Below are 1,153,433 nucleotides of genomic sequence, written 5' to 3'. Positions count from 1 at the left end.
TTAATATATCCCATATTAACACACAATTTGGACCTGTTTATATGTCTCAAGAAATGGCAGAAAAATTTGCAGAAACGTGGTCATCATACTCTTCCGATCCAAATTTCCCCCCTAACTTTAACTCATTGAAAGCTCAAAGCGAGAATGAAGCATATACTAACCCAACACCTTCATCAAAAGCGCTTCAAATTGAAGCTGATATTACGCTTAATGAATTCGAAACTACAATCTCAACGCTAAGAGGAAAAACCCCTGGTTCTGATAAAATATCGTATCCCATCCTAAAAAATATCCCATACTCCCTTAAATATAGACTTGTCATACTATATAATAAAATACTAAACTCTGGTGTATACCCTCAACAATGGAAGATTTCCACAATCATTCCCGTTCCTAAACCCAATAAACCAAGTTCCTACATTGAGAATTACCGACCAATTTCCCTTTTACCTTGTATATCTAAGACTTTAGAAAAAATCATCTCTACCCGACTAATGTGGTTCGCTAAAGCAAATGGACTCATAAGCCAGCACCAATTCGGATTTCAAAAAGGGTTGGGAGTTATAGACCCCCTACTACATTTCGAACATTTCGTATCCACAAACTTGGCAACCCGTAACCACGCTTCGGTACTTAGCCTAGATTTCGAGAAAGCGTTTGATAGAGTCGGAGCTCACATGGTACTCAGTGAACTTAAGCGCTGGAAAATTGGCATCAAAATGTTTAACGTTGTAAAATCGTTTTTATATAATCGAAAATTTACCGTCTGTGTCAATAAATGCACTTCACAAGTTTTTAAATTATACAATGGTATACCTCAAGGTTCACCGCTCTCCGTTACGCTTTTCATAATAGCATTTAATAAAGTCAGCACCATTATAAGTTCCAACCCTCGAACGCATCACTTTATTTACGCAGACGATGTTGTGGTTTTTACAAAAATTAAAGATCTGAATCAAGTTAAACGTATATTTCTAAAGATACTAAATGATATCAATAAATGGTCCGAAATATCCGGCGCGAAGATATCATTAAACAAAAGCTCCACATTTCATATTTGTAGAAAACACAACTGCTCCTTCCCTATTCTATCAATGTCTAATATCCAAATCCCACATACCCAAAGTTTAAAAATACTAGGTATTATATTTGATAAAACTCTTTCTTATAAAGAACATTGTAAATATATCCGATCAAACTTATTTCTTAGACTAAATATCATTAAATTTTTATCATCGAAACATTGTTTATGTCACACAAACACGCTCATTAATGTCACAAGAGCCTTAATATTATCAAAAATTGACTATGGACTTGCTATTTACGGACACAGTGCCAAAACCAATATCAAACTCTTAAAAGCACCTTATCATGCAGCAGCTAGAAGGAGTATACGTGCTTTCCCAACATCACCGATCAAAGCAATTTTAGCAGAATCCGGATTACCAGATATATCCCAGAGAATCTCATATAACACTATGTTGCTCATCCCAAAGTTGCTTCTGTGTCGAAATGAGTTAATACTTAAGGACGTAAATAGCGCTATCCAAAGTTCACGCACGTACCACAAACCTTCAACCATCGTACGCTGTCTCATGACTTCTAAACAAATAGGATTATTTACGTACCCTTCATTGATTCAATCACCATTAACTCCACCATCGCTGACATTATCGTCGTGTCGCATTAACGACATACAACAGCACCAGAAGAATTCCACCAGCAACACTGAATATATACAACTATATAATGAAAGTATAGGACCATATAGCGATGAGTGGGATTTTATTTTTACAGACGGATCTAAAAGTGATACCTCTACCACGTTTGCTGTGACAAATAAGGTCGGTGCCACAATAGCTGCCTTTGTTTTGCCATCGTACTGCTCAATATTCACAGCTGAAACAGCTGCCATATTAGAAGCTGTACTCTTTGCTTTGAATAGTGGAAATAAAACCATTATCTGCAGTGATAGTAAATCCGCCATAGATGCCATTTTCAACCAATTAAACGATTGCCCTATGGTCACTAAAATTCGAAACCTCATAAATAAATGTAATAACAAAATCAAAATTATGTGGGTTCCTGGACACGTTGGAATCAAAGGAAATGAAATGGCCGACATATGTGCAAAAGCAGCTAGCAAAGAACCACTACATACGTCACCTTATTTTACCATGAAAGATATTAAGCAGTATGTCAAACAACACATCAACGACTGTTTTCAAAACGATTGGATAAGCTACAACCATCATTACAAACTTGCAAATCCATTAGGGAAAACACCACATTATTCAAATAACAACACGTGCAAGAATATAAAAACATTTATTCGCATCAGGATTGGACATACACTTGCCACACATGGACACCTTTTGAATGGTACAAACAAACCTAATTGCCCTTTATGTGGCTTTGGAGATTTCACAATAAACCATATCCTCGACAGATGCTCACCTCTACAACAGCTCAGAGTTCTGATTTTTGGCAACATGAAACCCTCGGACTTACTTAATCGTACAGACGACAATAACGTTAACCTTTTTGTAAAATTCTTAAAGTCTAGCAAGTTAAATATTTAAATTTTAAGTAATCGTATATATAATTCTTTACACACTATTAACTATTTGAATTGTAATCGTATTAATTTTATACCTTAGATTTATGATTATTCAAGCCGAAGGCCTTGGCAGCCAGTGCTTTGTATATATAAGTGGAGTAATTATTTATAATTATTTCTCTTCTAAATAAATAAAAAAAATAAAAAAATATTTTAATATGCATCCTTTGTATGCAGGCTGTGTGGCAATTAAAGCTATCTGCTGATTCATACAACTTTTCGTCGAAATTCATCGCTTATTATTTAACAAATGAAAGTACTCGCACTGCACGATTGCATTGGCATGAGATGATTTAGACTAAGAAGAAGTAGAGAAATTCACTTTTGGAACAAAGGACTTACCCTGTCGAAACTTACTATAAGGAATGTATAGAAAATTTATAAAAATGTATTATTCTTGTCAGATGATGAGACTTTTTAGTAAATAACTTAGGTACACGGTAACAAACATTGGCATACAAACATATAAAATAATTGAAGTGTTATTATGTTACTCATACGACATGTAAAACTCTAAATGCATTCTTAATAAGCGCAAGTGTTCGCACATGAATATGAATATGAATTATCTGCTAAGAGACAATATTTAAATTTGTAAACTGCTTTGAAGGCCAAAGCATTTTAAGCTATCTGTATCTCCAAAGGCTACAGAAAGTTCAGGGCGACCTCTATCCGGCAATTGATGTGACTTGAGTACCTGTTTATATACCAGTGTAGTGTGTCTCGAATTATGATAATATGCGTTTCTAAGTTAAGATCTATAAAAATAAGTCTTGTATGGAGTTTCTGAAAATATGAGACCATCTCTGTTATATTACTTACTAGCAGTCCGCTCCGGCTTCGCACGGTTTTAAACAAAAATTTCATTCTTATATACATACTCAAATACATATGTATGTACTTTCCCGTTTCGCGTGGGTCCATTAAAAAAAAAAGTAAAATGAGGAAAATTCGAATATGAAATTATATTTCATTTGCAATGAGCTAAAACTTTGGCGTCCTTTGGCGTCCGATGTTTTTCTTTCTGATTATGAAGGCGTTGGGAATGCTCAGAGTTCGACGCCCTAGTGCGACCTTGTATTTTTCTAATATATTGTTCTTCAAGCCGCTGCACACGCTCTATACTCGACTCTCAAGCGCGTACTTGGGAGGTTTTGAAATTTGGTTCAGCAAGAAGCTGCGAGCGCTTGTTACACGACACTTTGACTCGCGATTGCGATGCGAAGAGAATGACTTGCAAGACGATTTTCAGTTTCAGATTAAGATTCTCCATCACGGAGTCTTATTTCTCACATTCCAACAAAGAACTTTCCACAGATGGTGGGTATTAAATCACCAATTAAATTCTTTCTCACTAGTCGTTATATTTATCTATCTCCCTTTTCCCTTCTCTTTGCTATCTACAATACATTTTAAAAGTTGCAGTACGAAGGTAGAACCCCCTCGCTTTCTCTTGTTCTCTTTTAGCCTTATCACAAAGGTGACACGATGCCATAATAAGTTTCTCACTGGACCCTGACTTATTTGTTACGTGTACTTATAAATGCAAAATTAAAAATACACTGCCGGCTAAGTGAATTGATTTCGTGGAACTGTAAAGCCAAACAGACGGCTCTTTCGTCTACGTGTTTTCCCCTAAAAGTTTTTTCACGAACATTAAGGGGTGAAATAAAGGCGAAATTGCAAACAAAAAAGTGCCAACAAAGTGTTGAACGACAAAATCTTGCTATTGTGCAAACGCATACCCATTAAGGACAGAAGTCGGCGAAAACTTTTACAAAGTGGGAAATTTACATTATAGAATAATTTAAACCATTTAAGCCAAACATGCTAAACAACAATAAAAATAAACACGCAGATACACACCTAGCTGCACCCAAGCAACTACCGATATTTGAGCGAAAATCTCCGAAGTGGATGGCTACCTATTAAGCATACACCCATTCGTGGTTGATAAAAGATAACACCAGTTCCACTGCAAATTTGTACACTTGTATACTCATATAGCGTTGGTTGGTTGATTAAGTGAGTCAGCGAGCCATAGAGCCGCAGCGCAGAGAACTTGTCATTTAGGTCACTCAGCTGCACTGTCATTAAAGTGACCCATTTCTGGTGAATCATTATGCGAAAAGCGAGCAATTACAACCGCCAACAACCAGCAACTTGCAACAGTTTTCCGCACTTAACAGCACACAGCCTATTCTTCGATACTCCTGCAGAAACTACTGATGAATTTTAGCGCAATGACTGAATGCGAATCACATTAAAATGCTCCGCAACCATCTGAAGACAACAACAACTGCAACGATTGTATATAAACTAACAGGATTTTTGTTTCTTGTTTTTCACCTAATTAGTCCATATTATCTGCATCATCATCATGGTTCGACATCTGTGCAAACCGCACTTGGACGATGAAACATTTAATGTGTTGTGGTTTCAACTGCAGATAAATGTTTGGGCAATTGACTAAGTAGTTTTAGTGTATGCTATATAAGGCAAGTGTTTAAAATGTCTCAATTCGTAGCTTATCAGGTCGTTAACCCTAAAAAAATGGATAAAGTATTTATCAAAACGCATTTAGCAAATTGAAAGTATTTTTCTCTAAAGCCACAAATATCATTGCCATGAAAAAAGCTATCAAAATCCATCACTCAACCAACGTTTATGGTTTTCTGCTCACGCTTCCGCATCAATCATTAAAATTAAGCAGATACTAAAACTATGCGTGTGACTTAGTGAGCTCTAAATTGGTACTTGTGAGCGCTACTAACTGACTGAAACGTGCATATACATATGTATATTTGAATGACTGAATTCATTTATGCCTTCGTGCTTGTCTAACCGACTGAGCGAAGCTTACTGTCTCAGCCGAGTGTTTGCATGCGGCCAAAGTTAACACTCAATCTACCAAAAGCGTATACAATCGTTTGGCAAATGTTTCTACACCTAAATGTATGCTTCATTTTCTTATTTGTTTGCATAGCAGTAGGTGCTGTAATGCCTGTAAGCCTATATAGTTATGTCAATCAGAAGCTAACATGTCAATTGCAGATCTACATACACATAAAACAAAACCAATTTTTCTAAAACATTCCCATGACTAGCTACCTCACTTGAATCTCACTCTCTAATTCACGTTGATGTTTGAAGATACAAGGCCTCAGGTGTTTTAGCCTGATATTGTTGATATCGCTAAAGCTATTAAGTGACGTTTGTCTCCCTCCGTCAGTCGATTACCCAAAACTTGTGTACTAAATATAAATTGCATTTTCTATAATATGTGTCGATGCAAAAATGGTCATTCAACTGATTGCTGCAACAGCTAATTCAATTGTTCGTAATGCAACCCGTCTGTCGCTTTCGTTTTTGTTTTGTCAACCTCACATTGTTTAGCGCGTTCCGAACATCATGCTGATGAACGGCTTCAGCAACTAAAGGATAGCCTTTAATACTGGAAGGAAAATTATAGATTAAGGCAGGGAAATATATTTCTTATTCCCTCTTGTAGCCAGTTTTAATTCCATACTATTTCGCTATAGCTAGACAGTATAGAAAATAGCTGGCAACACTTTCAAAAATATTATTCCGAAATACCAATATCCTCATAAAATTTTAATTAAAAATATTTGAAAAATCTTCTGCGGAGATGTATTGTCACTCAACTGGAGAGTAAACAGACCGCGAACAAAATTTTTGCACCAGCACATTTGCACACTTCAGAGAAGAAAAGTACGTGCGACAATGTTGATACTAGCATCCGACTTGAAAATTTCAGCGTACAAAGTGTAGTTTGGTGTTGCTTTTGTCCTCCCTCAACAAAATGTCATCGCTTTCAAGTGCAGCATAGTGTGAGCTTGTTCCTAATGGTGAGTACTTTGTTAAATTTCGTTCGTACACGCACTGAACTGTCGGAATTAGACGTTGCGTTTCCAAAAAATGCCCAAAACTTCAGGCGACGCAAAAAGTACGTGCAAAAATGCGTGATGACTTCGTTTGTCGCTTGATTTCACTAGAAATTGGATGAGCATACATATGTTTGAGCTAGGGTGGTCGGGTCCAACGCTACGCTAGATGAGTTTTAGGGTTGAGTATTTATTGTTATTGTTATTAACTAATAGCAGTGTGTACCTCATAAAAATTTCTTAAAGCTCAATCGTCGGGCCTGAATATTGAAAATGACTTGGGACCCATTGCCACATAACCTAAAAAAAATTAACTAACTACATTTCAGAACCTCAGAAGCAAATATATCGTAAATTTAGACTACCCTCACCCTTCGGTGTACGAGTATTAACTAATGGATATGGAGTTTCCCAACCACAATATGTGCTTTTAGTTTCTGCTATTCTTAAATTGTCCCATTTTGTATTCTTCTTGATATTTTGCCCTTATCTGCCGAAAACCACCTGCTGCGTTGTAATTTCACAGCTTAGTTGGGGCCATTTCTTAACTAGATGTAAATGACAGATCTTTAATTGAGTGTTTCCAAAATGTACTATTATCTCTGTTACCGTTTACAAAGAGCAGTGTTGAAATAGTCAATCTACCAACAAATATCGATTGTTGTGATCAATCATATTCATATCAATATGTTTTCCTTTCTTCTCTTAATTCATTTTCGAATAATTTCCTGCTGCAAATTATTTTTCCAAATTAAAAGCGATCTTCCTAGAATAAGCATACTCCTCATTTTCCTTTCTTAATTAAAATGTAAGTAATGAGAACGAATATCCATCTTAGCATTAATGTATAAAATATAGATAAATATGTTTGTTTACATTTCTGCCGAGGTCTTTGGCAGGCGTTTTATTATATTTTTTTACATTTTGGGCGAGGTCATTGGTCATTGACAATTGGTTTGTTTACAACCTTTGTCAGAGGCCTATGATCTGTGAGGTAACATTTTGGCTAAGGTCATTCACCTTTGTCAGGATCAAAGTCTTTTGTTCGGGGTTACGTGATGTCGTGATTATTTATATATTGAGTATTGAAGTCAGGTTTGCTTAAATTTTATGCACTCTCGCGAGGTCAAAATTGTTCATATTTTAAATTTTGGTTTGGTCCCAAAATATTATGTATATTATTCATTACTATAAAGAACAATTATAGCTTCTTTAACTGCCTTTTTTTTTTGAAAATAACGTCAGTTCGATGAAAGGCACTGGAAAAGTCTATTCATATTCAAATTAATAAAAACTTTGCATGAATCGTCATGCTGCGTAGTTTCACCACACTGTTTGTTTTCGTGGTAGTGCATAACGGTTTTTAATGGTAATTAAGGGTGTTTTCTGTCTGATTTCATTTCTGCATCTGAGGCTTTGTGTTCAAATTCTCGTATGTATGTATGTATTTGTGGCTGTGGGCAGATCAAAGCGCAGTGAAATTTCGCAAACTCGAATGACAATCTAAATCACAAAGCACTCGCATTCCATGTTTTCAAATAAGCTGTCATCAAAGAGAAAGTCTGGCTGCGCACAAAATTGTCTGCGAACGGCCTATCGGCCTATTGCATTCCATGCCTTCTTATTTGAGTGTGTGCATTTGTATTTGAGTTTGCATTCCTTTGGCTTGATCCGCAGACACATTGTTTGGTGTCATATTTTAGTCATTGTTGAGGCATTCATCATTTCATTCAATGTCCGAACAGTGTCGTGGTCTTATGACACGAACTTTGTGTTTAGTTCCATCCTGTTGCTATTCCAATATATAAAGAGAGAGAAAATGGATAAGCGCAAAATAGAATCAGAAGCAGAGAGATTGAATTTCATAGTAGAAATAGCGCCGAAAATTTGAAAAAGGTTATAGTTCAAATTCAATAATTTAGGGAATCATCTTCCCTTCTCTCGTTTTAATTCCAAAAACCAAAGAAGATTTTATAAATATTTTTTACTTCTAACTTTCCTTTATTGAGCATCAGAACTTACCAGCCTCTTTGACATAAAATATATGGGGTAAAACACGTAGATTCATTCCGAAGGGTTCACATACTTCTGCAATAATGCTTTGTAAAATAAATTTTTGGATAAAAATAAAAGTCATAATCCCGTATACTCGTTTCAGCCCTGAGTAGTTACGATGTAACAGAACAAAGGCAAATTAAACGCATTGGCTGCCAGCTCTTCAAAGGAATACCTCACAGTGGCCAAATGCCAAATGCTACCTTGCCTAATCTGTGAATTGAGAGTAGTTGGAGTTCGTGGAATTCGTGGAATTCGAAATAAATCCCTTCCACCAATGTCAATTAATTTGTTCGAATTTGGTTGGTAGCCATCTGGTATACTTGTGAGGAGAATACATACATACATACATTCACTTTTATTGTAAACACATTTGATTTTTTGTTTTGTTTGTATGTTAAGTAAGAGAGTCATGGAATTGTTTACATCTATTTATGTTTGTGAGCGTAAGCATTGTCCACAGCCCAGTATCTTTGCAAATACTAATAGTGAAAGGAAAGCGCTAATACTCATATCCACACACAAATGATTCACTTGCAAAATCTATTGAAGAATATGATTAATACTCAGAAATTATTTTAATTTTATAAAAATCCGTATTTTATTGATTACATTTCTAATAAGTGCCTAGAGCAAATATCTTGTTAAAAGTTTCAAACTTTTTTATGGAACATATTTATAGCTGGAATACGGAGATATATTGACATACAATACGACAACTTAAGAGAAATGTTAACAATGTTTCTGTAAAAAAGATAATGGATTATAGATAATTAATTTCAAGCTATTTTCTGCTTTTACAAAAAATGGTTGGGTAAGAACAATTCAAATGCAAGTTTGCAGAAGTGACTGGACCTTAACCGTGAAACTTAAGTTTCTGACAAATACCAGTTGGATTGCTGGCTTATATTTTGCTTCTATTAGCTTTAACTTTTACTTACTAATAACTAAACTAAACTGCTTTCCAAATGTAGGCAACACATTAGTAATTAGTAAGTAATTATAGTAGACAGTAGAATCTTAAAAAACAATGCATAAAAAGTGTTGTCTACATTTCCGAGCGAAGGTAAAACTACGTGGCATGAACGACGGAAACATAAAATTTAATATAACAAGTAAAACTACGAAATGAAAGTAAAAATGTAAAAAAGATCTTGTAATGTGTACAAAAAAGTAGGAGTAATGAAGTACAGCAATAACAATGCTCAATACACGAAATGAAAAATTATTTCAAAGCGTGTTAATCTGGAAACGGTTAAATGATCTTTATTGCTGCTGTCATGGACGCAAATATAAGTTCATAAAAGTAGAGGGAGAAATTCACTTGCATTTCATTGCTTGCAATATACTCGTATTAGACTTACCGCATGCACATGCAACAACATAACGGCGATATTGGCAATATTTGCGAGCATGCTGCCTCCAAGTCCTCACTTTCCTTCAACTTACAATTTATTTTTTTCTATTTCAATCTATCATCCCAGGTGTTGTTGTTATTGTTGATACAAGTTGTAAAACTTCTGCTACGATATACATACTTCTATCTAGTAAATATGTATATTTGAAGGAGTATATTGAAATTAATAGAAGAGATTCTGTTGTAGCTGTTCTCACTCCTTTGTATCCTTGTTGCTATTGTAGCTGTTCTTCTACTTGTAGTGGTTGTTATTAGATGAAGTGTCTTCGACTGTTGGCGACGGTTGCTGCCTGTTGGTAAATAAGTTTCAAAATACGAAATCGACATAAATTGCTTGTTGGCGGTAACAGGTAAAGGTAAAGCAGCACAAGGGCAAATGCTTTTCGTTGCACGAATACTATTTACCGCAGCTGCTATGTGCAAACTAGCGGTTTTAGTTTGCCGGGTGTTTGAATCGTTAAAGGTACAATCTTCGAAACTTGAGAATCTTTCATGAAATGGAAAGTTTAAAAGTGTTTTCTCTGATGAATGTTTATGGAAATCTTACATAAGTAGCGTTTGTCTCGAATTTTCATATTGAATTGAATTTGAAACTTAATTGAAATTTCTGAATTTAGGAAATAAACACACAGTGGCGATCTGTTCTTTCCAAAATCCAAAATAAATTTTGTTGTATGTTCACTGTACACATGTCGAGTAAAAACCAAATTAATATAAAATTTTCAAAATAATTTTTATTATCCGATTTGGTTTATATATAAAAACTAAGCAACATATGCTCACCATATAAACTAGCTACCGGTAGGAAATCATTCCAGTCAGCTTACTTGATTTAATTATCTCAATTCGCTGAGTCGTGGAAACAAGACTCATTGCTTGTTAGACTTGATTGTTGAACTTACTAATGCCCTTCTATTTATGGTCCGATCCAACCGAAACTGTTCGCTGACATAAAAACTCATCGACTGTCCATTAACGACAAATTCCAGTAGTTTTTTTCGTTTACTCCCACCAACAACTTCAACGATAGTGTAAGTTATTTAAAAAAATTTAATTCGCATAAGCTAGCACAGGGGCGAACAAAGACGTCGAACTAAAATATAAACATATAAACTTAGAACTTTCAAAACCGTATGTTGACAACTTATTTTTGGAGTAAGAAACAAGGTACGTTCGATTAACACTTACAGGTTTAATTAAATAACTGAATATATGATTTAGAATCAGCTTTTTGATTTTTACCTGGATATTGAGTTAATAATATTGTTAAAAAAAGTAAAAAAATGTATATGAAACAAATATATATTTTTAACTTTTATTAATTAACCAAAAATTCCCAAAAGTAGTATATATTAAGTAAAAAAAAATTATCAAAAAGCATTTAGCAAATTAAAAGAATTTTTCTTGAAAACCAAAATTGCCATTTAAAACAAAAGATAAAAATTTCACTTTAATGAAATGGCTTGAAGTAAGCTATCACTCAACCAACTTTCCTTCCTTTCTGCACACACTTCCACATCAATTTTTTATCTTGATATTTTGCATTCATAAGTAGCGAGCAAAAAAAGCAAACATAAATAGCCTCAATGTACGCAACATTTGATTTGATATTGCGCCTTATGTGTTTGCATGCCTATATAGCTATGTCAATCATAGGCTAATATGTCAATTGCAAATGTAATAAAGATCTCTCATATCTCTTCGGATACTACAAATCGTAAAGTCAGACAATTTTCATGCTTTAGTCCATCTATTCATATCTATATGCAAGAATAATATAGACATTGGCTACATCTTAAAAAATAGTTTATCACACAAACCCGAAACATATAGTTGAAGCTTTAGTCTCAGAGAAGAGCTTTGAATCTCACTCTCTAATTCGAGTAGATTAGAAATAAGAAGATAAGTAGATAGAGAAATAAGATCTCAGATGTTGCAGCTTTAAAATCGTAAAGGCGGTATAATAAACAAAGATACATAGAGAAGCCACGATTTCACGTCTTTTAAATGTCGGAACTGAAAGTACTTGCTTTTTGTATTTCCACTGCCTTCCCATCACATCCTCAGGAAAACGAACAAAAAGCCTGTCCACCATTATATATTCTATCTTTTTGTGGCCTCTAGCTTTTAAGTCACCGTGTCCACTTCTCAACAAAATGTCATCGCTTTCAAGTGCAGCGCAGCGTGAGCTTATGTCTAACGGTAAGTGCTTTGTTAAATTTCGTTCGTGCACGCACTGAATGGGGGGCTTTTGAGTCGACACTCACACTCTCAAATCGCTGCAAAATTGGAAGAATTTTTGGGAGAATTTGGCGTTGTGTTGCGACAACAAAATGATGGGAGGGCAAAAAGGATGTGGAAATGCGTGATGACACGCAAAGTGTTTCGTTCGTCGCTTGATTGCATTAGAGATTAGATGTACATATGTTTGGGCCAGGGTAGTTGTTCAATGCTAGATGAGTTTTAGGATTGTGTATAGCTCTCTTATTGTCTCTACTATACTCTCCTATTCAATTATAAAATTCTAACCGAATAGCTTTTCACAAATGCTGACCTAGTACACTCCCACGGCAGTCAGTTATATGTAACCGGAGGTGTCTTTTAGAAGAAGGACTGGTACCTTGACAACATTCTGAAAATATATTTTGGTGCATTCTATGTCGCTACAACAACCAAAGTGAAACTGACCTCACCATGTCAATAGGTTGACTTGGGACCCATTACCACTTAGCCCAAAAACAGTAACTAACTACATTTCAGAACCTCAAAAATTCGAAATTGATTAATCAAATACAACATAAATCCATCGAACCTCATCCTTCGGTATACGAGTATTAACTATTGGATATGGAGTTTCCCAACAAATTTACAAACCACAACATGTGCTTTTAGTTTCTGCCATTCTTAAATTGTCCCATTTTATACTCTTCTTGATATTTTGCACTTATCTGCCGAAAACCACCTGCTGCGTTGTAATTTCACAGCTTAGTTGGCGGCCATTTCTTAACTAGATGTAAATGACAGAGCTTTAATTGCGTGTTTCCAAAATTTACTATTATCTCTGTTACCGTTTACAAAGAGCAGTGTCGACCTACTCAATCTACCAACAAATATCGATTGTTGTGTTCAATTATGCTCTCTTCACATCAATCTGTTTTCCTTTCTTACATTAATTCATTTTTTTCGAATAATTTCCTTAAGTTCCAACACGCGAATTTCAAATAATATGTCAGGCTATCTCTTGCCTACAAACTGAACTTCCACTTTTGAAAACAATTTCGTATAGGTCATTCTTTTCGGACACAATGGTTTGGAATTTAAATTCACAACATAGATATCGAGATAACTCCTACGTTGTTAATTAAATATGTTACAACAATGCTATGTATTGAAACATTTTCCATATTCAATTGTGATATTCACTAGAATCAGCTGTAATAGCTAATCTAACATACATGTCTTCCTAGTATAAGCATACTCCTTATTTTCCTTTCTTAATTAAAATATAGGTAATGAGAACAAATATCCATCTTAGCATTAATGTATAAATATACACAAATCTGTTTGTTTACATTTCGGCCGAGGTCAATGTTCTTTGGCAGGCGTTTTATTATATTTTTTACATTTTGGGCGAGGTTATTGGTCATTGACAAAGGTTTGTTTACAATTTGTGCGCGGCCTATGATCTTTGATGTTTGTTTACATTTTGGCTGAGGTCATTCACCTTTGGCCGGATCAAATTCTTTTGTTCGGGGTTACGTGACGTTAGTTTATATATTGAGTGGTTACTTGAAGTCAAGTTTGCATAAATTTTATGAACACTCGTGAGGTCGGAATTGTTCATATTTTGAATTTGTGTTTAGACCTAAAGTATTAGAAACTGGATGGTAGTATGTATATTATTCATTACTGTAAAAACAATTATAGGTTCTCTAACTGCCTTTTTTTGAGGATAGCGCAAGTTATGATGAAATAAACTAGAAAATTCTATTTCAATTTAATTTATTAAAAACTGTCCATGAATCGTCATGCCGCGTTGTTTCACCACACTTTTTGAGTGCTTTTCGTGTATAACGGTATTTGACGGTAATTAACGATGTTTTCTGTCTGATTTCATTTCTGCATCTGAGGCTTTGTGTGGCTATTTCAATTATTATTGATGGTGATGTTAGAGGTGATACTTCAATTATTCATGATATTGTTGCTAATGGTGGCAGTTTGCCCGACCTGTCCTGTCATGCCGTCCGTGTGTAAATTAATTTGCTAATTTTGCTGGGATTCTTGTATGTATGTATGTATGTATGTATGTATTTGTGGCTGTGTGCCGATCAAAGCGCGGTGAAATTTCGCAAACTCAAATGAACAGCGAAATCACAAAGCACTCGCATTCCATATTACCAAAAACGCTAGCATCAAAGAGATAATGTGAGTGCGCACAAAATTGTCTGTGAACTGCCTACTCCCTTCCATGCCTTCTTATTTGAGTGTGTTCATTTGTATTTGAGTTTGCATTCCTTTTGCTTGATCCGCAGACACATTGTTTGGTGTCATATTTTAGCCTTTGTTGAGGCATTCGAACAGTGGCAATGTTCGAACAGTGTTGGGGTCTTATAAATTGAAACTATGTGTTAGTTCAGTCCTATTGTTATTCAACTATATAAAGAGAGAGAAAATGGATAAGCAAAAAATAGAACCAGTAGCAGAGAGATGGAATTTCATAGGAGAAATAGCGCCGAAAATTTGTAAAAAGGAGATAGTTTAAGTGTACCCGTTTAAATTCAATCATTTAGGGATTCACTTTCCCTTCTTTCGTTTTTATTCCAAAAACCAAAGAAAATTGCACAAATATTTTTTACTTATAACTTTCCTTTAGTGAGTATCACAATTTACCAGCCTCTTTGACATAAAATAAATGGGGCAAAATACGGAAATTCATTCCAATGGGTTCACATATTTCAGCAATACCTTGCCCAATCTGTGTAGTTAGAGTTCTTGGAATTCGAATGTCAATTAATCTCTTAATAAATCTCGCGCAATGTCAATTAATTTGGTCGAATTTGCTTGGCAGCCAGCTGGTATACTTGTGAGGAGAATACATACATACATGTACAAATTTTTGTTTTAAATCAATTGTTTGTATGTATAAGTAAGAGAGTCATAGAAGTTTTTTCATATGTTTATGCTTGTGGGCATCTGCTTTGTCCATAGCCAAATATCTATGCAAATACCAAAAGTTAAAGGAAAGCTTGCAAAACCTATGGAGGAATATGAGAAATACTTAGAAACTACTTTTATTATTTAATATTCAGTATGTTGTTGATTACATTACTAACAAGTGCCTAGAGCAAATATATTGTTGAAATGAATTGGAAAAGCTCCAAGCTTTCTATTGAAATTTTTTGTAGCTGAAATACAGGTAAAGATTAACGGACAATACGTCAAATTTAGAAAATTATTAACAGTGTTTCTGCAAAAAAGATAATGGATTCTAAATAATTAATTTCAAGCTATTTTCTGCTTTTACAAAAATGGTTGGGTATGAGCAATTCAAATTCATTGTCAAAGTGACTGAAGTTGGTGACTAATACCAGTTCGATCACTGGCTAATATTTTGCTTCTATCTGCTTTAATCAGTACTAAACTAAACTGCTTTCCAAATGTAAATATTAAACAATCCGCCACAATGTAGGCAACTCATTAGTAATTAATAATAGTATGGTAGCCAGTAGAAACTTAAAAAACAATGCATAAAAAGTGTTGCCTACATTTCTGAGCGAAGGTAAAACTACGTTGCATGAGAGACGGAAATATAAAATTTAATAAAACAAATAAAACTACGAAATGAAAGTAAAAATGTAAAAAAGGTGTTGTAATGTGTACACAAAAGTAGGAGTAATGAAGTTCAACAATAACAATGCTTAAGAAACGAAATGGAAAATTATTTCAAAGTGTGTTAAATTGGAAATGGTTAAATGATCTTTATTGCTGCGTCATGGATGCAAATATAAGCTCATAAAAGTAGAGGGAGAAATTCACTTGCATTTCATTGCTTGCAATATACTCGTATTAGACATACCGCATGCACATGCAACAATATAACGGCGATATTGGCAATATTTGCGAGCATGCTGCCTCCAAGTCATCACTTTCCTTCAACTTACAATTTTATATGTTTCTATTTCAATCTATCATCCCAGGTGTTGTTGTTATTGTTGACACAAGTTGTAAAACTTCTGCTACGATATTCATACGACTATCTAGTAAATATGTATATTTGTAGGAATATATTGAAATTGACAGAAGAGGTTCTGTTGTAGCTGTTCTTATTCCTTTGTATCCTTGTTTCTATTGTTGTTGTTCCTTTACTTTTAGTCGTTGTTATTATGCGAAGTGTCTTCGACTGTAGGCAACGGTTGCCACCCGTTTGTAAATAAGTTTAGAAATACGAAATCGATATAAATTGCTTGTTGGCGGTAAGAGATAACGGTAAACAAGCACAAGGCGAATGCTTTTCATTACATGGATGCTCTTTACCGCAGCTGCTATGTGCAAACTAGCGATTTTAGTTTGTCAAGTTCTTGAATCGTTAAAAGTGAAATATCAGAATCTTGGGGATCTTTCAAGAAATGGAAAGTTTAAAAGTGTTTATTCTGAATAATCTTTTTGGAAATCTTATATAAGTAGCGTTTGTCTCGAATTTTCATATTGAATTGAATTTGAAACTTAGTTGAAATTTCTGTATTTAGAAAATAAAAATAATAATATGAAATCTAACACAGTGGTGCTCTGATTTTTCCCAAATCATAAATATTGGTGTATGTTCACAGTACATATGTTGACGAAAAATATGCACTTTGACCAAATTAATATTCAATTCTCAAAATTTTTTTATTATATGAAAAGTAATCAACATATGTTCACCATATGAACTAGCTACCGGTAGGAAATCATTCCAGTCAGCTTACTTCATTTAGATATCTCTATTAGCTGTGTCGTCGAAACAGGAGTCTGTAGCTGAGGTACTCTTTGATATAGTGATATTCCAGTTAACGGATTGAGAGTCTTTGATCAGATAAAATTTGATAATTTCTCGTGCGAACCGACACCCTTGCATTGGTAATGTGTTCTCAAATTAATTTAATAAATTATCATTGCTTGTTAGACTTGATTGTTGGACTTACTAATGCCCTTCTATTTATGTTTCGATCCAGCCGAAACGGTTCGTTGGTATACAAATTCATCGACTGTTCATTAACGACAAATTCCAGTAGTTTTCTTAGTTTACTTCCATTAACTGGATCAACTTCAACGATATGGTATACTCTTTTTTTAATGTGGAGTATATTTTTATTGTGTGTGTATGTATAAGGGACTATAGTTACAAATGTATATAAAAAATAAACAAAAATAACAGCAATTTAAAATTTATGTAGCGCTCAGTGCGTGCAGTTTGGCTGGCTGAGAGCGTGTAGTAAAATCAATTCCGTGAAAAGAAATATGCAATTCATAAAAGTGTCGAAAGCAAAGAGTACTTACGGTGTTTTCTGAGTAATAGGGGTAATTATTATGCAAAGCATGCTTTTATATTTAAGTGTATGTGATGCATATATCTGCACTGGCTCCACTCAGTGGTGGCAAAAATGCAAATTTAAGTTTGTTAGGCTGTAGGAAAAGAGACGATGTACCAAAAAGTGTAAATCTTTTCACAGAAACGCCAGCGGAAAAGCAGCTTACTGGCTCTACTTTGAGCCTATAGACATAAAAAATAAAGAACACAGCGTAATATAAAATATTATTTAATTACAACCATGTATAACATTACATTCAAACATTGTATATCTGCTTTTAATGGCTGAAATGATTAAAGCTGGTTAGTAAAATATGTGGTTTATACTTTTCATGAAATTCCGATCCTAACCACTATATATTGTTATTATCATTTGTACTGCTCACCAAAAGCTATAACTATCATCTCATACATATAAAAAGCAAAGGCATTTTTCGATGTAATTTTATAACCTAAGAACGGGTTCACCGATTCAAACCAAATGTTTTGGTTTTGTTCGGACTATTGAGTAGATGGTTTACGTGAAGTTTGAACAAAAACGGTGGAGCGGTTCTTCATTTATCTATATATATATATTGCTAATTGAACCCGACCCGATTAAGACGCAGCCACCGAATAATGTGATATTTGAGTCGGAAAACCATCATCACAAAAATTGTTGTTTCACAAGTTGCGATACATTGAAACAAGTTTAGAAAAATCGCAAATAAATATTTTCAACACAATATAAATTCCACTTTGTTTTCTTGTCAAAACCAATAATTTCTAGCAGGGCAACGTCTGCGGGGTCAGCTAATATACATATCATTCAGTTTATTAAAAACATTTTATATTCACATCTGTGCAGTAATTACCAATTTGTTTGTTTTCTCGTTAAACCACATAACCACATCTGCAAAGAGTAACTCGCACACACCCTTCGACAGAATCCACTTCCTAGAAACCACTATTAAATTAAGATCATGATTTGCAAAACTCACACCTGTATTATTACGGATTTTATTTACATTCCGTTGAGTTGCAAATATGAGCAAACATGCACAGATATTTATATTTACAGCTTAAAATATTAAAGCATGAATACAGGTGAAATTCTACGCTGGCAAATATAAACACAACAAGTAAGGAAGGGCTAAGTTCGGGTGTAACCGAACATTTTATACTCTCGCAATTTATTGATGTAATTTTATAAAGACAACACAATTCGACCCATATATTCGGCATAAAGTTCAATAGAATAACGAAAATCATCATAAATAGTTTATGGGGACTGAGGTAATTCCTAAACCGATTTCACTCGTTTTCACCACCAAGATACAACGTATCGAAGACTATACGCTCACTTAATTTAATATTACTTATAATTAGGTATATGGGATCTGGGGGAAGTTATAACCCAATTTTTACCATTTCAGGTACAGAGAGAAACTGTTATAAGAAAAAAATTCAGAGGGAATGAATTACATTAAAATATCTGAGGGATTTACCTATATTTTCGGTGAAAAATTAACCTTAGGCACTGAGTTCTTCATGTTTGATATCAGGGGCCTTGAAAAGTCATGGTTCGATTTTGACAATTTTTCCACAAGTGATGTCACAGCTCAAATACAGTATTTGTGTAAAGTTTTATTCGGCTAGCTTCATTGGTTCCTAATGTATATATGTATTATAAAGTGAACGAATCAAAAGAATTCAAAATTGAGTTATATGGGAAGTAGACGTAGTTGTGAACCGATTTCGCCCATATTCCACCTGTGTCATCAGGGTGTCAAGAAAGTGTTATGTACCGAATTTCATTGCAATCGGTCGAATAGTTCTTGAGATATGGTTTTTGACCCATAAGTGGGCGACGCCACGCCCATTTTCCATTTTGTAAAAAAATCTCAGTGCAGCTTTCTTCTGCCTTTTCTTATGTAAAATTTGGTGTTTCTGACGTTTTTCGTTAGGGAGTTAACCCACTTTTAGTAATTTTCAACCTAACCTTTGTATGGGAGGTGGGCGTGGTTATTATCCGATTTCTTTCATTTTTGGACTGTATAAGGAAATGGCTAAAAGAAATGACTGCAGAAAGTTTGGCTTATATAGCTTTATTGGTTTGCGAGTTATATACAAAAAACCTATTTGGGGGCGGGGTCACGCCCACTTTTCCAAAAAAAAATACATCCAAATGTGCCCCTCCCTAATGGGATCCTATGTTCCAAATTTCATTTTCATAACTTTATTTATGGCTTAGTTATGACACTGTATAGGTTTTCGGTTTCCTCCATTTTGTGGGCGTGGCAGTGGACCGATTTTGCCCATTTTCGAAAGCAACCTCCTCAGGGTGCCAAGGAACATGTGTTCCAAGTTTCATTAAGATATCTTAATTTTTCCTCAAGTTATCGCTTGCACGGACAGACGGACAGACGGACGGACAGACATCCGGATTTCAAATCTACTCGTCATCCTGATCATTTATGTATATATAACCCCATATCTAACTCTTATATTTCTTGGTGACACAAACAACCGTTATGTGAACAAAACTGTGATACTCTGTGCAACAGGTTGCGAGAGTATAAAAACATTTGAATACACATATTTACAATACACTTGCATGTACACTTATGCTAGGTATATGAATATTTACTAACTGTAAACTCACATAGCGCTCTAAACCAACAGTGAAGATTACACCACTTGAGTGAGTGGTTAGTTGCCACCATGGTGTCGGACAGACGGCACTTAACTCGTTAGTTTCATATTACATTCGTATGGCCATGCGCTTGTGTCAAGTATTGTGATACTTACATACGTATGTGTGTGCAGCTTAAACATATTTCTATTTCCATGACAAGTGTTCCTTTGTGCATATTTACAAGGATGTTTAGTTGGACAGTAGCTATTATGCCGCTGGGAGTATCTTTTATATGTATATATGTATAGGAATTTTTATTTTAAAGTATCCAATAGAACTTGACAGTAGCTATTTCCTATGCTTTGTTTTGTTTACAAGTAGTATTTGTTATTGCATTTGCAGCTAAAATATAGCTTTTGAAAACACATTTATAGAAGAACGATTAACACTACATAGCTGCTGGAATCGTAATTACATACCAATGTTTAAATTTAAAATTAAAAATATACATTTCTAGATAAATATAAAATATGCGGGAGGCTAAAGCTATGAAAGTTAAATATTCCTATTTATTCTGGAAGTGTTTGCACTTTTTGGTCGTACAAACGAAACGAGTAGTATTCAAACAATTTTTGTTTTTATAAAAATATTGGGATATATTTTGCCACTTGAAGGCAATACTAACTAACAAATTTAAATAAATATATGATATTTATATGCAATGAAATTCTACTCGACTTTTAATTTCTAAATTAATTGCGATTATATGAACTATAAAATATTGATGTTAATTGCAGCATTAGCTGAAATTAATAAGCGCTCAAATATTCGCCTTATAATTTTTAATATTTGTACTAAAATAAATTTATTTTCATTACAAACACATTCGCCGATATGAAAGAAAAATAGAAAAAATCCTATTTACTGAGTGATTCCGCAAATAACTATTTATTCCATAATTAAATGTTTAATTAAAATTTAGGTTTCATTAAAGTTAATTCATTTGTATACTCATATAGATTTATGAAAGTACACGGATGTATTAGTCTGCACAATTGTTTTTATTGGACTATATTTCGGAATAATTGCCTTAATTGGAGAGTATAAGTATAAACTATTTTGTGGCAGCCGTAGAAATAAACATATCCAAACATAATCCATATTGTGTTGTTCCAGACTTGAGGCCTTTAAAGAGATTGTATAAATTGGTTCTAGGTTTTAAAGTTGAATACTATAAGCATTAAAAATATGAAAAATTTATTCACCAAATTTGTTCGAGATTATAGAGGATTTAATGTCCAAAAATGTTTAATATTTGATTGATCTTTGCTCGCAAACATTACACTAGAAGTTAAATTCTTCAGGAGATTATTTCTGAGTCAATCTTACAGTGATATATCAGATAAAGGTGGACTCTTAAAATACTACTTTTCAATATAATGCAAACAAGCTATGAATTATTATAGCAAAATCGAGTTTAGGGTTCGGTGTTTTAACATGCTTATATGTACATATCTTTAGAGAGAGATATATGGCTGTCAAATCAAATCCTACTAATTTAAACTCATAGTTTCTTAAGCATCATAAAAAATGAAAACGAATTAAAATTTGGTTGAAATGAAAACCGAATGCAAATTTCGAAATCTGTTTCTCAACAAATAGAAATATGATTGTATATACGTACATAGTCCATATCTACTGATATTTGTCTATAGATGTCATAATGCTTCACACGGTGTGAGAGGGTCAGTCAATTATTTAAATTGATTAAAGACAAATATTTGCCATGATAATAGAGGCTTGTACATCCACATAAATTTGTATAGAAGATACATAATTTTAATAGCGCAAAGCCTCCTATTAGGCGCACAGTTAATTGTCAGTAAGGTGTGTATGAATGTGGGGATGTGTTGATTTAAAGCTCCTGCGGGGAAATACGGAGAAGTTACGCAAATACATTCATCTCATTTGAGTTTTCATGTACACTATACAAGTAAGTAAATATTTATTTATTACTCTAAAATATGTATTCAAAGCCACACTGTAATTGTTAGCTAGAATACCTTTGAGTAGTATCAAGTAAACAGTTAATTGGTTGAGTAACTCTACTTTAACCAACTTTGAGTATCTTAGTTACTAGGCAATGATAATTAAACAGAGATGATTATGCAATTTTTTATATCTTAGTACATTTCAAACAAAATTTCTGAGAGTCTATAACTATATAAGGACAAAGTAAAATTCCCATTAAAACCTTGCGTAAAAAAGCTAATTTTTCGTCTTTTTATAAAGGACGGTTCTTATTGAAAGTATGAAGAAAGAGGACATGTTGTGCCGCCACCAAATATGAATAGAGTGGAAGCAGCAAACTGGCCGACTGATAATTTACAATGCGTACAACAACAACAAGGGTAAAGAATAGAACATTTTTCCATACAAAAAATGCGCAGTCAAATGCCAGAAACGGAAAAAACTCGGAAGCGAAAGCATAATTTAATTTACAAGCAACCGTAACGCCTTCACACGAATACGTCCACTCTCCATTTGCAGAAAGTGTTAAACACTAAGTAAGAAACATGAATGAAGTGTTCGGTGAAAGCTCATAAAAACATAAAAGCAATCTGCTGCGTCTTCTGAGAATTATTAGTGTTGGAATTTATAAGAAGCTTTAAATACACATTTCTGTAATCAACTGACGAGCTTTTCAAATGAAAATCACACTTTGAGCGCTTTAGCATAATAATAACTTCATTTGGCGTCGCTAGAAGCGAAAATATCAAAAAAGCTAACAGAAAGTAATCTTAAATTATGCGCTCTACATAAACGATTAGCAACCGGTTTATAAAACGTAAAAAAACATAAGCGCACTTAAACTCAGCCAACAAGCTTACGGCTTACACAGTCAAATAAAATACAAACAGTAGCTTCTTGCTGATGGTAATCCTAGCAGCCGTCGTCAGCCGTTTTCACAATGGCCGACTTTGAACGTATAACACTGGTTATCCTGGGTGATGCTAGTGTGGGCAAAACGTTTCCTTTTCTTGACATCCCAATATATTTACTGACATGTGTACATTGTAAATTGTCAGATATTAGAGCGTGTGATCATAGCAATTTGCATAAATTAGAACTGACTGGCAATGATACGCTGCTCACAATATTAGATTAGTAGTGTTAATTTGCTTACAATTTATTTCGCTTTATACAAAAAGATTACTAACTAGATAATTATCTAAAATTTATGACAACCTATTTTACAACTATTCACTCAAGTAATTACCAAGTCATTTCCGAATAAGAGATCTTGCTTAGGTTCAAAGTTTTCCAACCTCGAGGTAGATAATAATAGATCGAAAGCTGTACTAACCCTCAGCTAAATAGAATTGTGGGAAGGAGTCTAGGTTTCTGATACAATCACTGTAAATAAAAAAACTTATACTAAATGATAGTCGGATGTAAATCAACATCTAAGTATAGTTTGCTTCAATCGTTTGTATATTAATTGATAGTTTTCAAAGATTCGTTTGAAAAGATCTGGGACATCAGGTTTGAACAAATAACTTTAATTTTAAGGGTACAGTTTGAGAAATGGGCTAAAATTTCGATATTTGAACATAGTAAACACGTTAAGCGGATCTATTGTGAGTCTCTCTGGTTTTTGTTCCAAGCAAAATTACTCAAAAAATTGCACAAATATGAAATTTCACTTGTTTGCATTAGAAAATGTTTCTCCGATTGATTCGCTTGTGGAAGCATTAAAGCGGAAAGATAATTTATATGATTACATTCTTAAAACACACATTAGAAATATTAATGAGCGAACATTGGTGCGCATGTTTGTTGAATGAAGCGCAGCCAAAATGTTACGAGAAAATAATCGAAACATTAAATAAGCAATATTACAAAAATGTAAAAATGCAAAAACAAAACATAAAATTAGCAATATGAAACAGTAATGAGCACATAAGTATGTATAGCAGTTCTTGTATAAAACCAATATTTTTATTGTTGTTGTAATAACACAAATACCGCACAACGCTGATAGCGATGAAATGAAATGATGAAAAGTCGCGCTTTCAGTGTTGCGGTTCAACGGAGCGTATGCGCAACATTAAACAACCGACGAGGCAGGAGATATGAACCTCGCCGTCTAAATAATTTCCAACACCCTTTTGTTACTTGTTTGTGTATACGAGCATGTGTGTGAAATAAATGTGTCTACTGTGGCACAAAGCAATGATTTAACGGCTGAGAGATCTTTTATGTATGTGTGAGTGTGTGTATGACGCGATGAGGGTGATGATTTGCCTGGCAATGTAATTTTATCTGCTTCTTTTTACGTGACACATGTATTTAAATGCCTTTTGACACGTGACTTCCGCGCTTGCATACAAATTCGTTTATTATTTATTGCTCAGTTTAAAGTTTGCCATTATAATTGCAAAATGTGCAAATGTGGAACTGGCTTATAGTCATTTCCATCGTAATTCTCACATAAAATATCCATTTCAGCAAATCGAAAACTTTTTTATGATTAATTTTAAAAATGTAAGATCACTTTCTTTGGAGGAAATATCAGTTACCCATGTGCACTAGGGTGGTACATATTTCCATCGGGTAGAGGACAAGTATTAAAAAAATTTGAGGAAATTGAAATAATAATGAAACAAAATTTAACTCTTGAAAGAATAACAAAATAAATCATTTAATAACTTTTAGCAGTGAGTACAGATTATCTAAGACACAAAACTCATTTCTGTGTACGAAAAACTCGGGATTCTTCGTTTGTCTGAATTCAGCCTAATTTATTAATGTGTGAATTCCAATTTCTCTTACTTTTGTCACTTCATCGGTATTAGAAAACTTTATAGACTAAGATTAAAGTCTAAGTTGCCTTGCAAATATATTTGTGAGTGCGTTAATATTTCTCTTTGTTCCTATGATTGGCCGTCGTTTTATACATAGCGAATTTAAGAGAGCAACGTGTGTAAATTTGATTAATGACGCATGAAGCGACAAAAAATGAAGATGAAACCACACATAGCAACAAAAATAAGAACGGTAAACACAACAACAACAGTGTGGCTAGATGGTTGTTTTGGTTGTTGTGCCAACAGCAAATGGGATTAACGTTCCTGATGGCTTCCGGCTTAATGTCGCGGTGAGGGTAATTGGTAATTTCTAGGATAGTCGAATATTTGCTACTCTTAACGACATATGCGCTACACCTTTGTGGCTGCTAAGGCTAATTTTTATAGAAAACTTTATGACATAATTTCAGTTTGCCAAAACATCACAAGTTAATGTCTATAATGTTTGTTTAAATATGTGATAGCTAATATAAATCACATATATGAACATCATGTACAAAAAACATTTTGTTGTACCTCCTCAGGGTGCCAAGGAATATGTGTTCCAAGTTTCAGTAAGATATAGCAATTTTTACTCAAGTTATCGCTTGCACGGACAGACGGACGGACGGACGGACAGACATCCGTATTTCAACTCCACTCGTCATCCTGATCCTGATCATTTATGTATATATATAACCCCATATCTTGCTCTTTTATTTCTTGGTGACACAAACAACCGTTATGTGAACAAAACCATGATACTATCTTTAGAAACTTTGCGAGAGTATAAAAATCCATAAATGACAGCCTATCAATTGCCTTAAGACAGATAAATTGCTGTTTTTTTTGTTCTTTTTGTAGTTTCTTTACTTTCTTTATTATTTGTTTCTCCACTTGCATTCATTGATACCTTTAGCATAATTTCATTGCAATTAATTTTCATTTCCAATGCAAACCACAAACAACAACACATACATATGCAATTCACCCGCAATCAAGTTTGTATATTTCTGTGTTTGTGCATAAATAAACAGTTGAAAATGTAAAGAAAAATCAATATCTTTGTGGCATTTAAAATAATAGAATCTTGGCATAATTGCAATTGCAAGGTCTCGGCCAAGCACAAATGCAATCAAACGCAATACCTTCACACAAACAAAGATACCTGCTAAATGAGCAAATGAATGAGTTTAGAAACAAATAGAGAAGATGTTGTACAACAACATTAGTACTCTGCCATTTGTGGGCAGGCGAAGATATTAGCATTTGCATTTGCTCTTTGATTTATTAAAATAATTATTTTTTGTAATCAAATGTAGGCGTTGTTGTGGGTGTCAACAAAATTTAATTATTAAGCAGCCCTTCAAGTAAATACTAACTGATTATTCTTTATACATTTTTATATTTATTTTAATGTCAATTGTTAGAAATTATTATTAGTTCATCTTTGTCAAAATGTTACTCATGCGCCATGTATATCCTGTACAATTTCTTCGGCGCTACCGAATAGTGAAAGCTTTTGTTTTATTTTAATTTTTATAGGTTTCTAACATCTTTTTAAACAGTTTATTCCCAAAACGAAACTTAATAAAAATTTTGCTGTAATTAATTTTGCAGAATACAGTAGTTTTCCGAAATAACGAACAAACAAATTTCGGGGATTTATAAGTATTCGGTTTAACGAACAACATGAAGAAAACATATGAAGAAAAGAAAATAACATCGAACTAGAATTAAAAAAAAACTTGAAATATTTCAAAAATTTAAAATTATTGATCAGCACCAAATAGAAATATAAGTGTCAGAATTGTTATATTTTGGACAAATTATTGGATTTGAATTGTTTTGTTATGGTTTTTCATTTTTTAATAATAATAAAACAATTTATTAAACAGCAATTTACGGATATTTAACTCATTTTTATTGAAAAACATACCTCTAAGTGAGTACTCGAATTAACGAAAAATTCGATGTAACGAACAGGCCTGACAATTAATGTGTTCGTTATTTTGGAAAACTACTGTATTTAAACTCTATCGGGTAAAGCGTGTCAAAAAGACAATTTCATGGGTTCATACATTAGATTAAAATGTTCAAAAAATTGTTACTCGTGAAATTTAGCAATATTATGTAGAAATACATAATTCGCGTAGGTAGAAATAGTAACACTTATAGATCCATAAAATATATCTTTTCTGAGAATAGCAACTAATTTTGATTTCCTTTCATATGAATAATGGTCTTCTAGGTCGTTTTGGTAACATTTCAGTTCAATCATGTGTCTGAAGCTTTTTCAAAGTCAGTTTTTTCCATCATCAATGTTTGATTACTCATACGCCGTGTGGTACCTAGTTTTTTTTTTGCCTCTGTTGTTACTATAAAAAAAGTAATGAAGGGCTAAGCTCAAGTTCAAGGTTATTTAACTTATCCATATCAGATTCGGTTTCCTCTCTCTAATGGAATTACTGTGTCTTTAATTACTACATACTCGTACATTTGTACATATATAGGTATTTAATTATTTATGTGATAACCTACATATTATATTTTTGGGCATATCTGAAAATTCATCTCACTCCATTATTTGAGCTCATAATTTTTACCCTTTCATTTTTCCAGTTTGTATCACTGTTCTTAAAATATGTTGCATTAAATTGCATTAAAAATATCCAAAAAAATGTATTTACTTTCAATTTAAGCAAAATCTGCAAACTCAAAATGAATGTAATCATAGTTTATTTATATTTTCATTAATAATATTTCAAAATTCACTGATTTCTACAAACATTTGTGTGTGCGTAATTCTGCAACAGAAAGCAATTAAAAATTACAAGCAATCAATTTGCAGGTAAAACATAAATGTAACGAAAAAGTATGTGTTAATAAATGCGTGTGCGGTGAATGGATTGCTTTCACACAGTTAACCACACTTCCATACATAAATATATTTTCGGTGTGAAAAAGTCATTAAATTCGCAATGGTAATCCATCAATAACTTAAACAGAAAATTTTAACGAATTCACTACATTTAAAAACGTTTCTTTTTTCACTCGCACACTCATACATTCCGAGAATGTGTCAACAAGTATGCTTATGTTTTGTAGTTGTTCTTCACACATTTATACATGTAGATATATTCGATTGTTTGTGACAGCCAGTTCAATGTGCAAATATGTCGGCTTGACGTGACATTCGGTGATAAGCGAACAATTTGCTTATTACATTTGAAAGTAATGTGACATAAGCAGAGCAGAATATCACATGTTTACTGTAAAAATATATATAGAGTAGTAGTAGTATTTGATAGATTGGTTAGAGTGATGAGTGAGAGTTGACAGTTGACATTCAACATATTTTTTACTCATTCTCTGTGTCTCTTTGTTTCTGTTGTTTTTCTCATGCCGTCATCGATTCGATTTGATTTATACTATACTCTCGCTATGTATTGCACAGAGTATAATAGTTTTATACTAATGATTTCAAAGAAATTTGGTACATAATAATATTAGAACTATGTTGGAATATTATGAAAATGTGGAAGAGTTGTAAATTGAGGAACTCTTGTCATATAAAGAAATGTCTAAGCCTTGAATATAAAATAAACCTAGCAAAATCAGGAAGTATTTCAGCCTTTAACTAACGGCGCTAATCCTCTTTTTAAAAAATTTCACGACTTCATATTAATTTTAAATTTCATATTAAAGTTAAATTTAATTAACAACAAGAAAACAATTCTAATCAAGGAAATAGAGAAGGTGTGTGAAAAAACAACAGAAGGCGAAGCGAAGGGTGCGCAGTGACATCTGTTGACTGGCACCGCAGTTAATCGGATTTCTGCGCGCGCACATATCTCGGTTGGTGGGTAATAGCGTCGTCGCCAGTAACAGATGCAAATGCAAATGCGATTGCGAAATCAGTGCGAAGCAATATAATACAGCGCAGAATGCAGTAAAGTAATGCTATGTAGTAATTATTGCAGCAAATCGAAAATGACGGTTTCCACAACCCCCTTCCCTTTATCTCACTTTCCCTCTCCTATATCTCCTCCTTAAGCGTGCAACTACTAACAACTACAAAATACCAGTGAAATCTCAACTAATCGTCGCACAAAATAAATAAGAAGGAAACAAAAACAAACAAACAATCATGCTGCAAAGGTGGCCGTTTAAATGTGGCAACAACAATGCGGTGGCAATTCCGCGGAATATATTTAAAATACAAACAAAGTGGCAGCTAAGAAATAAAATCAGTGAAGTTAAGTTCCATCCATACGTATACGCTGGAAATGAAGGGTTGATGAAAGCGGCGAAGTAAATAACCGCAAGATACCGCTGTTAAATTACGAATTGTTGTTATTCTTGTTTCGATATATTTTTGTGTATGTAAGCTATTTGCAGCGTCACAAATGACGTATGATGGTGCAAATGCACGCCAAATGGAAATTTACAAGTTCAACAAGGGATCATATTTTATCCGCACTGCATTTATGTATAAATATTATAGTAATTTTGGGTTTTTAAGGTTAGTTTGCAAATAGTAGGGAAGAATATTAGTGTTTGCTCAATAATGAATTTTTTAACGTCTTTCTCGAAGTGGCCCTTAAAGACTATCAAATGAAAATGAACACTGAAGGGCAAAACCATGGATATTCCTGAAATTATCTGATTAAAGCTTTCTTGTGGAGGCCATACTCAACTTTTTAATATAATTAGCAAAGCAGAATACCTGTGAGACTAGTTCTGCAGACGCGTGTAGTTTCCAGCATCTAATTTTATATTACAAAAAGATATATATACATATTTCATGTCAAAATGGGTACTTAAAGCTCACAATACAATCGTTTCTATATATTCACAAATACACATTAGGTATGGGTACCTTCATATATCCCCACATTTGTGCTCCACCTTGATTTGGTATTCCTGAGATAGTATTTTAACCCTTGTGCTATGTTTGGGTCAATTTGACCCAATTTTCAGTAAATCTCGTCGAAATTTGCGTGTTAGTCTAGTCGTATTTTATTGATTCTTCTTCTATTTGTTAACTGCAGTAAAAGGAATAGATATATATGAAAATTAAAATAATATCTGTTTTTTATGTTGCTGGAGGATGCCAAATGTAATTTCATTACACTTATTACGTTGTTGGGTCACCTCGTATTTTGAAACATTTGGCCGTTTATTATTACATCACTCGATCAAAAACGCCGACAAAGAAAGCTAGTTATCGGAAATCGAGTATATTTTGCACAGCTCTATGCTCTGCCAGAAATGAATCCACCAAAAAACGACAGCGATGTTTCTTCTGTCATCATACAAAAAATTCGAACAAATATTCAGCTGTTTGTAGTACGTGCCAAAAATTTGTTTGCAAGGAACACAGCAGCTTAGTTTGTGAAAATTGCCATTAAAACATACATATCCCAACTATTTTCTACAATTAACATACACTTAACTTGATTCAAATAAAAAAATATGAACTCTTTCAATAAAATAGTGTTATTAGTGGAGTTTTTATAAGTGGTTCAAATTGACCCAAAACACTATATGTGTAATTTTTTCCTAACATAGCAGAAGGGTAAAAATATCTCACTAAATGACGTAAGTAGTTTAATTTCTGCTTAAATTGGACTAGTTAGTTCCTTTGTCTAAGCACACGGAACTTGTCCCGTGCAGATTAGAGCAAATTCACATGTCTAAATCATATTGAAGTCCTCACACAATTATCCGCCCCAAAGGTTACCGAAATAGATCTCGAACGCTCTCAATATACACACATGCATACCATGACAACGGCGCATATTTGAATATAAGAAATAACTGTGAAACATATTTTTAGACGCCCCAGCGGTTCTGCTGCTCACACGCACACAAATACAATAAATTTTTACTGTGAAGCTTTGTACAACCACCTCAGATATTTATTTCACACACAAGCTTCGTAGTCTGTCGTTGACTGACTGACTAACTGACTTGCATGACTGACTGACGTAGTACTTACTACCTTATGTACCTTAATTGCCGGTGCTGTTGGTATGTGTATGTGCGCTTATTCATATGTATCGTGTACACTTAGGCCTTTGTTGCTTGCTTTTGAGCGATTTTCTAAAAAATACCATACTTTAGGTATTTGTCAGAACCGACTCTTCCAACAACCGCCGTGGCGTAATTTTGCATTTTTGATTGGTTATTTTCATATTAAATTTTTCGTGTCATTGACAGTGACAAATTGTCCTTTAAAGGGCCTGAGCGATACTCCTAGCTACAATACTTTATAAATATCAATAAATTCCTGCAGATTCCTGCATTATTTTTTCTTCACATGCCATTTGAAATATTTTAATTGTTTTAATAATTTTAAGTGAGGAAATACACAAATAACTGAATTAACAGTTATTTTAAAGCAAAATTATCTACGATTGAAAATCAAACATTACCAAATTTAAGAAAAAAATTGGATTGTCGTTACATGTTATGCATATGAAGCGTATGTATGAGTGGACTTGTAGGTACTTACATATATTGAAATATGTACGATTAACCACTAGCCGCTGTCCACAGAGTTGTATTATCAGACTTGATTGCATTTTTGTCCTACATAATTTGAATGTACGACTTTGTACAAGTGTCAATATGTTTCAATATAAAGGGTGATTCAATTTGAATTTTTACACGAAATTCAAATCTTCGAAAATTTTTATAGCATAGCATCTAAAGCAGATGCTTGAACTATGAAGTGAAAACCCCTGATTTTGATTTATAAATAATTCTTTGCCTTAGACTTGTTCGGTCGGTTTTGTCTTATTTGACAGTTTTTGCTTTAAAGTCCCCGAATATGATTTCCGAAGATCATTTGGTGAATAAAGGATGCATGTTGTAATTAAAGGGATTTTGTCCGTTACAGGTAATATCGAAATCAACAGAAAGTGACATGTATACATTTAGAGAAACACACACAATCATAACAACAACCGCAATGCAATCTGCCATAAAGCAGTTCAAGTTTTTAATTCTCAACTCTCCACGGTGTCGAGCAAACATCAAAGTTATTGGCTCGGTGATGGAAAATGGTGCGGCTGGTGTGGCTTTGGCGCTGACCTCGGTGTACATGAGGCAATATATTTTCGACACAAATTGCCGCTTACGAGCAAACAATGTTCGGTGTAACGGCGTTAAGCGCAGACACTTATATGTACCTACACATCATATCCACACATCCGAGCACACACAGAGACATGCTTGTTGAGTAGATCTAGCTCATAGTTAAGTTACAGTTATTCAATTATTGATCTGATTGAATGCCTCTATAGCTGTTTCAGAAGTTAAAGTATGACGCCAGCGATTTCTGGTCCTCTTTATAACTAAAAGCACACACTATTTTTTTCTATCTCCAAGTATCCTCGATATCGCTCCAACTTCATAGTCCAGCAGATCCACGATTGAGTTCTACAGAAAGTCATATAAAGTAATAATAAAATTGAAAGAATTTCCAATGTTTGTTTTTAGAATCAAGCGGTATTATAATCGTGAATATTCAGCTAAAAGATCTTGTTGATCTCAAAAGTAATATAAAAAGTTGAGGAAATTTTTCATTAATGAAAGGCCTATTAGCACTAATCTACTTAGAACTCTAAGAATCTAACGACAATTTATTGTCTGAAGGCCAAGTAATCCACTTAAATATTAAATAAATATTCTTTATATATAACTGAGTAAAATTCCGACTCTTCTCTTTAAGACATTTAGTACTGACTGGTTTCTTTGTGAAGATCAGAGCCCACATAATACTCATAAAACCACTATTTGATGTGTTGTTTTTCATATAAAAATGTGTTTCTTTGAAATACGAATGAATTGTCCGACATTTTTTTAATTTAAACGCGCGTATAGCTATAAAACATGTGGACGCAACTTAAACAACGTGCCACTTTAGGAACTGGCATATTCAAGCCAAATTGACTTATTTTTTAATAAAACTACCATAAAGGCTTAAAATATTTATTTATAAAAATTGTTTTAATGAAAATTGCATAATTTTAGATCGGAAAAGTGTACTAAAAGGTGTTTGTCTAACAAATATTAGGGGAATATGGCCTTAACAAAAGCTTGCTACAGGTTGTACAGTATTTTATTGATGTTTCCCACAGCCTGCCAATCCACACAGAAATAAAGCTTCATACTTGGAGAATCTGTATAACAATTTCAGCACCTATAATCCATAACCTATATTTGTGGTAGAACCTCAGTCGACCCGTGTATGTGTGATATAACAAATAATTGTTGGATGCGATCAGCTCCTAGTTTTAATGTAATTTCCTCTTTTGTTTGTTAGTTTGCAGTCCTTAGTATATTTAGTCTCTATCTAACTCGGAAGAAGTCTTCCTGTCTAATACGCTAATTAAATTGTTTCAACTACAGATAATATTTTTTTTTTTTGGATTGTATTGTAAACTTTTAATGAATATTCAGTATGTAAACCAATTGAATTTGTATATATTTCCTCTCCCAGACAAGAATCGCAATTCAACCGTTTCCATTTTTAAAAAGTCCAGTTTGGTCGAAGTGGTTGATCCAGCCACCAGCAGCGGCGATGCCAAACTAAAGCCCAGATCTAGGTTAGTGCCTATATTATTAATTTTATTTATATTCACCCCCTCTTGAACAAGAGGGGGCTGTTGTCCAAATGAAAGTCTCATAAAACTTGATCTCAAAATTACAGGTCACTCATACGCCGTGCATCACGCAAAACGAAACAGCAAATCAACAACGCCTCCGATGACTGTAATTTACAGTAAAACAACGGCCAATGGAGGTGTGAATTCCTGAATAGAAGAAAAAAATTGTAGGGAAGTCGTATGCAAATATGTACTCGTATAATAAATCAGAAACACAGCAACAAGGACAACAAGCAACAATAAGTAGCACAAGTAAGGCGAAGCGAAGACACAAAAAACACATATACACAGTGCATGGCTGAGTGTGTGTGAGTGTGGTTTGGTGTTGGTGTGTATGTAAGTTGGGGTATCCATTTGTTTGTACAAATTTAATTAGCAGTCGTCAAAGTGAATTACCGCAATTGTCGCGTGAATGATGACGTCGAAAAAAAAATTACACATTTTGATATGAAGGCTTAATGAGTACTGTTATATATGTACATATATATAATACCTTAATAAAAATGATAATGAAAACAAAGAAAGTATCGTTGATATGAATATAATATGCTGTGTATTACGTATTATTAGAATAAATTAAAGAATATACATATATCGAAAAAAAAAGAATTTATAATATTAATTAAAATCTGTATTTGTATTGCAGTTTACTGACGCACTAGTTGTTATTCAAATTTAACAAAAAATAATTTACATTATAAGCGCAATTTTTTTATAAACATTTAGATGTAAGTACACACACATTGCGGTTTTAGTAACAGCAATTAACTTAAAACAACAAAACCTAGTTTTTATGTGTTTAATTTACATTTCATTTTCAAATCACACTTTTTAGAACCAAAGTTTGTTTAGTTTAGGAGACTTGTTTAATAAAATGGTAAACAGTTGTATATAACAACAAGCAAGTACAACAAGCATTTTTTTCGTTTTAAACACGCAGTTCATGTGTAATTATTTTTTTATATATTTATATTTTTATTATTATTCATTTTAATATTTTTTATAACTTTATATTTATCGTATATTTTACATAATATATTTCCCAATTTTTTATTCGATCAAGAACTGTCCATTACTCTCCCACTGCTCCTATTATTCCATTTTATTTGTTTTTTTTTTACAACGACCGCAACAAAATTCTTTTGAAGGTTTGAGATATTCCGAAAACAGGCAGTGTCATATTGACATAGCAATTTTAAGTAATCTTCTCTTCCTCACTTCATATTTCTAACGTTATTCTGAAAATGTTTCATTAAAATTAACGTTATTCTTCAGTTAATCTCATCTAAACTAATTGTCAAATTTGGTATTAAAACATACACAAACAAAACATACAAATCATTTCAAAGTCGAATGCAGCTAATTTTCCGAGAACATTTTCAATTTTTAATACGATTTCCTCATTTCTCAACATCTATACTGTACGAGTTTATCATACACGTAATATTCACATTAAAAACGAAGAAACAGACCTACATATGTAGTTATAGCGAAATTTTGCTCTTAATTGTCTCAAACCTTTAGCAATGCCACATTTATTACACAAACACACGCTCACATATTTTTCAAGAGTTTGATAGGAGTATTATCTACAAAAGATTTGAAGCAAAAAATACTCATGATTTTAACTCTACATCAAAATTTCAAGAAAAAAGCGTCCTACGTTCTATATGCCTGTATATAGCGATGGAGTAAAACATCTCACTATTTCATAAACTGTTAAGACTCTATTTCATTTCTTTTTCTTGCAGAAATTTTGTGCTGCAGAGATCTGGTATATTTTAGGCCCACTGTTTTTAGCTTTATTAGTTTTTCAAACTCGAATTACCTGTTATACTTAAGAAAAATTAATTCAATCATTCATAAAATAATAACAAATAAACTTTTAATTTTGTTACTAGGTTTGTAAATCGTAGAAGCAAATGGAAACAATGCAAAGTGAATTGTGATATTAAAAACAAAAAATTAACCGAAAATTTGACTGAATAAGAAACTAATATTTGTATTTTAGTATTAAAAATTTACTTAGAAATTAAACTAATTTAGGTATTAAGAATATAGAATTCTTAAAAAATATTAAAAAATACGAGTTGCGACATTATCCAACAGGGCAACAGCCCGAACAATTGCAATTTCTTTAGCGACTAGTCGCAAACTGGGGATATTTTCCAAGCGTTAGTACCAACTAGATTTGAATTTAAAGTAGATCTGAAGGAGACTCTCCAGAAGTTTAGTAGGATAACCATTTATAACTCTACAATACCAAATAGTGAGTCCGTCTCCTTGTTCGGTTATATAGAGACGGTGTAAGGAACCTGAATTGGTACACACAGTTGTGAAGGATGCGTAGATTTTGGAAATATTTCGAATATATTTGTAAAACCCTGCTTTCTATAATGAATATATGTATGTGTGCACATATCTTGCAATGATCAAGTCAAATGTCATTAATGAAAAGAAAAAAATTTGTCACAATAAAAAATATAATATTAAGGAACAAAAAGTTTTTATGATTAACTCTAATTGAATAAAATAAAGAAAAAAGAAATACAATGTTATATATTTTTGAATTCTGCAGAACAAAAAGGTAAGCTATACATCAGTTGCTATGCGATTGGTAACCAAAGCTATACTAATTTCAGTATCAATTCAATTATCACATGAAAAATTAATAAATAGTTTTAGTTTAAAGAAAAAATGCTATTTAATAAACTAAGATTAAAAATAAAATAATGACTACCACCAAAAAACAACGACGAGATAAATTCTTAAAAATAAATTATCAATGCCGGTTGGTAACACTGCTGCGATGTAATAAGAGATCACACAAACTCTCTCTCGTTCACAAACACAAAAAACCTCCATGAAGTTCGAATAATGCAAAAACTTGACTTCGAACAGCATGACGAAGCACAGCTTCGTTGTTATTGTGACGAAGGTGAGATAATGAAAACGCAAAGAGAAACACACTTGATATTTGTTATTTTAGGAATTAGTTGAACATTTGGAACACATGTGGATTATCACAGCAGATGACAGACACAACACATTTGCTATGCAGTATACATTCTTCTGGCGCACCAATAACTTGATATACGATAACCTGCGCTGTACCAGAGGATCATAAATATTAGCACTGCACTTTGAATAAAGTACAACAATTGCATTGCCCCCATTAAGAGCCAACAACTAAGAAAAAACATGAAATTTTGAAAACATTATTGTTGGTGTTAATAAAAATATTGATGGCATTATTAGTATTCTTATCAATTTGTATGCGTATGGTCATGGGCGCCCTTAGCGACTTTGAGCCATTTGCTAAGCTTAATTATTGGGATTTTAGAGTTTGCCTCAATGTACCAAGCGTTCATAAATGAAACAATGAACAAGAAAAATCTCTTTAAATCTACAACAACAAAATGCATATTGGTATGAAATATAAAATGACTTGTTTATTTCTAGGAACAATTTCTCAATTGGAGCCAATTTATGTTGTTACTTCATGAAAATTTTTGAATGAGTAAGAATTGTTTTTATATGCCTACAAATGGTGACAAATATGGTACAAATGAACCAATGTACGTTGATGGAATTACCAGCTGGTAATTTTCATATGAATATTTGGGACCCCCTACTACTTTGTTTTGTGCGCCTGGTAGAAAACGATACTACACGGACCTGTTCAAAATTATTTTCTGCGAATATTTCATGAAAATATTTTGTATGAAAATTCTTTGCGCTATACCAGGCGATCATGAAAAATAGCAACAGAACAAGTGGACAAAATTTACAATAACAAAATATAAGCAAAATGTTTTCCTAAAATATTTACAATAACAAAATAAATATTGGTATGCAACATTAAATGCCTTGTTTAGTTGTAGGGACGATTTGACAATCAGAGTTAATGTGTGTTGTTCTTCACTGCAAATTCATCAATGCGTAGAAATTGTTTTTATATTCGAAACACTGATTGCTTCGTTTTGTTTTTGCGTCCGCTATGCGTCTGTCATGCCATGATCTTTATTATTGTTTTAGGAACGACTTTGCAATTGAAACTAATGTATGTACATTATTGTTGGTATGCTGAATATACCGGCTGGTACTTTTCATATATTTGGGACAACTACTGCTACGTTTTGTGCGCCTGGTAGAAATCGATGCTACTTGCCTTGCTGAAAATTGCCTTCAACGGCAGAGACACAACACACACATTCACAAACTTTGTATGAAAATGCTTGGCGCTATACAAGGCGATCATGAAAAATAGCAACAGAATAAATGGACAAAATTTACAATAACAAAATATAAGCTAATTGCTTTCCTAAAATATTTACAATAACAAAATAAGGTATGCAACATTAAATGCCTTGTTTAGTTGTAGGGACGATTTGACAATCAGAGTTAATGCGTGTTGTTCTTCACTGCAAATTCCTCAATGCGCAGAAATTGTTTTTATATTCGAAACACCGACTGTAGTTTTTGTTTTTGCGTCCGGTATGCGTCTGTCATGCCATGATCTTTCTTATTGTTTTAGGAACGACTTTACAATTGAAACTAATGTATGTACATTATTGTTGGTATGCTGAATATACCGGCTGGTACTTTTCATATATTTGGGACAACTACTGCTACGATTTGTGCGCCTGGTAGAAATCGATGCTACTTTCCTTGCTGAAAATTATTTTCAACGACAGAGACACAACACACAAATTCACATACATTGTATGAACATGCTGGGGACAATACCAGGTGCGCCTGGTAGAAATCGATGCTACTTGCCTTGCTGAAAATTATTTTCAACGACAGAGACACAACACACAAATCACATACATTGTATGAAAATGCTGGGGACAATACCAGGTGAACATGAAAATTAGCAACAGAATAAATGGACAAAATTTACAATAACAAAATATAAGCTAATTGCTTTCCTGAAATATTTACAATAACAAAATACGTATAGGTATGCAACATTAAATGCCTTGTTTAGTTGTAGGGACGATTTGACAATCAGAGTTAATGTGTGTTGTTCTTCACTGCAAATTCCTCAATGCGCAGAAATTGTTTTTATATTCGAAACACCGACTGTAGTTTTTGTTTTTGCGCCCGCTATGCGTCTGGCATGCCATGATCTTTATTATTGTTTTAGGAACGACTTTAAAATTGAAACTAATGTGCACATGTTGTTGGTATGCTGAATATACCGGCTGGTACTTTTCATATATTTGGGACAACTACTGCTCTGTTTTGTGCGCCTGGTAGAAATCGATGCTACATGAAATGTTGAAAATTATTTTCTGCGACGAAGCCGCACACACAGACATATATATTTTATATGAATGCTTAGCTATAGCTTAGCGCTATACCAGGCGATCATGAAAAATAGCAACAGTACAAGTGGACAAAATTTACCATAAAAAATACATATTGGTATGCAGCATTAAATGCCTTGTATAGGTCTAGGAACGATTTGACAATCAGAGTTAATGTGTGTTTTTGTTTACTTCAAATTCCTCAATGCGTAGAAATTGTTTTTATATTCGAAACACCGATTGCTTCGTTTTGTCTTTGCGCTCGGTATGTACCTGTTATGCTATGATATTTATTATTGTTTCGGGACCGATAGCAAAACTGAAACCAATGAGTGTTGTTGGAATGCTGAGAATACCAGCTCGTTCATTTAAAACATATGGGACACCTACTTCACCACTTTGAGCGCCTGGTAGAAAACGATGCCACTGCATTGATGAAATTATTTTCTGCAACAGAGACACACACACACTAATTCACACACATATTTTGTACAAACAGTGCCAAGTATTATAAAAGAAAAGTAGCAACAGGCACGATGAACTGAAATGTACAATAACAAATATATGCATATTGTACATAGTGTTTAGTGTTGGTTCTGATGGTGGAATCCGAACGAAATCGGCAACATCAAAATACATATTGGTATGCAGTATAAAATGGGAGTTCGAATCGAGTTCGTATGCGAAATGTGATACTCATTGTTGTTTTAGAAATGATATGGAACTGAAACAAATCATGTTGCTGGAATGCTGTTAGTGAATATGTCAGCTGGTAGTGCATACCGAGCTCAAAAGCAAAACAAAGCTGTAGGTCTTTCGAATATAACAACAATTTCAACGCATTGAGGAATTTGCAGTGGAGAACAACACACATTGTTTGATTGTCAAATCGTCCCTAGACCTATACAAGGCATTTAATACTGCATACTAATATGTATTTTGTTATTGTAAATATTTTAGGAAAACATTTTATTTTATATTTTCTTATTGTAAATTTTGTCCATTTGTTCTGTGGCTATTTTTCATGATCGCCTGATATTGCCCCTATCATTTTCATACAATGTATGTGAATTTGTGTGTTGTGTCTCTGCCGTTGAACATAATTTTAAGCAAGGCAAGCAGCATCGATTTCTACCAGGCGCACAAAACAAAGCAGTAGGTGTCCCAATTATACGAAAATGATCAGCTGGTATATTCAGCATACCAACAACATGTGTACATTAGTTTCAATTGTAAAGTCGTTCCTAAAACAATAATAAAGATCATGGCATGACAGACGCATACCGGACGCAAAAACAAAACGAAGCAATCAGTGTTTCGAATATAAAAACAATTTCTACGCATTGAGGAATGTGCAGTGAAGTAACAACACCCACTGGCTCCGATTGCCAAATCGTCCCTAGACCTATACAAGGCATTTAATGGTGCATACCAATACGTATTTTGTTATTTTAAATATTTTAGGAAAACAATTAGCTTATATTTTGTTATTGTAAATTTTGTCCACTTGTTCTGTTGCTATTTTTCATTATCGCCTGGTATAGCGCTAAGCATTTTCATATAAAATATATATGTCTGTGTGTGCGGCTTCGCCGCAGAAAATAATTTTCAACATTTCATGTAGCATCGATTTCTACCAGGCGCACAAATCGTAGCAGTAGTTGTCCCAAATATATGAAAAGTACCAGCCGGTATATTCAGCATACCAACAATAATGTACATACATTAGTTTCAATTGTAAAGTCGTTCCTAAAACAATAATAAAAATCATGGCATGACAGACGCAAAAACAAAACGAAGCAATCAGTGTTTCGAATATAAAAACAATTTCTACGCATTGAGGAATGTGCAGTGAAGTAACAACACCCACTGGCTCCGATTGCCAAATCGTCCCTAGACCTATACAAGGCATTTAATACTGCATACTAATATGTATTTTGTTGTTGTAAATATTTTAGGAAAACATTTTGCTTATATTTTCTTATTGTAAATTTTGTCCATTTGTTCTGTGGCTATTTTTCATGATCGCCTGATATTGCCCCTATCATTTTCATACAATGTATGTGAATTTGTGTGTTGTGTCTCTGCCGTTGAACATAATTTTAAGCAAGGCAAGCAGCATCGATTTCTACCAGGCGCACAAAACAAAGCAGTAGGTGTCCCAATTATACGAAAATGATCAGCTGGTATATTTAGCATACCAACAACATGTGTACATTAGTTCCAATTGTAAAGTCGTTCCTAAAACAATAATAAAGATCATGGCATGCCAGACGCATAGCGGGCGCAAAAACAAAAACTACAGTCGGTGTTTCGAATATAAAAACAATTCCTACGCATTGAGGAATGTGCAGTGAAGTAACAACACCCACTGTCTCCGATTGCCAAATCGTCCCTAGAACTAAACAAGGCATTAAATGTTGCATACCAATATTTATTTTGTTATTGTAAATATTTTAGGAAAACATTTTGCTTATATTTTGTTATTGTAAATTTTGTCCATTTGTTCTATTGCTATTTTTCATGATCGCCTTGTATAGCGCCAAACATTTTCATACAAAGTTTGTGAATGTGTGTGTTGTGTCTCTGCCGTTGAAGGCAATTTTCAGCAAGGCAAGTAGCATCGACTTCTATCGAAAATGACCAGCTGGTATATTTAGCATACCAGCAACATGTGTACATTAGTTCCAATTGTAAAGTCGTTCCTAAAACAATAATAAAGATCATGGCATGCCAGACGCATAGCGGGCGCAAAAACAAAAACTACAGTCGGTGTTTCGAATATAAAAACAATTTCTACGCATTGAGGAATATGCAGTGAACAATAATAAATATCATAACATACCAGGCACATACCAGACAAATAAAAACAATTTCTACGCATTGAGGAATTTGCAGTGAAAAACAACACACATTAACTCTGATTGTCAAATCGTCCCTACAACCAAACAAGGCATTTAATGCTGCATGCTAATATGTATTTTGTTGTGGTAAATATTTTAGGAATTTTGCTTGCTGCTATCGTTTCTGATCGCCTGGTACCTTGGGATGATCTTTCACAAAAAAATGTATGAAATTGTAACCAAATGAAGCGGGGGGGATCGATCGCATTACAAATGTCTGTTTGATCTAAATTACCTTATACTTATTGTGCTTTTCTACCAGGCGCTCATAAAACACAGAAGGTATATTTTAAAATTGCCTTGCCTAGTATATTCGACAACATGTTTCTATAAACAAAAGTTCGTTATTATTTATCCTATACTAAATACAAAAGACAATATGCCAATATTTTTTTTGTATTTTTTATTCATTTGTACTCTTGCTAATTTTCATGATCACCTGGTATTGTCGCCAGCATTTTCATACGATGTATGTGAATATGTGTGTGTCACTGCCGTTGAAAATAATTTTCAGTTAGGCAAGTGGCATCGTTTTCTACCATGCGCACAAAACAAATCAGTAGGGGGTCCAAAATATATACATATGAAAATTACCAGCTGGTAATTCCATCAACATACATTGGTTTCATTTGTACCATATTTGTCACCATGTGTAGGCATATAAAAACAGTTCTTACTCATTCAGAAATTTACAGTAAGTAACAACACAAATTGCCTCCAATTGGCAATTTTATATTGCATTTTATATTGCATACCAATGTGTATTTTTTTGTTGTAGATTTAAAGGGATTTTTCTATATTTTTATTAACACCAACAATAATGTTTTCCAAATTTCATGTTTTTTCTTAAAGCTGTTGGCACTAAGAGGGGGCAATGCAATTGTACTTTATTCAAAGTGCAGTGCTAATATTTATGATCGTCTGGTACTGCGCAGGTTATCGTATATCAAGTTATTGGTGCGCCAGAAGAATGCGGACTGCATAGCGAATGTTTTGTGTCTATCATCTGGTGCGATAATCCACATGTGTTCGTCACCCACCTTCGTCACATTAACAACGAAGCTGTGCTTCGTCATGCTGTTCGAAGTCAAGTTCTTACATTATTCGAACTTCAAGGAGTTTTTGTTCTTGTGAGAGAGATTGTGTGATCTCTTATTGCATCGCAGCAGAGTTACCAACCGGCATTGATAATTTCTTTTTTAAAATTTATATACGTGTATGAATTTATCTCGTCGTTGTTGGTTGGTGGAAGTCAAGATTTTATTGTTAATTTTAGTTTATGAAAATGCATTTTTTCTTTAAGCTAAAACTATTTATTAATTTTTTACGTGAGAATTGAATTGATACTGAAATTAGTATAGCTTTGGTTACCAATCGCACATCATTAATTGATGTAAGCTTATCTGTTTGTTCTTCATAATTCAAAAATATATAACATTGTATTTCTTTTTTCTTTATTTTATTCAATTAGAGTTAATCATAAAAACTTTTTAATCCTTAATGTTATATTTTATGTTGTGACAAAATTTTTACTTTTCATTAATGGCACACATACATATATTCATTATAGAAAACAGGGTTTTACAAATATATTCGAAATATTTCCAAAAACTACGCATCCTTCACAACTGTGTGTACCAGTTCAGGTTCCTTACACCGTCGCTATATAACCGAACAAGGAGACGGCCTCACTATTTGGTCTTGAAAAGTTATATTTGGATGATACTTCTATCCTCCTGAAGAGTCTCCTTCAGATCGACTTCAAATACAAAGCTAGTTGGTACTAACGCTTGGAGAATATCCGCAGAGAAAATATTGCGACTAGTGGCTAAAGAAAATGTGAATGTTCGGACTGTTGCCCTGTTGAATAATGTTGCAAATTTTATTTTTTAATATTTTTTGAAGAATTCTTTATTCATAATACTTAAATAAGCTTAATTTCTAAGTAATCTTTTAATACTGAAATACAATTATTAGTTTCTTATTCAGTCTAATTTATGGTTGTATTTTCTCTTGTTTTTATTATCACAATTCACTTTGCATTGTTTCCATTTGCTCCTACGATTTACAAACCTAGTAACAAAAACAAAAGCTTATTTGTCATCAATTAATTTTATGAAACTACAAACTATTTTCTCTGTGGTTATGGTCTTAATTTATTTTATTCGGATTCTGTCAATTATAGATTAAATTGTGTACCTAAATGTGACACGGAGAATAGTAAAATTTTATGAAGATTAGTAAAAAATAGTTTAGCTGTATTATTAATAAAAATTTTATCAATTATTTATTAATTGTTAATTTTGATTCGATGTTTAAATTTTCAATTATTTTCTATGTAAATTCTATAGGATATTCTATGTATGTAAGCTTACTAAAATAAGATATTTTTCTCATATAAAAAAATACAAAAATTAATTATTTAAAATACCGTTACAGCAAGTGTATTCTAACAATTTCCTAACAAATATATCACCTTAAGCATATGTAAAAACCAACGATAACAAATATACATACATTTATTCGCATTTTTAACTCACTTAAACTCACTACTAAGCTATTTTCCATAATTACTTGTAAATTGCCTTACATTTAATTCATTCATTTAATTTATTAATAGTTTATAATTAGATATTATCTGGTTTTTTCTGGTTTTGGTGTGTTGGACAGAAGCTATTATAAATCAAATTTTTTCCATCGAAAAGCCCTTAGTTTGATTTTAAGTTTGATTAGAAGTAAGTACAAAGTTACGCATATATATAAGTTTAGCTTTCGTACTAACTAAGTCTGGTTGGTGTAAGTGTTAAATGTCCTCCTAAGCGCTTTAAATTCAAAAGTGATCATTAATTCGTGGTTTAACACTAAAATTCTTCTTAGTTTATTTCAGAAGTTTTTGCATTTTTTGGTTGTGTGTTTTTCATTCAAGTGTGGAAAACTAATAAAGCTTAAAACAGTGGGCCGAAAATATACCAGATCTCTGCAGTACGAAATTTCAGAAAGGAAAGGAAATGAAATAGGGTCTTAACAGTTTATGGAATAATGAGATCATGTTGTAGATTGATATCCCTATCAAGCTCTTGAAAAATATATCAGCGAGTTTGTGTGTATGAAATGTGGTATTGCTAAAAGTTTGAGGCAATGATAAACTTGTATGGTATAAATGATGTGAAACGATGAAATCGTATTAAAAATTGAAAATTTTCTCGGAAAACTAGTTGTAATCGAATTTAAAATGAGTTCAGTGTATGTTTTAATGTCAAATTGGACAAATAGTTTAAATCCGAGTAAAAGAAGAAAACTTGGTTTTAACACGTTAAGTGTTAAAAATAGTGAAACAATTTCAGAATAACGTTAGAAATATGAAGTGAGGAAGAGAAGATAATCAAAAATTGCAATGCCAATGTGACACTGCTTGTTTTCGGAATCGCTCATACCATCGAAATCGGATGAAATGGATCTATGTATAACTTCATCCAATAAGGAATATTGAAATATTTAAATTAATAATAATCGTAATATAAATTTATAAAAAAATAATAATACATGACCTGCAGGTGTGTGTTTTAAACAAAAAAATTTGCTTGTAGTTTTATATATACATATAATACAATTGTTAGGGTAAGGCGGGGTATATTTGACGTTGGGGCACATTTGACTTTGTCTTTTTTCAGTGAAAACGGCCCTAAATTAAAAAGGTTTTAATGGTGAACAGAACCTCATATCAGGTGACGAAGCGTCATGTAGTTTGACAGTTGTATCATTAAGCGCTATAAAGTAAGACTAAAATTGTGATTTTTGTAAGTTTGGCTCTAATTTTTAGCATAACTAACCCAAGCGTTTTAGAATTGTTAAATAGTGATAGTTTAATATTTTTTATTGAATTCGATAAGAGGAATTGATATTACTAAAGTAAGAAAAAGTGAATTTATTATTATTAAAGTGGTGAAAAAAATATGCAAACAAAACCTGCTGAAGTCAGTGTGTGGTGCATTTGACAATTTTCAATGGGGCAGATTTGACTTATGTCAACGGCAGCATAGTTTCCTTGAAAAAAGAAAATCTTCGTTCACGACGTCTGTTTCAAAATAAAAGTTTCAGGAAAAAATCTCTGCCGACAGGTTTTTTAATGAAGAGAGACATGAAGATACGAATTTTTTCAATTTTTAAATGAAGTGTCGACGAAGAGTTTAAAGTTGGACATTACGTTTAGGTTAATTTTGGAGAATATAGCAAGAAAACTTTTTTTACATTGGAGAAATGTCATAAGTCTTTCCAGTCAACGTTAATTATCTCAGAAGACAATCTCCAAATAACTAGGTGTTTATAAAACCCGAAGTCGAAAATATTTCCATCACTTTAAGGAGTGAAATCGAATTGAAACTTCCGGATCCCATCATACCCCTTATACGGGGCACATTTGACAATATGGAACTTTTTAAAAAAACTTTAACAAGTGTTATGTTCATTGTTCTAAGCTTAGCTTTTTATAAGTTAATCTTGAATATACACTTTATCAAAGTAATGCATTGTTTAACCTTCAAGAAGTCGCGCGTAGTCTTTTCGGCCGCCCATGGTGAATAAAGAATTATAATTTTTGTGTATATAATCCCAGATATTTGGTAGCTCTAGTAGCTTGAGGTTAGTTCATTTCCAATCGAATGCACTATTTCCGTCTATTTTTAACGCTTGTCGACTGTTTATAGCGAGCATTTACTTCAGTTGCCTCTCGTCGTCGAAAAGACTACGCGCGCCTGACGTCTTTTAGTTTACGCGCGACTCTCTGTGCACATTTCCTGATATAATAAAGTGTTGCAGTTATTGGTAAAAATGGCTAAAACAAGAATAAGTGAAAGTGAAATAATGAAATTTCTACTAGAGGAAGATGATGAAAGTGATGAAACTTTAAGTGATGAAGGATCAGAAGTCTTTGACCACTTATCTGATGTGATGTGATGTAATGAGGAATCAGAAGTATCTGAATGTAGACCAGATGTGGAATCTGATGAAGAAATGGAACATTCCAACGAAGAAAGAAACTCGGAAGAGGAAACCTTCCTTTGGCTGATAGAGCTGCATACTTCATGACACGTGATAATGTTACAAAATGGAAAAAATTAAATAGTGATAGAGTCAGGTATCCACCACATAATATTCTGACTTAAGGGCTGTCTAATGTAAGTCGAATGTCTCATGGAAACTTGGATGATGTGTATAGTGATGCTACTGGTCGAGACCATACGGTAATTATTTGCAATGAGTGTTTTGTTACCGATGAATCTGACTATTGAACTATTCTAACTATCTAATAAGATATTAATGTATTTACATTCTTTTCAATGTATTATATGAATTTTTATGCTTTCCCCAAATTTTGAAAAAAATTTGTTTGGTTTTGTGTTAAGATTAATGAATTTACTTTGCATTCAATGAATTATATTACTTTTTATGTTTTTCCCTCATTTAAAATTACAAAAAAAATACTTTTCCTGTAAAATATTATTTTATGATTACATAATAACCAAAACTAATAAAAAAAATGAATTCCACAACTTAATCCACTTTAAATCTCGCATTTCAATTGAGGCGTCGAAAAGACTACTCGCGACCGCTTTTGTTACAAAAGATGGCGCGCCCGCTTGAAGGTTAAAAAAAATACATACATTTCTCTGATTTTATTAGCTTTGAAAATTAAGGGTCAAATGTATCCCCCATACCCTACTATTTTTTTGTTTCGAGACTCAATTTTAATAAACAAAATTAAGTTAAAAAAGTATGCTTTGAAAATGCAACATAAAAATTAATTTTTGTTGTTTTAAAATAATAGATGTTACTTAAACCGCAATGTGTGTGTAAATATATCTTAATGTTTATAAAAAATTCCGCCTTTAGCTAAAGTTAACTAATATTATAATATAATATTGTTTATGTTATAGTTTTAATTAAGCGTTCATATCAAAATGTGTATTTTTTTTGCGACGTCATCATTCACGCGACAATTGCGGTAATTAACTTTGACTATTGTTAATTAAATTTGTACAAACAATTGGATATACCTACTTACATGCACACCAACACCAAACCACACTCACACACACTCAGCCATGCACTGTGTATATGTGTTTTTTGTGTCTTCGCTTCGCCTTACTTGTGCTACTTATTGTTGTTGTTGTTGTTGTCCTTGTTGTTGTTTTTCTGATTTATTATACGAGTACATATTTGCATACGACTTCCCTACAATTTTCTTCTATTCAGGAATTCTCACTATTCTATTATCCATTCGCCGTTGTTTTACTGTAAATTACAGTCATCGGAGGCGTTGTTGATTTGCTGTTTCGTTTTACGTGATGCACGGCGTATGAGTGACCTGTAATTTTGAGATCAAGTTTTAGAGACTTTCATTTGGACAACAGCCCCCTCTTGTGCAAGAGGGGGTGAATATAAATAAAATTAATAATATAGGCACTAACCTAGATCTGGGCTTTAGTTTGGCATCGCCGCTGCTGGTGGCTGGATCAACCACTTCGACCAAACTGGACTTTTTATAACTGGAAACGTATGAATTGCGATTCTTGTCTGTGAGAGGAAATATATACAAATTCAATTGGTTTACATACTGAATATTCATTAAAAGTTTACAATACAATCCAAAAAAAAATATTATCTGTAGGTGAAACAATTTAATTAGCGTATTAGACAGGAACACTTCTTCCGAGTTAGATAGAGACTAAATATACTGAGGACTGCAAACTAGCACACAAAAGAGAAAATTATATAAAAAGTAGAAGCTGATCGCATCCAACAATTATTGGTTATATCACACATACACGGGTCGACTGAGGTTCTACCACAAATATAGGTTATGGATTATAGGTGCTGATATTGTTATACAGATTCTCCAAGTATGAAGCATTATTTCTGTGTGGATTGGCAGGCTGTGGGAAACATCAATAAAATACCGTACTACCAGTAGCAATTTTTTGTTAAGGCAATATTCCCCCCATATTTGTTGGACAAAAACCTTTTCGTACACTTTTCCGATCTAAAATTATGCAATTTTCATTAAAACAATTTTTATAAATAAATATTTTAAGACTTTATTAAAAAATACGTCAATTTGGCTTGAATATGCCAGTTCCTAAAGTGGCACGTTGTTTAAGTTGCGTCCACATGTTTTATAGTTAGACGCGCGTTTAAATTAAACAGATGTCGGACAATTCATTCGTATTTCAAAGAAACACATTTTTTTATGAAAAACAACATCAAAGACATCAAATAGTGGTTTTATAAGTATTATGTGGGCTCTGATCTTCACAAAGAAAGCAGTCAGTACTGAATGTCTTAAAGAGAAGAGTCGTAATTTTACTCAGTTATATATACAACTTCAGATAATAAGGTTAAAGGTCCCGTAATAATGTAGAGATTAGAGATGGTATATAAGGCGTTTTAACTTAAAGATTGACGATACACAAAATCCAGCTACAGAAGTGTTCTGGTTCGAGTGATCGTCACTTACTTTTCACGGCAAATGTAGATTACTCTTGAGTCGCTATAACTTTGAGACATCCCCTAAAATACTCAATTAGTTTTGCATTTAAACACAACTTTTACTGAGATTTAGAGCAAATTTTTAATAAAATAGAAGTCACATTTCACTTCGCCTAAAATACCTAAATCCATTCAGACTATCCTAAGCCTTTTAAATTCCAATTGTGGCACAAATCCATGACAAAATAATTGCGCATTTAAATGCCTATTTGTCTTGGTAAAATTAACAGGCTTGAAAAATAAATTGGATTTCCAAAGTGTCCAAATATCGTACGAACACGTAAAGACATATAAAGACAAAACCAGGTCAAGCACAAAACCACACACATACAAATACATATTTATTGTATAATGTGCATGAGAAAAAACTCTGTGTTGCAAATTGTCTAAAAATAGTCACAAAATAAGTTCGTGGCAATAAACTTTTGTCAATTACTTTTGTATGGCTCCTTACACATACACCAACATACATATAAAGCATACATGATTTATGGCCAAACAATCAGCAATTAATAGCAGCAACAACAAAAGCTATTAAAACAATTCAGTAGTTGCCATGCTAATACCAGTGAGCCAATAAATTTTCAAAACTACAATTGAGTTCAGGGAAGAAGAAGAAGGGTATGAGAAATATTTCGGACGAAGGAAATGAGACAATGCAACAGTCAGCCGAGCTACAGTAATGTAGAAAAATTGCAGCAGAGATGTTTGTTGCGGCAATGTGATGCGAGTGAGTGCCAAGAGGAGCTGACAGGTCTGTAAAGACGAATGTGAGTCTGCAGTGCAACAACTGAATATCAATGAGTGCGAAGTTCAAGAGCATTTATAGTCAGGCATGTTTTATCTCCCCAATATTGTTATGTCTACTCACTTGCATTTTCCTGCATGAGTGTGCGTGTGTTGTTTTATTAATATTGTTGCCGTTTAAAAATACGAGCAATTATTTTATTGATATTTATAATTATTAAACATTTTAAATGAAAATAATTACCAACACTATAACATATATATGAACATACATTCGTACATGAATGCATTTAAAAATAGCAAATAATTTGCGAAAATCCATTAAAATTTGTTTTCATTCAGTCAGCTTGTAATTGCTTGCAGTTATGTAATGCAAAATAACGGTATGGTAAAACGAATAAGTTGAACCGACAACCGAATTTCGGCGAACTAATGAATTTTGCACTTCAATTGACAAATAAATGAAAATATTTTGTGATTATAAACTCATAGTTTGAGCAATAATTGTGCAATTTCGCATTATTTTTGGTATTCAAGGGTAATGCATTTACATACCATGTAGGAAATCTCTTACAAAGGAGAATTGGAGGAAAAAGAGGTTCTAATTACAGACGAAAAATATAGGTTATTGGTTCTCTATGTTAGGTATAATTTAGTTTTCTTCTTATAGGAGGATATTTCTTGCGATATATTTAAAAAACGCTAGATGGCGCTGATAACGAATAATTTTTAAAGTCGAAGTTACGAGCGTATGGAATCAATTTCTTCAGAACAACCACCGAAAACTAGTTACAGAATATTTCTATAGATATTATGCTAAGTACAAAGAATAATCACGATTTTGTATATAAATAAATTAGATAGAAGTTAGACAAAATGCTTTGCTTTAATGCCAAAAGCCATGAACACTAGTACACAGTTGGACATTTTACCTTCAGTGTGTTCAAATATTTATTTAAATACCATTGTTACATATAAAAAGCTTATATATGCATTGATATCCATGTAGACCACTTGGTGTTTATTGAAGCACAATTATTGAAAACATTTTAGATTTCAATCATTACGAATTTCGACGGAATGTGCTTGTAGCAAACATTTGTATTACGAAAAAACATGTTTTTGGTTAAATCGCCAAAGTATTAATTTTTAACAATTTAAACAAATTAGTAAAATTCAAATGATTATGAGCGACAGATGTGGAAAAATCGTATAACTCTCTAAGCTCAAAGTATGACAATACAAAATATAAGGGGGAACAAAATAAATATTGAAATTACTTCGAACTAACAGATTTTTAATACAATTGAGTAAACTCATATAACATATATGGAGATACATATTTGTGGATAATACCGAGAATTTAATAAAGGGAAGGTAAGCGCCAACAGATTGAACCAGTTGTAATAATCGTGGAGGCACGCATACTCACATACAAATACATACATACATACATATATCCATATGAGTGAATTGTTCATGTACATTTACAAGTTATTGCAATTTTTTATTGATTCTTCATGTCCAACATTCAATATGTGCGCTCTGAATAATTTTAAACAAAACCGATAATACTCGCACTGTCACATGAATGTTTTATGGAGCAAACTCCGGCTCAGCCACCACCGCAGCAGCAAGAACGTGCAACAGTTGTCCGAAAATATATAACTTTTTTTTCTTAGTTAATTCTGAATCTGTTATTGAAATAAAGTTGGTGTTGGAGATACAGATACAAATAGGCAATTTATAAGCAATACCCTCGAATGGGAGTTCGTGAGTGGAAGTATGAGTGAATATTTATGTTCATTTGAATACCGTTTGAGGAGCATTTTCGGCCTAACATTTTTTCGCCTCACTTTGAAGTTAGGAAAAAAAATAACCTCCTTCCTTTAGAAGTAAATTTAAATTTAATTTCATGCTATATTTGTATCTTATCCAAAATAGATTTGTTTCATTTCAATGAACCCATTGAATACGAGGTGTGGGTTGAAGTAGTGTGTGTGCTTGTATCTACAACTGGATACAAGAGAAATCTGAATTGTTTATATGCTAGTTGTAATTTTATTCTTATACAAGTTGAGTTTTAGTTCACGGCTGAAAGAGGGACATAGACACTTATTCGACCGCTCTGTAAAGTTGGACACACCAAAAAGTCAAAGACAAAAAAAAAATTTTCCAAAAATATGTTAAATTATTCTTTACAACAAGAAACCAAATGGCGCTTAAAATTAAAAAAAAAATGTAAATTTAAGACTCACTTGCACGTTATATTCTATAGAGTGTATCCCTTTAAAAGGCGGTTAAGACCATTTTTTTTCTCCAACGAATCCATACTCTATGATATTTGCAACATAAAGATTTTGTCTTTCCATTTGAGTACCGCTTCCCGAAGACTTGTTTCTTAAATTTTACATAAAAATTTGTAGAAGGCAAGTCTACACTCAACTTTTTTTAAATGGTTGAATTTGCAATTCTGCTGGCTGGTGTAACGATAAAAAGAGGTTACTCGTTTACCTTTGGATAGTAAAGATTTTTGTTGAAAATGGAGTCAATAATATGTAGTTCTCCTTCAAGTACGCATATATGTATGTATGTATATTCCCGAATATCAAAATCTAATTCAATCAAGAATTCTATAGTTACTGTTATAAAATAAAAAATATATCAAGAACTGCACATGAGATCGCAAGAAGATGAAGAAGAGTTTAAGAACGTGATAATAATCGGGGATCTTCAAAGTTAAGTGTCTTTAGCGTTTCATTAACACTTGATTAAAAAGTATATTATTAAGAAGTATAATTATATTACACAAAAATCAAACTAAAAAATGTTTTAGTTAGCAAGAGAAAAAAATTTCCGAAAATCAAATGACATATCAAAAAGCATAAACTCAGCCAAGTACTCGTACAACTTACAATATAGCCCAGCTCTAGAGTTGAAGGTACTTTGGGCTAAAAACAAGAACTTTTTGTGAAAATCTGTAAATGGTAGGATAATTTTTAGGTTGAAAGTAAACTCATGATAATGCTCTCAGAATTCTGTTACAGCTGGTAATTACAGAAAATATTGCCGTTCTGGCTACATAGAACCGACTATCGTGGGTATGAAAGTTGTCGGAAGTAATGTTACGTGTCATCCTGCTGTTTTCGGGTCTTCAACTATTGATTGGAAAATGATGAACATATGATCAATCATAGATTTCAAAAATCTAAAGCTGCATTAATAAGATTCACTCAGTTCATTAACAATAGGGTTTTTCCTTAGAGGCAGTACACCTGGAGGATGTATGTATATGCCACAGTTGTCTCCTTTGGAATTTTATATAATAGTCGATCTGAACAGAAGAATATTAGCTGTTAATTAATTGACACTTCCCGACTGAGCAGCGCTATTATTACTGAACCTTCATGATAAAATTTCTATTTGATTGATTAATTTTTGAATCCATAGATGAAACCATAGATGTCTAGTGAATCAGTGACCTAACTATTTTTAAGGACACAATTTTCTACCGCATTAAAAGCTTTCGGATTTGCTCTCGAATATCTTTTATTAAGTTATTATAATTATATTCAAGAATTTAATCAAAGTGTTGAGATAATTTTGTGTGTAATTTATTAACATTGAAATTACATTTCACTAAACCAAACACATTTCGTTCACTTGGTAAATCGATTCAAGTAAAGCTTTTCATTATTTTTTGTTTTTAATTACACTTAAATATTAATTTATTATATATATTCTTAATATAATAAATACTTAATGGAGTAGAGAGAGAGAGAGTCCAAATATGGTGATGTAGTCAATGGTGTGAACCAACCATGGCCACTTCACATATTAATAGCTGTGGAGTTTATATTCCTATTTTCGAGTATGAGAATCCGGCTGATATATTTCATATTTGCACGATTGCAACACACATATTATTTTCTACTTCTACTTGTATGTTTAAACTCCATTTACATACATGGACATGCCACTACAAATGTGTGCATGATTGTTGGTGTAAATAAATGAAGTGCCAGCGGCCAACTGAGCAAACACTTCATGTCATTCACCCGCACAAGGCCACACACCAAACTGAATGCGAGTATGTGAATATCCATCAAAATAAATACGTGTGTGTGTGCTTCCATTTGAAATGCACTTAAAAGCGAGTGGCGAGCAGGGGGTTGTTGTTGCTTGCCTTTGTTTCATAGCTGGCATTTCGTTGGTTCATAGTGTATGCACATGTCAGTGAAATGAACAAACAACTGGACATACGGGAAAATGAATGGATGCACAGAGATGGACAGGATCAGAGCTATGCATTCGGTAATTTGGTTGGATATTGCAAGAGCAAAGTGCTGATTAAAGAACAATGCTTTCTTTAGTTAAATGCAAAAACAAGAAAGGTACCACAATATTACCAACAAACATTTATAACAATAGCAACAATGGTTTTTCCACCGGTCGTCATGCAAGTAGGCCATAGAAAATGCCGTGTTTTACGCACTTTGCGGATAAGTGCCTGTATTTTCTGCTTGTTTTAACAACACTGATTCATTTATTGCTTGATTAAATTTTAATTATAAATTATATATTAATTCCAAGCAGCAGTAGTAAATGAAATTTAAAACTTTCAGTCATACACATATGCTTGACATAATTACTGGTATTGCGAATTAAAATATTAAATGTTAAGACGTTTAAAAATATAACGGAACATAACAAAATCAACGAATAGTAATAGCTTTGTATATTTACTGGATACTTGACTCAAGTGTGATTCAGTCTGCTCGAAATAAGTTCAAGTTTCAAATATGTCGCACTGTCAAAAAAATAAAGAACAAATTATCAAGTAATAGATTCGATCATCATATTTAATTATATAATATAATATAATCAAAGTAATGTCAATAAATCCATAAACATTACAAAGTGTTACCCATACGCTCCATCATCAATGTTAAACGGTGCGTATGAGTCACTTTTTGAAATGGGGGACTATGATATATAAAACTCCATATTATTCTTGTGATCATATTTTTTAGGAAAACTTTACCTTACGTACAAATAACATTGCGAGAGTATATCATATTCGACTGCACTCAAACTTAGCCCTTCCTTGGTTGTAGGCTATATATTTGGTGTTTTTATAGGATAAAATATGTTAAGCAATGTTATTCTCTTTCCAATTATTTATCATTAATATTTTATAATTTGATTTTAGGGAATTTTACTCGACTCTCTGGCACGAGACTGATATGCGAAGAGAATGACTTGCAGAACGATTTTCAGTTCCAGATTAAGATTATCCATCGCGGAGTCGATTTGATACCCTCACCTGGGAACATTTTAGTTCCAGAAAGTTGAGATTCTTGCAAAAAAATACAGCCTATGTTACTCGAGGTGAATATAGTTTTCCAATGGTGAAATAATTTTTGAAATCGGCACAGTATTTTTTGAGTTTATCCATTACAAACATACATACAAATCTTTCCTCTTTCTAATAGTAGCATAGATAGAAAAATTACATCACGTCGTATGAGTAACATTTTAAACCTTTTAAATACTATTGATATTTATACTCTAATAAGTGTTTTATTTTATTTATTTTTTGACTGCAACACCAAAACCAGCAGATTAAATAAATTACAAATGTTTGTGGGAATTACTTTCACCAAGTTATTATAAACACACAATTTCAGCAACAGAATTGTGGTGGCATCAGCCACTGATATCTTATTTAACTGCTGAATAATTCCTTATTTGAAGAATTTATATGAGTACGAACGCAGTTTGATAAGACAGCGAGTTTCAATTAAAATATAATTTTAATGGAATACTGATATGTCTCTCAGATTGATACACCAGATCTTTTATGTAAAGATAATGAACTACCGATGCAGTAGATACTGGAGAGGTGTTCTTGAAGATGCGCTTGATTATCCAATAAGGATAGTTTTTAAGTCGAAGGCTGGGCAGAACCTGTACTCTCTAAGTACCTTCACCAAGTTATTAGGTCATTTGTTTGAAACTATAGAGACATTTTAAACACTCTTTGAAATCAAATAATATAAGTTTGTTTTATTCCGATATCGACAAATATTAAAAAAATCAACAAAATTAATAAAAAAACCTTGTAAATTACAAAATGAATTAATGAAAAATTACAAGAAGAACGTGCTAACAAAAATGACAAGCAGGAGAAGAAGAAAACGAAGAAGCTACGACGCGAATAAAATAAGGCGAAATAAGTGAAAATAAGTGCGAAAGTTGGAACACAGCTAAGCAATGACCATGACAGGTGGTAGAAGAGGCTACAGAAGCGCGCGAAGGCAATTACAGACTGGACTCCTGTGGCAGCCTCAACTCCTTTGTTCTAGTTAAAGCAGTGCCACATACACCTGGTGGCGGCAGTGCTACAACTGCTGTTTGTGTATTGCAACAACTGAAGCACACGGGTGCACATAAACACATAAACAGACAGAGAAAGTTGAAGGAAACAAAAAGCAAAAAATGGACTGAGTACCAGAGAACAACTGCGGTGAGCAGCGGCTGCGGGGCAGGCTGTGGTGATGTGACAGTGGCGAATGGTTAAATGCAGAGAATTGTGCATACAACTAAAAGGTAAAACATCATGTAAATGCTTATTCTCATAGCGCAAAATTGTTTCATAGGCATCAATAACCATTGACTGTTTTGAGGCGAGTCACCCTTGTCTTCCGTCTTTTTCAAAAACGAGTGAGTCTCCTTATTATTTTGGGCAAAAGTTTTGAGAGATGACGGACTATGATCCATATGAATTTGGGTTTAAGATAATTATTAATTATTGCGCAAACTTAATTTATTTTAGTTGTAATTTCAATTGAGTTGGAGTCCCTATGTCGGTTTGAGTAGAAAAAAATGTTAAGTAAGAGCAGCAACTGTACATATGTGTGGTGAGAAGTTAATTTTAATTTACAGTTTCATACAATTCTTTCACATTCACGTTATAACAATGCCGATGCAGCAAGTTAAATATAATCAGCAGATGAAAGATACAGAATAAGACACGCTGAACATGAGATGGAGAATAATTTACTTAAAGAACGCATACAATTGCAAATACATAAGTGGTCACTAGTGGTACTTGACTTGGAACTCGCTTACATATTCACAATTATACCATTGAGGCCGCCTAGGTTACCGTAAGACCAGCGAAGGCGTGCCACTTGCAATTTCAGCTCATTTTACTTAATTATCGCTTAGTTCGCATCTCATGCCTTTTGCAGTTCCTTTCTTTTCATTACGACCACAGCCTCTGTATTCGACTGTCTTCTTTAGACCCACACCAACATTGCTTGTTCAGTGTAAATTTGGCTTGGAGTGTACTTACTTCTACTTGACGATGCGCTAACATATGCTGAAGAGCGTCGCTTCAGTCCACTTGTGCCGTCATTGTTGCTTCCGATGGGCAGAAATCGCGACAGAGACAGCAACGTTTTGAAGAGATCAGTCACATTTTGATCCTCCTTGGCGGAGCATTCCAGCACTTTCGCTCTGTAATGGAGAAAATAATGCAACTGGTTAAAAATTTAAAGTGTTGACAATGAGAATAGAAAAATTGAAATTGAATTATAAATATTTCTAATGTGCCTTTACCACCTAAATCTAGCTCAAATTTCACTTTATAGCCACTTTACTGTTATTTATCTCACTGTAGTCGTAATACTCCCACTTGCATACATATATATGTAAATAAATCAGTGTTGCTAAATTCAGGTACTTCAACACTCTCCGGCACTGTATTCAGAAATTTACTCAAATATTTTCGGTAATTACATTTAAGGTATGCCGTTCACTACTTAGGCGTTCCGCAAAATGTTGGCGCAATCATGAAATATTATTAAAGTACTTAAGTGACTGCTTAATGCTGTTAGCAACTAACTGTTTCAGTTTCGACAAATTTGAAACTGGCAACTACTTGAGACAATGGGCAACTGCAAAATGCCTAGGCATCAAGCAGATACATATAAATTTACTTACATATAATACAAGTGCAGTCGTCGGGTTGTTGGTCAGAAGCTGCTGTTTCTGCCTTTCTAAAAAGGTAATGAGGTAGTTTGGTGCCAACTTTGAATAGACACGCACACAAAGTCAATGCACAAATACTCTCACTAATATACAAACATTTATAAGGTACTTTGTAATTAGAATTGAGGAGAAAATAGTGCAGATGAGACGCTGTTTGCACTATTATTAAGTCAATAGTAATTTTCTTATGACTTGCAACAACATCTCTTTGGTTAAATTTTCAAGGCTCAAAGAATCATGGTCTAAAGATTCGAAGGTAACGACTTGTTTATTTGCTTGCGTGGCCTAGGTATGAGTTTTATTGTTCTGCGAAATTATTCCAATTGCATGGGAAATATGTCAACAATTTAATTTTACGAGTTCGAAAGTTTCTCGTGTGCTGACGACCGAGTTTCACACACATACAAATACACAAATAAACAAAATTACATGTGGACTGCATCAAATATGGATGTATGTGTTAGTGTGACTTTGCTGCTGGCATACCACAGAGTTACAAAGTTGTCAATAATGTCGAAGCTACTCCGATGACGAGCTGCAACGCACGTTCGTCTAACCACGTTAGTAATAATGACCCGACTCCCCAATTTTGGCTATACATCAATTCCCAACAACAACAACAAACTCGCCAGATATTTGCAAATTCACATGTGTGTGTGTGTGTGTTAACAAAAGTGTGTGTGGTAAATTGTTTGCAAAACTTTAAGTGGCCATGCAGTAAAAGTTCAACGATGCGTAAAATGACGCAGCGAGTAATGTAATATAGAAATGTAATAGAAACTAGTTAGGTGTAATGTAGATAGTTGTATGAGGAATACCAAATGCGTATGCTCACAGATTATCAATTGACAAACACAACGATTTTTCGCAGTTTTCGCGATAGTTGAAGCAGTTATCTATGGCTGTAGATAAATATAGTTCCACTCCAGGCGTCGGATTCAGCAGTCGTTGCAATTTAAACGATTCTCTCATTTATTTCAGATAAAGGGGAAAGTTGAATAACTAGCATAGAAAGCACAATTTTTCATCAGATCAAATATAAAATTAAAATCAAAAATCATAAAAAAATCCATTATATTATCTGAGACAGATATGTAGTACCTATTGTAGTATGCGTCAGAAACTATACATATGTGTATCGCCGGTGTTCCGAATTTTGTTTGAAAGCAAATGGTGTTCCGTACTAAAATACCGTTCTAGAAACCATTGAAATTTTGTGGTATTGTAAAATGTACCAAAATGGATCGCATTGAACATCTTACACCTAAGACAGACATATGGTTTCCGTACTACAATGTGTACGACAATAAAAGCTCAAGAAACCATGTACCAGCATAATGACACACTTGGAGTATGTTTACATCCATCAGCTGCTACAAATAAATTCAAGCAAAATATAATTATGAATAACAGACAGGAAAATTTATCCCCACTTAGTTATAACTTCAAGCAATCTTAAGATGTTATTTGCCATTATAACTATTACTTCACAACATATTTTTCACATAATTTTTTCAATTTTTTGTTTTTTTTGATTTCAGTTTATTTTGAATTTAATTTATTTTCTGTATGTCAAAATGTCAGAAAACATATGATTGTGGCAGAAGAGCCAATGCGATCCATCGTGGTACATTTCACAACATCACAAAATTTCAATGGTTTCTAGAACTGTATTGTAGTACGGAACACCATTTGCTTTCAAACAAAATTCGGAACACCGATGATACACATATAGTTTATGACGCATACTACAATATGTGCTATTGAGAAAGATTTTTTTAAATCGAATTCGTTCGCTTTTCGCTTAAACAAATTTCACACCAACGCGGACAGTATTTTAGAAGCTTCGAAAATGGTCAATCCAATTAATATTTTGACGCTACTCAAAGCGTGTGGGCTTGCATGGATGAGATAGAAAACTACACTGAGAGAAAAAAATAAATGATTGAGTTTGGTACAAATTTGCTTTATACAATTTTTCGCAAACAAAAGCGCGCACCACAACACAGCATAGATGAGTGAGTAAAAATTTTCTTTTTTTTTGTTATTTCAATATTTCATTTTCATCCGTTTGAGCGTTAAATTTCGCTGTGTGCGAGATTTTTTTCACATTTTGTATTTATAACGGTTACTCTTTCGTTCACAACAATTGTTTTACGTTGCTGCATTGATATTTTTATCATTTTGTTATGTGTGTTGCTGTTTTTATTGAACCTGTGGCTTTGTATTTTTAACTGCAACAATGTGTCAGCTGGGACGCTGAAATTACCAAGCGTTTCAACGCCAAAAAGCATGCTTCGGAAGGTAAATCAAGAGCGCGGCACAAAGCAACCGTTTGTGCGTTTTTGTTGTTGTATTTTTTCGTATGATGCGCAACCGTAGGTAGATTAATCTACCAGCTATATAAGCAGTGGAGAGAAAACAGACTGCCTACCTCGCAACGTTGCGATCGGCCACAACACGTTCGGGGTGGGATAGATATCGAGAACTGAAGAGGGAAGCGAGACGCATTTGCAGACGTAAAAAGAAAGAGGCCGAAATGAGTGAGTATGAAAAGCTTGAAAAGCTGGCCGACATGGGTAATGCTCGAAAATTTTATGAAAAGATGAGAAGGTTTACGATTTACAGAAGGTTTCAAAACCGGAGCATTATCATGTAGGGACCGAGGAGGTAATCTAGTAACGGATGTCCAGAGCATACTGGGATTATGGAGGGAACACTTCTCCGACCTGCTCAATGGCAGTGAAAGTACAACACCAGGAGATGGCAAACCCGATTCCCCAATCGATGACGATGGAATAGATGTTCCATTACCCGACCATGAAGAAATTCGAATAGCAATTACCCGCTTGAAGAACAACAAAGCGGCGGGGGCCGATGGATTACCGGCCGAGCTATTCAAATACGGCGGCGAAGAACTAATACGGTGCATGCATCAGCTTCTTTGTAGATTATGGTCGGAAAAAAGCATGCCTGACGATTGGAATCTTAGTGTGCTCTGCCCAATCCATAAGAATGGAGACCCCACAATTTGCGCCAATTACCGTGGGATAAGCCTCCTCAACATCGCGTATAAGGTTCTGTCGAGCGTATTGTGTGAAAGACTAAAGCCCACCGTCAACGAACTGATTGGACCTTATCAGTGTGGCTTTAGACCTGGAAAATCTACAATGAACCAGATATTCACCATGCGCCAAATCTTGGAAAAGACCCGAGAGAGAAGAACCGATACTCACCATCTTTTTATCGATTTTAAAGCTGCCTTCCCTGCCTATCCCTGCAAAACTAATACGGCTATGTAAGCTGACGTTGAGCAACACCAAAAGCTCCGTCAGGATCGGGAAGGACCTCTCCGAGCCGTTCAATACCAAACGAGGCTTCAGTCAGGGTCACTATCGTGCGACTTCTTCAATCTATTGCTGGAAAAAATAATACGAGCTGCAGAGCTAAATAGAGAGGGTACAATCTTTTACAAGAGTGTACAGCTCCTGGCGTATACCGATGATATTGATATCATCGGAAGCAACAACCGCGCCTTTGTTCTGAGTTTTCCAGACTAGATAAAGAAGCGAAGCGTATGGGTCTGGTGGTGAATGAGGACAAGACGAAATTCTCCTGTCATCAAACAAACAGTCAGCACATTCGCGTCTTGGCTCCCACGTCACTGTTGACAGTCACAACTTTGAAGTTGCAGATAATTTCGTTTATCTGGGAACCAGCATTAACAACACCAACAATGTCAGCCTTGAAATCCAACGCAGAATTACTCTTGCCAACAGGTGCTACTTTGGACTGAGTAGGCAATTGAAAAGTAAAGTCCTCTCTCGAGGAACCAAAATCAAACTCTATAAGTCGCTCATTATTCCCGTTCTGATGTATGGCGCTGAAGCGTGGACGATGACAACATCCGATGAGACGAATATTGGGGTTTTCGAGAGAAAGGTTTTGCGCAAGATTTATGGTCCTCTAAACATTGGCAACGGCGAATACCGCAGACGATGGAACGATGAGCTGTACGATTTATACGACGCCATTGACATAGTTCAGCGAATAAAAAGACAGTGGCTACGCTGGCTAGGTCATGTTGTACGGATGGAAGAAAACACTCCAGCTCTGAAAGTATTCGATGCAGTACCCGCAAAGTGACCTGGCTTCACTTGGTGTTTCCAGTTGGCGCCAAAAAGCAAAAAGGAGGAATGAGTGACGCGCTTAAAGCGGTTCCTACGCCAAATATATATATATATATATATATATATAAGGGTTAAGATCGGCTGTTTTTTTTTTAGAAAATTCAATAATTGTTTTCTTGATTCAGTAAAATTGTTTAGTTTGTTGCTTTATTTGTTCATTTAATTAGTTTCCAGCAGTTGAGTTGGGTGAAAAATCAATTAAGATGTCTTCTCATGTTTGTACACCTGTGTTTTTCCCTTTCTTATTTCACCATATTCTGGAGAGAGATTAAGGATAAGTGAGAAGATTAATTAATTTTGGATAAATGAAGTGAGTCAGCGCCAAATATAATTTTGAATTAGAATATATTTAATATATATTTAAGTTGATTACTTAGCCTTTGGTTTATAAATTGTTGTTACATTATTTGAGTTCTAAGTCTATGCATTTTAAGAATCCTTCATTAAAAAAAATATGATGGTTATCATGAGAATTTTCCTAAACTCCTTCTCCTATTCCTTCCCCAATTTATTATTCCTTTCTTTTACTTTCTGAAGAACTCAAATATAGACCTACTGGATTATGAAGTTCCATCAAAATATCGAGCATACTTGGAGATATAACAAAAAATAGAGTGAGCTCCTAGTTATAAAGAGAATTCAAAATCATTGGGGTATTATTTTAACTATTAATATTTCTCTTCATTCATATTTTATTATTTGCTTTCAGTTTGACACTTTCATGTAGAACAAAAGAGAGATAATAACCTGCAGTATTGCAAAATATGCAAATCAAATTGCAACAACAATTCAGAGTAAATGTTGAGGGCGGTCTGTAATGGTAAAATTGCATAGCGTGTGGCAAGTGAAACAATGCACTTGCAACGTCGCCAGGGAGACTAACTGCGCCGTTACACCGAATTGTTTGCACGCGTATGTTTTTGTTTATTTCGTATCATGGTAACGGCCGTTATGCAGGTGAAAGTGGTGCAGTGAGGCGCGTCGCGCCATCGTCAACACTGCCTTAGATAAAACACTGCTTCGGACACACACTCTCGCATGCGATAAATATGCAAGGGCACATAGTTTGCTTGCTGCACGCGAAGCGATCGTTAGTAAGCGACAATTTGCGCCGAAAATTTATTGTAAATTTACCGCATGCTAACCGTTATATCGGCGTCACCAGCAGCTCCATTTGCCTCTGCTGAGCCATTAACTTTGATGTCGGCTCTACGCAGTGTGGGCAGTTGCGAATTAATAACTTGAAAAGCTTTGTGGCATTGCTGTTGTTGTGCTTGTATTTACCGTTATGTGCCAATATATTTATGTGTGTGCCTTGAAAGGTATGTATGTCAGTTGAATCACGTGTTACCTGTAACGTGGCAAAATCCCTTTAATTACCACATGAATAGAGGGTGCCGCATTCGACAAAGTATACATAAATTTAGTATATTTTAGAATGGAAATCCGTAAGTTTTTCAAAATGTTCTAGAAACCTAAAAACTTTAAGCTTCTGAGGGTTACCAAATCAATGTAGTACGATAAAGGGATCTTAAATAATTGGAAGGACAGTGAAATGTGAGGTTTCCAATCTAGTACAAGGAGATCTATGTAAGTGTGGGCTTTCTTAAGAGAAAATTGACATAAAATGTATATCAACAAAGATATCGTGAATATACGGATGAATTAAAGGAATATTAATTCTGCAGATATTCTAAACGATTTATTAAAATCACATACATACACAAATGTTCACATAGGTAAGCATAACATGTTGGCCTACAAAAAACGGCGAAAGCAAAGTTGTAGACCATATAGCACCAGCAAATAAAGGCACAGCAGGTAGTGCTGCCAAAATCTTCAGTTAGCCATGCCCGTGAGTTTGTTAGTTAATGAATAGTCAGTTAGCGGCAGTTAGTATAAAGCAGCACAATAAAAAAATAAGTTGTATTTGGGTGCGGGTGCGCGTAAGCGGCAAGGCTGCTGCGGCGCCTAAAATTATGCTTCTAAGTTATTTGTTACATTCAAATGTGCGCGATTACGTTTCGTGTGGTTAGACAATGAAGCTATTTATATGGGAAAATATTTAAATTTTTATGAATAAATACTTGGTTTTATAAAATGTTGACGGTTATTGATAACAAATACTCCATTTTATACCAAAATGCTATTACATATATTCTTTCATTCGGTTTACCCAATTTTAGTTTTAAATGTTTATTGTCGAACAAACGCAAATCCCTCCATTCTATTTGCAAACAAACCACAAAAGAAATAAAATTACAACTAAAATATAAAACCAGCGCGACATATTAAGGCGGATATAATGTGGCTCCTTGTTGATGTTGTGTAATCCAGTTGGGGTGCACTTGCACCATTACATGCCAACTGCGGCGTTGTAAATAGCTTACACACACATATATTATTCAACGATCTAAACAAAAATAACAACTTGTACTTTAGCAGCGCAGTAATGCCTTTTGCGGTTCCAACATGAAATGAACTTGAATGAGTATGAGGGTGCTTGTATGTTACTGTACTATTACCGTTTCATTTCTTAGCTGCCACTTTGTCTGCATTTTAATTTTATTACGCGGAATTGCCACTACATTGGTGTTTGGCCACATTTAAACGGTCATAGTTACACAGATTGTTTGTTTTGGTTTTTTTTTCCACATTTGGAAAACAGTTGCCCGCTCATTGAAGTGAAATAGGAAGGAAAGAGCGAAGAGTGAGGGTGTTTCGAGTTGTAGAAACCGCCATTTTCGATTTGCTGCAATAATTACTAGATTGCATTGCATTGCATCGCACTGATTGCACAGATTTCGCAATCGCATTCGCAGTGGCTCCTGGCGGCGACACAATTACCTACCAACTGATAAGTGTGTGCGCGTAGAAATCCGGTTAACTGCGGTTCCAGTCAACAAATGTCACTATACACCCTTCACTTCGCATTCACAAACATTCGCGCCACTTGATTTACTGCCTTTTTTCTCGCCCTCTTTCACTTTGCTGAGAATTGTTTTTCTTGTTGTTAATTAAATTTACATAAAATAGCCATGAAATATAATTATTTCACAAATTGTTTAATTAGCGGGCTTGCTCTTATATGTTAAGGGGTGAAAACAAATTTGTCCAGGATCTCATCAACAAAGTTGCCAGTGAGGACCACTTTAATTTAGAGAGTGTAAAATAAAAAAAAAATTCAAACTTTAATGCACTGCCAATTATCGACTTAAGAACCGGTGCAAGATATATAATTATTTCACAAATTGTTTAATTAGCGGGCTTGCTCTTATATGTTAAGGGGTGAAAACAAATTTGTCCAGGATCTCATCAACAAAGTTGCCAGTGAGGACCACTTTAATTTAGAGAGTGTAAAATAAAAAAAAAATTCAAACTTTAATGCACTGCCAATTATCGACTTAAGAACCGGTGCAAATATCAACGACAATATCAGACTAGAGATTATGTCTCTTAACCAAACTTTTCAATGCAAACGGTAAGAGTTTACCACATAAATCAAACAGAGACGACGACATAAACAAAGCAGCAACAACAATGAGAGACACAAATAATTATTAATAATAAGATTTTGAGTTCACAGACAGGTTTAACAGACCTTCAGTCAAAGTTATGCAGATAAATAATTTTTGAATTGTTTAGCTCACCTTAATCGGGGCCATTCACAGTAGACCCAGTCCGTGACTTCTTCTAGTCGCACTTCTCTGTGTGTATTAGCCAAATAAGATTTATTGCCGGCGATTACAATGAGAATATCCTTTGGCGACGGCGACAATTTATGACATAAGAAGGAAGAGAAATTTAAAAAATATAAATAATCTAAATGACTTTGAAAATGGTTAGACTTAAATCTAATTTGTAATTGAAGTACCAGTAAATAGAATTCACTTCACTATATTAAAGAGAACTATTTTTAGAATGTATATTAATGAAGGCTATATAGGTAATTATGCGTAGCCTGTAGCTTTGTGACCTTATCTTTCATGGTAATTATGAATGTCAAAGGTCAGTATAATTTTTGTCTCGAATGAGTACTATTCTGTTCAGTGACAACACTTGCGGCGAGTATATCGGCTGTACGATTCATGGTACGAAAAGAAAGTATTGAGGTATTGTTTTGTTAATTAACATTTAAGAGGGCACATAGCAATCCATAGTGACGTAAATGCCATATAAAAGACTTTAAGCCTTAAAAGGTAAGCATATTTCAAAATTCGATAAAGGTCGATATGAACTTTACTCCATTAATTTCAGGATTCAGGGAGATGAATGATTGCAAATAGTTATTGATTACCCAACTGTCTACACTCAACTTTCTTTTGTCACTCTACTCAATATATTTAATGCTACTTTCTCTGCCGTTATTTGCCATATATCAACATTTCATTTTTGCTTTTTTAGACAGCATTTGATTTTATGCTCAAATTAGTTATTGTCAAATTAGTTTTCAATATAGTTAACAAATTGTTTCGCTTATCACCAAATGTCACTAAAAGCCTTAATGTCGACCTGCCTATCTGAAATAATCGAATATTTAAATCGAAATGAGTTCGTTGCAATTTTTTGTGTGTCATTGACATTGCAAGTTTAATGATTTTTTTTCACATCGTACTACATAAATGTATTTATATATGGAAGTATGGTTAACTATTTAAACGCAATCAACTCACCACTCAAACATTTGACAGTTACTTTTCGGTTATTTTTATGTTTTGATTGAAAATTGATTGCTGTTAATTTTTGATTGCTTTCTGTTGTGGAATTTCGGCAAACCCACAAACACACACACGAATATTTGTTGAAATAGTATAAATTGAAACTTAAATAAACTATGATTACCTTCATTTTGAGTGAGAGTTTGAAGCTTATGCTTGAATTGAAAATAAATTGAGTTCTTTGGTAATTTTGCTTTTTACTTTTTAAAAAAAACTGTGCGGCAAAAATTATAAATGGATGTTTAAAAGTTCTGAGCTAAAATAATGTGGTGTGAGAAATTTTCAAAAATATTTGTAAAAACGTATATATAACTAAGTGTTCACATAGATAAATAAAAACTTGTGTATATATATGTATGTATATATAATAAAATTAATCTGATTTGCTTTCGTTGAGGAATCCTGATTTTTTTCGAAATATTTAAAAAAACTGTATTTAAGATACCTCAAGCCTCATTTCCTTCTAACATAAATTAATTTGGAAGCATTTTAGCAGTAAAACTCGATACAAATAAATTAATTCAAGAAATTCCCACCTAGAGCCATAACTCGGCATGAGTTATTTATTCAATTTTCTATATATTGATAAATATCATTGATATTCCTCTCCAACCACATTCAAAAATTGTTTTTGCTATAAAAAATAGACAAACACTCAAACTCACCTGGAAGTCGGCGCGCTGCTCACGTATCTCCTCGAAACACTGTTTGACACATTGAAAACTCGACGCAGACGTGGACTCATAGACGAGCATGAATGTGTGGGCGGTGGCGATGGACAAACGGCGCATAGCGGGAAATTGCATATCGCCGGAAGTGTCTAAAATGTCAACCTGAAAGAAAAAAAGTAAATAAATTTTACTAATTACGTAAATAATAAAGCAGAGGAAGAGATACCGAAGATTTGCTGAATAAAATTTTCTAAATTTAGAATAGAAATTTTTAGTAAATAAAATTGTCTAATAAATTTTCGAATTTGATATATTTTTAGTTTATTACTATTTTAATTTAATTGTTTTGTAATCAAAAATTTTCATGTAAAAACAAGCAAGCATTGAATGTGTTTAATTGGGTACCACACGGCGTATGAGTAACCTACTACTACTACTACTACTACTACCTTCAACTACTAAAGTATTCTTGACAATCAAGTTTGCACTAAGTAAGGAAAAACTGTTTCAAATCATACTAGAAGTTCATTAAAAGAAAATTAAAATAAAACAAAAGCTTTCGATATGAATACGGCGAATGAGTAATCTTCGATACCACTAAAGAAAAAGTTGAAAGCAGGCATGATGTATGAGTACTTTTCATTGCGATGAAATTTAGTAATAATTCATAACAAACATTTGCAATGAGAAACATTACAATAATATAAATGCATTTATTTGAAAAGCTTTTTAATAATTACCACACCACACACACTTATTTCAAATAAACAACAACACCTGCAATTGATCTTACATGCGAAATAATTATTCTAATTATGCAAAGAGCCAAACCAGAATGCTTACAAGTATTACCGTTGTTGTTGTTCTACAGCATCTTCTCTACTTCTTTCTGCATTCATTCCTACTCCCATTTAACCAGTATTACTTTGTATGCAGACGTTTGATTGCATTTGTGCCTGGCCGAGACCTTGAAAATTGTGCAATTAATAACAATTACGTTTGCAACTAATTGCAATTATGCCAAGACTCTGTGATTTTAAATGCCACAAAGGCATTGATTACTCTTTACAGTTACAGTTGTTTATTTATGCATTCACACACAAATACAAACATATCTCGATTGCAGTTGCAATGTGTTGTGGATTGTATGTGTATTCGTGTTTGACATTGAGAATTAAAATGAATTGCAATGAAATTGTGTTACGGCTATGAATGAGTACATGCAAGCTGAGAGACAATTAACAACAAAAAATAGAAATTGATTAGCCTTCAGGTAGTTTCTTTATTGTTTTACAAATATATTTAAGTGCTTGTGGCTAGTTTAAAGGAAGATTTCGGCTATTTTCTTCTATTAACGACTTTTTGAGTAAAATAGGAGTTTTTTTACTCAAAAACCGAAACTTCAAGTGCGACACATTTTTTAATTAGCATTTAACAGCATGTATATACCCTTCTGTTATTGTTGTAGTAGCACTAGAAAAGAGTATTTTAGTATAATGAGCGGTAGAAGAGTTTTAGAGAGGCAGAGTTGGAGAATATGACATTACGAACAATTCATCCTAGACCTAGACTAATCGTGTTCAATAGCATCAATCTAATAGCCTTTTCACGCAGCCAAATTAATTAATTAATTAACACTTTGATTGAGAAACCAGTTTTTGCCCTTCATGCTGCCGGTTCCTCGATAATCGATCAGTTGTTACACAGTTTTGTTTAGGCTTTTCATAAGAAGTTGGTAAGTTCCATCCGCTGATTGCTATTTTTGTTTATTTCCAGCAGCGACATCTACCGTCGTATAGCGTAAACAACAAGTCGCAGACAAAGAAAGTATATACAGTAGTTTTCCGAAATAACGAACACATTAATTGCCAGGCCTGTTCGTTATATCGAATTTTTCGTTAATTCGAGTACTCACTTAGAGATATGTTTTTCAATAAAAAATTAGTTAAATATCCGTAAATTGAAGTTTAATAAATTATTTTATTAATTATTTGTTAAAATATAAAAAAAAACATAACAAAACAATTGAAATCCAATAAATTCTTCCAAAATGGACCAATTCTGACACTTATACTTATAAAGGGTGATTTTTTAAGAGCTTGATAACTTTTTCTCATCGGTTCTTTATTTGAAACGTTAGATTGGTTCATGACATTTACTTTTTGAAGATAATTTCATTTAAATGTTGACCGCGGCTGCGTCTTAGGTGGTCCATTCGGAAAGTCCAATTTTGGGCAACTTTTTCGAGCATTTCGGCCGGAATAGCCCGAATTTCTTCGGAAATGTTGTCTTCCAAAGCTGGAATAGTTGCTGGCTTATTTCTGTAGACTTTAGACTTGACGTAGCCCCACAAAAAATAGTCTAAAGGCGTTAAATCGCATGATCTTGGTGGCCAACTTACGGGTCAATTTCTTGAGATGAATTGTTCTCCGAAGTTTTCCCTCAAAATGGCCATAGAATCGCGAGCTGTGTGGCATGTAGCGCCATCTTGTTGAAACCACATGTCAACCAAGTTCAGTTCTTCCATTTTTGGCAACAAAAAGTTTGTTAGCATCGAACGATAGCGATCGCCATTCACCGTAACGTTGCGTCCAACAGCATCTTTGAAAAAATACGGTCCAATGATTCCACCAGCGTACAAACCACACCAAACAGTGCATTTTTCGGGATGCATGGGCAGTTCTTGAACGGCTTCTGGTTGCTCTTCACCCCAAATGCGGCAATTTTGCTTATTTACGTAGCCATTCAACCAGAAATGAGCCTCATCGCTGAACAAAATTTGTCGATAAAAAAGCGGATTTCACATTTCGAACCGAACACTGATTTTGGTAATAAAATTCAATGATTTGCAAGCGTTGCTCGTTAGTAAGTCTATTCATGATGAAATGTCAAAGCATACTGAGCATCTTTCTCTTTGACACCATGTCTGAAATCCCACGTGATCTGTCAAATACTAATGCATGAAAATCCTAACCTCAAAAAAATCACCCTTTATTTGGTGCTGACCAATAATTTTAAGCTTTTTTATAAAATTCAACATTTTTTCAATTCGCACATTTTTTTTTTTTAATTTTTTCAAGTTTCATTTTTAATTCTGGTTCGAAGTTATTTGATTTTTTTCTGTTTCTTCATATGTCTTCTTCATGTTGTTCGTTAAACCGAGTACTTACAAATCCCAGATGTTCCTTATTAACGGTACTCAATGTAACAATTTTGCTTGTTCGTTATAAGCGGTTTTCGTTAAAACGAATATTCGTTATTTCGGAAAACTACTGTATAATTACAAATACAGCCTTTGTCGCAGAGCTGCATTTCATTTTGAAGTCGATTAAAATTCAATTATAAATTAATGTAGAAAACTGAGATTTTTATTTTTTATGGTAATTCGATCTAAATCAGCGTTTTAATCAAGCAGAGCACGGTTTATTGATCAATTATCTCCTGTGTAAAATGACTATAAGTTGATGCGCAAAATTAATGTTTAGCGACATTTATTTGAGCAAAATCAAGATTAGAGATAAATAACTTAAGATTCTGGGGTCACAAGAAATTTGAATTAGAAGCTTCAAACAAGTTCACTTGCGGTTGCGAAGAGTTGCGAAGTAAAATGAACTAAATACATATATTTAAAGCATTTATAATATTGAAAAACAACAACAACAAATGCAGAATTTAGAAACTTAGAAGTCGTGTTGGTTGGGCACCCCAAGTGAAATGAAGTTTTTAATTCGAGTATTTTGAGAAGTGAAAAATATGCAAATTCATTACTTGAAGCGACATAAAGATACTCATACATACACATGTAGACACTTATACTAAATAAAACAGACTTTTACGAGTAGCGCACATGTCGTAACTCGTAGCAAATATTCGATTATCCTAGAAATCCCCAATTACCCTCCTAATGCACATGCCACACCCAACAGCACTCAGATCCACATGCATACAACATACGTACACCCATCGCACAAGCAAAATACGGCACCATTAAGCCGCTAGCCATGAGGAGTGCTAATCTCATTGGCGTTTGCACAACTATCACATTAGCTACCTAGTCGCATTGTTGTTGTTTTGGTTTATAGTTCTTGTTTGTGTTTTCACTTTTTGCACGCATCATTAATAAAATTTATACACAAGTTGCTCTTGACTTAACTATGCATAAATCGACTGTCACCCATACGTACACAGAGATATATTCATGCACACACTCATTGAAATGAATATACAAAGCAACTCAAACTTTAATCCAATATGGACGATATGGGAATGAATGAGAGTGGATTTGTTTCTAGGCATATAGCAAAGATTTCCAATGCGTATAGGTATCTTTAGAGAAAGTCACAGTCTCTTCGGCATTGGGAGACTTCTTTATAGTTAGTTTTAGAATTAGTTTTGATATAATGCAAATATTCTAGGGATCTACTTCGGAACTTGTATAATCTAAATTTATGTAGAAGTAGAATGAATAATATGATCGAATGATTTCTCAAAATTAGATAAAATTAGATACATAGGTATATGGATCAAGTATTGAATTGTAAATACATAAACCAGATACTCTCTGAAAATTTTGGACCCACACCTCGCGCTACAATATGGATCGTTGTATGTATATGTATGTATCCACTGTATGAATTTTGCTCGAAATATAATAATATTATTTGAATCTACCATTTAGTATAAGCACCAGTGGAGTGATAATTTAGCTAATTACAGTCACGTTAACAATTGAACACGGTGTATTTAATCAAATTTGCCTTACATCATTTATCCTTATTATTTTTATATTATCAACTACCTGCTAACCGACGAAAGTCAGCAGTTGAGCACAATTTTCAATCGATATATTATATAAACGTATATGTAAGTCGTAGTATAGAGGAAAGATTAATAACCCACTTTATCACATACGCTGAAGCCGCACAGCACATACATATGTATGCACACCGCAAGTACTGTACATGAGGGTGGCACAAGATGTAGAAATAAAAAAAAATGTTAATACAAATAAAGTTTCTTAATACCGATGAAGGGTCAATAATTTTGAATCATAAGTCAGGGTAGTTGGAGAAATTTCACAAATGACTTAAGAAGTCTCTGTTCAGTCAATACAAGTTTTATTGTGCCAGAAGTTTGCCATAGGTACCTACTAACATATGTAGAGCTATAAGCAAGAATGAACAGTACCAAAGTTTTCGTGCACTGAGACCTAACTAGTTATGTTTGTTATTACATTTATTTTTGAGTTATTTTATTTTTTTGTTTGTTATTTACTTGCTATTCTCTATTTCTCTATTTTTTTCTCATCTCAACCGATTTCTAAGATATGTGCCACCATAATGCATATGCGTAACTCATATTTCCCCTCATGAAGGTAGTCAAAAAATTTCATAATTAATTTTAAACTATTTTTCGCTATGCTGGCATGCATATTTTATGGAAATTACTGCGAATACCGCAGACGATGGAACGATGAGCTGTACGAGTTATATGACGACATTGACATAGTTCAGCGAATAAAAAGACAGCGACTACGCTGGCTAGGCCATGTTGCCCCAATGGACGAAAACACTCCAGCCCTGAAAGTGTTCGATGCAGTACCCGCGGGAGGAAGCCGAGGAAGGGGAAGGCCTCCACTCCGTTGGAGGGACCAGGTGGAGAGCGACCTGGTTATACTTGGAATCTCCAACTGGCGCCGAACTGCGAAGGAAAGAGAAGAATGGCGCGCTCTTATCGATTCGGCTATAACCGGCTAATCGGTTGAACGCCAATAACATATATACACAATTAAGTATCATACTAGTAGCACAATAGCTATTTTGAAAGGCTTAAATGAAAGAATTTGCCTAATACCGAAACCAGCTTCAACTTTAATCTTCTAATATTTAGTTCAAAGTCATAAAAAGTTGCACGTGCGTCATGTGAAAGCTTAAAGAGAGATATTTTACATTTCTCTGAACGTTTTTTGGAAGCAATGAAAAAGAATTGAGAAAAAGCGTGTCATGTTAAAGATGTTTGCTGACAAAAGTTTTTGTCGTTAATTGTCTGCCAAGCGAATGTGTGTGACAGTATATACATATATGTATGTATATATGGCTAAATCTATGTGAATACGAATTTCCGGCAGAGCGCAATGTGGCGAAACAAGCTCTAATGTAGTTACCGGCATGTTTCTGATACTGTCTGTGTGTATGTTGTTGTTATTCTGCGTTGCTATGGTAGTGAATAATTGAAGCTTTAGATGTGCATAGGCATAAAAAACTTACGATACAAAAATAAAAACACAAAACAAAAAAACAATGAGAAATTCAATTAAACACTAACATGGGTCGCCGCTTTGTATTTTACTTCGGCGCATACCTTCCAGATTTTAACTATTTTATGCTGGTGGAACCCGTTACACAGTCAGACACCTACACACAGTGAGTGTTCAATAAAACTAAAGACAATTTCTACAAGACATGCGAGTATTCTAGTTAGGAGATTGTCCCTGGTTTCCAAATATTTCACTCACACCGACTGCAGTTCGCTTTCAATTTTGATGGCAATGTTCTAATTTGAAAACTAAAAAAAGAAAAAATTAAAAGCTCAATCTGCAATTAGTTGATTAAATTTAGATTAGGAATATAAATTTTCCGACTGGTTAAGCGAAGCAGTATGGGTATAGCAATATATTACTATAATACTTTGGTACTTATTATACTGAAGATAAAGAGAGAATGTTGGTTTTCACTACTTTCTTATCAATATATTTAAAAAAACGAGTAAACATTTACGATCCAATATTTTAAATATACTAAATAAACTTCTCACGGTTTCTACGCTAATCCCATACAAATAAACTACTCACCTTCAGTGTAACGCCACCCGAATCGTATTCGCGATTAAAGAGATCCTCAACCGTTGTTCGATATTTGTCTGTGTAGGTTTTGAAGAGGAAACGTTTGATAATGGAGCTTTTGCCACAGCAGCGCCGCCCAGAATAACCAGCCTTATGCGTTCCAAGTCACCCATTATAAAAGTGGCTGACGAGGGCTTTTAGGAAAAAGTTATTGTTCCGTTAGATTATTGGATCTTCTCACTTCAATCGTTGAAAATTTAAGTTTAGATTACCGTTATTATTATGACAAAGCGCTCAAAGTTTTATTTTGATCTAAAACGCTCGCTGGTGGATTAAAGAAAGCAAAATTTAAGCTTCTTACAACTTCTTGGCATTTTACATTACATTTAATGATGTTTATTTAGACTACCAAAATAACAAAAAAAAAATTCTGAGCATTTTCTTTTGAAAATCCTACACTAACAATCAAAAGAGTGCTTTAATTTCTTTTATGAGCTTTCACCCCACTCTTCACTTACGTTTCTTAAAATGTATTTTACACTTTCTCAATAGTTCCTGTAATCATTAGTAAGCGTTGAAGAGTAAGAGTGGGCATCGCCGTGCGGGGACGTTACGGATGCTCGTAAATTTAATTATGCTTTCGCTTCCGATTTATTTCCGTTTCCGCTATTTGCACAGCACACTTTTTGCGCAAAAAATTGTTCTATTTTTGCACACTTGTTTTTGTTGTAAGCATTTGTCAATTGCCTGTACGCCACTTTGGTGCTTCCACTCTATTTATATACCACATGCTGCCAGCGCCGTCTCCCACTCTCTCTCATTTCACACTTGCAATAAGTGTTCTTAGTAAGTAAGTTCTTTCATAAGCAGACGTTGTGGGTGGTCTTTCTTTTTTCTCAATTCTTTATTTGTTGTATTGGCTCACATTAGTCTCGTATTTAAATGCTTACAACAAATTCGCCGTATGATTGTGTCTTTAAATGATACGTTGATGTTTGTACTGTGTACGATTCTCATAATGCTATGCCATTGTGAATCTTGGGGGACGATCTGAGAAGATAAATTATAAGAAAATAGTAAGTAAATATATTATAGATAGAATTTTATTGCGGAGGATATAAGTTAAAGACTTTGTCGAAAAAATCTGTGAGTGAGATATTTTTTGTCTCTTTAATAAGAGTTCCATTGGCTGTATTGTGTGAAGAGTAGTCTCCCAACGAAACCAAAACAAAACCAAATAAACATACATATATTTATAATTTATATAACTTATAACTCTTGTTGTAGTATGTACACACTTACTTACATATAGAGTGTATATGAAAATGTAAATGAGATGAATGTAAGACCATAACTCCTTCGTCTTTGGCCGCAGGAATTTGAAATCAACACATTCATACACACTTAACTAATAATTAACTGTTCGCACAATTTGAGGTTTATTCAATTCTAACAGAAAGCTAGAAAAGCGCATATGGTCTGCAACTTTGAACTCTGCAACTCAGACTTAAAAGGCTTATAGCTTCATGCAATATGAGAGAAGAAGTGTTTGTTGCTAATTAATATTTTTGCTAATACTCTCAAATTATGGAAGTTATATAGAAATATAACCTAATAATAATAATGTCCGAGGCAAATAATGACGTCAAAACACATTATATTTAAATGTTTAATTACAGAATAATTATTTACTTGCTGAATTACTCGGTAAATTTTATTATTTATTTTTTGTACATATCGACGAATGTAAAGGAAAATAAATTTCCTTTTATGCGAATATATATAATTATGGCGATTATTTGTGCGCATATTAATGTCAACTAATTATGCAATTAAAGCCAATAGTTTATACTTCATATAATCGCAATAAATTAGAAGATTAAAAGACTGGAACAATATCATTGAAATTTATTAGCCTTTTGTTGATTTTGGTCCTTGCGTACAGTATTGCGGAAATGTTTGGAATAATAACTAAAGCTCATTAGCATTAACACCACAGCCCGTCATTAGAATATTTAACTTCTATGATAATTTCACGAATTAGTAAATGCCAAAATTGGTACGATACAATTTGAAGCTAAAGCTAACCAATTATTGAAAGTGTGGTATAAGAGCCAATACTAAAAAAGTTTGCTTACTAGTATATGGTTGTGCCGCTCTCAAGTCAAACTCTATCGTATGTTCAGGATCGGATGATCATAATTGAGATATTCTTTCACTAATATGTATATATTATACACCAGGTCATGCCAATAAAACTGCTACATTTTGTAAAGTAGCAAATAGTTTCTTAGTTAGTATTGCCCTAAAGTGGTGAAATAAATCCTAATAATTTTACAAAAATCAAAAATCGTTTAAAGTTCATAACTTCTGCATAAACTTCCAGAATGAATAGAAATGTATGCCTTACGCGTATTGTATATGTACATAGGTATTTATTTCGGATTTGAAATGTAAACATTGTTGCGTAAATACAATTGCAGCAGCTCTTGAAGTTATAAGCACGTGTGTAGGTATATAGTTATAAATGTGTGTTTGTAAAATATAAACAACGAATACTAGTTGCAAACATCCGATGCTTAGTAAATAGCAATTGGCAAGTAATATTGCAAAAATTTCAAAATATAAATATACATACATATGTGCGCAGCACAGCACAGCCAAAAATTTTTGAAATACTCCCAGCGGCACAATGGTTGCTGCACTAGCAAAGGTACGTGTAAATATACACAAAGGGCCAATTGCTTGTCATGTAAATGTGTATATGTGGAGATCACCACTCCACACTAATTACAATAATTTATCATAATTAGTGTGGAGTGGTGATCTCCACATTACCCCCCTTCTTTTTTTCCGCTTTTACACGGAGATAACATTGGCAACTGGAATTTCATCGATTGCATAGTGGACAGTATGGTAGATTAGATTACATCCGAATTTATATCTGATCAAATACTCCCAATTTGGTTAACTGGTTACTTTTCACTTTAATTTAAGGAACGATTCCCAAGATTCAAATTTTCAACTTAAACGATTCCAGAACTCAACAAACTGTAACCACTTGTTTGCAAATAAACGATGCAGTTGCGATAAATAGCACATGATTCCAAGAAAATCCTTCGTCCAAAACTCAAAGCTATCTATTTGGAAGAAGGACTGCATAGCCTGCGCTCCTTGCACTCATGCATTTCTTAGAGAATTTCTACCGTTACCACCAAAAAGCAAAATTATATTTGGAAAGTAGTTTAGTTTTGTCACATACAGCTATAGACAATAATATTAAATCAAATCCAAAACTATAAAATTAGAACAAAATTCATAAGGCGCCACCTCATAAACCCTAGCGAAGAAAATTAGTTGCTAGAAAATAATAAGCTGACGGCTTTAACTCCTCACGGGATATGATGGTCACATAATTTGGCATAAACACGTCAAGTAGAATAATACGAAGACGTCTAAATGAAAATAATTTTTATGGACGTATGAACAGCGTGAAATCAATTATCTATAATCCATTATCCCCGTCTATCAGCTAAAGAAAATTTTAATAGAAAAGCCTTGAGTTTTTCCAATTAATTTCAAATTAATATTTGCCCAAGCACTTATTAGAAAGTAATCAACAAAGAAATGATTATTATAAAATTAAAATAATTTAGAATTATTTCCTTAAAATATCTCAGTAGATTTTGCTACCTGGCTATCGAAAAGCAGATGCCCATAAGCATAAACAGATGGAACCAGTTGGATGCCTTTCCCAATTCGACCAAATTAATTGACATTACTTGATTTATTACGAATTCCGAGATTCCCCAACTGCTCTCAACTACACAGATTGGTCAAGATAGCATTTGACTGTAGTGAGGTAATCTTTTGAAGCGTTGGCAGACAATGCGCTTAATTGGCTTTTGTTCAAATGCAGCTTAAATACTTAGGACTTAAGTGGGTGGTGGGAGTTGTGAATTTCATTTTAATAGAAAAATTGGTTTGTGCTCTTGTTCATAATATTCTTTCTTTTCATTTATTCTACAAGACATTTTTACTGAAGTATGTATGTGAAGCCTTTGGAGTTCATCTACCCCTTTTCTTTTATCTCAAAGAGGATGGAAGAGGCTGGCTCACTGAAGGAAAAGTATAAGCAAAAAAATTGATATTCGCTTTGGATTTTAAAATTAAAAAGACAGAAGGGAAACCACACCAAATGATTGGCATATTCTTGTGCCTAAAATAACTATAAATTATTTCTGAAGATTATAAGAATAATAAATTTGAATTTTGAGAATAACAAGACCCATACACTGTTCGAATACCGTTTGAAATATTGAATGCCTCAAAAAAGGATAAGATAAAAATGATGTGCGCAGCCAAACTTTCTCTTTGATGTTAGCTTATTTGGAAATATGAAATGCGACTGCTTTGTGATTCTTATGTTCATTCGAATTTGCGAAATTTCACGAAACTTTGAGGTTCACACAGACAAACAGACAAATATAAGCAAATTATTGAACACACAAACGGTATGACAGGAGAGGTCGGTTAAACTGCCACCACAATAACAATAATTGAAATAGCCACACATAACACTCATTGGCAACGCACAATGTACAAATGTAATCAGAGAGAAAACACCGTTCAATACCTTGGAACACCGTTGGTTTAATAAAAGCATCGTTATGCAATACCACGAAAAGCACTCAAAAAGTGAGGCGAATCAGTGCGGTATGCCCATAAAGCGAAATAACTTCTGTGCAGAGACTGATTAACGGACAGTTTTGAACTATTAACTGTAAATATGATTATGTAAGCTGTGGGTCTGCTTTGCTCCACATTTTATGTGGATGAATGTGCGATAAATTATAGTTGAAGTATGAAAATGTGTTTAAAATGAAAAATATATTTTAGGGTTCAATCTTTAGCTGCCTGAGTGCATCTGAGGTCAGATGTGTTTATATTTTGAAGGGTCATATATGGTCAAGTTTGTCTGCGTTTTATGGGTTAATATGACCTGTTGACGTCTATGTTTTTAGAAGTATGTTAGTACTCTGTTTCTGTTGTAGAAGTTAATTGTATTAGGGTTTCATTCTGTTGTGACAACTCTTGGTGGTTTATTTTTTTCTGCGCTGATTTCATACATTATACAAATTGTGTTCGAAAAGAATGGCCTCTACGAAAATGATAAATGATGCAACAGCATGATGGATAAGTTTGATAGTTTAGGCTGAATTAAGTGCACGAAAGTGCAAGGCGGCGTCCAATTGGTAGGCAGGAGTTAGCATGAAAAGTTATTAGTAATTCGCGTGTTGTACTAACACAAGTACAGAATGCCTGTTCCCAATCGCTTTTAATTTGGGAAAATAATTTGTAGCAGGAATTTATTCAAAAATGAATTGAGGGAAGAAAAAAAGAGAGCAACATTGACGTGAAGAGCACAATGATAAGACACTACACCTACATATTTGTCGGTTAATTCAGTGGATTAACACTGCACTGTGAAAACAGTAACATTTTTGGAAAGACACAATTAAAACTCTGTCATCCACATTCATTTAAGAAATGGCCACCAAAAGCTGTAAAATTGCATCGCAGCAGGTGGTTTTCGGCAGGCAAGTGCAAAATATGAAAAATAATATAAAATGGGACAATTTAAGTATGACAAAAGCAGCAAACTCATGGTTTGGGTTCGCGAATTTGCTTAGTTAATACACCGTCGTATGAGGGTGGTCTACAATTGAGATGAGTAGTCTGTTCTTTAAACAGTTTTAATAGGTAAACCTAGGTAAGTAAGCGTTAGAAAGGTGTACATACAATAGTCGGTCCGATCCTCCCGAGTAGACATTTTGGAATATTGTCATACTTGTTGCTGTTTTAGTGACGTAGAATATTCCCAAATATTTGCGCTGACTGTTGTCGAGGGGACAGATAAAAACAAAGGTCGGTTTTTGTTACAAAGATCCGTATATTGTGGAAATTGGCGAGATCGGTTTATGCAAGCAGTAGGTTCGATTGGAAGACAAACCAAAACTACAAGCCGTAGAATATTAAGCTGAGCAGATGGCATTGTCGATTTTGTCATAGTCCCATCATAAACGCTTTTAAACGCTGTTACATTATGGGTTGGGGAATTTGGTTGCATTCTCTTAGATTTCTTTAATATCACTGATATTGGTGACTATAAAATTTATAGAACACACAGCAAGAGATGCAACTTCGCTGTATTGATGAAACTATGTTGAAAAGTACTTGTTTTACAAAGTTCTCAAACGCCTCTACCTTTGGACCAAACAACCCTAGTACAAACATATGTACATGCAATTTCTAGTGCAATCAAGCCTCTAACGAAACAATTTGCCGAAAATTCACGCATCTTTTTTGTCTGTTGTTGTTCGCGTCGCCTGTATTTTAGGCGATTTTTCGAAAAATTTCCGGCAAGGCTCTACTCCAAATTCTCCCGGAAATTCTTTCAATTTTGCAGCGCTTTGAGAGTGTGAGTGCCAACACAAACTTTACGAACGAAATTTAACAAAGCACTCACCGTTGGGCATACGCTGCGCTTCACTTGAAAGCGATGACATTTTGCTGTGGGGTGGGTGCATTGTCGTCAGTGCAACTGCTAAGGACTGCTGTCTGTTTTTTTTTGAGGAGGTGATAAGAAAAAGATGAAATTGCAAAAAGGATGTTATTTCACAAAGCCAAAAACAACAAAACAATTTGTACGCCAAACATTTCAGATCGAGTGGTAGTATCAACATTGTTGCATACAATTTTATTCTCTAAAGTGTGTGTATGAGCAAAAATTTAGTATTGGTTCTGTTTACTCCGCAGTTGAAAGACAATGCAATTCTGCAGCAAACTTTTCAATTATTTTTAATTAAAATTTATCAGATATTTTAATTAGGCATAATATTTTTGAAAGTGTTGCAACATTCTATTTATGTTGTATATCTAATAAAAGTTTTCTGTTGGAATGGAATTAAAACTGCCTGGTAGGGGTAAACTCAGTCGCCGGAGCAAATTCTTCGGTGTACTCTTTATCCACGGAATTTTTTCCAACTTCAGAATATGATTTTGTTTCAACCATAAAATATCAGCACTGTGACCACAGTGTTTTAATTTACTAAACTCAGCTGAGAGCTCCATGGAGCTTACACAATTGAATATGACATTAGTTTGAGATTTTTCTCTAAAAGCCGATGTGTCTCTTACAGACCTTATGAATCTAAGGATTCTTGTGGAATAAGAAATAGTACTAGTACAGAACTGCTATCATTTCTATTTAGGGCAGCTCTGCCAATTAAATTCTTTTTTCTAACGTGTGTAAATTCTTTTTTCTTAGTGTGCAGTTCAGAGTATTAAAAAATAACCTTCGGATATGCGCCAATTATTTAGCAGTAGCATATCTCCGCCCCAAACTTATAATTTTCCATGGAGTGTTATCCCTTAGTTTCGAGGAAAAGTTCCTACTACATTAATACTGCTTAATTAAATAAAGATTTTTATGTTACTAAGTTTTCTGTCATTTAAGTGACGTTTGTCGACTTGAATAGTCACAAACAATTGCCCATTGAATTTGTTATTGCTTCGACCTCGGTCTATACAAAAGTGGAGTGTGAAATTGAGCGCCACATTAAAAGGGAGAACGAACAAAGTTCATTTCAGTTCAAATGCCAAGCTGAAGCGATGGCGACAACATGATGTTCTGAAGGACAATGTAAGTTGCAGTTGCAACAGACTTTGGAACGCCCACTTTACCACCAGCACGTATGAAACACAATTTACTACGACCCACAGTCTCTCACTGGAATGGGAGATTTTTAGCGTAGCTCTGCCGAATGTAAACGACAGAAACGACTTAGAGGTTCGTCATTATCTTCATTGTGGGTGGCATCTCCGCTGCGAAAGAAGAGACCAATGCATTTAACATATAGTCTGCAACTGGTTTTGCCTCCGGCTTGCGCATATTTTGTCAGCATATTTTCTCCCCTTTATAGTAAACAAGAATAGTGAAATCGACGGTACGGGGGAGACTGTGAGTTGATTTCTACATAACGAAACCCAAGAAATTTAAGGCAAGATATCTAAACTTCTTAGGAGGAATAATCCTGGTTTGAGTATTAACTGAAAAAAATGTTTCAGAAAACCAATATACTTATTTATTTGCCAATGAACTACTTTATGTAGGACTGTACGGATTTACGTCTTCGTATCCTAAGTCTTCTTAACTCAGTAAAGATGGAACTGCGGTGCTATGGAGCGCCAATGATATGTAACTCGAACTTGTTTCCACTAAATTAATACCTTTATTTAGTTGAAGATTATTTGATGTAAAGTTTTTTTTGGAAACAGCGATCAAATGAATTTATTTTACTATATGTACTGAGGAAATTTTTTGGTAACACTTTATTAATTACTACTCATTCCTCTCTTTGCTAGAGAAATAATAACACAAACCAAAACTGCCTTTACTTGTAAATCCAATAAATCCGAAAAATTAGTGTATGCCTACTTTCGCAATAAAAATTGATAAACGTTACGGCAACAACAACAAAGAATGTTTGACTTCACTTACAGATCGGTGAAACATGTGCAACATTAATGGATACATGCCTCAAATGTACTTATAAACACACATATAAATTTACTAAGGATTATACAAATATTATACGAGGCTATTGAGTGTTTAATTGCGATTAACCACAAAGCAAAGTTCAAATGTTGCCCTTTGAATTTATTAGAGCTGGCAAAGCGAAAGCTGTGAATATACATGTTTGTATTTGTTGTTGTTGTATGTGTGTGTGTGTAGGTATTTGACATTTTCTCTGATTGACATATCTATATGTGCAAACATAAGTATAAGCACAATCACAAATCAAATGTTGCATACATTTAAAGGGAGTGTGTTGGCAGAGGCGTTTGCAGAAAGCATGAAAGTTTGTTAACTGATGACTTTTGGATAGTTGGCTTCATGACATTCCATTAATGTCTTGAATTTTATCAGATGTTCTAGACTGTCAGATTATAAGCTTGATTTGTTGCTTGTCTATTTTGGAAATTGCGTCTATGCGAAAGCTATCTTCAGTTTGCACAGATATCGAAGCATGATGATTATACGGACAATATGGACTGATTAGGTGAAAACGAGAAACAAAATTCCTGTTTGTTTGCATACAATCGTTGGTGTTGCTGTGCTTGTTGATGTACTTAGTCCATTGCCAAGAAGTTTAATTTGGTTTCCATTAAGTCAATGCGCTAAAATTCATCACAAGAGTCGGTGGGAGTGGGGTAATGTATCGACGCTGCAGCAGCTGTTGGCTGTTGGCGGCTGTAATTGCTCGCTTTTCGCATAATGATTCACCGAAAATGGGTCATTTTACTGACAGTGCAGCTGAGTTACATAAACAACTGGTACGATGACGTGATTCAGCAGTGGATCTGGTTTAGTCCGTTATCTTCAGCCTTTGTCATGCATATGCTAAATACATAGCCTTCCATTTTGGAGACTTTCCTTTCAATATCGATCGTTGCTTGTACGCAGCTGTATGTGTATGGGTAAGTGTGTTTATTTTTATTGTTGCTTTTGTTTGCTCTTAAAGAAATGATTCACCAAGTCAGGGTTCTGGTGAAATTTACTGTATGTGCGATATATAGTCTGCTAAATAAGTTTCAAATCCAACGGCAGCTCATTTATACAATAAGTACTTCGATTTACTTGTATCCCAATAAATTTATTTTTACATTTAGAAGAAGGGTCTGGGCGCCATTGCTCGAAGCGTTGTCAACGTTATGCAAAATAATAAAAAGTCGGTACTACCCCTGACGCTGTTGCAAAGGGTAAAGAGTTCTAAATATAAACGCATATGTTAGGAGTGTATGGATATAGGTGCATTTGGCAAGCAATAAACTTTTATAAAACATACTTTCAAGGGTCTAGGGAGAACTAACTGGGTAGCGAGTTAATCAGTTGATGTAAATGAGGTAACTGGGCAATAAACTTTAAGCTCCTTAAACCGAGAGAAATATGTAGAAAATCACAGTGAAATGGTAATGGCATTAAGGGTATTAAAAGAAGACAGTTGATGTACTTGGGTTCAACTAAATGTGGACTTTCAAAACAATTAGAAAAAAACAGTTGATAGGCGTCTTCACTTTCTAGTGACATTGATAAAAATATTTTCTCTTCAAGCAGCTGATCATTTGCCGGAACTGCCGATATCGCACCACTATATCATATAGCTGCCATACAAACTGAACGATCGGAATCAAGGGCTTATATAGAAAACTTCCGCATTTTACTACATATCTTCACGAAGTTTAGTGTGAGTTATTGTTCATAGAAATAATTTAATCTCCGAAAAGATTGTTCATATCGGTTCACTATAGCATATAGCTGTCATACAAACCGAACGATCGGAATCAATGGCTTGTATGGAAAATTTTCGCATTTGACGTGGTATCTTCACGAAATTTGACATGGATTACATGACATGGATCTATTTTCTTTATTAAATAACCTTAATGTTTCTAGCAAACAACCCGGCTAAAAAGAATTAGTAAAATGTTTTCTTTTTTGTTTTACTTACTTTTTCTTACTTCTTTAGATATGCTTAAACACATAGTTACTAAAAGAACTGCATCAGTGAAGGGTATGTTAGCTTCGGTACAGCCGAAGTTAACGTTTTTCTTGTTTTTTTTTTTATTTTCTTGATTTCTTAAAAGCCTAAAATATACAGTCTTCTGTTCACCTTATAAAACACTGTTTGATTCATATTAGTCTCAACCAATCATTCCTGATAATATTAAGTTGGCAAACATCTCCCTTCCGCCTCTTTATCTTTCAAATTTCGCGGCTACGTATAAAGCGCTACAGAGCTCGTATCTGGCAATACTATACATCTTTGACAGGTCTTGACATAACCTACAAAACGACGCTATGCATGATTAGTTTGGACATTAAACAGTTATAGACGTGTAAACATGGGGTTCACTAACGCCGAAATTCGCGCCATTTTATAGTTTTCCTTCGTTGAAGGCAAATCCGCTAGAAAAACGTTGCGTGAAATTAATGGTGTTTTTGGGGATACTACTCTATTACTTCGAACTGCGGAAGAATGGTTTCGATGATTCAGAGCGGGTGAAAACGACACCATGGATAAGCCAGCCGGTGACGACGAATTCCGATCAAAACTCTGGAAAACATCGAATTATACCGGCATGTGGCATCTCGTGATATCGCCCAGCAGATGAGAGTTATTCACCAAACCATTTTAAACCATCTGCAGAAGGCTGGATACACAAAAAAAGCTTGATGTTTGAGTGCCGCATGATTTGATGCAAAAAACCTTCTGGACCGAATCAACGCCTGCGATATGCTGCTAAAACGGAACGAAGCGGATGATGACTGGTGATGCAAAATTGATCACATATGACAATATCAAGCGAAAAAGTGGGAATGAAAGGGAATCAACCACTATGAGCTGCTCCCAAATGGCCAAACGCTTAATTCTACAATCTACTTGGCCAATAGGAAGTTTGTAGTGTTCCACCAGAACAACGCCAGACCACACACTTCGTTGATGACTCGCCAGAATCTACGGGAGCTCGGATGGGCGGTTTTATTGCATCCACCATATATCCGGGGCATAGCGAATACGTTCCCGTACCCCTTCCTGTCCATGGCGAACGCCCTCGGTGGTGTAAAGTTAAACTCAAAAGAGGCTTGTGAAAGCTGTCTGTCCGAGTTCTTCACAAATAAGGAGAGTGGCTTCTACGAGGGGGGTATTATGAAGTTCCCGTCTAGATGGAAACAGATTATCGAACGAAACGGCGTATATTTGAACTAAATCCGATCCCTGTAACACTTTTTATAAAGCATTGAATAAAGAGAAAAAATGCGGAAGCGTGATACTTGCCAACCAAATATTAAGTCTAGTATAAAGAACTTCATTATTTTTGTATACAATTTATTATTACATTATTTAGAATGATCCGATTTATTTCAAATATGCACAGTTTTGTTCAACAACTTGTTGAGATTTTGAATATAATTTCATAATGTCACTCTTATAGAAATCCTTTTTTGCAATATGAAAAAAACTGGGAGAGGATATTTTTAAAAGTTTCTCTTGAGACAAATTTTCATAAACAACATCATTCGCCATAGACAGGAACAGGTAATAATCATTTGGTGCTGGTTTGGACCAGGAGGTGCATGTAAAAGAACCTCCCAAAAAGCTTTCTTTCTATCCTTGAAGGAAAACAAGCTATATTGCTGACGTAGCAACTTGTTTTGAGAAAAGACTATAATCTATATATTATAAAAATAAGTTATTTAGTTCTGAATATTAATTAAATTAAAAACACCTTCATATTTACATTTGGACTGAATTTTTACTTATTTTGTGATGTTATTTGTTTTTGCTTGTCTTTTGCTACTATACTAGTTTAGTTCATAAAAATGTTCATGAAAGAATCGGCATCGGCCGATACTTTGCCAACTGGCCGATTAATCGGCATGGGAATCGACATCGGCCAAAAATTTGTTATCGGTCGGACACTAACTATCAGTGGCTGTCAAGCCGTATGAGTAACATAATTACACCAATATTAATAATGGAATCATGTGTATATGTCACCTCCTAAACCTCACATATGAAATACAAACCGTTAACCAAAAACTGTAATTAATAAGTTTGTTTGGCTGTAAGTGTAGAGATAAGAAGTGGGCTATGGATTGATGAGAAGACACATACATACAAATACTTGTGAGAACTAATTTAGTATTCTTGGAATGCCACAAATAATTAAATAACAATAATTTTATGCGAGTGGAGAGAGTGGAAGTGTGCGGTAAATGTTATATTTAATATACAGTTAACATTGGAACCTAATTGAGCCTGCACATAGCTTTAATTACCGTTCAGAATACCTACCAAGGATGCATATTAAACAATTAGGGGAAATTTTCAATGCTTGCATGTACAATTGAACATAAATATTAATAAATAAGCGCATAAAGTGCTGCAATCAAAAAAGGTAATTAAATGAAAAATCTGTAATCAGTGAGACAAAAGTAAAATGTGACACGAACGCACATAACAATGCATTAACATATTGCAATATGTAACTTTTGAAGCGCTTGCAATCAACTTTTCGGGAAATATCAAAACAACATGACTTCCAGGATACCAATTAAATTCTGGCAAATTATTACAATACAACACTGTGCTTGTGTGTATGTGTGTGAGTACATAATAACAATGTATATGGAAAGCATAATAGCTGAAGAACAATATGCTTTTTAATGCAGTTTCTTTTGCACATAATTTAAATGTAAATGTAAAATCGAATTAATAGGGTGCGAAACTTGCATTTTAATTGAATAATATGTCTGAATTCGAATTCGAATAAAAAACAAATCATATTTACACACACACAAGTGTCATTATTGTCAACAACATGGTTTGGTCAAGGCTGCGCAGAATTATACATATATATATTTTGTAACACTTTAGGGTATATTTAGTACATACATATGTACATAAAATATGTTTATTCATACATATATATGTATATAGTAAACACATTTACACATTGATTAAGAAGTAATAGTTACTATTAGTTAAGAATTCAAATTACATATTCCTCACTTTCCTGGAAGAATTTTACAACACAATATTTTTGACCAACACTTATTTTTCAGCATGAATTCATCAGCTATCCAATAAAGCAACAACTGGATATTGTGCACATTTATTTTTTCTAAAGAAATTTATTTCTTTTCATTTTTGACATATTCACATTCAAACATAAAAACAATTAGTTTTTGCGGCTAATAAAATCACAATTAAATAATTTTTTTAGAATAATATACTCTAAAAAGCTATTTTTATAACCTTTAGACTACACTACATCAATTCAACAAAATATTTGCACAGGTGGCAACTCTATATTTTAATTTTTTTGATTATGAAAGTGACTTTTCAAAATCAAAACTACTAGTGTTTATAATTCTCAAACGAAGTATAATCTTGAACTGAAAATACACTGGGTTGTTATACTTTTCAGTAATTTTGCTTATTCCACCTAATTCCTCCCATAATTATTTTCCTATTCAAATATGACTCTTGAAAAGATAAAAAAAGCTATTTCCTCTATTAATAAAACTTAATTGACTTTATATGGCAATCCCTCTCCACCAAATGGAAACTATCAAACTGACAACTATTGTTCAAGATTTTCAATAAAGAATATAAAGATAATAGCAGAAACTTTCTTTGTTGTAGCGACAAGCACTAATCAAAACCACTTAAGAATTAATAATTTATTAAATTTTTATAACAAGATACCACGGGCATCAGCTTACATTCACCGGAACGCCAAATAAATCTGTAGTGTTCTTTGGCACTGCCATTAAAAACAAAGAAAAATATGAAACCTAATGAAAATGTCACGCAATATTCTGGGAAGAATAGAAGGTAGGAAAATACTATCAGGGGCAAGTGGGTGGCTCCCATGCTCTCAAGTACATACGATAATGAAGTGAAGAAGTTCGTAGAAGGTTTAGTGTATTCAATTTCACACTTCTTAGAATAAGGGGTGAGAAGTTTGAGCAGCCCACGATATATTACCGATCTCGGTTGTCATCACGTTATCATTGAAAATACCTGAGTCATCGTGGAGTTAAGGAAAATTTCATAAATAGTTAAAATCTTTGACTTGAAAACACTGGAGAAAATCTTGAAAGGGTGGCAACTACGCAAAAAACTATACAAGTGTAGATATGGATTCTCACAAACTGGCAATATTGCTTGCTGCCATTGCAACACCTTGTATTTGATAGTTCTGCATACTTATACTCTTCAAATAGCACATAGTGCGTTGTTCATGCAATTGTCAGTTAAAGATTCCATTTACCATATGCAGATATATTTGTTTGTATATATATATATTTCAACGCCAACGTTGTTCACATGCCGCATAATTGTATATATATATGTGTGGGGTACAATTATGCGGCATGTGAACAACGTTGGCGTTGAAATACTGACAAGCAATCGAGTTAAGAGACGGTTACCAAGACCAATTGCAGGCGATCTCGTTGTCAGGAAACCGCCCGCCGATGATGCTGTTGACTAATCTCGTTCAGAGCAAAATGCAAATGCGCAATGTCATCAGCGTTTTTAATGCAATGAACGTCATCTAGCAACGCTGAAAATATTTCGCCACACCAATAAGCAAAAGTTCATACGCATACGCATTACACTTGCCTCAACTATTTATATACAAATGTCTATACAGGTGACGCTGACGTTGATAAATAACTTCATTTGTGGCAAGGAATTGGTTTACTTCCGCTTACACTTTGATTTCTTATTGCCCGTGTCACGGCTCAAAACCAAATATATGCGTCTGGTTGTCAGCCAAGATACACATGATAACATATGCACAGGTACACAAATATAGACATACATATGCTCCTGCTGACATTTCCATTTTACTACTGTATTTTCTTCTTGTTGCCATTTGCATAGCGTTCTTTTTATGTAAACAAAAAGACTCAATGTGGTGTTGTGGAAGCAAAGCAAAATAATGCTCGCTTCTAATGCTATTTTAATAAGAAATTGTAATCTTCATGTTTCATAAATTTAACCTGGCAGCAACTTTCTCTGTGACTTTTTAAGAATAATTAAATGCTTGTGTGGTAAAGAAAGCACAAAAGCAAATAAAATAAATAAATAAGGTCAGACACATATTTTCATTTCTAAAGCTAGTTTCTTCCAGCTTTCAATTAGTATAATTATTTTCCGAAAGAAATTAAATGCGCATCCGAAATGCACCCGTTTTGACACCCGTAATGCGCCTAATGGTATTCACTAATTATTGTATGTTCGCTCTTTAGAAAGCTTAATATGCGACCGGTGATGGGGGCGCGCGCTTGCAATGGAAGTTATTGTTTTAAGAATAACTATATAATTTACATTTAAAAATAATTATGCTTGCACCAGCTAAAAGCATATGCTTACAATTTAAATTAATTAAAACTATCCGTCAATATATTTGAATACCAGCAACAGGCGCATACAATAATAATTGATTTTAAAAATAGTTATACGCTAAACTCACTCATCACTTAGCGTTTGCAACGCAGTGGCTGTATTGACCAAAGTGTGCTGAAAAAAGATAGAAAATTGTATTTAAAAATAAGTTTCTTTAAATAGATAGTCAAGAAAAGGTTAATAGTGAGTGAGATCGTATTACAAAGCATATAATGCAATCCTACATATAAGTAATATACATAAATGAAAATCTAAATATAAAAGAGTGAAATATAGAAATATAATCGGTGTAAAATTTTGATGATTTCATTATATTCAAATAATAAGCAGAAATTAGTTAAATAATAATTATATATGCATATTATACTTGTATATGTATATATATAAATAAATTTGTTTGAATTAAACAACAATTCTAATAGATCTTTAAATGAGTCATCAATCACTTCTCTCGCCATGTCTTCAGACGCTCTTAGTGAGCATAATAACGATGCTTAAGTCAAGCATGAGAGAAATTAATGCCATAGAAAAGTTGATTATGCAAGCAATCTTATTGTTGTTGGCGATGTCTGTGATTAGCTTAATGATGCTGTTGACAGCAATTGAAGAGATGAGATTACGAAACAGTTTCATACACACAAAATCCGATGAATAATCGAAATGTAAAAAGTGAAAACCACGAAATGGCCCACAGGTGGAAATACGACAGACAAACAGGGAAATAGGACAGTAAATTGCTAAAATTACAATCGAAGCGGCTTAAATAATAAATAGGCATAACAAATGGAAAGCAGATGCGCAGATACACCGAGCCACTAATTTTTTCGAAGCTGTAGTATATCTATTGCGTAAGTAGTAAATGAGTTGTAGGTGGGCGGTGGTTTTAACAAAGCGTTACTAGTAGAATAAGTATAGAGTAACATCATTTAGAATTATATATACAATGCTAAAGTTCACGTGTGGGTCTTCAAACTGTTGATAGACATAATAAAATTGTTAAGTAATAGTAGAAATTATGTTTTATAATATTTTACGGCTACAGTTTATGTGATTAAGCCAATGAAAATATGAAATAGGAAAAGAGTTTAAAGCGAACTAACACAAAAAAATCAAAAAAGTATATCGAAAATGAATATTGCGAGAACAGCTGAAAACTAAATCAACCGAAAAATAAAGAAACAAACATAAAGCCTCCAGGCGCGGCAAGTGGAATTCATAATGTTTGCGTTCCAATGCCACACACGAACGCTTAAGCGAAAGTTCAGTTGCCAGCGGCTTCTGTCTACCGTCTGCTTGGCGAGCTTCTAACGACAGTGTCAATAAAATGCACGTTTCACATTTAGTACTTCTATATTTACTCGGAATTTTTCACGAGTTATATTTCGATTTCCATTTCCAGAAAATCAGTACAAATATACGCGTAGTATTCAGAATTTGATGATGAATTCCTACGAAACTGAAGACGATGCAACAGTTTGAGGACGAATGATAAAAATAAATAAAAACGTGGACTCTTATTCTTGCTATGCGACCTTGGGTTTTTTTTTGTTGTAGTTTATTTTTCGATTTACGATTTCACACTCTTTCAGTTGTAAGAATTCCTACTCTCAAACTATGTGTATACACTTGGCGGCTCTTCTTTCTGAATTCTGACAAGAAAGACGGTATAATGAATAGGTGGCAATTGCTGTCAGCTCTTTCTCTACACGTGAATATTTGCCTCGTCGAGGATTTTAGTTATTATTTATTCTTCATAGAAATAGGTTTCATGCAGAACTGACATTGTGTGATTAAAATTCGCTCTAACGGATATACAAATGAGCTTCATAGAACATGTATTTTATTGAGATGAGTAATTTTTCTGTGGAAAAATTTTGTGAAAAACTGTAAACAAGAAAGAAAAAGATAACAATAAAAGACTCTAATAGAATGATCTTCAACATTAAACAAAAAAAATTGGAATAATGTTATCTACATTTCGGCGCGAAAATCGAAAATTTAGGATAGAGTAGTTCTTACGTTAGGTAACTTTTAGAATACAGTTAAAAAAAAGTAGTAAAAAGTACTAATAATTTCTGTTTATTTTCTATATTTTATGTCTATATACATATCTACCGGTGCCCATTATTTTTGCGCGGAAATGTAGGCAACATTTCTATGAGATTGATAGAAAACACAAATAACTTTTTAATCCACAAGCACAGTACAAATGTTCCCGTGTTAGTGAGACAAAGAAATGCTGTAGTGTCGAGAATATTGCTGCCACTAGCGCATCATGAGTCACCATTGCATTCCGAAAAAAATAAGGTTTGGTTCGGTTTATGGGCCGGCGGCATCATTATTGAAAACAAAGTTTGTTGAACGTGCTATGCCACAAATTTCGTGAAGATATTACGTCAAATGCGAAAATTTTCTATATGTATGGCAGTCATATGATATAATGAACCGATCTAAACAAATTTTTCGGAGATTAAATTATTTCTATGAACAATAAATTTCGTGAATATATGTAGTAAAATGCGGAAGTTTTCCATACAAGCCATTGATTCCGATCGTTCAGTTTGTATGGCAGCTATATGCGCTATATAGTGAACCGATCTGAACAATTTTTTCAGAGATTAAATTATTTCTATGAACAATAACTCACACCAAATTTCGTGAAGATATGTAGTAAAATGTGGAAGTTTTCCATACAAGCCATTGATTCCGATCGTTCAGTTTGTATGGCAGCTATATGCGCTATATAGTGAACCGATCTGAACAATTTTTTCAGAGATTAAATTATTTCTATGAACAATAACTCACACCAAAATTCGTGAAGATATGTAGTAAAATGCGGAAGTTTTCCATACAAGCCATTGATTCCGATCGTTCAGTTTGTATGGCAGCTATATGAGCTATATATATACAGACAGACGGACGGACATGGTGGTATATACAGCGGTTTTATGCACGTGTAAACATGAATCCTGACGCCATAACATAAATAAAAAGCAGACAGTCCTGAGAGTGAGCAGTCCATTTATTAAAGTGAGCTGGCATTTCAGCGGCTAAATGTCAATAGTCTGTCAACAAAAGCGGTGCTACTACCCGCGCAATTTTCAACTGGCCTTATTCGGCTTGCCATTTTTCCAACGACCTGTGCCATTGAGTTCTCGGCGTCTCTCTTTGTTGTTCTTTCTCTCCCACCTATTCTGCGCTTATGTCCTTATCTTTGTTCAGCTCATGTGAGAAATCCACATAAATGGCTACACATTAGCAGTAGTCCAGTCCCTGCATTGGGGCTCACAAATTGATTTGAAGTGCTCCATTGAACTTTGTCACCGAAGCAACGCAAATGGGCAGCTTTTACTCAGCTGAGTGTGTATATGCGTGTGCCCGCCCTTGCATGCATGGGGATTTCAAGTGAAGGCATATTCTGAAAATGATGAATTTAAGGACATTCACGAGCTTTACTTTCAAGCCTGCTGCTCCGTAATGTAATTGACATATTCAGCAAAAATAAAATGAGTATGAGTATTATGTATTTTTACGAGTATAAGTTGGAAGTTTAAAATTATGGAATAGTCGCATTTAATATATGAAATATTTTTAACCTAACTTTTTAAAGTTTTCTTTGTAAATTTTGTAGTGCTGTTAAAGCTAGTTTATGCATCAAAATGTATGCTTAGTTATTTAAAATCAGGATGCCAGTCTATTTCTATTGAATTATGTCAGTCTATTGGAGTTAACTAGGTGTTTGTTCGACTCGCCACTTTCCAAGATTTAGCTATTCGAAAGCTATACATAAAGTCAAATATTGAGCGCTCATTTCGGTAATTATTGATACAGAAAATCTTAGTTATCTCTATAATTCCATGAACTTGAACACTGTATTGGTTTAATGGTCTCAAGTTCTTATTTTTTTGTCATCGGCCAAATTTATTTCAGTGTATGCAATAAGTTATATAATATTTCAAACCATTTTTAAGTTATGACACATCTTATAAGAGAGAGAACCCAAGTTATTTGTAAATCTTTTCATACTCTCCCAACAAATGTTGCTAAAGAGAGTATTATAGTTTTGTTCACATAACGGTTGTTTGTAACACCCAAAACTAAACTTGAGTAAAAATTAAGATATCTTGATGAAACTTGGCACACTTATTTCTTGGCACAATAGGAAGGTTGCTTTCGAAAATGAGCAAAATCGGACCACTGCCACGCCCACAAAATGGCGAAAACCGAAAACACATAAAGTGACATAACTAAGCCATAAATAAATCTATTTAAATAAAATTTGGTATGAAGGATCTCACTATGAAGGGGCATATTTGGATGTAATTTTTTTGGAGAAGTGGGCGTGGCCCCGCCCCCTACTAAGTTTTTTGTACATATCTCGCAAACCAATAGAGCTATATAAACCAAACTTTCTGCAGTCGTTTTTTTAGCCACTTCCTAATACAGTCCAAAAATGTACGAAATCGGATAACAACCACGCCCAACTCCCATACAAATGTTAGGTTGAAAATTACTAAAAGTGGGTTAAGTCACTAACGAAAAACGTCAGAAACACTAAATTTCACATAAGAAATGGCGGATGAAAGCTGCACTCAGATTTTTTTACAAAATGGAAAATGGGCGTGGTGTCGCCCACTTATAGGTCAAAAACCATATCTCAGGACCTACTCGACCGATTTCAATGAAATTCGGTATATAATATTTTCTTGACACCCTGATGACACGGATAAAAAATGGGCGAAATCGCTTCACAACCAGGACTCCTTTACTTATAACTCAATTTTGAATTCCATCTTATTCCTTCACTATATAATGTATACTATACATAGGAACCCTTGAAGATAGCGGAATAAAATTTTACACTAATAGTGCATATAATCCCTGGTTTCACTTGTGAAAAAATTGGCGAAAACGGACTATAACATTTCAAGGCCCCAGATATCGAACATGTTAAACTCAGGGCCTAAGGGTACATTTTAACCGAAAATATGGGTAAATCTCTCAGATAATTTAATATAATTCAGAGAAAATTATTTTCTTCTAATAGTGTGTCTCTGTACCAAAAATTATTAAAATCGGGTCATAAGATCTCCTAGCTCCCATATACCTAATTATCTGCGTTCTACTCTGTCTGCCTACTAGAAAGCGGATTGTTATAGGACAAGTTAAAATCTACTGAATAGATACTGCAAAACGAAAAACCTCTTTTTCTTAAAACCAGGTTTTCATTTGAATTTTTTTTAATTTTTAAATCGCTTGAACACCTATACATAACCCTACCAACTATGAAGCAAAATAAATAATACATTAAATGTTTTACAATTTAATTACATTTTAAATGTTTTATTAATCTATACAAATAAATTTAAATATACGTTTCACAAAATATAATACAATTTACAATACAACAACAATTTATTTTATTTAGCTTTGGATAAATTTCTTCGAACGATTTTTGCGGTATCCGCGCATTTCGACGTGATTGCCCGTCGAATTACTTTTTCCGAACATTGTACCCTCTGCTGTACAAAATATATTACATCTGCCACTTTCAGAGGATCTAGTTGCGCTTTTAATGGACGATCTCGAAAAGCGGGCGAGGGTTTGCCACTAAGCGTGTGCGTCGCAAGAGTTTGGTTATCAAATACCAAAGACAAGAGTTTCCGCGTGGCACTTGATGGTTCCATCCAATTTATCGACTCTAAATTCCTTCTAGAAATACAAGTGCCATGTGGACCAATTTCTAAATTAGCTGTCTCCATTACTGAATTTACATTATCGTCATCGCCATTTGAGAGAATAGGAGATATGTTTTCCTGATCTGTATACTCCTGCTTAATGATGACGTCTTCACTTAAAGGATGGACGTGAACTGGAACAAGCGTTGGTTGTAACGAAGAGGTTTTGTCCAATTCGTCGACTTTTTCATGTTTAATAGATAGGTTTCTGTTAAACATAAACCAGGTACTCATAACGCTGGTGAATAGCACTGTTGAAAAATCTTTGAATTCCGGTTCCTTTTTTATGGAAGGAACCGGTGTTATCATTTTGTCAGATACAAGGTTTCTTTGCGGATCATATGGTATCTGTACCATTGGTATATTTACTCCAAGTTCTTGTAATGAATGTTGAGGGGATTCCTTCTTTATGGAAGGAACCGGTATTATCATTTCCTTAGGGATGTCAACAATCCCTGATACAAGGTTTCTTTGCGGATCATATGGTATCTGTACCATTGGTATGTTTACTCCTAGTTCTCGTAGTGAATGATACTGTACGTTTGGTTGATTTACTTCATTTTCTGTCATCTCTTGCTTCACAATTATTATGTTGTCTCGTTTTAATTTTTTCACTTCCCTATTGTAGTAGTGATCATACTCTCGACGGCGTTTTACTTGCCGAACTTTTGGATTCTCTTTCTCTGATAGTTTACTCCGGTCCTCACATTCTCTTGAGAATGCCTCATATGATCGCAAGTCAAGTGCTTCTTCTGTCGATTCGATATTTTCTTCTTTAATGTTTATTTTGTTTTCCCTGGAGAAATCCATATTTGTTAGGTATTCAAAGCGTTGTTGTTTCAAAGTCAGTAACTGAAATTGTTATGATGCTGAGAGTAAAAGTTTGCCGTATTTATACCAATCTGGGTTGGGTCACGCTTGTAAGTCGAGCAGGTAGAATTTATAGTACTGACAGGTAACGGTAACCCAATCGTTCCAGGAGCGTATTGTTTATTAATACTCAAAGGGTCTAGGTGCCTTTGTGGTACCTGAATTATCAGTTTGAATTTGCTTGAAAAGGTAGTTTGTTTGATTTTTTAAAATTGAACTATGCCTTTATCGGCCTTACCAACGGTAAACTTAAAGTTACCATGTGTACCGTTATCCATTTTGTAGTATATAGCTTAAAGTTATCCCCCATTGACATATTCAGCAAAGTTCGTCAATCAATTGCCACAATACGTGCACTCATCAGGGGTGAAAGTGAGGTTTTGTTTTGTTTGGCATATTTGTTGCTTGGCTAGCTTTTTATCATAAAATTAAATGCTGGTGAAATAAAAATGTATTGAGTTTCCGTATTTTGACTGTTTACGATTTTGCGGTGGTGGTTCCAAATCTTAAAATATTTTATTGCTCACCTCATGAAATAGAGAACTCGAGTTTCTGGAACACAAATATACAAAATAATAAGAATTCCTTTTACCACTAATGGTATCTGTGGTTATTCATAAATATTATACATTTTGTTAATAAAACAAATGTTCTACCCTCAAATCCGCATTAGCATATGTCACAGCTCTAAAAATACGAACAATTTGCAGATACTGATGTGTTCTACTCTGTCTGACTACTAGGAAGCGGATTGCTATATGTCAAGTTAGAATAGATTACTGTAGAGACGAAAAACCTTTTTCAGGGATATACTGAAAATCTGAAATTTTAAATCGCTTGAACACCTTTATATAAAGACTTGAAATCAAAATTGTCACTGGGAATTCAAGCTCGTCGTCGAAAAAGTTTTACTATCAAAAATGTCTCCTTTCCTTCACGAAAATAATATAATATAAACCCACCAATTCAGGTTTCGTGCTAAACATGGCACGGTAGAGCAAGTAAATAGAATTACAAACGAAATCAGGAAGGCATTCGAGCACAGAGAGTACTGTTCACCTATTTTTCTCGATGTAGCTCAGGCGTTCGATAAGGTCTGGCATGAATTCCTTTTATGGAAAATCAAAAACGTTTTACCTTACGAATTGCATAAGACATTGGAGTCATATTTAAGAAATAGGAAATTTACAGTTAAAGTAGCAGATTTCATATCAGAAGAACGAGCAATAAGGGCTGGTGGTACATAATATATACAGCAGACATTCCAATAGCTAAAAACGTATTGACATCCACTTTTTCGGATGACACAGCCCTAGTAAGCCGTAACAAATGCCCCTTTAGAGCATCAAGATTGCTAGACGAGCACTTAACTTTTGTCGAAGAATGGCTAGCCAACTGGCGTATAAATATTAATGAGCAAAAATGCAAGCATGTTACATTTTCTCTAAGACCAGAAACATGCCGGTCAGTTAAAATAAACAATGTATTAGTACCCCAGGCGAATGAAGTAACTTATCTTGGGATTCACCTGGATCGAAGGCTTACGTGGCGGAAACATATAGCGAGTAAAGTAACTTGCATGAAGTTAATGCAGCGAATTTAAATTGGCTTCTACACAAAATTCTAAACTTAGCCTAGACAACAAAGTCCTGTTATAAATGCAATCATAAAACCGATTTGGATGTATGGTATTCAACTGTGGGGTACGACCTGTGCAACCAACATTGATATACTTCAGATATTCCAATCTAAAATGCTTAGAACAATAACAATAATTCACCATGGTACATGCGTAATGAAAATATCCATAAGGATCTTGATATTCTTATGGTAAAGAAGGAAATAGAGGACAGCAGAAAGAAATATATTTCTAAACTTCGTGAACATCCAAACCCATTGGCAAATGCCTTGGTACATTCCTTCAATTAAACACGTTTAAAAAGAAGAGATTTACCTGCCTACTAAAGAGCAACGTCCCACCAAAAAAGCTCAAACACATTCTTGAGCTTCCTTAGTTCTAAATAAATTTAAGATTTTAATACTTATTGTTAGGCTTTAAACAAAGCAGATTCAATAAATAAAGAAATATTGAAAAAAAACCTTTACTGAACCGTACCAACTATGAAGCAAAATAAAAACATACATAATTTTATTTACATTACATTTTAAATGTTTTATTAATCTATTCTATCTATAAATTTAAATATACGTTTCACAAAATACAATAATATCACAACAGCTTATTTTATTCAGCTTTGGATAAATTTCTTCGAACGATTTTTGCGGTATCCGCGCATTTCGACGTGATTGCCCGTCGAATTACTTTTTCCGAACAATTTACCCTCTGCTGTACAAAATATATCACATCTGCCACTTTCAGAGGATCTAGTTGCGCTTTTAATGGACGATCTCGAAAAGCGGGCGAGGGTTTGCCACTAAGCGTGTGCGTCGCAAGAGTTTGGTTATCAAATACCAAAGACAAGAGTTTCCGCGTGGCAATTGATGGTTCCATCCAATTTATCGACTCTAAATTCCTTCTAGAAATACAAGTGCCATGTGGACCAATTTCTAAATTAGCTGTCTCCATTGCTGAATTTACATTATCGTCATCGCCATTTGAAAGAATAGGAGATATGTTTTCCTGATCTGTAGACTCCTGCTTAATGATGACGTCTTCACTTAAAGGATGGACGTGAGCTGGAACAAGCGTTGGTTGTAACGAAGTCCTGGTAGTGAATGTTGAGGGAATTCTTTTTTTATGGAAGGAACCGGTATTATCATTTCCTTAGGGATGTCAACAATCCCTGATACAAGGTTTCTTTGCGGATCATATGGTATCTGTACCATTGGAATGTTTACTCCTAGTCCTCGTAGTGAATGATACTGTACGTTTGGTTGCTTTTCTTCATTTTCTGCCATCTCTTGTTTCACAATTATTATGTTGTCTCGTTTTATTTTTTTCACTTCACTATTGTAGTAGCTTTCATACTCTCGACGGCGTTTTACTTGCCGAACTTTTGGATTCACTTTCCCTGATAGTTTACTCGGGTCCTCACTTTCTCTTGGGAAAGCCTCATATGTTCGCAAGTCAAGTTCTTCCTCTGTCGATTCGATATTCTCTTCTTTGATGTTTATTTTGTTTGCCCTGGAGAAATCCATATTTGTTAGGTATTCAAAGCGTTGTTGTTTCAAAGTCAGTAACTGAAATTGTTATGATGTTGAGAGTAAAAGTTTGCCGTATTTATACCAATCTCGCTTAGGTCGTTCTTGTAAGTCGAGCAGGTAGAATTTATAGTACCGACAGCTTACGGTCTACAGCTTACGGTAGAATTTATAGTACCGACAGCTTACGGTCAGCCTAGAAAGACACTCAACGCTTATTTATAGATTCCGTTATCCATTTTGTAGCATATAGCTTACTAGTGTATGGTAAATATAGAGAAAGTTAAGATGGTGGACGACACAACCGACGCCTATTATTTGGTATTATCTTATGATAATTTCAGGTAAAATATTGCCTGTTTGTGAATGGGAATTTCAAGTGAAGGCATATTCTCAAAATGATGAATTTAAGGTCATTCAAGTGCTTTTCAAAGCATTTACATTTAAGCCTGCTGCTCCGTAAAGTGATCCCCCATTGACATATTCAGCAAAATTCGTCAATCAATTGCCACAAAACGCACTGTCAGTGCCCTCAGCAGGGGTGAAAGTGAGGTTTTTTGTTTTGTTTGGCATATTTGTTGCTTGGATAGATTTTTCTTATAAAATTAAATGCTGGTTAAATAATAATGTATTGAGTTTCCGTATTATGACTGTTAACGATTTTGCGTTGGTGGTTCAAAATTTTAAAATAGTCGCGTTTAAGATGTGAAATATGAAATGTTAGCTTAAACACTCCATTGATTTTATAGTCACAAGTATCTATTTTTTTATCATCGGCCAATTTTATTGCACATCTCATGAAAGAAAGAACTCGAGTTTCTGAAATACAAGTATATAAAATAATAAGAATTCCTTTTACCTCAAATGATATCTGTGAATATTCATAAATACTATAAATTTTTTTTAATAAAACAAATGTTCTTCCCTCAAATCCGCGTTAGCATATGTCACTAAAAATACGAACAAGCCATGGAAACAGCCACAAAAGAATGTCAAAAGTGTCCACAAGCAATAATAGTAACAAGGTAGGTAAGGCTACCCCGTAAGAAAGTTTACGACAATCTGTAAGGATAATAGAAAACTAATTTACTTACCAACCATACAATTGAGCGCCGAATGATGATAATAATATTAATATAAGAGAGCGAAAGAGGAAAAAACCTCAACGCTTGCTATGATATGCTGCTTTGGTTGTGCGAACACGCTTGGCAGGAGCTAGTGGCTAGCCAGGATATGGTGACGTTTAGCCACGGATCAAACACATTTGCGTTTGTGTCTGTGTGGGTTAGAACCGAAATAATTCCAGCATGTACATACATAGTACACGTTCATTTATTTATTTGTACCGCTATGTGTTGTATTTGTGGCCGCTATGTGCTGACGCAGCAGCAACAGCTATTTACAGACCCGATTAGGATGCCGGCGCATCTAAGCCAACCACTGCTTATACCAATTTGTCGGTCCAGAGAATGTGTGGATTATCAGCAGTATTTTCTCTGTAGGTATGGCCACATATATTCTTAAGTATATGGCAACATATGTCAGTTATGGTTTTTTTATCACACTTTCTTATTTGTTCAGTATGCACAGATATTTCAGTTGCAATAAAATTTAACTTGTAAAAGTCGCGTTGAGCTTAATAAATTTTTATATTCGAAATTTTCTATTGGAAAATTTTATAAATTAAATTTTATCACACATTTTATAGCTTATTATTCAATAAATCACCGTGTTTAATTTTCACACACGCACTACAATTGCACTACTAATAAATTAAACGCTTACTGCCGATGTAATAATTTTATTAACACATTGCCCTTCACCTACTGTTGAAAGTGTGAGCTCCGTAAGAGCGTAAACAAATCCCTACCAATCGCCGTAACGCTGCCGATGCACTGTTTAATGGCCCGCTGTGAGGAAAATTAAAAGCATATAGATGTGCATGTAAGTGCTTGTGAATATGTGGATTTTCCCACCAATTAACGCCTTCGCTGATGCTTTAAATTGAACCGGGTATCATAAAAAAAACAATAAAATTTCAAATTGACCACTCATCGAAGCGGTCATCAATTGTAAGGGGAAATAATAAAAGAGAAAAAGCATTTCACAACAAAACAAAAGGTGGGAAACAATTTCTGTGAGACAACTGATCACACGAATGCAAAAATGCCGGGAGTTAGCCGGAAAAAACACAGGGTACATATTTGGAAAATTTACATGTTTTATTGAGAGTACATAATTATAGCTACATTTCATGCCCCTCAATAGTTTAGATCGCTCATTGGACTAAATGGTTAGTTATAATTTTCAATAAATTTTTGTTTGATCAAAAAAAACAGATTGTTTGTTTCAAATGGTGGAAGGAAAAATAAAGTCTCAGTACTGTAGCTCTTTGAATATTAAAGTGAATCTTACAGATCTGTTTAGATTAGACTACAATTCATCCCTTGAAAATTGCATCTAACTGTACAGTGAAACCTCCTCAGCTTCGGGTTGAAAATATTGAGCTGCATGATTTTGATCCTATTCTCAAAAATTACTTTTTGCAAAATAAATGTTATTATAAACTCTTACACTCGCTCGTGAAAGCGAAAATAACCTTTACGAAATTTAACAGAAATTGATTGAAGTCACTGTCTTCCTCTGGATATCCTTAAAACCGACTCTCCTGAGTACAGTTTTTAGACAACATTCTATTTTATTTTTATATTCTACATTTTATAGAACAAAATTTTGTTTTGTATTGTTAGTAACTTTAAGTTGTTCACAACTCAGCATTTTTAAAATATTTTTTAACGTATTTCTACCATGAAGAATGCCCTTCTCATTGCCTTCGGCTACAATTTTAAACTAATCAACTCTGCAACGCTAATGTAAATATACGGCAGGTTAACATGCGGTTCCACTCGATTATATGGAAGTAATAAAATATTTCAGGTCCAAGGGATTTGTTTGCCATGTCCGGTAAACTTATTAAATATCCGCTCGTACGGTTGCCCACATGCACTTTATGCTTTCATGTGACGCATACGTGCCATTTTACCACAAAACACAATTGTCGGCGCATAAATATAGAAGGGGTTGCGAGAAAAAATAATGGAAAGCAGTAAGTAATGTTTAAAGACAATGTCGTCCAGCAGCTTGGGTGACATATGCACATCACCTACAAACACACTAACACATATATACATATATGTGTCACACAATATAGCACGCTTGCCAGCACCAGTGGGTCGTTTGGCTTCGTTTGGCAACGCTCAACGCTCTCACTTACAGCCATGAACCCACACACAAAATGCGTAATTTATAGACGGAGCAAGTTCAATTCTTTGTAAGCGACACTCGTCTGCCCATTATGTGTATTATGGCCGGCCGTCTGGCTGGCTACTGCCATGTGCACATCACACCCATACAGCTACACACAGCATCATCATCTTTGCCATTACCAGCACATAGTAGGGCAGCAATAACTGATGGACGCCTGACTGGTGAGTAGGTCAGTGATTATGCTTTGCGGCGCAGTGTCCATAGTATTTATTGTCAAACGTTGGAAATTTTCACGTTACACTGATTTCCGTTATATTTTTTTCAGTTCCACCTGGCACTGAAACCACAGCTGGGTCATTGATTTATTATTCATACACAATACTCAGCACAGCAGTACACACCCATTGTTGTTGTTTATTTTCACCGCAGCGAATTTATTTATTTAATGAATTATTTTTTTCCAAAGAAAAGGAAAAATAAAAATTACCATCAACCACTGATATCCGAAAAAAACACAAATCTTCAACACTCGTTTTTTACATTAAATCTCTTTAAAAAAAAAGGAAAATATATTTCGTGTTTTCGTTTCAACTTGTTTAACCATTTAAACGCTGATTTCCGCTTCCGAGAAACGTGCGCGCTGCTGTTTACGCCGAAACTGACTACATGGTGAGTGTGCCAGCTCATTTTTTATGAAACTGCAATTGCCGACGAGGATATTCGTGAGCGGATACAACAACAAGGTTTGTTTTAAAACCCAACGCACGTTCAAACTCGAACTTGTGCGTCCAACACTTGGTACCGTTATATGTACGTGCGCCAAATGTATCTTGTTAAAATTCAAAACACAACAAGTTAACTGGCAACATGTTGCATGCAACGAGAAACGAAAACAACATTCTTCAGTTTTTGTTTACAAACCTCATAGGCCATCGTGGCTTACTCTGACTAAAACTGTGTCAAATACTCACAAAATGCATTAACATACGTTCGAAGACCCACTACACTTGCAAAAGAATTCATTTCACCGGCAAAGGCACATAAAGAACAAGTCTAAGCTTATCACAATTTGAAACATGGGGTAAATTTTAGTAGGCATGCGCCATAACAAACTTAGTAAGCAGTACTTTGGACTGTAACTAAAGTAAATCGGAGTGTAGGGTAAAATGTATAATTTTTCGAACTTGACCAAGATTCTCACAATAATGGGAAGGTATAAAATGTAAATAATGGAAATTTTAACAATTTCTTCGATTACATTGTAGAAGACTCGAAGTAAGGAGAAAATATAAGGTATAACAGTCTTAAATAATGGGAGGATACAAGTTTGGTATAATGAGAAGAGTTTTTCGAACATAGAACAAAATTAAAGAGAATGTAAAGAACAGTTAAATTATCGAACATCACCAGGTGCATATTCCCTAAAACATAAAAGAAATAAAAAATTAAGGAAACCAACATAACTGAACAAAACAATCCAACGCAAAATCGTTAACAGTCATAATACGGAAAATCAATACATTATTATTTAACCAGCATTTAATTTTATAAGAAAAATCTATCCAAGCAACAAATATGCCAAACAAAACAAAAAACCTCACTTTCACCTCTGCTGAGGGCACTGACAGTGCGTTTTGTGGCAATTGATTGACGAATTTTGCTGAATATGTCAATGGGGGATCACTTTACGGAGCAGCAGGCTTAAATGTAAATGCTTTGAAAAGCGCTTGAATGACCTTAAATTCATCATTTTGAGAATATGCTTTCACTTGAAATTACCATTCACAAACAGGCAATATTGTACCTGTAATTATCATAAGATAATACAAATCATAGGCGTCGGTTGTGTCGTCCACCATCTTAACTTTATCTATATTTACCATACACTAGCGAGCTATATGCTACAAAATGGATAACGGAATCTATGCATAAGCGTTGAGTGTCTTTCTAGGCTGATAAACACATGGCAACTTTAAGTTTACCGTTGGTAAGGCCAATAAAGGCGAAGGTTAACTTTTAACAATCAAACAAACTACCTTTTCAAGCAAATTCAAACTGATAATTCAGGGTACCACAAAGGCACCTAGACCCTTTGAGTATTAAAAAACAATACGCTTTTGGGACGATTGGTTTACCGTTACCTGTCGGTAAATTCTACCTGTTCGACTTACAAGCGTGACCTAACCCAGATTGGTATAAATACGGCAAACTTTTACTCTCAACATCATAGCAATTTCAGTTACTGACTTTAAAACAACAACGCTTTGAATACCTAACAAATATGGATTTCTCCAGGGAAAACAAAATAAACATCAAAGAAGAAAATATCGAATCGACAGAAGAAGAACTTGACTTGCGAGCATATGAGGCTTTCTCAAGAGAAAGTGAGGACCTATCAGAGAAAGAAAATCCAAAAGTTCGGCAAGTAAAACGCCGTCGAGATTGTGAAAGCTACTACAATAGTGAAGTGAAAAAATTAAAACGAGACAACATAATAATTGTGAAACAAGAGATGGCAGAAAATGAAGAAAAGCAACCAAACGTACAGTATCATTCACTACGAGGACTAGGAGTAAACATTCCAATGGTACAGATACCATATGATCCGCAAAGGAACCTTGTATCAGGGATTGTTGACATCCCTAAGGAAATGATAATACCGGTTCCTTCCATAAAAAAAGAATTCCCTCAACATTCACTACCAGGACTTGGAGTAAACATACCAATGGTACAGATACCATATGATCCGCAAAGAAACCTTGTATCTGACAAAATGATAACACCGGTTCCTTCCATAAAAAAGGAACCGAAATTCAAAGATTTTTCAACAGTGATGAGTACCAGTGTTAGCAGAAACCTATCTATTAAACAGGAACCAGTCGACGAATTGGACACAACCTCTTCGTTACAACCAACGCTTGTTCCAGCTCACGTCCATCCTTTAAGTAAAGACGTCATCATTAAGCAGGAGTCTACAGATCAGGAAAACATATCTCCTATTCTCTCAAATGGCGATGACGATAATGTAAATTCAGCAATGGAGACAGCTAATTTAGAAATTGGTCCACATAGCACTTGCATTCATAAAAGGAATTTAGAGTCGATAAATTGGATGGAACCATCAAGTGCCACGCGGAAACTCTTGTCTTTGGTATTTGATAACCAAACTCTTGCGACGCACACTCTTAGTGGCAAACCCTCGCCCGCTTTTCGAGATCGTCCATTAAAAGCGCAACTAGATCCTCTGAAAGTGGCAGATGTGATATTTTTTGTGCAGCAGAGGGTACATTGTTCGGAAAAAGTAATTCGACGTGCAATCACGTCGAAATGCGCGGATACCGCAAAAATCGTTCGAAGAAATTTGTCCAAAGCTAAATAAAATAAGCTGCTGCGATTTTATTGTATTTTGTGAAACGTATATTTAAAGTTATAGGTAGAATAGATTAATAAAACATTTAAAATGTAATGTAAATAAAATTATGTATGTTTTTATTTTGCTTCATAGTTGGTACGGTTCAGTAAAGGTTTTTTTTTCAATATTTCTTTATTTATTGAATCTGCTTTGTTTAAAGCCTAACAATAAGTATTAAAATCTTAAATCTATTTACAACTAAGTAAGCTCAGGAATGTGTTTGAGCTTTTTGGTGAGACGTTGCTCTTTAGTAGGCAGGTAAATCTCTTCTTTTTAAACGCATTTGCCAATGGGTTTCGATGTTCACGAAGTTTAGAAATATATTTCTTTCTGCTGTCCTCTATTTCCTTCTTTACCATAGGAATATCAAGATCCATATGGATATTTTCATTACGCATGTACCATGGTGAACCCATTATTGTTCTAAGCATTTTAGATTGGAATATCTGAATTATATCAATGTTGGTTGCACAGGCCGTACCCCACAGTTGAATACGATACATCCAAATCGATTTTATGATTGCATTGTATAACAGGACTTCGTTGTCTAGGCTAAGTTTAGAATTTTGTGTAGAAGCCAATTTAAATTCGCTGCATTAACTTCATGCAAGTTACTTTACTCGCTATATGTTTCCGCCACGTAAGCCTTCGATCCAGGTGAATCCCAAGATAAATTACTTCATTCGCCTGGCGTACTAATACATTGTTTATTTAAACTGACCGACATGTTTCTGGTCTTAGAGAAAATGTAACATGCGTGCATTTTTGCTCATTAATATTTATACGCCAGTTGGCTAGCCATTCTTCGACAAAAGTTAAGTGCTCGTCTAGCAATCTTGATGCTCTAAAGGGGCATTTGTTACGGCTTACTAGGGCTGTGTCATCCGAAAAAGTGGATGTCAATACGTTTTTAGCTATTGGAATGTCTGCTGTATATATTATGTACCACCAGCCCTTATTGCTCGTTCTTCTGATATGAAATCTGCTACTTTAACTGTAAATTTCCTATTTCTTAAATATGACTCCAATGTTTTATGCAATTCGTAAGGTAAAACGTTTTTGATTTTCCATAAAAGGCCTTCATGCCAGACCTTATTGAACGCCTGAGCTACATCGAGAAAAATAGGTGAACAGTACTCTCTGTGCTCGAATGCCTTCCTGATTTCGATTGTAATTCTATTTACTTGCTCTACCGTGCCATGTTTAGCACGAAACCCGAATTGGTGGGTTGATATTATATTATTTTCGTGAAGGAAAGGAGACATTTTTGATAGCAAAACTTTTTCGACGACGAGCTTGAATTCCCAGTGACAATTTTGATTTCAAGTCTTTATATAAAGGTGTTCAAGCGCTTTAAAATTTCAGATTTTCAGTATATCCCTGAAAAAGGTTTTTCGTCTCTACAGTAATCTATTCTAACTTGACCTATAGCAATCCGCTTCCTAGTAGTCAGACAGAGTAGAACACATCAGTATCTGCAAATTGTTCGTATTTTTAGAGCTGCTATGACATATGCTAATGCGGATTTGAGGATAGAACATTTGTTTTATTAACAAAATGTATAATATTTATGAATAACCACAGATACCATTAGTGGTAAAAGGAATTCTTATTATTTTGTATATTTGTGTTCCAGAAACTCGAGTTCTCTATTTCATGAGGTGAGAAATAAAATATTTTAAGATTTGGAACCACCACCGCAAAATCGTAAACAGTCAAAATACGGAAACTCAATACATTTTTATTTCACCAGCATTTAATTTTATGATAAAAAGCTAGCCAAGCAACAAATATGCCAAACAAAACAAAACCTCACTTTCACCCCTGATGAGTGCACGTATTGTGGCATTTGATTGACGAACTTTGCTGAATATGTCAATGGGGGATAACTTTAAGCTATATGCAACAAAATGGATAACGGTACACATGGTAACTTTAAGTTTACCGTTGGGAAGGCCGATAAAGGCAAAGTTTAATTTTAAAAAATCAAACAAACTACCTTTTCAAGCAAATTCAAACTGATAATTCAGGTACCACAAAGGCACCTAGACCCTATAAGTATGAGAATCCAAAAGTTCGGCAAGGAAAACGCCGTCGAGAGTATGATCACTACTACAATAGGGAAGTGAAAAATTAAAACGAGACAACATAATAATTGTGAAACAAGAGATGGCAGAAAATGAAGAAAAGCAACCAAACGTACAGTATCATTCACTACGAGGACTAGGAGTAAACATTCCAATGGTACAGATACCATATGATCCGCAAAGGAACCTTGTATCAGGGATTGTTGACATCCCTAAGGAAATGATAATACCGGTTCCTTCCATAAAGAAGGAATCCCCTCAACATTCACTACAAGGACTTGGAGTAAATATACCAATGGTACAGATACCATATGATCCGCAAAGAAACCTTGTATCAGGGATTGTTGACATCCCTAAGGAAATGATAATACCGGTTCCTTCCATAAAGAAGGAATCCCCTCAACATTCACTACAAGGACTTGGAGTAAATATACCAATGGTACAGATACCATATGATCCGCAAAGAAACCTTGTATCTGACAAAATGATAACACCGGTTCCTTCCATAAAAAAGGAACTGAAATTCAAAGATTTTTCAACAGTGATGAGTACCAGTGCTTGCAGAAACCTATCTATTAAACAGGAACCAGTCGACGAATTGGACACAACCTCTTCATTACAACCAACGCTTGTTCCAGCTCACGTCCATCCTTTAAGTGAAGACGTCATCATTAAGCAGGAGTCTACAGATCAGGAAACCATGTCTCCTAATTTCTTAAATGTCGATGACGATAATGTAAATTCAGCAATGGAGACAGCTGATTTAGAAATTGGTCCACATAGCACTTGCATTCATAAAAGGAATTTAGAGTCGATAAATTGGATGGAACCATCAAGTGCCACGCGGAAACTTTTGTCTTTGGTATTTGATAACCAAACTCTTGCGACGCACACGCTCAGTGGCAAACCCTCGCCCGCTTTTCGAGATCGTCCATTAAAAGCGCAACTAGATCCTCTGAAAGTGGCAGATGTAATATATTTTGTACAGCAGAGGGTACATTGTTCGGAAAAAGTAATTCGACGTGCAATCACGTCGAAATGCGCGGATACCGCAAAAATCGTTCGAAGAAATTTATCCAAAACTAAATAAAATAAATTGTTGTAATTGTATTGTATTTTGTGAAACGTATATTTAAATTTATATGTATAGATTAATAAAACATTTAAAATGTAATTAAATTGTAAAACATTTTATGTATTATTTATTTTGCTTCATAGTTGGTAGGGTTATGTATAGGTGTTCAAGCGATTTAAAAATTAAAAAAATTCAAATGAAAACCAGGTTTTAAGAGAAAGAGGTTTTTCGTTTTGCAGTAATCTATTCAGTACATTTTAACTTGTCCTATAACAATCCGCTTTCTAGTAGGCAGACAGAGTAGAACGCAGATAATTAGGTATATGGGAGCTAGGTTATCTTGTGACCCGATTTTAATAATTTTTCGTACAGAGACACACTATTAGAAGAAAATAATTTTCTCTGAATTATATTAAATTATCTGAGAGATTTACCCATATTTTCGGTTAAAATGTACCCTTAGGCCCAGAGTTTAACATGTTCGATATCTGGGGCCTTGAAATGTTATAGTCCGGTTTTCGCCAATTTTTTCACAAGTGAAACCAGGGATTATATGCACTATTAGTGTAAAATTTTATTCCGTGTATAGTATACATTATAAAGTGAAGGAATAAGATGGAATTCAAAATTGAGTTATAAGTAAAGGAGTCCTGGTTGTGAAGCGATTTCGCCCATTTTTTATCCGTGTCATCAGGGTGTCAAGAAAATATTATAGACCGAATTTCATTGAAATCGGTCGAGTAGGTCCTGGGATATGGTTTTTGACCTATAAGTGGGCAACACCACGCCCATTTTCCATTTTGTAAAAAAATCTGAGTGCAGCTTCTTTCTGCTATTTCTTCTGTAAAATTTAGTGTTTCTGACGTTTTTCGTTAGTGAGTTAACGCACTTTTAGTAATTTTTAACCTAATCGTTGTATGGGAGGTGGGCGTGGTTATTATCCGATTTCGTACATTTTTGGACTTAAGAAGAGGCTAAAAGAAACGACTGCAGAAAATTTGGTTTATATAGCTTTATTGGCTTGCAAGATATATACAAAAAACCTTTTTGAGGGCGGGTCCACGCCCGCTTCTCCAAAAAGGTTACATCCAAATATGCCCCTTCATAGTGCGATCCTTTGTACCAAATTTTACTTCCATAGCTTTAATTTTGGCTTATTTATGGCACTTTATCTGTTTTCGGTTTTCGCCATTTTGTGGGCGTGGCAGTGGTCCGATTTTGCCATTTTCGAAAACAACCCTCTCACGGTTCCAAGGAACATGTTTGCCAAGTTTCGTCAAGATATCTCAATTTTTACTCAAGTTATCCGTTGCACGGACGGACAGACATACATGTGGATTTTGACTCGTCTCGTTGTCCTGATCATTTTGATATATATAACCCTATATCTAACTTGTTTAGTTTTATGATTTACAAACAACCGTTATGTGAACAAAACTATAATACTCTCTTAGTAACTTTTGTTGCGAGAGTATAATAATCGAAATATCTGAATTTGTGGGCCGATAAGAGAAACAAGGAATTATGGTGGACATTCAATTTTGAGATTATTATTTGGATATTACTTATATTTCGCAAGTAGTTACTGAATGGTACATATGAGTAAAAGAGTAAATATTATAGTAATAGTAGAGATCATTGCGAATGAGGGCGTCAGTTGGAGATTTCAAGCTTCGACAGGCCTACATCTACTTTATCCTTTCACCTGAGTTTCGGTCGTCCTTTTCTTCGTCGGCCGTCAGAGAATACCGTATCGTATATTTTACGCGCTGGAGTGTTTTCTTCCATTCGGGTGATATGTCGAAGCCAACGCCAACACCTAGTTACTAAGCTATCAACCCACCAAATCGTCATAAGCAAGAAATATCGTTATTTTATTGCTCCATACTCTACTTAGTTCTTTATTTTCGGTTTGGAGGTCTTCGATAATCGTTGCTGTCCTCAATGCATATCAGACACATTTCGTATGGCTGGCTAAGTTTTACCATTGGTTCTACCTGGCAGTAGATAGAATGGATGCTTAACCTCAATTAGTACTGAGCCATCAGTAGGGTTATTTTATTCTCAAGTAACTTCCCACTGAACTCAACATAAACAATCGAACAGTGGTCATCTAATATACCCAGAAACTTTTTTAATGTGTTTTTATCAAATTTATTTTGGGGCAATTAATTAGCAGAATGTGATTTTTCTATCCATTCGCATATTATTCAAATTCAAAGTTCTTGAACTCTTGAATAGCGCCCTTAATAAAGTGTGAAACAAAACGCAAAGTGTATCTTTCAAAGCAAACTAAAGGTCTGTAAAGTCACAAAAAACTGTGAGCAGAACGCGAGAAGGATACCGAAATAATAAAGTGTAAAATATTTGATCCCGAACCAAATGAAAAAATGACATACCATAATTAAAGACAGTTAAAGCGCGTGAATGCCGAGTTGAGTAGTGAATGACTGCAAATTGGCAAATGAATTTGTCTTTTCCCCTAATAAAGTAAAGAATTAGTGAATTTGGCAACGAAATCACGAAAGCGAAAAGCAGACAAATAATTGAACTAATTAGCAACGAAACAGCAAATAGGAAAAGGCAGCCCTACTATATAATAGAAATGATGAAGATGAGGAGTGTGTTGACGACATTTCAAACAAATTAATCGTTAGCACTCAGTTCGTTTGATGGCCATTGGTAGACGCTCAGTACAAATTACTGAGTTGAGCAGAGTGAAAAGTGAACTAATATTATGGTTATAAGTGACCGTAATAAAATGAATTGTCTGAGAGAAAAGTTTTCAAATAGGTCAGAGACCAGCATGGTATATCTATTGGTACCAAAATTTTGTGCTGCAAGTGTTATTGCAACAGTTCAGATTTATTTAGCAGTAATAAAACATCAAACAAATTACCAACCAGCACTATCAAGGATCATTCAACGCTGCTGGAAAACATGTTTCGAAAGCAATAGGCCTCGTGACGTCCAACGTACACAGCACAAGAAACTTTCGCTTTCATTAAGACAAATACGAACAAATATGTTTTAGTGCGCTCTTCGTAGCAAACAAATATGAATGGACAATTTTTCTAATGTTGACGACAATTTGTTGACACAATTTTTGGCAACTTTCCATGGCTGCACGTCCCAAACAGCTGTCGGCATCACTCACTGGCCAGAGGTGAATAACTTTCTTTGGATGAATTTTTCTTTGATAATTTATTTTTCAAAGTGCGCATTAGCAGAGATTTTGCTTATCACTTATTTATGCTTGGCCAAGGCGGCCAATTGACTGGGCCATTTCGTGAGATAGCACGTTCAACAAACTTTGTTTTCAATAATGATGCCGCCAGCCCATTAACCGAACCAGCCCTTATTTTTTTCGGAATGCAATGGTGACTCATGATGCGCTAGTGGCAGCAATATTCTCGACACTACAGCATTTCTTTGTCTCACTAGCACGGGAACATTTGTACTGTGCTTGTGGATTAAAAAGTTATGTGTGTTTTCTATCAATCTCATAGAAATGTTGCCTACATTTCCGCGCAAAAATAATGGGCACTGGTAGATATGTATATAGACATAAAATATAGAAAAAAAAACAGAAATTATTAGTACTTTTTACTACTTTTTTAACTGTATTCTAAAAGTTACCTATCGTAAGAACTACTCTATCCTAAATTTTCGATTTTCGCGCCGAAATGTAGATAACATTATTCCAATTTTTTTTTGTTTAATGTTGAAGATCATTCTATTAGAGTCTTTTATTGTTATCTTTTTCTTTCTTGTTTACAGTTTATCACAAAATTTTTCCACAGAAAAATTACTCATCTCAATAAAATACATGTTCTATGAAGCTCATTTGTATATCCGTTAGAGCGAATTTTAATCACACAATGTCAGTTCTGCATGAAACCTATTTCTATGAAGAATAAATAATAATTAAAATCCTCGACGAGGCAAATATTCACGTGTAGAGAAAGAGCTGACAGCAATTGCCACCTATTCATTAAGAATAAGAGTCCACGTTTTTATTTATTTTTATCATTCGTCCTCAAACTGTTGCATCGTCTTCAGTTTCGTAGGAATTCATCATCAAATTCTGAATACTATATTTGTACTGATTTTCTGGAAATGGAAATCGAATATAACTCGTGAAAAATTCCGAGTCAAGATCCTGAAATGTAAGGACGACCCGTCGTTGACATGGGTGAAAGAGGCTGTAAAAACGCTTCCGAACCTATGGGAAAACTCCAAATTGGGGTGGTGGACAGTAGCAGCATTCGTGTGTACCTTCGCCTCAAAAAGCGCCACCTCGCGGACGGCAACGAGAACACTCTAGAAAAAGGTGAAGTGGAGAAGGATCTCGGCATCGAAGAGATCATGGCGACTTCACTGATCTTACAGGAGGTGGAGAGGGCACCTACCCTGCAATCTGCTCCATAGACTGGCGGCTACATCCATTGACAGGAGGCAGGCGCTGGTGGTGGGCGCCGACGCCAACGCCCATCATACGATCTGGGGAAGCCCAGACATAAACCAGAGAGGTGAGTCACTACTCAACTTTATCATTCAAAGTAGTTTAGCGCTAGCCAATCGAGGTGAGGAACCTACTTACTTACTACGTATATAGGACCCACATCAAAAAACGTTTTAGACATTACTCTATTTACAAGTAGAGGTATATTGGTGGAGAACTGGAAGGTGTTAGGTACACCATCATTCTCTGATCATAGGTACATCTACTTCTCCATTCGATCAAAAGCTAAAATAAGAGGTGTAGGTAGAAGGGATCCCAGAAGGGCAAATTGGGAGCTCTACAGACGGATATTATTGTGTAACAGACTCAGACCTTGCACTTTTAACTCTCACAAAGAACTAGAGAAGGGCGTAAACCTATTTACAAATGCTCTCAACAAGGCATTCCAATCAGCGTGTCCTCAATTACAGCTGAGGCAAAACACCCCCTGGTGGAACAAGGAACTCGGGTCCTGCAGACGCAAGGTACGAGAGATGTTCAACTGGGCCAAAATAGCAGAGAATGATGAACGCTGGGGTGAATATAAAGATCTGCTACGAGACTACAAAAAGCTATTGCGTAGGACCAAACGTCAGTCCTGGAAAAGTTTGTGGCAAGTTTGAAAAGACCAATGAGGTGGCAAGGCTCAGGAAGCTGTTATCCAAGAGTCCCACTCCACCTGGTCTGATTCGCAAAATTGACGAGGAATGGACGCACAACTGTGAGGACTCATTAGGGAACCTTGTTAGCGCGCACTTCCCAGGCTGTAAGAATACAGTCACTCCTGAGTGTGTAGAGGAATGTCCTAGGAACTTTCCTGAACAAATTATCACGGATGACAAGATTGAATGGGCAATTCGCTCGTTCAGCCCATTCAAATCCCCAGGTAAGGATGGAATCATCCCAGCCATGCTATAAAATATACCACGGTTGGTTGTGCCGTAGTTAAAAACGATTTTTAGAGGATGCCTAAGGTTCGGGTATGTGCCGCACTCGTGGAGAGAGGCTAGGGTAGTGTTCATTCCAAAGGCAGGTAAGAACAACCCAACCTACTCAAAAGAGTTTAGGCCCATAAGCTTAGCCTGTTTCCTTCTGAAAACATTAGAGAAAATTATAGACGTACATATAAGGGACGCGGCGCCCCCTGGCAGCCTGTCCAAGGCACAGCATGCGTATACTAAAGGCAGATCTGTAGAGACTGCACTCCATTCACTAGTATTTAACATCGAAAAGGCCTTGGAATATAAAGAGTATGCTCTCGGAGCTTTTCTGGACATTTCCGGTGCATTCAACAACGTTTCAACGGAAGCCATTCTGAATGGCATCGAGTCTATAGGAGTTGAACCAGCCATACGGCACTGGGTAAAAAGCCTCCTGTCTTCTAGAAGGATAACGGCAGAATGGAACGATGCCAGAACGACCAAGGAAGTTGGTAGGGGAACTCCGCAGGGCGGGGTACTTTCTCCGCTCCTTTGGACACTGGTCGTGAATAATCTGTTGAAGAACTTAGAAGGTAAATCTCCCAAGATAATAGCGTATGCGGACGACATAGCCATAGTAATAACAGGAAAGTGTCTGCATACTATTAGCAACATTACGCCCAGCACACTCAATACTGTCCAAAATTGGGCAACACAAGCAGGCCTAGGGTTGAATGCGGAAAAAACCGATCTGCTTGTGTTTACAAGAAAATACAAAATCCCTCAATGGAGATTCCCCTCGCTAAACGGAATAGAACTATTACCAAAGGACCGCACTAAGTACCTAGGAGTCGTCTTGGACAGTAAGTTACTGTGGAAGCACAATGTGGAAGAAAGGGTAAGAAAGGCTAGTAATGCTCTATATGCATGCAGGCAGTTGCTAGGCACTACCTGGGGGCTTTCTCCCTCTCTCATGCACTGGTGCTACACAGCGATAGTGAGACCAATCCTGCTCTATGGGGCTATTGTGCGGTGGACAGGCTTAAAGAAGTCAACTTACCGAAAGCCAATGGAAAGGGTTCAGCGACTCGCAGCGCTCTGTATAACAGGAGCTCTGAGAACCACCCCTACGGCAGCTCTTGAACGGATACTTAATCTGCCGCCGATAGATCTCTTTGCCGAAACTTATGCGGCAAAATCTGCGGGGCGACTACTGGCAGGAGGAGAATTTACGCATAGAACTTTTGGGCACAGCTCGGTGGGTAGGGGCGGTTTGGCAAGTACCGACTACTTGATCCCACTCATGAACTGGGAAAGAAGATTCCGGGTGAACCTGGAAAAAGACGGCTGGCGTAAGGGAATGATAACCTCACGCAGCACATTGAATATCTACACGGATGGCTCGAAAATGGAGGACGGGGTAGGTGCTGGAATATACTGTCAGGAGTTAGGTGTAAAGCAGCCTTTTAAACTTCCAAACCACTGCAGTATTTTTCAAGCGGAGGTATTTGCTATTGGGAAAGCCGCAGAGCTAGCCCTCAATACAGGAGCCGGCTACTCCTAAGTCAATATCTACGTAGACAGTCAAGCAGCAATCAAGGCAACAACCTCGGTTTGCATTTCGGCCAAAAGTGTTTTGGATACCAGGATGGCAGTGGATAGAGTTGCTAGGAACAAGTGTCTTCGCTTCTACTGGGTGCCAGGACATAAAGGCATTGAAGGCAACGAGATTGTGGACGAAATTGCCAAGAATGGTGTAAAGCTGTCTTCCGGAAATGCGAATAACATTGGCAAACCCATGCACTGTCTGTTCGATGATCTGGACAGGGGCATGAAAAGAAAAATCGGGGTGTAAAACCGCTAAAGCCATGTGTAAAACCGTAGACCAGAAGTACACCAAACTCATTCTGTCACTCGATAGAAGGGACTGTAGGAGTTTGGTGGGAATACTCACAGGTCACTGTCTGGTGGCGGCACATGCCTACAAAATGGGACTTACAGATCGAGATAACTGCAGGAAATGTCAAGAGCAAGGTGCAATAGAAACAATGAAGCATCTTCTGCGTACCTGCCCTGCATTGTCAAGGCAGCGACTTCGCTACTTGGGGGCCTCACAATTTGAGAATCTGGAAGAGGTATCGAAAGTGAAGCCACAAATGCTTTTAAAATTCGCGTCAAGCGCAGGCATCCTAAAGGATGACTACTCCTCGTGGACAACGTGACGGCACTCCATCTGGTATCGCAAAGGACCTAAATAGGTCTATGTGTGGCGTATTGGCCTACCAGTTTAATCTAAGCTAACCTAATGGCTGGTAGTAATATAGAAAAACCGATTTGGGAAAATTTTCGAAACAAAATGAATAATTTCATAGGAAAGCAAACAAAAATGGGCCGAATCAAATTAAATTATTCGAAAAAAGACTGCGTATTGGTCATTAAGCTCGAAGTGAGTTACATCATCATCTATGAACTTTTGTTTGTATAGCAGTTATTAGCAACTGGGATATTAATTGTCTTATTAGTACCCAAGTGGGTAGCACATGAAAAATACAATGACCATTACCATAAATTGAGCATGCTCCAAAAAAATACAACTATTTGTATACCAAATGGAAACTTAAATATAAATGTACATGCATACATATGTCCGATTTTCTATGCATGCACGGAATTGCAAAATCAATATGCATTTGAGACTTAGCAAATAGTCAAGCCAATTTGCGGGTCGTCAATTGCAGAGCATTGTCGGAGAACAAATTGCAGCATATGCACAAAAGTCTTCAGAGATCATAGTATGCTGACAAAAGTACATGCATACATACGTATATTTGAGTATGCATGAATGTGTGCTCAAGATTGTCTTTTCATTTGCGAGTATTCAACGGTCGCATAACATATTCATAAATTACACTTATCTCTCTTTCAACACAAACACTGTGCGGAAAAAGTATGAATATACGTATGTGCATTTTTTTCCTACTGCTCAATTATTTCTAAATTTTTTGGTTAAGAACTTTTTGTTCAATTTTAAAAATTATATGTTCTTCATAGGAACACTCAGTTGCAGATTTTAGTTTTTTAAGGCAATTCATTGCAGTTGCAAATTGGAGTAACTCTCTTTTTCTCAAGAACTCGCACTAATTTAAATTTCGTCAACATTTCCGCGATTAGCACATTCCAAGAACTTTATATATAAATACCTGATTTGTTGATTCTGTTAAAAATCTTTTTCAAACTGATCTAATTTTTTTCAAATATTGATGGATTTTTTAGTTTTAATGCAAGAAAGTAGCAATTAAAGTTTTTTTCATTTGATTTGAATTAAATAGATACTCATACAGTATAATTTTACATTAGCATTATCAATTTTATTAAATAAATCAATGATAGAATAACATCTGAATAAAAAATTTAATTTATAAATTATTGGATAAAAGATACTAATGGCCATCTCACATATGCATATCTAATCACACATATCTGGCAGATACATTTTTTTTCATTAAGAATTTTGGCACTTTTATTACACTATTACACTAAATGCACGACATCACCATGCTACTGTAATGTACTAAGCTTAAAACAACAAATGGTAACATGCACCTACACTGCATTTTTATAATGCAACCACATTAAGCTATTCAGTTTTTCACAGCAATTATGCATATCACTTGCATTGCAACACTCGAATCACGAATCTTAACTTTTAAACGAATATTTTACACCGATGTTCTTACGATTTTCCAAAACAGCGCGCAATTTTTAATCCATTTTTGCGTATATTCACTTATTTACTGATCATGATGTGTTCCACACCACCATTACATATCGCACACGATCACACGGTCTCTATCGTAAAAACAAAAACTCCTTGAAGTTCGAATAATGCAACAATTTGACTTCGAACAGCTCGACGAAGCTAGGATTTGTTGTTATTGTGAGGAAGATAACAGAATGCACATGCAAAAAGAAATGCACGTTGTATTTGTTATTTTAAGAACGAGCTGAACATTCGGAACACATGTGCACTCATTCTGTTGAAGCAGATGACACAGCACAATAGTAAACAATTGACAATTGAAAAATATTACCGTCGGTGTGCGGCTGGTACTAGGTAGTCTTATTTGAATTTCAGAATAAAAATATTTAGCCATTTCATTCGCACTCAATCCAAGTTTTATAATTCCCAGGAGATAATAAAAATATTTATTTAATTTACAAATTGTTTTGGGCTATCGACACAGCCTTATACAATTAAACAATGATAAAAATCTTTTAACAAAGCAGCAATGACAATTTTCAAAATATTATTATTATACTCTCGCAACCTGTTGCACAGAGTATAATAGTTTTGTTCACATAACGGTTGTTTGTGTCACCAAGAAATATAAGAGTTAGATATGGGGTTATGTATACATAAATGATCAGGATGACGAGTGGATTTGAAATCCGGATGTCTGTCCGTTTGTTCGTGCCAGCGATAACTTGAGTAAAAATTAAGATATCGGTTACACCCGAACTTAGCCCTTCCTTACTTTTTTATATTATAGATAAAGTAATAAAACCACAGACAGACACAGACACATACAGATAGTATGCCATTTTCTCTTTCTTGCCGTAACTATTATTTGGACCATAACTCAAATATATTGGCATATGGATACATTTGGTTGGATACTTTTGGTTGTTGCTCTAGTTTTATTGGCTCAAAGTAATTTTGAGGTCATGAATTTAAATTGGGTAACACTGAGATTGGCATTCTTTTGTGGTTGCTCCCATGCTTTGTTCGCACTTGTGTGGTTGTGACATATGTTTACACGGATGCCACGGATGTTTTATTAAAATGTTTGCAAACATAAAATATATGAAGATTCACAAATATTATTTGAGGTACATTGAATTTTTCAGCTGAAAGGTAAGGTATGTATGAGCTAAACAGCAGTCGCTTATGTTAACAGAATGCTGATTTTTCGATTGTGAAGTTAAAGATATCACTTTAATAAACGGGCACAGCAGAGCCTCTAAGTCGCGGGAGTGTGTGCTTTCAATTTATGTGGCGGCATCCGGACATGAAGGTATGAAGCAGGTGTATCTCTTGCATAATGCAAGAATTTTAATTTGTATTGCAAAGCTGTAGCAACACTGCTGTGGACACAGTCCGGGTAAGTAAACGTATTCAGGCGCGCAATGATATGTTTCAAATATGCTAGATAGTCCCGCCCACTAATCCTTTGCGCCCGTATACATATGTACATATTAAAATCCATCAAGATCGTTTCGGGCAGTGACTCATTGCGCATATCTATGCACTGATTTTTTTTATTTATCAAATAATCATACTGTCATGGCGTATACGCAACAACTTTTCTCTCTCTCTCTCAGCTGTTCATTGTATGGCATGTCACGTATACGTCGTGTACACCGCTGAGTAGTGAATTATGCAAATGTTGTATGCATCGTGTGCTTTATTGATGAAGTGTTGCTAGCTTGGTGAAAAATATGCCTCTAATGAAATGTTTATGATTTGCATTTGTATTAGGTGTTGAGTGCTGACCTGATTTGCTTTATATGATTATTCATAGGCATGATTAAGTGATAATGCTCTCTAACGAAGAACGTCAGAAACACTAAATTTTTCAGAGGAAATAGCAGAAGGAAGCTGCACTCAGTTTTTTTTTTACAAAATGGAAAATGGGCGGGGCATCGCCCACTTATGGGTCAAAAACCATATCTATCGATTTCAGTGAAATTCGGTATATAATATTTTCTTGTCACCCTGATGACACGGATGAAAAATGGGCAAAATCAGTTTACAATCACGACTACTTCCTATATAACTCAATTTTGAATTCCAACTGATTCGTCCACTTTATAACATATACATTAGGAACCAATGAAGATAGCGGAATAAAACTTTAAACAAATATAGTATTTGAGCTGTGACATTACTTGTGGAAAAATTGACAAAATCGGGTCAGTAATTTTACCTCAACCCTCATATACTATAAATGATAATTTACGTTATTCTATTGGACTTTATGCTGAATATATTGGTCAATTGAGTTATCTTTATATAAATACATCAATAAATTTCAAGAATCGGTTACAGAAAAGCTACTTTGGTGTAAGTTCAGCACTTCAGTTAATCTAGTGTTTATGACTTTTTAATGTTCTATTGGTAAAGTTAATAATTAAAGTTATGACTATATAAATATGCTAACTGAACCCTACCAAGCAAGAAACCTGCTCCGGTCACAAAGGTCACGAGAGCAGCAAATACTTAGTCCAACGTTTCTTAACAGAATTTCAAAAACATTTTGGTTGAAATTACAAAGTTTTTCATATTAAAAAATTGCAATTTTACAACAGAAATCGCGTTAAATCAAAATAGGCAAGGGGAAAGAGAGCGAGTAACTATTACAGTGAACTTTTGGTCCACTTTTGACCCATTAAAATAGTTGCTTGTGGACTGTTGTTGAGCGCCTTCAAGCCACCGCCGTCTTCACTTTGTTGTGTCACAAGCAGCAATTCGTTGTATTCACCACCAAGCGCAGCTGAACTGTGCTGAGTCGAGCTGAGCTGAAATGAATTGTGTAGCGTGCAACCACATGTGGGCATCTCATGCAAATGCTGCTCAGCATATGAGCGCACTTCCATATGTGGAATGAATACTCACAGCGGTTAAGAAATGCTCAAAGGCATGTGGGCACTTGTGGAGTTGCTTGAATGCATATATGAATGTGTGTTTGGATGTGTGAAAGTACTTTTGCTTCCATTTTATTGCAGCTACTTTGTGCCGTTATTAGTTGCACAAGACAGACAGCCCGACACTTAATTTCCTTAAATCAGCAGCCTCTCCTTTGTCCACGGTGCTTTGAGCCACGTGTGCGCATATGTGTGTATTTATAGTAACGTGAGTGTTTCGTCGCAGGAAGCATGTAGGATTTCGAAAAAATTCTTTAATTTTCCGCTCAACGAAGTGCAAAATATTAGCAAAAGACGAATGAAAAGACTGGGAAATTTTACTTACATACATTTATACATAACATATTTAAAGAGATAAAGCCAACTATGAAATTTGGTCATTTGTTACTTTCTCCAATATACGATTAAAAAAATCAATGTTTTACAAATTATGATGATTTACGCTTAACACAGATCTACAATAATGTCTATCAATCATTTTAAAATTTATCGGCCATAACGTTTTCGTCTTTATGCGTAAGAATTTTTTCTCTGCATTGAAAGATTTACTAATTTAATGTATACCTTAGCCACAAAAACGTGTGGCCGGGTCTGATAGTAGTATATATAAAGACTTATAGTTTTGCACCTGATTAGTAAATTGGTGTCAGTATTTTGTTATTCTCATTCTAACTTTTATCATGGAACAATGAAAATATGTAACACTTTTTTATTATGATTCCTTTTTTGATTAATGTAGAATATTAATTTGTTTGACTTTTATTGATGTTTTGTTTTGTCTGTCATATTTTTTATGGAAGAATGAACGCTCCTTTGCTTTTTCCACAAAAGGCAACTTATTTATCAGTAATCAGACAAACATAGTCGTCATAGACTAAGTGCGACACAAATTGTTAAAGAGTAGGAATTCTTGAATCCTTTTCGCAGCATACATTAAAGTAATGAATGTCATTTAAAATAAAATGAAGAGAAACAAGCTCATATTATTGCACACCCGTAGGCGTCCAACGGGTATAAACAATTAGGATTCGGTTGCGCATTTAATTACTTTCAGAAAAATAACTATCACAATGGATAGCTTGAAGAGACTAGCTATCTGTATGCTTTTATGTATACGAGAGTATTTCTTTGAATTTTTATTTTGTTGCTTTTCAATAAAAGCTGGGAAAAGTCACAGCTTCCTGCTACTGCGTTGCTAATTATGAAAACATGAAATTTGCAATTTCTAATTAGAATAGAATTACAGATGACCATACACACTCTCTACCCAACAGCACTTCGAAGCTTCCACAACACCTTGCGTACAGCTGCAGCCGTATTAAGAACGGTGGGTAAGTTTACGCACGGAAGAAAACCAGTAAGAAAAATAGAATATCTTAGCAGCATCTTACCCGAATTACAATTTCTGATTGTGAAGCTTCATGGCTCACACACAACCGCATAAATTTGAGGATAAGTCGTGACACCAGCAACAGAGTTCAAAGTGTAAACGGAAGTCAACCAAGTCATTGCCACAAATTAAGTTATTTATCAATCTCAGCGCCACCTGCATACACAAACACACACACTTACATACTTGTATTCGTATATAAACAGGTGCGGCGAATATAATACAAGCATATCTGCAGCGATGAGCTGTTTCTTACTGTGGTGTGTCAAAGTACGCACGTCCATTGCATTGGGATGTGAACGCTGATGACAATGCTCATTTGCATTTCGCTGAGAAAGAAAGAAACGTAGTAAGCAGCAGCGGATGATTGTAGACCTTTTATGACCACCGTTGGTTTGGGTGTCAAGTCAAAGTCATGAGACGACACTTACATGCTCACACTTCATGTAACTGTATTCTACACATACATAAACGTATATACATATGCAAAAAAATCCGGGTCTGTTAAGAAAATTTAGACCCGACTCCCTTGGGAACGGTGCTATTTTTGGTCTTATATCTAGGGATTTCTTATATTGATATGTGTTTTAGTTCCAGTTTCTGAAAATAGGAAATACCATGGACACCTTTAACGAGGGTCCCTCTATAAGCTTTGAACCATAAAGGTATACTCCTTTCAACAGTTCAAATTGTAATTCGATTAAAAACTGAAGAATACCCTCGTGAACTTTGACCTCAAAACATTAAATAGTCGCGGAGAGAGATGTGAGCTTATGCGGCAGATAGTGCGCTGTCTGAATTTATTCCATACTAAAGTACACATCCAACGGATGACGACGGATTTTCCAGCTTAATGAAGTTGAGAACCACACACGGCCGAACAGAAGAATCCCAGCAATTACTTGTATACACAGATAGTTTGTATTTATGCCACACTATGCTATTTAGTAAACATATAAGAGAGGGGAGTATGTGTGTAAGATCAACAAATATGTACCAGTGTCATCAGTTGGATTGGGTTGGGTTGGATAATAAATTTCTATTTGGTATTGGCGAAGAAACACCGTGATGCTGCACATTTGTTGCAGTATTTGTTGATTTTATTTTGTTCTCGGTTTTCTAAGCTGTCGTTGCGGCTAAGTGTCGTCAGATATATGGTAAAAGGGCAAAACAGTTATGTACACATAGCGATTTAGCTCATAAATATGCATTAAATAGTTGTGTTAAGTACGGTCGCAATTTAGGTATTTTGCGCCGTGGCAAGCGAACGCGAAAACATGTCATTGGCTTAAACTATTCGCAATTTAATCTATGATCAGTGAAATTCTTCTCTTGACTTTTAGTGAGCTTGCTGCTGCAATTTACTGTACTTTGTGGCAATTTTAATTTGTGTGAACTTAACTTAAGCAATTCAACTGAGGCTAAGAAGTTCTCTTCCGCCTGCTTGTGTTAGGGTATCTACTTGAGACCGAGAAGGCCACCCACCTGCCGCAACTTCAGATCTTCAGATTTTACAGTTCACATGACATTATACAATTAAAATGCAATTTTCGCATCAAATTAATTAGATTTCACATTTACATTTAAATTATTTGGAAAATAAATTGCATACAAGTATATTATACCCATTTGTATATGAGATTTTCTGAAATGCAAAGAAGCACAATTAAGCAACGATCTAGTTATGCACATACATATATTCGGCCGCAGGTTATTAAAAAGTTACAAATTGCAATATGTCCATGCATGTATATGTGTATATTCTCTTCATGTGCAACTGCCTACATCTGAACTTTGTCTCACTTACAGATACAATACAGATTTTTCATTTAATGACCTTTTGTCATTGCAGCATTTTAAGCACATATTTGTGTCCTCTTATGCTTGTACACATTGTATATTTTTAATATGCATCCTTTGTGCGCAGTCTGTGTGGCAATTATAGCTACCTGCTTCCTTAATTTGGTGCTTCCACTCCGTTATAGGAAATTTAATTAATTTGGGTTAATTTAGTTGGCTTGAATTCATGTGTGCATGTCGTACTTAGTTAGATACCGAATTAATTAGCTATTTTAATACACAATTACGTTGAAGGTTCGTGTTTTATAAGTGAGATATTTGGGTTGATACCAACTCGACATATAAAATGTAATAGCTGTGGGTTACGATTCCATTATTAATCTCATTTTGTCCGAATTTTATTTATTTTTATAGTCTAGTATACTTGTTTATGGATTTTCTTTCCATCTTCCAGATAGACTATTTAATTCAACGAATTGTATGTCATAAATGTTAGTACTTCAAGTATTGATCGAAAATCAACTATACCTAATATAACTATGTTACTCATACGACATGGCAACCACCAATATCGTAGTTCTCGTACTTTATGCAAACAATCGTGCAAAAATTCACTTCGGAAATGTTTGCATCTTTTGCTACGTAACCTATTAAATAAAGAAGTAAAATAATTTGAGCAACGCAGCCCGGTATGGTCCAATATAATTATGAACTTAAATATAAACGATAAATCTTTTATCTGATTACGATTATTGACATTTCGGTTGGTATGTGGTTAGTAGTTATTTTTTATGATTTAATAATTTGCTAAAAATGTAGAATTTTAAACTCTCCTCGCTTAATACACAATTAATGCCCTCACCATTTCAATGTACCTTATTATACATTTTTGTCTGTCCTATCTGATTGAGGTTTATTGCCCAGTTAACTCATTTACACTAACCAAACTGCTTGTATTAATAATTCACCAGACTCAGATATTTCTTTATATCCCAAACATATGCGTTTATATTTAGAACTCTTTGCACTTTACAACAGCTCTACAGCGCAATCTACACATTTGCCATCGCAAAACCACGACCTTTGGGCCACATGCAACGAATTTGTTTGCTGCATTCTGAATGCACCGACAGACGCGGTGTTTTCTTTTTTTTAAGTGTACTTCTCAGTATTTTGCAAGTGTTAAGCAAGCTCCATGCAATGCCGCCGTCTGGGTCGGATTCACATGAACTCTACGTGGCATGATCTATGATGATTTCTACAACCGTAAGATGGTTGAATGAACTTTAATGCGTTTAAACTGGTGTTAAACAATTAAAAATAAAATGCACTACAAGATGTAGAAATGCATTTGGTGGGCCACAAGTAAACCGAAGTACTTGGCAAGGCAGTGTCCCACCTTTTTAACTATGTGAGCGAGCTATAAGGGTGCAACCTATTATGGAGCGATATAAGCAGAAAAATATATTTAGATATAATATTTTAATATTTTTAAGTTCTTTAAGAGGCCAGGATTAGAAATAAGACCAGAATTTTATACTACGAACTACTTCAAGATATCGATTAATATAGAATGGAAAGTCCACCACGAATTCTTGCGGGAATTTGGAGGACCTGGAGGTTTCCTTTAGTTGTGTCCTAAGCCACAACTTAAACTCTTAAATATAGTTCTCTAATACATAAATTACATTTAATTGTATTTTTTAACAACTACAACAAATAAATTTAAAATATTCTTATTAAAAATTTAATTTCACTTCATATATTCGACACTTTTGCTAAATTAATTGATTTCGAGGAGCTGCAAATCGAAACAGAAACACTTTCTGTATACCTGTATTCCCTTAAAAGTTTTCCCATGAACATAAAGGGGTGAAATAAAGGCGAAATTGAAAACATAACCAATGTAAAAGTGGCAACAAAGTGTTTAACCACAAAATTTTGCTGTTGGTTTAAGCGTACTCCAGTGAAGGACGAAAGTCGGCGAAAACTTTTAACATGTGGGAAAATTGATAATATAAAGCAAAGAATGAATATCTACGAAGTAGATGGCCACCCGTAGAAGACTAATGACAGAAGACAGACAGACTAATGTCAATGAAGATTTGTACACTTGTTCATTCATATAGCACGTTGATGAGTTGCTTGGTCGGCAAAGTGAATTAGCGATGCATAGAGCCGCAGTGCACTCGAGCCAGAGAACCACACATTTCAGTTACTCAGCTGCACTGTCATTAAAGTGACCCATTTCCGGTGAATCATTATGCGAAAATAGAGCAATTATAGCCACCAACAGCCAGCAGCTGTTGCAACGTCGAAATATTACCGTTATATGCAACAATTTTACCTTACCACTTTTACCACTTAGTGGCACACAAACTCCACATCGGGGCCTCTTCCACCGACTCTTCTGATGAATTTTAGCGCATTGACTTAATGCGAACCACATTAAATGCTCGGCAGTGCACTAAGTACAACAACAAGAACTAACGAGATTAACAACAGAAATGATTATATACAAACAAACATAATTTTCGTTTCTTGTTTTCACCTATTCCGTCCATATTGTCAGTATTAGCATCATGCTTCTATATCTATGTAAACCACAGATGGCTTTCGCTTGGACGAAGGAGCGTCTAATGGGTTGTGGTTTCAACCGCAGACAAGTGTTCAGGCAACAGAAGTATCGGTACCAGGTAGTTTAAAATCCAATTTTTTTTTTAAGTGCGTTAACTGGCTAGGATGCCGCAGTAGGTTTGTTAGTAGATCTGTTTCAAAAGTGGATAATAGGTTAGTGGTTTTTGCCATTTGGGTACATGAAATGTCATATCTCACAAATGCAACTTCGTTCCGCCAACGTTTTTATTTAGGGAAAGCATTAAGCCCTGAATTGCTACTTGTAAGTGCAACTAACTTACTGCATTGTGAGGTGTGTGCATTTGAATGACTGAAGAACTGACTGACTGACTTACTGAATTCTTGCCTTCGTGCTTGTCTAACCGACTGAGCGAAGTTTATTGTCTCCGCCGAGTGTTTGTCAATGTCAATATATGTGCAAGGCATGCAACCACAGTTCGTGCACTCAAACCTCAACTTCAGTTGTATGTAGTACACTCCAGTGCATTTGCAAGCGTTGTAAATGCTTACACGCCTTAAAGTATGCAACATTTAATTAGCGATTGAGCGTCAGTTAAGTTGAAATGATTTCATTCAGGGCTTTGAGGGTGAGTGTGCACCATTTGCACGGTTTGTAGCCACACTTGAACTTTGTATTGAGGTTAATCGCATTTACACTCTCCAACGTGCCTGGTAGATACTATATATTTGTATGTATATAAGTACATTTCCCATAATGACACATTACATGAATTATGACCTTACATGTTTTTAGCGAACACATTTCACACATTCCACGTTACGTTAGTGTTGTTGTTGCCGTAACGTTTAACAATTTTTATGGCGAAAGTAAGCATACACTAATTTCCACTTAATTCATCCATTATATTTAAGACTCGCTCATTATTCCGGTTTAATTCATTTTCTTGATGTGTATGTTATTACTTTCTTAGTGGGAAGGAAGAAAGAAAAGGCAAGTGAATATGTTCAAGGGTTCATATGTAGATTTTGGTCGACTATTACGAAATCTGACAGTCTTTATATAGGATTTAATATACATAATATTAGAAATATGCTTGAACCTCCAAAAGATGCAAACTAACAGGCAGTAGACATGATAACTTTTTTCTAAAAATCACAAAATATATATTTTTAAATAGATTATTGGAGAATTTGGATAAATTACCTATTAATCAACATAACCTTGAATTGTAATCCTATTTCTTGCAGGTAGAAGAAGATTTATGAACCACTTCTTTTATTTTCCGCAATTATTTTAACAATGAAATCGTCATACTATTCCCAAGGAAATTAGATTTCTTGGCAAAATACATATACATCTCTCTCACTCGTTTTCTTAATGATGCTGACATATAAATGCGTCAGCCGAAAGCAAAAGGAGTTGCTGACTACAAATGAAATGTAACGGCCTCATCCCAGCCGAGACAACGAAGTTAGAGACAAACCTCTAAGTCGTTTTTGATGATTACATCCGGTGGTGCTACGCTTACGAGGGCTGCTATATATATTTCTGGGCTAATAATGAAAATAGGAATATTTATCAACGAAAATGGTTTTTTTGTTTTTCAAAATATTCTCCATCAAGATTTATACACTTTTGCATGCACTCAAACCAATTTTCGAAGCACTTTTTTTGAGCGATTGTCAAATTGTGCGGGATCCAACGAGAACAAACCTTTTTTACGGCCAGATGTCAATGCAATATCGAATGTATGCTGGTGGGAGAAATGCATAGGCATGCCTCTATCTGAAGGTATGTTACATGACGGTCTTGCATTATCAGTTCACGTACGGCATCGATGTTTTCTGGCACAACGGCTGTTCTTGGACGACCTTCACGGAATTCGTCTTTGAGCGAGCGTCGGCCACGATTGAATTCGTTGTACCAGTTTTTCACAGTGCTATAGGATGGTGCTTCATAGCCATACAAAGATTTTAGTTCATCGATGTACTCTTGTCGCGATAATCCCAAGTTGTCCCAAGTTGTGAAAAATGATCGCACGAAAATGTTCACGAGTTAATTCCATTTTTTGGCCGAGATGAATTTTTTTTTAAATATCAAACTTTCCAATGGAAATGTCAGATTGCACCTGGCAACACTTAGTGTTGCTTGGCCAGAAATATATATAGCAGCCCTCGTACTATCTCCGATTCCAGTGAGAGGCTAAGAGTGGTGGTGGCAAGTGTGTCGTGGCATTGAGTAAATTGTATTTTCAACGTGCTGATAGCAAAGCGGGCATTCCAAAGACCTTTGCATCTGCAAGCTCCATTGTTCTTTATGCTTCCGTACGCCAGTCAAACTTTTGCTTTGACTTTATTGCCGAGCTGTTGCATTTAGCTTCAATATCTTAGCAATTGGCCTTGGCTTTGTATACCTTGTGTGTCCTTGTGTGTATCAGGAAAAGCGGAAAATAGATAAAGATTTGCGCCGAAGTAAAGTCGAGAGCAACGACGCTTTTTACTTTTTAAGTTTTTTATCAGAAAAAATTTAAAATTTACAATCTGCTGCTTCGGGTATTCAAACACATTTTTCATTACTTTTCTTACCAGTGCAAGAGATAAGGTTCTATAACCTTTTCTTATCACATTAAGATATAGTTGGTTTCCATGAGTTGCTAATAAACGTCCGCTCACTTCAATTGAGATTTATTATTGTCCACTTTTCTACCTAATTTTCATTGCTTCTAACAAACATCCAAATAAATGTCAAAAAAGCTCTTTTGGAGCTTTTTCATGACACAGGTCAAACTTTTTATTACTTTGAGCAGAATTTTAGAAGTTTTAAGTTGGAACAAGATACATGCAATTTATTGGCTAATTTCTTTCTTTAAGTCTTTAACAATAATTTTATACCAGACTTATTTACACCCTTAAAATGTGTTTGAACTCACTCCTCACCAATTTAAAATTGTCGGATTGTCATACCCTTTAGGGTTTAGCATGCGTGTCACATAAATGTATGGACCCTTGATAACAGCTAACCTTAAATTTTGTGTTTCCTAACTGGCTGCATTATCAATGAAAGCTCCAATCCACACAGTAATGTTTTCTAACATCTTCAATGAAAATTTATTTCCAAGTCAGTGACCGTGATAGTTCATATGGGGCAGCTTTAGTTTATTTATATTTGTATTTTTTTTTTTTCACTCATTATCCCGCCATTTCATTAACGTAAAATCGATATCTCGTATGTGTAACATAAGAACAATCGATGTCAAATTAATTAAATTGAGTGAAGCGTCCGAAAACACTTAAGCATGTAATTTATGTGCAATTTCAATGGATTTCCCATTCCATATATGTGTATATGGTTATGTGTAACGGTATTTCGGATTGTCATTGTGTTAGGTGGACGGACATTTGAATTTGGTAACCAATTTCAATGTAATTGTGGCAATACAATGATCTCATGTGAATTGTTAAATATTCGAAGACTCAGTTTGTAGTTTGTAAATAGTCTTTAATATCACAAGAATTCCGTTCACATGCCGCACAATAAGAGACGTATTAGGACTTCTATAGAAAGTTGTCGAATATTACGACATATAATTACATAAGAAGCTCCAAATATATTTTTGTTTATTGCTTTAAATTAGAGATATAGATAGAGATAAAGATAGAGATAGAGATACATATAGAGATAGAGATATGAAACTTACCATTACTTTACACACATTGATTTCCATTTGTGGTATCCATCCCCAATGCATCCACGAATATACCCTTTACCAACAGGCACTTAAACAACAGCTGTTTTCGATTCGACGTGAAGGCGTAAAACTTTCCATCTGAGGAATAAGAGGAAAATACACAAAAACTTTATAGCAAATGAAATGTGAGATGCCTAGTTATTTTTATTTCCGTTTTTATTTGACACTAAGCTATTCTATGCTGTACTATATCATACTAGGCTGTGCTATGCTCCTTCGTGTTCTCCTGTCTTATTTCGCTTTCAAACCGATTTGGGATCTCCAATTCCACTACTGCCACTGCAGCCGACATCTTTTTTATGGTTTTCTTCACTGGAATTTATGTAATCTTGGCATTGTAAGTTTTTTCATTTCTTGTAGGATTGCATTTAGAATGAATAATTTCTTTACGCCGAATATGTATTGACATTCATTTTATTATATGCATCCATATGCCACAAATTGTTGCTATGTGAAAGAGCTTCGACTTATGGGACACTTTTCAACCATATTCGTTTCTGTCCAGGCTAGTCGGCGGCGGTTAGTTAGACCCCTACTGCTTACCGTCTGGTATTTTCCCGCCGTCTAGCTTTTCGCTATTTATTCACCGCAAATGGCATGTTATGCTAGTTCGTGCCTCATTGCCGTAGTCCGCCCGATTGGTCGCTTGCTAAATTGGCTATCTGACACTTAATTCGATTTGATTCGCCAAAACTTTGTGTCCAAAAAACGAATTTTATTTGCATTAAAATACAATTGCTGATATACATATGTAATAATTAAATTGACTGTTATTTGTACGTATGATCATTGATAAAAGGCAATTTGCTTAAATTGGAAATTTGTGGCACAATATTAGCTTGATAGTATTAACTTGTAACTTGTGTAAAGTTTATGTTACGATTGCTACGTTTTAGTTCAGACCTCTCGATCGACTGAGGAATGCTTGAGTTAGTTGATCTCTGAGTTGTACTTACATCTCGATTGATGCTTAATTTTCCATATGATCTAATGTCAGGAAAACATCGTTGGAGACCACATTCGCATTATACGACAAAAAAAAAATAAGCAAAATAATCAAAGACTGTTTGTCTAATATGTTTTTTTTTGATAATATTAGGGTTTAAACTATTTTGGACACAATTCTAGAGCTCATTTAAGGTCATTTGAATTGTACCGAGTCCAACTGTCGATGATATAACTAATTACTTTGTTATGTGGAAAATACGTAATTTCGTACGAATTCGGAAGATTAGATATCACCCATGGAGTTAATAACACCCTATTGGATTAACTAGTACTCTAACTTAGTACTAAAGTTTTTTAGACCCAAGGTGGATATCAGCAGACTTGGTACAGAATAAAAACAAAAGTATGTCAAATTTTTGACATTTTTATCGTTGCGGTTCAACAGAGCGTATAAGCAACATTAAACTGTGTGCGTGTCAGACATGCCGCGCGTTGTCAACTAAAGCGACCATTACATCACTTACTCATCTACAACTAAATATAACTTACTCAATAGCAGTCAAACCAACGACAACTCCAGCATTTGCTGTTAATTCTGTGGATATGTGTTAATCGGCAGAAAGCTATGGTTTAACGGCTGAAAGTTCTTTTTTTTATGAACACGTGTGGGTGTGTCTGTGTCTTATTTTTGGGCCACCCTAATGCATAGTCATTGTTGGCATATAATGTGCTGCTCAGCTTTAGCGTATGTGATAAGGCAGATATTCGCTACGGTTAACAAAAAAGTTCGATACTCGTAAAAGTCTAGATCTCATGTGTATATATTCTTTGTGTGTTATATAAGGAGACTCTTTTTGACACTACATATAATTAACACACCTCCTTTTACCTCTCTGAGCGCTTAAATAAATAACTTTGTTGTTACTTGGGCCACTACACGAACGTGGCTTCTAACTTTCTATGTTTTCGTTTTTGTTACTTTGTTTGTTGCATAATATTCTAAATGCTTTAAAGATTTGTATTCGGTACTACTCTTGTAAATTTTTGGCAAGAGAACGCGTTTAGTGGGCATGTGTAGTCATACTCATATGGTTATTTATGTTTAGGACTAGGTTGCCAAATCATCACATGTTAATCCCTACATTGTTTGTTTAAATATTGTATAGTAATTAGACTTCATTAATAGTATTTAGTACGTGGGAAAACATCGCTGTATCGATTGTTTAACCATAAATATGACATCAGCTCATATGAAAAGGGCTGCAAAAGATGTTATCATGAGATGTCTACTTATTTAAGGAGAAAACGTTGAGGGTTGTGAGTAATAAAACTAATATTTTTTTCAAAAAGTCGCTGACAGGACAAAATTGCCTCTCATTTGCTAAATTATAACATTAAAGTATAATGAATTGAATGAAATTTTAAAGCAAGTCAATAGTAACTTTGTTATTATTTCCCTCTCCGTTTGCATGCATTCCTTTATAGTCGTAACACAATTTCCTTGCAATAAATTTTAATTTTCAATGCCAACCACAAACTCAAACACACATACAAATAGCAATGTATTGCACCTGCCATCGATATAAGTTTGTATCTTTGTACATAAATAACCAGCTTAGAGTGTAAAGTGCACTCAATGCCTTTGTTGCATTTAAAATCACAGAATCTTCACATAATTGCAATTGAAAACGTAATTGTTATTAATTGCAAAATGTTTCGAGAGTATAAAAAGACAATATGCTATGCATTAACAACGGTACTCCGGCAGCAAAGATGCTTATGCATTTGCATTCTCTTTGCTTAAATATAATACATTTTTTTCATATAATAATAGGTGTGTGGTCTTTGTGTCAGAAAATTTAATTATTAAGGGGGTTTTAATATATTATAATTAATCTGATGTCTGTCGATGTAAATATTTGTTATTAATTGTGGCCCTATGCTCCTTGCAGGAGTAACAGGAACTAATATATAATATATAATTGTAGGGATATAACCATTTTACCGCTATCAAAAAGTTAATCATACGCCATGCTCCCTCTGAACACTTTTCCCCACGCAGCGAAATGTTACTCATACGCCGTGTTTAAATTGTGTTTTATTTTTTTTTATGGACTTATAGCGTCTTTTGAAACTGTTTGTGCCTGAAAAGACGTTTTAATAAAAAACAATCTTAATTCTGAAAATTAGTTTTAAATAAGAAAAGATTTTTGATGAGAAAAGAACTCTGTTACTCCTTAAAATCATGCAATAGAAAAATTACTTTTTAATTTCCCGAACAGACAATCATGAAGTGGTTTTTATTTACTACTACTTCAGCTATAAACTATTTTAGATTTAAGCCCCGTCTTATCCAACGTCACTTAACTCATATACCATTCTCTGCTTATTCATGTCATAAATTGTCGCTGCCGCCAAAGGATATTCCCATTGTAATCGCCTGGGTCTACTATGAATTGCCGCGATTAAGGTGAGTTCAAACAAAATTATTTATCTGCATAAGTTTGTCTGCCTCCCTGTGTGAGAGAGTGTGAGTGTGTATGTAAAGAAGGTATGTTAAATATGTTTGCCTAAAATAACGGCATATTTGTGTGGTTTCGGAGTATTTCAGTGTCTGTGAACTCAAAATATTGTTTTGCTCATTCTCTGTGTCTCTTGCTGGTATGTTAATGGTGTATTTGCAGAAATGTGTATATCAAGATAAAATATGAAATTCGTTTATTCGAAAATAATTATTTTGGATGAGCGACATATGAGAGATAAATGTTCGTATGTGCTGCATATACAGAGTGATTCATATGGGAGTTTTTTCTACAAAAAGTTACAAATGAAGAATGAATATTAACAGAGATACATTTCTCCTGTCAAATATTGTTTAATGGTTTGATATTTCCGCTATTTATAAAGGATCCGAAACTATTCTCTTTGAGCAACAAAAGACTATTGATATGCTTGAAAGTAGCCTAAATTTTTCACTAGTTTAGACCTTATGTAATCACGCAAGGGCTTTCCGAAGATCTTTAGTGTGTTGTGCATATGATTCTGATTATATGTTTAATACTCTCTTGTATTCCTAAAATAGTGTTTAAAAGTAATTAAATTAATTACATAAAAAGTTTCATTTCCGCTTTATTTGAGCCAAACACAATTAGCTCCATAGTCTAAACACACGTGTCCCGTGTGGATTAGAGAAAATTCATATGTACTCGAACACCGGTAACACACACTTACAAAGGCAACGGCGCTTATTTGAATATAATAAATAACTGCGAAGCATATTTGTAGGCGTTGTATCAGACTGTTTCAGCGGCACCTGCTGTACCTTAAATTCCAGTGCCGCTGTACCTTAAATATACATACTGTTAGGCTTTAAAAAAGCAGATTCAATAGATTCAGAAATTTTGGAAAAAGTTATGGTGTTATGTATGTATAAAATTGTTCAAATTCCACCCCAAATAGGTTTCTTGTATATAATTCGCAAACTACTAAAGCTATATAAACCGAACTTATTGAGCACATTTGCCTTTAGTAATCCATCACTCACCATGAAAATAGGATATGGATAAAAACCACATCCACCCCCATACATAGATTAGGTTGAAAACTACTAAAAGCGCGTTAGCTCACTAACGAAAAACGGCAGAAAATCTAAATTTTACAGAACAAATTGCATAAAACATCAAGCATAAATAAGGGAACGTAGAACTTTGGATATAGTGGGGGTAAATGTGGTTGGAATCGGTCCAGGAATTAGTCCAGCTTCCATATACATATATATTATATAATGATTTTCGTTATTATTCTGGACTTTATGCCGAATATATGGGTAAAAGTTTGTCTTGGCTTAATAAAATAAATAAATTAAATAGCGAGAGTATATAATTTTCAGTTACACCAGAAATTAGCCATTCCTCACTTGTTTATTTTGCTTTTTTTTCTCAATGTAGTCTAAAATAAAGTACATTTTCTCTTAATAGTGCTTGTTGATGGAAATTTCAAAATTTATTTAAATTTAAATTAAATTTATTTATGAAGGAATTTTGTTAATACAGTAAAACCTGTCTAAGCTGGACACCTGCGGTTCAGCACTTTTTGTCCAAGTTACGCAAGTGTTTATGTTAGGAAGGAATGATTGCTTATACTATATTATGTTACAGAACATTTTGTCCAATTTGAGCGAATGTCCAAATTATAAGGGTGTCCAACTTTACAGGTTTTACTGTATTTTCTAAGGGTTAACTGCGGATAAATTGTGTTTTCTATATTAGTAGTTCTGTATAAATACATTCCTTCAATCCAACTGATCTGATTCTATTCACTCAGATTGGAGAAGGTAACTCGAGCTTTTGATAGGCAATAATATTGTTTCAATAACATAATTCATAGGACGACATCTAGTGAGCCTATTAGTTAACTCTAAATTAATGACGTGAGGTATTCTTTTCTAATATATTTTGCCCGATGTGTGTTGTGTAAGTTCTCGAATAACGTCAGTATATTTTCAAAGGTACTTACTGATGTTCTTGGAGAAAGTGCTGATTTAAGCAGGTGTCTATAAGTAGAGTTTAAAATCCGGTAAACTTTTATAGTTTCAGAAGAGGTTTCTTTACTTTTCAGAAAATTTTTGTAGTGCTGAATATTGCATTTTTTAGGTTAAATTTAGCATTGTAAACAAGGCGTACTACACATTACTTAGACTATTTACTGGAACACCATCAAGTGGAAGTAGAATTAAAGATTATATAGATCCATTACCTGTAATACGTATTGATTACAGTCCACAACACTTACATCCTAATCATAGTTAATTATTCAGCTGTGTTACTGACATAAATATTTACCGTAAACTTCTAGCCAATTGATAATATGTTAGTGTGTATACTTCTCTACACTACCAACTCATGACTATGTTCTTTTACATTTTCAAATCGCTTCACCATTTTACGCTCCACGGAGCAATCCGACAACTACTATGTTTGTTATACCACCTTGCCTTAATAAACTTGCGCCGATGCTGCAGCTCGTTGTCGAAAGAGTTTTTACATTATTAACAACTTTGTATATATGTTGGACAGTCGGCGTAAAATTTACTCTATCAGCAAAGTCGCACCAACACAGACATACATATTTAATGAGGTCCACATTCAATTAAGTGTCTGCTCACCCGGTAGTGGGTACACTTCGAACTTTCTAACTCGAAAAAAAAATAAAATTATGGACAAAAGTTCAATTTTCGTAAAAAAATAAAATTCTTTAACTTTAAAATTTTCAACCCATATTGACGGCTTTTTTAGCTTCGGTAAACGGTTAAATATACAAAATGTTGAAAAATGCTGTTTCATGGAAAATATTCTCTTCATAAATTATATTGTTTTACACAGTGATTGTTGAGTAAAGGTTCTACATAACCTGCATTGCAGCTGCTGCCTCCTAAGGACTAGCTCGAAGATTGTTTTCGAATTAGATATGTATGTATATTTAAGATTTCCCGTGCTTAATGTCAGTTGCCAGACTGGCTAACGAAACAGTTAGTTGCCAACAGCATTAAGCAATCACTGAAGTACTTAAATCATTTTCGATGATTGCGCAAACATTCGCTTTGGAAATATTCATGACCTCACTTTGTAGCAGTTTTATGCTAAATACTATTTGTTACACATGAAAAATACAATAAAAGTCATATTATCTGCTAAGCGCTGTGATACCAGCTTTAGGCGACGCCAGCAGTGTTACATGGAACTATTTACAAGCTTTGGGTGTACAAAGCCAATAAATAAAAGTAGGAATATACATATGTATTACGAACGAAAAGCTTGGTTAACAACAACAATCGCAATAGTTATCAGTGAATGCCAGGGCGATTCCATAAGCGTCATCGCTTCGTTGCATTTTTGTCATTTCCGCTGGTCTGCTTTTAGGCGCACAAAATTATAATAGCCAGTTTTTGACATCTTTTTCTGATTTTTTTTGCTTGAAAAAAATATTACCAGCGATTAAATAACATTCGGCCAACACATTCTCGCCCCTCTGGGTGCACAGAAAACATTATAAGCATTTGCATGTTTTATCATTATTTATAGGCACATTTCCCAACACTTAACAAGGCACCAGGAGGAACCAACAGGCCGATGCAACATTCATTTACACCGTTCGTCACATCGCCACAGGATGTTATTTCTGCGATATGCATTTCACTTTTTGCACTTAAGTTTTCTTTAACTTTCTCTTATATTTATGTGCACCTGAGCGCCTACAGACTTACACTTGCGCCGCACAAATGCAACTGCAGCATTGTGATCCACGATCTGGGTGTGTGCCACAATAGCAACTGATACATAGGTTGACATTGCAGTTGCACCAGAGTTCTATTGCTATTGTTCGCTGCTCAGTATTTCTGGTTTTATTTTTCCCGTTTTCCGGCGCTTGTCGTAGTCCTTGCTTAGCGGTGTTGCACCATTCGCACTACACTACACTCTGAGGTTCCATATTTTACCGCGCTTCGTCGCTTCTTCGTCTACTTCTCCTTCTGCTCGTCCATTTACATTTAATTACTTCTTGTTTTCGTCTATGACTTGCCATTCATTTCTTTGAGTTTTACTCTGTTTGTTGTTTTGATTTATTGCAGGCGGTGATTTTTAGCAGGCAGTCGCGTACCAGAAAGTGCGCAATGCGACAAAGCGAAGTTTTCGGGCATAATATTTGGTAATTTATAAGAAAATATTGAAATTAATAATTTTATTGACTGGTTTTGGTATTGCACTAATAAATAAACGATACAGATTTTATTCGGAGTATAAATACTAAAAATATTGAAAAAAGGTTTAGAATGTTACGTATACGTCGTGTTGTACTTACACTAATTCATATACATATTATTAAATATATATATACATATGTATGTGAAAACCTGTGATTACGTTAATATACCTTTGGTGCATGTCATTTCTCGTTTCTTTGTTTTCTACTTTTATTTAATATATTCATCTGTTTCTACTTTTAATTAAGAATTTCAAGTGAACACAACAAGCTCCCTCGCTCGCTCGCCCTCTGACGGCAAATTGTAAACTTGTTTGTTGCAAATAGCAGGGCCGAACTTGTGTCGATATAATCGGCTTATTGGCTAACAAGTTACAATAATATGTAGGCAGGTGATGTCATACAACACAGGCTTTTGGTGGTGTTGCGGTTGTTGGTGGAGCGTTGACAAGGATATCATCTACAAGTGACTGCAAAGGATAATAAAGTTGGTGAGATTGAGAGCAAATGAATGTTGTAATCAATTGAAACTCAATTATGCACCAATACACTGTTATGGTTGCTGGTCACCTGTTTCTTTATAAATTTCCACGTGTATTGAATTGAGATTATCATGCCACTTATGCTACGCTCTCACAGTGGCAACGAAATTGCTCTAAATTCAAAATACTAAAATTTTAAATGTTAATGAAGATGGAATTATGTATATTGATTATAATAAATAAGTGCTTAGTTCGGGTGCAGAACTCTCCCAGTTTTAAAGAAGATATATAAATATTTCAAAGAGTCAGCAAAGGACAATGACTTCTCTAAAGTTTTACATCTTTAGGAGTTTTCTGGGGTCAGTTTTGTTTACATTTTGAAAATTCAAATTAGTTTTAAGAAGTCTTTTGAGACCCCAGTTTAGAATATGATCCCAATAATAATATGTTATTCAGACGTCCCGAAATATTGATAGTCGCCTAAAAAAATGACATATATGTATATTATATTCAAAACAAAAAAGTATTATATAATTTGTTATTAAATTTTAATTATGGAGTGAATGAATCAGCGTTGTAAAACAAGCGGATCCACAAAATGGCATAACGCACGGCCTAATTATATGACGGCTAGTGGATATTTACATATTATAAACGTAATAAAGTGCGTTTTATTTGTTGGTATTTTTGTTGTAAATTTTTCGTATTGCTGAAAGTGACCATTGCACTGTTCACCATTTTGCTCTTCCATTAACCAAACAACACGCCGAGGGCATGTCACTCCGACTGTCCATCTCTTGTCTATCCATGCGTCTGTCTGTCTGTCCACTTGTTTGTCCATTTCACTGGCGCATTGCGTACACTGTGGACCACCGAAATGCCAGCAGCACAATAACAGTTAAACACACACACATGTACATTCTCAGACACACACATATATATATGCATTCACTTTCGGTGTGTAGGTGTGAGCGCGTGAATGACACGAAGAGTTTGCTCAGTTGGCTTGCGGCACTTCATTTATTTATAAATACATACTACCTAGAGGTATGGTTAGTAATTACATATCCCTGTATGTAAATGGAGTTTACACATATAAGTATAAAAGTATGAGCGTATGTATGTATGTGGCAAGTTTGTGTTGAAACTGTGCAAATATGAAATATACCAGCCTGAATCTTATGCTCGCAAATATGAATAGAAATTCAGTCCGCAGTCTCCATCACAACCCCTATCTCAGCTAAGTGTTTGAATAGTTTACGAAAATCAGTTACTAATATGAGACAGGACCAGATTTTGATCAAAGTAAGTACAAATTTCTCATAGAATAGATAAAGTATTCTTGGATCATACTTATATTAAATAACATCAAGATCAAATTTGAGTATGTTGAACCAAAAAGTAGCAAAGACAGGCGAGGCAATCCAATGATGTGTAGGGCTTTGACTTTCGAATTTCGATGGCGCTCAAAAAATGTCAGACTTTATGAAAAACTCAATATAATTCAAGCTAAACTTGTCTAAGCTTTCCCTCGTGGCTAAGTTCGTCAGATTTAAAGATTGAAATCAAAACTGTATCTAAATTCAGGCAACCATGCTCAAATGTTCTCTCTCATTGTAACAGAGTCTTTATAAATTAAATACCGGTCATTTTCTATATTGGAATCCATTAAACTGTCTATACTACCACTAATTATCCAATATTACCACTTTTTTAAACCCTGTATTTCATTTCTCAATTATTTGTAAATCTAATTTGTATGTAGTTGTTTTACTATTTCGCTTAACACATGCTCTTCCACTTAAAATCTGTGTGTCCTACATAAATTAATAATCAACAAACTTATTGGCGTTAATAATTGCAAATGAGTTATTAGTTAGGCATATATATTTATTAAAATACATGTTTATATATAAACTCATTCTTGAGAGCACTCAACTGCTGGCGACGAGACATTGAGAATTAAAGTAATGAAAAGCTTTATATAAATCGATTTATTAAGTGAAGTAAATGTAATTTCGAGAATGTAACAGACAAAATTATGACGGAACTAAATTCTCAACAAAATTTTCAAGGGCGGTTTATTGTAAAAAATGTTTCATAATAGTTTAATAAAGGCTCTTCCAGAGCAAATCCTCCAAAATACTTTGAATTAGGGGATATTTACGGCGTAATAAATGGTAAGGTCTTAGTCAAGGGACAGATAATTATTTATTCGAGATACCTCTAAGTCGTAGATTAATTTCTTGAATAGCATATTCGAAAATTAATGAAAATAAAAATTATCTATAAATCTGTACTCTTTATATTTTGAAAATTACCGAAAATTCCAAATTTCTAGAGTTTTTACCAGAGTGATATAAAACCTTTATATATAGAAGTAATAAAGCGTTACTAAATTCTAAGTACCAGCTGCGCGTTTTTTTTTTTTTTTGTTGAAGAATGCCACCAGATGAAAGCATGTCTAGCTGACAACTTTGACGTATACCTACCTACTAATCAGCAGGAGTATTGATACAAAAATCCGACGGAGAAGGTAAAATCCCATAGTCCTTATGGATGGGTCTTCACAATGAGACGACACCCACAATTTTTTTCGAAAACGTTTCGACAATAATCGGTTCTATTCACCACCAGACCCATTCAAAGATGCAAAGAGTTTAAAGAGCACTTAGTTTGCTTTAACTTTTTACCTATAAACTACCCTTACAATCTTAGATATAATCTATGTTGGATGGAATTATCTCAGCACATCTGCCATATATGATGATTTTCGTTTTTCTATTGGACTTTATACCGAATATATGGGTCAAATTGTGTGTTATCTTAATAAAAATATAGCGATAAATTGCGATAGTATAAAATGTTCGGTTGCACCCGAACTTAGCCTTTCCTTACTTGTTTCACTTCAAAAACGCTTTAAACACACGAAAGTATACTTATGAATAATAGAAAAGCGGCGTAATGAAAGCAAGAAAAGCGCATTCATGCGGGCATAGGTATGCATGTGAAGTCTGCTATGTTGAGAGTGTTTAAATTTTGCGGGGGCCGCTTTCGACACGTGTTTGCATAGTTCGATTTTTTACTATAAGCACATATACACGTGGTATCTTTCTTAGTACGCATAAGTATGAGTGCATATATACATATATAAATATAATAAATATATATTATTAGTATAAATACGTCACATGCATCATTAGTTTCACTCAAGTAGTCAGTCAAGTGAATTTACGATGTGTCGATAAAAAAAGCGATACTCAAACTGAGAGATAAAATATTTTTGGTGAAAATGTTACAGATTATGTATTAGTTAAAATGTAAAATGCTAAAGCTTTATGCGTTCCTGCTCTTTTGAAAACTAGTTTACACTTAGGGCACATAAAGTGTACTTGTGTTCTTTGACAGTATTTCTAAATTTCTTTTTGACAATGTTTTTATATTGTTGAATATTTAGATATGTACATTTTCTCTACAAATGACTTCACTGTGGAACAACACATATATATATGTATAAATTTCAGATGATTCACAAAATATATATGCTAGATAAATTTGTTTTTTTTTATCGTTCTTCATTGGATTCTGTTGGTTTCTTTATGTAGTTGAATTTGGAGGATAGGTTATAGTTTATTAAGATTTAATCTGTCACAAAATGTTTCCTTTCTATTAGTGGAGAGGTTATTTCAAATTTTACGGAGCTCTTTATTTCCTAAATCATTTAAGTTTTGTATAGAACCAAACTCTGGACTAAAGAAAACTCTTTCGACAACTTATTTAAGGCAGTATGGATGTAGAGTCATAGTATATAGTTTATTATACTATAATAAAGTTTAATTTATGAAACGGAAATATATTTTAGTTGATGCTAAAATATATTCCACCTTTTTAGTTTGGCGACTAGCAAACGACTGTCCGCTCGTACTCGTTCGTTCTACAGTCCGATCGTTATCTTCGTAAGATTCTTATGTTCGTCAGGTTGCAGTGTCGTATTTGAATAGGAGTCGGCTATTTTTCAAAAGTTTAAAGACACATCTTGTGAATTATTAACCAAGCATTCATTCTACTGACACTGTAGCATTCACACTGTTGCCTTTTTTACTCGATTGAAAGCGTTAATCTGTATATTGAGTTTTATACATCGATCAGTATGTTTACTCATCCTTAAATGAACCAACTCGATTTCTGTTTTTACAAAATGTTTTGCCCCAATGAAATTTCGCTTGCAAGGATTTCAATTCAATTATAAATCAAATAGGTGTGTTTGGCTCTATTTTAATCTTAAGAGAGTCTTATATAAGATGGAAAGTACAAAAATAAAAAAAAACTTTGTAAATATTTAAACAAATTGTGTTAGTAACTATTTCACTCATTCTACCAGAGAGAGGATGATACCAGCGAGAGAATAGTTTGGCATTCGTGTCTACTGCTGAAATTGAAATGCATGTAACCCAAACAATATTGCGAAATAATTGCTTCCCGCCTAGATACTTTCGCATAAACCAAGAGGATGCATACTCATGCTTGCTTTTTACAAGTTATATCCCCACTGACTCAAGTTATGTGACAGCGACATTTGCGGATGACACAGCCCTGTTAGCAGCAGAAGAGCCCCAGTTTCCACCCTTCGAGTGCAGACAGCAGTCAAGCCAAAGCTGTATTGCCTGTATTGAGCGCTTCCAAAATAAGGTACTAAGAATTATAGTTAATGCTCCTTGGTATGTTAGATCTGCTGACCTTCACTGTGATCTTGGTGTGTTATCAGTAATAAACGAAATAACCAAACTTGTAAATACTCACGAAATGGGGCTTATACAGCATGTGAATGAAGAGAGATCCAGACTCATCGAAACTGCTCAACGAGAAAACCGGCTGAAACGTAAGAGACCTTCAGGCTTAGCAAGGCAACTTTAGCAGCAAATGAATTCCTCTAACATTTAGCTTTTAATTATTATATTTAACTTATTAGAATTGAATTGTTGGAATCATTGTATACATATAAAAACAAGTAAGAATAGGCTAAGTTCGGATGCAACCGAACATTTTATACTCTCGCAATTTATTGAAGAAACATACAAAATTTACCCATAAATTCGGCATAAAGTTTAATAGAATAACGAAAATCGTAATATATACTATTTGAGGGCTGAGGTAATTCTTTCATTTTCACCAGCAGGGTACACTATATCAAAGACTATACGCTCACTTAATTTTGCTAAGATATCTCACATATTAACCAATACATATATGCGGAATAAATCCCAACGAATTTTTAAAACACCTATAATTAGGTATATGGGAGCTAGGAGATGTTATGACCCGATTTTAATAATTTTTTTAACAGAAAACTATTAGAAGAAACTGAATTACATTAATTTATCTGAGAGATTTACCCAAATTTTCGGTTAAAATTTACTCTTAGGCGCAGAGTTCAACATGTTCGATATCTGGTGCCTTGAAAAGTTATAGTCCGTTTTCGACAATTTTTTCACAAGTGAAGTCAGAGATGATATGTACTATTTGTGTAAAGTTTTATTCCGCTATCTTCATTGGTTCCTTATGTATACATGATAAAGTGAAGGATTCAGATGGTATTAAAAATTGAGTTATATGGGAAGTAGGCGTGGTTGTGAGCCATTTTCCACACCATTTCACACATTTTCATCAGGGTGTCAAGAAAATATTACAAACCAAGTTTCATTGAAATCGGTCGAGTAGTTCCTGAGATATGGTTTTTAACCCATAAGTAGGCGATGCCACGCCCATTTTTCATTTTGTAAAAAAATCTGAGTGCAGCTTCCTTCTACTATTATTTCTGTGAAATTTAGTGTTTCTGTCGTTTTTCGTTAGTGAGTTAACCCACTTTTAGTAATTTTCAACCTAACCTTTGTATGGGAGGTGGGCGTGGTTATTATTAATTATAGGTGGATTTTATCTTTACAATTACCTTTTGAGCCTTTGTGTGTAATTTTATAATAAAATACAACTTGTTAAAATAAATGCTTTGGCGATTTTACCAAAAAATCTGTGGTTTCGTAACATAAACACATTCCATCGAAATTCATAGCAATTGAAATGAAAAATATTTTGAATAATTCAGCTTCAATAAACATCAAGTGGTCCACATGGATATCAATGCATATATGAGCTCTTTATATGTAAATATGGTATTTAAATAAATATTTGCACACCCTGTAAGAAAAATGCTCGACTTTGTAGAACTTGTACCCTTAAACCTCAGTTGCCAGTAACTCTGAATAAAGAGAACTAAATCCTACATAAGGTAGATAATCTTCAAGTTATACGTTTTGATATCTAAAATGCTCCTAGTATAGGGTGCCAAAGTGGTCTAGCCAATTTTCGGGATCCTACAATTTACTGATAATAATTTCTACCATATAACAGAGGACTGTGAAACCGGTCATTACGATAGAAATCGAAATCGAAACTTTCCTCTCCTGCGATTTATTATCTTTGCATAATTTTTCCTACAGGTAATTTTCGAAATGCATTAGAACGCAAAAACAATGCATAACTAACAATGATTGCTCAAACTATGAGTTTATAAACCCAAACTATTTTCATTTATTTGTCAATTGAAGCGAAAAGTTTATCAGTTCGTCGAAATTCGGTTTTTGGTTCAACTTATTCGTTTTGCTATACCGTTAATTTGCATTACATAACTACAAGTAACTACAAGCTGACTGAATGAAAAGAATTTTTAATGGATTTTTGCAAATGATTTGCTCTTCTTTATGTTATTTATGTATGTACACATGTGGCTGCATCAGTGGGTAAATATTTCCAAATAAAATGTTTAATTATCATAAATATTAATAAAACAAGTAAGGAAGGGCTAAGTTCGGGTGTAACCGAACATTTTTATACTCTCGCAACAAAAGTTGCTAAAGAGAGTATTATAGTTTTGTCCACATAACGGTTGTTTGTAAGTCCTAAAACTAAATGAGTTAGATATAGGGTTATATATACCAAAATGATCAGAAAGACGAGTTGAAATCCGGATATCTGTCTGTCCGTCTGTCCGTGCAACAGATAACTTGAGTAAAAATTGAGATATCTTAACGAAACTTGGAACACGTATTCCTTGGCACCCTGAGGAGGTTGCTTTCGAAGATGGGCAAAATTGGATGGACCATTGCCACGCCCACAAAATGGCGAAAACCAAAAACCTATAAAGTGTCATAACTAAGCCATAAAAAGTTATGAAAATTAAATTTGGAACATAGGATCGCATTAGGGAGGGGCACATTTGGATGTAATTGTTTTTGAAAAGTGGGCGTGACCCCGCCCCCAAATACGTTTTTTTTTTAAGAAATGTCAAAAGGAAGCTGCACTGAGATTTTTTTTACAAAATGGAAAATGGGAGTGGCGTCGCCCACTTATGGGTCAAAAATCATATCTCGGGAACTATTCGATGGGCGAAATCGGTTCACAACTAAGTCTACTTCCCATGTAACTCAATTCTGAATTCTTTTGATTCGTTCACTTTATAATATATACATTAGAAACCAATGAATGTAGCGAAATAAAACTTTACACAAGTACTGTATATGATCTGTGGCATCACTTGTGAAAAAATTGTCAAAATCGGACCTTTTCAAAGCCCCTCATATCGAACATGAAGAACTCAGTGCCTAAGGGTAACTTTTCACCGAAAATATAGGTAAATCCCGCAGATATTTTAATGTTATTCATTCCCTCTAAATTTTTTTCTTATAACAGTTTCTCTCTGTACCTGAAATGGTAAAAATCGGGTCATAACTTCCCCCAGATATATGGGAATTATAAGTAATATTAAATTAAGTGAGCGTATAGTCTTCGATACATTGTATCTTGGTGGTAAAAACGAGTGAAATCGATTTAGGAATTACCTCAGTCCCCATATACTATTTATGATGATTTTCGTTATTCTACTGAACTTTATGCCGAATATATGGGTCGAATTGTGTTGTCTTTATAAAATTACATCAATAAATTGCGAGAGTATAAAATGTTCGGTTACACCCGAACTTAGCCCTTCCTTACTTGTTTTAATTAATTATAATTTGTAATAAATAATTGTTGATCTCTTAAAGCATACTTCTAAAATTTCGAATTCATTATTTGCATTTATAAAATTATTCACCTGTCACATCTGCATACAGTGTGTATGCAAATCCTCCATTAAACATTGCGCATTCGTTGGCATTTTCAAAATACCGCAGAAATGCCGCATTTGAATAGCAAAAGCTACATGTCAGCTTTAAGCTTATTTGCACATTGTCCTTCGTCATGCAGTATTTATTTCCATCAAAATTTATGAAGGCGAACAGCTCAATGGGGTTTTAACTATGCAAATTCACATGACACCTGCATGTTGTTTGCATTTTAATGCTATTAGTTTAGAAGCTGCGCTTTTGCGGGTATTTTCGTAAATATTTACCAGTTATTCGAATTTTATTTTTCGATTACTTTAATTTTCTTCACTAACATAGCATATTTTTTTAAGTGACTTTCGAATAGCCATTTTAAGTAATATTTTTTCCTCTGGTATTATTATGTTAAGTTTTAAAACTGAAATGTAAGCCCTCTAAAACTCCTACCAGTGAAGCGCTTTGAGAATATCGAATTTTGGTTGAGGCGGCTTATTTAGATACTCACGAATTTCTTGGAGAGGAGAGTTAACCCAAACTAGAAACTCATTACATTTGCTAGATATTGTATAAGCCTTTACAGGTATACGTTAACATTTAATGAGTTAAAAGAAAGTTGTTTTCATTTACTCTGTCCAATTTGGAATGAAAAAGTAGTTTTCCGAGAACATTTTTAATGTTTAGTACGATTTCCTCATTTCTTGTAATCTATCCAGAAAGTGTTTATTATACTATTATACTGAGAAAATTTTTTTTCATTGCTTCGCACTTTTAGCAAAGCCGCATTTCATATACACAAACACACTCGCATATATTTCAACAGTTTGATTATTAAAATTCCCCATGATATGAGTAAACAGTCGCCTTGTCAATTTGCGTATCACTTATATCTGTCTATATGTATGTGTCACGGAGAGTGCAAATGAGACCTGCAAGTTCTGCTTGTTTTTGTAGTAGTTAATAAGTTCATTTGTGTTTGCTGTTTGCATATTTCGGTTACCATGTAAATAGGTATGTGTGTGTGGGTTGAAGTTGTTAATTGCACTCGAGAATGGATGGTCCTGACACGGAGCCACACAAGTAGAAGTAAACTTTATGTGTTTTGAACATTTATTTTCTGGGTATTCTCAATGCCGAAAGAGAATTACGTCAATAGCAACCCTGAAACAATCAGATTTGCTATGTGGTGTATAAGCGTCCCAGACAACATTGTACCCTTAATTTTTGTAACTTTTTATAAAGTTTTTGCTTGTATTTACATAAATAAATATTTAATTGCTAAAGCGGGAAGTTGAAATTAACAAGATAACAATTTTAATAGCAAATGTGGAATTTTCATATAAACATACATACTATAAATTTTTGGAGTGGAGGTACATATTATGCGTAGCGTTTGTAATCTAGATGAAAATGTGAGTTCTGGATGAAAAATATAAACTTATTTGGCTTCCTTAATAAATTTTGTAAATTATTTCTTCGCGCTCTTCGAAAAAAGTCGAATTGGCCTGTCTTATTTAAAGCGTGTTTATCAGTACTAAGCTAAAATCTGCCAGTTTACATGGGTTACATCGCCTCTATTTTACATATTCCTCCAAATCAATTGCTTGATCAGCGATAGTTCAGTGCAGTATAGTTGATAGTAGTTCAAAAACCTATCCCACGAAATTTACAATATTTAAATACTCTATAAAACTTGGATTATTGACTCAAAACCGAACACCACGAGCCTTTATCCATTCAAAAATACGGTAGCAGTTTTAGTAGATCAAAAAAAAAAAAGAATATGTGGCCTATTATACCTGCAAAAGAATACCCAGCAGGAACTAGGACCTGAAACTAAATATTGCATTTGGTTGTACACGGCCGTAACTAAACCAACTGTAACTTATGGAGCTCTGGTCTGGTGGCCAGCACTTAATAAACAATATAACATCAAGAAATGGAATGCCTGTGCAGGGATTACTGGGGCGCTAAAGTCATGTCCGACTGACGCGCTTAATGTAATCCTGCACCAACCGCCCATAGACGTATTCATCCGAAAGGTAGCAGCATGCTCTGCTTTCAGAAGATACCTTCCATTGTCTGCATGCGGATTTTTGTTTATTTCCGTAACATGACAACGGACATTATGCAGCTCAAAGTGGTGGTCGTTGCGCCATCACCATCTCCGCAAAAGACACACAAAACATACATGTAGTTATAAATATGCAAGGACACATTCATTGCGATCGTTTTTTGCCGGCGTCACCAGCCGCCGCACCATTTGCCACCACTGAGCCATTAACTTTTATGTCAGCTCGGCACTGTCGAGAGTTGGGAATTAAAAACTGAATTGCTTTGTGGCAGATTGCATTGCAGTTGTTGCAAGTATTCAGCGTTATGTTGTTTCTGTTGAACCGCATGTTACCTGTACAAATCTCTTTAATTACCACATGAATACAGGGTGAAGCATATTGTTTTGCGATTTATTGAATTTTGAATAAAGCGAGAGACATTTCAAAGTAAATTTGTTTTCTTATCAAACACTCAAATGTTGGCTTGCGACATGTTAGACGTTAAAAAATTCATATCAGGATGCTTCTAAAACTCGATAAGGTTTTAAGATTATTTATGGTTACCACCGCTACTGTATGGAGATCTGTAATCTGTAAACAGGGTGGTTCAATACCGATAGCAAAATTATTAAACGTTTGATTGCTCTTCAAATATGATCATGCTGAAGCTTAGAAAGTTTCTTAAAAATGAGGAAGTAAAAATATCTGTAAAAATCGAAATTTGATCACCCTTTATATTGGAACATATGAACACTTGTACCAAAAAGTTACGTTCGTGTAATGCAGTATAAACAAGTAAGGAAGGGCTAAGTTCGGGTGTAACCGAACATTTTATACTCTCGCAATTTCTTTATTTAACTTTATTTATATTATATAATACACAATTTGACCCACATATTCGTCATATATATTGTATAAAGTCCATTGAAAGTTGGAAACCATAATATTAGGTTAGAAGCACCGAAGTCCTCGTGTTCGATATATGTGGCCTCAAAAACCTATTGTCCGATTTCGGCGATTTTTAGAATGGGGCTGCCACACTATAAACATAGTATTTGTGCAAAGTTCTGCACCGATATCTTCACTAGTGCTTACTTTATATATTGTAAAGTAAACGATTCAGATCGTCTTCAAAGTTCTGGTATATAGGATTAGGTGTGGTTGTGAAACGATTTGGCCTATTTTCACAACATATCATTGGGATGTACGGAAACTATTACAAACCAAGTTTCATTGAAATCGGTCGAGTAGTTCTTGAGATATGGTTTTTGACCCATAAGTGGGCGACGCCACGCCCATTTTCCATTTTGTAAAAAAATCTGAGTGCAGCTTCCTTCTGCCATTTCTTTTGTAAAATTTGCTGTTTCTGACGTTTCTCGTTAGTGAGTTAACGCACTTTTAGTCATTTTCAACCTAACTTTTGTATGGGAGGTGGGCGTGGTTATTATCTGATTTCTTTCATTTTTGGACTGTATAATGAAACGGCTTAAAGAAACGACTGCAGATAGTTTGGTTTATATAGCTTTATTGGTTTGCAAGATATATACAAAAAAATATTTGGGGGCGGGGTCACACCCACTTTTCCAAAAAAAATTACATTCAAATGTGCCCCTCTCTAATGCGATCCCATGTTCCAAATTTTATTTTCAGAACTTTATTTATGGCTTAGTTACAGCTCTTTATGTGTTTTTGGTTATCGCCATTTTGTGGGCGTGGCAGCGGTCCGATTCCGCCCATTTTCGAACTTAACCTTCTTACGGTGCCAAGGAATACGTGTTCCAAGTTTCATTAAGATATCTCAATTTTTACTCAAGTTACAGATTCCACGGACGGACAGACGGACGGACGGACAGACGTCCGGAGTGAACATTACTCTTCACCCTGATCACTTTGGTATATATAACCCTATATCTAACTCGTTTAGTTTTAGGACTTTCAAAGTGACACGAAAAGTAAAAAATAAAATACAGTAAAAATTCAATATTGCATAATGGCGGCTGCTGGAATAGTCAGCGTTGACAAATACCTAAACCATTGCGTTTTTGAAAAAAACACTCAAAAGTAAGTAACAAAACCGGAATCGTTATACGTTATGGAAATACAACCATATATTCGCAATATGTGGATATTAACAGAAATGTGCTTCGATTAAGTAAAAAGTGGGTCACCGGCATTAAGGTACAGCAGGTAGCGCTGACATAGTCTGGTAAGACGCCAATAAATATGCTTCGCAGTTATTTGTAACATTCAAATGTGCGCCATTGCCCTTGTTAGTGTGCGTTACGAGTGTTCGGATGTGAGGATCTATTTCGGTAGCCTTTGTTGGAGTATAAATACAGTTGAACTTCCGTAACTCGAACTTCTATAACTCAAAGTTCTCCAAAACTCCAAAACTTAAATTGGCAATAGAAGCCAAATTTCATACAAATACCCCCTAACTCGGAAGTCACTCTAACTCGAAGTTTTTTTGTGGATTAGGAAGATTCGGTTTGGAGAAGTTCAACTGTACTTGATATCTAATCTGCAAGTGCAATATATGTTTAAACAATGGAGCTAATTATGTTTGGCTCAATTCAAGCAGAAATTAAACTAGTGCCCTTAAATATTTATCTCGCTTATATCGTTAAGCTTAATCAAGCATATTAACTGTTATCGAATGAAAAATACATATTTATTTTGGCAACTTACATAACTGTATCAATTGGAAAATGGAAATTGGAATACACGAACTTCATACTTTATCTTGATACGTATGCTACATACATGCATATTATTTCAATACCGTACCTACAAATAGGCACAGAATCAGAATTACATATGTGGGTATATGTTTGTATGCACATCACATAGAAGCCCTTCGGAGTTAACCAAATAAATTATATCGAGACCACAGCGGCAATAAAGCAACAGCAAGAAACCCAGAGAATAAGTAAAACAATATTTTGAGTTCACAGACACTGAAATACCCTGAAAGCACACAAAGATGCCATTATTTTAGGTAAAAATATTTAACATACCTTCCTTACACACACACTCTCTCTCACACAGGGGGACAGACAAAATTATGCAGATAAATAATTTTCGATTTGTTTGAACACACCTTAATCGCCGCAATTCAATGTAGATCCAGACCGTGACTTCTTCTAGTCTCACCTCTCTATGTGTATTGGCCAAAACAGATTTATTGCCCACGATTACAATGGGAATATCCTTTGGCGGCAGCGATAATTTATGACATGAAAAAGCAGAGAATGGTAAACATAAGTGTGTTTATGTGCTTGTAAGTGAATTCAGTGCTGTTAAGTAAGGCAGGGCTTAAATTTAAATAGCTTATATCCGAAGTAGTAGTAAATAAAAATCACTTCATGATGCTCTGTTCGGAAAACTAAAAAATAATTTGTCTATTAGATGATTTTATGGAGTAACAGAGTTCCTTTGTTGATTATATTTTCATATTTCTCATTTAAAAATAATATTCAAAATAAACAGTGTTTTCATTAAATCGTCTTTTCAGGCACAAACTGTTTCAAAAGACGCTAATAAAAACAAAAACAAGAAACTTTCATTTTAACCATGGCGTATGAGTAACATTTCGCAGTGTGGAAGAAAGTATTCAGAGAAGTATTAAAAATGGGCATGCATTTCAACGAAATTTGGTTCATAACATTCATTTGGTATCGCAATGCTATAGCTGGAAAGTTGAGTTTTTTTCAGAAGTTGAGTTTTTTAAGGAAAATATCCGGTAGAAAGATCAAGCGTTCAATTCAATAGTATACTTATTGCGATTCTGGAAGACAATCGGTACTGAGGTGTTTTCCCCAAATAGTTTATACTATTAATGAAATCTAATTACTATAAAATATTTAAACAAACAATGTAGGGATTAACATGGGATGATTTGGCAACCTAGTCCTAAACATACATAAACATATGAGTATGCCTACTCATGCCCACTAAACGCATTCTCTTGCCAAAAATTTACAAAAGTAGTAAAGCAAAAGGTACCGAATACAAATCTTTAAAGCATTTAGAATATTATGCAACAAACAAAGTAACAAAAACGAAAACATAGGAACTTAGAAGCCACTTTGGTGTTGAGACACAAGCCCAAGTAACAACAAAGATATTTAATTAAGCGCTTAGAGGGGTAAAAATTATGCAAATTAATTATTTGTAGTGTCAAAAAGAGTCTCCTTATATAACACACAAAGAATACATATACATGAGATCTAGACTTTTACGAGTATCGAACTTTTTTTTTAACCGTAGCGAATATCCTACAATACCAGGAATCCCCAATTATCCTCATACCTTACATACTACAGACGGCCGTACACACATATGCATACAAGTATATAACATGCTTGCAACACCACACCATTAAGCCGCAAGCCATGAGAAGCGCTAATCCCATTGACATTGACACAACTACCAAAACAACTACACCGTTACATTGTTGTTGTTGCTCTTATCATGCTTGTTTTTGTTGTTTTGTATTGTTTAATTTTAATTTTTTGTCGCTGCACGCACCATTAATCAAATTTATACACACATTGCTCCCTTAGCCATGTTGTTGGCCACGTATGAATCGACTGACACTCACACAGAAATCTTATTGTAAGCACACATTTACATAAATACTATACTATATATACGGTAACAGACATATTAATAAGATACAATATGGACCATATGGGAATTAATGTGAGGGATTGTTTGTGTCTTCGAGCAATTCGTTTTTGTCTTCTGTATCCATTGGATTTGTTGCTGGGCATTTAGTAAAGATTTCCAATATGTAGAGGTCTCTTTAGCAACCGTCACGTTCTCTTAGGCATTGCTAGATTCTTTTTTAGGTTAGGTGGAATGCAAATATTCTTATGTATCCAGTGTATGGATTTCACTCCCAATAATATTATTTCAATCTCTCTCGTATAATCACTCCGGTGAGATAATTTAGATGATTACAGTCACGTTAATATTAGACTAGTGTGTAGTTAATCAAATTTGCTTTATTTCATTTACTCTTATGATTAATACATACATATATTGTCTACTATCAGCAGTTCAACACCATTTTCCGTCGATTAATTTATATAGTTATTTGTATAGTATATTATATATGTCTACTTGAATGGGAAAAGCTTTAGAAAGATTAATAACATCACATACGCTTAAGCTGAGCAGCACATTATATGCCAGCAATGGCTATGCATTAGGGTGGCCCAAAAGCAATATAAATAAAAATGTTGGTGAAAAAAATGAATATACGTCCAAATACGTTATGAAGGGTTACTATTTTAAATCAAAGTATAAAGCTGGGCAAATATAAACTGGGCAATAAATAATAAGCGAATTTGTATGAATTTGAGCGAAAATCACGTGCCAAAAACCGAATCAACGCTTTCTCGCCAATTTGCATACAAATATAGTCACACAGACATACACACACCCATACGTGTTCATAAAAAAGAACTTTTAGCCGTCAAATCATGGCTTTCTGCCGATTCACATAAGCCCTCAAAAGTAACAGCGAATGCCTTAAATGAAATAAAACAGTATCGTTCGTTTGTGTTGTCGTTGATCGCTTGAGTTGTCGTTGGTTTTTGTTTGACTGATGTTGATGATGTTGAGTAAGTGATGTAATCGTCGCCTTAGTGGACAACGCGCGGCATGTCTACCACAGACACACACAAGCACATAAGTACTAATGTTGGGAATAATTGTTTAATGTTGCTCATACGCTCTGTTGAACCGCAACGATAAAAATGTCAAAAATTTGGCATACTTTTGTTTTTATTCTGTACCAAATCTGCTGATATCCACCTTGGGTCTAAAAAACTTTAGTACTAAGTTAGAGTACTAGTTAATCCAATAGGGTGTTATTAACTCCATTGGTGATATCTAATCTTCCGAATTCGTACGAAATTACGTATTTTCCACATAACAAAGTAATTAGTTATATCATCAACAGATTGACTCGGTACATTTCAAATGACCTTAATTGAGGTCTAGAATTGGGTCCAAAATAGTTTAAACCCTAATATTATCAAAAGAACCTATTAGAAAAACAGTCTTTGATTATTTTGCTTATTTTTTTTGTCGTATAATGCGAATGTGGTCTCCAACGTGGCTTTCCTGACATCAGACCACATGGTACCACAAGTACAACTCAGAGAACAACTAACTAAATCATCCCTCAGCCGATCCAGAGTTTTGAATTAAACCGTAGCAATCATAACAAAAACTTTAACAAGCAACTGAAAATATCAAAGATGTTCATAAAGCTAAATAAATGTTATACAAGTTAGCACTATCAAGGTTATATTGTGTCACAAATTTACAATTAAGGCAAGTTGCCATTTATCCATGATCATATGTACAAATAACTGGCAATGTAATTTTTACATATATCAGCAATTGTATTTTAATGCCGATAAATGCGTCTGACGGGCACGAAATTATGGCGAACCAATGCGAATTTGGTGTCAGATGGTAAATTTAGCAAGCGGCCAATCGAGGCAATGAGGCACCAAATGAAATAGGAGAAGGAGCACAGCACAGCATAGCATACTGAGTCATAAATAAAAAACACAGCTGTTGTTTTAGTGCAAGTTGGTTGAGGTTGTCGGCGTGGATGCCACAGATGGAAATCAATGTATCTAAAGTAATATAGACAGACAGTTCATATTTTTCATCATTCTTGTAAAATTAAAGACATTTTGCAGTCAGCTGAAGACAACAATAGTAACAAATGTAAACTACAGTTTGAGGTTACGAATATTTAACAGCTGTTATGACGAATCAAACATTACCACCATTACATTGAAATCGATTATCTAATTTAATTTTCCTCTACACATTCATATAAATTAATGAAAGCACAAATATTTTGAGGCCATTATATATCAACCGATATATCGGAATATTGTTTTTTTTTTTAGTAAAGCGTATATGCATACAATCCTATTTGCTACGCTTTTAAAATGATCTTTAAACTCAATCCCGAAAATGCAAACGTACAGACAAAAGCGCGCTACTGAGCTACTCAGTTGATTAAAGTAAAAAAAAAATGTATTGTTTTAATTATATGTATGGTTTTTAATTTTAAATGGAGATCCAAACCTTTCGGTATTCGGTGTGGTATTAACTAAACTGACACTCCCACACACAAACACGAAAAAATACATTCCATTTAGTCTTTCAACAATTTTGTTAATAAAAATAAGCAGATGGCAGCATAAAGCTTTTACAAATACAATTTCTTTTGTGCGTTAAAAATATATTTTGTATGTGAGTCAGAGTAAATTCACTGCTACGATGGCTTATAGCCACTTATCCGTGAAGAGCTGTATGCAGTGCGGCTTGAATGAGCAAACAAAGCGCCGGTCGATAAATCATGAACTGGTCCGAATACTATTAACTTTAGGAACACTATTGTCGAATTCTTTCCAGTTGGCGGTGGCAAATTTTACTGGTATTTGTCACTAACCGTCAACCGAAGAATTGTTGCTCCCATCATGCTGATTTAAGACTTTAGAGAAGATATACATAAAATTCATTTGCTGCTGACTAGTCCAAAAAAAATAAAAAAAATTGCCAGTTTTCTATAAGAAGGGAAGACAGGTGGAATACTAAAACCGAGCTACATATTTAGAAATATAGTTATTTTCTATAGGGTATAAGTATTGATTACAAAATTTCAATGAAAAAGCCGTAAAAGCAAAACTCCCAGAATTTTTTTCAAAAAAGTTTCTCCAAGGTTCGAAGCTTCAGGGATTTCACCTTTAACGGTTCAAGAACTTGGTAAATTAAACCGCTAGTTAGTACATAAACAACACAGCGCATCAATCTTGCCACGAAAAGCATTCGCCCACAACTCAACGCTATTTAGTTTGAAGAACAACTGTGCTTACAACATCGAAGCCCTTATTGTACTCATAACATTTCTGTTGAATTTCTCAGAACTCTTGTTTAGCGTTACCACCAGCAAACAATTTATGTAGATTTTTGGAAGCAGGCGGCAACCGTCGCCTACAGTCGAAAACACTTCGCATAATAACCACGACTACAAGCAAAGAACAACAAAAATAACAAAAATCATACAAATCAGTCACAACAGCTGCAACATCAGGCATTTCCAATTTCAGTATACACATATACATGATCGTATGAATATCGAAACAGAAGCTTTACAACTAGTGATAACAACATTGATAGTCGCAAAACATTGCAAAAAGAAAACAAATAAGATTGGAAGATAAAGGAATCTCAGTCTCCTTGGATTCTAGAGCATGCTGCCAATAATGCCAATATTCCCGTTACATTATTGCACGTGCATGCGGCAAGTCTTGTATGAGTTTGTTCTAAGCAATGAATTCTAAGCGGATTTCCTCTCATTTTATGAGGATATATTTGCATGCATGACAGCAGCAGCGAAGAGCATTTAACCACTCCTTCTTCCTTCCACTTTGACATCTTTTTACCTTTATAGCTTTATTCCTTTTTATACTCTCGCAACAAAAGTTGCTAAGACAGTATTATAGTTTTGTCCACATAACGGTTGGTTGTAAGTCATAAACTAAACGAGTTAGATATAGGGTTATGTATATCAAAATGATCAGGATGACGAGACGAGTTGAACTCCGGATGTCTATCTGTCCGTCTGTCCGTGCAACGGATAATTTGAGTAAAAATTGAGATATCTTAACGAAACTTGGAACACGTATTCCTTGGCACCCTGGGGAGGTTGCTTTCGAAAATGGGCAAAATCGGACCATTGCCAAGCCCACAAAATGGCGAAAACCAAAAACCTATAAAGTGTCATAACTAAGCCATAAATAAAGTTATAAAAATTTTAAATAAACGATCGCACTAGGAAGGGGCATATTTGTATGTAATTTTTTTGGGGAAGTGGTCGTGGCCCAGCCCCCAAATCATTTATTTGTATATATCTCGCAAACCAATAAAGCTATATAAACCAAACTTTCAGCAGTCGGTCTCCTACGTACCCCACCACACACCATGAAAATAGTTGAAATCGGATAATAACCACGCCCACGTCCCATACAAAGGTTAGGTTAAAAATTACTAAAAATGGGTTAACTCACTAACGAAAAACGTCAGAAACACTAAATTTCACAGAAATAATAGCAGAAGGAAGCTGCACTGAGATTTTTGTACAAAATGGAAAATGAGCGTGACATCGCCCACTTATGGGTCAAAAACCATATCTCAGGAACTACTCGACGGATTTCAATGATATTCGGTATATAATATTTTATTGACACCCTGATGACACGTGTGAAAAATGGACGAAATCGGTTCACAACCACGACAACATCCCATATAACTCATTTTTGAATTTCATCTTTTTCCTTCACTTTCTAATACGTACATAAGGAACCAATGAATATAGCGAAATTAAACTTTACGCAAATACTGTGTATGATCTGTGGCATCACTTGTGAAAAAATTGTCGAAATCGGACTATAACTTTTCAATGCCTTTGCAAAATGACAAATGCATTGTGTGTTTACTTAATAAAAATATAGCAATAAATTGCGAGTATAAAATGTTCGGTTGCACCCGAACTTAGCCTTTCCTTACTTGTTTACACTCGACATTTATATCTTTATTTTCCTTGTTATACCCTGAACAGGGTATATTAAGTTTGTCACGAAGTCTGTAACACCCAGAAGGAAGCGTCGGAGGCCCTATAAAGTATATATATAAATGATCAGTATGTTGAACTGAGTCGATTTAGCCATGTCCGTCTGTATGTCCGTCTGTCTGTATATTTACGAACTAGTCCTTCAGTTTTTAAGATATCGTTTTGATGAATTTTGCAGATGTTATTTTCTCTTCAAGAAGCTGCTCATTTGTCGGAACTGCCGATATCGGACCACTATATCATATAGCTGCCATACAAACTGAACGATCGGAATAAAGGGCTTGTATGGAAAACTTCCGCATTTTACTACATATCTTCACGAAATTTGGTGTGAGTTATTGTTCATAGAAATAATTTATTCTCCGATATTGTTCAGATCGGTTCACTATAGCATATAGCTGCCATACAATCTTAGTGTGAGTTATTGTTCATAGAAATAATTGAAATGGATTACTGCATAAGGTAATAATATAATCTCCGAAGAAATTGTTCAGATCGGTTACCTATAGCATATAGCTGCCGTACAAACTGAAAGATCGAAATCAAATGCTTGCATGGGAAACTTTCTCATTTGACGCTACAATAATTGAAGAAATTCTGCAGATCGGATAACAAAACTTGCCGTAAAAACTTTTTTTTACTTTTTTTTTACTTTTCTTTACGTCTTTAGATTTGCTTAAACACATAGTTACTAAAAGATATGCACCTGTGAAGGGTATATTAGCTTCGGTACAGCCGAAGTTAACGTTTTTTCTTGTTTTTAGTTTTGTTAGACTATTTTTCCAGTTTTATATTTCCGTCTTCACCTTCGCTCCTAAATTATCTAATTATTGGAGCAAAATATTAGCCAGCGATCCAACTGGTATTTGTCACCAACTAAAGTTTCACGTTTAAAGTCATGCCAGTTCTTCGGTGATTAATTTTAATTGCTCATACCCAATAGTTTTTGTAAAAGCAGAGAATAGTTTGAAATTAATCATCTAGAATCTATTATCTTTTAACATAAGCACTGCTAAAATTTCTCAAAAGTTACCATATTGTCTGTCAATCTATCCCCGAATATCGCCTAAACAAAATTTCTAGAGAAAATCCTGGAATTGTTCCAATTAATATCAAATTTATATTTGCTCCAGACACTTATTAGAAATGTAATCACCAACAAAATGATTATTAAATTAAAGTAATTTCTAAGTATTCCTTATATGTGATTGTGCAAGTGAAAAATTTATAAGTGGATATGAGTGTAAGCGCATTCCTTCAAGTATTGGTATTGACAAAGATACCTATCGACAAAGCAGATGCCCACAAGCATAAACAGATGTAAACATTTCTATGACTCTCTTACTTATACATACAAACAAACAAAACAAATATGTTTACAACAAAAATGTTCCAGTAACAAAAATGAGTATAATTATGTATTCTCCCCACAAGTATTCCAGCTGGCTGCCGCCCAAATTCGCCCAAATCCATTGAGATTACTTGAGGGGATTTATTTTGAATTCAGAGATTCACCAATTGCTCAACTACACAGATTGGCCAATGTGGCACTTGGGGAGGAGTTCACGGTAGTGGGAGCCGTGGTAAGGTATTTCTTTGAAGAGCTACAGCTTAACTGCTTAAGACTCAAGTTGGTGGGAGTTATGATTCCTTTTAATCGGAAAATTATTTTGAGCTCTTTTTCATAATATTATTTCTTTTGATTTATTCTACAAAGCATTATTGTTGAAGTAAGAGAACCCTTTGTGAAACTATATGTTGTGTTCCTTATCTTTTATGTTGAAGATGCTGGGTATGCCTGGTTATGATACTCAATAAAGGAAAAATGTAATAAAAAAAAAAGTGTAATAGAAAATAAAACGAAACCAGTAAGGAAGGGCTAAGTTCGGGTGTAACCGAACATTTTATACTCTCGCAATTTATTTATTTAACTTTATTTATATTATATAATACACAATTTGACCCACATATTCCTCATATATATTGTATAAAGTCCATTAAAAGTTGGAAACCATAATATTAGGTTAGAAGCACCGAAGTCCTCATATTCGATATATGGGGCCTTAAAAACCTATGGTCCGATTTCGGCGATTTTTAGAATAGGGCTGCCACACTATTAACATAGTATTTGTGCAAAGTTCTTCACCGATATCTTCACTAGTACTTACTTTATATATTGTAATGTAAACGATTCAGATCGTCTTCAAAGTTCTGGTATATAGGAAGTAGGCATGGTTGTGAAGCGATTTGGCCTATTTTCACAACATGTCATTGGGATGTAAGGAAACTATTACAAACCAAGTTTCATTGAAATCGGTCGAGTAGTTTCTGAGATATGGTTTTTGACCTATAAGTGGGCGATGCCACGCCCATTTTCCATTTTGTCTGAGTGCAGCTCCTATCTGCCATTTCTTATGTGAAATTTAGTGTTTCTGACGTTTTTCGTTAGTGAGTTAACCCACTTTTAGTAATTTTCAACCTAACCTTTGTATGGGAGGTGGGCGTGGTTATTATCCGATTTCTTTCATTTTTGGACTGCATTAAGAAGTGGCTAACTGAAATGACTGCAGAAAGTTTGATTTATATAGCTTTATTGATTTGCGAGATAAATACAAAAAACCTATATGAGGGCGGGGTCACGCCCACTTCTTCAAAAAAATTACATCTAAATGTGCCCCTCCCTAAAGCGATCCTGTGTTCCAAATTTTATTTAATTAACTTCATTTATGGCTTAGTTATGACACTGTATAGTTTTTCAGTTTCCGCCATTTTATGGGCGTGGCAGTGGACCGATTTTGCCCATTTTTGAAATCAAGGATGCGAAGGAGTATGTGTTCCAAGTTTCATTAAGATATCTTAATTTTTACTCAAGTTATCGCTTGCACGGGCAGACGGCAAGACGGACGGACAGACATCCGGATTTCAAATCCACTCGTCATCCTGCTCATTTATATATATATAACCCCATATCTAACTCTTTTATTTCTTGGTGACACAAACCACCGTTATGTGAACAAAACTATGATACTCTGTGCAACATATTGCGAGAGTATAATAACAAAAATCATACAAATCAGTCACAACAGCTGCAACATCAGGCATTTCCAATTTCAGTATAGACATATACATGATCGTATGAATATCGAAACAGAAGCTTTACAACTGGTGATAACAACATTTATAGTCGCAAAACATTGCAAAAAGAAAACAAATAAGATTGGAAGACAAAGGAATCTCAGTCTCCTTGGATTCTAGAGCATGCTGCCAATAATGCCAATATTCCCGTTACATTATTGCACATGCATGCGGCAAGTCTTATATGAGTTTGTTGCAAGCAATGAATTCTAAGTGGATTTCCTCTCATTTTATAAGGATATTTTTGCATGCATGACAGCAGCAGCGAAGAGCATTTAACCACTCCTTCTTCCTTCCACTTTGACATCTTTTTACCTTTATAGCTTTATTCCTTTTTTACTCTTGACATTCATATCTTTGTTTTCCTTGTTATACCCTGAACAGGGTATATTAAGTTTGTCACGAAGTTTGTAACACCCAGATGGAAGCGTCGGAGGCCCAATAAAGTATATATATAAATGGTCAGTATGTTGAACTGAGTCGATTTAGCCATGTCCGTCTGTCTGCCTGTCTGTCTGTCTGTCTGTATACATACGAACTAGTCCTTCAGTTTTTAAGATATCGTTTTGAAATTTTGGAGATGTTATTTCCTCTTCAAGAAGCTGCTCATTTGTCGGAACTGCCGATATCGGGCCACTATATCATACAGCAGCCATACAAACTGAACGATCGGAATCAAGGGCTTATATGGAAAACTTCCGTATTTTACTACATATCTTCACGAAATTTAGTGTGAGTTATTGCTCATAGATATAATTTAATCTCCGAAAAAATAGTTCAGATCGGTTCACTATAGCATATAGCTGCCATACAAACCGAACGATCTTAATCAAGGGCTTATATGGAAAACTTCCACATTTTATTATGTGGCATATAGCTGCCATACAAACTGAACGATCGGAATCAAGGGCTTATATGGAAAACTTCCACATTTTATTACATATCTTCACGAAATTTAGTGTGAGTTATTGCTCATAGAAATAATTTAATCTCCAAAAAAATTGTTCAGATCGGTTCACTATAGATTATAGCTGCCATACAAACTGAACGATCGGAATCAAGAGCTTCTATGGAAAATTTTCGCATTTGACGTGGTATCTTCACGAAATTTGAAATGGATTACTGCTTAAGGTAATAATATAATCTCCGAAGAAATTGTTCAGATCGTTTAACTATAGCATATAGCTGCCGTACAAACTGAAAGATCTAAATCAAATGCTTGCATGGGAAACTTTCTCATTTGACGCTACAATAGTTGAAGAAATTCTGCAGATCGGATAACAAAACCTGCCGTACAAACTTAAAAATCAAAATTAAGTTTTTTTTTTTTAATTTTTCTTACGTCTTTAGATTTGCTTAAACACATAGTTACTAAAAGAAATGCACCTGTGAAGGGTGTATTAGCTTCGGAACAGCCGAAGTTAACGTTTTTTCTAGTTTTTAGTTTTATTAGACTATTTTTCAGGTTTAAATATCCGTCTTCACCTTCGCTCATAAATTATTTGTTTTTTATACTCTGGCAACAAATGTTGCTAAAGAGAGTATTATAGTTTTGTTCACATAACGGTTGTTTGTAACACCCAAAACTAAACGAGTTAGATATAGGGTTATATATACCAAAGTGATCAGGGTGAAGAGTGGAGTTCAAATCCGAATGTCTGTCTGTCCGTCCGTCCGTCTGTGCAAGCTGTAACTTGAGTAAAAATTAAGATATCTTGATGAAACTTGGCACACTTATTTCTTGGCACCATAGGAAGGTTGCTTTCAAAGCAAAATCGGACCACTGCCACGCCCACAAAATGGCAAAAATCGAAAACACATAAAGTGTCATAACTAAGCCATAAATAAAGCTATGGAAATAAAATTTGGTATGAAGGACCGCACTATGAAGGGGCATATTTGGATGTAATTTTTTTGGGGAAGTTAGCGTGGCCCCGCCCCCTACTAAGTTTTTTGTACATATCTCGCAAACCAATAGAGCTATATAAACCAAACTTCCTGCAGTCGTTTTTTAGCCACTTCCTAGTACAGTTGAAAGAAATCGGATCATAACCAAGCCCACCTCCCATACAAAAGTTGGGTTGAAAATTACTAAAAGTAGGTTAACTCACTAACGAAAAACGTCAGAAACACTAAATTTCACATAAGAAATGGCAGATGAAAGCTACACTCAGACTTTTTTACAAAATGGAAAATGGGCATTGCATTGCCCACTTATGGGTCAAAAACCATATCTCAGGAACTACTCGACCGATTTCAATGAAACTTGGTTTGTAATAGTTTCCTTACATCCCAATGATATGTTGTGAAAATAGGCCAAATCGCTTCACAACCACGCCTACTTCCTATATACCAGAACTTTGAAGACGATCTGAATCGTTTACTTTATAATATATAAAGATATCGGTGCAGAACTTTGCACAAATACTATGTTAATAGTATGGCAGCCCCATTCTAAAAATCGCCGAAATCGGACAATAGGTTTTTAAGGCCCCATATATCGAACACGAGGACCTCGGTGCTTCTAACCTAATATTATGGTTTCCAACTTTCAATGGACTTTATACAATATATATGACGAATATGTGGGTCAAATTGTGTATTATATAATATTAAATAAAGTTAAATAAATAAATTGCGAGAGTATAAAATGTTCGGTTACACCCGAACTTAGCCCTTCCTTACTTGTTTTAATATCTATTGGTTACCTTACTCTTACTAATTACTAATTACTATTGTGTTACCAACACTTAGGCGTATTACCTGAAATTTATATTTAGAAAAGAGTTTAATTTAGCCACATATACCAATTACAAAACACGTATAGTCAAATATAATTTTTACCATTTGTACTTTTTTGAAAAGTTCTAATTATTGGAGCAAAATATTAGCCAGCGATCCAACTGGTATTTGTCACCAACTAAAGTTTCACGTTTAAGGTCATGCCAGTTCTTCGGCGATTAATTTTAATTGCTCATACCCAATAGATTTTATAAAAGCAGAGGATAGTTTGAAATTAATTATCTAGAATCCATTATCTTTTTACATAAGCACTGCTAAATTTTTTCAAAAGTTACCATATTGTCTGTCAATCTATCCCCGAATATCGCCTAAACAAAATTTCAAGAGCAAATCCGAAGTTGTTCCAATTAATATCAAATTTATATTTGCTCCAGACACTTATTAGAAATGTAATCACCAAAATAATGATTATTAAATTAAAGTAGTTTCTAAGTATTCCTTATATGTGATTGTGCAAGTGAAAAATTTATAAGTGGATATGAGTGTAAGCGCATTCCTTCAAGTACTGGTATTGTCAAACATACCTGACTATCGACAAAGCAGATGCCCACAAGCATTAGCAGATGTAAACAATTCTTTGACTCTCTTACTTATACATACAAGCAAACAAAACAAATATGTTTACAACAAAAATGTTCCAGTAACAAAAATGAGTATGATTATGTATTCTCCCTGCAAGTATACCAGCTGGCCGCCCAAATTCGCCCAAATCAATTGAGATTACTTGAGGGGATTTATTTTGAATTCCGAGATTCCCCAATTGCTCAACTACACAGATTGGCCAATGTGGCACTTGGGGAGGAGTTCACGGTAGTGAGAGCCGTGGTAAGGTATTTCTTTGAAGAGCTACAGCGGAAGTTATGATTCCTTTTAATCGAAAAATTATTTTGAGCTCTTTTTCATAATTTTATTTCTCTTGATTTATTCTACAAAGTATTATTGTTAAAGTAAGTGAACCATTTGTGAAACTATATGTTGTGTTCCTTATCTTTTATGTTGAAGATGCTGGGTATGCCTGGCAAGTTATGATACTCAATAAAGGAAAAGTGTAATAAAAAATATTTATGAAATCTTCTTTAATTTTTGAAAATAAAACGAAAAAAGGGTGGACACACTAATTGAATTTTTTTGTAAATCATTGAATTATTGTATCAAATTTTATTATTTAATATTATATCGATAATGGAAAGTAATAGTTCAAAATAGTCGGAAAAGTATTATAATTTTAGTATATACAAATATTTTCTCATTTTAATAAAGACATTCCAAGTTTCACAGTTTGCTCCAGGTTTGTAGGCTAAAACGTTCTTACCAACTTCTCGACTTGCTGTAAGAATTTAAATGAGTGTACTTAAACTCCTCTTTTTCACATTTTAGGGGGCATTTTCTCTTATGAAATCCAGTAAAATGCAATTCCTCTCTTTCTCTTCTTAATTCTTTCTCTCTCTCTCTCTGTATATACTCGAATAGCAACAGGACGAACTAAATACATCTGCGGATCAAGCTAAAGGAATGCTAACTCAAATGCAAATACACACACATAAATAAGAAGGGATGGAATGCAGAAAAAATGTTATGCCAGACGAAATTTCTCTTTGATGCTAGCTTTCTTAATAATTTGGGTATTCCAAAGTGAGAGTGCTTTGTAATTCTGAGTTTCTAGTTTAATAAACATTTTTATCTAAGTTTTCCACCATTAAACAATTGAAAATTGAATTTAGTTTTATCACTAAATCTATTTCAGCGTGTTCGCGTTTCAACGTCTGTACATTCAAAAGCAGAGTGTGAAATTGAGCGCCATATTGACAGGGAGAACGACCTGAGTTCATTGCAGTTCAAATGGCAAGCTGAAGCCGATGGCGACAACATGATGTTCGGAACGCACTAAACAGAGGGTGGCTGACAAAACCAAAAGCAAAAGTTTGAATGACGTACGGAAGCATTAAGAACAATGGAGCTTGCAGCTGCAATGGTCTTTGGAACGCCCGCTATGCCACCGGCACGTAGAAAATGCAATTTACTTGCTACCACGATACACTTGCCACCACCACTCATAGTCTCTTACTGGAATGGGAGATGGTAAGCTTAGCACCACTGGATGTAATCATCAGAAACTGCTTAGAGGTTCGTCATTATCTTCGTTGCTGCGAAGGCTGCGAAGTGGACGTTGCATTTCACTTGTAGTCAGTAATTAAGTTCTATATGTATAATCGAGATACAAGACATCTAAAAAAACATCCGAAAGAGCGCAAAATCTCAGAGATTAATATGTATTTTTCCAAGAAATGTAATTTCCTTGGGAATAGTATGGGAATTTCATTGTTTAAATAATTGCGGAAAATAAAAAGAAGCGGTTCAGAAATCTTCTTTATTTGCCAAGAAATTGTTTTATATAGGATAGCAATAATTTTACAATTCTAGATTATACTGATTAATGATACGAGTATAATTATTCCAAATTCTCCAATAACCTATTGAAAAATACATATCTTTTGATTTGGAGAAAATTGTTATCATGTCTACTACCAATTAGCTTGAGGTCAGAGTTCTTAGTTCGCAAAATTACATACGAGAGATTTGTTTCAGTCTTCACTACCAGCATATTCCTAATAAATGTATGTATATTGAATCCCATATAAAGAATGTCAGATTTCGTAATAGGCGACCAAAATCTACTAATAACTCTTGAACATATTCAATTGCACCTTAAGCGAGTCTTAAATATAATGGATGAATTTTTTCCAAATTAGTGTATGCCTACTTTCGCCATAAAAATTGTTAAAGGTTTCGGCAACAACAACAATAAATGAAACGTGGAATGTGTGAAATGTGTTTGCTGAAGACATGTAAGGTCATAATTCATACATATGAAATATACTTCTATACCCACATAAACTATGGATTATACAAATATGCAGTAGCTATTGTAATGGTTAAATGCGATTAACCTCAGTGCAAATGCTATGTGTACAATACATAACTACACAAATGTAAATGGTGCCCACTCACCCTCAAAGCCCGCAATGAAATCATTTTAACTTAACTGACGCACAATCACAAAGCAAATGTTGCATGTAAGCATTTCCAAACGCTTTCAAATGCACCGGAGTGCACTTACATACAACTGAAGACGGGTGTTTGAGCGAATCAACTTTGGTTGCACACGTTACACATGTATTGACATTGACGAACTCTTGGTCGAAACAATAAGCTTCACTCAGTCGGTTAGACGAACACGAAGGGACGAATGCCTAAATGCGGTAATTCAATGAGTGTTTCCTTCAGCCATTACAATGCACACGCCTCACAATGCAGTCAGTTAGTTGCACTCACAAGTAGCAATTCTGGGCTTAGTGAGTCACTCATTTATCAGAAATCTTTCAAAGTTGGTTGAGTGATAGCTTTTGATAGCTTACTTCATGCCGTTCAATTATTGACAAAAGTATAAATCCAATTAGTGGTTTTTTTAAATTGCTAAATGTTTTTTTTTTACTTAAAACATGTTCTTTTTAGAATTTTGGTTTATATAGAAATTTTGGAAGAAATATTTTTATTTCTTCGAATATGTATATCTTCTTTAAAGGTGGCCGACAACGAAAGTATCTCCAAAGATTCTCGACTTTCTCGATTTTACTAATTAAGAAATAGTGCAGATTTTCGGATTCAAAAAATCTATTTTCATGTGAAAATGAAAAAATGTCATAAAAGATGCATTTGTGAGATATGACATTTAACGTGCCCAAATGGCAAAAACCACTAACCTATTATCCACTTTTGAAACAGATCTACTAACAATGGCATCCTAGCCAGTTAAAGCACTTCAAAAAAATTGGATTTTAAACTACCTGGTACCGATACTTCTGTTGAAGAAACGAAAATTCTGTTTGTTTGTATATAATAATTTCTGTTGTTCTTGTTGTTAGTTCTTGTTGTTAGTTCTTGTTGTTGTACTTAGTGCACTGCCGAGCTTTTCAATGAGGTTCGCATTAAGTCAATGCGCTAAAATTCATCAGAAGAGTCGGTGGGAGAGGCCTCGAAGTGCCGTTTGTGTGCCACTAAGTGGTAAAAGTGGTAAGGTAAAATTGTTGCATATAACGGTAATGTTTCGACGTTGCAGCAGCTGCTGGCTGTTGGTGGCTATAATTGCTCGCTTCTCGCATAATGATTCCCCGGAAATGGGTCACTTTAATGACAGCGCAGCTGAGTAACTGAAATGACTGGTTCTCTGCGCTGCGGCTCTATGGATCGCTAATTCACTTTGCCGACCAAGCAACTCATCAACGTGCTATATGAGTGAACAAGTATGTAAATCTGCAGTGACACTGGTGTTGTCTGTCATCAGTCTTCTACGGTAGGACATCCACTTCGTAGATATTCACTCTAATACCAGTCGTTGCTTGTGAGGAACTGTATGCGTTTATTTTTATACTCTCGCAACAAAGTTGCTAACGGTTGTTTGTAACACCCAAAACTAAACGAGTTAGATATAGGGTTATATATACCAAAGTGATCAGGGTGAAGAGTGGAGATCAAATCCGAATGTCTGTCTGTCTGTGCAATCTGTAACTTGAGTAAAAATTAAGATATCTTGATGAAACTTGGCACACTTATTTCTTGGCACCATAGGAAGGTTGCTTTCGAAAATGAGCAAAATCGGACCACTGCCACGCCCACAAAATGGCGAAAACCGTAAACACATAAAGCCATAACTAAGCCATAAATAAAGCTATGGAAATAAAATTTGGTATGAAGATTCGCACTATGAAGGGGCATATGTTCATGTAATTTTTTTGGGGAGGTGGGCGTAGCCACGCCTCCTACTAAGTTTTATGTACATATCTCGCAAACTACTAAAGCTATATCAAGGAAACTTTCTAGAGTCGTTTATTTTAGATACTACCTTATACTGTCCAAAAATGGAGGAAATCGGATTGTAACCACGCCCACCTCCCATACAAAGAAAATTACTAAAAATAGGTTAACTCACTAACGAAAAACGCCAGAAACACTACATTTCACATAAGAAATGGCATATGGAAGCTACACTCAGATTTCTTTACAAAATGGAAAATGGGGTTGGCGTCGCCCACTTATGGGTCAAAAACCATATCTCAGGAACTACTCGACCGATTTCAATGAAACTTGGTTTGTAATAATTTCCTTACATCCCAATGATATGCTGTGAAAATAGGCCAAATCGATTGACAACCACGCCTACTTCCTATATACCAGAACTTTGAAGCCTATCTGAATCGTTTACTTTACAATATATAAAGTAATCACTAGTGAAGATATCGATGCAGAACTTTGCACATGTGGCAGCCCCATTCTAAAAATCGCCGAAATCAGACCATAGGATTTCAAAGCCCCATATTACGAACATGAAGGCTTTTAACCTAATATTGGGGTTACCTACTTTCAATGGACTTTATACAATATATATGACGAATATGTGGGTATATATATATTATACAATATAAATTATATTATTAATTATATATAAATAAAGTTAAATAAATAAATTGCGAGAGTATAAAATGTTCGATTACCTTCCTTACTTGTTATTGTTGTTCAGCATGTTTGGCTTAAACGCTTTACTTTATACTATACATTTTCCACTTGTTAAAAGTTTTCATCGACTTTCGCAGAGTGCGCCTAGACCAGCAACACTTTGTCGTGGAATAATTTGTTGCCACTTTTACTTCGGTTATGTTTACAATATCGTCTTTATTTCACCCCGTTATGTTCGTGGAGAAACTTTAAAGGGAATACAAGTATACAAAAAGTTCTTCTATTTGACTTTGCGATTCCAGAAAAATCAATTTACTTACCCAAAGTGTCGAATATACGAAATGATCTTAAATTTTGAATTAGAATATTGGAAAATTTGGTTCTCTAGTTGCTAAAAAATGCAATGGAATGTAAATTAAGATGTATGAGATAACTATATTTAAGAGTAAACAAGATTTCGTGGAAGTCTTTCCATTCTATTTTAATTGATATCTTGGAGTAGTTTATAGAACAGGTCTTAAGGTCTTACTTCTAGTCCGCCCTCATAAAGAACTCCCTTATTACGTCAGGTTTCACTCTCATAGCTCGCTGTCGTAGTTAAAACGACAGGACACCTCCTTATCAAGAACTTCGGTTTTCTTGTGACACACCAAATGCATGTCTACATATAGTCTCATTTTATTTTGAATATAAAATCGTTAATTTTTCGCACCAATTTAAACGCACTAAAGTTCATGCAACCATCTATATATATATATATATTTGGCGTAGGAACCGCTTTAAGCGATTATAGCCGAATCCACCAGAGCGCGCCACTCATTCCTCCTTTTTGCTTTTTGGCGCCAACTGGAAACACCAAGTGAAGCCAGGTCACCTTGCACTTGGTCTTTCCACCGGAGTGGAGGTCGTCCTCTTTCGCGGCTTCCTCCAGCGGGTACTGCATCGAATACTTTCAGAGCTGGAGTGTTTTCTTCCATCCGTATAACATGGCCTAGCCAGCGTAGCCGCTGTCTTTTTATTCGCTGAACTATGTCAATGTCGTCGTATAAATCGTACAGCTCATCGTTCCATCGTCTGCGGTATTCGCCGTTGCCAATGTTTAGAGGACCATAAACCTTGCGCAAAACCTTTCTCTCGAAAACCCCAAGAGTCCACGCTTCAGCCCAATACATCAGGACGGGAATAATGAGCGACTTATAGAGTTTGATTTTGGTTCGTCGAGAGAGGACTTTACTTTTCAATTGCCTACTCAGTCCAAAGTAGCACCTGTTGGCAAGAGTGATTCTGCGTTGGATTTCATTTGGCTGACATTGTTGGTGTTGTTAATGCTGGTTCCCAGATAAACGAAATTATCTACAACTTCAAAGTTATGACTGTCAACAGTGACGTGGGAGCCAAGACGCGAGTACGCTGACTGTTTGTTTGATGACAGGAGATATTTCGTCTTGTCCTCATTCACCACCAGACCCATACGCTTCGCTTCTTTATCTAGTCTGGAAAACGCAGAACAAACGGCGCGGTTGTTGCTTCCAATGATATCAATATCATCGGCGTACGCCAGGAGCTGTACACTCTTGTAGAAGATTGTACCCTCTCTATTTAGTTCTGCAGCTCGTATTATTTTTTCCAGCAATAGATTGAAGAAGTCGCACGATAGTGAGTCACCCTGTCTGAAGCCTCGTTTGGTATCGAACGACTCGGAGAGGTCCTTCCCGATCCTGACGGAGCTTTTGGTGTTGCTCAACGTCAGCTTACATAGCCGTATTAGTTTTGCAGGGATACCAAATTCAGACATCGCGGCATAAAGGCAGCTCCTTTTCGTGCTATCGAAGGCAGCTTTAAAATCGATAAAAAGATGGTGAGTATCGATTCTTCTCTCTCTGGTCTTTTCCAAGATTTGGCGCATGGTGAATATCTGGTCCATTGTGGATTTTCCAGGTCTAAAGCCACACTGATAAGGTCCAATCAGTTCGTTGACGGTGGGCTTTAGTCTTTCACACAATACGCTCGACAAAACCTTATATGCGATATTGAGGAGACTTATACCACGGTAGTTGGCGCAGATTGTGGGGTCTCCCTTCTTATGGATTGGGCAGAGCACACTAAGATTCCAATCGTCAGGCATGCTTTCTTCCGACCATATTCTACAAAGAAGCTGATGCATGCACCTTATCAGTTCTTCGCCGCCGTATTTGAATAGCTCGGCCGGTAATCCATCGGCCCCCGCCGCTTTGTTGTTCTTCAAGCGGGTAATTGCTATTCGAATTTCTTCATGGTCGGGTAATGGAACATCTATTCCATCGTCATCGATTGGGGAATCGGGTTCGCCATCTCCTGGTGTTGTACTTTCACTGCCATTGAGCAGGTCGGAGAAGTGTTCCCTCCATAATCCCAGTGTGCTCTGGACATCCGTTACCAGATTACCTTCTCGGTCCCTACATGATAATGCTCCGGTCTTGAAACCTTCTGTTAAACGCCTCATCTTTTTATAAAATTTTCGTGCATTACCCATGTCGGCCAGCTTTTCAAGCTTTTCATACTCACGCATTTCGGCCTCTTTCTTTTTACGTCTGCAAATGCGTCTCGCTTCCCTCTTCAGTTCTCGATATCTATCCCACCCCGAACGTGTTGTGGTCGATCGCAACGTTGCGGTAGGCAGTCTGTTTTCTCTCCACTGCGGAACGACAATTCTCATCGTACCAACTGGTTTTTTGGCGTTGCCGGAGACCAATTGTTTCGGCTGCAGCGGTATGCAATGAGTTTGAGATGCCGTTCCACAGCTCCCTTATATCGAGATGCTGATGAGTGCTCTCAGAGAGCAGGAGTGCAAGTCGAGTAGAAAATCGTTCGGCTGTCGGTTGTGATTGCAGCTTTTCGACGTTGAACCTTCCTTGTGTTTGTTGACGAGCGTTCTTTGCTGCACAGAGGCGAGTGCGTATCTTTGCTGCTACTAGATAATGGTCCGAGTCAATGTTTGGTCCTCGGAGCGTACGCACGTCTAAAACACTAGAGACATGTCTTCCGTCTATCACAACGTGATCGATTTGATTGCGCGTGTTTCGATCAGGGGACAGCCACGTTGCTTGATGAATTTTTTTATGCTGGAATCTGGTACTACAGACAACCATATTTCGGGCCCCAGCGAAGTCGATCAGCCTCAGGTCGTTTGGCGATGTTTCGCCATGGAGGCTGAATTTTCCGACTGTTGTGCCAAAGACACCTTCTTTACCCACCCTGGCGTTAAAATCGCAAAGCACGATTTTGACATCGTGGCGGGGGCAGCGCTCATAGGTGCGTTCTAGGCGCTCATAGAAAGCATCTTTGGTCACATCGTCCTTCTCTTCCGTTGGGGCGTGGGCGCAAATCAGCGATATGTTGAAGAACCTCGCTTTGATGTGGATTGTGGCAAGACGTTCATCCACCGGGACTCGGCGACGTAGTCTCTCTCCCACCACAAATCCAACACCAAATTTACGCTCCTTTATATGGCCGCTGTAGTAGATGTCACAAGGACCCACCTTCTTCCGTCCTTGTCCCGTCCATCGCACTTCTTGGACGGCGGTGATGTCAGCCTTTAGTTGTATGAGGACATCAACCAGCTGGGCAGAGGCACCTTCCCAATTAAGAGTCCGGACATTCCAGGTGCATGCCCTCAAATCATGATCCTTCGTACGTTTGCAGGGGTCGTCATCAAAAGGGGGTTTCTCATCCGAGGCTCGGTGTTTGTTTTCATTGGGGAGATTTTTTTATGTGGTGGGTCCCAAGCCCTACGCACAACCGCAGAAGCGGGCTTCGCCTTCTCACTTTAGCTCGCCTCCAAACGGATGTCTGTTAGCTACCCAGGGGATACTTGGTCTAAAACCGGAAGTCGTGAGCTGCTTGAGTCATATGCAAAAGAATCGTTCCTGGCCACTGCCAAGTGAATGGCAATCAGAAACTTTCCTCACTTGCGTGAACTTCTACATATGACCCCATCCCCCATCTAACGGTTTTAAATATTAGACCATGCCACATAGAGTGTAAATGAATCCGGCACAGACGGCACCATTGCATGGAGCATGCTAAACTCTGAAGTACACTTACAAAAACAAAAAAACATGTCTGGCGGAGTATTCAGAACGGTGGTGAAGGTGTGTGGTTTGCAAGGCCGTGCTTTAAAGAATGGCGTGCGTAAAGACTGTGGTGAGTGCGTTGCTCACTCTGCTGCGCTGTTACATTACTATACCAAGTGCATTGAGTTCTAAATATAAACGCATATGTTTGGAGAATATGAAAATAACTGTATCTGGCAAAGCAATAATCTTTGGAAAAGTGTGCATTCAAGAACCCACTGGGGACTAACTGTGTAGAAGATAAGTGGTTTCGCGTAGACAGTTGATGAATTTTGGCTCATACTTAATTTGGCACCTCTGGTTTGAGGTCACGCGGAACTTTGTGAATGCCTTTGTGGAGGCAGAGAATTTAATATTGAAATAAATGGGGAGAATTGGCAACAAAAACTCTAATTAAGCCATTTCAACTGCTGTGGTTTTCAAAACAATCAGAAACAAACGTACTGACAGGCCTTTACATTTTTCACACAGCAGGCAATTCTTATTCGTGTACAAAAATCCTCGTTTTTAAGAATAAATGTAGAAATTGTCATGGCGTATGAGTAACATGAATATATTTGAATGCGCTCTACTCTAATTACTGCCATTGGTATAAGGTGTATACTTTGAGGATTTTATGCCCACATCATCAATCTAAATTAATTGTATCGATCTATACCAGATATTGATAGCATTTTCTTTATGCATTATCTGGAATAATCTCACTATTTTTTTTCTATAAATTACTTTTACAGGAGAAGTAAATAAGGAACTTTAGATTTCAACATAAGTAAATGGACAACTTCACACATTCATAGCTTAAATTTTCATCGCTGAAAATCCATTGAAAATAATAATTTTTTAGCAAATTACTAAATCGTAAAAAATAGCTACTAAACACACACCAACCGAAATGTCAACAAGTAGTTAGAGATATTACATATTTATCGATTCTATTTAAGTTCATAGATTTATTGGACCAGTCCGTGTTCATTGCACAAATTGTTTTATTTTTTTAGATTCAATAGTAAAATTTTTGCACCATAGCGTGAGCACATTTCGAGTACTTTCAGTGGCTGTCATGGCGTATGAGTAACACAGGTAAATTAAGGTCGATATTCGATCAGTAGAAGTAGAAGTACAAACAAACACTTATAATGTACAATCAATTCATTTAAGTAGCTTATTTAAAAGATGAAAACAAAATCGATAAAAAAGTATACTAGATTATTATAATAAATAAAATTCGGACAAAATAAGACTAATACATAATGGAATGGTAAACCTATATCATAGCTGTTTAATTTTACATGCTGTTTTATTTAATTGTAAATAGAAAAATTGAACTTCACACCCTTTTCCAAACACACACATATAAAACCCGATCCTCCAACGTAATTGTGTACTAAAATAACTAATTAATTCGGTATCTAGCAGAGTACAACAGGCACCCATATTTTCAAGCAAATTAAATTAACAGAAATTAAGTGCAAAACAAAAACTGCAATCCAATTTCCTGTAACGAAAATCGCGCGAAAACTTCAAGTAGTTTGTGTATGACTTTGCATGATTTACAAAATGACTACGTAATAACAAGCTTATTGAGCACACTGGAGAGAGAATAAATGGGATATGGATTGAAGAGAAGACATACATACACACACAAATACTTGTTAAAACTAATTAAGTATTCATGGAATGCCACAAAGTATTTAAAACAGCATGTAAGTGGAGCGAGAGAGAGAGAGACAGTGAAGGAGAGGGTTAACATACAGTTAACATTGAAACCAAATTGAGTCAGCAGATAGCTTTAATTGCCGCACAGCCTGCATACAAAGGATGCATATTAAAAATATACAATGTTTGCATGCGTAAAAGGACATAAATATGTGTTTAAAATGCTGCAATAGCAAAAAGTAATTAAATCAAAAATCTGTATTAAGTGGGACAAAGTTCAGCTGTAGGCAGTTCCACATGAAGAGAATATACACACGTACTTGTATGGACATATTGCAATTTGTAACTTTTTAATAATCTGCGGCCGAATGTGCATAGGAAGTAGCTTATTTGTATTGCTCTGCCTTTCAGGAAATCTCATATACATTTATTGATCTGTGTAAAAGTGCTGCAGGCGAAAACAGCATGATGCCTTCCAGAATACAGATTCTGACAAATTACAATACAGCGATGTACATGTGTGTGAGTGTATAGGAATACAATAGCAAAAGCACAATAGCTGCTGTAATTTTGCAATTTTTTTCCAAATAATTATAATGTAAATGCAAAATCGAATTAATTTGGTGCGAAAATTGCATATTATTAATTGAATAATAATATGGAATTGAATAATAATATGGGAAAATAATATTAAAATATACTTTACTTGCTCTCTTCGTAGGCGAAGGAGAACTGTTTAGCCTCAGTTGAAGTGCTTAAATTAAGTTCACACAAATTAGTCTCGCTTTACACAACCACAAAGTGCAGTAAATTGCAGCAGCGAACTTCCTAAAGATAAATTATGAAGTGAAGTAGTTAGTATCTATTGCAGTGAGAAGAATTTCACTGCACATAAATTGAATTGCAAACAGTTTAAGCAGCCAATTATATGTAACCGCTATCGCTTGCCACGGCGGCAAAATACCTGAATTGCGTCCGACCTCCACACAACTATTTAATACAAATTTATGAGCTAACTCGCTATGCGTAAAAGCAACAAAAAACTGCAACAAATGTGCAGCATCACGGTGACTCTTCGCCAATTCCAAACAGGAATTTATTATCCAACCCAACACAACCGAACTGATGACACTGCTACATATTAGCTGACCCCACACACACACTCCCCTTTTTTCTTATTTTTACTAAATAGCACTGTGTACATAAATACCAACTGTTTGTGTATACAAGTAATTGCTGGGATTCTTCTGTTCGCCCGTGTTTTGATTGTTAACTTCTCTGAGCTGAAAAATACTTCGTCATCCGTTGGATGTGTACTTTAGTGTGGAAAAAATAAGCTCACGTCTTCCTCCGCGACTACCCAATTTTGTTTATCTTTCTGGGATTAATATGTGCATCAATATAGTAAAATACTCAAATGAGGTCAAAGTTCACGAGGTTATTCTTTAGTTCTTAATCGAACTACTTTAATACAATTTCAACTATTATCATTATTGTTCACACATGATGATGCTGTGCATCAAAATTTATAGAGAGGCGCTCTTCAAAGATGTCAATGGCATTTCCGATTTTCAGAAACTGGAACTAAAACACATATTGCTTCAAACATGAAGATCAACTAGCAAAATGTAAGAAATCCCTAGATCAAAACATCGAAAATAACATCTTTCCCACGACAGTCGGATCTAAATATTCTTAACAGACCCGGATTTTTTTGCATATACATATATGTATGTGTAGAATACAGTTACATGACGTGTGAGCATGTAAGTGTGGTCTCATGACATTGACTTGACACCCAAACCAACGTTGGCCATAAAATGCCTGCAAACAACAGAGTAGGCAGACGGGCACCAACACCAACTGCACTGCAGGTGATCTCGTTGTCTGGCAACCGCCCGCCGCTGCTGCTGCTGATTATGCTCTTTCTCAGCGGAATGCAAATGAGCAATGTCATCAGCGTTCACATTCCAATGCAATGGACGTCGTTAAGCAACGTCACGAATACTTCGACGCATCACAGTAAGCAAGAGCTCATCGGTGAAGATGCGCATACATTACGCTTGCCGCACCTGTTTATATACGAATACAAGTATGTAAGTGTGTGTGTTTGTGTATGCAGGTGGCGCTGAGATTGATAAATAACTTAATTTATGGCAATGACTTGGTTGACTTCCGTTAACACTTTGAACTCTGTTGTTAGTACACTCTCACTCAAATACATAAAAACATACAGACAGCTAGTTTCTTTTAGCTTTCCATTGGAATAATTATTTTTCTGAAAGAAATTAAATGCGCAACCGAATTCTAGCTGTTGGCACCCATTGGACGCCTAGGGGTATGCAATAATTATTGTATGTACGACTCTTTATGTAACTTTAAAAGCTCCGGGTGTTTAGGCGTGAGTTTTCAATGAGAATTATTGTTTTAATGAAAACCACTATGCATACATATAAAGAGAATTCCGCATACACTACTTACTAACAACATATGGTTATAATTTTAATTAATTAAAACTAGTATAACGAAAAGTGGCGAAGGGTGTATCGAAATTATATTTGCTATTAAAATATACGAGTAATTGTACGTTAAACTCACCATTATTTGACTCTATTGAACGAAGTGATCTGAAAGGAAATAAAGAGAACTTATTTTCTAAATATTATTACATAAATATATAGTCAAAGAAAGGTTAGGAGTGCATGTAATGGTAGTGAATAATTTAATCGAAATAAGTGTTAGACTCAGACTTTCAGGCAACAGCTTTCTTTTTCCAGCTTTTGCTATTATACCATAAATCAATCCGCCCATCTTGACTTCAGGCGCTCTCAGTCAAAGTTTATTATGCAAGCAACCTTATTGTTGATGGTGATGTCTTTGATTAACTTAGCGATTCTGTTGACATTAAACACACAGCACATAGTGACATAATGACAGGCCACACAGTTGAAATGCAAAAAGAATTACGACTGATAAACGGAACAATTGAGACAGTACAAAGCCAAAATTACAATCAAAGCGGTATAAATAAGCAGAACAAAGGGAAAGCAGATATGTAAATAGAATTATTAAAAGGCTCACACATACAAATATTAATTTTTCTGAAACTCCAACAAAGCGTTCTAGTGGAATAAGCCAAAGCAGTCGATCATATCTTCGCGCGCCACTGGGCGTATGATAAACAGCAACGTCGACTGTGCGGACCGCCCTGTCGATCCTGCGGGCCTTGCTTATGCTATCAACGAAAACTGGTATGTGCCGCTAAATGTTGTGGCCTGTGTTCATTTCGTCGCAATATTTGTTATGAAATAATTTTATCAGTTGCGCCATTACGATTTTTGACATATTTTTGCGGTCCTTGGCAGCTCACGAAAGTCCAGCTTGAAAGTCTCGAGTCTTTTGGCTGCTGCCCTACTATCTGTATGCCGAGCTTCAAATGGCAGTGCAAAACATTCATGTTCCATTTTCATTATTTTTACATTTTATCCACCAAAATTTTACTTTCTCTACTTGAATTATTTTATTTGATGACGAATTCCAAACACACTGAAGACCTAGTACTTTAAAAACGAAAGATGAAAAACAAAACAAAAAGATAACCTTCTTCTTACTACGTCAGTTTTCATATGAGTTTGTTTCTCTTCATTTTATTTTAAATGACATTCATTACTTCAATGCATGCTGAGAAAAGAAGTGTCACACTCTTTCAATTGCAAGAATTTATACTCTTTAACAATGTGTGTCGCACTTAGTCTATGACAACTATGTTTGTCTGATTTCTGTTAAATAAATCGGTAAAATGAATGGGTGACAATTGCTAACATCACTTAAAATGATACAAGTAAGTGGCATCTATTTAAGCAGCCGACCGCCAACCGCATTCACACAAGAATTGAGTGCTCGATCGCTTATAGTTAGCTGTCACCATTGCGGTTGGGAAGGTGCTGAAATAACTGTTTTTATTATTTGGTTGAACTAATTTATTCACCACTTGACCTTCGTGGGAGTGAGCTTATTTCTCAGGAGAATATTTTTTGTTTTAGTCTCAGCTTGTTTCACACTTTTTCTTGTACTAATATAAATTAGAATTCGGATTCCGGAGTGCTTAAGGACTGCATAAACCATTATTAATAGAATAGCAACAAAAACTTTATTATCAAAAATATAATTTTCCAAAGTTTCCATAATTTTGAGGTTATGATGAGGAACCAGCAAGAAAAAATCTGTAGGCCCACAACGCTGCCAACTGACCGATATTACATTTGAATAACCATTCGGTATATATATGTACGTATATATATGTAAAAATGTACGAGCACACGCACAAAATACAAATATCACAGAGTTAAGTGCAGTTGAGTTAATAAAATGTAAGCCATCATTGTCAAAAAAATTACATAGAATGTGCACGTACATAAATATTTTATATGTCGTTAAAAATAAAATGGCAGTGGAACAAAGCAAAAATTTCATGCAGATTAGCGAACAAGGTATTCGGAAGCGCTTTAAAGAGGGAAATTATTTATTTTGGAGTTGCAATAAATAAAATTGAATTAAATACCAGAAAATCTTCAAAAAAAATCTGTGAAAGGACTTTCGGAAGGTTTTTGAGAAGACTTGTATATAGATTTCGTTTAGATTAGTGGTTTTTAATATATCTCAACGATTTAGAAATTATTAAAAAATACCAAATTTATGTCAATTTAGTTTTTTAAATAATTTCTTTTTTATATCTTTGCTTCAAGCATTCAGGGCTATTTTATAATAAAAGGACAATAAACCATATCAACGTCAAACATACTCCATTTTTATCGATTTCAACATAACGTGTTCCGACACACTTAAAGCAATTTTATGCTGTCGAAAAAACACTTTATTCAAACACAAAAATGGATGCCATTAAATCCGCCTGGGGTCAACGAGTGGCTGCAGCGGAAGCATTACGCACATACATACATGAATATTTAAGTAGGAAAATAATATATTACATAACATATAGAACTAGTCCGAAGAGTACCAGCTTACACTGGTACTGGTAGCAGGTTGAAACTGAACTACTCCAAAAATATTACTTTTTTTACCAAAACCTAGTAGCTTGTGTCCAGAATTGAACTAATTATTTTTGAGGTTTATTATACTACTATGTTGTCGTTATATTTGTAATCGAACTGAGCTCAGATACTTAACATCTCAACTCAATAATTAAATGACTGATTGTCCCTAAGATCAACTTGCAACTGCTGTGTATATTAAATATAAATACTTGTACATGTTTCCTAAATGATTGCTTCGAATGTTCACCATTTATCACTTATCCAATGCAATCGGAAAGAATCACAAACATACATATCATACAGTATGAGCTTGTCAGTGGATTTATCGAAGCAAATCATTGGCAAAACCGCAAACATTTGGTAAAATCATTAAATTTTTGTACAACATCAACAACCCAACAGCTGTCACACTAAAGTGAATATATGTGTTGGACACAAAGAGGAAATAAAATTAAGGCGACACAGCTACCATTTTAGGTACAACACACAAGTATATGTGGGTTATAATAAATATCCTAACATTAATAAAAATACCCATACGTGTTTGTATGGATATGGATATGTATAACAGGAAAGCACTTGCCGCAAACCGAATGTGTGTGCAATAAAAAATGGGGTCGCTAACAGCAGTAAAATGGCAACAGCTTTGATGGTAAGCAAAGTATCAGTAACTCGAATTTAATGCTTCGCTTTGTAATTGTTGTTGTTTTTTAGAAATCTTTAATTTATTCATTAAATTCATGCGGTTTTATGTGACAATATCATTTAAAAATGTACAATAAGATGTGATATATTCTTATGAAACTATTTTGTATAATTTTACGATGTTATATTTCATATATTTCGATATTTTTCCATGCCAATTCAAATGAGCTCTTTTATTTATAAGCCATGCTTGCTCTCAATCAACGCTTTTCCTCACATTCCATGACTTTTTAACACCTCATCCCCTACAAATAATATCAAATATCTCCACACCTCTGGCTTCAGTCAACAAATTTGAAAGTGTGTATAGAGTTAATAAAACAAATCGCTTTATTGTCGCATGCATACATATATAGACAAATATTATCGAATGTGAGTTGTGGTTAACTTTTGGGTTTATTTTAAAATTGTAAACACGAGCAAATATTCCAACTTGAAAAACACTGGAGAGTCAACATGATTTTTTATTGAGTGAGAATCAAACAAATCAAGTTAATTGGGTCAAAAGTGGTTTACTTTGGAAAGCCACATATTTTATTTTATATGAAAAAGTTCATTTCAATATTATCAACAATAAAATTAGTCACGGCACAAATTGCCTCGACAAACTGAAAAAAGCAAGCTTGTTCACCTAACTGTTAACAATAATATCCTCTATTCCTCATTACGGTTTATTTTCAATAATGTGGCCGTGTTGGCTGCCCTTGGTAGAATATACATTTAGACAATTTTTTCATCATATACTAATGAGGGTTTTGTATGTCCTTAAGCTATAACGGTTGCCAAATTGCTGAAAATATATTATCAAAGAAAAATTCTTCCAACGAAAGTTAGTCATCAGTTGTGATCAGTGAGTGGTGCCATCAGTTGCTTGGCACGTGCATTTACGGAAAGTTGCCAAAAATGTTGTCAACAAATTGTCGTTGACATACGAGAAATTGTATACAATGTCCATTCACATTTATTTGCTACAAAAAGCGCAGGAAAGCAAATTTGTTCGCATATGTCTAAGTGAAAGTGAAAGTTTCTCGTGCAGTGTACGTTCAAATCACGAGGGTTTATGTTTACAAAAATATTTTCCAGCTGCTATGTCTGATTCTTGGCAGCGATGGTTGGTTATTTGTTTGATATTTACTTTCAGCCAAATAAATCTGAGCAGTTGCAATAACACTTGCGGCACAAAACGTTAAGCCAAATATATTAACGTAATAGATATCGTGAAAGGAAGGGCTAAGTTCGAGCGTAACCGATCATTTTATACTCTCGCAATTTATTTATTTACTTAATTTGATTAATGAAACACATAATTTGACCTAAATATTCGGCAAAAAGTCCAATAAAACAATGAAAATTATTATATATGGTATATGAGGTTTTTGATAAATCTGGATCGATTTCATCAATGTTTAATTTTTATGGAAACTTTCAGTAAACAATTTGCCGCAGACAGTCTGAGGTTCCCCTATTAGCTATCTGTTAAATACTACACCTCGATTTCGCCCATCAATAATAATTTCGAAAATAATTCAAAATATATGTAGTTTCATGTCCGCAAACAGTTGCCTATTTTCAAATAGATTTATTTGAAATCAAAAGATTTAGAAATATCGAATTTTCAAAATTCAGCCTGACCAGCACCTTTCATTCAAATCATAATAATTTACTCAAATTTTCGAGTATCTTTATGAAATTTTCAGTGTTATCAAGCTTATCACACGTAATTTTTAAAACTTAAAAACTAAGTTCAAACAAAAGTTCAGTGGTATCGAATTTAAAGAATTTCAATTTCTCTGCTTCATTGCCCATAACTCTGTATAAATTAAAGCTAAGGGCCCTAAAATGACAGCAAACGGTAGCTGAGACAATCTACTATAGAAATAAAGTAAGTATAATTTTATTGAATTTTTGTAATACATAATGCACAATTTTTATACATTTGAGGCAATTTCTAAACTAAACACTGCCAAAGGTCATTGACCCTGAAAGCAGCAAGTTTCTTTTGTGGTAGGATTCACATGGCCTAGTAACATAGTAATTAACCATGAAAGACATTTTTCAACGGCAGGAAACGGCTAAGAGTTTAAGAATTCAAATATATTAACCAACATCATTAGAGTAACTTAAGGGTTAAACTTATACCAAAGCAGCTTTTCTATTAGAAAAAAATTACTAATTATTACTAATTTGAACCATATCATTTCATATATTACTTTGTAAACATTTTAAGAGGTAATTCCATCCCTCTATAATACGCAGTGGCGCATTTCTGCATAATTAGCACTTAATCATGCATATGTGAAAGCGTACGAATATAAAGCAAATCAGGTCAGCACTCAACACCTAATATTTGCATATTTCACTACACAGCGGTGTACACGACGTATACGTGACATGCCATACAATGAACAGCTGAGAGAGAGGGAAGTTGCCGGCATGTTGTACACAGATGTACACAATGAGTCACTGCGTAAAATGATCTCGATGGCATTTAATATGCACATCTGTATGTGGCCACACAGGCAGAGTGTTCGCGACTGTATAGCGTATTTGAAATATATCATTGCGCACATGAACACGTTTACTTGCCCTGACGATGTTCGCAGTTGCGTGGCCACAGCTTTGCAATGCAAATTGAAATTCATGCATTATGCTTTGTAGCCATTAACTGACCAGCTAGGAGACTCTACACACACGAACATACACCTGTTTTGCACACCCGAAGAATGTACTTGAGATTTGCGTATTTTTTGTATAACGGTAGTACATTGTATACTAACTTCCTAGCTGGGCTCTAAGCTACCGGGGGGGTCGGCAGGTCGCGGATAGCCGGACGACCTATAGTAGCAGGTTAGTTGCGAAATAAGTCTGAATGAATAAGCAACCCCCGACGATGAGCGACAGGAAGGGAGGATGTGGTATAAAAGCCAGCAAATCTGTCGAAACTCCTGTGACTGTGGCGAATCGACACCGCCTCATAGAAATATGTGTCTCCCTCAACATGCCCATGTAATACAAAAATCCAGGCGCGACGGACCCAAAATGGGCGGCTTCCTGGTCAGCGTCTGTTCACCATGTTAGTTGCGGCTGTTATAACAACTTGACCGGTAAACAACGTGGCGCACTGGGAGTCCCTCGAAAACTTAACAACGACTTCTCCGTTGCTAGGTTGGTTAGGGTGATGTGAGCCTGCTCTGCCGAGGTGTCAGCCGCGCTGTTTACCAGTAACCAGCCCCTTCGGGCTCTGGTCAAGAAGTGTGCATTGGGCGTAGGATTAGTAGCCTACCATGCTCCGGGCGAGCGCTGGTCCGTCCGTGTTCTCCGGGACTGGAAAAGCGAAGGACAGTTATGCCGCAATAATAGGTAGTGGAACTGAAACCACAAATTACTGTACCAACAAGGATCCAGAGATATGCTCCTCCCAGAGGACACCGAGTATGGATATAGATCCCTTTAAACGAGCCCCAAGACTTGGCAGTTTATTAAATTGCAATCTTTAACTGCACAATCAAGCGCATGAGGCAGACAGTAGCCTGCAAGAATAAAACGCGAGCATTCCACTGGCAAAATGTCAACAGTCTGTCAACAGTCTGTCAACAAAAGCGACTGCCGATCGCCACTGCTTACCATTCAGCTGGCCTTATTTGGCTCGCCATTTTTCCAAGAACTTGACTCGTTCAGCTTTCAGCACTATTCATGTTTGCTCTTTTCCTCCCACCTATTCTGCCATTTTGCTTCTCTCTTTGTTCGCTTTATATCTGAGTGTGTGTGTTCACAGCACATATCCGTCTTAATTTATCCACATAAATGGCTACACATTAGTAGTTGCCCAGACCCTGATGTGGGGCTCGCAAATAGATTTGAAGTGCTCAATTGATGTGGATTTCGTCACAGCAGCAACGCAAGTGGGCAACTGTATAGTCAGCTGAGTGTTTATAAGTATGCGTGTGCCTGTTCATGAATGGGATTTTCTAGTGAAGGTATATTCTCAAAATTATGTATTTAAGGCCATCCAATTGCTTTTCAAAACAAAATCCGTCAATTGTTTGCCACAACACGCACACTTTGGCGGGAGGAAAGTAAGTTTTTTTTTTGTTTTGTTTGGCATATTTGTTGCTTGGCTACGCCTGATCTACCATATGCTCGTTAAATGAAAATGAGATGTTGATTAGATTTTTTCTTTCTTGTCTTATATGACAATTTACGTAAAAATTACTTAAAAATGGAAAATAATCGCATTTAATGCAAGAAATATCTTGAGGTAAACTTTTTCTGGAACACAAATGTAGGGTAAATAAAATTTTTTTTGGAAAAACGACTGGATAGATTATCCATTTCCCTACTCTCTAAAATAAATTATTAAGTGCCCTTCAAGTCACTGGTCTATGGAAAACACATGCGATTCTGAGGGCAGAACTTCAGGATTATAACTATAACTAATATAAAATGTTTATATCAATGGCAAACTCCAGTTTAGAACCGGTGAATATCTCGAAAGGGATCTTATATATATGTGTCCATATATTCATTACGATTTATATAAAAGCAGTGAGGATAATAGAAAAAAAATTACATACCAAATAGACGATTGAGGCCCTTATTATGATATAATATTAATAGAGGAGAGCGAAAGAAAATAAAACCTCAACGCTTACAATGATATGCGGCTAGCGAGGATATGGAGACGCTTAGCTGCACAGCAAACACATTTGTTTTTCTGTGTGTGTTTGAGCCGAACATATTTTATGCACAACAAACACGAGAATTTATATATTTGAAGCAACTAGCGGGTCTCTTTATGTAGCGTAGCAGCAGCAGCAGTTACAGCTGTTCACAAAACGGATTAGGATGCTGATTTTTGGCTTAGCGCCCTTTCTGTTTTGTTTAACGTGCACAGATGCGTCAGATGCAATAAAATTTTGTGTAGTAAAAGTCGAGGTGAGCTTAAGTAATATTTGCGTGGTATTTTATTAACTATTTGAATACTTAATGAAAAATTTAAAAATTAAATTTTATCACACATTTCATCGCTAATTATTCAGTAAATTACCCACTCGATTTTCATAAATGTTTTACAGAAGCGCTATCATTAAATTAAGGGGGGGTAAGGTTTGACAACTTTTTCTTTTTCATTTTTTTTATTTTTTTTTCTGAACCATCAACATCTCAAGAATATTGTGTGAAAGTTTTAGATCATTCGGAGAAAAACTAACGAAGTTACAGCAGGTTGAATAACGGTACCTCCAGCTACCTGCGCTAAGTGGACAAAACTTTGAATCGATTTTCCCAAATATGTCATTTTTAAAGTCGGTGACGAGCCTACAGAAAAAACTACTGCATCGATCCTTTTGAAATTTTGAACAAATATATCTACATATACATATATAGCTCTCGAATGACGTCGTTTTTAAAAATTTTAATTACTAACAATTTTACAGTAACAAATAGGTCGATTTTTTCGTCTAAAATCGTCATTTTGGCTTGAAAATGGTACCAAAAATTGAAAAATTAAAAAAAAAAACTCGACGTCAATTGATTTTTTGGTTTCGGATGACCCAGTGATGCTGTAGGCTGGTCACCGCACAGCAACTTCTTTTCGAGGTGCCTGCAGAGATGGACGATAAATCCGTTATTCCTCGCTATTTTAAACAAACCTTGCCCCCCCCCCCCTTAAACGCTTACCAGTCTTGACTAACGTACCGCTACAATGGTGAGCGCCGTAAGAGCTGTAAGAATAAACAAACAAACACCGCATATCGTCTTAAAGTTGCCGATATACTTTTTAATCATCCGCTGAGGGGAACCAGGGAACGCATTTCATTGAAATTGCAGAAGCTAGAGAAAATGACATACTACGCGCAAGTGTGCATTAGCGCCTACGCTGATGCTTGGAATTACACGCAGTAAAAAGTAGAAATTTCAAATTGACCACTCATCGAAGAAACAGTAAATTTCAAGGGTAAGAAATATTTATGAGACAAATGAACGCACGAATGTGGGCGTTTAGGAAGAAGAAAACAAAGGGTCCATGTTGTTATTAGACATTTCTTAACTATAGCGTTGATCGGTCATTAGAATATCCATTTGTAATGCAAATAACCCTAGTAAATTTTTAACGCTTTGAAGTGGCTATTAAATCGTTAATTAATAGGTGATAAACACATGCGGCACACATCTAACTCCTCAACGCAACACGTCAACATGCCAATGGACTTTTGCTAACATACGATTATACATACATATTTGCGTAATAAATTAATTTTAGTCAAAGAGCTTTGTTTGCTATGTCCGGCAAACTCGTTAAATATCTGCTCATGCGGTTGCCCACATGCAATTCATGTGTCGTGCACGTGCCATTTTACCCTAATAAACAATTGCCACCGCCTAAATATAGGCAACGGAAGAGGAACTGAGAAAGTGCAAGACAATGGCAAAAGCCGACACCACGCAGTAGCGCTGGAGACATATGCCCATCACATACAAACACATATGCAAACACTAACACAGACATATATATATGTGTGTCGCACAACCGGCCACGCATACCAACACAAATACTACAGAGGGCAGCCAAGTGGGTCGTTTGGCTTCATTTGGCAGCGCTAAGCATTCTCACTTACGAGTTGTGAATCCACACACATACACAAAGCAAAAACGTAATTTATAGACAGAGCAAGTTCAAGCGCCACTGGGGTATCCATTATGTGTGTGGCCTGCTAACCGACTGACTGGCTGCCGCCATGAGCACATCACGCACATACAGCTACGCACAGCATCGTCATCATTGCTATCACGAGCTCATAGGGCAGCAATAACTGATGGTCGCCTGGCTGGTGAGTAGGTCAGTGATTATTCTTTGCGGCGCAGTGGAAATTTTCACATTTCACTGATTCCCGTTATATTTTTGTTTTTGCCACCTGACACTGAAACCACACAATAAAAAAACCCAATGATTAATCCTAAAAAAATCCTAAAAAATACTCTACGTACACAGCATTCGTTTTCCCCTCTAAATCTCTTTAGAAAATGTGTAAAAATACTTCGTGTTCACGTTTTAATTTGTTCAACAATTAAATCGCATATTTGCGTTTCCGGCAAATATAAGCGTTGCTGCTTACAACGAAACTGACTGCACGCCGTATGTGTTACCTCTTTTTTATCAAACTGTAATTGCTGACGAGAAAATTTACGAACGAATACGGCAATAATGTTTGTTTTTTAAAGCAACGCTCATTCAAACTCGACCTTGTTCGTCCAATAAATGACAAAAATAAATTGTAGAAATTCATAACACAACAAGTTCGTCTGTTGCATGAAATAAAATAGAAATCGACTTCTTTTCAAAATTCACATATATGATGAAGAAGTCTCACAATCTCCTGCTTTAAGTGTTGCAGCTGGAGCACGTAATGGACTTGTCTAAACTTCCCACAATTCGAAATAAGAGGTACTTTGTAATGCGCATGCGCAACAGCTAGCTTTGAATGTATTTAATTTCACCTATTCATTAGTTTGTTATACCGTAGTTACAATAATGGGAAGGTATAAAATGTAAATAATGGGAATTCTAACAACTTTCGCGCATAAAACGGGAATATAATGAGAAGAGTTTTTCAAAGAAACGACCAAAATTAATGAGAACGTGAAAAACAATTAATTAATCGAACATCACAAGGGGCATATTTACCAACTGATAAATGAAATGAAAAATTAATAAACCATTACAACTAAGCTAGTATTGCCTACAATTAGGCGCATAGTACATATATGCTTCCTTTATATTCTTATTTCAAGCTATGTAAATAAATAATGATACGCAAATCATATTCAAACATATTCCCAATTAAAACAAAACTGTCAAGAACAAGAACTGTCTGAAAAGTAGAAACTTTTCAGGTCAGACTAAATAATCATTGTATCACAATAGAAAACAAACATTGCGTGGATAGATAATTTGGGGACATCGCTCATATCTAACAATAATTATATCTGATAATAAAATATCACAAACGCATTCGCAGACATCGCCGCCCGCCACAGCGGGCAATCAAAAAGCTGCCCACCGAAATTGAGAGAGCAGTTTAATAGTTGCAGTGCTGCTGGGAGTATAATTTAATTTTTCGCCACTTTTCTTTTTGTCTATTCTTTGGTGTGGCTTTCGCTTTATTATTTCATTTGTGATTGTGTATTTTCGGTTTGTTTTATGATGGAAATGTAATTAACTTTCGTGTCAATATTTGCGACACTGTCACTCAACGCTCTTCACCTCAGCCCATGTGACAGACAAGTCTCAAAATGTGCGTTTGTATGGATGTTCGACACCTATAAAGCTGCGAAGGAGAGTGTACTCAGAAGCCGCCTAATTATGTTTGCCTTGCTATTATTTAACGGTTAAACAAAACATTCAAGAGGTGGTTAGTATGACACATACAAAGAACTACAATCAAGACCTATCGAAACAATTTCGGTGTGCCAACCACTCTAATATGTGATCTTAAAGGCAGAACCACCTGCCTTACGCTGGTTTAATCATGTTGGCTACAATTATAGGGGCAACAGTAATAAAAAGAAATCGTCTGTGGAACATTTTATATGATATACAGATATAGATTTGTATATATAGATACAATTTACAGATATAGATTTATCCAATGAAAGGAAAACAGCTTATTTATTTGCTTTCTCTTTCATCTTTTAATTCTGTATCTATTTTAAGCAACTGAAATATTAATTGTCTTATTAGTAGCGAATTGGGTAGCACATTAAAAATGCAATGAACAAAAAAGGCAAACATTTGTATACCAAATGGTCAACTTAAATACGAATGTACGTCCGCTTTTCTATGCATGTACGAAATTGAAAAATCCTGATGAATTTATGGTTTAACAAATAGCCATGCCAAATTGCGGGTCATCATTTGGAGAGCATTTCCGGATAAAAATATTGCAGCATATACAGAAGTCTTCAGAGATCATTTGTCGTTCATTCAAACATACATAGGTGTATGCATAAATGTGTGTCCAAGCGAGTCATTTGATTTACGGAGGCTCAACGGTAGCAAAACATGTTCATAAATTGCACACATCTCTCATTCAATACAAACATTATGTGGAAAAAGTATGTATGTTCTTTCCCACTGCTCAATTATTTGTCAATTTTTTTTGCTAAGAACTTTTTGTTAAATTTTCAGAATTATTTGTTCTTCATATGAACACTGAGTTGCAGATTTTAGTTTTTTAAGGCAATTCATAGCATTTGCAAATTGTAGTAGTCCAACTAAATTTGCAACTAAATTTGCTCATGACCTCGCACTAATTTAAATTTCGTCAACGTTTGCTTGAAAAAGTTTGTCATTTATACTTTATGATTGGGATTGTCACATTTATATACGAATACCTGATTTGTTGAATCTGTTAAAAAATTTTTCAAATTCAAGCAATTTCATACAAATATTGATGATTTTTTTTTGTATCAGTGCAAGAAAGTGACAATTCTTATAACGAAAGATTTACACATTAACAGCCCTATTCTGTGCACTTGACAAAATAACAAAAAAGTTTAAAATTCATTCAGAAGTGACATTGTGTGACAAGGGGCAGGAGGGTCAAAATATTTGTGACATCACATTTCAAAATTTAGGGCAATATCGTTTCCCGCTCTGCTGCGCTCCTGGGTGCTAGACGACTGGCTGCTCTGTACCACGCCGATCACGTGCGGCTACTTCTGCCGGCGGAGGCGTGGTTTTACCGCTGCGTATGCATGCTTGTTGTTGTTTGCAAGACTGACAAGTGCCGTCGCACATGCTTCGCGCCGGCGCAGTGACTTCTACGAGTATTCGCTCCCATTGTTTACTTGGCAATTGTCTTCTGCCGTGTAACAGTCATAAATTTCTAAGTCGTAGTATTCTGAAGTATTTTTAATTAGCATAATTAAATATCTATTATTTCTTGTCTAGTCATTCGTTATCTCTGTACTTTAATATTTAACTAAATGTTGATTTTCTTAAAGATTATTCAATAAATATAAGAATAAATAGATTAACCTGTTTTTTTATTTTATGATAAAAATTAAAATAATTAAAATTGAAAAATTGAAAAATGGGTGACGTCACGTCAGGGGGCTACAACTTGTGACAACTTGTGACAAGGAGGGGGAGGGGTTAAAAAGTCCTTAAATTCGTGTGACGTAATTTATGGATGGCCCCTAATTTAACTTCAATTTCACAATAAATCCATTGCTTTTGGTCTAGACTTTTCTTAGGGTGCGCAAATATTCCATGCTCCGAAGCTGGCACTATTTTTCATGCAAAAGGTCGTTATTTGGATATGTTTGTTTTAACCGAGCCTTCTTCAGCCTTGTTATGTTTAACTTCAGAAAAGTTCCTTAGAGACTACGAAATCTAAAATTTGTTCTTTGTTGGCAAAAATTTGCTAAGCTGTAATCACAAGCAATATATATAGAAAACAATTTCGTCAAAGTTGCCCTCATTATCTTAACTTTTTTATACAAAAAAAGGGAAAAATAAACTTCTTAATATAAAAATGGCCTCTTTGTATAAAACTAACGACAAAAGTAAAATATCTCCATTGCAACATATTCACTTTCACAACTATTCACAACGAGATATTTTATTTGTCAAGAACATTTACTTCTTAACAACTTATAAAGAAAAGAGCTTTTTATTTTAGACACAGAATACGAAATGCTTGATAAATTTCGATAGACTTTGACTTACTACGCATACCTGTGTGTAGTTTTGGTGAATCATATTAACTTTACGCAATTAAAATTATATTCATGGTGGCAAGATTTTCAAAATAATTTTGAATTAAATAGATACCCACACCGTATAATTTTTCGTTAGGATTATCAATTTTATTAAATAAATCAATGATGAAAAACATTTATTCAATAAATTTTTTGATTAAAGTTCCTAGTGGACTTCTCACATATATCTATCTGGCAGATGTAAACATTTCCGAAACATGAGCCGACAAAAATGTTTTTATTAAGAACTTATTACAGTCTTATTACACTGAATGCACATATTTTTTACTTTTTCAACACATTCATACCGACATTTATCAACTTAAATGCACAATGCATACTGTTCTAAGATTAAAACAACATAACAACAACAAATGGTGACATGCACCTTCACTGCATTTTTGGAAAAATGCTTTTAACCACATTCAACTATTCACTTTTCACAGCATTTATTCACAACACTTGCACTTGCAATAACCAAAACACGAATTTCAACGTTTAAGAGAATATTTTACACCGACATTATTTTCCCGACGTTTTAACGATTTTCCAAAACAGCGCGTCATCATTTTTTCACATTTTCATTTCTTTACTGATCATCATGTGTTTCACACTACCATTACATATCACACACGGTCACACGGACTTTAAAGTAAAAACAAAAACTCCTTGAAGTTCGAATAATGCACAAACTTGACTTCGAAAAGCATGACGAAGCAAAGTTCTTGTTATTGTCAAGAAGGTGAGGGGATGCATATACCAAAAGAAACACACTTAGTATTTGTCGTTTTAGGAACGAGTTGGATATTTGGAACACATGTGGATTGTCGCAGCAAATGACACAACACAATTGTAAACAATTTGACAATTGGCAAATATTAATAATTTTAACTTTATTTTTGGTATTTTAGGAGAAATATATTTTACAGTGTCGTTCGCACTCAATTCAAGTTTAATAATTCCCAAAAAATAATACAAAGATTAGATTTAGTGCGAATAATTTTTATATTGTTTCTGTAATCCCAATAGCCACTTGTGCTAATAATTATGATCGACTGGTATATTTCAGGTCAACATTTAGAAGCAATTGGTGTCCAAAACAGCGATCTGCATGTGTCTGTCATCTGCTGCAACAATGCGAGTACACATGTGTTTCAAATGTTCACCTCGTTCCTAAAACAACATATACATACTACATGTGCATTAACTCACCTTCGTCACAATAACAACAACATGGTTGCTTTGTCGTGCTCCTCAAAGTCAAGTTGTTGCATTATTCGAACTTCAAGGAGTTTTTGTTTTTGTCAAAGAGAGAGAGAGTTGATTCGTATTTCAGGTGTTTAAAAGCAATTGGCATAAATGCAATACAGTTGCATGTCATCATTTGTTGCTGCATATTTTCAGAATGTTTTTATTGTGTTTTCGTACGTTTGAGTTGATAAATGACGGTGTGAATGTGTTTAAAAATGTAAAATTATGTGCATTTAGTGTACTAGTGCATATAGTGTTGATTTGTTAGAGCTCTGTAAAGTGCTAGTGTAAAATTTATTATTTGATTTGATTTGCCAGAGAGAAAGGTGGAGGAAAAGAAAGTACGGTGAATAACCAACTGTCAGTTTGTTTGAAAATTAGATCTGATAATGCAATTGGTAAGTCGTTTGTAAGGACAGGATTACCAACCTCTTAAAATTTAACAAACTATTACGATTGTATATTTAAGGTTAAAAATGCTTGTTGGTAAGGATTGTAATTGTATATATAGTTTTTTTTTGCAATAGTTGTACAAAACCAAATTTGTTTTGGAAGTATATGTAAGTATCTGTCACATATGTGTGAGTAGAGCTGCCATCTCATTAAAAGTTTTAATCAGAAAATGGACTGAACACATCTTTTTATAAAAGTGATTATTTGTTAATTTTTTCGCTGCATCATTCATTTAATTAATAAAACGTAAAGCGAAGAATTTAATTTATATCTATTCAATTAAAAATTATTTTTAAAAGGCTTGTCACCTGAATAATAATGAATTTGTATTGCCTAAAATTAATATGATTATTCAAAACTACATACATATATGCTTATTATTAGTATTATTAGTATTAATGCGTAAAAAGTTTTTACAAGAGTTGTCAAAAAAATACATCAATGGTTGTATGAAGTTACACGAATTTTAAAAATATTTTATCAGAACCAACAAATCTGAACAAATCTGATATTCGTAATAAAGTTCTTGAAATGTAACAATCGTAATGTTGCAATCATAAAGTTTAAATGATAAATTTTGTCAAGCAAGTGTTGACGAAGTTCAAATTAGTGGGAGTTAATGAGTAATTGCATGGAGAGCTACTCCAATTTGCATCTGCAATGAACTGCCTTAAAAAACTAAAATCTGATCATATGAAGTCCAAATATTTCTTACATTTTACCAAAAAGTTCTTAACCAAAAAAATTTACAAATAGTTGAACAGTGGGAAAAGCAAACCCACTTTTTCCACACAGTGTTCGTGTTGAATGAGAGATGAGTGTAATATATGAACATGTTTTGCTAGCGTTGAGTTGCCGCAAATCAAAATACTCACTTGGGTACACATTTATGCATACACATATGTATGTATGTGTGAATGTACGTTTGTCAGCACACGATGGCCTCTGAAAAGACTTTTTTGCATATGCTGCAATCTTTTTCCCCGGAGATACTTTGCACATGATGACCTGCAAATTGGTCTGCATATTTGCTAGGCCGCAAATGCGTAAAACTTTTGCAATTTTGTGCACGCATAGAGTAAATCACACATATGTATGTATGGGTAAACCAAAAATTGTAATTTTGTGTATTTTGCTGGCATTTTCTTAAGTGTGTGGTCAACGTATATGTCATTTTTCATTGTACTCACTTTGGCCCTACAATTAATATTAAAAGTTGGTATAGCCATATACAGGGCAGTGAGAAATTCGACGAATGTCGGTCAGTATGCGTGATATGAAAGTTTCAAACTCCAAAACAAAAACAAACAGTCGAATGTGGTCGTGTTGCGGTAATTATCACATCTGACAATGACAGCGAATCATTCAGTTATACTGAAACTCAAATAACTTGGCGGCCGCTGGGTGCACGCTCCTTCGTACCTCCATAGGTGGCGAACATTCACACAAACTCACACTTTAAGACTTGGTCGCCTCATAGGCTGAGGTACAGAGCGTTGAATGACATTGCGTCGCAAATATTGACACGAAAGTTAATTACATTTTCATCATAAAACAAACCGCAAAAGCACAATTACGAATGAAATAATAAAGCAAATGCTCCACCATGAAAGTACACAAAAATAGAATAGACAAAAAAATTATTGCCGAAAAATGAACTCACACACACACTGCGCACGGCGTATTTGTCGACTGCTCTTCTATTTTCTTGCACAGTTAGTGCGTGCCCCTTCTGTGAATGCTACTATAGAAATAATAGAATTATCATAATAATGATTGACAAACACAGCAGTTGCCATCTTTACGATATAGCCACCCCAATAAGCGGTACTCTCGTGTATACATATTACTTGTAATTCTTTTCTAATAAGGGTTTTACAAGCATTTTTGTGTCAGTTGTCAAGAGCCAGAAAAACAGTTTGTTGTCTAATATTGTCAAGTGGAAGGTATTTAGTTAGAGTTCGAAGATTGAACCAATAATTTTCAGAAGTGGCCGAAAAATCGGACAGGTCCGTTGTTATTAAAAGCTTATTTGTGCATTTTACGTAAATCTGCTTAGCCGTATTTGTAATAAATGCAAGGCTTCTTGATTTTGCATATTTTTCAGTATATCAAATATAGGACTTCGACAAATCCTTCCAATATATATATCCTGGAGTAAAGCCCTTAAACTTGTACATGGGATTTCAGTTCAGAATTTGTCTCAAAATTAACCGGAGTTCTAATAACTTAACACTGCATATATCAGATGGAGATGTAAGAGATATCTGGAATATTATGTTTCAAAAAACCTCCTATATATGAGGACAAGAGAATATATGTGATTTACTATGATATTTTAATGTCAGATCTTGTTTAATGAAACCGATTTCCGTAAATTACATGCTACCATAATGTTTGTTTTCTATTGAGAAAGGACGATTATTTAGCCTGATCAGAAATATTTCTACAGTTCAGTCAGGAGTCTTGTTATGGAAAAAAATTACTAATGTCTAATAGTAAGCAAAATTTTTAAGCTCAAGCTCAATAGGTTTTTTATACATATCTCGGAAACCAATAGAGCTATATAAACCGAAGGTCTGCAGTCGCCTAAACTAACTTCTTAATACAGTCCAAAAATAAAAGAAATCTGATAATAACCACGCCCACCTCCCATACAAAGATTAGGTTGAAAATTACTTAAAGTGAGTTAACTCACTAACGAAACACGTCAGAAACACTAAATTTTACATAAGAAATGGCAGATGGAAGCTACACTCAGATTTTTTTACAAAATGGAAAATAGGCGTGGCATCGCCCACTTATGGGTCAAAAACCATATCTCAGGAACTACTCGACCGATTTCAATGAAACTTGGTTTGTAATAGTTTTCTTACATCCCAAGGATATTTTGTGAAAATAGTACGAGGCCCTCGGTGCTTCTAATCTAATATTATGGTTTCCAACTTTCAATGGGCTTTATGCACTATATATGACGAATATGTGGGTCAAATTGTGTATTATTGATATAAATAAAGTTAAATAAATAAATTGCAAGAGTATAAAATGTTCGGTTACACCCGAACTTAGCCCTTCCTTACTTGTTTTATTTGATTTCTGTATTGAATTTTTCGTTTTTATACGAGAAAATGATAGGATACCCTTCTTTCCTTTTTAAACCTTCCTATTATTGTGCGCATCTTGGTTTTTCTTGCCAAGACAAGTCAATTTCGATTAATCGTAAATACGGTAAAAGAGCTTCTAACTAAAGGTGGAGAAATGTGTTCAAAGCTGGCTATTGTACATGCGTAAGGCAAAGTACCCCTTATTTTGATTTGTAAAAAGTTAACACTTCTTCATTACTTGCCCCAGCTGGTGAAATGAACACTTTTGCAAGTGCTTGTAGGCCTTCAAACTTACATATGTATATGGATGCATTTAGTGAGAATGTGACACAGTTTTAATCAGAGTAAGCCACGTAACCTATCAGGTTTGTAAGCAAAAACTGAAGAAAGTTGTTTTCGTTTCTCGTTGCATGCAACATGTTGCCAGTTAACTTGTTCTGTTTTGAATTTTAACAAGATACATTTGGTGCACGTACATATAACGGTACCAAGTGTTGGACGCACAAGTTCGAGTTAGAACGCGCGTTGGATTTGGAAAAAAACTTGTTGTTGCAGTCGCTCACGAATATCCTCGTCGACAGTTTTAGTTTCATAAAAAAGTATTAATGTAGTCAGTTTCGTAATCACGGAAATCAGCGTTTAAATAATTAAACAAATTGAAACGTAAACAAAAGAATATTTTTTAAATAACTATATTTAAAGAAAAACAAGTGAAAAACTAGTTTTGAAGGTTGGTGTTTTAGTCGCATATCAGTGATTAATGGTCATTTCTTTTTTTTATTCTTCTCTTTCTTTTGTAAAAAATAATTCATAAAATAAATAAATAAAATCACTGCGGTGAAAATAAACAACAACAATGTGTGTGCTACTGTGCTGAGTATTGTGTTTGAATAATAAATCATTGACCCAACTGTGATTTCAGTGCCATGTGGCAATGAAAAAGAAAATATGACGGAAATCAGTGAAATGTGAAAATTTCCGACGTTTGACAATGAATACTATGGACACTGCGCCGCGAGGGATAAGCGCTAACCTACTCACCAGCTAGTTGACCGTCATTTACAGTTACTGCTGCCCTAATACGCGCTTTGTGGCAGTGATGATGATGCTGTGTATACGAGTATAATGATGAGTACATTGCGGTAGTCAGCAAGTCTTGTGAAACACTAAAAGCTACTAACAATTAAGATCAAAATTTTGTTCTATAAAATGTAGAATATATATAAATTAAAATAAAATGTCGTCTGGAGTCTATACTCAGTAGAGTCGACTTTATAGGGATCCAGAGGAAGATAGTGTCTTCAATCAATTTCCGTTAAATTTCGTAAAGGTTATTTTCGCTTTCACGAGCGAGTGTAAGAGTATATATTGATACTCAGTTCAATATATTATCAAAATTTTCGAACCGAAGCTGAGAATCTATCACTGTACTGAGGATCTATCAATGCAATTTTCAAGATATGATTTTTAGTGTAATCTAAGCCGTGAAAGTTCTGTAAGCTTCGCCTTAATATTCCAAGTGTGTGGACTCTGTGACTTTATGTTTTCTTTTACCATTTGAAACAAACAGAATTTTTTTTTAACAAACAATAGTTTATTGAAAATTAAACATAAATAGTTAGTCCTATGAACGGTTTAAGCTATTGAAGGCATTAAGGATAACTATATACTCTTAAAATCTTCAACAGAAACAAACATACACCCTGTATTTTTTCCATCTAAACTCCCGCCATTGTGCATTCGTGTGATCAGTTGTCTCACAAATATTGTTTCCACCTTTTGTTTTGTTGTGAAATTCTTTTTCTCCTTTATTTTTTCCCCTTGAAATTGACGACCGCTTCGATGAGTGGTCAATTTGAAATTTTATTGCCTTTTTATTATACCGCGTCAGCGTAGGTGTTAATAGGCTATTGATTGGAAAACCCACATATACACACGCACTTACATGCACATCTATATGCTTTTAATTTTCCTCACAGCGGGCCATTAAACAGTGCATCGGCAGCGTTACGGCGATTGGATTGGTGATTTGTTTACGCTCATACAGAGCTCACACTTTCAACAGTATGTGATTGTATCTGTGAAGGACAATGTGTTAATAAAATTATTACATCGGCAGTAAGCGTTTAATTTATTAGTCGTGCAATTGTAGTGCGTGTGTGAAAATTCAACACGGTGATTTATTGAATAATAAGCTATAAAATGTGTGATAAAATTTAATTTATAAAAAAACAAAAAAACTTCATTCAAATATTAATTAAGCTCATCGCGACTTCTACAATCTCAATTTTATTAAATCTGTGCATACTAAACAAAAGAGAAAGTGTGATAAAGTGTGATAAAAAGTGTGTAATCAGCAAAAACGCTGTGGTGTCAATTATTTTGGCCATAATTGACATTTGAAAAGCATTTGAATGACCTTAAATTCATCATTTTGAGAATATGCCTTCACTTGAAATTCCCATTCACAAACAGGCAATATTTTACCTGAAATTATCATAAGATAATACCAAATAATAGGCGTCGGTTGTGTCGTCCCCTATCTTAACATTCTCTATATTTACCATACACTAGTAAGCTATATGCTACAAAATGGATAACGGAATCTATAAATAAGCGTTGAGTGTCTTTCTAGGCTGATAAACACAACTTTAAGTTTACCGTTGGTAAGGCCGAGGTTACTTTTTATCAATCAAACAAACTACCTTTTCAAGCAAATTCAAACTGATAATTCAGGTACCACAAGGGCACCTAGACCCTTTGAGTATTAAAAAACAATACGCTTTTGGGACGATTGGTTTACCGTTACCTGTCGGTAAATTCTACCTGTTCGACTTACAAGCACGACCTAACCCTGATTGGTATAAATACGGCAAACTTTTACTCTCAACATCATAACAATTTCAGTTACTGACTTTGAAACAACCACGCTTTGAATACCTAATAAATATGGATTTCTCCAGGGTAAACAAAATAAACATTAAAGAAGAAAATATCGAATCGACAGAAGAAGAACTTGACTTGCGAACATATGATGCTTTCCCAAGAGAAAGTGAGGACCGGAGTAAACTATCAGAGAAAGAAAATCCAAAAGTTCGGCAAGTAAAACGCCGTCGAGAGTATGAAAGCTACTACAATAGTGAAGTGAAAAAAATAAAACGAGACAACATAATAATTGTGAAACAAGAGATAGCAGAAAATGAAGAAAGCAACCAAACGTACAGTACCTGCGTCATTCACTACGAGGACTAGGAGTAAACATACCAATGGTACAGATACCATACGATCCGGAAAGAAACCTTGTATCAGGAATTGTTGACATCCATAAGGAAATGATAATACCGGTTCCTTCCATAAAAAAGGAATCCCCTCAACATTCACTACAAGGACTTGGGGTAAATATACCAATGGTACAGATACCATATGATCCGCAAAGAAACCTTGTATCTGACAAAATGATAATACCGGTTCCTTCCATAAAAAAGGAACCGGAATTCAAAGATTCATCAACAGTGATGAGTACCAGTGCTAGCAGAAACCTATCTATTAAACAGGAACCAGTCGACGAATTGGACACAACCTCTTCGTTACAACCAACGCTTGTTCCAGCTCACGTCCATCCTTTAAGTGAAGACGTCATCATTAAGCAGGAGTCTACAGATCAGGAAAACATATCTCCTATTCTCTCAAATGGCGATGACGATAATGTAAATTCAGCAATGGAGACAGCTAATTTAGAAATTGGTCCACATGGCACTTGCATTCCTAAACGGAATTTAGAGTCGATAAATTGGTTGGAACCGTCAATTGCCACGCGGAAACTCTTGTCTTTGGTATTTGATAACCAAACTCTTGCGACGCACACGCTTAGTGGCAAACCCTCGCCGGCTTTTCGGGATCGTCCATTAAAAGCGAAACTTGATCCTCTGAAAGTGGCAGATGTAATATGTTTTGTACAGCAGAGAGTACATTGTTCGGAAAAAGTAATTCGACGGGCAATCACGTCGAAATGCGCGGATACCGCAAAAATCGTTCGAAGAAATTTATCCAAAGCTAAATAAAATAAGCTGTTGTGATTTTATTGTATTTTGTGAAACGTATATTTAAATTTATAGATAGAATAGATTAATAAAACATTTAAAATGTAATGTAAATAAAATTATGTATGTTTTTATTTTGCTTCATAGTTGGTACGGTTCAGTAAAGGTTTTTTTTCAATATTTCTTTATTTATTGAATCTGCTTTGTTTAAAGCCTAACAATAAGTATTAAAATCTTAAATCTATTTACAGCTTCTTTGGTGGGACGTTGCTCTTTAGTAGGCAGGTAAATCTCATCTTTTTAAACGTGTTTGATTGAAGGAATGTACCAAGGCATTTGCCAATGGGTTTGGATGTTCACGAAGTTTAGAAATATATTTCTTTCTGCTGTCCTCTATTTCCTTCTTTACCATAGGAATATCCTTATGGATATTTTCATTACGCATGTACCATGGTGAATTATTGTTATTGTTCTAAGCATTTTAGATTGGAATATCTGAATTATATCAATGTTGGTTGTGCAGGTCGTACCCCACAGTTGAATACCATACATCCAAATCGGTTTTATGATTGCATTTATAACAGGACTTTGTTGTCTAGGCTAAGTTTAGAATTTTGTGTAGAAGCCAATTTAAATTCGCTGCTTTAACTTCATGCAAGTTACTTTACTCGCTATATGTTTCCGCCACGTAAGCCTTCGATCCAGGTGAATCCCAAGATAAGTTACTTCATTCGCCTGGGGTACTAATACATTGTTTATTTTAACTGACCGGCGTGTTTCTGGTCTTAGAGAAAATGTAACATGCTTGCATTTTTGCTCATTAATATTTATACGCCAGTTGGCTAGCCATTCTTCGACAAAAGTTAAGTGCTCGTCTAGCAATCTTGATGCTCTAAAGGGGCATTTGTTACGGCTTACTAGGGCTGTGTCATCCGAAAAAGTGGATGTCAATACGTTGTTTTAGCTATTGGAATGTCTACTGTATATATTATGTACCACCAGCCCTTATTGCTCGTTCTTCTGATATGAAATCTGCTACTTTAACTGTAAATTTCCTATTTCTTAAATATGACTCCAATGTTTTATGCAATTCGTAAGGTAACACGTTTTTGATTTTCCATAAAAGGCCTTCATGCCAGACCTTATCGAACGCCTGAGCTACATCGAGAAAAATAGGTGAACAGTACTCTCTGTGCTCGAATGCCTTCCTGATTTCGTTTGTAATTCTATTTACTTGCTCTACCGTGCCATGTTTAGCACGAAACGCGAATTGGTGGGTTGATATTATATTATTTTCGTGGAGGAAAGGAGACATTTTTGATAGTAAAACTTTTTCGAATATTTTAAAAAGACATGATAAGAGAGATGAAATCTTCGATCTTGTTTTGCATGGTAAACATGAATTGTGTCATACATTGAGTTAGATTTAGAATCATATTTTTAATACCTCCATTTGGTGGGTTTTGCGGTTGTTGCATTTACACAGCGTTGCCTTTTACAACATTTGCATAGCTTCCCTGGACAAGGATATTCTCAGAATTACCAAGTTTCGAACTCTGGTCTGTAATTTCTACATTTTCATTACGAGGGATATTCATCATTTGGTTACGACGAGCTTGAATTCCCAGTGACAATTTTGATTTCAAGTCTTTATATACGGATGTTCAAGCGATTTAAAATTTCAGATTTTCAGTATATCCCTGAAAAAGGTTTTTCGTCTCTACAGTAATCTATTCTAACTTGACCTATAGCAATCCGCTTCCTAGTAGTCAGACAGAGTAGAACACATCAGTATCTGCAAATAGTTCGTATTTTTAGAGCTGTGACATATGCTAAAGCGGATATGAGGAAAGAACATTTGTTTTATTAACAAAATGTATAATATTTATGAACAACCACAGATACCATTAGTGGTAAAAGGAATTCTTATTATTTTGTATATTTGTGTTCCAGAAACTCGAGTTCTCTCTTTCATGAGATGAGAAATAAAATATTTTAAGATTTGGAACCACCACCGCAAAATCGTAAACAGTCAAAATACAGAAACTCTATACATTTTTATTTCAAAAGCTAGCCAAGCAACAAATATGCCAAACAAAACAAAACCTCACTTTCACCCCTGATGAGTGCACGTATTGTGGCAATTGATTGACGAACTTTGCTGAATATGTCAATGGGGGATAACTTTAAGCTATATGCTACAAAATGGATAACGGTACACATGGTAACTTTAAGTTTACCGTTGGTAAGGCCGATAAAGGCAAAGTTTAATTTTAAAAAATCAAACAAACTACCTTTTCAAGCAAATTCAAACTGATAATTCAGGTACCACAAAGGCACCTAGACCCTTTGAGTATTAAAAAACAATACGCTCCTGGAACGATTGGTTTACCGTTACCTGTCAGTACTATAAATTCTACCTGCTCGACTTACAAGCGTGACCTAACCCAGATTGGTATAAATACGGCAAACTTTTACTCTCAACATCATAACAATTTCAGTTACTGACTTTGAAACAACCACGCTTTGAATACCTAATAAATATGGATTTCTCCAGGGAGAACAAAATAAACATCAAAGAAGAAAATATCGAATCGACAGAAGTAGAACTTGACTTGCGAACATATGAGGCGATCTCAAGAGAAAGTGAGGACCCGAGTAAACTATCAGAGGAAGAGAATACAAAAGTTCGGCAAGCAAAACGCCGTCGAGAGGATGAAACCTACTACAATAGTGAAATGAAAAAATTAAAACGAGACAACATAATAATTGTGAAGCAAGAGATGCCAGAAAATTATGTAAATCAACCAAACGTACAGTACCTGCATCATTCACTACGAGGACTAGGAGTAAACATACCAATGGTACAGATACCATATGATCCGCAAAGAAACCTTGTATCAGGGATTGTTGGCATCCCTAAGGAAATGATAATACCGGTTCCTTCCATAAAAAAGGAACCGGAATTCAAAGATTTTTCGACAATGATGAGTACCAGTCTTAACAGAAACCTATCCATTAAACAGGAACCAGTCGACGAATTCTCTTCATTAAAACCAAGGCTTGTTCCAGCTCACGTCCATCCTTTTAGTGAAAACGTCATCATTAAGCAGGAGCCTACAGATCAGGAAAACATATCTCCTAATTTCTCAAATGGCGATGACGATAATGTAAATTCAGCAATGGAGACAGCTAATTTAGAAATTGGTCCACATGGCACTTGTATTTCTAGAAGGAATTTAGAGTCGATAAATTGGATGGAACCGTCAATTGCCACGCGGAAACTCTTGTCTTTGGTATTTGATAACCAAACTCTAGCGACGCACACGCTTAGTGGCAAACCCTCGCCCGCTTTTCGGGATCGTCCATTAAAAGCGCAACTAGATCCTCTGAAAGTGGCAGATGTGATATATTTTGTACAGCAGAGGGTACATTGTTCGGACAAAGTAATTCGACGGGCAATCACGTCGAAATGCGCGGATACCGCAAAAACCATTCGAAGAAATTTATCCAAAACTAAATAAAATAAGCTGTTGTGATTTTATTGTATTTTGTGAAACGTATATTTAAATTTATTTGTATAGATTAATAAAACATTTAAAATGTAATGTAAATAAAATTATGTATGTTTTTATTTTGCTTCATAGTTGGTAGGGTTAAGTATATATGTTCAAACAATTTAAACACTACAAAAATGCAAAGCCAGGTTTTAAGTATATCTCTGAAAAAGGGTTTTGGTTTCTGCAGGAATCTATTTACTACATTCGAACTTGACCTATAGCAATCCGCTTCCTTGACTTATTCAAGGACTTATTCATTCATCATTTATGGAGTTCTTGCTACACAGTAGAGAACTAGCCAGTAAAAACTGATCTCTTAAGTTACGAGATTAACAATCAGCTGCTTTTAAAACCTCTTACGATTAGCTTTTAGCATCTATAAAATAATTTGAGTGTCAATCTATAAAAATGGTGACGGAATTTCGTATCCATTAATCCCCCAAAGCCCTAGTAACACGAACGCTCCGACGACATTTCAAGCTGTCTTTGCAATTTAATCGAGTAATTGTGTACTTACATTCAATTCAATTCAATTTTAAGATTATTATTGGGCTATGTCTTTTATATCGCAAGTATTTACTGAATGGTAAATATGGGTGAAAGAGTAAATAGGAAAGGGCATTGCGCACGACGGCGGCAGTTGGGGATTTCAAGCTTCAACAGGCCTACACCCACTTGATCCTTCCGCTGGAGTATTTTCTTCCATTCGGATGATATATCCAAGTCGCTGTATTTTAATGCGCCGCACTATGTCCATATCTCCGAAGAGCTCACTTCATTCCAACGAATCCGGTACTCACCTACGTCCATGCTTCCGCACCATACATCACACTTTTCAATTGCCTACTGAGCCCGTGATAGCACCTGTTGTGCCAATACGGTTAAGATCTACAGCGCGAATTATCTTCTCCAGCATTAGGTTAAAGAAACCTCTCGCTCGCCTTGTCTGAAACCTCAGAGAACTCCTTTCCTATATTGTTTACGTTCTTACAGCTTTTACGGTGCTCACACTTTCAACGATATGGGATTGTAACTGTGAAGGACAGTGCGTTAATAAATTTATTACATAGATAGAAAGCGTTTTATTTATTAGCAGTGCAATTTTAGGTGTTATAAAGTTTCATTTATACAACAAATATTCATTAAGCTCACCGCGACTTTTACAATTTCAATTTTATTGCAGCTGAAGCATCTGTACATACTAAACTGAAAAGTGTGCAATCAGCAAAAACGATGTTGTGTATCTATTATTTGGACCATAACTGACATATTATCCCCGCAAAACTAATACGGCTGTGTAAGTTGACGTTGAGCAACACCAAAAGCTCCGTCATGATTGGGAACGACCTCTCCGAGCCGTTCGATACCAAACGAGGTTTCAGACAAGGTGACTCACTATCGTGCGACTTCTTTAACTTGATGTTGGAAAAAATAATACGAGCTGCAGAACTAAATAGAGAAGGTACAATCTTCTACAAGAGTGTACAGCTCCTGGCGTACGCCGATGATATTGATATCATCGGAAGCAACAACCGCGCCGTTTGGATAAAGAGGCGAAGCGAATGGGTCTAGAGGTGAATGAGGACAAGACGAAATATCTACTGTCATCAAGCAAGCAGTCGGCGCACTCGCGTCTTGGCTCCCACGTCACTGTTGACAGTCATAACTTCGAAGTCGTAGATAATTTCGTATACCTGGGAACCAGTATCAACAACACCAACAATATCAGCCTCGAAATCCAGCGCAGAATAACTCTTGCCAACAGGTGCTAATTTGGACTGAGTAGGCAATTGAACAGTAAAGTCCTCTCTCGACGAACCAAAATCAAACTCTACAAGTCGTTTATCATTCCCGTCCTGCTTTAGGGTGCAGAAGCTTGGATGATGTCAACATCAGATGAGACGACACTAGGAGTTTTCGAGAGGAACGTTTTGCGCAAGATTTACGGACCTTAGAACATTGGCAACGGCGAATACCGCAGACGATGGAATGATTAGTTGTACGAGTTATACGACGACTTTGACATAGTTCAGCGAATAAAAAGACAGCGGCTACGCTGGCTAGGTCATGTTGTCCGAATGGACAAAAACACTCCAGCCCTGAAAGTGTTCGATGCAGTACCCGCCGGAGGAAGCCGAGGAAGGGGAAGGCCTCCACTCCGTTGGAGGGACCAGGTGGAGAGCGACCTGGTTACACTTGGAATCTCCAACTGGCGCCGAACTGCGAAGGAAAGAGAGGAGTTGAGCGCTCTCATCGATTCGGCTATAACCAGCTAAACGGTTGAACGCCAATCACAACTGACATATGTTGCCTTATACTTAAGAATATATGTGGCTATAGGAGAGAAAATACAAAATGCTAATAATCCACACATCCACAGGATCTACATATTTGCCTAAGCAGATTGGCTTAGATGCGCCGGCAAACTAATTGGTTTTGTAAAGAGCTATTACGTCTGCTGCTGCTTCGCCACATAGAGGCCACATACCGTCAATTGTACAAATAAATAAATGCACATGTAAGTGTGTGTGTATTTGTAGGAACTTTTTCGGCTCCAACACACATAGAGAGAAACAGAAACGTATTTCCTCTGCTGCTAAACGTCGTCATATCCTTGCTAGCCACAAGCTCCTGCGAAGCGTGGTCGCACAACCAAGGTAACATATCATAGTAAACGTTGAGGTTTTATCTTCTTTCGCTCTCTTCTATCAATATTATTATCATCATTCGTTGCTCATTCGCCGTTTGGTAAGTAAATTATTTTTCTATTATCCCTACAGATTGTCATACATATTTTATGTTTATGCTCCTTTTAGCAATCATATCGGAAATTTGGCATGCCGAAGAGGCGTCAATTACCCTATACACATTATACATAGTTCCGAAGTAGTACTTTATCTCACTACCTACTACTACTAATTTTATTGGCTTAAAGTAATATTGAGTTCATGAATTTAAATTCGGTATAACTTAGATTGACATTCTTTTGTGGACGTTTATATATCTTGCTTGTATTTTGTATGATAACGTGGATTTGAGGGAAGAACATTTGTTTTATTAACAAATTAGAAAATAGTAGAAAATTTACAAATAAAACGTTAAAAGTTAGGTCAAACCATTTCACATCTTAAACGCACATATTTTAAGATTTTAAACCACTTCCACTTCCTCATACTCGTACAAAAAAAATCGGAAACTCATTTCTTTTTATTTAACGATCATTTCATTTTATGGGGAAAAGGTCTATTCAAGCAACAAATACGCCAAACAAAAAATAAAAACCTCACTGAAAGCGCTGGCAGTGCGTATTGTAGCAATTGATTGACGAATTTTGCTGAATATGTCAATTACTTTACGGAGCGGCAGAATTGAAAGTAAAGCCCTACTTTCACTTGCGTTGGACTTGGGACTGGACTACTGCTAATGTTTAGCCATTTATGTGGAAAAATTAAGGCAGATCTGTGCTGTGCAGACAAACACTCACATAAGCTGAACAAAGAAAAGGACATAAACGCAGAATAGGTGGGAGAAAAAGAACAAAAAAAAGAGACGCCGAGAACTCAATGTCTCAGGTCGTTGGAGATATGTGAACCCGCGTAAGGACAGCTGAAAATTGCGCTTATAGTAGCACCGCTTTTGTTGACATTTTGCCGGTGAAATGCCAGCGCTTTATTGAAGCGGGCTTCTGTCTTGTCTGCCGCAAGGCTTGATCGCACAGTTAATCATTTCACTTTAATAAATGGGCTGCTAACTCACGGGACTGCCTGCTTTTCATTTATGTTACGGCATCAGGATTCATGTTTACACGTGTATCAAACTGCTGTATATATGTGTGTGTTTGTAGAGCCCCTAGGTGGTCAGCTAATGGCTTCTCTTGCATAATGTATGAATTTCAATTTGCATTGCAAAGCTGTGGCAACACTGCTGCGAACACTGTCAGCACAGGTAAACGTGTTAAGGCGGGCAAACATGCTTCGAATATGCTTTGCAGCCACGCTATTGCATATACATACATAGGTGCTTGTTTGTTTATCAAACATACATACTGACATGGCATATACTCAACCTATCTTTCTCTCCCACTGCTGTTCGTTGCGTTCTATGTCACGTATACGCCGTGGACACCGCTGTGCAGTGAATTATGCAAATGCTGTGAAGATGCATATATTGATATAGATATTCGCCTAAGGAAATATTGGAGATTTTGCATTTGCGATGAGTGCTGAGTGTTGACCCGATTCGACTTATATTCGTTATATAATTTGTACATAGGTATGTTTAAGTGCTAATTAAGCATAAATGGCCCGCAATGTGTATATTTTAATTATGGAGTTACTTTTTAACTTACTTACTTACTTGTTTAAAAAGTGATAAAGAAAATAAAGTCGTTTAAAAATTACAAGTCTACAAACGAAATTGCGTCAAATCAAAATATGCAGAGAGAGAGAGAGAGCAATTAATGATTACAGTGAACTTTTGCAGTTTGTACACGTTTGACCTATAAAAATAACTGTTTGTGGACTGTTATTGAGCGCCTTCAACCCGTCACCATCTTCGCTTTGTTGTATGAAGCATCATTCGAAGCATTCTTGCACTTCAATGAGTCGCAGTTCGTTGTAGTGTGGGTTTGTGCTTTTGCTTCCATTTTATTGCTGCTACTTTGTGCAGGTTATTGATTGCACTAGACAGCCCAATTGGCAAGGCAAGGCGACGCTGCATTTCACCTTATTCCATGTGCTTGCCAACGACGCTTAATTTACTACCAAAAGCAACCGCTTCTTTGTCCACGCCGCTTTTAACCACGTGTCTTCATGCGAGATTGTAGTCACTTCGGTGTTTCGTCACAAGCAGCATGCAGCCTTTTGAGAAATGAATTTAATTTTCAACTCAACGAAGTGTAAAATATATTCAAACATTGAAGAAAAGACTGCAGATGTATAATACATACCTATAAATATTTATATATTTGGTAGTTATTTACTTATTTATAGTGTGTGTATTTCATCACTTAAAGTACGCTGAAGTAGCTATCCACTCTCTTGTTTTAAATTTTATTTATTATTATTTTTTTTAAATATTTACAATTCTGGAATTTCATGTGTGCTTATCGAATTGGCAATAAATCGTTTAACAGAGTTTCTACCTTTGAAATGTTATATGGGAGTTCGCATGAGAAATTATCGTAAGAGAAAATATTTCTTCGACCCCTGGGAGTGCATTGATTCACGAATTTACATTTCTCTAAGTTTCTGTGTCGGATTATATGGGATGGCATGTCGATTCATTGTAACCGATGGTTTATGAGACTTAAAATATTAATTCTTACTTTAACGCCGATAATATGTTTAAAATTTCCAGAATATTAATCCATTTATGTATTACTTAAATGCGGTTGCTACACAAAAAACTTGGATTTTCCGATATTGCGAATATGAAATTTTGTGATACATATGTATATGTAATTATTTTTCCGTATATTTGTATATACAAATGTATGCAACAAACTGAAACTGAAATAAAAAATAGGTTTCTGAGAAATAAGCTCACTCCAACGAAGGCCAAGTGCAGAATAAATTTGTTTAACGCCAGCAAAACAGTGATTTCAGCACCTTTCAAGCCGCACCGTCAAGTGATTTATGTGCAATTCAAATTAGTCCTCAATTCTCGAGTGAATGCAGTGGTTGGCGGTTGGTGGTCGACTACGAGGGGCTACATAAACAGTAATGGATAGAAAGAGCAAAGGAGAGAGATAATAAATTACAGTAAACAGTTGAATAATATTTTAAAATATCCTACAAATATAGTGTGGATAAATCAAGCTGTGTAGGCATAGTCGGTGTGCCAATCACATTTTGTTAAATTTTTTATAATCTTTTATTGTTTTTTCTCTCTCTGATTTACAGTTTTTTCACGAAAATTTTGTTTTAGTAATTTGTGTAATTATTGAATTTGTTGAATTAAATTTTGACTGTCACAGAATTGGTTCTTCTTAAAATCTTCCAATTATTAATTACTGTTCTTAATTAAAATTGTGTTCCATGAAGCTCATTTTTATATCCAGTATATCAGTAATTTATGTTCTGCGAATTTTAATATAAACGCAAAATCCGAATTACTGCTAATTTAGTCATGGTTCTGTATAAAACATATTTCTAAGAAGTATGTAAGCAATGATAACTGAAAGCCGCAATGACAGGCAAATATTTACTTGTATCTTTGTGTAGAAAACGAGCCGACAGCAATTGCCATCCATTCATTATATCGTCTTTGTCAGAATTGAGAAATAATAGTCGCCAAGTGCACACCCATACTTTGAGACTGCGAATTCTTGCAACTGAAAGAGTGTGACATTGTTAAACGAAAAATAAACTACAACAACAGAAAACGAAGGTCGCGTAGCAAGAAGAAGAGTTCACGTTTTTTTTTTTATTTCTTTTAATCATTCGTCCTGACACTGATACATCTTCAGTTTCTTAGGAATTCATTATCAAATTCTGAATACAATATTTGTGCTGATTTTCTGGAAAGGGAAATTTAAACGTACTGAAAAATTCCAAGTAAATATAGAAGTAAAAAATGTGAAACGTGCATTTTTTGACACTGTCGTTTGAAGCTCGCCAAGCAGACAGTAGACAGCAGCCGAAAGCCCGACGGCTGGCAACTGAACTTTCGCCTAAGCGTTCGTGATACAAAAATATGCCAAAAATCATAATGGAACAATTGATGGAATTACTTCGGAACTAACATTATGAATTCCACTTGCTGCGCCTGGAGGCTTTATGCCTTTTTATTTGTTTTTCGGTTGATTTAGTTTTCAGCAGTTCTCGGAAGGCAAAATATTCATTTTCGTTATTATTTCATTGATTTTTTTGTGTTAGTTGGCTTTTAACTGTTTTGCACTTCCTCTTTCACATTTTCATTGACTTAAACATATAAACTGTAGCCGTAAAATATCATAAAGCATGTTTAACAGTTTTATAACGTCTATCAACAGTTTGAAGTACCACACCTGAACTTGGGTATTGTTAATATAAATTGCAATTTTCTTCGATAATTCGTTTTTCTAGGTGGCTCCTGCAATTTACAGATAAAAACACTTCACGACTGCTGTGGGGGCGAGTGTGTGGCTGGGAAAGTCACTGAATACTTGAATTATAATAAAAGACACGCAGGATAGACAAGGCGGTCAGGGCAGTCGCCGCTGCTGTTTATGCATACGCCCAGTGGTGCGCGAAGTCATGCTCGACCGCTTTGACTTATTCTACTAGTAACGCTTTGTTAAAGTCACCACCCCCTACAACTCATTTACTACTTACACAGTAGATACATAGCTACATAAACAAGTAAGGAAAGGATAAGTTAGGGTTCAGTCGATCATTTTATACTCTCACAATTTATTGATATAGATTCGGTATAATGTCCAATAGAATAACGAAAATCATCATACATAGTGATGGCCAACATACATTATATCTAAGATTAAAAGCCCACTTCATTTGGCTACGAATTTCACATATTAACCGATTTATAAGGTATTAAGCCCATCGTATTTTTGAAAAACCTATAATTAGGTATATGAGAGCTAGGGGAAGTTATGGCCCGATTTTCACCATTTCTGGTACAAAGACACATTATTAGAAAAAAAAAGATTTCCTCTGAATTAAATTAAGTTATCTGAGAGATTCACCGATATTTTCGGTGAAAAATTGCTACAAAATTACTTACAGTATTTGTGTAAAGTTTTATTTCGCTATCTTCATTGGTTCCTAATGTATACCTTTTAAAGTTAAGGAATCAGTTGGAATTCAAAATTGAGTTATATGGGAAGTTGTCGTAGTTGTGAACCGATTTCATCCATTTTCCACACGTGTCATCAGGGTGTAAAGAAAATATTATATACCGAATTTCATTGAAATTGGCCGAGTAGTTCCTAAAATATGGTTTTTGACACATAAGTGGGCGATGGCAAGCCCATTTTCCATTTTGTAAAAAATCTAAGTGCAGCTTTCTTATGGTATTTCTTCTGTAAAATTGTGTGTTTCTGATGTTTTTCGTTAGTGAGTTAACGCACTTTTAGTAATTTTCAAACTAACCTTTGTATATGAGGTGGGCGTGGTTATTGTCCGATTTCAACTATGTTCATGGTGAATGGTGGGGTACGTAAGGGAACCGACTGCAGAAAGTTTGATTTATATTGCTTTATTGGTTTGCGAAATATATACCAAACACAGATTTGGGTGCGTGGCCACGCCCAGTTCCCAAAATAAAAATACGTCCCAATATGACCCTTACTAGGACGATCCTTTGTACCAAATTTTACTTTTATGACTTTATTTATATATTTACAAATATTTATATGGATTTCAGTCAGTTTCTTTGCTTATGCTGTTTTCCTTTGCTTTTTGAAAAGTGTTCTTTGTCACACAAGTATATAAGTATACTTACAAAGTCGCCAAGAAAGATTTGTACTACCAAGTGAAAATTATGAATACATGAACATTATAATTAGAAAATCATTAGAGGCGAGCAATAAAAAAGTCAGAAAATGAAAATGTCTTAGAAGGAGCATATCTGCATATGTAAAGTTTATATTTGTGTTCCTATAATGTGTATCTGAATTACAGTTTCTAAGAGCTCCTTGGCTTACAACCAGACGCATATATTTGGGTTTGAGCCGTGACAGGGGCAATAAGAAATCAAAGAGTAAGCGGAAGTAAACCATGTCATTGTCACCTGTACACACATTTCTATATAAATAGTGGAGGCAAGTGTAATGTATGCGTATCTTCAGAGATAAAATTTTGCTTACTGTTGCGTAGAAATACCTGTGATGCTGCTTGTCGACGTCCATTGCATTGGAAAGCGAGCGGTGATGACATTGCTCATTTGTATTTCGCTCTGTAAGTTCTTAGTCAGCAGCAGTAACGGGCGGTTGCCAGACAATGAGATAACCTGCAGTTGGTGTTGGTAGTCGGTAGTTGTTCCAATGCCGTATAACTGTACTCCACACATAGATATATATATATACATACAAATCTATCTAAATATGTATTATCTGAGGACATAAAGAAACTATAAGAAATAACGCAAGCAAATGCAAATAAGTTATGCAATAATAAGCAAAGTTTCTGTGAAATTTAATGGTAAATGGGATTTTAAGTGACAATTGCATGAACAGTTCACTATGTGCACCCTAAAAAGTATAAATGCAAATATGTTTGCTTAACGTTGCAGAACTATTAATTCCAGAAAGACAAACAAAATTGAGTAGCCGCGGAGGGAGACGTGAGCTTATGCCGCAGATAGTATGCAGAATTTATTCCATACTAAAGAACGCATTCAACGAATGACGAAGGATTTTCGAGCACAGTGAAGTTGAGAACTAAACACGGGCACAGAGGCATTGTAGCAATTACGTGGACATACACATACTTTATATTTACTAATATGTTACACTAAGCTACACAGTGGAATTTCAAAAACATTAGTGGAAGAGGGGCTTGTGTGTCAGTTCAGCAACTATGCAGCAAAGTCGCCTGGTGTGCGGGATATAGTGAATTTCTATTTGAAATTTGCGAAGAGACAGTGATACTGCTGTTTTTGTTGCCTTTTTTGTTTTGGTATGATTTTCTAAGCTACCGCCGCCGTCGTCGACAGGTATGCGGTGAGCCGGACAGTTACGTGCGCATAAAAGGCAGCTCATAAATATGTATTAAATAGTTGTATTGACTTCGTACGCGATGACTGCGCAACAATGTGGCAGATCCAAAACAGGAATGCTTTCTCTATGAGCGAATCTACGCGCTCATACATACAAATATATTAGTTTTTGTTGTCACGCATAATTTGTGCTACTGGCTGGCAACACTCGAGTTTATTTATGGAATTTGCCTTACCTCAACAATGACTTAGGTATTTTCAACACTAACATGATGGCATTGCCGCTCAATATATTGTTGGCTGTTCAAACTACTCACCATTTAATTTTTGAGGAGGGGAATTCAACTCATAACACCTCATACGAACTTCTTCACTTCACCATTTCGTAAAGGTTATGAGGTTCGTTGCTGCAATTTACTGTACTTTCTGGCATACAAAGCGACGCCTAATATGTGTGGGCTCAACTTAGGTACTTCAACCATAATTGAAGAGTTCTCTATCGCCTTCGAACACAGCATAAAAGCAACCAAGCCCACTACACGTAGCAATATGCTTATTAGCAACAACTTTACTATTCGTCTTCGTGAGTGTTCAGCTAAAGTGACGTCGCCGACAGCAAAAGCCAAAGAATAATTTATAACTCAATAGCTCTTCTCACTTACCACTGATAGCATTTTCTCGACTTTCTCTATTTCCCAGAATGATGCGTAACATCTAATTAGGTTTCACATTTCACTATATTATCAAGGGTTTATTGCTGTTCCAAAGAACACTACAGATTTTATTGGCGTTCCGGTGAATGTAAGATAATGCCCGTGGCAACTTGCTATTCCACTTGAGTGATTAATTCTTACGTGCTTGTCGCTACAACAACATAATTTTCTGCTATTATCTTCATATTCTTTATTGATATGTGACTGTAAGGCAATCTGAAAGAAGGTAAAATCTTGAATAATAGTTGTCAGTTTGATAGCTTCCAATTTTTGGAGAGGTGTCTTAGGGATTGCAACATAAAGTCAATTAATTTTTATAAATGGAAAAATATCCTTTTTTTATATTTTCAGGAGTCAAATTTCATTAGGAAAATATTTTTGGAATGAAATTCTGATAAATTTGAAGAAAATAATAATAAACAAGTAAGGAAGGGCTAAGTTCGGGTGTAACCGAACATTTTATACTCTCGTAATTTATTGATCTAATTTTATAAAGATAACACAATACGACCCATATATTCGGTATAAAGTTCAATAGAATAATGAATAATTCCTAAACCGATTTCACTCGTTTTCACCACCAAGATACAATGTATTGAAGACTATACGCTCACTTAATTTAATATTACTTATAATTAGGTATATGGGATCTGGGGGAAGTTATGACCCGATTTTTACCATTTCAGGTACAGAGAGAAACTGTTATAAGAAAAAAATTCAGTGGGAATGAATTACATTAAAATATCTTACATCTAAAATAACTTAGGTAACTAAGTATATTTTCGGTGAAAAATTACCCTTAGGCACTGAGTTCTTCATGTTCGATATCAGGGGCCTTGAAAGGTCATGGTCCGATTTTGACAATTTTTCCACAAGTGATGTCACAGCTCGAATACAGTATTTGTGTAAAGTTTTATTCCACTATCTTCATTTGTTCCTAATGTATATATGTATTATAAAGTGAACGAATCAAAAGAATTCAAAATTGAGTTATATGGGAAGTAGACGTAGTTGTGAACCGATTTCGCCCATATTCCACCAGTGTCATCAGGGTGTCAAGAAAATATTATATACCGAATTTCATTGAAATCTGTCGAGTAGTTCTTGAGATATGGTTTTTGACCCATTTTCCATTTTGTAAAAAAATCTCAGTGCAGCTTCCTTCTGCCATTTCTTATGTAAAATTTGGTGTTTCTGACGTTTCTTGTTAGTGAGTTAACCCACTTTTAGTAATTTTGTTGCGAGAGTATAAAAATTATGTTACTCATACGCAATGGCAGGTACTGAAAGTACTCGTACTGTATGCAGGCATTTTATAACTACTTGACTGATTAGATTATTTGGAAATGTTTGCAAATTCTTTCAATATATGTAATAGGTCGCCGAAATCTACTTCACAACACTGGCTTACCACTAATAATATCATAATTGAAGAATAGAGCATACCAATAGAAATAATTAGAGTAGAGCTCATAGAGATAAATATATTCATTTTACCCAACTCGCTACAGCAAACTATCAACGCATTTTTTAATATACACAGTTCTACGCACACGAATACAAAATGTCTGCTGTGTTAAAAAAGCAAAGGCCTATTAACTGCATTGCTTCTAATTGTTTTGAAAACCACACCAGTTTTCATGGGGTAAATACTTTTTTGTAGCAAATTCTTCTCATATATTACAATAATAAGCAAATGGCGCCGGTCCAAATATAGATTAAACTCAAATAAATCAACTGTATTCCCTACATACCATTGAAACCCTTATGAATCAAGGTAATTTTCTATTTTTATTTTGAATGAAATATTTGAAATATTTTATGAAAGTTTATTCACACTCGCCACACGCCAAACCACGGCCTTGCGCCACATGCAACGAATTGGTTCGCTGCAATCACAGTGCGCCGCCAGACGTTTTCTTTGCAAGCGTTCTTTTCAGTATTTTGCACAGCTTTTATCACGCTCCGAGCAATGGCGCCGTCTGGGCTACCAGACCCATTTACAATATGTGCGGCATGGTCTAGTTTATATACCCTAAATATAGTTGGCTGAATTTTAGTGCATTTGAATTGCTGTTAAAAATTACTAAGTTTGCTGGTATGTATATCAATATACATATATATAACTTATAAATATAATCCAGATTTCATTGATGAAAAATAATGAGTGGTTGAGTGAGCGAGATGACTAAAACTCAAAATTCCCAAGGATCATGATTTCGCCGATTTCCGATCCATCTTGCATTCGCTATGACCGTTAACAACTGACAATTGCATGCCGAAAGATGGATGAGCTGAACTATGTAATTATTTCCCGAGCTGTCTGAAATACTTTCTATAACTCTAGTATACAATGAATTAATAGTTTGGCACCGAGTATTGTGTGGACGTTCATAGCAAAATTAGGGGTGACAAACTAACTTTTTTTACTTATAGTTTTCTATAGCCTTATAACGAAGGTGATACCATGACTTTAAAAGTATCAAACCGGTCTCCAACTGGTATACTCATAAATGATATTTTCAATCACTTTCTAAAGAAAAAAAATTACAAATTATAACCCCGACCAGTAAATAAAATTTAAAATGCTCTTTAAAAAATGTTTAAATTTATGTTGTCTCATCTCTCTTAAGTGCAGCACTTTGGACAAGTTAATTGATTTAGTGGAACTGCAAAGCAAAACAGACGACTATACTGTTTACACGTTTTCTGTTAAAAGTTTTTCCACGAACATAAAGGGGTGAAATAAAGGCGAAATTGTGAACATAACCTACGTAAAAGTAGTTCGTTCCTACACGCACTGTACTGTAGACAGTTTGCGCCTACACTCACACGCTCAAAGCGCTACAAAATTTGAAGAAATTTGATTTCCGCCAGAATTTGGAATAGCGTTACTGGAAATTTTTCGAAAAAATCGCAACGAACAAAAAAGATGCAAAAATTCGATAATGCACTGCAAAACGCTTCGTTAGACGCTTGATTGGACTAGAAATTGGATGTACAATCTAAATACCAATGGTTTTGCTAGAGTGGTTTGGTCCAATGATAGAGACGTTTGAGAACTTTGTAAAAAAGTACTTTTCAACATAATTCCATCAATACAGTCGAGTTGCGTCTCTTGCCTTGTGGTCCAAAGATTTTATAGCCATATTTATAGCCAGTCATATTTCTCAACCCCCAACGTAATGTCGTTCAAGAACTTGCGTAATTGGACTAGGATAAAATCGGCAATGCCTAGTGCTCAGCTTAATAATTCTACGGCTTGTTGTTCGGAACTAATGGCTGCATAGACCGACCTCTCGTATTTCCACGATATTCAAATCTTTGTAACCGGAACAGACCTCAATTTTTGGCAGACAAGGACTGTCAACTCGACAACAGTCTGCGCAAATATTAGGGAATATTCTATGTCACTATAACACCAACAAGTATGACAATTACTCTCGATATCCAAATGTTCAACTAGGGATACTTGGATCGACTATCGTATATACATCTTTCTAACGCTTACTTTCTGTTGGCAAATGATCTTCAAAATATACTAGACTTACCTATTAAAACTGTTTAAAAAACGGACTGCAAGCGGCCCGAACCATTAAAATTAAAATTTCAGTACTTATCTCAATTTTAGACCACTCATACTCCATACCCCATCGTATTAACTAATGAAAATGAAGTTTGCCAGCAAATTCGCAAACCCAAACCATAAGCTAGCTGCTTTTGTCATACTTACATTGTCCCATTTTATATTCTTCTTCATATTTTGCACTTGCCTGCCAAAAACCACCTGCCGCGTTGCAATTTCACAGCTTTGTCGGTGGTCATTTCTTAAATGAATGTAAGTGACAGAGCTTTAATTGTGTCTCTCCAAAATTTATTATTATCTCTGTTACAGTTTTCACAGCGCAGTGTTGACCCTCACTAGTCACCAATAAATATCGATTGTTGTGTCCAATCATTATGCTCCTCACATCAAGTTCAAGCGTTCTTCCCTTAACCCATTTTCGAATAATCTCCTGCTGTAAATTATTTTTCCAAATTAAAAGTTTTTGGAAAGAGAAGTGCTGTACACGTGCGAGTATGTAATTGTGTTCCAGCACGCGTATTTCAAATAATTGTTCATGTTATCTCCTGTCTACCAACTGCATGCCCGCTTTGGATCAATTCGTGCGCTCAATTCAGCCGAAGCAATTAAACAACAACAACGGTAAAAAAGAATAAATAACACGCGCGCGGCTTCTCAAAAAATAAACAAAACATTTTCATAATTCAATCAATAATTTTGGGCGTATATATCCACATAAAATGTATGGCAAAGCTGAACCACAGCTTACATACTCGTATTTACAGTTAATAGTTTAAAACTGTCCGTTAATCATCCGCTGCACAGAAGTTATTTCGCTTTATGAGCATACTGCGCTGTTTCGCCGCACTTTTTGTGCTTTTCGTGGTAGTGCATAACGGTGTTTTTATTAAAGAAACAGTATTTAACGGTGTATTTTCTGTTAATTAATTTTCTCATCGTAGTCAGTTTATCTGTGTGCACCTCAAAGCGCCGTGAAATTCGAATAAACATCAGAATCACAAAGCAGTCGCATTCCAAATTTCCAAATAAGCCAGCATCAAAGAGAGATTTTGTCTGGCTGCGCACAAAAGTTTAAGCGAACTGCATCTCATGACTACTACTTTGTTGAGACTTTCATCATTTCAGAGGATGTTCGAACAGTGTCGAAGTCTTATAACTCTTAAAATTCAAATTTATTAGGCTTATAATCTTCAGAAATAATTTATTGTTACTTTAGGGACAAAAATATGCCAATCATTTGGTGTGGTTTTCTTTCATTCCTTTTAATTTTAAAAACCAAAGCGGATTTCGAAAATTTTTTTTTTTCTTATACCTTTCCTATAGTGAGTATCGCGACTTGTCGGCTCTGCCAGCTTCTTTGGGATAAAAGAAAAGGGGCAAAACACGTAGATTCACTCTAAAGGCTTCACATGCTTCAATAATAATGCTTTGTAGAAGATATCAAATGAAATGATGTTATGAACAAAAGCATAAACAAAATTTTCGATCAAAATAAAAGTCATAACTTCCACCCACTTCAGTCCTAAGTAGTTAAGCTGTGACAAAATAAAAGTCAATTAAGCGCATTGTCTACCAACGACGGTCAAATGCTACCTTTGCCAATCTGTGTAGTTGAGAGTAGTTGGGGAATCTTGGAATTCGTAATAAATCCCCTCAAGTAATGTCAATTAATTTGGCCGAATTTGGGAGGCAGCCAGCTGGTATACTTGTGGGTAGAATACATATATACGTACACTCATATTTATTGTCAAAAAATTTTTTGTATGTATAGGTAAGAGAGTCAATGAATTGTTTACGTATGTTTATGCTTGTGGGCATCCGCTTTTTCGATAGGCAGGTAGCAAAATCTATCGAGAAATATTAAAGAAATACTTAGAAATTATATTAATTTTATAATAATCTGTATTTTGTTGATAACATTTCTAACAAGTGCTTAAAAAAAATTGGCAATTTAAAACTTTTGATAGATTTTCTTCGCGGGGGGCTGTTTTGTGAGGTGGCGCCTCATGAATTTTGTTCTAATTTAATAGTTTTAATGTTATTTAATTGTAAAGGCAAGTGCGCTAAATCCTTGTCTATAGCTGTATGTGACTAAACTAAACTCCTTTCCAAATATAATTTTTAAACAACCCGCCTAAAAGAAGGCGACGTATTAGCAGTTAGTAAGACAAGGATGGCCAGTAGATACTTGAAAGCCTACATTTCGGAGCGAAGCATAAAAGGCAGAAAAATAAAATTTAATAAAATTCGGAAAACAATAAAAAATTAAAAAAAAAAAAAACATTTTTATAACATGTGTACGAAAAAGTAGAAGTAAAGAAGGAATTCCTTTACAATTCATTGCTTGCAAACATACTCATATTAGACTCGTCACCTTCGCGTGCAACAACGTAATGGCAATATTGGCATTATTGGCAGCAAGCTGCAGCATCCAAGAAAACTGAGTTTCCTTCAACTTCCAAACGCATTTGTTGTTATTTCTTTGCTTCGACTATCTTTTCAGTTGCATCAATACATGGTGTTATTGTTATTTTTGTTGTTTTTATTATTGCCAAGGGTTTTCGTCTGTAGGCGCCGTCTCGTCTCGTTTTGAAAAACGAAATCGACATAAATTGCTCTATGTTGGTAATGAGTAACGGTAGGAATTTTCCAGAAAATTCTTGGGTGCAATTAGCGCGGGCAATGCAGTCCTTCTTCCAAAGAGATAGAGTTTTGGCGAAGGATTTTCGTGGCACGAATGATGGCTATTTACCATAATTGCATCGTGCAAACTAGCGGAAGCAAAACTTGGAGAAGTACAAAATATTATTTCAGTTAGCCGGATTCAGAATGTTCGAATGAATTCAGAAATTCACTACCTGAACGGTCGGTCGGGTGTAAACCCAGCAAAGTGAGCAGCAAGTGGTGAGTTGCCACCATCGTCTCGGACAGACAGCACTTATGTCGTTAGCTTCATATTACATTTGTAGGTGTGTGTGAGTGTTTATAAATAGATGTAAGTGTATCTACGATTACATCGCTTGACGGCTATTTACTTTAGTATTCAAAGTTATTACAATATGTTACATACTTACATATAAAAAGTGATCCATTTAGAGGTTCCCCACTTTTTTTAAAGAAAAAACACAGAAAATTCAAATTTAATGGAAATCGTTCTCTCAATAAGTACATTGATTGATACGATATGTGGAAATTGGCATCGCCTTATTGAAACCAAATGTCGCCGAGATCACAAGCTTCAATTTCAGCCATCAAATAGTCGATTGTCATGGCACGATAACGGTCATTATTGACGGTTACATTCTCACCGGCATATTTTTTGTTGCAAAGCAATGCACTGGAAAATAATTGTCACCGTCAATAACATCTCCGTGTGAAGGTGCATAGTTGTAAGCATTGCCTAGGTTTTAAGTTAGAACTAGTATTGTCGTTACGAAAGCTAGTTGTTTTCTAGTTCTGTAGTAGTCGTATTTTGTGCAGTGTACATATGACTATGTATGTACATTTATATCACAAGCAACTGGCCCGTTGTGTATATTTACATGTACCTTTGCCTGAATAACAACCATTGTTCCACTGGGAGTATTTGAAATTGTAAGTTTTGCTTACATTTACATAATATGTATATTTGTATTTTGAAGTCTTTTCAGTACCACTTGCCAAAAGCATTTTACTGTTTCGGATGCTTGTAACTAGTATTTTTTGTTTAATTTTCACAAACACACATTTACAACTATATATCTACACATGTGCTTATAACTTCAAGAGCTACTGAAACTATGAAACTTAAACATTCCTATTCCTATTCTGGAAGTTTATGCAGAAGTTATGAACTTCAAACGATTTTTGATTTTTGTAAAATTATTAGGATTTATTTCACCACTTGAGTAAACACGTTTGCAATAATTGGTTAGCTTTAGCTACGAATTGTATCGCACCAATTTTGGCATTTACTTATTCGTGAACTTATCATAGAAGTCAAATATTCTCATAAAGGGCTCCAGTGTTATTGCTTTAGACTAACCCGCTACGCCTTGTTTTAATTTAATGATCTTTAGTAACTATTTCAAATATTTCCTCAGTACTGTACACAATGACCACACTCGACAAAAAGCTAGTAAATATCAATAATATAGTCCCAGTTAATCATCTAATTTATTGCGATTATATGAACTATAAACAATTCACGTTAATTGCATAATTAGTTCAAATTAATATGCGCAAAAATAACCGCCATATTTTTTTTTATTCCCACTATAGTGAATTTATTTACATTTACATTTGTGGGTATGTACAGCAAATAAATAATCATATTTATTAAGCGATTTCGCAAATAATTATTTATACTGTAATTAAATGTTTAATTAGAGCGTGTTTTAACGCCATTATTTGTCTTTGAAATTATTTCCATAATTTGAGAGTATTATTATTAAAGATTTTTTACAAACATCTAGCTTTTTGCAGAATTTAATAAACTCATGATTGTTATTTAACTCGAGTTTAAAATTAAAATATACTAAAATGAAAACAAAATCAAAATTAAAAAAAACATCACTCATCAAATAAAAATTTTATTGTATTTGCATAGTCCATATCTACTGATATTTGTCAACATATATTTAATCAGAATCCTTCACACAGTATGTGAGAGTGTCAGTCAATTCTTTAAATTGATTAAAGACAAATATTTGCCATTATTATAGAGTCATGTACATACTCATACAATATGCATACAGATATAATAGCTCTAAGCCTCAAGTTGGGCGCACAGTTAATTATCAGTTAGGTGTGTGGATGTTAATTCCAAACTCCTGCGGGCAAAGACATAGGAGTTAAGCAAATACAAGGTCCTGCATTCATCTCATCTATATTTTCATATACACTGCATATACGTACTTACTTACAACTATCAACTCAACCAAGTTTAAGGAGCTCTCATTATTAAACGAAAATATATATTCACAGCCACACTGTGTTTGCTAGCTAGATTGCCTCTGAGAATACTTCAACTTACTTAAAGTAAATGTAATTAGTAGGAAATGATAATAATATTATTTGTTGTTTTTTTATACCGAGATGATTATGAGATCTCTTATACCTTAATACATTTCAAATAAAATTTAATCAAGTTAGGGCAAAGTAAAATTCAACTTATTCCTCGCGTAAAAAACTGAGATTAATAAAACGTCAACGTCGTCTTCAGAGTATTTCGGTTGGCTTTAAAGTCGGCGTATAGATATAAATTAGAAATATATGTCTGTGTATTTGGTTCATTTTTCGTTGGGGGTCTACTCATCACACAGCCGATGGAACTTTCATTAAGGAGACAAAAAATATCTCATTCACAGTTTGTGTCTGGTAACTCTTCTAACTTATTTGTTCCGACATAAAATTCTATAAGAGATTTCTTACTATTGTCTTATAATTTATATTTTGAGCTGATTCTTCAAGATACATAATGGCATAGTGTTATGAGATTTATACAAAGTCAACTCACAGACATTTGAGCATCATTTAAAGACATTATCAAATGGCGAACAACAAGCGAATTTGTTGTAATTATTAAAATACGAGATTAATGCGAGAATATACACAACAAACAAAGAAAGACCACCCACAGCGTCTGCTTATAAAAGAAGGCACTTATAGCAAGTGTGAAATCAGAGAGAGAGATTGAGACGACGTTGAGAGCATGTGGTGACGCCGCCACATATAAATAGAGTGGAAGCACTAAAGTGGCCGAGTACAAAAATGGCGCAAAAAGTACGCAGAATACGCAGATAATGGAAACGGAAATAAATCGGAAGCGAAAGTATAATTAAATTTACGAGCATCCGAAACGCCACCGCACGTCCTCTCTCACTCTTGTTCCTCAACACTGAGTAATGATTACAGGAAGTAATGAGAAAGTGTTAAATACAAATTAAGAAACATAAATGAAGAGTATGGCGAAAGCACATAAAATAAATTGAAGCAATCTTTGCAGTGTTAGTGTAGGATTTTTAATTGATATTTTATCAGAATTTTTTTTGTGATTTTTGTAGTCCGTACATCATGAGGTATAAGATAAAATGCCAAGAATTCATAAGAAGCTTTAATCAAATCAAAATCTTCGAATGCTTTAGCATAATTATAACGGTAAACTCAATTTAATTTCCCGTCGCTTGAAGTGAGAAGATAAAAAAATATAACGGTACAGTAACAAAACAGTAACTTTTAGCTGTTGGTCGTCTTAGCAGCCGTCGTCAGCCACATTCATAATGGCTGACTTGGAACGCATAAGAGTGGTTATTCTGGGCGGTGCTGGTGTGGGAAAAAGCTCTATTATCAAGCGTTTCCTCTTCAAGACCTACACAGACAAATATCGCGCCACCGTCGAGGATCTTTTTAATCGCGAATACGATTTGGGCGGCGTTACATTGAAGGTGAGTAGCTTATTTAGTGTATTTAAAATATTAACAAGAACAACTTTGAGTATCTAAAATATTGATATGAATAGGATCGCCAATGGTTTAGTAGTTTTTAGAAATATATTGCTAAGAAAGTTCTGAAAACCAACATTCTCCCTCACTCTCTTCAGTATACTGGGAACAAATCTTTGCGCTCTCTCAAAGACTATAGACATCTATTATAGACCCAGACGTCATTTCGGAATGTATAAGAGAGTTTTGTTTAACCAGTCGGACAAATGATATTCCGAATCGAAATTTAAATAACTAATTGCAGTTTGAACTTCTTACTTTTCCTTTATTTAGTTTTCAAATCACAACTATGCCATCAAAATTGAAAGAGAACTGCACTCGATGTCAGTGATATCATTGGAAACCAGATACAATCTGCTAGCTAGAATACTGGCATGTTACTTCGACTTTATTGTCAAGCTATTGCAATTCGCTCCAATCTTAGTTACTTAATGTCGTAACTTAAAGGAATTATCTTTAGCTTATTATACAATTACTGTGTGTAGGTGTCTGACTGTGTATCATGTTTCACCACTAAAAAGTCGTTAAGCCATAAAAGATAGCTGCCGAAGTAAAAATGTAGAGCGGCGGCGCATGTTAGTGTTTAATTGAATTTCTCGTTGATTTTTTTTGTTTTTTGATTTTGTTTCGTAAGTTTTTGTCTGGTACGCTTCGACGGATCAAGCTATGCCTATGCACATGTAATGCTTCAACTATTTACTCCGGTGGCAACTGGAATACTTACATATTTAATTATGTGAAAAGAAGAAATGCACCACCAACAACAACACACACACATAGAGTCTCAGAACTTCATTACTGTTTGTTTCGCCACGTTTACTCTGCCGGAAATTCGTAGTCACATTTATTTTATATACATATATATACTGTCGCATAGGCACATTCACATGGTAGACAATGAACGACAAAACCTTTTGTCTGCAAACATCTTTACCTGAACTATCACAAATTTCACCAACAATGCATTGCAAGCAAAATTTTTAATTCTCATAAAATTTTGTCGTCTAATCAAATTAATGAAAAATTTCCAGAAAAATCTATTTTTTTTAATTAAAAAATCAATTTTGACATGTATATCTGTGTCTTTAAACACAATTTTCAATTCTTCTCTGGCCAGCGCAGGTTTTACGAGCTTTTTATGCCGTCAGATAGTTTCTATGAGAAGCACAATTTTACTAAACTACGTCCGGACGCGGCCATTGAAATTCATTGCAGACCACTCTCTTCATTGCTTCCAACAAATGTTAAAAGAAATGTAAAATAGCTTTGTCATGACACATGTGCAACTTTTTATGATTCTGAACTAATATTTACAAAATTAAAGTTGAAGCAAGCTTCAGGCATTGTTAGCCAATTCACTAGTCTTTCATATAAGCCTTTAAAAATATTTGTTTTGCTTTTAAGACTTAATTACGCCCTTCAAATCTGTTTGTGCTCATTTCTGGAGTCTAGCTTATAGGATGCAAGAATAGCATGACTAGGTTCAGTCCAATGTTAGTATAAAAACTGATAGTACGATAAAAGTGGTTTTAGAATTCAGATTGAGAAAGATTGGCACTCCGACCTATCCTCGGACCAAAAGTTTTAGAGTAAAAGGAGAACGATTTGTATGATAGAAAACATTTTCAAGAATAAATGGAGCTAGTTCCGAAGCAATGTTTTGTTTTCATGAAATGTTCTAGCTTTCGACCCAAAACCAGTAGCTTTATAATATTTTAACTAATTAACTCCTCATTTCGGTAAATTAAAGTTGATATCACGTATTAGTCATAAAAAACTATCGAATTCCAATTAATGAAATTGAGTGAAGTGCCAAAACAACCTGGTAATTTGAATGCCAGCATTTTATTTGTGATTTCAACAGATTTCCCTTCTATATATGTATGTTTGGCTATGTGTAACAGTATTTCTCCAGTGTCAAAATGAGCGCATGTCAGACGTACAATTTATTTATGTAACCGATTTCAATGCAATTGTGGTAATGTTTGGCCCAATAGAATAGTGATTTTGAGTGATCTGACATTTGTGAGTGTTGTTGTTCTTGTTGTATTCAGGTTTGACTATTATACTTTTTGCAGAAAGTTGCATAAGAGGCACAAACTGTTTTTGTTTTATTGTTTTAAATTTGAATAGATGGAAAATTCTATAATTTCTGCTTGCAATTAAATTTTTACTTATAAGTGAATTGCAATAATCTCATATTGGATTGTTTGACTATAGCTACTAGATTCCTATGGTATAAGTAAAATATTTTGCATTCATTTTGGAACTTACTGTGGAAGTCACTACAACTATCTATAACTATCTATATATATATAAATTTCATGTCACGTTGTTTGTCCGGGATTGGAGCCTAAACTACTGAACCGATTTTAATGAAATTTTGCACACGTCTATAGTTTGGTCCAACTTAAAAGATAGGGTAATTTATATTTCAAATTTTAGTCGCAATGTCCATCCGTCTGTCCATTCGGGCATTTGGGTCAAAGCGGTCAAAGAGTAGTTGGTATTACAAGGGCTGCTATATATAACGGGTGATTTTTTTGAGGTTAGGATTTTCATGCATTAGTATTTGACAGATCACGTGGGATTTCAGACATGGTGTCAAAGAGAAAGATGCTCAGTATGCTTTGACATTTCATCATGAATAGACTTACTAACGAGCAACGCTTGCAAATCATTGAATTTTATTACCAAAATCAGTGTTCGGTTCGAAATGTGTTTCGCGCTTTACGTCCGATTTATGGTCTACATAATCGACCAAGTGAGCAAACAATTAATGCGATTGTGACCAAGTTTCGCACTCAGTTTACTTTATTGGACATTAAACCAACCACACGAATGCGTACAGTGCGTACAGAAGAGAATATTGCGTCTGTTTCTGAGAGTGTGGCTGAAGACCGTGAAATGTCGATTCGTCGCCGTTCGCAGCAATTGGGTTTGTGTTATTCGACCACATGGAAGATTTTACGCAAAGATCTTGGTGTAAAACCGTATAAAATACAGCTCGTGCAAGAACTGAAGCCGAACGATCTGCCACAACGTCGAATTTTCAGTGAATGGGCCCTAGAAAAGTTGGCAGAAAAGCCGCTTTTTTATCGACAAATTTTGTTCAGCGATGAGGCTCATTTCTGGTTGAATGGCTACGTAAATAAGCAAAATTGCCGCATTTGGGGTGAAGAGCAACCAGAAGCCGTTCAAGAACTGCCCATGCATCCCGAAAAATGCACTGTTTGGTGTGGTTTGTACGCTGGTGGAATCATTGGACCGTATTTTTTCAAAGATGCTGTTGGACGCAACGTTACGGTGAATGGCGATCGCTATCGTTCGATGCTAACAAACTTTTTGTTGCCAAAAATGGAAGAACTGAACTTGGTTGACATGTGGTTTCAACAAGATGGCGCTACATGCCACACAGCTCGCGATTCTATGGCCATTTTGAGGGAAAACTTCGGAGAACAATTCATCTCAAGAAATGGACCCGTAAGTTGGCCACCAAGATCATGCGATTTAACGCCTTTAGACTATTTTTTGTGGGGCTACGTCAAGTCTAAAGTCTACAGAAATAAGCCAGCAACTATTCCAGCTTTGGAAGACAACATTTCCGAAGAAATTCGGGCTATTCCGGCCGAAATGCTCGAAAAAGTTGCCCAAAATTGGACTTTCCGAATGGACCACCTAAGACGCAGCCGCGGTCAACATTTAAATGAAATTATCTTCAAAAAGTAAATGTCATGAACCAATCTAACGTTTCAAATAAAGAACCGATGAGATTTTGCGTTTTATGCGTTTTTTTTTTTTAAAAAGTTATCAAGCTCTTAAAAAATCACCCTTTATTTCTGGCATAGGCAACACTAATTGTTACCAGGTGCAATCTAACATTTCCATTGGAAAGTTTGACATTTTTTATCATAACATAACTAAGAATGTTTTGTCATTTAATCGTGAATTGTTTTATTTACAGGGGTTTCGCGACAAGAGTGCATCGATGAACTAAAATCTTTGTATGGCTATGAAGCACCATCCTATAGCAGTGTGAAAAACTGGTACAACGAATTCAATCGTGGGCGACGCTCGCTCAAAGGCGAATTCCGTGAAGGTCGTCCAAAAACAGCCGTTGTGCCAGAAAACATCGATGCCGTACATAAACTGATAATGCAAGACCGTCATGTAACATACTTTCAGATAGAGGCATGCCTATGCATTTCTCCCACCAGCATACATTCGATATTGCATGTACACCTGGCCGTAAAAAAGGTTTGTTCTCGTTGGATCCTGCACAATTTGACAATCGCTCAAAAAAAGACTTCGAAAATTGGTTTGAGCGCATGCAAAAGTGTATAAATCTTAATGGAGAATATTTTGAAAAACAATAAAACCATTTTCGTTGATAAATATTCCTATTCCATTATTAGGCCAGAAATATATATAGCAGCCCTCGTATTACGTCCATTGTTTATTATACTCTCGCAACAAATGTTGCTAAAGAGAGTATTATAGTTTTGTTCACATAACGGTTGTTTGTAACACCCAAAACTAAACGAGTTAGATATAGGGTTATATATACCAAAGTGATCAGGGTGAAGAGTGGAGTTCAAATCCGAATGTCTGTCTGTCCGTCCGTCCGTCCGTCCGTCCGTCCGTCTGTGCAAGCTGTAACTCGAGTAAAAATTAAGATATCTTGATGAAACTTGGCACACTTATTTCTTGGCACCATAGGAATGTTGCTTTCGAAAATGAGCAAAATCGGACCACTGCCACGCCCACAAAATGGCGAAAACCGAAAACACATAAAGTGCCATAACTAAGCCATAAATAAAGCTATGGAAATAAAATTTGGTGTGAAGGATCGCACTATGAAGGGGCATATTTGGATGTAATTTTTTTGGGGAAGTGGGCGTGGCCCCGCCCCCTACTAAGTTTTTTGTACATATCTCGCAAACCAATAGAGCTATATAAACCAAACTTTCTGCAGTAGTTTTTTTTAGCCACTTCCTAATACAGTCCAAAAATGAAAGAAATAGGATCATAACCACGCCCACCTCCCATACAAAAGTTAGGTCGAAAATTACAAAAAGTGGGTTAACTCACTAACGAAAAACTTCACAAACACTAAATTTCACATAAGAAATGGCAGATGAAAGCTGCACTCAGATGTTTTTACAAAATGGCAAATGGGCGTGGCGTCGCCCACTTACGGGTCAAAAACCGTATCTCAGGAAGTACTCGACCGATTTCAATGAAACTTGGTTTGTAATAGTTTCCTTACATCCCAATAATATGTTGTGAAAATTGGTCAAATCGCTTTACAACCACGCCTACTTCCTATATACCAGAACTTTGAAGACAATCTGAATCGTTTACTTAACAATATATAAAGTAAGCACTAGTGAAGATATCGGTGCAAAATTTTGCACAAATACTGTATTTATAGTGTGGAAGCCCATTTCTAAAAATCGCCGAAATCGGACCATAGGTTTTCAAGGCCCCATATATCGAACATGAGGACCTCGGTGCTTCTAACCTAATATTAGGGTTTCCAACTTTCAATGGACTTTATATGACGAATATGTGGGTCAAATTGTGTATTATATAATATAAGTAAAGTTAAATAAATAAATTGCGAGAGTATAAAATGTTCGGTTACACCCGAACTTAGCCCTTCCTTACTTGTTTTTACTGTACTTTTGACAGTGAGAATAACGCATTTACAAAACATTTTAAATAAATAAATTGCGAGAATACCAAGTGTTAGGTTACACGAACTTATTCCTTTCTTACTAGTTTCGTTGTTATGATTGTCTCGGGCGCGCTTTTTAGGCCCCGGCCGCGCAATGAGCTGCAGGCGATTAGAACATATGAAATTATAATTTATAAAAATCAATGATAATGGGAATGAAAACAGCTACAAAATGTCTGCACTCTTTTGAAATTAAATCCAAAATTTCCGAGGTGAAATGAATGAAAATGTGTAGTATTATTTTAGGACCTATATGTATAGAGAAATCATTTGAAACCAACTAGATGAGTTCCATAACCATTAACTATGTTCAACCAGTGAAACAAATAAGTTAATCTACAGATGTAAGAACTCTGTAGCGGCCATAGTATCCACTTCTGTGCTCTAACTTTTTAGCATCCAAATAAATCTCCATTATAGTGAAAATACTTACCATGGGTTCCACAACTGCTGATAGCAAGTGTATCAACAAATCCACCTATGATTACTGGACTTACCCTTTAATAAAACTATTCGAAATCCAAAAACTCATATAATAGCAGAATACGACTTGAAATAAATAATTGATATAACACACCACTAAGACACGACTCATCTAAAAATGAATAAATTCGGATCATATCGGCAATGTTCTGAATATTAATTTTATAAAACATTGTTCTTGTATTACATATGTGTTACTACAAACATTGTGAAAACATTTAACAGCCATAAGAATCTTATATTAAAGTTCAGGAAAAAATATAAATCGTTTTTTTAATTTACCAAATCCCACATATTTATCTTATAATAATGTGTCCTTGTGTTGCAAACCACACATAATTTTTTTTAGACTTCCGGTGGCTTCATTGCTTACTCAAATTTTTAATAAAATGATTCATATTTTCTGTATTAAGTATACAATAGAATTTATTATATAAACTATTTGAATAAAATGTATTGTGTATAGTCAGTGTGTCCAAGAATCCAGTTATTTTTTACCAAGTTATTTGTTCCTCCTATATATAATTGTTAAGCACTCTCGTCACGCAAACCATTTAACTCAACTTGTTCCGTAACATATATTCGTCCATTGACTTCCAACATATCGGTACTCCGTTCTCTACCCGCTGCTTTATGTGGCATGGCATAGCGTAATTTATCCCAGAATCTGGGATCTTCACAATCCAAATAAGTGTTCATCTGCAAATATGCTCTCAATTCCTTATCTAACAAATCAGTGTTCGTAATTTCACCGTATTTGACAATAATTATGCGCGCACGACCCTCATTCAACGAGCATTGATGCGCTGTGCGAAACTCCATGCGCGCCCAATCGGATTCGATGAAGTGCTGCGACAACACTATGATCGTACGACGCGACTGATCGACCGATTCGATAATCTGTTCCGGTATATAGGTGCCAGACAGCCAATTACGTTCGTGTGTGCATATGAGAAATGGTGGATCTTCGCACTCTTCAAGACGCGGCAGTAGGGTTTGGTTGACGAAGTCAGCATCTTGATGGGCATACGATATAAAGGCATCGCATTTTTTATTCTTATCCAATTCAGATTCATGTATATAACAAGTCAATATATTGCGAGCATGTAGCCAGACTTTCACTTCCAAATTATATTTATAATATAGTGCGATAAGCAGAAGAAAAATAATGATGACTAATGCTGCGATTGTGATACTTGCGATCGTAAACGACGAACCTTCAACATTGCACAAGTCGACCACATTTGCTGTGAGCAGCGTCACATTCTGTAAATTATTACAGTTTAGCAGCTTGACATCGGGTATTCGTCGCTGTTGTGCACGAACGGTGTACAACAAATTCCGCGCAGCACAATCGCACATCCAAGCATTTTCGCTCAGATACAAAAACTGTAGATTGTCGCTGTCATTGAGAATCGCGCGCAGCAAATCATCAGTTAAAGTTTTTAAGTCATTACTGCGTATATCTAAAACCGTTAGATTGGCGGGCAGTTGGAAGCGACTGAGACTTGTGATTCTATTGTACGAGGCGTTGAGTTGCGTAACATTGGCATAGCCGAAGGTGGTGTTTGGCGGCAAAACAGTCAGCCGATTGACGCTAATATCGAGTATTGAACTCCTGCGATCAACTTGTTCGGGGCGTAGCAGTTGTTCAATAACATGAAGTTGTCTATCGGTGCAATTGATGTTCAGCCAGTCGGATTGTGTGTAACAGTCGCAGTTTGTGGGACAGAGTATGGGTTGCCAAGCGCACAGCTCGTCGCGTCGTAACTGTGCGACATCCGTTAGTAGTTCGTTTGACGACTGTTTACACTGTAAATCAGTAAAAATGGAACGATAATTGCTATTGTAAATCCAAGCCAACTTACAATCGCACACGACAGGATTTCCAGCCATTTTGATTTCGCGCACAAAATCGTTAGTTGTAATTGGTAAATTTGTTAAAGCGTTTATGCTTGTAATGAAGCCGTCTGATCTCGGCAAAATACCGAAAGTATTCCTGCGTCAAGGTGCGCTTATTCATTGATCTTTGTCCGTAAAGTTGGAGGATGTAGTATTTTATAAAGGGTATCAAATTTAATTTAATTGGAGAAAAGTCAACGTTCTCTGTGGATTTTACAATTATATGTAGTTGAAGAAGATTTTGAAAATAAATTATAATGTCAGTAACAGCAAATCGCGAATTGTAGATCAACGTAAGTTTATTCAGGTTTTTTATATTAATCTTTTGTTGTACAGCATTAGCATAGATGTCTTTGCAATTTTTCGCTTCCAAATAACTTGAGTTGTGTAGCAAAGTAATATTTAGTTTTGTTTCTTTTGGACAAACCACTAACATTTGGCGACCTTTAGAATCCAAGCCCACATAAATATCACTTACTTCATCTTTTATAGTACATATAGTCTCACATTTACAATCCATTCCTTGATACGATGGGCAATGCTCTTGGTGATGCGGTTGACCGATAAGCTCGGTAAAGTTCGATTCGGTTGCAAGCACAAACACAATTTTGTTGTTTAAGATTAGACCGCAGAGTATATAGGTGAATATTATATACATTTTTAATGATTTTAGTTAGATTGAGTTTAATATTTAATCTTTCTCCACTCTAATTAGACCTTCCATACCAACTTACATTTGCCGAAATACTAAACAATAAATTGCAAAATATAGAAGTTTAACCCATTTACATCGCTCTTTAATTTCTTATCAAGAAAAATATTTGTGAAACCGCAAACCCAAAGTGCTTACTACTTTTTATGATAAAGGGTGATTTTTTAAGAGCTTGATAAACGCATAAAATTTGCAAAATCTCATCGGTTCTTTATTTGAAACGTTAGATTGGTTCATGACATTTACTTTTTGAAGATAATTTCATTTAAATGTTGACCGCGGCTGCGTCTTAGGTGGTCCATTCGGAAAGTCCAATTTTGGGCAACTTTTTCGAGCATTTCGGCCGGAATAGCCCGAATTTCTTCGGAAATGTTGTCTTCCAAAGCTGGAATAGTTGCTGGCTTATTTCTGTAGACTTTAGACTTGACGTAGCCCCACAAAAAATAGTCTAAAGGCGTTAAATCGCATGATCTTGGTGGCCAACTTACGGGTCCATTTCTTGAGATGAATTGTTCTCCGAAGTTTTCCCTCAAAATGGCCATAGAATCGCGAGCTGTGTGGCATGTAGCGCCATCTTGTTGAAACCACATGTCAACCAAGTTCAGTTCTTCCATTTTTGGCAACAAAAAGTTTGTTAGCATCGAACGATAGCGATCGCCATTCACCGTAACGTTGCGTCCAACAGCATCTTTGAAAAAATACGGTCCAATGATTCCACCAGCGTACAAACCACACCAAACAGTGCATTTTTCGGGATGCATGGGCAGTTCTTGAACGGCTTCTGGTTGCTCTTCACCCCAAATGCGGCAATTTTGCTTATTTACGTAGCCATTCAACCAGAAATGAGCCTCATCGCTGAACAAAATTTGTCGATAAAAAAGCGGATTTTCTGCCAACTTTTCTAGGGCCCATTCACTGAAAATTCGACGTTGTGGCAGATCGTTCGGCTTCAGTTCTTGCACGAGCTGTATTTTATACGGTTTTACACCAAGATCTTTGCGTAAAATCTTCCATGTGGTCGAATAACACAAACCCAATTGCTGCGAACGGCGACGAATCGACATTTCACGGTCTTCAGCCACACTCTCAGAAACAGACGCAATATTCTCTTCTGTACGCACTGTACGCATTCGTGTGGTTGGTTTAATGTCCAATAAAGTAAACTGAGTGCGAAACTTGGTCACAATCGCATTAATTGTTTGCTCACTTGGTCGATTATGTAGACCATAAATCGGACGTAAAGCGCGAAACACATTTCGAACCGAACACTGATTTTGGTAATAAAATTCAATGATTTGCAAGCGTTGCTCGTTAGTAAGTCTATTCATGATGAAATGTCAAAGCATACTGAGCATCTTTCTCTTTGACACCATGTCTGAAATCCCACGTGATCTGTCAAATACTAATGCATGAAAATCCTAACCTCAAAAAAATCACCCGTTATTTATAAAAAAATAATTATAAAATTAATTTTTTTTTATTGAATCTGCTTTGTTTAAAACCTAACAATAAGATCATATGTCTGAAAGTTCTGACTATATTATCATCAAAACTATAAAACTTAACGACAAAGTTGTGAGTTGTCAGGTTGGAACACATGTGCTGCCAAGCCTTGTGAAATAAAAGGCAACCCACTACAGAGAAAAAACAGAGAAACAATACAAAGAGAGACATCTATTGATGATGTTTTTTTGGTAAAATTGGTTTGGCCTAGTGTTTAATCGGTATTTTTGGTCAATAGTTATATTAGTGCGGTTTGCGAAGAGATGGCGTAACTTGATAATTATTACATTATTGAAATATTCTAAAAGAAATATTTGGAAAACAGTGGCTAGGAAGTTTACCCACAACCGTTTTTATAGCACCGACCTTGATCTTACTGACTATTATTTATTCTGGTCGAAGCAGACTTCCTCACGAATACGGTTCACATCAGAACAGGGTATCCAAACTTGGCTTCATTAGTTCTTGGCCGCAGCAGCAAGTACTGCATGAACATCATGCGTTGCTAAGGCTGTTCGAGAGTATTTTATAGCGCATGCCAAATGATGACTAGCTTAATATCAGTTAAACTTTATTAATATCTCGTAAGAAAACAACTAAGTACCGATAGTCTATCAGTTGATATCGTTAAAAGTACACCTTTGAGACGAACGCTTGATATTGCAAGCGAAAATTCTATAGAAACGCGTCCAATTGAATGTTGCGAATTCTAAAATTTTCTGCAGATATAATTCCTGTGAAGGCGCTCTCATGTCTAAAAAAATGGTATTAATGGACAGCAAGTGAACTTGTTTGAAGTTTATAATTAAATTTCTTACGACGCCACAATCCCAAAGTATTTATTAATAACCGTGATTTCGCTCAAATAGATGTTGCTAAATATTTCGTTAATTTACTCATTCAACTCAGACGACGATCTTTCGTTACATTGTTCTTTATGTCATATTCTTTAAATCTGCTCCCAATCGATATACTAAAAAATAAATTTTTTTCTAATGTTACTACAACAATAACAAAGAGTTTAGACAAGAGATCTAGTAAGAGGTAATTATCAAAGGTGACGCGTTAGGAGAGTTCTGGTTTTGAGTAAAAAAAACTCATATTAAGCTCAAGAAGGGAATGGCTTATTTCAGCCTTTCAACTAGACACAAGCACTTAAAGCTAATTTTAAGACAATAAAAAAACTACCTGAAGGCAAATCAATTTATATATAGTTTTTGTTGTTATTTGCCTCTAAGTTTGCTCATTCATAGCCGTAATACAATTTCATTGCCATTAATTTTAATTTTCAATGCCATTCATTATGTGTTATTTTCAATGTGTATGTGAGTGCATAACTAGACAGCTTTTCAAATGTAAAGAGCAATCGATGCCTTTGTGGCATTTCAAATCACAGAATCTTGGCATAATTACAATATTGCAACAAGCAAACGTAATTGTTATTAATTGCACAGTGTTCAAGGTCTGTTCAAGGTTCAAGGTCTTGGCTGAACACAAATGCAATCAAACGTCTGCATTCAAAGTGGTGCTTGTTAAATGGAAATATGAATGAATGCAGAAAGAAATATAGGAGATGTTGAACAACAACAACAACAGTAATATCTGTAAGCATTCTGGGTTTGCTCTTTGCATAATTACAAAAAAATATTTTGCATTTAATATCAATAGCAGGTGTTGTTGCTGTGTGTTTGAAATGCGTGTGTATGGTGTGAAGAAAACTTAATTATTCAAATAAATGCATTTATATTGTAACGTTTGTTATGTTTATTGTGAGGAACTGCAACTAAAATTCAACACTGTGAAAGGAAAACAGGGTCCATTACTTTGGTCTGAGAAAGAAAACCAATTTTTTTAGAAATATTTAAGTCTCTGGTTATGCCATATGCTACTTATACGCCGTGTGGTACCGAATTAAACACATGCTCACAGCCTGCTTGTTTTTACATAAATATTTTTGTTTACAAAAAAATTTGTTGGAAAAATAAGAATAATAAACTGAAAAAATTTCAAATACGTAAATTTATTTACTAAAATTTTTTCATTCTAAATTTAGAAAATATTTCATTCGTCAAAACTACTATATATCTTCCTCTGTTTTATTATTTACGAAATGAGTAAAATTTATTGAATTCTTCTCCTTCAGGTTGACATTTTAGACACTTCTGGCGATATGCAATTTCCCGCTATGCGACGTCTGTCCATCGCCACCGCCCACGCTTTCATGCTTGTCTATGCGTCCACATCTGCGTCGAGTTTTCAGTTTGTCAAACAGTGTTTCGAGGAGATACGTTAGCAGCGCGCAGACTTCCACGTGAGTTTGAGTGTTTTGTCTATTTAAATTTTAGAATGAGGTTAGAGAGGAATATCAATGATATTTATCGATATTTTATTAATTTATTTTTATAGACTTTTATTGCTAAATTGCTTCCAAGTTAAAATGAACTGAGGCTTGAGAAGTCTTAAATATAGTTAGATCTCTTTTATTAATATTTCGAAAAAAATCAGGATTATTTAACGTAACAAAATCAGATTAATGTTACTATATGTATATAGATTTATATATATAGGCATTTATTTATTTATGTGAAAACTTAGTTATAACGGGTGATTTTTTTGAGGTTAGGATTTTCATGCATTAGTATTTGACAGATCACGTGGGATTTCAGACATGGTGTCAAAGAGAAAGATGCTCAGTATGCTTTGACATTTCATCATGAATAGACTTACTAACGAGCAACGCTTGCAAATCATTGAATTTTATTACCAAAATCAGTGTTCGGTTCGAAATGTGTTTCGCGCTTTACGTCCGATTTATGGTCTACATAATCGACCAAGTGAGCAAACAATTAATGCGATTGTGACCAAGTTTCGCACTCAGTTTACTTTATTGGACATTAAACCAACCACACGAATGCGTACAGTGCGTACAGAAGAGAATATTGCGTCTGTTTCTGAGAGTGTGGCTGAAGACCGTGAAATGTCGATTCGTCGCCGTTCGCAGCAATTGGGTTTGTGTTATTCGACCACATGGAAGATTTTACGCAAAGATCTTGGTGTAAAACCGTATAAAATACAGCTCGTGCAAGAACTGAAGCCGAACGATCTGCCACAACGTCGAATTTTCAGTGAATGGGCCCTAGAAAAGTTGGCAGAAAATCCGCTTTTTTATCGACAAATTTTGTTCAGCGATGAGGCTCATTTCTGGTTGAATGGCTACGTAAATAAGCAAAATTGCCGCATTTGGGGTGAAGAGCAACCAGAAGCCGTTCAAGAACTGCCCATGCATCCCGAAAAATGCACTGTTTGGTGTGGTTTGTACGCTGGTGGAATCATTGGACCGTATTTTTTCAAAGATGCTGTTGGACGCAACGTTACGGTGAATGGCGATCGCTATCGTTCGATGCTAACAAACTTTTTGTTGCCAAAAATGGAAGAACTGAACTTGGTTGACATGTGGTTTCAACAAGATGGCGCTACATGCCACACAGCTCGCGATTCTATGGCCATTTTGAGGGAAAACTTCGGAGAACAATTCATCTCAAGAAATGGACCCGTAAGTTGGCCACCAAGATCATGCGATTTAACGCCTTTAGACTATTTTTTGTGGGGCTACGTCAAGTCTAAAGTCTACAGAAATAAGCCAGCAACTATTCCAGCTTTGGAAGACAACATTTCCGAAGAAATTCGGGCTATTCCGGCCGAAATGCTCGAAAAAGTTGCCCAAAATTGGACTTTCCGAATGGACCACCTAAGACGCAGCCGCGGTCAACATTTAAATGAAATTATCTTCAAAAAGTAAATGTCATGAACCAATCTAACGTTTCAAATAAAGAACCGATGAGATTTTGCAAATTTTATGCGTTTTTTTTTTTAAAAAAGTTATCAAGCTCTTAAAAAATCACCCTTTATATGTTTCCCTGTGTTTTTACAAATATTTGAAAATCCAACACGTAATATTATTTTAGCTCATAACTTTCACACTTTCATTTATTATGCTTGCAGCACAATCTTTGGAAATAAATTTTGTCATTAAAACATAATAAAGCAAAATTACGACAGAACTGAATTCATTTCGATTTTAAAGCGATTCGTTGTACGCATATAGTATATTATACAGACGCAACGAATACGAATCATCAAATATGCTTATGTTTAAAATATATTTTGCCCTTTCACACGTAGTATATATTAAATATGAATTTTTGATTGTTTGTGACAGTCATGTCGACATGACGGCTTGACGTGACATTTGGTGATAAGCGAAACAATTTGTTGGTTGGTTGAAGAGGCGAAGAAAGCCTAACCGCAAGCGACCGCACTTAGGCCGTTATTAGGCCCATTGTGCTCCCCGAAGGTACCCTGATATGTATTTTATGTCGGTCGATTTAACGAAGCTTCTGAGTTTTTTTCCATCCCAGCTGTCCAATTTCTCTTAGCTTAGAGTGATGGAAGTCATGGAAGGTATCTCTTCTTAACCGACAGAAGGCTGGGCATTCGCAGAGATAATGCTCTAGTGTATTGTCATCTTCCGCGCACGCCCTATTCTACTATACCAAGTCTCTGCAGGTGGCCTCTTGGAGGTAGGTACCCCGTGATAACCCATGTGATACAGCTGAGTTCTCTTTTACTTAAAGTACGAAGTTTTTTGGTGTGTCCAGTGTTTAAGGGAACTGCGTTCCCAGCTGCCCCTGAACGGGCCAACTCATCTGCCTTTTCGTTTCCTTCTATAAATATAAGACCGGGTACCCAGATAATTTTAACTGAGTTTTCTCCCGTTAATCTATTAATTGCTTCTTTGCATAATCTGGCGTATTGATACTTCGTGTTAGCGCTACTATCCACAAAAAAGTTGATGGACCTGCTTGTTTGGGCGCAAGCCCACCGAGCGCCTATTTCACCTTTTGATCCGTCGGTGAATATATAGATTTCACCATTCGTACAATCTATGATTGTACCGTTGGTCCATTCTTCTTGTATACAGCCAATATACCATCTGAAGCTGAAGGCAAAGCACTTGCTATTCTGCAGGAGTTCCATATACGGAGAGCTTTGGAAGCCCAACACTCAATGTGTTTTCACCAGCTAAATTTTTTATCTACGATGATCCCTAGATATTTGACACAGGTAGTGAGTTTAATGGTTTTACCCTTTAAAGGATTAAATTGTGGAATTTTCGCCTTTCTCGTAAAAAGACATATTTCTGATTTTTCCGGATTTACAGAGAGTCCATGTCTCTACGTCCAAATGGAGGCGATTTCCAGGGCTTTTTCTAAGAACAGAGAATCGCTGGGTATTTCACATAATAGACGACATTAAAATTTCTCCCTGTCAAGTAGGAGTATCAGATTGTTGATCAAGGTGACCCAGAGCAAGGGGGGCAGGATTCCTCCTTGCGGGGTTCCACAAGTGATCTGGTGAGAGGTTTTTAATCTTTCTTCATCCTCAACTAAGCCAGTATGTTCTGGTTGATGCAACAGACGAGAGGTTAACAGAGATCAATGCAGCGGCGTCGGCGTTATTGAAGACACCCTCCACGTCTATAAAAGCCGCACGGGTGAACTCCTTCTTATCCAAAGATCTCTCGATGGTCCGGACTACTTCGTGTAGAGTGGTATCAACCAATTTATCTCTGACATACGCATGCTACTTGAATGCCAGACGCTTGGGTGGAATTTGTTGTTTAATTAAATCGTCACAGATTCTTTTCATACCTTTTAGTAGGAAGGAGGTTAGACTGATCGGCCTATAATATTTTGGCAAGGAATAGTTTTCTTTTCCCGGTTTGGGGATGAAGATAACCTTGGCTTCCTGCCACTTGCATATGATGTACGCTAGAGGTGGTGTATATTTTAGCCATGCGGTTTGATAGTAATTCTGCCCCGTATTGTAAAAAGGCAGGAAATATACCAGCAGTACCTGCTGCTTTGAAAGGTTTGAAACTCCGAAAATCCTTGATCTCCATCTCCGGAGTGAACACGAGGTCGTCAACCTGAGTAGATTGTACACAGGGTTGCGGACTTCTCGTCGTGGACTGTGGGAAGTGTGTAACTAATAAGATTTTATTGAATCTTTCATGTCCAAAGCCCTGCGACCTTGGCTATCTACAATTAGCGCGGTCTGTATGTAGTCTTTAGATAAAAATCTTTTAATTTTTGCGGCGCCGCTAACGCTATCGACTTGTTCACAGAACAAGCGCGTTTTTAAAGGCATGTCTTTTAAAGGTTAAAGTCTTTTATATGGCATTTGCTTCAATATGCATTCTTATATGACCTCTTAAATGTTACTTAACAAAACAATACATCCATACTTTCTTTTCGTACTATGAATAGTACTCATCCGAGACAAAAATTCTCCTGATCTTTAATATACATAATTCCTATGAAAAATAAGGACCCTGAGCAGACTATGCATAATTATCTATATTGCCTTCAATGATATAAATAAAAATAGATATTTTTAATTTAGTGAAGTGAAGTGATTTTTATTACCGTTACTTCAATTACAAATTAGATTTAAGTCTAGCCATTTTCAAAGTCACTTAGATTACTTACAAATACTCTTCTTTTTTAAATTTCTCTTACTTTTCATGTCATAAATTACCGCCGCTGTCAAGGAAATTCCCATGGTAATCGCCGGCAATAAATCTGATTTGGTCAATACACATCGAGAGGTGCGACTGGAAGAAGTCACGGACTGGGTCCACTGTGAATTGCCCCGATTAAGGTGATTTCAAAAAATCGAAAATTATTCATCAGGATAGCTTTGACTGCTGTGTGTTTTTTATGTGTGTGCGATGTGTATATGTTCTTAAGCTCTGTTAAATATTTGTGCCCAACATATCGGCATAATTATGCGGTTTAAGTGTCTGTGAACTCAGAATGTTTTTTTTTGCAAATTGACGAAATAAATATGTATGTTGGTGTCGACAACATTTGATACGCTTGATGGAGCATAACGATATAAGCGAGCGAGATTAATGCTTAGGTGTGTGCGTACTGCATACAGAGGGTGGTTCATTTGGTTGTTTGTTTTTAAATATACAATTTTGGCATCAAATTCACACTCCTAAAAAACAATGGTTCACCAATCACCTTGCGCTGGTTCTCTGGTCCCCAAATACATATATCTGCAAAATTTTATGGCTCTTTTATGTAAATTTAATTAACAGCAAGGAAAGCAATTCTAACCAAAGTGAGAGAGGGAGCAAATCAAGTGACGCAAATATTTGTGAAGGCGAAGTGAAGTCAAGGGTATTGTATCTTCACCTCATTTTTGATTTTAAATATTTTAATTGTTAAAAGTTTTTAGGAAACATATGAAATATTTAATGAAGAGTTGCTTCAAAATATATTTTCAGCGTCGTAGATTTCAAAATTTATGGCTGTCTTTAAATAAAATTAAATAAATGTGTTTATGAATAGATATGGCTGCAGGTGAAGTAGGGATACTAATATTGTATATTCCATTAATTTGTCAAAAATAACTCTCATCAAATTAACATTGACCACTTTGCGCCTCTTTGCGTTTTTGTCCTCTACAACATGCGTAATCTTTCAGAATGACAGCTAATCATCAATAAAATTTGAGCCTCACATGTTATGTTCAAAACTGAAGAGTAAATTGTCAAAAATTCTCAGAAATTTTTCAATATGTTGCGTATACGAAGCAAATTTATGAGAGCTTACAGATGTGAACATATATAAGTATATGGGTGTGCTCTTAATAAACGATTAACCGCTGGTCGCTGACCGCAGACCACAGAGTTGTATGCGGCTTGATTGCATTTTTATCGTACATAACACGAATGTACGTTTTTGAACACGTGTTTATATGCTCGAATATAAAGGGTGAGTCGATTAAAATATCAACAGAAATTATTTTTATGAAATTTTCTTCATGTTGTATACATCATCATGTATACATTTCTCGCAACAAAAGTTGCTAAGACAGTATTATAGTTTTGTACACATAACGGTTGTTTGTAAGTCATAAAACTAAACGATTTAGATGTAGGGTTATATATATCGAAATGATCAGGGTGACGAGACGAGTCAAAACCGGATGTTTATTTGGGCTTCGCCCCGCCCCCAAATAGGTTTTTTGTATATATCTCGCAAACCAAAAAAGCTATACAAACGAAAACTTTCTGCAGTCGGTTCTCTAACGTACCCCACCATACAACATGAAAATTGTTCAAATCGGATAATAACCACACCCACATCCTATACAAAGATTAGGTTGAAAATTACTAAAAGTGCGTTAACTCACTAATAAAAACATCAGAAACACTAAATTTTACAGAAGAAATAGCACAAAGAAGCTACACTCAGATTTTTTTACAAAATATAAAATAGGCCTGACATCGCCCAGTTATGACTCAAAAACCATATCTCAGGAACTACTCGACAGATTTCAATGACATTCGGTATATAATATTTTCTTGACACCCTGATAACACGTGTGGAAAATGGATGAAATCGGTTCACAACCACGACAACTTCCCATATAACTCAATTTTGAATTCCATCTTATTCCTTCACTTTATAATATATACATAAGGAACCAATGAAGATAGCGAAATAAAATTAAAAAAACACACAAACTGTATATGATCTGTGCATCACTCGTGAAAAAATTGTCGAAATCGGACTATCACTTTTCAATCGGACTATAATTTTTCACCGAAAATATCGGATATCTCACAGATATCTTAATTTTATTCAGAGGAAATTTTTTTCTTCTAATAGTGTGTCTCTGTTCCAGAAATGGGTAAAATCGGGTAATAACTTTTCCTAGATCTCATATTGAAATATCTTAACCAAATTAAATGAGCATATAATCTTAAATATAATGTATGTTGGAGACGACATTGGAATTACCTCAGCCAATATACTACATATGATGATTTTCGTTTTTCTATTGGGCTTTATGCCGAATATATGGCACAAATTATGTGTTATCTTAATAAAAATATAAGATTGCGAGAGTATAAAATGTTCGCATGCACCCGAACTTAGCATTTCCTTACTTTTCTTTATAATATTCGGACTGCCTTATCTTAGTGTTCAATTTTATCTTCAAAGCGAGAGAATAGTACTGCCGAAGATCACATGGTGAAGAAAGGACACGTCTATCACAAAAGCATCACTCCCTCACGTTCTTCTTTCCTTAAAATTTACAAGTTTCTGTAATTTCCGAGACACATAATACCATTAGAGAAAACGGCACACCTATCAAAACTCTCTCAACCCCTGAAGATAGGTATTAAGAGTTGACTAGGCTAGGAACATTAATTAGTATAGTATTTACATATCATACCTCTATCGATATCGAACCGTACTACATGGATTGGTAACCCTGAGAGGTTTAAGGTTTTGAAAAACTTGCGGATTTCCATTCTGAAATATACCAATTTAATGTATATTTTGTCTCCGACTAAAATGTGAGACAAACTCTTAAAAAACAGTTTCGAAATAAATTTGGCTTCATTCAAAATTACTCGAATCGAAAGCCAAAAAGCGGCACTCTTTATTCAGGTGGTAATTAAAAAGGATTTTGCCACATTACAGGTAACACGTGGTTTAACAGAAACTGGCATACATACCTTTCAAGGAAGACACACATAATATTATATATTTGTATATAATGGTAAATGCATTCACAACAACACCAATGCAAGATGACACAAAGCATTTCATGTTTTTAATCCTCACCTCTCCAAACGGTGTCGATCCGGCATAAAAGTTAATAGCTCGGCGTAGGCCAACAGTGCTGCTAGTGACGCCGCTATAACGGTTAGCATACGGTAAATTTACAATAATTTTTCGGTGCAAATCGTTGCTTACAAACGATCGCTTCGCGTGCAGCAAGCACACTATGAGTCCTTGCATATTTATCGCAGATGTGGGTGTGTTTTCGATGCGGTCTTTTGCCTGTGGCGGTGATGACGATAGCACGACGCGCATCACTGCACCACTTTCACCTGCATAACGACCGTTATCATGTTACGAAATCAACAAAAAAAATCCGCATGCAGACAATTCGGTGTAACGGCGCAGACAGTTACAAATACTGATGTGTCCTGTACGAATATACGTAAAGACTTGCTCGTTGAGCAGATCTGGATCGCAGCCTGGCGACGACGTTGCACGTTCATTGTTTAACGTGCCACACGCTATGCTATTTTACCGTTACAGACCGCCCTCAACGTTTACTCTGTATTGTTGTTGCTTTTTGATTCTCCCTCGGTCTCGTTATCTCTCTTGTGTTCTATAAGAAAGATATAAGAAAGTACTAGAAAGTTTCAAACCGAAAGCAAATGATAAAACATGAAAAAAGAGAAATATAAATAATTGTGTGTGCAAAATTAATATTAGCTATAGTTACTATGCTATTGGTGTGGTAAAGCGTGCAAATTCCCTTTCCACTAATTCAACTAATTGCAATAATATACACATTCCCGTTGATTTCATACAAATCTAGATCCGTCTGAATTTTTCTTTAGCCTTTTCAGTAGATGAAAAAAAAATAAAAAAATGCCCGAATGAATCTTTATTATTAAGAGCTCTAAGTTTTTTTTTTTCCTATCACAATCTACCTGGATTAACTTTATAATCTAGTAGATCCATTTGAAGTCTACAATTAGTCATAAAAAGAACGCGGAAAAGATTTCCTAATTTAAAGTTTGGGAATTTTTTTATGATAATTATCAATTTTTTTTAAGGAAAGCTTCTTAAAACGCATAGACTTAGAACTCATGGAATGTAACGGTAATTTATAATCCACTAAATATACATATAATAAATAATATCATTCAACTGTAAATTTAGCGCTGCCTTACTTCATTTATCAAAATTATTTAATCTTTATCTTACTTAGTCTTAATCTCTCTACAGAATACGGTTAAATAAAAAATCCAAAGAAAGGGAAAAACACGGGTGTAGAAACGTGAGAATAAACTGAAGTTTAATCTTCGTGAAATTGGTTTTTCACCCAACTCATCTGCAAGAAAATAATTAAATTAAACAAGTTAAGCAAGTAAAGCAATAAAGTAAACCATTTCGCTGAGGCAAACAAAAATGTTTTGAATTTTCTATAAAAAACTGTGGAATGACCTTAAACCTTATAATAGCAAGTAGAAAAAAATACTTGCTCATCATATGAAAAATACAGCAACAACCATGCTTTTTCCCGCGCTCTTGTCTTACCTTCCGAAGCATGATTTTTGGCGTGGAAACACTTGATAATTGTAGCGTCCCAGCTGTCATGTTAACAATACAAAGGCACTGAGTTCGATAAAAAACCACAACACGTATAACAAAATGGCAAAAACATCAATGCAGCAACGTTAAACAATTGTTATGAACGAAAGAATAACCGTTATAAATACAAAATGTGAAAAAATCTCACACACAGATCAGCGAAATTGAACGCTCAAACGGATGAAAATGAAATATTGAAATAACAAAAACAAGAAAATTTTCACACCCTCGTCTACGCTGCTTTGGAGTGTACTCTTTTGTATGTGGAAACTATTAAAAAAGCCAATTTGTGCGAAATTCAATCATATTTTGAATTTTTTCTCTCTTTGTATTTTTTATCTCAGCTTTGTGCAACCCTCACTCTCATTGAGTAGCATCAAAATATTAATTGGATTGACAATTTTCGAAGTTTTTAAAATACTCTCCGCGTTGGTGTGAAATTTAAAAAAATTGTTTAAGCGAAAAGCGAGCGAATTCGATTAAAAATTATTTCTTGTCACTGCTTGTCGGCAGAATGTTCGAAATTTGTTTAATATTTGTTTTAATTTGGTGTTTTTCACATTTTGTAATAATATTTTGTTGTTTTACTTAAAAATAAATTTTTGAATTATTTTGCAGCAGATTATTATATGTATTATACTGATTAAAGAGGACTTATAATTGATTCCGAGCATTTACCGGTGTACCCGCGCCTCTGATCTTATTCTTAAACGAAAATCTTCGTTTAGAACTTGACATTTCTTATCGTTCAGATGTCCTCTGTAAAAAAAGATCTCACGTTTTATTTACGCAAGACATTTTATCTTAAGGCTTGTACTCGATATTTAGAAATGATCGATATTTAAAATCGACATCATTTTACGGCAGATCTATGGAAAAAAACTGTTTCACCGCCTTTAGATCCTAGGTTGTGCTAGTGGAGTAAATTTGATTGGTTAGAGTCCTTTGATAACTTCCTATAGATCGTATGTTAAGTAAATCGGGGTCAAGTGTGAATAGAAAATAGTTGCAAAAAAACCATAAATAAAGATGGAAACGGAGCTATATCCAAAAATTGGGAAGGGTTTTATTACTATAACATAATTCACGTGATGAATCTCTAAAATAATAATTCGACTGTTACTAGGACAACACTACATTGTGTATAATGTAAGATGTTGGATATGATCAGTGTAATTTAAGACGATCTTCCCAATATTCCTGGAGGTTATGTTGTTTCAAGAAAGTGTCTATAGGACTGAACTTATTTAGATTTCATTCCCCTTATATTCAAGAATCCATGAATACAAACGGTCATAAAAAACTCAAAAAGACGAAACCGGTTTTAGAGATAATATTCATTATGTTAACAACAAGGTACTGCTCATACGTCTACATTACACTACCCCACCGCAGTTTTGCAACCAACTTGACAGCTGTTGATTGCTTTACCAACAGACACTACTACATACACACACACATATGAATTTTGCAAACATTAGCTGCTGTTGTTGGGAATTACTGCATAGCAACAACAACTTGCAAGCGCAGGCAATCCAACTGAAAGTTTCAAAGTCCACTCCTGCTCGTATGCTGCAACCAACACCGGCAGTAATCTAACAACTACGAGCGTCATTATTACCAACATGGTTGGACGGACTGGCGGTGGTGCTACAGCTCGTCATCGGAGCAGTTTCGACATTATTGGCAACTTTGTACTTTATTTCTGTTGCATGGTTGGCATGAATTTTACACCATCAGCTAAGTCACACTAACACATCCATGTTTAATGCAGCCCACATATATTATGTGTGTGTGTAACTTTGTCGTCAGCACACATGAAATTTGAAGTACATATTGACGTTTGGCAAAAGTTGAGAGTTCAGCAAATATGCAAAATGTTGGGCTTTGTTTCATTCCACGGCAGTAGTTGAGGTTATATCAACTTACATTCGAGTGTTTCTATCCAATCCTGATATATGGTTGGTAAGACCAATCCGAGGGGACGAAAAACCAGAAAACCGTGCCACCTCTGCACCTTGAGCTCTGTTGTTGCCTCGGTGATAATGTAAGAAAATTCAAAATAGGTGTTTTTGTTAGAAATTGATTTCTGAAGAATACCTATCCAATTATCGTGCGCATGTAGCACTCACTGTTTGCTAATAATGTACCTTCTAATAAATATTGAGAGCCGAAAAATGTGTCTAATTCTGCACATTAATGATAAACAGCTTTCTGTACTTCAAAGGAGGCACACTGTCTATAATAAACTAAACCCTCCATATTGTAGTTTTGTGAAAGAAAAAAAAAAAGATTAACAGGTATATCATCAAGTCAGTTGTTTGCAATTAATGCTCTACACTCAATATACCCGAATCAAATACCATCGAATCTTTAGACCTTGATTCTTTGAGCCTTCTAAATTTAACCAAAGTGCAATAGCTTTTTGTTGGTTATAAGAAACTACTACTATTGACTTATTAATAGTATAAACAGCGTCTCGCTAAACTAAGTCAGTTTCATGTGCACTATTTTCTCCTCAATTATAAATACAAAGTACCTCATAAATGTCTGTATATCAGTGAAAGTATTTGTGCTTTGCTTTGGAGGATGGGATTTTGTGTAGAAGTTTTGTCCTGGCATTCACCCGGGTGGATAAACGTCTAGCCACAATCCGCATAAAAGCTTATATAAACAACAACAGTAGTACAACACCACCGCGAAGTCTGAATTTGGTATCCCCACAAAACTAATACGGCTGTGTAAATTGACGTTGAACAACACCAAAAGCTCCGTCATGATTGGAAAGGACCTCTCCGAGCCGTTCGATACCAAATGAAATTTCAGACAAGGTGACTCACTATCGTGTGACTTCTTTTACTTAATGCTGGAAAATATTATAAGAGCTGCAGAGCTAAATAGAGAAGGTACAATTTTCTACAAGAGTGTACAGCTGCTGGCGTACGCCGATGATATTGATATCATCGGAAGCAACAACCGCGCCGTTTGTTCTGCTTTTTCCCGCATGGATAAGGAGCCGAAGCAAATGGGTCTGAAGGTGAATGAGGACAAGACGAAATATATCCTGTTCACTGTTGACAGTCATAACTTCGAGGTCGTAGATAATTTCGTATACCTGGGAACCATTATCAACAACACCAACAATGTCAGCCTCGAAATCCAGCGCAGAATCACTCTTGCCAACAGATGCTACTTTGGACTGAGTAGGTAATTGAAAAGTAAAGTCCTTTCTTGACGAACCAAAATCAAACTCTACAAGTCGCTTATCATTTATGGTGCAGAAGCTTGGACGATGTCAACATCAGATGAGACGACACTAGGAGTTTTCGAGAGGAAAATTTTGCGCAAGATTTATGGTCCTCAGAATATTGGCAACGGCGAATACCGCAGACGATGGAACGGTGAGCTGTACGAGTTATATGACGACATTGACATATTTCAGCGAATAAAGAGACAGCGGCTACGCTGGCTAGGTCATGTGGTCCGAATGGACGAAAACACTCTAGCTCTGAAAGTGTTCGATACAGTACCCGCGGGAGGAAGCCGAGGAAGGGGAAGGCCTCCACTCCGTTGGAGGGACCAGGTGGAGAGCGACCTGGTTATACTTGGGATCTCCAACTGGCGCCGAACTGCGAGGGAAAGAGAGAAGTGACGCGCTATCATCGATTCGGCTATAACCGGCTAAACTGTTCAATGCCAATCATACACATTTGTGCTTTGAGTTTGTGTATGTGACTATTCAAAGTCGGCACCAAACTACCTCATTACACCGTTAGAGAGGCAGAAACCACAGCAGCTGCTTCAGAAATCCCAATGACTGCAGTTGTAATATAAATCTGTAAATTTATGTGTGTTTCTCACTGCCTCAAGTAGTTGCCATTTTCAATTTAGAAGAAACTGAAACAGCTAGTTGCTAACAACATTAAGCACTTAAATAATATTTGATAATTGCACCAATACTCTGGGGAGCGCATAAGTAGCTAGAGTTCTAGCACCGACTGTTGCCGCCAATTAGTGAATGGCATACCTTCTACTGTAACATACTGAAAATATTTGAGTAAATTTCTGAATCGAGTGCCGGAGAGTGTTGAAGTTCCTAAATTTAGCAGCACTGATTTGTTTGTTTATATACATATATTTAATTTGTAAGTTTATTAAAACTCTCATATTCTCATTGTCAACACATTCTCCGTATACATACCTAACGCCAAATATCAATTATTTTTACATAAAGGGTGATTTTTTAAGAGCTTGATAACTTTTTAAAAAAAAAAACGCATAAAATTTGCAAAATCTCATCGGTTCTTTATTTGAAACGTTAGATTGGTTCATGACATTTACTTTTTGAAGATAATTTCATTTAAATGTTGACCGCGGCTGCGTCTTAGGTGGTCCATTCGGAAAGTCCAATTTTGGGCAACTTTTTCGAGCATTTCGGCCGGAATAGCCCGAATTTCTTCGGAAATGTTGTCTTCCAAAGCTGGAATAGTTGCTGGCTTATTTCTGTAGACTTTAGACTTGACGTAGCCCCACAAAAAATAGTCTAAAGGCGTTAAATCGCATGATCTTGGTGGCCAACTTACGGGTCCATTTCTTGAGATGAATTGTTCTCCGAAGTTTTCCCTCAAAATGGCCATAGAATCGCGAGCTGTGTGGCATGTAGCGCCATCTTGTTGAAACCACATGTCAACCAAGTTCAGTTCTTCCATTTTTGGCAACAAAAAGTTTGTTAGCATCGAACGATAGCGATCGCCATTCACCGTAACGTTGCGTCCAACAGCATCTTTGAAAAAATACGGTCCAATGATTCCACCAGCGTACAAACCACACCAAACAGTGCATTTTTCGGGATGCATGGGCAGTTCTTGAACGGCTTCTGGTTGCTCTTCACCCCAAATGCGGCAATTTTGCTTATTTACGTAGCCATTCAACCAGAAATGAGCCTCATCGCTGAACAAAATTTGTCGATAAAAAAGCGGATTTTCTGCCAACTTTTCTAGGGCCCATTCACTGAAAATTCGACGTTAGCTCGTTAGTAAGTCTATTCATGATGAAATGTCAAAGCATACTGAGCATCTTTCTCTTTGACACCATGTCTGAAATCCCACGTGATCTGTCAAATACTAATGCATGAAAATCCTAACCTCAAAAAAATCACCCGTTACTTTTTCATTCTTAAACAGTTGCATTATTTTCCCCGTTACAGAGCAAAAGTGCTGGAATGCTCCGCCAAGAAGGATTAAAACGTGACTGACGTCTTCAAAACCTTGCGAACTGTCGCGATTTCTGCCCGTAGAGAGCAATAATGACGGCACAAGTGGACTAAAGCGACGAACTTCGGCATATGTTAGCGCATCTTCAAGTAGAAGTAAGTACACTTAGAACCAAATTCCCACTGAACAAACAAAGTTGGTGTGTATAAAAAAGGCATTCGAACACAGAGACTGTGGCCGTAGTGAAAAGAAAAGGACTGCAAAAGGCATGAGATGCAAACTAAGCGAAAATTAAGTAAAATAAAATGCAATTGCAAGTGGCACGCGCTCACTGCGACCTAGGCGGTCTCAATGGTCTCATACTCATACTGAATATGTAAGCGTGTTCCAAGACCAGTAACACCAACAGGCCGGTGTAATACAATCATTTACACCGTTTGCTTAGCAAACCATTAGCCACTGCCACAAAGCCACAGCATGCGCCGCATCCGCTACTCACCGTAGTGGTTCTCTGGCACTCACTCCATTTTTTTTCACTTTTGTTTCCTCTAACTTTCCCTGTCTGTGTATATCTGTTAAGCTAGAGCATCTACATACAGAGCAGCATATGCGCCACAAACAACAGTTGTAGGACTGCTGCACCAGGTGAATGAGTTTGGGTGTGTAGCACAGCTTTAACTAGAACAAATGTTGCCATTGGAGTTCACCGGCTCTTACAAGAGTCTTCGTTTTGCCGTTGCCTTTGCCTTTGTGCACTTCTGTCGCTTCTTCCACCATCTGTCATAGTTATGGCATAGCTGTGTTCCACTTTACGTACTACACTGCACTCTGAAGTTCCATATTTCAACGCTTTTTATCCACGTCGTAGCTTCTTCGTATTCCTCTTCTCCTGCCTGTGCATTTGGGTTATTATTTTTGTTAACGAGTTATACTAGAAATTTGCTATTCATTAATTTGTTGATTTACAAAAACAGATTCGTATATGTAAACTAAGTACAAGGGTAGTAGGTAATAAATCTGTTGCCTAAAGCAAAATGTGACATGGTTTTATCAAATCCCAGCTGTCAATGTTTAAGCCAAAATTTTTCCACACGAATATTTTGATTTTTAAGCAATTTTGGTGAGTATTTTTTTATTTTATTTTATCGTTTAAAATTTCTTTATAGTTCCGAAAAAATCCAGATCCCGCCCTGTCTTGCCCTTAAATTTGGCCATAAAACCATAACCAAAAATTTGTACACGCATCTCCAAAAACACCTCTCTTGTGCCTACTGCATCAGTAGTTGATAATGTTGACATAAAAGATCTGATATTTCAATCTGGGAGACATACGTCTCTCATCTCTAAAAATGTCCATCAATATTCCATTCAAATTGTATTTCCAACTGAAACTCGGAGTCTTCTCAAACTGCCCTCGTACCCGTAGAAAATATTCAAATAAGCAATTATTCAGCAGTTAAATAAGGTATGACACAATTCGATTGCTGGAAGTTTGTCTTAATTTGTTACAAGCAGTGATTTTCAGTAGGAAATTGCTTGCCAAAAAATTCGCAATGCGACATTCGAAAAACAAAAATTAAAAATATCAGCGGTGTATATAATATTTAGCTTAGAAAAAAGTAGTTCCTTCGTTAATTAGCAATTTATTTAATTGGCTGATTTTGGTGTTGCAGTTAAAAAATAAGTAATATAATAACTAATTAGAGTATAAATAACGGGTGATTTTTTTGAGGTTAGGATTTTCATGCATTAGTATTTGACAGATCACGTGGGATTTCAGACATGGTGTCAAAGAGAAAGATGCTCAGTATGCTTTGACATTTCATCATGAATAGACTTACTAACGAGCTAACGTCGAATTTTCAGTGAATGGGCCCTAGAAAAGTTGGCAGAAAATCCGCTTTTTTATCGACAAATTTTGTTCAGCGATGAGGCTCATTTCTGGTTGAATGGCTACGTAAATAAGCAAAATTGCCGCATTTGGGGTGAAGAGCAACCAGAAGCCGTTCAAGAACTGCCCATGCATCCCGAAAAATGCACTGTTTGGTGTGGTTTGTACGCTGGTGGAATCATTGGACCGTATTTTTTCAAAGATGCTGTTGGACGCAACGTTACGGTGAATGGCGATCGCTATCGTTCGATGCTAACAAACTTTTTGTTGCCAAAAATGGAAGAACTGAACTTGGTTGACATGTGGTTTCAACAAGATGGCGCTACATGCCACACAGCTCGCGATTCTATGGCCATTTTGAGGGAAAACTTCGGAGAACAATTCATCTCAAGAAATGGACCCGTAAGTTGGCCACCAAGATCATGCGATTTAACGCCTTTAGACTATTTTTTGTGGGGCTACGTCAAGTCTAAAGTCTACAGAAATAAGCCAGCAACTATTCCAGCTTTGGAAGACAACATTTCCGAAGAAATTCGGGCTATTCCGGCCGAAATGCTCGAAAAAGTTGCCCAAAATTGGACTTTCCGAATGGACCACCTAAGACGCAGCCGCGGTCAACATTTAAATGAAATTATCTTCAAAAAGTAAATGTCATGAACCAATCTAACGTTTCAAATAAAGAACCGATGAGATTTTGCAAATTTTATGCGTTTTTTTTTTTAAAAAGTTATCAAGCTCTTAAAAAATCACCCTTTATCAATAATAAATAAAAAGGTTTACAATGTTACTCATACGACGTGATGTACTTTTTCTTTTTCATATATAAAACTAACACCTTTAAATTTTTTTATAAATTCAATTTTAATTGCTATATTTTTATTAAGATAACACACAATTTGACCCATATATTCGGCATCCAATAGAAAAACGAAAATCCTCATATATAGTATAAAAGCTGTGGTAATTCTTGAACCTATTTCCCTCATTGATTTATTTGATGAAAAGAGAATTAAAACTTTCCCGTCATTCTCAGCTAATAATGTAAACAAAAAACCTTGTTACAGTTGACTGCATTACCTACTGCAGATCAGTTGTGTATTTATCCATACTGGTTTGTCTAGTACACTTTGTATTGAACCGATTTTAACCATTTCTGGTACAGAGACACACTACTAGAAGACAAAGATTCCTCTGAATTAAATTAAGATATGTTTGAGATTTACCGATATTTTCGGTGAAAAATTACCATGGGACACTGAGCTCTTCATATTCGATATCCAGGTCATTGAAAAGTTATAGTCCGATTTCGATTTCAATTTATTCACAAGTGATGCCACAGTTCATATACAGTATTTGTGTAAAGATTTATTTTGCTATCTTCATTGGTTCCTTATGTATATATTATAAAGTGATGGAATAAGATGGAGTTCAAAATTGAGTTGTATGGGAAGTTGTCGTGGTTGTTAACCGATTTCATCCATTTTCAACACGTGTCATCAGGGTGTCAAGAAAATATTATATACCGAATTTCATTCGAATCGATCGAGTAGTTCCTGAGGTATGGTTTTTGACCCATAAGTGGGCGATGTCACGCCCATTTTACATTTTGCAAAAAAAAATCTGAGTGCACCTTCTTCGTGCTATTTTTTTTTTTTTGTAAAATTTAGTATTTCTGAAGTTGTTATTAGTGAGTTAACGCACTTTTAGTAATTTTCAACCTAACCTTTGTGTGTGGTTATTATCCGATTGAACTATTTTCATGTTGTATGGTGGGGTATGTTAGAGAACCGACTGCAGAAAGTTTGGTTTATATAGCTTTTTTGGTTTGTGAAATATATATACAATAAACCTAATTGTGAGCGGGGCCACGCCCATATAAACATACGGATTTTGACTCGTCTCGTCACCTTGATCATTTTGATATACATAACCCTATATCTAACTCGTTTAGTTTTATGACCTACAGACAACCGTTATGTGAATGAAACTATAATTCTCTCTTTTGCAACTTTGTTGCGATTCCTCTCAATTACATACAATTTATGCTTTGCTTACATTTGTTATTTATTGCTCATTTCTCTTTAGTCTCCTTCCTTTATTGTTTATATTTATCTGTTTGTACTTTTAATTCGCTCGCTGTCTGACTCGGCAATAAATTGTTAAATTGTTTGTTGCAAACAGCGCGCTGCGGACAACTCAGTGCCGAGCTTGTGCCGACATAATCAGCTTATTGCCTGATAAGTTACAACAATATGCAGAAGATGTCATACAAATAACCGTCATGGAGTCATGTATAGCGATGGTGTCGGTGAGTTGTTACTGATGTTGTTGAGATGGCGTTGACAATGATAGCTGCTAAAAGTGGCTATTGAAAGCAAATGAATATTGTAATTAACTGAAACTCACTTATGCACCAATACTGCTCGCTGAAGTGCTTGATGGTCACCTGGCCTTCTGCTGTGTCATGGTTTTCTCACTTTTATTGAATTGTGGTTATTACGTCACTTACGCGTTCGCTTTGGCAACGAAAAATGCGCTAAAATCGAATTAATAAATATTAATATCAATTAATTGGGAAGAGAATGTTGTTGCTTAACATATTTTATCCTGTTATAACACAAAATATATAGCCTACAACTGGAATTTAGATTCAGTCGAATATCATATACTCTCGAAATGTTATTTGTAATTAATATGTAGTTTTCCCAAAAAATATGATCATAAAAATAATAATATATTCTAGTCTCCCATTTTAAAAAATTGCTCATACGCCGTGATTTATAATGATGATGATGATGGGGCGTATGAGTTACATGTTTTAGTGCTATATGATTATAAGTAATGGTCGAATCTATTACTTAACAACTTGTTTTTTTTTTATTGACGGTGCGACATATTTTAAGCATGAACCTATTTCGAACAGACTGAATCACTTATGAGAAAATCTCCCTCGATTTATGTATATACCAATTTACCTACTTTATAGCGCAATAAAAATATTAAAAACTATTTATTAAACATATTTAAACTCTAAAGTCGCCATATAATTGAAAAACCGCATATATAGTACATCTGATTTGCGTTAAGCTTAAAAACAACCATATGAATAAGGATGATTATAAGTGGTGAAAGCAATCGCTGCACAATAGCTTGAAATGATTATATAATTTGTAATTGAAATTTAATTAAGCAATAAATGAATCAGCGGTGTAAAAACAAGCAGAAAATCCAGGCACTGATCTACCGTAAAACATGGCATTGCTTTATGGCCTACTTGTATGGCGACTGGCTGAAAAACACATTGTTGTTATTGTTATAAAAAGCGCAATGTTTGTTGGAATTATTGTTGTAGCTTTTTGTTTTTGCATTTTCATAAAGCGAGCCTTGCACGTTAATCAGTACTTTGCTCTTGCATTAACCAACCAAATTACCGAATACATAGCTCGGTACCTCCATCCACCTCTGCACATCCATGCATTTTTCCATCTGCCTGCCTGTCCAGTTGTTTGTTCATTACACTGACATGTGCATACACTGTGGAACAAAACAAAGGCAAGCCACAACAACCGCTCAAGTGCATTTCCATTTTGATGGATATTCCCAAACTCACATTCACTTTGGTGTATGAGCGTGTACGCGTGAAGGACATGAAGTGTTTGCTCAGTTGGCACTTCATTTATTTATACCCAGAAACATACCTACATTTGTAGTTAAATGTCAATGTATGAAAATGGACAAGTAGGAAATACTTTGTGCGTTGCAACCGTGCAAATATGAAATATATCAGCCGCATTCTCATGCAGGCAAATATGAATATAAGCTTCCAAGCATCCAGTGTTAATAGCCATGGTTGGCTCACACCATAGACTCTATCAGCATATGTTGACTCTCTATCTCTATCCTCCAAGTAGTATATATTTGAATTGATTAACGTGAATTCTTTTTGTATTCCAGCGCCAATCAGTTAACGTAAATGAGCCAATTATTCATGATTTTCACAAATAAGCATAGAGCACAGAAAATACAAAATAATTTTAATTCGCTAAATCAAAATAACTATATAAAGAAACCCCATATACCTCAATTTCTCATAAAAACCCATAAATCATCTTTCAAAGCTGACTAAATTCAACATCAGCAAACGAATCTACAAAGGCTGAAACCAAATCATGTCGATTTTCCTCCATATGCAATAACTATTTAAATACAGCTCTCTGACATTTCACAACGTTTTGCAGAAAGTCTAAAAAACTTGAAGACAAATGGTTAGTTAATAACATTCCTGCGATCCCTACATTACATTTTCATAAATCCATCCATTACTTTTAGAGTATATGCAATTTGAAATACTTCATTTAAACTCTCAATTATTTATAAATCTAATTTGTATATAGTAAAATATGCCGCTTAACTGATAACTTGCAATTCTACTTAAAATATTTGCGTCCTAAATTAATAACATTACATAATTTGCCATTAATTTCGAGTGTTGTGCAAAATTAATTTGTGATTGTATTAAGCGTTATTAATTACAAATAATTTATTACTTAAGAATATATTTGTATATAAATACGTCTAGTATGTCGTTCTTCAGAGCACTCAACTGCTGGCGAGCATTGATAATAATATCACAAATTAATATTTCAATGCAATTAAAAGCTAGATCACTGGTTTACTTGATATCAATGTAATATATTTCTTTCTAGAGTAATTGATTCAAAAATCAATCAGTAACCTTGAGATATTCATCTTGAAAGTTCAGTAATAATTAATTTCTTATATGGAATCTGCAGGAGCACTACCCTAAGTAAAAACCCTATCGTTAATAAACTGACTGAACCATATAAGTGCCACTTTAGATTTTCGACATCTACGATTGACCAGATGTTCATCATTTTCCAATCAATAGTTGAAGACCTGAAAACAGCGGGACAGTCGGTTCTATGTAACCAGAACGGTACAGGATTTATATCTAAATTCGAACTATTACCTCTGTAGAATTCTTCAAAATTTTCTTCAAAAATTTTCTGTTATTACCAAACCAAAAAAACTCTTAATCGGACAATGAGCTTGTAATAAGGCTGTTTTCTAAAGGTCGTTCATATAGCATTCCTATAACCAATCCTGGGCAAATAGTACTTTTTTTAGCCCAAAGTACCTTAAAATCAAGAGTTCTTAACTCTCTTTTATTTCACATTTACCTTTACAACGCAATTGTTAACTTAATTTGATTTGTTTCTTCGCTCGTCCATGAGACCAAGAGGTGAGCTACTATTACTCCTTCGTTCTCTATAACGTTGTAACTGGCAGTAATATTGTACTGTAATGGTGTAATTGGTTGTACTCACGCTCCACAGTTCGATAAGTGGAGCGAATTTATGGTCCTGTGTTTAGTGCGGGGAGAGAGGGAGGAACTGTGATGTTCTGTTTCCTATTTGGCGACTAAATTGTACGCTATGCTTGACAGAGTTTATGTTTTTGGTGGGTCATTTGATTTTCGAATATATTTTTTGCTTTCGCTATAAATGTTTTACTTTGATTGTTTTTTGTTTTGAGATTTTGCCTTTTTATATATTACCTTTTTTGTTTTATTATTTCTTTCATTTTTCAAAGATTTCGTTCGTCGGCGCAAACATGGCGAATGCTCAAGGCCTTGCGTTGCTTTTGGTGTTTTTCAAGTATGCCAGTAGATATGTATGTTTCTAAGTAAGTATGTACTTTTACTTCATTCCTTCACTCTCACTACTTTCGCATGCCACAGGCGCACAATATCTTGGAAGTATTCCTTTGTATACTTTTTCGGCGTTTTTTCGTGTTTTACGGTATTTTTATACTCTCGCAACAAAAGTTGCTAATAGAGAATTATAGTTTTGTTCACATGACGGTTGTTTGTAACACCCAAAACTAACTCTTATTCAGTTCGCAAATGCAGGAAATCGGATTATAACCACACCCACCTCCCATACAAAGGTTATGTTGAAAACTACTAAAAATGCTTTAATTCAGTAAGGGAAAACACCAGAAACCTTAAATTTCACTATAAAGAAGTTACACAAGGGATTTACCCAAATTGGTATACAAAATTTTAAACGGGTGTGGCTCCGCCCACTTTTGTGTCAAAAACCCTATCTCCGAAGCTACTCGACCAATATCAATGAAATTTGGTTTGTGATATTCTCCTTGGATCCCAATGATATGCTGTGAACAATATGTTAAGTAAGCTCTAGTGAAGATCTCGGAACAGAACTTTGTATAAATACTGCATTTATAGTCAGACCCATTCTAAAAATCGCCGAAATCGGACCATGGGTTTTCAAGACCCCATATATCGAACATGGGGACCTCGGTGCTTCTAACCTAATATTAGGGTTTCGAACTTTCAATGGAATTTATACCATATACATGACGAATATGTGGGTCAAATTGTGTATTATATACTATTATTTTAATTAAATAAATAAATTGCGAGAGTATAAAATGTTCGGTCACAACCGAACTTAGCCCTTCCTTACTTGTTTTCTTTATTATTTTCTTATTTATTTTTATTATTCCATTTTTTCACAATTTTATTGTTTTATTGCATTTACTTAATTTCGTCTAGCACACCGCTGCCTATTTCTGCATAATGTTTCTGTTGACCTTCGCGACAAAGCTGCCTCATTAAAATTATTCTGCGTGAAAGTTGTTGTTGTAAATTTGTGTAAATCACAGCCAGTTAAAAATGTTTACAATTAGCCAGAGCTTACGATTTTATGCCTCGTTAAGTTTTATAACAATTTTACACAATTTCTCTTTTAACCATCTTTAGCTACTTGCCTTGAAATCCGCTAGGAATTTCCAAATTTTTATTCGTTTATAAATTTTTTCAAAATTTTTTATTTTTATTAAGTCAATAAATATTATCAGGGGTGGCTGCATTTACGCATAATAATTGGTTGTCACATTTAACCTTAACATGATGGTTAGTTAAATGTTTTTTAACTTTTATGAGTCGATTTTTCACTTTGAGTTTAAATCGAAATATATTTTATACATTTAGGGTTTCGACTCTGTCGGAATTATAATTACATGCGAGCAAGACACTTAGCTATGAAAATCCCCGAGTATAATCACGTTCTTAAACTCTCCTTCATCTTCTTTCTCAACATTCAAATCAATTTGATATTTTTTTCACTTCAAAACCGCTTTAAAAATACAAAAATATACTTACGAATAATAGAAAACCAACGTCATAAAAGCACGAAAAACACAATCATGCAGGCACTGCGGCATAAGAGAATGGATTTAAAAAATTCTGTGAAAAACGCTTAAAATAGAATTAACAATGAACAAACACGAACCCACAGGTCTAATTTGCTGTACTCGCACACATATTTACAGAAATACATGCAGGGTGCTTTACATATAGGGTGCTTTGTTTCGTATATTTCACACGGCAACGCCACCGAAGACGCATGAAAAAATCAATTGTATGTGTCGCTTTCACCTCTCCGCTGAGAATAAATATGTCCGCGGATGACTAAATCAGAGTTTAGGCAAAAAACATAATAACACACACACGATCGCACTTCCATATACTGGTTGGCGTGAAGAAAAGTGTTGAAAGAGGATAAGATAACGTATGTAGAAGCATAGGGTTGAATGTGTTTGTGTTCGCTTTGTTGAAAGTGTTTAAATATTGTGGGCGCCGCTTACGGCACGTGTCTGCAAGCATAGACTTTTTCGCTACAAACACACATACCCACCTCGTTTAAACGTGTATGTGTGTATATGTATATATTTATTAAAATAAATCCTCCAGAAAATTTGTCACATGCATCGCTAGATTTCAATCAATCAGTCAGTCAAGTGATATCAAGATGTGGCTAAAAAACACCATAAATTTTCCCGGCAAATTGAAAAGTGAAAGCGGTACTCAAAAGAACAGATAAAATGTTAAATGGGATACACTCCATAGAATGTGACGTGCATGTGGGTGTTAAATTCTTAAATTTACAAATTTTCGAAAAATTAAGAGTTTCATATATTTTCTAATTGGAAAAAATTATTTTAAATATTTTTTAGGAAAATTTTTCTTTTTTAATTTTTTGACTTTTTGGTGTGTCAACTTACCAGAGCGGTCGAATAAGTGTCTATGTCCCTCTTTCAGTCGTGTACTAAGTCTCTATTTGGATAAGAATGAAAACATAATTAGCATATAAACAATTTCAGATTTCTCTTGTATCCCGTCTTAGACACAAGCACGCACTACTTCAAACCATACCGCGAATTCAATGGGTTCATTGAAATGAAATAAATCTATTTTTGGTGAGATACAAAAATAGCATTAAATTAAATTTAAATTGTATTTCTAAAGGAAGGAGAAGTCTTTTTTTCTAACTTTAAAGGGAGTCGAGAAAATTAAGCAGCAAAAAAATGTTAGGGGCGGAAATAATTATCAAAGAGTAGGACATAAATGTTCACTCATCCATGCGCTTACGAATTTCAATACGAACATATTGCTCATAAATTGCCAATTTGCACCCCTCCAACTTTTATACAGACTCAAATCAACTCGGGGAAAAAATAAGTTTTCGGGCAACTGTTGCAAGTTCCTGCGGCTGCGGCTGGAGTTTGCTCCATAAAACATTCTTGTAACAGTGCGAAAATTAGCGGTTTTGTTTGACACTTTTCAGAGCGCACAAATTGAATGCTTCTCTGTTGGGCATGTAGAATCAATAAAAAATTGTAATAACTTGTCTATATGAAGAGCTCACTCATATGGATATGGATAAATATGTATGTATTTGTATATGAGTATGTGCACCTCCACGATTATTACAACTGGTCCAATTTCCACATGCGGCGTCCACACTCCGTTGAATTCCACTAATTTGTCCAACATGTTGGAATTAATGCTTTGGCAAATTCACCGAAAACCTGCGGTTTCGCAACACAAAACTTCGCTTTAAATGCATTCCATCGAAATTCGTAATAATTGAAATGAAAACATGTAAGGAAGGGCTAAGTTCGGGTGTAACCGAACATTTTATACTCTCGCAATTTATTTATTTGACTTTATTTATATTATGTAATACACAATTTGACCCACATATTCGTCATATATATTGTATAAAGTCCATTGAAAGTTGGAAACCATAATATTAGATTAGAAGCACCGAGATTCTCGTGTTCGATATATGGGGCCTTAAAAGCCTATGGTCCGATTTCGGCGAATTTTAGAATAGGGCTGCCACACTATAAACATAGTATTTGGGCAAAGTTCTGCACCGATATCTTCACTAGTGCTCACTTTATATATTGTAATGTAAACGATTCAGATTGTCTTCAAAGTTCTGGTATATAACGGGTGATTTTTTTGAGGTTAGGATTTTCATGCATTAGTATTTGACAGATCACGTGGGATTTCAGACATGGTGTCAAAGAGAAAGATGCTCAGTATGCTTTGACATTTCATCATGAATAGACTTACTAACGAGCAACGCTTGCAAATCATTGAATTTTATTACCAAAATCAGTGTTCGGTTCGAAATGTGTTTCGCGCTTTACGTCCGATTTATGGTCTACATAATCGACCAAGTGAGCAAACAATTAATGCGATTGTGACCAAGTTTCGCACTCAGTTTACTTTATTGGACATTAAACCAACCACACGAATGCGTACAGTGCGTACAGAAGAGAATATTGCGTCTGTTTCTGAGAGTGTGGCTGAAGACCGTGAAATGTCGATTCGTCGCCGTTCGCAGCAATTGGGTTTGTGTTATTCGACCACATGGAAGATTTTACGCAAAGATCTTGGTGTAAAACCGTATAAAATACAGCTCGTGCAAGAACTGAAGCCGAACGATCTGCCACAACGTCGAATTTTCAGTGAATGGGCCCTAGAAAAGTTGGCAGAAAATCCGCTTTTTTATCGACAAATTTTGTTCAGCGATGAGGCTCATTTCTGGTTGAATGGCTACGTAAATAAGCAAAATTGCCGCATTTGGGGTGAAGAGCAACCAGAAGCCGTTCAAGAACTGCCCATGCATCCCGAAAAATGCACTGTTTGGTGTGGTTTGTACGCTGGTGGAATCATTGGACCGTATTTTTTCAAAGATGCTGTTGGACGCAACGTTACGGTGAATGGCGATCGCTATCGTTCGATGCTAACAAACTTTTTGTTGCCAAAAATGGAAGAACTGAACTTGGTTGACATGTGGTTTCAACAAGATGGCGCTACATGCCACACAGCTCGCGATTCTATGGCCATTTTGAGGGAAAACTTCGGAGAACAATTCATCTCAAGAAATGGACCCGTAAGTTGGCCACCAAGATCATGCGATTTAACGCCTTTAGACTATTTTTTGTGGGGCTACGTCAAGTCTAAAGTCTACAGAAATAAGCCAGCAACTATTCCAGCTTTGGAAGACAACATTTCCGAAGAAATTCGGGCTATTCCGGCCGAAATGCTCGAAAAAGTTGCCCAAAATTGGACTTTCCGAATGGACCACCTAAGACGCAGCCGCGGTCAACATTTAAATGAAATTATCTTCAAAAAGTAAATGTCATGAACCAATCTAACGTTTCAAATAAAGAACCGATGAGATTTTGCAAATTTTATGCGTTTTTTTTTTTTAAAAAGTTATCAAGCTCTTAAAAAATCACCCTTTAGCAAGTAGGCGTGGTTGTGAAGCGATTTGGCTTATTTTTTATGTGTTGGGCATGTAGTATCAATAAAAATTTGCAAATGAAAAACTTACTCATATGTATACATGTATGTATGTATTTATATAGGAGTATGTGCGCATCCACGATTATTACAACTGGTCCAATTTCCACATGCGGCGTCCACATTCCGTTGAATTCCACTAATTTGTCCAACTTGTTGAAATTAATGCTTTGGCGATTTCATCGAAAAAATGCGGTTTCACAACACAAAACTTCGGTACAAATACATTCCATCGAAATTCGTAATGATTGAAATGAAAAATATTTTCAATAATTGTGCTTCAAAAATTACTAACAATGCATATATAAGCTCTTTATATGTAAATATGGTACAATTTACATACGCTGTAGGAAAAACGTTGAAGCTTGTACACAGTGTTGTCAGGTTATCATTTTCGACACGAAAGCGAAGTGTTTTGGGATTTCATTATCATTAAATTCGAATTTGGTTAAAAGTGGTTCATAAATACGGCTTCAATAAATTAATTAATGGCGGCGCCGCCTAGCGGGTTTTCACTAATACTAGAAAGAGCTGGCAATGTATAACAATAATATCTAAATTGAGAGACCTAAAACATACCTAATCTAGAGAACCTGTATACTCTTATTTTCGATTTCTAAACACAAATGGCTGGCTAATTGCCTTGATTCTCCCGGATACTAGTACTAGTTGGCTACCAGAAATCAGAAGATCATGAGACCGGTTAATATTAAGTTTTAATGATGACAAATTATTCTCGATAGATTCAACTCTTTTTTTGTAAAACTTTTCCTACAGGGCACGTACTAATTGCAATGCATTAAAATGCCAAAAACCATACGAAATTGCACAATGATTGCTCAAACTATGAGTTTATAAACTCGAAATATTTTCATTTATTTGTCAATTGAAGCGAAAAGTTTATCAATTCTGTGAAATTCGGTTTCGGGTTAACTTATTCGTACTGCCATGTCATTCGAATTAAATAACAGCAAAAAATTGAAAGCTTGCCGTGTGAAAACAAATGTTTGGATTTTCGCAAAATGGTTGCTCTTTTATATATATATTTAAGCAGAAATGCAGGTGTATATATGTACATCTGTAGATAAATATTTTCATATAAAATGTTTAATAATTATAAATATCAACAAAATAATTGCTCGCATTTCTAAGTGGCAACAATTTTAATAAAACAACTGAAGCACACATACACTAGTGCGTAATAAAAATGCATGCAACTGCAAGAGTGCAGACATAACAGTATGGGGAAAGCAAACATACTTGAACTTCGAACTCATTGGTATTCAGTGCAGACTCACATCTGCCCTTCCAGCCATGTCAGCTCATCCTGGCACACTTATGCACTCACACGCCGCACTTTACACCTCGGCCGATTGCTGTATTGCATCGTTTGCTTTCGTTTAAAACTTCGTCTATTACTCCTCTTCCTATTTTTCCATGACCTCAATTGTCGTTTTCAGATTTTATTTTTCCACTGTTAGTATTGTTGGTGTGGTTTGCTTATGGTCTTGCCATAATGTATGCATTTGGGTGTTCCTTGGTGTGTGTGTATGCAGTCATACACAAGTAATTGACAAACGAACGAACTTATTTTGTTACTATTTTTAGACAGTCTGCCACACATAATTGCATTTCTCACACACATTAGACAATATGGCTTTCTATGTATATGTGGGTTTATGGTTACCCCGATTTTGTCTGCATCACTGGGTTTTTACAAATAAGTATAATAGTTGCTTTGCTTCGTTAATCATTCAGACAATTTGGAAATGCAATTTCTTTTTGATGCCAATGGATTTTGCTGAGATAAATAGCAGTTTAAATGCACCATGAATTTGTCAAATGGATTTAGGACTAAAATGCATTTTAGAAGCATTATTTTAATGGATTCACGTATTTTTTGTGAATTATTTTCTTCCCTTCTGTTTCAGTTAAAATTTGTTTTAAATTCAAAACAAATGCACGACTGACACCAGATTAGTCAAGACGTCTTTTCGTGTCTGATATGACATAGCTTCATATGTGACAACCCACATCGAACAAGACGAGACAAAAACGCATGTTCGCTTGGTGTGGGTTGGAGCAAAATACATTTCAAAGACGTTTTTGACTAATCCGATGTGGGTTATAGAGTTATAGGAGCAAATATGTAGCATTGCAGATATTAAAGTTTCACTTTAATTACAAAATATTTTTCATCTTCGGTACTCATCTACGAAATGAGGCAATCACCTATCAACTTAAAAAAAATCGTCCCTTTCATAAAACCCATGCGAACTTAGAAATTAATGTAAAAATCCAATAACATGCAAATGAAACAATTGTAAAACACTTCAAAAAAAACTTAATGAAAATAAAAATATTATGTTTTAATACATTATTTTAGATCGACAAAGTGTACGAAAAGGCCTGGGTCCAACAAATGTCACTGGAATATGGCCAAAATAGAATCTTGGTACAGGTAGTAAAGTATACTATTGAGTGTCCTTCAACGTGCCAATTCCTACAGAAAACCGAAGCCTACTGGTAAATATAGTTTTCCAAGAGAAAAAATAAAAAATTCTTGAAAACCTATAATTCACAACTAATATATGTGCTAGAACCTCTGCGTTCCTAAGTATGTGTGAAGTTGTTGGATGCTTCTTGTATTTTGTGCCAACAAACTTTCCTCAATATATTTAACTAAACCAGAGTCCACATGAACCTCAGCAGCTTTCCTCTTTTAACATTCTAATGGCTTCCACTATCAATAATTGCTATTTTTGGATTGTCATTATATACTTTATATGAGTATACAGTATGCGAATAAAGTTAACATAAAAATATTTTCTCCCATAGACAAGAATCGCAACGCCAGTCCATCCGTTTCCGGTGATAAAAGTCCAGTTTAGTCGAAGCAGTTGATCCAGCCGCTAACAGGGGCGATGACAAATTGAAGCCCAGATCTAGGTTAGTATGGATATTATTATTCATCTGTGTATGTTTATTTTGTGCAAATGAATGTCTTATAACGGGTGATTTTTTTGAGGTTAGGATTTTCATGCATTAGTATTTGACAGATCACGTGGGATTTCAGACATGGTGTCAAAGAGAAAGATGCTCAGTATGCTTTGACATTTCATCATGAATAGACTTACTAACGAGCAACGCTTGCAAATCATTGAATTTTATTACCAAAATCAGTGTTCGGTTCGAAATGTGTTTATCGACAAATTTTGTTCAGCGATGAGGCTCATTTCTGGTTGAATGGCTACGTAAATAAGCAAAATTGCCGCATTTGGGGTGAAGAGCAACCAGAAGCCGTTCAAGAACTGCCCATGCATCCCGAAAAATGCACTGTTTGGTGTGGTTTGTACGCTGGTGGAATCATTGGACCGTATTTTTTCAAAGATGCTGTTGGACGCAACGTTACGGTGAATGGCGATCGCTATCGTTCGATGCTAACAAACTTTTTGTTGCCAAAAATGGAAGAACTGAACTTGGTTGACATGTGGTTTCAACAAGATGGCGCTACATGCCACACAGCTCGCGATTCTATGGCCATTTTGAGGGAAAACTTCGGAGAACAATTCATCTCAAGAAATGGACCCGTAAGTTGGCCACCAAGATCATGCGATTTAACGCCTTTAGACTATTTTTTGTGGGGCTACGTCAAGTCTAAAGTCTACAGAAATAAGCCAGCAACTATTCCAGCTTTGGAAGACAACATTTCCGAAGAAATTCGGGCTATTCCGGCCGAAATGCTCGAAAAAGTTGCCCAAAATTGGACTTTCCGAATGGACCACCTAATTTTATGCGTTTTTTTTTTTAAAAAAGTTATCAAGCTCTTAAAAAATCACCCTTTACAAATGTGCGCTTCAAATTGCAGGTCACTCATACGCCGTGCATCACGAAAAACCAAACAGCAAATCAACAATGCGTCCGATGACTGTAATTTCCAACAGAGCGGCAGAGGAGGGAAGTGTGAACGCCAAATTAGGAGAAAATTATAGGAAAGGCACAAGCAAATATGTATAATAAATCACAAATGCAAAGGGATATATTTATCAACAACAAGCAACAATAAGCAGCAAAAGCAAAGGAAAGCGGATACTCAAAATACAAATATGCGTGTTTGAGTGTGTGTGCGTGTGCGCTTTCGTATTTATTTGTACAAATGTAATTCAACAGTCGTCAAAGTGTATCCACCGCAAGTTGTCGCGTCGAAATAAAATTACACATTTTGATATGAACGCTTAATTATAACTATTATATAACTCAATAATAATAATAGTAATAATAATAATATAAGGCAAGGGTCGTTGATTAAGTGAAAAAATAGCGATTGTTTTCCTGATGTGAACATATATTTGAGCATATGATACGTTTATGTCTATGTACATAAGCAATTGTGTATGTAATGGAACTAACGTGTTGTAGATTAATGGCTTATATACATATATACATATATATATATATATATAAAAATATGTAATATTTATTAAAATCTGTATTTGTATTGTAGTTTAATGACGCACTAGTTGTTATTCAAATTTAACAATTAATAATTAAATTTAAATTATAAGCGTCATTTTTTATAAACATTTAGATGTAATTACACACACGGTTTGCGGTTTAAGTAACAGCAATTGACTTACAATAACAAGCAAGTATTTTCATGTGTTTAATTTACATTACATTTTCAAAAGACACTTTTTACAACTAAATTTTGTTTATTTAAATGGAATATTTTTTAACATCATATTTAAAATTTGCATATATAACAGTAATACAGACCAAACATTTTTTATATTTATTTTTATTATATTTATATTTTTATTATTATTAATTCTAATATTTTTTATACATTTTTTACATCATAGATTTTCATTTAAAACTTTTTGTTCATAGCGCCGTTGTATCTACGCAAGCAGAACATACTCACATTTTTATCCTGCTAAGGACTGTCAAATTGACAACATTCCTTAAACTATTTGCCGTTATAAATTATTTTGCTAAAATTTCGCTTTCATCATTTGCATTAACAAAATAATTCACTTGTCACAGCTACATACATATATGAATACAAATCCTCAATCAACAATTGCATAAACCATTGAACAACAATCGTCGGAATTTTCAAAATACCACACATAATGCCGCATTTGAATGCCAAATGATATGCGTGAGCTTTGAGCTTATTTGCACATCGCGATGCATTAATAATTTCTAAAAAAACTTATGAAGCCGAAGAGCTCAATGGGGTTTTAACTATGCAAATTCACATGACTGCATTTTAAGGGGCTATTAGTTTTAGATTTCTGATTTTTTTTTGTTACTTTTATTAAGTTTATAAGTGCATATAGTATGTTTGTAATGACATAAATAAATATTTAAATACTGAAGCGTGAAGTTGAAATTAACAAAAAAATAATTTTAATATCAATGCGGACTTTGGAGTTAATCGATTTTTTTTTAATTTCACAGAATATATTAATTAGAACTTTACTGTTAACTCTGAAAGCATCGTTAATATACATTTCTGAATTAAATGTACAATACAATTGAACCTTAAATACAAAATACATATGTATATATATGCCTTTACTTAATTCTTAATGCTAGACTTATGTACCTACATACATACTTAAAAAAACCAAATATAAAATCAAAATTACTACTTTCTGAATGGAAATGATTTGTTTTCTAGCATAGCTTCTGACCAGTACACCAAAAACGAATAATATCTACTTATAAACTATTAATAATTATGTTAATGTAAATCAATTTACAAGTAATTATGGAAAAGGACTTAGTGTTGAGCTTAAGTGAGTAAAAAAGAAGAATAAATTTATGTATGTTTGTTATTATCTTCATAACGTTTTTTTGTATTTTCCATCTAACATTTAAGAACACAATTTACTCCATTAAAAAATAAATTAAAAAGAAAATAGTTTGTAGTTTCCTAAAATTAATTGATGCAAAAAAAAAAATTTTGTTTTTGTTGTTAGGTTTGTAATTGGTAGTAGCAAATGAAAACAATGCAAAGTGAATTGTGATAATGTAATCAAGAGAAAAACCACAACAAAAAATTAGACTGAGTAAGAAACTAGTATTTGTATTAAAGTATTAGAAAATTACTTAGGAATTAAGTTCATTGAAACAAAGTCTGTTCTTGACTTTTTTAATTAGATAAAAGAAATAAATAGTAGTTTACATGCATTTTCAATTCTTAAAAACAAACAAAATTATTAAAAATTACTACCGAAATTTCTGGCTGAATGGCTTCGTGAACAAGCAAAATAAGTCACCATTGCATCCCGAAAAAATTACGGTTTGATGCAGTTTATGGACCGGCGGCGTCATTGGTCCGTACTTGTTCAGTGATGTTCAAGACCGGCACGTTACTGTGAATGAGAATCGCTAACGCTCAATGAAAACCGAATATTTTTGAAATTAGATGATATGGACATGGACAATATGTGGTTCCAACAGGACGGCGCCACAAGCCACACAGCGAATGTCACAGTCGATTTATTGAAAACCAAGTTTGGTGAACGTGTTATCTCACGAAATAGCCCAGTCAATTGGCCGCCTCAGTCGTGCGATTTGACGTCCTTAGACTATTTCCTGTGGGGCTACGTCAAGTCTATGGTCTATGCCAACAGGCCAGCGACAGCTGATGACCTTCGTACGAATTTGAGTTCAGGCTGTGGACATGCTAAAAAATCAAGTTCCATATATTATGGCATCGAAATTTGAAAACTTTGTAAATATAGAGTGCGAACGATACACTTCTCATGCAAATTTAACTAAAAATTTAATTAGTACGAGTTCAAGTTGTATGTTATGCTAAAACTGCTTCAATTTGCAACTGGAATGAATTGGATTTAGAATAAACACAAAATCTGGTAGTAAGTGCATGAATGAGAACCAAAAGTTTTGAACATCAAGAAAAACATTTGAACCAAAAAATTAACGAGTAGTGGGAAAAAGAAATGCAAATATATAGTTATGAATGAGCGATGAGTGCAATTTATAAACAAGTTTTGCTACCATGAATTGCAGAAATTTATATTTTTCAGCTCATAATGAAGCTTTTCTGCATATTCTGCAACATATTCTTCGGAGATGCTCTGCACTTGATGACCTGTAAATTGGACTGATATATTATATGCTTAGAGATAATCACACAGGTATCCTAGTTGGTCATTTGGTGTACAAATGCTTGCATTTTTTTAATAGATTTCTCAAGTTAATGGTAATGGACATTTAATTTCTCATGTAACCTATTTTGGTTTAATGACATAAATTAATCTTGCATTTGTATACAATAGATATACAAATAAAATATTAAAGAGGACCTCACGTGGTTAAGAAGGGCTTAATCATTAGTAGGCTGCACTCTTTTTATTAGAAAAATCTATATCAACCGGTTCTCTATCCCTATTTACTATTGTAATAGTAAACTTATATAGATGTAAATATGGTCATTATGATTGGAATTAATTTTTATGCTCTCGCAACAAAATTGCTAAGAGAGTTGTTCGTATGTATGTTTGTAAGTCATAAAACTAAACGAGTTAGATATAGGGTTATATATATCAAAATGATTAGGATGACGATACGAGTTTAAATCCGGATGTCTATCTGTCCGTCCGTCTGTCCGTGCAACGGATAACTTGAATACAAATTAAAATATCTTGACGAAACTTGGTACACATGTTCCTTGGGACTGTCAGATAATTGGTATTGAACTAAATAAAGGTATAAAACTAAAATTTGGTACAAAGAATCGCACTAAGAAGGGGCATATTTGGATGCCAATTTTTTTGTGGAAATGGACATGATCACGCCAAAAATAAAATACTATTTTTGAAAAACCTATAATTAGGTATATGGAAGCTAGGAGATGTTATGACCCGATTTTAATAATTTTTGGATCAGAGACACACTATTAGAAGAAAACAATTAAATTATCTGCGAGATTAACCCATATTTTCGGTGAATAATTACCCTTAGGCACTGAGTTCTTCATGTTCGATATCCGGGGCCTTGAAAAGTTATAGTCCGTTTCGACAATTTCTCCACAAGTGAAGCCACAGTACAGTATTTGTGAAAAGTTTTATTCCGCTATCTTCATTGGTTCCCAATGTATATGAATAATACACAGTGAAGGAATCAGATGGAATTAAAAATTTTGTCATGTTATCAGGGTGTCAAGAAAATATTAAATACCGAATTTCAATGAAATCGGTCGAGTAGTTCCTGAGATATGGTTTTTGACCCATAAATAGGTGGCGCCATGACCATTTTCCATTTTTTTTTAAGGCTGAGTGTAGCTTTCTTCTGCCATTTGGCCCCTGATATTGAATGAATGAATAAATGAAGAACTCAGTGTCTAAGTGTAATTTTTCACATAGAATTCAGAGGGAATCCTTTTCTCGTAATAGTGTGTCTTGGATTTAGTGTACCCTGGTGGTGAAAATTAGTAAAATCGGTTCAGGAATTACCTCAGCCCTCATATACTAAATATAATTTTCGTTATTCTACTAGATTTTATGCCGAATATATGGGTCAAATTGTGTGTTATCTTAATTAAAATATATCAATAAATTGCAAGAGTATAAAATGTTCGGTTACACCCCAACTTACACTTTCCTTACTTGCTATTAATTATATTTTTCCTTAAAACCAGTGTCATTTAGATGGTTTTCTTTTGTAGAAAAAAAATAACCTGGTGGATTTCTTCGATAGCATATAACCGATTGGGCTTCTCTGAAAATAGCTAGCAGGTATCATGATGAATGTATTGTTTAAGGAGCGTGCGGAGGTATACAATGCCCTTTCGGCGAACGACTTCTGGCAAATCTGGAGACCACATCACTTCACATTGTTAGATTACTTAGCTGCCAACGAAAGAAATCATAAATGGTTTTCTGCTTTTACTGGACCTATTTGCTTAATGAATGTGGGTGTTCGTGACCTAGGACCTGAAGATCATGTTAGCAATTAGTCATATGCTTGCACTTCCAGCCAAATTCAATGTAATTTTTGTTTATTCTCTCAATTGATGATACATTGAAAACAAAAGTGCGCTGTACAATATTGTTTTTAGTGAACTGCATGAAACAAATTTATTTAAATCCACATGTGGATAAATATATATTATTATACATAGTGAGCACTTCAACGAATGTTGGTCCATATGCTATTATGGTGTGAAACTACATATATATATGCACAAAGAACCCACTGGTCTCCAACTCTGCTTTGCCTCTGTAAGCCATCTCATGGTGGCATTGAGATCTCATGGCATTAACTATCACATCTGACAATGACAGTGAATCATTAAGTAATGCTGAGACACAAATAACTTCCTTCGTTCCTTCGTACCTCCTTTGCTGCTGTATATCCATATGGCATATAGCATGGGCTAAGATGAAGAGCGTTGAATGACAGCGTCGCAAATATTGACACGAAAGTTAATTACATTTTCATCATAAAACAAACAGAAAAGGCACACTCACAAATGAAATAATGAATTTTCTTTTCTTGCACCATTATTGCGGTCCCCGCTGTCGTGCAGACGTCTATGTATGTGACTGCTGGAAGAACACAATTATTATAATAATGATGGAAAAACACAGCAGTGGCCATCCTTATGATATACCCATACCCAGACTGTTGTACTTTTCTCATAAGGATCTGAGGGCATTTTTGTGTCAGTAGTCAAGAGCCAGAAAAACATTTTGTTATTTATTTTTATCAAGTAGAAGATATTTAGTCGCAGTTCAAAGCTTAAGGCATTTTAAGTCAAAAATTCAAGCACAAAACAAAGTTTATTGGTTCGGGAATGTTTCTACAGTTCAGTCACAAGACTCATGATATGATTTATGGTAGAAAAATTCGAACAATTTAACTGTTCTTTACATTATCTTTATTATTGATCGTTTGTTCGAAAAACTCTTCTCATTATTGTATTATTACGAGTTTGGAAGCGAACTTGTGTTTTTCCTTACTTAAAGTTTTCTATCATGTTGAGATTTCGTTTTTCATTTGAAACAAATGTCAGAATTTCCATTATTTAGATTTTATACCTTCCCATTACTATGAGCAACTTGGTTTTAAACCAAAAAATTTAATACATTTTATCTTAATTTTCGATGTAACGTTGCTACGGTATAAAGAACTGTTAAATCAAGCCGGGGGAATACGTTCACAGCCTGTTCAAGCGCATGCGCATTTCAAAGTACCCCTAATTTCGAATTGTGCAAAGTTTACACTTGTTCATTATGTGCCCCAACTGGTAAAATGAACACTTAAAGCAAGAGCTTGAGTGTCTTCAAATGTATTTGGATGTATTTTGTGAGAATGTGACAAAGTTGTAGTCATAGTAAACCAAGTTGTCTATCGGATTTGTATTTGTAAAAACGAAAGAAGTTGTTTTCATATTTCGCTGCATGCAACATGTTGCAAACAATCTTGTTGTGTTTTGAATTTTAACAATTTACTTACGGTGCACTTTTTGCGGTATCAAGTGTTGGACGCATAAGTTTGAGTTCGAACGAGCGTTGCGTTTAATAGCAAACATTGTTGTTGTAGTAGCTCGTGAATTTCCTCGGCAGTTACAGTTTCATAAAAAACGAGCTGACACACTCGCCATGCAGTCAGTTTCGTCGTAAACAGCAGCGTGTACGTTGGTCGGAAGCGGAAATTAGCGGTTAAATGGATATGTTGAAACGTAAACAAAAAAAATATTTTCTCTTATTCTAGAGAAATTTAAATTCAAATGCTGGAAAATTGTGTTTTTCACGGATATCAGTGATTGATGTTGGCTTTATTTATTTTTCGAAATTTTTTGGAAAAATTAGTTCATAAAATAAATAAATAAAGCCACGAAAAGCGAAAATGAAAAACAACAATATGTGTGCTGCTGTGCTCAGTATAGTGTTTGAATATTTAATTGCTGACTCAATTGTGGTTTTAGTGCATGGTGACAATGGAAAAAATATATAACGGAAATCAGTGAAATGTGAAAATTTCCGACGTGTGACAATAATTACTATGGACACTGCGCGGAAAGAATAACCACTGACCTACTCACCAAGCAGTTATTGTTTCCCTACTATGTGCTCGTGATGGCAGTGATGATGATTATGCTGTGAGTCTGTGTGTTTGTTGTGATGCCCTCATGGTGGCAGTCAGCCAGTCGGTCGGCCGGCCATAACACAGTTAATGGACACTCAAGCGTCGCTTACAAATAATTGAACTTTCTCTGTCTATAAATTACGCGTTTGTTTTTTTTTTTTTTTGTTAGAGTTTTATTGTGAGAGTGCTGAGTGCAGCCAAATGAAGCCAAGCGACCCACTTGGCTGCACTAACTGTACTCTGTAGTATTAGTGCTGGCAAGCGTGCCATATTGTGTGACACACATACGCGGATTTGTGCGTGTGTTTGTAGTCCCTCAGACGGCTGGATGACATTGTATTCTGCAGTCTCTTTAACCGTTACTTTCTGCTGGCTATTATTTTTTCTCTCCGCTCCTTTTGCTGCCTATATTTAGGCGACGGCAATTGTTTACTAGGTTGAAATGGCACGTGCTCGACACATGAAAGCATAAAATTCATACACACATACTAGCATAGGTGCTTCCAAGTAAATGTGGGCAACCGCACGAGCGGATATTTAACGAGTTTAACAGACATCGCAAACAAATCTTTTGTTGGACCTAAACATTTTATTATTTACACATAATCGCATGTAAGAGAAGCAACGTGTTGCGTTATGGAGTCATATCTTTGAGGTGTAAGTGTTCAGAGTGTGTGCTTCACATGTTTAGCACCTATTAATTAACGATTTAAGAGCCCCTTCAAAATGTGAAAAATATATGAGGCTTATTTGCATTGATGAACGCTGAGTTGATGAGTTTGAAATTGTTGCTGTGGCGAGTGAGTTGTGTATTTGTAGTGGAAGGAATGGGCTTAAAGCTCTATATTTGTGGAAAATAGTGGAATTGGCAATTATATTTAAAAAAAAAATTGATAACAAACCGCTGAAGCACTTACTAACATTAGTTAGTAAAAAATGTATTCGTGCTAATAGTGTACTTTTATCTTTTTTCAATCGTTGCCCAGATTGATCTGTTATTTTGTAAATCTTCAAATAAAGTTGTTATAAAATTAAAAAAAAAAAATAAATATTTTTTGCACAGCTAATTAATATTCTAAAAATTGTTTGGATCGATAAAATTCTCATAATTAATACTACGCACCCTGTATTTTTTATTGCCATACTCCCACCACATGTGCATTCGTACGTTCATTTGTCTCACAAATATTGTTTCACACCTCTGTTTTGTTGTTGTGATCAGCTTTTGTTACTGGTGTTTTTCCCCGAGAAATTTGTTGCCACATCGATACTTTTCTAGCGTAGGCGTTATTGTGCTCTTGCGGAGAAACACATTTAAACATATAGATCCACATTTACACACACTTCTACGCTTTTAGCTCCCTTCCGGCAATTTCAATGCATTTTTTAGTATTACAGCCGTGCGTCTCCCCCCTTAGCGGACCATTAAAAAGTGTATTGGCAACTTTACGGCGATTTGTGGGGATTTGTTTATTGCACTACCAGCTTTTACGACGGTCAAACTTGGCAGTGTGTGTGTTTGTGTGAGAGGGATTGTGTATTAATAAATTTATTACATCGGTGGTAAGCGTTTAATTTATTAATATATCGAGTGAAATTCGAACGCGGTGATTTATTGAATAATCAATGGTGAAAAGTGTGAACAAAAGCGGTGGATAAATAAAATTTTATTTAAAAAAAAAATCAAAAAAATTTAATACAAATAATCCTTAATCTCACTTCTACCTCATCAATTTTATTGCAGCAGCATCATCTGTGCCTAATAAACATATGAAAAGTGTCATAAAAAGTGCGTGATCAGCATAAACGCTGTGGTGTATTTTTTAATTGGGCCATAACTGACATATGCTCTAGTCATATAGTTGAGTATATGAGTCCATAACTAGCATAACAAATACAGCTAATAATCTAAAAACCGACGCGTCACTAGCTCACACAGTTAAACCCTCATATTTGCATAATCGGATTGGCTTAGATGCGCCGGCAACCTAATCGGGTTTGTAAACAGCTGTTGCTACCGCGACGCTACATAGATTTCCATATGCGACACACCGTTGTTTATATAAATAAATAAATGCAAGTGAATATATGTATAAGAGTGAAATTTTATCGGCTCCAACACACAAAGAGAAATGTGCTAAACGTCACCATATCCTTGCTAGCCATAAGCTCCTGCCAAGCGTACGCACAACGCAACAACACATATCTTTGTAAACGTTGAGGTTTACTCATCTTCTTCTTCCCCTCTATCAATATCATTATCATCATTAGGCGCTCAATTGTATGCTTGGTAAGTAAATTATTTTTCTATTATCCCTACAGATTGTCACACATATTTTGTATTGTCAATGTTTCTACATGTAAGTCAGGAAAACTAAACTATTCATATTTGTACAATGTCGAGATATGTCTTGGTTTCAAACTCATTTGCGTTAATCTATCAAACGAACTACTTCTAAACTCGTATTTTTCCAATAACTTACCGTTTTCCTACAGGGTCGCTTTACCTGCATTATTTTTATTGCTTACGGATACTTTTAGTTGCCGCCTTAATTTAATTGCCGCCTTTAATTAATTGGGTAAAACAGAGATTGACATTCTTTTGTGGCTGTTTCCATGGTTTGTTCGCATTTCTGTGTCGGGATACCATTGCTTTCAAACACAATATTTGTTATGATTTACAAAAATTATTTGAAGTAAACGGAATTTTTATAATTATATATTTTTGTTCCTGAAAATCGAACTCGATCTTTCATAAGGTATGCTAAATGTTTGAAATGGTGTTGAATTTTCAATAACTAGCTACGTAGGTTGGAATAAATTTTACCAATTCTCTAATATAACAAGAAAAGAAAGGCTACTTTCGGGTGCAGGCGAACATTTTATACTCTTCCAATTTATTGATATATTTTTATTAAGATATCACATAATTTGACCCATATATTCGGCATAAAGTCCAATAGAAAAACGAAAATCATCATATATAGTATATAGGCTGAGGTAATTCCTGAACCGATTTCACTATATGCTCACTTAATTCGGCTAAGATATTTCGCATATCAACCGATTTATAAGCTATTAAGTAAATCGTATTTTTGAAAATCCTATAATTAGCTAGGGGAAGTTATGGCCCGATTTTAACCATTTCTGGTACAGAGCCACACTATTGAGATGTCTGAGAGATTTACCGATATTTTTGTGAAAAATTTCCATAAGGTACTGAACTCTTCATATTCATGTTCATCAGGGTGTCAAGAAAATATTATATACCGAATTTCATTGAAATAGGTCGAGTAGTTCCTGAGATATGGTTTTTGAGCCATAAGTGGGCGATGCCACGTCCATTTTCCATTTTGAAAAAAATCTGAGTGCAGCTTCCTTCTGCAATTTCTTCTGTAAAATTTAGTGTTCTGACGTTTTGTATGGGAAGTTGGCGTGGTTATTATCCGATTTCAACTATTTTCATGGTGAATGGTGGGGTACCTAAGAGAACCGACTGCAGTAAATTTGGTTGATATAGCTTTATTGGTTTGCGAGATATATACCAAAAACCTATTTGAGGACGGCGCCACGCTCACTTCCCCAAAAATATTACATCCACATATACACCTTCCTAGTGCGATTCTTTGTATCAAATTTTACTTTTATAACTTTTGTTATGGGACTTTAAGTGTTTTCGGTTTTCACCATTTTGTGGGCGTGGCAATGGTCTGATTTTGCCCAAATCAAGCAGCCTTCTCAGGGTGCCAAGGAATACGTGTTCCATGTTTCGTTAATATATTTCAATTTTTACTCAATTTATCCGTTGCATGGACAGACAGACAGATAGACATCCGGATGTCAACTCGTATCGTCATCGTGATCATTTTGATATGCATAACCCTATATCTAACTCGTTTAGTTTTATGACTTACAAACAAATAATGTAAATAAAACCATAATACTCCCTTAGCAATATTTTTTGCGAGAATATAAACATTTAGCTCCAAAATATTTTATATATTAAACGCGAATATTTATTAAGTGTTTGAAACTCTTGCTCATAACCAGTCAAACTTTCATTTTTATTTAACGAGACTCTAGCCCAGCAAAAAAATATACCAACCGAACATTAAAACCTCAGTTTCGTTTGTGGCAATCGATTGACTAATTTTGATGAATACGTCACTTGACGTCAAGTCTTTAGCAGCAGACTTGAAAGAAAATGCTTTGACTTGAGCACTTGAAGGGCTTTTAATTCCTCATTTTGAGAATATGCTTTCATATGAATCGTTCCCATTCACACACACATACACACATAGCTGATTAAAAACTACCCACCTGCGTTGCTGCTACATTAGAATCCGCTTCACTAGAGCACTTCAAATCAATTTGCTAACTTCAATGACTAGACTACTAATGTGTGTAATGTGTAGCCAATTATGTGGGGAAACTAAAACAGATTTGTGCTATACAAACAAACACATAAAGCAAACAAAGAAAGTAGAATAGGTGGCAAAGAGAGCAAACAAGAAATGCGCAAAGAACTTAACGAGTCAAATCGTTGGAAAAATGTCAATCCACGTAAGGTCGGCGAGAATGACGCGTCGACATCCGCTTTTGCAGACAGACTGTTGACATTTGTCAGCGAAATGTCAGCGCTTTTCTGTAGGCAGCTTGCTATTTGCCTCCTGCGGACTGCCCGCAAATATTTCTCTTTAGTAAACAGGAGCTGCTAACTCCAGGTAGTGTGTGCTCTTCATTTATGTTACGGCGAAATGTCATGTGTTTACGCGTTTGTCAAACCGGCCCTAGTGGTCAGTTAGTGGCTACTATTACATAATGCATGAATTTCAATTAGCCTTGCAAAGTTGTGGCAACACTACTGCGAAATTTGTCCAGGCAAGTAAACATGTTCAGGCGGGCAAACACGTTTCAACTATGCTATGCTGTCACGCCCACTCCGCTCATAACATCGAGAACAGTGCACTGCCTATGTTTATCAAACATGTCGACTGATATGGCGTATACGTAATCTCTTAGCTGTGTGTGGCATTGCATGTCACGTATACGCCATGGATGGCGATGTTTAGTGTATTATGCAAATGTTGTAGACTTGTATCTAAATTTACATATATACTACCATGTGTGTTCGTATGTTTTATTGATGAAGTGTTGCCTGCTTGAATGTTGATCTGCTTTGCTTTATATGATTATGCATAGGCATGATTAAGCAAGCTAATTACGCATAAATGGACCACTGGGTATATGGTCCCAGTTGTTTTTCAAATTATTATATGAAATAATACTAAAAAACCACTTTGGTGTAAGTCTAGTTATCAAGATGCATGCTTTGGAATAACCGAAAAAAGATGAATTAAGAGAGCAGCAAACACATGCTCCAACTTTGCTACATAATTCCAGAAATTTTACATGAAATTACAAAGATTTTCATATTAAACAACTTATATAAAAGAATATCGGGCTATATCAATGAGAGGGAGAGGGAGCAAATAACAAAACCAGTAAACTCTTTCAGTTGGCACACTTTTGACTAATAAAAATAGTTGCTTGTGGACTGTTGTTGGTCGCTTTCAACACACCGTCGTCTTCACTATGTTGCATGAAGCGCCAAATAAGTATTATTCCACTTCAATAAGCTACAGTTCGTTATAGTCGCAGCCAAGACCAGCCGAGCCGAACCGAGGCGAACTAAACTGAAGTGAAATGAGCTGAACAGCGTGCAAGCACATGTGGGTGTCTCATGCAAATTCTGCTCAGCATATGAGCTCACTTATGTGCAGTCAATAGTCACTTACAGAGATTAAGATGAACTCAGTAGTATGTGGGTACTTGTGGCCCAGCTTTTTATTTCAATTTTATTGCTGCTAATTTGTGTCGGTTATTGGTTGGCAAGACAAGGCGAAGCTGCATTTCACCTTATTTTATGTACTTACCGACAACGCTTACTCTGCTACCAACATCATACGCTTCTTCGTCCATGGCGCTTTTAACCACGTTTCTGTTTGAGTTCACGTCAGTGTTTCGTCACAAGCAGCATGCAGCGTTTCGAAAAATGAATTTAATTTTCCACTCAGCGAAGTGCAAAATATCACCATACACTGAAGAAAATACTGAAACGGAAATTGCAGAGGAAAACTGCACTCAGGTTTTTTACAAAATGGAAAATGGGGGTGGCGTCGCCCACTTATGGGTCAAGAAATATATCTCAGGAACTACTCGACCGAATTCAATGAAATTCGGTATATAATTATTTCTGGACATCCTGATAATACGAATGAAAAATAGGCGAACTCGGTTTACAACCACGACTACTTTCCATATACGTTAATTTTGAATTCCATCTGATTCCTTCACATTATAAGGTATACATAAGGAACCAATGAAGATGTGGAAATATTTTCGAAACCGGACTTTAACTTTTCAGGGCTTTTTTTCTTCTAGTAGTGTGTCTTTGTTCCAAAAATCGGGTTATAACTTACCCTAGCTCCCATATACCTAATTATAGGTTTTCAAAAACACGCTGGGCTTTATATCGGTTATATGTGAGATATCTTAGCAAAATTAAGTGAGTATAGTCTACCTTGGTGCTGAAAATGAGTGAAATCGATTTAGGAATTACCTCAGCCCTCATATACTATATTCAATGATTTTCGTTATTCTAGTGAACTTTATGCCGAATATATGGATCAAATTTTGTATTATCTTACTAAAACGAAATCAAGAAATTTGCGAGAGTATAAAATGAGAGAGTAAAATGTCCCGAACTTAGCCTTTCCTTACTTGTTAATATTTACAAAAATATGGCTTTGTTTCGTCTATTTAGAGCTAAATATAGTTGGATCGATTTTAGTCCTGTCAAATTTTTATACCGAAAGGCACAGAATGAAGAAATAAAAACATAATTATTGTTAGTACCGCTTACTCAACCAAGCTAGCAGATATATGTATTTCATATGGCTGACTATGTTTTCCCATTATTCTACCAGGCGGTAGATAGAAAGTATGCTTAACCTCAACCAGTAGAGCCGAGCCATCAGTAGAGTTATTTTATTCACAGTAACTTCACACTTAACACTGCTAAATTATAAACAAATGAACAATGGTCACTTACTATAACCTAACCTTTATTCAAAGCGTTTTTTTAATAAATTTTGAGACCATTAAGACCAGCTGGAATACAAGCTTTTCATTAAAATTATTTTATCTATTTATTGTCATATTATTCAAATTCAAAGAAATTCCAGTATTTTTGTCTGAAATTTCAATTAAAATCTAAAAAATCAGTTATTAAAAATTCATACAGACTTAAAAGTAATTGAAGCTCCTTATGTAAAGCTTTTGGCTCTTGACAAATAGACAATAGAAAAAAGCGTTAGGTAGACTTGAAAGAAGAAGCAGGTTTTGAACCGAAAATAACATCCTAAGCAAAGTGAGAAACAAAAAACAAAACTTTTAAAGCAATCTCTGTCACATCACAAAAAGGGGTGAACAGAAAGCGAAAAGCGAAAAAAATATAAAAATATAAAGCGCATGAATGCCGCCGAGTCGAGTGGTGAATGAGTGCAAATTGGCAAAATTAATTTGCCGTTTCCCTTAATAAAGTAACGAATTGGTGAATTTGGCAGCGAAATCACGAAAGCAAAAAGCAAACAAATAAGCGAACTAATTAACAACGAAACAGCTAACAGCAAAAGACAACACTGGGTGATAGAGATGATGAGGATGCAGATGAGGGGGTGTTGACGACATGCGGCAGAAACGAATTGGACATTTTCAAACAAATTAATCGTTAGCACCCATTTCGCTTAATGGACATCGACAGGTCACTCAGTACAAAATGGAATTTAAAATTCATAGAGAGTATACTTTACATGTTAAATATTGGAGATATAGAAGGGTGTAATGAGATTCGGTTTCACCGACAAATCTTACATATTAGAATTAAGCGTTTGCAGAAACCGCCAACGATACTCTATTTTTCAATGCTTATGATACGCTGGAATGTACAATAGGACTTCTCGCAACTACACTGGTTGTCCAACACCAGGTTTCAGCATAAGATTGTATTAAAGGGATCAAAGTGTTGAACGTCGGAAGTCGCAGAATTATATACATTATCAATATTTCGAAACATCTTACCAAATTTGTAATAAATTAGAATATATGATGCGAATTGGGACATCCGGTTATTCGTTATACGAAGATTTTCGGAGGAAACATTTGGTGTTCTTATATTTGTAAAAGCTTAAGATATTCCTTAAATGGATAAATCAAGGTCGTCTCGGTTACATTAATTTGGGATTCCAGGAAATGGGTAGGGATGAGATCTCTGTCTGGCTGGTGAGTTCTATCTATACTATGACGTAATTTCTTTAGAGGCACTTAACCACAAATTAAGAACTATGAAAACTTTTATTGTGTATTCTCTCGTTTATTATGATATCAGATAACAATCATTTGAATGATCCATTAGAAGGATTTAATCACTTTCTCTTTTAGTAGCTTCTGTTACTTAATTGGGATGTCAGCAAATCCAAAGTTGCCATAGTTCTCTAAGTAAAATGAAATTAAAATCTACTACTTCGGTATCTTGATTTTTGAGCTGTAATTCGAATTGTTTCTTCCAAATTGGAATACGAAAAACTAACTCTCATGCCACAAGTATTTTTTCTCCAAACCACCGAAACTGATCCGAAATTTTATTCAACTACAAAAATGGAGTATAATCTATTCTGTTAAATATGTAATATAATCTTGACATTTTGTTTTTGTTTACACTTCTTGCTTTCACCAATTTTCTGTTGCTATAAACCACCATTCGCCATTTAATGCTTTTTATGCACAATTGTGTTGTTAAGTCATCCACTTGATGCGAAAATTGCGGGCGAAAACCAGAAGAAAACCGAACAAAAAATAAAACGGAAAAGCTCGAGATAACGAAACAAAATAGAAAGAGAAAGTGGAAAATAAGACCTAAAGAATAAAAAAATGGAAAACTGACGGAAATACAATTCATTCACCGTCTGTTCACAACTACAGTGAGTGAAACCAGAGACAACTCCAAAAATAGTAATAAGTGGCAACATTGTTTTGTTGTTTCACATGAATATGAAAGAAATTTTAATTTCATGACAAAAACTTTTTATTCGCTTTGCCATGCAAAAATATCTGAAGGCAATTGCCTCCCATTCCTTTTGCCATCATATTTGTCAGAAATCAGAAATAAGAGTTACCAAGTAGTTATAAAGTAGGAATCTTGAAACTGAAACTGAAAGAGTATGACATCTCTTCGCAAGAAGAAAACAAAGATCGCGTCGTAAGAAGAATATGTCATGTTCATAAGCAACTAGGTCGTCTTCAATTAATGTGGAATTCTTCAACAAATAAAAAAATGCATGTTCTAAAAAGGAAAAGTGATTTTTTGTGTCGAAAATAATCGCAAGGATCTTAATCTGTAGCTTTCGATGGATTTTGGATCGCATTTTTAATCTGAAAAACTTAATCAACAAATCCGGTTAATATATGTGCCTGTGTCTGGGTTCGCGTCTGTTTATGCTCCACTTGAATTCTATTTACGCATCTGCTTGCCTTTTGTTATACTAATTTATGTCACAAAATCATTGTTCCATTTGCGTCGACTGTCATTCTTTCACCTGCGGGCCATTTTGTGGCTTCAACTTATCCACATTTCGACTATGTGGCCTGTCATTATGAATATACGCAGCGGCATTGGTGTGGGTTCAAAAGTTTGTTGTGCTCCCATCTGTTCAATTGCTGTCAGCAGCATCGTTATGCTAATCACAGACATCACCAACAACAATAAGATTGCTTGCATAATAAACTTTTATTTGGAATTAATTTATGTTATGCTTGACATAAGCACCGTTATTATACAAGTCAAGTATAGCTCAACAGCAAGAGGTTGAAGAAGAAAGCTGTGGAAGTGTGACAGACAGCCTTTTAAGATTTGCCAAAACATTAATTTGCTAAATTGAAGAATATTAAAAAAAAATTGAATGCCTTAATTCAGCTCACTTTAGTTAGAAAAGCCAAATGCAGCGCTAAATAATGGTGATTTTAACATAAAACTATATTTTAATAGTAATTATAATCTCTATATACCTGCTGCTTTTCTCACTCAAAATACTAGTTTTATTTTAATTAATCAAAATTGTAAGCATATGCTTTTTATTAGTGTATAGAGAATTCTCCTTAAATTTATATATTATAGTTTTTCATAAAACAATAAGTTCCTTTGCAAGCACACGCCCCAATTACTGGCACCTTTCAAGCTTCATAAAGAGCGCACACACAATAATTGGTGCATGCTCGTAGGCGCTTTGCGGGTGTCAACAGCTGGAATTCGGTTGCGCATTTAATTGTTTTCAAAAAATAATTATTTCAATTGAAACAGGCAACTAGCTTTATAAAGCGGAATATGTGACAACTCTTCTACATATGTATGTATAATATTTTGAGTGCTTTTATTATTTTGCTGCTTTGCTTTGCGAAAAACAAAAGTTCTCTCTGTTCATAAAAGCTTTCAAAAGTCACAACAGCATTTAAGTTTGCTCCCAATGATGCAAAGAGCTTCCTGTTTCCGCGTGAAAATTATGAATACATGAGAATTACATTTTGTAATTAGAATAGCATTACAGCAATTGACCGAAAGCGAAAAAGGCAAGAGGAGAAAATAAAATACCTTAGCAGGTGCTTTTCTACATATGTATGTATGAATAGCAATATATGCGTGTGGCGTAACACCGACATAAGAGATCAAAATTTAAGTGGAAGTAAATCATGTCATTGCCGCAAATTAAGTTATTTATCAATGTCAGCGCCATCTATACAAACACACACACTCTCAAATATATACATACCTTCATTTTAATGTAAATTAGTTAAAGCGAGTGTATGTATGCGTATCTTCAGCGCTAAGCTTTTGCTTACTGGTGCGTCGATACCTGTACTGCTGCTTGACGGATCCTATTGCATTGGAAAGCAAGCGCTGATGACATTGCTCATTTGCATTTCGCTCAGAAAGAGAATAGTTAGCGGCAGCATCGGCGGACGGTTGCCAGACAACCAAATTACCTACAGCCGGGTCTTGATCTCTCTTCTCGATGCTTGCAGGCATTTTAACGCCAGCATTCGTTTGAGGTGCCTTACATAATCATATGACGAATAACTGTACATATATACACACACATATATTACAAATATGTCTTATCTGAAAATATAATGTAGATTTTGTAAAGCTTTTTAATGGGCGTGACTCCGCCCACTTATGGGACCTAAACTATATCTCAAAAAATACACGACCAACTCGATCAACAAAATTCGGTTCGTAACATTTGCTTGGTATCTCAATACTATAGTTTGAAAATGGAAGAAATCGGTTGACAACCGCGCCTACTTCTCTTATACCACAATTTGAAGCTCATATGTTCGTTCACTTACCGAAATTGGACTATAACTTCTCAAGGCTCCAGCTATCGAAATTACACTTAAATCTCTTAGATATTCTAAAGAAATTCAAAAGAGATACATCACTGCCAAAAATGGGCAAAATCAGGCCAGAATTTCCTCAAGCCCCATATACCTCATATTCGGATTTTCAAACATACGGTGGACTTTATACCGCATATATAGGTTAGTATGTGAGATGTCTTAGGAAATAAAGTGAGCGTATAATCTTGGATATAGTGTAGCTATGTGAATCTTGTAGTTGAAATCCGTTCAGGGATTACCCCAGCCCCCAAATACTATTTATAATGGTTTTTGTTTTTTAATGGAATTCATTCCGAATATGTGAGCCAAATTAAATTTTCTCTTAATAAAATTAATTTAATAAATTGTGAGAGTTTCGGTTATACCCGAACTTAGCCCGTCCTTACTTGTTTTTAATTGTTGCCACTACTATTGTTATAATGGTAGAATGCATTCTCCAAATAATATTAAGGAATACTGTCCAGTATATATGGATTTAAAGGATAAAAATCCGAGTCAGTTCAAAATATATAGCCCGACTGTGGGTACGATGTTGCCCTCGGTATTTAAATTTAGAGATTGAGGTGAAGTTCATATTTGATGTGATGGTATTTTAGCTGCTGCTTGTGATAATCGTTTGATCCTTGAAAGTCATTGAAAGTTATTGACAGCTTTTCAAGCTCTGGGTGATACCCTCTAATAATTTTTGATGCATGGTACCATTAAGTGTGAACAATAAATATATACTCTCTTCTTACAACAGTTGATATTGTAATACAGTATTTCGATTTGAAAACTAAAAAATAATCGTTTGAACTTTGACCTCACCACCGTATTTTTCAATTTTTTCTATAAATAAATAAATATCTTCTATTCATTTATTCCGTAAAGATAAGTCATTGATTACTCGCGGAGAGATAGGTGAGGTTATGCGGTAGATTTTGTTCTGTCGGAATTTATTCCATACTACAATATACATCCAACCGATGATGAAGGATTTTCCAGCTCAATGAAGTTGAGAACCAAAACACGGACGAACAGAAGTATCCTTGTAATTACTACATACACGCCCACGCGCACCCCTAAGTTATACATACAAACTCAATGTGTTATAGTAAGCCACATAGTGTCATTTAGTAAACAAAGGCGGATGAGGGGACAGAGGTCAGCAAATATGTAGCAGCGCCACCTGGTGGCCGGGTATGATGAGTTCTTACTTGAAATGAGCGAAGAGATTGATTAGATTCGTCGACAGGTGTGTAGTGGCAGGGCCAGCTCATAAATATGTATTAAATAGTTGTGTTGAGTTTGGACGCGATGACTTGTCAATAATGTGGCAGAACGAATACAGGTATGCTTTCACAATGAAGGAATATACATATGTACATTTTCTCTCATATATAAATATGGTTAATCTCTTTTTGTTGTCACGCATAATTTGAGCTTCCGCCAGCCAACACTCAAGTTTATTTATGGAAATTTCCTTAAATCAGCGACGACTCAGGTATTTTGCCACCGTGGCAAGCTGTTAACCTTTCAAACTATTCGCCACTCAATCTATGAGGGGAAAAATTCAGCTCACAATATTTGCTAACTTCTTCACTTCATAATTTACCTTTGGAAGCTCGCTGCATCAATTTACTGTACTTTGTGTCATACAAAGCGACCCTTAGTTTATGTGGCATATGCTTAAGCACTTCAGTCGAGGAACAACAAGAAAGCAAATAATACCACTACTCGTGGGAACATACTTCTTAACAGGATCTTATATGTAGGTATATGACTTTATCACTTTATTAAGCGTCTGCGTGAGCGTTCAAGACATAGCCGCCAGCCAATACGAAGGCATAATTTACAATTCTATTGAGTTTTACTACTTTTTCTTTCTTCCAAGAACATTGCGTGACATCATCCTCAGGTTTCACATTACACAATTTTATCAAGCGTTTATTGCAGTGCCGAAGTACCCTACAGATTATATTGGCGTTCCAGTGAATATAAGCGAATGCCTGTTATATCTCGCTATTCACTTTAAGTGATTAACTCTTATATGCTTTTGATGAGCTTTTGGTAGCTATAATAACATACTTTTCTTCATATTTTTCATTGATATGTGACTGAAAATCTTGCGTAATTATAATCAGTGTGATGGCTTTTGTGTGGTAGAGAGGTCCCATTAGGGTTGCCACATAATGACAATTAATTTACCCAGTGCGGTCTAATATAATAATTTGCAAGAATTTAATGATTATCCTGGAAGTCATGTAGTTTTCGCTTACAGCACTTTTCCACAAATGCGCAAATTAACATACTATGTATTGAGATTTCTCGAAATGCTGAGCAATTCACATACACATAGAAACTTTTTCACATGCATGCATATTTGACCGCAAGTGTTTCAAAAGTGAGAAAATGCCATTTTTTTGCATGCGTGTGTATGGTCGTTTCATGTGCAACCCCGCCTATATCTGAACTTTTGATATTTTTCTCAATTATTACAGATTTTCCATTTAATTACCTTTACACATTGCAGCAAGTTACGTGCTTATTTATCTCTCTTTACTTACCGGCTGCTTTGAATTATTTGTGGCATTCCATGAATATGCAATTATAATTAGTTTTCGTAAATATGTATATGCATATGTATGTGAGTGTGTGTTTCCCCATCAATTCATAAACCCTTTCATGTACTACATATCGTTCTCCTCTCTCTGCTCTCAGCCCCATTAACTTATTTGTTATTATTGCGGTGTTATTTTGTAAATCATGCAAAGTCATACACAAACTACGCAAAGTTTTAGTTCCGTTAAAGGAAATTGGATTACAGTTTCTGGTTTGCACTTAATTTCGGTTAATTTAATTTTGTTAAAAAATTGGCTGCTTGATGTACTTGGCTGGATTTTGTATTAATTGAATCTTGAAGCACACATTTATATTCAAAGCTGCAAAGCACAGACGATATATTGAAAATGAAACATATTAAAGCAAATATGGATAATGGTTCCCTTTCAGACATATTAGATTTTGCCCTTTTTTTCGAAAATCCTTCAAGATGTCTTCAACTGAAATGTTTATCTTTTACTCTTTATTAAGAATTATGTATGGATTGTCGTTGTTGTTGTGGAATAAGGACCTTAGTTTTCGTCATGAAATGATGAAGACCAAGAAGAAATAGAAAGATAATTAACACAAAGACGTTTGGAAACAATGAGAGTGGAGCACATTCAAATATATTTATGTTACTCATACGCCATATGCAATACGTTAATTTTTAATATAAGCATGTGAATACGAATTATCTGTTAATTGAAAATATTTAAAGCCTAAACTACATTTTGCTATCTGGCTTGAAAATCACAGCATTTTATTGAGTTCAAATATATTCGCTTTCTATACTTCAATAATAAGCTTTCTGCCTAAACATAGGCATGTGCGACCTCTTTTTGGCATTTGGCGACGATACACATTAAGTTTGAGCCAAAAAATATAAATGACCATAGCTTATATACAGTTTATCTATGACCCTAGCCATCTCTTTGTAATAACCATCTCTCGGTAATAGTAATAAAAGCGCCGCAGAGTGGGTGCAATACTCACGCAATCTTCACATTAGGCACACTCAAAACCACGGACTTGCAGTTTTATTACTTATAGTTCTCCGATAAACAGCTTCAGCTTTCCAGCATACATATAATCAAACTCTGACAAAGAACTTTCTATTGGCAATACCGGCAAAAAAATATAAAATATTTTAATTAAAGCTCCATAAGTTCGGCACTTTGGCTAAGTTAATTGATTTCGTGGAACTGCAAAGCCAAACAGACGACAATTGATTTCCCCCTAAAAGCTTTTCCACGAATACAAAGGGGTGAAATAAAAGTAAAATTAAAAACATAACCAAGTAAAAGTGGCAACAAAGTGTTGAACGACAAAATGTTGCTACTGATCGAAGCTTACTCCATTGAAGAACGAAAATCGATGAACACTTTTAACAAGTAGGAAAATGGATAATATAAAGTAAAGCGTTTAAGCCAAACCCTGCTAAACAACAATAAAAATAGATATACATGTACATATACCCACACACGAAGATGTACATAAGGAACTACCGATATTAGAGCGAAAATATCCGAAGTGAATTGTCTCCTATTTATCACATCCTAATGTAAAAGCTAATGACGGACTACACCGATGTACGCTTGTGTACTCATAAAGCAGGTTGATAAGTTAATTGGTTGGCTAAGCGAGTTAGCGAGCCACCGAGATCCCGCGCCGCAGCGCAATCAAGCCAGCGAGCCAGTCATTTCAGTCACTCAGCTACACTGTCATTAAAGAGACCCATTTCCGGTTAATCATTATGCGAGAAGCGAGCAATTACAGCCGCCAACAGCAAACAGCCAACAACTGCAGCCATTGCAAATCATTACAGTTGCATGCAACAATATTCCGCACCTAATAGCACACAGCTGCACAGGTGCTTCGTCTCTCTCCCGCCGACTCTTCAGTTGAATTTTATCGCATTGACTTAATGCGAATCACAGGAAAACCAAATTGTTTGCTTCTTGTTTTCACCTAATGAGCCCATATTGTCTGCATCATCATAATGCTTCTAGTAAAATGCCTTATCTGGGTTCCGAAATAAAAAAAAAAAAACAAGTTGAAACGTTTGAAAAATCATCATTAATGTCTTTATCGTTCGTTATATTATGACTTTTTTTCATCTCTTCTTCTTCTAACATTGACAATTTCTATTCGGTAATAATAGACAAGGGATCGAACTATATCTATATATTATTTAATATTGATTTGATTGTTCCCTAGACCATCATCTGCATAGTCATATAGGCTCTCTTATATGCACTTTTGTTAACTGTCTAAATTGTATTCTCACCTATTGACTTAATTAAAAAAAACTTGTGCAACTAGAAATGTTTCACTTTCAATTTTATTTAAATTAAAATTCCAAATACCAACAATTTTTAGTAACAAAAGGATTTTTCAAAATGCATTTAGCATTTTCTTTAAAACCAAAAATAGCATTTCGAACATCTGATAAAACTTTTGACATTAATTGAGCGGCATGAAGTAAGCCATCACGCTTTAACATCCCTTCTTAATGTAGATATCCTTCCTTCAAAACAGCGATTTAAAAAAGCAAATACAAATAGCTAAGCGAGTGACTTAGTAAGCACTGAATACTAACTAACTGCATTGCAGAGACATGTGCGTGTGATTGAGTGAAAGACCCACTGACTGCATTCGTGCCTTCTTGCCGCTCTACTCGACTGAACGAAACTTGTTGTCTCGGCTGAGGGTTTGTCAATGTCTATATAGTTGCAATGCGTGCAACCAAAGTTGATTCACTCAAACACCAACTTCAATTGTATGTAAGTGCACTCAGGAACTCATGCAATCGTTTGCAAATGCTTACACGCCTAAATGTATGCAACGTAATGCTTTTAAGTCCATATAGCTATGTCAATCACAGGTTAACATGTCAACTATGCGCACACACACAAATTGAAAATGCAATGCAACTCTGCGACAAAGAACGTATTTATAATTATATATAAGTTCTTTGTGTGCGAACTGTTGTTCACGCTGTTCGACGGTAGATGTCGCTGCTGGAAAGAAAGAATAAAATAGCAATCAGCTAATAAAACTTACCAACTTCTTATGAAAAGCAAAAACAAAACTATATAACAGCAGATCGATTATCGAATAGCCGGCAGTGCTAAGAGCAAAAACTGCTTTCTCAATTAAAATTGTAATTGATCAATTAATTTATCATTGCGAAAAGGCTACTACAGTTGAATAGTGAATTAGTGAAATTGAAGTTTTTATTCTTGTAAACACTTAATATTTGACGCCTCTCCGCTTCTACTCCCTCTCTTCGAAATGGATCGGATTCATCCGTTAAAATTCTCACCAAATAACTGATGTCTATTAAAAATTCAAGCTCTCAGTACCTGAATTGAGTATCTGACAATCTTTGTCAAACATCGAGTTCTAATTATATAATCAACGAACCAGAAAACGGGGAAGTGACGTTTTAACTTATTAATGCCATAATCAGTTATGTGAGCTCCATGAAGATCTCATATCAGTTCAGTAATTTAAAATACTGTGGTAACACTGCTGATATTTTATAGTTGAAGCTGAATGCTATTCTGGAAACATTCCATGTATAAAGTGTACACCGACAAAGAGTTTATACAATTTTAATTAAAAATATTTAAAGGTTTGCTACAGAAATGCATTGTCTTTTAAGTCCATAGTGAACAGACCGAAAACTAAATTTGTGCACCCTTAAGAGAAGAAAAGTGCTGGTGACTGTGTTGATTTCAGCATCCGATGAATGAATATCCTTTTTGTATTTCCACTGCCTTCCCACAACTCCCCTCCGCAAAAAATTTACAAAAAATTTCGTTGCTTGTTATTCTATCTTTTTGCGGCCTCCTCAGCCGTAGCATTTGCGGCTGTGCTCCCACCTCTCAGCAAAATATCGCCACTTTTAAGTGCTGCGCAGCGTATGCTTACATCTAACGGTGAGTGCTTTGTTAAATTTCGTTCGTACACACACTAAACGCATTTGTGTCGACACTCACACACTCAAAGCGCTGCAAAATTGGAAGAACTTTTGGGAGAATTGGGCAGTGCGTTCCAAAACTTCAGGCGTCGCTAACAAAAGCGGGCGAAAAGGATATGAAAATGTGTGTATGCTCGGGAAAGTGTTTCGTTAGACACTTGATTGCACTAGAATGTACATATATGTATATGTATGCGCTAGGATGGTTGCGTTCAATTCTAGATGAAATTTAAGATTGTGTATAGCTTTCTTATAGTATCTCATAAAATCTGTGTAAAGCTCATTCGTTGAAACCATTCTAAAGATCATTCAGCTTGGAGCTTGTAGAGCGTCGACCTATAAATTGTACAAACTTAGCTCAATTCATTTGACGATTTTCGATATCTAGATATCTATCCGAACAAGCACTATTACCTTGACAACATTTTGAAAATATATTTCGGTACATTCTATGTGGAGAGTTGACCACGAACCCATTGTCGATTAAGAAATGTAACTAACTAAATACATTTCGGAGCCTTAGTAATAAATACATCATAAAGTTAGACCATCATCATCCTTCGGTGTACGAGCATTAACTAATGGAAATGAAGTTTCCCAGCAAATTTTCAAACGCAGAACATGTGCTTTTAGCTTCTACCGAACTTAAATTGTCTCACTTTATATTATTTTTCATATTTGGCACTAGCCTGCCGAAAACCACCTGCTGCGTTGCAATTTCACAGCATAGTTGGCGGCCATTTCTTAAATGAATGTAAGTGACAGAGCTGTAATTGTGTCTCCCCAAAATTTATTATTATCTCTGTTACTGTGCAGCTTTGAGCCACTCAATCCCCCAACAAATATCGATTTTTGATTCCACTCTTGGTGCATTTCACAACATTTTCGAATAATTTCCTGCTGCAAATTATTTTCACAAATTAAAAGTGATTGAAGTAAGGCACAACACACGTGTAGGTATGTAATTGTGTACCAGCACGCCAATTTCAAATAATACTTCATGTTATCTCCCGCGTATTAACTGTACGCTCACCTTGGGTCAATTCGGGTGCTCAATTCAGCCTCAGTAAGTAAACGGATCTATTATGGAAGCGAAGCGTGTTGGCGTTTTGGGGGCAAATAATTTCGTAGAGGTCCTTTTTTTCGGGCACATCACTTCGAAAATTATTGAGTTTCTGATTTCGTGTATTGTATTGTATTGGAAGATTTCGGCAAGGTTAATGGGAATAAAATTTAAATTAAAGAACTTTCTTTTCTGGTTTTAGATCCAAGCGCCGTAAATGACCTTTGGCCGGGATTTGTTTACATTTTAGTCGAGGTCAATGACCTTTGGCAGGGGTTTGTTTACATTTTGTGATTATGTATATTTTATGAGGTCATGTAAAGTCAAGTTTGTTTATATTTTGAAGGATCCCGTGAAAAAAATTGACCACATCGTGATGGGTATCGTGAAGACAGGTCTGTTTGAATTTATTAACGGTTCTTTCTGCTGATTCTATTTCTGCATTGCGCTCTGTTAATGATTGCGTAGAGGCTTTATATACACATGTTGGTGGCTATTTCAATTTTTGCTACTGTTATTATTGGTGGTGGCAGTTTAACTGAACTCCTCTACCGTTCATTTGTTAATTAATTTGCTAATGTTTTCATCTATGCCTGTGTGCACGTCAAAGCGCCGTGAAATTTCGCAATTTCGAATGAACATCATAATCACTAAGCAGTCGCATTCCATATTTCCAAATAAGCCAGCATCAAAGAGAAATGCTGGCTGCTCACAAAATATTCGGCAAACCTCTTGCTTCATTCTACACCCAGTTATTTGTGCATATGTGGGTTTTCACATTTAATTTGGCAGTCCCTTGGTTTTATTTTCGATTACATTGAATCCCTCATTTACTTTTTCATTATATAATAGAATTATATAATATAATAGAATAAAAATTTTATTTTTCATTATAAAACAATTCTACCATAACTCAAATTTCTAAGGTTTAGAGCGCTCCAAAAAAAATCTATAGTTTTTTTATCAATAAAAATATGCCAACTATTTGATGCGCTTCTTCGTTTTTTCTTTCTAATTCTCAACAGCATAGCTTAATTAATATTTTTTGTTTGTATCTTTCCATTAGTGAATATCACAATTTGCCAATATCTGATCATATGCTTCAGTAGTAATGTTTTCTAAAGTAAATCAAAAGAAATAAAAATATTAACACAAGCATTAAATAATTCTTAATAATATGAAAATCATAACTCCCACTTGAGTCCTAAATAGTTAAGCTGTTGCAGAACAAATGGCTAACATAGCGCATTGTCTGCCAACTCTTCACTGAAATAGCTCATCACGGCTGCCCCAATTTGGTGAACCCCTCCCAAGTGCCACGTTGACCAATCTGAGCAGTTGAGCAGTTGGGAAATTTCTCGGAATTCGAAATAAATCTCCCGAAGTAATGTCAATTAATTCGGCGAATATGGAAATCTGCTTTTGTTGTAAAAACATTTATTTCGTTTGTTTGTATGTATAAGAGAGGGATTCGTAGAATTGTTTCCATATGTTTTTGCTTATGGGTATCTGCTTCGTCAATAGTCAGAAATCTTTGCCATTACCAATACTCATGTCTACACACAAATTATTCGCTTGCAAAATCAATTGAGAAATACTTAGAAATTACTTTAATTTAATAATAGTCATTATTTTGTTGATTATATTTCTCTTAAGTGCCTCGGCAGATATCAATTTGAAATTAATTGAAAAAAATCCAAGCTATCCTCTTGAAAATTTTCTATAACTGAAATACGAGGAAATATTGATATATTGATGGATCAGGGTCGTCTTAAATCTTTAAAAGAACACAATAAACTAAAAAGTGGCGAACAATTTTGACTTCGGACAGAGTATATGTATACTGCTCTTTAAAAGATAATAAGTTGGGGAAAACATTACAGTTTTTTTGCGTGTCTTACAATTGTGAATTATTTCAAAGCGTGTTTAAGGGGAAAATATTAAATGTTCTTTACTGCTGCTGACATGCATGCAAATAGATACACATAAAATGAGAGGGGCAAATTCACTTACAATTCATTACTTGCGACATATGCATATTAGATTTGCCCGAGCAAAAACGTAACGGCAATATTGGCATTATTGGCAGCAAACTGTAGCATCCAAGGAATCTGAGTTTCCCTCAACTTCCATTGGCATTTGTTGCTATTTCATTGTTTCGACTATCACTACAGTTGCTGCAGGTATTTTGTTGTTGTTGGCTTCTATTTAGTTCATGTACATATATGTATATGTGTATGTGCGTCTGTAGGAGTATATTGAAATTGGCATTGCCTGCAGTTTGAGCTATTGTGACTCATTTCTTTCATTCTTGTTATTGTTGTTGTTCATTTGCTTGTCATTAGGTGAGGTGTTTTCGACGGTAGGCGACGGTTGCCAGCTGCTCTCGTAAGTTTTGTAATACGAAATCAACATAAATTGCTTGTTGGTGGTAACGGTAAACAAGCGCTATTCGAAATTCTCCGGAAAAGTGAGGGGAGCAATGAGAGCATCAGCGCAGTCCTTATTTCAAGTAGATGGTATTGAGTTGCCTGCGAATACTTTTCTAACTAACTAACTAACGGTTTTAGTTGGCCAAGTTCTGGGACTGTTAAAGGTGAAACTCTCAATTCTTCGAGCATTGGAAAGGAATGTTTTCTGGAAATTGTATATTTGCAGCATTTTTGTTACATCCTTCGAGTCAACAAAAATGTAGCTAATACACACATAAATATATTTATATATATGAAAGGTTTTTCAATAGGAAGCTACAAAAGTAGATCAATAGGGACAGAAAACGACGCCATATTTTTGGACGCTCTTTTGACATTTCACTTTAGCAAGGTTTGTCATTTCATCATGGAAATATATACGATCCAACAACGAGCTGAAATTATAAAAATTTACTATCGAAATTGGAAGTGAATGGCCTCAACTTTAACAGTGCTATGTCCAAATTATGATCGTCATAATCGTTCTGTCAGATCAACAATTAAGCGTCTAGTGAAAAAAATAGAATCCACAGACAAGGTACCAAATGATCCCATGCCATTGAGACAAAGAAGTGCCCGTAGTGTCGAGAATATTGCTGCCGCTAGCGCATGGATTGAGAAAGACTAAACCCCTTTATATGAATATTTATTGTAGAATCCAATTTTCATTGCTTATGTGTATGAGTCCAAGTATGTAATATGTATGTACTACATATAGTTAATACCATTATAAACCGAAAATATTGGATTTTCATTTAAAATATATAAAAAATAAATAAATATACGAAAAGAATATACACCAAATTCACTTTGAGCTTCAATCAACGCTCAGTGGCTCCAAAAAAGTCATGTCATGTCAAAATTAATATACGTGGAGTAAAAATATTCAAAGCTTAAATCACTTAACGTTCTTTCTGAGTAATAAACGTAATTATTATGCAGAGTGATTGTTTTTATACTTTGCTTATATACCATATACATAACGAACTCTATAAGCTGCGTGTGTGTGTGCAACGCTGCAAATTTATGGTTATAATGCTGCAGAAAAAGAGACGATAAGGTAGAAAATATTATTATTATCACTGAAACTTTAGAGAAAAAGTAAATGCAGCATATATACGTACTTTAGGGTGTCCCTTATATGAGGAAAAAAAATTTTTTTTAGAAATTCAAAACGCATTCCCTATATATTTTTTATAAATGTAAATATATACTCAAATATAAATTTTCATCTTTCTACGACGAGTACAACTCGTGCCGACCAACCCCCCAAAGTTTTCTCTGTCTTAGTATATAGCCATTATTCTGAGATATAGCCTATCTATTATTTGTGTTACTGTAAAAGTGATTGAAACGCTTTTAAATAAAAAAGTGGTTAGGTTAGACAAATATTTATTAAAAGAACCTTAAAATTAAGCAGGATAACTTCTTTTTAGAGTATTTTTTTACAATCTAGATATAAGTGCCTATGTTCCTGGACACATCGTAATAAAAATTGTTTTTGCTCTTCTTCGGCTGTGATTAGTCCGTTAAAGGCTTGCATTAATTTATCGGCCCTTTCAGCAGTGTCATTTACCTCTTTCAACTGGCGGCTTACTTTTCGTAAAGTGTCCTGAAAGGCAGCATTACCTTCCCAAGCAGATACATCGACGTGGAGAAAGCTTGCATCTATTTGAAATCTTGAAAAAAATGGATGCTCCGTATAGAAACAAAATCATCCAGAGTTTTATCTGAAACAAAACAAAAATATATTAAATTTTAAATAACAAAAATAATATACATAAGATCTATAAAAATTAGACTTACCAAACAACGTATTAGACATTTCTAGCGTCGATGGGATGTAGCGCTTTCCAATATTCGGACTTTCCTCTCTGTTTAAGTTGGCAATAATTTTTCTTTTAGTCTCATTATCAACTTTATTATCAAAAAGTGATAAACTAACAGTTTCTTCACAAAGGTACCATAAATGCTGACTAAACTTGCTTATGGAAGCTTCAAATATAGCTGCATCAACTTTTTCATACGCTTTCAATGCTTTCAAAAAGCACAAATCTTGGTTTGGTGCTTTAGTCGCCACCGAGTATTGAAGCCATGGTTTAACATACAATATTACAATAAACAAACAAACATCTTGCAGAGCCTTTTTATCATTAGCGTTCATATGAAATTGAGACTGCAGTAAACATATTTTCAATGAATATATTGCTCTTGACATCCATCTTGTCTGATTTTTATTTTACGTTATATATCTCCTCCCAAAAATACTACACTTAGCTCTACCAATTCCCGATAGTCATCTCTTACAAAAGATTTGTATAGTTCTGCCTTATAATACATCAACAAGGATGTAATATCAGTCTCAGTAGTATAATTCTGTATGAAATCAAGGCAGATTCAATATTATTAGAATCGATGTTTTTTCAATTGTCTCTAAACTGTTTGAAGAAGGGAATGACAGGACTATTAGTTACTTGTTTCAGTTTGATTTCAAAGACAGATTTTAGGACCAGCTCATAAATATGATGGCGACAAGCAAATATCAGCAACTCTCTCTCTAAAATCTGCTCTAGAAGAACACAAGCTCCACTGAAACGGCCGGTATTGGAAGCAGTTGTATCGCAGCACATTATCTGTACTTTTTCATTAACCTTACCAGAAGAACTGTCTAGTTTTGGTACTGCGAGAAGCTGTTCTCTATTGTCAAATGAAGCAACAATTGGTAAACGTTCTTCTTTTGAACTTCGCACGTCCAACCCAGGTAAAAGTTTCCCATCCTAATGAACTGTTACTACAACAGGTATATTGTTCTGAAAGTCAGCTGTTATTGCTTCTGCTCTGGATTTTCTAGTCTGAGTACGAATTCGCTGAAATGAGGACTTGTTGATGGTGAAATCATCGCTACTTAGACCAAGTGCCTCTACGACTGCATGAAGAACGTAAACAGAGTCTCTTATGCTGAGTTGACATCGATCCAATGTCGCAACAAGTTTAGGTGTTACAATATTTTTTCGACCTCTTTTTTTAGTGCATGGAGCTTCTTCTGGTACTGCGTTTTGTGTATCCAAAATCTCTTCTTCCCCTGAATCATCTGAGTTTATTACATTAATGGCTGTTGAAGTTGATGGGACTGCCAATAACTCACTATGTCTGACATTTCTTTCCTCTTCACCTATCTGTCTTTGTTTAGCTCTTTCTTCTTTATCCGCTAACTTTCTGTCCACACCACCAAGACATCCTGGTCGACCTGGCTCCCGTTGTTTCATCAGAAATAGTTTGTCTTCCTCTATTCTTATCATATCAAAAGCATTAGCATGTGCGATATCAAATACGTTATCAAGATTATTCTTAAAATCATTTTCACGATTTTTAAACGTAACTTGAGTTTTTTTTTTTTTGGTTCAAAACTCCTCGACCGATTTAAATGAAATTCGGTACACCCTGACAACACAAATAAAAAATGAGCGAAACCGGTTCACAACCATGCCTACTTCCCACTTCGTTCACTTTAGAATATTTAACCAATGAAGATAGGGGAATAAAACACTGTATTTGAGCTTATGGAAAAATTTTCGAAATCGGACTATAACTTTTCAAGGCCCCGGATATCGGACATCTGGAGAACTCAGTGCTTAAGGAAAATTTTTCACTGAAAATATCGTTAAATCTCTCATATATTTTAATTTAATTCAGAGCGAACATTAGAGTTTGTTTGTGTACCAAAAATTGTTAAAATCGGGTTATAACTTCCCCTAGCTCCCATATACCTGGTTAAAGGTTTTTCAAAAATACGAAATCGGTTCAGGTATTATCTTAGCCCCAATATACTATTTTTGTTGATATTCGTTATTTTAGTGGACTTTATGTCGGAAACATGAGTCAAATTGTGTGTTATCTTAATAAAACTGGAGCAATAAGTTGCGAGAGTATAAAATATTCGGTTGCACCCGAACTTAGCCTTTCTTAGCTTGTTTTCTTTTAATTATTGTTATGAAGGCCTGCAGTGCTTTTGTTGAATACATATATTATATATATATATATATTTGGCGTAGGAACCGCTTTAAGCGATTATAGCCGAATCCACCAGAGCGCGCCACTCATTCCTCCTTTTTGCTTTTTGGCGCCAACTGGAAACACCAAGTGAAGCCAGGTCACTTTGCACTTGGTCTTTCCACCGGAGTGGAGGTCGTCCTCTTCCGCGGCTTCCTCCAGCGGGTACTGCATCGAATACTTTCAGAGCTGGAGTGTTTTCTTCCATCCGTACAACATGACCTAGCCAGCGTAGCCGCTGTCTTTTTATTCGCTGAACTATGTCAATGTCGTCGTATAAATCGTACAGCTCATCGTTCCATCGTCTGCGGTATTCGCCGTTGCCAATGTTTAGAGGACCATAAATCTTGCGCAAAACCTTTCTCTCGAAAACCCCAAGAGTCGTCTCATCGGATGTTGTCATCGTCCACGCTTCAGCGCCATACATCAGGACGGGAATAATGAGCGACTTATAGAGTTTGATTTTGGTTCGTCGAGAGAGGACTTTACTTTTCAATTGCCTACTCAGTCCAAAGTAGCACCTGTTGGCAAGAGTGATTCTGCGTTGGATTTCAAGGCTGACATTGTTGGTGTTGTTAATGCTGGTTCCCAGATAAACGAAATTATCTACAACTTCAAAGTTATGACTGTCAACAGTGACGTGGGAGCCAAGACGCGAGTGCGCTGACTGTTTGTTTGATGACAGGAGATATTTCGTCTTGTCCTCATTCACCACCAGACCCATACGCTTCGCTTCTTTATCTAGTCTGGAAAACGCAGAACAAACGGCGCGGTTGTTGCTTCCGATGATATCAATATCATCGGCATACGCCAGGAGCTGTACACTCTTGTAGAAGATTGTACCCTCTCTATTTAGTTCTGCAGCTCGTATTATTTTTTCCAGCAATAGAATACATATATTAACTAATTAATTTAACTCAATCCCGAAGGTTTTCAATTTTGTTTTTGCACAAAAAAAACCTTAAATTCGTCTTGTTATTAATATTAAAATTAAATGTATAATCAAATGAAAAACTACGCAAACCTTTACTCAACAAACAATTATGTGTATCACTGTATTTACATAGTCCATATCTGGTGGTATTGGTGCATATACATTGTAAGTGCCGGTCAATTCATTAAATTTATTAAACACAAATATTTACTTAACATTATAATATAGTCATGTACATTCATATACAAAGTACCAAAATACATAGATTTGATAGCTCTAAGCCTCAAGTTGGGCGCACAGTTAATTACCAGTTAGGTGTGTATGAATGTGCGAATGTCTTGATTTGAAATTTCTGTGGGCAAGGCGGTGGAGTTATATAAATACATAGACGTAAATTCATCTAATTTACATTTCAATTTATATTTACATTATCAATCAAGTTTAAGAATCTTTCATTAATAATATATTTACAGCAACACTGTAATAGTTTTAGTTGGCTACAATGCCTTCGAGCAGGTGCATGTAAACAGTTAATTGACTGAGCAGCACTGCTTGATTATACTACATTTGTATAAAAGTCTCACAATTCAGCCCAAAACCAACATGCGTTCTTTAAACATCCAGACCAATAAAGGCGCATGCTGAAATTAATAGTTCGATAAGAAAAACGAACAAATTTTACCCTACACGAAAGGGACTACAGAGTTTGAGATCGAGGCTATCAAAGCATATACTTCACCACCACTGTTTCTTTTATCGTCATCAAATTCAATCTTATGCGATATTCAGCAATGAGATCTCGTTCTCTCTCTCGAATTGTTCCCGTAATGCTGGACTCAGGCAATCGCACCACAGAGTGTACTATTGATCAAAACTTTTTTAATGAATTCAATTTTTATATATATACACACTAGGTGGCGCTGTGGTACTGAGAATTTCAAATACCTTATAATAGTAAAATTTCTTTAATTTTTCAAATATGTAAAAACTATGAGTCTTGTAGTTTTTTCTACCAGAGCTTATATGGACTTGTCAATAATACCTCACTTACTTACTCACAACTTGTGTCGGGAATAGCCTAAGGCACAAAAATCGCATCTATTGTAACTTATGTCCCTTAACATTAAATTCAATAAGATATTTAAATACTATTTTTTTTTATTAATTTATCTTTTCAGCTCATTCTTCAAGACACACAATGGCATAACGGTTGAGCAAACAACCCACAAAGATATTTGATTGTTGTAGCCAATAAAATTCGACACTAATGTGAGCAAATACAACAAAAAGTAACAAATAAAGAATACAAGAAAGATAAAGTGAAAATAGAATCGATCACCCACAGCGTCTGCTATAAAAGAAGCAAGTGGAAGTGCGATAAGAGAGAGATTGAGACACGGTGCTGACAGCATGTGGTGTCGCCACAAAACATAAATCGTGTAGCAGCAATAAAGTGGCGCACTGATAATTGACAATGCGTACAACAACAACAATTATTCAAAAATAAAATATAGGCTATGAAAAAAGTGCTACGACAAATAGAAAAAACGAGCATAATTAAATTAACGCGCATTCGTAAAACTCCCGCACGTTCACGCCCACTCTTCTGTGCTGAGTAATGATTACAAACAGTAATGAAATAGTGCTAAGCACAAATAAAAAAAAAATTAAGAGTGTGGTAAAACCTCTTCATGGGCATTAAAGCAATATTTGTAGTATTCTCGCTGAAAGACTGCTGAGAATTTATTATTTTTGTTTTTATAGTGAGCGCATCACTAAGTATCGTATAAGGTATAAGGAATTCATAAGAAGCTTTAAATTTGTACCATTCTTTAATCAACTGTCGAGCTTTTCTAATCAAAGTCACAGTTCAAGCTCTTAACATAAGATTAACATAATCAAAGCTTCATTCGCCGTCGCTTGAAGCGTGAAGATCAAATAGAAGAATATAAAGTATTCTAAAGCAAAGCAGTTATTGAGTCAACAGCTACGTTAACGAACGGTTTATAAGTCGTCAAAAACATAAGCGCACTTAAGCTCAGCCAACAAGTTTAGAACTCACAGCTTTTACAGTTAAAACAAATAATAGCGGTAACGTTTTGTTGTTCGTCATCCTAGCAACCGTCGTTAGCCACATTCATAATGGCCGATTTGGAACGCATAAGACTGGTTATCCTGGGCGGTGCTGGTGTGGGCAAATCATCCATCATCAAACGTTTCCTCTTCAAGACCTACACAGACAAATATCGCGCCACGGTTGAGGATCTCTTTAATCGCGAATACGATTTGGGCGGCGTTACACTGAAGGTGAGTAACATTTAAAGAATAACTTAAAACTTAAAGCTTTAGTAATGATTGCCAATAGTCTGTTGCTCTCCACTAGAGATCAACTTTTGCTCTCTTTCAAAGGCTATGTTTTCTAAATCAGAAAATAGAGATTTGTTCGCACGATATTATTCAAAACTCTATGCCCTTCTTTAAAACCCTTATCAGCTTTTATTTCATTCATTTTGAGAAAGTTTGTCTATTAGGCTGTCCTAGACCGAATAAAATTCTGTCTTTTCATGTACATAGAACCTATGATAATCGTGCAAGCGGCCTAAGTTGTAACAATTTGGCTTGTCTTCAAACACTTCATCGTAGCTCAGTTTACATAACATTAAAGTCTGAATATCTGACTAATAGCTCGAAAATCCAACAAATGTTGAGTTCCTAAGATAGTGCCACGATTAGTGTTCATAATCGGAATTTTAAAACCGGCTCTCACATCCAATTCAATGGCAATTTTGAGTTTCTGACATTCAGTTTTCATATCACAATAATGCCTCAAGATTGAAAGAAAGTTGCAGCCGATGTGAACTGCACCTTACGATTATTTGATGTTCGTGGACAATGTGTTTGCTATCCATATATTAGTTACTTAATAATACCTTAACTTGCAGCAATTGTCTTTGGTTTAGTATACTCACTGGATTTGTACGTATACGTAGTGTATGTTAGTGTACCAGGTTTCACAAGCAGAAAATCGTTAAGCCATCAAAGATATGCGTCGAAATAAAATGGTGTGAGTGGCGACTCATGTTATGATTTAATTGAATTTCTCGTTGACTTTTTTGTTTTCAATGTCTACATTGTTGATTTTGTTTTTGTATTATAAGTTTTTGGCTAGCCTGATCCCTCGGGCTATGCCTTTGCATATGTAATGCTTCAACTATTCACCATAGCAACAAGGAATACTTACTTAATTACATGTAGTAACACGTTACTAACATATAAAGAAATTACAAATAAATGTATACATAGACAAAGAAACAACAACAACAAAAATATATTATAAAAGTATAAGTATATAAATACAAAGTTTGTAAGAAAAATTTTCTAATTACTGTGCCAAAATCGATTTCATTGGAAATTTCAATGCATATCTTAAATTTTGTGTAAATTAGCTCAGAAACATGATATTTTCCCACAATTTCAAATAATTTTCTCCTTGCAAACATTATTTTTTGTCGACTGTACTATTTTATATTGTCACAGCAACAGTTGACTTAGTAAGACTATAAAATCTCTGCCTATGATTAAATTTAATTGAAAAATTGTCAAGAAATTCAAATTTTTTATCATTTCTTGTCGGCTGAATACAAAATAAACAACTGTCAAAAGTTTTTCAAATGGTTTATTAGTGAGTTTGCTCATTTGTTTAATATTACTTCAATATCCTTTGATTCCTTTTTCGCTGGATATTGTGTGCCAGTCAGTTGGAATTCAATAAATACTAAATGGAACTTTGAAAGTCCAGATACAAGAGAGAGAACTTCGACATGCTGAGAATATTTTATTTTGAGTCTTTAAATACAGTTTTTATTACTTTTCTGACAAACGCAAATACCCTTATGAGCCTGTTTTTTTATGAGATGCTCGATTATATTAATTTTTTTTTCAATTGAATCGTAAGAAGTGAAGGATTCTAAAGATAATCTTATGCCAGTAATATACTTGAAATCTCTTTAATGTATCTCATTGTCATATGTCATTGATGTGCTGTCATAACTTGTAGAGTTTAGCGTGCGTTTTACATAAAATATTGACCCGTGATAACGGTTTTCCATAGAATTTGTGTTTCTTAACTGGTAACATTATCAATGAAAGATCCTATCATTAACGTTTTCTAACATTATCCGATAAGAAACTGTCAGAACACAAGAAGATATGACCAAAGTGACACCAATACTGTTGTAGATACTGAGTGTTCATTATTACTGCTCTTAAAATTCGCAGGTAGAATCACTGGAACTCAGAACCTATATTTCGAAGATAAAGAAGGTAATTAGCTAGTTTCCAAACAAATTTTTAATCTTGAATCCAATGTACTTTGGAAAAGGTGAAGAGTATCAGCTAAATACATTCAGAAAAGCAAGATAAAATTGTATTTTCATTTTCACTAATTACATATGTCCGCGCTTCGGTAACATAAAATCGTTACCACGTATGTATAACATAAACACCATTGAATTCGAATTAATTAAATTGAGTGAAGCATCAGGAAACCAAGATAACGTGAATATCAGCACTTAAGTGTGTAATTTATATGTCATTTATATACATATTTCTGCCATCAACGTAAAAATTGTTATGCGTAAGGGTATTTCGGATTTCCAATGTCAAAATGAGCGCATGTCAGACGCACGGACAATTAAATTAGGCAATCGATTTCAATGTAATTGTGGTAATATTTGGCCCGACATAACAGTGATTTCATGTGCTTTATTAAATAGTTGAAGTCTCAATTTGTAGCTGACATTTGTGGGTGTTGTTGATTGAGTATTTGTGTGAAAGCTTTAGCTGACGAAAGTGTCTTTAATTTCATAAGAATTCCTTTGAAATGGAGCACAATAATATAATTATTACAAAGTATTATGCTTTCATCGGAAAATTGTCGAATATTATAAAATATAATTGCTTAAGTGGTACTAAATATATTTTCTTTTATTGTTTTAAATTTGAATAGATGGAAAATTTCATAAGCTAAACTTCATGCTTGCAATAATATTAATAGTACTTAATATAAGTGAATTTGTATACAAGCCATCTGTTTGGGATGTACAGTAGAGAGGTTCTAAATAATATGATATTTCAAAATAATTATGTTTATGTTTTCTAGTATTGAAAAAAATTTGGTTTTGAAAAATGGTGTTTTTGAAAATCCCACAGCTCTCTTGTTCCTAGATTAGTTTAGAGATAGAGATAGAGATAGAGATAGAGATAGAGATAGAGATAGAGATAGAGATAGAGATAGAGATAGAGATAGAGATAGAGATAGAGATAGAGATAGAGATAGAGATAGAGATAGAGATAGAGATAGAGATAGAGATAGAGATAGAGATAGAGATAGAGATAGAGATAGAGATAGAGATAGAGATAGAGATAGAGATAGAGATAGAGATAGAGATAGAGATAGAGATAGAGATAGAGATAGAGATAGAGATAGAGATAGAGATAGAGATAGAGATAGAGATAGAGATAGAGATAGAGATAGAGATAGAGATAGAGATAGAGATAGAGATAGAGATAGAGATAGAGATAGAGATAGAGATAGAGATAGAGATAGAGATAGAGATAGAGATAGAGATAGAGATAGAGATAGAGATAGAGATAGAGATAGAGATAGAGATAGAGATAGAGATAGAGATAGAGATAGAGATAGAGATAGAGATAGAGATAGAGATAGAGATAGAGATAGAGATAGAGATAGAGATAGAGATAGAGATAGAGATAGAGATAGAGATAGAGATAGAGATAGAGATAGAGATAGAGATAGAGATAGAGATAGAGATAGAGATAGAGATAGAGATAGAGATAGAGATAGAGATAGAGATAGAGATAGAGATAGAGATAGAGATAGAGATAGAGATAGAGATAGAGATAGAGATAGAGATAGAGATAGAGATAGAGATAGAGATAGAGATAGAGATAGAGATAGAGATAGAGATAGAGATAGAGATAGAGATAGAGATAGAGATAGAGATAGAGATAGAGATAGAGATAGAGATAGAGATAGAGATAGAGATAGAGATAGAGAAGGAAAGTAAACCAAGGGTATCTACAGAATTTGACTAGCTTCTTATAATTAAAAATAGCTTGGAGAACCTTTAGGACCTTTGGAAGTGGTTCTCAACAAACTCTATGCTATGTGATATGCTCTCCTATATTATGTAATCGCATTGTTCCATTTCTTGAGGAGGTGAATTAAAATTTAATCATCTCTTTACGACGAACATGTATTTTCATTCATTAAGCATCCATATGTCACTAATTGTTGCCACACGCTTTGGAGTAAAGCACTTTTCAACCGCAATGGTTTGTGTCCAGGCTAGTCGGCTGCGGTAACGACGACGGCGATTAGGCGTTATCCTGCTCTTGCACTCTTGCCTACCACAAATGGCTGGCCATGCTATTTCATTATGACGTCGATTTAACACCATGGTGCACGTTGTGCCTCATTGCGGCAGTCTCGTTCTATTGACCGCTTGCTAAATTAACCAACTGACACCCAACTTGTGGAATAATTTTTCCGTTCTTTTGATATTTTAAAAATTAAAGCTATATTGGAATCAATTTTAAAGCCCGATTGAACTCATTTCAATTGCAACAAGTCCAGCTGTCGAAGACTTAACTAATACGTTAGGTACTAGTATAGTATAAGTCAGTTCGTACGAATTCTGAAGTTATTAAGATCCTATTAGATCAACTAGCATTATTTTGATTATCCATGCCTTGATTGGTTCACACTACCTCATTCCTATGATTAGTTAAGTTAGATTAATCTGTTCCAAACGTTGCTTCCAAAAAAATGATGATAATATTATACTAAACATAGCTGATATGACTATAGCTTCCTGATCATTAGCAAAATAAAACAACAACAAAAATACTATAACTGTAAAAAAGATAATTTATTGTAGTTCTACAAAAATGCTCTTAGTTTGTACACTAAGTACAAATGTTATTGTTGTAATCATATAAATGCCGCTGAATGCAGCTGATAGCGAAAAATTAGGGAAAATCACGCTTTCTTCATTGCGGTTCAACGCAGCGTATGAGCAATATTAAACAACTGAGATATGAGCCTCGCCGTCTAAAGAATTTCCAAGACTAGTACTTATGTGCTTCTGTGTGTGAGTGAGTGTGCTAGACATACTGCTCGCTGTCAAAGACGACGAGTACATTGCTTACTCAACGACAACCAAACAAATGCCAAATCAACATGAAAGCTGCGACTAACAACACAAACGTAGGTGAACGTTTTATTACATTTAAGGCATTTACAGTTATTTTCTGTGGGAATGTGCAAATTTTAATGTACCTACGACCCTGGCGGTGGAAAGTCCTTCTTTGCATGTGTGTATGTGTATGCATGCAAATTGCGTCGGGAGTGTTGATTCATCTACAAGAATGTATGTATTTACGCGCGGAACGCGATAATATTTATGTCCGTAACGGTACTTTATCCGCCGCAAATGCCTTTTGGCACGTGACTTCTGCGCTTCCATACAAATTCGCTAATTATTTATGGCCCAGTTTATAGTATGCCATTATAATTAAGTGTAATGCGCACATGTGGTACTGACACACAGTAATTTCGACGGTAGTTTTCGGATAAAATATACATTACAGCATAGCAAAAAAGAGTTTCAAATTTATTATGGAAATTTATGACTAGGAAATATTAGAAAGACATATGCATTAGGGTGGCACATATTTTAGATTTTGAAAGAGAACAAATATTAAATGAAAAGCGCAAAAATTTAAGTAAAAACCAAAAATATTTAACCGAAGAAAGAACTTCGAAATAAATACAATATTTTATAGCCTTGATTAGAGTTGACTATTGAAAACTGCGCTCAGCTGATAATTTTCATCAGTTAGCTGGTTGTAAATAATATTTTAATAATAAGACCAAATGGTGTAAGGCAAATTTGATTAACTACGCGCTGATATATTATTAACATAATTAACGTAATTAGCAAAATTATTTCGCCGAAATGGTTGTAAGTGGATGATTGAAATAATATTATGTAGAGCAAAAATCATTCAGTGGCTGTAATTAGTATTAACAACACCACAGGGTACCAATAATACGAGTTAAAAAAATTCTCTAAATGTGAATTGCATAAATTACTTTTGTAACTAAGTATAAAAGGTAGTAAAATAAGTTAATTTAAATTAGTTACTTGTTCTAAAAGAAATAATAAATAATTATCGAATAAAGCAATTAATTTTAATTTTCAATGCCAACCACAAACAACAATGCATTGCACCTGTAATTGAGATATGTTTGTATGTGTGTGTGAATGCATAAATAAAGAGCTACAGCTGTAAAGTGCAATCAATGTCTTTGTGGCATTTCAAATCACAGCATCTTGACATAATTGCAATTGCAAACGTAATTGTTATTAATTGAAAAATGTTCAAGGTCTCGGCTAGGCGCAAATGCAATCAAACGCCTTCAGACATATGGAGATGCCGGTTAATTGGACGAATGAACGAATGCAGAAAGAAATAAAGAAGATGCTGTGTGATAGCCTTCTGGTATTTGTGGGCAGCGCAGATACTATTGCATTTGCATTTGCTCTTTGAGTTATTAAAATAATTAATTTACTTGTAATATCAAATGCTGGTGTTGCTGTTAGTGCGAGTATATGCATGTATGTAGGTATCAAAAAAATTTAATTATTAAGCAGCCTTTCAAATAAATACACTCGAAATATTATAATGTATGCGCTGAAAATACTGATATAATGTTAATTGTTTGAAATAATAATTACTTTGGCTCTATCAAAAGGTTACTCATACGTCATGTCTTACACATAATTCAAAAAAGTATTTAACACTTTAGAGGTAAAAAAGGCCAGTGGAATTTTACAATGTTATGTATAAATATATGCTTCGCTTGAGTAATAATATTTACACTTTTGCCTATATATTCCTAAAATTACAGAAAACTATTTTTGAAAAGGTCCTTTACGAAATTTGTTCTGAGAATGAAAATAAATGTATAGTACATACAATATGAATAATGGTCTTCTCAAGTCGATTTATAAAAAATCCATATCAATATTGATTCGGAAACTGTTCAAAGCTTATTTTCATTATCGCCAAAGGTTGCTCATACGCCGTGCGGTACACAATGTAACTCACACAACTTGTTCGTTCGCTTTTAAGTACGAATATATGAGAAGAAGAAGAAAACAAAGTTAATAATAACATTAAAAATATTCGACAATTGCATTTATTAACTTATTTCAGTTCTTTGTATAAAAACTTTTCTCAACAAAACTGCTGTGTCTCTTCCTTAGCTTTGTTATTTATGAAATAAATAAAAAATATAAACCGTCTCCTTGTATTTTCAGGTTGACATTTTAGACACTTCCGGCGATATGCAATTTCCCGCTATGCGCCGTCTGTCCATCGCCACCGCCCACGCTTTTATGCTCGTCTATGCGTCCACGTCTGCGTCGAGTTTTCAATGTGTCAAACAGTGTTTCGAGGAGATACGTGAACAGCGCGCAGACTTCCAGGTGAGTTTGATTGCTTGTCTCTGTTGTTTATAACAAGTAATTTTCGAACGTGGTTTGAGAGGAATATCAATGATATTCAATATTTAGACACTTGGCAACGTGGTTGATGCCAAGGTACTCTCCAGACGGAATTTATTATATTAATTTGTTATTTATTATATATTCTTATTATTAAATTGCTCTCAACTGAATTTGGTTGTTGCTAGAACTGAGGCTTGACATATCTTAAACATAGCTAAACTCTTTAATCTAGCCAAATCATATTTATGTTCATCTCACTAATGGGGTTATTGTGTATTTAAATACTATATATAGTACATACGTATATAGGTACTTCTTCACTTATGTGATAACTTAAATATATGTTTATGTACATCTGTTTTTAAGTGTAATTGAAAATTCATCAGACTTCTTTATTTTAGCACACAGTTTTTATATTTTATGATGTTTCATTTGTGATGTTTGTAGCATAGTTTCTCAAATTTATTAAAAAACAAAATTTTTGGCCTCACAAAATAAATAACAAAAATGCGAAAAAAAACTAAATTTATTTTCAATTTAAACATACGACTTCATCGTTTATTAGTGTTTTCATTTATAACATCTTAAAACTCACTGATTTACTCACACATTGTGCGTTCTTCAGAATTCAGCAACAGAAAGGCATTAAAAATTGCAAAACAAACAATTTCCAAGCAAAATATGAAAATAACGGAAAAGTGACTGTCAATAATTATGTGTGACTTAAGTTGATTGTGTTCACTCAGTTAGCCACACTTCCATACAGAAACATATTTTCGGTGCGAAAAAGTCATTAAATTTGCAATGTTAACCCGTCAATGACACAAAATATGGAATTGAAACGAATACATTTCGCTTTACAAGCGCTTCTTTTGTCATGCATACCCACACATCCATACCGAGAAATATGTTAGCAAGTATGCTTATGTTTAAAATAAGTAAATATAGTATGTATATTCGATTGCTTGTGACAGCTAGTTTAACGTGCAAATAAGTTGATTGCCGTGACACTCGGTGATAAGCAAAACAATTGTTAACTACAACTATCGAAACTAATGTGACAGAATCAGAACAGAAAATCAAACGCTCTCTGAAAAATAAAGCAAAAATGCTAAGAGATTAGCGTTAGATAGATTGGTAATAGCCTTTTCGCACAGCAGCGAATTGATAAATTAACCGCGCTTTGCTTGATTAAAGCGCTGATTTAGATCGATGGACATATGTAAATAATAAAACAGCAATCAGCAGATAAAACTTACCAAACTCTCATGAAAAGCAAAAACAAAAATGTATAACAGCTGATCGGTTATCGAGTAGCTGGCAGCGTGAAGGGCAAAAAATCGTTACTCAATCAAAATTTTAATTGATCAATTAATTTGGCTGTGTGAAAAGGCTATTATATTTATGGGTTCTGCAGTTGACTAGACGACTTTAAAAGCCTGGCTGGTTGAAAGTTAGAGGGAGGTACCTGCTGAAAGCTGTAAGACGCTAGTCTTTGTTTTTTCTTAATTACATTGATTAAACCTCTGCGGATTATGAATCTGCATTATATAATTCAAATCTGCATTATAATCTGCCTAGGGGTTATGTTTACTGTAACAGAAGTTTCAGGACCAGATATTTTCATTGACGAATAATTGCAGAAAGTTGCATTTGAAAACTTGTTGGACTCTATGTAGTTCATTATGATGATATTTCTTCATTGATGGTTCTCCACAAAATCTTAAATATTTAGTGAGGTTTTTTTGGCAAATGATATTGCGTGGAAAAGATCACGAGCTTATCTATGTCGGCAAGATCTTATTGTAATATTAATGGTGGAAAATGGATAAACGAATCGTTGATCTAATTTGGTAGAAACCCTTTGAGATCTTATAAGCATCTATCCGCTTGAGAAAATTAGTCAGATTTCTATATATACGACGGCAAAAGTTTTTTTCTTAAGTCGTTTGGAAAGCCATACCTATACAAGCTAAAATAAAACATAACTATGATCTCTGATAGCATTGATAAAAATGGATAATCTATTGTGACCAGCATGTGGTATGTGTTTAAAAACTTAAATCACAAAAATATTGGAAAATATCTTGAATTTACCATAGAAATAAATCTCTTTAATTTGCTATATCGCGAAGTGATTTTAATTTACAGATAAACATAGATATACATACATATAGCACTACTTCACCTACAAACTAAACTTAAGCCTAGCCATACTTCACTTCACGTAACTCACCTACCTTTTACCATTGTCTTTCTTTTCATGTCATAAATTGCCGCTGCCGCCAAAGGATATTCCCATTGTAATCGCCGGCAATAAATCTGATTTGGCCAATACTCACAGAGAGGTGCGGCTGGAAGAAGTCACGGATTGGGTCTACTGTGAATTGCCGCGATTAAGGTGAGCTCAAACAAATCGAAAATGTATTTATCTGCATAACTTGGAGCGCTTACTCTTTGTATGTGCGGTGAGTGTGTAACGAGAAATGTTTTAGCCCAACACAACAGCATATTTTTGCGGTTTCAGCGTCTGTGAACTCCAAATATTGTTTTTAATAATTCTCTACGTCTCATTGTTGTAGTTGTTTTGTTCGTCTTCTATGTATTGCGCATACAAATAAACATATTTATGGTGTGTGTATGCAATTACGACATATGAAATACATTGTACATACCGATTTCGTTTTTTATACTCTCGCAACCTGTTGCACAGAGTATTATAGTTTTGTTCACATAACGGTTGTTTGTGTCACCAAGAAATAAAAGAGTTAGATATGGGGTTATATATATATACATGATTAGGATGGCGAGTGGAGTTGAAATCCGGATGTCTGTCCGTTCGTCTGTCCGTCTGTCCGTCCGGGGATGTGGGCGTGGCCCAGCCCCCAAATCGGTTATTTGTATATATCTCGCAAACCAATGATGCTATATAAACCAAACTTCCTGCAGTCGATTCTCTTATGTACCCCACCACACACCATGAAAATAGTTAAAATCGGATAATAACCACACCCACCTCCCATACAAAGGTTAGGTTGGAAATTACTAAAAATGAGTTAACTCACTAACGAAAAACGTCAGAAACACTAAATTTCACATAAGCAATAGCAGATAGAAGCTGCACTCAGATTTTTTTACAAAGTGGAAAATGGGCATGGCGTCGCCCACTTATGGGTCAAAAACCATATCTCAGGAACTACTCGACCGATTTCAATGAAACTTGGTTTGTAATAGTTTCCTCACATCTCAATGATATGTTGTGAAAATAGGCCAAATCGCTTCACAATCACGCCTACTTCCTATATACCAGAACTTTGAAGACGATCTGATTCGTTTACTTTACAATATATAAAGTAAGCACTAGTGAAGATATCGATGCAGAACTTTGCACAAATACTACGTTTATAGTGTGGCAGCCCCATTCTAAAAATCACCGAAATCGGACCATAGGTTTTTAAGGCCCCATATATCGAACATGAGGACCTCGGTGCTTCTAACCTAATATTAGGGTTTCCAACTTTCAATGGACTTTATACAATACATATATATGACGAATATGTGGGTCAAATTGTGTATTATATAATATTAATTAAATAAATTGCGAGAGTATAAAATGTTCGGTTACACCCGAACTTAGCCCTTCCTTATTTGTTTTTTTTCATTTTGTGGATTTTCAATTGAATGGATACAGTTATGCAAATTGGCCAAATAAATATGTTTCAATCGACAACAGTTAATATGTTTGATTAAGCATAACGGTATAAGCGATATAAATGCTTAAATGCGTATGTGTTGCATATACAGGATTATAATTCAATAAATTATTCAGTTTCTTCACGATCAATCATCAAAACTCAGAGATGGTTCCCTGGAGGACCTATCTTTAAAAGAAAACTTTGCAAGAAAATCAATACTTCAATCTGAACTCAAATTTTACTCTCTTTGCCAACTTTGTATACTTAATTATTTTGAACTAGCATCTCTACTGTTTTTGAGCTCGTTTAAATCTATACGAATAAAGATGACCTCAATTAGTCATCCAGTTTGTGGTATTTAACTTCACCGAACGGATTCCTGTGTGAACATAACTGTAGCTGCGATGACGAAATCTATGTAATCAGTGCGATGCAAGACAATATATGGTGGAACTCTCTTCTCCCTTTCTCACTTATCTCCCTTTAATGACCGCGCAACTGTTTTCTAAATGAGAAAAAAAAATAAAAACCAACAAACAATCAAGTTGCAACTGCGACCATTTAATTCCGCGGAATAAAATTAAAATACAAACAAAGTTGCAGCCAAGAATTAAAACATTAAAGTAAAGTTCTGCACATACAAGAACAACTTCACTAACCGCACATTTCCAGCGAGTTTGCAATGACATTACTGCGTTACTAAAGTACAAATTGTTGTGTGTGTAAGCTATTTGCAGGGCCACAGTTGGCATATAATGGTGCAAATGCACGCCAAATGGGAATTTACACGATCAACAAAGGACCACATTTTATCCACCTTCATGTGTTGTCCTGCATTTATATTTAGATTGTAATGTTGGTTGTTTGAGGTTAGTTTGCAAACAGGAGGAAGGAATATTAGTGTGTGCTCAATAACAAATACACAAAACAATCGTTTCCATTTATTAATACGTACGGTATGTGTACCTTCATATTTTCTTGCACTTGTGGCCTCGCATTGATTATGTATTTCTAAAATAGTATTTTAAAAATATTCCAACAAACGACGTCCATAGTTCCATTTCTGCCTGCATTGAGTCCAGCACTGTTAACTGCTTTGTCTAAACACACTAAACGTGTCACGTGCAAATTAGGGTAAATTCACATGTGTAAATTATATTTAAATGCTCAATTAACTACAATAAAGGCTATCGAAATAGATCCCCGCATTGGAACACTCTTATCACACACCTTCAACGGCAATGGCACACAAATGATTGTAACAAATAACTGCTAAGCATATTTTTAAGCGCCGTACTAGCACTGACGCTAACACGCTCTAATATATTCTACAATAAATTTATATATGTGCACACATGGTTCGATACAAAAGCTTCTTATGTTGTCGCATTCCTGTTGTCATGGCTGAATGACCTACTGTACCTTAATTGCTACAATTTATACATCTGTTGCCTACTTTTGGGAGTTATTTTTTTTTCTAAAAAAGTTTTACTTTAGGCATTCATGTGTGATGACTCCTCCAGCAGTCGTTATTGTGTAATTCTCCAAAATTTATCATGCCGTTGTCTGCCCTCATTTGGAAGCTTTGTTATGAACTTGAACTTTTTCCTATGACATAAACAGAGCCTATAGCGGTAGCGATAGGTAAAAATCCAAGAATAACCTGAATAACAGTAAATTGGTAGTACAACAATAAAGGTAAATTACAACATGCTAACAGCTTCCGCAGGGATCCGAGACCAGCAAGTAATGCATATAAAGTATATTTAAGTACGAGTGGCTAATATATATGCATGTATATGTACGAGTGTACGCTCTTAATAAACGATTAACTGCTAGCAGCTGACCGCTGACCGCACAGTTGTATAAGGCTTGATTGCATTTTTATCCTGTATAACTGTGCACTTTTGTACTTGTGCTCAAATATAGCGGGTGGATCGATTTGGATTTTTATAACAACATTTTTCGGAAATTTCTACACTTGAAACCGGACATTTGTTGACATTAATTTCTATATAATACTCGGCCTTAAATTGCTATCTATCAGTTTATGTCTGTTGATATGCATTATTTAAAATTAATCATATCTGAAACCGTATATGCCACCCTGTATTCATGTGGTAATTAAAGGGATTTTGCCATGTTACAGGTAACACGTGGTTCAACAGAAATGGACATGCATACTTTTCCAGAAATACATTCATATGTATGTATATTTGCACATAACGATGAATGTGTGCAGCAACAGCAATATAATCTGCCACAAAGCAGCTTAAGCTTTTAAACCTCAACTCTCGACGGTAGCGAGTCGACATCAAAGTTAATGGCTCGGTGGTGGCAAATGGTGTGGCCGTGGTGACGCCGGCCTAACGGTGTACATGTCGCGAATTTACAATAAATTTTCGGCGCAAATTGCGGTTTATAAAAGGCCGCTTCGCGGGCAGCAAGCAAAAAATGTGTCCTCACATATATATGTATATCTATGTGTGTGTGGGTGTGTGAGATGCATTTATTTGTCTGCAGGGGCGATGGCGCAATGCGCACCATTTTAAATTTCTAATAATCGTTATCAGCTAACTTAAAGTGTGCGAATTCGAGTAAAGAATAATCACTCGATGCTGCTTGTCGATGGTAATTTCAATTTTTTTATACTCTCGCAACAAAAGTTGCTAAGAGAGTATTATAGCTTTGTTCACATAACGGTTGTTTGTTTGTTCTGTCCGTCCGTCCGTCCGTCCGTGCAACGGATAACTTGAGTAAAAATTAAAATATCTTGATGAAACTTGGAACACTCGTTCCTTGGGACCGTGAGAGGGTTGCTTCCGAAAATGGGCAAAATCGCACCACTGCCACGCCCACAAAATGGCGAAAACCGAAAACACATAAATTGTCATAACTAAGCCATAAATAAAGTTATACAAGTAAAATTTGGAAAAAAGGATCGCATTAGGAAGGGGCATATTTGGATGTAATTGTTTTGGGGAAGTGGGCGTGGCCCCGCCCCCAAAACGGTTATATGTATACATCAAGCAAACCAATAAAGCTATATAAACCAAACTTTCTGCAGTCAGTTCTCTTACGTACTCCACCACACACCATAAAATTAGTTGAAATCGGATAATAATCACGCCCACCTCTCATACAAAGGTTAGGTTGAAAATTACTAAAAGTGAGTTAACTCATTAACGAAAAACGTCAGAAACACTAAATTTCACATAAAAATGGCAGATGGAAGCTGCACTCACATTAAAAAAAAAAAATTGAAAATGGGCGTGGCGTCGCTCACTTATGGGTCAAAAACCATATCTCAGGAACTACTCGACCGATTTCAATGAAACTTGGTTTGTAATAGTTTCCTATGATATGTTGTGAAAATAGGCCAAATCGGTTCACAACCACGCCTATATACCAGAACTTTGAAGACGATCTGAATCGTTTACTTTACAATATATAAAGTAAGCACTAGTGAAGATATCGGTGCAGAACTTTGCACAAATACTATATTTATAGTGTGGCAGCCCAATTCTAAAAATCGTCGAAATCGGACCATATGTTTCCAAGGCCCCTTATATCGAACATGAGGACTTCGGTGCTTCTAACCTAATATTATGGTTTCCAACTTTCAATGGACTTTATACAATATATATGACGAATATGTGGGTCAAATTGTGTATTATATAATGTGTTTTTCACATTCTGTATGAATTTGTATTATTTAACTCAAAGAGGCATTTTTGTATTATTTTATATTTTTAACTACCGTATAAATTGTGCTTTTCATTCTCGTTATCCAAAGATTGCTTTGACTTGTATAGAGTACTATACAAATAATAGACTTACGACGCCCATACAGACGGCCCCCAAAACTAATATGAAATTTAAAAGAGAGGAACCCTGAAAACCAAAAGCACTTGATATGGCAATTGTTCTCAAAACTCCCTTTAAATAATTATCCTGGACCTGTCTTCTAGAAGTAATTTAATGTTTCCTTCGACGTCATCTAACGTAAAATCTATGAAACAGTCGTTAGTGTTTCGGTTGTGCTAATTATGAAGGTTTAAAAAGTCTTGCATTTAGATGTTAAGGGGCATTTCCTGACTCAATTCCTGTAGGTAGTATGTAAAACAAGGGAACTGGAGCTCAATGGGTGATGGTTTCATTTGGGAACATAATTCATTGGAAGACATATAGTGAATTCGTTGCTTTTCTCTAAAGGAATGATACGAAGTGTTTGTTTCAAGAACAACGTATCGATGTACATTAAGAACATTTCTCCATCACTCCTGGGCGTTCTTTTTTCAAGTAAGTGTCTACAGTTATCAGTATAGTCTAAAACAATCGCTTCTACAAGTTTTCAAGCCGTCTCTGAACAGCCAACTTCTTATTGTGTATTGGCTGTTGATTAAATGAAAGATAATTTTTTTAAATAAATTCCAGTAATGAATCCTATCATCGTCAGTAATAGTTATTGACTTTTAAACTACTACCGTTTCAGTACACGCAGCTTACGGTCCCGGCATAGTTACGTGCTTACCTGAATTCTGCTACGAATAGTCGCCCTGTCGGCCTGGCACATATATTTATCGTACGCATCTGACTTTCTCTTCACACACATATTAGTGCATAAACATACATAGAGTGTTCGAACATATTACAGCCAATTATTTTCTATAACAATCCAATTCGCTTCGCCGAAGTTTTGCCGCACAGGCGAGAAGAAATTCAAAATAGATGATCACTTAATGCTTTGCAAGCAACGTGACAACTGGAAGGCTGCAATACAATAGACACTCACCGCCCTCTCATGCATACATCCTATGTATTTGTAAACATTTGCTGAGATTGCTGCTTAGCCACAATTGGCGGGTCAGGTCAGCAACTCCAGGCGAAAACAACAACAAGGGGCTGCTAACACCGGCAACAATCCAACAACTACTAACGTTGTTATTACCACCGTGGCTTACCGTCGATGCAGCAGCTCTTCGTTAAAGGTGCTCTGTCAGTATTGGTAAATATGTATGTATGTCGGTTGCATAGTTGTCATGAATTTTCAGACACCAGCTATCTGACACACCCACACTCATACATGTTTAACACAGTCAATATGTAATTATATATTTCAAAGGCGCGTTCGTCGCAATTGTAGACATATTTCCCAGTGCAAGTCGTATACTTTCGTGGAAAAATAAAATTCATACCGAGTCTATGCAAGCAAGCAAATAAACAAATCGTTAAACTTAAATTTTAAGTACATATTGACGACTGGGAAAGCTTTAACATTCGGCAAACGGTTGAATATGCAAAAGGTTGAACTTTGTAGAAAGTAGATTGCTTTGCACAGTCATTGTTGAGTTGAGGTTGTATAAGCTAATCGTTGACTGTACCAATCATACACATTTTTCACTATTTGCCCTATAATCCGTTCCGAGTTTGCTGTGATATTAAATATTTTTGACTATGTCGATCAGTAACGAGATCATACATAAACGTACAAAGATTCAAATATTCCCAGACTCCGAAATAGGATATTTTTATACTCTCGCAACAAAGTTGCTAAGAGAGTATAATGGTTTTGTTCACATAACGGTGGTATGTAACACCCAAAACTAAGAGAGATAGATCTAGAATTATATATCCCAAAGTGATAAGGGTGTAGAGTGGAGTTCAAATCCGGATGTCTGTATGTCCATCTGTCCGTCTGTCCGTCCGTCTTTGCAAATATCTTGATGATAAGAAGGTTATTTTCGAAGATGGGCAAAATCGGACCACTGTCACGCCCACAAAATGTCGAAAACCGAAAACACATAAAGTGTCATAACTAAGCCATAAATAAAGCTATTAAAGTAACCTATTTGGATGTATGAAAAATGAAATTCGGTTCATAATATTTTCCTGGCATCTCAATGATATATTGTGAAAATAGGCCAAATCGGTTCACAACCACGCCTACTTCCCATATATGTAGTGTGGCATCGCCCTTCTAAAAATCGTCGCAATCGGACCATAATTTTTCTCATATATCGAACACGAGGACTTCAGTGCTTCTAATATATTTTTTAAAGAAAATATAAGTAAGTCGCTCACATATCTTGAAGGAATTCAGAGGGAATATTTTTCTTCTAATAATATGTATCCGTGCAAAAAATTAGTGAAATCGAGTCATAACTTCACCTAGCTCCCATATACCTAATATTAGGGTTTCCAACTTTCAATGGACTTTATACCATATATTATATATGACGAATATGTGGTTCAAAGTGTGTGTTATATTAATAAATTTAAATAAATAAATTGCGAGAGTATAAAATGGTCGGTTACACCCGAATTTAGTCCTTCCTTACTAGTTTTGCTAAGGATAGTAGTTAGCTATCTGAAATCATTTCAATCAAGGCGACCAAAAGTTGACTTTGTGACTTTGTGTGGGTAACTATTTAAAATCGGCCCTAAAATACCTCATGACCCCGTCAGAAAGGCAGAAACCACAACAGCTGCCGCAAAAGCTAGAATACTGTTTTAGTAGTATATATGTATGTAAGTCTATGTTGTCTATGCTCGATGCCCTCGCATTTCGCAATGCTAACTACCTCAAGTGATTCCAGTTGCCAATTAGACAAACTGAAACATTTAGTTGCCAACCGTATTAGGCAGTCACTTCAGTACTTAAATCATTTCCGATGATTGTGTCAACATTCTGCGGAACGTATAACAACGTATCTGGAGCTAGAGCACCGACTGTGTGAGTGAACGGTATACCTTACCTGAAATGTAATTACTGAAAATATTTAAGTAAATTATTCAATCAAGTGCAGGCGTTGAAGTGGTAAAATTAGTACTGATTTTTGAAAATTAGAGTATTATGAGTACAGTTGGTGGAATAAGTATGTATTCTGACTAAATGTAGCTAAAAGTTGAGGTGTTTGTAGGTAGAAAGACGCTTTTGAAATAATCACAACCAATATTTAACGCTTAGTACTATGTTGTTGCACATAAAAATACAAATCTATTATATTTGTTATTAAATATACAGTTTATATATATATATATTTGGCGTAGGAACCGCTTTAAGCGATTATAGCCGAACTAAATATACAGTTTAAATGCATGTTATTCGATGTGAATTTACAATTTCTAAGCTGCTAAGCTTGATGCTTAAACACGCGAATATGAGCAAATAAAAATCGCATGTTGATGGGGGCAATTCATGGCATTCAACAAAGCTGGTGTGCCAAAAAATCATGAAAAACAAAACCAAAGGGTCAACAACTGCCTTAAATCCATAAGAATAACATATGAGAAGGCAAACACCGTTTGTGCCAGCCACAGTGGCCGCCAGGAGAAATTACTATTTTTGGTTGTACGGCTAAGCCTCTCTATAGTCTATATTTACGAAAATACAGCTGGATTAATCATCACATCGCAATGGTTGTCAGTGTATGCTTGAGCGATTCCATAAGCATCGCCGCTTCGTTGCATTTTTGTTCATTTCCGCGGGCGGCTTTTAGGCGCACAAAATAATAATCGCCAGATTTTGACAATGAGTAGCTTTGAAGAACAACAATAACGGCATGTAAATGTACATACAGTTGAACTTCCCTAACTCGAATCACCAAAATCCATAAAAAAGTTAGAGAGACTTCCGAGATACGGAAAGTTGTGTGATATTTTACTTCTATTGCCAATTTAAGAGTTCAATATGGAGAACTTCGTGTTAAAAAAGTTCAACTGTATATATTTTAGTAGATACATTTCAAGGTATAATCGTATTTTTCGTTAGACAATGAAAGACAATTAGAAATAGAGGAATGCCGAAGTAAAACGATAAGTTATTGACCGTTTGTCCCCTAATTTGATCATATGTCGAAGATTTAACGTTATTAGGTGTAGACCTTTTACTCCTTGGGTGAACGATTCTGAAAAACACTCAGTTGAAATATGACACTATAGAAACAACATGCGTTAACCTTGAGTCCAAATAGGTAAAACTAAACATAGAATTATGTGGAAACAAGCCAGATGAATTACATTTAAATAATGTCTCAATGAGAATACAACTTTTCATTTTTTGAGTTCCCTAAGATAAGTTCCCTAAGGCAAGTTAATGAAATTGGTTATGAAATAGGACATCTGACTGATTATTTCATTGATAAATACTAACTTGATTTGGATGAATTGTTTTGTTTATGGTGGAGTAACTTTTCATGAATTTCTTCTTTGAATCCCGATCATTTTTAATCAGTTGCATTATTTTCTCCATTACAGAGCGAAAGTGCTGGAGTGCTCCGCCAAGGAGGATCAAAACGTGACTGACCTCTTCAAAACGTTGTTATCATTGTCGCGATTTCTACCCGTCGGGAGCAATAATGACGGCACAAGTGGACTGAAGCGACGCTCTTCGGCATATGTTAGCGCATCGTCAAGTAGAAGTAAGTACACTCAAAGCCAAATTTACACTGAGCAAACAAACTGGTTGTTCTCTTTGGAGAAGACTAAAGATAATGAAGACTGCGAAAAGCACGAAATGCAAACTAAGCGATACTTAAATGAAATGGAATTCAATTGTAAGTGGCACGCATTCGCCGCTCTCATGGCAAGCTCGACGGCCTCAATGGCCTCGTTGTGAATCTGTAAGCGAGTTTTACGTAGCAGTAGCCACTAGCGACCGCTTAATTGCAACCGTGTGCGTTCTTTAAGTAAATGCTTCTTCGCCTCACTCCCAACGTGTCATCTTACAGCCGGGTGTGTACCTTCTTCTGTCTTATTCTGTATTTTCCCTCTACTGATTACATTTCACTTTTGCTGCCTCGGCGTTGCTATAATATTAATACCGTTATGCGTAATAAGTGAAATGTATGAGATTGCAAATTGAATTAAGTTCTCATCACAGTGGATAGGATACATCAAATTCAATTAAATGTATACATAAATTAAATTATATTAGAATTTCTGGTTTACTTTCACTTATTAAAAGATGTGGTCCAAACACTTTTCTTGCTCTTTAGAGGAAGCACAGAAATAATTTCTATTGCTTTTCTTCCGCCTGCACCATCATATCCACATCAATTACGCAGCCACACAAAAAAAATTGTGTCATGACCTGGGGGCCTTACTACATGTTTTTGGGGTCGCTGATCCGAATCCGAGGTTCATTTAACCCAAAACTAGGGTTTTGAGATAACACCAGAAAAACAATATGGCTGACAGCGATTTTTAAAAATCATCGGATTCGCTTGAAACTCGTTATTCGTTGGTTTTATGGGTCGCTGATTACGAATCCGATGTCGGGTTTTCAAAATTCAAAATGGTTAGAGCTTCGACAAATATTTCACTTCTTCTGTTTTTTTATTTCTTTTGTGCATCAAAAATTCATTCCCACCGATTAATTCCATTTTTATAACTTTATGTGCGCTTGTGTGCTTGCTACACTGAACGTATGCAGTGTTACATGCGCACTTCACAAATTCAACTGCAACAAAAACAACAACAACAACATTGTAGCACAGCAGCAACTGGTACAAAAATTGCCATTGGAGTTGCAAACGCCACAAGTGTTCAATGTGGCGTTGCTTCTCTGTGCTTCTCAGTATTCCTGGATTTATTTGTCCTCTTTTCGCCACCACTCATGGCCATGACTTAGCCACCTTTCACACTATACTGCACTCTGAAGTTCCATATTTTACCGCAGTTACCTTTTTTTTTGTTTTTTGCGTTTATTACTACACGTGCTACTAGCTATTCATTCATTTTGTGTTTTACTCCGTATGCACATGAAGATTGCTACATATGTATGACAGTTATGTCCCCTACAACTTAAATTCAACAACGCTCACGCAATATCAAATATAATATAACAATATAGTTAGATTGGTCTCACCCACGCTTACTCGTATATGTATATAAGAGAGAGGGTAGTTAAATAAATCCGGTATCTAAATTATTTTGGTCAATATTAATTAAGAAAGACTGTTATTACTGATTTCAATGGTTATTCAACAGATCAGCATTGTAACAAACTCCATCTGTATAATCATGAACGCATTTAGCTAACACTTTAAAAACTATTTATATTTACGTCCCTCGTACTCATACAAATTATTCAAATAAGCAAATATTCAGCAGTTAAATAAGGTTAAAGTTAACAACTTGGTTGCTGAATAGTGATTTTTGCAGTTCTCTGATGCATATAAATAATAATTAAAAGGTTTAAAATGTTTAAAATGTTAATCATGCGACGTGGCGTACTCTTACTATTTCTATATGAAATATATATAAAACATTACTGTTTCACAGTTTTTTTTCATAAATTCTATTTTAAGCTGCTAATACACCCTTCTACCTTAATAGCTCTCGATGGCATAGAATTTATGCTTTGCTTACATTTGATATTTACTACGTATGGGACATATCTTTCCTTTTTCCTTTGTCACCTTCCTTTATTTTTATACTTATCAGTTTGTACTTTTAATTAAGAACTTTACTCGCTCGCTGTTTGACTCGCCGGCAAATTTTTAACTTGTTTGATGCAAATAGCGAGCTGCTGAGTGAGCAGTGCTGAGCTTGTGCCGACATAATCGACTTATTGGCTAATAAGTTACAACAAACATGCAAAATATATCATACAAGTAATAGTCGTGGAGACATGGGTAGCGATGGTGGTGGATGGTGAAGGGTTGTTGAGGTGGCGTTCACAAGGATAGTAAGATTTGCAAACAAATAAATGTTGCAATTAACTGAAATTCACTTATGCACCAATATAACGCTGTAGTGGATGTTGGTCACCTGACCACCGGTTACTTTATGCTTTTCGCGCTTTTATTGTATTGAGATTATTAAGCCACTTTCGCACTTACCTTAGCAACGAAAACGTGCTAAAATCTAATAAAAATTTTGAAATTAAATGTGAATATAATAGGTTATTAATACACCCTGCCGAACTGCTTTGCATTGATGTTTGGTATGAGTAACTTGTTTTCAAAATTTCGAAATTTAAAAAAATTAAAAAAAAATACTGTTTTATTAAATAGTGCAATACGCTTAAAATATTATCCAAAAATATCAAATCAATTTTAGTAATATTCTCAGAGATATACCAATACGCTGTCGTACTGGTGTTTGGTCACCTGGCCAACGGTTATTTTATGCTTTTCACACTTTTATTGTATTGAGATTATTAAGCCACTTCCGCGCTTACCTTAGCAACGAAAACACGCTAAAATAAAATAAAAAATTATTAAATCAAATGTCTCGACTAGCTTACTCTTACGTCCTGGCGAACTGCTTTACATTGATGTCGTGGCGTATGAGTGACATATTTTAATTTGGTTCTATTCAAAGATTTTACAAAGATTAATTTCTTTTATTAACAACCCCTTTTAAGGTTGAATCCATTACTTGACTATGATAAATTTTACCACTAATTTGTTTTGTTTAATTATTGACAGTTCAAAATATCTTCAACTTTTTCACATTTATCAATCAGATGACTCACATATGAGGCCATTCTCTGGAAAAAAAGCCACTTGAAAAAAAAAAGTTCTTTATTTTCTTTGGCAATGATATATCTTATAGTATATGTAAAACCTAAAATAAAACATATGCTGTTAGGTCTGTGTAACGCGGGGTTGCCATACTGTAAGGGGCCAAAGTTTTTTGTAAACAAATTTTCGAACCACCATAACTTTAAAACTAATGAACAGATTTTAAAACACCATGTGACCTTTTTGTCAAACTTTAAAACAGTTAATCGTAAAAATTTTTAAAATTAATATTTCATAGCAAAAAATGAAAAAAAAAATTTTTGGAATTTTTAACCCTTTATGCCCCCTTCGATTTTTTTTAAATATCTTAAAATGTTCCTTATTTCATCACCTTTTTACTCCTCAAAGGTCATTTTGGGACAGCAATATTTGTATGAGCTACAAATAAAAAACCAACTCAGAACATGGTGAAAAATCATTGATTTATGCACTATCATTATCTGCAATTAGCGTAACCCAGGATTAACGACGTGGACGTAGCAGACATGTAATCCCTTTTTGTTTTTTATTTTTTAATATTTTTTTTTTTAATTTTTTTGTATTTTTTAAATTTTAAATTTTTTTTTTGTTCTTTTTTTTTTTGGTTTTTGTTTTTTATTTAAAATTATTACGTAGATTAGATTCAAGTATGTAGATTAGATTCAAGTATATCATTGCCAAAGATAATAAAGAACTTTTTTTTTTCAAGTGGCTTTTTTGCCAGAGAATGCCTCATATGTGGAAATCTAACTTAATTCTTGTATATATACTTTCAAATGACCATTAAATATAACCTTCCGTTACTTTATCATGGTCTTTCAAACGGCATATATATATATATATTGCTTCGCAATAGCACTAATTATGTCAAGAACACACATATGATGAAGGTTTTAAATTCAATTTACACAATTTCCAGCGGAAGAACATATTAAACTCCTTTAAAAAATCATATTTTAACATTATAGCCCTCAAAAATGAAATCTCACATCCACCATCCATGCAAATAATTGCATTAAACTTATAAACAAGCATATTACTGCATTAATAAATCATTGGAAGGTCACAAGTGGTGAAGGTAACCGCAACATAATAAATAGCTAGCTTGAAAATATTATATAATTTAAAATTAAATTTCAATCAAGCAATAAATGAATCAGCGTTTTAAAAACAAGTAGAAAATCCATACAGTGATCAATAAAGTGGCTTAAAACACGCGACTGGTGGAAGCAGACATTATAGCTATTGTTATAAAATTAATATTGTTTATTTGTATTGTTGTAGTATTTTTTTGCCTATTGTACTTTGCTCTCGCATTATTACCAACTCACCGTGCACTGTTGGACCAACGAAATGCCGGCAGCTAAGCAAAGGCAAACCACAACAACCGCCTGCTCGCCACTTGCATTCCAGTGCATTTCAAACGAAAACACACGCACATGCTTTTGGATGAAACATAACAAACATATGTACATTAACTATCGGCGTGTAGCGCGTGAATGACATGAAGTTTTTGCTCAATTGGCCTTTGGCACTTATTTATACCCACAACCAAACCTACATTTGTAGTTACATATCCATGTATGTATATAAATGGCGTTGAGCTTACACATCAGCCACATTCTCTTGCTCGCAAATATGAATATGAACTCCCCAACATCCACTTCCAGCTATAAGTAGCCGTGGTTAATCTACACCACAGCCTATATTATCATATTTAGGATCCAACAAATGGATGAAAAATGGATTAGGACAGAGATGATCAATAAATTGGTCTTTCTCTTCTGAGTTCCAAAAAAAACTCGAAGATGGAATTTTTATGTCAAAAAGTCTCAGTAAAAATTGCTAAATCTGGAGATGCCTATGAATGATCTCTTATAAATAATGCTGACAGAATCTGACGGATGGAAGCATATTTACCCATGATAATTGAGATATACATACAATAAGTGTACTGATTTTAAAAATTGTGGGCGAGAAGGAGAAAGCCGTTATAAAATTAGTCCTTCTTTAGAAGATATGTCTACTTCCAGACCATGAGAATTATACGATTTTTTTCATATCGACATTTAACCATCCAAGTGGCAAGTTTACCTCAAGTACTCTCAACTTCCGTTTCTTTCACTTTTTCGATTTCGTGCTTTCACTTGATTTTCTTCTCCTCCTGTCAACAAACACCTCTTTCTCACAATGTGCTTCGGCATAGTTGTAAAGTGTTAGCGGTTCAGTAAACATCGACTTCCACTATGAGTCCAAGAAGCAAACAACTCCACCTTCTCTCCAGAACACTGCAACAGTCAGTTATTACGCTGTAATTGCTTGTACTCACGCTTGACAGTTTGATGAGTGGTGCGAATTTATAGCCCTGTGCTTAGTGCGGGGTAAGAAATGGGAAGAAATTTTGGTGTTGAATGCTATTTTATTATTGGAGGCACTCGATGGTGTTCCGCATTTCCTGCTTTGAGGCTAAATTGTATGTTATGCTTGGCTGAGTTTGTGTGTTTTGGAGAGTCATTTGATTTTCGAATATTTTTTTCTCTCGGTACCTAAAGCATGTTTAACTTTGATTATTATTTTGTTTCATTCGTCGGCACAAACATTGCAAATGCTCAAGGGCTCGGGTTGGCATACTCTTTCAGATGTTTCAACTTTTGGTTGAACATTGGTATGGGTTTGTTATATTTTTCCCTCTTTCCTTCTCTCTTACTACTTTCCAATGCCACAGGCACACACTTCCTTAGAAGTAGCAACATTCCCTTGTATATATTTTGTTATTTTTTTTTTTGTTTTTTTATTACATTTGTATTAAATATTTATTTCTCCTGTTTTATTATTTTCTACATTTACTTAATTTCATCTGCGGCGCAATAGCTCGCCACCGCTTATTTCCACATTTATTTAATGTTTCTGTTGATTTTCGCGACAAAGTTGCCTCATTAAATTTATCCGAAGAGTATGTTGAAGAGTTGTGTAAATCGCAGGTAATTAAAATCCTGTACGATTAGCTGAAGCTCAAACCATTCATGCCATGTTGAGTTTTATAACAGTTCTACGCATTTTCTTATTATTACCCTAATTAGCTATTTGCTTTGGAATAGACTAGGATATGGTTTTTATTGATCTTGTTTCTCTTTTTTATACTCTCGCAACAAAAGTTGCTAAAGAGAGTATTATAGTTTTGTTCACATAACGGTTGTTTGTAACACCTAAAATTAAAAGAGTTAGATATAGGGTTATATATACCAAAGTGATCAGGGTGACGAGTAGATTTGAAATCTGGATGTCTGTCCGTCCGTCCGTCTGTCCGTCTGTCCGACTGTCCGTCTGTGCAAGCTGTAACTTGAGTAAAAATTAAGATATCTTGACGAAACTTGGCACAAATATCCTTTGGCACCATAAGAAGATCACGTTCGAAAATGGGCAGAATCGGACCATTGCCACGCCCACAAAATGGCGAAAACAAAAAACACATAAAGTGTCATAACTAAGCCATAAATGAAGATACAAAAGTAAAATTTGGAATAAAGGATCGCACTAGGAGGGGGCATATTTGAATGTAATTTTTTTGGGGAAATGTGCGTGGTCCCGCCCTCAAATCGGTTAATTGTATTTAACTCGCAAACTAATAAAGCTATATAAACCAAACTTTCTGCAGTCGGTTCTCTTACATACCCCACCACACACCATGAAAATAGTTGAAATCGGATATTAACCACGCCCACCTCCCTTACAAAGGTTAGGTTGAAAATTACTAAAAGTGGGTTAACTAACTAACGAAAAACGTTAGAAACACTAAATTTTGCAGAAGAAATAGCAGAAGGGAGCTGTACTCAGATTTTTTTACAAAATGGAAAATGGGAGTGGCATCGCCCACTTATGAATGAAATTCGGGTTCTTGACACCCTGCTAACACGGACAAAAAATGGGCGAAATCGGTTCACAACCACTACTACTTTCCTTATAACTCAATTTTGAATTCCATCTTATTCCTTCACTTTATAATGTAAGCATAAGGAACCAATGAAGATAACGGAATAAAACTTTACACAATTAGTGCATATCATCTCTGGCTTCACTTGTGAAAAAATTGTCGAAATCGGACTATAACTTTTCAAGGCCCCAGATAGCGAACATGTTGAACTCAGCGCCTAAGGATAAATTTTAACCGAAAATATGGGTAAATCTCTCAGATATCTCAATTTAATTCAGAGAAAATTGTTTTCTTCTAATAGTGTGTCTCTGTTCCAAAAATTATTAAAATCGGGTCATAACATTTCCATATACCTCATTGTACTTTTGATCTTCTCCTAGCTCCAATATACCTAATTATAGGTTTTTCAAAAATACGGTGAGCTTTATTCCGCATATATGTATTGGTTAAATTTCTTCAATAAATTGCAAGAGTATAAAATGTTCGGTTGCACCCGAACTTAGCCTTTCCTTACTTGTTTCTACATATTTTAAATAAATAATTAATACATTTTGCGTTTAATAAGCTGACCCATTTAAACTGATGTAAACTATTTTTTTACTATCATTTTTAAATAGAAGAATATAGTGGTTTGCGTATTTTGAATTAAAATGGTGTTTTAGATTTAGATATTCGTTGATAGAACGCGTCTGAATCGATTTTACCAAATTAAGAGTGACGTAGGTTCGAACATACTTAAGAACTTGCAATATGTACTCCTACATTCCATAGAATGCCATTTTGCATAATTTTAGCTTATTTGACTTTACAATAGCTAACTCAAGTATCACCAAAGGTTTCGAAACAAAACCATGAACAATGGTTATGCTGACATGTTACAACTGGGAGCCAAAAGTAGTCAAAACAGCATACAATTCGCTAGTCCGCGCCTTCCTGACCCACATTTTTCCTCGTGATTTTATATTATATCATATTTTTATTACTACAAGTTTTAAAGGCATTTTTAATTTATTTCATTTTTCACTTCGAAATGGTTTTAAAGACACGAAAGTATTATTTATGAATAATAGAAAATCGTTGTACTAAAAGCACGGAAAACGCAATCATGCGGGCGTCATGGCACATGAGAGTGGATCTAAAAAATTCTGAGAAAAACGCATAAAATAGAGTTAACAAAGAACAAACACGAACTTGGGTCGAATTTCCTGTACTCAAACACATATATATATAGGCATATGCATATATGTAGGGTACTGTGTTTTGCATGTTTAACATGTAAACACCACCAAACACATACGCATATGTGTGTGTTGGTTTCCTCTCTCCGCTGAGCTTAAATATGTCCGCGGATGACTAAATCAGAGTTTAGGCAAAAAACATAATAACACACACACGATCGCACTTCCATATACTGGTTGGCGTGGAGAAAAGCGTTGAAAGAGGATATAAGGTATGTAGCAGCACAGGTATAAATGTGTTTGTCTCCGCTACGTTGGAAAGTGTTTAAATTTTGCGGGCGCCGCTCACGGCACGTGTTTGCATACATAGACTTTTTTACTACAAACTCACATACCCACCTCGTTTAAACTTGTATGTATGTATATGTAAAAATTTATTAAGCAGTCAGTCAAGGGACTTCACGATGTGCTAAAAAAAACACCAGCAATTTCCCAGTACATTGAAGAAACAAGTCTGCGAAAAGTGGTACTCAAACGGAAAATGAAATGTTTATATTGTTGTGTGCGAATATATTAGTTAGAAATAAAGCTTTTTTGACGTGTGTGCGTTTTAAATTCTTAAATTTATGTATGTATTTTCGAAAAATTTCTAGTCGTAAACAATTATTTTAATTATTTTTTAGGAAAAGTTGTTTTTTATATTTTTGAACACACTAAACTTATGAGAGCGATCGAATAAAAGTCCATGTCTCTCTTTCAGTCATGTATTAAAACTTTATTTGGATAAGAATAAGCATATCCAACAATTTCAGGTTTCTCTTGTATCCCGTTAAACACACAAGCACGCACTATGTATGTTCATCAAATCACAACTCGGATTCAATGAGTTCATTGAAATGAAATAAATCTATTTTGGATGAGATACAAGATGAGAGTTAAATTAAACTTAATTATAATTTCTAAAAGAAGGAGGAGTCTGTTTTTATAGCTTCAAAGTGAGACGAGAAAATTAAGCATCGAAAAAATGTTGGGGGCGGAAATGCTCCTCAAAGGGCATTCAAATGAACAACTTCTGTGAGTGAGACAAAAATATTCACTCATCCTTCCACTTACGATTTGCAATTCGAACATATTGCGAATAAATTGCCTATTTCCATGTGTCCGTGTGTGCGTTTGTGCGTACGAGCACTCGCACCCTTCAAATTTATTTCAATGACAGAGTCGAATCTGCTCAGAAAAAAACTGAACAAAATAATCGGGCAGCTGTTGCAAGTTCCTGCGTCTGAGCCGGATTCTGCTCCATAAAACATTCATGTGACAGTGCGATGTCTGGGCTCCTCGTGTTGGGCATGTAGAATCAATAAAAATTTGCAATAACTTATATAAATGAAAAACTTACCCATATGTATACAAGTATGTATGTATGTGATAATATGCGTAATATACATTTTTTTTTAAATTTACTCCTTCTAACTATATGTTATACGAGTATACTCAATTGTATTACAAATCTATTAGTTTGAAACTATTTCAATTATTTTTTTGCTCCCTTATATTGTGCAATATAATCCTTTGGTTTGACAGAGTTCAACGAAATTTCCACATGTGGCGTCCATATGCTGTCGAATTTCACTAATTTGTCCAACTTATTGAAATTAATGCTTTGGCAAATTCAGCGAAAACCTGCGGTTTCGTAACACAAATGTTCGCTACAAACATATTCTATTGAAATTCATAATAATTAAAATGAAAAATATTTTCAATAATTGTGATTTAACAAACGTCAAGTGATTATAAATTAATTAGTGTCAGCGAGATTTAGGTAATATTAAAGGAACCCAGATATGCAGGAAATATTTTCTAAATAAAGAGAACCAAACCCTATCTAACCTAGATAACGTGTAAGCTATGCGTTTTGATATATAAAATGATCTTAGTTAGGTAGTTTAGGATATGATACAGGTTTAACTTTATACTAATATAATTTTTATACTCTCACAACAAAATTCCTAAAGAGAGTATTATAGTTTTGTTCACATAACGGTTGTTAGTGTCACCCAGAAATAAAAGAGTTAGGTATAGGGTTATATATGTATATCAAAATGATCAGGATAACGAGTAGAGTTTAGATGAGTCCGTCTGTACAAATACAAATTTAGATATCTTAATGAAATTTGGTAGACATATTCATTGGCAACCTGAGGAGGTTAGTATTGAAAATGGGCATAATCAGACCACTCTCATGCCCACAAAATGGCGAAATCCGAAAACATACAAAGCGTAATAACTAAGTCATAAATAAAGTTATAAAAATAAAATTTGGTCCAAAGGAACACACTAGGAAGGGGTGTATGTGGATGTATTTTTTAGTAGTGGGCGTGGCCCTGCTCCAAATAAGTTTTTTGTATTATACATATCTCACAAACCAATAAAGCTATATGAATCAAACTTTCTGCAGTTATTTCCCTTACGTACCCCATCACACACCATTAAAATAGTTGAAATCGGCCCAACTCATACAACGGTTATGTTGAAAATTACTAAAAGTGCGTTAACACACTAACGAAAAACGTCAGAAACACTAAATTTTACAAAAGAAATGCCAGAAAAAACTTCACTCAGATCTTTTTAAAAAATGGAAGATGTGTGTGGCATCGCACACTTATGGGTCAAAAACCATATCTCAGAAACTACGCGACAGATTTCAATGAAATTCGGTATATAAATTTTTTTTTGACACCTTGACAACACGGATGAAAAATGGGCGAAATCGGTTCACAAGCACGCCAACTTCCCATATAACTCAATTTTGAATTCCATCACTTTATAATATATAGTGCACCTTGGTACTGAAAATGAGTGAAATTGGTTCAGGAATTAATAATATATTTTCGTTATTCTATTGGACTTTATGTCGAATACATGAGTCAAATTGTCTGTTATCTTAATAAAACTATATCAATAAATTGCGATAAGATAAAATGTTCGGTTGGACCCGAACTCAGCCTTTCCTTACTTATTTAAAATAAACCAGTGCACAATGATTGCTCAAACTAAGAGTTTATAAACTCGAAATATTTTCATTTATTTGCCAATTGAAGTGAAAAGTTAATCAGTTCTGTGATATTTGCTTTTCGATTTAACTTATTCGTTTCGCCATACCGTTATTTCGCATTAAGGGGGGGTAAGGTTTGTTTCGTCGAAAAAGACCTTTTTTCATGAAATTTTTTAGAAAAAATTATTGCTGTAGGTTTATTTTACTTATTATTATATGAAATTACAACATTTGAAGGATACTTCAAAAAAAGTTGTATCGAAAAATAGCGAGGAATAACAGATTTATCGTCGATCTCTGCAGGCACCTCGAAAAAAAGTTGTTGTGCGGTGACCAGCCTACAGCATCACTGGATCATCCGAAACCAAAAAATCAAAATGCTTTCTTTAGTTTATTAGTTTATCTTTCAATTGACGTCGAGTTTTTTTTAATTTTTTAATTTTTCAATTTTTGGTACCATTTTCAAGCCAAAATGACGATTTTAGAAAAAAATCGACCTATTTGTTATTGTAAAATTGTTAGTAATTACAATTTTTGGAAAAACTCGACGTCATTCGAGAGCTATATATATGTAGAATATTTGTTCAAAATTTCAAAACGATCGATGCAGTAGTTTTTTCTGTAAGCTGGTCACCGACTTTAAAAATGACATATTTGGGAAAATCGATTCAAAGTTTTGTACACTCAGCGCAGTTAGCTGGAGGTACCGTTATTCAACCTGCTGTAACTTCGTTAGTTTTTCTCCGAATGACCTCAAACTTTAACACAATGCTCTTGAGATGTTGAACAACAGCATGCAATTACAAACTAGAACACATTTTAATGGATTTTCGGAAGTTGTGTGTATGTGGGTCCATCTGAGATTAAATATTTTCATATAAAATGTTTAATAATAATAAATACGTATCAATAAAATAATTGCTCGCATTTCTAAGCGGCAACAGTTTTAATAAAATAACTCACGCACATACGAGTACAACAGTGTGCGTTAAAATGCATGAAACTGCAAGAAAGTAGTAGATATAACGGTATGGGAATTGCTCCTCCATGCCTGACCATAAATACTCTTGAACTCCGAACTCATTGGTATTCAGAAAATTTCGCAGTAGACTCACATTTGCCTTTCTCACTCGTCGCATTTTGCTGCCACAAACACCTCAGCTGCCATTTTTCTGCTAGTCTGCAGCTCGGCCGACTGCTGCATTGCATCGTTTGCTTACGTCGAAACTTTGCATTTTACTCTTCCTTTTCCCTACACTCAATTGTAGTTTTGATATTTTATTGGCCCACTCGTAGTATTAGCATTACAACAACTAAATTGTGTTAATAGCTGCTGTTGTTATTGTTGTTTGCTGATGGTTCTGAATTCTCTTGAGTTATAAAGAGCCCTCATGGTTTGACTCCTTTTACACGCAATCGCAGAACAATGAATGAGGTGAGGTATTCAGGTTAAGTTGACGCAGATACCCAGTTTGTGCAGATGCCAGCTAGGTCTGCAGTTGCTTTTGGTGAGTTGCTAACATTTTTAGTTTGCAGCCCAAAGGTACAATTCGAAACCATTCTTCTGACTGTGGGTAATCTCTGAGGACATGTGGACCTAGTGCAATGAACTGTTCCGACTTTGTCAGCTTTTTAGTTGCCTTATATGTCTTTGTGTCCGGGGATTCAAGCCCAGGTTATATTGTTATTAAATATTCCGACCCTGTTGAACTTAATACAATCCAATACCAATTCCCGATTTGATTTCGAAGGATGATGTGGTCTGATTAGACACATATTACCCCATCTCCAATTTGTTTTTCACCCGTCTGTGTACCATTGCTGGGCGCTCCTTTTAAGATGTTCATTGAGAGTGAAGTTCTCCCACTATCTTTTGGTGCTCAGAGCTTTTCTAAATTTTCTTTCAAAGTATGCTTCTTTGGTTATGTCGTCCCTCAGAAAGAGAGTTCAATTTAAAGTTAAATAAAAAAATATATTAATAAAACTGTAAAAATATATTGATTAACAATTTTATTTTAACAAAAATTACATTATTCTAGATCGTCAAAGTGTGCGAAAAGGTGTGGGTCCAACAAATGTCAGTGGAATATGGCCAAAACAAAATCTTGGTACAGGTAGTACAGTATTCTATTGATGTTGCCTTCAATCTGCCAAATCCCGACAAAAAAACCAAAGCCTTCTCGTAAATGTTGTTGCACAAGAGAAAAGAAATAATTAATGAAAAATAAAAACAAGATTAAGAAATAAAACTACCTTGAGTATCTATATCTAATATGTGTGCTAGAATCTCTGTAGACCCATGTATGTGTGAAATTGTTAGATCGGAGAAGTTTGTCTACTTGTATCATCTCATATTTTGCGCTAACTAACTGTCCTCAATCCATTTAGGCTTCACCTTACTCCACGTGACTCATCAGCAATCTTCCTCTGTAATGTTTCAATGGCTTCCACTGTCAATAATTGTTGTTTTTAAAATGTTATACTTTAAATGAATATTCAGTATATAAATCAAATAAATATTAATTTAATTCTTCCACAGACAAGAATCGCAACGCCAGTCCATCCGTTTCCGGTGATAAAAAGTCCAGTTTGGTCGAAGCGGTCGATCCAGCCACCAGCAGCGGCGATGCCAAACTAAAGCCCAGATCCAGGTTAGTCTGGATATCAATATTCATTTCAGTATATGTATTTTTTGCAAATGAATGTCTCCAAATTTCAGGTCACTCATACGCCGTGCATCACGCAAAACCAAACAGCAAATCAACAATGCGTCCGATGACTGTAATTTCCAATAAAGTGACAGAGGAAGTAGGTGTGAACGCTTGATTAGCAGAAAAAAGCAAATATGTATAATAAATCATAAAAGCAAAATTATATGTTTAGCAACTACAACAAGAACAACAAGCAACAAAAGCAAAGCGAAGCAGAGACTAAAAATATAGTTGTTTATATATGCATGTCTGAGTGTGTGTGTGTGCGTGCGGTTTGGTGTTGTTGTGCATGTAAGTAGGCGTTGACATTTGTTTGTACAAATTTAATCCAAGAAACGTCAAAGTGAATTCACCGCAAGTGTCGTGTGAATGATGACGTCGAAAAAAATTATACATTTTGATATGAACGCTTAATTAGAACTATTATATAACTCCATAATAATAATAAAATTAATAGTAATGAAAAAAACAAGGCAAGGTCGTTGATTAAGCGAAAAAATAGCGATAGTTTTGTTGATTTGAACCTATGTTTGAGCATATGATACGGTTATTGTATGTTTATGGAATACAACTAACATGTTGTAGAATAATGGCTTACAAAAAATAAAACAAATACATATATACATACATATATATTGAAAAAAATAATATTTGTAATATTTATTAAAATCTATATTTGTATCGTAGTTGAATGCCGCACTAGTTGTTATTCAAATTTAACAAATAATAATTAAATTAAAATTAAGAGCGTAATTTTTTTATGAACATTTAGATGTAATTACACACACGGTTTGCGGTTTAAGTGACAACAATTGACTTGCAACAACAAAAAAATTGTTTTCATGCATTTAATTTACATTACATTTTCACAAGACATCTTTTTTCAACTAAATTTTGTTTATTTAAATGGAGACTCTATTTTTTGTGTAAATAGAGCAGACTTTGATAATCATTGTGTGATAACATCTCAAATAGTGTATAAATAAGTCCTAATAATTCAAATTTGTTGAATTAGTGCTTCAATGTTTGAAAGGCTCAAAGATATTTTCTTATATCACAGCTCAGTATTTATGAGAACTACTCATCTGTCAGCATAGAATTTGAAACCCTATGCTACCCGTTGAAGCGATTAACCTTTTTTTTGAGTTAAGACTTGAGTCCTAACATTCAAAAATAACCACTACCGAGTTCAGCTCCATTGAACTCATTTCAAAGTCGAATGCAACTAGTTTACCGAGCACATTTTCAATTAATAGTACGATTTCATCATTTCTCATCATCTATCCAGTACAAGAATTTATCATCCTTGCAAAATTCATATTAAAAGCCAAGCAGCATACCTGTACCGAAGTTACATATAAGGCACTCATGTACATATGTATGTAATGCGAACATTTGCTTTTAATTGCTCCAAACTTTTAGCAATGCCACTTTTCATACATACAAACACATTCGCATTATTAAAATTCTCCATGATATGAGTAAACCTTGTCAATTAGCATATCACTTATATCTATCTTGATGAGACCTCGAAGCTTTGCTTGTTTTCGTAGTAGTAGAAGTTAATAAGTTCATTTGTTGTTTGCTGTTTGCGTTTTTCGATTGCCATGTTAATATGTATATCAGTGTGTATTCAACTTTTTAATTGTGCTCGAGAATGGTTGGTGTCGGTACGCCACACACATACTGCTTCCTTACACTCCACATAGTAGACAGGAGCAACACAAGTAGAAGCCTACATTTTGGCGTAATACAGATTTATACATATATGAGTGTATATTCGCCTAAAAGTATGCTAGTAAAAATGCTTGCAGGCGAGGAAAAGGATGATGTATACTGCTTTCTACCAAAAGTAATTACACCGGATAATCTTATATTAGCTCCACATGAAATTGAAGGCTTCAATATGTTTTTCTGTGTATTAAAATACTAGTCTCAATGCCGAAAGTGTATTAGTTTCACATCAACGTTGAACCACTCAGATTTACTGTGTGGTGTATAAGCGTCGCAGACATCCTTGCATCCTAGATTTTTGTAACTTTTACAAAGTTTATATTTTCACATAAATTTGTGTTTACATAAATAAATATTTAATTACTGAAGCGAGAAGTTGAAATTAACAAGAAAACAATTTTAATAGCAAATGTGGAATGTGCATATATATAAAGCATGTAAATATGAATATTTAAACATATGGAGGTGCAAGAGTTGTGGAGAAAAAACACATTTATTTTTCACTCTTAATTAATTTTGCTTATTTTTTAGTTTATTTTCATTTTTAAATAATACCTCAATAAATTACCAAATCTTTTAAATAATTATCTCTCTTCTTCGAATGAAAAGTCTAATTTTCCTGCCTTATTTATCAGTATTTAGTTATGGTCTATTGGTTTTCATGGGTTTCAACTTCTACATTTCGCAAATTCCACCGATTGAGTTACTTGATTAGCAATAGCTCAAAGAATTATCTCAAGAAATTTCCCATATATAGACACTTTCTAAATCTTGGACTACCTCAAAATTTTCAAAAATGTATCAGAACCGAAAATCTCTATTTTTTCAAAAATATGGTTATAAATTAAGTAAACTTCCTTACATCAACTACTACAACAGCACACCAAAAACAACATCAAGTCACTCTTACAATTTTAAGATTCTTACTCTTTTGGACACTTAGGATTTATTAAACATCTACTGTGACAACCTTGTAGAGGACCTCTACGGGCGGTTATTCGATGAAATTAGATATCCTTCTACATAAGAACCCTACTAAAAAAATATGACTTTAGCTTTACATCAAAGTTTTGAGAAAAAGGTGGCTTAAGTTCTATGTGCTTGAGCGGACTGAACGAAACGTCTCCATAAATACCTTCTGGTGTTAAAACCCCATCTTATTACATTTTATTGACTGCAATCAAGTACTGCAGAGATTTTATATATTTTATGACCAGATTAGACAATAAAGAAGTTTTCTATGTATTAAATTTAGCATACTTTTTACCAATAAGTAAAGAAATGTCTTAACTCTACTTAACCAAATACTAATTTGACATTTAAAATCATAATTTTAGTTTTTCAATTTTGATTTTTTTTAACTTTATACATATTTTTTCCAAACTTGAAAAATCACATTACCAAAAAATTTTCTAATTAAAAGCACACAACAATAATTCACAAAAATTGCAAAACTTTTCAAATAAACTAAGTAGAACTGTTTACTGTTAACTCTGAAATCACAGTTAATGCACACTTTTAAACTTAATGCACAAGACAATTGACACTTAAACAAAATGCATATAAACTTTATAAAGAACATTACTTAAAACTTAACGCTAGACTTATCTACTTACATGTATACTTAAGAAAAATCAAACATAAAATCAAAATAGCGACTTTTTGATGGAAAATAATTGTTTTTTTAGCATAGCTTTTGACCAATACACCAAAAACTGATAATATCTACTTATAAACTATTATTAATTAAGCAAAATAAGTATTTAGCTACGGCAAATAAGAGTTAATTGTGGAAAAATACTGGGTAAAGCGATTAATAGTGGGCTTAAGTGAGTTGAAAGTCGCATATTGTTATTGAGTGTATATAAATATGATTAAGTAGGTCTATTTGTAAGGCAATTGTCTGAAGACATTCGCTGTAACGGTATTAAAAATAATTTATTAATTTTTTTTATATCCGAGATAAAATTTCTCAACTTAAATATGAACTTTGAAGAATATTTGACAGAATTTATATCGTAAATAATTGAAAATTTATATATTTAATAAAATCAAAATTAATTTGGAAATTAAACAAGAAATTATAATTAAATAATAATAAAAAATAAAATTAATTAAATAATAATAAAAATAAAATATAGAAAAGCGAATGAATGTGTTAAAAAGAGCTTTTGATCAGCATACTTTCACTGCAAAGGATATTGAGCCTATTTAAATATGTATTTATAAAATAAAATAGTAATATATTAAGCAAATTGAAAGCGCGAATTTAAAAATTTAATATTAGGAATTTCTTGTGGTAGTAAGGTTTTCATTAAGATAGACATACATATTCTTTATGTTTAATTTTTATTATTCTTATATAATAATTTTAAGTATATAACTTTAAGCAATGTTTAATTGAACAAGTAAGGAAATGCTAAGTTCGGGTGCAACCGATATAGTTTTATTAAGATAACGAATAATTCGACCCATATATTCGGCATAAAGTCCAGTGGAATAACGAAAACCATCACATATAGTATATGAGGGCTGTGGTAATTCCTGATCCGAATTCACTCATTTTCCCCACCAAGGGGAATCCTATATCCTACTATTCGACTATTCGCTTACTTAAATTTGCTAATATATATCAAATATTAACCGATATATGCGGAATAAAGTCCACCGTAATTTTGAAAAACATATATTTAGGTATATGGAAGCTAGGGGAAGTTATGACCCGATTTTAATAATTTTTGGAACAGAGACACACTATTAGAACAAAAAAAAATCCTCTGAATTAAATTAAAATGTCTGAGAGATTTACCCATATTCGATCGGTGAAAAATTACCTTTAGGCACTAAGTTCTTCAAGTTCGACATCCGAGGTATTGAAAAGTTATAGTCCGAATTTCCACAAGTGAGGCCAAAGATGATATACAGTAGTTATGTAAAGTTTTATTCAGATGGAATTATAAATTGAGTTATATGGAAAGTAGTGGCGGTTGTGAACCGATTTCGCCCATTTACCACCCGTGTCGATAGGGTGTCAAGAAAATATTATGTACAGAATTTCATTGAAATCGGTCTACTAGTTGCAGAGATATGGGTTTTGACCCTTAAGTGGGCGACACCACGCCCATTTTCCATTTTTTTTAATCTGAGAGTAGTTCTTCTCTGTCATTTCTCCTGTAAAATTTAGTGTTTCTGCTGTTTTTCCGTTAGTTAGTTAACGCACTTTTAGTAATTTTTAACATAACCTTTTTATGGGCGGTGGGCGTGGTTATTATCCGATAGTATCAATTTTGTGGGGTGTGTAATGAGATACGTAAGGAAAACGACTGTAGAAAATTTGGTTTACATATTATCCAAGTGCGATTCTTTATGCCAAATTTTACAATTATAGCTTTATTTATGGCTTAGTTATGACACTTTATAGGATTTCGGTTTTCGCCATTTTGTGAACAATGGTCGAATTTTCCATCAATAGCAACCCTCCTAGGGTCCCAAGGAACATGTGTACCAAGTTTCGTCAAGATATCTTAAATTTTACTCAAGTTATCCGTTGCACGATCAGACGGACGGATGGACAGACAGATTAAATCAAAAAAAAAATTATATGACTCTCTTAGCAACTTTTGTTGCAAGAGTATAAAAATTAATAGGCTGTTAAGCTGTCTATCTATATAAATATCTTCATTAATTACCGTCTAAAAAATATTGAGTTATATATATGAATATCTATATTTTAAACTCTGATTGAAGCTAGATCCTTCTCAACTTCAACTTTTCATAGAGAGAGGGAAGTTTTCCTGTGAATATTCTCACATGAAGTACAGTAGACTTGGACAATATATGGTTCGAACAGGACGGCGCCACAAGTCACACAGCGAATGTCACAACCGATTTATTGAAAACCAAATGGCCCAGTCAATTGGCCGCCTCGGTCGTGCGATTTGACGTCCTTAGACTATTTCCTGTGGGGCTACGTAGAGTCTATGATCTATGCCAACAAACCAGCGACGATTGATGAATTTCGTACCGATTTATGCTTGAAAACTGTCGAAAATTGGGTTCAGCGTCTGGACTTCCGCAAGCGTGCCCATTGTGGGCATGCAAAAGAAATCGAGTTCCACACATAATGGCATCGAATGTACTTTCATAGCAATACAGATTTTTTTTTTTATTTAAGAAAAACTTTTGTACTGCTCTTGAAAAACTCTTAATAATTATAAAATATATTTTTTTTTGTTTTTGCGTCTCATTGAAGATACAAATTTGTCTATTGCTAACATAACCTTCAAATAATAAATTAAGCTAAAAACAAAAAATAAAATTTATAACTAAAATTAAATTGATGACAAATAATTTTTTTTTTTTTGTTTTTGTTAGTAGGTTTGTAAATCATAGAAATAAATGATAACGATGCAAAGTGAATTGTGATTATAAAAACAAAAGAGTAAATACAACAAAAAATACGTATTTGTATTAAAGTATTAAATGATATAGAGTACACACATATTATTGGAAGCATAAAAAAATAAATATTTCACTAAGGTAAATAAGTGCAAACGTTGCAATTTACGTATTAAAAAAAATTATAAAAACTTATTAAACAAATTTTACAAACAAAGAATGCAAACAGGTTATTGTTAAATATGATTAAGTGATTATTGCGAATGCGGAAATGAAATCACAAAAGTAGTTGAAAAACAAAAAAAAATTAATAAAAACATAATAGTAAAAAATATATTTATGTATGTATACATTATGTACACAGGCACTCAAAAAAAAATTAATTTATTAAAATAATTGCAACGCCGCGTGTAATTAATAAATAGCAGTGATCAAAAAAAAATAATTTTGCATTTTGGTGCATTTGTTAATATCTGGCATTTAAGATCAAAAGCAGAGATAATGTGTTACGTAATGAAATATATATATACAATACAGTATTTATGTAGGTTAGTGCGAGTAAGTGAAAGCATGCAAGTAAAAAGGCCGACAAATATTATGAATTAAATTTAATTTTGTTATTCTGCTAATAAAAAACAAATATTATAATGAGATAAAAAATAGATACATAATATATATAAATATATATTTAAATAAAATAAAAATAAATCCATTTAAGAGGTGCAGAATGATATGGAGACATCGCCGGATTATATAATACAAATAGGAAATTGATAACTGTGAAAAAAAAATGTTTATTCAATGTCCATAAATTATAAAATAAGCAAAATAGCTAATAAATGTTAAGTACAAAACAAAAAACCAAGCGAAAAAGAGTTTTTAATTTGGAATTATTGGTAAGTAATTTAGAGATTTATTTTTATAAATATTCATAGAATCAACTAATTAATTTTTAATTTATAAAACAATTTAGAGAAATATGTAAAATTTTTGTCAACACTTTTCCAAAATAACTCCTTGCCACTGTAATACAACCCTGCATACCTACAACTCTGTGTGTTGCCTTCTGAACAGTCCCCAGTTCTAGAAAATCAAAACAAATTACAGCTGTCAAATAATAAATTCTCATTGATACGATAAAAGTAACACAAGCAATAATTTTGCAAACCAGTTAATTTGTTGTAGTTGCAATTTTCTGATTAGATATTGCTTAATAAAATATACTCCACGAAAATACAAAAAAAATAGCAAAACGATGTCGGTGCGCCATGATTGGTATCAGTCCGAAACAAAGGTCGTGGTAACGGTTATGCTAAAGGATGCAGTCGGCAAAAATTACAAAGTAGATATCCAGCCGGAACATTTAAACATGACAGCCGATGGTTATGAACTTGACCTGCAGCTATATCGTCCAGTGGATGTTAGTAAATCATCACATAAAGCATATGCAACAAAAGTGGAAATCACATTAATGAAACAAGTTGGCGAACGTTGGGAGAGCTTGGAGAAAAAGGAACTACCACCACCAACAGCTGCACCACCACCAATACACAAAAAGAATTGGGACAGTTTGGCGAAGGAAGTGGAAAAGTCGGAGGAAGAAGACACCAAAAGCGAGGAGGCGTTAAATCGACTTTTCAAGAAAATTTATTCTACATCCTCGCCTGAGGTGCAGAAGGCAATGAACAAATCATTTTCCGAATCGGGTGGCACTGTGCTTAGTACCAACTGGGAAGAAGTGTCTAAAGATAAAGTTGACATTAAACCGCCAGAAGGTTCGGAATTCAAAAAGTGGGATTAGTTGCATAGCACAAAAAATTTTCGTCTTGAAAAGCGCATCATTTTTAATTTCTGCTTTATTTATAATGAAACGCATTGAATAAAATATTTTATAGTCAAACAAATGTTTAATTTATATTTGTTTATTGTACATAACTAGAAGAAATTCTGGATTTTATACGATGAGGGACAGTCGGTTCGTAAGTATTTCTCAATATTATTTGTCCCACTTTTTCTGTTGCTCCATCTACAAAAAGTAACAAAATGCTTGTTATTATAAATATTGCAAAGTTTGTTGACATTACAATCATAGTGTGAGTAATATTATTAAAAATAACATTTTATAATTTTTAAGTAATATAAACAATCAAACTAATAAACACAGCTTGCATTTCAAAATTCACAATAAACTTGCTATTCGATGTTTTGTAATTGTGAATGACTGAATTTGAAAAAGAAGTTTCGCAAAACATCTGTCCAACTGGTTTCAAGAACTACCAACAAATTTAAAAAAGCGCGATTTTGCAAGCAAATGGCGCGAATTATGGCTTCCTTTGCGAAAATCGCCATTCCAAAATTGTCCAGCGAATTGAACGGAGCTCGTGGTCTTCATACAAGTAATTGTGCGCAGAAAGTTTGTAGTGTAGTGAGTCAGTATTTTGCGTTTCTAATGAGAATGTAAATTTATATGTAATATTTTCTAACAGATGCCTACCGAAGTACTTAAGAAAAAATTAGAGGACGCCGAAAATCCTTCGCCAAAAAAGATGAAAATCGAATCCAAATGTGTATTGCGTTTCGCAAAGCTGACGGAACATGCTCGAGTACCGGTACGTGTTTCGCCGCGTTCGGCTGGGCTTGATTTACAAAGCGCTTACGAAGTCAAAGTACCGGCGCGTGGTAAAGCGCTAGTGAAGACCGACTTGCAAGTACAATTGCCAGAGGGTTCGTATGGGCGTATTGCGCCACGTTCTGGCCTCGCCGTTAAGAATTTTATCGATGTTGGCGCTGGCGTCGTAGATGAAGACTACCGCGGAAACTTGGGTGTTGTATTGTTTAATCACTCAGATGAAGACTTCGAGGTGAAACCCGGTGACCGAATTGCACAATTTATTTGTGAGCGTATTTTCTACCCTGAAGTGGAAGAGGTTGATAAACTTGACGAAACAGAACGCGGAGCAGGTGGTTTCGGTTCGACTGGAATAAAAGAGGTCGCAGCGAAAAATGGCAATGGAACTGCACCAATGGAAACTGAGGAAGTTAAAGAAAAAGAGAAAGTTGAGGATTCTAAAGCTAATGCCAAAACGGATGAAAGTAAGGAAGTCGCCAAGGAGAAAAGTCCTAAGAAAGCTGATACAGTTGCAGAAGCCGCAAATGGTACAGCCGCTGCAGCAACTGCTTAAATACGAGTGTTATATGGCTTGGTACAAAATATTTATTGAATACATTCATTTAAAGTTATTACTAGTTTAAGACTCATCATTTCATTCCCCAAAATTTTATTGTTGTATTAATTAACAGAATGTAAGTCTAAAATATGCCCAACCAAAACAACTATTACATTAAAGATTGGCGATTGTTTTTAAAATCGTAGTTTATCTGTATAAAGAGAGAAGGAGAGTATATAATTTGGTATAGTTTTGATTGAAGTTGGTAGGAAAGATGGTTATTCCATAATATGCGTAACGTATTTTTGGGTAGAATCGTATAAAAAACTTCATTAAACGACAAAAACTAAATAGCAAATCGATTTTTGTCTATAATCGTTTTATCGATAGTATTTTCTGGCATTTCGAAACTGTGAACCAAACAGCTGATTTAAAGAATTTGAGCAACGAAGTGTGTGAAATTTACACTGATCAACGCTGGAAGATTGGACGCAATTTTAAAACTTAATTTTTATTTATTATAATTTTAGATCTGCATGCGAATATTCAACCAACTCAAAGCAGTAAAGAAGTACATAGGTAAGATTGTTGACTTTCAATCCAATTATTTACTTAAAAAATGTTTCTTGTTTCTCAGATATTGGTGCCAATCTTACTGATCCCATGTTCCGTGGTATCTATGGCGGTACACAAAAGCACACTAATGACTTAGATTTGGTGTTGGAACGTGCGTGGAAGCAAGGCATTGAAAATATGATCATTACCGTGGGCACACTGAATGAGGCAGATGAGGCTTTAAATTTAGCCAAAACAAATGGTAAGACCGCTTATATGCAATTGTGCCGAATATGAAAAGAATACAATGATATCTATATTTAAAGCATTCATAACACCACAGATCGACTGACTGTCACCATGGGCTGCCATCCAACACGCTGCAATGAATTCACAACCGAACCGGAGCAATATTATGAAGGTTTACGTGTGAAAATACGTGAAAATCCAGACAAAGTGATTGCTATAGGTGAATGTGGACTCGACTATGACCGCTTGCATTTCTGTGAAAAAGATACGCAAAAAAAATATTTCGAAAAACAACTTAGTTTGGCGGCGGAATTTCGCTTACCACTTTTCCTACACTGCCGCAGCGCACATGAAGACTTCATGGAAATACTCGAACGCAATCGCGACAAGTTACTGGAATGCGGTGGTGGCGTAGTGCACAGTTTTGACGGCACTTTTGAGGAAGCTGAAAAAGTGATTGCTTTCGGTGGCCTTTACATCGGTTTGAATGGTTGTTCACTAAAGACGTCAGAAAATTTGGAAGTTGTGAAAAAATTGCCCAACGAGTGCATAATGTTGGAAACAGATTGCCCGTGGTGCGGTATAAGACCATCACATGCGGGTTCCAAATTTGTGAAAACCAAATTTACGGCGGTTAAGAAAAAGGAAAAATGGACAGCGGAGACACTAGTGGACGGACGTTGTGAGCCATGTCAAATAAGGTTCGTAACTTAAAACTTCAAAAAGTCTTATAACAAATAATTTATTTATTCACATTTAGTCAAGTGCTGGAAGTTATTGCGGGCGTTAAGGAGCAGGATACTGCCAAACTATCCAAAATATACTATGATAACACCTTGAATTTATTCTTTAATAAAAGTAAAAAGTAACCAATTGCAATTGCTAGTTTTTGTAAAAATAAATGCTTAAAATTGTGCAAAAATGTTTGTTTTTCTTCATCAGCTGCTGTCATTGTTCTAAGGTTGGCAATGTAGTAAAAGGTCGTCAAAGCAGTGTAATGCCTAAAAGCATGCAATATAATTGACCAACATGTGGCAAGTCACACATACACGCGCGCTGCAAATTTTTGTGTGCGACACCTTCTGTGCACTTATGCGCGCCTGGTAGAAATCGCACAATTTCTTAACTGGCCGCGACCGAGAAAATGTGCTGAGGTGACCAGACGCAATTTTTTCCACTTTCATGATAATTTTAGGCCAAATGGGTTTTAAACAATATGAAGTTATTTTAAATTGCTCAAAAATGCATATTTAGCATAAATTTAATAATTTTTAATAATTGTGTGAAAATTTTGCCAACCTTAAATTAACATTTTATTTAACTTGGATAATACAACCTTACATTGTTCATACTTACTTGACCTTTTTTTAACAAAAACACAAATATTTATTAGTTTATTTGTTCTTATTAAGTTTTTTTTGTAGTTTTTTTTTTAATAATATGCTTTTTTGTCAGAAATTGAATTTTAGAATAATTATAATATAAATCAGTGACCCTGTTATGATTCACAACTGAGTTGTCAGTTGAATTAGTAGTTGTCAAAACCATTGGTGGGTACACAACTCAACTCTGTTGCCTTTGTTAAGTTGTATGCGAGCTGTCAAAACCAAAAACAACTACTGTGTATTTATTGTATTCGCGTCGGCAAGCGTAAATATGGAGAAAAAGTAAGATTTTTTTTTAATAAAATAAATTCAAATAGTTAATTAACAAATGCTAATTGCAGCAAAGTTTCAACCAAACAACAACTAGACCGCCTTGTCGATTTAGTTAAAAAGAATCCTAACATTGGCAGAGGTAAACGCATATATGGAACGAGACGTGACGAAATAAATCAGACGTGGGAGAAATATGCCGACGAGCTGAATAGCCTGGGACCGCCAACGAGAACAGCGACGGAATGGCAAAGGGTTAGTTAGTCACACTTTTGAACAAAATCAAAGAAAACAACTGACACATTTCCAGGTGTGGATCCATTATAAAGCCAACCTAAAGCGCAAATTGGCGCGCACTAAAGAGCACCTCGAGACGAATGGCAGCAGACTGGGTGTATTCCACGAAATCAGCTTGTCTGCAACTGAGGAGAAGGCATTTGAGATCACACAAATGGATTTTTCCTTCAGCACAAACGAATTCATTGATGTGAGTGACGAACGAATTAAAACTCCATCACCACCAGCTGCTGAATCATCGCTAATTGCTGGAAACACCGAACAACCGACAACCAAACCAGCGAAGACAACAGTAGCGCAGCTGGAATTGCTTGAAGCGATGGCTGGCAAGCAAAATGAAATGCTGCGTACGCTTAGGAACATGCAAAGCACACAACATAAGTTGTACCAGTTGAAGTTGGAGAAACTGAAGTTGCTGAAGAAACGTGAACGTGAGGCGAGTGCCTTGCGTAAACTAAGGACAGAGCTGGCAAAAGCAAAATTAATGCAAATTAAAAAGTAAATGCGTGTGTGTTTAATACAAGTGAAGAGGATTTGACGAATAATGCAAAAGCGATTTAAAAACACTTTTTTATTGAAAATTATTGCAGTTATTGTTATAATTTGTTTCACATAGGAATCTGTGTATATGTATATGTAGATTATATATGCTCAAGTATATTATATATAATATGTATGTATGTATTCATGTATGTATATTGTATATAATTGGTATGTAATTGAATTGATAAGTTTAGTATTAGTATATGTATACTATGCAAGTAGTTAGTTTTATATATTTATATTAATATATGTATGCGTGTATTATTCACGGCGTTTGGATAGCTTAACTCGGTTTTTAGTCTTACATACTTTCATATAGTCTGCTATATATTTTTGTATTATGTATATATGAGCGTTAATCATTGCGGCTGAATGCCTTTACTTGGGAGTCAGCAGCAATTATTTTTTTATTTATTCTGACTATTTGCTGATTTTGTTTGACTTTTTTATTGGTATGTCCGTCTAGCATTCACCTTTTTATATTGTTTGCTGTAACTCGCTCCCGGTCCCAACCTTATATTGTTATATTGTCAGCTGCTGCTTCAGCAATTCAAACTGTTTTTATACCATTTCTCTTAAACACACACATTTAAAAAAAAGTACATCTATTAATTTAACACTTATAGGTTCCATTAAAATGTAAATACATAAATTAATATATACAAAATGTTATATTTCTTTAAGTTCTATTTTATAATTTTTAGTTTGAACAGATATGATGTTGACTTTAGTATAAATATATGCATGTATGAAATGTTAAACAGAATATGATTTTTTTTGTTTTTTTGAAAATACATTATAAAATTTTATATATATATACCAAATACTATGAATTTATATGCATGAGAAAGTTGGGCGATTAGTTCATGGATAATTTTTGGTAAGTATGCTAAGCGTTAGTACGGCGTTGCTTGTAAAAGAGTAGACAAATAAAGCTCTTAAAGCATTTTGTATTTTAGAAAATTGAAAAAAATAAATATTTTTTAAATAAAAAAAAATATTTTTTGAAAAGATTTTAGAAATAAAAAAATTAAAAATTTAAACTTTAAAAATACTTTTTAACCGCTTAAAAATTTAAAATTTACAAATATTTTTTAATAAAAAGAAAACAATTTTATAAATAAAAAACAAAAAATAATTATAATAAAACATAAAAAATAATAATTTAGAAATTAAAAATTATTTTATTTATTTTTTTAGAAATTAGAAAATATTTTTTTAATAATTAAGACATTTGAAAAATTAATACTTGTGCGTTTAGTACGTGGATTTTCGAAAATTTCAAATTCTGGCATCACCACAAAGACTCAAAAGAACTAATAAATAAATGAAAAGCTTTCCTCCCCTAAGCTTCAACCGTCTACACTTTTACTTTTGACGCCTTTAAGCGTCTCTTTAGCGTTTTCCAAACAGTTTTTTCTGCATTTAAATAACACCGAAAATATTTAAGTTCTTAGCAAAAAGCGCTGATATGATGACTCTATTTAAGTTTTTTATGAATTTCATTAGATGATTACACATAGATAAGACGAAAGATCGTTTGAATTGGTATAAATGTGGCAGTCGCGTTTGGATTTTGACAACTTTTATATATCTTTAACTCCGAATTGAAATATTGTTTTTAGTTTTTTTATATTATTTACTTTCATTAAGCCATTTTTAAATGCTGCACATTTTTTTGTAAAAAGCACAAGCAAGCTAAATTAGCTATTAAATACACAAACACACATACATTAGTAAAAAAAAGTTGTTTTTAGAAAAGTGGTAAAGGGTGGTTCACAAATTGTTAAGCACAATTGACTTTTACATTATTATTGTTATGAATAATTGCTTATGGGGCATGTCTGTACATGTACATATTTTTTGTATATCTACGCTATATATATATATATAAATATGTTACAAATTTAATCTTTTTTTTCTTTTATATGTAGGAATGTATGTAAGTTTATGACTATTTATTGTTGTTATTATTATTAATATTTATTTTTTATGTTTAATTATATAAATAAAAACTAAAATAATTATAATACGCTTTAGTTTATATAAAATTAATAATAATAATATATAAATATAATTTAAGCATATAAAAATAATATTTTTTTGCAAAATAAATAAATAAAACAAAAAATTATTAATAATAAAGTGAAATGAAATACATATTTATAAAAATACCCATAGAATCTGATTAAATATAACACTAATAAAAAATGATATTTTATAAAATGCTACATAAAAACTAGTTAATATAATTTATAATAATAAACTTAAAAATAAATAATTGTTTTCAATTATACACATATTTACACATATAAATTAATGAAATAAAAAATCCCAAAATGTTCAATTAAATTCTTTATTCAGCATATTTTTCAATATATTATTCAATTAAATATTATAATATAATAATGTTTATGTATAAATTAATAATTAATAAGCAGTAAATACATTAATAGTTAAAATATCGATTTTAATTCGGCATAGACGATATATACATTCGTAGATTAAATCATAGTTATTGAAATTATAAATGTAGACATATATAAGTATGTATAATGTAATATAATTAAGTTATAAGAAACTTAGTTAAATTTTACAAAATCAAAAACAAAAAATAAAACATTTTAATATGAAACAAGTACCTTTTTCAAGCTTTTCCGCCTTACACATACATTTAATGCTTCAATTTTTATGCTTTTATATTTTATATTATTATTTTTTGTTGTTTAATTTTTGGTAAAAATTCGAGTTCTCTTTCTTTTAGTGAAAATGTTATAATTTTCATTTAAACGGTTGTTTGTGTATATGTATTGATTTATTTATTATAATATACTACGTATATGTGAAAAAGCCTATATGTATGTATGTATAGGTATACTTATTGTAGTAAATATTAAAAAAGAAAATGAAATATTCACTGTTATTATTACGTTTTTACATTGTTGTTGTAAAATAAAAGCAGTAACTGCATTGTGATATAGTATATGGTAGGAGTAATTAAAAATTCGTTCTATGAACAAACGCACAAACGCATACAGTGTTGCATAAATATAGTTGAATATGTGTGTTCGTGTTGTAAAAAGCAATAGCGAGTCTCAAAGCCTGAGATTACACACTTTGGTCAAACAAAACAGTCGAAGAGCGTCTTCAAGAAGCTAAAAAGATACACTTTTGCAAAGCAGAACGCACATAACGGCACACATAAACAGCTATAAATATGCAACTAGTACATTTTGTGTCAAAAATGATAATTGTTAGTTGATATATATTATATATTTTCGAAATCAATATGAATGTGGATATGGAACAGTTTCATTAATTCACGCTTATTTCGCATGTAGAGTTTTCAACGCTTCTTCATATTTCATATATGGTATATATTTTCTTGTATTCCCTTTTTAAATTATTTTTCTTCTTTTTTCTTTCGCTTACATCTAACTGCAATATGTATTGTATTTATATAGTATATTTTTCATTTATGTTTATGTTATGTATATAAGTATGTATTTAATTTAATAATTATTCGTAATTCCTCATTAGCGTCGGCAACAACAGTCTAAATGTGTTTGTTATGGGCCTCAAAGCGCTGGCCAGAGACAAATACAGAGAAAAATAAGAAGTTGCGTACTTCTTCTACACTACCCCTGCACTGTCGCCTGTATTTTCAACATTATTATTGAGTTTTTATTAGGGACTCACGTTTGGTTGCATTTCACTCGTATTTAGTTTAAGCGCTCTAGTGTATCTTCGGTGCACTGCGATCGTTGATTTTCTGATTTCGCTTCAGCGTAGCGCCACGCTTAATTTGATCCATTAACGATTCATGGCAAATGCGAGGATCGGGCTGTAAGATTTTAGAAAATTTAAATTAGTAATTATTCAACGGTAAAAAGGTTATACCTATTATTTTTTTTAATTTGTTTAAGGTTAGTTTCGAAACAATGTAAATTAGTTCTTTATTATGTATGATATGTATATTTTGCATGTGAAATAAGTATAATAACACGTATTAAATAATTAAGTACACTTTGTAGGCGTGGCATATTATTAGTAATATCACAATATAAGCAGGTTAATTAATTTTTATTTTCTATTTTCACCTAAAATAGTATTTTTTTGTTTTTTAAATTATATATTTTACCAATTATTTTTCAAATTTTATATGTTTGTATGTATTATATTTCAAATTTTATCATGAATTTTATTACACAGTGGAACTTCCATAACTCGAACTTCTGTAAGTCGAAGATCTCCACATATCGACTTATCCACTTTTGAGTTGTCAATAGCGTTTAGAAGCCAAATTTCATACTAATTTCCTTGCCTAAATCGAAGTTCTCCATAACTCGAACTCTTGAAGTGGCAATAGAAGGCAACTTTCATACAAATTTCGTTCCATAAATCGAACTTTTTGACAATTTCATAAATTTAATTTAAAATTTTGATGGATATAATAAATTTAAAATTTTATTAACCAGGCAGAATGTTAAAAGAGTCAATCTAGATCGTACGGAGGCGAATAAAAATATAATATTACACTTATAGATTTCATAAATCATCTAACAAAGGCATGAGATAAAGACGCCAAGAGCCAAACAATAACAAAATGCAACAAACAAAATTACAGAAAACATCTTTTAACGTATATCCATCGAAATTTTTGCGAAATATATAAATAAAATAGTGTATAAATCATATTTAACAGCTTTTTGAAAATTTATATGTTTTAATAAAAATTCTATAACTCGAAGTCTCTCCAACTCGAAGTATTTTTGTGGATTTTGGTGATTCGAATTAGAGAAGTTCCACTGCATTTTTTATGTATTTTAGATATTAAAACATTTTTTCACAACAAAAATAATTTTCTATTAATTAATGTATATACTATATCAAAAAAAAACAAACAATTGAATTTGCTAAAAAATTTGATTGAAAAATATATTTTTTGTCTTTCTTCAAAGAATTTTCGTTAATTGTATTCTTTTCTTATTTATTTTTATTAGGGTTCCTCGAACAATAACTACACGGCGCTGTCTATGCTAACTGCATTGCACAAGCTCTACAACTTCGGGAAGATTTTCATAAAAAAAGACCAATGATGTCGAAACTCGAAATCTTAATCTCAAATTGGCAATTCGATGGTTCATTATTAGTATTATTATATTCAAAATGTTTAAAATTATTTGTAATAAAAGTTTTAAATCTCTAAAAAAAACATCCTGTAAATGCAAGAATAATTATAATTTGAATTAGTTTAGTGAAGAGTCAAATTTAATTTTTTAATTTATATTTTAATATTAAACGGATTAAAAATATTATGAATGCCAGTACTCATCTGTAATTGAGAAATAAAATATTATTTTAAAGTAAAAATATTTCTTTCAACGTTCGTATTTTGAATGAAGAAACCATATTTAGTCAATATCTTTCGATGACGTGTTTATTACTTTATAATTACACTGCGTATCATACGAAATATATTAAAATTAGAAAACAATTTTTTTTTTTTGAGATTAGAACGGATTTCAGAACACTTAATTAGCATAATGATTTTACACTAAACGTTTTGAAAGAAGAGAAGATAAAAGCACATTTTTAAACACTAATTAATGTTTTTTCGTTGAGACAGTTCTATATAATAAAAAAAAAAAATCGAGAAAAAAAATTAGAAACATAAATTTTTTTACTAATTATTTTAAATTGCACCGAAATTTTGTAGTGTAACCGAATTCCGTAACGTTAGTAGAATACAATGCGAAGGCTGAATTAATTAATTATTATTTTTAACTTTTCCGTTAAATTTTAAACAATTGATGAAATTACTGAATACGTAATTCTGTATATAAATTGTGTCAGTTACATATATAAAAATACAGTTATATTTAAACTATTTCAATTAATGTTTTCATTGCAAGAAACTAATGAGTTATGCAGTGTTATGGTATAAGCGTCTCTTTCGAGTATTCTTGGGTAAAGTAGTTAGTTGCGCGCTGGCTTTGGAAAGCTTTATATTTTTTTCTTTTTACTTGAACTTTTTATATTTTTTTCTTTTTAGCATTCACTGCAACACTACCTTAATGTGACGAGGACTCTTCGGCAGAGGAAGTTGGCGGTGTCGGCGGTGCTTGTGGTTGTGCGCGATATTGTGCACTTGGACGCATAAGTGTTTGTGGATTTTGATACATCTACGGGAAGGGGTATACGCATATGTATATATATATATATATATATATATAAAGATAAGTATATAGATAGATAAACAGCTGAATAATTAAATGGATGGGGATGGAAAACAAGCGATTTTCAAAATGCACAAAATGCATATTCTTATGAATGTATAAATGATAATAAAAATAATTAAAAATAGATAAATATAGCATTTATAATAAAAAAAAATGTATATGTACGCTTTGTTTAACCAATTCTATAGCTTTTTCTAATATAATCCGTGTCCGTGCAACACTTACCAATGCTTTACTATTGATTAGATTGCGCACAGCGAACGCGCGTCCAGAGAGGCCCTGTTTGGCCAGCTTTGCATTGAGATTCTCGAGAAATTCAGCTTTGGTTTTCGAGCGTATGCTGCCGGCTTTCTCAATGTTTGAGCTGGCGTAACTCGCTGTTGTCGTTGTTGTTGGCCAATTGAAAGTGTGGTGCATGAATTTTGTGGCGCAGATTTTGAGGCGTAGCAAATTTTGTAATTTTTGTAAACATTTTCCAATTATTTTCATTTCATATTTGTTTGTTGTAGGTGCAAGTAAGCCATTGGTTGAAGTGAGTTAATGCATAAAGAACATGTGAAGAGAAGAAATGCAAAGAAAATTTCTATTAATGAAAGCCATATTGCTATATATAATAAAATAATAAAATTTTGAACAAGTAAAAAAATAGGAAAGCAATAAAAATTCAAAATTCAATTAAAAATGCGAAACGAAATTATTAAATGTAAAAAATATAGTATATTGTAAATATACAAAAATACTATGCATCGCAAAGTAGCTGTAAAAAAGTGCAATTAACAAATGCAAAAATTTTATAAAAATAATGAAAAATATTATCACTATTAAATATATGTACATATATGTATATGATGTAGAAAAAAAAAATTATTGGTTCTGTGCATATAAATAATTCAAATAAAAATATAAACAATGTGAAGAAATATTATTTTTTTTAATTTTTAAGTTAAATTGATGTAAATATATATATAAGTATTATTTAATGCCAAAAAACGCAAAAAATGCATTGCAAACAAATGAAATCGCTTGATAACTTTTCTATAAATGTTACTTAATTATAATAAATACATTATTTGTAATAAAAAATGTCTATGAACATATTATATTAACATACATAAATAAATTGTGGTTATTTATAATATATACAATTTTAAACAGTTTAAACTTCGATAAACTCTCAATTAAAAATAAATAAAAATCAATGACGCGAAAAAAATAATTCCACAATTTGTCCACAATAACGTTGCAGCTGACGAGATTCTTAACGTCGGCACTATATAGATATTTGCACCAAGGATATTAATGTTTTAATATATCAAAATTCCATTTGGGTGTATTAAAACCGAGGAAACTGTGAGACAAATATTTGCCGAATTCGAATCGCTGTTTTTGTATGTCAGACAATTTACAGAAATAAACAACAACAAATTTATATAAGTGAATTCAATATACTAGAGCTTCAGCCTACTTTGGTGAAAGCGTATAACAGCAGTTATTCTGCTTCTATTTGATTATGCCAGTCTACGCAATTTATACGAGTTGTTTGTTCGGTTCGCTAATGTTTGAGGTCTTAAGATTCAGAGAGATTCGGAGTGATTTGGGAGCAATAGAATAAATGCATTTGTGCTATATATCATTTATACTTTGTATGTTTGTTGACTCAAACCCCAATTTTTAATAAGCACTCAAGATAGTGTTAAATATTAAATTTCAACAAACTGATCAAGTAAATTTAGTTGTTTGTACATATATTGATCACAGACCTGTTTTGAAAACATCTAAAGGTACGACGTGTTGTTTCGACGAGCTTGGGGCGATTCCCATGACATTCGGTTATGAGGTACTGGAATTTACCCGAATTTTATCCTACCAAGGGCGGCTTGGAAAGGGCTATGATAGGTTGGTGTCATGCGTGATAACTCTCACGACAGCAGATTCTACTTTACCGAAATTGTCTCGTGTTTTAATAGGGTAAGGTTATCTGCCTTTGACGTTATTTAACCCTGTTTGGCTCGGAAATCCATTTAGTGATTAGAGATTAGATAAGAGTTCGTATTTTTGTTTCGATTAAAATCAAAGTTTTTTTATATTATATTGGTATTAAAATATGTTAAATGTTTGGGAAATCGCATCCCACAAGTGGGTAGAGTGCTTGGCTAAGCTCAACAGAAATACATATACCGCCTCTTATTTTTTAACAGAACAGACATACTTATGAACGTTTCCTGGAAAGACAATGCCATATGAAAAGACACTTTAATGATTTGTTGATATTTTGTAACAAGAATTACAGAATTGAGCGACGAGAAGACAACACATTAAGTGCTATTTATATTGAAATTTATAAATAACCGTTAGGTATTTAATTTTCGTTTTATCTAGTTAAAAACATAATAATATATATAGAGTTTAAACTATAGAAAAATAAGGAATCTAAGGGCTCAATTTGAGCAAAGGGACGATATTTCACGCAAACCCGCTACAAAAACAAATTCTATATCATAATAAACATTTTAAACTACAAATTATATGGTAACAACTTTGCTACAATTCTAAGTGCAATTGATGATTTGAAAAGGTAAAGGAGGTTATGAGTTGAAAAATATAGGTTTGAAGAAGAAGTAGGGTAATTAGAATCCTTTCTGATGTCTAAGGATTGAAAAACAGAAGTTGAAAAGAAAGTAGAGCTGAATGGTTACGAAGGAAGAGACAAAATGCAGCGCCAACACGTTTTCTCACACCGACAGTTTTGTATTTACAATACAATTCTTGCGCGTTGCAAACAGCTTTCAAATCATAACGAATGTAAAACATGAAATGACAAAAGTAAAAATGGTATAAAAAAACGTAGATGCAATAAAAATCAAAAAAAAAAAAAAACAGAAGCGCAACATGCAACGCGATCAGCAGTCACGGTATATAAATGATGGTGATGGTCAAAACAAAAATAGGTTTCAAAGACCGATTAGAACTGAACGCAAGACAACCAACTCAAAACACATTCAATGTCAAAAAATTCAAAATTCCGAAACGATATGAAAAATAAGAAACAGAAACAGAGATGCTTTCGTGACTGGTTGCAGGCAAAAACAAACAAACGCGCGCTCACTTGAATTGTGCGGGGCGGCATAGTAACCATTGCCGGCTGCGCCGCCGCCGCCAACGCTGCTGCCACTGCCATGATGTTGGTGTTGTTGTTGCTGCTGATGGTGATGATGACTGCGCGAACTGGTGCCATAAATGCTTGCCAACGACGACGGCGACGAACAGGTGGGTGAAGCCGGTTGCGAATGCACCGACGCCGGCGAATGGCAGTGAATGGTGGTGGTTTGAATGAACGGATTGGTGGCCACGAATATCTTTTGCTGTACGCTCGAGTGGCGCGACGGTATGGGCGGTTGGCGGTGGTTACTTTGTAATGTGGCCGACTTTTGTTTATATGACAGTTGTTGTTGCTGCTGCTGATGGTGTGGCAATGGCATCTGTGCGCGCTGATTAACAGTAGCCGTCTGCTGCTGCTGCTGGTGTTGCTGAGCGGCTGCGCTGCCGCCGGTGGCGGTAGAATGTTGATATTGTTGCTGTTGGTAGTGTTGTTGTTGGTGTTGCTGCTGTTGCTGATAGTGTTGTTGCTGCTGTAAACGCTGTTGTGCGAGATTCTTAGGCAATGTCATGGTGGCGGTGGGCGGCGCATAAGTGGCGCCTGCGCCGGAGCGTGTAGCATTTTTGGGCATGGTCGCGGTGGCATTGGCAGTGGCAGCGTAAATGGATGAATTGGTGGGTGGCGGTGGTGGATTTTCAAGCGGCGGCGGACAGCTATGTGTATGTGGCTCGCGATGATGTGCATGGTGCGACTGCTGTTGTTGTTGTTGCTGCTGTCTAGCGGCACCACCGGTATGTGCGTAGGACGATTGATGTTTTGGCGTCTGCGCAGCTGTGGTATTGTGTTTATTGGCATTAATTTGAGCGGCAGTGGCGGCGGCATTAGTTGCCGAAGACGAATTGATGGAGGAGGAGGAGGAGGAAGTGTAAATATTTGCGTGGTGAATATGCTCTTTAGGCGTTTGCGCTGCATTTTGCGATGTAACAGACTGATATTGATTGCTATGCTGATTGTGATGATGATTATGATGCTGTTGCTGTTGTAGTTGTTGTTGATGAAGAAGTTGATGATCACGCGTGGACGTATGATAATATGTGCCTGCAGCATTTGAAGCTTGCATTTGTATTTGTGATGATGGTGGATTTGGTGTTGGGGTTGGTGTTGCGAGTGCAACGGCCGTTGATGCGGCATTCGTTGCAAACGAACTGACTTTAGAGAGTAGCGATGAAGTTGATGATGATAATGGAAAATGTGGTGAAGATGTGTGTGTATGAGAATGAGATGATGATGATGATGTTGCTGCTGTTGTGCATACAGAGCCAGCAACAGATGATGATGATGAGACTGATGCTTGTGGTGTATGCGTTGCATTTGCAGTGCTGCTAAAACTACCATAAATTTTATTATGTTTCTCTAAATTCGATTTACCGTCATAGTTTTGCTGCTGGTGCATTGAACCGGTGGCGACTGATGGCAACTGCTGTTGCGTCTGCTGATGGTGTGGGTGCGTATAGTTCCGCATATAAACTGGCTCACTTTGGTGGTGCTGGTGCTGATGCTGTTGTTGATGCATATTGTGATGATGATTTGGTGAGTTCGGTGTGGAACCATAAATACCTTCACCGGTGTGCTGCTGCAGATTTTGTTTGCTCAAGCGCGCATTCAGCTGTGCAATCAAATTCGGATTGGTTTTCGGTTGTGTCGGTGGTATGACGTGATGATGATGATCATTCGTCGTCGGTGCGGGACTGGCCGAACGGAAACTCGACATGCTTGTGACTATTTTCGGTTGCGCATAAATGCCAGGCGATGATGTGCGGAATGACTAAGTGGAAAGAAAATATAAAAGAAAAAAAGCATAAATGATGGCGTCAAAAGGAAGCGAGAAGCAGTGATGTTGTTGGCAACAGAAAGTTTACAACATTTAATGCTGATGGATATTTGTGCTTTGGTTTTAATTGATTGATGGATTGATGTCAATGTGCGAGGTTATTAGTCACATAACCAAGTTTACGAATAAATTCATATATATGTATGCACATGTGTTAGTTGTTGTAGTTGTAGTATAGTACGTTACAATATATAGTTGATTGTGCTAGGTCTCATATGTACTATATGTGTGTATTTGTATTTATGGTGTGTTAATATGGGTTTAAAATCATTACAATATTTATAATTTGAATAATGAATAGTTAATAAAATTCTTTTTGTAATACATATAAGTTTAGTAACGGTTTATATAGTGTATTAAAACCAATGAGCCAACCAATGCAATTAATAATATATAATAATATTTAATTGTTTTCAAAATTTAAATAAATGAAAGAAGTTAAAATATAACAAAAAATAATAATTATTATAAAAAATAAAAATAAAATTTCAAAATAATTTTTTTTAATTGAATCACATGAATTAAATTAAGTTAATTTTTTCGACGAAATGTGTAAATATTGGTTCAATAAAGCTGTTTTTGAACTGGTGTTAGAAGTTCGGCGTATTGCTCTCTATAGTATGACCTGTATTGTATAATATTCCAAAAATTATTTAAACAAATAATAGTTTTAAATATATTTATATAATAACAATATTATTGAGTTAATTAGCTTTAATATAAAAATTCAAATAGTTTGGAAGTGTGGTTAAATTATAGCCAAAATCTACAACCAATAATGTTATTTTAATGATGATATGTTGAAATAAATAAAAAAAAAGATATTAAAAAATAGAAAATTATAATTTCATTTGAATTACATTTTTCATCTATTAGTCAAGTACAAATAAACTGCATATTAAGAACTATCAAACGAAGCAACAGTTGACTGTTGAGCACAGGGTCTATTAAAGAAATGTTGGATTAAACCGTATATGTACTGTTTATAACGGCATAAATATTGAAGTGAAGACAACAAGTCGAAATTTCAGAGCCATTACGGTCAGAGTCTCATACTTGATCTTCCTACTAAACTCTGGTTAGGCTGTCATGGATGATGATCGGTGCCCTAGATCAGAACCAATACAGTAATGATGTTATAAAAAAATATTCATAGGTGGGTTAAAATGTGAATTAGGCTAGGGTAATTACTACAACTTTGTCTTTCAGGATAAGATTGTGATATCAAGTGGATCTCAGTTGAAATCTCATTGAAAAATAATATAAAAGAAGACGATCAATAGAATTGTACTGAGAAACGCAGTGAACTGCATGTGTTCCAACGTCCAAAATTACAACGATAATTAAAAAAGAAGAACTTGGTTCGCTCCGACCTAGGATCATTCCAAAATTACTCTGGACCGTTGAGCGTTTTTAAATGCTACTTGAAACAATATACGCGTTTTTAAATGCTACTTGAAACAATATACGATACAGGAACGATTTGATTTTTGGAACACCACCAATTAATTTTGGGTAATGGATGGTTGATATGATCATCAAATTATTTTCTAGTTTTAGTTAAAAAGGAGCTCAATATTAAGGTATATGCTATCACAGGACATTAACTGATGAGGACTATGCACCAAGTACGCTCTGAAGATAATGATATATAGGAACATCATCCTTCCGAATACCCAGCGGTTAGCCGTTAAAAGAATGTATTTGCAATAGAGCTACGACCTAACGAAAAAAGGGATAGTAAATTAATATTTGGAAAATGCATAACAAACGAAGGGTCTTCTTTGAGATAAATAGTGGTACGATACTATATACTGGCCACTGCAGACTAATGGGTTATCTACGTAAACACTGAAGGTGAGACACCAGACAATCTACTCCTTGATTTTCCTGCGAAAAATATATCGCCTAATCTAATCTAATATGTATCACATGATATTATTGTAATATTGGGCCTTGTTTCTGAAAACAAAGCAAGGACTGAATATTGTAAATCCTTTATATATTATTAATAGCCAAAATATTTAAAATATAATATCTTCAAAGTGGAGATAGCTAAAATAGGAAGGGGATCTAAAGCTGAAGGAAAAGAACTGATATACATATTTTCTATTACAAATGTTTTATAAGCGTATAAGTAATGAATAATGGATCTGAAATATGCTTACACAAATTAGCAAAAATATCAGGCAAATGTGTTGTGAATAAGCTCTAAAACTAAGATCTAAATGTTACAATAACAATTATTATTAATATTACAAAAAAAAATGTAAAAGCAATAAATTAACCCTTGTTAGTTGAATTATGCGTGTGAATTAATTTCACTTTTAGTTTTTAAATGAGGTTACTACGTCTGAGTCCACTACATTTATTGGAAATTTTTAATTTTTTTTTTTATTTTTTTGTTTTTTTTTTTGAATTTTGTTAGCACTCTACAACATCCAGTTATGAATTAGCGGCGATTGCTCATATTGCAAATGCGTCGATTACATATTTATAAATAAACAAATGTTGGTGCGATGAAGCTGATTAGTACGAGTAGGAGTTACAGATTACACTAGAGTAGTACATAGGACCTTCTTTCTGCTGTCACAGCAGTTGTACACACTGGAAAGCGGAACTTACGGCGTTGTCGCTATATACATGGGACGCCTCATCCTCATGATCGAGCGTCAGAGCATCGAAATGATGTGCTAACTGCTGTTGTTGTTGTTGGAGTAGCGATGATTGCAGTTGCTGCGCTTTATTATGCTGTGGCTTGGGGGAGTGCGGGTGCTGGTGCTGATGGTGTGACGGCAAATAATCATATATCTGTTCATGTTGGCGTTTTTGTTGTAATTGATTGTGGTTGTTGTTGTTGTTGTGTTGATATTGTTGTGGTTGCTGTGTGGTGGCTGTAGCTAGTGCATTGTATTGATGATCAGCAAATTGTTTTTGTTGCAACTGTTGTTGTTGCTGCTGCTTAATCGAACGTTGTTGATTGGGATTGGGTGGCGGTAATGGTGGTGGCAACTCTATTTTACTATGTTGGAAATCATATGGTGGCGGTGAGGTATATGATGGTGACACCGGCTGTGTGTTTGTCTTATTATTGGGTGTAATACGAAGCGTGGTATTCACACCATAAATGTCCTGCAACTGTTGTGATTTCGTTGGTGTTGTTGGCTGCGTGGTAACGGCATCATAGTAATAAATAGTTGGTGTTATAGGCAAAGTTTGATAAGCTGCATCATTAGCGGCATTATTAGCATGATTAGCTATATTAGCATTAGTAGTAAGCGGCATTTTAGCGGAGGTCAGTTGGGTGGTGCTGGTTCTGACCTCCATATAGGGATTGTAGTACGAATAGGCATCGTAGTGGAGCGTCTGTTCAGTGTCGCAGTCGGGCAGCAACAAAGCGGTAGAGGAAAATGTCTTAACGGTGGTTGAGTAAATATTTTGTTGTTGTTGTTGTTGCATTGGTGTTGGTGATAGTGCTGGCGGTGTTGGTGTTTGTGTTGGTGAAAACTGTTTTAGGCAGTGTGGTGTTGGTGGTGGTGCAAATAGAATTCGGCGAGGAGTTAAAGAGGAGCAGAGCATTTGGGCCAGCGGGTGGGTGTGGGTATGCAATTTTTATTTTTTTCAATTTAAGCGCAGACAATTTGCATTTAGGAATATAAGTGTTTTGCAAGAGAATTTGTGAGTATAAAAAAATAATAGTTAAATCATAGTAAAATTATAGCAAAATAAAATAAATAAGAATAATAAATAAATATGAAATATATAATAAATAATTGCAATATGCTGGTTGAAGTAAGATTTTTTTTATTTTAAACCCATTTGTAAACTAATATGGTGCTCGAAAATAATTTTTTTAGGTTCAATGGTTAAATAAAATTTTATTTTCATACTTATAATTGTTATAATTTAAAGAATATTCGAAAAAAAATCAAGTTAGAATATTTAACTTAAAAAAAAATTGTTTATTCGAAAACTAATACGGTGCTTGAAAATAAGATATTCCGGTTCGATTTAACAAAAAAACATGTTTTTCGAATATTCCAAACTCATTCGAAAACTGATATTTTTTCGAAAATAACATATTTTGATTCGACGTTCAGCAAAACATTTTTATGTATGTTTTTTTAAATATTTTAAAATATGTTTTTCAGACTATATTGATTTAAAAAACAAATTTGAAAATTAATATGCTGCTCCTAAATACTTTTTTTTTTGGTTTGATATTCGAAAAATATGTTTTTCAAATTCAGTAATGAATTATGCATGACAGCATTTTTGAAAAATAAATTTTCGATTTCGAATTTTCGAAAACTATAGACATATATTTTTCAAAATTTGAAAGAGCTTGTTATGGTTTAAGGAATGTTTGAATAAAAGTCCTAGTAAAAACAACATAAAAAAACAATTGAAAACTAATTCCGCATTCGAATTTGAATTTGTGTTTTACTATTGAGTTTACTAATTAAACGAACGAAAAATAGAGAGAAATATTACAAAAATACATAAATTAATGAGTTTATAAATTATATCTCAAATCAACGCGATCTTGAATAATTTAAACAAAGTTTGAAATTTTAAAACTCGAAAATTATTTATATCCCTTTCAAAATACATATAAATATCACCCGAAGGAACTAAAAATCAACATAAAAAATTAAGGAGACTAAATATCTCAACACCGCGTGGGGAAAGCTTTCAACTAGATAAGTCAGTTGTTGTTGCTATGCAAGATTGATTGGGAGAACGATTTTGCGAAGGGACGTTATTGCACTACGTTTGCTCACCTGCAACGACTGATGTGATTGCTGTTGTTGCGTATGATGTTGTTGCTGTTGCATATGACGTATCGCATTCGGTGAAGCGGGTTTGTGACGCATAGCCGACAACGCTTTCACCGTTTCGGCAACCTTCAAGGAGGAGCTCGGTATTGCTGTAGCGGAAATAGCCGATGGCGGTGGTGGCGTAGGAGTCGATGTTTGTGCTTGTCTTGAGTCTAGCAGATAAGCGGGTGGGGGTGGCAGAGTATCAACGGTATCGTAGAGGGAGGAATTTTGTATTGATGTCGTTGCTGGCGATGGCTGCGGATTGGCATGAGGATGAAGATGATGGAGTTGTTGCGGATGTTGATAGTGTTGTTGCTGCTGTTGTAGATTTTGCTGTGGCGATTGTGTAGCCTAATGGCATTTTAGCGTAAGATAATGTTGCAGGTAAATAAAATTAAAATATAAAAATTATAAAATAAATAAATAAAAATTTTAAAATAGCAGAGAAAATATAAATAATATAAAATGTATTAAAAGAAATTGTAAAAAAAAATATTTGAAAAATATATTAAAAAAAAATTTACAAAAATATTTGATAAAATTGTAAAAATATATTTGAAAAATATATTTCCAAATTTTGTAATTATGCGTATTTGTGCCTAAAGTTAAAGTGTGTGTTGTTTAGTGTTGTGTACATTGAATACATAACCTCAAATACTTAATTTAACCTCTTTAGTGTTATTGCTAATTTCTTTTACTTCGTTACTTAGACTTAACAAAATATTTTATATAAAATGTTTTTCACTTACCGCCGTGCCGGTGGCATTCGGCGTCACCGATGAGCTGCGACGCACTGGCGGCGGTGGCTTGGCGGTATTTATTGATGAGCGACGCGCTATTCGTGTTACGCCTCCTGTTGCAATAAAACAAATTTAATATTAGTATATGTTGAGAGTAGCTTTTGAATGCAATTAGATGCTTGATTTTTAGATTTCCCATTCAATTTGTTAATTGCCATAGTTATATTATACATTTATCATTAAATATATATAAATATATATATTATAGAATTTTATATTTTTATATTTGTAGTAGTGACTGTTAGATGCACAAACACAAGACACCATAATATTTAGTAGGCCGTTTTAGTTACTCATGTCACACGAGTATATTAAATTAAGATATGGCTTTATATAAAACTAGTTATGTATTCATGTAGTACATATATGCTTGTATTTACATATATACACCGTTAATATATATGTACATATGTACAATTGATATAATGACAGTATCAATAACCAATAAATAGTGAAAGTGCTGAAATTTTCATTGCTGCCAAATTGCTAACTGAACTGAGTAATATTTCGAATAATTTAATTTTAAAATTACAGAATTTCTAAAATCACATCAATTATTTATTGGATTAGGCCAATATTAGAGGAAAATTTATTTTTATATAATTCACATAATTCAATTAGCAACTGGCAAAATTAGTAGACACCAATTATTTATAAAGCTTTCACCAAAGCTGCGCACATGAAGCTTTTAAAGAGATTTCAAAAAAATTGAAGCTTAAATTTTATTAATTTTCTTTTTTGACACCACCGATTGCACGATTCCTCTTCCACGCAGTTAGTCCAACTTAAATTGGGCATGAGTGTAAGTGGTAAGTGCTTAGTTAGGCAAGTGAGTTATGATACAAGCAGTGTTTATGAGTGTAAATGCATTTTTAATGAGTGAATGAATGAGAATATTGTAGTGAAGAGGTGATATGATGAGACTGTTGGAATGTTTAGGATGTATTATTATTTGGATAATGGCTATATTTTCATAGCTGTGGTTATTGTAGTTATTAATGGTCCTTATGACAGAAAAAATAACCGAAAATTAAAAAAAAAATTAAAATTTAAAAGCGCTTAACAAGTCTAAAAAATAAAAAATAATAAAAGAAAATTGTTTATTTTGTTATAAATTAAAAACAAATTAAAGCAGTTTGAAAAAATGAACAAACTAGTAATAAAAACATTTAAAAATTATTAGATAAATATTTATTTGAAATATAAATTCAAAAAAAAAATAAACTAGTAAAAAAATAAAAAATAATAATTAAAATTTTATATCAAAATTAAAAAAAAAACTATAAAAAATAAAAATTAATAGAATAAAAAAAAATAAATGTAAAAAAAATTTAAACTTGATTAAAAAAATAGTGTTAAAGAATAAGTAAAAACGAAAAAGGTTAAAAACATTTTTGTTTTTGATATGGACCCTAAACTTAACTTTTAAAATTTGAAAATATTACAATCGAAAGTGAAGACAAGAACGGACGAAAAGAGTTCAAATGCGAAATACGAATAATCAACGAAATATCTGACAACTTAATGAGCCATTTAATGATGAGAAAATATTGAGAATAACAATAATAATATTTTGGTAGGTTGAGAGAAATTCTTCTATAATTGTATGTATGAGTTTTGGTATTATTCTAGAAATGGATAATATTACATATTTGAAGTCACCTAGCAAATTACTAGCAAATTATTTACGATCGTATTAACTAACAGATTAGATATTCGTTCCCAAAGGAAAAAATTAGGAAAGTAATGCCAAAACAATTTTTTGTCGGTTGGATAGTTGAGAGAGCCTTGATCTAGTTAGCAGTACTCAACACATATATTTATATTAAATATTTTTAAGTAGGTTAAGTGAGGTTATGGATGATTGAAATTACAAACCATCTGTATATAGACTGAAAATTCGGTACTATGGTTAACATGTGTTGAAATCAGTTAAATACTACAATATAAAAATTATAATTATTTTCGATAATAGTAGTCAGTGTTTAAGAAACGCTTCAAAAGCTAATATTTAGTAAAGCACACGAGAGTTGATTAATGAACAAATTATAAGAAATACGAAAGCTTTGTAAACAAATCAGAGAAATCGAAACACAAAACCGAAAGACACACAACATAAAACACCAAAGAAGAATTAAGAAATTAGGCCAGAATTATAAGTGTGAGATGATTAGTTTGTAAAACAGTAGAACACAAAAAAACAAACAAACAAACAACCAAAAAGAATGTCAAAGAAAAGAGTCAAAACGAACGAACCCGACAATGAAGCCGGTCTCGGCGTGATATTCGGTTTGGCGTTGGCGGAATTTATGTTGGAATTGGATGCGGATGCGGATGCAGACGAGACCGACGTGGCAGAAGCTGCTGATTGTTTGGTGTGAATGGGTGGAGTTGTTGGTGGTTGCGATTGAGGTGGTGGTGCGGACGCACAAGTAGAAGAAGAACACGCATAGGCACAGGTGGAGACAGACACGGATGATGGGGATGACGATAACGATGATGATAATGATGATGTTTTTGTTGTTGACAATGCCGTGTGGTTTTTGGTTTGTTGATGTATATGTTGTTGTGATTTTTGTTTATCCAAACGCAATGGTAATGGTGGCGTTGGTGGACATTTCACCAGGCGATCAGATGACGAGCGTATAGCAGGCGTGCATGATAATAATGACGAACGTGATGATGATGATGATGTTAAAGTGGAACGTAATCGTGATGGAGATGGAGATGAAGCACGACGTGGGTTTGATGATTTTTGTGTAGATGACATGGAGGCAGAGCGTTTGGGGCGTGTTTTAGCATTAATGTTGTTGGTGGTATGAATTTTGTTGTACATGTGGTTGTTGTTGTGTGTTTTCAGCGCATGAAATTGATAATGAGTACGATTAGAATGGGTTTGTTTACTAGCTGTTTTAGGATATGTAGATGATGCAGAAGATGCTGTTGCATTTCTACTACTATTATTATTATTATTACTACTACTTTTAGTACCATTTTGATAGACAAGCTGTGATGGCCCTGCTAATGAGGATGATGCGGATGCGTTTGTGTGTTGGGATGATGCAGCTTTCACTACAAAAGCCAAATGATTTGATGATGATGCAGATGAAGGGGATGCGGATGCAGATGCAGTTGTAGTTTTTGTAGGTGTTGCATTTGGAATAGAGTTACTACAACTGTTGCGCTTATTTAAGCTAATTGCATTACAATTATTGTTATTGCTGTTGGTGTTGCTGCTCGGGACGTTACTGCTACTGCGATTGCCAAGACCATTGCCAACAGCGCCGCCGTTGGTGGTTGTTGTTGTGGTGGTGATGTTATTGGTGTTGTTGGAATTATTATGATGGTGGTTATTGTGGTTGTTGTGATTACTGAGGTATATTGTACTATTCGTGTTGTTGGCGGTTGACTGTGGTGACTGATGTTGTTGTAGGTGTTGTTGCTCCTGCAACAGTTGTTGTTTCTGCTGCAACAACTCGTGATGTTGTTGCTGTTCATGCTGCAATTGCAACTTCAACTTCTGTTTGCGTATTTTCGCATCTAAATCGGCCTTGAAATTGGCCTTCGTCAAAAGCGGTGGCGGCGGTGGGGTGGAACGCTCCCCCATCGCCTCACAACTACCTCTACAACTATTACTACTACTACTCTTACGCACGTTTGCGTTAGCCTCTAACAACAAATTGTCGGCCGTCGCTTGGCCATTGAATATGCTCAAACTCGGTTTGGGCGGTATCACCGCTTTGCGGCGTATTATGGTATCTGCGTGGTGCGTGTTGTGTGCATTTGTTGGTGTTGCCACCCTTCTACTACCTTCCTTGCACTCGGCTTGCGCTTGTGCTAGTGGCGTACCTGCGTGTGCGTATTGCTGGTGATGATGCGGCGCACGCAGCAGTGATAGTTCACTGCCGCTATTGTTGTTGTCGCCGCCACAACCGAGCAGCTGCAGTTGTTGTTCGCTGGATGCGCGGAACGAGGAGAGTCGCTGTTTGGCAGGCGCTACGGTTGCGGTGTGCGGTGGCGAGGTCGGTCCCAAACACGACAACGACGACGACGACAAGGCCAGCACGGACATCATGCCGGCACCTGGTGCGGCCAGCCCGTCGTGTGGCGTACACATACTCGTCGGCAATTGTGTCAATTCGCGCATTTCTTGTCGTCCCAACTGCTGTTGCAGTGGATCCTTTGTGCGCAGCACGACAATCTCGGAATTCTGCTTGACATAGTCAATGTCCGGCGTGATGGGGATCTGATGATCATAGATCACAACGACATTACTGCCGCCATCACTACCGTTATCCTGTTGCGTCATTTGGTGGTACGTCTCGGAGGTGTGCGATGCGCAATCGTCGGCCGTCGTTGTCGATGACACTGCCATCAACGAGCGATTATCGCCGATAACGCTGGCCACATCGGCGGGCTCATCCACGCCCGATGAGGCGGCTATCGACGATGAGGACACCGCTGTGGCGAAGTGCGCGAACGTGGGATTCTCGTAGCCACCCGCCAGCGAACTCGTTTCGCTTACATAGCAACGACTCAGCTCCGAATCGGAATTGTATTGTTGCATCAATGAGCGTCCGTTATTGTCATGACCCGTGGCACAACTCTCGCGACTACTAATGCTCGTGTTGTGTTCGTTGTTATTGCTACCCTTTGTGTTGTTATTATTGTTGTGATTGTTATTTATACTCGTCAGCGAGCCGACATCTGCCGCAACATCATCGGAGGCGGCGTCGGAGAGATCAGTACCGCAACCGCTCGTCTGATTGCTGGCGCATTGTGGTGACTTGGGTGGACGCGGTGGGCAAATAACGGTTAGTGGTGTTGTTGTGTCGACGCGCTCCGCTTCTGTCACTGTGTTTGCTGTGCTACTCATATCATTGCTGTTGGCACCGCTGCGTATGTCGTTCACAGGGAAGGGACGATCGCCGCAATTATCACCCACAGTGTCATCATCCGCTGTTGTTGTTGTGTGCGTTGTTGCTTGTGTTGTCACCGCCGCTGTTGTGGTTATTGCTGCACGCTTGCTTTCATCGATCTCGCGTTGAAACGAGTCTAATTCGCCAATTAAATTATTTAATTCTTGAATCGAGTCTTCAAAACTTTTATCTACAGAAATGGGTCGTTGGTGGTGGTGGTTGTGTACGGTTGTTTTTATTGGTATTTTGTTGTTGTAGAAATTTGCGGAAATTGTTGTTGTGTATTTGGTGCGGCAGAAAGTTGCATAGTGTAATTATTGTTGTTGGTGTGGATTTAGATTTATATACATTTTTTTGTCGAAAGTTTATTTTTGTTGTTGATTGGAGATTTTTAGATAGATATGTAGTGCAATTTTGTGGTAAGAGTAGATTTTATCATTCAATTTTACAAGTAAATCATTTTGAGAATTTGGGAGGCAGTTTTTGTTGTTGGATTTGTGTATTTTTTTTTTTTTGGTTTTTGTTGCATTTACATTTCATGTGTTTGTTGTTCAGGTCGCAGTGTTGTTGTTGTTTTTGTTTTGCATAAAACAAAAAACAGCAAGGTATATATATAATGTTGGGTGAAGTGGGGAAGAAAAAAGAAAAGGGGAGAACGAAAAACAAAGAAAATTCAATTAATTTGTTGTAATTTTTTGTTGTCAACAAATTTGTACAAAAATAAAGACAAACAGGATATATTTACATAAACCAGACAAGGATGCAGGGTAAGCTTTAGAGGACAAATTCTTGGAAAATTTATTTGAACGAAATTTCCTTTCACTTCAAAATTTTTAAAATGTTTTAAAAATTGCACAATATTTTTAATTATAAATATTGTTTTAAATACAAAAATATAATATTATTTATATATTATATTAATATTTGTTCGATATATTTTTTAAATTAATTATTATGTTTAATTCTCATTTTTAATTAATAATAATTTTCTTTGTTATTAAAAATTTATTTTGAAACAAAAAAAATTTAAATAATAATTGTTTTTAATTAATAATTATTTTTGATTGTTTTTAAATTAAAAAAAAAAAAATAAATTAAAAAAAGGTACAATTGTAAAAAAAAATCGAAAATGTATTTTATATTCAAAATAATTTTGATTTGAAAAAAAAAAATTAATTTCGAAATCGAAAAATATTAAAAATAAATTCTATGATGGAAGATTAAAAGAATCACACAGAAGGTGTTGGCAACACTGCTTCAACGCTAATTTTTCACTATTCAACCTCTAAACTTAACCCTTATGCGCACGGGACAAAATAACAAATGCGGCAGAACAGTTGGTGAATAATACAAATGTAGTTGTGGGTGGGTGTTAGGGGTAGGACTGCTGGGAATTGCAACAAAAGGTGCAAACTAATGTGCTTGATTGCGCTAAGCGCGGGGGAACTGTATTATGGAATAGTTGCAAAGTTGCATGTAGTGTTGTGCTGGGTGTGGCTGGATGGCACGAGTACACTTGAGGTGGTGTTTTGTTTACGAGTACAAACAATGAGTATAATTCATGTTCGTAAACGGCTAGAAACAGACGCGCGATATAAGCTCAAACACGCCATGCCTACTCACCCACTTCCAGCTGCTCCGTGTGCGGTTGTTGTAGCGGTTGCGTCGGCTGTTGATAGTGGTTGCCACCGGTGCTGGTGCTGGTCGCTCGATAAACTTCATCCGGATTTCGACGTGTGCCATAGATAGCCTCAACGTTGGCACGTCCTGGTGTAACCGTAGCGGTGGATGCGGCTGCAGCGGCGGCTTGCGCTTGCTTCTCGAACATCGAAGCCTTCTGCAACACGGAGGCACGTGAACGTTCGTCATTCTCTACAATAGTTGGGGATTCTGTATCGTTTGCTGTTGCATTTGTATTATAGGGTTGCTCGGACAATTCGGTGGGCGTGGTTTGGGACTCTAAGCATGTAGCATTATTCATAGTGTTGTTATTGCTATTTGTTTGTTGTTGCTGCTGTTGTATATCAGTTACGTGTGTGGGTTGAGCAGCATCCGGTTCGGTGATCTTCAACACATCGCTATCGACTGAAGCGGTGCCACTTTGTGGTGGAGTCGGTGAATTGACATTGTATACGAAGCCGCTCAACATACCGCTCGTCACGCTTCCGCCACTGGGTGTACCGGCAGCCGTTGATGACGGCGAATTCGTGAGCAGTGGTGAATAGTGGTTTTGTGGTGTTGAGCTGCCGCTCGATGGTGTCGGTGTTTGGCCAACAAGCGGTGTGGCTATCGTGCCCGACTCGATGGAGGGATGCGAATGCAGGGAGGGTGTGTTTGAGGACGCAGACGACGAGGAAACGGAATGTGAACGTGTTTTACTGCCGCTGCTGTTGTTGTTGCAGGCCAAAACACTTGCATGTTGTTGTTGACCCGATGCAGTCGAATCGTTAGAGAACTGTGAGGAAATCGAATCGATCGAATGCTGTTGTTGCAAGCCACCGACTGGTCGCTGTTGTTGTTGGTTAGTATTTTTTGCTGCCGCCATATTGGCCAGCTCAGACATATTGACGTAAGTGGGTGGCGGCGATGATGACTGCAAATGCTGTTGATGATGTTGTTGCAATTGTTGTTGCTGCTGCTGTTGCTGTTGCATGTGTTGTTGCTGTGCGTGATGCGCTGAGAGCTCTGCTTGCGGGATTTCATTTTAATTTATATGCGAGTTTCGGCACATTGAAAGCGAGCGTGCGTGCGTTGAGCGGCGGCCGCGTAGCGTGTATGTGTATATTTAATTATTTGTACATAGGATATTAAGTTAGGCATAAGAGAGGGGAGAATAGAGAGCACAAAAACGGGGTAATTAGTAAACTCGGATAACTGGGTAATTAGCATAGACATTGACGCTTGACAAATTAGAGAGAGAGATACACATAGTGAGCCACTCGCAGCGTTCTCACGTAGTGTGGTGGAATTGCGTTTACTCACCTTTCGTTATATGAGCCGGTATGGGCGAGGGGCATTGACGTTGTAAGAGATTGTTGGTGCCGCGATTATTGTTGGCCGGAATTGGACGTTCCAACGAGGAGCAACGCTGTAAAAAATTATTTTGAGAATTAATGGAAACTTAAAAAACAAATATTATATCGAGGGGAGTTTTAAAGTATGAATTAAGCATATCAACAGATCGATAGTAAAATTCAAATATAAAACTGCCTAGGATGTATCGGGCCAACGATTGTAAACGAAGCGTTCCTTAAAGCTGTTTATAGATTGTTCTTGTTGTTGTTGTAACGGTTATACAGATAAACTATATTGTTGAGTTAAGTTGTCACTGACGTTATTTAATGGTGTGTCCCGATAAAGAATTGTTTGGAGGATATTTGAGGAAGTGTGTTTGAAGGGTATATAACAACAACAACCAATACAAAACTCTTCTAACATAAATTTGTTCACTATGATCATCTAACGATGGCTCCATTAAACTATTTTTTCGACGAAAATTCACGTAGAGTTCATTAAGTAAACTTTTTAAGTCGATACAACAACAAGTAAGCGGTTTTACCGCAGATTTGGGAAAGCGTAACTGTAATATTTAACACTACAGCAATCGTTTCTACTACAGTTTAATCTTAGTAACCCAAACGGACTCGATTCTTTAAGAAGAACAAGCACTGTTAACTCGACAGCATTCTTAAAATTATTCGGGAAAAGTTTTGAGACGCTGTAACAAGAACAACAAGGGTGTAACAACAATTATTTAAGATAAAAAATTTAAAAAAAATTTTAATATCGATCAGTTGAGATGCTTCTTCTTTTTTTATTTCTATTTTTTTTTTATAAAGACAACATGACATTACAGGGTTATCTTTTCGACAATTATAAATGTACTAGCCTAACTGTACATGCACACTACATGATATATATTTTCTTTGATTGGACCGACAAGGATGACATACGAATTGTGGTCTCGATTAGGAGTTTAAATTGGAAGAAAAGTGCATCCTAAACTTACCACACGTGTTGGTTTCTGATGACAATAATAATAGTAATAATACAATTAAATTAACAACAAGAATTGATTACCGCAAATACAAATACAAAGAAAAAAGAAAATATGCACATACATGTACATAAATATGTAGAAATATGTATATATAACTGCTTAAGTGAACCTACCACTGGCAAAGGTGGGCGACTCAATGCACCAGCGGGCGATTTTTGTGTAGATGGTGTATTAGCGCCGGACCCTGCACCGCCACTGGTGCCATTCGGTGTGCCCGGTATGCTGCCGCTGCCGCCACTACCCTCCAGTATGGTCTCCGGATTCTGAAAGGTGTAAACGGTTAGCGGTGGCCGTTGATGGCCCTTCTCGTAGGCGGTGGAGATGGTGTGTGGACGATCGGCGGCAGGTGGCAACACTGGTACAGCATCCTGGGAATGTGGTGGCCAAGTGGAAACAGCATGTGATTGACTAGTGGCAGTAGAAGCCTTTACAATAGAGAGTTTAAGATTAGTGAAAATCAAAGAAGCAGCAGAAGAATTTTAAGCAAATTAAAATCACAGTTATGTACAACAAAAGCGTGATTGAATTATAATATCGAAATTAATTATAATAATATTAAGAAAATAATAAAAACCTGTGTGGTTAGCGCTGGCGATGAGCAAAAGCCACTATCACTGGATTCACCAGGTTTCAAGCGTATTGCAGGCGAAATTAACTATAATTATGATGAGTATGAAAAAAAAACAAAAGAAACACACAACATAAAATAAACGAATAAGGCGCAAAAGTAATAACAATTAATTAAACAAATTATATAACATATGGCACATAAAGCATAAATAAAATCTGCTTAAAGAACTGAAGCACACCACAGCGACTTTAAGCAGTGCTGTAACCACAGCGATACACACTCTCCTCACTTAGACTTCGGCTTAGCCCTTACTCACCTGCGATAGCGAACGTGGATAGTGATGATGTCCCGGTGAGTTGCTTGAGCCACTGCTATTCATGGAGCTAATGGAACAAACGGAACTTTTGCGAGAACCCAGCGAATTTGAGCAGCCACCTTGCGAGCTCGAACCGCCACCCGGCGATTCGGGATATAGCGACATCGTGGCTTTGGTGTCATGTATTAGCTCCTCGGAGGCTTGTGGCAAAACGCTGGGCTCTTTCGTGACGATGGCGATCGAATCCATAGCTTCCTACAGCACAAAAAACATAAATTCAGTTAGTATTTGAAAGTGTTTGTATTCAGGCATACCACTCACTTGCAAATGTCCCAGCTCTGACATGACTTCACATTCTTCCTTGACGACTGGCTGCAACATATGTACAAAACTGCAATAGCGCAAACGCTCCTCGATCATGGCTGAACGCAGCGATTTCTTTTCCACCTCCTCCAGTTCGGCGCGTCGCTGTGTCACATCGTGCTTATGCGAATCCATAAGCGATTGTATAGTATCCGATTGACCTTTACGTGCTTTCTTCTGCAGTCGCAACGTGTCGCTGGAACACTTCTTCAGTTCGGTGCGACAACGTTTATACTCTTTGGCATGTTCCTTGTCGATGGTGATCACTGTGCGCTTCCAGTCTTCTAGTTTTTCCTGCGAGGAAGTAGATGAAATTAGTAATTATTAAGTATTTTGAAACATAAAAGTATTCGAGTCTGCACTTACTTGCAATGGCTGTACAAGGCAGTCCATTATTGCTGTTGTGAAAGTCTTCAGGCGTGATTCGACCGCTTTGTGTCGTAGACAGACCCGTGTCAAGGCGGTGCCAATTTCTTTGGAAGCTCCTGCAAGTGAATGGAGAGGTTAGATATATTAAAACGTTTCTTTTTATAAATTAATGAAATTATAGCTGTGAAATATTGGATTTTAAGAGATTTTCTCACGAATCAAGTGTATTGTGGCATGAGACGTATTGTTGTACGTGAAATGAGATTATCAGCCGTATCCGAACCAATAAAGGGATTTTTTTTCCTCCTGAGAGAATGTCTTTTTTCAGCTGGTTTGAAAAATTCGTATCGTTTTTTAAGAGAGCATCACTAAACCTAACCAGAAAATATTTAAAATATTGCATTAGGAGATCGTTTAGGATTCACTATTTTTATGAAAAAGATGCTGCTGAAGATATCAAATGCTATAGATGGGCATATCGTTCGTGAATATGTGGATATTTGAAAGGTCCGTGCATAGTGGTAGCCGCACGAGCGCACAAACCACCAATTCCAACAAAGAAATTCTGAGCTACGTTTCATCGCAATGTATGAAATATGGCGCGATTATTTCAATCTGGCAACCGGACGACAATCATCCAAGTGGACTGTGACCGAATTTATTTCATGTCAGTTGGTTTTACGGGCACAGATCCCGGCAAAGGGCTACCAACACTCCAATATTCCATAAAATTTTATTCTATTATCGTCGAGAATTGGGCCTTTTACTATTATAGAAATGTTGCAAGATCACTATAATCGGTTTAACGCTGTCGAAGCAATACAAATTTTAATTATATTAATATGATACGAACATCAAATATATCATTCATGTGGTCAAAGTGGTAGAAACCTTACTCTTTTCTATGAAACAGTTTCTTAAAATCAATATCAAATCTGATAAATCTCTATGCTCTTTTACATACTTTAAAAATTACCGTTATTGAAAGTATTTAGGATATAAATATATATCCTCAGAGGTCATGCTATATGAACGAGAGCGGACATACATATGTATATGTATTACATATTGAAATTTATACATAAATGATGATATACAAATGGTTCTCATGCAACGGAAGTTCCCAATCATGATTCTGAAGGCCGGAAGTAGAGCAGTGCAATTAATATGTGACTAGTTGTAACTGGGGAAAATGCTGAGTAATAAAATATTGACATACTTTCCGTTATGTCCTTACTCTCACGCTGCTGCTAACAATAAATGATAAGCAAAGCAAAGAGCAACAAAGAACTGCTCTGGACAACATATGCAAATAAACTGTGTAACTGGATTAACTGGTTTCAACCATTTAGATGGATATGTAGTTAGGCAGATATATGAGATGGCTTGCAGATGTAGAAATTTGAAAAATGATTGATGGATGGTGAGACTGGACTCTTTCCGATGGTAATAAGAAATAAGTAATAGGTAATAAGTAATAAGAAAAGATGTTGACAAAAAAAACGGGGGACTCATGACAGCAGTGCCAAACAGAACAAAGAGTTAGGAGACATTTCAAGTTCAAGCAATCTTCGCTTCTTTTTTCCGTTCTTCCACATCTGTAGTCCACTAAAATTCTTAAACAAAATTTTCAATTTATGTTGCATAGCCACAATAACCAACTTGCAACCAAAAAAAACCTCTACACAACAACAACTACAAACGTAAAGCCACGCCATATTGTCTAGGCGTATTTGTACATATTTCGGTTGGTTGCAACATTAATGCTGCGCATATTCGTGCAACTTGTGCATAAGTAAATAATATTACGCCCAACTGCTCAACAACAACCACAACAGCAACAGCAATAACAAAGAGCATACGAAATGAGTTAGACCAAAAAGGTGTGTGTTTTTATTTGAGTTTTATTTTAGCAAGCCGAAGCTCAACACACACAGTAAGCTGGTGCACGCCACATTCGGTCAACAACCGGTCTTTGTGAGTCGTGCCGACATTGCGCTTGCCACACTGGCACACCACGTCACAACAGATGCCACTAAAAGCAAAAGCAACAACAACAAACATTCATCGGAGCAGTAGATAATGTCATTGCGTTTGTCTGTTCGTAGTAGTTGTTGTTGCTGTATTGCATTTACCGTTGCAAGTGCCCCCATTTAACGTTGACGACGAAGGCGACAGTGACGTCGACTGCACTACACCGTTGCGCTCTTGCAAATAAGTGGGCAAATAACAAAAATAAAATACGACCGACCGATCAGCATTCGCTGCGGAACGATGAGTTGTATGCAGTTTGTGGAGCGGTGTGACACGGTTTGGAGTGACAAGAGACTAAAGTCGCGAAATAGCGAAGCGCATATGTTTTATGCAGATGTTTGTACGCTGCAAGCGATTGGCGGACAGCGACGCAGACGATTACACGCCAAATGCAACAATTGCGGCAGGAAATAGAAAAATGTGACAGCAATGAGCCGACTGAGCCGACTGAGCCAACTTAGATACAGACATATTCTTTAACAATTACCGCAAAAAGTGTTCCAGGTAAAGTTGTTGTGGTACAACGCGGTGAAAGGAAAGGCAATATGTTGGCGAGTGTAGAGTCAGTGATTGTTATTCGAACTTACCTGACTTAGAGTTCCTATCCATTTCTCATACTAGAATCACAAATACAAAGTCTGGCACATACCTACACATTAAAAGGTACTCTAGATCTTAATCTGATCCAATCTAACGTCACTAATTTTCGGAAGTTTCAAGATCCCTTGTAAAGTTACTCAATCTATAATCAAATTCCGGCTGATAACCCCCATAAGCGATAGCCTCGACGAATAAGTTATAGCTAGTCGAGTCTGTATATTCAGTTTGGACCTGAAGTCACACCTTATTTAGGACTGTCACAATATTCTCTTTAACGACTTGGTTTGATTTCCGTAGCTACACAAATAATAATAAATAATAAGATAACTGACCCTCTCCATCCAATTTCAATATTTCGACCTAGAAATACTCGCATGAGTCCACAAATAGCAACTCATCGCGTTTCTGTCCTAGAAGCTTACTTGGTGTGCTTTCTATATAGGTACTTAAAATATCTCAATTTGGTCTGAAAAGTCTTTAGTGGGGACGAGGTAAATTAATAGTTTCTAAAAATTGAATCTTCGGGATACCAATTGATTGACGAAATAATTGATTTTAAGTTTTTGAGAAACAGTTATGAACAGTATCAGTGTCAGTATAAAGGGCTGGCCTAAACCAAATTTCAAATTTCCAAATTAATATGAATTTTATCACTGAGGGAAAGTTTCAATGTCTATTCCGCTTATAGAATTTGAGGTTTCGTTTGTCGATCGCAGAATGACTTAGTCCAGAAGATTACTCGATTTATTCCGACACAATTTTGCTCGGTGAATTAGGAGAAAAGTTAGTTTTGCTGAAATTTAGCTGGATTACCCGAATTCGAGTAACAAATAGGTGTCGCAAAGATTACGGTTTTTATATTACAATATGAATTTTACTAGCTTGCGAAAACTATTTGAATTGTAAGCCAAGCCAAAGCCAGTTAAGACAGCCTTTTATGCAAAATAGAGATCTTCAAAAAAGTAACCAAAAAAAAACAAGTTTTCACAGACAACCAACCGTAGAATAATTAACACTTTGACAAATAATATGGTAACAACAACCAACTTGACCGACGTTCAAGTGAATTTCCAAACAGTTTGCATAGAAAATAGCCACCCTTTGTGAAAAGCATACGTATGATGTATGAAATTACGCAAGAAGGGAGCATATTTTACTTTTGAAAAGCTAAGCTTTACATATTTATAAATATATAATAAATACATACATACAAATAATATGAGCAAGTAATGAAGAGCGTCGGTTTTATGGCATTTAGTAATATTTGTTACATTTTCAAAAGCGCAGACTGGTGGTAAGAAATATCTGAAGGGTTCGCCACAAATTTGTTGACGAGCTGGCGTTATTTAAGCTTTTAGAATTTACGCTTACTGCAGAAAGCGATGAAGGGTGGTTCTGTCTGCATGACAATGGTGTAAGTGTAGTGGGTGTGAGAATTTAACATTATTACAGGGACAAGTACAATAGTAAATATAAATATTACAGGCTGGTAACCAATGAGTCCCGCAAAGACTCGTTAGTGAAATTTAATTACGAACAAAATACGCATTCACCCAGTGCAGAGAATGTATAAAGTCTACCGAAGGGGTCAACTTACGGTTACACAGACATTTTAAGGGCCAAATGAATAGTTTGACTTTGAAGACGCTTTCTGAGGGGACATTTCGTAGAGGTTTTAGTTTTTTGCAGCCATAAGGAAGTTAGTGGAATTCATTCTGTGTGTAAATGAGGTACTTGGTGTGGTGAATGAGGTACTTGGTGTGTTTAAGGGTCAGGCAGAGGGGCAGAATTAAAAATCTTTGGTAGAAGTTTGGCTGAGCGAACCTTTCGTTCGGGAATGCATCCTCGAGTTATCTGTCGCATAGAACATTCCTTTTCATGGAATAATCTTTATTACAATAGCGAATCGATTCGAGTTCTGAAAACGGCAAAACCGTTTCTACTCCTTCTGAAGTAATACATTTTCAAGGCGTTGAAATGAATTTTCGGTTCTTAAAATATTTTCTGGGATGCTATAAGTTTCTTTACAGCGTTGTTCGGTTTATCTCTCTATATATCATATTTTGGGTTTTTACAAGTTCTGATTAATAGGTTTATTCTCTGGAGCCTTCCCCTTCTGAATATCACTTCTTGTAATCCGTAAAGATACCGTTTGTGTCCCAAATACAAAAAGGGTATTCGATTTAATAGAAACTGTAGGTTCTGCAGCTTCAGATATGGCTATTGGGTTCATTTTGATTTGAAAAAAATTAGATGGGTATTAAAATAGTGGTTCCTTCTTCTTCGCTATTTATACGTCTCTGTTATTTTTGTATGGAATAAAAGCGTAATGGGTAATTTATAGTACCAGCATATAGTATGGTTAGTTTAGTCTGATAGGGCAGAAAGCCTCTCATAGACCAGTTTTGGTCTTTTGCGGTTCCAGATGTAGTGCCGTCACGTAGTAACGATACCGTCGTGTACTTCTGATCTACCGCTTTACACATAACTTTTGCGGTTTTGCAATCCGGTAGAACCTACCAGCGCGCTTTAAACTTAGAGAAATTGTTTAACCCTTCTAATTTTACTAGAATAAGAAGCCTAGATTTAAGAAAGCCGACGTCCGAAAAAGAAAATAAACGACGTCAAAGTCTCTCTGATCAGACACTAAAATAAGGTATAACTAATTCGATTACAAAACCACCATATGGTACCCTGGTATAAAAACCTTACATCTGAAATGTTGACAATGAATCAAGTAGCCGAATAATGGTTTCTAGGAACCAAGAGATTGCTTCACATTACACTTCAACAGCTTGCCACTAAGCAAATAAATATCAGTGATGAATGAAGCAAATAAACTCTGCAGAAAGTAACTGTGGCTGAAAAAAAAGAGTCCACAGCAGCAAAGAAGCAAACACCGAACGGTCAAAAGCTTAGCGGTGTTTATTTATTTCGATTCTGGCAATAACAGCATGATGCCGCAACATGTATCCAACGCCGTTGGAGGCGACTTGCAACATTGTTGCGTAATAGAAAGCAACATGTGTGAGCTCTCATGAACGAGAAGTAGCACACGACTTTCAAGCTATTTGCTGCTTATATCTTATACAACAATTTTACACTTGTCTATGCACGAGTATGTATGTAAATGTGTGTGTAATGTATTTTTTTTTGGTTCATTTTTATGTGCGTTGGGGATTTGAACTTACCTCTTGAATTTGTTGCTGCGTCTGCGATTTTTTGGAACGCATCCAAATACGCGGCGATTGCCTGAATGGCGGCACTGCAAATAAATCGAGATAAAAAACATTAAATTTAATTTGAAAATTGTACATATACATATGTATATTAATGTATACATATTTGTATTTGCGTTATACATATACTACTCATATCAAGCGAAAACGAAAAAAGTGTGCTCTCAAATCTTTTGGCAGCTTCTTTTTTATACAAAATTTCACCACAATTTGTGTTCTTTATTAAATGCGAAATTGTTTTGCGGTGACGATGATTTTACACAGAAACACAGCATAAACATCAAACTATACGAAAAATTTAAACAAAATAAAATTCATAAAATTGCTTTGCAATTAGTAAGCTGTTATCGGCTGCGTGTGTAGGTATAACCAGTATTTCAGAGACTTTGATAAAATGTTTAATTACTTAAAATTTAAACTAAGTATTTTATATATTATTTATTAGTTTTTTTGCGCAATAATAAAAATTCAAATCTTCAATAATTTTTTATGCTTTATTATTTAAATTTAAGAAGAAAATATATTTTTTATATTATATATCTAAAGTATAAAAATATATTCTGCAATATTATTGATGCCATACTAAATATTACGCTCTTCGATCTACTTATTTCTGATCTTTTAATAGTAAAGAAAAGAGTTCTGCTAATAAATCTCTTAAAGAAATAAATCGAAAGTTTCACATTTTAGTAAGGAAGAAAATCTGTCATTACTTAGTTATCAAAAGATCGTCACACACCCAATTAACTATCCTCTTGTGATTATAATACCGAAGGAGAGTATATATGACGTTATTCCAAGAGCACAGTTTCATTCAATAGTCTCTGTGTAAGACCATTTACCCAGGTATCGAGAAATACTATTGACTTTGAAAAGAGAAAGGCTTATAAAATAAATTTGACATGGATATATGTATTATGTTCTTTAACTTAGTTTTCGTTAGACTTTGATTTTAGAGTTTATTCCTACTAATATCCACAGCATAGTTAATGAACTCTCAAATTAAGTAAATGTTCTACTAATCTCTATAGGATTAATGACAATGAGAGGATTTACCATCAATAATATGTAGTTAGAAGAGCTGAAGAGCTGCTGAATAATTAAAATTCTAGTCTCTGAAACAGTTCAATATAATTTGTTCCAGCTATTTGACCCATTTCAAAGTTAATAAGATAAGTAACATTCACAGTTAAGTACTTTTGAAGATTTGAGGGGGACTCTCGTCTCCTTCGGTAAATCAAATATTGTAAGGTGGTGGGAACTTGAAAACGAAATTATAGAAGCCGAATATAAAAGAACTAAATATACAGCTCTTTACCTGTCGTTCATCAAAATATCTGTGGCAATTACCCTATTCTATATAATTTTAGATCTATCTTAATCGCTAATAGATCGGTTATAAAATGTTAGAACAAAATTGAGCATTTATTGACCCATTCTACATCCGTTTTGCAACGATTATGAGCCTATCCCCAAGCAAGCAAGCTGTAGTGTGGACCTAAAGGTGGAAGTGCACGCATTTTACCACACAGTTACTTCTTTTGACGTAGTAAACGTTTCTGAAACGCGTTCCACTTCATTTTCGTTCCACATACAACTCTTAAAACAAATATGTAGTTTAAAAGGTGTGGCATAATACCAGTGATATATCACTAATATACCACTAATATAATAATTTTTCCTAACACCGACATAAATTGATTTTGATTTTGTTCAGCGAAAAGTATACAACTTCTCCTAAGTCATTTCTACATACATACATATATGGTATGTAAAAAAGCGGGCTATGAATTCCACATTCTACAGTGATAACCCAAACAATTTAGGTCAAATGAAGATTTACACGTTTCCAATTTCGGCCATTAATTATCACATTGGCATTCCGAGTCCATTTACTACGCCCATAAAAGTTCCTATGCAAATAGATACATATTCTACATAGTGTTAGTGGAAGACTTTGGAGTATATTTGCAGTAATAATGCCACTCAATATTGATTCGTCTTTTGTTTGTTTATAATCTAAACATTCGAACTGATTATCCACACGATAAACAAATTCAGCGAAGAAACAATAATTGAGTAAGAATTTCCATTACGGCTAAGCGCAGAAGATTTGTGGGCAAAAGAGAAAAGGCAGCGATATGAAGTAGTTGGAAAACACTTACCGTAAACATTGATGCAATTTCGTGGCCTTGGTAACAAAGTCTTCCCATAGCGGCGATGTGTTCTGAAAATAAAAAGGAGAATAAAAGATATGAAGACATTAATGAAAGGAAATTGATTTATTTTATTATTATAAAATTAAAGATGTTAAAAATGTTTGTACTATGGGTAAAAGTTTTTAATAACAAGTACATCGAGAACTTCTTACAATTAAGAAAAAAATATTGAATTAAACAAGAAATACTTCACCTATGGAAAATGTTTTACAATCACATTACTTCCAAAGACACCGCCCTTTCGTAATTCGTTCCCACGACTTCAAACCTACGGAACGGATCCGGGTTTTTATTTGGTCAAGGACTCTCACATCGACATCACTAGGAAAATCGCCTTTGATGTCAACCGTCGATCTACCTTAGCAAGGGATTGAAGTTTTTATTCTTAAAAGTCTTATATGATAATTAAGTGGGGACAGACAAAGAAGAGAAAATGTAGTGGAATGTCTCGAATATAATAGAAAGCTTCATTACCGACTCAGGAAATCAAAACAGACCAAGACATCCATGTCACGACCAGTGTCACTAACATATTTCCCAGATATGTCATCAGTCACTATCTAAAGGGGTTCTGAATGTTAAGAGCAGGTTAGGGTATGGTTGCCGTAGGGCATACAGCACAATAAATTACGAACAAAAAAAATCTGTTCCCATAGCAATATGGAACTCTTGGGATTGGAGACGCTTGGATGGCTACTAGTATCAGTAATGGTAGCCAATAGAATGTACTTGGTTGTCCGAAGCGTTTGAGCCATCTACCGGACGCATCCGATCCTCCTGCGCGAGTCAAAGTGAGAAATCGGTATTAATTGGACAAGTACTGTACATATATAGGGTACACATACGGACCAAAAGTAATGATTTCCTTTGACGAGTGAGTCGACCAAATTAGCGATACTTTAACAGGTTCAAACTGACAATTTCACACATATTTTTTTAAGTGGAGACATAAATAGTAATAAGCAGGAGTATGATCTTTTGGCCCTTATATAAAAAATTATACGCAAGAGGTGGTCATAAGTAGCATTGCAAAAACACATTTGAATCGATAATATAATGTCATCGCACTTATACAAATTGTTTTTTAGTTTATTATTCAGTTCATTCGATACGAATTTGGTTCTTTCAGAATATTTTCTCCAATTTTCGAAACTGGAAATATTGACAATAGGTCATAGGTCTTCTTGGCAATAAAAAATCAATAAATTTCAGTTTTGGTACATATATTGAATACCATTATAATCTTATTAGCGAGATTACTAAATTTAAATTTAATATTAAATCCAATAAAATTCTACACATGATACCAACAACCGACTCCCACAACTAATTAAATTATGAGCTTTTACGTGAAGTATTTCGCACAAAATTTTTCCATAAATTAAATTCGCAGACAACAGTTACGTGTGAACGAGGGCGAAGGGCACTGAGCAGCGGAGGTGGATAATTGAGCGCCGAAGCGGATTCGCTGACAACAAAGGAGTAACTTTTTCGGACAGCTAGGGTGCAAGAGGGCAACAACAGCCAAGGCAGCTATGCTGTATGATAAATTCATAAAACTACAAAAACAAAAACACAAGTGAGAATTTATATAAATTGTTGTTGTTGTTGTATAAAGTAACAATGATTTACGCGATGCTGGAATTTGAACTAAAATAAAAGAATATGGCGATATGGCGCACTGGAGCAACTTTCCGGTAGCTAAATGATGAATATTTATTGCTGCGGAAACCCGCTGGGCGAAATACAATGCGAAAGGGAGATCGAGAGAGAGGAAATGCCCAGGAGGAGTGCGGGGGTAATGTTGGGTGTATTGTTGAGTGAAATGTAACATTCACACGCGTTGTTCGAAACGGTCAATTTCATATATTAATTGCAAAAACAAAAAAAAAATAATAATAACAAAAATAAAATGTAAACAAACGAAATTTTCCGAAATAAAATAAAGTGCTGCCTCTTGTTATGAATATTTGCACAATTGTAGACACAATTGCTTCGTTTCAACCCGTTTAATGGCGTTGTTCATTTGAGAGTTTATGAGCTGATGCTTAAGCTTAAATTGAGTAAACTTTTGTGTTCAAAGGCAAATATGTCAGTCGTTAGGCAAGCAGCATAAACAAATATTCGCTTCTTATCGGCGTACGCGCCTAAAAGTGTGCTATAAAAGTTAACATACGCACATTATTCATGCGATTGTGTGGCAACTTATCTGAAGAGAACAATAGCATTTGAGTGTTTTTGAGTTGTCGAGAAATTGAGCAGTTTCCATAAAGGTTTGCACATTATGTCAGCGCTTATCAGTAATTATGTCGTAACACGTCAAGTTGCAATAATTTTAACTGCCAAGCAAACATTTAACACATTCAGGTGGTTGCTGTTGTTGTTTTTATAGAGGCAGAAAACATTCTGGAAATAATTTTGAGGCATGCTGTCGAGTTCACAGTGGGTGGATAAAAATCAGGGTCAGGCCCGAACGTGGTGCGAAAGACTGATGCTCGATATGGGATGATCCACTCAACATACAAAAATTTTAAAGGGTAATCTTCTAAATTGATGAAATTAGGCTTTCAAGTCAAACAAAATACTCAGTTAAACTATAAATTTCGACACAATTTTCGAAATCGGAAGGTTTGTGGTTCACTTTTGTCCTGACCTGTTTTCTATTCGATCACATTAAGAACCCTATAAAACCTAAAAATGTGGTGTCGAAATTAAGAACATTACAAAAAAAATTACGAAGACTTTAATTCGGGTGCTACCAATTATTATATACTCTCTCAATTCGTAAGCAGGTGTTAACAAAGCTCAAGAAGGTATTTCATTAAGATAACTCGCATTTCGGTCGGTAATTCATGGGCCGAGTTCATTCAAACTGAAGTATGGCCAAGGTATTTATTTAACTAATTATTTTAAGAAATTTTACAATTAAGTCAAGAAAAAATACAAACATAATTTTCTTAAGATAAGTATTTAATAAATCGATATTTTCGATACAAAGTCACCCGTAAGTTGTAGCCTATTTAGGGGCTAGACAAGGTATAAATCTTTTTAGAAAGAGACTTATCTCATATTAAGGACTTAGTGTCTTTGTACTAAGTTTTGTTACGATACCTTCATTAATGTTTGATTTTTCGATCCCATTCCTTGGAATGAATTTATAAAGTTAGGTATTTTTGAAGGCTATGATATGACCTAAACCCTTAATTTGTGACTTTTTATAGTTCTTCCAGTAACAATGTTTTGTGTGGTATCTGAATTTTGGCTCCAGTTATCGCTTGCATGGAAAGACATACACAGACGCACAGAGACACATACGGAAATCAATTTGTCCTGCAATATAATTATTTTACAGAAACTTTTCCGTTATTGAATGTTTTTTTTCAACCCATTAAATATCGGGTATATATTATTTTAAGATTGCTCATTACACCTCTCGCCACATTCATCAATAACAGATTAATGAGTAATAAATAAAATTTAAATATATATAAATACTCATATACATATTCATAATTAATCTGTATTTATGTATATGTATACGTACATATGTAACAGTGATAACAACTGTCAATCACTCTGCTGCTCTTTTAATTCACACCGACCGTACCGGTTGGCTATGATTGAATTGCGCCCAATGAGCAACTAATTAAGCGCAAAAGGCAAAAAATCAATGCAGAAGAAATTGCATTTGTCTCTTGCTTTTTTTGTTGTTGTTGTTTTTGTAAAGCAATCAACACAGCAGTGAACGTACAAGCAACGCTCTCGGAGCAATCCAAGTAGGTGAAGTAATTAAAAAAGGTGGCAAGCAAAAACAAATGTGAAATGTTATCAGGAAAAGTATATATGTTTATACAAGTAAATATGTATGTATGTAATACATCTGTGGCAGGGGATTATATTATCATGGGTCAGACAACAAGCAAATGACAGCTATCACAACTTTACTGCACATTAACGACTTGCAATGTCAGTGCTGTTGCTGGTGTCACCGTTGCATGTTTTGATTGGAAAATGTGAATAAACACACGCACATATGAATATGAAGCTCGGGTGAAAATTAAATGCATTTAAAAATAAAATTTAATTAAAAACACCGCTGCGTGATTGCATACATATGTATATGAATATGTTCATGATTGTGTACAGAAGCGGTGGGTAGTAAGCGCATATATTGACAGCTGTCAAACGGATATACGAGGAGGAGATATGTAGCAGTAGGTTGGCAAAACACAGAGAAGTGGAAATAACTTAGGATAAGATACATACTTGTTTATTTCTTAAATAAAATATTGCTTGATTTGATTGATAAAAATGCAGTAATGTATTTGGGATAAGAGTCTTACTTATATTTACGATTTTCACCCAATCGTACCCAGGTAAAATCATTAAAATTATCTGTAGAAACCGTTTTATAATGGTAGGAACATAGTTCAGCGTCCCAAAAGAGTAAGAAGTGAGAGAGTACCACAAATCGAAAGAGAGAGCACAGTAGGAACTCTATAAAAAAGTTGTAATTCAAAATTTTAATTTGTTCTTATGTTAAGGTTAAGTATAGTGAAGCTCAGCGAGAGGCGATAACTATCTTGAGAGCAATTTATATTCGATATAATAAGAAGTAGTTCTTTCTTGTCCTGGAAGTCTAGGTTCGGGGGTAACCAAACATTTTATACTCGACATTAAGTCCACCAGAATAACGAAAATTATTATATATAGTATATGGGGACTTTGGTAATTCGTCTACCATTTTCAACTATTTTTACCATCAAGCCACATTGCATATAATATTTTACATTCACTTCAATTGTCTAAGATATCTCACATATTAACCGATTTATATGGTATAAAGTTTACCGGATATGAGGTATGTATAAGGGGGATAGAGGAAGTATTGACGAGATTTTTTCAATTTTCTGCACAGATTTTTAAATGTACATCATCTATTTTAGGTAGATTCAAAAGGTACCAAGTTTCGTTAAGATATTTTAATTTTTATTCAACTTATCCTTTGCATGGGCAGATGGACGGTCAGACACATCCGGATTTCGTCTCGCCATCCTGATCATTTTTATATATATATAGTATATAACCATGTCTATACGAGGGCTGCTATATATATTTCTGGCCTAGGCAACACTAAGTGTTGCCAGGTGCAATCTGACATTTCCATTGGAAAGTTTGACATTTTTTAGCATAACATCACTCAGAACGTTTTGTTATTTAATCGTGAACTGTTTTATTTACAGGGAATTAAAAAATTCATCTCGGCCAAAAAATGGAATTAACTCGTGAACATTTTCGTGCGATCATTTTTCACAACTTTCGACGTGGATTATCGCGACAAGAGTGCATCGATGAACTAATATCTTTGTATGGCTATGAAGCACCACTGCATAGCACTGTGAAAAACTGGTACAACGAATTCAATCGTGGCCGACGCTCGCTCAAAGACGAATTCCGTGAAGGCCGTCCAAAAACGGCCGTTGTGCCAGAAAACATCGATGCCGTACGTGATCTGATAATGCAAGACCGTCATGTAACATATCTTCAGATAGAGGCATGCCTATGCATTTCTCCCACCAGCATACATTCGATATTGCATGAACACCTGGCCGTAAAAAAGATTTGTTCTCGTTGGATCCCGCACAATTTTACAATCGCTCTAAAAAAGGCTCAAAAAAAGTGCTTCGAAAATTGGTTTGAGCGCATGCGAAAGTGTATAAATCTTGTTGGAGAATATTTTGAAAAACAATAACACCATTTTCGTTGATAAATATTCCTATTTTCATTATTAGGCCAGAAATATATATATAGCTGCCCTCGCATATCTATATAATGTATCTATGTTTTCAGTAAAAAAAAAACTTGCGTCCTCATGTTTGATATTTGTACAAAGTTATGTTCCGATATCTTTACTGGTGCTTGATTTATATTATATGTTTTAAAGTGAAGGAATCCGATAAAATTCAAAATTGTGTTCTATGGTAAATAAAATATACCCGTTAATATATGTTCCTTTGGTCTAGAAACAGCCTTTTATTTGTAAGATGATTTCGACGAGAACACTGAAATTTTAGACACCATGTTATAATTCCGAAAACATTTTCTTCTCAAATATATTATCTCTCTCTGTCACTTATTTTACTTTTAGTGATTTAAATGTCGGCGGGGAAGTTTTAACCTGCCATAAAGGTTACCTTAATTTAATTAAGAGTGAAAAAATGTGCCGAAATACATTTTTTATGTAATGTGCTGCAAAAAAATAATTTAGTAACATAATTTTGAAAAATTTTCAAACTACAAAATTACACCTTGAATTGTAACCGTAATTAGAGTTGAAAGATACACAAATTTGTCGATTATGCAGCTATATATAAATACACACACACATAAGTATCAAATCCAAGACCAAGGTCGAAGTCAAGCTGTGGGAACTAGCGAGAAGCTTTCGCCTTGTTGTTGCAACATTAATACAATTTAATTTGTATACACAACCAACAACTAAATAAATAGCATTGAGTATGACCAGATTTATAAAGCTTTTCCACGACCCTGAATTAGTAGCTTGGAATTGAAAACTCTGTTTACCTCGTACTCATTCCGTCATTTCCCGCATGGGCCACAAGTAAGTGCTACACATTAAAAAAAAAGCCGGTGCGAGCAACAATTTACCACACACACACACAGAGAGACGTACATTTACGCACAAAATCAATAACAACAATAAGAAAAAATAAAAATTGTTTTCATAAAAACGCTGTTCAATACACGAAAAAGTGAAAACGAGTTTCCGATAATTGCAAGAAGGAGAGCGCAAATCGATTTTACCGGGCGTGTGCGTGTGTCTGAAGTGGTTATAAAAGGCGTTTAAAGCGCGTCCAAATCAACTACGCCGCTACACAAACAAAAACTGAAATCGAAATGTAAACATTAATGAAAACAAAAACAAAAAAAATGGTAGAAAAAAGTCCAAAGTCGTTGGTGTTGCATTTGTTGTTGCACTCGGTTGTTATGGTTGCTGCCACAGCAATGATGCCACCGACGCAGACACGTTGGCAGCGTATTTTGCCCACGTTCTGGCTTTTATATAAATGTGTGAACTTTTTATGGTTGAAAAACATACCAATCTCATGCCAAAAGCGGTTTTTACCATAACTGTTGGGATGCAGCAACAATCGTTTTGCCGCACAATGAGTGTGTACTGTGCTGCGTTGGTTGATTACACAACAAATGACACTGAAAATTAGTGTTGGCACTGGTTGACAATTAAATTTTGAAATAATATTGATAACGGTGATATTAATTTTCTTTTTAAAAAGCCGATGAGTTTTTTTGGATTCTATCAAAAAATTATTCAAAGCAAAACTTAATAAAGTTACACAGGTCTCATTGACCTGATTTAATCGCTAGAATAACAACGAGTAAATTTTCAACCATATCCTAATATAGGGAAACCCCAAATAATACGTTAAGTTAAATAGATTAAGTTCGTCCAAACTACCCTGTTGATAATATTCGATTTTAAAGAACATTTCATTAACAAGTTCGTTTCAAATGGTCAAGCAACGTATAATTAGTATTTGTCCGTTGTTCTTGAGCATTTGCTGAAAGGAAATATTGGGCGCCAGAAAACATCATCTCATTCGGCTCTTATACGAGTGTATAGTAGTTTTGGGCTGAAAACAAGTTTCCAAGTAGAATCGTTCACCTTTTATATGTCTCTTGTTCCAAAGCTGACGACAATAATACGTTTTTGAGTACCTTTCAGAAGGGTTAAATCTAAGTTCTAAAATATGAAGCAGCTATAATTAACTGAATCGTATTAAAACCAGAAAAATCTCAGAATATTAGGAAAATAAGTAAGAGATTTATTATTCAAATATTTTTGAAATCTATTACGGTTTTGAGAACAGTCTTAAAACATAATTGTATAAAGGTTTTTCGAAAACCCAAAATGAACAATATTTTCCAAGAATTCTTAGAAGAAATATTACGAAGATTAGCCTTATAAACGATTCTCGAATTAAACTGATTATGATACAATTTTACAAGTATAACCAAATTTCAAGTTAACTACTATTCACCAAAATCAGACGAATTGTAAAAACAAATAAATCCATTAAAGTATAAAAAAAGAGTCTCAAAGCACAATTGAAAAAAAATCGCCAACTATATAAACAACCACATTATTGACACAGTCGTTAAGTAAAATTGTCAATCCGTTGATAATTGCTGTCAATTTAAAGTGTGTGTGTGTTCTATTCGCCAATAGGTGTTTGTAATTTTCAACGCCCAAAGAGTTGGTTAGCCGACAAAGTTGACAGCACAATTGGCGCATATATAGATATGATGGTCGTGCTTGACATATGGGGCACAAACAATAAATGTGCAAAAATGGCACTAAATGTGGAGTTAAGCCACAGGGAAAATTGAAAAAATACACATTTGTCTATATACGAGCATATGACAGCAATAGGCGATATCATGCTAGATAAAGTGGTTAGGCGTCCCTCAGACAGCTAATTGGTGAATGTGTATGCAACTGTGGAACACAGCACGAAAACTAAGCACGTCACGCCACAGTGAAATTAACCAATCAAAGGAGGGCGTATGATAAATGATTTTGTGAATATATAGACAGAGGTTATTATGGTTATGTAACCAGCTGAGATGTAGATTAGTTATAATTGCATATATTTTGGAAAGAGTGGTAGAACATATCTTCAACGAAGTTTAGAATATGGTTATGAAACTTGTTGAGATTTAGAAGATGGTATTGATACACATTTAGGTAAAGTCATTGACATCAGAGATTACATAGGTATCACTATTGCAGCTCAGATATTTGCAAAACTGTGAAGAGATGATCATACGATTACCCTTCCGCGTTTAACTCCTTAACCAATCAAAACTATTCGGATTCAAAGTCGTGACCAGAGAGGTTCTCGTCTTAACACAAAATGGTACCTTTCAAGTGCAGACAACACATATTTGGATTAACTCTAAAGCAAGCTCTTCCACAATTAGTTAGATCAATCTTCTGATCTGTCCTAGTATTCATTCGAGTATCTAACTTCAGTCTCCTCAATAATTTTCTATTTTCTCGCCAATTCGTCCGTTCTAAGAACCAACCTCAGTCTCCTCAAAAGTTTTCTTTTTATCGCCAATTCATCCGTGGGACCAAATTAAAAACAATGTCGACCTAAGTTTATTGGCCAAACTTTATATCACCGTTATTAAATAAAATTCCTGCCAGACATACACACGCTGACTCACTGATGAATTTCAATAGAGCATTTAGCGAGTTTTTCACCCGAGTAATTACAAAATTCCACAAGACATTCTCGTCCATTGTTGACTGGAAAATTGGCAAATATATGTCTGTTGGAGCCAAAGAGAAACAAGAGAAGTATAAGTAAGTAGTCTTGCAAGTATAAAGTGTGTTGGAACTGCCGCATGGCCACGTCTTGACTGCTGGCTGTCGGCCGTCCACTGTGCATGTCGGCTGCTGGCGTGTGAAGCGCTTCCAATAGCCTACTAACATCCTACACGAATTTGCGTATCTATGGCGTCGCACACACACACATAGATATATATTACAGACATCGGCGTTTGTGGGCATTTTCATTTTGGCAGTGGGCTTTTCACTCCAACATTTAGCTTGTGGCAGCTGTGGCTACATGCAACAAGCGGTACTATATTTATCTTTTCTCCATTTCAACAACACTTGAAACGGCCAGTTAGGCCAACAGGCTGCCGCCAACAAGCGGGGCCAGACAGTTAGACACACATTAAAAGTGAGATGGATGAGGAGAGCGTAAGAGAGAGACGCGGTCGGTCTTCAGTCCTCATAGTCTCCTAGTCGACCCATTCAGCTGCAACTATGCGATCCCGACAGTGAAATAGCGCACCGACGCAGGAGACGGCCATTCAAGTTCTGCGCCGGCCGCGGCGATCCGTCTTTTGGCTTGGCCTATTCACGTTTTCCATCGCCTATGTAATAATTTTCATATTCGCTTGCGAATTAATTTTCAAATACATTTTTTGTTTTTGTTTTTTCACTGACTATTTAATTTTGTTGTTGTTGCTGTTGTTTTTTTTGTTTATCTTGCACTTAAAGACTTGCTTTCGCGCTTAACTATTGCGCGCGCACACAAACGAGTTCAGCGGCCTACATTGATTTTTGGGTTATGTGCAGTGTGTGACAGCTCGCCACAGCAACAACATGTAAATGACAACAACAACAATAACACCACTAGCAATAACACTTAGCTATGCTCCAAAGATAGCGCTGCACTATCGCCGGCAAATACGCTACGCTTCCCCACCGCTATGCAGTTGCGGCGTCCCCTTTGGTGCCTTCCTCTCTGCAGTCGCTGTCGTCCTACTTACCGCGTTCGGCCATTCACTGAGTTGGCTCTTTATAGTTGAGTAAAGTAAGCGGTTTTAATGTTGTTGAACTTTTTCAACACTTTTTTCATGCTTTTGGTTTTATTTTTTTGAATTTTTGTTTTCGCTTCGCTTTCGGCTTTTCTGCGTTGTTTTCGAGTTGCTACTGCAAGGTTGGTTTCTCGGTGAATGTAAGTACAAGGCGGTACACGCTTTACAAACACACATACTCGTACGCGCTTACATTAGCAGCGCTCGTTTGGTTAAAGATTCTTGTAGCCACACACATTGGCGAGCGCGAAACGAGATTCTGTGCACAACAGCGCGTACAAAATTGCCCCTGACAAGGCTTTTCTTGTCTAGTTAAACACTTGACCCATTAAAAATTTTGAAAGGTTATGCTTAAAAAGCATAAAGAATTGGCGAAATGACCGCCTTACAACAGACAGGCTAACAAGCGTGTACCGTACGAACGCTTCTTGGAAACTAGGCGGAGCTTGAGTGTGCGGAAAAGTGCTCCCGTTTGGTAGTGCAAGTTTGAATGAGTTTGACATTTTAATGAGATTTTTGAGTTGGCCATAATTAAATAAAACTTTCGCGTTAGTTGAGTCGATGATTCCCCCAGGCGGCATCCTCAATCTAGTTAAGAGTTGTTGTATTGAAATTGCTGCGAATACAGCAAAAAAATATTGGCTACTTCAAGATCCTATAACAATCCACTTCTAGTAGTTTCAAGAACTTAAAACAAGGTTGAATAGCGGACGAAATAGCTTCGCAAGCCACACATTTCACTGCCACTACTACGTCATAATCTCTTACCCTTAAACGTATATACTACAAATTTCACATACACTTTATCCCCATAATCCCCTGCCAAGTTCAACTTAATGCTCCTAAAAGCTACGCGTGCGGCAAAGTGGATAATCGTAACGCCTTCAAAGGCGCCCAAGTGTTTGGAGCACAGGAAAGCGCTGCACAAAGAGAGATTGCTCTTCCAGTATTTCGTAGTAAATAATCCCCCTTTGGCAGCATTTCGCTTTCTGTCATTGTCGACGCTGCTGAATTTGTAGCACTCGAAGACATAACAGTCATCAACTCGGTGCTGAACGCGCCCATTGTATGTTCGTCTTTCATTTCAATGAATGAATGAATGGATACAAAAGCACATTTTTGTTGCTACAAAGAGCAGAGGAGGGAAGGGTGACAAGTAATTCAGATCACTTTGCTTGTTTGGCATCTTTTATTTTTTACTTTTTTGTTTTTTTTTTTTTTGGAATTTGATGACTACAATTTGCTTGCAACACTATGCGCTGTGAACTAGAAGGCAACTTGTTGCACATACATAATATACGAGTATACGGGCATATTGTTGTTTTAGATATATGAATATTTAATGATTGCATTACATTCTGAAGTACTCAAGTTCGCGCATTCATTACAAACTCGGCAGACACGTTCGAAGAAACAAAAGCTCTGCGATATTTAATTTTATTGCTTTCGAGCGTGCTTTTAATTACTTATGCATGCTGGTGTGCTAATATCTTGCCACATATTTCTAACTGTTTGCTCTCGTAATAATTTATTGATTCGACTGGATAACTGGATATTAGCGAGCACTCACTCCGGGACAACATCTCAGTTATAGATTACATTTTTATATCTTTTACACTCCCTTTGACCATAATTATACCCTGAATGACCATAATTATACACGTCGAGAACCATCGATGTTCTCCAGCGGTAATTAATTTTATATAGCCCAATATCCAGCAAGTTTCAAAGTAATAAGAAAATTGAATACGAGGAACTAGGAATATTGAGATCTGGCACACACTATTTTAAAAAAGGTGGTTTATAGAAGACTTAAGGACGGCCGGTTTTAGAATTAGATGGTGAACATGGCAATAGTGGGGTAATGAATATTATTATTTGATCTGAACGAAACTCAATTAACAAAATCGAGGCTACAAACAAAGCTGAGATGGTAGTAAGATATTTGGTCTCAGTTCTAAGTTCGGAACATCGAGCTCAAGTTTAAGGGTGGATGCATATTTTCGCCATCATATTTCCAGTCCTATATAGAGTGCTAACAATTATCGAATAATACATACTTAAGTAAACGAATAAATCGGTTGTTGTTTCAAAACCACTGACCGCTTCTCAATTTCTGCGGTTCAAGACAGCAAGCTAGCTATTCATCTAAGCTGTGGCAAGCACGCGCCATCACAGAGCAAAGAGTAAAAGCCGCGCACATAGCGATGTTAACCAAACAAAAGCAACAATGGGGTTTATGACGTTTACCAACACTGTTCAGAGCTGTAGTAGTGCTCTCCAATAGTCTATGTATGATACAAGATATTTCTGATACATACATAACCGTCTTTTGTTTTTGTTTTTCTACTTGAACGCTTGGTAAACAAGACAATTGTTGCATTTTACTTGTAAATTAAATTTAATGCAATTTAATTGTATGTTGTCGCGGATGGGGTAATGGGTAATGGTTAATGTGTATATCTGGTGGCTGACAGACGACAAGCGTAGCTGTCACAAGTCACAGCGAACGGACAGACAGAACGCCAGTTGCTCGATATCAAGAAAGAGTGTTGACAGCGGTTTTTGCACATTTGCCACAAACTGGAGCAAGTCGGCAGACAGACGTAAAAGACAGTCATTAATACAACCATAGCATACAAACATATGTACATATATCAGTAGTGATTTTATGTTGACTGTGGCGCTTTTTTACTTATTACTTTACTTTTGTATTGTTCGTTGTTATAGTTTCCACTGTTGCTTTGTTGTTATTGTTGTTGCTGTTGACAGCACAATATCACATTGACAGTTCTTGTCTGTTGACTGACTGCTTACAGCTTTCGGAGCGCTTAATTGTTGTGGGCTGCCGCAGCTTGTTATGGTGTTGCAAAATTTCGGCTCCATCGCTTCGCTTTCAACTCGAGTCGTCCGCATGCAACATAATACCTTCGCGAATGCGAAGAACAATCGTAAGAGAGGTGAGGTTGACACAATGGCGGTGATGCCATCTCATTCATAAATACGAGTATGCTGAATTTTTTTGTTTACAGCTAAAATTTTTGTAATATTGGATAATTGTCCGAAAGATTGCATAACTCAAAAAAGTGTAAATATATTGCAATGTCTTGTGCGAAATCTTGAAAACAGACTAGGTATTGCCATGTGAACGTTATTTGTGCAAAAACGTGGTATTGCTTTGTATGGTAGAAATGCCAAAAAATAGTTTTTAAATGTTAGGATGCTGTAAACATTGACTTTTCTCGACAGCGATGGTCAAAAATGTATTTAACGAGATTTTAAGTGGTTCCATGTTGGGTTTGTGGTGCCAAGAAAAGGGCTATCGAGTTAGCTGAGACAGTAGGTATCTGAAAATGCCATTGAGGTCACATCCTGTATGAAATATAGGGCTTGAGAAATCTGCAGCAATTACTCACTCCAGACAAATACAACCGCGTGACTACATCACAGCAGCGTCAGACGTTTAAGTACAATCCGAAGGAGTTCCTGCACCGAAACACTGTAAATACCAGATATCAAAAGACAATTCAAACAGTAATATTCACTCCACTCTCAAACAAGCGAAGACTATCGTCTCAGCCGGGAATATGATTGGAACCGTTTTCAATGACATAAGGTGTGCTTTACATAGACTACTTGGAGAAGGGCAAACGGTCACACAGATCTACTATGATGAATTGATGGTACGGTTCGAGCTCGGATTGAGAATAAATGGCCCTATTTGTCGCAGAAAAAGGGTTCTTCATGTATTTCATGTATTTTTTGTGATACGATGTTCAACGATGAAATGGTCTATAACATTGATTAGCAAATATATTTCGTATATATATTTGAGAGGATATCCAATAATTGAACGGGAAGATGAGAACAACGACAAATTGATAAAATGCGGACCGGAAAGTAGCACCCCTTATAGATGAAATATTATATTTATTTTTATACCCTGACAATAGGAGTATAATAAAGCTGATGCATAGTGATTCGATATTGTACAGAGTGATGAATAGCTGATTAAGGAAACGAGAATTTCGAGACATTTTTTTCAATTGAGTAAAGAGTTTTCAATTCGCAAACGAAATGGAGTATTTGAAACTATTATCGCGAAATAGTGGGTGTTCATGCCAAATGTTATCTAAAATGTAAATGAATCAAGTTTAACCATATCTAAATTAAAGTTCTCACCAATAAAAAACGCTGACAAACGATGGAAAGGTCGCTAAACTTTATACTTTTACATAAATAAATAAAATTAAAAACAACAACAACAAAAAAGATTAAAAGTGCAAACAAGAAATATTGTAATACTACACGCTAAACGTTGTCAAAGAGCAAACAAACAACAAAAACAACAACCGCTAAGAGTGATAGTACATGAATAAATGAATAAACAAATAAACGAATGAATGACTTGTCTACGCAAGCGAGACGAACAAAGTGTAAATACAAAAACAAATATGTACATATGTATTTAAGTAAATAAATACATATTTACATAAAATATATATAACAAAGATTTAACACATAACCTCCTCAAAATTTACAACCAACTGAAGAATAAGGTAGGTTCGTGTGTCTTCTTGGAGGTAAAAGAACGAGGCGGCTGCATCAAAAAAGGTAAAAATACACTGAAGAGCAAAACTGGAACAATAATTACATAAATGAACTTTGATGTACTGTATTTCATAGAAGGATTATTTGTTTTATTATTTTTTTAATATCTCGTTTTTAGGTGGGTTGAATTACCCTGTGACTAAAAAAAATTGCAGGAAATTATGTGGCAGGCCTAAAAAAAAATAAAAAGTATGGCATAACTACATTGTTCCAGTTTTGCACTCACTAAGTAAACGTTGCAATTTAATATTCAAATTGAAATTTCTGGCAGAAATTTGTATTTCTTTATTGTGTTACGGTTAAATTCGTTTACAATGCGTGGTGTAAGTGAAGAAATTAAAAGAAAAGTTGAAAGATATTTCTCTGCTGGGAAATCTGCCCGCGTTATTGGCAAGGAGCTCAAAATCAGCCATACAACGGTTTTGTGGATAGGAAAGAATAGCAACCTGGAAAGGCTAACATGCAATAAGGGCGGGAGACCCAAAAAAATTCAAATTCGTGAAGCTAGACATGTTGGACGACTTCTTATATCCAACAAATTGACTACCCCAAAGCAAGGACTACCGCTTTTAACGCAAAATGTTAGTGTCTGGACATTGCGTCGCGCGTTGAAAGATGCTGGTTACAAAGCGAAAGAGAAGAAGAGGAAACCTGCATTGACAAAAAAAAAATGTTTCAGCCCGAAAAGATTTCCTGGCACGCCACGAATACTGGACGTGTGATGACTGGAAACGAGTAATTGTAAATGTTAATTATTTGTGGACAGTCTTTAGTTTTTTTGAATTTCTTTAAGGTAACCGATTCCAGTCAGATGGCCGCTCTTGGTACTGGTCAAACAACTCAGGACCACTTCAACCCCATCAAGTAAAGCAAACTATAAAGTTTGGAGGTGGATGTTTAATGATGTGGGGGTGTATTACGCAGTATGGAGTTGGTCCCATTGTGAAAATCGATGGAAAGATGAAAAAGGAACAATATTTGGACATTTTAAAAACAAATTTGCCGATTGCTATGGATATGGTTCGCTTACGGGAGAACAGGATTATATTCCAACAGGACAATGATCCTAAACACTCTTCGAAATTAGTGCAAAATTGGTTGAAATCGCAAAGTTTTTCAACAATGAGGTGGCCTGCGCAGAGCCCAGATATGAACCCCATAGAGAACTTATGGAGTTATTTGAAACGGCAACTGGCAAATTACCCGAATCCACCAAAAGGCATGCAGGAGCTTTGGGAGCGCGTCGAGGACGAGTGGTACTCAATTTCGCCAGATTTCGTACAAAAATTGTATGAGAGCATGCCACGAAGACTGAATTCGTTAAAAAAGGTGAAAGGATTGTGGACGGACTACTAAACTAATGGAAAAAATATAATTTTTTGTATGGGTGCAAAAGTGGAACAATGGAGTTTTGCCACATTTTTGTTATTTTTTTTTTGTTTCACGAGTGAATTTGTCAATTTTTTTTAGTTATAGTGTATTTTAAACCTGTATGAAAATAATATATTAACATTTTTTTTACAAAAATATATATATGCTTGCATCAAAGTTCATTTATGTAATTATTGTTCCAGTTTTGCTCTTCAGTGTATGTGTGAGTGTGGGAAGTTTGCCAAAGGCGAGCAATTCAGACAACCAGATAAACACACATCCAATGACGTATCGAATCTCATTAGAGCGGCCAAAGTGCACGAGCAAACCAATAATCATAATTATAATAGTAGTAAAAGAACAAAACCAACAACAACCACATTTCGAAGAACTGCAATTAGCCATGCCACAGATCCAATTGCTTTAGAACATGGCTGTCAAGGTGGCTGGCGAGGTGGTTCGTGAGAGTGAATGAGTTGAAATAATTAATTTTGTTAAGAGATTTGGGCACATCAAACGCAACAACAATAACAAACAACAGCAAACCAAAAATCCAATAACACACAAATTCATTAGCGGCACTACAAAATAGCAATAACAATAACAACAAATAAACAAAACTGCTTTGTTGGTCCCTTTGGGTTCGTCTTCTTCTTCTGTTAAAGCTTCTTCACTCTTGTTTTGCAAACTCAGCATCTTCTTCAGATTGGAAAATTAATTTGCTTGCGGCAATTAAATTGAGTAACTTTTGTAAGTTCGGTTTTTGGTGGGGTTAAATGTGCTTTGTAGGCGCAAAGTTTGATGGGAATGGGGTAAAGGCATGGAGTTGATGTTGATGCTTAATTATTATTATGATAATCGGGTTTTTGGTACTTCAACTGGTATACATGAGTGCATGAGATGGCGGTTTTAAGTTTGCCACTTTAATTATGTGAGGTGTTTAGGACCCGATCATGACTGATCTAGAATAGCAAAAGAGCTAAGACTGTTGGAACATCTTAACCGTTGTTCTTAGACAATCTGAGTAGGTATTACGGAAATTTGAAAAAGGAAGTCGGGAGTTGAACCAGTAATTTTTTATAAGCAGAGCTTCGCTTCTTAAAGACTGTAAAAAGGCGTTCCGAGGAACATTCCAAGGCCAAACACGTCCGAAATGTCTCAAATTTCTATGGAGAAAATATGAAGAACGAGGATGTAGGCCACTTACCAGACGGTTGCGTCCAAGTTGAGTATAGTATTTTGCTAAAAAAACTAAGTTAGCGAGCTTTGTCGCATCAGATCATATCGGAAACAAAGGAATACGAAAAGTATTGGAACTTTCTCTTTCTTAGCTGTTGTATTTCCATTTTTTTGTCGAGAAACGAATATCCGTTCTTTTGGCAACCGCTTAGGACTTTTGTTGGGCGAAACGAGAGTCAGGTAGGACTAAGCTTATTGGTACACAGTGGGAGCACTGTGATTGGTTTCGATCGGGCTTACAAAAGTCGAGTATTTGTAAACGGAAGGACTCTGATTTAATTACAAAATAGTGAGACATCTCACGAGCATTCCCTGAAGCTATTTAGAGTTTTTTTTTTAGGTTTCCATAAGACAGCCAAATTTATATTTCGATTAAAATATGATACTCAGAGATGTTTAACTTTTTATTATGCGGTTCTCTGAAGATTGCATTGACTAACCCCCTTAAAAATTATTATACAATTTTATTCCACTTCAAACAGATTCTGAATTTTTCGAAAACCTTTCAAATACACTATCACGATGTTAAATAACTATTGTAACGCAACAATTCATGTTTTGCTGCAAGTAAAGTGGCACTCCTCAAAGCCAATACCCAAGTGTATACCATGGCATAAGTCACTTAATGCTCATAAATGCCAAAATACTAATTTGCTAATGAATGCGAGGCACAAAATTGATTTTTGATATGCATTCGTTTTGGCCAAAAGCAGCCTCAACTCACTTTACTCAGAGCCAGCCAAATTGACGTTATTGACGCACCCAAAATTATTTGGAGAACCAACAATGGAGGTGCCACTCAAGACAAGCCACTGGAAAGAGTAGTGATTATTTTCGAGAGGGATAAATGCTTCTGTTGCTGCTTAGTAATATCAATAATTTGTAGACATACTATAAGAAATATATATGTACACACGAAGGGAGCGCACAGTCGGCAACTAAAAGAAGGCGGTTGCCTTTTTTGTTTTTTTTTTATTTGCTTTTTGGGCAAGCTTATCACATCTAAGCCAAATAACCTAAATAAATTTCTAAATATTTACATGTAGACGAAACAGATGCTGCATACTGTACGGCGCTGCTGCTATAAACATCACAACAACAATAACAAATACTTAGAGCAGTTGGCAAGCGAAGCACCCATTCACTTTGGCCTCCAAGCGCACACAATTTTCCACCAACACGAAATGCCATCAGCCCAAAAAAGAAAAAAGAAGTCGAAAATAGCAACAAAAAACATAAAAACAACAAAAAAAATCTCGATTCGATACATTGTAGCAAAATATGGGAGAAAAAATCGATTTTGATATTTTTGCCATTTGCCGCGTTTCCCTCGTATCACCAAAAAGAGGCATCTAATTTAGTAGCAAAAGGAACAAGCAGACACACACAAACACATAAAAAATATATGAGAAAAATAAAAAATCGGGCAAAAACTTGCGAACTACCCGGCCGGCGAAGCAGCGACAAGCGGGCATGTGGTGTGTGGGGTTGCCTTGGGTGCACATATCGTGCCGTGTGGGCGGTAGGTGAACGCGTCTGATTTATTACACGACGTCATTTTCTTTTATATACACACGTACATATTTTCCTTCGATAAAACTCTTAAAGCAAAACCAATAAAAGACGAGAGCGCACGCGTCAACATATTTAGAAAGCAAAGAAAGTCACTCATTCAACTTTTCGATGTTTCGGCGCTTTTCTTTCGCCGCTTCCAACGCTCATAGTCATGTGTGTGTGGGCGTCGAATATTTTAGTCAATTTATAGGCAATTGGACCACGCCACACGTCATGTTACACCATTCACCAAAACCACGAGCACGAGAGCTCCGTCAGCGCAATCAACACTCGCTACAGACAGCTTTAGCTGTCGTGTGCGCGGCATTTTGGGACGCAATTTGTCGTCAGCTATGGATTTGGTAATTCAATTGTGGGCTTTTAACGTAAACACAAAGTGCAGAAAATAGATTCCGTGCAGATAACAGGATGATCGAGGCGTTTTTTTAAATGGAAAGGCCTTCTAATATGGATACCACTTATTTCAGTTGAAAAAACATCTCCATCATTTTCAATACTCGAGGAAGTCCGAGACCAAAGAAACTCCACCTAAATTCAACATCGGGAAAGAATCACTCTGCTACCTTGGATGTATTAATGAAAGACCACTAGAACGCACAGTAGTTTCATGTGCTTACCACGAACTGTAACACCCCAACTTACCATATATGAGAAGCCATTAAGGTTGTGAGAACTACGCAAGTAAAAATAACACTGTGCTCAGGTTCAGAGCCAACTTAATTCCGAGGGGAACTCGCAGCTGCACCAGGCGATGCAAGCATGATTTGCTAAATTCGGTAAGTTCACTGAACACCGAAGACGATGAACCCAAAAGGGAAGGATTCTGTGACAGAGCCCTAGTTCGCGAGATCACAATCGACACATTAACGTTGTTATAAATCAATGAAAACGATGATATTCTCGGGATCTGACCACAACCGACATTTTCTTGTTCTTAGACTTCGAAAGAATGGTTGCAAGAAAGGAATCGTTGAGACTGAGTCATTTTTTTAAATAAAAGACCAATCATACTACAGAAATGTAATCGAAAAATTATAAAATTGAAGAAATAACGTTGAAGTTCAGGATGAACATTCACGTACATCACAGTTTGAGGTTACAATCAAGAAATAAGCGATCTATTTAAAATTTCTGTTATTTTTAACAACCGATTTCGCACAACTTTCGGTTTCCATACAATTTATGAATGCATGTGATTATTCGCTCAACGAATTTTACTATAAATTGGTACTTTACTGTTAAATTACTGTCAAACTAGGTCGTTGCTTGCCGCCAATTACCACTCGTGTTGCAAATATATTTTAAAATGGCCTTAAATTACTGATTGTTCACTTGAGCAGAGTTTATTATAGCGCACACTCACAGACATATTTATGCTAAATTTTACTCAACAGTGATTTTTCAATTTAAGCCGACGAATCGATGTCACAAGTATTTCCAACAGCCACGGATGCAATTGAAATTATTGCAACAAATTGTTGATTTTCACTATATGAATACAAAAGTATATAGACACGAGGTGCAATGGATAAGTCGTTGGGTTTTTGTATTGTATAAATGGATCAGAGTTGGTGAGTTGTAAGATATGATAATCTTTCTACAGATGGCCTTAAGATAAACAGGAAAGATGATTTGAAATAATTTTTTTTTCGTATTGAATTACTTTTTGGAGCATTTATAATATGTTTTACTAGCTAAAGATCATCAATGAATACGTCAGGGGCAAGAAACATACCTTAAGGACAACCAGGAGAGTTGAAGTCAAATAAGTTTTCTCGGTTTCTCTTACGTTTTTGGAACATTTATTGGCTATTGCAAATGCCAATGCCAATGTTTTGAAACTAATATTATCAATGAGCACATCAGCTTTAAGAACAATCAAGAGGGATGGTTTTTTACTTCCGGTCAAGGATCATCAAAGAATACATAAGAAACCAGAAAAACGTACCAATAGAAAAGCAATTGCGTGAAAAATTAATTATTCTATGCTTTATTTCAGAAGAAAAAACGCACCGTTACCAAGCTAATGGTGGTCTGAAGAAAAACTGAGATGTTAGAATATTAGTTGGACACTAACCCAGACAAGTAGTTAGCCTTGGTTAACAAAATTGAGTGTTAAATTTAGAGAACACCATGGGCCGTCTTTTTGGAACCTCACTTTTTCATCGTGAAACTTATTTTATTCAAACCACCCTCGTAAATGTAGACATTATTGAAGCTAAATGTACGCAACAACTGCAAAATATCCCATCAACAAGTATCCACATACAAGCAAGTATGATACATAATTGGCAACGTTGGACTGCGTCGGGCTTGCAACACTCAGCTGAGCTGCGTCAAAACGCACCAAAACACACACATATAAAAACAGACAAGCAAACAAATATATGCACAATTTTGCAGAGATTTCCATTTCATCGAAGGCATCCGTTCTTCGTACTGTATCGCCATAGAGTAGTACATTGCGTGACACGGCAGCTGAACGGGGGCTTACGGGACAAGAATGAATTAATAAAATGGCAAAAGTGACATTGAAAGCTTATTCAATTCAATTCAATTGAAAATGATTATGCGGTTCGTTGGCAGCAGCGACTGCGGCAGCGAGGCAGCAGCTGAGGCAGAGAAGGTGCAGTAAGAACAATAATATTTGAGCTTCGCGACAAGTACGCGACGAGTGTCGACTGCAACAACTTGCAAGAGTAGCAGCAACAATTGCTTAAATTAACATAATTGCGCATGTAGACATTTGACACAACAACAAAAGCAACAACAACAGTAGTGAGTATAGCAACAGCGCTGGAAAATAGCATTAAAATGATCAAAGGAGCTTCACTTGTGTCTATTTGTTGTATAACAAGCAGCATATAATAAAAAAATATAATAATAGAATAAATAACAACAACAAAAGCACACACGTGCGCGCTGTAATTCTATGTGAAATGCGACATATTTAAGTGCTGCGAAAAAAATTCCAAACAAATTTAACTTGCAACAAATAATAAAAATAGTCTAAATTCTTTATGAGCTACATTTGCGACAGGGATGCATGTGAGATCTGAAATCTGCGTGTTGTTGCAAATCTCAAAATTCAACTCGCCGGCTTGACGCAATTTAATATCCATTAAATTTAATTGTTGTTGCCGAGATACACAAATACAAATGTATGTAGTACAACAAATATGCATAACGAGTCGATCGACGCTGCTTGTGGCAATGTGACGTCGAATGCCTGTAGCTGTCGTGTTGAATTGAGTTGAGGCGCGTCGAGTTGAGTTGAGCGTTTAGTGTTGGCGATGTTCAGCGGACATGCCAATCAAAACGGCGATGGGCAAGATGGCATTGCAGCAACAACAAAAATAGCAACAAATACAAAGAGTCACAACAACAACAATAAAAACATAGAGTGTGGCTGCAACAACAACAATAAAAAGCATGTGTGTTTGTGTAGACAATGTAGCAATGACACCGACATCGGCACCGGTCATCAGTAGCCGGCATGCATCAACAACAACAGTAAAACCAAAAACAGATCTCGTCCGACAGCAAGTCAGCAGTAATTGTTGCAGTAGCTGCAAAACAATTTAAACAATAAAGCAAAGTAATTAATATGGCTACTGATGAATTCATTTCAAACAACTACTGTTGTTGTTTTTGTTGTTGCTGATGAGGTATCGGATATGATGGGGCAGAGCTACTTAGTACTTTAATGCCGGCGAGATATGCACTTTATGTATATTTATACCCCAACTATATGCACTTACAGCTATGGCCGCATTAATAGACGCATCCTTTATATATTTCTAATCGGGTTTCTTTCCCAGGTATGGTCCGGATATATACATTCGATGCGGACTATCCACAAGATAATAGGGTTTCGGATAACCCAGGAACTATCCGGATGTATATTAAATAAATCGAGACAGACTATGAAGATAACCCAAGTTAACGGTTTAACCTACAAACGGTCAATATTTATAATTTCGGGACAGACTATCTCCAAGATAATTGGTTTTTATACTCTCGCAACATGTTGCACAGAGTATCATAGTTTTGTTCACATAACGGTTGTTTATGTCACCAAGAAATAAGAGTTAGATATGGGGTTATATATATATAAATGATCAGGATGACGAGTGGATTTGAAATCCGGATGTCTGTCCGTCCGTCTGTCTGTCCGCGCAAGCGATAACTTGAGTAAAAATTAAGATATCTTAATGAAACTTGGAACACATATTCCTTGGCACCCTGAGGAGGTTGCTTTCGAAAATGGGCAAAATCGGTCCACTGCCACGCCCACAAAATGGCGGAAAATGAAAACCTATAGTGTCATAACTAAGCCATAAATAAACTTATTAAAATAAAATTTGGAACACAGGATCGCATTAGGGAGGTGCACATTTGGATGTATCTCTTTTTAAGAAGTGGGCGTGGCCCCGCCCTCAAATAGGTTTTTTGTATTTATCTCGCAAATCAATAAAGCTATATAAACCAAACCTTCTGCAGTCGTTTCTTTTAGCCACTTCTTAATGCAGTCCAAAAATGAAAGAAATCGGATAATAACCACGCCCACCTCCCATACAAAGGTTAGGTTGAAAACTACTAAAAGTGGGTTAACTCGCTAAGGAAAATCGTCAGAAACACTAAATTTCACATAAGAAATGGCAGATAGAAGCTGCACTTAAATTTGTTTACAAAATGGAAAATGGGCGTGGCATCGCTCTTATGGGTCAAAAACCATATCTCAGGAACTACTCGACCGATTTCAGTGAAACTTGACTTGTAATAGTTTCCTTACATCCCAACGATATGTTGTGAAAATAGGCCAAATCGGTTCACAACCACGCCTACTTCCTATATACCAGAACTTTGAAGACGATCTGAATCGTTTACTTTACAATATGTAATAAGTTAAATAAATTGCAAGTATAAAATGTTCGGTTACACCCGAACTTAGCCCTTCCTTACTTGTTCTAACCTAAGAACGTTCTGGACGGTACAGTACAACTAGACTTAGTACTTACTGATCCAAACAGGGTTAGATCGTCGAAAATGCAGCCCTTCCGGTGACGTAGAACCGGCTGTATTGGGAATTGAACGGTCTGGACGGTCGATAAGAACAGTCTCGATTTATACTTTCGAAGCGGACTATCCTCCAGATAATTGGGTTTCCTAACACAGGATGGACGAGGATTTATACTTTCGAGACAGATTATCTCCAAGATAATCGAGTTTCCTAACGATCCGGATTTATGCTTTCGAGGCAGAAGGGATACAGTACCCGAAAGGAAGTTATAACTAACGGTTAATGAAAATTCTTAGTTTTCCTCGAATAATATTGCAAAGATTGTAAAAAGTATACAAAATGCTTAGTTGGGACTTATTGTAATAGCAAGGTAGGTGCGGATTGAACTCAGTGAATCTCACTTTAAACAATTATACTTTTTTGTTATTATCATTAGTGGCAATACTTCCGATTTACAGAAAAACTCAATAGTTTATTTATGAAGACAATTTGGGGTTAATTTCATTTCGAAACTTTAAATAACATATTAAGAGTCTCTAATATCTTAGACGTTACTGTATGTAGGTAAATTACAACGCACTAGCAACATATGTAAAACTCAGTGACAGTAAAGGCGTAAAAATATTTGCAAAGTAAAAACAAAAAGAAATACCTCATCTAACTGTGTTTATGAATAGCGTAATGTTGGTTGTCTATTTTCCATTGTGCTGTGTCTTTGGCGGATGTCAACATCACTTTGAGTACAGTTTAATGGGCATAAATGTGCGGCGACAACAATTTCACGCTTTCCAGCAACAATAAAACGATCCCACCGCCCCCTAACAAATACATTTGTAGTGTACTTAGTAATACGTTTGTAGGTGCTGGTGCTACTGCTCTTGAATAATTTGAGACAATTTAGCTGTGTAGTGCAATTACACAATGCGTTCGCAACCATTAGCAGCGACATAAGTACATGGACTGACAGTGGTTGACAAGCAAAAGTAGAAAGGAGTTAATGTTCGCACTTTATCGCTACATATGTGTACGACGAGTATGTGCCTCTCACGGAGTGCTTGTCATTACACTTCCGCATACAACTATGTGTACTACTGTTTACCGTTACCCGTTTCAAGGTAACATTGAAGATAAATTCCTGTATTAAAAAGTGGAATAAGTTTAAGTTGATGAAAATTGTTCCAACAAAAACATATTTTAAGTAAAAATATATAAACAAATAAATAAATATTATATAAATAATTTATAGTAAATTTTTGAAATGATTTGTAGTTATATATGAAAAACCTGTAATAACGTTGAGAGATATCTGGAGAAAATTTTCATTCTTTTTGGACATACCTGGAATGAAAGAAGAAATAATGTTTTTAATATAAAGTAGAGTTAAGTATTTAAAAAAGCAATATCAAATTTAAAATTAAAAGTAAAAGTAATAATCTACGGAGTATCACAATAAAGTCCTCGACAACTAACCGTTTGTATGAACCTCTTACTTAACGATATATTCCATATTATTTAATGATATATTTAGCAAATTTTTAGCTAAAACCCTTGGTATTATGATTCCCGAAATCAACAAAATTGCACAGTTTACTTAAGTATAGATTATAGCGCCATCTATAGAAATTTGTATAACCCAGAGATATCATATATTGAATTTTCAACAGATTTAAGGCATTAGTCGACTTTAGAAGCCGAAAAAAAGTTTTTTTAGCATTTTTTTTAAGGGAAGGAAATGATTGCGGTAAACGGAATTTTAAGACGATAGTGTTCTATATTTAAGGCTTAAAAAAACAATATTTATTATTAAAAAATATTGAAATTTTTTCAAAGTTGTAAGTATTTTTTTGGAGCGCCTGGAGTCTGCACTTGTAAATCGGTGCCGGTGATGGAGGTCGTGCGATGCATCTGAAACAGTCGAACCAAATTTTTTTTTAATTTTTATAAGTTTCTTTTCTTTATGAACTAAACAAATACCGAAGAAGTTATAAAATTCGAAATTTTTTCGAAGTTTGAAAAACTTTAAGTTACAAAACATGTAGTTTAAATAATACTTTTGTCCAACTTCAACTACTTTTGTCTAGTTCAAATAGAAGATAATTTAATACAGCATACTCTCGAAAAGTAAATTCTCAGAAAGTAAATAATCCTTTAAGATTACACATGCACCTCGAAAAAGTTAATTTTTTAATTAATTTTTTAATTTACTTTTCAGAGAGTGTGATAAAAAATTCGAAACGAAGCAAACAGCGTTTTTTACGATGTTGCAAAAACACTTACTCTCTTGTTTATCGCGTCTTTTTAGTAAATAAACTCTCCTACTTGATCCACTGGTTTAAAAATGAAAACGATGCAAATCAGGTGTCAGACTTTTGAATTGTCGTACAAAAATGGTCAGAAAATATATTGCAAAAGAAAAAAAAACAAAAGAATATTCAAGATTTTTTATTGAAGAAGCTTGATCACTTTGGTTTTTTTCGATCGGACATATATGCTTTTTGCTATCGCCGGCACCGTTTTCTAACACTTGTGAAAATGAAAACTGGAGAAAACGCGCTTTAAAGTTTTCAGTTTTCTAGCATCGAAAATATGTCGAATTGGCCTTTGGAATTTTAAAGACATATTCTTGGATAGTTTTGGAATAGATTTAAAACAAAACAAAAAAACCGATTTTTTGAAGCCTGTAAAGCAGATTACTGCCTTAACTCTGTTGTATAATAACCCAAATTTTGATTTTGACCCAAATTCTATTTTAACAAAATTGCCATGACGTCGTATAATTCTTTTTACCCTTCTCATTAACTATTTGAGGTTATGGACATTATTTGCAAAATTTAGATACAGGTTGGGAGACACCTCATATATATCTTGAATTATATAAAAATATTGTATTTAACTTGGACGAATTTACCAACATATTCGACAAAAGTCTTCTTCAGTAAAGCTTAACTCAAAGAGCTATTTAAGGCCAAGGTAATGAAGAAAACGCTGATAATTGGTGGCTTCGTAGTAACGCAATTATTGAAGAAATTCGTCATGGTTCTTGATATTTAACTGAGTCATATTGGGTTGTTCCTATTATGCCCGACTCACGCTTGTAACTCCAAGTCTTAAATAAATATGATCTTTCTCGATCTATAGATGTAGCAATTTCACCACGGAATAAAAAATATGAATCATCAGAAAATGAGATTGTCCAGACAAAGTCATTTGAGAATAAGTTTTTAAATATTGCCTTATCATCGATAAAAAGTTTTTATTCGGTTCCATGGAGCTATTATACTGATTTTCCATACAGATCTCTAGCATTAAATCATTCAAATACGAAAACCATATACATAATAATCACAAAATATAACATTCTACCTGCTCATTATACATACAGTGGAACTTCTCTAACTCTAATCACTATAATCCACAAAAAAATTTCGAGAAATAGAGACTTCCGAGTTACAGAAGGTAATTTGTATAAATTTTGACTTCTATTGCCAATTCAATGGTTCGAATTATGGAACACTTCGAGTTAGAGCAGTTCGAGTAAAGGAAGTTCAACTGTATATCTATCGAAAATTCAATATATTTACTAAATGAAAGTGTTTCTTCCTGAACTAAATTTAATAATCAATGACTCTCTACAAACATTAATAACAAAACTTAGCACAATCGTCTTTCAGCAGCCTCTTTCATCTATTATATTTTCTATTATACATACTGTGTTCTTTAATATCGAAAACAAGACGTTTTGACACTCAAAACCGGGTGGCCAATCTATCAATCATGTATAAGCCGATTATCGCAGACCAGTTCAAAGTTAAAATGAATGAAACAAAAGAAGTTTTTTAGACACTAATCTATTAGCTGCTATTCTTGTTTTGAATTTTATGCTAAACAATTTTTTATGTGCGCAAATTACGTCACTGCTGACCGTCGCTTTGAGAGAACGAAAAAGAAACGCCTTCAAATGAGCTCACCTGTTTATGAATGCACATATGTGTGTATATTTTTATGGGTATATGAATAGTGATTTATGAAAATATATGCACAAAGGTGATGTAAATGCTTTCGTCATACATATTGCTCATACATACATATCCACATGTATTTATATATGTCTGTATATAAATCACACAAACTATTGCATTCTTAATTTGCAATTTTTCCTGTATTATACATATGAGTTTATACGGGCTGTATTTTTTTTATTATTTTTGTAGTACTGGATTATCATAGAAATTATATTAATAGTCGTTGTATGAATAAATCACATGAATGACTGCATTAATTGCTTGAAATCGCTCATAAATGGAATACATTATACTTATATATAAGTAATTATATATAGTATACCTATATATTGTACATATGTGACTAATTTATAAGACTCTAATGCAAACGCTGCTGTGTATAAATGCATACAAATTATTAAAAAGTAAACGCGCAATATATTTCGGATTAAATCATCCCTGTTATTAAATGGATCACACATGCAACTAGTTTTAGACCAGATTACTCAGCAGTTTACCTCTCTTCTGATATTTTTTTAAATAAGAATACTTGTTGCGAGATGAGAAATTGCAATATTTTCAATCAAAACATACTAGACGGAGACTAGTTCTAAATGCTTGTTTAAGCTTTGTGATGCTTTACTTAGTTCCTTAACTGTATTAAGAGGTAGTGTTCCACGCAGGGAATATCACTGAAGCCGTAGATTCTAATATCGTTCAAGATCGAGGTAAACAAAAGCAAGTGTGCACATAAATAAAACTAACAAGTAAGAAAGGGATATTTTATACAATGGGTTAGGTTAGGTTATGGGATAGATCTCCGCAGCTACAGAGAATCTCACTTAGACAGATTCGACTGTCCTTTGTGAAACCCAGAAAACTGCTGACGGAAAAGCGCTTGGACCCTATAATAAAGTTCTTAAGCCGGCTAATGACGATTCCAGACTTCACTGGGTTCGCCGAAGAAGTGATTACCGAAGTGCTTTAACCAAAGTCTAGTGAAGTTGAAGGAGGAAGTGCGTGGATGATTCCTCTTCACAGTTTTGGCAACTAGCGACTGAATTAATCCCTAGCATCACCGCGTGTGTACCTATTGGACAATAACCAGTAAGCACACCAATGGTTGCGGAGAGATGACCTTTACTAAGTGGCAGCGGCTGAAAGCACCGTTTTCGATCCAATGCGGGTCAGAAAGACCTCACTATTGTGCCGGTGCTGGTTCTTCTACAGCGTTTCGCGAGCTCACTTGAAGTCAGTGTGTTCAGTGCTCTAGCGCAAGTTGACCACGAACTACCCACACGATTTCATCACTATAGCACCTTTTGTCTATACACAATTTGGCCCAATATTCGGCATAAAATCAGCTAGTATAACGAAATTAATTATACACATTATGTAGGGCCTGGGGACCGATTTTACTCATTTTCGCTACTGGTGCTTGATTCATATATTGTAAAGTGAACCAATCAGATGGACTTCAAAATTATGTTATATGTATTAGGCACGGTTGTGAATCGATTTTCGATTTGAGACATCAGGGTGTCAAAGAAAAATTATGTACGTAATTTGGTTGAAATTGGTCGACTAGTCCCGGGTTTATAGTAACTAGTACGACTAGTGCTAGGTTTATTAAACTACCATATTGAATTAATTCGCATTAAACTATCATACGTCTCACCCTTTATACTAGAAGATTGCTATAAATGTTTATATAATGTTTGTTTAACCATTGTGATTTTTTTATATAAATGAATCATTTAATTCAAAACCAATTGAAGGAGAAATAAACACCCACACCTTACCCTTTCCCACTTTCTGTTTTCCATACAGAATATGCCACTGCTTTTTATGCCACTCAAAGGATATGAGTGTTAACACACACCTACACTCACATGTGTAGTAACTAGTCCACACCCACACCCTTCCCTTAGTGCTAACTGCAACTGAGTATCGAGAGCGAGTGCTCATTAGATACAATAAATGGCTGATAATAGACAGATGGACGAATGGACGAATGGAGGCACCACCGCTGAGAGCTCCTCATATTCATATCGGCAAACGAATGTGTGCCAGTCAGGCATTCAGTCATGCAAGCTTTCATTCATTCATAGAAATTGAAGTGTGTGTGTACGTGTGTGAATGCCAGCAATTGTTCTCATTTTGCTTATTATTGTGGTTTTCTTTTTTCCATTCCATTTCTTGCACATTTTATTTCTACGCAAATGGGAATTGCCACTTTTATTAACTATCATGAGTCCTTTTAGTGGCCTATCTATCGTCGGTATCCCTGCGTGCTCTCCGGACCGGTGTTCCACATAACTTATTGTGCTGAATGATAACAAAAACCACAGCCTGTGAGCAATGCGTGTTAGTGTGTCGGAAAAAGTATACAGTTATGTGTAAAATAATAGCAGTATTTATTTATCAGAAAAACTGTAAAGAGTGTTTTTCTTAATACATGTAGATTCGCCAAGACTTATTGGGTTCTCGACCACGTTTTTATTGTTTTTATGTAAAAAGTCACATAGAAAGACTAAAGAGTAATTCGTAACGATACTAAGGAGCAAAACCAGTCGGATTACACGGAAAAAATTGCTCCAGTGGCAGCAAGAATTATTTTGCTTTTAAATCATTGCAGGGTCCATTTTGAATGAGTACAAATGAGGTTATATATAATTTACACACTCTTTCATACTTTCTCCAGATTTAGTCGTATTTGCTGCCTTTAATTCTCAAAAATTAACTCATATCATGATATGATAAAAAAATGGATTACAAGCAAAGAGCTAACAGAAGTAAACATTGACAAAAAACATTCAAGTTTGTAAAAAAAAAATATTTGAAAACCTTTAGTGATAAACTGCAATTACATTGCACAATAATGTAAGAAAATAGAAAAATGCAAACAAACAATACTCAGTCATACATAAGTGGCACACACTTACAATTCTATGTAAATATATACTATTTTGACAGCAGGAAGAAAAATGGGAGCAACACATGGTTCAACCTTGTGCCAGTAACTTTATTATGCAGATGTAGAAGTACAGTGTAACGGTTCTACATATCCTGAGCGGAATTAAATGTAGCAGCGCTGCCTATCATACTTCGGCAGAGATGCGGGTAATATGGAAATGGATAGCAAAAAAAAAGTTTCGAATATGAAATGAAAAGAGAAAAATAACATATTGTTTTATCTAATGACCACCGCGGAGAAGGTTGGAATGAATTGTCTATTGCTGGCATAGAAATACGCCTACTTTGGGTACTACATACTATCTATGTAACGGTATTGTATTTTATTATGATTTTACTAATTAAATAAGACCAACGAGGAAGCCAGGCACATAGTAGCCTTGAAAATGACGAACTAATGGTAGAAAAACAAGTAAGGGTGAGTACATAGTGGAGCGATGTGAACAAAAGTAAGGTTGAGTTGACTGGGCGAAACTGCATTTTGGGTTACTAAATACTAAACGGAAAAAAATTAAGACTAGACAAATGGAAAGTTATAACTTTTCCGGATCTTCGCTCCGAAATGTGCTCAGCCTAACACTTAAGATGACTTATGACAAGCAAATGCATTTCATGAAGGTCATAATATCTGACAATGTTAATAAATGTGTAATATTCACCGTCAAGTCATGCTAAGACCACGGAAAAATAATCTTGGTTAAGTATTACATAATCATATTTGCAATAAAATGCATTTAGAATGCGTTATATCACCAGCAAGCATCGCATGACTTCATGAAATGTTTTTTTTTTAAATTATGCAGTACAAGAAAATGTCATCATAAATTAGGCACAAACAACAAATTGCAATTAAGCGGTCGTGTAAAGATGAACCAAACTCGATTATGTGATTATATATGGTATAAAGAGAGAGAAATAATAAGTAGATCCCGAAAACGCGGGACTAAATACGGGGAGCCTCAAGTTAAAGTAAGAAAAGGAATTCGGACCAACTTAGTGCAACTCATTATTATACTGTCTATGCAAAAGATGAGCAAAAATCGAACTCCTTGACTTTCGACTAACTTTTGTTGAGCCATGTCGGTAGATGGATCACGATCTTAACGGAAATTAAGTGTCTGCCACTGCCTAAAGACGGTTATCTTAAACGGAAGACATGGTAAGCCATTACGTCTGCCAAGCTTAGATTAAACAAAAATAAAAATCAATATAACCCCTAGCCTAGTCTCGTCAAGGAGTACTGAGATTCTGCTGTGTACGATCTCCCTAAGTTGTAAAATCAGCGAAGCATTGTGGCAATAAGAAAATCTCTAATAGACAACGTTCCGTATTGAAACATCGAAAAACCCGAATTGGATAAATTTGTTCGGGATTACCCGTTACAAATAACAAAATAATTCTTTGAACATGCGATATATTTTACTATTTAATATCCCACCAAAACCATAGAACAGTCAGTAACTAGTAAGCTTAGCGCCTATATTAAGGACAACCGCGACTTTACAAGTAAATAATATGAATTGCGCTACATTTGTAAAACGAAATATCAACGAGACCGGCATACACGGTTTGCCCTACTTGATGCGTAAGGACTTGCATTGGACGGAGCGACTGTTTTGGTTAGGTATCATCGCATCGGCGACTTATTATTCAACGCACATGGCTTTGGATCAATTTGCGCGTTTTCGTGAAAACCCGCTTGTCTTTGCCGCCGAACTGACGTGGGATAAGAAGAACTTCCTCTATCCGGGCATAACAATGTGCAGCGATTTTCGAAATGAATTGATGGCAGAAGAAATAATTAAAGAGTAAGTTTGTGACTCAACTACTTGAGATGCAATAACACTAAATTTGTAACTCTTTAAAACAGTTTATGGCAGCTCACTGCCAATGACACACGTTTCGACTATTACTCAGATTTTTTGCATGCCTTAAATGTGCTGCATTATGATACTCTGGAGACACTGTTGCCATACAAGAATGACTCGACTTTGTGGGGCATAGATTACGTGGATATTTTAGGCAAGGTAAGTCCGGATAGGGAAAGGAACACAAAAATGTTTAGGGGTTAAGCATTCATGGTTATTTTTACAGTTACATACAACAGACAAACCAGAGGTTCAGATCTCCGAAAGAAAGAACATGATATTCGCACCAGCAATTACGGAGGTTGGTCTGTGTCGTACCACGTCGCAGCTCAATAAGTACACCAATCCTAGTGGAGAAAAGTATGTGTGATGGAATATAGATAATTTCAACGTGGATATCAGCCACAATCTGCCAACTTTATTCTATTCCATTTCAGAAAATCCGTCGAGGTTAGTCCAGTGCAATACTGCCTCTTTATGAGCATTTGCATTACCAAACTGTATCCAGAATATTCAGATGATGCTGGCGTATTTGTGGTAAGTTCATTGAAGATTCAGGCAAACTTGAAAGTACTGGGGAACTATGAAATATGTATATTAAAACATTTTTAAGAAATTATCTATATGTTACCAGTATTTGCATAACCCTTTCGATGTCGTAGCGCCCAATTATATAACCAATGTCTATCAGACCGCGCCGCAAGGACGAGTTTTAACTGTGGATTTGGAGATAACATCATTCAGCGCTGAAAGTCAGGTGCGCCGAATACCGATAGAATACCGAAAATGTCGATACCCTGAGGAGAGTAATCTCGAGTACTTTGTGGTAAGTTCGTCCTGGCGCATAAGGCCATAATAAATGCATATTTTTCCTTTTGCTGTCGAAGACTTACACCACCGCATTGTGTTGCATGGATCGTCGCATACACAGAGCCATGGAACTATGCCATTGCAAGCCACATTTCTACGCAGTCGCAGCCGATCTCCCCGTTTGTAATATCGATCAGCTGCTGTGTTTGCAACGGCATAATTGGGCGAAGACAAATTGCAGCACTTGCGTACAGCTCTGTGAGTCCATGTTTTATGTGCAGCTACAGCAGAGTGTTTCGCCGCCGATGCAGGTGAGGGAGACCATTATTTAATGATGTTAGAATTTGTAAATATATATTCCCGAAACCAGGTTGAGGGGGTACTGAGTCAAAAATTTGAACGCATCGTTGTCATACAACTCGAATTGCCATATCGCGGCATACGTCGCCGTGTGGTTTTCAGTTACGACGAGCTAATCGTGTCGTTTGGTGGTGCATTCGGTCTATTTCTAGGCGCCAGTTTTATGAGCGTTCATACGATGGTCAAGATTTTCGGCGATTTCGTAGTACTCAACTGTCTGCAATTTTGGCGACAACGTAAACATCGCAGACGAATATTGCGTGTTCGTGTGATTTAGAATGCTGCGCGAAACGTTAAATGCTTCGAGAACAGTATCTGTACCTTGGCTAGTAATTAAATAAGTCAATTGTGTTTGTATTGCTGTCGCAATCAACTGAACTATCGATTTTCTCTGACATATTTCCTTTCTCTTTTCGCTTAACTGAAATGCCAAGAAAGCTACTGACACCTAACGAAGGCATGTCATGATATAGTGGTACAAGTTATGAAGGTAAAATGCAATAAATGAAATTCACCCCAGTGTGAATTCCATTAGAAATTTACACATGCTTACATTTTGCTTGCAATGCATGTCACACATATGAATCTTTAAAGAAATGTGATTAAAATGCATTTGCGCATTATTTTTACGAATTCGAAATGACTATATATATAAATAAGCGTTGCATTAATGTTGAATTTAATAAAAAATCATTGCTGACAGCTATGGAATAGTAAATTATGGGATGTGTTTGGAATTGTAATAATTAATAATCATAACATGGGAAGTGAGTCCATAAAAAGCTGTCTCATGAAATTCATCAAACGTTATGTATGTATGTAGTACAAAATAGATTGCTTCGCTATAAAGTTTACTTATAGTACCTGAAGATACAACTTCGTGTAATAAAATTTTGAAGACAGAACTAATATAATATGTGAGACAAATGAAATCCCATATAACTGCACGTGCCATGAAGTTTATTTGTATATAGAGCGCCGAACAGGTTCCATGTTTGCTAAAATTTTAACTAGTAATCTTCCCTAGTCTTTAATACTTTAAAGACAATGATAACTCGATTGGTTATGCGCACTCTCCGAGTCTTAGGCGAAAAAATACTGAAACTTTCGAACAACGTCTGCTTCTACTTTGCTGATAGCATCAGGAAGGATATTCACAATCCTTATTCTGTCCGTAGTTGCATCTGAATCGCTTATTTCTGTCGGGTTGTGTTTTGGGTCAAAAAGGCTATAGGTGACTTGAAGTTTTAAAGAAAGTTTTTAGAAACTACCTAGTCAAAGTTAACAGTCAAAACTCCAAATTCAAAGTGCAGTCCACTATGTTGACGGCCTAAAAAAATCAAACGGAAAAGTTCAATTAAGAATAATTATGAAATAGTTGTTTAGTATGTACCCTGTAATACGATCAGATTTTTTAGAAGAAATACGGTAGGTAACGTATTAACCATCAAGTGAGAATACGTTTCTCATGCATCGAGTATATTTTTGGGGTCTGTGTAGCACAATTGCTCAATAAAACTTATCAAAGTAGTATGATTCTATAGCAAAAACCTGAACTGAAAAAAGTATGAACGAGCTTTTGGATACATTCAAGGGTTAAAATTCTATTTTTTACTGCTCAGTTTAGATTCGACTACCTTTGACGTGATAGATCCTTAAATATAGTAATTAGCTCCAGACCGTGTTTCGAAAAAGTAAAATTATTTAATGACGGAAGCAACTACTACTACTACTCAAACTACCGGAAAACTAGTGAAAACTATTTTTGTTTAATTTTATTCACTAAGCGCTCATATAAACCATGTATTTACGTACGGGGAAATGTGTATCAGTATATATAAGAGTAATTGTATTAAATTCACGCAAAGAAGCCATATAAAGGTTATACCACCGAAGGTACCACCGTAATTCGAAATAATCACAAATTATAAAATAAAAAAGAAAATGTTAAACCACCAACAACAACAACAAATATGTATAGTATATACTATACACATATGCCGCCTCTTTGCAGCATTTCACTTTTGCTAAATATTACTATATGTGTTGAACGATTTTCTCGCGTGCCACGAAACTATGACGTTTGCTACACCAAAGCATAGGGTAGTCCTAAAAAATATACAAATAAAATGTATTTGCAGTCTTATTCTTTATAGGCTACACCGTGAACAAAAGCATCAGGTCCTATTTAAAAAATGTTAAGATCTTCTAGGACTCTGGGTTCAAAGATCAGACTACTTTACTTCTGATCGAAATTTCTATAAACAGTCGGGTCCAGACTTCATAGATGAAATGTTACACTACAATAATATATAATATCAAGGGTAAATATTATCTTCATCCAGCTAAGAACCCCCCTAATACATATAAATGTATGTATCGTACCGCTTTCATCCGCGTACTTCAGCGGTTTAAGTTCTTCGTTAATCGGTTTGTCTCATGCCAAAATGTTGGCTCATGGCTCATGACTGCTGGTTGCTGGCTGTTGGCGGCTGGCGTTTGGCTGTCGCCCGATGACTATAAACCACGTCATTATGTTAGTGTTGATGGCAAATATGATGAAGATGGCTCATAATAAGTAAATCTGATGCGATGCCGTGATGGCGTTAAAACTAAACTAAACTAACGATGTTGATGCGCTGCGATTTAAGATATTAACGACGCCTGCGGTTACCAATTATATTTCCTTCCAGTGCGGTTGCGCCTTTCTATTTGACGCTTAGTCTGCCCACAATCCCATCTAACTACGTGTGTGTGTGTTTGTATGTAGGCAGATAGATGGCTATAGTTAGGCGAACTTTGGTGGCGGTAAAATGCAGCGGATGTGCGCATAGCGTGAAGAAAATGCCCACAAAACAAATAGTCAAAGCTAATAACCTTCATTTTTTGTTTTTTTGCCTTTTTATTGTGTTGCCAACAAAAAGCAGCGCCAACTTTTATGGTTGTTGTTGTTGTTGGTGTTGCTGTGGTGTCAGCATGTGGAGAGTAAATGAAGGTTAATGGCAGTTTTAATTTTGAAAATTTTGTACGTATATGTACTTTGGGACTTATTAGAAGCGAGAGCCTGAAATGTGGCTTAATTGCTTGTATGAGTAAAATGTATGAACCTATATAGCACAAAACCACAACAACAATAAAAATTGAGTTCATAAAAATTCTAATTTCTATAATAGTTATAATGACAGGGAAGTAATTTTTCACACCGATGTACTATTTATGCTTTAACGAGGTCACAACTAATTTTTGGCGCGATGGGTTCCAAGACAAAATAATTTGCAGAGGTCTATAAAATCAAGTAAAGGCTTAAAGTCGTTTATGTGCGAACCGGTTCTATGCTAAAAAATGCGGCTTTTATTTGTCAGTTAGAAGCTTCCAATCTGCGTGTATGGACCGTAGTGCCGAATCTTAAGAAAAACGAGGCTAACAAAATGTATGAAATTTTTAAAAGTCATGAATCAACAATTGAGAAAAACAAAACTAAAAGCAGCGAGAAGAATGTTGGGAAAAATACTAAGGAATTAAGCTTATCGGTTCTATGAAGTCAGCGAATATTTGAGAATTATTATCCAAGGCTCTACATTTCATGAATGACGAAAATGACGTTCGTAAAGCTGGAATTTAATAAAGCCACTGATGTAACATGGACTTATAGTTAAATTGGTGAATCAAAAAATATGAATGACGACCGAAGAATTCTGAAGAACCGCAAGATTGCACTGACGTGACCGATCGTCGGTTCTTTGTAAAGAGTTAAAAAATTAAGTTAACTTTTGAATGATTTATTTATAAAATTTATTTAAACAGAATATGGATTAATATGTACTGTGCCCATAGTGAATACTTTTTACCAACTGAACACATCAAATGAAGTTTCAGTACTTTTACTTCATTGAACTAAGCTGAAATTGTTACGATGTCGGAAGTTTTCTATGCAGACGTAATATAACCCTCAACAAAGTCGTAAAGAGTGATCCTACTTTTAATAATTTAAGTATCATCATAATATAAACAATAGGCAGTCATATCCTAAATATATAGTGCCCCCTATCCGAGGCATTAATCGATTAATCATTGGGTGTGCAGTACGCACAACCGCCAAGCGTCTCGCCTTCTCACTTTAACTCACCACCAAAAGGAGGCTTCCAGCAGATACTTGATCTAAAACCGGAAGATCGTATTGGATCGTGAGCTGCTTGAACCATATGTAGAAGAATCGTTTTTGACCATGTCATGTTGTTCGAATGGACGAAAACAATCCAGCTTAGAAAGGGTTCGATGCAGTACCCGCTGGTGGAAGCCGAGGAAGAGGAAGACCTGCACTACGTTGGAAAGATCAGGTTAAAAAGGACCTGGTTTGACTTGGAATTTCCACCTGGCGCCGAATTGTGAAAAAAAGAGAAGAATGACGAGCTATTATCGATTCGGGTATAATAAAAAAAAAACGGTTCCGAAAGGATTATGGTCAACTATGCTATCCAAGCTTGTTCAAAATTATCAGTTCAATAGAAGACTAATGATCTTATTTGGTACGGAATCCAATGTGAAGAAGTTTTTTTTACTGTCTTAACAACTCAAGTTTCAGAGAACTCTCAAATAACTTTAAGGTTAATTTAGTCCAGACAAAAGGAGAAGTGTGTAAAATGTTTCCGCGTTTGATTTAATTTGTCCAAAAATCAGCTTGGAAGGGAAGGTAATTTCAGCATATAAGAATAATAAGAACTATTTTTTGTCTTTTAGGAAACAATAGGTTTTTTATATGGGCGCTCTACTATAATTTACATCTAAATTCTATAGACAAACGCTCCTTTTGGCATTGTCAGAGGGTCTGAAACATTCTAGTATACCGAGCATTTTTATAAGAAAGCTTTGATACTGCGAATTGACTCTAGTTCCATGTCGTCCTATCGGTCTCAATAAGAAGGCCGTGTAATTTATTTAAATTTGGTTCATTTTATAGATACTTTCCTCAACATTCCTTGGCACTCGAGCCTTTATGAGTGTACTCTTAAATACCCCTCTAGCATAGAAATACCAAAACATGGTGGCGTCTAGACGTTTCTTGGCATATTAACGCTTTGCTTTGATGACTTTGCAATAGCCTTCACTTAACCAAGTAAATCAACAACTTTTCAGCTGGTCTCAGTCTCGTTGCTACAGCGCCTGACGGCCTATAATTTTTCTGCTCTGATTCGCACTCAGGCCAAAGTAAAAAACGCATAAAATCTAATTACAACAAATACGCATACGAGTAGAAACAGCGAAGCGGCAAACAAGACGAACAAGTTGCCAGTCCGCCCAACACAAGCAATAGGGTAAAGCTGATGTGCAGGGGCAGAGGAACGTATGTATATGTGTGTTATGTATGGGCGAAGAAGGCAGAATTACGTGCGAAGCAAATGTCTATTTCCTCAATGGATGTAAGGCGCGCACACACTCACACAGAGAAAACTAACTTCCAATCTAAAGTGGCTACGGAAATCTTCCAATAATTTAATAATGTAATATAAAGCATATTAAGCGAACTTAAAGCAGCGAAGGCAAACAAAATAAAGCACAGAAGGCCATACGTAAGTAGTGCAGCGGCGACACAAATACAACACTAAAATGCGCATAAATTATTAGAAGTTGAAAGAAAAAGCCCAACAACGCAAGGAACTGCCTGTCAGTGTGTGAAATACTGCAACGCTGGCGAAGTTAGACCATCCGAACAGTCAGTCAGCCACAGTGGTGGCAGCCAACAAATCAGCGCCTTCATTTCCACGAACAAACTATTCATGGCATTTCAACTGACGTTGAGGTTATGTGGAACTTTGGTCTGTGCAATGCGGCGCACGAAATGCCAACACTGCAGAGAGAGGTGGTATTAAGTGGCTGCACGTCGCAAAGTGTGGATCCTCATAAGGTATTAGCAGCAGACGAGATATACCGTTGAAGTAATTTTTGGCTTTCATTTGTTCTTGGGAGGATTTGTAGATCCGTTTGAATTTTTTGTTTGTGAAAAAAAGAAAAAAAAAAGTGAGTATATCCAAAAATTAAATGCGTAGTGACAGGAATGGGTATTCAATTACTTTGAGGAGAACATTGTGAGGTTTAAGAAAACCTCGGTGAGCTTTAATCTTTCATATCGGTCTAGGTGAGCTTGAAGCTCTCACATAATAAGCTCTATGGACCCTTATATCTGCATGTTTACTGGAAACATTATGGAATTCTCGGGACTATGTTTAATACAGCATGTGTAGGTTTGTAGTGCACCAGCCGGGATTTTAATTGCAAGAATTTGTAACTCGTAAAGCTTGCCAAGCTCTTCATGCTGGAGCAGTTAGGACCTTTCTTTTGAGTAAAAAGTTGCTTCTATCTGTAACTTCCAAATCGTACAGCATTCGAAGAGATAATTGTTGCAACAGAAATTCTCTAAATCTACCAATATTCCATATACTATGATATCCATAAAATTTTAAAAAGCTGGTTTTCTAACAGAAAGATTTTGGATCCATTGAAAATTGTGAAGGATTCTGTCAATGTCAAAAATATTAAAAGGCACTTAAAAGAGGAAATTTTCAAGCAATTTTGTTTTTGCGGCTTACACATGCCTGTAATATTTAAGCGGAGGCTCTTTGACGGGGATTTTTTTATGTAAATTTAGAGAAAAAAACAACGATGCCGCAAAATATGGTCACTTAAGCGGGAAAGGCACTTAAGCGGGGATTAACGTATACCTTTCTTCATTTTCATCGACTGTTATTTTGTCTTAAGTCTATAAATAGAAATCTGCTCGAGAAAACTTGAATTTTCGACAACTGGATCAAGGAAAAAGGCCTATAGGTACGAATATCTAAAAAAAATTACGAACACAACGCCGATATAAAAACCAAATTGGATATATTTGAGAATTATTGTTAGGACCTTCATACATAATCAAAAGACACTCATTCGAAATGTATCAAAAACTCTTCTTTGAAGTAAAAACGTACGTGAAGGGTATACACATATCAACATAACTCAAAGCACATTGTTGACAGTTGTGACAAGTTTGTAGCAGAAGCAGCGGCAGCGGCCAAAGCTACAAAAACAGCAACTTTTTAAAGTAGAATGCGGCATATGTCAGAGGCTCCCAGTCAGTCACTTAGTTCATCAGTTCATCAGACGACATTTTTTTACTTTGCCAACAGTAGCTACAGCTTCCTGGTTCATTCAGACTCACACGCACGCATACAACGAGGTACTCGAGTGCCCAAACACACACACACTAACGCATGGTGGATGCACTTAAAATGTGTGTTATTTTTAGTATAACAACATTTGTAGGGCTGTGTGATTTCTATTTTTTCAAAAAAGAGGGAGGGAAGAAATCACACTCACACACACACACATGAACACCTGCTGCACACATTTTTTCTTTGCAGCTATTTTTGGGTATTTGCTTTGTTTTTACTTCACTTTAAATAGACCGCTCGTTCCACACCAACAACAAAAATGGTTTTGGCAGCGCGTGCGATTGAGGCTGATAAAAGCCATGCAACCGAAGTGATAAAGTTTATTTGAAATGAAAACAATGTAGCTGAGGAAAGGAGAAGCAGAGAAGAGGATACAAATTGGCACACAAAATCTTATAAATAATGCGTTTAGGTGGCGCAAAGTGTTTTAAACGGTGAAGCAGAATTCCCAAAAAGTGGCCCGTGTGTGTGGTTTGAAAAGCTCTATCGATTACCCAATTTGCATAACAATTGCTAAAATTAGGTGAAATTTTTGCATTTGAGAGTATTTATGTGAGAAAAATATAGTATCTCAAGCGCAGCAGTGCGGATTGGCAGAAGACCAAGCTTTTCGTCTTACGTCGTTGATTGCTGCTGGGTTGCGAAATTGTAGTAATTTGTTTACCACGTTAGTTTGAATTTCGAATTTCGCAAAAGGATTGGTGAACATTTTCCCTTCTTAACGAATTATTATGAGCTAGGGTTGTGAAAGAGGGTACAGTATCTATCATATAAAAGCCTAAAAACACCTGTTATACAGGTCAGAAAAGATCATCCAATGAAAAATTAGGAAGATAGACACGATACCTACAGTTATCAGTTACAGTTACAGTAAATTATCGATAAATACAGTAAAAATATCGAAAAATGCAGCACAAATCTTCGATAAATACAATAAAAATTATCGAAAATGAAGTAAAAGTTATCGACAATTGCTGTTAAATTATCGTTAAATACAGTAAAATATGTCGATAGATAAAATGAAATATGTCGATAAATTACTGTATATTGATAAATACATAAAAATATATTAATTTACTGATATTCTACATAGTTACACTTAAAATACACCACGAAGATCGTAAAATACTCAACATCCTATAACTTCGATAGACGGAAATATAGTATATCGAATATCGATATTTTAATGCCAATTGTTTCCTGGCGAAATATAGATCGATCGATATTTTTTGGTAATCCTGACAATCGTTTTTCAAAGTTCTGTCATATTAATGATACAGCGGTATATAACACATCCATAAAATAGTTTTACAATCGATAACAAAAAAGTTGAAGAAAAAAGCAAGAATTCTGAATGCACAATCGAGAGCTAAAACCTGTGTAGGTTGTTGAGTTCACAATATTAACATTTTCGTCCGCAACTAGTACTCTCTTACTTGCGCCGACAAAACACAAAACGTAAAACGTTATAAAGTATTTAGGGCAGAATTTACCAAACGTTCGTTGCATTGCCCGAAATAAATGAATAGGAAATCTAAATGCCGTGAGCACTTTATACAATTCGAACGTTTTGTAAGCTTATCGAAAATGAAATCTCGCACAGCAGACCGGTATGCCTGTTGAAAGCTTAAGCTGCTGCTGTTGACATTTGCCATCGCTATGTAATGACATTATCGCAGAATCGCCGCAGCGGAATGGGACTTATGGCAGCAGTGAATAGGCATAAAGGTGCAATGCTGTAAATACTCGTATACAGGCAAACCAAAATTTAAATGCGCATTCGTTCAGCTTTCAGAGCGTCATCGAAAGATACAGCTGCACTTACTGCCGAGTGGGGTAAAAAAGAGCGCAATTAAAACGCAGTTACAGTTAAATGATAAAATAATCGCTTGCTGAATTTCAAAGCAGGTATTGAAAGGATGTTATATTGAAGTGTATAAGTGTATGTGTTAGCTGCATAAATACCGTACGCTCACAGGGTGCAGCTAGTAAACCCGCATTGAATTGCATTAATCATTAAATGCGACGTTTTATTTACTAAAACTCGGCCGTTCGAACGATTTATTGCTGCTGATAGGTGATAGAGCGGGAGGAATACGTGGAATATTTAAGTGTATGCATTTGTATGCTATTTATAAATGTCACGTATATCATATTTAAAATAAAATGATAGCTGTACTTTAATCTTAAAATGATTAGATGAGAACGTTCTGAATTTTTGCATTTTTCCCGTGATGACTTCCAATACAACACTGTTGTTTTCAACTGACAAATGTCAAATATTTTTTGAGGTAAGGAAAATTATCACAGAAAATAGAGTTCGAAGATAATATTAGTAAAGTAACGATTAATTGGAAAGGAATTTGGAACGATTTTATGACCTTTGACCTGGCTACAACACTTTGAACAGAACTTCTTCTTAACATAGACACCAATTACACAAATACGACTATACTAATGACTCTTTAGCCTGCTTTAAACGTTGTTTGGTTCCTTTTTTATAAAATCCATTCGAGTTTTCTCAATTTCCGGTAGAACATTCTTGACCGTATACTAAATTTGGACCCGCATAAAAACTATAAATTGCAAGGATTAATGAAAATGAATAAATTTCTTGCAGGAGAAGCTGTCTAAAACAAAAAATGGGTTATAGGAAAATTTCTTATATCTCAGGCTTCTCTAAATGGCGTAAACTGTTTAATGAGGGTTCTCAAGGGCCTTATTAATATTTTAAAGGCGATCTAGCTATTATTTTCGAACTACATTATCGATTTTTTTTTTTGTGATTATTTGACCAACCCCTTGCTGATCATCATGTTACTATGAAAAACATGAACACATCTTTGCCAGTTAACTTTAGCTGATGCAATGATACTTCAGACAGAATTTTGCTGAAGTAAAAAGCCAAAATTATATTTCTCGTAAGTAGTGAACTTCAATATTTTGATAAAGTTATATATATAATATTGTAATAAGTATCTAAGATCTTCCAAATTAACACTAACTAACTCTTATATACTTCTTTGGAACCAGAAATTAAAAGATTTTGCATACACCGCCATCTATTGCCGAAAAGAACTGAAGAGCCTTCAATTTATTAGTAATTTTAGATAATTGCAGTCAATCTCCGAATGTGCTTCATCAAATAAATTAATTTCCTTGCATTTGCATTTCAAGGTCACGAAATTTAATAACAATTCAATTTCCTAACAGCTGAAAACCACATGGCTAATCGACGAACAATTAATTATGCGCCACTAATAGCGTTTCCCAAATTGTTTTTTTTTTGTTTGTTTTTGTAATTATTATTATGACTTAATATTTTAGTGCAGAAAACAATTTTTTAAATCAAAATCAAACTGCGGGTTTGTTATATTGAGTGTGTGTCTACCCTTTGATTCCTACCCAAAACAATTTGAAAAAAAAATTAAAAACATTAAAAAAAAAACAAACAAACAAAATAACAACAACAAAGAATAAATCGAAAAACGCTTTCGGCATTCATAATGCATGCGTGAGAAATATTGAAAATTACACAGAAAAAAAACACGCACATACAGTTAAGAGGAAATACTTAACGTCAAATACTTTTGTTTACCAATTTCGTGTGACTTTCTTGTGTGCAGTTTTGTTTTTGTTTTCGCTTTTTGTTTTCAAATATTTTTCATATCATATGTTCGAAAACATCTGTACCGACTTCAGTGGCAGACGTGTCGTGGACACTTGAATACACGCCGGGCGCGAGAGAGAGCGAGACAGGGCGACGCTTTTGACCTTGCTGCCGCAATTCCTTTTGTTCTACGATTTCACTTTCTAGATTTAGACTTTTTTATTACGTACCTCAGCTGTTGCCTCTGGCTGTGCACTGAATTACAAATTTTTGATTGCACTTTGTGAGGTCTTAGAATAAACAAATTTAACGCAGCACGAATATGGCGAAGCAAACAAAGGAACAGCCCCTATATTGTCTTGCCTTGTTATGGTCTTGCACATTTTTTTGGTTATTTGATATTTTTATTAATACAACAAATATGTATGTGTACACATGATCTTGACTACGGTCTTTGTTCATTTATGAGGCATAAAGGACGGTGGTAAGAAGTTGAGCAGATTGAAAATTTTACAGTTAAAGGACATTACCCTTCTTTCTTGCAATGAGGTAGATACAAATATGATAAAATATATTCAAGAGAACTTCATTAAGCCAAGTACAAATTATGAGAAGGGTCTGAGAACAAGTCTTGCTAAACCCTACTATTTAGCGAGAGGTAATTTAATGAACCCTAAAGTCGGACGTGAACAGTTCTACTAAAGATAGACTTAAGATGTACAACAATATATAGGGAATAATGATTACTAAGCGGAATTATCATCCAGTCAACCTTTCTACTTTTTGGTCCAGAGGAGTTAGCGTAGACGATGACGATTTTGATTTCGGCATAGAACTAAAACCAAATCTTTCTGGCATCCTTAAAAGATGTTTGTACTCTTTTCTTCGGGTACCAAAGTTTACGACAAGAATTAGAATATTTTTTTGGAGACAAAGCGATAGTAAAGCGGTTTCGCATAATTGTTTAAAATAACCCGGGCCGATATAGCCCAGAGATGAGCATACTCTAGCATAAAAGACGAAATAAAATAATAAAGGCAATAGTCTCGAAGGTCTATGTTTTTGTAATCCCAATCTATTTTTATACTCTGAATACAGTTAAATGTACGACTGAGAAATATAGAAGTGCAGTTACTTTATGTAATGGGATAATAGTTTCTGTAGAGTTTTGTGCAAGATTTTCCTAAAGATGTTCTAGTGCTCTCTTTACTCCTTTTATATAAATTTTGACCCAAGAAATAGTTAAAACTATGATAAAATATTATTTAGAAATAAAAAAATGTAACTTAAAATAAAAAGAAATCCACTCACCTTCAAATCATTGATGATCTGCTGGAAGAGACTGCCCAGTACAGTGCTGCTATCGCGTTCTAAACTCAAATCCATCGTGATGAAAAAACACTATATTTGCTTCACAAAAAAAAATCACTTAACCCCAAAGTAAAAACACTGAGGCAACACTTTTCGGATATTATTTTTTTCAACTATTTCTAGAACTATTTCTAGCGCTCAAGAATGTTTTGACAATTTTAAGCAATTACGTTAATTGCCGCTAATTGCTAGCACTTGGTTATTATTACTTGTGTTGTGGTTTCTCTTTATTAATTTGTGGCGCCGCTTAATTTTGTCATTGGCAGATTTTTTTTCACCGATAAAAATATTATATCATCCAGAAATTGCGTGTGCTATAAATGTTGTTAGTGTACATTTAATAATGTTGTTGTTGTACATGAGTACAACCAAATATGTTTTGAGCCAAATTGTCAGGGAGCACCATCAGCGGGCGTATGATGGGAGCTCAACCGCTTATATCTGCTCTAAAAATGCAGCGCATTAAAAGCTGCGCCGAATTATTTGAATTATTTTGACATTTCCACATTTTTATATTTTTGTCTTTGATTGACTGCCTGTATTGGATGTTTGCACTCGCTTTTTTATGGTGTTGCTTCAGCTTTTTAATAATTACTTTTATGTTAGATTATTTTTATTATTTTTTTCCGCTTTTTCTTCACTCGAATGCTTTCTTCAGCGCAAATGTTTTTAATTTTTTAGACACTGCTTTTTTATTATTATTATTTTTATATTTTCGTGCTTTACGTTTTTTTTTTTTTTGTTTTTATTATTTGTTCGACTTTTTCGTTCAGTTCAGATCACTTGATGGAATCGTTTTGGTTTCGTTGCTGTTCTGCTGCTGTTGTTCGCGTGTTTATTTTCATGCTTTTGCCGCTGTTGTTATTGTTGTTCTTTGCTCTATTGTTATCGTAAAATGAAATTGATCATTAATTCTGTAAAGACAAGAAGAGAGAACAAATACGAAAATTAATCATTATCTTGCAGTCGACGCCTTAGAGCCTTAGAGGTTGTGAAGAGAGATCGGAGCGGAGTAAATTAGGAATTAATTATTCATACGAAACATGCGCACGTACGTTTGAATGTATAGAAGTTGGTGTGTGCTATGTGATCTAGAACAGATTGCGATCTGTTGGAAGTAAGGGAGTGCTGCTATAGGTAATGGGAAAAGTTTCTTATGTTGAAAAAGAAATTATTATTGCTCGTTCCAAGATTCGTCAGTATAAAATTTATTCACGCACAGCGTTCGCGTTTCAGCAGCTCAGATTATTTGCTTAGATGGCGCCAGATCATTTATGTATGCGAATAAAATTTGCAAAAGAAATACAAAAATAGCAATGGGAAATGTTTTTGGATGAAGTTTTTAGTAGATTAACTGAAGAATGAATAAAGTTTTTTGGAATGAAAATAAAAATATTTTCATCGGTTTCTTGACTTTCTCATTTGAAGAAAACCTCTCCAGCGAGCCAGAGGCTATCTAGAGAACTTTAAGTGGCTGTCTTTAAGACGGTTTAAAGACTTCTGTAGTCAGAAGAGCCAATCTACAGCTCTAATTTGGATCTGTGATAGATTTTTTTACAACAAAAAGTTAAAAAAGAAATTCGTTAGAAAATAATTTGATGTCTTGAACTCATTTGAAGCCTAATTATAGACGTAGAAAGCCTATTGTTATAGGAAGAGACATACTTATCAAAACATCTGATAATTGTTTCGAATACTAGAAAAATATAATGACGAAGAAAAATAAATTTTCAATTTTTATTTCTAGACCTGTGAAAGTTTAAAATTCTTCCCTCCTAATTCACAAATAAATTCTCTCCCAAAATTAACAACAATTTATTATTTTATAGCAATATTATTTATTACCCACAAATTAATAATTCTTTAGGTGTTACAAAAAATAAACAGTAATTTAGCAAACAAAAACAAAAAACAATACGGCAAAGTGCAATGCACTACCAAAAACACATAATTCAAACAAACGACCAAATTTTATATAAGGAAAGTAATTAAGCATGCACACCTATGTATACACGCATATAGTACACTTAAGCATGTATGTATGTATGTATGTGTTAAAGTTCATTTAGTAAATATAATGACCGCTCGTAAAATATGCTTAATTATGTTTAATGGCAAAGTGCGTGTCCGATTTCGGCTTTGGCCTTTCAAGTGGCTCTTTATTATGCATAATTTGTGGTACAAAGCACAAAAAAAAACAAAATCGAGAAACTATAAAAACAATATGTGGCATAATAACAACAAAAACAACTGTGTTCATGTGAATTATGCAGCTTTTATCACAGCAGTAGCGGCTGTCCAGCACGCTGATAGCAGAAGCACAGCGCAAGCGTTGGGCGGCAAAGCAAATGCATTTAAACTCCGACGCCTCCAACTCAACAACTCAAACGCTTTGCATTCAGCCAACAAGCCGGCCAGCCAGCTAGCCAATCGAGCAAATAATCAATGCACTTTCACGGTTTCATTGTGACCTACATAAGTAAACATACTACACGCGTTGTTGTAATTCTTCGCTGCATTTTTTTATATGTGTGTATGTAACTCTATATTTATACACAATATGTATGCATGTGTGTGCGAAGTAAACAAATTTGTATAAATACATTTTAATCCGCTGAATTTAAATGAATTTTAATTATGTGTGGGATGCAATCAGCTCTCTGTGTAAACAAAAAGGCATTCCACAGAACAGATTACAGGGTGTAGTTTTTTATTTTACTTTTTTTTATTTTTATTTTTTGCTAATCGCAGAAAAAGTTCAAGAAATATTTATTAGCAATTAATTATTTTATATTTTAATTTATCAGAAATACATTCCTAACATTTACTCTTTTTGTATAAACGCGATATAATGGTGATTCATAATAATGAAGTAAATTAAATTTATTATTTTAAAATTTAAATCCATATTCTGGTTTTCTACGAAGTAGATAAATCTTCGATGTTTATACAGTATTTGCACAATTCTTTTAAATTCATAAATATTTTTTAGAAATGAAACCAATTCGGAGAAAATAAGGTTATAACAAAAAGAACCATTTGGGAAAATTTGAATGAAATTGCTTCATTGAATTCTTCTTCAGTACAAAATGGTGTATTTATTAGAAAAGATCATAAAAAAATAGAGATTAAATAGAAATCCAGCTCTTAACTACCTCGCGACAGTTTGTGGATGCAATCTAAATAGTGTGTTTTCATACTTTAGCCACACACTGTGCGTCCATTTGAAGACCCCAAAGAATAGTAGAAAATATGAAAATAGAATAACTTAATAATTACAACATAAATAATAATAATGTACATAACTTGGCAAGTGCATCAATCATATGAATATAAATATATGCGACCCAACACTTGACGCGTGTAAAGAAGAAGCATTTCGCTGTGTACAAAAGCAGTTAGCGGAAGAGAGTTTGACGAAGACATTACGGTGTCTAGTGCAGTTGTGTGCTTAGAAGCCCAAAGTGTGAACGTGTTGGCCCCTTTTCGAGGTGGTCACCACACCTAAAGCTACAGTCTAATACATACATACAGTTTACGATGGTATGACGGGGTATATAAGATTTTAAATTACGAGCTTTGACAATGCAGAAAGTGCATAAGTAATGTTCGCAGACGACTGTAAACTCGGCGTACGAATATGGACCGCCGGTACGAATATGTATGCCGGGAAGAGGAGTGCATATTCCCAACTGGGCAGTCAAATGAAGAATGAATTTATGAAAATGTTCGCTTTGGCTTTATGTGCATCACAAGCTCACACATACACCATAAATATGTGTAAACTTTATTAGTGCAACTGTGGCCCGGCAGAGGAGAATAACTATAACTGCAATTGGTGCGTCTCAAAGGGCCTTTTTACTGTCCATATTTCAATCGTACATTACAAATTTGGAGCTTACGCCAGCAGGCCTGGAAATTGCACTCAGGGGACATGCACTGCAATTGCATTTCAATTAAATGCGTGTCAGAATTGATAATTGTATCCACAACCATGTATGTATGTAGGCGGCAATTGAATTTTTGGTTGTAGCAATGAAAAACTCTTTTTGGTTAATTATTTATGTATTTTGGACTATTATGCAAGCGTAATCGTATTTCGTTTATTTAATGATCATAATAACAAATTGGGTGCAAGAGGATTTTGGATTAATATACAACAAACAAAACTGGAAAACTTTATTTTATTTTTTTTTTTATTTAAATTCCTGAAAGTTGGATTCAAATTGCTTTAAAATTTTAATTATGCTTTGCATCGTTTTAAAAATAAATATTTTGTATTTAAATTCTTTACGTAGTAGCCACACTGCTGCTGTCAAGAATTTTCTGTTAGAAAAAGTTATCAAAATCGTAAAATTGAATTAAAAGAATATATTATAAAAGGAATCAAGACTAGTTTGAGAACATTTTTAAATTGAGTCCAACTATATTTTTTATTGAGTCTCATAAGAAACACAAGGAAATCACAGAAATCAAGGTAACATCTACCACATGTTATATTAAAAAAATTACACACTTACATAATTACATATATATTATGTTTATCAAGTGAAAACAAAAATATTAATTTCACTTTTGCGCAAATGCGTCAGCGGCGTGAAATTTCAAATCTTCAATGGTCACAAGTCGCAACAAAAAATTAATTGAAAAAGTCATAAAACAAGAAGCTATGACATGCAAATGAAAACGAGAAGACCAAAAGCGTTGTTTTTTGTGATTAAAAAAGAAAACGTAACACGTAAAAAAACACACGAATATGTGGGAATGTGAAGAAGGTCTTTGCAATTAATACACAGCCAGTGAGTGTCAATAACACGAGCATGTGGAAGGTCGTTAAAATGCAAAAGAAATAGATAGATAATAAAGCGTGATGTAAAAGTAACAGATACACAAACATATAAGTGCATAAAAATTACATATGCAAGCAAAAAAAAAACACGAAAATATATGCAAGTAACCAAACTCAAGTTTACAACATGTAACCATAAAAAGACAGCCGCACTGCGAAGTGTTTGAAAAATTTTCAGCTTAATGTGTCGATTGTCACGCCATTTATGCTTGTATAAAAAAAATCAAGCCCTTTTTAGATAATTTTTAGACTACAAGCAATTAAGATTTTTCACCTACATGCACAAAAGTTCACTGCAAACATAAAAAATGCGATTGTGTAATTTGATCAATTTGACAGCAGCTGCCAAGTAGATATACGGAAAGAAGAAACACAATAACAAATTGAGGCGACAGAGCAGAATGCTTGTCGCAATCAATTAAAGTTCAACGGACAGGCACTTATGTGGGCTAATGCGAGAAAGAAAATGTTTTACACAGCACCAACGAGTATATGTACATTTGTATTTATGTAAATAAGTATATATAATTATATTTGCATTTGTTTGAAAGTAAATGCACTTTGACATGCAAGTGTATAAGTAAAGCATGTAAAAAATGCACAATTCACAGGTGAACTGACACATAAGAAATACCAACAAATGTAAACAAACATGGTACAGGGCGACTCAGAGCATTAAAGGTAACCGTGGAAGAAAATGTAAATTGGCGCCTGCAGAAAATTGCATAGAAAATCATTGTTTTAAGTGAATGAGTGAGCGAGTGTTGATAATAGCCGGATAGAATATACATATTTAGAAAGAAAAGCAACAAAACAAAGCATAGAAAGAAGTGGAAAATTGATGCAAAGACACAATGACTGAATGTAAATGACCTCTTGAGATAAACTTTGCAGAGCAGCTAAGCACGGAAATGGGGAGGGAGGCAGGCGTTTGCAGTGGAAAAACATTGAAGGGGAGGCAGAATATGCATAAATGATAAAATATACAAATATTATAAAAAATAACAAGAAGAAGTAAAGAACAATAGGGGAATTTACAATTGTTTGTGTGTTAACATATAAAAAATATAATAATAGTTACAACAAAATAGCAACGAAATAGTGCAGAAAAGCAAATACATATGTTTGTATACATATACACGAATATTGAAGCTTGGAGCGACGAAAAAAAGCTTGATATCCAAACGTCAAAGTAAAATGCGGGCAGAACGCAAACGCAAACGATGGTAGGCTGCGTATTGCTACCAACAACAACTACGTACACTCCAAGTGAAGTAAAGTAAAGCAAAAAGCAGAATAAAATTCAATCATCGCCAACTTCACACATAATAAATCATCTAGTGCGTCTATGTGTGTGTGTTAGAGCGCGCGGCAACTTTGAGGCTCCCCTCCCAATGCAGACACCGCCACACCAATACTTGGAAGTTTAGTGTGTAAATTGCGTGTTGAAGGCGAAACAAATGGAAAAGAAGACATCGCTGCCGACTTAAATAAATATGCATATATTTTCTTATATACTTCTTCTGTCTATATTTTCCATTTGGCTGAGGTTGTCGCTGCTGCTGCGCTGCATGCTTACTTTGTATGCCTTGTGGGTTGGTTACTTCGTGTGTTGTTGTGTGTGAAGAAAGTGTGAAGCGTTAACCAGCATGCAGCTGCGCGCAGTTGAAGGAAATTGTTGCACGAAACGGAAATATGAGAGTGTTTGTGGCAAGTAGTGTACGAGTGCTGACTGGGTGTTTGACGCTTTCCTCTGAGTGTGGATCGTGCGGAAATGGAAATTGAGAAGAGGGTCACAATGACACACACGCTTTGGCTTTGGTGTCGTTACAATTTTGATTTGTTGTGATTTTAGAGCATAAATTGTGTAAAAGTGTTGTTGCACAAATAATGAGAAAATAATAAATATTTGGGGGAGAGGGAGGAATATAAAAACAGTAAAATTATTTTGAAATATAAATTGGGCTATAACATGGAAATTGTGGAGTAGCAAGTAATTTAATATACATGTTTACACATATTTTGTTCGATAAATATTTGTGCAAGTGCAAGTAGTAACAACAATCAGAAATATTTTTTTAGAAAAATATTACTCATTGCATGATTGTTATTCAACTTTTTCTTAAAGTTGATTTCGATTGTATTGTGTGCTTTCCATTGCTTGGTCGGCTTTAGCTTGTATAGCATTAGGCGGTTTTGGTTTATATTTTCACAAAGTAAATATATTTTCTTTTGCTGTGTGCTTATCAGCGCATAAATACGAACACAAATTGCATACAAAGGCAAATATAATTACAAAAACACTAATTTACTTTATATACATATGTATGTAAATCGTGTAAGCTTTAAAGCAAATTTAAAGATAAGCTCCATTTCTTATTCACTTCGGCTTTGTAATGAAATTATTTATGATGAAATTTGAGGCGAACGATTTATAGAGAAGGATAAATGAAAAAAGAACGAATAAAATATTATATAAAACGTTGCATACAAAACCGTATGTTTTTATAAAAGATAAAAGTGCTCAAAGAATAAAAAACTAAAGAAAAAATATTATCGCGCTAATAATAAATACAATATCTGCAGCATTTACATTAATAAAATATTACTAAAGATCACAAATAGCTTCAGAAAGCTTATAAAAAATTACTGCAAATAAAATATAAATTCCTTGAGATTATCTACCTTACAGCTTTGGGCAAAGAAAAGCAATCAAATTTTAGAAATGTCATTTTTAATCGCATGTCCCTTGCAAATTTCTGACACAATCATTAAGACGCTTAATTACTTTAAATCTCTTGGCACAGAAATAATTTGCACAATAAAGTCACAAAAAAATGTTTGAAAAATTAAAACGACGGCTGAATAAGCAGGAAACTCGCAGGAAATGGGCTTAACTATTGGCAAAGCGGCTGACATGACAGCTCTGCAGCCAGCAGCCAGTATAAGCCAGCAGAAAGCGTGACCCAGAAAATTATTAACTGATTATTTTCAAAGCGAACGTCAAGTGCGCGTGTCTATAATCCTTCAGGCGAAATCCTCAAATAAAATATCTAACGCACAAGCACGAAAACGGACATATTTACAATGGATGTGATTAAAAAAAGGAAACGAAAAATGGCAGATAGCAGAAAAATAGCAGCAAAAATGGTTATAATATAGAATATGTATAATTTATTATTTATATATTAAACAAACTACAAACGATTACACACTGCTACAGGGTATTCATATTATCATGCTTCCACCGGAAATTAGACGTTCAATGCAGAAAATTATTCAAACTGCAGCAGCTTGAAAAACGATTGCGAGATAGAAAACAGTATTTATATACTTATATGTAAATAAGTATTTTTTTAATTTATATGAAAAATATTCGCAAAGTTTTTTGCAGTTGGCAATACTATTTATGTATAAGAAATGTATTGAAAATAATAGAAATGAAGCCAAAGCAATAGAAAGGCATTGCCGTGGTAATCGCCGTGGAAAAGCAAAGAATTGGAAGCTTAAGCCATACAAAAATTGTTAAAGCGTATAATTTAAAATATGTACATATGTCTATAAACAGCACAATACAAAAATCGCAAATAAAAAATACAACACGTGATTGCTGCTCCAAGAAAAAAAAAAGCTCAAAAAGATATATTCAAATTTATTGCTGAAATAAAAAATGTGCCACTGAAGAATTACCAATAAAATCGGCAAAAGAAAATGCACACAGCAAACTGTAAGAAAATGGTTGAGGTGAAGAGTTCACAGGGCCACACGAATGATGAATGAGCCAATGAAATTATACATAGCATAAACGGGTAGAAAAGAAGCTGTTTTAGGATCGGCAATGTTTTCAACATCATTCACAAGACATAAAAAATATATATAGATATAGGTATATCGAAAAAATGAAAATAAAAAAGTAACAAAGTAAATGCCAGGGTATGTCACGCCGACAATGATGTTGCGATTCACTGTTGCTCAGCATACGGGCAAACATACATAGCAAGTTATATGTATGTTCGAGTATAATAAATAATAAATAAAATAAAAAGTAATGCAGTCAGCCAGCGTCAGAGCGCGGCAAGTAAACAGGCCATCAGCCAGCAGAACTTCACCGACAAGCTAATTGTGAAAATTTTCCCTTCATTGTGCGGTCACGTAGCGATTCGTGATGTGATCTACAGCCGAAGAAGTAGCAGCCAGCAGCAATAACGGCGGCAACAATAAAATGTTGCAACAGACGTTTACTGTGCACCATCAACTTTGGTATACGAGTATGTGGTATGTTTTTGCCTCAATCAGCTTCTACCATTTTCACTGGCGTTCATTCTATGTATTCACCTAAATTAGCCAGGTAATACAAAAGTGTAAAGTGGCTTTCGACTGCTATACCTTCGAAGCCAAGATTTTGTTCCAACAAACAGGAAGGAAGCAAGGAAGTAAAGTGTATAGTTTAACTGGTCGCATTATAAGCACACGTTCCTATGTGGGGAAAACCAATTAGTATAGTAAATAATAACTGAGAGTTAGAAAATTATCTTCATAGTTGACTTAACATATCCTTTCTTCAGATATTAATAAGTAGTTAGCACCCAGCGGCTTCCCGTTTCTGTTTGTGATACGAATTTAACACGTTTCTGGTATAGGAAATTTATTTGTAGGCAGTCTCATTGCAGCAGTATAAAGGCAAATTGAATCAAAAACATTTAACTGTCTGCTTTTATACTTTCAAGTCAATAACACCGAACATAAAACTCACTATTTGTAAGATTATCACTCAAATCACATAAGAAGGGTTTAAATTTATTTTTCACAGCGCCTATTGACACTTTCCAGTTGTCAAAAGTGAAAGCGAATTTCCCATTGAAGATGCTGCTCTTATTCTACAGGGTGAATGGTGTGAAAAATAAAAAGGAAGCAAATGTTTATCACAAGCATATCGGAACAAAAAAATATGAAAAAACAGTGACATGGCAAATGAAAATGGAAGCTTTATATTCAAATGTGTAATAAGTAAATGCACAATTGTGCGCTTGTTTACATATAAGTGCAATATGTACACATGTACACTTGTAAGTGTGATAAAAATATGCACTTCAGCTCACACAAAGCACTATTAGCTTTATACTTAGCACATATAAACACACATACGTATACATTGAAAGCATTTGATTTCCATTAAAACAGCGGCAGACAACAGCTGTTTTCCCATTTCCACCACTGCATTGCAAAAAGTGACGGCCTTAACAAATTGTTAATAAATATTTAAACAATCCAGTGAATGATTTTATTAGTGATAAATTTATGGACAGACATAACGAAGTGTATTTATGGTTTGACATTTAAGCATATGTTTTCACTGTTATCGCTTCGGTTTGAGATAAGCTAAAAGAGTTGAAATGTTTTCTTAAAAGACAACCGATAATTGAAAATGCGTTGCTGTTCTTTTGAAGTGAATCTACAATGTATTTATGATAATAATTATACTCAGTAAAGTAAGACTCGAGTGTCTTATAATAAATTATTCTAAAATAAATCGTGTAATAATTGTTATATGCTTAGTGTGATATTTGCAGAGTTTGTAGGTTATTTGTTTCAAATATTTCTTTTTTCTTTAGAAATAGGCAGCCCGAACGTTATAAACACCTATAAACTATATCTATTTCTATAGTCTGCTTTAACTACTTTCACAGTTTGTTTATGCAAAAAATTAAATATATGTATGTTACATAGCACTTCTATATATACATATATGTATGTAGACATAGTTGAACTGAAACTCTCGCAACTTCAACACGGTATTTGCATGAAATGTAGTTCTTGCTATCTATCTTATACTTTTCCAAAGCTGTTTCGCGGCTATTGTTATTAAAATATTTCTCTTTTTTATGACAAGAAGCCACAACCAGATTGTGCCGAAGTGGAGCAAACAAGAAATTCTTGTGCGAGTACAATGTATGTAAATCAGTGACAAGCCCAAAGTTTGTCTACTGGTGTGTCTCGCATTTCCGTAGCGCAACACGCTCAAAACATAAAAGAAAATAAGTAGATTTTTTGTTTGTGAAAGCCAAACAGCTCGAAAGGATGCTAGCGGCAGCCAGACTAACCAGCCATACCAACCTTTATTTCTCACGAAACCAATCTCAACGGGTCGTTTCTTGTTTTGTTTTGCTGTTGTAGCAAATTGTACAGAAAATTACACTATTCCTTAAAGCGTGTAATGTTTGTGTGAAGTAACAGCACCTTTCGTCGTAACAGTTGGGTTGGGAAATTGCTTTGCTGCCTGCCGCAGACTTCCGTTGGATGATTTCTTATTTTATTTTAAATTTAATTGGTCATCCTGCAATAGAGGTAAGGCCAAGAATGAAAGAAACAATAGAATGGGACTGAAGTGGTGGCGCTTACCGGATAGAAAATCAAATAGTTCACTAAAGTACTGTACGCGACTGTAGAGTTGTCAAAAACCTAATGTTTAGAAGGTTACTACTTCGAGTATATGTATATCAAGACCGCGATGCCTTGTTCCTTGATTGGATTGGAATGAAATCATCGGACATCATTGGAAATGTTTAAAGACTTTCTGAGTCCATTCTAACCTCATAGTATCATTTGATCTTAGACTTTATTAGGTAAACTCTAAGTACCAGCAGTACGTCTAGCATGCGACACCTAGCTTCTGAGAAAACTTCACAAAACTACTGCTCATGCCACAGCTCAAAGTTTAAAAAACAATATCAAAGAGGAAAAGCTTCGCAAGCTCTGTTCATTATAACAAAAATTAGTAAATTGCTATTGATTACCTTACCTAGGTGGTCTGAGGCTTCACTACCTTAAAATAACAAATAAAAACCTGCCTTATTTTTCAAACTTATCAAACTTGGAAATCATATCTTATCGCTATTTAAGTTACAACATTTTCATTTTGTGAAATGCAATACTTGTAATTCATATTTTTTTACGAAATTAACACATTTTGGGCATTTTGACACCTTTCCCTGAAAACACACCTATTATGTATGTATGTAAACCAAAATTTATATGTTTGTAGATATTCCTCAAAAAATATTTCCCAATACTGGAAATATTACGTTGGTTGGTGTGTTCCGTTATTGGCGTCAAATTACACTATCTTATAGATAACTTTGTTTGAGTTACATGGAATTCAATGAAAATGCAGCATTATCTACAACAACAATGAGAACTCATTAAGTAAACAACAAAAAATGCACTGTTAATAGAGTTCACTGCAAGTATTGATTTCCAGTACAAAAAAAGAAGAAGTTCAAGAGATAAATTTTCCAGCACACAGCGGCAAGGAGTGTGTGTGTGGCAATCATTTGTTGGTGATCGATCGATCGCTCAAAGTGATAAGCGTGTTGTGTTGTAGTATGTAGAAAATTACAACAATCGTTTTATCTTATCGCAAGGCAATTTAAGGTAATTAGTTTTGTGTGATAAATGGAACTGTTGAGGTGCTACCACAACACGAAGACAAATTAATGTACATACATACATACACGCATACAAAATAGTAAAATATGAATGAAAATGTTTTACGGTACAAAAGAAATAGCAAATCACGGCAAATGTGTGAATATATAATAATATATGTAATGAAATACGCCCAAATTTTGATGATGGAAACTATGTTATCAATTATGTTGACAATATTGAATTCCTGCAGCGTTTTAATTAGCAGTAAATTAACTTTGCAGCACTTCGAACTCCCACCAAATGCAATTATCGCTGTCTCTTTAGGAGGCATACTACTGCGTGGGCAATATGTTGCGTTTATGTGACATATTGCGTATCAAATTGCTGTTTGACCAATGATATGTCAGCAACAAGTGCGGCAGCGACAGATTTTTGACTGTTTTTGAAACGCAGACAAAGCACGTTAAGTGGTTCTTTTTATTATTTCACAAAATTATACATGTTTTTATTTATTTTTGCATTATGTTTTTTTGAACTTTTAATTTGAATAATTTATTTTAGAAGAAAAAATTTAACTTAGCTCATTAACAGATAAAAGTTCTAACAACGGATATTTGTTCATTACAATTTATTAACAAACATTCTCAAAATAATAACATTGAGAAATGCATACTTTTCTATTAAAAAAAAAAACATAAAAGTTTAACATTTAAACATTTCAATAAAGAAATATCTGCCGAAAGATTAATATTTTCCAAAGCAGTAGTAACTTGCTATTCCATACACTCTAACAAACACTTTCTATAAACTTTAATATCTGTTTAAATATTACTTAAGCGCAAAAAACTTGAAGAAAATATTTAATTGTTAGTGTAAAAGATCTTTAAAAAAATTAGGTAATCACATTCTCACATTTTCACACTTTCATAAAACCGGATTTTTAATAAAAACACACATGGAAATAGGAAAAAGATTTAATAAGTACCTGGAAATAGACCACACGCCAGACAAATTACAACAAACCACTTGCCAACTTTTCAAACAAAAAAATGAAAGTACTATAATTCTCACAAAAGTATTGACGTAGTAAGAACTCGGAAAGCATTTCAGTATTGAGTCAGTATTTGCACAACATTTGTTGATAAAATTTTCACACCTGCCAGTTTTCTTTCTTTTATTATAAACAAACGCGCGTTCAGGGAGAAAATTATCTGGCGAATCGTACAAGTGGAGCGAAACACAAAACACACGCCAGAAGCCGGTCAAGCACATTTAAATAAACACCAAACAAATCGCATATCCGCCCACGCAAAACCAAATACACATAAATATGTGTGTACGTGTGTATAAACAGAAAATAAATCGAAAATTAGCGAAGCAAGAGAGAAATAGAATACTGCACGCTACATCATTTGAGTCAACTTTGTACAAAATCGAAATAAAGGAGAGCGCCGTCAAATTATCTGTGATTTTTCAGTGCTTCTCGATTGTAGTTGCCATAACAAATGCAGGATATAAGTAAATAATGACAAAGTATAAAATTTCATTAACATTTTAAATGAAATTAGGATTATCTTGCAAACTAGGTCTACCAAATATTTTCCCAGGTAATTAATGCAATGAAAATGTGGAAAAGTATACTTATCGGTATTGCAATCATTATCTAAGCTAAATATTAGCTAGCCATCGGTGTTCGCCACGGCAGACACAGCTGCTAATGTGCATAAATATATCTTGTAATGCTTTTATTTTTTTTATTTTTACAGAAAATCGATGCGCGCTCCAAGTGTAGTATCCTGGTAGCGGTTTGTCTTGTGCAGTCATACATTATTCAGGTACGAATATATAGCAAACGTTATTCAGCGTAGTCCATCCATCGCTACCACCAACAACCAACTGTTTTTCAATACAGTTTTATATTACTTTGTAACACATTTGTGTTTAATTTTGGTTCACACTAGTCATTATTGATTGTGTTTCCTACTGCTTCCGACTCCCACTCAAAAATTAATTTATGTCTTTAAAATATTGTTGCACTAAATACTAAAATATTGTCAATTTAGCGCATAATAATTTACACTTGATTACAAAGATCAGAAAGAATTAATTTTGAGCAAGTAAACAATGTATTTATACATTTTTACACTCTCGCAACATGTATGTAAACAACACATTTTTTTAGTTTGCCTATTTGAATATAATGAATATACATTTGGATGTCAATATGTGAATATTTACACTTTTATTTGTTAATTTTTTATTATTAAAATTTAAATTAAAATAAAATAAAAACAATTAAAATTCTTTCATATATTAATAAATGCATTGCTGAAAGTTATTTAAACAGGGCAACCACAAAATAAATTAGTAACAGTTCAAGATTAAAAAAATATTTACTTCATAATACTTTATTTTTTTGTCACTCGTTTTAACTTACTATTTCTCTGACGTATTGACATTTTTTATTTGCTTGTTTCCCAATTCCAATATATCATTTATGTATGACGTAAAAGTGTGCAGTTTTTTAACTTTCCAGGTTTACAGTTTTCAAACATACATACCTACGAAAGCTGTTTGTTCTTCTAATAATATATCGAAAAGCCATAAGACAAACAGACACCTACATATCAGCCTACACCAATGCGATATGCGAAACTATCAATGCTCGAAATAGAAAACAAAAACAAAACAGAATAATACAATTTATTATACAACATGTCTTCCTATGTACGTATATGTGTAAGTAGGTAACATTCGCACAAATCGACCCACACTTGTCAAGTCAAAGTGGTCTACTCGCATAGCGTATAAAAACATAAAAATAGAATATAAATAAACACAAAAAACTCAGTAAAGAGATAAGAGGCCGAAGCAAAACGTGTGAATGCAAATAAATTAAGAGACAAGCATTGGTCAGCATGGGCGATTGTACATTTTATAGATGGGCGAGAACAGGTTTGCAAACGAAAACCGCTTCCAATATTTACATGCCTGTATTTAACAAATAAAATAAAAAATTGTAGGTATGTATCAACCAAGTATCCTGCTAAACTGCACATCGATGAGAATGCGAACTAATTAGTTCTCTTAGACAAGACACACGCAGTGTTGAAGCGTTAAAGAATAATATTATATTATTGCAAGTGTCTAATATGTTAATTCTGACGTAGTAAGAATAATTTAAAAACAGATATACGGAAGTTCAACATAAATATTGAAGGGAATCAAAAGACACGGTTGGTTCTTTGAAGGGTCGAAAGACTTCTTAAGGCAAATGTAAAGCAGAAGCGGAATATCTAAATTAAAATTATAGGAAAGGTCTTCAGACATTCTGTCATGTTTTGATGGGGAAACCGATTCAAAATTACATTTATTTATTTACTTTTTTAAATACGCAATCGTAATCTATATAAAATATTTGTTAAACAAAAACATTATGTTTTGGTCAATGAACTTTTTATGGAACATCAACAAAGATCGTCAAATATTTTATTTTCTAATAATCATTCAATTATTTTTTTATTATACGAAGTATTCGTGTGTTCTACATTAAGATGATTGTTAATTACATTTTGCAAATAATTGATAAGGAACCTCAGTGATAGGTGATAATTTAATTTTTTGAACTTATTTTAATAATACATAATATTTAAACAGGTCGACTTGATTCAGATATAATGAAGCCAATAACCGAGAGACACATCAAAGGGCTATTTGTATACAACCATGTCCAGATAAGGGTAAACGTTAGTACACATACAGATACTAAGTTTTTCAAGTGCACTTGCGCATACAGGAATTGAAAAGTGCAATTATATGGAACGACAAATGGATTTGCTATGAAGTTCCGCACAATAAACAAATATGTATACAAAAGGTGCAGACACAATTCCAAATTGGGGGTGTAACTCCGTTATAGGGTTGCCGAATGAATCTATCATTCTTATGTTTCACCCCAAAATTAAGTAAAATGGTTAAGTGAAAGGCAATCGCTCACAAAATAGATGAAAAAGTAATTTGTTAAAATGTTGTTAAGGTACACATATAGTATAACTTTATAACAAAATAAAAATAATAACAAAATTCCAATTGGTTTCTATAAACCCGCTTATTAGAAAATATCCTATATTTTATTTGTTTTTAATTACCTTGCTATGTTTTTCTCGTCGTCTATGATGCCAATTGTTTGATTGTTTTGGCGAATCCGTTGTTATATGTTGTTAGTGTTTTGTGCTTTATGATTGCACACAAGTACGCACATTTCGCACATCAAATAAAGCGAAATATCTCGTCCTTTGAAGCGAAAGCATATGTACATTGTGTATCCAAAGCGTCTGATATCAAATTAAGAAGTTAATCCGCTAAACTGAATTTCCCCCAGTCAGACAGTAAAACACTATACATTTCAAATTTTGCACCCTATTCTCATTTTTCAAAACACTAATAAGTTAAATCACATAACTTTTGCTTTTTTAGTCGCAAAACACTGTTGTAATTCACTATTTGGAAACTTTTGCAGACAACACATTCCCCATATGAATATTTTACTATATCCTTTTCAGAAAAAATTAGCGGACGAATTCGCAGCGTTTTCAACATTTGTTTATACACTGCAAAATATATTATTATACTAATTTTTCGCATTTTTCGGAAAGAGTAGAATTACTACCATCATTTAAATAATGTTTTCCTCTTATTAGTCCAATTTTAATAGAATTAAACACTTTTCCTTCTTCTTTTCACTTTATGTCTGCCATTCGTAATGCAATGAAAAAATTCAACGGATAACGGAATCGCGTAGACAATGAGCACAACGAGCGCGCACAGCTGCCATTTTACGAATAAAAAGCGGCTACAAAATTGAAAACACAAATGACAAATTCGTATTGGACGCAGTGGACGCCTGACACGGTTGCATTTTTAGTACTGTTGGCCAAAAATAGTGGCAAAAGAATAAAATCAGATATGTGAAATACTTAATAAAAGAAATATAAAATGTGAGCAGTAATATTAATATGATGCAGCTAATTGTGATTATTGCAATAAAAACTTAATGAGAAGGGTAAAATATTGTCAGCTGTAAATAAAATTACGGTTACGTTTTCTTCTGTGACAATGTGGCAACTAGTACATTTGCAATTTAAACCAAAGTGGAATCGGAACAATATACGCAGTGCTGCCATAAATAGCGGAAAATTCCGTCATATTTGAAAGGTTTTTGAAAAGAGCAGGAATTGTAACTTTAACACTAATTAATCCATAACTTACCCGTTATTGCTTAATAAAATGTTTGTAAAATTAAACTTTAAATTATTCGCAACACCTACCACTAACAAACCACATATATTCTGAGCAAACATACATACGGAAAAGGTGTCTATATCGCATCATGACAATGACTCGCAATCGTTTCAAATAAAAATGTATTTAAAATATTTTATATATATAATTAACATATATTTTTGTTCGTGTCTTCCATATAATAAACCGATTTGTATTGAACAAATAACAAAAAAGCTTTCGTACATATATAAGGGATAACTTAAATACACATCACAAGCAGCAAACATATTTACGGATTTTTAGGTATTCTAACGCCTTAAACAAATAAACCAAAATCTTTAAATGTCTAATAAACGAATATAAAATAGTATTCAAAAAAATAGCATGCCCTAGAAATCCGTAGGCATAACCCGAAGTCAATGGTTTGGAAAGTATTTGTACACTGCAATACAAGTCATGAGGCGAAATTGTAACTTAAAAACAATAAAATATATGTACATACATATCTTAAAGAATATAAGGCGGAATTACTACACATAGTAAGTTACATTATCTTAAGAAGTGAATTAATATAACATTTTTAAATTTTGTACACAACTGTCAATTGTGCCATAAGAATGTCTAAATATGTTTTTTTTTTATATTACTCTCCCTATTTTAAGCAGCACTTGTACGCGATTCACACACGCTGTACTTTCAACTTTAATTTGCCTTTTGGTGTAAGTACCAAGCGTGTGTTATCGTACACCAGTGGAATCGGTGTTTCGCGACATGGACTGAAGCTGTAATCACGCAACAGCGTTGCAAGCCCAACCAGCATTTGTTGTTCGGCAAAATGTCGCGCGAGGCAGTAACGTGGACCGGCACCGTAAGGTAAGAAAGCCATTGGATGACGCTGTTTAATATTTTCCTCACTAAAGCGTGCCGGATTGAATTTATTCGGCTCGGGATAAAGCACTGGATCACGGTGTATAGCCGCGATTGGTATGACTAGATGATTGTCTGGTCGCAGCATGAATATAGTATTGGGCACTTCGTAGTCCGCATTCGTGTTGCGCAGTATGAAAGCGTATGGTGTATGTTTGCGCAAAGTTTCTGAAAAGTTGAAATAAAGTTGTTTAATTATAAACACTGATATTATAATATAATTTTTAGTATTATTTAAAAGAAGTTATAACTTACCATTCAAACATTGTCTCAGCAAATTCATATCTTTCAAATTTTTGCTATCCATACCATTTTCATTACGCTTGAGCACTTTATGTATTTCTTCCTGTACACGCCGCTGCAAATCCGGCTGCAGCGCTAATTCATACAAGCAGAATGTCATCGCCGAGTTGCATGTTTCTAAGCCCATGAGGATAAATGAAAATGCCTGTGCTGCTATTTCTTCATCACTCAAACGTCTTTTTGGGTCGCGATCTCGTTTCAACTCGGCAAACATGTGAAAGAAACTATTATGCTTATCCAAGCGACTCCACTCCTGTTCGAAGAGCTTCTGACGCACTAACTTAAGAAAGTAATCAGTGGCAGCTTGTTCGTAGTTTTTGTAGCGTAACAAGCGTGCAACATTTGGAAAATACATAAGGAAATACAGACGAAACATATTGAAGTCTTTGAGGTAACTACGCGCCATACGTCGAAATTCAGTATCGGAATTTAATAGCGTTTCACCGCTAATACCAAATGCCAGTGTCGAAATCACATCAATATTATAACAATCCACCAAATGATTTATCGGTACTGCATTATCGTCCGCCGCTTGTGCCAAAGAACGTTGCATTGTGCTGGCGACTTTCTCCAACGTTGGCAACATTTGTGAAATTTTCTCTTCAGCAAAAGCTGGACACACAACAGTGTTGAGACGTTGCCAATCTGCGCCGTCTTGTTGCAGTAAATTCGCCGAGAGTGGATCATGTGGCGCGTTACCGAATACACCACGCTCCCTGAAGTGTGTCGCATGTGTTATCAGTACATTGCGCACCAAATCTAAATCCAATACTAAAACCATCGGTTTCAAGTATGCATAACAACCTATGAAGGGTGCTTGACCTTTGTACTTTTCGTAAAGTTGCTCCAGTACGGTGCTTATGTGGCGTTTACCACCAACGCCACCCAAATTACCAACTAAGAATTTCGGCTTTGCATGTAATATACCACGCCGTTTCCAATGCGAGAGGCTCGCTTTGACTATGAAATATATAATTGAGGCAGCACTTAAGGCGGTGTACAGCAAACGTTGCAGCAATTCCATCTTATTTCGTAAGCGATATTTTAGTATGTAAACCTACTGAATATTTTTTATTGTTTATGTTTTTAGCTAGTTATTAGTTATTTAAGCGTTTGTTGTTTAGTGAAAATTTCACATGACGAAGTATGTCTTTTGTTGTTTATGTGTATTTGCCAAGTTAACAACGCGGCAGCCCCGGCTATTGCAGTCAGCAAGCGTGTGTTACGAGGTGGCGACAAGTGCTTATCGCAGACATATTTTACAATTTTCGGATGCCTTTAAGAATTGTTGCGTTATCAGTGGCTATCGCGCATTTAAGTAGCAGTTAACGGTAGAATGGCAATATCGCTGTGTGTCACATGTAAAAATTATCAAAAATTTTATAAGTGAAAACAATCTTAGCAATTCGTTGATAGTTCCTTCCAAAAGCAAAAGTCCAAGTGTTTTGGTTTGTTTCAAAATAATTATATATGTATTTAAATTTATTTAACGTTTTTTGGCATCGCTGTAATAAAAGCAATTCAATTTTTATTAAGTAATACTATTGCAACAGTTTCATATGTTTTTTTTTTTTTTTTGGATATGGACATTTAACAAATGAATAATACAATTATGTGTATTGTCCAGGTGTTTTCATGTTTTGGCATCTTGTTTTTCTGATATTTTATTTAAGTTGAGGTAAACAAATGTTATAGAAGGAACTATCAACAAATTCCGACGTGTGCTGCCAACGTATGTAGCCGCGTTCAACTAGTTCTTGCACAGACTTGGGCACGCCGATAAAGTGGGGATCCTGTAAGTGAAAGAAAAAATAACGAGATCAAAAATATGTTTAGCACACGTTTGTAAGTTACAAACTACTGTTAGTTATTTTATACATTAAATTTACTGGCGCGCAGTACTATATAATTACGACAAATAACCTTTAATAAATAACCAGCTAATGGTAAAAAAAAACTTCGACTTTGACCGCTAACGTAATTATTGCTGCCGTTTTAATTGTAATAAGTGTATGCTGCTATTGTGTAAGTTTATTTACACATGAATTGCTGCATACACAATGTACTGAGCAAAGAGCCAAAGTTTGTTGTTAAACAATTTAATTGTAAACGTTGGCAACCATATTGCGATCACCACCACCACCTGTTAACTAGTCACAGGTCATAAATTCGTTTTTAGCTGAACATTTCTTAATAACAAGTTTCATAATAATGTATAATGTCATTTGCATAATATTCTAGCAAATATAACGTTTTTCTTCATACAAACTTAAATAACTAAAATAACTATTTCTTTGTATTACTTACAATGACTAGTAAATAAACTTGATTGCCGCTAATATGTACTCCTGCGATGCCTTTCGCTCCAGCGTCCATATCGCCACCCATCATCACTAAACCACCATAATCTTCGAAATATTTTTTCAATACATTTGCATATTTCTTTAGATCCTCGTGGCTTGCAATGTGTATTATACGGCACACAACATCGTAGAGTGCATCCAAAAAGTAAAACACTTCAATGGCACCAATCCAATCATGTGAGCCAACAAAATCATTTGTTTTGTCACCGATCTTCACGAGCGCTTGTTGCATTTCTTTTATAGATGGCACTAGCACATCCAAATCCGTAGCACCGCGTTTCCCAGCAATCCATGAGCATATGGATTGTAGCGTGCGATAGGCACAACCCCAGCCGATGTCCTTGAAACCGTCACAATTGTAGTGAAAGTATGAAAAATCTCCTTTCGTATACAAAGTGACGTTGGGTTCAGCTGCAGCAGTTGTTTTTGGTGGTGGCAGCAATTTGTGCACGTTGCGTAGCAGTGTATATGGATAACATTTGCGTGTTAGTTGGTGTGCTTCATCCATATCTAATACCATTTGCTTATTCAACCATTAATCGCCCACTCTACTTTTTTCGCGTTTTTTCTATCGTCCACTTTTTTTTCGTTACTTGAAACTGCCGTCTGTGCCCAGAAAATTTCTTAGTTAACGCGGCTACATTATATGTGTATTCTTTTGCACCTGAATCAATTATTTTGCACTTATTTTAGTTTTAAACAATTTCAATCGTACGCGTCTATTACTAACGACAGCCGAATAATAAATAAAATTTTGATTTTGCGTCTCTACCAACGCAGGTACCGTTTTTTTTTGCGCTGTTGCTAGAGTTTGTTGTTTTTGTTGCTGACATAACGTCAAAGACGAAAAGTGTGTAGACAACAATTGCTTTGGTTGCCACTTGATTGCAAAATAAAAAAATAAAAAAGCAAAACAAAAATAAAAAACAGTATAAAAACCACTATTCATATAAATGTTAATAATTATTTTAAAAAATATTTATTTAAAAATATTTAAATTTAAAAATTATATATATAAATAAATTAAATTGTAGCAAAATTAACAAATGCTTTAATTAAATTTATCAAATAGTTTAAATTGTGCTTGCGAATCTTTTTTCGTATATTTATTTGGAAAAAAATGTATTTAGTTTCTTATTTTATTCATTATTTTGATTTCCTACCATACAAAAAACCACACTAACAATTACTAAAGTCTCCAAAACCAGTATTCTGTTTTATCTCCTTATCACATAAGTTCTAATCAAAAGCCCACCACTGTATGATTACATATTTTTATTTTATTTTTTTAAGTGTATATTTATATTATCTTCCATAAAATATATATTTTATTAAATTAATAGCAATAATTAATCTAACATTATTCAAACTCTTGTGTGTTTTACACAAAATTTAATGAAACATAAAATTCACGTTGGCAATGAATATGCCCTTGTAAAATCCCATGTCATCATAGCATATTTACAAGCGTCCACTCATTGCTGTCGTTTAGTTAAATACCCATATACAATGTAAATAGGTCTGTTTGTTGTAAATAACAACAATTAAATTTAGAAATGTGTGACATGACCAACAAAGTAGACATTTTCATTATCTTTAATTGCAAATACGAATGGATGATCGGCGACGAACTGGTATGTTTGTTGTTGAAATGAAGCCGATAACGGTACAATTTTCAAATCTGTAATTAAAATTGTATAAATAAATAAGAAATATATTCAATATCAATAACGCTATGCACTCACATGTAGCCGCGGCCGCTTCGGTGCCCGATTCGTTGACCTCAATGAAAGCTTTGTGCTGAGCTTGGGAAACGGCCACTTTTTCTTGCGCTGCCAGCAAACTGCTGAAATCAGCTTCATCACTGAACATGCTAGTGATGCCAAACTAGTGCAAATTTAATAAAAAATTAATTTTTTGCAAAAAATTTACAAATCTACAGATATAAACTTACCTGCTCCAGTACCGGTTTCAGCTCAAGTTCGAATTCAAATTTAAATTTCGGTAGATGTAGTATAACCTCTTCGGTGCGCATCGCTGTCGACAATTTTGTCAAATCAACGCTCTTCAATTTCGCCTCCAAATCCGCTAAACCGTCAACACTCTTCGGTAGCAGCACCAACATGGAGACATCTGTATCCAAATAAGCCAACTCCACAGCGGTGGCATCCAGCTCCGGGAAGTCGCCATAGAGAAAATCATCCGTCTGCTTCATCATATCAACTTCCACCTTGCGCGCAGCACTCTCGTGGAAATGACGTCTCGTAGTCGTATGATTGTGGAACTGATTCACCCACTTTGCCTTAAAATAGAGCGCATTCACCAGCACCAACGCTGTATTCGCGTCCAAACCGTTGGCTGGAATCAAATCACGAATTTTATTATCCGTTTCAGCTTCTACCCAACTGTTGATGTTCGCTGCTGTCGCTGCAGCGTCAGCAAATCGCACACTCTCCGCGTTGGCGTGCATTTGGTCGACGGCGTATGCATTGTATTGTGGTGATACTTGGAAACGTTCATCGATGTAAATGCGATTGGCCAGCCGGAATGTTGCAGTACCCGTCGCCGATTTGGTCTTCTCAAAGAGTCTACCGAACTTTTGTGCAACAGCACGCTTATCGCCGGCTTGTGGCAGCTGCAGGCTGGTGGCCAATTCCGCAGCCGTTTGACCTTCAGCACCGAGGTAGGCGAGCGCTAAGCAGGTCTCTATGGAAATTGGCGACACGATCACGTTGTCATTGGGTTGTGCGCTCACAACGGTCTGCAAGAGTTGTGAAGTCAGTGTTTGGCTGCAGTCGCATGTGACAGCAGCGGCCATTGCGGTGGCGATGAGCAGTAGTAGTTGGCGTATTGCAACTGTGAGGATAAAAAAAATTAAAGAATTATTTTAATTACTTGTTCAACTCACACATTGTCAGCTTCTTTTTTCGTTTTATGAATTTCTCTTTTTGTGTTTATCCGTTTGTGTAGACCTTACGGCATGCCAGCATTCTCCAGACTGGGCTTGCCAGCACAATAAGTTTCTGCTTATGAATGAAGCTAATGCTAAAATTAGTTGTTTATTATTTTTTTATTTTTTTTTTTATTTTTACTGTTTTTTGTAAATATATTTATATGTACTTGCTTGTATTTATATAAAGCAATAAGCGTTGTCAACGCGAAACCGAAAATGTGGATAAAGCAGAACTTTTTGCTTACTGAATTTGGCAAAAAAAGGAATCACTAATATTATTTATTATTTCTATTGATGAATAGTCGAGTTGAATAAACACGTCTGCAGTTACCAAACCTTTTGTTATTATGATTGGTTTTTCACTCTTAAGCGGGTCTTTTGCTACCAAGCAGCCGCTTTGTGAGTTATTTATGTTTTTATATTTGTATTGCGATGTCATCTTGTACGACGAGCCGTTATACATATGTGACACGGGAAGACAAGTCTTACGTCAACCGGGAACCTGTTCTACTTCTGTGCGTCCAAATATGAATATACGTATATGTGTGTATGTTTATATGTGGTTCTATGAACATCGCAAAAATAATACATACATATGTATATACTCCAAACGACTTATTCGGTTAAAAAAATATGTATGTGGCCAGTTTGGTTAGACAATTAAAAGTACATAATTATTGGGGGCTTACCCGTCGCAAAATAATACAAAATATGTATGTATGTATATATAAATTAAGCTGGAGCATTGATTGAATAAAATAAAATCAAAAAAATATAAAATAAAATATTATAACAAAATAAATAAATACTAAAACTAAATATTATTACAATACATCGTAATACATTTTTTTTATTTATGTAACCTTATTTTTTTCAATTTCTTTTTAAATACTATTTTTTTAATCACATAAGTCGCAAGTTTAGTTTTTGTGTAAATTTATTTAAAAAAATTGACTATAAAACCAAAAAGAAAATTTATTATTTATTCTTATAAAGTTACCATTGAATTTTGCACCTCCTCAAAAAATCCATTTTGTAATATCTTAAAAGTAATGAAAATTTGAAGTTGATCCGATAATTACTTTTCGAGTTATTCGAAATGAATTAAATGCGTTTTTCTCAAAACTATGTTTTTTGAACTGGTGCCAACTGGAAAACCGCTCTGTAGACTTTAATGAAATTTATACAGCTTTTAGAATACATAATATGATTTTTTTCAAAAATTTCGATTTTTTAAGACCAATAAACTTAATTGATTTTTTCCCGAAAATGTGGCAAAATATTTTCTGAGACCGCCATTTTGTTAATTTTGAAAAAAAGCTCCGAACAGGCCCAGGATTATCTATTTATAAAACTAATATTTCTTATCCGATTGATTTTAGACGAATCTCCAAGGACTTATGATAGTCACCACAAGGACTTTTTTTGAAACTGTGTCAACACAAACATTTCTGAGTAAAAGCTGAATTTTTTAATGAAATTTTGGTTAATTTTTCAGAATCTGGAAACATATCTATTAAAATTTTTCTTAAACTGTACAGATAGCAGAAGAATTGTGTTGAGTTTGTCGAATTCATTGAGCTCACACTATTGATTTTTATACTCTCGCAACAAATGTTGCTAAAGAGAGTATTATAGTTTTGTTAACAAAACGGTTGTTTGTAACACCCAAAACTAAACGAGTTAGATATAGGGTTATATATACCAAAGTGATCAGGGTGAAGAGTGGAGTTCAAATCCGAATGTCTGTCTGTCCGTCCGTCCGTCTGTGGAAGCTGTAACTTGAGTAAAAATTAAGATATCTTGATGAAACTTGGCACACTTATTTCTTGGCACCATAGGAAGGTTGCTTTCGAAAATGAGCAAAATCGGACCACTGCCACGCCCACAAAATGGCGAAAACCGAAAACACATAAAGTGCCATAACTAAGCCATAAATAAAGCTATGGAAATAAAATTTGGTATGAAGGATCGCACTACGAAGGGGCATATTTGGATGTAATTTTTTTGGGGAAGTGGGCGTGGCCCCGCCCCCTACTAAGTTTTTTGTACATATCTCGCAAACCAATCGAGCTATATAAACCAAACTTTCTGCAGTCGTTTTTTTAGCCACTTCCTAATACAGTCCAAAAATGAAAGAAATCGGATCATAACCACGCCCACCTCCCATACAAAAGTTAGGTTGAAAATTACTAAAAGTGGGTTAATTCACTAACGAAAAACGTCAGAAACACTAAATTTCACATAAGAAATGACAGATGAAAGCTGCACTCAGATTTTTTACAAAATGGAAAATGGGCATGGCGTCGCCCACTTATGGGTCAAAAACCATATCTCAGGAACTACTCGACCGATTTCAATGAAACTTGGTTTGTAATAATTTCCTTACATCCCAATGATATGTTGTGAAAATAGGCCAAATCGCTTCACAACCACGCCTACTTCCTATATAGCAGAACTTTGAAGACGATCTGAATCGTTTACTTTACAATATATAAAGTAAGCACTAGTGAAGATATCGATGCAGAACTTTGCACAAATACTACCTTTATAGTGTGGCAGCCCCATTCTAAAATTCGCCGAAATCAGACCTTAGGTTTTCAAGGCCCCATTAATCGAACATGAGGACCTCGGTGCTTCTAACCCAATATTATGGCTTCCAACTTTCAATGGACTTTATACAATATATATGACGAATATGTGGGTCGAATTGTATATTATATAATATAAATAAAGTTTAATAAATAAATTGCGAGAGTATAAAATGTTCGGTTACACCCGAACTTAGCCCTTCCTTACTTGTTTAATATAATATTGATATTTTAATATATAAAAAATTATTGAAATTTAAAGTTAAAAAAATCGAACTGATAAATAATATTTAACATGAATGTTTTAATTAGACAGTAATATGACAAATTATTTTTTTATAAAAAGAAATATTATAAAATAAACTTTATTGTAAAAAACAAAAAAAAATATTTAAATTTTATGTTTAACAGTTTTTTCATATTTGAAAAAAATTATTATTCTTAAAATTTATTGTAATTAATATGACATATAAATTTTTTAGAAAACGAAAAAAAGAAAAAAATGTTTTTTATTAAAAAAAATAATTATTTTTTTTTTTAATTAATTACATTTTTTTTACCTTTTGGTTTGGAAAAAAGTTTTATACTAAATATATATTTTTTAAATTTTATTTTGCTTACTCGTTTTTTTTTATTTTACCTAAAAATATACATAAAACATTATTTTTATACTTTTCCAAACAATTTTATTTATCTTTTAAAGTTTTTAATAATTAGTAGTTAATGAAAAGTAAAAACAAAATTGGATTTCTATATAACATTATAGGATTGTTATTGCATTATTATTATTTATATAATTTCAATTTAGTATTTTTTATAAATTGTTTACCTAACACATACTAGATAGATACGCATGCATACATACATAAGTAACTATGTACGTTTGTATGCATGTATGTATGTGTGAAATAATTATAGTAGACTATATAAATTTATCATACAGCAATAATTCATACTTTTCTGCACGACTGTGAGTGCGCGTAAAAAGGCTTCTTCTGATAGCAGGAATAACGCTTTTCCCGCAAACTTACAAAATATTAAAATTAATTAATATATTTGTATATACTTTTAAAGTAAAGATACTTGGAGCGGATTAACTTCTTTTTGTGGTAAATTAACTTTTTTGTTATAAAACAAGTGTTTTTGTTGTGCAAAAATTTGGTAAAATGTTAATTTCATAATTAAATTGTGTTTCGAAAGTGTGTGTTGTAATTGAAAAAAAAGTGTTTTTGAACAACTTAGCAGAGAAATTTAGTGTTTTAGTTGTGGTGAGTAGGTTATTAGAGTCTTTTTAGGCTTGTTAAATTGTTAAGTTGGAATAATTTCATTTTAACGTTAATTCTCTTTATACATAAACGTAAGTGCAAACGTTATTTGTGATTGCGTTCGTTAATATTTTAGTTTAATTTTTGACTTTACTGGTGTTTTATAGTTATTATATGTATATGCTTTTTTGTTGTTGTTTAAATTTATTTATTTTTTCCTTTGCAATTTGTTAACTTTGTGGATATTCTTAGAATATATTTAATATACATAGTATGTATGTATGTATGTGTAAATAAATGTGATTCATTAAATTTTACGTTAATTGTTTACAAATGTGTGGTTAATAAAATATATTATGCATTAATGTAATAAAATCATGGAACTATGGGAGGACTTGCTGGTTTGTTTTGTGAAAATATTAATTAAATATGACACATTTGTTGTTGCTGTTGTTAATTTTCAGCTTTCGATGCTTGAAATATTTTATATATTTTTATTTTTATTTAAAAATGTGGCCATATTTTTTAAGAAAGATTTAATTAAAAAAAAATTAAGAAAATTAAAAAAATTTTTTTTTGGTTCATTAATTTTATTAAAAAAAAATTGTTTTTGAAGTTGTCTTTTTTTTTGCAATCAGTTGCTTGGTGGTGCAGGCAGCAAACAGTTACGCAGAGTATTAAGCGTATTTGAAAATGAAAATTTGTTGTTTTTGTTGGCTTTAAGCGTAAAGTGGGAAAAGGCATAATTTCGGTAGTTTAGCTGAGAACCATTATTTGTAGCTATGTATGTATGTGGCGTATATTACAAATACAATTTGATTGTATACATTAGTTGTTGCAGGTTTTGAATATGTAATTTAGGCTTTTAGTAAAAAGTTAATTCTTTTTTTAAATAAATTCTAAGTTTCGAAATTAGTTGAAGACATTATTGCGGCGCTAAATTTATATATATGTAATGTTGTTAATGCGCGCTATTTTAACTGAGATATTCTGTATTTAAATCTTAAATTTTTCATTATTTTTTACAAATTATTTTGCATTATTTTTTAAATTAATTTTTACAAATTATATTTTTTTCAACACAATTTTTAATTATTAAAAATTATTTTGTATTAATATCTTAAATTGATTGTTAAAAATTATTACGTTTTTAATTTTTTAAATGAATTTTTAGCAGTTATTATTTTTTAATTAATTATTAAAGTTGTTTTTTGGTAATTTTTTAAATTAAATTTTAAATATTATTGTTTTTTTTCTACAAAATTATTATTTTTTCAACAAAATTATTAACTTTTACAAATTATTTTTTTGTGAACTTTTTAAATGAATTTTAGAAATTGTAATTTTTAAATTAAATTTTTAAATAATTTTTAATTAAATTTTAGTTATTAAAACTTATTTCTTGTGAATTTTTTAAATGAATTTTAGAAATTATTATTTTTCAAATTAATTATAAAAAAATATTTTTTGCTATTATTACATAATAAATTTTTTTTAATTATTTTTAAATTAATTTTTAAGTATCATTATTTTTTTTCAAATTAATATTTATATTATTTACACTAATTTAGCAAAATTGCAAACCAAGTGATTATTTTTGATTATTTACTAACATTTTACTCTTTGACTCACATATGAAAAATAGAATTGCTATATTTGTATATGTTTGTATGTATGTATGTGTTTATTTAAGTCTACAAGCTAGTTTTTTATAGTTTTTGAACCGCTTCCCATATGCTTCTATGTAATATATATTTGCCATTACATTATATACTAGCAGCGATATGAACGTGTACAAGTCAAGCATGCACACATTGTTGTTCTTACTGTAAGTTTTCATTAATTAATTTCAATTTTTTTTTAATTTTTTATTTATTTTTCACTTGCTTCGTTACACTTTTACTAAATGTATGTATGTATTGTGTGTATTTATTGCAGATTTTTTTTCTTGTTTTGGTTGTGTATTTTAGTTGAATTTTCTTTTACAATTTCACTTAAAATGCCTTACGAGTGCTATTAAATTGTGTTTTGGTTATCAGTTTGTTGGTTCCATCCATAAAGTAAATTGTAAATTTTATTTTGTATTTAACCTATTTTTAATACGATTTTTTTATATGTTCCGGCAACATTGGCTTAACAGCTACTGGTTCACATGTCTCTATGTATAACAACGGCGCGCGTCCGTAACTCTTCCGACTTGTCACACAACCACTTCGTCGCAACACATTCGTACACTTAACGGTACAACTACGAAATGCCGTTAGGTGCCATCGGCTATAATACTGTCCAAAAGTACTTCGAGAACGAAAGTACTTGTGGGCGGGGCGAGGGGTGCAGGAATATTGTACCTCACAGCTTTGTCTCATTTTTCGTTTACAACATTTCTATTTCTATTTTCACTTTACATACATCTTCGTTGTCCTTTTGCGTCGTTTGGCCACTTTATACATATACATATACGTATACATATATATATAGTATATATAGTCAATGACAGCATCTTTAATTATAGTCGTGTGTTGGTGTGTATGTGCTTCATTCGCCTCCTTTGCCTTTGGGATCTGCATCATCGTAAGCTTCTCGTTTCTCGCTTCTCAAGTTGCTACGTTCTTTGATATGAATGCTTGTTTGTATGTATGTTTGCTTGTTGCTTCCGCTTAATAAATCGCACCTCACACACACATCTTCAGCTGCTCTCGCACACATTTATAACATTTCACTATTTTGCTTGTAATCTTTTTAGTCTTACTCTTCTTCTTGTTGTTGTTCTTCTTCGAATTTATCTTTACTTGTCGTCGGAGTTTCGGTTTCGCTGCCTTGTGATTGATTGCCGTGCCGTCTTTATTATCTTTTGCTCTCCTTCTCTTGCTGATAAACGCGCTGGCTAAGTGGCTTCGCGTAGATCCAGTTATCACCAACGGGGCGGAAATACTGTAAAATGTGGGGGAAAGAGTTGGTGAAAACGGAAATCGAATTAGGTGTGATGATGTGAAGTGATGGAATCCAAACTCAGATAAATTTTAAAGTTTTTTGTTTTTCAATTAAAGTTTCAAAAATTGTTTTTAGATGCGCTAGATACTTTTATGAGAGGCAGATTATGTACTAGAACTTAGTATTTAGGTCATCTAACCACAGGTCAGTCCGCTATAATAACAGGGTTTCAATTTTCGATCGGTGAATTATTTTTAGGTTAAGTTTTTCAAAATCTTATTTGTTGTCTATTTATATGTTGTTTTTGCAATATTATAAATGTGTTCTTTAAGGTTTAGAAAATGACCTCGGAGTTCATTTCTTGGTCAAAAAATATGTTGTTGTTGTATTAGTTATATAGAATCCGTCTCCGTGATGGTTTTAAGTGATTCCATCAGACTGGTTTTATAGAGATGGTTGAAAAGGAAAGCGATTGTGAGTTGGTTAAGTCTCAAAATGTATCCAAAAAGGTCCAAAATTCTGTTGTTGTCCAAACATATGTTGTTGTTGTATCCAAAAAGGTCCCAAAAAATATTGGAATGGAGTCTTAATTTTTGAGTAGTTTAATCTAAGCAGAATCGAATTAGACCCAGACGATAGTCTCCACTATACCCGAGGCAACTGGTTCCGACAGTCGGATTTACGACACGAAATGAACCAAAATTTTTATCCAATCAAGGACTGCCAACTGACAAATTTCCTCCAAATTATTTACTATAAAAACAACAACAACGTCAATCGGTTGTAATTAAACGGAACGAACCCGGATTTTTAAGAGGTTAGGACTCGACAACTCGCACTTTCTAAAACTGTTGGCTTTGAGACATAAAAATTACATAGTTTTCGGGAGTGAACGCCAACTAGCCTTCTCATTCTGTTGTTTATTTATTTTTTTTTTTCAAATTGAGCGAACGAAGAATCGCAAGAGTCGCCATTGGTAAGGAAGGGATACATATCAGACACATCAGAACCGTTATAATTCCGAGTTATAAACGGTAAAGGATTATATTTTAGCTGTCTACAACAACAACAACATATGACTTATCTTTAAATTCTCTCAATTTTTTTTATGTAAAATTACTTCTAGTTTTCATTTGAATATGTATAATAGTATGTGAAGATGTTATGTTCAATTTGAGGTTATAGTTCGACAAAATTACATTTCCAAAAATTAAATGTTTTCGAATTTTGTTTTATAAAACACCAAAAACAAATCATGTTCTTTCACTCACCTTGTGCTCCCACTGTGTCTCTGTGTCCTTGCGATTCTTCGCCTCATCACGTTGTATTTGTTCCACGGCACATTTAGCATTTGTGGCCTTTTCGATGTCATTGAACCTATGAGGAGTGAAAAAAAAACAATATTTTAGTCGAAAAATTCCAACAAAAAGAATTAAAGTAAATATAACAGTAGTAGTAGTAGTAAGAAAATTTTGTTTTACTTGAGTCCCGCGGTCACTTCCTTCCATACGCGTCTGGATTCATATTCTTCTTGTTCAACGATTGGTCGAACTTGTTTCTTAAATATTGGAATACGATTTACGTCTACGAATACTTCAGTTTTCTAGAAAATTAAAAATTAAACATTTTTTGCATGTTTAAAGTTTTTGCAATTTAACAATTGGAACACAACACATATGTATATATATATACTGCATACTGTGAGTTTTTTGTCAGTTTGAATTTGAGGTTAGCTTAGGAAAATAATTTCGTAATAACAAATAAAATACACACAAATTTATACAGAACAGCAATGCAAGAGAGAGACCAAAACAAATAACGGTACTTAGAGTAGTAAAAATTTAATTTTCTAGATAAACAAAGTAAACTGGTATGGTAACTGGCTCAAAATATTTAAGAGAGAAGTACAATAATCGTTTTGGTGTAGTTTTTTTGTTTTTGTTTTGTATTTTTTGAGGTTAGGACGGAGTAATTTGTTGAGAGATACAGAGCGAGAGAGAACGTTTGTAGGTTACTGTATGGAAACTTATAGTTATAAACATATAGAGAGCAAGAGGTGTGTTTAGGAAATGTATATAGCAATACAAATTACGGTTAATAAAATTACACAAGCATACTGAAAGGTACAAAAAACTTAAATAAACTGTTGTAGCACAAACGTAAGTGAGTAAAAATTACATTTTTATCATGCCATTTGGCTTCCATGAGGCCGCTCCACTCGCCCGCTATCGAAGCAAATGGTTTCTTTTCGTTGGGCGCGTAAATCTACATTCAATAAAAGTAGAAAAAAACAGTTAGAAGAAGTATTATATAATTTTTTAAGTGTGGACCCACTTCAGCCGTCACTTTGTTGCGCTTGCCGCCATAAAATGGCTTAGTTAAGAACTCAATTGTCGCGTGATAACCGGTTTGCGGGCAACGTATTTCGACTGTGCCACCCAATTCGATCCAAGGGACGGTTAAAATAGATCTAACGGTAAGAGAAGTGCATTAAAGTAGCTTCATTCTGAATATTGAGATATTGATGAGTTCATACCTGCCATAGCCATTCGGAAATGTGACAATATACTCTTCGCTGTGATCCACCAGCGTCACAATACCTTCACCGATATTGTGTACGCCAATTGAAAGGCCTAGAAATTTCGATTTGGTCCAAACGTGCGCGGAAAACGTGATTTTCTTATTGACATGCTCAGCATAGAAGGCGGAAACTGAAATCGAAAGTTGGATTATTTATTTTTTACAAAGCAAGATTTTTAATTTCGAATACGCACTTGGCGGATGATGCGAAACCTGTTCGGCTAAGAACGTCAGCTGATTGCGATGACACCAGGGAACCGGTCCATCACTCACGACATTGTCATCGGGCGTTTCGTCTGAAAGTGCAAGAATTTTTATTGATTATTGTGGTGATTATTGTGGTTCCCGAAATAAAACGCTTTGGTTAGAATTAATTTAATAATATATTTTAAGCGCCGATGCGCACGTAGTCGCTGCTAAGTTAAAAGGGGCATAATTAGGCTTATGCACTAAGTTTTATACCAGCAGGTGCTTGCATACCTAACTGTTACTTATTTATTAGTTGTTTCCTTTTATGCTATGTTCGTGTCAGCATTCCTGGAAGTGCGCATGAATTGCTGACTTACTGGAATGATGTTGCCAAATCGATAAATATAATATAAAGATTAATAACAATTTAATATTGTAAGAGATTGTGGTTTGTGCCACAAATACTCCCCTTGTTGGAGAAAGTTAGCAATAACTAAATAGAAAAGAAATGTAACAATGTTTAGCGAAATTTGACTCGTCTTTTAGGAGACGGCGAAGAAAAGCTTAAGTCGGTGTCTGGACGATATGACGATGAAAGTCGTGATGTCCCAGGTTCGGATGACTCTGGGGAATTTGATGAAATGAACGTTGTGTTGTTGTCGTTATAGTTGTTCTGTTCAGTATCGTCGGGAAGTAAATATACCGGCTTAAGTCGGTCGATTGAAATAGTAGTATTTTTGCCTCTGACGTCTACGATGAAATATTTATCATGCCTTGAAATCACTCGATGCGGCCCTTCGTACGGAGAAGTAAATGAGTGATGTGGAGCGTCACGACGAACAAAAACATGAGAACAAGTCGCTAGTTCTTTAAAGATGAATGTTTTCTTTTGACCATGTCGGGCTACGGGTTGCGGTGCGAGCTCTTCGAAGTATTTCCTTAAGCTTTCAGCAACATTAGACGGCGGCAATGAATGTCGTGGTGAAGGTGCGAGGAATTCGCCTGGTAAACGAATCGGTTCTCCATATACGAGATCGGCTGGAGTGGCACCAAGATCCTCCTTCCAAGCGGCACGAATTCCGAGTAACACAATAGGTAGCATGTCTACCCACGAGCTGTTTTCATGACAGCGGATCGCATCCTTCAAATGACGATGTAGACGTTCTACCATTCCATTCGATTGCGGATGGAAAGTGGTATGTATATGTTTGCTGCCGATGAGACGGGCGAGAGCGTTAAAAAGTTGACTCTCGAATTGAGTTCCCTGGTCGGTTGTAATACGTAGGGGAACGCCATAGCGGCATATCCACCCTGCAAAAAGCGTGCGTGCGACGCAATCGGCGCCAATACTCTCAATAGGAAATGCTTCTGGAAATCTTGTAAACCGATCGATGATAGTCAAGCAGTTGCGGTACCCTCTTGATGGTGCGTATGGTCCAATGATGTCTACGTGGATGTGTTCAAAACGTCTTGTGCGGCCTGAAAAATTTTGAATTGGTGATAAAACGTGGCGAGATACTTTGTTTCGTTGGCAAGCTAGACAAGTACGGGCCCATAAGCGACAGTCTCGGTTGATGCTAGGCCAGATATAACGTTGTGTTAATAATTTAGCAGAAGCTCGTGATCCAGGATGACTAATACTATGGAGAGAGTCGAATATTCGCTTTCTCAGCGATGCGGGGACATATGGGCGAATAAGGTCGCCAGATATGTCGCAATAAATTGGTTTATCGCAGCCTGGAATGTTGACTGGTCGCAAATTTAATGAATCGTCTTGTTCTCCCCGTAAACGTTGCTGAAGTTCCTCGTCTTCGCTTTGTGCTTGTCCAAGTTCGTTTGTAGATACTGCGGTGGATATTTCTTCGATACGTGAAAGGGCATCTGCGACGATGTTGTCCTTACCAAATATGTATTGAATATCTGTGGTAAACTGGCTGATAAAATCTAAGCGATGAAATTGCCAAGGTGTCGCTCGATCGGGATCCTGGGAAAAGGCGTGAAGTAAAGGTTTATGATCCGTGAAGACTGTGACATGTCGTGCTTCGAAAATATAGCGAAATTTTCGTAAAGCAGCGTAGATAGCATGTAGCTCACGATCGTAAGGACAGTGTTTCCTGACAGCTGGTTGAAGCTTTTGGCTGAAGAAAGCCAATGGTTCCCAGTTTTGTCCACGTCTTTGTTGTAGCACAGCGCCAATAGCGTACTCGGAGGCGTCAGTGAAGATGGCCCAAGGAAGTGTTGTGTCAGGATATGCTAACAGCGTAACTTTGCGCAGCTCTTCCTTGCATGTGACGAATGCTGCTTCCCCCTCTGGAGTCCAAGGAACCGGGTGAGAGCCTTTTATTGAAGCCCCTTGGATGTACTCGTGCAAGGGTGCCTGAAACTTGGCAGCGTTTTGAAGAAATTTTCGATAAAAATTGATCATACCGAGGAACTCACGCAGTTTTCGGATCGTTGTTGGGCGAGGGAAGTTGACGATCGTGTCTACTTTACCTGGAAGGGGTAAAATCCCTTTTGCTGAGATGCGGTGTCCCAAAAAGTCGACTTCGGGAAGACCAAAACAGCACTTAGTGGTGTTAATTACGACACCATACTGAGAGAGCCGTTCGAAAAGTAAACGAAGATGCGTGTGGTGCTCTTTAATGTCTTTAGAAGCGATTAGGATGTCGTCTATATATGGGAATGTGAAGTCGTCCAATCCCCGTGTCACCTCGTCGATAAATCGTTGAAATGTTTGCGCGGCGTTTCGAAGTCCGAACGTCATGAACGGAAATTCGAAAAGTCCAAACGGTGTTATGATGGCCGTTTTGTCAACATCTTCTTTGGCAACTGGTATTTGATGAAAAGCGCGGACGAGATCAATTGTTGAAAATATGGTTTTGCCGGCTAAATTGGCAGTAAAATCTTCCAAAACACGATTGATCATACCGAGGAACTCACGCAGTTTTCGGATCGTTGTTGGGCGAGGGAAGTTGACGATCGTGTCTACTTTACCTGGAAGGGGTAAAATCCCTTTTGCTGAGATGCGGTGTCCCAAAAAGTCGACTTCGGGAAGACCAAAACAGCACTTAGTGGTGTTAATTACGACACCATACTGAGAGAGCCGTTCGAAAAGTAAACGAAGATGCGTGTGGTGCTCTTTAATGTCTTTAGAAGCGATTAGGATGTCGTCTATATATGGGAATGTGAAGTCGTCCAATCCCCGTGTCACCTCGTCGATAAATCGTTGAAATGTTTGCGCGGCGTTTCGAAGTCCGAACGTCATGAACGGAAATTCGAAAAGTCCAAACGGTGTTATGATGGCCGTTTTGTCAACATCTTCTTTGGCAACTGGTATTTGATGAAAAGCGCGGACGAGATCAATTGTTGAAAATATGGTTTTGCCGGCTAAATTGGCAGTAAAATCTTCCAAAACACGAACGGGATATCTGTCAGGCAATGTACGCGCATTAAGTCGACGAAAATCTCCACAAGGTCGCCATTCACCTGTCTTTTTCGGGACCAGGTGCAGCGGAGATGACCAGGAACTCTTCGAGCGTTGAGCGATTCCCAGTTGTAGCATTTTATCGAATTCCGCCTTTGCAATTTTTAGTTTGTCAGGGACGAGTCTTCGTGCCTTACAGGAGACGGGAGGTCCTGGTGTAGTAGCAATGTGGTGCAGCGTTGTATGTTTTGTTGGTTGACAGATTCCTTCAGGCTTCGTCAGATTAGGAAACTTCTTGAGTGTGTCTGCCCATATAGGATCGACAGGCAATACTTTGACTTCTGAAATGATATTGGATACTGATAATTTACATGCTACTTTTAATCCGGTTATCGAATCAATAAGACAGCTGTTCTTAAGATCGGGTAAGATGCCGAAATGTGCCAAAAAGTCTGCGCCAATAATAGGTTTGGATATGTCCGCCACTACGAAGCGCCATGTGAAATTTCGTCTAAGTCCAAAATTTAATGATAGAGTTATGCAGCCGTAAGTGTTGATTGTAGATCCGTTTGCCGCTGTGAGATTATAATTTGCTCGTTCCGTTGACCAAGATGCGAGAGATTTGGGAAAAGTGCAGAGATCAGCGCCAGTATCCACTAAAAATTGGATTTTGGTGGCGCGATCTGTTACGAAAAGGCGGTTGGAATCGAGTGAGGAGCCGTTAACCGCCACTAACGGTCCGACGGAAAGTTTCCCTGGTACGTGCATGGCGATTTGCAACGGTTTGCTTTATTGCCGAAAGTTTGATGATACCAGCACATATTGTTGTTAGCTGCTGGTGAAAACCTACGTGAACGAGAGCGCTGGCGAGAGCGGGTAGTACCTCTGCCTTTAAACATCGAGGTTAGCTCGTTGATTGAAGCTTCGAGACGAGAAATGCGAGATTCGACGGTTGGTGTTGAACGGAATTGATTTGTGCTGTGGGCAATGCGATGTCATGTATTTTATCTGCCAGAGATGCTAGCTTGTCGAGGTTAATGTCTGCATGGGATGCAAGTATTGATTGCGTTGTCATCGGAAGTCTGCTCAGCCACTTTGTACGTAGAATATTGTCAGGAACGGTATTGTCGAGGCTTCTAAGATGGCGCAGAAATTGCGACGGCTTTCTGTCGCCCAAAGTTTCTTGTTCGAGAAGTTGTTGTAATCGAGCGTCTCGAGAGAGCGTGAGACGTTCGACGAGTGTACCTTTGAGACGAGTGTATGGTGCTTCTGTTGGAATCTTCAAGAGGAGATCTTCCACCTCTGCGGCAGCCTTCGGGTCAAGGTGCGAAGAAGCGTAATGGTACTGTGTGATTTCGTCTGAGATCCCGGCCAGGTGGAATTGTCCTTCTAGCTGAGCGAACCATAAGGCTGGCCTTTCCGAATTGAAAAGCGGACATCGTATAGACACACGTTGAAGCGGCGTGATGCTGTCGGCGGCTTGAACACTAGCGTTGTCTGGCATGTCGAATGGATGATGTTAAATTCTTTGCAAAATTTGTGTACTTCACTCCCACGTCGAGATAGTCACCGTGCAAGAAAACACCAAAAGGCTCCAATTTGTAGGGCGAGCGACCACGTGCGCGGTTAACCACAAAAATCACTTCACCAAGTGCACGAATTAAAAAAGCACTTTAGCTAAGAAATTTACGGACGAGTTGCGAATTTTAAATTTTACTTAAAAACGCGGAATAACTAACCGTAAATCACGTCGGGGTCACCAATGTGGTGATTATTGTGGTTCCCGAAATAAAACGCTTTGGTTAGAATTAATTTAATAATATATTTTAAGCGCCGATGCGCACGTAGTCGCTGCTAAGTTAAAAGGGGCATAATTAGGCTTATGCACTAAGTTTTATACCAGCAGGTGCTTGCATACCTAACTGTTACTTATTTATTAGTTATTTCCTTTTATGCTATGTTCGTGTCAGCATTCCTGGAAGTGCGCATGAATTGCTGACTTACTGGAATGATGTTGCCAAATCGATAAATATAATATAAAGATTAATAACAATTTAATATTGTAAGAGATTGTGGTTTGTGCCACAAAAAAGTTCACTAAAAATAGGAGACAAGGATCGAAAGATACGAAATTGTTGTTGTTGTTGAGCGACAGAACAACATATTTTAAGGTTTTCATGTGGATGCCGGTAAGTGGATTCGACTGTCGTGGAAACGAATCCAGAGGTCGTAGGAACTGTCCACAAATATCATTGCCGGGAATGCTCCGATATTCACTAATGTTTCAAATACGGTGGCCTTACTAACCTGGCAAATCCCAATGGCATTGAAACACTTCGCCCAATATGGGATTGTATGGTTTCTTGGCTACCGCACTTTTACGACCAGCGTGATAGGCACTCAAATACCAACGACATGTTTCGACAATGCGTTCGCGTGGCGTCTCCATCTCAGCAATTCTGCAATGAAACAACAACTACACTTAATTACAAACATACACATTAAAATAGTTTAAACATACCTCAGAAACAGATCCGGATGTGCAAAGTAATCAGCGTACATCTCCAGCAATGAGCGTCGCTCCAGAATGAAAGTGGGCAACACAACCTTCGTCAAGTCCATGCCGATCTTCACTTGCGATATGAGATGTGATATCATGGAACCATGCGCCTCCATGCTGATCGTGGAGTCTTCCTCCTCTTCGTACAGTGCATCGTAATCGATGCTATCGTCATCGCCGTATTTTTGGAATGTTTTATCGCCGGCACTTAACCGTTGCGACGCCGACGCAGTAGCGCCTTTCGGCGCACCAGCGGTTATGTTTTCCGCTACCGTAGTCAATGCCGTTTGATAGTCGTCCAGACGATCGACAATGGATGACTTGGCGCTGGCATCCTTTTGTGGTTGTGCTTCCGGTGCATTTTCATATGTTGGCGATGTGGTTTCCACGGAAAAGCCACGCGTGGCGCTACAAATTAAAATAAAAAAATTGAATTATAAATAATGGAATTGTATAAGCGATCTGATTGCGTTATATAGTGTTAAAAAGATAAAATTCTGTCCCAATTAAAACTTATTCAGAGTTTGTAATTGCTTGGCTCAGTATTTTTTAAGCACGCATCGAAGATGGTCACGAGTAAATAGAGAAAAAAAAAACAAATTATACAGATGAAGGCTGTTGAGAATGTAAATAATGTCTATGGTTTTGATACTGGAAGCCAATCACGCGCAATTTTGAGTTCCGGTGATTTTGAAGCCAAAGCTCCTCTACTCTGAAAAGTGAATTATCGAAAATATTGGTAAAAAATGGAGATCGTCGAGTCCGACCGTCATTGAAGAACTCTCTCGATTCCCTAGAAGCTAATAATTCTTCAAATAGCCATTTGGAAACATTTAAATAAATATGTGGACAACAAGGAGCTCGATGTATGGTTGCCACTATTAACGCAAAAAACTACATGTATCGAATTTCCATCAGCGAATCGCTACTGAATCGCAAATTTCAATGTAAAGCCAAAACGGCTGAGATCGAATATCGGTGAGCCGACTCAAATGGTAGCCTAACTAGGCACTAGGTGCCGAAGATTTTGCAATGTGCCTGGTGGAATTGAAAGGAAATCATTTACTATGACCTGCTATATTACGGCCAAACTCTTTACTAGTCTTAGTCAATAGGGCAGGGTCCACACGGTGATAGATACTAGTCAGTGCAACGCATCCACTTTTTAGTCCAGACCTGGAATCAAGTAATTACTATATCTTCCTGTATACGGCGTTTGATTCTGCTGATGAAGTTTCGTTTCAAGAGGAGCTTATGAAAATCGACTGTCCCAGTTATTTGCAAATAGGGACAACTTTGAAAATTTTTTCACTACAAAAAATGTTATAAAATGTTTTTTGAGACACAGAGAGCCTTCAGCTCCTTTTATTTTGCTATTTTCTTTTGTTTTTTTGAGATCTACCAATTCTCAGTACCCTTTTCTACCACCCTCATGCTGTGAATGCGGCTAAATACTTTCGCATAGCCGTTAAATATTTATGGAAGTGCAAAAGATGCAACAAAATGCCGATTTACGACAACAAAGCGGCCAAAGAACCATGATAGTAAAGTAAACGGGTGAAGGACGAATATAAAAACAAAGTTACATACTTTTTAATAGAATCACATATACAAGTAAAAACAAGTAAGGAAGGGCTAAGTTCGGGTGTAACCGAACATTTTATACTCTCGCAATTTATTTATTTAACTTTCCTTATATTATATAATACCCAATTTGACCCACATATTCGTCATATATATTGTATAAAGTCCATTGAAAGTTGGAAACCATAATATTAGGATAGAAGCACCGAGGTCCTCGTGTTCGATATATGGGGCCTTAAAAACTTATGGTCCGATTTCGGCGATTTTTAGAATGGGGCTGCCACACTATTAACATAGTATTTGTGCAAAGTTCTGCACCGATATCTACACTAGTACTTACTTTATATATTGTAAAGTAAACGATTCAGGTCGTCTTCAAAGTTCTGGTATATAGGAAGTATGCGTGGTTGTGAAGCGATTTGGCCTATTTTCACAGCATATCATTGGGATGTAAGGAAACTACTACAAACCAAGTTTCATTGAAATCGGTAGAGTGGTTCCTGAGATATGGTTTTTGACCCATAAGTGGGCGACGCCATGCCCATTTTCCATTTTGTAAAAAATCTGAGTTCAGCTTTCATCTGCCATTTCTTATGTGAAATTTAGTGTTTCTGACGTTTTTCGTTAATGAGTTAACCTACTTTTAGTAATTTTCAACCTAACTTTTGTATGGGAGGTGGGCGTGGTTATAATCCGATTTCTTTCATTTTTGGACTGTATTAGGAAGTGGCTAAAAAAACGACTGCAGAAAGTTTGGTTTATATAGCTCTATTGGTTTGCGAGATATGTACAAAAAACTTAGTAGGGGACGGGACCACGCCCACTTCCCCAAAAAAATTGCATCCAAATATGCCTCTTCATAGTGCGATCCTTCATACCAAATTTTATTTCCATAACTTTATTTATGGCTTAGTTATGGCACTTTATGTGTTTTCGGTTTTCGCCATTTTGTGGGCGTGGCAGTGGTCCGATTTTGCTCATTTTCGAAAGCAACCTTCCTATGGTGCCAAGAAATAAGTGTGCCAAGTTTCATCAAGATATCTTTTTTTACTCAAGTTACAGCTTGCACAGACGGACGGACGGACGGACAGACGGACAGACAGACATTCGGATTTGAACTCCACTCTTCACCCTGATCACTTTGGTTTATATAACCCTATATCTAACTCGTTTAGTTTTGGGTGTTACAAACAACCGTTATGTGAACAAAACTATAATACTCTCTTTAGCAACATTTGTTGCGAGAGTATAAAAACTATAAAATATGCTTGAACACGGCGTTTGTATGACTTGAAATCCCCCGTACGTACCTGAAACTGACGCGTCGCACCCATTTCTTGAACATGTCCGCACACTTCAAGACCCCCCTATATGTATATAAAGTACTACTGTGCGTGTGCTGCCAGCTGTGCGTGCAAATATTTGCGACGACTAAGTCAAGCAGCTTTAGTTGGCTCAGTGACTGATGGCCCGACTGGCTGCCTGGCTAACTGGCTGTCGGAGCAAATGATTGCTGCTGGATTGCCTCAAGTACCGACTAATGGTGAATGTGTGTGTGTGCCGCGCGTAAATCTGGCGTAAACCGTATTTTATGTGTGTGCGTGTATTCTCGGATGTTCACGCATTCAATTCCTCTACACGGCTGCTGTGCGCTTAAATGCGTCTGTAGAGCGATGCGTGACACAATTGTAAGTAAGTAAAATGCCGTTGTTCGTGTGTGTTAGTGTAATGTATTGTTGTTGTTTGTAATAACTCATATTATATATTATATCCCGTTATGCCGAATCTGTGTCGACCGGCAGTTATACTAGACGACCCAATGACATTAAACGCCAACACTAATGTCTTGCATAATTTTAGGCGCTGGAACCGTTCCGCTCTATTTAATTTATTGCTTACTCCAACGGCTCAATACATGTTGAGTACAATAAAATACGCGATTCATTGCACACAAACAAGTAAATCTCTATGGAATTATCGACACAATGGCGAACGTCGAGCGGGTAGCAACATGCAACGACGTCAGCTGCCGCCACCGAGATGCGTCATATCAACTTGAAAACATGCCAAATTTCAACGAAAATTATTCAACGGTTTTATCGAATTTCGTGTTTTTGTTGTATGATTCGAACGAATTTAGCACAAAACCGCAACTTTCTTTGTTTGCTCGCCTTTCAACTTCGACCGCTACTGCGGTTTAACGGTAAAAACAAATACAAAGAACTGTTTTGTTTGTAAATTTGTTCTAACAAATATTTTTTTAAAGCAATAAAATGTGATGTTTTTCGTTGTTTTCGTTACTAAAGTAAACACAGTCGATACTTGAGCACAGCCGAGGCACTACTACTGTCGGTCGTTAAAATAGTATTACCGCACACTGGGGTCGCGTAGGAAGTGAGCGTGCAGCGCGCATGTAACATTTTCGAGTGCACTTCAGTTAACAGGCATACTTTGAGGAGCCACCGGAAATCAAGTGTAAGAGAGCGCACGAGTTTTTCGCAATGTGAGTACAGCGAGAGCAGAGAGAAAATGTACGTAATGATGTGTTGGCACTTGTTAATGATGCGGCGTCGAATCTGCAGGCATTTAAGTATTGGATTTTTTTATTAACAGTACGCGAGATGAAATCCCTTAATCGCTCAATAAGCAATGCGTGACATTCTATTACAGACATGAAACTTTCTAAAGCAGGTCTTTTATTGATTTAGATATTCCACGGAAGTCTTCGGGAAGTACAACTTTTGCATGCATCACCAGCAAGGCGACTCGTTTTCATGTGGATAAATTGTTTGTACTAGTGTTAATGAACTAGACCGTGCGAGACGAATAACTCTGCTTGGTATTATTGAGATCTAATGTAGAATCAATATGTCCAATAATGGATGTGTTGGACTGAGCATGACTTTAAAGAATAGCTCTCCTTTTAATTAAGGACAGTCGACTTTCCTTGATGTTTACGATCGGAGCCAATTTATTATACGCGGGAGCGACTAAAGTACAGTTGAAATAAGAATTAAGATAAAACTGAACTTGATTGCAAGATATTTTTTTTTTAGCTAGGAGAAGCCAGAGGTTCACTGAACTCTTTAAGTTCCGGAGAGGAAATTCGCTCTGTATACTGTTATAGGTTAAACTCCTATTTATCCGGATTAGACTCCATCGTGTAATGAGTCTACCCATGTGATTTACTTCATTGTATGCCAGGTGAATCCCACCCATCTAACACTCTCCTATGTTTCGATTGCGTCGGAACATCAGGTTTCTCCCGTTAGATGGCCTCGACGACAATTAATTTGTTCTCAAAGTGGGGTCTAAAAAACCGCTACAACGACAGAGGAACCCCTATAGACGGCTAACTGACTTCAACATCAATTACGTTACCTCATTATTTTCCAGAATGTGCAGCAGATCTCATTTCGCTTTGAAATCGCTTGTTCGTATTTTACCCAAACAGTTCAATATGTAAAGAGTCTTTAAATTACATTAAGGATTTGTTTTTAAAAATTACATTCATGAAACACTTTGTTGCTGCTTTGAACCATTTTTCAGAGGTTAGGTATTCATTCTAAGAGAATAGGACCATAGGGAAGGGATGAGTTGATTTAAACCAACTTATAAATAAGTACATTGTAGCATTGGCTGTCTTTTGACATGAAGGATATATTCTTACAAATATAGCACATCTTAACCTTAGTAAGTCAAAGTTATTTAGAATATCTCTAACCTTAGGGAGAAATCTGATGTTAATGATACGCTTCTAGAGCTCTTAAAGATGACCTCGACGACAGCCGGCAACGATTTTCCCAACCTAGGCAGAACTTAGAATTTTCTACAACAACAACTAGCACAAAATTAATATTTTACAGAACCCTACCACATCGGAATTTTAATTGTCAAAGTTGTCATAAAAATAAGTCAGCAGCTGGAGGCAAATTAAATTAGTAATGACTTCTTAATTTGAATATGGTGTCAAGACGGACATTACACGTAGATGAGGATGGGCTTACAAACATTTGTTGTCGAATAATCGCCCAACCACTTCAAAATAGACCCTTCAAGTTGGAGCAAAGTAACACTTTTCGCTCGTGGGAGCAACAGCACTGTTAAAGCGCATGTCTCTAGAAAGGATACAATGCTCAGTAAGGCGAAAAGCTGTTATGAGGATTCAAAGAGAGCACATACGCTTTGTCAGCCACACACACATAAACTGAAAATTGTATGGATTGCAAGAAAGAGTTAAAATATAAACAAAAACATAACACAAAATTTACACAAAAACACCGCGAATGTGGTAACAAAAGAGAGTAAGCAAAAACAAAGTATACAAAATTAATAAATTTGTTTTTGTTGTTGTTCCGTTATACATATTACGACATTTACACACCCACCAAAGCAGAGGAAATTAAAGACAGTGTGAGTCTGCGGCTATATTATTAATATATGAATATAAACGCGCATATATAAACTCACAGCTATTATTAAAGCCACCGCAATTGCTTAATAGCGAGCAACCGAGCAACGCATATGGTTGCTTTACTACACACTGAAGCCACTTTAGTGTTTGTTGATTGCTCACTTGACGCCTCCATCTCTAGCAACGCTATAGAACAGCTGAGACTTTACGCAGCGAATCTAATTAATACGCGACTTGGCTTGGCGCTTAACTTACGCGCTACTTCAGCCATTTTACGCTGTGGTTATCACAAGCGTGCCGTTACAACTTCCGCTCGAACACTTTTTCTGTGAGTTTGTAGTTGGTTGGTTGAGCGTGACCTTGAACTTGAGCGTCGGGCCACCGGAGTTAATGTTAATGCTAAGGTTAGATGGTCGGTCCGCCGGTTGTGTCACTGCGCTGACATTATGGCAAGCATTCAATTAATCCATAAATCAAGTGGATTTTCAATGTCAACGAATTCACGTACACATATGTATACTAAGAGAAATTTACATATATGTATGTATGTATATTATAAGAGGTCTGTTCAAAAAATAACGGGAATTTTAATTTTTATTTTTTATTATGTTAATACCCCTGAACTATTTGTCTGTAGCAGCGCTAAGATTGGACATTTTTTTATGAGCTTGCTTGAAAAGCCCTAAGCTATCCCAAAAATCGAGTTTGAGAAGGGTTTCGACCATCGGAAGCAGTGCTGGCATATGGAATAGGGACTATTTTGAGAGTGACAACATTAATGTAGACAAATGAATAAATATTATTTTCAAAAACGGAAAATTCCCGTTATTTTTTGAACACACATCTTATATTATAAATTATATTGGTCGGACGGTTTTTTTTTTACAACACATTCACTATTTTCAAACTTTCATTTTTTTCTTAATTTCTTCAATTTTAATATTGCACTTACACGCACCGTTCGTCTTCTACTGGAGCCGCAGCAGCATTGCGCTCGACATTACGTAAACTCATGCGAAATCACAATTGTTTTGAGTTGTAAATCACATTTAAATCTTTAATTCCGAAATATTACAAATATGTATATTTTCACTTTGTTGTTGTTACTTTTTGCATGCTTTTCAGTGGCGAAAATATGCAAGACAATACGCTGTGCAATGCTTAGAGGCAACTGCGTTGCATTAAAATTGTACATTCTCACATTGTGTGATGCCAGCATATCTTTCTTTTCTTTTATGGGCAGCCGACAGTCATTCAGTCATTCCACTCGCGAGTGCGGTTAATTATAGATGCTTACAAACAGTAGGCGAAAATACAAAATTATGAATGATACTATAGATGAGCTGCAGTGAGTGTTGTTGCTACTTCTCGTATAAGAAAACGTAATAAATAGCAACAGAAAAGCAAAAATAATAAAAAACAATAACAAAAAGTTTAAAATGTTTCCAAGTCGATGCATTTTGATATACAATTTCAATTACAAGTGTATTGATTTCATTTGGTATGTCCTTGCACATAAATACAATAAAAAGAAAAACAAACAAAAAATTGTAATAAAACAGACACAAAACACAAATCAGTCAACGTTTGCAGTTGTTTAGGAGGGAAATAGAAAATTTGAATATGAAAATGAGTGGATAGGAAGAAACTGTAGACAAGGTAGGGAACCACCTGGTGTGTAGTGAGACGACTGAGAAATTGTGGAAAAATTCGATATTACAAAAAAAATACATTATTTCCAACAACAACGCCCACTCAACAAGCAATGTCAAGCCTTTGAATATACATATGTATTTCTAATATAAAAAAAGCTCCAGATTAAAATACAGAAGCTGTTTAAAGGTGTATTTGGACCGAGAAACTATTTAAATGAGTGTAGAGGATAACTCAAAAAAACTAGCAAAACGGTAGTAAAGACATTTGTTGTACTAAGTCTGGAACCTATTTCTTACCCAAAGCATGTCCTTCCAATATAATTAGCTTCATTATTCTTATCCAATAGGTGTTTCAAACAGTTTTCAAATTTGGCTAGTTTATAAATTCTCTAAACTAATAATTATAGGAGGTTATATTCGAGAGAGGTCCGATAAGCACTAATCCTCACCGTCCAATAGCGTCACTAGAAATTTACTACCTCGTAGTACATTTTCCTAGGCGACGAATCGAGCATCGAGCTTTGTTTTGATTGCAGACGAAAGTAGCATTATCTACGGATATTAGATAAATTGACGCCAGTTTTTGTTAACGTGGCAAAAGTCCGAAATCTCATATTGATCGACCGCCGATTGAAATGTTGCGAGATAGCACAAACAGTAAGCGACTTAAAAGAACGCGTGGATCATGTCCTACACAAAATCTTGGGTATAAAAACGATGTCGGCGCGATATGTGCCGTGCGTCAGGCGCAATCATGATACCACTTTTCGAGGCGCTGTTTAAGCGAAAAGTTAATTTCTGAGTCGTTTCATGTCCGTCAATGAAATATGGATTCACTAGTGAACACCAGAGACCAAAACAATCGTACTTGTGGACTTCACACGGCGAACGTACTCCAAAGAGAGTGACGACTGTATTATCGGCGATAAAGGTGATTGCCATCGTCTTCTGGGTTCTACATCGACTACCAGGAGAAGAACAAAACCATGTCTGGTTTCAACTATCCCGATTGGACGCCGAAATGTAGAAACTATTTAGACTACTTTGCATTTCGCAAGAAAAAGAAGTGGGAGCATCACTGACTCTAGTATATCAAGCCAAAAGTCGTTGTGTTCAGAAATAAATCGGATATTTTGCAAAACTTTTCCGCTTTCCCTTTTTAAAATACTCATGAATAGTCAACGGGCTGCCCTCTATTATATAAATAGAACATTTATCATAATTGCATTTACTAGTGTTGTACCCCTATCGTACACTAAATGACCCTTTCTTTCATTTGTTTATTAATAAAGTATTTTTGTACTTACTAGCTCGGCGAGTTCCCCATACTAGTGAATGGATCATCATTTGCATCGTAGAAATCTTCCTCATCTTCGCTGCTGGAATACGAGGTCTCAGGCACATCCACAGCGAGTGGAGCGGTTGTAGCTAAATAAATAAAGAGTTAAATATGTTTTTTTAGTTATTTGAGATTACCAAGAGTAAAGTAAGTGCGATAAATTGTAAATTGGTTGACAAACACAACAATTAAAGCAAAATTGAAGAAGATGAGTGGATGATTACGGAATTCGAAAAAAAATTAACAAAAAATAAATAAAAAAAAATAAAAAATGGAAATAATTCTAAAAATTAAAAAAATGAGAAAAATAACAAAAAAAAATAAATGAAAATTTAAATAATAATTAATTATTAAAAAATAGGAAAAAAAAATAAAAAAATTAAAATTAAAACATTTAGACCGAGCACAGTGACGAGTGGGGGGCTTGTAACGATGCCATTAGTTGTAAATGTTCATCGACAATTGATACAATTAATTTTGGGAGACCATTAATGGGTTGTTGTTCAAATGTAAGTGGTTATTGGAAGTGTATATATGTAAATATATATGTAATTATATATCATAAGTATGTATGCTTGTATATCTAGTATATGATATGCCTAATATTTGAGGAAATAAAACAACATTTAAGGGAACGCCATTTTCAAAAATATCACAAAATTAAATGAAATGCCACAAGAACCTTGCGATGATACAAAATATAGAATAATTAGGTGGAAATATTTTCGAATATTTTTCTTTTCTTCAAATGACGCAAATGAAACACTTTAGAATCTACTATTACATAATAGACCTATTCTAATTGCGAAGTGCTCAAATATGCATTTATGCTAAGAAGAAGTAAGTCAATTAAAGCATGCCTTGGGAGATATGCATTGTGCAAATATAGTAAACAAAGTGCCCGCACACATACACACACACCGATCCACACATACATAAATATATACAAAAAATCACCAATAACTATTTACACCAATACACACATAGAAAATTTTGAATTTAGGAGGAGGTTCTCTTGTGGATACTACATACACCTACTTACCACCAAACGCACCGGTGGCAATATCGGCCGCAGTGCCATACGCAATGCCATCGGCGATTATGTCAACAATATCGATGCTGGTGGCGATGGGGCCAGACATGTCGACGTTGTTGTAGTATTGATGTGGATATTGATAACGGTAGAGTGTTTGTTGATATTGTTGTTGTTGTAATTGTTGATATTGGCTGCATTGGCATTCAAGTTCATGTACATCATTGGCAGCAGCACGTGGCAGTGTTTGCGGCAATAAGCCTAATTAAACGCGATTTCATTAAATGCAAATATGTAACTACTCTGGTACACAACCACCACAATTACTACAATATACATCTATACAATACATATAAACTATATATATGTATGTACATACGCACACAACAATTGTCAAACACCTATACTAAGTATTAGCATGCAGCTAAGCGAGGCAGCGAAGGCAGTGAATTAACTAGCAAATGCAGGAAAAATAACAACATAACAACAACAACAACTAAAAAGCTGACTGAGGAGCACTTAATTTATTTGCTTATTTCTTCTTTTGTTTTTGTTTTTTGTTCTTGTTATTCAACGGTGCTATTAGTGAAAGTCAATCGTTTGTGCTGGCGAAAGGTCACTAATTTAGTTGCTTACTAGCTAGTGCTATGCTAACTATTGCTCGGTGGCAGATATGTTAAATTGGAAAAATATATATTTGTTTACGCTACCGCGCTTATATAGTGAGCGACTACTGGTATAACTGATAAATTACAATAAAAACGCCTTTTGTTCTAGTTGTGTAATTAGTGCTCAAAAGCTTGGCGTAAAGGAGGATTTTGGGTACGGAAATACTAATAGATGAGTTGCTGATTCGAATTCCCGTCAATGTAATATTCAACAACATGATCCAATAATGCGATAGACATTATTAAACCTCTCTTGTGTATTTTGTATTATAAAAAAGGTTATCATTCAAAAAAAGGTACTTTACAAAAGTTCAATAGCCGTTTTAATCAGTGTTTAAATATGGATGAAAAGCCTAAAGTAGTAGTATATTGAGAATTATATCAATAAGATCGTTTTCGATAGTTGCCTCTATCAAAGTTCTTCTGATCAACAAAAGAAAATTTATCCAAGAAAGAAATAAAATAACCTCACTTTATTATTAGATGATTAGATCTTCGAAAGCTTTTCTGTAAAAGCGTCATAAGCAAGCTTTTCATAATAGTATTAAACTTGAAACGACGGGTTGTTGACTAAATAATAAAGGGGTTTTCAATAGGGAGGCTACAAAAGTAGTCCCGCTCTTTTGACATTTCTCTTCAGTAAGGTATGCCATTTCGTCATGGAAAGATATATGATCCAACAACGAGTCGATATTATCAAAATTTACTACCGAATGTCGGAGTCAGGGGCCTCAACTTTAAAAGCTCTTCGTACAATTTATGGTTGAATGTCTTCGTCAATAGGTAAAATATGCGTTATTGGTCAGGCAGCAATATTGAAAAAAATTACGGTTTGGTGTGGTTTATGGACCGGCAGCGACATTGGGTTGTACGGCACGTTACTGTGAATGGAAATCGGTACCGCTCAATGATAACCGAATATTTTTGGCCTGAATTGGATGATATGGACTTGGACAATAAATAGTTCCAACAGGACGGGGCCAAAAGCCACACAGCGAATGTCACAATCGATTTATTGAAAACCAAGATAGGTGAACGTGTTATCTCATGAAATGGACCTGTCAATTGGCCGTGTGATTTGACGACGTTAGACTATTTTCTTTTCTCTCAACAAGCCAGCGACGATTAATGAACTTTGTGCGAATATCAAACATGAATCCGCCGGTTTATACTTGAAACCGTCGAAAATTATGCTTCTGCATGGTGGCTATGCAAAAAAAATCGAGATCCATATTTAATAGCATCGAATGTTCTTTCACTGGCATACAGAATTGCATTGATTTCCTAAACCGTTTTTGTAGCGCTCTTATTGAAAAAAACTTTATAAAACCGTATCCTTTTCGGTTACGTAGGTTCGACTGTTCTAGGAACTCGTACAGATGTCAGATATCCGGCACTCAACTCAATTACTTCGATGACAAACATAAATACATCTAAGACAGTTGCTACAACAAAAACAAACATTATCATTTATTTTCTTTATCTGGTGTGAAAAAAAAAACAAATAAAACAGGGGAGTTGCAGGGATAATACGAATCAGCGGAAGAAGATAGAGTGTTACTAAATTAAAAAAAATACATTATTACTCGCACAAATACATAATATGAGTGTATGTGACGTCGCATCTCTCGGAGAAAATGTTCTGAACTCGGCAAAAAGCAAAAACAAAACATTATTTACAACACACGAAAAATCTTGTACTTGTACTTTGTTGTTATTTACAATTGTTGTAAACACCAAAAACAAGATTTTGTTGCACAGTGTTATTATACAATGGCTCCCGGCTTGTTCAAAAATAAAAATTAATACTTGAGACTCAAGATATTTTAAGAAAACACTACAATATGCAATTTTTTTAATAACGAAATGTAATTTTGAAGCAATGCGATTTGTGAGATGCCGAGGAAAATAAATGAAAATTAACGCCATATGCTTACTTACGACAGATTGCAGTTTTAGAGGTCATCTGGATATTAATTAATTTACTCTTGTTTTTGTTTTATTTCTTTTTTCTACACTGTAGAACAGCGCTGCAGCTGAACTAATAAGATTTGGTTGAGATTTATATAACCACCGAAAGAAACACCAGAACAATTATAAACACACACTTATGACGAGAATTTGCCAAATCGAAACCGAAACTGAAAACGCCATGCGAGCAACAACGAACGACATACTTAGCGAGGGTAATGCACAGCCAAACTGAATAAGACCAATTGGAAATTACTCGAAAGACTCCAGCGGAGAACCGAGCGGCGAATTGACAGCAAACACCAAACAACAACAACATAGACAGCGGGCGAACGAAAGCAAAATGGGAAGGTGGGTGGCTTTTTGGTGGACTTATGTGTCTGTGTGTGTGTGTGTCGCGGTCTATGGCTGGGTGTCGGCAGCGCTGTGACAGTTGCAAAGGAAGCGGAAATCAAAAAACACCGATAAAGTAACTGTATATATAATAAACTGATGTTGAAATGGAAAATAAGATTTAATATTTACACGACACACGAATAACGATATGAAAACAAAAAACGCAATAAATGAAAGTAAAAACAACGAATTCATAAACATCGGCGACATTGGGCACAAACAACGCACGATGATGACAATCGAGAAGAACAGAAATGTATAGCAGAAGCCAGAACGAAGCAAACGTAGCGTAAGCGAAACGAAATCAATGAACAAAATGTAAACATACCATTCTCCGTGGTGGAATCCTCCTCCTCCTCGCCACCGCTCGCATCCAGCTTGCCACTCGCTGCCGCATCCATAGGTGACGCCACCTTCATTGCGCCCGCAACCCCAGTTGCGCCAACAGATGTGGCCGCATTCGCGCTGGTCGGACTGGCGGTGGCGCTGTTGCTGCCGGTGCTCGTAATTATGGGTCCATTGTAGATGCCATTGATTGGATGCGCCATATTTTTGGCAATTTGTAGACTTACAATCGAGTGTTTGATATGGTCCAGCATGGCCTGGGTGTGTGGACGCGTGTGTTTAATGGGTGGTCGCGGCAGAACATGAAAAATAAATTAGAAGAAAATATTTTTATTATTATTACGAAAGAGAGACAAAAGTCAAAAGTGAAAAATTACGACCAGAGCAAGAAAGTTAGATAGATATATTCATACGCAAAATATACATATAAGCTAAATTTGTATGTATATGCACATTTTATGGTCAATGAATGCCATTAGAAATTACGCTGGCAAAAGTATGTTTTTGAACAATACATACGAGCAACTAGCCCGCACCTGTGTAAGCAAATTAGAGTATATTTGATGTTTATTTTCAATATACATTTATTGTTGTTTTAATTAGTTTATATATAGAACAAAAAATATATAATTTCATAAGTATTAACATTTTATGGATTTTAAAATTTTATTTTCTACGAAATTTGAAATTTTTTTCATTTTCTTTTCTCTAGCAAATTGTTTATTTTTCATTAATGTTAATAAATTTGTTAATTTTATTATTATATTATGATATTTCATAGTCTAAGGCTAGGTGGTCAGAGTACAAAAAGATGAATTTAATTATTTATAAACTTAAATGAAATATTTTCTGCATGATTACAATTGGTTTGAATTTGAAACTATATAAGGAACATCATATAAGGAATATACGCAAGGTAGTTAGAGTAAAATATATTTCATAAAATTGAAAATTGAAGAAAATGTGCAAATAATTATATTTGGATAGCAAAAAGTTAAAATATATCATAAAAAGTGTGTACAAAACCTTAAAAAAATTGTTAAAGTATGGCTCATCGATAGATTTCCTCGAAAAGAAACATTAGACTACCAAATAGAAGTAATTTACAATCGTTTTTGTTATTATAACAGTACAAAACTACGATTTCAAATAAAAACATCGTTCCTAACTTTAAAAACTTGTAAAAGTTAGTATTAGAAACATTGAATTAGAAAATCGAACTTATATACGGTTGTATTTATTGTTGTAACAGTATAAAACTTCGATTTCTAGAAAAAGTTCGTACCTAGCGTTAGGTCGTTAAAATAGCCTTTTAAAAGTAATGATCCAACAATTATTATTTACATGAAAAAAAAATAAACAGTCTTGTATCAGGAAATTTAGTACTAATGAAAAAATATTTGTTTATTATACTAAACCGAAGCACAACGAAGCAATTATTTTTTTTTTGCAATTACAGAAACAAAATTTTTATATTCTCAGTTCACAAACAAATTTTGACTATACAACCGGAAAACAAAGGCTTTTTAGCCAGGGTCCATTGCTCAAAACCTATTTTGCTTTAATAAATTGCAACAACAACTGTATTTAATATAAAAAGTATATATTCCGGTTATTTGTAAATAAACAATATTTGTTCGAGTGTAATAACATCTCTCATCTGTGTTTACTATACGCCAGTGCGAATTTTCAAAGTTCTTTAAACCACGGCAAAATTAAAGCATTAGAGCCCTCTTTAATCCAATACTTCATATCAAATCCACTACATTGAAATTATTTCATTAAACTTTCACTTCCTCAAGAGTTGCTTTTAATATTAAAATTTTACGCAACAAAGTGCCACAGCGTAACTAATTACCGTCTCAACGTTTGTCTTTTGTTTGCAGGACAATTAAGGAGACACGCAAAGGAGACAAGCCCATGTAATTTTACGCATAGCAGCAGACAGAACAAAAAACAAAAAACGAAAAAATTACAAATTAGAGAATACATGAAAATAATGAAAAAAAAAAATAAAAATAAATGCGCACAAAAGCGCAGCAGACAAAAGCACAAACAATGACGACAAAGTAGCACCGCTGGAAACACGGCGTAACTGCCACACAACGCTCAAAAAGCAGGGCGTGAGCAGGAGAAAGCACACAACGCACACAAATATATGTAAAGCAGAGAAAATTCAATGCAGACTCCTGCTGTTACTCACATTAGCGTTATCCTGCAACGTTTTGCACTTGGCCTTTTCCTCAACATCCGTTATATTCTCAATGCGTTCGTTGATTTTCTATAAAACGAAAGAAATATATATTTTCCCACATTAGTATTATTGTTTCAATTCAAAACATGTTTTTTACAACATTTCATTTTTCTCCACTCACATTCGTCTGCTCGATGATCAACTGTAAGTATGCGTCCGCTTCCGATACACGACGACCGAGCAATTCCAAGTGGTTGGCACGTTTGTTGCCTACCACATCCTTCTGATAGCCGCCAAGGTAGAAAGTGCTTTGATTGTCCCACAGACGAGTGCGATTCGCATGCCGTCGTATGGTGTCCTCCAATCGTCTAACCCACTTTTCGCGTTCTTCGCTGTGTTGCGCCTGAGGTGGATACAAGCGAGCGTGTGGTGGGTGGGTGTTGGAGTCATTGCGTAGTTTGTTTGGTTTTGGTTTGGTTTTTCGTTTTTTTATGTTTTTGTTTGGGAGAGACCGAGATAAAGAAGAGAGAGAATGGTTATTGTAGTGTGAAGGTTGGCTGCTATTGAATGGCAACAAATGACAGTTGGATGACAGAAAATATATAAATAAGTAAAAAAATAATAATACATATATAAACCGATTCTTATTTATTATATATATTATTAAAGATTAATCTCTCGTAACATAAAATTATTTATTAATTTCAATATATTTAGAATTTGTCTTATTATAAAAACAACAAATTAATTTCTTGAAAATAAAATGAGGATGAATTATGACAGTATGAAAAAAATAATAATAATAAAAGTAAAAATAAAAAATAAGAAAATTAATATATTTATTTCTAAGGATTATTTTTTCAATAATTTCAATGAAATTAAAACAAATTTAATACATATGACTTTTCGGTTAAAAAATTGAAGTTTTTCACTCTATATTTGTTTGCGTTATATGGATAAAATATGTTTAAATACTTTATAAATACTAAATTGAGATGCTAACACTTTAGACTAAAGATAAAGGTTAGGTTACGTTGAAAAAAATACCATTTTACCTCTCATACTCGTATACCTAGAAACCTATGGAAAGACATCTAAACTTGATAGATTCCAAGTTTAAACCAGGTTTAAGGCTTCATTAGCGATATACTATATTTAATGAATTACTACAGATAACTAATAATTATGGTACGATCCTTTTGAGAGAGAATTCTTTTTACTTATCAATATATCTGCTTAATGTTTTATTCGAAGCATTTTTAATAGAACAGTTGGATTTTAAAAATGTTCAAATCGAGTAGAGTGTATAATATTATTTTTTTTAAATTCATACTTTTAAATTTACACAATTTTCACCACAGGCGTTTCAACATTACGATATAAGCTGGGAATTTATGCGGTCAATATTATATTTATTTTTTTAGGATGCAAAAAAATATATAAAATATTTTTACTCGATAAGTGATATCAGAAAAATTTCGTGGTTTTTTAGTACAATTTTTTTCTTGGCATCCGATTTGAATGTTTACGATGAATCCGCGAGGCACAAGGGTCTATCCAATCTATCTGATACCAGAAGCATAATTGATTCATCCAAGCGAAACCCCTGAACTGCGGCAGATGCAGACGGATGGGCGAAACAACAAAAACAACATTATCTTAGTAAGATATCTTTAAAACTGAGAGTCTAGTTTGGGCTTCAACGGACAGACCGATATTAAAAAATCTCTGATAATTTTGTTATACTAACTGCAATCTATTCTGCTTCTTCTACAAATATTTTGGACAAAGAATATAATAATACGAGTCATTAACACATAAATCCATAAATACCCACACATTACTTACCTGAAAGTGAAATGTCTTATGATCCACCGTTATTGTGAAGGTGTTATCTTCTTGGTCGTCTATGCCGATAACAGCATCTTTGAGGCGCACGCAGCCACGGCGTACACCTTTCATCATTTTCTCCTTCGACTGCAAATAAAGGTAAAAGAAAATTGAATGAGAAATCGCACATAAGCAAATATACAAAAGCGTAGATATGTAAATAGCTGTCAATGCATGTGTGTATATATATATGTATGAAATGGCACACATCTCTTAACGAGTTAATGAATAACAAGTGTTTGATTGCATTTAAAATCAATAAAGTTATCGAAACGTGCAACGGTGTGTGGGGTAAGGTGACCTTTGCAAGGTACTGCAAGCATCCTGAACTGAAAGACGTTGTAACGGTAAGAAAAGCCTTATGAAAGTCATGCTGTCAAGAGGCACGTGCAAAGCAGATGTATGCTAAACAAAAAACAATTCGATGTGTGTATGTATGTATGATTATATGCATGCGTTATCCAATTAATCGATGTTTGTACATTCGCACCAATGACTGAATTAACTGGCGTACACACAAACTCATTTACATACATATGGCATTCAGTACGTATACATATTTACATACAGCTGCATAAGCGTTTGCATATAAAAATATAGTTTAGAAATGGCATAAATTCGCCCGTCTCTCTCTCTACCTCCCCTCCCTTATTTTAATTCAATTGAGTTTTATGCTAATTTATTTCACTTAGAAATTTTATACAACACTTTGGTGTAAAAAAATACAATAAATAAATGTAAATCAATCGACAAAACGCACTTGTCGCTTTATATATAAACATGCTAATGAGTAGACTTAAGTATATTAACTACTCAAAATACGGTAATTAAAAATGGAAGAGTTGAGCTTAAAGGTTCAATATCGTATTGTAATGTGTTTTATATAGCACATACATACGTACATACATATACACTATTTATATAAAAGAATATATATTGACAGCGTTGTCTGGCTTTTAAAATGTAAATATTAATTTCTTTACTTTGGCTTCTAGTATTTCCTTTATAAAATATACACGCAGTAGGCGCTTGGCTTTTCTTCCCGTCCAAGCGCTACTTTGAGTTCTTGAAACGCACAGGTTTCATTTATTCTCCACTTAGTAAAGACAGTTTAACGCGTTTCGTTGGCTTTAGCGCGTCTTACACATTACTGTTAAAAGATAGAAGCACTTAAAGCCACAAGGATAATAAGAAAGGATTTGTATAGTGCAGCGTTGTGGTGGAATATATTTTATTTAATCATTTTATTTTTTGAACGGAACAGTATTTTTGTGTGCTTGTGAAATGGATGTTTTACAGAATGCCAACGAAGTGGATTATAGCTACACCTGTTAGTATGAAAAAATAAAAAAAAAACCTTTGTATATTTTGTAATAGACAAAACATGTGTATGACTTCAGTCAATTCCAATTAATTTGGAAAAAATTATTGAAATTTCGCGAAAAAATATTTAATTTTATGTAAAAAATCCATAAAAGCGACTTAAGACTTTCTAAAATTATTATAATTTTTAGTGTGTTCCGAACAATAACATTTTTGTATTTTTTAACAAAAACAAAACATAATTTTTATACCATTTCAAAATTGATTCATTAGATTTTCTTTAAATATTTAAGAAAAAACTATTATTACAAGTCGAAACGCTTTAAAAAATATTTTTTATGTACATAGATATAAAATTCATCCAAATTTTAATGAAAAAAAAATGTTTATAAAAAAATACACTAAATTTCGTTTTAAACCAAATCTTAAAAAATTCTATCTTCAAAAAATTAGTTAAAAAATAGTTTAATAGTTAGTTTGGTTTAGCACAATTTCCAAAATTCGATTTTATAAATTCATTCACATCCTAATTGCTTATTTAGCCTCTTGTTAAGTATCTACACTTAATATGAGGCGTTGATTTATCTCATTTATGTGTATTTTCATAAAATTTTAATATTCAATATTAATATATTTATTACTTTCTTTTTTGACAGCAAAAGAGCTCGATGAGTGGTTTGGTTTGGGTACGCCAACCTTCATATTTGCGACATTGTTGGCATATCTGCTGTTAATTTATAAAATATTGCCCTAGTAAGTTTTATTATTATATAAATGGTTATGTATGTATTCTATTACAATAAATACATAGTAAAATTCATTATAAAAATCATAAAAAAGCTACATCTGTTTGAATGTCAGTTGAATACATAGTAAAATATTATTTATTATAAGATACATATGATTCTTAACCTCTACTCTTAGAGTTATATTTTTGAATTTATCACACAAAATTATTGGGATTATACACAAAAATTTATTTCAAATCAAAAAATAAAACCAGGGCATTTTAATATCTTAAAGGAAATCCAAATGTGATATCCCAAACTAGTATCAACCATAACCTAACATAACATTACAAAAGACAAATCAATTCCTTATATTATATTATACAAATGAGTCTGCAGAGTTTATTCACACATACCAACAAAGCATCACCAACTTTTAGAACTCATTTACCTTTTCATTTCCGTAAACGAAAAGCGATAAACAAAACCACGTTGCACAATCATCTTATTTTACAGTAATTTAATTAGTTGGCGTGCTTTATTGAACTCTGTGTGTTGGTTAAAGCGTCGTTTAGGAGAAATTAATTAGCATTTGATTTGTAATTCATGTGAATAATTAACTTTTGAATTAAATTAATTTCAAATGTGTGCCGACGTACTTTCGGAGTGCATAAAATATAATAGAAGTTAGTATTAAGTACATATTCGCACTAAGGAAGCGTTTAAAATTTAAATATCAATTTAAAAATGCCTCTTATAAAACAGAACTGGCAAACACTGAAACATAACCTCTATACAAAACATTACAATGCAGCAGATCGTTGTTTTAATTCACACTATGCTTATAAAACTTGAACTTGTGCACTTTGTATAAATATGTGTTACAAATCCGCGCACTTTTCACGCAATTTCCATATCATTGAATATGAAAAGCTTCCATACATTTCTGTATATTAAAATTTACATTATGCTAATATGCACCCATTTACATTTGCAGTTATATGAAGGATCGTGAGCCCTATCAACTAAAGAGCTATATTGTCGTGTACAATACAATGCAAATGCTCTCCTGCATCTATATTATCACTGGGGTAAATTCATACACATAAATTTACCCCTAAAACACTGTATTAATATATTTCTACCAATAGATTCTACGCATAACCTCAACAAGCGTTTTTCGTTTCTGGGTGTGCACCACATTAGATTCGAACACTTATACCGAATATCTGTTTAACCGCGTCACATACTTCACATTTTGGCTAAAGATTAGTGAGTTGTCGGAAACGATTGTATTCGTACTGCGTAAAAAACAGAATCAGGTGTCTTATCTGCATGTATTTCATCACTGCTCAACTGTAACGTTGATCTATCTGCTACTGACGGATTATAGAGGTAAGTGGGAAGAGAAATGCTTTATTATTTCGTTTATCAACTGTAATTCATTGCGTTATCAATCTTGGCATTTTCAGGATTGTCAGCTTTGTATCCGATTTTGCTCAATTCCATTGTGCATGTGATTATGTATGCGTACTACTTGGCAGCAGCTGTGTGTGATGCGGAAACTATAAAGCGTTTGACTCCAATCAAGAAATCGATTACAACTATTCAAATGATACAATTCGTAATGATTCTTACACAAGCGTTCATTTTGGTACACTGTGGCATATCAAAGTTTGTTGTAACTTACTATGCTATCGTTGTGGTTGTTATATTCTATGGCTTTTATGATTTCTACAAGAAATCATATCAAGCAAATAATGCTAGAATTAGTAATAAGAGTAGTTAACAATTTATTGTATTCATAATTGTTTTTTACTTAAAATTCATTTAATGCTTTTGAATACTCTGCATTTAATTAAATGGTCTTGAAAATTGTTAAGATAAAATTATATTTAAAATATGTATATGTTTGTATTTTTTTTTTTATTTTAATAATAATAATAATTTAGGGAACACAAATTCGATGAGTATATTACTTTTTATGCTCATTCGCTCACTTATACAATTTTAACTATATACCCATGAGTAGGCCATAAAAGTCTTATTCCAAGAAGTAACAATCTAACTAGGATATATAGTACCTAAGACATACCAATATAAAACATAATTGGATCGGATAAGTAATACAAGTTCTGTTTAGAAAATTATGAAATGTTTAGTACTTCACACTAAGAATTAGTCAAAGGGCACTTAGTAACTAAATTAGTTCAGCATTTGTTGCATAAATAATTCCACTGTTCACACATGTAATGCATATTAACTGGAGATATATAGATATATGTATATAAAAATAAAAAATCATAAAAAATTTAAAATTATTGCATTATCTCAGTAGCATTATAGAGAAACAGTATTCTGGAAGTAAATTAAACAATAATAATGATAACTTAGCTACAGCTTTAAAGAATTTGAAGGCGAGTGAGCAGTGCTAGCTTTACTAACAGTGAGTAAATATACTCTCTTTAGTTTCTATTTAATTAGGGTAGGCTAAAAATAATTTAATTGGCATATTTGAGAACTGAATTTAAGCACCTGTCAATATAAGGAAAAATATAGTTTCAAGGGAGTACATATACTTAAATCTATACGCCTGATAAGATAAGACAATAAACAATTGATTTCTAAATTTACCTACCACAATCAAGACCTTATGAAAAATTCCATACACACTCGATTGTGACGTGTACCCCACACATGTGCCAAAATTATCTATTTATAAAATAAAATTGTGTGATATTCTATTAAACTCAGTTGCCATAAATAGTTAGTAGCAATCAGTGCATTACTATTATCAAAATGTTATTACTATATTATTCTAAAACTTATTTAAGGAACTGTAACAACAGTTATCTTCAAACGAAGTAATCCCTGTTATCTGTGGATTCAGCCTACTGCAGCAGTACGTTGCTAAAGTACTATGCTTTGATAACGCTTATTAAGCAGACTGTTGAGCCGTGCACACATGTACATGTATAATTGAATGACTGCATTAATCATGATGCGTAATTAACTGCTACCGCGCCCTTAATTTTATATTTTCACTTTTTGAAGTTGAAAATTTTTTGGCTAACATTCAAGGTCAACTCACCGTATAGTACGACAATAGGCCAGCATTCTCGTCCAGCACGAAAAAGCGATATTGCCAACCTTTCATCACATTCGTCCATTTACTAAGTGTTCCCTCCAGCGTAGTGGACATGATTTTGCACTTTTGTGTGTTTGTTGTTCGAGCACCGATTGAAAGCGTAAAATATGTATGTAAGTACTTGCCGCACCGTAACTTGAATCAGCACCTATACCGGCAGGTGACGCAACTTTACTTTATTGCTGTTTACTTTTTAATGCAAATTAATAAAAATAATTAACTAAAAAGAAACCGGGGAAGTAGTTATTTTTTTGTTACACACAATAAAGTTGCTTTTCTTTAACAATGTTAATTGTGACGTATAATTTATCTGCTTCTCCTGCTGTTTAAGTTGTCCCAGTCTTTGCTGCATTGCCCTTTGCGTGAATCAACACACATTCAAGATATCTGCTCTTGATTTGGTTTTAACTGCACGGATACGTTTCTCTGCAGCCTGAGTCGCACGCGACCTTGACTTAGTAATATTTACGAAATTTCATTTATTTGCACTTTTCTCCCGACACTTTTCTAATTTCCTTTGCGTGTTCTTGTTTGGCGTGCTATTTTAAACAAATCTGAATTTTTGTAGAATTTAATTTGAAACTGGAAAAACAAGAAGAATTTCACGTACACTTTGATTAAATACTGCCCGGAGAACATATGATCGCTATGAATGTTGCTTATTTGGCGAAAAATTGGAGCTACAGTGAAACGATTGGCAAACGAAACATGTGAAAAAGAGTGCTGTGCGCGAAAAGTTAATAAAAATACAGTTTCTTTTTTTAAATATTAAATGACACTAAAGAGATTTTATTAAAGCCAGAGTATCTTAAATATATATTAGTATAATTATTATTATTATTTTTAATAAGAAATAAGACGCATTTACATATAAATGTACCACAGGGAGCTTCAGATGAAAGTATTTTAATGCCAATTTATTTTTAGTACAGCAGGTCAACAGAGAATGTATTTTGTACATTTTCTTATTCGTACTGTTCCGTAAAGTACGGAAAACTCAAAATGCGTTGAAAATAACATAATTTTACTATTTTTTAATAAATAAATAGTAAATATTATTATAATTGATTTATAAATTAAAAAAAAAATCAAAAAGTAAAAATACTCTTTCTGCATTATTTGTAGTTCCCAAATTAAAACAAACCTAATTTCAATCCCATTATATTCAATAAAATTGTATTTATATATATTTATACAAATATTTAACAAATTATATAATTATTTGGTATAAAAATTATGCTATTATTGACTTAAAGTAAATAAACAAAAAAAAACACATTATTTTTCATTAAAAAGAGCATAAACTAAAATGACTCCAGCGGTTGAGCTAATGTCGTAACGTTATTAAGATATCCGGAAAACACATAACGATATAATATATAACCAAACAAAGCACACCACAGGCCTTTCACGAACTTATCCACGCACCACATGCTGCAAAATAATTTTGATTTTTTATTATAAAAACTGAATTATATAATTCCAGCAAAAACCTACATTTTCATATGTCTCCTGGCGGCAGGTATGGTATCATCACTTTCATTCAATATGAGACGACGCGCACAGAGTATACACTGCGTGAAGTAGTCAACCAAATCCACATCGATCTTTTCTATAACATATGTAAGACGCTCCTTTTTATTCAATAATGTACGTATGTTAACTACCGCGGAGTTATCGAAATTCCAAATATTGTTCGCATAGTATTCGAATACTTGGAAACCGTTATTGATGCGTTTTTGTACACGCCATAGACTAAAAAGTGAAAATATGATTTTAAAAACTATTTTATAAAAGTTTATTTTATAATAATTTCTTCCAAACTTACACCGGCGGATAGCGCAGCAGTATAAGTAACGCATCCACGAACAACGCCGGTATCCAATGAAAGAGCACCATACACACGAAATGCACATAATAATTGGACTTCATGGAACCACCCGGATACCAGGCCACACCGTTCAGCGGTATCTTATTCTCAATGACCCAACGTCCGCATTCGATAATCTCATTCCACGACACTTTAATGTCATTCGAACTGGTCATATGCGCCACACGATTAACTTGACTGCGATCAGTGGCCGTTAGGTAATGCCAACTAGCCACCAGCATGCCGTTCACAGCCACATCCACTGGCAAGAAGTCACCATAACCCGAGGAGTTGCAATACATCGTGCGTATGACACCTTTGCCGGCGCCGATCAGCAAACCGGTCGGGCCATTTATATTGTCCGTCCAACCGGGTAGCGGCTCCTTCCAGATCGGTATGACAATAGAGGGTCGCAGTATGATGGTGGGCAATTCATCGAACTTCTCCACGACCAGTGCTTCGGCTAGCGATTTGGTGTAGGCGTAAGTGTTTGGAATGTCACCTAAGATTTTCTTCTCAATTGTAGACACTTCGTCATCGGTGAGCCATTCGCAAGCTTGCATGACTTGATGTGGATTTGCTGGTGGATCGTATGGTTTCTCGTAGAGAGTCTTGATGTGTAGATGGCAATAGGCCGTGGAAACGTAAGCAAATAAGTCGAGCCGTTTGAGTGTAGCTGCCAGTTGCAGCATATAGTGTGTACCACGTGTATTCATGAAGACTGCTTTGCGTAGGGGCTCGTCGAATCTGTTGCGGCGGAAGGAAATTGGAAAATAACATCAATTATTAAGTAAATACAGTGTATGGAAGGCTTAAGATGGGGTTTTGTGGGTCTTCATTTCCTATTTGAAGTAAAGATTAAAACATAGGAGTTCTACTTAAAAAAAAATATCATGTATTAAGTGTCCGTAGACGACTTTAGTGTTAAGCTGTTTAGTCGAAGAGACTGAGGTTTCTCAAATTGGGAGCTATGATAGTTACTATCTGATTTCCGGAATCGGACTACGACTCTAGTAAACGCGACTTTACTTCTTATTAACGTAACAACCCCCAGCTTTGTTATTTTGGAGGACATAACTATAATTTTAACCGAAGTTTCAGATAAAAGAATAATATTTTGAAGTTCGACAATTGATTTGTAGACTAGGAGACTTCTTAACAAAAGTTCTAGTATCTGACACCAGACACCAAAACTTCTCTGGAAGAAAACGATTGACTGTTTTGTTAGAGGAAAAGTTTTGAGTACAAATGCCGCCTAGACTCGCTTTAAGAATATAAAAATAGCCAATACCATCAACTACAATTACAAACGGCATAAAATTCCAAATCTTACCGTATTGTCGCCGCGCAATGATACACAATGGAAGCTTCCTCGCGTAGTTTCTTCAAATTTTCTTCTGAAATACCCAAACCCGGTAACAGGACATCACCTTCAATGGCCTCCACAAGACTGAGAATTTCTGACTCGCCGCGTTGTTGCTTAACCATATCGAAGAGCTTTCGGTACAGAGAGATAAAGACAAAAATAATTATTTACCGTTATAAACAAGCAAACTAATTACACGCATTTTTTCAGGTATTAAACGTTAAAGAGGGGGTAAGAAATTCATCACTTACCACATTACTAAAAATGTCCTTAATGCGCTCCTGTGGATTTTTACCCTTCTTTGGACGAATTAACAAGTAAATCTTCTTCAACTGACCGCAGGACCTGCAAAACGTATGGAGTTGAATGTAAGTAAATTAAATGATAAATGCAAGAGGTGTCATTTCGCCACAAATTAATCGCCGTCACGTTGCAAGCGAAACAGCGGCACGCATATTTCGGTAGTCTTGTACACGTTTGCTTCTGTGTCAATTACCTGAGTAATTTCTCCACCAGCACTTTCCCAAGGAAGCCAGTGCCGCCTGTAATGAATAGTGTGCGCCCGGCGAAACTTGCCGCAATCCGGTCCTCGGCGCTGTCATCCACATCGTCGATGGTGACCTGTGGTTCACTTTCAAAGCTAAATTTCGGCTTGCTGGTCATTTTGTTGGCGGCGGCGTTGGTACAACAGTTGGTGGCTGCAATAATAAGAAGAAAGAAAAAAATAAGTTGAGATTTTGTGGTGAACTTATGACAAGTAGTTATATTTAGTTAGTTCCATTCCTAGATAATACTTAACCTCGTCATTCTCTAAAAAGTTGGGTTAGGCCTGTGTTGAGTTGGAATATGGTACTATATTTTGGAAGCTCCGCTTACTTTTATTATGCTTCATAGTATTGGAGGTCAGTATCATTGAGGTAATTTAATCCAGATCTTTTCCCACGGAAGTAATTTACAAACAAGAAATAATTGTATTAGACTTAAATAAGAGAATAGTGTATATCCAAGAACAACGATGGAGACAATCATTATCGAAATGGTTCGTTTTTTTGATAATTTTACCAATTCTAAGGTTCAGTTATTTTGGCAGAAAAGTGACTGTTTTCTTCTTCAAACTTGTCCTCGAAGCTCATTGAAGTCTTCGTAAAGATACATATTTTATCGCCCTTTTGATTCAAAGGTACTTTCCTTGTTGGTTCGAGGGAATCGTAGAAACCCTATCCAACTCCATAGTAGTTTCCGATTTCATACATGATATACTAATAATACTTCGGGGTGATGTCATTTAAGAATCTCTCTCAGAAAAAGAAGGCTTCACAGTGTCTCGCCGTACCATCTAATATATGCATCGTTCGCTAGAATAATGAATGAAATCTTCGGAGCTCTAAAACCGGGTAAGGGGACATTGCCTCCAATTGCTCTAAGCACTATCCTTGAACTTACTAGAGTGATTTGGTTGGGTTGGAGTGTTTGAAGACGTGAGGACACAACGGATCGCGCAGTCCGAATCGCAATTTTAATCTCTTCTATTCCATTGCTTCCACATCCCAGTGAGTTTTTAACTGCTACCTCTAGAACTATTAAAGAGGTCTTCTGCACTTATTTTAGATTGTCTTCTCTATTTCTTTGTTTTGAGGTTTTTGAATACATTTCCAACTGTTTCGAGGGGTTGGTATATAGTCTCCGTGTCGGCTTCATCCATAGATGCTACTACCACTTATTATTGTCTCTTGAATGATTCTGCTTGAGTTTGGTAGTCCCGTAAAGGGAAAGATATTAGTATTCTCATATCACTTCTTATTTCATAAGCTTCTTGAGACTAACTTAACCTCAAAGAAAGCAATTATTGAAGTTAAATATGGTTGACCTTGAGGTCTTGTTAAGGAGCGCACTCGCTTATGTGTGAAACAACCAGCTAATCCTGTAATCTAGTTGCTAAGCTAACTGCCACAGGTTGAAAATGTCGGACTATAAACAGCTGCGATTGGTTCACATTAGGGCTCTTAAAATTATTCGATTAACCTGAAAACCGATTATTCGAATATCGGTTAGTACTATTCGATTAGTCGCAATGTTACGACTATTCGAATAGTCGTTCTACTGCGGTTATTCGAATAGTTATACTGTCACTATTCGAATTAATGAAAATTGTTTGAAATCCAAGCAGCCTTTGATTTTTGTTTGTTTTTACTTATGAAAATGTCAATAGTGCGCATTTTTCCTGTGTTTCACATTTTTCAATAAAAATAGAAATTTAATGAACTTACACTATTCGAATAGCCGACAACGAACGGTTGACCGGATAGTCGGAAATGAGTGGTTAATCGAATAGTCGATGACTGACGACTATCCGAATAGTGCAAACCGAATATTATTATTCGAATAATGCCCTATTCGGTTAATTCGGTTAGTCGATTAGTCGAATACCAAGACTCTAGTTCACATCATAAAATATATTGCGTGATCATTTTACAATTACCATATGTTTTTCAACTTTTAATGCACTTTTAATTGTTTATTGCTCTCCAATTTATTTGCAAATTTTTCCTGCATTCGACGACTGCAACAAACGAGTCTAAATCGAAATTCAAAGCCACCATAAATCACTGTTATCCACCAATTGCAAAAATGTAAAGCGAAATCGCACGAAAAGAAACGCGAAAAACAAGAAAACCGAAAAATTGCGAACAACATGTAAATAATGAGTTTGGTTATGAATTTAACATTGCAATAACGGTGAACTGATTAATAGCACATAACGGTATTTCCACTTGACTTCACTTACAAGCTCACTATCATGGAACTAGGTTAGTATTTAATAATACACGTATGACTGCCTGAACAAATAAAACAACAACCATACATACAATAAATCAAAAACTATAAAAAGCGAATATGAAAACATGCAGCAAACCGTTATGCAACAGTTAGCCGTCAAAAGTGCAAGTTGTAAATGTCGTGATGAATATTATGAAAAATATGAGTGCATAAAAAAGGCGCGCAAGCACGCAAAGTGAATAAAAAAAATATATGTATAAAAACAACAACAATAATGAAAACAAAAAAAAAATAATAAAAACTAAAAGTAAAAAATAGCAAAAATAATAATAATCAAAATTATGAAAAAAAATAATAATAAAAACAGTAATAATAACTGCAACAAAGTGTCTGTCACTTCTTTGTTTTTTAGAGTGCTTCCAACTCACAGACAGTGGCTAAGCCGCATCGGCCTCAAATTATCAACAACTTCACGCTCAATGCCGAACGCAGGCAAAAGCCCACGTGTTGCAACTGGCCAACCAGCCTACAAATCTGTTTTTATATGTGTGTGTGCGCCGCCTCACATGGTCATTTATTCGGGCTTCTTGTCATCGCCAATTGCAACATCGGCGTTATGATGACGTTAGCAACAATTGCACTTTTAATAAAAACTTTAATGTGTTTATGAATCCACCAGACACACGTACATAGATATATATGTATTTATATATCTTCATATGTTTGTACATATGTAAGCATGCCTTCAGTAGCTCAAGCTAAAGTACACACTTAACATGTGAATTGTTGTTGTCGCAATTACTTTTATTTTCAAGTGTTGTTTGCGTTTTACTTTGTTTATGCCACACGCTCCCGACGGCGGCGGTCTTGCTTGGCCGATCGGCTGGTTCGCTCGTTGGTCGGTTGGTTGGTCGGCTGGTTTTGACGTTTATCTCCACCTCCATGGTTGGTTAGCCTGATGGCCTAGACACAGTCGATCATTAGATCGCAGGCCGGTGTACGGCGGCTTCTGGATTTAGAGGGTGTTCTTTTTCATAGTTAATAGCTGTCAAATCAGCTGTCAAAATAAACATATGCTTTTGACATTTACATATGTTTAGTAACTGTAAGTCATGAAATTAGAATTGAATAATGTTCGAAAACTTAAGAAAAAATTTGAAACTAATGTTCTGTTCGACAAATTTTCAGAGCACTCCACGTAGTTCAATTAAAAAACTTAAATAATAAAAAATGCCACATTTGGAACGTGAAAAATAATGAAGAGACTCTGAAGACATTTACTAGAATCTCTTTCTTCCACAAAAATTTACTATCTGATATGTTAACCATGGAGAATGCGTATTGGTCCATACTGCATGAACTACAATTATCGTCAGTGGTAAACACTACAAGTCAATGGCTCGTGGCTTTTTAGTTCCTCCCCTTAAAAATGAAACGTCTAAAAGCCAAATACTTTCATCTTATAAAAATTGAAAACAAAAATGTTCAAATTATTGCTATATTCGAACGAATTTATAGTGACAGAATCATTACTGAAATTGGACTGTCAGTTGGCCGCTTAGATCACGAGATTTGACTCAGTTTGAGTATTTTTTATGGAGAATATACAGATGAATACTGACAAAAAAGCTACTATTTCCAATAATATATGCTGCAGATGAGATATTGTTATGCTTTCCAATATTTTTTGTAAGCAATTATAGTATATACAATTTACGAACTAATAATGTTGAAGAACTATTTTTTATTTAAAATAAAATTTCTTTAACTCTAAAAACAACACCTTTTATATACATACATTGTACATATGTCGTGGTATTTATCCATTGCTGAATCGTAATTGATCTTTAGCCGTCAAACTGGTCATATTTACTCGGATATGGCGTAAAAGCACACTTGAAAAGCGTAAACATAACAAACGTAAAAGCAATTATCCACGAATTGTACAAAGAAACTGCAAGTAAATACTATGTACATATATGAATACCGAGAGATATATGGCATGTGTCTAGATATCTATCAAATGCGAGGAAAAAATGTAGGCAGACATCCTTCACAACGATATGGAGTTTGATATTGAGCGAACAACATTCCAAGGTAACTCGCAGAACTTTAGATGTTTTAAAAATTGAAAATTTGTTTATTAAATTTTTTCCCCGAAATTTTGAATTAAATCGAAATGATCCTGGAATAACGAGAGTGCAGGTAGGATTACTAACAAGAAGGTACTATCTTATGTGTCCACTATATATTTCTTTGTATACGCTAAATAACTCAAACCGACGTTAAATTCTAATGATCGGAGACTTCGAAACAGGTAGGGCTTTATGCCTACCGTTTCCACCCCCCTCCAATCAACACAAATTCGAAAATTATGTAAGAAGTGTTACAGTCCAACAGTTATTTTATATTTTCTTTCGAAGAATTGTGATTGAAAGCTAATATATTCGAAAAGTTTACATCCAGAAGGAATTTAGTCCAATCCCCTAAATTTTCGGAAAAAGTATTTTTTCTCAATCCCTGAAGTTTGATTTATAAATATATATTATATTCTAAAATATGGGAAGGTGTCGCTTAGTCATCAAATATTGATTCCTGCAAAACTTTTACGGACCTACTATAAAGCAAGCTCAAGAGTAGAGATATGAGCTTTCTGTGGAAAGATAAGTAATACTAATTAGAATATGGCCAACTTGGCTTGTTTTCTTTGCATTTCGAATCGGCATTAACAGTTCCGAAGAAGTGACGAGTGATGAACATTCACGAGATCATTCGAAAACGAGTATAGAAACCTGCCAAAAAGCTTTTAGAGCTTTTTCACACTTACAACGCATACAGCTTTCCAAAACACTGAAAGGGGACCTGGGACCTTCAGTCAAAATATTTTTTACCCACTATTTGTGTTAAATTACACACTGTACTCATGCGAAGGTATGTAACGTTTTAGGATTCCGATAATTTTTTGTAATACATTGTGGATAAGCGTGTAAATAAGTATACATATATGTGTTTATGTAATTAAGCTTGCGTGCTTTTATTGCCTGCTGTGTACATTTTGGTGTTTTGTAATTTTTATGATTCACTTTTTGAACTACTCGCACATACAACTCGTTTGCTCCGCTTCGTCGGACAATGTTGCCGATGTGTCGTAATAATTACCAGTGGCCAAGATCAATCCAATTAAATTGCACTTGATTATGTGCCACAAGGCATGCTACAATAAATTTAATTGTAACAACAATAACAATAACAACAAACAAAGAAAAAATATGGCGAATTTGAAAAAATAGTAGTGCGAAACAAACGAATTTGATTTCACTGTGTATGTATGTATGTATGTTACAGATCGATAAATACATATACGTACATATGTATATAGTTATCTGTTTACTGCTGAATATAAATATAATTACTTAATACTGAAATATAATAGAGACACGTGGTGATCTATTCGACCATTCGACTTAGTTAATTGGTGGGTAAAAGCATTTAAGTTTTATACAAGAAAAAACTCATGCTTATACATATATGTACATCCTAACATATATATTATATATTTCCAGGTAATTATACGCACGTTTCGAGGCTAGTAATTTTCCTATTGGCAATGATTCACTAATTTGCTATTAAAACTTTACAGCCAATTAAATAAACAAGTGAAAATTGAAAACACATGCGAGTTGTGTTCAAAAAATAACAGGAATTTTTAATTTAATTATAAAATGTGTGAAATTGTCAAATTACCCCAGCCTATATATTCGCCATTGCCGATGATATTGATATCATCGGAAACAACAACCGCGCCGTTAGTTCTGCTTTTTGCAGACTGGAAAAGGCAACGAAGCGTATGGGTCTGATGGTGAATGAGGACAAGACAAAATATCTCCAGTCATCAAAAAAACAGTCAGCGCACTCTCGTCTTGGCTCCCACGTCACTGTTGACAGTCATAACTTTGAACTCGTAGATAGTTTCGTCTACTAGAGAACAGGCGTTAGCAACACCAACAATGTCAGCCTTGAAATCCAACGCAGAATCACTCTTGCCGACAGGTGCTACTTTGGACTGAGTAGGCATTTGAAAAGTAAAGTCCTCTCTCGACGCACCAAAATCAAACTCTACAAGTCGCTCATTATTCCGTCCTTATGTATGGCGCTGAAGCGTGGACGATGACAACATCCGATGAAACGACTCTTGGGGTTTTCGAGAGAAAGGTTTTGTGGAAGATTTATGGTACTCTGAACATTGGCAACGGCAAATACCTCAGACGATGGAATGATTAGTTGTACGATTTATTCGACGATATTAACATAGTTCAGCGAATAAAAAGACAGCGGCTTCGCTGACTAGGTCATGCTGTTCGAATGGATGAAAACACTCCAGCTTTGAAAGTGTTCGATGCAGTACCCGCTGGAGGAAGCCGCGGAAGAGGACGACCTCCACTGCGTTGGAGAGACCAAAAACAGAGAACTTTTAGAAGTGTTTCGACGATTAGAAGAAAAGCTGGCATATATGCATATTATTAAAAAGAAGAAATAATATATAAGGGCGACAAGATTAATGTATACGAATGAATAAGTATTTTTTGTTTCAAAAGTTGAAAAGACTTAGCTTGTCTTGAAAACTTCTAACAATGATAGTGGTTTTATGAAAATTTGGCTTTATTCTTCGACATCTGCAATGTATTTGTTAAAAGGGTCCTATAATATTCCAAAATCAAATATCATCGATAGCTTTCAAAAGCGACACTTTAAAAAGACAAATCTGCCGAATACGGTGGACGAAGAACTCGCTCAAAGCCTGCAATTTATCGGTCGAACGAAAATTTATTGTGCAAAGCCTTTTCAATTGAGATTACAAAATAATATTTTATCGCTCAGGCTAAAGACATGAGGTACAGAAATATCTCGGATTAATAGTGCAGAGGACCGCACTGCAACTTATGGTCGATTGTGCCCTCGCCTCTTCTCATAATATTCTATTTAAAGCGTTAAGGTGGGTGGTGGGTTTCAAATTTTCAAAATTTGGAAAAAAAATATTAAATATTACAATATGTTTTTCTCTATTCTAATTTCAAATCAATCCGAGTAAAATTCTAAGAGATATACCCTTCGGAAGTTGCGCCTATTAGTTCACGTCAGTATGAATAGAAAATTTTTATCTCAAAACTAAATTTTTAAAGTCGGTGGACACGATTTCTCGAATAGCTTTGAAGCGAAGTTTCATCATCTAGTTAATGAACGAAGGAGAATTTGACCAAAAAACTGAGTTTTTTTTGTTAAAAAACTGTCAAAAATACAAATGATAGTCTTTCCTTTTTTCCTTCGTTCATTAATATTTAATTATATTAATATTTCTGGTTTTGAATGGATGAATATACTACCCACGTTTTTAGTTCGCTGTTTTTTTTTTTGGACACATGAGGAGATGAGGTACCAACGGCTGAGTTTTCCGGGTTTTTAAATGAAACTTCCACAAAATACTATGTAAATAAGTATCTTTAATATGCTCAATTGTTTAAATGAAAGATATCTTGACATGACATGTTCTCTCGAGGCATACAATGACTGCGCAATCAAAGAGTAAATGCTCATTTGTCTCAATGTCATCAGTTCGGAGAACCGACATTGATTTGATACCCAGCTTGTGCAGATCACATCTTAATATGCAGTGGGCAGTACATACACATGTAAACAGGATAATGTGAGCTTTGAATCTTGCTTTGTAAATCTTAACAGTCGGTTTAGTAAGGCAGATAACGTTCTAGAAAATATAATTTAGTTATTTTCCTTAATTTTTCAGCACCACCTTAATATATAGTATATATATATATATATAAGCAAATTCCGCAACTTTCGATTTACTCGAGTTTGATATATTAAATTGGAGTTATGGATCAGATCAAATATAAATATGTGTGTGTATAAATACATATGTACATATATCCCTATATGTATGCACACACACATTAACACGAAATAAAAACCGAGATTTCATGCAGCATTAACAATTTTAGGGTAACTTAAAAAACGTAAAAAGCTTGTTATAAAGCTTTCATAACCGTTGTTAGTACTTCTCGATGATCAGTGGTTTGGAAAATTGCTGGCGAAAACTTAAATTTGATCTGTCCTGCGGCGAAATTTTATTATGTAATTTGCAAAAACAAAAAAGTAGCATGCAAAATATGAAATCAATTTTATTCAGTTCAATTTGATATGCACAAGCCCTTATTGCCTTTGACACAGCCCGAAGCACATATTTATGATTGTCAAGATTAAGGAAGTCGAGTTTGCAAGCTAATTAAATTTGAAAAGCATGCAAAATGGATTATAAGTATTAAATTTATGGTGTGCAGTAATTTTTTTAACGCAAAATGACGCAACTAAAGCGTAAGTTTGATTTTATAAACTATTTTAATTGCAGTAAACAAGTTTACGACAATTATTAAAAGTTGTGCTAGTAACACATAGAACAGTCTGATCAAAAAGATCCCCGTTAGGAAAACTGGTTTTCATTTACACCTAATAATATAATTAATCTAGGCCTAGCTAAAATATTCATCTTCTCAATTATAAATGCGCTGACAAGATATTTCGAATAGCCCTTAATTGAGTAAATTAATAATTTTCTTCTGAATTGGTGCTTAGCAAATTAATTAAAGGGTAGTTTGTAACATCCGTAATGCTGAGAAAAATTTAGCTGAAGTAGCTAATAATGACAGCAGTATGTTATTAACGCCGTCTGAATGAAATATCGAGGCAGATAAATCCATCCAGTGAATAACATCTTAATTGATCTAATTAAGCAGCACATACAAAGAAAAACAGGAATATACTTTTGATAAGATTGAATCGATCTTCCCTCATTATACATATAGAATACAACGCAATATGGCATAATAGAATACTTGATCTTAGACTGAAAATATGAGCATTATAGAAGGACGAAGGAAAGAGAGTGAACATCATTAGAATACACGTTAAGTATAGTAGCTGACAACTACTATAAATCTGTAATCTAACAGACACTGTAGAATCCCAAAGTTAATTGAAGATAGTTTTAATTGTAAATTGTTCAATATTTTTTCGTTAGAGATATTTGGAAATTAATGAATTAATGAAACTATATTTTCGAACTTTTTTAGGAGAACAAAAAACCTACTGATAGTTTAAGAGTTGTCTGGTTCGAGGTTTTGTCAAACTCTACTTTCTCCCGTTTTTCTGAAGCTGAAGTTGAACTTGGGTCATGATCGTTCATGCATGATTTTAACCTATATTCCAAACAGATTTTATAAATCAAATTCGAAATTTGGTTTTAGGTAATACTTGTATCTCAATTACATCAAAGTACTTTTATGATGGTTATTAATCCTGGAATTTGATACCATAGTCTTCATTAGCTTCTTTATGTGACAGAAAAATGTTCAAGGACATTAGCATATTATTTAGAGAATAGAATTAACTATTTTTATGAAACTTAAAGATCTTTTCAAAACCACTACCAAGAGAGTTAATACCCGATACTTTTAAAAGACTAACAATATATGTATATAAAGCTATGGGAAGCATTGTTGAGAGACCTCTAAATTTACAGAGTTCATTTGTTTGCAGGGTTTCTAATGTAAAACACATCAAATCTTATTTTTATTGGAGTGCCATAAGGGTTAATGTATTTAGTGTATTATGGCATGATTTTGTAATAATTCCATTAGAAAACTACTCGCTAACTCATTTTACAATTAATAATATTTAATGGTTCACTTATTAGCTTAGCCATTCGAAATCACTTAACTCAGTTAGAATAAGCATAAAATTTACATTGACGCAATATTAGCAAGTTATATAGAAATATTAGTTTTAAATTATAGAATTTTCTCACACATTCATACACACACATACATATGTATATGTGAATATATTCGACTAATGGATGGAGTCTACGTTATGTAGAGTCCACTTTATGGAAAAGACGTTGACAAACTACATACCTGTTAGTTATTACTGAGTTTACCATAATTTATCAACAATTTTTAGTGTTAAAGTTAATGGATTATACTTTACATATTTGCTCCGCGTGAAATTGCTAACTTAAAATGTAAGTATGTAAGTAATGCGTGTTCATACTTTGAATATTGTCTGTGATTCTTTTGCTCGGAGCAAATGTCTACTGCCACTTTTTGAATCACTTTAGTGAAACGTCAGCAACTACAATAACAATAACTGTGGCGGTAAATAACAAACATGAACTTTGCTACGAAATAACCAGGTGTGAATACACATATATGGAAGTGTGTCTTTGCATTGTATTTATAGTATTTATTTAATAATTTACTTTAAAAACTTCCCGTGTTGTTATTTTTATGTAATTATGTTATAATAAAGCCTCTGATTACAATTTTCAATAAACATTTTTATGTCGAATGCTCTATAATGGTGGCACACAAGGGGAGATGAGGTTTTATGATTTAATTACGCAGTATTCTACAGAGTCAAGAGTGCTTTGGCAAGTTTTGTGTGATCTCAGAAGACAGTTTGTCTCATGAAAGTTATTTAGGCACCTCAGTGAAAGATTGAAAGAAACTTTGATGAAAGATGAACACGCGCTAAGGGCCTCGACGATTTTGAAAAAAAGGCTTCGATTTAATGCCAAAAATAAAATTCCCTTCAAAGTCAATCACGACTATTGAAAATTGTACATACTGAGACTTCTGGAAGAAACTACTCAAAGCAACACTGTATATGTTTCTTCTTACTTTCCACTGTGGACTTCTAAGAAGTTGGCTGTTGCTGCAAAGGACAGTTTGATTAATCCAATTCTTACCAAGAACTTTTCCTACAAAAATAATATTTTTAAAGGTTATAATGAAGATAACGAAACTAATTGTGGTTGTTTTCCTCAAAATTTACGTATACTAAGGACTCACTCCATTTCAGCAGAGAATGTTATTGGAGTTTGTATTCAGATCTGTATGCAGAGTATTTTTATCCAAAAGCTCTAGTCAAAAGCATGCTCTAATAAAATCTCAACATCGAGTACGGGAGAGATATTATCGCAAATTGTTCTTTGTGCGAGAATATGATTATATTTATGTATATGGAATATTTCTTGATTATATAGAATAATATTTATAAAAGATTTTAAGAAATTTCAAAACACTTATATTCTTTCTTCGATACTCTAATTATATGTTTGGCTTTGAATGTAAACAATGATATTTTGTTAACTTGAAGTGTTAACTGTCGGAAGATACTAAAAATTTTATTAATATGGCAAGTGGAAGTGCTAAACCAGCGTTTATTTATTGTGACCGAAAACTATACTCGTAAAATTTTTTAAATTGATCGCCAGCAGCAATTTTCCTTTCGAATTTTATTGAATCACTCAATTAAATAATTTTATTGTTCACATTCATCTAGCCAAAAAAAAAATAATCTAACCAAATCTTTAACGCATCAGATGTAAAGTGGTTATTTATGTATGATGCCAATTAGAGACCAGTTTGCGGCATACAGCAGTGGGTAAAGAGAGAAAATCATTCTTTGTTGACATTTTTAGGGGAGTAAACAAAAAATAAAATGAAATGAAATGAAATAAAATAAAATAAAATAAAATAAAATAAAATAAAATAAAATAAAATAAAATAAAATAAAATAAAATAAAATAAAATAAAATAAAATAAAATAAAATAAAATAAAATAAAATAAAATAAAAAAATATAATAATATAAAAAAATTTTATATATATAAAAGTGTTGACGACTAATAATACTTTATATATAAGAGTTGAGACAAACAATTGTCTTTTCTGCTTTATTATAACAACGTTTTTATAATCTAAATTTTTTTTTATTGTTATATATAATTGGGGGCAAAATTAAGCTAAAAATCCCATTTGAAACAAAAAAAAAAGTATTACGGTTTATATATAAAAGCTTATTTCAAGCTCTGGGGAAAGTAACATGGTTTTCGTTTTCTACTGAAAAAAATTGCCTGATTTTTTCTGGGGATTTATAAGAATCTTCCATTTAGTAAAATAGTTGGTCAATGCGTTAAGAGCTGATTGTAAGTTAGTAATGATATCTACAGAAAGTTCTCCAGAACTTAGGATAGCAGTGTCAGTAATATTGATGTATTACATTCGTTTAATTGGGAAAAATCAGCTGTGAAGATATTGTACAACATAGGCGATAAACAAGCGCCTTGGGGACATCCAGCTGGGATTTCGAGATATGGGGATTGACTGGTTCCAATATGTACTGAAAAACTACGATTTTTTAAAAAGTTTTCAACGATTTTAATTAGTTCAATCGGAAAGTTAAATTGATTCATTTTGTAAAGGACTCCACCATGCCACACTGAATCAAAAGCAGATTTGATATCTATTAGTACCATGCCTGTAGATTGGTTCCTTGTAAAATTGCTTTTTATGACTTTTCTTATTCTGACCAGGGCCTGAACAGTATTGTGCTCATTTCTGAAACCGAACTGTAGGTTTGGAAGAGTACCATTGTCTTCAATGAAAGCTGTTAATTTTTCTTTAATTACCTTTTCAAGAATTTTACTAAGTGAAGGGAGTAAACTTATGGGACGGTAAGAATATGGATCGTCTGGTGGTTTATTAGTTTTTTTAATTGCTATGACTTTAGCTTTTTTCCCTAACTTACGAATGTAACTCAACCGTGGACATGCATTAATTATATTAGCAAAATAACGTACCCCTTTTTGGGGGAGAGCTTTTAGACAGCTATTGTTAATACCGTCAATGCCCGGAGATTTTTTAGCTTTTAGATGTACGAATTTTTTCAGAACTGATGTAGAAACTATCGGAAGGCAACATATTTTAAAATAAAATAAATAAATAAATTAAATTATATAAATAAAAAAAAACACATCTTCGTGTATAAATTATATACAAATTGAGATTTTAATTTTTTTTTTAATTGCATAATATCGTTATTGCAATAATGCGTGTTTCAATAGTTAAAGGGTCAATTAATATAACTAAGATATTTTTTAATATTAATATCACAGTGTTCAAAAGGATATTAAACCTTAGCGCTTATTACCACTTACTTAAAAAAAAAATTAAAAATATTTAACTCCAAATATCGATTTATTTTTGTAATTTTCACTTTTTCGTTGCACCAAAAATTCGAAAATCCTTCAATTCGTGTTAAGATGTTTTCAAAAATCTAGTATATATGTATGCATATGTTTAAAATATATAACTTGTAGCCAGAAAACCGCACAGCCGTTAAAAAGTTTATTAATTCACGGCTTTAAAACACTAAAACAATTTTTCGTAATTCCGCACGAGTCGAATGCTAAACGCGAACTGAGTGGTAAACTTAAGAAAAATCACTTAGAAGTCACACAACTAAATGTGAAAAAAGTTACAAGCTTGAAATATGTATATGTAAGTTAAAGCTGAGCCAGAGGCTTACTGGTGAATATGTATGTATGTATTGCCGTTCGTTTGTAAGAAATAACAATAAAGTGTTAATATTTGTAATTGTATGTGTGACTGTGCGCACAGGCACAGCTTTAAAATGAAACGGAACAGCTTGTTGAAGACGCTCAAGTGAGCTTCACTCTCACTTGGCTCGAACGCTTTGCATGCCTATACATACATCTCAATGTGTATACATATTTACATGTATTAAACACCTGCATATGTATGCTCGTATGTGTGCCGGTTTGAACTTTGCCAGTGGCAAACGTCCCGCTGCATCACTTGAGGCTGTGGCGCTTCAGTAATAGCAATTGCTTGAGTCACGGCAGTCATGAGTGGCTTAAATGAATGCAATGCAGTTAGTTTGTCAGTAAATATGTATACATCTGTGTATGTATTTAACGAACGAACGCAATTTAACTCGATTTATAATATAATAAAAAATAAATAAAAATAAAAAAAATATATTTTTTTAAGTATCTGATTATATATTTTACTCTCACTAGCACAGGCATGCCACTTTACAACGTTAACTTAAGTGTGATACATTCATATAAACATTCATACATACAAATATGCACTGCAAGCCTGTCATTTATTCACAAATTTTTCTTTTGCTTCCCACTCGGTGAACTGCGAATTGCCCAAAAACCTGGGTCTTATTTGCATTAAATTTTTTGCTCTCCGAAAATTTGTTGCAAATTTTATTGATTTCGTAAGCGTGGCTGGCGCGCAAGTCAAATACGTGCACTTGCATATACACATACACAAATATTTTTTAAGTGTAAAAATGCAGCTGTAATGTTAAATCGTGAGAGCGTTTGTTTTGATTCGCTGCAGATAAGCGTACTCGAAGTAAAATATGCGCTCGAATTATATGTAAATGTCTGTCAAAGAATATCGACTAATTGCAAAATGGTACAATAAACCTACACATGAATGTAGATACATGTCAGAGAGGGTGTGTCTAACATGAGACCGTGAAGGTCATTGGGGACATTGTTATACACGCATAATGTAGTTTAGATTGGCGCTTTATGCGAAGCGATTTTGCAGATACAGTACTAAGATCTTTATAAACAACTTTTACTTATATTACGGATTTCACCTCTAATCTAAAAGTAAATAAAATAATGTTCTCGAAAAAATATACAATTACCCAAAAAAGTTTATCAGTGACGATAGACGTTATATTTTTCTGAAAGAATATATAATCCAATTCTTGTAAGTAAATTATTTCATTATATTTTATGCAAAGTTTGTGATATTTACTTTTCATTGCAATAAAAATAAATATTTCGATTAAATTTAACATCTATTTTTGAATTCTCGTTTATCGATAGTTTTGTAGTGATTCTTATTTTACGATTTTAATTAATCATTACATTCGGTAAAAATATCGATATTTCGATAAATGTCATTGATTGTAATTTTCCGTTTCAACTTCAATTGATTGATTATTACTGATTTTCACTTCTGTGTTTATAAATATTCAATATTTCTTTAGATTTAGTTTACGATAAAAAATAATCGACATTTTTTTAATAAAATGTATCGATAAATATCATTGATCGTTTCTGACATTTATATGTCAATTCAAATATAATCGATATTTTAATCACTTTATTTATTAAGTTTAAATTTAAACGATTGATTATTATTTCAAAGATAAACGTTGGGCGATGATGGTAAAAAACCAACAACAAGCAGTATACTAAGACATCGTAAAAAAATTTAGAGAATATCAGTAAATATTTTGCATCACAATTTATTGGTTTAGTTTGCTAAAAAAAATGCTTATTACATTCCATGTTATAATTAAAAACAAATAAGGAAATGTTAAGTTCGGGTGCAAGCGAACACTTTATAAATCCTGAACCGATTCAAATAATTTTCACCACTAAGGTGCACTATATCCAAGACTATTAACCGATATGTGCGGAAAAGCCCACCATATTTTTGAAAAACCTATAATTAAGTATATGGGAGCTAGGACCCGATTTTAATAATTTTTGGAACAGAGACACACTATTAGAAGAAAAAAAATTTGAGATATTTACCGCTATTTTCGGTGAAAAATTTCCATTAGGCCATGAGTTCTTCTTGTTCGATATTCGGAGCCTTGATTTATTATGATTTCGACATTTTTTTTCGCAAGTAAAGCCACAGTTGATTGTAAAGTTTTTTGTAGAGTTTTATGCCGCCTTCTTCATCGGATCCTTATGTGTACATTATAAAGTTAAGGAATGAAATGGAATTCAAAATTGAGTTACATATATAGAAAGTATTCGTGGTTGTGTACCGATTTCGCCCATTTTCTATCCCTGTTATCAGTGTGCCATGAAAGTATTATGTACCGAATGCCATTGAAATCGGTCGAGTAGTTTTTGAGATATAGTTTTTGACCCATAAGTGGGCGACGCGACGCCCATTTTCCATTTTGAAAAAAAAAAAAAATCTGAGTGCAATTTCTTTCTGCCATTTCTTCTGTAAAATTTAGTGTTTTTGATGTTTTCCGTTAGTGAGTTTGCGCATTTTTAGTAATTTTCACTGGCCACGCTCACTTTTCACAAAAAATTACATCCAGATATGCTCCTTCCTAGTGCGATTCTTTATACCAAATTTTACTTTTATAACTTTATTTATGGCTTAGTTAGTTGTATTCGGTTTTCGCCATTTTGTGGGCGTGGCAGTGGACCAATTTAGCCCATTTGGCAACACTCCTAAGGTCGCAAGGAGCATGTATACCAAGTTTGCTCAAGATAAGTCTACGGACGGACGGACGGATAGACAGACATGTGGATTTGAACTCGTCTCGTCATCCTGATCATTTTTATATATATATAGCCCTATATCTAACTCGTTTAGTTTTATGACTTAGAAACAACCGTTATGCGGACAAAACTATAATACACTCTGAGCAACTTTTGTTGTGAGAGTATAAAAAGATCAAAAGAAGTTAAGTAAAGATGTAATAAAAAATTTTTAAGTATAATAATATAAATAATCGATAAAAACAATAACAACATATCCATTAATATTCACTACGTTTTTTATTTTTTATAATGCAAAAGTCAGTCGGAACTCTACTATATAAATCTACTCTATTCCTTAATAAGTCTCAATTGAACAATTAGAAAATTGGTTTCTGTTTTGATACAAAGACTAATTGAATATGTTAAATAGAGTAAAATTGTACGCTAATCACTGTGAGTCAATTAGTCTCTCAATTTCTCAGCTATATAAATAATCCATCTCAACAAAATCACAATATTTTTTATTGTAAAAGTTTTTATGTAAAGTTATTAACACTACAACTTAAAAGTAAGTTTTGGCAATTAAATATGATGATTGTTAATAAATTAGGTAGTCAATTACAACCTTTCAATGATTTAAAAACAAACCAATTATAGTGAAATAAAAATCAGAATTAGTTTTCCCTATTTATTTATGGCATATTAACCCTTTCATGCCCGAATTAAAATTGGCGGAGCTAACATTTTTTAGTACAGATATATATTAGTCTTAACTCAAATATGAAGTGATACAAATTTCAAAGTCCTTTGTGTCCTGGTTCATTAGTTACAGGGTGTTGCCTATAGGCAACAATTAAATTATTATAAATAAACTAAACACTTTTCTCATGACTATTTTTTTTTTTAATAACTCTCTTATCTTTACTTATTTATATAGTTCACTTTGTTTTAAGATAAAACAATTATTTTTATGTTTTTGAACACTTTTTGTAAAACCACTTTAGCCGAAACCGATTTTGACAATTCCACTCTGCGGAGAACGCATACTGAATGAATACGTGCACAGCTCAACAGAAAATGTAACTGAAAGCTTACACAACACTTAAGTCTACATAATTGAAATAACCGCTGGTCAACAAAAAATTTAAATAACAAGAATTAGAAGCCGGTAAGTACAATGTTGCCTATGGTCAAAACTGTCGTTTGTCTATGAATTGCTTGGATATTGAGGTCAAAAAATGTATCTAGGCTTTTCTGACTACTACAAGTAAGAGGGCGCCCCGTCGAAAAAATGTTAATAAAACCCGGAAAAGAAATGTATGCTTCCGTAAATTAAGTTGGAAACCAAGAAAAATTATCGAGGAGAGAAATGAGAAAAATGAAAGAGGAAAAAATGTTTACATATAATACATTTTTCAAGCTTAAATAAGGTTATTTTTTATAGACTTTATATTACTAAGTGTATATGACAAATGAATAAAATGTTTAACACAGTCATTCAGTTTCATTTCATTGACATTGGAACTTATTAAATTAACAAATTTAATAGCACTTACTAACGACCAGACAGTCGCGTTGTTTTATAGTTTTGCTTTCAACTTCAAGCCTACATACATAAATATGTAATTACAAAAAACATACATATTTTATTTGCAGGCTTCACAGACAGTTTGGGCCTAGTCAGATTCAACACTTCAAATTTAATGGCTAATCAGCCAAAAACACATTCACAAACACGCGCACAACGTGCTTAGCTGCGCATGCGCAAAGCTCAGTCTATCCCTTGGCAAAAAAAAGTTTACTATTATGTTACTACGAATAGCATTTTTTGACCGTGAGATACAAGAGCAAATGATAGGCCTGAACTTTACTCATCATACAAAAGATACTTTGTTTCTTTTTCGCATATTTTTTTGTCTTTATTAATGGAATGCGAAAAAACGGCCGCAGGCTTTGTTTTGATTTTTATTACTACTACTCATGCATATATTCAGTTTATGAAATAAATTAGCATGCATTAGCCAGACAGCTCTTTGGACGAGTTTGAAAAATTAATAGTAAATATGGATTATTTGCAAAATGTAGTCTTTGACACATATTTTTTTGTTCGAAATAGAATGAAACCAGATATTGTAGAGCAAATCACCTTGATTGATTTAGTAGATCACAATGTGTGATATATTTGTTTATAAACACTGCACAACAAAGTTGGATTTTTTGTGTTAAAGGAGGTAAATAACTATTTTTTCAATTTTTCAGTGGAAAGTGAGTCAGTTCATCAATTACTTATGTTCCGTTTCCACAGCAGTCGGTTTGGGTTTATAAAATAAATGGGTATATCTGTGTAAATCCAGATTTGTATCTAACCAAAAAAAAAATAAAATTGTTGTAGCAGAACAACAACAAGAAATCTTATCCTATGTTGTTGAATTTTAATAGACCCTAGAAGCATTGGGTCTATTATAATGTAAACAGTACTGATATATTGTGAATTACGGGGAAAATAGCCGAAACCAAATAGACCCTAATTAAACTTCAACGAGAGGTACATCTGAGGTAAATTATTGAATTAAAGATCAAATACTGAAATTGGCATCGTATAAGAGAAATAACAAAGACAAAATAACAGTGTGGATTATGGTTTTTAAGACTCCCAAAAGTTCAATAATTTCACATCTTCAACCAAGCCTCAATAATTGGTTTTGTATGATAATCAGTCGCAAAGGTCTTCTGCAAGGGAGTTTAAAAAAAAGAGCTATAAAAGTCTTGCTCAGGATTTCACTCCGACAGCAGGGCGGCAATACTGGCATTGAATTCGATGACAGTACGCTCTGTGCTAGTTAAGGAGTGTCTTAAATCCTTATCAATAGCTTCTAGCTATTTTGAGACCCGACTAGTGTGGGTACCCGGACACCGCGGGATCGTTGGTAACTGTATAGCGGACAAGCTTGCAAGGGCGGGTACCCTAGCTACATTGACGTCGGAATTGGAGCGTATTGGTAGTCCATGGTCCACCTGCGCAAGAGCGCTGGACATGCAGACTATGCATGAGCTCGTCAAACGCTGGTCAACTACCAGTACTTGTGCAGTGGCGAGGTCCTTTTGGCCCTCTGTGGAACGTAAGCGGTCCTTTTAACTGCTTTCTCTGGACTGGGTCCATCTTAGCGTCATCATGGTTGTGCTTACTGGACATTGTCCAATGGGTACCCATGCGGTGAGACTTGGGATCGTGACAGATGCAAGTTGCCAAAGCTGTATGGAGGAAGGCCAGATGGAATCATCTAAGCATTTCCTTCTTCATTGTCCAGCTTTTGCCAGACTGAGGTTGAAACACCTCGGAAGGCCCTTTTTCGGCGATCCTAGCGAAGGCTAGAATCGATATTAGCCGTCTTAAGAAATTTGTAGCGGATTCCAAGCGTTTTGCTGAATCCTAAAGGTCTTTGATCCACAGGGAGTTTTATTGGTACCACAATAGACAGCGCCAAGGCTGTCTAAGTGAGATCTTCTGTTTTTACAGAGATCTGCCTACAAACCTAACCTAACCTAACCTTGCTCAGGATTGAGACAAAGGAGTGCCCATAGTGTCCTCCCACTAGCGCATCACTTGAGGAAGACCCAAATCAGTTTCTCACAAGTCGTTCTCAATCATTGGGCATCTCTGTAACGTCGTTGTGGCGAATTTTGCGAAAAGATCTCGGCCTACATCCTTACAATATCAAATTGACGTAAGAACTGAAGCCACTTGACCACCAAAAACGTCGTATGTTCGTAAAGTGGGTTGAGCAACAACTTGAAAACGATTCGGATTTTCATCGAAAAATCATCTTCAGCGATGGGGCTGACTTCTGGCTTGGTTATTGTTATCGTTATTGGTCAGGCAACAGCTCACACGTACTCCATTGCATTCCGAAAAAATTACGGTTTGGTGCGGTTTATGGGCCGGCCACGTCATTGGGATGGATGGGATTCGCTACCGCTCAATGGTAACCAAATATTTATGGCCCGAATTGGATGATATGGACTTGGACAATATGTGGTTCCAACAGGACGGCGCCACAAGTCACACAGCGAATGTCAAAATTGTTTTATTCAAAACTCTGTAAAGGATTAAGTGTTTAGTTCCATTGAGGACTTGGCTATCTCACACTTTCTTATAAAGAGAGGCAATGTTTACATATTTGACATGACAGATACAAGTTTTATGAAAAATGTGGTCCGTAAAAGACTCGGTGCCCAGATTAATAAATGCTTATATTGTTACTCAAGCTTTGTTATATGAACATGTTATTCAATACTATAGCGATATGATTACTAAAATCGACAAGATCTAATTAAGTCGGCCCGTTTTATCTTATTATTTCTTGAAAACAGTATAAATAAATGTACTTGAAATGTATAAAAATTAAAATGTAATTAAGACAAACTATTCAGTAACCCTAAAAATTTTCGGAAAATAGTTTGAGACATAAAAAACGGTTAATCTTTTTGAAAAACTTTGAACTATAAACAAAATAGTTGAAAAAGTACCTAAGTAAGAAAAAACTTTTTGGCACGCGTAGCTTTATGTGAGAATACATATACAAACACACATCCATACGAGTGAGCCTACATTGATAAGCCTTATAAATATTTATTTAACTAAGAAAAACTTTCACATACAACACTGACGACACTCTGACGGCCGCGTTAAACAAATTACGCGGTAATATACGCCCGAGCAGATGGCCAACGGAGTCCGAATATACCATAAAAGGCGACACAAGGTGTACGGTTACATGGCTATAACCGAAAACAACAAAAACAAAGCGAAGAGCGAAAGGATTTCTCCCAACACTTCAACGCTTGAGCGAAGCAAAACTTAAGAGTTCTTTGTGAAAGTGTCATTAGACGGCTAACCGCAAATTAAGTGCAACAAACAACCACATTCACCCATATTTGTAGAAGCATATCAACTTGTGACGCTAGCTTAGCTTGTTAGCCAATCCATATCTAATTTGTGGCAACATCTACAATACACGCAGCATCGTTTGACTTTGCAACGCTTCGAAATAACTCTTTTTGGTGGGCGTTTTGAGTACAAATTAAAAAGCTGGGCGTTTTAATTGTTCATTTAATTTAAACGTTCTACCATTACGGCGTCAAAATGTTGGCAACATTTCAAGATACAATATGTTATTGCGAGCATTCAGCTACATGTTGCCAGAGCTTTCTAGTTTAGTCGCTTGCTCAGAATTCCCATTTATCTATTTTTTATGCAATTGTCTGCCTGTATATGTATACTGTTTAGAAGTATATACTTTCTAACGCACATACATACATTCGTCAGTGTCACAATGGTCTTATTTTCCTCCGTTACGTATGCATGTTCCGGTCTTTTCTTCACAATTTTATATTTCCAGCTGACAGCCAGTGTCTTTTTCTGGATTTTAGTTCATTGTAGTCTATTCGTCAACATTAGTATTCAGTTTTTGACAGTAAATGTCTCGAAAGGTCATTTAGTCTGACTGTAATATATATTCATAATAAGAAGAACACGAGTATTATTAATAATCTCTAAATTCATAGTAAAGAATAAGGTGGACACTATAATATTTAATTTGAATATTTGAATCTTTATATATAAAATAATTTTGTCCTTTCTTTTGTGTATGTCACTGAACTCCTTCTAAACAACTGGGCCGATTTGAATGATTTTTTTTTGTGTGTCGTCAGGTGTATTCGAGAATGGTTTAATTAATTTTAAATTTATACTTTTTTATGTTTCATATTGGTCAAAAGCAGATGGCGCCATCGTTACAGTATAGAAACCGCCTAAAAGTATATAAAACTGTTTTGGAATTTTTTTGGAAAATGTTTTATAATTAGATGTCGCTACTGTCGATGAACTAAATCAGCAATCCATCCAATCCAGCATCCTAATAGTTTGAAAAATTATGTGCAGCACAACGCCATTTTCATACAGGTTTTCGACTTTTATATGTATATGTAATATAAATCCATGATTTAAGAACGATAAACCAAGGTAGGAAATAGAAAAACTTCGAGTCAGTCTAAAGAGAGATTGCTTTTAAAATTGAATCTATATGTTTTGTCGTTAGAATTTTTTGAAGATTAATCAAAAGACACGTGTATGAGATATAGCATTTGAATGATAGTTCTCGGTTCAAAAAATGAACAATAAGGAATTCCGTAAGTGGGTTTTTAAATACCGCATAGGCCATATTAGCAACGAATGATTCCAGAGGACGGGCGTCAAAAGAGGATCTAGATAGCTGAAATTTCCACTATTGAAATGTTATGATCACTGAAATGTTGCTCCATAATTTCCCTTCGAATTTCCATCAATGATTATTCGAGTGGAAGGTATGCACCAGAGAACTGCAAAAATCACTATTTTCTTGATTTACTCATACACGAACTTTTTCATTCAACTCAACTCACTGAAAAAAACAGAGTGATGAGTAAAAATCAATTCAATTTGCCGTACACATCATTCTTTGGATTTTGAGTCCTCGGTTCAAAATTTCTCACTCAATTCAACTCACTGAACAAAAGTCAGCGTTCAATAAAATGAGCCTGTGTTGACGAAAGCATCATTCGGTTCAATTTGAGTTGATCGATTATGAGTAAACAATTAGTGACAAGACGTCACGATGTGAGCGTTACGATTGCATGTACCGTAACAATTTCTATGCAGTTTGTTGTTGTAGCTTGTCTTGTTCTTCTTCTCACATTTCATCTGTGCAGAAAAAGTGCCGCTTGTTGCGCGCATGAGTAAAATCATACGAGTTGATTTTTGTGAGTTGAGTGTTGTTCTTGTTCAAAACAATGATTGTTGAACCGAATGAGCAAGCGCCCGAAATCATTATATTGAACACGAGCCGAACAAACTCGGAGTGAAACAAAACATCGCACACAGACGAGTGAATTTAAAATCAACAACGAAAATGTGAGCTCAGGCAAGTTTGATCGGCTGATCCGAACAGTGTGATTATTCGGCTGTTGAGCGCGTACGAATGTTTTTCATTCAGCAAATGCCGTTCTCTGGTATGCACCAAAACGTGACAAAACTCATCTGTCCGCTTCTATTTTCAGGGCGTCCATATGTTAGCCTGTACGTGAAATGTTTCTAAAAGTGTTGTTGGAACCTTTGAACGTCGGAACAGAGTTAAAATGGCCTCCTTTGGAAGAGAAGAGGGTAATATTTTATTTCCAGGCAATGCGCTCTGTCACAAATTGACTTGGACTTTAGCATCCTACATATTCTCTAGATCTAGTCACAGAAACCTTTTCTTGTACTTAGATCTCAACTAGAGAGAACGTTAGCGACAATGAAGATAAATATAATCTCGTTACAGAGAGCACTTATAGTGCAAAAAACTAATCATATTGCAGATATGATATCCAAAAGTTGGAAGATTGCTATACTTTGTATAACGCCTTTGGATGCATCTTTGTTGTAAAATAAAAAAAATTAAGTATTTCTTTAAAAATGTTTTCTTTTAAGCTTAATGGGTAGATATTAGTGTCTCGAGAAAGCATCTCCTGCTGAACCTTACTAAGAGCAAATAGCTCAGTGGATCTCCTACGATCCACCTTAGGCCAGAATGATCTCGCAGTCGCACAGGTACGGGTCGATGTCCAACGCCTACTGTGTTCATTCAACGACCATTGATTCAAGGAGGAGAGGCATGTGGATAGAGAGGTACCAGCTTGTTTCCATTCTGATGAGATTGCAGCTATGGCCTGGGACCCAACCGAGTGTTATATTATAGTAGCTGGAAGCTTTTGATAGAGAGGCACTCCTTGATTATCTTTGAGCGTATCGTCAGCGAGTATATGACCAGGATTGCCGATCTACTGTTTGAGGAAATGCTCATCTCTTTGACAGTGGTAGCACATCTGAATAATATATCAAATGCTGCCTTTATGGCATGAAGTTAAACAAGAACATTTTGACTGATCTGCAATACTCTAAATGAAAAATGTCCTAGGTCCAGGTTGAAACGAAGATAATCTCACAATTTCTAAGAATTAAATATTGAATTATTTCGAGATGTCTTCAAATATAAAAAATGTTGCTAACCGACCGATGTTTTTAGTTTTCAGTTACCATTGGTTCATATCAAGAAGACTCGACCTCTTAATAATCATTTTGATACACATAACTCAATATCTATCGCGATTAGTTTAGTTGTTACAAATAACCAGTCTAGTACGAAATATTCTTATATGCATGTATATAATATATAAGATTAGTTAAGATTCTAACTAAAACTACATACCTTAAATCATATCAGCATTCTTATTATGTCAACCCACAGACTCTACAAACACTACTTTCACCTTACGCTAATCAAGACAAATGTCAGCAAGTTAAAATGCTACACAATAGCTGCAGCAACAATGCAACAACGAGAAACGCAAATGCAAAGGCGGAAAGCGTACTAAATCATTATTTGCCTGTTTTCATATTATTTTCGGTTAAGTAAAACACCTACAGAAAAGCTCATAAACACAGGAAAAATACTACAAATCTGAAAACACACACATACATTTTTATAAAATTTGCTCCTTGCCGGTGAAACATTGACCATGTCCTTTGAATGTGAAATTAGATGTTTCTACAAGGCTGCAAACGCCGCTCAATGCCAAGCAACATTGAAATGTTGCTGAAACATTTGCACATTTTGTTTCCGGTACAACGATAGCGAGCACTAATACAAAGGCATACAACGACGATGACGAGCATTTGCCGACATATACTAACACGAACACGAAGGAAGCATAAGGATGCAAGCAAGTTGTTGTTGCTATATGTCGCCTGTTGATAAACACTATAAACATTCATACTCACACACACATGAGTTTTGAAGCTTCATTGCGCCTAAGCAAAAAGGATGTCTAATGTATCCTTGCGCTTCTGTATGTGTGAGTGTGAGCGCCTGTGTTGGTGTTAGGCAGCACTTTGTGGCTGCCACACATATAAAACAGGATGCGCATCCAACAGAAGCCACAGAAGTCTTGAACTTATTCCACAGGCAACAAGTGCCTAGCATTATAACGGACAAACGGACTCGCGGCCAAATCAAAGTAAACATACTTTACTTCGTGGCATCAATCATAATCGGTCCCAATTGGCGCCGGTAGTGACAGTGGTCAAGCGGAAGGCTACAATTTTTCGTTCGAGCCACTTAAAGCGGAAACGGAAATCCGTCGGTGTTGTTTTGTTTTGTTTTTCCGTGTGAAGAAAAAGTGAAAAAGTGCATAGTTTCGTTTTAAACTTTCTATACTTGTCGTCGCTAAAATGATTGAATGAGTTAATAAGTGCCACGTGAATTTTTTTGCAACGCTTATATTTAACCTCAAAAGTTGAATTGATTTTTGAGCGATTGACAAGTGTATTTGACAGTTGGACGAGATTTGCTATTTTTACGGAGGATTTAGTGTAAACATTACAATCGAAGTGGAAATTTAAAAGGTGATTTTAAAAGCTTTGTTTTATTGAGTTTTTAAGTCAGAACATTAAAACAAAAACATTTCAATCACAATACGTTTTTGATAGAGCCGAGAGATTAAACTTTATACATTATAATCTCCTGAATACAAAAAAACCTTTCTTATCCACTTTTCTTTTATTAAAGCCAAAAAAGGCTTTGGGTCCATTTCCATTTTCAAACAGACCTTATCATACAATATTACAGGATGAAAACTACAAAATATTAGTCAAAAATTTTCAACGAGTACTTCAGGATAGAGAGAGTTTAATCCAAGAACGACCTACATCTCATTTCAGAGTAGATCTTTCCGGTATGACTGATTGAGATACAGGCTGGGGTGCAATGCAGATACTCGTATACAGTTCGCGAAATTGTCTAGAACTGAATTAATAGTTGTCAAGGGTGTGTTAAAGCCAAAGCTAGTTTCTTATTTGACGCAAGTCTTTAACCAATACCGACGGATATTTTTGAGTTATTCAGCAACATTTTCTCTTTTGTCTCTAAATGTGTGTTATCCGAACTTCAAGATTCACTATTCTTGATTTTGGAACTCAGGAACATATTGATAAAACTATAAAATTTTTATTTTGAAGACCATCATTGCTGTGATTGTTTCCCTCAGCTTACAGAAGAAAGTAAACACAGCTGATTTTGCGAAGTGCGAATAGACATTTTTTCAGAGTATCTTGTCATACATAAATAATTATCTTGTTATGAAAGATTTTTGTAATTATGTACCCATATAAGAAAAAAGGCCTAAGACCATTAATTCGAATAAGACTCCCTCAGAATGTAAAAACATACTCTTCACTAAAGACTCAAGCCATGCAATTTTATCTCCATATCGGGATAAACAAATTATGTGTTAATTTATAGAATTAAGAGGAAAAAGTTTTATAAGTCTTCTCCTTTTATAGAATGCGATAGACAGCTATTTAGTAAGAACCAGTGGATCATTTGCAAAACTAAGCAGGTCTTCTTTACATGAAAACTTTCAATTTAAAAACGTAAGATTTGCTGTTGGGGTGAAATTTCTTGACTGGATTCCCAGTCCTAGTGTGTTTCAATTGGATAGACCCAAAACCTAGGGTCTTTAGTTTTGAATTTGATCTACGATTGGAGAGTAATATATCAGACATTCATATTACCTATAATATGTCATTTATTCATTGAGTCATAATCGCTACTGCTTGAGTGGACTTAAAATTACTTGGCAATAGTAGTAGTCAATATGAAGTGAAGAGAGACATCTTAAATTGAAGAGCGATCTACTTTAACGACTTTAAAGCGTATATAAAATTACATATGAGCACATGACATCACAATATTTCCCAAAATAAGACATAAACTTCAAGGGCAAGTAGAAAATTAACGAGTTAATTGCGAACAGAGGCGGGTGGCATTATGAGCCGAACTTTTCCATGGTTTCAGTTTGCAAAACATTGTGTGAAACTCTGCAAACGTCACTTGATACCTCAGGTAAAATGCAAAAGCCAAGCTGCCACAAATGTGTTTTAATACGAAATTATAAAGAGAGAGAGGAAAAATACGTAAGCAACAATTTTTTGGGGTCTACGGCGAGGCACTTACTACACACTTATGTAGCCGTAGCTATTTTGGTATTTTGTAACCGCACTAAAAATCATCATTTGCGCTCTAATTGTTCGGCAGACACTTAATTTTCATATAATTTTCACTTTCACGTGTTTTAAATTAAATTTAATACAAGTAAATGAGACCAACTGCAGAGTGAGGTAGTGAGAGAGGCTTATGTACATAATCAGAGATTTGCATATGAAGCAACATCGTTAAGCGGCAACTTAACGTAAACTGTACGCAGAAGAAGAAGAAAATATTTAAAAATTGTAAAGAAGTATTTACTCGCTCTCACACTATAACTGTAACTATTTGTGAAGGCAGCGACGCATAGTTAAGAGATGCGTTTACTTTATGCTGAATATTAACCTTATATAATGTACAATATTTATACGCATGTATGTCTAATAACCATATGCCAGTTAATGGTCAATATGAAAATACGGAGTGATCAAAGTAGATCAAGAGAGAAGAGTTGCAGGTGGAAAATGTAAGACTTAACGGTAATTTAGTTATTTGCATCTAAAAGTTGAAATGATATAGAAAACGAGGTAGTTGATAATAATAAAGATTAATAGACCATTGCATTGTTGCATCAGTAGTATATGTAAAAATAGATGGTGTTGCTTTAAAATTTAAAATTGTTTGTTGTTGCAACGAGTATACAGCTCTTTCATAAATACTTAAAAGTATGTGGAGGTAAACTTTTACAAAGAAAACTAAAGGTATTGTCAATAAAGAAAACAAAAGCTCTAATAAATCTTGAAAATTGAATAAAGAAAGTATACATATTTGGCCTACAACTTTGCTTCCGCCGTTTTCCAATAGATGAATCTAGGGTCAAGCATTGGTTGATTAAATCGATTGTTTTTTATATCGATCTTGGACATTTGTGTCAACATTAACCCAACAAAATATTTGTAGAGATCAGTTTGCATCTTAAACTTATTCTCAACTGAAAATGTCACTTTTTGAGCCGAATTCTCGACATTTGCGGGAAATTTTACTTTTCTTTCCAAGAAAAGTTCGGCTGAGGCTCATCGACATTTTTAACCGTTTTTATACAAAAAAACATAAATTTACAAAAAAAAAACGGTGGAAGCAAAGTTGTAGACCTAATATATCACATCAACTGCTCAACTGCTTAAACTCACCAAATTCCAAAACTAAGCGAGTTAACTATGCTAAAGCATTGCATTTGATATCATATCATATCTTGGAATATCGATAAATTATCAAACTTCGTTAAGATACAAAAGTGGTATTTAATTCTTTCATAGACTCCATGTTCCGCCGCTGACACGCTTATTTAAGTTGAATTAATATTTTGATCCGCCTGGACTTGGAGTTTACTTAATTGTTTTCCAAACTTGTAATTCTACATCAAAATCTAAAAGCATTAGAATAGGTTTATCGAGTAATATATATTTCACCGAAAAAATTAGTCACAGAACTCAACCGTAGACTTCGAAACTCATCCTCCTTTTTGAGATCACATCGAAACAGCTACAAGATAATTTGAAGAGATTTAGTTCATTATCGAGATGTTTTACAGGTTCTGCTAAGTAAGAAATTATATCCTTTATTTGAACGTTAATATCGACAGCAGAGGGTAAGAGATTTTTTATGCACTCTATTTAGAATACTCATCAATCGTTACATTGTGTTGGCCACTTTCACAAAATTTAGAAACTCTAAAGCTTATACCGTTGAGTAAAATTTGCAAGCTTCAACTTTAAATTAAAGTCTCTCAGAACTGAGACAGGATGTCCATTTACTTTTTGAATTATTTAATATTCTGTTGGTCTTTTCTATTATACTACTTAATTAATAGTGCAGAATGTTGCCATTATTGAGACAATTTTGTGGGTCTTAACAAAGTTAAGGACAGTCTTTCCGAACTAAGACAGGGTGCCCATTTTCCTTTTGATTTATTTAATATTCGATTATAATTCCATTGGGCTTATCTACTACTTATTAAAAAGTGTTGAATGTTGCCATCATTGAGACAATTTTGTGGGTTTTAACAAAATTTTCGGGTCTTTTTAATCATCGAACTTTTCCTTAAGGTGAATAGTATCATAAGCAATGTTGAAACATTTCAATGTATTAAATTGCAATGTCTGCCGAATGTAACCGAAATTTAATCTACAGAATCCAATGCGATTCCAGTTTGAGATAATAGAAAAATGGAATGACGAAGTGGAGCAAGTTTTACTTCAAATTTGCTTTTGGTTCGGTCAGTATTATTTAGAAGTTCGCAGAGTAAATACAGAGGAAGAATTTCCAATATTCTTTCTATTGTATATACATATGTATATATTTAATTAGAGAAGGTTTGGGAACTGGAGTAAGGGAGCACCTTCAATTCACCAAATTTGGATACTTGCCACCTTCATTAATGCTTAAGTAATACTTATGACCCATTCCAGCAGGTTAGTTACTTGTTGCATCGTGAATTTCGTTTTTTATTGGAACAACTACTATACATATGTATGTATGTATATGCCAAAGTTAGTTATATTCAAATTTATACTTAAGCACTTGTACGTAAGTAAATATGTTTGCAGTGGTACAGACACGCTACTCTTCCTTATGCATGAATGTATGTATGTAACTACCTGTGTCTCAGCGCCACATATAGTACATTATGATTTATGAGCTGGAAGCTTTGTTGAGTTGCCGTTCGTGGCCGCCCGCCAGCACATGTAACGCTTAGTCTTACTTAAGTAAATCTTCACAGGTATTTCGGGACTTTATCAAGCTGACTCTTCCGTTGACGCCCAAGCTCAGCGCATCAGCGCATCAACGCATTGTCGCATATCCTGTAGACACCGACACGCGCAAGTAGTGGCTTCATTTTCCTCAACATATTTATGCCATTTCTCATTGCACATACGACTCTATATATACACCTGAGTGTATACTTGTGTGCGTGTGTGCACAATGCATGCCACAGTTGCCACAAGTTCCGCTTCGCATAGTTTTCATATCATCAATCTGTCACAGACGCGTATCTGCTCACATTTTCCACAACAATTTGTTTCTATTATTGTTGCTTATTTATTGTGGCAGCTTGGTGGCATATTTGTCTAGAGTGCCGTTATTATTTCACATCTCACTCATATTTTACTACATCTTTGTATGCTGCGTGCCACTGTCTGCCTAGGCGGTAAGCAATTGTGTTGAGTGTCGTTGATGCAGGTGAAGGGGGGATCGCGCGACATCTTGTACACTGGTAGGTAACACTTGATCATTGTTGTCAACAACAGTTATGTGACATGTTGTGACAGTTGTAAGCTATTTGCCCATACGCAAATGCATCTCTGTGTCTACTACTACTTTGAGGAAATTTGTATTTGAATACCGTTAATATACTCGTTTGCGAGAGTGAAGAAGTGAGTTACAGACTTTAAGTATTTCTTTGAACTATTTTTTGCAATTGTTTGGCCTTTCATCTTAGATAAGACTAATGTATGCTATCTTTGAGCGTAACACTTATGGAGCGAAAATTTTAATAATTTAGTATATGCCATTCATTATCCACAATCACTGTAAACCTCATTTCATTTAGCATTTCGCATAATTCAAGATGTGCGTCTTAACATTGTCCGACAACTAGTGCAAAAAACCTTAAGTCTTCTTCTTCAGTTAGCTAGTGGGTTTCTGATTAAAAGATTATGCTATTTAAAGCATGAAAATTTTCTATGCTCGAAATTGAGAGAAGTGGCTTTTGAAGACGTTTTCGTATGTGAGACACTTCCGTGGACTTCTGTATAATTCGTATAAAATTTCGAAATCAGGAAGTAATTTTCACCATGTGGGTATAACTATAACAATTACAGTATTCTACTTCGAGCGAAATTCCTTCCAAATTTGAGATTGAGATAAAAGAATATGTTATGACAGTAAACAATATAAAATATATTCCATTCCCACTGTAATTTCACGTTGGATAGATCAATAGAATTGATACGTAAATATAAAGAGGATCCAATCTTCTATTTTGGTATTCCGAAAACTATATCTATGAATATATATTTTTTCACCATACTTGTCCCAGGTTACTCTTCTATTTGTGTACCTCTTAATTTAAACTAACAGATGGAATACGTTAAGACATCACCGATCTGTTCATTTGTGTTCTAAGTAAGCTCATTATAACATAAGATCACTAAAATGTCTGGGTATCAAGGTTACACTACCGTTAAAAAAGTTTTTGTTTGATGATTTCAAGAACATGCTTTGACTACGAGTAAGTTTTGAACCCACGACCATTCTGGTGGAAGTCACATTTTCGAACTCTTAGTTATGAAGAGTTTTCGATACTAACAGAAAAGGCAACTTTAAGGGATTGTAAAATAAGTCATTTTATTTTTGAACAAAATACCTTTTTTTAGTGCACTTTGGTTTACCAGTAATTGTAGAATGGGCTAACGCACCAACCATTGATCTAAATCAAATATGCTATTATTAAATATTGTTATGTACTTACCTAACACATGCATTAATAAGGGTCATCACCAGAGCTGAGTGGAAAGTTTAGACATTTTTGATTCGACACTGAAACAAACTAAAAATCCATCATTAGATCATTTAAAAATATATTTGAGGCTTTGTTTGAATAGTACAATTAAAACCCCAAGTAAAAAAAACTTAACAAAAGCTTAAAGCGAATTAATCTTTCGACAACTCTTATTTAAATTTTTCAAGCAATATTGGATATAATCAAATCAAAATCGCTCATTAATTCGCTCATAATTTCATTTGAAGTTGCATTTCCAACCAGATTTTTTGAGATTTTAACGCCCGTACCTATCGTAAAATACCTCGAAACTCACAAGTTCAAGCGCTACTGTCAAGGAAAGATCAGATTACCAAAAAATAAAGAAGATGACTATTTGTACCCAGCGAAATTTATTAGTCGTAGGTACCTACCAAGTTTACCTTCGCTGGTTTTACGACTTCGATTGTTTGTTGGCATTTTTGCCACAACTTCATTTTTGCAAGTACGGTAATTTTACGAGTATTTAACGATCGTCAAGATCGTCAAGGTCTCATAAAAATCAATACAACGTTAGACAGCATGGGCTCGACAGCAAATGATGCAGCTCATAAACAGGCTTACAAACTTACAAATTAGCGTGTGAAGAGTTTGAGTTGAAATGTAGACATTTGTAAATGAAATGATTATGATGACTTTTATGAAGATTGAGCCTGATAATATATTCAATCTGCTGATATATGTACATACATATATCCTTCTGTTGAGAGTACCGAATAATTATAAGTGTTTTTGTTTCTCTACTTCTAGGTCACATATATCCCAGCAAGTCGCCAATATGGGTCCGTTACTCGTCTTCTTCCTTTACATGTTACAATTGCAGGCGACAATACGCAGCGAAATCATTGAATCACCGAATGAGCATTTAAACACTATTTCCGACACTGATGACGCCGACTTAAATGAGAGCGAATCCAGTGAGCATACTGAGAACACAGAGAAATTACCATTCTTGCAAACAGGACGCGATCCAACCGAAGTGGAGTTTCGTTATCCGATCGCCTCACTCAATATTGACTACTCGAAGAACTTGATTATCTTGAAATTTCGCAAATCAAAGTCTGATGAAGAAGAAGAGCGTCGACGAAAATCCTTCAATGAGAATTTCATGCGATTTGGACGTGCAGATGCCGATTTTATGCGCTTAGGACGCAGTCCCGATTTTATGCGCTTCGGACGCGATGCTGCCGATTTCATGCGCTTTGGACGTAGTCCCTCCGACTTTATGCGCTTGGGACGTAGTCCATCCGATTTTATGAGATTCGGTCGCAGCGCTTCCGACTTTATGCGGCTGGGCAAGCGATCGCTGGAGCAAGTGCCAAAAGTGAATAGTCTGGATCATGATTATATGATGAACTACGATAAGGGCGCCGATTCAGGCCGACGCATTGAACGCAGTCAGGAGGGTATACGAGATTCGCGCGGTGACAATTTCATGCGCTTCGGACGACGAGATGATGACTTCTTGAGATTTGGACGTAGCGCTAATGACTTTCTGCGTTTTGGACGTGCTTCGGGTGATTTTATGCGCTTCGGTAGAAATCCTTCGGACTTTATGCGTTTCGGACGCGGTAATTCTAATGATTTTATGCGTTTCGGACGCAATCCCAAGAATGACTTCATGCGTTTTGGACGCACGCAAAAGGAACGACGTGGAAACAGCCAAGATTTCATGCGTTTCGGACGACCAGATAATTTCATGCGCTTTGGTAGAACACCATCAGCAACAGCAAAACAAGCAACGGTTGCGCCAAATTTCATACGTTACACTAAACCAGATCAGAATTTCATGCGTTTCGGTAAAAGGTTGGACCAGCAAGCTAATGAGAACAGCACAAAACCACCACTACCCAGAGAGGTTATCAAGGAGGCAGCGAAGATACTACATCAAGCCGAGCAGTATGGCGGTGTGGTCGAAAGCAATCCAATGGATAGAGCTATTAAGGTGCTCTTTAGCAAGGATGGTGAGCACGAGAGCTCGGCACAAGATGAGAAGAGCGCACAAAGTGACGCCGAAGCGTCCAATGAGAACGCTGAAGACGATTACGAGCTGAACATGGTGCAATGAGCGGGATCCCCACTTGTACCAAAATTTGCTCACCACTTGTAAATAATTACTTTGCAAAAATTGATGAACTGGCTACGGAAACTCACACAGACACACAAAACCTATACACATGTATAGTAAATGATAATGTTTATATAAGAATTATATAAATTATATGTAAATATGTTTATATGCAGGCTGTAAGCTGCTGAGAAGAGCAAGTTTTTAAAATTTATTTTGAAAGTTTGGAAGTGAATTTTTACTAGGGCTGGTATAAAAGTTCACTTTCCAAACAAGTTTCTTATTTTGTTTAAAAAAAAAAAATGTGACCATGCAACCCAGTATACGAGCAAACATATTTCAATGTAAACTATATATATGTATACTTTCAAAATTTGTTAAAATTATATAGGGAGATTAAAAATATATACAAACACACATATATATATATATATAGGTAAAATTATGAATCGATATAGCTATGTAACAAATATATAAATATATTTTAGCTTCACTTACATATGTACTTATGAAGAAATTATACAAAATTTTAAATGGTTTTGAGATTATAAATGAAAATCAAAATAAAACGAAGACTTCAAAAGCAAAAATATTAAAAAACACAAAGAAATTCATGACTTTTCTTTTGAAGTACAAAAAAAAAGTGAAATTTAGAACTCACAATTACTGCAGCGTGGATTCTTAGGAGGTAATACCCTGTATCTAAATTCACCTGTTGGAATTTAATTAATTTTGTAGTTCGAAGGGTTCATGATAACTTTGAAAATTGTACGCAACATAATAAGTTTTAGAAATATTTTAACCTATCAGTATACCGAATTTAGCGTTGATCTTTTCTGACTTTAGAAATCCAAAAGAAATTAATTTTGCAGGCCGCTTAAGGCTTAAAATGTTCTAATAATCTATTTAAGAAATGAAAACAAATTTGACGAGGTATTCAATAATTTCTTCATCTAATTTTGGGCCAAATATCGTAACCATTATTGAAAATATCGAAAATATGTGAAGCATATAGATTTCGATTAAAGTGCATCCATGAACTCTGTAGGGTTAACCCCTATTAAGAAGAGGCTGTTGAATTCCAACCCTTCTAAAAATCAACCAAAAATCGTCGAGAAAAGGGAAATTAATCTAAAAGATCGGTTAAACTGATAAGAAAACAAGAAAGGAAGGACTAAGTTCGGTTGCAATCGAATATTTCATACTCTCGCAATTTATCGATATGGTTTTATTAAGATAACACACACTTTGTTCCACATATTCGGCATAAAGTCCACTAGAAAAACGAAAATCATTATATATAGTATGTAGTGGCTGAGGTAATTCCTGAACCGATTTAACTCATTGTTCTTTCCAAGCTACAGTATATCCAAGACCAAAGGCTCACTTAATTTTGCACACATTACAGATATATACGGTATAAAGCCCACCAGATGTTTGAAAATCCTAACATTAGATATATGGGAGCTATGGAAATTTTTGACTCAAATTCACTCATTTTTTACACAAGACAAGAAAAAAATTCCCTCTAAATTTCTTAAAAATATCTGAGAGATTTACCGGTGTTTTCGGTAAAAAAAAATATCCATTGGCATTGAGATTCTCATGTTCGATATCTGAAAAATATAGTCCGATTTCAATTTTTTTATATACTTTTTTGATGATTCTCTATTTAAATAAGAGATATACTATTTTTCAATATAATCTTCATAAACAAAAATTTCCAAACGAAAGTGGTACAAACGCTTGTTATAATATTTCCATCTATCCACTTTAATAAATTTATACTATATCTTGTACGGTTCACCATTCTTCAATAGATCTATTTTAAGTTGTTGTACTTTTATTTTCACTTAAATAACTTTTCACTTTTAGCATGGGTTTTCTTGTCTGAAGTCTTAAAAGTTTTGCCATAATGCAGTTAAGATATTTTATCTTTATTTATTTATTGTTATTTTTCCTTCAGTTTTTACCACGCATATTCTTATACCCATGCGCAATATAATGCTTAAGGTTATTTGCTGATTTTCAAGAAATAAATTAATAAATTATTATGAGTCGAAACTGTTAAGGATCATTACCCGTATAAATACTCGTATAAATAACTATTATGTATTATTGTTTTTAGTTGTATTTGATGAAAAAAACGAAAGGGATCCTCGCACACTTGTAACGGATTTTTCATTTTCTCAAGGTCAAGGTTCTCAGCAGAGGTCATGATTAGTGATCTTTTAAGTAGCGAATCGAAGACAGCAATAGTGACAATGAAATGAAAAAATACATTATACCAATTGGAAATTAAAAACATAAACTGTGTATATGAATATATTGAAATGATGCTGAGCCCACACCTGGATCCCTCTTACTTTTGCATAACAGAGCGAACAAGACTGCCGACGCTACGGAAGTTGCACTTAATCAAACTAACTGGCAAATTAAATTATGTAGCTAGCAAATTTGAGATGTATTAACGTCTACGATGCAGCAGGCGATAACAAATATAGCAACAATAACAACAGCAACAAGACAAATAACTATAATAAGAGAGATTAACACATCTTAGTATGTGGCGAGCAAATTTTCATTTCACACTTTTCCATATTGTTAGCGGTAGTTTGCGGAAAAGCAAAAATAACAACACACAAGTAAGTTAAAAGGAAAGAAAAGTAAAGTAAACAAGTTAAAACAACAAAGAGTTCGTGGCAGTCGTGAGCCTGCGTGAGTAACAAGTGTGAAGGAAAATCCCAACGCCAAGTTTACACAAAGTGCAGAGGCAATAACGCGCATAAATATGGGCATTATGCAAATTTGCTAGCATGCAACTCTGGTTGAGTTTATGTGTGTGTATGTGTGCAGCTCGCACAACGCTAATTAGCCATAAAAATGGCTTACAACTAAATTAATGCGATAATTTCTGATGAAGTGTAGTACGCAAAGAAGTAAAAATCATAAAATAAAATAAAATAAAATAAAATAAAATAAATAAAATAAAATAAAATAAAATAAAATAAAATAAAATAAAATAAAATAAAATAAAATAAAATAAAATAAAATAAAATAAAATAAAAATAAAATAAAATAAAATTAAATTAAATAAAAAAAAAAATAAAATAAAATAATAAAATAAAATAAAATAAAATAAAATAAAAAAAAATAAAATAAAAAAAATAAATAATAAAAAAATAAAATAAAAAAATAAAATAAAATAAAATAAAAAAAATAAAAAAATATAAAAAAAAATAAAATAAAATAAAATAAAATAAAATAAAATAAAACAAATAATAAATAAAAAAAAATAAAAAAATAAAAACAAAATTAAATAAAATAAAATTAAATTAAATTAAAAAAAAATAAAAAAAAAATAAAATAAAATAAAAAAAATAAAAGAAAAAATAAAATAAAATAAAATAAAATAATAACTTTTAATATTATGTAATATATTAGTTCATAATACCAATTTGGCTACCTTATGACATTTGAGCTTCTCACGTGTTGCACTTTGTGCCTGCTTAGGCCTGTTAAAATATTAAATTTAAATGCCGGTGTGCTTTTATGACAAAAGTAATGCAGTATACAAAGTAAGAAGATGATATAAAAGCATTAAGCGCTCAAATTGGTAGATAAAGAGGTAAATAAACTACCGGTTCGTATGAGCAACAAATGTCTTTAGAGGAGGTAGAGTCTTCATATGTTCCATATTTACATATTTGTAAATAAGTAGTCGAGTGGGTGATAATAAATCTTTTAATCTATAAAAATGAAAAATATGAGCGCATGCTGAAGATATTTTTGAGACTTCGCATACCTAGGGACATGAGTGCGTATCTATTTAAATGTTTAAATTCATATGAAGTTATATCATATTTCAAATAGTAAACAAGCAATTTCTTTTTCGCCAAACCAATTGAACTCAGTTGATCTGCGGATTTTGATACATATATTGCATGTGAATATACAAATAAGTAACAGATACATATGTATATGTGGATAGGTCTATACACATATATATGTGCTAATGTGTGCGCTTATATAATCCCCTTATTAGTTTGGCTTTTGTAATTTGAATATTTTTGCCAAATTTATAGAACAACAGTGTAATTTACATTTTTTCAACTTTGAAGTTGCAAGTTTATACTCTAACGTCTGGTGGCTTAAACGTGCAGAATACAAGTGCAACTATGACAACAGCTGTGAAGGTGTCTGCTGCGACTTTGTTTCTTATAATATAGGGTCATAATAACCATTTGAAAAGTCACCGAACATGACGAATGCAGTGGATGATGTTTCATTATTCCTGGTAAATAGAATTTTATTCTTATTCACAGTAATCATACGTGAATGTATAACCCGATGCTATATAAATGGATTAACAATTTCGTTTACAATTGAGTCTAAATTAGCTACATATTAATATTTGATTACTTAAAGCTTGATGTATTAAAGCCTTTGCCCATGAAATACTATATTCTCTCTCTCTTTTTGTCTACATATTCTCGTATCTATATTTATATACAGATATCCATTGACATCTACATTTTGTGAGATTCCTTGCGAAGCTTATCTTTCCATTGAGGATATATGTATATATACGATCTACAAATTTTAAGCTGGCTCAGAAAGTATTGTGGATTTCAAGCAGTTTTTCATGGACGATTGTGTAGTTTATTTATGGAGCTAAAAAATATTTTTCTAATTTCCTGAAGGATTGATGGATGTATTATTGCATCTAAATGATCAAAAATGAAGAATAACGGATTGTCTTAAATAGCAATAAAGTAGGAGAAATTATCAAGAATCGGCAGACTTTTGGTGGATAAATTTTCTATTCGATACAATGAGAGAAGAATACGATCTGTATTGAGTGATTAACTGTGACGATAACGTGTTTAGATCTAGTAAATGAACAAAAATATTGGGCTTCTTTGTGGATGAAGAGGAGAAAAGGACAACAGTTGTAAGGTTTCCAAATTACTTGTACAAGTTATAACTTAAATATTAAAATGATTTTTATCTATTCGGCAATTAGCTTAAATGGTATTCATCTCAAAGATATTTACAAAACACTTTCCATATAATTTTTTTGGACTTGAAGAAAGTTTGAGAAGTAAAATTTTAATATGGTAATCAAACCAATCTTTATAAATCATATAGAGCAGGAGGATAGCAGAGGAAGAGTATGGTATGTGAAAGAAGCTTAATACCAGTTCTTTAACTAATTATTTTTTGTTGTTGTCATATATTTATAGTTAGTATAGTTGAACTTCCATAACTCAAATTACCTTAACTTTTCCATAAATCTAACTCTGGAATTTGCAATATCGTTTAGAAGTCAAATTTCATACAATTTCCTTCCAAAAATCGAACTTTTCAAAAATGGCATAATATTTACAAAATTAAAATTTGACTATCGCGGTAGAATTTTAAAAGAGTTCCTATATCGCATGGAGGCGAACAAAAAATATGATATTACTCGAAGTTTTTCGTGAATTATGGTGATTCGAGTTAGGGAAGTTCAACTATATATCGCATTTAATATATATATTTATTTTTATAAATATTTATAAAAAACATTGAGGGAAAATTTGAAATCGATGCCTTTTGACGTTTTATCTCTAAATCTTATTAATATTAATATTAAATGCTAACTTAAATTATGGAGTTTTAAATTAAAAATAAAGCCTCGAAGCAAAATATCGAAATTTGTATATAATTTTTTCCTATCCTATGTAGTGTTTACCATTGAGAATTTGTTTTTAATGGAAACCTATAACGTATACATTTATTATTTAAAATTCATATACATACGTATAGTCTATAAGTTGATTATTATCATATCTTCAAACCATACTTTAATACAGTACTAACATTTAGTTCAACCATTACCGCTGTCGCTTCTAGCCAAGTCAACTACCACTGTCAGCGAGACAAATTGACATTTCTTATCAGCCCAGGCAATCAATGTGGTTGGCAACGCGTCGCGCTGTGTGTACAATCTGGCAACGTAACACAACACTTTATTATTTTAGTCTTCCGCTAATTCGCTACTTAGATTGTAGGTTGAAGTTAGAGTGCTCCTCATTAAGTGCAATTTTCCATACATTTTTCTTTTATTTTTAACCAAAAATTTTCCACTTTCGCGTGTGCACTTTTTCAAAAATATTCTTTTAATAACTAGTGTGCTCAATCGGTGCTTATAAGAAGCGTGTAATCGTGCGGTAGTGAGTTGCTTTTCGGTACAGCGGGTCCAAAAGTCCAATCCGTCACCACCGCCTCACACACATTGTTTTCATTACGCTGTGTTGCTTTGATCACTTTGTTTGTTGTTGCAGCTGACAAAGTCACTTATTTACAACGCATTGCCTACACCAATAATAGCAACAACAACAAAAAGTTAATTACCAAAATATACAACTTTGTTTACGTCAACACGGTGAAGCAGTCAACATGGCTACTCTACTGAAGCTGGCAAAAGGTAATTTCGAATGCAAGACGAAGAAGTTATGTAGATAGAAAGGCTCATCGCCACAAAGTTGCTTACATAATTATAGACACACGCAAGTGTACATATGCTATCAGCAAAAGAGAGGCCGGGCCAGTAGCAGTTTTTTCGTTGTCAATGATCGATGATTTTTGCAAATATACACACCCCTTTTTTCGAAGTTTTTTTCGAATATTTTTTTTCGATTTTTTTTTTCGAATTTCTAATTTTTTTGGACTTTGTTTTAAATATAAAATTTTATAATTTGAATTTAAGAGTTCTTCATTGCAACACTTTGAGCATATATATAAATATGTTTTTACTTATATCTGTGGGTATATAAATCTATATGAACTTTGATTTTGTCAACAACAATGAAAGTGACTACACTGCTGTTGGGCACGTACATGAGTAAATCTCTCAATATATACATACATATATGTATATACATATATATATATATATATATATATATATATATAATATTTGTACATAGATTTACACAGCTATTTTCATGTTTATGCTAATACATAGTTCAAAGTTTAATTTTTTGATCTGAATTTAAATTTGAAAAAGAAACAAATCGGAACACAAATATTCGCTTATCTAACCTCATCAACATAAATATTTCTGTATTTCACTTGCCAATATATTCTTTTATTGTATTTTATTTTTTAAGTATTTTTGTTTGCCAGCTTGTTTGTTAAGTGTGCGAGAGATAATTTGTTATCAGTGTGTTATATTATTTTTTTTTGATTTTTGGTTCTTGAAATTAAGAAAAAAAAAATGGATTTTATTTCAATAATTTAAATTTAAAAGTAATGTGATATCACAAAGCAGGTGATTTTACTGCTATGAAAATAATTGAATTTATAAAATTATAAAATATTGCACAATAGGAGAAAATATTTTTGACATATCTGTGTAGATTTTTACCGACTTCCAAATTGACATTGTAACCCCAAACTCTCAGTGTTTTGACTAATTTTACCTTTTAAACTTGTCAATGACTAAAATATCGGGAGCATTCGTATTCACTCGGGTGACAGGAATACGAATATGTAACTAATTATGAACCGACTCCAAGAAATAATATAATTATCTGAGCTTTAAGTTGATCATAAAGAATGTCTCAACAAAACAACAATAATTTTATTTATAGAGATAGACACTGTTATCAACTTATTTACAAACATTTTCCAAAATTTTGACAAATTTGTTCGCTCGATTTCATTAAAAATCGATGATTGATTTTGTCCGATAGCTTCGAGCTATGAAGTCCGCCAGATAGATAAGAATAGGTTCCAGCATATAAAATATATCGGGATCGAAACATGCAGTAAAACAATCATTTGTTATAGATGGATGGTTTGTTTCGAGGTTTTTAGACTACATGAGTACCTAATTTCAACTCAGATTATTATCCTTTTAAGATAAATATCTGCGATACCTCTAAGTAATCATTTTGTTTTAGACTATTATAATTTCTTTGCTCGTCCAAATGCTGGTTCAATTGTATCCCATTATTCTTGCTATTTTAAAATTGTTGAAACTCTAAGTTCTAAGAAGATTTCTTGGTTCGCAGAAGTGAAGTAATATTTGTTGAGAAACTGTTCAGATTTCCAGTGCCTGTTGGAGTATTCATACGTCTGGCCTGACTTTCCATATGACCCTTGACATTGACTAATTTTCGACCTATCATTTGTTCGAGTTTCCGAAGTGAATAAGACCAAGGAATATTGAGAAAAGCAAACAAATATTTCAACTCCTTTTTTATTTCAGCCAATAAACTTTTCCATCCATCATTCGTACGCAGTGTTTCCGATGTGGCCAAATATCCCAAAATTACCACACACTATACCATAAATCCACGTGACAAAGATGAACGCTGGAAGGGTAAGACTTGTCACCGATTGGGCCCAATAATCAGATATTTTATGGCTTATGTACATTTTTAGAAGTTGACATGGAGCGCTATGTGGATGAAGTGGATATAGTTATAGTTGGCGGTGGTCCAGCGGGCATGTCAGCTGCGATACGCGCCAAACAATTGGCGGCAGAGCAGGAAAAGGTATGAAATATTTAACTACTAATACTTGAATTGTGATTTATTAAATATTTCGTTCACACACAGGAACTACGCGTTTGCGTGGTGGAGAAGTCCGCGGAAGTCGGTGGTCACATACTCTCAGGCGCAGTCATTGATCCGATTTCGTTGAACGAACTCTTTCCCGATTGGAAAGTGTTGGGCGCACCGTTACACACACCCGTCGGCACCGATCACTTCTCCCTGCTCACCACTAACGGACGCATACCCCTACCCGTCTTTAAAGGCTGGCCCATGGATAATCATGGCAATTATATTGTGCGTCTTGGTCATTTAGTGAAATGGTTGGGCGAACAAGCCGAAGCTTTGGGTGTTGAAATCTACCCTGGTTGCGCCGCTGCAGAGGTGCTGTTCCATCCCGATGGCAGCGTCAAAGGTATTGCGACCAATGATGTGGGCATTGCAAAGGATGGCTCGCCGAAGGACACATTTGCACGCGGCATGGAATTGCATGCGAAGACGACGATATTCGCTGAAGGCTGCCGTGGACATCTGAGTAAACAACTGATGCAACAATTCAAGCTGAACGAGGGCAGTGAGCCGCAAACCTATGGTATTGGCTTGAAAGAGATTTGGGAGATACAGCCCGAGAAGCATGTGTAAGTGTCGATGTAGCGATGGAGAATACGGAAAATTAAATTATATATTAATTGCTCTACATTTTACAGTCCCGGTTTGGTGGAACACACAATTGGCTGGCCCCTGGACTTCCGCACATATGGAGGTTCCTTTTTGTATCACTTGAATGAGCCCACACCAACCATCGCGGTCGGTTTTGTGGTCGGGTTGGATTACAAAAACCCCTGGATTAGTCCGTTCCAAGAGTTCCAGCGCTTCAAGACACATCCGAAGGTGCGTTCCGTCTTCGAAGGCGCCACACGTATCGCGTATGGTGCGCGTGCCATTAACGAGGGTGGTTTCCAGAGCTTACCCAGCAAATTGAGCTTCCCTGGTGGCTGCTTAGTTGGCTGCAGCGCCGGTTTTCTCAATGTGCCGCGCATCAAGGGCTCACATTATGCCATGAAGAGCGGTAAGTTAATCGGAGTAGAGTATTTTCGTGTTGCTTGAAACTGAAGTCATTTCTTTACTCGCAGGCATGTTGGCGGCGGAGAGCGCTGTGGAGGCGATCAATAGCGAATCCCAAGCAACTGCTGGACTTGAGCCGCAATCTTATGCTGACAAGTATGCTATTTTTTATTTATATTCAAGAGTTCTTCATCTCTACAAATATCTTCTTCTTACTCCCGCTAGGATACAAAACTCCTTCATCTGGAAGGATCTGCGTGATGTGCGTAATGTGCGTCCCTCTTTCCACAATCCACTCGGCATGTATGGCGGTCTCGCTTTGAGTGGTTTCTCACTATTTACCGGTGGTCGCGAACCATGGACACTGAAACATGGTCCACCCGATCATGCGTCCTTGAAACCAGCTAGTCAATGCCCACAAATTGTTTATCCCAAACCGGATGGCAAAATCTCCTTCGATCTACTCTCCTCCGTGGCCTTGACCGGCACCAATCATGAAGGCGATCAGCCCGCACATTTGACCTTGAAAGATGACCACATTCCGGTCGATCACAATCTGGCGATCTATGAGGGTCCCGAACAACGTTTCTGCCCAGCCGGTGTGTATGAGTATGTGCCGAACGAGGAGGGTGGCAACATGAAGTTACAGATTAATGCACAAAACTGTATCCACTGCAAAACCTGTGATATTAAAGATCCCAAGCAAAACATTAACTGGGTGGTGCCCGAGGGTGGCGGCGGTCCAGCCTACAATGGCATGTAAAACGTGTCACCTTTGTTGTGATGTTGAAGCTTTCGTTATCTTTAGTCTGTTGTTGCATTTGATTTTAAGTTAACATTTTGGTTTTGAACCCATATTTACAGTGCCTGCGTAAACTGTACGTAACTAATATTGAAATAGGCGAAGCGCCGATATTTAGCTAGTTTTATATATTCTATGTAAATTTAGGTCGAAAAAAGTTGTAGAACTGAATTTTGTAATTGTAATGTGAATTTGAAAATAATTTACTTTGTATAAACTTAAAGAAATAAAATATTTTTTATATAAAAATGAATTGGAAAATTATTAAATTAATTAAATTAATTTTCAATTTAATTATTTTTATTAACAGAAATTGTAGTAAAATCGATCAAATGCAGCGAAATTCTGTGACTAGTAAAATTCCTAAAACTAAATTGATAAGTATTGATTCATTACCGATCTTAAGGGAACTTTATTGGCTTACGATTTGAAAATATTTTTTTGAGAAAGGTTGCCCATCAATTTAAAATAGATTCAATAAAATTATAAAATAATTAAACGTTATTATAATGGCACCAAAAAAAATAGAAATATTGAGAGAATAACATTTTTTGTGAAAGGTGGCAAACTATGTTTTAAAAAAATCAATCTCATAAAATTAATAAATTATAAATTATGACAATATGGGTATTAAACTAAAGGGGATTAAGCTTAAAGCTTAGAATGTTTTCAACAGAAGAGGTTAGAGTAAGCCTACCTTAAAAAAATGTAAGAAAATTTGCCATCCATTTAAAAGTTTTAATTAATTTAACTTTATATTATTTTTTTAAATTAAGCTGAATGAATTAAGTCAATATCGAAATCTTAAGGGGCCTTCTTTGGATTACTATCTTAAAATATTATTTTTGAGAAGGGTTGCCATACGTTTAAATTAATTATTAAAATGGTATTAAAGTAATAAAATTTTAATGAAAGATGGCAACCTATATTTTAAAAAGTGTAGTATCATAAAAGTAATAATTTATATTACTTATGACAATATGGGTATCAAGTTAAAGGGGATTTAGAAAACACACAGGTTAAACAGTTTTGAAGCAGAGTTAGGTTAGGTTAGGTACGAAGGCTGTTTCGTTAGAAAGGAAAACACACTTAGACTATCAAGAGCAGTCTTTTGTGATGCCGTAAAATTCAACCCCCTCACTTATTTTATGAATCCACAAAGTGCTTAGAACCTACCACAAATTTGCAGAGTTTGCAGTTTTTAACTTCTGTATCCGCAAAACGCGGGGGTTCCCAAAAAAGTGAGATCCAAGGATTTTTTTGTCTAGATCTCGCAAAGGCGGGACATTCTAAAAGGAAATGCTGGAAGGATTCTACCTCACCTTCTTCTAGGCAGCTTTTGCAGCTAGCATACGGTAAACTTTTTAATTTGACCGCGTGAATCCCGATGGGACAATGGCCAGTTAGAACACCTATAATTTGGGAAAGATTAACCTTGTTTTGGGTAAAGAGTTCCCTTGAAGCAGGGGTGCCAGCTTAATTTTTGTTATTCTCTATTAAATCAAATAAATTAAATGAAATAAATTCAATAAAGACGCCATACTAAATAGAGTTAAGAGAAGACCTTTGTCAGAAATATTATTTTGGGTAGGGCTGCCAACTGTTTGCAATTTTAATTTATGAAAAAAAATCACAGTCGATTAGGGACCGAAGAAGTTTTTGTATATTCTTCTAAAGATGCTGTAGCTATGAGTTTGAAGATTTTCAAAATAACAGTATTTCAAAATACACACGCCATTATTTTTCAACTTTTTTCTTTATTGAATTTAATGTAATTTTCTTTTTTGTTTTTGCTTTAAAATAGATTTTTCCACACGCGTTTTTACAGTTATACGCCATTTTAGCACTTAATTATGTATTATGTGTGTATATACAAACAGTTATGCCAAACAGAAGGAAGTAGGGGCAGTTAGTAGGGCACATTCAACATTTAACATTTTCATCAACATCATTTATTTGAGTGTATGCGTGTGTAATTCTGTGTTTGTGTTTTTATGTCTGTGTATAATACAAAATATTTATCGCTGCTGTGCCGTTATATTTTACTTATTTCTTTTATTTTACTTTTCTCCATTTATTTATATTTTATTTATAGCTATTTGTCATTTTTATAAGGGTTAACATAACCTCACAATTGAAAAAAGCTCTCTCTCTTTCTCTTTCTTGACAGTTGTCTTTTCGCCTACTTAGCACTCAGCTGTGCGCAATTCTCTACTTATTTATTTGTAACGGACGTTGCTCTGTAAGGTATGCCATTTTTTTATTTGCAATCTATAAACAGTTATAACTTCAGCAAAGTCTTCATATATTCAATACGTATGCATATGCTTTGTCGTGCTTTTGTAAATATATACTATGTATTATGTGTATATATATATTTTTTTCTCTTACAAATATCTCTCTTATGATATTATCCACAGTTGAACATTTAAGGAGGCGGCTTTATTAGTTATTATTAATTTTTTCCTCATTTTTTTTTAAATAAAATTAAAAATTTCAGTTTTTTTTTATTTTTTGCAATATTTTCATAATTTGTGCTTTAACTTTTTTTATTTTCATTCAAATTTTTTAATATTAATTTATTTTTTTTATTTATTTTTTTATCAATTTCATTTTTGTTTTTATTTTCATTTGAAATTTCATTTTTGTATTATTTTCATTTCAAATTTTTTTAAATCTTTTTTTTTAATTAATTTATTTTCTCGTAATTAAATTCATTTTTTTATATTTCATTTAATTTTTTTCCTCATATATATTCCAATATCTGTTTGTATAACAATTTACACTACTTCTTCACTAGTTTTCCTTGTTTGGTTCTTCTGTTTTGTAAGTTGAAGTTTTTAAAGCCTTTATTTCACTGTTTGCTTACCATTAATATTTATTAGTGTTATTACTTGTATTATATTTTGTTTTTTTTTTAATTTTTTCTTTAATAAGTAGCACAGTTGTCACCTGCAATAAATTCCTTTTCACATTTCATTTTCAACGTTGCCTGGATGTCCTGTTTTGTAAATTTTCAATTATTTTGCAAATTTTCAGTTTTCATATTTCGGTAGACATAACTGTCTGTATGTTTAAAATGTTTCATTAGTTATTATTATATTTTAATTTGTTCCCTCATTTTGTGTGCATTTCATATTTGTTTCTGGTTTGCTTTGTTTTGAAGGTTTCAGTTTCGCTTTGTGTTTCTGTTTTTTGAATACATTCATTTTAGTTACATTTATATTTTTTTTTTTAATTTTTATTTTGTAAAAACGAGGCACTGTTCTTAAGGCAACTACAAAGTGGAGTTTTGAAAATAAAATAGTGAAGAAAATAAGTTTTAAGTTGAAAATTCATATTGAAGATTAATTGTGTATACTCAATGGGGGGTTAACGGCATTTTTGGAAACATTTCTGGTAGAAATAGTTACTAGACTGTTGTAGGCCTTACAATAGAAAGCAATAATTGTCGACTACTAATATTAAGACTCAGCTTACAACATTTCATTAGAGTTGTAAACTTGAATTTATTGTAATCCTGGTAAAGTGTTCAATTTCTGGAGTAGTCTCTTAAGCAAATAGAACATTTAGACTCTCTATTTTTTTCTTAAATTATCACAAAAAAATACCAAATAATATACTTCTAGAATCTATATACAATCTAGACTTGGAATGAACGCACTCGATATCTGTTCACTTTGAAAAACCGTACCGTAGAGAATTTATAGAAGTATTTTCAACGACAATATTATCAGTGTAGAGTTCTTGGAATATAATTCATACTGTTAAGGGGCTATACCAGTGTGACATTGGCAAAAACTCATTTTCATTTATTTTTTGCTTATTCGATAGTTTATACCTTCAAAAATATCATGTGAAAACGGGTAGGTCGTTTCTTGAATAGTTTTTGAATGACAGCGTTCTAAAGAGCGTCTACTCGCAGATATAAGCTGCTATAGTCGAAACTTTAAAAGCGTTTTTCTCGAAACGAAATTTCTCAAAATATCTGACATCATAACTCAGCGAGAAATTGACCGATCGACTTCTAATTTAAACTTTATATTCTTGAATATAATTACTATGCCCTACGACATTAACAATTACAATCTACAATTTTTTTACCTAAAAACTATTTTTTTTTCAGTACTACGGCATTTTGTCGTAGGTCATTGTATAGGAAATACCTTTTTGAATTTGTGAGTTTCAACTACTCATGCGGCCGGAATTATGTCAGCAGTTGGGGAACTTTTTTTGCACCTCCGAAGACAGCACAAAACTGCGTTATTTTTCCATATTTTTGTAAAAACAAAATCTCAAAATATAGTTAAAAGTATAGCTTATTAAGCCCAAAAAACTTCAAAACATTCGCTAGAGTACTTTCTTTAAAAGAAATTCAGGAAAATCGCCAAATTTTTCATGGGTTACACTGGCATGGCCCCTTAAACTCCAATCATAAAAGATAGCTTGGTTGGTATACATATTATTAATGATCATAGATCAGATATGTTGGGGTTAATTGATGAAAATATTGCTTTAATTAATAGACTAGGAAATACTGTGTAAATAATAATGAACGAGCTTTATGGGCTACAATATAACCTCAAACTCATGGAATGAAGAATGGCGACGCTTATAAAGGACCAATTTCAAGATTATTTACCAAAAATTTAAGAAATTTGCATATTGAAATAGAATAGATGACTAATTTCTAGCAGAGTGGTGAATCAAACGAACAACTGGCATAATCTAAGAGAGCTACATAGAATATAAAGAGCATTGTTGTTGCTTTCACATTAAATTATTTGACAATAGATGAAATAGAATTGTGTAGTAGCGAATCATTGATGCGTTACATAGGTTGCAGAAACGAATCAGAGTAAATATATGGTGTCTTTAAAGATATAGAGGAATGGCTCCGGTTTTGAAGGAAAAACATTTGTTTGACCTTTATCTTTATTATACTTTGTCAAACTGCAATTCAAAGAGGGTGACCTGCTGTAAGTCAGGATTATTGGCCATATAAGTGGCCATGCTGGTGAAAGTGGTAAAAAACGAGATCAATTGATAGTTCTTATTGGTTGTTGATGGCCATACAATTGTGGTAAACTAATTGCTCAATTTATTCGATCAAACAATGTTAAAACAGGATTGAATTTTATGGAGAAAAATATGTTTTCCCTTTTGACACTTTGAATCGACCAACCCACATTGAGTACCCTTTTAAAATCATATCAGTAAAGTAAAATAGAAAGGAAATTGGAAATTTTCTCTTGCAAATCATATAAAAAACATCGATGTTTAGATAATTTACAAAGTCTCACTTATTTACTTATATACATACAAACATATGTATATAGATGTATATATGAATATATACAAACCTATGCAAATATATAAGCAAATATGTAAAATTATGAGACTTTGTAAATTATACGGATATGTTTTCCCAAACAAACAACAACAATAACACTTACTATATACATAATATATATATATATACTCACATACATACAATACATACTGGTTGCTTCAATTGCAACAATATAACACTGAATGAGCACAATAAACCTCATCACTTACAGCGGTGAATGGGGGGTAAGATACACCAATGCTGTGGTGCATTTTTCAACAAACATACATACAAACTTACATTAACACATATGTGTTTATATTATTATATTAGATATATATGCTAGTATGTGTGTGTTTGTAAATTAGTGTAAGTGCACATATGTACTATGTGCAGCACAATTTAATACATAAATTTGCCATTTATTCAAAAAAATTTTACTAACTACTTCCCATTAAATAACTAAGCTATGTACCCACATATACATTATATACTTAAGTATATACATATATACATACATGTGGTATAAATATCATGTTATTTAATTATTAACTATTTTTCAAATATTTTTTGTGGTTTCTTTTCTTCTGGATTTTTTTATGTATGTGACTGTGTGCATTCACTATATTTTAATACATATATATTATATACCTTATTTATATATTTTCAAACTTTAACTACTTTGCTGTAAAATATCTTTCTTTCTATTCTTCATTTATAAAATGTGCGAAACCCTCGTGTTTTAATTTCATTTTTTAATTTCTAAATTTTCTTTTTGGTTTTAATTTGTGTCCAATCACTGCTTTTTGCTAATACATAAATAGATTTTTACTTTTACTTTTTCTATTCAATTATAAACATATCGACATAACAACATTACGTCGTTTTAGGTTAGGTCTCCTCATAGGGGGGGAATTGACATTTACAACAACAAACTTCATCTTAAAATCTACCAAGTTGTAATCAATGGTAGATACAATGTCTTTTATATAATATATTTGTACGTATGCGAGCGTAGCTTGCAAATCGGTGAGCTTAAGAGCTAATTGTCGCATGCAAGTCGGCGAAACGAGAGGAGAATTAAAGAAAACTCTGAAACAAAAAAATTATAAAGGAAAATCTTGATAACATTCCACCAGCCAACTATTTAAATCGAGCTATTGTAAATTAATTTCAAACGATATTTCCTGAAAGGAAGCATTTTTATAAACTACTCACTGAAACCGACTATCTGAAAACGGTTTCTTATAGCCTAGCTTGAACTTGTAGTTTTTCATTAAAGAGTATTCTTCATCATCGGAATGACCGGAATGCCATTAGGATCAATAAGTATACAATAAAAGTTATCGTATACCTTATAGATTTCTTGGAATAGTATATAGTATAGTTCTATGTCGAAACGGAAATCCAATCATCCTATCTCAAAATTACTGAAATATGTCTCTCTTCTTCGGTAAAAATTATATGAGGTTCAAATGAGATCTCAGGAAAGGATATCTCTGAGAGCTCGACGACAGCTTGACCAGAGAGAGAGAGAGAGAGAGCTTGGAGGGAAGCTAGACTTTAGGGTTTATGTATGTATATTAAAAGAAAGAGAATGAACATTGCGTTATATCTCAGAAACTATATGGTTTATAGCTACGTATAACCGCGGTAAATGAAAGACAATAAAGAAGGAATGCAATATTCTTAGGATGTCAAAAGGTTTGTTTCTTCCGCAAGCTCCGAAGAGACGGGGTTTAACTACTTCATGAATTAATAGACCGAAAGATATACTGAAAACAAAAATAATACCGGTGCTAAAAAATATCATTAGAAGTAGCCAAAAACTATGTAGAACGGAGTTAGTACCAGAAATATGGTAAACAAAATTATTATCACAAGAAAGAAGAAAGAAGACAGAAAGATATATTTAAAAAATTAGTTTAAGGATAGGCTGTTAAACATTTCTCACTAAAATTTAGTTTATTCCTCCATAACCACGACATATACCATACAGTTTGATTGAGACTTGAACTGGAACCCCTTAGAGTATAAAAAATAGTATACATATAAACTATGGTAAGCTTGATGTTATAGGCTATATCTTTATAGCATCAATATATAGCACTTTTCAATAAGAACTTTCATCATTTATGAAACGAAAGCTTTATTATTTTAATATAGATAAAACACAAAGCACTGACTAGCCAACAATTGAAGTTTAGAAGAAGTTAACATTCACAAGCTTTTGAGTATAGAAAAATGTTAACAAAAAGAAAACGAATTTTTCATAATTTATTGACGTGAAAGCTTCACAGTTTAAAGAAGGTGAAAGCTCTCGCAAAACAAGCTTGTTTATATTTTTACTCCAAATTTAACACAGCAACTATACGTATTGAGAGCTCAGAGCTTTCATTTTTGGCTCTTGGCTTTGGTCCCAGAAATATGTCAGTTGTCTCACTTCCTTCTAACCAAATGATAAATAAATAAAAAGAAATCGAAGCTTTCATTTGTTTTGACGCGAAAGCTCCACAGTATACATAAGTGAAAGCTTTCGCAAAAATGTTTTATGTTTTTTATATATATTTTCCACAAAATGTGACACTCTGCAATTATATGCGTAGAAAGCTCGGAGATTTCATTTTTTGACCCCTAACCCCAAATATACACGCATATATCGCAGTTATCTCACACCCCCTGTTCATTCAATCAAATAATAAACGAAAACAATATGAATTAAAATAAATTTAATTGAAATTATTTGCTTAAACTAAATATGTATATTAAAAAACTATTACAATTGCGCAAAATATTGTATGAAAAACAAATAGAAAATTATTTTTATTTTTTGTTTTTTATAATTTCATTTAATATGTAAAAATGAAATCTCTATGCATGTATTGTGTGTATGTGTGTGTGTGTTCGCTTATTTTATTTTTTTAATTAAAAGTGTGTTTGTGATTGACTTGCATGCAATTACGTATTTGGATTTTTATACTTTACTCACTAATTTATTTTTTATCATTACATTTTATAAAATTTATTGTAGGTTTTACTTTTTCACTTTTTTCCATTTATAATTTTTATTTTTGTGGTTTTTTCCATTTGTTGTTTTTATAAAACTTAAATTTAAAACATTAAAACTTAACATTTGCTTACAACACACCGTCATATATATGTGTATATTTGTAGGTATATTATTTAACTGTCACATTGTTTTTGTTTTTGTGTTTTTTTTTTCTTTATACATGTATATTTGAAGTAACAAGTTTTGTATGCAATTCGCCAAAAGCCAGCTATTTTTCTCTATATCAACTCTTCTTGTATTGTAAGTAAAACACTAACAGTGGAGCTTAAAACTAGTGGTTTTTTAGTTGGTTTAAAATTTAACAATTTGTTGTTGTTGGTTTTTCAGGATTTTTTGCTAAAATTATTTTTTATTGTTGTTTTTTGTTATGACTGGTCGTTAAGTTTTGGACAGCTTGTGCTGCTCTCTCTTGGTTGTTTAGTATTATTGCGCGCGCGTTAAAGTATGCTACACTTCAGTAAAGCTAGTAGCAGAAGGGTGTTCATTTTGAAAAATTGATAAAATTTACTATTTCTTTATAATTTTTAGAAAAAATTTAATTATAAAATTTAAAAAAATATATTCAAAACATTTGAATTAAAATTGTTGAATTTTTAAAAATTAAAAAAAAATTAAAATTTAAAATATAGGTTAAAAAATAAAATTTATAAAAAAAAATTCGCGAAAAAATTATTTTATTTTAATTTATTGAAATTATTTTATTTGGAAAAATGATTTTATTTCCAAAACTTTATTTGATTCAAAAACGTTTTTTTCACAGAAAAATTAATAAAATTATCAATTTATTTTTAACTTTTAGGAGAAAAATAATATAAAAAAAAATTATTTTTTAAAACATTGAAAATATTTTAATTAAAAATATTGTATTAATAAAATTATATTAAAAACATATTTTAAAAAATTAAATTTATAAAAAAATTCGCAAAAAATTAATATTATTTGAAATTATTTAATTTAGAAAAAATTATTTTATTTTGAAAAATTTGTTTGAATTTAAATTTTTTTGGCCACAAACTTTTTTTACTAATATTTAATATTTTAACATAATTTTTTTTATTCTGTTGTTTTTTGTATAGCAATTTTTGAAATTATATCCTCATTTCAAATTCAAGTTTTAAAAATTGTATGTAACAAATATTATTAAAAAAATGTTAAAATTTGGTTTTACAAATTTTAGATTTAAAATTTCACAAAAAAAAAATTTTAATATTAAAATGTAAAAAAAAAACATGTTTGAATATAACAATTTCGAAATTTCGAAAATAGATGTGTATTATTTATTTTTAAATTTTTTGTCAAACAATTCTGTAAAAATGATATGTAAACATGTTAAATATAAATTGTAGTATACCTTTAGGCTATTATACTATTAATATGTTGATTCTACCGTATTTTAATTTTAATATTATTCAAAGTTAATGTTCGAAAATAAACGCGCTTCCCTGTCTACTCTACAATTTTCACCTTCTTGCTATGCCGCTCCACTTTACTAAACTGCTGCATACTTTTAGGCGAATATAACACAATTTCCAACTTCCGTTATATTTCATATGACTTTTACATTGCTTGAGTGATCGCAATCGCTGACTCTGTCTTCAACTAAATATATATTTCTATATATTTATGTATGTAATTTAGTAGTACTGACTTAATTAACTTAACTACCATTTGCAAACATTCATATATGTATATATTTATTATAATAATTAATGCTAAACTAAATAAAATTATGTTTTAATTTAAATTAAGTTTATTCCACTGCACCCATGTTTACGCATGTCATCATGCATTTTTGTTTTTCTTTTGCTTTTTAAAAAAAATTAATTAATTTAATTTTTTCTTCTTATTATTGTTGTTTTTGTTTTTTAACTCATGCTAGGAGCAACATTGACTTACAATTATACGATATGACACTTTAATGAATTCTTAATCCACTAGTTTTCCCGGCCTGTCGTGCGCTGCGCAGCTGCCGCCATCAGGATGAAGGCGCTGCGCATGCGCTCCTACGTTCATTGACTGACTCCTCCTCGTACTCCTCATGCCGCTCAATCAGCCTGTATGCATATCTTAAACTTAAACTGGGAGTGTGATGTGTTTGTTTGTTAGTTATTTACTAAAATATTTTTCATAAATTTTTATTTAAATGAGAATTGTTGCTGCTGTTGTTGTTTTTGCTAGTAGTGATGTTTTTTGTTAATTTCAACTGTTTGGTTGCAGTTGTTACGTAATAATTTCAAGCGATCACAGCAAAGCACTATGTACTTTAACACGCTGGTCTCCGCAGTTCGATCTCCCTCTCTTGTGCTCCTCTCCAGTAGCTCAGCAAATCTACTCACTTCGATATGATCGCATTGCCCACATTGTGTGTGTGACTCATGCCACTTATGCTCAAGTTGGAGTGATGTTGCAGATGACCGGATGTTGCAGCACTTCCAGAGACACCAGCTGTCACATGATTGTAGACATGCTGCGGCTGCTGAGCTGCCTGACTATTACCACCATTGCTCGCTGCAACGCCACCATATAGGCTACAATTAACGGTATTTAAATAGTTGTCCTGTTGCTGTTGTTGTTGTTGTAGTTGTTGCTGTTGCAATAGTGCACGTTGTTGCTGTTGTTGTTGTTGTTGCAAGTAGCTGGCATATTTGCCATGACGTGCCGCTGGATGTGGGCTGACGGCACCGCCACCACTGTTGTTGCTGTTGTTATTGTTGTTGTATGTGGTGCGCAAACCGCTGCAGTTGGGCTTCTGCAGCGCTGGACTGTTGCTGTTGCTGTGATTGCTATTAGCGCTGCTGTTGCTCGTGTTGCGCAGGTATGGTGAGTTAGCGGCTGGTGGTAGCATGTGCTGCACGCCACCGCCACCAACGCAATGGTTGCTCGTGCTGTTATGTTGTGACTGTTGTTGTTGTTGTTGTTGCTGTTGCTGATAATTTCTCAAAGTGGTTGTTGTTGTTGCTGTTGCGCCGCTGTTGTTACTACTATTGTTGCTGCTGCTGCTGTGTGCTGCCACTTCTCGGGCCGGCTATTGTGGCCAACCGCCGGAGATGCGCGGCCGCTTATGCGCCTGATTCGGTCCATCGTAGTCATTCATTTGCTGTTGTTGTTGTTGCTGCTGTTGCGCTTGCTGATGCTGCTGGTTGGCCGTTAGCCGTAAATCGGGCGATGGCACATTGGTGGGCGTAACCGAACCTGTATTGAAAATTATAAAGTCTGTTATTTCATTAGTTTGGGCTGTACAATGAGTGTGTGGCGCGGCAAGGCGGCGGCGGGGGATGGGGGTTGTGGCAAGGTGTGAGGTGCATGATGAGTGATGTGAGTTTATTTCAAAATTTTTATTTCTATATGTATGTGAATTAACGCGCATGCATTGCAAGGACTCCGCAGAGCTGACTTGGTTGTTTCCATCGGCCGATGGGTGGCGTAGTGGCTCACTGCTTGGCTTGCTGGGTGGTTAGTTGTTAATGTTGCATGCTGTTTGCTGGCTGCCCGGCGACACTCACTCGACTGCGCCGAAGCAATGCGCATGCGCGGCTCTTCACTGTTTGTTACTCTTTTATATTAACACTTTTTCATGCTTTCACTTCCATCCAACAACACTTGTATGGTTATATATGTTATATACAGATGCATTATGTTTATATGATATTAGTTTATGGTTTTTTCATGCAATGAGTTGTTATTATTATATTTTCTATTTTTGTTTTTGTAAATTTAGCACTAACACCAAGAAATGAAAAGAAAGCGTTTAACCGCAAATGAAACACAGTATGCAGTAAAAATATGCATATACGAAAAATACATGTAAAAGCGCGTATAAAAATGAGAAAAGCAGTGACCCAAGCAGGTATGTTTTGCAAATAATAAAGAAATAATTTTCAGAGTTGCATTCGAAGGAAATAATGTGAAATCAAACGTTTGAGATTTGTGGATCTTTTGGAAAATGCATTGAAAGTTAAAACTCAAAGGAGTGTCGAGCTTTTTGAGCTTTGAATATGAGCTTTTATTTTCCGTATGAAGAAAAATTAAATTAACAAAATAATTTGCCGTTAAATATATTTTCGAATAATGAAAATGCAAAGCTTTAAGAGCTTTCAATAAGAGCTTTTGTTTTTTTTTTGCAAAACTTTCGCAGACAAAATTTTGCTTTCGAATATCGAAAATGCTTTGAAATTTAAGATTAAGAAAGAAAATGTGATTTTCGACTATTGAAAATACTTTAAAAGTTAATATTGAAAGAGTAATGTAGTAGAATCAGCTTTAAGCGTGAAAATACCTTCATTAGTTTTAAAAATTTCAGTTCGGCTTTACAAATAAAAGTTAAATACGAAAAATCAAATTTTTTAAATTTGGAAAATTCTGATTCGAAAGCTAATATGTCGTTGTTTTTTCCACATTTTCGAATGCATTCAATGAAATAGCAAAAATGCCTGATGAGAAGAGCATGTTGTTTGGGTTTTCATAGTTTGTAAACTAGAGAGTGGAAGTATTTTTGAAATTGGAAGAATTCTCTTTTTTTTCATAAAAGAAATGTCGAAAATACGTTTTTCACAAAAAATTAAAGAATTTACTTCTTTATAATCCAAATTGTTCAGTTGTATTGTTTATTTACATTATATAATTAATCATTTCTAAAATGAATGAAAATGATATGAATCATTTCTAAATAGATAGTTAAAATGAAAGTTTTGAAAATCAAAAATTTTAAACTAGTAAGTTTTGAAATTAAAAATTTTTTGAACCGATTTTTGCGAATAGAAAACGTTTAAAATATTTTTTTATTCAATTGAAAATTAATAAAAACAATTAAAGATTTGAATAACAATATTAAAAAAAGAAAACGAAAATCCAAATGTTTTAGACTAATTATTTTTACCATAGAAACATGTTTCGAAAACTAAAAGTTTTGAATATATAAATTCTAAAGTTATTTTTTTACAAACAAACTTCCTTAAAAATTGTGGTAAATGTGATGAGGAAAGCGAAAAATACACAAAAAAAAAACATAAAAGTAAGCTTTAACTGCAAATAATTTGTTAATAAATTGGTGAAAAATAGGCGATTTCTTAGGTTAAGATAATTAAGGTTTTATATAATTATATACATTCATATCTATAAAATAAGCGTACATGCATTAAGATTAATTATCATAGATACTAATAAAGAATTGTATATGTACATAGTATATGTAAATATGTATGTATGTATGTATGTATGGTGTGATAGATATTTGAAGACACCTCCATGAATTGCATAAAAATTGCATTATTTTAGTAACCAAATTATTTCAAAAGATAGATATACGATGTACCAGGAGACACGTGAGACTAATTGGTCAGATATATGTATATGTATATATATTTATAGGTGCATAACTACACAAATAGGGTATAAAGTGAATATATACAGAAGTACGACCAGTGGGTGAACCAGATAGTGAGGTGCTACCAGACTTAAGGAATGTGAAGAAGAGAAACATAAAAAAATAAACTAGCCAAAACATATAAACAGAACACCTGACAGATAATGAGACACAAGTGGAACATTGTAGAACAGAGTGATGACAATGATGTTGATGTTTTTTTTTACTTTTTTTGTAATGATTTTGAACTAAATATTGTACACGATATACATGATTTGTATGAGAATTATGTACGAAAATGCATGTGTAAATGTAGTTATGCATATGTATGTAAGTAGGGATTTATGTATGTATGTAATTGATGATTTGTATGAATCATATATGTATATATTCGCTGTTTATTAACAATCACTATTTTGTTGGCCATATTACCGGCAAAATTCCATACTCTAGAATTCGCACCCAGCTGCGAGCGATATTGATATCCTTCATATTTATCTAGCACTGCGGTTGGGCAATTATTGTTTGTATTATTTTATAAAATATTTTTTTTTATTAATGTAAATTTTTTTATTCATTTTATATTGAACCGCACATAATGTAAAGAGAGAGAGAAAAATATAACAAATGAAATAGTAACAAAAAATTTGCAATTATATAAATTTTAGGGGGGTAAAGGGGTTTGTATGATATGGTGGAGTGTGTAGAAGGTGAAATCTTAACTGTTTTCAGGCGCTAAAACGCTTCAAAGGAGGTGATTTGCATGTATGAGTCTGCAGTGCGACAGTGCGTATGAGTAACTTTCATATTAAGAGCAAGAGCTGAGAGCAATTTTGTAGCTGTTGTTGTTGTTGTTATGTAAAGTACATGTTGCGATGATTTGAAGTACTTTTAACAACACAAGTCATATATATAGCACATATACGCTTATATTTATTAACTTCATTAAAATGTTACTCATACGCACTGTTGTCCGGCAGTCAATACTGCATACAGCCTACTACTACTGAAATAACTAACAATCTTTTTAATTAAACTAAAATCTCGGCAAATTTTTCACTTCCTCATATATTTTGTATAACTCCAAAAATATTTTTCTCTAAAAATGTATTTCCTCCCATCAAAATCTCTAATCAATTTTCTTCGTTTGTTAATAAAATTATAAGGTAATCATGTTTTAGTGTTTGCATTACTTGTAATTACATTGTAAAAAAAATGCTAAAATCGTTAATACGCATTTAATAAAAAATAATTTTAAGAAAAAGTCGACTATTTTTTAGCTAAGAACTGACATGCTGCCGAAAATGCAATGCTTTGGCGCGGTTAATTGTTGTTGTTTTTGTTTTAATTTTTTTAATCAGCTATAATTAGTAAAAATCTGACGCTATTGCTATGTAAACATATGTACGCAGGCGCACAACAGCATTTAAGTAAGTAAAACAACAAAGTTTAGATATTACAATAACAAAGTAAATGCTAGTCATTTTCAAAATAAAGTAATAAAAAAAATGTCATAAATATTAATTACAAAAGATTCAAAAATTAAAAATATAAAATTCAAATATTAAAAAAAAAATTAAAATAATTTTTAAATTATAAAAAAATTTCAACAATTAAAAAAAAAAATAAAAAAAAAAATTTAATTATAAAAAATTTCAATAATTGAAAAAAAATATAAAAAAAATTTAATTTAAACAAAATTCAAAAATGATTAAAATCTATAATATAATACAAAACTTTAATACTTTAATAGAATAAAATTACGTCAACTAGCATCACTTTAGTAGTTAATATATAGAGCACTTAGCGCGCATTAAAACTTGCCAAATAATGAAAAGAAATTAAAAAAAAATTGAAATTTGCTTTCGCAAACTTACCTCCTTGCGTTGGCGTCAGATGTCCCGTGGAGGAGGGCCGTGAGCCGCCCATCACCAGATGCTGTTGCGGATGACTTAGTACACTCAGATTGGCCGCCTGTTCGGACGCCGAATTGATGCCTCCACTGCCGCCGCCCGCTATCACCGCCGTCGCATTCATGTTGGCAAGCGCGAGCGCATTGGCGGCAGAGACGCTGTTCGATGAACCACCGCCGCCACCACCGCCACCGCTGCCGCTACTGCCCGCCGAACCGTTGCTATTCTGTTGATGATGACAGCCGGAGAGATCGCGTGGCGGTGATTGTGGCTCGGATTTGACTTTGATCGAGACGGGCGAGGTGGCAGGCGGTGGTGTGCTATTCGGTACGGCCAAATGGGGGAGTCTGTGCGAGAGAGAAATGGAGGTTAGTTCGGGAAAATTTGGAATGTAGATACATATAAAAATGGTAATACAAGAGAGAAAAGGGTCTGAGGTTTATATTCAACACTTGTTATCGCTTTTATTTTCTCTATCTTATTAGAGGCCTGAGAGAGCGTCGTATAATGGTCTTATGTACTCTAAAGTTGTCTCCGAGTAACGGGTGCCGTTTCCTCAACAAATACTACCTCGGTCTAAGGCTTAATTGAAAGTTACGCTCTCGGCAGTGACCTTAACATAAGGTTGAGACTTGACCTACTAGCCTCGAATGATCCGCTTTCCCTTCTGCTATTAGGGTATGACCGGCAAAGGCTGGGAGGGGGAAGCTGGTTGTTTGATTGAAATGAGAGGTGCTCGGACGGACTTTTCGAGTCTTATTCTAGAAATAATTCCGAATGTAACATCTAGCGTACAACATAGGGCTGTGATCGACAGTACCGATCTTTTTATACAGAGCTCAGTTTCCAGAACATCTTCAGATTCAGAATAACCTAAGATATTTCCCAAAATTCAGTAGTTCCTTCTGTCTACCGACAGTAAAACCACTAAAAATAGTAGAAACCTTATTATATTCCCTATTATTCCAAGTATACGATGAAGGTTCTTCGAATTCGACTAATCGACTACGAAAGCATTTATTTCAAGTTCCTATTCATAACCGCAGACGATGGAACGATGAGCTGTACGAGTTATACGACGACATTGACATAGTTCAGCGAATAAAAAGACAGCGGCTACGCTGGCTAGGTCATGTGGTCCGAATGGCTCTGAAGTGTTCGATGCAGTACCCGTCGGAGGAAGCCGAGGAAGGGGAAGGCCTTCCACTTGGAATCTCCAACTGGCGCCGAACTGCGATGGAAAGAGAAGAGTGGCGCACTCTCATCGATTCGGCTATAACCGGCTAAACGGTTGAACGCCAATAACATACATACATTCATAAAAAGTCACAGATTTATAAAACTACCCACATATCTCATAAATCTTCATATAATTTCAACTGAATAACACAACTCGGCAATAAATTTACAACTTGAACAATCTTTATAAACATAACCTTAAAAAATAATAATTACAAATTTCTCAATTTACTCACCCCGTATGCTGTACGAGTCCCTGATGTGTCCATGGCTGTAAACTCATAACATCGGAGGAACTCATAGAGAAATCTTGCGGCCCAAATGTATAGCCTGACATATTCGGTATGGGCGTTTGCAGCGTCACCACGGGCGTATTGAGTGATGCCTGATTGTGTCGCTGCTGTTTTTCATTAAAAAATATATATATTTAAAATTAAAAAGAAAAATAAATAAAGACAAATTAACTCACATCGCCATAGCTAATCTCATCGGCAGCAGACATATTTTGAGCAAGTGGTGTTGGTAAGACGAGGCGTAGATTGGAAGCGCGTCCATTTTGGCCGCCAGGTGACTGTTGTTTGTGTGACAGGTGGTGAGCTGTAAATTTGAGGTTAGATTAAGTCATTTTAGCATTTTAAACGAACAATCAACTGGCACAAAATGTAGTTGTAAGCACAACGGAGTGGTTAGTTTGGTGAATATTCAGGGCAGGCACAAAAACAATTAATACTTAGTAGGAGATGTGGTGGAGGTGTATATACAGTTTAACGCTTAATAAGGCAATATATTACGGGAGATACTGAGGGTTGTTGAAAATGTGTGCTTAGAAGCAAGGATGAGTTATTTTATTGTTAGTGTTTTTTGGTAAATATATGCAGAAATTCACCACACTTAATATTAAGCATTTATAAATATATATAGATGTATGTTAGTATGTGTAATTATATATACAAATGTATGAATATGGAGGCATGCTGCTGCTGCAAATCTTAAAATTAAATGAATAATGTGTCAAAAAATTTTTGTTAGTGTTTTGTAATATTTACTAATGTTATTAATGTGGTGAATTGTTAGTAAAATGTTAATGATTAGTAAAATTATTTTATTTTTGTTTAATTTTAAATTTCAAGCATTTTGTTTTTTTTTTATTTGACGCCCACCTAAACCTGGACTCGGTCCTGGACTGGGCGATCCACCAAGCGGCGAATGTGAATGCGGATAACCGTTTGACATCTCCAACATGGAACCCGATGGATAAACTGTGTGGTTGTTGTTTGTTGTGTTATAAATTGTACATTCAACGTTCGATCGCCAACATTAACACACACACACACACAGTTATATATAGATAAATATATATATTTTTGATATATTGGTGAGTTGTTTTTGTTTGATGGAGTTGTGGTTGTGGTAAATGAAAAGAAAAGAGAGAGAAAAAATTTCGTTTTGCATTGCTTTAGAGTAAAACATACAAAAATATATTCATATAATACAATTAGTTCCTTGCCAGTTTTTTTTTTTAATATTTTCTGGAAGAAACTCAAACTCGGAACGGTGCGTGCAGTAAAATGAACGAAATGAAATCAACGAAATTCAAACAACAAATAATATAAGCAGAAATAAGGCAAAAGAAAAATTAAAAATATATCAAAATAATAATAAAAAAACGAAATATAATGCTTAAATAAAGGTAAAAAATTAAAAACAAAAAAATTATTATAAAAATGATTTTATTAAAAATCTTAAAGGATCGAGTAGATAGAGAAACTATTTTTAAACTGATGGCTACAGATTTCAAAAATAGTATACCCCATGTGAGAATAATAGAAAAATATATAATATACAGTCTGGTGCCAATTATTATGTTCACTTAACAAAAATCTAGATAATTGGTATAGACTTAAATAAACAAAAAAGCTATTGACATTATATTTGAACTATTTTATATTTGAACTCAGTGTGGAAAAAATTTAATAAAGTAATTGCATTTTAGAATTTGAATTTAAAATGTACAAAAAATTCATGAATTACAGTCATGTACAAAATATGAAGACCACTTGCACTGTTTCTCTACAATATTATGGAATTGAATTGGAGAAACAACCTTTTCCAAATTCGATTTTAAAATGGAAGAAAAAAATTTAAGCTACAGTAATGTGCAAAATATTAGAAATACTGCCTTATTGAATATATATCCCAGAGTATGATGAATGAGCAAAAAGTGCAAGGAAACCAAAAATTATATAATTTACAGTCATGTGTAAAATATTAATATCATAATTTGTTTCTATTTATAAGTTTTCTTATCTTCTTACTATAAGAATGATGAATTTATCAAGAATTAAAGAATAATGTGCGTAACCATATTTACATTTATTAAACATATTTTTGGTTCTAACTTTTTTAATTATATTTTTGGTCCTAAATGGAAGCTGTAATTATTTATGCTTTGTCTTTAAATGGTTTTTTTTTTAAATAATTCGCATTTTTACCTTAATTAATCCAATTTCAGAAAATATCTTTTAGTTTAATTGTGCTTGTGTTGCTTATTTTGCACACATGACTGTATTTTAATGAATAGTGCTAGTTTTTGCACTAATTTTCATTGAAAGTACCGGAAAAGGCACACGTAGGGCATATTTTTGGGTAAAGAAGAAAAGATAAGGAGACCTAGGCAAGGATTGACTACTGGAACAAAAAATGTTTCCAAACATTTTTCTACTTCTAGATAATATTTTCTGTTTAATAGGAAAATAATATTAAGATATAAAAATACCTTATCTAGTGTGTAGCTAAAGAAAAATCTCTGTATAGAACTATAAAGAAATGTCTAATATATACTAAGTGGAGATCAATGGGATCGAGTTGATAACACTAAGAAAGAGTCATATTGGAAAAGTTTTGAGATTTGTATATCAACTATTTATAGTTAAAACGCAGTAATTTATAGGTTTCTTGCAATTTCTTAAGATTTGAAATACTAAGGTTTCACTATTTATTAGGTATTAGGAAGATCTGAAGATAAAGTGCGATGCAAACAATGCACAAAAAGCTATCAGGAGTAATATAGAGGTAGATAAGAATAAAAACTGAATTCAGAAGCAGTAAAAACAGCAAAGATGAGCTACGGTTTAATATAAGAAACGATCGAAAAATAAAATAAAATTATACAAAATGAAATTACAACAAATAAAAGAGTAGAAGAACAAAAAAATAACAATGTAAAGCAACAACCAACATTGGCAACACAATCGAGCAAAATGCGGGCAAACAAGCAAGGCGATAAATTCATTTACGCGTAGATAAAATAATAAATACATTTCAACTAGCAAACAGCGAAATGAAAAGTAAAAAAGCAAAATAAAAACATATATAAATAAACTAAAAACAATAACAACAAACTCAATGCAACACAACAACAACGAATGAACAAATTCATTCCATAATAAAAACAGAATAAAAATAAAATTATATAAAATGAAAAAAAAAAACAACAAAGTAACAACGCATAAAATATAACAACAACAACTGAACACATGAACGATAAGTGAAGAAAAAAATGGTGGTGTGTGCGCCGCGACACTACTCCGTACTAACTTATTAAGGACATCCCACCTGAGTCGGTCTCTGAGCTTGACGGCCGTGGGCTTATATTTGTGTGGGACATTTGTGGACTCGCCTGCAGCATGGCATCACCGTATGCGCCCGGCACCGGCACCGATACCGGCAGTGTGTAATTCGTATTGCCAAGATTGCGTCCGGATGCGCTGGCACCGGCCATTTGACTGCGTTGCATCATTAGCTGAAATTCTTCGTCGATTTTATTATATTTGGCTTCAGTGCGGGGTGTGAGTGTGAAATCGGCTTCCTGTTCGGGTGAATCTGGTGACATGACGCCATTTTTATTCTCCTTCTGTAAGTAAAATAACAAAATATAATTTAGTAATTGATTAGTATAAAAAAATATATAAGAGGGATGTATTAGATAATAATATAATTTATTCTAACGGGAATAGTTTAGAAGATCCTAGTAAAACTTCTTCGAACAAATATAATAAAATCGATGACGATTAACTTAACCCTAGAAGGTCATCGCTATTTTTGTAACGTAGAGGTCATCCCTCGTCGATTCGACGACGGCATTATTCAAAGTCCTTAATATATTATCCTACCTATCAAAACCTACTAAAATTAATATATTCACATTACCTGGTTTATATATCTTCTAAATAAAACAATATCAAACAGTTTTTCTTAAATCTTTTATGAAATAAATACAATTTTCACAGCTCTGATTCATTCGGTTTTTGTACAAAATAAACACTCGCGTCGTCGAAACGACGAGGCACTAAACTAACCTAATCAGTGTGGATGACAGTTGAAGTTTGTAGAAATCATTGTTCAAGTCACCTGACTAGGCACTATCCCTTTGTTTCAAAGACTTCAGGTCTGACTACATAACTTTTTCGAATAAACTTTGTGTGGCTTCAAGGTTGTTGCACCCTTCAAGTCAAAATAATCAAAATTCATATTTTGTTTACAAATTTTTGCTGCATTAGCTGTATATTGCTGTCACCTTCGCTCTTTCAGGCGCATACTACTACAGCTCTCTCTCTTCTCCAACAGCACAAAGTGCAAGTGTCGCAACGCGTTAATTTCGTGTACGATAAATGTAAAATTATGTAAATATGTGGGAAATTAACATTATAAAAAGGCGAAGTGTGATACAAAGCATAGAAATAACAAATTCTTGAGCAAAGTATGAATGAACGCAGCATCGAAGTCGAGGAGGAAGAGATGAAGGTGTAAGTTAGGGTTGTGCAAAGGGAATTTATTTGAAATGTGGGAGGCAGACTGTCATAGAGATGCTTATATGAATATGTTTGTATGTATGTATGTAAGTAAAGCAAGGTGAAAGGTGGCAAAGTGGCAAAGACACATAGTAAGTTCGCGGCGTGTCAACAAGATGCCTAACCGCAGATAATATAAGCAAATGAAGACTCAGGTGTCTGGACGTTGTGTGTGTATTTGAGAGATGAAGAAGGGGGTAAAATAAACTAAACAATGAAGTCGCTGAACGGTGTTTTGGATGTCGATATTGAAAATTTTTCGGTTAACTACAAAAAAAAGACAAGCTTAGCGCACATATTTTTTTACATGTATAATGAAGGCTACTAAACAGTGTTGTAGAAAATTGATTTTGTTTTTTATTATTCGATATTGAACAATACATTTGAACTAAAAAATTACGAAATTTCAGAATTGAAGATTGTTCGGGTAAATAATAATAAAATTATAAAACATTTAAATTAAAAAAAATTGCAATCCCGAAAAATATCGAAAATTCGGCACTAAAATATTTCGGGATTGATTACCTTCATAAATAAAAACAAAGTACAACACAACAAACAAGTAATTGTGCGACGTCTTTACACTCAATTTATTCTGCATAATTTGAAGCATCAGTTGAGTGATGCATAAAAGCGCCATTGGCTTTGTTGTTTTAGGTAAATATGTATACTCGTACATACATACATACACATGTATAGCTGTGTGTATTGAATTAACAAGCAGTTAGCGGTTTATTGCGCACGAGTACACACGCTGCTGATGTTTACTTACTGTCTTCCATCTTTCTTTTCTACACTTCATAAACTGTTGCCTACACGCAGGCGTTTGATATAACTAACTAACTTTTTCTATACAAATAATTCTACACAATGTAAGCAATAGAGTTAGATAGCTTTGATGGCAATAATAGATACATATATACGAAGAGGAGTGTGATAAAAAAGAGGATAAGATGAGGCATAAAGTAATACATACACTTTGTTTATATACGCTAAATGGTGCTGCTGTCAGAATATGTTTAAATATCATATTTTCTATCGTTTAAGTTAATATTTGGAATTTTTTTGGGTATAAATATGTTTCAAAATGGAAAAATATATTTTAAAGCGCTCTTCTAAGCTTCTTCGCAGATAAATTTGAACCTTTGTTTTGCTGAGGTGGCACCTCTGATTCTCACAAATTATTTTCCTTGTTTATTAATGTTATAATTTTATAATATTATTCTTGTTTTTATATTACCGACTTACCTCAATTATATTCTTATTCGTAAGTGACTCATGTGGCTCATTATATTCAGTATATTTGAGCAGGACCTTATCCATATCAGTGCTGGCATATTGATATAATTTATTACTGGATGAGAATATGATAAGCGCAATTTCACAATCACACAGAACCGATAACTCGTAGGCTTTCTTCATGACACCGAATTTGCGTTTGTTGAATGTAACCTGAAAGAGAGAGAGAAGAAGGAAAGCACGAAGAATTAATATGATAAATAATATGAATATAGTAAATATAATATTGTAAGAATTAATAATTTAAAAAAAATTAAAAATTAAAAATAAAAAGACAAAAATAAGCCTCTGAAAGCTATCTTTACTTCAATTTTAATTTGTGAATTCATGCTGACTTATATGTATCTGTGTGTATCCTTGTACACTGCCTGCCTATAAACAATCTAATGCCTGCAATAATTTATGCCCATACAATATAATATATGTACAACAGAAAGACATTGTCCGTCGATGCGAAGCCCATTCTATAGCCTTGGTTGCCAATTAATCGATTTTTATCGCACACTTACTTCTAAGTTCAATGCAAGGATATGAGACACTGCTGCAGACAGACAATGCACACGCGGGTCAGCATGCATTTTTATAAAAGACAATAAGACGCATACATATAGAAGGAAAGAGGTGTAGACACTATTGCTAAGTGTGTGGGTTAGTTTTGCTGTCAGCTGGGGCACGTGGAAATATGAGCGCCTGGCATATGCCACGAGGCAGCATTTAGAGTGGTTCTAATAGACAGTAGCTACTACTGAGTAATATATATTAGTGAAGCCAAGACTCTCAAGACGATATTCAATACAATAGTATTGGTAGGAGTGTCAATATTCGTGCATATTAGGGGTGTTTTTAATAGAATCGTAATCATTGTTTGGTATAAACTTTTAAAAACTTTGGGATCAAATCGTAAATTAGCACTTCGAATAATCTATGGATAAAGGATGGCAAGAGCTCTCAGATAGTTCGAATGTTCTTAACGGCTTTTCATAAAAAATAATCTTTGGTGAAAGCTTATGATGTCAAAGGCCATGTGAAATGAATTCTTATCGAATAATTGAAAACGAAGAAGAAAAGAGATCGTCGTTTATATTTCATCTTTCAATATTAACCACTTAATCAATATCCGAACACCCCTAATATACATTTACATACGGATATCCCTTCGATAGTGAAATTACAGTATGTCTATCGCTTGCATACACAGCTCGTTTACAATTTAATTGTCACTTATTATTTGCTAATTAGAAGATGATTAAATTTACAACAGGCTTATTTGACCACAAGGAATACGGGAGTTAAATGAATGAATAATGGAGCATTGATTAAGTAGGGAAATCGAAACATGAGATATCTGACAAAGCGCTGGAGGCTGAGCGTGGCTTTACACGAAATCAAAATGTTATGCAGATATTCAAGTGGTATCAAACGAACAAACTCGAATAAGATAAATTTTAGGGGTTTAGTTAGGTGCAATTCTTTGAGACTGTCTTGAACTTTAGTAGTGTGATATTATTTTTTCAACTCTTATGAAGCTTATGGAAAAATATACTTTTTTCCAACTTTTTTCTCATATTTTTTTTCAAATTATTTATCAATAAAAATATTTTATAAATGTTTGTTTTTTTTTCGTAAAAATATTTATTTTTTATTTTAATTTTTTTTAATCATTTTATTTAAATTTCTTATTTAATTTTCATGCAAAATATCTTCTTTAAATATTAAAAAATTATCGAAATGAATTATTTTTAATTTTTAATTTTTAATTTTTATTATTCATATTTTTTTATTAATTTTGAAAGGTTTAAATTAAATAATAAGTAATTGGACGAAAAAAAATTCAACTGACTTAAAAAAATATTTTATTTATTTTTTTTTTAATTTTTAGTTTATATTTTTTTAATAATTTATAAAAAATTACTGGTCAATAAGTAATAGAAAAAATATATTTAAAAAAAAAAATTTAGTATAATTTTTATAGATAAATTACTTATTATTTAATTTAAAACTTTCCAAAACAGAAAAAATTATCTTAAAAAAATTGCATATTTTATTTTTATGCAAAAAAATTACATTTTATAAAAATATTTTGCTGTTTCAACTTAATATTGATAATTCATAAAAAGATAAGGAAATTAAAAAGATATTAAAAAAAAAATCAGTTGATTTTTTTTTGTCAAATTACTTATTATTTTATTTAAATCTTTCAAACAAATTAATTTATTTTTATTAAAATTTTTCAATTTATTTTTATGCAAAAGTCCGCTTGAAAATATAATATAAAAAATATTTTCCTTCATACATCTTTATTTATTCATAAATATTTTTTTCTTTAAAATATTTTTTCATTGCCACTCACCTGTCGGTTACGCTCATCGGTGATGCGTGATATTTGTATTTTTTTCCTACCCATTTTTGTACTAATATCACCGTTATGCTTGGCGAATAGTAAATTTCGTCAACTCTACTTATAAAAGTGCCCAAACGCGCTGCAAGCCGTATAAAAATCTCCAATATTTGTATGAGGTTCACAGAATAAATTTTTTATAAAAAATATGTTTTTCCTTTGCTAAGTTTTTCCGCTGCTTTTTAATGTACAATCTCGATTTAGAGTGCTGCTATTGGCACTTGGAACGCTATGTGCTTATAATTCTCACGCGTTGTACTTATGCTTTGTTGCTCTTCCGTTTATTTACGAAAAATGCGCTTGAAAGCTTCATAGCTTTCGACTTCGGAAAAACTAAGCAATGCCACAAAGGGGCTGGTGGTTTTAGCTTTCGCTAATGGACGGTTATGCTGTTTTTTGTTATTGTATGTTTTCATTAAATTTTTATAATATGTTTGTTGTTGCTGTTGTGGTAATTGAATATGGTTTCAGTAGTTGTACAATTGGTTTATTTGTTGTGATTAACAAACAGGTAGCGCAGTTATATAAAATATCCTGTAAAGAGAAAGAGAAGAGATTGAAATTAGTTAATGAAAATATTATGAAATTAACGGTATTATATTTAAGATAAATATTTTAAAGCTATTAAATAACCAATTCAAACCGTTAGCCCCTCAAACCATTGCGGTAAGCAAATCACATTAAATCCATTGACTTCTTTCCTTCATCTATCAAAGTGAAAGTGATTTGTCGCGTGGTAGGAGAGGTAGAATGTAAGGGAGTGAGAGTGGGAGAAATTTTAAATTAGAGCGAGCTAAATCAATGGAAAATCCATTCATGTACAGCTGAATCAACTTCAAAGGCTAACTTTGGTGCAGGGGAATGGGCAAAGGCGAAAATCGATGACAAGGAAATATTGACATATGTACATATGGTAGATATACTTGAATGGTTATAGATTGGAGTACCTAAAAAGGCGAAAAATTTACATACATATTGTTTTATTGAGTGCTGTAGAATATCAAGCTAACATATTATAGCCCAACAATTGACAAAAATCCAAATTTAATCAAAAATATGTACCGTAAAACGGTACTGATTACTTTAAAACAGAAAATTATTTTTAAAGAAAATCGTTTAGTTAATATTGACTACTTTTCAACAAGTATAGAAAAAAAAGTTAATCAAAATTTTAATTCACGGTACTTTTGTGTATCTAAAATGGATACAAAATACTATAAAGAAAAATCTTTCTGATTTATTTAATGTAAGTGTGCAAATATTTAAATACAGGAACATTATTTTTTTTCAATAGTTTTCAATGAGAAATATTAATATCTTTTTAATCAATCTAATCAATCTCGGTACTAAATTGCACCTTAGACAATTTTAGAACACTATAATGCTTTACATTGTTGTTGATTACTTTTTAATGAGTTAAAAACAATTAAATTACTTTTACATTGAGAAAATTGGTAAAAAGAAATTATATTGTATATTTAAAATAGTTTTTCGGGTATACTTTTGATTATCTAAAATTGGTACTTAGTACCTAAAACGGTTTTATTATTAAAATTATTGCTTTGTTTATGAATTATCGTATATTTTCAAAAAAAAAAGCACTTGAAACATTTCATAAACACGTTACATTTATTATTTGCGCCTAAATTGTAAATAAATAATATAATCATAGAAAACAAATTCGCGGACGCACAAACGCTAGAAAATTTTAATTGGTATGCCAAACTAATTTTATAATTAATGATTTTTAACAAATTAACCATTAATTTGTAATAACATTTTCAATAATTATAGTTTTTAACATATATTTATTTATACGATTCAGTTTAAATATACAAAAAAATTCTGATTTAATGTCATTTAAGGTGTGTGACTTTGCTAGATTTTGTACTGCACCTAAATATAGGCAACAATTTCTGGAATCAGTAATTTCAGTATAGATCTCAATCTAAAAAGTCGAAAGTCTTTTTTTTACTTTTGATGTTAAATTTTAAAAATATAAGCCTTTCTGCAGTGTTGACTTGGGTTCATCGAATCAAACAAGAATATAATTTTTTTTCTTCAAAAGCAAGTGAAGAAGAACCTACATAATATTTAAAAAATCTTATTAGTCTACAACTACAAACATATCTACGCTTGCTGAGTAGTGTTATGAAATGAACACAATAATAAAAACAAAAATAACAATCACAACAACAACAACAATTGCATTAGCAAAACTACACGCGTTACACTTGTTATAACTAACCATATGAGTTGTAGTTGCTCTTATTGTTGTTGTTACTATTATTGTTGCTGTTGTTATTATTGCTTGCTGAGCTATCAGCAACACGTAACACTTAATAAACGCACACAAACAACAGCAAACAGTTTAAGTAACTACCGTTTGCGGCGCTGCTTGCGACGCTGCCTCGGTTGGCATAAAGCAGAGCTCACTCTCTTAGCTCTTACGCGCTCTCACTGTGGTAGTTGGTAGTAGTGGTTAGAAGGTGGCCTTAAACTTAAACGGCACCTTAACTGCCACCATGTTCAACTGATATAATCGCGTTGCATAAACATATCACAATAATTTCAACGCGACCGTACGTCTGTCCGTCTGTCCATTGTACGCTTTACGTCACGCAACGCAAGCAAAGCCAAGCAAAATAAACAATAAAAGAAAACAAAAACGAAGAAAGAAAACAACAACAACACAAAGAGAAACCCCTAAAAGCAGCAAGCAAAAGCACAAGCATAATGATGATGGCGTCGGAGAGCGGGTTAAATTGTAACGGACGAATACGTCAAGAGCAGCAAGCAAGTAAACGCCGCTGGGTTGCACAAACAAGCCGTGTGATGGAAGAAAATATAAAAAGGGAAAATCCAAAAATGCTTGTGGCAGGCATATTGCGTAGGTTGTTGCTTAAACGCTGTTGTTGTTGCTGGTATTTTGCGGCGGCAAGGCAACAAGAGCGCAAATGGTGTAAAAAGAAAGAACGAATGAAAGGAATGGAGAAACTCTCAAGCAAAGCGTATAAGCAAATAAATAATGCGCTGTGTTGCCTTAGGCTGCACTCAGCAGAGTCTTAGACTTGCCTCTGCGGCGATTGTTCTTGCTACTTCGGCTTTCGGTAGATGTTACTCATACGCGACGTGCGCCTCGCGGCTATGGTAAAAGTGTGGTCGTCATGACGGCGTTTACTTAAGCGCAAAATGCGATGAAAAGAGCACACACAGTACACAAAACAGGTAAGAAAGGCAACACAAAGGAGATGGAGAGACTAAGGGTCTTGAGAAGGTAGCTTGTGTCAGTAGTACACTGTTATTTCCGCTTAATAGGCTTTGTGGTTATGTGTGTGTGTGTGTTGGGCACATTTCAACATTCTTTTGGAGCGCTTGTTGTTATTATAAAGATGGAAGAAGCGTTTCTGTGATATGAAATATTTAATATGTGCACTTAGAAAGACAGGCAGGGTTGCTCAGGGCAATGGTGAAAAGAACAAGTTGTATACCCTACGATACCTTTCTTAATATCCTTAATTGCTTTAAATTAAAATGTTAAAAATTATTTTATATGAAAAAATAAATTAATGTGAAGGCTCTTATTAAAAATATAGCATCCTTCAAGGCGCTAGAGACTCATAGAAGTGAGTTCAAAAGTTTCTTAGCTAAGCTAATAGCAGTAGGAAATTAAAATGCAGATACTTTAGAGAGTATTTAGAGCCTTAAGAATTTACTTCTATCTGAAGTAGGAAATTCATTTGATAGCGTGGAAAGCTTTCACTCGATAAAACTAATTTTTCATTTTCTGTACTGAATAAATATTTACAAAGGACTTTATCATATCTTATTTGAATTTAGTTGAACATAAGCAAACAAAGTAAAAATTAAGCTTTAAACCAACAAAGCTTTCACCCATTTACATCAAGGAAAGCTTCCACTCGAAAAAACGCATATCTTATTTTCAATATAAATAATTATTTAAGCAAGCATACAAAGTTTAAGCAAGAAATTAGTTTTATAACAAATGAAGCTTTCGTATGAGAAAGCTTTCTCGAAGCTTTCATTTAACTTTTGATAATAAAAAAGTTTTGCGAGCTTTATTTTGGTTTTATAAAAAATTGACTTTAATTGGATAGCTCTACTTAAAGCTCTTAAGGTCCGCAAGAGCTTTCACCATTCAAGACGGACTGTAAAACTACGAGCTTTCATAGTTTTGATACAATTTTTTTTTTAATAGAAAAAGTCAGCTTCGTATACCTTTCTTAAACGAGTTGTTTAGTGTCACTTTGAAACCCGCTTTCAACACATTACGATAGTCATGCCATATTCAAATGCTTAACTAAAAGAGAATACAAAAGCATGTTTATACAAGAAACTAACAAATGTAAATGACTTGTGGAAAGAATAACTCAAACACTACACAAATACACTCACAAAAGTTTACACACAACTATATTTATTGCAGCGTTGTTTGCTTTTAAGGTGTATTCACGAAAGTCTTAAGCCACAAAATAGAAAAACCGATTATAACTGTTTATTGTACACGCCAACATGCGATGACTTGTAAACATACATACACTTTGTAATGACCACAGACACAATGGCAGTCACTATCACTGTCACTGCCACTGCCGCCGTCGCCACCACTGTCACTGTCATGGCTACTGTCATTATACCGGGTGGTTGTGGTGGTTAAACGGCGGAACAAGAAATGTGAAAGCGAAAGTATTTAGTGTCTTGCTTATGAAGAAAATGTGAAATGGAAAACCGTAAGTGGTGCAGGGGTCAGTTGAGCGCACACACACACACAAGCACCTATAGACATATGGACTGTGATATACTCTTAGAAAATGGTTGTATATTTGAAAGCATGTCTTGTTAAATTAAAATTCATTTACGTACTTCCGGTGTTGGTTACGAACTGTTAAATACTTTTTAATTACAGTTACAAAAACAAGAAAACTCGTATAATTACAATTACAATGCAACAAAGGCGGAGAACACCGCGTGCCACACGGAATTTAAGGACTTAGAGAAACATATACGTACATATTTGTAATGAATTGAGTGATGAAACAGCATAACTCAAAATAGGAAATTTTGATTTAGACGCAATTTAGGAATATTTTTCTTGAACTTCTTGAAAATATTTGTTGTAGTCACGAATATTGACAACGGTGCTTTAAAAACTCTAAAACGGTTATAAAAAACAACGCTAAGCACCATGTGTACGTACATATTTGTAATGAATTGAGTGATGAAACAGCATAACTCAAAATAGGAAATTTTGATTTAGACGCAATTTAGGAATATTTTCCTTGAACTTCTTGAAAATATTTGTTGTAGTCACGAATATTGACAACGGTGCTTTAAAAACTCTAAAACGGTTATAAAAAACAACGCTAAGCACCATGTGGCACCTTTAACCCCCAAAAATGCGGCATAAGTATGTCTACGTGGAGCTATGAAGTCATAATGCGCTCAAAAGCCACAGCGCATAAGCGCGAGTTGTTGTTAAGAAAGGAAACGAAAAGAAAATACACAACAACAAAAAACATTCAAATTTATGTACGAAAAACACATTGGAGGCATGCGTGTGTGGCAAGGTGAACACCAACTGCCAAACCAACTTCAAGGTGAAGGTTAGTGGGTCGTCGCTTTCCTTACGCTGCTATGCCCGTTATGCTAACTGACAGGAGTGCGGCAGCGGGTGCGCGTTGGTCGTTGCTTCCTTTACAAAGGTAAAGCTGACGGTGACGAATGGCGCACACGCGTCGTTTGTGGTTTTGTTGACAAGGACAGGAAAAACCCTGGGTTAAGGGAATTTACCGTGCGCCATCGCACAAAAAGTGAATGGCCGCTCGGCAGTTTGGAGGTTAACGACTAATCAAACATTGCTTTGTGCTTATAATTATGCCGATATGTTTTTTTTGGAGGTGAGTTGAGTTGGTTTTTTTTTTGTGGTTGGTTAAGGGGTTATATACAGTTAGACGGCCGAAAAAAGTGAATTTTCCAGAATTTTTTCTGAGAAAACTTTTTAATTTTTTGATCCTTTTAACTGTATCTTTTAACTGTATTTTAAGACTTAGTACTAGTAAAAATATTTATTTGAAAAAGAGCTACAGCTGATCTCCAGGAGCTCCTCTCAAAAAAGACGCTTTGCGGTGACCACTATATCTCGGAACTGGATCATCCGAAATTAAAAAACCAAACAGATTTCGTTAAAATAATGTTAAATCTAGTAATTAATCGAAGGAATAAGCAAAATAAAATTTTTTGACAAAATAGCGGTTTCTCAAAAAAAAAATCGATTCTTCACCGAAATTTCGGCCTTAAATTGTTTATAAAAAAAAAATATTTATCGGAGAGAAAAAATCTTCGATTAATTACTAAAAAATAAATTTAAGAAGGTCGTGTTAAAATTTGAGACTAATCGGTCTAGTCGTTTTCGAGTAATGTTAGTCACCGACTTTGAAAACACCATTTTGAGAAAAACGCGTTTAAAGTTTGGACCTTGTACTTAAAAGCACTCTGAAACGCCTTTTCAAATTTTTCATTTGCTTGTAACTTTGAAAATATTCAACTTTGAAAATATTCACCGTAACGATATGACATTTTCTGTGTGTATTCTTAAATATATGTACATTAAGAAAATGAAATAAAAAAATCGATTTTTTGAAAATTCTAACTGTATATAACCCCTTAAGTGGGAAGTTGAGTTGATTTAATAATTTTGGAAAAGTTAGGTTAAAGTGAGATAAAGCTTGGTTATACTGCAAAGATTAATTTACCGTAAAACCCGGCGCTATAAAATTGGTTATTTCCTAGTAGAGAGCGTGTAAGTTGTAAGAGCTGAGTGTGAGCTTTCAATCGCAAAAGCTTGAGGCAAAATAAAAAGCTGCGCTGGAAGTAACTTTTATATCCATACCGAAACAATCGGTTTTCCATGTAATTCCGGGTTTATTTCTGCCATGTGAAAGCTTCGACTTAAATCTCATAAAACATCTTTGAAATAATTAAACGAGTTCCATACATCACAACACATTCTCATACTATCTTAGTCCACTAGAAAGAATTCATAGGCTCTCATACTTCTCCCTTTTGATTGTATTTTACTTATTTTATTATTGAGTTTTCACTTTGACAGATATTAGGCCAAACTTTCACTGCTAGTCTGATAGTACAAATGGGGCCCCGTAAAACTTTTAGACTACTTAAGAATAGCTGCTGGATTACTTTAGAAGGCTATATGATTACACAAAATATACCCCAAGTTATGACAATGCCTGATTGATATTGAGACATGAATGCTAATAGAAATAAGACTGGGTTTTGAACCAAAGACCTACAACGAGCTAGTCACGTACTTTGCTGACACTTGTTATAAATAATAATATTTAAGAATACATGATATAATGTTCTTTGCTACTTAAGTACTCTTTGAGACTTTTGTGTCTTCAATCAAATACAGTCTCTGCTTGTAATGTAGCTATTATCTTTACTATTAACACAGCAAATCTTTAATTAATATTAAATACTTTTAACACACATTTTTGTTGCTTAAGTGACCCAGCCTCTTATCAACCAACATAGTTTAATTTGTTCGCCAATATATTTGCATATTCAATATTTACATATTATTTAAATTGGAAAGTTTATCTAAGCAAGCGGAAGATAATGAAAATATGTATATACAAATTATGTATATAAATACACCACAATGTTGCGAAATATTTTATAAATACAGCAGTATGTTTACAGTGAATATATGTATATTAAGGTCAATTTTGTTTATGTTTGCGAAGATATTTTTAGTGCGTCTGCATACTTTGTAAGACACGAAAATAACGTTACGGTGTATATTTGTATACAGTTTTGGCAAAGAAAGTTAAGAGAGCGCTATTAAGCCCATATTAATTGTTTTTATTTTTAAATGATTTAAAATTTATTTTATGAGCATTTTTGAAAAAGATTTATGAAACCAAATCCTACACATTTTATAATGAAAAATTGCCGTAGAGCTAATAAACATACTTACATATCAACATTCGTCTGTATATCATCACGATTTTAATAATTTTGTCAACTCAATATTATCAGCCAACAACAACAAACGAAAATCAAAAACCATGCACACATACGATAATCAAGCGAGCAAAAGTGATAATAATAATAGTAATAATAACAATAACAATAAAAGTAAGCATGAGCTATGGCGATAACAATTTACGTCACTCACTCAATGCTGTTGGTCTGACGTGACAGACAAAATATAAAAAACACACAATGCGTGGAAGCAAAAGGAAAAACAGCGAAACTGAATTTTGATAAAAAAAACAACAATGAAAGGCGAAAAAAGAAGAGAAAAGAGAAAGAAGAAGTGAAAAGAGAAAAAAATAAAGAAAACAGAATAAAAAGCAAGAAAAAAAGAAAAAAGTAGAAAAAGGACACCGAGTTTTTTGATATGGGTGAGTGGATATGCAGATACAAATGTAAATAAATAACTCATACAAATCCATATATGTACATATATACAAATAAATAAATAATATTATACAATTACATATGTACATAAAAATATTGAAACGTTGAATCTTTGTAAGAAGCACGTCAGCGCGACGAACTTTACCGAGCGCAAGCAAACACACATCACTCATACCACATGTAGGACCACTCAGCATTTGAGAACATTTGTATGATTGCTTGTTGTTGGCATTGTAACTCAAAAGCGCCATATGTCTTATAATATACATATAAATATGTATATGTATGTGTGTATGTATGTATATATATATTTATCTACGTACCCATGAAAAATCACAGCTAATCGAATGTAATTTATAAGCCATAGTTAGTTAAATGTCGGTAAATAGCAATAAAAAATTGTCAAGTGGTATTCAAACGCACGTGGTCAGAGTTGCCACCACATGCAGGAAAAAGTAAAAAAAAAAACAAAAACAAAACAATTTATTTGTACTGCCCACAAAGAGTGCGTGTCGCTTGAAACGCTGCACTCCACAATAAAGAAAATAGTTCAGGTAATTATGGGTTCGGAAATATTTGAGGTAGACAATAAATGTAAAGCTTGTATACATACATATTATATATAAATATATATAGATAAATACATATATGTATGTAAGTTCGTCAACTATTTTTAAACATTTGAAGGTTATTGCCTGGTGCAATTAACACGATGTTGCTGCTGACACACTTTTTGCATACTATGTATTTTCAGCTGAGAGGTGGCTTGCAGGCGCTCTTGATTACCTTTCTTAGTATTATATAAATATATATAAAATATTTGTAAGTATGTCAGAAGCTTTGTAATTCTTCCGTGCGTATAAATTTTTAAAGTTTGTGGGAAAGTGCACCGGTGACATGTGTTAACAAGAGTATTGCATTAAATTTAATGAAAATTGAACTAAAGAAAGTGTTTTAAATGCATTTACTTTTTTTTAAGAATTCGAATGACGGAACATTTTTTTTTTTGATTGGCATATAACAACTTATATGAATTTGGGTAAACGTGTACGCACATAGGTTTTAAATTGAATATAGAACTAAATTTATTATTATACTATTATTAGGAATTATTGTGAGAAAAAAATTAGTTAGAGACTTCTAATAATCGCAACAAAAAGAAAAAATCGAATATTAATCGAACACCAGTCGGCAAAATCGCCAAAAATAGCGCGATAACGAAGATTTTCCAAATATTATAGAAGTCGCTGGAGGTATTGCACAGGACTTTAAAAGATCTTGATTGTCGATAAACGTTTTTGGTGGAGCCAGGATTCTGTTAACAGGTGATTTGCGCCAGGCTCTTCCAATTATTCCTGGATCAACTGTTACTGACGGGCTAATCGCATGCCTTAAGTCATTTAATTTGTGGCGACACATAAGGATCGCCAATTAACAACTAACATATGAGTGTTTTTGCAACAATATCAAATTGCGATTGTAGTAGCAGTTGGATATGGTAGGGTCGCAGTTGACACCTCGATGGATTAATAGCATTTCCAACAGATTTCTGTCACTTCATTGACTCGAAAGAGAAGTTTTCCTGACATTAAACCTCAATATGATAACCATAAATGACTGATTGAATGACATATATTGGTGGTAAAAAAACAAAGATATCGATGATCTTAATGCGACAATTCAGAATTTCGGTCCATCAGAGTTGACACAGCTACAAACCAGGATGACGTAGTCAATTATCCCAAACTATTTAAAATTGCCTGTACTATCACCACTCGCTTTGCAATTAAAAGTAGTGTGAGTTGTCATCATGCTGCGTAACGTAAATCAACCTCGAGTAATCAATATCGTCGCCGAAGCCAAGATTGGACCAACTTAATTTAATGTATACCTTAGCCACAACAACGTGTGGCCGGGTCTGCTAGTAGGCTATAAAAATATTAAAAATTGAAAAATAATAATAAAAAAGTGTGTCCATCTGGTTTTGAGAAAAAGTACTTTCCTTTTGGTCAATATTACCATTTATAATTATTAGATCAAAAAATTTAATATTGAAAAATTTAAATAAAAAAATTTAATTTAATCAAATTTCATTTTTGAAATTTATTTAAATTATTGTACGATAAATTGTATTATTTTCACCAGAAACACTTTATCTAACAATTTTTACAATGATGTTGCAACAAGATTGAATGATATTTAATTGATCGAATTAATTTCAGCGCAATTCTTCATTTACGTTAATAATGTGAATATTTAAGCAGTTTTGTTAGGAAATAAAAGGAATATATAATAGTGCTGCCACCTGAAATTTTATAAAAAGTTTTCAATTATTTATTTTTTCACTTAGGTTTTATTAGTTATTATTAATTTTATAGAAAAAGCTTAAAAAAATAATTTACAAATATGTTCCCATCTGTCTGAAAAAGAATAGAAGTAGTACTATTTTGAGGTTATTAAGAGAAATGTTGCCACCAGATTTTTAAATAATATTAAACTGTTGGAGTTATTTGTATCTTAACGGAGGACAAAACACTGAAATCAATATAGAAGAGCATAACGCAAAACATCGTACTGAAAATGTACAGGATGATATATAGTATGGATTTGACTGTCACCAAGTTTATGAAGAAAATGTTTGTTATCTCAAGATCTCAAGATTCTACTAACAAACTGATAAAAAAGTAATTATTTTACAAGATATTTATGCCAAAAAGAAGAGGTAATCACTAGAACATAAGCTTTTTAGAACACGAAGCTCATTCTTCTTAAAACTAACAAAAATAATTTATTTTGGTTTAAAGTTGAAAACATATTAGAAATGCTAAGCAAGACAAAATATTTTTAAGAAGACAACAGATGACTTCCTTATAAATTTAGAGCAATTTTCGAATAGCTGTGGGAACCCGAACAGCTGAGAAGTCTCTAAATTCTGCGAAAACTTACTGTTCTGGAGAGTTAGAAAATTGGATAAATGTTGATTTAAATGTGATAAGCTAAAATAAAAGAGAGAGAGAGAGTACAATACTCTTCTCACGATGTAAAATCAAAATTCAAATGAAGCAATCCACATAAATATTATTGTCAATTCACTGTACACCGAGCGCAGCTTGCGAATTTTCTATGGATAAGTTGGAAAACAATATTGTTAACAATATAGACACTCCACCGCACGTGGTCCCGGCTCGATGGGAGCACTTATACACGTATATCACTATATGGCAGTCAGAGAAAATGTAACGATACAAACAAACTCCCAAACGAACACACGTAAAAATGTTGTTGGCGCGCATTAGAACGTCTGTATGGAATTTGTAAATATTTGCGCACATGTTGGACGACACTACACCGCCACGGTGCCCAGCCACCGAAAAGGTGAAGCTGCGTTGGGCGACTGGCGGCTCGCACGCGTCGCCCTCCACCCCTTTGGGTGTGCGCGACGCATAATTTTGTGTGCTAATATTGATTTAAACTATTAGCGAAAATGAGCTCCGATAACAATTTCAGTGCGTTGAAGTATGTGTGTGTGTGCGTGTGTCTGTGTACCTTATTAGGCTGTATGATAATTACGAAATTTTAGTGTATCGCAAAATCATTCATTTTTGTTTTATTTTCCAATTTTTTGTTATGTTGGCATTTTTTGTATATTCGCAAAGGTCGCAGCGGCGCAGACTGCCTGGCTGTTTGTTGGCGATATTTATATTTAGCAATTAATTGAATGAAAATAAAAATTAAATGCAGTTGTTGTTGGCGACCTTGGCTATCATAGAATACAAAAACAAACTCGTAATTAATTACTTTTAAGAGTTCTTTGCGACCTCAAAGCAAGAATTCTTCTTTGGAATTTGGAAATTTGTTGGAAGATTCGAGTTTTTAACTGTGGTTGAGGTTAAGTAAAATACGAGCTTGCAATATTGTGACATTAAACTCTTCCTAAAGCAGAAACAGTGTTTTGTAGTGTATTGTGGAACTCTTGCATACAAAATGATCCCCAAAACAAGAGTACCATTCTAGAAGACTCTTCATAATATTACGCTAGTATTGTAGAGTTTACGTCATCTCGATTATTTTCGTCTGTAGAGCGAATCAGATTTAAATTTGCTCCAAATTGTGAAATTAGTTATGGTAGCCCGACAACTGGTGCTTAAGTTCAGGCCTTCCCATGTAACCCAGTATGTTGGACAATATTTGGTAAGCTAGTGCATAATTTTTCGGTAGATCTCTAAAATGCGTGTAAGGATCAAATAATAATTTAATTCAAGGTGTTTTTGTGGAAGGAAAACATCTTTCATTGAGCCGAAGATCTGTAGAGCTTTCTACAAGTTTTTACATTAACCATCGCTTTGATAACAAGCATAACTTCTATAAATAAAAAAAATGTATTCACAAGAGTAACAAATTATACACAACTGTTTATAAATTATGAATACATAGTGCGCTACAATAATATCTATACATCCTCAATAACACTAATTTCGAACTGACAGATGGCGCTCCGCTGCAATGCTCGTCTGTCGAAGTGCCACTTAAGCGAATTCCTCGAGCAAATTGCAAATTAATGGCTGTCACACTGTGCCAAAACAACAAAGCATTAAATATAGCAACAACAACATTTACAAAGAACATTAAATACAACAAAAACAAAAAAACGATGCTCTGCCAAATGCACAATAATTATTTATCTTTCAAATCAACACGCCAACGAAGTGGTGTGAAAAATGTACAATATTGTTTCTAATAAATAATATTACACTTTTTTTTGGCAAACACAGCGGCGGCAGCGGCGGCGACTGGCTACAAAATGAGTATCGAATTAGCAGGCCATTGCTAGTTTATGGATCACACTGATTGACGACACCACCGTCTATTTGCATTCGCACAATGCTACCAAAATAGTAAAATCAAACAGAAATAAACACGAAAATAAATAGTTGTTCGAAAATATGCAGCTTTCGCAAAAACACACACAGGCACTCACAATCGACTGCTTGGTTGAAGATTTAAGAAAATCAGCAGCTGCTTTGCGCGCATTTAGCTCTTTAAATAAGTGTGTGTATGTGTGTGTGTGTGTGTTGGATTCAGCTAAGCTGTTGCCCATAAATTTTCGCTATCTATTTGTTTAATTCATTTAGAGCTGATTATATTACGTAGACATAACAGGCGAAATATTAAAAAAAAAATACAAAAACCCAAAAATGTGGGAAGGTGTAATGTCGAAAGAAATTGAAGTTGAGTGCAGTGAATTCATACAAAAATCAAATAAGCGAGATGACATCAAGTATTTTTTGATGTAAAAATATAGTAAATATATGTTTTTTAATTTTTTATAAAAATGTTTTTAAAAATATATAAAATTTAATTTTTTTCGAATTTGATTTTTTTATATTTATTTTTTAATTTTAATTTTTCATTTCAATTCAAGATAAATATTATTTTTATAAATATATTATTGATAATTCATTATTATTATTTTTTAATATTATAGTTTATGTGTGTTAAAATTATTATTTTTATTACTTTTTTTATTTGAAAAGTAGAAAAAAAATACTTTTTATTAAATATAATTTTTTTGTATTATTATTATAAATATAGTGCATTAATTTTTTTTTAATTTAATATTTAATTATTTTTTGTATTTTTAGATGGAAAATTTTTAATTTATGAAGTTTTTTATTAAAAACGAAATTTTGTTTCTAATTTTAAATAATAATTATAACACTTGAAATTATTTGTATGTGAAAAATTAAAAAAAAAAAAAAAAATAGTTCTTAATTTTTTGTAAGAAAAATATTTTTATATTTAAATATTAATATTATTCAATGTTTTATGTGATTAAAGACTGAAATTTTTTTTATTATTTTATTGATAATAATTTTTTTTATACTACAAAAATAATACATTTTAAATGTTTATTAATTTCATTTCGCGTTTTTTAAGTTATATTTTAAATTTTTTTAAATTAAAAAAACATTTTTTTTTTAGTTTTTTAGCATTGAAATTACATTTATGCCATTGTTATATTTTTAGTATTTTTTTTTTTTTTTTGACTATTTCTAATTAAATTTTTTATTGCAATATTTTATTTTATTTAATTTTTTATTATTTTTTATATGTATAACTTATTAAAATTACTTAAATATTTTATAAGACAAATTATTTGAAAATAGTGCCACTGAATTGAAAATTATGTCAAAAGCTAGTCTATGCAACTAATTGGGTCCTTTATACCATCACACTTTAGCACAGGTGCCAATTGTAGCTTACTTGCATGTGTGAGAGATCTCAGTTGCCAAGCATACGTGTGGCCTGGGGTCACAACTTGACTTGGTTTGCAGTCATCTGTCATATACGAGTGATTAGCAACTACCATTTGTCACAACTAAAAAAGCAATAGTAGTTTTTCTTACACTTCCAAGGAAAGTCACGCAAAACACATACAATACACACATGATGACAAAAACAACAACAAAATTGTTGCAGAGTATTTGCAAGGAATAGCAATTGCGGTCATTCGAAATGAAAATGAAAGTGAATCGCTGCAAAGGAACTCAAGTAAGACCCTATACAAAAAGAAACCAAATATGTATGTAGTGTAAAAATGATGCCAACAGCAAAACGTACGTGTCTTCAAGATTTCTAATTACGCACAACACAGTTGTGGCACAAACCAATGCCCACTTGAGCACATTTCCTGTCACGTCAGCGGCGGCGAACACAATGACAAATTATGAAATATATGCAGTCGAAAGTACCCGCCCGAGGTGTCCGAAATGCCGTCAAGTGGTGTAGCAGTTGCAGCAAGTGTTTTGCTGAAGACATTTGGGAAGGAAGCATATGCATGCAGAAGAGCGTGTGCAACTGACAAATCAGGTGAAGCAGTTGGCATTTGTGGCAAGTACATTTATATGTGTATGTATATATGTTATTGTTTTCTTGCATTTCTATTGCGGTCGAGTGCGCCAGGCATAACACTTGAACACCAACGAGCAGCCCAAAAATGCAGGCCAATAGTCGGTGCATACACGGCGTATGAGTAACATTTTGTATTTTACTTTTGCATGTGGCGAATTGAATGGAATTGTCTAACTAACTGACTGACTGAAGCATAAGCAATTTTAATTGCTGAATACTCGGTGTTGAAGAATAGTTAGCTAGCAAGAATAAGCAACAATATTTCAGATTTGTTAACCAAAAATCACTTCAACTGGATTTATGGCAGTAAATATTTTTTTGATTATTTTTTTCGTTAATTATTTTTATTATTTTGTTTTTATTTTTGTAATTTTCTTTGACATAAATAAATTTGAAATATTTAGACTCAACCACATACAACAGCTGTTAAAGGACATCAATAATTATTGCTTTGTGCAACATTATTTGACGTATGTATTATCTGTATGTAAATAGGAGCATTTTTATCTATATACTCATCGATGAGGAAGCCTTTGAAATGCTCAAATAATTATGCAACAGAAAAACAATTACAGATAACGGGTCCAGCATAGCATTGCAAGTACAATAAGACATATACAATCTTATGTTTCAGCCTATATTGTGTGTTATTTTAACATTTTGTTGGAAAGAAGTAATGAACTTGAGTGCGTTTCAAATATTAAAAAAGCAAACATTGTCTGACGCTGTGTAAGCTGGTACTTCTAGAAAAATGGTTAGAAACTGACTTGAAAACTGCATATACATATTTTCTAGACATTAATGGCATAATTTGGAAAAAAAAATAATTAAATAAATTATTAGAAATTGACTTCCAATTAGATATTGAATACGTGCTAACCCAAGAGAAGGTGATTATTATTAAACATTTGTAATCAGTGCATTGCCACTAAATATTATTTGAATTATAATCGAAATTATGATTTTTTGAGTCTTTAAAATCTTAATAACTAAAATTTTAGTTCATTAAAGGATTATGGATAGTCAGGATTTTCAAAAAACATTAGTGTGAAACTTTAAATACGTTTTTCTCAAAACTATATTTTTGAACTGGTGACAACTGTAACTCGAAAACGCAATTAATTCCAATTTTCTCTCGTAAAAATAAAAAAATCCTGATTTTGTTAATTTTTGAAAAAAAGAAAAAAAAGCTTATTTACAAAACTAATTTTTCTTATCCGATTGATATTAGATATTTTAAATGAATCTGCAAGGACTTGTGATTGTCACCACATGATTTTTTTTGGAGCTGGGTCAACATAAATAGTTATAACATTGGAAATTATATTTTTTTTTTTTTGCAATTTTTATTATATTTTATTTTATTTTATTTTATTTTAATAAAATAATAAAAAAATAATTTTTATAGTTCTTTGTGACTTTATATATTACGACAATTTTTTTATTTTTAATTGTGTTTTTAATTTATTATATTTTGATCAATTTTTATTTATATTCCTAATCCAATTTCATTAATTTTGATGATTTTCAATTTATAGAATTTTATTTTAATTTTTACCAACTAATACTTTCTAATATAATATTAAAGTAAAGACATTGCCATTCCTAAAAGAAAATATTTTTTATTAATCTCCAAGGCGGCCACACGTCTTCAAACAGCACAAATGGCTGAGGTTACTACATGCTAACTGCCAATGTTGCCAATAAACACCTATACAAACACAAACACACATATATTTCCACCTTTGCATAGCGAATATGCAGATGAAAGAGGAGGGCAGAATAACTTAATGTTGCCACAGAAATTCTGGAGAAATGCTAGTAAAGCTCATAAGCATATTCAACAATGTGAATTTTGTAGAAACACATGTACATAAGTGTGTGTACATTATGTATAAATGTGTTCATTGTATATACATATGTGTGCGTGTGCGTTTGATATTTATCTAGTGTAGCGATTTGCCTGACAAATAGGCAAATGACAGCAAATATTGCGATGACAAGCGAAATAAAGCTGTTCAAAAGTACACACATACATATTTATATATACTTAAGTATATATATAGATAGGTATACAAATGTATATAATTATGTATTAAAAGTATATAAATGAGATATGTTTGCTTTCTATTGCCATTAGAGACACGCAGCGCCGTTGCTTGTATGGAGTTATATTGTTGAGCGCCAACATTGTTGTTGTTGTTCAACAAGGCAACTCATTTGTGCACATCTTGCGAACTGAGAATATTTTCCGGAAGCCGCTTAAATGCTTTACGCGCCATCTTTCATTGTTGCCCGAGGCAACGATTTTCATATAAATATGTACATATGGCTACATAATATACATATTAAATAAAAAAATAAATAATATCTATATATTCCAAGGATCTGTGGAGCCTTTTGCGGTAGTATCACAAGCACTTACCGCTTTGTGGCAGAGTATGTTGTTGTTGTTGGAAAGCGTACTCCTGACGCTGCTGCTATGGCCACTGTGGGTGCTAAGCTTGCTTCCTGGCTTTTTTTCTTCAAATGTAACTGTGTGTGAGTTTGTGTTTAAAACAGCTGCAAATAAATAAAAAGTCGAAATTAATTTTAGGTGTCGAAAAGAAATAAAAAAAAAAATTAAAAATAAAAAATCAAATTAAGCGCTAAATAACAAGTCAAAGCTGAGTCATTAATGCGTTTTTTATTTTTTTTTTAATTTTTTTTTTAATTATTAAAGTTTTTTAATTTTTTTAACTTTTTTTTGTGTTTTTGCTAAAAATTTTCTTAAAGTTTATAAAAAAAAGAATTGTGCATTATATTACACATTTTTATTGAACTTGTTGCTGCGCCTGCCAATGTATAGTCTGTCTTCAATTGCCCATAAATGTGCGCAAATTAACACGCAAACCGGTTACATATTTTTCCGTCGCACTGTGCGCTTTGAGAATGCGCGCATATAAATTAGTGCAAATTCATTAAATTATTATTATTTTTTTTTATTATAATTTAACTTGTTTATTCTTTTCCTTATTGTGGCAGATGAATGAACCCTGTTGCCAAATATTAAGCGCGACTGTCATTAAAGTCGAAAAAAATTAAATGTAACAAAAACCGGACACCATAAAAATTTTTTGTTGATTTGTTCTTAAAATCAGCATTAGCACTTTCTTGCTTGCTTATTGTTGCTGCTGTTGTTGTGCTGCTCCCAAATTTTTCGGATGAAGAAAAAATGTGTGAAATGCAGCTGCACTTCCCTTTCGTTCGATGCCAAAGCGCTGTTAATGGCTCGAAGAAAGTTGCTAACCCGTTTGCTCAGTGTCAAAGTCAATGTTGTTTGTTACGATTTGTTGTTGCTCCTTCTGGTGCTGCTGCTTCTTCGTCGTCTGCTGGCATTGCGTGTGCGCAGCGATTTGCTTTTGAAATCATAAATAATCCATTTATTGCTGTCAATGCAAATGCACCTGATCGTTATGGCGCGGAGAGCCACAGCCCAGCGGGAATATTTGTCACACATATACATACAGATATATATATATACATACATACATACATACATCTGTGTATACATAATACCAGAAAATATATGGTTAATAGGATGTGACTTTATTTTTTCTTTTTAATTTTTATATAAAATGAAATTGCAGAAACACAACAACCATGAGTAAGGAAATACATTAAAAAAATTTAGAAAAATAAAAAAAAATGGGGAAAGAAATATTTTGCAGAAAATACTTTAAAAATTAATCAAATCAAGTTGTTAATTTATTTTACTAATTATATTAACCTAACCTTAAAAAAAATTATGAAAAATTCAAAAAAAGAAAAACAAGTAAGGAAAGGTTAAGTTAGGGTAGAACCGAATATTTTATACTCTCGCAATTGATGTAATTTTATTAAGACACCATATGTTCGGCATAAAGTCCAATAGAAACGAAAATCATCATATTTTCACCACCAAGATACACTATATTCAAGACAATACACTCACTTAATTTAGCTAAGATATTTCATATATTAACCGGTATATTCGGAATAATAATTTTTATATTTTCGGAAAAACCTATAATTAGGTATATTAGAGCTAGGGGAAGTTATGGTACAGAGACGCACTATTAGAATTTCATTAAAAAATCTAAGAGATTTAACGATATTTTCGGTGAAAAATTATCCTTAAGCACCGAGTTCTTCATGTTCGATATGCGGGGTCTTTAAATTTTTTACAATTAATTAAAAATTACAATTTTTCCACAAGTGAAACCACAGATGATATACAGTATTTGTGTAAAGCTTTATTCCGCTATCCTCATCGACTCCTTATGTATACATTATAAAGTGAAGGAATCAGATGGAATTCAAATTTAAGTTACATGGGAAGTAGGGGTGGTTGTGTACCGATTTCGTCCATTTTCCATCAGTGTTATGTACAGACTTTCATTTAAATCGATAGAGTAGAGTCTGGGATATGGTTTTTGACACATAAGTGGACGGCGCCAAATCCATTTTCCATTGTTTTTGTTTTTTAATTTGAGTGCATTGTCCTCTGCCATTTCTTCTGTAAAATTTAGTGTTACTCTCTTAGCAACTTTGTTGCGAGAGTATAAAAACAAAAAAAAAAAAAAAACAAACACACTAAAATTTTGGAAAAAAACAATAAAAAGTATTGAGAGAAAGAAAAAAAATTAAAATCTATTGAAAGATATTTCCATTATCTATATTATAATTCACATCCCATATAATCTCACGCCTCAAATGACCAAATTTTATGAAAGTACAATAACTTTTGCACTTACGCAACAGAAGAACAACAACAACAACCAAAATGCAAAAGAAATATGATTTAAAAAAGAAAACAATAAATATAAATATCCAACTTAAACACTAAAAGACAGCTGATAACTGCAAGCAGCGAAAAGTAAACTGAACTCATAAAAGTAAACCGAGTAAAACTTATGCTTCCGTCTTGTCGTGCAAAACTTCCGGATGTTGAACAGTTGAAGTTGTGATACCATTAAAATAATATTGCTTACAACAAACAAAAAGGTGAAATGCAGATAACACACAGGGTGGGATGCCGTGGAACAACAAAGAAAGAAAAAACTTTCGACACATTGACAAGTGATGCCACGATACGACAGCATATTACTGCAAGAAGAAGCGAAGGAAGTGCAAAAAAAAAAACAGAAACAGAAATAGAGAGAGGGAGTAATTGGAGAGCATACCATTAAATGCAAAAAGAACCCCCCAAAGTGATTTGAGATGCACTACAGGTGATGTGTCATAAATGTCATGGAGTAATTGATTTATAACCTGCTTGGTTGGACTAATGAGACAGGAGGTAGGTAGTACTTTATTTTGAAATGAATTTGGAAAGGAGGTAAAACTAATGCTGGTGGCTTGAAATAGAAAGTTCTAGGTTAGTTTGTTATAGAAATAAGAGAGACAATTGATTGACAATTTAAGTAAAGAAGCAGTTATCAAAGAAAAGATTGTTGCAAAAAAAAAGCCAAAAGACCTTAGTGATCTTGGGAGGTTTTTGATTGCTTCACGACTTGAATTTGTAGCCTTTTTGGGATTTATATAAAACTTGAAGACATTTGAACCACATTGTACAAAAAAATTTATATTCGAGATATTTCTAAAATACCCATTTACTAGTCGATTTAGATAAGAATATGTAGAATAAATGTGTATGAGCCACAGAAAGAAAGTAGAATTTAAATTCGCAAGTCGAACAACGGATATGGTTGTATAATCGATATGATAGATGGCGCTGGTGTACAAATATTTACAAAAATCATATTTTCTGGGCTTTTGAGGACTTTTGGCTTTTAGAACTTATTTAATTTAGGTGAATGTTGGTTGAGAATGAGTAAAGAGCTGAAACAAAAGCTTCTGAGAAGCTTCTTATGAAATGACATGCTTAAGAAGAAACATGATCCACACATTCATTATAAAATATATATTTTCCTTTTTTATATACATAACGGTTATTGTTTATTATTGCTGCATTTACTGTTTACAGTTTGAGGTCGCTGGCTTGCAACTAAGCGATCATTACTAGAACTGCAATATATACTAGAATTTAGTAAAAAAAGATAAAATAATAAATTATTATAAAAAATGTGCGTGCTTCTTCTTATTTACTCATTACTTCTACTTATTATTTATTTCACTCTACTTTATTTCATTTTATGATTAAATATTTATGTATATTTTCTTTCCTGATTGCTCGAGTTTGTCACGCGTTGGTTTCATTATTCAACTTTTTTGTGTGGATTTTTTTTTCGAACCACACGACATTCGCCTGACGATTCGATTTCTGCGTAAAGTTCAAAGATAAACGAACTGTGGCTTAGCGACTACAGCTGTGAGTCTGCTTAACTCCCCGGCGAACTGCTGTTGATGATTGTTGGTGTGGTTAAGTGTGTTGCAGTGGCAAACCTGCTTATAAGCGCTGTGGTTTTGGTGACAAATACACTCGAAATGTCGCACAAATCAATTTCCCGTTAATTTAAGTCATTTGGATTTCTTTTAATTACACTTTTTTGTATTTTTATCGATCATTTTGTTTTTAATTTGTGGCACACGTAAAGGTCAATAGACAATGACTTAACAGGCGATTGAGGTGAAAAGTAACGCACGGAAATCGATTATCAATAAGTGCGAGCAGGTGTTGAGTTTTTTATATATAATATATATATACACATGCGATAAAATAATATATTCGGATTTATCGGTTTAAAAGATTTCAATTTTTTTTAGATTTTTTACTGGAAATATTTTTGGGGAATTTTTAAAAATCTTTTGCAATTTTTCATATACTTTAGTTTTCATTTTCATTTTGACGCCTGAATGTAGGCAATGAATTTCGTATGTTAAAACCTAGAGCCTGAATGTAGGCAACAGTTATGATTTTTTAGTATTCTTAGGTTAGTTATCCAATTTTTTCTTATAAATTAAATATTCTCATAAAATGTTTATAAAGAGATAATAGATGATCACATCTTAAAAAATATATGCCAAAATGTGGGCAGCTATTTCATGTGCAATAATAAAGAGGAAGCGCTAGAATGTAGGCAATATTACTTTTCGTCACCAGAAATTAATGAAAATATAAACTCCAAAAATAAAATATGAAGAAAGTAAAAAAAAAAATATTAAAAATAAAAACAGGTTCTAGAGGAAACGCAAAACTGTTCAAAACAATCCTCTTTCATTCATCATTTGGCAGTAGTAAACACAACTGTACGATGAAGCACTTCAAAATACTCAAGCAATAATTATACACATTTTAAAGTATTTTGTTAACCAAAATTTAAAAAACTTAAAAGCCTACCACCTGAAAACAAACACAGCAACAAATTGGTAAAAAGAAACTTCAAAATTACTCAGATCTGACCTCACCAAATCGAAATGCGATAAGAAAGCGTTCGATTTGACGCAATATTCGAGACGGCATAAATCATTGAAAAGATGATGTTCGTATACGCTAGAGAGATTATTACTTTTAAAGAGAGCCGGCGAGAGCGAGTAACTTCTGCGAATTCCACAAAATCTTAATATTTGGCATTACTTTTACACTATTAAAAAGTATTAAATTCTTATCGACAAATGCCAGTTTAGTCACTGATATGAGCACATAGCTCTATAGCAGAGATATCGCGGAAAGCTCTCAGTGATAATCAGTAGCGATTGAGTGTTTTTTGAGTACGCCAAGCATGCAGGTGTATTTCGCCACGAAGTAGTAAGTAGTTTTGGCGCGATTGGATCTTGTTTAGAGTGGTACGGTGCTTATTAGATGAGTGAATATTCAAAACGAAAATATATATAATCTGATATATCTATTAATATAATATAATATATTTGAGTATAAACCTGTAACAGGTGCTCGCTCACTCAGATGTACTTATATTCGTTGTTTTTTAGCATTCGGTGTATGGTCTGTATTTATGAAGTCGATACAATCAGTCTGTAGTGATTCGATCAGTTTAATAAAAGGGTGAAGTGGAGGAATTTAATTAACACTCAAGATTAAGTTGTCACAAATCTTAAGATCCCATAAAGTCTAATGGCTTTTGAGAGGCAAATTGTTTGAGGAAAAACCCAAGATAAATAAATAAATTTTAATGTGAATATTATCAAAAAGACAGGCAAACGGAATCAAGATAAAAACAACAACAACAACAACAAAATCAACAATGAAAACAAAACAAAAAATAAATAAAATAAAATAAAATTAAATTAAATTAAATAAAATAAAATTAAATTAAATAAAATAAACTAAAATGAAATAAAATAAAATAAGATAAAATAAAATAAAATAAAATAAAATAAAATAAAATAATATAAAATAAAATAAAATAAAATAAAATAAAATAAAATAAAATAAAATAAAATAAAATAAAATAAAATAAAATAAAATAAAATAAAATAAAATAAAATAAAATAAAATGAAATGAAATGAAATGAAATGAAATGAAATGAAATAAAATAAAATAAAATAAAATAAAATAAAATAAAATAAAATAAAATAAAATAAAATAAAATAAAATGAAATGAAATAAAATAAAATAAAATGAAATGAAATGAAATGAAATGAAATGAAATAAAATAAAATAAAATAAAATAAAATAAAATAAAATAAAATAAAATAAAATAAAATAAAATAAAATAAAATAAAATAAAATAAAGAAATAAAACAGAATAAAATAAAATAAAAAATAAAGTAAGAAATAATAATTTATTATTACAAAATTATAAGAAAGATTTATAAAATAAAAATAAAAAATTAATTTAATTAACTCAAATTAAAAAGTTAAATAAATTTGTTTAAAAAAAATATAATTCCATTAAGCTACAAACTTTTTGCTACCACTGTTAGGCGATAAGCGCTGCTGCGCACTACACCTACACATACCACTGAGATTACAACTATTGCAAGCGCAAACAAAAAAAAAAAAAACAATAATAAAAATATATACATTTTTTTTATATGTTTGTGTAATTGTCAAGTGCGAATCTATCTGTCGGCGCATAGCCAAAAATTTCACAGCGGCGGCACACGTTGTGGCCGCATGAGATGCCGTCGACTGCAGCAGCAGCAGCACCTGATTTGCGCGGCTGATAACAATGCTTTATCACTATTTCAGTATTATTTACTACTTGAACATATATACATATATATATATATATATATATTGTAGTATAACATTTTATAAATATATAAACTATATATGTATATTTGTAAAATATAAAAAAATTTAAGCATGCTTCTAAATGTGGCTAACAAATCTGCAAACTGAACTTCAGCAAAGCGATTAAACAATTTCGACCAAGAACTTTCGCTCAGCTGATTATATGCCAGTATATATGTGCGTGTGTAATTGTGATGTTTAGCTTTCTTAGCAGCCACTTATCGGCTTAAGCTGTTAAGGCGAGTCATAAGACACACCAACATACAAATCAAGTAAGCAAATGAATATGGCACCTCTTATGTTGGGTGTTTGCTTGAGGAGTGAGATCAACAGGGCTTATCAAAATCCGCGCCTTAAACTTTGTATCACTTTATATATATATATATATATATATGTGTATATATATATATACATATATACGAGAGTGTTTGTGTGCGCGAAATCGCTGAGGCGACAGAGGAAGAAGTATTATCTACTGTGCTGGTAGTTGTTGTTGTTTTTTCCAACTGATATTGTTGCTATGATAACAGCGAGTGTTGTTGTACTATATACATATGTGTGTTTTTGTTGTTGTCACTGCACTGTTATTATTCTCAAATGTTTATTAGTTGTTGAATTTGATATTTCTCTACTGTTGTTGTTGTTGTTGATGTTTTACTTTAGATTACTTGTATTTTGTGTTTTCATTTCTTGCTTTTGTACTCACTGTTATATTAGCTGTACATATATGTAAGTGTGAATTTTTTCTTTATAACTTTTATTGCGGGTCATTATAGTAATTAGCTTTTTTTGTTGTTGCTTTGTTTCTTTTTAATTATGTCTTTACACTTTTTCGCACATTTTGTTTGCTATTGTTGTTGTTGCCGTATTTGCTTTTACTTTCATTTTCAGCAATATTTTTTTTTTTTGCTGTCGACTTGCTTTTGTTTTTGGTTTTTGATAAGATAGTGACGAGCTACAAATGCAACAACAGCAACAACTCAACAACAGCCGGCTAGTCAGCTCTTATATTGTATATATAAATCATATACATACATACACATACATACATATATATTTCGCGCATGTGTGGGTGTTTTAGTTTTGTAATTATTTGTTCTTACGAGTTACGTCTACATCGCTTCGTGTATGTCTGTGTTCGATACAATCTCAGTGTACATAACCTTGGCTTTGCCCATAGTTATCAGTCAGCCAACTGATGTCATAAAATAAGTGAATTTATTTCGGTGTTTCTTACAATTATTTTTAGTAATAATTGTATGTTTGCAATTCAAATTTAATTATTTATTTATAAATAATATTATTTATAAATAGCGAATTTGTTATTATTCATAAATCTAGTAGGCACGCACAAGGAAGCTGGAGATATCAACCAAATTACGAAATTTCTGTGTAAATGACGATTCCTAATTGCTTGAAGTTTGAGATGGATTTATCGAGTAGCTCTAAAGTGAGTCACTTGGCTCAATGAAAGTTACTCATATTATTTATTGGTATTTTGTAAATTTCTGTATTTCCCTTACGTTAAAAATTTAGTGACTCGCACTTTGGGAGCAAAAAAAGAAGCAAATTCATTTTCTATAACAGCAAATCAATATATAATATCAAGGAATATTTTCTCAAAACTAATGATTTATTGATTTATTTCCAGGTCTTCAAGATCTACAATTTGCTTTTGAGTGAGGTTTAAGCAGAACTCGACAACTAAGAAATATGATTTCTAGATACATAATTTTATAAATATCGATTTATTGATATAATTCAACTGAGAACCCTATTCCAGAGCTGCAATTTGGCTTCAAGCGAACTTTCAGCAACTTTGAACAGTGTGGAATGTATTCAATTTTTCAAATATTCGTTGATTGAAAGAACAGAAACATATTTTTGAGAAATATATTTTCGTTAGTTAAGTTTAATCGATTTTTTCTGTCTGAACCCAATTTTAGTCCATAACTTGAAGAAATTTGGAAAAGTGTGGAATGCATTGAATTGTTTAAAAATAGAGAATAAAGCGTATAATCCCAACAGAAACATGATTTAAATAAATATGTTCTATTAAATACTGATCAATCGATTGATTTCAATTGTGATTCAAGTAATTGGGTTCTTCAAGAGACCTTCTAACAGCTTTAAAAAGTGTGGAATGCCGTTAATTGCACGAAGATAAGTAATTATGTTATACATAACAGTAAAGAAATCTATTTTCAAACAGTATTTTCCCATAAGTAATAACTTATCGATTTATTACACCCCTGAACCCATTATTGTATTTTCAATTTACTTTCAAGACATTTAGTATAAGATGGAATGCATTTAATTGCACAAAAATAGACAATTAAGCGATCTTCACTTCAGCAAATCTGATTATAATATAAATATAGTCTCTTAAGTACTGATTTATCGATTTATTTCATCTCTTAATCCATTTTTGGACCTTAAATTTGACTTCAATCGAACTTTTAATAATTTTCAACGATGTGGAATGTATTTAATTGCTCAAGTATAAGAAATTAAGCGAATATATACTCAAACGCACAGATTTATCGATTATCTTCAATGTAAAATTATCGCTTCAACCTTAAATTTACTGCTAAACTGAGTACTCCAAATAACGGTTAATTAAAAATTAAATTGAGCTCACATTTAAATAAAGAAATAAGATTTGAAAGAATGTAATCTCATAAGACCGCATTTATCGATATATTTTAATTAAAAACTCTAATCATTATTTAAAAAATCAAATAAAATTTGATGAAACTAAAAAAAAACGAAAAATTATAATTGTACGAAGAGAAAATAATCAGTTTAATAAAAAGTAAACATATGAGATTTTTATCGCTGAAGCTTTGCAAAAAAGTTACAAATCTTCAAACAACCCACACAACAGCAGCTAAACCATCTATAACCAAATAATAGTTGGATAATCATTATAACACTCTAAATAAAGTCAAACTTTCAAAACTACAGACTACAAACAGTTGTAGACTAACATAAAGCTTGACTTGAGTTAACGATAATTGATAAAGACAACAAGGTAGACAATACAATGGAAATAAAATTAGCACTAAGAAAAGTAGAGTGTAGGTGGAGATGGCGATAAATGCGTAGCAATAGGGAGATTTAATATGAGATAAAATAGGCTAAATCGATTTATAGATATTTTCCGTAAAAAGGGTAGCTTTTGTACGGAAATTAGATAACAGCATTTAAAAAAATTGATCCCTTCAGAAAGAGTCAATAATTTTGTCATTTTTTTGATATCTTTAAATTTTGAGCAATCTCAACTTAAGCGCTTTTACATTTATTATTTGCATTTGCACTTTGAATGGAGTCATAACGCAGTGACATATGAAGCTTGCAAAAGGTCTCGGCTTATCAGCCGGAGACTTGGGTGTGAAATGAGAGAAAAATGCGAGTGATGAATGCGCAGCGATGCATGAAGTTGAAGAAAAAGAAAAACGGCACAATTTGAAGATAGAAATGCGAATTGTGATTGCGAAAGTGTATAAACAAGGAAGTGATGGGGAGTTTTCGCAGTGTTGTTACTTGTAATATATTTTTAATAAAAACAAATAGTTTAAATTTCTTTTTAATAAAGAAAATATTTTTTTTATTCTTACAATAAAAATATAATAATATTTTTTAATTAAAAAAAAAAACACAAATATTTTATGACTTTTTTGTCAACAGCTAAAGAAAAATTTAAAATTTTACCATTTCTAAGCAATTTCTGCAGAAATCTTCAAACATTAAAATTTGCTCTCCAGTCGCAACCTATAGCGTTCTTACATTTTCGTTGTAATTCACATTTTTACTTTTTTATACTTTTTTTTACTTTTTCTTAATTTTTTTACTTTGATAAGTCTTAATCAGTGATTGAAGCGCCGTCGCTGTATATGCTGATTGCAAATTTCTTTACTTATTTCTTATTTCTTTCACATCTAAAGAAAAATTTAAAATTTTACCATTTCTAAGCAATTTCTGCAGAAATCTTCAAACATTAAAATTTGCTCTCCAGTCGCAACCTATAGCGTTCTTACATTTTCGTTGTAATTCACATTTTTACTTTTTTATACTTTTTTTTACTTTTTCTTAATTTTTTTACTTTGATAAGTCTTAATCAGTGATTGAAGCGCCGTCGCTGTATATGCTGATTGCAAATTTCTTTACTTATTTCTTATTTCTTTCACATCTCTGTCACTCACTTTTGATTTGCACAATTCCGGAAGTTTTGAGACTTTGATTAAGCGCAGAATCAAACGCAAACTTCTGATAATAATCAAAAAAATTTTTAAATAAACAATAATTAAATTTAAAATAAATAACATTTTTTTGAGTAAAAAATTTTAATTTTTTGGAAAAAAAATATTAAAAAATATTTGAAAAAAATTTTATTTTTTTCAATTTTACCTTAAATATCAATACATTTTTTAATGAAAAATAATAATTTTCTATAAAAAACATTTATGAAGTAAATTTTATTTAATAATTAATTAAATATAGGTATATGTTTGTATTTATAATTTTTTTTTTTTTTAATTAAATAAATTTTACTTACAGCAAATATTGTAAAATGTTTATTAAAAATCTCTCCACACTGACACTGAACTATGGCTGCCAACTTTTTCCTTGATTTTAGTTGTTTATATAACTTTATAAATTTCCTTTAAACAGTTTTTCAAAAATTCCGCTTCACTTCATAAAATTTAGAAATTGTTATTTGCTCGCGTTTCACAAAGTCTACAAAATCCAGCATACAAATATCTTATCACCACACGATGTAGAGATTACACAAAAAATGTTTTTTTTTTTTTATTATGTAGTAAATGTTTATCAAAAATGTTTAAAATCTGAAGTATTTTTTAAAAAGTTGTAAACCAGTTGTTTAAAAACCTGTTTTGGGAGATATGAAAAATTAAATTTGGAATTTGGAGCACATTTTTGAAAATATTTTTTTTAATAATTTCCTTTTGTTTTTTAATTGAAAAATAAAAATATTTTTATTAAATTAATTTTAATATATTTTTTATTAAATGTCATGCTTTTAGTTAAATTAATATTCTCGTTTGTTTCTGTGAAAATTTAAATTTCAAATTTTAAATAATTTTTATTTTATCAAATATTTTTATATCAGCTATTGTGATAGCTTTTATTATAAAAAAAACGTTAGCATCGTTATAAATATTTTCTTTAATTGGAAAGATCTTTTAATTTTGATTTTCTTAATTTTTGTTTATATCTTTTTAAATTTAATTATTTTTCCTTTTTGTTTGGAGTTCTTAAAAAAATTTATGAAATTTAATTTATTTTGTTTATTAATTTTTTTTTTGATTTACACTTAAATTTATTTGTATACATTTTTTATATTTTCCATTATAATATTTTATTGAAATAGTGTTTTAACAAATAATAATGTTATAATGATTTAATTTATATATATTTTTTTCGTTTATATATTTTTTAATCAATTAAATTTTTTTACTTACAAAATAATATTATTTTATTTTTTTATATGTATATTCAGTTTTTTAATTATTTAAATTATTTATTATTTTTTTATTATAATAATAATTATTATTTTTTAATATTTATTTCTTTTCTTGTATTATTATTATTATAAAAAGTATTAATCAATTTCACAAAAAAAAATATATTTAAATTTTCAGTTCATCAATCAATTGTATTTTTATTTAAAACACAAAAACATTAAATCCATTACATTTGCATTATTTACAAAATGTTTAATGTTTATTTTTATTGTTTCGTCATTGCCAGCACCAACACGATTGTTATTGTTATTTTTAATTTTCGTACTTTCACTAGCAAAATTATTTATAAATAAAATGCTAATATTAAAATTACGCGTGCCGCTGAATGTAATTTATTTTTATGCAGACACAAGAGGCCAAACAAAAAATATTTTTAAAATTATTTTATGTTATTTTTCCGAAAATAACTCGACGCGCTATAAAACTTCACAAGCGGCGATTATTTTTGGGTTTCAAAGCGGCTGGCGCAACAATTAGTACAACAAAACGGTTTTTATCAGCACGCGATTTGCGTGAATATTAGCGATCAAAACACACAAAGCGAGCGAGAAAAAAACGTAGATTTTATTTATTTATATTTTAATTTAATTATTTTTAATTTCTGATTTTTTTTTTAACTGTACACCTTTGTTTTATTTAAAGGTTGTTTTCGTTTTGCTTGCGCCTCACCTTTTTGTTCAAATATATATTTAGATAGAACATATATATTTTTAATCAATTTATTTTTATATTTTTTTGCTCGAATAAAAGAATATTACTTGCACGCACCGCGCTATAGAATTAGTGATATACGCGAAAGACGCGCGTCATCGTCACCTTAACTCGACACGATTCGAATAAAACAAATTGCTGCTTAGAGCAGTACGTTGCTTTGTACTGAAAACAGTGAAAGCCGCAGAGCCTGTGTATGCTAAATAATAAGCTGAGCTGCTCGTCGTCGATCCGCTGCGAGTCACTGCGTCTAACGGTCACCGTGCGTAACGTTCTTCGAATGTTGCATCTACAGCGTAAAAGTTTGCCTTTACCCGTCAAGAAGCCGTGGCGGCCGGAAAGAAAAAGGCGAGCACAGCCAGCAAAAAAGACGAGCTACCCGAGCGAGCGAGTGAGCGAGCGGCGAACCGAGACAAGCGCGTCGCAGCGGCAGTCGCACAGCTGAGCGAGGCAAAGCAGCGCAGCACAGTGCAGCGTAGCGCGGCACAGAGAGCGAATCGCATTCCCATGCACGTTTGTGTGTTTGCAGCATATACAGTTAGAATTTCACAGCGCGTTTGTGTGGGAGAGTGGGACGCGCGATTAGCGATGGCAAACAGACGCTATGACGGAAGTGCCTATCTGCGTCTGTACGTATATGCGTATGCAAGTGCGTTGGTGTGCGTTTGAGTTTGCCGTCAGCACAGCTGAGAGCGCGCACCGCTGTGTGACTAAGGCAAGCGACGCGCCGCTTAACATCTTCTCATATTTTGTTGCTGCTGTTTTTGCTCGCTTTTGTGGAGCGCCTTATCAGCGCTTTTGTTATTACATATTATCTGCATGATATTAACGCGCGCGCACACATGTACACAAGCAGCCGCGCGGCATACACCTATACACATATATGGAGATATATATGAAAACAGTAACGTAGGCGTTTTAACGACGCGTTCGTCAGCGCGCTGTTGTATGTAAGTGACAGCGGAGGCGCGTGTGTATGAGTGCAGCGCATGCGTCGATATTGACTGTTGGTGCTCAGAATGAAAGCAAGAGTAAAACCGCACAGCAAATCATATGTTTTCTAAAATGCCGCGGGGACAAGACCCACACATGCACATATACACATATAAAGGCCGCGCGCAGAGATTTCTGCAAAGCAACGCACAAATGATGTGCACACCTTTGCAGTCAAGGGGTTGATGCTCCAACACAAGCATATACATGCGCCGCAAGAGAAAGATAGCGCGGCCGCAAGCTTTAGGTGGCGACGCGTCCAACGCGCGCCTTTAAATCTGTGTTCGTTTGCGTGCGCCGCGCAGCGCCCACATAATTGCAACGCGGCTAGTAATACATAAACGCCTAACTGTATCTATGTGTTGCGAACTGCCGGTAGCTCGTCGACAGGCTTCTAATTGTTGTAGTTTTGTTTTTATCTTCTTGCCCGCCGGCGCTGAACAGATATGCAGGCGGCAGCAGCAACAGTTACTTTTGTTTAATGCCGCTTATGTGTCGCTTCCCAGGCGACACATACCCAAAAGCTGCATGCAGCTAACAGCCGCGCTTGTAAGTGCAATCCGCGCTGGCTACAAAAAACAGCTGAGCGCTTAAGTCGCTGTGTTGGCGTTTGGTGCAAGGAGTTGCTTGAGGGTGGCTTTAACTATTAGTTGTTTTTTTGTTTTCTAAAGGTGGTTTATTGTCGTTATTTGCCTACGTGTTTAACGCGTAGCTAAATTTAAACACTTTAACTGCATTTCCTCTATTAATAAAAGCTAAAATCATATATCCTGCGGGCCGCCACTTTATGCGCTCCACTCGTTCGTAAAAAGGAAGACAACAATAACGAAATCCTTGCTCTCACGCAACACTTAACAATTACACCCACGGCGTTTTATAGCTCCCCAGCGCCGTAGGTCGCTTATGCTCATTTTCTCATATTAATTTCAAATACCGTTACACTCTCTCTGCAGTTAAGTGAGCACACACTCTCGTTGTTTTCCTTTTTAGTCTGCACACAGTTTGTCCTTGTGCGCTCAGCTGTCTTTTCCCCCAACACACATTCCGTTGTCGCTTGTACTGCTCCACAAGTGTTTGTTGTTGTCCCACGTTCGGCTTCTGCGTGCGTAAGCCATTTTCTTCCACACGCCTCTATGCTTGTTTATAATTCAATGTCATTGCGTGCTGCCAACCCAGCGACCCACCGTATTGTTCCGCCCCCAACCACTTTATCGCTTCACCTCGTTCACTTTCTTCTGTTGCCGTTTATTCGATTTCCTGTTTTTTGCCGTCCTTCTGGTGTATCAGCTGGTTTCACTTGTTTGTCCGCCTCAATATCGGCTTTTCCTGATTGTCCTCCACGCTCTCACCACTGACTAGACATACATACATAAGTATGTATTTACAGCATTATTTCCTCTTCGTCCTATCATTTTAATATTATGCGCTGCTGTTTGCGTTTGTATATTTTCTTTTGTGCTTATCTTTCTCACTCCTTTTTGCTTTTCGTTTTACTAGCTTACTTAGCTTATTTTCTCTTTACTTTATTCCACATTTTAATAAATTTCTTCTTTTTTGTATCTCCTTGGTGTGTGATGACTAGTTCAAATTCGCTTCGCGTGTCCTTTTAGTGCCGTTATTTTCAGTATTGTATCTATTTTCTACCTTTTAATGTTTTCATTTCGCTTTTGTGACAACTTTTTTTGGATTTCTATGGCGCAGTTGGGGTTAATATACTATTTGTTGACTTTGCTTCGGGGGTTTGTATACCAAAATAGAAGTGTTTTTCCTAAAGTTTAGAAATATTAGCAGGGTTCTTTTTGCAAAAGAACACTCAAAACACTCGAATAAAAGTTGGGTTAGAATAAAGTATTGTCCAATATGAATCTTATTTTGTTGATTTCCATGCCTTTCATTATTCCGCACTGGATTAGGGAGATATAAACTCAAATTTACCAAATATTTGTATTTAATGAAGGAATACCTTCAAGTTTGTTTTTCTCGATAGCGCTCAGGTGTTATAAATCTTTCAAGAAGAGCTAACATGAGACTTTCGTGACAAAGCATCTGAAAACCCTCGGACAAAACAATTCATAATCAAATCATATTTAACTTCAATAAAGTTATAAATTCAGAAATGGCAAGTTCCATATATTGGGTTCTATCTATTTCTCTGTTTTTGTTTTCAATATCGGATCTATGTTTGGTCCATGTAAGCTCTCATGAGTTTCCCACATACACTCAAGTCAAATACACTCGATATGGAGTTCTAACCATACTTATTATAGAAGACAATTGTGATTTCAGATCAACAGATCTCACATCAACCTTCAAAAATAAAGGATTCCAGACGGGTATTGCCTCTAAACTTATATAAAACGCTGACTGATTTCTGCAAATATAGTGGAAATTATTAGGTCTACAACTTTGCTTCCGCCGTTTTTATTTTTGTATTGTTTTTTTTTTTTTTTTGTAACGGTTACAAATATCGATGATCCTTATCCGCACTTTTCTTGGAATTAAAAAGAAAAGCAAAATTCCCCGCAAATGTCGAGAATCTGGCTCAAAAAGTGACATTTTCAGTTGAGAATAAGTTCGGGATGCAAACAGATCTCTACAAATTTTTTGTTGGGTTAATGTTGACACAAATGTCCAAAATCGATATAAAAAAATCGATTTAATCGACCAGTGCTTGACTGTAGAGACATCTATTGGAAAACCGCGGAAGCAAAGTTGTAGACCTAATAGTTAAAATAATGGTATTTAATTACTAAATCCTTTACCATATCTATAACTTTGTTTTGGTAAATCAAGAGGGAATTCTTTCATGGTTACAGTGGTCCATAACTTAAAATTATATGAAGTATTAAATGAGGATAATTTTCTGGTTTATTTGTTCACTGGCAACATCACTTATAGCACCAAGTTAGTAGTATCTAAAGTGAAGGGTTCAGAGGTTAACAAGAACTATAGAAAAGTATGAAAGATCGATGAATATTTAAAAGTGACAAACGTATAAGTATGTAGAATAAAAGGGAGGCTAAGGTATCTAAAACTTGTAGTTGAAAATAAAATTGTTTATTTCTAATACCGCTTGTCTCTCATTCTCTCTAACTCTATCTATCACTTTCTGCCTCTCTCTGTCAAAACTTAAAGTCAGATATTTGAGCAATTATATTTAGGATACTAATTATTAAATTCCGCGAACAATAATTTAGTAGAACATTTTAACACTGCGTAAGCAGGTGGTTTTGGCCGATTTTTATGAAAATATCTATATAACAAATTCGATAGATCTCTAGCTTGTTCCAGAGTATCATTCGCAGTATGATTGCGAAAAATGCCATGGATATGGAATAAAAAAAGTTGCCTTGAATTATGCAACAATTTAATTTATGCCTCCATTCGATAATTTTTTAAATAAACAAAAAATACTAGTGAAGTATCTCAAATGCATATAGATATGTATATACAAACGCACATAAGTGCATATACAATAAGGCTACATAGTAGTAGTAGTAGCAGGGGGTGATTCAATAGGTTTTTAATGGAGTTTGTTAATGAATAAAAAAAAATTAAACACAAAAAACAACAAAAAGATATAAGTGTGTACCTACGCTGAGCTTGGCCTTCAAGCAGCAGTGGTACTCGTGTTTAACTTGCCACATGCAGATGAGAAAAATGTAGACATATGAGCCTACCATACATACATACACATATACATGTGCGCTAATTGATATGTGTGTATGTTTGCATCTGGTAGCTGTGTATGAGTACTTCAACTCTATTGGTAAGCAGAAGTTAATAAGTACTTGCATATATAACAACAACACAGAAAGAAAATCAAAACCTTGGCGGGGTATGTTGGCAGGCTAATATCCTCTGAATTACATATATGTACATTAGGGTGGCCCTTATTTTCCAAAGTATTCCGATTCTCGATCGCACCCCCTAGAAATATGCGAATAGCCCAAAAACTAGTATATACAAAGTTTTGGGTCAATCAAAAAAGGTTTAGAGGTTGCGCAAGGAGCTTGAAATCCTGAAAAATTAAGAATTTTTGCCATTTTTATGTCTCCATATTTCAAAGCCACACTATCTGGTTTCCATACCGTTATAAGATCTGCATTTTATTACCTTTCCAAAATTACCACAATCTTAAAAATCGGTTGATTTGATAGAGTTACAGAAATACAAATATGAAAATAAATTTAATGTGGTGCATTTCAAGCGTCGCATGCTCGTGATATACCGTTATAACGGTTCTAATGTTATTCTTATTATCTTATTACGGTATGGAAAACCAGTAAGGGATAGTGTGACTTTGAAATATGGAAGTCTGAGACATAAAAATGGCAAAAATTCTTATTTTTTCAGGATTTCAAGCTGCTTGCGCAACCTCTAAACCTTTTTTGATTGACCCAAAACTTTGTATATACTAGCTTTTGGGCTATTCGCATATTTCTAGGGGGTGCGATCGAGAATCCAGAAACTTTTTTTATCCTCCATACAACTAAGGGCCACCCTAATATACATACATACATACATTCATAAATATGATGTACGAATAGAAATGTATTAGATTTTTTTCGAAACCTAATGTTACTTTGTAATTAAACCAATAATTAGTCCGAAATTAATGCAAAATAATCCGTAAACTTTCTATATTTATACAATTTTCAAATTGTCAAAATTTCGGAATTCATGGAACTTTTCAATGGTAATACAAAAAAATTCCGAAAATAAAAATTATGAATCCCGAAATTTTTAAACTCAAAAACAATTGAAATGCAAAAATAATAAAATGTCTTTATACAGCGCCAGTCCCGTAATTTCGGGATTCATACAACCACTAAGAAGACGAAATCAACAGCATATAAATTACACAAAAGCCCACCTCCATATCGACTAACAGTAAGTCAACACCGCTGTTGCATGTGTTTGACTGTCTGCAAGAGGCACTATGTGGCATGCACGGATGCTTGTTTATGGGTCTTGAGTCTGTGTCTGTGTGCATGTTAAATGCAGCAAAGTATCTAGTGCTCAAGCGCATGTCTGCCACAAATATGGGCAACATGAGCAGTTGATTTTGTTGTAATAAGAATTATATAAATTAAAACAATAACAAGTAAGGGAAGAGGTGTAACCGAACATTTTATACTCTCGGAATTTATTTATTTAATTTTATTAATACATATAACACACAATTTCAAACACATATTCGGCATATACAAAGGTGTATTGAAAAACTTTCTTGAAAACCCTAATCTTAAGTATTTGGGGGCTAGAGGATGTTATGACCCGATTTCACTCATTGTTGGCACGGCGACATATTATTAGAAGAAAAATATTTCTTCTAAATTTCTTCAAAATATCTGAGACTTACCTAAATTTCGGTAAAAATAGATATGAAGCTCTGAGGTCCTCATGTTCGATATATGGGGCCCTCAATACTTATATTCCGATGTCGGCGATTTTTAGAAGAGCGATGCCACTCTTTAAATGCAGCATTTTTGCAAAGTTCTGTTTCGATACGATCACTAGTGCTTTATACATTATAAAGTAAACGATTCTAATCGACTTCAAAGAGCTTTCGTTCGATCCCTACAGAATTTCTTCCGAACAACTAAACTTCTTATAGGTTTAGACTTCAATTTATGGCCCACTTTGCTCTGTTTACCGATCTTATTGTGTTGACGACGGTAGAGTTTATTTCGATATTTTGAAAAGAACATATTTATCTTTTTGTTAATGTTTCTCCATTCCCTCTTTAAAATCCATATCCACATCAAATTTAGGTCCATACCAATAATTCAGAAATAATGTCATAAAAAAAGGTAATGGAAGAAACTTTCTGTCTTCAAAAAAAAAATTAGGAGCTTCATGTCTTGAATTCCGCTATTGAGACAAATATGTCTATACTATATGACGAATATCAATAAATTGGCTGCCCTGACTGGATGTTGCACGTGGCAGATGCAACGAAATCGAATGCCAGTAAGTCACGGTGCACATATGAACCCAGAACGGCCACAGTTGGAAGTGTTGAAAGACGAGGAAGCAGGCAAACGGACCGTAGCTAGAGCGCAACCGTGCAACACATGCTTCAACAGAACGCAAACGGATGGCCGGGCACTAGTAGCCACTGTGACAAATGCACCCATACTATACGCTTGCGTATGTATGTATGTTGGTAAATGTAATGTGCAACGCATATTGCACACATGTGTGCCACATTCGCGCCTGCAGTGGCGCTGTTGTTATTGTTGTTGTTACTACTGCATGTAGCACATGCAGATCATTTGTAACCATTATTTTTGTTTTTGTTTTTGGCAGCATAATCGACATTTGCACATGCGTAAGTGTTGCAAGTAGAAGGCAGAGCGTTGCATGCCCCTTCAAGGCGGTGTGAAGGAATCCGCATAAAAAAGGACCAAAGCAAGGAATGCGCTGCAAGGGCAGAGGTACGGAGGAAGACTGTAATTAAGGCAAATAGCACTCAAACAAAACAAAGGCAAAATGCAATAAAATAACAAAAACAATAAGGCGTTGAGTTCTTCCGCCGCCGAGGCCGTAGCAACTGCCCTCACGCAGAGTCCACATTGACTTTTTGCGACTTACGCACATATGCTTGCGGTTTGCATATATTTATATATACATACATACATACACCCATGACTGCCTTATTTACCTCACGTACACCGCTCCAGTTGCTTCAAGGAATGACCGCAATAGCTCATACTTCCCCCAAATGCGTAAGAAATGCCTGTTGGGGCATAATGTTTCTCAATGGCTGACGAAGATTTCTACGCGGAAGATATTGTATTTGCAGGAAGACCTCATAATGACGCTTCACTAGTTCACGGAACTCCGTCACCATTCAGGAAATTTAAAGATGGTTTGCAGCGAAGAACAGAGTCAGCCTTAAGTCTCCATTTGTAATGTGATCGGAAGCTCTAATGTACCGATATTTAATAACAGGAGTGATAACTCTCGTTCATGGAAACCACAATGAAAAATTTCGCCTGAAAAGTGTTCTTCGACAGCATTCAGTTATGGTAATTCATATTAAGGAAGTCGCATGTACTGTATTACAATTGCCGCCTTCATGGTATACTGCTCTAGAAGGGTTGTTTAGTATTCGAAGATCATTAAAATTCTCGCCGTTTGCCTCTAAGTTCTCTATAAACCCCTAGACAAAAAAATCTCAATTGGATATTAATCCTTTCGAACTTTTTATTCCAAATAAAGATATTTTGAGTTATATGTAGTGTCTTTGGGTTTTCTTCTAATGTGTTATAGGGTCCTGGGTTTTCACTTAAATTACACGAAGTTGAGTATATATGCATAAATCTCATTTATGTTTCGAACTAATTGCTAAAGTAAGGACCTCGGTAGCTGCTCTTCAACTAGTACCAAGGGAAGACCTAAATATCAAGAGTTTGAGAGTTTTCAGTAAAGTCAGGTTTATGTAACCTGAACAGAACTTGATTTATATACGGCTAAAGGAAGATCGAAATATTCGTACCAAGGGTTTGGACCGTTTCCAAGAAGTCGAGTGTACGTGTATATACGGAATGGATTCGAATTTATATCTAGCCAACAACTGTCACCTCGACAATGTCCCACAAAATTATTTGTTCAAGCTTTCTGTCGCTAAAAGAATAACATAAGCCTTTCATTTCTTCAAATTAGTCTCTCAATTTAATGTCGAGCCGGGCAACGTTTTAAATCTCCTCCAAGTCAATGACTCTCAAACATAGCAGAAATTCTTTAGACCACAGTGTCAGATCGAGTGTTTTATCTTGCCTAAAACTCTCCTTGATTTGGTTTTACGGTCCAAGTCGGTTCCAATCAGTTCCGCGGCTTTGTTGTCCATGGATCCAATAAGTGGATATTTTTTAGCCGTTGGTATAGTATGGAAGTCATCATTTTACAAAAACAACTGCTATAGCTCTTTCTTTTATTTAAGAAATCTTTTAAAAACTCTTCGAGTAAGACTCACTCACAACAAGACTTTTGGTTAACTATCGCCAAAAACTTTTAAGAAACTATTACACTACACACTTTACTACACTATTTCATACACATTCGGAATAAGTTAGAATAAGAAATAATTGTTCTTGAAAAACTATTCCGTGAACTTCTCCAATAATTTAGGACATAACCAACATTTAATTAGTTACCTCACGTTATTTCAACTACAACTTAAGACAGCTAACCACTTCCGTCGTCCGGTAACTTACGCACACTAAATGCGTAATGAAAGCGTGTGAGTAATCGATTATGTAATTTGTTAATAATACAATTACTTCAAAAATATTAAAATTAGGTACGCGACGAACAAATTTGTCAAGACAAATTAGTAAAAGACACTACCCAACTAAAAAATACAACAAACCAAATTAGAATATCCAGGACGAAAATAGTACAGCAAGGATAAATATAGGCGCGCATGCCACACAATTTGTGGACATAACCAAACAAAAGTGGTGTGAAAAGTTCAACCTGCAAACAGGTGCTTTAGCTCGAGCGCTAGCAGTAAGGAAGCGTTTTACAAAAATTATACAAATTTCTAAAGTTCTCTAATTGCCATTAGGCATACTTTGAGCGCCACTGCAATTGACTAACCAGACCGAAGCTTCAGGGTCTCATAGACTCCCTGCTTTTCACTTTCTTACTTGTCAAGTCAGCGTTTAGAAAGGCAAAACACCGTTAAATGCGCGTGGTAAACAGCATAACTAACGTATAAATACCTGGCAACAAAGCAATCATAAAAGCCGTAAAACATAATCAAAAACATTTTATTAGCTGCCTGCCGTGCGCGCTGAGCGTAGTCAAGTCAAGTTCAAGTAGCAACGCACAAGTGCGGGGCTGCTACGAAAGTTTGAAACCGCACAAAAAATGAAAAAAGAAATCGTTAACACTGTAAGCCATCTTCGTGCATGTGGGGGGCAGAGCGTGTGCAACTACGCCCCCCACTTCCGTCCCGGCGCATGCAACAGTTCTTGCTTGGGTTCTTCGAGCGTTTATTTTTTATACGTTCGGTTTCTATCGTTTTGCTTCGTTGGTAATCAAATCAATTTTATGCCGCACTTACAGCCATACAGATACATACACACACAGAGAAGCTCACGCACACACGCCAAGCGGAAAGACAAGACGACAAAGCGCTGCATCATGTTCGGTAATGTAGAAGTTCGGGAAAATCAACAGATACTGATACCGAGCGCACAAGCACACGTACGTGCATCTAAATGTGTATGGACCGTGCACAAAAAAAGGACAGCCAAGTAGCTGAGAAAAGCTCCGGAGCTCCGAAGCGTGTGCGTATTGGTGTGTGCGTGTAATGATGTGATTTCATACAAATTGAATAACGAGCACAACAAAGCCTACGCAATATCCGCAAGACAGCTGCTTCTGAGTTGTCGCACTTATGCATAGTCGGTAGTCGGGCGGATTTTTTATGAAGTCTCAATGCACTGAGAGAAATGATGTCGAAAACCGAATGGCAATTCCCACGGCAGCCAGTTCTGCGATACCGGAATTCGATCGGAATCTGTAAGTTATAACCGATCTTTGGTATTTGAATATAACCCAATCTTTTTCGAGGTCTCTCAGATCTAAGGAAGCTAAATTCTGCCTTCGTCTCTCATTGTTTTAATCACGTGCATTCGAACAAACGTATCATAGACCTACGATGCCATAAAATACTCTCCTAAGAAGTATAGCGGAACCAATCGTACGATATTGAGGTCACTTTACGAGAAAAAGATCTCATATCACTCAGTTAGATTGCGTTCATCCTGAAATTGGTCAAGGAGCGACTCTAATAGCTATCCTTTCCTTTCGATTATGGAATTATGTCATAATCTACTGGAATATTGAAGACATCTTCTGTAGATTATTCTAGCTTTTGGAGACCAGATGAAAGGCCAAATTTTGCAGTCTATCTTACATCTTTAAACGACCAAAAAATATTGAGTGAATAATCTTATACCAGCTCCACCTCTGCTACTGAAAAAGATAGTGACATCTTCCAATTAAGTATATATACTAAATAGGAAGAAAATTTAATGGGCTTCAAAAGATGTTTCCCACAAATATTGAGGGATTTTCCTAGGTAAAGTGGCGGTAGAACCACCAGCAAGATACTATCACGTTCGAGCGGTAGGAGGTAAGCCGTGAAAAAGATTACTAGTTCACAGAAGAAGAAGAAATCGTGACCGAATGTTTTGTCAAAGAAACTTCGGTCCATCCTGAGCTATAGTCCAACTGTCCAATTACTCCTGATAATATTTCTTTATAGGAATATTTCTTCATTCGGACAGACGTGACCTTCTGTGGCACATATTATTTGATCTACTTATTCAGAACGATAAACTATAGTCTTATTCAGAGCATAAACACTGAATACTTTCAGATTTGTAGGATACACATTCCCTAATAACCTCTCTGCCTTTGATGCCGTCAGTTTGATCTCACTTATCTTAAATGATATACACCAGAGTCTTTCGCAAGAGATTTCCAAGAGCCGATAAGGTGGCAATTTCGGAATCGCAAATACCATCAAAATTGCGAAATTGCTAAAGAGAGGGAACTGGAAAGAAGGAAGGCTCTTCTGTTTAGTTCTAGACTTCATTTTGGAAAGCCTACCGCATCCGACTTTATCAAATGCTGAGCGGGTGTAGCTTTGTTCCTTCATCTATGCAAAAGAAAGCTTTTTATGCAAGACAAATGGACTAATTTGGACAGTAACAACAACTCCACGGGAAACCAGAGCTCTAGCCCAGAAAAGTTAAAATGGAGACCAGTGGCTCCAACAAACAAAAAAATAATAATTCAAGTGTAGCAATCATTCACAACACAAAAAACCAATACAGGTAGTGGAAAAACTTTTAGGCCTCTGTATTCAATTTATGAGCAGGATAAAGACCGAAATGACAGCGCAGCGTGCGGGCCGGCTAACAACGAAAGCGTTTTTACGTTTGATTGAAATTGAAAAGGGCAAATGCTCAGAAGACCTAATGGCAGTGGCAGCTCGTGGGCGGAGATGTGGAAGCTGAAGAACGAGCAGGGTAAGAGAGCGAGGGAAACATTGTGACAGTTGCGACTTTTGGCAGTCGCAAGCGAGACGTACGGAAAGGAATACCGAATAGCCGTGTTGAAATGAAATATGGTAGCGCTGCCAGCGAACCGCAAGACATAAGCAAACACTCCGACTCACACACAGGGACTCGGATAGGCGATCGACGACACGCGAGCAAACAATGGTGTCGGTGGGCCAATACAAACAACACAAATACAATTTTCGGCAAAATTTTCTCCAGCCGAAAATATATCTTTGTTGTTGGTTTTTTGCACGTTTACCTTAGTAATGTCGGCCGCCGCAAACAGCATCAATTCCGCCAGGAAGCGTTCGACATAATTACGACATCCTGTCGGCCTGTCACGTTGTCGCACACAGACTTCCAGTCGTTGCTACCAAATTTAGTTGAAAATTGCATGTGTGCGTCACAAACAGTGGGCGGCGAGGCGTGCGCACAGGTGTCCGGAGATCGCTGGAGCATCGAGTTAGGTGTTAGGAAGATTGATGGGAAATTCATGAATTACTCGCCGTTAATGGCGGATTAATTTGGAATTGAGTAAATGAAGTGCATTTGTTTGGTAAATAATGCTCGGAACGGCAGCTAACGCTTAGTGAGTGCCATGCGGTGGGAAAGCGACGTTGCTCAAGGGCAATTAAGTTGAAATAAAAATTTATAAAAATATAAAGGAATGGGTGAAATTTAGTCGTTTCCTCTTGAGATTTTAACACTTTGTGCTCCAATCCCAGTAAAGAATGGCAAGAAGCCTTTGAAAGATTAGTATATCTAGGCTTAAGCTCATCATTTAAATGCTTACAGATTTACAGATTAAGAAATATTTTCAAAATTAAAGCTTAAAATCAATAGTCTGATTTGAAAGACGGGGATACAGAGTATTGGAGATAGAAGAGATGAGAGAAAAGAGAGGCTTTTATCTGCTTTTGACTTCTCTACTAACCATTTCGACCCCACGACCAACCTGTGGGGCCTACATACATATACGTTTCAGCTTAGTCGAAAAGTGAAAAATTTGCAAGAATATTTTCCGAGCTACAGTGTTATCTCATATATACATACAACTAGAGAAGAAATTAAATATATCCTGATGGTTATCTTTGTTCCTCACTGACGCTCTGGGTCAGTCTTCCTCAGAATGTTAACGAAGCATTTAATAACGGTATTTAACCCTGAGACCTCGGAGCTCCGAGAATTTCCGATTATTAAATATGGACCGGGGTTTCACGAATTTTCTTTCAATAAAAAGAGATCCAACTATTTATTGCATAGGTGTTATAAAGAATACAACAAAATCCAAATGTACCGCCCTGAACCGGAGGGATCTGACGTTGCAAAGCCTTTTTGTCGTTTTACGACACTCGAATTACGAGAAACCCCCTGGATCCAACCAACTGGAAAGATCTAAAGTCTAGCTGCTGCCATCTAGTTATCTTCTCCATTTTTGTTTCTTCTTGGCTACGTTGGTTGCTGAAGCGAACCCTAAGAACCCGGTTCCTAAGCTCCGCTGGGACTTAACTTGCTCAACTTTATCCAACCTCAAACACACACTTTACAGGAAATTTCCATATTACCGTCAACCAAGACAAATTGCAAAGGCACTCAAGCTCAACTGTTCACTTTTACACAAATACATCTAACCCCACTAATGCCGTCCACTCTCAAATTGCCAGCAAATCAAGTAAGTGCTAGCTATTAACCGTTACAATCAGCAGCAGAGCAAAGCTGCACTCAAACCTAACGTTTGAAATAGGAATTCAAGGAGCAAATAAAGGTTTTCATTCATAAATAGAAAATCAACTCTGAAACCACTACAAGAAATTACCAACAAAATAAATGAAGAAAGTGTCTCGTGAATTTTTAATGTGACGTCTCAAGGTAACTGCGCGACTTGCCTCAGTTGACAGGTAAGGCAAGAATCGTGAGTGGATAAGCAGGAGATGAACAGGATGCTGTGAGTGGGCATGACAAGAGACGAACGGAATGTGAAAAGTGAGAGCGAGCGCACATGAGCGCAAGCAAATGGAAATTTAAAAATATATAATACTTTTACGAATATAGAAAATTACAAATGAGTGTGTGTAGGCGGACGCAGAGAGAAAAAGGCGCATGCAACCTTGTGACATTGCTACTCGTACAAGCCACGCGCTTAGCTAACCCAATCTGTTTGTGATAAGAAAAGAGCCAGGAATACATTTAGACAGGAGGGTGAAGTGGGGTGTGAGTGAAGTGTTGAATCCGCTTTTGCAATTTTTATGAATGAAAAACATTTCACGTGTCTTTCGGTAACACGCTGCCTACCGCACTTCCGTTCCGCGGGGGTTTGCGGTAAACATTTTCTTTTCGCTGGCAGAGTCCATGAACTTCTTGCAGCGCAGGCTTTATGCTATGGACTATTTTGACGAATTTTAATTTAATTAAAAACAATTAGGCACTAAGTGTGGTAGCTTGATTTATGAGCGAATAAGAGAGGAAGATGAAATTTGTAAGTGAGTTCGTAGATAGAGATGAGGCTTTCAAAACATATATTTTTTCCAACCCTCGAGGTCGAGGTTTCTGGCGACGTAAAAAATAGCAGATCCCTGTAGAAATGTTGGATTGAGACATACATATGTAATCAATTTCTGGAATGTCCGAAAATCGGAGCTCGTTGACATCGATCTTCCTTAATCGAACATTGAAAATATATTAAACAAACTTTGTATATTTACTTTGTCTACTGAGCGCAGGTGAAGGATTTTAATTAGCTATTCGGTCTTAAAAACCTGAACAAAACATTGCATCAAAGAACGTTTTAGGGGCTAGGGTAAAGATAAGAACCAGAATGCGGTGAGGATGGATTGCTGTGGAAATACAGGGACGATCCTTCTGCTTTTTGGAAATATAATATGTCGAAACCTAGGAAGGAGATTGTTAAATGACAGGAAATAGAAAAGACTCTGTCGAATGTGAGGATTTATGTATGTTTATCAAAGAATATTCGGCTCATCTTGAATTATAGAATTTTTTTTAGATTATAAGTACTTGAGACAAGAAACTCATGGGCCCACATCAATTTGGATGACTCTGAAATTTAAACGATATATAACAAAAAGTTGTCCCGAACTGAAGTACTCAGCTCTTGGGTGGCCAATCAATAATAAGTTCTGTCAAAAGATGAGGAAGGTTCTGAAAAGCCTCCATGTAAATTATAGCCCCTAAAATCGTATTCATTGTTCAAATAAAATTGTGCGCGTTCGAAATCATAATTCTCTAAGATCTCGTAGTCTACCAAATACACTAACAACCAAAGCAAGGAAAGCATACAAGAGCTGACAAAAGAAACCACGAAGCGGATGGCAAAACAAGCAACGGAAATTGAAATTGAAATCAAGTTAATAAATAAAAAGCAAATAAATGTGAAAAAATGAGCGCACGCATAAAAGCTGAAGGGACTTCTGGCTGAAACGAGATGGCAAGACGGCTGACGGAAGTAAATCACACGGAAGTATGGTGGTAATAATATATTTGAGGCACTTAAAAAGGCACCGTCAGCCCGAAATCGAATTGAAGTCTTAAGTAAATCAAAGCGAAGCATTACCAGTGTGTTAACGGTAAAAAAAATTAAATGACAGCGGGAGGATATGCGGAAATCGAATTGAAGTGCAAACGGAAAAGCGCCGAAGGTAAGTGAAAAATCAAAGAAATATTTCATAGACATAGAAAAAAGCGTTTTGCGACAGAGAGAGGGAGTTGAGAGTTGATGAGAAAATGAATACTAAAAAGGTTGGAATATTGAATTATTACAAGGAAATTTTAACCAAAAGGGGATAGAAGTAGTTAACCTCCTACGTTTGCGTAAACCGGAAAGCTATGCAGAATCTTCGAGAGTATTGTCATGGTGAAGAAGGCACTTGAAGGCTCTAGCGAATTCTGGGAGATCCATATTTTATCTAATAATGCGAGTTCAATGACTTCGTAAACTTGGACTCGGGTCTTAAAGGTAACGATTGACACAAAAAAGCCTCACTTTCCATCTTCAATAATCTTCTTCTTACTTAGGGCATTGCCCCCATTCAAAATACCACATTTTAAGAGATGAAAAAGCATTATATCAAGCTTATATTTCCCGCACCCCACACACACGTCATCCCCTACCGCCTCAATTCAACTTTTCGGTACCCACATCAAAGAATGACGCCACCAACTCTGAAATCTGCAAATCTACGTTACGCACAGCCGGCACGCCGAATATTCATTGCGAATATTTTGCCCACAGCCAAGTGAAGGCTCGCTGCCTGTCGCACGCCAGTCAAGTTAACCGTCAATCACCCGCCGCCCCACAAATTTGGTACGTGCATTGGCACAAATCAATTTATTGCCCGGCAAAAGCCATCGCACAGGCCGGGGGCTAAAGGGCACTTATACGAAACGCTGTAGCGAAATGCGCGTCCACGTAATGTGGGCTCTCTTCCATCAAAAATACTTTTTTAATGGATTTATTAAAGTTGACTTTGGCGAGCGGGACCTACGTTGTTGATTTATACTGTACAGTGGTAAAGAAGCAGTAGTGGTATACCATCATAATTTTTGATAAATAACTTGTAAAATATGTAAAAACCTTGTTAAAGATAACGGTCAAATCTCATCGAACTTTCTTGAAGAACGAAAGCAAAAAAGCAGATGCTGCCATCAGAAAACGTTATTGGTGTGTAAGAAACATATTAATTCCCAAAAGGCAAGAAAGCCATAATTATAAAATGTTCTTGAGACTCCAATTAACGACATTCCCGTTATGGTTTCCTAACCATTTACTAATGTCTTGACTTTACAGATCCAACAAAGGTGCTAATGAAAGACAAGTTTGTCGAGAGAAACTACTAAAACTCTTAGATATATACATAACTAGATGTTTGATGATGGTTAAGACTAGCCCGTATTGTGCAGACTTTATAGCCGAAGATCCATAACGCTATAGATAGACCTCGGACTGTTCAACGTACGCAACAGAAATGGACACTGATATGTATCCATCTCGGGGCTATCAACTGGGCAATCTTTATTCAAATTTTTTTGAGAGAATGCCATTACAACTAAACGAATGCTATGGAGTCTTAAGAGACAGACCAAACACTGCATGAGCTCAAGATAACAGATTCTTGGACATCAGCTGAACGGCATGGGTTCGATGTCCATAGACTAAGTCTTGGTGAATTTATTCTCGGAGCTCAATCAAATCTCAAAAGCTCCAATAATGCTTTATATAGTTGATGTAGATCCACTGGTCGAAATTGCGACTAATGGACAAAATCCAGGCTTTTAAAGATTGTTATTGACTGTTTGATGTTTGATGTAAATAAAATAGATTAGAAAATAATGCTGATTGAACCCAACTACGAGATTACTACGTACCCATTATTCTCACTGTTTGTCCTCGTTTTTGGGGATTTCGAAAGAGAAAATGGTACCACGAGCTGAATATGCGGTTTTATTGAAAATAGCTGAAGACATAGACGTAAATCATTTACGAGCTTTTTGGATATTTGATTTTATTTTAAGCGCCCAGCTGATGCTTCTACTACAACTGAAATCTACCTTTTTATCGCATAAAATATAATCTAATGGTTTTTGAGAATGTGGTTGAGATCAGTGTCTTTAGTTGAATATAAATTCGTAGTATATCTGGTACGTATAACTGGATGACTCAACCTAGGATGTTCTTTTTATTTTTTCTTTTAAAGCGAGTCTGTAAACATTCTTCCAGTTAGAATAGAATATAAAGTTGTCACCCCTTTATGAAAGACCATACCTAAGAGGCCTATGAGAACGTTAGTTAGACGAGCACTCTATTTAATCGGCCTTGATTTATAACCAATTAAGATCTAAAATCTCACCTCGGTCTCATTATAAGTATTAGTACTCATTTTATATACAATTTCGGTCAGATTTTTCTCACAGCGCAAATTCGCTGCACACAAATTCACTTGTGTTAAATGCGAGCTCACGAAATAACAATTGCCATAAGATACTTTTATTTTAATATATTTATTATTTCACAAACTATGAGTTTCGTTCCAACTGACTCCCCAATCCAAAAAGTACATATCTACAAAAACATGGATACATATGTATACATATATAATTGTTTATATGTACATATGTAACCAATCATTCTTTCAATGAAATGTGGATAGACAGGATGCAGTGAGGTGAATGTTGCGCAATGCTTGATAACTCAATATTTGAATATGCGCCGATATATAACATATATATACACGCATATATGATATGTATCCAGCAGTGCTTGCTGTGTAAACAGATATACACTTATTTACATAGACTCCACTTCTCTCAAAAACGAAAAAAAACACTGTTGCGGCACGTGTCACGGCTTTTCCAAGCGTTCGCCGCTCAAAAGCATAGAAACTGAAAAATCACAAATGTGAAGAAGAATCAACAACAGAAAATGGAAATATGAAAACTAGGTATGTGGCTAGTTGGGTGGAAGGAATAGAAACAGGCCCCTCACAGTGGCAGTGATGGGAGAGATGATGCTACTGTCATTTCATTAGAAGCGCGTTTGATAAGTTTATATGTAAATATGGATATAATCAAATATGAAACTGAATATAAAATTAGACAAAATGAGTAGCTATTAGTAACATTAGAGGGTAAAATATGTTTCTCCTTTTTTTTTTACTTCCTTTTAATTTCTATTTAATTTATAAATAGCGCCATCTAACGGATTTTCTAAAAACGTAAAATGAAGTAGAGAGTATGATACCTTCAGTTTATAGAAAGATCAGTCTAAAAATTAAACTATGAGCGGGTATCCAATCACTTTTGCGCGACATTCCATAGTTCAAAATACAGCTCGATCAATCGCTAGTTTTTAAATACTGATTTCAGTTAGATCGACTTGACTTTGAAGTGGGTCCATAAGAATATAAGTGATACGAGTACCGACCAAATAGTTAATATTCATATAGCATATGGGAATTTTAAGACTTCGAGTTCACAACCAGTATGTAGAAAGCATAAACTAAGTAGCTTATTTAGCAATCTATAAAACTCACCTTAAGTTGACAATTAAATCTCAATTGCATATATGCCCGATCTAAGCAAAGTGAATCTGAAAATAAAGTGAAACAAAATTGTAAAACTTTACTCTTTTCAACGCTGGAGGATTATAAAAAAATTAGAAATTAGTTTTTAGACTCTCTAGAAACATTAAAAAAATAATAAAATAATTAAACTATCTTATCAGAATGACATGAATAAATTTCTTATATAGTTATACAGTTAGACTGTTTTCCAAAAAAACAGAGACTTTGAAGAAAACACCTTTCTTAATAACAAGGTAGTAAAATTACTATACGAGATAATTTTCAAAATCTACTATGAAGTAAGCCATTAAATTACATGTATAACTAGGAAAAGAGACATTCCAGAAAGCTGTTGTCTGAACTCTCCCTCTTCTAAGTAGTAGCCCAGGATATGGTTTATCTGAAATTCAGGTCTAAATATATTTCAGTTCCTTTATAAAATTCTTTAGGACTCAGTATAATTATTTTTATACTCTCGCAACAAAAGTTGCTAAGATAGTATTATAGTTTTGTTCACATAGCGGTTGTTTGTAATTCAAAAAATTAAAAGAGTTAGATATAGGGTTATATATATCAAAATGATCAGAAAGACGAGTTGAAATCCGGATATCTCTCTGTCCGTCCGTCCGTCTATCCGTCTGTCCGTGCAACAGATAACTTGAGTAAAAATTGAGATATCTTAACGAAACTTGGAACACGTATTCCTTGGCACCCTGAGGAGGTTGCTTTCGAAGATGGGCAAAATTGGATGAACCATTGCCACGACCACAAAATGGCGAAAACCAAAAACCTATAAAGTGTCATAACTAAGCCATAGATAAAGTTATAAAAGTAAAATTTGGAACAAAGGATCGCACTAGGAAGGGGCATATTTGGATGTAAGCCCCGAATATCGAATATGAAGAGTTCAATGCCCCATGGTAATTTTTCACCGAAAATTTCGTTAAATCTCTCAGATATCTTAATTTAATTCAGAGGAAATATTTTTCTTCTAATAGTGTCATAACTTCCCCTAGCTCTCATATACCTAATTATAGGTTTTTCAAATTGGGTCAAAAAATACTCTGGAACTTATTAAGTAGAATGAATGAATTCTGATGAATTCGTTTTGCTATCAATTTAAGGTGATAGTAGTTAAACAACTTAAAGAAGCTTATAGAAGGTCTCTAGTGACATTCTGTAATTGCCTACATAGTGGTTACAACAATATTACCATTATTCATAAAATCATTATCATCAAATCGAGATATTACTTTTATACCAGAAGTGCAGATCAGTTAGTAGATTCAAGTAGTTCGAGTATCTATAGACGATACTTAGGTACCTTCGGCTGATACTCTGCGACCTCATTGTATTTTTATTGAGCTGTGATCAGAGTTAAAAGGATTTAATTCTATGAAAATTAACCTTATTTTAAAGTAACAGGCCTGAAGACGGTTATGGTATGCCCAAGGTTCATTTCCATTAGTTCTTGTTCATATGTTCTCAACTAGCATTTAATCTTATAGCCGATACCCCAATCAGGGATGATATTTGAACCAATTATCTATTAAACAACGGCCGTAAGTGGGTTACATTGGCACTTTCGGAGTCCCCAGCTTCTCAATAATGATTAAAAAAATATATATTCAATAAAAAAATCCAATTGTAGTATAAACATACTTTTTAAAAGCTTTTGATGAAATTTTTTATGACTTCCATTCACAAAAATGCGTGCCAAACCGCGGCTTTTTTCTCAATGTAGAATATCAAAATTCCACATTTCCGCTCACTCATTACCCCATCCAAGCAAACTGCACGAAAAATACGCAAACCGCACACTAATATTTAGATTAATAAATTTTAATTCCAGCCAAAGCGACCGCAACTAATTTTCCAATCATTCGACGCTTTTTATGGTTGATTGACGCAGGAAAAGCAGCGCCAAAACCATAAATAGGACAACAGCACCACAACAACAACCACAATAGGTCGTCGACTATTTCATTCACAACAAACCGCAAATAAAATTTGGCAGCCAAAATTAGCGTAAAGCAAGTATTTGCCGCAAATATGCTAAGCGAATTAATTTTGACCCACACAGCGTCATAAACGCTGGGGTTAGCTTAAAAATAGAAGCAGGAAAGCTAAAGTAATGCAGCAAAATGTATTGAAAGATTATGGAAAATTTCTGATAGAATTTCTCTAGTATTTTTTCATGGGATGTTAGACCGGGCTCGATCTGATTACTAGAACCAACTGTCGTCGAAGCGGTGCAGTGGAGGTCATTTGATTTGGATTGGGCTTCAGACATGATATTTATACTGGAGTTCTGATTTGAAAATTGACAATTTAACGTATATATGAAGAACGTTACGCTTATGAAATTTCAAAGAGTTCCTTCAACATCTGAAGTAAAGAACTATTCAGGGATCAACAGATACCGAATTTAAAGATCTCATTACTCAAACTTCTTACAATTAAGACCCTTCCTTACTTCCTCAAGCTCTAAGGAAAGGTTCAAGGTGGATTAATTTTCGAGAGGAACGAAAATCCAGGGGAACATTAACCCTGGACGGTCATCCTTTTTTTTGTACATTAACGTCATTCTTCGTCAATATGACGACGACTTATTTCAAATCCATTTTCAGTAGGGTGTGAGTCGAAATAATGAACGCGTTTTATTTTTTTTTTATTTATTTATTTCATTATTAATAAATACAAGTCAAAAATAAAAAGGAAAACTTATATTCTTTTAACGGAACGGAGATCAACACGAACAATTAAAAACATATTTACAGTGAAAATAAAATAGTTCGTAGTCATTTTGACGAAGGATGGGTTAAATAGAGTCTAAGGGGAGGTATTAGATAGATGGTAGATGATCTATATCCAAAACCGGGTAAGTTTTATTCAGATTTTTCAAATATTGACCGAATGGATCTAGACTACGTAAATTTGGACTGAGGCGTATAAAACTGACTGGGTTCAAAACAGCATTATATGAAAAATTGACGTTCTAAAGTTGAATATCTGTTCTTCAAACAGATTTTTGGAGAAAGAGGAACAAAACCAACAATAAAACAAGTTCGTAAAGACAGGTATGTTTTAAAACTAACTTTTTACCGTGTAGGTTCAGAGAAAATAAAGGTCGACCTTCCAAATCCAAGGTTTTCTCTTCTCTAGGTTCATTATACAAATTTCTTCGGTATGAGTGCTTCATATTAGCTCAAAAAAACCTCGAGCACATGAAGCCACATCGACCACCTCCTCGGCTACACTTATGCCACCAACCTCCTGGAGTGACACTCCGTCCGACAACTCATATTTCATTGGTTCACACATAAAAATCTAACGCGCAAGAACAATGTAGCAACGCCCAAAACGAATTCAATCGGTAATGCTAGGGAACTAGCGAGCTAATGAGTAAATCTTTAATTACACACTGTCATTGGAATAAAGCAAAAACAACACAAATAAAAGTGAAGTCAGATTTCAAAATGTCACCAGACCATAGAAGAGCATTCGAGTTGGTTCCAGCTTTGCGTGAGTTCAACTCGGCTAAGGGTAACAACAACAACAACAACGAAGGAAGATCATCAAGCAAAGTTACAGCAAAGATTACATGTCAACACCAACAAACACAAAAAATACATGCTCTTGCTTTTGAATTACAACAACAAAGAACGAAGAACACATGACAATATTTACCGCAGCGGCGAAACGTGAACCGTCAGCCACATGCAGATTGACACCAACCGCGGTTCGAGAGTTGAAAGGATACCATTAATCTTGACTACAGCGAAGTGGCATACCAACTTGTGGCTTCCGAAGTCGCCGAACATTTCAGTGACAATTTGCGCATTCGCAACCGCCGAGCGCCACATTGAGGTTACAGCAACAAGTTCAAGAAAAAACAAAAAACAAAAGCGAGAACAGTACATTAAGCAGGAATGCGCTGTGCACTTGTCACCATTACCCCCAAAAGACTCCAGCTCAAGCTGCCACTAACACTTTCCAGCTGTTGTGGATTTGTGGAAATTTGCGTGGTGTCACATCAAGCCAGCTATAAATCGCAGAAGAAGGCGGATGATGGAGCGAAAACAGTGTGAACGAGTAATGCGAAATTTATAAATTGAAACCTTTATGCCAACACTTCGGAACTTTGAAGGCGTCTGGATACAGAGCGGACTTGGGTGGATTTCAATTGCATTTAAATATCATTTATGGTTTTCTAAAGAGACCAGAATCGATGGTGATCTGAGATTATTTTCATGGAACCCAAGTCGCTCGCTATTCATCAATTACAACCATTTCTCTTCTTAGTAATTGACGAAATGCACTTCATTAGTCACAGTAGAGAACGACAATGGACTCTTGATCTGATCTGACGCTTCATGGGAGACAATTATTTTTCATTGAAATTAATCACTAGCTTTCTTAAAATAAATCCTGAATCTCCATGGGTTCTTACTAAAGTTAAGGTCTTTTTAAAGACATTTGTGAAAATAGAAAAATTACATTTCATTAAAACATGCTACTGCCTTAAAATTCAGCAAAACGCTTGAAGTCTGTTACGAATTTCTTTAGTCGGCCTATGTCGGTTCTAGCCAATTCGCTAGGATCGCCGAAAATGGGCCTTCCGAGGTGTTTCAACCTCAGTCTGGCAATAGCTGGACAGTGGAGGGGGAAATGCTCAGATGATTCCACCTCGCCTTCTTCCAAACAGCTTTGGCTACTTGCTTCTCATAGAATCCAAGAATAGGAAAGTAGTTTCTCAAAAATATTAAAATATTTTCAGAGATTAAGTTGTTATTTTCAACAGATGACCTGTATAATGCTGAACATCTCTTTATAGAAACTAAAGGACCTGTTTGAGAACACAGAGTATACCAGAGCAAAAAAATATAGCCATTTTATAGGTCATATTCGAGCTTTTGAAATTAAGAGAAATTGACTTTCATGAACATGACACATGGCTACACATTTACTCTATGGAGCTCTTAATTGTTGTTATCGCAATTCATCCGATATTATGCACCTATGCCAGCGCTACTTCTAATCGTCGAACCACTTCTTAAATTCGATTTTTGAGATAGCCTTGGCTCTTTCGATTTCTTGTGTGCTTGGAAACGACGGCCCTTTAAGATTCTCTTTATTTTTGGGAATAAGAAAAAGGTGACACGGAGCCATGTCTGGCGAATATAGAGGCTGGACCATCGTTACAATATTGTTTTTGGACAAGAATTTAAATATGAACAATTGGACTTTTGGATAATAGAAAATTTTAAAATTTCCGTTATGTTTTGAACACACCTCGTGCAATTTAATGACTTTAATTTTCATAGGAATATTTTGGTGAACTATAAAATTAACTCAGCACCAAATCCACCAAAATACTTCTACTGAATGGACTTATTTTTTTTTTCGAAAAACTTATAACTTCAAGTCTCTTGAGATATATATATTCACAATGAAAAAATATATATATTCACAAGGTACATATATCAAAATATTTCATGAAGCAACTGTAGAGGTTCCATTGAAGATTTCCTCTTCAGCATGCTTAACTATATATTGAAATTGGACAATTTTTTATTTTATTTAAAAAAAAAGTCTATGATATATTGGTTAATTTTACTCAATTAAGAAAAAATAAAAATAATTTAAATTGAAATGTTTTCAATTTTCGGTTCAATATGTTTCATAACTCTTAGCAAAATATTAAAAAAACAAAAAAATTTATTGTAAATAATAAACCCACTGTGCGTTCACCGAAATCTAACAATTATTTTCAAATATTCTAACAAAAAATGTTCATCAAATATATTAGTGAGATATGCAAACATATAAATCCATGGATATATATGTATATCCAAATTTTCTGTTTATTTGTTTATTCGATTCTTCATTTCAGCGAACAGCCGAGACGATGCCAAAGGCCAGGGGCAAGCTGTTCGCCATGTTACAATTGTCTTGATTCACTAAAGTTTCTAGTTTCTTATAATAATTTTTTTTCTCTCTTCTAATCTTGCTGTTGTTGTGCAGCTAATAGAAGCAGAATAAGAAGAAGAGCAGTTTTGTTGCTAAGAAGCGACAGGTGCCGCAGCAGCCATTCGATTGCCGTCATTTCGAAAATATGTATTTCAATCTACTTTCCGCTTTAATTTATTTTTCCTTCACTACACAACTTAGCTATTGTTGTTGGTGTTCTTCTTGTTCCTGTTGTTGTTATTTTGTATGCTTAAACTCAATGATAAATGAGCTGTGAACGAATTATACAAATGCAAACCTACACGCGTATGTAGGAGTGTGTATGAGTGAAGAATCTGTATTTTAATTGGAAGGAACAGTGTCTAAAGAACGCGAGCAGACGAAGATGTTTTGAATCATCGGTGATTTTGAAAAGGCAAGCATGCATACATACATATATTTAATTATCTAAGTGTGTATACATACATCCTCCCCTATTGACTATGTTTTCTAGATTTCATTAGAGTATTCTAATTCAAAATAAATAAAAAAATATATTCCACTTTTTAGCGGCTTTTCTTTTAAACTTGCCTTAATTATATAGATCTCGAATCTACATAAGTTGCTACAACAACAAAATAAGATACTCACTCTACTGAGTAGAAATCACTCAAAAACAACTCTGAGTTGTGAGATTAAAAATTCTTGAAAGTTTTGAAATAAAATTCAATTAAATATTATGTCAATGGAGTCTTGGAGCTAATAAAATTACACCCGATAATCATTTACAGAGTTAATACACTAACCAAGTTGTTCAATATAAGTAATCTCAAACGAAATACAAGAACATCGATCAATTTTAAAGATATTGAAAGTGGAAATCTACCTTTAAGACACAAGACAAAATATGTTATCTTTTATGGAGCATAGGTTCCTCACTAGAATCTCAACCTAGACACCATACACCATGTGGTATTCAAAACCCCCCAGGAGTTCTTTCAGCTGTTCATCCAGAGAGAGAGAGCAGGACATCATTTCACTTAGCGATCGATGTTCGGAGCGAAAATGGAAGTGGACTGAGAACTGTGTGTTATTGTAAAAAGAAAAAAACTACTTAATGATCCAACGATGAGCCTCCCATAAGGAAGTACAAAAAGATTTATTATATGAAAGATGGATTATTTATAGATTCAGAGATTAGTATGAGTTCGATCAGATCAGAAACACAGATTTATATAGACTAGAATGAAGGATGGATGAACTCCAAGCTCTTCTGTTATAGTGAAGAGCACTTTGAAGTTTTTTGACAACGAAAACATGAGCTGGTTCAATAGTTCGACGAAGAAGCAGTGAAAGTAGTATCGCGGGTCATATGAAGAGATTTCCAACGATATGAGACACATTCCCATCGACTTAAAGATCGATGTTTGAAGAGAAAATGGAAGCGGACTGAGAACTTAGGTCTTTGTTATTGCAAAACCGACAGATTTCAACGAAAAATCTTCCTCAAGAAAGGACGTTAAGATTGTTATAGGTTTGCAAGAATGCTGTATGAGGTCCAATTGAGAAATTTTATTTTAGTGAAGTGCTCTTCTTAGTCTATATGACAACAAACGGTCTACGCTGTTGAACTAGCTTGACGAACTAGAATAGAAGAGGAATGTAATATCTCGAGACACATGGAGTAATCTCTACCGTCAGTTCAAAGGCGGAATGAAATTTCATAAGCCAAGGAACCCGAATTTTCGATCCTATGACATTTTCCAACATCTTATTGTTTTCAAATTAATTGATCAGGCCAATTGGCTATATCGGTCGAGTATATTCACTTCTAGTGACTTTTATCTTTCTAGCACTTTATTGTTCCTTTCATAAGTTGTGTCGAACTATTTCTAGGAGCACTTAGATGGTATTATTTCAAAGGCAATGGCGACTCTGCTTTAGTCAGTAGTTCACAAATAGAACACACATATACTCAAAGCCATTGAAGTTGCAGTTAGAGAATCACAGCTTTCATTTTGATGGATCATATGCGGAGTTGTCAGAGTTTTTTCATTGAAATTTCATATAACTAATAGTAGTTGGGGAGAACTTCTTCCAACAACACCAAAAAGATAATTTTTTCATGAATTTCGAATCTCCCATTCAAAACACAGCTGTTCACAGGATACAAATGCGTAAATAAATATGTATGTTCCAAATTTGCTGTGAGCACCCACTAAATAACATATATTTATTAATATATATTCACACATGTACTTAAAATAAATATTTTTATATGCAGACTATAAGTCGTCCAATTTATGTATTTTTAGCATTGTTTTGATATTTAAAAATAAATGCAAATTCCAAAATAAAAACTAAAAATATTAAACAGCAGCGCTCAGCTGTTGACAATTAGGAGGGAAAATGGAAATAAACACACAGTAAATATTAAAATTAATGGGCGTAAGAGACAAGTGCGAGCATAAGAAGTACTTATAAAAAGGACACATGTTGCCTGCTACTATAGAGAGAGAAAGAGGCAGAGAGGGAGAGGATGTGAAAATTGCTGTTTATTTTATAAAAGCAAAAAGAACCAAGAGCTGCAGGCAAAAATCCTTCAAAAAGTGTCCTTTTCTAAGGAAATTTCCTAATGGAAATTATAATAAATTAAAAATAAATAAATATATATGAGAAGAGTGCAGTAAAATACAGCAGTGTTTAAGTAAGTAAGTCTACAAACTTATCCGATAGTTTTCAATTTATCACAGCCAAGTTGTGCACCCACAACCTTCCGTTAGTTAGTCAAGTACTCAACCCGCTCGTCTATGACGCTTACTCGCTCGAGTTGCGCCCTTCAAACGGCAGCCTTTTAAGGTACTTAAGCCTCTTGTACCATTATATGGTTGTCTTATATACTACTAACACATCCACAGCTGTATCGAGAAGGGGATCTGCTGCGTTACTTCTAGCGTACGGTGTCTGCACACATTTGGCCTTTTCAACTTGCCAGCCATTGTGGCAATTAGTCTCCGATTTCAAGTGCCTCCTGTTGCTTCTGCAGCCGTAGTCTGTTACTATTTTTTTTGTTTTTGTATCTATTTTCATCCTTTTTCGTGACTACCGCTGGCTGGCTACCTTTTCGAGTGAACGTCTCCCTACATGATTTTCAATTGCTGAGACGACTCACTAACTGCACAAGCCGACTTAGATGCTTACATATGTTTGGTATTAGGCTACATGTGTTCCGATGAACTAATTTGTGTCTAACTGTGGGTAGGGGTTTTCAAAATAGTATGGAAATAAGTAAGTCAACTACTAGTGACATACAATACTGAGAGAGCTACGAAGGAGTTTCCGTTTTGGGGCAAGCTCCCATGAAGTCACGAAAACTCTCAGAGATTTCTCATAACTTCAGTCCAAAGTCTCGACTAGAGAAGTCTCTAATTTTATGACAGGCTGACGGATACGTGTACACTTTTGAAGTTACGCCATAAATGTTGTCCAATTTCAAAAAAAAAAACTATATCCACCATCTGCTTTCCCAAAATTGAACCGATAAAGGATTTATATACGAGAAGATATTTTAATAGACTTTTATTTCAGGTCTTGTAAGTATATTAGGGATCAGATCTAGATGAAACGCCAAATCTTGGATAACAATCAAGCTTATCGAGCTCAGATCATAGTATAATCCGGCATATAGTGCACCAAAAACTCAGGAAAGCTTCCGTAAAGACCGGAATCATTGCGTATCGTAACGGAACATACGGATTTGTTAAATAAATTTTGAAGCTCCAAAAGTGAGATATTGTGAATGCTCTTAGACACATATTCCGGGTGAACAAACAAGGCCGTGAAGCTCTGGTCTTCTGAGATTGATTAACCGTGTCCAAAAGCAGCGGTAACTCTTCGAAACCCATTTGGTTATGAAGAAAGTACAGAGTTTTAGCAACATCGCTGCGATTTTTAGAATATATTCTCAAATAAACCAAATCCAAAGAAGATTTTAGGTTTGCAAACACAATGTAATGGGAGTTTTCGAATTTGGTTTTCGAAAAAGTAACAAGCGCTATCGATGTGTAAATGTCCAAATTTCACTTAAAGTGAATGGCCTATTCCTGAATCTTCACCGCCGCAGCACACGAAATTTCCTTTAGTTTCGACATTAATTCGACACCCACATTTGTCAACACAACGCTTTGTATTGAAACGCTAATGACTTCCAACTGAATGGTACGCATTTCACCTTTGGAAAATGTGCGAAAGTAGTTAGAGTGGCAGCGTAAGCAAAACAGCGGGAAATCGAATTTTCTTTCTAAATGAGCCTTTGATTTGCTGCAGAGCACTTTATGTGGATTCCATAGCACACGAGCTCGACGAGTCTGAATGTATGTACTTGTATGTATTCGTATGTGTGCCAACGAGAGTGGGGAGTGTTTGCCTACACGTGCGCCTATTATTTATGGCTGAATATCGACAGCGGACATTTTTTTGTTTCCTAAATTCCCCCCTCTTGCACAGTCCCAATCGGTAATCGGAAGGTTCGATTTCCTTCCTTGGTTCCAACTCTGAAACTACTCGTGTTAAGTGTACAATGTAGTTGTTGTTGTCAGTTTTAAAAAGTAATTAAAATTGTCTTCCTTCACACAAACATGTACAGAAAAAAATCAATTCCCCCCATCTTTATACTTCTGTTTAGGCGACTCATCTCCTTATGGCTCTTAGCTTACGTCGCGGCGGAAGCAATTAAGAGAGGTGCTACAACACTTCAACGTAGCCAAAATTTATGTTAGCATTTGGTTTGCGTTTTTGATTTTTGTAAGAAAACACGAGTGACGAGTAAAAGGCGGATCGTTACGGTATTATAATGAGTTATTTGAATGGTTATATGATGCCGCTTGAAGAATTTTAATATTGGTGCTTAAGAGGGAATGCAGATTATGATTTTATTATAATGACCATCAAAGAAACTAGTATTGAGTGGGCTAGCAAGATCAACACTTTTCGAGTACTTTAAGAAGCTAATGGTTGTATTATAATCCTTATGAAGATCATCTCTTGATCTACACAACAGTAACGAAACGGTTTAAAATTCGCAATAATCCTAATATTGCTCTCTTCATTCGAATATAGGATTCCTAACACAGTTCGGTCACAAATATTCTAATGAACAAAAGGTAAAATGTGGTTGTGTCTCTTTAGCGAATAGCTGAATGAAGTTACCTCTTTTTTGAGTCTATTATGTCTTTGACCCCTATTATAACGCCGACCACTGAAACCGTAGACTTATATAAAATAATATATTTGGAATAACCATCTGTTCGGGCGTTTCATAAATGTAAACAATGCTATTAATATCAAGAAAGCATGGGACGATATTAAATCCAACCTAGACGTCCTTACTAATGCTGTAGTATGAATAAAATTTATATTGGATTTGGCCGAAATATCTATCAGTAAGAAGAAAATGAAGAAAATTCGAAGAATCCGAATTATGTCTTACATTACAGGGATCTTATGATCTTACCCCGAACTTACTATCCACTTGGCTAGATCATATTCAAAAATGAATTACTGACCGCGGAAATTTTTTGATGCAGTAGGTATGTTCCATACACAAATAACATTATCTTCAGGATGAACAATGTGAGACGCTCCGTCTCAAAACCCTTTAAGCTGCGAGATAAGGATTGTTGGTTAGGACAACAGGAGAATTGAAGATCGCTCATAAGCTTCTTAGAGCGCGCAATAGTTAAGCCTAACAACTCTGAGTAAGAAGAGGAGTGGTTCTATATTGCTCATCTTTTAGCTAGTATATCACCCGAAGATTCATTCGACTTTTTGCCTTGGATGAAAATTTGAATGACCACCATTACCATAGAGTTACCTGATTTACTGCTATACGTATATAGAGCTCAATAAACCCATGGGAGAGCTAATCTACAGGAAAGATAAAGGCATTTTTAAGTTGTAGATACAGACAGTTAAAATGACGACTGTCTGCCTTCTTCTAATTGTATGTGAAGAAATCTTAGATTCTAAAAAATAACGCTTCTGTAGAGTATACTTTTGATGATAATGACTTGGTCAAAGATTCTCTTCGGTCACAAACTCAATTAATATTGGTTGCATTGATATCTTGAGCTTGGGAACCTCATAATCATTAGACCAAAAGTTCCCTTCTGATATTGAATACTTCCTACAAAAGTTCCTAGAAAAAGGCACGATCGTAATAGGTCTTAATAACCTTGAACTTTCATCGCAAAATTCTTAATGGTACAGAGAATGAAGTTGTTCTAAATTCTTATGGAACTCAGACTATTTAGTATAATCCGGTTTTCATTGGTAAATGAGCCTGATCTCCATCAGTAATGCCAGAGAACAATAACATTCATAAGTTAGGTACTGCGAATCCATCTTAGACCAGATAATTCGGATGAACAAAGAAGTTCATAAAGTTCTGGCCTTTGCTGCTTTGAAACAAAGTGTTAAAAACTCTATTAGACCCGATATCGACACTTGAGACCTTAAAATGCCATGACGACAACTTCGAGGAATCACTGAGGCAGCCTTAAACACATTACTTGGACGTAACACCGAAATGTTAAATGCATAACTGGATAAGGTTATCCTATATAAGTTTCCAGCCACTGTCGATCAGTCCCAACTGAAACATCCTATAAGTGCACATACATATAATGATTGCGTATAAGGCGAAGGCGGGAGGCCTTCTCGCAGCAAAAACACATGTCTTTGAGTTTAAAGTAGAAAACATAAACATATGCAAGATACATACATACACATATACATATGTGCTAACACACATACATACATACACACGCATATATGTATGTATATGTGTACTAACATACCAAAGCATAATGGAATCGAACGAGTCACTGAAGAATTCAAGTGCGTCAGACCCGTCAGCTGCCGCACACATAAATTAAGAATTTGCACAAAAACAACAACAACAGTAGCAAAGAGTATAAAAACATGCAAGTTGTAAATTTAAATGCACATATGTACACATACATACATACATACAAACATACATAGAAATCAGCATATCCGCCCCGCACGCAATGAAATCGAAATTCGCTTGGAAAATATAAAACAAAAACAACAAACAAATACCAAAGTAAAACACAAAAAAGTGTTTCTAGAAACAGAAACAAAATAAGAACAAGAACAACAACAACAACAACTAAAAGAAGAAAATCTAAGCAAACAATGCCTGCGAAATGCCACTCGCCCCCTCCTACCGCCCTTTCCCCCACAAGCGTTGAGCGCCAAGTAATGCTGCCGTATGCGTGACAGCGGGTGGTGGTTGTTGAACAGTTTAATTTTAAATTCAAAATCAAATTCGAAAATAGTTTCGAGTGGTGTATTTTTAAAAGAAAAATTTAAAGCGATGCTTTTCTTAAAAATCCAAAATTATCCTTTTATTTATAAATTCGCCGGCGGCATGCCGATGATGAGTGTGCCACCGATTTGCCGACGAGCGCACCTACATATGTGTACATGTATACATTCATTCAGATGCGAGTATTTATGAAAATGTTTATAAAAAAAATCATAATCATTTAAAATAGACGCAAACAAAAAGTTTTCCTTAGAACGCAGTCGCATGCGAAAAACGTGAGGCAGACAAGGTAATCGCCAGGGCGAATGCGAGGCGGAAAGTGGGGTTGGAGGAGGCAGGGAGGTCAGGTGCAAAAAGTTCAGAAAAAGGGCGGTGAAGTTTATTGAGTAGGAAAATTAATTGGAATTATTACGGGATTATATAGGGAATGATTAGAGGAGAAAATAAAATTTTATAAAAAAGGAGCATATAATTTTTTGTATTTTGAACACAATTAGACAAATTCAATTTTTTTTAAATAAAATCTATATGTATATATAAAAGTCTTCTGTACGTCACTAAGCTCCTCCTAAACGGCTGGACCGATTTGAAAAAGATTTTAAGTGTGTCTTCAGGTGGATTCCAGATAGGTTTATAGTAACAGAATTTCAATTTTTTATAAAATTATTTTTTTAAATAATAACAAAACCTTTTCGTTAATAAATAATTTAATCTCTTATTTTAATCAAAAATAATTTAAACAAGTAAGGAAAGGCTAGGTTCGGGTGCAACCGAACATTTTATACTCTCGCAATTTATTGATGTAATTTTATAAAGATAACACAATTCGACCCATATATGCTGATTAAAGTTCAATAGAATAACGAAAATCATCATAAATAATATATGGGGACTGCGGTAATTCCTGAACCGTTTTCACCACCATGATATAATATATCGAAGACTATACGCCCACTTAATTTTATATTATCTATAATTAGGTATATGGGATCTGGGGGAAGTTATGACCCGATTTTAACCACATGTGCTACACAGACAAAATGTGATAAGAAAAAAAATTCAAAGGGAATGAATTACATTAAAATATCTGAGAGATTTACCTATATTTTCGGTGAAAATTTTTTCTTAGGCATCGAGTTCTTCATGTTCGATATCAGGGGCCTTGAAAAATCATGGTCCGATTTTGACAATTTTTCCACAAGTGTTGTCACAGCTCAAATACAGTATTTGTGTAAAGTTTTATTACGATATCTTCATTGGTTCTTAATGTATATATTATAAAGTGAACGAATCCGAAGAATTCAAAATTGAGTTATATAGGAAGTAGGTGTGGTTGTGAACCGATTTAGCCCATATTCCACCCGTGTCATCAGGGTGTCAAGAAAGTGTTATATACCGAATTTCATTGAAATCGATCGAGTAGGTCGTGAGATTTGGGTTTTGACCCATAAGTGGGCGACGCCACGCCCATTTTCCATTTTGTAAAAAATCTGAGTGCAGCTTCCATCTTCCATTTCTTATGTGAAATTTAGTGTTTCTGAAGTTTTCCGTTATTGAGTTAACCCACTTCTAGTAGTTTTCAACCTAACCTTTGTATGGGAGGTGGGCGTGGTTATTATCCGATTTCTTTCATTTTTGAACTGTTAAGGAAATGGCTAAAAGAAACGACTGTAGAAAGTTTGGTTTATATAGTTTTTTTGGTTTGCAAAATATATACATAAAACCTCTTTGGGGGTGGGGACACGCCCACTTTTGAAAAAAAAAATACATCCAAATGTGCCCCTCTCTAATGCGATGCTATGTTCCAAATTTTGTTTTCATATCTTTATTTACAGTTATGGAAATAAAATTTGGAACATAGGATCACATTAGGAAGGGGCACATTTGGATGTGATTGTTTTTGAAAAGTGGGCGTGACCCAAATAGGTTTTTTGTATATAAGCCGGAAACCAATAAAGCTATATAAACCAAACTTTCTGCAGTCGTTTCTTTTAGCCATTTCCTTATACAGTCCAAAAATGAAAGAAATCGGATAATAACCACGCCCACCTCCCATACGAAAGTTAGGTTGAAAATTACTTAAAGTGGGTTAACTCACTAACCAAAAAGGTCAGATACACTAAATTTTACAGAAGAAATAGCAGAAGGAAATTTTTTTAAAACATGAAAAATGGGAGGGACTTATGGGTCAAAAGCCATATCTCAGGAATTACTCGACCGATTCGAATGAAATTCGGTATATAATATTTTCTTAACACCCTGACAACACGATTTAAAAATGAGCGAAATCGGTTCACAACCACGACTACTTTCTTTATAACTTAATTTTGAATTCCATCTGAATCCTTCACTTTATAATATATACATTAGGAACCAATGATGATAGTGAAATAAAACTTTACACAAATACTGTATATGATCTGTGGCATCACTTGCGAAAAAATTGTCGAAAACGGACTATAACTTTTCAAGGCTCCAGATATCGAACGTGTTGAACTCAGCGCCTAAGGTTAAATTTTAACCGAAAATATGGGTAAATCTCTCAGATAATTTAATTGTTTTCTTCTAATAGTGTGTCTCTGATCCAAAAATTATTAAAATCGGGTCATAACATCTCCTAGTTTCCATATACCTAATTATAGGTTTTTCAAAAATTCGTTGGGCTTTATTACGCATATATGTATTGGGTAATATGTGAGATACCATATCTTTGCGAAATTAAGGTGTATAGTTCTGGATATATGTAGTGTACCTGGATATTACCTCAGCCCTCATATCTATATGCCGAATTTATGGGTTAATTTGTGTGTTATCTTAACAAAATTTCTTCAATAAATTGCGAGAGTATAAAATTTTCGGTTACAGCCGAACTTAGCCTTTCCTTACTTGTTTTTTGTTAATTTTTTATAGGCATTTTCATGAAAATTTTATCTTACAAAAATATATCTTCAAACCAAACTTCGAAAAATATACGTAAAAAATCTCTATACAAAAAATTAAATGCCGCTTTAAAGAAGAAAAAACAATTTGAATGTAGAAAAATAAAATAAATAAATAAATAGGTACATATCAATACATATATATACATATTTATGTATATATGTATATGTAGACGAAGCGGTATTATGAAAGAGTGCAAGAACACAATGACATAGCGCAGACACGTCAGCGTGCAAAGAAGCAAAATGGCCGACGATCGTGCATAAACGCCATACTCGCGCCATGAGGCAGACTGGCAGGCCATTAGTGATGCCACTCAATACCCGCGAACGCCGCGCCGCGCACCTCACTCTTTTTACTACAATTTTTATGACTTTTTTGTTGTACTACAGCAAATAAACCGATATATAAGTATACATATATACTACTATAGATATAAACACTCATATATTGTGAATGTGTTTGGGCGTAAGAAGATGCGGTGGCCTCCACACATCCTCCGCAACCTCACCTTTGCGACCAACAACACTGCCCCTCTTCATATACACAGTCGCTTCATGTGTAAACGATCCTCAGTCGAGTGATATGTGTGATTTTGTTGTGAGAGTGTGTGAGTGTGGCAAGCCTTTACTATTCGAACTCCTGATACTCTCGCCATTTTTAATGCGCCTGCGCATTTCAACACACCACATTTCACTAACACTAACAACGTTCGAATACAGCCGAACGACGAGTGATCGAGCTATATTTAGAATTTCCGGACGGAGGCAGGCGCACACATACAAACTGCGCCACAGACTACCGATCTACAGACTGCATATGGATATGAGTCTGCGCCGCTGAATGTGGCCAACAGCTGAGGTAACACAAGTGAGGATCACCACATTGCTTGGTCGCCAGCAGCAGCAGCAGCAGCAGCGGCGACAGCGACTAAATAGATCGTTCGGTCGGTTGGTTGCTAGACCGAGAGCATGTGGAAATCTTTACGCCTTTTGGGAACCTGTAGCTGTACATCTCGATTCGACTGAACTCAGTAATTTTCCTACATTTTCGACGCGCAGTGATCTTGCGCTCTCACTCTCTCTCGCATAGTTTTCCAATGTTTTCATTTTTTTACTTTTCGAAATCTCTGCGCTCAAGTGTTGTGTAACTTTTGCCTAGTTTTCTATATTTCTTACACACACACACGAGGGTTTTACATATGTATTTTATATATGTGTTATATATTCGTACATAAATTCTTCTTCAAATGTGTAGCCGTGTAGCATCATGGGACCCCCTACTCACCAATACACAGCGGACTTGACATGTTTTTATACCTCAACGCTTGTTTGCCTTGGCAACTTGGTGTTGGTGATGATTAAATTACATTTTCCTCGAAGCAAAAACAACAATAAAAATGTTGTTGCTGAATGCACGAACGACGAAAGCACGATGTTTACCACAATTAAAAAAGAAACCATGTTTCTTATAAATTTTACAATCAACTGACAATAATAAAATTTATGTAGATTTTAATAAAGTAATTTTTTAGTTTCTACTCGGGCCAATTATATTGTAATGTCCATTATTTGAAAAATATTGTGTTTCGGCGAAAAATTGGGACAGTTCATTCGATCTTAAAGCTCAACAGATCTGCAAAAACTTGCTGTTTTCAAACGTTTCTTTCCCTTTATTTTACTTGCAAAGAGATCTAAGGATCCCACGTAAGATCCAAAACATGAACAAGTTTTCATTGAATTGTTTCGAATACCTATCGTTGCTCAAATTGATGCTAGAAACACTAACTGTTTCGAAGAGAGAGATTAGAATAATCAGTAAAATGCTAAACCCGATTCATTAATTATGGACTATAGGGATAACGAACCATTTCCCGAATACATTTTAAAAAGCTCTATTAAAAATGAGGAAGCGAAAGACAAAAAAGTACTGTAGATCACACTAAGCAGTCAGTTGAGTTATTTAAGTAAGACTACTGAAACTGTACAGTGAGATCAGGTGAATATATGCCATGCCTCTTAGAAATAAACATGTTATTACTTTGAGCAAAAAATTTCGAAATATTATTGATAAGAAGGATCTTGAAAGTGTTCGGATGCATTCCGAAAAAGTGCTTGCTTTCAAAACTGAAAGCTTTCAAAATGGGGCAGTAAAATTTCCCATGTAGTATTGGGAATTTCTCCCGAATCGAAGGTCATTGAACGAGAACAAATTCAGGGTAATTCTATTTAAGCTAAAAGGTTTGTCGATTTCCGAAAAGAGAAGTGAAGATATGAATCAAGTTTAGTTCCTTCTAGCCCGAATTCATTAAAGAATCAAATTTATCACATAAAACCTTAATCTCGCAGACAAAAAGACTAGAATTAGAGCTATTTATAGAGATTAGTAGAAGATAATACTTGAATTTTTCTCCCGAGAAGAGTTTCACGAATTATTTTCTCCCAAACTGACAGCTCTGGAGACGATCGAAAGTATAAATCTCCAGATTTTTCTCTTCTCTTTTGCTTCTCAATTTTAATCTTCTTGACGTAACTCAATACGTTCTTTAACTGAATTGTGACGATTTCGGGGTCAATAACCGCAAAAATTCCAAGGTAAACTTTCGTCACTTTCTTTATAATTAACAATGAATTAATTTTAAATTGGTTACAGCCAATCAAGTAGAGAGTACTGAGAAAAAATGGCATGACACAAAGGGGTATCTATATAAACATTAAATAATGACGTACTGAATTTCTAAATAAAGTGCTTTGAAAGCATAATTTCCAGACAAACTGTCGGCTGATAAAACCAATTTAAAGAACAAAACGCAACTGTAACCGCAAATGCCGCGGAGTCTGTGACTTACCGTTATACAGAGTAATAGTATTTTGGGTTAATACGGTCATTTTAAATGGGAACTTGATAACAAAGAAGTCGGATTTGTTCTGCGTAAATACAAAAACAATAAAACAAGTGCGTTGTAAAAGAACTTCGAAGAATAGTGTGGAGACAACAACAAATTGAGGTGATTTCATTTTTTGTGCGAGTGGAGAGTTTGCATTTTTTGCTAATTCTTTATTTTATTGCATTTTAAGTTATTATATAATTTTATTTGCTCTTACAGAGATTTTTGTAGCTGGAGTGATTTTTTGGAGAGTATTTTATTTTTGGAGACTTTTATTTTTTTTTTTGAGGTTTCCTGTTGTTTTTATATATTTACATGTGTTTTTTGATTAACACTTCAGCGCTGACCCCATATCGGTAATTGATGTTATTTTGTTGTTATTGTACGAAAATGCAGAAATATGTTTCGCATATAAACAGTTCGACCGCGTAAATACGAGTATATACACTTATATGTATGTATTTAATGTATACAAATGCATATTGGCGTTGTTTCTTTTTTCCATAAACTCGAAAGTTTACATTTACCAGCGAGGCTATAAAATGCGAATGAAATCATCGACAGCGTGCAGCGCCAAATACCGAGAGACCTGTGCCGCAGAGGCCTGTTGCTGTTGGCAGCTAAATTGTGTTCTCTTATTATTTTTTTTTTGTATTTTGTGTAATGTGAATGTTTGAGATTTTGTTTCGAAATACTACTAAAGTCACGCAAAGAATTTTCCAAATAACTAGAAGATACATATGCACATAGTATGTGAAGAAGAATGTGGAAGCTGTCTGGAATGAGATGAAGTGAAGCGCGGACATTCTTACATTGTCTAAAAGCAGGCAAAAATTTTATAATATTGGATCTTTGTAGATAAAATTCAAGATACATTTGAGAAAAAGTTGCTGCGTCTAATTGTATAAAATTTAGGTTCTTAAACGACATAGTTCGTACAGCACAGCATTAAGCTGAAGTCTCTAATCTACTTTAAGTTGGAGCCTATAAAAAGCGGCTTTTCGGCCAGAAAAAAATATAATTATTTTCTGTCTAAAATAAATGCGATCTGGTACAATATCTGGTTGACAAAATCTGAAAGAACATCACAGGCGTAAGATTCGGATATCCAGCTTATGTAATATACTCACATAAGATCAAGACTTGGATCAATTCAGTCTACCACATTTGCCTGAGATCTGCGGAAATGTAATTTCTTATGAGTTGATTGGTATCCCCCATGTGGAGGATTTTTAAAAAGGTTTGGCCTTATGGGAGACACGTGCCGAGAATCGAACTTCTCTATAGTGGAACCTAACAAGTTTCTTATAGTAAGCTATAGTTTAGAAAATATGTACTACAAGAAGTTAAGATGTTTTCTCATCCCAGTGCATTCTATATATCCGCAAACCTTCGTTAGAGATTTAATCGCCCAAAACATAGTCCAAACGGCCGTTTTTAAAGAAACCAAAGCTCGAGGCGTCGGAAAGAAATGGGCCTAAACAAAACTACAAAAGAAATTCGACCTGAAATTCAGGTATGAAAAATAAAATAGAGCCAATAAATCCAGAATATCTCTAATACCTGAGGCACTTATCCCATAAACTATACCTACTCATTGATTGGTTGGTTGAAAAGAAAGACAAAGTGCGCTTAATCGCAAGCGGTCGCACCTAAGGCATCGTTAGGTCCATTGAGCTTTTGACTTTGAGCTTATAAGAATCAGGTTGAATTATTAATTTTTAACTCTCTATAAAGAATTCATATCGAAGGCTCCTAAACTTTAAATCCCAGAATAGTTAGACTCTCAAATCTCTCTCTGGATACCCACTAAACTACAACAAAAACAAGTATTTTACTAAAGAAAACATAAGATTTTAAGTTTGAACTCTGCAGCCGTTTTAAATAAACTTCTATCTACATGTATTTATAATGAATAAAAAAATGAAGACCTACACATGAGAGGTCTTAGATCCGCTTTTAGTAAGCAAATCATATTACAAACGCGGGTAAACCCTAAAAACCTGGAAAAGCTTTTAAAATCCTTCCACTCAAACGGTAAACTAATTCACGCATGCATTCAGGGATGTACAGTTGTATATGTATGAGTATATATATGTATGTGTGTATAATGTATGTATAAGTGCACTCAAATCCAAGCATATTCACCATAATAAAGTAAATCAAGTAGCGCGCCTCTTAAAACCATCCAATACGTCCAAAGCTCATGTAATCCGCTCAGCTATACACAACGCTACCCACACCTTCCATCCAAACATTCCCTCCCTTCGTACACTCGCGCACACACACACACGCACTTATACACATAAGCGCAAGCATATTCAGTGCCCCACAAGCGGCTCATCAATACGCACGTCAGTTGCACAACTGTAAAATGCGCGCACGTGCCCCAAACGCTGACGACAGCAACGCGTTGCAGGCAATTGTGGTAGGAGAGCTGCGATGGGGTTTCATTTGAGTTCTAGTATGTATGTATGTGTGCCTTTGCCTTTGAAAACTTCTGTTGCGTGTGTCTGTGTGTTTGTATGGACACTCAAGCGCGAGCATAGAATATCGCTCTAAATTTAGGCATGAATCCAAATGCATCCAAAGCATCCACAAAAACACGTTGCGATGGCAAAACAAGAAAAAAACTACAACAACAACAAATAGAAGTACAGCTCTTATGTAGATGCGCTGATATGCTTACTACTGACGCACAAGTCGCCATGGCCAATGGCCTACACTCGATCGTCGGGCGATAGAACGCGATTTGTATTTTATTTTCTCCGTAAAAAACAACAAGAAAAAAATTCGTAACTGAATCAGTGGGAAGTGAACGTATATAGGGGTTTTTCTTCGAAGTCACTAAATGCTACCGGGTCAGCATGTACTCGATAGAAAAGAGCTTACAAGGACCCCTTCGGCTTTCTCGCTGTTCTAAAATTTCTCTAATATGAATATGTCAAGATCCGATTCTCAGAAGCTAAGAGCATAGGTATCCATGGCTTGTTTTCTAGGTAAGACTAAAATCTATATATGCTAAGAGAGAGAGAGAATATACCGACCGTTCCAAATCATTTTTCACAACCCTAAATAATTTTAACCTTTTAGACCTTTGGAACCGGGTAATTTTCCTAAACTATTTAGAAACAATTACAAGAGTAACGCTAGCTTCTGTCTCCGTGGTTCCTTGACAGCCGGTTCTACGTAACCGCAACAGACAATGATTTTTATCCTGCCAAGAATTCCACAGAATACAGTCGGTTAGCTCTGAATCTCAGAGTCAACATGAACCGATCAACATGTGCTATCGACATCATATATTTTGGGATATCGGAGATAATTTCCACCAGGCCGCAATATCTCTTAAATATCCTAGAGCCTTCTCTTAATCAGCAGGTTTTACTGCTTGTGACCTCTTTTTCATCAAGGATTATGATTCTCATCACTTTTTAACAGATTCGTAAAATGGTCTGAGGAGAGTCCGGTACTATGGAGAGAAGTAATATCGGTCCATTTATATCTGCTGAAGGAAGTAGGTCTTCTTACAAATTTGTTTGAATTTTTGGGGCAACGCAGATAAGATGAATGGAATCTGTGTATCAAGACCTGCATAGCCGAAGTTGGCCTGAAACTGCGAAGTAAGTACTCATAAAAATAATAAAAAATCAGCTTCCTAAGGACCATATTTGAACCGTAAGCTTTCTAATGAGCTGAACGCGTAATGCAATGACAGTTATGAGTCTAAAACACTCGAACAACTTAACTCTTTGATTTCAAGACATGGTAAGACCATTTAATGATAGAAATTATCAATAATAATCCGTATTAAAATAGAGAAGATATACTCTGAACTGTTGGGTATTTTCGATATAGAAAAATATTGAGGGATTTAAGATGGTGCCAAAAAAAGAAATATTGACATATTTGAGTACACTAGGAGCTACCAATTGTTGTCAGTAGTTATCATTTTGATTTAAAAGGTGAAGAGAGAGTTCTGACTGAAGTGAAATGAAATAATATGTATGTATTTAGATTTTCGAAAGTTTTCCAACTCGATACCAGGAGATATTGATGTTCTGATTTTAAAGATCGCGACTAAAATGGAGATTGTGTGGTACGGGACGAAAATCTCCAATTAAAATTCGACGAAATCTAAACTTTGACCTCCACATTCCCTTCCGGCGCTTAGACTTTCTATGATTTTCATATAAAAGTGTGAGTGTGTAAATATGTTTCCAACCTTCTCCTCCCCCCAATGAATTGGCTACAATTTCGATTCCTCATATGCTTAATTGATTCTACCTGGCGCACATATGTTGGCAACAATCCCAACTTCTCACCTCGCGTTTCAAAAGCTGTCCACATAAAATATTTTTATTGGTGGGGCGTGAAAATCGGCAAATTCAGATTGAACAAAAACAAAAATAAAAGAACAAAACATGATTTCCATGCTTCTTACAGTTAGAAAAAACCATTAAAATCATTTATGTTTCTATGTACAATTATGACCGGTATAATAGTGGCGATAACAACAACAAACAACAAAGGTGAATTTTCACGAAATAAAAAATCGAATAAAATTAACAAATCTTTCAATACCACTCTATATTCTCCTCACCCTCCCCTTCAGGGAAGTTTCGAAATTTCTAAGGCGCTTTAATACATTTTTTTCTACACATTTTCCGCAACAATTTCGAATTGTTTTTCGGTGCTTCGAATTTTTGTTTTTTTTTGTTGTTGTTGTTGTTGGTGTTGTTGGTGTTGTTGCACACCACACTGTTGATGCTGTCCACCTTTGATGACTGCTGAAGCTGCTGTCATTAGTATTAAGTACATACATACATATACACTTATACATACATACACACACACATTAACAACAAACATTTCTTTAGTTTGAAATGTTGTTGTTATTTAGTGCTTTTGTTGTTGGCTTTTTAGCTTTTTGGCTGTTGGCCAAGAACGCAAACGAACGTCTCGCCGTGTAATGTAGCATTTCATTGCATTTGTTGTTGTTATTTCTCATTGTATTTATTATTGCTACTTAGTGTCGTTGTTGTTTGGTTGTTTATTTAATTTTTCGGCGACATCATCAACAGCCAAAGGGGTAAAACGAAAAGCAATTAAGCGTGTAAAAGTCACATTTTTCGTTTTTGTTTTCGTTTATTTTTTCGGGTAGAAAAATCGTGAAAATTCTTTTTACTATATACAATTGAATGTATTATGTATTTAAGTGTGTGTAAATACATACATAGAAACGTGAAAATGTACAGTAATGAGTTGATTTGGACACTCAGTTGAAAAAATTATACTATATAAAGTCTAGTGAAAGTTTTTTTATACAATAATTTCTAAACAAAATTTATGAAAAACAAATTTTGTAAAAAACAAGTAAGACAACGCTAAGTTCGGATGCAACCGAACATTTTATACTCTGACAATTTATTGATGTAATTTTATTAAGATAACACATAATTTGACCCATATATTCGACACAAATTCCACTAGAATAACGAAATCCATCATACATAGTATATGAGGGCTGAGGTAATTTTAGAACCGATTTCACTCATTTTCACCACCAAGGTACACTCTAATACTCTATCCTTCACTTAATTTTACTAAGACAGCTCACATTTAACAGATATATGCGGAATAACGCCCAACGTATTTTGGAAAAACCTATAATAAGATGTTTGGGAGCTAGGGGATGTGACCCGATTTTAACCAATTTTGGGTACAGAGTCACACTACTAGAAGAAAAAGATTTCCTCTGAATTGCATCAAAATATCTGAGAGATTTACCGTCATTTTCGGTGAAAAATTACCCTAAGACACTGAGTTCTTCATGTTCGATATTAAGGACATCGATCTTGACAATTTTTCCACAAGCGATGCCACAGCTCAAATGCAGTATTTGTGTAAAGTTTTATTCCGCCATCTTAATTGGTTCCTAATGTTTATATTGTAAACTATGGGAATCAGATCGACTTCAAAGATCTGGTACATGGGAAGTAGGCGTGGTTGTGAACCGATTTGGCCTATTTTAACATATTATTGGGATATCAGGAGAATGTTATGAACGGAATTTTATTGAAATTGGTCGAGTAGCTTCGGAGATATAGTTTTTGACGCGGACGGACAGACTGACGGGGAGACAGATTCGGATTTCAATTCGTCTAGTCAATCTGATGACCTTGGTATATAGAACCTTATATCTCACTCGTTTAGTTTTAGGACTTACAAACAACCGTTATGTGAACAATACTATAATACTGTCTTAGCAACTTTGTTGCGAGAGTATAAAAAGGGTTGCCAATCAAAGAAATTAAACAGAAAAAAACTACCAATTTATTGCTCTTCCACCGATTGTTTGGATGATTCCATTTTATTAAATTTATGTTTTTCAACGCTTCACAATTTAATAAACTGGACGTGAAAGCTTTGGAGTTTTTGGTAGAATTTAACGGGTTTTCTGAATCTATCATATATATAATTTCTTATTCTCAACTATGTGGATGTGAAACGGAATAGCGATCTCAGAGAACGAGCTCGATTTTCTGCAATAACAAAATATACCGAAGAGATCACAAAAGAACACAATTTGCTTACCCTCAAAAGTGCTTTTATTCGCTAACAATAAGATAATCTTGTCCGTACCGGAAGATTCTAAGGCTTAAGGAAACCCCAGAGGAATAAATATTGTAATTTACTCAACTCGTTGGCCAGTAACATTTCCTAAACCAAATCTCACGACTTAAATTTGTTTTTGAAGAACCGCTTCAAATGCTCTTTAATGAACTCATTCACTCATAATCCCTACAGTGTTACCGTAAATTTATGTAATTAATTGGTGTTGTTATTATTGCGCCTTTGGTCGAATAACATTTAAATTTTAATTAAACACTCATTTTTGGTAATTATATACAAGCGTGCGCTAGAAGCTTTCGAAATAACCAATTGGTACGCCCGTTTCCTCCCACACTTACCCCTTCAACTATTTACACGATTACCCCAACCGGTGAGGTTTCCGCCTTCGACACTGTGGCGGTAGCTGCTTGCGTCATTGCGCGCTTTGGCAACTCATCGATTTTACATAATTTTTTTTTCGGGTTATTTTGTAATTTAATATCTCGGCAAAAGAAGACAAAGAATTAGCAAAGTAGTACGTGATGCTGTGGGTGCATGGGGTGGAAGAGAGGGAGCTGATTTTACAGCGTGCGCAATTTGTCCGTGGTTTTGTTCGTCGCCGAAGTGTGGCAATTACTGGCGTTTTCATTTCATTTTGAATATTCCACAACAACAAAAATTGGTTAAATTAGAGACAAAGGAGCCGAAGTATTCACAACAAGAATATTTTTCATTTAATGGTGATTTCGAAATTGATGCGTTTTCGGATTCTTGGTATTCATTTTGTAGTCGCTCCTTAATCAGCCGATATTAGCAACACAGGTGTATGTTATTTCATCGTGGTACTCTAATCAACCCTGCATCGATTACTGATTTGGAGGTAAGTTGATTGATAGGAGTCTAGGGTTAAGGTGATGTGAAAGAAGATGTCTCAATGGTTTGAGTAGTTTGTGGTCGGCTAAAGAATGCCAAATAAATATATTAAAATGCAATACAAAGTAAAGAAAGATGAGGTTTTGCGACACTGAAGACGCCGAAAGATTTACTGATTCCGAAAGTTCATAGAAAGAGGACCAAAAAAAGCTTCCATTCTGCTCTTACAAATAGCGAAATAGAAAGAGCAGTAACGGTAGTTAGGCATTTTTTGAGAGAGCCTGAGTTCAATGTGGGCAGAAATAGCATAAAATACTTTGTATACAGCGGCCGATTTTATCCAGTTAACATCGCACTTAAATAATTAACCGATGTTACCTAAATTCTCATGGAATGGTTCGGTTCTCGAAATTAGAACTTGGAGGTCGACCCTGCCATTGGTTTTAACAGGATCTGCCATTTAGTAATCACCGAGGACGTCGTAACGTGTCGTCTTAGTTCGTGAAAAGTTAACTCGAAGTACAAAATCGACGTACATATTTCACTTCGGAGATCAGACGGTGCACTTTAAAATTATCCCATTGGCTTATAAGCTTTAAATAAAGGACGATTAGTTCAAACAGAATGGAGCTACGTGCAACATAGTAGTCGTTGGGTATTCGCAACTAAAAGTTTGGAATTGTCGAACTCCGGTTCGAGTTTCTGAGAATCGGCCTAAAAAGGTTTATTTTGGTCAATAGACCAATTGTTGGGTATTCTCCACTAAAATTTTTGGAACTGCTTCAGCACTTTCCCAAATTGCTTCAAGTCCTCTGCCTCCGTCTTCGGAAATCTCTACTAGCCAGCTTCATCACATCTACAAACTTTCCATTTCGGCAGTCTTCGGCCAACGCACCAGTCTTTGCGACGCCTCCATTATGAGTTCACCCTCGATACACAACGTATCCCATTTCGAAAAAGCATTTGTTGCTTTAGAAACTTCTTTCTTCGCAGATCAAAGGCGTGTACAAAGTTAAGAAAGAAATGCGAAAACCAAATACAATAAACGAAAATAAAGGAAAAAAACAACAACAAAGTAAGGAAGAAATCACGCGTAAGTATGTTGGCGACAGCATGCCACATGCAACTGGCTGCAATAACAAAAACAGCAGTGGCAACAACAACAAGGCGACTGCATGCTATTCGCGAGTGCAGCCGACGTGCAACAGGAACAAAAACAAAAACACAGCGATGGCAAAAAGACATGTGTAAGTCGTATGGATGGATGTTGTTGCCGCAGTTGTTGTTGTGCTGTAATGTGACTATTGTTGCAGTTGTTATACGCCGCGTCGTCGTCTGTTGATTTAACGCAGTTTGGCAGCACCTGTCACTTGAGTGTCGCCGATTTCGGTATTTATGCTTAATTGCAACGAACGAACGGAGCACGCAAGCAGCCGGCAATACAAGGGACCGAAGACGCACACACACTCATACATATATACAGAAGTGTAGCATGCAGCGGGGTGTGCCGGCAGGTTGTAGGATCTTCTGATCTGCCATTTCGGTGGCTTAACGGCACTTTGTTGGCAACCGAAGCAGCAAGACGCTGCTGGCACTTGAGTTCCTCGATTGCATGCAAATGCTTCCCTGGGGCAGATCTAATCACATACACACATACATATTAATTCTGTGTGCAAATGCGAAGATTCTTGCGTACTTGCATCGCTTAAATCTCGTGTCTGGCGGTTGGTGGCAGTTGCCAGTTGGCCACACTGCCAGTGCACATTTTTCATGCACACATCGAACGCACTTTAGCCGCCGTTGCTGTCGATGGGCTGTTGAAATGCCACTGCCCGAGTGCGGCATGTACAGCTACCAATCGAGGTTACCGACGACGACGTACAATGGGCTGAAATTGATTTTCCAATGAGGAAATGTGAAACAATGTGAGGAATGGGTGGTGTCTTCCGCATGTAGATTAGGTTCATCCAAACTAGACTCTTTTAGATTCGTCTGTCAATGTCTATCTCAGAAAGACCTAAAGCTAAGAGGAAATTTTCAATGTCCTATTTAAACTAAATAAGGATACAATGCAATAAACAAAGTACTTATTTCGTCGGAAGCCGTTTATAAGAAAACCACAAGTGGTGCAAATCCGACTAATAAAGTTTCAGAGTTCATTGCGATTTGTCATATCGGATTTCCTAACCATCCTACTCCGGTCAGTACTCAAACCCAGAACGAACGACATGTTAACTATGTACTATATGCACGATTAGTCATCGATCTCAAACCAAGAAACTCGTCGAAGAGACATGTATATAAACTAACTCCTTACGCATATAGTGAAAACTCGTCAAACTGTTAAGAGAGTTTAGAAACAAGCTCTTTCCAGCGGACTATGGAACATTAAAGCTTAGAGGTACCGCATTTTCTTCAAATCTCTACCAAAAACTTATTTATCAGAACTACCCACAGTTAACAAAGGTGGAGGTGGATATAGGATATAGGAAGTTCAGCCTATAGGAATTTCGGCCTTCATATTCGGATTTATTAATAGGACTATATCAAAGCCCCTATTAAACTAGTGACTTACCGTTAGACAACCTCGAAATCTCAAAGAGACCAAAGACTCAAAATTCCGAAAAGACATGTAACGGCGTGGAATAAACATTAGACTGGCTATGCCATTGTAGACTTTTGCTTTCGACATTGTTCACCACAGTCTAATTGGCAAGAGAATAACAAATTTAGTTCGCTCAATTAACTTCAATTCGAAATAGCTCATTAATCATACATTTCGAAAAAGCTCTACCATAGAAGTTGAAGTTGAAGTTGAAGAGAATTAAAACCATTTTTTATTCGAAGTATGAGTGTATCAATGAATACTCTTTTTTTACTTAAAGAATGCAGTGTTATGTTCAAAACTAATTCTCTCATATACTCAGGGTTGCATTTTTCGAAAAATTTAAATATTTAACATTTTAACAATATAATAAATAATATAAATATTTACAGAAAACTTTAAAGCAATTATTCCTCTGAGAATTCGTAAATAATTTCGAAAATTCTTTAATTTCTTAGTTGTTGCCCACTGTAAGTGCAGCAAGCCAACATAAATTGTTGCACATTCAAATACATACATACATACATTGCAGAGGAAAAACAAATTCCGTGACAGTGGTGCGATCCAACTTACAAAAACAACTAATCAAGCAGAGGACAGACAGGAAATGGGCAGACGTTAATTAAAAGAAATATATACACACAAGTGTATAATCGAAGCAAATCCATACAAACATTAATTTACATTTTCATAGGAAAGTGGCTATAAATTTTGTAAAGCGAACATAAATTGAATAAAACTAAATAAAATTTACGTTTCACTTAAAAAAATCATTAAAAATATTATTTAAAAAAAAAAAATTTAAAACTCACCACACTTCAACCGCTTAAAAATAGTAAGTCGTTGTATTCCTTGATTTACGTCTAATTCCCTTTTAATATCTACGTACAGCCACTGGAGGTTTCAAATTTTATTTTCTTTCTTCTACTTATCGCCTGGACTGCTTTTACGGCTTTTGAAGCTCTAAATTTATGGCAACAATTGTAGTAATCCTATTTGAGAGTGCGTGCTCCCGCTCAATTGTGTTGAACTAGCGTATGACTAAACTTTGTTCAGAAAAGCAACTCTGTATATGGCATTTAATGTACGCGACGCCGACGACGTGTCTTCCACATGAGGTTCTTGTGTTGCGCGATGAAACTGAAAGTACAAAAATAAAAATTACTTGTAATATAATCTTATTTTGAATAAAATGCGAAATATATGAAGAAAAAAAGTACTTCAAAGAGTCAATACCAATGAAAAAGTGGCTGAAGTCCACGAAGTGGTAGTATTGAATTTATATAAATCAAAAATTTGTTTAAAAAAAATTACAGGTGGCAACACTCCTAATAAAACATATTCGAAAGAAGTGATATCTTTTATTTTTTCCCCCTGCAGAAATCATTATTAAACCTCTTTAATTTTTTAGAGATTAATTTAATAACACTTCTACCCAGTCGGGAACTAATTCCAAAAATAATTTTAACTGTAAGCCTTATGTAAGAAGTACATTGAGTACCCAGACGTTGTTTCTATATAAATAGCGATAGTCCTAACCACTCTGAAGCATCTTTGATTGTTTCAACTATTTATCGAGATGGTAGTTCCAGAGAAGGTTTCATCTACCATAGTTTGAATAATCGATCTTATACCACGTCCGTCATAAATGGAAATATTAAAAAATGGATTACACGATTATTGATTTTATTGAAATAGATCTTAAGAAATCAAGTCGAGTTTCTCAAGAAATAGATCTCTGGAAATCAGATAACCGATTTATAGTTTCTTTAGGTCGAAATAGAATACCTCTAGTTGGATTATCGAATTTAATCCGATTCTATATAGAAACAAACAGTTCAGGTGATTGGTATTGCTTGTTGCTTGACTCAAGCTCTTTCGAAATTTAAAAAGCTGAACCCTCAACCCCGAATTCACCTAAAGCTTCTTTGATGGAATGTGTATATATGGAGAAGGGACTATTAAGGGACACAGTCTTTACATTGAAACAAAGGCTTCGATATCCTTGCTAAGGGCTCTCAATAACGGCCGGTTTTAACTTAAACCTCGGTACTAACAAATGGCAGCCAGAAGAACCTGAAACTAATCACACTAAAGAACTCATACGCTATATGTGCTCCCACAGGTATGTGAATATAAACAGTCCGTGGAAAAACATTGCCACACATGCATTCCGCACACCTACTGCATAAGCAGAGCCGACCGATGCAACGCATTCACCCACTGGCTAGCAACTTTTCGCCTCATTGCACATAAAGCCGCGCAGCCCCCCACCTACAACGGTGGCATGGACGTGAGCACCCACAAAAATATACATATATGTATTGCGCACCTTCCCCTGTCATAATTCTTGCCACAAACTGACACTTTTGTTGGATGGCAAATTACATGCTTCACACGACGCACACACAATGACAACAGCTGACTGACAGTGTGTGATGGACCCCAAACGGCCACAGCGAACCACTGAGGAGTTACTCATGGCAGCCGCACGGCAGCATTACAGATTACAGCTGCCCAGGAGGTGGGGGAGGCTTCGGATAATAAAATAATGAATAAGTAGCGAATGCGAGCGGCAAGGCATACTTGGAGTGCGCTATGTGCCTGGAGTTGCCATAGTGTTCGTAGCCAGTAGCAACCTCCCACACCGTTTAGCTCTGTGGCATCGAGGCACCGATGCTGTTGGCAGCACTTAAGTGTAGGTGCATGTGATGGACATACAAATACAACTGCACACATAATATACACCTTGTCTGCAACTGTGTAGTTCGTTTTCCAGTTCACGAGTGAGGGTGTCTCGTCTTCGGACTGGACCAAAAGTAAAAGTTTCATTTTGTTGTGAGATTTCTTTCACTTTTTTCGCTTTTCCTCCACACGCTTTGCCAACAACAAAAACATTGAACCACAACAACAACAATTGAGTCACCAATAACACCAGCTAGATGATTATGGCCGACAGTTGTTGTCAATAAATTTCACTTAATTTCTTGTCATCTTCTATGGGTCTTTGGTTTTAAAAATGCTGCGCACACTCTTTTTTTATTGTTGTTTTTTGTATATTTTTTTTTGTTTGGTTGCTTGCTTCAGTGATGCCTTGGTACCTTGGTCTATGCGGCCCCATACAACAAATTTGGCTGTCAGTGGACGCCTACGTAAAGTCGGCCACTCAAAGTAACATTAATTTTCCAATGCAAACACACACATCCATGAGTACCTCTTATATATGTACATTTTCACATTTGCATATATATAATCCCATTAAAGCGCGTGTATGTCTGTTTTTCTCATAAACTTTACGAGTTGGTGTGTATACTCGTTTTTTCTTGCGCCCTCTGCACGGCGACGCCATGGATGGACGAAGTTTACCTTAATGAATTATACACATATAAACGCTGAATTGTTCTTTTCTGCCTGTCGAATTTAATTGAACGCATACATAAGATGACAGTTTTGACATTTGTCGTCCCAAAAAATGAGCCTTTGTCAGGTGAGTGAAGATGATGCAAATGGGGAGCACTCAAGTCGCGTACAAACTCAATGCCCTCTAGAGCTGATGCCTTGGTAAATGACGTTTATAGGTAGAGCTTAATCAGACTCCGAACAAGTAAAGAATTGGCACAGGAACCTTTTAAGCACTTCGAATAATCCGATCGCGAGAATGGGTTTGGTTTTAAGTCCATGGCTCCTCAAAGCAACTCACTCCGCTGAGCTGAGACGGAACCGAACTTGAATCGGAACCTCTAAAGAAAAAAATACAAATATCTATTGGGATACCAGGAATTCGAAAGAAAAATATACTGAGGATTTACAGAAAACTGTAAGGTAGTGAAAGACTCAAGTGAACTGGCCGTTTTAAATTATAATATACATGCACAAATCTTCACATTAGAGGAATAGCTAAATAGAACCCGTTGAGCTTAGTTCTCATCCTATCATCCTTATTGACCTGATTTCTTTATATTATCTAAAAGTCTAAGATTCGGAGTATCGTTTAAAATTTTTGCAAGTAAGCAAGACGGGCTCGAATTATTCAAAATCATCAACAAAGCTATTTTTCTAATCCAGTTAAAGTCCAATTAGCCCGTTTATCGGCTTATTTCGGAATACTATATATCGAGGAAAACCAATGTTCAAAAGAATATGAACAGAAAATATTTAAAAAAAGAATGCTACGAATGTATAAATTTCTGCAATTTGATATTTCCTAATCATCTGAGGGTCTAAGATTCACAGAATATCTTAAGACGTATTAGGATCATAACATATCTAGATAAACATCACAACAGGAAAGAGATTGAACTATGAGAGACAGTCCTTTGTGGAACCAGGATCACCCCCATTGATTAGTTATTAAAACTCGAAAAACTTGCCAGAACTTACTACAAACCTTCAGAGATTTTTCACTTCTGGTTTAAAAAATAGAGATCCCAAAATATTTGTCCCTCTCGTCCTCTTCCAGGTAACATCTACAGCTAGAGTCCCCTAAGATTTTTAAGCATCTTGTACGAAATAAATATAGTTATAGAGAGCAAAATTTAGGTTTTCGTTATCGAAGACAATTTAAAAGTGTATGACCCATCAGACCGTAAGGACAATCGGTTATATAAAGAATTAAATCAGCAGTATTGTAAGAAAAATAGTCCATAATACATCTGAACCCCTATGGTATCCTGATCAGTCTTTGTGGTTGTAAATAGACACAAAATAATTTGGTCTCCCAAGATATCGACGGGAATTGATAAAGTTTTAGTTGATTCGTTTCGGAGTGATTACAGAAGATTGTAAAGAGGACAGATCCAAGATTCTTGGTCCTTTCCAACAACACATATAACAATCGGAGATCGCTTGATTATCTACACTATAAGAGACCTACCAAATAAGAGACCGGCTAGTTAATCGAACTTATCTTTCAAATCTGTTGGCATTAATTAAAAGCATTTTCGTCGGCGACCTGTTTACTTCGAGAGCCGCTTCATACAAAAATATGTATATCGTGAGATTGTAGGCATGTATAATATATATGAATATGTATATAAATACTCGTGTTTGGCTCTCAGATTTGTTCAGGCAACATGCGAATTTATTTACTTTTTCAAAATTTATTTAATTTTCTCTGCTGCTTCAGACCATTTTTTTTCTTTTTATTTATTTACCACACATAATTGTTGTTGTAAAACGAAAGAAAAAAGTTGTGAAAAAATATTTGAAAAATACGTTTTCTGCGCGAATCAACCCAGTGCTGGCATGAAGCCAAGCAAAGAAATTCGAAAACGTTTCGAAAAACAAACACGAAATGCGCCAACAGCAGTGAGACTGTTTCAAATACAAAAACAACTTCAACAACAATAGTAGCAGAAAAGAAGCAACAAGCGAAAGAAATGCGAAACGAAAAAGAAAAGTGCGGAAAAATATGGTGGCAGCGCCGCACAGCAGCCACAAACCCGATACCAGCGAAACTATTCTACGGTTAACGGACACCACGGCAGCTAGAAGTATGTATGTGAGAATTTTCGATTTGTTCCCCAGTGGACCAGGCACATATCTGCACTCACACACAGAAATTCAAAATGTCAACGTTCTACATTTTTGCGCGACTCGTCTCCCAGCGCCATTTTGACTTTAGCGATTCACGCTGTTGCGAATTTTTTCCGTTATAGCGTTATGGTGTGTCTTAGCTGGCACATTTTGGTCGACTGCTGTTTTCACGGTTGGAAAAAGAGCATTTTTCAAAAAGTTTTGAAATTTAAAAAATGTTTTGAAAGTTCAAATAATTTATAAAATTAAAAAAAAAGTTGAAATTTAAAAAAAAAAAGAATTTAGAAAAATTTACAAAATTAAATTTTTTTAATTTTTAAATTTTTCGAAAAAAAATTAAAAATTCGAAATTTAATAGGTTGTACAGAAAAAAACAGCGCAACAGTGAAATATGTAATCGTGCGCGAATATTTATGTCACTACATGTGTCCATCCCACACATCATTCACCCAAGCGCTGGCAATTCTTCTAATGCGCTCGCTGGCTGTCTGCGTGGCTGACTTCTCACCGGTTGAATGGCAGTCGAGTGTAGGCGCGCCGGCACACACATTTTTACAGGATTATTCAAAAATCACTAGTTTTTCACAAAATTCTTTGTACGCATTGTTGCACTCCTCATTCACGCTGTCGCATCTTCTGCAGTCGCTATATCAGCCGTGGAAGACACATTAGTTCACACCCTTGTCTCCAGTCTCAAAGTCCCATAAAACTCGCTCATCCGTTTGATGTAACTGTCTGTGTGGATGTATGTGTATTTTATTAGGCGTTGCGAAGTCGTGGGCCACAAGCCGTCGAGTACCGGATATCCTTTTAATACAAGTACATTTGGTTGTTGTTTCTTTTTTGTTTTTGTTGTTTGTTTTTACTGTTTACATTAACTTGAATATTTGTTTTGACGGCCGTGCAACTTGAGCTGCCGGTGGAGCGGGGCTTAAGAAGGTCATATGTTCAGCTTAGGTTTATTTATACTTGAGATATACTTGTGTATGCACATATGTATTTTTTACACACTTGCATATAATATTTTAGGGTTTCATAAGCAATATTTACTTCTGAAGGTTTTCATATGCTCGAGTTTTTAAGATCCATGCACACAGAAGCAACATGTGTTCATACATACAGTTAGTATGAGTATGAGCGAATTATCGCAAATTTCAGAATTCCTTGTTAAGTAAAAAGTCCTTAGCACGCTGTGGAGTTCCGTTCGGAATTCCTGAATCATAATTTTGTGGTGTCCAAGCTTGAGACAAATCGAAATTACAACATTATTTATCGACCAAATGAGCCGAAGATATTGCTGGCTAACTAAACAAGTAAGGAAAGGCTAAGTTCGGGTGCAACCGAACATTTTATACTCTCGCAATTTATTGCTATATTTTGATTAGAAAACACAAAATTTGAACCATACATTCGTCATAAATATATTTCACATATTAACCGATTTATAAGCTATTAAGCTCATCGTATTTTTGAAAATCCTATAATTAGGTATTCTCATATTTTCATATATAAGGGAAGTTATGACCTGATTATAACCTATTCTGGTACAGAGACACACTTTTAGAAGAAAAATATTTCCTCTGAATTATATTAAGATAACTGAGAGATTTACCGAAATTTTCGGTGAAAAGTTACCATGGGGCACTGAGTTCTTCATATTCGATACCCGGGGCATTGAAAAGTTATGGTCTGATTTCGACAATTTTTTCACAAATGATGCCACAGATCATATACAGTATTTGTGTAAAGTTTTATTTCGCTATCTTCATTGGTTCCTTATGTATATATTATAAAGTGAAGGAATAAGATGAAATTCAAAAATGAGTTATATGGGAAGTTGTCGTGGTTGTCGTGGTTGTGAACCGAGTTCGTCTTTTTTCACACGTCTCATCAGGGTGTCAATAAAATATTATATACCGAATGTCATTCAAATCTGTCGAGTAGTTCCTGAGATATGGTTTTTGACTTATAAGTGGTCGATGCCACGCCCATTTTCCATTTTGTAAAAAAATCTCAGTGCAGCTTCCTTTTGCTATTATTTCTGTGAAACTTAGTGTTTCTGACGTTTTTCGTTAGTGAGTTAACCCACTTTTAAGAATTTTTAACCTAACCTTTGTATGGGAGGTGGGCGTGGTTATTATCCGATTTCAACTATTTTCATGGTGTATGGTGAGGTACGTAGGAGAACCGACTGCTTAAGTTTGGTTTATATAGCTTTATTGGTTTACGAGATATAAACAAATAACCGATTTGGGGGCGGGGCCACGCCCACTTTCCCAAAAGAATTACATCCAAATATGCCCCTTCTTAGTGCGATCCTTCATTCCAAATTTTACTTTTATAACTTTATTTATGGCTTAGTTATAACACTTTATAGGTTTTTGGTTTTCACCATTTTGTGGGCGTGGCAATGGTCCGATTTTGCCCATTTTCAACCTCCTCAGGGTGTCAAGGAATACGTGTTCCAAGTTTCGTTAAGATATCTCAATTTTTACTCAAGTTATCCGTTGCACGGACAGACAGACATTCGGATTTTGACTCGTCTCGTCACCCTGATCATTTTGATATATATAACCCTATATCTAACTTGTTTAGTTTTATGACTTACAAACAACCGTTATGTGAACAAAGCTAAAAATATGTTAATTGATGAAGAATTCTTTTCTAATACTGATCATCCCTCGACAACACAGTTTATGTTTCGGGTATGGATTGGTTTAACCTCTAAATTGTTCTTCACAAACTTGAACTCGAAGCCTTATTTGTAGATACTCTTAAATATTCTGTAACTCATTGATGTAAAGTCCTAACCTAACCATATAACCATTAACCTCGAATACAACTTTTAACAAACTCAATAAGTTAGACAGGAGTATACTGTTGGATCTAAAATAAATACACACGATTCAACAATACTGAAGTAATCCAGCATCCTTATATAATCCTTATATAAGTATTGCGCCTATTAAAGACCACTCTCTTTAATATGAGACTGCTTTAAATAAAGGTAAAAACAATGCTACTAATAGAACCTCTTGGATTAGAACTTCTCTAGAAGTGTTAACAAATTATAACTGATAAATATCAATTACCACGAAACGGGTATTAAAGTTTGTCAAACCCCCAAAAATCGTAGAAATTGTAAAGTCAAAATAATTAGCCTTACTTTTGACTGGAGAAATGAAACTGTCTTATCTTAAATAGAAATCTGGAAATTGTCAAATCATTGGATCTTTTTGGGCGAAGATATAACATGGAGTTCCAAAGTGGAGTTTCATGGCGTGTGTTTTTTGAGTTACAAGCGCTTAGCGACACATATTCTTCAATTTCTTGGCCAGATTATTCTGAACTCACAAACTGGCCACTTTTAAAATTGTTTTCAACTTATAATAAAATTTCGTAAATATCTCTAATTTGGATATGTACATCAAGACACATACTATTTTCAAATATTGATTTATCTTTCTTCTAATTTGAGCAGAATTTTGTTTTTTTTTTCTCTACTTATTCTTATGTATATATATATATATGTACTTACAAAATTCGTGACTTGACAATCATGAAGTGAAAGAAATCAAATGTCCCGGTGCCTTCACCTTATTAGTGTGCCTTAAATTAGACATTTTTGACAGACGAGATCATTCCGACCATCAATCATTCATTCAAACAGTCAATCAAGTAGAAGTACTTCATTAACTAAGAACATTTACAGGCAATAGATGGATATTCACAGAAACGTATGGTTAAATATTGTAAGAATACATATACATATACACGTATGTACATATAGAATGTATATTCACATACCACAAATAAAGAAATTGGTATGAATAGAACCTATGCTACCAGCCAGTAGTACTTCTATAGTGACTTCTATATGGAACTTTTACGAATGGCACTATTGACAGATATAAATTTGAGAAAGTGAAAGACTTTGTCTATCTCGGAACGGTCATAAATACCGCCAACAGTCTAAACATGGGGATCAAACGCAGGATCACTTTCTGCAACAGAGCTCGTCATTCCCGCCCTATTATACTGCGCTGAAACATGGACGATGATAAACCGAGATGAGAAGTTCCTTGAAGCATTTGAGAGAACTGTTCTCCGCAAGAGCTTTGGAGGCATCGGCTTGAGCTAGGAGTACCAAAGAATGTGGAACCATGACTACTACTGCGACAATAATATAGTTAAGCGCATAAAAATCCGATGAATGTGATGGTTGGGCCATTTCGTGAGTGTGAAAGGCGATGCTTCAGCTGCTTCGATTTGAGACTCGTGGGTGGACAACGAAAGCAAGGACGGCCGCGTATTCAATAGAAGGATCAAGTGCATAAAGGCCTGGTTGCACTTGGGACGTACAACTGGCGTGACTTTACAAAGAAGAGAATCAACCGGCGAAGTTTTGTGTTTTCAGCTCACCATTTACCAAATATGCGTACCTCTGTATAGGCACCTGGCCATATTTTATTCAATTGAGCTCGAAGATACCTTCAAATCTTAAGAAAAAATATAAAAACATTTTAATTTTTCTCTTTTCTTGTTTACATACAAAGCGATTTCGTTAATCTTGTTGAATTCTTGGCATTATTGCGCCACCAGGCTACATGTTTTACTACTCACCCTATGATTCAGCGCTGCTCGGATAATGAAGCGAGCACAACGAACAGCCATCGCAATAACGGTGCACTTACTCAGCCACATCGGCTGTCGATGCTTGAGTCATATGCGCTTAATTGTTTGGGAGAAAAATTGAGGGAGCAAGCGTGGAGGGGAACTCGGGGACGCAGCGTAGTAGTAATCACGCCGAGGCAACAGCAGCGACGGATTATGTGATCACTGGTGTTTGTATTTCTAATTACTCCAAACAATGTGGGCTGAGTTGGGGAATCGGCAGCTACTACAACAACATCTGCCGAAGAGGTGTTTGGTGGATATACTACGTTTGTCTCTGTGAAGATACTTTGTTTGGCTATTGTGTCATTGTATACTTTGCGTAAAATCCAATTATGTAACAATCAAAAGCCAACAGACCAAAAACAATTAAATTTGATTTGCAGTCCATCGTTTGGCGCCCACACATGCTCAGGACGTCCGTCTCAAGGTGAATCAATAATCTTTATTTTTCTTATCCATGCGCAGTGAAAATATTTACATTCGCCAAAGTATTGCTAAGAAACGTAGAATTTAGTAATTCACACGAGTAATTGCTATAGAAACAAGCCGGCGCTTGTGAGGGTCTTAGGCAAACAAACATACAAGTGTCATATTCGTCGCAGTAGAGAATACTCATACTAAACTCAGAGAAATGTATATTCCAACATTTAATTAATCCCGCTGCATTGAATTGGGGTGTTTGCTCAGTGAAATTATACACAAAATCTCTTAAGCAGTTGAAGGAAGTTGTCCGGCGTAATTCGGAGCTTGAAATCGACGTAGATTAGGTTTGGTTAATGTGTGAATCCCTGTGCCACTCGAGATCCCACTTGGGCAGCTAAAGCCAGTCCTTTGTGATTCCGCAAACTTCTCAAAATGGATGCCCGACACACTCAAGTGACGACAAAACGATTTCTGTAATCGGGACAGTTCAACTGGTTCTCCGAATTTCGTCCTGTCAAGATATTTCAGACGTAGTCTAGCGAAGGAGATGCCTCAATCTCTCCTTCTTCCATGAAACTTTGGCAATTTGTATCCGTCAGGATATTTAACCTTATGGCATGTAGTCCCATCGAGCAATGTCTAGTAAGGACTCCTATCATTACAACGAGCTACACCTTGCTAAGAGTCCTAGCAAGAAGGACTGGAGCATAAACCCTTTTCAAAATATTAATTTTTTTTAAAGAAGTTAAAACTTACTTACTTTCTATAAGTGACTTATACGAAATACTTTTCATGCTAAGTGAGCGTTATAATCCCTTTTAGATAGATGTGACGAAAAGGCTTCATTAGCTCGGTTTCAAGAATATATACTTGATCGTTGGTATTGATTATTTTTTGAGATCTGATGAGATCGGTTCTAGATCCTAGAACTACCAATTTAGGTGATCGAAATCTTAGCCACACAAGCATCAGGATTCGAAGTAATGTGGAATATGTTTACTTAAGGAAAAATGTAGCTAATTTCTATAAACTTATTCAAAGGTCAATCAGCAAAGATATTTATTAACAAATTCTACTATATATGATGCGTTTATTAAATTACTTACATTCCAAGCATATTCTTTGTGTTCATAACTGCGGGAAGACTGATGTAATTGATGATTATTCCTTGATATTATATTTTTTTTTTTCAATAATTACTAATTAGTTTTCTATTATTATTTTTACATATTATTATATTTACATATTTAAAAAAAAAGTTCCATATTATCGAAAATCATACACTCAGCGCCATCTATGCACACAATATGAGAACACATTTTCAAACAACACAACAGCGTCATCTATTGCCAAACAATTGAATTTCTCTTATGACCGCACAACTGATCTTGCCACTTGCGTTTGTCGAACAACAGATGGCGCTTGTGAATGGAGAAGGGGATTTTTCAAATTTTCCTTTTGTATAATTGTGGGGATATTTGCATTTATTTTGGGAAATTTTATTTTTGAATTTTCACTACACTGGCGCTCTGGCGCGCTCTCACACTTTCTGCACTCGTCAACGCGCACTTAATTTTATTTTCAAACGCACCCACACAACAACACTTTTTTGGACACTTTTCGCCGTATTTTTTTTCGCACACCTATTTTGTTGATGCGCCGCTCAGCAAAGTTGATTAAGAAGAATTTTGACGGCGGTTTAACGTTTGGACACTTTCACTGATAAGCGACAGAATAACTAACTTTTATATGCGCTCTTCATGATAACAAGAGAAACAGCTGGCAACGCGCTCGAAGCAGCAACACAAACACACACAACCGGACGACGACGGAAACACATGTCCTTCGTTGGTATTTTTAAAATTTACATAAATAAACAAACAGATTTTTGAAATTTTTTTCTCTCTTTTTTTTCACATGCCGCTCAGTGACAATCACTGTCGTTCGCAACAACACAAACACAATATTATATATTTTATATACATATTCAACCATTAGTTATCGTTGATTTGCTGCTTTTCGTGATCTTGACATCCAAAACGCACTGGACACCACTCCCGCTTACACAAACGACACGGCAAATGGTGCAACCATAACGGTGATGATGACGATCCGTCTTTCCACCCATCCAGCTAGCCGTCCATGCACGACGTTCAGCGGTTATTTTTATGAAATTTTATGAAATCATGCAGTATTATTGAAAGAGGCATTGTTTCGAATACATTTCTCCACCGAACACTGAGCAGGGAAAATCGCACATCGTCGGAAATCAAGTGAAAAATTATAAATAAACCGTTTTTTCGAATAAGCTATTTTAAAAAAAGCTAACACACTCGCGCGCGCTCACGATCTTCGCATAGCGTACCGCCGCTAGTCGCGTTCGAACGCTTTGCAATGCTACGACTGTTTGCCACAGAAAGTTGCCTGACGCCTGTGATTGCTGGTTGGCGGAATGACTTCTGGTGCTGACTGCTGCTGCTGGTGCTGTTGCGACCGATCCTCATCTGGCTGATCCTCCTACAGCTGCGGGAGTTGTTGCTATTAGTGCTGCAAAGTCCGTTTCTGCATTTGTTGCTGCTGTTGCTGCTTCTTCTTCATCATCTTTTGATGCTTCCTCTTCGTCTTCTATTTATTGCCGCTCGATACTCATACTTTTTGTTGCCAGCCAGCAGCCGTTTGTTGTGATCGCTTAGTAGCAGCCATTTCGTTTTTAATTTTAGCGGTAACCCCAAAATAAATACCAACCAGCAGATCATGTCTAAAATCACCTTTATATAGACACTTGTACTAAGTGGCCAATATCTTTGAATACAAAAACAGCGAGTCTATGCTTTTTTCTGTCTAATTATAACGCTTACAGTGCGGAGGAGAAATGGCTAATGTATACAAAAAATTATGAACCACAAAGTGGAAAGTTTGTTGTACAAGAAATACACTATTCGCTGTAGGCTATATAGTGAGGGAACTGCTTTTGAAAGGAAGTGCTTGTAAGTTCATAAAAGTAACAACTTCATAAAAGGAGTGGTGCTCCAAGGCTCGAGAAAACGCACAGAGATTCGAGCTCGAGAGAGACTTTTCATCAAGTAAGTGAGACATATTTTAAGATCTTTAAAATACTTCCTTAGAATACTTATACTGAATTTTGCTTTCAGACAAAACCGCGATGATCAAAAGTAACATATAGAGGATTACCTCCTATACTTGTTTACGATCCAATTATTTCTTGCACGAAATAATTAAGGATGAAGACAGCTCACTAAAGAAAAAATGTATATTTGAATATTAATTTCATTTATTCAATGGGCTTCTTTCTCGAATTTCTTACAGAACAAATTTCAGATGTTCAAAGGTTCTAAGACGGTAAAATTAAATCGTATCTACCAGATCCTTGCAGTTTATTAATTACAATAAACAATATTATCTTTCTTTTCCCCAGAAGAGCCTATGGACTAAAGGATCCCACTGAGATATTTTGCAGATACGACACGGGTCATCAACTGAGTACTGCCGGATCTGTTCGAATCTTCAATTTACTCCGAAGTTCAGATTAAAAAAAATCAAATTGAATATCGGACGTCTAGTGTTGGAATATATAATTTATGATCTTTTTGCGTCTGGCACTTGGATTCACTTTTGGTTCAAATTATGAAAAGATTTTCTCCACAAATTTTACCACGAAACCGGAACAGATCCTCGTCGACCTGTTGAAACCGTCTTGTTATGACATTATATTTTTGGACAACGTTCTCTAACAGTTATAGAACTCGAGGTACAAAATTACAGTTTCGTTATTACAATATCAGAACAGTGATCCATCCAATTTTGTGTTAAATCGTGGCTGTAAACAAAACAGAGATTATTGTAAAAAAACTAAGAGAAACTCTGTTTGAGATTCTCTTTTTATGAGAAAATATTATCAGATACACCTATGACTGAGTTGAAGGAAAATATGGTAGAGCTTGGATAAAATTGCATGCTCTGGATCCTAAATTGCTTCCATACCACAAAGTATCTAGACAGTTTGAGCCCCCTATATCATTTCAAGAAGATCCAAAAGAGTTATGATAATGATTTGGTTACCCTCATTTAAAGAAAAAAATACACATTTTAAAGGACAATAGAAGATTAACCTTTTTGAAAAAGTAAAAAAAATATTGGACTACAAAAATATTAAGCTTTAAACTAAAAATTCTGCGACTACGTATTTATACAGAATTTTTTTTTTCTAAAAGCCACTGACTTATCAAACAGCTCTCGTACAACAAACTCACAAGTTCACTTTGTTACTTTTTTTACAGAATTCTTAGCACCGGTCACTCACAGCTGATCGTGTCAATGATCACTCCCTACTAAGTTGTCCGTTATAATTTAATACTATACAACAAATTGTAATTTTCGAATTTGTAATTTAGAGTGAATTTATTTCTCCAACATTCCCGTTATAATAACAGCAATAATTACACAAATAGCAATAGCACACACATCTCCCGAGCAACATATGGCCCGACTGTTGTACGATATTGTATTGTATTTATATTGGAACAGCGCTGAGTTATATTTAGGACGCGTACTGAATACACAATGGCAGAAACACAGCTCATAGCACTGAACTAATTTTATACAAAAACAAAAAAAAAAAAGAAATAATAATAATGAATTGCGACGATACAATAAAACTGATCGATTTGTCAGCGATTTGAGAATGAGAACATAATTATTATTATGAAATGTATTATTTAATAAATAATTAATATTTAAACATACAATATTTTTTTTAAATATTACTATTTAACAGTACACAAACACAAAAAAATCGCTCAATGAACCCGCCACCGATCGCCAACCACCCAACCACCCGCTAAAGCGCACTTCTATTCCTCACGTTCGCTTCACACTCCACGCTTCGTTTGTTTCGAATTTAACCGACCGAAAACCGACAGGCATCTTACCAACGACACGACTATGATTTATGCGCTTCCTGCGATTCCGCTGTGGCTGATCGTGTCGGACGCACGATCGCACGGCCACTCTGGCACTCAGTGTAGGCAAACAAAATTGCCGTTGCCGTTTTCGCCGACAGCACTTGTATGCCGCAATGCCGTTATACGAGTATGCTCAAAATAAATTGGTAAATATAGTACAATATTTATAAATTGAGAAAGCAATGAAGTCTGGCATTGCATGTTTGGGGTGGCGATAGCTAAGGAGGAACAATGAGATGAATTTTTATGCCAAATGTTCTGTTTGTGTGTAGCGTAGAAAGACTATAGTGGATAGTGGAAGTCAGTTGTTGAAGGGAGCTTTCGGAGCTAATTGGGATCGGTTGAAGGAAGTAGAAAGGATGACAAAGTGTTTTGGGATCTATAAAGTCTCTTAAGCCAGACAGATCCAAACCCTGTTTGGTCAAAATAGAAATTCTTAAATCGCTCAGTTCTAAATTCAAAAGCTCAGTTAGGGTTTTTGGTTTTCAAAGACAGAGACCTTAAAAGATGTATATCGATAATGTAGAGTTCCAAGAGGATCTTTATCCAAGAATAATGCGAACCAACTATCTCACTCAAAACAGGCCGAAATGATCGACTCGGTTAAACTTTTTCTATGTGAGTTTAAAGAAGAAAATACGACTGATGACGGACTGAGGAAGATCTCACCAAAAGTCGGACTGGAATCCGTCGTAAACTGAACTGAATTACTTGGTTCAACAATCTAAGCGCCCTTCGATTGTAGAAAGTCTTGAAATTCAATCAAAATCATGCAAACTCTAACAAAGCTTTAGCTGTGGCTCGCAACATAATATTAGACTTTCTCTATGCATCATCAAAAACTGTCCTATTTTCTAAAAATTCAGAAGGTATTTGATTATTTCTAGTTGAGAAAGTCACAAAGTTTTCGAAATCCTAACGAACCTCATACCAAAAATACACACTTTTCCACAGATCCAGGCAAGTTAGAACTCTACAAACGCTTTCCTTGAAGGCTTCAACTTTGCGCACCGCACCAGGACTTGCCAAGTCAATGTTTTCAAGCAAATGTCTTCTCATTAAGTATTTGCTTCTTTAGCTTCTTTGATATTAATAGAGATCCACGGCATTCGTTACCTCAGTGTACACCCGCACATGCAGGATTTTGATAATAAACAGATTTCTTTTTTGGCTAGCTGTTGTGCTTTACTCAGCAAAATTATAAATAACTCCTAAGTGAATTCCGCATGAACCGCAAGAACAAGCATCAGAAGAAGAGGAAAAAGAAGAAGCATCAGCAGCAGTAGCAGTAGCCGAAGAATTTAAGAAGTAAAGTGAAATAAAGCGACTCATATTGATGTTTCCAATGTGCTAAAATTAAATTGTTCGAATAAATAAAAACGCACACGCAGTGGGATGAAGCATGATAATAATGGCGACGATCAGCGGAGGTTGAGGTGTAATGGTGATTTTGTGCGATTCTATGGCAACGCATATTAATAAATGTACTCTATAGAATTGTATTTCGAATAGAAGGAACCTTGTAGGAATAGATTCTTTTAAGAATTGGTTTCCAAGTCATAAAGTTAATGGTAAATGTGTTAGCGGTAAAATGTAATATTCAAATACGTGCAGACAACAGCTCACGATAGAAGTGATTTAGCATTAGATAGCAACGGAAGCTTGGAAAAGGGGCATATATATATATATATAGATCCTTTAATGCCGAATTTTTGTCGGGCTCGAACGAGGAGAGTTCAATATATAATACTCTAAAAAACATGAAAGACGTTTCCAAGTTTAAATATGATAATATTTGGGGTTAAAGAAAAATTTGGGAACTAAGAATGTATTTTTTTTTTATTAAAAACTATCTGGACAAGTTTAGAAGTACTCAAGACTAAAAGTCGAAGAAAACGGGTTTTTCTAATTTAGATTCTAAACAAGGTTTTTCGATAGCATGAAAAAGTCTGCTTGGCTTATCGTATTTCGAAGATTTCTGATAAAATTTGAAATCTGATTTCAGTAATTTAGAGACCTAGTACTAGTGAATGGTGATTGTGAAAGGGAATACTGATATGAAAATAATTGTAGATTCTTTTGATACTGAGCATATGAAGCAAGTCTTTTATCCCATATTACAAGTCTTTTATATAGTATTTCGCTTTGTTACAGGGTTCGCATGGCTTCGGTAGGAAAATAATAAAAAACTATAGAGAAAAACTATGGATTTCTCCACATAACAGCAAAATTAATTTGTAATATGAAGAAATCCATTAATTTGCTCTGAGTATTCCTTAAGCCAAAGAAATTTCCAAATTTTTGTGTATCAAACCAGTCAACTGTAAAGAAGAAGGAGCTTGCCCAAACATCTAACTCAAATTTGATATCATTATTATTATTATTATTTCTTAAATAAGCGCCTAATGGTAGGCATTGACTTACAGTTAATATAAAATGTTGCCTACATTTAGGATGTAGACAAATATAAATAACCAATTTCCAAATAAAATGTTTTTATTTATTGCATGGCAGTCAACGACAAAAAATTCTTTTTATGACACTAAGCCTTTCTTCAGTATTTACTTATTACCTTTCGGTCGTCGGCATCACCTGTCAAACGAAGTCTACGTAATCACTCGTTCGTATCAAATGATAAGAGTGTATCACGTGTCGTGTTCTTCAACTAAACGAAGTACCCGCTGTGAGAATACAATGAACAATCCAGATGCGTCTATTATAGCAACAATAAATGTATGCATTTACAGTTACTACTCAAAACGAGCAGTTCATCGGCAAAAGCTGCTTTACTGAAGATGGTGAAGAGATGCGTAAGTGGCAGATAAAGCGAAGAATTAACTGGATGAACTGCAAGTGACTCCTTCACATACCCATAGAATTTGGCGAGGCTGTTCGTACAGCGCCGTGCAGACACAGCATGGGAGCGGTTAAGTTGCGGATGAAGTGATCTGAAGGAGATGGGTGAAGATTTCGTTGAAATTGGCAGGCATATTGAATTACATGCGACAGCAGACACGTTGCCTTGGCACGTGACAGAATGCAAACAAAATGTAAATGCAACTGGATACATATAATTTTATATATGTATGTTCAGACATACTTACAGACATAAACCTGTAAGTAATTGTGAGTTAGTATAGTGTAAATATATTGACCAGTTTGGTGCATTGTTGTTGTTTTAGATGACAATTATTTTAATAACTGACAAAAAATACCTAAGAATACTATGCGATCTGTTAATAGCATAAATTAATAAAAATAAAGTTTAGTTTGAAAAAATATTTCATGATGTTGCCATATCGCTAAAGAGCAACACAGCTGAAAAATTATTATTTTGAATAAACTAAAAAACTAACAAATAAAAAACAATATCATATTGTATTACTAAATACTTTAAAGAATTGTAAATTATCGAAAAAAATCATATCTTTCAAAATTCAGCCTGAACAACACCCTTCATACAAACTACAATAATATACTCACTTTTTTGAATATCTTCATGAAATTTTCTGTGTTATCCGGCTTATCACTTATAGTTTCCTTAAAACTTAAACATTTGCTCCCTTTCATGAAAATAGTCAAAATTGCAGTAGTAAATTCCATAGTAAGAATTTCAATATCTACGCTTCATTGCCCATAAATCTGTAGAAAACAAGTAAGGAAGGACTAAGTTCGTGTGTAACCGAACATTTTATACTCTCGCAATTTATTTATTTAACTTTATTTATATTATATAATACACAATTTGACCCACATATTCATCATATATATTGTATAAAGTCCATTGAAAGTTGGAAACCATAATATTAGGTTAGAAGCACCGAGGTCCTCATGTTCGATATATGGGGCCTTGAAAACCTATTATCCGATTTCGGCGATTTTTAGAATGGGGCTGCAACACTATTAACATAGTATTTGTGCAAAGTTCTGCACCGATATCTTCACTAGTGCATACTTTATATATTGTAAAGCAAACGATTCCGATCGTCTTCAAAGTTCTGGTATATAGGAAGTAGGCGTGGTTGTGAAGCGATTTGGCCTATTTTCACATCATTTCATTGGGATCTAAGGAAACTATTACAAACCAAGTTTCATTGAAATCAATCGAGTAGTTCCTGAGATATGGTTTTTGACCACTAAGTGGGCGATGCCACGCCCATTTTCCATTTTGTTAAAAAAATCTGAGTGCAGCTTCCATCTGCCATTTCTTATGTGAAATTTAGTGTTTCTGGCGTTTTTAGTTACTGAGTTAACTCACTTTTAGTAATTTTCAACCTAACCTTTGTATGGAAGGTGGGCGTGGTTATTATCCGATTTCAACTAATTTCATGGTGTGTTGTGGGGTACGTAAGAGAACCGACTGCAGAAAGTTTGGTTTATATAGCTTTATTAGTTTGCGAGTTAAATACAAATAACCGATTTATGGGCGGGGCCACGCCCACTTCCCCAAAAAAATTACATCTCCTAGTGCGATCCTTTATTCCAAATTTTACTTTTATATCTTCATGTATGGCATAGTTATAACACTTTATGTGTTTTTGGTTTTCGCCATTTTGTGGGCGTGGCAATGGTCCGATTCTGCCCATTTTCGAAAGCAACCCTCTCACGGTCCCAAGAAACATGTGTTCCAAGTTTCATCAAGATATCTCAATTTTTACTCAAATTTTCCGTTGCACGGACGGACGGACGGACAGACAGACAGACATTCGGATTTTGACTCGTCTCATCACCTTGATCATTTTGATATATATAACCCTACATCTAACTCGTTTAGTTTTATGACTTACAAACAACCGTTATGTGAACAAAACTATAATACTCTCTTAACAACTTTTGTTGCGAGAGTATACATATATAAAATGGTAGCAAACTGTAGCTGAGATAATCTACTTTAGAAATAAACTAAGTCAATTTTTAGTTTGTTTACATTTTGGCCGAGGTCAATGACCTTCTCTCAAGTGAGATAATTTTTGTTTACATTTCGGGTGGACATGGGGTCAAATTTTTTAACTTTTTCTTGGAAGGTTGAAATTGGTCTTTATACTAGTAAAAAATAAAAATTATTAAAATTTTAGAAATTTCCTTAAATGTATAAAATATATAAAAAATTTTACAAAAAATTCATTAAAAATTTACTTTATTGTTCATTTCTTTAGTAGATTCTCTCAGCTACTGATTGCTACAATTTTAAGTCCCTTAACTTAAATTTTTACAGAATTATGGACAATGAAGCGAAGAGATTCAAATTCTTTAAATTCGATACTACTGCTACTATTTTCATCAGAGGAAGTAAATCTTCAAAGTTTAAGTTTTACAAAATATAGGTGATACTGAAAATTTCATGTTGATATTCGGAAAATTGAGTATATGATTGCAATTTTTGTGAAAGGTGTTCTTCTGGCTGAATTTTGAAATTCTCGATTTTTTTCAAAATTCGTATTTCTAATTAATCTCAGATCTCCCAGCGAAAGCTCAGCGAGTAGGAACTAATGAAAAGCGTGGCAAACAGCCACAAAATAAAAAATACGGACAACCTTCCGAGAAGATAAAAGAAAACGAAGGGTGTAGCGCAAAAGAATCTCTAAAAAGAAGAAGTTTACAGTAAATAGACCTTCACAAGGACGTTTAAAGCAACAAATAATTTTAAAGCCGATCAAAAAGCTTACAAGAAAAAATTCAATCACCTTTTTTATGCCAGTCAAAATGGGCTTTAATGTCCTGTAAATTTGTAAGTAACTATACATATGTAGGTTTATGTGTATATTAGACACGTGTGAAAGCGCAAATATATATAATATAATATACATACGTATATAATATCTATGTATTGGTATGTACCTGCATAGGAGCGATTTCTTTGTTATTAATAAGCGTAATTAATTAATTGCACACAAATTCAGTGAATTACGTAAAAAATTAAGGCCAACAACTCAGCGCTTAGCGCCATTGCGAAGGATAAACGCGAGCGTAGCAGAAACAGTGGGTGGGGTCCAACATATAAAGAATACACCCACACATAACCGCATGTGTGTACAACAGTCATCTCAACAAACACACGCACACATACACATTGCTGCGTACAGTTAGTTGTGTTGCTCATGGTAACGCGCATCACCTGCACAACAACAACAACAAAAGCAACTAATTAGGAGCATCATATCTACTATATATTCATGTGTGTGTGTGTGTGTTTGAGTAGGAGTTAAGCAGAAAATCTCAGTGCTCCACACTGACTGCAGCTTTCAGCAAGCATTTCAAGTATCTGTATTTATAAGTGCGTATGTGTATGTGTGGTTGCCTACCTCGTTAACGAAGCGCTACAACAAAATCACGTTGCTTATACACATATTAACACTCCTACAGGTGGTCGCCACATCAGCAAGGATACACATAATGTACATATGTATGTAAATTTAATTTGTATGTATTTGCCTCTGCAGCAATTACCATGACTTGCCTCGGATCGGCGTTAGCTTTAGGGAAGCGTAAAAATTATTGGAGTTGATAAATTTAATGAGCTGGAAAATGGTGCGACACATTTTCCATATATGTATATGTATATGTACAAGTATATAAGCAGATATGTACATACGTTGTCAAACGTACATATAAACCCGTTATACCCGCTACCTAATGTCCCTATAACCTTCTAGCTGGCTCCCTCTCCGTTAGCGCAGCGCTTAACACTTCACTTTCATTTTCACTTTCATTTCGCACTAGTGAACTGGAATTTTCGCAAATTACCGTTAACAAAGTGGGGATATTAAATCACCTGGGTGTATGTGCTGCCTTATCAGTGGTCCTCTCGCGCACCTCAAAAGGCTTACTAATGTGGCTACATAATATGGGTCGACGGCAAGCTGGCTGCGTTCAAACGCTATTCAACAATAATAACAAAAACAATAATGATAACATTAACAACAATATGAGCAAAACAACAACAACAACAAATCATCACTGGGTTAAGGTGCAACAACAACAATGTGGTGAGAAATGCTTTATGGAAATTAGTAAGCTTTAATGAGTGCTTTCATATACATACCTATTGTTGTTGTTGTTAATTATGTTGAGCAACAATTTTCATTGAGCAATAAATTTATTTATTATTATAATAATTATATGCTTATAAGCCTACACACAGATATTTACCAACATTCATATAAAGGATTATTTCCCCTGCGTGTGTGCATTCTTAGGCATTCTAAAACGTAAGCGTGTCTGCCAACAGGACATCAACGCGCTGTGACGACAATTAATTGACATGCATTATGCCTGTACTGAGTAATGAGTGCCTGTACTGTGTGTATGTCCGTTAAGGTGGAATAATATCACACATAGAGAGACACCCACTCGTCTACTTAAGATAAAGCCGCTATCCGCTTCTATTGTCGAACGCTTATCTTTTGTGTGCAATGAAGCGCAATAGGCTCTTTATACTATACGCTGAAGAGAAACACACACACATACTGCCAGGTGAAAATGACGAACGCATTGAAGCAGAACGTTTAAAATGTGTCGGTGTTTTAAAGAATCGTCAATAAGGTTTTAGATAGAAATTTTAAATTTTTAAAAGAGTAAGAAAATTTAATATCAGTTTAAGGGGTATCTTCATGGCAAGCCTGGATCTAATTATCACTTAACATAAAAGACAAAGTAATATACATTAAAGGGAAAGAAAAGCTTTGAGGTCTATAACACCATCCCATTAAAAACAAAAAACTTGAAAAAATTAAGGGATACAAAAAAATTCCAAATTTTTGGGCAAATTTCAACAGGCCGTAACTTCGAAAGAAATGGTCGTACAAGAAATCGATACAGAAGGAAATTATAGCTCCAAGTGTCTAGTTTTTGGATTATAACTTTAAAAAATTTTAACCTCTGCGGTTTTTGAGTAATCGTAGAAAAACCAGCAACAAAAAAAATTTCAAAATTTTTTTAGTTTTTTTTTTGCCTGTTGAAATTTACTAAAAAATTTGGAATTTTTTTTTTATCCCTTAATATTTTTCAAGAAGTGTATTTTAAGTTTGGCCGAATATACTCGTATGTGGAGAACGAGAAGGTAAATATAGTAAAACAAGAATCTATTTATATTCGAATCACTTCAATGTAACTGGCTCGATGGATAGGTTGGGATTGATATTTAAGATTGGTTTAATGCCAACAACAAATATTTCGCTTATATAATACCTCCACTGTCAGCACTAACTCGCTTTTCACTCACCAAAATGAGACGCGCAAATTCACTTGAAAAAATATATGTCTAAGCTAATCTTGTCAGAAACTCTTTCTAAGTCAACCAAATTACTTGGTTATCGTGGATTAAGCTTTACACAAAAGTCAATCAAAGAGCACTTAACTATTAACCTACACATTCGTTATAAATTTATTATTTATATGTAGATTTCTTTTTATTTACATACCTTTAATCAATTGCGAAATTAATTTTCCCTTTTCCGAAGAATTTTAGCCTAAAATAAAAACGAAAGTAGATTAAAATTATAACAAAGAATTAAAAAAAAATGACAACAAGTAAAGAAGATCTAGGTTATATGGATCTCGTTCAATTTTATAATTTTTTGTTACAAATCAATATGCATCAGTAGTAACTTACTAATTTCATTTTATCAATATATCTCATGCTCTGAACATTATTTTCTGCGAAAAATCGACGGGAGCATCATAATTCCTTATGTATATCTAGTACAAAATATGGACCTATTTTTTATCCTACTTACATTTATGCTAACCGATCCAAATTCATAAAATATGATTTAAATATCTCACATATTGATGTGAGAGCAGGGACAGGGACGGAGACCCTTATATTCAATATGTAGAGCTTATCAAAATAAAGAAACCGATTATGACCCTTTTTGGATCAGATATTAGCTCTTATTTCACATCTTTATTAAGGGGTTACATGCGTTTTGTCGCGCGAAAATGGGCTATTTTTAATATTTTTTTATCATGTAAAAAAATATTTATTTAATTCTAACTTTTTTCTGTCTTATAGATACATATTTAAAGAATAATTTCTGAAATATTTAAAAAAAAAATAGTAAAACTCCTCCATTGCGACGTCATTTCCGGTGACCCCTCGGAAAAAAGGCGCGTTGTCAGCATAACTCCTGACAGGATCATCCAAAATGAAAAAAAAATCGAAAATAAGTGGTTTACGTAAGATCATAATCTCGTGCTTAAACGAAGGAAAGACAAAAAAAGTGAAAATTGGAATTTTGGCAGACATTTTTCCAAAAAAAAAAAACAAAAATTCGGTCAAATTTGCTTGACATTTTGTTTTTTTTTTTTTATACTCTCGCAACAAAAGTTGCTACGAGAGTATTATAGTTTTGTTCACCTAACGGTTGTTTGTAACACCTTAAACTAAAAGAGTTAGATATAGAGTCATATATACCAAAGTGATCAGGGTGACGAGTAGATTTGAAATCCGGATGTCTGTCCGTCGGTCCGTCTGTCCGTCCGTCCGTCTGTGCAAGCTGTAACTTGAGTAAAAATTAAGATATCTTGACGAAACTTGACACAAATATTCCTTGGCACCATAAGAAGATCAAGTTCGAAAATGGGCGGAATCGGACCATTGCCACGCCCACAAAATGGCGAAAACCAAAAACACATAAAGTGTCATAACTAAGCCATAAATGAAGATATAAAAGTAAAATTTGGAATAAAGGATCGCACTAGGAGGGGGCATATTTGAATGTAATTTTTTTGGGGAAGTGGGCGTGGCCCCGCCCACAAATCGGTTATTTGTATTTAACTCGCAAACTAATAAAGCTATATAAACCAAACTTTCTGCAGTCGGTTCTCTTACATACCCCACCACACAGCAGAAATAGTTGAAATCGGATAATAACCACGCCCACCTCCCATACAAAGGTTAGGTTGAAAATTACTAAAAGTGGGTTAACTAACTAACGAAAAACGTCAGAAACACTAAATTTTGCAGAAGAAATAGCAGAAGGGAGCTGTACTCAGATTTTTTTACAAAATGGAAAATGGGCGTGGAATCGCCCACTTATGGGTCAAAAACCATATCTCAGGAACTACTCGACCGATTCGAATGAAATTCGGTATATAAGATTTTCTTGACACCCTGATGACACGTGTGGAAAATAGATGAAATCGGTTCACAACCACGACAACTTCCCATGTAACTCAATTTTGAAATCCATCTTATTCCTTCACTTTATAATGTAAACATAAGGAACCAATGAAGATAACGGAATAAAACTTTACACAATTAGTGCATATCATCTATGGCTTCACTTGTGAAAAAATTGTCGAAAACGGACCATAACTTTTCAAGGCCCCAGAAAATTATTATTCCAAAAATTATTAAAATCGGGTCATAACATTTCCATATACCTCATTGTAGGTTTTTCAAAAGTATCTTCTCCTAGCACCCATTTACCTAATTATAGGTTTTTCAAAAATACGGTGAGCTTTATTCCGCATATATGTATTGGTTAAATTTCTTCAATAAATTGCGAGAGTATAAAATGTTCGGTTGCACCCGAACTTAGCCTTTCCTTACTTGTTTTTTTAAATAGTTGTAATTGAAAAAAAAAAATAAAATTCTTCGGTCAAGCACGAGTAAATTGTGTCTCGAACACCTGTTCAAAATATCATCAAGATCGGTTGAGTAGTTTTCGAGAAAATTTGACAACCGACTTTGTAAACACGGTTCCGAGAAAAACGCGTTTAAAGTCTTGAGTAACAATAGTACTTGACTTGGTAGTACTTTGACTATTATTCGAATCGACTTGAAAATTTAGGACAATATTCTTGATATAGTGTAGAAATTAATAAGCCAAAAAACAAAAACTCGATTTTGTGAATCCACGAACCCCATGTAACCCCTTAATACTTAACCTATATATGTTAATGTAAAGGGCAATAAGCTGACCAAAACTACTAGACAAGAGAGTATAGAGCCATAAAAATTAAAACAAATCAAATTTCGTGAGAAAATCAAAATCCATAATGCACGGAAGTAAAATAATAAATATAGTTATTCGTTGCAAACAAAAATATGTATGCAAACATTTTGCGAGCAATTGCCTCCTAAACACTGATAAGACACTGCAGTAAACGAGGTAATACGAGTAAGAGTATGTGTATTTTGAGTGAGCCGTCAAACAAATCAAAAATATTTTATCACTCGACGCCGCCATAAATGCCGTTGAACGCAGTTCAGGTGTCCGCCTTGCGCGCTTGCGGTGCCAGGCACTTGCCAGCAACAGGGAACACCTACGAACACCTTACAACCGTTATTTGATTCGGTGATTTGGGGTAAACGTTTACGAAAATGCATTTCAATACATATATGTGTGATGTGGGTGTAATTTCTGGTTATAAGCGCCCAAAGCGTTGCTTTTCGTAGGCAGGCAGTGGAGGTGCAGCTAATACTAGTTTGTGTGTGACTCGGTGGAGCCTACGAAAGGTGCGATAATGTGTGTTAGGCGATTTGGGTTTAAGTGAAAATCGAAAAATGCTCGAATGAGCATAACAAATAAAACCAAGCAGAAGTAGAGGAAGCGTTTTCAACATGCAATTTATTGGCATTTTTATGATTATTTAATGCTCTGCGAATTGATAGCGAAAATCATTTAGGTGAATAAAAATTGCGAAAAAAGTTATATGCAGAAATATTAACGGCTGGAAAGTATTGATAAAATATTGAATTGGGAATTGTGCTAACGGCAATGTACACATAATACCGGGAGGTGCCAAATATGGATAACCCGGTTAAGCATAAATGATAGGTGGGTTAGGTGGGTGGTGAGTTAATGTTAGAATGTTATTTTTCTTGAAGAACAGAAGTTGTCTGTTTAGAGTTTATAAAAATAGAGCAGAATAACAAAATAGAAAAGCTAAAAAAGAAAAAGAAGAAGAACGTACCCACAATAATTGGGTCTACGTAACCAAAATTGACCAAAATTATCCCACCAAGAACCCGCAACTGACTATACAACAACAACACATTGAAATTTATATGAAAATTAATCTGTCTAATTTGTCTACTCTTTCTCTTTCCCCGATCTCTTTGCAATGGTCGAATGACAAAAGAAATAGGATTCAGAGCACCAAGATGATACAAACAAGGATGAAGAACCAACTGAATTGCTAGATTCACAAGACCGGGTGCCAATTTACGAATCCGCTTCCTGTACATATTTCATAACATTATAGGGAGCAGCTCAGCTTATAATTGGGAACTCTACAATATTATACGCATCTAAGAAAGGTCGCTTCATGATCTCATCACCAAACTTCAGAGAACTTTTCGAACATGATTTCCGATTCACAGACAATACCAAGCCCGAACGATGAGGCATAATAAAATAAATACTTGTAGTTGGCCTTTTTTGGTTCCAAGTCATAGATCATATAAATTAATGAACGGAACATTCTAGCCAATGCATTCGATCCAGTACATTATAAACCTCATATTTGCACAGGATTTAAGTGAAATGCCTGGAAATTCAAAAGCTAATGTGTTTACTTTCATTATTACAGGACTATGAGCGAGAGGGAGCCGTCTCAAAATTAAATTCCCAGAAACTGCTGATAAGCCAGCAATAAATGGCACTCTCTCGGCTCGGTACGGTGGGGAGTTTCCTTGTATTTTTGTGACCTGCACTTGGACAGGTGTGTCATACAAACGAGTAGACTTCGAGAACGCTAGGCACTTATCAGGGCACTTCTGGGCAATCTACAGAACTTTCCACTTCCGATCAGGGAGTATTGTAGGAGGTCTAGTGAGCTTATTACCCTCGGGACAATGTATATTTCTCTAATAATACAAGTTCTAATTGGTCTTTGTCCGATAATTATGGTCTCCTTATTATTGTACCATTTTTTTAAGGCTCTCATTTCATTTTCAGCCACCCAGATCCTACACTTTAGGAATTCTGACGTCACATAGATGTCAGCGCATAACGAGAGGTAACGGCAATTTCAAACAACAAGCAGTGTCACGTAAGTTCTTGTAAACTTTTCTGTTGACTATGCTTTCTCAACGACTTCGCCATATTGGCAAACCCTTTATGCACAAGTTTCGCACGTGTGTAACTTTTAAAATTCCCTCGGTGACGGTAAACGCTTTCAAAAGCAAAAATATTTTCATAACTTTACGATTTGCATACGAAATGCGAAAGTAAAATCATACAAATGCACACCTATAAACACATATATACATTTCTATGTATGTACTTATGGCACCAGTATTTCCGCTCAGTCAACGCCAAAAGCTACGGGCTACTGCTGCGTTTTGTGGCACAAACGGCAAGTGTGCGATACCGATGGAAATCTTTGGACACAAGTACATACATATATGATTGAGAATGCAAAAGTATGTGGAAATGCAAATGCAAATATCATTGCAAATGCAATGGAATTATAGTTTCGCATGCAAATCGTGTCAACTTCCTGCAACCGTGCAACTCTACCCGCTTCCCTCTCAATAGAACTGACACCCTTGGCAATCAGGCAATCAGGTGTCACCGCAGCAAGTTCGTGGCTCGTTTTCACACAACGTCAGACATACATCTACACACACCGAGACTCAGCAAATCACGACGTTGTACTTCGCTTAACCGTCCGTCCGTCCTGTCCGCGGCTTTGCACATTAAATGAGTCGCATGACTTCATAACGCAGCCAACACCCTTTTACTTCACCATATTCCACCTCTCCATACTTTTCTACTCCGTCCACAGTGACAACTTACATTTTTCAAGTGGTGATGTCGGCGAATGACCACGCCTTTTGTTCCGCGCCGCTCAAGTCGCGCTGGCATTTGACTACGACTTTGAAGCGGATGTCCTTGAATTGTTGTTGCAGGCGACATGCGGTCACAATTGGCAATGGCAATGGCGCTGACTCTAGCCGTAATGCCGCAAGAATAATCGTCATCGCATAGTGATGGCATTGGGGTGCGGGGCTTGTGCTATGCTGTTGGTCAAGGGGGCAGTGGCCAGTCGTGTCTGTCAAGCATGATTGCCAAGTGGTAAGAGTGAGTATAACAAGCGAGCATAAGAGCTTTATTATTATTGTTATTTTATCTACTAAGTGGCGCAATTGATCAACTGGCGCGATAATACGCGAAACCAATCGAGGTACGTTTAGCGTTTTAAGGTGACCAGATGTACAAAAATTCTAGTCTCTCGAATTTTTAGCTTATCCTTAACGGTCGTATTTCAATTTTAATTGATCGTTTTACTCTGAAGTATCCAAACGATCTAGCTGCCTATGATAATATTCATAGAAAAATCCGGAGATCTCAGGAGATCTTGACGTAATAGATTGGACTCTATGTGATGTGTTCGATTGGCTCAATAAAAAACATATACATTTTTAGCGGCCAAAAATCCCATCATTTGGCATAATATCCAAAGTAAAGCCTACGATTCCACATTAATAACGGGTTATATCAACTGAGCCTTTAAAAACTACTTAAAGTAACTGTAAGATTTTTCATAGATTTTCTTTCAAAGATACCTTTTGTTTTATTAATCTTCAGTCAATTTAATGCATTATAAGAATAACTTTGTCTCTCGTAATGTCAAGATTTCAACATTATCTCGACGATAAGCTATGATATAACATAACCTCGAAATGTTTAACGATATATGCAGACTCCTTTGTTCAGCTAAGTCTGAACGAATATTGACAGACAAAACTGCGTTGTTACGAAGAAGAAGAATAAGAAAGAGAGAGAAAGAGAGAGAGAGAGAGAGAGGGGGGAAGTGATTATAGCAAACTTCTAAATCTTAAATCTTCTCAAGAACCCGCCAGTCTCTCCACACAAGAGTACTTTTGATCTTACGGTTTTTCTAGTATAAAAGTGTAAGAACAGGGAGAAGAACTGCGAAAACTAATATGGACTTGACCTTTTTGATGAAGAAACGTTGAGTCAAAAAATTGCGGGAATTTTCGTTTTTTTTTTTATTTAGTTATTCATATTAATTCTGTCGCCTTTAAAATAGCCCCCATTCGATAATATAGACTTATGCCAGTGCTTCTTCCAATCGTGGAAGCACTTTTTAACAAACCACAATCGCCAAGCTCATAAAAACAGGTCTAATCTAAGTGGCTGCTACAGACAAAGTAAGCAATGATTACAGATTAAAATTTGATCGTACTTCATCGGCATATACATATGTATATCAACAAAATAAAAAAAAAAGTTTTTACAAATGAAAATTTAAAAATTCCCACTATTTTTTGAACACAACTCGTATATGAGGTATTCTCTGGAAAAAAAGCCACTTGAAAAAAAAGTTCTTTATTTTCTTTGGCAATGTTATATCTATGTAAAGTATATGTAAATATTTTTGTAATTTTTTTTTCGCCAAAGAAAATAAAGAATTATTTTTTTCAAGTGGCTTTTTTCCAGAGAATGCCTCATATACTAAATTTACTGGTTCTCCAGTAATAAATATTAATAAATGTAGAAAAATAGTAAAACCATTAAAAGTCTATATATGGTCCAGGTGTAGCAAGTCCCGATTTCATGAAAATTTATATTTTTCATATTAATTTATATATTAAATTTCTTGCAACTGGTCACCTCAAACCACCACGGCGCACCCAGCATAAATCGTGCTGCGTCTAAGACTCGGCTTGGCTTTGAGTTGTTTTTATGTAATGCTTTTAATGATTTGCCGCACGTTTCAACATTTCCACACCGTTTAGTATACCGCGAAGACAATGTAAGAAGTTGCAACAAAAAAAAAAACAACAACAACAACATGAGCGCTTTGCAGCAAGTGCAAGTGAATGTGTGAATACCCTTACGAGATTATTGAAAAAAGTGACACAACTTTTGCTTTCATCACAGTGCAAAATGCATGTACTGGAATATATATATAAACAGAGGTGCATTTTTCTCATAAATACACAATTCAACTTATAAACAGTAGCGTTGCTTTGTTGGAAATGTTTCTTTTTTACACTTTTTTCACCTTTTTTTGCAATTCTCACGACTATAAAAACGACTGTCAAACCAAGCAAAAGCAAAGCAACAAAATAATGCAAAAACAACAACAACAAATACGAGTAAAAGAATGAAACAGCGAAAACATTTTAGAGACATGTCACTTAAGAATGTCAAAGTCATATTGACATTACGATGCGTCACTGCAATGGCCCCTCAACGCGCTGCAACAGCAACGCGCGACTGGGGACGGCGGTGATGACGACGACAAGTCATAAAAAATCCAAGAACAATAATAATAATAATAACAACAACAAAAGCACAGAAACAATGCAAGTGCTTACAGCAACAACAGCAAAGTGGCGATAACAAGTCGTAAACCACAAAATGCCTTCAGTGGCAACAAAGACACACTTATACTCTCAGCACCCCACTTATATACCCACAATAGTTGATAGTTTATAGTTGTTTGTGTACGTGTGTATCCGTGGCTGTGGCTTTTGGTTAATTGTCAATCAAGTTTAAGGATGCAATTTGCATGAATTATCAAGGGAAAATGTCACATTGTGGTAATTGGCGAACTCTTAGCTTATTGGCGTTGTGGTGGATTGACTGTCGAGAGCTCGAATTGGTGAGTTGGCTGTCGTTACTCAGCGTGACTGTGGTTGGTGTTGGCTGTTGTTGTTGGTATTGCAGTTGCATTGCTTGCATTTCTGTCGCTGGCGTGGCACCAACGATATACTTGAGTGGCATAACATTGGTCATAAATGTCTGCGGAGAGGCCTTGAGGTGCGGCCATTGCGAATTTATATAGAAGTCGCTTTTTATTGTATTTATTGCTTTTTGTTCGAATAAAATGGTGCTATAAGTTGGTAAACATATGTATGTGAGTAGGTATTTTAAGTGCATAAAAATATGAGAGGGTTGCCACTCTGTCGTGATATACTTGTTTACTGGATAATGCCAGACGATCTTCGGACATGAGAAGTCCTTTAAGGATCTTTCTATGGCCAATTCTGATTGCGTCGGTCAGAATTCGGTGTCGGCTATCAGATAAACCTCCGTCTCAGCTGGGGGTCCAGCCTTTGGCTTGTGAAACTACTTCAGTCCAAAAAAAGGGACGCCTATTTTTCTGTCTTGGATGAGAGTTTGGCCTTAATTTTCAGATACCGTCATCCATTTAAGTTCTAAAGAAAGGACGACTCTCTAATCGGTCTCTGTCTGATTTCTTTGTAATCCAATCCAACGTTTTCAGTTTCTGGGTTAGATTTTAACTTATCCCTTGTTCTTCTTAACATTTGAACTTTGGAGATCTCAATCTAGCAATTTTTATGAAGCATTTCAACTTATCAGATTAATTCAACGTCGGAGATCACGGTCTTTTGGTTTTTATGAAGTATTTAAACATACCATTAGTTCTTCTGAGTCTTCTTAATTCGGTTACCTCCGCATCTAGTTTCTAAAATTTTGTATATGAACATATTTAGTTAACCTGAAATAAATTAATTTCAGAGCTCTTCTTCTTCGTTAATATATTAATATAGATTGGCCTTAGCTCGGACATAAGTGGATCCCGGCGATCGGTATTGCAGTCAGGTTGCCCGACAGTGTTGAAACTGAAATCAAAAGTATCTGCGACATACGGGCTAAATAGCTTCAGTTAAAAGAAAATATATTTGTTTTTGGATTTTGAAACCTCAGACCATTTTACTGTGGTCTCCGTACAGTAAGCTGACGAAGTATTCCGCGTACTAAGTAAGCCTTCGAGACCATTTCCTAAGGTCATACTTTCTCAATTTCGAGAACAATCTTAGAAAAGTCTTACTTGCACTTGTTTTAAGTTTCAAGATCCATTTCCTAAGTGGAGACGAGATATTATATTTACATAAATCGACAACAAATTTTGTAGAGTTCGTTCTGAGACCGATTAGGTGGATCAAATATAGTAAATGGTCTTTGGTCTGTGTTGGTGAACGTACCCATTTCTTCAATATATCTCCTACAAATACATGTTCAATTTTATGTCTGACCAATTCTAGTAAAATATAGATATCGTAAATAGTTTGAGAATTGCAAGTATTAATTTCGACGTAATAAATATGGCTGGACAAGGTGACTCATTCAGCCAAAAAAAGGAGCCAAAACGTTATGCCTCACTATGATGTCATATACTTTCATTTGCAGCATTAATTTTAGCACTTTCCAAAACATGTAACGTATATTTCCTGCATTTCCAGTTATAGTACAGTTGAACGCCTAAAAATATGCTACTTCGTATGACTGCATAAACGTGTTACCGGCCATTTTCGCCGCGCTGACAGCGTAAATGTATTTTTGTTGGCCAATTTATGCAATATAACTGCAGTAAAATCGAAAATAAACGCGACAACAACAACAACAATCGTCCGCAAAAACGACACGCTTTGCGCGCCCATAAATATGCAACACGTTGCAATAAATCACAAAACAACAACACACACGCGCAGAGTCAACAATTGGCGCAGAAAAACAAAATGCAGTCACGTCGTGACAAGCGAAGTAAGTCGCGACGTCTAACGTCGGTATGTACGTGAACCTATGTATGCTCATAGTCGGTGGGAAAAAGGGTCTGAGTGAGTATATGGTACTCCCTGTAATGGGACTGTGAGAAATGCGGGCGACAGCCAGTAAACCATGTTTATTCAGTTTCGATTACCATCCAACTCGATCGCGATACGCTCTCGGCATTTGACGCCCACAAGCAACTGAGAGAGAGAAGTGAGGGACGAGAGAGAGAATAGGAGAAGCGCCAACCACCTAGAGTGTTGCAAAATTCTATGTGCTAAATAAAGACAGCTGTTGTTGTTGTCAGAACGCTATATGTAAGCATATTTTAAACGCCGTGACGAAAATAACGCTACAACGCCTGCAGGTATGCAATGCCAATGCGAAATGTTAAAAGTCAAATGCAAAAGTTTGAATATTAAAAGCGCAGCACAAAAGCATTTCCGTGTTTCATTTACATATTAACGTTTACCGTTATATGGCGATGTTTTGCATTACAAATGCGATGACGTCTGTTTCAAGTTCTGTCTCGCTTTCGCATTTCATTGCACAATAAAAATTGCTTTATTTTTCTTTTACATACACTTACATTAGGGTGAGCACCAAAATTATGACGAATATTTTTAAAGTGAATTTTAGTTAGATTTCAAGCCTTACATCGAAACAAATATATTCGAAGGCTTTCCATAAAAATTATGTTTCCGAGTAAAGACATTTATGAGATTTTTGCGAAGACCTAAATTCAAAATTCTCTATGGAGACTCAAAGGTCCTAAATCGATACAAATATAGTCGAAGAGACTACCATCTCCTTTACATCCAGAATAAAGTGATTACGGACGGATCGATGGATGATCAAAGCTCGAAGATTTGAATTTCAGTAATCTTGAGCTCGAAAACATTTTTATTCACCAACTATTATCCATATTTCGCATATGTATGTAGATTCCCACTTGTGGAATCCAATTTATTTCACCTCAAATTTACCCAAAAGAGGATTTCTTTTCAATTAATGTAAATGATCTATTATACCACAGTTGCGGCTCTTAAAATATTAGACAAAAATTATCGAAATGCTTTCCGAAAGTAGAAATTAGTCCCCATAGAAGACAGGGCATGATCATGTTAAATCAATATGACCTTATTAGGGAAACCAGACACCTCATTTGGAACGAATAGAAAGAGAGCTAATGGATATACTGATCTACCTTATATGTACAGTCATAAAATTAATCAAGTCAAGTCCGGAATTTTAAAAGATAATGATATCTTCATACTAGATACATAACTGTGACCTCCGTCCAACTACTATCGGCGATTTAGCAGTTTCTTTATTTGAACAATTTAAAATGTCTTTAGTTCTTCAGAGTCTTTCAACATCGGAGACCTAAGTATTTTATGTTTTAGGAACTATTCCTACTTATCTTCATTTCTTCAGTGTCTTTCTACTTCGGCGACCCCAGTCTAGCAGTTTTAAAGAAGTATTTGTAGTTCTACAGAGTCTTCCTGATTCGTAGACCACAGTCTTCTAGTCTCTAAGAAGTATTTCAACTTATTTTTAGTTCTTCAGCGTTTTTCAACATCAAAGAACTCAGTCTTTTAGTTTCTAAGATAATATGAAATTATATTTACTTAACCGCTAATAAATAATTTTCTAATTTCTGTAACACATTTCAACCTATCCTTAATTTTTCAAGATCTTTCAATTTCGGTGTCTCCAATCCTCTATTTTATTTGACATATTTTCACATATCCTTCGTTCTTCAAAACTTTGTATACTCAGATAAACAGTCTTCCAGTTTATACGGAATATATAAACTTGTTCTAGTTATACTCACGCAACAAAAGTTGTTAAGAGAGTATTACAGTTTTGTTCACATAACGGTTGTTTGTAAGTCATAAAACTAAACGAGTTTGATATAGGGTTATGTATATAAAAATGATCAGGTTGACGAGACGAGTCAAAATCCGAATGTCTGTCCGTCCGTCCGTGCAACGGATAACTTGAGTAAAAATTAAGATATCTTGATGAAACTTGAAACACATGTTCCTTGGGACCGTGAGAGGGTTGCTTTCGAAAATGGGCAAACTGCCACGCCCACAAAATGGCGAAGACCGATAACACATAAAGTGTCATAACTAAGCCATAAATACAGTTATAAAAGGATACAATTTGGAATAAAGGATCGCACTAGGAGGGGCCATATTTGGATTTAATTTGTTTGGGGAAGTGGGCGTGGCCCCGCCCCCAAATCGGTTATTTGTATATTTCTCGTAAACCAATAAAGCTATATAAACCAAACTTTTTGCAGTCGGTTCTCTTACGTACCCCACCACACACCATAGTAACAGTTGAAATCGGATAATAACCATGCCCACCTCCCATACAAAGGTTAGGTTTAAAATTACTAAAAGTTGGTTATCTCACTAACGGAAAACGTCAGAAATACTAAATTTTACTGAAGAAATAGCAGAAGGATGCTGCACTCAGATTTTTTTACAAAATGGAAAATGGACGTGGCATCGCCCCTTTATGAGTCAAAAACCATATCTCAGGAACTACTCGACTGATTCGAATGAAATTCGTTATATAATATTTTCTTGACACCCTGATGACACGTGTGGAAAATAGATAAAATCGGTTCATAACCACGACCACTTTCCTTATAACTCAATTTTGAATTCCATCTTATTCCTTCACTTTATAATATATACATAAGGAACCAATGAAGATAGCGAAATAAAACATTACACAAGTACTGTATATGATCTGTGGCATCACTTGTGAGGTGATGTCGAAATCGGACTATAACTTTTCAAAGCCCCGAATATCGAATATGAAGAATTCAGTGCCCCATGGTAATTTTTCACCGAAAATTTCGGTAATTCTCTCAGGTATTTTAATTTAATTTAGAGGAAATATTTTTCTTCTAATAGTGTAACTTCCTCTAGCTCTCATATAGCTAATTATAGGATTTTCAAATTGGGTCAAATTGTGTGTTATTTTAATAAAAATATATCAATAAATTGCGAGAGTATAAAATGTTCGGTTGCACCCGAACATAGCCTTTCCTTGCTTGTTTTTTTTATAGTTTTTTAACCCACTAAATAATGTTTCAGTAAATTTTTATAGAATTTATTTTAAAGGGGTTTAAAAGAATCTAGGGATTTTAAAAACGGTGGTGATGATGTGGACCTAACCTCCATTGGTATCAAAAATAAGCCATAATCTAAAATTCTCTCTTTTTTCATAAAAGCTTGCCAAAGTAAAGTCTTGTCAAAGAAGCTTACATAGATATCTTCCTATTTATACTGTTATGTTGTACTTATGAATATACTGTATATATAAAGTCAACAATTAAATGCGGAAAATTGCTTTTAAGTTGTTAACAAACGAAAGCGTAGAAAGAGCACAAGTGTTCAGTTAAAAGATTTTTATTGAATGGAAAGTAAGTCGGCAGCTTACTGTTTTTACAATGTGGGCACATAAAAGTGTTAATTTTGTATGAAATTAAATGGAAATGTTTTTCACTCAGTCTTTATTGTTTTTTTTTTTTGTTTTCTTTGAATAGCCGAAGAGTGCGCTTGCTGTTCATTATGCCAATTTATTTGCAGTCTGGAGTGCTCATTTAAAGCTTAATGCTGATGATTTATATATTGTACACATACATACATATATACACTGATATATACATGCATATATGCATTAATTGTGTACATATGTATGCAGTAGTCGGCAGATTTCATAATGAATTACCGCACTGCACGAACAATGGCGTCACAACGACTCCGCCTAGACCCCGCCGACAATAAAAGCTACAATAGGCTAGAACAACAGCAGATAAATTAAACAGATCTTACGGTGGGGAACTGCGGAATGTTTGCCTTGCATGACCGCAATCACTTACATAATACTTAAGTCAGTTTTCCGAAATTCACCGCAGGTCCACCGCTCTCAGTTTGCAATTGCATGCAAGCGACTTGTGCTGAGATTAATTAAGACACACATAGAGACGCAGGTGAACTCTTAAATCATGTGTGAGCAAATCTAACAAGTAAAGAGGAGCGAAAAGCTTGGATATGACCTTCGAAAGCTCTTCGGGTGGTCACTAAAATTTTGGGGATCGCTGTATTTGTTTAGTTTTCCAAACTTAAACTTTAAGTAATTGCTTCCTTTCATGCAAATAGTCAAAGATGCAGTAGTATCGAATTTAAAGAATTTCCATCCAAAAATTTAAACAAACCCCAGCCAAAGGTCATTAACCTCAAGCAAAATGTAAACAAACCACAGCCAAAGGTCATTGACCTCAGCCAAAATGTGAACAAACCCCACATAAAGGTCGATGTCCTCAACAGGAGTTTGTTTACATTTTGTTCGGGGTCAGTGACCTTTGACCGGAGTTTGTTTACATTTTGTTCGGGGTCAGTGACCTTTGGCCGGAGTTTGTTTAACTTTTGGTCGAGGTCAGTGACCTTTGCTTGGGTTGGTTTACATTTTGTTCGGGGTCAGTGACCTTTAACGTGGGTTTGTTTACATTTTGGGACGATGTCAATGACCTTTCGCCGGGGTCTGTTTACATTTTGGACCGAGGTCAATGACCTTTAATGGAGGTTTATTTACATTTTGGGACGAGGTGAATGACCATCGAAGGAGGTTTGTTAACATTTTGGGCCGAGGTAAATTACCATTAGCCGGGGTTTGTTTACATTTTGAGGATCACTTGAGGTTAGTTTTATTTACTTTTTTCAGGGGGTCAAGTGAAGTCGAACTTGGTCTTTATACTAGTAAAAAAATAAAAAATTATTATTTTTTAGAAATTGCATGAAAAGTATAAAAAAAAAATCCAAAAAATCCATATAAAAATTTACTTATTTTATTTCTATAGTAGATTCTCTCCGCTATCGTTTGCTACCATTTTAAGTCCGTCAACGCTTTGATTTCTACAACGTTATGGCAAATGAGGTGTTGAGATTGAAATTTTTTATATTCGATACTGTTAAATTTTTGACAGGTTTCGTGAAACGGAACAAATGCTCAAATTTAAAGTTTTTAAAACCATAAGTAATACGCTTGAAAATACTGAAAATTTCATGAAAATATTCGGAAAACTAAGTATATTATTGTCGGGCTAATATTTGAAATTTTCGAATTTTTCGAAATTTTGATTTCAAATTAATTTATATGGAAATTATCAACTGTTTTGCGGGCAACAACGATTTAGATGTTACAAACAAAAGTTATATGAACAAAACTATTATACTCTCTGTGCAATAAGTTGTGAGAGTATTAAATGGGCTTACAGCAAGCCCAAAAACAAATACAATAAACATACAACGGACTGTAAGTGTCTAAGTCCACTCCACTGTATCAGTTTCAAGTGGCATTAGTTACTTAATTTAATTTTTACAATACATTTCTAAACCAACGAACTGACGTGCGATATTTGCACTACTTTCTACTAGCACCACCCTCACCCCTCATTGCAGCCACAAAAGCCCCCTGCAGGCGTTATCAGCTCAACAAACCAGCTCGTACTTTGCTTGTCTTCTCTGCTCTGCGAGTGTTTTCTAATTAAATTTTCATAATTTGTTGCCTTTTGTTACACTTTCGCTATTGCATTTGCTATTTTTTCATGTTGCTTTGTTTTTGTTCTCTGCTTCTTTTCTAAGGGCTTTGATATGTATGTATGTATGTATATACATATGTATGTAAATACTTAAATGAGCCAGCTCCCTCGTCTTCGTTGTTTATCTACAATATTTAAATGGTTTTCATTCCCTTACAGCCACCGTCAACAACAAAAACAAACATAAATTTGTCCGTCTCTTCTTAAATGCATTTCCCTTTATCCCTTCACCATCGCTTCTCTGCACATTTACCAACAAAAACAATGTTCTCTCTCGCTTATAGTACACTTACTGTTTTCTATTTGAATATTTGTATTGTTGTTGTTACTTTTGTTGCTTTGTTTTCATTTGTCATTATCACAGTTTTTGTACTTGTTGTCGTTTTTATGCAATTATTATTCAACCGGGGTCGATCGAAAGTGCAGCAATAAAATATTTCTCCGTCGCATTTATGAACAACAATAACTACAACAACACTGTGCTTCAGTAACGTCGCGAGATATTTCTAGTATGGAATAATACAAAAAATGTTAATGATAGACAGAGAGACAGTCAGTGGATTTTATAGCAGTGGAAACGTTTAGAAGCAACAAAGTTATGTGACAAGTTTAAATTGTTGGGTTAGGTTAGTTAGAGGACTGCAAAAGAGCTCTATGGAATATTTTCAATAGGCTCACAAAGCGAACGGGCCGATATTCTTGGAGAAACTTTCTTGAAGAGTTCTAGTTCAGAGGATGGTGTTTAGAATTCGGAGTCCAATGCATCTGAGGACCTCAGAAGAAACCATAATAAAAATTGTAGAGCTCTTGAATTGTGAATGATATCAGCTGTAGAAAATATCATACATATCAATGAAAAGAGTGGACCACCAGTAAAGACTAAGAACCCGATAAACTAATAAACACCCATTCCGAAGTCACTCAGTCCCACCAACCGCGACAATCCGCATATAGTTACATATGTTTCCTTAGATTACCTCAAAATAGGTCATCGGAACCAATATATAATATATATGTTTAACTTTTAGGGTCATCTCTGTTAATATATTTTGAATGATAAGAACTCCTTCGTTCAAAGATTCCGTCTTGTATGAGATGCTGATAAACTTTCGGTAAAATGATTATGAATCACTAACTCTATTTGGCCTCTAAACCTCATTCGTCTTATGGAATTCTGTGTGGTTACTGGCTGAATGGTATGGGAACACCGTGCCAAAACCGGTCCTCGATCATATTGAAGATTTGCAGACTCTAGATGTCTTGTTATTTCTTTGATAACCGTTTAAACTAATAGCTCTTTTAAGTTATGGTCCAACAAGTTCGACTATACAACCCAATTCAGACGACAGGATCGCTTAACGATCGGTCACATGAATAATTCAACTTTATAAAACGCCTCGAATTCCATACCATACGTAAAAGATCGAATCAAATAAAATCAGAAGATATATCGCGCGGTTGCTTCGCTTCCTATATCTCGGAGCGTTTGCGAGTTCATGGAGACTCACTAAAGAAAGTTAAGATCACGTGGAGTCACACTCGTTTAGGTTTTATTTCCTAGATTTTTTTTCTTATAAACTAAGAAGTTGTATCGACTAACCATTAATATCTTCTATCTCTTTTCATTGTCATCGTAATAATTATTTTTTCGTTTTCTTTGTAGATTTGTGCTTCCACCGCATTTATTGATACCCATTTCCGATAAATGTATATATGTATTTCTGTGTAAATGTATATATGCAAATGCAACATGTACTCTTTCTACAAATCACTAAATCGCCACTCATTTGCAATAAAATTTTATTGGAATGCAACGTCTTGGCTAATCGATTTTTATGAGCATTCCATTACAAAGCCACATTTCAATGCGCTTTGCATACCAAATGAATTCACTGTGAAATTGTTGCTATTTTGTGCTGGTCGAGATGAGTGAAGAAGCAGAAATCGACAGAAAATAAATGAGTTTAAGACTAATAATAGAAAAATATATAGAAATATAACTATTAGATGCGAAAATATTAGGAATACCAAAAGGAGTGAGTAATTTTGGATAAATTGTAGGTTTTATGGTGTAATTAAACATTGTATGATTACAACAACAAATTATTTTGTATAAGAAGTGGAATTTTTTTAAACTTCTTTTTTGATAATTATTATTTTTTTTCCACAAAAATTTGGAGTTTTTCAAAGTAATGTTTTATGACGTAATACTAGCATATGTTTGATTTTTTGAATAATTGAGTGGTAGAACTGGGAAGTTCGCAATTAGGCTATAATATTACTCTCATAGCACTTACAAATGGTATTACAGGGATATTACAGGGATACGTGATCTACTGAAAGCACTACTTCATAGAGGCACTTCTGTGCTATCTTGCTCAAGACCCTCTGGTTGAGAGGATGATATTACAACAGTATACTATTCTTTGTTGTCTTGCTCAAGATCCTCTGGTTGAGAGGTTGATATCACAACAGTATATTGATATTACAATCAGTATCGGAGTGTTCTCTAATGAATAAACTATCAATTGCATCTTTGTTAGATCAAGATCAAAATCAAGACCTGTAAGAAATCCTGATTGATAGACTTGGTCTATCAGCAGCAACTTCTGCTAGGTAAACGTCGAAAAATAACCCAGTTTCAGAAGTTAATTGACATTTCGATACATCACTGTATGAATGAGTTCCATCTTTAGTGGTTTCGATTACTTTAATATCAGAAAAACGAAGCTCTAAGATCAATCTGATACGAATATCTTATTCCTGTTTTCAATCACTATTTTCTCTGACATATTCAGTTTAGCTTGAATTCTTCGAATAAATTTAACCATTTTAAGAGCCGATTCTCGATATATATTCAAGGTTACTGGAGTATTATTGAAAATAGAGGGTTAAAATGTGTTAGCGTCCTCGAAAACTCTAAGGATAATGGGTAACGGAAAGAAAGCTTTTCAAGAAAACCGTCCCGTCTTCCACTTCTCAATATTTTGAGATCGTTTTCTCCCCAAAACCTTCATTTTTCTCAAGTAAAACACCTTTTGTTTTTTACATTCTTGAAATTATTTTTTACTCAAAATCTTCCATTTCCATACCTCCATCTTGTTGAGTAACTATAATATATATCACTAGGTACATACTTTCATTCAGACGATGAGGACAATTTTATTTCCTCGACTAGGTCCGTGTAAGCCTAAACTTTTACATCATTCGACTCCACTCTTCGTCGCATTCGATACTAACCGAAGGTCTATATATTATTTGTAAAACTATAGTCTAGAGAATCACAAAAGTGATTGTTTTCAGTGTAGATTGTATTCTTACTATACTTAGATAATAATATAAAGAGACTTCTGAAAACACGATGATCTTGAGAGATATTGACTCCTCTTAACTCGCAAAAGGCTAATAGAATCTTCCACTTGGTGTGTTTAAGTCCGGATTACGATTTCGTAAACTTCAACAGTGTTTTTAAAAAGTTCAAAAATCTTTCCATGCGGTTCAACCACCAGAATTTATGAAGAACTCATTAAAAAACTAGCACATATCTTTTCGCTGAAAGTGAAAGTATAAAAGTATGGTTCAGTACCTCAAATAAAGGGAATACCGAAAAATTACTTTAAATTTTCTTCAGTTCTAAAATTATAAATTACTATATATTATATTTACACAAGAAATTCATATTCAAAGTAACTTTCCAACACTTCATTTATTTTTCGCCTTAATTATTTAATAAATTTTCCCAAAAATTATTACCCACGCGCCAGCAAAACCCGCCCAGACAGGAAGCCACAAACTTCAATGTTTTTTATATTCACTCACATTTAAAATATACCAAACTTTCAACATTTTATATTTAAACATAAAAACACTCTCCGCTTGCGCTGCAGTTAATATCATTTATTTTTAAATTTATGTAAAGTGCTTTCGCTGATCACTAAGCGCTTTCGCTGTACACGCGGTGCGCCATCGCGTATGCGTAACATTCATCATTAAAGTCAAATCAATGTAAATGTGCGCCGCAAAATGCCAAAATCTCAACCACGTGCTAAATAATGAATGAGCAAACAAGACGACAAATCGAAAATAAAAAAACAGCAACAACAACAACACAAAAACTAAAAAATAAATAAAAATGTGAAAAAATAAAAAGCATAAACGAATATTAAGCACAACACCAATCAACAGTTGACAAACGATGATTTAATTAACTGCAGCAGCGCCGTCTGTTTTTTTGCTGGAGCTGAAACTGAGACTGAAGTCGAGCGCTTGCTATGCAGCGGCAGAATCAGAGCAGTCGCAGCTGCTGACAACAGCAGCGCATAGTCGCCGAGTGCTCAATGATGTTGAGCGGCAAAAAGTGTTTCGTAATCGAATGCTGAGCGCTCCAACCAAAGTCATTTACCCGAAAATGTGGTGTGGGGCAAAGGGGTGCACACGCACTCACAAATACAGTATGAGCGACATTAAATTGAGAAAAACAACAAAAACAAGTGCAAAAGCAAAGTTGTTGTGCTCAAAAAAATAAGTAAATCAAAATAATTAGTGACGACGAGCCATCACGTGAGTGAGCTGCACATAAACAATAAAAATAAAAAAAATAATAATTCGGCAACAAAAAAAACACTAGAGAGCTATTTTTTCGTTAAGGAAACGATAATGAAGAGATAAGTTCGTGACTATAATGTGATGAATCCATGGTTTGAAACGCGATAGAGACGAAATTCTAAATTATAGATTTAAGGAAACGATTACTCAAACTAGGTAAACCCAGATCTTCATATATATTTCATATTCCTGTCTCGAAAGAGTCTTTAGAACCTTATAGGCCCTCATTTCTTTTCGCTTGCGCCGCCCAGGCAAAGCTGGGACTGGAAGTCTGGGAAAATTTTCGACAAAAAGTGTATATGTCCTAGTATTACAACCACTAAATCCTTGTGGCTCTATCCTTAAAAAATCTTAATTCTTTCCGAATTCTCAAACTCGATTGCCTTAAAAGAAGCTCTTCATAAATTAAAACCTTTTACCAGAGAGACAATTCTTTAAAATTTTAACCTAGATATATTGAAATGGATTGGATTTGCAAGATTCACTGGATATAGACTTTTTCAGCACTACAGAATAGATATGGCCGATATCAGTCTTCTTTGACTCAAGCCCATCTATAGTAATTCATTTATTGGACTGCTCCCAAGTCTTTGATGTACCCAAAATATTAAAACAACGTGTTATCGAATCAACGTCGTTAATGATCGTGTCAGTTATTCTTAACTTTCAGGCTTTGTTTTACCACACTTTGTCAAAATCCGATCTACCAATGGCACTTATGCGATCCCATATAGATTTTAGCACAGGTACCATTTAACCGTCCTGCATCAGATGAGACGACACTAGGAGTTTTCGAGAGGAAAATTTTGCGCAAGATTTATGGTACTCAGAACATTGCCAACGACGAATAGTTCAGCGAATAAAAAGGCAGCGGCTACGCTGGCTAGGTCATGTTGTCCGAATGGACGAAAACACTCCAGCTCTGAAAGTGTTCGATGCAGTACCCGCCGGAGGAAGCCGAGAAAGGGGAAGGCCTCCACTCCGTTGGAGGGACCAGGTGGAGAGCGACCTGGTTACATATCAGCTCTATGGAAACTGAAAGAAACAGTCAAAGTAAGAAAAACTTCGTTCATTTTCTGGTTCCTAAAAGTGCAAAGAAGAGGAAAAGAGCGCATAACACAGGTCCAACTCATTAACATACGAAAATATCTCAAAAGAATAAGATTCTGGAATCGAAAAGAGTTCAGAGACATTGAGAGAAGTGAAAATATCTCAAAATTTCATTCCATGACCCAAACAAATTTTTCGAAAGTAATCACCTCTCTAGAATACCAATTACTCCCATTTGAATACAATTAGCTTTGTGGAGTAGCTGATAAAACTCACGCATACTCAATTAAGCTCTCATAAAGTTCATGAATATGGAGCAACTCTGCGAACGCGCGCTTTCAATTGAAACGAGTGTGGAAGTCAGACCACGCGAATTTTCAAGCATCGCGACATTAGTCACGACAGTTAGGCAGAAAAAATCACATTGAGCCACAGCAGCCAACACCAAAAGGCTGGCAATATCAGTAAAAGCAGTAAAGAAAAAACACAAACAACAATAAATAACGATAAAAAATAATAAAAAACCTAACAGTTATTATGTCGTAATAACGAGCATGCAACAAGTGACATCACTGCTTCGAACGAGTGGGAATGCGAATGTGAGTGGGAGAGCGATCGTGCGCTGAAATTCACCACACTTGATAGCGCCACGCGATATAACACGAATCTCGCACGAGAATAAGCAGACAAATTAATTAATTTGTTTAACAATGTGGAGAACAAAGCACAACAACAATAAAAACAACAACATTTACACCAGCTATACAATCAATGGCGGTGAGTATCGAACAATTAAAAAATAGTTGCGCATATAATAAAAAACATATGAACATTAGATTAATACTGTAATGAGCGCCTTTTGTGCGGTAAGTAAACGCGGTACGATCGCTTGAACGCGTCACGATTTTCTAACGTCAATTTTTTTATTATCGATCGCTTCTTGCTTGTTTTCTTATTTATTATTCTTATTAATTATTTTTGTTTTTATTGTTTTATAATTTGTGTTAGCCTTTGTGTGTGTGTGTGTATTTCTCCACTTTTGTTTTGACTACACAAATCAGTTGTCGATGACATCAGCGACAGCGACCGCGCGCACGTTTCGCTTGCCAACTTACCAGCGCAAGTTATCGCTAAAGAGTCTCTCAGCGCCAAGCGGAACGCTAATAATTATAATAATAATTATTATTGTTAAATTGACAACTCTTCGATGTTTAGCGCACTTAAATACATACAAACATAAAGATTATTATTATAATAATTTGTATAAAAAATTACGGAAAATATGCATTCGATTGGATTTATGGAAATTTTTCATAAATAAAGGGTGACCGAATGGATGATACATTTTTGAAGTGAAATTAGTTAGTTTTAAATATTTTTTTGATTTAAAAGAATATTTTTTATAGTGAGCCAGAGCACACAATTGTCCGGCCATTTAACCCCCCAAATATTCAAGGACATTTGTTTATTTTTTTTTTTGTTTGAACGCTGAGTAAACATTTAACAGGTTAGATGGGTTTCAAAATTTGGAAGAAAAGTTTTCCTGTCTTCTTAGATAGAAAAAATTTGTATGTTTTAAATATTATCCAAAAATATCAAATTAATCCGAGTTAAATTCTAAGAGATATTCTCTTTGGAAGTTCCGCCCATCAGTTACAATAAAAAACTTTAAACGCGCTTATCTCAAAACTCAATTTTTTAACTCTGTAGACACGATATCTCGAAAAGTTATTATGTGATTTTGCAAATTTTCCACACATCTTTGCAATAGCATTATTTAGTTAATAAAAGAAGGATTTTGCCCGAAAAAGGGAGCTTTCTTTTTGTTAAAATTTTTTCAAAAATACAGATTTTAATATTTTCTTTTTTTCTACGTTCATTAACAAGATTTATCTATTTACTATCGAAATGTTCTTGGTTTATTAATTTTAGATCATGGGAGATGACGGCTGAGTTTTCGAAATTTTTAAACAAAAACTTCACAATATACTATTTAAATACGTATCTTTCCTATCATGAATGGTTTTAATGAAAAAAATTGTAAAAATACCCTTGTTTTCAGCGTCTGAAACACACCTTACTCCTTAAGCCAAACTTCGCAAAGGTCCGACAATTTAAATCCCCCAAAAAATACAGGGGAAATAAACCTGGTAATGTCAGCCATCCGAGAGACTTTTATCTGTTACACAATACTCTGGAGAATCCATATATCAAAGAATTCGACAATGGGGATTAGCAATAGCTTCCGAGATATCTCCCTTTTAGAGGATTTGAATGAATTTGAGAACACTCGGGAACTCTTTTCATCTCAGGTCGAACCTTGTTTAATATATAAGATACTGCTAGAGTCCAAAGTTTTGATGACCTTTAAATGTCAATAATTTCGGAGAACAATTTAACAGAAGAGAGGTCAAAAATATATTAGATCAGATCAGATATATTGTCAGTTAAGAGACGACAGTCGACTTACCGACCACTCAATTACAATGTTTCAAACTACAATGTTCAATAATCGGAAACGAAGGAAGAAATGTCAAATTTTAGTACAGTAAAACGTTTTTAATATATTTCTGGCTATAGCTCCACCTTTCGTGTGTTAAAGGAAACCGAAAACAGTTCCATAATTACTCTAAGCTCTTAATAATTTCGCTGTCCTAATTAGTTTCACCAAAATTTGGCTGGGTTGGTTATATAAACTGAAATGGAAGTCATTCTGTTTCCATTCTTCGATTACAACTTTGAGAAGCATGCTATTGCCCTTCAGTTCGATAGTAATAGAGCTAATAAGTCATTTATGGTCAGTTAGATGGTACAAATTGTAATAGAGAAGAAGTTTATGAAACTAACTTTGATGACTGGAGGTTTGGTGATAGATCGGTGTTTTCGCTGACATTTTAAGATTATTCTTGTTCTGGTTGGATTTGGCTACTTAGGTAGATCCTGGAACAATTCAAAGAACATGTAAAGTTGAAGGCGCTTTATTTTAAAAATTAAACTGAAGACGTCTTCTGGTTTCAAATGAAAATAATCTCAATAAAATTCATCGCTTTAGGAAAAAGAATAATTCGAATTCAAGAACAACAATGATATAATATAGTATGCGATTTCCTTCGAATGTTGTTCGAGTTAAATCATAGTTTCAGTCTATTAGTAATAAGAATCGAATTATTATATATATATATATAAATTTATATCTATTTAAATATAAATTGCACACACATTTTGTTCGAAATTATATTAATGTTGAACTAAAGTATTACTCACTAAAGTAAATTGTTTTAAATGAGTAATAATTCGAATGTTGTGGTAGTTCCCAAGAATTCCTACAAAGATTAAGGAGAGAATTTTACATTACTACAACAATACATATTATTATGTAAACTAATGCGATATGTTGTTTTTTCTAGCCCTTGCTTATCAGACTAAACGAACAGTGATGCACCAAAGTGTCTTAAATCACTTTATTTATTTCAATTTATTCTTCTACTTCTTTATATTTTATTATGCTATAATGTGTGACCTAATGTTTAGTCCGCCTTATAGCTATTTTTTTTGCGATTTGTTGTTGTTTTTTATTTATGTTTTTAAAAGTGTCATAAGTGTGCTGTACTTATAATACAGTTAAATGCGATTTAACCTACGAACACCTGTACACACACACTCAAATATATATTTACATATATACAGACACACTTATATACTCTCTTCATATATGTATATATGAATACATAGCTAGGTATCGATGAAAATTGGATAAAATATGGCAAATAGTAAACAAAACCGAACAATGGTACTGGAAACACGCCGCTTGTTGTCGTCGCCGCCAAAAGGTAAATTATGTTTTTTCACCATTTATGCTTTATTGTCATTATTCTGTTTGTTTTCTTCTTCGCAGCTAATATAATAAGCTTATTAAAATTTATACAGCAGTCGCTAATCGTTGAGTGTTTGTTTGTTGCACAGACTTTTTACCTTTTCGCATAGATAATTTTGTATAAATTAAAACAAAAAGTGTTTTCCTTTGTGTGCTTGTTTTTGTTTTCTTTTGAGGCTAGGTTTTTTGCTTCCTTAGCTTTTGTGCGCCACTGCAGTGTATTGTATATGTACATATATACGTATGTATGTACAGACATATTTATTGCTAACAATTTGAAAGGGGCATATTTCATAAATTAATATATACATACATACATATATACTTGCCTATATACAAAAATATGTACACAAATTCTTATGTACTTCCGTTTACATGTGGGCACATTAGGGTGTCACTCAATTTTGGCATATGAAATTGCTTACATTACAACGGTTATTTATAACACCTCTGAGGTCAGGAATATATTATGAAATCTCTCACAATCCCGTTATCTCCCCTATTTCTTAAAAATTCTCGAGCTCGATCTTTAGATTTTTCATATAACTTAGTCCAAAACTTTGCTTTTTTAACCTAATATTCTGTCAGTAGAGATGAATGAGTGTAAAGAAATGAGCTTGTAGTAAGTTATAAACCTAAAAGAGAGCTTTGATATGTGCTTGGCTAGTCGAAAATATTGATATAAACTTCTCTATTAGTTTTCAATATTAACCCATTCAATTGGGTACAGAAAACCCATTCGATCCCATTGTACTTGCTGGAGTAGAGAAAAATTCATATTTTTTTAACCAAGTGAGTACAATGGGATCGAATGGGATTTCTGTACAATTTTTTCTGTACGGGTTTATATTTTATAGCTATAAATTTGATCATTGAAACTAGAGATTAAGATTTATACAAAAAATACTTTAAATCGAACATATAACACTGAATATATCACAGAAGCTAGAAAATCTACCGTTTTTTGTAGTATTCCTAAAATTTTAATTTTTTAACGGAACGTTTTTTGTGTCACTTACCTTACCGACAATATAATTAAAAAAAAAAAAACAATAATTTCGCATATGAACATCCCTAATGTACACAGGTAATGGTATACCTACAAACTAATCAGAAATCATCGGTTATTACATGCCACCTTCGTGTACACTTCACTCAACCGTAAGCGACAAATCATTCAGCGAGGCGTTTTGGCCATGGTCAAGGCAATGGACAGACATTGCCTCAAGCGAATGTCTTAGTAATAGTAAAAGGAAGAGAGCAAAGTTCGTGATATAGCGTTAAACGCCTTTGCTTTCTTGCAAGTAGACAGCAAATTTCCAACAACACCTAATTTTTGTTTAGCCTCAACGAACTGTCATTAATTTTTCGCAGAATCTTTCAACTCACATCATAACTCAAGAGGAAGTATCTAGGTAACGTTACTATGAGGGGTATCGGGTCTATAAAGTGGAAAATTCACTGTAATCTACCTACCGACCTGTAAGTCCAGACCTGAAAACAAACGGTTCCAGTCGTTCTGCCGTTCTCACGACAATCGGTTCTACGTAACCGGAACGGCCAAAGGCTGTCAAAACGGCAAATTCCTCAAAATTATTTGGGGAATGTTTTATGATTGGTGAAGCCATAATGAAGACTTCTAAGATAGTTGGTTCCGATAAGAATTTCTGCTGTTAGAAGAACTCTGCTCCTAGCGTTTAGACGTACGAAGCATTGTTATCTGAGCTTTTAAATTTCGAATTCAGTCCCATTCATTTCATAGAACGTCGTTTTTCTTTTTTTTTGGATCTGGATCAGGTTCACCGTATTCTTTCCAAATCTCACATATATCCTCACCGTTTATGAAAATTCTGAAAGCTTTGGATCTAAATGATCAGATATGGATCATACCTTCCTACCAAGTATCTTGACCCAGATTCCTTCTTTTCATACTCTCCAAATGGAAGTCTCCACAACATTGCGACATACGAGTAAGCAACAACTTGGACTTCGGATATTATGACACAAAATTACATAAGAGTTAATGAACACCACGAAGTTACCTAACTTTTTAATGAACTAACAACAAAACTGTTAATTAAAAAAAAAAAAACAAAGTTATATAATCTCAATTATATCATTTCTAAGCGGCGAGAAAAAAACTAACAAATACTTTGAGAAAAAAAAATTATAAACTTCCAAATGGCAAAAACAAACTGCCAATAACTGTGGATGAGAGCAGTTAGTAGAATATCAACTGTCAATTAATGCGAGCTGGAGAGAGTAGGAAGGAGAACAAGTAGATAATGAAAACTAAAACTAACCATCCTCAGTCCACCCACACAGTAGCGCTCGCCAAAGTCAACTATTGTTCTCGAACTACTTGTAGGAAGAAATAAAAGATAACTTGGCGGCTAATTGGAGTTTAAGAAATCAGATTAAACTTTAACCATCAGCGCACAAGCGAAGGCGAAGAATGGCGGTTGGAGGAAGTTGTTGCATAAGTAAGTGTTATCCATAAAATTCCAGCAAAACTTATTATTTGTTTGTTTGCCAGTATTTGTAATGATTTAATTTCAACGTCAATGTGTGAGAATAAATAATTCAAGCGCATTAACAGATAGAATTGTCGACTACAACTGACGTCAAGACTTACTAATGATCTTATTTGTTTGAACTTAGATACACCAAACTCATATGGTCACAAGTAATATGTGTGCTATCTTGATTGTAATAATTGGAGTACTAATAATAGTCGACACCTGACAACTGTTTGACCGAGTTTAGGCGTTCATTGGTGGTTCGGCTAATTATATTTTCTAAAAATGTGGGCTTCGACATATTGAAAGTCCAGATTTTTTAGGAGTACGCTTCGGGGTTTCATATTTCCTAGCGGGAGACAAATAATCTGAGAGAAAATGTTTTCTTCTAACTCGGATTTTGCCGCGTTCGGACTTGATCTTGGACCCATCGAGTCATTGACTAAAATGGGAAGAGAGCGCCAATATCGACTAAGCCAATTTGAAAGAGAAGCTCTCTCTGTGACCATAATCGACGTTAATGGAAAGACATCACGCATCACGAGGTATAATAACCTTTGAACTCCTTAGATAATGGAATCTAACTAGAATTTAGAGATCCCATTTGTATATCAAACTGAAGACGGTGGAGTCACCTTCAGACATTTCAAGATTATTTCCTCGTCGCGCTCTTCCATTTGTGTTTTCTCATTACAGAAAGACCACACAACTATTCTACAGGATGTCGGCGATTCCATCCGCTTCAAGATAGTAGAAACTTATCCAAAGCTTTTGATATTTAGTGTACCATCTATTTAATCCTCCTTTATTCCAACAATGTCTCACTGGCGCTATTGACAACCTTAAGCTGGATTCAATGTGTAAAGTAAAAGATTCATAAAAATAAGCCCGAGGTTTTCTTCGAGTACAAACGATAGGTCTTCAACAGGGCCTCTATCCTTTGGAGCTTCCAACATTCCCAAAATTTCCAGCGATGAAGTATGTATGTAGATGCTCCATGGAGCTCTCATTTCTCCATTCCGTCTCCTTAGAATTAAGGTGCAAAAAGTGTAACAATTCTGTAAAAACCCGTAATTTGAAAAACGTGTTCTCATTTGCCAAGCCGATATGCATCAGCCATGCTTTTTTCGGCTCATTGCAGCCAAATTTAACTTTTATTTTCGATTTTATTTGCGACTAAGTACATATTAATGCATATTTTGCTGTTGTTTTCATTCCTAACATTTTTTTTTGTTGTGTTTTTGTTTCACTATTCATTAGTCCATTAATAATTAATTGACTGCCCCACGTACTTATTGACACATCAACATTCAATATTGAACTTCGATCACATTCACTTGTTGTTGTTATTTGTTTGCTTTTGTTTTTTATTTTCTGTTATATTTTTTTTACAACAAAGTTGTGTTAACAACCTTAACGACTTTCAGCAGAAAAAAACCTAATCGAAGGTGACCAATGACTAAATGGGAATTCGAACGCCCCCGCATAGCACTAAATCATATACAGAGTCATGCATATTTTTTTTGTATTTTTATCATTAGATATATATAAATATATTTGCAACTTTTTATAAAATGTTTATAAATATATATTTGTTGCTACATACCCTCAAACATTATAGGGAAGCTCGATATTAATGGTACAATACTATTGATAATGCTCACCTGAAAAGACAAAAAATAAGAGTTGTATTAGAAAGAAATCTTGAAAACTATGGAATACATTAGCTTAATAGTATCTTATAGATATCTTAAATATATTTTAGGGTGTTTCATAAATGTAAGAATATATAGTAATATCCTATATAAATCTCGCTCTTTTTACCATACGAGATATACAATTAAATACGATCTCTTCGACTATTTAGTATTAATTGAGTCAATTAAAAAAAAATTACATAAAGAACTCGAGTTTTAGACTTGTTGATTAACATCGACAAAAACTATTTTTTACAAAAATTGGCGTTGAATCTTTCTTACGCACATTATGAATCGATTACTGTTCTGACCTATAGTTTTGAGTATGAATCAAAATACAAGTACGTTCTAGTTATTCCGAACCGACCGTGGCAACGGAAATCGAATCGATAAATCTGCTATTATATATTGTATATAACTTGATATCTCGTATGTTCTTACGATTTTCACATTCAAGTCCTTCTACATATGTTTCAAATGAGCCCAAAACATATGAATAAACATTACCATGTCCAGATCAGGAACTTTAGTCTTTAGTCTTAGGTTTGGAGTATAGGTGATGACATTTACACTAAGTGATCGACTATGATCCAACTACCCAATTCGGTAAAAAATAAAACTTGGAATAAATTCAATTTCTCGCAAGCTCTGATCTCTTAAACTTAAAAATATAGAACTTTTAGAAGCATTTGTTGGACAAACGTAAAAGAACTATTAATTGTAACGATGAAAATCCTTGTGGTATACACCAGAGCAGTCATTTTCTACAACATTGAAGACATAATAATTTCCAAGCAAGATCGTATCTATTATATGTTCCACCTTAAGCTCTGAAGAAAACTCTATGAATATGCATATCTTTTTTAATTTTAATTTTTTTGGAGCGACGAATATATCACTTAATGGGATAATCTTTTGAAATTCTGCTAAATCTTCTTCTAGGTGGAAGGGACAGTGACCGAGTTTAATTTCAATCAAGGTATCCAGAGATAATATCTACGCATCTAAAACAAATCAATATTGGCTTCAAATTACACAAGCAACAACTATTGCATTTCTTTCAAACCACATAGGAACCAACATAAAAACCGACTTGAAGCTTCTGTGAAAAACAAACAATTTACAAGTCATAATGCCGACTGTAACTGTTTACTATCAAATAAAAATATAAGAAGACTGCAAATATTGCCAGAAATATAGACAAATATTCCAGCATACCCATCCAACAGCATCCGCTTAAAAGAGCACACATTGTATCAAATGGACATAAACGCTTATCAACCAACAACTCGGTCATCATCAAACAATTCATAGTGGGCAAACTGGACTTTAAGTAAGGTATTCGAGACGACGAAAGTAAGGTATCAGAGCCGGTACTTACTTATGCCTATACTTATACTCGAACATTAAAGTGTTCCAGTGTGCGAGCGCGTTCTTGCGTCTAGTTAATCCAGTTCACTGTACTCATTTTATTTCGCGGCAATTGGTCAGTGAACATAGTTGTTGTTTTTGTTGATGTGGTCTTCTTTTCGCTTATGGTTGATTCCACATCTATCAAAATACAGTCTGTTTCAAAAGTATGTATAAATAAAGAAACAGGGTTGCCACATATTTTAATTTTACATTATTTAACGCTAGAGAACTCTTATAACCCAAAAATCTTCTAAATAGTAGGACTGGTATGGTGGGATCTATGTGAGGTTCAACCAATAGAACAAAAGTCCAAGGAAATTGGATCCAACCACTTCGATTTGTTGTTGTTGTAGTTGTAGCAGACAAAAAATTTTCGAAATAAAATTTACGGAAATTCTGTTAAGTTTATAATATTTGTCTTTGAACGGGTTAGGTCCGGTTATGAAGGCCCGACTGTCATTGGAACGAGATGGGAATAGAAACTTCGATGCCTTCTTCTTGCCGATGTTTGAAATCATTGTCTTAATACGAGGGCTGCTATATATATTTCTGGCCTAGGCAACACTAAGTGTTGCCAGGTGCAATCTGACATTTCCATTGGAAAGTTTGACATTTTTTAGCATAACATCACTCAAAACGTTATGTCATTTAATCGTGAATTGTTTTATTTACAGGGAATTAAAAAATTCAACTCGGCCAAAAAATGAAATTAACTCGTGAACATTTTCGTGCGATCATTTTTCACAACTTTCGACGTGGATTATCGCGACAAGAGTGCATCGATGAACCAAAATCTTTGTATGGCTATGAAGCACCATCCTATAACACTGTGAAAAACTGGTACAACGAATTCAATCGTGGCCGACGCTCGCTCAAAGACGAATTCCGTGAAGGTCGTCCAAAAACAGCCGTTGTGCCAGAAAACATCGATGCCGTACGTGAACTGATAATGCAAGACCGTCATGTAACATACCTTCAGATATGGCATGAACACCTGGCCGTAAAAAAGGTTTGTTCTCGTTGGATCCCGCACAATTTGACAAACGCTCAAAAAGAGGCTAAAAAAAGTGCTTCGAAAATTGGTTTGAGCGTATAAATCTTGATGGAGAATATTTTGAAAACAATAAACCCATTTTCGTTGATAAATATTCCTATTTTCATTATGAGGCCAGAAATATATATAGCAGCCCTCGTATTTTATAAAGGTCTGATAATAGACCCGGACATCAACTTGTTATGAAAAATTGGTTAAAATCCGAAAATCTCCAATTTTATTCAAGAAATACTCAAATAATGTTTTTTATGGGAAAATAATGTCTTAACATGTCTAAGGTCCAGAGACTCCGACGGTTATGTCTATAACATTTCCAAAACTCATCCTTCCGTATGGAATGTATGAAACCTGAATTAGTACACACACTTCTGACTTACACTGTACCTGTGTATTCGCAAACTCGTTTATTTTCCAATTTAACGCTGGACGCTACCCCCTTTTGTCGTTGATATGATTATCATTGTTGTTGTTGCTTTCATTTTGTTAAATTCCATTTCGTTTTATTTGTCACAAATGCGAACGCACACACACATTAACACGATGAAATGGAAAAGTATACAAGCACTTAAACCAAACTGCATTTTTATTGCGATCTCTATTTTTAGCCACGTCTAATAAACAATCAGCTATTTTTAGACCGAAATGCGACCACGAACAACTGACCGAGCGACCGACCAACCAACCGACCGACCGACCACCCGGTTAATGCCATGGCCCATGGGCAGCACGTCAGTGCATTCACATGCTGCACGCTGAGCGTCGGCTTGCGACACAAACGAACGAATGAACGTCGAGATGCGGTGGACAAACACAATTTGTTATTGTGTCCCGCCATGTATTCCCGTATGCTCTGACATTGGCATTCTTGTTGCGCTTAAATCAATTCATTTCTATTTTAATGGCGTTAGCGATGCTCAGCCAGCGGTGTGATTTTCTTACACAATTCCATGTGCAGTACAAGCGGTATCTGTGATGAGGGGGATCAGTTTCATCGCTCTATTGTACATATAGTGAGCCGGTTATGTGGGACTTTGAATTTCGACTGAAACTTTGATTGAATCAAAACTTTATGGTTTAAACTGGAGTCCAAGAGGTCGAGAAAATCTTTTTGATGGGTCTGTGACGTGTAAAGCCCTGTGGTAATGCAATTCGAAATGTCCGATAGCCACTAAAAAACGAACTAATGAGTTCAATAGACATTTATCTGACTCACTGGCTCGAGCTTGACTTTTCCCCACACTTTTCTAGAAGAAGATGATTCATGATGCAATCACCGCTGGAGATTAGACCCCGGTCGAATGCATATTTCAATTATTTACGATAATTGCATTATCTACCATACTGTAGTTGATGAAGACCATGCTGATGGATCCAGACAAGCAGTTATGATGGTCTCCAGATATAAAATTGAATGTATCCAAAAGGAGGGCATGGTAATAGTTTTTTCGACGTATAAACTAGATACTGTCTACACCTATAGAGGAAAAAAGAATTGTATCTCCAAGAATTCGGCTACTTTCCACGTACCGAAACGGAAGAAGTAGGTTTCCAGTGATTCTGTAAAAATTTTGAGAAGAAAGTGTCTTTCTGAAAGTCTTTCCTGACTATATAAAGAACACTGTGTAAACACACTGCAACTCTACAGACTAGATTAAAATAGTCTGAATTAAAAGAGTAGAGTTCTTCAGATATCTTCATCTATTTGAAAAACCTAAAAGTGGCTCCGTTGAAAGAGCCAAATCCCAACCGAAAAGTCGAGTTTAAGAAGTTTTTCGACGTTTGGAAGAAGCGCTGGCATAAGTGCATAATAACGAATGGAGACTATTTTAAACAACATATTGTAGACGATTTAATAAATATTAAAAAAACGAAAATTCCCGTTATTTTTTGAACACATCTCGTATAGATGTATATATATAAATATTATGTAAATATATCTAAATATTTTAAACATCTGACAATTTCTATTAATTTAATGTGCATAACTTAAAAAGTAAACGCATTTCAACTGCGCTTTCTACACCGTGAATAATTATGATACACATAATCATCGAGTTATGAGATACTAAACCGGTTTATATGACCCTATTATAGGCGGAAATAAAATAAAATATGTTTATTAGCACAAAAAAAAAACGTGTGTGTGTGTGTGGAAATACAAAAAGTAAACGAAAAGAAAGCAGAAAGCGCGAAAAAATACACAAAAATAACATTTAAGGCAAAAATGTAGGAAAAGCCATAAAAGAATAAATGTAAAATAAATCAGAGAAAAACTTTTCGCAAATCTCACACTTTACGCTGAACCAGCGAAGAAACTACACTTTTATAGCGCACTTTTACATAATTAAGCTGGGTAATTAACAGCTTTATAACGGACATACCGCTGTTAAATAGTTAAGTACTGAGCACTTCGCAGAATAGAACAGCGGCAAGCAGTAAGCAGCATGCAGTACGATCGTTCCGACCACGACGAAAGTTAAGCCTTCACCTTGAACTCGAAGCAGCACTGCGGAATTTGCTGGCTTACTGGATGGCTGGCGAATTGAATGAAAAGTGGAGTTGCGGCAAGTCAAGCGCTGTGATTATAGGCAACATAAGAATAGACTTACAAGCATTTGGATATACATACATACATACAGGCATACTTCGGTGTCCAGTAAGCCCCACCAAGCGCTACCTATTGCAATAAATTTTTTAAAACAATGTTCAAAAACAACAACAACAATAAAAATAAAAGTAATAACGAGTAAAACATACGAAGTAAATGGAATGTGAAGAAGCTACATACATACAAGCATACACCCTATACTGGCCACATGCGACCGGCGACCGCATGAGCTCGGTGGCGCGTTCGTGTAACTGGCCAAACTTGAAACAGAAACCAAAAAAGAAAAATACTGGCAATCAAAGCCATAATGAAAGTCTAAAAATAGTTCAAACGATTATAAATAAAAACTACAACAACAACAACAACAGCGCTAAGCGGCGTAGAAAGAACTCCGCACAGACGAAGTGGAGAGATCGATTGCAGCAAATACATATGTATATAGAAATGCAGAAATGCAGCAGGAGGGCTTGGAAGACAGCAGAAGACACAAGAAGAACGAATAAGAGCAAGAGCAAGAAGAACTTGCATAAACAAGTTACATGGACTGCATGGCTACAGCAACAACAATACTGCGAACGACAACTACGAAATGCGCGAAGCAGCAGGGGAAATGCATAAAATGGCTAAAATATGTATGTATGAATACACACAAGTCCATAAGTATGCGTGTGTGCGTGTGCGCAATGCAACGGGCGACATCCAGCGGCGACCTTGATAAGCATAAGGCAAAAGGCGGCAGCTAAAGTGATGCGTGGTGGTGCTGGTGGAAAGCTAACAATTACGAGAGTTGTTAGTGTAGTTGTTTTAAAAGCGAACGCAAACGACGACTGGCCGTTGGCATTGGCAATAACACGACAGTGACAACAACAACAATAATGCTGCACAACATTAGTAACCATGACAGCACAGCTGAAGGGCTGAGTGGCAATGCACGTACATATGTACAATTGTACATATGTATTAATAGTTAATATATAACTGAATACAAGTAAATAGCGCCTACTAAAACCTCTGTTGGGGTGGTAGTGGCTCTCGGTACTATGCTTGTTAAATAAATGCGCTCTCTGCTCGCGTTACTCTCTGCAAATCTTTCGAAGTTCAAAAGTCAGAGAAGAGCAAATGGTTCGCTTTGCAATGCACATTAGAGTACGGCGAATTACAATGTGATGTAACGGGATGTCATCGTCAGGAACAGAATACACTTCATCATGTATTTGTCACTTTAACTGGTATCCGAGCATGATAGAAACGTGACCATCTGGTCGCTACGACTTGAATGAACTAGTGTCTGGTTGATTCAGATACAATATAGGTTAGGTCAGGTTTTATGGTTGTTCTCAAGAGTTAAACGCACTCAGACGGTGAGAGACAGTCCTTTGCGAAGCCCAGGATCTCACCCCTTGAATTGGTATTAAAATTCGACAAATCGCCATGACTCTACTACAAATCTTCAGAGATTTTTCACTTCTACATCCTCTAGTTCGCGTAGTTGTTCAAAAAAGTGAGATCAGAGAAGTCATTGTCCTGATCTTTCCAGAAGAAATTGATGAGATGAATCCACTGCGTTCTCTTCCAGGCAACTTCTACAGTTAGCATCCGCTAAGCCATACAATATAATAATCATAAATTCACAATGACAAAAGAGGGTGCTTATCGAGTCCAAAACACTCCGAAGGACAATTTTGATTTGAAATGATTTAAAAAGTATAGTAAAGTTCGATAATTCAACCGAAGATATGGCGACACATGAATAGTTTTAAGCTCAAATCTACAGAAACTGATTACCAAACAAATCAAATCAAAACAAGCAATTTCTTACTTTGTTCGAGGCAGAACAGGCCTATCTTCCCTCTACAAATGGACACCTAATATTTAAGGGACTTACTAACCTAACCAGAGAAGACACAAATGACTTTCACCTCAGTAAGAACCTTTAAACTTATATAGGGAACGCCTTACCCTATAAAACCACTATTATGGAGTTACAAATAGAGCACAGTTTTTGAGTAATAAGTACAAACTACGAGCTTAAGAATGGAAAATGTGAAACCAGTGATTTCCGGTTATAAATTGTTGAAAGGATGTTCAGTAGAAGGCATTGTTAAAACTTCGAAGTTATGACTTCCGGTGCTAATAAGGCGCTAATTAATCTCTCTTGTAAGTGCTTGCCTTGTCTATATTCTACAACAGTCTGGCCCTATAAGTTTTAAGCTCCCTTCGAACTGCAGATACGGTATAAAACGAGTGATTCCCTGCGTTTGCTCTGGGCCGGCTTTCAAAACTCTCACTGTCTTCAAGAGAAATTTTCAACACATCCGCCTTCTAAGATTTCTACCCTTAATCGTTTCTCAATGCACTACACTGCAAGTTCCAACTCGCCTATGAAAGCCAAATTCAAGTAGAGCGGCTATTAAACCGAATTATGCTCTTACTTATCAATTGAGAGCTGTATCACAAGTGTTTACATTCTCAAAACAGTTCCGTATTAACCATATTAACTAAGAAATATATGTATGTAGCTTTATTAATCGAAAAAATCAACAAGTGGTTTTGCTAGTGTGGTGAATTAATGTAGAATTGTTAGAGAGAGAGAGAGAGAGAAAGAGAAGTAGAGCGCGCGCATTTTCGAAAAGCTTCGTAATCAAAACTCTTGCGAGCACATGTCATTTACGGCTGTCAAATATGGTGAATAAAGAGCAAAACAAAGCAAACAAAATATATTCATTGCCAAACCCCCCACCGTGCGATATCTCCTAAAAAGTTTTTTACTAAGCTCTGGCAGGGATTACGCTTTACTCTCTCCAAAATTTTCGTTTAATCGAACCTGCTGTGGTGAATTTCAAAATGTTAATGTCATTTGTAAATATGTATAGTTGGGGATGTGTGTTGTTGTTGTGCCTTTTTTTATTTTGCTGCTTAAATTCGTAAGCGCTCACTGTTGGCGTCCACTTTTGTGTGCTCCATTCGCCCACAGCACAGAGTGCAAACTGCAACAACATTGAGGGAGAGCGGTGGCTGCGCTTGGCTGACGGCTTGACAGACTGGCCTAGGGCAGTTAGCACTCGGTGTTGAGAGATTTTTTACAACACACTTTGTTGTTATAATTTTGCAAACATTGTTGTTGTTGTTTGCTTGCGTGACGCATAAGTGATGTGTCTAGAACGCTTTCATTAAGCTCATTTAACGCTGTGGAATTTTTTTGCGCTTATTTCGTATTACGAGCTCTGCCATATTCTGCTTTATTTACTTATTACTAGTATTTTATGTGCACTTTCGTCGACTCATTAAACTATTTAAGAACACTTTGTTACGCTGCGTTTGTTTTTAATAGAAATTAAACACATTTCAACCGCAAAATAATGAGCGTATCGGTTACAAGCGGTGGTTGGGCGCAAATGCAGGCGGGGAAATGAAAATCGTAAACTGTTAATTACAGCTGCCTGGAATGGGCGATTTTAGGAAAAAATTTTTAATTGCGAGTTATGTCAAAGGCTAATATCAATTGGATCTTACACTTTCAGATATCGAGGTGAACTAACGGGAATAAAAATAAAACTCCTAGCAGAGTTCTTATTAATTTAAGACGCTTAGTCGAGAATTAAGATCCAACTATAGGAGATTTTCTAGCTTCACAAAGGAAGTCTAAAAGTAATATCCCCTTCTTCAGAAAAAAAAAAACATAGAACCTCACCTAAATGTCGTAAATAAACATATTAGACTTACGTTAATTTGCCAAAACTCATCAGTCACTCTTCTTTTCGTGGCTTGTCATAAATGAAGAAAAGTCCTTGATATATTCAACGTCTACTAAAACCGGTTCAAGATCTTTAAAGCTTTCGTTTCGATCTACATTTAACCTCGAACTTCGAACTTTCACAAATTGTACCATTGAGTGTTGCCATCCGCCCTTAACCGGGAGGGGACGGAAATTATAAAAAAGACTGGATTTCGAAGGCTCGAAATCGAATTGATGGTCTTAATCGAAAAGAAAACTATTGCTCTGGACTTTCAAAGTCTTTACTTTGGAGCGAGAAGGACCCATTTCTTTAAATTACTGCCTATGTCTCTTCAAAACGAAGAGGAACTCAAACCAGGCTAATTTGAACCCAACAATTCCTGCAATTAAGTGATCACAATATTATATAGTCTAGAGACACTTATTGTTTCAATATTATCACAAGAATTTTTTTAATGATTTCAAATGTCAAGGCTTCATGGACTAGGCCAGGATATTTAGCTTAGCTTTTGGCCTATTTGGGCCATATAATGCATATAATCAAGTGTTGAAATTGCGATTGTAGAATCCACTTAATGCTTATAAACCTTTCTATGTCAGGCTATTTGTCTTTAATTAATGCTTAATTGCCCAATTAAGATTATAATTTAAATGAAATGAAGTTCAGTTTTTTGATTGAGCAGCTGATTAGACCCACTTAATTTAGTCAATTAGAAAAAAAAATTAATTGACTCAATTAGTAAATTGCAAAATTATTTATTGACTCAATTAACAAATTGTAAATTATTTAATGGCTCAATTAGAAAATTGTAAAATTATTAATTGACTTATTTTGCGAATTGAAAAAATATTAACTGACTCAATAAAAACGCATTATTATAACAAGTATATATGTACATATGTGTATACAACAATGGACTTCTTCCTTCATATATATAATTATTACTAGACAATGTGGACAAGTGAGACCTGTGGGAAAATCAGTAGCTGGATCGCTTTACAAATGTTTTTCAATGCCTGACATATTTGTACATCTATGTACATATGTATGTATCATGTGGTGTTTGGTATGAAGTGTCAGTTATATGTATAGAAGTATTACAAATTTCACATGGATTACAACAGCAACAGTTTAAACAGCAGTTACGCGTGTTACAACCGGATGTAAACACTGTCATACACATGTACATATCATACAATACTAATAATTTATAAACAAACTTTGCAAAATTTGATCACTGCGTTAATTGGTGATGTTGACATTGATTGGTAAGAGGAGATTTTTTACAAATATATCTAACAGACAGGAAGCTCTTCGAACGGAAATACTACAGTTATACTTAGTTTGATTTGAAAGTGTTATAAAAGGTTGGGCAATTGGTATGGACTACAACTGACTTCATATGAAAGACATTTTGACTACATTGACGTACTTATTCGAGGATTGGATTCATAGAGGAGCTTATAGTCTCGGAATTTCGAAAATGTCCATCAGCTTTTAAGCAAAATCTAAGTTCTGAAATATCCTGAAGTAACATAATTAGAGCTACTGGGCATTATGAGTCCATCCTTTTTATAGGAGCAAGGAGGAGGAGCTTCTGTTTCCTTATTATTTAGAAAGAACTGAAATCCGCACACGTGGACCATATTAAACTCTTAAAGCTTTTTAGCATTCAGCACCTTTTCAGTTCCAGAAAATTCTTAATACGAATAACATAGAATTCCAGCTCTTTGAGAAAATACAAAAAAGTATTACCAGGTACCCATGAATACTATCGGCAAACAGATATAATGGACCGTTTGTGGGAAACTCGGGTGAACTGTGAGAACGTTCAAAGAAACTATTGAACACTAGTTAAGAATACATTGTGTTAATAAGAATCCTTAGCAACGTAATAATTGAATACAAAATGCCCGAAACGACAGAGTAATTAGATGTCAAAATAGTATAAAGAAAAATTTCAGAGCTTTGGGGTTACAGTTGCAATTTTAACTTCACTCTCATTACTTAGACCCGACATTCGTAGATGAAGGAAGAAGAGAAAGCAAAAAACTCGAAGAGAGAGGCAAAAAAAACTTAGTAAGTCTTCACAACAACATCTAAAGTGCTAACAGAAGACTTGAAATCAGAAAGTCTGAATGGGATTGTGGATGGTTCTGTAGCAAACCATTTCTTCTTCATCATTTCTTCTGTCATATCTTTGAAGACGCGGATGGTAATTGATTGGATCTAATACGATATTTAATCGCACTTTACTCTGGTTTAATGCAACTTGTATTTTATTGACAATGTTTTCGAAGAAACCCACACCGACGGACCCCTTTAAGTCGCCAACAGTCCGCAAATCTTCGTAAATCAGTCAGCAAAATTAAATAACTCATTTATACACACCCTCCATCATGTATGCATTACTCTTAAGAAGCTCCTAAAGTGCCATAAACATATTTAAAATTCCACTTCTGGTCTATGCCCGGGAAACTAACTAATAATGCACCTAGCGGGTGCTTATAATGTGCCAGAGATTTGCGCTCAATGTGATAAAATGAAATTAAGCACACCGGCTGATGGCGGTTCGAAACCGCTGTCAACCTGTGAGCGCCGAATCTGTAGAGGTCACAATATAGGCAAATGCTTGCATTACAAATTGGTCTTCTCACATTTTATCTCGTGGTACAACGGACAATATATATATATATATATGACATATATAAGTATGAGTGTGTTGTTCGAAAAGTCTCAATTTTCTGCTTTATCAAAGCACATTTGCTCAACAATCCGTTGTATGCGCTGACTATTTGCTCACACGCTGCCATGAAGAACCCCGCGCAGCAGCGAAAATGCAAACATTTAAATTATCTCGCATTAAATTATTGTATTTTCTACGCTCATCAACGCATACGCTAACCGATCTACACCGGTTTGAGCTACTTTATTGAGCTCGAGCGTGAGCATCCTCCTCTGCTGGGGCACCTGTATGAGCGTTGATTAACGAAAAATCGCGCTAAAGTGGGCAAATAACATGCGTTTATATCTATATATTTAGTCAGTTTTACAGAGTTGGAGAGGCTTATATTAGTTCTTCATTCACAACTGTTTAAATATACATATATGAATTTGAATATGTATATATTCATAACATATCTGCAACTTGTTACACACTTTACAACAACAACAACAAAACGAACCAACTAAATGAAAGATTCACGTGCTGCCAAGCGTAAACCAACAACACCACCAACTGTAATACATACATACACATATGTACATATATATAGTACTTGCATTTGAGTGCAACACCACTCCGTCCATGACATTCAATCTTCATAACATCAACAAGTCGACATTTAAACGCTCGCTCATCCACCACACACTCACACACACAATGTTGACCGGTTCAGATAGCAAGTGGCTCACAGCAGCAGGGTGTTTGAACTATGACAAGGTCACTTGAAGCGTCATTAAGTGTACTGCAGACAAACGCACAAACACTCACACACGCACATATCCATATTTAAATATTAATTCACTATTTCTAGCCACATCATATTTATTTACTTAATTGTATTTATGCAGTTTGCGCGCTATCAAATCGCGTTTTAGCCAGTCAGAAACTTGTACAGTTGCGTGTGTTGCGTGTTTGCATATGAATGACATGAAGCGATAATGGCAAGAAGAGTTATGGCTAATAAAGTAGCTAGAATTTAAAATTTGTCAATAAAAGTGTTTGGATAATTAAGTAAACAGTTGAAAGTGTTAAACTAAAATCGGAAGTGGAAAAAATATACACATTAAAAATAGAAAATAGAGTAAAAAAGTTGTTCATCTAAATTAAGTAATTTAGAAAAGAAAAATATCAAAAATCAAAAAAAAAAAGAAATTAGACAATGAAATTAAAATTATCTGCTTTAAAATAAAAAAAATATTTTTTAAAAAATTTTAAATATATCTAATTTTATTAAAATGTTTTGTTGTAATATATATAGTATATAAGCAATAAAAAAATAAAAACAAGTAAGGAAAGGCTAATTTCGGGTGCAACCGAACATTTTATGCTCTCGAAATTTAATGATATACAGTGGAACTTCCATAACTCGAACTTCCATAACTCGAAGATCTCCATAACTCGAAATTTTGAATTGGCAATAGCAGAAATCAAATTTCTTACAAATTTCCTTCCAAAACTCAAACTTCCTTAACTCGATGTTCTCCTTTACTTGAACTCTTAGGTGGGCAATAGAAGTCCTCTTTCTACCTCTATATTGTATGGAGATTACCAAAAAATATGGTATTACACTTATACTATGTTTACATATAACGAGATTATCTCCATTTACGAGCTTAACTCGATAATCTGCAATTAAGAAACGAGATTTCCCATACAAAATTCCTCTCTGGATAATCCGAGATTATAAAATTATCACGTTCTATACAACTAGATTTTCGGTGTTATTCCCAGGTTTATCGATAATTTTGCGAAGAAAAGGAGAAATGTCAAATGAAAATGTAAACAACAATGGCCGACAGCGAGAGAAATATGTGTAATACAACAACAAATGCAACACATTGGACAACTGATAATCTCATTTGGCTATATGTAAACGGTTAGATTATTGAATGAGCTTAGAACGAGATTATTTTCATATGTAAACATACTATTATGGATTGCATAAATCGTGTAACAAAGGCATGGGATACAGACATCAATATCCAAACAATAGCAAACGACAGCAAAATTACGGAATACATGTTTTAAAGGACGTACATAAAACTTTATGCGAAGTAAATAAATAAAACTGTGTATAAATCTATAATTTACAGCTTTTGGAAACATTGTTTAATGAAAAATTCTATAACTCTAAGTCTCTCTAACGCGAAGTTCTTTCGTTCCAGTGTAGTTTTATTAAGATAATACACAATTTGACCCATATATTCGGCATAAAGTCCAATGGAATAACGAAAATCATCATATATAGTGTATGAGGGCTGAGGTAACTCCTGAACCGATTTTACTCATTTTCACCACCAAGGTAAATTATATCCAAGACTATATGCTCACTTAATTTTGCTAAGATGTCTCACATATTAACCGATATACGAGGTTTAAAGCCCTACGTTTTTTTGAAAAACCTATAATTAGGTATATGGGAACTAGGGGTGGTTATGACCCGATTTCAATAATTAAAAAAAAATTTCCTCTGATTTGCAATAAAATATCTGAGAGATTTACCGATATTTTTGGAGAAAAATTCCCCTTAGACGCTGAGTTCTTCATGTGCAGAAAGTTTGGTTTATATAGCTTATAGGTGAGTTTCACATTATCAAAATTTGTAATTGTAAAATATTATCCAAAAATTTCAAATTAATCCGAGTAAAATTCTTAGAGATATACGCTTTTGAATTTCCGCCCATAAGGCCACGTCAGTATAAATGTAAAACTTTAAACGCATTTATCTCAGAATTCAATTTTTTTAATTCGATGGACACGATAAACGAGTTTGCTAAAATTTTGCACACATCTTTGGAATAACATTATCTAGCAAATGAATTTTTCGAGCCAATAAATGCCGAAAATTTTACCAAAAAAGTGAGTTTTTTGGTTAAAAATCTTTCAAAATCTTTCAGAAACACAAATTTTAATATTTTCTTTCATCCTTCGTTTATTAACGAGATGTATCCATGTACTGTCGAAATATTTTTGGTTTATTGATTTTAGATCAACCAATAATATGTTATGATGTCCACGGTAAGAGCTGGTTTTTGGACACATCATGGGAGGTGAGGTACTGAGTTTGAGTTTTCGGAATTTTGAAATACAAATTTCACAAAATACTTAAATACGTATCTTTGATATGCTGAATTGTATAAATGAAATATATGATTGTATATGTTAAACAAGTAAGGAAAGGCTAAGTTCGGGTGCATCCGAACATTGTATACTCTCGCAATTTATTGATGTAATTTTATAAAGATAACACAATTCGACCCATATATTCGGTATAATGTTCAATAGAATAACAAAAATCATCATAAATAGTATATGGGGACTGAGATAATTCCTGAACCGTTTTCACCACCAATATAAATCAAAATTGAGTTATATGGGAAGTAGGCTTGGTTGTGAACCGATTTAGCCCATATTCCACCCGTGTCATCAGGGTGTCAAGAAAGTGTTATATACCGAATTTCATTGAAATCGATCTAGTAGTTCTTGAGATATGGTTTTTGACCCATAAGTGGGCGACGCCAAGCCCATTTTCCATTTTGTGAAAAAATCTGAGTGCAGCTTCCATCTTCTATTTCTTATGTGAAATTTAGTGTTTCTGACGTTTTTCGTTATTGAGTTAACTCACTTCTAGTAGTTTTCAACCTAACCTTTGTATGGGAGGTGGGCGTGGTTATTATCCGATTTCTTTCATTTTTGAACTGTATAAGGAAATGGCTAAAAGAAACGACTGCAGAAAGTTTGGTTTATATAATTTTTCTGGTTTGCAAGATTTATACACGAAACCTATTTGGGGGCGGGGTCACGCCCACTTAAAAAAAATTACATCCAAATGTGCCCCTCCCTAATGCGATCCTATGTTCCAAATTTTGTTTTCATATCTTTATTTATGGCTTAGTTATGACACTGTATAGGTTATCGGTTTCCGCCACTTTTGTGGACGTGGCAGTGGACCGATTATGCCCAACCTCCTCAGGGTGCCAAGGAATATGTGTTGCAAATTTCATTAAGATATCTTAATTTTTACTCAAGTTATCGCTTGCACGGACAGACGGACATACAGACAGACGGACAGACGAACGGACAGACATCCGGATTTCAAATCCACTCGTCATCCTGATCATTTATATATATATAACCCCATATCTAACTCTTTTATTTCTTGGTGACACAAACAACCGTTATGTGAACAAAACTATAAAAATGTAAAAATCCTTGATTTTAGCTTAATTAATTCAATTATTTTAAACAACGCCTTTTTATTTAAAAAAAATATCTTTTCCCTTTGTTTACAAATTGAATTTTAACTCACTCTCTAAATAAATGTATACCGAATCCTTACACTAAGGCTTTATAACAAACCCATATTTTAGAGGAAATGTCTAATAATTTGGATAATTGATTATTGACATTTGGAATAACTCTAAGCCATTCAATCAAAATAATTTAAATGATCTAATTAGAAATACAAATTTCAAGGCCAAAGAAAATATACAAATTATTGACTTTCAAATATTTCCTTATCATAATAAACAAATTCCCAAAACTGAAAGCAGAAAAGATCAAATAAAGAAAAACGGCTGGATCTTGTTTGTCTTGAGGATATAAAAAAGCTCGGAATATTCTCAAGATATTGAACAACTAAGTAAACACTAAAAATACACTTGATTCAAAGCCCAGATTCTCACAAACCTTTCACGTGCAGGAGAACTGATATGAAGGCACATACGAAAACGGATTGTTGTTGTCTATAATTCAAGGTTGGCAAGGAAGTTCTATAAAAGAAAGCTTATTTTTAATTTAACAACTTTCAAATTATTATTTATATTTCTTTATGTCTGTATTTATATTTAAAAAGACATTTATTTATTTATAAAATCTTGTTTTTTTGTATTGCTAAATTTTAAACACGTTCATATGTTTTTTTATCGTGACGTCAACACTTCACCGCTATCGACGTGTGACTTTCAGAGCAATAAAAAATGGGATAATCACTGGAGATACACTCACAAAAATATACATACATTCTTACATATTTACTGAGAGTGCCTTCGACTGCGTGTCGGAACAATTGAAATAAAATAAATATTTGTGAATATGGTAAAAAGTCTGGCTTTTTACCCAATCTTCTGAACACATTTTGAGACATATATATAATATAAGTGTGTTTGTATAAAAATACTGTATTTACTTTCTTCGCACGTTTTTACTGTTTATATAACCAATAACAAGAATAGAAATAGTTGGTCTCGGCCCCGGTTTACGGTAACGCATACTTAGAAGAATTTGAAAAAAGTTCAAATTTACTGTTTTTATAGGCAAAAAGATCTCCTTCCGAAAAAGAGTTTTTATGAGCTCTTAAAAATGCAACCCAAAATGGACAACCATTTTAAAACAGCTTCTACCAAAATGAGGTTTCCACTTCAAAGGAGAAGAGGGAGATAAGTCTGTAGCAGCTTTCAAACCTCTATTTTGAACACTGAGTCGACTGACATTCAATAGTTACCAGAGTATTTCTCAAACAAATTGGGACCTCGCCAACTTGAAACATCGTACCGTCAAAACTTATGGAGATCATTGTTAAAGATACGCAATAAATAAAACTTCAAGACTTTATCGTGATCGGGACCTTTTATAAGAAGTTGGCAGATCGCAACATAAATGGTAAGCGCTTTTATCGAAGCAAATCATTTGAGGATTAAAAATGGGTTCAGATTATTCCGAATTTGCTGATTTACGTGACTCCAAAGAGGAAACTAACGGTATTCTTTCCTAAGTATTCATATTATTTTCCTTTCGAAAAAAAAGAAGACGAATTCTATGCAGGAATACCGTTACTTTCTTATTCCATATATAGGCCTACACCTATGAAAAAGAAAGTAACGGTATTCCTGCCAGAATTCCTGTACTTTTTACTTCAAGACCAAAAACTATGAGAATTTAGAACATTACAACAATAAAAGCTGGAAATTCTTCTACAAATAGAATACAGATATCTCTATAAATAACTATGTAAAAGCTGCTGCATACATATTTATTGGCGCACCAATTCACCTGCCACACCAGCCTAGACGAGCACAAGTGATTTAGAAACTGGCTTAAACGTGCATAAAATTGTTAAATCAACACACACAACAACCACTTACTAGCCAATAACATACATACATACATCTAATAACAAGATGAAACAACAACAACAAAAATACAGGTCGTCACAGCGATCACTAGCAACAACAATGACAATACATAAATGTCATTACGCCTCGTACTCTCTCGTACTCGTTTAACAGAAAAATGAAATAAAAATCAGTTTAATGGCTGGCAACGTAAGCAATAAAGCAACAACAAATAAAAGAGACTATAAAAAAACTACGAGTAATAAAGTTGACAACAAGTGGTCTGGTTGGCGTTAGCTGCCACAAACAGCTACTTGAGAGCACCTAGCACAGCGCTGAGCGATGGACGAATGAAGTACGGCGGATACGCATGCGCAGAACCATAATATGAAAACATTGCCAATTGACATAAAAATACGATGATGATGATGCTGTTGATGCTGTTGATAGAGATGGGGCTACTTGTGGCAGTGCAGCGAGGAGTAGAGTAGAGAAGCTGTGGCGGTTGATGGGAGTCGGTTGTGGCACAGCATGGCTGCAATCACCTAGAAAGGTACGAGTGGTAAGGAGCAGTATTATAACAAACGACTACATAAAAATGGACTGGACTTTGGATATATGGTACAGTGTGTGGATGTGTCTAAACATACATACATACGCGTAGATAAGACACTTGCTGTTGAAATGAAATGCTATTTTAGCTAGTGAAAAATATGATGCTGATATTGGCCTGGTAGCCGTCAGATTACTTTGTAAGAGTGGATAAGGCTGTTAAGTGTTGTATGCGATAAAAAGTTGAAGCGATGCCGCTATTTGAATCTTTGAATATACCTTAAACCATTTTTCGAAGGAATATAGGTTTTTTCGTTGTTTATGAAATACAAATTTTTCTACTCGAGAAATAAGTATACACGACGTTGAAGATTATTTAATTAATGTAATTGACTTCTTTTTTGACATTTTGAATATCTGGGAAATGTTGACCTAGTCCACGATAACGGATCCTTACAAATTATTGATTATTAAAATCACAAAGTGATGTAATATCCTTCTTACAGATAGTCTCCTTCTAGCAGAACCACAAGATTTACGATTCGCATTCACTCATGGAATCATCGCAGTAACACCCCTAGCGTAAGTTTTTATTCGTCGGCGATACACGATGGTACGAATTTAGTTTTAATTCTCAAATCTTATTAGCATTTTTGTTACAAATACAAAATAAGGGTTTAGGTTAGGTTAAGGGGTAGATCTCCGCAACTGCAGAAAAGCTCACAGTGCTTGGACTCTGTGATAAAGTTCTTAAGTCGGCTACTGCCGATTTCAGTCACGTCACTGGGTTTACCGGAGATGTGCTTGCAGAGGTGTTTTAACCTAAGTCTCGCGAATGTTGGACATTGAAGGATGGAGTGCTTGGATGATTCCTCTTCGTATTACTCCAAACAGCTTTGCAACTAGCGTCTGATTTTATCCCTAGCCTCACCGAGTGTATGCCTATTGGACGATGACCAGTAAGCATTACTATGATTGCGGAGAGACGAGCCTTACTAAGCGACAGCAGCTGTAAGGACCGTTTTCGATCCACTGCGCGCTAGAAATACCACGCTACAGCGCAGGTGCAGGTTGTTTTTTACAAGTTAGATTATAAAATAGTTCGAAGCTACCGATAACGATCTTAGACACTCCCTTACTAGCTTAGAGCGTACTGTCTGCGAATCCAAGGAAAGTATTGCCGCTCTGCTATCGGAGTGAATACACACCACTCTGAAGGATGCCGCACTTCGATGCGGTATATCTACTGCTACCTTAATGGCAGCTACCTCTGCCTGAAAGATGCTGCAATGATCTGGTAGCCGAAAAATATTTGAGGAATGTTTTCTGACACCCATTTGACAACCATTTAAGACTGTATTCACAGATGCCGGCAGCTTTCCTAAATTTCCACGGGAAATGCACAGTTTCTACAACAACAACACCATTTAACCATTCAGGTTTCTCGTTTAAGGTCCATTCGCTGTTATCTATACTGTTTTTTTTCGAAAATATTTCTAATAAATAACGTTCATTCACTCGAAAACTAAAGCAGACTTAAATTTCTTATTATCAATCACTCGAAAAACATTATAATAATCGTAATATTTTAAATCCAAAACACCTTAAAGTATAACGATAATTGATAACTGACAAATAAACAAAAAACAATAATGCAACTTACCTTCAAAAAGTAAACGTCGACAAACGCCAAACAATTTTATAGTTCCGTAATTTATGATTTTCCACAACAATATTGTATTTAACATCAATAAAATTTTCGTATATTTGTTTAAAAATTTTTGATACACTTTACTCCAAAACTCTTTTTAAAAGTTTTCAATTCGCACAACACTATCTCAAATTCGCACTTCTTGGCACAAAAACGCAAGCAAAACAATTTTCTTTACACAACACTATAATTCTTTTTTGCGTTAATATTATTATGTAGCAGACCAACTTTAATTTTATTTACATTTATTTTTTTAATTTTTGAATTTTTATTATTTACTTACTCTTACTTAATAAATATTCGCCCGTGGGATTATCACTTTGTTATTATTGTTGTTGTTGCAAAAGTATCTTGCCATTTTCTAAAACATTCCAATGCATTAAAGTAGAAACGAGAAAAAAATACGCAGCGACACTCACGAGCCGGTATTAGCAACGCAACGTACACGATAAGATACTCGCGCTCTTTTTCTGAACTGGACTTGACTTGACTCGCCAGCTCCCACCGCCCCATGCAGTTTCAGTTTCAGCGTATGTTAATAGTTCTTGTTTTGTTGTTGAGCTAGTAGTAGTATGAGTATTGTTGTTGTTGCAATTACTGCGTTCAAAAAACACGAAATTCACCACCTAATCAGCATGAAATGAGCGAATTTCGAAAATACCCCACACCAAATTGAGAGTATTTTATACGCCAAACGAAGGGGAGCACATTGCTTTTGTTGTGTTGTGTTGTGTTGTTGGCATCACCGCCTACTGCCCACCAAACACCTCACCATTCATATCAACATCAGCAGCACGCACGATTCTTTAGGTTTCAACTTTTTACAATTTCCAAACTTTTTAAGGACAATTCTTGGCACATCCGACGAATTCACGCACTTTTCACTTACAAAATCGCGAGAAACACGCAACTATTTAACGTTTTGTGACGCTATTTCCACCTTCGCGCTGCCGACGGAAACGAGAAATGCGCGTTAATGAAAATCGTTGGCGTCGTGTTTTCTTGTTTTTTTGTTTTTGTAGCGACTTTGAAAATGTGTTGTGTGCTCAACAAATGCCAGCTAGCGAAGGCTCACAGAACATTTATACAATATTTAATGAAAATAACACTTATAACACTTGTAATTTGGAATTAATTAGCAACGCGTACGTGTGTAATGTGTACGATTACAATAAAACGAATTAACCAAATGGCACAATAACGAGTGCGAGATAGTCAAATTGATGACGACGAAGACGTTTGACCACAGACCACTGCGTTTACAACCGCGAACGCGCTCACTTCGATTGTAACTGAAAAAACGAATTCACCTCGCTGCTCGCCAAATCGTATGAATCAAACGAGCGCCACACTATGTACAACACTACTAGTCACCGCCCCCACCGCTCCGCGACAAAAGTCAAAAGTAACGAGGAAGTATTTGCAAATAGCAAACACATACGAAGTAGCAATTCGTTGAACGTGGGTTGGGTGGCGGTGGGGTTTGGTGAAGATGGTAGGTCTATATATGTATGTGTGAATGTCAGAATCGAAAAGTTCGCTCACTGCTATCGTATGCTGCTAACTGGTTTGTGTGCGTGTGCAATTGGTGAGAATTGAGCTTATGAATCGTATTTAAGATTCCAACGACTAGGCACTTAGTAGCAATCCGCCATGCCTACTTTACTTGGCTTAAGTGGCGCTTTAATATACAGCTGGAGTACATCTAATTAGACACACAACATTGCAAAAATTTAATATATTTTCCAATTTGAGGCCAATAAGACTAGTGTGTAAAAGAATTCGGCGTGAAATTAATAAAAAAAGTAAACAAACAACAGCTGTTTGCTGGAGGTTGCCAGAGCAGAGAACGCAGTTGGAATAAAAAATTTATAAATAATATTGAAAAAACACTTTTTTATTGTTTACATAAACTTGAAATTAAACTTACTTTAATTATTACTAATTTTTTTATAAAAACACTTTTAACATACTTTATTTATATATTTACTTACATTATTTTATAAAATTTAAGATATTGAGCACCCTGTGTTAACAGCTAGCAGCTGCTGCTGAGTTTAACAATCAGCTGTACGTTATCAATGAGGCCCAAGCAAACACCGGTATGGAGCGACTCTCGAGATTGTTTTGGCCAGTTTTGGTGACACCAAAGAACGCTGTGATAAAGAATGTCGAAGCAATTTCACGTAGTCAGAAGGTAATAGAAGAGTACAATTTCCAAAAAAGGTATTTAAAGACACTCTGTCACTTGCAGTTGCTAACCGAATTGGGTTTGGTTCGGCCAGGCTACAATGGCACCTACCAGCTAATGCCACTGGCGCAACGTGTGTTGGATAAGTGTGCCGATTTGGTACGTCGGCAAATGCGCAGTGTAGGCGCACAACAAATCACATTGCCGATATTGACGCCTTCGGAGTTGTGGAAGAAGTCCGGGCGTCTCGATGGTGATATAACCGAATTCTATTTATTAAATGATCGGCATGGCAAACAATTTCTGCTGAGTCCAGTATGTAGTGGTGTTATTTAAAAAAAATAGTTATTTATTGCTTACAAAGGTATTTTTCTAACGCAATAGACACACGAGGAAGCAGTAACCGCTATGCTGGCAAGCATTGCACCGATTTCTTACAAACAATTACCTTTGCGACTTTTTCAAATTGGTCCCAAATTTCGTGATGAGCTGAAACCACGCTTCGGTCTCATTCGAGCAAAGGAATTTGTTATGAAGGATCTCTATACATTTGACCGTGATGCGGCCACCGCATTGCAGACATACGAACAAATGAATGCAGCTTATAATGCGCTCTTTCAGCAGCTGCAAGTGCCATTTGTTAAAGGTGCATAAATAATTTCAAAAAATATCGTAGAAATTATATTTTAATATATCTATTTTCAGTGGAAGCCGCTACCGGCATGATGGGCGGTAGCGTCTCACACGAGTATCATTATTTAGCCGCCACTGGAGAAGATCAACTTATCACATGTGACTCCTGTGGTTATGCCGCGAATATTGAAACAATTAATGAGGCCGATAGTGACAAACACTGCCCACGTTGCAAATCAACTAAACTACGCAGCGTGACTGGTATCGAAGTCGGACACACTTTCGTATTAAATGATAAATACTCTAAACCACTAAAGGCGACGTTCCTACAAGAACATGGCAAACCCGAAAATCTTGTAATGGGCTGTTATGGCATTGGCATCAGCCGTTTGGTGGCAGCCGCAGTGGAAGTGCTTGCTACTGAGACTGAATTACGTTGGCCAACACTTTTGGCGCCCTTTGATGTTTGTATAATAGGCGCGAAACAAGGCAGCAAAGAAGAAAAGTTAGCAAATAGTGTGGAGCTTGAGTTCTGTAACGCGCTCAGTGGAATTTGTAATGAGGACGATGTGCTGATCGATGATCGTAGTAATTTAACAATAGGCAAACGATTATTAGATGCGAAAAGGTAGTGTTTTTGCAATTGCTTTTTGATATAATAGTTAATATTTTATTATAAAATCTAGAATGGGTTATCCCATTGTTGCTGTAATTGGCAGCAAGGCAGCGCAGCCAATACCAAAAGTTGAATTACACTTGACTACGGGTGATACAATGGAAGTTGAGCCAAGCGAAGCCTTAGCTTTAATCGCTAAGCATATAAGCCATAAACGTGCGCTCTACAGCATAAAACAGGTTTGTGAAATTTAAAAAAACATGTATTATGTATGTATATTTAAGACTGAAATTATTTTTAAAATTACAGGACATTAGTGCAAGTGCAAAGTCTAGCAAGGCGTCTATTGGTTGATTGTCACTAAAAAACTAACCGTGACAAATCTCCGCGAGTCATTTATTTATGTATTTTTGAAAACAGTTTGCATATTAAAATTGTCTTCTCAATATTTTATAGTATTTATATAGAGCACTGCATTTTGTTAACACAATTTTAAGATTTTCTGCTAAATATAAGTACAAAAACCATAACTGTAACTTGTCTTACACTTAGAAAACAAAAATCACTTTGATATGTTACACATAATTCAAGATATACTAAATTTATTAATATTTCAGACATTACGCACTTAAATATATTTAAAAATCACTTTAAATTTACTATTCCTCTAAAAAAGCGGTAGATTCGCTTTAAGCGCTGCAAACTCTTTGCGATCGAGCGCTTTCAGTTGTGTTCCTGAATAAGGCGAAAAATGCTCCAAATCACGATGCTTGTTGACCAAAATCTTTTGGTCCGAAGTGATGATATTAATTTCACGTTCAATTTGTTTTTGATCTGAGATTATTATATAAAATGCCGTTAATACCACATATAAACTATTTTAACAAAGCCAAATTAAACAATCACCATTTTTCAAAAGCTTCAGCGCTTTTTCACGTTCCATCTTGACAAGCATGCTGCCCACAGTTATCCATACTTTCTTTTCAGCCTTGGCTTCATGCTTTTCGAGTTCACGTATAGCTTCGCGTGTTTGTTGTCTGCGCTTATCCAGCTCCACCAACTCTTGTTTATTCATTAATATCTTATCGGCCACCTCTTCGGTCGATTTTATAATCTCTACAGTTTTCTGTTCATCGGTTTTAGACATTTTCTGCAGAATATATGAACATACTTTTAAGACTAGATATTTTCAATTACAAACACAACTGCATCCAAACTGTAGCGTTAGCTCAACTCTTTCCGTAGTCGTCGTTCACGTTTACAATCGCGTAATTTCTCGGAACGTATGTCACAGCGTGAGCGCTTTTTACTTTTTGGCAAGACACTTGAACGATTATGCATTACGGCTTGTTTATCGTAGGCGCCAAAATGTGTTACACGTGCCGGCTCCTGTTTTGTACCGAGTCCCGTGCGTTTCTTACGTATCACTGTTTTAACCGGATACAAACGGCCATCTTGTGTTGGACCCAAACCGCTTTCTTTGTCCCAGCCTTGTTTCACCATCAGTTGTAAGCCACGATTTTTGTTGGATATATTAAATTTGGTTAGCTTATTTTGTGCAAGACTGGTTTTGGTACTGAATTGGTGCACTGTCGACGTTTCGTGTTGCAGTCGAGTTGTGTCTGTAAAAGTATGTTCACAGGTGGTGCAATAGAAAGGCTCAACTGATACGGCTAAAGTAGACACTTCCTCCTTTTCAGGTTCTTCATAATCCTCAGCGTTCGCTTCTAAAAGCGATGCAATGTGCTTATAACCCTTTTCAATTGCGAAATCTCTAGCCGTGCGACCGGTTTTCTCTTTTATAAGTTTATCAGCGCCTAACTGTATTAACATTTGTACGACATCTATTGCGCCCTCACAAGCCGCCATCATAAGTGCAGTCCAACCGAAAGAATCGCATACATCAATATCACCAGCTTGGTACTTTATGCGTGCCAACTCTGTCACATTATTTGTCGTAGCGAGTCGAAAAAATTTATTGCGTTCAAAACTCAATAAAGAGACGTCCTTAGGGTTAATCGATCTGTTAGTTACACTCGGAGGAGTAGCCGGCACATTCGATTTGGAATGTTTTGTTAATTCCTCGTAAAATTTCCTTACATCTTCGCCATCTCTTTCGCCCAGCTGAGCACTAATTTCTTCAATTTTACTTTCTTCATTGTTCTGCAACTCCAAACCACGTACAAAACGTTTCCGCGGAAAGGTAACTGTAGCTAGTGCGAGCCAGTTGGGATGCAGTTGTGCATCGTCTGAATCCATAAGTTATTTACCAAATAATATTCGTGCAGCAAATATAAATAAATTAGATTTATAGATGTTTTATGACAAATAGCGATGTGAATATGCAGCGCAGTGTTGCTTAGCGCAATCCTCTCATATTCGATTACGAAAATCGATTAAAATTGAAAAAAAAAGATAACTTATTTATAAATAATTAAGCCAAAAATTTATTTAAAATTACTAGAAAAACTGTGAAATTTCTCATATTTCAATAGTATTAATTTTCACTAATTATTATTTGTTAAAATAGTTTTGAAATACATTAATTAGCTGATTTAACTTTTTGTTTGATGTTTTACGTGTGAACACATTATAATCAATACGTCAAAAGTTGTTCGCCGGAGAACACTACACAAAGCTGAGTTTCGTGAAACATATAAATGTCAAAAAGATCGCGGTTTGAAAGTTTGAAAACAGCAGCTGAAGAAGTAGAATTGCATCAAAAACATATTACAACTAAATATTTGTTAATAAAATCACTAGAATGGATTACTCAAAGTTTGGAAATATGATGGAAAAGAATCGCATAAGCAGTTTTAAAAAATGGCCATTTGACGATAGCAGTGCATGCAGCGCAAAAAAGGTAAAATTGCTGCTAAATTAAATTTTTCATTCCTGTACATAAATATTTTTCATTTTCTATTTTGACAACTGAAGATGGCCGAAGCGGGATTTTACTGGAGCGGTAATGATCGCGAACCAGATACAGTTACTTGCTATGTTTGCAATAAAACTCTCGATGGGTGGGAACCATCTGATGATCCATGGAAGGAGCATGCAAAGCATGCGCCACAATGCAGTTTTGTTAAGTCGGGACGAAAGGAGGCTGAATTGACGGTAGGTTCCTTGTTTAGAAGTGCTGTAATTAGATACTAATTTTTATTTTTCTTTAGGTTCAAGAATTCATCAATATATGTAATGTTGCAATAAAAGCACGTATAAATCAAAATTTAAATAAAACTTTAGAAGACTTCCGAAAGTGGGCAGAAAAGGAGAAGGAAAAAGTATTGCTCGGCAAATGAAAAAAAAAATAGTTATTTAAATTACATGATAGTTTAGGGATTACATATTAAGAATTAATAAACATAAATATGAGCTTAAATTCGTTATCGTTGTAAATGTGTGGAATATTTTATGCTTCGCTAATGTGTTAGTTGCAATAAATTATGATAATTGTATTTACTAAATATGTATGGATTCTCACATTATTTTATCACAAGGATGCTAACCTCCGACTGTTTTGATTTACGTGATGAACCCAATTAAAGGTGCAGTTTTGGAGGAACTTATCTCTAAGGAAGACAACAGCATCTATATCACCAGTTCATATTTTGTTGAGGTTCTTTGGCGGATAATTCGTGCCATATCTCAAAAAAAAAAATATGGAATCATGAATGAAGATTACAGGCAGTATCCCACAAAAACATATATACGTAAATAGAATGGACCTGGTTTGTCAACTCTGCCGTGACTACAACAAGAGCTCGGCTCAACTCCCCGAAAGTATGCAATAAATGGGTAGTCACTGTGTATGATTTTATTTCGTTTGTTTCGAAAGCTATAGTGCTACTATGATAAAAGCCAGAGCAGATATCTTAATGATATATTAGTAATTCTTGCATCGCTAACTTAATTAAATGGCAAAACAAAAACTTTAATATTTGTGACGACATTCACAAAACTTCTTTGTTAGGTACTATAATATGCAACCGTGTTAATGATTCAGAACTGCCACATCGAAGTGAAAAATAAACTCATAACCTACCCAACCATTTCCAGTTGGATAGTAAATCAGTTCCAACTTATTTTTGTCTGCTTTATTAAAACAAATTTGGTGTTTCGTAGCTTGTTCTAGTGGACGTTGCTAAAAACTGCTACAAACGTCATTGAAAAAGACCGCGCAATTCTTCATTTATTGAGAATCGTGCGCCCACACTCCTCTTGATTGTTTGTGCACAGTATTTTTTGCTTTTCTCTGTGCAACGAATTGGAGTTGAAAGAAGTCGGTATATGGAAGCAAGGTAGCATAGCGATTAGGTGTCAAAACAAATAGTTCATTAGGCTTGCTCGAATGAAAGTGATTGGAAGGTGTACGAAGTGGGAAATAGGATGTAAATCTGTACGAAAAAATAATAATAATAAAAGTGGAAAAATAACAAAAACGCAAATGTGGAAAGCGGGTGAACAATGTAGCAAAGTCATAAAGAAAATTATGAAGTCCAAAAATAGTGAAGGAAAGAAGAGTATGCGTGTGAAGAGGAAAACGAGATTATACGAAACTGGTGTAAATTTTTAATAAACTACGGGAGAAAAAGAGCCCACAAAGTCGAAAATATTGTGTGATGAACATAGTAACAAGAAGACGAGAAGTAAAAGTGGAACAAGAAACATGAAAATCAATAGGTTTCGTGTTTAAGTGCAAAGCAAAAGCGGGTGAACGGGATAGTTATAGAACAAAATAAAGTTGAAAATGGCGACAAGAGACGAGCGAACATACGAACGAATACTATACGAAAACGACTACGATATGGCGATGAATTAAGCTGTGAATGACGCCAAAAGTTGCCAGACGCTTGTAATGTGGTTAAACGTAAAATACGATGGATTTACGTGAAATATAAACAATTTGGAGATTCATAGGGAGTTTTTTATCAATCAAAAAATGATGCAGTGTTGTATTTGACTAGTCTTACTACTACTACTCTTTGCAAAGTTGAAATATAAATAGTATTTTTCTAAATAAAAAAGAATTGAATATACAGTTGAACTTCCATAACTTGAAATCTTAAATTGACAATAGAACTCAAATTTCATACACATTACCTTTTATAATTCGAAGTCTTTCCAATTCGAAGTTTTTTTGTGGATTATAGTGATTAGAATTAGGGAAGTTCATCTATATATTCCATAAATACTTAAATTCAAAGAGTACATAGTATTTTCATATCCGAAACAATGTATTTCTATTTCTTACATCTGGCAGTTCTATAATGGCGGGCGAACGACAAGCGAACGTACGACGTGAAAAATCCATTTTCTAATTATTCCGAATTCCTCTTTGGCAGCGAATTCCTTCGTGTCTAGCATTGCGTTGCACGACTGAAAAGTTGAAAAAGAAGCTGAAAAGTTTAGAAAACTCTGTTAAAAACTCGAAAACACATAGAAACAACAACAAGTGTTAAAACAGTGAATAAATAATGACACGAAAATTATAAGCGATTATTTTCTGCGCAAAAAAATCTCCAGACTTTACGCATATTCGTACAAAGTGCAAAACATTGGAAGAACATTTGTGTTAAAAAAATAGATTGTATTCGGCCAGTATCGCTGGAAGTTACGATTTGTACAAAAGAGTTGCCTCCTAAATTGGTAATATTCATATAATAGGTGTATTGCTATATGCATTGGCAATTAAAAAGTGGTAGCTATTTTTAGTAAAAAATTTTGGACGCATTGCATTCAGTGGCAAAGAAGTGAATCGCAACCATATCTGCATCCCGTGGCTTGAAAGAAAATTATGCAAAAAGACAACCCTCGATTGCAGCGACGTAACAGTTGGCAGTGTAGTTGAACAGAGAATACGTCTAGATATTGCTAATTGCTTGTCAGCGAGGGCAGAATAAAAGGGAGTAGAGGAAATTGATAAAAATCAAGAATCGGCAAAAGGCAAGTGGCATGTTTATAATAAGAAACCGGCTTGGTTATTTTTATTTTATTTAATATACTTCCTCACATTATAGATACAATTTTTTATCAAAGCTGGTGCAATAATTCATTAAAAACTGTGCATAAATATATACATTGATTTCTGTGCTTTTACACTACACCAATATCCTGATTTATATGGTCACCTATCCACATAATTGTTTACATGAAAATTTCAATAAAACTTATCAGTTTTACTTGTAATATAAATTGGAAAATAACATTAATGAACTGCTTAAATGGTAATGAACACCAGTTATATTTTTATGTGTTAGTTGTATTAGTATTAATATAAAATCACCCACCGTAAAATCGTACTTAAGGAGTGTTTCTAGTTTTTTAGAATATTTGTAATAAATAAATAAAATTCTATGTATTATAAGAATCATTTAATACCAAGGACGTTTAAGCATTATATATTTATATATATATGAATTGATGATAATTTTCGTACATGCGCTTGCAATAAGTTTACTCATTGAGTTTATTCAAAAATATTGTGTAAAATTAGTATAAATTGAAAGTAACAAGTTTTTACACAAATTACAATTTGTACTGCAAAATTCAAAATCGAAGCACTTTTCAAATAAATTATGATTCTAACTTGGCATCTCCACACTTTTATTTTGCCGCCAATGTTATATGTATGTGCATTTCAAGTGTTTGTAGTGACTTGATAAATCATTATTTCTATCAATAAATGGTAATATTTAGAAATAAGTATTTTATATAAATATGTATTGAATAATTTAGCATATTTACAATAGTCACAAAAAAAAAGTATTAAAATATAAGTAAATTGACCCAGCCGCAGCACCCAATGAAGTCATAAATCTAATAAAATTCTTGATGTTATCGCTTCAATAGCTTTTTAAAGTTATATCTTCATGTATTTTGTTTTTATGTGGAAAGGGATAAGCAAATCATTTAGGCGATAATGACACATATAAACATTATTAATTTATATATTAGTCATATGATTTAATTATATGCGCTTATGCATAATAGTAAATGCATTTTTTTCTCTTTTTTTTAGAACCAAGAGTATAATCCAAGTGCAAAACTGGGTTAGCAACAAAGTGGGACTATTGCTAATAACAAAATGGCATCAAGAAGTCACCAGTATTTTAGTTTGCGTTGGAACAATTACCAAAACACCATGACTTCGGTGTTCCAGCAATTACGTGAAGATTTATCTTTTGTGGATGTGACCCTTTCCTGTGAGCATGGTTCGCTTAAAGCACATAAGGTAATTTAAATAATTATACATAACTTCAATGACATAATAAGTATGAACATCGGATCGGGATTAACAACCGATCAACTATCAATTTTCGTGTATCCCTCGCGATATTTTTTTGTGACCTTGATTTCTATTTAGATTTAATTTAAATTTACACGGTATTTTGTGTTTTTTGTTGTGCATTAAATAAAAAGGTTTTGTAAACCAATTGAAGTGCTTAAATAAATATTTTTCCAAAAAATTTGGTGAGTTTAAATGAAATAATAGAAATTGTTTATATAATTATAATTAAAACGAATTTATTTTACAGTTGGAGTGGACCAAATTCGAGATTGTGCCGATATTAAATGTTTAAATCAAATTGGATTTACGTCGGTCTACGTAACCAGAAGGAACACGATCTGGACAATGGACCGTCAAAATTAGCAGCATTTCTCAAAATTATTTGAAAAAAAAAGTAATTGTGAAGATAATAATTGTCTAATACAAATTTGCTTTGCATGAAGGAGGTTATGTGTCGTTCTACGTAACTAGAACGGACGGAATTTTTATCCGGGAATGATCTGGCAATTCCACAGCATACCCACAAATTATTTGGATAATATTTTCTACCGCTCCTGAAACTATAACTGTTAAAACTATATTAATTGTCATTATGATGACAAATGTTGAAAACTATAAGAAATATTTTAACATATATAAATAAATAAATTCCTACTACAGAAATAAAGTCATTAAAATTAAAAATTAAATTAAAACATTATTATAAGGAAGTTTATATTTTTTAAGTACACTCTTAGCTATAAAGATTGGAAATGCAATTATAAATTATATTTATATGGTTAAACTGTCTCTAATCGTACATTTTTTAATTTAACTAGGTTGTTTTATCCGCCTGCTCATCATATTTTCAAAAACTACTTTTGGAAAATCCCTGCAAACATCCCACTATCATACTTCCGGGCGATATTATATTCACAGACTTGAAGACCATTATTGATTTCGTTTATCGCGGAGAAATTGATGTTACCGAATCTGAATTACAGGTAAGCGTTATTTATAGTAAAAATTTTTAATAGAAAACAAAAACCAAGTAAATTACGAATTAGTAAATATAAATAAGTGAACTTCGAAAAAAGCATTTTAGTGGTGTAAAGATGAACTAAAAGGGCAATAGTAACAGGTGTTTAACAGAATGCAGCCGGAATGCATAAACTCTCTGCGTAACGCAATGAAATGTTCAAATTTGTAGTGCAAATATTTTTCACAGTGTATTTAATTGGACTCAGTCCACCCTTATGCTAGTCAGTCGGTTACAATTGTACGTACTTTTGTGCTATAAGTATTACTGAGTATACCTATCGAATTCGAATTTATCTAAGACGCAAACCGTTGAAGCTTTTATGAACACGTGTAGCTTATTACTGGTAAATTATGAAAGAAACTTTAAAGTTGGCTTTTTTTTTTGGTAATTTTATTCTTTTATACACATTTTAGGTAAGAAATTGTGTTCTAAAACTTGAGTGCAATGTTTGTATAACACTTGCTCTAAAGCTTACAGAACTTTAAGCCAACCCTTGAGAGCTTTCATTACATAGAACTTGCACCAGCATACTTGACAAGCTCTTTGGTGAATCTTTTAAAAAGTATATGCATACCAGTTGGTGGATTTTAAATTTGTATATATTTTTTAATATTATTAATTAAGTATTAGCATGCTACTAAGGTTTCATTTACAACAGAACCTCATTATACTCATAAAAAATAAAAAACTCGACTGCTAGATTATAGTACTTTACACCCAAATGCATTCCTGAAACAAAAAAAGAGATAATAATATAAAAAAATCATTATCATAATATTGTCTCAAATGTAGTGGATATTTTTCGTTATTTCAAATAGCGTTGAGTATTTTATTAGTGCTTCCAGATCACATAAATAAATATTATTGTCTGCCTCAAATGCAACACTGGTTGGAAACCAATAATATCTGATTAGACCCATTATTATTCTTATTAGTAAATAACTTGTTGAGCTCTTTAATCGGTAACATTGGTTTGGACTGCTATGAATTCCGAGCTCACCAATCAGACTCCGGTTTAGGAATTGAACCGTTTTAGTTAGTTTAACGGGCTTGATTAAATTACGGATGTTAATTCTTTTCTGTAAGGCAGCAAAAGAAGTAAAGTGTATTGGAGATCTAAAGTTGTAAGTTAATAAAAAATATAATTAAAGTATCAAAGTTTTTATATGTATATAGGAGTTGAAATAAAATGAACAGCTCGTTTATTAAGGTAAATTTATATCTGCAATTATTATTATTTGTATATAAGCATCTAATTAAACAACTCTAATTGAAAACTCACTTTTAATTTAATTAAATCAATTCCAACAACTTTTGAGGTTAGATATGTTAAAAAACTCCATTGGCTCATATTTGGTTAGACGCATGATCTCGCAATTTTCGTTTTATATAATACCATATAGCAATGAATTTTGTCAATTAATATTGGCGAGAGGAAATTTATCTTTGCCGCTGATAATGTGGTGCTACTGATAAAATTCGATAAAAGCAAGACGAATTTCGAAAATGAGCAATTGTTGTAGCAACAGCATATAAAATATAACAGTAGCTAGCTGTTTACAACAACAACCATAAAGTGTGTAAATCAACCAAGTATCAATACAGATTTTGGTTTAAATATTTATGGAAGTTCTACAATAATGTGTGAATCCAGTGGGTTATGCAAATTTAATGTTCTGTTCAAATTACATTTAAAGTGGTAGGATGCCATTATTAACTTCTTCATAAAATTTTACTATATATCGCATAAGCATCGTCAATACCTAGTTCTCTCGTATACTTGTACGAATGTACATTCGTAGATTTTGTACATAACCTCTTCGAATAAGTGAAGTATCTCAAAAGGCGTACGAAATTTGCTCCATAAGGAAGCTAGTATTTCTTAACGCAATACATGAGATAAAAATCTCATAAAAATTATAGTTTATGCTAGATTATTCTAGCGGTTCCCAAATACGGAAATCTAGAGATTTAGACTATTGAAGTCATGTGATACTATAACTTCTGGAAAGAAATGTCCTGGTCCCACGAAACATTTAGAAAACAAAAAAGCATAGAAAGCTTCCTTTACCTTCCTTGGATGTGCAGACTGATTTCCTGTCGCACTAGTGCTCAGACTTCACAGACTTGTGTCTAGCTGTCCTATTACTTTCCTCCGCTGGCGGTTCGGTAATAATAAAAATCAAAAAAACTATTTTTTTAAGAAAATAATTACTATACATATTTACATACATACATTTGGGTATGAATTCGAGCATCATTTCATCATAATTGCTTAATTTTCTCATGAATTGAATATGTGAGATTTGTTTGTAATAAAACATATTTTATTTGAACTAAAATTGATAAGAAATTTAAATATATATGCTTATTTTAATATTTGATATGTGTAACTGAAACTTTAACCGAAATGTATAACGTCGATCCACGTTTGGAATATGTTCTAGCTCCCGAAACCTAAAACCAATATTTTCTTTACTTATTTAATGTTGTTGTTGTTACAAGACTCGAATGAGGCAAGCTCTACAATCCGATCTGCAATGCATTTTTACTGTAGATTGAATTTAGTGACATATTTCATATTTAGATAAAATATAAAAAAGATATTTTGATTAATTGAATTGAATATATTTAAATATATTGTTTCCTTATTGCCTGATAATTCGCACTCTCGTCATCTGTTATTGTAGGGCATACCATAAGAAGTGGTTTTCCAGAAGTGTCGAACTCTACCTCTCGATTGTTTGCTTATTTTAGAGGGAGCTTCGGCGATGTACTGTAGTAGATAGGTAGGTAGGAGTGCAGCCCTGTTATATTTCGGGCTCAATTAACACTAGCTGTGTCATTTTGATGCATTACTCGATGACCTTTTTATTATTGCTATCACGTTTCATAATCTCGTTTAAACCATTTTGTGGTTTCGATGGAGCTGCTAATGTCCGTTATGGTTTTCATTTCCATTGAAGGTTTGATGCTTGATGGATTTCCAGTGTTCTGTGTCGGTTCTGCGATAGGGCTGGGCATTCACAGAGGAAGTGGAAAATTGTTTCCTTATTCCCTGCTAATTCGCAGTCTCGTTGTTGTTGTAGCTGTTATCTATCCCTGCCTGAAAATAAAGCATAAATCTAGTTGTCGTCGAGATCATATAACGAGAGGCCCAGGAAACGTGCTGTTTCGGCAAGGTTGAATCAAAGGGAAAGGGGTGTTAGATGAGTGGGGTTCGTTGGGCATGCAAAAAGGTGGTTAGTGTCTGCGGGGACTCATTGCATGCAGGACATGTATTTTGTATGTCGGGGTTCAGTCTGGATAAGTAGGAGTTTAACCTGCTACAATTTCCAGATCGAAGTTGCGCAAGGGTGACTCTGGTTTCACGTGGCAACTCGAGCTCTACGTCTGCTTTTGGTGGTGGTTTAGTTATATACGCAGTCTTGTCATATGTTAATCCAAATTGCCCGTGCGCTGTTATGGTATGGCAGTTAGTGTGAAGATACTTTTCCTAGACTTATTTAATAAGTCGTTAGTTCTTTTCTTGTTATAATATTTTTTTCATATTTTGGCCATATCTGTTTAGTTATTTTGCATTTTGTTGTATTTTTCCATCTATTATTTGCTAATTGTTGAAATTGGATTCGTTTAGAAAAGCTCCTGCCTTTGCCAACACTTTTGCTTTTTCGTTGCCGAAAATGATCAAGTCTATGAGGAGCTTGTTTTCTAATGAGCACAGTGCATTCTTGCAGTTTAGGACTCTGCTGCAATTAGTCATCGGCGAAGACAAAGCCAGGAGAGCCGTTTGGTTATTCGTGTATATGTGCTGCAGTAATTTGAAAGAAATTTTGCATCATTTCATATCGCTGTCGTTAGAACATAGATCTGATCTAATTAAACAAGCGGGCTCATCCGACAAAGTGTTCCTAAACGGAAAACATCAAAACATTTTACACTTTTCACTAAAACAAATGCACTCAGTGTTTGTATATTTGATCCAAAGGGCATGAGGGAGGTAAAATGAATCAATATACATACTTGTAAACAGATCAAATTAATTGAAAAAAAAAAACGATGGACTAAATGTATACAGACTTATAGAGGATCGATTGCGGAATAATATTTTAGACTTTAAATTTTTTATTGTCAAAATCCCTTTCTTCTAAAATATCTACGATAAAAATAATATATAATGAGGAACCATTTGAACTCTCTCAGATCTGCAGACTTCTTTTACAGAATTAGAACTTGAGATAAATTTCAAAATAGAATCTATTTATAATTAAAATCTGATTTTACATCAAGTATTAACATATAATGCTTTAAGACATTTCGCATTTATGTTTTTATTGCTCGTTAAGAGACATTCAAGACATTCGAAGCTAAATTCTCTGCAGATTCTTTCGTATATGTGGACTCGATTTTTATATGTTTTGGACAATTCAATTCAAAAGAAATACTTTCTAGTTGATATATCTTCTAAACAGTCATTATATCGTTCTGAGAAGCTTTTTTGATAAGAAATGTAACCCTGATGTGCCTTCTTGAATCTTAAATCTTGTTAATATTCATGTTTCTAATAAAAAAATACTCCCATACGCTGTAATAAAAAATTTAATTAATACAAATTTTGAAACTGTATTTTATTTTTTAGAGAGAATATGCACATATACAACATACATACATACATACATCAATTAAAAATTAATTACTTTTTTTTCATTATTTAGCTCATGAAGCCCTCAAAGTGCATCTTTTTGTCTGAAAATTTACTTCGATTTTACTCAACAGCGAGAACATTAATTTCGTAAAACAAAAGTTATTTACACGCTCGATATTATAAATGCATTGTCAAAAGCTTACTTGAAAGAAAAAAACGAACATAGTTATAGTGCTTGTCGCCTTCAAGGAAAGGATTATTATTTTTCTCCGATTCTTGCAATGGTCAAGAAAAGCGTTTGCCATATCTTGTACACACACAAGCCTATAGGTATTTACATTTTTTTCGGTGCGTTTGTATGTATGTCCATGTAGTTGTGTATGTGCATAAATTTGAATATTTAGTATTTACTCCTTTGACCATTTGATAAGGTGTGGTGGTAGTAAGTCTTACTTCCAGCATCGCCACAATTGTACACAAACAACAATACATACATATGTACGAAAATGCCTTATGTAGTTGGTATGTATGTACGTGTAAATATATTTGTATGTAATGGGATACAGACTTTTTGAAGAGTTGGTTCGTTTCTGCATCTGCGTTTTTATTTAACTTGCTTATATTTCACTTCACTGTATGATGACTGCGAACAGACGACGAACCTTCGATGGCAGACGGTTATAGACCGACCGGCATACTACTGCTGCTGCTGCATGCATACTCGCACAAACAATCGAATGGTACGCGCCGATCCAAGTTGTTGGGCGCACTGTTGTATTTCCAATGGTGTGGCAATGGTGTCGCGGAATTTTAACCATGCTCCAATAGTCAGACGCTAGTCGTCTTTGCCGACGCTCGCACTTTCTATCTCCTTCTACCTTTTCCGTTCCAGTCATCGTTTCGGTTTGTTTCATTTATTCGCTGTTCCATTTTTATATTGCAAAAATTTTTTCTCCTTTCGATTGCCTGCCCCAATGTTGTTGCCCGCCTGCCTGCTAGCCAGCCCCCCACTTTGACCCTTCTTAAGGGTGACTCTCGCGCGTCTCTAGTCGAATCATCATCTTCTTTCTCTTCCTCAGCAGAAGTAGCCGAACACATACACACACACGTAGCGCCGCATACGACATTTCAGTATATGTGCCAGCAGAAGGTTTGTTCTACACTCATGTGCAGATATCGCTACATACATATACAAACAGTGTGTGTGTTTTTGTTTTTTTTTTTTTAAAGCTTCTGCTCAAGTCCTGTCGTGTGCTTTTCACTTTGCCTCAGTATTAGTGTTTTTGTATGTATTTATACAATTTTTTTCTGCTAATTTTTATTCTCTCTAGGAGTGTTTTTGTTTTTGTTGCTTTTCCCATTTTTATTTTTATTCTCTATTTTTTCTGCAGTGCAATTTTTTCTTTGTACAACCTTTCTTTTCTTCAACCAAACGTACGGGATACCCCAGTTGACCGACCGCAATGACGTTTGTTATTGCAACAATATGTATGTATGTGTGTGGATGTGTTCGTGAATTTTTTTGAGCGAGACAAGCAGGAAGAGCTGATTCGAGCAGAATTGCTAACTGCTAACTGTGGACTGTAGCTTCAATATGTGTGTGGAAAATGTATCCTTGCGCGCTGACATAAATTAATAACTCAAAGAGAGAAAGCGTAGATTTTTTTGGGTTTTTGGTTTTTGTTGATTTTTTCTCTAATCAAATGTTTTTAATTGATTTTTTTTTTTCAGTGAAGGAAAAAAGTATTTATTTTTAACTATTAAAAAAGTATTTTAGCATAATTACAATTTTATAATTTAATATTTATAAATTCATATGAATCCTGTTTAAAGTTTGTTCCTTCGATTTGATTAATTATCAAATGTTTATTGATTACTTCGAAAATAATATTTGATTTTCAATCGTTACGAATATTCCAATCTAGTTTCACATTCCCACGGATCTACGGTATCGAAACGGATTTGGATTAATTTGATAAAGGATTGATAATCTCAAATTATATATTTGGAGACTCCGAACAACCGGGCCTTGACAATTCTCAATATCGCCTAAAAGTATACTAAAGTATTTTTTATCTGTGGTTTGCTATAATTTTTGTATTTATTTTTGATTTTATTACTTATTTAATATTTTGAGTATTAAAACTAACCCTCAAAATCTGTTATGGATTAGTAATTTTTTTCTAAATGTTTAACCAGAACTAAGTGAAATTATCTGAGTCACAATTTGATTTAAAAGTAATAAAATTGTTATTTTTAAGTAAAAATGTAGTCAGAGCCCTCAGATTGCAAGAATGCACTTTTTCGCCTTCAAATGAACGGCCCTAATGCTATTATGTGGGATTCAAACAAATAAGGTAACAAATCACTTGCATCAGTTGTACGTCTAGAAACCATAAAAGTTATATAAACATAACATTTTGTATTTATCGATAAAATTATAAAATAATTATCGGTCATAGTAGGACTTTTCGGGTTAAGAAAGAGGAATATAAAAGATAATTTAGAATTAAAAAAAAATATAAATAACTTTAATTGGTGTAAATGCATTCATATACATATGTATATGTAAGTATTGAATTTTATTGAGTCGTACTGGATCAATTATCATTTTCAAATTGAATTTTTATTATTTTTAAATTTTTTGGAAATTTTTGTATTAGTTTATTTTTTGTATTAAAAAAAGATTTTTGAAAAACATTTTCGATTTTCATTACAATAAAATGTATTTCAAGATTTTTTTAATATTAATATATATATGTGTGGTATTGAGAAATAATGTTTTACAAAAATTTTTATTCTATTTTCTTTAAAACCATAATATTTTTTCCAATATTCTTTTGTATTTATTTTCTATTATCTTAACAGAAAGCATAGCTTCTTTCTTTAAAATTATGATTTATATACAATTAATATTCAAGTAAAACTGCCCATTTTTAATAATATATATTGTTAGTAAAAAATATAAAAAACAACGGGGATTATTTTTTTTTTAATTACTTTATTTTTATTAAAAATATTTTGCAAAAAAACAATACATTAATAAAATAAAAGCACATTTTTTTACTAGAAAATATTTTTTTTAGTTCAAATAATTATTTAATTAAATTTTAAGTTTGAATTTATTTAGTATTAAATTTTGTTTAATCTTTAGAAGGTATTGTTTTACTTAATTTTTTTTTTATTTATTTTATTTTATTATTTTTTTTTTTCAATTTATATGTTTTTCTATATATTTTAACCGCAAAAATTAATATTTATCTCAGTGCCACTCGATAAATCGATACTTTTATGGGATTTTTATTAAATTCTATGAACATATTTGCCAAATTTGCCCCACTGTACCTCAAACTTGTCTCATTCTTGGCGGAAACCCCTAGCAACTTTGATACTTTCGTCTGTGTTGGTGCGTCAAAAGCGCTTTTTTTCGTTGAGATTTCAATGTGTGCTTGCACGTGTGTGTGTATGTGTGTAAATGAATGAATATGTATGCAAATACCTTGCACATATACACAAAGGCTCATTCATACATTGATGTTTGTATATTTGTTCGTATGTATGTATGTGCATGTATAAGAATGTATGTAAGCCGAGTTCTTTGGCAACTACTTTTGTGCATATGTATGTACGTGTGTCGGTATATCACTGCTATTGTCATGATTATTGTTGTTATACTGTAGTTGGCATTTTTTCAATTTTTTCTCTTGTACGGCTTCCTTCGTCGGTTTCCCCATTAACCACCATTCTTCTTGCTCGCTTGTTCATTTCGGTTTCTTATGACTTTGCTTTCATTTTATGCAACCACTGAGGGTGGCTGCCTCAACCTCACACCTCCCTCGCACCAGCCCACCTCCCGACCGACCGTTCGCTGGCTGGCGCGCTCATACATTTCTTTGCCCTTATTACAATTTTTCTCTACGGTTTGTGCATGCTCACATTGGCGCTTGCCTTGCTTTTGCTTGCTGTTGTTGTTGCTGCCTTTGCCTTCTCAATTTTTATTTTCTGTGCAGAATTTTTTAAAAAAGTCGTTGTTTGGTTGTTTTTGTTTTTTTTTTCTTTTTTCCTTTCTCATTGCCCGTTGTTTTTTAATCTTAACTCAGAATAGCAATGATTGGGGGCAAGGAAAGGGGTGGTGTTGGTGAGGTCTGGGTCTCTTTATGTCTGAGTGAAATGAAAATATAGTTCCGTTTGTGTCGTATGTCCAAGAAATAATGTATAGTGAAGGGGGTGTGGGTGGCTGGAGGTGTACAACGCGGTTGGAGAAAGAAAAACTCTATTGAACAAAAAAAGTAAATTAAATGCGAGAAATGAAAAAAAAAATGCCAACAGCAACAACTACAAGACAGTGTTAAAAAAATTGCTGTAAAAAACAATTGGTGAACGCGTTTAATGTTTTGCAAGTATCATATAATACTAACTATATAGTAGATGTGAGTATGTGTATATATGTAGTTACATATGTGTGGGTGTAGTTGTGTTATTGCTATATTGTTTTTGTTGTTGTAGTCCCTTGTATGAGTATTATGTCCAGGTTCACGATTTCAGTTAGTTTTCCACCCTCACCGATTAACTGTAAATGCCCACACACATACACACAACAACAACTATATATTTATATATAGTATATATTTAACTTGGGCGCTGCTTGCATGAAGACCTTGAGTCAGTGAAATTTAATTGTACATATTTTTGAATTGGAAACTTATGTAATTTGCTGAAGTCATAATGAATTTGTGGCGAAAATCTTCAAAAAAAAAAAACAAAAAAATGTTTCGTTCAATGCAAATGAAGCGTTCGTCTTTGATTAATTACAGCCATTATACATTATATATTCATATATACGCACGTACATACAACAGCTTGCAACTGTATGTGTGTGTATTGTGTCATCAACGCTATTAGTTTGCATTAATTACTTACATATGCTTTATATACAGGTGTATATACACACCACTATATGTACATATATGTATATGTACATATGTAAACACTTTTTTTTAATTTTTTCTTTTGCATTTTTTTTATTGTAAAGCAGCATTGATTCGCTCCACTGTACTATCATCATCATCCTTCCACTTCCGATACGAAGCGCTGGTCAGACACATTGGCAGACCTGTGTAAATGAAAGCAAGATGGCAGCAGCGAGCGAGCGACCAGCGCCATCGCCAGCGATCAGAGCTAGAGCCAGAGCCCGGTCGGTGTAGCGACAACTTGTGTCATTTGTGTGTGTTTTTGTTTCAATTTTTTTGCCATATCTTCTCTCGCGTCTCTTCACTCTCACCGCCAAGCGTCGTAGATTTCGCCCATGTTTCGTTAACTTGCCTTTTTCTTTATACTCATTTTTTTACGAAAAACTTTTTTATGTATTAAATGAGCGACGGACGTCGACGAGTATATGAGCCGTGTTTTTTTTCGAGCCGCACTTCTTTCCACTGGGCGCTGCTTGTGTTGCTTGCTGCTGTGGTATGGTTTGAGGATATACGGGTTGCTTGCTGACTAGTTGCAGGCTCATGGCCTATTGGGTGTTTAAATGAATCGCCAATGTATACCAATTTTTTTGTGTGTCAGTTTTCTCATTTAGCTGCTGTTGCCGTTTTTTGTTTTTAAAGATGAAGTTTCATTTCGGTTCTTTACATTTCTTTTGTTTTTTGATTTTTTTGTATGCCATGTTTCTCCTTCGTCTTGCGTAGTCCGAGTTTTTCATATACTTGTACATACTTCAAGTTGTCCGAAAGCTTTTTTCCAATTGTGTATTAAGAAAGTCGGTCCATCTTCCAAGACAGCAGATTCTTGAAAATTTATTGAAAACCACTTGATCTGGAGACTTAACGGTGTTAAGTGTATGTCAAAAACGTAATATGCATAAAACTCACATCTTAGATCGTGGGTTTTATTAGTAGTTTCGGTTGTAGTTGAAATTGTATATGCCATAAGCTTGTTTTCAAAAAATGTGATCCCTCGTTGAATACCGGTTATTTTTTAAATAAAAAAGCTCTTCAGTCGTTCCTAAGCAGCTTAAAGCTTGCCTGGAAGCTTTATTTATAGGATATGTTCAGAGAACCAACATAACAAACTAAAATGTATATTCCCAAGCTTTTTTTCCAAAAATATGATCCTTCGTTAGATACTGGTAAAGCTTGAAATAGTTTTCGTACCGTCAAAAAGCTCTTAAGCTCCTAGGAAGATCTCATTCATTTGAAATTTGTGCTTGTTTCTTGTCCAGATTTGAACATATTCTTCACGTATAATTTTGGTGCTTGTTTTTTTTTAATGCAGTATTTAAACTGAGCTTTATAATAAAGCTTCTTATAATACATATTTATCCATTAATTTCGAATTTTTCATACAGTTTTTTTGGTTATCTAAAAAAATTGTGTGCTTTCAGCTGTGGTATTGTTAAAGAAATATCAATATCGCTTGTGGAACCCTTTATATCGAGCTACTAAATAAATTTATTTCATCACTTTCTGTCTCAATCAACAAATTATCTAATATTTTATGGGAAACATTCAGGTTATGAATAAAAATGACATAATCCGAGTAGATCGTTCAAAAAGCTCCAAAGAAAAGCTTTTTATATTGCATTCCTATTTTTTTATTTTCCATGTTTTTAGGTTATGCTGAAAAGCTTGTATAAATATTAAATACACATGGTACTGAACTCTAAAGTACAAGCTTTAGCTTAAAATTTTTCAAATCCTAATTTGCATTTTTAGGTTATGTTGAAAATGTTCGAATGTCTTAGATGTGATCAACCTACTCATTTGAGGAATTTGTTGAAATCTCATTATTGAACTCAAATATAAAAGCTTATGTTCGTTTCTAATTGAAATTTTCGGATTTTTTTGAAATTGAAATTTTTGGGTTATTTTGAGAAATGTTTAGTATCGTTTGTGGAAGCTTTTAAATAATACCTAATCACTTGTGGGGACCTTCTTGGCGAATGAAAGCTTATTTTTTTCAAGAAATTAGTAATTAAAATTTTAAAATTTGTAGGTTATTTTCGAATTTCGAGTATCAGTTATATATATATACTAAAAAAAGTCGCTTTAGAACAATATACATATAATCGCTTGTGGGGACCTTGATATCTTATTTAATTTTTTATTTTTTTACAAAAAATTACAAATTAGTTACTAAAATTATCAAATTTTTGATGTAAAAATAGAAAAAAACTTACAATATCGCTTATGCTGTCCTGCATATAGGTCCTCGCTATATATATAATAACCGTTAAGGGCCGAAGAATAATTGAGTTGCCCGTTCAACAAATGCGGTTATACGTCAATATATGGAGACATTACATGTTGGTATAGAAAGAAGAAATTAGCCCAACAGAACCTGTTCTGTGCTGTGCTCTGCTGGTTGCTGCCCTTTCCCACATTCATTTGCGCTGGTTTGCATACGATGAAGAACAACCTGCACAAACCCACGTACACACACCAATCTACACTTTATATTTATGTGCTTTTGTTTGTATGACAGTACATAACGATTGCCGTTTTTTTACACGCCGCACACTTCGCGTAAGAAGTGATTCTTGGCTGCAAACCTTTTGCAGATATAATTCTTTATTTTTCCCCACTGTACACACACAATTTTTTCTGTTTTGTTCTGTTTATATGTACTTCGATTTTTTCTTTTACTTTCTTGTCTCTGTATGTGTGTGAGTGCACGATTGTATGAGTGTATGATTGTATGTTTGTGTATGTGTATGGATTTTTTTCCAATTTTTTCGCTCTCACCACTACTTCAGACTTCACCGCCACCGCCGCCGCTGCTACCGCCACGCCACCATCACCAACAACAGCCAGCAACGTTATTTCATGCCGTTCCTTAGCTGGCTGGCTGGCTGGCTCGATGGCTTACTGGCTGCCTGGGCGCTAATCGTCATCGTCTTCTGGCATCATCTTTTATTTGTAATTTGTTCATCATCGGCGTCGTCGCAGTTGTCGTTTATCGTTGGTTGCACGCTTGCCAGGTCGCTGGTAGGCTGGTTGATGTGTTGTGTTGTCGTCGGTCGTAATGACTGGAAATCGTGCGATTGTCGGCAATGACAGTTTCGTAAATCGGTTCATATATCGGTTATATATACATATAGCATCACAAATATCCGTTTGAACTATATCACACACACATGTAAACATTAACAATCCAAGCTCGCTTGCTCGTCAAAATAATAGTTGCTGCCGAAACGTTGATTTGAAATGAATCAAACTAATCTATGGATCGCCGATTAAGACAATGTGTTTTTAAACCGCATACTACTCCAAATCCAACGTGTTCCAAGCCAATACGTACGCAACGCCATATGCGTTGCACGGACGGACGTACGGTCATCATAAAGTGCGTTCCAAGTCTAGTGTTGATCAAGCTCCAGTAAGCATTGGTACGTTCGCACACCGTGTGTTCAATACAAAAACAACTAACTAATTGTTTAACATATTTAACACGAAAAATTCAACAAAACAAATTATCAAAAACAAACAATAAACCGCTGCCGATTGTGTGTATTACGAGAATCCAGGATCAAGTGCGTCCGCGTTAAGTATGCGTAAATATCATCACGTCTAAGCTGTTGGCTCTATTGAAGCTAAGGGCATAAGTAGTAGGAAGAATAAAATATATAAGAAAGAAGAAAAAAAAACAAGAATTTCCCTTTCGCTGACTTTTCCATTTTTATATTATTTGGTTGTTTTCCGCTTTCTTAAGAACTCTGACTACTGACATTTACTCTCTATATTCGCTTGATATACTATATTCATACATATATATATATTTTTATAGTATGTCTTGTGTATGCTGTTTTGCTCACCATTTCTATTTGTTCGGTATTTTCCCTACTTTTATTCCGGTTTTATTTTTACTACTACTCTCAATTTCAAGTTCGTCAGACGATTTTTATTATTATTTCTCTTTTTTCCACGTCTTCTTTTTCATGCTTTTCTATTTAAGCTTACATTATGGCTCCGTCGTATCGTGGTGCTCCTCTATACGCGCGAGTATCGTAATTTTTCGCACACATGCATGAGCACACATGCGAACACACACACACCCATACATCCAGCCATCCAGCCATCCAAATGTTCATAAACACACACACCCATACGCTCACATGTGCCTCGTCTCACGATTTACGGCTCAGGACGCACATATGCGGCGTCCTCATATTTTTCGCGTCTTTAATGCTTTAGTTACATTATAAATATTTGGACTAAAAATGCTCCATATTTTTAGGCCGCTTTAATAAAAAGTGTTTTTCGGTTTTTGTTGTTATTATTATTATTGTTGTTGTGGTCGTTATAATGCCACTGCTAAGTGTCACATCGTATTTCTTCCATAGCATAATGTCGTTCAAATGTTTCATTCATCAACGCACCCAACATTATGTTGCAGGACCAGACTCTTTAAGCCAACACGTGACTCGCGGTGTAACATAGTGTGGTAACTACAGAGTGTTGGAATTCCATTTAGTTAGGAACTCAATTGAGTTTAGTGAAAAAAACAGTTATGTTTTTGATAAATAATGTGTTTTTTTGGTGGTGAAGTGTTACGAAAATCGCATTGACGTTTATAAAGTTGACTTTTGCAATTTGGAACAGTTGTAGTTTTGAAAATTATACTGTGAAAACTTAACCTTATGTTGGACTTTAAGTGTGGATTAATATGTTCTCAATATACATATATGTACATGTACCATCTGAGGACTTCGAAGATGAAACAAAGTGTGCAATTATTATAAAAAGTTTCTAAATAAAGACAGCTTGAATCAATTCTATTAAGGTGTTGTTAACATTGTGGACACTTCACTGAGCGAGATTTTAAAAAGAACTTGTTTGCCGAATTAACCTCAATTTGTTCTAATTTTAATGAAGTGTTTCGAAAAATGTCTTATGTTTTAGGGTTGAGTGCGTGAATAACATTTATTATTAATATATTAGTGACATAAAACATTAATCATACAATTTTTGGAAACGTAACCGAAGTTGCGGTGCTTGTCGGATATAAGACCGGGCTATGTAGACCCGGCTGGCAGATTTTATAGGCCATCTTGACTTTGAAAGGCTATAAATTCCTCCAGTGCTTTTGTTATGTGAAAAATCTTTAAATGAATATTCATAAGTCGGTCTGTGGGTAATTAGAAACATTTTCTCAAACCTTTTAGAATATCTCAATGTCTAACCATCAATTAATTAATCTTTTTTAGATTCCTTTTCAACTAAGTATTTGTTGTTTACTTTCTCCTTGATACTCCTACTCTTAACATTATATTCATATATATTAAAATCATTTTATCTGCACTACTTTGCCAAGAAAAGATTAAACAAATTATTTAGAAATTCTCTGTTCAAAAAACGAAGCGTATTTTTCGAATATTCCAATCCATAATCTACAAAATGAAACTGCTGAAAGATAGGTTTTTATTCAATATACATAATATAACAAAGTGGCACTTATATGGTTCCTTGCACAATAAGGATGATTAAACAAGATTCATTATATTAATTTAAATGCTTCTTGAGAGCTTAGGAGCTTTCTTAGTATTCAAAGTAATATAGTATAGTATAGTAAAAATGTGCTTAGTTCCGTTGGAGAAATTATGATTTTTATATTTTGAAACGTATTGGGAAAAATATGCTGTTCCTACTGAATGAAGGGTTTCCAAGTCATTTTTAATAAGAAGCTCAAGAATAAATGTTCTGCATCACTAAATCTTGTCTCGGTTCTGAAGACTATTTTTGTCATAAAGTCAAAAACTTGTTCTAGTGTCTAAAATATAGCTTTAATAACTCCCTGTAATATGTTAACAAGCAATTTAATCACTTAAGCATAGAAGCTATAGTAGGAATATATATGTATAAAGGAAATAAAATTGAAAGTCACACCCATCGCATTTCACATATGGTATAGCTTTCATGCAAATTTCCAAAATACAGTATACTCTCGAAAAGTAAATTCTCAGAAAGTAAATAATCGCGGAAAAGTTAATCACCTTTAAGATTACACATGCACCTCGAAAAAGTAAATTTTTTAATTTACTTTTCAGAGAGTGTGATAAAAAATTCGAAACGAAGCTAGCAGCATTTTTTACGATGTTGCAAAAACACTTACTCTCTTGTTTATCGCGTCTTTTTAGTAAATAAACTCTCCTACTTGATCCACTGGTTTAAAAATGAAAACGATGCAAATCAGGTGTCAGACTTTTTGAATTCTTGTACAAAAATGGTCAGAAAATATATTGCAAAAGAAAAAAAAAACAAAAGAATATTCAAGATTTTTTCTCTTCATAGTAAATACATATGTATGTATGTAAATGTAAATATGTTTTTCTTGTAAATCCATATGTTTTATTTAAGCTAATAAATGAATGAATTTTTTAAGTTAAAAAATACATTTAATATTATAACAGATAATTTTTATATATATTTGGAAAAGTAAATTATTCGAAAAAGTAAATTACCCAAAATACCAATCGATTTACTTTTCGAGAGTATACTGTATTGTATATTTTCAAACAGCATATGAACTTCTGTAAGATTGCATATAAAAGGTATTATGAAAACTTTGAGATGTTTCTATACATATAAGAGCATCTAATCTATTCCAGCTACGGTAATATAATTTCGAATTTCTAAGTTAATCATACATTTGAAAGCTTTTGAAAATATGTTTTTTGACTTGCTTTGTGATTTTAATTGCATCCAGTTGAAAAGGAAATTTGTTCCAAAAATTATCATAATCGGTTAAATATATAGCCCACGAACCTATAGATTGTTTAAATAAGTTGCAATCGGATTTAAATAATTTAGTTACTTGGTGTCACAAAAATGATAGCCACTGAATCTTAAAAAATTTAAAACGATGTGCTTTTCCCGTAGAACTGTTGATCCTTCTCCCTATGTAATAAATAACTTCAGTTTAGAGCAAGTTTTTAGCTTTGTTGATTTAGGACCCTAAACTAAATTTTAATTCTCATGGAATCCTAGTTACCAATCCAGTTCTGATAAGCTAGAGTCCAAACAATAGCACAATTTTTACTTTTTGCTTTAGGCCATTTACATTGGGATTTAAGATTGAATCTTCCCCCGTATACTAGTCGTTTAAAACTTATAAATCTTCCCACACTCACTAGCCGCAGAGAAATGCTAGGTATAATATTCCTAATAAAACTTCTGAATGGTTTAGTTTGTAGTGCATTCCTTTTGATATTAAGTTTAATGTCCCTTTGCGTTCACCTAGGCAGTTTAAACCATTACTTCTAAAATCTTCTCGAACAAATTTTGAGTTAAACGAACCCTTCCGCCGAATATGTCAGGATTTTAATTCTCATTCCAGCACATTTGCTCCATTTGACTCAATATTTAGCATCAAAAAAACTATTTTGTCTTCTCTTAATAAGTAATATTCAGAAATTTTTAATTTTTTGTTTTTATAAATTTTTAAACCTCAGCTGTTGAAATGTTTCTTTCTGTAGCTGAGCAGTTTGAGAACTGGACGCTTAAAAATCTAAAATAAAAATAAAAAGTATATTATATTAATATATATACAGTGGAACTTCCGTAACTCGAAGATCTCCATAACTCGAACTTTGGAATTGGCTATAGCGTTTAGAAATCAAATTACATACAAATTTCCTTCCATAAATCGAACTTTAAAATTTTACTATCGAGGCAGTATTTTAAAAGAGTCTCTCTATATCGGATGGAGATGAACAATAAATAAGATATTACACATATGGATTGCATAAATCATGTAACAAAAGCATGGGTTACAGACATCAAGAGCCAAACAATAGCAAACTCCAACGAACAAAATTACGAAATACATATTTTAAAGGATCTACATAAAACTTAAAGCGAAGTAAACTGTGTATAAATCTATATTTAACACCTTTTTGAAAAATTGTATGTTTGTTAATGAAAATTCTATAACTCGAAGTTTTTTGTGCATTATGGTGATTCGAGTTAGAGAAGTTCCACTATACTAAAAAGCGATGCAATTGTCTTTCATCTTCGTCAAGACACACTTTCTTTCCTTATAGTCGGTAGACTTGTAAGATTATAATGCAAGTAAGACTAGTAAGTTTGTTAGCAAAGAAACTTATTTCACATAAAGCGTATGAGTATACCGAATTCTGCCGGTGACGTTATCGTTGGTTCCAAATCATTGCTAACCACCTCTATACAACTTTCTGTTGATTTTGGGTTTTTAATGATTTTTTTCACATTTTTTTAAATAGCACACACCCTTTGTATTCTTATAATGTAATTATTTTTATTTTTTTTTACGAAATTAACCTTTTCTTTTTTTCGCTTGCTTGTTGTTTAGGGATGGCAATTTTTGTTTGCCATCCCCCAAAAAACATCATTATATGAAAATGAGTATTTCACCACGAGATTATCTAATGAGCAAAAAGAAGCTGTATTATAGTTAAAAAAAGAAGGCGGCAGCATTCTTGGGCTAATACCGTTGAAATATGTGTGCGATTTATTGATATTTAGGACACGACTGAAGTTAAAATGAAGGGAATGTAAAAACTTTGATTGTAAGTGATAACTCGTATTTCTAAAATGAAAAAAAAAAATATATATATATTGAACGTGCCAAGCATTTATTGACAGTTAAAATCTCCTTAGTCGAAGACTTCGCTGCTCTAATAACTAATTATCAGTATTCACTGATCGAACCCAAGCCATAGTTGTGGTAATCAAGAAAGATCTAAGAAATACCGGGTTAGGCAAACCAGCTTTTTCAAAACATCAGCTCTGCATCATTAAAAAAATGTTCGAATACTTTTACCAGCAGCATTTAACGTTTATAATACTGATTCTAATGGATAGAGTATATAATTCAGCAGTTTCGATAAGATAACTTTATAAAACTCAGATATTTAGTTCCATATTGTACTCACATACATACATTGTACTATAATTGCCGTCGCTAATGGGCGGAGGCTTTTAATAGAGCTTTTGTGTTAAAAAAATATTTTTAATACTAAAATTATAATTATAACAAATCCTTTTCTTTAATAGGTTGACAATCAACAATAACTTTTTGACAGAAAATTCAAACAATAGAATTGCGACAATATACGAAAGTTCATCTACAAATTTACATAATCCAGCTTTTTGACACTTCTTTCTTAGTGAAGAGTAAAATAATTTTGTTTTAGTTTTCTAATGATATGCCGGTGCTTGCAATGCTGTAGTACTTCCCATCTTCTGTTTGGTTTTTGATATAAACTATTCCAGATTTTAATCAAAACCTTATAGGCGCAAAAGTGATTTCTTTGTTTTGCGATTCGAAAAATCGTAATATAGCTAAGTCATTATTCACATAGTACTTTCAAGGCCTAGCGCTTCTTCTGCGATAAAATGCTGATACTGCATTATATATGTACCTTCGGAGTGGAGAGGTCATGAACGGGTTCCTCTGTCTCAAATATCTTCGTCAATATTGAAAATATCAGTGAGTCGGTTCATCCGCAGTTTCAACTAGCTAAATTCAAACTTGTTGGTATATTGACAACCACAGCAAGCGGTTTTAAAGTTGACAAATAGAACGTGGGCGTATCTATTTCCGTTTCTCTTCTAAGATTATTTCTTCTTACGAATCTTCCCCACGTGCTTTCTTATTCTTACAGGAACAAAATGTAAGGTTTGCTAATGATAAGTATATTTGAAACCGGAAATGTCAGTCACTACGTTGAATAATGTTTTCTATTTATCATAATGTCATTGATTTGTAGAGTCCGACCGATTAATCGGACTTGGCATTGGCAGCGGCCAGTATTGGCCACAAATTTTAGCATCGGCATCGGCCATATTTGTTCGTTCACCTAATAAAACACAGTTTGATTCATATTTGGCTAAAGCAATAATAATAAGTAAATGTTTGCATTAAATTGAAGGTTTTATTAAGACCTAGTAGACCCGGCCACACATTTTTGAGGCTAAGTAACTTTTCCAATACTGTGAAAAAATTCTTATGCATAAAGATGAAAACGTTATAGCTGGTAAATTTGAAAACGATTGATATACATTATTGTAGATTTTTATGAACCGTAAATTAACAAATTTTGTTAAACTTTGATTTTTTTAATCGTATATTGAAGTATGTAGCAAATGAGCAAATTTCATAGTTGGCTCTATCTTGGGTTCGATTACCTTAATCAGAGCCCGTCTTATTCCATTACAAAGTCGAGGTTAAATTATGTTACGCAGCATGTTGAGAACTCACATTACTTTTAATTGCAAGTGTGTGGGGATAGTTCAGGCAATTTGAAATAGTCTGTGAGATAATTGACTACATCATCCTGGTTTGTAGATGTGTCAAATCTCCTGGAACGAAATTCTAAATTGTCGCATTAAAATCATCGAAATCTTTGTTCTTTACCACCAATATAGGTCATTCAATCAGTCATTTATGGTTATTATATTGTGGTTTCATGTCAGGAAAAACACGATGAATAAGCTTCTCTTTCGAGTCAATGAAGTGACAGAAATCTGTTGGAAATGTTATTAATCCATCGAGGTGTCAACTGCGACACTACCATTTCCAACTGCTTCTACAATCGCAATTTGACATTGTTGCAAAAACACTCGTATGTTAGTTGTTAATTGACGATTCTTTATGTGTCGCAACAAATTAGATGATTTTAGGCATGCATGAGGAATAATTGGAAGAGTCTACCAAAACCGTTTTGTAAGTCCTGTGCAGTTCCTCCAGCGACTTCTTCAATATCTGGAAAATCTTCGCATAGCGCTACTTTTTGCGATTTTGCAGACTGGTGTTTCGTTGATATGCAATTTTGGAGTAATTTCAAGTCCGAATGTGCCGTTTGTTTGCCTATTAACAGGTGCCAAGTTGTCCCTATTCCCATTAATCTTGGTGCTGAAAATTAGTGAAATTGCTTTCGGAATTACATCAGCCCTCATATACTATATGTGATGATTTTCTATTGGACTTTATGCCGAATATATAGGTCATATTGTGTGTTATCTTAATAAAATTACAACAATAAATAGCGGAGTATAAAATGTTCGGTTGCATCCGAACTTTCCTTTTTTGTTACAAATTGTTTTGGGCTATCGACACAACCGTATACAATTGATTATTTAATTTAACAAAGCAACAATGACAACCTTCAAAATAAAATTATTTTATTGTTTTCTTTTTTTAATTTTGTTGTCAATTCAAATAAAATTCTCTTATTACACAATATCTTCCTCGTAATTTTTCCATATTTACATACTTTCTAATTCTTTCCTTGGCTTCCACGAAGATTTCAAGACTAAAATTAGCTAGCTAGATATGGTCGTTCTCGACTTTTTGCTAAACTAACGAAAAGCAATTCAATTTAATATCCATAGATTACAAATTGTTTGTATGGGAAATTATAAAAGTGTGGATTTGAAGAAGCCAAGTAAGAACCATTCTTGTACTTCAAGAAATATTGCAAAAAAGGAATTGGCGTAATCGGTTCAGCTGTTCTCGAGTTATGCGCTGAGCAACACCTTTTTGCGATTCATTTTTATATTATAGATGATCCGATTTATGTCAAATATGCACAGTTTTGTTCAACAACTTGTTAAGATTTTGAAGATAATTTCATAATGTCACTTTTGTAGAAACCCACATTGCTATTGCTAGGACAGTCAATTTTTAAAACTTTCTCTTGAGCAATATCATTGGCCATAGACAGGAGCAGGTAATAATCACTTGGTGCCTGGTCTGGAATATAAGGTGTATGCAAAAGAATAATAAACAAGCTTTTGTTATCCTGGTGGAACACAACTCTTTCCTTATTGGCTGATCGATTCTGGGGAATCGGTTCATTCAGACGGTCCCATTGTTGACATTACAGGTTCGAATTAAGTTTGGCCATAGCTCAAAATACGTTTTCGCTACTGAATCACTTTTCATCAACAATAACCCTCCACTCAAGAAATGTATCGATCCAGCAGCGAATCGCAGATGAACATTCAATGGTCGATGAAGTTATGCGTAAACTCGTGTGACAGCTATACTTCGAGCTCCATCTTTAAAAATACCGATTGCACTTATGCAACGAGAGATACAAGTTACTAAAGCCATCTAATTGAAAAATAACGGATTTCTTTTACTAGATTTACTATTTTCTAATATTGGCCTCAAAGCTCGCATTTGTCGTTAAAGGAAAAAAGCTACACGGCTGACGTCCCAACGTGCTTGGAGAAAGCGCAATAACTGCTTTTACTTTTACTTTTGTTATTATATTATAGTTGTTTATTAAATAAATTTGTTTATGAAAGATTCGGAATCGGTCGATACTTTGCTAACTGGGCGTTTAATCGGCATCGGTCAAAAATTGAGAATCGCTCGGACACTATTGATTTGTTAAATTGTTCGTCGATCCGTAGAAAGCCATATATGCATAACTAGTTCTCTTATGATAGAGATTTCTGTGCCAAGTATAAGATGGCTATACAATTCGCCCGTAATAATTCATGTACAGATCACTTTTTCGGCACTACGCCAATATTATAGAACGATAATTGGAGATAAGTTTTATAAAGCAGCAAAAAGCAAATGGTCTAAAAAAGATAGAAAACAAAGATTTCAAAGGATGTGAAACGTCTACAAATCATTTCACTTACATAAATTAATGGCATTCAATTATAGTTATTATTGTTAAAATATCTTTAGCATCACTCTCGAATTATTAGTAACATATTTGGACAAAACGGTTTATAACGTAACACTTAACAAATACCGACACTTACCCGAATTTCAAAGAGTAATGTAGATAGCGCATTGTTTTATAAGTTGGAGCATAATTTAAGTAGTTAAACTTGGTCTAAATGATGTCGAAGACAACAAAAGCTATGAAAAAAATCTCTCCCATCGAAATAGATGTGAATTACTTGAAAACATACATTATTTTCTTGTTTTAAATTTACATATATTTTTTCAACTTAGCGTACGAATGTGTCCAAGTACCTTCCGAATTTTAAAAATATTTCTTACGAGGGCTGCTATATATATTTCTGGCCTAATAATGAAAATAGGAATATTTATCAACGAAAATGGTTTTATTGTTTTTCAAAATATTCTCCATCAAGATTTATACACTTTTGCATGCGCTCAAACCAATTTTCGAAGCACTTTTTTGAGCGATTGTCAAATTGTGCGGGATCCAACGAGAACAAACCTTTTTTACGGCCAGGTGTTCATGCAATATCGAATGTATGCTGGTGGGAGAAATGCATAGGCATGCCTCTATCTGAAGGTATATTACATGACGGTCTTGCATTATCAGTTCACGTACGGCATCGATGTTTTCTGGCACAACGGCTGTTTTTGGACGACCTTCACGGAATTCGTCTTTGAGCGAGCGTCGACCACGATTGAATTCGTTGTACCAGTTTTTCACAGTGCTATAGGATGGTGCTTCATAGCCATACAAAGATTTTGGTTCATCGATACACTCTTGTCGCGATAATCCACGTCGAAAGTTGTGAAAAATGATCGCACGAAAATGTTCACGAGTTAATTCCATTTTTTGGCCGAGATGAATTTTTTAATTCCCTGTAAATAAAACAATTCACGATTAAATAACAAAACGTTCTGAGTGATGTTATGCTAAAAAATGTCAAACTTTCCAATGGAAATGTCAGATTGCACCTGGCAACACTTAGTGTTGCCTAGGCCAGAAAGCAGCAGCCCTCGTATTAAAACCAATTCTCTTTTATATCCAATCCGTTTACCCAAAAATATTATATTTTCGAAAAGCAAAGCCAAATATGTAAAAGCGGTCGTCTTTTGATAGATTTTTGGAGCATTTTGAGGCCTAAAATCTCCTCTTATAAATAATGGAAAGGAAACGGAAAAGAAAGTTTTTTTTTTTTTAAATTACCTCCCAATGGTCGTTTTTTTTCTCATATCAAAATTATAATATTAAAAAATTAAATATGGTATAATGTTTTGAGATCTTCGTGCAGATTTCATACTAATTGAAGGATTTTGGGTTTAGAGCCTAGAGAAACTTGGCGATTTAGGCAAAAAATATACTTGATTATTTCCTTTTTTTGGGAAATGACAATTTTTAGACTTAGATTTATAAAAATGTCCAATAATTTCCGACAGCCAATAATATTTCGATACCTATTTTGGTGAAGTGTTATGCTGTAAATGTTATGATCGCTTCGGTCTTCATTGTTACATTCCTCCGCTCTCTCTGTTCTCACAAAAATGCACATGTAATGTTGTTTTGAGTTTTGTTTGATGTTATTCAACACCAGAGAGTATGTAGATCATTAAAGCCATTAAAACAATTGATTGTTATTCTACCTGTATTTGCTTATTTTATGTGATTTATATCAGTGGTTTGTTTGATTCGCTACTATATAAGGTTTGGAGTATTTGAATCGGATCGAAGATACTAATATTCATTGTAGGATAAATGTTTATGATTGAGATAAAAGACATTAACAGAGAGTTGGTGCGGAACGAATACAGGTGGGTCCGAGTGGTCAATAAGGTGATATCTAATTTTTTTTTCTTATAAAGTATACAAGAAGAATATTAGTTTAGATATATTTGAAAAACCCTTGAAAATTACTATTTCAGATAGAAAATAATTGTTTGAAAATATTAACCTACATATTGTCCTAATACTCACTTCAAAACTAATCAAATAGCATCCGAAAATCCAAAATTCACATTCATCACATAACTATATACATTTTATTGCTTAAGAGGTACCAAAATTTTAATGAATACGTAAGGCTGTTGCCTTTCTTCATACATACTGCTGCCATTCAGAGCACACCTTTCAAAACAGGTTTTGAAACACATATGTATATTTAACACTTTTGAGCGTGTCGTTTGAATTAGTCAGCCGAAGAGCTGAATATATGTTTCCTGTAAAATTTGGGTGTTATTTTTTTTAAATAGATTTTATGAGATTTCAAAATGTTTTCACTGATTTTTGAAAATTGTTGTTTTTTTAGTATAAACATTCGAATTGGTGGTTAATACTATTGTAAAAAGGGGTAATGTATTGCATATCGCGAGAGCATTGATTTTTTCGATTTGTACGGATGCAATGGCTATGTGGAAGATTTATATACATATCTATATGTTTGTATGTATGGTATGTGGTATAACTTTGATTTGAGATTGATTTATTAATTGCATTGGGAATCTGCGTAATTGCGGAAAGTCCAATACATACAAATTCACATATATTCAATTTATATATATTTACGTATGCAAATTTGTATGTAGATATATATGTAATGGAGCGGTTAGTGATACACAAGCAAAGCTTTAACTCAAGTATAGACGTATGTTAATACCCCCGGTAAGCTGTGAATTAAATTCTCAAAACCCAATACTTGTGCAACTCAATCAAATGAAATGAAGAAAAGGGCAAATAGCAAAAACACGTCGAGGAAACCTCATAACGCAAAGCGGTAAAAAGCAAAACTGCATGGCACCGGCATTACATAAAAAAGACAAGGGCTTGCCAATGGTACTAGCATAATGAGCCTACAACAAACACTACAATACACTACTACTATGTGGTTAACATACCTGGATATAACTAGTGTGACACATACATACAAGTGTATATATATTTAAATGTGTATGTTTGTATGTGTTAAAATTTGTTCCATACATATATAAATATCCGCGTGCATTTGAATTTTATTTTAGTTTACCACACCATATAGATTTAAAGGTGTATTGGCATGCCAATACGTACATACATATTTATATATATATACATAGTAAGTATGTATGTATGTTTGTAGTGGTTGAGCTCTTATTTTAGTTTATGTTGTTGCTGGTTTTCGGTTTTTGCTGCTAAAATATTTGTTTTTACCTGAATGTATCGGCTTTGCTACAAATATATACATATACATATATAAATATGTATGACTGTATGTCTGTCTGTCTGACTGCTTAAAAAGTTCCACAATGATGAGCCAGGCACGCCGTTTTAACCCGAATATCATTGCTTTTGTTCAAGCTGCAGTAGTTGTGTATAGTCTCAACAGCAATAACAACAACAACAATACCAGATCGGTCTACCTGTCTCGCGCTCGGCTTTCGAATACAACGTGGCTTCTCTGAAGACACCTCGCTGTTGTTGTTTGTTTGTTGTTGTAAATATATGTATATATGTATACCTATGCCACTAATACTATTATTTTTATTTAATTTTATACATATTTTTTTCATTTCCCCTATAATTACCTGTGTGTGTGCATACAACTACACATATATAGTGGCGAAGACCTCCGGTAAAAATACTAGCAACTGACCATCTTAACAACAACAACATAAGTTAAGCCATACTGTTAGGTGAGCTGAGACCTGAGACGCAGCCAAACGAGACAAGTCCAGACGTACGAGTGTACGACGAAGCGCTCGTCACACACACACACACGTACCGATATATATGTATTTGTGTAGTGACAGCAGCAGCAGCAAAAAGAGAGAGAGGCAGGCGCGCCGACCAGTGTATTGTATTGTAGAAATGAGCGACGGAGTCGGAGACGCGCGACATGACTACGCAACTAAGTGCCAAGTCGAGGTTTTGAAATTGGGTTTTGGATATTTTCTTGTCGTCTTGTCTTTTCTTTTGCTTCAGTATGATTTCTCATTCAGTTTGGTATTCGTCAAAATCGCGACGGACATACCAGCGTGGTTAAAAAGTTTCCTCAAATCAAACAAGCATACCAAATAATACTCTATCTAATACTCTGTGTCAATACATACTATCAAAGCTAGAGAATAGCCTGAATTTGTATAAAAATTTTCGAAAACTTTACGGAAAGTTGGAAAACTCGTTGCGCAAGTGTTCGGTATAAGAAAGGCATTTTGTGATTTTCGTTTTTTGTTTTTTCTTCGAGTTCGTGTTGTGATTTTCGGCTTTGCAAGAAAAGTGTGCGATACGGTTTTAAAGCCAGCAAATAATATTGACATAGTAAAAATCGAATAGCAGCGCTGACAAGTGGTAATGTTTTCGAAGCAATTTGAAAAGATTTTTTTTTTAAAGATATTTCAAAATTTTTACAAAAATAAATTAAAAAGGAATTTTACATTTTTTTTTCAAAAAATAAATTAAAAAAAATTAAAAACTTTTTCAATTTTTGTAATTTTTTTTATAATTATTTTCTCAAATTATTTATTTATTATTATTTTGTGTTACACACTGTAGCCGCACATATGTTTACCTATATAAATAGTTGAATTATTAGTATTATGAGATGCGTTCATCATCCTAGCCACATGCGCCGCAACGCATACACATGTCTAACTATCTATAAATTTATCGAGCTGGCCTAGTCTGTCCCGTCGACTACGCGACTACCTGTCGACCTGTTAGCCTGCATAGCTTGCTTGCTTGCCTTGGCTGACATTGAAATTTGCTGCAGTAAAATTATAGTACTTGTTTTTAACATCATCTCCTTTGGTTTAATGTCTTTCTTCGAGTGCATGGGCAGCATATCTTGGTTGCTGCTTCTATTGCCGTTACATATACTATATATATATATTTTATACATGTGTATTGGTGCCGGCTTGGTTACAACCACTAACTAGTATGTGCAGAGTTACAGCTCAGCTAGCTAGCTCATAGTATAGGTTGGTGTCTGAAGACTGCGTCGCACTCGCAATGCACTTACCTTACCTTACACCTTACGTCGCGCAAGTATAATACTTACTTGTTGATTTGTGGCTTCGTTTTCCACGTTTTAAGTCAGTTGCTCAAGTAGCGCGAGCCGACAGAACGACAGACGCAAAGAAGACGTGTCGGTTGGACGGTCGGAAGATTGGTCGTTTTGTTCGTACGTTTCGTTTTTGGATTGCTTGGTCCCCGCTACCATACACCTTACCTTTGCCCAGGCTGTGTTTCGCATATTTCTTTTATTATTATTATTATCATCATTTTCATTATTTTTTTTTTTTATTCTTCATTTCTCTTGTATTTGTTTTATGTTATTTGTGATTTCTTTGCATACTTCTTGTGTGTGTTTCATATTTGTTTTTTTTTGTGTGCGCTTGATTCGCGACTTTTGTGTTGTTATCTTTTCCGCGTTTTTCGTAAGTTTTCCTTTCGTTTTGATTTTCTAAACACACACAATTCGTTCTTTTTTTTACGACTTTGAGTTTCAATATTTATTTATGCAGGGTTTGCACGCTTTGGCGCACTACTTCGTCGGCTGATCTTATTGAAATTGCATCAAATACATACAAACATACATGGGCATAGGTGTTTGTGTGTCTGTTTCGTTGACTTTGGTGAAAGTGTGCACGTATTAGTCATATAAGCAGTAGTGTTTTCTCAATCGAAAAATTACGGTACTCAAGCCAATCGATTGCATATAGAATGTGCATACTACATACCACAACAACATATTATTAAATGTGGTTGTTGTTGCCTGTGTTACAAATACAAAAATTTCACTTGATCCATTGCAATGGTCAAACACAATAATACAAAAACAAAGCATTGAAAAAATAAACGGAAAAAATATGCGTATACGATCGATCCACCATTTTGTTTGATTGCTGTTGTTTGTTGCTGCTCTCGGCGTTGCTGTGTGCCATGCCATGCTGCTGCTGCTGCTGTATAGTTTTATGCTGAAACGCTGAAATCGCCGACGCTTCGTTTCGAGCTCAGCTCTAGCTGGCAAGAGTCAGCATTGCGTATGCGTCGTTGTTTGGCTGTGACTCTGGCTCTGACTTGGTTTGGTTGGTTGGTTACTCGAAGTCATTGACGCTTCTCTGTGGTGGCTATATGCGGTTGCTTCAATTGATATTGATTAATTATTTTCTACTCGTACGCAGCGCGTTTGCGTACAGCTAGCTGGCCGTCTTACAATCCGGTTCAACAACACATGCCCCAAAGCCATGGCTCACCACTGCTTCCAACTAATATACCAATAATATATTGATATATCTACCTGTGTATACATACATACATAGCTAAGTCAAAGTCTTATGGCACATAATAGTGTACAACAATATAATAATCTCAAAGCGTTACATTTCATATTGAAATCACATTAAATACATACATAACTTAAATATATACAAGTACATATATGTATATAAGTTTGTATGTATGCAAAATGATCACTCATTTATTTGTTTGTGTGCGTGCTTACCTTGCTGACGATCGCAATAACGTAATATTTAGGTCTTCCTGCTGCACAACCAACTCAACGACAATTCGGTACAACAATAAATATTTAAAACAAAAACGGAATTTATGTCGTGCAGTTGTCAGTCCTTTCGACTTATTATATATTGTACTAAATTTTGTGGTCACAAATACATATGTATATTTAATTTTTGTATTTGCACTTATGAACTTGAGTATATAACGTTCAAAAAATGTTTACATGCAGTTTACTTTCCTAATTTGCATTTCCATGTGCATCTACAGTGTGTCAGAAAAGTTTATGTACATTTCAACTCATTGCCTTGCAGTTTTTATTATATGTATGTGTCGCTAAAGTAATTCTAACAAGGTCATACATGAGAACTTTTCTTATATATATATATATATTTGGCGTAGGAACCGCTTTAAGCGATTATAGCCGCATCCACCAGAGCGCGCCACTCATTCCTCCTTTTTGCTTTTTGGCGCCAACTGGAAACACCAAGTGAAGCCAGGTCACTTTGCACTTGGTCTTTCCACCGGAGTGGAGGTCTTCCTCTTCCGCGGCTTCCTCCAGCGGGTACTGCATCGAATACTTTCAGAGCTGGAGTGTTTTCTTCCATCCGTACAACATGACCTAGCCAGCGTAGCCGCTGTCTTTTTATTCGCTGAACTATGTCAATGTCGTCGTATAAATCGTACAGCTCATCGTTCCATCGTCTGCGGTATTCGCCGTTGCCAATGTTTAGAGGACCATAAATCTTGCGCAAAACCTTTCTCTCGAAAACCCCAAGAGTCGTCTCATCGGATGTTGTCATCGTCCACGCTTCAGCGCCATACATCAGGACGGGAATAATGAGCGACTTATAGAGTTTGATTTTGGTTCGTCGAGAGAGGACTTTACTTTTCAATTGCCTACTCAGTCCAAAGTAGCACCTGTTGGCAAGAGTGATTCTGCGTTGGATTTCAAGGCTGACATTGTTGGTGTTGTTAATGCTGGTTCCCAGATAAACGAAATTATCTACAACTTCAAAGTTATGACTGTCAACAGTGACGTGGGAGCCAAGACGCGAGTGCGCTGACTGTTTGTTTGATGACAGGAGATATTTCGTCTTGTCCTCATTCACCACCAGACCCATACGCTTCGCTTCTTTATCTAGTCTGGAAAACGCAGAACAAACGGCGCGGTTGTTGCTTCCGATGATATCAATATCATCGGCATACGCCAGGAGCTGTACACTCTTGTAGAAGATTGTACCCTCTCTATTTAGTTCTGCAGCTCGTATTATTTTTTCCAGCAATAGATTGAAGAAGTCGCACGATAGTGAGTCACCCTGTCTGAAGCCTCGTTTGGTATCGAACGGCTCGGAGAGGTCCTTCCCGATCCTGACGGAGCTTTTGGTGTTGCTCAACGTCAGCTTACATAGCCGTATTAGTTTTGCAGGGATACCAAATTCAGACATCGCGGCATAAAGGCAGCTCCTTTTCGTGCTATCGAAGGCAGCTTTAAAATCGATAAAAAGATGGTGAGTATCGATTCTTCTCTCTCGGGTCTTTTCCAAGATTTGGCGCATGGTGAATATCTGGTCCATTGTGGATTTTCCAGGTCTAAAGCCACACTGATAAGGTCCAATCAGTTCGTTGACGGTGGGCTTTAGTCTTTCACACAATACGCTCGACAAAACCTTATATGCGATATTGAGGAGACTTATACCACGGTAGTTGGCGCAGATTGTGGGGTCTCCCTTCTTATGGATTGGGCAGAGCACACTAAGATTCCAATCGTCAGGCATGCTTTCTTCCGACCATATTCTACAAAGAAGCTGATGCATGCACCTTATCAGTTCTTCGCCGCCGTATTTGAATAGCTCGGCCGGTAATCCATCGGCCCCCGCCGCTTTGTTGTTCTTCAAGCGAGCAATTGCTATTCGAATTTCTTCATGGTCGGGTAATGGAACATCTATTCCATCGTCATCGATTGGGGAATCGGGTTCGCCATCTCCTGGTGTTGTACTTTCACTGCCATTGAGCAGGTCGGAGAAGTGTTCCCTCCATAATCCCAGTGTGCTCTGGACATCCGTTACCAGATTACCTTCTCGGTCCCTACATGATAATGCTCCGGTCTTGAAACCTTCTGTTAATCGCCTCATCTTTTCATAAAATTTTCGAGCATTACCCATGTCGGCCAGCTTTTCAAGCTTTTCATACTCACGCATTTCGGCCTCTTTCTTTTTACGTCTGCAAATGCGTCTCGCTTCCCTCTTCAGTTCTCGATATCTATCCCACCCCGAACGTGTTGTGGTCGATCGCAACGTTGCGAGGTAGGCAGTCTGTTTTCTCTCCACTGCGGAACGACAATTCTCATCGTACCAACTGGTTTTTTGGCGTTGCCGGAGACCAATTGTTTCGGCTGCAGCGGTATGCAATGAGTTTGAGATGCCGTTCCACAGCTCCCTTATATCGAGATGCTGATGAGTGCTCTCAGAGAGCAGGAGTGCAAGTCGAGTAGAAAATCGTTCGGCTGTCGGTTGTGATTGCAGCTTTTCGACGTCGAACCTTCCTTGTGTTTGTTGACGGGCGTTCTTTGCTGCACAGAGGCGAGTGCGTATCTTTGCTGCTACTAGATAATGGTCCGAGTCAATGTTTGGTCCTCGGAGCGTACGCACGTCTAAAACACTGGAGACATGTCTTCCGTCTATCACAACGTGATCGATTTGATTGCGCGTGTTTCGATCAGGGGACAGCCACGTTGCTTGATGAATTTTTTTATGCTGGAATCTGGTACTACAGACAACCATATTTCGGGCCCCAGCGAAGTCGATCAGCCTCAGGCCGTTTGGCGATGTTTCGTCATGGAGGCTGAATTTTCCGACTGTTGTGCCAAAGACACCTTCTTTACCCACCCTGGCGTTAAAATCGCCAAGCACGATTTTGACATCGTGGCGGGGGCAGCGCTCATAGGTGCGTTCTAGGCGCTCATAGAAAGCATCTTTGGTCACATCGTCCTTCTCTTCCGTTGGGGCGTGGGCGCAAATCAGCGATATGTTGAAGAACCTCGCTTTGATGCGGATTATGGCAAGACGTTCATCCACCGGGGTGAATGCCAGGACTCGGCGACGTAGTCTCTCTCCCACCACAAATCCAACACCGAATTTGCGCTCCTTTATATGGCCGCTGTAGTAGATGTCACAAGGACCCACCTTCTTCCGTCCTTGTCCCGTCCATCGCACTTCTTGGACGGCGGTGATGTCAGCCTTTAGTTGTATGAGGACATCAACCAGCTGGGCAGAGGCACCTTCCCAATTAAGAGTCCGGACATTCCAGGTGCATGCCCTCAAATCATGATCCTTAGTACGTTTGCAGGGGTCGTCATCAAAAGGGGGGTTTCTCATCCGAGGCTCGGTGTTTGTTTTCATTGGGGAGATTTTTTTATGTGGTGGGTCCCAAGCCCTACGCACAACCGCACAAGCGGGATTCGCCTTCTCACTTTAGCTCGCCTCCAAACGGATGTCTGTTAGCTACCCAGGGGATACTTGGTCTAAAACCGGAAGTCGTGAGCTGCTTGAGTCATATGCAAAAGAATCGTTCCTGGCCACTCCCAAGTGAATGGCAATCAGAAACTTTCCTCACTTGCGTGAACTTCTACATATGACCCCATCCCTCCCTTTTCTTACTTATTATTAAAATTGTGTAAAAATTGCGCTACATTTGATAAAAAAATAAAAATAAAATTACGAGAGTGATTCAACGAAAAAATAATAACGAAAAATCTTTAGAACTTTCCGAAAATCATTGTTTTTATCAAACTAAATAAAGTGTTTTTCAATAAGAGCGTTACAAAAGAAAGCACATACATTCGTTGCCATTATATATGGAACTCGATTTCTTTTGCATGACCACAATGGGCACACTTGCCCAGACATTGCATCCAATTTTCGACGGTTTCAAGCATAAATCGGTCGATACTGCTGCAATTCAACGTTCAATATTCGTACGAAGTTTATCAATCGTCGCTGGCTTGTTGGCATAGACCACAGACTTGACATAGCTTCGCAGGAAATAGTCTAACGGTGTCTGCGTTGCATGAAGGTTGTCTATAAGTATAGGTATTACTTTTTCCTTATCTCACTAAAATCCATCGTATATTGATTCAATCAGTCGGTCCTAACTGATTTATGAGCATCGACCATAAACTTAACGCATTCCCGCAAAAGTATTCTGATGAAGTCTATTGGTAGTTCGTTTCTTAATATAATTCGGAAATTAAAAGTTTATTTCATTAAATTGCTGCTGGAACTATTTGAACCAAAGATATTGACATGGAGAAATATAAAGTTTCGAACAATTTGCCTTTTGGGTTCATTAGTGTTCGGTCCATAATAAGCTTTTAAAAATAATGCATCAATAATGCCTTTGGTATGTAAGTTTTAACAGACTGCATCAGTTTTGGAAATAAGAGAGCCTAGACACCGTCTTCAGAGTCTCTTTATGATAGTTCGCACTATATGTTTACTGATGTTTGCGAAGCGCTCTGTAAGTCTGTTCAAAGAACAAGTGACTTGGAAAAAAATTGGGGGTTTTAACATGAATATCAAGCTTTTACTTTGTCAGTTGGTTTGACAGTAGGAAATTTAGGTCGAAATAATAAGGTCACGAAATCAGATGACTTATTGAAACGCATACTTTTTGTAACATTATTCCGCAGATTTGAAGATTTCCGTAAATGCGTGAAAATGTTGATATTGTGTTATGATATCAAAGAGGCTTCTGCCATCACGTATATTTCCAATAGTATTTAGTAAATGTTAAATCACAACAAATGTCATACAATGACAGATATGAAAAAATCATTTGAAATTAGTGTTCCTCTATGTTGGTTTAGTTTAGTACCATAAAATATTGGAAAGTTCGCAGTATTGCCATATTATTATTTTATTTATGAAATTATATTAGTTTTTCATATTTTTTTTTTAATTTTTCCTAGTTATTTTTTATATTTTTTTTGCCTTTTCGCAATTTTGTGTGTTTGTAATTGTTATTGTAAAATATCGGTTAATTTTACTCAACAAAATAATTACAAATTTGTTACGAATTTTGAGAAATAATTAATCATAAACTCCATTCCACAAAATAATTATGGATAATTTTTCATTTTACTATAATTACGCGCCTCATATTGGTTTCCAATAGCTCGTGGATTACACAAAAATCAGCTTCACCGGCATCCCACAGGTGCTTTTACACAAGAAATAATAGCGCTTAATTAAGTGAATATTGAAAATGAAATCAGTTATGCAATATGCATGAACCAATTCCGCAGAATACATACAATCAAACACATATTCAATGACATAAATATATACGCACAGGCCTACATACAAACTTACACAGCGCAACACCTTGCTTGCTTGCAATGATCAATCTATTATATAATTTCGTTTTTGTTTTTCTTTCTTTCTTCTACCATTTTCTTCAATACCGAAATGTTATCCTTGTACAACAACAACAATAACAATAGCAACACTGTAAGACCATAACACGATCACAGTGGGTTACAACGCCAACGACGAGCATAGAGAGAGCGAGGAGTAAAAAGCGTACCAAAAATAAATATTTATTATTAGGCCATTCTATTTTTAGAGAGATAGTGGTACCTGCATGAATGGTTGTCCACCACTTACAACATATGACACACATACATATGTACATATATACGCACAGACATGCATATGGATGGATGTAAGGTGTGTGGTGTGTGGTGTGAGCATGTAAACATGTTATGCATACTGACAAGCATTTAAAGTAGACAGGATCATGGTCAAAGCGTACACGGTTACAGCATATCCAAGCCATAGATATATGGAGTACGTATAACGCTATAACGCGTAACCTGTTCCGTAAACCTGTACCACCGCGTCTAGTAGTCAGTATGGTAGTTGGCTAGTCACTTTTCTGGGCCATGGTTCGTTCGTTCCACACAACCACTGCCTCTCATCATGTTGCTTATGCGACGGACGGCGTTGCATTTTATACCAGTTCGACTCCTTTTGCGGCAGTTAATCAAATTAAAGCAACGTCGGCGCATAACTGTTAAATTTTCTATGTTTCATTTTCTCTTTTCCTTTCGTTTTCCTTCGTCTTTTACTATGCCAAGTGTGTGTACACAAGTTTTATTAATGTTAAGGTGAGCATTTGATGGCTGGTAATATGGGAGTGGTAGTGTCCTTTTCGACATTCCTTTTTCGGTAATTTGACACTAAAATGTCCGAAATTTATATAGTTTAATATTTTTTGGTGAGAAAAGGGTTTAAATATTATATTTTTTATTCTTCATAATTATGAATTAACCCAATTTTGCCTTAAAAAACTACGAATTACATTATGCCCAAAGTTTTAAATATGTGGAGTCAGCTTTGTATATCTGAAATAATGTCAGTTTGAATTTTAGATTAATTTTTTTCAAGACAAATTAGTCAAAACATTTTTAACATATCAATCCCAAAATTTTCTAACAGTTTTCACTGCATAAAACCCTGAAAATTTGTTTACAACCACATAATAAATACTTTTTGAATTTTATAAATGTGGCCAGATAGTGAACTGATTTTGTGCCGAAAGAATCTTTAAATGTTTTTGAAACTAAAAAATAAATCAAGAAAATACCAGACGATGCAGAGATATTGCATTGTTCATGAATATTTTCTATTCAAACCCAAAAATTAACTGAACATTTTGGAATATTTTAAAGTACTTGTTCCCAGCAAAATTCATCCTATCCCTGTTATAGTGATTTAAAGTGATGGAAACATTTCAGACTGGTCAGCTTTGGCTAGACTAAAATTAAAATACCTTCGATTGTCTGGGCGAATTGGCTAGGGTTGTTAATACCGGCTCCAAAGCTTTGCATCGCTACATAAGAAACTTGATACTGGAACATTTTTGCTTCACAAAACATTTGTGTGTGAACTAAGCTATGAGAACGGAGATTATGGCGATTATCTCATAAACCCAACTTAACCAAGGTCCAAAAATTGGAAGGTTTTACTATAATTCACAAAGAAATGTTTATCGTACCTGCTACTGCTAAATGTAATAGTAATTGAATTTAAGAGTTTTTCAGGAATACTGTTGATGCAATCTCGTAATGTGGCAAAACATCAGGTGTTCGGTATTATCGTGATCATGTCAATGTTAAGTGAACTTTTAGTTTAAACAAAGTAGCAAATCTTACAATTTAAAGTAAAAATATTTTGTTATGAGACAATATTAGATTTGAAGATATTATAATATATTTTCTCGCCCAAAAAAGCTATAACCGCAATTCATAAACTCTCGCCTAACCTCGGAACTTTCGATTCAAACGAACTTTTGATGTTAATTTTCCATTTCTCTGTTTCTCTGAGAGCCATTTTAATTCTAAACGCCAACAACAAAAAAAAAAAACAATATGCGAGCCAAATATATACAATTTATTTGTGTTTTCTAATTTTATTTTTTTGTTTTGTTTTTAGAAACTCATAAATAATTAATTATGTATCTGCGATGAACTCTCTAAAAGGTTCAACATTTGGTTTGACTCCACAAAAATCTAAGCTTCAATTTTTGTTGTAAGAACAACAACCAATTGATCGATGTACAGGAAATGGCAAAGCGGATACACTTACAAATATTATTTTGGAAAAAATCAGAAAATGTGAAATAGTGCGCTGAATTCTCCATATGTTCATATGTATGTCGCTAAAGCCATACAATTTCACAAAACATATGTATGTAGCTGGAATTGTAACAGAACGTTATTGAAAATTCATCGAAGTAGTGCTAATAATACATGCATATCATATATATATATATGTGTGTGTTTATGTATGTATTTGGGAAGTCAGTCTAACTTTCACGTTGAGCTGGCTTTATTCGGTCAAAGCGATTCGTTTACTTTCAAGCTGTGACTACCAAGTCTTTCTCTAATTATAAATTATCGACAAGCGCACGTATACAAACACACGCATGCTCACATGCATATACTACATATAATAAATGTATAAATATTTTGAGTGTATAGCAAATTGGTTATTACGTATACATACATACATAGATACATATGTACGACTGTGGCTGTGGCCATAACCATGACTTGATTTGAGGTCAATAAACGACTGAGAACGCCGCCGCTATGAAAATCGTCACTTTAGTTGTGTAAAACGCGTAGATTGGAAAAAGTAGCGATGAGTCTTCGATGGATATCGCTATGCGGTGCTGTGCCGTGCCGTGCTGTGTTGTATATTTGAGTTTGTGAGAATTTAAACAAATTTCGCAATACGAACAGGTTTTAAAACGTGCAACAAAACTCCCAAACACTCGCCACAACACTCACTATAAGTTTCTGCTCACACACACACCATCGCATGCTTAACATATCACATCATATGTGACTGTATGTTTGTAAGTGCGGACATTCATAATATTTTTCTCAGCGCTTTCAATGAATTCGAAAATGAACATTCAACACTCGAATTGTTTTATGAGCATAAATCTGAATGCACAGCCACACACACACCGGTTCATTTGAGCATTTGTTCTCTTCTACAGGTATATATTTATATACATACATACATACACATAAATTTATTTGTTTGTATTGTTATGTATATGTATGTGTGTGGTGCCTTTGCCGGTAATGACTTGATCGTTCTTTTGCGGTAAGCATTCGCAAGCGGCTGTTGAGTGTCCGTCGTAATTTTAATGGTTAATAAGAAGTTTCTACCAGCACCTCACCTCGTCGACGCACAGTTTAATACCCCCTCTTTGGCGTTGACAATTCACGCATGAGTTATGTACTTATGTATGACTGTATGTTTCTTCTAAATTACATAATTTGGCGGTGCTCATTACAGTAGCCTTTAGCAGTTTTATTTTACCAAATTAATTAAGAACATGTTTCTTCCAAATTTTTATACAAAAAAAAAATATAATTCAAGTTACTTTTGGTTTTAGTTCAAAAGCATATGAATTTCTGGTTTTATGGTTTGCCAAATGCTATGACAGTTCTTTCACGACAAAAATGAAAATGTTTTACAAACTCAACATTATCTCTTTTTAGCATGAAACACCTTTCGCACCATTTAATAGATCTTCAAAGTAGATATTAGCTGCTCTCCATTGTTCTCATGTCTAAATATTTGGTTAATGAGCAGCCTTTCTTTACGTTTTCAGGAGTACTAATCTCACTTTATTTTCTATTGACAGTTCATGATTTATTTAAACTCAACTTGTATTGCAATCTTGCAGTATACGTTATATGAAGGCTAACAAATGTTTAATAGCTCTCTAAATCACTGTAATCGCTTATTCTAGATACCTCTGTAAAAAATATACTAAAACCGCTCTTTTCTTTCTTTACATGAAACTTTTGTTTTTATATCATCAATCGTTAATTGCCTCATTGCTGTTTTTAGTTTTTGGATTAGGTAAAAAGGCCTTTACCAACAAAAAATTAGTGGACTCTCTAAGAACAAACCTTATGTTCATTAAATCTTTAAAGCTACAAAGACAGCACCCACGGTATTAGGTAAGCCTGACCGCCCAGACAGGGAAAAATTTCAAGTCTTTGCCGGCGGAGAGCGAAAATATTTACATGCGATGTCAAGTTTAAGCGAAAAGTAATAAAATCGGTTCTAAAACTGTATACATTTCAGTAATAAGGGTATTAAGGACCTTCTTGAAAAGATCTTCATCACTTTACTGAATTATATTCAAAATATTTACTCTTTCGGGAATCAAAGCAGGAACACTTCGACTACGGGTGAGAAGGAATGGGAAGCCGTTCCAGTGCCATCAAGGGAACCCTCCTGAAAAACGTCGACGACATACAGAGCTATACCGACCGGGCTTCGGACGCGACAGACTTTCGACAAGCACTAAACGCCTTTCACAGAGGAGCCAGACTCAATATTTGTCCTGCGTGCAAAGAGTCCCCTCATGACACTAACCACCTCTTTGCATGCCAACTAAACCCCACTGATCTAACACCCCTTTTTTTTGGTCCGACCCTATCGAAACAGTTCGTTTCCTGGACCTCCCGTTAGATGACTTCTATGACAATTAATTTAGGCTTGTCGGTTCAAGCAGGTTTGGGTAACCGTTACAACAACAAAAGGAAAAACTCAGATCAGTAAAAAAAAGTTGCATCAAACGTCGGCATCAAATTTAAAATATCTAAAAGTTTTTGCTGTTTTGAAAACTAAATGATTAACGGATTGAAATTAAGGACGACATATTTTATCCATATCTACTTACTTTAAACTAATATTAAATTATATCAATTGTAACTAACCTCAAAATTTTAATAATTTTCATATTCCAGGGTTTATTACGTACAGCCGAACAGCTTAAAATCAAGGGACTTTGTGAGACAGCCGAAAATACAGACGATCTAAACGATTCGGCTACAGCTACAATCACCGTATCGGAGAATATACAGCAAGCCGTTGTTGGTAATATCGTGAATGCTACAGTAGCAACGGGTCAACTCTCACCCAATATACCACATCAATCGCAACAGCAGCAACAACAACAGATCACCACTAATACGGCAGTGCTCACGCATAATATTGGCAACGTGACTACAGCAAATACACAACAAATTGGATCTGCCACAGCGAATGTCACTGGACAGTTAGTTAGTGCGGGCACTGCGGTACAACAGCAACAACTTGGACGTAAATCTCGTGTACGTAAGCGTTCCAAGTCACCAGATATACAACATCAAGTACAGAGTACACAACATCCACAAACTATTTTAATACAGAATCAAAATCAAGCCGCTATCGTTAGTTTACAACAGACGTCATCTGGTAATTATATACCGGTATCCGGTGTACAAACGGTTAGCACTAGCGGTGTTGGGCAACAGCAGACGGTAATCACTGGTGACGATTCGGATACGGATAAACCGTCGAAAATCTGTAAGACAGAAACAGCGTCAGCGTCACCGACGTCCAGCGTATCTGGTGTATCGGGCACGAATAATGCTGGAAGCGTAACGACAGTTGCAGCACCAGGTACAGCGATTGTTACGCAGATTGTAGTCGCACGAGACGGCAAAGATAAAAATATGACTAGTTTAGGAATGGGAATGGTGAGTACATACAACTAGATATCGATGATATCTTTATGAAATAAGCTATGGGATTATAGGTTAGAATTAATTCTATCTAATAAAGATCGATGAAAATAGTGAAGTGGTCTTTAAAGTAAAATCAGGGAGAGGGAGAAAAGTGGAATGTTAAGAAAAGTAGCTATTGTAGATAATTTTTTTCTACTTTCATGGTACTGCAACCGCTGTCAAGCTTGAACCCAGAGCCAAAACATGTTCGTTCGAAAGGATTGCGCTCTGCCTTTTAATTATTTACTAGAGCGCAACCTAAGCTTATTTTGGAATAATTTGAGAAGGTTACTTTCAATGAGCTTTAAACTGACTTAAAGATTACAACTTACTGATCCAAGTAGGTTCGGTTCGCCGAAAAAACCGTCCTAGACTGGATAAAATTCGGGTCAATTCCGGTAGCGTCGAAGCAGCTATTGTGATCGTCCGTAAAACAGTTTAAAGACACTTTTTTACAGCTTCTTTTCTGAAGTCGGTGTCCACGATAACTCAAAAAGTTATGCACCGATCGTATTGAAATTTTGCACACTTGTGCAACATAGAATTGACTCCCAGCCAACGGTCCCATTTTATTTATTTTTTGCTTCTATTCGATTTTACAGCCACAAAATGGCGCATTTTTAGGGCTAAAAACGTACTTTTTACCTTCACCGACCGTTGAAAAAATTAAAAAATAATTTTTCTTTTAAAAGGGCACCGTTGGCTAGGAGATATACTTCTAAAGAACTAATTTTTTTTTATCCCATGTGTTTCAGATGATTCTACGATCTTATATCCGGGACACCGCAATGTGCGGAATTCCGTTGAGTGCCTACTTCAAGTGGCTGCAACTTCGTTGATTTTCGACATTTTGTAAAACTGATTTTTTGTAAAACATATTTGAAATGTCACTGAATAATATGATAATAAAACTATTCAAAAATATTCAGTAGTTTTCTCAAAAAAAAAAAAACTTCAAAAACGCTTTTTTTTTGGCCCGTTATACCATACCCCCCCCCCCCCCCCCCCTTAAAGAGAGACTTCGAAAATGGGTTTATCCGTAGTAAAATGGTTGTTGTTTGCGTTTATTTATATTATATATATAATTCAATTATATTTACTATATAAAAATGTCAAACAAATTAATTATTTATATTTTTTCTTTAGAATGGCGGAATTCTTGGAGTGCCAATGGGCTTTTTAGATTTTGCACCAGAACCACCAGCACCATCAGCCACACCTGTAACAGTAACGGAACATGTCGATTTATCATGTAATCCTAATACCGACACTCGAGATTTATCAAGTGAGTTTTCGGTACTCTATCTTATTCTTGTACATATGTATTTTTGCGGGCAAGACAACTAACTACTTGGTCCTACTAAATACATATTAAATAAGTTTTAGACACTACCGTTATTGAAAATCATAAAATTTATATTTACCATAAATATAATAAATCATTTAATCGAATACCATTGTAGACCCCACCGAAGCACTGGATATCGACAATCATTTAGCCCAACACATGATACAACGGCTTGATCAATCTCCGATGCATGCTATACATCATCAGACCGGCGATGAAAGTAATTCGAATTTAGTGCAGCATATTAAGAGTGAGGTGATTGATGCGAAACAGCAACAACAAGTGCAGCAACAGCAACATCACCAACAGCAACAACATCAATTGCATGCTCAACAACTCTCACAAAATCAAGCACAGCAACAGCAACATCAACAGCATCAAGTACACCAACAAACAGCACACTCACATACAACACACGTCCAACAGCAAGCACAATCACATCAGGATCTAACCGGAGCAACAGTAATGGAAATCGATCCAAGCCAAATAAAACATGAACCGGGAATGATCATAACACCGGAAATCGTTAATATGATGACAACTGGGCATATGGGTAGGTGATCGATAGTGTAGTGAAATTACTTAAGGGAAATCGATTTTTATATAATGATGATCGCTTAAGTTTTAATTTGTCTACGAAGGGTTTAATTTTCAATTTAATATATTTTATTTAAATTTTCACCCGTTTGCAGATATGTACAATTCTGATACAAGTGAGGATTCAATGATGATAGCAAATGGCTCACCAAATGATCAAACTGAGCCACATTACACTAATTTGGACCAACAGCATGTGGATGGTAAAGGTCAGTTTAATGGTCCCAAAACTTGGACTCAAGATGATATGAATTCAGCTTTAGATGCATTGAAGAATCAAAATATGAGTCTTACAAAAGCATCAGTTACATATGGTATACCATCGACAACTTTATGGCAACGTGCCCATCGTATGGGCATTGAAACGCCAAAGAAGGAGGGTGGTACGAAATCATGGAATGAGGATTCTTTAAATAATGCTTTAGAAGCCCTACGTTCTGGGCAAATATCAGCAAATAAAGCGTCCAAAGCCTTTGGTATACCATCGTCGACTTTGTATAAAATAGCGCGACGTGAAGGTATTCGTTTGGCAGCACCATTTAATGCGGCACCAACAACGTGGACACCAGAAGATTTAGAGCGTGCATTGGAAGCAATACGTGCTGGTCATACGTCCGTACAGAAGGCCAGCGCTGAATTTGGCATACCAACGGGTGAGTTATATGAAATTTTCAAATTAAGCGATTTTGAATAATAAAGCACAAATTTATCCTCAATCTCGAATTTATTCTCATTTCTTATCATATTTCATTAAAAATACATTCTGCTTCTCCAAAGGCACCTTATACGGCCGTTGCAAGCGCGAAGGTATTGAGTTATCACGTTCGAATCCCACACCATGGTCGGAAGACGCAATGAATGAAGCTCTGAATTCAGTACGGTATGTTAGCATCTACTTTTTTACATAACCTTTCACATTTTTTAATCAACTGCATTTCCTTTGTTACAGAATTGGCCAGATGTCTATTAACCAGGCCGCAATTCATTACAACCTTCCCTACAGCTCTTTGTATGGTCGCTTTAAGCGTGGAAAATATGACGTTACTAATACCAGTAGCACCTCCATTAATAATGCATCAGGAAATACTTCGGGAAGCATCGAAATTATCGAACATAGTCAAGAAAACTCGGTGAGTTAGAGTTTCATGCAAGAAAATATGCATTTTAATCACTTTTTTTCGTTAATGTAAAAGGCGTCTTTTTGTTTGTTTGTTGTTGTTTTTTTTTTAATTTAAATTTCCGTTCAAAGTACATATTTTAAATTGAAGCAACTATTTCCAACATAATAATTGTGTTTTATAAAAAAAATATCAAGCCAAATGTAACAGCTGATCAACAGCTGATTTATGTAAATAACAACACTGAGTTGACAAATTGACAGTTAAAGTGATATTTAGAGACTAAAAATGGAAAAAAATAAGTTTTTCTGCATTTATTACGCGGCAATTTCTCTAAGCTTTGATAAAATCATTGAGATTAGGAAGACATTTATTCATATCATTTGTTTATCAACTTCATTCCATATTTTTAAATATTGCTGTGATTAATACCTAATTAAGCTTAGTTAATAATGAAAAATTAAATGTATTAAGTTAGATAATGTTAATACAATGACAATTTCAACAGAATATAGGGTCCATTGTGATACAGCGCCTAAAGAGGAAGCCATAGCGGTAAAGCGAAAAGCGTTAGAGCATAGGGCGATTATCAAACTACATTACATTATTTATTTAACGAACGTCTCAATAACTAAATTATAAAGTTACATATATTTCAGCAACAGTTCCAGTATAGTCCGTCGCCACACCAACAACCTCAGCATGGCGGTCAAACTCAATCACAGACACCTCAACATTTAACTCAGCATGTTGTACACATTCAACAACCACAGACTCATCATCAGCAGCAACAAGTACATGCTCAACAACAGCAACATATCCAGCAGCAACAAGATGTTGTAACATCCAGCAGCCAGGTGGCACACAGCAGTGCAGGTGCTGGTCAACAGCAGCAACAACAAATTCAACAGATCTATCATCATCACAGCACGCCGGAAAGAAGTTGAGAATCACTGCAACAAGCAGCTAGCAACAGCAACTCAACAACAACTAACAGCAGCAACAACAATAAGAGGAAGAAAAACTCGAAAGGTAAACGTTGAGAATGGCGGCGGCGGCAGCACAACACCAGTGATGTGTTTTTGCGTACGACGGTTTGCAATAAGAAAGTGAAACAACAACAACAACCATCACAACAACAGCAACAGCAAATACGAAGAACTAAACAAGTTACTAAAAGAAATTTAAATGCGAAGAAGGCAAATGTAGAACGTCCAAAATTTCAATTAAAATTATTTGCGGGCATTTAAGCATTGAATTTGTTTTTGACAAATACTTCGTTGAAATGATGGAATTAAAAACCGTTAAACCGAATTATAAAAAAATTATATATGACGAAAATCTATGGGGCTTTTTGGAGTATGATGAATGATACATATACATACATAATAATGATAAATGATTTGAATTAGTAACTAATAGTGAAAGCAGCGTTCAACATAACAAATACTTTCCTATAACTAAACAGAAAACAGAAGGAGTGTACGCTCCCACGTTCACACTCCTTTAAGGGAAAAGTTTTAGAAATACACACAAAAAATAAAAAAAAAAAAACAAAACAAAGAAATAAATGGGGGACGTAGAATGAATTAAGGGCGTATAATAGTATTCACGAATGCCAAGTGATTGTCCACGGGTTTGACCATAAAAACGAAATAAAGTTTAATTCACTGATGTTGAATATATCCTTAACAAAAAAAAAAAGAAAAGAAAAATCAAATGGATTATCCTTTTGCATAATAGAAGAAAATGGATTTGAAAAATGAATTGTATTTTTGATAATTGAATAGTAGCAAAACAATATTGAATAAAATTAAAATTATACATAGTAGATGGATGCACTTTTCGGACGAGTAACGTACGAAACAGAGTCAAAGTCAAAATATTTTGGAGTCGTGACAAAATTATCAATAAGTTCTTTCACCACTAGATTTAGTGCTAAACAAAAAATAGTTTTTATCTTAACATAAACATTACACGGTTTTGTCAATCAAAACTAGTAATAGATACAAAAAAAAACCTAGGTTAAAATGTAACACGTTTACCGAAGTGAATTAAAAAAAAATATATACAAATAATTGAAATAGAATTATTCGATTGGTTTGCGTTCATCTTTTGGCTTTTCGTTGAATAATATTATGTATGCGATATACTTACAGATGTATGTAGTAGATGCCTAAAATAATGTTGATAATTTCGCTTGTAACTAATAGTTAAGTTTTCTTTTGTTCCAAACAACAACAAAAACTACAAAAAAATGAAACATTCATTGAACAAAAATTGGATATTTTTATTTTAAAAATCTATATCACTCACATAAAACCCACAAAAAAAACACACTCACACACCGGGGAAAAAAAATAAAGGAACTTTTTAATGAATTGCTAATGCAAGGATGAAATATCAAAATTTTTAATTTATACTATATATATATAATATATATACAAACATACATACATAGTTAAATGCAAATACAAAGTATACAGAAAATATTAAATAATCACGACACATCATGCTATATAATAAATCATAAATTTAAACATAAATCTAAAGAAAAAAGAAACATCATCAAACAGAAATTTGTTGCTGCTGCTTTGAAATATTGAATAGTAAGAAAACATCATTGTGGCGAGTTAACTCCACAATGATAATCTAATGTTAAACAGAAATCATAAAATAAAACAAAAAATTAAATGTAGTTATTATTACTATTACTAAAGCATTCATATTTAAATAGTATGCAATATAAAAAAATATAATAAAATGCAAAACTTTCAACATGGCAAGTGTGGTTGGTGTACACATTAAAAAACCGGCAACTTCGAAAACAACAGGATCAAAGAAACAATTTGACATTTTAGTTTCTTCTGTTCTTGTTACAGCGTAAATTTTTTGTTCTAATTTCTTTTGCACAACGTAAAGTGACATGGCGCGTACTGATTTGCATTATAATATTTAACTTTAGTTAGTTGTGTATAAACACTACATTTATTCAAGTGAATTCGCATTGCTGCAAACTCGATTTAATTCACATATATAGATACATATATCCTATGGCATAGCATTAAGTTAACACATAATTTATTAAAAATTAGTGCTGTATGTGCAGTCTTCGGTGAGCGCTTGCAAAGCAAGACAAGATTTTAAGCAAAACGCAGTTTTTATAGTGCACGCTTTTATTTTGAAACGAAAAGCTATACAAAATTAACAAAAAATAAAGAAATTAAGAGCGGGTTGTGTTAACTGTATTGAAATATGTATATCGTATATGACCCATAAGCACATATTCATAATTGAGCAAATGTATTTTCTCCAAGCAACGATCATACAAAATATCAGCTCTTCTGGTGGACCCAACCCAATTACTAGTGGCTTAATTAAAAATGCTGCTTAATAAAGCGTCAATTTAGTTATGCGGCTGATCTAGTTCTTTCTCTAAGCAAAGATACAAGTGAGTTTAAAACTTATAATTTTTAGAACGGTTTGGATTTTAGTTGCCGATAATATGCTATGAAATGATAATTACAAAAACTGTGTACATAAATATATTATGGCAAATAAATATGAATGTAAAAATCACTTTGTCCACTGAATACATTATTTTCGCTAAGCAACATGGATTATAGGAAACTTTACTTTAATTATGGTTTAAGTACACGTACACTTTTCATTAGTAAACTTACATTAAAATTCTATATTAGTTATCACTTTTATGCATAAACTAAAACTAATCTGGCGCTTGATCGGAAGTAGCTGTTGAGTTTATCAATTGGAAAATGTCTGCAAATTCTTCGTATGTATTGTTACAATAATACATGTCGATGATAAGGTCTACATCCGATGCTGTTAATAGTGTACTAGACTTCGGTAATACCACAATGCTAAATATATTTAACGACTTTTTGTCACCGTCTACTACAGTGTCTGCGAGCACTTTGTTTAATATATTCATATTATTAAACAATACAGCAAAGCATAGCATAAAACGTTTCAATAGAGATCCTCTTGAAAATGCTTTGTACCCTTCATGTGCAAAATATTTATTTTGTTCATTTTCCCAACAACCAAATGCATGTAGATCCAATACAATTATATGAGGTTTGTTGGCCCACTTGTGTAAATCAAACAATATTTTAATTACACCTTCAATATTATCACAACATCTGAAAAAATTAAAATATATAGCAATATATGCAAATTGGATCGCAACTAAAATATATAAAAAATATATTTACATGAAAAACAAACGCTGCAAACTTTGTTTATTTTTGTGCACTTTCATTCCTGCCTTTTCCATTAATGGTAAGAGTTCAGGTGATGCTGATGAACGTGTGATGACTAGCACTGTTTTACCCAATGGAATCAATTTTAATAAGCACTGAAAATAAATTTAATTCAAATATTACAAAGCAAGTACTCATTCTATATAAAAAATACTTACACCGTAAAGTTCGTCATCATATTTCTGATTTTTTGTTAGAAATAATAAATTCTTTACACTTTCTGAAGTCGTATTCATAACTTAACAATTTGTGTCTATTTTTACTAGTGTATAGATTAATATTAACTCATTAGCAATTTCTAAGCGGGAAATTTATTTTATTTTATATTTATCACAATATTCCTTATACTGTGATGTAAACAAACTCATGGTTGCCAACACCATTAAAGTTAATAATACAGCGATTATGGTTGTCGTGAGAAATTTTATGCACATTGTGAATGGTACATCGGCAAAATATCACCCAAGAAGGCTGCATTGAGCAAAATACTTATTTGTTTCCAAAATTAAACATTAATTTTGTTATAAAACATAATTTCAGACATAAATATTCTTTATTTTAAATGTAAAAATTAAATAAATTAATTTAATCTGTGGCGTAAATAATCGATAACTATCGATAGATATCCAATCATCATTGTATTGCTGCTGGATTGCAACGTATACCATTCAGTGCGTAAATGTCATAAAATAAATTGTTTAACTGTCATTGTATAGCTGATTTTAACAAGTTGAAAGAGTTTCGAAACGAATAATATTCTAAAAAATGGATATTGCCGCGTTGTCTGATGAGACATTTAACGCAATTGATTGGATAAATGTAAACTACAATAAATATACAGCAGAACAAGCGGAAGGTTGTGCGGATAAAAGTACTTTGCCGGATAATGCCGACGCGCTGGCGATGAGTTTTATTGACAAATATGTTTCCAAATTACACTTGTACATACAGCAAGTACACGGTGCAGTTGAAGAAACTGGTCAAAAATTAGTTTCAGGCATGCCGCGTGTTATAAAGGAAGCACTTTTACTACAAGCTGAAGTGGAGGAATTAAAAAAACGTATGCAAGCTATGCGTAAGGAAATGACCGATGTACAAGAGGAAACTGGTGATTGCATGGCTGCATTGGAACGTTTAAATACCATACAAACTAAACTACAAAAAGCCAAGGAATCCCTACAGGAATCCGATGGTTGGGGAAATCTAATAAGCGAATTGGAGGATTGCTTTGAACACAATAACATGAAGGTAAGTTGGTATGTAACTATTATATGGATTTCTAAACTATTTTTCAATATATGTAGGGTGCATTTGAGAAACTGCTTAGCTTGCAAAAGTCTTTACAAGTGCAAGAACAATTAGCTGGACACGCTGAGCGACTCACACAGGTGGAAGACTTTAAAAATCGTTTAGAAGCTTTGGCTTCACCAAATGTAGTACAGTGTTTTGCTGAGGGTGACTTAGAACAGACGAAGCAATACGTGAATATTTTCACTGGCATAGGACGTATCTCTCAACTAGAACAATACTATCGTGCTGTTCAAAAAAATACCTTGCAACAAAAATGGAAACAGATTTTGGACGTACAAGCGGCCGAAAATACAATGCAACAACAGTTTCTTTCAATATTCTACAATAATTTAGTGGAACAATGTCAACAGCAAGTAAAATGGTGCGCCGATGTGTTCGATTATGAACATGGCAATGTCCAACCTATCATCGTTGTTGTAGAACTATTGCCAACATTACAACCAACACGTGAGAATCATGTGTTACAATTGCTTAAAGCGTGTAATGAGCGTCTAGAACTTTTGGAAGAGTGTTCGCAGGCGAATCATAAATTTATGTCGCATTTAACAGCATTCCTAGAGCAATCGAAAATAGAATTATCGCATGAAATGCAATATCAAATAGTGCAAGCCGTGTACGGATACTTCCACAGATTTATAGATCAATATCCACGTATAGAGGAAACACATTTATCAGCACAAATAGATAAAATATTAGTGAGCCACGCGTCAGCAGGTGATTCTGTGCGTCATTTGGAGAATTGTAACCAAAAAATTTTTGATTGGCTTAATGAATCTTGTGAACGCAGCAAAAATATAACCGACGATTTGGGACTATGTAAACTTATAGAAATTATGAGTGCAATTTTAAAGAAAATTTTGGATAATTTCTCAAAAACTCAACGTCAAATTGCCTTAAGTATAGGACAAGCTACAGAAAATTGGTTGGCACTACAATGCGCGATGTCACTTTTACAGTGCTTGGCGGATTTTCAAATAAAGTTACATAAATTTGAGAAACATATACAAAACCGTTTGATTAGATTGAAAGAAAATGTTATCACCGCCAAAATGGATAAAATCTACAATATATGTAATATTCTTGATAATCAAGAGCAAACAAATTTGTTAAATACCATTGAAAGGTATCAACAAAAATTAGCAGAAACCAGTGGCACAGATTCAACGTTTACAAGATTTTTCGCTGCAATATATGATCAAGTGAAAATACATTGTGAAGAAACACATGAAATTGCTCTAAATGTTTTGTTGAAACCGGTGGAGGAGCATCTTTTAAATATACAACCATCATTAAGCTTAAATACCGATTCGTTGCTACCAGCTAATATGCCAGAATTCAGTTTTGTACCACAAGAGTGTATCACTCAAATAGGACAATATTTACTGACGCTGCCGCAACATCTGGAACCGCTATTATTTACACCATCACCGTTACTTAAACAAGCTCTCGAGATTTGTAACGTGAAATATACGCAACCTGTTCCATGTGCCGACATATTGTTGTCTTTAGTCGTGGAGCAATGTTGTCTACTCTATCAATCTCAAATATTGCAAGTAAAAACTCTGTCACAAACTTCTTCTAAACAATTTGCTGTGGATATTGAGTATTTGTCCAATGTCGTCGAAGAATTGGGCTTGTCTATTAGTGTTGGCTTATCGCAAATTTTGACATTACTTAAAGCTGATCCGGAGAATTACTTGGCTTTGAGCGGGGGCTGTGAACCGCGTTTAGTAACGGCCATACGACAAATGCGCAATATTGTTTCAACTCAATAGGCATTCCGTGAAGTATTCAAAAAGTGAATAGTGTTTGATATATTGTATAGAAAATATATATGTATGTATTTTAATTATTATTTTTGTATCTAATATATAGCTACGCAGGCACAGAAAGCTTTAAATTATGTGTAATTCACTTTGCTTTGATTAAACATGATTTTGTTATGAATATAAATTTTATTAAAACAAAAAAATTGTTTTTTCATGTCAAATGTCTGCAAAATTCTCTCTTGCAAAATTAACAATTAAAATGGAATAAAATTGCCACCTGTAAATGAATATTAATCTAAAATTTAATTTTTAAGTTTTAGTGTAAAAATTAAAGTATAAAATATGTATGTATGTATGTTCAACATATAATAAAAAATATTAACGCACATATTAAATTAATTAATTAATATTTTATTGTTTATAGAATGCTTTTATTATTTACAGAACCTTCGATTTATTGTTTATTAAATTATTGTTGCTATAAACAAAGCAAGTCGAGAAATTAGATTATCTATGAAGTTTATCGAGAACAACATCAGCAGATACCTCCGGTGAACATCGTCATAGTGTAGGGTAAGCATTACCTGTTTTGACGATGGCAGCACTTGCTTACTTGTCAAACGTCGTGCAAAAACAAAACATTGAACAAGTGTGAGATTGTGATGGAAGTCAGTTAAGATTACTTTTCATAAGCACAATTTAACAACAAGTACAATGGGAAATAGATTTCTGCTCTGCACACCTAAGTACACAGTTTTCAGTGGAAATAAAGTACATTAACATAAGATAGGTATTCAAATTTCTAGAGTGCGTTTCGTGTTAGGCAAATTGAAAGACCGTGAAAAAGTGATATTGACCCTCCGTTGGTAGCTTAATATAGAACATTGCTAAATTTTAGCGCAATATATATATGCGTATGTATATGTATGGCGAAAAATGCATATATTCAGTTAATTTATATGCATGTCTCGTAGATCTTGTGTGGAAAATTTGAAGAGTTTTGTTCAAAATAATGAATAAGAATAATGATTACCGCTTATGATTTCCATTCACGGCTGAAAAGAACACGATTTAGCAACAAATTAGATGAGTGTTGCGAAAACTGGCACCTAAGTAATAGGTATACGATAGCGACAAATAACGGTTTGATCAATAATTGTTACACATATTTTTAGTTATGAAAGAAAGTGGTATTAACAACAAAGGAGATTACTAATAGTAAATTTTAGAACTAATTTGTTATTGAACTTGAAAAATTTGCAATAAATATTTGCTTTAGAGAGCTTTTATAAATAGTCCGCCAAGTGTCGCAAAACAACAAAACTTTTATTTGTTGTGTGAATAAATATGTTGAATAAATATCTTTTATGTAGGCGTCCGTGGGAAATAATTTTTAAAAAGAATTAAAACATGCATACATATGTACATATATTCTCAGATCTACTGAAAAAATTAAACAATAAAAATCCGCAAAGCTTTAACGCATACATACAGACTTTTCGGCGCAATCGTTTTGGTTTTGACAGTTGCGATGAATACACGCGTACATACATACATATAAGTGGATGTACGTATGTACGTTTGTGTTGGCATGTTGACATAGGCAAGTCTATCCCCAACGCAAGACAGCTGATATAAATCAAGCACATTGACCTTAGTTACAGTTAGTTACTTTTTTTGGAACATTATTTTTGGAACATTTGTAAATAAAACATTACGAACTTCAACTTTGTACACGTAGCTTATGCATTAGGAATTGTGATTTGCTTTGAGCGAATTAATGGATTTGTCAGTATGACCTTTAAAGCGTTGCATGAAGTGGTGAGGAAAGTAGTCTCCTGAATACAAATTAAAATTGATTAAAAAATCTCTCGTTGTACATACGAAAGTAATATTTTATATTGCTGAAGCGAAAGAAAAAAATGGATAAAGGTGTTATTAAATTAAGCAATTTATGCATTGTGATTTTTATAATAAGAAACTCTTTATATGGCTTTTTTAATGAAATATTTGTTGACTCACCACCAAACGAAGTATGTATGGTGTAGACAATGGAAATAAGAGAAAATTTTCCGCTCCTCTGTCATTATATTATTGTCTTTGGCTGCTTCACACGGCAGTGAATAAGTTATAGAGTGTAAGTTAGAACTCGGCACTAGAAACGTTCTTTTAAACTCAGGTACAAAATTAGGGTGTGTGAAAATCTGTGAAATCATATAAATAAATATTCAAATAAAGCCGCATCTGAAAGAGTGTTAAATGTAGTTTTGAGGATATTGAGTACGATATATGTATAATATTCACACTTCATATTTAAGTCCAGTACAAAAATGTTAAATTATATATTTTTTTCATCAATATAAAAGTAAGTGGCTTTTGAAACATTTCCCAAGTGGCGGAGGATATACATACATATTTACATACATATGTATATTGATAAATCTGAGACGTTCTGGATGTATAAAATTTACTTTTGTGTAGTGTCTTTTCAGTTCTAAAATTATTAATTAGAGTTAATTACTTGAAATATATTGATAACTGATTAAAAGAAAGCAGATCGGATATTATAAAGTGCAATTGGATATATAGAAAAAAGTAAAACAGAAGATTTAGGTAACAAACTTGAATTTTGGTTGTGCTTATGTCAATAAGATTATAAAAGTTGACACAGAACTTTGTTCTTAATAATATTTGCGTGCTGAAATACAAAGTTAATCAACTGCTAAACAATATTAAAAGAAGTATATTGGAAAAAAATCAATATCTTTACTTCTCAATTCAAAACATTTGCGGTTAGGGCGCCGAACGCACTTTTAACATATTTGAAAGTTTAAAACCAATCTATAATGTTAGCAGTAAATTCATACATCATTGTTATGTACATATAACTCATTAATTCAAAGAATTATATAATGATATGCACAAATAAATATAATAAAGTCATGATTGCCGTCCTCCACTCATTTAATCAATGGGAACATCAAATTCAAAATTTCCACATTTTCAAGATCACATACATACAAATGTATAAAAAATTGCAAAACATTTTCACGTCTTTTATTTGTATTATGTTTATTTTATTCATAAATGCTTACAACAGCTTTATTTCCCGTTTCAGCCGTCAATTGTTATTTCGGCAAGTCGGGAGACGAAAATCATACGAAAATCAGTGTCCAAAGTCAAATTTAGCATTCGAGGAATTTATTTTTGCTGCAGAAACAACGATAAAGAATAACGACGTCACAAAATCTTTACCGCAAAGGAGTACAACATTTCTGCTACATAAATTGTACACGACAGTATTAACAAATCTCAACTGCCGCCGCAGCAATTCTCATACGCAAGCGTTAGAACTAGAAAAGTCACAAAGTTTATTAAAAATGTCCACATCAAACGCAGTACCTTTAACTATTTTACATTACAACGATGTCTATAATATAGAACCGAACTGCGGGAAGGAGCCCGTAGGCGGCGCAGCACGCTTTTGCACTGCACTCAAATCTTTCGCGCATCTCAATCCGTTGATACTTTTCAGTGGTGATATTTTCTCACCTAGCATGTGTAAGTGCAATTCTTTTAAAACGCTAACAGAAAAGCAATCATCTATTTCTGCATTTATTTAGTAAGCACCTTCACTCAGGGCGAGCAAATGCTACCGGTACTGAAGCGAACGGGCACTCATTGCGCTGTGTTTGGTAATCACGATTTCGGTGGGTACATAATTTACATAAATGATCTGTTTTTTTTATGCTTCTAACTTTTGTTAAACCCACTTCCAGATCACGGCTTGGATGTGCTGGTGAACTTGATAAAAAATACTGATTTTCCTTGGCTGATGTCCAATGTGGTGGACAAAGAAACTGGTAGGCCACTGGGTGGCGGAAAGGTCACGCACACAATGTTACATAATGAAATTAAAATCGGTTTGGTTGGACTGGTCGAACGCGAATGGCTGGAAACATTACCCACCATAGATCCCAATGAGGTCACCTATATCGACTATGTCGATGCTGGCAACAAATTAGTAACCCAGCTGCGTAAAGACGGTTGTGAGATTGTAATCGCTTTGACGCATATGCGAACGCCTAATGATATTAAGCTTGCGAACAATTGCACTGGCATAGATCTCATTCTGGGTGGCCATGATCACGTTTATGAGATAAAGGAGGTGAATGGTGTGAAGATTGTTAAATCAGGCACTGATTTTCGTCAGTTCTCAAAAATCACTTTGGATAAGAAACGTGATGAGAACGGTAGACTGTTGATAGAAATTGAACCAGTGAATGTCACATCGGATTTTGCCGAAGATAAAGAACTCAAGGAGGAACTGGAAAAATATTCAGGTAGGGAGCTCTATATGCTATTATTTCTTAAAGCGGTTTTTAATACTGTTCCCACTTAAATATTTCCAGAGGTTGTTGAAGCTAAAATGACTGAAGTTCTAGGCAACTTCAGCGTGGAGTTGGATGGCCGCTTCTCTGTCATACGCACACAAGAAACGAATTTAGGCAATTGGGTATGCGACGTTGTACTCGCTGCTACCGGCGCGGATGTGGTCATCATCAATGCAGGCACATTTCGTTCCGATCAAATACACCCACCGGGTCCATTTACAATGCGTGATTTGGTAAATATTATACCAATGCGTGATCCTCTCATACTTTTAAGTATTAGTGGTAAGTGCTTGTGGGAAGCTTTGGAGAATGCCGTCTCAGCGTATCCGAAATTGGAAGGCCGATTTCCGCAAGTAAGTGCAAATACATGTTTGCACAGCTTTTTAAAAATTTTATTTACATATATGTATGTATGTTTGTATATTTCTGCTAGGTGAGTGGCGTTACATTCGCCTTTGATCCCACAAAACCACCAGGGCAACGTATAGACCCACGTCTAATACAGGTTGCCGACGACTTGGTTAATTTACAACAAATGTACAAAATATGTATTAAAAGCTATATACATAACGGTTGTGATGGCTTCACAATGTTTAAGAATGCTCAAATTTTGGTATGTATTCTATGCCTTAGATACATTCCAATGAAATTGAAATTCATTGAGTTCAACTTTCATTTGTTAGATTGACGAAGATCTCTGCCCTGAACTGGGTCTGACCATACAAAATCATTTCAAAGCAATTAATATACGCAATGAAAAAACCGATCATCATACCAAACATCGACAATCTTTGGTTACACTCTCACGGCGTCATAGTATGGTGCAAATGCTGGAACATCTACATCTAGATGGTCCATCGCCCATAAGAAAGCTATCTGTTGGCAATCAGGCGAAATCTGTAGATCATCATACTAATAGTAAAGCGCCAAAGGTTAGAAATACTTCTTAAACAACAACAACAAATTAATTAATATGAATTTATGTGCATTTTTAAAGATGTTACGACGCGCCTCTCTCGAAGACCTAGAGCAGGCAAGTTGCGAATTGGCACCGACCGTGCAACAGCGTGTTATTCAAATACAGGATGAGGAACACTACAAACACTTGCTGTTGAAAAGTGAATCTTTTATGAAGAATTCTGTGATTACCGAAACCGAAGAGGAGTAAAACAAGGTATTCTTAAATAAATAAATATATAACTCTATAGTTCACTTCTATGAGTACAAATTAGTGCTAATACAATTGAGCTACTACTGTAATAGACAAATTGCTATGTTATAGTCTAAAAGAAAACAAAATATAAGCTTATTTCTAAACTAAAAAGACACCTAAATGTTGTAAGAATGTGTTTTATTACGCTTAAGTAGTTTCAAGAGGCGTTTTTGGACACTTTTAGTCTTAAACAAAATCCATGTCTTGAGAAAATTATGCTAAGAATGCTCGCCGGTCACCTCGGAGGAATTCTCAAAAAAAAAAAAATTTGAGACTTTTTTGTACTGCTACAAAAACAACTATAATGACTTTCGTTCCAAAATCCGTTTTTTTTTTCAAAAATTATGCTAGGAACCCTCGCCGGTCACTTCGGAGGAATTCTCAAAAACTATTAGGAGACTGTTTTGTACTGTTACAAAAACAACTATGGTGACTTTTATTTCAAAATTAACTTTTTGAGAGAATTATCCTCGTCGGTAACCTCGGGTTTCTCAAAAACTTTTTCAAGACTGTTACAAAAACAACAATAATGCCTCAAAATACGAATTTTACAAAAATTTAATAGATCACACGTTTCGATCTCGTTACTCAACTGAAAAAAATATTGAAGAGCAGGTATTACCCCTTCACTGAGTTTAAATCTACTTTGACTTTCCATCGATTTTCTGCCGTTACAACAACAACTCTCCACATTTGGGAACTATTCTAATCGCTTTCGAACATAAAAATCCGATTTCGAAAACAAATACATTTTTTAACAGGGTAGGGGTATTCCAAAATGTTTTTTTATTATTATTTCTAAAATTAGTACTTTCGTTATAACAACACAATTAGCAAGAATATATATATATATGTACGTATATATAATTAATATATGTAAGTTAATTAAACGCGTTCATTCGAATTGCATGACAAGCGTTTTCATAGCGCTAACAATATAATATGCGCATTCGCGCACTTCATGATTATACTTCTCAATTGCCGTTTTGTCTTCTAAAGCATACGATTTCTGCAGATTCTCACACTCATGTGGTATCAAAATATTATAGCGCGTTAATGTCTTAAGCATGTCTCTAATGGTTTCGTTGTAATTTGACTGCAAAAAAAATAGTAAATAAATTTCAGTTAAATAGTGTATGTAATAAAAAAATGTGCGCAAAATTACCGTCGTAGAAAATATTGATATCAATTCCATCACCGTCGTACGTACACGTTCACCGCACGGCACCAATTCGTCTTTGTTGCTCGGTAGATCTTGCATGATGGCAACTAGCTCCTTGACGCGACGTGTCACCAAATCTGTGCGATGTTTCAACTCCTCCGAAAATGGCTTGTCAGCAGCCATTTGATACATACTGGTCGTGGTGCGACACTCAACATTCGGTTTAAACAAAGCGGGTGCGAGGCGACGTTCATACATACTGGCGGGACGCTTAATGGTCGATTGATTCGAACTGTTGGCCGACGAAGAACTAGAAGAATTGGAATCTATAGTAACGGGTGCGTTGGCCACATCGCCCTCGGGTAGTGAAAGCGATTCGCTACCATTTTCAACACCATTTAACGATTCGGTACGGCTTTATATACGCAACAAAGTGTGTTCAATTGGAAATTTGAAATAAAAAAGAAAATAGTAAAGAAAAATAAAAATTTTAAACAAAGTAAAAATTAAGAAATAAAATAAAAAGTAAATAAATTAAAATAAAATAAAGTCAGCTCACAGCGCATCATGTTGCAGCACAGTCTCATTTATCGTACAGTCCACAGATGTATTATTGGAAAACTTTGATTTCAATTCGGAATTCTCCGACGACAACTTTTCAACAGTCGATTTCAGTTGATTAATCACATATTTGTAATCGTTGATCTGTCGCAAAAGCGTTTGCACTTCGGGCTGTGGCTCATCGGGCGTTGGATGCACAATAGCCTGCATGAGCGAATACGAAATGCAAAATCAAAAGTGGCTTAAACAAACTCAAAACACAAATGCAGTGTAATATATTATTAAAATAAAGCATTTGTAAATAAACACTACGTACTTAAGAAAAATATGCAAAAAAAATTTTAACTTAATTGAATTATTTCAAATTTGCAAAACTAAAGAGACTAAATATTTAATTTTTTACGTTTGCGCTACGTTTAGTCAAAACTATTGTGCAGCTTTGGCAACTTTTACTGCATATTATTTACCTGCTGTGCCAGCGGCGGTACCGGCGCATAATCATCGTCACTCGCTACTGGATCGTAAATGGGTTCATCATCTGATAATTCTAGTTCGTTTTCGTTCAATAATGATGGATTATAGAATGAGTTCAAATTGGGTGCGTCGAGTGGGCGTAAATTTGCGATTTTTTGTCTACGACGCGCATCGCATAGCACATCGGTTAATAAGCCAGCAAATTCCTTACGCGTAAAACGTGCAAGTTTCTGTCTGCCCTGTGAATTAGAATTGAAATTAATACAAAATTTAAGAAATAATAATTTTTATATTTACTTGATTACGCGTGGCACTTAAGAAGGGATTCGCCGGTAAAAATGGCACTGCTACATTTTCAGCATTCAGTGTGGAAGTTGACCAAACTAAGTAAAATTGAAAAATTATACATATTATATATAAAAATAACTATAATAAAATAACTCAGACGTACTAGCTTCATTTTCACGGCGATCCACCTCGTCATATAAATCCATAACCAGCTCTTCGAACATTTTGTTTGGTACAACTTGTAAACGGTTACGCGCGATGGTAAGTTGTTCGCTTATTTCAGTATTAGCAGTGTCCGGTATAACTAAATGATTACCAGACTATAAAATGAATGAAAAATGTAAAAATATAACAAAAAATAAAAATTTGTAAGCTTGTTTACCGCGTGATCTGGTTTTTTGCCACCCAAAAACATAATAATACGATCTGTCACTTCATACATTGCATCTAATAGTCTCTCCGCTATGATATTATGATTGTTCGCCTTGGCCACTTCGAGCGGTGTGAGTCCATTACCATCAATTGCGTTAATATCCGCGCCGTAGACAATAAGCAATTCAATTTGTGACGCCTGTCCAAATTTGGCAGCTACATGTAATGGTGTTGAACGTTTTTCATCGTGAAAAAAGTTTGGATTGGCGCCTTGTACGAGTAGGCGTAAAGATGTCTCTAAATTACTAGTCCGCACACTGGCATGCAGTTGTCTGCTCAGTTCATTTTCCAAATTAATGCCAGATATGACACCTTCCTCTTGTAGATTGGATTTTAAAACGAATACTAAATTTACGTGTTTTGATTTGATAAAATCAGATTTGGTTGGATGTAATGGATCCTTGGGATTCGGTTTGCGTACACGCGGTACACCTTTATCACTCTTCGATGCATTGTTATCGAGTAGATGATGCTCCCATACACTATTGGCTCCGTGCGCATTTAATGAATTTACAAAATTCAAAACTGATGGCTCCCAGGTGCCTTGTCGCAAAGACTTTACCATGGATATGTGACGCCCCAGACTGCGATGCACAGAACAGCAATCAGCGCAAAGTAAAATTCCTCGATTTATTGAAGCCCATGAAGGATCTGTGACAATTAAAATATTACATATAAATTTTTATATAATATATGTATGTATTTTGTTCTACTTGTATGACGAAAATTACACACCTGACGCTCCACAATCGCCGCATACCTCGATTTGTAAGCGTGACTTAGTACGTGACATTCTAGCTAAGTTATTATTGATAGAAATATCTCTGTGTTCACTCTTACTATTAGCGCTTGCGATCAGACAACCACCTCCTACGGGTGTGACAAATTTCTTATGGGCTTCAACGATAGTGCTAGCGAAGCACATTCAAAAACACTGAATTGAAGGGTGCTGCTGCCCTTCAGCCGTGGTATGGAAACAATAAATTGCACAAATACTATAGGAACCAGCACGAATTAAATCGTCTCAGTTGAAATGAGCATAGCTTATTGTTATTAAGGAAAATCGTTTGTATAATTGGTTGCACCCTCTGCCACTAATTAAATCCACCTCGTTTGTAATCATCAATTAAATGCAGCCACTAATATAAGTGCAATTCTATTTGAGTCAAAACAAATGCGATGATTGCACATTTCCTTAGTTTGGGGCGCAGTTTTGACTGTATTCCGGTTGCTGCATAAATTTGCGGCTATTTTGTGCAAAATTTAGACACAAGATAACTTTATTTATTTGATATTTACAAAATATAATGCTGATTTGAGTGCTGATCGAACTATATAAATAACTTCCAATAAATTATCTTTCATTCCTTATACACACCTTTTATCTGAAGAAAGTCAAGTGTTGCCACATTATCAATATGACAGGGTTGCGTTTAAATTATTTTTACAAATGTTACTTTTTTCGAGATACACCGCCACAGTTGGGCAGATATAACATTAAGCGCTGGTTATCTTCTTCTAAAATAATGTACATTTTATTTACAATATCTTTCATAAAATCCTAGTATAAAAACATACTTTTGTGTGGGTCAAAGCACGAGTCTCATTAGTGGAAGATTAAGGTGTTAAGGTACAAAGGATCGTACTATGAAGGGGCATATTTGGATGTAATGTAGAGTCGTTTCTTTTAAGTACCACCTTATACAGTCCAAAAATTGAAATCGGATTATAACCACGCCCACCTCCCTTAATAAGATTATACACAATTTTAAAGGGCGTGGTTCCGCCAACTTATGGGTCAAAAACCATATCTGATTTGTAACGGTTGTAATATTTTCCTTGCATCCCAATGATATGCTGTGGAAATAGGCCAAATCGGTTCACAACCACGCCTACCAGGACTTTGAAGTCAATCTGAATCGTTTACTTTACTATATATAAAGTAAACTAGTGAAGATATCGGAACAGAACTTTGCACAAATTCTGAATATTAATAGCGCGGCATCGCCTTCTAAGAATCGCAGAAATCGGACCATAAGTTTTTAAGGCCCCATATATCAAACATGTAGACCTCAGTGCTTCTAATATTTTTCTTTTACCGAAAATATAGGTACGTCTCTCTGATATTTTGAAGCTCCCATATACCTAACATTAGGGTTTCAAACTTTCAATGGGCTTTATAACATATATATGACGAATATGTGGGTAAATATATGATGTGTTATTTTAGTAAAATTGAATAAATAAGTTGCGAGGGTATAAAATGTTCGGTTATTCACGCCGAATCCGAATTCGTATACAGTCCGAAATCGCAGCTAGTCTTACAGCAAAACATGTTTCATCTGGACTAAAATACAAATTCCCGAATCCGAATTCGTATACAGTCCGAAATCGCAGCTAGTCTTACAGCAAAACATGTTTCATCTGGACTAAAATACAAATTTCAATAAAATAATTCAAATAAGTTTTATTCTTTAAAACAAATTCATCAATTTAATAAAATTGTATATTTTTATATGTATGTATGTATATATATAACAGAAATTGTATAACATTTAATTTTGTCTTTCTTGTCTTTTACATTTAATAATTGTCTTTCTTTTAATTGATACTTGTTGTTCTCTCTTAATTATGCTTATTATTAAATAATAAGTTTATTTACTATACTTGGCCGTCAAATTATAATAGCTAACAAATATATGTATATGTATGTATATATTTACACATACTTTAAACAAATACTATTTTTACTTAATGGCACCTGTTAAGTACGCGTATACTAGTTAAATAAAGCCAACTATGAAGTGTTTGTGCACACAGTATCGATGGAGCTCTCATTTTTCCTTTGTAGATTTAAATAATAGTTATTCACCACCTCCTCGATGCTATGATCATTCTTAAAGAGGCTACACAAATCGCTATTCAACCGGCAAACGACACCAGCGGTGGATAGATTCCAATTCCAACACACCAGATCACAACTGAGTACCGCAAGATCTTCCTTAAGTGAGATGATGTTCTAAAAATAATAATAAATAAATTGTTATAATGCCGTAGTTTGTAATTGAGAGTCATTGTTATAAAGAAAATGTAATGAAAAAGTATTTCGTCTTGTACGGTTCCCTTTTAAGTGCAGTGATGTCATATATCTGTTAGCAACAAGGCATAACAGGTACTGTTTATAGTTTTCTATATTAAACAAAAATGTGCTAGAACATTAGTCACAGGGAATTTCGTAGCTGCACAGCTTGAGTTAAAGCATTTAATTGTGGTAATAAATTGATTATGTCCAAAATAAAAATATGTTTCCGTATTTTTCCACTAAATGACATTTCAAATTTGGGATCTTATCGACAAGCGAAAATATAATAAATATAAAAATAGAATCTAAATGTGGTCGCTACTACTAAGTGGTACAGTTATCTTTATATATTTTTAGATATGTCGCATAAATACTAGTCAAGGAAGAATCTGTCTAATCAATAATTTTATTTATTTATGAAAGTTCAAATTATTTTTAGGTTATCAATGTCGATCTTAAGAACTGATGTAAAATAAGTACACATGTACTCGTATCTAGTTTAATATTATTAAGCTTCATATAAATGCCTCTGAACTATATACCTATTTATCTAATCTAATTGATCATACATACATGATGTGCAGTATCTGTTTATAGAATATTATCAGAAAATTGTAAAATCAGAGTTCTAAGATTTTGGAGCACACTTAAGCATTAATGATGATACATTGTTACTTTATCAAATATATTTACAAATTTTACTCACCATAGCGACCGTGTAATCGATGGAATTAATTTCCTCTCCTTTAATAACAATGAGACTAACATCGTAACGATTACCGCTCATAAACTTAATAATTCTCTCTTTTAAATACTCCGCCGATGCGAAATCCAAACGCTGCTTAACATCCACAAAGCATATTTCATAATTGCTAACCTAAAAATAGTTAACAGTTAGCAATTAATAATTTACACAAGTTATACCCGCTTACCTTCTTCTTCTCTAAATGAATTTGTGGCCTTGCGCTTCTATATAGTATAAATGAGATATTCACCACGATGCCACAAATAATGCCGTACTCCAAACTCCAAAACAAACAGGTTAAATATGTAACGAAAAAGGGAAAGAGATCCATTCCTTGAAGAAGAAAGAAAATAAAATGAAATTATTTATTTATATACAAATATTTTCTTGTAAAAATTTATACTTTTAGATTTCCATATCTCGGCTAGACGCTCAAGTTCCACCAGCGAAATCATGGCTGCTATGATGACTGAGGCTAATGTTGCTTTTGGAATGTAGTAGAAAGTTTGTGTTAGAAAAGCCAGCGCCATCAAAACCATTGCACCAGTTACAGCGCCGCCCAAGGGCGTTTTCACACCACTCGCATTATTCACAGCTGTGCGGGTAAACGAACCGGTCACCGGCATAGATGATACAAAACTTCCCATAATATTACACATGCCGAGCGCTATCATCTCCTGCGATGCGTTGACTATTTTACCCCTAGCTACATACAAAAGACATTTTAATAGATGGACACTACTACTCTTGAATTGAAAAATATTTCGTCGTATACTCACAGAATGCTTTAGCGATTGCGACAATTTCTAGTATTGACACTAAAGGTATTGATGCCAATGAGGAACCGACCGTGCTTATCATATCCGTGAAAGACACCTCCTGACCATCGACGATTGTGCTAAATGGTGGTGCACGAAACGGTGGCAACCCGGCTGTGATATTCCCTGTGATTCTAAAGGGTTCCGAACCATCACGACTTAATTGATATGCCAAAAATGTGCCGAATATTACCACCAAGGCGTTGCGAGATAGGGAAATATATTTCCAAAACGTCTTATTGCCGTACGGTATATTTTTCACTTGCTAGAAATCAGAATTATAGTAAGTAATGTGCTATCATATATATTTATGTAGTAAATACCTTCATCAACAGTAGAAATATAAGACTGCCGACGCCAAGTAACGAGTCGTTTAAACGTACATTCGGTAGGTGCGTAAAAAAGAATTTCCACGACGGAATGAATTGATTTGACGGACCTTTAAGGTGATTAATAATTGAAATTAAGGTCATAAAAACAGGTTTTAAGCAATATAGGTGACATATGCTATGTGCGAAAAAAATATTATAATATATATAAAGTATTTATAGCGACCACGAAATTTTATAGCAACAATAAATTTTTATATTTTAAAATTAAATAAAAACTTAATAGGCAGCGAAATAACAGTAAAACCAAAAAATATAATATTTCGCCGATTTTGAGTTTAAGTTTAGTAATCCTGGTTAAATGCTTACTCTTCATGCCGAACAGATTGTTAATCTGTGCACTACCAATCGTGCACGCCGCAGCCATGGTGAATCCTGTAATGACCGGCATGGAAATAAAGCGCACCAGCACGCCAAGATTAAGTATGCCCAGCAGCAATATCGTGCAACCCGCAAGAAATGAGATCAATACGGCGTAATCCGGTGTAATTATCGCATAATCATGCACCATTAGTGCCATAATTGCTGTGGTGGCTATAATTTATGGTAAAATAAAAAATAAAAATTAATTAATTTTAAATAATAAAAAAAATAAATATTATTACTGACCAATTGTTACATCCTTGCAGGAACCAAAAATGATGTAAGTGAAACAGCCCATAAAGGCCGCATAGAGTCCATACTGCGGCTGCAGGCCCGCAACCACACCATAAGCAATCGCTTGCGGTATAGTTGTGAGACCGACTGTGAAACCGGCGATGGCATCGCGAAATATAAAGGATGCCTGATATCGTGGTAGCCATTTGAGTATGGGCAATTTATTTGTTAGTGTCGCTGGACGACATAGCTTCCTACTACTGCTCACAATGGATGAGCGTATGTTAGGGAATTCTTGTTCATATAAGCCATCTGAAAGGAAAGAAACAATATTAGAGAAAACTCGGTTTTTTTATACATGTATATATGTACATATATTAAAATTGTAAAATTACTGTTACAACAACAACAATAAGTATTTATATAAATATAAACAACCTCCGATTTATGTGGATTAACCCTTACATTATATTTAAACGGAAATGTACATATGTATATAAAAACGCATTCTGAGAAACCGGTTTTTATTACTACCACCCACAACTGTTGAAATGAACGAAACCCGAACTCTCAACTCGTCAACATTTCTCAAACTCACTTCAGCAGTGTTTTTGTCGGAACAAAAGCAATAACAAAAAAATAATACTTTTAAATTTATGCCATAAAATTGTATTGCATTCAAAGTTTGGATTCGAATCCGTTTTCTATAATTTCATATATATTCTTTTTAATATGCACTTTATAATCAGTTCAATGGCACAGCTTGCTTTTGATCAATATTTTTATTAGTAGTATCACTAAATTTCACCAAGCAACAATTATAGCAACAAGTGAACGAGTATTTCCCATAAACATATGCGTATCGCTGATTGTTGTTTCAAACAGATTAGTATTTATGATGCTAAAATCGAATAGCTTAAGTCATAAAAATGTGTTTACTTGTCAGCTACGTGCATAAGTTCGGTTGCATACATACATATGTGTATATATGTATGTAACTAATATTAATTTATAAAACTATAAAACACTTTGGTCTATAAAACAATTGGAAATTAATTACTATGCTTATGTGATTCGCAATTAATTACAGTTATGCCGTTAATATACAGCTTTCTACGAGACGACATTGGTTTTTTCACAAAAATCGAAAATTAGGCCTGAGACCTCACATGATACACTAATTTATGTCGAACACTATCATAAACACTATAATTTATTGCAGTTTTTATGAAGCGAAAAGAAACGCGAATGCCTTGTATTACAGTTACAATATTTGCATATTTCAACTTATATAGTACTTATATATCATCTTATAACGGATATGTACGTATATGTATGTTTGCAAACAGTGATTTATTGCACGGCGATGCTACATAAGCGTTTATTGAAAAGTACAAATATTTACCGTCTACTCTTGCCATAATTACAAGACAGCAGGAACAAAAACAAAAAAAAAGCAGAAATGAATTAAATTGTTGTTAACGATTGTGGCAATAATTCAATATTCAGCTATATTCATTCACATGTGTATATAGTATATATTTTTTTGTGTATATGACACGGCACTTTGCGATATCACCACCACCGATCGCTTAGAGCGCTGTATAGTAAATACGAAACATTTAGTTGACTCCGTTCGAGGTGTACTTTAATATATCGGTAGTTTCTGACTGCTGCTGAAACTCGACGCGCGGTATGGGCAATCTACAATAATTGTCTAAAACCTTCCGAAACAGTTTGTGATAGCAACACGACTACGCTTATTAACAAGAAATTAACTGTGTACACTTCGTACATGTAATAAAGTAATCTGAGGTGTGTTATATATGTATGTATTATACAAAAAAAAAATAAAAATAAAAATTATTTACATTATTATTTACGGTATTATATTCATGAGTTCAATGTTTCTTATGAAAAGCATTTAGCATAAGACATTATTTTAATAAAGGAATGCGTTAGAGACGCAGGTTCGCCAGGGTTATTTATAATTTGCAACATCATCAAGAAGATATATATTTATATAACATATTTAAGTCAATATTAAACTAACAGAAGAGCAATTTGAGTGATATGATGTCTAAGAATGTATGTTGTCAATATATTATATTGTTGTAACCCGGCAGACATTTCTTTCATATATGTACAACCTTTTGAACAAAAAGATTTAACAATAAATGTTTGTGTTTTTTAAAATATGATGCAATCGAAGGCATATCGCATATTATTCGGCTGTGCCCGAAATTTGTGTTGCCTTAATTATTTTATTTACTGTTTATTAAGAACGCTTTCATTTGGACACGAGGCGCGATTCATAAGTTAAAGATGTTATGATACACACATATGTATATACAAGTATGTGTTCAAGCGTATATTTATGAAATAAAAATGCATACCCTGCAGGAAAACGATCTGGTATAGAACCGGAACAAACACCGGAAACAAATGTTATAAAAGGTATTAGCAGACGAACTTATTGGATCTCTCTAACGTACCAATTTTAAGACAAAATTTCAGTTGTTAGTGCACAGAAAGGGTTGCAGCACTAAATTTCTCAAGCCCCAGAGTGCCATTTAGAACGAGAGTGCCATTAAACTGTAGGGCATGGATTTTTATGCAATTTCTCGCAACACTTATTTTTTCCTTTCTCGAACACATCAATTTCTCAATATTGGAGGATTGTACTGTCTAAGTACATATTATATAATTAAAAATAATATATTTAGTAATATTATTCAATTAAAAATAGCTATACTCTGGAATATACAACATTTTCAGAGAAATTACTGCACTGCACAAACTATGATGTACATATATTTCCCATTTTTATCCCGTGTAACTATGTGAATGCAAAAAAATCCCCCAATTTACGAAATCCAAAGTCACGACAAGACAACGACAATAATTAACTTGTTTAAAGTCATGTTCTTTACCTGTCTCCTCAGAAGAACCAATACTGTCAGCACCTCTGTTTGCCTGAAAATATATATAAATACATATATGATTGTAAATAATACAATTCAATTACAGAATTTTTTTGTATTAAAACTGCTTATGTTTGTTTATATTACCGGTATGTCCCGGAATTATTGTAAAATAGGACTATAGTTGTTCAGCTAAAGAAGTAACACTATATCTTATATCATACATGGTTTTTTATATAACTCTATTTTAATTATAACAAATTTGGATCGCTACGTAATCTTAAAAACAAGTTTTTGCCATATTGCTTGAGCGGGAAAATGATGATCCATTAATACGTGCTCATCCTTGTTTAAATTTTTGTAGTTTAGTAAATATATACTTAATGCTATATACTTTTATTGGTTTTACTAACATATTGAAAGATATCACTATTCACTTCCATTTTGTACTAACTACATTAAATAAATATAGTATTTGTTTATTTGTTTTAGATTCGCTACGTTTAAGTTTATTAATGCATTTTGTCAAACAGCTGATCGCCAGATACTGCAATTCCATTAAATTGATAGTAGTGAAAGCACAACTATACACGATAATAAGATAAAAATATCGATTAAATCAATTATTATTTATACGTAAAATTATTTTAGTTTTTATTTTTTATATAAAAATTATTCATAAAAACAGTGTTCAGGTGTAATTCAGTGTTGTAAAATTTTTTACTCGATAACATACCTGCTTGTTATCAATATAAATATTATTTTTATCGCTGAAGATCAAAAACACAGCACTACTTTGCAAAATTTGTATACAACACATCTGTTTTTGCCGCTACTTCATTGAGTTCAGTTGCACTTTTCATGTGCTCGGTTTAAATCATTGTATAGAGGTTTAAATATATTTAAGAAATATTGAATTTAACCCGGAAAAATGAATTTTCAACACTTTTCGATGGTGCCACCACCGCCGCCAGATATTGATCAAGCAAACCCTGCGCCGCCACTCCCCGTGGGTATTCCACCAGGTGCTCCTCCGCCGCCACCCCCAGAGCCACCAACATCAGAACCACATCAATCAGGACATCCAGCAATGATGAATTGTATTAATTATTCAAATGACACTTTACCGCCACCGATGCCACAAGTATCTGGTGCACACAGTTTTAATCCATATCCACCAAATTTTTATCAACATCAAAATCCTTATAACGACGAAAGTACGTCGTATTATCCACATTATCGAGCAACAAACTCTTATGCAGATGCATATGGTAATGAAGGAGTATATAATGTACCGCCACCGAGAAAAACGTCCTATACTCCATATGAGTCGACATATAATGAATATAATTATCACAAACCAAAATATGACGGAAACGCACATCGACCTTACAGGGGTGGCAGAGATTTCACGCCAAATCGAGGACATTACAAACCAACTGCACCAAACCACATTCGACCATTTCCATACGAGCACAACAAACCAATGCCAAGTCGTGTTCCTTATTCTGCGCGTGGAAATTACCGCAATACATCGACGGCACCGCCGAACAATCGTCCACAATTTGCACCTTCGACGTCTCAGCGGTATGGTTTTTTCTTAATATATGTATGTATGAGTGTATAATTACAAATTTTTCATATCATTACAGAGGTTACGGCTATTCGAAATATGCAGAATCGTCTAGACCCCATACTCAACGCGAGAGAAAGTATGAAGCCCGCAGCGATGCCAAGGAACCGAAACCTGAAACTGAAAGAGACAAACTGCTGAAGAGTTGGAGATCGAATTACTGTGAGACCTCCGAAGACATTGCCGAAAAATTGGCAGAATTGGTTGGACAAGATGAAGACACCCGTGCCGTATGGATACGTTCATCGCCAGCAGATCCCTATTATCGGCGTACAAATGTACCAAATGAAGTGCTCGCCACAAGTAGATTAGAAGCGTTGTGTAATTTATTCGATGAAAAATTAATACAACGATCTGAACGTGTACGCAAAACATTACCACCCTACGAAGCGCCAACACGAAAGTCGCGACGCCGCTTGTGTAAACACAAATCTGAAGCTTGCTCATCGTCGTCAGAAGATTCATCAGATGATGAGTTGAAAATTGAGCAAGATTGTTGTATGGAGGAACTTTCACGTAAGGTGCAGCATCCCTATCGCGTACATGCCGATTTGTGGCATAATGATTCGGGGGAAATGAATGACGGACCGCTCTGTCGTTGTTCGGCGAAATCACGACGCATTGGCATACGACACGGCATTTATCCCGGTGAAACGGGTTACAAGAAATGTTTACCGACTTCAAATAACGCATCGCAACTTTATCACTATCGCATTACTATTTCGCCACCCACAAATTTTCTCACCAAAACGCCAACAATAATAAAGCATGACGAGCATGAGTTTATCTTCGAAGGATTTTCGATGTTGACACATGCACCGCTTGCCGAACTGCCAACATGTAAAGTTATACGCTTCAACATCGAATATACCATTTTGTATGTCGCGGAGAAAATGCCGGAAAATTTCACCATAAGAGAATTGGATTTATTCAGTAAGTACACCTTAACAGTTAAAATAATATTTTTTTTACAAATTTCTAATTAATTTATTCCCAACTTACAGATAAATACCTCTTCCACGAATTGCTCGAGTTGGTGGATTTCTCACTTTACCCTGACAGCATGTCCAGCGCCGAAACATGCCCCGCCTTCCATTTCTTACCACGCTTCGTTAGAGACCTACCCGACAATGGTAAAGAAGTATTGGCTACAAGTGAAGTTCTACGCTACTTACTGGACAGCGCTGCACCGCTTGTGGAACGCGATCAATTGCGATGCCTAAACGATATCAGCCAACATGATTGGCAGGACTATGTTGATTTCATAAAAGGAATGTTGGTGACAAAACCCGGTTACAAACCATGCTCCGTGCGCGTAGATCAGCTGGATCGTAATGTTTCTGATTTACCCGAATGCTTTGAAGCCGAAGAAAATGTAACACATCCGGCCATTGTGCATTTCGGTATACGTCCACCGCAGTTGAGTTATGCCGGTAATCCGGAGTATCAGAAGGCGTGGCGTGAATATGTGAAATATCGCCATCTAATGGCCAACATGTCGAAGCCATCGTTTGCCGACAAGCGTAAGTTGGAAGAAAAGGAGGCGCGTTTACAGGAAATGCGCACGCAAGGACGCATGAAGCGCAACATCACAGTGGCGGTCAGTTCGAAGGGTTACTACCGCACCGGCATCATGTGTGATATTGTGCAGCATGCGTTGCTTATACCAGTGCTCACTGGGCACTTGCGTTTTCATCGCTCGCTCGATCTTTTGGAGAAGAGTATTGGTTATAGTTTCAAAAATCGGTGAGTTTGAATATTTTGCTTTTTGTTATTGTTTTCATATAAATTTTTATTTTAGTTATTTATTGCAACTGGCGTTGACGCATCCCTCGTATAAAGAGAATTATGGCACAAACCCCGATCATGCGCGCAACTCACTGACGAACTGCGGCATACGACAGCCCGAATATGGTGATCGTAAAATACATTACTTGAATACACGTAAGCGTGGCATAAATACGCTCATAAATATAATGTCGCGCTTTGGCAAGGAGTACGAGACCATGTCGAATATAACACACAATGAACGTTTGGAGTTCTTGGGCGATGCCGTTGTAGAGTTCTTAAGTTCAATACACTTGTTTTTCATGTTTCCGGATTTGGAAGAAGGCGGTCTGGCCACTTATCGTGCGGCCATTGTGCAGAATCAACATTTGGCTTTGCTTGCAAAGAAGCTGCACTTGGAGGAGTACATGCTGTATGCGCATGGCTCGGATTTATGTCACGAATTGGAGTTGCGTCATGCAATGGCGAACTGTTTTGAGGCTTTAATGGGCGCGCTGCTACTCGATGGTGGCATATCGATAGCCGATGAGGTCTTTATGAATGCGCTTTATATGGAAAACGAACAACTAAAAGAGATTTGGAAGAATTATCCGGAACATCCGTTGCAAGAGCAAGAACCGTTAGGTAAGTTGTAGCTTACACTTTAGAAGAGTTTACATTTATTTATTTCTTTCATTTTTTGTAACTTACTCAATATATAGGCGATCGCGGTTGCATTTCCTCGTATCCGGTGCTGCAAGAATTAACCAAATTCGAAGAATCCATTGGTATACAGTTCAAACACATACGTCTATTAGCACGCGCTTTCACCGATCGTTCCATCGGTTTTACTCACCTCACTTTGGGTTCGAATCAACGTTTGGAATTCTTGGGCGATACTGTGTTGCAATTGATTTGCTCTGAATATCTTTATCGCCATTTTCCCGAACATCATGAAGGTCACCTGTCACTGTTGCGTTCGTCGCTCGTTAACAATCGTACACAAGCAGTGGTTTGTGATGATCTCGGCATGACCAAATATGCGGTTTACTCAAATCCGAAGGTGGAGCTAAAGACCAAAGATCGCGCTGATTTGTTGGAGGCATTCTTGGGTGCGCTGTATGTGGATAAAGGTTTGCTGTATTGTGAGCAATTCTGCCATGTCTGTCTATTTCCACGTTTGCAAATATTTATTATGAATCAAGACTGGAATGATCCTAAATCAAAGTTGCAACAATGTTGCTTGACATTGCGCACAATGGAGGGTGGCGAACCCGATATACCAATTTACAAGGTGATCGAATCCATTGGACCCACCAATACACGCGTGTATACGGTAGCAGTTTACTTCCGCTCTAAACGTTTGGCCACCGCGACTGGCTCATCGATTCAGCAGGCTGAAATGAATGCCGCCAAACAGGCTTTGGAGAATTCACGTGATTTATTCCCACAATTGGATCATCAGAAGCGTGTCATAGCCAAGAGTATTAAAAAACAAAAGGGTGGCGAACTCAAAACGGAATTCGAAGAGACTTTGACGGAGCAAACGAAGCCGAAAAGCACAAACTCCATGGAAGACGAGTCACATTTGCCCAAACAATATCGTGTACGTGAAGACATTTCCAGTGACGAACTTCCAGAGGACGACAGTGATATGGAGGACCGACAGGAATCAGCCAACAGCAGTAAAGGTTTGTTATATCATTTATTACTATTCGCCTTCATTTGTGTATTAATATGTATATTTTCTGTTTTGCAGCTAATTCCAGTAATAGCAGTGACAGCACCACCAGTTCAGACGAAGAGCAGTTGGAAAAATCTCACACACCAAAAAAGCGCAGTAGAAAGCGAGCTAAAAAAACCGCTGCAACTCCAAACAGTGCAAATTCGAATTCTCCCAAAAGATCAAATCTTGAAATGGACGAACCGAAAAGCGCGAATAAAAGAAACTGCGAAGATGTCAGCAGTGATGAGTGCTTTGAAGAAAATTTAAACGCCACGGCGCCGGGAACGTGCGAAAATACGAAGACCGCATTAAATTTGATACCGCATGATCTCAAAGATTTGGTGGAAGATGTGTCGTCGAATTCGGATATTGAGTCAGGGGAGCTTAGTAGTTAAATGTTTGTATATTAATACATACATATGTATTTGAGTCGTTGCGTCACTATGATATGGTGGGATGTGTGACTGTATTAAAATATGAAAAGTTCTAGGAAAAGTTTTTTCTAGGTGCAATTGCTTCTTAGCAGCCGTGGTTTTACTTTCTAATTTGAACTTTTTATTTCTAAAAAAAAGCTTTTCTTAATCGCTTAAAACTTTGTTGAATTCAAAAAAATAGCGGTTTAAGAGATGGTGCACGTCCTAAATACGATAATCTCGGTCATCGACATTTAGTTAAGCTTATTATTAGTATTATTTTATAATTAAGTTTAATAACTGTGGTTAAATATAATAGAAATACATGTTCCAGTAAATACTGAAAAAATGTAATCGTTTTGCTATAATTTTCTTCTTCTTACTACTTAAAAACATTAGTTTTTAGGTTATATATGACATAACCTAACTTTAAACAGTAAAATAGAGCAGCTTTAACTTTCTATCTATAATCACCAAAATAATTTAGTTATTTCAATCAATTTTTTTAATTTTATATGTGACATAACCTAACTTTCAATTCAGTTATTTCAATGCAATTTCGTTACTTTTGATCATTTAAACCGGTTAATCGTTTTATTTGCGATATTCAAATTTTATTTTTCGAATATATACATAAGAAAATGTATACAAAGTATGGCAGATTTATTTTTGGCGACTCACCAGTTTACAGAATTTTTCATTTAGAAAAAAAAAAAACATTTTTGTCATACATACTTATAAGGAAGGTTGTGATGTATACACACTCAACAATGAATTTAAACTCATGCCTACAACTGAATCCATTGCATAATTTGTGGCTATGCGTAAAATTACGACTACAAACTATTTGCTAATTGAGCGCTTTTCTCACACATTGTCAATCAAAAAGCATGAACAACTATTTCAAATGGATTTTGATCTTTAATGTATTTTTTTTTTTATACAAATATGATTACTTATGAGTTTAGAATTTGTTTAATGGTTACGACAATATGATATGCTGCAATGGATTCAGTAACGGCGCTTTATTTGAACGGAACACACGTGCTTACATATTATTCCAAATAATTATATTTCGTTTATATTACCTATAAAGCATAAAGACTTGATATTCTCTTTAAATTGTATATACATGGGGATGTGTTCACTTAAACAGTGAGAGTCGCCGAGAGGATAAACGACCGCCGTTGCTGAGAGCGTTTTGTACATCCTTCATTTCCGGCAATTTTCCGATATCACCACGCGCAGCCATTGAAGGCACGGTGGCAAGTAAGCGACGAGCTACACGTTGAATATCACCGTGACCGACTTTTTCTGTAAGGGAAGTCATAAAAAAAATAAATCGTTTTTTTTCACATAAATGTAGCATTTTAATTACCGATTTCACGTATGAAGTGTTCAGGTCGCTTGCGATGACCTGTTGCCAAAACTTGTCTACCGACGTCCTCAAACACAACTGGTCTTGATTCCAGATTCATTAATAGCATCGATTGCAATTGAATTTTCGAGCGACTCAATTCATCTCTACCCGGCTCACTGGCCATATTGACGAGTTCACGTGTAATAACCTCAACCATGTCACGTACGTTGCTAGGTGGCGCGCTAGCATGTATGCAGAATAGACCAGTATCTGCATAGGCGTGATTATAAGCCGTAGCGCTATACATCCAGTGATAGCGATTGAGCACATTTGTATATAAACGGGAGTACATGCCCTTGCCGGGACCGCCAGCTGAAAACGAACCGCCGCCGCCCATCATTATGTTTAAAACACATAATGCCACAAAATCGGGATCCTGATGTGAGCAACCCTCCAAGCCGATAACAACGTGTGCGAGCTCTGGTAGTCCAGTAGCGGCGTAAATTGGTATTTCACATTCCTCCTATAATAAAATATTATTATTGTATAATACATTCGATCCATTATAGTTATTAAAGTACGTACCTTCTTCAAGCCGCCGGTGTATTGTGCAACTGAGCTGTCGACTTCAGTTGCACCGGTTCCTTTGATACTTTGAGTCTCCCAAATAGCTTTTTCATCCACAAAATACTTCTCAACGTTGCGCACTAGCTCGTCGTGATTAACCTATGCATTAGTTATTTACATAATAAACACTTTCCGACTATTTCACAATAATTCATATTTTTACGTACCCCGACACCGGCTATTACCATACGTTGAGGTGTATGATGATACTTCAAATAGTTCATTAAAACATTTCTATCTATTAATGAAAGATTTTCGGATGGACACAGTTTGGGCAGTCCCAAAGTGTTATCGCGATATGCCGCTGCGTGTATCATATCCATTAATATGGGTTCCTGCTCCGGACGCATGCCGAGCGTCTCAAGTTCAAATTGCACCGCTTTGCGTGCAGCGCTCACCTCTGCGGCATGAAGTGTTGGCCGCAATGTCACATCGGCAAGTAAACGTGTTACCGATTCAATTGCGCGACTGTCGATGCTTGCAGCATAAATAAGTGTGTCACGTGAACTTTGACAATCACAAATACCACCGTTTTTCTCCAACTCCTTTAAGATAGCGTCTTTGTTTGGAAATTTCTCAGTTGACTGCAAAATTAACAACAATGAATTGAATATACATTAAAAAAATTTTTTGAAAATACATACATTAAACGCCAACTTTTCCATAAAGTGTGAAACACCACTTGGATATGTAACTTCATAACGTGGACCGGAATCGATTACCAGTCCAACTGTACAAAATTGTCCAAATCTGGGTTCAGACGCAACTCGTAATCCATTCGGCAGTGTAGTGACTTGTGTAAGACTGCTTTCGGCTAGGGGTCGCGCATACTCAACTTCAGGAAGATTGGGTATCGGATCTGTTAGCGGTGGTAGATTGGTGACGATTTTGGTGGAAGGCTGATTCACAGTAAGCGAGCTAGCATCCTCTCGAGCTCTGCCCGTTATATTTCCAATGCCGGTACCACTGCCAATACGCACTTCTTCACCCGACAATGATGAAGGTTTTGTCGCATAACGTCTCAAAACACTGCGGAGAGAAAAACATCATTTGAGGTTATTGACTAATACATTAGCACTCACCTCCAGCGTTGCTGCAGTCGGCTTAATAACCGTACGTTCATCTTCTCTTTGGTTTGTTAAAACAAAATGTGTAATTTTTGTTTAAGCACTATACTTTAGGTGTTCCCTTTGACAATACTATATTTTTGAAATTTTTTTCACGATTAAGGATTTTTTATTGAAACATAATGCAATACAGCAAAAATAAAATCGGAAAAACGTTTCTACGCACAGATGATTTTAAATGTCAATTGTATAAAGTGGACTGTATTTTGCTGTGGTGGAAAATGACATATGTTAAATGTCAGATGATAGCAAACTGGTATAAAATGTTTAGAGGTATTCATGCTGAGTGCTTTCGGCATAATGTATGCGAGATATATGTCAATCGTTGTGAATAAATTGATGCATTTTGACGATTTATTGGCTTGTATTTCAAAATGTGTACTATGAAAAATCTGAAAATTTGTATAGTATTACATAGAGAAATTTTCTGAGAATTACAACAATTATAAAATAGATGTTATAAACCATTTTATGGTTTGTTGGGTAAGCTGATCACTTTTTACGATACACACACCTTTACTCACTAATTTATGTACATACATATGTATGTATCTATGTAACTCAATGAACTGGTAATTAAAATATAAACAACTTCACTGAATAATATTATTATTATTTTAAGGATTTATTGATTTTTTTTATAAATGTCATAAGGAGCACACACACAATCTAAAAGCTGTTTTATTTCTTTACTTTAAATTAAAACGCCGTTTACCATCAAAACGATACCCGTACGCTGCTGCATTCTTTGTGTCCACCAGAGCTGGATTGCGATGCTTAAAGAAGCTGCCGTGAGCATGAGCGGGACGGGAAGCACTGTTTGGAACACCATCCATTTCTCTCGGATAAAATGCCTCAAAGAAACCTTCAGGTGGAATAACTGAGGCGATTTTTGTATCGTTTGGATCATAAGCAACTACAAAGCGCGTTTTAACAGCAACAACAAGTAGACATAGCCACATAATTTTATTAAATACCAACGTCATATTGTTAGCCTAAATGAAATGTTTATTTTTTATTAGTTTGGTTTTAAAACCACTGCAAAAAGTTTTAAAATGCACATAATTACAAACTTTTAATTAACTCAACTCCAATTTGGCTCAGCGCACGGTAATTTGAGTTAGAGCTTCTCCGTCAGCAAATGTATGACCACACTTAAACCTAAATTTCTATGCAGTTTTAGTTTATGTACAAATTTACATACCTACATACATTCATTCATTGCAAATTCACGTACATATTTACAGTGATTCACACAAATGTTCAAATGTTTTCTTTTGTTTTTGACATTTTACAAGTTATTAAAAATCATTTCTGGCTGTACGAGATCGAAAAATTAAGTGTTTCAATGCAATATTTATAAAAGTGTGTTAATGATATTAAAAAATATTATAATGGAATTAGTTTTTAAATAGAGCGTAACATATTTTTAGACATTAGTTTAAAATTTGGCTATAACCGCATATGCGGTGCCTACGCCAATAAAGAAAAAGTTCAAAATCATTGTTAAGACGTGCTGCATAGTTAAGACTTTCTTAAAAATTCGTAATTTATAATATAATAATTTGCCTGCAGAAAGACATAAAAACAAGCAACTAAATTTAACTCCCATGGGTTTTCATACCACAATTGCTAGTTTTTTGTTTGTCCATGTTTTAAATCTCTCACAAAGCGCCGACGACTTCATTTGCGGTTTCGCTTATGGAATATTAATTTCTTGCTTTATATTACTAATATTCATACAATACATAGAATATACATTGTGCGGTCTAAATGTTGGTTGGATGTGCCTACACCCACATCTTAATCAAACAATTGTTAGCAATTTCCAAATAATTTAAAATACGAGTATTTAAAGCGCTTATGCAATATTTATTTTTACTCGTATGGCTCGTGACATATTATATGTGTTTTTTGGTTTTGCTACAATTTGAAAGAAATTTGTTATTTCTTAAGCATACATATTTGTATATACTAAAACTTATACTACTACGTATTTAAATAATTAAACAGAAAAGCTAATATTTTGGTTTAGCACTTAAAAGAAGAAAACAAACAACAATGTTTACCGAAAATCTAATCATTTATCATTTAGAAACTAATCCTCCGTTATGGGATGCTCCGATGTATCACTGCTGTTAAGTCGTCTATTTTCTAGTATTCTAGTAGCTTTTTCTAATGTCTCTTTGTAAAAAATAGTATTTCCCTCACTGGGCATTGAGTATTTGGAGTCATCTAAAGGCCATGTTAAGCCCAGCACTATGTTGAAAGCTGATACATCATAGGCATGACAACCAGAGTAACGATAAAGTGGCTTCTTATTGTATTTGCAGCCATTCCATTGCGCACCTGAAAGTAAGTAAATTGAAATATATTTAAGAAGATATAATTTTTATGTTGATATCGATGTTTTATTTTACAGTTGCGTACAAAAAAAGAGGACACTTTAGAAATTAGGGTTTATGTGATTTCATTTAAAAACAAATAATTTTATAATAAGGAAAGTAAATAAAAACGTTTTACTTAACATAATTTATATCGAGTTGTATAATAGAGTTCGATTTGTTAATGCTACAGTGTTGCAAAATAATGTCAGTGCAAGTCTTCCTTTTTTTTAGTCCGCTACGGTATTTAATGTTTACTTAAACTTGCGTATAATGAAATAGTGGATTTATTTGTAAATTGTATCGTCTAATTTTATTTGTTGTCTAAAGAAAGATTGTTAATTAATAAATTAGAGCAAAATATTATAAAAAATATATACATGGAATTTCAATAAAATATTATTACTCTGCTTATACTGTGATGCTGTTTACTAAGTAATCGAATAAGTCCCATTTTACCACACTAAAATTATAAGCATGCAAGTATGTGGTTAAGAAAATTGAAAGTGTGATGTGGGCGCCAAATAAGCATTGTTAAGCATCCAGTAAAACATTTAAGTTATGTATGTTAAAATAGCGACTGTTGTATTCTGAGGAGATGAGCTTAACACACAGGACTACACATTAACGTACGCGCATGATTCGAAATTGACGCCAAAAAGTCTGAAATCTGTCTGTGCAGCTTTTTTCTTCGTTGGGAGCATATTTATTCCTAAACAAACAGTTGCAAAGTAGACATCGGTCGGAGTAGTTTCAAGTAAAAAAGTGACATCACTAGGCAATTAAGTCAAATCTTAGTTATTTTATAAAGGAATTTCCATTAAAAATGTATGAATATGGTGATAATTCCGGTGTGAATGCACAAAATCCAAACACAATGGTACCGAACGTTATGTTTGATAATACAATGCCCGAATTGGGCAAAATGCAGGTGCAAGAAGGAGGTCTACACTTGTAATTTGAAAATTAATAGACACTCGTGTAAATGTAATTAATTTATAGGTAATTCGAACATGGGTGGCAATGTGTATATAGAACCTAGCGCTGATGGCGGACCGCAGCAAACTATGCCAATGTATGCGATTGATGGTAGTGTGCAGCAGTATGAAATACCAGATCCCATACTACGACGCACTTTTGCACGTAAGGTGTTCATCACACTGCTAGTAAGTTGGAGCTTATAACTTTTGTATGAAAATATTTTTGTTAACATTTTCAACTTCGACAGTTGCAGCATGTACTCTCCTTGCCGGTGATTGAAATTTTCATACTCAGCTTCGAACCCATTTCTCATCCTGTTATACAAGGCGTGCGTGGTATTACGTTTTGCATACTTATTGCATTTTACTTCTTTAGCGATATGCGTCGCTATCCACCAGTGAATTTTATTGCCTTTATTATAGTGACATTGCTGTTAGCCGTTGAGGCAGGGGTTTTGGCAACTTGGTTGAATTCACAATTGGTGAGTTGACATGTTTATATATATATATATTTCAATCAATTTGTGCTAACAATTGATTTCCCTCTACTCTTTGCAGGCTATATTTCCACATCTCATAGTGATCGTACAACTTTTAGCCATAGTTGGTTATTCGGAACAAACTCGTTATAGATTTACAGTTATAAATGCCATTTTATTGGTACTGCTAGTGTCATTGGCTGGTCACTATCTTATTGAGATTGTATTTTCCTCATTTTCATTTAATCACATTGCGTACGTTCTGCTTTCGCTAACAACTTATCGCGCACCGTATATCATTTACGATATGCATCTCATGTTGAGCGGTCACCACGGTTACAATTTGCAGCCGCATGAATATATATTCGCTGCGACAAATATTTACGCAGATATGCCAAATCTTTTGTGGCGCATGTTAAAATTCTTCATTGTAACACCTTTGATCAAAATGTATCAATTTCTTACAGGCTGTTGTGCTGCCGAAGTATGTTAGATGTTGCACATTATTATTCTTATGTGAAATGTACAAAAATATTCAATATATATATTGTACGGGTATAATGCGCCTTATATAGTATACCAAAATTTGCCAAAATATACATTTTCATAATATAATTAAAGCTTTTGACAACTATACCATATAAATTATAAAAAAATTTAAATTGTTAAAGTATGCTAAAGTACTTCATAATCGTTATCTTATCTTTATAAAACGTTTGGAGTTTTGTCAATCAAATATTTGCTTGTAAATTACTTGTAAACGTTAGCTGAGCAATAAAAATATGAATTTAACGAAAAATTGTTATCAAACTTACCAATCGGATCAATACACTCCACTGTTAATGCACACTTCAACCAGGGCAGCATTATATTCTTCTCTACGTAGGGACTGTCCAAGAATAAAGCTACGTCGAGATCGACCATTCGCAGAAAATTGAAATCATCAGCGTCGGTTTGAAAGTAATCGAACATTTTTGGATGTGTGCGTGTCGATACGGCAGTTGGTGTATTCCAACCCAGAACTCCCGCCCTTAAGACTCTATTTCGTAGTTTTTGTAGATCATGGTTACCACCACGAAAGCGTATGTAATTTTCGGCAAATAGAATACTTTTCGAACGCGTTAAAGCGTCTTTTATCACAATCGGGCGAAAGGCGTGCATGCGATGATCAAAAGCATGTGATGGAAATACTGACAAGTCATAGCTTATGACTGTACATTTAGTGATGTTACAATAAGCTGTCAAGCTGCGTGAATCATCCTCTGATAAGCCAAGGTCATACACGAGTAAATGTTCATCGGGAAATTTTGCAGCTATATTTTGTGCGAGTAATATTACCGATGGCGCCTCACCATCTTGTACGTATGTTACAATGGAAAAATTTGCTTTCGTACCATTGTAAGGTATTGTAGCTAGACGTGTCTTGCTGCTATGCTGAAATGTCTTATCATTACTTGAATAGCCATTGTTTTGTTGTAGCTTTGGTGAAGACTGTTGTATTACTGGTAGCTGAGATACTTCAACAATATGACTATCTCCTTCTGATTTGAAACCATTACCAATTTCATAACGATTGTAAGCTTGGAACTCCTTTGCGTAAATCGAATCGGTGAAACCTAGCAAATTCAAATATTTGGCATCTATTTCAAGTTTCTTTTGCTCAGTAACACGAAGATTTTCCTGAATGAGATAAGATAAAAAATAAATTATTATTATTATAAAAAAAATTATTATTTTATTTTTATATGGATGAAAGCATAAAATATGCATAAAATGATACACAAAACATCAAAAATAACAGTTATTATATACATATACGTATTTTGGATTTTCGTTTTACTTACTTGCAATTTGTTTAATTGCTGATGTGTATGTGTAACAATACTTTTTAAGGAATCGTTTGGTTCACCTGCCGGACCAAGAATTATGAAAAATATAGTCGTAATGATAACACAGCTAAGTATTAAAATGAAATGTTTTGTTCGCATTGCCGCAAGTTTTTGGTATAATTTACGTAAAATTCGCGTATTTCTACGTCCAATTTCCTTTGATCCCTCCACAGTGGTAGTTGAAAAAGTTGTACTTGTTGTGTTATTTATATGTATATATGAACTTATCCGCTTTCTGATGAATTAATATGTTTGCTCGTTATTAAGCATTCACTCCATTACGCCTATTATGTATCTAATACTCTGTTATACGTTTGCTTTGCTATCAATTTTTTTTTATTGATATATAGCAGCAGCTCAGGTTGGATAGTTTAACTTAGATGCAAGTGATATGACGCTATTTATGTACGAAGTTTGGCACAATATTTTTCAGATTACTGTAGTTATCATGATTTTTGATTATCTTTGTTATAAGTAAAATATTTCCCATCAACATTGTTGGAATGTGTATCCCATATAGTTGGTGTTATTATCTCGAAAAAAGTTCATTAGTATATCGTTGCTGACAATAAATAATGGTCCTCGATTGGAGACTGTTATGTTTCGTGCAGTTTTGCTTTATCTCTACGTTGTCCAGTTTTGATAACAAAATGCGTGTTTGTTTTATTTATGTGTAAAGTATGCTGCTACTGCAAATAACGCTGTGTGATGTCGAGTCAAATTAACAATGTTTGCTTATGATTTTCTTCACGTACACAAGCGTTAACCGCAAAACTTACACTTCAGACTTCTGGACTTTAAGCGAAATACTCAAATTGACAAAAACAATATACGCAAATTGCTTTTAAATTATAAACATCTTACACCCCAAGACGCAGATTTCTTACAGCCATAGAATTGGTGAAATTGAACCAACACTTAGAAAAATATATTAACACAACTATTTACATTCTTTATTCACTTTTTATTAACTTGTCATAAAATTTGTTACCCTATATATGAAATACTTTAATTTGCTTTTAATTATTTTGTTTAATTTCAACGGAGTCGCTTATAAACTAAAATTATGACATTTTTTATGAAATGTCAATAAACCTTGGCATGTGAAACGGTGCTGCCACATGTCATAATATAATGAATTTAATTTACAATTAGTTTAGACATGCAATATATTTCAATTAAGATTTTGAACTTTGGGTGTATTATGCTACACATTTTAAAAATGTTTAATATAAAAAATACATTTAAAAAAAATATATCTATATATTTTAAGCCTTGGATGGATTTTGCTATTGTTTATATAAAAAATATTTTAATCATAATTACTCTGACAGTAGATATTTCGCATAAGTCTGGCAGCACTTTATTGAAGCCAAATTTTATTTAAAAGCGCGATATTTCAGAAAAGTTTTAAAATAATAAAATATGTGCAAATAATATATTTATATACTCATAATAATATATTTATTAAACATGTATATATTATTATATAAAGTGAACGCAAAGTTAAAAAGAAGGGATACAACGCCAAAGTGCATGAATTAGTTCACTTATGTAGGGTGCCGTTTTTGAAGGAATAAAGCAGAAGACGCTATTCACCGTTTTAATTTTATAAGTCTCATGCATTTAAATTGCAGTTGCTTAACAATGTATATCTGAATTTACTCATGCTTACCCACAAACTGCAGCTTCCACTTGAACGGATGTTTTCCTTCAGTTCCGCCGGCTCAAGTGCGCCGGAACTGAGCGTGACAGCTGGTGAAAGTAAGGTTAGTTACATGAATATATAGATAATACACACATATAGAAATATTTGAAGTCTTTTGAAATATCTACAGGACCTTCCAAAAAATAGTTTAAAAAGCAACTAAAAGTGGAACTTGTAAATAAATATATAGTATGTATGTATATGCTGTTTGGGTAACTCCTCGAGTATGCGCTCATATAAATTAAAGCGAAGCGAACGGAAGTAGTTGAGAATATGTATTCAGTATAACTATTGGTCCGTTCTTTATTGTTTTGTTGAGAGTTCGTCATATTATGAGTAATTCATTCATTGTTATACTTCTAACCTTTTTGGTGGCATCGATAAGGTTATGCAAAGTCAGAAACTTATATTTTTGAATAATGCGTGGTGAAATGTGAAAACCACACTTCAACTTTTTATAATAGTCACTGCGTTTGTATACTGAAATCCTTTAATTTAATTTTAGTGAATGGGGGGTTATACCAATATATATTTTTGCATTTTTATTGAATAAGTTCATATACATACATACATGCAAATGTAGATACATATATTATATATAACAAATCAAAAAAACAAATAGCAGACTAGATTTTGTATTGAACCGATGTGTATATCCTAATGTGTGTTTAACAAGGCATGTAAATACATATGTATGTACAATGTACATGCATATCTCTATTAAAAAAGTAGAAACACGCAAGTTTACTAACGCTATTAATTAGAATAATTAAACGATTTATTAACACTTTTAAGTATAAAATCTCAGAAGCTTGGGAAAGTTACGTATTCTTCCCCTACAAGCATGACGATATAAATAAGAAAATATATGTGAGAATGTTTTATTTCTGATCCGGGTTAAAAGTTAGATAATTGAGAGAATCCAGCCTGGTTTTTGACCACAAATATCAATAAATAACTTAAGGTTTCTCACTCATATATAAGCATACAAAGATTGCTATATACATTCATATATATATACAATACATACTTATGCAATAATAAATGAAAATAATCGCTATTGTGAAACGGATGCTTCACTGAAGTTTTTGGTTTTCCCCTGAATCTGACGAATTGTGCATTCAAATCAATTTGCTTATCTGTATTGATTGATCCATTGTGTGTTGGCGTTACAAATACACTAATATGTATGTTCACTTGTATATAATTATGTACATATGTATATTTGTGAATTAGAATTGTGTGATTAATATATTTTAAGCGAATATTTAGTGCTGGCAGTGGTTAATGAATTGTATGACTCAGCATGTGGTATTACTATAAATAAATACTTGTATGTATGTATACGCGCATGAATGCATATGTTTAACAAAAAAGGAATTCGCAATTGGTATTTTAATCACTTGTGTTTTTTTTAATTTGTATTTTTTCGAATTTTCTACAAAAACATACATATTAAACTAATTAATGATTTCGAGCTGAGTATAGAGAAGTGAGCTGTTTTCTTTAATAATGATCAGTTATTCAGTTATGATGACATGCTAACTTTATTGTTTGGTTTGCTAAACACTAAGCAGAAAAGAAAAAATGCGTAATATGTGCATATGTATGTTTGTATATTTTTGAAGGCGAATACTAAACTATTTTATTTTTTTAGACGCAAGTTGAGCATAAGTGAAAATATTTTTCTATTCAATGGAGTCATTGATGATGTTATATATGTGAATATGTTTGCGTGTAGCTGGTCAACTTACAATTTATAATTTTTTTGCGAAAACCAAGTAAGTCAAATTGCAATTTTTATATTAATTGCCTTTTTTATTACGGTTTTCAAAGTTGTTAAATGAAAATTAAATGATCGTTCGCACCAAAAACGCGGTTCTATACGACCGCACCGGTTACCGATTTGTATCCGGTTAGAGGCTATCCTCTCAGTGGCGACACACATATTATTTGAGTTAAGTTTAATGCTACATCAACAACAAAAACATAAGCCAAATGGTGTAACTAACTCTAAATATCGTAAGGAAGTGAAAAACTTACTGATTTATCAAACAATCGTCGTATTAATTTTCATTTTAGCTCATATTTTGTATTTTAATTAATTTTACTGCAAGTTTTAAATAAATTAAAGCAACCATTTCAATTTTGTTTCAATATTAACATCCCACAGAAGAGAAAAAATCACAGCCTTATCAAACCATAATCGTATATTATTTGTTTTTGCTTATTAGTTTATATTGCTTTAGTATTTTTTACTCTTCATTACTTTTACTGCAAATTTCAAACAAATTAAAGCAACCAATTCAATTTTACTTCATTATTATCTGACTTTCACGATCACTTTCAAACACAAATTTCAATTTGCATTCTGTGATATATATTGAGATATAACCCGATTTTGTACAAATTCAACGTAATAAACACACAAATAATCCCCTTAAATTGAATAAAACATGACGCATTTTTCTATGTGTGAGCCAAATTATGATTTACCACAAACGCTGAGCGCCATTTTCGAAACCGAATCGGATGTCGTGGAAACCGAAAAGGATAAATTAGATCAAGCCAGTAAGCTACAAAGTGCCGAGTATGAAACTGATTATTACCGAGTGCTGCCATTGTTGTCCTTCAAGAATGATCATCGCGAGAAGGTTTTATCATTGAAGGAAAATGAATATTTGCGTTTGCGTTGGCAAAAGTTTTTAACGAAAATACCCAAAAATTACATACGCATACGACTCTACAACGATAAGCAGAAAGTGTAAATTGCTCATGTATATTATTTAATACAGTAATATGTACATATGTATATTTTAGACCTATTACGCCAAGACGTTTGGTATTGAATGGTTGCTTTTATGGTGTGGACAACAAGTTATCGCCAGTACCGATTATTCCCGATCCGAGAATGTATGAAAAGATCACTTCCAAAAATGTAGATAATGGGCAAGGCAAAGAAGTTAAGTTGAAAGATAAAAATCGGGGTGTTTCAAAAGAGCAGTAGCGTTGTATCTAGTGGCGTGTAAATAGAAGGCATAAATAATAGGAAACTAAAATATAATTAAACTTTTGAATTTATAGTTCTTTATATAGCTCATACATTTTAAATCGGTCACGATGAACCTAATATTCACGAGAAGAAACAGAAAAAATGTTAGAATTCGTTTCATTCTCTCGGATATGCTACGAAAACATCAACTTTTCAATGACCTTGGACTTCATTCATTTAAAAAGATTTATTATATTTTTTTCTGTTTGCTATATGTGATGGTAAACCTAGGGGATTTCTGGAAAACATATTTAAAATAATAACGGGAATTTAAAATTTTGCGGTTTTGGATAGTCCAATTGTCATTTTTTTATTATCATGTTGATATACATCAGTACATCCCCCTGAAGTACGTTAAACATGTCAGCTGCATTCATTGCTTAATTTGTCTGTAGCAGCCGCAAATAGTTAGACCAGTTTTTATGAGCTTAGCTTTTTGTTTGTTAAGAACTCACACTTCATTATTGCCTGTTTGTGAATTCTTGACCAAAAACAATACTGTAACGATGCCACAGCCTCCCAATAGTTACGACTCCGTGTGACTTTTTCCTATTTCCAAAAATAAAGGGAACCTTAAAAAGTCGTCGTTTTACAAAAATGCGAGAAATCGTTGAAAGAGCCAATGGCTATATAGTTTGAGATTATTTAAAAGGCGACAACATTAAAGTACACGAATGAATAAATATATTTTTCAAAAAACTAAAATTACCGTTATTGTTTAACACACCAAATACATTATTCTTTAGAAGAAAGACGCTCTAGAAATGAAAGGTCTGAATTGTAAAACAAAACAGCCAAAAAGCATTTAAGAGTTATATTTCTATACAAAGGACGGGATCCTTGTTGACTTAAAGAACGAGATTTTATACTTGAAAATCATTTTGTTATTTTATTTTCCAGAGTTATTAGTAATTGTGGTCATCTTTAAATACTTTTCATAATTTTTGCTGGTATGGTTACCAAGAAATTTAACAAATCTGTACTTAGGCGTGAAATCGTCCGTAAAGAATTGTTTAACAAAATCCGAAATTCACTTTTTACCATCCTAAAAAACAGCAGAGGTATCTTGAAGGAATCTTGAATATCTTCGACCCCTTCATTTCGCATTATCGGCTCACTTCAGTTAAATAAAAATAGTTATATAATCAACATCCGTAAAAGTAGTGTTAAAAGTAAGATAGAAAGGACCAAGATAGGGTGTAACCGTGCATTTTATATTCTCCCAATTAATTTATGTATCGGCATAAAACCCATTAGAATAACGAAAATTATTATATATGTATTTTATATAATTCCTGAACCGATTTCAACCATTTTCACAAGCAAGCTACATTATAAGACTATGTGCTGACTTAATCTCATTTATTAACCCACATTCACGGTATAAGATTCACCGGATGTTCGAAAACCCTATTATTAGGTATATGATAGAGGAAGTTATAACCCGATTTCACCCATTTTTGGCACAGAGATATATTATAATAAGAAACAACAGAAGATATATAAAAATATCTGAATGATTTGCCGATTTTACATTAGCCCCATACACTTAGGTCCCCTTGTTCGATATCTGGAGTCTTGAAAATTTATAGTCCGATTTTGATAATTGTTAAATATGTGATGTCACATCTCAAGTGCAGTGTTTGTGTATAGTTTTGTTCCGGTATTTTGAAAGTGGCGCTATCTCTCGGGCAGACCCAATACTTTTCATCTCATTTAGTAGATAAGTTTCTAAATATATACCGTTGAACTACCATAACTCGAACCCTTGAATTGGCAATAGAAAGCAAATTTCACACAAATTACCTCCCGTAACTCGGAAGTCTCTCCAACTCTGAAGTTTTTTTGTGGATTGTGGATGGTGATTAGAGTTAGGGAAGTTCAACTGTACTTATATGAAAGAATTTTTATACCAAAATGCAGTTTTCCTTTCTTCGTTATTCTTCTTCTTCTTGACTGGCGTAGACACCGCTTACGCGGTTATAGCCGAGTCCACAACAGCACGCCACGCATCTCTCCTTTTGACAGTTTGGCGCCAATTGGTAATACCAAGTGAAGACAGGTCCTTCTCCACCTGGTCCCTCCATCGGAGTGGAGGTCTCCCTCTTCCTCGGCTTCCAATAGCGGGTACTGCATCAACAATTTCAGAGCTGGGGCACTTTCGTCCATTCGAACAACCTGACCTAGCCAGCGTAGCCGCTGTCTTTTAATTCGCTGGACTATGTCTATGTCGTCGAACAACACATGCAGCTCATCATTCCATCTTCTGCGGTATTCGCCATTGCCAATGTTTAAGGGACCATAAATCTTCCGCAAAACCTTTTTCTCGAAAACTCCTAGTGCCGTCTCATCGGATGTTGACACCGGCCACGCTTCTGCACCATAAAGTAGGACGGGACTGATGAAGGACTTGTAGAGTTTAGTTTTTGTTCGTCGAGAGAGGACTTTACTTTTCAATAGCCAACTCAGTCCATAGTAGCACCTGTTGGCAAGAGTGATTCTGCGTTGGATATCAAGGCTGACATTATTATCGGTGTTGATGCTGGTTCCTAGGTATACGAAATTATCTACAACTTTAAAGTTATGACTGTCAACAGTGACGAGGGAGCCAAGACGCGAATGCCCTGACTATTTGTTTGATGACAGGAGATATTTCGTCTTGTCCTCGTTCACCGCCAGACCCATTAGCTTCGCTTCCTTATCCAGGCGGGAAAAAGCAGAACTAACGGCGCGGATGTTGTTTCCAATGATATCGATATCATCGGCGTACGCCAGTAGCTGTATACTCTTATAAAAATTTTTTTTTACCGATCAGTAAATCACATTTTTCACATCTTAAAAAATCCGGCATAATTGAGATGCATATTTGATTTCGCATATATATTTCTTTAATATCTAATATATATTTTTCTAATATCTTAATATTTCTAAAATTTCCATGATCCATTATCCGGTTGCATTCAAATTTAGCGCTTCCTTACCTATTTTGTGTAATTTAGAATTCGCGCTGATCGGAACTTTAAACTAATAGTGCTTTGAGCTTGCAGCCATGAAACCACCTACGGCGCACACTCTATACAGTTGTTTGTATGTATGTGTATATATTTAAATATTTAAATGAATATCTCTGTAACTCATACACATATATTATATATTTGTTGTAGCAAAAATGCATATCTATACATACATACATATGCATATGTATATGTACTTCAGTGTGTGTGAGTACACTGGAAAATTGAACATCTCGTTTCTCGCTGATAACACTGGCGTTAACAATTTTTAAACGAGGTCAAAGGCTACGGCGTGGTCAATCTGATCTGCCAAATGAAACTATGTGAGTCGTGTTTTAACAGCAGACACCTTCATCTTTGGCACCAGAGACAGCTCTACACACAGAAATAAGCTTGTATGTGCGTATGTACATATGTATATACTAGTGTTTTGACGTCAGTAACGTCACTTCCAACTACGTTGGGGCTAATGGCATTTTCATCAAGGTTTACTTTTGTCATTTAAAAAGTTAAAAATTATTTCTAATGCAAAATCTGACAACTCCAACCAATGTTGTGTTGGCACATTCTCATGCGAGCGCCACTCAACTTATGTGTGTGTGTTTGTTTGCGCTTATAATTTTACGATTTCAAATTACAGCCGTTATTTGTTACTTGTCACAGAAGTCGATATGAAAACATGGAACAAGTACAAATGATTGTAACTGAACAACAAAAGCCTAGAAAAACTAAATTCGATTAGTTGCATGAGCTCGGTGGGTCTGTGGTTGCGTGTTTGGTGACTGCTGACTGGTGGTCAGTGGTTGGTGGTTGGTGGATGCGGGTGCAACCCACTACCAAAATGACTAATAATTTTCTGTATTCTTGTTGTTGTGGCTTTATTTCATATTCAATTTATGTTTGCCTATCAATATTTGCTGTCGATGTACACGATGTGCTATTCAGCAGACAAAAACACCAAAAGAACAAAAAGAACACATAATGAAAAGAATAGCAAATAAATTTAAAAAAATAGACAAAAAACAAAAAAATAGCAAACAAAACATTCAGATCGATTGGTATTTATTTAATTATGTTGTTAGTAACCAGTACAGTAACCGGTTGAATAGAATTACATTATATTTCGTTGGTCGCATAGCTGGAGGCGAGGAGGATGAAACAATATGCTTTTAAACTAGTGCTTAAAAACGCGTCGAGAACGTGGTATGCGTATTTATTTAACAAAAAAATAATAAAAATAACATTAGTAGATATAGATATGTATATATGTATGATTGTCTGTATGTAAATCCATAGAAATATTTTTATCATAAACATAAAAATAGTTTTATCGATTCTTTTTTTCATTTTTTTTTTCATATTTAAATATTATATATTTTTACAAATTTAAAATATTTGTTAAAGGGTGTCACAATAAGGGCTGTTCGATCTTATAATGTAATATTTTTTTTAACCTTTAACATTTTGTTCTGTTGTTATTGTAGCATCAGAAAACATTGCTCACATAATTTTGAGGAAAACCGTCAAGTTGATAATTCCGGCTACGTAGAGCCGACTCTCGAGAAAACATAGTTCACTCAAAGTATAATAGTTTTCTTTACTTAACGGTTGTTTGCAAAACGCTAAGTTTTTAAAATCATAGAAACGTTCCGTCCGCGATCCATTACAATATTTTAGACGATTCGTAATTACAAATAGGTCGAACAAGTCTAGAAAACTCTTATTTTCACAGGCCTCATACCAAAGGTTGAGTATTGAGTGCTTTTTTCTAAAGATAAGGATTGGCCTCGCCTACTACAGTAGTAAATGTAGGAATCTCGTAGCCAACCGGGAAAATATTTTATATATAAATCACCGCCAATATTTCCATAATTTATTAAAAAAGAATGGAGGATCTCAATCTGGAACTTTCTGATACCTCTCCAATATAAAACAAAAGTAACTATTTTCAGCCAAATATATGTATCTTCGACTTTACAAGAGATTTCCCGAATGATGGAGCATATTTTTTAATGAAGTTTAGCAAACTTGTAACAAATTGTAATTGGAGATCAAAAATTAAGCCGTTGCCTGGCCAACTAACAAATATAACGAATTCCGTCTCAATGAGTTCTTTATTATAAATTTGATATGTTTTTATTTTATAGAGACTATCTTAACAGACGTGAAATAGATACTCGCCCTAATTAAAACCCCCTTTATACCGATATAAACGAATTTGTTGGTTTCACAAGTTATCATAACCTGAAATATCTTAAACTGTAAACATGAAATTCCACGATTGATGAGGATAATCTCACTTAATGCAGTGTGCTAAAGCAAAGCAAAATTAATTTAAATCAATCAAAATCAAACGAAAGCAAACTTGAGAATTATTAAGATTATTTTTATTATATATTATATATACCCTACTCTGGAGATAGCTAATATTTCTTTAATTGAATGGCCTAGTCAAACCTCATTGCTCATTCATTTCTCTCAAATTTCGCTGAGGGTGGGAGTACTAAATACTATCCCAACTTACGCTGGTTTCAGACTGGTTCAATGTATAAGTAGGGTATATGAGTTATGTGATATGATATGCTATTATGTATATATACCCTACTATAAAGACTAATGGTATTATTATAGTGCTTCAAATGAAGGGCCTAGTGAAACCTCAATCCTTATTCGGTATAAGAAGAAGTTTCAGTAAGAATTTGAGCGTTGCTTATTGGGGGCGTAATCTAATTAGTAACCTAACTTAACAGCTATCCTAACACCCGCTAGTTTCAGACTGGTTTAGTACTATAATATAAGTAGTGTTAAGCTATGTGGGGTATATCTATGCAAATCGGCGCTCCGCTGTCGGTATTTTTGAAATCAACTAATTCGTTTCACTATCTGTAACTGTGTATTTAACACATATCATTATACAATCACATATATGTATGTATTTCTCTCTGTATTTAATACAGCAATGCAAAATGGAATTCCAGAGGAAAAGCCGAATAGAATAGAATATCATAATGTACATTTAAAGCGATTATTAGAATTATGACAGTACATTAATATGCTGGCTTAATATTTTTATTAACACTAATACCCATAATTAATAGACACAATTTCGGTAAAAATTTCTTGCTTTGTTCATCATTATACGGTAATTTGATTGCAAATCTCTCAGCTTCGGGTGATGCTCTTGACAGTGGCGACGGTGGCATTTTAATACAACTTTTATACGATATACGATATTTGTGTTTATTATATATTTTTATACGCATTAACTAGCTGTACGAGTGTATATGCGGGCATAAGTTTAGTGGCGTCCACTTCCGGCATTTCGTTTTACGCAACTCGGGCTGTACGTATATGGAAAAATTTGGGCATTTATAAAGATTGATAGTGATTTTCTCGCAAAAAAAAGTTTCACTCAAATATTAAAATATCTATAATAATATATTAATAATAAAAATATTATAATAATATATTACTCACAAATAATGATATTTCTATTTTACTTTTGTTCTGAGCTTGACTTAACTTTGTCTCTAATTTATGGTGGAATGAACCAATGGATCACAATTCTTAATACACTTTTAAATGACTAATGAGTTTTTCTATATGAGAAATACACTTATGTTGTTGTTGTTGTAAAATACTCCAAAAATGGTTTCCTTTTCAAAAATCTATAATGTTTAGCACTACTTATTGTGGAATGAACTCTACTCAAATAACGTTATCGGAATTCAAAATTTTGCTCAGTAGCAACCAAGTCTCTAGTGTTCATTGAACTAAAATTTTACCGTTGTGATTATTAAATTTATAAAAATCGCAGTCTGAACCTTTATTTCAATCTTCTTCACTGGGAAAATTCATATGTTTTGAGCACTTTCTTCCCAATTGAATTTATACGTAAAGGACGTTGCTGCTTCCGGGCCCGCTTTTCGAAGATTCGATTTCTGTTGTGCCACTATCAGACTCTTTTTAAAGAGATCAAATTCTAGAAAAAAATTATTAGAGATATGTTAGAAACCAAACTCGTATATAGGGGTCGTATAAAGAATTGAGACATTTGACCGTAAGTCCGGTAGATAAGTTTGAGAAATTTTGAATTTATTTCCATATTTTTTATATCTAGTGTATATGTAGTCCTAACGAACATTTTTTCATATATGTTTCGTAATGAAGGTTTTTACTCTAATCCAAGGCAGAACTTTAATTCCTATATAACAAAATTTTGATTTCAATCTGTTTCAATAATTTCACAATATTTAAATTAAGCGCCAATAAAGCTATTTCAACAAACTTTGCACAAATACCAAATTGGAGTTGTGGTATCGCTTATCTAAAAATTATCCAAATCCCCTCTACCTTTCCCAGGCCTCATATATCGGACATGAGGACCTCAGTGCCTGTGATGATTTTTTTCTGTGTCAAAAAATTATCAAAATCGGTCAATACCTCCTGTAGCCTCCATATACCATATATGGATTTCCATCGGTTAATATATAATAATAATGTGATATAGCTTAAAATGATCTTCTTAAATCAAGTAAACGTAAAATCTTCGATATAATGTAGCTTTTTGGCAAAAATAGTTGAAATCGATCGATCGAGAATTTGCCACAGCTTCCATATTCTATGTACATATTTTGATTTTCGTTATTCTAGTGTGCTTTATCCGAATATATGGGCCAAACTCTATGTTATTTTAATAAAATCAAATAAATAAATTTCGAGAATACAAAATGTTCGGTTACACCCGCACTTACACCTTCCTTACTTGTTTCGGTTTTAGTTGATATTTTAGGGGTTGAATGCATTATAACAACCTTGTTAAATTTACAACGGATTTTTGTACTCAATTTCATAAAGAGTTCGTCTAACAATCCAATGAAAGGTTAAGCTCTCATATTAGATAAGATTCGTATAAAGTTCTCTTATAATACACGTCGTATTTATTAGGTCAGATTCATTGCTATAATTAATTCATCATTGACGCTGCTTTGTACAGCGCTCGGAAAAGCTCCGCAGCAGCAAATTACCGGATGCATTTTAACAGTGCGTTAAAGAAAATAACGGCTTGGCTGCTTTTGAAAAACTTGTATAAACTTGTATGTACATTAGCTTACAGTTAGGCACATTTCTGTGTTCGAGTGCCACATCGAGACCAAAATAAAGGTAAAGCACATACGCTATGGGCGAAACATCAACGAATATACATATTAATATGGTGATTTAATTAAAACTTGCTTAACTCGTATTTTTTTTTCCAAATAGCGAATTTTACATCAACTCTGATATTTCACCAGAAAAAATTGGTGGTAATTATTGTAGCTTTGGTTAATATGATTCAACATAATTTTTTGAAAATAACCACAGAAACGTATTAGCAAATGTAACACTTTTCATATTCCCAAACAATAAGCGCAACCGTGAATTTATTAGGGTGATTCATCAATTTTTGAAAATTTATGATATTTATGTACGTGAATGGGCAATAAAATGTGATTTTTAATGCTCATATTTATGAAAATGATTTTAGATCGCAAAGATAATTTTTTTACCATAAATGTGCGTTATGTCTCAACTATATTTTGTTTCAAATTAGTCTAACTTTAATCATTAAGGACTTTATATAAAAACGGTAGTTGGAGATATAAATAATGATTAAATGATATAGATAATGATGAAAGAGAGATCGAAAATAAATAATCAGATAAATCGCATTAACCTAAAAATGTACATGTCTTCACAAAGGTCTTTTTCCATCTCGTTACAAACAAGTACTGTTTTCGAACTTTTTTCTGAGTGAGTCACATGGCAAAAGCAGGAGCCGTTCTAGACGAATCCGAAGCTGAGCCAATACTATGCCCGCTAGGAACGATCAAAAGAGAGCTCAACATTCATTTTGGAGAACATGCAATGAAAATGGGCGTGACCTTTAATAACATTTGTCGAGGCTGTGAACTGGAGGGAAATAAGGAAACAATTTTCCATTTTCTCTGTGAATGTCCAGCCCTATCGCAGATCCGACACAGGACACTTGGAAGCCATCGGGCATCAAGCCTTGAATGGATATCAACTAAAAGCATATCGGATATAAGTAGCTTCACCGAAAACACAAAGTGGTTTGAACGGAAAGATGAAACGGGATAACAGTAAATTATAAGGTCTGCGAATAGTGTATCAAAATGGCACATCTAGTGCTAATTGGGCCATAAAATGATATGGTAGCACTCCTATCTACCTACCTACCACATTCATTTCGAAAATTATGATACCGTTATTTTTTTAAAAAGCATTTTTCAAACCAAATTCGGAAAATCATCTCATTAAACGTATATTTATGACCCCCTCTTCATACACCTACAAAAAAAAACGTGCCAAACAATAATAAACTGCATCGCATATAAGGCTCACCCTAATGAAAATTACCAAATTAACAATATGCATTTGGTAGCAGCGCATATACACACACACACACACACACACACGTATACAAGCGCATAAGCATATAATGGCATATTTAATTGCAAATGCATGATTGTATAACTAAATTAAGGGCGCTCTTCGATTTTCACCTTCGGTTGCTGGCTCTATTTTGCCGTATGTATGTTAAGCGCATTACAATGATCACCACAATGCTCACTTCAAATTGGATTGATTTTACATGTGTGCATTCATATACATAGGTAATACATACATATTTATATATAGTTGTTATATCAATATGCATGTTGCATTTATCTGTGTTCGATAAGGTGGACCTAAATGTTTACTAACAAAGATTTGCCGACCACATTTAAATTTCGAAAGGGAATCATACTAGGAATTACCGTTACCTTTTCCAAACAACTAATTGAAAAAGGGTCTAAATAAGTATGCAGTTTCGAGCTCGTCTTTTCTTCTCCTCTTCTTTCTTTAGTTCGGTCACTTTTGTGGTTACCAATATATGTTACTCATTGTTCTCCTTATTCCAATATTTTGTAGAATTGGTAAAATTTTGACAACTCGAGATACTTCGATTTAAAATAATAAACAAGTTTGACTTTTTCCGAATTTTCGTAATGTTACCTGAAAATATTCCAAGATCTGTCGATAAACTTCAATGCCGGTCCCATTGTCCAACGCCTGTCTTTATGATAATCTCGAGGTTCTAGGCAACAGAATTCTTACTTTTCGGAAACCGAACGTGTTAAGATTCACAACGTCAATTGTAAAAATTACAGGGTTATGATGAAAGTCGATTCCTGGAGATTTGAATTGTTCGATAAAGACTACATATGACAGAAATATAATAAAGAGTATACCATTAAGGAAATCCAGCGCAGAATCACTCTTGCCAACAGGTGCTACTTTGGACTGAGTAGGCAATTGAAAAGTCCTCTCTCGACGAACCAAAATCAGACTCTACGAGTCGCTTATCATTCCCGTCCTGCTTTATGGTGCAGAAGCTTGGACGATGTCAACATCAGATGAGACGACACTAGGAGTTTTCGAGAGAAAAATTTTGCGCAAGATTTATGGTCCTCAGAACATTGGCAACGGCGAATACCGCAGACGATATAACGATGAGCTGTACGAGTTATACGACGACATTGACATAGTTCAGCGAATAAACCAGGTGGTGGGACCAGGTGGAGAGCGACCTGGTTACACTTGGAATCTCCAACTGGCGCCGAAAGAAAGAGAGGAGTGGCGCGCTCTCATCGATACGGCTATAACCGGCTAAACGGTTCAACGCCAATTAAGGAATCACATTGTAATGATGAGGTGAATTAGTGTAGTTCGTACAATTCGACAGTTCTAAGTTCAAGTTTTGAAACACTCAGATCTGTTATACTCTGAGATACTAAACCATTCATTGAGTAATTCACTACAACTTGATGATTTAAATTTCGGTCGAGACACAACATAAAATGAGAATAACTACAATTCCTTACTGTGGCTAACTCTCAGTAGATAATGTGAAACCTCGCAGTTTGTTTTTTGTATCAAATAAATTCTCATAATATACAACTGCTGTTTGAAGATGGCTTAAAACTTGAGGAACATCCCATTTTTAGGGTCAGTTGCATACGCAACGAATTCGTAGATACACGTGTTTAAAAAAAATATCATAATATTTAGGCCTACATTAATGTGTTCGGAAGCCTTGTCTATTGTTATATGTACTTAGTTTGCTATTGTTGTAAACCAGATATCTTCAAACCAACGATTTACTTTGACTACAAACTGTTCATCCGAAAACTAGAAATTATAGAAAAAACCACACAAATAAATGAAGAAGACGGAAGAAACTTGTGGTAGAAGAAACCGCGAAAGATCAGCAGCAGCAGCGCACAAAGCGACTGATTCATTCAAAAATACTTAGAAAGCTATTGGCCAAGCGGATTTGCAAAAGTCATCAGAAGTTAGAAGCTTTGATGTATCATAATGCTCTGAATAAGGTGTTCTTATTATGATTTATGCGCATAAATATTTCTGTCTGTATGTAGGAAAAATATTATACTTATGTATAATAAAATGCCATGCATAAAATATGAAAGCTCTCACACCTGTTTGGCATGTTTATTATTTTAATTAAATTCTACAAAACAAGCGCGTCTCCGTTGAGCACCTTCTTTGATGACGTCTATAGTAGACGATGCACTTTTTAAATTTTTAATGATTCGACAAACATGCTGACTTCTTTAATTTCTGTTTTAAAGCATTCAACCAATGGCAGTGGAGCTTTGTGCGGTAAAAGCTGTAAAAAAATATTATTATTTAATAATTAATTAACTATTAATTCAAAGCTTATGAAGCTGGAAGCAATTACTTAACTCGTTTTTATGTGTCGAAAATTTGCATTATTTAACAAATACAGACATAAGTACTTACTCGTAGATGAATATATTATCATTATTTGTATTTTTATTTTGGTGAATTATTTTGGAAATTCCTTTTACCCCAAGTTTTTGATAATATGTTATTCTGTCGTGTAGTCGTTGTTCTGATAGCGGCATCATGAGATGGCAAATAGATGTTTGTTTTTTCGTATAAATAATAAATGAAGTGGTTCTTTGAAGCCTCTTCTGAATTCGATGATGGCGTATTTGATATTAAGCTGCCGTTATCACTAGCGATAATTTTATAGCCTCCTCAATTATGGTTTTCGTTTCCTTTTATCAATATGTTGAATAAAGACTGAAGAGAAAAACCCGATCAAATAATATTGTAATTTAAGCTTGCTACGATTTATCATATGTGTAATTCAAAGGTGTCTATTATTCAAAGTTATAGGACTCTCAATTCTGTTTCGTCTTTTTCGCTTATTGTCTACACAGGTTCATAAAAAAAAATCGATGAAAGGTTCCTTTGACCAAACATGGTGTATGATATGTATTTTGGGCCGCAGAAACCGAATCTGAAGTCCGTTTTGCTTCATCACGTCAGGATTTTTTTCTAACCTCAAAATACATTTCGGATTTTACTTGAGAGAAAAAAAATTAAAAATATTAATGGATTTAGCTTAATTTTGGGATAGAGGAGTTTTTAGGGTCGCTGATCACTTATTTAAAGTCAGATTTTCAAAATACAAAATAGAAAATCCAATATGGATTTTTACAAGACGTAGTATCTGTGAGTTTTTGAGCTCGCTAACTATGATTTTGAAATCAGATTTTCAAAAGCAATTGCTAATATTAGTTCAGGACTTCCTTTATTTTACAATTACTTGCATTCAGCTATATACCCAGATCATTGGAGAAGCAAACGTTTGTTTATTGCGTTTTTTCAGTTGCAATGAACATCTCAGGCATATCTCTTTTGGAGTCCAATCATTGACGATGTCACTAGTTTCTATGCCGAAAACTTTCGTATAGCTAGATTTTAGTGTATCTGTAAATTTTTTTCGGATTTTACTTATAACGTATTCTCCACAAAAGACACAGAAATTGTCTTTCATTTTGCAAAATATTTTTCTTGTAGCATTATACCAATGTAGAGCTGCGGTTGCTTGCTGACGACGCCTGCGGGCCCGCTTTCTTACCCTGTCCAGCCCCCGATACTGGGGTTCCGACTCGTACTTATTTTGCATCGTACTTATTTTTCGTGTGCCTATCATGACGCCGTAAAGGTGCGTCTAAAATGGTATTAGGGTCACGTACACGTACAACTAAACCCATTGAAGACTCACCTTAAGGAGCGTGATCTAGGGACTCTGCCGGGTCACGGAACAACTCCGTTGCCCGCCGTCACCACGTGGAGGTGACCTGGATGCAGGCACACGATATAATTTATGGGCAGCGGCCCTAAAAACTTCTAGATATATACTAAGTTTTGTGAACATTAAATAAACTTTCATGCATCCGACAGCCATATTGGATCCGCCATTTTGTATTTTGTAAATTTGTCTTTAATTTCGTAATCAGGGACCCCTCAAAACCCCTCTATCCCAAAATTAAGCTAAATCCTTCTGTCAAGTAAAATCCGACATGTATTTTGAGGTTAGAAAAAATCCTGACGTGATGGAGCAAAACGGGCTTCAGATTCGATTTCAGCGGCCCAAAATACATTTGTTACACCATGTTTGGTCAAAGGAACCTTTCATCGATTTTTTTTTTGTGGACCTGTGCTATGAATAATCACAATTGTCAAAAGGATTTTTCTAATACCATTTTTTTAAGGAATAATCCCTAAATATCGGATGAAGAACGGTATTTACTTTGCAATGATAGCTGCCCGTTTAAGAATAAGACATGACCGCCAGAGGCATGACCGATTTTGTCTCAGAAAAACGATTTTTTTTACCCGTTAACTGAGCTGACATTTTCCTTAAATAATTCAGCCGAACCAAAACCCGAACATTGCCGCTTGTAAAGATTTCAGATGAATTTTTTAACGAACCTTTACTGAATTAATCGATTTTTAGTACATCTTTATTTTTGAAACGGTTTGTAAATTATGAACTAACTTAAAAACACAAGCGTAAATATAATCTGTCCAATAACAACAAAGTACGGAAAATTGCAAGGTGACTCTCCTACCTTCCTTTCTCTATTATTTGTTTTTAAAGAACGACTACTTGACAAACAAAAAAAAAACAGAAAATAAAGCAAAACGGTACATATTTCTTCTATCCCAAGAATTTTAATTCTCTAAATGAATTCTAATACAACTCTCTAAAGAGATTCTAATTTTAATTCGTAAACAATACCTAGTTTATGTTTATACCAAAACAAGTATGTTACATAATTACATGTATTTTTGAATATTTTATTTAGCTCATTTATTATTTATTTATTTGAACTATCTCCAAACGAGTTCTACTGTAGTTGCTGTTGCTGTCGTAGCAACAGAAAATAGTCCCTAAATAAATTTGAGGAATGCTGTCGAGTTGCCTGTCGTCTGCCAAATGAAAATCCGGATGCCTTCCGGTTACGTAGACGTGATTGTAATGGTAATTATGTTAATGCGGTTGTTTACCGTTGTTTTCAACTAGGGATTAGTTGAAGAATTGCAATAGTTATTTTATGTAAAAACCAAAAATTATATGTTTGTATTTTAAGCAATGTTACAGGTTACGTATACGTTACTGTAATGGTAATTATGGTAATGTAGTGAATTTAGATTACAAATTAGTTTAAGAATTGCTTTTTTTATCTCATGTAATAATCAAAATATTTTTGTGTTTATGTTTTAAGTAATGATTAACATCCCCTCATTACTGTTTACATGTGAGTACCGCAATATAATGTGTTTTCCAAGTGATGCATGTATTGCTACCTACTAAATGAGTTTACTAAGTAACGAATGCGCTCGCATTTAATTAATCACAATTTCGGTTTTAATTTTCGGTGTGTTTATAAAAAGTGAATTGCATTAAAAAATAACATCGCTGTTAGAGCCGCAGCAAATTCTTGATATGGTAACCTTGGTGTTGTTTGCCACAAAAGACTTAACTACCAACATTAAACTTAATAAAATGTCTTCAGGCGACTTTTGGCTGTCTTGTAGAAATTAAAACCATACACATTTACAATTAAAGCATTTTATTTTTTTCCTTTCAAAGCTATAATTTATAGTTAGTTAGTATTACATATGTTTAGTACAGCCTCATAGTACATAGTAGGTACTTGTAGTAATGCTGTTCTTTTTTATTTAGTTCCGGAAGTTAAATTTAGCGGCAATTGGCGACAAGGAAGAGAAATGCTTTAAAGAGGCATAATATGTGGTGCTTCTATATTACATACAGACATAAAATAATTATAAAGCATTATATGAAGATACCAAAATCAACAATAATAATCACATGACTTTTTGCAAATCCAATAAAAAAATCTTCGCATTAGGCATTTTAATTACCGTTTGCTTTTAATTATTTTATAATTTAATTTCAATTATGTGCTGATGCTCACCTCAGCTGTACAATTAATTGCTCAAAATAGCTACTGAATTAACTAATAATTTAATCATATAAGTACAACAAATTATTTGCAAATACTTGCGGGCAACTATCCGATCATTGTTGATCCACAAACGTTCCAACACATTATTGTTGATTATTTCCAAAACATAATTATACATATACACTTCACACTTGAAAATTATGTATGAAAAGGTGTTCGTTGCTATAAAGAACATATAATTTATCAATTATAATTGTGATTAATCAATAATATTTGTCAGTTGCTCAGCAGAACTTAGCTGCAGTGAATGATATTAATGATTGAGCGTAAGTAATTATTACTTTATTAATAGTTTTTTATGTGAAACAATCAGTCATATGTGCATTTGACGTACATATATTTTTTATTTAAAAAAAACGTCTTTAAGTCAACGTAATTCTTAATAATACTTTATTACTTTTAAATTAAAACATTTTTGCAAAGTATATATTTTCTCAATTATTTCAATTATAATAGTCCAGACAAATTTAGTAGTCTGGGTATAAAAAACCGACAAAGCATCGATTAAAGTGACGATACATCGATTCGATCGAAATCTGAATGTCCAATTTGGGTTCACTAAGATTTTACCCAGAAAATATGGAACAATATGGGAAATTGACTATCATAAAAACGCATGAAACATAAAAGGAATTAATCAACTTAAAGTAGATATTTTATTTCTATTTAATATTTAATACTTCTACGCTATTTATAACATGGAAAATCGCAATTGAAATATATTTACATAACATAGTACACCTCAAAATATAGTGGTCTACCTCTAAAGTATGCGAGAATAATAATCGATAATGTTTCATTTCGCTTGAATAAAAAGAAATCATGCAATCGGTTATAAGTGCTGAAATGGAATGATGTACGTCAGCTGATCCTAGGCTGTAACGGCAGAATACATTCCCGAAATAATTTTAGGTGGGTTTTCCGAGGTTATAAAATTTCCTAGCAATACGACAATTGAGAGCGTAATTGTTATATAATTTACATTTTATATATAATTTAATTTTATAATTAAATTGAGACTTTTAATGGGATACATTGATCTAATTAAATTGGAGTACTGAAAAATATTACAGGTAATTAAGATACTAAAAATGTTCATGTTGGCTCTCATTCAGTCACATTAATATCTCTGCGGTTCGGAGGATTGCTGAAAGCGCATTAATCCAGCAAATTCGTGCAAGAAGTTCAGTTAAAAACAATCACTAAATCGTCCTTTTCCCCCCTGAGTATCACTGGTCGATACTCTAGTACAGAGAATCAAATTTCTTCGAGGACTAACTCATTTATCAATCGAAATTTCCACTCGAAACAAAAAATAACGGCAGTTTAACAACTATATTTTAAATTGGCTTTAAATACACTGTATTCATACAGACTGCAATACATGTATACAGTGTCCGACAAAATTATGTATACCCTATTAATGTAAAGACAAAAATGATTATATCTTTTATACAATGAAATTTATCTATTTTTGCTTATGGGTGTATTGCATTAAATAAATTAAATGTTAATATAGGCCATTCCAACTATTTGTTGCAAAACACGCGATCATCTGAAAAAGACAAATATTTAACAGCGACAAAAGTATGGATATCCTAATATATTATAAGATTAGCTTCTAAATAGAGCTTCAATATTTAGTGTTGCCATCTTCAGCGTTAATTACGGCCAAAAGACTTTGAGACATGCTGTCTACCAAGTTCAGAAAAAGTGATTGTGGTATGTTTTCCCAGTAGTCCTTCAAAATACAATTTAAAATGTCTCAATTACTGGGACGATAAGAATATCTGTTGAGCTTATCATTCAAATATTGTTATAAATACTTAAAAGGATTTAAGTCAGATGTTTTGGCAGGCCACAGTTGGAGCTCTATCGATTTTTGATCGAAACACCCGTAACCCGACTTATATATTTGGGCTCATTGTCCTGCTGGTATATAGAGTTATCTTCTAAGTCCATTTTTTGTGCTGAGGGATCTAAATTTGTACTCAACATCATTCCATAGGACTCTCCCGTCTTTTGCCTTCGATTAATACCAGATTTGATAGACCACTGTAGCTACAACAACCTCAGACTAAAACATTTTCACCTCCGAACTTAATGGTGCCTTGGATGTACTTACTTTGGAGCCTCTCATGACTCTTTCGTCAAACTTTTTGACGTATTTTCGTATTTCCAAAAACTTGGCGGCATTTGGATGGGTATCCATAATATTGTCGGATACTATATTTACCTAAGACTAGACGATATCACATCTTTTATCATTATTTCTGTTCTGGTATATTTCTATATAATATACGAGGTGTGTTGAAAAAAACGAAACTTTACACTATTTCTTCATTCATCTACATTAAATTTGTGGTCTTCAAAATAGTCCCCATTCGATGCTATGTATCTTTGCCAGCGCTCCTTCGAATCGTCGAAACATTTCTCAAAGTCTATTCCTAGTTCTTTCAGCGATTTCGCTTAAGCTTGTAAAACGACGACCCATTAAGGTTCTCTTTAATTTTGGAAATAGGAATCAGTCACACGGAGTTATGTCTGGCGAATATGGAGGCTGGGACATCGTTGCAGTATTATTTTTAGCCAAGAATTCATGAACAAGCTACGAAGTGTGAGCTTTTAACAAACAAAAATCGCCAAGCTCATGAAAACACGTCTAATCTTAGCTCTTCAAATTTTAAATTTTACAATTGTACCGTTATACTATTATAACAAAAATATATTGAAATTATGGTACTGATAGAAAACTGTATTCCAGAGGAAGAAAGTCTGTCTTATTTATATTAATGTAAAAGGAAATTTAAATTCTTTTTTTTAAGTATTTCGACTAAAAATCACTATTTCATCTCTGTTGTTTTCAACAAACTGTCATGATATATTATGTGAGTAATCCAAGAACTCATTTCCTTCGTTGGTGGTATCGAAAAGTTAGAGTTCAGATCTACATATTTTGATATTTTTTTTTTTTTTTTGATTTTCAGAATTGTCTCCACAAGTGTGCTGTTGATAGTTGTGATAATTAGTAGATGATTGATGTTGGGGATCCCAAATGGAAACCGTTTTGCCACCGGAACTCCATTGAAACATTAGAATAGATGAAACAGGACTTCGGTCGGCTTTAAGTTATCTCTGTGTTTCTTTTTGTTTGTGTGTTGCATTGAAAGTAGTAAACGAGGAACAGATTTAAAGTCCGAAATATCTAAATTATTAGATAGTTCTGTTATGTTTGATATTTTATTATAAACATTCCTGCCATACATACATAAATACAAACATTTCTTCTAAAAATTACCGAGATTCTACCGAAACAAATTTAAAAAGAAAGCGTATAACATTAATATTTTGTTTTTCTGTTTTTTATTCGCATTATTTTAAAATATTTGTCTTAAGTCGAATTTGCTGTATTTATGTAACAATGTAAGTCCACATATAAATATTATGTAAAAGTGTCACCACAGTGACCAGTTTGCATGCAAATACCTGTTAACATATTTAATTTATAACATGCGAGAATCGGAACAAACAGCAAACTTCTATTACAAAGGAGTAACAAAAACCCAAAAATACAGAAAAACACACTTATACAAACAAACAGCTGACCATCTTCACATGTATATGGGTGTGTATGACTGTGTGCCTGATGGCTAGTGGAATTCGGCTAGCAAAGCATCCGTAAAACAGATTAATTAATGTAAATAGTTTGCTCAATTCGTATACGTTATAATATAAGAAAAAGATCTAAGACTATCTCTCAAAGAGCGCCACACTACTTCAAAGCCATACTCGAAGAGAGAGCGCGAGAGCGTAAGTTTTTGTTTCAAGTTGTTTATGAGCTGTCGCCAACAAAACTTGGAGCTTGGAGCGTATAATTTTCGACGACTGAATAAGTGGTCTATACCACTCAATTGTGTTGTTACTGTTGTTGTTTTGTTTAAGTCTCCCAGCAATGGTATTTTCGGCGCCGTAAACTTGTGGCATGTCAACCGACGCCGCTGGAGCTGGTGCTGCTGCTGCTGCCGTTGCCTCTGCTGTTGTTGAACACGATGATGATGTTGATGATGATGACGACGATGAGTTTCGCGCCTGATGAGGCGGCAGACGACTGTGCTGGTGCTGGTGTGCTGCGGTGAGCGCTGCTCACCCACAAAATTCCGGTGTGGCGTATAAAAGGCAGATCTTACGAAAATATTGATACAAACGAAAACAAGTGGTCTGTTTGTGCGATCGTGTCATTTAGTTGAAATCAAAAGTATTTGCGCAAAATTAAGAAAAATATCAAGCAAAAACAACAAGTGAGTTTCCGAAGATTTTGTTTTTTTTTCCAATACAACTTTAATGCAAATGTGTATCATATTGAAAGACTTTCGAGTAAAAGAAAATATTTTAAGATTGATTGCTGAGTTTTGTATTAAAAAACAAAATACAACAACAATAACAAACAATCAAACGGATATCAGTGTTTTAGTGCAGCAGATCCGGTAGAGGATCAGTAGTACAGTGGTTACATAACAGGAGTGCATACTTCTTTACATATTTGTTGAAGGACATGCGTTTATAACATTATCGATAAACACACACACACACAAACTACTCTATATAGTCGTATGGTCGTGTGTGTGTATTTGCATAGTGAAATTGATTTAATGTCTTTGTGGTGATTTATGACCGCATTCATAATTGTCCAAATGTTTTATAATTAGCGTTTGAACAAATCGTGCGCTTGCAATAAAATGTGATCCATAAAATTGTAAAAAATAATTTATTTCTTTATCTCAGTTTATCTATGTACGCATATGTGAACATTATTTTGTTTGTATGACAGTGTTTTCCGAGCGCAATTATTGCAATGTTTCTTTGCGGTGACCTATTAACCATGATTTAGTTTGTTTTAACTTTATATTGAAAATGCAACAACAGTATATGTTCGCATTTCCTTGCACAACACTTTGCTGCCAAAGCGGAGCTGGTTAGTGTTTGAACTAAGGCTATGCCTAGTGCATATTTCAGGATCTGAGGCGATTTTTTCGAATTATTTTTGAGTGTGCAACAAATTTATTTTTTCAAAGAAATTGATTTCTTATTAATTTTTTCCATGACTTCTTTTTAATTAAAACTTTTGCTCATCTATATTGCATTGTCAATTTGTGACATACACATCCTTGATAAAGGTGTACTATTTAATTTTCGTTTCATAAGAAAGAATTGAATATCTCTGAAAATGAAGTCAAAATATATTTGAGAGTATTTGAAAAACATTTAATAATTTCTTTGTAAAATAATTTCTGTAAAATTGGTTTTATTTTCTTAAATTAGTTTAAAAAATTGTTGGAAACTATATTTTAAATTTTTATAAAATATTTATGTTATAAACAATTTTATAATTATCTGTGTATCTGATATTCACAATATTAAAAAAATAAAAATATTAAAAATACGTAAAATATTTGAAAAAAGTTCTAAAAAATAATAAAAAATTATTTTTCCAACAGTATTCCTATATAATTTTTCTAATATTGCAAATTGTCTATATAAACATATTTTTATAATAAATTCATTGATTCAAACCTATTTCAATAAATATTTAAATTTTAAATGTAATAAATATAGTTTGAAATATATCTATTTTTTTGTTAGGGTGTAAATTAGACTACGAACATGCTCTTACGTCGTTCCTATGTATAACTGCGTAGTTTTTTTTTAATTTTTTTGGGAAAATTTTAGTAAATTACTTCAAGTACTTCCTTAAAAATTTCATAAAAATAAAAAGTTAGAAATTTTAATTTAATAAAGTTAAAAAATAATAATTTTAATAAACAATTTTGCATACAATAAATTTATAATTTTGAATTATTATTTTATTTTTTTTTATGAATTTTTTCTATTAAAACTTCTAATAATTTTGAAGTTCTTAATTTTTTAATTATGAGCATTTTATGGATTTTATATATTGAATTTAATGTAAATTTTTTAATTTCTTAATTTTTACATATTAATATTTATTTTTATGAAGTTTTAATATTTTTTAGAAACAATTGAGTAAAGAAATCTCTTCATTTGTTAAATAAAAAAATAAAAAAGAGAATTAGGTTCAAAAAAGTAGAAAAAAAAATTAAATGAATTTATACATAATTAATTTTTAATAAGTTCGAAATTATGAATTAATTCGTATTAAAACTTTTAATAAGTTATGAATTTTCTCGAATTAAAACTTTTAATAATTTTGAAGTTCTTAATCTTTTAGTACTGAAATTTTCAAGAATTTTATATATAAAATTTATTATAATTTTTTTAATTTCAACTAATTCTTAAATATTATTATTTTTAATTAATTTTAATAATGAATTTATATGAATTTTTGTATATACACTTTTTCGTAATTTTCTAAAAATTTTAGTAATGTTTTTTTTCAATATCAGATTAAAAAAAATCCATTTTTATGGGTACATACAAACGCAAACCGCTCATAGTAAATAATTTGATTTATAATATATATATTCTTAGAGATTATCAAAATTTTATTTTATATTTTTTCAAACAATCACTTATTAAGAATTAGTACATTTCTAGTCAAAAATAGCTAAATCACAACAAAATACAGTAGTCGATGATCTAACATAAATCAAATAAATAATAAAGAAATAAATATAAATTATTGAGCTTTTTGAAAGAAAAAAATGTTATTCAACCAAAAAAGAAATCATGAAATTCTCGCTGCCAATGAGTCAACAAAAAATAAATATTAAAAAGTATAAAATATTAATAAACTGAAAATCACAAAAGAACACCCATGACAGAAACTAAAAAGTCGCGGTCAAATACCTAAAATGGCTGAAAAACAACAAAAAATAGCTATGATGCTACAATATCAACAACAAATGTCACATTTGTCCCATATCCAACTTATTGCTAAAACAAATAAATAAACTAATAACGGTGTTTTTATAAAATAAATTTAAACACATATGCACGTATTAAACAAACTTAATATATTTTTTTCCGTAATACATACATACGTAGATCGAAAAAAATGGCATAATTGCCATAATATGTTGTTTTGGCCGTTGAGGTTTTCCCTTACAGGCAATTTTAATAGAAATAGAAAGTTGAAACTTTTGCGAAACTGGAATTAAAAAATTTGAATTCTAATTTAACTTAATAAATCAAATAACAAATGATTAAGAAACTGTCATGCGCACTCACATACACCCAAACACACACACACACGCAAGTGCGCAGACGCTCATCAGCGCTTATACTCAGCTATTTCTATGTGTGTTTGTAATAGTTGTGTATTTTGCATAATAGTCAAATGTATGGTTGTTGTTATTGTATTAATTTGTTGTTAGAATAGCTGTGGATCGTAAACAATATTTGATTCCTACATTCATTTCGAATAATCTACATTCAAGCGTAAACATTTGCGAGACAATCACACCAAATGTAGTAATAACTATGGTATTCTCTTTTATTGCACAGACACGCACACACACACACACCGCTTTATGCATAGCTATTTTTAAGTTTGACTTAATAAGAAATTTAACACTCTTTTCGCATTTATAAGGTTGTCCGTCTGCCCGTTCGTCCGTCCATTTGTCTAACTGTCTGGCTGTCTGTACGCTTTGGTTGAATCCAATCTTGTTTTTTTATTTGGCATTTGCTTTAAGTTAATGAGGCTGAGGGTAGAATGGATGACTTCTATATAATAATATATTTTGTATTCTTCATTTGCTTTTGTGTGCGTGTGTGTTTAAGCCAGTTAATTGTTTATTGGTGATTATTATAAAAATACTAAAAGTATTCTAGTTGTGGAATGTGAGCTTTTTGTTATTGAAAACTGCAAGCACACACAGTGACATACAAACATATAATAATAAATATAAAATATACAAATATACAATAATATATGTATGTATAAATTTACAGTAATATAATATTTTGTTTTCTATTTTTTTTTTTTCAAAAATAAATTAATTTTTATTTAAAACACCAACTAAGTTTTTGTTGTAGTTTTATCTCATTTGATTTAAATTTTAATGCAATTAGTTTGTTTATAATTAGTTTTTGTGTTTTAGTTAATATTGTTGAAAGTTCACAAATAAAGTTTATTTGCAGATAACAGTACATTTTTTTCACACGATATTAAGTTTAATTGTCTTGCATCATTTTATCGCTTAGAAAAAAATACATGTAATTATGTATTTTAATTTTAATTTAATTATCAACTGGAATTATATACATACAGACATATTTACTGCAATAAAATTGTATAAATTATAAGGCAAGCATTAAAAAGTTGATAAGCCAATTTAATTATAATAACTTGCCACTAAGATAATTAAAAATTACAAAAAAGCAATCTAATAAAAATAAAAGATAATGAAGACATACAAATGGGTTACGATAATTATGTCATAAATTTGTAGATAGAGTTAATAAACCAAGAATACATTCACTACATTTATTATAAATACAAGAAATGTGTGATTTTTTTTAAATAATATAAAAAATTAGCAAATATTTTTATTTAGTTTTTTAAGTATTTTTTCTTGATTTTTGACACGCTCATAAAGTCATATACATACAGATAGAAATATCAAATATATACATATATTTGTATTATAAAGTTTGACTAAGTTTCAAAAATAATCATAATCTTTAAAGAATATAAACTACGATGCACATTAGTGTGTTCTCAATCTTTGACAATCTTATGTAAATAAAATAAATTATAAGTAAATAATAGTTTCAGTTGACATTTAAAAATATTTATATTTTTTGAATAAAAACTGTACTGAAACCCAAAAATATTAAATTTGAACGCTTCATCATATGGGATCTACCACTAATAGTTCACTGGTATCCAGTCAATTTTGATCCTATCTCTATTATTTTGCATTTAAGGACAATCGACAATACAACTCAGTTCTTCAACTCAACTCAGGGTCCTTATAAATTGATTATATAATCGATTTATCATTTCTCTCTCATTTAAGCCTATTGTAATGTGGAATCTACCACTAATAGTGATGATTCATATTTATTATATTCAATGTTAACCAGTCGACTTCGTCCCATGAATGATAGATATCTATCTCTATTATTTTCCACTTAAAGACAACCCACAACACAATTCAGTCCTTCAACTCAACCCAGCGCAGTGATAATCTAATGTTTCTCTCTCATTTAAGCGTTTCATAATAAGAAATTGTATATATATACAATAACAGTGACTCATATTGATTATTTATACTGGGATATCGTCGATTTCGATCCATAATTCATATATCTCTATTATTTTACTTTTAAGAACAACTGACAACACAACTCAGTTCTTCAACTCAACTCAGTGCCCTGATACACTGATTGTATGATCGATTTCGCCATCCTTTCAAATGTTTATATAAATGAAGAGAGAAGAGAGCTATAAACTACTCGTATACAAAAATAATGAACTTGTCTTTTTAGTTATTCAACGAATTCTCGAGTTAACCTTTGACCTTAACTTTCTTCAAATTCAACTGAAATTTGATTTCGTAATAAAAAAGGAGCAAACTAATGCGAGTACACTTTTTTATAAAATAATAATATTTTTTCAATTTAAAGCCTTGTTACAATCAAATTAAAATATATAAAGTATGAAAAAACGCATGCGATATTTATTACAAATTCTAATTTTGGGTTTTTGTCAAATATAATATAATTTTATTAAATATTTCAATAATAAATTATTAAATAATTATAATAAAATAATATTAATAATATAAAATTATAAATAAATAAAAAATCCTTTAAAAATTTTCCCCAAAAATAATACACACCCTAATGCTGTACAAATACTTCAGCCATTCTTTCTTGATTGATAACGATCAAAAGTGTTTGGAAATTGTGAAATTCTTGTTCAACACCACGAAACACTTGACGTTTGCAACAGCGGTGTTCACACCTTATTTGTTACTCGACAGCATGTTTGGGTTCCTGCTGCCACTTTTAGTAGTTAATCTGTCACTCATTGATGAAGTGGCTGCTAGAAGTGTACACAACAAAGCATAAATAAAAAGAACATAAAAATGAAAATTATGGCATAAAGAATACAAGAAGAATACGCACACTCGACTTCTTAGGTGCGTGTGTGGGATACAGCACGCTGACAGTTTTAGGCCGCACTTATGTGTGCTTAGCAATGTCCTACATTTTCCCCCAAAGCCACTTATTGCCAACTTTCAACTTGAAGACTTTTTAACGAAAATTTAAACGATATTTCATTGCCAATCGAAGCATTCAATGCACACCTTCCGTTTGCCACACTAATCATGATTAATTGCACACTCACTGCGCTAAGCGCCTCAGCTCCTAAGCTAACGCCGCAGCTGATTAAGCAAAGAAACACACTGCAGACAGACAGGCAAAGCGTCATAGAGCTGTAGGTGAAAATTAGCTGTGGGGCATTTAAAGTATTTATTAACTCTGAACATTCAATTAATACTTTGAAAGCGTCGAAAAACACAGCGTGGAAAGCCCCAAATAGTTTAATAATTTATTAAACACTTTTTTGTTGTGCTTTTTTGGTAGACTTTCACGGCACAACTTAATTTCGATTCGATAACAAATTAATTTGTTTACGTTCGCCTTCAAAATACTTCAACTTCACTTTCGAAAAAATCTCAGCTACGTTAAATTATGGGCTGCGAGAGATTTCAACAGCTCTCCAGCGCGTTCATTTATCAAATAATCAGCTTGCGCGCTATTGAAATATCGATTATCCGGGTCGTGTCCCGATCCAGTTTCGCTGCGGTAGTATATAAATTTTATTAAGGTAATTAATGTAAATATAATTTGATAAGCGAGCCGTTACATAACGGTTACAACAACAAGCGTACGGCGGCTTAGCGCGTGCTTTAATATGTAAATATGCAAATGTGCATGGGTGTTGCAATTTATATAGGAGGAGCTAATCAAATAAAATAAAATAAACAGTTAATAGCGGTATAAAATTATTTACAACAACAAAAAACATGCAACTTTATGGGTCAATTAAAAGGTCATTTAAATAAATATTTTGTTGCTTGCTGCATTATGCACAGTAAGCGCCGCCTATTTTTAAACCAAGATAGTGTTGCTGTGAACTTTTGGATATTTTTGAAAGTCTTGCCAACTGTGTCAAAATATAAGTTTGTACTATAGTATCCAAAAACATTTTTCTAATAATATATAATATATAAAAAATAAAAACTGTGGAATTCATAGAAAAAATATTGGAAAATACACTTCTACCTGTGTTGCCACCTAACTGAATAGACATTGCATATTATATAAAATATCAATAATATAATATATTTAATTAAATACAATAAATTAACAATACAAAATATTTTAACTAGAGTTGCCACCTTACATAATTAAAAGTTACCACCTAACATTTTTTATCGACACAATTTTTTTTCTAAAAAAAAAAGTTTCAAAACTCAACTAACACACTTTCTTTAAATTTTAATAATCGAATGAGGTTTTACTGTACTATAACACAAAAATAATTAGTGAAACAAAAGCAATAGCATATAATAATATACCGTTATGTTGGAATTTTTGCATAATAATTCAATTAGTTACAACAACTAGTTGTTGCACCCTTAATTTACATTTTTAGTGGTATATAATAGACCTATTTGCATTTTTAATTGAATTACAATGTGTTCACAGCCTAGCATTGTTCAAATACAAATATAACTAATAATTAATTTATGCCCTTTCTCTCTTTTCATTACAGTCACTGCAATTATACAATACATATATTTAGTCGCCTTAAATAACTTAACTAGACAACTGCAATGTTACGGTGTCAGCATATTCTGCTCGGCCTTGCGGTCACACTATGCTGTGGCGTCAGTTTCGCACAGTATTCTTCGAATATGTTCCTCAATGGTGAATACCAGAATGGCATTAAGGCGAATCCAAGTAAAACGAACGCAATAAATCCATCATCAAATATCTTTTTGGAACATGCAATTATCAGTCGACAGGCATCACCCTTCCAGGGACCCACCTATTTGCCACCTGAGGAAATTCTAAAATGTTCCGCTGGCAAACAATGTGTTTTGCAGGGACAGTGCGCGGATGGCTACTTTTCGAATCCATCGTTGAAGCAACAAGTAAGTGATTTGAAAATATTTTAGACAAAAATAAGTGGTTCAAAGGAACAATTAGCGTTTGTGGAATTAGTTATCAATTATAAATAAAAAGATATCGCTGGTGTACTAGAAGAATGTCATAACTCAGTACTATGAACTTGTATGAAAATAAACTGAAATACTTCAATTTCCAAAAATTTAAATTATTTGAGCAAGTGAATTAAATTTTGTGACTAAACAGCGTTTAAATACTAATCATATCATATATTATTAGCTTGTAAGACAATATACTTGGTGTGAAATATACACATAATTTTTATGTTTTTGAGTTATGACATTTTTCTAGTTAACAAGCAAAATACATATGTACCAATAGCAAATTTCTTTGATTTCTGCATTCTGCACGCATTTGAAGCCTTTTTAGAAAGAGTTTTAAGAAATACAAATAATAATAATAAAGAAAGTTGCCATATATTCGGAATTTTGATTTAGAAAATTAAAAATTAGAAAATTTTTCAGAAAATATTTTTTAATTTTGGACAAGAAAAAGCTTTTTAAAATATATTTACCATTTTATTTTATTTTGTTAAGCTGCCAGCTGTCATAAAATTAATTTTTTAAAATAAAGAATTGAAAATATTTTAAAATTTACACTGCATTCTGTGCTCATAATTAAAAAAAAAAAATTAAAGAAACTATTTTATTTTATTTTTATGAGTTCAAAATTATATTTTTCCGACAACAATAGTTTAACTAAAAGTTAAAACGTAGTTGCCACCCTTTTAAAAAATTGAAATATTTAGTTAGAAATGGCAAAATAAGGTAAACAATTTAGAAGCTTTAGATATTAGTGCATTTTAAGACATATTTTTACAAACAATTCTCAAAGACAAATCAAAATTATATGATCTTCGTAACCTAAAGAAATCTAAATTTATATCACATAATGCACTGTAAATTCTAAAAAATTTCAAAAATTCCCCCAAACTATTTGTATTATTTCCTATGTCTACTATAACAACAAAAACAATAAGAATACTACTGTATGACGTTGCCACCTGATTCATCCCATACAAATTATTATAATTTTTTTGTTATTTGTAAAGGTCAGGAGGTTGTTGGTCTAAAATGCGTGCTTAAAATACAAAAGAATAGTTTATAAACTGATTTGCAAGCAATTCATACATATATTTGAATATGTATAGGACATATAGTATGTATATAAAAGCGTGGTGGTGAAATCAGTAGTTCCTAAACCACAAGATATCACTCAAAATGCTAAAGAGCACTAAACTAAGTTGCGCAAAGGTTATTGTTTTTTTGTTTTATTTTATATATTTTTGTTTTCCAAATAAACAAACAAAAATAAATTCCATTAGCATGTCTCATGGTTTTCGGAAGCAAAAAAAAATTCCATTAAATTGTAGACAAAAGGAGAAAAGTGGGTAGTTATGAAATTCAGTGATTTACGCATTGATTTTTAATCAGAAATTTATTTAAATGCTGCTTTCGTAATAATTCGCAAATGCACACACATGCATATGTATGTATGTGTGTGTGTGACTATAAGCACGCTTGTGCGCATACAATTTGGACGGTCACTGGCAAACGAAAGACTTAAGCAACGAACTTGTTCTGTATGCAGCGATTTATGCAAACATTTATTATGTTTATATGTGTATGTTGTTGTAAGTACATACATATGTACTTATGCATGCATGTAATGCTTTGTTGTTGTAAAATTTTGAATCTACAAAGAATGCGATGAAACTCAGTCAACTGATGCTTGTGAATTTGCCCAAACAGTGGCATACAAACAACAAAAACAAACACACATGCAAACAACAACAATAACAGGCTTGAAAGCGTAATGTAGTAAGCGTAATGCATGCATAAACGTGTAAATACAAATGTAACTGATGTGCGCTACTGAATATTACACTCGAGTTGAGTGCATATATACCACATATGTATGTATGTATTTTGTGCAAATACAACAAATACATACATACATGAGTGTATGCATGTTGGCGGGCATTGTCGTAGGCGCTGTGGTTGATTTGTTATTACTTTTTTGTATTGAATTTTTTTATATATATTTTTTTGTTTTTTCTCTAATTTTTTTTATATATTTTTTATATGTATATCTCTGCCGTTTTTGTTTTAGTATTTAATTTGATTTTGTTACGCTGCCGCTTATGGGAATTGCTTCGTTGAAGCATTGTGCAGTGTACATGTGTGTGTATAGTCATGGTTTGGCTTTTTGTAGCAGCCAATTTGCTGAGCAAACGAATATAATGTGAACAGGGAAGTCAGCGAGAATTAAACTTGACTTTGTAATGAAGCAATTGCCATTGTGTTGTTAAAATGTAATTTGCCTTTAAATTATTGCATTTCAAATTAAAAGAAAATAAAAAAATATATAAAATATATAAAATAAACAACAACAACAAAGCAAGCGTAAAATGCTACAAAAAAAAAGCAATAAAAAATATATAAAAATTGCATATATAGCAAATGTAAAAAATAAAAAAAAAAATTATATAAAAAATGCGAAGAACCCCAACACCAACAAACAACGGGTGATTAAGCACAAGCCAATGCCTTAAGAAAATGCCAAAGTGTTGTTGTACTTTGTATTTTGTAATTTCATTGCTAATACCACTGTGTGCTGTTGTTGTTGTTGTTATTTTTATAGCTGATTCACACGTTTAATTTGTGTGAAACATTCATTATTAGACGCTTACACAGTCGCAATGCGCTGTGTGAAATTCAATTCAATTCATTTGCGCCAATTGTGTGCTGCAATTGTGTTCCAATTCATGCATTAGGAAATGCCCACGCCACATGCATACATGCGGATCACAAGCGCTGCCGCCGCCTCCGCGCCGTTTCTAAGTTTCTTAGTAATGTAATAGAAATTTATTTGTGTGCTACGATTCCGTTGTTACTCAGGCGACATATTTTTTTAATGGTCTATGACGAATGTTGAGAAATTTCTAACCAACTACTCACACACTCACTCACTCCCCCGCCTGTATAATATGCGAATTCTGTAGTTGTAAACAGAAATTTAGTTTTGTATTCGCATTCTCAGCCTCAGCACATTACAGCCTGATTCCAAATTCAGGTTTTCTCATCATCGCACAGCGTTTTTTGCCACCGCTACTGCCGCCGAAGGTCCAACGTATAAAAATTCATATTTTATTTAGATCATCCGGCTCATAGGAATTCCGGTATGTGGTTGTGTTTGGGGTTTTCCTCGAATACATTTCGAGTTTTTGAGTAAATTTCTAACAATAAGCGGTGATTTGTTGCCAAAAAAAGCGCAGACAGTTGACACTCGATTGTTTTGGTTTACAAAAGAAATGAGTTTTTTCTATATATAAAAATAATAGCTGTTGAAATTGTTGACTTTTTTCTTACTTGCAATTTGACAATTCTCTTGATTACTTATGGCTTATTATTATATTTATTCTTGTTATTGCACTACAATTGTTATAAATCAATGTTGTCTATAGCCGTTAAAGCTGCTTTGACATTTACTAATTAATTTTCTTCCGTGACACAGCCGAGTTTCACATATAATTTACACACAGTTGAGGAAAGTATGTTTCTTGACTAAACTTTAAGGGAAAATTTATATTAATTCGAATTAATTAATTATGTATATTTGAGCAGTAGAAAACAAGTAAAAGACCATACCCAATCATTTTTCCACAAAATTATGTAATTTTAGTCGATTTCGAAAATTTTATATATATTTCCACAACAAGAAAAGTCAGAACTTTCAAAGCAACTCTAGTCTTATTTTAAGCAAGTGTTATATGTTGTCTACAAATCCTAATTTTTAAGCTCTGAATACAAATTTATTGATGTAGGAAAACGTGTTATTTAAACTACCAAAACTTGTATCCTAAATATTAAAAATTTAATCATTGAATATGATTTTTAGTAAATGTAGGTGAGAATATGAAGAATCTCTTCCAAATTTGAGGTTATAAAATGCATTTTAAATCTAGTTGAGACTAATTGTTTGAGTTTAGAATATGTTTTTTTGGCTAATCAAAGCTAAATTATTGAGGTTAGAATATGAATAATCTCTTCTATTCAAATATGTCGAAATTTTTAGGTTAAAATTTGAATTTGCTAATTGCAGAAAATTAGAATTTGATCTTTTGTCAAATCAAAACTAAATTATTGGGATTACCATAAGTGTTCTCACACCATGTTTTGAAACCAAAAAATTTAAATATTAAGGTTAGAATATGAATTATTGAATTTATTTATTGAGATTTTCTTAAGATATCTACATTTGAAAACATAAAACATATAATTTTCGAAAATTATAAATTAATTTTTCGGTCAATGGATTGAGATTAGAATAACAATTTTTTATCAAGAAAATAATAATACAACTTTTCATTACTTTAGTTGGCTTCAAAAATTAAGAGAATTGCAATTTTTGTTTAAAAACATTTTTTGAACGAAAAAATATCAGCAGTTTCTTGTATAAAAAATTGTTTTCAACTAAAATATAATATTTTTTTGTTCAAGTGGAAATTTGCATACAAATATTATATTTCAAGTTCATGCAGATGAACCTCGTTCCAATGACGACCTTAATGGACCTTCTTGCGTCAAAATTTACCCAGAATACCAATGCTTCAACGCAATATTTAAATTGAACACTGTTTCCAAGTGTCCACACAGTTGCACCTACCAACATTTCCGCCCTTATTAATATAAAAAAAAAAATATATTTTCTACCACTTCGTGTACAACTACCACTTCGTGTACAAAGATGCGTGCGAAAATTTGACGCTTCCGCTTAAATTGAGCTGCCAACTCACGCATTTTCATTTTCATTCTAACAACGACCTCATTTGAGCGTCCAATACGTTCGACGTCATTTGTGCTGACGTGACCTCAACGGCATTAAGTAAATCACACATTTTTAGACAATAAAATTAATGGTGCAACGTCGTCACCTGTCCTTGGTGGTGGTGGTGATTGGTGATGATGATGGCTTTTCTTGCACAAAGTAGCGTACTTAATTAGCTGGCGTTTTTTTTTCAAGTCTTTTACGTCAAAATTTGAGAGATTGTGCATTTTCAGCATGAAAAGTAAATTGTTTGAAGTGGCAACGTTTGCCACTTTAGTTGTAGTACATAATAAATTTAGCTTGAAAACAGGAAACTAGCAACGTCATATTGCATACTTTGCTATTGAATCCGACTCATAAATACTTGGAGGCACTAAAAGCACCAAGTACTTATTTATTTAATTTTTTTTCGTGAAAGGTAGTTCACCTATTGCTCATGCTACACATATTTAAGCGGCACTTAACCTCAAATATTCATAGCAGAAAGCGTGATCACTTCAATTTGTGTATGAAACTGAAAAAAAAGAAAGAAGAAATATAAGTTAATAGTTTTGGCCTATCGTCATTCCCCTTTTATTATTATGTTTCGCCCGTAAATCCGTAAATATAGCGATGAACACATGTTTACTCAAGGTCGTACCGTAAGCGCTCATTTGTAATGCCAATTTTTCGTTTTTTTTTTTTGTAAACAATTTATCATACCGCAATAACAGGAATATTAAGAATTCAAATATAGAATGAACAACATAAAAATAGTTTAGAAACGTTTAAAATTCAGTTTCGCTTTTAATTAGTCAACGCAGTATTGGCGTGCTCTACTGGCTTACTGCCCAAAAATCTAAAAATCCTAACACCAAAACATATGCGTAATGCATAATAATGTTTAAAATAATATATTTTTCTACTATTAAAAAACAAAAGCTAGCTGTCATGCCGGACGTGTTTTTCAATTATTTATTTATTTTTTTAATTTAAATTTTTTTTCTAACAAACATTCCGTGTTACATCATAAATTAATATCGCATTAGCGGGGCTAATCATGTATTACCTCATAGTTGTATTACAAGTATATCGCTTCTGCTGACCACGTGTAGCTCGCGCTGTCTGAGCCGCTGCTGCCGCTGCTCAAAAACTGGATGGTACTCTATTAAGTCAGTGAGGCGTAGGTTCTAGCTAATAAATATTTTAATTAGCATTGGCGTTTGCAAAAGCCAGCACTCATCGAGTGTCTACTGTCCGCACAGAACTTGTTGCTAATCGGCAGTTGATGCGAACGCTACGCGTATAATCACCAACCACCAACGGACAGACAGACAGAGAGATGTACAAATGTCAAGCACTTGTCAACCGACAAAGCACGGCGTAATCTTGATGATATCGCGCAAAGCTTAGAATGATATCAACTTTGAAGGGTAAGAACAACAGTTAAGCCGACATTTGAGAGAGCCGAAAATGTGGCGCACTCAAGTTTACATACATATATGTACAACTAGCTGTAGTTTGGGTTGCGAGCAATTAATGTGTCTGAACAGCTTTTTTTAATTTAGTAGAGAGCATTAGTGCTTTATAGAGTTGATTAATTATATAAATATGTGCTTATGATGGATTCTATTGATACTTGTCTTTCTTTTACTTTTCAAATATTGCATAAATTAAAAATTTTTCGCTCGGTCATCCGATGGTCGTAGCGTGTGTTTAGAGAGTGCTGACTCAATTTAGTAAATAACCGGTTCATTTATTTTGTTTAAACATATGTCTTCCTTAATAATAAAGCAAACGCTAATCATAATTTAAATTTATTTTTTGTGCACATTTCTAAGTTGGTATTTAATGCTATTAACTTTATCTCCCCGCATAAAAGGAAAGCAATTAATTAAGCAAACAATTAATTATTGTAAAAAAATAGTGAAAGACTAATATGCATTTGAAAGCGACACTTAATTTAGTCAATTAATAATTTATGCTTTTGTATACCATTGTAGGCGGTTCTCTAATTGACTAAATTTATCAACGAATTGTTCATTAATTGGATAACTCCAGTGATTTTAATAAAAATCAGCAACTCTTCTGAAAAGTTGAAGAAGTCTGCGTCATTTTCTTCAAATTGATTTAAGCGAATGAGATACAACGCCCGGTCAACTTTTTGTTGAAATCATCCATAATTTAGTGGACCATTTTAATTGACTAGCTCTTTGCATATAGGTTTAAAAAAAATATATGGAAAAAATTCACAATGATGCTAAAATTTAGAGAAAAAAGAGGCGTAGTCTTTATAAAACTACATATTATCTTGAAAAATATATATAATTAAAGTGTTAACCCAGCATCAAGCAGGTTATCAATATAAAAGTTGACAAAGTAAAAATGTTCCAATACTTCCTGATTTTATTTAGTAGCTCGAATTCGTGCTGTGTTCAAAAAATAACAAAATTTTCGATTTTTGAAAAAAAATCTTCTTTCGTCTACATTAATATTGTCGCCTTTAAAATAGTGCCCATTCGATACGATGCACTTACGCCAGCGCTTCTTGCAATTGTCAAAACATTTCTTAAACTCGATTTGGGATCACACGGAGTCATGTCAAGGGCATCGTTACAGTATTGTTTTTGACCAAGAATTCACGAACAATCAACGAAGTGTGAGCTTTTAACAAACGAAAATCTCCAAGTCTAACCTTAGGCGGCTGCTACAGCCAAAGTAAGCAATGAATACAGCTGACAATTGGACTTTTGGACACAAATTCCCGTTTTTTAACACACCTCTTATAGCGGTTTTCTCACAGATAGATTATTACACAGAAAACTAAATGTTTTTGGTAAAAACCGGCATTTTTTCGATTCATCGTTAGCATAAAAATATAAACAATAGATAATATGTGCATTTAATAAACGAAAAATGCATAAAAGTCACGAGCGATGAAAATCGAATTATTTATTATGAACCATAAAAGATTTACATTTATTTCTGTTTGTATGTAGGTAGTAAATATGTATGAAATAGACAGCTGAATAATTTCACATTAATTTTCCTGATTTTCACTGTAGTAATTTTTATTATAATTTAATATTTGTTTATTAACAACTGTGTAAAACTCCTCAGTATAATTATGTGTTGTATTGTATAATATGTTCATAATCTTTAATTTTCTCACAGTAATTAAATATTAGTATTAAATCAACTGAGTTTTTCAGAAATAGAAAACCGTTGTGGAAAAGCGTTAAGACATAACATTTACAATAGAAAGCAATTTGTATTTGAATATTTAATATTAGCTAGCATGAAATCAAAATTTTTGTATTATTTTATTAAAGAAAATATTAAATTATTATATTTGTAAGCAAAGAAAAGCTGATAGTTTGACAGTTTACTTTAATTTAAAAGCAATGATTAGCATTAAAAAAAAATTAAGCTGAACTTATTGTTAAATTATACATTAAAGTATCAGCAAATGTGACAAGAAAAACACGAAAAATAGTTTTCAATTAAAAAATAAAGGACAATAACCTAAATGTTCCTCATTTTATTCAGAGAAATTATCATTTCCTCTCTCAACCCATATAGACTCTTCCTCAAAAAAAAAAAAAAATTTTTATATTTTTTTAGTAGATCACAAATACAATACATAACCTCCTTTTTTTTTGCTACAAAAATATCACCAAAACTATCGGTAAATCTATATTAATCATAAGTTTACATGCCAACAAGTGATTTAACATGGCACTCGTGCACCTTCACACGCTTACACGCGTAACTTTGACACTAAATATGAGAGCTGTCAAATGTATTTAGGCGCGCAACTGTGAATGTAGCGGTATTTAATCATATAAGCCATAATAAATTAAAAATCACAAGCCTTACGGACAACTCATTTAAAATGTAAACAATAAGTCAAGCGAGTGTGTGTGTGTGATACTCACACTCACAGAGTATCAGTGGCCGTATCGATCATACAATAAATCAAAAAGCAATTAGAGTTATGACTTCGATTATTTGCAGACTATGCAGACGATATATGTAAATACGCAGTGTTTCAATATATGAATATATGCAAATCATAAGGTGGATTAAATTAATATTTTCGTCGCAGCAGGCAATTTATTGCCGGCTGGAGGTGGTTATATCATTTGATTTGAGGCGTATTTAATATGAAAATTGGCAACTAAAATATAAATACAAATATATATATATATTTGAATGCATTTATAAACTTGGTGCAATACAATTAAATGCTTTTTTTGTACGTATTTGTGAATGTCCGTCTGCCATATCGGCATGCGGAGGCATGTCATCGCGCGTTAATAGCATTTTTAGAATAAAGAAGCAATAGCTTTTTCTGAAAATCTGACATGTGCCAACACCAATGGCAATTGCCCATTAATCGTCGCGCATTCAATTGCATTAGCTAGCAGCAGCGTCGTTTCTGGTCAAAATTGCTGTGTGTACAAAATAGTTTTCTGGGGTCAATGCGATTGTGGTAACTTATTTACATAACTTGTCAAATATGTAGATGCACAAATAGTAGCGTGCTATACACATCTTTGTTAGCGTCTGTTGTTTCCACGCAGAGAAACCATGGGCGTAAAGGAAAAAAAAAACTAGTTGACAACTGGTACTTACTGTCTAAACTAGAACGAACTAGTTTGAAACTATAATTTTTGAATTTAATTTGAACTAGTAGTCTGAAGGAAAGTAGTCTTACACCAGTTATAAAATATTCTTTTTTATCGTATCTTCCTCTGCATGTGACTCGGCAGTGGAAGACTTTAAAACGAAGCATGGATATCTTGACTAAGATTAATATTGAAAAGTCACTGGTCGGAAAAAAACTAGTATTAACTGGTATAACAAACTTTTCGATGTATTTCTAAATCAAGAATTGTTTTGATCTAATAATTAAACAAATCGTTATCTAATAATAAATTAGGCTAAGACCGGTATATTTCTGACCAAAATATGATAAGTAACATCTGGTGTTCTATCTTATTTTGTAATTAACTAGTCTATGACTGGTATAACTGACCAAAATGGGACATTTAAAATTTCATAGTAACCTTCCAAATATAATATACAAATGATTTCTAAGGAAGAAAGTTAGTGGGCTCACCAATTGAGTTTATCTTTTATACCAGTTGTTAGGTCGTTTCATCTTAGTTCTTTTTACTGCTGGGTTAGGTTAGAAAAATTCATGCAACCACTTATTTGAAATAGGATATATGAATTTGTATAGACAGACATAAATTTGTACATTAAGGCGGACTGAAGAAAAATTATTTTTTTTTTTTTAATTCCTGGATGTGTGTGGTATTACTGAAAATACTCGTTAATTAAACCAATTAATTCGAAATTAAGTCAATTTATTATATGTTTTAACGAATCCATTAAATTTTAGCACATAACAAAAAAAAAATATTTTAAGTTAACTATAATACAAGAACTGTATATATCAGCTATGATTTGATTTGTCAGAGAGTGGTTAATCGAACAAGCTACTGGTAGAAATCAAATACCAATTGAATAGCAAACTGTTATACCACTTTAATAGAAGAGAATACTATTGGATTCAACTCTATAGTTTGCTTGAAATGAGTTTTTACAGTAGTAGAGAGCTCTAAAATAGATAGTATGAATCAAAGACTGTTATGTATGCGTAACTAAGTAACAAAAACCGTCCGTGCACCCAGCTTCTTAATTCTACGATAATATCGTACATTTCCCAGACGTCCCACCCTAATGCACATATAATTTATAATAAATTTATTTCCATGCAATTCTAAATGCTTAGCAATAGTTTGCCAAATGTCTTGATGTCTTGCACGTTGCAACTACTATGCAGATGCAAATGCTTGAGCAACATTTCTGACAGCGGTAATTTGTGTATATACAAATATGTCTGTATAAAAACAAAGAACTAAATGCCGGAGTAATAACTAAATGCCATTTTTGTGTTGGAGACCTCGAAACGTTGGATAAAGAATCAATAAGAGCGATTTTTATGCCTCATGGCTGTATTTGGTAAACAGGGTGTTATGGAGTTGTGCATAGAACGGTTGTTAATTATGTGAAGGATGGGGATATAAGTAGAGTAAGAAGATTGATGAAAGGAAATTATTTTACTATAGAACTATAAACTTCTTTTCTTAGTTTCTCTACTCTTTTGTTAATCTATTGAGGCTAAGAATAACCGTTAAATCGCGTGACAATAGAGAATTGTGTTTTTAGCAAGCAATTTCATATGTTTCTATTAGTTTTGGCAATTGCTTTAAGCTTCCTCGCAAATATTTTTCTCTACAATGTAAGCTTGTGAGTGTATATATGTATATACATATGTTTAATATTCGTTTTTTTCAAGATAGCCGGTACTTCAAACTCCAATCGTTAATTATACAAAAACAATTGTCTACAAATTTTGCAAAGTTATGAAGCTATATACATATATATATTACTATGTATGTCCGGCGTGTAAATATTTCATAATCAAAACTAGTAAATTACTTCACTGGAAACTTTTATTTTTCAAGTGACTGCAAGAAAATAAGAAGCTATCATGTGTTTTCAAGTATTTTTGTACTTTTAAAAGACGCTTACTTACATACATACATACATACTTAAGTGCTTACGTGCTTATGAGTTTAACTAAATTCACCGGACGACAATGAACAAAAATAATTGTTTTTGAATTTTTGCCAACACGGTGGCAAGGCTATAAAATTTCCGCACATTTTCATTATTTTAAGCCATTAGAACGCCTGTGACCCCCAGAGCAATTTATTAGTTACTAAATAAATTAAGTAAGATAATGTATTTTTTTCTTAAAAAGTCCATATTTTTAATGTGAGCATATTATACTATATATTATTATTATATATGTATGTATATATGTTCTAAATAATTTTCAATTTTTATACTCTCGCAACCTGTTGCACAGAGTATCATAGTTTTGTTCACATAACGGTTGTTTGTGTCACCAAGAAATATAAGAGTTAGATATGGGGTTATATATACATAAATGATCAGGATGACGAGTAGATTTGAAATCCGGATGTCTGTCCGTCCGTCTGTCCGTCTGTCCGTGCAAGCGATAACTTGAGTAAAAATTAAGATATCTTAATGAAACTTGGAACACATGTTCCTTGGCACCCTGAGGAGGTTTCTTTCGAAAATGGGCAAAATCGGTCCACTGCCACGCCCACAAAATGGAGGAAACCGAAAACCTATACAGTGTCATAACTAAGCCATAAATAAAGTTATGAAAATGAAATTTGGAACATAGGATCCCATTAGGGAGGGGCACATTTGGATGTAATTTTTTTGGAAAAGTGGGCGTGACCCCGCCCCCAAATAGGTTTTTTGTATATAACTCGCAAACCAATAAAGCTATATAAGCCAAACTTTCTGCAGTCGTTTCTTTTAGCCATTTCCTTATACAGTCCAAAAATGAAAGAAATCGGATAATAACCACGCCCACCTCCCATACAAAGGTTAGGTTGAAAATTACTAAAAGTGGGTTAACTCCCTAACGAAAAACGTCAGAAACACCAAATTTTACATAAGAAAAGGCAGAAGAAAGCTGCACTGAGATTTTTTTACAAAATGGAAAATGGGCGTGGCGTTGCCCACTTATGGGTCAAAAACCATATCTCAAGAACTATTCGACCGATTTCAATGAAATTCGGTACATAACACTTTCTTGACACCCTGATGACACGGGTGGAATATGGGCGAAATCGGTTCACAACTACGTCTACTTCCCATATAACCCAATTTTGAATTCCATCTGATTCGTTCACTTTATAATGTATTCAAAAGGAACCAATGAAGCTAGCGGAATAAAACTTTACACAAATACTGTATTTGAGCTGTGACATCACTTGTGGAAAAATTGTCAAAATCGAACCAAGACTTTTCAAGGCCCCTGATATCAAACATGAAGAACTCAGTGCCTAAGGTTAATTTTTCACCGAAAATATAGGTAAATCCCTCAGATATTTTAATGTAATTCATTCCCTCTGAATTTTTTTCTTATAACAGTTTCTCTCTGTACCTGAAATGGTAAAAATTGGGTCATAACTTCCCCCAGATCCCATATACCTAATTATAAGTAATATTAAATTAAGTGAGCGTATAGTCTTCGATACGTTGTATCTTGGTGGTGAAAACGAGTGAAATCGGTTTAGGAATTACCTCAGTCCCCATATACTATTTATGATGATTTTCGTTATTCTATTGAACTTTATGCCCAATATATGGGTCGAATTGTGTTGTCTTTATAAAATTACATCAATAAATTGCGAGAGTATAAAATGTTCGGTTACACCCGAACTTAGCCCTTCCTTACTTGTTGTTCATATAAACTTCTCTATGTTTACTTTGCTCAATCATAAGCAACCTCTTTCTGACCTCTTTGTAAATAAAGTTACCAAGTTGAATTTAACTCAAGAGAGTATGGAGATTCCGCCTGAAAACAGCATAATCAATTATTATTTCAGCTTTATACCATTTAATTGCATTTATACCAGTTTTTTGTCCGATTCATCATACTCCAAAGTCGGGCGAATCGAAGACAGCTGCTTCCCAATAATCAAAGCAACACCAAAATATTAATTTATTCTACTTTCACACAGTGTTGCCCCCTTTTTAATCAAATATTATAATAAAAAAGTTATATAATGCAACGCTGTTGCAAATCGTATTCACACCTGATTAAAAAGTAATTACATTAATTAATTTCCTATAATGTCAAAAGTTTAAGATGATTAATACCGATTTTGTATGTTAATCAGCGTTTAAATCCGTTGCTTCTGTTTCGCTGCTGTATTTTCGGCTTGTGAAATCGTTTGCGTTGTGCAATTTAATGTAGATTGCTTGTTCAAGGAAAATGTGTCATCAATTTAACAACCTTATGCCAATATAAATTAGTTTTTAATAAGCATTCATAATTAGTTTTGAGACACCACATAAAAGTGCGAGATTACGAGTTTTATGGTTTTTAAACATAATTGTTCATTTCATTTTTTCTTTCAATGATATTTTTGCTTGTGTAATTATTATTATTTCAATATGCTTCGGTTTCATTTTTAATATCGGTTGAGTTAATATTTCCTGATTTTTCGATTTAAGCATCCAATAAATTTTTTTATACTTTATTTGGGGACAACCTTATTTTGGCGAATATTTTTAAAATGTTTTTGAGCTAAAAATCCTTTGTTTGACATCCAATGTTTATACTAAAGACACCCATATAATTCAGCTTACAAAAGTTGAAATTGCATTTTGTAAAAGTTGGCAACTCTGATTTAATTTTTTTTCTTTATAATTAAAACCTTTAAACAAGTTTTTAGATACTAAAAATAAATTAATTGTAAAAAAACTTTTTCTAATCCTATTCAAATCGGTCCAACTCAACATTAAACAACCTTCTCTTATATTTACACATAGATCAAATGATTAATTAATTTAATTTAATTTAATATAATTTTATTTTATTTTATTTTATTTTATTTTAATTTATTTTAATTTATTTTAATTTATTTTATTTTATTTTATTTTATTTTAATTTATTTTATTTTATTTTATTTTATTTTATTTTATTTTATTTTATTTTAATTTATTTTATTTTATTTTATTTTATTTTAATTTATTTTATTTTATTTTATTTTATTTTATTTTAATTTATTTTATTTTATTTTATTTTAATTTATTTTATTTTATTTTATTTTAATTTATTTTATTTTATTTTATTTTATTTTATTTTATTTTATTTTATTTTATTTTATTTTATTTTAATTTATTTTATTTTATTTTATTTTATTTTATTTTATTTTGTTTTATTTTATTTTATTTTATTTTATTTTATTTATTTATTTTAATTTAATTTAATTTAATTTAACTATTAAAATTATTATTATATTTGATTAAATAAATTATTTTATATTTTTCCTTTCTAGAACTGCAAACCAACAACACATACCTGCTGCATATACCGTCCACCACCACCAACAACAACAACAACAACCGAACGTCCATATGACGTTTGCGCCAATAATTACGACTGTGTGTCAACACGTTATTGCAATAACGGTGAAATCGATTCGGCCGATTACATTCAGAAGAGCAAGGTGAGTTTTTGAATGAGGATTTTAGAATATTTATAAATGTATAATATAATTTTGTGAAATTTTTTTTGGAGTGATTTGGGGTGAAGAGCGCTATTATGTATATAAGAGGGACAATAATGATTACAATCGAAAATTGAAGCAAAAACGTTGCTGCTAGTGTTCGTAGGATTTGTAGATATATGTATCTGTCATATTTCAGACCCAAATGAGTGTCGTGATATATAGGGCGATTCGTCTTATTTCGTCTAGTCTAATAAGGTGAATTTGTATTATTGGAACTTGAAAGAACAGTCTATGGCATGCTCGGTCAAGCTCAATTCGCCATTAAAAGTATAGAATTTTCAGATATTTTTTTTATTTTTTATTTTTGGAATTTTAGTCAAAGTAAACAAAATATTTGTATATATGTAGATTTGAGTACATATATAAATATTAAACAGTTTCAAAGCCAAACCACTTCAAAACAAAATATTCATGAAATTCACGATGATTTTTGCATATGCAAATCGACTTATTGAATGAGCAACTCGCGAAAATAATTTTGTTTTGCTTTTGACACACAGACACACATATACTAAAACAGTAAATAAGTACCATTATATGTACGTATGTACATATGTATGTATAGTTGAAATAAATTTGTTTATATTGCACATAAATATGCCCTTACTGCTGATATATGTAGCAGCAACTGTTGTAAACGCTACCTTTTTGCTGCTGCCGTAACCCAATAGCACAACTGCAGTGGCCGTAGTGGACGCTCCTCTTCGCTTACAACCATATACATATGTATATGAATGTACGTATGTACAAATGCGCAGCGTAAGTAAGTCAGTGCAACTCTGCGCTTAAAATCGTCTTCTCGCATTACTTTACTGCTGCTGCTCGTATATTTGGTTGCATAATTTCGCCAGCCCTTTGCTATGGAGAGTTTTTTGCGCTTTTCCGGTTATACCGATTGCACTTGTTGTTGTTGTTGTTACTGTTGCATGCTGCTAAGTGCATTCGTACTTTAATGACCAATATACGCCATGCAAAAGCTGCAAGATATATATATATATATGTATATATATACTAAAGTGCTTACACCTATATACATATATGTATTTACCTATATGTATATACATACATATATATGTGCCAGTGTGCTAATACTTGTAATTGCAGCAAGCAACTGTGCTGCTGCTTGCAACAATTGCTTTGCGAACTTTGCGACTGCGCGCTTTCTTAGTTATGCAGTCATTGACGCCATGATATATTAAATGAGGTTGATGAATACTTTGATACCTTCATCACTGGCCAAGCGGTTGTTAAAATGTTGTTGTTGTTGTTGTTTTTTTTTTTATTTTAAAACATACATACATATATACAAGTAAATATACATATATATAGTGAAGTGAAGTAATGTTTTCATCATTTTCTCCCGTTGTGAGGCATAGCAACATAATAACAAAAGCAAAAGAGAGTTTGTGAGTAAATTTAACAAAAACAACAAAGTAAAAAAACAACCAATTTATATCGCCAGGATGCTTGCGGTGGTGTTGGATATTAAGGCGATCCAGTTTTATTGGAAATCATCAGTCCATCCAGACGGGTGACCTGTGTGTGAAAAGTGTGAAGCGGGTTAAATTCCAAATTACTGAAGAATTTCGACAATGTATAGCCCGTTCGACAAGCCAACGATCGGCATGTCGTGCGCAACTGCTTTAGAGTCAGCGCCAACAAGAAGCAACCTACAAACATACATACGAGTACATTTGTGTGGAAAGCATTGCATTGCACATACTATGCAGGTTAATGAAATATGCGAAAAATGCGCGGCAAGGTCGTTGAAAGCAATGATGTCGAGTGCCAGGCTGAAAGCATTACCGACGACTTTGACAGCCCACACCCGTGTGCTTACGCTTACATATGTATGTATGTATGCATTTTGCTTGTGTGTGTGTGCAAGTCCAGCTTGTGGCATAGTTGGTGTTGGTCAGCTGTGTGCCACACACAAATATTTATCCATGTCCACTCGCACTTGCCAATGCCACAATAACATTATTTACATTTCCATTACATTGACGAGCTTATTTGTGCAACAGAGCATGTTATTTTTTTACACACAAATGTAATTATCGACGAGTATCAGCTTGTTTGTGGAAATACTTTTAAGATTCTTCAATGCAGAATGCCACTTATTCTCGTCTCAGTAATGCTTGTGCCGGTTGCCAGTATTTCATTTTGGTGGTTTCAAGTGTTTGAGTTTAGGTCCAACTTTTTTCTGACCATTTAACCTCTAACAAACCTTCGAAATTCTCTACAAGCACAAGTCTAGCGTGGACTAATCATTAATGTAGAATATTCTTGGAAAATAATAATAAAAAACACCACTTCAAGAGAGATATTAACAGTAATGATTGAATAATCTTCAGAAATCGAGCTTTTCGACTTTGGCGGAAAGAAAGAAAGTATGCTAGGTATTGATTGTATGATTGAGAATCTATTAATAACTAGCAGACCCGGCCACACGTTTTGTGGCTAAGATATACAATCAATCTTGGCTTCGATGACGACACAAAGTTCATTACAAAGTCGAGGTTGATTTATGTTAGGCAGCATGATGACAACTGTGGTGATAATCCAGACAATTCCAATGATTATAAAAATCCTTTGGGATAGCTGGCTACATCATCCTAATTTGTATCTGTGTCAGTTCTCCTGTAACGAAATTCTAAATTGTCGCATTGACATCGACGACATCTTTGTTTTTTGCTACCAATATTGGTCGTTCACTCAGCCAATTGTGGGTATTATATTGTTGTTTTATGTCCGGAAAGAGACAGAAGAGACAGAAATGTGTTTGAAATGTTATTAATCCATCGAGGTGTCAACTGTGAGCTTACCAATTCCAATATCTAGCAACTCCTTCTACAATCGCAGTTTGATCTTGTTGCAAAAACACTTGTATGTATAAATAAGCGATTTTTTATGCGCCGCACTTCCCAAATTATCAACTTGCATATCTAGAAAATTTTCGCTATAGCGCTATTTTTGGCGATTATTTGCATTTTAGTAGTAATTTCTATGCCGAATGTACAGTTTGTGTGCCTACTAACAGGTTGCCAAGTTGCCCCTATTCCCGTTATGCTTTGATGGTGAAAATGAATAAAATCGGTTCAGGAATTACTACGGTCCTCATATACAATATATGATGATTTTCGTTGTTCTATTCTTCTTTATGAATATATGGGTCAGTATTGAGTGTTATATCTTAATAAAATTACATCAATAAATTCCGAGAGTATAGTCAGTTGCACCCAAACTTAGCCTTACTTGTTACAAATTGTTTTGGGCTATCGACCCAACCTTATACAATTGAACAATGACAAAAATATTTTAACAAAGCAACAATGACTACCTTCAAAAGATTATTATTTTTTGTTTTCTATTTTTTTTTTTTAATTTTGTTGTCAACTCATATAAAGTTCTGTTATTGCAATCTTCCGCGCAATTTTTCTATATTTACTTACTTTCTAAACCTTTCTTGGCCATGCTCGAATATTTCAAGACTAAAATTAGCCAGATTGGTGTGGCAGTTCTCGACTTTTTGCGAGACTAACGAACAGCAATTCGTTTGTATATCTATAGATTATAAATTGTTTGTATGAGAGTTTAGAAAAATGTGAATTTTAGACTTTTTCAAGCAATTTTTTTAAATTTTTCTCTCCGTAAGAACCATCCTCAAGCTTCCTGGAATACACACAAAAAAGAAACAGTGAAATCGGTCCTGCCGTTTTCATGCTATGTCGTGACAACGGAAAAAGGGTTTCATTTTTATATATATATGTATGTAGATCAATAAACATTTTTCTTGGTCAAGTATATTTTTGTTTGATTGTCATCCAATATACATAGGCCTTTGCCTTTATACCTTCATTGTATGCTAAAATGTCCTTTCTCTTGAGGAATGAAAGAAAAAATTTCTTATTTAAATCGACTTTCTACATATGTTTCATAACCAATACAGTAAAGCCTGTAGTTTAACAGGCCATGTGTTCTAAAATAAAATAAACATAAATAAAGAAAAAAAATCAAAATATTTTAAACTGCCCTTCTAAGACCTGCTTGAAAGCAGCCACTACAAGTAACATATGAGTCTCATTATTCATTCAAATTTTATCAATTTCCTCAACAAAAATCTCCATAACGGCGGGAACGTATTTTTTACCAGCTAAATACCGGCTTCAAATCGAGCCCGTTCACTTCTTTCATCTTCATCAAATGTAAGAGTGACTACAATGGAATCCTATTCTAAATAAAAGAAGAACTTGTTTCGCATTGTGCTTGTTGTTATTTGCCATAGGGCATATTTTCATTTGCCACTTAAATATTCTGTTGCTACCATTTATTAGCTAACAACTGTCACGTATCTCCACTACATATTAGATAACAAATCATATCAGGTATTTTCTATTATAAAGAAATGAAAACCGGCTTCGCTTCTTTTATTATTTATTTATGTTAAATAAAAGGCGCTAAAATCGAGATAATCCATCTAGGGAGAGAATAGAATTTATTGCTGGTGATAATTTGTTATATTAGTGCTGTAGTATTAAGCTAGTTTTATGAGCATAAAAACTTGATGAAAATGAAAGGAAACTACATATTTGCATATATATATATAGTGCATGCCGACCGACCTTTCTATATATTTTCATAAATTATATGGTTAGTAAGTGACAAGTTCGATCCGTTATCGAAAAGTAAAGAATTTATGTGTATCTGGCGTATATTAGAGATATAGAACCAAAACCTCAAAACACCAATTTTGGATAAATTTTAATTTTTTCTCTTTCCTCGGGTAACATGTATCTATATTCTACGTATAATTACTACAATAACTAGTCAATAACTCATTTTCTCCTGATTTTACATTTTTATCCGAGATAGACGATGTTTTTGACTTTATAGTCAGTAGTTTTGTAGCCGATCAGTAGCTTTCTCTCTCTCGGTCTCTTTCTATTGATATTATTTATGTCTGCACGACCTGTCATTATATTATCATTTGCTCTTTGCCCGAAATATTCGATAAAAATTCGACCGAATGGCTTGGATAATATCAGCATTATCCGAGATTTTATGGACACAAATGATACAAATACCATCAACCAACTGATATGGCTTCTTGCCACTATTTTTCGTTTGATAGGATAAAAGTTGCTCCGATATTGTTTTTGTAGCAAAAAGGAAATGATGGAAATATTTAGACACCTATTGGCCATGTTGAAGTCTTCGAAAATTGCATCAATCTTTGGAAGAATACGGATTTTAGAAAGAATTCGGTTTTTACCAGATTGATTAATCTATAAAAATAACTTCACTTTTTTATAGGTCTATGTTAATTATTCTATATTTGTTCCGTTACGAAAAAACGTATAATTCCACAAAGCTATACTACCCTTAAGAAAGAAATATGGTGTTCTAAAAACGTGTCACAAAATAAAATAATAGATTTTAGAAGACGATAACTCTGGTTTGGGTGCTAAATCATTCTATTGACGACAGTACGGACAGACAATAGAATACATAAACGCGACTATTATGCTAAAACAGATTTATATATAGTAAAGATATATAGTATTCCTCAATAAAAAGACAATACAAATAAAAGTTGCACAGACGTGTTGCCAGCTGATAGAACACAACTCTCAACTCCAATTTGCCCGCGTTTAACAAAAGAAAATTATTCTATAGAAATCGAAGAGTGCCACACAATTGACACGAAAAAGTTTTCCAGTTTCAACTCTTTGTTACTTCCGCATAAGCAAAGTAATGCTAAAATGGATTTTTTATAACATTATTTTTTTTTTATAACCAACAACAATAGCAATAACAAATGAGTTATAACTTGACTGCTTTAAGTACTCATCAATTTGGATTGCTGCTTTTGATATGCGACATCAGGCAACAATGGTTATGCAAATCGCTGTGTTTTGCACTAAGTACAGTAATAAATATGTGTATCTGTATATATGTTGGTATGTATTTTTATATACCAAACATGCAACAGGTGTATTTGTATGTAATTAAGATTTGTAAGAGATTTTCGTTACATCATTCACAAGCCATCAGCAGCAACAGTAGCTATAATATAAACATACAAACCTATGTACATACATATGTATAAATAATGCAAATTCATGCGTTTCGTTCATCGTCATTCTGACTTACTTTGTCTTCAAGCGTCAAGTAAAGCAACCATACCGACTAAGCCGTGTTACTAAAACTGAAGCTAATAAACAGTTTTTTTCTTAATAGAAACCAACATGCGACTACAACAGTCTAATAAACGACGTCATAACTCAAGGTCTAGGTCGTTTCTTGCCTTAGTCAGTGGATATACACACACATGCACCTGCATATGTACCTATGTATGTCTGTATGTGTGTTTGTAAGTGCGATCTTCAAAACTCGCTGCTGCTACATTGATGGCGCCAACGCACAAGTAAATTAAGTAAAAAACCACAACAACAATAAAAGTCCAAAACAAAAGCGTGAACAAACAGAAAAAAATTCAGTGTTAAATATGGCATACTAGTTGAAAAGAATCGGTTTTTATAAGAGTCATTAGGAAGTCACGCAGCGCACGGCCGCATAATGATCGCTCATCAGTTTAAAGTTTAAACAATTAGTCCAATGATCTGCAGTTCGTAGACATCTGTGTCTACATGCATGCCATAATAGCATGGCACAGCATGGTAGCAAAGCATTTTTTTTTTTGTTTCTTCATAGTTTTCCGTCATAGGCCGCATAACATGGCAATTATATTTATAATAAATATAACATTTTATTGTAAGACTAAAGCTGTGGTGCGCTGTGGTGCTTTGGTTAAGTTTACTTTGTTACGCATTTTGAAAGCGTGACCTTTGTAGCGTGTTACAACAGAGCTTCTTTAAGAATTGTTGCAATGCAGTGAATAAAGCTGCGTGGTACTGTTGTAAGCGATTAATAATGCGTAATAAGTATGGCAAAGCAAGTGGACTCAATTTAAACTAGATAACTGAACATCATTTGCGTTGTTAGATAAGCAAGAGTTAAAAAACGATCAGCTTATGACTATGGATAAAACCGTTTTCTCTAATTTTTGTTTCCTTGAGAAGTTCGATATTTTAAAGCAGTTAGAGTGACCGAGAAGGATACTTAAGTTCTAAGTGTCGTGAATAAGAAAATTCTTTTTTTATTTTCTTATTGTTTCCTACAATCTTTTAAAATTCTTGATAAAAGTTCAACTATTTTCAACATCGGCACTGAAGATTTATATTTTTGTAATGAAAGACACCCTTTTGTGATCTATACTCGGACAGCGGGGCTTTTCATAAGGTCAGTGATCGGCAAATAGTTGTTGTTCTGAGTGATGACTGGATACATAACGCCAAAACATTTCAGAAGCTGCTTGTTTACTCTATTATATTTGGGAGACTACGATTGAAGCAACGTGGCTCCTATTCCTTTAGCTATCCAATGGCTATAGCTTAGAATGTTTCGCCAAAACATTGATTTCTTTCGAATCACAACGGACATTTTTGATACTGTATACGTCTTATCTCTGATCAAAGATAACCACTAAGTTCCTCTAACCTATACTAACGTTGACAAGATATGTGTGTCTTTTAAACCGCATATCAAATCTTGTTGGCCCACGTATAGAACTCATTCAATACAGTTGCTTCTCATGGGTCTTTGGTTAACTTTTATAAAACTACGTATCATCCACAGCCTCTTAAAAATTTGAAAATCGTTCGACTTTTGAGAGAATATTGAAAAATACCCTCCGAAGTGATCAGTGGTTGTGATATTCATTATTAGCATTATTCCCGGCCAGTGAGCGGGCCGTGCACTACCTCAGAACTTATTCAGTTGATTTGTTACCATAAAAACATTGAGATTAGGGTACTAGAATTTCTAACAAATTGTAATTTTATACAGTTTAGTTCTACTTAGGTTAGGTTAGATCAAGAGGTAGATCTCCACAACTAGAATCACACTTAGACAGCTTCGACTGTCTTTTGTGGCACACGAATACTCCTAACGGATCGATATGATTCTACAAAGCGCTTGAAATCTATTACAAAGTTCTTAAGTCGACTAATATAGATTACAGTTGCTTAACTTAATACATAAGGCACTCTACTTAATAAAAATACAGTCATTATTTAAACAAAATTTTTTAATAAAATAAAAATCGCTTATCAAGGATTCAAGTGAGTTTTTGACATGAGAACACTGTCTTTATAAACATAACGGTAATTTAAAAGCTACTTAAATATGTAAAACCCTCCATTTGTCAGATCATCACAACACATATCGCGGCAGAAGGCCGGTCAAATACCTGGCAAAGATCAAAATACCAAATTAATAAGTTTTAGAAGTGAACTTTTCCACATGAATTCGAACATTAAACTAGTAGCAACACCCACATAAATATTTAGGCCCATATAGACATACATATCTATAGGTATGTATGTATGTATGTATGTATGTATGTATGTATGTATGTATGTGCATACCTTGGCTACTTTTATCCAAATAAGGTCACGGGTCAACACCGAAACACCACACTTTAATGGAATTCACATCATATTTTCGCAAATACACAACAATTATGTGCACACCTATGTAAATACACGCATATGCATATGTATAATTGTAAATTTGTATGTACATAGTACATTGTAAATATGTATGCAAAAGTAGCTGACAGATAAGCATAAAATTACTTAAATATGCATTTACATATATGTATGTATGTGTGTGTGTGTGTTTGTGCATATATGTACATAGCTAGCCAATATGCCATTGTACGCCTTCTGAACAACTTCATTAAGCAGCTGGATGTCATTTAACAATGCCATTAAAAATAACCCCTATTAACAAATTACCTTAAAATGCCTACTTCAATCTTGTCATTCGTACATACGGACAGACGGACAGACAGACAGACAGCGCACAGTGGCTGACATGGCCACTTACTTATCACATACATACTCAACATACATACATATGTATGTACATACAATTGGCAAGTAAATTAAATTGTAAACAAAAAACTAGTCGCAGAACATGACAAAATGTATAAAAAACGGTGAGAAAATTAACGAACCTTTCTTAAAGTCATTACTGCATTTGTTATCTGTCCCCCTAAAATGATGGATCATTTATTAAGAAAAAACTCTATGCCAAATGCCAAGGCGGTAATTTTTATTATGCATAACTCAATACATACAAACATACAGACAGACAGACAGACAGACAGACAGATATGCCTACGAACGGGTGTCCCGAAGCGCTTACTTATTGCAATTACTTACACATTTGTACATTACATTTACATTTAAAGACTTATTCAATTAAGATAATATGTGAAGCAGTCGCAAGTGCTTTGCAAAAATAATATTTATTCATAATCAATCCCTTCTTGACATATTTACCCACAACGATCACTCAACAAATTTTGATTAGTTGCATGCTAATTGGTTACAAAAATTTTGTTATCGGATTTGTGTCGCTTAATGAAAAATCGAAGAATGCATTCGTTCCTCATTTTGGTTGTTATTGTTGTTGTAGCGAATATTATATATAATTTGAGGATTGTTGCTAAGTTTTGGCAGTCCTTGACCAGATACAAATGCGGGTCCATTTCGGTTGCGATCCTTTACTTCCTTTATTTATTGTTGTTGTTGTATCATGAAACAATTCCCATATATTTTGAGGAATGCTACCGAATCGACTGTCCTTGACCGAAACAAATCCGAATCCGTTCTGCTGCGTAGGCTCCACTGTCGAGGAAGAGGATTCTATATTTAATATTGGAGCTGGATCGATTCGGCTCTATTGTTACAGATCCCAAATGAATTCGGAAAATGGCAAAAAATTGTAAGGAAACTACTTGTTCATAATCAGTTTCCAGTAAATACACAGACGTACTCCCACCTGTTCTAAAAGGAGTTCTAGCCCGTACTTAGTGTCTCTTTCTATTTGGAGAGTACGTCTTGGTATTATTTCGTAATTTTTAATTCGGCTTCTTTTTTGGGAAAATATATATTAGACCCTCGATTACCCAGAGACTTCCAACTAATGGTCCAATAGGCTAACATATTCCATTAATAAAGGAATTCGATTAACTTTGTCTTACTTTCAAAAGAAAAATTGTTAGCAGAAGAAAAACACTTCTGGTGACACTTTTTATTAAACATTCTAATGACACCAGCATGATATTGAGTTTGTAAATTCTCTAATAACAAAAAATTATTTACAAATAGTCATCTTCGACTAGATTTATATGAAAAATATGAACTTATTTTAAACTCCAAACAACCACAGCAAATTACAACTAATAAAATCATTGTCTTCCTACTTTTATTACAGAACGCTCGCTGTTACGCTCCTGATGTTTGTTGTCGCATACCCTCCACCACCCTAACCGATGATGGTTATGTATTACGTACGCCAGAAGTGAAATTCACCATTCCCACAACCGGTAGAACCGTTCAATATTCTACTACACAAGAACAACAATTGTCTTCGCCACGTCTGCCAGCAACGACGCCACAACGCGAATATTTGCCACCAAGCACTTATCCAACCACACCAAAACCCGTAACTCCACGCAATGAATATCTACCACCCACACCAAGTGCACCACCTCGTCAAGTATACACACCATCGTCATATCAACCCGTCCCCACGCCATCAAGAGCGCCTCCAGCACCACAACCTCAACCACAACCTCAACCTCAGCAGCCTCTACAACCACGTCCCCAACCACAGCAACCACAGCAGCCTTTCCAACCACGTCCCCAACCTCAGCCACAGCCGCAACCACGTCCACAACCACAACCCCAACAACCACAACAGCCTTTGCAACCACGTCCCCAACCTCAGCCACAACCACGCCCTCAACCACAACCTGCTCCAAGGCCACAAAATGAATACTTGCCGCCACGCCATGAAAACGTACCGCTCGACTATCATGTGACACAACCTTCGAATACTGTCACACAAACTGTGACCGCAGCACCACCACGTGTACCAAAGCCCACACCACCACAACGCGGTGAAGACATTCTATCGCTACCGCTTGACAACCGTCAGCACTTGTCTAAATGTGCTTCGGCTTTGGAATGCACGCCGGAGAACTTCTGCAACAGCATAGGCGTGATAACCGATCAGCCCGTCGACATTAGTCCCGCCGCAGCCGCTTTCCGTGTCCCTCTCACCGATTGTCTGCTTGAAAACGGTGCACCTGGAAAGTGCTGTCGTGATGCCAACTATGTTGATCCATGGCCCATCAATTTGGCTGGTGTCTGTGCCGCCAGAAATACGGTTAGTAATACATACGTGGTACAGTTTTGAGGTTAAGAAATTTCACAATTTTTTTCTCATTTTAGAACACCAAACCTCAGGGTATTCAAGATATTGACGCTAACTTTGGTGAAATTCCATGGCAAGCAATGATCCTCAAGGAATCGACGAAGACTCTACTCGGTGGTGGCGCTATTATTGGCGATCAAATCGTCTTGACAGCAGCCTCAGTGGTTAAAGGGTGAGCATTGAATGTTGTTTATTTGCAAATGAATTTGAAATTTACCAATCCCCTCTTTCATGCAGTGTCTCTCCAAATGACGTGAAAGTTAAGGGCGGTGAATGGGAGTTGGGACGTGACAGTGAGCCACTGCCCTTCCAAATTGTCGGTGTTAAGTCCATTGATATCCATCCGGAATACAATCCTTCAACTGGCTCGAATGACATGGCTGTGCTACGCTTGGATAAGCGCATTGAATTCGCTCAACACATCAAGCCCATCTGCGTTACTAATGAAGATCCCAAACCCAATGAGAAATGTATTACCACCGGTTGGGGTAAACAAGCGATTAGAAGTAAGTATCCGATAGGAATTAATAGGAAATAGTATTTGAAAAAACGGGTGGAAACTTGTTTCCCGAAGACACAGATTAATAACATAATTACCTCCGATATCAAAATTGGATATGGAAATTTCAGTCCATAATCAAGTCAACTTCCAAAGAAGATTTTAGTTTTAGCTATTTTCCTATAAGAATAACCAACTAGAGAAACTTAGTGTCATAGTGTATTGGAATAAGCCGAGGTTAAAATTAACTTTCGTCCATTCAAATTAGGAAGTAATTCTATATGAACCACAATATTTTATAAAAATTCTATAAAACCTTACTAAATCTATTTAAATTCTTCTTCCAGGTCACGAGGAGGGCGCTGTCATGCACGTATCCGACACAGTAGCACAATCGCGCGCCGATTGTGGTGCCGATGAAAGCAGCGTCTGCAGTGCCGTTGTACATGATCCTTGTCTCTTCGATGTTGGCAGCGCTTTGGCATGCGGCAGCGGTTCAAGTGTTATGCTCAAGGGTATATATGCCGCTGAGAATGCCTGTGGTGATGGACAAACTGTACGCTTCTCGAAACCAGATCTCAAATGGGTTAACGGTTTCTTCACAATACAAAACAAAGATAAACTGCTCAAGAAGCGACGTGTGTAAGGTGTGCTTTAGATGCGAAAAAGACTTAAGAAATATTGAGTGACCTTAGTTTAGCAAATATCAAACGACATTATACCACACACAACATCTCTAAACTCTAGTATCACATATTCACACTACCACACTATCACCACAACAACAAACACGCCTACAGCATTTAACCGCTTGCCTTAAGCATTAAACAAAACAAAAAGTAAATCTCAATAGTTTTAATCAGTTATATTCAATTCCAATTTGGTGTAATGTATAAAATGCGGACACTTTCAAGTTTTTAAGTAAATTTTATTTTATTTAATTTTATTATTTTTTGGTTTACCACGTGTAATCATTCTCATTGATATTTCTTTTGTTTAAAATATTTTATTTAAAAAAAACCTATATAATTATTCTATCATAACCTTAGTTATATGAAACTACCGTGTAAAGAACTTAAGTGTTTAGGAAAATTTACGATAAACGAATACCTGCTAGAATTTTCCATGCAGGCATTGTTGAGTTCGGTACACTTTTTCGCTTTGTGTTTAAATAAAATAAAATATAATTTAGTATGTATGTACATAACTATTATGTGCCTGATTCAATGATTAAGCTCTCTTATAATCTTGTTTCATTGTCGTTTTGCTGTTCAACGACTTCCCTAATAATTGCAAAAACAAAAACACAAAAGCACAAAAAAAGACGAAATGACAAAATGACTCCTATATAAATAAAATAAATATTTATAACTAATATTGTATGTATTGTATGAGATTATGTAAAATTTATGTAAAATATGTATATGATAAATGTATTTAAATATATAAAACATGTTATATAATAATAAAATAAAAGACAATTGTTTTATATTTGTGATAAGAGATCGAGATGAAAGAAGTTCGCAACGGCAGTCGAGTCTATAATTCATTTTACGATGAATTCTCAGAAACCATCCGTGCAGTCACTTGCTGGAAGTCGACGACGACCTTCAGTACCGGCCGGACTTCGTACGCGACTGACTTTCGCCAAAAACTCTCCCTTCTAGCATCCATCTAACATCCTTTTACCTTTGGTCGAAAGAGCCCTTTTACTGGACCTCCCGTGGGTGACTTCGTTGACAATTGACTTATGCTTGTCGATTCAGACTCTACAACAACAACTTCTAATATCTGATTTCTAAGTATTTTGCTGTGATAACTTGAAAATATTTGCTGATAATAAATATCAAGTGCCCTTAACTCCTTGAAATGATGGCTGCATCACTATCACATATTATCATATACTTTTATTGCAAATGATATACATACGTACAAACATTCTATTTGTGGAAGCATTAACCTGTTTATTTAGCTACATACGTATATTTTTACAAAACAATTGTATAATAGTTATTTGTCGAAAGGTAAAAATGTGCATAGACAAAATAAAAAAAAAACAATACAAAGCACAAAAATAAACAACAACGTCGCAATTACTTCCTAACCTTGCTTATATTATCAATATACCAATTAACAGAGGCTTTAACGCCTGCCTCAAAGTCAGTGAATTGGAAATCGGGTAATAGACTACGCAACTTGCGATTTGAAGCAGTCTTTTTATGTTGGCCATCCGCTTTGCTGGTATCACATTCAAGTTTGCCCTAAAATTAGAAAATATAAAATAATAATTATAATAAATTGATCATTTAATAAACAAGTGTACCAACCTTAAAATCAAAAGCTTTCGCTACAGCCACTGCCGCATCGTAAATTGTAACTTCATTTTCCTCGTCCACACTTAAGATCAAGGGCTCTATACTGTCGTAATTGTCCAAAACCCAAATTGTCAATCTCGCCAAATCCAGCGAATATATAAATTGCCGTAATGGTTTACCACTACCGTACACAAGAAAAACTTTCTCACTTTCCGGCACATCTGTATTTTCATGTATCAAACTGTACATGCGATTAATCATGCCGGGTATGACATGGCTCACTTCAGGCTTGTAATTATCATGCGGCCCGAAAATATTGCAAGGAATAATTGAAGTGAACATGCAGCCATATTTATCATGATATGCATGATTTTGTATGTCGATGAGCCTTTTCGCATATGAATAACCATAATTGGAAGGATGCGGTGGGCCATTGTGCACCATTGTCTCGTCAATTGGATAGCTGGTTTTATCAGGGAAAATGCATGTTGATAGGCAGGATATTACTTTAACACAGCCATGTTCATAGGCATTTTGTAATACATTGTCATTTATTTGCAGATTTCTACGCTGAAAGACAAAGTGCACTATTCAAAATGTTTGGCACGTCAAGGCAGTAAGTACTATATAATTACCAGAAAGTCCAAGTTATTGTTCATATTATGGAAGAGCCCACCAACCATCGCTGCTAAATGCACGACATGCGTGGGTTTAACACGCTCAAACAGCGCTCGCGTTGCATTGCCGTCACTGCAAGTGTTATTGCAAACAATGATAAGATTACTTTCTTTTTAAATTTGTAAATGTCTTGTACTTACGTCAGATCAGCATCTGATGAACCTACGAATATCCATTCATCTTTAGTGCCACTTTCGTCAATTATAGTTTTCAGGGCATTTCCCACTAACCCAGTGCCACCTGTTACCAAAACTTTCTTCATTTCTTCTCACTGATAAAATTGTAATATTTATTTATAAAGATTGTATAGCGGTGTTATGCATTTATCGATAACTACACTGTTGCCGTACGTAATTAAAAATATTTTGGGTCCATTTTTTTTTATTTGAATACTCTCTTATTTGATTGTATTATTTAAAATACAGTCAAATTTTAGAAACAGTTTTATAATTGTAAAAAATATGTTTCAACCGATGTAAAGAACGTAAATAATATTTTGAAAATATTTCAAAACACTGACATTCTCGAATTTAGTTTATAACAAACGGCAACACTGATTACTAGTTAGTGCTATTCACAGTACACAACAGATGGCGCTGAAATTACATTTAAATGTGTGCACAAAAAATATTTAAATTTAAATCCTACATGCACTACGATATATAATCGTTAAAAATATATATACATATATATTGTTTTTTTGTATCAAATTGTTTGAAAAAGCATAGAGCTATTCGAATAGTGCAATTTTAATTTTTTTTTTTTAAGTAAAACTCACGAAAAAGGGCCACAATTGGCATGTTCACAAATAAAAACAAACAAATATCAAAGGCTGCATGGTTTTCAGGTTATTCGAATAATTTTAAGAGCTCTAGTTCAAACATCTTTCAAGTGTTGCAATTTATACCCATCACACACCTGTTGATTGTCTATTCGCGAATTTGTGTGTGTGTGTGTGTGTGTGTGTGTGTGTGTGTGTGTGTGTGTAACTCCAACTAGCGTTATCCTTTGCGTATAAGCGTATAAATAGAAAAGCGCAACAAGTTCATCCTCAGTTGCGGTCGTGTCCTCTTCGTGTGTGGTTAACTAAAAATAAGGAATAAATACTCAAGTGGAAAGTTTTGGCTTTATTGGATAGAACATATAAATATTGTGCAAATATTGTAGTGGATTTCCATAAATATTTTCTTTGTTGTGAAATGGAAGGATAACAATTGCAAAGAAGACATTGTTTGATAGAAGTGTGGTGTATAAAAGCAAAGTGTTGACGATGTCAGCATGCAAAGGATAATTTATATACAATTTATTAAAAGTACTCATATATTAAATACTTCATTAAATAATAACTGCGCCAATTTTTTCTTTTTTTTTTGTTTTCACTGCAAGTTGAGTGTAGAAGAAAAAAAATTAATTAAGCAATGGAGTGAATTTTTTGGATGAAAAAAATCCGTTTCTCTTCTGCTAATGAGTTGATGATTCTTATAAGGGACAGAGGGATTTATTAAGTTTTTCAATATTTATAAAAATGTAATATAATGTATATATATACAGAGGTAGTCAAAATTATTTACACATCGGACGTTTTTCTATAAGTTTCACACAAAATGTATTCGCTTGTTGTTGTTGTTGTCGCAGGGTAACAGAATGCTATGTTGTTGTAAACCTTGATCTATTCCCGAGCGAATGAAGTCGGTTTGGCTAGAATAGCTAGAAATATGGCGGAGATATAAGCAAATGAACTGAAGACTCGCAGTAGTCAAAAGTATTTACACACGGCGATTTAGCCTTTATCATTGGATTTGGTTTGAGCAAAAGTAGTAATTTGATTCTATTGCATTCTTAACAAACTAACTCAGCCTTAAAATATAAAAATTGGTAAATAAAATATCGAAAACAAATTAATTATCGATTATAACTAGATTGGAGACTGTTACTAAATTTAAGACTCGGGTTTAGGCTTCGGAGTTAGTTAAAATTTATAGAATTTGATGGAATACTGTTTATAATGTTATTAAAAAGAAGGAAACGAAGTATTGCAAGGGCAATTTAAAGATAATTGGGCAGAAACCTTTGATAACTCAAAGAGAATGCAGAAGATTAGTAGGATCTGTCATACAAAATCCCACAATTAGTCCTGTTAATATTGCAGCAGCATCGAATCAGCATATTGCATGAACAGTCAATGATGCTACACTGTTAAGGACATTTAAAAATAGTAACATAAATACCTACGTTGTGCATAAAGTTGACCACTTCCAAAATCATGAAAGCTTTATTTCCGAAACCAAAAAAGCGATATGCCTCTCATTTGCCATTGATTGCATCCTAAAGCCTGTCGTGGGCAGATAAGGCTGAATTTTAGTTCCAGGGCTTCTTTAGTATACGCTTTATGTCTTTACCTCGTAAGAAGAGGAATAAGACGCTAGAAGAAGAGGTTTAGACGCTAAATAGAGTCGGGAGTGACCTTATGATTTTTTGGGGAAATTTTCTTTACTTCAGTTTTTGAGATTTGGTACTAATTTAGAGACCCTAAATCATCGGGATATATTAGAATTCACATGACCATGCCATTATAGTGGTCTGTCGGCCTTTTCGAACTATTGACTACATTTTACAACAGGATAATGCTCCATTTTATAAAGGATCTTTACCTACAAAAGTTTTAAATGAAGCAAATCAAGTTGACCTCCGCACATCCCTGCGCTTTAGAATAGGAATTTATACTGAACATTAAAATTTTAAAGTTATCATTAAATAAGAACAGGATAATACAGTTCATGTTGTGTGTAAATACTTTTGACGCAAAAAAATGTGTGTAAATACTTTTGACTACTGCGAGTCTTCAGTTCATTTGCTTATTTCTCCGCCATATTTCATTCGCTCGGGAAACATGTTAAAAAACGTCCCATGTGTAAATAATTTTGACTACCTCTGTATATATATATGTGTGTGTTACTGATAATAAAGTCTTTTGTGGAGTAAACAAGTTTGGACAAAAATAAATTTAAATAATTTATGTTTATATACATATACTGAAATTAAGCGCCTATATGTATGAATGTTTAAAGACCACCAGCAGTCTTTCCCATACAATGGTATTAAAACCATTTATTTCAGAAGTTAAGAAAGTTAGAGTCTGCACAAGTATTAGTCAGAGTTTTTAGTCACAAAATTTATTTTTAACAAAATTTTAGAAAATATTATTATTAAATCTAGAGAAATCCTACTAAAGACACAAATATGTAAACAGTCAAACTTGTTGTATATATTTGCCTATGTATATTATAATGTTCATTAAAAAAATATAGGAATAACACAAAAAAATATTAAAAAAAATTACAGTCATTAAATTAGAAAGTTATTTATCGGTTGTGAAATTAACATTTTTTATTTAATAATAAAAAAATACTTTTATTTTATTTATATTTATTTTGTATTTCTTATTTTGTAACCAACAATTTCTTCTTTCCCACGCCTTGACCTAACCTAGGATAACAACAACAACTGATTCCAATAATGTTGTTCTTGAATGTTTTTTTTAATCTCATATTAAAGAGAGGTTTATTTTGGTATGATATGATGCTTGTAATAACCTCGAGCGAAAAAGTGCAACGTAAATATTCTACGGTATGTCTTGGACGCAGAAAACTAACGAAGAATTTATTATAGCCTGAACAGGGTATATTAAGTTTGTCACGAAGTCTGTAACACCCAGAAGGAAGCGTCGGAGGCCCTATAAAGTACATATATAAATGATCAGTATGTTGAACTGAGTCGATTTAGCCATTTCCGTCTGTCTGTCTGTCTGTCCGTCCGTCTGTCTGTCTGTCTGTATATATACGAACTAGTCCTTCAGTTTTTAAGATATCGTTTTGAAATTTTGCAGATGTTATTTTCTCTTCAAGAAGCTGCTCATTTGTCGGAACTGCCGATATCGGACCACTATATCATATAGCTGTCATACAAACTGAACGATCGGAATCAAGGGCTTGTATGGAAAACTTCCGCATTTGACGTGGTATCTTCGCGAAATTTGATATGGATTACTGCTTAAGGTAATAATATAATCTTCGAAGAAATTGTTCAGATCGGTTAACTATATAACCTTAATGTTTCTAGCAAACAACCCGGCTAAAAAGAATTAGTAAAATGTTTTCTTTTTGTTACTTACTTTTTCTTACGTCTTTAGATTTGCTTAAACACATAGTTACTAAAAGAAATGCACCTGTGAAGGGTATATTAGCTTCGGTATAGCCGAAGTTAACGTTTTTTTTCTTGTTTTAATTATGTTATAAATGTAATAAATATTCCTAATGGCACATACAGTCCTTAAAATGTTAAAAATGCATAAAATATCAGATGAATTGGAATTAATTATTTGTAGGTTCACAAAAGATAAGAAATTATCACGAGAAATTGCAAAGAAATTAAAAATAGGTCATAGTACGTCTTAGTCTTAGGCGCACAAAAAAGCCCGATATGGAGCCCGCTTGGAATGGTATTGGCCGCCTGCGGTTACTCACGGCAGTAGAGCTCTTATTCGAGTTATGGAACGAATAGTCAGGCGTAACTATTCATAACACCAAAATTAACTGCAGAATAATTAACATGAATGTTAGTCAGAGGTCGGCGCGTGGAACGCTTCGACGAATTGGTATAGTCTCAGCTATCAAACAAAAAACCATTCATTGTCCGACAAGCATGTGAAAGCGTAGTTAAAATTTTGTAATGATGTTGTTGTTGTAGCGATTATCCAGCCCTGCTAGAACGGATAGCATAAGTCTAGTTGTCGTCGAGTTCATCTAACGGGATGCCCAGGAAACATGCTGTTTCGATGGGGTCGGACCAAGGAGAAAGGGGTAGCTGCAGGGCTGCTCCACATCCTCTTATTCCGGGCTGGCATTGAGTCCAACCCAGGGCCTGAGATATTTTTCTGCTGCTTATGCGCCAAGAAGCTCCATCTAAACTCCACTTCGATTAGGTGTAATTCATGCAGTGGCTGGAGCCATCTTAAGACCTGTTCTGGCCTTAAGACCCATAGAGAGTCGACCACACGTTATATGGTCCCCCATAACGCACTACGGCGACTGTTGCCTCTACGGCAGTGCAACTTGCACCTAGTTTGCGCAACGCGCCGCCACCCTCAGGGAGTGGTCAACTTAGGGCCCTACAGCCCCAGGAGCTCAACTAGGCAGCATGACTCCCAGACTCCCTGAAATACAACACGAAAAACTGGTTGAAACTATGCCAAAACGTATTGAAACTGTACGAAAACATAATCGACTATGGAAAAATATTAATTTTGCTTAATAAATATATGTACATACATTTTTCACACGTGTAAAATTGGATGAATGCAGTTATGTAGTTTAGTACAACAAATGGTAAAGGAGTGAATACAAGGATACATGTTAGAAATGTGTGACACAAAGTCAGCTTAATACCAAGCGCCATGCAATTGAAATGAAATTGCGCATAATAATAATAATAACAAGGAACCATAAATGAGAGCAGTCGCGGCGCATCACATGACATTGCAAAAAAAAGTATAAAAGTACAAAGACGTTAAATGTAGTTTTCAATGGAATTCTGTTTTTAATCAAACGAATTAACGCGCATTCATTCATATGTACGAATGTGATTATAAATAATGACACACCTAAGTACATACGTTAACAGTATGTATGAATGTACGAGTGTACGCGCCCACCCCCACAAAGAGTCAATAGACAAGCGATGAGATATATACGAGAGAACTACTATTTGTCTAACGCTGTTTTTACGCATGAATATATAGATGCATACATATATACATTTATACATAAATACATGTATATATGTATGTCACATATGGATAGCCAAGAGCAGTATTGGCCATAATCACCTTTGTTTGGTTGATTGGATAGGAGGAACACTAGTCATCCTGCAAGTAACTTGCTTACATATATATACTTATACACCAATATATAATTGCACATAGATATGTATGTAAGTATGTATGCATTTACAACAAAGTAACCGATGTAAGTAAATGCATATAAAGTTTTCATAAAGGGCGATACACTTTAGATAGCTTTCCTTGAACATTGCCGCGAACAGATCATTGATGAAGAGAACGCTGGAAGCAAGCACTTGGGTGACTGGTAGAGTTGAGTGGATGAAAAATACAGAGGAAAAAAATATTTTTTTTAATTATAGTCCATTAAAGCTAACTTCTGACATTCAACGAAATTTTTTAAAAAGCTTGAAAGCTAAAAACTTTAGGGCACATTATTTTTTGGAAAACAGCAAGTCATTACAAATGTAATTGAGGATAGTTTTTTTTACATGTGGGTTTAAGTTTAAGGTTATGTTAAAAATGAAATTGAGAAACACACTAAAAAGATATATGGACGCGTCAGGGCCGGATCGATGTTTTTTTTCAAGAATTAACAATATGGTGGTCACAGGAAATTTTTTTCTAAATTTGGTCTTAAAAAATTGAAATTAAAAAATTCTTTGGCCCAGGATAAATATTTATTCTAAAAGTCGTAGAAATTTCATTAAAATCTATTGAACGGTTTTCGAGTTACAGTTGTCACCACTACAAAAAACATAGTTTGAGAAAAACGCATTTAAAGTTCTCTTTGTTATTTGTCGAATAACTCGAAAAATAATTATCGGATCAATTTCAAATTTTCAGAGAATATTTTTAAGATATTGCACTCAACTAAAATGCAAAATTTTTTTTTTTTTGAAAATCCTGACTACCCCTAATTCTTTAATAAAAAGGATTTAGTGATTTCTAAACATTTTTAATTTAATATTCGATATTTCTTTTATTAATTTTATTTTTTATTTATATGAAATATGTTATGCCAAAAAGTATTTTATTAATAAATCAACCCTCAGCAGTTTATTTATTTTTTTCATATTTTGAAATTCGTATAATGAAAGTTATCTAAACAAAAAATTTGTGATTTCTAAATATTTTTATTATATCTATACTAATATTATAAAGCTGAAGAGTTTGTTTGTTTGTTTGAACGCGATAATCTCCGAAACTACTGGTTCGAATTGAATAATTCTTTTTGTATTGGATAGTCCATTTATCGAGGAAGGCTATAGGCTATATAGCATCACGCTGCAATAGGAGCGAAGTAACAGTGGTAAATGTGTAAAAAACGGACCTTGCGCTGCGAAAGTGGTTCAAGATACACAAAAGTTATGTATGAAAGAAATATTTCTCTTTTAATGATCTTAAAACAAGTCCGTGAGTACCGTTTTTGTGATAACTAATAATTTCTAAAATTTCAATAATTATACTCTCGCAACAAATGTTGCTAAAGAGAGTATTATAGTTTTGTTCACATAACGGTTGTTTGTAACACCCAAAACTAAACGAGTTAGATATAGGGTTATATATACCAAAGTGATCAGGGTGAAGAGTGGAGTTCAAATCCGAATGTCTGTCTGTCCGTCCGTCCGTCCGTCCGTCCGTCTGTGCAAGCTGTAACTTGAGTAAAAATTAAGATATCTTGATGAAACTTGGCACACTTATTTCTTGGCACATAGGAAGGTTGCTTTCGAAAATGAGCAAAATCGGACCACTGCCACGCCCACAAAATGGCGAAAACCGAAAACTCATAACGTGCCATAACTAAGCCATAAATAAAGCTTTGGAAATAAAATTTGGTATGAAGGATCGCACTATGAAGGGGCATATTTGGATGTAATTTTTTTGGGGAAGTGGGCGTGGCCCCGCCCCTACTAACTTTTTTGTAGATATCTCGGAAACCAATAGAGCTATATAAACCAAACTTTCTACAGTCGTTTTTTTAAGCAACTTCCTAATACAGTCCAAAAATTAAAAAAAATCGGATCATAACCACGCCCACCTCCCATACAAAAGTTAGGTTGAAAATTACTAAAAGTGGGTTAACTCACTAGCGAAAAACGTCAGAAACACTAAATTTCACATAAGAAATGGCAGATGGAAGCTGCACTCAGATTTTTTTACAAAATGGAAAATGGGCGTGGCGTCGCCTACTTATGGGTCAAAAACCATATCGCAGGAACTACTCGACCGATTTCAATGAAACTTGGTTTGTGATAGTTTCCTTACATCCCAATGATATGTTGTGAAAATAAGCCAAATGGCTTCACAACCACGCCTACTTCCTATATACCAGAACTTTGAAGACAATCTGAATCGTTTACTTTACTATATATAAAGTAAGCACTAGTGAAGATATCGGTGCAGAACTTTGCACAAATACTATGTTAAAAGTGTGGCAGCCCCATTCTAAAAAACGCCGAAATCGGACCATAGGTTTTTAAGGCCCCATATATCGAACACGAGGACCTCGGTGCTTCTAATCTAATATTATGGTTTCCAACTTTCAATGGACTTTATACAATATATATGACGAATATGTGGGTCAAATTGTCTATTATATAATATAAATAAAGTTAAATAAATAAATTGCGAGAGTATAAAATGTTCGGTTACACCCGAACTTAGCCCTTTCTTACTTGTTTTTTTTTTTTATTTTTCTTTTCTAATCTATCTATCCAAAAAAATTGGAAATTTCGGGAAAGTGGTAATAGAGAATTCAGAATTGCAAATGAACGATGACATCTACAATGAAACAATGGAGTTGATTAAAGATTTGTGTTTGCTTATTAGTGGCAAACTTTTGACTGAAATTCATATGCCAGCGCCAAATCGTCAAATCAGAAATGTACTGAATCGTACATTGGAATGTGAGCGTGCATACGACAGAATAACTTTGGAACAACAACTTCAAGAAATGTTCCATTATTGAATGTGCCTCTGATGAATTGATGAAGACTATCAATGATGGAAACAGTGGACAATTTGATGCGCTCGGCGGAACTGGCAAAAATACGATCTCAAAATGGAATTGTGTTGGCTCTCGCATCTACTGGAATTGCTGCAACGCTACTAGAAGTTGGAAAAAATGCACATTCGGTACTGAAGCTTCCGTTAAACATGCAAATCAATGAAAAACCTGTTTGTCATTTCGAAGCAATCAGTTATGAAAGATCTGTGGAATAATAACTGTCGCTTTGGTTTCCTGTTATCAGGCAAACCAATGACAAACACTTCCTGTTGAGTGCACGCGCAATTTTAGCTGCCAAAAATACCGATGTCGATGACTTAAATTATACAAGTCAAATTCCGAGAGATTTGTGTTCGTACAAATCGATCGAAAATGAAGTGTTGAAAATGAAGACGAAGCCGTCAATTATTCATGATGATTTATGATTTGCCATTTCAGTTCAAACGTATTCAGTTTCCAGTGAGACTTGCATTTGCGATGACAATCAACTGGTCACAAAGACAGTCGCTGGAAGTGTGTGGTATAAATCTGGAAATGTAATGTTTTGCATACGGCCTGTTATACGTGGAGTGTTCACGAGTTGGAAAACCATTTCACATTTACGCACTGGTACAAAAAAAAAAAACCAAAAAGTTTTTTATCAAGCGGCGTTACATTGAAAAAATGAAGAAAAATCGCAAATAAATGCTTTTCAATACAATATTAATTCAACTTAATATTCTTTTAAAAACAAATAATTTCACGCAGGGCAACGACTGCGGGATCAGCTAATTATTCTATAATTTAGCTTTATTTTTTATAATTTTTTATCAAAATGATATTATTAACTTATTACATACAAATTTATGCCATTAAGTACAAATTCAATTTATTTATTTAATATAAAAATATTGAAAATCATTAAATAAACATTTAACTTAATAAATCAGTCTAAGATCAACTCATAAGATTCTTCTCACTCCGCTAGTTTTTTATTTATTTATAGACTGGTTTTGCTCTTAACCATTATTTTATATTTGATACACGTTTCGTACACACAATCTACCTGAAGTTTGTTACATACTACTCCCACACTCGACTACTGTGTACGATATTACCGTTAGAAGGTTTCCTCGAGCTTACTTTTATTTGACCCACCCTACTAATAGCAGTAAACGGTACTTGCTTTATATACATACATAGTAAAGGCCGATACATACAAGTATACATAGTAATGTTGTTAAGCGCCACAGTCTGCAATTTTTTCAATTTGTATAATTGATCTAACTGCACATGCATAACGACACATGAACATTCATACGCCAGCAACCTATTTGAACTAACCTATTTGACAGCAATTCATCACATAATAAACATATGCGTGCATATGGTCATGCACTCATTCAATACCTCCGTATATATTTATCTAACAACATGTGACTGTGCAACAATGTGGACCTCCGCTATGGAAAGTGGCTATCAACTGTTATCTAACGCATTCAAACATTTTTAATTTCCACGAAACCTACAAATAAATACTCGAACGTGATGAAGATATTAGAAGCTTAACTTGCAGGACGTTAGTTATCATTATACTTAATTAACGGAAGCTTGCTGACTAGTTGAGTGTTTACTGCTTCTTAAGTCTTAGGTTGAAATCTCTGATCTCAAACAAAATAAAAAAGCGCTGAGAGTTGTTTTAAAGCTTCCAAGACTCTTCAACTGTCGGATAGGATTATGCGGTTACATTGAAAGTTTTAACTTCCCCAATGCTCTGTCTCAGCCCAATTACATTGTGTTTTTTATATCTGATATATTTGGATGATTCCGTAATCATTTCTTTCTTCTCCTTTCCAAGTTCTCCCGCCCCAAGTACAATTTAGTCCAAGATCCAATAAACCATATTGAATACTTTCACAATTGAAAATTCGAATTGAAATTTACATGAATTGGGGTTTAAATTCGAATTCCGCATCCTTCATATGTATTATCCGACCTTGGCTTCAAGAAGATTTTTCCGCTCTCAGATCTGAATACCCCCTGAATACGGAAAGAAATCTAGCGACAATGATGATGAAATTGACGAGCATAAGAGCCACTATTTCAAGACACATCTCCCGCCGGGAGTAGAGACTTCGCCAGGGAGTCCACTCTTTCCACTGCTTATTGGTCTCTAGTGGATTCGCAGCTCATCGAAAAGCCACGGTCTCCTGAAGTACTTAATGTACAGTTTCCATGCGCTCTACCAATGTGCACTATTTTTAAGTTATCCCCCGTGGCAGCCTAGACTAGATTATCCAAAACCATCCTTTATATTCTATTAGTGGAATTTGTAAAAAACGTCTCCCCATTGTTTAAAAATCGTTTCCATGTTATGGGAACCATTACGACCGGACTTGAAAAGTGGGTAAATCGGAGTAAGACGTGCAGCACAGAAAAATATTTCTTTTATTTTCTTTTACTACAGAAAATGAATAAGTTTGAAGTAGCCTAGACCGTGTTTCAGTTCCCAACAAAAGTATAAAAAAAAATTTAGCATGGCAACACCACCCAGAACACAAGATCGTCACCCACGCAAAAACATGGAGGTCGCTATCACCAACACCACGGATGCAGAGCGAAAATTGGCACGAAATGATGGTGGTACAGGGATATCCAGTATCAAAATTGATATCACCGACAATAGTTTTTTTCAAACTGCAACCTCTCTACCAGAGCCAAAAGCGCTGAATACACAGAGCACACACTCCAACAATTTAAAGCTGCATCATCATCACGCTCATGACAATATGCTAATCGATTCCAATTTACACAACAACATTCAACATAAGCATCTGCATATTGAACCGAACTTACAGGTGTCTAATCATTTGGATAAAATGTCCATACGTTCGGTCAGTTCGGAGGATGTCTCGACCACGGTGGAGGGTAAATGTTGCAGTGCTGCTGCACGGAATCCGGCAATCAAAACGGGACGTCGCATACAGCTGATGCAAGTAAGTGAAACTAATGATAATTAAAAGATTAAAATACCATGGCTCGACCGAACTTTGTTTTGGAGTGGATAGTAGGAAGCAACAGTTATGGGATTAGATCAGGTTTTCTACAAATTCATAAGTTTATATTGGTGCAAGTATTCTTTAGGATTCTAAACAAGCGTTTCTAGAACAGCGTCACTTTGCCACTCTAGGGATCTTCTTGTAAAAGCTGATTTCAAGAGATTGGTATCATCCCCTTGTGGGTGAAAAGTCAAACCTCTTACTCATGGACGTTGCCTATGGTTATAGCTTCCGCTTCTCACTCTCCAGGAAATCTTAGATACTCTGTTATACAATCAACTACCAAATCAGCAACATTTTATAAAATCTCCACCGACAGCACTCCCAGCCGCCTCTTTATTAGTCTGTTGTATTTTCTTTTTGAAAATTAAAACGATTACTCTCTTGACCGTATTTAATTAATTAATGAGTATTTATTACTGCTTTTATTTGTTTATTTATTTCAGATGATAATTTTGCCATTCATTCCAATACTTGCATTGATTGTTCAAACATCAGTTATCCTGCAAGAAATTCTCGACTACAGAGCAGAAGTAGCTGACATTGAGACGCAGGTGAGTGATACCTTGTCGCATGCCTCCTATGTGTTTGTATGTATGTATGTTTGCGTAAGAAAACATTATAAGAAGTCAATGGTTGGTGGTCTATCGTCAGAAAACAGTAAACTCATTGTGACTGGCAATATGCTGACCGGCAATATACTACGGACTACTCGTACATTCGCCAGTAGCTCAAGAAATTACTGTTTGCTTAAGCTTATCTTCGTATTTGTGGTGTGTATTACGTTGTCATACGACGTCTGAATGTTTCCACAAGGCTACAAGGCTTTTTATTCGGTATTAAAAGTGAGGTTAAGTCTACAAAGTGACTGTGTTCGCATGATATCGAATGAGGATTATTTTGAAGGCGACAACATTAATGTGGACGAATGAATAAATATTTTTCAAAATAGGAAAATTCCCGTTGTTTTTTGAACACACCTCGTATATATCTAAATTTAAGTGTACAAGAGTTAAAAACTAGGAAACGACTAAAATTTCGCTATATTAAAGTTTAAGAGAGTACGAAAGTATGATCACCAAGTCTGGGATAAAATTAGTTCTGATAATAAACATTTTATAAAATCTTTTGAAATTAAATCACAAGTTCTCTACAAGCTTTCACATAACACTTTCATTGTTAAATCAATTCAAAACCCCATCTGTACAATTTTTGTAGGCTCTTTTAAACGATTTGTGCCTCCAATCCACACAGAGACATAATATTTTACGCTTCTTCCTTTCCTGCTATAGCTTTAATCTTCATTAGTCCAGTACAAAGAATGATGGGCCAATACATACAGATTAAAATTTATCACTTCAAACGCGCCTCTCTGCATATATATAGATAAGTAGTCAACAGTGTATTTATGTTTGTAGGTTAGCATTTATTGCACAGTCAAGTTGAATAAGACACGGCCGAAGATTAATTAGATAATCAAATAGAAAGTTAAGAAAATTGCAAACAATCACGTTGAAATAACAGTATATAGATTTACAGGCGCAAGTTTTAGAATTTTTACATACAGATTTTTATATGAGGTCTGTTCAAAAAATAACGGGAAATTCTTTTTTGACATTAATTCTTTCATGACTTAACTCTTGGACAAAAGGTAACAATAGCTACGAACTTGGGAAAAGTTGTTACCCGACTACAGCTGGAGAGATCGGAAGTGTCCTTCTATATTTTCACAAATGGCAATATAGAGAGGTGAGCTAATTTTGATATGATATTTTGAAATTTAATCCAACAGAACTTGCCATAAGATCAGTTAATACTACTTAATTATTATTTTTATAATATAAAAAGTAAAAACTGTAAATAATAAATGAAATTTCCGAATACGTATTTTCCTCGCATTTCTAATGGTTTTTAATCATCAAAAGCGAACACATCTTATCTATTCCGCACACAGTTTAATATAATATACTTTAAACGAAATTTTATCAAAAAATTCAATAGATCAAATTTAACACGGAGATTTGAAATAACCGATAACGCTTTGAATAATCTGACGACATGGAATGAGGTTAGTGTACCCACTTTACCAGATGAAGATGAAGACTTTGAGGTTATGCTCAATCGTACGGAATTTCAAAATCGCTTAAATGAATTCAGGTAATTTCAGTTGCTTTTTATTATTCTTTGATATCGCATGTAAACACTCGAGAACTGGCTGAAACCACTTCCTGACTACTATCTTCCGCTCACAAAGTCTTCTATCTTCTTCCAGAGATCGTGTGCGCTCTGAGCCCGAAGACAGTTCAATAACGGATGTTATGAATTGGTATACGGCCATTAATCGGGCGCTACTCCATCATCTGACTGAACAAATTAAAGAAACGGATAACAGTGGCGTTTGGCGGTAATTTACACACATTCCACATTACAAAATACAGTTAAATATCATACTATCCGATGTTTATATCTTCATTAGTTATCTGCTTGGTTTCAAAAATCTATTAAAAAGTATTGAATGTCAGAATATTGCCGCCTCTTTTGGCACCAAATACTATGGACGCGGTTATCTGGGCTTGGAGGCACTTGTTTCCTTCATACGTTATGAGTTTTTGTCTCGTGAACTCATTAACTCTACGCTAAATTATGTGCCCAGTCTGAGACCAATGTATATGAATATAACCAGAACCGACAAATACAAGCGGCTGAAAGCAATGTTAGTACTACTAACTATATTTGGGTATAGTATTAAATATGCTATGTGTGCTTAATACCGTTACAGGAACTCAAATGTTTTCAAAAACAAGCAAGGTGTATCGGACGAACGAAATGCTATACAATATTACGATGCCATGCATAATTTTACAGATGATTTGCGAATTTTACAGAATGCACTGCGACACAAAATCAAGTAAATATATTTGTTAGTGTTGTATTTCAGTAATAAGTATTTATTAGAGTGGTTCGAAGTACCACTTGAAGAACGCTGATTTTCTCAGATAAATTTGGAAAAAAAAACTCGACTTTTTGGAAAGGTGCAAGTCCCTGAAGCTCGCTCGTCTAATATTCGGAGGCTCAATTCGAGTCGTACGTTTCGATAATCAGTTAGTTGACTGTCGTTGATTTAAAAAATACGGTTATTGATCTAAAAATGCTTGGAAGAGCTTGAACAACAGAATACTTCTTTCGCAAAGATCCTACCTATGGAAGATATAAGTTGTCACTTTTTGAGTCGGTGAAAAATTAAACATACGCGTATTTTCAATATATCGAATTAAGTTTCTGGGTAAATTCCAATTTGACAGAGAAAAATCATCAGTATTCCAATTTGACAGAGAAAAATCATCAGTATTATTTTTTGCTGAAACACAATGTTAAACATCAGAATTTTTTAACTTTAAGGAACTTAGTTCATTTCCAAAATCCCATGGGCTTAGCCCTAAAACCAAATAGTTCTTGTATGTAATTTGAAAATATTCAGACCTTCTAAAGTCGTTTGCCGAACGATAGTCTTTAATTATTTGTAGTGCGATTTTGAACTCAAATTTGGACTGATCGGTTGGTCCAGACAATCTAACTAGATCAGTTAGGATAGACTGCACATAATAGACGAAGTTATTGAAAATCCATTTAAGGGCTACACAAACCTTAAACTTTAAAGCCTATTTATTGTGAATCTCCCCTCGGGTATAATATGGTCTTTATACACACATTCAATATTTACTGTCCTCCATAGAGAATATGTCGACACAAACCTATCTGAGGCAGCCAATAAAGAGGCGGTAGGCATAGCTATCTTGGTCGTCGTTCTCTGCGTCTCTCCAATCATTATAATTTTAGTCAAGAATGCTGCTGCTACCATCCAGGTAATTAAACATATTAAATAACTAATTTCTTCAAATTTTACGATAACTGTTTTATTTGTTATCTTCCCCAAGATGTATGCACTGAATCTCGCTCAGAAAGCCAAAGAGTTGAAAAGGGAGAAACGTAAAAGTGATTCACTACTATTTCAAATGCTGCCGCCCAGTGTTGCCATGCAGCTAAAACAAACACAACAGGTAAATATATAAGAAAGAATATGGGCATTTACTATTGATCTTCTCAATGTTTATTGAGGAACACTTCTGAGTTGTCAATAATTCGACGCATATAAATTCAGTTAGTTGCGGATACCCATACCCAACGATTGTAGGAACGATTTAATAAAAAATGGTATCACGTTCAAAAAGGAAGATCCAAAAATCGAGGGAAAACTTATTCTATAATTGCATTAAAAAGTTGTGCGAATCTTATAAAGTACCTTTGCAGGTCACATTTCAAGCATCACATGCAAATTTCATTTCCTGTTTATGAATATTATTTTTGATGTTCTACAATACAGGTACCCGCCGAAATGTATGAAGCCGTAACAGTTTACTTCAGCGACATCGTCGGTTTCACAGAGATGGCTGCAAGATGTACACCTTTGGAGGTTTGTATTAACTTTATCTCGTCATATCCGAGGTCATTAATTCATATTCTAGTCGAGGCAAATACAAATTTAAAAAACAAAATAATTAGTAAACATAAAACCACCAGAAGAAATCTAACAAAAATCAATATAATCGTCCGACATATCCTCAATCTTTACAAGACTTGGAATTCCGCTTAGTAGAACCCTTATAAAGATTTCATTGCCGCTTGGCTATAATGGGGATAGTCCATATGAGTAATTTTTCCATCTCTTTCGTATTTTGTTGTTATTATAGGGGAAGAATATATCCCTCATAGAATTTATTTGGTTCTGTTACGTAGACCCGACTGTCGTGGGAACGTCGTTCCATACTGTCTTGTGTCCTTGATTGGAATATATAATAACGGTCAGATAATTAACTTAATGGGGAGCCTATGTCAAAACAAAACTTCATCTTTGGCATTATTTCAAGCCAACGGTATATAATTGAATGCCTATAATATCACTAGATATGATAACGATATGTTACTTTAGCAACGATATGTTTAATGAGCTTTCCGAAATAAGGACCTCTTAAAAAATAATACAAATTAATTTATATCCCAACCATCAACTTAGTAAATCATTCTTTTTGAACTAACCTCACTTTTCTAAACTACGCTCTCATCTTTCTGTATTTAAATATAACTTTACATGATATATCATAAATTTGAATATTTCAGGTGGTCACCTTTCTGAACTCAATTTATCGGGTTTTTGATGAGCGCATTGAATGCTATGACGTTTATAAAGTGGAGACCATAGGTGACTCCTATATGGTAGCATCAGGACTGCCAGTCAAAAATGGTAGGTCAATATTGAACAAACATTTTGACATGTCACAAGTACGTATGTATGTATATGTATATATTTAGAGCAATTGTATCACAAGCAAACATAACCTCAAAGAAATTATAAAAAAGAAAAACAAGCGTGTTTGAGCATACATAGATGAATATATACATTTATGCTTATGACATGTTAATTCCCATTCAGTTGCAGTACAAAAATACCTACATAGTTAATCATATGCTCACATAAAGTGGTAATTTATACAGATGTGTGCGCTTGGTGTGCAAATAATCAACTTGTTGGGGAAAAATTGTAACCTTCTGTCAAGCGAAAATTATTATGCACTCAGCAACACCCCTTTTTTTTGCTCCTTTTTAATTTTTTCTTGTTTCTTCTACAACTCATCGCGTTTGCCCTGACAACCGACTATAATCTCCGCATCCGGCTGCATGCACCCTATCATCCATACAATGGCGGAACACGAACACCTACACACACACATGTGGCGGGTACATGGCGTGGGGCAGGCGAGAAGCATGTTTCGGAAATTGCCACAATGGCGCTTGATTTACTGGACGCATCGTCCTTTTTCAAAATACCACGTTCAACGGGAACTCTGCAAATTCGTTGTGGCATCCACACGGGGCCGGTGGTCGCCGGGATTGTCGGCACGAAAATGCCACGCTACTGTCTATTTGGCGACACCGTGAATACGGCGTCGCGCATGGAGTCGACCGGTGAGTCACACAAAATTCACATCACGGAAGAAATGAATGAAGCACTGCATAGGATTGGTGGCTTTCGCACCGAACACCGTGGACTTATTGATGTGAAGGTAAATGAATGAATTACAATTTTTTGTTATTAAAATTTAAAAGTCTAGTAAAGTCACTCACTCCAGCACTTAGCACCGCCTCATACACTGATGTATGCTAACTGTAACTGTATGTGGAATCTGATAGAAAGAAATTCATATTTTTTAAAATAAGGAAAGGAAAGGGTTTTTTCTAAAACGAATTTCCTAATTGACACCATTTATAGTCTTGGCTTAACCGCTGTTGTAAATAAAATCGAAAAAAATATTTGAAAAGCAACATGTATTGTTAAAAATTAGAGACCGACCGATTAATCGGCATCGGCCAGTACCGGCCACAAAATTAAGCATCGGCATCGGTATCGGCATCGGCCATATTTGGCCGATTCTTAGCCGATTCTTTCTACTTCTTTCGGATTATACTAAAATACATTTTTTTTTTCTTTTTTGATTTCTTTAGAGCATAAAATTTGAATTCCTAAACTAACAATTCATCATGGTGATAATTTAAGTCTAGTATAAAGAAATTCAACAATTTTGCATTAATGATAGGTTTTATTTAGCACTGCTAGAAACATTCGATTTATGTCAAATATGTACAGTTTTGTTTAAAATTGTTGAGATTTTGAAGATAATGTCATAAAGCCACTATTATAGAAGCATTCGTAACTAAAAGTTTGCCATAGACAGGGTCACGTAATAATCACTTGGTGCTGGCCTGGAACATAGGCCTAAGTTGCATGGAAAAGAACCTCTCAAACAAGTTTCCGAAGTTTCTATTGAGTCACTATCACTATTTGCCGCCTTTCACAATGCGAGATATAAATGACAAAAGTCATATCTTTGAAAATAACGGATTCTTTTTACTAGACCTACTATTTTCGAATATTGGCCTTAATGCTCATATTTGTCCTTAAGGGGTAACCCAGTGTAACCCATGAAAATTATTAAATTAATTTAAAAAAAAGTTCCCCAACTGCTGACATGATTCCGGCCGAATGAGTAACTGATACACAAAAATTTAAAAAGGTTATTGAAGTTATATATTTTCCTTATACAATGACCTACGATTATTGAAAGATATCAAATATTAACAAAATGGCGTAGTTCTGAAAAAAATTTCGATTTTATAGTTAAAAAATGGTCGTTTTTTAAATGCCAAATTAACAATTTTCAACAAATCAAAAAGATCGTATGTCATTGTGTAGTAAATATATTCAAGAACATTCAGTTTAAATTTGAGGTTGATCTGTTGATTTGTGAAAAGTCGTTTCGAGAAAAACGCGTTTTAAGTTTTGACTATAGCGGCTCATACATGTGAGCGATTGCTCTTTAGAACGCTGCCATTCAAAAACTATTCAAGATACGACCTTACCTTTCACAGGCTATTTTTGAAATTATAAACTTTCGAATAAGCAAAAAATAAAAAATCGATTATTTCACTCTACAATACAATCACTAAACAATTTCATATTTACATGTGAATTGAGTTGTTTACCTATTTTGTGATGTTATTTGTCTTTGTTTTTAGTTCGGCATCGGCCGATTCTTTGCCAACTGGCCGATTAATCGGCATCGGCATCGGCATCGGCCAAAATTTTGGTATCGGTCGGACACTATTAAAAATTCTGCTTCTGTAAAGAATTAAGTTTCTGCTAAAGAATTGTGATTCTGTTAAAAATGTTGGTACTGTGAAAAATTCTGCTTCTATAAAAATTATGCTTCTGTTTAAATTCTATTGCTGTTAAAATACGTTTCTTCTTGGAAATTTTATTTAAAAGGTTACTGTTCTCTCCCTCTCGTTAAAAATTCTGCTTCTGTTCAAAATTCAGTTTCTGTAAAATATTATGTTTCTGTTTCTGTAAAAAATTTTATTCTGCTGAAAATTTTGTTTCTGTAAAAAATTGTGCTTCTGTAAAAATTATAGTATTTCTGTTAAAATTCTGATGCTGTTAAAATACATTTCTGCTTTAACTGTTAAAAATTCTGTTTCTGTAAAATATAATGTTTCTGCTAAAGAATTCCGTTTGTTCTTTTTTATATTATTTACTGTTAACAATATTAATATTATATCGGCTAAAATTATGTTAATGTTACATTTTTATTTATTAAGAAATTCTGTAGTGAATTCTAATTTTTACTTTTACAAATATATTTAAACATCAAAGAAACCTTTAGAGCAGTAGATTTAACATAAATTTTATTTCCTTTTAGGGTAAAGGTCTCATGAGCACATACTGGCTGACTTGCAAAGACGGTCCGGTGAAGGTTCGTTGTGAAGAGATTTCCTGGTTCACAGACATGCAACCGGTATTTTTGGAAAAACTGAAGTCAGAACCTCTATTAAAAAGCGATAGCAAACGAAAATAAGTCACCTGTTGTAGATTTATTCTACATACAACCATATGTATAATTACATACCTACAAATTCAAAAATAAAATAGACATACAGACATTGTTCCAACATGAAGTTTGTAATAATAAAAATATTTATCTCTCAAATAGATCTATGTCATGAAAATATATTATTTAAAGTGAAAATTGATATTTATATGCAAGTAAGTAAATTAGCATGTGAACAGTAAGACTTCTTAATATAACGTCATAAGGAATTTTTGTAATGTTCAACATGATTTCTCATTTCTCTAGTACCACATCCGCCGGAAAGGAGTTGACTAATTAGTTCTTTGGCATTTGAATTGAGTATTAAAAGTGTATTGTATTATACACGTCCTTTAATTGGTTTGCAAATGCAAATTTATAAAATAGTTATTAAAATAAAACAATTTTAATAAATATTTATCAAATTATACAATGTCTGGGTGATTGAGGTTACCTCCGGCAGCACTAGTGTCAGAGATCACCTTAACTACTAATAGCGAACTGCATATATATATATATATGAAAGTACTAGGAAGCTCACAACCATCCGAATGGCATTAAGCTAGCACATTTTAAAGCTAACATCTACAAATTTTTAGAATAGATTATAAATTGCAAATTTTCTTCGACAAATGGAATATATTCACTTACAAACGACATACCTACACACATGTATTCCGTCATTGCTACTTGATTGATGCGTACTTCCGTAGAGCAAATTGTTAGAGCATTGTGATGCATTCCGAAAGGTATATTTTTTAATATTTCTTATATTTTTGTTAATTTTGTAAATAAAAAACATTATTTTATCTCTGACATTATTCTACCACACTAGAAAAGTTTACGCACAAAGAGAATTATCCACCAAATATTATTATTGCTCCGCTTAAAACCAATTAGATAGAATTGGATTCTAATTTGAACTAACATCAACGTTCTCGCTATTATTTCCTTCATATGGCCATATGGCTAAGCAATGAATTGTGGACCATTGCATCATACAAAAAGCTAAATTATGTGAAATACACAGTCAATGCATAAATGAACTTGCATTGTATTGAAAAGTTTTACATCAAAATTAAGAGAGTTTTGCCAATTTGCTGCCAATTAAAACTATTTACGGTGTCCAATAAATTAAATTGTGCAAGTCTATTGACTTTAAATATGAATTTTCATTTAATTTAACAGTGTTAAAGGCTATATTTATACGTTTGATAACTGAAAACAGTTTCATACTACAGCCTTAGGCGAAAACTCTCAAAGTGACTACGAGCAATTTGGTATACGAGGTTTGGCAAAACTTCACAGTCCTTGAAATTCAACTAAAACAAGTGAAGTTGGCGAAATGTATTGAATGTTTGGACTCGTGTATTAATTGAAGTTTTGTTTTGTCCAAAAATATAAAAAGGCAACCATCTTACCGTATATTGCAGTACACAAAGTGAACTTATACATGGAAATGTGTTGGAAAAGAGAAATCGGTAATTTTTTGTGTGTGCTATGATATAGTATGTGTACCCTAAATCCAATAAATTTTAATTTTCAAAACATTCAATGTGATAATAGCAAACAGCAACAACAACGGAATTAAATAAAGTATATTTAAACGAATTACAATTTTCCATAAATACGCCATATGAGTTTACGCACATACATGGGTGTTTGCACATATGTACTTACATAAGTATTAGGGTTAACATTCAACGGAATTGTACCGTACAATTGCAAAACACGTTAATTGCATACTCGGCATTTTGTTGCTTTTAAAAATGGCAAAAAGCGTGGTATGTGCCGCGCGTTAAGTGAATTGTTTATATTGATAATGAAGCTAGTGTTTAGAATGTAAATAATTATAATGGATATATTAGCCGCATATTACGTTTGTTTCGTGTTTAATGTGCAAAAATACAATACTCTAATTGGCTTGCTTAAAATTTAAAAGTGGCAGCTCTGATTTTCTCTGAGCAATTGGTAGTTGGGAAAAGAGAAATTTTATGTTGTATTCAGTGGCGGCTTTTGAACCTGAATATTCTACTGAGCCTGCATAACTACTCTATTCATACATTCACAAATTAATGGGAGGCGAAAATTACGTGAGTGTGTGATTGCTTCATTTGCACTATTAAATATAAAATAATCTACGAATAATTATAAAATAATTAAAGTGAATTTAATTTCATAAATGTGTACTGTGCATTTGTCGGTTTAAATAAATAAATAATCAAACTCAAGTGTGTGTGTCCAATGTTTCAGACTTAAACAATGAACGCGAAGAGTGGAATTGCAAACACACACACATGCAGAATTAATTAAGGCGAAAAGTGAAAAATAACTACATATCGGTACATAGTTATGCGAATTAAATGTTATAACTTAATTGATATTGGCATAAATTGTGGTACTCGGATTCGCAATATTTATTGAAATGTAAGATATATTTTCGTATACAAAATAACAAAGTCTTTATTTTCATTTGCGACAGCTAGTTACATCGAGTGTATAAAGATTATTATGTGCCGTGTTTGTATATACATACATATATTTTGTATGTATATGTAGATGTTATGTTAATTTTGATGTGAGAGCTACCTCTAATCGGTAAAAATTTTTGGGTTTGAAATATTGTTTGGAAAAAATTCTTATACAATAAGTGTATACATATGTGGCGAAGTACGAAAGTATGTACGAAAAATTTGTGACAAAAGGGCGTCAAAAAATAAAGTGCTAGTTCAGAGAATAAAAGCTCCTATTGTCTCTCATATAGTCCTATTGAAGAGAATAAAAGTTCCGAAATTTGTAAAAACAAAAAAGTTGAAACTTCGCAAATTATTATTCAAAAAATATGTGCAAAGTTATGTAGTAGAAATTAAATGTGTGGTTGAGCCTTAGGAAATGTATATGATAAATCAATTTGATTCAATTAAGAATAAGGAAAACATTTCCCAAAGTGCATGTGTTATTCTATTCACTTTTCAATCTTCATCGTTACTACGCTGTTAACTAAATTCTATCGATAATTGTCTCTAATATACATCGATAAATCAAAATAAAACATGGATTGTTAAAATTGTTCAGACATGAAAGATAGCTCTGGAGCAACATATTTAAAATAATTAAATAAAAAATTAAAAAATATTAATATTAATCGTTATACTCAATGGTTTTGGAAAGAGTTAATAACTGAACCAAATAAAAACATTTAAAGTGCCGGTAATACCTTGAACTAAGGCAATGTTCTTATGATGTCTGTATATACTAAGTACATTCATTGATTTGTATGAAGATATTTGATATGTGATTGGATATAAATATTAGCTGATGGGAGACATTGTTCTCCGAAAGTTTCCAGCACAATCAGTACCTCTTTAACAAATATTACGTTGTAACATCAATTTGTTTTTTACAAAATATGTACAATTACTTCAACTGACGTGGAACAATTTCATTGAGCAAAATCGTGTATTTTCCAAATAGATTTGTTTTCAACAAGTCAATATTTCGACGTCAATTTTTGATTGTTACATAATACGTACATAATAAATTAGGGATTATTTAGTTTTAATACTTTTAAATTAAAAAAAATGTATTCACTATAAATTATTTTTATATTTTTCAGATTAAAAATGCATAAATTGGTCTGTGGGCCAAGGCCCAATTTAGTTAAAACACAACAGTTAAGCAATGATTTATTGTCCGAGTTAAATTCTACCTCTAAACATTGTCAATCCTTTTATGTGGATGAGGGAACGTTGCATTGTGCGAACCCGCAGCAAGCAACCACCCTCACTTCTTGGACTGCATGGAATCAATGAGACGCAGTGAGGTGAACGTTAGCCACCACCCGAATAAGGTAAATATGGACCTTAAAAATAATTAGTTCTAATTATTTTAATTAATGTTATTACATATATAACTAATTTCTCCAGTAAGTTTATTTATGTTTTTGACAGAATATGTACTTCCATACCATCTAGAATTATTATAATTATAATTTTCCTATTGTATTTTTTATAAAAATTTGGAATATAGTATTCTTTTCAAAATCCTTTAATTTAATTTTTATTTTTAAGTAATATAGAGTTTTGTAACAAAATTATACAATCATAGAATTAAAATAACAAACGTAGTATACTTTTACCATTTTTTTTTTTATAATTTTGTAAAAGGATTTGCAATGTGGCACATTTTATACAAATCGTCCAGATATCTAAACGATTTATAAGATTTAGTTAATGAATGCAACTCTGTGCAATGTTTTCGTGTTCTTACTTCCTAATGTCATTCTGACATTAAAAGGGAATACAAATAACGAGCGAAGACTGTTTTAACAGAGAACATCTCTGGTTTGATGGCGCAGGCAGATTGTATCGAAAGAAATACGGGAGTGAACATAATTAATTGATTGATATAAAAATTTAAATGAATATATGCATAGTATAATTAAGAAAACTATTTGATATGTGTATTTGTGTTAAATGCGACGAAGAAAAAAACCGGCATTGGCCGGATTTTAAAGTGGAAAAAATTTAAAAGATCTGAGATCTATAAAAGTGAATAGAAGAAGCGTCGCAGTAGCAAAAACGAAAAGAAGTGAAAGCAGAGAAGCAGCGTGTGTTTGCGCAGCAGAAGCAGTGATGACTAGATACTATTCAGGTATCGATACATTAAATTGAAAATTATATTCATTAGATTGTTTTGGCAAATATAAACTTTGCTCTATCTTCGTTGTAGCTTTTACAATATGAATATTTTCATAGACAAATTCTGTTAGTTAGTAAATGGTGGCTTGTGTGTAGTTTAGGCAAGGATATTTCAAACAAAAATTTCGAACAATGGTTTCGCGAGAACAAGTATATTTGCTATACTTCGCTGCTTCGGTCGGCGTAACATTGGCATTCATTCGCTTTCGTGCGTTCATCTTGGGCCACTTACGTTCGGCTCGTTTGTAAATGCGAGTTTTTGTTGTTGAAATTTCTATATGCGTATTTATGTGAGTAGTGTTATCGACATCCCCTTGCATCGTTGCGCCGGTTTTTGAGCGTCCCTTGGGCTTTTTTAACATTTATCGGTTGTTCGTTGCGTGCGCCTGGCACCGATGCGAGCCTTGATGTATAGAATTTATGAGTACTCGTTTATGAAAAGATTTCTACATATCATACCTAACTCTCCTCGTATGTTAATATAAAAGTGTGTGTGTGTGTTACCCAGATAGACAATGATATATATTGACTATGAATTTATATATAATAAAAAATAATAATTAATATTATTCAAATATTATTTATTGGTGATTCGTACATAACAATAAATTATTTTATGTGAGTATACATTGCAATGAAAATGTTTACATGATCAATTAAAGTGTGATAAATATAAATAATAATTAACTTGAAAGGAATAATATTAAATAATAGTAGTGTATATAATGTGTGTATGTATAATAACTACATAATATATTATAATATGTTCATTTTCTCAGTTATGAAGTTAGGATGTGTGTGACACAAAAATTGGAGCCAAATTTGATTCTCTAATGTGATATGAAATATAAATAGTAATAGTTTAGCATATTATTAAGACCAGACAATATGATACTTTAATTCGCTAATATACAATATTTATGTATAATACTATACTATTATTTACTATTATTGTATATTTATGTGTATATGAATCACTTCCGCGTCAAAATTAAAAATTATATTTTTGCAAAATTTTTTCAATATAATTTTAAAATATGCGAAGAAATCAAACCTTTTGCAACTAACTAAGTACAATTCTATACAATTTATTGTTTATTTATAAGGATGAGGGTTTTTCCCCTCTGAGCATCCATCGTATATATGACAGAAGTATTGTGTATTACAATAACTTTTGAGCAGATATTTTTAATAATTGGTATTTCATACCACTAGAGCCACTTTGCTGATTTTATAAATTTTTAGGAAAACCGCAAATTCATAAATGAGTAAAATATTCGATAAACATTTTACAAAAACACAAAACTGACTCTTTGTTGAAGCAGTTGCTTTGTGTTCATAATTTCAGTTGTAATAATTTATATATTGTTATTTAATATTTTCTATATTTATCGAAATTACAAAAACTAATATTTTATATTTTTCCATACAACACTAATCCTTTAATTTTCATTATTTTATTAGGTGGCCACTAATAAAAGCATAGTTACGGAAAGTAATAAACATAAGTTGGTAGGAAGCACAAGTAATACTTTGGTTTCACCTGCCGCAGATTTAAATAAAAAATTTACATCGTCATCGCATAAGCATCATTACCAAAATTATACAAAACACAATTCAAATAAAAAAGTGGCAAGTTCAAGTAAGTGTAAACTGTGCTTTACTACTCAAATTTTATATTATTATATATACATATGTATTTTAAATGATTTACAGTTATTAAATAAATTCAGATAATAATTTTTTTTTTTTAAACATTAGGACATTTTGGACATTCGAAATCGCATACAACGCAATCCAGTGGTGTTAGTCTAAGCATTAAAAGTGGTAGTTTCCCAAAACCAACGGGGAAAACAGCTATTGTAAATGCAGTAGCTCGGGTTAGCCCAGTAACATCAGACGCACCTTGCTCGTCATCGTCTATTTCCAGCGAATCAAAGGATACCAACTTTGAGTACGAAGACGAATGGGATATTGGTGGTATACCGGAGTTGCTGGATGATCTAGATGCGGATATTGAAAAATCCTCGACGGTAGCACAAAATTTAACTAAAACACACAGTTCTGGTGGTGGCATCAATGATATTGGAATAATATCATCGAATATAAAATCGGCAACAAAATCGACTTCAGCAAATAAAGCAATTTTAAAATCAGAAAAAGTCAAAACTGCATCGTCGTCATTGTCAAGGTCGTTGCATACAACAACCGCAACTGGTTCGAATTTTCCCGTTAAAAGTTCAAAAAGAGTTGCCAGTCCACACAGCATCTGCACAAATCCTAGTAAACGTTTCGACGGCACCGTTAACAAGCATATTAATTCTCAACCATTGAAAAATTTCGAAAGCAAGTATCAACAATCACGTGAGCACACAAATTACAAGAGCCTACAGTCCAACTTTGAAGAGCAAAAGACGGATGGTGGCTATAGCAGAAAATTTGGTGCTATTGCAACTAAATCATTACAAACGTCTTCCCCATCATACCCATCAACGTCTTCTGCATTGCTACATGCTACACCAGTTGAGAGTAGCCAAAAGACTAATACATTAGCTGTATCGACCTTTGCTGGATTCTCGAAAGGTGGTAATCTTGTGTCGTCATTTAAAAATTCGCAAACACCGAAACATTTACTTGGCGGTTCGACGCATCTACTGGCGGCATTAAAAAACGATTCACTATCGAATTTATCGAATCAATCTGCAAGCGGCATGTCATCGCAATCTAGTGGTAGCAGCAGTAATAACAGTAGTGCGGGCGGTGGATCTGGCGGTGGTCAGGGTGGAGCCCAAGGCATTGGCGGTTCCGGTAGTGGTAAATCCAATTCTAAAATGTCCATTGATCACCAAGCGACACTTGACAAGGGACTTAAAATGAAAATAAAACGTACCAAGCCGGGAACCAAAACGTCAGAAGCGAAGCATGAAATTGTCAAAGCTACCGAACAACAACAACAGAATGGTTCTTTAGGTGTCAACAATCCGAGTAACTTGGATGATAATAACAGCGTGAATACTAGTTCGCATTCCTCGTCATCATCAGGTGGTGCTAGTAGCTCAAGTGGCTCATCACAAAATGCAGGTAGCGGCAGCGGCTCCAGTTCAAATTTAACCAATATGAGCGGCAGCAATAAAAAGCATCTAAGTAATATTTCCAGTAGTAATAGTAGTAGTCAAGGCAATAGCCACAACAGTATGAACAGTAATAATTCGGGCTCGGGTGGTGGTGCCACCGGTTCCGGCAGCGGCGGTCAGAGTACTCCTCAAAGCAACAAGCGTGGTAGTTCCGGTCATCGACGGGAAAAAGCTAAAGAGAAAACTACACATTCCAATCGCGTCACAGCGGATAAAAACGCTTCAACAACGGCTGATAAAGATGGCTTAACCAATGCCAATGACAAAGGCAATGCATGCCATTGCAATATGGACGGCACAAACGGATCCACGAACAGTACTTGCACCAACCACGCGTGTTCACGTCGCACAGATAGCGCTAATAATTCATCAATGAGCGTTTTGTCCCAACGCATGGGCAACAATGCAGCCAATAGCGGTGTTAATAGTGGTGCCGTGCCACCGGGCGTATTCACACCATCAGTGGGTTCAGCAGCTGGTGTGGTAACTGCTGCCGCAGCTACGGCTGCCACACTACTAGCCGCCACCTCGGCTGCAACAACTACTACAGCACAATCGATGGGTAGTAATAGTACAGCAAATGCACCCGGTCCACCGGGTAATAAGGATGCAACAAATTGTGGCAACATTAAAATCTCTTCACACATTGCAGCGCAATTGGCTGCTGCAGCAGCTTCCACCACATTTAGTAATAATACTAGTGCAACAAATTCGTCTGCTAACAGTCTGAGCGCAAATAATGAGAGTAAGTCAAACACTTCAATTGTTCCTGTTGCGCAAGCAAAACTTATGGCACCCGGTATGATCTCAGCGACTGTGCACCACACTATTTCAGTACCCGCGAATTCCTCTTCCAGTACAACAACAACAACACAATCGTCTAGCAATAGCGGCACAAGCAGCAGCAACACAAATGCTGGCGATGATGCTGGCATAAAGTCACCACCCGCCAAGCGGGCAAAACACGGTGATACTTCCTCGAATGCAGCAACGAGTAGTTTGACCAAAGAAATGGTTGACATTTGTATTGGTACCTCAGTGGGAACTATAACGGAGCCAGATTGTTTGGGTCCCTGCGAGCCGGGTACTTCTGTAACGCTTGAGGGCATTGTTTGGCACGAAACAGAGGGCGGTGTGCTTGTGGTGAATGTTACATGGCGGGGCAAAACTTATGTTGGCACATTACTGGACTGTACACGTCATGATTGGGCACCACCCAGGTGAGTTATGGTGGCTGTGATTGCAAATACGTATTTACAAATGGATGTTCGAAATTATCTGTTATATTAATTAGATTCTTCTGAATTTACATTAAGGCACGATTGATAACTTCTACAGTTTTTCCAAAATAATTCCGCGTATTTATCACTGTTTCCAACAACAAAAACATACACGTACAAAAAACAAATATTTGCTGTGACAATTGCTTTGTTATAATTTTTCTGCTTGACTGTCACCATGTGTAGGGAATTTCCAACTTTTGTACAAATTTCTTTCAATGCATAGGACTACAATAAAGAACAAAAGCTAGTCAAAAATTGCCAAGGTCATTTAGCCGGTTTTTAGGTTATACTAGAATTCAATTAGGTAAAGGCGGAAATTGTCAGGTCATTGCTCGTTTAAAGAGTCATATGTCTGTTATAACTGTATACATATTTAAAATACATCATTGGTATAGTGGCTACAAAAGATTTGAAGAATATTAGAACAGTTTTGGATTAATTTTGATTTTTTTTTTAATATGTTTTTAAATAATTTGCTGGATTTTTGTGTTTGTGTCACAAATCATATAAATTAGCACAATAAATATATAATTAATAATAGTAAATAAATAAAGTAAGTTAAGTATTTGTCTCGTTTATATAATTTATTTTCAAATTAGTTCAATCACATATATTTTATTATATATTATTAATATCAATTAACTTTTTGACTGTTAAGAGTTGCCAATTTACGCCTAACACATAAAAATCTTTGTTTTATTATAATAATCAAGTTCAACAAAATTAAATAAAACGCTTATAATCTTAAAAAATACTAAAATTTTGTGTGTCTTAATATTTTATTTTTCAAGTTCTGAGTAAAAATTCATAAGAATTCAAATTAATCTGTGCAAGTTTATGGCAACGCTTGGCTATTTTATTTCTTTATCAGCTGTTGTTTGTTTACTTTTTAACCCAATTAATTTATAGTAAATGTCGTAACTACTATAGTAAGAGATTATGATGTGGTTTGTGGTCAAAATAAAAAAAATCAAAGATTGAAACTGAGCTTAAATTTTAATGTAAGCTACAAATTATTAGTTGTCAGCATTTATATTTTTCAAGCGAATTAAAAACATATTGTTATTATTTTTGTATTATTGTTGTAACAGAGCAAGCTTATAATATTTAACAACCAATTTTAGAAAAAATTTCAGCTAGCTAAAAAATTCAAGGTTCATTACGACAGTTTTGTATACACTGTTATTGATAAAATAAAAAATATATTTTATTTAAATTATTTTATTGCCTTCACCAAAGATGTAAATTTAAAACAACAACAAACTATTCATAAATGTTTATTTTATCCATGTGGTGTTAATTTTTTAGATTCTGTGATTCACCAACGGAGGAATTGGATTCACGCACACCGAAAGGTCGTGGAAAACGTGGACGCAGTGCAGCGCTCACACCAGATTTGAGCAATTTCACTGAAACAAGAAGCTCGGTAAGCACACGCATAAGTTTTATTTTATTTTTACGCATCTGAATTGAATTTTAATATCGTTTATAGATATATTTCTCACATGCGCAGGTGCATTCGAAATTGCGTAATGGTACAACGAAAGGTGGTCGTGGTGCATCACGTACATCGATAAGTGCCACCAGCACATCGAACACCACAACGACAACAAGCAGTTCGTCGTCGGGCAATGGTGGTGGTGCCACACCGAGTACATCGCCAACAGCATTTTTACCTCCACGTTCAGAGAAGCGTAAATCGAAAGATGACTCACCGTCACCCATTAATGGCGATAGCGAGTGTTCGGCAAATGTAGCCAATGCCAGCGGTATACCGATATCGGCGAGTGGCGGTGGTCTTGCTACTCAGCCGCAAAGTCTTGTCAATCCTGTGACTGGCCTTAATGTACAAATAAGCACGAAGAAATGTAAGACTGCCTCGCCGTGCGCCATATCGCCGGTGTTACTTGAGTGTCCCGAGCAGGATTGCAGTAAAAAGTATAAGCATGCCAATGGGTTGCGCTATCATCAATCTCATGCACATGGTAGTTCTTGTTCGCAAGATGAAGATTCGCTACAATTGCCCGATGAGCCACCGACACCAACCTCATCACCGGTGCCGTCGGCCGCCAATAATCGCGCTGTAACGCCAACACCTGCAGAAAGCTCGACAACTGGTGGTGCTATGACGACGATAACGTCACCGGTAACACCGCCAATAACTGCATCTCCGATGCCGGCGGCCAACTCTACTGAAGCAACAACACAACCAGCTGCTGCTGCTATATTGCCGCCGACGACGCAATCCACAGTCAGCGATGGTGTTGTGGACTCAGAAACTGTGATTGGTGCTGCCACCACACCCACACCCGGTACACCAGCCGCAATTACTGCTGCGTCGCTGGCTGCGGCTGCTCCGCTAACGACTGCACCAACTAGTATATTAAGTGCGTCGCTAGCCGGTGGTATTGGTGGTGGTCCGGGTGTTGGTGGTGTTCTAACAAGCGCCAGCGTACAGGCGCTTATTCCGCAAGCACAGCAGCAACCGCCGCAACCACAACCACATCCTGTTGCCGGCGGCAGCATAACGACGGGCATATCAGGACAAGTGCTGTGTCAACAGCAACAACAACAACAGCAATCGCTTGGTATGCCGAATGCTGGTAATCCACCGGCATTGCTGTCCGAAGCAAGTCCGTCATCAGCACACGCACAGCATGGTGGACGTGAGTATTTGAGAATTTCCACGAAATTAACAGTTATTATATTTTAAACTCATCATTTATAGTAAAACCAGGTGTATTGAGATTCGGCCCGCAAAGCGATGCGACCAATTCAGGTGCCCCACCGTCAATATTGGCACTGCAACAGCAGGCAGCGCAGGGAGTGAACTCGCAGCAGGGTACTATATCGGGACAGAGTCCACAACGTGGACCGCCGCCACAGTTATCTGGAAATCCGGAAGGTTTACCACCACAACACCCATCGGCATTAAGTACTTATGGCAGCTCGGCAGTGTCTGGTGCACAAAATTTACAAGGTGACTTTTTTTTAAGCGCATGCGTGTATCATTGGGGAGCTAATTAATTTTTTTTAATTTTAGGCATTTCATTAACCACCAAAAGTTCACCTGGTTTTGCAGCGGTAAAGCAGAAGAAATGTCGAAAGTCACCTGGACCTGTGGAGTATGATGGTGTTGTAACCAGGGAAAACGTGCAGAGTCCTGCCTACAGTGACATATCCGATGATTCCACACCAGTGGGCGAACAGGATATTTTAGGTAATTAATTGCTTTCAAATTTTATAATTTACCGTTATTCATGCAATTCATATACATTTACCCAACCGTAGATAAGTCCCAACCGAAGCTCATGGATTTACCAAACAAGAAACCCACGGATTTGGGGGCAGTGGGCATGGGTGGTGGTGCGCAGGGCATACCACCGTTAGGCGGTTACGGCATGTATCAGTTCTATCAACAGCAGCAATATTTGGTGCCTCCAACTTCTGCCGATCAGCAATCGTCACAGGCGGTCAATAAGGGCTTGTTGCCCTCAGCATTGGTGCAGCCAACCTTAACGCTTCCACCGTCGCAGTCGCAACAGCAGCAGCAACAAGGTGCAATACAGTCCTCCCATTTGATGCAACAGCAACAACAACAACAGCAGCAGCAACAGTCACATCAACAACAGCAATCGCCACATTTGTCCGACTACAGCAACAAAAGTAAAGATCCGCCACTCGATTTAATGACAAAATCATCGCAGCAGCAACAACAACAACAGCAGCAGCAAGCTGTTAGTCTTCAGCAACAATTGCAGTCGCAAGATGGTAGTGGTAATCCAAAAGATAATCCCTCTGGACCACCACCACAGTCTTCGGTAAATTTAAGCAATATCGGTCCACCAAACAATGGCTTGCCTCCGGGCATGGGCGCTATGTCGGCGTTGGGACCGTCAGGTGTGGGGCCGGGCGGCTTGCCAGCACCGACACCCGCCAAATCACTGTCGCATTTCTACCCCTTCAAGTAAGTCTTCAATCATCCCCTGAACCTTATTTGAATTAATAATAACACTTAATTTTTTTGTAGTTACATGGCTGCTGGTTATCCGTACAATGTGGAACCCAATTATGGACCTGTATCAATTGTATCGTCACAAGATGATGCGGTGAAATTGAGCGCACACGGTGGTTTACCCACGTCCCAGTCTCAAGGTAATGCACCGTCACATCAAAATCCTGGTGTCATTAAAGATGAACGCCTTAAGGAGAGTCCCAGTCCACATGAAATGTCCAAGCAAAATCCTCAGCAACAACAGGTAAGTTCACAAACAATTATATATTGTTAGTTTGAGCGCTTCAACGCAACATAACTATGCAAGTTATATAAGGTATTTAGTGTGAATAGTCGCAGTTTTCCAGGGATCAACTTGTTTATATCGGAAAGAAAACCCTGCTTTAGAACTATATCCCTTCTGAGTGAACCCTGTTGAGTACAAAATGTATCTGATCCATCGCCTCGGACAGTTTCTAACCCGTTCACAGCTATATTTTTGTACGTAATATGATTTTGAAAGAGTTCGGAAATACATAGAATAACGGACTTAAAAAAGTTTTTAAAATTTTTCGAAAAAAAGAACAGTTATCGCAAAATTTTCCGAAAATATATATAATTTAAGATAAAGAGCTATTTGCCCTCAATAAAGTTTACCTCTCTTAGTCGTAGAGGTTCTTACTGGCCATTGTTCCATCGGGATCCACGCTGTAAGGTTAAAAATCTTACCGGATGCTAGCTGTAGAAGCTGCATAGAGGAGGACGAGGTGGGATCATCTCATCACTTTCTTCTGGCATGTCCCGCCATTGCGAGATCATGAAAACTATTTCTCGAATCTCACTTTTTCGAACAAGCTTATGAAATAGCGAATATTGAAATGAAAAATCTCTGCAGATTTGTATTAGGCTTAGGGCGCTTTGTCGACTCCTAATTGTTAATCTAGGAGGGAGCCTGGCTTCACAAAAGATTTTATAGTCTACATGTGTTTCTCTTTGGAAAACAGCCTTACAAACTAACCTAATCTAACCTAGGATATAGAGAACAAATATAAATAATTAATTGGATAATTAGCTAAATATGAATATCGAATAATTAATTGTTAATATTTGTTGTTGATTATATGTTTCATACCCTTTTCTTCAATTTATGAAAGCAACAAACAACGTATTATTAGGTGGAACGTGACTAAATTTGATTTTTTTGTTCGTACGCTCATGCAGTTCTTTAATCAATATCAAACTTTGTCAATGTCACATATCGATCTGTCTGAATCATGGGCAATAACTAAATTTTATAGCGTACTCTATTGAATTAATATTTGAGATTATCTATTTACATAACCTTTAAATTTTGAAAACTTATCATAAACGGTTGTTTTTTGATTGATTTGAAATCAAATAATTCCAAGTTTGGATTTTGCAGTGAAGTGTAATTCAAATCGTAAAAATCTCTTTTATACGGTAATATCTTTACTTTTTTTTTCATTTTTCTCATAAGGCCTTCCGAGAATGATAAATGAACATTTAGAATATTAGCTTCGTTGCAGTCTTTCTATTGGTATTACTCAGTAGATCGTATATAAAACGATAATGAGTCCAGATTTTTACCTCGGGAAAATATTGCCAAATCAAAATTATTTGACGAATGTCTTCCACTTCTACATCGACAAGGTTGAAAGAGCACAACAACGGGAGTTCTAACTGCTAACTATTTACTAACTTCAGATATTACTTGGTCTTCTTATTCATGAGAATACTTCTTGCCATTAATACCGTTAATTGTGATATTACTGGTACAACTGATTCCAGATATATAAATTCGTCGAAAAAAGATTAACGGCGCTAAATTTCGTTATGATTATATCTACCATTAGTTCCAGAAAATGTCTATCATTCTCATCTAGATATTCAAAAGGCTTAACATTTTCTTTACTAGACCAAGTACACAAAACTCAAGAGCAAATTTATTTTGAAACACTTTTTTTACTAAGGTGACGAGAATAACATAAGAAAAGTAAATCACTATAACCTACATATGTATGTATAAGTATATCTGTTCTTCAAATCTCCCAAATTATCTTTCTAATGACAATAGGTAAGACCCTACATTCTATAAGACCTACATAACCAGTCGCCGACTTATAGCCTTTTCGCACAGCAAATTGATCAATTAAAATTTTAATTGAGAAACCATTTTTTGCCCTTCGCACTGCTGGTTACTTGATAATCGATCAGCCCTATACATTTATGTTTTTTGCTTTTCATAAGAACCCGATTAAAATTCGTTTAAAAATTAATGTAGAAAAGTTATATTTTTATATTGTATGGTAAATCGATCTAAATCAGCGCTTTAATCGAGCAAAGGTCGGTTAATTGATCAATTAGCTCCTGTGCGAAAAGGCTATTAGGACTATCCGATACTGCAAACCGAATATTATCATTCGAATAATGTCCTATCCGGTTAATTCGGTTAGTCCATTAGTCGAATATCAGGAGCCCTACTGCAAACCATTCATAGTCCCTGTTTCGTCATTTTATAATATATATTTTTTTGTTAAATTATTTATAAGAAATTTGTCTTAACACTCACCATTATCACACTTTTTTTCAGTTGATTTCGACGAAGCACATTAAAAGCGAGCCAATGACAAAGCAGGAGATTAAACAAGAGCACAATCCGCCTCCGCAGCAACAACAACAACCGCCACAGCAGCAGCAACAACAGCCGCAACAACCACACGCCTTGCACCCGAAAGATCTGCAAAGCTTGGGCACATATCCGAATATATATCAACGTCATCCAATGACCTTGGCCGCACAGCAGCACTTGTCACGTGAGGAGGAATTGCGGAGGTAATTATTTGAAATTTTATATGACTTTCTCATATATTAACTTTCAACCTCAACCACTTACAGGTACTACATACTCTCGGACGAACAACGTCGTCAAAATGCAGTCGCGGCTCTGCGAGCGCAGAATCCCTCCAATAGTGGACCGCATGGTTCGCTGCAGGCGCAAGTCATGGGACAGCACAAGGACGATACAGGTCCATCAGCGCAGCACCAACAGCAGATGGCAATGGCGGCACAGCAACAACAACAGCAGCAGCAACAACAACAACAACAGCAGCAGCAGCAACACCAACAGTCGCAAAAGAGTAAATCACAAAGTTGTTCGAGCAATAGCAGCGGCAATTCTGGCAGTGGCAAAGCAACAAATCTCACCAAGGAGAGCTCCAAACAGAAACAGCAACAACAAGAGGAAGAAGTCAAAGTTAAACAAGAGGGACAGAAACCCACAATGGAGACACAAGGACCACCGCCGCCACCGACATCACAATACTTCCTGCATCCATCATACATAGCGCCAGCGCCATTCAGCTTCGATCCCAACCATCCCATGTACCGTAATGTGCTGATGTCTGCAGCCGGTCCCTACAATGCGGCGCCATATCATTTGCCCATACCGCGCTATCATGCGCCCGAAGATCTGTCACGCAACACCGGCACCAAAGCGCTCGACGCACTGCACCACGCCGCCAGCCAGTATTACACAACGCACAAAATACACGAATTGAGTGAGCGTGCATTGAAATCGCCGACGAGCGGCGGTGGTGGTGGTGGTGGCGTTGTAAGTGGCGGTCCGGGTGGACCGGTCAAAGTCAGCGTATCTAGTCCGAATGTGGGCATGCAGCAGCAGAGTGTCAATAGCGGTGGTGTCGCCGGACCGGGCAGTGGACCGAATTCCGGACAAAATGTGCCGAACAGCGGTAGTCATTTGCCACCAACCAATCAGTCGTCGGTGGGTGGTGGCATGCCGTTAAATCTGCAACCACCACCGACGGGCATGAGTGGCCCGCCCAATAAGTCTGATGTGCTCGGCCAGAAGGTGTTGAGCGGTGGACCAGGCGGTCCGGGTGGCAATTTACCGGGCGCCCCACTGAATATCGATGCACACAAGCAACAAGGCGGGCCGAGTGGACCGAACAGTGGCGGTGGTATTGGTGGTGCAGCGGCTGGTGGTAATAGCAATCCAGCGGACTCGCGTAGTCCTCCGCCGCAACGACATGTGCATACACACCACCACACGCACGTTGGGTTAGGTTATCCCATGTACACGGCACCGTATGGTGGTAAGTACGATTAACCTTACATGCACCGTTATATCGATTAATGTATTGTTTTTGTCCGTGTTTAGCTGCTGTATTGGCCAGCCAGCAAGCTGCTGCCGTAGCTGTGATAAATCCTTTTCCTCCCGGGCCAAACAAATGAGAAACACAGAACGAAAAGAATCCATATAACATGAAGACATAATGCATTTGTCTAGCTAAAGAAGAAGTACCCGCATTTATTGGCAAACCATTGACGGCAGTGTTGGATTCGTGATATTGCTGCGCGCGCATTGCAGTTGCAGTTGTTAAACAATTATAAATCAATCAAAATTGTATAAGGTCTCTAATAACTTAACGAGTGCGGTACGAAGTGTATGCGAGTTGTGGCGACTAATGGTTTGAAGAAAAAATCAAAAACAAAAATCAGCAAAACAGCAAACATATGAGGACTATAGTAAAGGCATACTTATGTATTTTAAGCATTTAAAGCAACCACAAAATCAATAATTTTGACAATTGTTTATTGTTGTATTGCAACTCTGACTACTTACTCTTACTAACTAAACAACATACAACTAGGCAGTAAACTGTTTTCAGCAGTACAAGGGGTGCAGCTGAGACAATTAGCTATAGACGCTGGAGAGCGACAGAGAGAGAGAGAGAGCGAGATAGCGATAATGCGTGTGAAAGCGCTGTGGAGAGGAATTCGTTAACTAATTTAAAGAAGAAAAAAAGGAGTTTTAGAAATGAATAAGTTACATTACCAACTTTAATTGTAGTATGCTGCACTAAACTATTTAATAATGACGCAAAGAAAAACAAAACAAACAAAAACACTATTATAGAAAAGTTAAAAATAAATGTTTAGATTTATTACAGATGAACTAGTATATATATGTATATGTGCGATAAATCACTTTAACCAACCAACAAAATTTGAGAATTAGTATTTAGTTTACAACACACAATACAAAAAATATAACTATATATATACAGTAATATATATGTATATATATAACAGTTATATACTATATATATATATGTATACATAACAGTAGTTTTCTAAAGCAATGCACGCGAACAATACCATTTGTAGTTAAATTATTTCACATAAATTTTAGTAGCATAAGCCAGCTGATAAGAACTGTTTGAAAAGCAACAGGCAAAAAACACAAAAACAAACAAAAATCATAATAATAATCAAAAAATACAGTTCAAGCAGTAATAGGTAACACACTCGCATTTGTTAAAAGAAAAATATTATTTAAAAATAACAAAAACAAAAACATTTAACAAAGCGACACTATTTTTAAGCAATATTTTTTGAACAAAGTTACATTTTAAATAACATGTATTATAAACATTTTCCATTGATTGCATTTTATTTTGTTGTTTTTTTTTATTACTAATTTGTCGCTTTGCGCAAATTTCTGTGCTTATTTGTATGTATGTGCAAGCATATGTATGCGTTTAATGTTAACGGTTGCACTTAATTTCGAATTTTCAAATACACTACTCCTCTGCCCCATCAAAAAATCAAGAATTATATTTCAAATATAAAATAGCACATTAATGACTTCCACTTGTATCAGAAATGTGATCGTATGCACAGTCCGTTAAAAAGAGACTACCAAGAGAGAGGCGAACAAAAGCGTAGAGAGCAACTTATATAAATGTGTGTAGCTGAGTGATAACCAATGACTTTTTTTTTTTGTTAATTTTTTTTTTTCAAAATATAACAATCGGCAACAACTTCGTGTTAGTTCGGTTTGTGAATATATATTTTTTTTTATGCTACTCCTCCAGCACACATGCGAACACACCAATTTAGTTACATTTGAAGTTATGCATACATATATTTTGTTAAAGAATTTTCCATGTACACAACATTTTCGCTTAGCGAACGTAACGTCTTCAATTAAATGCGAACCCTCAACAAAAACAAAAACAAAAACAATACAAAAAACACAAAATTATCTGACTAAAAGTACTCATAGTTGTATATTGCTAATATTAATTCATCCTTATTACAATAAAATATATATATATATATATTTATGTATACACACAAATATACATTAATAAATATATGTATAATAGTATGTATTAAACCTTTACTCGTTTTAGAGCTTATACATAGATTGATATAAGTTAGTTTGTTAGTAGCCTGTATGTATTGTAAGCTTGTGTATAACTTTGCCACCTTTTTGTTTTTCGTTTTATTATTATTTTTTTATTTGTAACTTTTTGTATGTACATTAATGTTAACTCAAAAACGCTGTGTATTATAAATACTAATTAGAGAAGCTACACAACAAACACACACATAATTGGGGGCAAGTTAAACAAACGGTTGGGACTATGTGAGAGAACAAGTTAAAAAAAATAATATTTTATGTATGGTACTTTGTCATTGTTTGTGTATATTTTTTTTATAATACTATAATTTTTTATAAATAAAATTTATTTTGGTAATTTTAATTATTTTTTATTTTATTTATTTTTATGATTTTTATTTGTATTTAAAATTTTTTTCAAATTTTTTGTTTTATTTTTTTATTATTTCTTTTTAATGTTTATTTTTTTTAAGTTTTTTTTTAGTTTATTTAGTTATTTTTACCATTTTCTATTTATTTATTTTTTATTTTGGATTAAATTTTTTTTTGTTTTAATACTTTTTTTGTATAATTTCTTTTTAACAATTTAATAAAATATAAATTAAGAGAAAGAGAAATATAAATACGATAAAAATTTCTATAATTTGTTTGTGATAATTTTTAATATATTCTTATAAAATGTATAAATTAATTGTACATTTATTTTATTTTAATATTTTTTTTTTGTAATTTAATAATTTATAATAAATTTTTTTAACAATTTTTATTTTTAAATATGTTTTATGTATTTTTTATATATTTTTTACCAATTTTTATTTTTTTTTTTTATATTTTTGTTTTTTTTTTTTATATTTTTGTTTTTACTTTTTTTAAATAATCTTCTGCCAATTTTTTTATTTTATTCTATTTTTTTGTAACTTTTGATTTTAATTTTTGTTTTTACATTTTTAAATAAATTTTCTTTTACAAATTTTCATTTAAATTTTTTTAATATTTTATTTTTCAACTTTTAATTTTTTTTTAATATTTTTTTAACAAGTTTTTTTTTAGTTAGTTTTTTTTAGTTTAGTATTTTTAGTTTTTAATTTTTTCAGATTTTTTTTTTAATTTTAATTATTTTTTATAAATTTTCTTTTTACCAATTGCCTAGCACCGCTTTCATTTATCATGTTAATAAATTCTCTGATCGGTATACATAATATTTTTTTTTATTTTTCGTAATTAAAGTACTTGAATTTGATCATTGTAATCATTATAAGCTCCATATACCAATGCTTATAAATGTATGTAAAAAAGAAATCCAACTAGCTTGTAAGGATACATTCTACAATTCAGCTATATAAACATAACTAACTCGATTTGTGTAGTGAATAAATGTTAAGATTACAAATTACTTATATACACACACACTAGTATATATATATATATATACGTACATATATACATACATCTATGTATAGATATGCTACGTAATTTATGCGCATATGAATGTATTAACTAAATATTTGTATTAATAAGTTATTGACAAAGATGCAAGCAGCGTGCGTGCGCACATTTATGTGTGTAGCCTAGATTTAAACACTTATATAATACCCTAAGATTCATTATAATCGTTAATCCCAGCAAAGAAGGGCAAGGAGAGTTAGAATTGTAATGCTTAAACCGCTACAGTAATAAATATATAGAAATATAGTTTTGAAAAGTAATAACAAAAAATAAGAAAAAACAAAAAAAAAATATTATATAAAAAACAACAAAAAACAAATGAACACAAAATCGCAAAATCGCAAAAGATTACTGAAGTTATTTATTTAAGCAAGAAAACAACAAATCCACACTTCTATCACAGTTCATTGACAAGTAAATGAATATTGATAATGAAATAAGTAACACTATATATTAAAGTAAAAACAAACAACAACAAAAAATATATATATATAAAAAGGAAATAAAATTTTTTTATTATAGCCAAAAAAATGTAAGTTTGTTTATATTTCCTACAAACATATATATGTACATATATACACACATGCTGATTCGTGTATCATCAAGTAAAACTTCTCAAAAATATTGTGTAACCATAATATGATCGAACATCTTCTTTTCCTTAAGAGTTATTGCATGTATAACATGGTCTAAAGTAGGCTGCCGAGTCCATAAAACACATCGATGCAACATTGAAATTTTGAAAAACGTCCTTCATGCAGTGGATCGCAGCAAATTGAAGAATATCCGAGACAAAGAGAGACCTACATCACGTATTCTAAAAAACTGCGCTTCGATCAGCAAGTATATATTTATCGTGGAACCGACAACCATTATATATATGTGTATATATTTCTGAAAATCAGGGTAGCAATTATATTACTGTTTGCAAGAGAGAGCAATATGTACTCACGACAATCAAGTAATTGGAATCGACCTGGATTTGTATCCAGCCAAAGACTGTCACTGGCATTACTAAGTAAACCAGTTCGCACTCCACCTGGTTTATCCAACGGAATGGAGGTCTTCATCTTCCTTCGCTTCTACCGGTGGGGACAGCATCGAACACTTTGAAAGTTGGAGTGTTTTCGTCCTTTCAAACAACATGACCTAGTCGGCGTATTCGCCGCTGTCTTTATTCCCTGAACTAGTCAATGTCGAGGTATAACACGTACAGTTCATTGTTCCATCGTCTGCGGTGTTCAAAGGATCATACATCCTTCGCAAAACCTTTATCTCGAAAACTCCAAGTGTCGTCTCACCGAACCTCGACATCGTCCACGCTGCTGAACCGTAAAACAAGAAAAAATATTTATACGTCGTTTCCACTACGGAATGGTCTATGTAATAATAACGGACTTAGATAAACGGTCGCTGTTCGCTCCTAAATGATTTCGTAAGAATATATCAATTAACATAGCTTGGCTGATTAAAAGCGAGTGTTGGATGAATCCACGCCTCTGGAACCGAAAGTAGTTTACCGTCGATCGTTCTAAGATGAAACAAATCAGTCAAAATGGGTATACTCACCAAGGTACATCATTTACAGCTACACATAATTACATAAACATCAATTCTGGTTCGTGTACGTGCCATTTTTTGTCATCAAGCATGTGGAAGTTCTTTCGCTTCGATATAAAAGATACAAATGGAAGCTTTGAACTGTTAGACCATCCGCCGACCGTGGGATGTGACCCATATACTTATTTTTTTTCGACTAATATTGAGACAGACTGCCTACCTCGCAACGTTGCGATCGACCACAACACGTTCGGGGTGGGATAGATATCGAGAACTGAAGAGGGAAGCGAGACGCATTTGCAGACGTAAAAAGAAAGAGGCCGAAATGCGTGAGTATGAAAAGCTTAAAAAGCTGGCCGACATGGGTAATGCTCGAAAATTTTGTGAAAAGATGAGGCGATTAACAGAAGGTTTCAAGACCGGAGCATTATCATGTAGGGACCGAGAAGGTAATCTGGTAACGGATGTCCAGAGCACACTGGGATTATGGAGGGAACACTTCTCCGACCTGCTCAATGGCAGTGAAAGTACAACACCAGGAGATGGCGAACCCGATTCCCCAATCGATGACGATGGAATAGATGTTCCATTACCCGACCATGAAGAAATTCGAATAGCAATTACCCGCTTGAAGAACAACAAAGCGGCGGGAGCCGATGGGTTACCGGCCGAGCTATTCAAATACGGCGGCGAAGAACTGATAAGGTGCATGCATCAGCTTCTTTGTAGAATATGGTCGGAAGAAAGCATGCCTGACGATTGGAATCTTAGTGTGCTCTGCCCAATCCATAAGAAGGGAGACCCCACAATCTGCGCCAACTACCGTGGTATAAGTCTCCTCAATATCGCATATAAGGTTTTGTCGAGCGTATTGTGTGAAAGACTAAAGCCCACCGTCAACGAACTGATTGGACCTTATCAGTGTGGCTTTAGACCTGGAAAATCCACAATGGACCAGATATTCACCATGCGCCAAATCTTGGAAAAGACCCGAGAGAGAAGAATCGATACTCACCATCTTTTTATCGATTTTAAAGCTGCCTTCGATAGCACGAAAAGGAGCTGCCTTTATGCCGCGATGTCTGAATTTGGTATCCCTGCAAAACTTATACGGCTATGTAAACTGACGTTGAGCAACACCAAAAGCTCCGTCAGGATCGGGAAGGACCTCTCCGAGCCGTTCGATACCAAACGAGGCTTCAGACAGGGTGACTCACTATCGTGCGACTTCTTCAATCTATTGCTGGAAAAAATAATACGAGCTGCAGAACTAAATAGAGAGGGTACAATCTTCTACAAGAGTGTACAGCTCCTGGCGTATGCCGATGATATTGATATCATCGGAAGCAACAACCGCGCCGTTTGTTCTGCGTTTTCCAGACTAGATAAAGAAGCGAAGCGTATGGGTCTGGTGGTGAATGAGGACAAGACGAAATATCTCCTGTCATCAAACAAACAGTCAGCGCACTCGCGTCTTGGCTCCCACGTCACTGTTGACAGTCATAACTTTGAAGTTGTAGATAATTTCGTTTATCTGGGAACCAGCATTAACAACACCAACAATGTCAGCCTTGAAATCCAACGCAGAATCACTCTTGCCAACAGGTGCTACTTTAGACTGAGTAGGCAATTGAAAAGTAAAGTCCTCTCTCGACGAACCAAAATCAAACTCTATAAGTCGCTCATTATTCCCGTCCTGATGTATGGCGCTGAAGCTTGGACGATGACAAAATCCGATGAGACGACTCTTGGGGTTTTCGAGAGAAAGGTTTTGCGCAAGATTTATGGTCCTCAAAACATTGGCAACGGCGAATACCGCAGACGATGGAACGATGAGCTGTACGATTTATACGACGACATTGACATAGTTCAGCGAATAAAAAGACAGCGGCTACGCTGGCTAGGTCATGTTGTACGGATGGAAGAAAACACTCCAGCTCTGAAAGTATTCGATGCAGTACCCGCTGGAGGAAGCCGCGGAAGAGGACGACCTCCACTCCGGTGGAAAGACGAAGTGCAAAGTGACCTGGCTTCACTTGGTGTTTCCAGTTGGCGCCAAAAAGCAAAAAGGAGGAATGAGTGGCGCGCTCTGGTGGATTCGGCTATAATCGCTTAAAGCGGTTCCTACGCCAAATATATATATATATATAATATTGAGATCACGTGGTTTGATCAACTTGTTTACAAAATCTATGATGCGAAGTTATCTAGTCCAACAAAAGTAAAAGCACCTTTCTACCAAAAATTTTCAAAATTTCGTTGATCGACCGATATTCAAGCTTATTGATTAAATGTGCTAAGTTCAGAAACATTTTAATCAATTCATTAATCATTACTTGTGTGGTCCGTTACTTTTCAAAAAGCTATACTTCTATAAATTTTTTTCTAATAAACTTTTTAATTTATTATTTACGCCATTGATAGGTAATTTACAGCATTGATTTATCCTACATGTTTTGAAGTCTCCTCTCATCAGCTAATAACTAATTGATGGTTGTAACACTCACATAGTGCTGACTCTTTTGTTTGATAGTGGCTGTTATTAAAACCCATCCTTTCTATAGCGTTACAAAATTTGTTGTATTTTAGCGTTTCAATCTACGAGGCATACTGTGACAATAACTCCCTTACAATCTTCATACTTCCAGCAACATAGGAAGAACTGTTAGGGGTCGAATGGGATTTTTTTTTGTGGAAAAAGTTGGAAATACCAAGATGACAAATATATAGCGTCTTCCGAAGGTCCCCTGTAAGGTCGTTCTATTCTAGCAGAGCGTAAGAGGTTCATTGAACTAAGGTTTTAACCGAAAATGTTTATTAGGTGAGGCTAAAAGCGTTCATTATTGCAAATCGTCAATGTTGTCTGGAAGAAAGTTTGATGGTAACATCTGGATTTCCTTTCTTCGTTGTCATACTTTTGGCGATCCCGTCGAATTGTCTCGGAACGATATTAACTGATACAACAATTATCGATAAATGTATAGCGCTTGACCTATATATGAGAGTCTTCTGTTACATAGCTGAGAATCTTGGGCATCACAATAAATCGAAGTTTCAAATGGAATCCAGTTGATCTCCATCGCTGTAATCAGCTCCGGAATCTAACCTAAGCTATAATTGCAGTAAAGCAATACAAAGCCTCTGTTAAGAGCTTTAAGCTTTTGAAAATAGAAATCGACGAAAACGTTAAAATAACAAGTGATCGTTGAATCGCCTGAAAACGGAAATACATTACTCTTTCCCGAGTTATTGAATACGACAGAAAAACAGGAACTTTATTTTCAAATCTTTGCAGGAAAAGCTTTCAAGATCGTCACCCTTCTCCGAACGTTTGAAATTTCGACATGAAAAGATTACAAAATCATTCTCCTCCGTCGAATGTTTTAATTATTGAAAATATGTCTAATTATTGAAAAAAAAAGATATCCTGAAACCACCAGCAAATATTTTAAGTTAACCCTCTTCTATACTCAACATACATACATCACATTTCGTCAACTCACACAAACGAGTACAGTGCTCATACGTCAATATTTGTTATCGAAAGCTTTTTATCTGTGATCACTATGAAATTGTAGAATTGTCGACAAGCAGTTGAATAACGCGCCGGCACAACCTGTTCGACAAGCCGAGTACAAATCTCAATATGTTACGGCTATAACTGGCTTCTAATGGACTTGTGAATTGGAAGCTTTTTTTTAACTTTCTAAATTTAAATATGTACAAGTACATATCGCCTTCAGCGTAAGCTTCAATACGGCAAATCTTCCCGAAGAGAGCGGCATGCGCGCGTCATCTCACATTCTTTTTTTTACCTTTTTTCATTTTTTCTAAACTCGTAGTCTCTGGTGCATACATATTGACATACAAACAAACATATGTAGTTATATAGATGCGATCGGCGCACGTAAGTGATTGGTAAAAGCACTGCTATCCAGCATTGGCCCAAGTCGCGCGGTGTGTTTGTATGTATGTTAAACAGGCAAATATGTGTTGTTGGGAATTTCCAATTTTTCTCTTTCAGGTTTTCGCTATTTGCTGTTATTCGTGGAGATTTTTATATCCCATGTACATTTGTACGGGCTTATGCAAACAGTTATATAAAAATACACATAACGGCTAACCGTAAAAAAATTTACAATTTTCAATTTGTGATTTCAGTTAGTTGCCATTTCCCTTCATAAGATTGATCAAATTTTACGTCGAATATCTAATATGAAGAATGTTTAAACTTCTAGTTAGAGAACTATTAAACGCGATTCTTCAATTAATTTGTCGGTATTTTTTAAGCCTTCTAAAATAATTTGACATTTTCGTGATTCCAACATTTCACCTCTCTGATACACGAAGCTTCAAATGTTTTTCGAATATAAAAAAGATCTCTCAAAGGTAACAGATTGAGGACATTGGTATTCTGAAAGACAAATATTTTCACCTCACCAGTTAGTAGTTATAAAGAAGTCTTCTTATTTGGCGCTACAACCGTGGGTCGGTCTGTATCGAGAACACAAAACTTCGCCATTTGTCTCAATCCTTTGCGAAGTCACGCCAGTTGTACATCCCAATTGCAGATAGGTTCCTATGTACTTGACCCCTTCATTGAATGCTTGGGCGTCCTTGCTTCCACCATGGGTCTGGAATCGAAAAATCTTCCCTGGAGCATCGCTTTCCATACGTACGACATTCGTTGAATCTTTATGCTCTATACTATATCCATATCACCGTAGATCTCATATAGTGCATGATTCCATCTGCAAAGCTGCAAAGATCTTGTGGAGAACAGTTCTCTCGAATGCTGCAAGTACCATCATCTCGAGTTGTCATCGTCTATGTTTCTGGGCCGTATAATTGGACGGAAATGATGAGAGACTTGTAGAGTGATGCAAGGCTTTCGTATACCTTTTCCGCTCCCAAATCCAGCGGCACAACCCCAGCTCGATTTAGCGATTGAAAATGTGTCATCAGAAAGGAACGAGCCGAGATTAAACAATATCAATAGCTCCCGCCTTCCTTTGTACAGTTTCGTCAGTTCTTCAACACAACTGTAAACAGCCATTACGACCTTTAACCTTGTAATTGCTAATCAAAGTTTATCTTTCATTGTTCTACAATTGGTGGTTAAATCTCAACGGTTCGCCAGATATACCAAGTTGTCCAGGGTATTTGTGAAACCTGCAAAAGTTACACAGGTACTCATCAAATTAGGTATCTGTTAAAAAGTTCTTAATTGTTTATAAGAATTTCCCACAGTTCTTATTGGACATGGTTATAATTTGGGTCCTTAGGCAATAATGTTCTTTCTAAGGTAGCGGAACCGAAAGTGGAGAAGATAGGTCAACATACCAACAAACTAAATTCCATTATAATGTCCATTGGTAAGCTTAGTAATAGTACCGAACTGTCCGTCCTACTGTATTAAAGTAAAAATTTTACTGAGACACAGTGCTTCATATGACTCTTGGTCGAAATTTGAAAGTGATCCGTGATTAAGATTTGGCCTTCGGACAAGTAATCGGAAAGCGATACGAGCCGCTAACGGGTCTCCCACGACGGGTAAGGGCATACTGCGATACTGATAATGGATCCTTATATGAGTTCGGTCTTCTGATATCATAAATATTTGGCCGTTTGAGATATTATTAGATCCTTTTTAAGAAAAAAAACCGAGTCTTAAATAGGACTTTCGAAGAGTGTCTTAAATACTTCAAGCATACCTCAGGCCAATTGAAATTCAATTTCTTTCAAGCTTATACTTTCTGTTGGAACCAACGTATTTTCAATAAATGAAAGCGTCATCGGAAATATTCCGAGTATGTATATATTTATATGCAGTATGTATGTATGTTTGCAAGTATGTACATAAGTGCATATCATGTTATTAAGCATTAAGCATTACCTGCCGACTGGCAACCCTTATGAAAATAACCTTTTTCCACATTTCACATTACTGTGTTTCATTTCCGTAGCAAGGATCAACGCCAAACCGCCTGCCACACACCGAAGCGGGCGATGGAGTTCTCAAATGACGAAAGGCGCACAAAAACAATAACAATATCCAGCAACCGTTCAATGATGCTTTTGATGTAACGAAAACCTGGAGATTAAAGACATATTTTTAGGCGTAGCAACCGACCTCAATGCGCAATTCTCGTATACACGTGTGTCTGTGTGTACGTCTGCACTCAAAACACAAACTTCAGATCGTACCCTGAGTTAACGTACTCGTACTCGTATTTGCTTCACCCCCAACGCCATGTGGCCATGCGGCGAACCCACCCCGTTTGTGTGCAACGCCAGCAACTAACAAACAGTTGTCTGCATTGAGAGGGTGTACCGGCCACCCTCCGTGACGAAAAGGGACGTGATCTGGGCAGTGCGCAAAGTACGAGGTATGAGCGGACCCCTTCCGCTTCAAGCGAGTGCCTCATCATCAGTCAGCGTCATCGGCAACGGTACGCTTTTATGCTCGCTTTGCTGCCCGGCTTATTCACATACATACATATGCATTGTTGGTAGTGTAGAGCAGACGCCGTTATATTGTATGGTGCGACTTGCGCCCCTAATCGCTTGGGTTATTATTTTCAGCATTGCTGGGTATGCTTGGGGGTTTATTCGACGATTGCAGCTGTCATTGCCGAAGCAGCAAGTAGCAGGCAACAGAACGCATGCGTTGAGTTACAAGACTGCAGTCGCGCCGTTTTTAGTGAGGGGATCTCGCCATAAACTCATTACACGATGTGGTCGCTTATGTACACATACTCGCCTGTATGCGTTTGTTCTCCCCTTGCGAGGGCAAATGCTTTCGGCGTACAACCAAATTTCCAGTTAATACGGTGCGTCAGTCGGTCGTTCGTTGGGCCGGCTGGTGGTGGTGGCTTTTGTTGCCATATGCACTCGGCCGTTGCGACTCAACTGATGTTGTGTTCATCAAAATGTATACATACACGATTGACGATTATTTTTCAACCCCCTCACTATATGTAGATCCGAACTCATAATGATTGTTTGCTGGCTGGCTGGCTGGCTTGCTCCCAATATTGTTTTGTGCTCCCTTCTTAGGCCATTCATGGCATGAGGCACGCCAGACCAGACCGTTGTCCCATTATTGTCCCTTGTGTTTATTTAGTTTTTCTCTTATTTAATGTTGTTTCTTCTTGTTTTTGTTGTTTTTTTTTGTTTGATGGAAAATCAATAATAGGGGTGGATCACGGTTAGGTTACTTGTGTTTGTAGTTTCGTATGTGTATGAAAGAAATTGGCAAATGTCATTCAGCTTAGTGTTTCCAAGTGTAACTGTACCATGAAATTCATAAAAATTGCGATCTTTTTACTCGTACTAAGTCTGTTTAGTGCTGTTTCAGGCTGACACATGCACATAATATACAATTTCCACTTATTTAACGAAGTGGCGAAATAGTACATATGTACATACGTAACCTCAAAAGCTCCTCTTGCCATTTTGGCAAAGTGCAACCGAATTTTGTGTTTCCGCGAACCAGTTGGCTCTATATAATGTTAAATTCGACATAAATATAATGCCTTATTACTGTTGTTGTGGGTATAAAATCTTTCCGAAATATTTTGGGAGCACACCATATTGGAATTCGTTCCAACCACCTAATCGCTTCTTCCCTAAGAATGGACTTTTCGAGTCTCCGCCGAAAGCTTTATCATAAGAAATATTGATTCGAAAGAATATTGCCGTTGAGCGATCGATGCTGTAAAAGTTGAGCTGTTGAGCTGTAAAATTCACATAATTCTTAATAATATATTCCGATCGCAGGGTTAATATTATCAACGACATTAATTTGTTTTTGCTTTTAGCTCCCCTAGGGCCTCGGGAATTCAAAGTGCTCTTAAACTGTATTTTCATGCAGATTCGTTCGGTTGTAAAGCCATCGGAGTTGTTCTAAGAACTAAGATCTTTATTTAGCTTATGTTTATTTCCTATAACTAACTTTATCTTTATGAAACCGATTGGATATCTGGATTCTCTCGTCAATTTTAGATGAAAGAACAGCCAGTAGAACACTCATAATTATATTTTTTTATATAATGAACTGAATGTACCGTCGCAGACCATATTGGATGAGAGTTATCAGTTGGTATCTCTTCAGGATAAAAAATTTTAAATGCTTATCGGTGAAATGGTTTTTCGTAAATCACTATTTGCGATCTCACTGAATTCTTTGTGTTTTAGTTGACACATTTATGGGAAACCTATTTTATAAAACAGTTGAACTTCTAACTCGAAATTGTTTTTGGAATTATGGTTATTCCAGTTAAGGAAGTTCAACTGTATTAAAAAAATTGGAGCTACTGTCAAGAAAAAAACTAGATAAAAAATGTTCATTTCAAAGTCGTGGTATTGTGGTGGTTAGGTGAGTACACTCTCATTATACTGGTTATGAGTTTTATTCCAGCTTTTGAGAGGATATCAAACCTTTTTCCGATAGGAATCGCACTTTGATTCGTAATAGAATCATTTGATTATTTTTCAGCCATCTGAAAGCTTCTCTTAACCCCAATCGAAGACGAGTTTGAACAGGTAGGACCTCGAATTATTGGATAATGTCAAGACACATATCACAATTGGGAGTAAAAACTCGACCAAACGAAATATAAGATTCATTAAGAACAGACTACTGCTTACAAGGAGATATTTTTCAGACTACGGTCTCTCCAGCCTTAACTTTATATCTAGTGGTCGATGTTCCGTTGATGGGGATCCTGCACAATGTTACCTTCTTAATAAGTAGAATAACAAAGTTCCGTTCTAATCTAATCAACTTTAGCCTAGTCTTTATTAGCCATTAAGCGGCAGTTGTGTGCCATGTTGTGTATAGTACCACATAGTATGTGTACCACATTAATTGAATGAACTTAATACTAATTTAGTGAACTTAATAGCTTATGTTTTATTAAGCTTCAAAAGCTTGTAACGATCTTAACACACATACTTCTACCAGTTCTATGTCAATTCACAAAATGATAAAAATAGCATATTTATCTATGAACAAAGATTGTAGTTAAGCAATATTAAGCTATAAATACAACGTACAAGTATTCAAATTTTAAATTTCTGCTATTTTTTCAAATTTCAAGTTTACAGCATAAGCGCTGTAGTACATACATACATACATATGTAAGTGTGTATATATGTATTGTGTGTACATAAGTGCCCATATCGTGTGTTTTTCACCAGCCATTATCAGTTGAACTCCTCTAGTTCCGCTAAAAATATACAAATTTACTTCGCATACATACATATGTACTTCAATTTTAAAAGCTTCAAAAGCGTGTTGTTGTTGTTTCATAAGTTGTTATCACCATTAGTGGTTTTAAACGAATGTGACGAATTAAACTCACAAATTGCTCACTGCTGACGTAGGAAAATTTAATCGTTAAAAATAAAAAAAATAAAACTGCCGATGTGCTTTTGTAGTGCTAAGTGTGACGAGTGTGCTTCGTGTGGCGTAAGCTTTTTTCTTTTATTTTCTTGTTGTTTTTGGCTCATATTTTTCTTATTTATGTTTATACAATTTGTTTAACACTATGCACCAAGAGTTATTTGAAAGTAATTTATGTTATCAGTGAAGTGCTTAATGAAAATTTGTTTTTTTTTTTGTGTAGAGACGAACATGATTTTTTTTGTAACGAGGAGGTTTATATGTATTCGTGTTTATATGTATAAATGAACATATAGAATATTTATCAGCAAGTTACAATAGAAATATTCTCAGTTTAAGATCCATAACTCTAAATAAAAACATTTCTCTTACTAAAGCTAAATTAAAGCTTTCATTAAAGTATTATATAACATTTTAAACTAAATACAGCTTATTATATATTAAATTCCTGATGTTTTTGTTTAATTTTCTTACGACTTTCCAATCTTCGTTTCATTTTATATCAATTTCCACGAGCATTGAAATGGCATCCCTTGAAAAAAGCTTTTCACTCGTAAGCTCAAAAGGATATGTTGTGCTAACTATTTGTATAACTAATATTTATTGAATCATTATACAACATTTGTTTGTATTTAAAATATTCTAAAAATTATTTGCTCACACACACACATACATACAAATAAGTTTACTTGTGAAATTATAGCCAGTTGAACCTGTAACAGCCGACAGCAACGCAATAAAATATATTTTTATAATGCCTGCGTTGATCTACATAATATATTATGTATAACTACATACTCGTACATATTTACATACTCCACCCCTCAAGTAATGCACGAGTAATGGTGAAACTTTCAAAGTTATAAGAACATGCTAAGCACGAGTACGAGCACGGGAGTGTGTGTTCGTGTTTATGTAAATGTTTGCCTTTGTATGTGTTTGTTTGTATGTGTGCGTACATGTCCAACTCGCCGATACATTAATAAACCAGCACATATCAACTCATATAATTACATATGTATATATGCTTGTAAAATTACTTTTTACATACATACATACATACAATTACAACCCAGTATATATACACACATATATACATATGTAAATATGTGCTCACTTATGTCGGCTGTAGGTTTTTCATTAATTTTTCGCTCCAATGTGGGTGTGAGATTTCTATTAAAAATCTAAAAGAGACTTCGTAGCTTTTGACGATCAATATGTTCGTCATACATTCTCCCTCACATACATACTTATGTATATGCATACAAACAACAATTTATTATTCATAGTTTTGGGGATATTTATACACACACACACACACACATACACACACACAAAAAATCTTTTCAACTTTACAAATCAGCCAGAGCGTAAAAGCGTGAGAGCGCACATTTTTGAGTGCTGAGTTGGTGGTAGGCGCCGCTACTACCGCTACCTATTGGGGTGGCTCAAAGGTACACATACAACACGTATAACAATAATGTAATGTAGTTGTTGCTGTTGCTATTACAAATGTATTAATATCGTGTTTTGTGCTTTCTGGCTTTGAGGGGCACAACACTCAATGAGCAACATTTGCCGATTTGTGTTGACGCATTCGATTCATTTGAGGAGACTTCCATCGCGTTTGTGCTCAGCTGGTCGCGGCAGTAACAATACAAGCTCTCAGGAATACGGTCGGTCCAGCGGGTGGACGATAGTTGCTTATACATTTTTACTTTTAAGTAACTACAGCAACACCAACAATATATTGTTACATATATACATATATATACACACATACATACAAGGCATACAAAACAAACAAACAACATAGAAACACACGCTACAACAAAAACGTACTAAAAGAAAAAGTTGTTAAACGCGAAAAGAGCAAATTGCACGTTCGTTACAAAAATAAAAATACAAAAGAAAAAATTTAAAAAAAGAAAAATATTGAAAATACTTACATGCATACAACACATACAATAAACGTATAAACGTACTTATGTATGCACGTATTAAGGCGCGTGTTCGCTATTTCCATGTGTGTGCGTGTGTTCGAAAATCATAAAGTAAAGAAAAACTAAGAAAAATTTACAAAAAAAAAAAAATATTTAATAACAAAAGCAAAAAACACAAATTAACTAACTGTTGTGTGAAACGATTTTTCTCTAACATAAGTAACTGTGAAATTCGCGCTTTGTATGTATTCGACGAGTAGTGTATTGGAACAAGAAGTTGACGAAAAATCGTATATATCAAGCAACAAAAACAAACGAATAAGAAAAACAGTTGGCGTTAAGGTCGTACAGAAAGTGTGACAGTCAGTCAGTGAGGGGTGAATAAGAAATGCATACCTTTATGAGCATATTGTAACAACAAAAACAAACAACATGTACGCAAGTTTGGCAGCTTAAGAAGTGCAACGCAACACTAGAACCACAACAGCATTACCTGATGCAGCTCTGCGCAAGTGAACTAGAGAGAGAGAAGAGAGCGTGCATAAAAAGTAAGTTTTGAAAGTTTTCTTTTAAATTTAAACTTTTTTTTATTAATTTTTAGTATTTTTTTTTTAATATGTACATATAATATATACATGTTAGTGCAAATATACATATGTATATACGTATTAAGTTGTATGTTTTTCTAAGTAGCAACCCATTGATATATTCCAGTTTAGCAACGGTATTAGTTAATAATTGAATGCCGGTACCGCGTGACACCAAAAACAGTTACGTTTTCGCAAATAGCAGAGTCGCGAAAATGTTTAAAATATCAAGTTTTAAATGTATGCAAAAATCTTTAATTTTTTTTAAGCTAGTTCGTATTGATCTCAAGATTTTATATGATTTAAGGTATTTAATACAAAATTTTGAATGTCGTGGTATGTGACTTAAATATTGAATTTTCTAGTTTTCTTATAAGAGTTTATGAAATTAATGTAGGGAGGAACGATTTAGTACTGACAATTCGATAGGGAATAATGGCTGTCGCTACAAAAAAATAATAATTTTGTGGAGAGTTGCTAATATTAATAGCGTTTTGACTTTTTCCTTTTAAATAATTGAGAATTTAGTTTTTATAAAAATCATTCAAAGTTAAAAACAATAACTTTTGCCGAAAGCTCCTCCTTAAATTTTTTTCTAAAAAGCGGTTTAAAATCTTTTCGGACCCTCTATTTGTCTTATGTAACATGTATCCCAAATAGCAGAACTATTTTGACACTATATCGACATCCCAAATAGCAGAACTATTCGTGTGGACAATCACGTACTCAACTCGGTATAGATAGCTTCCATATTTTTGGTTTGTAAATGGAGTAAGAGGGGTGGCAGCGACGACAAAAAAATAAGGGTGATACTCGTTTGTTGAACTCTATACTGGCAGGTTAAAAAATAGTTTAAGTTTTAATTCACCAAGTTCTACCGCCTAGTCGATATAAAAATAATACAACGACTGATATAATAGTTTTAAAAATATAAACTTCTTTTTAGATGAAAGTATTTGCATAAACTTCGTTATCTTTGTGGCATTTATCTTATTGTCTTAAAATAATTAGTTCAATTTGTCAAGTCATTTTATTATGAACCTACATATGCATATACTATTCTTGACCAATTGATTCTTAATCTATGTAGTCAGATAGGTACATTAAATTTTTATCTTGGCTATTTCAATGTCAAGCTTATTTTGTTTCTCTTCTTATTCAAGTGCTTGAAGTATTTTCAAAACATAACGCTCATAAAATCATTAAACTTATCAGTTCGATAAAGAAAAAATAGATAAATATTTGATTACGAAAAAAATGCAACAAATTTGGAGGGAAACTTGATCGAGTCTCTAACAAAGCCACAGGCGTCAGTTTAATAAATTTATTTATAACTTTAATATGATTTAGATGGGAAAATAACAATTAAATGGTTTACGGGTATGATCGAAATGCGCCTGTAGTTCATTTGACTTTCAAACCATGAGCACTGTATTGCGTCGGCGCCAACTGACGCTCTTTGTTTCAGTCGTAGCAAAGGGCATAAATATCGATCGCATGCGCCTAGCTGTAGAATACACAGTTGGTTTGTTTGAATTTCGCTAGATTATTAGTCGAAATAGTCGTGTGGACCTATGTATGTCACTTCGAGAGGCCAGTTTGCGACTCGCCCTCTGTCGAACTGTCAAATTGTTATAGCTCCTTTCCTTCTTGATCGCCACACAATATATATTTTAGTCGAACGCACTCCAAAAAATAACTGGACGAAAATGTCGGAGTCTCTATATTTATCATTATTGGTTTCTAAGCAAATTGGCCTACCCAGTGAAGGGAAATCCTGCGTGCGCGCTCATCTTATGATTAACATATCCTTTTCCTAACCTACAATTCAAGCAATTATAACCTATAACGCACAACCAATCGATTCTTCAGATTGTGATTTTCATTTGTGACTCTTTCAATTTAGTAACAAAGAGCACTGAATTTCATAATTGTTGTTTATCTTTACTAAAAGTTATAAAGACTTTTATAGATTTTATATATTAAATGCAAATTCATTTTTGAAATACTTAAAAATAAACATACATATATAATTCCTTCAATAATTCGTTTTATCAGCTGATCCCATTCAATACCATTAAAAAATTAATTTCAAAATATTAGTTTCTTAAATGTTTTAAACAAAATATTTAAAAACATAATTTTTTAATTTGTTTAAACAAACCCTCTTAAGTTTTCTGGTATCTACTCGATACAATACAGTTAAAATACATGGAACTTCCATAACTCGATCTTCTATAACTCGAAGATCTCCATAACTCGAACACTTGAATTGGCAATAGATGTCAAATTTCATACAAATTTCCTTCCATAAATCGAACTTTTTGAACAGGGCATAATACAAAATATAAAATTTTACTATCAAGGAACAATTTTAAAGGAGTCGTATGGAGGCGAACAAAAAATATGATATTACGCTTATGGATACAGACATGAGATACAGACGTCAAGAGCCAAACAATAGCAAAGTGCAACAAACAAAATTGAAGAATACATGTTTTAACGTATTTAAAAAAAAATTATAAGAAGTAAATAATAAAAATATAATTCGAAGTCTCTCTAACTCCAGTTCCACTGTGTTTGGAATATTTGCTGATGCTAGAAAAATTGATAAAGCAAATAACAATAACAAAATATCAATATATTTTCAATAAAGTTTACTTAAAGTAATTCAATACGAGCATTAAGTATGCCTCAAATGTTGCAGAGTTTTGTAAAATATATAGATATATGTAGATATATATGTATGTAATGTAAATATGGACCTGTCATCAAACGCTAATGTACGTGCATATGTCACTACACGACATACACGTACATATGTAAATGTTAATGTTAACAATAACAAAATAAATTATTTCGTTGCTTAGCACCTTAGCGCCCGCATACGCCGCGCACTTTGCTTTTCCTTTTCCTCTTTACGAAACTCTTTACATAGATACATACATATGTATTAACACAAAACGCTTTCAAGTAAGTCAAGTTAAATTGTTGGTGAGAGCGAGCACCGCGCGCTGAACAGGTGTTTGCATGTGTGCGTGCATTTTCTCTCGCACACCAACACGCACACACTTGCCACTTGACAGTGTATTGAGTTTTTCGAAGATGGAATCGAAGATGGAAGCTCGTGCTGGCATGGCGAACTTTTACAGTTGAAGCGACGTCGTGCATGATTAAAAGCGTTTTGGAGTCGCAGCTCCGCAACGGGCGTTGGAAAAACTTACTTCATACACTTTTAATGGATACAAAAAAAAGGAGCTAAAAACATAAAAAAGTAAATTTCTTTACAAATTAAATAAAGTTTATTGTATTTTTGTTGTAATTTGATTTGGAAAGTTGATTTTTCCGAATGAATTTGTGTGTGTGTTTAGTGTTTTGGAAAGTGCAAAGCTATAGCAAAATTTCGTGAAATCCATGGAAAACGGCATATTTAAAACAAAAAAGTTGTGCTAGAGACATACATACAAATATATGTATGTTTAACTTTATGAAATTGTGTACGTGTGTGCGCTTGTGAATGCAGCTGGCGAACATGGAATTCAGATTTTTGCAGTGCAGATTTTAAAAATGACACATGTATACACACATAGTAGATATTAACTTACATATGTGAAGTAAAAAAAATATGAAAAATAATAAGTAAAAGCCTCAGGCTGAAAGCATACGAAAAAATGTCTGTGCGCAAATAAAACATGATCACTTCAAATTGAATTATTGGGTGTGCCAATAGGTTTTTTTCTATGTGGCATACCATACTATACATATTTATGTATGTACATATGTGCTTGCGTGAGTGTATGTAAATGATGACCTATGTGGATTTTATGTATGCATACAGACATATAGATATATAATTGCATATGTATTTGAAGCGGGGAGCTGTACTTTTTCTCTAATTGCTACATTTGCACATGTATATACATATGTACATTTGTATGTATGTAGATATGTAAATATTTGCATTTTCTATGCGACAGTGTATTTGTGCAATGAGCTAAATTAATATGCATTAGTGTGGGTGAAATGAGAACTTAAATTGTGTAGTGTATGCATGTAAAAAATAATAATAACAACAACAACAACAACAAGATAAAATATGTGCATTATGCATAAATATTTAAACAAACATGCATACAAACATATTTATGTACATATGTACGTTTGTGTGTCTGTTTGTATGTGATTTCGTAAGTTTTGTGACTTATTGACGAACAACGCCAGCGAGAATGCATGGAGCAGCACACAACCGAATGTTCATAGAGACAGTGAATCCCACAATAAAACAGTATCATGAGTAAAACTCATGGATAACAGAACGCATGTGCATACTGTATGTATGTGTGTATGTAAAATTATAAATCCAGTGCAAACATTAAAGTGTGACATTCTTAATTTTTTTCTGTTTTGTTTTTGTGCTCCGTTTTGTGCCATGTTCTAAGCAATGTTTCTATTTTTTTTTAATAAACACTTGTTTTTTGAGCTTGTCTCATGTTTTGAGAGAAGAAACAAGTTAATTAGTTGAAAACGGCGGTACTTAATGTTCGAAATTATTTTCAAATCAGCGTTACATAAGTGCACATTATGACGACTGCACTTGCAAAGCGTATGCAGATATACACACACACATAAGCATATAACATACACATATACACTTAAAAGCATACAAGCATACATAATATGAATGCTTGAGCGCGTATGTATGTGTGTCTGCTACTTGCTCAATAGACGCGAAGAGGAAACTTCATAAAGTTTCACTTCGTAAATCTGATCTTAAAATAGAAGTTCATAAGAAATACGGGGAAATTGGCGAGAGACCTTCATGTGTTTTTTGTTGTGTTTTTGAAATTCGGCCAGTGCCGGAGACAGACAATGGAAACGGCAGCCATTTGTAAATTGTCTGCCACCGGTGCGATGGCAGCCATTTTGATTTTTCCGCGTACCATTTTCATCATGCGAGTCTGTTTGTCATGTACACATGTTTGTATGTATGTACATTTGTAAGTTTGTGGTGAATGTACACTGTCATTGTCAAATAACCCACAAAGCTATGCGCGTGCATACATACATACAAATGTAACTTTAACAATGTATTTATGCAAATGGATTATTATTTTTATTAATGTTTATATTACAAAATACATACATACATACAAATGCATACACATGTAGATTTGAGTGTGTCTACATGTAGCTTTCTCCAGTTGAGCATTTGCGCAATTTTAGGATCAAAATTTCTTTGGTGCATACTGCAGTGCTATTTTCGGTGTATGTATGTATCCACATACCTACATATGTATGTGTGTACTATGTGCTGTCAAGTGTATAAATTAACATAAAATAGCTTGGAAAATCGATTTAATCCTTATTAGTGATCGATACATAATTTTTACATTTAATTCAAAGAAATTAATTCATTTAATATAAATTATATATAGACTTGGAAGCCTAAGGCTTATTAAGTGCTAGACAGAAAAATTGTTAAAAAAAATTAAAAATTAATTAAAATTTTTAGCTTCCAATGTAGTTTGTAGTGGTTTAAAAGAGATCTTTTAATTCAATAATTTTCAAAATTTTAACTTCCCTAACACGAGTCATCATAATTCAGAAAAAAATTCCGAGTTATAGAAATTTTCATTAAAATATACAATTTTTCATAAGCTTCGATTTATTGAAGGAAATTTGACTTCTATTGCCAATTCAAGAGTTCGAGCTATGGAAGTTCAACTGTAATTTCGAATTTTAAAATTATTTGTGGAATGTATTTTGCCCCTACAATAATAGACTGTAGTTCTGCATTAAAAAGAATATTTCATTTTACCCAATTATTAACCTCTTTCTTTCTAATAATTTTATCAAAATCAATTGCTCTGGGTGATATAAATAAAGCATTTAAATGAGTCCTGAATATGCCGTACAACATTGTGAGCAGCTTGAAACTGGTTTAATGTGATATATGAGAAGTTTCATGATCACTCAACTTTTCTTTTTCTCTGCTTATTATGCTTCTCTTTTAATAATTTTCTTTGGTTCTCCTTAACCCTTTCGCGGACACGTCGGCATAATCCGACACAACGAATGGCTTAAATTGGGACACGTCGGCATATGCCGACATAGAAAAAATTGAAATAGGACATGTCGGCTCTTTCAGACGTCGAGCGTATCCGACCTATGTCCTTATAACAAATCAAAATCCCTAACTAGGTCACGTCGGTGTATGTCGACATATTATAATTTTTTTGTTTTGAGTAAAAATTAAATATTCAATAAACCATAAATCCAAAACTGAAATCGGAATTCAATTATCGGTTTTATAAGCCAAATAAATGCATGTGTCATTCTGATAACATTTACTAAATTTCGTGTGTCCGTGAAAGGGTTAAAGAAGAGCCCGTATACTTCAACTTCTTAACCGCTTACAGACTTCCATCGAGTATTAATGGAACAGAATGAATATAAATTTAACTGTCCGACAAATTTTCTTTCTTAAACTTCCTATGATTTTGGAAGTTATATATTCTTCTAGAAAATATGGTCAAAGGCCTAGATATATGCTACAAAACTTTTCTCGACTATTTTTTTAACATTTCAAAATACACATTTCAAACAAAAAATTTGAGTCAAACTGATAAACATTTAAAGTTTGAGATTACATGCATACATATGTAGCTTGTATTTTCCTGGTCTCATTCTAAAATAATAATTTTTAAACATGTGCTTTTTATGTATATTTTTTTATACATATACTTATATTTCTACATAGTCTTGTATCCAGACTCTAGAGCTTGAAGTCTCTCGAAGTTTATTTTTGTAAAATATGGTGTTCGAGTTAGGGAAGTTCTACTGTATGTAGTTATATTTCTACGTAGTCTTGTATCCAGACTCTATTTTCTCCTACAAAAATATGTATTGTTTTTCATATTTATATTAATAAATATCTTTTAAACGGACCTTTTCGACTAAGTCGATAATTGTTTCACTAATGTCTTAACATTTGACCTTGTTAATAGGGAAAAAATACGTGGAAGTGCATTTGTGAAATGATCTGTGCAGAAAGCCATTCTTTACGTTGCACTCACGGCCAAATCTATGCACAGATATACATACATATGTCTAGATACATTTACACAGGCATATATTTGTGTATTTAAATCGCATTCTTAGGTAGTTGAAATAGTTTCAGGTAAAAGTTTTGCTGCTCCATGCAAAAAGGCAGTTTCTCCAGACTAGTGGAGATTTGACTCTTGTTGGGATGCATTTATGTATGTACATACAAAGGTCACGTACAAACGTTAATGCAAGTCTCCAGCTGTCTATATTTCGGCTTTGTAGAGCACTCTAATAGAAGATGAAAATGCGAAGACTCGCGAAGACTTTGCGTGTGAATTATTCATTTTAATTTTTAACCTATTGTTTACACAATACACAATTACACTTTTCTATAATCTTGTTGCTATAATTTATTAATTCTTTAAATATTTCATGTTTCGCTTCAGTGCAAGAAAGTGACAATTTAATCAGCTGATGCATTAACCATTTTATTACCATTGTTATCAGGCTTGCAACTATTTGATATGTATTAGCATTGGTTAATACGATAATTATACGAAAAGAAAATATACAACTATCGTAGAATAACAGCCATTAAACAATTATGTTATGGAGCTTGGTAAATTGTAAAGGCTTCAATGATGTCATAATAAATTATGAACGTCAAATATCAAATGACAGTTATGCATACATACAAGCATGCTTATGTACATATATGTATGTATGTACATATATGAAAATCCCCTAATAGTAATTTCCATAACTTTTCTACACAAAAGTTAGAAAAACATGTCCGAAGGGAGAAAAGTATTTACTAAACTGCTTAGTTGATCTCTCATACGAGCAAATATTTCGAAATCATACATACATATTTGCATTCATTTATACATACATACTAACATTTTCACATACATAGATATATATGTATATACATATGTACATATGCTCTCCACACGCTCCAGTGCAACCTCGCAAATTTATTGAAACTCATTTAAATGTTTTTCAAAAGGAACTGCATTGCACTCACTCACAATCGACGTTGTTAACGTCAGCGGTCTGCCTATGCGTAGCCTTGACGAACTTTCCACGTACGTGGCAATGTTTTTTTTTTATCCGGTCGTTAATGGTAATTACAACCAGCACATACATCATATACATATGTGAATAATACGTAAATACATACATATGTACATGTAAATTATGTGTATGTTCATCTGTAGCTACGCTTCGAAAACTACCCTAAACTCGCGAATTTCTCGCAGAACTTCAGGGTGAATTAAGGCTTCTTGGAAAGATCCCCATGTACATGCACATAAATACAAACATACATTCATACAGCACATGTAAGCACGAGCATGTGTAAGCAGAACGATGGCTCTTTATATTGATCGACGCTTTGTATACTTACATATCTACAAATATATACATATAGACACATCTATGTACATATGTATGTTCTGAAAACGAAAATGACTGCAAGGGTGCTTAAATTTGTAAATGTGTGTGACGGTGTGTGTGTAGGAGAGTATGTGAAATAACAACATGGGGAGAGAATTTAGAAGTCCGCACGTCAAGCGGGGAAATGTAATAAAGTAGGGGTAAGGGAGAGAACCAAAAGGCAGCGAAATATAGCTAGAATGATTACATACACACGCACACAAACACATGCATAGAAACATCCGTCCGTTTCTCGTTTGTAGCGTGTAGTGGTGTTGTAAGTTGTTAGTGGGTTGATATATTTCAATAAATTTGTAGCATAAAAAGGGAAAATGTCTGCTGGAGAGTTGAACCTCGCGACATTCTGTATGTGTGTATGTATGTCTCATTGTTGGCGATAGCATACCTAAAACCAGAGAACTTGAGAAGACTTTTCGTTTTCTCCGCTAAACCCCAACTTGTTCGTTACTAACGTTTCATTTTCAGCAGTTTCCGCAGTTGCGGTTGTTTTTCCAACAAAATTTCGCGTAAGTGGCCAGATTGATATATAAAATTATTAGAAAATTAAATAAATATTCATTTCTATATTTTTTATTTTGTATTAAGTACGAAAGTGTGACAAATTAGTGATCATGCTTTATATAAATTTTAAAATTTAAAAGAAAAGCATTAAATTATTAAATATTAAAAAAAATTGTGCAGAAACCTTTCTCTCGCCTCATACGAATAATATTTTTTTTTATAAAAGAAGATCGTTGATCTCTATATTCACTGTATATCAATACTCTTTGGCATTAAAAAAAAACTCGAAGAACATAAATTTTACAAAACTTCATAAGATCTGAAGATATAAAGCTAGATCAACCAATCCTATATTATTTTTACAAGATCTCATATCTACTTATTTATTGCAGAAGTTTGAGTTATATTCAATAATTTATAAGAAGTTATTATTACAAAACCATAAAAATACCGGGGAGAGGGAAAGGATTTTATAAACGGTAGCGTTTTTAAAACTGTTTCATAATCGATCTATGATATTTAGAATATATTATAGAGTTGTTAAATTCTATCCATGTTAAACTCGTTCCTTGCATATCTCCAGTTTTCAAATCTTCCTGTAAAAACTTGATCAGTATAATGCTAAGTCAAGTAAATTTTCAGCTTTCCCTGTATGCTGGCAACCTTGGCGAAAATTTATGATTTTCTTTTTGATTCTCTTCGTGTTCACTTTTGTTTCAATTCCATCAGTAATAAATATGTTTGCATGTATATATAATTTTTTTTAAATTTCTACATAAAATAAGCGCAGAGTTGTGCAGCAGTTGGCAACCGGAGGGTAAACTTACATACAAACATGTAGTTATATATATGTATATAAATTTACATGTAGAGAAGTTAGTACATAATTGCGTACCTGAATATAATATATGTAGATAGATAGATAGATGTATGCAAGTGTAGAGAACGAAACGAAAAAATTCCCCTTACTCCATTTCTTCCCTCGTTTGTGATCGTGTTCACATATTACGTACCTGAGTGTATGCTGCTTGCTTCAGTAGGAGAGAGAATCTATGATTTCCCTTAATATGTTTCACACGTAAAGCTGAGAAATTGAGGGACGGCGGCAAACTCGTTATTATATTATATGGCGTCGGCTATTGCTTGCTATTGCTGTTGGCTGGCCTGTTTACCTCTCGTTTGTGGATTGTCGTTCGTGATGCGCCAGTTGAGTTTAGGCTGTTGGAGCTTTTGTTTGTGTCTGCTTAATTTTTCGCGGTTGTTTTGGTGAAAAAGAAAGTTGAAGTCTGGAAAATGTGAGTTATTTAAACATTTATATGTTCTACATACATATAAATATGTAGTGTGTATGTGTACGCCTTGGTTGATTTTTATTTTTGATAAGAAAATATGTGTTGATAAAAACATTTGTATTTGAAGAAATACTTTACATCTTTGTATAAAAATAATCACACATATATTTGTGCAAATGCGTGTGTATTTCAGTATAATATCGAAAAGTACAACGTGGAGTGTTAAAGAAAATCAAGTGAAATTATGCCAACTAATTGATATGTGTGTGTATACGTGCATCAGCATAGCAGTTTCGCTGCTTTGCTTAATATTCTGACCGTGTTTTTTCGCTGGAACTTTATGGATTATTTCACTTAAAATACAAATTATGAAGAATAATTATCAAAAAATCATGAAAACACTGCAATTGAAAATGAACTTTGTATGAGATGCTTAAATTTCAAAGTATATGTGTATGTATATATGTGACTTTCTGACACTACAGTAGTGGTTAAAAATTCGTTAGTCGTTGGTTGGTAAATTTCCTTGAGGAAAGGAAAGTGCAGAACAACGGGCGTTATTGGCAAAACAGAGGCAAAATTGCTTAATGAAGAGAACAAAAAGTTGCAGTGGCAACACTGTTGGGGAGGAAAAGTAACGAGCGCAAACTGTACGCTACGAAATCGAACGTCGGGCGGGAAGCCGAACAATAATTTCGCGCGGTGATGACAGCTAAACGAAGTCGAGACATGTTGGTTGTGTTTAATCTATGCTATTTTGTTGTTGTGCTGGTCGCATTTTGAGCTGTTAACGGTGGTAGTAGTAATTTATCCCCACATTCATATTAACGGTGCTTCCATTTTGTTCGAATTTTTCTTCTACTGTTCTCACAACATGTTATTGTGGTATACATACTAGCTATATAGCACTGACTTTCGGCTGTTTGGCTGCTAATCATAAATTTGTCCTTTGAAGATTCTACATTTTGTTTCGAGTTGCTTGTATATTTTTTGTTATATATTTAGCATATTTGCCTCAACTATTCATAGAGAAAGTGCATTTCAATCGATACAGTGATGAGTGTACACACATAGTGACTAAAAGTATTGACGATATCTGAATAAGTACGCATACATTTTAAAAGGTATTTGTATCTGGAAGATAATATAATTTGCTGTGTACGCCAATGTAAAGCTAGTAGTTTACATATCTGTTGCCAAGATTCTCTTAGCGCAAACAAAAAACTGTGTGAATGTTGATTTTTTAACAACAATTTGTGTAGTTTTACAAAGAATAGAGATAGAGGTAAAGAAAAATATAATGTTTGGAATTTTCCATGGTGTTTGTGTAAATCGTGGCAACTTTGGGCCATGCTTAGTTTGAAAAGTGAGAGAAAATTGCCTTGTGTTAGAAAGTCACATGCTGCGTCACTTGCAGATACATACATATGTGTTAAATATTTAAAAGAGATAAACTAAATGTAAACTTTACTTCCAAAGTGTATATACAAATAAACGGAATAGGCGTTTACCAATTTTGTTAAATATTTCAGTAAAATATTGTATATTTGGTTCGAAATAGAGCAATACAAACATACAACGTTGTTTTTGCTGAACAAACTGGATGTAATACATATTAATCATTTAGTATTTCTGGTTTACAATAAAAGTTAGATTTTTGTAGCTTAATACAAATAATCTGGTTGAGTAGGTAGGCGGGAACAATATGCAAATTTTATACATCTGCACAAATAATATAATATATGGGTGTACAAGTTGTTGAGCTGCCATTGTTTTTGTTACAATTTTTATCAACTATATTTTTATCAACACGATCACCTGAAATTTAGCATATTAAAAATATAATATTTCGTCAAATCGTGTTTAATTTTTAAATAAATGATAATACAATATATTAAAAAATGTACAAGTTGCTGGCCGGCGACATGTGTAAATAAGTTTTGCCGCAACAGTTTTTTATAAATGAAGCCATTTGTGTTGTGATGCGAAAATATTAGACTTATGTGTGCTATATTAAGAGTCCGATTTATTGGCTCAACTGTTTTGTAAAATTTAAAAAATAAACAAACGTTGTATGATTGCGATAGGTCTAAATGTTAAATGTATATGTAATAAATATAGTTCTCGTTATATATAAAAATAGTATATATAAAAATCTAATAAATATTTTAACATATTCTCTTTACCTTTCAGTTACATTTACTGTTGCAGTTTCAATATCGTGAAGGAATTATCTAGTTATAACATTTTGGTATTACACTTTAACTACATCCATTCAACGTCTACAAAAATAGCAATTTAAAAACAATAAAAACTGCAAATTATAATCTGCTTGGAGGGATTGCTTTCCCCACATTTAATTTTTCACCATAAATTGCCCGTCATCAAACAAGCCTGTTCATAATATTGGCGTCATAACTAAATCCTCGTGGGACCATCGCTGTCAGTTGGCGCCATGGAGGACGATCAGCAGTTCTGTCTAAGATGGAATAACCATCAGAGCACGCTAATTAGCGTATTCGACACGCTGTTAGAGAATCAAACACTCGTCGACTGCACATTAGCCGCTGAGGGTAAATTCCTTAAAGCTCATAAAGTGGTGCTGTCAGCATGCAGTCCATTTTTTGCCGTAAGTTTATCAAACAATGATAGTAAATCACAAGTTATAGTTCATTAATTTAAATTTTTTTTTTGCATATTTTTAGACTTTACTGCAACAGCAGTATGATAAGCATCCGATATTCATTTTGAAGGATGTCAAATACCAAGAATTGCGTGCCATGATGGACTATATGTATCGTGGCGAGGTGAATATCTCGCAGGATCAATTAGCTGCATTGCTAAAAGCTGCGGAATCACTGCAAATCAAAGGTCTATCAGACAATCGCAGTGGTGGTACGCCGAAAACAGAACAACACCGTGGTTTAAATGTACCTGGAAGTGGTGGTAGTAGTATCGGTGGTGGTGGTGGTGGTAAATTGAGTGGTTATACACTCGAGCAGACGCAGTCGAAACGTCCACGCGTTGGACCATCCTCAATGGAGACTGCAGATATATCAGGCTCCCGCGAGGGCTCATCTAGTCCAACTAGACGTCGAAGGAAAGTTAGACGCAGGAGTGTCGAAAATGCTATGTCCGGTAAGTGTAACAATAAAAATTATTTAAATAAAAAAAGATTTTTATTTACGAAGATATTTGCAATTAATTTAATACGTTATAGAAACGATTAATTTGTTTTTATAAACGATTTAAAAGCATAAAATTTAGTTCAGTGAAAAATGAGAAAATCATAATCTTAAAATACTCTAAGCAATAAAAATTAATTGTTGTTTTTTCGCATGTTTCCAGCAGACGTTCATGACAATTCCAACTCTTCTCAAATCAATCAATCGTCACTTCAACCACAACAACAACAACAACCACAATCCAATGCAAGTCTAACTGGGGTCGGGGCCATAGCGGCAACCACCTCATCACTTCCAGTTTCGGCAACCGCACTATCGACCGGTACAAGTGGTGTTCTAACAGCAACTGGTTCCATAGTAAGCACACAAGGCACTACTCAGCAAATGACCACAAACATTACCAAAAAGACTGAAAGCGTTAAGGGAGCAAGCGATGCCATGAATTCAGAAAATCTACCAACAGTGGGTGTAGTTGGTGCCGGAGACGAACAAAATGTTGAGCATGTTAAGGGTGAAAAGTCCAATCACAAACAAAAGTCATCGGCAGTTGGTGTTGCTGGTAAAGAAACTGCCGAAATGGTAATCGAACCGAAAAGTGAATATGACGAAGAGGGCAATGAGGAAACCGTTGAAGATTTAACATTAGACGATGAAGAAATGGGTATGGATGATTTAGATCAAAATGCCGGTACAAGTCAAGCTGGTGAAGGTTCAAGTCAAGGTGAGATAATGTTACTTTTATATAAATGAGTTGCAAAAGCACTTTAGTTTTTCTAATTTTTGTAGTTTGTGATTTTTTGATACATGTGTCTAAAATTGTTTTTTTTATTTTTATTTTGTTTATTTAAAGGATATGCACCGTGGCAACATGACAGATCTCAGGATGAGTTATTATTGGCGCCACAAGAAGCACAGCAACGGGATCCACAAGGTGAGCTAGTGTAATAAGTCAATGCAAAGAGCATACATATATAATGAAAAAGAAAGCAAAGAAAGCTAAAAAGAGCACGACAGATAAAATGCCAAAGATTGAATGAACACTACTATTAGTTGCAAAGTATAATTGAGAAAAAAAAATGGATGGAAAATGAAATGCCATGACATCCACAAGCAATATAGCAATTAGTGTAATACGGAAAAATGGGCAACTAGTGAAAAGTGAAAGTTTACATACATATTTGTTTAAAAAGTCCTTCATTTTTTTCCTTTAGTTGAAATTTTTTATTGTTTCAATTATTTTTCCTTACATTTTGCTATATATGTACTTGCGCATATGTAGCTTTATACTATATAATTTATTTGAGTTCGTAGCTTAAATTGTTTAAATTGAAAAGAAAAAAAATATAACATTACATTAGGAGTTACAAAATTTATTAGTCGTGCTCAAAGTAGCTGCTATTGCTGTGTCACAGTGAGAGTAAATTTAAAAAAAATATAGTTAGATAAACATATAACAAACGAAAATTTTAAGCAAAAGTTTGCGTTAGAAAAGAATTAAAAACAAGCAAATTAATTTTGATTATACATAAATACTTTTTTTTTAATATACATAGAGCAGCATGTATAAGTTGCGAAGCAAGGAAGCGTGGTGCTGCTTAAAAAATACAAACGAATTTAGTACTTACATTAACTATACATATACAACATATATATTTGCAAAAACACATATGTATATGTTTAATTTAGTTAACAACATTTAACATTTAACGTGAATAGCCAACAGCTATGCAATGCAGCCCACTTCCACTTCCACTGTCTTACTCTTTCTTGTGTTTAGTTAGTGTTTTTGTTGAACATATATTTTTTTACAATTAACTATGCAAGTTTTAAAGTATTGTATTTGTTATATTGTGCTTTAACAACACAATTGTGTTTACTTACTTACTTACTTACTCACACACACACACTTTACAAACATTTATTTTAACTATTAGAATTCTTATTTCATTTTGTTTGACAAAACTTACATATAAACATTTACTTATATATCTACATAATTATGTTAATCTGTGTTCGTTTATTGTACTAATCACGTGCTTATGTATAGTAATTTTTCATTTGACTTTGGTGCTGGTGTAATATTTGAATTTGTTTTATTATTATTTATATTTAAACAAATATTCACTTAAGTTAAACAGTTATGTATATTATTACTATTATTATTTAAACAGTATTTTTTCGAAATCATTTACTAAATATGTACATTTACCGCTTAACGCAGTTGTTTAGCAGAGTTTCAGTTTTTTTTTTTTAATTTTTTTTCGAACTAGAATTCCAGCTTTTTTGCAAGTAGTAGTTTTGACACATTTTTTCACTTCGTACATACATACATATGTATAGTCGAAATTCATACAGTCATAAAAAAAATATATATTCATTTTTTTATTCCAAATTGTTATATCAAGTCAGTCTGTCCGCCGTTATCAAACAATTTTTTTTTAATTTTTCAAAATTTTTATATAATTTTTTGAAAATATCCTCACGTCCACAATACATAAAACTTATTTCATATGTACACAAAACTCATTTTGCTTCTCCATATATCACATGTGTTTTTTTTTTTGTATTAACACCAAAACGTTAGATAAGCTGGTAACGTAAGCTCTCATTATCACCAACTCATATGCTGTTTTCCGTTAGTTTTTTCTTGGGAGTACATTGAGTTTTTGTTCTTTGAAAGCTAGGCTTCGTTCAAAATTCCATGCTTACAATTTTCTTATAATTTTTTTTTTATAATTTTGTTTTTATATATTTTTTTATAAATTTTTCTCATATTTTTTTTTATAAAAAACATTTCACATAGCAATTGCGTTTGTTTTTTATGTTTTAATGTATGTAAATAAGCAGTTAATGTGTGTAAAATTGTTTCAAAAAAAAAAAAAAATACATACGCACACATATACATACATCCATACACGTATTATATATGGCGTTATGTACGTGCGCAGCTGGTTGCATGCTCTAACGCCTGCTGTGCATATATATAAGCTGAGGAGCTGTGAGCTATGGCTGTAAGCTTGGCCACAACAACTACAAAGTGTTTTAATTTTTATTTATAAATTTTTGTATTAAGTTATACATATATTTTTTGATTTATTTTCGTTGGTTGACGGGACTCAATTTTTTTAGTTTTTTTTTCATATTTATATTATTTTAAGTGGCAAATTTAAGCAAAGTAAATGCGTTAGAATGTTAGGAACCGCGCGTTTGGTTGGCTATGTCCCACCAAATATTCGCTAAGCTTTTTAGGCGCGTTACGTTCACCCACTTTTTCGTGTTTTTTCTTAAGAATACGCGACTTTCCGCGTACGAAAGTCGTGTAATTTGTATGAGTTCTGTTTTATCAGTGTTTAAAGTGAAAAAAAAACAAACAAGTGCTTCCAAGTGCTAATAAGTTCTGTGCAAATTGCAATTGAATGGAAGCTATTGTGTGTGTTTTCACCTGCATATTATTTGGCTGGCTGTTCTTCTGTACGTGTTGCCTGTTACCTGCCTGCTGCCGCGGCTTTTGGCTGAAACATGTAGCTGTTGGCATGCGTTAAGCGTGCTGCAGCGAGGTACTGTGAGTTTCATGCCACAACATCTTCATCATCACCAATCAACACAAACAACAAAAGAGCATCACTAGCAACGCAGCAGCAAGCTGTCGCCAAATCAGGTGAGTATTCTTTGTTCAACGGTATCGGTTGGACAAGGTGCACATTTCAATGGAATATTTAATGTATATTAAATTTTCATTATTATGCTAATGCATCCTGTCACACACACACCACACTGTCTGTACAACGTATTTTACATACATACATACATACATACACATATACACATATATGGTATATATATTATAAAATCCTTGTATGCCATTTTCAAGTTCCTGTAATCCTTGCTATCTTCCCTTCAACATTATTTATCCATATTTTCATAAATACGTTCATACAAACATACATCTATCACCGTTCATTTGAATGTCGGCAATTGTTATGTTTTTTGAATCATCTTATACATATTTTAAGTACACAATAAGTGTAATATTATTTAAATTTAGCGTCTTGGTAAAAACGTTTCGTCGTTTGATTTCTAATTTTTCGTCGAATTTTCTCTTACGTGTTGTAAGTCTCTCATTATCGACGCTCGGCTTGGTTGGTTGTAAAGGTGCTCCAACTGTTATGGTATGGGTATGCTTTAAACAGCCTGACGTAGTCTCCCACAACATCGAGAAGTGCAGTATGAAAAATAGGTATCTCTCAAGTGAGCGCAAATATCTTAAAGCTTGCACTTGGAAATATAAAATTGTATGGTATGGTATTCATAATATTATGCTGTGGTTAATTTTTTGCGAGTTAGATATGTAGGTTACTTTTAACATTGATGTAATATTCCGATCAATATTTTAGAACACTAAGATATGAGTATAAAAGAATTCCCGTTTCAAACTTTTTTGAAATTTCAAGCTAAAAGATGTTTTGAAACATTGAAATCAACAAATTCCCGTTTCAAACATTTTCCAATAACGGAATTTAACGAATGTTGAAGCTAGTAAAAGTTTTCGAACTCCAAATAATGGAATTTAACGAAATGTTTAAATAATTTTGAAATTAAACGATTTCTCTTCAATACCAAATAATTGACTTAAACGAAATTTTCAAAAAGTTTTGAAGCTAAACGTTTTCGAACATCAAATAATGTACTTCAACAGTTTTTGGACACCAAACAATGGAATTTAACAAAAATTTCAAAAAAATTTGAAGCTAAGAAATGTTTTTGAACACAAAAAAATGGAATTTAAAGAAATTTTCAAATAATTTTGAAGTTAAGCGTTTTCGAATAAAAGAAAACATGGAATTTAACTTATTTTTCAAAAAGTATTGAACTTAACAAAAGTTTTCGAAACCCAAATACTGGAATTTAACGAGTTTTCCAAAAAGTTTTGAAACTGAAAATTATTTCTGAACCCTTTATGAGCAATTGCACGATTTAGTTTCAACGCTTCTCTCCAAATAATAGTTTTTCAATATTTTCGAAACCAATAAAACGATACTTTAAATTAAAATACCTGAAAATAATTTTGGTTTCGAAAAACATGTTCGAACTGCAACCACTAACTCAAATTACAATAATTCAAAAATTATACAGCGCTGAGCCTTTTTTTCTTATAATACAAAACACAGATATTTTCTGCTATATTTATTCAACTCTCCTCAACTCGGGTGTAGCGAAAATTTAAAAATAGATTATTTTTGAAAATACAGCCGCCGTTATCTTACATATATACGTACATGTAGCACATAAATCAATTGTAGAAATTACTGCATTACCTCGAGTTGTTTGTGTGGGGTCACTATGTGTGTATTATATTTTGAAAAAAAAAAAAAAATGGTGTTTACAAATACTGCGTCGATACGAAAGTCGAAAATTTGAAGAAGCATATACATATAAACGAGATAGTTGCATATAATTGCAACGCTGCCAAAAACTACAACGCTGATTGTCGAATTGTCGTCGGCGACACGTCGCTGGTTGTGACGAAGTATCGTCATATGAACAACAACATAATGTGTAAGTAGCTTTTATTTTGTTATTATTAGCTGTAGACCGTTTTACTTATAAGTAATATTGAAAAATATTTTAAATAAGTGAGTTGGAAAAAGCATATTTCTATACATAGATATGTATATATGTAAAACTATGTACTTGAAAGGATAAATTGTGAAGGGAATGTTGCTGATGACTTGAAGTGTATTTCGAAAAAAACCCGTTTTCGTCTTAAGTATTATTTAACAGTGTTTTTTTAGACAAACAAACAAACATATTTATATGCATAAGTGTATGTATGTATATATTTGGAGAAATTTAAGTTGGAAGTTGTTGAATATATATTTGATTGGTATAACTGGTTAAGCCAGGCTTTATACATGCTATATAAATATTATACATATGTATATGTATGCTAGAACCGGCCGAAAAACATATGGATTCCAAAAATCTACTAACCGCCTCTGTCTCCGTCTAATCGTATCTAGCTATCTTTTCATTGTCTGCGTCATTCGTGTGTGTCTGGTATTGTTTTCGAATATTTTAATTTTAATTTATCTACGAAAGCATAGGAGAACGTACGACGTTTTAATATACAAATGTTTTTTTTCTTGTCGTTGTTGTTTTCTTACTTCAATGTATGTCCGCGTCAGTATGTTTGTGGTACCATGCAGTTAATGAGTAGTTAGAGAGAGAGAGAGAGACAAGTTTAAAGACGGCCAAGTTCAAGGTCATGGTTTGTTGAATATTGAATTTATGGCTTAAAGTTGCCGTTAACCGCGCCACTCCACACAAGCTGTGTTTAAGCTCATCGCTTGAAACAGCTAGTTCGCTTTTATTGCCAAATGTTGATTACTGAGCTATGCCTTAGTAGTGCATACAATACAGTAACAGTTGTATAACTGTATACCGATTGTCAATGTTTCCTCACTTTAGTTCATATATGTATATACTTTTTTATATAACTAAATGCAGTTATATGTACCGAAATAGCGATTTTTTAATGTTGAATGATGCAAAACAGTTTTAGTGACGCATCAATCGCATAATTTTGGATGACAAATTGCGTAAGAATAGCTGTATCTTAACGTTTAATTAATGCAACTAACGGTATGAAAATACTAGTTTGAGTATTGTTTTTATACATTTCGAACATAAAAAAGTAATTATTTACTCAATTCACGTACATCTATCTACATATGTACCTCATAGCTAACCGATTTTATAACCGATTATAAGTTAAAATCAGCAGTATTATTTACAAAATTTTTTGTTGTTTTTTATGCCATTACAACAACAACAATAAGCCAAATTTAGCGCAATATTCAACATAATCTTAAAAGTTTACGTGAATTTTTTATAAAATTTATATAATTATAATTATATAATTGCAAAAAAATTATATTTTTTATAAAATTATATAATTGCAAAAACATATATACACAAACACATATACATGTGCTTTACAACAACAGCAATAATGTTTATTGTCATGTGCAGTCTTTGACTAAAATTTTAAGAACCAAACATGATTTTTTTTCTTATAAATCAAACATTATTTCTTCTCTTATATTTATTTTTATATACATACGTACGCATATTTTTTGTTGTATTTATTTAATATGGTGGAAGTGTGCGGCAGCTGCAGCAAGCTCTTATTTGGTTTTTTCTTATTACTTTTCAAGACTACATCACTAGTTAGCCCAGTGTTAGTTAAATGAAAGCTCTATAATGGTTGTGAGTAGCTAATATGAGCATGTAAAATACAAAATTATTTTTGCTTGTTTTTGAAAAAAAAAAGTATTTTTTCAAAAAAAAAAAAAACTTAAAATTTTTTTCCCCAAACAAACGGTTTAAAACTTTTTAAAAAAACTGTTTTTCAAAAACGTTTGCAAAACCTTTTTTATAAGCAAATTATTGGTATGAAGAAGACTTTGGTCCGTTAAACAATTTTATTTTTGTTTGTATTCAAAGAAACTTGCAGTTTAAATATTTCCATGCAAAATATGGTATATTTACCTACCACTACCCCCTAACTATTTGTCCCTTTGTGGAATAAAAAAAAATACTCATTTACAATAAATTGAAAAAAATTTGAGAATGAATATGACCAACAAACTGCGCTCTTTCTCTCTCTCTTCTTTCTTCTGCAGAATTGCGTGAGTCAAATGTTAGACGTACGAAGTCAAGAAGAGCTAGAAGATCTGTGAAGAGGAAGAGCTTTGCTACCCAACCGGAATTAGGCACTTCCATTAGAGCGCAGAGGTAAATAATAATTCCTCACATTTTCTTGCTTAAGCTAATGCGCTTTTTTTCTTTTCCTCCCTCCCACCGATTTTTTCGGATGTCTTACATAATCTCAGAGCTATTTCTGTTGCTACAGCCGCCGCCGCCGCCGCTGAGTCTGCAAATAGTCGGTTGAAATGTCCATTCACCTGCTTGAATTGCGGTCGTGTCTATCAGAGTAACTTCACATTGAAACGTCATTTGACTATCGAATGCAATCAGCCGAAACGATTCAGTTGTCACATTTGTGGGCGTGGCTTTCATCATAATTTCAAATTGAACGAACACTATAGGCGTATGCATAGAATGTTGGCACCGTGTTGAATATAGTTGAAATGATTTTTGTATCTACCTATGTATACATATAGTTTATGTATGTAAATATGTCGAAAATATACCATTTTGTGCGTATATTGAAATTGTTAGTTTTTTTAATATTTTAGTTTTTTTTTACTTTTTATATTATTGTAAGTTATACATATAAATATGTACAAATGAGTTCCCATATGTCTCCAAAACGTATTTAGTTAAGTTTGAGGTTCTGAAGTAGCCTTTATTGTTCAGAGGTCCGATTTTTTGTATGTTGTGGGGGTCTTAAAACAACATCTTAGTTTTCGATTAGAACAACAATTTTAATACCTTTTTTCCAAAAATTATATGACTTTGAAATGCCTTTCTATTAATGAGAATTTATATGTAGACATTAAAGACGCTTTAAACTCAAGGCAGTTAAATAAACAAGCGAAACAGATGAAGAATTTCATCACGAATCAGTATGCAGACAAACATGTACAAAATTCCATACTTCAAGCTATTTTTTATTTTTATTTCCCAGTCTTTAAAAAACTTCAAAGATACATTTTTGATTAACAATCTAGAACCTCATTCTAGCTTCCAATGTTATAATGAAGGTACATAATGTAAAAGAACATGGAAAATCAGTATCCAGTATAACCCTATTCAGGGCCTTAGCTAACAATATCAGTGCAGTAATTATTTTATTATTCAGTGATGGAGTCGTCAGAGCATATTGTAAATATCTTCTAACTTTTCGTCACAATTTTTTTAGTATGATTGGTCAACTGCTTCAAAATAAGCCTTATTTTCTGGAATTTCCTTTAAGCGAGCTTCTCTTGTAGTCTGAGAAAAGTAATTAATTGCTGGGTTGTTGTAACAACATAAAACCTTGCCCAAATAAATCTGAGAAATGCTGGCGATGTGACAGTCCTAGGCTCGAAAAGAATCGGGGTCCATTCCAGTTAGGTAGAATCGACTCTCATGGGAACTTTTGTTTTTAATTTCATATTACAAACCGTATTTGGCGCCAGATTCTTCTCCACCTGGTCTTTCCAACGGTGTGAAGGCTTTTTTCTTTTTCTGCTTCCAGCAGTGGATACTGCATCGAACACTTTCAGAACTGGATTGCCATTAGGACAACATGACCATATCAGCGTAGTCACTCTCTTTTAATTCGCTGCACTTTGTCAATGTCGTCGTATAACTTATACAGCTCATCGTTCCAATGTCTGCGGTATTCATATAAATATAAATAAATCTTCCGCAAAATCTCTTTCTCACGAAAACTCGAAAGTGCCGTCTGATCGGAGGACGGGAATGATGAGGGAGTTGTAGAGTTTGGTCTCTGTTCGTCAGTTACCTAGCCTCAGTCTAAAATATCACTTTTTGGCTAGACTTCTCCTGTCAACAGTGATCGCGAATGCGTCGTTTGTTTGTTTGGTAACAGGAGACATTTTGACTTGTCCTCATTCACTATCAGACCCATATTGCTTCACTTTGCCAAAAACTTTCGTATACTCAAATATTGATGACAAGACATGACTATAAAGGTGATATTCGAGGTTAGGTCAACAAATAGCTATAATACCTCTCAGCCCGCACAGTCTTTCCTTCTCCGATAAATAGTGATTTTATAATGGCTTAAAGAGCTTTCAAAATACCCTAACGTCAAATACACATATGAAAAATGAGAAAACTACGTGTGAAATTATAAAATGGTAAATTACTATTTGTTGTTACGCTCTCTTCAATGATTTTGTACAAGATTTGAAGATCTTACATAGTATATCTTACAAGTTCTTAAACTAAGTGTGACAAGGCTCAGAAAATCTTCGATTTATTTTTATTTAGATTATATTGTAAGGTTTTTGAATAATTTAAACGACTCTATACCTAGACCACTACAGTATATCTAATCAAAATCAGTATATATACATACATATATTGTTAGAATGCATGTTAGGTGTCTGTTTTTTATTGTTGTTGTAATACTCATTACAATTTTGAACAAGTTAGTTGCTAGTTGATCTGATCTTTGGCTATGAAATAATCTGAAAAATTCTGCTCTTTTCTGCTATTCCTTGCTCTATTTCATTGTGCTGTGTGCTTATAAAATTTTTTTTCAAAAAAATCAATAAACAGTCTCACACACAACACCCTGTTTTCGCAGATCTGCTACATCCCGCATTCGATATTGCGCGCAGCTTAAATAGTTTTCTTGATGTCACAGCCACAATCGCCAAATCTAGGTAACACAAAAACAACTCAACTCGCAACTATGTAAATATGTCGAATAATTCCCCAAAACCTTTTCAGTCCCTTTAACAACACCGGTAACGATGCTTCTTTACCCACTTGCCATCACTGCGGAAAAGTTTACTCGCACGTCTCGACCATGCAACGACATTTGAAAAGTGGCTGTGCCTCTGGCAAGATCAAGCGTTTCACATGCAAGATGTGTAGCAATAAGTACGCGCGCAGCGACACTTTGTCGCGTCACATACGCACCGTGCACGCGAGGGACTCTGAGAAGAGTCTATCGCGCGTTTAAAGTAATGGAATGGCGCGAGCATTACGCGAACCCAGTACATACATATCTGTATGTATGTCGAAAGTTGTGCAAAGCAAATACATAAATTTATATGTATTTATGTCTAGTTCTGAATATTCTTTATACAAAGAAAGACTCCATTTGTATTGCGTAATTTATTAGATTCAATAATTGTGTCCTTTTGTCAATGTGTAAATAAAAGCTAATAAAATAGTGTATGAAAAAGATATTTTCTTTGGTTAGTTTTAGGAGTTTGATTAGTTTAATGAGGTTAGGTTACTTTTGTGAGGTTAGATTAGTCGTCGAAGACTGCTAGGTTTCTTTGTCGTTTTTTTGAAGTCAAAACTGTTCGAAGTGAGGCCTACAGCTGCGGTTGTGTAGTGGTTTCTAAGGCTGTTTTGTTGGTTATGTTCTGTTTGAAGGTTATGTTGAAATAACATGAGTGACTGTAAATTTTATTTTTAATATAAATAAACTTCACTTTAAATAATATATAATTACTTTTAGAAGAAATTCAATGTTCCAACATTAAAGTAAAGCAATGTATATGATTATATTCTCTTCGAAAGTATCAAAGAGAGAACTATCCAAAATCAGAGATTAATAGCTGATTAGGATTATCTTCACATTAAGAGTTTAGTTGCCGCATAAAAACATAAATAAGTCTAAAGTTTTTCACAAAACAGTAGAAAAATTTTAATATTATTTTGCAATGCAAATTTCTCTAAAAAAATGCAATTAGCTGTTTGAGGATCGCTTCGACATTAAAAATGAATCTGTTCCTGAATTCCTCTCACAAGAAAAGGTTTTGTGAAATGTCATATTGCGCTCTCAATTACCACAGTGCCTAAATCAATCTTTGGCAGTTTTTAAAAATCGGCTCTTTTGGAGCGCTGAAAAAAATTTAACTCTCGTGTGTTCATCTTAACCTTATTCGCAAACAATTGCAGATCTATTTGAACACGCTATCTTTGGGTTACAACTCAACTGGGGTGATTGCGCTGAGGAAGATGTAAAAAGTAATGTTAAAACCTCTACGCCGTCATCGGAGATTCCACCACTTTCGGTGTGTCCACTTTGCGGTAAAGTTTTCAAATCCCTCTTTTCCATGCAACGGCATTTGAAAAGCTCATGTGGCAAAGTGAAGAACTATTCATGTGAAATATGTGCGAAGAAATATGCGCGCCAAGATATTTTGTCACGTCATCGCCGTATGGTACATAACATAGAAAAGGAAACGACCAACATATGACGTGCTTGGTACGAAATGCGGACATTGTGATAGAATATCTTTTATTTTTATTTTTGTATCTTTGAAGACGATGGGCGATATAGCTTTGAATATAAGAAGGTATCTCAAGACTTCTTTACGTATTTACTGAAGTTCTTGATACAAAATTGTTATAGTACAATTTCTTGCTGTTCGATTAATGTTCTACACACTAAAGTATTTAAAAAATTGTAAAAAACCGATTTCATTTTCATTTTATGATGTAAGTCTTTCATGTGTGCTTCATAGACAATATTTCTTTAATATATAATATATGTATTTAAACTTATTTGATCATAAACAAGAACGTATGAAGAGAGAGCTCTTGGTATTCGACTAATCGACTAACCGAATTAACCGAATAGAGCATTATTCGAATAATAATATTCGGTTTGCACTATTCGGATAGTCGCCAGTCATCGACTATTCGATTAACTGCTCATTTTCGACTATTCGGTTAACCGTTCATTGTCGACTATTCGAATAGTGCAAGTTCATTAATTTTCTTATTTTTATTGAAAAAAGTGAAACATTAAAACTAACAAAAACTCGCTTTTTTTATGACTGTCATACCAACACTGTTGTTGTTTCACATGCAAAATTAAAATATGACTGATACAACACTGTGTGGTATGTTTCTTGTGTTCGCTATTCTATACTCCTACCCACTTGCTGCCAAATTTTTTCGGTTTTTTGCGGCATATGCCTAGTACTGCAGTAACTGGTTACTTTTTGGAACCGGTTTTTTTTGGGACACACTCGTAGCAGTGTGTGCGGTCGGTGGGTGGGGCTTTGGGGCGTTTTGGGCCAAAACTTCGACGAGTGGGTAGTCGGTTTTCTGTGAAGAACCGGTTTTTTTGGGTAGGTCAGTGGTCGGTTTTGCTCGTGCCCTTCTGCCCAAACACTTCTCAACCGATTTATACCGCACATTGTATATATCTGGAAAATACGGACATATATCGCCTTAGCAAAAATCGCTGTTTTTTCCATTTATTCGAATACTGACACTATAACTATTCGAATAACCGCAGTAGAACGACTATTCGAATAGTCGGAACATTGCGTCTAACCGAATAGTGCTAACCGGTTAACTTTCGTACGAACGGTTACAAACCGGATATTCGAATAATCGGTTTTCAGGTTAATCGAATAATTTTAAGAGCCCTAGTATGAACTTATTTGAAATCTTCCAAGTTTACTTCGATTTGAATATATTTTGTTTTTTTACTGGAATAGATAATTTAGCGCAAAGTCATCACTCAACATAATCTCTAAATTTTGTAGACAGTGTTAAATTGTTTCGGATTTCATAGAAAGCTGTGGGTTTAATCAAATTTGCCACTTTACCAAAGTTTGCCTCCTGCAATGGGTATCGATTTGTAGAAAAAATCTAATCTAAAAAATTTTCGAATTATTTTTCGAAATGTTTATATTTATAGCTAAGTAAATCATATTACAAGACTTAACGCTATGAAGGTATCAAATATTTCCCATTTTCTTCCGTATTTTAGTTCGAAGTTCGAATACTTTACAAATCTTAAGTACATATTAAATTAACATCAACATAATTAAAAATAATTTTACAAATGGACTCTCCAAACCGGTTGAATTTGAATTTTAGAATTACCGTTATTTTCTGAACATTCTTATACAAGCATAGGTCAGAGCTCACTATTTTTTTTGGATGAACGATGATCTTTTCTTTAAATCTGTGTATACTTCACTGAAATCGATCGAATGGTGAGCATAGAAAAGTGTTTCAGAATTTAATAACTTTCAAAACTGTTACTGTTACCTTTTTTTATTTTTCATTAAAAATTGAAAATTAATGGAAGCTGGAGTTATTTACTTCTGATTTGGTATCGAAAAAGGTCGAATTTTATTTTTATATTCAAAATTTAATATTCATATGTATATACTGCCTCTCTGACACTACTTTTTATGTTCGGAAAACAGCTCTTTGGAGCAAAATCGCAACAAAAAAGAAATTTGTAGTATTTTTTTAATTATTCAAATTATGTTTAGTGGATTACGTTTGAGTGTGGTATGATGGCGAAACTTGAAAACTATTTTCATTTTCTGCGATGTAACCAATACTGAGTTTTTTGATTGAAAACCGGTCTCGTAAAAATACCCTGTAAACCATTGTTGGAACGATTTTATAATTTTCGCTTCCTTGGATAGCTCCTATAGGCAATTTCTAGTACATAATTGTGATTGAAGCGAAATCTAGCATTCATAATTACCACCCCCTCCTAATAAGTTGAAGAGCTTTCGAAAAAGCCAAAACGTTTTTGTTTTTGTAAGAGATTTATGCTAGGCAAACGCTATTTTACACGCACTAATTGAAAGATATGCGACAAAATCGGAATACACCACAACGTGGTGAAATCGTTTAACAAAATAAAGCATTTTTAACACATAATCTTTTATTAACCGCAACTTCAACGAAACAAATAATAAATTAAACAACAACAACTTATTAACACAAGCAGCTTGTGCAACCTAGAGAGAATGTGCATCGTGTAAACGTAAATTTTTTTGGGCCATTGAGAGCTACTACTACTAGCTGCAGTTCCTTTGTGGAACGTGGCAGAGACGCTCTGGCTGCTTTTCTAACAACTACTCGTATACATAAATAAATATTGGCATGCCTAATACATATATACTGACCAAAGCAACTCTATATGCTATGCTACATGCTATTTGTTACAAAAAAAAAAAAAATAAAACACACGCACGCAACAACATATTCGTACATATAGATAGTTATTTCGTAAGAATTTCATGTTTAACTTTATTCACACTTCAATTCAAAAAATACATGTTTTGAGATTTCGAAGTTCGAATTGTTTTTTCAATTGTTCTTAACACACCGCAAATATTGCAAAAACAAAAACAAAAAATGAAAATACAAAAAAAAAAAAAGAAAAACGCAAACAACTAAACAACAACAACAAATTTCAGGATATTTCCCCTCATACGATCATACAACCAATACCAATATCATCGCCACCACAACCACCATCAACAACAACAACTCCAATCAATCAAATTTACGCGCGAATGTCAATGCATTTTCGAGACATCAGCAACAACAACAATCCCACCCTCAACAAGCGCTCACCGCCACCTCTAATATACATATAGACAACAACAATAGCAACATTTTCGTAAATAATCCACCCGTAGAACATCAACAACCCGCCAACAACAACAGCAATAATGCATCCATGGAATGCACTGAAGCCGCCGCCGCTCTCTACAGTGGCAGTCTTGATTTGGGCGCACACTATCCGCCGTTAAATAATGAGGGCACCGAAGAGAATTACGAGTGTCCGCAATGCTTTCGCACCTATCGTCGCCACGGCACACTGCGTCGTCATATGCGACAAGAGTGCGGCAAGGGGAAGAGTATGGTGTGTTCGGTGTGCGGTCATCGAACCAAACGTGCCGATCATTTGCGTCAACATGTACGCAAGAAGCATCCCGAAATGGCGATACGTTCGTTTTTCCGACGACCCAACAGCGTAACGGGCGGCAATCATCATAGTGGTATACGCCCACGCGGTTTCACGCATTATCGCCTCTCACCGCAACAGCAACAACGCGGTGCCGCAGGTGGCGATATGCAAGTGATGTCTTACGGCGGTGACACGCGCACGCGTTCGCAAGCATCAGCGGCGAATGCCACAAAAGCGCTGAATTACAATAACACGCCTGCATCGTCGTCGGTCAGTTTTATGGGTGTTGATGTGGTCGATTTGGATGCGGATGATGACGAGCGCGATGTTGTTGATGATGATGACAAAAGCGTTTCGGATAGTTACAATAACGATAACGATGACAACGAAAGTAATGTACGCGCAGCGTCGGATGCAAACGCCGTTGTTGGCGTTGAAAGAAATTTAGACATTGATGTTGCTTTTCGCCAACACATGCAGCAGTCTCAAGCCTTATACCATTTTCGTCATCAATTTCAACATGAGCGCCAACAACAGCAACAACAAGTCGATGCATTTAAGGGGGGAAAGGCAGATTAAGCGACTTTTTTTTTTGGTCGTCCAATTAGAGCCGGCATTAGTTCTCTTGATTTGTGTATTGCGCTGGCTTTGTTTTTTTTTTGCGAAACATTTACACAGTTCATCGCACATTATCTAACCGAACCAAAGAATTGAATTTCGGCGTCCAAAACATCATTTTCATTTAATTTCTTTTCTTCATTGCGTGCCAGCATACCAAGTTCGTGCTTTATAATATTATACTCGAAAGTCACTGTGAGCAGTTTTAAGTTTAGAGTTGTTGAGGTTAGGTTAAATGTTTTTTTTTTAATTTTGAAAATTTTTATTAAATTTTTTGGTCAATCCTATATATTTTTACAAAAATTTTTTGCGCGTTTATACTCACTATTATGTGTAGTCGTTTTTATATATGTTGAAAGGTAAGCTTTTCAGCAACGCGAGACTGCACTATAACTATTTAGAATTCCAATTATTTGTTTACCGCTATATACTATATACTATATACTGGCATATGATCTACATTTTATTGAAGATTTGCAGATTTTTGTGAAATGCAATTTATTTTTTTTATATTGAATTTTGATAGGAGTTTCATTATTAAATATATATAATTTTATGGCGAAATATATATGTTTATACATATATATGTATATGTATAGATATTAAATATGTATATATACACAATTGAACTTGCCTAACTCGAATCAACATAATACACAAAAAACTTCGAGCTAGAGAGACTTCGAGTTATGGAAGTTAATTTGTATTATATCAAACTTGAGTTCTATTGCCAATCCAAGAGGTCAAGTTATGGAAGTTCAACTGTTTTATATATACATGTTTATATATTTTACAATAATTATTTTATTATTATTTTTTTTTATATATATACATCTTATTTACAACGCCAAAGTAATAAAAAATATATTTAATATTATATAAATTTTTATGTATCATATGCATTATATTTGAAGAAAAATTATAATAATATGAAATTTGTTAAGCTCATTTTTAACTGAATAAATATGTAAGTTTTTGTGCATCTATATATAATAGAGTTTTTTTAATTTGGTGTTAGCATACATACTATAACTGTGTACAAAAAAGCTGGGCTGCTACGTGTCTAAAAAAAAAGAAATGGTTTAATTGTTGGAAGTTTGGTATTTCAGCAAGCAAAGTATACTATTTTATAATTAACTTTACTGTTATGTCTGCTGTATATATTTATATAATTGTTTATACATAACTACATACAAATATTAGTGACTACATATTCTAGTAAATAAACATGTTTTATTCTTATGTATTTACATATGTATATGCATATGCCTGTATATATATACATATATGTTCGTACATAATCAATTATTTACTTGTAATAAGTGTCAAGGGTGGTAAATAACATTTTTTTGTTGCAATTAAATTGTTGTTGCTACACAAAAATATGTATGTACATACATACATACATATATATAGAGAGAAAATAATTGTATGTATGGTGCATATGTATGTACATATGTATGCTCTAAAATCTCATAATCAGTTAAACTGCTCTTTAACTAGTGTGTTATTAATTAGGGTTTAACGGCATATATTATGTGGTTAAAAGTGTGCGTGAGTGAGTGTTTGTGCAACACAGTTGGGTTGCATACTAGTGAGTGGGAACTTTTCAACGCATTTTCAACTGCTACTACTAAGTATATAAATGTATGTATGTGTCTAGTACCTATTTACATAATTCTTTAATTCTTTTGCAATTATATATACATACATACATATATATTGAGTTAGGAGTATATGCATATTATATACTTACATATATAGCATTGAGGTTAGGGCAATATCATTGCAAAAAAAAATACTGAGGGCGTGTGTTGTATGCTAACTATCAAACAGAAAGTCTTAAAAACAAAAACAAAATACCGTTAAAATACCGAAATGCCAATGCGAAATCATCAATTTTTCAGATTTACGGACATTGTATAATATTGCCACCGCAGCGGCAGCCGTCGTCGCAGCAGCCTCTGCAAGTAGCAACAATGAGATAAACAACATGCATAACAATATTAATATAAATAATAATAATAACAACAACAACAACGCCAGCAGCAATACTAACAACAACAAACAGCGCCACAGTAGTATTAGCATTAGTAATGAGTGCGTCCAACCAAATGAATTATTAGTTGCCAAAAACCGGTTGCTAACTAGCGGCCTGTCAGCGGATGTGAGTGCTGCTTATAAGCCATCCAGCGCCACATCGACGCCCCCCACGCAAAGTCCAGCGCCGAGCGGGGTAAATAAACTGTTGTGTGATGTGTTGGAGCCGGAAATATCGATACGTTCCATGTACAAGTGTTGTGGCAAGCGGTTTTTGCAACAACAACAACAGCAACAACACTTACAACGCATACAACCACATGGTATGGCGAATGCCGCCGCAGCAATATCACCACCCTCACCAGCCACAACAACAATAAACGCGCTGCCCACGCATGCATGCGCCACATCAACGTCCACGCCATCGTCGTCGTCCACACATCATAGCAACTGCAGTGGTTGCCAAATAACCGCAGCCGCCTCCATACAATTGGCCAATTTGATAGGCAGCACAATGTTGTTGCCACAATCGGCTGCAGCAGCAGTAATGTGCAGCGATGTTGCCACCAAAGCAGCAGCAGCAGCAACGGCCGGTACAACAACGTTAAATGTAGCGGCGATTGAGCATAAGAAATTGCACGCCAGTACTAATCTGGCGACGGAGAAGCTAGTGTGTAGAGGCGTCAACGCATCCAACAGCGCGCTGGAGGCGGCGAGCAGCGCCAATGCAAGCATAGTGTCGCCAGCCGCGTCAACAGCCAAGAAAACCAACGTCCAGTTTCACTGTGAGTTCTGCACGTTCGTCTGTTCGTGGAAGTACGATCTGAAGCTACACTTGCGGCAAAAACATGGCATACACAATAAGAAAATGTGAACTCAACGCGCGGCGTGCCGAAAATGACGTGCCAAAATTTGCAAGCCACAAACTGCTTTGAAGTTGTAGAGTGCAGTGGTGTACAATTTGTGTGTTTTTAGTTTTGGAAACTTTTTTTTTAATTTTTTTAAATAATTTCAAAATTTTTTTCGAAAATGTTTTTGAAAATTTTTTGAAAATTGTTTTTGAATATTTGTTTTGAAAATATTTGAAAGTTGTTTTTTAAATTTGTTTGAAAATATTTTGAATTTTTTTTCAAAGTTTTCAAAAACTTGTTTTTAAAAATGTTTTTGAACATTTTTTCGAAAATGTTTTGAAAATTGTTTTTGACAAATTTTTAAAATTAGAAAAAAATCAAATTTTGAAATTATTTCTTTTAATTATACAACAACTCCACATTTAGTGTTGCGCGCTTTTGTTGCTCGAGCAATTGTTTTATTGCATTCAGGTATTATACTACTTGAAGTTAGCTGTAATTTACCGTTAGGCACGTTTATTTATATATTTATTTTATATATATTGTATTTGTATAGCATAAATTGTATATATTTAATTGTGAAATTGTAGTTTTTGTAATGCTATATGAATTACGAAAAAATTTTATAATAAAGAGAGCCCAGTGTGATTGAATATGTGTATGTAAGCATTTAAATTTTATTTAAAGACACAATGCAACGCAAGGTACAGGCATAGAATGCAGTTGTAGGTGCAGTTATAAGTATGTAAGACATATTTACAGTTAATCAACATGTTTTTTAATTAATTTTCGTCTGTATACTATGCCACCAATCTTTTTAAGCGCCGTGCAACATGTTGCTTACAAGAATTAGCAGTAAACACACATATATATTTATAGAATTATGTTTAAAAAAAAATAAAATTTTCATATACCATAAGTACCATAGTACAGTTTATTGTAATTTATTGCTATAAAATTAGTTAGTTTTTAGCGTTGCAGTTTTTTTGTAATGTAGTTTGTTAATATTTGCAAAAACAAGAACAATATTTTTGGTAGTTTATATTAGCTTAGCAACACTCTTTGAGTTATGAAAATTGTGCACACTTCTCTGTAGGTGTACAATATAATTATATTAAAATTACTGTAAAATTTAGCTAAACTTGAATTTGATCTAAGCATTATATGCGAGCAGCAATGCAACGTGTAATGTACGTATTAGCAGTATGTAAGAGTAGTACGCACGCCTGCCGTCGCCAGGACACTGGAACCCGTAATTTACAACTTTTTGTCGTAGACAACAAATGATTTGTGAGTAAAAAAAAACAAGAACAACAATTTTATGCTAACTTGTATTGTAATTGTATTTATTACTTGATTATTATTAAAAAAGCAGAAGAAATTGTTTTAAATTTAATGCAAATTTAAAAAAAAAGAAAAGCGAAAAAAATTTAAATAATAAAAATAAATGTTTTTCACAACTAAAAGTGTTTATGTAGTAGTTATTGCCATGTGTACGATTACATTATATAATTTGTTTTTGTTTCCTTTTTTGTTTTCATTTCATACATCACATAAAAACTCATTAAACTCACGCACGCACACATACGCTCATCAACGACGCAAACCAAAACAACAACCACCGAAATAATAACAAAAAATATTAACGACAACAACAAAACTCTAGATTTAAAATACGAATTCAAATCCACCATGCTCATTGGCAATGAAATGTTCGTCGAGAATCCACACGAACGCTTCCCATGCGCCGTTTGCGGCAAAAGCTATTTGCGCAAGCGTCACTTGCAACGGCACATGCGCGACGAATGCATTGGCATACCGCCACGTTTCAGCTGCGACCTTTGTCCCTCACGTTTCCGCCGTAAATACCATATGGTACGCCATTTGACCTCAAAACACGGCATACCGCCGGCCATAGCGCAACAGGCGACCAGCAACAGCGGTGGTGGCGGCGCATGCGGTTATCGCAGCGGTGGTGAGAGTGGTAGTGTTGGCGGCATGATCAACTCCAATGACGCCTGCAATGGTGCTATACCGGAGAATTTGTCAATGAAGAAGGATCACTATGACTCGGATAACATGGCACACAGCCCACAGACACCAATGGCCGCTGTAGCACAAGCCGCCGCTGTCAATGGTGCGGATGTGGATGGTGCTGCTGTTGTGCCTGTTTTGGAGAAGCCGACTTATGGTTTGACTGGCGCCATAACCGCCATATCGGCGGCCACAGTAATGGCTGAGAGCCGAGAGCTTGGTCAGGCGGCAGACGAAGGCATGAATGAGGAAATGGCACGCACGCTGGCCGCTACAGTTGAGGCGGATGGTGGTGCGGCAGGACAATTGGCGGCCAGTAAGGCTTTGGATGCGATTGGTGAGGATTGGAAAATGAAATTGGGCATACAGCTGATCTCGAATACGCTGTTGAAGGAGCGTCTCATCAATACGATGCCATTTGCATACAACAACAATTAATTATTGTGACGCAAAAAGGATGGATTTTCTCATGTACTCGTATTCAACAACATGCCAAGGATATTTAGCATAAAATAATACTCATTTCAACTATAGTTACGTATTTATTTATTTATTCACTTATTTATTCAAGAACAATTCATATACATGCATACATACATAAACGCAAGTCAACGATACGCACAACATTTCGTTTAAACTTTAAAGCATGACATTTGCGATGTTCCAACAAACACGCTCTAAAACATATATGTACCCCGTTATGTATGTTTATGTATGAAACATTTACCAAAAAGTATTAACAATTGACAACTTTTTGTTCATCAAATTTACACACAATTTTATTTTACTCATATATACATATGTATACTTAAAATATTTTTTTAATAACTATTTAATATTTATTTTAGAAGTAATGCATTACCATTACCAAACGAAGCGACACGAAAGACATTTATGTTATTTTAATTTTTGTATTTTAACATTTTATATGAAAAAACAAACCAAAAAAAAAATCTTATTATTTAACTAATACTCGTAGTATTAACTTAATATATGAAAGTTAAACCGATCTCCAGGGAACGACATGCAGTCACCGTTAATCCCAATTAGATTGTAAATTATTTATTTACTCATTTACTTATTTACTTATTTTTCGTCTAAGTCATAAGACTTTTGTGGACATACTCATTAAAAAAAACGCTTACGTGGCGTAGTTATCGCCAAACAGACAATTCATAGGGTGAGATTGTTTAGTTTAGAGTTGGCTAACGTTAGAAATTTAGTTTGCATGGAAAACGATTTTTTGTATATCGAAAACGGCACATAAGATGCTTCAAAGATTCAGTCATAAATAATTAAAAAAAAATATATATTTAATTTTTTTTTTTCAATTAGTGTTAACTTTTTAAAAATTGTTTAATGCGTCCAGCAGCACAAATTATAAATATTTAAGTATTTTAGCTATAAAAAAACAGGGAATTTCAATAATTTTTTTAACGTAAAGCTAGATATAAAATTAAAGGCAACTGTCTTAATGGCGCACAAATTTAGTTTGGTAGCTGCTCAATTTAGTTTTTATATACTTGTATTATTTTATTTTGCTTCATTTTAAGCACTGCACTTTATACTAAGGTTAATAGGGCACTCATACCTATGAAAATACATAACTAAAAAAGAAATAATACATATCAAAACAAAACACACAACGCAGTTCTAATAAAAAAGAAATAAATGAAAATGTCATAATAATTAAGACATAAATAATTTATAAATATATATATATATGTATATATATTATACAGAAAAGTGAATAAATAAGAAATTATAATATAAAAATATAAAATTAAAAATTAATAAAATACATTTTTGATATAAAAAATAAATAAAATACATTTTTTTTATATAAAAAATAAATAAAATACATTTTTTGCATAAAAATAAAATAAAAAATAAATTAAAAATTTTGATATAAAAAAATGCGGTAAAAAATTATAATAATAAAGTTCAAAATAATAGAAAAATATTTTTGAAAAAATTAATAATAATAATAACAATAAAAAATAAGTTTATTAAAAAACAAATATTATTCAGTAATTAAAATTAAAAATAATAAAAACATAAACAAGAATAATAAATATGACAATACTACAACCTTAAAAGCAAAATTATATTATATATTTTAACGCTAAATAATAATAACAAATGATAAAAATAATAATAATGACAGGAATAAAAGTGAATAAGTAAAAAAATTTAATAAATAAAAATATGTAAATGAGATTCATCCAAACCAATAGAGATAAAAATATATTATACAAAAAATGTAATAATAACAATAAAAAATAAAAATAAATTGATTTAAATATTATTCAATAAGAATAACAGACAAAGTAAAACAACAAGTAAGATCAAAATATATATTTTAATATAATAATAACAATACTAATAATTAAGGTTAAAAATATAACCTATAAAAATAAATTGATGTTATTTTAGCATTCTAGTCTTTCGCTTATGTATATACATACAGATTACATATGACATACATACTCGAACTTTCACAATAAATACAGGAACTACTAATGTTCGTTCGAGGGCTGTAGAAATATTACAATGTTACAATTGCGGATAATTACATTTATATATATACATACATGCATCAACGTGTATATAATATGTTTATATATTATAACACCTACATAAAAACACTCAAAAAAACATATGTGACATAAAAATACCATAATTATATACATGCATACACATATAAATGTTAACCAAAAGATTACGAATTTTCTACATACATTGTATATTAGTTATGTAAGTTTTAATGGATTTGGAGCGTTGTGAACATGCAGAGTCTTTTAATGCATATAATAATTTATTAAAAAGAGATTAAAATATTTTCAAACCAAAATGACATGCATACATACATTATATGTGTATGTGTGTGTGTGTGCAAGAAAAAGCATAAACAAACCAAAAAAATTATTATTAATTATAACTATTTAATTAATTACTAGATTAACAGCTATACATTGTTAATAACGCGTAAACAGATGCCATGTTCTGCTACTTCATTAAGCCATGCATATATATATTATATTATATAATTATATATGCGTTATATATAATATATAAAGACAAAATGATAAAACTATATTATTAAATAAACATTTAAATGCAATAATTGTATTCTTCTTTCAGAAAATATTTGTATGGTTTGTTTTACTACAATTTTCTACTACTTTTTTTCTGTGTCTTCTATTAAAATGTGTCAAATGTTGGGTTGTTTGGTGTCGCCTACTATAGTTTGCAATATCAACCATTATCTTTTGCAAATTTATAAATTAATGTGTTTGTATCTCATGTTTGGTTATCTTTAACTTACTTTTGACTAATCGTTTTGCCACTAAGTCTCTTCTAGATCTACTACATATATATATCGTCTATCACAACTATACCTACATATGTACCTACCGTTACTGCTACTATCCACTACTACTACTACCACTCTCACCAATATGTACTTCTACAACAAGATTTTAACGCTTATGCGGTGCGCAGCGGTTTCGGTTGGCTGTTCTTCTTAAAAATGAAAGTAAAAATCAAAAATAATTTATTTAAAAAAATTCGCACGTCAACTTTTCTACTTTTTTTTGTTTTGTCAGGATAACTGCCAAACTGCTTTCTTCCATCCACTGCTAAATCACGCAATCATTTTCTCAAATCAAGTTAATCCAAACTACTACTACTGTGTTTCTGCCACATCTCAGTGCCTTGTGTCGCATTGTCGCTTGGTGTTTTGTGCTATCGTCATTTGTTTGAACGTTTAGATATATATATTATATTTTAACTATAATATTTTCAAAATACTCTGCATTTGTATAATTATTTTTAACTTATAAAAGACAACAAAAAAAAAATACAAAAAAAAAAAAAAAAGAAATTGTAATTTTTATACAGCAACAAATACAAACATATAGTTCATATTGAAAGCAAAAATAACAAAAAATGACTGTTCATTTACTTACTCGATGTTTTTTAGGTCTTTATGGCATCTATTATGCACTGCATAGTTGTGTCTTATGTTTTTGTTTTCGGTTTCCCTATTTCGGTGCATTTTATTTTAGAAAAATGGGCGCTTGTTTTTTTTCTTCATTTTGGGGCTCGTCAATTTCGCTTGCATATTTTTCTTGTTTTTAATATTCTTTTGGTTAATTTATGTACGAGTATGCTAGATTTTTACATTATACAAATGTATGTATGTAGTTAGGTTTATGTATTTCACTTATATATAAAATGTCTATATTTTATGCCATAATGCTTGCTTTAATTTTTCATATACAGATTTGTTATAATTTGTACAAAGAGAAAGTTTTTTTTTTATTATTACAGTTTTGTGTTAAAATTTTATTTTTAAGCTATTTTTTACCTTTATAAACCATTCTGTGCGTTTGAAACTATATATAATATAAATAGAAAAAGATATAGTATTGTATATAATAATTTGTTTTGTTTTTTTGTATATTATTTTATAAATTGTTTATATTATATATTTTTTGTTATTTAAGTTTATTTAAATATAATTTTTTTATAAATTTTTGCTAAAATTGAGATTGTCTTAGTGGATACTACTATAATATTCTTACAAGTTCTTTGTAAGGTTATAATGTCATTATTTTATTAATAATATGATCCCTAGAGAACTCTCTTAAAAACTAAAATATTCTTAATTAGTTTCGAATATATAAAAATAATATATATATTTTTTAATAATGCATAATTCAATATTATTTATATTTATTTAAGTTACATTTTTTTCTAATAAAACACAATTTTTTATACTCATTTACATTTTTTTATTTTTTTTATATATCTTATTTTTTTGGGTTTTTTCATATTTTTTATTTTTATTTTTATTTTATATTTTTATATTTTTATTTGTTGTAAATTTTCTTATTCACATACTTTTTCATTTGTGTTAATTTATATTTATTTTTTAAATTTAAAAAAATTTTTTTATTATTATTTTTTTATTTTTTTTATTTTTTTAAATCAAGAAAAATTTTTTTTTAATTATTTTTTAAATCTATATAATTTTTTTATAATATTATTTAATTATATAGCACAAAGCGCACAGAATTAAGGTGTTAGTTAAATTAAATTAGTATTATTTTATTTTTATTAATTTTTAATTAATATTATTTTCTAAATATATTTATTTTTTAATATTATTATTACTTAGCTCCAGCATTAAATTATTTTTGTTAAAATTTAGACTAATATAATTTAAAATGTTTACGAAAAAATCGTTTTAAATAAATGTTTAGCTAGTTGTTAAATGAAATATGTAGCATTTTTATAGAATTTGGACTGTGTTTCTGTTAAATTTTTCATATTGTATAAAATCACACACACTTTTTTTTAATTATTACAATAAATTTTCAAGCTATTTCAAGAACATTTCTTAGTTTTAAACTATTTTTTGTTGTTGTTTTTTTCAAAGACATATATAGTTATAATTTTTGTATTGATTTGTCAATAAAGATTTCACTATTGCTCATAAATCCATCATTGCTCATGTGTATATAGTCGTTAGCTACTTTAAATAATTTCAAACAAAAAAAAAATAATAATAAAAATTTAAAAATAAATCTTAGCATCGGTTTAAGGTATATAAATTGTATCATATTATCTTCTTCTTCTACTTCTTGTTTAAAACAAAACTCTCACCTCATTCACAACACATTCAACCATTCATCACGTCACAACATCAATACACACACATTTTCAATGGGCTAACAACAATGCAACAACATCAATAATGTGCTACGTCAAAAATTTACAAAATCTCTTATTAATATCTAAATATACATTGAAAATGGACTATATAGATTTCCTACTAACCTGGTATCAACACGCTTGCGATCAATGTGGCAAATCGTATAAGACGCGCAAGAGCTTAAGTCGTCATCGTCGTTTCGAATGTCGTTTTACCACCGAACGACCGATATTCCAATGTCCATCATGCAATTATGCCGCCAAGCGTAGTGATAATCTCACCAAGCACATAAAGACACATTTCGCCAAGATGCAAAAGGAGTTTCTGCCGTTGGCGGTGAAGATGCAGAGCGCCATACAGAGTCAGCTGGAGACCGTCTAGAGGGGATGAATTGAAGTGAAAACAATGAGCAATAATGAGGCATGAAAAGAGCTGCTATTTGGCCAGTACACAGGAGCATAGAAGAGAAAGAGTATAGAAGGCAGGACAATGCTTATTTGGAATACAGTAGGGAAGAAGAAGCGAAAGAGAATGCTAATCGAAATTAGGAGTTGCTAACAAACACTTCACGCAAGTGTTTTGTATTACGAAAAATTAGAGATTTTGTTGAAAACCCGTTATGCGGTTATATTTTGAAAATTTGAAATTGCTGCGAAGCTTTCAAGCCAGTTAGATCTTCACAAGCTTGCGCTTGGACATTGCTACGAATTAAAAAATAACGATTAAGGCTTAAAAAAGACAAAAATATATATGCTAAAAAAGTGTAAGATTGCGACAAGCTACGCAACTACCTCAGCGAAGGCCAACGGAAAGGCCCTCAAGCTTCACAATTCTAAAAATTATTACAGCATTTGACATTACAAGTATTTAAAAATCCAACTATAATTTACTTAGCAACTAATTTATGTCTACTATGTATGAATACGCGTATAATTTAAGCAACTATTTATTACCAAAACGGTTCAGTACTTATATGCTGCATACTAATATTGATAGTTTTCTAGTAATTCTACTAATTTTCAATACCAAAAATCATTTTATAAGTTAAATATTAAAGTATTATAAATCTGAATAGGTTTCCATTAGCTTAGGTTATAATATTTATTACATACTATGAAGAAACCAAATAATTTCTAGTACCAGTGGCTCGTCTAACCGCAAATGCATACCTAGTAGGGTGTTAGCAGAGCAATTTTTTTTTAAACAAAGCAAGTATTATATTTTAAATAGTTATGTTATTAAGCACACTAACTCTATTAAAACTAAACACTAAAAAATCGGCTATATAACTCATAAGTTAGCTTGGAAAAGGAGAAAAATGTCGGTTCAGTAAATGATATTGATATGGTTAGCGTCTATATGTATATTATATATTAGTTATTTAAGTTATTTAACTATTTTGTCACGTATCTAGTCATACTCATACATAAATTCGAAGCTTAATTAACTTTATCGACTTAGTAGGCGCAAGCGTAGTTATATATAATGTGGCGAAATTGAATGAACGAAATTTAATTTAATTTATGTAATGCGTAAAAAGACGCAGTCCAACATACTAAATGCTGCACTTTCTATTTTATACTGTATAGTTTTTAGCAAAGCCCGATGAAAGCTTATGGAAGCTCAGAAGCATTGAGAACCTTCAAAGTATTTAAAGCACTTGATAGACAGCAATCAAACGAATGTTAATTTGATTATTTTATAGAGTATGATTGCAGTGATGCTGGCGAGTTAGTCGTGGCCTTTTATTCGCCACTTCTCTGCTCGCTGAGTTCTAATTTTGCAACAACAATGTTGAATTCAATTCAAATTAGTATGAGCACACCTTAAGAAAATGAGTTTATCATTTCTAAGCTATCTCTATGCCAGCCTCTTGCATTTATACCAGTCTCTACAGGTTATACCAGTTTATTACATTTGTACCAATCTCCTCCAAAGCTCTGGTAGAAATGTATAAAAATCTTTAAAATGTATATCAGCTTATTCCATTCATATCAGTTTCTAACATTTATACCAGTTGCTTGTTCGATTCGCCACTCTTCGAAATTCTTGTTCGGAAAAACTTTGCTCGAAAAATGTTTCGAAATATTCTCGTCACTGATATTATCTATTGAGTGCTGAAATTATAAAAAACAAAATAAATTAACATTATTTAAAAGCAGGCTTAATGCTAGAAATTCAAAAATACAAATTAACTACTAAAATTATTTTCCAATACTCGCATTGCGTTTAATACTATTATATCAATAATTGATTTTCCTTGCGTCACTATTAACAGAAACTAAATAAATAACAAGTTCCTGTCGAAAATAAACAAAGTGCATTTGTCCAAAACACTTTGTCTATATCCTTCCGATATAGTGATATAGGAATATAAGAATGCATTTTACTAAGCTCTGTAAAACATAACAAACTCAGACGAAAGCTAAGCATAATTGAAAACAAAAGTTTATATTATATATATATATAGTACACTACTCGCATAAAGAAAATATGTCTAAACCGCACAGCAACCTTCTTGAATGAACGAAATATTCATAGATTTTGACGTAAAGTACAATGAAAGCAACAACAAAACCAACTGATATACAAATAGTTTTACATACAAAAATAACTACAAACAAACAAACATAAATACATATATACAAATAAAGTAAAGTTAAGTTTATTGCCATACAACTATTTTAAACAAACTAACTTATAGTAAAAACAACAACAAAAAGTAAATAGAAATATTTGAAGACAGTATTTAAAGTTTTTATAACTCAAAAACATGTTTGACTCACTTAAAAAAAGAATATTCGCAGCGGAGTGTAGGATAAACAACTTAACCTTACCTTTAAAGGGTGCTCCTTTGCTAAAGTATCGTTAATCAGTGTTGCTGAACACAAAATAACGGTTTATTTTTATGTAAAATCCAGTTAGAGGCAATAACGGTAATTTTTGAAACTTAACTAATCGCCAAAAAATGCATTGGCACTCTTTAAAGCGCACGGCGAGTTTTTCTGTACACCCTGTATAAAGCGCGACAATTTCGAAAAATACTCAATTATTAGATATTATGGCTGGTCTGTGTTAAGTTTAAAGCGTATACATAGTTATATATTTAAGACGAAACATAAAAATATGTTATATAATAAAATAAACACATATACATAAGTATATATTTACTTATATTTATGTACTAATAGAAAGAAAAAAAAAATTAATTATAATTAAAACTTTTCGTATTTATATTTGCCAAGAAGCATATTTTTTACATACTATACACATGCATACATACATATTCGCATAATACATAAATACTACTATATTTTTATACGGTAAATATATAATATATATTTATATATATATTTTTATACTTGAATAAAAAATTGAATGTCCTAACTGAAAATTGTACTTTTTGCTTTTCGGCCGACTACATAATGTACGTACATATATGTATATATTTTTAAATTTGTATATACATATTTATATATTTTATATAGTTGTATGTATATATATAAAAACATATATATACATATGTACATTACAGCACCAAAGATTCATAGTCTTTTAAAAACCAATTTGTTTCACTAAAATTAACAATTCTTGAAAGCTTCTCTTTGAAGGCCTATTTGCAGCGACTGAAACGTGTGAATCTCGTTAGGAAATTTGGGAACATTGGTTTAAAAGAGTGTGAGATAGAGGGCAGTGTGCAATGCAGTGAAGGAAATTGTGTGTCTGAAGCAAATGCAGTCAAGTCAATGGCAAACAGCGCTTGCAAAAAACAAAAAAAAAAGAATGTTTAACGCACACTCACACACATACACACTCATGTGTACAAATTGTATATTGAGCTAATCTCATCTGTAACGCATAATCACGAATCGCCAAATTCATCATCAATCACATTGGTCTTTAATAATAATAAGCGTATGTATTGCTATGAATGAGTATATCGCATCATCATAATCATCATCATATTGTATAACTATCTACTACCACCAACTACCAAAATCACCACCAAAACCACCACAACCACTACTACTATTACTACCACCACCACAAGTTATCAGTCAATCAGTCAGTACTAGCAACAACTACAACAGTAACACCAGCATTAAGTCCAACAACAATAAAACACAGCCATTATCACAACGTCATCATATCTCAACTAATGCTAGTCGTATGTGGGAGTCCTTGCGCACCGTGAAAGCACCGCCGCTGTATAAATACATACATACACCAGCCTGTTTGTGTCGTTTGCTCACACACACACCATGTACCGATTGCCAAAACGTAATTGTAAATATTGCTCACTCATGTTGTTTTTGTTTTTAATTTTTTTAATTTAAATTTTATTTATACATTTAAAATTATTTACGGTAAATTTTTTTTAATTCAATTTTTTCTTAGTTTTTTTTTTAATTTTTTTAAATATTTTTTTTTTTTAATAAAAATTTTTTATTTTATTTTTAATTGTTTCCAACATTTTCTTAGTCAATATACATACATATATTCACATTCCATAAATATACATATACAATGTAAAAATATCACCTAATAATGTTTAAATAAGTTTTATTAGTTTGTTTTTTGGAGAATTACTCGCTCGTTTCGTTTGTTGTTGCATATAATGATTATTTTTTATTAAACCATAAAAAAAATTCCTATAACTTACGCAATGCTTTAATTTGCTTTTACGCTAATTAAAAAACCAAAAACAAAAATAAAATATTTCGCAAAATTTTGAATTGTATTACTTGAATACAAAACTAAAGTACGCAAGTTCAGTTAAAATAAGTTCAGTTACTTGTAACGCAAGTTCAAATACTTTTATCTATGATTTTCAAAGTCTCCACCTGCAACACTTATACATACAACTGTGTGTGTCTGAAATTATATAGGTTTATATATTTATTTATTTTTTGTAAAAAAACTTCATTTATTCTACAATTTTGTATTTTTCTTTCGTTTTTGCTTACATTTATAAAGGCTGCACGACCAGCTCGTCGACAACATCCAGCCAAACTCCGCCCCCAAACCAACAGGCTCTAATACGTGACTACTGGTATGAATTGAAATTTTCCGATCTATTCAAGTTTATCAATCCGGATGGACGCTATCAATGCCCGAGATTTAATTGTCTTAAAAGCTATAAGGATGCAAGTTCACTTCAGAGACATATCAGGTGAGTCAGTCGAATACCAAAATGACAGCTTTATATTTAAAAAATAATTTCAATTGTATATATTATACATATTTATAACATGTGGGGGAAGGGGGGTAATTACTTGGACGAAAACTTATTTTTTTTAATTTTTGATTTTATTTTGTTTTGTTACACCATTTATAACTCAAGAACGTTTAGACCGATTTTGAAGTTTTTTGATTTGTTGTATATTTCTCCGCGGCGAATAGCAGCATAACTGTTGAAATATCGGCTATAATCACTGAAAATAAAAGTATAGAAAGATATCTAAATACTTAGATAATCAAACTCGAACCGAAATGCCCTTAATTGTCAAATCGATTGATCTCAATTACTTTGTTCGAGAAACTTTTTCAAATATTGATTACCAAAGACAACAACCAATCTCTGACTTGCTCATAAGACCCAGATGCGTCGTTCGACATCCACTATACCTACCTACCTAGGTTTGAAAATGAAGAATCCCTCTGTATTCTCATTGGCATTATTAAACCTTAACCATGTCAGTAAGTTGAGAAATAACGGGGAGCATCAATTTTACGCTTTCATGGTTTTCGTCCTCTCTCTGAAATATATTATAATGTCGGTATATATCTAAAAGGAGAAGGAGAAGGAGAGATTCATCCATACATTCGTTTTGATTGCTTGGATCATGCTTGGACCTTAAAGTCAAATATAACCCAGCAATTTGAATAAAGATGAAGTTAAATATATTTGAAATAAACAAATATGATATAAAATTTTGAAAAATAAGCCTAGATAAAAACAAATAAGAATAAAGAAAGATATTTCTAAGGGATTATACATATATTATATTATATACCTAAACCGGGTTAAATATATCTATCTTAAGAGCTTTTCTATCTCAAGAGTTTCGAAAATTAATACGAAAAGTGAGAGTAGTGTTCTTCGAAAAGATCTTTTAGTTGTTCAGTCTGGTTTTACTAATTCCAACCTGAAATTTTCCATTTACAGTTACCTATCTTTTGTTGCACATACACACATACATCAAAGTATACGTTTTCCGATAAATTCTCAAGCACTAACTTCACAATATAGGGTGAACATAACCAAACTTTCCAAAGATGTCCAACTGATGTTTAGAAGCATGCAGGCAAATTATAGTAAAAAGAAAATGGATTAAAGATGCGAAAATGCCATAAGACAAAAAAATATTAACAATTGCACGCATAACCTCACTTTTGCCTCTACAAAATTTTTTATATAGCATGTAACAAATACATATATATAGCAGTTATTTACCCATCGTTAAATGATTGCGTTGCTTGTTTTCTATGTTGTTCCAGATATGAATGTGGTGGACAGAAAAAATTTCGCTGCCTCATGTGCGGTAAAGCATTTTCACAAAGCTCCCACCTAAAGCGACACCTGGAATCCGGTGTTTGTGTCAAATACTACTTATGAGATAATGTTTTCTTTAAAATCAAATAGAGCTAGTGCGTTCAAAACGAGAGCAACATGTGCAACACCAACAGCAGTGTATAGTAGTACATACATATACATATATTATATATGTATTATATATAATATAATAGTAGGAATTACATATGCACTACATACAAACAAACAGACATATGTAAAAGCAAGTAAATAGCAACCAATATGTATACAATGCATGCGGTTTACATACATACATATACAATACACACATATATAGTTAAATACATGCAAGGAAAGAAAGAAAGCAAAAAAGATACATATGTATATTAGGAATTTCATAGGATTTTAACCTCAACCTCAAACCAAAAACTAAAATTGTTCAAGAACAAAGAAAAAAGTCGTAAAAGTGTGTTACATACAAACAAACAAACATATTTGCAGTATGAGATACTAAAACAAGTAACAACAACAAAAAAAAAAAAAAACAAAATAGCAAACAATAAGTGAAGTAGGCTAGTTGGGTGCACGGTCAAGCCCAAAAGTTTTTAAACAATTTGATACAAATGGGGAATTAAAGAAAAACAACAAAAAAAAAAAAAAATACAAAAAAACAAAAACAACTTATAACCAACAACAAAACGAATTTATTGGATGCCACATCATTTATTTACATAGATAAAAGATAATATTTGATGATATTAAAAGTAATTTAGAACAAATGGATATTCAAATACATACATATGTATATACATGCATACATATGAACATATGTGTATGCAAGTGTGTACATACATGCATAGGTACTATGTATTTAACTGACAAAAAATACTTATTGTATTACATAAAACAACAAAAAACGTAAAGTAAATAATATTGCAACAAGTGTCATATTTACATACATATACATATATACAGTATATATACAAAATTTGTATGTATGTATAAAAATTAGTTAAATTTGTCTTAAACACAGATGTTGTTGCATTAACGGTAGTTTAATATTAATTATTGAAACGTGAAACAGTGAAATTAAATAATGAAACAACAACAAAAAAAAAAACAGAAAACGAAACTTAGGGTTCAAATAAATGAGTAACAAATTTAGTCAAACTAACCAAGTAACTTAAAAAAGAAATTAGAAATTATAAATTAAAAATGAACAAATATTAATAATTAAAAAAAATTAATATATATATTATATATATACAAAAAATATATAATAGTAAACCAAAAGCGTTGAAAAATGTTGCAAAATCGAACAGGAATTACATATATAATATAATAGTATATGTAAGTGTGAAGTTTGCGAAACGTACTGTGTTTATTTGTTGCCAAATATCTACATGATGCACATATATACATACATACAACATATATAAACACACTCACATATGTATGCAAGTATGTAATTTAGTTAAAACATCATAGAAATGTTATGTATATATGTGCCTATTACAAATATATTGTTGTTTTAGATACTTATACACACACACAAGAACACTCACATACATACACAAAACTTTATATTAAACACGATAATGGTTAAATATATAAAAAGAACTCGGAATCTTTAGGGATTTAATAGCTAATTGTATTGAAATTATAGGCGTTACATACATATACACACAAACTTAGCGAAAGAAAGAGCAAAGCAACTAACATTTTATGTTACAGTTATGATCACAGTTTTGTTTACTGCAACTAACAAAGCTTTACTGAAAAAACTGGACATATTTTTTTGTAACTGAAAATTAATGAACAGAGTTATTTCATAACCTAAATATTGTTTTTTAACCTCAAATTTTTTTATAACCTAAAATTATTTTAAACCTAACAATTTTTGGGTGTAACCCAAATATTTTTTTATAACTTACAATTTTTTTATTTTTTACCTTTCATTATTTTTTTATGTTCCAACCTTTTTGATGTTTTAAAACGTAAAAAATAATATAAAAAAATACGCAACCTAATTTTTTACAATTTTTTTTTAACTGAAAATTAAGAATATGTTTATACAATCAAAAATGTGTTATTTTATAACCAATAATTTTTTTTTTTGAAACTTTTCGATTTTTTATAACCTACAAAACAATATAAAAATTTGTGGAACCTATTTTTTATAAAATTTATTACAATAATTTTTTTATAATGTTCAAAATGTGAATTTTTTTGTAATGTGACAAATATGTTTTTTTTAAGTTTTTGGAAACTATTTTGAGGCTTAACATATAATTTAACTTAGTTATATACTCCAAGTAATACTTGTCAAAACATATTCGTATATATTTCATATATATGTATTTCTCTGTTGATATGAGAACTTAACGCAATGAATTGAGGAATTTAAGTAATTCGTAATTTCGTAATTTTCCTAACCGAACAGTGCAAATATGTTAAAAAGTGCTTTGCTATAATTATAGCATCTATCTAAACACTATAATTTACCGTTAATTTTATGAAATTCATAATTTAATACAAAAATAATTCGAAATTACTGCAGATTTTCAAGAAAGAAAAGCAAAAAACGTTAGCTACAACCGTGAAAGTTGTTCGTGAAAGTTGCTATAAATTGCATTTAACATGTATATTTACAAATATAAATAAGCTCAATATGAGTATAAATATTAAAGTATGTATGCATCAGTGTTTGTATGTACTGTTTTTTGAAAATGAAAGTCTTCAGTACTCACTTTTAAAATGTAAATTTCTACTATAATTATGTAAAAGTGTTTTTCATTTCAAAAGCCTTGTTGTGCCATAAAAATTGTTTTAAAAGCGTAGTTACAAAATCATAAAAATATTCAAGCCTCCCCAACGGTTATAACAGCGTTTCTAGTTTTCAATATCGAATTATGGTGTAGCCATGCAGAAATACATACAACCATATGAATTATATATTTGTATTATAATTATTTTTACAATTGTGTGTATATATTAGTAAAGAAACACTCATATGAAATAGTCAAAACACAGAAAACTGCTACTAGTGCCATTATAATCAAACCATAAAATAAATTAAAAAATATATACATATATATTATTAATATGAATATTAGTCAAATAATTTGTACCTTAGATGCTACGAACGGGTGTTTTAACTAAATATATATTTTTTTGTTTTTTAGAAATAATTTAACTAAATTGAAATTATTATTATTTTTTTTTTTCAAATTATAAAAAGTTATATTTTACATGTCCGACTGCTTAATAATGTGGAGTAATATATATTAGAACGAAGAAAAACAATTTTTTTAAACACTTTGATATCTTAACCGTACCTAATTTTAAAATTAAAAATTCTTGAAAATTTGGTTTGGTTAGTTTTTTGAAAACATGAAAATTTTGACGTACAATATGTAAAAATATTGTATATTTATCAATATTATTCTTGACAATTATTTTTATAGGTTAGATTTTCAAAAACATCAAAAATTTCGAATATAATTCCGATTTTTGAACTAAGATTTGAAAATCGATCTGTATATACATACATAGATGAGTTTTAATGATGTAAATTTTAAGTTTATATATTATCTGTAACCAAAAGCTGATTTATTAGTTAAATATACAACAACGCCAATGGAACAAAATACACTGAGGGATATCGTTGGGGGAGCGAGTTTAGCGAGCTTAGCATAGAAAATTTTAGAGATATCAACGGTTAAAAGTCATTGTGTGTTATATAATGAGTATAAATGATAGGCCTCAGTCATATAACGGAAACGAAAACTAGTAAATGTCTAAACCTGACAATGTTGTTTGTGCCATAGTACCGTTTTAGCACTGTACTAAACAGCTACTAAACGTACTAAACGAAGAGAATCTTATAAAAGTTAATACATTGAAAAATATATATACATACATACATACTTACATAAATATGTAAGTGTGAACTATGAAATTGTTAAAGTTTGCTAATTTTATTATTGTTAATACTCGTTAACTTTTAAAGAAAATTGAATTATGTACAATATTATGCAAATATACATATACATATGTAATATGTAATTAGGCGACAGTGCCAAGTTAAACTTGGCTTCAAATAATAAGTGAAAATTAACTTGGAATTGTGGCATACATATATGTATATATAAAACACTGTATGTGTAAATATGTATGAAATACATGCAAAAAATTAAAGTACCTACAAAACCAAGATATTTAAAAAATATTATTTTTTAACATTAAAAAAAGTTATTTTTGATAATATTTTTTGTTTTAAAAATTATTTAAAATTACAATTTTTTTAAAGAAAATTTATTTTTGAAAGAATTTTTTTTTTAAGAAAAAATTTGTTTAAATATTTTATTTTCTCGGCAGGTCCCAGTAACCACTTTCCAATCTTGTTAATTAGTTAAAAATTACCGTTATTTTTTAAATTCTACTCAAAGTGCCAATATTTTATAATTTTTATTTAAATCTTTCCAAAAATTCATATGTACCCACTCAATACATACATATATATATATATATATACATTAAGTCCTTAGGGACTTAGTTTTATATCTAGTCAATGTGTTAAGCACGAAGTACACTTGTATCTAGTGTAAAGTCAAACGACTTTAGTTTAAATGAGCGAAGTTTACCTGCATAGAAAGTATATTTTATTAATAAATACAAAAAAAATTGTTTAAAACGCTAAATGGGAACCTGCTGCTAAACTATTTTGACATTTTAACAACAACACACACATTTACAACAATACTTATGCATTAAGTTTCCTTAGATGAATATGAATATTTTAGTCAAGATACATATGTATATCTAGTTGATGATGACGACAACTAACACACACACACACACACTCGTATACATACCTATTTATGTATGTATATTTGAGGAAAATGAAAATAATAATTATAAGAAGTAAAAGTTGAAGAGGCAGGGAAGTAGCGCAAAATGTTGGTAAACATATTGGAAAATGTGTGTTTGGAAAGCGTGACTTGCATAGGCTATGTGATGGTATCAAATCAAATATGTTATATATACTATATATATATAGAGTTCGCGTAGGCAAAGAAGCAAGCAGCAAGCTAAATAAATAGTTAATGTGTATGTAATTCCTAACGGTGCGTTATTAAAACATATACTCGTATACATAAATATAAATATATATGTAAACATATATATCTTTAATTTTAATTACGACGAAGAGATTAAATCAATTTTACAATGTAAAAACACAGATGCTAGATTTTTAAAATATTTTTTTTTAATTAACACCAAACACACACACACTAACACACTGTTATGTACGGCTTTTATGCTATATGCTATATTTTGTTGTTTAAATTGTTTAAAAGTTATACTTTCTCCTTTTGACGCTATTACGTTTACACCGTTAATTGTTTTTTTTTTTAAATCAAGTTTGCGTATTTTTGTCGCGTAGTGTTAACAATTTTATTGGTTTAAGAATAATTTTTATTGAAATTAATTACTAGTTTTTATTTTTATGGTACAAAGTGTGTTTTATTTTTAATTTAAGTAACTTAATTTAAATATATTTTTTTAATTTTAAATGCTATTTTTTAATTAGAAATATAATTTGTACCTTAAAAGTTTATTTTTAAAAATTATGAACAAAATTATTAAAAAGTTATTTAAAACTTTAAATTATTTTTCATTTTTTATATAATATTGTGAATTTTTTTTTTAATTTATATTTTATTTTTGTAAATTTTATAACATTATATAATATTTTTATTTATATATTATTTTTTATGTTTAATTTTTACATTTTGCAGTTGTTTGTTTACTCAAATTTTATTATTTTAAATTCATTTTTTTTATTATTTTAAATTTTATTTTTTTAATTTTTTCTAATTCAAAATTATTTTTTATTGTTATGTTTTTATTTAAATTCATTTTATATCTTTTTACATATTGTTTTTTTTTATTTTTTGTCTTTTATTTTTTTGTTTTTAAATTCGTTTTTATTATATATTATTTTATTGTATTGTTTTTATTGCTATATTTATTTTTTCCCAACTTTTATATTTTTTATATAATTTCAAATATTTTTTATATATTATTTTATATTATTTTGTCTGTTAATATTAATTTCTCATTTTGTTTTAGTCTATACTTTATTTTCGCTAATTTTAATTTATTTTTTGGTTTTAATTTTTATTTACCTAATTTTTTTAATTGTTTTTTTTTTTTATTTTTATAATTTATCTTTAATTTTTTTTATTATATTTTTTTTCTAAACAGTTGCATATGCTTATATGATTTTATTGTTGTTATTTTGTGGTTTTATTTTAGTATATTTTCATTTTGTTTTATTTTTTATTCGTTAATTTCTATATATTTTTTTTATTTTTTTGCTCTCACATATATATGTTTTATATTATCTTTTGTATTTTTTGGTTAATTTTTTATTTTTTAATTTTTTCTCTTTTTTATTTTATGTTTTTTTTTTTTATATACTGTTACATATACATACATATAATGCCTTGTTAAACTGTTTATTTTTTATGTGCTGCGGGCGGTTAGTTGTAACCGAATTGTTGTTGTTGTCATTTATAGCATAATGTTGCGCGAATTTCGTCAACTAATTAGAGTAAACTTGTTGGTACAGTTGAAACTACACATATACATACATATATATACATATATATATAAATAATATAAATGCAATGAACATAGTTATATATACAAAATAAATGAACAAAATATACTCCAAAGAAATCAACCAAATACATAGATATACACTTATTAAATGCATACATGCATATACAATACATACATAGCTATATGAACAATATGTATACATTTATATTTATATATATACATAAATACATACATATGTACATATAGGCAAAAGCATATATTTATTCGCGCTTGTTGCATCTTCCTGGCTGAACGCTAAATAAAATAAATAATATTATAATAAAAAGAAAACTAAATAATATGTGAATTACAAAAACATACAGGGTTTATTATTTTATAATTATTATTTTTTGTAATAAAAAACTGAGCAAAAGCCACAGCGATACAACTTGGAAAGTGTAGCAAGCGAGTATATAATATATGTAAGTAGCTATATGTACATGGTATATAATATACAAATAAGCTAAAAGAATAAATATACACACATGAACACACAGTTATACACACACACACACACATAGATATATATAAATATATATATACAAGTAAAAGAAGAAATCGTTATTAAAGCAGAGTTTTGCCAACGCACGGCAGAGAGAGAGTCTAATAAATAAGAACAAAAAAAATAGATATATAAAACTTGTTATATACATATAAACATAAAACAGTTATTTGTGAGCTTGCAGAAAGCGAACACACTTTTGCCATATTACCATATTAGAAAACGTATTGAAATAATTGCAATTAATGAAAACTAAAGATGAAAAACTGTAAAGAAACGAAAATGTTTTTGTAGACAAAATTAGACAACTAAAAATGCAAAAATTTAAAAAATAAAAAAAAAAAACAAAAAAATCGATAAATTGAAATACATACATATATGAAACATATATATATATATATATATATGTATATAATATATATATATATATATATAACAATGATGCATATACACAATACAAAAGGATAGGTATATACTATATATATATATTTATTATAGCAATAGTTGCCCGTCTGTTAAGCGGAATTTAAAATAGTCTTTAACTGTTATTTCGTTTAAGAAAAACGTGGCGTAGCCAAAAAAAAACAAAAAATAAAAAATAAATTACAAAAAAAAGAAAAACAAATAACCGCAAAGAGCAACATGATATTTATATATACACACACTAAAACGTTTATGATGATATTTGTTAGTACCTAAAAAAGAAAATATATATACACACATATAGAGTATATATGTATATGGAATAATACTGTAATAATACTGCGATTAAATTTAATAAGCTAGAAGAAATGAAGCAAGTAGCGATTTATAATTTCAAAAAAAGAAAAATCGAATTGTAATACAAGAAAGAGAGCGCCAGCGTGCAGAAGAACAACTGAAATGTGGTGTTACGAATAGGCTGCGCATTCATTTACAAAGCCAAACTGATATTTTTGCCAATTTATGTTATATTAAAAACACACGTAAATACCTACATACATACGTTGTTATGTATGTAACTATGTTATTTATTAATAAACAATTAATTGTAAACCATTTTGTTGTTTTTTGTTAATCAGTATGCCAAATGGTATTTAAACAAACAGCAATTTGTAGTACACAGAACATAACATAAGAGTACATAGAACAACAACAAGCAAGAATTACGTTACGTTTGAAATTTGAAATCGATACCGATGCAATAGTCGAAAAATATATACATACAGCAAAAAAAAGAAGAAAAAAAAACTCAGAAACAAATAGTGAAAATATAAATACATACATAAGACGAAACTATGAATATTAAAGCGTTTATATATATACATATATATAGCATAATTTGTTTAATGAATGATGATGCCGTTAATAATGAATAAAATATTTAAATTGGTAAGAAACGTAATGAAAACGAAAAACTCAAAAAAAAAAACAAATGTGTTTTATTTCGAACGGTAGGGCCTAAGAGAGATGTTGAAGAGAGTGTGGGAGTAGCAGGATGATGGAAGGAAGCAGAAAGGCGGAGTTATGTATGTTACAAAAAAATTATAAAATAAATTTGTAAATTGTAAAATTGTATATATCAAAAATATTATTATTATTTTATTAAAAATATTTATTATAAATATTAATATTAATTTACTAAAAATATTTCAAAAAATATGAAAATATTAATTTTATAATAAAATATTACAATAATTTATATAATACTCAATATTATTTTATTTTCCTACAATTATTTATTAAATTTTAAATATAAAAAACTATAAAAATTAAAAAAAAAAATTAAATGAAATATTTTTATATTAATAAACATATTTAATTATTATAAAATACTAAAATATACTTTTTTTCTCTTTTCTCTCCCACAAAACAGTTGCACTTGGACGACAACGGGGCACAGTGTGCTCAGCCGAGCAGCAATTAAACAACACACCCATATCAACAACAGCAACAACTCCAAGCAAGGACTTCATATTTTGCACACAAAATGTGGATAATCTCAATATCACTGACTATATAGAATTATCAGCCGAGAGTTTTAAGTTCATAGAAACGGCAAGCAACGATATGTCGTGTCTCGAAATTGATAAAATTGTGGAGAGTATTGCAGATATTAGTGATGAAAATGAGAATGAGCAAAATGTTGCAGACACTATGATTATTTGCTGCATGCCAAATGCAACAACAACAACAACAAGGGCTTTGGAACGCACGCAAGCGCCGAAACGCGAAGTGGTCTCATATCAACGTTATGGGCGTCAAAATAGCAAACAATTGTTGCAAAATAAATTTAAATGTCACTTGTGTGGCTTTAGTTGTGGCATCAAGGAGACACTTTTGACTCATTTCAAGCGGGAGCATCCCACTTAGTGGTGCGAAATTAGTAATTAATAAAGTTTTCGAAATGTAAATATTGTTTTGAATAATATTATTTTGTTTTTTTATAAAGTCAGGTCAATTATTGAATGACTTTATTGTCATTGCATTTCAATAATTGCTACCGTAAGCTAACAGTAGACGGTACTACCTGCGTCTGTTGCTGTTATATCATTTCCCCGCTCCCACTACAGTTCAGTTTGTCAACTACAACTACACTATAAACTAACGGAAAATTCGTACATATTTGTGTTTCGTTAATACTTCTACATCACAGTGTTATGAACGTCTAATAGATAATGGTAAGAATCTATTGAAGATGAGTTAATATTGACAGAAATGTATACAGAAATATAATTTGTAGTATTGTACACAGAAAAATTAAATGAAAATTAAAAAAATATGAAAATAATAAAAAAATATACAAAACAATAAAAACATTAAAATGAAATAAAAACCAAAAAAATGTTAAAAACTGATATCCAGTTGTGCAACATGTTGCTGAGATAGAAAAATATGTAAATTAACAATAGCTAGCGCTTTAATGTTTGTAATGTTTGTAATACCTTATTGTCATGCTTAAATATATAATAAAAAATAAAATAAAATGTATATTTATTATTTTTAGTATTTTTTAACATACGTAAATATGTATCTTTTTAGTTGTTTATATAATAATAAAAAATATAAAAATTCTGAGGTAACTAATTTTTAGTTAGTAATTTTAATATACAACTAAGACACGTATATTAAATAGTTTAGTTTTTGCTTTCATTTTCAATTTCACTTTTACTTATTTTTATTTTTCTAGTTACTTAATTTATTTTTATATTAATTAATTTTATTTTCATATTTATTTATTTAATTTAATTTTTTTTTTTTAATTATATTTTAAACTTTTTTATTTTCAATTTCAAAGATGTTACACTTTTACTCACCTATTCCTCTCTCATTTTCGTTTTGCAGACAGCCATTGGACGATTTGCATCAAATCTGTGACCTCACTAAATAATGTTGCTCATGAGGAAAGATTGAAGAAACGTCATAGTGCACTCTTTGACACAGCAAACAAGGATACTTTTAGTGACGAGAAAAATGATTTGCAGACACTCTCCACCTCCGTGACATATTCGCATACATGTCCACGCTGTGAGAAAATGTATGCTTATAAAAAGAATTTGAAGCGTCATTTAAGTTTTGAATGTGGCAAGAAGCCGCGCGTAAGCTGTCCACATTGCACGTACATAACACGCTATCGGCATAGTCTCAATACGCATGTGAAGACACAGCATCCGGAAATCAGAGTGCAAAAGAAAACGAAAAATATGTAGTGGAGACATAGTATCTTCGATGACGACTTTTGCATACTACACCCAACTGTGGACTATATGAAACCCTGTACATATGTATATTTGAAAGCGTCATAAATATGCTTTGAATCCCAGCTTTCGAAACAAAATAATTTTACATTCCGATTATAAATTTATTGTTGTGACTCATAGCTTATTTTCAGCTAAAAAAACTGAATAAAAGATGGTACTGTTATTATTGCTAGGCTATATACATATATGAATATATATATTATAGGTTTTCGAAAATAAATAATTATAAAAAAATATCAGCAATGTGTCATTTAATGCTAATATAATAAATTTAATGTTAATTGTTTTTGTAAACCTCTCACATACACACAAACAAAAACACATACAGAAATCATTTATGTAAACTACAGTTACACATAACACAAATTTTATGTAAGTATGTATATTAAATACATACAGACATATTAAAAGGCATCTGCATTTTTTTGGTTCAAAAGGATTTGCTTGTTTTCGATTTAATTCTTCTAATGCTATAACTTGTTCACTTTATTTTTACCATTATGATTATTATATACCGTAAATTAAATTGTCAACAAACAAAGATTAATCAAATTTTGTCATATTCCCTCACCACAATTAGTGAAGCATGATAAGTCGGAACAAACGGACATTACACCAGAGGAATTCGAATTGGATGATTGCTTGCTGGAGAGCAACGATATCGTGATTACACAGAATAAAGATGGCTTCGTGTTACACGTAAAGAAATTGGGTAATATCACAACGGCAAAGCTTGCGTCAACGGATGATGAACAAACAGTCGCTACGAATGTGAGCGAGCTTAATGCGCAGGCACACATAACGGATGTGCAGAATCTGACAGATGTCAAGCCGACATTAGCAACGTTGACGAGCAGCCCCATTAAGCTACCTTCCTCCGAGTGTGGTGAGTCTGCTTACATAAGTTACATATTGAATATTACAGTTATTAATATATGTACATGTGAAATCTAAAAGTAGTGTTAAGTAAGTTCGATCCATACCCATACTATTGCGTTCGAGGCCCACTACATTCGCAAAAAACCTTATTAGTTTAGAACCGCGGGTGTGGAATTTAAAATAATTTGCATGATTTTCGTGAAACGTCAGGCAGTACTAATCTCGGCATTAGATCTTAAACATTTTCTGTTCTTCAATATTGATGTATTTTCTTTGTCATCTTAACCTTAAATGTCTAAATTTTAGACCGTGCTAGTTCCAATACGATAGTAAAATATTTGCGAGATGAAGCTAGAGAGCATATTTACACACCTTTTTTTGATAATATTATTTTATAAAAAAAACTTAATACAGAAAGTTCATTTCAAAAACTAAGCATTTTCAGAAATTTATATCATCATTTGAGAATAATTTTTGAACTTTCTGAATTCATTTAATGGATTCTTCTAGTTTCGTTCATAATGTATAATTTTTAAACTTTACTAGAATAAGTTATTTTAGTTTATTAGACTTCAAGAAATGCATAAAGCGTTCTCGAAATTCAGTTATCTTTTTTAACTTTTTTTGGATTTGACTGTTTTTTGGTGCCCCCCAGCATAAAATCTTAAACATATTACGAAAATGAGTAGTAGATATATTATACCAACAGACCCAGCGGTAGTTCTGTCTTAATAACATTTCCATACTGAATGAAATAATAAAAAATATTAGCTTTTTGCTTCTTAATTTTTTTAATCGTTGGCAACTCTATTCCAATACAAGTTTTAATTAGCTTGAACATTGTTATTTTTTCAAGTTGGCATCAGTTATTTCCGTACTATTTATTCCAACGCCTTATACAGCAGAATTTATTTCATATTTAACTCACTTTCCTTTTTTTGATAAGAGTAACCCAAATTCATTAAAAAATATTTGTTCTGAACCTTATCAAATAGTTCCGAAATTATTTCTAAAACACATAGTTTTTCACACTTTTTCTTATATTTAGCTCAGTTTTGCTACTCAGATAGGTGGCAACTCCATTCAAAGTATGTTAATACTAAACCAACCGACATATTTTATATACATTTTGAAATAAAAATTATACTATTTTTCAGTTGTTGATTGTGAGTAATAGAGAATTTAGCATAAACAATAAACACTATATAGTTATCATATAATAATTAATAATTATTTTTCAAAGTCTTCAAAGTGGTCATTTGACCGCTCCTTAGTGTTAAAAGTGAAAATTTCCGAATATTTTCTTTATGATGCCTTACATTTGATAAACAAAATTTTCCTTGATTTAATTTTTTAATGGTGGCAACCCTGCCAACATAATATATTTAAATGAAAGACTTCCATTATAATTTTCGGAAAGTCTTTTCTATACGTCTGTAAAATATATTGGATCATATTTTCATCATTTTTTTCGAAAGTTGGAACTACTTTACAGGAAGTGACTAGCTTCCAATTTAAAGTATAAACTCTCTAAATATAGTTTATGTTTTATAAAGTTTATATATGTCACATACACTAACAAACTGCACTGCAATCTCTATTTTAGAACTGATCAATTTGAAGAAGATCATCCCGACGGCCTCCACAATAGCGACCCACCAACCTTCGGCCACGATCATACAATCGCATCAGTTCGGACAACAACCGCATACATCACATCAGCACCAGCATACGCATCATGAATTGGAATTGGAACAGCAACAGCAACAACAACACCAACAAATCCAACAATTACAATCACATCCACAAGTACAAAGCATCGTCACCACACATCCACCACACCACCAAGCACAGACAATCAATTTGATGAGCCTGCGGAATGTACAAATCGCCGAGCAAAAACCGGTGGTATCGCGCATCAAATATTCACGTGGCAAAATCATAACACCGCAGAGCACCACCGCCACCAGTGTACAAATCGTCGAGGCACACGATGCAGAGACGCAGCATCATCACCACCACCAACTGACCGAAGGCACGAAATATGAGATAAGCGAAATTGATTTGAACAATCCATCGGCGTCGGCGGCAATCATAAGCGATCTGGTGAAATATGCGGAAATCGATGACATCGAACTGCCGGATGGCACCAAAATCGGCATCGGTTTTGCGCCGACCGAAATTACCGAGCACATACAAACCGGTGTGCCGACCGGTGCACAAGTGGCGACAATGGATGAAGATTCCGAGCAGGCGTTGCATCATCATCACCACCATCACCATCATGTGCAACATTTGCAGCAAACGCAGGTGCATCATCTGCAACAGCAGAGTCATCATGCGCAGTTGCAGCTGCAGGAACAGGATGATGCCACAACGAGCGTTGAGGCGACCATACTGCCCGATGGCATAGCACTGCACGAACAACCGACCATCACCAAGAGCTACACCATATTGACGACGCGACCGATTAAACAGGAGGGCGCCACTAGCATTGACGGCACCACAACAACCACATACGAACTGTCGTTGAGCGACTCGTCGATGCATCAGGATGATGCCGACTCAAAGTATGTGTGTCGTCACTGTGGCAAGAAGTACCGTTGGAAGTCTACACTGCGGCGTCACGAGAACGTCGAGTGTGGTGGCAAAGAGCCGTGCCACCCGTGTCCGCACTGCTCCTACAAGGCCAAGCAGCGCGGCAATCTCGGCGTACACGTGCGCAAGCATCATCCCGACAAGCCGGCGTTGGAGAGCAAGCGCGGGCGCAAGTAAGGAGTGTTGCAAGTTTTGGTTGGACACGAAATCTTTACCACTTTCCACTTTCTTCTGTACATAAAAACTGTATGTATGTATGTAATACAACAACTGACCGCTACTTGTACATATATGTATGTACATCGTGCTAACTGCGTATGTATTCTAGTAAATACCTACCTTTATTTACCTTTTTACCAAGCAAAAATTGGTTAGTTGAAATTTGTTTTTTTTTTTTTTTGCAATTAATGAGCCCAGTAAAGTTTTCAATATCATTATTGTTTTTGAATTTCAAAATTTTATTATTGAGTTTTGCTAACCGTTATTGATTCGAAATCAATTCGTAGCGACTTATTTACTTGCAACCATTTATAATATGAATGTTTTCTTGTGGCAATAGGACAGCTTTAATTTGGAGTGTCCAATTTATTTTTAACACTATACTTTATTAAATAAATTGTAATAATTAGTTATATAGCACTGTAAATGCGTAGCACTCGCGTGAGCGCGTCTATTGTAGGTGTTAGTGGAGTTAGGATGGAGAGAAGCAGTGAAAGCTTTATTTTTGATGATTTACATATATGCAATTAAAAAGGAAATTTTGTGTAGTTAAAATGCTAAACTACAAAAATCTGCTTTACATAACTTTACTTTGCAAAAACCATAAAAAAAATTAAAAAAGTAAATGCAAAAACAAATTTTAATGCTTATTTTTTCGAAACAAGTAAAATGTAAATTCTTGATTTTACTTCGCAAAAATAGTAACTATATATATTTTTTTTAAGTTAAATTAAAATTTACTTTTCAAATCAATTTTTAGAAAAAAATAAAATTAAAAGTCATAATTTTACTTTGCAAAATTAGTAATAATTTTTTTTTGTAAAGAAAATGAAATTTGAAAATGTACTTTTAAAAAAGTTTTATAAATTCAAAATTTATTTTACAAAAAAATTTATTTCAAAGTTTTTTTTTTAGTAAACATAAAACAATTACACATATTATTTACAAACAAATTTCAAAGCAAGAATTTAGTTCAATAGTTTAATTTAAAAAGAGAATTTTAATTTGTATAAAAGTTAAACAAATGCTTTAAAATATTTTAATATTTAAAATTCTAAAATTTTCTGTGAAGAACACCGATTAGTTTTTTTGGAATAGAATAATAGCATAAAATCAAACTTTATTTTACAGAATAATGAAATTAAAAATATTTTTGTATAACAAAAAAAACTTTTTTAATAATATAGTTCGAATTAAAAATTTAATTTTGCACAAAAAATTATTTAAATTTTTCTTTACAGAAAACATTTATTAAAAATTTATTTTACGCAAATCTTGTATCCAATTTTATTTTGGGATATGAAATAAAATTTTATTGAAATTTCCCTTTGCTATAAAATTAATTCCTAATTTTATTATTAAAAAATGTAATTCGAAAAAAAAAATTTTTAATTGATTTATAAAAATTTTGTATTCAAAATTTTATCTCTTAATAATAATTCATTAATAAAATTTTACTTTACAAAAGATTAAATTAAAAATATGTGAAAAATTTATACAAAGTATATTCACAAATATATTTTGTGTAAAATATTTTTACAAAAAAAAAAATATTAAAACATTTTGCTTAAAAAAAAAACAAAAAATTAAATCAAATTTTAGTTAAAAATATAATTTAAAAAATGTTACTTTGCAAAAGAAAAATATTTAAAAATTTTGCTTAAAAAAAAAACAAAAAATAAATCAAATTTTAGTTAAAAATATAATTTAAAAAAATGTTACTTTGCAAAAGAAAAATTATTTTTAACAACAAAAAATTGCACATTAAAATCGAAAAGCTGTTAGAAAAACTAAAAAACCATTCAAAAGCGGCGTTACACAAAGCCCAACTCAAGGCGCGCAGACCAGTCGTTGGATACGTTGAAAATATGAAAGTTGAGCGCATTATAAATAATATTTCTTTAATAACAACAACTACTTACTATGACGCAAAAAAGCTTTTTAAAGTACTAACTAAGAAAAACCTTAGCTGTACAGTTATTATACATACTTAAACGCAGATTTTCAAACTGCATTTTTTTCAAAACATTTTTATTTTTTGCTTGATTAATATACTTGTAAAAAATGTTTAGTGAATGTTGACGCATATTAATTAGCAAAGATTAAGTATAATAGCATATATAAACAGAAATATAATTCTGTTTATCTAAAAATGGAAAATGAAGAAGAAAAAACTGCACAAACAGAAGATTTCTTTGTAGTTTTAGAAAAAATGTTTTTTGAACATTTAAAGTGGAACAAATAAAAATAATTACATATATGTATGTATAAATATATTCTTATAAAAATAAAAACAAAAAAAACTTATGAAGTATGTGAAGGCATGCAAAAGCAAAAAAGAAGAAGAAAGTGTGTGGAAAAAAGATAAAAAAGGATTAGTGAATGTTTTAATTTTCAACCAAAATTAATTAACTGTACAAAAACACACACATCTATAAATACATACAAATTTGTATGTACTTACGCAATAGTTAAATAACTAGTTTCTTAATTAGTTCTCTCTTCATATAAGGTATATAAGCTTGTGCACAGTAAAGATGAAAATAAAAAGAAAATAAAATATTAAGCAAATGAAGTAAATTTAAGACTTTATTTGCCGATTCATTCGTGTGTACATAAATTATATGTGTACTTTTAAATATTGTATTAGTATTAATTCAATATTGAAAAATAAAGTTTTATTAAGTAAATAATAAAATTGGAAAATGTGGGCGACAATGTGTTTACTTTCTAATGGGTCTCACGCACACACACTTATCATAACATTTTTTAGTGTCTCTTATTGTCTCTCATTTCTATCACACATACCAAATCATATATTTCATAAATTTATTAATAATTTCTTTACTCCACTTTACAGCACGACAGCTCATAAATGTTTTTTGTAAACTTTTACTAACCTATTTCTCTGTATTTGCAGGTCTGAAGAACTCTCAGCTCAAGTATAACTTGGAAAATGGTTTGTTTTTTGTAAAGCTTATGTGCCAGTCATTGCCCTACACTGCTGGTGGCAATATTTGTGCTTTTATGCATTTTATTGTTGTTGTTGTATGATTTTTCGATTAACATATTTCTCTTTTTAAGGTTTTGACGATACTGTCCGATGCTTGAGTAAGCGGTGGTGCTAAAAAAATAAGTGTCAAAGGATCACAGGAGCGACCATATCCGGTTTGCTTTGGATAACTGAGTTCACTTAACCTATTAATAATTGTGCTTAGCTCTAAAAAAATTGTTAATCTATAATATGTTATTATTGTACTATATGAAATAGTTACATAAGGAAAGTACTGAGTGGTCTGTTTTTTCGAAACCGAAATACCGTTAGTGTTATAATAATATTTTAGACTAGCAAGAGCGAGCTGCATTACATATAAATACTACATATAGTTTCAAATATATATATTAAATAGTTTATATAAAAATATAGGTTGCGCATGCGCATTCAAAAGACATGCGTATTAAGGAATTTAGGAGCGCATTTTTTCATCATCATACGACTGCGCAGTATTAATGTTACCATAGAGTTAAAAAAAAAAATAATTTTAGAATTTTTTTTAATATAAAATTTCGGAAACATTCTACATTCTAAAAAAATTTCCAAAATTTTTATTATACTATATATATTTAATTTTTTTTATTTACTTTTCATTACCTAGTTTACACAACGCTTTGTTAGTTTTATAATTTTCAAGTATTTTTCCTACTATTTCTCATAATATTGCCACTTAGACGCGTGCGTGCCATTTTATAAGGGTTAACTGTAAATTTAAAAGCGCATTATAAAGTAATTTCGTTTAAACGCTTACATTTTATTAGAAATTTTAGCTTCTTAAGAAAGCAGCTCAAAAAGCGACCTTCATACATACCTACATATTAAAAATTTAATTAATTGTAATTATTTATTGTTTTGTAAAACCTTTGCATTTTGTACTTTTCATCTACTGCCTACCTCATACCTTTGCATTTCATATAAATATGTATGTATTTATAATTGTAATTTGATCATTTGGATGTGGTATATTCATTCATATTTGTAACGCTTCATTTGGCATTGGCAACTCTCTTTCATACCATACATACATACATAGTTTAAGTGCAAATTATTATTAGCAAAAAAACTATTTCTTCTCTCCTTATGTGATTATTAGTTGCTTGAACTATACATATGTACATACATACATACATATATGCATAGATGCAACACTTGGACTTCACTAGGTATTTTGTTGCTGTCAGGTTGAACTGTTGTTTTTGTATTATTATAATTATTTTTACTCAATTTTTTTTTACAAATACTATTTGTGTCAGTCCAAACTTAATGTTATTTTTTCTTTCCTTTTTTTCTTTTTTTTTATTTTTCTACGTTTTTTTATTTTCATATATAATTTGACAACAACAAAAAAACACACACGTTAACTTTTCCCACTTTGATCAACAAAAAACCACCAACCAACCAACCAACAACAACAACGCAAATGTAACAAACTCAACATTAAAACATAAAAAATAACGTATGCAACGGTAAATTGATTTTGAAATGTCAAATGTCAAACATGAACACAGATTTAAGTATTACGCGCATAGCGGGACTTACTTGGAACGAGTGGAATGCGCGTTTGGCCATGCCGCTGGTCACACAGCTGCGCGAGGGTGTCAATCCCTTAGTTTTCCCCACCGATCTCTCCATAAACACCATGGATAAGTCGGGCGGTGGTGTCACACCCACATTGGATTGCAAGTCACCGGCACCGGAGAACTCGAATGACATGAGTGGCCTTACAGTCGGTGCAGCCGGCGTCAGCGATGCATCAACGCCAGCGGCGAATACAGCGCTGAATCGTAGCGGCTCCAGCGCGAGTGGCATAGACAAGATCGGCGCGGTGGCTGCCGCTGCCAAAATGAAGCACCTCACCGAAGAGGAGGCCGCCATTTTAATGCTGAAGGCCACTGTGGAGAAGTCGAACGCCAACAATAGCGGCAATCTGAGCGACACCAGCTACAGTGAGGATGCTGTGAACGCGGGCGGTAGCGCGATCAGCACCAGTGGCGATTATCATACAGCGCTCAGCGGCGCTGCCGCCTTCGCCGACATCAATATACTGAGCAATATCAGCGCATTGAATAGTCTCATCGGTGCCGGTGGCAATGGGATTGGTGGCAGTGCGGTAGGTAGTGTCGGCGGTGGTGGCTTGAGTGTCAGCGGCAGCGGTCACCCGTGTCCGGAATGCGGACGTGTGTACAAGCTGAAGTCGTCGTTACGCAACCACCAGAAGTGGGAGTGCGGCAAGGAGCCACAATTCCAGTGTCCCTTCTGTGTGTATCGTGCCAAACAGAAAATGCATATCGGTCGCCATATGGAGCGCATGCACAAAGAGAAATTCATCAAGTTGGAGGATTTGAAGAGTTTCACCGGCAGCAGCGGTGATGACAGCGGCAGCGCACCGACTGCCACGACGGCGCTGGCGGCCAATGCAGCCGCTGAGCTGCGTCCGAATTTCTCTTAGCTCCGCGCAGCTGCAAGCCCAAGTTGTTGTTAGTAGTGGTGTTGTTGCGAAGCGAAGACGCCGCTGCTGCAGAGCCATAAGAAACAAACGTGCGTTACAATAAACAGTAAGCTACACAAATAGACCGTTAAGTGTGCAACTCGTGAGTGAGTTCGGGTTATGCATGTTATGCAAACACACCTAGCCACATACATATATAAAAACAAGAAAACAAAAATAAGTGAATGTAAAAATGGAATCAGTGTGCCAAATTTTTAAATTTAATTTTTATTGATTTAATTAACCATATTTTTTTTTTTTTTTGTTTTTCATAGTTTTAAAGAACGCCTTTTAATGTTTACATATACAACGATATTGTTAAACCCTGACAGCTGTGACCGTGAATTAGATTTCGAACTAAACAAAAAAAATTATAAAAAAAACTTAAATCCTTTGGAATTTAAAATTTGCCATTAAAACTTTTTTTTTTGTTTCTAAATATATATTATTTAATTAATATATACAAAATTCCGCTAACAACAAATAATTGCAAATTATTGTTAGCAACAAAATGTTATTGAATTCAAAATTATTATTATTTTTAGTAAGCGAAAATGACAAGCGCTCACTTGTGTGTCTATGAAAAAAAGAAAGTTAAAGTGTACCATATTAATTAGTAGAAATGAAAAGTTTACATATTTTTTGTGGTTATTATTGGTAACATGCATGTAGAACGCGTGTGGCAGCAGCGTAGAGCAGCGAAAGCAATGTTAGTATTCTAAACATTCCAACAAAAACGCAACAATAAATAACAACAATGCAACTTTAAAGTTTAAATATACAATATTGTTGTTGTAAACAATTACAAAAATTACAAAATCCATAAAATACTAACCCCAAAAGTACATAACTCAAAGCTTTAAAATATCCACCTTAGCAGCTGTTTATTAAAGCTTACAAATACAAAACACCACGAAAAACGTTAAAAATTACAAAACCACAACCTTAAAGTGCATAACTCAAGATTTCACAATAGTTACTTAAGCTGTTGTCTTGTTAACGCTTACAAAACACAACAACAGCGTTATCTTAAAAGTGCAAAACTCAAAACTTCGGAATATACACTTTAGCTGTTGTTTTGTTAAAGCTTACAATACAAAAAAAAAAGCTTAAAAACAACAAAAACAATAAAACCTTAAAAGTGAATAACTCAAAATTTCATAATATACACTAAAGCTGTTCTGCGTCTTGTTAATACCGTTATGCAGCTATGTACCAATATATAACAATATTTATAAGTAAACAGCAACTTGATATTCTCCCTCATCCACAATAAATAAGTTTGCAACAACAATATGAAAAAGTAAAAGAAAATAATGCTCAGGTGTACTCAGGTGCTATAATTAGTCCCTTTGATAGTACAAATTGAATATTGAATATCAGGTTTATATTTCCAAGTTGTTTCACATGTGGCATACAAATAAACAAACCAACATACTAAATAGATAATATGTAGCATTTTGGTATTATTTTTATTATATATGCAACAATATTTTTTGTATTTTTTTTAAGCCGCGTTAAACTAATTAAACAATTGCACAATATTACAAAAGACACTAATTTAAAGAAAACAAAAATTATAAATAATATAATAGTTGTAAGCGAGTTTTATACATACATACATATTTACAGTGTTAAAACATTCCACAAAACGTTTTTAAAAAGACAAACAACCAACTAATACATAACTACTTATACACTTATATATATATATATGAATATACAAATTACATATATATTTTTTAATAATATGTGGCAAATATATGTACATACATATAGCTGCATTTATATATATACATACATATATATAAGTAGTAGTGCATACGGCAACAAACTCAGTGAAAAAAAGCTTCAAATTTAGTCCTTGATTATTTAAATATAATAAATATATACATAAACTATGTATATAGTGAGTAGCAAGTAGCAGAAACCACGCCACAACAGTTTTCACATGGCAAGTCAATTTGTTTGTGATATATAGCCGACGAACATACTACGCAGGGCATAGTAGAGAAAATGTGAAAAGGCAAAAAGGTTAGACAAAAAAGACAGAAAAAATATAAAAATTATAATTATAAAAATATAAATATAAATATAATAAGAAAAAAATAAAAAATAATTATCATGAAAATAAAAAACAATAATAATAAAAACAAAAGATAATTATTATTATTATTTTTACAAAAAAAGGCAACAATTGTAAAAACCAATATGCAGCGCTTGACCTTTGACCGGTTAGCATAAGGTTGCAAGGCATATAAATATAGTATATACATACATACACACATATATATTTATATGTAGTTTTAATGTTATAACATTTTACCTCAGTTATATCCGCCAGTGTATTATCCAAGTAGTTCAGTTAAAAAAAAAATTGTTTGAGGTTATACTCGAAACATAAGCGAGAATTTAGGATATACACAGCAGATACAGACTAACAAGACAACAACTTTTAGTATTTATGTGTAGGTGTGCACGTAACGGTATAGTCAGAAATACATACATATGAATATTATATACTATATATAAATATATATATAATCTTAAACTAGTAACTCATAATTAATAACGGTGTTTTTTGAAGCATAATTGACTACAAACATTCCAGTTAATTAAATATAAAATAATAAAACACCGTTAAACAAATTATATTAGTTTAGTATAGCGTTAATTTTAGCGGTTTTTATTTAATACGAAGCAAGTTATAATTAACCGACTAGGACAACGAATATAAAACTCAGGTACTTAGTTGAAGCAATTTTGAAATTAATTACGCTAATACAAAAAATAAATAAATAATAAAATTAAGAGAAAAAAATATTGTTGCAACAAGTAGGCAGTTTAAGCATTTTTATACATACATACATATATGAAATATATATATAAACTTTGTGCCAGTGAGACAATTTTTTTTTATTTTAGGTGTGGTGCTTCCAACACTGACTAAGTTATTTTTTTAAAAAAGCTATTTTTTTTATTTTTGGATATTTTTCTTGTATTGAGTACGGATAGTGCTTTCAAGCAGAGCTTGACACTGCCATTAAGCTATTGACGAAATTCACTAGAAAACAAAAACAAAAAACACTTTTAGTATATACAATAAAAAAACAGTTTTAGTACATAACAGTAAATGTTATTTGGTCACAAAATGCTAAATTTTGATTTTTTTTTAATATTTATAGTCAGATATTTATCTTTTTTAACTTCGAAATTAAATTGCAAGCAAAATATGAATTTTTACTAGTAAATATAATGGTAACAAACACCTCAGTATATAATTTAATAATATATACAACATATAACACACATATATATATATATATAATATATAGTTATATATAGGCATATGTATTTGATATACATATGTATTATGCATATATAATAAATATTGTTTTAAGCAAACGTACGATATTATTTAAGTGTAAAATTTAGAATTTTCATTCAGCGAGACCAAGGATCGCTCTAAACAAAATTAAAAATACAAAAATAAAAAACAACAACAAAAAATGTTGCAAATCATGCAACAATTAAGTGAGCTTATCACACAGTGGCCACATAAGTTTGTTACAAATGCAAGTGGAAATTTTTAAAATTTAAAAATGATAAAAAAAATTTAATTGAAATTATGTATATATATACAAAAAACATATATATGTATGCATATTGTGGATATTTAATTTGAATTAGTTAGTGATTGGCTCTTTAAGATAAATTGGTGTCGGGTTAATTCTGAAAGAAACAACAATAAATATGGCAAAGCATGTAAAGACAACAACGAAATTGTTACAAAAAAAAAAATGTTAAAAATTTATTATAAATGCGATTTTGTACAACAAATTAGAAACATAAAAACAACAAACGAAACATTTCCTTAAAACATTCTAATAGTTTACAACATTTTTTTTTTAATTTTATATACAAATTTTGCAAAGCAAAGCTTCCAGTAATAAATTAAAATATAAATTTACAGTTAAATTAACATAAAAAATTATTTACCACACAAAAATAATTTACAATATAAAACAATTTAATTTACAACAAAAAATATTTACCATAAAATCTAAAATAATTTACAATAAAAAAAAATTAATATTACACAAAAAAATTTCAAAAATATTATACATGATATAAAAATGGCAAAACAGTACACATATGCTTCGCCAAAAGTGGAAATTTAGTTTTTAGGCAGAAAATTTTATTATTGAAAATGTGAAAAATACTCATAATATTATACAATTTAATAATATTGCTAGGCAAATTGAAGTGCAGTGTCAAATAAAAATGCGAAAACAAAAAAAAAAACATGCAAAGCAACACTGCATTTGAGTTTGTTTATAGTCTATCTTTTAAATAGAATAAAGTTTATTGTATAAATAAGGTCGTTGAAACAACCAATCAGATTGAAAATAAATATTGTATTTTGTAAAAACCAATGACTGTGTGAGTTTAAGTATTCTTCTACACTGCGCAAAATCAGCCACTTGAATTTCGTCATAAATTTTAATTTGTATTTACTATTTTTTTCGCTGTTATTTGTGTTTATTACAATTATTGTTTTTTGTATGTTTACTGATTGTTCATTTTTCAGCACTTTTAGCATAGCTTTGTTGACATTTACGTAATTTGTTGTAGTTTGTATATTAAAAAGTAAGTACATACAAGCAGTTTTATATTTTATTACAATTTTTTATTAAAATATATTATTTTTAATATTTAATTTTAATTAAAAAATTTTTTATTTTTTTTATATTAAAAATATTTTTTAGTTTTATTTATATTTTTATATCATTTAATTTTTTGAAATATTTTTATTTTCATATTTTGAAATAATTTTCAATTCAAAAAAAAATTTTTTTTTTATTAGTATTTTTTTTAATATATATACGATTTTTTATGTTTATTTATATTTTTATAGTATTTAAACATTTATAAAATTTTTATTTTAAATTTTTTTTTATTAATTTTCACTTATATTTTAATATTTTTTTCAAAAACTCTTATAAAACATTAATATTTACTTAAAAACTTCAACTTGTGTCCAATTTTTTATGAAAATATGAAATCTTTTTTTTAATGTCTAGCGTTTTTTATACTTTTTTCTAATAAAATTTGTTTTTGTTATATTTACAGATGGCTTATTGCAGACGACTTCGAAAAGCGCGACAATATCAGCATGTCAAACTGGTGCGGCACTTACCTCAGCAGCGGGCAACAGCGTCTACAGCGCCGAAGCACAAACTCAGTCACAAAGCGAATCACGTATACGCGTGCGCGACTGGCTGATGCTGGCCGATCAGTCCATACTGCAGAAGACGATAGATCAGCAACCAGGTATTTTCAAAAACGAAAACATACAAACATGAAACAAATTGTTGATATTCTAATTTTTTATTAATTGAAAATATTTTTTATGATTTTTTTTATTTTTAAGAATTTCCAATATACATATGTATATGTTTTTGTATTAATTGTTAATATTTTTTTATGAATTTTTAATATTTTTTTTTTAATTTTATATTTTTAAAAATTTTATTAAACTTTAAGCCTTTTATGACACATTTTATTTAGACATACATATATATTTATATTATTTTATATTATTTCCTTAATATGTAAACATACTCTTACAGCGTATATGTCTATATTTTTTATAATTTTCAGATATTTTTTTTACTTAAAGCTTCGTTATTGTTTTTATCATTAATTTTTACTCTCTTTACAGTCTTTATTTCCGTACCACATTATACTTTATTTTTGTTTTCTCTCCTCCACTGAGCTTTTTTGTTGGATCGCAACGATCGCTATTAAACACTTTAAACATCTAACCAGCTAAAAACAACAACACAGAAAACACACACAATTTAATATTGCATAATTACTAACCGAACTTATCTCTCCCCTTCTCTTTCACGCTGCATTTTGAATTTGCCCCAAAAACAAAAATAAAAAAATGCTTTTAACAAACTCACTCAAACTAACCGTCAGACCAAACACTAACCACAACCACTAATGCGGCCACTAACAACGTTACAACGGCTACGGGACTTAGCAATGTCGATGCGAACGCACATAACCCAGCAACAACAGTAATGCCGGCAATAGTATCCGTGTCGTCGTCCGCAATGCCGGCAACAACAGCAGCAACATCAGCAGCCGCCACGCCCAACAAGCAGACCACATTGATGCGCATCGGGAGCATCGGACGCACCACAATCACATGCGTTGCACCGGCGCACACTGGCGATGATGGCGATATGAATTTATTGAATAACGGTAATATGGGTGTGATATCGGCGGCCGCTTTGGCAGCTGCTGGTGTCGAACTCGAATCGGTGGATGAGAGCATGACCGAAGTGCTGGTGAAAATTGAGAATTCCTCCTCCTCCACACAAGAGGAAGACGAAGAGATGGAGGCTGAGGCGGAGGTCGAGGATGAGGGCGAAGGCGAACTCGGCGACGAAGATGTTGATGATGATGATGACGAACAACAACAAGCAGGTGATAATGGCAAAGAGCCGGATTACAATTATGAGCTGAAATTGTCGAGCCCCATGTCGTGGGCTTTTGACACGGTGAAGATCGAGAATGAGGAAGAATTCGAAGATATACTCTCCGGTGAGCAGGACACCACCAATACCGAAGATGAGGATGACTTGTTGACCACCGCCGCGGCCACAACCAAGCAAGCTGCCGCCAGCTCTACCGAACACAATGTGAACGCAAATGTTGTTGCGCACACCGACCTGTGCGCTGAGTTGCCACCGGTGAGCACACGTGACGCAGTGACGAGCCGCGCTGAGAGTGTGTTGCATAAGAGTGCGCAACCGCGTGGCGCTGGCAAGCGGCGCAGCATGTTGGAGCGCAAGGAGACGGCGACGACGACGACGACGGCGACAGTGTTGAGCAAGCAACAACAACAACAGCTGTTGGAGCAACAACAACACTTGCAACATCTGCAATTGCGACCGACACAGCAGACGCTGCAATTCAAGCTCGCCTCCATACCGGCGACCATCACTTCAATAACAACAACAACAACGACAGCCGCAACCAATGCCAACAAACACAACAGCAACGGTGAAGCAGGCGCTGGTGCAGCTGCTGGTGGTGGTGATGGTGTTGGTGGCATTATTGTTGGCACACCTACCACCACTGCCGCCAACAGCGAATCGCATGCGAAGGTGCATGGTAAACACAGCGCCGACTTCAAATCGTCCGTTTCCGATGATAAACGCTATCGCATACTCGTGCAGAATCAACGCATGCGCAAAGAGTCGCTCGAACACTCGGAGGATATGATCTACAATGCGGATATCGAGAAGCCATGGGTGTGCCGCAATTGCAATCGCAACTACAAGTGGAAGAACAGTCTTAAGTGTCATCTGAAGAATGAGTGCGGTCAACCGCCGCGTTACTTCTGCAGCAAACTGTGCGGCTATGCCACGAATGTGCACAGCAATTTGAAGCGTCACTTGAATACGAAGTGTCGCGATCGCATGGAGGAGGATCAGAAGACCAACACCAGCACCTACACACTTGTATTCCAGCAAAACGAATAGGCGGCCACCAGCGGCCAACGCACGCACACAAACAAACACAGAACACGCGACGCGCGACAGGCATACTCGTAGTGTCAGCGGGCGCGGCAACAACACTTCGCAAACGCTCGTGCGTGTTTTTGTTAGCAACTTTTCCACACTTGCATATTTAGCGCTTGCATATATTTATTAATTCAATATTTATGTATTTTATTATTATTATTTTCATGTTTTTTGTTGAAACGAAGCATTCCTTAATTTCGTATTTAGTTAAAGTTCGGAATCGACGCTAGTCAAAGTGTGAACGCAACATATGAAATATGTTTATACAAACGTTCGCATATATATATTTATATATATATTGTCGTTCTTATATATTTATGTATTTTAGTACATAAAAAAATACTTTTGTTTTTAATATTTAATTATTATTAATTTATTTAGTTTGTATTTTAGAGAGAGTCAGTTATGAGCAAGTATTACTCGCGCTCTTACCCATATGGGAGCAGCAGTCATGAATGCAACCTTTTCTAGTCAAATGATGATTCAAAGTCTTATAGAAAATTTAATTACACATAGATATTTATTATATGTAGCATATGTATGTACGTACGTATTGAACACTGCAATTTATATTAGTTATAAATATATATATTATATTAAATGTATATGTTGCTGTCATTTTAGTTTAATAATAATTTAATTGTTTATTGACGGAAACAAAAAATTAAATTACAAAATAATTATATTAAAATATTGCATAAAATAAAATATTTTCGCGTACTTATACATATAAATTAATATTATTAATATAATTTTTCGTATTGTAAATGCCATATAAATGTAAATGGAATATTACTTTAATGCAATTTACATACATAACGCCACGTTAATGTGTATTTATTCTATACTTATATATGTGTGTAATAAACGCTAATGGCAGACACGTTCGAATAAGCTTTTTTCGAATTGAAAACTATTTCAAATTGCAATAATATTGTAAAAATATATATGAAAACTTTGTAAATGCAATACAAATTATAAAACAAAGCATAAACACAACAACAACAACACACATCCACACACTTACATATAACCGAAGTACTATATAATGTGAAATGTATTTGTATTTTCACAATTCAAAACCATTTAACGACACTTCAAATATGTATTTATAGTTTTAACTTTAAAATGCTTACACAACAAAATGAGCGTATAAATAATTTAAAAATAATTACAAAATAAAAATAAAAAAACTGTACACCCGAGCATAAAATTACTAATAAAACACATTTAAACCAATTTAAGGCGGAATGTAAAGAAATTGTGCAATTTTATTGAATATTCTCATTGCAGCGGTGATCTCCTTGGAACGGAGGCCAAAAAATTCGCGTTGTGTTTAACTGGTGCGGAATGTGGCCAGAAAAACAAAGAAAGAAAAAACAAAAAAAAAACAATTAAAGTTAAAAAAAAAATAAAAATAAAATAATTTTAAATAGTTATCAATAAAATAACAGTGATTATGTAATAAAAACTTTTTTTTTAATTTAAATAGAAAATTTAAATTATAAACAAAAACAAACTAAAAAAACAAAAATAATAAATATATATTGATAATAATAGAAATAATTATGTGGCAATAATATAATAACTTATTAAATCTAAATTTAAATTATAAAATTAATGAAATTTGCATAATAAGTTAAAAAAAAATAAAATAATAAATAAAGTTAAATAAATAATAACTAATTAAAATAAAAATAATAACATTAGTAATGTGATAAAAATTTGTTTAATAATACAATAAAAAAAATTATATTGTAAAATGAAAGATTTTTTTTTTAATTTTTTATAAAATATTTGAATAAATAATAGAAAAATAATAAATAATATTAATACAGAAAAATAAAAATAAATTTTATTAATACTATATAATACAATATATTTTTATAAAGTTTTCCAAAATTTAATAAATATTACTAAAATATAAAAAAACCGTTTTGAGAAACAATAATAAAAGAATACAAATCATAAAAAAAAAACATTTAAGATTTATTATAAAAAGAAATGTAATAAAATATATTTTTTTTATATTCAAACATTTTTATATAATCTTTTACAATGTTATTATATATTGTTTTAAACAAAATTTCTTCAATTTCAGCTCATCACACACACCTTTATCGCTAACATTTTTACAAACATAACAGTTTTTCAATGCATACAGCTTATACATATTTATATTGTAGTTAAATTAGAACTCTCACTAACCAGTTTTCTCTTCTAGGTGTCCTGCTGGCTGCCGGCGGTTAGTGAAGTGCTAGACAGCGGCCCAAAAACATAGCGGTGTTTGCTTAGAAATGCTCGTACAACTTAAAATTTATAACTAAATATTTATAATTTTACAAATAGCAGCAGGCAAGGCCAGAACAACAAAAACAATATTGGTGGCGCCACAGAACTTCGTTTCAAAATCTTTTTTTATAAATATTTATATATATAGTTATATATATATTGAGTTTGAGCAGTAGTTTTTATTTATATTTAGATATATAATTTTTTTCGTTTGATCTGTGGAAAAAAATAAGTTGTAAAATTTCAAAATTTTATATATTTTTATATAGTATCTTATATACTTTATATAGTGTTTTTATACATATGTATATGCACACATAACTGTGTACATATACATAAATTTTAATATATTTATATTTTCTAGAGTTTTGCCTTTATAATTTCTTCATTAGTTAGTTTTGCTTGTGATCACATCCGTTTACTACATATAATTGTATGTTTTTATAATGTAATATATATAAAATAAATTGAAATTAATTAGTTTAAACATACCCAAATCATAATGTACTTTTAAATGCATGCGTAAACATATTATGATTAATTGTTTTTTATATGAAAACAGTTTTTATATTAAAAAAAAAATAGTTTTTATATAAAAAAGTTTTTATATGAATTTTTTTATAAAATATTTATTTTTTTTTTTGTTAAACGCCTTTGCGTTTTCCCCATATTTTAAGCAACTATGCGCACATACATATACAATTCTTGAGTATAATTTATATTAAAATATTTATATATTATATTAAAAATGTATTTGTATGTGTGCTGAGTGCGCGTGTAAACGTAGTATTATACATAAATACTATCAAGTTGTGTTATTTAAACGATTTTTTTATAGAAAAGTTATAACAAAGTCTTACCGTATCGTTGGTTGTAAGACAAATAGTAACTAGGTTGTTGTACATTTTCATTTGATTGTGTGTTTTGAGCAACCAATAAAACCATGTGCAAATTTCCACAAACTAAAAAGTTAGAATATTAATATTTGCTATATATATTATTTTTCATTAACCACAACACACCTTCTATAAGCTATCATACATATAAAAATAACTGTTATATTAATATTAACCTTGGTTGCTGTTATTTGCAGTAAATGGTCACTAACTTTTTTTCATAACACTTGCAACATGCAGCGTGTGATTAAAAAATTAAAGTGCAACTATCTTTTATGCAAATTATGTTTAAAAAAAGTAAAGAAAATAAATAAAATTAATACTAAAGATAATTAAACATAATAATAATAGAGCAATTGACTCATAGCAATTGGGAACTTTGCTATTAACTATTATTTAAAAAAATTATAATAATAAAAAATTTAAATTATTAAATTTAGTTTAAATTAAAATTAATTAATTAATAAAAAATATATAACTTATTACATAAAATAGTAGATAAAAAACTATAATTGGCAAACTAAATAAAAAGTAATATATTTATATATACATATATATGATTAGTCAAAAAAGGTTTATAAAAAATGTCAAAGTTATTAAAAAATAATAAATAATTAAAAAATATAAATTATAAAAATATACATAATATATTACAAACAATTTCCAATTTTAACTAACGCATTTGCTTGTGCAAATTTGCAAAAACAAGGAAAAAAATAATAATAATAATATGATCTAAACCATTTAAAAAATTATAAATTATTAAGTAAAAATAACAAACAAATTCATAATTTTTTGAAAAATTGCAATAATTTTTTTCTAATTATTATTGATTGTGCAAATTTCCAAAAACACAAAAAATTATAAATAAATAAAAAAATAATTTATAAATTATAAAAAATGGAAATTACAAAAAAATTGAACGAATAATTAGTGCTTGTGCAAATTTTCTAAAACAAGTGAAAAGTAAAAACAATCGTCAAATTTTGTGTAAATTTGCGTAACCCTCTAGCAAAAATCATGATTTTTTTTTATAAAACTCAACTTTATCCACAATTCAGCCTAGAATTCACACTGTCACATATACGCAACACACTAATTAATACACACACACCCGTACATGCGGACGCACTCATACAATCAAAGCAAAAAAAAAAAACAAAATCACACACCAACCGATTTGGAAACATTTTAAGTAACAAAGCAAGTAGCAAAATTCAAAAGCCAGTCCATCATCATCTTGCCTAAGCGTGTATGCATATCATCAACACCTTGTCAACACCACCACTACCACCAAAACCACCACCACATTCGTCACCTATATGTATGTATGTTTGTATTTAATCATATTATGACAGACAGTAATTGAAAAAGGAAAATTAAAAAAATATTCGAAAGAAAGCGCAGTGTTTGTAAAAAAGAATAAGAAAAAGCGCGAATGGTAATTAATTTGTACTTTTATTTTTTAATAATCTTTTTTATATTTTTATATTTTTTCTTAATAATATATAATTATAAGAGACCTTTCAACTTAATTCAAGCATAAAATGAAACTGTTTAACCAAAGTGACTGCTATTTCCTTTCGAGCAACTATTTACATATATTAATTTTATACATTTCTTATTTATTTATTTAATCTTCAACAAAAAACTAACCAATCTTTTTTTCTCTTCATTCCTTCTCTTTTTCACTGGTGACTCCGTTGATTGCCACACCCTCCACAACAACCAAACCAAATTGCGCGCGTCACACCAGATAAAGACCTGATCGCGGGCGTTTTTGCTGCCGCCGGCACACATCTGCGGTCCAACTTGCGCGTGAAAGCTAGTCCGCCCAGCAGTCGTGGCTGCACGCCAGTCATAAAGTACGAGCCGACGCATACAATCGACGATGCGGAGATGCACGAGAGCGATTTGGCCGGTGTGCCCAACCTTGGTATGGTCACGCAAGCGGGCACGGGTGGTGATGGCTGCAGCGCCGCCGCCGCCGCCGTTGAATGTACCGACGATGAGCAACCATGTGATTTGCGATTGACCGCATTCCCGATGAATTTGGTTTCGATGGCGATACAACGCGCCGCATTGCAGTCCATAGCGGCCGCACCCCCAACCCACCTTTCGTCGCTGATTAACTTCACACATCCGCATGCACAATTGACGACGACACAAGCAGCGCCACAGCCGCGTGCCTTATCACCAACACGCCGTTACAGCATCAGCATAAGTAGTGCTACGGCTGCGGGTGCGGGTGGCGGTGGTGCCAATGCAACTGGTGTAGTGTCTTCAAATCGTGTCGCAACACCACCGCTTACTGTTGGTAGTGGTATAGGTGTTGGTGTTGTTGTTGATGGCAACATGAACATTGCGCCACAAGGAAGCGGCGTTGTTGCAGCGACTAGCGCCACCTCAGGTGGACCATCTACCTCGGCAGCCGCGGCGGCGGCAGCAGCAGCAGCAGCGGCCGGTAATGCCGCACTCATAACGGGGAGCAGCGGTGATGAGAATGCCCTCGGCGCCGGTGTGTTGAGCAATAGCGGCGGTGCAATGGCGGCCATTACAAGCGGTTCCGCTGGCGCTGGTGGCGGCGGCGGCACATTCGGTGGTGCCTACACATGCGAACGGTGCGGCAACTCGTACGCACGACCGCACAGCCTCAATCGGCATATGCGTTTCGAATGCGGCGTCGAGCCGAAATTCGAATGCCCGATTTGTCACAAGAAGTCCAAGCATAAACATAATCTCGTACTGCACATGCGCACGCATCAACATCGATGATATAATCAGCCGTCACCATATGCGCAATGACCACCGATACTACTACGCCGCCAACAATGCATGTTACTACTGCTACATATTTGGGAATTTAGTGAAAAACAACAACAGCAGCAACAACGAAAACAACAACAACCGGTAGTATGGATTCATCACAATTTTAGACAGCCTAACATGATATTGCTATGATCAGCGCATCATCACGCCTACCACCCACCACCCACTTCGCTCCGTTGACTCCGACGCTTTCCTTTGCCCGTACGCCAAACTAATCTGCTTATCAAGCAGCTAAAATGCGTCTACAGCGCAGTGCACATTCCGACGCATAAAGTATGAATTTTTGTTGCAAACATTTTTGTTGTAGCGAAGCAAGCACGCAGTATACATTGGTAAATACATACAAACATACAAAAATAGTGAACGATGTTGGTTAAAAGTGTGTTAGTTTGAGGTTAGATTGCGTTAAAGATGTTGTTGATTGTTGACAACAACAATACAAAACACACACACTTGGATAGACAGAGAGAGTGTGAGTTGCATGCAGCAGTTAGTTGTAGGAGTGCAGTTATGTAGTCGTGCAAAATACCAACGGAGTGAGTACTCCAGACAGGCAAGCAACACACACACACATTAATAACTAATTAGCACGAATGTGATTTAATTCTTTTTAAACATAAAGAAGTCTTATAATTTTCCAAATGATCTTGAGAACTTAGTCGTTTTTTTATTTACATTCATTTATTTTTACAATTTTAAACTATATAGAGCTTAAAAGTATACTTTTATACGAACCATATATAAATACATATATTAAACAAAAAAAAAATATATATATAAAATAAATATTCTCTACAACATGATATAGGCAGGCACACATACATATATGCTTATATAATATGTATGTATGTATACAAAATATATAAGCAACAAGGAGCGTAGCCTGTATGTATGCATGTGAAGTGAGAGAGAATATTAAACAATTATTGTAAATGTATAATTGTAATTATAGTTTTATAAAAACAAAAATAAGAAAAAACAATGTAAATAATTGTTGCATTAAACAGTAATAATATTTTTTTTGGCTGTTACCGTTATGGTCGCCACATTACATAACATATATGTATATGTAAGCATGTATGTAAGTGGCAGCCAGTTGAAGTAGAATGAGGAGGAGGAGCAGACACAAGCAGTGATATTTGAAGCACAAAGTGATATGGACAGTGGTAGTATGGAGTACATAGTTACGTAGAATGTATGAGTTGCGATGGTATTAGGGGACTTTGTTCTAAACAAAAAAAAACTAAACAAATAATAACAAAAAATAAAAGCAAAAATGTGAAAAAGCGAAAAAGTGAAAAGCTAGGACTTGAGTAGAATTTGTATGTTTAACAAAGAGTAAAAAAAAATAGAAGCAAGAAAAAGAGAGTAATGAAAGAAAAACAGTGTAGAGAGAGTAAAAGTAAAGGGAAATTAAATAAATTAAAATAAATAAATAAAAAAGAAGAAAGTAACGAAATGAAGAAAAGCAAGTAAGCTAGAAAGAATATTATGAGAAAGAGGAGAAAGCTAGTAAGATAGTAAGTGTAAAGAGTAAAGAGCGTTTAAACGACTAAAAGCTAGTGAACGAATGAGAGTGCGAGTAGTGAAAAAAAATCAGTAAACATACAAAAGTAATAGTAAATAATTAATAATGATCTCAGTTATTTAAAATTACGAAAATGAAAAGAGAAAAAACAAAAAGAAAATGTAAAAAAAAAATATAAATGAAAACGCATTTCAAAAAAACGACGTTAACGACATTCACATTGTTGCATATTTATAGAAAACAGAAACAAAAAAAAGTTAAAATTTTTGTGTGTAAAAATAAAAACAATTTTGTACTACTATTTTGTGAGAAAAAAAATATTAGTTGAGTTCCACACAACAAAAATCCAACAAAAAGCAAGATTTCAAGCAAAAAAAAAAATGTTTCGTTTCTAAATTAGTTAAAAATGTTTTCTTGTTAAAATATTACGGTCGGTTTCTTTTTACAGTTTTGATTAGTTTCTTTTGCACAATCATACGCGTGATAAACCGTATATCAACGCGAGAGACTGCAACTTTTAATATTTTTTACGAGTTGTCCAATTCAATGGAAAGGTTTTTTTGTGATAAAATAATGCATACTAAGGCATGTAACGGTGAATGTGTATGTATGTATATGGTAGTAGTTTGGTTCAAGAAATTACATTTTTGGAAAAAATGTATATAAAAAGCTTTTATTATATTTAACAGTTAACCAAAAATGTAAAATGTATGCGCAGTTATTATTGTTGTTGCTTAAATTGTGTTGTTGTTGTAAATTATGCACAGTTATGCATTTGGTAGTAGTGAAAAATATTTTACAAACTATGTTTGACGTTTTTAAAACTCAAAATGTGTTTTTTAAAATGAATAACACAACAACAACAACAAAAAGTGTAATAAAAAAAGTGCAGATATTAAAAAATAAAGCATAACAGCTGTTACTATCATATATATATATACATATACATACATACGTACACACCCTTGCGTATGCTTCAGTTAAATTGTAAAGCGAGTCAGCATGCCGGCAAAACAGTTCTTTTCCCCCCTTTTTTGTGGTTTTTGTAGCGTAGGTTTCAATACATACAATATATATGTATATAATTGGTACATATATACTAGTACATACAAGTATATATTTGCGTATAAGTAGTCAACTATGTGCAATAAGTTAGTTAAACGATTTTATTTCTATAAGTCTAAACATACATACATATGTACATATGTATATATAATATGTATTTGCAATTATTAGTCATTTGTGTAAAATAATTTGGCATAACGGCGTACAACACGAAAAATGCACAGTTAAATGAAAATGTTAAGATAATTGTGATCTGCGTTTGAAAAACGACTAAATAAATATTTAAAATAATCAATATATATATATAGTATATATATAAATACATATATAACTATTATATGAGTATGTCTAAAATATAAATTTAAAAAAAAAACTCTAAACTTTAGTGATACACTTATGAAAAAACAAAAAGCAAAAAATGTGAAAATGTGAAAATGTACAGTTCTTAGATAACAATGTTAAACAACAACTATGGATTCGAAAAAAATTGATAAATCTTATGTGATATTTATTAACATAAAACACTCAAAACAAAAATTGAGATGAGCTTGTCTGGCAACAACAAAGCGTCAATTGCTTAATGGTTTAACGGTAGACGGAAAATTAGTAAATTACTGTAACTCTCAAAACAAAATGTCAAAGAGTGACTATCTAAGCCAACCATTTGCAATTGATTTTCAAAATTTTAAAATTGTCTCAATTTCTAAATGTATGTAATGAGCAAGAAGAAGAAAAAAGAAATGGAGTTAAGCAAAAAAACTAGTCATTAGAGTTGAGCGTTGAGTTCAGTGAATTAGTGTCGCTTGAGAAGTAACGATTTGTGCGTAGTCTATTTTTTCTGTTATAAATATTATAAAAAAGATATTTTATTTTTTTCTTATACATATGTACGACGTTAAGGACATACGTATAACTAACGGTACATTAGTTGCACTTGCATAAATTTCACTTGCAAACTTACACTTTTTTTATTTTAAATTTTTTCTAAATGGAAAATCGAAGATCGTGTGATAGGTCCCACTCAATAGTAGCATAGCAATAAGTTTTGAAACAAAAAAAAAAAAACAAAATTAAGTTGGATCTCTCTAATGTGTAAAACTATAAACTAGTTATGTCACGTCGTTTTGTAGCATTCCTTAAAGGTATACGGTTTATATACAAACTTATAGCATATTGTGATTCGCGCTAATGGCACAACAGGCACCGCATTGCAAATAACAGTAAAAAATAAAATTTTTTACAAAATTATATGTCAAATAAAATTTAAATATATATTTTTTCGCATCTTACTAAATTTAAAAATGAAAAATTGGATTTTTTTTAAACAATGTGAATTGTGTACTTAAAATACCAGCCAGCCGACTGGCAGTGATCAAATGTTTGTAGTGTCTTTCAGAGTTGACGGTAGCGCATTTGCATACATATATCTATAAATCTTAGTAAATGTTTACAGACGCCAAAAACTGAAAAGAAAACTCAGAAAACAGCTTTATTGTCCAAATTCACTGTTATTGTTGTAGAAATAATTTAAAAATGCGTACAAAATATTCATAAATCTCAAAAACGCTTATTTTGACTTTAAAAATATAATATCGACAATTTTTTACATTTTTTTGAAATTTCGAAATTTTTTTTTTAGAAATAAAATATAAAAGTAATTAGTTAAAAATATGTTTTTGAATTCAATTATAAAATTTTTGAAATGAAAGGAAAATTTTTGTTTTAGTTTCCAGAAAAAAACAATTTATTATAATTTTTAGTATTTTTGAATTATACTTATTAAAATTTTGTATAAAAAATTATTATTGTTAAAAATTGAGTATTGGAAAAAGTCGAAAACTAATTTTTTTTTTTAAATAAATTTATGGATTTCTTCAATACAATATTTAGAATTCAAAATCATTTTAAATATTTTTCAAAAATCTTTTAAATAATTTTTTGGCATTAAACAAGCTTCAACTGTCCGTTTGTAAACATTTTAAAATTGCAAAATAATAAATATATGTATGTATGTAATTGTGCTTTATGCAATCGTATTGGTATGTGATATATAAAAAAAAATGTTAGTTTAACTCATTTCTGAATGATAATATATTTTTTTGTTGGTGTCGACTAGTGACTGATGTACCTCTCGTTCCACTTGTCCTTTTGTTATTTCCATTAATGAACACACAAAGCAAAATGCAAACAAGCAACGACATACAGAAAAGTCACATGGAATTTAGCAGTATAAACGAATTTGAGCACACACACAAACAAAGATATAAACACATAAATATGTACGCGTATATGCTTAAGTTTATGCAAAAACAAAAAATTGTGATAACAAAACGAATAACTAAATTTTGTAGCTATCCTTCGGTCGTGGGGACTAAACTAAAACTTAACGTAGTAACGAAATTACCTGTTCGGAAAAAATAGTGCAAGAAAAATTTAATTAAAAATTAAAATAAAAGAATTTGTGAAAAAAGTGCATATTTTCTACAAAAAAAATTTACGAAATTTACTTAACGCATAATAGAAAAAGAAAAGGTGAAATTGTTAAAAATTAGCAACAACAAAAACTATAATTTGGTCAGTATTTCAGATAAGATGTTTTTTGTAATTATTTTTTGTTTGTTTATTTTTTATCTAATTGTATGAGAGCTGTTGTTAAAGGCAATTGAAGGTGGCACCTAATTATATATATAAAAAAAAAGTTTATATGTAAAAAAAAAAATTATATGTATATTTATAAAGAAAATATATATTTATAAAAACAAATTGCTTATTCAATTATATAAACATTTGTTATAATAAATAGTTTTGATAAATAACTAGTCAAATATTATAAATAAATAAATAAAACATTTGTTAGTAACAACTCATCTCACACTGCATTTTCCACACCAACACCCCTCCACTTAACCCCCTTTACACTATATGCTATAATACATATATATAATTGCATCGTTAATACTGTTTTTTTTTTTATATAATTAAAATGTAATATTTTATTTTTAATTTTCACACATTTAATTTAATGCTAATTAATTATTAATTGAGTTCTTAAGTTTTTATGCAAATGTTGCGCTTTAAGGTTGTGGTCTTTTCTTTTTTTTTAATTAAAATTTTTTATTTTACTTTTTATTATTAATTTTAATAATTTTTATTTTAATTGAATGATTAATTTTAAGCGTATTTTACTTGCTTATTTAAAGTGGAAAATATATACATACATATACTTGTAAATACATATTTATATTTAAGTTGTGTCCTTTGCAGCGTTTCTTACTGTGCGCTGATCTTTTGTCAGTCATATAACTAATAGTTTTGTTGTAAACAATTTTTTTAAATTTGAAACATCTGTGCAATCAATTTTAAATTTTTAATAATTATTAAATATATATGTACATACACATACCTACAATCATAAAACGAGCATCACATAGATTTGTTGAAAAGAAAACAATATTTTATATATGTAAATTATAAAAAAAATAGTAATAATTATAATTATGTAAAAATACAACAGCAACAATTATAGTCAAAGCCCGTTATAACCGCATAATAATTAAGTGCGAACTGTGCAATAAGGCGAATATCTATGTGATAACATATAAAAATATTTGTATATTTTTTGCAAAACAACAACAACAAAAACATAAGTCCAAGTTATATAAACATAAACACTATTATGTTATGTAAGCATACATACAAACATTTACGTAACCGAAATGATTTTCTTTTCTTTTTTTATAGCAAGTGTTGTTAAAGTTTGTTATAGCAAGGTGTAAAATAAATAAAGTGAAAAAAATCGAATGGCACAAATTTAACAATTTAATTAACAGTAGCAAACACCGTTAACTATACATATATGTATATGCTTTTGTATGCAAAAATACACGCCAGCTAAAGTCATTTCAAGCAAAAAAAAAATTAAATTTTAACGATTTATTTAACAAAGAAAAAAAAAAATAACACATACATAGATAAATGCAAATATATATTTTCAAATATACACACAACTACAATATTATATATAGGAAAAAAAAAGTAAAAAATATTAACAATAATTATAGCAAATATTTAGTTGCAAGCAAACATTTACGATTATTAGCAAAAAATAAATAAATTTAACAACACAAAAGCAACAAATGAAACGAAAAACGATAGAAAAAACAAAATTCAGTTAAATAAACAGTATATTATAGGAAGCAAAATTAAAGTATGTTATATTTTATAAATAACACATTCACTATATGTCGATATGTAAAGCAGCGCACATACATGTGTGTGTGTGTGCCTGTAAAGTTACAACTTTTTTTTTGTTTTGCAATAACATATTTAACCAAATGAGCTGTGAATATAACATAGTAAATTAAGTGAACGAATTAAATAAAACAACAAAAAAATATTAGCATTAAATGAAAAGTAAAACAACAACAACATATGTGATTACACGTTTGTGATTGTAATTGAAACTAGAAATTTCACATATAATTAAATTATTATAAAAAAAAATATTATAAAAGAATACAATAAAAATATGTATGTAATTGTAATGAGCTGCAGTACTTGAGGAGAAACTATTATAGATTACATACATGTCAGGTTACATATACACTAATGCAATTATAAAACATATTCTTTATATTATTAGTAAATTTTGTCGATTTCTTAAATGCAGAAAAACAACACTTGTGTGCATAACATTTGCAGTAACTTTAAGTGTGTGTGTGTGCCTACTTTATGCGAAATTGGCGAAATTTTAGAATTTTTTTAATATTACTGTTACTACACGCAAAAACACACATATTCACAATAAATAAATAAAAAATCAGTTATAAATAATTAATGTAGCAGCAGTGTATTTATACATAATATATTTATGTAGGCATTTGTGTAATTGTTATTTTGGCACACACAGGTAACACATTTATTAAGTTTGTTAAGTCAATAATTGCAAATATCAAATAAAAATAAAATTATAAATAAAAACAAAAAATTCAAAAATTTAATAACGTAAGAAATTGAATTGAAATTGAATAGAAATAAAAAACTAAAAATTCAAAATTATAATAAAATTCAGAAAACAAAAAAAAATTGCATAATTGTAATGCCCCACCCATTTGTGAAGAAATGCCTTTTGAAAACTGTGAAATTGCTATGTGCAACAATTTACATACATACAAAAAAATAAAAAAAAAATGAAAGCAAAAACAATAATAACAAATGTTGCACCTAAACGAATTGTTAACTGTCATAAGTAGCTGTTATTGTTCATTAAAAGCATTATGTAAAGCCGAAAATAAAAAAATTAAGAAAATATGAAACTATAATTATAACTGCAACTGTAACATGGTGCAAAAACAACAAATTTTACACTTGTACGAATTATCTAGTTTAAATAATAAAGCATTAAACACAACAACAACAAATCAACCGTTCCAAAGTTGCTTGCACTAAAGCAGAACTAAACAATTGTGACTCATTTAAATAGAAAAAAAGAATTATTAAAATAAATAAAATTTAAATAAAATAAAAAAATTACAAAAAAAATAAATAAATCATAAAAAAACATAACTTAAATTGTGAAAGTTTCGAATTTCGAAAAAAAAATGCAAACGACAGCGTGTAAAACACACATGAAAACTACATACACTGTAATACAATATTATGGATATAAATAATATTAAACAATTTATATTCTATTTGTTAGTAGCCGCTGAAACGAAAGTAACTATCTAAAGAGTATGCCTACTTAAAACAACAACAACAAAAAAACGAATAAATATAGAAAAAATGCAAAAATGTTGAATGAGTTTTATTTTTAACAAAAATATTTATTAGAAGGCAAAAAAATTAAAAAACAAAAATATTGAAATAATTGGTTTGAGAAGTAAGCATTCAAACACATACATATATATTTTTATACATAATATATTAAAACAACAATAAAATACTAATGAATTTTTGCTCTCTTTTGCAGCCAGTCACCAGACAAACACAGACTGCATTTTTTATTATTTTTTTAATTATCTCAAGACCTTAACTAATTGTTGTTTCTTTTCTTCTAGGTGCTAGCTGCTCACAACTACGAAGCTCGAAATGTTCTCCAATACTTGCCTTACCAGCTGCATAGCTTTGTCAGCGCTTGAGTGTGTAAATGTGTATTGGCCAATTGAGAAAAAAAGAACAAAAATGCTAAAAGCAAACACAAAAGGCAAGCGAAGCAAGCAATTGTTGTTATTAACTAGTTTTGTTGCCTGAAAAAAGCCTTTAGCATACTAATGAATTATACTATACATATACTACATATGTAGAACTTACTTACTTTACTTATGAATTGTTATAATTAATGCTAATAAATTATTGACTTGAAAGAAACAAATTAACCAAAAATATCCATTTATATTCCAATCAATACACACAAAGGCAATAAGCCAGAAATAAACACGAAACAAAAAATAATAATAGTTAAAAAAACATACACGCACACATAACTAATGAATACGATTAACAACACAACTGCAATGCAATGTTGTTTAATGGTATTATAAATATAAAAAGACAGATTTAAATACATTTTTTAAATACAAACATTTTTTTTTAATCAAATAAATAAACAAAAAAATAATAAATTAATTAATTTAATTAAAAGAATAAATTTTTATTTTAATATATAAAAAATACGAAAAAAAACAAAAATGATTTAAAAAAGTTTATTGAAAAAATACAAACACGCTTGAACACTTTTTTTCGATACAAAGTGTTATTGTAGCACTTTTATAAGCAACAAAAAATTTATGGAAATAATTTTGAAAATTTTATTTTTATTTAAGTGCACGTGATTACTTGCTGACACTGCATTTAGACGGTTAAAGCATTTATAGACATCTTATCAGCATCATCATTAGCCATAAAACACTGTAATACAACAAAAGCTGGAGAGTTTTCAACGCCTAAACTGGTTTTTTAACAACAAATAATGCATACAAACATACATACAACAATGTATATATATATATATCTCATACATCACTCGCTCGTTACATAATCATCATCAATCGCACACACCTTCATACATATAAATGGTACATTTGTTAAGCGCCAACGCGAACGACTCACATACATACAAACATACAGTTATGGGTAATTAAATTGCATACTAATATTTAAGTTTATTTTTATTAAAAAAAATATTATTTTTATTATTAATTGTTATAAAAAAAATTCATTTTTATTATTAATTTTTATAAAAAAAAATCAATTTTTATTTAAAATAATTTTATGCAAAATAACCCTACTTGTACACACACACATTTAAACAAAAAAAAAAATATTAAAAATTGTTCCCCCATCAGTTGTATGACCCCCCTCAAACCGACTGTTTCTGTTTTGTATTAAAAATAATATTTGATTTAATATTTTTGTTGTTGTACCACTCAATAGTATTTACTTTAATATTATGCATACATATTACCGTTATGTTTTTTATTAAAAATATATTTTTTTTCTTTTTTATTTCTTTTTCCATTTAATTTGTCTACTTTTTTGATGCTTTTTTCTGTTGCCAACCCCCATCACATACATACGAACTAGATATGTATCCCATACTCGGCAGCCTACTTGGCGTTGACACGAACGTAAGTGCTTCCGGCGCTGCGCTGCCCGGCACTTCGTCATCCATCGCCGCTCGTCGGCACGAACCGCCAGCGAATGATTTGTATGGCTATTTGAATAATAATAGCAGTGGTGCGGCGTCGCTGCTGCAACGTGAGAGCTTCATGCAATGCAAACACTGTAACCGTTATTATAAGTCGCATCAGAAGCTGCAGGAGCATGTGCGCAAGTACTGTCTCAAAGAGAAGAAATACAAGTGCATTTCGTGTGAGTATCGGTCGCGTCGCAAGGATCACGTGTTGCGTCATGCGAAGCGTAAGCATTGCGAACTGTATGCGGCGTCGCGTGACAACGAGGAGAGTCTCTATGAGATACGCACGGAGGAGGATGGTGACGATCAGGCGCGCTATGAGGAGCATACGGTGGACTATGATGGCGTGTACGATGATGATGCGGAGGTTGATGTTGATCCGATGCCGGTTAGCACGTTGCTCGGTGTGGGACAATTTGGCTTTGGGCTGGGCAGCAGAGATCTAACGATTACCGCGGTGCCCATTTTGCAGGACAGTGATGATGATGACGATGATAATTATGACGATGAGGATGATTGAGCGTATAGGTGGCGTTGAGAATCAAAAAATATTAGTCAAATTCATATTTTTTTTTAAATATGTAGTGCACTTTTAGGTGCTCATATAAATTTCAACACGAATGTGGATGTCAAATCTTTAAAGTGTTTTGCTATTATAAAATTTTAAGTGTGCCACAAGTTCGTAAGGGTAAATCATACACACGCATTCCAAGTAAGTACAGTGAAAACTCGATATAATGCAACACAATACCGTTGAACATAAAATTAGCTAAAACTCGGAATAAAATGAATAAACTCAAGACTTTAAATTTATAAAACACATTGTTTTATACGAAAAAATTTATATTTGAGGCGGGAATTGATCTTAACTCGTCTATAGATGAATTTCAAGTCTTCGAAAGTGCATATTTGAGTCATCGCTATATAAATGTTAGTAAGTGTAAATATGTCTGATCCTTTAAAGAAAAGTTAACTAAACAATGTAATTTATATAAAAAGAATCAAATCAAAAAATCAGGCCAAGATAGAACTTTTTGTTTTAAAAAAATTGCATTTTCAATTAAAGCTTAAATATTTTAAGTCTAATTTTTATTAATAAATTTGTTTTTTTTTTATTTCTAAACTTTAATTCAATAATGATAAATAGAAAAAATTGTCATTGTAATACAAATATTTAAAAATAATTACTAAATTTAAACTCAATTTCAAGATTTTTTTCTAAATTGATTCAAAATATTTAATAATTACTGCAGGGACTAAAAAAATATACTGCGTAAAAATATTTCTTTCTTTTTAATTTAAATACTTTACATTTTAATTTTCAAAAATTAATTTAAAAAAAATATTAAATTTAATTATTAGCAATTTTCTATTTGAAAATTTAATTATAAATTTATTTTGATATAATAATAATTTATAATTAAATTTTTTGAATCATTTTCAAATAAAAATTTAGTTATTTATATTCTCTTTTTTAATAGTTTTATATTATTAAATTATTTACTATTTTGTTTAAATATTTTGAAAATGAATTTAATTACATATTTAATCGTTTTTAAATGTAGTTAAAATCAGAAATATATTACGTTTTTAGTAGAAGTTTCAAAAAAAGCTTGGCAAAGATCAAATATATTCTTAAAACATTTGAATAAGTTTTGCCCTAAAATTGCCCTAAATTTTGAAATGTGATGTCACAAAGCTTTTGACCCCCCTGCCCCTTGTCATACAATGTCACTTCTGAATGATACCCTCCCCCCCTTCAAAGTGTGACGTAATTTATGGATGGCCCCTAATATAATATATTATGATTCTCAAAATTAGTTCAACTTATCGAGGTTTCACTGTAAATGCATGTTACAAATACAGAGTAAGGCAAAGCATTAAATATCGTGCTAAGATCCAGCTATGCCATTGAAAAAAATGTATCCGTTACTCCTATATATCAATAGCTTATTAATTTTCAGATATCATAAAAGACAAAGGTCATAAAAATTCAAAATGCTTTCCCCAGAATTTCTAAAAATCTTGCTTCGCTATAATGCTGTGTAGGTGCTCAGATTTGTATTGGGAAATTTAATTAGACACATTAAGAAAATGCTTAATAATTATGTTTCGGCAATTTGAGATCTCAAAAATCGAGATTTTAAAATAGCATGAAAAAAGCTTGTGGTCGCACTGCTGCTAATGTTAAGCCACTATTCTCTTCGTACACACTTCGAATAAGTACTGCAATAAGTTCTGCACATGTCTATGTTTAATTTATTTTACAAAATATTAATTTTATATAAAATAATGTATATTCATATTTTAGAACATAATAATATACATAGCAACATATTTATAATACATATTTAGTTAATCGGTTCAGCAGAACGCTCAGGAATTTAAAGGCTCTAATATAATTTGCTAATCAATATGAAATGCAAGCTTGCAAGCGGTTTATGTAAATATTTCTGCAATTTTGCAGTTATTTCATTTAAATTTTGTGTTTTTTGTTGTTGTTTTCTGTTAAATGACATTTAAATTTATAATTAATATTTTTTGTCAAATCTCAATGAATCTTGCCATTTATTTACTAAATATCGTTTAACTGTTAATTACATACTTACAGAATGTATATATGAATGTAGATATTTATTTATTAATATAATATTTTTTTATGTGATAAGACCACACTGCAAGTGTAATTGTCAGACAACTTGCCGCAAGAAATGCACTGTGGAAACTAAGCTCAATATTTTTGAAAAATTTAAATTATTTTTTTTGTGGAAATTATTTGTAAAGCCGAAATAAGTGTTGTTATTATTTTTTGAAATATTTTTAATGATTATTTTTATTTATTTTATTTTTACTTTTTTTAATTTTTTGTTTATGGAAAGTATAGCTTCAATTATTGTTTTTGTATTTTTTTTTTATTTGTATTTTTTTTTATTATTTTTGTTTTTTTTTTTTAAGGAAACTATAACTATAGTTTCATTAATTGTTGTTACTGTTTTATTTTAAATTTATTTTCCAATTTTTTTTTGTGGATAACATAGTTATAACTTCAATAATTGTTGTTATTATTTTATTTTAAATAATGTTATGATTATTTTATATTTTATTTGTATTATTATTTTTATTTTTTTTTGTTTTATTTTATTTGTATTATTTTTTTATTTTAATTTCTTTTGATCATTCTATATTGGATAATGTATTCAGTTTCTTTTAAAAATAATTAAAAAGTGTACATTTTAAGTTTTAATATTCAATATTGAAAACTGTAATTCCTTAAAAATCCAACAATTCAATTATAAACAATTAATTCACAACATGTGTCAGTTATTGCTTAATATAAATTTAAATTAACTTTCTATATAAAAAATTGCTGGACCTTGCCACACTTCAACAATTGCAAATACTAGTTTTCATATAGGCCTGGGTTTTCATTAATTATTTTAAGAAAATATTTATGCAAGTGTGCTTATAACTATAAATAAGTTTATTATTTTTATTTTTAATGCAAAACAACACAAACTTATGGCTCAACCTTGTATGTGTGTTTATTTTTTAAGCTTATGTGTATGTATATGGTAATTTGAACTACAAATAAACAAAAAATAAATAAAAAATGAAACGAAATTGTCTTACACATGCAAACTTAAATATATACTTATATGTATATCTATGAATATTCAAAAAAAAAAATTTAAAAAATATGTAAAATAACAATTAAAATATTGATTTAATAAAAAGTGAGGTTAAACTGAAAACCGAACTCAATTAATTTGACATTTTTGCAAGCCATACAAATGTTTTTCACATAACTGTAACTATTACGTACTAATGAGCTCTTTTCTTGTGTTTTATATTAATTTTAGGCACCTCCGATGGCTATTGGACTATCTTGGAAACCGTACCGTATTCGTTGCAGAACACCGCCACCAATGCGACCGGCACCATTTCCAGTGTGGCGAACACACAATTGCCGGTGCATCATCACCAAGCGCTGCACCACCACCACCAACAGCAGGACGAGGGCAACTCCAGCGAGACCAATCTCTTGGCCGGTGCCACAGTCGTGGTCGAAATACCAACGGAGACGATGCGAAATGCCATCAAGTACACCATACCCGAGGCGGAACATCAGCTGCTACACACAGCGGAGAGCACGCTAGCCACCACCACCACAGGTACTAAGCAGCGCATACACATCGTCAAGGATATGCGTTTGAATCCCACCGTTACGGTGGCACAGCAGACCAACATTACAGCAACACACGTGGAACAACAGTCCGGCCGTCAGCAGCAGAGCACACAACAACAACAACAACAACATTTCACATTGAATGATTGCCTCAGCACGGGTGTGGTGGTGCAGCAGCGCCAGCAGACGACGCAACAGCAGCAAACGGAATTCATTAAAATCGACACGATCCAGGAAAAGATGATGTTGCGCAATGTTATACAGTACGAAGCGGTGGATGGTTTGCCCGCAGACACGTCGCAGGTCATCAGCGCATTGGTGGAGAGTGAGAAGAATCAACAACAACAGCAGCAACAGCAACAGGAAGTATTGCGCAACACGCGTGAACTTGAGCTGCTGGACAAGGCCACCATTGAGGCCGTTAGCGACACGGTGCTCAACGCCTTCGAGCAGCAGGAGGCGGCGGAACACATCGAGGAGCATAAGTCGCAAAATCATCATGAGGCGCAAGACAAACAGCTGTTGCCGCTCATGCGATGCCCCACTAAGATACTGACACCCGCCGCCAATGAAGCTGGTCTTCAACTGCAGTATGTGTGCAATCTGTGCGGCAAATCGTACAAAATAAAGGGCTCCTTGAAGCGTCACAAGCGCTACGAATGCGGCGTGGCACCAACGGTTGCGTGTCAATTCTGTCCACACAAATGCAAATACAAATCGGATTTGCGTAAACATATATCGCAGAAGCATGCGGGGCAAGGTGGTGAAGAGCTGTTATTGGAGCAACGTTTAAGCAGCGAATAAATTATGCGGGGCGTGGGGGTTACCAGTAAACTTTTTCAGTAGTAAAATCACATTGTATTAGTTGAAATTAATTTATATTTAGAAGTCAGTTGGAGGCTGTGGTTTTTACATACATACATATATTTACTTATTCCAGTTAAAATGCCAACTTGAAGAATCTGACTTGATTTTTTTAAATGTTCCTATTTTGTTATATAACTTCTATTGAAATTCTCAATATTTTGTGTATTTTATATAAATATTCTTTAAAATATATAATTATTTTTAATATTTTAATTCACCGATTTTAAATTCAATCGTATGAAAATGTTCCTTTTTTGTTTGTTTGTTATATAATTTTAATGTAGTTTTCGATATTTTATTTAATTGTTAATTTCAATATTTATTTGTTCATATATAATAATATTTATTATAATATATTTAATATTTATATTTTGACAATCAACCAACCAACAATAAGAGGCAATTTTTATTTATTTTTAATTAATTTTAATACAGTGTTTAATATTTATTTTTAATTTTAAATATTTAAATTTTTTAAAAGTTTTTGGTTATTTAAACTTTTTTTCGCTTAAATGAAATCTCTTCGTCCAGTTAGTGCTTCGATTTACAAATCTTAATATTACATATTTTTGCAAATTTAGTTTAAGCTTTTTAGTTTTTTTGGTATATTATATTTAATTTTATTTAATTATTATGATATTTGTGAACAAATTGATAGAATTATTTTGAGACTTATTAATTAATATATTTTTTATTTATTTTTACACTTTAAACTGTATCAATTCTTTTAAAAAGTTTCTTTTTTAGTCTTAACTTCAAAATTATACATAATTATTTGTTTTTTTAATACATTTTTTGCAATTTTAACATTTAAGCTAAACTTATATTTTTTATATATGGTTTTTTTATTTAATATATAGTTTTTTGTATTTTATTTTTTTTTGTACCTATATTATATTTTATATCTATTTTTCTAGCTCCATAAATTCTTAATAAATAAATAATAATAATAAAGTCTTAATAGACCTCCGCTGCCGTTCGAAATGTTTTTTTGTATTCACCAGTGATTATTTCAACTAATGTAAATACAAATGTAATATACCATATATTATTGTTTAATATTTAAGAAACTGTGTAATATGTAGACTGAAGTAAATTATATAATTTAAATAATACATATTAAGTAAATAAGGTAAACTTAAACAGCCAAACAAACAAACAAAACAAAAGAATATTAAAAATTAAGAATGTAAGAAGAAAATATTTTACGCGTTAATTACAACAAACACATTTTAATTAAATATACTGATGTGTGTGTTTTGAGCGTAAGTCTCCAATGCAGTAACAACTCGACAACAACAATAATCAATTGAAATTTTAATGTAAATAAGTGAAAATTCGTTGTGAAAAAGTGAAAATAGCAATTTAATGATAATCTAATATACAATACATGTATATTATGTGTATGTGTATTACTAAGTAAACGAAATTATGCAAAAACAAAACCTGAATTTATTTGTCAACTAGTTTTGTTTAGACATTTAGTTAATATATTGTAAAACTACAAAAGTCAGCATCTCATGCATTTATTTAATTATATTTATCTGAATTGAAGTGTAAACATACTTGTATTTCTTCTCGTAATAAAACTAAAATCATTAGTGTTATTAGACGAGTGTGATGTTCAAGCAGTTACAGAAATAAAAATAAAACCCTAATCGCATATTTATGTATGTAAAATCCAGTTTTCTATTCAATGTGCAGGATATGGAACGTAAATAATGTAAATATGTATGTGTATTGTTTGTTTAAATATGCAAAAAAACAATTTATGAGCGGTAAAGCTAATATTTATCTCTCTTTTGTAGGTGTGAACAGACAACTGAGGTTGTGAGCTGAGTTGAGCTTAGAGTTTTGCAAGTAAACGAAGCATCCACGTGACTGCATATTTATTGATGAGCTGACTGAAGTGAATGAACAACTGTACTTTAAGTATTTTTTTAATATTTCAAAAACAAAAAAAAAAATAATAAAAATATTGTATAATTATTTTTGTTTGTATTACTGTAGATTTTTTTATAATTTATGCATACAAATATACATATGTACTTAGTGTAACACTAGTGATCTCAGTATTCATTTTTTAACGTTTCCTCAAGAATGAAAAAGTCGTTTTTGAGTTGAAGAAACATTCGTGTTGGCAGAAAGAAATTTTTAAACTAAGAAATATTAAAAGAAAATTATTTTTTTTTTTAATATTTTGTTGTCATTTAAGTTGTAAGAAAATTGCATTTAGTGAACAAAAGACTTAAGTGCTTTGAAAATCATGTCTCTCCGTCTTAAATGGTTATATACTGTACTTTTGAAAATGAATATTTTTCAACATAAATAATAGAATTCAAGAATTTTTTTTTAGTTTTGAACTAACACTTTGCAGATTTTGCAAAATAAAATGAGCTTTTTAGGCTTCTAAATAAATATATAAACATTTTTGTATTATATATGTATGTATGTTCAAGTAAGCTAAATAAATTTGCAATAGTTATAAAATAATTAAAGAGTTTTTAATAATAAATAAGCTCTTAAGTTCAAAAAATGCAATTTATTATATGAAAATAAAGGGTTTTGGTTTTAGGTTAGATCGAAAAAACTTCTAGATTAATGTAATAATTAATGAATTTTATTTGATAATGTTGATCGAAAGAGCTTTCAAGCAAAAAAAGCTTACAAATTACAATTTATTAAATAAAAAAAAAATTGTTTTGGTTTTAGGTTAGGTTGAAAAAACTTCTAGTTGAATGTAACAATTAATGAATTTGATTTGATAATGTTGAGCGTGGAGCTTTGAATCATAAAAAGTTTATAATTAAATTTAAAATTAAAAAATCTTTGGTATTAGGTTAGGTTAAATAAAGAATAATTATTAAAAAAAAAAAATATGGTTTTATAAAGCTTTTAAGCTGAAAGCTGAGCTTTTAAATGAAATATTGAGCCTTTGTAGAAAAGTGTTAAAATTAATGCGCTTTTTACTCGATTGATGTAAACCGGTATACAGAAATTTAAAATATATGTATACTTATAATGTATATATGTAATATTAATATGTGTAATTTAATATAAATTATGTGCAAACTCTTCATTTTTTGCTTTCTTATTTATCTTTCGACATTTTCATTATTTCTACAATATTTAAAATTTTATAGTTTTTCTAAACTGCTATATTTTTTCATAGATATGTACATATATTATTTATGCAGTTGTTTATAGAAAATAATAAATAAATAAATATTTTATAAATCATAATTTTACAAATAATAAAGAGCGCTGTATTTTCTCCTCTCTTTCAGACACCATCTCCGTGGACAGCATAACGATCACATCGAGTAAGTACAATTTGCGACGCCAAACACGAAAGGACTCGACCAACTACAGCAGCGCAGCAGCAAGTAAAAACAAATTGACCACCGCAGCAGTGACCGCAGCGGAGCTACAATCATGCCACACAAACTACGACAGCAGCAGCAGCAGCAGCAGTGGCGGCTCACTTATCGAAGCACCACAGCACGCCATGAAGACCGATTTGCATGCGGCCGCCACCTGCTCGAGCGATGAGCAGGCCATCGCCAATAATCCAACCGCGCTCATAGCACTCCAACAATTGGCCTCCATTTCGTCGGTGCAATCGCTGGAGCGCATAATGCCAACTTTACGCAAAAATCTGCTCGTCAATACGGATAGTTTGTATGCAAATCGTTCGGGCAAATTGCCGCGGCAAAGTTCGAAACGTCTGTCCCAGTTCGAGACCAATCGTTGTCCGCTATGTTCGCGCGTTTATCGCTCTCAGGCTTTCCTCAATGAGCACATGCGCAAAGAGCATTCGGTTTTGATATAAACAGCCATTGAATTGTACATACAAACATACATACATACATACATATTAGCAGTTGTGCATGTGTATGTGCGCACACATACTTGCCGTGCATTGACTGTACATAACAGCTTTAATGAAGCCACTGAGCGTAATTTTAAAATTAAAAATTAAAAATTAAATAAAATTTAGTATGCATTTTTGTTTAAGGGCGTCTTTCAGAACAAATAAATATATATAAACATATGTACATATTTACATATTTTATATTGTATAACCGTTTAGACAACGTACATAGATAATAACTATTTGAAAGAAAATAATTGTTTTAAAAATCTAACAGCGCAACAATAATTTTTGTTACATACAAACATATACAAAAATTAATAAAAAATAATAAGGATTAATTAAACACAACAGCGCCCTATAAACAAAACTAAAATATTTCAACTGTCAAATAACTAACTGTACTATTATGAGATATGCAAAATTTGTTAAAAACGGAAGATTGTTCAAATTTTTTATGTTAATAATAAAAAAGAATAAATTTTATAAAATATGTTTGTACGATATTTATGTTATTAGCGTGGCAGTCAGTAGTTTATGTAACGGTTGTTTTTGACAAATTAAATAGTATATCTAGTAAAGCGCTGATATACATATACACATACATAGCATGGTTGTAAATGTATTCGTTGATTTTGGTGTTATAGATGTCTAATTAAGTTAGGTTTGAGCTGAAGTTTTTATTTTATATTTGTTTTGTGTACAATTTGATTTCAAAATACAATAATACTGCAGATGAAAGCCAAGAAAAGTGTATGTAAATAATAATAATTGTATATACATACATAATTTCGAAAATATATGCAGCATAAAATGAGTTGTTATATAATTAGAACTATATATAATATAAGTGCTGAAAATTTAATAAAAATCAAATTTTTGAAATTTCGAAATTTTCGAAGCTAAAGTTTTTCCACAGAAACTGAAAATGTTAAGTTTTTAAAAACAGCAACACTTAAATTACATACATTTATTTTTATATCCGCATATTTCGAGATAATAGGCGAAACTTTTAATATTTGTAGCATAAAATAAGTTTTATATACTTAAAAGTATATGAATGTATACGCAAAACATATATTAAATACCGCAAATCAGTAGTATGTAACGACGATATAATATAAATGCTGAAAATTTAAGAAAAAATCAAATTTTTGAAATTCGAAATTTTCGAAATTAAAATTTTTTGCACGGTAGCTGAAATTTTTAAGTTTTTTAAAAACAACAACAATTAATTTACATACATGTACATATGTTTATCTCCACATATTTCGAGATAGTATGCGAAAAGCATCAGATTTGCATCATAAAATAAGTTTTTATATACTTTAAAGTATATGTTAGCAAGACCTGCATTAAGTAACGCAAATCAGTAGTATGTTGTGAAAAGATAATATATGTAAATGCTGAAAATTTAAGAAAAAACAACTTTTGGAAGTTTTGAAATTTACGAAATTAAATTTTTTTGCACAGAAACTGAAAAATTTTAAGTAACAAAGAAAGAAATAATACGAAAAACACTTATTTTTAACATTTTGGCCAAAATATAAAAACAATAAAATGCAAAATTTGAAAATACGAAAATGAAATTTTAATGAAAAACAACAAATTTTATGTATAATGCGCTGCTTATATGCCTAAACACGCTTATTTGTACACATTTTACTGTATACATACAGATATTTCAAATACAAATACATACAAACATATCTAAGTGCATACAAGCACACAATTGCCTGCATAAGGCTTTGAAAACTATTTTTCTACTTTTCCAAGTTTGGCGTTTGGCACATTCAATGCGCTGCATTACTGTAAATAGCTACACTTATAGATACATACAAACGTTCCTCGGATACATACAAAAATTAGAAAAAGGATCAACAGTCGGTTTCTTAACTTTTGCCAACTGCGCTCATGTTGGAAAATCGAAATAAAATACGGCATGCAGACCTTGCCTGCAAACGGCAATTCCCAGAAATAGCTGCAATTGTTTTCGAAATAATTTTAGTACCTACTAGCCGCAGACACAAATCGGCATTTTTTGCTTTACACATGTTTGTTTGTGTATGTGCCTGTCCTGGCCTGTGCTTGAAAACAACAAATTTGTAGGCGAAACACACTGCATGCAAAGGCTTATTTGTGCATTTGGAAAATGTAGTGAATAATCATAGACGCATGTGTATGTATACGCATGTGTATGTATATCTATCATTTTCGAAAATATGCCTCATTCGGCTGATCCTGCCGCATGGTACACTTGCAACAGGCTTCCAAAGCGTTTTTCCTGCTTGCAATTGCATGTTTATATGAACGTGTATGTATGTATGTATGGGTGCATGTATAGTATCTGTGTGTGTATAAATAAAGTATACATGTGGAAGCATGCTCAGAACTTTCTCTCTTTCTCTTATGTCGCTTTGGCAAGGATAACTTCGGCACTAAATTTTCTTTGTTATTGTTGTTCATATGTATAAATAGTAATGTGTGTGCATGTATGTATGAAAAAATCTGTTTATAGGTATTTTGCGATAAGGTCAGATGCAACAACAACAACAACAGCAGCTGTGCGCAGCGGTGCAACAGTGTGTGGACGCCAACGCCTGCGCACACACAGATTTCTAGCTAGATACTTCTACATGTATGTATGTATGTATCTATGTGTGCTTGTGATCTTTTGCTGTGCTGTGTATGTACATATATATCCTCTTGGCAGGATTGAAAATAGCTTCTGTGTTCGTCGACGCATTTCTATTTTGCCTGACCTTTTTCAAGGCACATGTTTGTGTGTAGGTATGTGAAATGCATATATGCAGGCTTTTGTATGCACACACCAATGTATATACATACATACAAAGTATAGAGCTATACTTATGAGTATATGGCAGTGCCTGTATTTCCACGAAAATCGAAGTAACGCTTAGAGAAAATTAAGTTAAATCTGTTTTTCGTAAGCGCAGTGCTGAAACAAGAGTGGTGCTGTAGCGACGCTTCTATTTATTCGTTTTGTGTATGTAGCTGTGTGCGGAAAATTATTTAAATTAACTAAAGCTTCGAGAAGCTTTAAAATTGTTGTTAATAAAATATTTTGTTAATAATTTTAATATTTCAAAATTTTGAAATTAAATAAAAATATATTTTGGTTTTAAGTGCTTATATAAAGAATGCTTTAAAGCATAATACAACACTTAAAGGCGTTAAGAAGTATTTTTAAATCAGTTAAAATATTACAATTTATTAAAAATTATTTAATTAATGTGCTTAATGTTTAAATAAAAGTGTTTTGTGTGGCAAAGTAAAAAAAAAAAACAAATAAAAAAATAAAATGCAACTAAAAGACTGCACAGTGGGCTTCTGCAAGCTACAAGTGCAAAAATAATTTGTAACAAACAGTGATTTATACAAAAATTGTGAATAAACTAATTGCTAAGGCATTTTTGTGGATAAGAAATATACAAGAAAATTCAAAGTGAGCTTAAAGCGGTTATTTTCATATAAAATAAAATATTAAATTTTCAAAAATCTAAATAATATAAAATTTATTATTAAAAAATATTTTTTTAATTAAAAGTAATATTTTTTAATTAAAAGTAATATTTTTTAATAGTAATATATAAAATTTTATATAAAAAACAATCCTGGCCAACAAAACACCAAAATTTTCCAACTTATAATAATTTAATTGCAATTAAGTAAATTGTATTCAATAAGCAAAAAAAAAATTAAGACGAAAAATCCATAAAGTAGGAAATGCATTACAAAAATAAACACACACACACATACATAGCTAGAACCAAAATCAGCGTCAAGCAGCAAATCCTTGTGTTTCAGCACTGTGCCATATACATAGATACACACACATACATACATACATGTGCTCATATCTATGTATATATACACATTCATACACATGTTATAACACCGTTCTAATCTATTCTCTTCTCTGTCTTTCTATATTTTTCTAGGTCAAGATTTAGCGTTACGTGCCAAACGAAAGTGACAACAACAACAACAACGGAAAACCGGTTTTCAATTACTTAGCAAAACTAATCTATTTTCTCTTTTGTCTCTCTTCTACACAGGAAAATTCGGACGAAATTCAGGACGAAACAACAAGCTCAAGCTCGCTACAAAAATAACATATACATATATATTTATTGCAACTGCATTTGAACTACCTGCAGGCGACAATTTACCGTAAGTTCGTAGGCATTTAAGTCTGGACGAAGTATAGCAAATTAACAACAAATCATGTGATCATACAGTTTGCACATCATGCGTAATGATTATCATCATCTAAATTGTTGTATTCATTATTACATTTAATGTAAAGAATTTGCACTTATCGATGTTAAGGAGACATAAATAAGTTAATTTTCCAGTTGTAGGACGTGTTAGCACTAACAATCATGCGAATATACCGATACTTGCTACTTGTGTTCCATAACATCCACATAACGAAGAAAAATCTAATATCACAATATTTAGACAAACAAAGAGTCACATAAATTGCAAGCATGATAATATTAAAACTTGTAACACATGTTCCACACCTCCCACATAATGGTTTCAAGTTCAGTACTGCATAACAAAGCGTGACTTAGATTACAATTCAATTCAATTACAATTCAATAATATATGAATGGATGCCAACACTTAGAACTATGTCAATATGCTTATGTTCCACAAAACATTACCACATACATATATTCCACAAGCAAAAATGAAAAATTTAAAAGTCCAATAGATTTGTAACAAAGAGTGATTAGACTCAATTGGAAAAGAGGCGTGACGGCCTCTCAAAAATATAATTGCTTCAGTAATACCGGAATGGGTCGTAGCCCTTAAAAACAATTCGACAGCGCATTCTCAACAGATTATATACATTTAATTGTTATATAGGGACCTTAAAGCAGCAACCTGATATTATATTACATTGTACAACACTCAGCTGGGTTTGGACCAAACTATTTGTTTTTCACGAGATTAAGTCATAAGTAAAAAAGTGTTTTCTTCGTTTTTCGAAGTTAGACTCCAAAATCGAAATATTTGGATTCGAAGTTCGAATTTTTTTTTTTTTATAATTATTACGGCATATACATATGTAGTTAATTACAGGATATAGCTACTAAAAAATCCAAAATATGTATATAATCTAAATTTTCTTCTTAATTCAATGGTATATAAAACTTTTTCGTCAAGCTTATATGACAGTTGTTATAAGGGATCCAATATTTATATATTTTATACAATACAATTTTTTTTTTGCAGATCAAACTTTGACCCTTCATAGCATTTGTCATATAAGCGTGACCAAACAAGTTTATACACCCATGAATTAAGAGGAAATTGTAAATTATATCCATACTTTGAATTTTTTAGAGGCAGTAGTAGGATATATCCTATAATTAATAATATTGTTTTGAAAAGTCCATTTTCGAACTTCGAATACAAATAATTCGATTTTGGAGGCTAACTTCGAAAATCGGAGAACACAATTTCTTACATATGACTCAATCTCCTGGATAAAAATAGTTTGATTCAATACCCAGATTTTGTCATATAGTGTTATGAATACAATATTATAATATTTTATTTTTTATCTCTGACCATTGTTACTGTTATTAATACTATTATTTCTATAATTAGTAATTGAATAACAACATATATACAAATTTATATTTTATTGTTTATATTTGTTGTATATATTTGTATATATTTTTTTCAATTTCTAGGTCGCTGCTTTTTCAATAGCAAGCAGATACTCCTAATGTTATACAAATTTCTGTTATATTTCAAATATTTTATTTTTACTTTATAATTGATTTGTTTATAATATTTTTTTTAAATGCATAATCACAAAACTTATATAAAACATCAATTTATAATTTAAAATATTATATTTTATTTTATTTTTTACAAAAACACCAAAATGCATTCGTTTCAGATTACACTGTACTACAAAATATATTAAATTGACAAAAAATCATCACATTGTTGTTTTCTTTTCATTTAAGTCATTAATACATTTATTTTTAAAATATATTATAAATTTTATTTAACAAATTAATTTATATTATATTTTTTAAAAATATTTTTTTATTTATTGCATGCATTTAATGTTTATAAATTATAATATTATTTTTTTGTGTGTAAAATTTTGTTTTTTTAGCTGGATATATTTTTTTACCTCAGTAAACATTTATTTTTAATTAGATGCATGTTAAATTACACCTAACATACAAAATTCAACTCACTTTCACACAGCATTAATTTCATTTTACATTTAAATATATCACTAAATTTATTAAAAACTAACACCCAAACAAATTTTTTAATCACACAATTTGCGCATTTCAGATTTCAGCCGTCAACCGTCGCAGCCACACAAGGAGAACACCTCGCCACAAGGCATCTTGATACAGAAGACATGTCAGCGTTCAATACTCAACACAAACGGCGCCAAGCGGCTCAATGTGCGCAACACCAGCACAACCATGGCGCCAGAAGTTGCAGCCCCGGGGCTGTCGCCACACACCATACCCGCCGAGCCGCCACTCAAGCGCGGTATTGTGCCACCGCAAATGAATCGAAAGAATATGTCCGTAACGGATGTCTCCGATATGCTCATCAATTTGTACAAAACAAATGTAGCTAATGCACCAAAGAACCAACAGACCACAGCTTCGAAGTTCAGACAAACTTCGCCGACCTCTGCCGAGGGACACGAGCCGTCGAGTATAGCGGCCATAGCCACCAAAGGCGCTGCCGCCGCTGTGAATGAGCCAAAAAACTTGCAAATTGATGAAATGATGACCGTTGCTAATGAACGACAACAGCAACAACAACAAGCAACCACCATGGTGGTCACGCCAGATCTTAGCGTCACCGCTGAACATGCATCATTTCATCAAGCCAACACCGAAAATGCGAATATAATGAAAGTTAACCAAAACCCAAATGTGGACAATAATACTTTGTACGGTCTTCAGGCCGGCGGAATGCCCGCAATGAGTGCCATACCGACATCGGTAGTGGTGGCACCGAATGATGAACCGCTGGATATAAAACCCGTTATAAACCCACAAACCGGACAGGTGATACCAATGTTACCCAATGCTGCACTCGGTGGTGTCGGTGCGTCGGTCATAAAGCCAGTGCCAAATATGGTCGCCGATTCCACGATGCCTTCTTTGGCACCCTTGAATAGCGCCTTGGAACGCGCGAATGCCATCAACAGCCAACATAACAATGCACAAGCTGGTGTTTTGCCTGGTGGTTGTGACGCCTTGCCACCGGCTGCCGTGCTTGCCGCTGCGCTGCTACGTGATGGCTACAACAACTTCCAACAACAATTGCGTACACAAGAGCTGTTCAAGATGAATGGCCAGGCCGATGTGAATAACGGTAATGTAGTTGATAGCAACGCTGCAAATACACTTTCCACAAAAATATTGGAGAATTTCTTACGTCAACGTCATCTGAAATCCGAAGGTGCCACAGATAATACAAACCCAAACGAATCGGATGCCGTCGATGGCGATGACGAAGATGATTCGCGCTATAACGGTTTCGATGACATACACTTGATTGAAGGCTCTAAGCCAAATTATAATAATATGAGCGGTCTTTTGCAACCGGGTGGCGCTTCGTCATCCTCACCGCATTTGACCAGCTCAAATACCGACTACATGTCGGACGATTCGCAAAAGTTCATGTTCGCCGCACAGGCATACCGTCACCTAGAATATTCACTCGGTGGTGAGAACTCCTTCGGCATGATGAGTGGCCACGAAAGCGGCAATAACGAAAATGGTACTGAAGGACCCGAACCCATATACGAGTGTCGCCATTGTGGCAAGAAGTACCGTTGGAAGTCCACATTGCGTCGTCATGAGAATGTCGAGTGCGGCGGTAAGGAGCCGTCGCATCAATGCCCCTACTGTCCGTACAAGTCGAAGCAGCGTGGCAATCTCGGCGTGCATGTGCGCAAGCATCACTCGGATTTGCCGCAATTGGCAAGCAAACGACGCTCGAAATACTCAAACAAATTGGATAGTGGCAATATTAGCGCAAATGCTTCGGATGACTCGTCCAGTAAATTGGTTATCGATTGCTCTAAATAACGGTATCATTGTTGGTACGAAAACGAAGTGTTGGCGCGTCTGCTCAGTGCGAAATTTCCAAATATTTCTTAAAACAATTGAGTGAAAAACGTTGAGTTGCAGTTTGACAGGCGCTGTCACATTATTAGAGACACTCGTATATATGTACGAAGCATTTTAATCAAAAATACGTATGAGATTCGTCGTTATACACACTCGTACATACATACATACTTACAAGCAGATATACATATATATTTGTTTTTGTAATCTATAGAAGAAGACTGTTTACGTTAAGTTTGGAGTTTACTGTGTGCTGATATTATATGCTCACATGCATACATATATTTAATTTAAACTTAAGTTAATTGCATATTTACAAACACAACCTAAAATTTATTTCTTAATTCTTTTTTACTTATTACTTATTACTTTATATTTTATATTTTAGTTTACATATACATACACATACAACATACGTGCATATCGTGTAAGTGTCGACAAACTATGTGCCTTTAGTATAAGTACTTACGTCCATGTCACTTTAGTAAGTGTTTAATTCATCTTTAATTATGCCACATATCCTGAGTTTCCATTACGCTTACCCATATGCAAGGCATCTTCAAACATTTTCTTATAAATGTAATTTCATTTATAACCTTAAACTTTTTTTGCATACAATAACTAACTTGAGAATTATAAATGGCAATTTCTCGTCGAAAATGCCAAAAAGAAAATCTATAAATACTAAACTCAAAGTAAGCTGAAAATAATGATTTTAATTTTAGAGACCAAAAACTAACCTTAAAATGCTCACTCTGGAATTTCGAAAATTCGAATTCGGCTGTTATGTCTAATTTAAGAATGTTTTATGAGCATTGAACATTTGTAGGTGAATACTAAGTTGTTTTATATTTGTATTATACAGTAAATAACATACGCAGTAGTAGAAGTTGTAATATGGACTCGTTGAAGAAGGAATATTTTTTTTATTTTTCATTCAAAAATCATAAACAATTACAATAATAATATACATATATAATAAAAATAAAAAATATAATAATAATTAAATAATAACAATAACATAAAAGTAATAAAATATTTCTTTTTTAAATTTTCACTTAAAAATAACAAAAAATTATACAAAATTACAATAATTATATATACAATAGAAATTATAATATTGATAAATAACAATAAACACAGTAAATAATAACAATAATATAAAAATAATAACATTTTTTTAATTGTCACTAAAATTAAAAAAAAAACATAAACAATTACAATAAAAATTTACCTAATAAAAATTAAAAAATATAGGAAATAATAATAATAACATAAAAAAAATAATATATTCCTTTTTTTTTAATTTTCACTTAAAAATAGCAAAAAATTAAAAAAATACAATAATTATATATACAATAAAAATCTAAAATTATAATAATGTTAAATAATACTAAAGACAGTAAATAATAACCATACAATTAAAATAATATTTTATTTTCACTTATAAGATATTTCCTTTTAAAACTTGTCACTTTAAAGTAAAAAAAATCATAATAAATTAACATATTAATATATACATATATATAACAAAATTATAAACATAATATTTAAATAAAAATAATAGTTTTCATCTAAAAATAGCAAAAAAATTTAAATCCAATAATAATATATAAAAATAAAAAAATAATAATAATAAATTTAAATTCTTCACTTCAAAATAACAAACAATTATTAGAAATAACAAAATAATAAATATAACAATGAATTATAACGATTGATAGATAACACTATACAGTTATAAAATCGATCAAACTAATTTTTTCCAAGAAATTGTGTAATATGTATAAAACGTGTATTCTCCGATTTTCGAAGTTACCCGCCAAAATCGAAATATTTGGTTTCGAAGTTCGAAAAAATGTTTTTTTTTTTTCTAATTATTTATAGAAAATATTTCGATTATATACAGATTTTGATCTTTTTAATAGCTATATCCTGTAATTAATAATAATTTGTTAAAACCTCTTTTTTCGAACTTCGAATGCAAATATTTCGGTTTTGGAGGCTAACTTCGAAAATCGAGAACAAACTTTTTTACTTATGACTCAATCTCCCGGAAAAAATTAATTTGGTCCAATACTCGGCCGAGTTTTGCACAGTGTATTCGATATAATATTTTTTTCAATTTAACAAAAAAAAAAAAATATTATAAAATATTAACAATAATAAATAATAGTAATGTTAATACAATACATTTCATAAATAATCTATAGATATTAATGAGATTTTATTATTGACACTATTTACATTATTACAAATATATTCAAATCTTTAAATGATTTTACTGATTGTCAACATTTACAAGCTTAATATTTTTTTCCTAATTGTCTGCCTAAATAACATAAAAACAAGCATGTAAAAAGTAATGCACTCGAAACCAAAGTCCATCAACTATAATGATCGGGAGTTATATAAATATATATTAAATATTAAATATTAAAAATGAGGACTTAAAAAATATATATTTAGGTTAAACGCAAGTATTATACTAATATATAAACATACATACATATATGTATACTGAAATAGTGCCGCTATATAAATTAACACATTGTCTATTAAGCGCTCAACGACTATAAATTGTTAAGTATAAACTAAAAATTATATATACATATGTATTGCATACACTAAATATATATGTATATATGTTATAACCGCTATTATTTAAACTTAAGTGATCTCTATGTAAAAATGTTGACTGAATTTTTATTATTTATTAACAACCAAGACTGAAATAGCCACTTTATGGCGCAAAAAAAAAAAAACGTTTCCATTTATACATGCATACATACATACATGTATACTGAATGTAATGCAAACATGCATTTACGCAATTTTTATTGTACGCTCCAAAATTAAAAAAAAAAACTATATGATTTTATATATCTACAAGACACTTAGGTGTATGTATCTACGACTTTAAGATTGAAAAAATACAACCAAATACATATGTAAATCTCACTAAGTTAGTATGCCGCAAATAAATATAACTTTATTGAAACATCTTTAATAAAGTGCAAAAAAAAATAATCTAGTTATTTTTAGGCGGAAATTCCATTTGTTGATATTATATAATAATTTAATTTTCACCTTCAGTTACAGAACCACTTGGAGAACCGAAACAAAAACAAGGAAGGTAAGGCTAAGTTCGGGTGCAACCGAAGATTTCATACTTTCGCAATTTACTGATGTAATTTTAAGAAGATAACACACAATCTAACCCATATATTCGACATAAAGTAAAATAGAATAACGAAAATCAACATAAAGTATATGAGGGCTGAGGTAATTCTTGAACCGATTTCACTAATTTTCACCACCAACATACACTGTATACAAGGCTATATTCTCACTTATTTTGGATAAGATATCTCACATATTAACCGAAATATGCGGAACAATTACCATCATATTTTTGAAAAACCAATAATTAGGTATATTGGAGCTACGGGGAGTTAATACCCGATTTTAACCATTTTTGGTACAGAGACACATTATTAGAAGAAAAAAGTTCCCGCTGAATTACATTAAAATATTTGAGGGCTTTACCGATATTTTCGTTGAAAAATTACCTTTAGGCACTGTAAGTTTGGTTTATATATGCGGCTTAAGTAGTTTGCGAGTTATGTACAAAAAATATATTTGGGGCGGGGCCACGCCCACTTTTCAAAAAGATTACATTCAAGTATGCCCCTCCCTAGTATGATCCTTTGTACCAAATGCCACTTTCATAACTTTATTTATGATTTAGTTATGGCACTTTATAGGTTTCCGGCTTTCGCCATTTTGTGGGCGTGGCAATGGTCCGATTTCGCCCATTTTCAATCCATGTCAAAATATCTTAATTTTTACTCAAGTTATCGCTAGCACGGACATACATCCAGATTTTCACTCGTCTCGCCTGATCATTTTGATATATATAACCCTATATCTAACTCGTTTAGTTATATGACTTACACACAAAAGTTGTTTTAACAAAACTATAATACTCTCTTAGCAACTTTGTTGCGAGTAGATCATTAGATTACTTTTTAACAATCTATTCCTTCTATTAATATTCAACTTTCTCATGCTGCTCCGGCGATATCATGCGAGTTTACCAATAATATCTCGGGTGGTACTTGATATAAACATAATTCAAGGATCTCAACAAGGTCTTGTCTTTCCATGAGTGTGGGACTCAACTCAAATAGCATTTTTTAACTGCGGTGGGAGATAGACTAGAAAATTTATAAAGCAATCGACCCACTCTGTAACTCACTGTCTTCATGAAGATTTCATTAAAATTCGCATTTTGTGACCGCTGCCGAATATAAACAATTTTTGTTACGACATTAATGTACATACACGATATAAAAAATACATGATATTTTGCTTCTAGCTGATTTAATAGTATTTACAAACACACTGTTTATAAGTTACAAGGCAAAGGTATACATAAAATAATACATACACAGTTTTATCTATTTAAAATTATTGGATTAACAACGTGCATTTAATGAGATTAATAAAAATGTTGTTCATTATCTGTATTTTTATGTTGGTTTATTCAAGGGCTTTACGGAATGACACATACTTTCCGGAATATATTACACGGACTGTGTTGAGATTTGTACTGTTTAACTTTCACTTATTTTCAATAGGAACATCCAATAGCAATACTAAGGAAATCCTCAAACCCGATTGTTATCGTGCCGTTTTGTTGCGAGTCACGTTGCCTAAATGCCTCAGTAAAGCGTTGAATTTGCACACAAAGTACAATAAATTGATCAACGGAGACTTCTCTATGCTCTCTTGGATCACTCTTTTTAACCAAAAATTGTATAAAATCTGGTGTGAATCTGAAGCCCATCTGGGTGAATGCTTTTTAAAGAAAGAAATAATATGTAAGCTTATATTTTGTATAATTGATATAGTAAATTTGTTTACCTTGAGTTAATTCATTTTCATCTATGTGGCCGCTGCCATCGCGATCATAGGTTTTAAATACCATTAACCATTGGTTTATGTACTCGTAAAGCTTTTCGAATTCATAAATGTCAATAGTACCGCTAGCGTCCTTATCGAACATGCCTGTAAAAGATAAGAACAATTTAAAAGTCAAGTCATTTGTGTAATTATTTCTTTTGTTAATTAATCATTATTTCGATTGAGCCCAAAGACTTAACCCTATTTTTCTTAACTCAATTTATTGTTCTTTTCCGATTACATTTCTTATTCTTAATATAATACTGACAAACATTTTTAAAAAAATTCGATTAGATCTTTAATAAACGTTAAATCACAAAATAAAATACAGTAATTTTGTTAGGGTTAAGTAAAACGTAACTTCCGGCACTGTACGATTTGTAAATAAACAAATATTAGCCTGTCTCATTCTTTCTGATTGCCCGATATTATATTATATTCAATTATTTACTTACTAATCATTAACTTGCAAGCATTATCTGAAAAGTTTTCACCACGTCCATTCACCAGTGCTGCTTTCAATTCAGTGGAATTTATTTTTCCTGAACGATCGCGGTCGACCATATTGAACCATTGCTGTGCCTGTGGCGAAACTTGGGCATTCTGTGGCGGATAGGCACCGGGCGGGGCAGAGTAAGGATTATAACCACCAGGATAATCGCCCTAAAATAATGTTAATTATTTGCACCTTTCCAACCAGAACATATATATTTGTTTACTTACACCGAAAGACATAATGTTCAATCAATTAATAATTATTTTATTTGTTTAAATTATCGGATGGACTTTGCAAATCAATTGTTTATGCCGAAAATTTCCTATATAGGGTTGCGTGCAAGTGATTAAAATTAAAACTAAAAAAAGTTGTGGAACGTATTTCGTTGAGTTGGCTGCACTCCTATTAAGCTGGGTCGGTCAAATTTAATCCGTTAATGTTATATTGTTTAAGTTAAGATTAAATGTGTTGTTTCTTCAAAACATATGAATTGTGTATATTTTATGTTGAAATTTCATTAGAAGATGTCTTCAGCAAGTAGAAATTGTGGTTCGAAAATAAGTTTTTCATTAGCATTTTAAAATATATCCTCTGAGTCAATCTGTGGTAAGTACTGCCATAATAATCGAGTGCTTAGTATTGCGCAAAAGTACCATAAACTCAAATTTTACGTTAAATACGTTGAAATCCCTTTATAAGTTTTATTCTATGATAATAATTGTTATAATATTCTCATTAGATTAATGAAAAAGTGAGATAATCAAATTGTACTGGGTAAATGTTAATAATTTTGATGTCATGAAAAGTAAAAATCGATTAAATCTTAATTTTGTGTTAGATTTGATTTGACGATTGCTATAACACATCACTAATTCTCTCATTTGTACCACAACTTGTAAACCGCATCAAAACTTATATTACTACTTTTGTTAGTGTCTGTTAATTGTTTGTAAATATGGCAAATTTTGTTAATTTAGAAGTGTTTTCCAACTACCAGAAGTACATCGACAATGAACAGGAAATTCGTGAGGTGAGAGCAACAAATTCCCATTAATATTTTCTGCTTGAACTTACAAACATTCGGTATTTTGCAGAATATCAGAGTAAAAGTGCGAGAAATCGAGCATTTGGCCAAAGAAGCTACAATCCAACTTCAAGTGATTCATTCAGATTTAACAAAGAGTAATTATGCGTATGTGCAAACTAAAGAGAGTTCTCTATAAACATATTTTCTTTACAGTTGATAGTGCATGCCAAGCGGCGCGTAAACAGATAGCATTATGTGCCGATGTCTACAAACAATTGTCAGAGCTCATTCCCGCCGGGCAGTATTACCGGTAAGGAAAATGGCAGACATATATAACAATTTTATAGATATTTCTTTATGCAAAATAAATAATAATTTTATATGTAATAATTCTAGTTACTCAGATCACTGGACATACATAACACAGCGTCTGGTCTTTTTAATTGCAATGGTTATATATTTAGAGGCCGGTTTTCTGGTAAAACGTGAGACCGTAGCTGAAATGTTGGGCTGTAAGTACAGTGATTAGTACTATATATTGAAATCATAAATATTTGTTCATATTTTCTCAAATTACCACAGTGCAAGTTAGTCACACACAAGGCTTTCATCTGGACATAGAAGACTATTTAATGGGTATTCTACAAATGGCTTCTGAACTATCACGCTTTGCCACCAACTCAGTAACCATGGGAGATTATGATCGTCCCTTGAATATTTCACATTTCATGGCAAATTTAAATTCTGGCTTTCGTCTACTAAATCTAAAAAATGATGGTTTGCGCAAGCGTTTTGATGCCTTAAAATATGACGTGAAAAAAATCGAAGAAGTTGTTTATGATATCAGTATACGTGGATTGCGCAACGAAACGGCACAATCAACAGTAGAAGATGTAGCAGAAACCAACTAATATGTTTAAGGCGTACATTTATAATTGCTACTTAATTTAATTTATGCTGATAATTAATTGGACTAAAACAAAAATAAATAAAAATGTGACTATTTGCAGTGCAAGAGAAGAGATGTGTTAACGATTTTACACAGAGACGATTAGAGAATTGAAAAAAAAAATGTTAATTTTTTTCTTCAATTTCTAGGTATGCTTTTTTAGAGTTTCTTTTAGAAAAAAAAATATATTTTTGAAAATTGTGGAACATTAAGAAATATAAAATATGGCAGATTGTAACATATTTACCACACACTATTTTTTTTTAATAATATAGCATACATTACGGCGCTACACTGAAAACAATTGTATATGATCATTCATCCAAAATTTGTATCATATTAAATTTACATTTAACCAATTTAATTTCAAATTCAACTCGTTTATTTTATTAGGGTATGTTTGATGAATGCAATAACCGATGAATAATAATTATATGATTTGTTTTTATAAAACTCCATGTGTGAATTTCCAAATAATTTACAATAGTCTGCTTGTGTCATAATTTTATTGAAGCAGTGCTCACTTTATAACCGATAAGAAGGCTGGTCGTTATATATGTGGGTATGTACATATGTATGTGCAAGGTGAATTTTAGTCACTTTTAAGATTACACACACACGAAGATGCTTGCGTAAGCGAGCCGCCAATGACCAGCGCTGTTAGACTGATACGCAGATACGCAAACGTGAAAGCTATTTGGTCAAAGATCTTTAACGTGCACTTGAATGTATCAATCATTTGGCTTGGAATGTATTAGTTAAATAAACATATTTATAATAAATAATTACATTAGTTTTACTATATAATTTATATATATTACATTTACAATGCGACAATTTTTTTTTTTTTTTTCAAAGTAAAAATTATAAAATTTCAAAAATCTAAAAGAAATCTACATTGCAGTTTCTCAAAAGAAATTTAATTAATTATAGTATTCAACAGGTTCCGTTAACTGTAAATTGCGGCACTACGCTTGCATGTGGGCGTTGAACAGACAAATTGTATATAATAAAAGCTAATCCTCCGACGGCCTTAAAAAAATCTGCCAGCGATTCACGAAGATTTGCAATTTGGTTTCAAAGTCCAGCAGCGCTTAATTAAAAAATAATAGTATTTAATTTATTCTACATTTTAGATAAGCAAAATGTGCGCTTTTGGTAAATCATGTGCCATAATTTTCAAAAAACACACCTCCAAAACGAAGTAAGGGCAAGCAAACAAATAAATATATCGTACGCATATACATATGTAAACATGTACACGTAAAAGAGTATGTGTGAACCGCGATATTCATGTTATGAATACTAATACATGTTAAATGTCTATACGTTGCCTCGCTTCAGTATTTTTATATACAAACGTACAAACATAGCAAATTTGTTTATTTTCTTGTTTGTCAGAAAAAACAATACTTGTCAGAGTTCAAAGTCCTACTGTCTTATATGTATGTTTGTGCTAACAAATGTATATTTTGCACAACTGTATGTTAGTGGATCTGTATATACTATATCTAGTAGCCACTCATACATCCCAGTTGTTTAGACTTCTCGCAACAAGTGCGCGAAAACCACAAAAGTGCGATTCTCAAAGAGTGTACGCGTTGGTCCGTTTTGAAAATATGCGACATATTGTTATTGTTGTTGATATGTATTTCTAAACAAACCCTGCAGTAAATTAGACTGGCACGTTGTGGAACAACAGTTTCATAAGTTTAAGTTGGGATTTTTAGCATTTTTAAGTGTTGGATTAATTATAAATTGCCTTTTACTGTGTATTAAAGGCACTCAAGGGGAATATTGTTAGTTTTTAAGGTAATTCTTATTTTATATTAATTTTTATGTTATTATTTTTTAATATAAATAATTTTATACATCAAAATTTATTGTATGGTAAAATATATGTTGCATTTTACACTGAATTCGATAATTCACTGAATCGATAATAATAATATATGTAGTAATATTTAATATTCCCATATTTTAATTTAATATTTTTGTTATTTTATTTTATATATTTTTTTTTAATTTTCATTTTGTTAAAATATTAATATAAATTTATTATTTTCCAGTCACTCAGCTGGCAATATTTACATCTAACTGGCCATGGCTGCCTACCAACAAGCAATAACCGTACCTTTTTAACAGCTGTGCCAACCGGGTGTGGTGCCATGAAAATTATGAAATTTTATTACAAAACCGATAAAATGGAAAAATAGTACAAAAGCCAAAATAGCTGACACTAAAATTCTCAACAGGGTATTTTGAACTTGTAATTACATATATGCACATTGTAAATATGTTTGCACACACGTGCATTGTGGTAATATGAAGTCAATGGAAGTCGAAATCTTTTAGCAGATGCGCCGTACTTTTAGGAAAGCAGCAGGCAATTGTACTGAGCGCGTAACTGCCACTCAGGGGGGTAGTGGGACCAAGCATAACATTATAAAAAAAAATTATTATCAAACCTCCGAGTGTACTTCTGCTCATAAACATCTTCAAGGTGTTCTTAGTGGGCTTAAACATTGTAAAAACCTTCATTTGTAGGTTAATGTCTGAGCTGAACCACAGAAGAAGTTTAGTTAAACAGTTAACATATATATAATATATGTATACATACATTATTAAGTATATGTTTATATTTTTACAATCGCAAGTTATGCACATAATTTGCCAAAGCTTTTAAGTTGCTTTTACAAAAACAAGGCTTAATTTTGTTTACTTTTATCAACAATCATTTACTAAAAGTGTAAAGGAATGCAAACAGTTTTAAATACAAACATACAAACAACAATATGCAAAGCGCATGTGTGTACCTATAGGTATTTATGTATGTATATATACTTCAGCATGCTTCACAAGTTAGTTTGTAAAATTCGAAGACGAAAAATTCAGTGGATTTGTAAATACACACGTCGTATGTACATATGTGTGTATACAGATATGTATGTATGTAAAAAGTAAAAAAGAGTGTATGTATGTAACTCTATGCTTCTCTATCTTCAAATAAAGTTCTCGCAAGCAAATCGTGCCCAGCAAATAATCATGTACTATTTTTAAGCTTCAAACACATTAAGTTCATTCCATGTGCCTACTAAATACATACATATAGAATGTATTTTAAGATACATGGAGCACACATAAATACACTCCTACTCCAAATACATATGTATGTATTTATATTTGCCTATTTTAGTGGCAAACAGGAGAAACGAACTCGTTGGATGCCAGACAGTAAATCAGACTGTGTTAAGGCCAGCGGGGAAAGTCATATTCATACAAAAATATACATATATAAATATTATATGAGTGTGTGTATGTTATCTTGCATATTTTCAATTTTCCAATTTTATTAATAATATTTATAAGCTGATTGCTTTGCGCCATTTTGTTTCAATTATCTGTCTACAAATATTAATTGTGATTTGTCTATGAACTGGCAGCTGCCCACACACGGCTGACACGTACACAAAAATAAACACACACCAACACATATAAACACTGTTGCATATGAAATGCACCAGTTTACAGCTGAACGTATTCAGGGTAGTATAGAAGTAACTACTCATTTCTCTGGACTACACGAATTTCTACAACAGGTAATAGACAGAGAGTGCTGATGTGCCGAGCCCGCGCGCATACATACAAACAGCGCTTATCATATACGGGTGCCTACATACAGTTCTACAGCAATACGTGATGTGTAAATATGTATGTAAATATATAACACATATTTATTTATATATACATATTTGTTGTAAAGATCTAGAGACTCAAGCATTTTCGCTGGCGGTTAGTAAGCCTTTAGCAGCCAAACGATCAAGTTGGTTATTTTGAGTGCAAACGGACGAATTAATACAGGAAAATCAAGTATACTGAAAAGAAAAGAAAATACGTGGAACTTACAAGCAAACATACACACACAGACATATTTGTATTGAAGAGTTGAAGAAAATTGGAAATAAAAATTAATAGAAATAAAGTGATAGTGAGGCGCATAAAAGACGTAAGTGTAAAAAACGGTAAAATGCAAATAAAACAAAATACAAAAAAAAAGAAAAGTCGGCGATAAGCAACAAAAATAAAAAAAAAATTGCGACCTTCTAAATATGTAATCTAGTTTATGCAGAATCTAGTGTGTGTGAATATGTTTGGTGGTGATTTTTCTACCGTTTCCTACTAGACAAATAAACACATGCAACATTCAAACATACTTGACCGAGTTTTGAACCAACAACAAAGCACTTTAACTTGTTTTCTAAGTCACACATGTTGAATGTGTGTGTATACATATGTATTTTGTATACATATTGAGTTATAAACACACATATTTGTCTGTGCATGTGTGTGCGGCTTTGTTTGTTGCATAGCTTAATAATAGTGTTGCTACTAAGTAAAGGTGCTTAGTTGAAGTCATTAGAAATTATTTCTATTCATATTTTAATATAAAATTAATTGCGTAATAAATATACAGCAAGTCAAAATACGAATGTAAATACAAATATACATACATGTGTGCATACATATGACTTTTAAAAACTTACATATGTACATGTATATATAGATACATATGTATATGCATAATACCTTTATCAGTTGAATGTTTTGATCCGATTGCCTGCGCGATGGGCTCGTTGTTTATTAAAGAAACCGGTTCGCTTTATAGTTGTTGGTAGTTTTTGATTTTCTTTTTTTTTTTGCTTTTTGAATTTGTTTATGAGATTTTAATGAGAGAGAGTTAAATAAAGGCAAACTCTAGGGTTTTATTTGTGTGTATATGGCACTCCGAGTTGGTAGGTGTGTGCCCAGTTGGAAAGTTGTTGAGAATTTTACCGAAAAAATTAATCAAATAATAAAAAATAGCAACAATTATGCGGTATTTAAACCTTTTTTCATGAAATGTATTTTGAGGTTAGGTTGAAGAAATTATCTCGAGACGCGGATCAGTGCTGAAAATTTATTAATATTGGAAATATTAGAGTTATAATAAACATAAAACAATTTTAAAATTAAATATTTCAAAAATTTAGCATAATTTAGTAAAAAAACAACAACAACAATTTTATTAAGATTAGATTCAAACTATTTCTACTGTAAGTTTGTGACAACATATTTTATAATTTTCACTTTTTAAACTCAAAACGCTTGCTTTTTTGTTCATTATTAAACAATATTTCATTTTTTATTTAAAAAAATATCCGACTGCTGCTATAAAAAATATATATAGGCAAAATACTAGTTGTTTTTGCGTTTTAAAGTGGTTATTTACAATTGCTTAGCTTCACTACCGACCTTCCTCTAAGCAAATGCCATTATTTACTACAGGGCATGAATGAATCCGCAAACATTCACATGCGCTCTGCAACATATTTATATATATGTGTATGTATATGTAAGAAATCGAATAGAGAAACATATTCTCCAAAAACGCCACCTAATAAGAGTGGATGATGGAGGCAAAAAAACACGAATTTGGACTTTGCACCTTTGTGCACAACAAATTAAGCGCAGTAACTGTAACTGTGTGTGAACGCATTTGTATGTGCGTACATATGTGTATTGACTCAGCGGAGAGGTAAAAAAATAAATAAATATCTTTCAACTTTATGATACAACAAACAATTGAGAAAAGTAAAGCACGCGGTTAATTTCGTTGTGTTTACATACATATGCACATGTATTTACGTATTTGCTACGATATTTTCATAACAACTACGCTTTTTCCAATTACAAATTATTATTTATTAAAGTAATTAATGATTTATTTTTGTAGGGAAAACAGAAATATAATAAAATTTATACTGAGAGAGAGAGAGAGGGTTGTTGTTTAATTTGTATTTTTTTGTTGTTCAAATTTAGAAAATCAAAAATTTAGATTATTTAGTTTAGAAATTATTATGGTATCTCTAAATAGGTCAGGTAATATAATCGCATTGAAAACGTTTATTCTAGAAAGAAATAGAAATCAGCTGCTTTAGTTACTGTAAATATGTATGTGATTGTAAAATTGTTGCATATATTTTAGCAATACTAAGCAAATCAGCTGTTTCCTTTAATGCCATAACGCGCTGATAACGGTTTTATGCAAAAATAATAATGATTAAATATTTTTTCTGCATTAAATAGTAATTTCGGTTTGATTGTTATTAAAAAAATTGCCAAAAACAAATGCAATAACAAGAACAATAATAAAAAAAAAAGTTGGAAATTAGATTTTAGCATTGCAAGTGTTATATAAGATATGTAATTAGCATATTTTATTATTAATGGATTCTGCACTTTACCGGACATCATATCCACACCGATTTCCTAGTTCCGCCGTTAAAAAACTATAAATTGTAGCATACAATTCGGCTGTTTCCTCACCATAATTGCTAAAGTGACGAAAATGGCAAAGTTTCGAAATAACGGTAATTAGTTATTGTTTTATATTGAACAAAACATGTTTTAAAAAACACAGCACACACATAGCAAAAAAAATAAAAATTCAAAAATCATTCGTCTTGAAGAAAAGCGCATTAGAAGCAATATTAAAGGCTTATAAAATTATATGAGTTATACAAGAATAAAACAGATTACCTATGATTACGAAATTCTTTTCACACATAAGATCAGTAATAATTACTTAAGGCATTTGTCAGTTGAGTTTTTGAGGTTAGAAGCAAGATAACCTTGTGATCAACAATGTAATCATAAAAAATGTCATTTTTGTGTTGTAACAGTTGCAAACGAGTCACTATCGCATTTACATAAGTCTAAGGGTGAACGACAGAGCTTATAAGATAGATCAGCAAATATTAAACGATTTCTATTTCCACGCTTTATCACACAGATTGAAATTATTTTGTGAGTGGCTTAATTTGCCTGTACAATGGCTGAAGCCCATTCTGCTGTGGCATTTTCCTTTGCCATCACCCACGAAGGCTTCGACATCAACTATGACCAGGAGGTGCTAAATCTCGTCTGGAATTCCGGTGTGCGTTCATGGAAGAAACGCATAGCACGTGCACGTGTAAGTTGTTTGCGCACTTTCTACGTTAAACATTTAACAAAAACAACAAAAAACATATACAATTTCTATTTACAGAATGGCGTACGTAACGGTGTCTATCCGGCGCATATACAAAGCCTATGGCTCATTACGGCCATTGCCATGGGTCTGCATTTCTCCGGTTTTGCAGTACCATTTGATCTCGTCCATAGAATACTGGTGCATCTGCCAGCCAATACGGTTAATTGGCAGGTGACAGCGTGCTTTGGTGCAGCACTAATCATTTGGCTTTCCATATGCTTCACAATGCGTTATACGCTGAAATTGCTGCTCATGTACAAAGGTTGGATGTATGAGTCGCGAGCGCCGGGCAGTAAAGTGTCGTTGAAGACCAAAGTGTGGGCGGGTGTAGTTAAAGTACTCTCCAGCTGGAATACACCAGGGCTATACAGTTTTCAAGGTTCACTGCCGCGACTACCGGTGCCCGCGTTGCACGACACAATGCAACGGTATTTACGTTCGGTACGTCCTCTACTGGATGATGAGAATTTCGCGCGTATGGAGGGTTTAGCCAAGGAATTTGAGGGCACGATTGGCAAGAAATTACAATGGTATCTAACGTTGAAAAGTTGGTGGGCCACCAATTACGTTTCCGATTGGTGGGAGGAATATGTTTATCTGCGCGGACGTAGTCCTTTGATGATCAACAGCAACTTCTATGGCACTGATGCGATTTTCATGAATTTAACAAATAATCAAGCAGCGCGCGCAGCCAATGTTGTGTACTTGTTGTTGGGATTCAGACGTTCAATTGAACGCCAAGAATTGCAGCCGGTAAGCAATACATATATATTCATAAGCTTTTCACATATTTACATTTATTTATTTTACCACCACACACACACAAAAATACAGATAATGGTGCAAGGCATGATACCGCTTTGTTCGTGGCAATATGAACGCACATTCAATACGGTGCGAGTGCCCGGTTTAGAAACTGACCGCATAGTACACTATCGCGATTCCAATCATATTGTTGTGTTGCACAAAGGACGTTACTTTAAGGTGGTTATCTATTACAAAGGTCGCATTTTGCGTCCATGTGAGATACAAATACAAATGGAAGAAATACTGAACTCCAAAGCCACCCCGCTGCCCAGTGAGGAACACTTGGCGGCGTTAACCACAATGAATCGTTCGAAATGGGCTGAAATACGTAATGCGCATTTTGCGCGTGGCGTAAATCGCGTTTCACTTAACCTCGTAGAGTCTGCTGCCTTTGTACTGTCATTGGATGATGAAGCATATGAATTTGATTTGGCGCATCCTGAATTATTGGATAAATTTGGCAAGACATTATTACATGGCAATGGTTGCAATCGTTGGTTTGACAAGAGCTTCACCGTTTGTGTTGGTTCAAATGGCCGTGTGGGTTTCAATGCCGAACATACTTGGTAAGTATGCTTTATTGAATTTTGTGCATTTTCAAAACACATTGCGATACATCAACTACTGCTATGACACGATTTCGTTGCAACTTGTAAAAATATTAAACCTTTTTAAAAGGGCCGATGCTGCTGTAATGGCTCACGTATGGGAGAATCTTGTTATGGACGATGCGACCACCAACGGGTAAACAAGATTCTATATGTTAACAGTAGAAAATAAACTGCAAGTCTTATAGACTTAGCAAGTTTTAAACTTTATATTTGTTGTTGAATAATTAAAACTGGTGAAGGTCTTGTATTTTACACTCTCCATGCACCTAATTGGTAGTTGGTTAGTTTGCTGACAAGCTTACTTTGAAATTATACATTTATTATTTTTTTAAACATTTGTGTGCTTACAATTTTACTTAAACAGCATTTTCGATTTTTTTTTCGATTTTAAAACAAAAAGTATAACCTTTTCAGCATGATTTCAACGCCTTTTCTTTATATTTTTGTATGCACATATATAAACACAATAATGATGAAAACTTTAAAAATCCACTTACAGTATTAAAGGTATTATATTATATTTTTAAGACTGTGGCAACTTTAAAATAATTAGTTTTATATATATCTTTAGCGACTTTAAAGTAAGTTGCAGTCGAAAAATTACAATTACAAATCCAACGTTCATAAGTTCCTTTTCAACTATACAGATGTTTCTTATAATACCTTTGCTTAAGTACCATTAAGATAATCAAATTGTGAACACTTACTTCCTTGCTTCCTGTTTGGACATATATTAAAAACTTCCTTTAATTTCTTCAAATCTTAAAACACTGACCTTGACTTTTCCGGTCGGTAACGTTGCGATTGTGATTGAACTTTGCGATTGAATTTCGTTTTGAATAAATGTGACCAAATATAAAACATCTGCCACATTTAACACTTTTAGAATTCGTTGAGCACTTAATTTTATTTTTTACAATGAATTTAATACCGATTCTTGAATAATTTTATTTAAATGCTAGAAGTAGCAAATCCAAACTTCTTATCTGTCAAAATGAAATAAAAGACTAAAATGGCCGATCTTGCCAATTTACTTGTCCACACTCTCGCATATATGCCATTTAGAAGCCAAATTAACAAAGAATTATCGAAAATCGAATGCAGAACGCGAAAATTGAAAATTTATCTATTTTTACAAACCCACATACATACAAACGTAAAAAATACATACATATATAAAAATTATGTACTTCAACTGTCACTCGTAAGTGGTTTACAAATTTACAAATAATTGTAAATAAAAGTTAAATACTTCCTTTGCAAAAATCATTGAAATATTGACAATATTGCAACGTAAATATTTGCATATACTCCTACATTACCAATGCATTGAAACCATTGTAAATATGTATGCAGAAACTTATTGAATGCTGTTTCAAGTAATATTTCTTTTCAAATGTTTTAGGGCTGATGCACCGGTTATGGGTCATCTTTGGGAATATATTTTCGGTGATGATATATATGGGTAATAGATTTATGCACCTATGTATATGAATACCATCACATATTTATATTTGTCTACTAAATGTTAATATCAATGTACAAACATAAATATCACTTATACTATATAATATGTAATTGTGCTTCGTTTTGTAATTGTCATCTATATTTGTATGTCATATGTTTAAAACTAACTAATGATTACACATTTATTATTTAAATTGTCTCGCTTTCTAACCACTTCTGTTTGTTGCGCATGTTTATTAACGTAAATAACATTAATTGTAGTTCGTATGTAATTTCATCTAATAACTATGTAATGCCTTAAATAGTCAATCATAACATACATACATACGTTGAAACTGTACATGTATTTAATATTTAAAACTTATTCATTTATAAATATTAGATACGATGAGGTTGGTAACACAAAGGGAAAACCCGAATTTCAACCACCATCGCCCACACGTTTGAGTTGGGATCTCACAGCTTTGCAACCACAAATTGAAGAGGCGACATTAGATGCTACCAAGCTTATAAATGTAAGTTACTTGATATTAGCATACATACATATTAAATACATGTATATTACAACGCTGTGAATTATTCAACTAGGATGTGGACCTACGCATTCTGGTACATAACCAGTACGGTAAAGGTTTCATGAAAAAGTGTCGCCTATCTCCTGATGCATATATACAAATGGCACTACAATTAGCTTATTACCGTGACGCTGGTCGATTCTCATTAACATACGAAGCATCTATGACACGCTTATTCCGTGAGGGACGCACTGAAACCGTGCGTCCTTGCACAATTGAATCAGCAGCTTGGGTGAAAGCAATGGAAGACAGTAATACAACGGTAAGTTGATTCCATAGTATATGTATATATATAATTGTTCTAATTTTCTTAATTTTTCTAGAGCGAGGAGCGCGTAAAACTTTTACAGCAGGCATGTGATCGTCATCAGCTTGGCTACCAAGATGCCATGTGTGGACGTGGTATTGATCGTCATCTGTTTTGTCTTTATGTAGTTTCTAAATACCTAGAAGTTGATTCACCATTCCTCAATGAGGTGTTGAGCGAGCCGTGGCGCTTGTCCACCAGTCAAACTCCACACGGGCAAACGCCGAAAATGGATTTGAAGAAACATCCAAACTGTATCAGTTCTGGTGGCGGTTTCGGCCCAGTCGCTGACGATGGCTACGGTGTGTCGTATATAATAGCGGGCGAAAACTTAATATTCTTCCACATATCAGCTAAATTAAACTGCAAACAGACGGTAAGTACCGTCAAAATGCGATAAAGATCGAAAGTCAATATTTTATTTCGGCTTTTAATTTTTTTATTTCATCTTTTTTTATTTTCATCACTTAGGATGTGCATCGTTTTGGCGATAATATCTGTAAAGCATTGGCCGACATACGTGCAATGTTTGAGGAGCATTTTAAAAACCAATCATGCCAAGGAGAATCTAAAGCAAACAACGGGACTGCCTCAACGAAGCCAAATAAGGCGAAATTAGTAAAATAAATTTATTATACATACGTAAATACTACATGCATACTGAAATTATTGTTAGAACTTTTAGAACTTAGTTGTAAGTGTTAAAATATGATAGTTGATTTGTATCATAATTATATTTTTTGTATACCGTAAGTCAAAGCAATGAAGTCAAATTATTGATTTTCACAAATTGTGAACAATTTTAAGACGTTATTTTTTAAATTTATTTTAAGAAATTTAATAAAAAATTAAAAAAAAAAAACAATATTTTTAATTAATAAACGGTTAGTGCCGCCTTCTATCCCGATCATTTCGAGAGTCGCGGTTGTCATAACGCCGATCTTTATAATCATCACGCCGGTAGTCATCTCTATAATCATCACGTCCACTACGGTAATTATTTGTGCCGCCTGAACGATCATCCCAGTGTCGATTACTGCTTGATGTCGAAGTAACACCAAAACGATCACGCTCACGATCGCGTTCACGTTGTCTACTGTAATCTTCTAACTCGGTATCATAATCACGAGCACGACCACTTCTTTGATCACGCGCACCAGTAGGACTACGCGACCGTGAACGTGAGTGATCTTTACGTGATCTTTTCTTAGCCGAAGAAGATGATTTATTTTTGTCATCATCTCGCTCTGCACCACCACCATCGTCATCGCTAACTACATCGTCATCTAAATCTTCATCCAAGGAGGATACTTTCGGTTCAAGTTCATTATTTTCCTCAAGTACAGCACGTTTTTGTATACGAGGTAATATTATATCGCACACACGATCGCTACGGAGTAACTCATCTATAAAATCGTCCATGTGAACAATTTCATATTGTCCAGCTCTATTTTGGCGGCGTAGCTTACGATTGTCGTTATATAAAGGTTCCAAGTATTTGTAACAATCTAAAGCACTGCCAGTAAGACTATAAATGTGAAAAGAAATATTAATGTTATTCATTATAATTTAATATTTTGCACACTATGAACTAACCGTAAATAAAACGCGCCCAGTGCACGCACATATTTAAACTCTTCATTCTTTATAAACTCCACCACTATATCCTTTTCTGGTTGAATTTGTAGCATTTTAAGCGTAAGACACAGAAATTGTGTCGGCTTTATATTACCACCGTAAACACCACCGATGAATCGCAGTTCCATAGCTTTATCTACCAAAAGTTCGGCGGTGAGGGCAAAACATTGTTCCTTCCAATATTTAGAGTCATAAATGCGAGAACGTATAATTTTCTCCACCAGATACTGTGGATTTGTCCCATGGATATTTTTAGCTTCTTTTACCGTGCGATTTGCCATTATTTTTATTAAAAACTTTCTTACTTTTGCATTATTGTTTTAATGTGACTATTTTGTTTTGGTTGTGAATAGCGTTGTACAAAATTTATCGATAAGTTTAATCGATGTGTGTCAAATACTTAACGAAGACTTAAGATGTGATCATATTGGCAGCATAGAAAAACTGAACAAACTTCATGATTGATTTTACAACTCTATATCAAGATCATTTCCTACTAAATACTCTGGTGCATTTTCATTGGCCTTGGCAGCACAAAAAAATTTAAATTTGCACTGACAGAAAGAAAAAAAGGTAAACAAAGGGGATCAATTGAAATGTAAATAGATACTGCAATTATGGGAACAAAATTATTAAAATAATTTATATTTTTTAGAAATAGCTCATACATATATTTACTTGCAGTAAAATGATAAAATTAAATCGAAAATTTCACAAATTGTGGCTCTCTTTGAACTGCACATATTTGTTGTTGTATGTCACATTGTTTATGAAGCCTTTGGATATTGGGCATTGGAATCATTGTGAAATTTGCACACTACAATTACATATATTTCGCAATGAAAACATTTCATAAAATATATTTGAAACTAATTCGTTGTATTTTTATAAAAACTAAGGTAAGTTTGAGCATATATATGTAATATGCCGCATTGTTAAAAGTACGCAAAACAACAAAATATAATAGATAATTTTAATTGTTTACGTTGCAGTTTGTGGTAGAGCGTATTTGGTTTTATTCTATGACCTATTCAAAAAACGAGCAGATACGCCAATATTAATACATATGTAAATGTGCCGACATTTTCTTTATCACAATTTTGACTTCAAAATACAACTCTATTTCTACGAGCACAAAGTAAAATATAAACATGCGATATGTGTTTCAAAATTAAAAATTAATATTTTTGCCCATTAGAAAGCGATTGGAAATATTATTTGGTAAAGTATATATGTTTACATTATTTTACTTTTCCATTTTGTTTCGTACGATAAAATAATCAACCACAGTGCATTTGTTATTTAAATTCAAGTTGCTAATCCATACACAATTGTCACATAATGGTTTAAGCGATTTATAAACCCATCAATTAGCCCATTCAAGCAAATGTTTCATGTCCGGATCATCTATATAGCAGTTAAACAAACTCATTAGATTTAAAATCATCATTCTCAGATAACTAATAATTTACCATCTTCCTGTGCTGTTGTAGCAGGTGCAGTAGCTTTCTTTTTCTCGGGAATTTTCTCCGGCATTTCGTCGGCTGGAACTTCGGGTAATGTAACATTTGGCTCTGGTATACCAATAACTTTCTTATCGAACTCCTCTTGTTCTAATTCATCCAATTCACGTTCCAGATCTTCATCATCAAGGTCAGCACCTGTATATTAAATATAGAGATAAACATAGAATACGAGTGATATCTCAATGTTTTTGTTTTTATACGAACCAAAGGCAACTGGATTTGATATAGCATCAGAGATTTCACGGGCAACATCTTGTTGCTCAGCAATATCATCCATCATATCATGAACGTTATCCACATCCCTAAAATAAAGTGAAAATTATCATTAACTAATTATGCACAGATCAAACAAGTATTTATGTACTAACATGTTTTTGTGAGCGGCTTTGAGTGCATCAGCCGCATTTTTCATTGTTGTCAAAACGGCTGTATTTGTATTAGCACTTTCCAAGGCTTCGCGTTGCATTTCAATCGTCGAAAGCGTGCCATCAATTTGTTGTAACTGCTTTTCGAGGCGCTTCTTTTTCTTAAGCGCTTGCAATGCGACTAAAATATAAAAGATATAAGTATAGAGTACTGTAAATTATATAGATGCAGAATATAATAAAAAGCAAATAGGGTTCTTTATAATCAGACATTGTTTAATATTAAATTTCCCTATAAGTGCAAACGAATATATACATATATATGTAATAAATTCACCAATGTTCATTATAAAATGCCAGATAAAATTTCAAATTGCCTTGATATTTCCTGATTGGGACACATAATTATTGTGCATAAGTAACATATATTTATAAAATTGTTTTATATTTTTAACATTACGTTCTAATCATTGGTAGAAATAGATGAATTCCGGAATGGGAAGAATAGTACCCACAGTTGTAGCATTATTTTAAGAAAATGGAAGAAGACAAAAAAGAGATGTTTAATAGTCAACAATGAGTCATTTCTTCTTCTCTGTTGACAATCCGCAAAAAATACGCAATTCACATGAACATTCTTTAAATGTTCTAATGCAGACAGTAAAATAATCGTACATTTTATTGAAATACAAAAAAAACGCTCACCTCTTTTGTTTTTCGATGCATTCTTCCTGGCAATGTTTAGTTCTTCTTCTATCTTAGACTCTAGAAACTCCTGTTTCTTAATAAGCATGTTCTCCGTCTCACGAAGTTTCTGTATGGCTTCGCCCGTGGTGGGCGCCACTTCTTTCTTGCCACCAAACATTTTACCGAAGAAACTCATTTTTCCCAATTTTATATTTTATATACACTTAAAAATAATACAATATCAATATCTGGAGTTATTTTTACTATAATCGTAACTTTTCTGCTTTCCTTCTATATAAAAAATAATTTTCGTTTTGACATTGAGTGCGTCATCGTCATTGTTGCCATATCATTTTGAATGTGTTGACGATAACTATAAGCTATCACAACAACTTAATAGTGATTTTTTATCGAAAATAGTAACATTATATAATCTATAAAATAAATTTAAATATTATAATGCATAAAGAGAAATGTGAAGTTTAATTTGTTCACTTCGTAACTACATCAATTCGATTATTATTTAAATAATTTCCATACAATATATTGTAATTATGTGGCAACTATATATGCATACATTCCAATAGAAGTATAGAAATATTTAGTGAAGTTAATCGTTTTGTCAAACAATTTTTTTTTATTAGTTTAAATTTGTGTTTTAGCTTATAATTTGTAAAATGGTAAGTAATAGCTAAATTAGAACTTATAGTGGCTAGTGCTGATAAAAAAATTAAAATAAAAAAGATGATGCCTAAATGATAATAATATTCTGTACAATATATTCAATATTCTGTGTTTTTCCGATGACTAACCCACAAAAACAACGAAAAACCTATATACAACATAGCCGGCAATAATAGCAATATAACATTTGCTATAAATCCAAAAAATTGTCATTATCTTCTACACAAAACTTATACTAGCAAAAAAAATCTACACAATTTCAAAACTCTTATGAACTCTTATTTTTGTTTTCATTTTAATGTTTTATACATGTTTCAATTATAAAAGGTTTGATAAGTAAACAGCTTTCTCACTCTTTTCTGACAACCTTTCTGCGTCAGCGAATACAACCTTTTGTAACGCAGTGTCAAATCTTAGCTGTCGCTACTTACCAAACCTTTTATAATTGATTGTATTTTATACATGTTATGACAATGGCGTGTCATTAAATTGAACTTGGGGGTAAGATTTCCTTAATAATTCACATTATTAATTTATATTTATTTAAGCGTGTTATTTTATCCGCAGACTATTATAATCGGAGCTAGAAGTGAAAATGTCATTATTCTTGGAACAGATAGTCGGATAACTGCAGCATCCTTTATTCTGCATTCAGAATTTTCGAAAATAGAAAAATTGAGTCGAAATATCTATGCTGCATTCTGTGGATGTTGTAGTATTACTACAGAATTGGATATGATTAAAAATGATTTAAAAATGTATGAATATCGCACACATAAAGACTCGTTGGTTTTTGATGCAGCCAATTTGATAAGGAATGTTATTTATAAGAATCGAGAAAAGCTCCATGGTACATGCTTAATAGTGGCAGGATGGGACTATAAAGAGGACACTCAATTATACATGATACATTCTAATGGTTTCCTTGAAAGAACTTCACTTGCTGCTGCGGGCAGTGGGTCTGAAATCGTTGAAGGCTTTCTGCAAAACCGATATAATACCGATATGAGTATAAATGAATGTAAATCGTTAGTAGAAGAAGGTAATTTCCAGTTTTGTTTGTATCTTTAATTGGAATAACCTTTATGAATTTGCATTACAGGTATTGAACTTGCTATATATAATGATACATCATGTGGCGGTAACAAAAGTATAGTTATTGTTGGACGTGACTAATCCGAGTTAGTGTTTAAAGTATTAAAAATATTGTAACACAATAACTAGTAATAAGAATTTACGTTTTTGACTTGAATACGTAAAATAATATAATAAACAATAAACTTATTTAAATTAACGGATAAAAGACTGCAGTTCCTACCAAATCTAAAGTAGTTTATCGATAACAAAACATCGATAATAATGTAAACATATGGTGAAACACGATAGTTGTCACATCTTTTGTTGTCAAGTAGTCCCCGGGGGTGAGTTTCCTTTGGCATCCAAGATGGCTGACTTTTTACCGGAAAATGGTTGCATTGTAGAATTTTTGCAAAATTTATTGAAAAGTTGTACAAAAAATACTGATTATTTGAAAGCATTAAATACTTTTTCGATAAAAAAGGAGTTCATTTTTTCTCTAATTGTTGCAACACCTCGTTCTCTTTCCAAATTGAAGAATAAGGAAAGCTTTTATTTGGGCTTCATTTTACCCATGTAAGTTATTTGACAGTTTCTCTACTTGTTTTTGCTTTTCATAATTAAAACTTTATTGGGATGGGGTGGCAAAAGAATAAAACGAACAAATTCAAAAAAAGGCAGAAAATAAAAAGGCACAATGAACAGAATTTAATTTCATATAGCTAATATATAATTTATTGTACTCATTTGAAAATATAGTGTAATCTTATATTTTTATGATTTATATGATTTAGCGTCAGTTGTTTAAAAGGGAGAAATATTTCTATATTCGAATGCAGTAACTTGGAAAATAAGTTTTGCACTATTTAAAAAAAAAAACCTTAATTAATCTTTAAAAGAAAAAAATATGTTCATATATTGCATTGTCTAAATATAGACAAATATATAAAATTGATAATATAACAAATTTATGTTATTATTATAAGAAGGGTTATTTTATTAACTGCTTGAACTCTCCCATGTTTATTCATTGATGAATGCGCATAAAATCGATTTGTATTTTGCATACGGCCGATCAAAACCACATATATGTTGTTTATGGTTTCATTTTAATACAATTTTTCCATATTTCTTATAATAAAAATATATATATGCATATTTACTTATGTATAAATTGTATTTTCCATTCCCAATTTTATCTATAGATACTTCAAAATAATTAGATTATAATACTGTTTAAATTACTGCTAACTTTTAACACCATATCGCATTACAATGCTATTTCGAGAATCCCACTTATAGTAAAATAAATCTTCTCGTTTCAATTAAATACAATATTTTCAAATATTTATGTTGGGTATTCATTTCTATCAAGAAGAATTAATATAATTTAATTTTGTTATACTAACTAACATCATAATAATACCAAAAATTCGAATGGTAATAAACAATAATACACACAAAATTTTGATTACGCGAAACCCTTTTTGGGGAATATGAATTAGCTCAACATAGGCGGCCATGTTGGCTTAAATGTCAAAAGTAGTTTCTGGAGGTGGGTTTTGGAGTTTCACTACTTCTCTACACATTGTTTTTTGATACTTTTGATTATTATAATAATAAACACGAGATTTGAACATAAAAAATTTTATTATTGAAGCCTAAATATTGTTTTGGAGTATTCCTGCAATATTAAAATGGCAAATATTTCATTAAGTGAAGCAGAGAAAACTTTTATACTACACGGCGTGGAGGTGCTTTTGTTTTTGTTTTTTGTAAATGATGTTCAAAGTTGTTAAAATTTTTAAGTTTCCAGGAAGATTTCCGTTGCGATGGGCGTTCACGGCGAGATTATCGGCCCATGGAGCTAGAAACCGATTTGGTTAGTAATGCTAGTGGTTCGGCTAGATTACGCTTAGCAAACACAGATGTGTTGGTTGGAATTAAAACCGAAATTGATAAACCAAATTATTTAACACCAGACCAAGGGAAAATAGAATTTTTCGTTGATTGGTAATGATTATAATATAAAAAAATATTTCATCCATTCATAATTTATTAAATGTTTGTTATTTAGTTCGGCAAACGCGGCACCGGAATTCGAAGGACGTGGTGGTGAGGAATTGGCTTTAGAATTGGCCGATACTTTAACAAATGCATATGAGTCCCCAAAAGCCTTCGATTTGAAAACACTTTGTATACTACCAGGTCAGCAATGCTGGAAACTTTTTGTCGATATTTTGGTAAATTCAAGTGGAATATTATTTAAAAGAAATAAAAATTATGTATTTTATATATTTTTGTAGATTTTAGAGTGTGGAGGAAATTTGTTCGATGCAGTTTCTTTAGCAGCGAAAGCAGCTTTATTTAATACAAAGATACCACGTGTGACTGCGGCGCTTATGGATGCTGGAGAAGCTGAATTGTTAATATCGGATGATCCCTACGATTGTACACGTATTCAAATTGAAAATTTGCCTATTTTGGTAACAGTGTGTAAAATTGGTGATTCGTGTGTGATAGATCCCTCAGCAGAGGAGGAAGAGTGCAGCATTGCAAGCGTTGTAGTTGGCGTTTCGAAAAGAAATGGGAAAAGTACGTTTATAAAATTCTATGTTTCTTTTTAATCTTTTTATTATTCTAGATTATACATCCAACGTGCACACCATTGGAGAAGGTTCTCTACACAAGGATACCATGCACAATTGCATATTACTGGGCATATCAGCCGCTGAGAACTTAAATAATGAGTTGGTGAAAGCATTAAAACTCGAAGAAGAGCGCGTAGGCACTAAACACCGAAATCCCATTGGTTTTCTTAAATAAAATGGCATTAATAAAAACCCAAGAATTATGATAATTTATTTGATGATCTTAGTAATACCATAAACAATACGTAATCGTATTATAATAGGAATTTAGTTTTAATATAATGAAGCGTATTTAGTAGTAGCGTATTAGTTCCGCTTCTTATTTTGTTTGGATGAAATTGGTTTCTTTTCCTTCTCGGGTGGTTTGGCGCCGGAGAAGAATGATGTAATCATTTCGCTGATCTCTGGCATCTCGTTACTCACCTATACAAACGATATGCATGTAATATTAACATTGTAAATATTCTAATTTTTTGTACTTACTTTTGGAAATTGAATATTTTCTATTTCCTTTTTCGTCTCTGGATCATTGATCATTTTTGGTAAAACAAGCATAATTAAAAGTGGTAGTACCATCATCAAGACCATTGGATTGAACAAAAAGTCTGTAATCTGTTGGCGAGAGAGTACATTGTCAATGGTATTGATCTTATATGGCATCAATAGTTGTTACACTTTACCTTCCATTGCTCACGTGTCTGGAAGTACTTGAAACGAGTAAAAGCCTTCAGTTTTAAAGGATATGGCACTTGTATGATTTGTGACGGCTGTACATAGTTTACTTTGCGTGCACGAAATTTACCCTTAGGATTGATCTCTACACGTACTGGCTCATAATAATAGTCCGGATTGTGTACTTCTAACACATAACTGCCGGAGGGTACATTGCTTATGATAAATGTACCATCATCTCTTAAAAATCCCTTATATTCCCCACCATTTATAGATATTGAAGTCTCCGATTGCCCTTTACTTTGTGGCTCCGGTGCAAAGACTTTTCCTTCAATTGTGAAAAAACCAGCTATTTCCTCGCTTATATCATCTTGTCCAATCACCAGTTCGCCATTGCTGATACTTAACATAAATGGCAGAAATAGCCATATTATTTTCGATCGAATCATCTTATTAAATTTCACTATATATTTTCTTCAACAATAATTTGATAAATGACAGAGAATTGCAAGAAAACTGTGCTGACTTTAATGAATTTCGATATTAACTTATCGATATATTTATAATATCGAGTCATATGATACAAGCGTTGCCATTTTCACCGAATTAAATAAAACTTGATATTATGTTGCTAATAAAAAGTTACACAATTTTGTTACAATAAATTTAGCAGTAAAACAGACAAAAATAAAATTATTAAGTATACTTGTAGAGTTATTTTATTTTTATTTTATCTACATAAGCAAATCACCGTGACAATGATGATCATAATCGATTACACATCTTAAAACCTTGAAAGAACCTTTTCAAGTACAATGTTTTCGATGTTTTGTTGTAATAAAAATTATCGATATTACTGATTCAATCACTATGCTTAAATAAAATTTTGATCGTAATATTAAATTAGGCGGTTTTATCAATAAAACAACAATTATAAGCAAATGAAATTGTTCTTTAAATAATTTAAAGAATTGTTTTTAACAAATTCAAGTTTAATTAACACTTTTCTCAATACAAATTAGAGATCATCGAAAGGCGCTAATTTTTGTCTTTTCCGCTAACTGGCGCCAATTGAAAGCAATCATCACTATTTTGCATTACCAGCGACGCGGATGCATTTAATTATCACTCTGATGAAGAAATATAAGTAAGGCTATGCAGATATATAAACGGTGGGTCTGAGATTATGAATAAAACATATTGAACGTTTCCGGAAACATATTGAGAAACGGATCCGGATATACTGGTATAATCCCTTGTCACAGGAGCATTCAGCTAACTATTTTGAGAAAATTGAAAGCAGCCGCTGTAACAAAAACAATTTAAATCTCTAAAGTGCAGGTTCTGCTCACATCAGAGCTATTTTATTCGATTTAGACTAGTTGGATAGATCTAAAGTAATGACGGTTTTGATTAAAAACATGGAACTAACTTTGGTATGGCAAATAAACTATTTTCGGATACAATTTTGAGAATTTTGTTAGTTTGTACGACTCCAACATTTGCAATACAGAATTCTCTGTTGCCTTAATAGCATAATAATGGCAAAAAATGTGAGTATTGATACAATTATTAATATTAATAATTAAAATAAATTATAATTAAAAAGTAATAGTAAGTAGGTACATATGTATTAAAGTAGACATTAGTGTCTCAAAAGAACTTAAAAAGTGCGACTCTATAAGCTTTTCTTGAATACTTGTATGCACATACTGCGTGCAGCACCTGTACAACTTTCATACATACATATGTACATATATATTTATATATACTATTATTAGCCGCGTGTGCTTGCTTGTTGTTAGTAAGCACATACAAAAATACACATCAATGTTAAAACGACAACGACACTTACACACACATTCACATTCACTAGCAAGTTTGATTTGCGGTCATATTGTCAGTTAGAGCGGCTCGGACCACTTGGAGTTGTCTTCAGTTTGTGGTAGTTTCGCTTCGCGAGTGGTTGAGCCAGTTAAATAGTAGTGACATACCTCTTGTGTACTACATACTACATATAAACTTAACATTGGCAAGTGCGTAACCTAATAAAGTTGATTTTTATTTATTTGTTTTTTTTTTTTAATTTTTTATGTACTAAATTAATTGTTAAAAGTGCTAAAGTGTTTAAAGTGAGTGCAAATATTTTCAAACAAATTTGTGCTTTATAAAAAAAGAAAAATCAACTTTAACTAAACCAAATAGGTATCAATGTGTGCTAAAAAATAAGGAGTTAAAATTTTTTTATTTTAATTGTTGTTTTTTTTTTGAAAATTTTTGAATGCTTTAAGCTTTACCACGCCCTCGGTGGTTTGGTATGCAAAGTGTGTATTATGGTCGTTTGCGTTTATAATTGAATTGTAAAGACATTAGTTGATCTGCGTAGACATATGTACACGCATACTTACATATACATACATTTATATATGTTATGTATGCAGCTTTTACGAGTTTAAGCTGTGACGTCAGACTTTCTGTCTGCTCCAGTGGTAATCCCAGAATATCTGCTGTACAAGTTCAATAAAAATTAGTCATAAGATTAATCAATTGTGTATTGCATTAAGTTAATAAAAAAACAACGTTAAGTTGTGCGAATTACATACATATACATATCTTGTATGTGTGCATGCTGCTTGTTGTATAAACAGGTTTAAAACTCTTTCTCACTTCTCGTCGTAGTCAACAATCTTTGCGACAACATTGTGCGATCTCGACTTGTCAGAGAGTTTTTCTTACTGCTCTTACTCCCTTTTGTACCACAAACACATACCGTTACAGTGAACGCTTATTGTACAAAATAGCTAACTATTCTATATAATATACTTCTTAAATAAATAAAATAAAATAAAATAAAATAAAATAAAATAAATTAAAATAAAATAAAATAATATAAAATAAAATAAAATAAAATAAAATAAAATAAAATAAAATAAAATAAAATAAAATAAAATAAAATAAAATAAAATAAAATAAAATAAAATAAAATAAAATAAAATAAAATAAAATAAAATAAAATAAAATAAAATAAAATAAAATATAATAAAATAATTAATAAAATAAAATAAAATAAAATAAAATGAAATAAAATAAAATAAAATATAATAAAATAATTAATAAAATAAAATAAAATAAAATAAAATAAAAAAATAAAAATAAAAATAAAATAAAATAAAATAAAATAAAATAAAATAAAATAAAATAAATTAAAATAAAATAAAATAATATAAAATAAAATAAAATAAAATAAAATAAAATAAAATAAAATAAAATAAAATAAAATAAAATAAAATAAAATAAAATAAAATAAAATAAAATAAAATAAAATAAAATAAAATAATATAAAATAAAATAAAATAAAATAAAATAAAATAAAAAAAATATAATAAAATATAATAAAATAAAATAAAATAAAATAAAATAAAATAAAATAAAATAAAATAAAATAAAATAAAATAAAATAAAATAAAATAAAATAAAATAAAATAAAATATAATAAAATAATTAATAAAATAAAATAAAATAAAATAAAATGAAATAAAATAAAATAAAATAAAATAAAATATAATAAAATAATTAATAAAATAAAATAAATTAAAATAAAATAAAATAATATAAAATAAAATAAAATAAAATAAAATAAAATAAAATAAAATATATCATAAAATCATGCATGTTTTATCAATCGAACACTGTATGTGAGGGCATGCACTGTGCACTCGAGTTTCGAGACGTGTATCAACAACATCTTGTACGTAATTCGCAATTTGGCGGTAATGACAAAGAAAAAATAGCACAAAAAACATACATACATACATATTTATTAATGTGAATGTACATATATACAGGTAGATTTGTATGTAGACACCTAAATAACCAGTATATGGAACACCTGTTTAACATTGTGATTTACAATCAACTGAATTGCTGTTTTTAGCACAAAAATAGTTTTGTACTATTGTGTACGCACACAGAAATGTAGAAATACATACATATGTACATTAAATTGTAACAAACTTCATTTCATTTTAGTCATTAGACGGTAAATGCTTCTTCCTTAACTTTTTTTCAGAAATCACGAGAGTGTAAAGTTTTGATCTTAGTGTTATGTTGTTGTTGTAGCGGTTATCTGCGTGCATCTGTGTTGGCTGTTTAGTTTCTTTTTTTCGCTATAAACAATGTATTTTTAACAAAAAATGCGCCAACAAAAAATGTCTCATACACGTGTAGATGTGATCGATATCATATCCGTGACAGCAGTCGTGGGGGGGGGGGTCTCTATTTATGTGCATTTGTATGTATGGAAGTTTGTCGGAGTAGATTTTATAAGCGAGGTATTGGAACTGGTTCCACCGTAGCTTTCATAAAAATTTCTTACTTGCAATTTTTTTTTATAATATGTAATACAACAATCAATTTTTTAAAATTCTAATTAATTGCTGTTGTTATTTTTTTTTGATATTACTATCATGATTGTTATAGTTTTTATGATGCTACAATGTCATCTCTTTTAGATTTTTTCATAAAAATTACTTAGTTAAGAATTTTTTATAATATAACGACAACACATCTTTTTAATTGTTTTTAAATAATATTGTTTGTTGGTATTATTATTTTTATTAATAGATACTATTATTAGTATTTTGATTAGTTGTTGTTATCATTACTAATAATTTTTATGATTTTACAACAACAATTACAGTGGAACTTCTCTGATTCGAATCATATAGAATTATGAAATCTATTACTACGTTTATGCTTCATTTCTACTCGGTTATATTATACACGGGTAAGTTCAACCCACATGCATAAACACTTTTTCACCACGAGTTAAATGATCTACTCGGATAGAATATACACATTTACTTTACGTATGTAGACGAGTTAACTCGAATGCATAAACGGATTTAGAGTTAATTTGAACGTCAAATCAGCTGATTTGTGCCGGTGTATATTGTTTTGACAAATTGCATATACAGGGTTCCCGTATTGCCAATTTTTCGCTAAAAACCCCTACCCCACTTACTACCGAATTTTTGCGGCAAACGCCTGGTACTGTGTAGTACTACAGTAACCGGTTATTGGTTACTTTTTGGCACTGGTTTTTTTGTGGCCCACCCGTGGGACTGTGGGTAGTCGGATGGTGTAGCGAAAACCGGTTTTTTGCAAAAACTTCGACGAGTGGGTTTTTTGGGTCGGTCAGTGGTCGGTTTTGCTCGTGCATTTCTGCCCGAACACTTCTCAACCGATTTATGCCGCACACCCCTTATATCTGGAAAATACGGACATATTTATAATACGTGGCAGCTCTCAATTTAATTCAATTCAGAATTTACCTCGAGTAGTGTATTTGCCGTTTATGCTTATAGGCTTTACCCATGTAGAGTATAACCGTGTAGAAATGAAGCATAAACGTAGTATATAAGTGTAATATCATATTTTTTGTTCACCTCCATACGAATATAGGGACTCCTTTAAAATTGTTCCTTGATAGTAGAATTTTAATATTTGTATTATGGCCTGGTCGAGAACTTCGATCTATGGAGGAAATTTGTATGAAATTTATTTCGATTGCCAATTAAAAAATTCGAGTTACGGAAGTTCCACTGTATTTTGTTTTGTTGTTGTTATTATTTAAAACTGTTATTATTACTTTTATGAATAATTTTTATATGCTCTTTATTTGTTGTTGTTGTTGCTATCATTACCAATATTTTTTGTGAGCTTACAATAACTTTTTTGTTGTTGTCATTATTTTAAACTCTCAATATTGTTATTATTTTTCCAAGACGTTATAGCAATAACAACAGAATACATCAAATTATTGTTATTGTTATTATTAACATTATTATTGTTTTTGCTATCACTTGCGTGATTTGCCAGATTACTCTAGATATGCAAATATATGTATAAATCAGTTTCGCCCTTCACACAAACACGAATTATGCACAAATTGGCGTACTTTGCTTAAAGGCGACTACAGGCGATATAGCGCATAATTGTGGCAATTACCCCCATTTAAATGAAATACATGTAATAATCGATAAATGTAATTAACAGTTTAGTTAACGCTTGTGCTTAAATAGTGTCCGAAGTAGTAGTTGAAGTTCAAAACGAAAGCGAAAGTCAAACACTTTGAAAGTTTGTAAGCAAGCGGTTATCTATATATGTAAGTATGTATGTATGTATGTCTCTCTGTACGCACATTCCTTTTACATGCATACCCACATAAGTGCATATAGTTATATGACTAAGTGTATATATTTATACATATATATACTGGTTTTTCTAGCAACACTTTCATTGACTCACTACTACTTGAGAAAACAACAACAAATTCTACTGCAGATTTATATTTACTTAAAAAACGGGTTTCAATGCAAAGATCAATTCTCGATTCTGTTTGTGAACCACATTGATTGGTGTGTGTGTGTGTGTGACTTAATGTTTGCATTAAACCGTGTGAAGCAAAACCACAAACGATGAGAAATGTTTTAAAAAAAAAGATGATGAGTGCACGATTTAATTTGATTTCAATTATGTTTCTCCTAGTAAAATGAGATAAAATTTATGGGAAAATGCGAGTTACATTGAAACATAGAAACCACACACAAGGACTGAACAATAACAACAATGCAAAACTATAAGTTAAAGTGCATATAAAAATATACAGTGTGCACTCTTTACATGGAACAAGAAACAATTTTTTTATGTAAAAAATATTTAAAAAAAAATTATTTTGTATTCCCTCATTTTTAAATGCTCAAAGCGAAAAACGTCGGAAAAAATAAATTTTATAAAAAAAATTGTAGAGAAAACCTGCACTCAGATTTGATACAAGAAATGGAAAATGGCGTGTCGTCGCCCACTTTTGAATTAAAAACTATATCTCAAGAACTTCACGACCAATTTCACAGAAATAATCTTTTCTAATACGGGTCACACTAATTAGAAATTAAAAAAATAGAACTTGTCTGTTAAATCAGAGCTGCATGTTATCTAGTACCTACTATACATCCAAAATATCCCCTTTGTTTCATGTAAAACCAAAATTTAACTTCTCGAGAATACCCCTTCCTTTGACCAGTAACACAATTTACAAATATTGGAGGGCGCTTTTCCATATACTCGTACGAATACTTCCGATACGTTACGTGGGTGTAGCTGGACGGTCAACTTAACCTAGTTTATTGGTGCGTGACTACCATTTGGTTGACTGCGTGTTGCAGGTTAACAAACACTCGCAGAAACTATAAAGTTATAAAAACACGTTAGGTTAAGTTGAGTTGAGTGCATGTTTTCGTACGTAACCTCACATAATGATTTAAAATTGTTTGTTGACCATATTAAGGTAGCTAATATGATTTAAATGTATGTACATATGCATAACGCCACCAATTCAGATTATTTATGAGCCTTGCGCGATGTTGCGATTAATATGTCCTGAATATGGACACGAGCCGATGTGTCATAAAATGCGATCAATCACACATATACATATGTTTGTATATATAACGGTTGACTGACCTCAACGGTAATAAGACTTAACGCACACCTTCTCACTCTGAGTCATCCAAAAACCAAACCATCAAGTGAAAGGTAAACCATTCCATTAATTTAACGTCCGAAGTGATTTGACATTTATTTTAGCGGAATTAGAAGCGTAGGTATGTGGAGGTTACTTCCTTATTTACTTTTGTTAATTGAATAATTTTTTAAGCTAACTATTTATGTAGTTCTACCTCCATTTGCTTTTTTTTACTCATCTGCCTATTATTTGAGATTTGGTTTTGCAAAAAATTGTTTGTAATGGAAAACTCTTGATTATTGATATTATTTAAAGTAAGTAATGTGTTTAAATAACATCCGCGAACTGGGGCGGAATGGATTAATATCGATCTAGACCTCTATGCAGATTCACCATACAATCTAAATATTTATTCTGTAAAAAACCCGATTTTTTAACTTTCCAGGTGGAATCCCTATGATATCCATCACCCTTTATGAGGTTCCTAATTATTTTGAAATCTGTCAATCGACTCGAGATAAGTTGTGTATCTTGATTTGAGTCATCATTTAACGGATTTCAAAAGTTCTCACACGACCATCTCCTTTTCTTTATACTAAATATATTTTTCGTGCCAAAAAAAAAAAATGGACAGAAAGAAAGAAGAAATGGACATAAAAATTATGGCTCTACTTGACTCCAAAGGGTTTTCACGTCCTTCGGCGGTCTAACCAGATCGTCGAATGTAATATATACGATCGGCTTCTTTACAATACTAAAAGATGAAACTTTTTCACACTTCAAAAGGCTAAAATTTAGGCATTTTAAATTCCTCAAAGCCATGTTTTAAACAATAATGGAAAACAAAACAGTTTTTATAGTTTGGTTGTCAAAATTGTGTCAAATCTCATTGCAATACTGTCACCATTGTCAATAATTATCTAGACTGTAGCGTCATCTAAAGGGCTTAAACTTCATAGGTACATACTCTGTATCAGTAAAAATTTATTTCGCTTTGTCCCTTTTTAGGTTATCATGAACCATCTCTCTCTTTGTTGCGCTCACCGCGGTTTGTTCATTACATCGGTTATAGCAAAGTTCTGTGACTCAATCCGACTTTAGCGTCATCTGATGGGTTTCCAACTTCTCAGGAATACATGCTTGCAGCCTGTTCCACTCTATATCCACTCTCTTGGTTATCAAAATTGTGTCCATTTGCTTGTTATCGCAAAACTGTCCAAGTTCCTTTCTGTTCTAGCAATTACGTGCCTATGAATGACATTATGGGAATTTCTCGACATAAATTGTTTAGTCATAAGTTTTATTACGTTAATAGTAGCCTACGATAACCTTGCCAATGCTAAGATATCAAATAATATATTAATCATATATGTACATACATATGTTTGTATGTATGCATGTACCCACTCGTAGGTAGATATTTAATCATTAATAAGTCTAAGTGCCAAAAATACGTGCGAAGTGCTTTCAAGTGCCCCTGTTGATACGCTATAAACGACATAATAGATTACACATTAAAATATTAAAATTTGTTGTTATAAAAAAAAACAACAAAAAAAAATTTACGAATTTTGCCGGTTCATTTGTCCCTAATCAATTCATGTTTCAATTGTCCCATTATAATCATTATAAATAATGTGATATGGGCAAATGGCACGTAGTTATGATAAAATAATATATTTATAAATATGTATGTACATATATCATACAACTTTCGAAATTGCACATACAAATATATTTATGATGTTCCAGCCTGTTGACACAAGTGACTTACATACATACTTATATAAATATATGTATAAGTATATATTTTTAATTATTGTTTTACCGCACCTTACTATTAATAAAGCTACTTAAAGCCCAATATATATGCCATGCTGTCACCTTTCTTCATATTTTTTTTTTTCAATTAAGTGGTCATAAAGCGACCATTTCTTCGCTGGGTCGCAAATCGAGTCAATCAGCGCATTGTTGTTGTTGTGACGAGCATTTAAAGTTTATGCACACACTTGCATAACCATAACCGGCGCTCAACAAAGTGGTAGCGAAAGTGCAAGTTCGTTCATAAATTGCAATTTTAAATGTGCGTGTGCATGTGTGTGTGTACTAGTATGTACTTTTGCCCCAGACATCTGGTTGTTTGCAAATGTTTCAGATCAGAGTCAAGAGACAATTGATAATAAACACCGATATAAATAAATACACACATACATAGCTATGTGCATTTTGTACAGTTATGCGGAAGAAAATAGCAGTCTAAGTAGTTTTTGTGTCTAAAAGTTTGGGAACGTTTGCACTGATTTGCTTTCAATTGCGGTTGGGGATTTTGGATGGTTTTCTCATTAAAACAAGAATTTCGGTGCTTTGAATATACATATTTTCAATTCTGCGGTTGCTAAAATGACTAATCTAAAACACATCTATAAATAATAAAAAAACTAAAATTAACATTATCGAATTGAGCAAGGACAAACAGTAAGATATGGGTAGTAAACGAAAATTGTGCTATACTAGAGTTACCACCTGTCCAAAAATGAAAGTGGAAATGTTATAAAATTTTTCTAAACATAAAGTTCAAAGTAAAGTTGCAAAGAGTATTCGAGTAAAAAACTTACCTTTAAAATAAACAAATTTTTGAATAGAGTTGCCAATTATAGGAAAAAGCAAAAAAAAAATTTATTATTTATATAAAAAAATTGTGCCAAACTCAAGACATTTCACAAATCTCAACGACAGTATTTGAGGAAGTTGAGTTTAGTTTAGTTATATTTTTAGAATAGAGTTGCCATTTAACAAAACATTAGACTAAAAACATTGAAGAGCTCATTAATTAGAAAAACAAAAATTTGCAAAAAACTCGAAAACACATTACCAAACACAAGACATTTCAGAATAGAGTTGCCACCCAGCGAAAAAACTCAAACTGAAAAATATTTTTAACCGTTCAGCTCGGTTCGGAAGAATCGTTTGCTAACCGATTTTGTATGCTAATTTATATAAATAAATTAGAATAATTAAACATATGTAAATAAAACAAGTCACGTGCTGTCATTGTTTGTGATTGTTAATGTTGAAAACAAAAGTAACAACAACAACAACTTTTTTATATTATTAAAGCAATAAATCCTAGATGCTTGCGCAATCCACACATATGTATGTATTTGCATATATACACATACAGCTGTGTTCAAAATAATAATAGCGCTAAGAAGCCAATATTTGAATTTCTATTAAAAAGTTTATTAATTTTTTTCTGTGTTGAAATTGAGAACGAACATAACAGAAACATTAATTTTACATATAATAACGATAATATATTATATTATAATAATCACTATTACCAAAGTTCGCGATAACTGTCTGGTTTGGCTTTTCTGAATATCAACCCCATAGGTTATCTATGGAATTGAGGTCGGACCAGGTCATGACCTTAATCCCTATGATACCAAACCACAGCTTGGCTAGCCGACTTATATGTTTCGGGGCATTATCCTACTGGCACACTCATTTCAAAGGCATTTCGTATTTATTATAAGGCAACATGGTGCTATTTAATGTATCAACGTAGACATATTGATCCATGACAGTGTAGATACGATAGCACCATCAAAATAAAAGACAAGCCCGAACTAATATTTTTGATCCTCCATTATCGTAGTGTGTTTAGGGTAGTATTCAGTCTTCGATGGACTGTCGTGATGCTGTACCTCCAAAAAGAACGACCAATTTCAATGAGAAGACTCTAACACAAGCTCTATTATTATTTTGTACACAACTGTATATGCTTATATTATTCAAAACAAATAAGAAGCATATACGAGTATAAAAAAATATTTGCATTATATGTCAAAAGTCCAAGTCTGATTTCTATATTTATCTTGTAGTTGAATAAAAAAAAAATTTAAAGAAATAACGTTCTATTCTCAATCTAATAGCTGCTTTTATTCAATTAACGTGATTTCGATATGAATATTTGAACCGATTTCCCAAACCCTTCAATTATATTATAATATATAAATATATTTTTGATCATAATTAACAAATAACTGACCTTTTCGTGATTGCCCAATTTGAGAATGATATTAAAATAGCTGTTAATATTAAATATAACGGTTAATATCTATGGTAGAAGCGGAAATACGTGTTTGGCCTACGGTTTTGGTATATTTAATGTATGTGCTGGCGACGCAGTGACTTTCACTTAAGTTAACGGCAAATTATCTTTCGGTTACTTTTAAACAAATTACTAAAAACTGAAAAATTAGTAAAGACAACACAACAATTATGTAATTATGAGTATAATACTACCAATGTTATGTTTCCAAACAAATAACTTGGTCTGTAGTCTTTCACGAAAAAATTGGTTAAATTTAATTTCTTTGCATTTAATAGAGATCAAATATTTTTAGTATTACGAGGGTAGTTCAATAAGTTCCTGAAAATTTTAATTTTTTTTGTTTTTTTTTTTTCGTTAATTGTATTTAAGTATAGTATTGAGTTTATCAACCCATGCAGTTTTTTACCTCTTCCACTAAACGAGTATAGGATGTGTACTGGTTTCCAGTTCCTATCACCAATAACCATTAATGTTTCCTCTTGGGCTTTCAAACGTGGACCACTGAACATTTTTTTCATAAAAAAGTTTGTCCGTTGCGGATATAGCTGTAAAAAGTGCATTTTAAAGGGCGTTAAAGTCTCACAGGGTCATTCAAAAATTCATAAAATTTTTACTTTCAATTTTCTAAATATGCTAAATATGTATGTATGTATTATATATAAGATACGAACAATCAAACTTACATATGTCCAAACGCGTACGAAGTCAAACGGCTTTGTACTTTGCTAATCAACATTCCATTTGATTGTAGTTTGATGTGAATGGATGGATATGTGCTGAATTGAATATTATTTGATCTTGAAAATATTTCATTGTCTCAGCACATAAAGTTTCAAGGTAATTGCTAACGATTAGATCACGATCTTATGAGTTTTTATTATAGAATGAATAAAACTTTTTATGTATATAAATGGGTGACTGTGCTTTTATGTGTATGTACATATGTATGTATGTGTGTAGGCGTGGTGTTTTTACTGCTAAAATACTGCAGCGTCATTTGCATAAAGCATTGTTTGGCAACTATTTTATAACTATACAATTTATTTTTTTTGTAAAAAAAATTAAATAAAAATTTTTGATGAAATAAATTTTAAAGAAAAAATTAAAAAGAATGAATAAAAGTTTTAAAATAAAAATATTAATTTTTTTTTGAGAATTTTTCGATTTTTAAATATTCACTATCATAGCCAATAGACATTCATGAATAATATTATTTATTATAATTCTTATTCAGCAATATATGTACTTTATCTCTCAGGAAAGTTGCAAAAATTCACTCATACGTTTGCCACAAACCACATTGGCTGCTATTTATGGCATAATAATTATTATGTTAATTATGCTCAGCGTGTTTTCCATTTATCAATAATGCTATTGAACAAATTGAGGGGCATTGTACCGGGGTTAAGCCAATAAAACCACAAGTGACAGTATGTACTCGTATTTAACAGCGCAATTTACATACAGAAACAATAATGGTTTACAAATCAAGATATTACTCAAAACCCAAGTTAAACAATATGAAAATATTGTGGTTGATTGTGGTGAGGTTTTTTAAGAAATTCTAAAAAGTTCAATTTCGAAGGGAGGCCAAGAGATAAGAGTAATTTTTGGAATTATAAAATTATAATGTTGCCTTTAAATTTCAAGTTCAGCAGCTCTAAATGCTAATGTCTGTTTTCTCAGTTTATTATTCTGAAATTAAATTTTTGACGAATGTCAAAGGTTAGATGCTATCTTAAAAATTGTCTTTAGCCAGAACCATTCATTGATCCAAATAAGATTAGATCGCCATAAAACAAGGGAGGGAGCCGGAATGGGATGGTTCTGCAGTATTTATATACAAATAATGAACTAAGAATATCGTCGTGGTATTATTGTAGCTTAATGCAGTAAAATCCGTGTTGGGTATTCCATATATTTGAGTTTGAAATTTCAGAACGGTTTAAGATTAACGTAGCAGACAAATAATTCCCAAGTTTTTGGTTCAATTTCAATCGTATTACAGCTTAAACGGTGTAACACATCAAGCAACTTTTAAAATTAAACTTTTTGTGACGAATTTTCGATGTCCAAACCGAATTTAGATATTATTTGTTATCAGATTTAAATTACCATTTCAGAAGATGTCGTCCAGTAGATTCTAATTAATAAAGATATATTATGATCAATACTGACGCGTTACTGTGAATGGAAATCGATACCGTTCAATTATAATCGAATATTTTGTGCCCGAATCGGATGATATGGCCTGTGGTTTCAACAGGCGCCCACAGCGAATATCACAATCGATTTATTGAAAACCAAGTTTGGTGAACTATTTACTGTGAACGAACGTAGAATTGTAGCTGTATCGTTCAATTTATGCTTGAAAACCGTCGAAAATTGGGTTCAGCATCTTATTGAAAACCCTTTTAGCAAAAAGCGATGTAATGGAACGACAGGATGGTTTCCATAATATTTTCAAACTTATGAAGTTAAAATGCACTTCTTATAAATATAGGTTACCTCTGTGTAGTCATTAAAAAAAAAAACTATACTAAAAAATCACCCTATATTATTTTATATTAGACAAACTTTTTCACGAGGACTTGGAATAGTCATTAATTCATAAATTTGCCTGCGTTTAATTTTAAAGAAATGTTGTATACTCAAGAATATATCATAAGAGCCTTAAATACTGAATAATTAAATTAATAATTTAATAATATGTCTGTGCTACATTTGCTCTAAATCTAAAAAACACCCTATATGCACGTATTGTAAACCGAATATCTCACAAGTGTCTTAAATGCAATAATTTATATTTTTTATGTATTTCTTTATAAATCAAATCTAAAATTTTACATAATCTACAAAATACACACCCTTTATGTATTGTAGCTGGATTTTCCACAAGGGTTTTGATTGCTATATACATTACAAGTACATTAATTACGTAATTATTAAACAAACCAAATTAGGTCTTAAAGAAATATACAAACTCAAGTATTATACAAGCATTTATACAAAAAAAAAAAAATATTTACCTAATTTATTAGTGCACAACATATACAAATATGTATTTACGAACACCTACCCATACATACTCGTATCTGTACTAAATTAATAATTTGATTTTTTTACTTATTTACTTACAGATTGTGCGACACCCCGAAATTATATTGCACAATATAAATAAACACAATACACCTCCGTCCATATACATACCTACGATATATGCATATATAAGATGTTTGCCAGCAAACGAAGAAGCCTGGCGTTGAGCGTGGTGCTAATCGCTATACAAACGCTATCATGGACGCCGACAATGAGTTTGCCACAAGGTGCTCCGGAAATCGTGTGCGACACAATGTTGCCATTCCATGGTGGTGGCATACCGCCGGCAAGCTCGTTGCCACCATTCCGAATAGAAACGTCGTCGTCGGTAATTGGACAAGGCCAAACGATGCGTGTGGACATTGTTGGCGTTCCAGCTGGCTTAAGTTTTGGGGGATTCATGGTGCAGGCACGCAACCGCAACTCGCCGCATCAAATTGTGAGTGTTACTCGTATTAATTATGCTTATGCACACCAACTATTGTACTACTTACAAGGTGTACATGTAAAGAGTACTGTACATACATATGTACAATTAATTTATTATAAGTACATAATGTACTGTAGTATGTATGTTCGTATGAAGTTTGTTTTTCTTTGTTGACATATTTCATTAATTGTAAGAGATTTTAATCTTGTGTATGTTTGTATGTTGGTTCCAAGTTGTCCCTCGCATTTTTCTTTTGCTCCATCTTTATCTATAAAATAATTACATTAAAGTGTACATTAAGAAATGTGTTGTTGTAGAAAATGTTTACTAATATTTTGTTGAAAGCTACCATATCGGTACTGACAAGAACAAAGTCATGTTCCATTCCACCTTTAAAAGGTTTAGACGGGAAGCCAATAGTTTTCTAAAATCTTTGCAGAGCTGCACCAGTTCTTTCTATAAATTTAAAAGCTTGCTCAGCTCGGCTTGCTGTCCCATAAGCGTAAAGAAAGACTTTATGGGTTTTACCAAGCACTGCCAATATTGACTGAAATGCTATGTAAACCAGAAAAATAAGGACGTTACACATATAAGTTCGCTTTCGAGACTTCTTCAAATAAATCTTTATTTTCACCGTTTTTACTTAGAAGATTTCTGTTGATGCAGCAGCAAACATTTTCTGAAGAATTTCGAGACCAGCTGTAGAGTTGACAGTTCTTGTTTTGATAAAATCGAGTTTTGATAAAATTTCATTCGGACTCGTTTAAAGTCTCGGAAGTACCTCTGCGCAGATTCGTTCTGGATTCTGTAGCTGGGTTCACAGATTACGAATCCGGTGCCGGTTTTTCAAAATTCAAAATGGCGAACGATTTTTTTGAAAAATTCATCGGAATCGCTTGAAACTCGTTACTTGGAGGTTCTCGGGGTCACTGATTGCGAGTTTGACGCTAACTAATATCGCGGACATCTTTTAAAACTTCCCCATATAGGATCCACCATTTTGAATTTTGAAACCCCAAAAACCCCCGAATAACGAGTTTCAAGCGAATCCGATTAAGTTTAATAAACGCTGTCCGCCATATTTGTTTTCTGGGTTTATGTCCAAAATCCTAATCTGATGGAATTAAATAGACCTCGGATTCGAATTCAGCGACCCGATAATGCAAACGTAGTAAGAGCCCAAGGTCATGACAATTTTTTTGTGTGGCTGTGTAATCATGCTAGGTACCTAAAGTGTTCTTCATTCTCACGGCACCCAAAAAAACATCTAACGCCCTCAAAAGGAAAAAAAAGTTTGTTAAAATCTAGTACTCAAACCAAAGATCGTTCTGATTTAGCTCTGCTAAGTACGACCACAAAAAGTCATATGTTCCAGAACCCTCACAGAATGATCTTTCTCTTAGTCGTCGGCGATGACATATTCAGGTCTCGAAGGTACTCACAATAGGAGTGTTTCTATTTGAAGGAAGTCAAAGGAAACCAATTGTGAGAAAAAAACCGAGGTTCATGGTTTTGTTACTGATAAAAGTATTATCGTGAGCAAATGGGTTTGGGACTAGGTTTGGTATAACTTAACCAAGAACTTAGTCCTAAAATATATAACATGAATTATAAATACACAAACTATATAAGATGTCGTTTAAAAACAAAGCAAATGCTAATCTTCCTCTTCTTCTAGATCGGCCAATTTAATCCATCAACCGATGGCAGCGCCAAACTGATGAACTGCGAGAACTCTGTTGGAAACTCAGCTACACATACTAGTCCAGGACCAAAGCAAACCGTGAGCTTAGAATGGCTGTCGCCGGTTGACTTTTTGGGCGATGTTGTCTTTAAGTAGGTTATATTCATAGTATTTTATTTACGACTCGTTTTTTAACACGTCAATTTCAGCGCTACTGTGGCTCAATCGTACGATTCATTCTGGGTTGGTATACCATCAGATCCGGTGCAGATTGTACGACGTGATACTACGGACACATATCCACAGACCACAAGGAAGCCTTATGTAACACCACCACCACGTGGTTCTTACACACCACGCACGGAAGTGCCACCGGTGGTAGAAACACCAGAAGATCCCTTCTATGCCGACTGTGGACGTAGTAAAACTTGTTTCGGCTTTCCGGATGGTTGTATCGCAGGGAAGTCATGTAAAGCTATCTCAGCGATTACGGTACGCGGTGATGTCTATGAATTTGAAATGAAAACCGGAAGTGGTGAGTTTTGATATAATCTAAGATTAGTGTTGATTTTATGTAGACGTCTTTTATAGACCCTTCTTTAAAATTATATATAATTTTTTTTAAGGTGGTGCTGCCTATGTCGCATTGGGCCTTTCGGAGGATGCTAAAATGGGTGACGATCTGGTGACTGAATGTGTGCCACAGAACGGTAAAGTGAATGTGTATACCTCGTACACCGCAGGTAATCCTAATTATGCTGCCAACAGAGCCAATGTGGTAAGCTTTTGAAATTATGAAACACAGAGTTGTATTGCTTAATTACCGACAACTTTTCTTACTCACCCTCTTCAGCCGCAAAATAATGCGCGCTTGCTGGAATCGTCAGTCGTTGATGGCATCATCTATTGTAAAGTGCAACGAGATATGGTTACTCAGGTGCGTGGCAAAAGCTTTGATTTACTCAACAACAAATATCATCTCTTGGTGGCGAGTGGAACGGGTCTCAAAGGTACGATATTTTAAACTTCAATTAATTTTGTAATTAATAACTTCCAATTGTTTTTGTTGGCAGAAAATAGCGTTGGCTATCATGACATCGGTCGCTTGCCCTCGGGCAGTCCCATAAATTTGGCTATAGTGCAGGATCTCTCCGGTTCCTCAGTCTTGCTCTTGCGTTTACACGGTGCTTTCATGGTGATAGCTTGGATTGGCACAACGTCTTTGGGTATTATTTTTGCGCGTTATTTCAAACAAACTTGGGTCGGAAAACAGATTTGTGGAAAGGATCAATGGTTTGTGGTGAGTAATATTTATACCATTTTTAGTTACCAGAGTATAGTTGAACTATATGTGTAGAAGTATAAGAAGTTGTGGTTGTTGTTGTAGCGATAAAAGACGTTCCCTAACTAGTTTTAGGGAGTGCTATTGAGGTAACCGTGAGGGGGCGGATATGTTTGTTTCGAATAAATAATACAGCCAAACAAAAAAAAATGTTGTCGTGTCCTAGGCTCCGAATCTGAGATTCATTTAATCCCATCAGATTTTGACATAACCCCAGAAAACCAATATGGCGGACACCGTTTTTAAAACTTCATCGGATTACCTTGAAACTCCTAGTCGGGTGTTTTCGAGGTCGCTCATTACAAATCCCGTATCGGTTTTTAGAAATTCAGAAAGGCGGAGCCAATATGGCGGATGCTATTTTGAAAAATTCATCGGAATCTCTTGAAACTCGTTACTTGGGGGTTCTTGAGGTCGCGGATTACGAATTGATGTTACTTCTCAAAAATTGCGTACCAATATGGTGGACACGTTTTACAAATTCGCCATATTGCATACACAATTTTGAATTTTAAAAAACCGACTCATACCCCGAGTTGCAAATCGGGTTTCCCATCTAAATTAGATAATTTCCTGGTACTTTCGATATCATTCACCGCTAGGTAATATTCAAATATTTAAGTTTCATAGGATATGACTCGGCTTTAAGCAACTATTTGCTAGAACGATTTCAACGAAAATAACTACGAACTACTTTTTCCGTTAGTAGACTGCCAGTATCCGTTTGTAGCATTCTCTTGCATATCTACACTTATCTGGTCCCATGGTTGCATCGGAGAGAGATTAAGGTTTCAGAGAATAGAAATGAGAAATTTCGGAGTAGGAGCCCAATAATTCTGATAATACAACAACAACATGGGGAAATATATATTATATCTATAAAAGATCTTAATTTCATACTCTATGATTTTAGTGGCATCGTGCTTGCATGGTCACCACCTGGTCTCTAACGGTTGTTGCCTTTATCATCATATTTGTTGAAATCGGCGATTGGTCTGGCGAACGCAATCCACATGCGATACTCGGCACAATAACCACCATCATTTGCTTCTTACAACCGATCGGTGCGCTCTTCCGACCAGCGCCGAATTCCAAAAATCGCCCGATCTTCAACTGGGCCCATTGGTTGGGCGGTAATCTGGCGCACATACTATCGAGTGAGTTTTGATAATTTCTCATAAATTTGTTGTTTTTGTATTAATTACTTTCACTCGCTTGCAGTTGTGACGATTTTCTTCGCTGTTAAACTGACCAAAGCCCAATTGCCCGAATGGATGGACTGGATACTGGTCGCATTCGTCGTCGTGCACGTGATTGTGCATTTAATTTACTCCGTAAGTTGCACTTTGTGATTTTTCTGATTTCACTTTCACTTGTTGTTGTTTCTGCATTTTTGTTCTGCGACATTATTTTCATTTTAAAGATTTTTTTGTGCATGCAGATTGCCGGTTGCTCCGCCGATCGTCAGCAAACGCAAAATGTGAACGCTTTTCAAATGAGCGACATGGGTCATCATGGCATGCGCAATGGACATCGCATGGAACGCAAAATGGATGCGCCGGTATGTATAGACACACTCTTTTGTTGTTGTTGTTTTTGTGTAATTTCTAACCTCACAATGTTTTGCTTGCAGTACGCCGGTTTCCGTAAGGGTCTGCTGGCCGCCTACATTATTGTTGTTGTACTCTTCGTGGTGGCGCTGGTGTTGGTTGTGGTGCTGGCACCCATCGAGGAAACGTTCAATAAACTCAAGGGCAACTGAACGCACAATTGAGTATTAAGTGTCAAGTAAGGGAGGTGTACTTAGCTCAAAACTAATCTGGAAAACCTGTAATAATAAATACCAAGGGAATTTGCTCAAGTTTACAATATACTCGTATATCGTTATGTTAAAGTGCTATGTATGTATGTATGTACTCGTTTGTATGTTCGAAATCCTGTGCTGTGCTCCAGGGGCAGCAATTTGTTTATAACTCCGTGTACTTGTACCTCAAAGCATTTTTTAGTAGTATAAGTTCTTCTTATCATATCTATGTTTATGTACATACATATACATATCTATTGAAGTTGTAATATTTCAGTTGTTTTTGCTCAAGAACTCTGTTGTAGATTGTTGAAATAATTTATTCCACAAAAAAAAAAAATATTTTATACAAATATATATACATGTATATGTTTTTAAATTTAAGCTTTTTTGATTTTAACTTACAGATAATATCTTCCTGATTATGAACTTTGAACTTTTGAGCTTATATTTACTTGATACTCTAAAAATAACGGTATCTTTTCTGACAATTTGCTCCAAAATTGAAAAGTAACGGTATATTTTTAACCAATACGTCTTTTTGAAGTTGTTGTAACATAAAAAAATGTTCGAATAGTTTTCGGAAATACCGCATGATATTTGAATTTGTACCCATTCGGTTCATTTCGGCTACCTCAGAACGAATGCCTTAGTGGAAAAATTCTATTTGCTGGGGTTTCGAGAAACAACACTACTGGATATTAAGTATGTAAACACGGCAGACAAAATATATTCAGTTTCCTTATTGATCCAAAATCAAGTATACCAAAAATACCAAAAAAGTGGTAGTTAATGCGTTCGTTACCTAGATCTGATTCGATATAAGACCACATCACAAAATGTTGCAGATTTCAAAAAACAGTGGACAGTGCCAAGAAATATGTTAAAGAGCAACCCATTAAAAATATTATCCGACTGAGCTGTAAAACGGTCTCTGTAGAGTAATGTAATGTAGAGTTCTACATTGTTGTAAGAAATTAATTTGAAAAAAAGGGTAACTTTTTTGTCTTGTCGGTCCGTTTTTTCTATAGACCCACAATTTTTTGTTTATTACAAATCTATTATTACATTATATGATGTATAAATTGGTTTCTTGCTGCTACAAATAAAAATCATCGCTCTTCAAGCACGGCTTTCGCTTGTGGATACAATTTAAGCTCCTCAAGCGTTTTATTTGGATCGATGGCTGTTAAGTCGCTACGTGGCCAACTAGATATTAGGATTAATTTGTTCTCTTCGATTAAATAATTATTGGCAGCGACAAAGTTTAAAATGTCCTGTAAGAAAAGTTAGAAATGAATTTGAGGTTAGTATTGTTGTATTATTGATTATTATTGTTGAATCACCTGCAGCGTGTTGTGTTTATAGAATCTTCGTTCTAAGAATTCACCACTTGGCTTCTGTATGCGTATCGTGGACACATTCGTATCAGTGTCTGAGGGTTCTTGCGGTAGTGATTGTTGAGCCTGCATTGAAAATGAAGATGAGGTTATGTAAGAAATATTGATTGACGCAGTGGAATATATGAAGTACTCACCACCAAACGTATCGATTCACGTTTCGCCTCCTCTTCTGCCTGCTCCGACTCTATTCGTTTGCGTTCAGCGGCAATTGCCGCTTCTTTCTGACGCTTGGCTGCCTCTTTGGCCATGTCGGCCTCTAACGTTTCACGATAGGCCAAATCCTGCTCAGCCTTGACTTGATCACGTTCGGCACGCTCGTCTTCTTCGCGAATTTCGTCTCTTAACTGTAATTTGTACATTTCCACCGCATCCATAAGGCGTGACAAGAAGCTATTTAAATCGGAGTTGCCTGTGAGTTGCCAAGGAAAGATATTAATACATGGTTATATATGTAAGTTGTTGTTTCATATTAGTTTACCATCCACAACGGAGAGCACCTCACATGAAGATCTACCGGAAAGCCGACTTTTGCCTATAATTAGTATCGAGGGTAGCTTATCAATTGGTTTTGTACTAATCGTTATGGATGCTGTATTGCTCACACAGGCAGTGACCGATGATAGAAACCTAATGGTAAAATTTAACGATAAATTAAATAACTGTCATTTCAGCATAGTGTGTTGACTTACATATTTCTGTTGCTTTCGAATGTTAAGTCCCATCCGTAGAGTATGAAATTCTGCGCAAATGCCTCAATGATACGCTCATTCTTCATTACCTGATCACAGAATACGTTTGTGAGTATGCTCTCACCATGATGCAAATAAATCGCAAGCAGTTTACGCTGTAATTAACAATAAGTAGATGTGCATTAATTACACTTTTTCATTAACTTTAATAGAGATCAATTACCTCACGCGCTGGCTTGTGACAAGCTTCCCGTATAGCATCTTCTAAACTGCCCACATAAAAGACAGGATGCGGCTCACCGAAACGTTCACGATAGTTGTCGAAGAACTCTATCGAACCGGCGCATTCATTGTTAATATTATTTGGAACTGCAAAAATTAGCTAAATTTAATAAATTTACTCTTTAATTTAATAAATTATTCAATTACTTAAGTGCCTGCTGCGTGGTGGTGCAGGCTCCTCATCTGGTAAGGGATCATAACCGTCTTCATCGTCTAAACTGTTATCGTCATCAGTCTCGATGGTATTACTGCAAAAAATATATATTTAATTATTTTAAGACACGTGGTTAGTTGAGATTCAGCGCTCACTTGCTAATATTTAAGTTATTAGAAACTCCAGCGATGTCCATATTCTTCTCACACTTGTTGCGTAGTGTAAAATTATGTGACAAACCAATGCCAGATTGCTAAAAAGTAAAAATAGAGTTGTTTAAAGCGTAAATAAATATGATAGAATATTTTTTTAATATAATAAGCAACAATTCTAAGTATATTTATAGATTTTTTGCTCTTTAAAAATTTTTCTGTACAATACAAAAGCCAATTTATAATAAGAATTTCGAAAAAAATGCACAACTTACGGCTAAAGTTAAATTGTCATCACAGTTAGAAGGCCAGCCTTCCCATTCCTGATTTCGCACATTTATATTGCTGACATAGTAAACCTTTGTTTTTACCTCCAAAATAGTGTGACTACCTAAAAATGGTAATGTTATGGTTTTCCCACTGGGTTGCTCGACAATAGTCAATTTGAATGTGTCACGTAAACGCTGTGCAATCTCCTCACTGTTTACCGAATAAAAAAATAGTAAATATTGATTATAAAGTTTTTGTAAATTCAATTTTTTTCATTACTTTTCTGTATCGATGTATCCTTCTTCGGTTAGGTTGTGCAAGATCAAATCATTTTCGGGTCCTAGTTCTAAATTGCCCAACTGCGTAGTGACTTTTCGTGCTTCCTGCAGTTTCGCTGGCGGCCAACCACGAATTGCTTGTCGACAAACCGGTACATTTGTCTCTTCCGCTATTCTTAATTTTAGTTGTTCTAAAAATTAGAAATTTTATATATATTTTAATGCTGAACTGTAGATAAATTAATTTAAATTATATAAATGCGCTTACCAATTGTAGCAATTGATGGCAGACGAATGGTGTAAACACCTTCATTGTAATGTATGTTTAGTATTAAAGTCTTAACATCGTTGTGCCTGGCCGGGTCCAAGTCTATGTCGGACGTGAGATCAATTATTTCAGCATCTGCGGAAGTTGAGGCTAAAATAAAGCAATTATGATTGGTAAGAACATTAACAAACTATTTTTTTCTTCTTTCCTCTATTGATATGACAACAACAAATAATTATAGAGAATAATTAATAGTAGAGAAGACATTTTATCAGCCACTTACTACTTTCAATTAGTGTAGTTGTGTATTGCATATATTTTTATAAGAACACTTATTTGGCCTCACATTATCTAAACTGAGAGAGACATGACAAATATCTATCTAAAAGGTATATGGACTCTAGCAGTATATTATCTTGTTAAGAAAACTATTTAACTTTTCTATAATCTCTAAAAAACTTAGTTGTTGTTGTTATAGCAGCATAAGATTAGTTTCGGGGCATATTGCTGTGATGAAATTCCTTAAATCCAACTAACTTGCAAAGTCATATACACACACTCTAACCACACTTTTACAGAAAATCATCCTTTAATTTAGTCAAACTGCATTTATTATATAATCATTATTATACTGTTGCTTTACCTGATAAACCCACATTAGGTCCACTAATCGAGTTCCATTGGCGACAGTTGGATGACCCCGCATTTGTAGATAAATCATTAAGGGCTGTTGTGGTCGAGAAACCAGATGAGTTTTCGGTAAACAGAGAAGCTGAATTTCTTGCATGTGACGGCGCATCATCCTGCGGTATGACACGTTGAATAGCAGTCTAAAATTATTAACAATTATTAGCATATCTATAAATTAAAAGTAAGTAAGCAACAAACCATAAGATCCCAGTTGGTCTCCTCTAGATGAGAAAAAGCTTCGCCGATATCATCTATTCCAGTAATGCTCTAAATAGTAAATTGTTAAGCCATTAATATAAAATAAAATTCATCAAAAAGATTTTCAATATATGTGTTAGAAATTGTCTTCTTTATTCTTCAATAAAGTCTTTCATATATTTAGTGAAAAGCTTGTTAAGTCGCGCACTACGCACTTCAAACTATGTACATTTTCTTTGTCACTTCAGTCAGACTTGTGCATGACACAGCTTAAATTGTAAGTACGCGTGTTAAATATTTAGATGGTTATTACATGTATCCTGTTATGCATCCAACGTCTGGATGACAAAGTCACACTAATGAGTACACTTCAATCCTCCATCTGTATATACATGTGTTTACTTATATACATAGATACATGTTAACTGCGTACATATATAAATTGATCTCGTGGATGCATTATTACATTTTAATTGATTAATTTCACTTTTTAACTGTGAAATTTCGTTTAACATCAATTATGATAAATTAACTACCTGAAAAGTCGCTAATATATCGTCTTTGTTCTCGGACATTTGTATTTTTTGCTTTAGCCTGTATGTTTGATGCTTTTAGAGAATGTCTTTATTATTGTCGATTCCAGCTCCTTCCGATAAAGCCAAACAAATTACTTATTTACAAATGCGTTAGAGACACAGCAAAAATTTATTAAACGCTAGTTTATGTTAGAAATTTTATTTTTATTTTGTGTAATAATAAAATACATTGAAAACTATTATATTCAGATGAAAACTCGCTCGACTCAACGAAAGTGTTGTCAATAATAGTTTTCTGCACTGTCTTGTGTAAAAGTCCCCTTTGAATGTCTCATATGGCAGCATACACTGTATTTTATGGTTTAACAGTTTTGGTAAAATGTTTGCCATCATTGCTTTGACGAATCAACACAGGGTGTTTATATGTCACACTTCTTTTGTTTCAATTAAAGGTTTTTTGTTTATATGGTTATTAATTGTTAATAACTGCTGTTAAATTAGCTTATAAGTTAAAAAATAGTATTCAAATACTTTTCTGTGTAAGTCTTTTCGTGTTTCTTAAAAATTCCTCAATTATTGCATTCTTCATTTGAAAACTCATGTTCCAGAAATTCCCTTGTGTTTCATTTTTTTATTCAACTTACTTCACGTTGTTTACATAATTCACCAACTTCAAGTTGTTTACATCAGCTGTTAGAAAAAACAAACAATTTTGCAAAAATGTTTGCAAATTCTTTAATTTTTTTTGCGAGAAATGCTTTAAACTTAAATAATGAAATTATTAGTATTCTACCAACAGCACTTCATGGATCTGTATTTTTGGAATTATTATCTATAAATTCACTGGAAGAAAGAAAAAACAGAGAACGTATAATATATACATATATATATTTAACGTTCTTTGGAAAAAACATGCGTGTGCTATCGCCAAAAGAAATTCTAAGAGTAATAACGATTCAAGATAAATAAGACTATAATTATTATTATGACATTCAATGGAATAATGAAGATTTTCTTGGCGTTTACTTTCGGATGTAATTTTAGAAATTACATTTTTTGGAATAGAATAAATAGAAAATAGAAATTTTGTGTAGATACATAGTATATAGAAAAATAGTTTCCACGTAAATACAAAATTATAAAACATTTACTTAAATAGGTTAAAATTAATTACAGTTAGAACCGGAGCATTAATCTGCCTTTGAAATGAACGATTTTAAGACAGACAAGCATCTCAAGTTAATTCTGGAGAAGCGATACAAATTATATTAACTTTAGTTAGTTTTAAAAATTTAAATTTTTGTTTATAGTATTTATTAACATAAATACTCTTTGAGATAAACAACGTATGTACATATATTCTGATATATTGAACTATTATTCTACAAGAAAGGTCTGCAATTTCTTTTTGAGAACATATTTGCATATATGTACATACTTACATAAGTAGATAGGAAAAAAAATGCATTCTAACAAATGTTTAGCCAAAGCCCAAATGCGCAGCTGCCGCCTACCATTATACACATGTAGATATGTATGTATATAGACACATGTAAACACAGAGGCCACAAGTGTTTAGCTTGTTGACAAATGGAAGCTGATACTGCACTTTGATTTCGAAATCTCTTCTATTAGAAGCCAGCCTCTATAACGTGCGCAATTAAGTAATTAGCGTCAAACGTTAGAGAAATTCATACGGAAATGTTGTGCACGGCGAAACGTTTAGCGGTAATTACAAGTGTATTAGCTTACTTGTTTGTAACCACAGCCGCCAATTCGGAAATTTGGCCAGGAAGTCCTTCCACAACAATGCCGCTGCATTTATCGGAAATCGTTAAAAATTTGCTGAATAATATTGAGAAAGATGGCGATTGGAATGAAAACGTCGATTCGGCTTTGTTGTTCATTGAGTTTTTAGTAAAACGTATGTGAAGAAGTAACTGTATAAAAACTATAAAAAATTATATAAAGAATATAAAAAAGAACTTTAAATCTTAAATTATAAAAAATATAAGAATTATTAATATAAAAATTAAAAGAAATATGTAAAATAATTTAAAAAAAATCTAAAAATGATCGATAAAACTATGTAGTATTGCTATATAATTCCTTTAATATCCAAATTTATTTCTCATTTCAAACAGAAAAAGTGCAACAACAAAAATCTTCCGTGTTAGATACAGCAATTGGCAGTTTATATTTGGAGATACTTGAAAGAATTAGCTCAATACGTTTAAAAGTTATTCAAAGCTTTGGCGCACACAATTTACAGGCTATATTTCAAAATAATCTTATGATAACGGGTTTCACCTTAAGACGGCATCAAATTGATAAAAATTTGGAATTTAAAACATTGGCGCAAAATTATTCAACGCAGCTTGGCACGGGGTTTCCGAGTGATATATTTGCAGGTAAGTACATACGTATGTATGTGTGAAAAAGGTGAGGTTAAGTTGAGGAATTGTTAGTTATTGTGGCATTCATATATTGTTTATTCAAAAAGTTATGGCTTTATAGACTTTACACACTGTGTGATATTAAGAAATAATACATACACATTACCTTTATTCCGTTATTTTTTTTTTCAAAAAGGTCTGTGTCTGATGCATTTAAAAGGAAATGAACTATGTGAACGTTTACGACGCACTTGTCTGCCAGAGATTAAAATCAGCACACCAACATATGGTTTTCGACGTACACATCAGTAAGTTGAACAAACAAATTACTGTAATTGACTGTTATAATAAAAGTTTTTTTTAGAATATGTTTTTTAATTTTTTATTTTACAAAGTTATTGTTTTTATAAATTTTAATTTTGTTATTCCAATTTCAATTATAGAGCTTTACAGTTATATTTTCTTATGCACCATAACTGTGCACGCTTCTATGGCACCCGTTTGTCCTTCGAAATTCTAGCTACGGAGCATTGTTCGCAAGTGTATCGGGAACATCAGTTAATCGCTGCGTTTGAAAGCAAGGAATGGCAGGAATTGTATATAGAACAGAGTAAGCTTTGACTTAAATAAAATATATATTTTTTAATACAAAAAATAAAATTAAACGAACAATAACTATTGATCGGACAACTGTTTACAAAATTTTAATTTATTTATGGTAATTCGCAACAAGCGCAGGCGTTCTAAAGGATGATTACTCCTCATTAACGTGACGGCACTTCATCTGGTATCGCAAAGGACCAAAACTGGTCTATGTGTGGCTTTTGTTTTAGCCTACCAGAGTAACCTAACCTAACCTAATGGTAATTTTGTCTTTTTATACTCTCGCAACAAAGTTTCACTTAACGGTTGCTGGTAGGTCCTAAAATTAAACGAGTGAGATATAGGGTTATGTATATTATATGATCAGAGTGATAAGTAAAGTTCAAATCCGGACGTCTGTCTGTCCATCCGGCGTGGTTCCGCCCACTTATGGATCAAAAACTATATCTCGGAAACTACTCCATCAATTTCAATGAAATTCGGTTTATAATATCTTTTTGGCTTCCCAATGATATGTTATGAAAATAGGTTCACAACCAAGCTAACTTCCCATATATCAGAACATTGAAGGCGATCTAAATCGTTTTCTTTACAATACATAAAGAAAGCACTAGTGACGATATCGGAACAGAACTTTGCACCAGAACTGAATTTATAGTGTGGCATCGCCATTCTAAAAATCACCGAAATTGGACAATAAGTATTCAAGACATGAGGACCTCAGAGCTTCGAATAAATTTTTTACCGCAAATATAAGCAAGTCTCTCTGAAATTTTGAAAAATTTAAAAGGAATATTTTTCTTCTAATAATGTCCATTAAATGAGTGAAATCATAACTTCCCCTAGCTCCCATATACTTAATATTAGGGTTTTCAAACCTTCAACTGACTGTATACCATTTATATGCCGAATATTTGAGTCAAATTGTGTGTTATATTAATAAAATTAAATAAATTGCAAGAGTATAAAATATCCGCTTACACCCGAACTTAGCTCTTCTTTACTTGTTAATTATTTATTTTTAACATGTTTATATATACAAAAAATAACTTTTTCATTTCAATTTTTTTTATATTATTTTAATTACGCTTTTTTACATTTTTAAGTAAACAATATAAGAAATAAATAATATTTGTTATAATATTTTGATAGAATTAGTGTTGCCAGATAAAACTATTTAAAATAAAACCTCTATAAAAATAAAAAATCGGCAATAAAAAATAAAGCGCTTAACATTAACCATTTGTGGTTTGTAATAATTTTGTTTTATATTGTTTTCACAGGTGCCATTTGTGGTCTTTTTGGTTTCGCGGAGTTTCTCAACATCGAAGAATTGACAAAAATTATAGAATGGGAAAGTGGTGCCACTTGCAGTTGCATAAAATCACATTTAATTAGCGATATACCGAAACACTGTCGTTGTACGGACCACAAGCACATCGTTCTGTTGGTGCAGTTCGTCAACGCTATGCTCTTCTTGATTTAAGCTTGATTTGTGACTATTAATTTATTAATTCTTTTAATATATGTTTTCTTTTTTAAATACAAATAAAAATAAATATTTTTTTATAACCAAACATTTCATAACATTGTCGATCAAAAGAAGATTGCAAGAGATTTTAAAACTATAGCTTAGGTGAGATCGGTGAGACCTTCAAGATATGCATATAAAAAAATCTTGCTTAACATAAGAAAATATAGAAGACGAGATAATAATGAAAGAAATCAATGAAGATAATACGACCACTCATTATTCATTATTAAATGAAAGAAATCAATGAAGATAATACGACCACTAAATACCGGATAAGAGATTGCTCGATAGTTATTCGGAAGAAGCTTCAAATATTTAAATGTAAATTATTTCCTGTAAACTGGAGCCAAGTTTCGTTTCGAGTTTTTAAATTCCTGCTAAAGCAACTTTCAGCTGTTATCCTGGGCAAACTTCTGTACTACAGCGAAGTGGTTTTTCTAAAAATACTTGATGTTTGGATGCCGCATGATTTGATCAAAAAAACTTTCTGGACCGATTCAACGCCTACGATATGCTTCTGAAACGGAACGAGCACGACCCATTTTTGAACCGGATGTTGACTGACGCCGAAAAATGGATCACATACGACAATATCAAGCGAAAACGGTCGTGGTCGAAGACCGGGATTGACAAACAGTGGCCATGTCGGGATTAACGGCCAGGAAGGTTATGCTGTGTGTTTGGTGGGATTGTAAGGGAATCATATGGCCAGACCCTTAATTATACTATCTACTGCGAACAACTGGACCGCTTGAAGCAGGCGATCGACCAGAGGTTTATCGCATCCACCGGACATAGCGCCATGTGATTGCCACCTGTTCCTGTCCATGGCGAACGCCCTTGGTGGTTATGAAGTTGCCGTCTAGATGGAAACAGATTACCGAACGAAACGGCACAAATTTGAACTAAATCCGATCACCGTAAAACTTTTTATAAAGCATTGGCTAAATATATATATATCTATGGAAACACCAAGTGAAGCCAGGTCACTCTTCCATCAGCGTGGAGGTCGTCCTCTTCCGCGGCTACCTACAGCGGGTACTGCATCGAACACTTTCAGAGCTGGAGTGTTTTCTTCCATCCGTACAACATGACCTAGCCAGCGTAGCCGCTGTCTTTTTATTCGCTGAACTATGTCAATGTCGTCGTATAAATCGTACAGCTCATCGTTCCATCGTCTGCGGTATTCGCCGTTGCCTTTCTCTCGAAAGCCCCAAGAGTCGTCTGATCGGATGTTGTCATCGTCCATACATCAGAACGAGAATAATGAGCGGAAGGGATATATTTGACAACCAATATTTGGAAAGTGGAACCACCGGCACTTGGAGCCAAAACAACTAGTTCAAGTGACCCTCATTTTCGAATACGGGCTTAAAACCTATCACAAAATTATTGGCTACTGAATTAGACGAACCAAGATTTTTGCTCGGTTAGGGACTCTCGACAGCATTTCTCAAAAAATCGGTATTTTTTGTCGCTATAATAACAATAACAACAGAATACTCGAAGAACACTCTAACATAATTATATTCCTAAAATCCGATTATAATAAGTATAACATTTGAAATCAGTTTTCTAGGTCTAGTAGGTAATCAATAAATCTCATTGTACAACCATTTCATATCTACGTAGTAAGGTTTAGGTCTTAACATCTTTCATTGCTTTGTAGGTTTGTATATCTACTTGTATATATGTATGCTTTCTAAACCAGCATGTGCGGTAAGACATTTAAATATAGATACAAATGTCTATTTGTTGGTTTTGCTGGAAAGCATCTGCAATCAATTTATTTGTATTAAGAAAAATGATGAACCTTTGGTTGGATTTATGGGCTACACTGAAAAAAACATCATTTAAGTTGACGAAATTTTACTTTAAATACAGTTGGACTCTTTTAAAAAATCTGCCTCGGTAGTAAAATTTTAAATTTTTTATTATGCCCTGGTCAAAAAGTTCGATTTATGGAAGGAAATTAGTATGAAATTTGAGTTCCATTGCCAATTCAAGAGTTCGAGTTATGGAGAACTTCGAGTTCGGGAAGTTTGAGTTTTGGAAATTCCACTGTAATTTAATAATTATTTAACTAGAGTTGTAATAAGAAATATTACGGGCGTTGAAAATTTGTATATTCCAGATTGGACCAATTTTTGGAAGAAATCTTCTATATACATTGACTGATAGCAAATATATCTCTAGAACCTTTTAACCTTTAGCGAGCACTAATATTTCTTTATAAGGGAAAAGTGGGCAACATGGCCTGAGTTGAGCTAATTGGTTAGCCGTTGAAACCCTGAGTATATCTTAACCGGTAACGCTTACAGTTAAGGCAATGAAGTCGAAGTTTACAGAAGTGTGATCGGATTATCTAGGTGCGATTTTTTTGCTGAGCCAATGATCTTGAACTTTAGACATGAGACATTTTCGTCAAAAATAGTCGGTAACATAGATATAGGTTGATAGAATGAAAAAAGAGGCAGGGAGATTTTAAGTTCCTCATTTTCAATTGAATTTTTTTTTCCAGTGTATGGCACTTGGAACGAATAAATAGTGACAAATTATTGTTTGAGTGTGTGCAGTACGAGCTAAATAGCCAAGCTGTGGCGCATTTCTTGTACTTTGCCTTGAATGGCTTTGTCTGGCGTTAGGAATTTCTCTAAACAGTTGAAACGCATCAAAACAATTGTAAAAGCCGTACGAAAATGTTGTGCCCGGAAAGAAAAACAATCGTGTTCACCTTGTTTGCTTTAGGAATAGTGCTCTCTGTTGCCCAAGCAGAAGTGAACAAATTGAATTTGGGGAATCTTGTTAAGAACCTACTCACGAATATGGAACGTGGCACAGTTTGGGATGAACATTTACATTTCTCACTTATTTTCGCCGAGTTTATAATTAAACGTATGTTATTTTCATAATCAGTTAATGTTGAATTTTCAACAAAAAAAAAAAAAATAAATGTTTCCATTATCTTCCAGAAAAGGTGCGTTTTTATGAGCCGACACGCTTCGAGAACCAATTATATGAGGAAATTTTGAAACGCATTGCAACTTTCAGAGCTAAAATTGTAGCTAAAAACGGCGTTGGTCGGCTGGGTAATTTGCTGCAGAAGAATGTGAGATTGTTGAAGCCAGCTGTGATTGAGGATCAAATTGATACCGAATTTGAATACAGAACACTGAAGCGAAATTATGACCGTTTAAAAAATACTGGATTTCCAAGCTCAACGCTGTCCGGTGAGTGAATTTCGTTTGAAAACTCAAAGCACACTTTCATTTATGCTCTATTCTTAGACTTTTGTTTGCTCCACATTAGCTCTTTAGAAAACTGCGATGTTATAGAGGAGTCGTGTCTTGAGGTGATAAGCTCCACTGCGCCCACATATGGCTATCGGCGTATGCATCAGTAGGTTATTGAGTCAATAAATATATACTTAGTTATACATAATGTCAATATTTTATAGAATTCTAATACTTTATGTGCTAATGCATCACACTTGTGCCCCGCAATTCGGTCCACCTATCGTCTATGAAATTCTCTCCACAAAACATTGTTCGGAAGTTTATCGTGAACATCGGCTCTTGGCCATGTCATATTCGCAAGGTCGTCGGGATTTGTACATCGAACAAAGTGAGTGTGAGCATTTACATTTTTGAAACTTAAATATTCTTTCAAACAATTATTTTTTATGTTCAGCTGCTTTATGCAGTCTCTTTGGTTTTAAGGAGTTTCTTAATAAGGCGGAAGTGCGTAAAATTGTCTCTTGGGATAGGTTCGGCATTTGTAATTGTGTCGGCGAAATATCATTTTATCAGGGTTCTAACGAAAAAGACAGATGCAAGTGTGCAGATCATTCACACAGTGTTGCATTGTTGTTTTATGTGAATGCTATGTTGTTTTTGTATTAAATATGTACAATATTCATTTATAATACATTACATACATAAATACTTATATATAAAATTATGCTCTTAAATAACTTGAATATAAATGTTAAATATATTTAAAACAACAAAAAATATATATGTACAACTAAATCGGTTGATATAATAATAAGTGTCGCAGCGAAAGAGTAAACGAGGTAAAACAAAACATCTGGAGGCCACACACAAAGATTCCTCGCGTCTTGGTGACTGTACTTTGTCCATCTCGGAGCCAACATAAATAACACCCACAATATAAGCCTAGATATTAAGTACGGGTGCTACTTTGGGAACGGTAGGTAATTGAGAAACAGATTCCGCTCTCGACGATATGCTCTATAAGTCTCACATCATTCCCGTCCTATTATGACAAACCGAGATGACAAGTTCGAGAGAACTTTGCTGAACAAAATCTTTGAAACCGTTCACGTTAGCAAGGAGTACCGAAGAAGATGGAATCATTAACGGTATGAGTTCTACGGCGACATGGATATAGTTAGGCGCATAGGAATACAACCAATGCGCTGGTTGAGCCATGTCACACACGGGAAAAACGATGGTTCAGTCGAGCTCTGTCGAACGGAGGCACCCACGAATTCAATGGACGGGCAAAGTACATAGAAACCTGTCTGCACTTGGGATGTAAACTGGCATGATTTCCCAAAGAATAGAGGCAACTGGCGAAGTTTTGTGTTTTCGGCACAGACTAACCCACGCCAAAAAAGGAGAAGAAGATCTATCTAACCAGTATCTAAAACTATAGCTATCAGACAAAACATATACAAAACAAACTTGACTGGATGCCATTCATGTCTTCAAATTACCCAATTAAATTGAATACCATGATATTTGATTTTATATCCTAAATATCGAGATATTTAGTTTGTTGTTATTGCTGTAGCGATAAAATGCCTCGTGGCATAAAATGTATGACTTTGAACCACGATTTCTCCAAGCCTTTACCAGATACAAAATATTAATTTGAAACGAGGCTAATATGTAACCAATAGTACGAAGTCATTTGGTACTGGAACAATCGCATGGACTCCGGTCCAAATTAGCACTTGTTGCTTTCGGTGTGGCTGCTAGTTCAATTATAGATGGGATTATTTACAACGTCAAATTAATTCTGTCAAAAGTGTTGTGGGGACAAGACAGTTAATATTATCTTATTTTCGAATGGTCAGCGATTGTTCCAGATTCTCTGGAATTGACTGTTGACAGTTCGATAATAACTCATGGCCTATTCGTTTATTTTCGCAATCAAGTGGATATGTGGATATATCAAACCAGTAAATATATAAGACATGGCAAAAATTTTAAGGAAACATGAATGAAGTAGATGCGAATGTAAGTATATACATATTTAGTTAGTACAGGGGGAGGTATGTTCAAAAAATAACAGGAAGTTTTCTTTTATTTATTCATTCATCTACATTAATGTTGTCGCCTTTACCCTTCAATATAGTCCCCATTCGATACTATGCACTTATGCCAGCGTCATAACATTCTCAAACTCAATTTTTGGGATAGCCTTGGGCTCTAGTACCTTGTATGGAAATTAAAGTGGGACGATAAATACGAGAACTGTTATTAACTTATTATTAGCATAAAAACGACATAGAAACAGTCGTTCTTTGTCGTTGTTATTATTGAGAGCGACATAGAAACGACGCGATTGTTTAAAGGAATATTTGAAGTTAAGATGAAAATACCAAATCGGAAACAGTTTGAAATTTTAATTTCTGAAATGGATACATATCCTGCATGTGCTAAAGATTTTAGAAAACGGATAAAACATTTAGATTTCGATTTTATTGAGGGATATTTCTAAAAAATAAATCCATTCGCACCGCCATCTTGCGTTGGAGATGGTTTGCATTATTGAAATTTCATTTTTATATCTATGACTATATTTAAGATATGAAAGGTTCTAAAATTCAAAACGAAGAAAAAATGGTACACAACAAGTCCGAGCAACAAGAGAAGAAGTTTATAAACATATACCACTGTCTCCTTTGGATTATTAGCTGGACCACCAGGTGGAGTAGTCGGATTAGCCGGCAGCGAGGATCATGAGACGCTGGAAGTATCACATGTTTTAGAAGAAAGTTTGGAGATCGCAGATGTCACCACTACTTATTTTGGTATAAATGTCAGCACTCATATACCCATCTTTCCAACACATCTCCAATAAAACAAAAATCAAATAAAAATGGAAGACCAAAATTGTTGGGCAGATAAACGTAAGTGCAATAAGTACAGTGAAATCGTTGTTTAGAGTCAATAGAGGATAGCATAAAATCCATTAAGGATTGCTTTAAAAATGTGTCTCGTTACATAAAAAAGAAGTTTTTATTAAAAAAAAAAGAGCGCCTTAAAGTATACTATATAAGATATGCATACAAATTTCGATAGCCGTTACGATATACTACGAAGTTAGGAACTGAACTACGATAAGAACGACAACAACATTTTGGTAAACTTACTTAATATATATAAATATATCTTTCCGATTTTTTCTACATGCGCATGCAACATGTTGCACAGGTGATATGAAATTTGTTAACTTCAATTACAAAGTGTTGAGAGGAAAATACTGTTATAAAATTATAACCATATATTCTGCCCAAAGCTCCTTCCATTGGTTTCTTCAATGACCGTGTAAAGGTTTTTAATTCGTTATGACAACTTATGTATCGAAATTTCGAATCCATTAAGTGTTTCCAAAACCCTACATATGATAAGGACATAATGCATTAAACAAGTTAAACTAAACCATCGTCAACAGCTGCCCCAAAAACAGTATTAAGCTGGGCTAAATAGCTTTAAATGTCTGAAGTTGCTTGCAAAGCTAATAAAACGGTTGTATCTGAGACACTTTCACGCTCTCAACACAACTCTCTGTTTTGCCAAATTTTTTGTTTTGCTCACATCGAGACATGCGCAGTGCCTTGGCTCGTGCGTGTATGCTCTCAACCTCAGGTGGTAGTAAGAGCATAGTGGTCACTCAAATGTACAAATACCTTTGTATTAAAAAAATATCCTCATTTTTGTTTGTTTCAATTTACTATAGAGCCGTTATTTGTAACAACTGTTACATAGCGCAGGGTTGCTTCATAGACTCATTTTTGACGTTTTCATATTTAATAGGGTTTATAGTTAAAGTTCACAGTTAGAGAAAGAATGATTCAATTAAAAATAGTTATTCATTAAATCTGTTCAGAAAGTCAAATTTAACAAAGTGTTTGCTTATAACTTTTCTAGGAAATAATTTTAGTTGAAATACGAAAATAACAGTTATATGCAGTTATTTGATAGCTTATGGGTTTGTGAACGTCTAGGTTAAGACGAATCGGCACCGAATGAGTGAATTTAGAAAGTTTACTCGTAATTATGCCAAAAATGAATGTGAACTATATGTCATCGATAAAGGTGGCTTTTGACATCACATTACTGAAAAATGGGTGTGACACTACTATTTCACGAAATTAGGACATTATCTTGAGTTTTTTCTGGTTACATATTTTGAATTTTTCGTGTTAAAATAAACATTTATACGGAAGTTGAGTCTGACCACGATTCCATTTCGATAATTACTAACCGATATTGGCCTTTGTAGTTTATGTGCATATAGTTCCACTACAAATAGTTAACAAAATCCACGGTTAAACATGCAAACTTCGTCATACCAATTTTCAACATTTCCAATTTTCATTGAACCCAAGATGGCAACACTGTTGCTAAATTTATGACGACTCTACTAAATAACTGCTAAAAAACCAGTCAAAATGGCAACACTATATCGAATGACACCCGTATTTTGTAAACAGGACTTCCTCTCAATAAAAATCCAATGCGGAGAGAGCAGAGAGCAGCGAATATGATGTAATGCAAATGACGGTAACGGTAAGTCAGAAGACTTCAGAGAACCGAAGAATTCAGCTACCACAGTGCTGGCTCGTTCAAACGGTTTGGATTCGCTAGCCTCCCGTCAATTAGAGTAAACGTAACGGTAAACGGAGCTCGCAACAACGCAAAGCAAATATAATTCTTATACAGGATACCACCAAATAACGAATATACATATGTACATGTGCATACACATAGATTTTCATTTTGCAAAAACGGTGTTTCTAAAATATTACTAATAACACACGAGTGCGTCGCGAAGTGATGAGGTAATTTCAAGAGAAAAAATTTTAGTATGAAATAATTTTGAATAAATGGTGAATTGGAAATTATGAAATTACAAGTGAAAAGGCTCGGTGCACACATACAAACATACACACATGCAAGTACATAAAATTGGGGAACTTCAAAGTGCTCCTACTCTACACACACACGTATGTACAAATATACGCACGCACGTAATAGGAAAAAATTTTCACAGGATTCGGTATGCGGTGCGAAGTAAAGGAAAATGTCCTTTGAAAAGTTTGTGAAATTAAAAAAATAATTTCGCGAAAATGTTAAAAATTCATAAGTGAATGTTGTATGTGAAAAATAATATTATTATTAATTTTTCGTTAGAAAGTGTGTGTGGAATTGTTCGTAGTTAAATGTATATTCATATAGACAGCTACACTTATACATTGCTATAACTGAAAAAAATTAAGAAAAAAAAAACAACAAAAAATAAAAAAAAATTAAATTTGTGTTCCGCACAACTCTAAAGCACTGAAGGACATTAATATTAATGAATAGTTTTACACACGCAAATCTTCCGACCATAAGTTAAGACCACAGCAAAGCGACGATGCGTCACCTCGCGTATACTTCAATAGCCCCCGCAAAAGCCAATACACCTTGTGTGCGGCCAAAAGGTGTTTGCGCGCTATACAAATATGCAAACCTACATATGTACATGCATATACGCATATCCATATACATTTGTGTTTGTGTAATTATTGTTTGGGTTGGGGAAAAAGTATTGCTTGACTTGCAGCTCGCGCTGCTGTTGGTAGCGACGGCGGTGGCGGTAAAGTTGGTGACGGGTGGCATGTTTGTTTTTGTATGACCAGGTACTTATTTGCTTTTGTGCGGTGAAATCAGCAGCGTGTATGTGCGTATAAAAGTGAAATAAAATTTGAACATTCACATTTATTTCGCTTTTTTTGGCATGGCCACCCCGCCTAATGTGAACACGCTTTTGACATTTGATTCTGTAGTGGAAAGTGGAAAAAATAAATTAGAGAATTTAATTACATATAGCCTACATACATATGTACATACCAATGAAGGTTATTTCACTGACTTTTGTAAGAAAACATATATTTTTTAGTTTCTTCTCCCAGCGTAATCTATCTTTTGACAGTTTCCATTACTTCTTTTTGATATTTTATCAGCTATGCAGCTCAATATATTATACATCGTTAGTTATTTTATGCTTTTCGTGGTGATTTCATTACAAAAAAAAACTCCATGAACTTTCTTGGCATATCATTTCAACTTTTAGGTCTTTTTTAGAACACGGTTTGTCGAAGTCTTCTTCTTCTGCTCTTTCTTGATGTCCAACGTTTTTTACTGATATCAAATTTTGCTTACAGTCATGAAACATCGTAGAAAAACATGTCGAGACATTTTTCGGAATCAAAAAACCCAGCTTATGCTTACAGTCCAGTGTAAAGAAGCGCGCCAGGAATCTCGTAGATTGTCTGAATATTCCGTTAATACTACTTTATCATCCCTTCTCATCATTACGCCAACATCTCTTTTATTCTCGCATAACTTCATTGTTTATTGTTGTAAAGGTCACAGCAGGGCTCCATTAAGCTTATTTAAAAGTTTAAGCCTTTTCTGAGATTAGATTAGAGTTTTTGTCGAAAAAAACCTTATTTTTTTACATTACTTTCTCATAGTCCCGGTTAGATAAAGTTGGGTTAGATTTCTGTTCCAAAATATTTTTTGTTCTATACTTAATTCATTTTCAAAAGCTCTCTCTCTCTTCAAATATGTATTTTTTACTAAAAAGTTAATATTTTCATTAGAGAAACATAATAAATTTAATATTTTCCTGACTAAACTGATGAGATTTTCACCATTTTTTACTTTTGGACCTTGATATTTGTTAGCTACACATAAATTTTTGATCACAGTGATTGAATTTTTGAAAATTTATAAAATATTTGATGTTTAAATAAATTCAATATTAATAAAAGAATCTTATTTTATAAGATTTAAGTCAATTTTTTACAAAAAAAAAAAAACAACGAAAATTTAATTTACAAAAATCTCACACAAAAATTATTGAAAATTCACTAAATTAATCAACAAAGAAATTATTATGTAATTATTTGAAACATTTGAGGATTTTTATTTAATATTTTTAGAAAATTTTAAATTTTTTAATTTTTTTTATTAAATTTGTAATTTTAAACTTTTTACTTAAATTTTGTATGATTTTATATAATGAATTTAATTTTTTATATTTTAATTTATAACTACACATAGATAATAGAATAAATGTCTTTCCATTGCATCTAACAATTTAATTATTAAAATATGAAATACTACGAAGCATAGAAAGAAGTATTCAAATATTAGGCAACGTGAAATACACTGAAAGAATCATATTAAAAAAGCATTTAAAAACAGAATAAATAACAACAACAATATTAACAATATTGGAAACAATATAATAATCAGCACTACAATAACATTAATATTCCACTTCTAAATTATTAAACCAACAAAATTGCGTAAATAAGTTGAAATCCAAAATGTTACGTATCCGCCATGGTGTACTACAAATTTTCCCAAACAAGCAGAGTTCACTGCAGCTGCTGATTATTCTTACTATACGATAGGACTTTGTAATGCCGACCAACTGTGCCAATTTTTGATATATGTATGTACGTTACTTTTAATTTAAACGACATTCATACTCTGGATCGATTTAATTACATATAATATGTAGAAGTAAATGCCTTGCGCTATGGTTCTTTAATTGAAAGCAAACAAATGTACTCAGCAACATGGTACATACAAACAAAATGTGCATACAAATATACTTTTGTCTTAAAGTATGCAGCCGATCAGGTGAACAAAAGTGGATATATACGAGTACGTACTTATGTGTGTGTATTATTTATGTGCGCTTACAAGTACTGCCAAGTATTGTATGTGAATGCAGAAAAATGTTCCCTGTAGGAAATTCTAGCTGGAGCTTTGGAATCGCAAAATACGGGAATACTTTTATATTGAAAATGTGAAGAAATGTGTGATTATTTTGGTAGTAATAAGAAATATAATCCTTCGAAAGGGACATTTAGAAGGCAGGGCTCATTATACGAGGTGTCTTCAAAAAATAACGGGAATTCTGGGTTTTTGTAAATAAATACAAATTCATTATTTTACATGTATGTCGTCGCCTTCAAAGTAGTCCCCATTCTCTATTATACACTTATGTATGCCAGGGTGTCAAAACCCTCTTCAAACTCGATTTTTGGAATAGCCTTTGGCTCTTTCAGCGATTTCTTGAGTGCTTGTAAAACGACGGCCCTTTAAGGTTCTCTTCGTTTTTGGCGAATATGGAGAATAGGGAATCGTTACAGTATTGTTTTTGGCTAAGAATTTACGAACAAGCAACAAAGGAGAAAACCCATTTGTTTAAGATTTTTGTAGGAGAAAACCACGGTTATGTTGAGCAATTGACGTAATTGCTCAAAACTTAACTCAAAGCAGAAGAAAACCTTATTATAGAAAAATGCGAGTTTAAGAATGAGTCGGCAGTCAGTTAAGGTTGCCATAGATTTCTATGTTTTCAGATCAACTCAGCTTATCAGCAGATGATGTTTCAAAATTTATATATTTTCAAAGGAAATGATTTCGAAATTTTTCAACTCAAATTACTTGGAAGAATCATGTTCAAAAATTAGATTCGCTTAAAGATTAGATTCTTAGGAATATTACCCAGTGATAATGAATTTTTTGGAAAGAAATTAAAGCATTGAAAAGTATAGATAATTTCAGTTGATTTTTCTCGAAAGTTAAGTTCTCGAACTTAAGATATTTTACAAAAATCGACTATTTCCGGTAACTGAAACATTACTTAAAAAAGTTGTGCTATAAGGCATTCTAAATATGACGGACCAGCGAAAATAATTTCCTGCAGGGCGCATTGCATGATAGCTTTCTATGTCAGTTTGTATACCCACCTGCTTAAACATCTAATAATTGGCGCAGACACTGGAGAAGACAATAAAACAAAAAAAAAGTAACAGACGACTGTAGCACCAGCACACACACATTATACTTAGATATCAATGGATGTATGTGGGTGCATAGGGCTTGAGCAAATATGCGTGTTGTATGAATGGCCAGCAATCCTACGCCCTTTTGCTTCGACGAGCTTACGCTGAGGCAATGAGGCAGCGCAGTCACCACCTGCTGACAAAGCGTGTAGTAGTCGTAGTATTTGCCAAGTAGAAATCCAAATGTGAGCGGGTGTACCCTAATTCACTGACTTAGCATGCGGCGTAAGTTGACAAAAGAGTCACGGAATAAATTAGTGCTTAATCACAACGCCACAGCGTCGCAGCGCTGGACGAACGAACGGACGAATGGACAAAAGAAAATGAATTTGGTAAATTAACTTAAAAAACCATAAAAAAAAGAAAACAAAAAATGGCAGAAATGTCTCCAAAATAGTAAAAAAGGAAGGCCAATCCAATTTCATCGGAATAAATGGCATAAAAAGTCAACTAATTGGAGCGAAGGTGTGCAAACGTACACGACTACGGTCAGCCGGATGAAGTGAAGTTAAAAGGAAAATATAAAAAATCGATAGAAATGAAAGAGCGACTTATTTTGGAGACATAACTTCAGTGTAAAAGTAATGAAAACGCAAAAGGTTCAACAGTGTGATGGGCAATAAAATTATACATAAATAACAGTTATATGAAAACAAAAGTGATAAAGATGAAAATAAAAATTTCTAATCATAGTTTGTAACAAATTAAGTGCTTTGTTGAAAGTTTAATAACTCCGTGGAGCCATTTTTGGTGAAGTGATTTTGTGGAAAACACATTTCTGAACATTTAAAATATGAAAAATAAGTAAATAGTCTAATAAAAATATATATAAATAAAAAAAATTTTAAATCAGAAATTAAAAAAAAAAAATACAACTAAAATACCGCTATGTTTTACGTCTCACTTTTTAATTGATGAAATTCTCACATTTTTTCGCTCCGAATAGTAATTTTCGTTTTGTTGTGGTTAAGCTAGTTGTTGCTAAGGATTTTTTTCGATTTGTTTGCCGTATGATATAACTCATACAATACTCGTATAATACAGTTATGCATATACACATACATCTACATGTATTTGTAATAACCTTAGACATTTGTCAGTAAAATCCTTGAAGTAGTAGGAGTGTTTAGAGTTTCAATTCTCATTAGTTAGAAGGACTGTCTATTGACTAATCGCCATGAAAAGTGTTTTCTAACAGTGACGGCACTTGCTTAGTGAGTTGAGTGCGTTTTTGCTATTTTCTGCATTATGGTTTGTGGACTCAAATATAATTTTGTATACTTTCATCACATAGTCAAATTGTGTATGCCAATAAAAAGAGAAGGTAATTGAAATTAGTAATTAGAAAGCTTATCTGTAAAGGAAATCTGTAGAATTCGCCTTCAAATACTTTTATTAAATAGCAATATCAATAGCGGTAACGAAAAAAGGCTCAATTCAGCAAAAAATCATTTTTCAATACTGTAGTTTTGGAATGTTGAACTAAAGGATTGCTTAAGCTAGCATAATCTTTCATCATTAATCTCGACAACGACAATATCATTTAGAACGATAAAACAATATTAGAGGTAAACCCGCCGTTCTTAATGTTCTAAGAATTCAATATCATTCATACGTTAGTCGGAAGAGCACTGGAGCTTCTGTGTGCTAAAAAATGGTTTCGTCTTATAAATCCAAAACATTCAATTAACTTTGGTTCATTCATGTGAATCCAGTAAAAAATTAATTTTCTTTTTTTTTTTCAATCGATCCAAACATTTTATTTACTTTCTGTCCATACTGAACTTAAATCTACATTGTATGTCTTATAGCTTCATATTCCCTTTCTATATATTTTCTCTTGGTTCATGAAGGTCTTAATATAAATTGTATAACATAAGTTGGAACATCTTTATTTTTTTTTTTAATTTCCCTATATACACATATTGTTATGTGTTTTACTGTATTTTATTTCTTCCAACGTTATTTGTAGAAATTGAATATTTTATTCAAAAGACTCCACAAAATTGGAAAATACTCATACTGTGGGTTCTTAAGATTCAAAAAAGTTCAAAGATAAATGGTTATAATCGCTACTGTAGTTAAAAGTCCAGATTTTGAGCTATGTTATTCAGATTAAGAAGTTAATTGGAGTTTAATGGCCTATACAAAAATGGTTTAACTTCGATTGCCAAAATTGAATTATATTATACTTTAATCGCTCTGCAGTCCATAAATATATGTACATTGTCTATAATCAATAACTTGAAGTTTCTGAATTTGGTTCCTTTAATACGGATGTCCACAGCACACTGGGATTATGGAGGGAACACTTCTCCGACCTGCTCAATGGCAGTGAAAGTACAACACCAGGATATGGCGAACACGATTCCCCAATCGATGACGATGGAATAGATGTTCCATTACCCGACCATGAAGAAATTCGAATAGTAATTACCCGTTTGAAGAACAACAAAGCGGCGGGGGCCGATGGATTACCGGCCGAGCTATTCAAATACGGCGGCGAAGAACTGATAAGGTGCATGCATCAGCTTCTTTGTAGAATATGGTCGGAAGAAAGCATGCCTGACGATTGGAATCTTAGTGTGCTCTGCCCAATCCATAAGAAGGGAGACCCCACAATCTGCGCCAACTACCGTGGTATAAGTCTCCTCAATATCGCATATAAGGTTTTGTCGAGCGTATTGTGTGAAAGACTAAAGCCCACCGTCAACGAACTGATTGGACCTTATCAGTGTGGCTTTAGACCTGGAAAATCTACAATGGACCAGACATTCACAATGCGCCAAATCTTGGAAAAGACCCGAGAGAGAAGAATCGATACTCACCATCTTTTTATCGATTTTAAAGCTGCCTTCGATAGCACGAAAAGGAGCTGCCTTTATGCCGCGATGTCTGAATTTGGTATCCCTGCAAAACTAATACGGCTATGTAAGCTGACGTTGAGCAACACCAAAAGCTCCGACAGGATCGGGAAGGACCTCTCCGAGCCGTTCGATACCAAACGAGGCTTCAGACAGGGTGACTCACTATCGTGCGACTTCTTCAATCTATTGCTGGAAAAAATAATACGAGCTGCAGAACTAAATAGAGAGGGTACAATCTTCTACAAGAGTGTACAGCTCCTGGCGTATGCCGATGATATTGATATCATCGGAAGCAACAACCGCGCCGTTTGTTCTGCGTTTTCCAGACTAGATAAAGAAGCGAAGCGTATGGGTCTGGTGGTGAATGAGGACAAGACGAAATATCTCTTGTCATCAAACAAACAGTCAGCGCACTCGCGTCTTGGCTCCCACGTCACTGTTGACAGTCATAACTTTGAAGTTGTAGATAATTTCGTTTATCTGGGAACCAGCATTAACAACACCAACAATGTCAGCCTTGAAATCCAACGCAGAATCACTCTTGCCAACAGGTGCTACTTTGGACTGATTAGGCAATTGAAAAGTAAAGTCCTCTCTCGACGAACCAAAATCAAACTCTATAAGTCGCTCATTATTCCCGTCCTGATGTATGGCGCTGAAGCGTGGACGATGACAACACCGGATGAGACGACTCTAGGGGTTTTCGAGAGAAAGGTTTTGCGCAAGATTTATGGTCCTCTAAACATTGGCAACGGCGAATACCGCAGACGATGGAACGATGAGCTGTACGATTTATACGACGACATTGACATAGTTCAGCGAATAAAAAGACAGCGGCTACGCTGGCTAGGTCATGTTGTACGGATGGAAGAAAACACTCCAGCTCTGAAAGTATTCGATGCAGTACCCGCTGGAGGAAGCCGCGGAAGAGGACGACCTCCACTCCGGTGGAAAGACCAAGTGCAAAGTGACCTGGCTTCACTTGGTGTTTCCAGTTGCCGCCAAAAAGCAAAAAGGAGGAATGAGTGGCGCGCTCTGGTGGATTCGGCTATAATCGCTTAAAGCGGTTCCTACGCCAAATATATATATATAATATGGAGATAAATGTTTCTATACCAGTTAATCTGTTCATTATCACCGTTCTTGAATTTACACCATCAACTAAGTTGCTGACGTCACGTTAGCTCATTACAAAAGAATTTAGTTTACAAAAGATGACTCAAGTGGTTTTAAATAAATAAATTCTAGGGATTAGTCTGTATTCAACCAAAATTCAATATAGTCTGTGTGGAAACATACCATTAGAACTTGTACATATATTTTGATATAAGGGACAATTATGGATATGGGGTTACTTCTAATATTATTCTAACAAACAAGGGGTTTTGGGAATTATTAGAAGTAATAAAATATCTGAGCAGAAATTCATGAGACAATTTATGTGAGAACTTCACATGAATCTCATTACAAATATTATTCGAAATGTAAAGGATCTCAGATTTTGATATCCGCTAGGAATGGTACCGAAAATATATTTAAAAGAAAATAATAAATATTTTTATATATCTTCCCACTTCATTCTTCACAGGTATAAAGAACGTGACATACTATGCGCTTAACGGAATATCTTAATTGATAAAGGCGTAAATGTCAACCAGCATGAGAAAGCATTGGAAAACTATCGAACACTATATTTCAGTGTAATTACAGGCAATACAGTTAACGAAGAGTGATTTTTTTTATTAAAAAAAGGTGGAATTGACAGGGGGCAATTTAAGAAAGGTAACAATTGCATTAATATATTTGTAATTTAACAACTTAAAAAATATTTTCTTTTAACAGTTGGAAGAAAGCACACGAGCAGTGAAACAGTAAAATGGCTAAGTCTAAAAATAATAACCTGCTAATTCACGGACTCATTTTGGTGACTATTTTGGCAACTGCCAAAAGTGCCGAGGCGGAAATTACAATGGAGGCAGCATTTCAAGGTACAAACCAACATACGTGGATACATACGTATATATGACAGCTCACATTACGTTATGTTTTTACGACTTCATCAAATGTCACACGAGTTCAGGAGTTATAATGCTCCCCTTGTAGTATGTCTCGAACTCGGCATTGGCTAATAACAGTAGTCAACAGGCTTCCGCTGGAATTTGATATTGCTGTCAAAAATTGCAGTGCTGAAAATTAGCTGTGGTTGTCATAATTTTACAACACTTGTCGAAAGGGTGGCTTTCACAAAACGTAAAGAAATATGCTAAAGGGCATATAATATCTGTTGCAAGGTGTGAGAAAGTTCTCCTGAACAAAATTTTTTTGCAATAATTCAAGGGTGTTAACTAACCCCATCATATGAAAACAAAGTTCGACACTAATGAAATTAGAAACACCACTAAAAATGTTTTTAAACTTGGGAAAGGGTGTTATTGATATGTTGTTGTATAACTAACTGTTTCATATATCACTTAAAGAGAGGCTCTTAAAAAGCATGTAATTAAGAGATCAAAGTCAGAAAATAGTAAACTTCTGAAGTCATATATTTCGACGAAAAACAATTCTCTCGAAAACTCTTAGTGCCGTCTCATCGGATGTTGCCATCGTCCACGCTTCTGCACCATAAAGTAGGACGGGACTAATGAGGGACTTGTAGAGCTTAGGTTTTGTTTATCAAGAGAACACTTTACTTTTCAATTGCCTACACAGTCCATAGTAGTTATGATTGTCAATAGTGACGCGAAGGCGCTGACTGTTTGTTTTATAACAGGAGATATCGTCATCACTCATGATCTCACATCTATCTTTGTTCGACAGTTCAAAAAAGTCTTGTCAATATTTGGATTTTTACGGTTCTGAAATCTGCTCTATGAATTATTGTGATTCTTCTACCTCATAGCTTCTTAAGCACAAATACTGTCCATGAGAAGAGTTACAAGTAATGTTTCTAAGAATTCCAAGAAACATGATATGTTATATCCAGACTTTATTTGTTAGATTATCGATCAGTGTTCTACCGGAGCGTCAGAACTTCCATCTTTGATTTGTTGATTTAAGTTCTGTTAGTCATATCTCTGATCCATATAAATACTTGAGACTCTTCTGAAAGTTAGATTGAGAGACCCATCACTATAGTTTATAATTCTTGCCTGGTCCTACGATACTTAACTTATGATCTTGAATTTTCATTTTAAACTTAGGCCACTGTGGTCACACGAGTCCATGCGAACAATTGTGCTATGAAATTCACGATGGAATGTACGAGTGCGATTGCATTGAAGGTTACGAGCTGAACAAGAACGGTTACAGTTGTCAAGGTAAGTGCACTCGAAGTAATATGGAAATCGGAAGCCATAGATAATATTATATAAGAAGCTTGATATTTGAATATTCACTCGGAGGAAAGTTTGAGGGGACAGCGGTATATTAAATGACTATCTCAAGACGATAAAGTCTCTGCAAAAAGCTCTCGTCACTCACACATACAGCTAGTTACAAATATTCCAAAAAGGATTTTCGAAAATTGAACTCATCATTCAGAAAGATTTGTTCGGGAAATCCGACATTCTCTCTATCTATCGGATTTCTCTATCAAAACTTTTGGTATTATATCCCTATTGGAGCATCCACTGACTTATCAAACTTTTCACGCGCCTAAAACTCCTTATATCGATAATTTACAACTCTACTTTCTTTCTTCTTAGTAATCAACTCCACGAACAGTGCGGATGGTCGTTCCAAATCCGACGAGGATGTACTTTATCAAAAGGGCGCCTCATTTAGCGCCAAGCTCGGCTATGCGCCATCAACATCATCAATGGCAGGTGACACAGCGAATGGAGTGGAGGCTTCTGCGCCCATCTCGTCGGCATCATTCTCGATGGAGGATGTCGAGGGTGTAGAGGACGATAATTTTTTCTACGACGATACGAAACGCAACGACCAGCGTACAAAGGTCAATTCAAACGATTATTACATATCATCTGAAGACGTCTACTTCAGTAATGGCGATGAACAAGAGTTAACTAATACTAGCCAAGATGTACCTGAGTTGAAAACTAAACTGACAGAGCCGACAACGACACGGGGCGCAATCAATTCCCGCCGCGTTGTAGTAACTGCCACAACTGACGATCCCCTAGAAGTGTCAGCAAATAAGAAATCCATACGTATCCATTTGAAAGCGGAAACCAAACCTACAGCAATTAATACTGGGTCGCATAAGACAAGGACTTTAGCTCGCAATCAAAAGAGCACCACATCGTCAGCATCAACAACAACTACCACACAAGCAATTAATCATAATGATAATAAGAAAAATAAGCTAATGAATCAAGACAGCAATGACATAGATATGGATGAGCCGAGTTTTAGTGGTGTCGCCGCCAAGCAGCCCCACCTGCGCACAACCAGTCAAAGTCAAAGTACATATCAGGATCGAAATACTGCAGAAGCAGTAGATCTCTACAATAAAAACAATAAAAGCAACAATGCCAAGCAATCAGCTGCAGCAGGCGTGAGTTCCAAATTGAGCAAGTTGACCAATGCGAGTGTGAACAGCTCGGCTTCTACGAAGTAAGTTTAATATAGTTTTTGAAAGATTTATTTTACTTTGTCCCTGGTCTCCGCAGTGGTCACGCTTGCGACTTGGATTGCGGCACGGAGGGCGTATGCGAACGTATGGACGACACTAACAAATGCCTTTGTCCCTTCGGTAAAAGCGGTGAGAGCTGCTTGGAAGGTGAGTACAGTGATGTGTTAAGCTAGCAGACCAACTAAATTTGATTTGTTTTTACTTTTTAGAAATCAAAATCCGCACGCCGAAGTTTTCCAAGCATTCGTGGTTAGCTTTTCCGGCACTCAGGGGTGCCTATAAACACGTGCAGGTAAGCGAGAAATTTCGTCTCGTAGTTAGATAGGTTAGATTGAGCGACTGAGCTTGAGGTATGATCTCCCTCCTGATCTAAGCCTTCGAAGTTTTATCATAAAACTCATATATACATTCACTTTTTAACATCTTAATTGGCCCAACCTCTGTTGAACTAAATTTGGCTGAGACCACATAGGTTCTGGGCAAATAGAAATGTAAAATATTTCACATTTAAGAAAGACTAAAGTTCAAAAAATATTGTATCGGATTTTAAATATTAGATATAAATTCTATAATATGATATAATCTGTCCCAACTCTGTGACTTCAAGCTCGGTACCATGTGGCGCATAGTACTACTTCACTTAGTCTTTTCATTAAGCAGGAGGCTTTGATATTGGCAAGATCTACCCAAACTATAACGAAATCGCCAGTATTAAAGATAATTTTTTACAGATACGAGTTGAATTTCGACCAGAGTCATTCGATGGCATAATACTACTAAGCGGTGAGAGGGATGATCTAACCGGAGATTTTATGGCGCTTCTATTGAATAAAGGATTCGTTGAATTTTGGTGAGTATTCCTTGATTTGACTTCCTCAGAAAGTTTAACAAACATGTATTTTTCTTACAAAAGGTTTGATTGTGGTTCAGGCGTAGGCAGTGTTCGTTCACGTGAGACCATATTGTTGAATGAGTGGAACTCGGTGATAATTTATCGTCACCGTTGGGATGCGTGGTTGGTATTGAACCATGGCACCAAAGTGCAGGGACGTTCTAATGTAAGTTAAATTCACTTCTATAACTTTCTTAAATAGTTTAAAATATTTTATTCATCTTTTAGGGACTCTTTTCCCGTATAACCTTCCGAGAACCGGTCTTTCTTGGCGGTACTGGCAACATTACGGGCTTAACAAAACGTTTACCCGTTTATAATGGATTTATCGGCTGCATAAGACGCTTTGTGGCAAACGAACATGAGTACAAGTTCGAGGAACATCCATTGGGAGATGTCAACAAGGGTTTTGACATACGTAAGTGTTATTCCGATTTGTATTAGTAACAATTATCTATATTTATTTAATTTCGCAGAGGACTGTGTAACTGACAAATGCTTCACGTATCCTTGTCAACATGGCGGCAAGTGTTTGCCCTCAGACCAGGGCGCTGTTTGTCTCTGTCCTATAGGCTTCGTGGGCGATCTTTGCGAAATACGCATGGATCTTCAGGTTTGTTGGAGATTATTGTGCTATAATTTTTTATTTCTAATAAAATCTTCTCGATAGGTACCCGCTTTTAACGGTTCGTCCTTCCTGCGTTATGCGCCACTTGGCGATAGTGCGCTTATTTGGTTGGAATTGAAGGTTGGTATTATCGAAAAGTCTAATTGTTTAATTAGAATTGCTTTTATTACTTCATGTTCTTTGTTTTTAGGTTATATTGAAAGCTGAACAACCCGATGGTCTAATATTATATTCGGGTTCGGAGAAACATGGCGACTTTATCGCCTTATCACTAAGTGGTGGTTTTGTTGAGTTTGTCTTTGATCTTGGCAGCGGACCAGCTATTGTTAGGTATGAGTTTGGCACTGGTAGATATTTTCAATATTCCCCACGAGGTGCATTTGTTGAAAATTCAATTTTATAAATAATTCACCACAAGGTGTATTTGTATAAATTTGATTTATATTTTCAAAATATAAAAGTTCACCACGTGGTGCTTATTTGAAAATATCGATTGTTAAGTTTGTGTTAATTTGATAAGGAGCTTCTTTAAATTCGTAAATGTTTAGAAGGAATATCTCTAGTGAAATGACAAACCTGATAATTTATTGAATTATTGAATATATTATATTGTGATTATTATATATTTCCAGGAGCGAGTACCCGTTAGCGATTGGACAATGGCATACGGTAAAAGTGTCACGTACCGCTCGGTTAGCGGTTTTGAAGGTAAAGAAAATAATACTTTATTATAAAATATTGATATACCGTTGTATCTTGCCTCTTGCTTTAGGTCGATACATATCCCGAAGTAATGACAATCTCATCAAACGGTTTCTGGCATCTCTCACTGCCTGAAAATATATTTTTGGGTGGCGTGAATCACGAAGATAAACTACCTTTGGATCTGAAATCGAAAGCGTTTTTCGTGGGATGTATACAAAAGGTAGAAAAAACTTCTTTCCGAAAAAATATATATTTACTCAACGGTATTACAGATCGACATCAATGGGCATTCGCTATCGATTATTTCGGAAGCTTTAGGCGGCACCAACATCGGAAATTGCCCGCATGCTTGCGTGGCTAGACCCTGTGGACCGCTTGCCGAATGTATACCACAAATGGAGAGTTATGAATGTCGTTGCAATGCTTTCAGTACGCAATGCAATATGGCCGCCGAGGTGCCAATCGAAGAGTTACAAAAGAATAAAGCGAAGAAAAAGGATAATAAAGAGAAATACAAAATTAATGGTAAACATACAGCACATATGGCCAAGCATACCAAGGAGGGTGGACACGCAAAATTGCATATGAGTAAAGTGCCTATGAAAAGTATAAAAGCCCCCAAAACTTACCACACCACCATCAGTCCGCCATTAACGGAGCGGCCTGCGTCTACAAGTCACAGACGCATGGAACATGGTAGCCATCATATGGAGACATGGGAACCGCTACCGCTGGATGAAGATGTGGTTGAGAAGACAGACGATGATATAATATATCGAGATGCACGTCGTCTGGATGAACAAAACTACTATAACGAAGCACCGTTACACCGCAAACATAACAAAGAAAAGCGTAAAGAGAAACAGGCAACAAAGGAAAGTGAATTATGGTCGACGAAACCTAGTGATAATTCCAAGGTCCGCGGTAAGGATGATCACGAGCACAAAAGCGCTTACAATTTTAAACTAAGTCGATTGCCGACTCACTACGAAAGCTTTCAAACGAACCCTGAAATAGACATACTGACATTCGATGATAATGTCGAAGTGGAAATCGGTGTGGAACAAGACAAGGATTACGAGCAGTCGCAAGATGTGAAACAGAGAAATGGTAACGACAACAACAATGACATAGGATCGACGCAGGATATTTTCAAGGGAGATGATATCGACAGTATTCCTCTAGCTTGGAAGACTGATGAGCAAGCTGACGATCGGCGGCACGCGCACGATGCTATGAACGAAGAAACAAAATCCGAACCATTTTTCGTGGACGATTTACTATTCGACACCAAAAGTGACGGCAATCAAGATTATCATCGCAAGGAGCTGGTGCAGGATATGCGACGCATACTTGCCAATGGTCCCGAGAATACATCCAATAACAAAGCGTTGAAGTTAGTAGTAGATGAATACGATTATGAAAATGACGATAGCAGTCCAGAAGACCCAACGAAATCAAATCTAGATAATAAAAATAGTGATAACAGCACTTTTAGCATGTCTTCTGAATTCGACGCTGAATTTAGTGAAGTGAATGATGACATACTCGAACCGGTGCAAACTGTCGTGGAGGAAAAATCGACTACACTCGCGCAACATAAACCGTCCCCCACAATTGACACCCAAACGGACTGGAGTCTGTTGAAGAAAATGAAATTACCGGCGGATCATCAGAGTCAATTCGTTGGAGTACGCAAAAATTTCGGTGCTTGCTTTGCCGGCGAAGACAGCTACTTTCATTACAACGATGCCGAGACGATGAGTCAGGTTATAAGCTATAATATAGACTTGAATTTACGCATTAAGACACACTCACCGAATGGCGTTATACTTTGGACGGGTCGACAAGGGACGACGGAGGAAGATGCGGACTTTTTATCTTTGGGAATTGAAAATGGGTATGTAAATGAGTGTATTCGTTGAAGCAGTGAAGTACAGTAAAGTTCAAAAATTCAAACTGAACCTAGTAGTGGGGCGCTTTATACTTTATTGAATTAAAGATTTTAAGTTGGTGTTAAAAAATTGAGAAATGCTTTAATCACTTTTAACTTGCAGTTATCTACATTTTCGTTACGATTTGGGTTCCGGTGAGGTCGATATAAAGTTCAACACGAGCAGAGTAAGCGACGGTCTTTGGCATCGCGTTCGTGCATTCAGGTAAGTAAATATTTTTATAATAAGCCTTTGAATACTATACGATTGTTTGGAGTTGGAATGATTTGAAATGAGTGAGATCGTGCCGAAATCTTACCTTGTTTAGTATATCGAGGGGTCTCCTTTACCACGACTTTGTCCAAATAGGTCAAAGGGTTCTGGTGATCGTCTATGAACTCCTCATACTCGTATATCTTCGAAAACAATGAACCTCAAAATAATAGTATTACTTCTTTTTAATAAGCTATAAGCTATATGTCACTGGAATTAAGTTTCTGAAGATCAAGATCAATAGTGATTTCCGTCTTGGATAACTATTTAGTAATACGGGGTGATTATATCATACTGACCTTTCCAACACCAATAATTTTCTTAGAAAAGGAACTCAACTTCGGTAGGATTACAGAGCTAGTGAGCGCCTATGGCTCCGCAAAGAAGTAAAGGGCCATGTTTCGAATCTGATCTTGGTGGGTGTTTTTTTTTATAGTTTCGTTGATAAAATGGGTTAAGATTTTGAGGTTTCGCCTATCTATCCGATACTGGTGTAGAGGTATCGACTGCAGCCTCCAGATCTGCGGCCAAGTAATAGGCTTGGTTATATTACCTTTACTCGATCGCCAGAGGTGAATCAGATGGCAGATGCTATATATGTATTTGTTTTTTCGCTAGTAAGCTAGCGAGAATAAAAATTAATCATCTGAGAAAATTTGTGATGCATTTAAGGAGCTTTGTGCGTACTGGAGATCTAACTTCGGAATATTTGTGCCTTCACATAGGACTTGTCTTTATACTAAAAATATAAATGTGGACCCTCAACTAACCTCTCATTTGCCTTTTAAAAAATATAAAAAGATGTAAATAATTTTAATTCAACTTGATTCAACTTCAACAGAGACTCACAAGCTGGCTATTTGGAAATTGATGGCAGAAAAACAACAACACAATATTCGCCGGGCAAATTAAAGCAGTTGAACACAGACACGGGACTTTATGTCGGTGAGTGGTTAATTTTATTTTTTTTAGTATAAAAATTATTTATTTTTTATAATTTTTAATTAATTAAATATTAAATTTTTTAACAGGTGGCATCCCCAACACAATCTATTTCACACGACGAAAATATGCTAATGGCATTGTCGGCTGTATTTCCGAGATCGTGTTGGCTGGCGAATTGAAATTGAATTTCGATCCGAATACGCTGGGGACGGCACACAATGTCGAAACGGGATTACTTTGAAATACCGTTATAAAAACGTATCAACAACCGTCAATACTACTGACATTAGTTTAATATACTGTTTGGTTTGTTAGAGCAGTGAGTACTTTTTCGGTTTGTACAAAGAGATGATTTTACACATACAAAGGGTAGAAAACGTTGAAGAAAGAAAGAAATAAATCTAAATTAGTTAAACTTAGAAGGTAGCTAATATGTATACATGTATACTATAAATATATACACACACAAACAGAGAGACACAAATTTGCAGCAGCAAAAATTACGCATAAATAACGTACATACATACATACATACACACAGACATAATATATATATACATCTATATATATAAATATATATTTTAAATAATGCTTCAACTAAGCCTGTGACTGTCAATATTTAAATACAAAATAAATTAATGAAAAAAAAAATAAAAAAAAAACTATTGTAACAAAAATGTATGCAGAACACCACACAAAATATTATAGTATAAAAAATACAAATAAAAATTAAAATAAAAAAAATTAAAGAAAAACTAAACCAAACCAGCGTAATGAACTTAAGAAGGCTAATTTGCATCGCATTTTTCTACAAAAACCAGCAAATTTAACAAAAACAAAAACATATTGCAAAAACAAAACAAAAACCGTGAAAGTAGGGTTAGTTGTACTGAGTGTTAAGCTTGAATTCTCAAAAAATTCATTCATGTCACGTAAACGTAAGCAAAAAACCAGGGGCAAACGATTGCTAGAAGTACAGTGAAGCGCGAAGAAAATGCAGCAACACATAATAAATGAAAGAATATAATAATAATGCATACATACAGACAACATACGCATATATATGCACATATGTATATTCGTCTGTATGCAAACTTGTATAACTGTATACTATATATAAGCATTATAATGTAGTGTAGATATTGGTGTTAACACAAATACTCTCAAACACACATACAAACATACATATGAACGTCTGCTACAGAAGAAACGATAATTTATTTGGTGTTGTAGTGGTAATTGTAAGTTAACTTTAAACTCACAAAAACAAAACTATGTATGAAACTTGCAGATGTGCAAATACGATATCATTTATATGTTTAAGAGATGGTAAATAGAAACGAAAAAATAAATAAATATATATTAAATGAAAAATAAAAAAACAAAAAATATATAAGAAGAGAAAAATAACTAAGCAAAATGCAAAAAAAAAAAAACACTTTTTATAGCGAAATTTTGAAAATTTTTAAATTGTATTAACACAAACAAACAACAAAAAAGCATAATATGACATTTGCATATGCAAACTATGTATTTATCAACAACAAAAAATAAAACAAGCAAACAACAACAACAATTAGTGCGAAACTTACACGCTTTACATGAATATATGTGTATGTACTATTTAGGATATGTCTCACATATGTATATGCTAACAGCCACTAGCTAAACAACACAAGCCAAGTGTAATCAAGCGTTTTCAAAAGCAAACAAAATATATATAAATAAAAAACAAAAAAAAAAATCACAAACACACTCATACACACATACAAAATAGTAAATATGTATATACATACAGACAGACATGCATAAATTCATAAATACATACTACAATTTTTGAAACCCACTTTTACTTATTTCTCCAGCAAACATATCAAATTTGTTCATAGAAAGTCAGCGCATTTACTTCACTTGCTTGTGAAATTTTTTAATTAATTTAATTTATATAAACAGTTAGTTTTTTGATTATTTTTATACTAAATAAGACATTAATTTTCCAATAATCCCATTTTTTCTAAGTAACTGTCATTAGGATGTGCATTTTTGCAAATTAAATTTTTCTAACCAAAAAAATATATTAATTTAAATAAAAAAATGTTTGAAACCAATTTTATGATATGCAAATATTTTTATAAACAATTATGGGCGATATGGCAACCATTTTTTCTTTTTTAAAAACTTTCTTATGTTAAAATAAATATTATTAAATAATAACAAATTACATATCCTTTTGAACAGTTACATATATAGATGCAGCTTTAAATTTATCGAGAAAAGAAAATTAATATTTTTTTCGGAAAAATTTTATGTCACTTAAAAAGTTACTGATTTATCATGTGCGACCAGATATTATAAATCTGCATACCAAAGTTTTAATTTCTTTTTATCTTTTCATCACATATCCATTTTTATCAAATACATACGCCTGTCCATTTCCCAAGTCAATTAAGTGAATTTGTCAATTAATCGGATATCAATTAAGTGCTTTCGCTTATATGCAACGAATTGAAAAATTTTACTTTCATTTTAAATTAAAAAATTATAAATTCCAGTGGAACATCTCTAACTCGAATCACGATAATCCACCAAAAAACTTCGAGTTAAAGAGACTTTAAGTTATACAATATTCCCTATAACATACGATTTTTCAAAAAGCCAATTCAAGAGTTCGAGTTTTTTCGAGAATTTGAGTAAAAGAAGTTTGAGTTATGGAAGTTCCACTGTATTGAAAATTTCTCAACACAAAATTAATTTCAATTTAAATTTTACCAGTTTCGTTCGAAATATTTTCTTACACAGCAGCGCACATGTGGTCAAAATAGTAGTTTAACTGATCAAAATTCTAAAGTCATTACATTAAATTTCTTTTTTTTTAGTTTCATAAAATTATTTCGTAGATATTACGTCCGTCCTAGAAATAGTGAGCGAGCAGAATTAATTATTGTAAAATGAAAATTGTTTTCAATGTTTTTTTCACAAATTATATGCTGGTATCTTGATAAATCATTGGGTATTTGAATTGAATTTGGGTATTTTGAATATTTCGTTAAAAAAGTTACACAACATTATTTCTATTATTATTAAATTTAAAGCTAGAAACTTCTTTCGATTTTTATTGGTGTACAAAGTCATTGACTTTTGGAATTTTCAGCCTAAAATTAAAAAAAATTAATTTAAAAAAATTTTATTAAATGTTCACTATTGCATCACATTAACACGTCCACTAAAAACACTTTCTGTTATTGAAAAAATAGTTTTTAAATTTTTTATTAAAAATACAACCCTGAAGTCTACTATAATTTATTCACTCCTTCATCATACTGCATTTTAAAACATTTTTTATTTACACATCTTTGTTAAAAAAAAAAGAAAACACAACTAAAAAGCTTTACTGTCCATGTAACTAATTGATTTATCAAAAATTATCGCAATAATATTTAACAAAACCAAAAAACGCAAACAATATGTGCAAAACAATCTAGTAGCAAAAATGCGTATTTATTGATTGTATACACCGAATGAAGCAAACAAATAAATACAGATAAATGAATTGATGCCTATGAACGTAATTCGTTTGAATTTGATTTTTAGATTTTTAGGTTGGAAGGGAATAATGATGGACAAATAATACAGAGCAAGAAGATATATTCGACACACGAAAGGATATTTAATAAATTCAGTTTTATAAAAGTATCTCTCACATTATTGGTATTGAAATTACAAACAAAAGAGATGTCACCTACTTATATGGCAACGAAATCTTCAGATGAGTGCCACTAATATATTAACTATTCAATTAGGAAAACAATGAATACCCTATAGCTCTAATTCAATGACTCTTCTATCTTTATAATAGTGAATATTCCCATACATTCTCAAAATATGTGTATAAATTCATTAAGGCAATTAGTGGCGCAACATTTAGCGAATTAATAGCGTATAGATTTTTGCCGGCGTCTTCCTTTGGTACAACATATGCACATACATACACATAAATGCACAGACAAATATCAAAAATAAATAAATTTAATAATTAATTTCAACATTATTTTCTTCCAACTAAAATGAGCACAGACTTACTTTCATTTTCCTGTCATTATCCACAATCAAATTTGCTTTTTGGCTTGTCCTTGAAGACTTCAAGTGAGACACTCTTAGCAATTGTATTACAAATTGACAGGCAACTTCCTTTCCTTAAGTATTTCAGCTTTGAATAAAGCATAAACTCGAATCTTTTCATATCCGGTGAGTACAAGCACTTAAAATCATATGTATTAAACTTTTTTCACTAATTATCGCATATTTCACTGTATATTTTTGCAAATACAAATTAATCCACTTCTAACCAGAAATCTGTCAAAATTAAGCTAAATACAAAATGGTCGGATGGCTTCTATTTCGTTTGTGAACTATTGTGCATAGCAAAAAGGAAGTAAGACCACACCAAGTTTGAGTGGAGACGGAAATTATTACACAATTACGGAATCAAGCAATTTTTTTCAATTTGTTAGACATGTATTTCAATTCTCCTGTATCCTTTAAAAGATTTATATTGCTAAAAGCGATCTGTATAAACACAATTTTAATAAAGAACATTCTATATCCGGGTTTAAGAATCACTTCCCGTAAAAACGACTTAAATTAAGAAGACAATAAGCCATTCACAATAGCGCTGTGAACTACGGCGACCAATTGAGTTGCGAACCCGACTATTATTTGTTGGTTGGAAACATGGGTGCATTCAGTTTATGAATTATAGCAAATAACACAAATATTCTAATTGGAATTGTGTTTGTATCTAAACAATAATTAAGATTTTAGTAGTTACATTTATTCCCAGATAATCACACTAACAATAAAGTAAGCCCTTACAAACATTTTGTAATAAATAATTTATGTAAAATTCACCAACATATTTATAGCAAACCAAAAGGTTTGCGCAAACATTTTTAATTATATTTGATGCGCATTGTGAATGACTGATAGAATAAGAAGTTTACATCCAGTTGAAAATTGTGCATGATTTATATTGCCTAACTGCAAAGTTTTTATTAAAAAACGGCAAAATTCATAAAGTTTCACGAACTATATTTGTGTAAAATGCCACCAAAGCTGGTGCGGCAGATTTGTGTTGAAATTTTTTCGCTCAATGTATAGACAAGTCAGCTGTTTGGGCCAACAAATCAACGCTGATAGGCGATAGGCCAATTATATTTTTCAGGCAACTTAGAACACCTATTGTTATTAACAAAGATTAATAATATTAAAACACGTATTGCAAAACTTTTCGGGCAATTGTTTAAAATCGCGGCAGTGACTTATAAGGTCTTCTTCGGTTTCGTTATACGTAAAATCTGGAGTTGAATTTTATACTATGGCAGACAATGCAGATAATAGAGGTGATACACCTGCCCAACCACCCTCGCCCCCACAGCAACAACAACAACCGCAGCCACCGCCACAACCACAGCCGGGCGTAAATATTCCCAATATCAATGGGAATGTGCCCAATTTTGCTAATGTATGGAATGTGGATTTAACAGCGAATCCATTTAATTTTAACAACAATGTTAATCGTGCTGGCCAAGTGAGTGAGCTTGGAGTTGTTGAAATATTAAAGTATAAATTTTATAAAATGAAGGGTGTTAGTTTTTTGCAGAAAGTAGTCTAGTTTAAAGGTATTCTTAGATTGCTGTAATATATTTGGGTCGCTTAAAGTTACTCGTCATTAAAATTAACAATGAATTATCGTGAAAAATGAATAACAATAACAAAAATTCTAAATTGCAAATATGCAAATCAATATATCATTGTATAAATGTGTATATGTGTATGCAAAGTGGAATTTTTCTCATTAGATTGTTAGTTATTTGTTATAATAAATTAATTCATAATTAGCTCAAAAAAATTAATGTAAACGATTTTTAATACCATTTTGTAATTTTCTGAAATATTATTAACATTAAATTAATTATTGTTTTCAGAATAACCTGATGAATGTACGTGATCGGCTGTTTCATGCCATTTATTTCAAGATTGCTCTCATGTATGCACAAATATTTCCCAAGTGAGTGAATTGCAGCTTTGCTATTTTTGTTGACAACTTGCTAATTATTTATATTAATACAAAACATATTTATGTCTTATTCCTATTTTACTAAGGCCGCTGCAACGAGTTTTGGAATATTTCATATTGCTGAAGGCATTATTATTCTTCTTCGCTTTGGTATACATACATATGGCATTTATCAAGAATCCTGCGACATGTCTGCAAAATGTCAAAGATTGGCCACGCGATGGAGTGCTAAGGTAAGCAGCAACTTATTATTGCTTTAATTTTCATCACTAATATTATTTTTTTATAGAGTTGAAGTTATACCAAATTTGGAGAAGCAGCGTGATTTGTTGTCCAAGACCAAAGCCAATGAGCAGCTGGTGCGTTATTTGCAGAACTATTAGTAAGCAGCATATATATTAATTCTTTCACTTGCATTTGGCTAAAACGAAATTTGTTTTCCCGCCTCATTTCCAGTCATTACGGCATTGGTCCGCAAACTAAAATCAACCATGATCGACTCAAACAATATGAACGCACTTTGACACGCTCCGGCTATCAATTACGGCCCACATATACCTATTCGAATGAAACTTTAATCTACTATTTCAAAACGGAGGCCATAGCTGGACAAACAGCTGAAACCAAAGTTGCCGAGAAGGTGGAAAAATCCGACAGTGATGATGGTAAACGTTCAAACGTGGCTAATTTTATAAAAATGTAATAAGTAAGCTTTCAGATGAACAGTATATCGTGGAATATTCATTAGAATATGGACACTTGCGTTTATCATCAGCCACACGTAAGCGTCTGAAGATACCAGTGCGTGTGGTGCAATTGGATCCGATGACCGATAAATGTTTTGGTGATAAATTTAGTAAATTTCTGCTCAAACAGCTTTTGGGGTATGTATTCTTACTAAATTTATATAATACAAAAAATACTTTATTTCATATGTTTGCAGTTACGATGACTTACTAATGTCCTCGGTGCGTGTGATTGCTGAAAAGGAAGATAATAAAGGTTATTTGCGTAATGTCATCACTGGTGAACATTATCGCTTTGTCTCAATGTGGTGGGCAGCATGGAGTTCATATCTAACAGCATTTTTTGTAATGGTGCTTTTTGTAAGTAACAAAGCTTTCAAACATAATTTCAATAACCGAAAACTAATTTATTTATCGCTTCACTTCCAGACATTTTCTATTTCAATGCTTTTACGCTTCTCACATCATCAAATTTTCGTCTTCATTGGTAAGTTTCTTTGTCTAATTGGCATACGTTGGTTTTGCAGTTATGTTTTTACATTTACAGTTGATCTTTTACAAATGCTGGAATTCAATGTGACTGCGCGTTTTCCTATTGCACCATTGCTAACTGTAATTTTAGCTCTCGTTGGTAAGCAAACGCTCTTAAGTTTGATCAATTAATTATTTTTTACTTAAATTATATATATTTTGTGCTATTTCTTCTTTAAGGAATGGAATCAATAATGTCGGAGTTCTTTAACGATACAACAACGGCATTCTATATAATATTGATTGTTTGGGTTGCAGATCAGTACGATGCGATTTGTTGCCATACGAGCATTACCAAACGCCATTGGTTAAGGTAAGTGTTATCGTTGTTTTTAATATTATATTATTTAGACCAGCTGATAAATAGAGTTACCAGTGATTTAGCAAGAAAAAGGTTTAACTTCCCTCCAGAGAAAAAATCATCAATGTTAGAGATATAAGTTAAATAACTATCATTATCTATTACCAATTGTTGCTAGTATTTCTAACAAGTTGGACAATTTCTAACAAGAATCAAAATAAATGACTTCAGAGTTCTTTGTCATCTAAAAATTAAAACGATCCTTCCGGCAACTATTCGAGTTGTTGTTGTTCTAACGATAATCTAAACCTGCCTGTGTCGCCAAGTCAATTGTCATCGAAATTATCTAACAGGAGGCCCAGGAATCGAACTGTTTCGACAGAGTCGGCTCAAAGTAAGTGTTAGACGGGTGGGGTTGATTGGTCGATCTGAACGTGTTTGGATCGGTAAGTTATTGCATTCGACTCGCCTGCGCCTATATTTTTTGTTGTTGTAACGACACATCTCATCTTATATCTATCTAACGGCAGAAAACATTTTCTAAATAAATTTGAAGAATATGCTGCGGAGTTGACAGCTCTTGGCTGTCCATCGGGGTCCGTTTCGCTTGCGTAGTTGCGAATGTCGTGGACTTGTCTCGCTTATGATGATGAAGGGTTGTTTACATTGAATATATTTTTCGTCCAGAAGTACCTTCTATTGGAGCAATCAGATCCGTATCCAAAACGAAATATTTTTAAAAAGCACAGATGTAATTCTTTGACTTAAAGTGAAATCGTATGTGCCTTCCAGGGCCTACAACAGTTTTCTCATTTGTAGACGACTTTAATTTTTATTGTTGTTGTCTCACCAGCTATTCCAGAAGTGACTTCCTATAAGACATTCAAGACTTAAACCAAAGGCACAGCATTTTATAAATATCATTGAAAAATAGAGTCTATCAGCCTCAGCCAAAAATTGAGAATAGGCCGGACACTATTGAAAAAGAATGAATTTACGGTGTCAAATTGCTGCTGCTAGCAGGTGTAGCTCAAGTTGTCTGACAAGAAACGGCTTTTACTAGCAAAGTTCCGTTGTGGATACTGTTAATGGTTGAATAGCTAATTATCCAGACCCAGCCTGGACATAACCACGTCAATATACCTAGTCAAATTAGTAATTGTTGTTGTAACTTAGCTAAATATATTTTTATGGAGTCTGAGAAGTTAATAGTCGTTCACCGAATATGAATCCGAACCTGTTCCGTTTACGTAGTCCCTACTATTCTTTGAACGGACCGGTAATCAAACTGTTAAATGACTTCGCTAGTTATACTGATATCACAACAACAACAACTTTACAGACCGCAGTGGGATTTGTAAATATCCGTCTCAGTTAGGATACTTCAGTCTTTGCTGTAAATCTGAATCTGCTCAGCTTGTGAGATATCAAAGCGATGACGAATCGTGTGATTTGTTTTTTTTGTTAACATACAAATTATATGGTTTGTTCAAAAAATAACGGGAATTTGAAAATTTCAAATTTTTATTATGAGCTGAGGTACGATAGATTTTTCAATTGAATTAATTGCTTACTTTGTCTGTAGCAGCTGTTAAGGTTGGACGTGTTTTTATGAGTTTGGTGATTTTCGTTTTTTAAAAGCTCACACTTCGTTGTTTATTCGTGAACTCTTTAGCTTCAGTCTCCATATTTGCCAGACATGACTCCGTGTGACTTTTTCCTATTTTCAAAAGTAAAGAGAACCTTAAAGGACCGTCGTTGCACAAGCATACAAGAATTTGCTTGAAGAGCCAAAGGCTATTCTAAAAATCGAGTTTGAGAAGGGTTTGGACGATTGAAAGAAGCGTTGGCATAAGTGCATAATATCGAAAGGGGGCTATTTTAAAGGCGACGACATTAATGTAGACAAAGAATAAGTATTTTTTCACGAAAAACCAACACTTCCCGTTATTTTTTTAACACACCTCGTATTATCAACTTTTAAGCTTAGTGTAATTGATTACTAAAAATATAATCTCAAGTGTTTGTACTCTTACGTAGTTATTATCGACATTAACGAAATATTTGCATACATAAATACATACAAACATACATATGCACATGTAGGAACATACATACCTAGCATATTTTAATCTGTAAAGTAATGACATGTGATACTGCTTCGGTAATTTGATAGGGGTGGCAAAGTGAAAAAACCATAATCTCAAATAGTTTGAGAACCAATAGTATACGTACGTCTATAAATACACACATTTTCATGTATCTATATACATATGTATATATATTTATACACCAATGTAGTTAAATGAGTTTTGCCCATAATCTAACCCTTTTCCTAGCAATCGACAGCTATAATGCTAAATATTTGGCCAACACCCTATCATTACATGCCTTATTTACACGCCCATCCCCCTCTCTTCCAATGAAATTTTCCGCATTCTTTCAGAAATGGAAATTTAAATATTTTTACCGATTAACTGTGATTTTAGAATGTAAGAATGCTTCCAATGCTATTTTTAAAACATTTTATATTATATTGTGTTTGGTTGTTTTAACGGTTTACTAAAGACATACATATATATGTAGATATGTGTATGCTTGTAATAACGGTACTGGTATTTTGGGTTATTATGTGCATTTTAAAGGAATTTTTTCTTCTCAAAGCAGTTCGAAATTCTTTTCTAATGTAGGTTTTCAAGTGTGTTGATTTCTATTTGATTTTAAGGTTAGTTTTTTTAATAGTTATTGTGTAATGTGTATGCAAACTATAAATCATTTATTTGTACTTTTTTTCAATTATAAAAAGAATGATTTTAAAATTCAAAATAAATTTTTAATACCATTTAAAATATCTATGTGTTATTGTTGTTGTAGAAACAATTATTCCTCAAATAGTTTTGAATACATTATTGCTGTGGAGGTTATACATTTTTATTCCGTATACGTCTGGTTCCATTCCGGGACTGTAGACATGAATATGGTTGTAAGGAATTTTCTAACTTGAATCCTTAAAATCATGTTGACTTAAATTTTGATTTTTGTTAATTTCTGTAAAGGGAGTTTCAAAAGGGACGCTACAAAGGTAGACCAATAGGAAGAGGAAACGACGCCATATTTTTTCCCGCTCTTTTAACATTCAGTAAGGCTTGCCATTTTATCATTGAAAGATATACGATCTAACGACGAGTCGAAATTATTAAAATTTACTACCGAAACTCGGCGTCAGAGGCCTCAACTTTAAGAGTGCAACGTCTAATTTATTTATAACCGGATGTATATACCACCAAGGTTTGTTGACTTAGAGGCATACCCTAAAACTATATACTAAGTGGGGATTTATACTTCGCATCACTTGGAGGAGTACTCAAATTTTGGCAACAAATTCAAATTAGTGAAGAGTACTTGACTTTCGTAAAAGAACCCGAAGGACACAGATTTATTTCGTCTTAGGCCTATCTCAGAAGTATTCCGAGAAGGTACTGTTTTCTTTTGTTGTTTGATGTAATATCTCTTGAAGAGATAAACGTGCAATTTCGCCTTCTGGACTCTTACCCGTCTTTTTAAGGATCCATTAAAGTAGTATGATTTAATTTCCAGAAAGTCACGGTTTTGAAATTTTCTTTGTATAAAAAAGAAAGCAGTTGGCGATAAAATCATGTTTCTCCACCATGTAAGAACGTCAAGTCCTCAAAACAACTTGGCAGAACGGCTTGTCAGCTTGGTTCAAAAAACACTAAATTTACACATATTTCTTTTTTTTGCAAATTTTTTTTTGGTGGCTTGTCTTTTAATTGTGCGAATCCTTTTTAATACCGAACAGCTGTTGGTTTTCTGTTGATGCCAAAAATAAACTCGGATTTGTGACGACAAATATTAGAAAACACCTTGTCGCAATCATAAGTAGCCTTTTACCCTTTATTAAAAATCTCACATTTAAATCTCTTTGATGTTCTTAATCAGCTAGCTTTTAACCGTTCGACTGTCCATTTGGCCTTTACTTTTTGTCAACTTGAAAAGCTAAACTCCAATAATGCGCTTGTTACCTTTTTATTATTTTGTGTCTAGATAATCATCTTTTTAGAGGTCCTCAAATAATTTCGGCCTTAAACAATTATATACCTATGTGTTTGTAAACATTTCGTTTGTTTTCTTGAAGGGTGTCAGACTTATAGGCATTCAAAAGTGATGAAAATCTTATTTAAAGATTTTAATTTTGGTGAACCCTTTCCTTTACCCTGAAAGGCTTTTGAAATTTAATAGAAATATGAAGAGTGTTAAAGTTGCCGGTAACAGTATATTAATATTTATATAATAAACTCGAGTTTAAAATTTCTCATGAGTTTGAGAAACTCCGAATTTAACTTTATCGTATGATAAATAAAATTTCATCACGCTTATATGCAGAGTCCCTTCTACTGACAATTAAACCGATTTTATGTTTTTTCTTTCGTGTAAAACACGGCTGATTTAAAACTAAAGACCACAAAATCTTAAAATAAAAATTCGATTATGTTGAATATTACTGCTAACTACTTTACTATAATCGAAATACATTTTTGTGTAGCGTTGCCACCTATTAAGGAATGTAATGCTGTCCAATTGATACGGTAAAAGAATTATTACTATATAGTCATAAAACTGGAGAGGTTTAGGAAGGTTAGGGTAAAAATATTTTTCAGAAAGTTTTCCACTTGCCTTCATTTTGTTTGTTTAATTAAATTTGTAAGACTAAAGAAATATTACAATTGGGCAGCATATGTGGGTTTAAGAAAACATTTCGTTAATAATATTTTTAAAAGAGGTGTCCCCTATTTCAAAATTAACAAATAAGAATTTTTAATTAAATAATAATAATCGCAACATATTTGCTACGAGAGTATTATAGTTTTATTCATATAACGGTTGTTTGTAAGTCATAAAACTAAACGAGTTAGATATATGGTTATATATATCAAAATGATCAGTCCGTCCGTGCAACGGATAACTTGAGTAAAAATTGAGATATCTTAATGAAACTTGGAAAACATGTTCCTTGAGACCGCGAGAGGGTTACTTTCGAAAATGGGCACACACAAAATAGCGAAAATCGAAAACACATAAAGTGTCATAACTAAGCCATAAATAAAGTTATAAAAATAAAATTTGGTACAAAGGATCGTCCAAGTAAGAGCCATATTTGGATGTAATTTTTTGGGGAAGTGGGCGTGGCTCCCCCAAATCAGTTTTTTTTGTATATATCTTGCAAAACAATAAAGCTATATAAACCAAACTTTCTGTAGTCGATTCCCTTACGTACGTCATCACACTCGGATATCGGATAATAACCACGGTTAGGTTGAAAATTATTAAAAGTGAGTTTACTCACTAACGAAAAACGTCAGAAACACTAAAATACTGCAGAAGAAATAGCAGAAAGAAGCTGCACTCAGATTTTTTTACAAAATTGAAAATGGGCGTGGCATTGCCCACTTATGGGTCAAAAACCATATCTCAGGAACTACTCGACAGATCCCAATGAAATTCGGTATATGATATTTTCTTGACATCCTGATGACACGTGTGGTAAACGGATGAAATCGGCTCACAGCCACGACAACTTCCCATATAACTCAATTTTGAATTCCATATTATTCCTTCACTTTATAATATATACATACATAAGGAACCAATGAAGATAGCGGCATAAAACTTTACACAAATACTGTATATGATCTGTGGCATTACCTGTGAAAAAATTTTCGATATCGAACTATAACTTTTCAATGCTCCAGATATCGAATATGAGTGCTCAGTGCCTTATGGTAATTTTTCACCAAAAATAACGGTAATTCTCTCAGATATCTTAATTTAATTCAGTCTCCATATTCGCCAGATATGACTTCGTGTAACTTTTTCCTATATACAAAAATAAAGCGTAATCCTAAAGGCTATCCCAAATATCGAGTTTGGTACGTGTTTGGACGATGGAAAGAAGTCATGGCATAAGTACATAATATCAAATAGAACTATTTCGAAAGCGTTAACATTAATAGAGAAAATGAATAAATTTTTTTTCATAATTTTTTCTCGAAATCCCATTATTTTTTGAACACACCTCGTATAAAATACATTTATCTATATGGAGTTTTAAGCATTTAATTGAATGCCCCACCCCCCTTTTGAACTGAAATTAGAAAGAAAAAACTTTTCAGTCATAACGAGTTTGTTTTCAGAAAGTACAAAGTACTTAGCAATAAAATTAGTTGGCATTACTTTTCAAAATGATTATGAAGTTATTATATTATATGACTGCACATACATAGGTAAGAATATATAATTATACTATATATGAACATATGTGTGAGTGAATCTCCAGTTGTAATTGTTACACGTAAGCTGGCGTTGCTAAGAGCTGACATTCAGCGTCGACACAGAGACAGCATCCCAGCGCCCAACGGAAGCTCAGCGTCAGTAGACCGAGTTTACCCGCAGTGTGGATGAAGTAGTAGCTGGGACATACGCCAAAACACTGTCAGTCCCTGAGCTCTATGCTGTAAGCTGGGCTTACATTTGCCGAAATTGTTGAGAAATTATTTGCAGCGCGCTTTTAACTGTGTTGACTGTTGTCTTCTGGCTTCTGCCGCGCGTTATTGCTAATATGGATTTTTTAAGCGTATGCCATGAGCTCGAGTGTGTGGGTGTGGATGTGGGGGGCGCAGATCATGCGTTGACGGCGGTGGCATGTTGAGTATTTGTTGAATTCCTGTACACTTGTTATAATTCCTGCACGTTGTTGGCCAGTATTGTATGTGTTGTTGTACCTTCGTATGGGTGTTGTTGGAGTTTTTATCTGTTGCTGTTGGTGTGCTTATAAACGCTTACGACTGCTTGCATCATAGGTATGCAGACTCAAACAGGCCCACATACATACCTACTAACTAACTGGTTTATATGTGCATGTGGAGGTGGATGTTTGTATGTAAGTATATATGTATGTACATGTTGCTGGCTTGAGCCACAATGCCGGAAGCAACAGATTGTTGGTGGCTATGGTGATGTTGTTGTTGGGCTGCAGTTGCCATCGTTAGAGCGGGTAGCGTTGGCGGTTAAAACTGTAATAAGTATGTTGTTACATTTGTTGTTGCACGTATTTATGCTTTCATGCGTGTGTGTGTGTATATGTGGTAGACGACGCTGAGGTCATGCTATTATGGCATATTCTTCCCGTATGCTTCCACTTGATTTCATATCTTTAGCCAACTTGCCAGCACACACACACTTATACCAACAAAGAATATAACTGTAATACATACGTGTGTGTGTGGACGTGTGGGTGTACGTATGTATGTATGGATGCCTTGTTGGTTGTCGCTTTTATGGCTTTTGTTGCCATCATTGTGTTGCTATTATTTTATTGCTATTGTTTTTGTTGTTGTTGGTATGGTTTCTGCTGTTGTTGTTGGTATGGTTTCTGCTGTTGTTGTTAAGACTGTGTTGTTGTTGTTGCTACTGTGTTATATTATAACTGTTTCCTTTGGTGTTTTTCGTTGTTGTTGTTGTTAGGATTTTTATTGTTGTTGTTGCTGCTACTGTGTTGTGTTATAACTGTTTCCTTTGGGTGTTGTTGTTGCTATTATTATTCGTATTTCTAGTTTTGTTTTTGTTGTCATTGTTTTCTCCTGCTTCTCTGCTACTGTTTTTCCGTTGATTGAGATCACGTTACGTAAAGCGAAATTGCGTTAAGTTGTCGTGTCGTGTGAAATGCCAAGTGCTTCAAAATGATGGCAACCGACTAAGAGCTAGGGTTAGTGTTACGAGGGGTGTGTGGATGGCAGAGAAAGTGTTTTGTATTACTACGAGTATGTACCAATGTGCTAAATGTAGCAACGCGCTTGAGTTCTTTTTTCCTTATTTTACGCTTGTTGTTGCATTATGTATGTGTGCATTTTTTGTTGCTTTTTGTTGTTGTTTACTTTTGTTCTCGCCACCACTCACCCGCACACATTGTTGGTTGCTTTAACGCTTTTCTCGCTGCTGCTGCTGGTGCTTCGGTTGTTTGTTTGCTTTCACATTTCTAAGGTGCAGTTGATGGGTGTACATAACTGGAAAATCGCTTCATTATCGTCAAAGTATACCTCAATTGTTGTTGTTCTTGGTGTTATACCTCTTGTTTACTGCTGTTACTGTTATTATTGTTTGTTACCCATTATTCAATGTGTTTTTCTCTGTTTTCTGCGTCAGTTTGCTTTTTTTTACGTTTACACGCACTAATTTTCATCGGAACACACACTCCTACGCATGCATACAGTTCGATATATAAATAATTGCGAGGTGTGTTCAGAGAGGGGTTTCGAGAATTTTTTTACTTAATTTTTTTTCTTCGCAATTGATATTTTAGAAAATTTTTCTAAGTTCACAACATGTATTGTTCCAAAGCTGATACCAATAACATCTTCAGGTAGCTTTGTTTGCCGGTAGTTTTCCACTTTTGTGTATAAAACATGGTTTGGATTAAAGAAACAACTTCTTCCGAATGCTATTGAATCAATGGAATGGAAAAGTTAAAGCCAGAGGAACAGTTCACACTTGGACAGTTGTAGATAGATTCTTTCTCATACCAAAAACTCCTAAAGATGGATCTAAACCCTCATATACCGCCAAAACCTCTTGAGTCCATGCCAAGATCTCTGATTGATTGAGCATTGATTTCTACTCCGGCTAGTCAGGATACCTATAAGGTCATAAGTGTTTCTTAGTTTAGGTAAGGTTAGAATAGGTATAAAAGTTGATTCCAAAGATGGCGATTACACTTAAACAGTTGAAGATAGATATTTTGTTTTACTCTTAAATATGCTTCTAAATCTTATGTCTCGTTAAAGTCTCTTGAGTCCATACCAAGATCACTGAGCTCTTTGATTTTGACTCCAGCTAGTCACGATGGCTAAAAGTATGAGATCATAAGTGTTTCTTAGTCCTTAGCTTTGTATTCTCGTAAAGTAGATAATGTAAAAAAGAAGTGCCCAAATGAATCTAATTTCCTCACGTCCATAGAACATCGATGACCTGATGACATAAATAAAACCGAGCAAATTCGAATACATGTTCCAAGATATTGAATTTAAATATTGAGAACCCGAAGGCAGTAATATCTCGAAAACACTCGTAACCTAAAAACGAAAATGGTCGTTTTTTTTAATAAATTAGGGTGAGCTTGTACCCGATTTTAATTTGGAGTTTCCATTGTCCACGGCTCGGTGGAACTGTGCACTTTTACTGTCTGAAGCTGTCCATTGTTTCTAAATTGGGACCTGCGAATCTGCTTCAATCAAGGAATTGTATGTGTTATATAATTTTTGTCGCAGTTACGTTAAATTTCCTGACATCTTCAACCAAGATTACTTTGGGCATTCAAACAAATCTTGCTCGGTCAAATTTCAACTTCTAAATTATTTAGAACTACATACCGGTTTGTGGAACTTCATCAAACTAGTGTATCTTCAAGTAATTCCAATCTTCTCTTATTCTGTGTAATTTATCCGCTCACGCTTCATTTAGTGCCAACGCAAAAAACCTTTCATAACTCTCTTCAAAATTTCCAATTTACCGTTACTTTCTGAGTTTAGTCGTACACCTTTTTGCAATTGTAGGCGTGTATGTATTCACTATCGTTTATTTGCGCTTCTTTGTATTTGTTTTGATGCAATTTTCATCCTTCCCACTTTGCTAATGGATAATATTGCGACATTTTTAGTATTCCACTCCCCACTCGTTTCCTTTGTTGATTCATAGTTTTTATACTTTCGCTAGCAACAGGTATGCTCATGTTTATGCATTTGTATGCGTGTTCGAGAACCGTTTCCCCAATGGGAATTTGCAATTGCATTACCGTTTTTTGTTAATAAATTGATAGCTGTGAGGCCGCATCGTATGCATATGCAGTGTTTTCTGACTACCGAACAGCTAAAGTATAGTTAATAATATCACCTCTGTGAGATTCACCTTCCAAAAGTATCCGTCAGTTCGATGCATTGAGTGTATAGCCTATATCTTCTATACTTGGTCTTGTATTTAGAAGTTATAGATCTCGCAAAATCTTAGGTTTGTTGCGTTATATCCATTATAGCTAATGTATTCTAGTCTGCTAAACCGAAGGCACATAACAGCTGACACGATTAAACTTATGATCTCGACTTTAATAATCAAGACGATCAATAGAAGTCATCGGATTACCTTTACTGGACCCGTGTTTTTTCCCTAAATGCCGAGGTCTCGCGTCGATTGTTATTTTCTCGGTTTTAAAAACCATAGGAACAATGCTCATACAAGCGGATTGGTTCGACTTGCAATCAGACTGAAGAGTTCTGATAATAGACAGTCTTATAGCAAATATCCACCATCCTGTCTCTGAGAACGCCTTGGTTCAAAGAAAAAAATGGACAGAATATAAAATAAGGATTCATATTAAACTTCTATATTTATGACTTTTAGTTTTATGAGAAGACGGAAGGCCTTCACTCTTACAATGTTGTGGTATCCAGAGTTAGCGAACATATTAACTGATGAATATCTGGTCCTGCTCTGTGGCGTTGAATTATTCTTTAGTACTATGGCATTTAGGTTGAAGTCGGTGGAATATTCTTGGGAAGAATTAGCAAGTTACAAGTTTCTGAGCTTGTTTCGACAAGATTCTTAGCTCGACTATCGGTTGTACTTTTAGTCATAGTAGTCAACATCGGCTACAACTTTGAAGTTATATCTACACAGAAAGTAATTTCTTTGGATTACGTTCTGATCTCGTTCATTATAATCTCTCCTTTCTGGTAAACATACACACGATGCTAACTTTAATAAATTCTTTCTTTTATGCTGATAATATTTCCCACTGGGACATTTACGTTTGCATTTGTACATGTTTTGTCTAAATGTTCCGAGCTCAATATGCCCTTATCAGCTGTGTACACACCTTAAAAAATAGTTGATATACATGTAGTTTACAATCCCACATGCAATACACGCCGTTATGTCTATTCATAATTTTTTTATTAGAAAAAATAGTAATTTATGCTATCCGTTAATTCCTCCACTCATTCCAGGAAAAGATTAATTTTATACTGGCAACATTTTTTATACCTAGGAATATAGAAGAATATACTCGTACTTTCAATAGAAAAGTGGAACCTTAACGTATGTAACCCACAAATGATATTTATTTAAAGGTATTTCCAAATAAATGGGTTGACGGTAGGTGTTTCTTGTAAAGAAATCATATTATTTATGAGAATAGAATAAATAGCATCAAATGGGCGTTGCACTTTACACTTTGGCATGGAACTCAGTTTAGATTGACTTCAAGTGTATCTGTAGGCATCGAGCTGCTGTAACTGCAGAACACCTTTCAAGAAATATAGTAACGGCTAACCAATTTCCGGTAGCTATATACATATGAACGATCTGCTCTGAAGTGGTTTAGGCAGTATCTTCTTCGTAATGTTTAGTGTGAGGCCACGAGGCACAAAGGTCGGACCAATGAAGATAAAAACTATTTTGTTGTCAAATTTGTCGGTTAGGTGTTGTCTGTAAATAATGGTTTCGTGCTTCTCGCTCCATGGGGTACGGGAACAAAGTTAAAACCTGCAAAAAGTTGAGTTATTGTGGGATAAGTGAAAATGATTGCGTTGGCTTCGTTATTGTACTCATTTTCTTGACCGAATACTTTATTTTGGACCAATCTCCCGATATTTTCATTGGTTATTACAAAAACGATTGACGTTTTGAAAGCCTTCTTTACGAGAGATATTATTATAAGAGGTCGATGCTTATTAGAAAATCTGCTAAAGTTTTGAGTTCATTCCGTACTAAAGAGATTATTACGAGAGGTTGTATATTTAAAATTTCCTCATAAACAAAGATTAGATAATAAGATCTTCTTCTTTATTGACGTAGACAGCGCTTACGCGGTAATAGCCGAGTCAACAACAGCGCGCCATTCAACCCTCGTTTTGGCTATCCGGCGCCAATTTGAAATCCCAAGTGCAGTCAGGATCCACCTGGTATTTCCAACGGCATTGAACACTTTCAAAGCTGGAGCGTTTTCGTCCATTCGGACAACATGCCATAGTTAATAAGATATTCTGAGTGAAAATAAAACAAATGTTAGGACCGGTCCTTTTAAACTGTATTGGTTAGATTTAGTTTTCTCTTGCTTGACATCGTCTTCTAATTTCTCTTAAAAATGGGCTCAACAAATATCGGTTTAGTCAGGTACTTACATGACTCTTCTGGAAATATATCAGGCATATGTCGAGAAATTGTCTATATTTCATTTTCCAAAACTCAAATCTCTATTGCGACAAATGAGCTATCAGTGGTGAAACCCGGATCCCGTTATCGAAAATTTTATCCTCGTATTGGATTTTAGATGCTAGTTTGGTCCGTGTCGTTATTTTGTCTTCATGAGCAAATTTTAGATTGAAATTATTTTAGGTCGCTGAGGAGATAGTTCTTAAACTGTTTATCAAGGGAAGGCTCCGTGTGAGTGGAATCGAGCAGTGTGAGGTCTGCTAATACTAATATTGGAGTAGAGCGGCCTCTGTGGGAATCAAATTATAAATTTGCTGTCAAAGATTTTCCACAAAATTGAAGAGTGTGTGTGCTATTGTTGTACCATAATTGCAGTGTATTTGCTTTTGTTGTTGTCACACCGATTGACAGACCTGCTAAAACCACTTTCTTTGTCACATTTGATTGCACCTTATGATATGCGTTTTCATAACGATATACAATACATATACAAACACACATACATACATACAAACCTAGAAGCATTTGCATATACTCGCACTCATTGCATTTGCTGGCCTGGCCTCCAAGAACGGCGCTTTGTTGCGGCTTCTACGTCGACAAATTCAATTCAACAAACGAACGTTTTGCTCGCCGTCTTTTCGCTACATTAACAAAGCGAATGAATTGGAAAAGAATCGACATGGAAAGACAGATTGTGCGAAATGTGCCAACGAAAACGTGTCCATAATGACGTGCAGTTGAGAGTGGCGTTGCGTTGCGTTGAGTTGCGTTAAGTTGGGTTGAGTGCTTGAGTCCGGTTGTCCTCGCGGTCTAAGACTAACACGTACACACACACAGACATTCTCACACTGTTAAGTGGTTATAAGAACACGCAACAACAACAACAAACAACAATTTTCATCGCTGGCGTCGATGAAGCCCCGGCATTGGCAACAAAAAAAGTTAAACAGTGAAGGAGCGTGAGTGACGATGTAAGGGGAACAACTTGCATATACATATGTATATACAGTTGCTTGTATTTGTTATTGTAAAAAAATATAAAAATTATATATACTGTACAATAACAACAGCAACAAGTTAAGCTGGCATGTTGAATTGTTGTGTGTGTTGTTGCTATTGCCGCCACCACGGGGCCGGTTGGCTATCATATTAAGGATACTGTGGTCACAATCAACTCAACTTTAATTCAATAACATAATTCACTCGACCACCTATCAACGCACACCCTCTACTTCGTCGTGCGCTGTTGACCAAGTCGCCCGCCGTCCCGCCTGTCGTTTCTCTCCCACTCTCTCTCTCTCGTAACTGATCGGCAGCCGATGAATTTGTACGTATGTACCGAGTCGCCAAACTGCAGTGCACACACAACAAACATACAAACATATGCCCCCTCTTTTGCCCCCTTCCCCCTCTCCAATTGAGATTAAAGTGGAATTCGCCATTTTCTCTTGCAATGTTTTCTATGGCAATTATTTATATTATTAAACCTGAAGAGTTATCCAATTGTTTGCACTACTAAGGTGGAGCATTTGTTTTCTTCGCTCCTTCTCTATGTGTGTATGTGCCTCTTTATGTGTGCTTGTGTGTGTAAATCAATAATGTACTCATATAATGAATCACTTTTTGCGCTATTTCTGGGGGCAGGAAGATACTTGTAGCTTATATTTCGATTGTTTTTCATTTTTTTCCTTTTCGTTGCACAAATACAACAGAAAACACACACACTCGACATGTGCTCAAAAAATAACGGGAATTTCCAAAAGTTCAAATTTCCAAATTTTTTTTTTTTTAATATGTTGTTAGACATGTCCCTGAAGTGCGATAAAATGTTCAACTTTCTAAAAGTTTCTTCTTCTTGACTGGCGTTGACACCGCTTACGCGGTTATAGCCGAGTCCACAACAGCGCGCCACGTATCCCTCCTTCTGGCAGCTTGGCGCCAATTGGTTATACCAAGCGAGGCCAGGTCCCTCTCCACCTGGTCCTTCCATTGGAGTGGAGGTCTCCCTCTTCCTCGGCTTCCACCAGCTGGTACTGCATCGAATCGAATCTAAAAGTTTAGTTTTTTAAAAGCTCACACTTCATTGCTTGTTCGTGAATTCTTCGCCAAAAATAATACTGTAACGATGCCCCAGTCTCCATATACGCCAGACATGACTTCGTTTGATTTTTTTTATTTCCAAAAATAAAGGGAATCTTGAAGAGTCTTCGTTTTACAAGCATACGTGCGAGAAATCAGTGAAAGAACCATGGTCTATCTCAAAAATCGAGTTTGAGAAGTGTTGCTACGTGAGGAAGAAGCATAAGGCATAAGAGCATAATATCGAATGGGCACTATTTTAAAGGCGATAACATTAATATTGACGATTGAATAAAAAAACGAAAATTCCCGTAATTTTTTGAACACACGCCATATACTCGTACATGTAATCGAATCAACCATTTTGGGTGCGTTTGTATACATATATTTGTTTTTCATTTAATGTTGTTTGAAACAACTCATTTTGCGGCTTCCACATCCATTATGACTTGTTGAATGACCCATTTTATTTGGACAAAAATGGAAAAGAAATGGTGGCACAGCGCCTAAGGCTGGCTAACAGACTGGACGTACATGCTTTGGTGGGAGAGTAGCTTTGTGAGGTGGTGGGGGCGCAGCAGCTATTATGAAACCATTTCAGCAAAGTGTATTGTGTTCAAACATACAGACACTCTGACTTACCGTTATGGTCAGTTACCACGCGCGTATCATTCTTTTGCACACTACACACCTATGAGTATATTTGTATGTGCTGTTGCTGTGTATTTATTAGAAAATGTTAGACAAACAGCGTGTCACATGTTGATTGTTACGAGTGCGTCAACGCCGTTCCGTTTCATAATTCGTTAAAATATTTGAGTGGTGATGTCTACATAGTGTGAGGCGTTGTTTCGAGAACCGGTATTGAATGTGTAACCCTTAGTGTCCATTCCACGGCTTTTGTTTAACTGGAAAATGAGGTTAGAGAAGAAAGATTTTTTTCTTGTTATTATTTTTCACAAGGGATTTAGGTTTAATTGTGGAGAAAAATGGAAGAGTTTTTTAATGATTTTTTAAAATATAATTTTGAAAAAATCAAGACAAAAATTTTAAATAATAACCTTCAAAATACAATTTAAAAAATACCAAAAACTGATATTAAACATTTATGTTGTCCTACCAAAATAATTTCAAATGCAACTCTTTTCCACAAGTTCAATTAAGAAGTGAATCAAAAATGTATGAAATAAATGTTACGAGATCCGTTTGAAAGGTTGTTTTTCGTATGAAATATATATTTTTAGATTATGGGTGCAAGTTTGTTCCATGAAAACTTCCAAAATTTTAGAACATTTCCAAATGAGATCTCAAATTTACCCCAACCTTTCTACAATTGATCCTGGTATAATAAATGAAGTAATGTGATCGTAAGATGAGTTGATTTATATTCCGATTTATACTATACTGTTGTCTTCTCTCTCATTTAAAATCCATAAATATTGAGTTTATGTTTGTCGTGCTTTCTCCAACAATTATCTCTCATTTTATCCTCATCTCTATTTCTATCCATCCAATCTACTCTTCTTGTCAAGCCATGAAATATTTTTAATCTGCCGAAAAGTTCAAATTTTTCGCTTTAAGAAATCTTATGAATATAAAAAGATTCATTTCCATAAATCTTACAACATATTCTTCAGAACAAGAACTTCAAAACCCTAACGTTTATATTGTCCGACTACTAAAGGATCTAAAGGATTATTTCGATCATGCTTTTAAGGTAGAGAATAAAAGAAACACGTTGTTAGGAACTATATTGTCCAACTTCTAAAGCTCATTGACTATCTCTTAGCAAATTTATTAAAAATTTCCATAACACTTAAGTTTCTATATATATATTTTTTTTCTCTTATATTTGCAGATTCTTCTTTTTGTACCATTTTGCGTTTTACGCTTATCATTATCGTTTTAGTGGACAAAACAGTAGTTTGGCATTGGTATCCTCTTGGCTGTTTATACAGGTGAGTAAATAAAGGTGTTATCTTAGTGGTTCTTGATATTTGTCATAACTCGCAAACTTATTCGATCGTCTGATAAGTTGATTCCAATTCGAAACAGCAAAGTACAACAAAATCTTCGTAAAGAAGTATTTTCGATATTCTATTGCCAAAAATGGTTAACGTCAGTTCATGTCAAAGCAGAATGGATTTAAGTGTGAAACCCGTAGTTTCGTTCGTGGTTCGTCGCACTTGTATTTGCACCACAAGGAATCTCCTCAAATTAATTTCAACTCATGTGTTCGTTCGTAGTGGCTGGATCCTTATACGTCTTGAACTAAAAGCATCTAAATACACAATGCCTAGAGGTTTGATAAAAGAAACAAACAAAATTTTAATTTTCGACCAAATTCAAATTTGATCTTTGGATCTTCAATTTTTAAGGTATACATTTTTTTTTTTTTCAAAATAGGCTAAAAATATCGAATCTTCCGTAATTGATGTGGCTTAAAGATTCTACTTCATCTATAACTTAATACTCCAGAAGTTCAGCACAAATTAGAAAAGGGCTAGAAGATAGAACTTCTGAGATTGGACTTTAGTACTTTTTCTCTCTTTCTCAACATTACTATTATTGCGGAATCTCATAAATTCCGAAATGACAATAAATTAAGTTAACAATAATTTAAGCTGGTACCTTTTACACTCTATATAGCGGTTATTTTAAGCCTGCCTGCTGCGATAACTGAAATATATACGAGTACATTATGTATTAGTATTTCGCTGCGGCCCGATTGGAATGTGATTTTGTAGTTCACCGCGTTCACAGTTATACTTGTCAACTTTATGGTAAAATGAATTTGACATCCGCAGCTTGTGGCTACCGTTGTCAATGTATAGTTATGTCTAGGTCACGTGTCTTCTATATGTACATATGTATTTACACCCATATATGAATTTATATACATATAATACATTCGCGCACTCTGATTTAGTTGGCGAAATTGTTGTAATCGAGAATGCTGATGCAGATGCGCTGATTCACGTGCCGTTTATCGATTTTATGCGGAGTCTTCACGTGTCAGGAGACCCACTGTCATATTGCTTGCTTGTGCAAATACTGTCACAGCTCCAGTCTGTAACTGTGATGGCCCAAAGTTTGGTGTGATTCGACTGCTAACGGTGACTAAAGCAGGCTGTTTTAAAATATATAAATGTAATATAAGATAGGCTTGTGTGCTAAGGTTAACCTTTAATTTGGAAATATCTATTGAGCTCAAGACGTTATCACGTGCTTCTCCATTAAACGCTTAAAGACTGTAAAGTTTTGTCTTATCTAGCTCTATCCGAATTTCAGTTTGCTTCCAAACTCTGCGAAAAGCTATTAAAGCTTATCGTGTTTTCTTCTGTTACACGCGCCACATCTGTGGTGGTGCTCATCCTGCCTGCCACTACATTTTAAGACGGTTGTTAGGAAAACCTACTTGATTTCATACTCAATCCGAAGCTTCACTTTCGGTCGGTATCAAAAAGTTTGTGCGGAACTCATATTTGTCCTATGCTGTAAAAAGAAAGAACTTAAGCAGAGTTTGGATTTAGTTTATGTTACAAATATATAACCCAAAGTACAGAAGAGAAAGAAACAATTCATATATAGATATGTTATATATATCGTCAAGTCCATCCATCTATTCTTTTCGGATCGTTGGTTGGTCTTATAGGGCTCGTATTTCTTTTCAATGGCTGGATGGATGGCTCCATCTTAAATGCAATGTGGATGTAAAAGATAGCGTCGAGTTAAGATTCCCATTTTTTGTTTATCGTCGATACGTACATCTTTAATAACTAATGCCTTGTCTTTTATGGATCGATCCTTGGTCATATGAGGTAGAAGATTTCCAAATCGGCAAAACGATTAAGACGGAATGTTTTTTATCTGCTATGTTCATATATAATAGTTATTCTTTACCTGTGAAAGATCGCGGCTTAAGTTGATCTGGGCTCTGATGTTTTGATTTACAAATCATCTCCGCTCTGGGTTTCATCCGGGGAACAGGGCCTATCTTTTATCAATCGCAAGATTTTTGTATTTTCAGACGTCTTCAGTTCAAGGATTTCAGAGGTTCTGCCGAGATTAAGGACTACTTCAAACTAAATTTTAATTCATTGAGCTCTGTTTTGCTTTGGCATACTCATAGATAAGACATCAAATTAAAATATGATGATCGCACTGCGATCTAAGGTCTATTGTGCCCAATTGCCCTTAAGGCATAGATAAATTTTGAAGCCATGCTATATACCACACTGAACGAGTGTCCGACCAATTTTTAGCTGATGCCGATGCTTCATTTTTTTTTTGCCAATACTTGCCGAGCCTGATTTATCGAGGATTTTCCAGTAAAAGAACATCTTTGGAACCGACGCAAGGAAACTTCATGTTTCTTGTGAGACATATTCTGGTTTCGTTTGATTGGGGGTTTTTGTTGACAAATTGTTGCCAGTTTTGAGTGGAAGTGTCAGAGTTATATATAAACCTATTCAACTTAATTATTATTATATAAAACAAAAGCAAATCAATTCACCAAGGAAGCCACTTGATCTTGCAACCAACTAGCTAAGTTTGCACGGCTTCACGCCGCACACGTGGACATCCAATTTGCCTTGCCTCATGTCTTACATAATAACATAATATGCCTCATTCTGACAATTAATTCCACATGCAACTCCACTCTTCTCTCTTCCCTCCCACCGCCGTTTAGCACTCAATGTTTTACTTTTTCCATCGTTACGAGTTGCCTGTCATTATTCAACAAGCGCAAATACTTATCATAACAAACAATCAGAATGTGGCGGGGAATGGCGCACAACAGCAGCAACAACAACAATTGCCTGGTCAGGGACGACCGGCTACCATACTGATGGGACGTCTATTTCGGCGTCCAGCTGCCGCACAGCAACAGCAGCAGCAACAACAACAGCAGCGACAATTCCTCGAAGCTCTGCGTAATCAGGCGCTCATCCCCTATGTCGGTGGCTTGCTGCAGCGACGGGGCGGCGCAGTGGAGACGCTACGTCGCACGCTTTTACAGCGTGGCTGGACGGGTCCGCCACGTGTTCGCGTGCAAATCGCCAATTTGCAGCGCATTAATTTGCGTTCCATTCAGATAAATCCAGCGAATCTGGATGCGATCGCCCGCGCAAGCGACGCAGCTGGCGGTGAGGCGGTAGCAGGAGGAGCTGCAGCTGCATCAACAACGGTGAATGTTGGTGGCGATGGTAGTGCTGGTGGTGGTGCCGAGGGCACAATTACTATAAGACAGGTGGAAAATACAGATGCGCCAACGAATGGCGCAAGTGGTAGCAACAGCAACAACAACAGCAACACCATAGGCATCACAATCTCCTTCAATACAGCACCGCGTGAGTTGGGTGGTGAGGTGAGAACCGCCACGCTGGTGGACAATGGCGGGCCAACTGTATTAGCTGCTGCCACATCGTCGGCGAACGAGTTGACAGCAGGAATTACTACGGTGAATGCTGGCGCGGAATCACAACCAACGTCAACAACACCAACAGGTAAATATGTTTACAAGTTAATTTGTACATTCCTTTGGCTTTATTTCTTCTGTCCGTGCATCTCCGGGCAACAATGAATGCTCAAATACTCGTGCATACCGCCTGTTATTGTAGGTTAGGGTATGTTGTTGTTGGAATGATGTTGCTAAGAACATATCTCTTGTTGGTTTAATATTAAATAAAGTGGAATTTGTGGCATTTTGATGCTTGCTTAGGTCCGGGGTATGAAGTTTAAAAATGTACCAGATTTGTAGGTTCGTTTTTCCAAGCTCATGTACATATTTTAGTAGACGATGCCTTTAAACATTTTAAGCATGTCCTTTGATCCATTTGCAATAAGAGCTTCCAAAAGTTTCCAAGCTCGCACTTTTTGAAGCTTGACATTACCACTTGTCTAAAAATATACTTAAGTACCTTAGAAGGTACGAATATTAATTTCATAACAATCGGATGATTATGGAATGGAATGCAAATACCTTTAGATTACGGGGAACTGTTGAGGTCAAGCTTTTCTTATTACTTCTTAAAAGAGAGCTTTGTTTTGGTTATCTAATGTCGGACCACATAAAAAGGATTTGAGGGATCATGAAAATCGGTAGTTAGTATCTCGTACATATGTTAGGGTCGAGATTAGATAAAATTGTTTGCGGCCTCCTAAGCACAAGAGTGTTAATGTTTCATAAGACTTGTACCATCCATAGAAAGGACCTAACCTTCATCAAATTTTTATAGATGGTTGTTGGGTATTTAGTAAAGGATATTAAGCCCCATTGCAAAAGAAGTGTGAAACCTGCAAAATTTAGTGTTTTTCTCCAATATATTTAATATTTTCTGATAAGTATTAATTTGAGAGCAATCTAAATTGGTCGGTCATATATTACATAGACACACAAAAACAATTCTGGTTCTGACCTGAAGTTCTTACTATGTGTACCTACTGTTTTTGGGTTCCCTGAATCCGAATCTGAGGTTCATTTAATCTCATCAGATAAGGGTTTTGACATATTCCCAAAAAATCAAATGACGAACAGTTTTTGTAAAAAATCATCGGATTCGCTTTAATCTTGTTAGGGGGTTTTCGGAGTCACGGATTACGATTTGGTGTTGATTTTTTTCGAACGATTTTTCGATTCGCTTGAAACTCGTTACTCGTGGTTTTCGCTGATTATTCGGATTTGGATTCAGCGACTTCAAAAACATAAGACACATAGTACGACCCCCAGGTTAGAACCAATTTACCAAATTTTATTTGTGTGGCTGTGTTTTTTTTTTCAATATTTTTTTAACAAATTTTCTTTTCAAACCCTTCAATTTCTCAGGTGCTGATTCCAAAGAGCAGGCAGCGCAGCAAAATGAAACGAACACCGCAGTGACAACCGCTGAGAAAGACGAAGTGAACGAGCAGAACCTGTCCCAAAACCCCATTAACCAAATTCAACCAAATTTGGATATTAACAATGAAGCGCTACTTAAAGAAGAAACTGTTAATACAGTTGATACACTGGCAAATGGTACTTGTGACAATGCGAGCGGTTTAAACAGCCAAAAAGCAGAACATTTAGAAGAGCACTCATACTCAGCGAGTGCAACAACAACTTCAGCCGAATTGACTGCAGAGAAGACAACAACACTTGAGCGCGAGCCAGAACCAGAACCAGAAGTGGTGGCCATATTAGACACGTCTGTGCCACAACCTGTGCTGCTACCAACAACAACAAAAGTAATGTCTGAAGCGACAGCGTCCACAGTCACGACAACAACAACAACATCACCAAACACGCTTGCCGCACAGCTGACAGCAGCTCACCTGAGCCCGGCTCTAGTAAATGTTATACCAACAACTACAACCACAACAACAGCTGAAACAGCGTCAAGTGTACCAGACGAAAGCGGCGGCATCGCTGATATCGGAAATGCCGACACCGCATCCGGACTCGTGTTTGCGAAATCCAACGCTCCACTTGCTGCAACCGAGAACGCGACCGCCCCGACACAGTTGCCCGCGGTAGAGCGGTCAACGGCTGCTGACTGCGTCCACAATCCTCAGGACGCGGCTTCGGCGTGGTGTGCTGTCTCTGCTCCGAGTGAGGAGGTGGAGTCCTTAAATTAAGCGCGAATTACTTACTTATATGTAGCATATGCTTGTCATAATGACTGGGAAAAAAAATGTTAACCAAACAACAGTTACGAAACGAGAAGACCTAACAAATTTTTAGTTCATTTATGTATGTATGTATATGTAAGTGGGTATGAAATATGCAACATGTATACTTGTATTAGACATTTTTATTAGCCTATAATTTGTATAAATAACTATTTTTTTTTTGTTTTATTTTATTTTTTTTTTAATTAAGAGAAGAAAAATTTGCTTAAAATAATATTTTCCAAACCAGCACACAACATTAGCAGCAGTGTCTTTTATTTAAAGAAATGTTTCCATGTATTATCTTTTTTATTATAACGGTTATTGATAATTGAAAATCCGTTTAATCAAATAGGCAAAAGCAGTTGTCACAACAATCAAAGAACACTTGATAGAAAATCGAACGCGAATAAACATCTTCGGTTTGTGTCAGCTATGTGGATCCCAATATCTCAAAATCATCACTACGAAATTTCATAGTCTACTATCCAAATTTTCACTGAAAT

The 1,153,433-nt window shown here is 34.0% G+C and overlaps 60 protein-coding genes, 7 long non-coding RNA genes and 2 pseudogenes across 149 annotated transcripts; 44 read left to right on the top strand and 25 right to left on the bottom strand.

The window, feature by feature from the left end:
- Positions 1-47,116: 47,116 nt before the first annotated feature.
- LOC105220148 (GTP-binding protein Di-Ras2-like) lies at positions 47,117-75,740 on the bottom strand (annotated as a pseudogene).
- Positions 75,741-226,231: 150,491 nt separating this feature from the next.
- LOC128922649 (GTP-binding protein Di-Ras2-like) lies at positions 226,232-270,499 on the top strand (annotated as a pseudogene).
- LOC105213261 (protein toll) lies at positions 233,215-235,528 on the bottom strand. The gene has a single exon (XM_029040979.2). The coding sequence runs from the start codon at positions 234,791-234,793 to the stop codon at positions 233,426-233,428; it is 1,368 nt and encodes a 455-aa protein (XP_028896812.2). The 5' UTR covers positions 234,794-235,528; the 3' UTR covers positions 233,215-233,425.
- Positions 270,500-279,361: 8,862 nt separating the features above from the next.
- LOC105214541 (GTP-binding protein Di-Ras2) lies at positions 279,362-339,970 on the top strand. Of its 3 annotated transcripts, none has more exons than XM_054234430.1 (8): positions 279,362-279,510; positions 304,999-306,127; positions 313,231-313,398; positions 315,711-315,820; positions 325,374-325,537; positions 338,831-338,899; positions 339,331-339,442; positions 339,511-339,970. In XM_054234430.1, the coding sequence occupies exons 2-8, from the start codon at positions 305,963-305,965 to the stop codon at positions 339,584-339,586; spliced, it is 864 nt and encodes a 287-aa protein (XP_054090405.1). In that variant the 5' UTR covers positions 279,362-279,510; positions 304,999-305,962; the 3' UTR covers positions 339,587-339,970. The 3 variants fall into 3 exon arrangements, with proteins under 3 accessions (XP_054090405.1, XP_054090404.1, XP_054090406.1); XM_054234429.1 differs by having other exon boundaries at positions 338,831-338,905; positions 339,511-339,969; XM_054234431.1 differs by lacking the exon at positions 338,831-338,899 and having other exon boundaries at positions 339,511-339,969.
- A 6,756-nt stretch (positions 339,971-346,726) lies between these two features.
- On the top strand, positions 346,727-347,538 carry LOC105214469 (protein SGT1 homolog). The gene has a single exon (XM_011187911.3). The coding sequence runs from the start codon at positions 346,890-346,892 to the stop codon at positions 347,433-347,435; it is 546 nt and encodes a 181-aa protein (XP_011186213.2). The 5' UTR covers positions 346,727-346,889; the 3' UTR covers positions 347,436-347,538.
- A 337-nt stretch (positions 347,539-347,875) lies between these two features.
- Positions 347,876-349,001, top strand: LOC105214470 (deoxyuridine 5'-triphosphate nucleotidohydrolase). Of its 2 annotated transcripts, none has more exons than XM_011187913.3 (2): positions 347,876-348,059; positions 348,121-349,001. In XM_011187913.3, the coding sequence occupies exons 1-2, from the start codon at positions 347,946-347,948 to the stop codon at positions 348,814-348,816; spliced, it is 810 nt and encodes a 269-aa protein (XP_011186215.2). In that variant the 5' UTR covers positions 347,876-347,945; the 3' UTR covers positions 348,817-349,001. The 2 variants fall into 2 exon arrangements, with proteins under 2 accessions (XP_011186215.2, XP_011186216.2); XM_011187914.3 differs by having other exon boundaries at positions 347,905-348,063.
- Positions 349,002-349,223: 222 nt separating this feature from the next.
- Positions 349,224-350,527, top strand: LOC105214471 (deoxyribonuclease TATDN1). Its single transcript, XM_011187915.3, has 4 exons — positions 349,224-349,380; positions 349,439-349,618; positions 349,700-350,306; positions 350,366-350,527. The coding sequence occupies exons 1-4, from the start codon at positions 349,338-349,340 to the stop codon at positions 350,472-350,474; spliced, it is 939 nt and encodes a 312-aa protein (XP_011186217.2). The 5' UTR covers positions 349,224-349,337; the 3' UTR covers positions 350,475-350,527.
- Positions 350,528-351,113: 586 nt separating this feature from the next.
- LOC105214472 (uncharacterized) lies at positions 351,114-352,414 on the top strand. The gene is made up of 3 exons (XM_011187916.3): positions 351,114-351,272; positions 351,332-351,515; positions 351,571-352,414. The coding sequence occupies exons 1-3, from the start codon at positions 351,196-351,198 to the stop codon at positions 352,057-352,059; spliced, it is 750 nt and encodes a 249-aa protein (XP_011186218.2). The 5' UTR covers positions 351,114-351,195; the 3' UTR covers positions 352,060-352,414.
- Positions 352,415-354,442: 2,028 nt separating this feature from the next.
- On the bottom strand, positions 354,443-451,223 carry LOC105214473 (putative mediator of RNA polymerase II transcription subunit 26). Of its 15 annotated transcripts, none has more exons than XM_054234740.1 (21): positions 450,535-451,221; positions 434,050-435,023; positions 387,590-387,651; positions 385,377-385,450; positions 379,549-379,667; positions 379,141-379,476; positions 378,820-379,074; positions 378,507-378,587; positions 378,046-378,357; positions 376,855-376,960; positions 375,496-376,557; positions 371,945-374,062; positions 371,210-371,317; positions 368,903-369,006; positions 368,115-368,504; positions 365,956-366,495; positions 362,868-363,264; positions 361,449-362,270; positions 358,568-358,719; positions 358,174-358,285; positions 355,805-355,944 (listed from the first exon to the last, which is right to left on the bottom strand). In XM_054234740.1, exons 2-20 carry the CDS (start codon positions 434,122-434,124, stop codon positions 358,175-358,177), a joined length of 7,224 nt encoding a protein of 2,407 aa, XP_054090715.1. In that variant the 5' UTR covers positions 434,125-435,023; positions 450,535-451,221; the 3' UTR covers positions 355,805-355,944; position 358,174. The 15 variants fall into 15 exon arrangements, with proteins under 15 accessions (XP_054090711.1, XP_054090718.1, XP_054090723.1 ...); XM_054234738.1 differs by having other exon boundaries at positions 365,956-366,837; positions 450,535-451,220; XM_054234739.1 differs by having other exon boundaries at positions 365,956-366,837; positions 371,210-371,314; positions 450,535-451,220.
- LOC114804260 (uncharacterized) lies at positions 420,131-420,688 on the top strand. The gene has a single exon (XM_029041858.2). The coding sequence runs from the start codon at positions 420,392-420,394 to the stop codon at positions 420,686-420,688; it is 297 nt and encodes a 98-aa protein (XP_028897691.2). The 5' UTR covers positions 420,131-420,391.
- On the top strand, positions 438,352-440,901 carry LOC128922807 (uncharacterized). The gene is made up of 2 exons (XR_008471992.1): positions 438,352-438,586; positions 438,702-440,901. It is a non-coding gene; the product is annotated as an uncharacterized LOC128922807 (long non-coding RNA).
- A 190-nt stretch (positions 451,224-451,413) lies between the features above and the next one.
- Positions 451,414-452,235, top strand: LOC128922806 (uncharacterized). The gene is made up of 2 exons (XR_008471991.1): positions 451,414-451,972; positions 452,038-452,235. It is a non-coding gene; the product is annotated as an uncharacterized LOC128922806 (long non-coding RNA).
- Cyp6u1_0 (probable cytochrome P450 6u1) lies at positions 451,602-456,085 on the bottom strand. Its single transcript, XM_054234749.1, has 3 exons — positions 455,927-456,085; positions 452,852-454,247; positions 451,602-452,764 (listed from the first exon to the last, which is right to left on the bottom strand). Exons 2-3 carry the CDS (start codon positions 453,921-453,923, stop codon positions 452,349-452,351), a joined length of 1,488 nt encoding a protein of 495 aa, XP_054090724.1. The 5' UTR covers positions 453,924-454,247; positions 455,927-456,085; the 3' UTR covers positions 451,602-452,348.
- LOC128922805 (probable Ufm1-specific protease 1) lies at positions 454,343-455,927 on the bottom strand. Its single transcript, XM_054234750.1, has 2 exons — positions 455,207-455,927; positions 454,343-454,692 (listed from the first exon to the last, which is right to left on the bottom strand). Exons 1-2 carry the CDS (start codon positions 455,780-455,782, stop codon positions 454,564-454,566), a joined length of 705 nt encoding a protein of 234 aa, XP_054090725.1. The 5' UTR covers positions 455,783-455,927; the 3' UTR covers positions 454,343-454,563.
- A 432-nt stretch (positions 456,086-456,517) lies between the features above and the next one.
- LOC105214476 (serine protease inhibitor 42Dd) lies at positions 456,518-458,874 on the bottom strand. 2 transcript variants are annotated; one of them, XM_011187921.3, is made up of 5 exons: positions 458,383-458,874; positions 458,171-458,307; positions 457,217-458,118; positions 457,008-457,149; positions 456,518-456,943 (listed from the first exon to the last, which is right to left on the bottom strand). In XM_011187921.3, exons 2-5 carry the CDS (start codon positions 458,172-458,174, stop codon positions 456,813-456,815), a joined length of 1,179 nt encoding a protein of 392 aa, XP_011186223.2. In that variant the 5' UTR covers positions 458,175-458,307; positions 458,383-458,874; the 3' UTR covers positions 456,518-456,812. The 2 variants fall into 2 exon arrangements, with proteins under 2 accessions (XP_011186223.2, XP_028897698.2); XM_029041865.2 differs by lacking the exon at positions 458,383-458,874 and having other exon boundaries at positions 458,171-458,336.
- A 3,174-nt stretch (positions 458,875-462,048) lies between these two features.
- On the bottom strand, positions 462,049-497,108 carry LOC105214479 (oxysterol-binding protein-related protein 9). Of its 3 annotated transcripts, XM_011187924.3 has the most exons (16): positions 496,387-497,108; positions 491,203-491,331; positions 489,536-489,757; positions 489,364-489,441; positions 487,144-487,417; positions 483,790-484,041; positions 482,716-482,836; positions 473,717-474,163; positions 473,503-473,654; positions 467,777-467,878; positions 467,539-467,713; positions 467,337-467,472; positions 467,181-467,267; positions 466,484-466,605; positions 466,274-466,379; positions 462,049-465,002 (listed from the first exon to the last, which is right to left on the bottom strand). In XM_011187924.3, exons 1-16 carry the CDS (start codon positions 496,495-496,497, stop codon positions 464,916-464,918), a joined length of 2,601 nt encoding a protein of 866 aa, XP_011186226.2. In that variant the 5' UTR covers positions 496,498-497,108; the 3' UTR covers positions 462,049-464,915. The 3 variants fall into 3 exon arrangements, with proteins under 3 accessions (XP_011186226.2, XP_011186228.2, XP_011186229.2); XM_011187926.3 differs by lacking the exon at positions 483,790-484,041 and having other exon boundaries at positions 496,387-497,106; XM_011187927.3 differs by lacking the exons at positions 482,716-482,836; positions 483,790-484,041; positions 487,144-487,417; ... (2 more) ...; positions 491,203-491,331; positions 496,387-497,108 and adding an exon at positions 476,650-476,871.
- Positions 487,416-489,712, top strand: LOC128922777 (uncharacterized). Its single transcript, XR_008471959.1, has 2 exons — positions 487,416-487,700; positions 489,047-489,712. It is a non-coding gene; the product is annotated as an uncharacterized LOC128922777 (long non-coding RNA).
- LOC105214478 (elongation of very long chain fatty acids protein 4) lies at positions 492,233-495,202 on the top strand. The gene is made up of 5 exons (XM_011187922.3): positions 492,233-492,574; positions 493,224-493,320; positions 494,293-494,386; positions 494,447-494,690; positions 494,768-495,202. The coding sequence occupies exons 1-5, from the start codon at positions 492,529-492,531 to the stop codon at positions 495,082-495,084; spliced, it is 798 nt and encodes a 265-aa protein (XP_011186224.1). The 5' UTR covers positions 492,233-492,528; the 3' UTR covers positions 495,085-495,202.
- A 484-nt stretch (positions 497,109-497,592) lies between the features above and the next one.
- On the bottom strand, positions 497,593-560,508 carry LOC105214481 (fatty acyl-CoA reductase 1). Its single transcript, XM_054234535.1, has 8 exons — positions 560,445-560,508; positions 532,254-532,331; positions 500,176-500,377; positions 499,931-500,024; positions 499,647-499,810; positions 498,272-499,060; positions 497,941-498,198; positions 497,593-497,877 (listed from the first exon to the last, which is right to left on the bottom strand). Exons 2-8 carry the CDS (start codon positions 532,264-532,266, stop codon positions 497,748-497,750), a joined length of 1,650 nt encoding a protein of 549 aa, XP_054090510.1. The 5' UTR covers positions 532,267-532,331; positions 560,445-560,508; the 3' UTR covers positions 497,593-497,747.
- LOC105214484 (myocyte-specific enhancer factor 2) lies at positions 500,316-724,338 on the bottom strand. Of its 22 annotated transcripts, none has more exons than XM_054234555.1 (14): positions 722,822-724,338; positions 673,503-673,550; positions 650,278-650,605; positions 620,213-620,268; positions 588,070-588,206; positions 570,219-570,800; positions 567,818-568,021; positions 565,317-565,632; positions 562,880-562,978; positions 562,189-562,316; positions 561,956-562,119; positions 560,445-560,827; positions 532,254-532,331; positions 500,316-500,377 (listed from the first exon to the last, which is right to left on the bottom strand). In XM_054234555.1, the coding sequence occupies exons 6-13, from the start codon at positions 570,270-570,272 to the stop codon at positions 532,279-532,281; spliced, it is 1,401 nt and encodes a 466-aa protein (XP_054090530.1). In that variant the 5' UTR covers positions 570,273-570,800; positions 588,070-588,206; positions 620,213-620,268; positions 650,278-650,605; positions 673,503-673,550; positions 722,822-724,338; the 3' UTR covers positions 500,316-500,377; positions 532,254-532,278. The 22 variants fall into 22 exon arrangements, with proteins under 22 accessions (XP_054090530.1, XP_054090511.1, XP_054090519.1 ...); XM_054234536.1 differs by lacking the exons at positions 500,316-500,377; positions 532,254-532,331 and adding exons at positions 556,217-556,418; positions 559,000-559,071; XM_054234544.1 differs by lacking the exons at positions 500,316-500,377; positions 532,254-532,331 and adding exons at positions 556,217-556,397; positions 559,000-559,071.
- On the top strand, positions 525,671-534,845 carry LOC105214480 (FMRFamide-related peptides). Its single transcript, XM_011187928.3, has 2 exons — positions 525,671-526,143; positions 533,073-534,845. Exon 2 carries the CDS (start codon positions 533,101-533,103, stop codon positions 534,388-534,390), a length of 1,290 nt encoding a protein of 429 aa, XP_011186230.2. The 5' UTR covers positions 525,671-526,143; positions 533,073-533,100; the 3' UTR covers positions 534,391-534,845.
- On the top strand, positions 540,402-545,056 carry LOC105214482 (electron transfer flavoprotein-ubiquinone oxidoreductase, mitochondrial). The gene is made up of 7 exons (XM_011187931.3): positions 540,402-540,862; positions 542,651-542,764; positions 542,827-542,939; positions 543,003-543,574; positions 543,644-544,005; positions 544,070-544,157; positions 544,227-545,056. Exons 1-7 carry the CDS (start codon positions 540,835-540,837, stop codon positions 544,762-544,764), a joined length of 1,815 nt encoding a protein of 604 aa, XP_011186233.1. The 5' UTR covers positions 540,402-540,834; the 3' UTR covers positions 544,765-545,056.
- Positions 661,467-663,724, top strand: LOC105214483 (uncharacterized). 2 transcript variants are annotated; one of them, XR_008471956.1, is made up of 4 exons: positions 661,492-661,951; positions 662,029-663,183; positions 663,253-663,460; positions 663,537-663,724. It is a non-coding gene; the product is annotated as an uncharacterized LOC105214483 (long non-coding RNA). The 2 variants fall into 2 exon arrangements; XR_851836.3 differs by having other exon boundaries at positions 661,467-663,183.
- Positions 724,339-724,529: 191 nt separating the features above from the next.
- LOC105214486 (probable proline--tRNA ligase, mitochondrial) lies at positions 724,530-726,819 on the top strand. The gene is made up of 7 exons (XM_011187933.3): positions 724,530-724,674; positions 724,884-725,066; positions 725,124-725,375; positions 725,445-725,706; positions 725,766-726,321; positions 726,380-726,548; positions 726,619-726,819. The coding sequence occupies exons 2-7, from the start codon at positions 724,974-724,976 to the stop codon at positions 726,661-726,663; spliced, it is 1,377 nt and encodes a 458-aa protein (XP_011186235.2). The 5' UTR covers positions 724,530-724,674; positions 724,884-724,973; the 3' UTR covers positions 726,664-726,819.
- A 56-nt stretch (positions 726,820-726,875) lies between these two features.
- LOC105214490 (uncharacterized) lies at positions 726,876-728,729 on the bottom strand. Of its 2 annotated transcripts, XM_011187946.3 has the most exons (3): positions 728,580-728,729; positions 727,216-727,459; positions 726,876-727,143 (listed from the first exon to the last, which is right to left on the bottom strand). In XM_011187946.3, the coding sequence occupies exons 2-3, from the start codon at positions 727,454-727,456 to the stop codon at positions 726,977-726,979; spliced, it is 408 nt and encodes a 135-aa protein (XP_011186248.1). In that variant the 5' UTR covers positions 727,457-727,459; positions 728,580-728,729; the 3' UTR covers positions 726,876-726,976. The 2 variants fall into 2 exon arrangements, with proteins under 2 accessions (XP_011186248.1, XP_028897699.1); XM_029041866.2 differs by lacking the exon at positions 728,580-728,729 and having other exon boundaries at positions 727,216-727,700.
- On the bottom strand, positions 727,216-728,672 carry LOC105214489 (G patch domain and ankyrin repeat-containing protein 1 homolog). The gene has a single exon (XM_011187945.3). The coding sequence runs from the start codon at positions 728,566-728,568 to the stop codon at positions 727,534-727,536; it is 1,035 nt and encodes a 344-aa protein (XP_011186247.2). The 5' UTR covers positions 728,569-728,672; the 3' UTR covers positions 727,216-727,533.
- Positions 728,730-728,962: 233 nt separating the features above from the next.
- Positions 728,963-729,778, top strand: LOC105214488 (baculoviral IAP repeat-containing protein 5.2). Its single transcript, XM_011187944.3, has 3 exons — positions 728,963-729,172; positions 729,247-729,426; positions 729,483-729,778. The coding sequence occupies exons 1-3, from the start codon at positions 729,074-729,076 to the stop codon at positions 729,609-729,611; spliced, it is 408 nt and encodes a 135-aa protein (XP_011186246.1). The 5' UTR covers positions 728,963-729,073; the 3' UTR covers positions 729,612-729,778.
- On the bottom strand, positions 729,311-731,696 carry LOC128922776 (uncharacterized). The gene is made up of 2 exons (XR_008471958.1): positions 731,564-731,696; positions 729,311-729,448 (listed from the first exon to the last, which is right to left on the bottom strand). It is a non-coding gene; the product is annotated as an uncharacterized LOC128922776 (long non-coding RNA).
- A 415-nt stretch (positions 731,697-732,111) lies between these two features.
- LOC105214487 (transcription factor GAGA) lies at positions 732,112-779,974 on the top strand. Its single transcript, XM_011187936.3, has 10 exons — positions 732,112-732,255; positions 733,331-733,543; positions 734,419-734,583; positions 773,787-774,560; positions 775,734-775,872; positions 776,051-776,488; positions 776,628-777,185; positions 777,310-777,412; positions 777,482-777,662; positions 778,295-779,974. The coding sequence occupies exons 2-10, from the start codon at positions 733,397-733,399 to the stop codon at positions 778,595-778,597; spliced, it is 2,808 nt and encodes a 935-aa protein (XP_011186238.1). The 5' UTR covers positions 732,112-732,255; positions 733,331-733,396; the 3' UTR covers positions 778,598-779,974.
- Positions 778,857-782,312, bottom strand: LOC105214491 (uncharacterized). The gene is made up of 3 exons (XM_011187949.3): positions 782,092-782,312; positions 781,886-782,028; positions 778,857-781,813 (listed from the first exon to the last, which is right to left on the bottom strand). The coding sequence occupies exons 1-3, from the start codon at positions 782,167-782,169 to the stop codon at positions 781,378-781,380; spliced, it is 657 nt and encodes a 218-aa protein (XP_011186251.1). The 5' UTR covers positions 782,170-782,312; the 3' UTR covers positions 778,857-781,377.
- A 236-nt stretch (positions 782,313-782,548) lies between these two features.
- LOC105214492 (conserved oligomeric Golgi complex subunit 7) lies at positions 782,549-788,283 on the top strand. Of its 5 annotated transcripts, none has more exons than XM_011187950.3 (3): positions 782,549-783,181; positions 783,238-785,803; positions 788,132-788,283. In XM_011187950.3, exons 1-2 carry the CDS (start codon positions 782,699-782,701, stop codon positions 785,017-785,019), a joined length of 2,265 nt encoding a protein of 754 aa, XP_011186252.1. In that variant the 5' UTR covers positions 782,549-782,698; the 3' UTR covers positions 785,020-785,803; positions 788,132-788,283. The 5 variants fall into 5 exon arrangements, with proteins under 5 accessions (XP_011186252.1, XP_054090505.1, XP_054090506.1 ...); XM_054234530.1 differs by having other exon boundaries at positions 788,114-788,283; XM_054234531.1 differs by having other exon boundaries at positions 783,238-785,820.
- Positions 785,629-790,752, top strand: LOC105214493 (mannosylglucosyl-3-phosphoglycerate phosphatase). 4 transcript variants are annotated; one of them, XM_011187951.3, is made up of 8 exons: positions 785,629-785,759; positions 788,132-788,574; positions 788,637-788,723; positions 788,793-789,356; positions 789,426-789,760; positions 789,841-790,020; positions 790,091-790,339; positions 790,405-790,752. In XM_011187951.3, the coding sequence occupies exons 1-8, from the start codon at positions 785,728-785,730 to the stop codon at positions 790,573-790,575; spliced, it is 2,061 nt and encodes a 686-aa protein (XP_011186253.1). In that variant the 5' UTR covers positions 785,629-785,727; the 3' UTR covers positions 790,576-790,752. The 4 variants fall into 4 exon arrangements, with proteins under 4 accessions (XP_011186253.1, XP_028897674.1, XP_011186255.1 ...); XM_029041841.2 differs by lacking the exon at positions 785,629-785,759 and adding an exon at positions 785,991-786,133; XM_011187953.3 differs by lacking the exon at positions 785,629-785,759 and adding an exon at positions 786,463-786,834.
- A 615-nt stretch (positions 790,753-791,367) lies between these two features.
- Git2_1 (ARF GTPase-activating protein Git) lies at positions 791,368-794,821 on the bottom strand. Its single transcript, XM_011187955.3, has 8 exons — positions 794,273-794,821; positions 793,488-794,188; positions 793,269-793,425; positions 793,115-793,200; positions 792,811-793,056; positions 792,342-792,547; positions 791,786-792,197; positions 791,368-791,716 (listed from the first exon to the last, which is right to left on the bottom strand). Exons 1-8 carry the CDS (start codon positions 794,460-794,462, stop codon positions 791,516-791,518), a joined length of 2,199 nt encoding a protein of 732 aa, XP_011186257.2. The 5' UTR covers positions 794,463-794,821; the 3' UTR covers positions 791,368-791,515.
- A 1,274-nt stretch (positions 794,822-796,095) lies between these two features.
- Positions 796,096-802,645, bottom strand: LOC105214495 (sodium-independent sulfate anion transporter). 3 transcript variants are annotated; one of them, XM_011187957.3, is made up of 10 exons: positions 802,506-802,645; positions 802,102-802,144; positions 799,181-799,480; positions 798,881-799,105; positions 798,506-798,621; positions 798,144-798,447; positions 797,768-798,070; positions 797,552-797,697; positions 797,326-797,496; positions 796,096-796,556 (listed from the first exon to the last, which is right to left on the bottom strand). In XM_011187957.3, the coding sequence occupies exons 1-10, from the start codon at positions 802,533-802,535 to the stop codon at positions 796,335-796,337; spliced, it is 1,860 nt and encodes a 619-aa protein (XP_011186259.2). In that variant the 5' UTR covers positions 802,536-802,645; the 3' UTR covers positions 796,096-796,334. The 3 variants fall into 3 exon arrangements, with proteins under 3 accessions (XP_011186259.2, XP_011186260.2, XP_028897676.2); XM_011187958.3 differs by lacking the exons at positions 802,102-802,144; positions 802,506-802,645 and adding an exon at positions 800,574-800,740; XM_029041843.2 differs by lacking the exons at positions 802,102-802,144; positions 802,506-802,645 and adding an exon at positions 800,229-800,374.
- On the top strand, positions 800,844-808,095 carry LOC105214496 (ribonuclease 3). Its single transcript, XM_011187959.3, has 7 exons — positions 800,844-800,983; positions 802,585-803,679; positions 803,745-804,658; positions 804,730-805,471; positions 805,527-806,137; positions 806,215-807,183; positions 807,252-808,095. The coding sequence occupies exons 2-7, from the start codon at positions 803,024-803,026 to the stop codon at positions 807,611-807,613; spliced, it is 4,254 nt and encodes a 1,417-aa protein (XP_011186261.1). The 5' UTR covers positions 800,844-800,983; positions 802,585-803,023; the 3' UTR covers positions 807,614-808,095.
- Positions 808,096-808,402: 307 nt separating this feature from the next.
- Positions 808,403-810,913, bottom strand: LOC105214498 (mitochondrial-processing peptidase subunit alpha). Its single transcript, XM_011187967.3, has 6 exons — positions 810,701-810,913; positions 810,263-810,647; positions 809,786-810,202; positions 809,577-809,717; positions 809,010-809,514; positions 808,403-808,945 (listed from the first exon to the last, which is right to left on the bottom strand). Exons 1-6 carry the CDS (start codon positions 810,739-810,741, stop codon positions 808,776-808,778), a joined length of 1,659 nt encoding a protein of 552 aa, XP_011186269.1. The 5' UTR covers positions 810,742-810,913; the 3' UTR covers positions 808,403-808,775.
- Positions 810,814-811,731, bottom strand: LOC105214497 (uncharacterized). 4 transcript variants are annotated; one of them, XM_054234564.1, is made up of 3 exons: positions 811,461-811,731; positions 811,071-811,126; positions 810,900-811,040 (listed from the first exon to the last, which is right to left on the bottom strand). In XM_054234564.1, exons 1-3 carry the CDS (start codon positions 811,729-811,731, stop codon positions 811,023-811,025), a joined length of 345 nt encoding a protein of 114 aa, XP_054090539.1. In that variant the 3' UTR covers positions 810,900-811,022. The 4 variants fall into 4 exon arrangements, 3 of the variants coding, with proteins under 3 accessions (XP_054090540.1, XP_054090539.1, XP_054090538.1); XM_054234565.1 differs by lacking the exon at positions 811,071-811,126 and having other exon boundaries at positions 810,814-810,954; XM_054234563.1 differs by having other exon boundaries at positions 810,986-811,126.
- Positions 811,086-811,692, top strand: LOC128922775 (uncharacterized). Its single transcript, XR_008471957.1, has 2 exons — positions 811,086-811,228; positions 811,507-811,692. It is a non-coding gene; the product is annotated as an uncharacterized LOC128922775 (long non-coding RNA).
- Positions 811,732-812,596: 865 nt separating the features above from the next.
- LOC105214500 (uncharacterized) lies at positions 812,597-817,558 on the bottom strand. Of its 4 annotated transcripts, none has more exons than XM_054234560.1 (4): positions 817,233-817,558; positions 816,433-817,178; positions 815,404-816,268; positions 812,597-813,094 (listed from the first exon to the last, which is right to left on the bottom strand). In XM_054234560.1, exons 2-4 carry the CDS (start codon positions 816,574-816,576, stop codon positions 812,844-812,846), a joined length of 1,260 nt encoding a protein of 419 aa, XP_054090535.1. In that variant the 5' UTR covers positions 816,577-817,178; positions 817,233-817,558; the 3' UTR covers positions 812,597-812,843. The 4 variants fall into 4 exon arrangements, with proteins under 4 accessions (XP_054090535.1, XP_054090536.1, XP_011186272.2 ...); XM_054234561.1 differs by having other exon boundaries at positions 816,433-817,166; XM_011187970.3 differs by having other exon boundaries at positions 817,257-817,558.
- LOC105214499 (protein lifeguard 2) lies at positions 813,179-815,623 on the top strand. The gene is given in 4 exon segments (XM_029041844.2): positions 813,179-814,084; positions 814,086-814,295; positions 814,358-814,591; positions 814,668-815,623. Coding segments are annotated over 4 exon segments (987 nt in total). The 5' UTR covers positions 813,179-813,955; the 3' UTR covers positions 815,082-815,623.
- Positions 817,559-818,011: 453 nt separating the features above from the next.
- Positions 818,012-876,486, top strand: LOC105214542 (inactive serine protease scarface). 2 transcript variants are annotated; one of them, XM_054234534.1, is made up of 7 exons: positions 818,012-818,246; positions 848,462-848,843; positions 863,652-863,822; positions 874,233-875,189; positions 875,255-875,409; positions 875,475-875,743; positions 876,084-876,486. In XM_054234534.1, exons 2-7 carry the CDS (start codon positions 848,523-848,525, stop codon positions 876,380-876,382), a joined length of 2,172 nt encoding a protein of 723 aa, XP_054090509.1. In that variant the 5' UTR covers positions 818,012-818,246; positions 848,462-848,522; the 3' UTR covers positions 876,383-876,486. The 2 variants fall into 2 exon arrangements, with proteins under 2 accessions (XP_054090509.1, XP_028897652.2); XM_029041819.2 differs by lacking the exon at positions 818,012-818,246 and adding an exon at positions 840,852-840,986.
- Positions 820,478-821,276, top strand: LOC105214501 (uncharacterized). The gene is made up of 2 exons (XM_011187974.3): positions 820,478-820,949; positions 821,006-821,276. Exons 1-2 carry the CDS (start codon positions 820,642-820,644, stop codon positions 821,190-821,192), a joined length of 495 nt encoding a protein of 164 aa, XP_011186276.1. The 5' UTR covers positions 820,478-820,641; the 3' UTR covers positions 821,193-821,276.
- Gmer (probable GDP-L-fucose synthase) lies at positions 876,372-879,058 on the bottom strand. Its single transcript, XM_011187975.3, has 4 exons — positions 878,870-879,058; positions 878,687-878,801; positions 878,064-878,621; positions 876,372-877,997 (listed from the first exon to the last, which is right to left on the bottom strand). The coding sequence occupies exons 1-4, from the start codon at positions 878,989-878,991 to the stop codon at positions 877,830-877,832; spliced, it is 963 nt and encodes a 320-aa protein (XP_011186277.2). The 5' UTR covers positions 878,992-879,058; the 3' UTR covers positions 876,372-877,829.
- A 10,475-nt stretch (positions 879,059-889,533) lies between these two features.
- On the top strand, positions 889,534-899,199 carry LOC105214543 (uncharacterized). Its single transcript, XM_011188030.3, has 13 exons — positions 889,534-890,550; positions 891,060-891,167; positions 892,265-892,362; positions 892,615-892,770; positions 892,886-893,017; positions 893,090-893,326; positions 893,393-893,521; positions 894,347-894,476; positions 894,549-894,671; positions 894,995-895,084; positions 895,789-895,912; positions 896,425-896,732; positions 898,926-899,199. The coding sequence occupies exons 1-13, from the start codon at positions 890,092-890,094 to the stop codon at positions 899,079-899,081; spliced, it is 2,250 nt and encodes a 749-aa protein (XP_011186332.2). The 5' UTR covers positions 889,534-890,091; the 3' UTR covers positions 899,082-899,199.
- A 953-nt stretch (positions 899,200-900,152) lies between these two features.
- Positions 900,153-917,686, top strand: Znf609_0 (mucin-19). 5 transcript variants are annotated; one of them, XM_054233041.1, is made up of 13 exons: positions 900,153-900,574; positions 902,710-902,943; positions 905,258-905,435; positions 905,555-908,147; positions 909,519-909,636; positions 909,724-910,876; positions 910,939-911,190; positions 911,254-911,430; positions 911,502-912,177; positions 912,241-912,469; positions 914,816-915,057; positions 915,121-916,337; positions 916,403-917,686. In XM_054233041.1, the coding sequence occupies exons 2-13, from the start codon at positions 902,893-902,895 to the stop codon at positions 916,474-916,476; spliced, it is 6,960 nt and encodes a 2,319-aa protein (XP_054089016.1). In that variant the 5' UTR covers positions 900,153-900,574; positions 902,710-902,892; the 3' UTR covers positions 916,477-917,686. The 5 variants fall into 5 exon arrangements, with proteins under 5 accessions (XP_054089016.1, XP_011186278.2, XP_011186279.2 ...); XM_011187976.3 differs by having other exon boundaries at positions 909,703-910,876; XM_011187977.3 differs by having other exon boundaries at positions 900,153-901,186; positions 909,703-910,876.
- A 14,796-nt stretch (positions 917,687-932,482) lies between these two features.
- LOC105214508 (longitudinals lacking protein, isoforms F/I/K/T) lies at positions 932,483-1,008,665 on the top strand. Of its 6 annotated transcripts, none has more exons than XM_011187984.3 (7): positions 932,483-933,339; positions 945,870-946,305; positions 946,382-946,814; positions 947,025-947,582; positions 947,712-947,792; positions 1,005,348-1,005,548; positions 1,006,203-1,008,665. In XM_011187984.3, the coding sequence occupies exons 2-7, from the start codon at positions 946,132-946,134 to the stop codon at positions 1,007,774-1,007,776; spliced, it is 3,021 nt and encodes a 1,006-aa protein (XP_011186286.2). In that variant the 5' UTR covers positions 932,483-933,339; positions 945,870-946,131; the 3' UTR covers positions 1,007,777-1,008,665. The 6 variants fall into 6 exon arrangements, with proteins under 6 accessions (XP_011186286.2, XP_011186289.2, XP_011186291.2 ...); XM_011187987.3 differs by having other exon boundaries at positions 932,484-933,339; positions 947,028-947,582; XM_011187989.3 differs by lacking the exons at positions 1,005,348-1,005,548; positions 1,006,203-1,008,665 and adding exons at positions 991,556-991,861; positions 993,461-994,850 and having other exon boundaries at positions 932,485-933,339.
- On the top strand, positions 947,799-965,893 carry LOC105214507 (putative uncharacterized protein DDB_G0288537). Of its 2 annotated transcripts, XR_008471879.1 has the most exons (3): positions 947,799-952,417; positions 954,547-954,658; positions 954,757-954,785. XR_008471879.1 is itself a non-coding variant. In XM_011187983.3 (2 exons), exons 1-2 carry the CDS (start codon positions 952,399-952,401, stop codon positions 965,791-965,793), a joined length of 1,026 nt encoding a protein of 341 aa, XP_011186285.2. In that variant the 5' UTR covers positions 951,708-952,398; the 3' UTR covers positions 965,794-965,893. The 2 variants fall into 2 exon arrangements, 1 of the variants encoding a protein (XP_011186285.2); XM_011187983.3 differs by lacking the exons at positions 954,547-954,658; positions 954,757-954,785 and adding an exon at positions 964,787-965,893 and having other exon boundaries at positions 951,708-952,417.
- LOC128922699 (uncharacterized) lies at positions 967,039-969,476 on the top strand. Its single transcript, XM_054234154.1, has 2 exons — positions 967,039-967,060; positions 967,437-969,476. Exons 1-2 carry the CDS (start codon positions 967,054-967,056, stop codon positions 968,240-968,242), a joined length of 813 nt encoding a protein of 270 aa, XP_054090129.1. The 5' UTR covers positions 967,039-967,053; the 3' UTR covers positions 968,243-969,476.
- Prdm16_0 (uncharacterized) lies at positions 976,924-989,479 on the top strand. Of its 2 annotated transcripts, none has more exons than XM_054234156.1 (3): positions 976,924-977,813; positions 978,504-978,699; positions 989,091-989,479. In XM_054234156.1, exons 1-3 carry the CDS (start codon positions 977,789-977,791, stop codon positions 989,212-989,214), a joined length of 345 nt encoding a protein of 114 aa, XP_054090131.1. In that variant the 5' UTR covers positions 976,924-977,788; the 3' UTR covers positions 989,215-989,479. The 2 variants fall into 2 exon arrangements, with proteins under 2 accessions (XP_054090131.1, XP_054090132.1); XM_054234157.1 differs by having other exon boundaries at positions 976,927-977,807.
- A 3,595-nt stretch (positions 1,008,666-1,012,260) lies between the features above and the next one.
- Positions 1,012,261-1,013,781, top strand: LOC128922556 (longitudinals lacking protein, isoforms A/B/D/L-like). Its single transcript, XM_054233487.1, has 2 exons — positions 1,012,261-1,012,330; positions 1,012,763-1,013,781. The coding sequence occupies exons 1-2, from the start codon at positions 1,012,261-1,012,263 to the stop codon at positions 1,013,779-1,013,781; spliced, it is 1,089 nt and encodes a 362-aa protein (XP_054089462.1).
- A 9,305-nt stretch (positions 1,013,782-1,023,086) lies between these two features.
- LOC105214505 (uncharacterized) lies at positions 1,023,087-1,025,371 on the top strand. Its single transcript, XM_029041834.2, has 2 exons — positions 1,023,087-1,023,562; positions 1,024,013-1,025,371. The coding sequence occupies exons 1-2, from the start codon at positions 1,023,502-1,023,504 to the stop codon at positions 1,024,642-1,024,644; spliced, it is 693 nt and encodes a 230-aa protein (XP_028897667.2). The 5' UTR covers positions 1,023,087-1,023,501; the 3' UTR covers positions 1,024,645-1,025,371.
- Positions 1,025,372-1,027,643: 2,272 nt separating this feature from the next.
- Positions 1,027,644-1,029,114, top strand: LOC114804258 (longitudinals lacking protein, isoforms N/O/W/X/Y). The gene is made up of 2 exons (XM_054233486.1): positions 1,027,644-1,027,656; positions 1,027,985-1,029,114. The coding sequence occupies exons 1-2, from the start codon at positions 1,027,644-1,027,646 to the stop codon at positions 1,029,112-1,029,114; spliced, it is 1,143 nt and encodes a 380-aa protein (XP_054089461.1).
- Positions 1,029,115-1,030,161: 1,047 nt separating this feature from the next.
- On the top strand, positions 1,030,162-1,033,880 carry LOC128922700 (uncharacterized). The gene is made up of 2 exons (XM_054234155.1): positions 1,030,162-1,031,100; positions 1,032,465-1,033,880. The coding sequence occupies exons 1-2, from the start codon at positions 1,031,091-1,031,093 to the stop codon at positions 1,033,007-1,033,009; spliced, it is 555 nt and encodes a 184-aa protein (XP_054090130.1). The 5' UTR covers positions 1,030,162-1,031,090; the 3' UTR covers positions 1,033,010-1,033,880.
- A 2,807-nt stretch (positions 1,033,881-1,036,687) lies between these two features.
- On the top strand, positions 1,036,688-1,042,325 carry LOC114804257 (longitudinals lacking protein). The gene is made up of 2 exons (XM_029041830.2): positions 1,036,688-1,037,245; positions 1,039,409-1,042,325. Exon 2 carries the CDS (start codon positions 1,039,546-1,039,548, stop codon positions 1,041,172-1,041,174), a length of 1,629 nt encoding a protein of 542 aa, XP_028897663.2. The 5' UTR covers positions 1,036,688-1,037,245; positions 1,039,409-1,039,545; the 3' UTR covers positions 1,041,175-1,042,325.
- Positions 1,042,326-1,045,587: 3,262 nt separating this feature from the next.
- Positions 1,045,588-1,047,065, bottom strand: LOC105214510 (peflin). The gene is made up of 4 exons (XM_011187990.3): positions 1,046,908-1,047,065; positions 1,046,640-1,046,847; positions 1,046,146-1,046,289; positions 1,045,588-1,046,079 (listed from the first exon to the last, which is right to left on the bottom strand). Exons 1-4 carry the CDS (start codon positions 1,046,917-1,046,919, stop codon positions 1,045,853-1,045,855), a joined length of 591 nt encoding a protein of 196 aa, XP_011186292.2. The 5' UTR covers positions 1,046,920-1,047,065; the 3' UTR covers positions 1,045,588-1,045,852.
- Positions 1,047,066-1,047,540: 475 nt separating this feature from the next.
- LOC105214511 (translin) lies at positions 1,047,541-1,048,727 on the top strand. Its single transcript, XM_011187992.3, has 5 exons — positions 1,047,541-1,047,710; positions 1,047,775-1,047,862; positions 1,047,921-1,048,017; positions 1,048,104-1,048,219; positions 1,048,290-1,048,727. Exons 1-5 carry the CDS (start codon positions 1,047,636-1,047,638, stop codon positions 1,048,616-1,048,618), a joined length of 705 nt encoding a protein of 234 aa, XP_011186294.2. The 5' UTR covers positions 1,047,541-1,047,635; the 3' UTR covers positions 1,048,619-1,048,727.
- Positions 1,048,728-1,048,807: 80 nt separating this feature from the next.
- On the bottom strand, positions 1,048,808-1,058,272 carry LOC128922432 (uncharacterized). The gene is made up of 3 exons (XR_008471658.1): positions 1,057,922-1,058,272; positions 1,053,244-1,053,605; positions 1,048,808-1,049,749 (listed from the first exon to the last, which is right to left on the bottom strand). It is a non-coding gene; the product is annotated as an uncharacterized LOC128922432 (long non-coding RNA).
- Positions 1,052,443-1,062,772, top strand: LOC105214513 (carnitine O-palmitoyltransferase 1, liver isoform). 5 transcript variants are annotated; one of them, XR_008471657.1, is made up of 12 exons: positions 1,052,443-1,052,662; positions 1,055,489-1,055,668; positions 1,055,744-1,056,481; positions 1,056,563-1,057,101; positions 1,057,214-1,057,279; positions 1,058,552-1,058,611; positions 1,058,996-1,059,128; positions 1,059,202-1,059,450; positions 1,059,512-1,059,871; positions 1,059,967-1,060,859; positions 1,061,487-1,062,032; positions 1,062,126-1,062,772. XR_008471657.1 is itself a non-coding variant. In XM_054232825.1 (10 exons), exons 2-10 carry the CDS (start codon positions 1,055,528-1,055,530, stop codon positions 1,060,120-1,060,122), a joined length of 2,442 nt encoding a protein of 813 aa, XP_054088800.1. In that variant the 5' UTR covers positions 1,054,831-1,055,066; positions 1,055,489-1,055,527; the 3' UTR covers positions 1,060,123-1,060,331. The 5 variants fall into 5 exon arrangements, 3 of the variants coding, with proteins under 3 accessions (XP_011186298.2, XP_011186297.2, XP_054088800.1); XR_008471656.1 differs by having other exon boundaries at positions 1,061,487-1,062,772; XM_054232825.1 differs by lacking the exons at positions 1,052,443-1,052,662; positions 1,061,487-1,062,032; positions 1,062,126-1,062,772 and adding an exon at positions 1,054,831-1,055,066 and having other exon boundaries at positions 1,059,967-1,060,331.
- LOC105214512 (pre-mRNA-splicing factor 38) lies at positions 1,060,101-1,061,551 on the bottom strand. Its single transcript, XM_011187993.3, has 2 exons — positions 1,061,092-1,061,551; positions 1,060,101-1,061,023 (listed from the first exon to the last, which is right to left on the bottom strand). The coding sequence occupies exons 1-2, from the start codon at positions 1,061,412-1,061,414 to the stop codon at positions 1,060,381-1,060,383; spliced, it is 966 nt and encodes a 321-aa protein (XP_011186295.2). The 5' UTR covers positions 1,061,415-1,061,551; the 3' UTR covers positions 1,060,101-1,060,380.
- On the bottom strand, positions 1,062,293-1,064,032 carry LOC105214514 (charged multivesicular body protein 4b). The gene is made up of 5 exons (XM_011187997.3): positions 1,063,730-1,064,032; positions 1,063,028-1,063,205; positions 1,062,864-1,062,961; positions 1,062,606-1,062,794; positions 1,062,293-1,062,540 (listed from the first exon to the last, which is right to left on the bottom strand). The coding sequence occupies exons 1-5, from the start codon at positions 1,063,905-1,063,907 to the stop codon at positions 1,062,500-1,062,502; spliced, it is 684 nt and encodes a 227-aa protein (XP_011186299.1). The 5' UTR covers positions 1,063,908-1,064,032; the 3' UTR covers positions 1,062,293-1,062,499.
- Positions 1,064,033-1,064,234: 202 nt separating this feature from the next.
- LOC105214515 (uncharacterized) lies at positions 1,064,235-1,065,698 on the top strand. 3 transcript variants are annotated; one of them, XM_011187998.3, is made up of 3 exons: positions 1,064,235-1,064,391; positions 1,064,963-1,065,437; positions 1,065,498-1,065,698. In XM_011187998.3, the coding sequence occupies exons 1-3, from the start codon at positions 1,064,389-1,064,391 to the stop codon at positions 1,065,569-1,065,571; spliced, it is 552 nt and encodes a 183-aa protein (XP_011186300.2). In that variant the 5' UTR covers positions 1,064,235-1,064,388; the 3' UTR covers positions 1,065,572-1,065,698. The 3 variants fall into 3 exon arrangements, with proteins under 3 accessions (XP_011186300.2, XP_054088803.1, XP_054088802.1); XM_054232828.1 differs by having other exon boundaries at positions 1,064,308-1,064,391; positions 1,064,944-1,065,437; XM_054232827.1 differs by lacking the exon at positions 1,064,235-1,064,391 and adding an exon at positions 1,064,489-1,064,896.
- Positions 1,065,699-1,067,014: 1,316 nt separating this feature from the next.
- On the top strand, positions 1,067,015-1,069,032 carry LOC105214518 (exosome complex component RRP42). The gene is made up of 5 exons (XM_011188001.3): positions 1,067,015-1,067,226; positions 1,067,289-1,067,485; positions 1,067,550-1,067,715; positions 1,067,779-1,068,067; positions 1,068,117-1,069,032. The coding sequence occupies exons 1-5, from the start codon at positions 1,067,170-1,067,172 to the stop codon at positions 1,068,296-1,068,298; spliced, it is 891 nt and encodes a 296-aa protein (XP_011186303.1). The 5' UTR covers positions 1,067,015-1,067,169; the 3' UTR covers positions 1,068,299-1,069,032.
- Positions 1,068,310-1,069,344, bottom strand: LOC105214517 (ER membrane protein complex subunit 7 homolog). The gene is made up of 3 exons (XM_011188000.3): positions 1,068,804-1,069,344; positions 1,068,607-1,068,735; positions 1,068,310-1,068,546 (listed from the first exon to the last, which is right to left on the bottom strand). The coding sequence occupies exons 1-3, from the start codon at positions 1,069,242-1,069,244 to the stop codon at positions 1,068,430-1,068,432; spliced, it is 687 nt and encodes a 228-aa protein (XP_011186302.2). The 5' UTR covers positions 1,069,245-1,069,344; the 3' UTR covers positions 1,068,310-1,068,429.
- Positions 1,069,345-1,070,673: 1,329 nt separating this feature from the next.
- LOC105214519 (putative ferric-chelate reductase 1 homolog) lies at positions 1,070,674-1,089,180 on the top strand. Of its 4 annotated transcripts, none has more exons than XM_011188006.3 (11): positions 1,070,674-1,070,831; positions 1,083,578-1,083,975; positions 1,085,645-1,085,802; positions 1,085,860-1,086,185; positions 1,086,277-1,086,428; positions 1,086,504-1,086,660; positions 1,086,724-1,086,950; positions 1,087,906-1,088,149; positions 1,088,214-1,088,326; positions 1,088,434-1,088,553; positions 1,088,626-1,089,180. In XM_011188006.3, exons 2-11 carry the CDS (start codon positions 1,083,670-1,083,672, stop codon positions 1,088,752-1,088,754), a joined length of 1,932 nt encoding a protein of 643 aa, XP_011186308.1. In that variant the 5' UTR covers positions 1,070,674-1,070,831; positions 1,083,578-1,083,669; the 3' UTR covers positions 1,088,755-1,089,180. The 4 variants fall into 4 exon arrangements, with proteins under 4 accessions (XP_011186308.1, XP_028897655.1, XP_011186307.1 ...); XM_029041822.2 differs by having other exon boundaries at positions 1,088,416-1,088,553; XM_011188005.3 differs by having other exon boundaries at positions 1,070,790-1,070,927; positions 1,088,416-1,088,553.
- LOC105214520 (FAS-associated factor 1) lies at positions 1,088,833-1,094,018 on the bottom strand. Its single transcript, XM_011188007.3, has 14 exons — positions 1,093,717-1,094,018; positions 1,093,181-1,093,249; positions 1,092,936-1,093,122; positions 1,092,293-1,092,442; positions 1,092,026-1,092,215; positions 1,091,752-1,091,956; positions 1,091,480-1,091,577; positions 1,091,318-1,091,418; positions 1,091,112-1,091,257; positions 1,090,889-1,091,043; positions 1,090,678-1,090,826; positions 1,090,334-1,090,608; positions 1,090,143-1,090,262; positions 1,088,833-1,090,073 (listed from the first exon to the last, which is right to left on the bottom strand). Exons 1-14 carry the CDS (start codon positions 1,093,753-1,093,755, stop codon positions 1,089,909-1,089,911), a joined length of 2,049 nt encoding a protein of 682 aa, XP_011186309.1. The 5' UTR covers positions 1,093,756-1,094,018; the 3' UTR covers positions 1,088,833-1,089,908.
- A 362-nt stretch (positions 1,094,019-1,094,380) lies between these two features.
- Positions 1,094,381-1,098,286, top strand: LOC105214521 (uncharacterized). 2 transcript variants are annotated; one of them, XM_054233151.1, is made up of 6 exons: positions 1,094,381-1,094,661; positions 1,095,201-1,095,640; positions 1,095,861-1,096,127; positions 1,096,309-1,096,420; positions 1,096,556-1,096,722; positions 1,097,999-1,098,286. In XM_054233151.1, the coding sequence occupies exons 2-6, from the start codon at positions 1,095,418-1,095,420 to the stop codon at positions 1,098,199-1,098,201; spliced, it is 972 nt and encodes a 323-aa protein (XP_054089126.1). In that variant the 5' UTR covers positions 1,094,381-1,094,661; positions 1,095,201-1,095,417; the 3' UTR covers positions 1,098,202-1,098,286. The 2 variants fall into 2 exon arrangements, with proteins under 2 accessions (XP_054089126.1, XP_011186310.2); XM_011188008.3 differs by lacking the exon at positions 1,094,381-1,094,661 and having other exon boundaries at positions 1,095,061-1,095,640.
- A 2,588-nt stretch (positions 1,098,287-1,100,874) lies between these two features.
- On the top strand, positions 1,100,875-1,102,225 carry LOC105214544 (uncharacterized). Its single transcript, XM_029041836.2, has 5 exons — positions 1,100,875-1,101,144; positions 1,101,222-1,101,479; positions 1,101,537-1,101,648; positions 1,101,707-1,101,873; positions 1,101,940-1,102,225. The coding sequence occupies exons 1-5, from the start codon at positions 1,100,949-1,100,951 to the stop codon at positions 1,102,149-1,102,151; spliced, it is 945 nt and encodes a 314-aa protein (XP_028897669.2). The 5' UTR covers positions 1,100,875-1,100,948; the 3' UTR covers positions 1,102,152-1,102,225.
- A 3,879-nt stretch (positions 1,102,226-1,106,104) lies between these two features.
- On the top strand, positions 1,106,105-1,126,823 carry LOC105214523 (uncharacterized). 2 transcript variants are annotated; one of them, XM_011188010.3, is made up of 19 exons: positions 1,106,105-1,106,347; positions 1,114,877-1,115,070; positions 1,115,131-1,115,276; positions 1,116,489-1,116,605; positions 1,116,993-1,117,863; positions 1,117,920-1,118,029; positions 1,118,092-1,118,174; positions 1,118,614-1,118,732; positions 1,118,796-1,118,940; positions 1,119,003-1,119,192; positions 1,119,251-1,119,387; positions 1,119,445-1,119,522; positions 1,119,593-1,119,732; positions 1,120,035-1,120,110; positions 1,120,175-1,120,327; positions 1,120,380-1,122,007; positions 1,122,165-1,122,266; positions 1,123,156-1,123,259; positions 1,123,346-1,126,823. In XM_011188010.3, exons 3-19 carry the CDS (start codon positions 1,115,165-1,115,167, stop codon positions 1,123,498-1,123,500), a joined length of 4,320 nt encoding a protein of 1,439 aa, XP_011186312.1. In that variant the 5' UTR covers positions 1,106,105-1,106,347; positions 1,114,877-1,115,070; positions 1,115,131-1,115,164; the 3' UTR covers positions 1,123,501-1,126,823. The 2 variants fall into 2 exon arrangements, with proteins under 2 accessions (XP_011186312.1, XP_054089694.1); XM_054233719.1 differs by lacking the exon at positions 1,106,105-1,106,347 and adding an exon at positions 1,106,536-1,106,661.
- Positions 1,126,824-1,128,238: 1,415 nt separating this feature from the next.
- LOC105214524 (uncharacterized) lies at positions 1,128,239-1,153,100 on the top strand. 2 transcript variants are annotated; one of them, XM_054233331.1, is made up of 13 exons: positions 1,128,239-1,128,846; positions 1,129,244-1,129,326; positions 1,129,422-1,129,568; positions 1,129,625-1,129,717; positions 1,129,792-1,130,000; positions 1,130,054-1,130,219; positions 1,130,279-1,130,441; positions 1,130,511-1,130,568; positions 1,130,629-1,130,712; positions 1,130,793-1,130,925; positions 1,147,133-1,147,232; positions 1,149,968-1,150,784; positions 1,152,248-1,153,100. In XM_054233331.1, the coding sequence occupies exons 1-13, from the start codon at positions 1,128,634-1,128,636 to the stop codon at positions 1,152,892-1,152,894; spliced, it is 2,913 nt and encodes a 970-aa protein (XP_054089306.1). In that variant the 5' UTR covers positions 1,128,239-1,128,633; the 3' UTR covers positions 1,152,895-1,153,100. The 2 variants fall into 2 exon arrangements, with proteins under 2 accessions (XP_054089306.1, XP_054089305.1); XM_054233330.1 differs by having other exon boundaries at positions 1,128,240-1,128,846; positions 1,152,104-1,153,100.
- Positions 1,153,101-1,153,433: the final 333 nt, after the last annotated feature.

This window comes from Zeugodacus cucurbitae, chromosome 6 (genome assembly GCF_028554725.1).
Source record: "Zeugodacus cucurbitae isolate PBARC_wt_2022May chromosome 6, idZeuCucr1.2, whole genome shotgun sequence".
NCBI classification, from domain to species: domain Eukaryota; kingdom Metazoa; phylum Arthropoda; class Insecta; order Diptera; family Tephritidae; genus Zeugodacus; species Zeugodacus cucurbitae.
The sequence above is the reverse complement of the archived record's forward strand: the minus strand, read 5'-3'. Positions and strand labels throughout refer to the sequence as shown.

Bases quoted from the DNA above. Each gene is read 5' to 3' on its own strand.
- LOC105213261 (XM_029040979.2), bottom strand. From the start codon at position 234,793: ATGGCTGGAAATCCTGTCGTGTGCGATTGTAAGTTGGCTTGGATTTAC.
- LOC105214541 (XM_054234429.1), top strand. From the start codon at position 305,963: ATGGCCGATTTGGAACGCATAAGACTGGTTATCCTGGGCGGTGCTGGT. The intron at 306,128-313,230 runs GTGAGTAACATT...TTGTATTTTCAG, and splicing joins TGGGCGGCGTTACACTGAAG to GTTGACATTTTAGACACTTC. The intron at 325,538-338,830 runs GTAAGTACACTC...ACATTATTCTAG, and splicing joins TAGCGCATCGTCAAGTAGAA to ATCGTCAAAGTGTGCGAAAA.
- LOC105214469 (XM_011187911.3), top strand. From the start codon at position 346,890: ATGTCGGTGCGCCATGATTGGTATCAGTCCGAAACAAAGGTCGTGGTA.
- LOC105214470 (XM_011187913.3), top strand. From the start codon at position 347,946: ATGGCGCGAATTATGGCTTCCTTTGCGAAAATCGCCATTCCAAAATTG. The intron at 348,060-348,120 runs GTGAGTCAGTAT...ATTTTCTAACAG, and splicing joins CGCAGAAAGTTTGTAGTGTA to ATGCCTACCGAAGTACTTAA.
- LOC105214471 (XM_011187915.3), top strand. From the start codon at position 349,338: ATGCGAATATTCAACCAACTCAAAGCAGTAAAGAAGTACATAG. The intron at 349,381-349,438 runs GTAAGATTGTTG...CTTGTTTCTCAG, and splicing joins AGCAGTAAAGAAGTACATAG to ATATTGGTGCCAATCTTACT. The intron at 349,619-349,699 runs GTAAGACCGCTT...ATAACACCACAG, and splicing joins AAATTTAGCCAAAACAAATG to ATCGACTGACTGTCACCATG.
- LOC105214472 (XM_011187916.3), top strand. From the start codon at position 351,196: ATGCGAGCTGTCAAAACCAAAAACAACTACTGTGTATTTATTGTATTC. The intron at 351,273-351,331 runs GTAAGATTTTTT...TGCTAATTGCAG, and splicing joins AGCGTAAATATGGAGAAAAA to CAAAGTTTCAACCAAACAAC. The intron at 351,516-351,570 runs GTTAGTTAGTCA...ACACATTTCCAG, and splicing joins CAGCGACGGAATGGCAAAGG to GTGTGGATCCATTATAAAGC.
- LOC114804260 (XM_029041858.2), top strand. From the start codon at position 420,392: ATGAATTGCGCTACATTTGTAAAACGAAATATCAACGAGACCGGCATA.
- LOC105214473 (XM_054234735.1), bottom strand. From the start codon at position 434,124: ATGGATTTGAGTTTAGAACGCGATAGCAGCACTGTACTGGGCAGTCTC. The intron at 379,668-385,376 runs GTAAGTTCAAAT...ATTCACTTGCAG, and splicing joins CGCAGCAACAAATTCAAGAG to GAGCTTCCAAAGAAATTGGC. The intron at 378,358-378,506 runs GTTTTTATTATT...TCTATTGTAAAG, and splicing joins CGCCAGCGCTAACCACACAG to GCTTCTACTGCCACTAGTCA.
- Cyp6u1_0 (XM_054234749.1), bottom strand. From the start codon at position 453,923: ATGGAATTGCTGCAACGTTTGCTGTACACCGCCTTAAGTGCTGCCTCA. The intron at 452,765-452,851 runs GTAAGTTATAAC...TCAACTTTTCAG, and splicing joins GCTGAGACAATGTTTGAATG to AAACTTTGCGCAAACATACA.
- LOC128922805 (XM_054234750.1), bottom strand. From the start codon at position 455,782: ATGGTATTAGATATGGATGAAGCACACCAACTAACACGCAAATGTTAT. The intron at 454,693-455,206 runs GTAAGTAATACA...TTTCACTTACAG, and splicing joins AAGTTTATTTACTAGTCATT to GATCCCCACTTTATCGGCGT.
- LOC105214476 (XM_011187921.3), bottom strand. The intron at 457,150-457,216 runs GTAAGTTTATAT...AATTTGCACTAG, and splicing joins TGAAACCGGTACTGGAGCAG to TTTGGCATCACTAGCATGTT. The intron at 456,944-457,007 runs GTGAGTGCATAG...TTTTAATTACAG, and splicing joins CGAAGCGGCCGCGGCTACAT to ATTTGAAAATTGTACCGTTA.
- LOC105214478 (XM_011187922.3), top strand. From the start codon at position 492,529: ATGGATGTTTTACAGAATGCCAACGAAGTGGATTATAGCTACACCT. The intron at 493,321-494,292 runs GTAAGTTTTATT...TTACATTTGCAG, and splicing joins ATTTATAAAATATTGCCCTA to TTATATGAAGGATCGTGAGC. The intron at 494,387-494,446 runs GTAAATTCATAC...TTCTACCAATAG, and splicing joins GCATCTATATTATCACTGGG to ATTCTACGCATAACCTCAAC.
- LOC105214479 (XM_011187924.3), bottom strand. From the start codon at position 496,497: ATGTCCACTACGCTGGAGGGAACACTTAGTAAATGGACGAATGTGATG. The intron at 473,655-473,716 runs GTATGTTTAAAC...GTTTCATTGCAG, and splicing joins CATCCGGATCTGTTTCTGAG to AATTGCTGAGATGGAGACGC. The intron at 465,003-466,273 runs GTGAGTGAAAGA...CACATTTTACAG, and splicing joins AGACACAGTGGGAGCACAAG to TATTTCCGCCCCGTTGGTGA.
- LOC105214481 (XM_054234535.1), bottom strand. The intron at 499,061-499,646 runs GTAAGATTTGGA...CCGCCGCAACAG, and splicing joins CATTGCGCGGCGACAATACG to ATTCGACGAGCCCCTACGCA. The intron at 498,199-498,271 runs GTAAGTTTGGAA...TTCACTTTTTAG, and splicing joins CTGCTGCGCTATCCGCCGGT to TCTATGGCGTGTACAAAAAC.
- LOC105214480 (XM_011187928.3), top strand. From the start codon at position 533,101: ATGGGTCCGTTACTCGTCTTCTTCCTTTACATGTTACAATTGCAGGCG.
- LOC105214482 (XM_011187931.3), top strand. From the start codon at position 540,835: ATGGCTACTCTACTGAAGCTGGCAAAAG. The intron at 542,765-542,826 runs GTAAGACTTGTC...GTACATTTTTAG, and splicing joins CAAAGATGAACGCTGGAAGG to AAGTTGACATGGAGCGCTAT. The intron at 542,940-543,002 runs GTATGAAATATT...GTTCACACACAG, and splicing joins TGGCGGCAGAGCAGGAAAAG to GAACTACGCGTTTGCGTGGT.
- LOC105214484 (XM_054234536.1), bottom strand. From the start codon at position 570,272: ATGGGTAGGAAAAAAATACAAATATCACGCATCACCGATGAGCGTAAC. The intron at 562,317-562,879 runs GTGGGCGTCAAA...TCAAATTTACAG, and splicing joins AGGACCGAGTCCAGGTTTAG to CTCACCACCTGTCACACAAA. The intron at 556,419-558,999 runs GTAATATGGCCA...ATGAAATAACAG, and splicing joins TAGAGTATGGAATTTTGCCG to ACTTTATAATTTTCAATACA.
- LOC105214486 (XM_011187933.3), top strand. From the start codon at position 724,974: ATGGAGCGACTCTCGAGATTGTTTTGGCCAGTTTTGGTGACACCAAAG. The intron at 725,067-725,123 runs GTAATAGAAGAG...TGTCACTTGCAG, and splicing joins CAATTTCACGTAGTCAGAAG to TTGCTAACCGAATTGGGTTT. The intron at 725,707-725,765 runs GTGCATAAATAA...ATCTATTTTCAG, and splicing joins GCAAGTGCCATTTGTTAAAG to TGGAAGCCGCTACCGGCATG.
- LOC105214490 (XM_011187946.3), bottom strand. From the start codon at position 727,456: ATGTCTAAAACCGATGAACAGAAAACTGTAGAGATTATAAAATCGACC. The intron at 727,144-727,215 runs GTGATTGTTTAA...TAATAATCTCAG, and splicing joins GCTGAAGCTTTTGAAAAATG to ATCAAAAACAAATTGAACGT.
- LOC105214489 (XM_011187945.3), bottom strand. From the start codon at position 728,568: ATGGATTCAGACGATGCACAACTGCATCCCAACTGGCTCGCACTAGCT.
- LOC105214488 (XM_011187944.3), top strand. From the start codon at position 729,074: ATGGATTACTCAAAGTTTGGAAATATGATGGAAAAGAATCGCATAAGC. The intron at 729,173-729,246 runs GTAAAATTGCTG...TGACAACTGAAG, and splicing joins GTGCATGCAGCGCAAAAAAG to ATGGCCGAAGCGGGATTTTA. The intron at 729,427-729,482 runs GTAGGTTCCTTG...ATTTTTCTTTAG, and splicing joins GAAAGGAGGCTGAATTGACG to GTTCAAGAATTCATCAATAT.
- LOC105214487 (XM_011187936.3), top strand. From the start codon at position 733,397: ATGGCATCAAGAAGTCACCAGTATTTTAGTTTGCGTTGGAACAATTAC. The intron at 777,186-777,309 runs GTGAGTTATATG...GCTTCTCCAAAG, and splicing joins TGAATTTGGCATACCAACGG to GCACCTTATACGGCCGTTGC. The intron at 777,413-777,481 runs GTATGTTAGCAT...CCTTTGTTACAG, and splicing joins GAAGCTCTGAATTCAGTACG to AATTGGCCAGATGTCTATTA.
- LOC105214491 (XM_011187949.3), bottom strand. From the start codon at position 782,169: ATGAATACGACTTCAGAAAGTGTAAAGAATTTATTATTTCTAACAAAA. The intron at 782,029-782,091 runs GTAAGTATTTTT...ATTTATTTTCAG, and splicing joins ATGATGACGAACTTTACGGT to TGCTTATTAAAATTGATTCC. The intron at 781,814-781,885 runs GTAAATATATTT...TAATTTTTTCAG, and splicing joins TTGCAGCGTTTGTTTTTCAT to ATGTTGTGATAATATTGAAG.
- LOC105214492 (XM_011187950.3), top strand. From the start codon at position 782,699: ATGGATATTGCCGCGTTGTCTGATGAGACATTTAACGCAATTGATTGG. The intron at 783,182-783,237 runs GTAAGTTGGTAT...CAATATATGTAG, and splicing joins TTGAACACAATAACATGAAG to GGTGCATTTGAGAAACTGCT.
- LOC105214493 (XM_029041840.2), top strand. From the start codon at position 787,926: ATGATATGCACAAATAAATATAATAAAGTCATGATTGCCGTCCTCCAC. The intron at 788,039-788,131 runs GTATAAAAAATT...TTCCCGTTTCAG, and splicing joins AAGATCACATACATACAAAT to CCGTCAATTGTTATTTCGGC. The intron at 790,340-790,404 runs GTTAGAAATACT...GCATTTTTAAAG, and splicing joins CTAATAGTAAAGCGCCAAAG to ATGTTACGACGCGCCTCTCT.
- Git2_1 (XM_011187955.3), bottom strand. From the start codon at position 794,462: ATGTGCTTCGCTAGCACTATCGTTGAAGCCCATAAGAAATTTGTCACA. The intron at 792,548-792,810 runs GTAAATAATATG...TCGCTCATGCAG, and splicing joins TACCGCCGCTGGCACAGCAG to GCTATTGTGCATCCAACGCC. The intron at 792,198-792,341 runs GTGAGCTGACTT...GCGTATATAAAG, and splicing joins GTGCTGCAACATGATGCGCT to CCGTACCGAATCGTTAAATG.
- LOC105214495 (XM_011187957.3), bottom strand. From the start codon at position 802,535: ATGGAAGTGAATAGTGATATCTTTCAATAT. The intron at 798,622-798,880 runs GTAAGCATTTAA...ATCACCTTAAAG, and splicing joins CAATCTGTTCGGCATGAAGA to GTCCGTCAAATCAATTCATT. The intron at 798,071-798,143 runs GTGAGTATACGA...TTTTGTATGTAG, and splicing joins CGCAATCGCTAAAGCATTCT to CTAGGGGTAAAATAGTCAAC.
- LOC105214496 (XM_011187959.3), top strand. From the start codon at position 803,024: ATGAATTTTCAACACTTTTCGATGGTGCCACCACCGCCGCCAGATATT. The intron at 804,659-804,729 runs GTAAGTACACCT...CCCAACTTACAG, and splicing joins AAGAGAATTGGATTTATTCA to ATAAATACCTCTTCCACGAA. The intron at 805,472-805,526 runs GTGAGTTTGAAT...TTTTTATTTTAG, and splicing joins GGTTATAGTTTCAAAAATCG to TTATTTATTGCAACTGGCGT.
- LOC105214498 (XM_011187967.3), bottom strand. From the start codon at position 810,741: ATGAACGTACGGTTATTAAGCCGACTGCAGCAACGCTGGAG. The intron at 810,648-810,700 runs GTGAGTGCTAAT...TTCTCTCCGCAG, and splicing joins CGACTGCAGCAACGCTGGAG to TGTTTTGAGACGTTATGCGA. The intron at 810,203-810,262 runs GTATGTATTTTC...TTAATTTTGCAG, and splicing joins TGGAAAAGTTGGCGTTTAAT to TCAACTGAGAAATTTCCAAA.
- LOC105214497 (XM_054234563.1), bottom strand. From the start codon at position 811,731: ATGACGTTGGTATTTAATAAAATTATGTGGCTATGTCTACTTGTTGTT. The intron at 811,127-811,460 runs GTAAACGGCGTT...GATTTTTCATAG, and splicing joins GTACGGGTATCGTTTTGATG to TACACATTTTGAAATACAAG.
- LOC105214500 (XM_054234560.1), bottom strand. From the start codon at position 816,576: ATGCGAACAAAACATTTCATTTTAATACTTAGCTGTGTTATCATTACG. The intron at 816,269-816,432 runs GTAAGTAAAACG...TATCTCATTCAG, and splicing joins AGCAATTAAACAAATTGCAA to GAAAATCTTCGTGTTACTGA. The intron at 813,095-815,403 runs GTAAGTTTGATA...ACTTACTTTCAG, and splicing joins GGAGTGTATTGATCCGATTG to GTGCGCAATGGAATGGCTGC.
- LOC105214501 (XM_011187974.3), top strand. From the start codon at position 820,642: ATGACGCATTTTTCTATGTGTGAGCCAAATTATGATTTACCACAAACG. The intron at 820,950-821,005 runs GTAAATTGCTCA...TGTATATTTTAG, and splicing joins TACAACGATAAGCAGAAAGT to ACCTATTACGCCAAGACGTT.
- LOC105214542 (XM_054234534.1), top strand. From the start codon at position 848,523: ATGTTACGGTGTCAGCATATTCTGCTCGGCCTTGCGGTCACACTATGC. The intron at 875,410-875,474 runs GTGAGCATTGAA...TCTTTCATGCAG, and splicing joins GCAGCCTCAGTGGTTAAAGG to TGTCTCTCCAAATGACGTGA. The intron at 875,744-876,083 runs GTAAGTATCCGA...TTCTTCTTCCAG, and splicing joins GGGTAAACAAGCGATTAGAA to GTCACGAGGAGGGCGCTGTC.
- Gmer (XM_011187975.3), bottom strand. From the start codon at position 878,991: ATGAAGAAAGTTTTGGTAACAGGTGGCACTGGGTTAGTGGGAAATGCC. The intron at 878,802-878,869 runs GTAAGTACAAGA...TAACACTTGCAG, and splicing joins TCATCAGATGCTGATCTGAC to TGACGGCAATGCAACGCGAG. The intron at 878,622-878,686 runs GTAATTATATAG...TTTGTCTTTCAG, and splicing joins ACAATAACTTGGACTTTCTG to CGTAGAAATCTGCAAATAAA.
- LOC105214543 (XM_011188030.3), top strand. From the start codon at position 890,092: ATGGCAACACCACCCAGAACACAAGATCGTCACCCACGCAAAAACATG. The intron at 893,327-893,392 runs GTTAGTACTACT...ATACCGTTACAG, and splicing joins TACAAGCGGCTGAAAGCAAT to GAACTCAAATGTTTTCAAAA. The intron at 895,913-896,424 runs GTAGGTCAATAT...GGCGTGGGGCAG, and splicing joins AGGACTGCCAGTCAAAAATG to GCGAGAAGCATGTTTCGGAA.
- Znf609_0 (XM_011187976.3), top strand. From the start codon at position 902,893: ATGGAATCAATGAGACGCAGTGAGGTGAACGTTAGCCACCACCCGAAT. The intron at 908,148-909,518 runs GTGAGTTATGGT...TTAATTTTTTAG, and splicing joins CATGATTGGGCACCACCCAG to ATTCTGTGATTCACCAACGG. The intron at 909,637-909,702 runs GTAAGCACACGC...TATCGTTTATAG, and splicing joins TCACTGAAACAAGAAGCTCG to ATATATTTCTCACATGCGCA.
- LOC105214508 (XM_011187984.3), top strand. From the start codon at position 946,132: ATGGAGGACGATCAGCAGTTCTGTCTAAGATGGAATAACCATCAGAGC. The intron at 946,815-947,024 runs GTAAGTGTAACA...GCATGTTTCCAG, and splicing joins TGTCGAAAATGCTATGTCCG to CAGACGTTCATGACAATTCC. The intron at 947,583-947,711 runs GTGAGATAATGT...GTTTATTTAAAG, and splicing joins TGGTGAAGGTTCAAGTCAAG to GATATGCACCGTGGCAACAT.
- Prdm16_0 (XM_054234156.1), top strand. From the start codon at position 977,789: ATGTACCGATTGCCAAAACGTAATT. The intron at 977,814-978,503 runs GTAAATATTGCT...ACATTTATAAAG, and splicing joins CCGATTGCCAAAACGTAATT to GCTGCACGACCAGCTCGTCG. The intron at 978,700-989,090 runs GTGAGTCAGTCG...CCCACAAAACAG, and splicing joins TCACTTCAGAGACATATCAG to TTGCACTTGGACGACAACGG.
- LOC128922556 (XM_054233487.1), top strand. From the start codon at position 1,012,261: ATGCATATCATCAACACCTTGTCAACACCACCACTACCACCAAAACCA. The intron at 1,012,331-1,012,762 runs GTATGTATGTTT...GCGTCACACCAG, and splicing joins ACCACATTCGTCACCTATAT to ATAAAGACCTGATCGCGGGC.
- LOC105214505 (XM_029041834.2), top strand. From the start codon at position 1,023,502: ATGGTACATTTGTTAAGCGCCAACGCGAACGACTCACATACATACAAA. The intron at 1,023,563-1,024,012 runs GTAATTAAATTG...CATACGAACTAG, and splicing joins ATACAAACATACAGTTATGG to ATATGTATCCCATACTCGGC.
- LOC114804257 (XM_029041830.2), top strand. From the start codon at position 1,039,546: ATGGCGCCAGAAGTTGCAGCCCCGGGGCTGTCGCCACACACCATACCC.
- LOC105214510 (XM_011187990.3), bottom strand. The intron at 1,046,290-1,046,639 runs GTAAGTAAATAA...TATCTTTTACAG, and splicing joins TGCTTGCAAGTTAATGATTA to GCATGTTCGATAAGGACGCT. The intron at 1,046,080-1,046,145 runs GTAAACAAATTT...TTCTTTAAAAAG, and splicing joins TGAAAATGAATTAACTCAAG to CATTCACCCAGATGGGCTTC.
- LOC105214511 (XM_011187992.3), top strand. From the start codon at position 1,047,636: ATGGCAAATTTTGTTAATTTAGAAGTGTTTTCCAACTACCAGAAGTAC. The intron at 1,048,018-1,048,103 runs GTAAGGAAAATG...TAATAATTCTAG, and splicing joins CCCGCCGGGCAGTATTACCG to TTACTCAGATCACTGGACAT. The intron at 1,048,220-1,048,289 runs GTAAGTACAGTG...AAATTACCACAG, and splicing joins CGTAGCTGAAATGTTGGGCT to TGCAAGTTAGTCACACACAA.
- LOC105214513 (XM_054232825.1), top strand. From the start codon at position 1,055,528: ATGGCTGAAGCCCATTCTGCTGTGGCATTTTCCTTTGCCATCACCCAC. The intron at 1,055,669-1,055,743 runs GTAAGTTGTTTG...TTCTATTTACAG, and splicing joins AACGCATAGCACGTGCACGT to AATGGCGTACGTAACGGTGT. The intron at 1,057,102-1,057,213 runs GTAAGTATGCTT...CCTTTTTAAAAG, and splicing joins TTCAATGCCGAACATACTTG to GGCCGATGCTGCTGTAATGG.
- LOC105214512 (XM_011187993.3), bottom strand. From the start codon at position 1,061,414: ATGGCAAATCGCACGGTAAAAGAAGCTAAAAATATCCATGGGACAAAT. The intron at 1,061,024-1,061,091 runs GTTAGTTCATAG...TCACATTTATAG, and splicing joins CTGGGCGCGTTTTATTTACG to TCTTACTGGCAGTGCTTTAG.
- LOC105214514 (XM_011187997.3), bottom strand. From the start codon at position 1,063,907: ATGAGTTTCTTCGGTAAAATGTTTGGTGGCAAGAAAGAAGTGGCGCCC. The intron at 1,063,206-1,063,729 runs GTGAGCGTTTTT...TTTATATTTTAG, and splicing joins TGCATCGAAAAACAAAAGAG to TCGCATTGCAAGCGCTTAAG. The intron at 1,062,541-1,062,605 runs GTAAATTATTAG...ACTGCTATATAG, and splicing joins TACAACAGCACAGGAAGATG to ATGATCCGGACATGAAACAT.
- LOC105214515 (XM_011187998.3), top strand. The intron at 1,065,438-1,065,497 runs GTAATTTCCAGT...TTTGCATTACAG, and splicing joins TAAATCGTTAGTAGAAGAAG to GTATTGAACTTGCTATATAT.
- LOC105214518 (XM_011188001.3), top strand. From the start codon at position 1,067,170: ATGGCAAATATTTCATTAAGTGAAGCAGAGAAAACTTTTATACTACAC. The intron at 1,067,486-1,067,549 runs GTAATGATTATA...TTTGTTATTTAG, and splicing joins ATAGAATTTTTCGTTGATTG to TTCGGCAAACGCGGCACCGG. The intron at 1,068,068-1,068,116 runs GTACGTTTATAA...TTATTATTCTAG, and splicing joins TTCGAAAAGAAATGGGAAAA to ATTATACATCCAACGTGCAC.
- LOC105214517 (XM_011188000.3), bottom strand. From the start codon at position 1,069,244: ATGATTCGATCGAAAATAATATGGCTATTTCTGCCATTTATGTTAAGT. The intron at 1,068,736-1,068,803 runs GTAAAGTGTAAC...TCTCGCCAACAG, and splicing joins AGACACGTGAGCAATGGAAG to ATTACAGACTTTTTGTTCAA. The intron at 1,068,547-1,068,606 runs GTAAGTACAAAA...TCGTTTGTATAG, and splicing joins AAAATATTCAATTTCCAAAA to GTGAGTAACGAGATGCCAGA.
- LOC105214519 (XM_029041822.2), top strand. From the start codon at position 1,083,670: ATGTTTGCCAGCAAACGAAGAAGCCTGGCGTTGAGCGTGGTGCTAATC. The intron at 1,086,661-1,086,723 runs GTACGATATTTT...TTTTGTTGGCAG, and splicing joins GAGTGGAACGGGTCTCAAAG to AAAATAGCGTTGGCTATCAT. The intron at 1,086,951-1,087,905 runs GTGAGTAATATT...CTATGATTTTAG, and splicing joins GAAAGGATCAATGGTTTGTG to TGGCATCGTGCTTGCATGGT.
- LOC105214520 (XM_011188007.3), bottom strand. From the start codon at position 1,093,755: ATGTCCGAGAACAAAGACGATATATTAGCGACTTTTCAG. The intron at 1,091,044-1,091,111 runs GTAATTGATCTC...TGTTAATTACAG, and splicing joins GTCACAAGCCAGCGCGTGAG to CGTAAACTGCTTGCGATTTA. The intron at 1,090,263-1,090,333 runs GTGAGTACTTCA...TTTTCAATGCAG, and splicing joins GTGAATCGATACGTTTGGTG to GCTCAACAATCACTACCGCA.
- LOC105214521 (XM_054233151.1), top strand. From the start codon at position 1,095,418: ATGTTGTGCACGGCGAAACGTTTAGCGGTAATTACAAGTGTATTAGCT. The intron at 1,096,128-1,096,308 runs GTAAGTACATAC...TTTTTCAAAAAG, and splicing joins TCCGAGTGATATATTTGCAG to GTCTGTGTCTGATGCATTTA. The intron at 1,096,723-1,097,998 runs GTAAGCTTTGAC...TTGTTTTCACAG, and splicing joins GGAATTGTATATAGAACAGA to GTGCCATTTGTGGTCTTTTT.
- LOC105214544 (XM_029041836.2), top strand. From the start codon at position 1,100,949: ATGTTGTGCCCGGAAAGAAAAACAATCGTGTTCACCTTGTTTGCTTTA. The intron at 1,101,480-1,101,536 runs GTGAGTGAATTT...CTCTATTCTTAG, and splicing joins TCCAAGCTCAACGCTGTCCG to ACTTTTGTTTGCTCCACATT. The intron at 1,101,874-1,101,939 runs GTGAGTGTGAGC...TTTTATGTTCAG, and splicing joins GGATTTGTACATCGAACAAA to CTGCTTTATGCAGTCTCTTT.
- LOC105214523 (XM_011188010.3), top strand. From the start codon at position 1,115,165: ATGGCTAAGTCTAAAAATAATAACCTGCTAATTCACGGACTCATTTTG. The intron at 1,119,733-1,120,034 runs GTATGAGTTTGG...ATATATTTCCAG, and splicing joins AGCGGACCAGCTATTGTTAG to GAGCGAGTACCCGTTAGCGA. The intron at 1,122,267-1,123,155 runs GTAAGTAAATAT...CAACTTCAACAG, and splicing joins CATCGCGTTCGTGCATTCAG to AGACTCACAAGCTGGCTATT.
- LOC105214524 (XM_054233330.1), top strand. From the start codon at position 1,128,634: ATGGCAGACAATGCAGATAATAGAGGTGATACACCTGCCCAACCACCC. The intron at 1,129,569-1,129,624 runs GTAAGCAGCAAC...ATTTTTTTATAG, and splicing joins CCACGCGATGGAGTGCTAAG to AGTTGAAGTTATACCAAATT. The intron at 1,130,713-1,130,792 runs GTAAGCAAACGC...TTCTTCTTTAAG, and splicing joins TGTAATTTTAGCTCTCGTTG to GAATGGAATCAATAATGTCG.